The sequence below is a fragment of the Bubalus kerabau genome, chromosome 12 (genome assembly GCF_029407905.1).
Source record: "Bubalus kerabau isolate K-KA32 ecotype Philippines breed swamp buffalo chromosome 12, PCC_UOA_SB_1v2, whole genome shotgun sequence".
In the NCBI taxonomy this organism is placed as follows: domain Eukaryota; kingdom Metazoa; phylum Chordata; class Mammalia; order Artiodactyla; family Bovidae; genus Bubalus; species Bubalus kerabau.
The window spans coordinates 48,735,486-49,888,918 of NC_073635.1; the positions used below are offsets into that span (position 1 = coordinate 48,735,486).

General features: G+C 39.5%; 1 protein-coding gene, 2 long non-coding RNA genes and 1 other non-coding gene across 14 annotated transcripts; 1 reads left to right on the forward strand and 3 right to left on the reverse strand.

Annotated features, from left to right (window-relative positions):
* Positions 1–204,670: 204,670 nt before the first annotated feature.
* TRNAR-GCG (transfer RNA arginine (anticodon GCG)) lies at positions 204,671–204,742 on the forward strand. Its single transcript has one exon. It is a non-coding gene; the product is annotated as a tRNA-Arg (tRNA).
* A 29,628-nt stretch (positions 204,743–234,370) lies between these two features.
* Positions 234,371–239,916, reverse strand: LOC129624138 (uncharacterized). The gene is made up of 3 exons (XR_008700772.1): positions 239,636–239,916; positions 237,719–237,957; positions 234,371–234,480 (listed from the first exon to the last, which is right to left on the reverse strand). It is a non-coding gene; the product is annotated as an uncharacterized LOC129624138 (long non-coding RNA).
* Positions 239,917–294,029: 54,113 nt separating this feature from the next.
* KLF12 (KLF transcription factor 12) lies at positions 294,030–828,596 on the reverse strand. 11 transcript variants are annotated; one of them, XM_055542652.1, is made up of 12 exons: positions 828,403–828,596; positions 795,723–795,850; positions 733,516–733,614; positions 732,810–732,919; positions 659,544–659,607; positions 598,688–598,892; positions 582,831–582,920; positions 466,539–467,085; positions 437,844–437,979; positions 381,467–381,529; positions 324,603–324,760; positions 294,030–303,914 (listed from the first exon to the last, which is right to left on the reverse strand). In XM_055542652.1, exons 7-12 carry the CDS (start codon positions 582,894–582,896, stop codon positions 303,733–303,735), a joined length of 1,152 nt encoding a protein of 383 aa, XP_055398627.1. In that variant the 5' UTR covers positions 582,897–582,920; positions 598,688–598,892; positions 659,544–659,607; positions 732,810–732,919; positions 733,516–733,614; positions 795,723–795,850; positions 828,403–828,596; the 3' UTR covers positions 294,030–303,732. The 11 variants fall into 11 exon arrangements, with proteins under 11 accessions (XP_055398627.1, XP_055398628.1, XP_055398619.1 ...); XM_055542653.1 differs by lacking the exon at positions 732,810–732,919; XM_055542644.1 differs by lacking the exons at positions 598,688–598,892; positions 732,810–732,919 and adding an exon at positions 724,582–724,750.
* Positions 828,597–866,800: 38,204 nt separating this feature from the next.
* Positions 866,801–1,035,387, reverse strand: LOC129624139 (uncharacterized). The gene is made up of 3 exons (XR_008700773.1): positions 1,035,296–1,035,387; positions 984,341–984,421; positions 866,801–867,019 (listed from the first exon to the last, which is right to left on the reverse strand). It is a non-coding gene; the product is annotated as an uncharacterized LOC129624139 (long non-coding RNA).
* Between the last annotated feature and the right edge of the window lie 118,046 nt (positions 1,035,388–1,153,433).

Consider the following 1,153,433-nt stretch of genomic DNA (forward strand, 5'->3'; position numbering starts at 1 on the left):
CATAGCCAAAACCTTGTGAACACCTTGGAGGGTCCTGATCAGACACTCATTTTTGTTTTTTTTTTTTTTTTAGACTTAATGACTAGCCAATTTGAGTAGCAAAGGACATAATCATCATTTTCCATATGTGTGGTAGTTTGTGACCCATGTGTATGTATATGTATGTAAACAATAATTCATGTTTTAATAAATACAATATTTTGTGTAAATTTGTCAGAGATAGACAATGCAGTCAGTTATTTTGGGGCAGTTTTCTGATAGTATTTCAGATCAAAAATAATAGCTGATGTTAATGACTGGGGTGATACTGAGAAAGTCCTCAAAATTTTATAAATAAAATTTATTTTATTTTATTTATTTTATTTTTTAAGTTAACTTTTCTTAACATTAAAACTGGAAAATTCTCATCCCATAGATATGATTATACACCTGTATATGGTGAACAGAGAGTTTGGGAGTAAGTGAGGTTTCGATCAAGGTAAAACTGAGAAATACCAGAAAAGGTGGACTGGAGTGGGGTTGCAACTTTGTAACTCAGAATGTGGAAATGTGAAACACTGTCTTTCTTTCCCATCTTGGAGAAAGCCTCTGTGAATAGAAGCTATAGAAGTTTCAACTTTCAATAGAAGCTATAGAAGTTCATCAGCTATAGAAGTTTCAACAAGGCCAAGTCACAGAAGCCAAAATGATCAAGGGAGACTTGGCAACACTCTCCTCTCTTGGCTAAGCCTCTCCTGCTGATGGACTCAGTCCTCGTCATCTGACTCCATCCATGCCCACTAGCACCTTCAGAGGATTCACATTCCCACCAGGGATTAACTATGGAAGAAAGTGTATTGATCAGTCCAATTTTCCCAACAGTTACATTTTTCATTGTAAATGATCTATGAAACAGTTAATTCATGTAAATCTACTCAAGAGAGATGGCTGACCTGTTGGCATGCTGATATTAGTGATTTAAATCTATAGATCTCGTGGTGTATTCACTAAGGTAAGTGTCAACATGTAGCGGTTTTAGCAGTTTCTCCCCCTTCTCTCCGGAGAAGGCAATGGCACCCCACTCCAGTACTCTTGCCTGGAAAATTCCATGGACGGAAGAGCCAGGTAGGATGCAGTCTATGGGGTCACTCAGAGTCGGACACGACTGAGCGACTTCACTTTCACTTTTCACTTTCATGCATTGGAGAAGGAAATGGCAGCCCACTCCAGTGTTCTTGCCTGGAGAATCCCAGGGACGGGGGAGCCTGGTGGGCTGCCGTCTATGGGGTCGCACAGAGTCGGACACGACTGAAGCAACTTAGCAGCAGCAGCAGCAGCCCCCTTCTCTCATTAATTGTCTTCCTCAAACTGAAACAAAAATATGATTTAAAAATATTATCATTCATGTAAGTCAGACACCAAAAGACAAATATCGTATGATATCATTTATATGTTGATCTTAAGTGATACAAATGAACTTATTTACGAAACAGAATAGACCTACAGATACAGAAGACAAACTTTATGGTTACAAAGGGGAAAGTGAGGGAAGGCATAAATTAGGAGATTAGGATGAACAGATACACACTACTATATATAAAATAGATAAGCAACAAAGACCAACAGTATAGCACAGGGAACTATATTCAATATCTTGTAATAACCTACTATGTATAGATATGTATATACAACTATGGGCTTCCTAGGGCGTGACAGTGGTAAAGAACCCGGCTGCCAATGCAGAAGATGCAGGAGCTGTGGATTTGATCCCTGGGTCAAGAAGATCCCCTGGAGGAGAACATGGCTGGCTACCTACTGCAATAGTCTTGTCTGGAGAATCCCATGGACAGAGGAGCCTGGTTGGCTATGGTCCATGGGGTTTCAAGAGTCAGACATGACTGAAGCAATGTGGCATGCATGCAGCATATATAATATATATAACTGAATCACTTTGCAGTATACCTGAAACGTTTAAATCAACTATACGTTAGTAAAAAAAAACTTAAAAAGTGAAAATAGATACCATAAAAATTTCATTCAACTGATTATTCTTTTTATTCTGGCCATGCCAGGTCTTAGTTGCAACACACAGGATCTTTGATCTTTGTTACTGTGGTATGTGGGCTCTCGTTCCCCAGTCAGGGTTCGAATCTTGGGCCCCTGCATTGGGAGCACAGAGTCTTAGCCACTGGACCACGAGAGAAGTCCTTCAAGTGACTATTCTTCTCAAGCTCTTACAGATGAGTGCTCCTTCTCTAGTCATATAGAGTGGCTGTGAGGAGACTGGGTCAAGACCTGGGAAAAGGAGGCTCTGAGAGGCTCTCTGTCTGTCTAGCCAGTAGAGGATCCTTTTTTTGCCAGAACAATGGTGTGATAGATGACTCACAAGATTAGAGGCACATCTATCAAACACTTTTTACCTCAATCATTTTGAAATAGAACAGCCCCAGTATTTACTTAGACATATATTAGCAATTTCCTGCATGCTTTACGGTGATTCAATAGAATGGTCCTGTCTAGATGACCGGAAATGTCTGTTGCCATACATCATAAAACTATAGACATTCATGTGTTGGTTTCAGATAATAGTGGATTTCCTAGACTGGTGCTGTACTGAATCTCACAACCACACTACCTCTGGATGTGTCCTTATCAGGGTTCATAAGCAAAACAGACCTTGGCCGAGGAGGTTTGTGAATGGCAGTGGTCCAAGGAAAACCAGGTGCTGCAGGAAATAAAATCGGTGATTCAGTCAGGTGAATTCTTCCTTGTGATTCAGGCTGACCCGCTAACTAATCATGGTGAGTGAGCACTCTGCTCTCAGGGGTGAATGTGAATAGATGTATAGTAAAGGTCTTAATCACTTTTCCTGACCGAAGCGCTTTCATAGAGATTGCTCTATTTAATGCCTTCGGAATTTTGAAATGGAGGAATCAATTCTATTGTGGTAATAAAATTTGTTGGTAATACAATTTTAGGTATGTTATATGTCTTACTTCCTATCTTTGCTCAATACTGAAACATGGAGTATATTATTACGTACTCAAGGCATTTTGCCACTGAGCTAGTTTTATACTTGACAATGAATGTATTTGTTCTTGTTTTATTACTTTTTTTTTAGTTTGTTAAATCTTTAAACTTTAAAGCCCTCATATATATGCATACATCTATGTGTGTTGTTTGTTTCCTTCATTTGTTTATGCTCTCTCTTTAGGATTTTAAAAAACTATTGAATAAAAGCAATTAGATTAATACATAAGAAAACTGAGGCCAAGAGAAAATAGGACTAAGAAAATAAAGCTGGACAGGAGTGAGGAAACATATATATCAAAGTATCTATAGCATACACTGTAGTTTACCTATAAAATGCTATTATAGCAAAACTATTCTTGCCTAATTCAGAGGAGAAAGTCAGTGTAGTGATGAAGCGCTTACTTTTTGCCAGCAGACAGATCTGGGTTTGAACCTCAACTCTACCATTTACTAGTCTGTCATTTGGGGTACATTCTGAAGTCTATCCTGTGAAATGCAGATAAGAATAGTATTTATCTCAAAGCCCTATGAATGAGTATTAAAGAAGATAACCCATGTGAAATGTTTAGCATGATGCCTGGTACATAGTGAGGTTTATCAAGTGGTAGCTATTTTTATACTAGTGATTATTATTTAATTTTTCCATACATTTATGATTGAATAAGGGAGTTCTTGGTTGCCTTTTCACCACCCTTAATAGCTTTATTGAGATCCAGCTGCCTCTTAAACATGTATATTCTTTTGAAAATTGGAGGAGGCACAAGCCCAGTAGGCCTTGATTCATGACACCATCCGTGTACATTTTCTTCCCAAGCAGAGTGGGATCTCTCAGTGACACTCCTGACATGACTTCAGGGCTATAATCAAATGTCTGATTTACTTGAGGCCTGCTTTATCCGTATCACTTCCAACTTTTAAGGCCTATATCCATGTCTCCTAAAGGTCTTTGATGATCTGTTAATAATATATTAGTTAATTTTATAAGCCGGGTGAGTTTGCAGAGTTGTAGTTTTCTGGTTTGGCTTCTCTCTGGGATCGACTTGTCTTGGCTCCCTCTCATTGCCCATGGCCTGGAGACAATGGAATCTCCCCAGGGCTTTGGCAAAGACCTTGTTCAACCTGCAGGGATCCTCACCTAATCCCTAGGTCTATTCTTCTTTGTTGAGGAGCTGTCCCTGATTCATTGCCACGGGCACAACCACTTACTTAGAGTGAAACTTTGATCCTGAAATGCAAGAGTCAGCCTAATGAAGCCGAAGCTGCCCTGGGCAAGACCATGGCTCACTATGCATTTTGGGGGAATACAAATACAAATACTGCCTTGGATGGTACAGCCAAAGAGGATAAAGGCTGATTGTGCAAAAAGAGAGAGGAGACCTCCTGTCCTTTCTAAAAATATTTCATGACATTTAGAAAAATATTAAGTTTAGTTCTCAGCACTATTTCTTTCTTGAAGACATCTACTATAAGGAAAATAAATTATTTTCCAGAAACATCTTTTCAAGCCCCAAGTATTTTCCTTTCAACGTTTCTTCTTAAAATGTAGAAATTAAAGTTTAAATATAAATCAGGTAAATTCAAAACCAGAAATTTTCATCTGAAAATAGGTCAGCCCTATTTGAGGTGACAGGCTTAGTGTTCGCATTCTTGAAATGAGCTTGTCAAGCACTCCTTCACATTTCCCCCGCATCTTCTGGGAACCTTTGCCCCTAACAGATATTCAATTAAGTAGAGTAGTTGAATTGCTAAAATAACATTTCCACACTGTGTTTATTTCTCCTAGTAAACTCTTACTGGAGTAAATTCTGATCTTGCCTTTCACATTTTTCTATGGCCTCTGAGCTTGTTCTCTCCTCAAATTACTGAATACGATTACTTTTGGTGGGCTCTGGAATCAGTAGGGATGGGGTTGTAATTTCGTCTCAAGCACTGACTAGTTCTGTAACTTAAAGCTTAAATCCTAAACATAAATTCTAAATCTTCTCATCTGTAAACAGAGTATTAATAATATGGGGTGAAGATTAATACACATCAATTGCTTAGTCCACTACCTGGCTCATACAATGTGTGCTAGCCACTATTATTATTAGTTATCATTATCTCAATGTAAAACATTAACTTTAAAAATGATCAATTCAAAGAATATGAATGTATAATTTACAAAAGAAAAATTCAAAAGGCAAATAAACTTATGAAGAAATGTTCGTATTTACTAAGCATCATATAAATGTAAGCTAAACACTGAGAGATGATTTTTACTATAGAATACAAAAACTTGAAAATAATACTCTCCTATGTGGTCAATCAGGGGCTTCCCAGGTGGCACTAGTGGTAAAGAACTCACCTGCCAATGCAGGAGATAGAAGAGACCCAGGTTTGATCCCTGGGTCAAGGAGATCCCCTGGAGGAAAGCATGGCACTCCAGTATTCTTGCCTGGAGAATCCCATGGACAGAGGAGCCGGTGGGCTCCGGTCCATAGGGTCACAAAGAGTCAGACACGACTGAAGCGATTTAGCACACACACACTGTCAAATAGGCAAGCTTAGACTTAAGCGTGAGCCTGAAAATTGGCATAACTTTTTGGGAATGTAATACTATAAGTGTCAAGGGTTAAAAAGTTTTCACACTCTTTGACCCTATAATTGGGCATGTCTTTTATGGAGATAATCAATGAGATTGACAGAGATTTTTTTTTAAAGCATTACATATAATTGTGAAATTATATGTGTGAAACTGATGTGTGAAAATAGATGAATGAAAATTCCTTCCTCCTAATGAAGTTTAAAAATAATATTCTCAAAGAGCACGGAAGGTTAGGAAAAGTACTCCTATGATATTATAAAACTGAATACTGTGTATGATCTCATCTCATTAACATATATATCATTACACATATCAGGGCTTCCCAGAGGGCACTAGTGGTAAAGAATCTGTCTGCCAATGCAGGAGACACAAGAGACGTGGGTTTGATTCCTGGGTAGGGAAGATCCCCTGGAGAAGGTCATGGCAACTCACTCCAGTATTCTTGCCTGAAGAATCCCATGGACAGAGGAGCCTGGTGGTCTAAGTACATAGGGGCTCAAAGAGTCAGACATAACTGAAGCGACTTAGCACACACACAGATTACACCTATCAGTGATATCTTTCAGACATCTCAAATTTGACCTATCTCCAAATGTTTTTATTCTCAGACATGAATCCCTGAATCTGCCCCTCTTCTAGTCTCCCTCTCCTCAATGAAAGGAAATTGCATCCTGCAATTATTCAAGTCAAATACCTGGGATCTTTCTTCAGCTTCTCTTTTTCTTTTATAATCAATCCAACGGTAAATCCATTCACCCCTCCTTTCAAGGTATCTGCAATCTGGCCACTTTCCACAATCACCAGCCTCTTCTTCTGGCTCAGGCTCTCTGATGGGATCACTGCAGAGATCTCTTCACTGTGGCCCTTGTACCAGCCCTGCTGCACTCCATGCTCTTTTCATCATACAACAGCCAGAGTGAGCCTTTAAAATATGTCCAACCTTGTCACTCTGCCCAAAGCCTCCAGATAAAAACCAGATCTATGCATTGGTCTGTAAAGGCCTTCCTGATTGGCATTTCTGCTCTCTCTGAATTCATTCTCTACTACTCTTCTCAAACTTTCGGTTTCAGTCACACTAACTCCTTGCGTTCTCAATCCTCACCAAACACCCTCCCTTTCCACCGGGTCTTTCCACCTCCTCTGACCTCCAGTGAGAATGCTGCATGTGGCTGCTATCATCACTTCCTTAGGGCTTTGCCTACCTGTCATTTCCTCATGTGACCACTATGTTAAAAGATACCCCAGCCTTACCCCAATATCTCCTCTCCCTACCTCCTTAGACAATTTTTTTAGATTATCACTAACCTCTCAATGCTTTATTTACACTTTGCTTGTCCACCCTCTCTTTCTCCAATAGAATAGAAGCCCTCTGAAAAATGCAGCTTTTCGTTTTTGCTTACTGTTGGAACTCCATTACCTAGAATGCTCTCTGGCTTGTTTGTTGAGTAAATAAATAAATGGACCAATGAAGCCTATATCTCTAGATGCATTTGATGTTTTTTATTTTCTTATTTATACTCTTCTATATTTAAATTTTCAAAGGTTAGGTTTTTTGCTACTTATTATCAGAAAAAAATCCACTCTAAATGTTATTAAAGATTTTTTAACTAGGTGCTTTGCTGGTATTAAAGGGCTGACTGAATACATGAATCTTCCAGTTTTCTGTACCTTGTTCTGGATCATTCACTATGAAATCTAAACTGGTTTATTAAAGGATGAAGTTCTTTGCCTTTCCTCAAGTCTCATTTCCTCTTTCTTCATGGCATTAGTGAAAATATCATATTTCCTACACTTTCTAAATCTGAATCAGTATTAGGCTGGTGGCTTAACTCCTTGCCCAGTCTTTCAATTTATTACTACTACTACTGGTACTTTAATTATTTTGCTGTTTGTAATCTTTGTTTTTTAATATATATATATATATTTATTTTTTTTGGAAATATACATTGAACTATATTTCATTAGAAAAGTTGATTTAAGCCACATGGCCAAAATGCTCATGTTCTGAGCAGGCTCTATTGTCTCATTGCCCTCCTCAACCCAATACACACAGACACACACACACAGACACACACACACACACACACACACACACACACACACACAGGCTATGTTAAAGGAAGCACTTTAAAATGTAAAACAAGAGAACAGGACACAGAATACTCTCCCTTCCCCCTTTCTACAGCCAACCCACACACCTCCTCAACTCTTACCCACACACAGAGAAGCTCTCATGGAAAAGAAGCTGAACCCCAAATAAACTGACCATAAGACATCCAAGTCCAAAGGAATTCTTGGCAGATGCTCAGAAAGCAGGGTTGAAAATAACACCATCTCCCAAGAGCTGAAGTTGCAGCACAAGGCTTCATCTAAGAGAAGATGGAGCCAGGCTGCCAAGCACAGCAAAGCATACAGCAGACTGAGGAGAAGAGTGAAGTCACACTGTTCCACAGCCACAGGCAACCCCCTCACATCTGTATATTAAACAGGCTTTTCCAGAGCAAGAAGTATCCAGATGGAGAGGCCCTTCAAGGGCCTAGTAACAGGTAGTTCTCTGATCTGATAACTCTGATGCTGAGCTTGCCTATACCAGGAACTGGTACAGCTGGAAGAATTTAGGACAGTGTTCCAAGGTTATAGCCAGTGGAGGGAGGTTTTATCACACCCTTCTGGATGGATGGTCTGCAAGGCCCATGGGGGCTCTGTGTGGGCTCTAGTTGACCACAGGTAGTTCAGGGGCTCCCAGGGTATGGGCTTTCAAGTAAGTCCCCCAGGTTGATGGAGAGCAGAGTGAACACAACACCTAAGAGATAGAGGTCCAACACAATGCTTCATGACCTGGAGGTTCCCACTCCTTGTACAACAATAAAGCTGCCTTCTGCTTCTGGAAGTTCTCTGCATCCTCCAGGAGGATGGGCCAGGAATGGCCCGCTTGCTGTAATAATGGTAGTGTGGAGTCAGAAGGAAAGTCAGTCAACAAGCAGCACTAGCCTGCAACCCAGATGCCTCTCCGAAGACAAAAGCTCAGCCTGCAGCAAAGCTGTTTGTAACCTTTAAATTTCTATCTTCCCCTTGAAAGTGAAAGTGTTAGTCATGTCAGACTCTCTGCGACCCCATGGACTGTAGCCTGCCAGGGTTATCTGTTCACTGAATCCTCCAGGACAGAAACCCGAAGTGGGTTGCCATTCCCTTCTCCAGGGGATCGTCCTGATCCAGAGACTGAAACTGATTCTATTGCATTGGCAGGGAGATTCTTTACTGATCAGATTCTTTACTGATTCCCTGATCCAGCAGGGAAGCTCTAGTCTTTCCCTTGCACTTTTTCAAATACGACAAAAATTTTAATTGAAACATAGTTGATTTACAAAGTTGTATTAGTTTCAAGTGTACAGCAGGTAATTCAGATATGCATGCATATATGTGTATGTATATATATATATATGTATCTTCTTTTCAAATTCTTTTTGATTATAGGTTATTACAAGATATTGTACATAGTTCCCTGTGCTATACCGCAGATCCTTGTTGGTTATCTATTATATTTACAGTACTGTGTGTCTGTTAATCCCAGACTCTCTCCCTCCCTTCCCTCTTTGCTAACCAGGATTTGTTTTCTCTGTCTGTGAGTCTGCTTCAGCTTTGTAAAAAAGTCCATTTGTATCATTTTTTTAAGATTCTACATATAATGATACCTTATGACATTTGTTTGTCTTTCTCAGTCTGACTTACTTGTCTGAGAAAACTGAATAAATCCTCCTTTAAGGTCAGTATATCTCTGCACATTGGAAGAAACTGATATCCCAGGTTCTGGAAACAACTTGTTGTCAAGTTGTTTTTATATACACTGTATTTTTCATCCTCAGAAGAACCATCAGATATTATTGCTCCCCATGACTGTGAGGAAACTGAGGTTCTGGGAGCTTTAAAATCTCACTGGAGAGCACAGAGCTAAGAAGTGGTGGAGAGCATGGTGGTGGTTTAGTTGCTAAGTCATGTCCAACTCTTGTGATCCCATGGACTGTAACCCATAAGGCTCCTCTGTCCATGGGATTCTCCAGAAAAGAATACTGGAGTGGGTTGCCATTTCCTTTTCCAGGGGATCTTTCCAACCCAAGGATTGAACCCAGGTCTCCTGCATTGCAGGCAGATTCTTTACTGACTGAGCTACGAGGGAAGCCCCGGTGAAGAGCATATCTGACTTTAAAACCCAGTCTTTTCACTTTCCCTAGTATCTGTGGATGCTTCCCAGCTCTTCAATTTGTTTATTTGTTTATACTCTCTCTTTTTTCAGGAAGCATTTGAAGAACACGAAACTGTTGTCACTGCTGCTAAGCTCCATGCTTTGCCTCCATCCTGCCTGAGCCTAAGAGGCTGGGAAGGATGCCATGGGCCAGAGGTGACTGTCAGAGAAACCTCATCCTGTCACCATCACTTGTCCCCTTAGCCTCAACTGCCAGAGGCAGTGAACTTGCAACAAAATCTGGATTGTGTCCAAGAGAGGCACTGTTGCGGGTATTTGCTATAGAATGAATCCCAAGCTTAGCTAGAAGAATTTAGTTTGGTAACAACCATACCATCACTTCATGGCAAATAGATGGGAAAACAATGGAAACACTGACAGACTTTATTTTCTTGGGCTCCAAAATAACTGCAGATGGTGATTGCAGCCATGAAATTAAAAGACCCTTGCTCCTTGGAAGAAAAGCTATGACCAACCTAACAGCATATTAAAAAGCAGAAACATTACTTTGCCAACAAAGGTCCTTCTATTTAAAGCTATGGTTTTTCCAGTGGTCATATATGGATGTGAGAGTTAGACTATAAAGAAAACTGAGCACCGAAGAACTGATGCTTTTGAACTGTGGTGTTGGAGAAGACTCTTGAGAGTCCCTTGGACTGCAAGGAGATCAAACCAGTGAATCCTAAAGGAAATTAGTCCTGAATATTCATTGGAAGGACTGATGATGAAGCTGAAACTCCAATACTTGGCCATCTGATGCAAAGAACTGACTCCTTGGAAAAGACCCTAATGCTGGGAAAGATTGAAGGCAGGAGAAGGGGAGGACAGAGGATGAGATGGTTGGATGGCATTACTGACTTGATGGACATGAGTTTGAGCAGGCTCCAGAAGTTGCTGATGGACAGGGTAGCCTGGTGTGCTGCAGTCAATGATGGGGTCACAAAGAGTCAGACTGAACTGAACTGATACTAACAGGTGATCTTTGATCTAGAGTCTTCCATTAGTACTTAGCTGATTATTTTCTTTGAAAAATTATCTTTTCCTTTTGATTTTCAGGGAAAACTGCTTTTTTATCCTAACTTTAAAAATAATTGTACTATAGCTGATTCACAATGCTGTGTTAGTTTCAGGTGTACAGAAGAGTGATTCAGTTCAGTTCAGTTCAGTCACTCAGCCATGTCCGACTCTTTGCTACCCCATGAACCACAGCACACCAGGCCTCCCTGTCCACCACCAACTCCCGGAGTCCACCCAAGCCCATGTCCATTGAGTCGGTGATGCCATCCAACCATCTCATCCTCTGTCGTCCCTTCTCCTCCTGCCCTCAATCTTTCCTAGCATCAGGGTCTTTTCCAATGAGTCAGCTCTTTGCATGAGGTGGCCAAAGTATTGGAGTTTCAGCTTCAACATCAGTCCTTCCAATGAACACCCAGGACTTATCTCCTTTAGGATGGACTGGTTGGATCTCCTTGCAGTCCAAGGGACTCTCAAGAGTCTTCTCCAACCCCACAGTTCAAAAGCATCAATTCTTTGGCTCTCAGCTTTCTTCACAGTCCAACTCTCACATCCATACATGACTACTGGAAAAACCATAGCCTTGACTAGATGGACCTTTGTTGACAAAGTAATGTCTCTGCTTTTGAATATGCTATCTAGGTTGGTCAAAACTTTCCTTCCAAGGAGTAAGTGTCTTTTAATTTCATGGCTGCAATCACCATCTGCAGTGATTTTGGAGCCCAGAAAAATAAAGCCAGCCACTGTTTCCACTGTTCCCTATCTATTTCCCATGAAGTGATGGGACCAGATGCCATGATCTTAGTTTTCTGAATGGTGAGCTTTAAGCCCCCTTTTTCACTCTCCTCTTTCACTTTCATCAAGAGGCTCTTTAGTTCTTCTTCACTTTCTGCCATAAGGGTGGTGTCATCTGCATATCTGAGGTTATTGATATTTCTCCCGGCAATCTTGATTCCAGCTTGTGTTTCTTCCAGCCCAGCATTTCTCATGATGTACTCTGCATATAAGTTAAATAAGCAGGGTGACAATATACAGCCTTGATATACTCCTTTTCCTATTTGGAACCAGTCTGTTGTTCCATGTCCAGTTCTAACTGTTGCTTCCTGACCTGCATATAGGTTTCTCAAGAGGCAGGTCAGGTGGTCTGGTATTCCCATCTCTTACAGAATTTTTCACAGTTTATTGTGATCCACACAGTCAAAGGCTTTGGCATAGTCACTAAAGCAGAAACAGATGTTTTTCTGGAACTGTCTCGCTTTTTCAATGATCCTGCGGATATTGGCAATTTGATCTCTGGTTCCCCTGCCTTTTCTAAAACCAGCTTGAACATCTGAAAGTTCACAGTTCATGTATTGCTGAAGCCTGGCTTGGAGAATTTTGAGCATCACTTTACTAGCGTGTGAGAAGAGTGCAATTGTGCAGTAGTTTGAGCATTCTTCAGTTATATATGTGTGTGCATTCTTTTTCAGATTATTTTCCCATACAGTTTATTACATATATTGAGCATAGTTTTCTGTGCTATAAAGTCGGTCCTTGTCGGCTGTCTATTTTATATATAGTAGTGTGCGTATACGTTAATCCCAATTTCTGGGGAAATTGTTAAATATATTCTTATTCAATTTTCTTTGAGGAAGAAAACACCATTCATTTTTAAGAAAGGAAGAGGATGGTAACTAACATGTGTGGAATAACATGTTAAGTATATTATCTTGCTTAATCTTCTTAAATCCCTGTGAAATAGACTTCATTATCCTTTTTTTTTTTTTTTTTTTAAACCAGATGAAGAAATTTGGGTGGAGGAAAGTTAGGACATAGACATAGACATAGACAATAGAAGTCCTAATGCAATTCTGTTGGCCTACAAAGTCTATTTTCTTCCTATCACCTTATTTACTCATTCTACTTATACATACGCAAATACCGAGATATGTTGGACTATGTTTGGACACCTAGGGCCTCTTTAAAGTAGAAGAATATATAGGATGGTTTAGAATTTGAGAGTGCTGAAGAAAGTGGCTTCAGTCAAGTACAGAAATGCAGCCAGGCTTCCTGAGCTCTATAGGAGGTTTGAGCATTGGCATGCTCTTGGGATATCTATCTGTGACTTCCTTTGTGATTTGAAATCAATTGGTCTTTACATATATACTTGTAACACCAAGATGTTGATATTCTTCACCAAAATGAACAGTACCATGCTGCTTTCATGAATAAACATCTGCAGAACAAAGTTTAAATATTGACTTGTCTGGGGACAACATTCAGTTCAGTTCAGTCGCTCAGTCGTGTCCGACTCTTTGCGACCCCATGAATCACAGCACGCCAGGCCTCCCTGTCCATCACCAACTCCCAGAGTTCACTCAAACTCACGTCCATCGAGTTGGTGATGCCATCCATCCAGATGGCATCACCATCCTCTATCGTTCCCTTTTCCTCCTGTCCCCAATCCCTCCCAGCATTAGAGTCTTTTCCATTGAGTCGGGGTTAGCAAAATGGGCTTCTCAGCTCTTTTTCTGATTTTGACTGATACTATTCTATTGCTAAACTTATACTGAGATTTTGTGTTATTAATGATGCATCACTTATCTAGAATGTGATCTTCCAAAAGTTGCTTGCACTTGGGAAGGATCGAGTTCATCTCTGATGGAATTTAAGGGGTCTGTAGAAGTAAACTAGTTCTACCAGTGTCAGGAAATCATGAGTCATCTTGACTCTCATGCTCTCTGACTCTGAATGAAGAAGGGCAATGTTCACATAGAAACCGTATAATTTGTCACGTTAGGAACAGACTGATCTTGTTCTAATGCTCTTGTAGAACTCCAGATACTATTACGTAAAGAGAAGTCTTCTGAAATTAATAAAATGAGTTTCAGCCTTAAGGAATGTGACTAATACATCTGAGATGAGTGACTCAAAACAATAAGGGGGAGACATGTAGTTTTAGCATTTAAACAGCTTTGAGTTATTTGAGATTTTTTTTTTTAAAGTCATAAGAACGCACTGTTTGTATGTTTAAAACATGAAAATTTCTTTCTTTCATAGAGTTAAAGGTAAATCAACCACTGGACAGAAAAAGATTAATAATTTAATCCCTAAAAGACAGTATTTTATTATTGTTATAAAAAGGGGCAAATGCTAGATGCAGTTATCTGCATATTGACATATTGACTTCAGTGCATAATCTTAATCCCATGATAATTTCCTAAAATAATGTTCTTGTGTCCACATCTCCCTGAGTGCTTTGTGCCACTCCCAGGCATGAGTGTGTGTGGTTAGGTCTGCAGGCTTGTGGGGACAAGTGTACATACGAGTGCATGCCTAGGTAATAGCCAGCCCTTCAGGGATATCAGATGTGCTGGATGTTGGAAATAGGCAGTGTTCTGTGTTTGATGACCTTTGCCAAATTGTAAAGTGCGAATTGGCAAAGTGTATTTTATCACTCAGAAACATAGTTTTGGAGATGGAAGAGACACATAATTATCTAGTCAAATCCCTTATTATATGGAGGTGTGAACTGAGGGTTTTCTTAGAGCATATATCTTTGCTTTTATAATTATACACTCCAGAGATTGTTTACCCCACCACACTGTGGGGTCCACAGTGCATTCCATCATGTTCTCAGCACTCATTGCCTAGCACATAGTTCCTATTAAAAACCTGTTAAATGATCAAATAGATTAATGGATAAAAAAGAAAAAGAATGAGATTGTGTAAGCACACATCAGGAAGAGAAACTCAAACGTTTCTTATTTTCTATTTTATTGTCCCTGTGAGTTGTCTTTTTGCATGAGTTAATCAACTCCTAATTTTCTTTTAATCCTTATTCCTGGAAACACCACCTATTGTTAGCTAAACTCGGCCCCTTTCTCCCCCTATTTTCACCTCTTTCCCAAAGCCTTGCTGAGTAACTAGACAAAAAAGCAATTTCTTTCTCAACTCCACTTTGCCTGAACATGCAGCAATGAGTCACTCTTCACCTATAAGACACAATAGAGCTTTCCATGGCTTGTATTTGCTATAAATATTTACTGCCCTGATATCTGATTTACTTAATATTAACACAATTGTCTCAGAGTTTTGATATATCTACACTAGTCTCAGTATTTGTTCAAGATCTCAAATGACTTTAGGTTCTAAATTCAGTAAATATGGGATCCATTCCAATTAAGTTTCTCAACAAAGGTGAAAGCACTATGTCATTTTTGCTGGGGAGGAATGCTAGGTGTTGCATTAGAGAACATCTGTCTGTTTATCCATCTTTCTGGATGATGGTTGGCTGATTGTTTAGTTGCTAAGTCATGTCTGACTCTTGTGACCCCATGGACTATAGCCTGCTAGTCTCCCCTGCTCATGGGATTTCCCAGGCAAGGATACTGGAGTGGGTTGCCATTTCCTTCTCCAGGGGACCTTCCAGATCCAGAGATCAAACCCATGTCTCCTACATTGCAGGAGGTCTCCTGCATTGAAAGCAAATTCTTTATTGCTGAGCCAGCAGGGAACCCCATCCATCTATATACTTATCCTCAAATCCTTCTAATGGCCTCATGGGGCACAGCTGTTCTTCCCCTTTCTTTTTCAGGTGAGGAAGCTGAGATTCCAAGAAGTGAAATGACTTTTTGAAAGGACTGGATCCAGGATTTACATTGAGATCTGTCTGATTCTCCAGATCAAGTTCTCTCCATGACATTATGTACTCACTTCTCCCCACTCCACAGTCTTTCAGAGCATTTAAAGGCACTGGGACCAACAGGTGGTGACCACTGCTTGCCTAGCAGGACAGACAACTTCTTCTCTGTCACCCGCTGCAGGCCTATAGACCCCAGGAAGGCACAGAGAACATGAGAACAAGGATCTAGACAGCTGGTTGGTTTTTTTTTTTTTTTCTTTCTTTTCTTGATTTAAACAAGATGGAAATTTATTTGTCTGCCAAATTTACTTCTCTCACGCATTAAAGTCAAAGGTTAGGATCTATGCTCTGTCCGTTTGCATTTATATTCCGTTTCCAAGATCACTGAAAGGTCCAAGATGGCTGCTCTAATGCCAGCCATCATCAAAGCATTCCTGACTGCTAAGTCGCTTCAGTCATGTCTGACTCTGTGCAACCCCATAGATGGCAGCCCACCAGGCTCCCCCATCCCTGGGATTCTCCAGGCAAGAATACTGGAGTGGGTTGCCATTTCCTTCTCCAACACATGAAAGTGAAAAGTGAAAGTGAAGTCGCTCAGTCGTATCCAACTCCTAGCGACCCCATGGACTGCAGCCTACCAGGCTCCTCCATCCATGGGATTTTCCAGGCAAGAGTACTGGAGTGGGTTGCCAATGCCAGCCATCATCAAAGCATTCCTGACTAGCAAGTATGAAAAAAGGAGAGGGGAGTAGCATGCTGTATCTCTTTAAGGACACTGCTTCGCAAGTTTCACTGCAGTACTTCTGGCATAGCCTATCTGTAGCAGAGTCTGAAATAGAAGCCACGTTTCTATCTTCCTAACCAAGCTTTTCTCAACAATCTGTCTACTACTTTTGGTATTTTTCATCAGGGTTATTGTTTTTTTTTTTTTTTTAAGGAAAACACTTAGATTTCTGTAGACAGCCGTTCTTATGCCGCATCTCTCAGACCAGTTTACAGTGTCACTAAATGGGGGGTAAAGAGATATGACCTCTACCTCTTCTGAGAATCAAGACTCATTAATCTCCCCTTCATATCTATAGGGATGCTTTCTTTTTTCTTTTTTTTTTTTAATTTTATTTTATTTTTAAACTTTACATAATTGTATTAGTTTTGCCAAATATCAAAATGAATCCGCCACAGGTATACATGTGTTCCCCATCCTGAACCCTCCTTCCTCCTCCCTCCCCATTCCATCCCTCTGGGTCGTCCCAGTGCACCAGCCCCAAGCATCCAGTATCGTGCATTGAACCTGGACTGGCAACTCGTTTCATACATGATATTTTACATGTTTCAATGCCATCCTCCCAAATCTTCCCACCCTCTCCCTCTCCCACAGAGTCCATAAGACTGTTCTATAGCTGAGTTTAGAATACCAAGTTAAGTGAGAAGATAAGGGCAATTCGTCAGATCTTAAAACGCATTTCTGTATTCTTTAACATTGCTGCTGTAGTAACAATATTTTCACCCCTTCAGCTTTTTCATAGCAGTTACTCTCTTGTTCTCGGTCAGAATGTTATCTTTATTTTGAATTAGTAGACATGCAGTGAGTGTCTATTTTGTGATACTTACACTAAAAGGTGCCAGGAGGGCATAAACATGCATACCAACACCTCTGTTCCCATTCCAGTGGTGGGGAAAGACATGCAACTCTTACAAGCTAAACTGAGACCAGCACTATAAGTTTTATTATTCATCAATTTGATCAACAAACATGTATGAAGTTCTGCTATGTGGAAGACAAAAGTATTAGAATAAAAGATTGATCAATAACTTAAGTATGTGCAATAAGGAAGTTTAGAAGAGAAATTACAGAGAGGAGAACAAAGTTTCCTTGGACGCTGTGGTATGTGCACTGAGCCTGATGACTTGGGAAGAGAAAGCCCCTTCAGTAGAAGAGTTCATACAAATATAAGGGGATAGGAACAAATTATAGAAGGGGAGCACTTCCCCAGTGGCTCAGCAATAAATAATCCATCTGCAATGCAGGAGACGCAGGACACTCAGGTTTGATCACTGGGTTAGGAAGATCCCCTGGAGAAGGGAATGGCAATTCACTCTGGTATTCTTGACTGGAAAACCCCATGGACAGAGCAGCCTGGCTGGCTACAGTCCAAAGGGTCACAAAGAGTCGGACATGACTGAAGTGACTTAGCACGCGCACACACACACCATAGAAGGGGAATGGATAGTAAGCCAGTTTGAATGGAAGAAATTTGAAGAAAAGTAGTGGGAAATACGGAGAAGGCAATGGAAACCCACTCCAGTACTCTTGCCTGGAAAATCCCACGGATGGAGGAGCCTGGTAGGCTGCAGTCCATGGGATCGCTAGGAGTTGGACACGAGTGCGCGACTTTACTTTCACTTTTCACTTTCATGCATTGGAGAAGGAAATGGCGACCCACTACAGTGTTCTTGCCTGGAGAATCCCAGGGACAGGGGAGACTGGTGGGCTGCCCTCTATGGGGTCGCACAGAGTTGGACACGACTGAAGTGACTTAGCTGCAGCAGCAGTGGGAAATAAGGCTAAAGAGAGTTAAACTTCTTCTAGAAGACAAGGACCGTGTCTGAAAAGATTGATTTATTGAGGGCTCAGTGTATGCTTGGAATAATTCTAAAGTCTCACAAATTATGAAAGTATTACCAGAGAATATATTTGTGCAGGACTTGGTGGTGATGTGGCCAAAAGGATAGGCTATGATGATGGTTATCTCGGGTCAGGGGTGATAGAAGAGGAAGAGGATAATTGGTAGAAAAAGCAAATTATTAAAAAGGGAATGGAAATCCCACATTTTTCCTCCATCACATTTTTGGTGATTAACCCTTTATTCTGCTTAAGGAATCGTCTTCAAAGATGGTATTAGACACAAGGGAGATGGTGGAATAGATAATGCAGTAGATTTAATAGTCCGTTAGTTAAAGAAGGGGCTTCCCAGGTAGCTTGGACAGTAAAAAATCTGTCTGCAATGCAGGAGACCCAGGTTCTATCCCTGGGTTGGGAATATCCTCTGGAGAAGGAAATGGCTACCAGCTCCATTATTCTTGCCTGGAGAATTCCATGGACTGAGGAGCCTGGTGAGCTACAGTCCATGGGGTCGCAAAGAGCCAGACATGACTGAGTGACTAACACTTTTCACTTAATTAAAGAAGGCAATGAATCTAATAAGAGTGATTGGGTCTTTTTTTTAAACAAAAAGACCCAATTAAAGGCAAATAAAACTGGTAACAAAGAAACAACCTAAGATACATAATTAACCTGTAGAATTTAGTGCCATAGCATAGAATTTATGGATAGTCTTAATTTAAGTAGAACCTAAGACTTAAAAAGTATTTGGCATTTACATGAATAAGCAGTGTTGTTAGTACCTAATATCCCCAGAGAGAAGTATCACTATCATTTGTTAAATTTATTTAAGATGCTGAAATATATATTCTATTCCTTGCTCTTATGAAGTTCAATGAATATGATATTCTTACATAGCTTTGAGTTAATTAGGAGTCACATTTATTCTCTACCATAACACCATTGAAATCAGAAGTAGAATTGACATAAAAATTAATCTATGTTTTTGTTGCCAGGATAGTTGTTTCTTTTACATTTCTATAAGTATCATTTTCTGTTGGTTTGCAACATTCCCACGATGGCTTCCATTACTGCCCTAGGGTCCTTATTTTTTAAAGCAATACTTGTTCCTCTCTAGCAACTTTTTTTTTTATGCTTACAAAGTTGACTTATTTTTATTTTTTTAATTGGAGGATGATTGCTTTACAATGTTGTATTGGTTTCTGCCATACAACAATGCGAATCAGTCATAACTATATATATATATATAACCCTTCCCTCTTCAACCTCCCTCCCATCCCCCATATCCTACCCATCTAGGTCATCACAGAGCACTGAGCTAAGCTCCCTGTGTTATACGGCAGCTTCCCACTAGCTACCTATTTTACACATGATAGTGTACATATGTGGCAAAGGCAATGGCACCCCACTCCAGTACTCTTGCCTGGAAAATCCCATGGACAAAGGAGCCTGGTAGGCTGCAATCCATGGGGTCACTAGGAGTTGGACATGACTGAGCGACTTCACTTTCACTTTTCACTTTCATGCACTGGAGAAGGAAATGGCGACCCACTCCAGTGTTCTTTCCTGGAGAATCCCAGGGACAGGGGAGCCTGGTGGGCTGCCATCTATGGGGTCACACAGAGACGGACACAACTGAATTGACTTAGCCGCAACAGCAGCAGTGTACATATGTCAGTTTTACTCTCTCAATTCACCCCACCCGCTTCTCCTGCTGTGTCTGCAAGTCAGATCTATATTCCTGCCCTGCAAATAGGTTCATCAGTACCTTTTTTTTCCTAGATTACATGCATATGCATTAATATATGATGTTTTTCTCTTTTTGGTTTACTTCATTCTGTATGACAGATTCTAGATTCATCCACCTCAGTTCAATTGATTCACATTCTTTCCTTTTTATGGCTAAGTAATATCCCATTGGATATATGTACCACAGTTCCTTTATCCATTCATCTGTTGATAGACGTCTAGGTTGCTTCCATGCTCTGGAGATTGTAAATAGTGCTGCAATGAACAGTGGATGTACATGTGCCTTTTTTGAATTGTGGTTTTCTCAGGGTATATGCCCAGTAGTAGAATTGCTGGGTCATGTGGTAGTTTTATTTCTAGTTTTTAAAGGAATCTCCATACTGTTCTCCATAATGGTTATCAACTTACATTCCCACCGACAGAGCAAGAGGGTTCCCTTTTCTCCACATCCTCTGTAGCATTTATTGTTTGTAGATTTTTTCACGGTGGCCGTTCTGACTGGTGTGAGGTAGCACCTCATTCTAGTTTTGGTTTGCATTTCCCTAATAATGAGCAATTTTTTTTCACATCTTTGTTAGCTATCAACATGTCTTCTTTGGAGAAATGTCTGTTTAGGTCTTCCACTCAGCTTTTGATTGGGTTGTTTTTTCTTTTAAACATTTATTTGGCTACATTAGGTCTTAGTTGGAGCACATGAGATCTTCATTGCATCATGTGGCTTTCACATCTTTATTGTGGCTTGCAGACTATCTAGCTGTGCCACACAGGCCGAGTTGCTCCACTGCATGTGGGACCTTCGTTCCCCAGCCAGGGATCAAACCTGTGTCCCCTGAATTGCAAGGTGGATTCTCAACCACTGGCCACCAGAGAAAAGCAAGTTTTCTTTACTCACAGACCTCCTCTTTCTTTTTCTAGCCATCAACAAAATCTCACTTCCCAGATGTACATTCTTCAAAAAACACAGAAATCTTACTCAAGTCTTATGCATATTTATATCTTCTGAATAGTTGTACTTTCATAGTTTTTAGTCTTTTTTTCCTGAACCCACTTCTTGCATTTATTCATTAGTCTGACAAACTTTTTTGGAACATCTATTTAACACACTGACAGGCAGTTTGGAATGGCGAAGAGAGGGACAGCTTTGGAATCTATCTATCTGATGGGTCAAGGTTAGGACCCAGCTATGATAGGTGATGTTACTGAAAGGAGTGTGTGGGTCTGGCTGATCGCTGCTCAAAAGCTAATAAATAGGCCAGGTTGGTGGAAAGGAAGGTTTGCTTTATTCCAGATGCTTGCAACTGGGGGTGGTGGTGGGAGAGGGTGGTGGGTGTCAGTCCAAAGGCCGACTCCTCCCCTTGTCTGCCGACAAGCAGGGGGTGAGGGCATTTATAGATAGAGTGGTGGTGGGGGGAGCTACATGCAGAAACAACACAGTCATCTCTAACAGTTATCTTCAAATTGGTCATCAGTGGTCTGACCAGGATCATCTTGATAGTTTTAGGTACAGTTAATCTTCAGTTCCAGATCCGTTTGTTCGTATCCCTTTGTGGCCTGTTCTTGGAATTGTGGCAGCTCAAGACCTAGGTATAGTCTGGTCATCACGTAGTTAACTTTTCCACCTGGGGTTTTAGTATCTGTAAGACAGCTCACAGGATATGGCTCAGAATATTATCTATAGCCCTTGAGAATGAGCTAAAGGTCCTTGACTATGCTTAATGACTACATTATTATTATTTAGTCTCCTTTGACTATTATCCTTTGTTTCAGCATTTCTCACTTCTCTGATTAAACTTATTCTTTGACTAAATTTTTCCACAGGCAAAAGCTAGGCAGAGGATGTGGTGGAGGAGGCAATGTCCATAGGGTCCTGCTTCATTTCAGTAACAACTCAGTGACCTTGGACAAATTGTTTAACCAGCTTGAGCCTTAGTCTTCACTGGTGAAAGGGGGTCAAAATGTTTGTCCTGCAAGGTTCTTGTGAGGGTTCGAGGCAATATCTCCTAGGATCTGGCATACATGGGCACTCAAGAAAGGGTAGCCATTTGGGCTCTTTTCCTTACTCTGTTGCAAATGCATTGGGCTGCTTTAATTTTGCACTACTGTGTCCAAGGAAATGGAGAAGGTGATGGCACCCCACTCCAGTACTCTCGCCTAGAAAATCACATGGATGGAGGAGCCTGGTAGGCTGCAGCCCATGGGGTCGCTAAGAGTCGGACACGACTGAGTGACTTCACTTTCACTTTTCACTTTTATGCACTGGAGAAGGAAATGGCAACCCACTCCAGTATTCTTGCCTGGAGAATCCCAGGGACAGGGGAGCCTGGTGGGCTGCCATCTATGGGGTCACACAGAGTCGGACATGACTGAAGCGACTTAGCAGCAGCAGTAGCAGCAGTCCAAGGAAAAAATTCAAAGCAAAGTATCTTTGAGTTCTTTTTTACTTTTGCTACTTATTCTTGCTTTCTATATATTTTAATTTCAGAATCTCATTTCATGCCTAACTAGACTCTGACTCTCCCCAGTTCCTCCCAGAGTGCCTGCCTGTTCTCCAGATTGTGGTGAATTTGCATCAGCTGACAAGGATACATGGAGGGCTATCCCTGCTTCCTCGGCAAGTTCATCTTGATGCAGGCAATATTCCTTAGTCCTTTCTTCCAGATTTATAGGTGGTCATAATGATAGGGAAGCAGAAGCTTTATTTTATGAAATAACTTTGTCTCTGATTTTAGACAAAGAAATGATTTCTTAAGAAGGCTCTTTCTTCCAGTGTAAAGATTCTAAAAGGCATAAAAGGTATTTCTGGATTAGCAGAGAAAATTTTTATCTTTTGCTCTGTTGTTGGCTACAAAATAGTTCAATACTACTTAGTTGCAACATAATATAGAATCCAGCTGCTTGCTTTCTTCTTGCTATCTTATATTTTTAATGCTTGGCTGTTGTTTTAGTTTTGGGTTGTTTTTAGAAATCTGTTAAATGGATGTTGTATCTTGATTTCAAAATGGAAGAAGAAGCTTCTATATAACACAGGGAGCTCAGCTCAGTGCTCTGTGATGATTTAGAGTAGTGGGAAGAGGGTAGTGGGAGGGAGCCTCTAGGAGGAGGAGATTCGTGTATACTTACAGCTGATTCATGTTGTTGTCCAGCAGAAACTAACACAACATTGTAAAACAATTTTCCTCCAAACAAAAAGAAAAAATAATCTGTCAAATAAATATTGCACCCTGATTTGAAAATGGAAGAAGAGAGAACCATTTCCAGAACAAAGATGAGAAACAAAGAGAGAGAGAAGAGAAAAAAAGATGTGAGTTGTCAGGGGGCTAGGAATCACTGATTTTTACTACATCAGAGTTTTCAAAGCACCAGAACTGTAAAGAGCTTGGCATCCAGTGCCTGGGGGTAGCGTAATAATCAGTATCTGTTGAGTGACTGATGGGAGTTACTGGCCCTCTCTAGTTCTCTATCTAAGAGATACCTTTTCCCCTCTTCCCTTTATTATAACCTCTTAAGACTAGAGCTTCTAGTCTCCCTGGAGGGTGGACACATACTATCCTACACCTGTCCTTCTTATGAAAGACACACCTGGCTCAGGGCCCAGCGCCCACTACCTTAGGGCAGGTTAGCAGCCCACCTGGTGGGAGCACCTTGCTGCAGACTTAAACATGCCGCTCCACAGTTCTCCCCATAGGGGATTTTAAGTCTAGATTTCTGGAAAACTTGAAAGAAGTCTCTTCTCTACTAAAAAGGCAAATCTTATTTTCTAGTCCAGGCTTACAACTACATACAAGCTAAGTCAGTTCCCATCTGATCTTTGAGAGTATGTTTCAGTGGGTGCCAGTCTCAGAGGGAAGTAGTGGATGAGATGTGTTTAATGATCTTCTTTACAAAATGTGAATCTTCAGACCTGTTTATCCCATGGTGAGTTCACTGAGATAAGTAGGCCCAAGAGTTAATTTGTATCAACCAGAACTACAGCAATCCAGGATTTGGACTCAGCAGAGATGGGAGGTATGGGTTCCTGTCAAACATACTGTTCATTGATCGTTTGTTTTTTTTTTTTTTAATGCAAAATTTCAATTTCATTAGGTTAGTTGTGGAACACAACTTAAACACACACACAGTTTAAAGTATGGTGTAGTTGTAGGAGGCTTGTTGAGATACACAACAGCTCAACGCCCCTGTATTCCATTTCCTTAATGGAAACCATTTTTTAGCTCACATACCTGTTTATTTTGGTATTTACTTCCAAAGGGCTAAAGGACACACTTATCTCACTACTTCTTAATTTTGAAGTTGCAGACATTACTTACCTACTTACGCTTTACTTTTTGACTTTCCACTTTGGAAAATAAGGACTTGGGTCTCTTTCACATTCCGTCATTCACCTCTTGTTCCCCATTCTCCTACTATAGTTATAACACTACTTAGTTCATTCTTGAGGGTTGTATTAGTGTGATTGTGAAAACACTGACAGCTGAATTCTATAATAAAGTGTAACTGCTGTTCTTTCTCTGCACTACTTTTTGGTTTTCCATGGAATTAGTTATTGTTATTCACTCAAGCCCAAATTTGTGCCTTTAGCACAACTGCTATTTTGTCAGTTCCACTTTCAAAAGATGTCTCCTCTGGAGATGACCAATCTCTCTAGTATGGACCAGCCTCCCCACTTTTGATGCTCCATTGTCATCTTGAGAATCTGTCTTCACTATAATTCTGAGGATTTCCTTCTGTCCCTCTTGTGTTGGATTCTTTCCTTCCTGGACACTAGGTCTTCTTTGTTCTTTTCATGGAGGACATCTTCTGGTCACTTCCTGCCTAGAGCACTCAGTCTGGAGAAATCAGACTTTATTTTCCCCAGAGATGAGTCTCTAGTTATAAAGTTCTCCTCAAAGTTTTTTTTTTTTTTTCCTAATGTTTTAATTCTTATTTCTAATTGGAGGAAAATTGCTTTACAATGTTGTGTTAGTTTCTGCTGAAAAGAATTCTAACTGCAATGTACAGCACAGAATTAAAATGATCACACACGTACACATATACATACATGCACAACCACATACCTTCCTATTGTTAAAGTCTAGAAGTCAGAGTCAAATGGAAAGATTGTTGTAAAAATATTAACACACTAATCATCATAGATTATTGCTCTAAGACATATGCTGAAAAATTAAAATAGTAAACATTTTCCAAGAAAATGAAGGTACAATATTCTGAAGGGCAGCATCTTTCATTAGTCCTTCTAATAGTCTTATGGTTTCATTTCTTTTGCTCAAGTCAGTAATGCAAATGTTAAGCTCCCTTTCTCTATTACTGCCCCTTAAAAGTTAGTTGATACTTTGAAGCTTTTAAATGAGCATAAATGGTTTTCAGGCATATTCATTTCTGTTTTTTACTAGCCAGGGAAACCCTAAGGGTGGGGAGTCATGCCTTCTTTGTAACTCCTTGCAGCTCCTGTACAGTCCATTATGGGCTGAGAAAGATTTTTGCTTTTCACTTGGGAACCCAAGAGTTGGTCAGTAGTTGTCTACAGAAATGAACAAGAGATAAGCATTGTTTATAAGCATTGCTTACATGAGAAAACTGGTACAGCTTCTACACTATGTACTTAAAGTACATTTTCAAAGCCAATATTGATGTTGAGACTCAGTATTATAAACTAAGGATTCTATGAGATATCTTTGTACAGGGCTATTTTACTTAAAATTAGTAACATTGTCCCTTTAACTTCAATGGTCAAAGAATCAACTAAAATGAGAGTTGAGCTTGAGACCATTCATTCTCTCCCACTCCATGAATTTCAAATTGCTTGGGATGCCCAATTTACAGATAGCCAATAAAATACGGTTTTCTAAGCTATAAATTGGTAGGCAACTCAGAAAATGCATGTAGGTCATCTTCCATCCCAAACTTGGTGGAGCAAATTGCAATGGATGACTCATTTCTCGTGGGTCCAGCATGTTAAATCAATGAGCGTGTTTGCTCGAACCTTGTCTCCTAATGAGCTGATACAGATAGAACGTTTCTCATGCATCCAGATGGGATTATTTTGGAAAGTAAACTGATGCACATGCCCACACAAAATTCCTCTGCTATCTCTGGCCAGATTCTGTTAGCTGCTCACTGAGATGATTTACCAGCAATTCTTAATATTACTGGCTCGATACAAGTTCCTCCAAAAGACAAATCATTCTATTTTGCTTTGCTCAATTTAATAATACCATGTATAATATTTTCTAGATATTGTGAATTTATGTCTGTACCCATGAATGTTGAAGAGGTTTAAGTTTTATTACTGTAGGTGGAATTCATTTAATATGGTTATTTGACTTGGGACTATTTATGTCAATAATTGCTAGCAAAATTATGTCACTAAGTTTATTGCCTTTAGTATGTAAAACTCACAAGGCACCAATAAAAAGCATACAAAAAAAAAAAAGAAAAAAGTAATTTGCTTTGACTATGTAAATTGGAATACCTTCCGGAGGGCAATTTTTCAAGTATATTTTCAAAAGCCCTAAAAAATATACTTTTTGTGCCACCCACAGTTACATCTCCAAGATCATATCCTACAGAATTAATTAATAATGGTTATCAGATCTTACAAGATATTTCGTTGCAATGCTATTTATTAAAAACAGATCCAAAAAACTTGACATAAACTCATGTTCAAAAAGAGGGAATTGATTCATGCTAGCTCAGATCTTCTAAAAGCCAGAAGCCAAGATAAAATAAGTGATACAATAGATTTATTAGGATAAATGCCAGTGAGGGAAGACGAAGAGGGACAGCCAGTGGACCACAATGCAGGTCTTATACTTTTGAAAGAGAAAGGAAAGGAAGAAGGGACTTTCCTGACAGCTCAGTAGGTAAAGAATCTGTCTGCAATATGGTAGACACAGGAGACGCAGGTTTAATCCTTGAGTTGGGAAGATCCCCTGGAGAAGGAAATGGCAACCCATTCCAATATCCTTGCCTAAAAAAATCCCATGGTCAGAGAAGTCTGTTGGGCTACAGTCCAAAGTGTCACAAAGGGTCAGACACAACGGAGCAGGAGCATGAGACAAGACAAGGGGAAACAGGGGTCTTAGAAGCTCAGCTGAACAGTTTTGGCAAGGTTGATAGAGAGTCCTCAAGCCAAAGCTGCCTATCAAAGAAGTTCTGTGTCTCTTAGAAATGCTCCTGGGAAATACAACCTTTGCTCAAACCCAGCAGTAGATTCAGAGAGCAGCAGCTGAAGCCATCAGTCAATTACATTCCATGCAACAGATTTGAGAGGAGCATTTTCATGCCTCCATGCATTAAATAAGTTTTGGCACCACCACAGATGAATTTAAGCCTTAAAGTGAGATTGATGAATAACTGTTGCCAAGGAAACATGCTTGTCACTTATTTTTATAACTTTACATTTCAATTTATAATTAAAATATTAATCTACTTACAATTTTAATTAATCTAATATTCTTTATCATACACATAAAGTAGTCACAGATCACTATTACATCTTTTACAATTTGGGACAAGAAGACAACTGAGATACAAAATCACACTAACAGAATTGTCACTGGAAAAACAATTCAGTTACTCATGTTTGCTATCATTTTTGCTTTCCTAACCTGTATTGGAGAAGGCAATGGCACCCCACTCCAGTACTCTTGCCTGGAAAATCCCATGGACGGAGGAGCCTGGTAGGCTGCAGTCCATGGGGTCGCTGAGGGTCAGACACGACTGAGCAACTTCACTTTCACTTTTCACTTTCATGCATTAGAGAAGGAAATGGTGATCCACTCCAGTATTCTTGCCTGGAGAATCCCAGGGACGGGAGAGCCTGGTGGGCTGCTGTTTATGGGGTCGCACAGAGTTGGACATGACTGAAGCGACTTAGCAGCAGCAGCAACCTGTATTGCTAAGCTATAATCACAACAAAGACAAAGAAACTTTTAAAATTCAAAATAGAGCAAGGGTCAGTCATACGTGAACATTAGATTGAGGAAACTATTCTAGTTAAAGTATAAGACTCTAACTGAGGCTATTGCTTTACAGTATTTACAAATAAAATGTGTTTTATATTCTGGAAAAGAAATGATGTAGGTGTGATGGGTACAATGTTGAGTAGAGGAAAACAGCTTGTTGATTGCTTGGCCTGTAGGGAAGATAAGAATTACAGAGTGCCATGGGCTCCCTTATAGCTCAGTTGGTAAAGAATCCACCTGTAACGCAAGAGACCCCAGTTCGATTCCTGGGTTGGGAAGATCTGCTGGAGAAGGGATAGGCTATCCACTCCGTATTCTTGTGTGTCCCTTGTGGCCCAGCGGGTAAAGAATCCGCCTGCAATGCGGGAGACCTGGGCTTGATCCCTGGGTTGGGAAGATCCCCTGGAGAAGAGAAAGGCTACCCACTCCAGTATTCTGGCCTAGAGAATTCCATGGACTGTATAGTCCAGGGTTACAAAGAGTCGGACACAACTGAGCCACTTTCAAAAAAAAAAACAAAACAAAAGAGAAATAGCAGTTTACATTATGATGTTTGGAGCTTTATCACCCTGACCAAGGCCTATGTTCAGAAGAGATCAGTCCCCCAAGAATGAGGAGATGAGGTGGAGAACAGGAAAGCCATCCCACTGAGGTAGGACTTTATATCTGCCCGGTCTGTTCCACATTCCCACACATCCATCTGGGAAGCACATCATTCCCTGATGAGTAATCATGGCTGTGATGATGACCTCTGTAAACATGCCAATTTGCAATTAGCTACTTCAGATTGAAAAATGGAATTTTAGGGCTGGAAGCAGCCTTAGACTATTCCCATAATTCTCTATGAACAAGAGTCCTGCAGTCAACTAAGTTTAGATATTTCATATTACAACCTCCCCTCCAATTCATGATTGTAATTAGTGTATTAAGAGATGTACCCAATCCTGTCATAAAACTCCATTTAACTTTGTTTAATACAGTACTTCTTAAAGATAAATAAAAGTAAAAATCTATCTTCACATTAATACCTAATAACTCAGTGTGTTCATGAACACACTGTAGGAAACCAGAATCTTTATTCTATCTTTTCATTCTTACGTGGGAACTTTGAGGCTAAAGGGGGTCAACTTACCTGTCACAAATGGGGACTGGAAGACCGGGTCCTGAGACCAAGGCCGGCTGGTTCAGCAGAGATCCTTATCCTATCCATAGCCCACTCTTCCTACTATTAAAGTTGATATGACCATTTTTACCATCTTTTTCAGATAAGGTAGTTAAACTTAAGCAGACCTTTGGGAACTTGAATAAAGACATTCAAAACAGCTACTTCAGAAAGTATTTGAATTATTTTAAAGTATACCAAAGAGCAAGTGGGAAATAAGATTTATTGTCTTTTTCCTTCCTCCTCAGCTACTGTTCTCGGGATGGTTTTACATTATTGGTCAGAAGAGCAAGCTTCCTTGAGGAGCTGCTACTGAGCAGCAATTTATTCATTGCTTCTGAAATGATTTTGAGTTATGTTTCTTTTATTGGATCCCATATTGGAATGCTCCAGAGTGTGCTGCTTTTCGTTTGATGCTTTTAGAGTTATTATGGAGGCAACCGTTTGGCCAAGTGGAAAGCAGATGAAAAAGCAACCATCTAAATATGTGCTTTGGGATGCTTGCAGATTCTTTATCTCCTATGGGAAACTGAACAGCTGTACCCTCAGGTTGCCCCTTCTCCTGCCTCGAAGTCTGAACTATGTTCCCAGAAGATTTGAGATAGATTGATGTGAGGGTGTGCAGGCTGGGGGTCAAACCATAGGCTAACTGGCTCTTCTAGTTGTTGATGTTTTTGTTAAAGTTTCCAGTGATCTTGATGCCTCATGTTGAGTAAGAGATTCAAGAATGTAGCCAGGTCGCTGGACTGGATCCAACTACACAGATTCTGAAGCTCCGCTGGGCTTGCACCAAGAAACACAGGTGGTCTCACCGAGCCACTTCAATCTCAGTCCAGCCCAAGAAGAGCAGCAAATACCTGGGTGTGTTTATTATTCTCTAACAAATATTTTCCCATTTATTTCACTTTTAAAACAACCAAAGACAAAGCTTATTCAGCTGTAAAAATGAATTTATGTCTTGATTCAGTTGACTTTTGTATCTTTCTCAGTAAAAGGGAAAAGAGAAAGTGCTGGGAAATAACAGTTATTGACACAAGGGCATCAGTTAAGGAGTCCTGAAAAGAAAGCGTAGCCTGACATTTTTTTTGTGGAGGGAGGTAGGAGGTCTCCTGGCTTCTTCGATTATTTCTGGACTGTTCCACAAAGACCCTCCACATGTTTGTTTCCACAGAAATATCGACAAACACTAGAGACTCCTCAAGCAGAGTGAATTCCCTCAGTGAAATATATGTCCTCTGCCAAGAATCAAAGGTCATCCCAGTGGAGTGCCGTCTTCGTGCTCAGCCACTACGGAGTGTCTGGAACAGAGTGAGAACAAAAATTACCCTATTTCAGTGCCCCCTGACTCTTTCGGGAAGTATCCCAACAAAACAGTCACTGGGAATTCAGATAGCACATTTGGAGACTGGGAAAGGGCCAGGCCAAACAGAGGAGAATGTGACTTAGAGACAATAAGGTAAAGGAAATAAATGACTCAAAGAAGAGTTTTAAGCCAATATTTACACCCGTATTGCCATATTTACAGCTTAAACACTATGCCCTGACCAGGCAGGAAGTACACTTTTATGAGTCCCTTAATGAATGTTAAGTCAATAATATCCCAAACAATGGGCCCCAGTGAATTTTCTTATGAAGGCCAAAGAGGGAGTTATTCAAATGGAGTCAGAGTCATTTGCACTCTGTAATGCACATTTTTTTAGGAGACAGATTTTCAAATTAGCAACTTTTAATATGATCGAAAGCCTTTTCTACATGTTTATTGTTAAAGGGAATCATGTCATAGAGGACAGGTATAATGCCCAACTAAAAACATCTATACAGCAGATTTTATTGTCAGCAGAGGCAATGGTCAAAGAACATTTGCCTTCATCATGACCACAATAAGAGAATAATTACACATGCAGAAAAAACTAATTAAATGGCTAATGAGCAAACCAATATGTTCGACTGTAACATCCATGGCAGCCAGGCAACTGAGCATATGGAATAGATTTTATCAATTGGTTGGTGCCATGTAATCAGTAACTGCTTTTTTTGGACCTTGGTGACACCCGACCCATATTGGCTGATTGGCAGGTCCAGATAAATGATCAATAAGATAAAAGTACTCTGATTTCATAAAACACAAGCCCAGCAAAAATGCCACTGATCTCTTTGATCTTACTGAGATGCTCAGGAAGCACTTTTGAAATTTTATTTATTTTTTGGGTGGCCCATTGTTCAATGTTCTCTGGTTGCATTTACAAGTGTAATAGGAAATGACAGTCCTGCCAGTCTTTCTTAAAATGTCAAAGACAGATCACGTAAAACAAAACTCAAAGACATCCCCCATTTGTGCATATCATGCCAAATAAGCTGCATCACAGAATAGAGCTCATATTTTTGAGAACACTCAGTCTTGAAGATCCTGACTTTCAAAAAAAATCCTTCTGATCAAAAGAGGATAGTATTCTAATTGATGGCTCACATGAGAATTAGTGGAAAATTATCACATCTACAGACAGTCATATAGAGCATCATGTTCAATTATCTATCCGGAAAGATGCAACTCTCATTATCACACAATCTACAGAGAAAGTTGTCTGTGTAAGTGCTAGCCCTTTCTCTCTTCTTTTTTTACTTTTCAACTTTTATTGGAACACAGCCCTGCCTACTTTTTGTAATTAATTTATTTTTTGGCTGTGCTGGGTGGGCTTTTCTCTAGTTGTGGCAAGTTGGAGCTGCTCCCTAGTTATAGTGCCGGGGCTTCCTTGTTGCTGAGCACAGGCTCTAGGGCATGCAGGCTTCAGAAATTGCGGCACATGGGCTCAGCAGTTGCAGCTCTGGGGTTTTAGAGCACAGGGTCAGTAATTGTGGTACATGGGCTCAGTTGCCCCTCCGTGGCTTGTGGAATCTTCCTGGATCAGGAATTGAACCCACGTATCCTGCATTGGCAGGTAGATTCTTTACCAATGAGCCACCAAGGAAGCCACTAGCTGTTTCTTAAAAGGAGAATAATAGAATTATTCAGGAAAAATATTAGAGTTGTAGAGGTCAAACCACTGGAGATAAATCTAGATCCAAATTCTGGCTGTGGGGAGTATAGGGCTGTGCAGGCTGTAGATGTGTAAATTCACCTCTCTGAAACTCAGTGTACTCATTGGCAGAGCTGACACAGTATCTCACTCCTAGGATTGCAGTAACAATTAAATATTTGTATGTATGAAATTATGTAGCCCTTTGCCTGGCAACTTCCATTAATTTAACCTGGATAACTGGTTCTTACTATCAGAGGTTTCTACTGATACAAATGTGTGCACTTATAAAAGCACACATGTAAGAGAAAAATCATCTTAATATGATGGAAATAATTTTGAACTCATGGACTCCCCAAAAGAATCTCAACTCCTGTCTCCCAGGGTTTCCCAGGCCTACTTGGAATGCCAGAAGAGTAGGCAAAGCATACGAAGCCTTTGGCCAGGGAGAAACTCTAATAGAAGTAGTAAGACAGAGAATTAAGAAAGGGGAAATTGAGTTGAGTCCTCCTCTGTTGGGTAATTTTACCAAAATCTCCAGGCAAAATGTGTCATGGTGGGAAGATGCCAAATAAGAGATGGTTGCTATGGAAAGACAAATTAAAATATACATTTATGATACATCAGTAGTTCTCAGGAAGATTAAAGGAGTTGACAGATAAGACTAGATATCCTCCCCCTGCCTTAGGCTGTAGCCCCTCCTATTTTTGTTTTATCCATCACCTTTAAAAAGTCAGTGCTTCTTTAAAATCAACTTGTTGATATTACTAATTTACTGCTGTACTTGTTATTCTAGACACTGTAGGTACAAGAGGTTGAATGAGACAGAAGCTCTGGCTGGAGGAGAATGAGCTGTGAGAGGACTTATATGAACAGTGCTGACCGTGGATGCCTGAGCCCAGGGTTGGGTGCCTGAAGGATAGAGAGGATCAGAGGAACCCAGGCCAGGGCTCTGGACCAGGAATACACAGCAAAGAGAAGCCGAGTTCTCACCCGACATGGGTGTAATAAACCAGGAATGAGGAGGTGAGACAGACTCATCCTGAAAACGCAATGATCAGGATAAAAGTAAACGTGGATCCAACATTTTTTTTTAACTTTTTATTTAAATTTTATTTTATTCAGACATGCATATGCATGTATCCATTCTCCTCCAAACTCCCCTCCCATCCAGGCTACCACATAACGTTGAGAAGAATTTTATGTGCTATACTATAGGTCCTTTTTGGTTATCCATTTTAAATGCAGCGATGTGTACACGCCCATCCCAGTTGGTGCTGTAAAGAATCTGCCTCCTAATGCAGGAGGTAGGTTTGATCCCTGAGTCGAGAAGATCCCCTGGAGAAGGACATGGCAACACATTCCAGTATTCTTACCTGGAAAATTCCATGGACAGAGAAGCCTCGTGGGCTACAATCCACAGGTTGCAAAGAGTGCAACACAACTAAGCAACTATACACGCATGCATGCACATGCCCAAACTCCCTAACTGTCCAGCATTTTGTCATGGCATCCATGGTGTTGTGTTTCAAGGGTATAGACCCTTAGTTCCTCCTGAGAAGAGCTACAAATGGACTACTTATACATGTTTATTTGAAATCAGCAGTCCTGAACATTTTTGGCTCCAGGGACCAGTTTTGCGGGAGAGATTTTTTTCCATGGACTGAGGCAGTGGGCATAGTTTTAGGATGATTCTCATAAGGAGCTTGAAACCTAGATCCCTCACACAGCTCAAAGTAGGGTTTGAGCTCCCATGAGAATCTAATGCTGCCACTGGTCTGACAGGAGGTGGAGCCCAGGCAGTAATGCAAGTGTTGGGGAGCAGCTGTAAACACAGATAAAGCTTCTCTCACTCACCACTCACCTCCTGCTGGGCAGTCTGTTTCCTAACAGGCCATGGACCTCTATCTGTCTGCTGCCTGTGGACTCCTTTTCTTTTCTTTTTTTTTTTAAATTTTATTTTATTTTTAAACTTTACAATATTGTATTGGTTTTGCCAAGTATTGAAATGAATCCGCCACAGGTATACATGTGTTCCCCATTCTGAACCCTCCTCCCTCCTCCCTCCCCATACCATCCCTCTGGGTCGTCCCAGTGCACCAGCCCCAAGCATCCAGTATCATGCATCGAACCTGGACTGGCGACTCATTTCATACATGATATTATACATGTTTCAATGCCATTCTCCCAGATCTTCCCACCCTCTCCCTCTCCCACAGTGGGAACTCCTTTTCTAAATGAAGTAAAGGTGATTCCATGGCAGAGAATCTGTGAAAATTTCAAAGTCCAAAAGATTATAGGAATATATGCTTGTGAAACACCTACATTTCAGTCTTGAGAAGATAGTGATTTTTTTTTTTCAATCTCAGCTATTTTTAAAAGGTCACAAAATGAAAATCAATGGGAAAAATCTTAGCCTGATATGCAACTCATGGCTTCACAAACTAAATTCAGCACTGTAACTTCTGAAGTTTTGAATACTTTGTACTCATTATGGTAAATCCAAATGATATTTAAAAAAGAAAACTATTGTTATCATATTTTCATTCTAAGAAAAGAGTAAATGGGCAGCCTATTAAGTATATGAAGATACATCTGTATATTCCATTTTAATTTAAAACTATAGCATAGTATGATTCACAAATTCACTCTTTTAGGGACTTGTGGGCTTCCCTGGGGGCTCAGTGGTAAAGAATTAGCCTGCAATGCAGGAGATGCAGGTTTAATCCCGGGATTAGGAAGTGACTTGTAAAAATTTTTTCACCACAAAATACTAGCATATTATTAAAACATTCTGTTTTTGTATGGATTTTGTTCCTTTACATCCATATAAGAGTTACTTCACTCCTGTTGTTTTTTAAACAGTAGTACTTTCTAAACATGTGTTTTGTTTACTTTTGTTCTGCAAGATGCTTGTAAGTGTTTCCCCAAAACAGTTTTATTCTCAAAGAAGTTTGGAAAACCATGGGTTCAACAAAGAAGAAATTTCTTTATAACAGCACTTTCATGAGCTTTTATTATGAGTTCATCAAGAAATTTTAAGAAGGGCATCCAGAAGGAAATGCTTAATAACTTACTTGGTTTGAAATACTTGACTTCATGGTGGATCTGTTAACATCTTTTAGAACTAGTTCTCTGCATGAAAGGATTTGAGAAATGCTGCTTTGCACCAAGAGACAGAATGACTGGATTTGTACTTAATATCATTTCACTTATTGGGTTTAAATTTCTGAAGGAACCTCCTTTGGGATTAAGGAAAATCAACATGCAACATAAATATGGCAGACGTGTCTTTAGCATTCTGTTGCTTTTCAGGTGAATGTCAGCAAGAGACCTTAAGTTAGAATAACTAAGGTAAGAGAAAGTCATGGCAGAAGTTATAGTACCTTCCTTCTACAGGGCTTCTCAGGTGGCTAACTGGTAAAGAATATGCCTGCCAATGCAGGAGATGCAGGAGACAGGATTCTATTCCTAGGTCAGGAAGTCCCCTGGAGAAGGGAATGACAACCCACTCCATCCAGCATTCTTGCCTGGAGCATTTCATGGACAGAGAAGCCTGGCAGGCTACAGTCCGTGGTTGCAAAGAGTCAGACACAGCAGAGCAGGTGCCACCACGTGATGCCCCACTACCAGCATGAAAGAGACAAAATAAGAGTGGGACTTTGCCTCTGAAGAGAATGTTCTTGTAATTCTTTTCATACATATCAATGGCAGCGATCAAGTTGTAATTGTCTGCAAGTCATTTGTCCACAGCCACGTTCACGTTTGCTTTTTGTACGTGCCACACCTATGGCCAGCTTCTTGTAGGGCGCGAGGGGCAGGAAGGAGGTGTGCAGTCCCTGGAATGGGAAGATGGCTGGTCCACCACCTTTGTCAGAACTGGAGCTTTCTCATTTTGTTTGAATTATTTCAAATGCCCAGAATTCAGACATAACAGGGCTTCCCCGGTAGCTCAGCTGGTAAAGAATCCGCCTGCTTGCAGGAGACCTGGGTTTGATCCCTGGATTGGGACTATCCCCTGGAGGAGGGCATGGCAACCCACTCCAGTATTCTTCCCTGGAGAATCCTCATGGACAGAGGAACCTGGTGGACTACAGTCTATGAGGTTGTGAAGAGTTTGGACTTGACTGAACGACTAAGCACACAGTTAAACATAAACCCTTATACTTTTCAAGGAGGTATATACAGGCCCTTTGAATGCATTTGTTTTCTGTCATTACATTATCATTGTCCTTTATTGACACAGACGCTCCACAACTGACTATACTCGGTTTATACACATGTCCAAACATTAAATCAGCAATCCATTCAAACTCGAACTGTTTCTGTTTTAAATGGGCTTAACTAGAAACGAACATAGGTTAAATACAAAAGGCACTACAGATGGAAGTGGGGGGAGAGGTAACTGGATGGAAGTAGTCAAAAGGTACAAGCTTCCAGTTATAAGCAAGTACGGGGGTGGCACTAGCGGTAAAGAACCTGCCAATGCAGGAGACAGATGCTGGTTTCAGCTCTGGGTCGTGGCAACCCACTCCCGTATTCTTGCCTGGAGAATTCCAAGGACAGAGGAATCTGGTAGGCTACAGCCCATAGGGTCGCAAAGAGTCCGACACAACTAAAGCAACTTAGCGTGCACACAGGAATGTAATGTAAAACAGGATAAATATAATTAACATTGCAGTACATTATATATATGTGTGTGTGTATATATATACATATAGTGTCGAAAGTAAATCTACAATTATGTAAAGTTTAAAAATAAAATAAAATTTAAAAAAACGATATAAAATTCTATCATTTAATTATAAAAAAAAGAAAGTAAATCTCAAGAGTTCTCATTACAAAGAAAATTCTTTTTCTGTTTTTTAAAAATTTTGCTTCTATATGAAATGAGGGATGTTCATTATACTTCTTGTGTTCATCGTTTCATGATACAAGTCAAATTATTATGCTGTACGTGCTCATGTCCCCACTCATGTCTGGCTCTTAAGACCCTGTGGACTATAGCCTGGCAGGCTTCTCTGTCCATGGAATTTCCCAGGCAAGAATACTGGAATTGGTTGCCATTTTCTCCTTCAGGGGATTATGCTTTATGCTTTTTTTTTTTTTTTTTTAGCCAAAGTGTACCTTGAACACCTTAAATTTAAACAGTGTATGCGTGTGTGTTCAGTAGTGTCCAGCTCTTTGGGACCCAGTGGATTGTAGCATGCCAGATTCCTCTGGCATGTCCGTGGGATTCTGCAGGCAAGAATACTGGAGTGGGTTGCCATGCTCTCCTCCAGGGGATCTTCCTGACCCAGGGATAGAGCCCATGTCCCCTGCATCTCCTGCATTGCGCGTGGATTCTTCATCACTGAGACACCAGGGAAGCCCCCAATTTAAACAGTACTCTGTGTCAATTATCTCAATAAAACTAGAAGAAAAAGCAAACCAAAACAAACAACAACCACAAATGTACTACAGAAAGTTTACGATTTAATGTCACTGTACATCTTTATAGGATTCCCAGCTGTCACACAACCTCCGAGCTCTCTGGATTTCCTCCCTGAACACACTTCAACAGCTGTATGAGCCCTTTTGGTCCAAAATATAGGAAATCACTGATTCCAGGCAAAATCAGGGTGTGGGAGAGAGGGGAGAGACTTAAGTTTGAATCTAATTAACCAGTTCCGAAACTTGTTTGCACAAACAAGTTAATTTCTTCTTTCAACAGTGAGAGCACTTGGTTTTCCGTATTTATATGTCTATGTCCTTGTGTGTACAATGCATGCTTTGTTAAGGCTGTGTCTGGCCAGTGCTTTGCATCCCTTTATGAAGGCAGTAATTGTAGCCAGTACGTAATGTACCTGGGGATGAAGAGTTGCTGGAGTCTCCTTTTGGACAGCCTTCTAGTTGGCACAGCCGTGGTATTTTCTCCCTCCTTGTCCTTCTAACTCTCCTTGATTTAATGACAGTCTTGTGTTTTATTTGTTTCCTCTGATCCAACATGTTTATCTGAGGGCAGTTCTAGAATACATGAAAGTCAGTGTCAGGGTGGTAATTACCGACACTGTTGTACATATCACCTCTCATGGTAAAAAGATAAATGTGTAATCACACAGTACTATGAAAAACTGACTGAAGGACCAAAGAACTGTGTCATTTTACTCCACCCTCTGTGAGTCAGTGAAATGGATTGAATCATAAACCAGAAACCAGCACTTGAATTTGATGAAACTCATCCTCAGGAGGAAAGTGTCACTACACGTTGGAAGTTTGTAAAATGTGATGAGCTGCCCTAATCCATTGGAACCAACATGTCCTTAATCATAGCAACATTCTTGGTAAATTAAATAGCTATTAATTTTTTTTTTTTTTTTCAAAAAAAAGCCTGTCAGGATATGCTTCTGTAAATGAGGCACATACAATCATAGGCATTTCCACTGTGTCAAATGTGTAGAAAAATAGAACCCCTTTGGGAATTTGTAAAATGGTGTCAGGCATCAGGGCATTTAAAGGAGTGGACTAAACTTGAGCAAAAACTCGGAAGTGACTTTCCACATCTGAAGGTCCTGAGTGCTTGCATGGTGATATACGTCACAGGTCACTGTGTAATAATCGTCCCCCCCTCCCCCCACGTCAAGTATCCAGGGAAGACCTATGCTGCCCCAGGTATAGTGCTGAGGGGCAGCCCAGAGATGGCAGGGGTCTTACTTATCTATTTTCACTTCTCTGCTGCTTGTTTAACCCTCTCGAGTCAGGAGCAAGACATTTGTGCTCTTTTTATTCTTCTCAGGTGAGGAGGTCCCCTGCCTCAAGGAGATGAACTCTGGGCCTTGTGCCATCAAGGTAGCCCCTACAAAGGACTCTTCTCTCATAGATAAAAGGGAGTGTATCCACTACTATATTTAAAAGAAATAACCAACAAAGACTTACTGTATAGCACAGGGAACTCTTCTCAGTATTCTGTAATAACCTAAATGGTAAAAGAATTTGAAAAAGAATAGATACTTGTATATGTATAACTGAATCACCTTGCAGTAACCTGAAACTTACACACTGTTAATCTCTAATACTCTAATATAATTGAGTATATAATCTCTAATATAATTAGAGATTAGTTAATGTCTAATACTCTAACAATACAGCCTTGTTAATGCTCTAAAATAAAATAGTTTTTTTAAAGAGGCAGGGGTTTATGTTAGTGGCTTTGCTGAAAAGGAATGTATTTCTAGCATGGTGTTAACTTTTTTCTTCTTATAACCACCAGGGACCTCAAGGGAAATTCTCTAGAATTATGTTGGAGTACATTGACAATTCTTTTGCAAGGTTATTCAATGACCTGATGATTAGAACAGATAGAGATTGCAATATGAAGTCACCGAAGACAGAGAAAATAATTCAGTAATGTGGAGAAATTTTATGGCATGTCTTATAGAACAACCACAGCAAGATTCATCTTACAGTAAGGCTTTATCTTTGATACATCTGCTTATAACCTTGGTAATGACATGTCTGAATCAGACAGGATATGGCAAAGTGGGAAGCCCGTGCTGTATCGGGGGCTTATTACCAGCAGGTCTCACCTAATGGCATGTCATCAAGACGCTGCTGAAAATTGTAAATTTTAAGCTTGAAATACCTGATGGTTGCTGTTCTGTTCATAACATTTGAAGTGACCACAGCAAAAGAATAGTGAAAGGCACAGCTATTGTATATGTAGACTGTGCTCTGCATAGGGCACCCATCAGGAAGGTAGTGTGGGGTGAAGGGAACCTATCTAGCACCATGGTCATGGGTCCTGTACCTTGACTTGAGGCTACATCTGCCCAGAAAGGTGTCTTTTTATAGCTGCATAAAGGTGCTATGTGGGGGTGACGCTGACATTAGAATAACTGTTTTCCCAAGGCAGATCTGAAAGTTCTTTTAGGTCAATGGTAAAGGAGGCAGGCCTGAAATGGCTAAGATTCGAAAAGGGCTGTCCTACTGCTATTTGGAGGGACTCATGTCAGGGTTGATATTTTTTCCCCAAGCAAGCTAGGCACACTTCAGCAATTCCAAGTCACTGCGTAACTCGGGGGGCTGTAGAGGTTGGTTGCTCCACCCACTGCCCTTTCTTGGAAAAATGTCAAGAACCTAGATTTCCCCTGAGCAAGAATAATTACTGAGCAGAGTCCAGCCCTGCTGAGAAACTGCAGAGTAAATTTCCCCTGAAGGCCACGTCTCCTGCATCCTGCTACCTGTATCGAGGTTGTAGTTCGAGAGACTAGTCCAATAGGATTGCAAAAATACAGAGCCCAGACTTAGAACCACTCTCTACCTGGTGTGAACATAGCAGCTTGGAAGAAATTCTAGGCTTCCAATGTTCATACACCACTTCCATGAAATTACACTGACTCTCACTGACTTTGTGGAATGTTCATTATCTTAATGCAATGCTTGTGTGTGTGTGTAATATGAGACTGTAACAGTTCAAGAATTACAACATTGCTCTCTGTTCTACATTTCCTAGCATGCACGCACACACACACACACACACACTCCCCACAATTGGTACCAGTAAAATTAAATGAGAGAAGCTATCAGGAAGTAGATAAAGAGACATAAAATAGAGACGTTTTTTTCTGGAGTGAATGAGGCCAGGCAAATGGATTTTAAAATTCTGTTTCTATGACTGCACTACATTTATAAGCTGAAGGCATCAATAGTTGACATTGCTCAAGGAATACCAAGGGAAAATTCTGAAAAGGAAGTATCTATTCACTTATTACCCAAATGTAAATTATATGTGCTCTTGAAGTATGCCCTTTATTTAATTTTAATGCATTTTAAATTTTAATATGGATTTCTCTATGTGAATCACCCTCTTTGTTTTCAACACCATTAGCACACAAAAATTGAGGAAGAGTTTCTATTTTCTGGCAATTCAAAGTATTTTATGAGGTGTAACACATAATATTGCATCTTCCATAGAAGAGGAGCTCAATGTTTGTTGAAGCAATTTCAGTGTGATGTGTTAGCTATGATCTATCATGAGTAGGTAATAGCTTTTTCTATTTCCAGTTTAAAAGGATTCTTCTATTGCCATTGACATTAAAAAAACAAAACCTTTGGTTCTCAGTAAAGCCAAGGCATAACTGTAGAAAATGTTGGCATCTCTGTCAAAGACTTATGCAATCAGTGATTCAAAGTCAATTCTTCTGCGCCAAATTATTTTCTTATCCTATAAAGATATTCTATAAGATATGAATTTTTTTCCATTTGAATGAATTCAGTAGTTGAAGAAACTGTATTGGATTTAAGTTAGAGGGCTAGATAGAGTAGGAGCAACACTAGCTTTAAAAAAAACGATACTGGATGCTTGGGGCTGGTGCACTGGGACGACCCAGAGGGATGGTATGGGGAGGGAGGAGGGAGGAGGGTTCAGGATGGGGAACACATGTATACCTGTGGCAGATTCATTTTGATATTTGGCAAAACTAATACAGTTATGTAAAGTTTAAAAATAAAATAAAATTAATTAAAATAAATAAATAAATAAAAAATAAAATTAAAAAAAATAAAATAAAAAAAAGACAAAAAAGACAAAAAAGATTTGGCTCTTTTTTTAAAATTAATTAATTTATTTTTGGCTGCACTGGGTCTTCTTTGCTGCCCACAGAGCTTCTCTAGTTGTGGCGAGTAGGGGCTACTCTTGTTGGCAGTGCCCAGGATTCTCATTGCACTGGCATCTCTTGTGGAACACAGGCTCTAGAGCATGGGCTCAATAGTTGGGGTGCATGGGCATAGCTGCCCTGAGGTGTATGGGATCTTTCCAGATCAAGGATCAAATCCATGTCCCCCACTTTGGCAAGTGGATCCTTAATCACTGGACCGCCAGGAAAAGTCCTTGACTCATGTTTTGATATATACTTTTACATTTGTAAAGGAGAAAAGATAAGCATACAAATAATGATGATATACAAAGGAGAAGGTGGAAGATCAGGCTGCAGAACAGGTTGGAATCAGGGTGAAAAAGGTTTGAATACTTGGTATAGGCAGTGGGGTCCTATTAAGCATTGAAGAATCAGATATAGGATGGGAGAGGGGTTGCTGATTTTCTATCCCTACATGAGGCCATTGCATGCGCAACTGGGAAACGATGCTAACGTTCAGGTCTGAGGTGCATAAGTTGGCTCCAACACACCAGCAGTTAAATATTAGTTGAATCTATGAAAAAACAGGAAATTGAACAGGGAAGGTATAGAAAAAGAAAACAGACAAAAAGGCCAGGACAGAACCTATGGATTACCTGCATTTAATCTCAATGAAGGTGATGTGGAGCCAGATGAAGCAAGAGGAGCTAAAAATTGGGAATACAGGAGATCCAGGTAAGCAAGTGTCCTAAAAGTCAAAGGAGGAGAAAGAATAACAAGACTGAGAAATTACTGCTGAGTTTCACAATTAGGAAAAATCTGGGGGTTTTAAGAAAACAGCTTTAGGGAACTGGTAGTTTGCCTGGAAAATCCCATGGAAGGAGGAGCCTGGTGGGCCGCAGTCCATGGGGTCGCTAAGAGTCGGATAAGACTCAGTGACGTCACTTTTACTTTTCACTTTCATGCATTGGAAAAGGAAATGACAACCCACACCAGTGTTCTTGCCTGGAGAATCCCAGGGACGGGGGAGCCTGGTGGGCTGCCGTCTATGGGGTCGCACAGAGTCGGACACGACTGAAGCGACTTAGCAGCAGCAGTCAGTATATCAGGGATTAAGAACTGAGTCAGGGGTCTATGGATTTATATTTATTAGCAAACGTCATTGTGTCACGTTTAAGTGATTCCACTATTTACAGGAAAAACTGTACAGGAAATTATAATCAACATACCAATTAGTCCAAAAAGGCAAGGTTAAAAATTTCACAACCAAGATTTTGGCAAACTCCCCAAGACTCAGCTGGTTTGAGACACTTCAATTACTTTTACATTCTCCTCCATTTCTCAAATTTGTCCCATTCAAAGAAAGCCTCCTGAAGATTTATTCATGAGCAATTAGGCATGATATGTGAGGATTTTTTTTTTTTTTTTTTTTTGTCTAATCCTACATTGAAAAGAATTTTCAAGATGACTAAATCCGGTAAGTCTGTTTAACTCTTACAAGACCCTTAGGCACTGCCCATCTTTAACCTCCTTGCTTTTCTATTACCGTCCTGAGTCTTTACCTGCTTATCTGTCTCTTTAAAAGCTAAGAGCACAGGAACCTCAACCTTCAACAAGAGTTTTCCAAATGCTTTGGTCTACAGAGTTGTTCAAATACATCAAGACCTTCTCAGGCCCTTTACCTAGACAGACCACAGGCTGATTTTTACAAGCTAAGACACTTTGGAGGCTTCCCTGGTGGTTCAGTGGTAAAGAATCTGCCTGCAATGCAGAAGACATGATTTCGATCCCTGGGTTAGGAAGATCCCCTGAAGAAGGAAATGGCAACCCACTCCAATATTCTTCCCTGGAAAATCTCATGGCGAGAGGAGCCTGGCAGACTATAGTCCATGGGGTCACAAAAGAGTCACTCATGACTTAGCCACTAAACACACACGAGACACTTTAGAGAGTGAAAGAATGGGTCTTCCCTGGTAGCTCAGCTGGTGAAGAATCTGCCTGCAATGCAGGAGACCCTGGTTCAAGTCATGGGTCACCAAAATCCCCTGGAGAAGGGATAGGCTAACCACTCCAGTATTCTTGGGCTTCCCTGGTGACTCAGCTTTCAAAGAATTCGCCTGCAATGCCCGAGACCTGGGTTTGATTCCTGGGTTGGGAAGATACCCTGGAGAAGGGAAAGGCTACCCACTCCAGTATTCTGGCCTGGAGAATTCCAGGGACTGTATAGTCCATTGGGTTGCAAAGAGTAGGGCACAACTGAGCGACTTTCACCATTAGTAATTACACCAGGAAAGTACGCTTATTTCATCTTTACCCCATGAGAAGGTTTCCCAGATAAAATATAGGACATCTAGCTGAAATTGAATTTTTTATAGGTAATTTTCATTAAACAACATCTTCAAGAATATGTTCTGTGCTTATGTCCTTAATCGCTCAGTCATTTGTGACTCTTTGCCATCCCATGGACTCTCCAGGCAAGAAGACTGGAATGGGTTGCCATGCCCTCCTCCAGAGGATCTTTCCAACCCAGGGATTGAACCCAGGTCTCCCGCATTGCAGGAAGATTCTTTACTGTCTGAGCCATCCAGGAAGACCTTTCAAGAATATATTCTATTTAAAATAAGCAAAATAAAGCATGAAATATATGTAATAGATTGAATATATGTTTTTAAATGAAAAGCACAGAGTTGAACATAAATATTCTGTACCCAAAGGATGAATGGGCAATTTATTTACTAAATAGGCTGGAAAGTGATGACCTCTGCACAGGGAACTTTGTTCTGTCTTTCCAAAAGTAAATAACATGCTAAAATGACTGGTTAGTTTCTAATCATAGATGGAAAAACTCTTCTGCTCAAGGTTATCTGTCAAGTATAATGGATGCTTGGAGTCTAGACAACAGTTTTTAGTTACATAAATTTGAATTTTATATAGTGTAGGGATAATGTTTTTAGCATAAGTATGCAACATGGGATGGAATTCCATGGAATAATGGGGTCATATGGGCTTCCCTGGGGCTTACTGTATAGCTCAGTCAATAAAGCATCTGCCTGCAATACGGGAGACACCTGGGTTCAGTTTCTGGGTTGGGAAGTTCCCCTGAAGAAGGAAATGGCAACCACTCCAGTATTCTTGCCTGGAGAATCCCATGGACAGAGGAGCATGGCAGGCTACAGTTCATGGGATCGCAAGAGTCAGACATGACTTAGCGCTACCTTTCTTTCTTTCTACCGGCTTCCTTGGTGGCTCAGTGATGAAGAACCTGCCTGCCAGTGCAGGAGACATAGGTGTGATACCTGGGTCGGGAAGATCCCCTGGAGTGCGAAATGGTAATCCACTCCAGTACTCTTGCCTGCAAGATCCCATGGAGGAGGAGGAGCCTGGTGGGGTATAGTTAATGGGGTCACAGAGTCAGTCACGAATAGGCAAATAAGCACACATGATACGAAAATTGGGTGTCTGTATTTGATTGGTGACCTGCACACAGAAGCGACTTGGCAGCAGCAGTAGCACTCGTGAACTCTTTACCCATTCACACAGGCAATACACCATCTCTGCACAGAGCAGAACAACTTTTCTGACCCCAAACTGACTGCCTAATTTGCAGGGCTTGGTGTAACATGTAAACGTGGGGTCTCTTTGTGCAAAATTTATTACATGTTTTAAGATGGTGAGAGCAGAGATCTCCTAAATCAGTCACAGGGCTCTGCTAGGCGTGGATTCTGGACACAGATCACAAGCCCAGGAAGCTGGCCCAATTCTTACCATTTGGTGTGGTGTGTTTTGCTGTAATGAAATCTGGAAGTATTTTCTCTTAAAAATTTTTTCATTGAATAGAAGATTCTTTAAATTCTATAGCACTTTATAATCCTCAAAAGTTTCACACACATGATTTCATACAGTCCCATAATAAACCTTTCTTTTTCCCTATATGCCTCTATTGCCCCTTCCTCCTTCCCTCTTCTCTGGTAACCACTAGTCTGTTCCCTATATCTGTGAGTCTGCTTCTTTCCTGCTGTATTCACTTGTTGGATGTACCTATAAATGATATCCACATATAAACAATATCATGTAGCATTTGTTCTTTCTATCTGACTTATTTCACATAACACAATGCCCTCCAAGTCCATCTACATTGCCACAAATGGCAGAACTTCATTCTTCATGACTGCCACATCTTTATCCGTTCGACTGTTGATAGACAGGTCAGTTGAAGAATTAATCCTCTTTTTGTTGTTGTTCAGTTGCTCAGTCATTTCTGACCACTTGTAACCACATGCACTGCAGCACACTAAGCTTTCCCGTCCTTCACCATCTTCCAGAGCTTGCTCAGACTCATGAACTTTGAGTTGGTGATGCCATCCAACCATCTCGTCCTCTGTCATCCCCTTCTCCTGCCTTTGGTCTTTCCCAGCATCAAGGTCTTTTCCAATGAGTCGACTCTTCACATCAGTGGCCAAAGTATTGGAGCTTCTGCTTCAGTATCAGTCCTTCCAGTGAATATTCAGGACTGATTTCCTTTAGGATTGACTGGTTGGACCTTCTTGCAGTCCAAGGGACTCTAAATAGCCTTTTCCAACACCACAGTTCAAAAGCATCAATTCTTTGGCTCTCAGCTTTCTTTATAGTCCAACTCTCACATCCATACATGACCACTGGAAAAATGATAGCCTTGACTAGACGGACCTTTGTTGACAAAGTAATGTCTCTGCTTTTCAATATGCTGTCTAGGTTTGTCATAACTTTCCTTCCAAGGAGTAAGCATCATTTAATTTCATGCCTGCAATCACCATCTCCAGTGATTTTGGAGCCCAGAAAAATAAAGTCAGCCACTGTTTCCACTGTTTCCCCATCTATTTCCCATGAAGTGATAGGACCGGATACCATGCTCTTAGTTTTTTGAATGTTGAGCTTTAAGCCAACTTTTTCACTCTCCTCTTTCACTTTCATCAAGAGGCTCTTTAGTTCTTTTTCACCTTCTGCCATAAGGGTGGTGTCATCTGCATATGTGAGGTTATTGATATTTCTCCCGGCAATCTTGATTCCAGCTTGTGCTTCTTCCAGTCTAGCGTTTCTCATGATGTACTCTGCATATAAGTTAAATAAGCAGGGTGACAATATACAACCTTGACATACTCCTTTTCCTATCTGGAACGTCTGTTGTTCCATGTCCAGTTCTAACTGTTGCTTCCTGACCTGCATACAGGTTTCTCAAGAGACAGGTCAGGTGGTCTGGTATTCCTATCTCTTTCAGAATTGTCCACAGTTTATTGTGATCCACACAGTCAAAGGCTTTGGCATAGTCAATAAAGCAGAAATGGATGTTTTTCTGGAACTCTCTTGCTTTTTTGATGATCCATCAGATGTTGGCAATTTGATCTCTGGTTCCTCTGCCTTTTCTAAAACCAGCTTGAACATCAGGAAGTTCACGGTTCACAAATTGCTGAAGCCTGGCTGGAGAATTTTAAGCATTACTTTACTAGCATGTGAGATGAGTGTAGTTGCATGGTAGTTTGAACATTCTTTGGCATTGCCTTTCTTTGGGATTGGAATGAAAACTGACCTTTTCCAGTCCTGTGGCCACTGCTGAGTTTTCCAAATTTGCTGGCATCTTGAGTGCAGCACTTTCACAGCATCATCTTTCAGGATTTGAAATAGCTCAACTGGAATTCCATCACCTCCACTAGCTTTGTTCGTAGTGATGCTTCCTAAGGCCCATTTAACTTCACGTTCTAGGATGTCTGGCTCTAGGTGAGTGATCACACCATCGTGATTATCTTGGTCGTGAAGATCTTTTTCGTACAGTTCTTCTGTGTATTCTTGCCACCTCTTCTTAATATCTACTGCTTCTGTTAGGTCCCTACCATTTCTGTCCTTTATTGAGCCCATCTCTGCATGAAATGTTCCCTTGGTATTTCTAATTTCTTGAAGATATCTCTAGTCTTTCCCATTTTGTTGTTTTCCTCTATTTCTTTGCATTGATCACTGAGGAAGGCTTTCTTATCTCTCCTTGCTATTCTTTGGAACTCTGCATTCAAATGGGTATATCTTTCCTTTTCTCCTTTGCTTTTCACTTCCCTTCTTTTCTCAGCTATTTGTAAGGCCTCCTCAGACAACCATTTTGCTTTTTTGCATTTCTTTTTCTTGAAAATGGTCTTGATTCCTGTCTCCTGTACAATGTCATGAACCTCAGTCCATAGTTCATCAGGCACTCTGTGTATCAGATCTAGTCCCTTAAATCTATATTTCACTTTCACTGTATAGTCATAAGGGATTTGATTTAGGTCATACCTGAATGGTCTAGTGGTTTTCTCCACTTTCTTCAATTTCAGTCTGAATTTGGCAATAAAGAGTTCATGATCTGAGCCACAGTCAGCTCCCGGTCTTGATTTTGCTGACTGTATAGAGCTTCTTCATCTTTGGCTGCAAAGAATATAAGCAATTTGATTTCGGTGTCGACCATCTGGTAATGTTCATGTGCAGAGTCTTCTCTTGTGTTGTTGCAAAAGGGTGTTTGCTATGATCAGTGCGTTCTCTTGGCAGAACTCTATAAACTCTTTAAAAACTATAAACCAATTTTCAGTAGATTGCTTTTTATTGATATAACATATTTTAAAATTAATATTAACATTTTATGGCTAATTGACATTGACTCAAGATGGCACCAAAATGATCCTTTTCTGGTATATATGCATAATGCTAAGTTTTTGTTGTTTTTTGTTTTGTTTTTGGCCTTGCTACATGACATGTGGGATCTCAGTTCCCAGACCAGGGATTAAACCCATGTCCCCTGCAGTGGAAGCACAGAGTTTTACACTGCGCCACCAGGGAAGTTCCAATACCAAGTTTTATGGTGTGTATTTTTAGGTTTTCTTAGGTCTATATATTAATGTCACATATATATGTGTGTGCATATATATTATATATATATATACACATGTATATAATGCATTTAGTCTAGGTAATATGCACATATATAATATATATGTTTTCCTTTTTTCTAAATATGGACTAAACTGAATGATTATAATAATAAATTATTAAATGTTGATCTATAACACCTATATTAAGCAGTGATTTTCATGATATACTAATGTGTAAGTTTTTGGTGAGAGAATAGTATCTAGGAAGTGTTGGAACATGGTTGCTTATTTCTAACTGGATAGACCTCAGTAGATGATGCCTAAAGACAGCACAACAGATTATTTTCCAAGACTTCATCATGAATTCCAAATGTACCATAAATTGAAGACTATATACATTTGTCTCAGTGGGATGTTTCATTTTGTAAAAGAAAAAAAGGCTTGGCGTTCTCCAGTTTTGAGGCAGCAAGGTATGGTAGAGATAACATTTGTTTGGGAGTTGGGAGTCTGGATCAATAATCGCCAGCAACTACAAACTGTGTGAACTTGGGCACAGGGCTGATCTCTCTGCATCTCAGTTCAGATATGTGTAAACTCAAAGGTTATAAAGATTAAAGGACCTAAGGCAGGACCCATGGCCCTAGGAATGAGAACTTGTGCTGTTGCCTGAATAACCAAGCTTTACTCATGTTTGTTTAAAACTGTGTATCTCCCAGAGGTGTTGCTCCTCCCTTCCTCATTGGCTCTCAATTGTCCTGTCCTCTTGTCATTCCTTCTCAGACCATCCCATACACTGTGTGGGGTAGCTCAAGAATACATATGGAGGTCCATATGCCATATGTCTAAATATTTACAAGCTGTAAACCAAGCTGACACACTGCTAAATTAAATACCTGCTGTCTTCCAGTCTGATAAATCTACATTCCCAATGGCCTGGAAGGCTAGTTTGACTTTGGAATTTTCAGACCCTTTGGGGCAGGTGGTGGGGTGAGGAGAGCTGGCCCTAGTCTTTCGTTCCTGTCAGCTTTCCCCTCCAACCCCTTGCTCTACCTGCACTGTGAGGGTTCTCATTTCTATTTGTGTGGACACATCAGCTCACCCCTCAAAGTTTCTTCCACACTCCCCAGTCACTTCTGGACCACCAGAGGGTGGATACACTCTGCCATCAGGAGAATAGACTAGGTAAAGGGACCACATGGGACCCGGTTGCAGATTTAGGGCCACCAGGGAAGCAAATTCTGGGATTTCCAGATACCTAGAGTGTGGTGTAGATATGGGGGTAGGGGTAGACCAGCCTTCTGGTGGGTATACACTCCAAGTCTCATGGATTTTTCATTCTATGGGAAAGGGAACAGTTAGGCATGACAGGGTCCTCAAAAGCACAGAGCCCAGGGCTGAGGTCATCTTCTCCAGATCTAAAAGCAGGACTTTCCAGTATTTAGCTAAATATCCAATATCTTAGACACTGTATTTTCCAAAAATGAGCTCTAAGGGTGTTGCTACTGCTGCTAAGTCACTTCAGTTGTGTCCGACTCTGTGTGACCCCATAGGAGGCAGCCCACCAGGCTCCCCCGTCCCTGCAATTCTCCAGGCAAGAACACTGGAGTGGGTTGCCACTTCCTTCTCCAATGCATGAAAGTGAAAAGTGAAAGTGAAGTCGCTCAGTCATGTCCGACTCTTCACAACCCCATGGACTGCAGCCTACCAGGCTCCTCCGCCCATGGGATTTTCCAGGCAAGAGTACTGGAGTGGTGTGCCATTGCCTTCTCCATCTAAGGATGTTACTAGCTTTTAATATGGTACTGTATACTGTGAATCTCCAAAATTTCTGACCATGAAACACGCTGTGTTTGTGCACACATATCTGTATGGGGACACCTCCATGGGACAAGATTTGTCAAAACTAACTTTGATTTCTAATGTTATGTATTGCATATTTCTCTTCCTCCATCTACCATAGGGGATGCTATCTTCACCTGCTTTTATCTTCTTTCTTTATATTCATGCTAGATGACTTTATCCATATTGAAGATTTTAATCAACGGTATCCTGATGATTCTAAACTCTCCGTATTTCACCCCTCTCCTGAACTTCATTGTTATCGTTTAGTCACTAAGTCATATCTGACTCTTTGTGATCCCATGGACTCTAGTCCACCAGACTCCACTTTCCATGGGATTTCCCAGGCAAGAATACTGGAGTGGGTTGCCATTTCCTTCTCCAGGGGATCTTCCTGACTCAGGGATTGAACCCACATTTCCTGGTTGGCAGGCATATTCTTTACCACTGAACCACCTGAGAAACCTCCTGAGCTTCATGTGTGTGCCTAGTTCAGTCATGTTCAACTTTTTGCGATCCCATGGACTGTAGCCCTCAAGGATCCCGTGTTCATGGGATTTACCAGGCAAGAATACTGGAGTGGGTTGCCATTCCCTTCAGGGGATCTTCCCCACTCCGGGATTGAACCCAGGTCTCCTGCATTGCAGGTAGATTTTTAAAATCTGAGCTACCTGAGCTTCATACTTACTACCTAACATCTCCACCTGGTGATACAAACTCCACATGTTGAAAACGCAACTCATCCTCTGTCTCCAGTCCTGCCTACCCCAGCCTGTTCCTCCAATGACTTCCTTCTCTCTGTAAGTGTTTCAGCATCTGACAGTGTTTCACCCACTGCCCTGGCCAGAATCCCAGAGTAATCTTTGATTTTTTTTCCCTTGATCTCACCCCCCTCCCCAACTTATCTCCCACATTTACTGATTCTGTCTCCTTGGTATTTCTCCAGTCTCTCAGATATATCAATTTTCAAGGCTCTTATCATTTCTTGCCTAAATTCCTATAATTTCCCATTTCCTTAATTTTTATTTTACACTTCAGTGAGAGTATTCCTTTTTAAATGCTAGGCAGTTAAAAAAAGACCAAGGAAGCTTTTTGTATGCTGATATGGAAAAATCTCCAAAGTATATTAGTAAGTAAGAAAAAAGTTAGCTGCAGATCTGAGCATAGATATTAAGTTTAATATAAGAAAGGAAGAAAATAAGAATATATATTTAATATTTATTTGTGTTTGCAAGCAGCTAATTAAAGCTATCTGTTTGATAAGGGTATTTGGGATGCACATTTCCAGATAGGATGGATATGAGATAATTCATTGTATACCTTGTTGATTGTTTTGATTTTTGAAAATATGAATATACCAAATTAAAATTCAAAAATTATTTAAAATATATTCAAAACTATATTATGCATTATGGTGTAATTATTATGTGCTAAAATGCATAATAAATAAAAGTGAAAAAATTAAAGAATGGAAAGCTAAAATATGTTTGTCTGATCATGCCATGTCTTTGCTTAAAATGGTTCTTGGGTCCACTATTACCTTTAGAACCAAGTGAAAACCATTTAGAATGCCATAGAATTCCCTTTAGGATATGGATTTTGTCCACTTCCACAGCCACATCTCTCTCCATACCCTAATTCAGCCCACTCTCTAGTCATATTGAATGATATGATCATTCCTGTCATGTCTCAGTCTCTCGTGTCTATGTGTTTCCACTGTTTGGAATCCCATCCAACCAGACTCAACCTGCCTGTTCATCCCAAGGCAATCTTCAGGACTTGGCTCAAATACCTCTCTCCAAATAACTCCACTGGTAAAGAATCTGCCTGCAATGCAGGAGACCCTGGTTCAATTCCTGGGTCAGGAAGTTCCCCTGGAGGGCATGGCAACCCATTCCAGTATTCTTGACTGGAGAATCCCCATGGACAGAGGAGCCTGGCAGGCTGCAGTCCTCGGAGTCACAAAGAATCAGACATGACTGAGTAACTAAGCACAAACTGAATCAAATGACCCATTTTTCACCTATTTTATCACTCTATACCTTTCTTATTGTACTCACCTTTTTGGACTGTATTGACTTATATGACTTTTAACCTAGTCGTGCATGCATTAAAGGTGAAGACTATTTTGTATTCATCTCTGTATCTAAATGTAGGGCCTGGCTTAGCACTTATGAAATTAATCTATATGTGGAAAATTATTGAGAAGTAAATGAGTGAGTGAATGAATGGGGAAGCATATTTACAATGCATTTCTCTCTCCTGTAAGACTGTGTTGTGGACCAAATCAAGCACTGGTGAGAAAGCTATTGTTCTGCACTTGATTATTCGGTGCACCTGGCTGATGGAGTCTTGATTTTGGTGCAGTTTCTATGTTTGATTCATGTCAGTGCCAATCCCTCATACCTAAATCAGGATTATCCTTTGAAAAGTAGTCTTAAGTGTTTTCTACCTTGACCTGAAAATTTTGCTTTATATTTTCACTTTATTTCAGCTTTCTGAGAAAGGATCAATTTTCATAATGATCTTTCCAAATTTTCCCTGAAGGAATTTTTGTTGAGGGAGATTACAAAATTCCCATCTCAGTGTTAGGGTTCAGCCCTGGAATAAAAAGACAGAATAAAGAAAAAAAAAAGTAATGTGAGGTTTTTCCCTTCATGAATTTTTTTTCATGAGGTTTTTTCCCTTCATAATACTTACGTGTAATGATCAAACACAGTATTTCATTCTCTACATATAGCTGCCAAGAAGAAGAGGGCAGTTCATCTTTCCGGGAATTGAGATTTAAGTAGTTCCATAGGTCATAGAACAAGTATCCTTCTAAAATTAGAAATTTCTTTTTTAAGTCTTGAGAATGTATTTTAATCACTTTTGGAATGAACTTCCTTGGAAAGACCTTATTTCTCTAAATAATGACAAAAAAGCCCTAATTTGGATTGGCAAAATCTAAAGTAAAAAGATTGATAACTAATCTTTCAGGTTGCCTTCAAAAAAACCTGAACTTACAGGAGTGGAAGGTTATCCTGGAACTCTTAGCAGAGTTGAGCCTCCTCACCTACTTCTCAGGCACCAAATCTTGGTGTGGGGCTGTCTCAAGGGCTCTGTGAAGGTGATTGTTGCTTGGGTCTTGTGAAAAAGCCAACGGGACAAAGCCCCCCGTCACTGGCCTCCTTTTATAAGGATCTGCTTTCACTGGATATAATTTTACACTTTGATATATTCCATTTATTTGGGCTCTGGGCCCATCAATATCAAAAGTTCATAAAGATTTTAATATTCAAAAGGATTCTGTTCATGGGTTACACTGAGAAAATTATTCTCTTGGACCCAACTGCGTGAATCCCACTGCTTGCTTATTGCATTTTGTCTTATGCTTTGCCTACCGTTGTTCTTTTGAGATGTGAAGAAATTTGATTGCATCATATTTTCAGGAATGTTTAAAATTAGAGAGCATTCACTCTGAAAGATATGTTAGTAATTAGGATTTCCAACTTGTGACTGAAGCAACAAATTATTAAATAACCACATAAGCCACTAAATGAATCTTTGTTAGTGTCATACCTGAGAACGCTGAACTTTCCTGTGTCCATTAGTGATGTGTATAAGCTCAGACACATTTCTCTCTCTCTCCACAGACACATGCACATACATCTCTATAGCATATTATATGCAGCAATAGGGTATTTTGTTACTTATTATAAGCCAAGCTGAAAAAAAGCTAACTTTTTAAATGTCAGAGTTCTCAGGAACATGAAACTCATAGTTTTAGCATTTAAAATTCTATTTTTCTCAACAGTAAAGGGTTATTTTAATATAGATGTTAGTGCTTATGCAGAACATCAGAAATATAGGTACAGTTAGGAGATTGGGATTGACATATATACACTATTGATACTGTGTATAAAACAGAAAACTAATGGGAACATAATGTATAGCACAGGGAATTTTATCAATGCTCTGTGGTGACCTAAATGGGAAAGAAATCTAAAAAAGAGGGAATATATGTAATATATACAGCTGTTTCACTTTGCCATACAGTAGAAAACCAATACAACATTGTAAAGCAACCATACTTTAAAATTTTTTTTTTATTTTTTTAACACCGAAAACATTTTGTATCAGGGTATAGCCGATTGACAATGTTGTGATCATTTCAGGTGAACAGAAAAATAGGTACAGTGTCCCATTTCTTCCTATTATGTACAGAAAATGCACCTACTGCCACATATTTTCCGGTAAAATCAAGAGCACTTAAGGCATTTTGGTAGCCTCTGTTTGGGGAGTTATTTGTGTTTCAATAAAGGTGTATCTTTGAGGGCTGGAATTTGGAAAAGCGCATTTTCGGTAGGATTTCAAACTAGATCCTCCCTGGGCGCAGAAGCTGTGATGATTGCTGCAGTGTCTGTATGTACAACAAGCCTATTTGCCACATAACTTTTACCCTTTGCCAAGAAGCAACACAACCTCATCTCTCTCATCTCAAATCCCTGGGCTGGCTCTGGGGGATACCTGTCTGTTTGATTTGGCTGTGTATACCTTCTCTCTATTTCAGCAAAGTAGGATTTCCATCAGTGATTTATTAAGAAGTCTTCCAGTAGCTCCTTATAAACCTGCTCTGAAATACTATTGTGGGCCATTGCTTGAGTGGATCGATCTCGTAAGAAAACATTTGCTAGGTACTCTCTGGCAACATCTGTCAAGCTCGGGCTCCCTGTCCTTGGGTGTGATATTGCTGCTCCAGGCCAAGATAACATGGATTGGAAGAGGTGTAAATCTGACAGCCAGAAGTCAAGGAAAGAAGGGAAATGAACATACATAAGAGGTTGTTTTGAGGGAAGACAGGAATAGTCATAATGAGCCCAAAAAGGACATTTACTTAGAAACATATTTGAAACCTGGCATGTGAGGAGAATTCTAGAGTTAAATATAACTTCACTGCATTATCCAAGTGTTGACTTATGAGGCAGTTTTGAGAGCCAAATGAAAAGCTTTTCATAAAACAGTTATTAGAATATGGGATCATTAGTTTTCTCTATGCATTCCACTGAATTATTTAGTTCTCCTGCTGTGGTTCAGATACATACATACATAAATACAGAATGTACATCCATTTAAGCACATTAAAAAGCATTATTGATACTTCAGCCTAGAAATTTGCTAGCTTTGTTAATATCCAAAACCTTTCTTTTCAAACTTGTACTCTGGGGTGAGATTGCACTCAAGTGAAAATGACATCTGTGAGGTTCAAGATATTTAAACATATGTGATAATACTTCATATGGTGTGAAAAGTTTTGACTTACAACTGAGGACAAGAAGCAATATGAGTTTTTTGTGGGGTTTTTTTTGGTGGCAAAAAATCAAGCAACGAAGAAATCTGAGATAACCTTCTCTCATGGTTGCACCGTGAGCCTTGGTGAACCCAAGTCCCAAGTGTTCCCCCAGAATGAAGAGCAGGGTTGACAGTGCTCTTTATAAATGGAAACCTTGCTAAGAAGGGTCAACTTGGAATTATGAACACCAACCAGCTTGCTGGTGGGCAGCCAAAAACCTTGTTGGAAAAATGCCCCATCTTTCCCAAACCATTTGGCTCACCTCCTGATGGAACTCCATCTGTAAGAGAAATATCTCAATGGGCTGGAGTGAGGGTAATGGAAGGATTTCAATTACCAAGGTGCATACTGGATTACTTTAAGTGGCATGGATGGACCTTAAGGCTAACTCAAGGGATCAGACCCACTATAGCTTTCCAATGCAATATGCATCTACCCTCTCTGAAGGTAACACTGTGTGCTCTTAGGTAATATAAAACAAAGCTTAGGAGTCAAAATGCAATCGGAGAGAAATCTATCAGGAAATACAAATCATAATTTCAAATGTGGAATAAGGCCAAATGATTGAGCCTGCTGAAATAATGGTCAAGGGTATTTAGAGAAGTTTGAAATGATAGAAATGATTTTAAAAATTCATGTAAATATGCACCGAGAAATATTTAGAGGCACCAATAAATAGTGGTTCCAAAGTTTTAGAGCAAAACATAATATCTAGAATATCCAGTCAATTAAAAAAGTCAGTGACTCTGCATTAAAACACTTAAGCAAAATAGACTAGAGCTTAGTGCTAAACGAAGAGATTCACGTTTTACTGTCTTGCTCTCACATCATTGGCTGTGTGTGAGCAAGGCCTACTTATTGAGAGCTAGAGGATGTACTGTCTTCATTTCCAGGCAAAGAGATAACGGGAGCTGTGCAGATTGGGCTGTTCCATTCTTCGCTTTTCTTGCCTCTTTGTTTTCTTCTCACGTAGATTCTCTTCTATAACACCTCACCTGTCTTCCTCCTTTTCTCCCATCTAAAACACTACCTCTGTCCCAAGGGTCTTTCCTCTGTCAAAGCATCACATTCATTTTGTCCTCTTGCCAAGGCCCACGTGACTGGACAGGCATCTTATTTTCTCTTTTAAGTCACCTTAGTAGGTGTTCTACCTACTAAGCTCCTTTGCTTCTTGGTCAAGTCAGTCAGGCACAACATGTATACTTTATATGATTTTCTGAAAAAGAGCTAATAGACGAGACCAGCCTAAAACAGTATATATCTGGAAATAGCAAGAATTAAAATAATATAATGGTACAAAAATAGACATGTACTAATGGCACAGTAAGAGGCCAGAGAGGAAATCTAATGAATTTTAAAATGTCACATAGCTAAGATTTACTCGTCACTTACTACGTGCTTTAACCTCTGAGCCAAGCGTCTGCCTGTAATGCGGGAGACCTGGTTCGATCCCTGGGTCAGGAAGATCCCATGGAGATGGAAATGGCAACCCACTCCGGTATTCTTGCTTGGAGAATCCCATGGACGGAGGAGCCTAGTAGGCTACAGTCCATGGGGTCGCGAGGAGTCGGACTGGACTGAGCGACTTAACTTTCACTTTCACTTTTACTATGTGCTGAGTGACTTCACTTTCACTTTAGAAGCCCCCTTGTGGCTCAGATGGTAAAGAGTCAGCCTGCAATGCAGGAGACCCCGGTTCGATCCCTGGGTTGGAAGGATCCCCTGGAGAAGGAAATGGCAGCCCACTGCAGTAATCTTGCCTGGAAAATTCCACGGATGGAGGAGCCTGGCAGGTACAGTCCATGGGGTTGCAAAGAGTCGGACATGACCGAGCGACTTCACTTTCACTTCACTATGTACTGGATGCTGAACGTACTGGTATCTTTGTCCCAGTGAGTTGATGACGGCTTCATTAGGGAATATTAAAGGGATTATTTCCAAGATCAGCTAACGCTGCAGCTAATATTAAATCCAGGCCACTGGGCTCTGATGCCATATTTTAACCTTTACACTCTACTGCCTTCAAAAACTGAAGTTAATAAAGCAGTTTGGAAAGTAATCATTAACTTATAAGAATTTGGGGGGATAATTAGCTTTATGCCAGTTCTCCTGCATTGCAAGGAGATTCTTTACCATCTGAGCCACAAGGGAAGCCCATGGTTTTTTATACCATAAGTCAAAATGAACCAAGGACAGTGCTACATGTTCTTTTAAGCCATGGAAAAACACTAGAATCTACAACATAAAATTTATTTCAATTCTATAGCAATAATAATTTTCTACTTATTGAACAATACAAAATATTACAGAAAGTCACATTTGTCTACAATCTATTACATATTATAGAATTGACTTTTAAGCTTCATTATAATTAAAAACAATGACACTTTAGACACTGACAGAACAAGAAAATATTTATGTTCAAATATTAACCGATGAACAAAATTCATTCCTCCAATGTACAAAGAGCTTTAATATTTATAAAAATACAAAGATCCAAATAGCTAAATTGGCTAAGTTGAGTCACACAAGATATCAATAATAGTGAATAAATTTGTACTGGCCAGGCCACATACACAGTGTTACAATTATTTATTTAAACTAATTTTGTTATTAAAAAGGATATGGAAAAGTTTAATATGCTGTAAAGGCCAATTAGAATGGTGGAGAGAGTTGAAACAGTTTTAGATAAGGAATGGTAAGCAGTGAGGCTGTTGGGCAAAGAAGAGTTGGGGTCTGGGAACATAGCCAGAGATAATGTCCAGGTAGCCGTGTTTGGCTCATAGACACTGCCAGAACTTGAACTTCAAAGAAGGCTCAGAAATTAAGATATAGCTTATGGCAGTGGTTTTCAATTTTTGACATACATCAAAATCACTTTAGGGCTCATTAATATATAGCTGGGTTCCACTCTCAGAATTTCTTATCAAGTAGGTTTGAGGTGAGACCCACTGCCTGCATCTCTAGGCTGTTCTCAGATGATGCTGATGCTACTGGTATGGGGCCCACCTTTTGAGAACTACTGACTTACAGAATCATCTGCAGACATACAGTGAAGACAGGAAGTGCAACGAAATCAACAGGGGAGAAAAAGAAGGGAGAGGAGACAGGCAGAAGGAGACACAGGAAAGGATGGAGAAAGACACAGAGACAGAAGCAATAAGCATTAAAGAGGCTGCAATGAAAAAGGATATTTTCCCCCAGAAAATATCCAGCCAGCAGAGGTGAGTGAGACCAGAGAGGATAGAACAAGGCAGACTGACATCACTCTAAATAATGACCACAGTTCTCTCATCCTGCCTTACCCTGTTCCCTCTCCTTTCCTGCTAATGATTTTGAATGACTAATAATCTACTGTAACTGAGTCCCCTGTACCCACAGCCTGCACCCCAATCTTCACCCTAACTCCATGAAATCTGTCTCCTATCATCAGCTCACCACTGAAATTATTTTCTTAAAGGTCACTGAACCTGTAGCTCTGTTCTTAGTCCTATATTCTAGACACATTAGTGTTTCATAGTTTTGCTCATTTACTTCTCCCTTGGTTTACATAACACACCCTAACCTGGTTCGTCTTCCAAATACAGGGCCCTTGACCTGCATCTCTAATATTCTCCTTGGTTATAATAATAAAGTTTAGAGCACAGCTTCTAGAATAAATTCTAAGGTTTTCTGAAATTCTTTTCTTGTATCAGAAGAGATAAATGTATATTGCCCAGCTTGGCACTTAAAGACAGAAACATTCTATCATTTATAATTTAGTAAATATTTATTATCTATGGAGAAGGCAATGGCACCCCACTCCAGTACTCTTGCCTGGAAAATCCCATGGACGGAGGAGCCTGGTGCTGCAGTCCCTGGGGTCGCGGCGAGTTGGACACGACTGAGCGGCTTTGCTTTCACTTTTCACTTTCATCATTGGAGAAGGAAATGGCAACCCACTCCAGTGTTCTTGCCTGGAGAATCCCAGGGACTGGGGATCCTGGTGGGCTGCTGTCTATGGGGTCGCACAGAGTCGGACACGACTAAAGTGACTTAGCAGTGTGGGGTGAAGATCCCCTGGAGGAGGGCATGGCAATCTACTCCAGTATTCTTGCCTGGAGAATCCCATGGACAGAGGAGCCTCGTGGGCTACAGCCATGGGGTCATAAAGAGTCGGAAATGACTGAAGTGACTTAACACACTCATAGGATGTCATGCAAAACAGACACTGCAGGGAGCAAGCTTGATGAACCCTTTGCACTTATGAAGCTGACATTCTGGTGGGGAGAATACAGACTATAAACTGGCAAATATGAATATATGAGATTATTAGAGACATTATCTAAAAAAATAAACATTGATATAGTAGAATACCCTGATGCAGCAGTACTTTTGAAAGTCAGGAAGGCTTCTCAGAAGTGATATGGAGCTGAGATAGGAATAAGAAAGAAACAAGCCATGTGAGAATTAGAGGACAAAGACTTTAAACAACTGGAAGGAGGTAAATGTTGGAGTAGAGTAAGTGAAAGGGGGAAAGATAGTGATGGGATAGAAAGACATACAGCCTCAGATACATAAGGTCTTGAAGGTCATGATAATATATTTGAATTTATTTTTGTTTTTTTGAAGGTTATGTTTTATTCAATGGGATTTTTTAGGATTTCAAGCTTGGGAGACACCATTGCAACTAACCCTGAAAGAACTGCTCTGAGGAGGTTGGGGGAGGAGTCAGGCTATATAGACTGTTGCAACAAAGGTCAGGTAGTCTGAATATCAAAATATTTTTGTGAATTAAAGAAAATCAGATATCTTACGTTAAGGAATTTAGCGAAATGAAGAGGGACTAAAGAGCCTCTTGATGAGAGTGAAAAAGGGCAGTGAAGAAGCGGGCTTAAAACTCAGCATTCAAAAAACGAAGATCATGGCATCCAGTCCCATAACTTTATGGCACATAGATGGGGAAAAAGTGGAAACAGTGACAGATTTTATTTTGGGGATTCCAAAATCACTGTAGATGGTGACTATGGCCAAGAAATTAAGACGCTTGATCCTTGGAAGAAAGGCCATGACAAACCTAGATAGTATATTCAAAAGCAGAATCTTACTTTGCCAAAAAAGGTCCATACAGTCAAAGCTGTGGTTTTTCCAGTAGTCATATATGGATGTGAGAGTTGGACCTTAAAGAAGGCTGAGTGCCAAAGAATTGATGCTTTCAAACTGTGGTGCCAGAGAAAACTCTTGAGAGTCCCTTGGACTGCAAGGAGATCAAACCTATCAATCCTGAAGGAAATCAGTTCTGAATATTCATTGGAAGGGCTGATGATGAAGCTCAAGCTCCAATACTTTGGCTACTTTATACTAAAAGCCAATTCATTGGAAAAGACCTTGATACTGGGAAAGATTGGGGGCATGAGGAGAAGAGGGCAACAGAAGATAAGTTGGTCAAATGGCATCATCAACTCAGTGGACATGAGTCTGAGCAAACTCCAGGAGATAGTGAAGGACAGGGAAGCCTGGCATGCTGCATCTCATGGAGTCGCAAAGAGTCAGATATTACTTAGTAACTGAACAGCAACAACAAATGTATGGGAAGATACAAGAGTTTAGATTCGCTGAATCCTTCCTTTCATATGCATCTCAGCTATTCGGGGCCAGTATCATGCGTTTTTCCTCAGTGCTCACTGCAGGGAACAACTGCAGTCTGATGGCTGCTGGATTCCAGGTATTGTTTTTCCTGGGTGGTCTTGGGGCTCAGAAATTCACATCTGGAGGACAAAATCAGCTGATGACTGTGACATCCTTAATGTGATACAAACCCACTGGAGAATTTTAAACAGAAGTTATTATTTTGATTAATGATGTTAAGGTTAATGATTTGCCACATGTAGTTTTCTCCTTATCCAAAGACTTTGCTGAAATAATAGTAAAGGAAGAAGAAAGGCATAAAACTTTAAGAACAATGATGAAAGGAGAAAAGACAGCAGGAGCGAAAGCATTACTGCATATTTTTGGAAAATGGAAGCAGATGGACAGAGGAATGGTAACTGACTCAGATAGATGCAGGTAATTATAACCCAAAGTATGTGCAGAGAATACCAATGAGGGATGAGTCAATTTTTATTGCCCAGGACTTGAAATCACACAAAGCAGGTTGAAGCAAAGTATGGAAATAGATGGATTGGATGAAAGTTTGCACAAAAAGCTATTATATTAGTCTTCAGATGCCTATTCTGAGCCCTGTATCAAGGTGATATCCTCTTTGGCAGGAGTTTCCAACCTCTGGGATCTAATGCCTGATGATATAAGATGGGCTTCCAGGTGGCACTAGTGGTAAAGAACCTACCTGTCAATGCAGGTAGACTTAAGAGATGCAGGTTTGATCCCTGGGTTGGAAAGGTTCCCTGAAGGAGGGCACGGCATGGCAACCCACTCCAGTATTCCTGCCTGGAGAATCTCATGGACAGGGGAGCCTGGCAGGTTGCAGTCCATAGAGTTGGACACAACGAAAGCAACTTAACACTCAGGCAAGCACTGAAGTGAAGCTGATGTTATAAGAAATAAAGTGCACAATAAATGTAATGCTCTTGAATCATCCCCAAATCATCCCCCACCCCACCTGGTCCATGGAAAATTTGTCTTCCATGAAAACAGTACGTAGTGCCAAAAAGACTGAGGACAGCTGCTCCATGGCAGGAAAAAGAGCATATATTCTACAGAGAATTTGAACTTGAGTAGCAAAGGCACCAAGGTACATGGCAGAGTGAGGGACATATACATGCAGCTTGAGGAATAAAATAGAAAATTAATCTAAAGCTTGAAAACTGATTTTCCTGTTGTAAGAATGTTGGTCTATATTCCATAGGCAAGAAGCTCCAATGATTTTTTTTCTCAGGAGACACTGAAAAGTCCTAGAGAACATACTTTCATATAATTCTCTGACTACTAAACTCAGAATGAAGTCCACAGCTTGACCAGTCCTGATCATGGACTAGACCTTGTTTCCAAGCACCATTAAATATTAACTAGAAGATGATAAAATATTTGTGAAAACCCCCAATTTATCTCTCCAATAGAAAAGAGATAAACACAAACAGAAAGGAAAATCTGGAGGAAACATAGGTAAATCAAACAGAAACATAACTATTTTTTGCTTTCAGAAGATAATTATTTTTGTCTGTATTAAGATGCTGTATTGCATTGTTTAGTCACTAAGTCGTGTCCAACTCTTGCGACCCCATGGACAGTAGCCTGCCAGGCTCCTCTGCCCATGGGATTCTCTAGGCAAGAATACTGGAGTGCAATGCCATTTTCTTCTCCAGGGGACATTTGCAATCCAGGAATTAAACCCCGGTCTTCTGAATTGCAGGCAGATTCTTTACCGACATTGCATACCTAATATGAGATTAGGAAACTAAAAAAGGAACCAACAAAGAAAAAAAGTTCAGATGAAATGAAAAATACAAGAAAATAGAATTCAAAAAAAGTAGAACCGAAGCAAAATGACAGGAGAAAAAGAAAGACAAGACTTGGAGGATCAGGGTATCTAACACTTAACTCAGAGTGTTTCAGAGAGTAAGAAAAGACAATAAAGAACATAATGAAAGAAATACATGATGATTCCATCCAATTTGAGGACATGAATCCTTAGATTGAAAAAGTTTACAAAATTCCCAGGAGAATGAATAATAAAGACCTATTTCAAGCATATCATTAGGACACATAAAGAGTGTCATGTTAGACAAACTTCAAGAAGCTTTTGTAGACAAAATAAACAGATTACAAAGTAACAACATTAAACACACCATTCAACTTTTCAGTAGTAACAATGCTACAGACAAAAGGCAATGGAGGAATGCTTACAAAGTACCAAAGAGAATCATTTTCAACCTAGAAATTTGTACCAAATCAAATTATCATCAAATTTGAGGATAAAATCAAATCATTTTCATATCTGTAACTCAGGCAAAGTCTCAAGAAAATTACCTCCACAAGCAAAGCACAAAATATTTATAAAAAGGAAACTACCTAGCTTTAGAATTAAAGTACATCTAAGCAAACAAAATAAAGAAACCTTTGCTAAGTTGTCTAATACAAAAAAATGCTAAATAAAAATATTAATAGTAGTATTACTATGGGAAACAGAGAATGAGAAGTGGAAAATGGTGGCACAGAAAAACTAAGTCTTCACCAACCATAAAAGGAAGCCAGTAGAGAGGATCTAAATTCACAAATCAAGAAATAGAAATCATATTATTTAGAAATGTGGAAGCAAACACCAGATGAAACAAGGAAATAAAGGGTAAGAAAGGGATGATCTAAGGAACTACCAATTTTCACTGAAGTTTTAAAATATTATCATATATTTTTCAATTACATGTATATATTACTTTGACCAAAACCATCAAACTTCAGGCAAAAGTTTCTTGTGGCAGAGTGGAGACTACATTGTAGTGAGGCAAGAATGGAAAGAAGTGGCTATTTCCACGCTCCAGATGAGAGATGATGGTGGCTTAGATCAAAGCAGTAGTGGTAGAGAGAGAAGTGAACAGCTTTAGTATGCAATTTAATGAAACTGACTTAATTTACTGATACATTGACAGTGAGGCATGAGGAAAAGAGACTCCTCAAGAATGACACCTAAGATGGTACATGATGGCACCCCTTATTAAAGTAAATAAGCCTAAAGAAAAACTCATTTGGGGAAAGCGTCGATCAAGATTTCTATTTTGTGCATGTTGGGTTTGACATTTTCATCCAAGAAGAGTGTCAGGGAAGAAGGTAGATGGTTTTCTGAGTTCAGTTGTGTCCCCTTAAAAGAGGTTGAAGTCCTAACCTCCAGTACTTATGAATGTGACCTCATTTGGAAATAAGGTCTTTGCAGATAATCACATTAAATGAGGTTATTAGTGTGGGCCCTAATTCAGCATGAATGTGTCTTTATAACAAGGAAAAATTAGGACACATAGACATTCATAGAGGGAAAATGATATGAAGACACAGGAAGAATACCATCTGAAAGCCAAAGAATGTCTGAAGTGACCAGAAGATAAGAGAGAGAGATGGAACAGATTCTTCCACACAACCCTCAGAAGTAACCAACCTTACTGACATCCTGCTTTTGAGTTTCTAGCTTCCAGAACTGTGAGACGATACATTTCTGTTGCTTAGCCACCTGGTTCCTAGTGCAATAGTTTGTTAGAACAATCCTAGGAGACTAATATGCATCAGGAGATTTAGGAAGAAGAAATGGTGGAGACACACACTTTTGGAATCACATGCATGGAAGTAGAATTTAGAGCTATGTAACTGAAGGAAATCACTTCAGTGACGAGTGCAGATGGAGAAGAGGACAAGTTCAGTAGTCAGTATTGAGACTCCCATATTTAGAGACTGATCATTGGGGGAGGAAGCTCTGAAGGAAAATGAGAGAATTAATGACCCAGGAGGTCTGAGAAAACCAGGAGAGTGTGATGTCAAGAAAAAAAATAATAAATCTTTTTCTTAAAAAAGAGGGAGTGAACAACTGTTTAGATGACAAGTAAGATGAAGACAATGATCACTGCTTTTGGAAACATGAAATTCATCATTGACTTGGGAGGGTCACTTTCTTCATTTGAAGAGGATTGAGGATGGAACCGGGAGTGAGGAAAGTGAGGATAGTAACTGCAGAGAGCTGTTGTAAGATGATTTACTGCAAAGGAGACCAGAAAAAGCAGTGTTGGCTAGAGGGAGACATGGCATCAGAGGAGCAGTCTTAAAAGATGAAGGACGATGGTGTTGGACAGGTCATCTTTGTGGATATTAAGGCACACAGAGTGGTTGAAGAACTTTCCTAAGTGAGCTAAAATACTCAGTAGAAGATTATGACCCAGCAATCCCACTACTGGGCGTATACCCAGAGAAAACCATAATTCAAAAAGATGCATGCACCCAAATGTTCATAGCAGCACTATTTACAATAACCAGGAAATGGAAGCAACATAAATGCCCATCAACAGAAGAATGGATAAAGAAAATGTGGTATACATGTACAAAGGAATAACATGCAGCCATAATAAAGGAATAAAATTGGGCCATTTTTCAGAAATGTGGATGGACCTAGAGACTGCCATACAAAGTGGGGTAAGTCAGAACAAGAAAAATACTGTATATTAATGTATATATGTGGAATTCAGAAAAATGGTATAGATAACCTTATTTGCAAAGCAGAAATAGAAACAAGAGATAGAGAACAAATATATGGATACCAAGGTGGAAAGGAGTGGGTGGGTGGAATTGGGAGGTTGAGATTGACACATATATATACACGATTGATACTAGGTATAAAATAGGTAACTAATGAGAACATACTGTATAACAGACAGAACTCTACTTAATGTGCTGTGGTGACCTGAATTAGAAGTCCAAAAGGGAGGGGATATATATATATATATATATATATATATGTATATATGTATATATGTATATATACAGACACATGTATGCATATACATGTATGGCTGATTCATTTTGCTATACAACAGAAACTAACATAACATTGTAAATCAACCATACTCCAATAAAAATTAATTTAAAAAAAGAATGTAAGTGGATAAAGGGACGTTAGTAATAAAAACAGGGAGAGAAAGTGTCTGAAAAATAAATGTCAGAGGAATGAGAGCTTGCGATAAAGTAAGAAAAATGACTTAAAAATAACAATGTACCCCAATTTAAGGATCTTGTTTACAGAGATGTATGAATGCAAAGCAACCTCATCCTGAGAATCCTGCAGAGGGAGTTGTGACCTGTGGACAGACCCCTCACTTGCACCGGCCCCTCCCAGGACAGCTGTGGGTATTTTCTATTTGTTTACATGATGCCCCAGGATTGTGTTACTTTCTTTTCTTTAAAAGTGTTCCCCAAACTGTATACATTTCAGGACTTGAAAAAAATCTAGATTCACTCTTGCTTGGAACAATGAATGGGACACCAGACAGTTTGGGTTAGCTGAAGATTCAAGAGAGGTTAGAGAAAACATTGATGAAATGGAAATTTGCCAATGATGCATCATGAAATTTAGAGTCTACCAGAAACACAGAGAGAATCAATGCCCAGAGGACTTATTGAGACACTGTGGAACAAAGATTGTCAAGTCTTCTCCTCAACTTCCTTCAAGGAAGTTCCATTTTACAGCAAGGCATCCCTGCTTATGAAAGTTCCTTGGGGTATAGCACTTCCATTGGTCCACAGGTGGAACAACTGGAGAAAAAAAGATAAAGATAACCCACTGATGGCTTCACATCATGATATAGGTAAAGATTTGTTAAGTGGGACAGAGAAAATGCTAATTTAAAGAGGAAAAACACTAGATGAGTCTGCATTAAAATTAACAGCTGTTCATCAAATGACACCATTAGAAGAATAAAAAATTGAATCACAGATTGGGGGAAGTCACTATTTGGAATATTACAGAACTGACCAAGCACTTGGATGAAGAGTTAGGAAAGCTACAATTTGTATGATTTTGGTTAAAGTTCACTCCAGATTTTGTCTTAAATTTTTGTGTTATTATTGTGTTTCTTCATCACAAATAGATGGGGGGAAAGTGGAAACAGTAACATTTTATTTTCTTGGGCTCCAAAATCTCTGCAGACAGTGATTGTAGCCATGAAATTAAAAAACACTAGCTCTTTGGAAGAAAAGCTATGGTAAACCTAGACAGCATATTAAAAAGCAGAGACATCACTTTGCCAAAAATGTCTGTACTGTCAAAGCTATAATTTTTCCAGTAGTCACATACAGATGTGAGAGCTGGACCATAAAGTAGGCTGAGCTTCAAAGAATTGATGCTTTTGAACTGTGGTGCTAAAGAAAATTCTTGGGAGTCCCTTGGACTGCAAAGAGATCAAACCAGGTCAATCCTAAAGGAAACCAACCTTGAAATATTCATTAGAAGGACTGATGGTGAAACTCCAATACTTTGGCCACCTGACGCAAAAAGCCAACTCATTGGAAAAGACCCTGATGCTGGGAAAGACTGAAGGCAGGAGAAGAAGGGGGATGAGCTGTTTGGATGGTATCACCAACTCCATGGACCTGAGTTTGAGCAAACTCCAAAGATGGTGAAAGACAGGGAAGCTTGGTGTGCTGCAGTTCATGGGGTCACAGTCAGACACAACTTAGCAACTGAACAGCAGCAACAACTATGTTTCTACTTTATTTTACAAAAATGGAATTATATTGTACATTTTGGCTTGTACCTTTGTCCTCCTAGTAATCTATTACAATAATCAGATTTTAGAACTACAAGGCATATATAAAGCTGTTTAGTCTACCCATTTTTTTGTGCCAATGTCATTTGAAAAACTTGAGACATAGTTGGCATGGTCTTATATGTTAATTTCAGGTGTACAACATGATATAAAGTGGTTGGTGCTTTAGTTGCTAAACTGTCTCTGACTCTTTGCGACCCCATGAACTGTAGCCCACCAGGCTCCCCTGTCCAAAGGATTTCGCAAGCAAGAATACTGGAGTGGGTTGCCATTTCCTTCTCCAGGGGCTCTTCCCAACTCAGGGATCGAACCCAGGTCTACTGTGTTGCAGGCGGATTGTTTACCAACTGAGCATCAGTACAGTAAGTCTAGTTCACATCTGTCACCGCATAATTGCAAATAATTGCAATTGTTTTTTTCTTGTAATTAGAACTTTTAAGATCTTCTCTCTTAACAACTCTCAAATATATCATACCACAGGGTTAACTATAGTCACCATGAAACACACTACATCCACAGGACTTATTTATCTTGAAATAGTCAGTTTGTATCTTTTGATCACCTTCACTCATTTCACCCATCCCTATCTCTGGCAACCATTACAGAGGTCTTCAGTTCTTACAGAGTCTGGGTAGTGAAGGGACTTCCTCAGGACAACAGTACTGGTGGACTGCTATGTCCTGATCCCAGTCCACTGCTCCTCTTCATGGTAGAAAAAGCCTTGCCTTAATTCTTTTCTTTCGCCCCAGGTTGCATCCAAATGAGTGACTGCCTCTTGTTTAAAAAAATATTTGTGAAAGACAGTTTCATAATTTGTTTCACTAGTTCATATCATATTTTGGGGGTGTCCAGATTCCTGTAGGGATGAAATTTTGATGAATTATAATATCTCTTTATCCCCAGGATAAAAAAGAAAAACTCTTCAGGAGTAGAAGGAAGAGAAACATTCACTGGTAAGAAAGGTTCAGGTTGCAAACTTCTCTTGCTTATTTATTGAGGTTAAAAGTTAAACTGGATTAGTACAATCATATTTTTCTGACACATTGACTTGCTTCTTAAGAAAACATATTTAGCTTTTTTTTTCATGAATCATTTCAGCAGAAGATCTAGGAGTTATTTCTTAGGCTGAGTAGAAATACTGAAGGCTCCTTTGTGAGGGATTTAGCTAGGTACATGTATGTATTGGGTTCATTTTTTCCCCTCTGGGTTAAATTTTGACTTAAAATTTGTGCATGGATTGGGAGAGGAGGCATTTGGGCTCATTTTTGCGTTTTTCTGGAGATAAAAATAGCACCAAATTTACGAGCTTGATAGCATTGCTCTCTGAGCTGAGGCCAAGAAGGTTTTCTCATTCTTGTCTTCATTTCCTTCTCTCCCAATTCCCTCCAATTACTCTTTCTCCAGATTCCCAAGACCTGGCTCATGTAGTGTTGGTAAGTAAGAAAAAACAGGGTGGAGAGTAAAATCAAGAGATGCCAACCTTTAGAATCACAACTATGAGGTATTAAAAAAATCTCCCTTCCAAATGGAGTGCCCTGCCCACAGAGTTGCTTTTCACCATAACACACGTGACCTTCCATTTGATGTGTCCTTTCTTTTTCCAAATGTCACAACCTCCATCATTGCCATTGAAAATTTCAGGTATGAAGTACACTTTCCATTTAGATTTTCAGTAGACTATAAACAGGACTGTTTTCTGCACAGAGAATTAAATTTCACAACCAACCAATTGAAAAATGGCTGGATATTACTTACCATGACAATTCCCCCCTCATAATAGGGAAATGGGGAGATATACCTTTATTGTTTCTATATGATCATAAATAATTTAGGAAATACAATTCCATATAAAGGAATAACCCTATCACTGAGAGATGACTGTTAACATAATTTTGATGTATATTCTTCTTTTAAAATATGAGGTCCTACTCTAAGTATTCTTTTTGTAGCTAACTTTTTAAAAATTAATTTATATTTTTTATTGAAGGATAATAGCTTTACAGAATTTTGTTGCTTTCTGTCAAACCTCAATATGAATCAGCCATAGGTAAGAGGAACTAAAAAGCCTTTTGAAGAAAGTGAAAGAGGAGAGTGAAAAAGTTGGCTTAAAGCTCAACATTCAAAAAACTAAGATCATAGCACCTTGTCCCATTACTTCATGGAAAATAGATGGGGAAACAGTGGAAACAGTGTCAGACTTTATTTTTTGGGGCTCCAAAATCACTGCAGATGGTGACTGCAGCCATGAAAATAAAAGACGCTTACTCCTTGGAAGAAAAGTTATGACCAACCTAAATAGAATATTCAAAAGCAGAGACATTACTTTGCCAACAAAGGTCCATCTAGTCAAGGCCATAGTTTTTCCAGTGGTCATGTATGGATGTGAAATTTGAACTTTGAAGAAAGCTGAGTGCTGAAGAATTGATGCTTTTGAACTGTGGTGTTAGAGAAGACTCTTGAGAGTCCCTTGGACTGCAAGGAGATCCAACCAGTCCATTCTGAAGGAGATCAGTCCTGGGTGTTCTTGGAAGGACTGATGCTGAGGCTGAAACTCCAATACTTTGGCCACCTCATGCAAAGAGTTGACTCTTTGGAAAAGACTCTGATGCTGGGAAGTATTGGGGGCAGGAGGAGAAGGGGACGACAGAGGATGAGATGGCTGGATGGCATCACTGACTCGATGGACATGAGTTTGGGTTGGACATCACCACCGGGAGTTGGTGATGGACAGGGAGGCCTGGCATGCTGCGATTCATGGGGTTGCAAAGAGTCGGACACGACTGAGTGACTGAACTGAACTGATACATATATCTCCTCCCCTTTGAAACTCCATCTCCCTCCCCATTCCATCCCTCTAGTTTGATACAGAGCCCCTGTTTGAGTTTCCTGAGTCATACAGCAAATTCCTATTGCCTATCTATTTTACATATGGCAATGTAAGCTTCCATGTTACTCTTTCCATACATGTCACCCTCTCCTCCCCTCTCTCCATGTCCATAAGTCTATTCTCTATGTCTGTTTATCCATTGCTGCCCTGTAAATCGGAGAAGGCAATGGCACCCCACTCCAGTACTCTTGCCTGGAAAATCCCATGGATGGAGGAGCCTGGTGGGCTGCAGTCCATGGGGTCGGTAAGAGTCGGATACGACTGAGCAACTTCACTTTCACTTTTCACTTTCATGCATTGGAGAAGGAAATGGCAACCCACTCCAGTGTTCTTGCCTGGAGAATCCCAGGGACAGGAGAGCCTGGTGGGCTGCCGTCTATGAGGTCGCACAGAGTAGGACACTACTGAAGTGACTTAGCAGCAGCAGCAGCCCTGTAAATAAATTCTTCAGTACCATTTTTCTAGATTCCATATATACGCATTAGAATATGATATTTATCTTTCTCTTTCTGACTTACTTCACTCTGTATAATAGGTTCTAGGTTCATCCACCTCATTAGGACTGACTCAAATGTATTCCTTTTTATGGGTGAGTAATATTCCATAGTGTATATGCACCACAACTTCTTTATCCTTTCATCTGTTGATGGACATCTAGGCTGCATGTTCTAGCTGTAACTAACATTTTTAAAATTAAATGTATATTGGCCTTTTTGTAAGGAACCCTCTTACATTGTTGATAGGAGTGTAAATTAGTGCAGCCATTTTGGAAAACAGCATGGAGGTTCCTTTAAAAATTGAAAACAGAGTTACCATATGAACCAGCAATCCCATACTGGAAGGAAATTCTAATTCGAAAAGATATATGCATCCCAATGTTCATTGCAACATTACTTACCACAGACAAGACATAAAAGCCATCTAAATGTCCCATTGACAGATGAATAAAAAGGGAAAATGTGGTGCATAGACACAATGGAAAGTAACTCAGCCATAAAAAAAAAAAAAGAATGAAATAATGCCATCTGCAGCAACATGAATGGACCTATAAGTTCAGTTCAGTTTAGTTCAGTCACTCAGTCAGTCCAACTCTCTGTGACCCCATGAACTGCAGCATGCCAGGCCTCCCTGTCCATCACCAACTCCTGGAGTTCACTCAGACTCACATCCATCGAGTCAGTGATGCCATCCAGCCATCTCATCCTCTGTCGTCCCCTTCTCCTCCTGCCCCCAATCCCTCCCAGCATCAGAGTCTTTTCCGATGTGTCAACTCTTCGCATCAGGTGGCCAAAGTACTGGAGTTTCAGCTTTAGCATCATTCCTTCCAAAGAAATCCCAGGGCTGATCTTCTTCAGAATGGACTGGTTGGATCTCCTTGCAGTCCAAGGGACTCTCAAGAGTCTTCTCCAACACCACAGTTCAAAAGCATCAATTCTTCGGCGCCCAGCCTTCTTCACAGTCCAACTCTCACATCCATATATATAGATTACCATATTAAGTGAAAGTAAGTCAGACAGAAAAATACAAATACCATATGATATCACTTACATGTATGTGTGCGTGTGTTAGTAGCTAAGTCATGTCCAACTCTTTGTGACCCCAAGAACTGTCCCTCCGGGCTCCTCTGTCTGTGGATTTCTCCAGGCAAGAATACTGGAGTGGATAGCCATTCTCTTCTCCAGGGGATCTTCCTGACATAGAGATTGAACCCTGGTCTCCTGCACTGCAGGAAGATTCTTTAACATCTGAGCAACCAGGGAAACCCTTATCACTTATATGTGGAATCTAAAAAAATGAATCAAATGAACTTGTTTACAAAACAGATGTAGACTCACAGACATAGAAAACAAACTTATAGTTACCAAAAGGTATAGTGGGGATGGAGGTGGAAGATAAATTAAGTTTGGGATTAACATATACATAGTACTATATATGTAAAAAAAGGTAAACAAGGACCTAGAGCATAGCACAGGAAACTACATTCTATTTCCTATAATAACCTACAATGGAAAAGATTCTGAAGCTGTACACCTGAAACTAACACAATATTGTAAATCAAACATAGTTTAATTTTTTAAGAAAGAAAGAAGTATGCACTAGCTTCTTCATACACAGCAATGGAAAAATATTAATTGATTAATGACAGAAGGGTCTTTGGGTTATTAGAGGAATTTAGATTGAATATCTTCTAAGCATAAAATCAACAGAATTTTTTTTCTCATGGGGATTTGTTTATGAAAAGTTGATAAATATTAAAATATCTGTAATTCACAATTACCTCTTGATTATAATTTCCTAGTACTCATTAGACTTGAAATAACTTATATCTGGTATTTGGTATTGACAACTATCTGTTCTATCTGTCTTTGTTTCATGCCAAGATATCCATTTTGTTTTACTCATTGAGTAATAAGCTCAGTAGAGGTAAGGCTGAGTAAATAGATAATATTGAAAAGCACAGTATTTAAAGTGATACGCTGATATCTAAAAAAAATTTGTGTGTTCACATTTCATAAACTGTTTAAATACATGTAGTTACTGTTTCCAAAATTTAAGTTATAAAATGTAATAGATTTGAATTTTCTCACAAAATTTTTTCTAGAGTTAATCCAGAAATCTCAGTTTTTATCAGTTAAAGCCTAATCCCAGTTTCCCTCACCTTCTTGGAAATATTATAAATTTTGTAGATTATACCTACAAAGAGCTACGATGGGAGGGAAAGGAAAGAGCAGTCTAGACACTGGATGTTTTCCATGTCACATTATTCTTTAATACTATGCAATGAATTCATCTCCAGAGTATAAGATTTGGGGATTCAAAATGAACCAAGTTTTGAACTCTGACAGTGTTTTTGAAAAAAATATTGCCTAGTGTTTATATTTTTAGAAATCAGTTTGTAGTGAATTAAAATAAATGCTTTTCTTTCTTATCAGTTTTGGAAGGAAATTTCAAAATGTCCAATGCATGACAAAAACACTTGATGTCCAAGTTCTCCTTATTGCCCTGGTCACTGGTGATCTGGTATAGGTTTCAATTTGCTTTGGTCCTCTAGATCCTGTAAATCTTTCTTTTTTGCTTTCTCTCTTTTGCTATAATATGACTCAGTAATAAAATGAAGAATTGATGCTTTTGAACTGTGGTGTTGGAGAAGACTCTTGAGAGTCCCTTAGACTGCAAGGAGATCCAACCAGTCCATCCTGAAGAAGATCAGCCCTGGGATTTCTTTGGAAGGAATGATGCTAAAGCTGAAACTCCCATACTTTGGCCACCTCATGTGAAGAGTTGACTCATTGGGAAAGACTCTGATGCTGGGAGGGATTGGGGGCAGGAGGAGAAGGGGACGACAGAGGATGAGATGGCTGAATGGCATCACTGACTCGATGGATGTGAGTCTGAGTGAACTCCAGGAGTTGGTGATGGACAGGGAGGCCTGGCGTGCTGCGATTCATGGGGTCGCAAAGAGTCAGACACGACCGAGCGACTGAACTGAACTGAATAAAATGTTACTTTGAAGATGTCCTGTGAAAACATTTCACAGTCTATGTGCCAATTTGTATAATTTACACAGGTTCTGGGTAAATAGTTAATACCTTCTGTTGTATGGCATCTAACCTGACTTCCTGGAAAAATCCAAGTCTAAACAGTTTTGCATAGCATTATCGTACTTATTGTCCAAGTTAGGATACCTTTAAGAGTGAAAGGATGGTAGAAACTGTTAATCATTAAACCATAATAACAGAAATAAACTAGAAGTGTCCCAGGCAAACCAGGACAAAGGACCATCCCATTTAGAGAAAGGTTATAAAATATCACATGATAATATTGTCATAATTTAATATGAACTTTTCTTGAGCTTGCTTATTTTGATGTATGCTCTGATATCATTAAAAGGGAAATGATATATCCCATAACAAACTCTTTAATCTGACTCTCTTTAAATTTCAAGCTTCCTAGTCTTCATTCCCTATTAGAATTTTTTTCTTTCTTGAGGTTAAGGAATGGCAGTCTTAAAAAAAAAAAAGAAAAAAAAAGGAAGATTTATAGAAAGATACTTTCACCTGAAAAGACATTTAAAGCTAGTGTTTATTTATCTGTTTTTGTCTCTGCTTGTTTTTGATGATTGTGTATGTTTGTTAGCCTTGAAACTGACTGGATTAGAATGTAGTTCATATACAGTAAATATAAAAAGCAGTAATAGCTAATGAATACTAACTAGTATAACTCAGTATGAGTCAACAGATAATAATTATAGTTAGTCATTCTATATATATTATTTTTAATCCTTATAAAAACCCTGTAACATACCATTAGCCCCATTTTTGAGATGAAGAAAATGAGGTTTACTAGCTTGCTTAAGGCCACAAAGTTGGAATGAAACAGAACCACTTTCTGAATCTAAACCCCACGATCTTCACACTACATGTTGACTCACTCCCTCTTTAAGAAGACCTGAGGATTGCCCTTGTCTAGTCTCCATCAGCATCTCAAAGTTTTTCTGGGATGATTAAAGGTCTATAATTATAATATTATGTATCCCTTCCAGCAAAAATAAATGCTATTTATTCTATGGAGTGAGTCTCTTCCTCTACCTGTTATGCCTGTTTTGCCAACATGTTTAACCAAACAGAATTACAACAGCCTTCAACAACTGACTGCAGTGTGATTTTACTTACTTCCTTAGCCATGATAGTTTTGCAGCTTATAAGGGACTAAAAAAATAATTGTTATTTTTCCTAAAAAAAGATTACAGTCCTATTCATTTAATCTCCCCAAATAGCCATTAGCTATGGGATGTAGAGAACAAATTTATAGACACCAAGGGAAAAGGGGGAAGTGGGATGAACTAGGAGATTGGGATGGACATACATGCACTACTGTTCATAAGACAGATAACTAGTGAGAACATGCCATACAGCACAGGGAACTCTACTCAGTGTTCTCTGTTGACCTAAAGGGGAAGGAAATCTTCAAAAGAGGGGATACATGTATATGTATAACCGACCCACTTTGCTATACAGTAGAAACTAACACAACAGTTAAAGCAACTATACTCCAAAAAAGTTAATAAATAAAAATAAAATGGAAAAAAGCGATAAAGCCAGTAAACACACAAACAAAAATAAACTAGAAGATTTGAACTTACATATGTACTTTAATTCTAAAACACCTAAAGTTGTGTACTGTTTTATAATTATATGCTTTGCATTAAAGATCAATGAAATTAATCTTGCTTTTGTAATCATTACAAATAGTTTTGAACACTTTTAAAGATGGAACCAAATGTATAATGGCTTAGCTTTAACAACAACAAAATAGTCATCTGCTATGGTAGCCAGTTAAAGCCACTTCTTCTGTAGGTATGTCTTGTGCCCCACAGTTCTAGCACCCCTGTTTCCCAGAGCCCTTTTGAGATAAGTAGAAACAGGCCCCGATTACTGTGAAACTGTTCATAGGAACACAGTCTGATGAATGGTCATGATACACTGATGAGTATAACCACCGTGACATTGATTAAACACAGCATCAAAATCCTCACTAAGAAATCTGCCTTCATACGCTTGTAACCAGGAAGAATGTATATATGCACGTCCAACTCTTTGCAACCCAATGGACTGCAGTCCACCAGACTCCTCTGTCCCGGGATTCTCCAGGCAAGAATACTGGAGTGGGTTGTCATTTCCTACTCCAGGGGGTCTTCCTGACCTAGGGATCAAACCCAAATCTCTGATGTCTCCTGCATTGGCAAGAGTGGTTCTTTACCACTAGTGCCACCTGGGAAGCCTAAACCTTTGGCATTTTTGTGTTTGTGTGTGTGTGTGTGTGTGTGTTAAGTCGCTTCGGTCATGTCCAACTCTTTGCAACGCTATGGACTGTAGCCTGCCAGGCTCCCCTGACTGTGGAATTTTCCAGGCAAGAATACCGGAGTGGGTTGCCATCCCCTTCTCCAGGGGATCTTCCCAACTCAGGAAGAGGGCCAAACCAAAGCCTTCTGTAGGAGCTGAGGTCCAGGAATGTTGGGGACATTGGCACTGAAAATTCTACCAACAGTTATGTCCATTCCCATCAAGATTGACCTGCAGTCCACCTGCTAATATATTTTAGAGTTGTCTCTGGGTTTCTCTGGTGGTTCAGCTGGTAAAGAATCTGTCTGCAATGTTGGAGACCTGATTTCAATCCCTAGGTTGAGAAGATCCTCTGGAGAAGATAAAGACTACCCACTCTAGTATTCTGGCCTGGAGAATTCCTTGGGGCTGCAAAGAGTTGGACATGACTGAGTGACTTTCACTTCACTTCTAAGATGAAAGAGTAGGTATTCCTGTTTTGAGGCATTTGCAATACATCTTCCTGAAGGCAAAAGTGAAGACTCTTGGTCTCTTTGATAACTGCTTTCTTTCTGCCATCTCACAAAATTTAGTATGCTGGATTGAAGCATTGATTAGAACAGGCTCTGGCTGTATTTCTCTTCTAATTTAATCCTTCTTCTTTGCCTATTGACGTTATCAATATTCTCCTGATTCTGAAAAAGCAAAGCCACCCTTGCTCATGTAACAATGCCTCCCATTCAAGTTCTTGATCTATCTCTAGATCGTTTGTTGATTTGCCATACTTTTTTAAAACTTCTTTATTTACTTACTTAGCGAATCAATCATTAAAAAATTTTTAATAATTTATTTTTTTAATTTGAAGCAATAGGCAAGTATAGCATAAAGGACTTTTTCTCCATAAACCACTTGAGAGTAAGTTGCCAAAATGATACCCCATCGCTTCTAAATCTTTATGATTTGGGAAAGTAACCTCAATAAGTTTTCTTCTCTGTATTTCCCATAGTGAGAGGTCACACTGCCTTCTCCATAGTCCTGCCACTGCAATAGCTGAGCCCTGGGATATGTATAACTCAGTTTCAGTAGTCAATGCTGAAATCTTCTCCAAAGGGGATGTCAGACTTTTTGGAATCATCTTTGTTTTTGTCATTGTCTTCATTAAATCATCTTTCTTAGGCTGGTCTCTGTTCCTGCCCTTGACAGGAAAGACTGCTAGGAAGATCATTTCAGACCCTTACTTTGCACAACTTGATGTTCTCATTTTCCATTTTCATCCTCCATGGAAGCTTTGTATCATTTGACCACATTTTTTAATCTCCCTATACTTTTGAAATTCTGTCTTCATAATTGACTTCATTCATTCATTCAAAAGATATTTATGAAATGAGCACTTGTCATGGTCCAGGCCCTATGTTAGGTTTTTCATATCCGATGGTGAATGTGACAGAAAAATCCTTTGCCCTTATGGAGCTAACATCAAACCACTATAGGCTCAAACACTTTTAACACTTTCTTTTAAATTAAAGAAAACTTCATAGTCTTTGATTCAATATCCTCCTATATTAATATCTGTACTTATTTTTTCAGCCTTCTATTACTGCCATACCTGACACCAGCGATTTCTAATCAGAGGGCTGAAGACTCTAGGGAACCAAACTATTATGCCAATAGATCTATGAACCCATATATTCCTCAATATTAGCCTGAATATACATCTATACTCTGCCTATACATTTCATTTCTATAATGTTCAAATATACAAAGATGCTGTGAAAATGTATTCTAACATGAATTTTAACTTGTCATCATGTATAATTTTCTATAAAAGATTACTAAAAGTATAATAATTATCACATTGGACAGGGAGTGGGAAACTTTTTTTATATATACAAGTATACCTAAGTTTCCAAAAGTCTTAATTCCGGCAAATTTGGGCAATTTTATCCCTCACTACCCAGCTTTCAAGGTTTTGTCAGTGTTCAGTGGCTGTGGCTTACTTTTTTCCTTTAGAAATCTCATCCAAGGTTCCATTTTTGTTTCAAAAATCTCCTGCTGTAAGGTGTCTTTTCTTACCATAATTTTTCCTAGCTATCATTTCTTATGGTTGTCCTAGTCCAGAGTGAAATACACTATATTGTACTTGTCTCTGTACACCTGAAATGCCTTACACTGTGCTGGCACATCATCTGAGCAGAAAAACTTGCCGTATTGACATAAAGATCATTTCATAAAGAATCAGCATCAATAAATGTGTAACACAAGACTATTGCACCAGAGTCAGTAGAAATAAGGTGATACGTTTCAAGTATTGTTTAGTTTGTTGAAAAAAATTTCCATGAATCCATCATTATGCTACTTTAGAGCTTTTGGAACTCTGGAATTCATCCTGCTTTTAAACTATTTTTAGCCCTTAAACCAAGTGCGCAAGAGGCTGAATAAGTTCATGTTTATTTTACCTGCACAAAAATTTTTCTCTTAAAGAGGATTAATATAATGATCTACCTCTAAACAGTATTGCCTGATTAATGTATTTCTATGAAGGACTAGCTTATGAGAGTTGAAGCAGGGCTCAGACTTGGTACTTATTATCATTACTTACCCTACAACTTCAATAGATTCTTAAGTTATTATTGAGCACAAAGACTCTCTTTTATCTCTGTATTCCCTTCACCTTCACATATAATGTGTGTTCAAAGAATCTAGTAAGTGAATATATTCATGGATCTGTCACAAGAGAGGCTCTATGCTAATCAAGGAGCAAAACAGGCCCCTGCATGATAATGACTCACTATCAAAGATAAGATAGACTTGCACTTACATAAGACAAATATATTTAATCTCTTTGCTCCACTTCTTTCTTCCATTTTATCAGAATTCTATGATGCAAAACTAATACAATTTTGTAAAATTTAAAAAAAAAGCTAAAAAAAAAAGAATTCTATGATGCATTTTTTTCTCACTCTATTCACAAAAGTGTAACAAGTTTTGATTAAAAAAAAAAAGATATGTGTCTTCCTTGGGTAACCAGCTTTCAAATTACTGAGTACTTTTAGATTTGATAGTTACAAAGGTGTACACTTGAGGATAGGAAGCTGCAAAGCAATCCTTGGAGAACTTTCAGAATATGATTTTGGTCAATATATACATACACACACACACACACACACACACACACACAGGCTTCCTTGGTGGCTCAAACGGTAAAGTATCTGCCTGCAGTGCAGGAGTGAAGTGAAAGTCATGTTGGACTCTTTGCAACCCTATGGACTATACAGTCCATGGAATTCTCCAAGCCAGAATATTGGAGTGGGTAATCTTTCCCTTCTCCAGGGGATCTTCCCAACCCGGGAATCGAACCTGGGTCCCCAACATTGCAGGCAGATTCTTTACCAACTGAGCTATCAGGAGACCCAGGTTCAACCCCTGGGTCAGGAAGATCCCCTGGAGAAGGAATTGGCAACCCACTCCAGTATTGTTGCCTGGAAAATTCCAAGGACAGAGGAGCCTGGCAGGCTACAGTTCATGGGATTGCAAAGAGTTGGACATGACCGAGCAACTAACTTTCACTTTCTTTTCTATATATATATTTATATAATTGATATATATGTGTATATATATCAATTAAAGGAAACCAGTAATGGAAAGTTCTGACATCATTTTTTCCTTGACCTATATCTGTGATTTATGTATGCTAGAGGATGGGTTATTATCAGTTGAGAGTCAAGATATCATTTCTCTGCCAGTTTAGAAACTAATAATTGTGATTTTAACAGGGAAATTATCTCAAAAATATGTGATGTTTCAGCAAAAAGAAAAAATTCTCTCCTGTCATAATGCTAATAGAGTACCGAAGAAAAAAATCATGAGTCCCAAATAAGAGAGACTTTTTAAGGGAAGGGTGTAGAAAGGCAAGAACTGGTGTTCTTTACCCCAGATGTGACCCTGACTCAAAGCAGCCTGGTGGGACTCATTGTAACCATCTCCCTGCCGACGACAGAGCCAGGCACAGGATTTGGGAAGTCCCAGAAGCAAGAAATGGGACCACTTTCAGAATAATAGTCACAGAGATTTGGAAACTAACACCTCATGGCAGTAGGATTAGGAAATATTCCTTAAGTTCAACTGATTCCATCATCAGACAAGCTATTTTTAAAAACGTTTTTTAAAGCCATATAGTCTTACTGGGGTGCGGTCCTTATTTCCTCCTTCCTTTATCTTGGCAGAACATCCCTGTAATTGGTTTCCCACAAGGAAATGCCAAATCCTAACATCAGACAGTTAGACTAAGAACAAATAAAAATTCTTCCACGTTTTCCTTCACAGATTAATCATTATTACCATTCCCCATTAGATTTGTAAAAATGTACCAATTATTTGGGCTTCCCAGGTAGCTCAGTGGTAAAGAATCTGTCTGCCAATGCAGGAGACACAGAAGACGAGGGTTCGATCCCTGGGTCCAGAAGATCCCCTGGAGAAGAAAATGGCAACTCTTTCCAGTCTTCTTGCCTGGAAAATTCCATGGACAGAGGAGACTGGTGGGCTACAGTCCATGGGGTTGCAAAGAGTCAGACACAACTGAGTGACTGAGTGAGTGATGCACGCACCCAATTACTTAGCACACTTCTAACCATTTGAACATATATTTTTAAAGATCTCAGCTTTTGTCAAAATCCAATGAAAGGGAGATTAAAGAATCATAGTAAATGAGACTATTAACTAGATATACTTCAAAGGTCATCTGCTGCTGCTGCTGCTAAGTCACATCAGTCGTGTCTGACTCTGTGCGACCCCATAGACGGAAGCCCACCAGGCTCCTCCGTCCCTGGGATTCTCCAGGCAAGAACACTGGGGTGGGTTGCCATTTCCTTCTCCAATGCATGAAAGTGAAAAGTGAAAGTGAAGTCACTCAGTTGTGCCTGACTCTTAGCGGCACCATGGACTGTGGCCTACAAGGCTCCTCCATCCGTGAGATTTCCCAGGCAAGAGTACTGGAGTGGGGTGCCATTGCCTTCTCCGCCAAAGGTCATCAGGCCTAGTCAAAAGCGAAGATTTTTCAAGACAGAGCTCTCTTCTGGCAGCTCCTCAAATAGACTTGTGGGCTGGGAGGGATAGGAAGGAGAGGTGGTCCTGGAGTCTAGAGGGTCCACTTCAAGGTGAATCATAATAGGTGAGAAAGATGCCCAGGGAGAAAGGCAATCTTTCAAGACATCAGGATTTACAAACAAGCTCTGCTCACACTGAGAATCAAATAAGGAGCAAGGACAGTCCTTAGCCACAGGTGTGAGTCATAAGCAGGCTCAACTTACCATTGACTGTCTTCCAGGTCATCAAATCTTTGTTAAATTGTTACATATCATTTAATTCTAGCCCTAGGACATTGCATGATTTCTCCCTATGACTTAAAAAAAAGCAAAAGAAGACTCATTCTTTTTTTAAGTTTAATCCTGACACTCACTCCACATTAGATAAGCCACAGTTTAAAAACACTGCCTTGAGTTTTCTGCTTCTGTTCAAAGCCAGATGAACCAGGAAGAATATTCAGACTCACATTTGCAGCCATATTAGTGCTTTCCACCCTCAAGAGAAGGGACAGAAAGACTTTCTAGCAAAATGCTGCTTTCTCTCTCTTTCTCATTCTTCTTTTAAAAGTACACTCTGAATATCCATGCTGTTTATTAATATTACTACTATTATTATGTGAGAAATGAATTACACTCAGTCACTAAAAAGACCCAATGATGTGCTAAGGTGGTAAGGTAAATTTCATTACATTTTATGGTACATTATCAAAGCCCCTAAACTCCAAAGCATAAAGTTTGACATCATTAGTGATTTCAAAGAGTTAGCAAGTTTAAACAGATTTGGGGATATGTTTTAATGACAAACCATGATTTATGTACATCCAAATAAACATTAGAGAAAGAAATGACAACCCACTCCAGTATTCTTGCCTGGAGAATCCCATGTACAGAGGTGCCTGGTGGGCTACAGTCCATGAGATTGCAAAGACTCAGACATGACTGAGTGCACAGCCACAGGTAAATATCCTCCACTAACCTGTGTCACAACAAGGTGTCATACTTTACTTGATGCTTTAAGCAAATTGCATTAAACTTAAAGAATGTCTCCCAGGGAATATGCTGAAACACCTGTTTTCTTAAGCAGCATGTCCTCGGTGAGAAATTCCAAGTAAGTAAATAGGACATGAGAACATTTTATCATTTGTGCCAAGGTAAAACCAGAAACTACCTCCTAAATTAAGCCAAATGAAAACAAATATGTGACATGTTTGTCTACTAATAAATGTATGTTGTTAATTTAAATGATCTCTATTTGTCCAAAACAGCTTGATTTAATCTGGTCTTTTAAAATATATGTTACTGAATTGATGCCAAACCCTTTTTCCTGAAGCACTCTAATTTTTAATGCTGGAAAAATTCAGACAGAAAATATACTATATGGCAAAACCAATACAATATTGTAAAGTTAAGAAATAAAATAAAATATATTTAAAAAAGAAAAAAGAAAATATACTATAATATAGTATTGTTTTTATTTTTGGCTTATTTTTTACAGAATGTTATAGCAAAATAATATGAACCCAGAAAAAGCTAAATTTTAAGATTGGCACGTTTAATATCTAATGTAGTATTGCATTACTTTTCTTTTTTTGCATTTTTAATTTATTTTATTTTTAAAGAACACTGCTGAGATGTGATGGACATACAAAAAGCTTTAGTAATAGATAACAAGGTCCAACTGTATAGCACAAGGAACTATACTCAATATCTCCAAATGATCTGAAAAGGTATATATATATATATATACACATATATGAAATGAAAGTCAAAGTGCTAGTCGCTCAGTCGTGTCCAACTCTTTGCGACCCCATGGACTGTAGCCTGCTAGGCTCCTTTGTCCATGGAATTCTCCAGGCACGACTACTGGAGTGGGTATCATTCTCTTCTACAGGGGATCTTCACAACCCAGGGATCAAACCCAGGTCTCCTGTATAACAGGTGGTTCTCTCCATCTGAGCTACCAGCGCAGCCTATTTCAATTGTGTGTGTGTGTGTGTGTGTGTGTATACATTATATATATGAATCACTTTGCTGTACACTTGAAGCTAACACAACATTGTAAATTAACTCCAATTAAAAATGGTTTTTAAAAGCTAAACATATATAATATATACAACTTAATGAATTTGGCAATAAGAATATACTGTGAAACCATTACCATGATCAAAGTTATAAACTTATGAATCACCTCTAAAAATTCCCCCTTCCCTCTTTATTTACTTATTTATAATATTCTTTTTCTTTAAAAATTTCTTAGCAAATTTTTAAGTATGCAATTGGGTGTTGCTAACTATAGTCTCAATGTTGTATGATAGATCTCTAGAACTTTTGCATCTCATGTAACTTAAACTTTGTACCCTTTGACCAACACCTCTCCATGGCCCCTTCCCAAGCCCCTGGTAACCAAAATTCTACTCTCTGGTTCTATGAGTTTGACTGTTTTAGAATATTTATAAAAATGAGATCGTGCGGTATTTGTCTTTCTGTGACTGGTTTACTTTACTTAGCATAACGTCCTCCCCTAGTGGTGGTTTAGTCGCTAAGTTGTGTCCAGCTCTTTGTGACCCCATGGACTGCAGCCCACCAAACTTCTCTGTCTATGGGATTTCCAGGCAGGAATACTGGAATGGGTAGTCATTTCCTTCTCCAGGAGTTATTCCTAACCCAGGGATCAAACCCAAGTCTCCTGCATTGCAGGCAGTCTCCTACACTGCAAAAGGAGTCTTTACTAACTGAGCCACCAGGGAAGCTCATTGTCTTCCAGGTCCATCCATGATGTCAATCCTTCTTTTTTTAAAGCTGAATAATATTCCTTTGTACATACATATCACATTTTAAAAATTGAGGTATAATTGACATATAATGTATTAGTTTCAGATGTATGACATGATTCAATGTTTGTATGTATTGTGAAATGATCACCACAATAAGTCTAGTTAACATTCATCAACCATGCATGTGGGCGTGCAAAGTCACTTCAGCCGTGTCCGACTCTATGCAACCCTTTGGACTGTAGCTCACCAGTCTCTGTCTGCAGAATTCTCCAGGCAAGAATACTGGAGTGGGTTGCCATGCCCTCCTCCAAGGAATCTTTCCAACCCAAGGATCAAACCTTCGTCTCTTACCGTCTTCTGCATTGGCAGGCAGGTTCTTTACCGCTAGTGCCACCTGGGAAGCCCCTTCATCAACCGTGTGTTGTGTGTCTGTGTGTGTGTGTCTATGTGTGTGTGTGTGTATTAGTTGTTCAGCCAGATCCAACTCTTTGTGACGGCATGGACTGTAGCTCACTGGGCTCCTCTGTCCATGGACTTCTCCAAGCAAGGATACTGGAGTGGGTTGCCATTTTCTTCTCCAGGTTTTTACAAATATTTCTCTTGTGTTGCTAACTTCTAAGATTTACTCTCTTCGCAACTTTCAAATATATGATACCGTATTATTAACTATAGTTGCCATGCTATACATTACCTCCCCATGACTTAATTTACCTTATAACTAGAAGTTTGCTTCTTTTGACCATCTTCACTCATTTCACCCCATCCCCTACCCTCTGCTTCTGGCAACCACCAATCTGTTCTCTGTATCAATGAGCTTTTTCATGGTTGCTGTTGTTATTCTTTGTTTTAGATTCCACACGTAAGTGAGAACTTAATCTGGAATGCTTGTGCAATGCACTGTGAAGTCTAATCTAGAATGCTTCCCTAACCCACTTTCTTTTGTCCTAATCCTACTGTCACAGAAGTTGTCACACTAAATGACATCTTTACCTGCAAACTCTTCTGACTCCTCTCCCAGGCTCTCATTTCTGGATGTCTCTTATTTTGTCATGTTTGTCTGTCTTTGCCAGACTTAGAGACAGTTAGCACAATACTTTCAAGGTCCATCCACGTTGTCCCAAATGGCAAGATTTCTGTCTCTTATGGCTGAATAATATCCCATTGTAAATATGTGTGTGTGTGTGTGTGTGTGTACATATAAACACACAGCATGACTATCCACTTCAGTATTCTGGACTGGAGAATCCATGGTTGGAGGAACCTGACAGGCTACAGTCCATGGAGTCTCAAAGAGTCAGACACGACTGAGCGACTAAGCACAGTTCAGTTCAGTTCAGTTCAGTCACTCAGTCATGTCCGACTCTTTGCAATCCCATGAATCGCAGCACGCCAGGCTTCCCTGTCCATCACCAACTCCCGGAGTCCACTCAGACTCACGTCCATCGAGTCAGTGATGCCATCCAGCCATCTCATCCTCTGTCGTCCCCTTCTCCTCCTGCCCCCAATCCCTCCCAGCATCAGAGTCTTTTCCGATGAGTCAACTCTTCGCATGAGGTGGCCAAAGTACTGGAGTTTCAGCTTTAGCATCATTCTTTCCAAAGAACACCCAGGGCTGATCTCCTTCAGAATGGACTGGTTGGATCTCCTTGCAGTCCAAGAGACTCTCAAGAGTCTTCTCCAACAGACTAAGCACAACGTATATGTAAAATATAAACACATTTTAAAAATCCATTTATCCATTGATGTACACTTCGATTTCTTCCATGTCTTGGCCATCGTAAATGTTTCAGTAAATACGGGGTTGTATATATCTTTTCAAGTTAGTGTTTGCATTTTCTTTAAATACCTCAAAGTGAAATTACGGGATCATATGGTAGTTCTATTAATATTTTTTCCAGTTTTGCTGAGATATCACTAACATACAGCATTGCCTGAGTTTTGGATGTACAGCATAATGATTTGACTCACATATATGGAGAATCGATGACCACTGTAAGTTTAGTTAACATCAATCAAACGTTTGCCTCCCCAGTATGGCTTGTTATCTTCTGTTGTTGTTGTCATTTCTAACAACTATTCTCCAAGGTGTGAGGTGACATCTTATTGTGGGTTTAAGATGCATTTCCCTAATGATAAGTGATGTTGACCAACCTTCATATACTTGATAGAGATTTGTACATTTTCTTTGGTGAAACATGTATTCAGATCATTTGCTCATTTTTATTTTCTTTTTAATTTATTTATTTATTTTAATTGGAGGCTAATTACTTTACAATACTGTGGTGGTTTTTGCCATACATCGACATGAATCCATTTGCTCATTTTTATATTAGATTATTTGCTTTTTTGCTATTACATTTGGGAGTTTCTTACACATTTTGGCCAGTAAACCCTTATCAGATACATGGTTTGCAAATGTTTTCTTCCATTCTGTAGACTGCTTTCACTTTGCTGACTTGGTTTGGTTTTTTGTTTTGTTTCTGTGTAGAAGCTTTTTAGTTCGATATGATCCCACTTGTCTCTTTTTGTTTTTGTTGTTGATGCTTTTGGTATCACCTCTAAGAAGTCATTGTTAAGTTCAATATCTAGAAGCTTTTAATGTTGCTTTAGTTTTAAAACATCCCAATGTGCTCCTTACTGATTTTAGTGCATTTAGATTGTGTATTTCCTAACTATTTTTTGTAAAAGTCTAATTAACTTTACATCTTTTAACACTCTGGCCACCGTGAGGTTAATCTAGAATGCTTTTCTTTTGTTCATATCCTTGCATCACAGAATTTGTCACACTAAATTACATCTTTACTTGCAAATTCTTCTGAGTCCTCTCCCAGGTGGCCATTTCTGCATATCTCTTATTTTGAGTATGTCCCATAACACTGACACTCATTAAAATTTTTTGATAAACAAATGAATGAACTAATTAATGCTTTAATTAATTAAGGGCCTGGAATTGAGCCATTTTAAGATCCCATGAATAACAAAATGGATATTTTTTAGTAGCACTTTAAAGGAGTATGCATGTGCTTTATAGGAAAGACAGGAAGCTCTCTTGGCACTTTATGATGCTTTCAAAAGGCCAAAAGCAAGACAAAAAATAACCCATATATCAAAACAGTATTTTTTTTGATCATCAGATTGATTAATCTGGTTTAAATATATACTGTTCTTAATTTTTTAAAGTTAAAAGTTCTTTTTTATATTTAAATGTGTCTCCCCTTATACTGATCTTGATGAATAAATGATTCAATCAATTAACCAAACTAGAATTCCTCTTGTGTTCACTAGTCTTTGCTTTCTTTTTCTTAACTTTTATTTTATATTTCAGTATAGTTGATTAGGGCTTCCCTCATAGCTCAGTCGGTAAAGAATCTGCCTGCAATGCAGGAGACCTGGGTTTGATCCCTGGGTCGGGAAGATCCCCTGGAGAAGGAAATGGCAATCCACTCCAGTCTTCTTGCCTGGAAAATCCCATGGACAGAGGAGCCTGGTGGGCTACAGTCCACGGGGTTGCAAGAGTCAGACACGACTTAGCAACTAAACCACCAAACCATAGTTGATTAACAATCAACTGTTTTAACAATCAAGCTGTTTCAGATTCAGGTGCAAAGTGATTCAGTTATACATATACCTGTATCTACTCTTTTTCAAATTCTCTCCCCATTTAGGTTATTATAGAATACTGAGTAAAGCTCCCTTTGCTATATAATAGGTCCTTGTTGGCTATTTATTTTAAATATAGTTGTGTGTATGTCAATCCCAAACTCCATATATGTGTGTGTGTGTGTGTGTATTTTAGAAAGCATAACTAGCCAGAACAAGAAAAGTGTTTTTACCCAAAACACTCCCAAGTGCTTGATATCAACGTTCATGATCTGAGATTCACATCTTCAGCGATGGTTTGATTTTGTTGGTACAGAGAGTGTGCTCCTGTGACAAAACCATAAATGACCTGTTGAGATGGAATCTTGAGTATCTAAAGGTATTTAAAATAAATATTTCCACCTTTGAGTTTAGCAACTTTCAAAGCAGATGTCTTCTATCAGGTAAAAGTAGCAGATTTTTTTTCTTTACCTTGGCAGGCACATTTGTATTTTCTATACTGTCAGTTCCCTAACAAGGAAGGGTTTTTGTTTTGTTTTTCACAGTTTAGAGTTGTCTTCTAAAAGATAGAGGTAACAGGGTACACTGGTTAAGGACAGGAACTTCCTCAGCAAGCAGTACCAAGTTCCAAGGTCAGATCACATAATAACAATGGCTACCATTTGTGAAGGGGCCTTCCCAGGTGGTAAAGAACCCACTTGCCAATGCAGGAGACATAAGAGATGCGAATTCAATCCCTGGGCGGAGAGGATCCACGGTATGAGGGCATGGCAACCCACTCCAGTATTCTTGCCTGAAGAATCCCATGGACAGAGGAGCCTGGCAGGCTACAGTCCCTGGGGTCACAAAAGAATCAGATATAACTGAAGTGCTTAGCAGGCACGCACCATTTGCAGAAAGCTTACTAGCTGCCTAGCTTTTGGGATGATATTCTTTACATGAATTATTTCACTCAGATCCCACAACTTGGAAAATATTATTAAGCATATTCTTTTTTGCATGAAGAAACTAATATTTAAAGCATCAAGTAAAATTTCTGAGTACACTCAGCTGGTAAATTGAAAGACGGCATTTGAATCCATGTCTATTTAGTTCCAGAACCCATATTTTAACCATTGCAATCTTAAATGCCTACTAAGTGTGACCTTGGTCAAGTTCTTGCACATGACTGCATCTTGTTAGATTATTGTGGAGATTCTATAAATCAGCAAGTGTACAATACTCAGGATGGTGCTTGGTACAAAGTAAGCTCTCAAATTGTAACCTAGAAATAATTGTTATTCTTGTTTTTAACAGTCAGTTGTTTACTAGACAATTAGAAAAGAAGGAAAAATAATCTCTTTTACTGACCCACAAATTTGCTCATTACTTCGTATCATTTTAAATTTCCATCTGGTATTTCTCTTTAGTCCAAAGAACTCCTTTAACTTTTCCTGTGGGATGGATTTGCTGGCAACAAATTATCTCCACTTTTGCCTTTCCGAAATTTTATTTTTCATCTTTACTGAGGTATTGTTAACAAAATTTTAACTTATTTAAGTTGTGTATATTGTAGTAATTTGGTCTATGTATACATTGTGAAAGGATTCCTTCCATCTAGTTAATACATCCAAAACCTGACATGTTTGTCTTTACTGTGTGAGAACATTTAATTTTTCTACCTCCTTAGCAAATTTCAATTATATAATATAGTGTAATTAACTATAGTTACCATGACTTATGACAACCTCAGAACTTATTCATCTTATAGCTGAATGTTTGTCCCTCTCTTATTTCTACTACCTCCAGGCCTTGGCAACTACCTTTCTACTCTGTTTCTAATAGTTTGATATTTTTTAGATTCCACATATAATTGATACCATGAAGTAAGTGTTCATCTTCTGTCTGGTTTATTCCACTTAGCAGAATACCCTCAATATCCACCCCTGTTGTTAAAATTGGCACAATTTCTCTTTTTAATGTCTGAAAATATTCCATTTTATATATATATCACACATCTTCTTTATCCATTCGTCTATTGATGAACACGTAAGTTGTTTCCATATCTTGGCTATTGTGAATAATGCTGCAATTAGCATGGGAGTACAATATCTCTGATATTTTGTTTTCATTTCCTTTGGATATATACCCAGAAGTGAGATTGTTGGATCATATGGTAGTTCTATTTTTAATTTTTTTTGAGAAACCTCCATACTGTTTTCCATAGGGGCTGCACAGATTTACATTTCCATAAAATTTTCTTTATTTTGCCTTCATTTTTGAAGGATACATTATAGAATACAGACTTGTAAATTTGCAGGTTTAAAACATTTTTTTTGGTACTTTAAAGATGTCATTCCATTATTTCCAGCTTCCTTTGTTTCACATAACTGACTATTCAAACATTTGACTAAATGTATTCCTTTTATTGTTTCTCTGAATGTAATGTGTCTTTCCTTCTGGCTATTTTTAAGGCCATATCTTTGGTTTTCAAAAAACATACCTAGGTGTATTGTTTGTTCTGTTTGGGCTTTGGTGAATTTTTAAAATCTGTGTGTTAGGGTTTTTAATCAAATTTCAAAAAATTTTGCCAGTATTACTTTAGGTAATTTTTTCTCTCTCATCCCTGTCTTCTTTCCTTCTTAGACTCTAAGCACATGTATTTATGTTTGACCACTGGAATCTGTCATATAAGATTAAAGTTTTGTACAATTTTTTCAAGCATTTGCTCTTTGTCCTTCAGTGTTATTTGTTTATTTTACAAACCTTTTGCAAATTACTTAACACTTATTGATAAGTTCATTGGCACATTTTAGCACATTATTAATCCCTAGAATTATAAAAAATAATCAGATCATGTATATAAGCATTTTCTTTTTAATTTGGAGTTTGTTTCCCAGGGCTAAAGATATTTGTTTTTCTTTTTAATCAAGGAATCTGTGCTTCAGTTTTAATAATTTCTATCATTTTGGAGAAGACTCTTGAGAGTCCCTTGGACTGCAAGGAGATCCAACCAGTCCATTCTAAAGGAGATCAGTCCTGGGTGTTCTTTGGAAGGAATGATGCTAAAGCTGAAACTCCAGTACTTTGGCCACCTCATGGGAAGAGTTGACTCACTGGAAAAGACTCTGATACTGGGAGGGATTGGGGGCAGGAGGAAAAGGGGATGACAGAGGATGAGATGGCTGGATGGCATCACTGACTCGATGGACGTGAGTCTGAGTGAACTCCGGGAGTTGGTGATGGACAGGGAGGCCTGGCGTGCTGTGATTCATGGGGTCGCAAAGAGTCGGACACGACCGAGCGACTGAACTGAACTGACTGATTCACCTCTCTTCAAGTGTGCTGATCCTTTATTTTGCACTGTTCAATTGCTGTTAATCCCAACAATGTATTTTAAATTCCAGGTGTGGGAATGGCTACCTACTCCAGTATTCTTGCCTGGAGAATTCTGTGGACAGAGGAGTCTGGTGGGCTACAGTCCATGGGGTCACAGAGAGTCAGACACGACTGAGTGGCTAACACTACTGCTGCTATTACATTTTAAAATTCTAGGTATAGTCTTTGTTTCTTTTCCAGAGTTTCCACATCTCTCCTAAATTACCCATTTCTTCATCCATTTCCTGGGTCTAAATATATTAAAGACCCTTTAATACATTTATCATTATTTTAAAGTCGTGACTACCAGTGTCAGCATCAGAGTGATCTATAGGCCTGTTTCTATTGATACTTTTCTTGATATGAGTCACATTTTCCTGTGTTTAATAATTTTTAATAATTAATAATTAATTTTAATGCATGTTTAACAATTTAAAAGTTTAGATTGAGCATTGTGTATGATGACACGTTGTAGAGATTCTGTATTCTGCAGCTTCGTCTGAAGAATATTAAGGGTCTCTTTTTAGCAGGATGCTAAATTATCAGTAGATCACTGTGATTCTGTCAATATTTGGTTTTAATTTTGAGCTTTCTTGGAGTGGGTCTGTTTCAGTTAGTTCTGAGATGTGATTCTTACTCCTAATGTGTGACCCTGCTGGTGTTTTAATAGAAAGTTCAAGCTGTTTGCCAAGCCCTGCTAACTTGGTAGGACTTTAATGTCAAGTTGCACCCCCTCAGAATTAAGCAAATGCTGAAACCTCTATTCCACTCTTTCAGCCTTCCTACATTGATTTCCACTGGAAATGTCGTACTCTTGCTTCCCATTTGTGCAATTCAGATATTAGGGAAGAATCTGAAAGGAGTTTATGTGCAGATTTGAGATGATTGCTTCATTTGAGAAATGTTTTCTTCCATTTCCAGCTGCTATGGCAACTCTGATTCTGATATTTGACTTCTCAGTACAGAAAGGACTTCTACTCTCTGACTGAGTTCTAGACCTTTATGCTAAAGGGACTGGAGATTGGCCTGGAAAAAAAAGCCAGGAAAATATATATCTGACCCAGTTTGTTACCTTTATTTCAAGATGTGGCATGTCACCTACTCATGACATTCTATATAGTGTTTTAGGCTATCATTACCTTTAAATATAGCTGTGGAAATTAATACTCATAAAACCAGAGTCAGAAAAAAATCAACCAGTATTTACCAAATGCTATGAAAAAACTATTGTTGTTGTTGTTTAGTAACTAAATCATGTCTAATGCTTTGCAACCCCATAGACTGTAGCCTACCAGGCTCCTTTGTCCATGGGATTCTCCAGGCAAGAATACTGGAGTGGATTGCCATTTCCTCCTCCAGGGAAATCTTCCCAACCCAGGGATTGAACCCAGGCCTCCTGCATTGACAGGCAGGTTCTTTATTGCTGAGCCATAAGAAAACCCTGAAAAACCTATGCAGAGTACCTAAAACACTGACTTTGTTCTAAAAATTATAAATGCAATCAAAACCTTGTGAAAAATGACTAAACAGACAGAAATGTGAGGAGCATTACCATGTGAATAAGAACTTGAAAAATGAGGGGAGCAACTCATAACAAAGGAAGACAGTACCCAGATATGGAAATAAACATAACCAAAATCTGGAAAGCAAAATGGCGTGAAACAAGAGAGATCAGCTTAATTGGGGTAATGGAAAAGACAGGAGATTAAGCAGAGTCAGATAAGGGTTAAGAGTGTCAAATATTAGGCCAAGGAGTTTGACCTGGCTAATAGCATATTTTCCCAGTATAGAAAATAGTAAATGGAAAATATTATCCTTAAAATACATTTAATGAGAAGTTCAGTTACTCAGTTGTATCTGACTATTTGCAACCCCATGGACTGCAACACACCAGGCTTTCCTGTCCATCACCAACTCCCTGAGCTTGCTTAAACTCATATCCATTGAGTCAGTGATGCCATCCAACCATCTCATCCTCTGTCATTCCTTTCTCCTCCTGCCCTCAATCTTTCCCAGCATCAGAGTCTTTTCAGGTGAGTCATCTCTTTGCATCAGGTGGCCAAAGTATTGGAATTTCAGCTTCAGCATCAGTCCTTCCAGCGACCATTCAGGACTGATCTCCTTTAGGATGGACTGGTTGAATCTCCTTGCAGTCCAAGGGACTCTCAAGAGTCTTCTCCAACACCACAGTTCAAAAGCATCAATTATTTGGCACTCAGCTTTCTTTATAGTCCAACTCTTACATCCATACAAGACTACTGAAAAGACCCTAGATTTGACTAGATGGACCTTTGTTGGCAAAGCAATGTCTCTGCTTTTTAATATGCTGTCTAGGTTTGTCATAGCTTTTCTTCAAAGGAACAAGCATCTTTTGATTTCACGGCTACAGTTGCCATCTACAGTGATTTTGGAGCCCAAAGAAATAAAGTCTGACACTGTTTCCACTGTTTCCCCATCTATTTGCCATGAAATGATGGAACCAGATGCCATGATCTTAGTTTTCTGAATGTTGAACTTTAACCCAACTTTTTCACTCTCCTCTTTCACTTTCATCAAGAGGCTCTTTCTGCCATAAGGGTGGTGTCATCTGCATATCTGAGGCTATTGATATTTCTCCTGGCAATCTTGATTCCAGTTTGTGCTTCATCCAGCCCAGCGTTTCTCATGATGTACTCTTCATGTAAGTTAAATAAGCAGGCATACTTCTTTCCTGATTTGGAAACAGTCTGTTGTCCCATGTCCAGTTCTAACTGTTGTTTCTTGACCTGCATACAGATTTCTCAAGAGGCAGGTCAGGTGGCCTGGTATTCCCACCTCTTTCAGAATTTTCCACAGTTTGTTGTGATCCACACAGTCAAAGGGAAGACATTGTTTGTTATTATCATAATGCCTACATGCATGTCTGCTAAGTCTTTTCAGTTATGTACAATTCTTTATGACCCTAAGGACTGTAGCCCTCCAGGCTCCTCTGTCCATGGGATCCTCAAGGGAAGATTACTGGAGTGGGTTGCCATGCCCTCCTCCAAGGGATCTTCGGACCCAGGGATTGAACCTGGTCTCTTATGTCTTCTGCATTGGCAGGCAGGTTCTTTACCACTAGCGCCACCTGGAAAGCCCCTATTATCATAATAGTACACATTCAATTTTACTTGGTACTATTTCTGGAGTTTTTCTTAATAAAAAAGAAAAAAGCATGGTATACTTAAGCAGCAGGGGGAAAGATTCTATAGTTAATGGGACCTTAATTATTATGATAATAGTGGAGATAATTATTCTGCTAAAATATGAAAGGTAAGACCTTTAGCACAGCATAACTTCTTGCATTTACTCCTTTTAGGAGCATATTTCTACTCTGGGAGAGTCACGTACTTTTCTTAAAAAACTTGTTATTTTGCCTGGAGAATCCTGTGGACAGAGGAGCCTGGGAGGCTACAGCCCATAGGGTCACACAGATCAAGACATGACTGAAGTGACTTAGCATGCACGCATAGCCAATTAATAAACAATGTTGTGATAGCTTTAGGTGAACAGTGAAGGGACTCAGCCATACATATACATGTATCCAATCTCCCCCAAACTCCCCTCCATATAAAAAGTTATTTTAAGCAGTACCCACTGAAGGAGACATGAAAGGAACATCTATTTTGTGTACTGAATTGTACACATTTACCTTTTGTGAATTCCTTTATTTAGACAACTGTTTATTATTTAGTCAATATGAATTCAGCATCCACCACACCCAGGCATTATTCCAGGAACATGGCAAAGTAGATGGTGAGTTTCGTCCTTCTTAGAGCCTTCGTTTTAGTGCTTGCTTCTTACTCTGCTCTCTGCCTCCTGGAGGCCACGGGCTTGCTGCCCATTCTTGTTCCTTCAGACTGGCACACAATCCAGCCTGTTTCAGTTTGAAACCTCAGCTTCTCTGTCTTCTCTCCTCTTTCTTTTTCACTTTTGTGTAACATTGGAGAACTTCCAGAGTAAGACCTAGACTTTCAGAGGTGCTCCTGTTACGTCTTAGCCTTCCTGAGCAACAGTTTCAAGTTGGTCTCAGCCTCCTAGTGAAAATCACTCAGTCGTGTCTGACTCTTTGTGGCCCTGTGAACTGTAGCCCACCAGGCTCCTTTGTCCTTGGGATTCTCCAGGCAAGAATACTGGAGTGCCATTCCCTTCACCAGGGGATCTTCCTGACCCAGGGGTTGAACCCGGATCTCCTGTACTACAGGCGGATTCTTTCCCTTTTGAGCCACTGGGCCTCCTAAGTTGGACCCAAGCCCAAGATCTTGTTGAGGATTGGGGGAAAAAATCACTGGGAATTAATCTACTTTATTTTAAACAAACCAGTGATTATGTTGATGAACAGATTCTATTTTAAGACATAGTAAGGATTTTCTATGACATAAGTAGTATAATCCCCACAAAGTTTTCCCTCAGTCCATTAACTTAGTGCCTCCTCTTCGATGTTATCTCCTTTTTTGAAATAAAGCAATAACCAGAGAGCCATCATGCAATTTTATTATTTTATTGCTCTTTCATAGGAGGAACAAACAGTGATGAAATGGATCCTAATGTTCTCAGAATTAAATTATTTATTGAAGCTCAAATTTTTAATATAATACTGTACAACTCCAAGTCAAGATAGATCCCAAAGTGATAGAACGTCTTATTGCACTTTTATCTTCTTGGATTCTGGTATATCAGTGACCTACATGTACATTTCAAGAGAAGCTCTGAACCAGAGTCCAGTGCTGATAGCAGAGCAGGTAACTCAGGGCTTATGAATCCTATTCTTTGCTGGCTTGATTTTTAGAAATCAGTTTTACTGTGGGCTGACTGCCCTGGTGTCTACAATGTCAGATATTTCAGTACTTTGCCTGTAGACTTACCTTGCCTACAGACTTCAAGGCATGATGAGATAATGAATTCACATAGTGTTCATTGACAGGACATAGCGTTTAGCCCATTCAGTGGATTTTCTACTACTAGCAAAGAAGCTCTCATTGCAAAAGGAAACTTGAATACAACCATGTTAATTTAGCTGAAATATCTTAACAAGTTACATAAACATACTCTAAGTAAATAGTGGACAGCCAAGAAAGATATTTATGAGAACAAGAAATTATATTTCACTTTCTTTTTTAAAAAGGAGATAGTTTCTTCTATAAATCAAGAACACATTCCAGCGTAAAATATCTGAATGGAACAATTAGCATCTTCCGAATCTTAGCTAACAACAAAGAAAGGTGGCACAGTGGTAAAGAATCTGTCTACCAACACAGGAAGTGAAAGAAAGGGATATTCAGTCACTGGGTTGGGCAGATCCCCTGGAGGAGGAAATGGCAACCCACTCTGGTATTCTTGCCTGGAAAATTCCTTGGACAGAGAAGCCTGGCAGGCTACAGTCCATGGGGTCGCAAAGAGTAATACTACGCCTTTTAAGTTTCTTTTTCACAGTGGGCCTTATTTTCTTCTTTATATCCAAGGTCTATAGTTAACAATAATATTTTGTGTATGTTATTTTTATTGGAATATAGTTGATGTACAATATTATGTTAGTTTCAGGTGTGCTACATAATGATTTGACATTTGCATATATTATAAAATGACCACAATAAGTCTAGCAACCACTGTCTTAGCACAAAGTAGCTACAATATTATTGCTTATATTCCTTATGCTGTATATTATATCCCCCTGACTTATTTATTACAAAACTGGAGCTCTGTCCTTCTTAATTCCCTTTGTCTATTTCCCTACCTCTAATCTCCTTCCTCTGGTAACTACCCAGTTGTTTTTGGTATTTATGTTTCTTTTTCATTTTGTTCTGTTTGTTTGGTTTTTTGGATTCCATACATGAGAGCATGTGGTATTTGCTTTTCTCTGATTTATTTCACTTAGCACAATATCCACTAGATCCACCCACATTATCATAAAAGCAAGAGTTCATTTTTAATGGCTAAGTAATGGTCTAGTGTGTGTGTATGTGTGTGTGTGTAACACAGCTCTATCTATTCATCTATTTATAGACACTAATATTGCTTTCATATATTAGCTATTATAAATAATTCTGCAATGAACATTGGAGTGCATGTATGCTCAGCTAGTCATGTCTGACTGTTTGAGACCCCACAGACTGTACCCCGCCAGGCTTCTCTGTCCATGGGATTTTCCCAGCAAGAATATTGAAGTAGGTTGTCATTTCCTACTAGGGGAACTTCCTGACCCAGGAATCAAACCTGCATCTCCAGAGTCTCCTGTATTGCAGGCAGATTCTTTACCGCTGAGGCGCCTTTTCAAATTAGTGTTTTTTTGTTTTCTTTTGGTAAATACCCAGACAAGAAATTGCTGGATCATATGGTAGTTCTACTTTTAAATTTTCGAGGAACTTCGATACTCTTTTCCATAAAGGCTACACCAAGTTATAACTGTACTAACAGTAGAGGAGAGTTTTCTTTTTTAATATCCTTACCAACACTTATTTGCTATCCTTTTTAAAACAGCCAATCTGACAGGTGCGAGGTGACCTCTTATCGTGGTTTTCAGTTCCCTGATGATTAGTGATATTGAGCATCTTCTCAAGAGTCTGCTGATGATATATATGTCTTCTTTGGCAAAACATCTATTTAGGCCCCTCTGTCCATTTTGTAAACAAGCTGTTTGATGTTGAGTTATAAGAGTTCATTGTATATTTTGGATATTAATTCCTTATCAAGTAAATTGTTTTCAAATATCTTCTCCAACTCAGTAGGCTGCCTTTTCATTTTGTTGAGTTTCCTTCACTATGCAAAAACATTTTAGTTCGATGTAGTCCCACTTGTTTATTTTTGCTTTTGTTTCCTTTACTGAGAGGACATATAAAAAAAAAAATTCTAGACCGATGTCAGAGAGCTTGTGAGCATGCGTCTATGTTAAGTCACTTCAGTCCTGTCTGACTCTTTGAGTTGCTATGGACTATAGCCCATCAGGCTCATCTGTCCTTGGGATTCTCCAGGCAGTTAAATACTGGAGTGGGTTGTCATGCCCTCCTTCTGGGGATCTTTTGGACCCATGGATCAAAATCACATCTACCTGCGGTTCCTTCATTGCACGTAGATTCTTTACTGTTGAGCCACTGGGGAAGATCATGTATACATTCAGTTCAGTTCAGTTCAGTAGCTCAGTCATGTCCGACTCTTTGCGACCCCATAAATCACAGCATGCCAGGCCTCCCTGTCTATCACTAACTCCCAGAGTTCACTCAAACTCATGTCTACCGACTCGGTGATGCCATCCAGCCATCTCATCCTCTGTCGTCCCCTTCTCTTCCTGCCCCCAATCCCTCCCAGCATCAGAGTCTCTTCCAATGAGTCAACTCTTCGCATGAGGTGGCCAAAGTACTGGAGTTTCAGCTTTAGCATCAGTCCTTCCAATGAACACCCAGGACCAACTTCCTTTAGAATGGACTGGTTGGATCTCCTTGCAGTCCAAGGGACTCTCAAGAGTCTTCTTCAACACCACAGTTAAAAAGCATCAATTCTTTGGCACTCAGCTTTCTTCACAGTCCAACTCTCACATCCATACATGACCACAGGAAAAACCATAGTCTTGACTAGACAGACCTTTGTTGGCAAAGTTATATCTCTGCTTTTGAATATGATAACTAGGTTGGTCATAACTTTCCTTCCAAGGAGTAAGCGTCTTTTAATTTCATGGCTGCAATCACCATCAACAGTGATTTTGGAGCCCCAAAAAATAAAGTCTGAAACTGTTTCCCCTGTTTCCCCATCTATTTGCCATGAAATGATGGAACCAGATGCCATGATCTTAGTTTTCTGAATGTTGAACTTTAACCCAACTTTTTCATTCTCCTCTTTCACTTTCATCAAGAGGCTTTTTAGTTCTTCTTCACTTTCTGCCATAAGGGTGGTGTCATCTGCATATCTGAGGTTATTGATATTTCGGCAATCTTGATTCCAGCTTGTGCTTCTTCCAGCCCAGCGTTTCTCATGATGTACTCTGCATATAAGTTAAATAAACAGGGTGACAATATACAGCCTTGGTGTACTCCTTTTCCTATTTGCAACCAGTCTGGTGTTCCATATCCAGTTCTAACTGTTGCTTCCTGACCTGCATACAGATTTCTCAAGAGGCAGGTCAGGTGGTCTGGTATTCCCATCTCTTGTAGAATTTTCCACAGTTTCTTGTGATCCACACAGTCAAAAGCTTTGGTATAGTCAATAAAGCAGAAATAGATGTTTTTCTGGAACTCTCTTGCTTTTTTGATGATCCATTGGATGTTGGCAATTTGATCTCTGGTTCTTCTGCCTTTTCTAAAACCAGCTTGAACATCAGGAAGTTCATGGTTCACGTATTGCTGAAGCCTGGCTTGGAGAATTTTGAGCATTACTTTACTAGCATGTGAGATGAGTGCAATTGTGTGGTAGTTTGAGCATTCTTTGGCATTGCCTTTCTTTGGGACTGGAATGAAAACTGACCTTTTCCAGTCCTGTGGCCACTGCTGAGTTTTCCAAATTTGCTGGCATATTGAGTGCAGCACTTTCACAGCATCATCTTCCAGGATTTGAAATAGCTCCACTGGAATTCCATCACCTCCACTAGCTTTGTTCGTAGTGATGCTTTCTAAGGCCCACTTGACTTCATGTTCCAGGATGTCTGGCTCTATGTGAGTGATCACACCATCGTGATTATCTGGGTCATGAAGATCTTTTTTGTACAGTTCTGTGTATTCTTGCCACCTCTTCTTGATATCTTGTGCTTCTCTTAGACCTATACCATTTCTGTCCTTTATTGAGCCCATCTTTGCATGAAATATTTCCTTGGTATCTCTAATTTTCTTGAAAAGATCTCTAGTCTTTCCCATTCTGTTATTTTCCTCTATTTCTTTGCATTGATCTCTGAGGAAGGCTTTCTTATCTCTCCTTGCTATTCTTTGGAACTCTGCATTCAGATGTTTATATCTTTCCTTTTCTCCTTTGCCTTTTGCTTCTCTTCTTTCCACAGCTATTTGTAAGGCCTCCCCAGACAGCCATTTTGCTTTTTTGCATTTCTTTCCATGAGGATGGTCTTGATCCCTGTCTCCTGTACAATGTCATGAACCTCTGTCAATAGTTCATCAGGCACTCTATCTATCAGATCTAGTCCCTTAAATCTATTTCTCACTTCCACTGTATAATCATAAGGGATTTGATTTAGGTTATACCTGAATGGTCTAGTGGTTTTCCCTACTTTCTTCAATTTAAGTCTGAATTTGGCAATATACATGCAATTCTTTGTATATCGATTCTCTCTCAATAAAGTTAAAAATGCAGCTTGATTTAAGTCTACTTAACTTGACCAAAAGGTAAATTTGTTATTCAGTAAAGGTAGTAGAGATGGCTGAGGATCCCTTATGAAAAGCTCTTAGAACCCGCAAACACTTATTCTCCAATTTCAGATTTCAAGCTACCTCAATCCTGTCTTAGTGGCATGAGTGGGATGCAGGAAGCCTGGAAATATAGTCCACTTATGCAGGATAGCATGTCTTCCACGTGAGCAGCCTAGTTCACAAAATATTTCATAGCTATCACAAATATGAATCCAGTGGAATTAAGAAGAGGGAGTTAGATATATAAATATAGTGAACACATATTAGGTTATCTGACTTCCCTTCTCTGGAATTTATCCTTTACTTCCATCTAGTCACAGGAGCAGCAGGTTGCTGACAGCCATGTTCACACACTGTGAAAATGTCGTACAGACTTTAGTTTGACAGATCCGGGGACAGGCACCTTAAATCAGACGAGTCTACCTAATTCCGTTTCTTGACATTTTTGAATGGAGCCCAAGAGAATCCAACCTCAGCCTAGGCTGGAGAAAGAAGATGTATACAGTGGGTCGTGTTTTTTGCCACATAGATCTGAAAGCAAAAAACAGTTTGGAAAGACAGAGGGAGAGAAAGAGAAGCAGAAAGATGAGAAGAAAACTTCATCAGGGAGTTGGGGGTTTGCTGAGATTTCCTATGACTATCCCTTTTCTGGTATACTGTGAATGCCCATAAAGTCTATTGCCCAGTATCTATATAACAAAGCCTATTATTTTTTTACTTTAACTATGTCAAGTCGATTTATATGATTTGAACCTAAAAGTCCTAATACAAGAAGAAAAGTTAATCCTAAAACACAATTTCAAATAAATTTAAAGAAGTTCATTAGCAATGTCCTTTTTTTTTTTTTTTTTTTTCCTATTCATGCCACGTACATTCCCTCTGTCTAATTAGCTTGGGGATTTCATGTCCTAGACTTGCTAAGTTCCTCTTGCCTTGACATGCCCTTCCTTCTGCTTGTAAGGCCTCTCCTTTTTCACCTAACCATTAAAATCTGGGTCAAACTTGAGGTTTTCCAGAAAGTCATCATGACTTAACTCTATCAACCTTTTTTTTTATTATTATTATTCTGTTTCTAACATCTCTCCAAAGGCTGGAGACTGCACTATATTATTATATATGTATAAGTGCTGCCTTAAATTATTCTTAAATGGCTTTTTGTGCTAACATGTTTTTTTCCAAAGTGATAAATTATTTGACACAAGAGATAAAATATTTTACTCCTTATTTTACTATTTAACTTCAAATAACTTTGGTTCAATGAATTACATACAACAGGTGCCCATAAGGATGTATGAACTGTCTCTATCACATCTTCAATGAGTCATCAAAAATCTCAATTTTATAATACTGGAAGCAAGTATTTGAAAATTATTGACTTAAAGGAAAGAAGATAGTGATGACATCTGGAAAAGCCAAAATGTTACCTTTTAAAGTTTACTATGATGCATCACTTCATTCCTAGATTTCCATTTCTAAAAGACAAGCAGTGCAGAGTTCTAATGTAAATTCTTTTATGCATAATATATTTGAATGACTAACCACAGAGGTCCTTCCTTCTAAATGAAAGAAAGCAAAGAGCAGCTCTCCTGTGGACTGATTTAGTTTTCCCAGGTCTAACTCATCAGTAGATGCAGTCCATGATGATAAACTCTGTAGAAAGAGCACACATCAAAACTATGAAGAAGATAAGACATCACAACCTTTATAAAAGCATTGGAAAAATGTGTAGGGGAAATTTTTTTAGATTTGACTTTATAATCTAAAAAAAGATATTATTCCTTACTGATGAGACTATTCTTTAATTTTTGTCCAAAGACATTAAAAAATTCATTAGTAATTAAGGAGTAATGTAGACTATAAAGAGTTCTTAATCTTTTCAACTGATCAGGAAGAAGCTATCATTTAAGGCTAAAATACAGAAATTTTCTCTAGTAAGTCTCAATTTTTATATTGTCACATGCCCTGAAGCCACTGGGATGAGAACATTTCTGCAAATCTAACATAAATAACCGGAGTAGGTCTGTTACTCACAGAAAAACACAGTGTGTTTACATGAATACCTCTTCTACTTGATTCCTTTGACCTGAGAACTTGAGTGAAACTCAGAAAAAGCTGCCAAGTTCCAAACTGGGAACAGACCCAGCTTTGGATCTTTATTCTCTTTCTCTAACTACCTAGAAACATTATCTCAAGCAGATAGGTGTTAAAAATTTACAATTCCATTTCTACCAATCAATATTTGTGGTACTTTGGAACCTGCACATACACTAAGGGTGACAAGTTATTCTGTTTTAATCATCTGGTAGGTGTGAACAGATTGCATATAAGTGATCTTCTTGCTTTTTCTTCCTAGTTCTCCATCTCTGCCTTCTCAAATCTATTACTCCTTGGATTTTTATTTTTATCTTGTGTTTGCCTTTGCCTCAGCATATTTTGCTTTATCGAATCTTCTTCTGCTTAAACTTGAAGTCCACTAGTTTTCCCCCAGCTGTGGCCCTGACTGAATGGCATGTCTTGTCCTCTCTCAGATCAAAGGGCCTTTGGAAGACTTGTCTGGTTAGGAAAAGCCAGTAGGAAGCAGGCAAGGGTGTCACATGAGTAAGGATTAATAGAAGATCAGTGAAAACGCCATGCTGGCAAAGGTGTTCTAGGGAAGAACCCTTGTGTTCTATTACAAGTTAATCACTAAAGGGGTGTTGCCTATGAGCTTAAATGGACCTATGAGCATAACGGACCATCTCTGGGAACTCTGCTTCCCAGGTAATGAACATTAAGCTAAAATACCTATTTAGCTCACCAGAGACATCCTGACCAGGCCCATCTGTGAATGACTACAGAAAGGAAGAAAATAACCTATTCCCTCCAAAAGCTGATGAGAATCAGGTAGTGTTTGATGTTATTCCCTCCTCTTTTAGTGTAGAAGGAGTCTGAATTCCAACTCGGATAAGATGGTTCTTTGGGGGCACAAGCCCACCATCTTCTCAGTTAGGTAATTTTTCAAATAAAGTCATTATTCCATGCCCCAACAACTCTATCAATCGAGGTCTATCAATAATTGGCCTGTTGTGCAGCAAGCAGCACAAGCTTAGACTTGGTAACATGGAATTCTTCTCTGGCCAGGTAACGGCCCCATCTCCTTTTTTATCGTTGTTGCTCTGAGATTCTCAAGTCCCTTCTTCTTTCATCGAGTTTGCTCAGTGGGCACTGTACCCGCTGGTGTGTCAACTGTTCCTTCTTCTAGCTTTACCTCAAATGTATTGTTTGATTTCACAATCAGGAACATAGTCACCCTTGCTGTCTGACTCAGAGGGTACTTTACTATTTTACAACAGCAATCGATTACTCTTCTTAAATTACAGACTTATTCACTAACTGGACATCCATCAAAAGGCTTGCCTAGTTCTTACTTGACCAACATAAATTAAGATGTCTCCAGGCAAGGTTTTACACAAGGAACCATGGAGTTTTTAGGCAAAACCATTTCACTGTAGGCTAACAATTCTTAACGTGGAAAAATGTCTCAAAAATATTTGCCCTTCTTTCAAGAATAAAGCCCCCAAACACTCAGTGTTCAATTCCTCTCGCCCTTCTCTGACTCTCCTTATCTTAATCTATCTCATGAAAAGGTTATAAAAATTTAGACATTTTTAATGATGTATTCAATACTTTGCTTAGGCTTACAGTAAGCTATAACAATGAACATGTACACATTAGATCTTAAAATAATCTAAATAAATAAAAGATTACTTTGTCTCCATAAACATCTCCTTTCTTTTTCCTTCTTTGATAATCTCCTTAGATTGACCCATATCGCAACCTCGTTTCAGTTGAATTATTTTTTCTCTTGGTTTTATCATCCCCATATTTTGCAACTCATCTGCCATTTTTTAGTATACGTTGAATTTCAAATTTTTTAAAAAGTAAAGTTATCTAACTTGCTCTTTTGATAAAGTTTTGCACAACCATGCCTGTAGTAATATTTTTCCCCCTGTGGGTCATTATACTCTTTATAATAGGAAGAAATAACTTTCAGATGTAGGGAACCTTTGGAATGAAAGTTTGAGTCTTTTAGAAACTCAAATAACTCCAGCTTTTGGGTGCAAACAAAATACAGAGATCTGAATATGTTTGTGACTCGTAGTAGAAATGTGCTCTTTCAACCAAAGAATTTTTCGGCATTTAAAAAATGCCGATGAGAATGCAGAATGGTACAGCCACTTTGGAAGACAGTTTGGAAGTTTCTTACAAAACTAGACATACTCTTATCTACCATCTAGCAACTGTCTTCTTTGATATTTACCCAAATGAATTGAAACCTGATGTCCCTACAAAAACCCCCACACAAATGTTGATAGTACTGTTCATTATTGCCAAAATTGGGAAGCAACTAAGATGGCCTTCAACAGAGGACTCTGTAAACAGTCTGTGGTTTTGCCACACAATGGAAAATTATTCAGCAATGAGAAGAAGTGAGCCATCAAGTCACGAAAAGACATGGAGGAAACTTAAATGTATATTACTAAGTGTAAGAACCCAGCCTGAAAAGACTAACTGCTATATGACTATGAAATTCTGGAAAAAATGAAGACAGTAAAATTTTTCTAGGAATTCAGAGGAAGGGAAGGAGGAATGAAAAAGTGGGCACAGAGGATTTTTAGGAACGTGGAATTATTGCTACATATTCTGCAATGGTGGAAGCATATCATCATACATTTGGCCAAACCCACAGAATGTACAAGAAGAAGAATGAACCCTAATGTAAACCGTGCACTTTAGTTAAGAATAATATATCAATATTGGCTCATCAATTGTAACCAACATACCACAGTAATGCAAGCTGTCAGTAGTAGGAGAAACTCTGGGGAGTGGAGGTGGAGGGGTGAATAAATGGGATCTCTCTGTACTTTGTTCTCAGCTTTTCTGTGAACCTAAAACTGCTTTAAAAAATAAATTCTATTATTCACTTATACTTTAAAAATTTTTATCAATTTAAACAAAACAGGACAAAAATGAGCTTGCTTCTTCTGGATTATGACTGGGTGAGAAAGTCTAAAGGACTTACAAGAGCACTTTTGGTAACCTAATGGCCCTTTATTAGCATGGTGGACAACAATAACATGAATCAGTGAGTGATCTCGGGTGCTGCCCTTTGCTAGGTGCTTTCCACACATTATCTCATGGAGCCCTGTAGTTTTATGTAAGGCCTTGAGCCTTAGAGAAACTAAAACATTTTCCCAAGACCACCATGACAGGAAATGGCAGAGACAAATTTCAAATCTAGGTCTTTCTTGTTGAAGGAAAAAAGGAGGCAGGTCCCCTTTCTACTCTTGAGCATTAGGGCAGGGATGCAAGCAAGGGCCATGGAAGAGCTTTTGACTATCTTGCAAAAACCCCACCCTGATGGTAACTACGTGGGCCTCAGAAATCAGTACCCCATCCGAGACTTGTGACTGCCCTGTCCCTACCCCAAGGGCCCCCTGCTGGGCAGGGTGCAGCCAGATTTGGGGTGCCTTCTCAAGGAAGCTGTGAGCGCCTGAGTCAGAAGGAAAACACAATAGGGGAAGAATACTTATGCAGAAGGCCTGTGTAGATGATCTAGCATTAATATTATATAATACAGAAAACACTTGCAACATCCTTTATGATCCTCTCAGGATATTTTTATTACAATTATGGGTAACAGCTCTTGAAAGGTAACGCCCGCACTTCCCAATTTACCCAAGCAACTACCATAGTTTTTTCTTTATCTCTGCTCTTACATTAAAAAAAAAAAGTTCCAGGGCTTACATATTACCTTTGCTAATTTTGAAAGAGAAGGAAAACCTTGCAGAATCAAAAGCTCAAATAGCTCACTTTAAAAGCACTTGAGAACAAGAGAAAGTTTTCTGTGATTACATTAATAGCAGTGACAAATGCATGTAAAACACTTAACCATGATCTGTGATGCAAAGAAAACCCATTTAGGTGTCATTCATCTTTTTCACATTAGGACAATGAGTACTGCCGGCTTTCTCTTTTGCTCAGACAACACTTGAATTAGAATGCTGCATTTTTCCAGAAGCTAGCATCCTAATTTCTCCTTCTGGTGCTCTTTTATAGAAATGGTTAAGCCTCTGAAACCCAAAATATAAACCAAAATCTGTTTTTTCCCCTCCAATTCCATCTCTCTAAAAAATTTGTTGGAACTACTTTCTTTTTGAAGAGACAACATTTTTATTTACCAATTGGTTATTCCTAGTACTTTTCCTCCAAAGGAAATAAAACTATGCAAAATAAACTCTAATTCCTGATTCCAAACTTAGAATCATGAGCAGAGGAACATACGAATAGAAAAGAAATTAGGGATGGAGGGGTGGTGGTGGAGAAATGAGGTCGGAGAGGGAGGAGATGAGGAAAGAGAAGACAGAAGAATGAGAAATGATCTCTCTGAACATGAGTCCTACAGGCCCTGAATCCAGCTTCCTACAGTCATGGACTTGTGGAGCATGAAATCTTCCAGAAACATTAGCAGTTGTCATCCAGTGCCCCCCAACAACCCCCGCCTCCACTCCTACCACTCAAGTTTTGCAAGTGAGAGAAATTGTATGATGCAATGAAAATAAAAATTGTAATTGACAGTCAGGAGACCTGTGTCTCAGTAACCACAAACTTAGCAGGTCACTTGACTCCTCCAACCTTCCGTTTCCAAACTAGAAGGAGTAAAAGTTGGCCTTGATGCTTTCAGAGTTCCTTTTACCTCTGTCTTATCTGAAACGCAGTCCTGGAGAAGCCACTTGTGTGGAGTCTTAGAGCTAGTGAGAGGCAGAGCCAGGCTAGATCTAAGGTCTCCTGAGGAATCATTAAGATTTTTATAGCTTCCTCTGGGTGGAGTGGTTTGTGAGGATGTTTATTCCATGGGCTAATGCAGGCGCCCATCTCTCTGAGCTGTCCCATGTTTCTCCAAACCTCTTTACAATTTTGTCCTGTTTTCAAATTTTCTTTGGCGGATCAAGTCAGCCTGTACAAGATATCCTAGTAAGAGCAGCCTGGCTTGTTTTTTGTTTTTTAACTGTGAAAATGAGAAGCATAGAAAGAGCAGTCTGTTCCCTAATGGGAGCAGTGAAGCAGTGCCTCACTTGAGCAAAAAGAGGAAATCAGGTAGGTAAGTGTGGCACAGAGGTAGAGAATCAGACCCTCTGTCTCCCCAGGCTAACCTCATCCCATCCCCCACAGCTGTTCAGAGGGACTCTGGGACTCAGTGGACAGGAGGCCCAATGTTGGCTGCCTCTCCTCTCTGCCCTCCAAATACACATTTAAAGACTCCCAAAGGGATTTCTTGCAAACTTGAGTTTCTGATGTGGAAGAAAATGTTTCCAGAATTAAAAAAAAAAAAAAAAATACAAGTTCCAGCATCACACAAAAGAAAAGACTTCAGTTTGAAACTTTGAAGAAATATTAAATAAGAGATAGAATTTTGGTTATACCAGATATGAATGCCAGTACTATAGGAAAGAGCCTCATAAAATGTATCAAGCCCAGGCAAAAATAAAATAAGCAAAAATAGAATATCACTTGAACTATAGCAGGCCTATAAATTCAGCTCCAAAATTACAAGCCAACACACATACCATACTGTACAACTGAGCCTGAAAAAAGGGGAAATTAGCAATAAACCAAAAAGCTTTTAAAAGTAACATAGTGAAGCAGAAAAAAAAAAGTCAGAATAAGTACTATCTGGGAAGAAACAGCAACAAAATATGTGATTTTCCTTTTTTAAAGACTCTGGACTGCATAGTACATCTGAGAGGTGGATGAGTCAATTTGGGTGGGTAGGTTCACTGTGTTTGACAAATAAGTTTTGCTTCTCACCAGGACATTTGGATACTACATAAATAGAAACCTTCTTTTCATCTCAAGAAGCATAAGGAAGTGCTTTCTCAGAGTGAATATTTTCCTCAAATCACTTGGAAAAGAGAAAGAACATTTATTTCCATGTTTCTCATATCTAGCAAACTCTATTGACCTTAGGTTGAACTTGAAAACATTGTTCTAGCGCAGCCTGTCTATAAAAGCCAAACTTGCCTTTCTTTACCATCTGCCCCTGGCCTTAGAAAGATCATCTCCTGCAGTACCTCCCACATTTAAGAATTTTTGTTTTGTGGAGGGTGGGTAGAATCCCCTCTGGTGTAAATGCCAGTGTGTGAAGTTGGACTTCTGCAACGAGAATGTTCCAGCCTCACAACAGACCTCTGGTGGAAGTAGGGAAGGTTCTTGCTGGATGATCAGGCTATGGTTCTGAATGTTGAGTAAGACAGTCTGCCTTAGCAGTTCCCTGTTAAATCAAGATGCTTTTTGTATTTTGTTGTTGTTTAGTCACTAAGCCATGTCTGATTCTTTTGTGACGCCATGGACTGTAACCCACTAGGTTCCTTTGTCTATGGGATTTCAAAGGAGTGGGTAGCCATTTCCTTCTCAAAGGGATCTTCCTGACCCAGAGACTGAACCCACATCTCCTGCATTGGCAGGCTGATTCTTTACCACTGAGCCACCTGGGTAGCCCCCTCTTTGTACTTCACTGAGACAAAAGCTCATACTTTCTAGGACCTGGAGAGAATGGAGAACTCCTCTGGCATTTATGTGAGACCCCAGGGCACTGTTCATTGTGCCAGGTTGCTAGTTTCAGATTTGCTGAGTTACTCTCACATCCATTTCCACGCCATGTAGACAGCAGGAGCAGATGCAACTCCCAGACTGCCATGTCGCTAACCTCCTGTTGCAAAGTCTAAAGTCTGCGTGCAGGAGGTGGGTTATGTTTTCAGAAAATGATACTCTGCTCTCCGGTTGCTACCTGCTTCTTGGCGGCAGCCTTCAGAACCCTCGAAAATTTAAAATTCAAAGTTGTCATTGACATCTGGCGTTATTAGACTTGTTAATGTCAGAAGGGACAGGAAGGAAGATGAATATATATATATATATATATATATATATATATATATATATATATACACACACATATATATGCCTTAAAGACTGCAAGGAATTATCCAAAGGAAACAGAGGAGGTGCTTGTGTGTTTCAAAGTATTTGTTCCTCCGTCGCTCTTCTCTTTGAGTTTCCCTTACTTTGTCTCTGACCCACAGTTGGATCTAGAATACAGATCAGTATCCTTAGAAGGAAGCTGAATAATTAAAGGTCATTCAATATACCATCATTCTTTTATATAACCTCCAAAGGAAAGGCACTTTCGGGCTAACAATGCTGTACGGTTCAATTCTGTAAAAGTAGAATTATCATTGTAATCCTAGAATGCTGTGCTTTCTACTTGCCACGATTCCCTGATGCTCATGCTTAAATAGTTGCCTTTATGTTTATTTGCCAGGGTATGTAACAGGGTGGACATTCTAAGACATTTTATATCTTCAAGTGTTTGAAAAATCTCAAATATTTGTACTTATCTTAATTTGAAGATATCTATAGGTAATTAGAAATTATATATATATATTTATTTATTGCCAAATATATTTGAAATATATTTGATTAGCCTCTGCAGCACATTCTACTTTAAAAAAATGTTCGATTTTCCTCTGTTTTCTTTTAAATCAAATCTTGCAATTTGTTTTTCATAAAGTTGTAGCATTTGTTATTCACCATTGAATATAGAGACTTCATGAATATTGAATATTCCATAGATATGCTGTGCTGTGCTAAGTCGCCTCAGTCATGTCCAGCTCTTTGCAACCCCATGTACTGTAGCACGCCAGGCTTCTCTGTCCATGGGATTCTCCAAGCAAGAATACTGGAGTGGATTGCCATTTCCTCTTCTAGGGGATCTTCCTGATTCAGGGATTGAATCCGTGTCTCTTAGGTCTCTCGCATTGGCAGGCGGGTACTTTACCACTTGCACCACTTGGGAAGACCCATTTGAAATATGCGTGTGTAAGTCCCAACCTTTCCCAGTATTTCTACAGGCAGGCAAAAAAGAGCTGCCATACAAAATCCGTGGAATTCCTATGTTCAATTGTACAGCAGCCCTTTCTTGCCCACCTGTAGAAATACTGGGAAAGGTTGGGACTTACATATGCATATTTCTCCTCCCAGGGAGCATGATTCCTCCACTTTGGGGCTGGGAGCGTAAGCTGAACAATGGGGAGGATGGGATCTAAGCTGCCCTAACAAATCTAGATACTTTAACTTTGGGTTGAGCCATGTACCATAGAAACATTCGATTTTACATTCACTTTTGGTTCCTGCCTAGAGGGCTTCCACATATTTTTCACATGATGCTACTTATAGAAAATAAAAGCATTTTGTATCCCAAACTTATTAAGAGTATTTGAACATAGTTGAGGGTCCTCCATGCTACAAGTGACTTACTCAAAGACTTGGGCCACCTCTGACCCTACATGGCTGCCCAAGGACTGTGCACGCTAAGTTGGTTCAGTCATATGTGACTCTTTGCAACCCTATGGACTGACTATAGCCCATCAGGCTCCTCTGTCCATGGGGATTCTCCAGGCAATGGTACTGGAGTGGGTTGCCCTACCCTCCTCCAGGGGCTCTTCCCGACCCAGAGATCGAACCTACGTCTCTTATGTCCCCTGCATTGGCAGGTGGGTTCTTTACCACTAGTGCCACCTGGGAAGCCCAAGGACTAAGCATCCTAATTTTGTAGCACACCAGCAGGGATCTGAACCTCAATTCAGCAGCCCCAACCAGGCAAGTTACAAAGCAGACAGGATTTGCCTTTTTTCCCACCTTGATCACTTTTATTCAATACTATAAGTACTGAATCAATTTTATTCAATACTATAAATATTGATTAAAATTCTAACAGATGTTGTCTCTGGGCTTTTAAATGTCCACGATGTAATCATTGGGTCTTCCCTCATGGCTCAGATGGTAAAGAATCTGCCTGAATGTTAAGAGACCCAGGTTCGATCCCTGGGTCAGGAATATCCCCTGGAGGAAGGAATGGCAACCCATTCCAGTATTCTTGTCTGGAGAATTCCATGGACAGAGGAGCCTGGTGGGCTATAGTCCATGGGGTCACAAAGAGTCGAACACGACTGAGCGACTAACGCCACCACCACCATATAGCGATCAGAGCTTTTCAGGGCATGAACTGACAGCTGCATATCTGGAATTATGCTTATTTATCTTAAAAGTGTTTCAAAGAGAAACATCTATTATTTTTCATCTATCTAAAACTATCCTTTATTGGCCCCAGTTAAAACTTCCATTCTCTGATAATTAAAGTAACTCAGACTAAGATGAGAATAAAGCTTAACTCCATCCATTTAAGAGTTTGTGATTATAAATCTTTAATTATTGGAAGACACAGTTAAACAGCAGGTATTCATAATTCCCTCACAAACTCTCCAGGACTCTCTTTCTTTGTTTATTTCACTTTTCAGGGAGTAGAATCCAGGGAAGCAATTTTTCTGTGTCAGAGAATCTCATGAGCTGCCCTCTCCTTTCTTCCTGGAATCCCTTCCTTTCTTCCCAGGTTCAGGGAGAAAAGAGTCACCAATTTGAGAGCCTATCTATTGGTACAGGGAGCTGAATTTCACAAACCTTAGTCTGATTTGGGTGAGATGTGTTTCTTTTGCTGCTGCTGCTGCTGCTGAGTCACTTCAGTCGTGTTCTACTCTGTGCAACCCCAGAGACAGCAGCCCACCAGGCTCCCCCGTCCCTGGGATTCTCCAGGCAAGAACACTGGAGAGGATTGCTATTTCATTCTCCAATGCATACCTTCCCAAATTGTCTTAAGAGGTTTACTTTGGGGCTAAAAACATCAGAATATCTGAAAGCTCAGCTCTGTACTCAAAAATGGAGACAGTGATCACAATGTGATGGAGACAAAGCAGGTTACATCCTCCTCACACTAATGGCACACTGGCAGCATAGCAGGGTGGGGAGGGCCACTGTGCAGGCTTATAGGAGAAATGGGACTCGGAATCTGAAAGACTGGAGCTTAAATCTTGATTTGGCCACTTCATAGAAGGGTGATTTTATTCTGGTTACTGAAGCACTCTGAATTGTCTGTTTCCTCATCTGTAAAATGGACTATTAACCCCAGCTCAAAGAGGATGATGTACCAATGAAATGAGATGTAAAAGTTGCCAAGTACAGAGAATCCCATCTATAAGAACTTGTCTGAAATTACTGTTGTTTCTCTAAGACATTTCTCAGACTTCCACCCTGCCACTTGTTTTTGAATTTTGTTGTAGGGGAGTTTCTTTCCATCCTAGCCTTAGGAGAAAGTAGGACTTGTCTCTATATTCAGTCTGGCCCCAGATTTGTAATATCAAGCCAGGCTTCCCCAGAAAGCCAGAAATCCCTGCAGGGCTGGTTCCACCCTGCTGGACATTTGCTGTCTCAAAAGCAAAGTCTGAGGTCAAAAGCTTGGGGATGTCTCTTGATCCTTCTTGGCAGGACCTACACATTAGAATTTCATTTGGAAATTTAAAAAATACAAATAACAAGACTCTAATCCTAGAGATTCTGATTGAACTGGTCTGGATAAGGGCCCAAGCATCAGCAATTTTTTAACTAACTCAAGGGATCTTGATATACAGCCAGTGTTGAGGACCACTTCTCTAGATACTGCAGATCTAAGTGACCTGAAGATGTTAGAGGTCAAGGAGGGAGCTGGAGATCTCTGATGAGCTGATACTGGAGAGCCCTCCCTTTCTCAGATGCTTTACTCATGGAGACAAGGGCAAGACAGAAGGAAGTGAGGTAAAATTAGCAGTTTCTGGAGCATGTCTTGGGGAGCTTTCCAGGTGGCACTAGTGATAAAGAACCCTCCTGTCAATGCAGGAGACATAAGAGAGGCAGGTTAGATTCATGGATTGGGAAGATCCCCTGGAGAAGGAAACGGCAATGTGCTCCAGTATTCTTGCCTGGAGAATGCCATGGACAGAGGAGGCTGGCAGGCTACAGTCCATAGGACCACAGAGTCAGACATGACTGAAGCAACTTAGCACAGGAATGTGTCTTGGGCAATGATAGCACCATTTTCTGATCTGCTTGTGGGTTCCAATTTTCCAAGTAACTGTTGAATATGAGAACACTGCAGATTTTTTACAACATAACTCCAGAAGCCTCATTTAAGCTGATATCATTATGGACTTTTAAATCTCCTGCCTGCATTTAGTTCATTTCTGAATTAAGAAGTACTTAAAATGTAATGACTTACTTGAATTGCTCATTCTCTAATGGTGGTTACAGAGCTGTGCTCTTAAACCCCTGCACATGGAGAATATTTTGATCAAGTCAGAAAGAGCAATGTGAAAGCATTCAAATTATGGGAACAGAACCAAGATGTCTTGATTTCCAGTTCTTGCTATCAATTAAACCACATAATAAAACTCAGAAAGGGCTATTTCTCTCCTTGAAATAGTGAGATGTCCTTGTTTTTTCTCTTTTGTTTTTACTGACATGGATCTCTGACCAGCATAATGATCCCCCTCCATCTCCCCCCCACCTTTTTTTTTGCCTTATCAGATGATACTCTTTCTCACCCAGTGAAATCCAGTTTCTACCATCATTCTTTTTTATTCACATCCTAAATTAACTGAGGGTCCTTTTGCTAGAGACCATGACTCCCTCTCTCTTTTTTGGTGAAAAAAGCCTCAAACTGAGTTATCAGTCACTTTAAGTATTTTAAGGCCATAAAGCAATATTTGGTCTGTCACTGTTAAATAACTAGGAGTCACTTTAAGATCAAAATTAAAGTTTAATGCAAAAACAAGTATTTCTGACTTAGATATCTGCATGAGGAGGGGATCCATTTAATTATCTGATCCCAAATCAAAGTCAAAGAGTTTCCCTGCCCTTCCAAAGGGATATTAATATCAATTGTCAAGGAGAAAATTTATAACCCATGGAGTTTTGATGTCACCAGGATGGATTTCATGACCTGCAATCAGTTTGGGCAGGACAGCATAAGAATAGTTGTGAAAATAAGCTCCTACTAAATCAGAACCTGCCTCTAACCCTAATGTCAATAGAGCTAAAGAAAAAAATTTAGCATCTAACTTGTAGACGGTGGTTGTCATAGGAAATATGGGTGACATTCCTACAGAGGAGAGTGCTTCAGAAAGAAAACCCGCTAGACTAATTACTGGTTCACTCTGCATAGTGGATTCTTTCATTCCACAAGTATAACTGAGTGCTTGGCACTTATTTGACACAGCACAGTGAGTTTATCGGAGGTGTAATAGATAAGTGTGGGTGACTCTGTGAAGTAGGTCAGCTGGACCTGCTTGGGCTTAGTGTACCCTGAACTTAAAATGATGTCTGAGTCCATGGTCCCATGGCAACCTTACAAAATTATTTACAAGTTTTTTAGGAAATCATCCATTTATTTCATCTTTCAACTTTATTTAGTTTTATGGAGTTGAGTGCCACAAACTTAAAATTATTTGCATATTCTTTCTGTTTAGAGTTTTTATTCAGTCACCAAGTTGTATCTGACTCTTCATGACCCCACAGACTGCAGCACGCCAGGCTTCCCTGTCCCTCACTGATATATTTCCTTGCTTTTGTGCTCTCTTCTTATATTTGCTAGAGCTTGCCAATATACTGTAGTATTTAGCAATATAAAAATTAGCTATATGTATAGATTATTGTGGAGAAGGCAATGGCACCCCACTCCAGTACTCTTGCCTGGAAAATCCCATGGATGGAGGAGCCTAGTAGGCTGCAGTCCATGGGGTCGATAGAGTCGGACACGACTGAGTGACTTCACTTTCACTTTTCACTTTCATGCATTGGAGAAGGAAATGGCAACCCACTTCAGTGTTCTTGCCTGGAGAATCCCAGGGATGAGGGAGCCTGCTGGGCTGCCGTCTATGGGGTGGCATAGAGTTGGACATGACTGAAACGACTTAGCAGCAGCAGCAGGAGGTGGTTCAGATGGTAAAGCGCCTGCCTGCAATGCAGGAAACCCGGGTTCGATCCCTGGGTTGGGAAGATCTCCTGGAGAAGGAAATGCAACCCACTCCAGTGTTCTTGCCTGGAGAATCCCAGGGACGGGGGAGCCTGGTGGGCTGCCATCTATGGGGTCGCACAGAGTCGGACACAACTGAAGTGACTTAGCAGCAGTAGCAGCAGCATAGATTATTGTTATATGTCATAAATGTGCAAAGCACATGAAAAAAATGAAAGTGTTAGCTGTTCAGTCGTGTCTAACTCTTTGGGACCCCATGGACTATAGCCTGCCAGGCTCCTCTGTCCATGGGATTCTCCAGGCAAGAATACCTGAAGTAGGTTGCCATGCCCTGAAGTGGGTTGCCATTCCCTCCTCCAGATGATCTTCCTGACCCAGGGATTGAACCCAGATCTCTTGCATTGCAGGCAGATTCTTTACTGTCTGAGCATCAGAGAAGCCCCATATAAAGCATATATAATTAAAGAAAAAAGAAAAAAAAAACAGCAAGCAGAAAAATATGTATATTGGAATGAGGAGTGTTGGGGAACTAGAGTAGGAAATCAGTTTTTCCCTAAACTTTTGTACTGTTAATTCTTTACTATGATTAATAATAATAATAAATATCTATTTAACTGATGGAGAGAATCCAGGCCAATATTAGACAGGGTTCATTTAGTGTACCGGGGCCCATTTTCAAAGTCCAGGGGTGTCAGTCCTGTGTGTTTAGGCTTCAGTTCTCCTGAACTTGATTGTGCTTTTGATAACTGGCAGTGGGTCATTGGGCTGGATTGCCAAAACACTTAGGGGAAGTCACTTGATCAACTTGTCCTTGGCACAATGGCCATTCTGAAAATAGCCATACTCAAGTGAAATGAGTTATATTGAAACTGATTCCAAATAGTTAACTGAGTGCATGTTGTGTTTGAAAAACACGTACTAAAATGTGGAATTGTTTCACTTTCAAGTGAAAATCCCTGCCTACGTTACAACATTACAATATTTTGAAACACGTCTTCCTCGGATCAGGAGTCTCCTTCTGGGCTGGCTCTCCCTTGCCCTGGTCCATTTAGAGATTTCCAAGCACTCAGGCCAAAGCAGCAAAGAGTCCTATGTCTGGGAGTGAAAGAAAAGGAACATACAGACAGGTTTGCTGACACAAATACACACACACACACACACACGCACACACATCTAGGAAAAAATATTTTGCAGCAAGGGTGACAAAAATAGGATTACCCTTTTTATTATAAGATACGTTTTTATAAGTTCATTCAACACAAGGACAGATGGACCAAAACTGTAAACTATCAGTTCTCAAGTGAGGAAACATGGTTATTCATTGACTTAGCACTGTTTTGGTTGAGTCCTTGAGACAGGAGGTTCACTTATTTGTCATAAGTTTCCAGCAAGACCAGAGTTCCAAAACCAGGAGGAGAGGCTCTCACCGCCGACATACTGGGAGCCTCCAGGGATACTCCTGGTCTTGTGACTACAGAGAGCACCATTTCAGCTTCAGACAAACGAGCTTGCTATGAGCACGGCCGATAGCCATCCATGGCAGAGGAGCATTGTGTACTGTGCCGACCCTGCAGTCTTCCGAGATCTCAACCCACGACACAGACATCCAGTCGCACCTGGTACCATTCCTTAGCCATGAGCCCCAGTTCCCTCCTACACCATTTTTGCTGTACCCCAAATGTCTGCTACCCCATCCCTACCTCCCTTTCTGCTGGATAGTTTCTACCCAGTAATATAGGACATAGAGATTAAGGACATAATTAGGGATAGAAGAGTAAGGTAGAAGTTATAGGGACAGAGCGAGAAATACTTCATGAACTACTTCAGACATTGTCTTGACAGGGCTTGGATGGAGGCTGTGGGTGAGGAACAGGGAGGAGTCATGGACGGCACCCAGGTTTTTGGTGCGAGCACCTGAGGGATCGTAATGTCAGGAACTGATATGGGAAAATTGCAGGGGGACAAGTATGAGGAAATGAATTCAGTTCTGAACGTGTTGAGTTTGAGGGATCTGTGAGAAGCCGAAGAAGAGATGTCATGAAGGCTTTGCCTATATTCATCTGGAGTTAAGCAGACAGATCTGGGCTGGAGATACGTATTTCGTTGTCATCAACATAAAGATGGGAATCAAGCCATCCCTGGGTGTGGATGAGATTGCTTAATATTTGCTTGTAGTGTGAGATGATAAGTGGCCCAGGCTAGAGCCCTGAGTAACCCCCATTATTTAGGGATGGGTCAGGAGGAAGAGCTAATAAAACAGCGAGAAGGGGAGAAGGGAAACTGAGAGTGTGCCTTGTTCATATTCACCCTTTCCCTGGCATGACCTCCTGCTCTTCTTTGTGTGGTAAAATTCGGCTCACACTCCAACGCATCTCAGATGTTACTCTGATGAAGCAAAACTTTCTTGATTCACTCTTTACTTCCGCAAACACCATAAGAGCATCTCTCTTTTCTCTGCTTCTATAGCTCTTCAGACAAAAGTCAAACTATGATGTAGCCACCAAAGACACCTCCCACCCTACCTCCAACACTTTCTGAGTGAATATAAAGTAAGAATATGATAGGTGCTTCTAATTTATCTTTGCTTCCTAGGAGCAAGAAGTACATATGAAATGGTCAACAAGTGTTGAATTAACTTTTCTTGCCTGGTATTAAAAGGCACCTCATTCTGACAAAGATTTCAGCCCAGTGGGATACATTATTCAGAGAAAATTTAAGTTTTTAAGAACTCTTGCTTTATAATGAAATCTATTTCTAGGACAATGTTACAAGCTAGTTTTTGATTATTCATGTCTCACTTACTTCCAAAAAGAATTTGAGATAGCTTGCAGTGAGTCACATGAATAATTACATCTTTAAAAACACCATGAAAGCATCATGCAATGGAAAAAGGTGATAACATTACCTGATAAGTTAGACCAAGGAAAATTGCTGCCATTGAGATTAAGATATAACTTTGCACTTCTTAGCAGATAAGTGAATACATTCTCTTTTTCTGAACAGTCCTACAATTTTTGTGGGACTCAGTGTAGTAGAGGACGAAGCATAAGCACATTACTCAGACCAGCTAAAATTCAGCTGGACTTAATTATAACCTTTAACTGTTTATTTGAAATGCTGTATGTAATATGCTTATGAGTGGCCTGTGAATTAGAATGACAAAAAATGACTCACTTGAAGAAAAAATTCAACAGGCCTGCAGAATGGGAATTCTTTTTTAAGATTGAAAACATTTGAAGCTATCTCAGAGTTGTACTTTTAGAATATGTTTCTTGAGAACATAGGACAAAAGACTGCCATGAAATTAATAACCTATGAATGTTTTCTGTTTATAATATTAAAACATAATACTATTTGAATACATCGTTCAGAAATGGCATGAATTTTTGCATAAGATTGGGTGTATAATGTACATGGGGAACACACAGATTTGAAATGTTTTTTGCAGCATCTCCAGGAGTCTCCTGGTCAGAGATTGGGAACCACTAACTAGATTAGTGGTTTTCCAAGTTATTAATGAAATTAGCTTGTTTGTTTAGTTATAATTGGCTATGTAGCTCTTTGTTCAAAGAACTCATATTCTGGAGATCAACAAATCCCAGCTCTAAGACAGGGGTTGGAGTCTATCTGATTAGGGTTCAGAAAGGACCTTATAAAAAACTATAATTGTTCTATGAAAATTACACTGAAGAGACACTATTATTAAATATCACCAATGTTTCTGCATGGTGATTAGCCTGGCATCTAATGTTAGTTTCAACATATTTGCTTAGATATACCTGACATTAAAATAGGCACTGCCTTTATTTCTACCTCTCCAAAATTGCAAATGTCTTCTGAGAACCTTCCAAAAGTCCTAGAAGAGTTGTTAATTATTAGGCAAATAATAATAATTAATAATAATAATAAATAAGTATTAGGCAAAGCCGATGAACTTTGAGAAGAAAATGGTTCTCTATAACTATCAGATGGAATTCAGATTTTTCAAACTTTTACAGAAAGGAGAACTCTGAGGTCAATTCTTTCTCTAAGTTCTATCTGATGCTATAAGAAAGCACCTGTTGTAATTTTCTTCCATGACAGAAGTTCTGTCTCAATATTTCTAGAGTTCAAAATAGATGATTTTGATTCATAGTCAGATCATCTTCACTTATCTCCAATGCTATCAAGGATTCTTTTTCTTTTTTAGAAATTTTACCATTTTTTTCAAAGACTCATTTATCTATTTTTGGCTGTGATGGGTCTTTGTTGCTGTGCCTGGGCTTTCTCTAATTGCAGAGAGCAGAGGCTATTTGCTAGTTGTGGTCCACTAGCTTCTCATTGCTAGTCTTCTCTTGCTGTGAAGCATGGGTTCTAGAATGCAGGGTCAGTAGTTGTGGCCCAGAGCTTAGTTATTCTATGGCATGTGAGATCCTCTGGACCAGAGATCGAACCCATATTCCCTGCATTGGCAGGGGATTCTTAACCACTGCACCACCAGGGAAGCCCTCTTTTTTATAATTGATGTATAGTTGATGTACAGTATTGTATGAGTCTCTGGTGTACAAGTATAGTGATTTGACGTCTATATACATTACAGTTTAGATCACCTTTATTTCTTAATATTGGTAGAATGCAGGAAATTGAAGAATATCTCTTAGGATGTTTGAATCATCTACACATACACACCCTCAGATTACATCTAAAATCCACACATGAAAGAATGAGATTATTCTTCCTTTATAAAGCAACACTTCTGAATCAGTGCTCAATATCATTGTGGGACATCTCCCATCTCATGGATTATTTGTTCTGGATTTGACATAGTTTCTGGACTCTGAGAATTTGCTACTGACTCAAGCTCCTTGAGGGTAGAGACAGTCTCCTCACTGAGCCTTGTGTTTCTGGCACCACTTAGCATAGTCTGAGTTTGTAGATTTTAATTCAATTAAATGTAGCTCCCTATTCAAGTATTAAAAAGGACACATACCTTCTTCCTGCCCTCTCCATCTTTCCAGTTTGATCTCCCCTCTCTCATCCTCAGCCCCAACTCAACAGCCGGTCATCATGAGCTTTCTTTAGTTCCCAGCATGCCTTTCCACAGGCTTGCCTTTGACCTTTGGCAAATGCTATTCCCTTCTATTGGAAGATCTCCCCCCACCCCCCTTCCCTTTGCCTGGCTGAGATATGTTTATTTTTCAGGTCTATGTTTTTGTGTCTCTTCTCTGGAAATACTTTACAACTCTGATTCAAAGTATCCTTTGTATTTTTCTCCCATAACACATTGTGGCATTTTAACCCTCATTGAACTATTGTATTTGAAATATCCCCACTAGATTGCCAACTTGAAGGCAGACAGATATGTCACTTTATTTGCCCGCATATCCTCAGGAACTTAGCCCAACAACCGAGGCATAACAGGTGCTCAATAAATATGTAGATGAATAAGCAAATGACTGAATGAATAAGTGCAATGACCAGGAATCCTTTCTCAAGAATTCTTTCGCCCAGAATCTTTTGGCAATTATGACTTCATTGTTGGTATGGTGACATTGTTTTAGGGAAAACTCTGTTACTGAATTTATATTTTAAAAAAACCTGCTGAAATCGCATATGAAGTATCATAGGATCAAAATTCTGAAACTGAGTTCACATCATTCAATTCTGTGTAGGTGAGAATGGAGCTCAGGCTCCTTTCTTTCAGCTGAAGATACCAACCTGGTCTTGCTCCTGCAGTTCCTACTTTGTCAACTGGTATGCCATTGTATGTGAGGATGTAGTCTCTTTCTTTTTATTCATTCAACAAATATTGATTAAAGGTCTTGGAGGTGGGGGGACCCATGGACTTGACAGCCACTTAAGAATTAGAATTCCACTGAAGCCTGTCTTGAGCCAACAAATACCAGCAAAAGATGGGGAAAGGGAAAATCCTTACAAACCATTCTGAGCATGCTAAGTTATAAATATGTATCAAAATTCTTTGATCAAGTCTCAATATGTGCCTTTCGTTATAGTAAGGAACCATCCCCACCCTCTCTTTAAAAACAGATGAAGACACACTTAGAGCCATCTGGAAGAAGATGCTGCTTGATTAGGGTTCAGTCTCTCTTTAGAGAACAGCTTACACAAAATTACACTGAATAGAGTTTCAGAATCAATCTGCTCTTCCCTTTGCCTTTTACAACATGTACTTTACAGAATGCATAGTGATCTCTCTTAAGACATTTTTCTCTTTTATATCTTAGTCTCTTTCTGACAGAAATTCCTTTCTTTGGAGAGAAATAAGGCTTCTCTTTCATTGCCTCTATTCCCTTGATGACATGAAGTATTCAATCATGACCAATTTACAGATAATGTTGTGCTAGTTTCTCGTGTGTGTTGTCAGTTTCGTCACCTGTGCCAGATTGTCAAGTGAATGCCCTAGATAATGTGGATACCTTAGTCAACAAGTTTCATCATGCTTCTAAGTGGAAATGTTCTGGAAATTTTCCTCTCGGCTCTTTTTCACTTGCTTGTACCTTTCTGGATGACTCTGAATTGGATGTTCTTCCCCTATACCTTTAGTTCCTTAGGCCACCATATGTGTCAGCTGGGAAAGGAAGAAGAAACATGGGCAAAACAAACCTTCCATCAACATGTCAGAAAAGTGTCTGGAAGGTTTTCACTCGGCGAACTTTCCTGATCTTATCAGTGGCAGTCAGCTGAGCTGAAGCTCTTTGGGTGATTCTTACTTTTCCCTGCCAAGGAAAGGAAAAATCCAGATGATGTGAAATGCTGCAAAGAGTCTAGCAATGCAATTTTTCAGTGTCATCTGGGTCAAATGGTTTGATAAGTTTTACTTGTAAGTACAGGCTGAGAATAATTTTGGTTTAGGTATGGGGAGAAACAGGCAGAGAAGAAGAACTTAGTGCTAGCCATATTGATTTCATCAATATTAGTGACCCAAATTACCTTGCTAATAAAGCAAAAGATAAGAGGCAAGATAACTCCAGACTATAGTTTTCTAATCTCTAGATGGCTATCCATGTATTTATACAGAAAAACTCTTGTTCTTTTTTCTTCTAGTCAATAGCACAAGCTGCATGGGCAGATTTGATACCTCTCCCTTCATAAGTTGACAACCACAGCAGGAGAGTTGGCATGTCCCTAGGTTGTGGCATAAAGGCGGCACCTCCTTGTTCTATGATCAGCTTCTGATTAGTCATTGGGAAGCAGTTATGGTGGCAACAAGAACTAGAGACAAAAGTACTGGAATGGGACTTCCATGGCAGTCCAGTGGTTAGGACTCCACTTCCAGTGCAAGGGGTGTGGGTTCAATCCCTGATCAGGAAGCTAAGATCCCACATGCCTCAGGGTCAGAAAACCAAAACAAAACAGAAGCGATACTGTAACAAATTCAATAAAGACTTTAAAAATCATCCACATTAAAAAAAAATCTTAAAAAATAATACTGGGTTCATGGAGGCCTCATTTCACAGGCATGGGCTTAAAGGCACCCTAGGTTGCTGTTGTTTAATTGCTAAGTCATGTCCAACTCTTCTGCAACCCCATGAACTGTAGCCTGCCAGGCCCCACAGTCCATGGGATTTCCAGGCAAGAATACGGGAGTGGGTTGCCATTTCCTTCTCCAGGGGATCTTCCTAGCCCAGGGAATGAACCCATGTCTCCCACGTCTCCTGCATTGCAGGTGGATTCTTTACCACTGACCATCAGGGAAGCCCCAATCTTGGTTTAATACTCTGCTGCTGCCTTCTTGAAATTCTTAATGATTTTTGAGGCAAGGAACTCACATTTCCATTTTGAACTGGACCCAGAGAATTATGTAGTCAGTCTTATACTCAAGACATGTCATTGAAACATAAAAGAGCAGCACAGAAAGGTGTGTGCAGCATGTGTTAAACCCAGCTCTTTGTACCTACACTTTATACTGTTGCCAATGCCCTCTCACCTCCCTCCCACCCCCCCAAAAAAACACTTATGTATGTATTGAGAGACAATTTTGAGGGGTGGTTAAGAGTAAAAATTGCAGCTAGACTGCCTGGGTTTGAAACTTACCATGGGAAAGTTGCAATACTTTCTGTTGCCGCAGCATTTTCATCTGTAAAACAAGGTGAGAATAGCACCTATCCATAAAATAATGAAATAAAATCGCCGTAAGGATCAAGTGGTTTAATAAATGGAAAGTCCTTAGAGCACAGTCTGGCCCTTAGTCACACCAAACTATCTATTATGTTGTTATTATTAAATTAGGTTATGTTGTTATTAGTTAAATTATCTCTGGAAGGCTATATCAGCAGATCTCATTTTGTTGCACCTTGCTCTATTGTGCGTCACAGATTTTGTGTTTTTTCCAAATTGAAGATGTGCGGTAACCCTGCACTGAGCAAGCCTATCAGTGTCATCTTCCTGGCAGCATTTGCTCACTTGGTGTCCCTGTGCCACATTTTGGTAATTTTCAAAATATTTTAATCTTTTTCCTTGTTGTTATATTTATTATACAACTGATTTTTAATGTTAGTCTTGGAATTGTTTTGAGACACCATGACCATGCTCATGTAACAGTAAACTCAGCTGATAAATGTTGTGCATGTTCAGACGCTCTATCCTCCAGCCAGTCTCCATCTTTCTCCCCCTGCTCAGGTCTTCGTATTCCCTGAGACACAATAATATTGAAATTAGGCCAGTTAATAACCCTATGGTGGCCTCTCAAGTGTTCAAGTGAAAGGAAGAGTCACATGTCTCTCACTTTAAGTCAAAAGCTAGAAATGTTAAACCTTAGTGAGGAGAGCTTTCTTCAATATTTTCTTATCGAAGAAAGTAGGGAAAACCACTAGACCATTCAGGTATGACCTAAATCAAATCCCTTATGATTATACAGTGGAAGTGAGAAATAGATTTAAGGGACTCGATCTGATAGATAGAGTGCCTGATAAACTATGGAATGAGGTTCGTGACATTGTATGGGAGACAGGGATCAAGACCATCCCCATGGAAAAGAAATGCAAAAAAGCAAAATGGCTGTCCGGGGAGGCCTTAGAAGAGAAGCGAAAAGCAAAGGAGAAAAGGAAGGATATAAACATCTGAATGCAGAGTTCCAAAGAATAGCAAGAAGAGATAAGAAAGCCTTCTTCAGCGATCAATGCAAAGAAATAGAGGAAAACAACAGAATGGGAAAGACTAGAGATCTCCTCAAGAAAATCAGAGATACCAAAGGAACATTTCATGCAAAGATGGGCTCAATAAAGGACAGAAATGGTATGGACCTAACAGAAGCAGAAGATATTAAGAAGAGGTGGCAAGAATACACAGAAGAACTGTACAAAAAAGATCTTCATGACCCAGATAATCACGATGGTGTGATCACTGACCTAGAGCCAGACATCCTGGAATGTGAACTCAAGTGGGCCTTAGAAAGCATCACTATGAACAAAGCTAGTGGAGGTGATGGAATTCCAGTTGAGCTATTCCAAATCCTGAAAGATGATGCTGTGAAAGTGTTGCACTCAAGATGCCAGCACATTTGGAAAACTCAGCAGTGGCCACAGGACTGGAAAAGGTCAGTTTTCATTCCAATCCTAAAGAAAGGCAATGCCAAAAAATGCTCAAACTACTGCACAATTGCACTCATCTCACATGCTAGTAAAGTAATGCTCAAAATTCTCCAAGCCAGGCTTTAGCAATGTGTGAACCATGAACTTCCTGATGTTCAAGCTGGTTTTAGAAAAGGCAGAGGAACCAGAGATCAAATTGCCAACATCTGCTGGATCATGGAAAAAGCAAGAGAGTTCCAGAAAAACATCTACTGCTTTGTTGACTATGCCAAAGCCTTTGACTGTGTGGATCACAATAAACTGTGGACAATTCTGAAAGAGATGGGAATACCAGACCACCTGATCTGCCTCTTGAGAAATTTGTATGCAGGTCAGGAAGCAACAGTTAGAACTGGACATGGAACAACAGACTGGTTCCAAATAGGAAAAGGAGTATGTCAAGGCTGTATATTGTCAGCCTGTTTATTTAACTTATATGCAGAGTACATCATGAGAAACGCTGGACTGGAAGAAACACAAGCTGGAATCAAGATTGTCGGGAGAAATATCAGTCACCTCAGATATGCAGATGACACCACCCTATGGCAGAAAGTGAAGAGGAACTCAAAAGCCTCTTGATGAAAGTGAAAGTGGAGAGTGAAAAGTTGGCTTTAAGCTCAACATTCAGAAAACCAAGATCATGGCATCCGGTCCCATCACTCCATGGGAAATAGATGGGGAAACAGTGGAAACAGTGTCAGACTTTATTTTTTGGGGCTCCAAAATCACTGCAGATGGTGACTGCAGCCATGAAATTAAAAGACGCTTACTCCTTGGAAGGAAAGTTATGACCAACCTAGATAGCATATTCAAAAGCAGAGACGTTACTTTGCCAACAAAGGTTCGTCTAGTCAAGGCTATGGTTTTTCCTGTGGTCATGTATGGATGTGAGAGTTGGACTGTGAAGAAGGCTGAGCACCAAAGAATTGATGCTTTTGAACTGTGGTGCTGGAGAAGACTCTTGAAAGTCCCTTGGACTGCAAGGAGATCCAACCAGTGCATTCTGAAGGAGATCAGTCCTGGGATTTCTTTGGAAGGAATGATGCTAAAGCTGAGACTCCAGTACTTTGGCCACCTCATGGGAAGAGTTGACTCATTGGAAAAGACTCTGATGCTGGGAGGGATTGGGGGCAGGAGGAGAAGGGGACGACAGAGGATGAGATGGCTGGATGGCATCACCTACTCATTGGATGTGAGTCTGAGTGAACTCGGGGAGTTGGTGATGGACAGGGAGGCCTGGTGTGCTGCGATTCATGGGGTCGCAAAGAGTCGGACACGACTGAGCAACTAATCTGATCTGATCTGATCTGAGTGAGGAGAACATGTAAAAGATGAAACAGGCCAAACGTTACTCCTATCCTGCTGAACAACTAGCCAAGTTATAGAGGGAAAGGAAAAGTTCTTGTAGGAAATTAAAAGTGCTACTCCAATGTACACACAAGAAAGCAAAGTAACCTTACTGCTAATATGGAGAAAGATTAAATGGTTGGTATAGATCCTGATGGCTCAGATGGTAAAAAATTCACCTGCAATGCAGAGAACCAGATTCGAGAAGATCCCCTGGAGAAGGGAATGGCTACCTACTCCAGTATTCTTACCTGGAGAACTCCATGGACAGAGAAGCCTGGCAAATTATAGTCCATGGGGTCACAGAGTCGGACACAACTAAATGACTAACACTTTCATTTTTCCTTCATTTTTTATAGATCAAACCAGCCATAATCCCTTAAACCAAAGCCTAATCTGGAGCAAAGCCCTAACTCTGTTCAGTTCTCTGGAGGCTGAGAGAAGTCTGGAAGCTGCAGAAGAAAAACATGAAGCTAGCAGAGGTTGATTCATGAGGTTTAAGGAAAGAAACCATCTCCACAACATAAAACTGCAAGGTGAAGCAGCCTGTACTGATATAGTAGCAAGTTATCCAGATTAATTAACGATGTTGGCTACACTAAACAACAGATTTTCAGTCCAAATGAAACAGCTTTTTATTGGAAGAGGAGGCCACCAAGAACTTTCGTAACTAGAGAGAAGTCAATGCCTCATTCAGAGGACAGTCTGAGTCTATTGTTAGGAGCTAATGAAGCTGGTAACTTGAAGTTGAATCCAATGCTCATTTATCATCCTGAAAATCCTAGGACCCTTCAGAATTATGCTACATCTACTCTGCCTGTGCTCTAAAATTGGAACATCAAAGCCTGAATGACAGCATATCTGTTTGCACCATGGTTTACTGAATATATTAATCCCACGATTGAGACCTAATGCTCCAAAGAAAATATTTCTTTCAAAATATTACTGCTCATTGACAATGCTCCTGGTCACTCCAGAGTTCTGATGGAGATGTATGAGATTAATGTTGTTTTTATACCTGCTAACACGACATCTGTCCTGCAGCCCATGGATTAAGAATTAAATTTGAATTTCAAGTCTTATTATTTAAGAAATACATTTCACAAGGCTAAAACTGCAATATCTAGTGATTCTTCTAATGGATGTAGGCAGAATAAACTGAAAACTTTCCAGAAAGTTTTCACCATTCTGTACTGTGCTGTGCTAAGTTGCTCAGATGTGTCTGACTCTTTGCGACCACATGGACTGTAGCCCACCAGGCTCCTCTATCCATGGGGATTCTCCAGGCAAGAATACTGGAGTGGGTTGCCATGCCCTCCTCCAGGATCTTCTCAACCCAGAGACTGAACCCAGATCTCCCGAATTGCAGGCAGATTCTTTACTGTCTGAGCCACTAGGGAAGCCCTTTCACCATTCTAGATGCCATTAAGAACATTCACAATTAATGGGAAAAGGTCAAAGTATCAACATTAAGAGAAGTTTGGAAGAAGTTGATTCCAGCCCTCATGGTTGACTTTGGAGGGATTCAAGACTTCCATGGAGGAAGTAACTACAGATATGGTGGAAATAGCAAGAGAACTAGAAGTGAACGCTCGAGATGTGACTGCATTGCTGCAATCACATGATCAAACTTTAATGGATGAGGAATTTCTTCCTATGGATGAGCAAAGATAGTGATTTCTTGAAATGGAAACTACTCCTGGTTAAGATGCTATGAAAATTATTGAAATGACAGCAAAGAATTTTGAATATTACATAAACTTAGTTGATAAAACAGTGGCAGGGTTTGAGAGGGTTGTCTCCAATCTTGAAGCTCTACTGTAGTAAAATGGTGTCAAACAACATTGCATGCTACAAAGAAATTGCTTAAGAAAAGGAAGGGTCAATCAATGAGGCAAAATTCATTGTTCTATTTAAGAAATTTACACAGCCTCCCTAACCTTCAGCAACCACCTCACTGATTAGTCAGCCGCCATCAGCACTGAGGCAAGAACCTCCACCAGCAAAAAGATTATAACATGCTGAAGGCTCAGGAGTTATGGCTAGCAATTTTTACCAATAAAGTATTTTAAAATAAAGGTATATAAATTTTTTTTTAATTCTGTCTGCCCTCTGATAGAGGAGGATAAGAGGCTTGTGGAAACTTCCTGATGGGAGTGACTGGCTGTGGGGAAAACTGGGTCTTGCTCTGGTGGGCGAACCCAGGCTAAGTCTTTAATCCAAACTTTTGCTGATGGGTGGGGCTGAGTTCCAGCCCTGTAATTTGGCCTGAGGCCAAACTATTGTAGGGGTAATGATCACCTCCTTCAAAAGGACTTATGCCAGCACTCTGTGGTAGTCAACGGCCCTGACCATGTGGCAGGCCACTGTCAACCACACCTCTGCCAGAGACTCCAGACACTCACAGGCAAGTCTGGCTCAGTCACTTGTGGGGTCACTGCTTCTTTTTTCTGGGTCCTGATGTGCACAAGGTTTGTCTATGGCCTCCAAGAGTCTGTTTTCCTAGTCCTGTAGAAGTTCGGTAATCAAACCTCACTGACCTTCAAAGTCAAATTCCCTGAGGGTTCTCAGCCTTTGCCAGAACCCCAGATTGGGAAATCTGTTGTGGGCCCTAAAACTTTTGTAGCAGTGTGAGAACTTCATTGGTATAATTGTTCTCCAGTCTGTGGGTCATCTGCTTGGCGGCTCTATAGTGGCACTAATGGCAACCTCCTCCAAGATGACTTATGCCACATGCCGTGCCTCCAGGTCTGCTGCAGCCAGAGCCCCTGTCCCAGTGGCAGGCCACTGTTGACCTGTGCCTCTGCAGGAGACACTCAAACACTCAAAGGCAGGTCTGCCTCCGTCTCCTCTGGTGGTCACTGCTCCTTTTCCTGGGTCCTGGTGCACACAATGTTTTGTTTGCACCCTCCAAGCATCTCTGGGAGGTATGAGGTTTGATTCTAAATGGATTCGGCCCTTCCTACCATCTTGTTGGGACTTTCTCTTGGCCCTTGAACATGGGATATGTTTTTTGGTGAGATCCAACATTCTCCTGTCAATGGTTTATCAGCAGCTAGCTGAGATTTTGGTGTTCACACAGTAGAAGATGAGTGCATGTCCTATTCCACCATCCTGTCAATAGTTGAGAGTTCTAAAGAATAGTAAGGAGAGATAAGAAAGCCCTCCTAGGTGAACAATGCAAAGAAATAGAGGAAAGCAATAGAATGGGAAAGACTAGAGATCTTTTCAAGAAAGTTAGAGACACCAAGGGAATGTTTCATGCAAATATGGACACAAAAAAAGGACAGAAACAGTATGGACCCAACAGAAGCAAAAAATATGAAGAAGAGGTGGCAAGAATACACAGAAGAATTATACAAAAAGATCTTAATGACCCAGATAATCACAATGGTGTGATCACTCACCTATAGCCAGACATCTTGGAGTGTGAAGTCAAGTGGGTTTTAGGAAGCATCACTATGAACAAAGCAAGTGGAGGTAATGGAATTTCAGCTGAGCTATTTCAAATCCTAAAAGATGATGCTGTTAAAGTGTTGCGCTCAATATGCCAGCAAATTTGGAAAACTCAGCAGTAGCCACAGGACTAGAAAAGTTCATTTTTCATTCCAACCTCAAAGAAAGGCAGTGCCAAAGACTGTTCAAATTACCATACAATTGCACTCTTTTCACATGCTAGCAAAGTAATGCTAAAAATTCTCCAAGCTAGTCTCCAACAGTACATGAACCGAGAACTTCCATATGATCAAGCTGGATTTAGGAAAGGCAGAGGAAGCAGAGATCAAATTGCCAACATCTGTTGAATCATAGAAACAGCAAGAGAGTTCCAGGAAAACATCGACTTTTGCTTCATTGACTATGCTAAAGTCTTTGACTGTGGATCACAACAAACTGTAGAAAATTCTTAAAGAGATGCGAATATCAGACCACCTTCTCTGCCTCCTGAGAAACTAGTATGCAGGTCGAGAGGCAACATTTAGAACTGGACATGAAACAACAGACTGGTTCAATTGGGAAAGGAGTACATCAAGGCTGTATATTGTCACCCTGCTTATTTAACTTATATGCAGAGTACATCTTACAAAATACAGGACTGGATAAAGCACAAGCTGGAATCAAGATTGCTGGGAGAGATATCAATAATCTCAGATATGCAGATGACACCACCCTTATGGCAGAAAGTGAAGAACAAAAGAGCCTCTTGATGAAAGTGAAAGAGGAGAGTGAAAAAGCTGACTTAAAACTCAACATTCAGAAAACTGAAATTCATGGCATCCAGTCCCATCAGTTCAGTCAGTTCAGACATCAGTCATGTCTGACTCTTTGTGACCCCGTGGACTGCAGCTAGCCAGGCTTCCCTGTCCATCACCAACTCCCGGAGCTTATTCAAACTCATGTCCATTGAGTCAGTGATGCTATCCAACCATCTCATCCACTCTTGTCCCCTTCTCCTCCTGCCCTCAATCTTTTCCAGCATCAGGGTCTTTTCTAATGAGTCAGCTCTTCGCACAGGTGACCGAAGTATTGGAGTTTCAGCTACAGCATCAGTCCTTGCAATGAACATTCAGGACTGATTTCCTTTAGGATTGACTGGTTTGATCTCCTTACAGTTCAAGGGACCCTCAAGAGTCTTCTCCAACACCACAATTCCAAAGCATCAATTCTTCAGTGCTCAGCTTTCTTTACAGTCTATCTCTCACATTCATACAGGACTACTGGAAAAACTCCAGCTTTGACTAGACGGACCTTTGTCTGCAAAGTAATGTCTCTGCTTTTTAATTTGCTGTCTAGGTTGGTCATAGCCTTCCTTCCAATCTTTAATTTCATGCATCTTTTAATTTCATGACTGCAGTCACCATTGGAAGTGATTATGGAGCCCCCAAAAATAAAGTCTCTCACTGTTTCCATGTTCCCGATCTATTTGCCATGAAGTGATGGGACCAGATGCCATATTCTTAGCTTTTTGAATGCTGCGTTTTAAGCCAACATTTTTTGCTCTCCTTTTTCACTGTCATCAAGAGGTTCTTCAGTTCTTTTCACTTTCTGCCCTAAAGGTGGTGTCATCTGTGTATCTGAGGTTATTGATATCTCTCCCAGTAATCTTGATTCCAGCTAGTTCTTCATCCAGCCTGGTATTTTGTAAGATGTACTCAGCATATAAGTTAAATAAGTAGGTTGATGATATACAGCCTTAACATACTCCTTTCCCAATTTGGAACCAGTCCATTGTTCCATGTCCAGTTCTAATTGTTACTTCTTGACCTGCATACAGATTTCTCAGAAGGCAGGTAAGGTGGTCTGGTATTCCCATCTCTTTAAGAAATTTCCACAGTTTGTTGTGATCTACACAGTCAAAGGCTTTGGCGTAATCAATAAAACAGAAGTAGATGGTTTTCTGAAATTCTGTTACTTTTTTGACTTTCACAGCATCATCTTTTAGGATTTGAAATAGCTCAACTGGAATTTCATAACCTTCATTATCTTTGTTCCAGTGATGCTTCCTAAGGCCCACTTGACTTCTCATTCCTGGATGTCTGGCTCTAGGTAAGTGATCATACCATCATGGTTATCTGGGTCATGAAGATCTTTTTTGTATAGTTCTTCCATGTATTCTTGCCACCTCTTCTTAGTATCTTCTGCTTCTGTTAGGTCCATACCATTTCTGCCCTTTTTTGTGCCTGTCTTTGCATGAAATGTTCCCTTGCTATCTCTAATTTTCTTGAAGAGATCGGTAGTCTTTCCCATTCTATTGTTTTCCTCTATTTCTTTGCATTGATCACTGAGGAAGGCTTTCTTATCTCTCCTGGTTATTCTTTGGAACTTTGCATTCAAATGGGTGTATCTTTCCTTTTCTCCTTTGCCTTTTGCTTCTCTTCTTTTCTCAGCTATTTGTAAGGCCTCCTCAGACAACCATTTTGCCTTTTGCATTTCTTCTTCTTGGGGATGGTCTTGATCACTGCCTCCTGTACAATGTCATGAACCTCCATCCATAGTTCTTCAGGCACTCTATCAGATCTAATCCCTCAATCTATTTGTTATTTCCACTGTATAATTGTAAGGACTTTGATTTAGGTCATACCTGAATGGTCTAGTAGTTTTCCCTTCTTTCTTCAATTTAAGTCTGAATTTGGCAATAAAAAGTTCATGATGTGAGCCACAGTCAGTTCCTCATCTTGTTTTTGCTAACTATATAGAGCTTCTCCATCTTTGGCTGCAAAGAAGATAATCAGTCTGATTTCGGTATTGACCATCTGGTGATATCCATGTGTAGAGTTTTCTCTTGTGTTGTTGGGAGAAGGTGTATGCTATGATCAGTGTGTTCTCTCTCTGTTAACCTTTGCCCTGTTTCATTTTATACTCCAAGGCCAAATTTTCCAGTCACTCCAGGTATCTCTTGACTTCCTACTTTTGCATTCCAGTCCCCTATGATGAAAAGGACACCTTTTTTGGATGCTAGTTCTAGAAGGTCTTGTAGGTCTTCATAGAACTGTTCAACTTCAGCTTCTTCAGAATTACTGATTGGGGCATAGACTTGGATTACTGTGATATTGAATGGCTTGCCTTGGAAATGAACAGAGATCATTCTGCCATTTTTGAGATTGCACCAAGTATTGCATTTTGGGCTCTTTCATTGACTATGACGGCTACTCAATTTCTTCTAAGAGATTCTTGTTCATAATAGTAGATATAATTGTCATATGAATTACATTCACCCACTACAGTCCATTTTAGTTCAGTGATTCCTAAAATGTTGATGTTCACTTTTGCCATCTCCTGTTTGACCACTTCTAATTTACCTTGATTCATGGACTTCACATTCCAGTTTCCTATGCAATATTGTTCTTTACAGCATCAGACTTGACTTCCATCACCAGTCACATCCACAACTGGGCTGTGTTTTCACTTTGGCTCAATCTTTTCATCCTCTCTGGAATTATTTCTCCACTCTACTCCAGTAACATATTGGGCACTTACCGACCTGGGGAGTTCATCTTTTAGTATCATATCTTTTTGCCTTTTCACACTGTTCATGAGGTTCTCAATGCAAGAATACTGAAGTGGTTTGCCATTCCTTTCTCCAGTGGACCATGTTTTGTCAGAACTTTCCACCATGACCTGCCAATCTTGGGTGGCCCTCCACAGCATGGCTCATAGTTTCATTGAGTTAGACAAGGCTGTGATTCATGTAATCTGTTTGATTAGTTTTCTACGATTGTGGTTTTCATTCCATCTTGTTGGGAGAGACTGACTATAGGGGAAATTGGGTCTTGTTTGATGGGCAGGGCCATGCTTAGTAAATTTTTAATCCAATTTTCTATTGATGGGTGGGGCTGTGTCCCCTCCCTGTTTTTTGACCTGAGACCAAACTATGGTGGAGGTAATGAAGATAGTGGTGACCTACTTCAAAAGGTCCCATGCATGCACTGCCACACTCAGTGTCCCTGACCCTGCAGCAGGCCGCCGCCAACCCACGCCTCCACCAGCGACTCAGGGTTGGCAGCCATACAGCAACACAGCCAGAGCCTGAAAATGTCCCTCAAATGCCAGCGGGAACAGCAGGTCCCCAGATGACCCATGATGCCTGTCCAGCCAGGCTGCACGTGGGAGGGTCCCTACCATCTCCTAGATTCCTCAGGACCCTCCAGACCTGGCCTTGTGTGTCCTCATCTGCAGGCTCTGTCATGTGCTTTGATGAACACAAGACCTTGATCCCTGAGCTCTGTGAGGTGTTTCAGCCAATGAGCGAATCTTGTCCCAACATTTCATGGCAAAAAGATGGGGACCCAATGGAAATAGTGAGAGACTTTATTTTCTTGGGCTCCAAACTCACTATAGATGGTGACTACAGCCATGAAATTAAAAGATGCTTGTTCCTTTGAAGAAAAACTATAACAAACTTAGACAGCATATTAAAAAGCAGAGACATTGCTTTGCCACCTAGTCAAAGCTAGGGTCTTTTCAGTAGTCATGTATGAATGTGAGAGTTGGACTGCAAAGAAAGCTGAGCACTGAAGAATTGATGCTTTGGAACTCTGGTGTTGGAAAAGACTCTTGAGGGTCCCTTGAACTGCAAGGAGATCAAACCAGTCAATCCTAAAGGAAATCAGTCCTGAATGTTCATTGCAAGGACTGATACTGAAGCTGAAACTCCAATACTTCGGCCACCTGTGGGAAGAGCTGACTCATTAGAAAAGACCCTGATGCTGGAAAAGATTGAGGGCAGGAGAAGAAGGGGACAAGAGTGGATGAGATGGTTGGATAGCATCACTGACTCAATGGACATGAGTTTGAGTAAACTCTGGGAGTTGGTGATGGACAGGGAGGCCTGGCTAGCTGCAGTCCATGGGTTCAGAAAGAGTCAGACATGACTGAGCAACTGAACAGCAACAATAATATACATTCTTTTTTTTAGACACAATGCTATTGCACACTTAATAGATTCTAGTATAGTGTAAGGAGAAGGCAATGGCACCCCACTCCAGTACTCTTGTCTGGAGAATCCCATGGAGGGAAGAGCCTGGTAGGCTGTGGTCCATGCAGTCGCGAAGAGTCTGATATGACTAAGCAACTTCGCTTTCACTTTTCACTTTCATGCATTGGAGAAGGAAATGGCAACCCATTCCAGTGTTCTTGCCTGGACAATCCCAGGGACAGGGGAGCCTGGTGGGCTGCCATCTATGGGGTCTCACAGAGTCGGACATGACTGAAGCAACTTAGCAGCAGCAGCAGCAGCAGTATAGTGTAAATATAACTTTTAAATGCACTGGGAAACCAAAATTTTCATGTAACTTTCTTTATTGCAATATTCACTTTATGTGGTGGTCTGAAGCTGAACCCACAATGTCTCTGAGGTACACCTATATAATAAACAAGTAAAAGTGGTTCCCTCTAGAGAAAGGAACTAAGGAACATAAATAGGAGCAGAAGTGGATTTTTTAAAATGAAAACTTGCACAAATTTAGGGGCTCCTTTAAGAAAAGCAACAAAAATTATAAATTTAAAAAATCAAAATAATTTTAAAAAAATTTTTAATGCTGATAATATTACAAAGTTCATAAAAATAAAATAATATAATATGTATATTCATTGACTAACAAATGTTTAGATACTTTCCCCTACATTTTTTCTGCGTAATCTTTACCTCATGTGATAATTTTATAATTTCTATGAGAAAAGGAAGATATTTCTGATTCTTATGAGAATAGAAAAATCAGTGCTGTTGAGCTATAGTTAACATACCATAAGATTTATCATTTTTAGTACAGAGTTTGATAATTTTTAATAAATTTGTATAGCTTCCCAGGTGGCACTCACTAGTGGTAATGAATCCACCTGTCAGTGCAGGAGATGCAGGTTCGATCCCTGGGTCGGGAAGATTCCCTGGAGGAGGAAATGGCAACCCACTCCAGTATTCTTGCCTGGAGAATCCTATAGACAGAGGAGCCTGATGGGCTACAACCCATGGGTCTCAAAGAATTGGACACGATGGAGTGACTGAACACACACACACACACATACACATGCACTGTGTTCCTAAAAATTTCCATCAACCCAGAAAATTCTCTCATGCCCCTTTGCCCTTGTTTAGTTAAATTTATTGTTTAGATGCTATTATGCTTGGAATTGCTTTCTTTATTTTCTAGTTGTATGTTGCTTGTACTTTATACAGTAGATTTTTTTAATTGATCTTTTTTCTTGCAAGCTTCTTAAACTTGCTTATAAGTTATACTGGGTTTTAAAAGTTATATTTATAATCTTCTACATATAGTACTGTATTTTCTGCCAATAAAGTCAATTTACTTTCTTTTTCCCAGTTTGCATGCCCTTAATTTTTTACTTCTACATTATTGAACTGACTAGAAGCTCCAGTAAAATGTTGAATAGAAGTTTTGAGAGTGAAGATTCTTATTTACTCCTTTTGTTAGGGAGAGAACACTCAGACTTTCACCACTAAGTATGATGCTAGTGATAATTTTTCTTGTTCTTTTTTTTATACTCGATTTATAATGTTACACGTGTACAGCACAGTGATTCAGTTATATATACATATGTACATAAAAGTGTACACACACACACACATATATATATATGTATATTCTTTTTCAGATAGTTTTCCACTATAGGTCATTATAGGATATTGAATGTATTCCACTGTGCTATACTCTAGGTATTTGCTGATTATTTTACACATAGTAGTCTCTCTGTTAATCCCAAATTCCAAATTATCCTTTCTCTTACCTTTCCCCTTGGTAAGCAAAGGTTTGTTTTCTATGTCTGTGAATCTATTTCTGTCTTGTAAATCAGTCCATTTGCATCATTTTTTTAGATTCCACATATAAGTGATATGATATTTGCCTTTCTTTGTATGACTTAGTTCACTTAATATGCTAATTTCTAGGTCTACTCATGTTACTCCAAATGATATTATTTCACTCTTTTTTATGGCTGAGTAATATTCAGTTGTGTGTGTGTGTGTATATGTATATATATGTATGCATATAGGCTTTCCTGGTGGGCTTAGATGGTAAATAAGCCACTTGTAATGCTGGAGACTGTGTTCTATCCCTAGGTTGGGAAGCTCCCCTGAAGAAGGGAATGACTACCCACTCGAGTATTCATGCCTGAAGAATTCCATGGACAGAGGATCTTGGCAGGCTACAGTCCATGGGGTCACAAAGAGGTGGACATGACATGACCGAGCTACTAACACTAATATATATGTGGAATGAGAACCTCTGTTTATAATTTTACTTTTCTGCTGTGTATCAGATTTTGCCACAGACTAGCTCTGGTGCTATATATAATTCATAACTAATTTCACTTCTGCTATACATATGCCTCCAGTGCTGGGTACTCAGATGCACCTTCATAAAATATGATCTCTGGCCTAGATATTGTCATATCACAATACCAAAAATTGGGGAAAATGGTTATTGGGATTATATGTTGAAGACAATTCTACACTAAGCCTGAATGACAATATAACTATACACAGAAGTAATTACAGACCACATAAAACACATCCCACTAAACCCAAGCTGAAAGTATCCTTTTTTAGCTAGAACCCTAAAATGCAAATAGCCACTTCAATGCCAACAGAAAGAGAGAAAGCATGATGGAATAAGACTGGAAAGAAACAGTTTTCTACACCAATTATTAAATTATCTAACTTTTGTGAGTATTATAGTATTTTTGGCTCTGTGAACATATTGCATTGCTGAGTCCATCTTAGAGTCTTGGAAGAGGTCCATGCAAATGAAAGTGAAAATAAAAGTCACTCAGTCGTGTCCGACTCATTGCGACTCCATGGACTATAGACCACCAGGCTCCTCTGTCCATGAGATTTCCCAGGCAAGAATACTGGAGTGGGTTGCCATGCCCTTCTCCAGGGCATCTTCCCAACCCAGGTATTGAACCCAGGTCTCCTGCACTGCAGGCAAATTCTTTACCATCTGAGCCACCAGGGAAGCCCTGGTACAAGGAGGAAATTTAAAACTCAGTATGAGTTTCATGATAAAAGGTAAATCAACCTCTGGTTAAAAGAAAGACTGATTCCCTCTTTCACATACGATAATGTATATGTTTCCATGCTATGCTCTCAATTCATCCCACCATCAGATAGCCAGTGGAAATTTGATGTATGACACAGGGAGCTCAAACTGGTGATGACCTAGATGGATGAGCTGGGAGGGAGGTTCAAGAGGGAGGGAACATATGTGATATCTATGGCTGATTCATGTTGATGTATGGCAGAAACCAACACAATATTGTAAAGCAATTATCTTCCAATTAAAAATAAATAATTTTTTTAAATGAAAGAAGACTGACTCTAAAAATGTATTAACTCTAATATAAAATAAAAAGCTAAAAATAAATAAATGAAGTTTGAAAAATATTGAGTTCCAAATCTTCCTCTCAGCATCTTATGAGTGGTATAACCGATCTGTTGAATAAAACTTCTGAGCTTTAATTTTCTCATGTGGAATAAAATTAGCACCAATAATTGTTGACATTATTAACCACTCCCTGCATGCCATCTGCTTTAAGTGTATTATCTCAATTCTCACAGCCTTTTGAAATAGGCTTTATTAAAATCCCCATTTTACAGTGAAGGAAACTGGGTCACTTTCCTGAAACATATGAATGATCACCTCACAGCATGTTGTTCTGTGCAGTTTAGTGTGAAAATAGATAATAAATGTGCCTTGTACACTCTGCAGCTTTACACCAGTCTCCATCAGAGAGAGCCCTTGTAAGTGTGAGAAATGCATCTGCTCATTCATCAGAATTCAGGTAAGTCAGTTCAGTTCAGTTCAGTCGCTCAGTCGTGTCCGACTCTTTGCGACCCCATGAATCGCAGCACGCCAGGCCTCCCTGTCTATCACCAACTCCTGGAGTTCACTCAGATTCACGTCCATTGAGTCAGTGATGCCATCCAGCCATCTCATCGTCTGTCATCCCCTTCTCCTCCTGCCCCCAATCCCTCCCAGCATCAGAGTCTTTTCCAATGAGTCAACTCTTCCCATGAGGTGGCCCAAGTACTGGACTTTCAGCTTTAGCATCATTCCTTCCAAAGAAATCCCAGGGCTGATCTCCTTCAGAATGGACTGGTTGGATCTCCTTGCAGTCCAAGGCACTCTCAAGAGTCTTCTCCAGCACCACAGTTCAAAAGCATCAATTCTTCAGTGCTCAGCCTTCTTCATAGTCTCTCACATCCATACATGACCACAGGAAAAACCATAGCCTTGACTAGACAAACCTTTGTTGGCAAAGTAATGTCTCTACTTTTGAATATGCTATCTAGGTTGGTCATAACTTTCCTTCCAAGGAGTAAGCGTCTTTTAATTTCATGGCTGCAGTCACCATCTGCAGTGATTTTGGAGCCCAAATAAATTCTGACAGTTTCCACTGTTTCCCTATCTATTTCCCATGAAGTGATGGGACTGGATGCCATGATCTTCTGTTTCTGAATTTTGAGCTTTAAGCCAACTTTTTCACTCTCCACTTTCACTTTCATCAAGAGGATTTTTAGTTCCTCTTCACTTTCTGCCATAAGGGTGGTGTCATCTGCATATCTGAGGTTATTGATATTTATCCTGGCAATCTTGATTCCAGTTTGCATTTCTTCCAGTCCAGCATTTCTCATGATGTATTCTGCTGCTAAGTCGCTTCAGTCATGTCTGACTCTGTGCGACCCCATAGACGGCAGCCCACCAGGTTCCCCCGTCCCTGGGATTCTCCAGGCAAGAACACTGGAGTGGGTTGCCATTTCCTTCTCCAATGCGTGAAAGTGAAAAATGAAAGGGAAGTCGCTCAGTCGTGTCCGACTCTTCGAGACCCCATGGACTGCAGCCTACCAGACTCCGCCGTCCATGGAATTTTCCAGGCAAGAGTACTGGAGTGGGGTGCCATTGATGTACTCTGCATATAAGTTAAATAAGCAGGGTGACAATATACAGCCTTGACGTACTCCTTTTCCTATCTGGAACCAGTCTGTTGTTCCATGTCCAGTTCTAACTGTTGCTTCCTGACCTGCATAAGGTAAGTCAAGGGACTATTAAATGGCCAATCAGATAGCAAAGTCAGGTCCTGGAGCATCTCCAACCTACCATTATTGCTCATCAAGATACAGGTCCAATGAGCAGAATAATTCTGCACAATATGGTGCAGTAGTTTTCAAACTTTACTTAGCTTTGGAATCATGAAGAGGAAATTGTGCTTGTTGAAATAAAGATTCCTGCGACTTATCTTCAGATATTTTGATTCAGTTGGTCCATAATTTGACTTCAAGATATGCATCCTTATTAAATATCTTAGGTGATCTTGATGTAGGAGTTGCTGGGTTACAGATTAAACACAGAGGAACCATGGAAGAAGCCACTAGCTTACTTCATATTATTGTCTTTCCTTTTACCCTGACCTCAAAAAAAAAAAAAAAAAAAAGAATGAAAGAAAAATTTACCACTTAAATTGCTGGTACATCTAGGAATTTTGATCCCCCTGGAGAGATGACCTTGTATTGTTATATGTTACTTGTATTTTACTGTGGGTGAGTTTATTATGGTTTCTTGTGAGGGAAGATTTGGTTAGAAAGAGAATCTGAAGACTCTAGATCATTGCATTTGAAATCTTTCAAAGCAAGGAAAGGGCATGCAACTGGAAGGACAAACTTGCCACCTTCTTCATTTTATCTACACAGAGTAATGTCAGCCAGGGCCATACAGTAACTTGTTACTTTATAGGACAAACATGCGCATATCACAGCAACAATTCTTCCACCTTGAAATCCAGCTAAAGGAATAGGAAGATCTGAAACTTAGGATCAATTATTAAGGTTGGAGCCTAAAAACCAGACTGAAATTCACTATCAGAGGTGGGCCGTATGTCACATTTCACCAGATTAGGGATATTGATGTTTTCTGTCAAATTTGTTCACATATATTACTATGGCCAGATATCACTGAAGTACTTTGTCCTTTGAGATGTAAATAAAATTCAGCAGGACCATATTCCAGGTGAATTGAAAGCCTCTGAGTTTTCTTCCTAGAACAGGAGTCAGCAAATTTTTTTTCTGTAAAGGGCCAGATAGTAAATATTTTCAGCCTTGTAAGCCGTATAGTCTCTGTTACATTATTCAACTCTGCCATTTGAAGCAGCCATCTGCCTAGTTGCTCAGTTGTGTCCAATTCTTTGCGATCCCATGGACACATTAAGCTCCTCTGTTCATGGGATTTCCCAGGCAAGAATACTGGGTGGGTTGCCATTTTCTACTCCAGGGGATCTTCCTGACCCCGAGTCTCCTGCATTATTAGGCAGATTCTTTATCACTGAACCACCTGGGAAGCCACTATAGACACAGTGTAAACAAATGAGCAGGGCTGTTCCAGTAAAACTTTATTTAAAGAAACAGGTGGCATCCAGATTTGGCCCAAGGGCATAGTTTGCATACACCTGTTCTAGAAGGTAAAGATGGCTTACTGTTTACCCTCTAGTTCTGAGTTTCCGCTTCTCCTGAATTAGTTCAGTTTTTTGGTCATTTTATCATCCCATGCATCTCTCCCTATTCCACAATTTGTAAGACTAAAGACAGAGCACAAGCAGCCTGAGTGGAAGCTAATTTACACTGATACCCAATCAGACACCCATGTCTAACTATGAGACCTGTTTCTTGCTGGTAAGTTGCTTAGCATGCTTCAAACTGTTATATAATTTTCAGCTGACTCACTGATTTGGATGTGGAAAACAGGTTGTACCACATCGTTCATGCTGGAGGAAGCAAGAATGGAGCTGATGGCTTCTCAGCAAATTCTTGGGGTAGGGAGAGACACATAGGCACCATATATCACTCTGTGAACTAACAGTTGTCAAGCTAGTACCCCAGATTAGGCTGGTCTGCTGTCAAATTGTCTCCTCTGACTGAAAAAACTATGACTTTCTGTCTGATAGTTGGCATCCAAGAAATCCCGCATTTCCCCATTTTGTTAAATCATATTAAAAGCAACTTGATTGAGCCTTTTATTTTCATGATTTCTGAGAAGTCCAAACGCAGTGACATTCAGTGCTCCTTTCTCTTATCTTGGACCCCAAGATTTGGGGAGTGCAGAAAAAGAGGACACCACCACTCCTCAAGTTGTGTGCTTTTGGCTGCTATAGCCCATGTTTTAGCAGTTTATTCAAATATGGGCAGCTTTCAGGCAGCCCCAATTGCTCCACCCATGAATGACTTAAGGGCTTTCGTCAAAGCTCCCAAGATCACTGGGCTTTGTTCTCAGTCCTTCCAGCTTAAAGGTGCTTCTTTTTAGTGGGCTCGGATCTATGTCACTTGGGCAAACTGATGCTCTTACCCCCTCAGCAAGAATCAAACCAATTTCGAGGGAACTTGGTTGCTCCCCTTATCAAATTTTAAGTCACTGAGACTCTGAACACCGTTCTTTCTCAGATCAGTTTAATATTCCTATTGGATCCAGATTGTCAGAGGTACAAATTGTTTGGCTTTCATAGTGATTTACTTTGTTTTCATTGAGCTTCAGTGGACATGTAATCTCCAGTTTACAAGCCCCACCATTCTCTATTATCTTGCTCCAACTAGCCTTATTTGTTGCTACCTGTCTTGAGTTGGAGGAGTGGTAGAATAATTCCCCTTGATTCTTCCTAAAGAGCTTACAGTTAGGAAATAATACAATTTGCTTTCTCTATATGGGATTTTACTACATAAATTTAAAAACAAACCACTCTTTTATAAAGCTCTGTTTCTTCTAGCCCACCTTAGTGCTTTTCAAGGTACGGGCCTTGGGCTAGAAGTATTAACACCTCCTGGGAACTTGCTAGATAGGTAAATTCTCAAACCCTACTCCAAACCTACTAATGTAGGTCCTGGGAGCCCAGTAATCTGCATTTCAACAAAGCTTCCAGGTGATCAAATGCAGTGGCGCTAAGTTTCAGAAGTACTGCTTTAGAATATGTTACACTGTGGAAGGACATGGACAGGGAAGCCTGGTGTGCTGCAATCCATGGGGTTGCTAAGAGTTGGACACGACTGAGCAACTGAACTGAACTGTGGGAGTAAGAATCCACTAGAGAAAGAATCTGTCATTTAGAACTAACACTAATCCTCTGACTAGTTCTTAGTCCTCTCTCCTTTTCATTCCATACTCTCTTGGAGTGCATATACGCTCAAAATTTTAATTGATGCCCTCTTGTGGCTATGAGAATTCCCAAGTGTATAACCGACCTATTATCTTTCTTCTGGCTTTTTATTATTGTTTCATTTCAGGAAAGTTTAAATATAATGTTCTGACATAATTGGAAACTGTATTCTTCATGTAGGTCTCCCACACAAATTCCCCTGCCTTCTTTTCCCCTCAATTGTTAATGACCCTGTAGCGGGACTGGACCCAGCTAGGCTAAGTTGACTGAATCACTGATCTCAGGTGCAAAATTTAAGGGGACATCCCAGAAATAAATTCACACACTTATGATCAATTAATCTATGACAAAGGAGGTAAGAATGTACAATAGAGAAAAATACAGGTCTCTTCCATAAGCCATGCTGGGAAACTGGACAGCTACTTGCAAAAGAAAGAAATTACAACATTCTTTAACACTGTATACAAAAATAAACTCAAAATGGGTTAAAGACCTAAATGTAAGACCAGAAACCATAACACTTCTAGATGGAAATATAGGTAGAATAATCTTTGACATAAATCATAGCAATATTTTTTTGGATCAGTCTTCTAAAGCAAAGGAGATAAAAGCAAAAATAAACAAATGGTACATAATTAAACTTAAAAGCTTTGGCACAGCAAAGGAAACCATTGACAAAATGAAAAGACAGCCTACTGAATGGGAGAAAATATTTGCAAATGATATGACCAATAAGGGGTTAGTACCCAAAATATATAAACAGCTTAAACAACTCAACATCAAAAGACAAATGACTGGGTTACAAAATGGACTGAAGACCTGAATGGACATTTTTCTGAAGAGGACATGCAGATGGCCAACAAGCACATTAAAAGATGCTCAATATTGCTAATCACCAGAGAATGGAAGTCAAAACCACAGTTAGATGTCACCTCACATCTGTCAAAATTGCTATCATCAAAAAGAACACAAATAACAAATGTTGGTGAGGATGAGGAGAAAAGAGAACCCTCCTGCACTGTTGGTGGCGATGTAAATCGGTACAGCCACTGTGGAAAACAGTGAGGTTTCTCAAAAAACTAAAAACAGAGTTACCATGAAAAGTGTTAGTCACTCAGTCATATCCTACTCTGTGATCCCATGGATTGTAGCCCACCAGCTTCCTCTTTCCATGAATTCTCCAGGCAAGAATACTGGAGTGGGTATAAAAAATACATAGTCCCAGAATATAAAAGCTAACTTGAAAAGATACATGCACCCCAATATTCATAGCAACATTGTGTACAATTGCCAAGATATGGAAGCAACATAAGGGTCCATCAACAGATGAATGGATAAAGAAGATGTGGTGTAAATATATAACAGAATACTAGTCAGTTAAACAAAACAATGAAATTTTGCCATTTGCAACAACATGGATGGACTTGGAGGGCATTGTGCTAAAGTGAAATAAACCAGATAGAGGAAGACGAATACTGTATGACATTAGTTATATGTGTAATCTAAGGAATATAACGAACTAGTAAATATAACAAAAAAAGAAACAGACTCACAGATATTGAAAACAAACAATGGTTACCAGTGGGGAGAGGGAAGAGTAGAGGGGAAGTATAGAGGTAGGGGATTAAGAGGAACAACCTATTATGTATAAAATAAACTACAAGGATATATTGTACAACATGGGGAATATAGACATTATTTTATAATGCTATAAATGGAGTAAAATATTTCAAAATTGTGAATCACTATCATACACCTGTAACTTCTAAAACGTTGTACTGCAACGAAACTTCAATAAAAAATTTAAGGAGGCACCAAAAAAACTCAATGATTAAAATAAATATTTTAATGAGATACTTTTTTTTGGCAAAATGAAAATTAATGCAAGAAAAGCCATGATGAACAAAATGAAAAATTATTTAAAGACAGGATCAGGACCTTGTCATATCAAGCCATATTAGCTTGAAACAAAAGAAAATATCAATAATACTCTACTGATCCTGGATTTATTTAAAATTCTGCTATTTTGTTCATTATCAATTTCTCTGCATAAATTTCTCTTTTAAAAAGTACTGCAATAAAATCTTTTCTATCTGGGTTGCTGTGTTTTTTGGTACCCATGTAAATTTTTGCTCTCTTGCCTCACCAATTCTCTGAAGGTCAAGGTTTTTCTTACATCTCATAGACAAACACAGTTCTTGAGAAAGATGCCTCTTGCCTTTCTCTGTTCTCAGAACTCTGCTGACTACAGATAGACCCTATAGGCAGGAAAGAAAGTTGGTTACATGCAGTGATTTGACAGGCATTGAAAAGTATCTGATCTGTCAAACTCATCTTCTCCTTTTGTTTTATGTTACTATGTCACAGTTGATACTTTGGTCCTAGAAGAGACAAAACACATTTTGGTTCCAGGTTCCAAAGCTGATACAGAGAAAAGTCTTAGATCCCATAAGTCTTCTTTGTATTGGTTCAGAGTCACGGGACTTGGAAAGCAAGTTGCCAGGTAAGAAGAGTGTTGAAATGGAAGGGAGGGGCCTGGAGAAGACTCAAAAACTCACCATTCGCCCAGGGCTCATGGATATCTGCTCACCAGATCTTTAACAACTGCACACTCAATGTATACTAAACAATCTCATGTTAGCTCATAGACTGCTTTGTAATTAGTTTCTAGATGAATCAGATGTATATATCTTCTCCAACTAGATTGTGCTTCTTGATGTTAAGGATCATGTTTTCTCTCTTGTTTTGAATTTTTTTTTTTTTTTTCCTTTAAAGAGGATTAACTGAGTAGCTATTTCAGAAGCATCACCTTGGGTAAGTTTGTCTTGATTTATTCAGTCTTTCCTTTATTCAGTTCACAGTACATTTGAGATCAAATGGAATTAAGGAGACATCATTGAGTGAAACAATTCAGCACTGGAAAAAGTTAAAAGCCTGGTTGCCTTTGGGGTCTATTCATTGTGACAGTTACCTGAAGATAATCTCAACTCCCAGGAACTTCTAAAGCATGGAGATAGATGAGTCCAAAGGAGACATATATACATACTACATTATAAAGTAACTTTTTTAAAACAGTAAATGTGTATCAAAGTAAATTGAAAGTTAAGCCAAATTCTTAAGGAATATGTTTCTTTCATATGGTTCCAAATCAAAGGCTACATGTACCCACAGTCAAACTCACAGGTCTTTGAAGATGCAAACATTCTGAGCACAAATTCACCTTTCACGCAAAAATCCCCAAACTCAACACATAAACATGCCCTTCATAAATCACCAAAGAGTCTCTTCAGTTGTAATACTATATGAATTAAATTGTCAAGACTGTTTTCTTTTATAGCAATTGATTCAGTAATTTTTAAAGTCCTCAGCACTAGCAGATCTCTAAAGTCTGAACTCCAATAAATAAACTTATGCTTTCCTCTGTATTTAGAAGTTTACAACATAGAATTGCAAGTTCTGACCTGTTGAGAAAGGTACCTTCATAGTGCCCAGTCACTAAGTCGTGTTCGACTCTTTGGGACCCCAGGCACAATAGCCTGCCTGGCTTCTCTGTTCAAGGATTTTCCAGGCAAGAGTACTGGAGTGGGTTGCCATTTCCTCCTCCAAGGATATTCCCAACCTAGGGATCAAACCTGCATCTCCTACAACTCCTTCTTTGGCCAGCAGATTCTTTACCACTGTGCCACTTTTGTAGAGTGAAAATTTATTACGCTGGTAACTTGACAAATAGTTTTATTACACTGGTAACTAAGTAATTTTCCTTAGCACTTTCAGGACAATTTTCCATTTTTTGACTTGAAATCACTCTTACATTTTTAAAAATGGAAGATTATCTTTAGAGGAATCATTTATTTTTATATGCTTTTACATTCTAGAATGAATGCCTAAGTGTCCTGAACAGAGCAAGTATCTTTTGAAACATTTTTTACACTGATGAAAAGTTGTCAACGCTTTTGTAAGGCTTTGTGCCACCAAGACGGTAAAGAGGCCAATCCACTATGCTTGGCTCAGCAATTACTACACTCAAGTATGAAACTGTGTCAGCTGTGTGGCAACTTAATTTGTTTTGAACTTATGAATGACCACAGGAGATGCCAACGATTGATGGAATAAAGCAATTCCCACGTCACTGTGAGTCCTAGGGGTTCACCTAGAAAGTCACATGTATAAACATCTTCTAGAGGATAATGCCCATTGCTCAGTTTCCTGAAACACAGGGAACAGAGAGCTCACAGCGGTTGCCTTCCATATCTGTTAAGCACAGACATACAGACAAAGGATACCATGTCTGTTTCTACGTATTATTTTTATAGGAGACTCAGCAGAAGGGCTCATGGTGGTATTAAGCACCCACTTTTCAAGTCTGTAAAGCCCATGACTTAATGGAGAGAAAGATTCCTTCCAGTTGCACAACTGTCCTCCTGGGGAACCTTTGAGTCTCACTAGGAAGAAGCCAAGGTTCTAAGAATCATCTTGCACAGGACTGTGTACAAGTGAGTCATGAGGCAACTTCAAATGGTATAAGATTGAAAGGAACTTTTTATTTTGAAAGTTTTAAAATGCTCTCCAGGCATCATCACGGCAGAAACAGGAGAGAAAAATTAATAAAATTAGATGAGTATATGTTTGTTTGCCTGTGGGTATTTTGCTTGGTTCTGAGTTTATTCCTTTGAAAGTCATCCTTCTAGGGTTTGTCTATTCCAAGGATATCTACCAAGGGTGAGTCAATTCCCTTTCAGTTGGATGTAATTTGCAGCCACATTATCCTGTCTAAAAGGAACGAAAAGAAGTCAGAAAGATTTCCTGAGGAGCAGCTGGCACATGCAAATGTGAGACTGCTCATTTTAATTTTGGTTGTCATGACATTTCCTCAATTACTGCATTGACCTGAATCACATTTCCTTACAGTGCTTTCAGCCTTACTGTCTGGAAGTTACACTTGCTGTGGATAGCGCAAAGAAAAATCATGAACAAGTCTGGATGTTATGGTTTTTGCAAATGTTGGACATATGCAGAAAATGTCATTTGAATTTGTAACATACTGAGAGTGTATCTGAACAAGCCTGCCAGTCAAACTTCCATCAGTTTTATTTCTTTGCCAAAGAGTCACTCCTGGATGATATCTTCATTTTACAAATAAAGAGAGATATGCTCAGAAATGATAAATGTGAATGGTAGAAAGTATATATGGCTAAGAGAAATAATAAAATATAAAGATATTCATGTGAAACCTACTGGACAGCAAGGACACAAATTTATGTATACTCTATAAAGCAATCTGCTCTCATTCTGCTGGATAGATCCTTAAGAAATACTATCCCTTATCTTCAATATAGCTGGCATAAAAGGATTGGTAATAGCTCTCAGTAGCATTTCAAAACATAGAACAGAAAAAGATTGGTCAAATCTTTGCAATCACCATAATTTGTCCTTTGGAATTCATTCAGTACATATTCTTGCTCCTTTCTGATGATGAATATCAAAGATTTTAGTATACATTAGACAAATACATTAGCCAATCACTCACACATAAATATGAGAAACAAATTGAAAATATTGCAAGCGATACAGTGTGTTTTTCAGTATTCAAGAGAAAATTAATTAGCCTTCATTGATAAATACATGGCCAAAGAGTCATATACAATTAGCCTTTTAGGGAAACATTCTGGCAAAGTAGATGCAATTAATAATTACAGTAGTAATTATTTACTTATAGTATGAATGCATATGAAAAATTTCCATTTCTTTCCCTCTTAGCTGTTTTCCACTGTGCATTGCTAATGAATAGTTTACTAAACTAGTTTCTGGTAGAAATGTCAACATACAAATAGAACCTCTGTTCATTTTCATTGTGTCCAACCCATAAAAAAATTCAAATTGGTCTTTCCCAGAAGTGTTAAGGGTACATTGTGTCTAAGATCAGATGATCAGGTGTGCAGCCTTTGTGAATAGGCTTGTTCTGCTAATATTTACCAAAGACCACAAGTTCCTGTAGCTGGAAGATTCAGGAGTTAGCCTATTGTTTGAGCAAACTGAAGCTTTCTTTGGAAAATCTTGGCAATGGGAAGTGCATTTGCGTATTTATTTATAAAAACTGTCATACAGTTTTCTCTCAAAAGAAAAATAAAGTCTTTAATTTCCTATTGAACTTGTTCAGTTGACAGAAAAAAAATTTATGCAGCAGCCTCATGTATAAAACATGAAAAGGAACAAACTATTAGTACTATATGGAAATCTTCTGAAAGAAAGATCTTTTCTGGTTTGAATCATTTACATTGAAAACACAAAGATGATCTTACTGAAAGCAGTGCTGTATGAAGTGAATGGTTGAAATAATTTTCATGTTTCATGTTTATAAAGACCAGATAATATGGTAGTAAATTGAAATTTCTGTTTGCTGTCCAGTCGCTAAGTCACATCCAACTCTTGGTGATCCCATGGACTGCAACACGCCAAGCTTCCCTGTCCTTCCGTATCTCCTGGAGTTCGCTCAAACTCATGTCCATTGAGTCAGTGATGTTATCCAACCATTTTGTCCTCTGTCGCCCCCTTCTCCTTCTGCCTTCAATCTTTCCCAGCATCAGGGTCTTTTCCAATGAGTCGACTCTCCACATAGGGTGGCCAAAGTATTCGAGCTTCATCTTTAGCACCAGTCCTTCCAATGAATATTCAGGATTGATTTCCTGTAGGATTGACTAGTTTGATTTCCTTTCAGTCCAAGGGATTCTCAAAAGTCTTCTCCAACACCACAATTCTAAAGCATCAATTTTTCAGTGCTCAGCCTTCTTTATGGTCCAACTCTCACATCAGTACATGACTATTGGAAAAACCACAGCCATGTGGACTATGTGAACCTTTGTCGACAAAGTGATGTTTTTGTTTTTTAATACACTGTCTAGGTTTGTCATAGCTTTCCTTCCAAGGAGCAAGCATCTTTTAATTTATGGCTGCAGTCACTGTCAGCAGCGACCAAGAAAATAAAGTCTGTCACTGCTTCCACTTTTTCCCTTTCTATTTGCCATGAAGTGATGACACATGAAGTAAATTGAAATAGACACATGGTAATAATTTTAGGAATGGGTTTACAATACAATAATGACAACAGTTTTTTTCATAGCATCTCCCAATGCAATATTTTTCAAATATTAGTAAATACTAGACAACTCATCACAGAAAAATGCAATCTGTCTTATCTGCAGGACTTCCTTCTCCAAGGGATCTTCCCGACCCAGGAATCGAACCCAGGTCTCCCGCATTGCAGGCAGATGCTTTACCGTCTGAGCCACCAGGGAAGCCCCATTTACAGTTACAGGCATATACTATTTCCTAGACTGTCTTGGTACCTCAGCAGTGTCTTAATATATAGACTTTTTTACATGGAAGGTCCATTTGAGGAGGGAATCTAGCTTATCAGAGCACTCTAGCTTCAGCCTAGATTCTAAAAGGCTACCAAACCCCTTTATTTTTTCAGATGTTCCTGAATTTGTCTCACTGGCTATAGCCTGGTCTCTCATTTCCACAATTACTCCTTTAAAGTTTGACATATATGCACTACACATGTGCATGCTAAGTTACTTCAGTCATGTCTGACTCTTTGTGACCCTATGGACCATAGCCCACCATGCTCCTCTGTCCATGGGATTCTCCAGGCAAGAATGCTGGAGTGGGTTACCATGCCCTCCTCCAGGAGATCTTCCCCACCCAGGGATCGAACCCAGATCTCCAACATTGCAGGCAGATTCTTTTCTGTCTGAGCCACCAGAGAAGCCCATACACACACACACACACATACATATATATGGAGATATATATATATATACACACACACACACATATAGCTGATTCACATTGTTGTACAGCAGAAACCAGAACAGCTTTGTAAAGCAATTATCCTCCAATTAAAAAAAAAAAAATTAAAGCTTTAGGATTGGGTCAAGTCAGAAAGCCTACAGTAGTACCCACAGGTCCTCTTAGCCTAAAACATTTTTAAGAAATTCTGAATGCTTGTTACTTCTCCTGCCCTCTGTCCCTATCATTAACTGGGACCAGAAGAGGAACTCAGTATTTAGATCTAGGCTAAAAAACACATTTCAACAGTGACCTGCAGACCTACAAACAAACTTAAAGCTTCCAAAATGAACCTATGATTTCTGAGCAGGTCTTGGCTAGCTTAAGAAGCAGTATAAGAGCTATTTGGAAACAAAAGAAAAACACACTATTTGCCAGCTATTTAGCTGATGAGGAATTTTAAGTTTCCATCTCTTCCTCTTCTTCCTCATGCTAAATAGGTCTGGTATTAGTTTACCATATTATGGCAAAACACATAGATGTCTTAGCCTGTCTGTGTCAATATAGCCTTCTGCCTGAATCAGTCAAATATTCTTATTGCATTCCTTCCATTGCTAAGCCCTGTGTGAGGTGCTATGAGTTACACAAAGAAACAGAAGAGTCAATCCTGAATTTCAGATTTATAACTGAGTTTATAAGATGAACTAATGGAAGTTAAAAAAGCAGTGTACTGCTAAATAACCTGGTACTGAGTTTAGCATAATAGAAGTTCACAGAATAATGAACCAATGTGTGAGAGCTAAATTGGGAAAGGTTCAGTGAAAAAAGTAACACTGGAGCTGTTTATGGATGTATGGTCTTAGGCAGAGTGGCTGAAAGACAGCCTTCCAGAAGGGGACAACAGCCTTTTAGCAAATTTCCCCAAATGGAATGAAGATCATAAAACTGGAGAACATGGATGACATTTATTTTACATTTATTATATATTGATAACTATGAAAGACAAGTCATACTTTTTTCCCAGTCATAATTGTCATCCTAATGATGTACTTTTCTTCCAATGCAGTAAGTTATTCCAGATATTAAATGGCTATCTGAAAAAGGAAGAATCTTTTCCTCATCTTCTCTGGAATGTAAGTTCACTTTTTTTTTTTACTTTAAGGCAGGAAAATGGTATTTTAAATATGCTCAACTTTCTTCCATAATGTAGAGTATGATTTTGGAGATGTGATCTTAACAGAGCGCAGCACTTGGTAACTTCCTGCAAGTTTTAAATTCCATGATGAACCTACTGCATAGCACAGGGAACTCTACTTAATACTCTGCAATGACCTAAATGGTGAAAAGAATCTTTAAAAGAGTGGATATACATACATACATATATATATATAAGCTGATTCACTTGACTGTACAGCAGAAACTAACACATTGCAAATCAACTGTACTCCAATAAAAATTAATTTACAAAATAAAATCCATGATGAAAAAGCAAACAATTTCTTACTAATTATATCAAAGTAAACTGCCTTTAAAAGTACTCTAAGCTTTCCAAGGATCTAAAGATGCAGAAAGATGATTGTGATGATGTTCAAATCTAGGTTACCCCGTAGAGTCCTACATACATATACTATGTTGATGAGTTAGCATGTCCTAGATTTGGTAGAGCCATGGCAACCTTCCTATGGCCAGTTTTTTTGTATAAGAGCTGTGACCCCAAAACTCAAAAAGTGTGGCGTCCCCATATTTTTTTCCCAATTGCAACAGGGAATTGGGATTGCAGTTGTTTCACTAAGGATATTACAGTGTCATACAGTTTTAGAGCTTAAAGATATCATAGAGGACTTTCCTGGTGGTCCAGTGCTTAAGACTCTGCTTCCAGTGCAGGGGGCTATGGTTCAATCCCTGATCTAGGAACTAACATTCCCATGTGCCTCATGGCCTGGCCAAAAAAAAGAGAAAGATACCATAGAGATCATTAGCCACTCTTTCAGATCACAATGAAGAAAGTTAGGCTCTACTAGAAGTCTCATCTTGGGATTTCCCTGGTGGTCCAGCGGTTAAGAGTTTGTCTGCCAATGCAGGGGACATGGGTTCGATCCCTGCTCTGAAAAGATTCCACGTGCTGCAAGTACTGAGCCCACATGCCGTCTAGAGTCCATGCTTCACAACAAGAGAAGCCACTGCAATGAGAAGCTGCCCCTTGCCGGGCTACAGAAAGCCCATGCACAGCAACAAAGACCCAGGGCAGCCAAAAATAAATAAATAATATATAATTAAAGGAAGAAAAAAAAAAGATGTTGGTTTAAAAGATCAAGAAAAAAAGAAGTCTCATCTCATCTCTGCTTTGGTGTAGACTCTGACCATGCTGAACCTCCTTATCTGTAGATCTAGGGGGACAGGGAGGCTTCTCTGGACCCCAGGGGCCCTAGGTAGAGAGTGGAGACCACAGTGTTCCCAGGTAGTCAACAGGAGAGGGAGCAGCTTAAACCAGTGAAAGAGTGCTGGTGACTATGGTGAGTTGCCGCTGCTGCTGCTGCTAAGTCGCTTCAGTTGTGTCCGACTCTGTGCGACCCCATAGACAGCAGACGCCAGTAAAAGGTCTTGCTTTACTCTTTCCATGTGAAATTCAGTCCTGTGATGAAAAATTTAGAAAACAAATATTAACAAATATAGATGTGGAGAAAGACTATCATTTGAAACTTTCAGGCTATATTCTACCTTTAGAGATAAAGGCTCAAATTTATACAGCAAACTGGGCATGCGTGCATGTGTGCCAAGTCGCTTCAGTCAGTCATGATTCTGCGACCCCATGGACTGTAGCCCACCAGGCTCCTCTGTCCATGGGATTCTCTAGGCAATAATACTGGAGTGGGTTGCCATTTCCTTCTCCAGGGGATCTTCCTGATCCAGATATCAAACCCTTGTCTCCTGTGACTCCTGCATTGCAGGTGGATTCTTTACCACTGAGCCTTCAGGGAAGCCCAGCAAACTAGGAGAAACCCCATAATAAGCATTTTCTGTTATGTAAAAGATAAAGCAAAACTTTATCCTACTCTTTAAAGGGAAATTTGAATATAGTGAAATAAATTAAATTTAGATGTTTCTATCTGAGTTTTAAATTCTCTGCTTGATGTAAATTTGGTTAAAGTACATTTTAGCAATTACTACCTAAAGGCCAATGTTTGTTTTTCTCTGTGCTGAATTAGACTCTTCCAGCATATTTATTATTGAGCGGCCCCGAAGAATGATCTCTTGTCTAAAGTTCCCTTTTCCTTACATCCTCCCCAAGGAAAGTTGGAGTCATTTCAGTGAGGAATGGCTTCAAATAAAGAAATACCTTACCCTGAAAGATTCGAGAAGTTCACAGCGTTTGGTGGTATGCGACCCAGATGAAGACTGCTGTCTAGTGAAGACTGAGGGAAGCCCAGGTGGCTCAGGGGTAAAGAAGCTGCCTGCGATTCAGGAGCCACAGGAGATGCAGGTTCAATCACTGGATCAGGAAGATCCCCTGGTAGGGCATGGCAACCCACTCCAGTATTCTTGCCTGGAGCATCCCATGGACAGAGGAGTCTGGCAGGCTACAGCCCATGGGGTAGCAAAGAGTCTGACATGACTGAGTGACTGAACACAAGCACGAAGATTGAATAAGCTACATTTGGGGAAACATATTAAAGTTGCAGTCCCATATATAGGTCAGGTTGAGTTCCTAGGACCAGACTACACTCCTAATGGAAGTTGTTATTTCCCCAAAAAGTAGCAGATGACCTGCAGTTTATCACCCTGGGAAGGGGCCAGTCTTGAGGCAGTGAATAAGAACTTAGGATTGTGAGGGCTTTGGACTGTTAGGTTTGGAGGAGGTACTAGGGTCTTTTCTCCTCTCTCTGAAACCTCATGGAATTCAAATAAAGCAGACATGGTAGAGAGCACTGCTGTTGAGGGTGGCTGGCTTTCCTTTTCCATATGGCAGTTGACTGGAATGAAGGTGGAAGATCATCATTTAGGAACTCTGAAGAATGTCATCCTGGCTTTGAGGTTAAGGGCTCTGAACACACGTGTGCAATGTCATTTATTCTGTATGTGAACAGTCCCCTTCTGTTTTCCATAAACTTTCAATGAAGACTGATTAGAAGTTACCACCTGGTCTCTTCTTTGCTGGAAGAAAAGGGCAGTGACCCCTCCTAGAGCTCAAAGACACTTTGAAGTTGACTAATTTATGGTAAACAAAAAAGGTAGGATTCAAGATATCATTTTCAAAACTTTAAGTGGAAATATGACCTTATTTTTATTCATATGTATCTGAGACTTGAACATTTTATTATATGTATTTGTGTATTAAATACCAGAGATGGCTTCCTTCTTCTTTCCTGGTGATTGTGGTAAATCATTATGCAATGAACTATTTTCCAGAATTTCTTTAATGGTTTCTTTAATTAAAAATGGGCTTCCTAGGTGGGGGAGTTGGTAAAGAAACTGCCTGCCAATGCAGGAGACACAAGAGACTCAGATTCCATCCCTGGGTCAGGAAGATCCCTTGGAGGAGAAAATGGAAACTCACTCCAGTATTCTTCTCTGGAGAATTCCATAGACAGAGGACCCTGGTGGACTACAGTCCATGGGGTCGCAAAAAGTCAGACATGATTGAGCACTCAAGCAAACAAGCAGGCCATTAGAATTTCTTGAATGGTTTCTTTAGTTAAATTGCCATAGGATGACTACTATCAGTCTTCACCTGAGTGACGGGTATAATGGGAATTCTTTGTGGATTGACCAAGGCTAATGCATCACCACACCTCTCACCTTTTAATCACCATATTTAATTGCTAGAGAAAAGTCTGCTAAATTGTAGAAGGAATGTAGGGGTTTTTGAGAAAAAGGGACCCCAACTCTCTTCACCTCTTTGAGCGTACCAGAATGAGTGTACCAAAGTTTGTAAGAAGCATGTCAGGATTCTCCAAAGATAAGCATACCAAAAAATAGGGTATGGGTGCTTATCCTTGGCATATACCAGAAAAAGCCATTTTTTTAGGGAAAATAAAAACATGTATCTGAGATTGGCATGCTTTTAAGATCTAGCTATGCTGGCACATTGTTGTGGTTTTGGAGCAAAGGCTGAGCATTTGAACATGGGATGCTTTTTGGTTTGCTGCTGCTACTAAGTCACTTCAGTCGTGTCCGACTCTGTGCAACCCCATAGACAGCAGCCCACCGGGCTCCCCCGTCCCTGGGCTTTTTGGTTTAGGTATATCATTACAAGATGGACACATTTTTCTTGGCATTATAGAGTGTTGGTTTTAAACAACGACATTCAGTGGTAGCAAAAAAAGCAGAGCAGTAATGCAAGATCAAGCTCTTTCCCCGATGACACTAAGGTTTGAGCTCTTCAACTTAAAAAGGGTCTGAATGTGTGTGGGAGGGGAAGACTTTCCAGGTAAAGTCTCAAGAGTGAGATGCTAGACTTCCCACTAACAAGTCACATGGATGCTGACTGGGAAAATAAAAGAATATGACTGCTTTCTACCCCCAGTGTTAATGAATATGATTGTTACATTTGTAAAATTAAAGAGAAGTCACAATGGCATATTGTGTAGGGTAATCCCAAATCACAATACATACTGTGATTTTTTCCTTTATGTTTATTAATTTAAACGCAAGGTTCAGGGAATCTTAGATCAACTGAAATCCCAGAAATCTCAAAGAAGATTTGGTCTCTTCTGAAAGGTCTAGGAGAGTAAGTCACCCAGCGAAGAAATTCCCTTGCATGGATCACTGCGGACTAATTCTTAAATCTTCTTTTTAATTAATTTCATTGGAAGTCTGAAAGAACGTAATATGAAAGCTGAGCAACTGTCAACTTGTGGCTTTTCATTCTATAATTGATTCAGTATTTTAGTTTGTTGTATTCATATACATCTTCATAAGTGACTATGCTCTTTTGCAAACATTATGTTGTCTGTGCCTCATGACCCCACTGATGGATATGTGGAGAAGTGACTACTAATTTCACTTAATGCAAGAGGGCAAAGAGGCAAGAAGAGAGTAAATGATATAGCCAAAAATGAGTGCAAGAAAGCTTAAATTTAGAGAATAGATACTTGCTAATTGCAAAGAGAAAACTAGCGACTTTAGTGTAAACATATATGGCAGATACCACTTTCAGCAAGTGATTAAGGTTACCATGACCCATAATGAGACCTATCAATATCAAGTGCCTCCTGATACTATGTACTGAGAAGGGCACAGCATCACTTCTGTAGGATGGCTGCCAAAAATAAGAACCGGAATTATGAAAAATTATCAGACACACTCAGACTGACTCATTCTACCACATTGGCCAGTGGTATATGACACTATTCAAAAGTGTCAAGATCATAAAAGACAAAGAAAGACTAAGGACTGTTCCAAATTATAGAAGACTGAGAAACCATGACCACTAAAAGCAACTTGAGAACTTAGATATTGGGTCTGGAAAAGAAAATCAGGGGGACAGCTGGTGAAACTGGATAAGATCTGTTGATTAGTTAGTAGTATCATTGTCAATGTTAATTTCCCGTGAAGAAGGCTGAGCGCCGAAGAATTGATGCTTTTGAACTGTGGTGTTGGAGAAGACTCTTCAGAGTCCCTTGGACTGCAAGAAGATCCAACCAGTCCATTCTGAAGGAGATCAGCCCTGGGATTTCTTTGGAAGGAATGATGCTAAAGCTGAAACTCCAGTACTTTGGCCACCTCATGGGAAGAGTTGACTCATTGGAAAAGACTCTGATGCTGGAAAGGATTGGGGGCAGGAGAAGGGGAGGACAGAGGATGAGATGGCTGGATGGCATCACTGACTCCATGGATGTGAGTCTGAGTGAACTCCAGGAGTTGGTGATGCACAGGGAGGCCTGGCGTGCTGCGATTCATGGGGTCGCAGAGAATCGGACACAACTGAGCAACTGATCTGATCTGATTTGATCTAGGTAAGATGTTAACATTTTGAAATGCTGTGAGAAGTGCATATAGGAATTTTGTGTACTGTTTTTGCCACTTTAAAAAAAGTCTGAACTTGTTTCAAAATCAAAGTAGGGAAATAAATAGGTTTTCTCCTATAGCCAAACCAATTTTTTTCCTATGGGAGTACGGTTGATTTATAATGTTGTGTTAGTTTCAGATGTACACAAAGTGATTCAGTTATACATACACATATATTCATTCTTTTTCAGATTCTTTTCTCATATAGGTTATTACAGAATATTAAGTAGAGTTCCATCAATTTTTATCTTCAATAAAAATATACATAAACTTCAAAACTCAACTGATAATCTAAAAAATGGTTTATTCATTATTCAAGTGAATATTTTGAATTATTATTTTTTTATTATTCAAATTCATGGGTGATGATCCTATGCTCTACTTTAGAATTCTGGGTAAACACAGAGCACAATGGTAAAAGACTATGGGAGTTGGATTTGGAGAGACATATCCCAGCCCTATCAATTTCTATGTATGTGAACCTCAGTTTCTCCATCTGAAAAATGGGAATAAGCAAAGGTATCATAGGACTGACTGCTGTGGGATGTGGGATTGAATGAACCAATGGATGATGAGTCCATACCACAGTGCTAGATGCCAGTTCTAGCTTTTGATTGATTGGGGTGAGAAATAATAGCTTCACTGGCCAGTCATCATTTTGTGTCAGAATGGCTCCTTGGGTTGAAATTTCACCAACATAAATCGACACACTTCCTCAAAAGCTGTTAAAAATATGCTTATTACTGATTTAAAAAAAACGGGGGGAAAGAAGTCATTTACACAAATTCACCAGTGATATGTTGAAAATGCTAAGTGAATCGCTCAACACTTGTCAGGGAAAAGATCTCTGCTGTCACCATGGCAGAGTCATGTCAGCTGTCGGTGGGGTACCATCCCTGGAAGACAGTGGAAAATGGGAACTCTGCCCAAAGTTGCAGCGCCTGTGATGGAGAGCAGGGAAGAAACCACGGCTGCTCTGGGAGCCCAGCAGAACTTGCCCGAGTGGGCGGACAAGACTTTAAACAACTTGGAAAGACTCTTCAAAGAACAATTAAACACAGCCTCCCATGGTGGGAGGTGAATCTGGCTGGCCAACTCCTGCTTTCTTTCCCCAGGGTAGAATTCCCAGGCTTCTGGGTCCTGGTGGAGCACCCTTGGCAGTGGATCCCGATGTTCCCTTTTCACTTTCCCGGGACGCAGAGTAATGGTTATGAGTACACAGGGTAAAGAACATCTGGCTGCCCTGAAACTGAAAGAGATTTGCAGTCGGCAGGTGGGGGTTGGAGGTTTATGAAAATAGTGGGGTGAAGTTCATTTTGTGGACAACTCTTGGCCCTGGGTATTATTTATTTCAGGTTTTTTTTTTTTTTTTTTTTTTTTTGTATTGCTGGGCTCCTGTGGGCTTATTACAGATCAATTCATAAACAAACACACCACTAAGTTGTGTCCTGGGGATAAATGATGAGTTTATGTGACTTTGGGGTTGCATGTTAAAGGTAAGAGAGGAGCCACAGCTAAGAACTCAGTGTAATTTCAGTTTACTGAAATTCCAAGCTACACCCCTATTTGGTAAAAGACTTTAGAAGTCCATGAACTATACATGGTTTTAAGGCACTGAATTAATGTCTTCAACATTTCTAAAAAGAATTACTGTGGACTCAGGAAATAAATAATCGCACAGAACACCCAGATTTCCTTAAGAGTGCATGAAAAGATAAATCATTTGAGGTCCTGGCATGTTCTATAAAATGATTTTAATACAGATTTAATATGAATCTAATTTAATGTGTTTCTGTTTAACAATAGTAATGACCTAAATCATCATTTATTCAATCTCTCAAAAATATCTATCGAGTGTCTACTATATGCCAGAACTATATATGAGCCAAGATTCTAATTTATGGTTAGCATTTTTGATGACTTAATTGTTTCCCCTTCATAAAAAGGCTTCTACTTTCTGATGTGATGAGCATTGAGAGATACCCTTCCCAACTCAAAACAGATAGGTGTATAGCAAGCCTGTGCGCACACACTGTTATCTTTGTGTTTAAAGTAGTGGAAGCTCACTGGATGAAAGAATGAGTCATCATGAGAGGTTATGCACTTCAGTCCTGTCTGAGCAGAGGCGTAAAAGGAAGGCCGTATGCTCCCAAATTACACATGAACCTGAGAGATGTTTATTTCTCACTGTGAGGTCCACCACCATGAGACCTTGGGAAGAAAAGCCATCATCAAAGAGGAAGAATTGTGATTCCAGGAGATGATGTAGCTTGCAAGTCCCGTGTCTTTTTGCAACACAAAATGTAGCAGGTAGGCAAAGATATAATTGACAGAGAAGAATGAGGGGGAAATTATACTGGAGAGGAAGAGAATCAGACAGAAAACAGAGATTAAAACTAAGAGAAAACAGAAAAGTAGACACCCTTGGAAGGACAGAAAGAGCCTCTCCCTGCCCATCCTCCATATATCTTACCAGGTGTGATACACTGGTGCTCGTAGTGTAAGCTGCCCTTCCAGCTTCCATCCTTCACCCTCAAGAGTGGTTCATGCTGAGACAGAATGGTCAGAAGTTCTAGATAGGACAGAGCCCCAAGATTTGATATCAAGATTAGGGAATGATCCCTCTATGAAACTGACTCTAGATGAAACTGACTCTAGATTAGCAGCAAGATTTACTGGATCACTGTGCTGTCTGTGGAATAACCCGGAGTAGAAAGTGGTGTGTAACTGAATTGCTGGGGTCAGCATGGTTCTCAGTTAAGTCAACAGAATATTTCATGATATTATGACATGCTCGGCATGAGATAATAGTGATTTGGGTAACAAATAAAGTAGTAATTGCAAAGTTAAGAATTGATTAAATTAACACACATATATGGAATCTAGAAAAATGGTACAGATGAACCTATATGCAGGACAAGATATAGAGACAGAGACATAGGCATAGAGAAGAGATATGCGGACATGGGCAGGGAAGAGAGGGGTGAGATGAATTGGGAGATTGGGATTGACATATATACATTATATGTGAAATAGATAGCTAGTGGGAACCTGCTGTATAACACAGGGAACTCACTGCTCCCTGATGATCTAGATGGGTGGGATGGGAGTAGGGGGTGGGAGGGAGGTCCAAGAGGGAGAGCATATATGTAAACATATAGTTGATTCACTTTAGATGTGAATGATTTAAATTTTCTTAAATCATTGTGTTAGTTAGCAGAAACTAACACAATGATTTAAAGCAAATATACCCCCAATTTTTTTTAAAAAACGAGTTGGTTGGTGACAATTTAGCCCAGTGCTGGGAAAGAGGTACTATATCTGAAAAACAATTATTTCTACCACTAAAAGCGTGAATTTGGCACTTGGGACAAGGATTCATTCATTCATTCATCTGTCCTTTCTCTCTCACACACATCTCTCATATCAACTGTGTTCAATTTCTTCCTGTCATTACAAATTCCTGGTCTTTAACATCAGCTCAGTGTTTTCTCATCCCTTGTCACTCTCACCTGCTTCATTGAGTTTATTATTCTCACTACCTCTGACAGCGACGGTGAAGGACAGGGAAACTTGGCGTGCTGCAATCCGTGGGGTTCCAAAGAGTCAGACACAACTGAGCGACTAAACAACAACCTCTGCCCTTGAACTACCCCATCCTTTCTGTTTGGGGTCACCCCATATAATTTCTTATTCCAGCATATAAGGCCTCCATCCTTATGGTCCTATAATGGATTTCATTGCCCATCATCCCTTCAGTGTGACTGTTTGCTTGAGCTCTGTCCTGGTGCGTTCTCACCTGGAAGCTCATCTTTCCTCCATGGAACCCAACGATGTACTCAGCACTCTCAAGTGAAGATCTCTGGACATTTCTTCTCCACCACTGTAAACCAAAGTAACTAAAGCTCAACGTGTCTGAAAATCAACTCTGATTGTCCTCCCAAACATGCTTCTACCATCTTTCTTAGCTTGGTGAACCATATGTTCATCCACCAAGCAGCCCAGGCCACACTTGGGTGTCTGAGACTCATCTCTTCCTCTCATCTCTCATGTTCAAACCTTCACCTCCTTAACATTTCCTAAATCTGTCTTTTCTATTCTATCTCATTCCTAGGCTTCAATTTAGACCCTTATCATTTTATTATGGAAAATTTAAAATTTTCTTAACTGATTTTCCTGTCTCTTTTCTTGCATATTGATTGATTATCCACACTTCATCCAGAGTGACTGCTTTAAAATTCAAATCTAACTCAATTTCTTCCTAACTTACAACCCTTTAGCAGCTTCTTATTGCTTAGGGATTCTTGAATGCTCTCAGCATGATGTATAAGACCTGAAGCGGCATGCCCTCCGCCTGACCCGCAGCCTCTTTTCTTCCCTCTGTCACAGGCGATGGTCTAGCCATAACCCAGAAAAAAAGGTCATGAACCGAACAGCTGGAGCAGAAGATCCTACAGGCTTTTATCATGTCTAAAAGATGGTCTTAAATGACTAAGAATAAGTAGTCTTGATATTTCCTATGCCCCATCAGCATACTGTCTGATTTATAAATTTTGTTGAATTTTGTCATAATTGCATATTCTTTCCATAGGCTTTCATCTTATCTATACTGGCTGTTGAGGGCTTACATGTTGACCTTACACCATATCTGGTATTTGCTCCCACTGAGTAAAGACTTCTTCATGTTCTAACAAATATGGAAGCATTTCACATCACATTGCCAGGCTCTGAGGATCTCTAGCAAGAGCACATGTGATTAATTTCAGTCTTTGATAATCCGAGAAGTATGGAAAATTCCCACCTCCTACTCTTTTGCAGGATTTACAACTCTGCCAAGTTTTGTAGCTCATCGGGATATTTACAAGCTAAATGTTGAGCTGTGGAAAAAAAGACATCTTCACATCTTTCGTTAAAAGGTTTACAAAGAGCATTCAAATAGAGCCATGTGGTGGTGGTGGGGGCGGGGGGAGGGGGAACCTAGATTCCATTTCCAGTTCTTCCAGGAACAAGAGGTGTGATCATGGACAAACTCCTAGACCTTCTAGGACTCAGTTTCCTCATTTGTTAACCAAGAGCCTTGGCTGAACTCTAAAATTCCTTCCAGCACTGAAACAAAACAAAACAAAAACTTTGCCAAATTTCTTGCAAATTCCTGCCCAACTAGGTGACTACAGAATGTTTCCTTTGTGGGGAAGGAAAATATAAATAGGTTTTGCATTTTTCCAAACTAAGTGGTCCTTCTTTAGAGCCTTCAGCCTTTCATTGCCTACAAATCAAGTTATGTCCATTTTTAAGTAGTTGCTGAAAAATTGAGGGCACTTTTTTTTTTCCTTACCAACTGACCCTGTGATTAACACCCTTTCACAAACACTGACAGTGTAATGTATAGCCTGAGGGGATTTTTTTTTGCTTGCTTAAAAAGGAAAATCAGCTTTTCATCTGGATAAGAAACATTCTAGGGCTTTTACAGCCTTGAATTTAGCATGGAGAAATGAATATTAAAAAATTGCATTAATAATCAGGTTAGTGTGTCTGACCCCAATAAACATGAGTAGTGAAAGGAGGGAGGTGAGTGAAAGGAGGGAGGTGACCAAAAGGAGTGCATTTTCTATAGAGATTTTACTATGTCACCTTAACATCCTCCATTCATCAAAACTTTCCCTAGTAGAACACAGGATTTACCTTTTCCGTTTCAGAAATGTATAGTGACTGAACTAAAACCAAACAGAGACCACAGCCAACATTTCAGCCTCATCCAAATTGAAAATCATTACATGTTCTGGGTAATTATGTTTTCTGTCACCCAGAAATACAATTACAACATAATTTAATTATAAGAAGGAGAAGAAAGTTTCTTAGTCATGTCTGACTCTTTGCAACCCCATGGACTATACAGTCCATGGAATTCTCCAGGCCAGAATACTGGAGTGGGTAGCTGTTTCCTTTTCCAGGGGATCTTCCTAACCCAGGGATCAAACCCAGGTCTCCTGCATTGCAGGTGGATTCTTTACCAGCTGAACCACCAGGGAAGCTTCATTTAATTATGAATCACTAACAAATACATATCTGAAAAAAACTCATACATTTGGAAATCAATACATATAAATAAGTATAAGGAATCAAAAATGAAAAAATATCTAGAACAGAAATATAAAAATTTACACATCAAAATCTGTGGGAAGAAACCAAAACAATAACGAAAGAAATTTTTAATTTTAAATATATAGTAGGATGAAAATTAATGAGTTAAATGGCTAACTCAAGAAGTCAGAAAAAAACACAACTGGGTAAAAACCCAAAAGAAAAAAAAGAAGAGAAGAAACCAAAAAGTCAGAGATTACTTGAATGCCTTAGAGAAAAACAACCAAATTAATAGCTTATTCTTTGAATGATAACAAAAATAAACAAATCTTTGGTGAGACTTCTCAAGAATAAAAAGGAGAAAAGAAATAACAAACAATGTTGGAAGTTAAAAAAAATTGTGAAGTATATTTACAAATGCAAGCTTGATAGAAAATAAAAAATACTATCAATAATTCTGTGTTAATGAATCTATAAGTGTGAAAAATAGTTTCCTGGAAAAAGCATAACTTGTCAAAACTGACTCAAGAATAAGTAATACACTTGAATAACACACACCTCACCACACACACACACACACACACACACAAACACACCAAGAACTCTCTTGACTGACCATTTTATGAGTTACACCAAATATTCATGAACCAGATCATCCATATCATATCCAGGGAACACTATAAGAGCAAAAGCTCCCTGATAGCTTGTATGGTCTCATGTAAAACTTGTTCCTTTAATCAGAAAATGATAATATTAAAAAAAAAATACATTCATCTCTTCTGTCCTCATAAATGTAAACTTTTTTAAAACAAAGCCAAAATCTAGCAATACATTTATTTAAACACATTCCACTATGTTCACAGATTAAAAGAATAAAAATTATATGGCTGTCTTAATGGATTGGTTCAAAATTGGGAAAGGAGTAAGTCAAGGTTGTATATTGTCACTCTGCTTGTTTAACTTATATGCAGAGTACATCATGCAAAATGCCAGGCTCTATGAAGCATAGGAGAAGGCAATGGCACCCCACTCCAGTACTCTTACCTGGAAAATCCCATGGATGGAGGAGCCCGTAGCCTGCAGTCCGTGGGGTCACTAAGAGTCAGACACGACTGAAGCGACTTGGCAGCAGCAGCAGCATGAAGCATAAGCTGGAATCAAGCTTGCCGGGAGAAATATCAATAACCTTAGCTCTATGCAGATGATACCATCTTTATGGCAGAAAGTGAAGAGGGACTAAAGAGCCTCTTGATGAAGGTGAAAGAGGGGAGTGAAAAAACTGGCTTCAAACAATATGGAAAAATTATGATCATGGCATCTGGTCCCACCACTTCATGGCAAATACATGGGGAAACAATGGAAACAGTGACAGACTTCATTTTCTTGGGCTCCAAAATCATTGCTGACAGTGACTGCAGCCATGAAATTAAAGATGCTTGCTCCTTGGAAGAAAACTACGATGAACCTAGATGGCATATTAAAAAGCAGAGATGTTACTTTGCCAACAAATGTCCATTTAGTCAAAACTATGGTTTTACCAGCAATCATGTATGGATGTGAAAGTTGGACCATAAAGAAGGCTGAATGCTGAAGAATTAATACTTTTGCATAGAAGATTCCTGAGAGTTCTTTGGACTGCAAGGAGATCAAACCAGTCAGTTCTAAAGGAAATCAGTCCTGAATATTCATTGGAAGAATTGATGCTGAAGCTGAAGCTCCAATACTTTGGCCACCTGATGTGAAGAGCTGCTGTATTGGAAAAGACCCTGATGCTAGGAAAGACTGAAGGCAGGAGGAGAAGGGGATGACAGAGGACAAGATGGTTGGAATGCCCTCACCAAGAGTGGACATGAGTTTGAGCAAACCCTGGGAGATGGTGAAGGACAGGGAAGTCTGGCGTGCTACAGTCCATTGGGTCACAAAGCGTCAGACACGACTGAGCAGCTGAACAACAAATCTTAATGCATATAGAAAAAAAAAGTATAATGTTTAGAAACTTCTGATTCGATGAATACTCTTCATAAACTAAGGATAAGAAAATGTACTACACTCTGCAGACAAAATTTTCAGCGAGAGATTTTCATTAGGGAAATGTCTTGGTGGCCAGTTGAATTATAAAGTTGCTTCTGCTCACTCTCCTGCTAGGATCTGCAAGTAATCTCTTTACTCCTTGGAAAGAAAGAGAAGGAGCCTTGCTTTGTTTGGTTACACTGGGTAGTCACAGAAGCTGAAGATGATCAACTCCTTTGCATGGGGCTGGCTTTCTACCTGGTGAGGAGCACAGGAGCATCTAGCCAGGCGTGGTCCAACTTCGCCTGGTCCACCTTAGCCTCAACCGCACTAGCCTAGAGAACACTGTCCCATAGCATAACCGTTCCTTCTGCTTCCCAACTGAAGCTGTATGTCAAGGCTAAGGTGGCAGCAGGGCTTCCCAGAGAGCTGGTGGAGTCTAACTTCTCTGCTTGGGTCTCAGATATGGCTGAGAGACAGTTCTGTTCTCAGGACTGCGTCTATCCCTGTTACAGGCCATGACTAGTGCTGTCTATGGGTTGTGGCAGCAAGAGACATTTGATCCCAGAATCAAACACTGAGGACGAGCGTTGTAAGCATTTCACTCTGTCTCTCTCGAAGCTTCTGTCTTCTACTATTAAATGTCTTTTCTTTCTCCTTTTTCTCCTCTATTTACAACTCTCATTCTCCTCTGTACAAATCTTTCCTGTCATTTTCACTCTATTTCATTATTCTCTTTTCCCCTCATATTTCTATCTCCTTCTCATGACTATTTTCTATCCTCTCCTACCTCTCTCTCTACCCCCATGTTCTCCAGTTTCTGGGTATGTGGTGTGCTTCCACCAATTTCCCTAGGTTGTCTTCCTCCTCAACCCCTATTCTCAAGCCCTTCTAGCATCTGGAGAAGGCAATGGCACCCCACTCCAGTACTCTTGCCTGGAAAGTCCCATGGATGGAGGAGCCTGGTAGGCTGCCATCTATGGGGTCGCACAGAGTCAGACACGACTGAAGTGACTTAGCACCACTCTTCTAAAACCTCCCTACTTATCATTTCATGGCAGTATTTAGGCCACCATTCTAACAAGAAGCACAGCAGATATGCATAATAGAACAACAACATCATCCAGGTGAGAGTCTATGCTCCATGAACATCCAAGCTTCCTCCACTCATGGAGGACATATTTCTTTCTTTTTTATGTAGGCAGATAATGTTTCAGATAACACCCCAGAGATTAACTACCATGAGTTAGCCCAATGTAATTTTTATGGCTATGCTTTTCATTATTATATAGCTAATATTGTCTTAGCTAGGAATCTAGAAACTTCACCAGGCCTCTATACCTAAAGGGTTTTTTTGTTTTTTTTTTTTTTTTTTTTTACCAAAGGCAATTACACAAATAACTGGATTCTCATGTGTGCTTATGAAAGTTGTAATTATTTATATGTATCTCAAGAAATTAAAGGCCAATGATTCACCTGTATTTTGGAGGAAAACAAATTAACTGCTGATTAATTTGGAGAATCAGTTCATTTCGTATCCTCAGTAACCAACAGTTCTTGGTGTCTAAGAGGATTTCAGAAAGTGCTGTTGAAACAAATATTGGTTTCCATCCAATGTTTTCTCCTAGGATCCCTAAATACATAACTGAAAGAGTCCCATATGAATATGTATTTCCACTCCTGTAACAAATAACAAAATTTTCATGTAAAAGATTAGCCTGACTGAATTGTTTCTTGGCATTTGAATAGTGATTTACAATCACAAGTCACTTGGTAGTTTTTAAAACTGGCTATTCATCATGAAAACTCTATGGAAAAGGGATTTTTACAAATCTACTGATGGAAAATCCAAGGAAGAAAAATTCATAGAGATCTTCACTAGGGATAGTTTCCCTCTTAGCTTAAAACATATTAATACTAAGTACATAAAGGTAAATGATCTACTCTAACATATTGTACAAACCCAGCTTTTCTGAGCAAATAAAGAACATGAACAAATGATATGAACAGGAAAAAATATTATAGCAACCTCAAGTAATTTCAAGAAGTCTCCAGATTTTCCCAGGTCACTTGACACTCGGCTTTCCCTCAGTTTCCGTCTGGATAACAAAATACAAACAAAAACAACTAACAAAGCCCAGCGTAGTGGGATCCCCTGGTGGTCCAGTGGTTAAGACTTCATTTTCCAATGCAGAGGGTGCAGGTTCAATCCCTTATCAGGAAGCTAAGATCCCACATGTTTTGCAGCCAAAAATTAAAAAAAAAAAACCCAGAACATAAATACCAGAAGCAATATTGTACAAATTCAATAAAGACTTTAAAAATGGTCCACATCAAAAAAAAAAAAATCTTAAAAGGAGAAAAAAAAAAGACAGCAAAGATGAGGGCTGGATTGGCTAGTAGACACTGTTAGTACATTAGTACATGCTGGTAGCACCAGCCAAGCAAAACTGTATTTTACAATGATATTTCAAAAAGAGTTTCAAAATAGATAGTCCAAGAATAAGATCTGTTTCTTTTGAAGATCTTTGGGGGAGGAGCATATGGATTTTTAAAAACATTCTAAATTCTATACAGCTCAGGAGGGTAGGGGAGCTGCAATGAGTAATAGTGTGGGGCATTTAAAAGGCCAATCCAGTCAGGAGCCAATTATAAACTGACCATTGCTTCCCTTCTAAAATTTTTGCTAAAATTTTTGTGCTTTGAGCAGACAATGTCACACATGAGCAAAAATGGAAGGGCCAGGTACACATAAAAGAGTAAACAAAACTACCAAAAATATTGATCTGACCCATATTGAATATTGTACACAATTATTTTTACACTATTAGAAATATTAAACAAAGATGGTGTGAGAGGGTTCTTGGACTCTAAAACCAGTCTTGCTCACAGTTTTGCCCAGAACCATTTCTGACACTTAATTTTCTCCTCCCCATCCCACCATTGTGAGGCTGAGAATGGAGATCTGTTAACTAGGCTGATCCTGGGCTTCTCACTGTACCAGGATGGTCAGAAGAGGACAACAGTATAAAGTCCTAAACAACTATGGACTTAGGGGGTCAGACCTTACTTTCAGTCCTGGCTATTTCACTTATAAACTAGCTGTGTAATCCTGGGCAAATTTCTCAAAGTTCCTGACTTTTTAGAGACAATAAGACCACTTCATAAAATTGTTGGAAAGATGGAAGACGTAAAATACATGGAGACCTAGGAAATATATGAAAGCTGATCTAGTAGAATGAGTAGCTGTTCAATAAATGGTACCCGTTGGCACACAGTAATCACAGTTCAGTCACGTAGACAAGAAATCATTCATCTATTCATCTGATACAACTGTGCACATACTATGGACCAAACAGAGTCAGGTGCTGAAATGTGATGTAGGTGATTCCAGAAGTGGGGGGAAAGCAGTATGAAAACTGGAATTGAGGCAAAGATGTGTGATATAAGGGGCTTCCCAGGTGGTGCTGGTGGTATAGAATCTGTCTGCCAATGCAGGAGACACAAGAGACACGTGTTCCATCCCTGGGTCAGAAACATATCCCAGAGAAGGAAATGGCAACCCGGTTCAGTGTTTTTGCCTGGAACATCCCATGGACTGAAGCCTGTCCCTCTTCCTAAGGGAATTATGGAGAAAATAGTGAGATAAATGCAGACTCAGTTTGTAATGGCTGACAGTCTATACTATCTTGTGGTACTAGATCATAAGTCTTAAAAAAATTCTAACAGGTTGAATTTCTGGCTGTGTCCATGGTAGATACACACTTCTTAATTTCAACTAGATTGTTTTCTTTGAAGTAGAGCTATGTACCCCAAAGCCAAGGACAGAGGGATGAAGACAGCAGGCTACATAATTCCTTGTAGCAGGCTACAGTTCATGCATCGCAAAGAGTCAGATGCACACACTATATTATTTGTGTGATATAATAGAAATTTCCTCTTGGACTCTTGACAGAGAGAGTGAGCTATACCTTGCTTCTACAGAAAAAATCAAGAATCAGAGGATTTTCAAAGTTGATGGACTCAACACTGGGTATTGGTAAAACAGGTATTTCCATTTCATGCATGGTTTCCTTCTTTTAAGGAAATAAAATTTCATTCCTCTCATGAGTGAGTTAGCTCATCATTTAGATACTAAGACTGCTTGGATCTCAGCTCCAAACAAAATTGAGAAGAGAAAGCAAAGTAACTCCTGCCCATTCCCTACTACAGAGAAAAGCCTATGAAGTTTCTTCCCTTTGTGTGGGAAGCCTTCTTCCCCTAGGCTGTGGAGTACATAGCTCTACTTCAAAGAAAATAATCTAGTTGAAATTAAGAAGTGTATATCTACCATGGATACAGCCAGGAATTCAACCTGTTAGAATTTTTTTTTTTAAGACTTATGATCCAGTGCCACAAGAAAGTATAGACTGTCAGCCATTACAAACTGAGTCTGAATTTATCTCACTACTTTCTCCATAATCCCCTTGGCCAACAGCTCAGGGAATGAGAGTTTTGCTGGAATGGCAACCTTTATCTGCCATACGAAACCTGAGAGCTCTGGATACCTTGATGCAGGAGACAGAATAATAGTAACCCCCCAAAGATTGTCCTAATCCTCAGAAGCTGTGAAGGTGTAAACTTACGTAGAAAAAGTGATTTTTGCAGATGTGCTCAAGTCAAAGATCTTGAGATGGGCGGACTGTCCTGGATTATGCAGGTGGGCCCCATCTAATCACATGAGTCTTTTTAAAAAGTGGACTTTCTCAGATGTGATCAGAGAAAAACACATGACAATGGAAGCAGGATCAGAGAGATGCTATATGGTTGGCCTTGAAGGAGAAGGAAGGGGGGCCATGAGGCAAGCAAGATCTGGATCCTTTAGGACCTGGAAAAGGCAAATGGATTCTCTGCTAGAACTTCTGGAAGGATGTAGCTATTCTGAAACCTTGCTTTGACCTTAGTGAGACGTGTGTTGGAATTCTGTTCTGCAAAACTGTAAAGTAATAAACTTGTGTTAAGTCAATAAACTTGTTGCAATTTGTTACAGCAGCAATAGAAAATTAAGGCACAAGGGACAAGGAAGTGGGGACTCTAGGCAAAGAGAAAGGAAGAAGGGGGTTCAAGACAGTAGTGGGAAAATGGTCGGAATCAATCCCCTCCCTCCCCAGAGACTACACAGAATGAGCACCACGCTGACTGATTATGGACAATGACAGGAGGTGGGCCTTGATATGTTTACAAGTTCATTCACTTTAAAAAACCTTGGTTCCATTCCGGGGCATTTCTTCTCTAAAGATCTCTGTCCCTATTGTATACTACTGCTGATGTCATTACTTCCCTAGAACTTCTCATGTGGTGTCATCATTTTGTTTCTTTTCTGGATTACTTGTTCAATACTTTTTTCACTTTAGAATACAAGCTCCCTCTTTCCCATCAGTGTGCAAGGTCCAAGAACTAAAGGATTCTGTGTATCTACTCACCATTGTGTTTGCACTGTAGAATAAATGGGAATATTTAATCTCTCTTCTCAGCCAGTCATCCTCTCCAGGCTTCTATTGACCTTTAAGCCAACGCGGTCTACCACAGAATTTTAAGGAAGATAGACATGAACAAAGGAGGAAGTTTGTCCTTCAGTATTTCATGGTCAAGAAATTGATTTTACAGCAACTAAATCATTTATTAAAGTTCATTCTATATTGTTCTTTTGGGTTAACCTCAATGTTCAAATATGTGAACCAGTGGTTGTTAATTTTTAATATGAACAATTTTGAGAATCAACACTAAAATGGTCACCATACAAAGGCAAGAAAATACTTGGTTTCATTCAATGACTCACCAGGACATTCAAAGTCCTTAAAAATTACAAGGAAATTGATCCTAAGGGGAGCCAAAGGCTAGTAGATTGAACCAGCCAAAGGTCATATATAAAAAGACTAGGTGGAGCTAGAAAAAAAATCTCGGACTCATAATGTTCAGCTTAGAAATTATGGGTTGTTTTTCTTCTTTTCCTTAAACACCATCTTTCCCCAGCAGGCCTATCTGAAAGTGGGTGGAACCCAGACAAATTCTGGTCATTTTTTTTGTTTTTCAGCACTTCTTTTAAAAATATGTTTATATCAGTGAAATTCAGTAATATATTTATGAGCCTCAGTTCTTAAAAGCACTAATTGGCCCGAGTAGAGAGGTGGGAGGCTTCCCGTAGTGGCTTGGTGGTAAAAAATCCTCCTGCAACCCAGGAGTCACAGGAGACACAGATTCAACCCCTGGATCAGGAAGATCCCCGGAAGAAGGCATGGCAACCCACTCCAGTATTCTTGGCTGGAGAATCCCATGGACAGAGGAGCCTGGTGGGCTAGAGTACACAGGGTCGCAAAGAGTCCAACACAACTGAAGTGACATAGCACTCACACAGAGAGGTGAAAAGGGTCGCCTCTTTCATCAAACTGGGGCAGGTGCTATGAAGCTCCTCTCAACATTGTCCAAGAGGCCCATGGTTGGCCCTGTGAAAGGTGGCCAAAACAGTCAGACACACCCACAGGAATTAAGTTTATTGCTTTTCCCTTCTCTGTCTCATTTCCTCCCGGTCTCCTTGCTAGTGTCTCATGTTTGCCCTGTGAGTGTATTTCGGGTACCTGCCCTAATTGGGCCCTCAGCCTTTCTCTGCTCTAACATACAGAAAACTGATTCTGGCCTTGCTAGACTACTCCACCTTGCTTCCCAGACAGGACTTGATATTTCTCCGTGGCTTCCCAGCAAAGGACCAACCTGCTCCAAGTTTCAGTCTCATTAACTTAGCATGTGACAGGCTTACTGCACAAGGGACCACTCTGTTTTATTATTTTCCTTATTTTTCCACTTTCTCTGATAATCAATGGGTGAGGTACTCATGATAGAATTCTTCTCTTATCTTTCCTTAAAAAAAACGTTTTCTCCTTAGAAACATGAAGTTTGTGATGGTGAACAAACATGAAGGATGGTGATTATTAGGGATTAGGGAGAAGAGGAAAAGGAGAGTTGTTGTTTACCAAGTATAGAGTTTCAGAATAATCAGAGGAGAAGGTTTTTCTTTTCTATTCATAGAAATATGAATATATTATATTTAGCACTACTGCACCATACACTTTTTAAATGGATAGGATGGTAAATTTTATGTTTGGTATGCTTTCTTTCAATCACAATATATTTTTATTTTTTAATTAAAACATAGTTGATTTATGAAGTTGTGTTAGATTCAGGTAAACAGCAAAGTGATTCAGTTATACATACATATATTTCTATATATTTTTAACATTCTTGTCCCTTATGTGTGCATGCATGCTGAGTCACTTCAGTCATATCCAACTCTGCAGCCCTGGGGACTGTAGCCCACCAGACTCCTCTGTCCATGTGATTCTCCAGGCAAGAATACTGCTGTGGGTTACCATGCCCTCCTCCAGGGGATCTTCCCAACCCAGAGATCAAATCTTCATCTCTTAAGTCTCCTGCACAGGCAGGCAGGTTCTTTGCCACTAGAGTTACCTGGGAAGCCCCATTGTCCTTTATAAGCTATTACAAAATATTGAGTATAGTTCCCCATGCTATACAGTAGGTCCTTGTTGGTTATCACAAATTATTTTAGAAGGAAATTAGAAGTTTATTTTTTCTCCTGAGTTTTGCCCTTTATGATTTTGGGTGTTGAATTGGGTAATAAATTTAATCGAATGCCTATTCATCTGAATTCTTTTGAAAATAGAATCTGCCAAGTGGACCTATCTTGGGGTTTGCTCAAATCAATTCTTATTTTCAGATTGATCCCCACAATACAGAATTATACATTCCAGGAATAATCATTGAACACCAATTATTTGCTAAGCACTGACAGAAATTCAAGGATGAATTGCACACAAGCCTCTGCTCACTGAAGTTTACACACCTAAACTATATTAACGATAGTAGAGCTTCCATTTTTATTGTTTCACTGTGCCAGAAACTATACTATACCTTTTAATACATTATCTCTTTTATTCTCTAACAAACTAATGAAATAAGTAATTTTTCACTGATCCTCTAGCTTTTAATAACTGGAGCTGATATGTGTTCACTCAGAAAGTAAAGATAGAATGAAGAACTATTGAAATGGAATGACTATGTATTAATGTCTGTGTGCCAAGAAGAGTTCTAATGAAACTTACACATAATGTTTTATTTCCATTTTACAGATAAGGAAATTGAGGATCTGCCAGGTTCAGAGACCTGCCAAAGGCCATTTAGCTAATAAGACAAAGCAACATATTTGAAACCCATGTCTGGCTGATTCCCAAGGGTGCATGGATCGCCATACTGCAATAATACAAGTTGTAAAGTGGTTAAGTGCACTAAGATTGTACGTGAACTAATGTAGGAAACTAGAGAAGAAGAGGTTTACCTTTAGCTGGAGTTGGTGAGATGAAGAAGTAACCTAAAAGGGGGAGACAACATATTTAAGGCAGTAGAAGGAGGAGTGCAGCGTTTGTATGTAATAAACAAGCAATAGAGTTGGCTGGAATCTTCCAGGTAAGAAATAGAGCAGTAAGAGATCAGACCTGGAAGCCACACAAAGATCTGGGCCTTCAGGACCTGGATGTCTGACTAAGGGATTTGAACTTCACTGTCTACCTGATGGTCAACCATTGCCATTTTACAAACAGAGAAGCTACAGGATCAAGATCTATTTTTATTTAGCAAAGAAGTGTATGAGGCAAACTGGGGAAGGGTCAGTGGAATGAATGAAAAAACTAGCTTAACTTCTCTCTTCTTAATTCTCTCCCTTTTTAGATCAACATTGGTCTTGACATGTAAAACACGTCCTCAACATGTTGAAATCAGGGATTCAGTAGTGTATTTGCCTGAAACCACTAGCTTTTAAATAAATTAAATATATTTTTTTTAAGTTTTCCCTTAAAAGTCTGTAGGTTTAAAACATAATTTGAAGTTCATTTTCCAGGGAGGGATCCAATTTGGCTTTTGTTGTTTCTGGTCAGATATTATATGATTTTTTTTTTTTTTTTTTATTGCAAGACTTTAGAATGGTTCACAGATGTTTCTTCTAAAATAGATCCTCCTGGAACTATTTGGTTTGAGGCAATCTTTGTTGCCATGGATTAGATTAATATGAGAGCTCATTTTAAAATTTAAGACTGTACTCAAATTTAAGAAATAATAGTCCTTCCTTAAATTTATATAAGGTAGTCATGGGGATAAGTGATAAATGGAATGGTAACCATAGGTCCACATTGTTGCACGTAGAGTTGAGTTATACTTTGTTCAAATTAAAGACCATCTCTTCCAAGGACAGACAGATCAACCAGGTTAATGTTTTTATAAATTAAGAAATTCAATGTTCCCTGTTGGTCAAGTGTACAGGAAGTCTTCTACATACAAACTCTCAAGTTGTGAACTTTCAAAGATGTTAATGTACACTCACATGTCCAGTCACATAAGTTAGTACAGTGCTATATACCCTACTGTGTTAGTTGGATACCTAGTGTTAATTTTGTTGGACTTCTGAACAACTTGGGCTTAGGAATGTGCTATCAAAATGGAACTCGTTCGTATGTAGGGGACTTACTGTACTAATGAACTTTTATTTTTTTATTTAAAAAACACCTATGGTTTAAATTATACATATGAGTATGCTGAAATTTAACAGACCATTCACAATTAAAAGTAATTTAACTAAATATGATCAAATTTAAATAGCAGCTAAACATCAGCTGAGCCCCACACAAACTGTGATTGTACATAGGCAGCACCCAAAATATATTCCTTGGTCTTCTCTTTCACTCTTCCCTTTCATGAACTCAGCCATTGCCACTAAACTGGAGTCCTCACTGCCACTCATGTGAGGGATTCGCATGTCTATGTCTCCAATCCTGAACTATCTCTCAAGACCCAAATCTTTAACCTTCTATTATGCATCTCCCCATCAGGTACCTGACACTCAAGATGTCCAAACCAAATTTACTATTTTATCCACAACACTGTTGCTCCTACATCTGGCATCAAGTAGGACCTCTGCATCAGCATTTTCCAAATTGTGTTCCAGGAATACTAATCTCCCAAAAGGTTAGGTTAAAAAAGAGATTTATGGTCAACTAAGTCTGGTAAATTCTATATAATATATCACACTTTCCTGGAGATTCACAGTGAAAATTAAACTTCTTAAGTTCCTTAGGTCTCCTGAGTCAAAAACACGATTATCTTGTTTATATTAGTATTTTATTTGATGTTGAACCCCTTCTATATCCAACATCTATTAACATTTGGGGGGAAAAAACTAGTATTTACAAAAGATACCTTGAAAACAGCCACTATGAATCATTTTTGACTCATCCTATCCCTTAATCTCTGCAAAAAATTTATCACCTCCTTCTACGGTTACACCTAAGAGTATATCTAAAGTGAGACTGCCTGAGTTTACTTCCTAATTCTACCACATAACAACTGTGAGATCTGGGAAATTATTAATACTTAATCTTTCTTTGTTCATTGCCAGATCTTCAAATGGCTGACTCCTCTTAAAAGATTGTAAGGAGTAAATAAAGTAATGCATACAATGCACTTAAAAAAGAGCATTTTTAAGTGCTCTGCTCAATAAATGTTCATTTTTAATACTACTACTGTCATCTTTAAAATATTTCCCAATATTTGCTGTTTCCCATCACCTTTGACATTTCCATGGTGTAGGTGCTCATCACTGATTTTCTAGACCGTAATAATAATAATAGAAATTTGAGAAAGATAAACATCATATGATATCACTTATTTGTGGAATCTTAAAAAGAAAAGAACTTATTTACGAAACAGACTCACAGACTTTTAAAACAAACTTATGCTTACCAAAGGGGAAAAGTAAGGGTGAGAGATAAATTAGGAGTTTGAGTTGAGCATATACATGGTACTACACATAAAACAGGTGATCAACAAAGACCTACTACATAGCACAAGGAGCTCTACTCGATATTCTGTAATAACATATATGCAAAAAGAATCTGAAGAATAGGTATGTGTACACACATAACTGAATCACCTTGCTGTACTCCTGAAATAAGACAACATTGAAGATCAACTATAGTTCAAAATTAAATTTAAATTTAAAAAATAATAAGAGCAATTTTAACATTTAGTTGATTCTTTATAAATTTACTTGATGTTTTATATACATTATCCAATTAACCTAATAAATATGTAATTTGGTATGTTCACAAACTTTCTACTTCGCAATTCATTCACCACACTGCCATTTAATCTAATGAGTCCATTCCTATGGGCAAGAACATTTAATAATCCTCCATTATCCAAGTATGAAGAAGAAGGAAATTGGAGAAGGAAATCGCAACCCACTCCAGTACTCTTGCCTGGAGAATCCCATGGTGGCAGGATCCTGGTAGGCTATAGTCCATGGGGTTGCAAAGAGTTGGACATGACTGAGCGACTTCACGATCCAAGTATGAAAGAGAAGTAACATTCTCATCATGGTGGGCACACCCCTGACTTCATACTCCCCAGCAAAGCTTTCTAATCTAGCCACACTGCACCACTCCTTGAGTTTAGAAGATACGGTAGACTTTCAGACCACTTGGCTTGGCTGGTACTGTTTTTGGTTTTATCTTGAATACCCTGTCTTCCTTCTTCTTATTATTAAAAGTCTTACTCATTTTTTAGACTCCATGTCAAATTTTACCTACTCCATGAAGTATTTCTCGTATCTACCCAGTTGTGTATTCTGTTCTCAATTCTACATTCTGTTCTGTATTCTACAATTTTTTTTTCCAAAAAATGTACATACACAGTATTATGTTCCATCTCATACAATTAACTGCACAGAGACTATGTTCTCCACTTCTCACTGTGAGCTCAATGAGAGGTGATGTCTGAGTCATTCTTTTGTACTTTGTAAATTACACACAATGCCTTACATGTAGTATGTGTATATATAGATATTTACTGATTACATTTGCCTACATAGAGAGCACCTTACTACTCATTAATGTGTGTCATATCTTAGACAAGTATTACACTTAAAAGAGGCAGTTGGTTGGTAATTCTTTCCTTGCCAAAAGTTTCTACGCTTTACAGAACAATTCACATCAGGTTTCCTTTAATTGGAAAATGAGCCAATATCTTTAAATAAAAACACAGTTATGGGACTTTCAAAAAACACGCCTACAACACACACCTGTATTCACCAACCATCCCTGGATTCTGACTTCTTGGGATAATATCATGTTTTTGTTGGAATTCTCTTGGAATAAATAAAAAGGCCAATTAATATATTGGCTCTGTAATAATACCATGCTTTCATTTTTCCAATGGAGACTTCCTGGTTGGCTCATAGAGAGGTGATCTAATCTATAGTCTTACTCCCTAATCTAAGTTCATGTTCAGGTCAGATACTCCAGTTTGTTTCTGATTCAATGATCTCATTGCCTTCAAGGGAGCTACTCTTCCTTCAAAAGGTGCTATTGGAAAATCACACTGGAGACTTACCTACCAGTAAGTCTACAGAGACAAATTTTCCAGATCTGAAGGACAGTATCTTCACTGTGCATTGTTCTCAATGCCTCCTTCCCATCTATTGGTTTGTCTTGGAAATACCCGCTAGAAGTAGGAGGAGTAGCTCTTTAATAAACCTCCCATTTTCCTATAACTGCATTTAATTAATCTGTTTCCCAAAGAAGTTTAAAAGCTCATGTTTGTAAAGCATATTTACAAATCCCTTCTTACCCTATGACTACGTCAGGACTCATGTGGCAGGTTTAAATAGATGTTTCTGTGGCCTGAAGAAGTTTGGGCCAGTGTTATACATCACATTCTCTTTATTCATCCTAATATTTATGGGTATTAATCTATTATGTCCAGTTTAATTCTCTGCACCTCTTGGCTATTACTGCTTCCCATGGCTTGGGTATTTTGACTCCATCTTGCTCGTTAATGATAAACTATTATCTATCCTTGCTACACCTCTGCCAAGAGCTTTTTTTCCAGATAATACTTTATAGTTATTATCTAATATTTACAAAACCATGGAGGAAGTTTTCCCATCTAACATAGGGTAAATGATTAAGGAGAAGACAGTTAAAGAACCTGCTCAAGGTGACATGGTAATTCAGCAATGGAATAATACTGACTGTTCCCAATGCTCATTTCTAATTGTTTATTTTCCATAATTCAATCAGAAAACCTCTTAATATTTTCTCATTTCAAGTTTGTTTACAGTTGCCTTGTTATTATTTAGCTGCTAAGTCATGTCCGATTCTTTGTGACCAAATGGACTGTAGTCCAGGAGGCTCCACTGTTCATGGGACTACCCAGGCAAGAATACTAGAGTGGGTTGCCATTTCCTTCTCCAGATCTTCCCAACCCAGGGATCAAACACACACCTCCTGCATTAGCTGGTTGATTCTTTATCGATGCGCCACTGCTTATGTTTCTTAAAAATCAATAAATGGCTAAATAAAATGAGAAGATGCATATGAATGTATGGGCTTCACTTCTGACTCCACAGTAAAGAATCCACCTGCAATGCAGAAGCCACAGGTTTGATCCTTGGGTACGGAAGATCCCCTGGAGGAGGTCATGGCAACCCACTCCAGTATTCTTGCCTGGAGAATCCCATGGGCAGAGTAGTGTGGTGGGCTATATATAGTCCATAGGGTCACAAAGAGTCAGACACATCTGAAGTGACTTAACATGCACCCATGCGAATTAATGCATGGAATAGAGTTAAAAGTGCTATGCTCTATAAAGAGTTACACACTGACTCTATTATTGTTGTTCATTAACTTGACAGGTATTCCCATGGTTTTGAAATAATTGGTTGATAATGAAAGCAGTTACAACCAAAAATGCAATTAATTACATAAAGCTGTTAATTCTTTACCTGGAAATTTTATAAACTACCAAAATAGCTTTGAAGGCCAAGTTTTACCCTTTTTAAATAAAAAATTTGCAAATATTTATTTCTAGAATGTTTGTATTCACTTCAACTGGATCATAAAAAAAAGCAAGAGAACTCTAGGAAAATGTCCACTTCTGCCTCACTGACTATGCTAAAGCCTTTGACTGTGTGGATCACAACAAACTGTGGAAAATTCTTCAAGAGATAGGAATACCAGATTACCTTACCTGCCTCTTGAGAAACATATATGCAGGTCAGGAGGCAACAGTTAGGACTGGACATGGTACAATGGACTGGTTCAAAATTGAGAAAGGAGTATGTCAAGGCTATATATTGCCACTCTGCTTGTTTAACATAGATGTATAACTGAGTCCCTTTGCTACACAGGAAAAGTTAACACAACATTATAAATGAACATATAAACAAAATGTATATATTAATATAAAAATATAAAGTAAGAAAAATAGTAACCAGTAGACACCCACAACTACGCTGGGGCACACAGGCAGGACCAGTTAGGCATCTGCCTCCAGTCCAGGCACAGCCAGAACAACTGAGATCCTGATCTCCCCTTTACCACGAGGAGGTCACTCGAACAAACTTTTCCTATGTGTCCAAACCACCAAGGAAAGTTCAGAAAAAGAGACTCAATGCATTTTGTCTGAATGAGACAGAATTTTTCTATTTTAAGTTTTCTATTTTAAAAATTCAATAAAATTTTAATTTATTGAATCAGAAAACACATACTGAATTGTTATCACAATCTGGAATCAAGATTACCAGGAAAAATATCAACGACATCAGATATGCAGATGCTGCTGCTGCTGCTGCTGCTAAGTCACTTCAGTCGTATCCAACTCTGTGTGACCCTACAGATGGCAGCCCACCAGGCTCCCCCATCCCTGGGATTCTTCAGGCAAGAGTACTGCAGTGGGGGTGCCATTGCCTTCTCTGGATATGCAGATGATTCTACCCTAATTGGCAGAAAGGGAAGAGAAACTAAAGTATTTCTTGATGAAAGTGAAAGGTGAGAGTGAAAAAGCTGACTTAAAACTCAACATTCAAAAAACTAAGATTATGGCATCCAGTCCCATTGCTTCATGGTAAATAGATAAGGAAAAAATGGAAACAGTGACAGATTTTATTTTTTTCTTGGGCTCCAAAATCACTGTGGATGGTGACTGCAACCATGAAATTAAAAGGTACTTGCTCCTTGGAAGAAAAACTATGACAAACCTAGACAGCATATTGAAAAGCAGACACATCACTTTGCCAAAAGAGGTTCATCTAGTCAAAGTTAGGGTTTTGTCCACTAGTCATGTATGGATGTAAGAGTTGACCATAAAGAAGGCTGAGTGCCATAGAATTGATGCTTTTGAACTGTAGTATTATAATCCCCTTGGACAGCAAGGAGATCAAACCAGTCAATCCTAAAGAAATCAACCCTGAGTGTTCATTGGAAGGACTGATGCTGTAACTGAAGTTCCAATACTTTGGCCACCTAATATGAAGAACTGACTCATTAAAATGAGTCTGATGCTGGGAAAGATTGAGGGCAGGAGAAGAAGGAGCCAAAGAGGATGAGATGGTTAGATGGCATCACCAATTCAATGGACAGGAGTTTGAACAAACTCCAAGAGAGAAGGACAGGGAAGACTGGCATGCTGCTGTCCATGGTGTCGCAAAGAGTCAGACACAACTTAGTGACTGAAAAACAGCAACCTAACACTGTGGGGACTTTTGAAGGCACACGCTAGTAAAGTAATGCTCAAAATTCTCCAAGCCAGGCTTCAGCAATACGTGAACCATGAACTTCCTGATGTTCAAGCTGGTTTTAGAAAAGGCAGAGGAACCAGAGATCAAATTGCCAACATCCGCTGGATCATGGAAAAAGCAAGAGAGTTCCAGAAAAACATCTATTTCTGCTTTATTGACTATGCCAAAGCCTTTGACTGTGTGGATCACAAGAAACTGTGGAAAATTCTGAAAGAGATGGGAATACCAGACCACCTGACCTGCCTCTTGAGAAACCTGTATGCAGGTCAGGAAGCAACAGTTAGAGCTGGACATGGAACAACAGACTGGTTCCAAATAGGAAAAGGAGTACGTCAAGGCTGTGTGTTGTCACCCTGCTTATTTAACTTATATGCAGAGTACATCATGAGAAACACTGGACTGGAAGAAGCACAAGCTGGAATCAAGATTGCCAGGAGAAATATCAATAACCTCAGATATGCAGATGACACCACCCTTATGGCAGAAAGTGAAGAGGAACTGAAAAGCCTCTTGATGAAAGTGAAAGAGGAGAATGAAAAAGTTGGGTTAAAGTTCAACATTCAGAAAATGAAGATCATGGCATCCGGTCCCATCACTTCATGGGAAATAGATGGGGAAACAGTGGAAACAGTGTCAGGCTTTATTTTGGGGGGCTCCAAAATCACTGGAGATGGTGACGGCAGCCATGAAATTAAAAGACGCTTACTCCTTGGAAGGAAAGTTATGACCAACCTAGATAGCATAAGCAAAAGCAGAGACATCGCTTTGCCCACAAAGGTCCGTCTAGTCAAGGCTATGGTTTTTCCTGTAGTCATGTATGGATGTGAGAGTTGGACTGTGAAGAAGGCTGAGCGCCAAAGAATTGATGCTTTTGAACTGTGGTGTTGGAGAAGACTCTTGAGAGTCCCTTGGACTGCAAGGAGATCCAACCAGTCCATTCTGAAGGAGATCAGCCCTGGGATTTCTTTGGAAGGAATGATGCTAAAGCTGAAACTCCAGTACTTTGGCCACCTCATGCGAAGAGTTGACTCATTGGAAAAGACTCTGATGCTGGGAGGGATTGGGGGCAGGAGGAGAAGGGGACGACAGAGGATGAGATGGCTGGACGTGAGTCTGAGTGAACTCTGGGAGTTGGTGATGGACAGAGAGGCCTAGTGTGCTGCGATTCAGGGGTTGCAAAGAGTCAGACACAACTGAGCGACTGAACTGAACTGAACTGATAGGAAAAATAAAGACAGGGCATTTTATCTACTCATAGGAGTGAATTTTGAGTATACTTATGACCCCACTGGATATTTGTCATCATTTCTAATTTCTAGATAAGCAAACCAAATCATCAAAGTCAAAATTATATCTGTGAAACAGCAGACATTAAACATCTTTTTGAAGCTCAGCCCAGTGCTTTTTCTGTAGACTCCAAGGCCTCTTGTACCAATATTCTATATTTATTTCTGTGCTTGTGCCTTAGACCTCAGATGTAAACTTTGAACTCTATTTTAGATCCAGTTAGAACTGAAATGGAGAAGGAAATGGAAACCCACTTCAATGTTCTTGCCTGGAGAATCCCAGGGATGGTAGTGCCTGGTGGGCTGCTGTCTATGGGGTCGCACAAAGTCGGACACGACTGAAGCGACTTAGCAGTAGCAGCAGCAGCAGAACTGAAATGGGGGAGAGAGAGAACAAGTAAATGGTGTTCTGAGGTATTTACCACAACACATAGACACATACATAGACACAAACTCACATAGATTTGAACAGTAAATATTTTCTATTTACACATGCAAACATAGGCAAACATCCCAAGGTTCATGCATGTATGTGTACAAAGTGGTGTAATAGCATGTAAAGAATTTATTTTGCATACCTATTCTGTGCAACTGTTTTATTAGCCTTCGAGTACTTGTTGTCCCTGTGCCCTATGGAAGAATGTCTGAAGAGGAATGTGCTTTGTTTGCCAAATACTCTAGTCACCTGAGGTCCCCCACATCTAGGAGGAAGTGAAGGGTTCTCCACTGCCTTGCCCTTAGAGGGATGTCCTTAGGGAGTGCAAAAGTTCACCCAAGACAAAAGAGAGGTAGGGAAGCTATGACCTGCCTCTGAGAATCACAAATGAGTAAAAATAGCTGTTGAAAGTGTGATAGCTTGCAATACCATGTAGGTTTTCTTCTCTGAGAAACTGTATAAACTGTGGACATTCTTTCTAAGATTTGTATGGTCCTCATGGGTTCAATAGGTTAAGGATGATTCTCTTCATGTGGTGGGATAATTCTCACAAAGGGTTCCAGCAACTCTTGGCTGTAAAAGGAAGTGAGAAACAGTGGCAACCCTACTGCAGACTGGCTAAAGGAAAGAGCTGTATCAACCACTACTCAGAGGAGCCCCAACAGAAGGGAACAGACGCCAAGGACCTGTAAGTGGAGCCAATGGGAGTAACTTAGGAGAACCACAGAGAGGGGCTGCTAGAAAGGACTTCTTCCCTGTAGCGCTCTTTCAGTGGGTTTTACCTCAGAGAGAAGGAAGTCAGCCCTCATTTTCTACTTATCATCATATAGGGATAAAGAGTGAATTTTCTCATAGTGGAGCTGGAACCTCAGAAGCTCCGAGTGAGAGCTTATGTCAACACAGAGACTCTGCATGCAGCTTCTCAGCCTTGAGAGTAGCCCTGGGGGAAGAGTGTGGCATAAACATAAGGTGGTGAGTGGGAAATGGCTGCTCTTGTAACCTTATATTAAAATCAACAGAACTTCAGTTAACAGGCCTTTTCTTCTTCATTTGAGAACAAACTAGAAAACCGTTGAGTCTGAAGGGCTTATTTTCAACATGACTGGCGCCTGAGAAAGAATTTTTTAGCAGTAGCACTCCTGAAACACAGCCAAAGAACAGCAATCTCCCCCATTTCTAAGCCCCCAGAGTTACCAAAAAAAAAAAAAAAAAAAAAAAAAAAAAAACCAGCATATAAGAGCAGAGTGTTCAGTTATTATGCTGGGTCTTATTTGATTTCTAAAGTTTAAATGGTATGAAATTCATCTGTGCCTCTAATCTTTGTTCTTATTCTCTAACTGACACACATTTTTTGTTAAATTAGTCATATCCCCAGACTCATTTTTCAGATACATATTTTTCAAACTTCTAAGAAACTGGCACGTTCATGCTAAGTACAGTGGTACTTTCACTAACCACCCACAAGTCTAAGCTCTCATCAAGTCTCCCACAGTCTCTCTCTATTTTTCTAATTTGCTATCTTTTGGCCCAATAGATTTGTTTTATAATGAAAACATGTCTTAAGAAAAAATCTGGGAATAAGAGCAAAGCCCCTTTTGGAGTACTTTAATCACAGAGTACACAGGAGATGTGGGTTCAATCCCTGTGTCAGGAAGATGCCCTGGATGAGGAAATGGCAACCCACTCCAGTATTCTTGCCTGGAGAATCCCATGGACAGAGGAGTCTAGTGGGCTATAGTTCATCCGGTGGCAAACAGTCGGACACTACTGAACATGCACACAATCGCAGAGTAAACAAAGAATCAGAATCAAATTTGGAAGATTTCTTTATTTCTATTTCAGAGACTCTTTGGTAAAGTAGATCTCTGACCATATTGTTTATGAAAAATAAAGACACTAAAAACAGCAGCCCTTTGGACTATGGTGCTTGGATTTGCTGAATGATTGGAGTTGGCAATGTTACTATCCAGGGATAGTAACTTCTCATAGCCTGTTGCATAAGGCAAATATTTTCTAGCAAGATCTTTTTTTAAAATGAAAAAGAAAATTCAGCCATTTTTCATGCAAGTTCCAGTTTACCTTTCCATCTGTGGTAATGAATTTCATGTAGAATAGATATGTATTTGATCCAGTCAAATGACTCCTATTGATTTTTGACTTCTCAATATTCAAGAGAGAAATTAAGAGCACTGCTCATCTATTCCAATTACACATGGTAACAAGAATATGAAATACAGTTGTAAGGGAGATAAGGACATGTTTTAGAACTAACTAAACAGAAAATCATTTTTAGGGTGCTTTGGAAACAGGGGACACTATGGCCCAGATAGTTCAGGTAGATGGGAAAATAGTGGGAGAGAACACAGAAGAAAATGGAGAAAGGATTTAAGTTTTCCTTCACTCTGGCAACTTGAGATGCTTGAGTCTCTGATGAAAAGTAAACTGCACAGGATGACATGGCTGGTGCCCTGGCTGTCCCACTACTGGTCCTCGTTGAGTGTTTAAACCTTCGCTGGCCATTGGGAGTCGGTCAACATGCAGCCAGGAGTTGAGGAAAAGGCCCTGCTGGAGTGGTTGGGAAGAGGGTCTGGGGAAGGCTGGAGCTGATGTTGTATCACACCCAGGAGCAGAGGGCACTCCCATCTCACCACTGTCATTGGCTGCCCTGAAGCCCATCAGCTGCCCAGGAGTCACTATCCAACATGGACAAACTATGAACAAAGCTAGTGGAGGTGATGGAATTCCAGCTGAGCTAACTTCAATCTAACTAATTCAAATCTTAAAAGATGGTACTACAATTATGTAAAATTAAAAAAAAAAATCTCTTAGCTGACCCAAAAAAAAAAAAAAAATTAAAAGATAGTACTGTTGAAGTGCTGCACTCATTGTGCCAGCAAATTTGGAAAACTCAACAGTGGCCACAGGACTGGAAAAGGTCAGTTTTCATTCCAATCCCAAAGAAAATCAATGCCAAAGAATGTTTAAGTTACTGTACAGTTGTACTCATTTCACATGCCAACAAGATTTTGCTCAAAATCCTCCAAGTTAGGCTTCAGCAGTACATGAACCCAGAATTTCCAGATGTACAAGCTGGTTTTAGAAAAGGCAGAGAAACCAGAGATCAAACTGCCAACAGACACTGGATCATGGAAAAACAAAGGAAATCCTAAAAAAAAAAAAAATCTACTTCTGCTCCATTGACTATACTAAAGCCTTTGACTGTGTGAATCATAACAAACTGTGAAAAATTATTAAAGAGATGGGAATACCACACCATCTTATCTGCTCCCTGAGAAGCCTGTATGCAGGACAAGAAGCAAAAGTTAGAACCAGACATGGAACAATGGACTGGTTCCAAATTGGGAAAAGTGAAAGTGAAGTCGCTCAGTTGTGTCTGATTTTTTGCGATCCCATGGACTGTAGCTTATCAGGCTCCTCCGTCCATGGGATTTTCCAAGCAAGAGTGCTGGAGTGGATTGCCATTTCCTTCTCCAGGGGATCTTCCCAACCCAGGAATCGAACCCAGGTCTCCCGAATTGCAGGCAGATGCTTTACCATCTGAGCCACCAGGGAAGCCCCAAATTGGGAAAGGAGTACGCCAAGGTTGTATATTGTCACCCTGCATATTTAACTTATATGCAGAGTACATCATGTGAAATGCCAGGCTAGATGAATCATAAGCTGGAATCAAGATTGCTTGGAGAAATATCAATGACCTCAGATTAGCAGATGATACCTCTTTAATAGCAGAAAGTGAAGAGAAACTAAAGAGCTTCTTGATGAATGTGAAAGAGGAGAGTGAAAAAGCTGGTTTGAAATTCAACATTAAAAAAACTAAGATAATGACATTGGTCCTATCACTTCATGGCAAATAGACGGGGAAAATGTGGAAACAGTTTCAGACTTCTTTCCTGGGCTCCAAAATCAATGCAAATGGTGATTGCAGCCTTGAAATTAAGATGCTTGCTTTTTGGAAGAATAGCTATGTCAAAACTAGACAGAGTTTTAAAAAGCAGAGACCTTGCCAACAAAGGTCTGTCTAGTCAAAGCTAGGTTTTTCCAGTCATCAAGTATGGATGTGAGAGTTGGGCCTTAAAGAAGGCTGAGTGCCAAAGAACTGACGCTTTCAAACTGTGGTGCTGGAGAAGACTCTTGAGAGTCCCTTGGACTGCAAGGAGATAAAACCAGTCAATCCTAAAGGAAATAAACTCTTGAGTATTCATTGGGAGGACTGATGCTGAAGCTGAAGCTCCAATATTTTTTGGTCACCTTATATGAAGAGTTGACTCATTGGGAAAAACCCTGATGCTGGCGAAAATTGAGGGCAAAAGGAGCAGGAGCTACAGAGGACAGAGGATGGCATCACTGACTCAATGGACATGAGTATGAGCAAACTCAGGGAGCTAGAGATGGGCAAAGAAGCCTGCCTGGTGTGCTACAGTTTATAGGGTTGCAAAGAGCCAGACATGACTTAGCAACTGAACAACAACAACAACAACAAAACTGTACAGGCAACAGCCACTGTGCAGTCTATACCTTCCAGAAACAGGAAATGAAGCCACCACAGAACTCCACAGACAGGGATGGGAAAAGGGCATACCAGTGAAAAGAAGTTGACAGAAGAGAGTTAGAGAAGATCTCTGGCCACTCTTAAGACTTAGTGGGTGTAGTTTGGTCTTGAGGAACTGGCAGACTGAACAAAGAAGAAAATATATCCTAAGGTAATGTGCTTGCTTGAGAAAAATAAAACACTTTTGACTGGTGAATGCATTTTGCAGAATAAGATTTATCAGGAATCTTCAGTATTGAGATGTGACCTACACCTTTAATGAGCATATGTGTATCAAAAAGAGAGGAATAACTGAAATATTCAACAAAGCAAAGTTAAAAATAAGTTCATGTATTTTTTCAAAAATGTTTGATTCCCAGGACTTCCCTAGTGGTCCAGTGGCTAAGATTCCTCATGTCCCATACAAGGGGACCAGGGTTCAATCCCTGATCAGGGAACGAGATTCCACATGCTATAACTAAAAGATCCCGAATGCAATAAATAAATTTTTTTTTAATTAAAAACTTTTTAAATCCCTACTACATACATTCCAAGCATTTGGGACATGGAGGGGAAAAAGTGACTTTGTAGTCTATAATCTTATTTCTGCTTGCTATCTTTTTGAGATTAGGCTAGCCACACTTAATGAATGAATTATATCTCCATAGTTTTATGTGCTTTGTAATAGCTTCATTAAGATAGCCATAATTTATGTTAAAAAGATTTTCCAAAATTTTACCATATCATTTATGGGGAAGTAGTACAGCAAAAGGAACAATTCTTTGCAACTTTGTCGATTATTTATTTATTATTTTACTATTGGTTGCATTGGATCTTTGCTGCCCAGACTTCCTCTAGTTGCAGAGAGTGTGTGCTACGCTCTAGTTGTGGTGCATGGGCTTCTCATTGCTGTGACCTCTCCTGTTAGGGAGCACAGGCTCTACATGCGTGGGCTCAGTAGTTGTGGTGCTCGGGCTTAGTTTCTTGGCAGTATGTGGAATCTTCCCATACCAGGGATCAAACATGTGTCCCCTGCACTGGCAGGTGGATTCTTATCCCCTGTATCATCAGGGAAGTCCTATTGATGTGTGTGTGTGTGTGTGTGTGTGTGTGTGTGTGTGTGGTTACTTGTTCCTTTGTTGCTGTTTTAATTTCTCCCTATTTCCATTTTTAACTTTCCAAAACTGAACCAGGAAGAAGTAGAAAATCTTAACAGACCCTTCACAAGCACAGAAATCAAAACTGTAATCAGAAATCTTCCAACAAACAAAAGCCCAGGACCAGATGGCTTCACAGCCGAATTCTACCAAAAATTTAGAGAAGAGCTAACACCTATCCTACTCAACCTCTTCCAGAAAATTGCAGAGGAAGGTAAACTTCCAAACTCATTCTATAAGGCCACCATCCCCCTAATACCAAAACCAGACAAAGATGCCACAAAAAAAGAAAACTACAGGCCAATATCACTGATGAACATAGATGCAAAAATCCTTAACAAAATTCTAGCAAACAGAATCCAACAACATATTACAAAGGTCATACATCGTGACCAAGTGGGCTTTATTCCAGGGATGCAAGGATTCTTCAATATTCACAAATCAATAAATGTGATACACCACATTAACAAATTGAAAGATAAAAACCATATGATTATCTCAATAGATGCAGAGAAAGCCTTTGACAAAAGTCAACATCCATTTATGATAAAACCCTCCAGAAAGCAGGCATAGAAGGAACATACCTCAACATAATAAAAGCCATATATGATAATCCCACAGCAAATATTATCCTCAATGGTGAAAAATTGAAAGCATTTTCCCTAAAGTTGGGAGCAAGACAAGGATGCCCACTCTCACCACTACTATTCAACATAGTTTTAGAAGTTTTGGCCACAACAATCAGAGAAGAAAAGAAATAAAAGGAATCCAGATTGGAAAAGAAGAAGTAAAACTCTCACTGTTTGCAGATGACATGATCCTCTACATAGAAAACACTAAAGACTCCACCAGAAAATTACTAGAGCTAATCAATGACTATAGTAAAGTTGCAGAATATAAAATTAACACACAGAAATCCCTTGCATTCCTATACACTAACAATGAGAAAACAGAAAGAGAAATTAAGGAAACAATTCCATTCATCATTTCAATGAAAAGAATAAAATACTTAGGAATATATCTACCTAAAGAAACAAAAAGCCTATATATAGAAAACTATAAAACACTGGTGCAAGAAATCAAAGAGGACACTAATAGATGGAGAAATATACCATGTTCATAGATTGGAAGAATCAATATAGTGAAAATGAGCATACTACCCAAAGCAATCTATAGATTCAATGCAATCCCTATCAAGCTACTAATAGTATTTTTCAGATAATTAGAACAAATAATTTCGCAATTTGTATGGAATTACTAAAAACCTCGAATAGCCAAAGCAGTCTTGAAAAAGAAGAATGGAACTGGAGGAATCAACCTGCCTGACTTCAGGATATACTACAAAGCAACAGTCATCAAGACAGTATGGTACTGGCACAAAGATAGAAACATAGATCAATGGAACAAGATAGAAAGTCCAGAGATAAATCCACGCACCTATGGACACCTTATCTTTGACAAAGGAGGCAAGAATATACAATGGAGAAAAGACAATCTCTTTAACAAGTGGTGCTGGGAAAATTAGTCAACCACTTGTAAAAGAATGAAACTAGAACACTTTCTAACACCGTACACAAAAGTAAACTCAAAATGGATTAAATATCTAAATGTAAGACCAGAAACTAGAATACTCCTAGAGGAAAACATAGGCAAAACACTCTCTGATGTAAATCATAGCAGGATCCTCTATGACCCACCTCCCAGAGTAAAGGAAATAAAAGCAAAAAAAAATAAAATAAATAAATGGTACTTAATTAAACTTAAAAGCTTTTGCACAACGAAGAAAACCATAAGCAAGGTGAAAAGACGGCCTTCAGAATGGGAAAAAATAATAGCAAATGAAGCACCAGACAAAGAATTAATTTTAAAAAGATACAAGCAACTCCTGCAGCTCAATTCCAGAAAAATAAGCGACCCAATCAAAAAATGGGCCAAAGAACTAAACAGACATTTCTCCAAAGAAGACATACAGATGGCTAACAAACACATGAAAAGATGCTCAACATCACTCATTATCAGAGAAATCCAAATCAAAACCACAATGAAGTACCATCTCACGCCAGTCAGAATGGCTGCTATCAAAAAGTCTACAAACAAATTCTGGAGAGGGTGTGGAGAAAAAGGAACCCTCTTACACTGCTGGTGGGAATGCAAACTAGTACAGCCACTATGGAGAACAGTGTGGAGATTCCTTAAAAAACTGGAAATAGAACTGCCATACGACCCAGCAATCCCACTGCTGGGCATACACACTGAGGAAACCAGAATTGAAAGAGACACGTGTACCCCAATATTCACTGCAGCACTGTTTACAATAGCCAGGACATGGAAGCAACCTAGATATCCATCGGCAGACTAATGGATAAGAAAGCTGTGGTACATATAGACGATGGAATATTACTCAGCTATTAAAAAGAATGCATTTGAATCAGTTATAATGAGGTGGATGAAACTGGCACCTATTATACAGAGCAAAGTAATTCAGAAAGAAAAACACCAATACAGCATATTAACACATATATATGGAATTAGAAACATGATAACGATGACCCTATATGCGAGACAGTGAAAGAGACACAGATGTAAAGAACAAACTTTTGGACTCTGTGGGAGAAGGGGAGGGTGGGATGATTTGAGAGAATAGCATTGAAACATGTATATTATCATATGTGAAATAGATCGCCAGTCCAGGTTTGATGCATGAGGCAGGGTGTTCAGGGCTGGTGCACTGGGATGACCTTGAGGGATGGGATGGGGAGGGAGGTGGGAGGGAGATTCAGGATGGTGAACACATGTACACCCATGGCTGATTCATGTGAATGTATGGCAAAAACCACCACAATATTGTAAAGTAATTAGCCTCCAATTAAAATTTTTAAAAAAGAAAGAAAAAATTATGTATTTCCTGAAATAATTGAATATTTCATCAAGTTTTTCAAATAGCTTAGCAAAGAATTATGAATAGTATCATTTTATAATTTTTAATTTCCTGCGGGTCTCTGGTTATATCATCTTTCTCACAATGCTGTGTATTTATGAGTTTTCCAAAGTTTTTTTTTTTATTAAAACAGCAAGACTGTTTATATGTTTCAGTGAAATCGATCTTATTTTTCACAATTTTTATTTATTTCTAACTTATTATTTTCTGTTTTTACATTTATGAGTTCTTTTCCTCTGCTTTCTTTGGATTTATTTTATTGCTACATTTCTAGCTTCTTAGACTAAAATTTTAATTTATTTGATTTTATTCTTTCTTGTTCATCAAATGAAGTATCTAAATTTCTGAATATATATATCTTGGCTATGCTTTATAAGCATCCATCTTTTATACAGAAGTTTTTACACAAATAAGAACAACTTCAAATGTCAGTTTTTGAGAAATGTACTTAAAAGTCTTATTAAAAGGATATGAAGGCTATAAGAAAATATGAATCATTTGAGAGGTTCAGTGAAATTTCAATTAGTTATAACCAGCTAACTGGAACCATCCAATTTGATTTGTATCTTGTTTTCTGTTTTTGAAGGCAAATTGTATGGGGGGTGGGGGACCTCACAAAAGATAATACTAAGATATTTTAAAAATCTTCAGGAGATTAGTTATATCAATGCATGATTGATTCTAAATTCCCATACTTTTTTTTTTTTTAGTTCTTTATAATAAACAATCATGTTCAGAATACCTTGGGGCATTGCAAAATTATCATCAGAGATTACATTATTTCTACTATAGAAGTCTTAAGAAATACCATGAGTACATTTTTATAAGGATCTGAGTAATATTTATAAGGATTCTGATATAAAGAACTTTCTGTGTAATTCTTGACCATTCACAAATATTTCATTTTCTGAACATTTACATGAAGCATGATTTTAGAGTCATTATTGTTGAGGTAGTCTGAGCGTGGGTTGGAAAAGAATTTCCAGACACAAAGTATTGCAGAAAGGAGCGAGTTTATTAGGAACAAAGAGCAAAGATAATGCTGGCACTGCGATCACAGTGGGCCAATACCTCCTGACAGGCCAGGGTGAGTCGACAGTTTTCGTGGGTGAGTAACCAATTTTTATAGCCTTAAGACAAAGAAAATTTGTGCTGGAAGTTTGGCATTAGGTATTGGTTAGAGTCTACAGGGTGATTACTAGTGTAGGCATTTTTGCCTAATTTGGGGTCAGGAAGCCTGCTGGTGATTATCAGGGGGCTTTGGCAATGGTTACAAAGGGGCCCAGTCAGCTTCGGAGATGACCTTGGTTCTGGGCTCCACTTCTTTGGCCTTGGTGCAAGGCCTCACACCTGTGGCCTTGGGGCATGACTCAACTGTTGTTGTATAGCAGTAAAAAACAATAACAATAATAATAACATGACTTAGTGACTGAACAACAACATAATAACAATAATAATGCCTATATTTACTGAGCACTTATTATGTGCCAGCTAGCATTCTACCATTTGGGGTAGAATTATCTTATTAGTCTTCATAACAACATAAAGAGAAAAGCAGTGATGAGGCAACTAAGGAAAAGGGTCAAAAGGCATGAAATCCAGGACTCAAACTCAAACTGCCACCCCTCCAACCCCCATGTTCTTCATTATTTTCTACACTACCTACCAATGGATTGAAAAATGTGAGGCCACAACATCACAAGAGGAATTCCCTGTTTAAATTTACCATCAGTGGGGATGAGACAGGATAAGCTACCTAGGAATATGGCAGCATAATTCTTTTCAAAGCAACTTCACCATGGGGATAATAGAGTGCCTGCCCCCAATGCCCTACTTCCGCACAGAGACACAATTCCTTAAAAAAAGGTCTGTGACCTAGAGACACATGCAGACTGAAAATAAAAGGATGGAAAAAGATATTCCATGTGGATGGAAACCAAAAGAAATCCAGAGTGGCAATCCTTATTTCAGACAAAATAGACTTTAAAATAAAGAATATTATAAGAGACAAAGAAGGACACTACATAGTGATCAAGGGATCAATCCAAGAAGAAGACATAACAATTGTAAATATTCATGCACCCAACATAGGGACACCTCAATATATATGGCAAATACTGACAGGCATAAGAGGGGAAATCGACAGTAACAGAATAATAGTAGGGGACTTTAACACCCTATTTACACCAATGGACTGGACATCAGAAGAGAAACTCAATAAGGAAACACAAGCCTTAAGTGAAACATTAGACCAAATGGATCTAATTGATATCTTCAGGACTTTGCATCTAAATGCAGAAGAATACACTTTGTTATCAACTGCATGTGGAACATTCTCCAGGATTGACCACATCTTGGAACAAAAATCAAGCCTCAGTAAATTTAAGAACATTGAAATCATATCAAATATCTTCTGTGACCACAAGACTATGAGACTGCACTTCAGCTAAAGGAAAAAAAAAACGCAAAAAACACAAACTCATGGAGATTAAATAATACATTACTAAATAATGAAGAGGTTACTGAGGAAATAAGAAGGGAAATCAAAAGATTCCTAGAAACAAATGACAATGAAACACAACAACCCAAAACCTATGGGATGCAGCAAAAGCAATTCTAAAAGGGAAGTTTATGGCAATACAATCCTATCTCAAGAAACAATAAAAGAATCAAACAGACAACCTAACTCTATACCTAAAACAACTGGAAAATGACGAAAAAGCGAAAAAAAAAAAACAAACCCCAAAGTCAGCAGAAGGAAAGATCATAAAGATCAGAGAAGAAATAAATGAAAGAGAAATGATGGAAACAATAGCAAAGATTAATAAAACTAAAAGCTGATTCTTTGAGAAGATAAACAAAATTGACAAACCACTAGCTAGACTCATCAAGAAAACAAGGGGAGAAAAATCAGATCCACAAAATTAGAAATGAAAAAGGAGAGGTTAGAACAGACAACACAGAAATACAAAAGATCTTGAGAATATTATAAGAAACTATATGCTAATAAAATGGACAACCTAGAGGAAATGGACAGATTCTTAGAAAAGTTCAACTTCCCAAGAATGAACCAGGAAGAAATAGAAATTATGAACAAGCCAATTACAAACACTGAAATCGAAACTATGATCAAAAATCTCCCCAAAAAACAAAAGCCCATGGCCAGATGGCTTCACAGGAGAATTCTATCAAACATTTAGAGAAGAGCTAAGGCCTATTTTTCTGAAACTCTTCCAAAAAACTGCAGAGGCAAGAACACTTCCAAACTCATTCTATGAGGGCAAAATCACCCTAATAACAAAACTAGGCAAAGACAACAACAAAAAAAGAAAATTATATGCCAATATCACCAATGAACATAGATTCAAAAATCCTCAAAAATTTCTAGCAAACAGAATTCAAGAACACACTAAAAATCTCATACCCCATGATCAAGTCAGGTTTATTCCAGGGATGCAAGGATTCTTCAGTATATGCACATCAATCTGTGTGATACACCATATTAACAAATCAAAAGATAAAAACCATATGATCATCACAATAGATGCAGAAAAAGTGTTTGACAAAATTCAGTGCTCATTTATGAAAAACACGCTTCAGAAACTAGGCACAGAAGGAACCTACCTCAACAGAGTAAAGGCCATATATGGTAAGCCCACAGCAAACATTATTCTCAATGGGAAAAACTAAAAGTATTCCCTCTAAGATGAGGAGCAAGACAAGGGTGTCCACTCTCACCACTATCATTCAACATAGTTTTGGAAGTCCTAGCTACAGCAATTAGAGAAGAAAAATAAATAAAAGGAACCCAGAATGGAAAAGAAGTAAAAATCTCACTGTTTGCAAATGACATGACCATACATAGAAAATCCAAAATAAACTATCAGTAAATTACTAGAGCTAATCAGTGAACTAAGCAAAGTCATGGGATACAAGGTCAATACACAGAAAGCATTTGCATTTCTATATACTAACAACAAAAAATCAGAAAGAGAAATTAAGAAATCAATCCCATTCACCACTTGCAACAAAAAGAGTAAAGTATCTAGGAACAAACCTACCTAAGTAGACAAAAGAACTGTGTATGGATAATTATGACACTGATAAAAGAAATCAAAGATGACATAAACAGATGGAGAGATATTCCATGTTCTGGGTAGGAAGAATCAATATTGTGAAAATGTCTATACCACCAATTGCAATCTACAGATTCAGTGTGATCCCTATCAAATTACTGATGGCATTTTTCACAGAACTAGAACAAAAAAAATTCCCAAATCATATGGAAACACAAAAGACCCCAACTAGCCAAAGCCATCTTGAGAAAGAAGAATTGAGCTGGAGGAATCAACCTTCCTGACTTCAGACTATACTACAAAGCAACAGTCATCAAGACAGTATGGTACTGGCACAAAAAGTGAAATATAGACCAATGGAACAAGGTAGACAGTCCAGAGGTAAACCTACGCACCTATGGGTACCTGATTTTTGACAAAGGAGGAAAGAATATACAATGAGGCAAAGATAGCCTCTTCAATAAGTGGTATTGGAAAAACTGGACAGCCACGTGCAAAAGAATGAAATTAGGACACTTCCTAATGCCATTCAGTTCAGTCAATCAGTCATGTCTGTTCTTTGTGATCCCATAGACTGCAGCATGCCATGCTTCCCTGTCCTAAAGCCATACACAAAGACAGACTCAAAATGGATTAAAGACCTAATTGTAAGACCAGAAACTATAAAACTCTTTGAGGAAAACATAGGCGGAACACTCGATGACATAAAGTAAGACCTTCTATGATCCACCTCCTAGAATAATGGAAATAAAAACAAAAATAAACAAATGGGACCTAATTAAACTTAAAAGCTTTTACAGAGCAAAGCGCACTACAAAGTGAAAAGACAAGCCTCAGAATGGGAGAAAATAATAGCAAAGGAAACAATTGACAAAAGATTAATTTCCAAAATATACAAGCAGCTCATACAGCTCAATACCAGAAAAACAAACAACCCAATCAAAAAGTGGGAAAAAGACCTAAACAGACATTTCTCCAAAGAAGACATATAGGTGGCTAACAAACACATGAAAAGATGCTCAATGTTGCTCATTATTAGAGAAATGCAAATTAAAACTACAATGAGATACCACCTCACACCAGTCAGAATGGCCATCATCAAAAAATCTACAAACAATAAATGCTGGAGAGGGTGTGGAGAAAAGGGAACCCTCTGGCATTGCTGGTGGAAATGTAAATTGATACAGCCACTATGGAAGACAGTATTGAGATTTGTTAAAAAACTAGGAATAAAACCACCATATGACCCAGCAATCCCACTGCTAGGCATATACCCTGAGGAAACCAAAACTGAAAAAGACACATGTACACCAATGTTCATTGTAGCACTATTTACAATAGCTGGAACATGGAAACAACCTAGATGTCCATCGACAGATGAATGGATAAAGAAGCGGTGGCACATATATACAATAGAATACTACTCAGCCATAAAAAAGAATGCATTTGAATCAATTCTAATGAGATGAATGAATCTAGAGCCTATTATACAGAATGAAGTAAGTTAGAGAAATATAAACATCATATACTGATGCATATATATGGAATCTAGAAAGATGGTACTGATGAATTTATTTTCAGGGCAGCAATGGAGAAACAGACATAGAGAACAGACCTATGGACACAGAGGGAGGAGAGGATGGAGAGGGTAAGATGCATGGAGAGAGTAACATGGAAACTTACAATACCATATGTAAAATAGATAGCCAATGAGAATTTCCTGTGTGACTAGGGGAACTCAAACAGGGGCTCTGTGGCAATCTAGAAGAGTGGGATGGGGAGGGAGGTTCAGGAGGGAAGGGACCTGGGTGTATCTATGGCTGATTCTTGTTGATGTCTGACAGAAATACACAAAATTCTGTAAAGCAATTATCCTTCAATTAAAAAAAAAATAAAGTGGCAAAAAAGGCCTATGACACTTTTCCTCCCCTCCCAAGGAGGAATTATGCCCATGAGCTCATCAATATGAACAGATGCTTTAGAACTGTGCTGCTGCAGAAGACTCTTGAGAGTCCCTTGGATAACAAGGAGATCAAACCAATCAATATTAAAGAAAATCAATCCTGAATATTCATTGGAAGGACTAATGCTGAAGCTGAAGCTCCAATATTTTGTCTACCTGATGCAAACAGCTGAGTCATTGGAAAAGACCCTGATGCTGGGAAAGATTGAGGGCAGGAAGACAAAGGGGCGACAGAGGGTGAGATGGTTCAATGACATCATTGGCTCAATGGGCATGAGTTTGAACAAAGTCTGGGAGGTAGTAAAGAACAAGGGAGCCTGGCATGCTGCAGTCCATGGGATCGCAAAGAGTTGGACATGACTTAGTGACTGAACAACAAGGCTGTTTCTGAATTGTCCTTCAAGTTGTGTACAATTTTCCCTTTCAGAGGAATCTGACTGAGCGGAGGCCTTCTCTTGGTCTGGTACCACACCCAAGTGAAGTATGTGGTTTTATTTGTCTGTGGCATCAGTATTGGGAACCAGGTGCAACGTCCCTAGCAGATTACAAAGTGCCCTCAACACAGGCCACCCTCAAAGGATGTTTTCTTTCACATCCATATGTTCTTTCCAATTTGGCATGGGATGAGAACTCAGGTTTGCTTCTGGAGCATCCTTTGTTTTTAAAAAGCTAGTATCAATTTCACAATGAGAAGCCAGAGAAAGATGAGAAGTGGCAACTAATTAAGCTACTCTACGGATAACTGCATTCAAAGGGACACTCCAAAATTCAGTTAAAAACACCAATTCATACATGATCTCAAGTGTTTCCATTTTCATATGTTCATCATGATTTTACAGGACTTCAATGAAAACTGGGCTAAGGATGATGATCTCATTATGACTCTTACTCTGGATGACCTGTTAAATTTTAGCAATGGCACAAGCTTTTCTTTGCAAAGACCAAATGTATGTCACTTTCATCACAGTTTCTACCTTTCCTGCCAAATGTTTAAGTTTCTCTTAATTCTTGTACTTGCATAGTCACGTAATGCTTTCTTTAAGGAGGCAAAATAAAGCAGCTTGAATAAAACAAACAGTTGATATTGATCTAAGCTTACTACAAAGCAAAGTAATTAAAGGGTGGATCATTATTTCTCTGATGCAACTTTTTAATCACCCCCACAATAAATTCTCTACCCTGATTATCCCACTACATTCAGAGATTTGGGCTATTGTGTTCCAGGCTTCATGCAGTTTCATTCAATTGAATGGTCTCATGAATGTGATCAAGGCAGGTTTATTTTGATTCTTGTTTTAGTAAGAACTGTCTTAGTCATCAGCCGTTTCGTATTTTTTTTAAGACCCTAGACAAATAACTTCAATAATGAGAAAGATTTTACAGAAATGTAGCAGTGTCAACAAGAAATGAGTTTACATTAACTGTTAGTCTAATTATATCTCATATTTACTACTTTGAATTCAAGGGAGAGGGAACAGATCTCCAAATTTAAGTTGTATCTATAGTAACTATACAGTAGAATAAAATGGAGAAGTTTAAGTTCCTATTGAAAGGAAATTAATTTTGTTCCAGTATAACAAGTCTTTAGAGTATACTCATTTAAGAAAAATATAATAAATACAAGTAGGAATTACTGTTTTGCTGCATTGATTTCCTATTTATTGCCTTCTCTAAATATTAAATTACTCATCATTTTGGGATTACTGTACTAGATATTGTAACACAGCAATTTGTATTTAGTATAATTTTACATCTTATTCCTTCATGAAAAAGTTTTTTTTAATTTTTATCAATCAATTATTTCATTCCTAGTCTAGGTACAGATTTCAGGTTCTGCCACTGACTGTTCTTTGGATATATTTTGCTTCTCAATTAGGTTTTAATAACCCTTGTAGCAGGGCTTCCCAGGTGGCACTAGTGGTAAAGAACCTGTCTGCCAATGCAGGGGACATAAGAGGCTAGGCTTAGATCCCTGGGTCAAGAAGATCCCCTTGAGGAGGGTGTAACAATCCATTCCAGTATTCTTACCTGGAGAAGCCCATGGATAGAAGAGCCTGCCAGGCTACAGTCCATAGGATCACAAAGATTTGGACACAACTGAAGTGACCACACACACACACACACACACGCATGCACACAACCCTTGTAGCAAAGGAGGCATGTCTTTTCCTCCTTGTACCCTTACCATCTAGCTCAGGCCCCTAAACAATAGATAAACAAGACATGTTTATTGATAATGATTTGGAATTTGCTCAGTGAATATTATAAAAAAGAAGAGTGAGGAAATATAAATGTAATGCATGCAAAATAGCATTAGAATAAAAAGGATCAATATTTGTGAAGCAAGTATAATATACCAGGCATTCTAAGTACTTTATGAGGTAGTCATTTATTAGCTTCATTTTTCAATGTGGAAGTAAAGACTCAGTGAGATGAGGTTGGGAACTAGGTCAGAGTCAGTTTAAGAGCTGCTGAGCCAGATCTTAGGCCTGACTGACTCCAAAGCATGACCTCTTCCATTGAGCCATGTTGCCTCTAATGAGACCAGCAAAACACACAAAGTTATTAATCAGCTATACTCCAATACAAAATACAAAGTTGAAAAAAAAAAAAAAAAGGAAGAAAGTGTAGGGGAAAAAACACAATCTCTGGACAAAACCAGATTTTACATTTGGTCTGCAAGAACCAGAAGGTGTTTCTTGCTATGAAAGATGGCAATTTCTTTTCTTATCCCAAGGAAAGATAGAGGGGAAAGCAATATGTCACCATACTATCCTAAATTATATGTACACTGCAGACTATTAAAGGATAGGTTTCTAAAAATATTTTAAAATTATTTGTGTATTTATTTTTGACTGTACTAGGTCTTTTTGATGCTGTGCAGGCTTTTCTCTAGTTGCAGAGAGCAGGGTCTACTCTCTAGCTGTGGAGCATGGGCTTCTCATTGTGGTGGCTTCTCTTGTTGCAGAGCACAGGCTCGAGGGCACGCAAGCTTCAGCAGTTGAGGCTCCCGGCACTAGAGCACAGGGTCAGAGTTTGCCGTGAACAGGCTTGGTTGCTTTGCAACATGTGGGATCTTCCCAGATCAGGGATCAAACCTGTGTCTCCTGCATTGGCAGGCAGATTCTTTACCACTGAACCACCAGGGAAGCCTCATGAAAGCTCTACAAGAAAATCTCATGAGAAATTAAAACTATCTTCACTTTATAAATAAGAAAGCTGAGACACAGAGAGTTTACTAGCACAAGGTCTTAAAGCTAGTAAATCCAAGAGCCAAGATTCAAAACCAGGATGTTTGCCTTCAGATTCCATACCTGTAACCATCACACCAGCCTCATAATATACCTGAATTTCAGCAAAGTATTTCTCGCAATATTTCATGAACACAAGGATAAAGTAGAAACTGAATCATGAATAATGAAGCAAGCCTATACTTTTGAATGACTTTTCCTTAAAAAAATTAGTGGATTGAACACAACATGGAAACATGGTCTCCTTTCACACCACAGGCCACTTTCCTTGGTCCTGCTCTGGTCTATAGACTTAAAGAATATAGGATGGTCACATTAACTAATGAGATTAAACTGAGGGCAGAAAATACTTGTATTTTAGAATTAGGATCTGTGTTTCAGCTCTACATGGAAAATAGCTGTGAAGTAATACACAAAGATGACAGTTCCTTTGAGGGCTAAGGTCAATGGAATGGGGGTCACAGCCTGTGTGTTCTCAGATGCATTATAAAGGGAGGCTTCTATATCTATCTTGGAGAATGCAATGGCAACTCACTCCAGTACTCTTGCTTGGAAAAATCCCATGGACAGAGGAGCCTGGTAGGCTTCAGTCCATGGGGTCATGAAGAATTGGACATGACTGAGCAACTTCACATTCACTTTTCACTTTCATGCATTGGAGAAGGAAATGGCAACCCACTCCAGTGTTATTGCCTGTAGGACCCCAGGGATGGCGGAGCCTTCTGGGCTGCTGTCTATGGGGTCTCACAGAGTTGGACATGACTGAAGTGACCTAGCAGCAGCTAGATCTATCTTGTGGAGAAGGCAATGGCACCCCACTCCAGTACTCTTGCCTGGAAAATCCCATGGATGGAGGAGCCTGGTAGGCTGCAGTCTATGGGGTCGCGAAGAGTCAGACACGATTGAGCAACATCACTTTCCCTTTTCACTTACACGCATTGGAGAAGGAAATGGCACCCCACTCCAGTACTCTTGCCTGGAAAATCCCAGGGATGGGGGAGCCTGGTGAGCTGCCATCTATGGGGTCGCACAGAGTCGGACACCACTGAAGCAACTCAGCAGCAGCAGCAGCAGCAGATCTATCTTGATGCTACCTTTGCGTCCTTCTGGTAGAAAGGTCAAGAAGAACATGAGAACATGGGATCTGGAGGAAGAGTTACTAAAGAAGTGACTTATGAGCCTCAACACAGGCATAGAAAAATGAGGTCCACTTCATATCTCACTCATGAACCCAAGATCTTAATTCTAAGACCTCTGAAGCTCTGAAAATTTCCCATATTTGTTGTTATTGTTGCTTCCTTCAGTCTTCTTTCTTTGTCACTAGCAGAAAGATTCCCAAACCCTTGAAATCACAAAGGGCCTATGTGATAACCTTTGAAAAGGGAAAGTAAAGGAGAGCCAAGGATATGGCTTCTTGCTCCTCAAACTCCAGTGCAAGACTGATAGGAAGGTCCCAGAGAAAGGAGTGGCTGGTGACAGCGGTCGTGTGTGAGCTCTGCCCTCAGGCAAGAAAGCAAGGTCTGTAAACTGTCCAGGGCTGCAAGGGCCCTGGGATAAAAACAGAAAATCTTGATAGGGGCTCTGATAATTAGAGTTATTCAGTAAAAGGACAGGAGTGTTTTTAAGATAGTGAGTTTCCTGCAGAGGATGGGTAGAGTTGTAGAAGGGATTTTTATTGCGGATAAGGAGTTCTCGTAGCTTCTTTTGTGAATCTACTGATTCTCTTTTCTATGATTCTATTATCTCTGAGGCATGTAAATAAATATAGAGGGATTAATTATTTCAAAAAAAGTTTCAAGTCCATTCATTAATTTATTCATTATATATTAATAAAGTCTCCTGTGGTCTTCCCAGGAGGTGCTAGTTGTAAAGAACCTGCCTGCCAATGCAGGAGACATCAGAGATTTGGGTTCAATGTTTGAGTCAGGAAGATTCCCTAGAGGAAAGAATGGCAACTCACTCCAGTATTCTTACCTGGAGAATCCCATGGACAGAGGAGCCTGGCAGTTTACAATTCATAGGGCCGTACAGAGTGGGCCACGACTGAAGTGACTTAGCACTCATGCAAAGTCTCCTGTCTGTTTGCATAACTTTTTACAATAAGGTGTTTTTACAGACTTAACGGCCCATATTATCTCCTTTATTTACTAGTCACATCACTTCAATCTAGCTTCCCACCACTCTAGTGAATTGATTTCAATAAGTGATTTCTTGTTTTATACAAAAAAATCAACTTTTTCATTCTTATCTCACTAGATTCAACCTCCCTCCAATCCTGCCTTCCATGAAGGCACACAGTTCCAGTTACATTCCTCTCTCTCTAACCAATCATTCTTGATCTCTTAATGCTATTGCAAGCTCTTCTTGCATCTTAAAAAGTTGAGGTTCCTTGGGGGGGGTGGTTTGTCTTTGCTTCTGTTTCTCAAGTTCCAAATTCTCCCTGGACAATCACATCTAAACCCATGACGTCAGCCAACAGCTAGATGTTTCCCAAATACTCCAGCTGAGTCACTCTCCCTGACCCTCACACCAGTTTTTCCTGCTGTATACTGAGCATCTTCACTTGTACCTCCCAAAGGATTTTCGGATCTGGCATGTCTAAGAGAAAATGAATCATCCAGCTTCCTAATTTCTTCCTTGGTCCTCTCAGTGTTTCCAGTGTTTGGATTACAGCATCGTTTCCCAGTTGACAAGCCATTAACCTGGAGACTGTTCAGGGTCTTTCCCTATTTCACGCTCATGACCAAGTGCTGTTGTTTCCTAATCATCTCGTGAACTCGTTCCATAACTCTGATACAGAGGACCTTTTGCTGGACCACTGGCATTACCGCCCACTTCAGACTTTGATTTCATCAGTCCAACCACCACATCACAGCCTAAGAGGGCTTTCAAAACCACACACCTGTGGTGCCACTGCTTTGCCACAATGGCTCGCCATTGCCTTCAGGATGAACAAACTTTCCACTAGAGCATGGATCACCTGAGATTGGTGATTTCCAAAAGTTCTAGCACTGCTCTTTCCCACTGCTCCTGCCAGGACTCCAGGAAGAAAAAAGCAAATGAAACTTGGGGAGGCTCCCTGACTTCTAATGATCAACTGGGATATATCAATGCCCTTGACTAACCTCTTAGATACCCCAACCTTCAGCCTCTTTTGCTTTAACAAAAGACAATGAAGAGGATGAATAAGGCTAAGTTTAGGGGCTTCCCTGGTGGCTCAGATGGTAGAGAATCTGCCTGCGATGCAGGAGATCCAGGTTCGATCCCTGGGTTGGGAAGAGCCCCTGGAGAAGGAAATGGGAACCCACCCCAGTGTTCTTGCCTGGAGAATTCTATGGACTGAGGAGCCTGGCTGGATATAGTCCATGGGGTCGCAAAGAGTTGGACATGAATGAGCAACTGACACACTTATAAAGTGAGGTGGGAGGGGCACTTTGGAGATGCAAAATAGAAGCAAAAAGGCAGCAGAGGTTCAATGTGTTCAGTCACTCAATCATGTCTGACTCTTTGTGACCCCATGAATTGTAGTTCACCAGGCTCCTCTGTCCATGGGATTTCCCAGGCAAGAATACTGGAGTGTGTTGTCATTTCCTTCTCCAGGGAGAAGTTCAATACACTAGAAAGGAAAGGGAGCATCACAGTCCATGATCCCCAACTGCAAGTGGAATGCAAAACAGTTCACAAAACTAAGTCATAGGTCCAGCAATGCCCTAGAACGGACATACTGCATATCACCTGGCAGAGCAAGAAATTCAGAGAAAAAAGACACACCTAAAAGTGGGTGATTTGTGGGTTTAAAGAAAACTGCCAAGCAAGTCACCCCAGGTAACAACAGCAAGTTCATACCATAGCTGTCAGTTGAGCGGTCACCGGTAACCTGAGGACAAGTAGTGTCCTAAGTCAGGACCCGTAGGACAAATCCCGTGGCCTATTTGTGAACAGTCTGTGAGCTAAAAGGATTTTTATATCTTAAAACTAGAAGAGTAAGTGAAACTTCCCTGATGGTCCAGTGGCTAAGACTCTGTGCTCCCAATGTGGGAGAGGAGAAGGGCGGGCAGGTTTAAATCCTGGTCAGGGTACTAGGTCCCACATGCCACATTGAGTTCACATGCCTCAATCGAAGATCCTGCATGCTGCAACTAAGTTGCGGAGCAGCCAAACAAATAAATATTTTTAATAAAAATAAATAAAACTCTAGTGAAAACTGTAACTAAGAAGAATATGCAACAGAAGAGCATATGACTGCAAGGCGTAGAACATTCACTGTCTAGTCCTTCCCAGGAAAACTTTCCTAATGCTTATATTCCACTCACATCCAGAGTAGTTTATGGGATGGCATCACAGGAATGAGGTTTTTGAAAATTATGCTCTTGTTATTCAGTTGCTAAGTCGCGTCCAAGTCCGTGCACTACAGCCCACCGTGCTTTCCTCTCCACTGTCTCCCGGAGTTTGCTCAAACTCATGTCCATTGAGTCAATGATGCCATCCAACCATCTCATCCTCTGTCACCCTCTTCTCTTCCTGCCCTCAATCTTTCCCATCATCAGGGTCTTTTCCAATGAGTTGGCTCTTTCCACCAGGTGGCCAAAGTATTGAAGCTTCAGTTTCTGTGTCAGTCCTTCCTATGAATATTCAGGGATGATTTCCCCTAGGATTGATTGGTTTGATTTCCTTGCAGTCCGAGGGTCTCTCAAGAGTCTTCCTCAGCTCGACAAACTGATGCCACAGTTTGAAGGCATCAATTCTTTGGAGCTCAGCCTTCTTTATGGACCAACTTTCACAACTGTACATGACTACTGGAAAACCATGCTTTTATTACATTATTATGGCAACTTGGAATTCTCCATGTTGAAGGTTTAAAAGGAGACTCTTTCTTGCCTCTATGGATCACCATTTGTAGACACATCTATGTTCTAGTGAGGGAAAGCATGGCACGGGAAAGGAGGTGATGTGGGTTTCAGTGACAACTTCAGGACCCATCCTGGATATTAGGCAGCTCACTTAACACTGCTGCATTTTAATTTTGCTAATCTGTCTGCAAAATGGGGATAATGCCTGCTTTACTGTCTTCACAGGTGTGAGGATACAGTGAGATAACAGATGTAGTACACTTTGCCAAGTTGAAAGGGAGATACACATCGAGGTATTATTATAGATGATGACATCATCAACCCTTAATTATGGGCTACTTTGAAGGAGGATGAAAGATGGATAAATTAAGCTGATAGTTATTAGTGGAACTTACTACTCCTTTATTCTTCTCTTTCCTCATTAAATCTTTAATAAACCAACAAGTATCAGAATTGATTGAGTTTAAAGATTTTTGTCCCTTAATTCAATAAGTTTGTGTACTGTTAATTGTGGATCATGTGCTCAGTACTTTGAGAGGAGGGGAAAGGAGTCATCAATGACCAGAAGACTTCATTAGAATTAGAGGAGGAAGGATGGAAGAAATCTAGAAAATTAAACAACAAAACAAAGACAAAGAAACACTTTTATTACTGAAAACTATCTCCTGAAATCTGGTTAGAATAATTTCCATTCAGGACCTAACTCAAGGTTAACCTGCCCAGCAGTGATGCCAACTCAGATACAGTCTGACATATATACACCTATGGCTGGTTCATGCTGATGCATGGCAGAAACCCACACACTATTGTAAAGCAATTATCCTTCTATTAAATGTCAATTAATTAAAGTATATATTAATAAGAAAAAAGTTTGTTGTTTTCAGTCACCAAGTTTGGGGCCGATTTGTTACATAGCTATATATTAAACTCTATAACTCTATTAAAAAAAACTCTGCAAAATTTTGGCCCCAAGGAGGAAGCATTGGCAGTTGACTACTTATTTCTTCTACCTCTGCCCCCCTTTTCTCACTCCCTCTTGAAAGTGGGATTTCCATCTCCTCTTTCTGAGTGCTCAGAACTACTCTTATTGTCAATACTTGTTTTTTCTTAAGGTAGTGAGCCCCCAGATCAAGCTATCACAATTAGAAAGAAAAGTTTCCCTACATTATGGCAGAAACTGAATAGTTATGTTTTTAATTGAGATATAATTGACATATAACGTTATATTAATAATAGTTTCAGGTGTACACAATAATGATTCAATATTTGTATACATTACCAAATGATCACTACAGTAAGCTCTATTCACATCCATCACCACAGTTCAGTTCAGTTCAGTCACTCAGTCGTGTCCGACTCTTTGCGACCCCATGAATCGCAGCATGCCAGGCCTCCCTGTCCATCACCAACTCCCGGAGTTCACTCAAACTCATGTCCATCGAGGCAGTGATGCCATCCAGCCATCTCATCCTCTGTCGTCCCCTTCTCCTCCTGCCCTCAATCTCTCCCAGCATCAGAGTCTTTTCCAATGAGTCAACTCTTCTCATGAGGTGGCCCAAGTACTGGAGTTTCAGCTTTAGCATCATTCCTTCCAAAGAAATCCCAGGGCTGATCTCCTTCAGAATGGACTGGTTAGTTTTGCCAAGAAAATGCACTGGTCATAGCAAACACCCTCTTCCAACAACACAAGAGAAGACTCTACACATGGACATCACCAGATGGTCAACACTGAAATCAGATTGATTATATTCTTTGCAGCCAAAGATGGAGAAGCTATATACAGTCAACAAAAACAAGACCAGGAGCTGACTGTGGCTCAGATCATGAACTCCTTATTACCAAATTCAGACTTAAATTGAAGAAAGTAGGGAAAAACCACTAGGCCATTCAGGTATGACCTAAATCAAATCCCTTATGTTTATACAGTGGAAGTGAGAAATAGATTTAAGGGCCTAGATCTGATAGATAGAGTGCCTGATGAACTATGGAATGAGGTTCATGACATTGTACAGGAGACAGGGATCAAGACCATCCCCATGGAAAAGAAATGCAAAAAAGCAAAATGGCTGTTTGGGGAGGCCTTACAAATAGCTGTGAAAAGAAGAGAAGAGAAAAGCAAAGGAGAAAAGGAAAGATATAAGCATCTGAATGCAGAGTTCCAAAGAATAGCAAGAAGAGATAAGAAAGCCTTCCTCAGCAATCAATGCAAAGAAATAGAGGAAAACAACAGAATGGGAAAGACTAGAGATCTCTTCAAGAAAATTAGAGATACCAAGGGAACATTTCATGCAAAGATGGGCTCGATAAAAGACAGAAATGGTATGGACCTAACAGAAGCAGAAGATATCAAGAAGAGGTGGCAAGAATACACAGAAGAACTGTACAAAAAAGATCTTCATGTCCCAGATAATCACGATGGTGTGATCACTGACCTAGAGCCAGACATCCTGGAATGTGAAGTCAAGTGGGCCTTAGAAAGCATCCATCACCACAGATAGTTACAATTTTTTTTTCTTGTGGTGAGAGCTTTTAAGATCTACTCTCTCTTAGCAAATATTCAAAACAGTATAATTAACTGATTTTGTATTTTATAACTAGAAGAATGTACCTTTTGTATGGTTCTTGGTAGAAAGGCAACACACTAGGCACCAAGGAGTGTTGAGGGAGAAAAATGGAGAATTATTTAAGAGACTTAAGGTAATATACTTCTTATACCAGCAAGAATGACTTAGAGAAAATGTACATCTGCTCTTGAATATACTCTAAAGTAAGAATGTGGTTGTATCCATAGATGAAATAGGAGTCAAATTTTCTGACTCAGAAAATTATTCATTCTTTCCTTCTGTAATTATTTATTAATTCCTCCTACTTGCCAAGCAATAGGCTAGGCATTGTGGATATAAGCCCATGTAAGCCTGCAGATAACTAAGACTCCATCTATTCTCCCAAATCACTTATAACAGACAGGTATCCAGTTATCTGCTAGGGTGATATAACATGAGCAATAAGAACTACAATATGACCAGAGATGACAGGCACACAGGGAGCTGGTTAATCCTGTCCTGAAGTCTAGGAAGACTTCCTGAAGGAGGGGATGTCTGAGTCTAGTCCTTAGGGACTAGTGGGAATCAGTTCAGTAAAACTGTGGCAAGAGTACTCCAGGTCAAGGGGAAAACACATGCAAAGTTCAGAGGATTAGAGAATGTGTAGCAAGCTTCGAGGCTTGTGAGCAATTCAGCAAATTAAGATATGAAGAGATGGAAAGCACTGAGAGATGAGCTAAAAAATTCTGGGAATTTTCAAAAGAACCTCATGCACCATAAGGATTTTGAACAATATGAAAACCATTGAAGAGTTTTAAATAGTTTAAATCATATGCAATTATAAATATATAAATGTGATTGGAAAGCTCAAACCTGAAAAAACTAAATGTATGAGAATATTTTATGACAGTGCATAGGGGAGATGAGGAGGATATTTTGAAAACAAGATCTGAAAGACCAAATCAAAAGGAAAACTGGTGGATTCGGTTACATCAAAATTAAAGATTTATGCTCAAGGAGGGAGCCTATAGGCATAGTGAATGGGGAACCAGAGATATCTAAAATGGAAGAGGGGATGATATGTAGAGTATATAAGAAGCTCCTGAAAATTAGCAAGAGAAATGCAAAGTATCCCGTAGAAAAATGGGCAGACAATAAAAATCAGCAACTAGGAGAAAGGAATGCAGAGTGGCTTAACCTCACTAGTAACTGAAGGATTATATGTTAAAACAACTGTCAGATACCCATCTTCACAATCAAATGGACAAATAAGGAAGAGAATAAAAATTATCTCTCTTTTTTAAGTGTAAGTTGCTCAGTGGTGTCTGACTCTTTGCAACCCCATAGACTGTAGCCTGCCTGCCAGGTTCCTCTGTCTACGGAATTCTCCAGGCAAGAATACTGGACTGGGTAGCCATTCCCTTCTCCAGGGAATCTTCCTGACCCAGGGATCAAACCTGGGTCTCCTGCATTGCAGGCAGATTCTTTACCATCTGAGCCACCAGGGAAAACCCTCTTTTTTTTTTTTTAAATTGAGATGTAATTGCTTTACAATGTTATGTTAGTTTCTGCTGTACAACAAAGTGGATCAGCATGTGTGTGTGTGTGTGTGTGTGCGCGCGCGCTTCCCTTCTTTCTTGGACCGCCCTCGCATCTCCCCATCCCACCCTTCTAAGTCACCACCGAGCACTGAACTAAGATCCCTGTGCTATACAGCAGGTTCCTACTAACTGTCTATTTTATAGACTGTAGGATGGTGCTGCCATTTTGTCCATCACTCTTGTTAGAACCCAGGGAAGTTAAATATGCTGCTACCAATGCTAATAGACCAGGGGAATCCTACTTCTGGTATATTTCTCAGAAAGTTCTGCTTAAGTTCACCGGAGATGTGGATAATTAAGTGACTGATGATTCACTCTTCAGTGGTTTGTGGCAGCAAAGTGTTGGAAGTAGCTGTCTATCACCTAGCTGTCTAACATAAAGGTCAGTATGCTTGTCATGGTATTTGATGATGCTTTAGAATATGGAGCAATGAGGAGAAATTAGCTAAATGGATATAACAACAGGGAAGATCACAAAAATAAAATAATGAGTAAATAAATATGAAACAGAACAAAATTTACAGCAAAATTCCATTATTTCCATTTTAAAGTTCCATTGGTATTACTTAACAACACTGCATTTTCCAGGATGCATACTGATCTAAAGAAGGAAAGTAGAAGGGGAGGAGGACATATATAAAATATAATTAAATATTGCTATCAATAGGAATGGAAGAGAATGCAAGGAAGGATAAAGGAGAAAAACAATAATAAATGATGAAACCTTAAAACAACCAAAAAAAAAAAGAGAGGGACTTCCCTGGTGGTCTGGTGGTTAAGACTCTGCACTTCCAGTATAAGGGGTGCAAGTTCAATCCCTGGTTGGGGAACTAAGATCTCACTTGCCATGGGGCACTCCAAAAAAATAAAAGTAACACCAAACTAAACTGGGTTGAATAGTACCTCTCCAAATTCATGCCTTTCCCAGCACCTCAGTATGTGAGTTTATTTGGAAATAAGATCATTTCTGATGTAAGTAGTTAAGATGAGTCATACTGAAATATATTGGGTCCTTAATTCAATATGACAGATGTTCTTAAAAGAAGGGACACAGAGAGGCACAGAGGGAAGGCAGCATGAAGACACACAGAGAGACTGGAACAATGCCCCTACAGACCAGAAAGGCTAAGGATTGCCAGCCACTAGCCACCACCAGAAGCTAAGAAGGGACAGGAGGGTCTTCATCAATAGCCTTCAGAAAGAACATGGCCCAGCTAACACCATGTTTTTAGATTTCTGGTCTCCAGAATTGTGAAACGATAAAGTTCTCTTGTCACCACCCTTGGAGTATTTAGTTATGGCAGTCCTAGCAAACTAATACAAAAACAAAATAAATTCCTTCCTAGACCCATATTGATGGCCATGAACTGATGCATATGCACCTGAATTACTAGAATAAATAAAGGCTACAGTAGAATTCTTTTTTATTCTAGAATTAGGGGACAATATTAACACCCAGGTGAGGAGCCAACACCGTGCTATCTAAGACTTGTGCTGCACTGAATTGTTCTTTGCCTGGACTGTGGTTTGATTTATGCCCTCTCTGTGGTTGTGTAGGTGGCACTACTTGTAAGGAACCCACCTGTCAATGCAAGAGACATAAGGGACACAGGTTCAATCCCTAGGTCAGGAAGATCCCCTGGAGGAGGAACAAGGCAACCCACTTCGGTATTCTTGCCTGGAGAATCCCATGGACAGAGGATCCTGGCAAGCTGTAGTCCATAGGGTTGCACACAGAGTCAGACGTGACTGAAGCATCTTAGGGGCACGTATGGTTGTGTGAGAGTAGCTATCATAGAAGGGTGCTCCTTCCTCTGTATTTAGAAACACAGCCAGAACCTACTTAATCAGGGTATGAGTAGAAATAAATGTTTAGACAAGTTTGTGTCAATCATTTCTACAAGAGATTCTTGGGTCCCAAACCATGAACTTTATTTCTGAGAATGGCTACTTTAAATTCTTATGAGGAACAAAAACACTGGAATGGATCCCAAACCTCAGTTGGTGCCTAAAGAAAGGTAAGTGGTCATCTTAGATTATTCCCTGAAATCTGACTTGTTCTTAAAAAGAGTGGGCATAAATTCCCCCAGAAATTGATACTGTAAGCATCTTCTCCTCCTTTAAAGTTAGTATTCCTTTGACTCTGGAAGCAGAGAGACTGAGAACGTGTACTTGTTAATACAGCTGGCATTCTCTGTTCTGCTTCCAACCCCTCCCACTGCCTTTCAGATCCAGACCTTAGCATTATCAAAAAGTCTCCAACACGTATTCTCTAAAATGTTGGTTCTCAGTTTTTGTATTACTTTTTTCAGCGTTCTTGAGATAAAATTCACAAAGTTGTAAGATATATATAAGGGTACAGTGTCCACTGTGATGTGTACAGTGTGATGATTTGATATAAATAAACATTATGAAAGAATTTCCATCATCAAGTTAATTAACACAACCATCACCTCAAACTCCAGAAGATGGTGAGGACAGCCTGGTGAGTTGCAGTCCATGGGGTCGAGAAGAGTTGGACACGACTTGGTGTCTGAACAACAACAACATCTCATCTTTATCCTTTTTCTTTGGTGAAAGCATGTTACTCCCGTAGCAAATTTCAGTTATACAATCCAGCGTTATCAACTGTGGTTACCATGTTTTACAATCCTCTGACTTTATTCATTTTATAGCTGAAAGTATGTACCATTTACAAACCTCTCCAAGACTTCCCTGGTGGTCCAGTGGTTAAGAATCCACCTGTTAACGCAGGGAACATGGGCTTGATCTTTGGTCCAAGAAGCTCCCACATTCCTGGGAACAATTAAGCCCGTGTGCCACAAGAAGAGAAGCCACTGCAGTGAGAAGGTGGCACACCACAACTAGAGAAAGAGCAAGAGCAAGAACAAAGGCCCAGTGCAGCCAAAAATAAATAAAAACTTAAATATAAATAAAATAAAATTTTAAAAGACCCTCCCTATTTCCCCCACCCGATGGCTCTCAATTTAGACACTCATAAGAGTCACTGTCTGTCTAGTCAAAGTTATAGTTTTTCCAGTAGTCAGGTATGGATGTGAGAGTTGTACCATAAAGAAAGCTGAGCACTGAAGAATTGATGCTTTTGAACTGTGGTGTTGGAGAAGACTTTTGAGAGTCCCTTGGATTGCAAGGAGATCCAACCAGTCCATCCTAAAGGAAATCAGTCCTGAATATTCATTGGAAGAATCGATGCTGAAGCTGAAGCTCCAATAATTTGGTCACCTGATGTGAAGAACTGATTCATTAGAAAAGATCCTGATTCTGGGAAAGATTGAAGGCAGGAGGTAAAGGGGATGACAGAGGATGAGATGGTGGAATGGCATCACTGATTCGATGAACATGACTTTGAGCAAGCTCTGGGAGTTGGTGATGGACAGGGAAGTCTGGTGTGCTGTAGTCCATGGGGTCACAAAGTGTCAGACACGACTGAGAAACTGAACTGACTGAAGAGTCACTGGGTAATTGTCAAGCTTTGATTCCTCAGGTTCATGTCCCACCCCGCCTCTCCTTCCCCCCACGAAAATCTCCCTTCTTCTCCAGAGACCTTTAATCAATAGCTAAATTAAGCCCCCAAAGTTTGCATTTTATTAAACAGAAGAAATAAGTACCTCAGGTGATTCTAATGTAGGTTCTCTGAGAATACTTTGAGAAAGAGTTTTCCAGATTTTTCAGTTTTCATATGCCACCAATTCATGTGGAGTCTTGTGACAATGCAGATTCTGATTCTCTGTCAGTCTAGAAATGGGATGCGATTTCCAGTATTTCTTTAAAAAAAAAAAATATTTATTTGACTGTGTTGGGTCTTAGTTGTGGCACGCAAGATCCTTGTTGCAGTATGCAGGATCTTTAGTTGTGGCTTTCAGACACTAGTTCCCTGAACAGGGATCAAATCCAGGGTCCCTTCATTGGGAGCACTGAGTCTTAACCACTGGACCACCAGGGAAAGCCATCCAGTATTTCTAAAAGGTTCCCAGGTGATGTGAACACAGCTGGTCCATGGACAACACTTGAGGCAGGAAGCTTTTAAAATCTGGTGCCTCAGCAGCATCACAGATCACTTGATCCAGAATCTCTGGGAGTGGCCCACTGGCATCAGAACTTGTCTCAAGTCCCCAGATGATCCCAACACACAGCTAGGAACTAAGCAGCAATGCCAGTAGGCGCTTGCAGATGGCAAGGCCAGCTTATAACTCACAGACTTCCCCCAAACATAGATATACAGTAACTGATATTTCAAAAGAAGAGATGGTGGATTTCAAAGGAGTGAAATTTAAGAAAAATAAAACCTTGGCATAACCACCATTTTTTTAATTTAACAAAATCATTATTTTACACGTGTTTTACAGCCTCAAAGAACACTAGAATTATATTATTCCCAACTAATTAAAAGCGGACAGTTGTGGATAGAGCTTCTTACGTTTTTGCCAATTGACAGAGTTTGTTGTGGTATTTTTCTTCTTTGTGTCTGGATTTAATCCTGATTTCTGAGCCTCATTTTTTACTGGTTGTGTGTGTTATTTGCCCAGTGGTATCTGACCCTTTGTGACCCCGTGGACAGTAGCCCACCAGTCTCCTCTGTCCATGGAATTCTCTAGGCAAGAATACTGGAGTGGGTTGCCATTTCCTTCTCTAGGGATCTTCCTGACCTAGGGATCAAACCTGTGCCTCCTGAAGCTCCTGCATTGCAGGCAGATTCTTTACCATGGTTGTGAGATCTGGCTGGACAGCCTCTACCCACCCCCGGGAATTAACAGTGATTAGAATGCGAAGGACACTGGGTCAGTCACTTACTGGGTACAGTGTTTCCCCAATTTCCTCCAACTGAGTACGTCATGTCTGACAGAAACTCCCTCTAGCAGCAAATATTCTCGTTGTTCCACCCAAACCTGGAATCCTGGTTCTGAATCTATTTTTCTTTTTCTCCCCTTTTTCTGACCTTTTCCTTTCATGCAATGATTAACAAGGAAACTATTTCTGTCATTAAATTCTGGTTTCTAAATCATCCACCTGCTTCTTCCAGGACATTTGCTTATAGGAGCCAATCTGCTTTTCTTCAGTTCCTGATCATTAAAAGAAATAAAGGAATGAGGAAAGTACCTTGTATTAGACTAGTTCTTAGTGTCAATACTGGTAGTAGTTCAAGAGAAGTCTTCTCTGAGTTGACCAGGAGTAGCATTTGGCTGTATAATCAAAATATTTGTCTAAAACAAGGAATTGTTTTAAAATGATGTAAGCTATCAAAATGTTATATTTTAACCTAAAACATTTGTAGGCACAGCTGACATTCAGCCAGCATATGTATTTGTTTAAGTTTGAGATTCCTTTCCAATGTGACAGGCATCAATTTTGATTGGTCAGTGTCAAAACCATACCAGTTTTTAAAATATTTGGATATAATCCCTCTATATTCATTGATCTTTTGACATAGGATCAAAGTCACTGCTTTGAGTATAGGTCTTTTGTTCGGAATTCTGATTCTTTTAAACCACACCCATAACATATCAAACTAAATTTCCAGTTTAGCTTCTTTGATGTATAGTGAGAATTAAAAATCACTTAAAAATACAGAGTGCAGATGTCTACAATTTTAAGATTTCCATCCCCAATCTTTTAGAATATCCCATCAATGCCTCAGTTAAAAGCAATTTTTAAACCGAGTATTGATAAAGCATTCAATCTAGTTTGTATAGAATCCATCAACTTTCTTTCATACTGTAATATTTATACTCTATGGGTGTGTTGTGCTGTCGTTTAGTTGCTAAGTCATGTCCGACTCTCTTGCAACCCCATGGACTGTAGCCCGCCAGGCTCCCCTGTTCATGGGATTTCCAGGCAAGGATACTGATGGGTTGCCATTTCCTCCTCCAGGGGATCTTCCTGACCTAGAAATCGAACCCACATCTCCTGCATTGGCAGTCAGTTCTTTACCTCTGAGCCACCAGGGAAGCCCTCTATGTTTTGCATAATATAATTAAATTATGCAATTACAAGAATAAGCATAACTGTCATAAAATGTTTAGGAGCAAACAAAGTTGATTCTTGTCAATATAAAATTCAACTTGTTGGATAAGAAGTTTGCAGCCATACTAGAATTTAACCCACTAGGCCAATGTTTCAGTCTACCAGGGTCACTGATATTAGGTAGACATACATGAAAATGCTGATGTTCATCATTTTTGACCCACAAAATCAACAATTCAACTAGTATATTTTATAAAGTCATGAAAAGCTGTTCTAAGTTAAATGCATGTCCACCAAGGAAGCTTCTATTCTAACATTGAAAGAACAGGCATGCTTTTCAACACTGCTTCCTCTTTAAAATCTTTGAAAAAAAAATCTTTGAATTCCACTTATTAATGGTGCTGTTTCTTCTGCCAAACATGTCACAGAAGCTTCCCTCTGACCCCAAAACAAAAGTTCTCTCCCCCAAATGCTATTGCTAAATAAGTTTGGGAAATACCCTGTACTATATCCATCTAGGAGAGTCTTAATACTCTTTAGCATATTAAGGGCTCTGAGAAGTCCCGTAACAAGGCCTTGTTTAACTTTGTTTACCTTAGGATTTCATAAATATATTTGACAAAAGTAGACCGTTTCATGTAACATCTAATCCTGAATGGCTAATGTTTAATGAAACAAACACACTTTAGTAAACATGACCCAACCAGCATTAAGGAAAGTATTATTCTGTTTTTGCACTAGATTAAACAAATGCCATCTTAATATCTATTTGAAATGGCACAATTTGTGCAGGTGTCCCAAAGCACTATACAAATTTCACTTAGTGGTAATGTTCTCCCCTGGACAATAGAGAAACAAAGGTAAAAAGAAGCATTAGGTTGTTTGCCAGAACACACACAAGATTTAGACAAACTGGAACCAAAATCCATGTCTGAACAATGATTTCTAGGCTGTGTTTACAAACAGAACTGAATTGCAAATTGTAACCACTCACCATTTCTAACGAGAGTAACTATTGATGTTAAATTCTGCCTTGGTAATTGGATTTTCAGGTAATAAATTTTAACTGGACACACTTGTAAAATGCAAACATAGATTAATTCTTGGCTTTTTTCCCACATATATCCCTCTTTAGGGATAGTCAGGAACTAGTCCCTTTTGTTAACAGAGCATTAAATTAGATAGAAGGGACCGTACCTCTCACTTAGACATACATCTTATGAGGAGTAGATAATATTTCTTCAAGCTATTTTAACATGAAATCAATGAAAAGGCTGAACTAAGGCAAAAAGTGTGCTCTTTAACCAGGAATAGAAGACCAGCCTTTGGAGTTCAAGGGACAGAGTTACAATGACCCATGTACTTGATTGCTGGTGACTTCTATCAGTAATTGAGAGCAGAGACTCTATAAAATCCCCAGCTGCTACAGAGATTCAAGCATCCACTGTCTTAGCTCAGAAGCTCATTGGGGAAAAAAAAAAATAGACATAAATATATGGCTCTTTGTTGGCACGATTCCGACCTTGAGAGAATGAATCTCAGTCATTTATAAGGCTAAATAGATTTATGTGTTCTGAAGCTTGTCAGAATAATGGGTGTTTCCCAGCATTTGGGAATTGCATGCTACGTGACAGGGGAATAACTTTTACAGCATACCTCCCTACCCCCTCTGCCAGGGTGGGAGGTGGGGAACGGAGACTGGCAACTTAAGAACCAGATTTATAGACTGCGTTGCTCTCTCTACATTATCTTGGGGTACTCTCCCACACCACAGGGCCCCACGGCCTCTGTCACAAACAATATCTGTTCTTTCAGAACACTGCAGTGCTTTACCTCAAGGCTGAGCGAGAGTTGTCAAATAGAAATGAAGAGCCTTTTGGCAAAAAAAGTGCTCTTAAAATGTTTACCTTCTCATACCTAATGGTTTTAGATCATATCTTATTAGCCTAGGAGACCATTATATAAAGTACAATTAAGATCTCCTTGACATTTTTCTAGGAGTTCCAATTCAGCTTCGCTAATGGCTATAACTTCACTGCTTTTTTTTTTTTTTTTAATTTAATACCATACAGTGTTGGAAATGCCGTTTACAATAATGTGGGCTACACAGCATGCACTTGCAGTAATTACACAGAATGTCAACAGCCTCTCAAGCTGGGCCCTGTGTTGATTGCTGCTTATGACATTCGCGTTTGGTCACTTGTTGGAATTACACCTCTGCATGCAGGTCCCTGACCCTCCACGACTTCAAAAAGTGTTCTCCAAACTTTTAGTTTGATGTCCACTATTGAGTTTCATTCCCCAGATTATAGAGAGAAAGGAGAGCCAGGCCTAAGGACAGGAGAATTGTTCCTATGGTCCATATTCCACTCATACTGTCAGTAGCTTGGACTGGGTTGCCATTTCCTTCTCCACCTTTGTTCCAGAAACATGTACTAAATGCCTATTTCAAGTATGTATGTATGTGTCAGTCACTCAGTCATATCCAACTCTTTGTGACCCCCATGGACTATAACCTGCCAGGCTCCTCTGTCCATGGAATTCTCCAGGCAAGAATACTGGAGTGGATAGCCATTCCTTTCTCCAGGGTATCTTCCCGACCTAGAGATCGAACCCAGGTCTCCTCCACTGCAGACGGACTCTTTCCTGTCTGAGCCACCAGGGTATACTCAGCCTTATTTTGGACACACACTCTTGTGTGTGTGGAGGTAAGAGAGCTCAGAAACCTCTTTATACCCACAAAATATTTCCTCACAGAAAAGAAATCCCACAGGAGTTAACACTTTGAGCCATAGAGTTGTGTTTCATACCCCTTTTCCTTTTTCCCTTTACATGTTTTCCTCTGTGGGTCCATGCCATGCAGACCCCTGGTTATCAATAGGCTCTATGTGGTTCACAATTTAGTAAATAAACAGCTAAATTTTATATAGTACCCATGCTGAAAAGGACTGTTATAACCTCTTATACATACCAATCCCTTTCATCCCCACAACAAAGCCATAAGTCATATTATCATCTCCATTTTACAGACAAGTAAACTGAGGCACTGAGAGATTTATTTTGTATATTTCACGCAGCTGACAAGCAGAGAATATGAACTTTGAACTTTGGTTATTTGTAGTGAAAGAGCCTGATACCGCTCTGCCATTCAAGGGAAGTCCTGATAAAATATCAGTATGGTAAATTAAACAATATAGTCCCCAGAAGATGATTAATGCATGTCATAAAAACAGGATGGCTGCAAATGAAGAGGGTCAGGATAGGAACAGAACAAAGACTTTTCTCTTAGTCATCCTTCCTTCAGCACCTATGCACCAGTTCCTGTGTAAAGAGGCATGGGATGGGGTTAAATAAGAACAGCCTGATACGTGATTCATAATTTGTTTTAAAGGTACTAAATACCGAGGTTAACTGCTTGGTGTGCCGTATAGTTGATCCTGTGTGAGAGTTTCATTCAAACTACCCACTTTTGTTCTATTTATAAATTCCTGAAATAAAGGAACTTCTTCCAGTATTATTAAAGTGGAAGCCTGAACAGGTAAGATGTGCCACATCTAACCGCTACCAGGGCTCTAGGGAGGGAGGGGGACGACTAGGAAAGCCTCTCACAGAATCAGATTGAATCGGGCTCATTCAGGTATAGAAGGGCTCCATCGTATAACTGATTTTGAAGGGGGGGGGGGCATTAAATTAAAACAGGAAGCCAGAAGTGGGCCTGAATTATATTATTCTCTTAGTAGACTAAGAGGAGGCTGAACCTTTGGAAATGCCTGCCAGGAGTTTTTCCTGGGACATTCATTATTTTTCATTCCATTCTGAATCTGGAAAGAGGCAGGTTACCTGCTCAGGTTAACGCGAGATCTCAAAAAGTGCTAAATTAGATGCTGGGAAGTGTTAAACCATTGATCAAAGAGATTCCCTGCTTGTTACCCAAGGATTACCTCATTCTCAACACCAGAATTGCTGGGTGTTTCTTTTCACAGTATCGATCATATTTTTTTACTTGCTTGACTGGTTAAAGAACAGGTTTGGTCTTGTCACTAGATTTCTTCACAGTTAAAATGTGAAAATTGTAAAACAGTTGTGCTTTTTGAAAGGGCTCTTATTTAGCTCTCATTGTCTTTAAATAAAATTTATTATAGCTATTTGTGTTCTTTTAAAGCTATTTGATTACCTTTTTCTCCGACTACAAATTCATTTGAGTCTAGCTAAAATAAGCTCCAATGTTTACTTATGACTCTCTTGGTCATTTAGTTGTTTTTTTGTTTTTTTTTTTTTCCTTTTTGGTCATGATTTAGGAATTATCATACTGCAAGTTTGATTGTAAAACTTCTATACATTTTCATAATTGAGTTGGTTAGAAAGCTTAATTTTTATCAGTATATTTGAAAGTCATACATATATAAAAAGATAAACGCTTCAAAATTTTCTTTTGCCTTTTTACTATTTTTTATTATACTTTATGCCAGCAGGTTGAACAATATCTATGCTTAACACTGAATTTTTAAAGCTTTAGTGCAACCGCTGAAACTTTCTATAAGCTATTATAATGTGTTTATATTTACAGTATTAAAATAATTAAAGTGTAGAGTTTTAATTATAGATGAAATAGAAAAAGTAAACTATTACCCTAAAATATTCATTCAAACGATATGAATTAACTGAAACTTATTATTGCCTTTTACTCTTGAGTACATGATTGAGTACATAGAGCAGATAAGAAAATATAATTTCATAACATCACTGAGATGTGCTATAATAGCATTCATGATGAGAAAATGACATTAAAAAGGCATATTTCTCTAAACTGGTATATATAGATTATGGTGAAAAAACTAATCCCTACTGTGGATCTGCTGTTGCGGCTGTTCAGTTACTAAGTTGAGTCCGACTCTTTTTGACCTCATGGACTGTAACCCACCAGGCTCTTCTGTCTGTGGGATTTCCCAGACAACTATACTGAAGTGGGTAGCCATTTCATCCTCCAGGGGATCTTCCTGACTCAGGGATCAAACCCATATCTCCTGTTTGGCAGGCAGATTCTTTACCACTGATTTACCATACTGTAAAGCACAGGGAACTATACTTAATATCCTGTGATAAACCAAAATGGAAAAGGATATGAAAAAAGATATATGAGTCACTTGGCTATACAATGGTAATTAACATTTTAATTCAACTATATTTCAATAAAAAAATTTTTTAAAAGGTATGTTTCTCAAAAGAAAGATCTAAATTGTATGCCTAAAGTTATGCACCTGTTTTGTTTGTCAAAACTTCCTGGCCTGTACAGTTAAGATCCATGCATTTCACTATACATTAATTATTTCTCAAAAAATTATGCATTGTTTTGAAACTTAGGAGAGAGTGGGTAGGATTACACTGATAAGAATTTTAGTGAAATTTTTAATTTTATTTTTAAAAATAATATACAATAAAACTGTTTTATGCCATCATATGAATCTTAACACATGGATAGATTCATGGAATCACTACTACAATCAGGATACAGAGCAGTTTCATCATCCCCCCAATACTGCTTCATTTTACCCATTTGTAGTCAGAATTTCCCCACATCCTTAACCCTTGTCAATCACCGATCTATTCTCTCTTCCTATAGTTTTGACTTAGGGATGTCATATAAATGTAATCATGCTGCTGCTACTGCTGCTAAGTCACTTCAGTCGTGTCCGACTCTTCGCGACTCCATGGACTGCAGCCTACCAGGCTTCTCCGTCCATGGGATTTTCCAGGCAAGAGTACCGGAGTGGGTTGCCATTGCCTTCTCCGAAATGTAATCACACAGTATGTAATTTCTTGAGATTTGATTTTTTTCATTCAATGCAATGCCTCTGAAATTCATTCAATTTGTTCTGTGTTTCTTTTGTTCATTCCTTTTGTATTGCCATGTAGTATTCCACTGCATGGATATGTACCATCCTTCATCTATCAAAACCACTGAAGGACATTTGGATTGTTTAAAATTTGGGGCAATTATAAATAGGACAGTTATTAACAGTTGTGTGCAGGTTTTTGTGTAACCATAAAATTTGATGTCTTTACATATTAATCCACGCCTACGGGTGGGATTGCTATAATAGGCCACACATGTATTTAATTCTATAAGAAATTGAAAATGGCCATTCCATTTTTGTATTTCCACCACTTCCAGTTGCTCTACATCCTTGCCAGTGCTTGCTTTTTTTTTTTTTTTAAACTTCAGTATTGTAATAGATATGTAATGGTTAACTCATTGTCTTTTTATTTATGTCCCCCTAACAGTAATTATCTTGAGCATTATCAAGGACTATAAAGGGTTTGAGATGTTATCATATTTGCACATTAGCCCCGACTTTCATGAATGCTGACCAAAGGCATGAGACTCCTGGGTTTGAGACAAAGGAGCTAATTTAGGTAAGGGCTGCAAACTTTTAGCTCTAAGAGAAAATTTCAACTATAGCATTATGAGAATATTTAAAATTAAAACTACTTGCTTGTTGTAAATGTTTCTAACTAAGACTCCTTAAGTTATTTAAGGTAGGTGGTCCTGGTGGGAACAGACACCCAAAAATTCTGCTGGACGAGCATCAGAAGTTGTTCCAGAGGAATTTGCCCGGGTGAGAGAGTGCCCTTCCTAGGATTCATTGTAGCTATTGGCCCTGACAATTCTGAATCACCAGAGTGATTTCCCCGGTACTCAGCCAGTTGTTCCTTTTCTTTGCTATGTGATGGCCATCATTTCCTTCTTTCCTGTAGAAGGATCCTTTGATATAGAGATGCTACTGAATAATCTCTCACCAGATGCCCACACTAGAGCTGTCTGCAGTGTCTGTCCTGAAGCTTTTCATGTCCATGACATCGATTCTTGGTAAGGCTGGCTTGTCTCCCAGAGTTCCCAGCAACATCTTTCATCATTGCCCACGCTGCTAGTCCTGTGTTGCCACTTTCTCTTAACATTCCAAGCAAATTTTAGTAAATCCCTTTCCATTTCTTTTGTTTTCATTGGTTTTTTGTCCTTTTTTTGCCACACCATGACTTTTGGTCAAGTATTCTTTAGAAACAAGGTCATATATCTGAGTAGCAGGCGTGGGTAGTTCTCACAGTCCCTTCTCCAGCTCCAACATCAGCCCTGTGTCCTTGACTCATTCTCTATTACTTAGGATGAGTCTTCATTTTTTATTCAAGTTGCTAGTTTGTCTTTTTTTTTTTTTTCCAGCTATGCCATGGTGCATGTGGGGTCTTAGTTCCCCTACCAGGGATCAAACTCATGCCCTTTGGTTGGGAGCACCAAATCTTAACCCCTGAACCACCTAGGAAGTCCCAAGATGAGACTTTTCATAGTATCCATCTCAATCTTAAAGGGCTCTCCTCTGCTATCCTGCAGATCTGTCCAGATTTGCTGAGTCCTAAGTACACACAGCATCACTAGGTAGATATGTGTTGTGTGTTAGTTGCTCAGTTGTGTCCGACTCTTTGCAATCACATGGACTGTAGCCCACCAGAGTCCTCTGTTCATGAGATTTCCCAGGCAAGAATACTGGAGTGGGTTGCCATTTCCTTCTTCAGAGGATCTTGTTGACCCAGGGATCAAACCCAGGTCTCCCATGTTGCAGACAGATTCTTTACCATCTGAGCCACCAGGGAAGCTAGATATACACATATATATTCCCAAGGTTAATTTCACTTCACATTTCTATTAGGAAGTCAGTAATGGGCTTCCCTGATGGCTCACATGGTAAGGAATCTGGAGACCTGGATTCAATCCCTGGGTCGGGAAGATCTCTTGGAGAAGGGAATGGCATCCCACTCCAGTATTCTTGCCTCAAGAATTTCACGGACAGAGGAGCCTCGCAGGTTACAGTCCATGGGGTCTCAAGGAGTTGGACATGACTGAGCAGCTAACTTTTCAACATTCTCAATAGACTTGCTTCCTATATTTTTGAATATTATAAAATAATATTTATTTCACATGTCCTATATAAAAGGCATCATATCATTTAATACTCTCAACCCCAGGTAGGAGGTGCTTTTTTGGTCAGATTTACAGATGAAAGAACTGGTGTCCCAAGAGGTTAAATACCTCATGATCACAGACCAAGAGTGACAAAGCTGAATTTCTATCTCCAGTTGTCTGCCTTTACAGCCTGCAATGTGAAGTTCCACCCTCTCTCAGGCCACTAGAAGGATTCATATCACAGTTACACACGAAGTCTGTAAGATCCTCGAGATTGATTTAATTTTATTTTAAATGTTGTTTTAAAATTGGCATCATTGTGTCTAATTACACTTCTTAGACTAGGCTCAGCTTAGTCATTCTCACATTGTTTCTCAACTTATGTTCTTAGGCAGAACAAAATTTTGTCAAAGAAAATATTGCATAAGGAAGTTCATATGGCAAAATTACATAAGATGTATTCTTCCCAGGGTTTTATATCCAACTTGCCCCCATTTTGTTTAAATATGCTGGAAAAATGTTCTCTTAGCTGGAACAAAATGGCTCTTTGAAAAAAAAAAAGAAGCAGAGACAAATACAGGCAAATTGTAATGCATCATTTCTCTTTAGACTACAAGCAGAAACCTCAGGTCAACCAGAAATGCCTCACTCTGGAGTCCCTTTGGGGACATTATGCACTGTGGGACATGGAGGGGACTGCTGCCTCCTTTAAGCTGAACCAGGAAATGGGAAGTTCCACTGCCCACGTCTGCAAATCCTCTGTCTTGTTGTTTGGCAATCCATGTGTTAGTCATTCACTTCAAGGATTTCTTAAAGAGTATTTATTCCCAAAATAGAGATGCGGAAGTCCACCTTTACCACTGGGCAATAACTTCAGCTCCTGTTAACTTTCCCATAGGAGTAAAACCGATCAATGTCACTGTTGTTGAAATTATACAAGTGAACCAGCTAGAGAGTGGAATTTCCCCCCTGTACCCTCCCTCTTGTTTTCATGTACTTTGTAACCTGAGGAGAAGTTTCCATGAGGAAGCAAAGTCTATGTTGAGGTTACTGGGTGATGTATGGAAGATCTCAAGCACAGAAGCTGCCTTTAGACTGCTAAAAGGAATAAAACTCTGTTGTGTCCACGATTGACCTGTGTAAGCAAAATGCGAAATGTTTTCCTTTGCAGAGGCGTTGGCGAGGTTCCTTCCCTCACGTGAGTATCTTACAAGACGCCCACTGTTCTCCATTGAAACATCCCCGTGGTGATAGAACTACCTAAATAACGCTGCCCATGAGGGATTTTCATCCACTGCCAATGATACTCATTCATGATTGTGTGGGCAGTATTTTTTTTTTTTTTTTTTGCTTTACTTAGGAAAATGTTTCCTACTATATTGATGCCTGCCTAAAGCTAAGCTAAACAGAAACATAAAATGGAGAAATGAGTTAATTATCTAGTTATTCTGATTAGCATTTAGATTATTTGAAGCAAAAGTGAGTTTTCCTTTACTTTTTCCAGAGTATTTCTTCAAAGCCATGTAACTTTACATATGTAGCTGTATCTTCAGATATAGCTGTTGAAGCTTTTTGCCCCTGTTTCTTCTTTACTCAAGATTATTTTTTAACCTTCCTCATTTAAATTTTATTGTGAAAATCAGTATAATCATGAAAACATTTTTGAACCACACCATTTAATAGTATTAAATCAAGAAAAATATTTTACTTGGAAGCATTGAACTTGTCAGATGATGTTTACATTTTATTTACTTTCTAAGAGAAATACCTGAGACCTAAATTGGACCTAATTTTGAAGGTCTTGCTTTAGGTACTGGTGCTTCGCCTCTGGGGCCCATTTGGTTCCAAACTGAGGAGAAATTTATGATCATAAGCACAATCTGCCTCCTGGATCCCCACATGTATCACATAAGGGACTTTTTCCTTTTCCTCTGTATGAGGTGAAATTGCATTGACAGGAGTCAGGAGCACTGAAAGGTGAAATAAGTGAAATATCGGATCCTTCATGTGACTTGAATAAGCACCGTGTACTGGGTTCAGTCCCCTACATGGAAAAATAAAGGTTAGCTGAATGAATGAGTTGTGGTGCTGGAGAAGACTCTTGAGAGTCCCTTGGACTTCAAGGAGATCAACCCAGTCAATCTTAAAGTAAATCAACCCTGAATATTCATTGGAAGGACTGATGCTGAAGCTCCAATACTTTGGCCACCTGATGTGAAGAGCCAACTCATTGGAAAAGACCCTGATACTGGGAAAGATTGAAGGCAAGAGGAAAAGGGAGTGACCAAGGATGAGATGGTTAGATTGCATCACTGGCTCAATGGATATAAGTTTGAACAAACTCTGAGAGATAGTGAAGAACAGGGAAGCCTGGCATGCTGCAGTTCATGGGGTTGCAAGCAGTCGCGCATGACTGAGCAAATGAACAACAAAAACAAAACCATCAAATGAAACAATCATTCATTTATTTAAATGTTAATTTTTTTCACATGTTAGATTTTGCCTGTTGGCATTTTTATCCTCAGATGAATGGTTATGTCATTGAATGGAAGCTGTCGTCCCTACTGGGAGCTAAGGGTTACAGCCACGTGAGGAATAGCACCAGTTAACAGCGACTGGGCCCCCCAGGGCACCTGGCTCAGTGCTACATGCTTTACACATAATCATTTTGTCCATACAAACACCCCACAAAAGTCGAAGTCCTATTGTTATCCTCTTTTGTAGAACAGTCATTTGAGTCATAGTGAGGGGTTTATGTTTTAAGCGCTCAGTAAATTTGGTCAATGGAGAAAGTGAAACAGAAGGCAAATGGAAGTAAGGTGCTTTGAGTTACTGGTATACGGAAGGCATATTATACTCACTGCTTGATTGAAACCAAATGAATACCTAGAGGCTGCTGCTGCTAAGTCACTTCAGTCGTGTCCGACTCTGTGTGATCCCATAGACGTCAGCCCACCAGGCTCCCCTGTCCCTGGGATTCTCCAGGCAAGAACACTGGAGTGGGTTGCCATTTCCTTCTCCAATGCATGAAAGTGAAAAGTGAAAGTGAAGTCGCTCAGTCATGTCTGACTCTTAGTGACCCCATGGACTGCAGCCCACCAGGCTCCTCCATCCATGGGATTTTCCAGGCAAAAGTACTGGAGTGGGGTGCCATTGCCTTCTCCGGAATACCTAGAGGAAGGAACTCTAACTCTTTTAGGCAGGAAGAAAGACCAAGGTTCTGGGGAATCAAACCATTTTCTGAATATACTTAGCTAGAAAATGAAAGTTAACAAGAGAAATCCAGGACCCCTCTTCTGCTGCTGCTAAGTTGCTTCAGTCAGGTCTGACTCTGTGTGACCCCATAGACTGCAGCCTACCAGGCTCCTCCGTCCATGGGATTTTCCAGACAAGAGTACTAGAGTGGGGTGCCATTGCCTTCTCCTCCAGGACCCCTCAGAATCTGCCTATTTAAGACAAATAAGGGATGCAGCGAGCGGCACCCCAGTGTCTGGTATGCTATTTCACCTTCTACATAGGAAGGAAAAAGGTCCTGGGTGATGGCTGTGGGCTTCTGGGAGTTGTTCCTGATTGCTAGGGAAATAGACTGCTTGTAATCATAAATTTTTCCTCTGCTTAGAACTAAGCCAGAAATGGAGATGAAGCATAATTGGAATTTGTATTCATTTCCTAGGGTTTCTGTAATAATACACCATAAATGGAGGGTGAGGAGAGGCTTAAACAACAGAAACTTATGGTCTCACAATTCTGGAGGCTAGGAAACCAAAGTCAAGGTGTCTTCAGGGTTGGTTTCTTCTGAGGCTATGGAGGAAAAGACCAAAAGGCCTCTCTCCTCAGTTTGCCCATGGCCATCTTCTCCTTGTATCTCTCCAAATTGTCCTTCCTTTACACATGTCTGCTTCTGTGTCCCAATTTCCTCCTTTTATAAAGACATAAGGGGCTTCCCAGGTGGCGCTAGTGGTAAAGAATTCGCCTGCCAATGCAGGAGACATAGAGACGTGAGTTCGATCCCTGGGTCAGGAAGATCCCCTGGAGGAGGGCATGGCAACCCATTCCAGTATTCTTGCCTGGAGAATTCCATGGACAGAGGAGCCTGGCAGGCTAAAGTCCATAGGGACGCAAAGATTTGGACACAACTGAAGCCACTTGAAGGAATGAAAACAAGAGAAATAGACATAGAGAGAGTGCCTGGCTCCAAACACCATAGCATATGATACTGAATTGCTCTCTTAGCTGAGAGGTACATCTCCCCAGTTCAGGAGACCCCAGGAAGGAAAAGGACATCTTGCTAGGGTTCCCTCCTCCCGAGTTTCGTGTCCCATTGCCGCAGTGGTCGACAAGCTTCCACACCCTGAACCAGCACTGAGGTGGGTTTCTACTGAACTCAGAGGGGCCCTGCTAGTCTGCTGCTTGAGTTGGAAGATATGAACTGGTTTCTCCCTCTTTCGTTCTTCAGATCCAGCCCTGTAGCCGCTGGTTTCTGCACCGTGCTTATCTTTGGAATAGCTATAAGCTATGCCCCTTCTCCCCTTAGAACCTTGGCCTTCACTTTCTGCCTCATCAGCATGTGAGATAAATGTAATTTTGATCTCCATCTGATCTGAAGTGGGACACCAGGCAGGATCTGGGAGACACTTTAGTACAAAGATATTCAGATGCAGATTTATCTGGAAATATTTTCACTGGTCAAGGACTGTGTTCTCTGTAATAAGATTCTGAGAGCTCACAAGAAAAAAAGATAAGAAAGATTTCTGAGGTCAGATTGGTGGTAAATATCATATTGTTACCTCTGCTGATAACACACTTGCTGCTTATTATGAGATGTGTGCTAAAATGGTGACTGGGTGAGTGAGGAACTGAGAGAAAATTGGAAAATGCTAAAATGATTAAAGGGTTTCTTTTCTTTTCTTTTTTTTTTTTTTTTGCACACATGAGTGCCCACATGTGCACAAGAGAGAGCAGGGGAGTGAGAGAGATAAGAGGAACCTTTTAGAAGTATTTTTGACACACCCATGGCCTGCTCCTATTAATAGAATGCACAAAGGTGAAATTAAGTCAACAAAACCTCCTGAGAATCTTTAACACCAGAAAATCATGGTCTGTTTTATTCCTAGACCCAAGGAGCCATAGTTATTAAAAGTTGAGGATTTCCCCTTAGTGGGAACCCAGTCAAAGATTCCCAAACCCCCCAAATTCTGACTTCTCTCACCTACCTGATAATCCCTTTCTAGATATGGTATCCTTCCTATCTGGAGACCCACTTGCCCCTGGTGATGGACGGAAAAGAATAAACTTTATCTTTCATACGATATTCATTCCTGACTCTAATGGGTAAGGAGTGACCCTTGTGCGTCCCAAATGAAAAACCATGTCAGAGCACAACCTGATAACCTCAACATGCACATGAGCGATGTTCAACAACAGTCACGATCGGACTGCTATCTCACAATCTCAATGTCCTTTTGGTTCATTCTCAGTGTTCCTGCTGCTATGGATTGGTCCCATTTGGTTGTTGGCTTTATAAACCTTGGGATATAAGGCCTGCTACATGCCTTAGAAGAGATTCAGATATGTTCAGATTTAGATGGGAAGGGCTCACAGGCCAGGTGCTGAAGCCCACAGGACTCAATCTACCAGGTGTTAGAATCTATTGTGGATGAAAAATATTACCTGTCATACCCATAAACAAAGGAAGTTTCTCAGACGTCGAACCAGCAGCCACTGCAGCTGCCCCTGACTGTGCACCCTCAGGGGATTCAGGATGGAAAAAAAACACAGGACACTCATCCTACATAGTTAAGGAACATGTCAAAGGAATGATTTCAATAAGCCTAGATTCTTGCATCTTCCCATGAGTAGAAACACACTAAATTGATTAGTTTGAGATGTCTGATCTTCTTTAACTAACAGGTCTTCTGATGTTCTGGCCACTTGTTTTTTCTTGTAAAACCTCTGTATATCCTCTTTCCTCCCTTACTTCTTTGGAGCAGTCCCTCAGAACTATCTGAGAGGCTGTCTTCCAGGCTTAAGTCCTCAGAAAATCTGCTGAATAGAACACAATTCTCAACTTTTAAAATTGTGCGTTTTTTTTTTTTTTTAGTCAACACCATATCACTCTCATTCTCCCATTATCACTCTCATTCTCCTGTCTCTTGACCATTCACAGCTATCAGCGATGACCAGAAGAGAGTGTACAATTTGTGACGCCTGCTGCTAAGTCTCTTTAGTTGTGTCCGACTCTTTGCAACCCCAGGGACTGTAGACCACCAGGCTCCTATGTCCAAGAGATTCTCCGGGCAAGAATACTGGGGTGGGTTGCCACACCCTGCTCCAGGGGATCTTCCCTACCCAGGGCTTGAACCCAGGTCTCCTGCATTGCAGATAGATTCTTTTGCAGGCTGCCCCAAATCTTTTCTCTTCAGGTCTTTCCACATGTAAATCAGCCCATTTTCATGTGTAAGTTTTCAGAATCTCGTGAGGGTTTACTCTTTCTGTCATTTGTTTTAATGCATTTATTTAAAATAACTATTTCTCTTTTTTATACAGTGCATATAAACACATATTTATTCTCCTTGAAAGATGATTGCTATATCTGTACAGGGTATTTTTTTCCTTTCTAATGATTAACTTATGGTTTAACAGTTTTGAAAACACTAATGAATTGATTCAGAAAGAGGAACATTGTCTCAACTTTTTTATCAATAGAGTAAAAATATTTTGCTCTGTTTACCCAGTTCTCCATATCTCAATAGCTTTTAATCTAATTCATAGGATTCCTGGTGGCTCAGACTATAAAGAATCTGCCTGCAGTGCAGGAGACCCAAGTTCGATCCCTGGGTCAGGAAGATCCCCTGGAAAAAGGAATGACAACCCATTCCAGTATTCTTCCCTGGAGAATCCCATGGACAGAGGAGCCTGGTGGGCTACAGTCCATGGGGTCACAAAGAGTCGGACATGAGTGAGCAATAACACTTTCACACTTTCAGACTCTCTGATAAGACAAGAGCATATGAGAAAGCCGTGAGGTGTTCAACATATAGCAATAAGAAATAGTGACATAACTGGTAATATGCTAAACTGTGGTTCATGGGGTTTCTATGATGTGTTTCTGTGTCTTATTTGTTTATCGATCTTGTCTCCATAAACACATTCTCAGGAGGGTTGGGGCTGTGATTTATTATGCATTAAAGAAACTAACCCATTGTTGGTACAAAAACAATGTACATGAATTTTCATGTGTATATTTTATCTAGCCAATAGAAAAGAACCTGGTTTTGAATGGAATGATATTATTTACAAAGCAATCATGTATTGGATTTTCCTAAGGGGTATTTTTGATAACAAGCACCATTCTAGATCTGGGCACACAACCCTGAAAATGCATAAAAAGAAAGTCAGTCTTGGCATAAGTTATGGTGAGCTGTAAGTATTGAACAAAAGCAAAACTTACAAGTAATAACTGTCCAACAAAATACAAAATGTAGGAAAATTTTCACGAACTTCCCAGATGAAAATGTAAGGATTTGAGAAAAGAATTAATATATTCTTTTGAATGTCTTTTGAGTCAGAATCTTCTATAGAAATAGAGTATGGAGAATTCAGAATATTTATATTATAGGCACAGATTTCTTTATATTTTGGGTCAAATAATGACCCATAATACTTATTATAACCAGGGCATTTTATCTCTCAAAGGATCAACACAAGGGTTAAAGAAATTATAACAAGTTCATATTTTAAAAATTGTAAAACTTAATAAAGTTTAAATTAATGCCATGTGAAAAGTGACAATGAATCAACATTTACATCTGTTTATATCATGGTGGCAATCCACACTAAGGGAATACCTAAAGGGACAGCAGAGACAGCAGTGGAATAGGAACTTAGCATTGTGGATGTTACCACGATACCCACCTCCCTTTCCTCTATACTTTATTTCTAAACAGATTCACCATCATATAATCGGTGAACTAGCTCCATAGTTTACTAATGGTGAGACTGACATTGCTTACTTTTTAGGCATTGCCTTTAACAGTACATAGGAGCAAGGCACCGCTATAGAACATGAAGCTGTAAGAAAGAAATTTGGAGTTAGATAAACAAGAAAAGATCTGTTTCCAAGAATGAGACCCCCAGATGAGCCTGAAATTTCATTGCAGCACTATTTACAACAACGAAGACATGGAAGAAACCTAAATGTCCATTGACAGATGAATGGATAAAGAAGGTGTGAGATATATATATATATATATATATATTCCATTATATATATATGATATATGTCCCATTGAATATACACACATATATATGTGTATATTATATATACACACATATATATATTATATATATAAATATTCCAATGTATGTGTATATATATATATAATGGCTATTACCCAGCCATAAAAAAGAATGAAACAATGCCATTTGCAACAACATGGATGGACCTAGAGATTACTGTACTCAGTGAAGTAAGCCAGATAGAGAAAGACAAACATCACGTGATACTGCTTATATGTGCAATCTAAAAAAAAAAAAAAAAAAGATACAAATGAACTTATAAACAAAACAGAAAAAGGCCCATAAATAAAACAAACTTATGGTTGCCAAAGGGGAGAGAGTTGGGTGGAATAAGTTAAGGAGTTGGGGAATTAACATATGCACCTATCATATGCACACATATGTGCTGCTGCTGCTGCTTAGTCACTCAGTCGTGTCCGACTCTGTGTGACTCTATGGACTGTAGCCCATCAGGCTCCTCTGTCCATGGAATTCTGCAGGCAAGAGTGCTGGAATGGGTTGCCATGCCCTCCTCCAGGGGATCTTCCCAACCCAGGGATCGAACCTGGGTCTTCTACATTGCAGGCAGATTCTTTACCACTGAGCTGCCAGGGAAGCCCCATACATATATACTACTACTATATAAAATTGATAACCATAAGGACATACTATACAGTGCAGGGAACTCTACTCGATATTTTATAATAAACAGTATGAGAAAAGAATCTGAAAAAGAATGCATATATATGTGTGTATGTGTGTGTACTTTTTTTTTAGTCCCTCAGTTGTGTCTGACTATTTGTGACCTCAAGGACAGTAAGTAGTCCACCAGGCCCCCCTGCCATGGAATTCTCCAGGCAAGAATTCTAGAATGAGTAGCCATTACCTTCTTCAAGGGATCGTCCCGACCCAGGGATTGAATTCAGGTCTCCTGCATTGCAGGCAGATTCTTTACTGTCTGAGCCACCAGGGAAGCCTGTGGTTGTGTGTGTGTATATATATATATATATATATATGTATATGTATAACTTATATATGTGTATATGAATCACTTTGCTGTTCACCTAAAGCTAACACAACATTGTAAATCAACTATAATTCAGTTAAAAAAAAAGTTTAAAAACCAAAGAAACCAAATGGAATCTAAATTTGGCTTGTGAAACACTCTTTGGAGAAGTTCATTAAGACCACGGAGGTTCCAGGGACACCATCAACAAGACTCCTGTGTCACTGCCCCATACTTGGTGTCCCCCAGCAGGTCCCCAGTAACAGGATCCTGCCCTAAGCGAAGCTGTGTACATTTCTGTGATAAAATGAGTTTGCATGTCTGAGTGCACACCCACTAAAAGAAAATCAGAAATGTGTGTGACAAAGGTAGGAAAATTGTATTTAAAAACTGGAGATTTTTAAATTGGCTTGTACACTAGAAAAACATGGACCACCAAGATCAGATATCTAAGGAGATACTCATCAACCACTTGTTTTAATGCTTCTGGAGCTTATTTTAACTTAATTCCTACCTAAAGGCACTTGGAATTCACTTCAGGTGGCACTCTTTTTATATAAAGTCACAGGAGATCCCCAAAGAGTAAGAGATTGGAAAGGAAATGCTGTGTATATTGAGGAATGTCCTATATAGGGAGAAGTCACCTACTCACCACACACATCATTAATCAGGACTTCATTAAAATGCTGTGTTCACTTGAAGGTCTCATCAATGAGATGTAACTTGGAAGATAGTGTAGTTAATTAAAAAAAAAATCCTGGTGAATTAAAACCAACTTTATAGTTCTCAACCACCACGGGAGCCTGAAAAAAAATGGAGGACATAAATTATTTTGATGTTGCTCTGTTCACTGAGAGATAATTAAGTCAATGCAGTTTAAAAAATAATGCAAGAAAAGAAAGGCTATGCCTTAGAGAGAATATACTTGATTAATACTTGTGAAATTTGGGGCTTTTAATAAAGAAACTTATTCTTTAGAGGCTGTTTAAGAAAAAGCTACTCAGCTGACGTTATGGATGGTTTTCATATACTTGTAATTTAGGAGAGTTGGTGGACAATATGACCTCTTGAGTTATTTCCAACCCATATGACAAGTAAAGTTTAAATTTATTATAAAATACCAGAGGAAATACAAACATATGCAAATGTCCAGCTGGCCCTCATAAACTCATTAATACAAAGCAAAATTATGCCTTAATATTGCTAATTTATTTTAATAGGACTACTTATAGAAGATGTATTACTGTAGAAGGCTTAAATGGCCTGCTTTGCATGCATACTTAATAACCTAGGGAAAATCCAACCACAGTCAATCTCAACTGATTTGGATGTTGATGCTATCATTTGAGTGGGTATGCTGCAAATGTATATTTGAAATCAAGAGGGTTTGCCAAAAGAAATAGAGGATGACTGAATATGCTTTGATTTTAATAACAATGTGAAGATTAAAAAAATTCTGGCCTGCTACAGTGTGTCTCTTTATCAAGGCTCATCTACTCAGGCCAATTACCAATATCATTCACTTATTTATTTATTCATTCAATAAGCATTTATTGATGCTTACTATGAACCAAACACTATTTGCAGCACTGGAACTTCAATGGTGAACAAGCCAGGCAAAAATCCCTATTTTAGATTTGTAGCTCAATTGGGAGCTGAAATACTTGTGAGAGAAGACAGCCAATAAATAATAAGCTAATGACATTATTTGAGGGTCTCATGGATTCAATGAAGGAAATAAACAAGGTGATTTGATGGAGAGCAATTGGGTGAAGTGGAAGGAGACAGAGTCAGGGGCTGCTAGATAGCGTGGTCATGGATTTCCTGGGCTAGAAATCAGGAAGGATGGATTTTTCACCCAGCTTCTGCCACCAACCAGTTGCCTGGCTTTAAACAAGGGACATCTGTGGAATGAGCACCTTGGGCTTCCGAGGTGGCACTAGTGGAAACAACCCTCCTGCCAATGCAGAAGACATGAGATGTGGTTTCAGTCCCTGGGTTGGGAAGATCTCCTGGAGGAGGGCATGGCAACCCACTCCAGTATTCTTGCCTGGAGAATCCCATGGACAGAGGAGCCTGGTGGACTACAGTCCATAGGGTCGCAAAGAGTTGGACATGACTGAAGCAAATTAGCACACATGCACACACGTGGAATGAACAGATTGGTTAGTATAAATAATCTCAGGAGTATTTTAATAGTCTAGAGAGAATGGTTCCCTTAAAAATCACCCCCTAACCCCCATCTTTAGGACCCCTGGAACCTGTGAATATATTGAGTAACATGTCAAAAGGGACTTTGAAAATCTGGTTAAGTTTAAGGACCTTGAGATGACTCTAGATTACCAGGGTGGGCTCAATCCAATTCCATGAGTCCTTAAAAGTAGAGAATCATTTCTTCTGGTTAAAGAAGAGGAAAAGAGGAGAGAAATGCAGCAGAGAGATGAAAGAGAAGGAACTCCATCCATTTCTGCTGTTGCCTGTTTCTGCTGGGTCTATTTGGAAAGCAGGAAAAGGAATTCAGGCTCCCTCTAGGAGCAAAAACCAGCCCTTGGCTGACAGCCACCAAGGAAATAGGGGCCTCGGTACTACAACCTCAAAAAATTGAATTTAACCCACAACCCAAAAGAGCTTGAAAGCAGATTCACCCTTGAATTTTTCAGAAGAGAATGGAATCCAATCTTACCAAACTCTAAACAAGGGATCCAGCCGAGATACACTTTGAGATAATGCATGGGCATATTTTAAACTGTTAAATTTGTGGTGATTTGTTGTGACAACAATAAAAAACCAACACACAGCGACTAGTTCATATGGGAGTCATCCTTCAGTTCTCCCAGTCTTCCGTCCCTCCCTCACACTCTCCCAGCCCCATCTCCGAACAATAATCACTACCAATTTTACCTCCAAACCATGTATTGACCCATCTTCCCATCTCCACAAAATGCAGCTTGAATGTTTCAACTAACCATGTCCAACCTGGCCCCACCACTTCAATGTTATTTTCTCTTAAAACTCAATCTGTCCTCCAATTTGTAGCCAATAATTCAAAAACTATGACCATGACTTTCTTTTCATAAAGTCTTTCAATATTCCTACTAAACCAGGTGCTGCTAGTGGTAAAGATCCCACCAGCCAATGCAGGAAACATAAGAGATGTGGGTTTGATCCCTGGGTTGGGAAGATCCCCTAGAGGAGGGCATGGCAACCCACTCCAGTACTCTTGCCTGGAAAATCCCATGGATAGTGGAGCCTGGTGGGCTACAGTGCATAGGGTCATAGAGAGTCAGACATGACTGAAGCGACTTAGCACGCACGCCCACAAACCAACAGTTTCAAGTTTAACCTCAGTAGAGTATAAAGCATCCATGGCATGGCTTTTATCTGCTCCCTCCAGTCTCTTACCCCACTGTTTGCCTTAGTCTTTATGCACTCATGATGGAGAAGTGTGATTTCTCTTTGGTATCACCCTTACATCCCAACACATAGGGTATCAGTTCTAAGACCTCTGCTCTTTAGAGGTCACTGTTCTTGTGCTTCCTGGTCCCCTTCACAGCTGTCCACATGCTAAGGGGAGGCACTCACTCAGATGCCATGCTTCCTCTTCATGGAATGTGCTATTGAGGTTTGGTCTCCCGAATTCTCTAAACAAATAGCCCAGAGCACTTCCAGCACCTGCATGGGTCTCCTCCCTGAATTTATGCTCTGAAGGATAGACCATGACCTTGAGGAGGTCTGAGGTGGGCTGGTCAAGGGGAAAATATTAACATTATTGCTAAAGAAAGGGAGGTGGGCAATGGAGCCAGGGATGAGTCAAGAAGAAGGTAGTTTGTGGGCTAAAGGCTGGATCTCTTCCCAGCATCACATTTCTAGCCTGGAATTCCAATAAATTCCAATATTCCAACTTACAACCTGGCCTTCTAGGATGCTATTTGTCAAGATAAGAGGGTAAAATTTATTTTGTATAGCACTTTGCCAGCTTGATTTATAACTTCTAAATATGCATAAGGTATGTCGCTGCCATTTGCATGCTTGCCCTGATACCTGCAGATGTCAAGGGTGTTTCCCCTCTACACACACCATGTCTTCACGTTGTTTCTTGCTATGTTCCAGACTCTTCCCACTGTCTAGAAGGACCTGCCCATCATTTTTCCCCTAGCTGACTCTCACACATGGTTCAGGATTCAGGTCAGTGGTTTCTGCCTCCAGGAAGTCTTCAGTAACATTCTCGTGCTCCTTTGCAGTCAACACATGGAAATGTGAAGTTATTAAGTCTTCTTACACTGTAAGATGAAGAACACAGCATTTTATTCTTTTTCTTGTCTCTATACCATGGTGAGACACTGCAATGGTCTGGCACATTGGTTTAATTAAAGTTTGCAGAACTGAAAAGTGAAAGCAAATGGTTCATTCAGAATACTTTCACCAAGCATTTATTAGGGAGTAAAATAGCACAAAAAGAGGAAGAAAATTGGTGGAGGAGGGTGGTGGTGGTGGTGGTGGTGTAGAGAGCAGATGTGGCAAATTCCTGGTTCCAGGTCATATAATAGTAATAGCTGAGATTTTTTGGAACAGTACTCACCAGAAATTGCACCAATTGCACTAACTGCAACTGTTCAAGGTAGAAACATCACTATCTTCACTTTATAAATGAAGAAACTAAGGCATAGAGAGGTTTGCTTAAAGGCCCAAAGCCTGTAGGTGACAGAGCCTGGAGGGGCTCTAAAGCTTGAACTTTTACCTTGAGAGCCTGCCCCTTCCTGACCCACCCACTCAAGAAAGGGGAAGCAGACCCACAGTGCCTTTCTGAAAAAGATAAGAAACCAGTGGTAACCCTCAAGGGCGTATGCAAATGTTAGCTGAGCACTAACTGCATGCACTTCAGGAACAAATATGGGAACAGCTGAAATGTGTAAATAACAATAACACTGCAAAGGAACTGGGATTAAATAAGAAAATGATAATGTACTCTGCGGAAAGGGATCTGGGGGTGTTTCCCAAAGGAACCTGGGAGGTCTTGTCGAGAGGCCCTCAGAGCAGTGGAGTTTCTGGAAGCTTCCTTAGACAGGATGTTAAGAGGGAATGTATGGGGGCTGAGTTGGTGTTCAAGTCCAAAATGAAATACCAACACAAGTTTTACATTAAAATGTTTTAAGACACAAATTGTTCTTCACAACAGTTTTCCATTTAAAAGAGTTGTTATGTTTCCTAAAATGTTATTCAAGGCCATTTTTACATGTTGACTAATTGGATTAAATTATTTTTTAAGCTGAATTCAGAAAAGCAACTCTTTGCCATTTAGGGAAACTATACTCATGCCAAGTAAGCAGTGATGTTTATAGCACGCAAAAAACCCACAGTCTCTTTTGTAACAAGAAATTTCTCTATTTTGCTGTCACTGAACTTAATGTTCATTTCTATCTCCCATTAGGCCAAATGGTTTGACATTAGATCTCAGTCTATACAGGGTGGTCTCCTCCCCCTACTTTCACTTACTCTCTGCTTCCCCAGGATGAGGCTTAAATATAGGGTGACTAGGGGCTTCCCTCGGAGAAGGCAATGGCACCCTACTCCAGTACTCTTGCTTGGAAAAATCCCATGGGCAGAGGAGCCTGGTAGGCTGCAGTCCATGGGGTCTCGAAGAGTCGGACACGACTGAGCGACTTAACTTTCACTTTTCACTTTCATGCATTGGAGAAGTAAATGGCAACCCACCCCAGTGTTCTTGCCTGGAGAATCCCAGGGACGGGGGAGCCTGGTGGGCTGCCGTCTATGGGGTCGCACAGAGCCGGACACGACTGAAGTGACTTAGCAGCAGCAGAGGCTTCCCTGGTGGCTCAGTCATTAAAGAATCTGCCTACAATGCAGGAGACCACCTGCAGTGCAGGAGACCCAGGTTTGATCCTTGGGTCAGGAAGATCCTTTGGGAAAGGAAGTAGCAACCCGCTCCAGTATTCTTACTTGGAAAATCCCATGGACAAAGGATCCTGGTCCATGGGATTGCAAAGTGTCAGACACAACTTAGCGACTAAACCATCACCACCACCACAGGGTTTTGAGGTGTAGGGATGGCTGGAGAGGAGACAACACCCACGCTGGCATTCATGAGCCGTCCTGGTCTCGATCTTGCCTCCAGTCATCAACTGTCCTTGTAGGTCACTGTTGCATTCTTCCTCATTCACAGCCTCAGAGCTATATGACTAAAACCAGATTGGAGGCCTGTGGGGCTCCCAGGCATGGAGGCCTTTCTCTTCCCTATCTCTTGTAGGCAACACTCCAGTCATTATGACCTTCCCTGAATTCCAGAATAAGCTGTTAATCAAGGCTGGAGCAGTCAAGAGATCATCTGTAGTAAGATTAAGGAGACCAAAGAAGATTAGGAGACAGACCACCTGTGAGGAGACTAAATGGAGTGCTCACACCTTAATCTTGTCAGAGACCCCCACTTTTGACCCACTGTTATAAAAGCCCTCATCAAGTTCTCTGGAGTTGAGACACATAGTTTTTTGAGGCAGAAGCCCAGTGTTTCTCCCTTTTTCTAGCAAAACAATAAAGCTATTCTTTTCTCCCTCATCCAAAACTCTGTCTCTGGGATTTGATTCATCATCAGTGTACAGAGAGGCTGAGCTTTCAGTAACATGATTCTTCTACCCTTGGGTCATGTCCATCCCTCTTAGGTGAAAAGGTTCATTTCATTGGTGCTATGACAAAGAGTAGGATGAAGAGCTCAATGAGGCTGCTTGGGGCCTATCTGCCCAACACTGCTCCTGCAGCCCCACCATGAAAACCGGAGCTGCTGGAAACTCATTCCCTCTCCAGTGGCTGAGGACTCAGATCTGCTTGGGAATCCTTGGGCCTTCCAACTGCATCCTGGGTTTCCATGCACCCTCTTCCCCTAGGTGTTTGGCTAGAGAAAAGTAGATTATGTGTTCCCTTCTCAGAAATCAACCATGTCTAAGCCATCTGGCTCAGTGGTAATGAATCTGCCTGTCAAGGCAGGAGACACAAGCGATCTCTTGCAGTTTTGATCCTTGGGTCAGGAAGATCCCCTGGAGGAAGAAATGGTAACCCACTCCAGTATTCTTGCATGGGAAATCCCATGGATAGAGGGGCCTGGCAGGCTACAGTCCTTAAGGTCACAAAGAGTTGGACACAACTGTCTGAGCACAAACACAAATTCTCTGCATCTGCTTTTTGAACTTTTCCTTGCTTATCCCAGATTTTTTTTATCCAGCCTGGAGCAAGAAGTCCTGCTCATCAAATCATTATACATTGTTCTAGGATCTAGGTTTATGAAACCCCCAAAACAGAAACAGACTTTTTTGACACTGATTTCTTCTCTCTGTGGACACTAAGTCAGAAAGACCGAAAGAACATATCATATATTATCATTTATATGTGAAATCTATAAAAGTGATACTGATGAACTTATTTGCAAAGCAGAAATAGAGACAGACATAGAGAATGGACATATAGTGAGGGAAGAAGGGATGGGAAGAACTTGGAGATAGGGATTGACATATAATACACTACTATGTATAAAATATATACCAAGAACCTACTGTATAGCACAGGGAACTCTACTCAATGCTCTGTGGTGATCTAAATGGGAAAAAAGAGGGGATATATGTATACATATAGCTGCTTCACTTTGCTGTACAGCAGAAACTAACACAACATCGTACAGCAACTACACTGCAATAACAATTCAATTAAAAATTTTTTAAAAGTTAAATAAAAAGATCTCTCTGGATATATGCCCAGAAGTGGAATTGTTGAGTCACATGGTAGTTCTATACTTGTTTTTTTTTTTAAGAACCTCATACTGTTTTTCATAGTGGTTATACCTTATATCCAAAGAAAACAAAAAGACTAATTTGAAAAGATACATGCACCCCAATGTTCAGAGCAGCATTATATACAATAGTCAAGATATAGAAGCAGTTTAAGCATTTATCAACAGCTGACTGGATAAAGACGAGATGCACATATACCCAATGGAGTACTACTCAGCCATAAAATAGAATGAAATTTTGCCTTTTGCAACAACATGGAAGGACCTGGAGGATATTAGGTTTAAAGAAATCAGATAGAGAAAAATAAACAATGTTATCATTTATATGTGAAATCTAAAAAATAAAACAAATGACTGTATGTAACACAATAGAAACAGACTCACAGATGTAGAAATCAAGTTAGTAGTTATCGTTGCAGGGGGGAGGGACATTATAGAGGTCGAGGATTAAGAAAATCTGTTTATAGAAAAATAAGCTATAAGGGTATATTGTACAGAAAGGGAATGTTTCCAATATTTTATAACTTTAAATGGAATATAATTTATAAAAATATTGAATCATTATGTTATACACCTAAAACTGAAACTAATAACATATTACAAATTAACTATATTTGAATAAAAAAATTTTTTTAAGTAACACATATTTAAAAAAAGAAATTTCCAACTTGCCTGGGCTAAGGAAACAGCCATGGTGTGGGGGAGGGGCACTATACTGCTGCCATTGTTTATAGAAAAGCCCCAGACCCGGAATCAGAAGATTGGGAGTTTGCCACGTGATCACAGAAAGGCCATTTCCCCTTTGAGACTCGGTTTCTTCATCCACATAATGAGAGGTGAGAGAAGACAATTTTCCGTGTTTCCTTTTGACTCCAGAAATTCTAACTTTATTTTAAAAAACTTTTTATCTAGTTCTGTGCCTTTAAAATTCTGTGATCACCCATTCCTGGTAAGTAAGGAAGGGCGCCATGATTCACACCCCACCCCCACCCCTTTGCAGCATGTAGAAGTAGGATCCCTTGTAATCAGGTTCAGCAACTATTCAGTAGAGCCTAATATCTCACCATAGCTAACAAAATGTATGCAGTGGATTCGTCTGATGTAACTTAAATGGGACGTATTCACTGGACTATGTGAGAACTGGAACCTTAAATTAAAGTGTGTCAAACCTTTAGAGGGCTTCCCTGGTAGCTCAGCTGGTAAAGAATCCTCCTGCCACGAGGGAGGGTTTCATCTCTGGGTTGGGAAGATCCCCTGGAGAAGGGAAAGGCCATTCCAGTATTCTGGCCTGGAGAATCCCATAGACTTTATAGTCCATGGGGTCACAAAGAGTTGGACATGACTTGAGCGACTTTCACTTTCAACTTAAAAGTTTAATTCCCTAAAATGTGTGACCTTATACATATACATATATATATATATGAGAAGCTTATATATAAGCTTCTCATCACTCTTTTTAATGTATTCTAATTAGTAGCAATATTTCTTATTTACCTTCTATAAACTTTTTAGTTTTAATTGGGAAAAAATTTAACAGTCTCATTGAGTATCTGGCTAAGAGGTGTTTTACAAAAGAATTATAATTCCATTTTTATGAATATCTAAAAAGTGACTTGTTTTTATAAATTATCAACTGTTTTAAACCAACTCTCTAATTTTTGGCAAATCTAATACAGTTATGTAAAGTTTAAAAATAAAATAAAATTAAAAAAAAAAAAAAAAAAAAAAAAAAAAAAAAAAAATGACTTCTAGTAATCCATCAATCATGGCCAAGTGTCCATTTGAGAATGTATTTCAAAATTCAGAGAGAAAAAACACCCACCATGTAAATAATGGAGGAATAATGGCTGGCTTCTAGGCCACCAAGAGAAGTAGGAGTGAAATTACATTAAAAACCACATAAAGCTCTAAATCAATGCAGCAGAAAGTCTCTTTATGTTGCCTGCTAGTTCCCTTGTTTTTATTTCATTCTCACTACCACAGTTGGTATGTTACACATAGTACACATGCTATAAAATACCAAGGCCATGTTTTCTGTTTTCAGGCAGTATGAAAAGAAAATTCAAATAAAAATCTAATTTTAGCATCGATGCCAATTACTCCTGTCATTTTGAGGAAGTTCTTTAACTCCATTTGCATTAAGAGTTTTAAAAAGTGATTTCTAAGGGCAGTGCCAGCCTTAAAAATTCCTTGGTTCTGTGCTTTTTTTTTCTTAGCTCTAAAATAGGAGCCATAATATTTGTACCGCTTCACAGAGTTGATATGAAAATGCAAGGTTTTTTTTTTTTTTTTCACTCAATAGTGAATGTAATTTTGCGTCCATGTAATTATTTGCTGAATGCCTACCACCGAAGACGATTAGCTTCGTGATGTGAGGTAGAGTGTCTGTCTTACCCACTGATGTATTTCCAGGAGTGTTCCCTGGCGTATCACAGATGCTCACTTCGTAAGACTATTGAGTGAAGCCTCAGCCTTACATGAGTGTTTATACAGGGTATTGACAACGAATGAGCCACACCTCCACTCTGCTTTCTCAGAAGAAAATTTATAGAAACATGTAGCCAAGTTTTCTATCAACCATTGATGAAACCCAAATTACTTTTCTAGATGATAAATACCCTAAGTTTGTGCTGCTAAAAGTATAGCCTGTAGACTAGTCATACCAGCATCACCTAGTTAGAAATGCAAATCTTTCCTGGCCCCAGACCTACTGACAGAAATTCTGGAATGGAGGCCAGAAACCTGTATCCTCACAAGACTTCTACTAATTCTAATGCAAATGAAAGTTTGGGGATAGGCAATCATCTTTATGTATCTTTTTTTTGTATTATGTGCATATATTTATTTCCCTCAGTTTTTCTTAAAACAGCCCAAAGTTGTTACCCAGCCTTATCTTAGAAAATATTAATAATTATATCAACAACAATGATAATAGCTTATGTTCTTGAACACGTAATATGTTCCAAGTCTTGACTGTAGCACATCTCATACAAATTTATGAGGTAACAATTGCTATTCTATTCTATTATATATATATATAGTATTATATATATAATAACAATTGCTATTCTATTATATACATAAAACACACATATTATATATATATTAGAAAGCTAAGATTTTATTAGATTTTCCTGTCATCTATAGTTTCAAATCTCAGGAGCCTAGTGCCAGAGCTGGGCTCTATATGACACAGAATCAGTGCCAATTTCCCAGCTGAAAGGAGACCTTTATTGGTTGGATCTCAGGCAAATAATGAGGGACGCTTATGAGCAAGTCCATACAACTGACTTGACTCCACATTCAGATAAAGAGTGAAGCACCTTCCCAGGGGATGGTCATAGGATGTCTAATGTGGAGGTCAGATTTTTCCTTAGGGATGATCTTGGGATCTTTCCTCATGCAAGGGTAAAATTGTTTCCTGTTGTCTACCCTGAATATTCATTGGAAGGACTGATACTGAAATTGAAGCTCCAATATTTTGGCCACCTGATGCAAAGAGCCCACTCATTAGAAAAGACCCTGATGCTGGGAAAGATTGAAGGTAGGAGGAGAAAGGGATGACAGAAGACAAGATGGTTGGATGGCATCAACAATGGACATGAGTTTGAGCAGGCTCCAGGAGATGGTAAAGCCTGGCATGCTGCAGTCCATGGGGTCACATAGAGTCAGATGCAACTGAGCGACTGAACAACAACATAAAAGCTTCAGTGAGTGCCAAAAACTATGATGATTTTCAGTTTGGCAGAGTTAATACTAATTAGTCATTTCTAGAAATACTGAGACATGGTATCCTTTGCTTATTGAGCTTTATTTTTTCCCTCATCAGCATCAAAAGAGACCCAAGAAAATGGAAGAGAGGAATAAAATTGAGGTGGGATGTGGGAAAGGAGGGGGAGGGAAGAATATGTAAATTGAGAAGGGAGGTCTGATGATGATGCTTTATCCTTGGTGTAAGAAGTGGAACCCTGGATGGTCAGGAGTGGTGAGAGGGACTGGCACTGCCTGGTCAGAGGAACAGGGCAGAGAGAGTGATGCAGAGATGCCAATGGCTGCCCAGTTTTGTGTGAGCCTGCAGAGACCTTGCCCATTCTACCAGCTAGAAGTCCAATGCTAAATGGCATCTGAAGAACAGGCAAGGAAGGAGCCACTGGAGAATGCTCAGAGGCAGCAGCTGATAGCATTCCCTGAGAGAAGTATGTTCGTGGAGCTGCTGCCATGGACTTCCTTAGAGAGCTCTCCTCTGGGACCTGCCTTTTCAACACCATCCAGGGTGGTCTCCTGTAGGGTTCCTACCTACAGCAGTGCGAAAGTGTAGAGAACTACCATTGACTGAGAGCTCACCATGCAAGGCATTTTGCTACTCCCTTGACAGATCCAAATCCAGTTGAGCCTCCCCAGACATCAACAGGTAGGTGGTATTTTACCCTCCCTTCTACATACGAGGACACTGAAGTTCAGAGATATTAGTTAACTTGTCTAAAATAACCAGCTGGTAAGTATAGAACCCCTCAGCTTTCTCTGTTTTTTTCCTAGGGGACATTGTCTCTCAAAATGAGGGGAGAGAGAGAAGAGAGTGGGAAACAGGAAGTGTTTTTTAGGAAATACTACTATTTCCCTCAGGCTAAATAGGAAACTCATCCTATGGGACATTCTCTCTCTCTCTCTCTCTCTTTTTTTTTTTAAGATTAAAAAAAAATTTAATTGGAAGCTAATTATTTTACAATATTGTGGTGGGTTTTTGCCATACATTCACATGAATCAGCCATGGATGTACATGTGTTCCCCATCCTGAATCTCCCTCCCACCTCCCTCCCCATCCCATCCCTCAGGGTCATCCCAGTGCACCAGCCCTGAGCACCCTGTCTCATGCATTGAACATGGACTGGCGATCTATTTCACATATGACAATATACATGTTTCAGTGCTATTCTTTCAAATCATCCCACCCTCGCCTTCTCCCCCAGAATCCAACAGTCTGTTCTTTACATCTGTGTCTCTTTCACTGTCTCACATATAGGATCATCGGTCATATTCCTCTCTTCCATCTTTATAAATTCCCTATATATGCGTTAATATACTGTATTGGTATTTTTCTTTCTGACTTACTTTGCTCTGTATAATAGGCTCCAGTTTCATCCACCTCATTAGAACTGATTCAAATGCATTCTTTTTAATAGCTGAGTAATATTCCATTGTGTATATGTACCACAGCTTTCTTATCCATTCGTCTGTCAGTGGACATCTAGGTTGCTTCCATGTCCTGGCTATTGTAAACAGTGCTGTGTTTCCTCTTTTCTGCTACATGATGTTAGCTACAGTTCCTCTCAGCACTACAAGCAGACTTGCTTGAGTTGGGTTCACAATTCTCACGGCTACCTGTGCCCCATGTGGTGCTCTCAGAACTGCAGTGCTGCTGGCAGCCATTCCAGTGCCATGGATCGGGTTGACCTTTGCCAGGAAGCCCGGATAGGCTTCCCCAGAGGCTCAGAAGTAAAGAATTCACCTGCAATGCATGAGCCGCAAGTTTGATCCCTGGGTTGGGAACATCCTATGGAGGAGGAAATGGCAACCCACTCCAGTATTCTTGCCTAGAGAGTATCATGGACAGAGGAGCCTGGTGGTCATAGTCGAAAAGAATTGGACATGACTGAAGTGATTTAACACGCACACATGAAGTGACTTAGCACAAGTACAGGAATCCTGGACATGCCTGTGTTTGGCTACCAGGAGCATTTTTAGAAGACCATGGCTAACATTTGTCTCAGGAGCACCTCATGCTTCCATCTAAGTAGACATTATTCTGCATGGATTTTTCCACCAGCTTGCCACATCTGACCAGACATGTCTAAGATCAATAAAGTATACTGAATAAATTCAGACTGGAACACACCTGCACACACACACACATACACACACCACATTCCATGTATAAGTGGCCCAGTATTGTTGGAAAGCTTTAAGAAAAAATCAAGGTGATATAAAATATGAGGTAGTACAACTGTATTTTCCAATCACATAATTATACTAACATCCTCAACACCGAGAGACTTGGCCATGATTTAGGACAATGAAGAAATACTACTGGAATAAGACAAATAAAATGCATAGAAAGAAAATGTTCAAAGGATATGTACTTTGACTCCTCCTCCCACAATGGGAATGAAACATGTTGTTTCTATAAAAATGGGATACCCATATCCTCTGCTTACTGTTATTAGATATTATGATCAAAGTGTCCTGCTGCTGCTGCTGCTAAGTCGCTTCAGTCATGTCCGACTCTGTGTGACTCCATAGACGGCAGCCCACCAGGCTCCCCCGTCCCTGGGATTCTCCAGGCAAGAACACTGGAGTGGGTTGCCATTTCCTTCTCCAATGCATGAAAGTGAAAAGTGAAAGTGAAGTCGCTCAGTCGTGCCCGACTCTTAGCGACCCCATGGACTGCAGCCTACCAGGCTCCTCTGTCGATGGGATTTTCCAGGCAAGAGTACTGGAGTGGGGTGCCATTGCCTTCTCTGATCAAAGTGTCCTAGAATACCCAAATACCCAGTAGGCCGAGCCCACCTTGACTACAGGCTCCCTAATATTTATGATTTCAATGACAAATAAACCATGAAAGTTTCAGTATTCCACATTGGTACACTGAGTCTTGGGTTGCAAATGCCATTGCTGACTTCTGATGAGCTGGACAGAACCATATAGAAGACTCCATTTCCCTAGACTAATAAAATATAAATATTATGCTAAGTAAAAGAAGCCAGATACAAAAGGCTACATATGTGTAATTTCATTAATATGAAATGTCCAGAATAGGCAAATTCAAAGGGACATAAACTAGATGAGTGATTACCATGGGCTAAGGGAAGGAAAATTAGAAAGTGACTACTAGCAGGCAAGAGGTTTCATTATGGGGGTGATGGAAATTTTTGGAATTAGATGGTGGTGATGGTTCTTTAACATAGTAAATATGCTACAAACACTGCATTATACACTTTCAAATGATGAATTTTATGTTATGTGAATTATTCTGAATAAAATTTAAAAATAAAAAGTTTTGTGTTAAAACAGGCCACAAAGTCTATTTGGTTCTCTTTACTCTGTCTCCCATTCTGAAGCCAAACTCAGCTCTACTGCTATAGTGGAAGGAAAGTCTAGAATCATGTTTTTCTGCCAGTAACAGAGAAAACTGAAATCAGAAAGAAAATAAACACCAACAATGAAAAGAAACTGGAAAGACTTCCCTGGTGGTACAGTGGCTAAGATGCTCAATGTAGGGAGTTCAGTCCCTTATCAGGGAACTAGATCCCATGGACTAAGACTGAAGACACCGCATGGTGAAACTAAGACCCAGTGCAGCTAAATAAATAAATATTTTTTAACAAGTGAAATTTAAAAAAGAGCTTTTTTACTTCTAGTGTTCACAAACAAGTTGGCCTGAGCCAGGCAGGAGCAGAAGTATTTGGCTACCAAGTTGGAAGAAGAGGAAACATGAAAGGAGAGAGAGAGCCAAAGCAAGAGCCCAAGATCCTGCATCCTCCCACAAGGAAGCAGCCTGACCTGAGGCAGCAAGAAACAAAGAGAAGATGAGGGTGTTTCCTGCGATGCTTGTCCCCTGGAAGATATCTTCCACTCAGCACCTTGAGAGCAGATAGACCCAAAACATAATTTTTCTTCCTTAGGGGAGAAATGTGGTGTTGGAGAAGACCCTTGAGAGTCCCTTGGACTTCAAGGAGATCAAACCAATCAATCATAAAGGAAATCAGCCCTGAATATTCACTGAAAGGACTGATGCTGAAGTTGAAGCTCCAATACTTTGGCCACCTGATGCGAAGAGACAACTCATTGGAAAAGACCCTGATGCTAAGAAAGATTAAAGGTAGGAAGAGAAGGAGATGACAGAGGACGAGATGATTGGATGGCATTATCAATTCAATGGACATGAGTTTGAGCATGCTCTGGGTGATGGTGAAGAACAGAGAAGTCTGGCATGCTGCAGATGGGGTCACAGTCAGACATGACTGAGCGATTGAACAGCAACAAGGGGAAGATTGGGCTTCCTTGGTGGTGCTAGTGGTAAAGAACTCACCTGCCAATGTGGGAGATGTAAGAGACACAAGTTCAATTCCTGGGTTGGGAAGATTCCCTGGAGAAGGAAATGGCAATCCACTTCTCGCCTGGGAAATCCCTTGGCAGAGGAGCCTGCTGGGCTAAAGTCCATAGGGTTGCAAAGAGTTTCACACCACTGAAAGAACTTAGCACACAGGGGAGGATTAAAGGAAGATGGTAGAGATCACTCCCCTTCCTCCAGCGTCAAAATGCATATTGCTGTAGGTAAAATGAAACAACTGACAGTAAAAAAAGAAAAGAAAAGAGGTAAAGAAACTGAGACACAAACAAGACTCACCTCAGTATTTTCTCTTATCTTCTAATCTTTTTCAGAATTCAAGCGGCTGCCACATTGGCCTCCTCATATATGGGAAGAGTGTCTGAGCAATCCAAGAAAGTTTCATGTTTTTAGCAAAAGTGTAGATCTTAAGGGAACCTGAGAGAATTCAGTCTAAACAACGTAGAAGAGAAAATATATAACAAATCTCCACCCATGATTCCTCCACTAAATAAAATCTTTCTGCATTGGAAGAAAATGTAGAAGTGGAGGTCAAAGGAGAAATTAGGTGCTGGTTGGTCTCTGAAAAGGACCCTAAGCTCCACGCCTTCCCATTTCAAGAAATATTAAGGTGGTGGTAGCAGAGTCTTCCGGAGAAGGCAATGGCACCCCACTCCAGTACTCTTGCCTGGAAAATCCCATGGACGGAGGAGCCTGGTAGGCTGCAGTCCATGGGGTCGCGAAGAGTTGGACATGACTGAGCGACTTCCTTTTCACTTTTCACTTTCATGCATTGGAGAAGGAAATGGCAGCCCACTCCAGTGTTCTTGCCTGGAGAATCCCAGGGACTGGGAAGCCTGGTGGGCTGCCGTCTATGGGGTCGCACAGAGTTGGACATGACTGAAGCGACTTAGCAGCAGCAGCAGCAGAGTCTTCTGAATGGATTTTGAAAACCTAGAGAAGAAACCTGTTTTCCATTGCATACACTTACTTCAAAAGAAGTCCTAGGCCTCTCCTGAAGAAATAGCTTCCTCCTATGTCTAAGTACTGTAGGGGAGCAAAATTTTCTACCCCAAAATGTGTTTCTTTGGGTTATTAAGGCCCAAGACTCAGGGAGAACATTCAACCTTCCTCCCTAACTGCCTAAAAGAATTTAGATGGAGGGCCTATTCCCTGAGTAGAGCTCTCAGCAGAGACATCTGCAAAGAATATGGGGTAGGTATGGTGAGCATGGGCCTATAGATCACAGTCCATTCTGCATCCCACTGTCCCTGCATGGCCCGTTAAATATTTATTTATCAAACCTTTCTATCTTCCCAGGTGGCTCAATGGTAAAGAGTTGGCCTGCCAATTCCGGAGATGCAGAAGACAAGGGTTTGATCCCAGGGTCAAGAAGATCCCCTGGAGGAGAAAATGGCAACCCACTCCAGTATTCTTGCCTGGAGAGTCCCATGGACAGAGGAGCCTGGTGGGCTATAGTCCACAAGGATGAAAAAAGCCAGATATGACTTAGCGACTGAGCATGCACACACATCAAACCTTTGCTTTTCCATATCCACATGAATTTCATTCCTCCCCTGTGAAGTCCCAAATCACTACCCCCAAGATCATCTTTGGTCTTTAGCTGAGAGTTGGATTTGAGAGCTTTGGTCATTTTGGTGAGTTACTCATTTTTCTGGGTCTTCCCCAAGTACATGTGTTATGAATCTTTTTTTTTTCTTCTGTTAATCTATCTCATATCAATTTAATTCTTAGACCACCAGAAGAACCTAGAATAGAGGGAAATTTTTTCATCCCTGGCAGTAGTTAGAGTCTTAGCTTCATTGGACCCTACACCTGAAAATGGTTTCAATGAAGTAGGTTGGCTCCTGGAGCTGCACAAATGTGCTCACAGAGCAAGTGGAAGAAGTCAAACCCAATGGAGAGGGGCCTGTGTAGATGGGAAGTAGAGGACCAGAGGCACAAATGCCATCTCAGAGAGGACAGCCTTCCACAGATGGTCAGTGCTCAGTCATCTCACTCACACACACTACCAGCAGCACTGATTACAGCTTCTCAGCCCCTTCTTCTTGAGGCTCTTTCTTCACTAGGCTTCTCATTTTCCACATCTCCTGGTTCTTCTCCTTTCTTGCTGCATGTATGCATGCTCAATTGCTTCAGCTGAGTTCAGCCCTTTGGGACCCCCATGGACTATATAGCCCACCAGGCTCCTCTATGGAATTTTCATGGCAAGAATACTGAAGAGGGTTTCCATGCCCTCCTCTAGTGGATCTTTCTCACCCAGGGATTGAACTCATGTCTCCTGCGTTTCCAGCATTGCAGGCAGATTCTTTACTGCTGAGCCATCTGGGAAGCACCTCTAACCTCCTCTTAGTCTTCTTTACTGAAAATCCTTTCCTATTCTCTCTGGAAAGCCCAGGGCTCAGCCTTAGCTTCTCTTCCCTTTCCATTTGCAGACCTATACTTACTTCTGAGTACTCATCCATTTCTATGGCTCAGATATCACCATATCAGAAAGCCCTGTCTTGACTAACCTATGTGAAATAATAGCCCCCATCTAGGATTTCCAGTTCCCTTACACCCTATTGCAAGGGGCGCAGGTTCGATCCCTCATCAGGGAATCCCACATACCATGTGGTGTGCCCCCCAAAAAGAAATGAATGAATCACAAAACATGCAAAACAGCTTTTACTGCACTCAGAGTAAAAGCCAAAAGATCTTTTCAATGACCCCCAAGAATTAGCCTCTAGACACCCCTGCTTGCTTGTCTCCTAGTGCTCTCACCCTCTTGCTTCCTGTTCTAGAGTCTAGCCCTTGTTGGTCTAAGAATTCACACTGAAGCCCGTAGTTTGGCACCTGCTGGCTACTCTTCCAGGAGTTATCTCCCTGCTGGATCCCCAAGCTTACTCTATCATGGACTCTCTGTCACTAAATTAAAGACCCCCACACTAAGTGGAGAAGGCAATGGCACCCCTCTCCAGTACTCTTGCCTGGAAAATCCCATCGACAGAGGAGCCTGGTAGTCTGCAGTCCATGGGGTCGCAAAGAGTCGGACATAACTGAGTGACTTCACTTTCACTTTTCAGTTTCATGCATTGGAGAAGGAAATGGCAAGCCACTCCAGTGTTCTTGCCTGGAGAATCCCAGGGACGGGGGAGCCTGGTGGGCTGCCGTCTATGGGGTCGCACAGAGTCAGACATGACTGAAGCAACTTAGCAGCAGTAGCAGCACACTAAGTTCTTTAAGTCTCAGCTGTCACCCAGGGCTCCCCTTTTCCTTCCCAACTATATTATTCTACAGCACATTCATCACCACTTAAAGTCTCCAATGAGGCAGGACTTTTGGCAACTGTGTCCACTTTGTGTCTTTGGTACCTAGACTATTTATGGCCATGGAGTGGACACTTGATATTGAACAAATGTGAATTCAATGTAGCAAATGCCTCTTGGATCCATCCTGTCTTCTCATTCCCACTGTTCTGCCGGGGTCAACTCATCTTCATAGCTTTCCAGGGCTCTTGCCATGACTCTAAATGATCTTAAGTGGTCTTCCCACTTCCAGTCTCTGTTTGCTTGAATCCATTTTTCACTTTTATCTAATTTTATACTGATACCACAGTTATCTTCCTTTATACACATCTGAAGTGTCACTTGCCTCATCAGAGAACTTCAAAAGCCTCCATTGCCCACAGTCAAATTGTATTTCTTACTTTGGGGTTCACAGTCCTTTATCACTTTGCCTCTAATTCCCTTAACAAAAAATTCCCCCAGTAATATCCTGTTCCAGACACATCAAACTGCTCACTAGTCTTTGCAAATATCATACATGATCAGATTAGTTGTATTCTCTACCCATTGAATTCTTTGGTGGAAAGTCACTCCTCAAAGGGCTTTTATGGGACAGTATTTGAAGAAAAAGAAAACAAAAGGGAAACTACAAAGAAGTCTATTGATCTTAGGACAAATGAGAACTAACCCATCTATGGAGCCAGGATTGGGGGAAAAAACATGGAAAAAAATAAGAAACAGGCTAAGAACATGTTGGCTATAAGAGTACTAATGCTGAATGAATGTTTGTTGGCTAGAAAATTTTTAGTTTTATTTGGGGTTATAATAATTACTTATTTTTCCACCTTCTTTCAAAAGGCTTAAAATTTTAATAATACATGGAGTGTCTTAAATGGAACATATTCTGGGCCAGCTACTAGGCTAAGGTGTTTTGCATTAACTTACTTAACACTCTCAACATTATATAGAAGGTGATAAAATGAGGTTTAAATTATTTGCTCAACATAACAGCTAATAATGGGAAAATTAGTTTTTGGACCCATAAAATCTAAATGCATGTTTCATGATCTTTTTATCACACCACATGACACCCTTGAAATTTGGAGGCATGTCCCAAGTAGCTTCTTTTTCTGTTTCTACCACAGTTCCTTTTTCTTCCCTTTCTTCTCTGGCAAAGCCATCATCTCCATGGCTCCAGAGTAGCATACTTAATAGTACAATACTATATTATATTACAAAGTATAGAGCCACAAACCAGACAGCTGCTATTTTATTACACACACAGTTACCCTGGAATTTATCCTAAAAGGAGAAACTTTCTTGTCTTTACTGGGATTGGCTTCAGTGGGTTGCCTTCAGTTGTCCTCTTTTAGCAGAAAGAAATAATAGCTCTTCTGCATTAAATTCACAACACCTAAATTTTAAAGCAGAAATGCTGAAATGTATACCAAGTGGCACAATTTGCATTTAGGGGACGAGCTATAACGAGGCTAAGTGAATGAGCTTTGAAGTCAGAGTGCCTGGGTTCAAATTCCAGCTATGCAACGAGCCTGCTACAAGACCAAGAGCGATTTCCTGACTTTCTTCTAAGTCTCGGTTTCCCCATCTACAAATTAGGGTCAATAACAGTGCTTATCTGAGATTCAGACATGCCTGGCTATGCTTCTTGAACTGATATTATTGTTCCAAGGAATCTATAGGAAAAAAAAAAAAAACCAGCCCACAATACTCCTTCACAATAAAGGAAGGAGTCAGGTGGACAAGATTTAGTCACTGATTGCGGCATCCTGAAAATGAATTAGTTATAAACTTGGATTCATCTTCTGATTCAATGTTCTCACAACTCCCCCAGAGCCAATCGAGCTGTGATTGCTGGGAAGGGAAGGCAGGCTGTGTGAAAAATCTACAAGTGTGTTCTCAAATCACTATGAGACACTGAGGCACAAGCAGTGTTCAGAAATTCCATTAACCAAGAGTAGAATTGTGAAAAGGAAGAATGGTCTTCTTTCAGCAGTGTCACAGGATACTTTATAGCTTTATGCCCAAAAGACGCAGCAAGTAAATTAAATGCCCTTGAGGAGAGCAGCATCTGGTAGGTCTGCTGCTGCTGCTGCTGCTAAGTTGCTTCAGTCGTGTCCGACTCTGTGCGACCCCATAGATGGCAGTCCACCAGGCTCCCCGTCCCTGGGATTCTCCAGGCAAGAACACTGGAGTGGGTTGCCATTTCCTTCTCCAACGCATGAAAGTGAAAAGTCAAAGTGAAGTCGTTCAGTCGTGTCTGACACTTAGTGACCCCATGGACTGCAGCCTACCAGGCTCCTCCGTCCATGGGATTTTTCAGGCAAGAGTACTGGAGTGGGGTGCCATTGCCTTCTCCCTGGTAGGTCTAGGATACCCAATGAGGGGAAATGAGACTGGTATAAAAAGGAACACATCTTAAGTAGGAAGAAACTAAGAACAGTGAGACACTCTCTGGGGGACTCCTAGGATGCATTCTCAGGACTTTACAGGGAGTTGGAGATCCTCAAATAGCAGGGACATGAATGGTGAAGGATTATTGTGTTATAGCCATGGAAACTTAGTCTAAGGAACTCTGAAACAACTACCATATGAAAGAGCCTAAGCTAGCCCAGGTGGTTGTAGATTGCAAAAAATGGCTATAAATTCTTTCCATCCATTTGCAATAGGACTCTGAAGCTCCTCCCATGAAAGATGGAATTTAAGGCTTCCCTGGTGGCTCAGTGGTAAAGAATCTACCTGCCATTGCAGAAGACACTGGTTTGATCCCTGGCCCAGGAAGATCCAACATGCCATGGAGCAACTGAGCCGGTACACCACAATTATTGACCCTGTGCTCTACAGCCAAGCAACTGCTGAAGCCCACATGCTCTAGAGCCTGTGCCACAGTGAAAAGTCCTTGCATTGCAACTGGAGAGTAACCCCTTCTTGTTGTACCTAGATAAAAAGCCCAAACAAAGCAATGAAGACCCAGAACAGCCAAAAATAAATACATAAAATTATATTTGTAAAAGGTGGAGTTTAGTTTCTCTGTTCAAGTCAAAATCAGCCATGGTACTTAACTTTGGCCACTGACACATCAGCAAACATGATGAAAGGAACCAAAAATTGTTTTCAGTTCAAGTAGCCCTGTTACACTGCTCCTGAGACTCCTACAGCCTCTGCTAGCTCAGTTACCTTCTTTGTCCCTGCCAATGGCCAACAGGCAACTGAAAGTGTGAGTGAGGTTACTGGCTTCCGACTGACCACAAAGTGTGATTGGCTCTAGCTAATATCATGGGGTCTCAGAGTCGGACACGATTGAGCAACTAAACTGAACAGAACTGAACTGAACTGAATATCAAATGGAGCAAAAATGAGCTGTCCCAACTGAAGTCATTCTAGCTAACACATTGAGTTGTGATATAAAAAAGGGTTGTTTTAAACCACTAAATTTGGTGTTGGTTTATAGTCAAGGTCAAGGTTATACTGATTGACATTCACAGATCCATCCATTCATTCATCTACTTATTGGTCCATCTATCTACTCATTTCTTTTTTTTTTTTTTAGAATTTTATTTTTATTTTTTATTTTATTTTATTTTTAAACTTTACATAATTGTATTAGTTACTTATTTCTTATTCACCTTTTCCCCAAAAGAAACATGATCATTTACAGAAAAGGACTAAATATTCAATAACATTAATATGATAGAAATATTAGAAGATAGTAAAAGCATATATGTTGATCATAAAGTCTAACAGGATTTCTGTTGCTTATTGTTACATCGAACTCTAAACTTCCTGTAATCTAAACAAAAAATTAAAATATGTGAGTAACATAAAGAAAGGTCAGCCACAAAGTTCCAGTTATATGATAAGCACTTTATATGTTTTCTAATGTTTCTGGCTTTGTGAGTTAGATGTTGCTATTCCCATTTTATGGATAAGGAACTTAAAGATTTGAGATATTTCTCTGTTCAGCTAATACATAGAAAGCTAAGATTTAAACTGAGGACTACCTGATTCTAAAATACACGCCCTTTCCAACTCAAGACACAAGACATTTCCTAACACTTTGTATAGGGGACAATGGAAAGTGAAAGTGTTAGTCGCTAAGTTGTGTCTGTCTCTTTGTGACCCCATGGACTGTATCCCACCAGGCTCCTCTGTATGTGGAATTTTCCAGGCAAGAATACTGGAGTGGATAGGCCATTCCCTCTCTAAGAGATCTTCCTGACCCAGGGATCAAACCCAGAGCTCCTGCATTGCAGGTAGATTCTTTATTGCCTGTGGAAGATACTCTAAATCTCTTAAGTATCTCTCTTCATAATATTCAGTACCATCTTAGTTCAAGATCTCATCATTTCCTACATATACTGTCAGGCTCACTTTGTAACCAGTTTCTCTCAACCTAGTCTTACCCTCTCCGACCTGTCTTCTACAGTTTTGTAGGAACAACTTTTTTAAAACTCAGGAATGATTGTGCCAGGATCCTAAATAAAGCTTCTGAGTGGCTCTTCATTATCTTAAAGATCACAGTCCTTTATCCACATATGGAGTCTCATTTGCCATGATCACCACTAGGCTTCTTCCATTTTCTTTCTTTTCTTAATTGGAGGATAATTGCTTTACAGTGTTGTGGTGGTCTCTGCTGTACATCAACATGAATCAGTTATAATTATATACATGAGACTCTTGAGAGTCCCTTGGACTGCAAGGAGATCAAACCAGTCAATCCTAAAGGAAATCAACACTGAATATTCATTGGAAGGAATAATACTGAAGCCTCAACATTTTGGCCACCTGATGCAAAGAGCTGACTCATTGGAAAAGACCCTGATGCTGGGAAAGATTGAGGGCAGGAGGAGAAGGGGGCAATAGAGGATAAGATGGTTGGATGGCATCACTGACTCAATGGACATGAGTCTGAGCAAACTCCAGAAGACAGTGAAGGACAGGGAAAACTGCAGTTCATGGAGTCACAGAGTCAGACACCACTTAGTGACTGAACAACAACATCCCCTCTCTCTTGAGCCTCTTTCCTCCTTCCCACCCCTCCTGGTAGTCACAGAGGGCTAGGCTGGATTCCTTATGTTATATAGCAGTGGCACTAGTTGTCTATTTTACACATGGTAATGTACATATGTAAATGCTACTTTCTCAATTCACTTACCAATCCTGAAGCAGTCACCAGTCTATTTATTCATGCTCTGCATTCCCAATTCCTTTTTTTACTTCTCACTGCTCACTTTCCACTCAAGTCTTTCCAGTTAATATTGCTTCTTCAGGATAGTGCAAACATCTCTGAGATCCCTAAACTGAATTTGTGCCTTTATTAAAACTTATACTATTGGCTCAGTCGGTAAAGAATTTGCCTGCAATGTAGGAGACCTGGGTTTGATCCCTGAGTTGGGAAGATCCCCTGGAAGAGGAAATGGAAATCCACTCCAGTATTCCTGCCTGGAGAATTCCATGGACAGAGGAGCTTGGCAAGCTATAGACTATGGGCTCTCAAAGAGTCAGACACTACTGAGTGACTAACATCACTTTCATATACCATGTCATATTTTCTTATTTATCAGGTTATCCCTCACACTTAGCCCAGTGTCTGGCACGTAGATTCATTCGGTAAATATTTGTGAGAAAAAGAATAATTGCCTTCAACAACAGTATTCCCCAAAATACAGAAGCTATTTTGCATAGCTAATTTGAAGAATAACGTCAATTCCTCTGTAAACTCTGAGCCGAATTACGTTAAATATGAAAGTGACCTTATTGCTTCAACTATGTAGCCTTTCAAGAGCAAATACAAAAAAGATATACTTTTGAAGGAAGGAGGGGAGGGAAGAAGAAAGGATTATTGAATTAGAATCATTCAGCTTTGGGCACTTTGACCTGCTTCTCCTGAACCCATCAGGGTTAACTCCTGGACCTTAACTCCTTCATGACCATCATGCCCTCAAATGCTGCAAACCTACCTCTTCTCCTAATACCATTCCCTTAGAGTTTCCAGGGTCACACTTCCCATTCAAGGCCACTAGTGCAGCATCACAAGCCACTCCCTCTACTGAGGCACCACAAAGAATTGTGGGAGAAAGACAGGAATCCTGGGACAGACAGATCATTTGGGGAGAGAATGGAGCACTGCGGGAGAGAACAGAGCATTTTGAGGGAGAATGGAGAATTCTGGGAGAGAAAAGAGAAATATGGGAGGCCAGAGAGGGCTGTGGGAGAGCATAGAAGATTGTGGGGGAACACAGAGGAATGCAGGTGCACACAAAGCATTGTGGGAGAAAGAAATGTGGATGAGAACAGAAAATTGGGAGAGAGGGAATTACTGAAAAGAAGATATGTGAGGAGAGATAATTCACAGCTGCTTATCTACCAGCCTTTCCCACAGGGTCCACCATACAGACACTTCTGGCCACTCTCTCAAGTCTGTCTGAGTCAAGCTCCTCGACCAAAACCTCACCACCTTTGCTCCTTCATGACCCTTCCCCTCCTGGCCCACTCCTGCTAGGACCATACACAGTTATAGCTGAGACATGAAATTATGGGAAAAAATAGAGGCTTTAAGGAGAGAGAGAATTTTGGGAGAGAACAGAGATTTGTGGGAGAGAATAAAGAATTGTGGATAAGAACAAAGAATTATGGAAGAAGGGAGGGTTTGAGGAGAGACAAGGAATCGTGCTAGATATAGATAAGTGAACTTTAATGCTTCACTTGGTCTGTATGGTAGGAGCCATGTCCCCTCAATTATGGCTATGCCCATCCCTACATTCCCTCTGGACCATGCTTCCTCCTGCTCTTAAATCCACTCCTCTGGCTACTGCCAGTCATGCCCCAGATGTTTATTCATGGCTATGTCCAACTTCCTGAGGCCATGCTCCTTGTCTCCATAGGGCCATGTGTTTTCTGGTGGGACACATTCCTTCTCCCCTATATACCGTGCTTCTCCTTTCCAGGTCGATCTACTGTACTCTACCTTGATCCTACTACAACCTCCCAGACAAAGTTGTTCTTGGTCCTTCCAGGATGCTCCCTACCTCCTTGTCCTCTTGTTGTGGCCAGGCTGTGTCCTCTGAATTCAACTGTGGCCATACCCAGACCCCTTGGGTCTTAACTCTTTGTGCTCCATTGTAATCATGCTCCCTCTAACCCACTGCAACCATTCCACAAGACCACACCTCTGCTTATTGGGCCTACTCTGTTCTAATCTTGCCTCCTCCCTCACCCACCATTCCTTTCCTTCCAAGGCCACTCTCCTTGTTATCCCCTGTGTTAGTCCATGGTCTCTCCTCCCCCACCGTAACAATACTATGTTCACTCAGCTTGGTAGTGCTCCTCTCAATCAGCATGTCCCTTCCCTAGTCTCTACCAAACTCCTCCTGTAGGTAGAGGAGCCTCCAGGTCTCTTTAGAAACTCACTCACATCAGAACTTAGGTCCAGTGGCATTCATAGAGTTAGTTGAGGCTTGTGGACCCATGATCCTTGCCTAAAAGATGATTTTCTTGAGATTTCTCCAAGCTCCAAATACTGCCACTTGATCAGTGATTTATCAGTCAGTGGGGACAATGGTTAATGAGTTATGGGCTGTATTTTAGTCAGTGATATTTCATATCCATGAAAATCATGTTCCTTCCAGACAAGTTTCATGTTCCCTAACCCAGTCTGTTTTTATTTCAGCTCTGTAGCAGACCTTAAGGGCTTCCCTGGTAGCTCAGCTGGTAAAGAATCTGCCTGCAATGTAGGAGACCCCGGTTCAATTCCTGGGTTGGGAAGATCCCTTGAAGAAGGGATAGTCTACTCAGTCTAGTATTCTTGGGCTTCCCTGGTGACTTAGATGGTAAAGAAGCCACCAGCAATGCAGGAGACCTGGGTTCCATCCCTAGGTTGGGAAGGTCCCCTGGAGGAGGGCATGGCAACCCACTCCAGTATTCTTGCCTGGAGAATCCCCATGGACAGAGGAACTGGCAGGACCCAGTCCTTGGGGTCACAAAGAGTCAGACATGCCTGAGCTACTAAGCACAGCACAGTGGGCCTTAAATGCTAGGCAGATGCATGGAGTAAGCATTCTCCTCTCCTGAGTCTCCTCCAGATGACCTTTCCTAGGCATTTAGTGCCCTGTTGTTGTCTAGGACCTGTCAAGATAATACACACTTAAACTTAATCTGGTTGCAGACTGAGCTCTGAGAATACTCTGATATCCTTGCTCCTTTCATTTTCAACTCTCGCTTTACAAGAAAACAATGAAGAGGTTATAACTAGCTTTCTTTCCTGTTCTAAAATCTCTGAAAAATGCTTAAGAACAAACTTTACCAAGAAGGTGAGAAAATCTATGTCTTTCAGAAGGAGAAAACTATATAGGTGAATATTATAGATGAAAACTATAAAACATTGATGAAAGAAATTTAAAATGACACAAAATTGGAAAAATATCCCATATTGGAAAAATTAATTTGGTTAAATTGTCCATAATATCCAAAGTATTTTACAGATTGCATGCCATTGTTATCAAATGTTTAACCATACTTTTTTTTACAAAAATAGAAAAAAAATCCAAAATTCATATTAACTGCAAAAAAAGTGCTGAATAGCAAGGAAATTTTGAGCAAGAAGAACAAAGTTGGAAACCTCACAATTCCTGATTTCAAAATATGTTCCAAAGCTACAGGAATCAAGACAGTACAGTGCTGGGATAAAAACAGACATATAGACCAAGGGAACAGAATAGAGAGCCTGAGAATAAACCCAGTTATTTATGGTTAACTTATCTTTCACAAAGATGCCAAGAATACAATGAGGAAAGAAAAATCTCTTCAATAATAGCTGTTGGAAAAACTACATGCTCACATGCAAAAGAATGAAATTGGACCTTGATCTTACAGCATATACAATAATTAACTTGAAATGGATTAAAGGTTTAAATGTAAGCATTAATTGTAAAACTCCTAGAAGAAAACATAGGGAAAATCTTTTCTCAACATTGGTGTTGGCAGTGTTTCTTGAATATGACACCAGAAGCACAGACAGCAAAAGCAAAAATGGACAAATGGGATTACATTAAGCCAAAATACTTCTGGATAGCAAAGAAACCAATCAAAAAACTGAAAAGACAAATCCAAGAATGGGAGAAAATATTTGCAAACCATATATCTGGTAACAGGTTAATATCCAAAAATATAAGAAATTCCTGCTAAATAGCAAACAAACAAACAAACAAACAAAAACCCTTCAAATAACCCAATTAAAAAATGGGCCAAGGACCTGAATAGACACTCCTCAAAAGAAGACATACAAGTGGCCAACAGGTATATGAAAATGTGTTAGACATCACTAATTATCAGAAAAATGAAAATCAAAACCACAATAAGATATCACTGCAACATATGCTAGGATAGCTTTTTGTTTTTTTCAAAAAAGATAAACAGGGTGGGTGAAGACATGAAGAAAAGGGAACCCTGTACACTATTGGTGGAACATAAATTGGTTCAACCATTATGGAATACAGTAAGAAAATTCCTCAAAAAGCTAAAAACAGAACTATCATATGATCTAGCAATCCCACATCTGGGTACATATCCAAATGAATTGAAATCAGAATCTCAAAAAGATATCTGCATTTCCATGTTCATTGCAGCATTAATCACAATAACCAAGACATGGAGGCAACCTAAAGGTCCATCTACTGAAGAATGGATATATACATACAATGGAATGTTATTTGGCCTTTAAAAAGAAAGAAATTTTGTCACTTGTGTCAACGTGAATGAACATGAAGGACATTATGATAAATAAAGTTAGCCAGACACAGAACAAACACTACATGATCCCACTCATTTGAGAAATCTAAAATAGTCAAACATAAAAGCAGAGTCGCATGATTATTGCTAGGGACTAGAGGGAGAGAGAAATGAGAAAAGGATAAAACATTTCAGTTATGCAAGATTAATAAGTCCTAGAAACTATTCTATAGCACAATGACTATAGTTAACAATATTGTATTATATATCTAAACCTTTTGCTAAGAGAGTAGATCTTAAGTGTTATTACATAAACAAATAAATAGGGTGGGAGGATACTTTTGGAGATAATGGACATGTGTATGCATTAACTGTGGTGATATTTTCATGAGCATATGTGAGTGATAGTTGCTCAGTCTTACCTGACTCTTTGCAACCCCATGGACTGTAGCCTGCCAGGCTCCCCTGTCCATGGAATTCTCCAGGCAAGATTACTGGAGTGGGCTGCCATTTTCTTCTCCAGGGGATCTTCCCAACCCAGGGATCCTGCATTGCAGGAGAGTCTTTACCATCTGAGCCACCAGGGAAGCCTATTATTAAGAGACATTTCTAAGTTTAAAGACAGGTCAACTTAAAAAGTATCAGCAGATACATGCTTGACTTTATCTTATAATCTATAGACAATACATTAGAAAATGTAATGAATCCATACACTTTTTCCAAAGGAATATCCAAGACAGAAGTAACAATAGAGTTATAAATGACAGTCATCAATCACATGAAATAATTTAGATGAAGCTTTTCTCTCTTGAAGAGATGGGGACTGGGCAAGTGGTCAGGAAAGAAATATAATGTGCTTTTAGCTTTGTATGAAAGATAATGTTCAGTTCCATGTTGATGAACATAGTTCTGTTTTTGCCAAATAAATCCTCTACTTCAAATTACTGTCCAAATACTTTATTAAAACTCTGCTTCTGGCCTTTGTTTTGGAATCTGTTACTTTTGTTGCCACCTCCTGATCACAGTCCTCTGAAGCTTCTACTTCTTTCCCACTGTCCCCCGACACCTCGGTTGCCCTTGCGCTGTCCCCTGAAGCCTCGATTGCCTTCCCGCTGGCCTCGGAAGTTGCGATACCCTTCCCTTGGACCTTCTAGCTCTGGTTACTCCACAGAAAACTGCCAGCGCTGTGAATCATGCGACTTTTCCTGTACTTCTGTTACTGATGCAGTAGGGATATCAAAGCAAACACCCTGCTTTCCTTTGAGAAAGACCATTCCCTTCACTTTGGAATCAGTATCCCCACCCAGCTGCTCTTTTAGTTCTTTCCAAGCATAACTACTGTTTGGCATCTCAATTGAGCACCGCAAGATCATGAGCCTATACTTCTCTCCAAATTCATCAAGCTGTATACATTAAATATGTTCAGCTTTCCATATGTCAATCATATCTCAATAAAATGGTTTAAAGAAAAAAAAAAAAGAGCTTCACCAAGGGTCATAATTGTCATTGAGAAGAGTATTTTCTCAGAATTTTGTAGTAAAATAAGTTTGATGCTTGCCGTCAAACTTCTTTCCTCACCTTTTTCCTTTGGTTTCATAAGAGAGAAATGGAACACAAAAGTGAGTAGAATGAGAAAACTGTTGCTTTGGAGGTGATCAAATAGTATTATGTTTAATGTTGCTCTCCTGGAATGTAGTACTTTTTTAAGGAAAATATTATTAAATAGCTAACAAAACATTCCAAAAGGCAAACATTAACTTGACCCAGTTCAATCACATAATATCAATACCTGTATACAATTCAAACTTTTAATGGCATTGCAACCTCACTCCCTGATATTCTCTGTACCCTCAATTTTAAACACTCTTATGCCTTCTTAGGGTTTCAGAAAACAGTCCTCTATTGTAGTTTAGTGACTATACTTGTTTTGCTTTCTTGTATGAATCATGTAGACAAAAGAGTATATCGTGCACATAAATGTATGGTTTTGGTTTAGTCACTAAGTCATGTCCGACTCTTACGACCCCGTGGACTGTAGCCTGCCAGGCTCCTCTGTAGAATTCTCCAGCCACTGGAGTGGGTTGCCATATCCTTCTCCAAGTGATCTTCCCGACCCAGGAACTGAACCCAGGTCTCCTGCATTGCAGGCAGATTCTTTACCAACTGAGCTATGAGGGAAGTGCTCTACATATATGTATATATTTATTTAAATCTTAATACAAACTATGTAAAAAAAACAAAGGAATCTTCAGACATATCTTCCTGGGGAAAGAGCATCTTCCAGTAGCCACTCAGTTGCTCATTTATTCAAAATTGTGTTTATAAAATACTATGAGTGTTCCAGTGACCAATAAGAGAAGCCTTAAGGAGCTTACAGTCTGATGTTGCTCCAATCTGAGTTTGATAAGACAAAAAATGACTAGAAAGTTAAAGGTGTGGTCAAGGGTTGATAGGTGGAAAAGAACTTGGTAATCACAGATCTTCTGGATTCAACTAATAGGAATTTTTAGGGATAGCAAACATAGGAAGCCACTTTTGTAGTAGTTACTACAGTCTTTTACACAATACATTCTCAATCAGTCTTCACTTAACCTGAAGAAGGAGGAGGGGAGGGGAAGAGGGAGGGGGAGAAAAGGAAGACACTTTTATCTTCGATGAAGAAACTTCAGTTGCGAGGCCTGTCACAAGTGTATTAGTACCTAAAATTCTAAATATTGAAAGTAAATTGTTTTTTAAAATAAATCAGAGTGGATTCAAGAGTATCACTATTATGATATTTCTTTTTTAATCATTTGCTTTTTTAACCATGAAGAGAAAGGGATGTGGTTACAGCCTAGGTGTGAGAACTGAACTGGATACAGTCATGGGAGAGTATCATTAAGGCAAGCTTCATTCATCAAGTGCATGAAGATCAAAAAAGTCTAGAGAATTCTGTTTTAGCTTATCTTCTCTACCATTTCTCTCACTTGGACATTTGACAGGACTATGCAGATGACAGCTGAAAGTTGTCAATTGAGTCTCTAAAAACCTGTATTTCATACAGAGGCTGGACCCCAATGCTCTGGAAACAGTGAAAAGTTAATATTCTACCTTCAAGTCAAGAAGTTCGATTGGCATTCCCTTAGTGTATTACTTTTCTATGGAAACCCTACAAACAGTGCTTAAAACAAGACACAATTTTTACCTCACAGTATTGGAAAGTCAAGAGTCAGGACATGGCTTAGCTGGGTCCTTGCTCAGGGTCTCCCCGGACTGAAGTCAAGGTTATCAGCTGGGGCTCTGGTCTTATCTGAGGCTTAGGGTCCTCTTTCAAGCTCACTGGCTGCTGGCAGAATTAGCTTCCTTGTGGGTCTGAGACTGAGGCATTCAGAGTCCCTGCCCCACCTCCACACACACAGTTCCCTGTCACACAGCCTTCTCCATATCACACCATTTTGTTTCTTCAAGACCAATGGGAGAATCTCTGTGACTTCTTTTAAGGGCTCATCTGGTGAAGTCAGACCCAGGATAATCTCCCCAATTTAAAGTCAGCTGATTAAGGACTATAATTATATCTACAAAATTCCTTCACAGCAGTACCTAGATCACCTTTTGGCTGAATAACTGGAATAATATGTACATACTTAGAGTCAGGAATCTTGGGGGTTATCTTAGAATCATGCCTTCCACACTTGAAATGGAAAACATTTCCCTATTTAAATATCTGTTATTACTAGTGTTGCTGCTGAGATTCTTGAGGATCCAAGAACTGTCTTTCACAATTTTCATTATGGGGGGAAAAATTACCTCCACAAAACTTGTGCAAAGAACAGTTGCCTCTTTTCAGCTACTTGGATATACTTCAAACTGAAGGAATTTTTAAAAAATAGATTTTATATGACAGTTAAACCGTGGGAAGTCATGTGGGAATATAAGACTAGTTAGTTGCAAGAAGTGTAGATCCTGAAAGAGACTCCACAAGAAGAGGTCAAGGTACCATTAATTAAGAAAAGATTGTGTTGAATAGCCAGTCACCTGGATTAAATTAAGTCCATTTCCTTGGATACAAGGCGGCTGGACTCTGACAACCAGTCTGTTCTAGAATCCCTCTGTGCCTTTTTAGTAACCCACAGAAAATTTGGTATTCAATACTTTGAGTCCATAAATCCATTAAAAAAATAAGAACGCACATTACTTTCTGGGAGGTCTGTTTGTTTTAATGAGCAAAGAATAAAATAATTATCTCACACAATGCTGCAGGTGTAGATTGTAAGAACAACTTCAATAGCTGTATGGGCAGTTGATGATTGGTCTCCAGTGAAAGAACGTTTTTAGATCTCCATTTTCTCATAGTTTCTTTTCTTGTAAAATAACTAATGCCAAAATTAGTTCAATTGCTCTTTTTGGAAGCCTTCAAAAACTGCAGTCACATTATTGGTTCTTTTGTTTAATACATTCCATCCATATGCTGCTGGCTCGCCTATTCAGAGAGCTCAAACCTTTGTGTATGCCCTTGGGGAAAAAATGTGTGGCCTCAATTTCTAATCAGGAAGCACAGTTTCTCAACTTGAGTCTGCCTCTGACTTACAGTCAATTGATTTGGTTCAACTTTTAGATGCCAATAAAACTGGAAATATTACTAGTGATCCAAAAATAAATGTATTTTCATCCACAGATGATCGTGAAGTCCTTGTATTAGGAATTATGAAGTCTAGTTGAATAGCATCATTCAAAGATCTGTCTCTGATGTCATGAGCCACATGCAGAAATGGATTCCTCTGTAAATGATTGTCCTGGTGACAGTTTACAAAATGCCAACTTTAAATGCTCAAGTTAAAAAAAAAAACAACTTGGCTCTGGACTTAGAAAAAATTAGAAACAGAAGGTTAACTCTAAAAATGAAAACACTTCTAGTGTATTAAACAAGTAAATTGAAAAACAATAAAAAGTATTTAAAGCACTTTTGAGTTTTAGAAATACAGTAACTAACTGCCTTGCTGCCTAACTTTCCACCACTCTGCAGATGATTTACATTACTTCATTGAGGCGCTAGACTATCCTGAACAGAAAATTCCTTCAAGTTTACTTTCCAAGGAGTCACTGCACACTTACCTGCAGGTGCTTCATAAATGGTTGTTGGGGGAGGAATGGATGGATGAGTGCAGATGTTCATTTTTTTTTTTTTTTTCAGATGTTCATTCTTGACTCCTTTACTTTTGTCAAGTAGAACAGACTCTCTCCTGTTGCTGAACTAAGCCTTCTGAAGACCAAGTCATCTACCTGTGTATTGGCTCCACCCTTCAAAGAAGTTCTTGGATCCTTCCTCATCAAGAACCTACCTGGCTGAATCAGTCAGTCCTTCTCTTATACACCTTCTGTCTCTCCAAGCTCTTTCAATTACGGAGTGCAAGTCCATACTGCTTGCCATATGACAGGCCAATAAATCAAGATACAAGTTGTTGAGGCAAGCATTAGTGACTTTATTCAGAAAGCCAGCAGACCAAGAAGAAGGTAGGCTAGTCTCCCAAAGAACCACCTTACCCGAGGTAGAATTTAGGCTTCTTTTATACTAAAAGAGAAGAAGGTGTTGCTGGTTGTTGCAAGCTTCTTGGTGCAGGAATCCTTTGTTCTTGCAGCAGTCCACATAGGCCTGGTTATCATGTTCCTGTAAACCTCCAACAGAACAAATGTTATTCTCTGTTCTGCAACTTTTTATCTCTATATGAGTGGAGAAGTGTTATACTTTTTAAGATCAGAGCCTCAAGAATGGGCTATTGTGTATATTTCAGGCTAGAGGCAACATCCTTATACAAAAGAAGGAGAGCCAGCATGACTAAGCACAGACAACAGAGCACAAGGATTAGAGCTAGAGGAATAGAATCAATATGGAGTCAGTTTTGCTCTCTGTTATATTTCCATTTTCCCATTAACAAGTAAACATGTTTCAGATCTCTTTTTTTCTGATGTGTGTGCCTCTGTAAACATATATACACATTTATTACATTTACAAACATATATGTCACTATTTAGACATTCCCTTGTTGATAGCCATTTGTCACTAAATCTTTGCTCTTATATACATTTCCCTGTCTCCTTGCACACAGCTGTAACCATTTCTCTGGGGCAATGGTCCTCTGGGGTCATATCCCAGACTTATTAAGATAAAATTTCCAAGGCTATTTCTTAAAAGCCTTGCAGGTAATCCTAACGAGCTGCTTGTAGTTGAGAACGACAGCTCTAGAAAGAGAAGTAGAAAATCTGGGTACACAATTATTCCCCAATGCAACTATACCTATTTTCTAGCCTATCAGTATTGTAAGATGTTTTTTCTGCTTGCTTGCTACCATGTGATATTGTCAGACTTTTTCATTTTTCCCAACCCAAGTATGAATTGTATTTCAAATTATTTTTCTTTTGATTTAATTTTTAATTGCTAGCAAGCTAGATCATCTTTTTGCAAATTTTTCCATTCTGGTTATTTTTTTATGTAAATTACCTGTTCATATTTCTTGTTTATTTTTCTGTTGGTGATTTGCCTTTTTCTTATTGATTTATATGCTCCGTGTGATCATCTTTTTTTCAATGTATGCAAACTATCTCCTCCAAGTGCATTGACAGTTTTTTATTTTTTATCTATTTATTTAATATAAATGTATTTATTTTAATTAGAGGTTAATTACTTTACAATATTGTATTGGTTTTGCCATACATCAACATGAATCTGCCACGCGTATACACGCCAGTTTTTTAAATTTGTGGTTTCTTGTGTTGATACTGCCTAAGTTAAATTTCCAGCTTTACGGTTGTTAAGTTGTTCTTTTATATAACTGGAGTTGACTATTCTTAGGCTTTTCCTTTTTTCATAGAGGTTTCACTGTCCTTTTTTAAAGTTCATTATCACTTTCTTCAGAATTAAAGTCCAGAAAGGAGTGCATGTGTTCTAATCCTAGCTGCCAGGGCCATGGATCTTCTCAGCTTTGGAAGTGGAAGATGAACTCCATTCCTCACCAGGACTTTTGAAATCAGGAACTCCAAAAACAGCAAGGGAAGTTTAGATGCTGAGCAGTTCAAAAACATGAAAATTCCCTTTTAGCTTCTAAAATTTTACTAAAGACAGTTGCATACTATAGCTGTATGTTAGTCACTCAGTCATGTCTGATTCTTCATGATCATATGGACTGTAGCCCACCAGACTCCTCTGTCCATGGAATTCTAAAGGCAAGAATACTGGAATGGGAAACAAGTGTTGCTAGGAAAACTGGTCAACCATGTGTAAAAGAATGAAACTAGAACACTTTCTCACACCATACACAAAAATAAACTCAAAATGGATTAAAGATATAAATGTGTCTCTTTTGCTGTCTCGCATACAGGGTTATTGTTACCATCTTTCTATATTCCAGATAGTATACTGTATTGGTGTTTTCTTTCTGGCTTACTTCACTCTGTATAATAGGCTCCAGTTTCATCCACCTCATTAGAACTGATTCAAATGTATTCTTTTTAATGGCTGAGTAATACTCCATTGTGTATATGTATCACAGCTTTCTTATCCATTCATCTGCTGATGGACATCTAGGTTGCTTCCATGTCCTGGCTATTATAAACAGTGCTGTGATGAACATTGGGGTACATGTGTCTCTTTCAATTCTGGTTTCCTTGGTGTATAGACACAGATGTATAGAACAGTCTTTTGGACTCTGTGGGAGAGGGAGAGGGTGGGATGATTTGGGAGAATGGCATTGAAACATGTATAATATCATATATGAAACGAATTGCCAGTCCAGGTTTGATGCAGGATACAGGATGCTTGGGGCTGGTGCACTGGGATGACCCAGAGGGATGGTACGGGGAGGGAGGTGGGAGGGGAGTTCAGGATGGGGAACACAAGTACACCTGTGGTAGATTCATGTTGATGTATGGCAAAACCAATACAATATTGTAAGGTAATTATGCTCCAATTAAAATAAATAAATGTATATTAAAAAAATAAAATTAAATTAAGAAAAAAAAAAATAAATAAAGATCTAAATGTAAGACCAGAAACTATAAAATTCTTAGAGGAAAACATAGAACACTCTCTGACAAAAATCACAGTAAGATCCTCTATGACCCACCTCCCAGAGTAATGGAAATAAAAACCAAAGTAACAAATGGGACCTAATTAAACTTAAAAGCTTTTGCACAACAAAGGAAACAAAAAGCAAGGTGAAAAGGCAGCCTTCAGAATGGGAGAAAATAATAGCAAACAAAACAACTGACAAAGAATTAATCTGCAAAATATACAAGTAGCTCATGTAGCTCAATACAAGAAACACGAATAACCTAATAAAAAAGTGGGCCAAAGAACGAAACAGACATTTCTCCAAAGAAGACATCATACAGATGTCCAATAAAACACACAAAAAAGATGCTCAACATCACTCATTATTAGAGAAATGCAAATCAAAACCACAATGAGGTTTTGATTTGCATTTCTATAATAATAATAATAATAATAAACCTCTCTGAAGAGTTGGTATGAGCCTACTCCTAAACACACCTGCAATAAGTGTTGTTGCTGTTCACTTACTAAGTCATGTGCGACTCTGCGACCCCATGAACTTCAGTACCCCAAGGTTCCCTGTCCTTCACTCTCTCCCAGAGTTTGCTCACTCATGTCCATTAAGTCGGTAATGCCACCCAACTATCTCATCCTCTGTTGCCCCCTTCTCCTCTTGCCCTCAATCTTTCCCAGCATCAGGGTCTTTTCCAATGAGTCTGCTCTTCACATCAGGTGGCCAAAATATTGGCACTTCAGCTTCAGCATCAGTCCTTCCAATAAATATTCAGGGTTGACTTCCTTCAGGATTGACTGGTTTGATCTCCTTGCTGTACAAGGGACTCTCAAGAGTCTTCTCCAGCACCACAGTTCAAAAGCATCAGTTCTTTGGCACTCACAATAAGTTTAATGATTGCCATAAGTTCAATTTCTCCTTTACAGTAACAAAGAAAAAAATTCCAAATTCCCTTTTAGTTAACAGCCCTTGACCGATGATTGTCTTGGAAGGGCTATCTATACCCACTAATTCCACCACCTCAAATCATTCGTTCCTCTCTCTGCTCCAAGTGTATCCATTCCAATATATATTATTTAATTAGGCTGTGGCAGCTTAATTCCCTTAACACTTTCCTGTATTTCTGGAGCATTTTTCTACCATGGACTTTAGTGTCTACCATGAACATTAGCGTCTGCAGCTCCACATTCTTCCATGGGCTGTCTGATAATCAACCTGATTTTTCTCAGTCTCATTTAGAAACATTCTTTTTTCTGTCCTCCCCTCGAATGCCAGGATTCATCTATTCCCCTATGGCTCTATCTTGGCCTCTTTTCATATGCTTCACCACTATCTGTAAAATAGATATTCTTGATTCTACATCTTTAGCTCTTCCCTTTCCATTGAGATCCAAACTTAAACAAGTAGTTCAAACTACTTTTGGACAATTTTACCTGGAAGTTTCCTTGCCATTTCAAATGATAGGCTTTAAACTAAATCTATCACTTTCTACCCATCTTACCAATTGCTCCAACCTCCTCCCTCTTCCACCATTCCAAACCAAAACCTTCTCCTCTTTATATGTTCCTTGTCAAAACCAGAAACATGTAAGTGGCTTCTGAGTCCTCTCCTTCCCTAATCTATATCAAATTGCTTACCTAGTTTCCTAGATCTTTCCATTTGCCATACCATGACCTAAGATGGAGCCACCATTAACTTTTGATGAATGCAACATCTTCTGCATGGACTTTCCTGGACCACCACAAGTTATTTACCCCCCAAATCTAGTGTTCTTGTTCAATGGCACATCTGATGTTACAGCTTTTCTATTTAAAAATTTTCAGTGATTCCTGAAAATCCTCAGGAAAAAAAAGATTAAGACATTCATAGTATGTACTGATTCCCTCCATTCTCAATCCTATCCTCCTATGCAGCAAAATAATTTTAGGAATTGACATTTGTTTGGGCTTCCCTAGTGGCTCAGATGGTAAAGTGTCTGTCTGCAATGCAGGAGACCCGGGTTCGATCCCTGGGTTGGGAAGATCCCCTGGAGAAAGAAATGGCAGTATTCTTGCCTGGAAAATCCCATGGACCCAGAGCCTAGTAGGCTACTGTCCATGGGGTCACAAAGAGTTGGACACAACTGAGCGACTTCACTTCATTTCACACTTTAGAGGCAGAACTCACTTAGTCTAGCCAATCATGATGATCCCACACCCCTAGCCAATGACTGATTTTGGAACCAAGGACTGAGACAACTGATGCTGGACATTTCACTGATGATATTTATTGATGGAGCTGTGGGTATGATGACTAGACTGACCAAACTAAGACTGAAGTTAAGAAGTTTTATTCTACCAATAGGAGCATTCTCTCTTTTCCCATGTTGAGGTAAACAATAAAAGACTGTAGCCTTGATTCCTCTTGGTTGCTGTCTTAACAAAATGAAGATGATGTCCTGGAAGGCAATGGAAAATGATGGAAGAAACCAACCAATTGTGAATGTGCCATGACTTAATATTTTAAAACTGTGTTGAAATCACCTTAAACAGTTAAGGCTCTTCATGATCTAGCCCTTAATTGTCTTTCTAGCTTCACCTTCATCTTACCTGTTTTCTTACACTCAATATGTCATCTGAGGACCAGCAGTACCGGTACAACCAGAGAATTGGCTCAAAATAGGGAACTTCAGGCCCTACCCTAGACCTACTGAATCAGAATTTGCAATTTAATAATTTTGCTAAGCACATTAGACTATATGCACATTAGAGTTTGAGAGGCACTGCCTTTTACCAGTGGTTCTCAAACTACTGCTCCCAGACCAGAAGCATCAGGATCAGTATCCCCTGGGAACCTACAGTGCTGTGCTGTGCTTAGTCACTCAGTTGTGTCCGACTCTTTGCAACCCTATGGACTGTAGCCCACCAGGTTCCTCTGTCCATGGGGATTCTACAGGCAAGAATACTGGAGTGGGTTGCCATGCCCTCCTCCAGGGGATCTTCCCAATCCAGGGATCGAACCCAGGTCTCCCACATTGCAGGCGGATTCTTTACCATGAACCACCAGGGAAGCCCAGGAACCTATTAGGAATATCAATGCTCAGGCCCCCAGATCTACTGAATCAGAAGCTTTAGGGGTGGTATTCCTGGAAATATATGTTTTAATGACTCAGTCACCTCCCTTCAATATTATGCATAGGATTTGTATTTTTAGATGATGTTGATACTATTTGTCTCTAGACCACTCTTTGGAACTATTGGTCTACACAACTGTTTTCTAAGGGGCTTCCCAGGTGGCACTAGTGGTAAAGAACCTGCCGGCCAATGCAGGAGACATAAGAGACTCAGGTTCAGTCCCCTGGGTTGGGAGGATCCCCTGAAGAAGGACATAGCAACCCACTCCAGTATTTTTGCCTGGAGAATCCCATGGAATTTCCCATGGGCAGAGGAGCCTGGTGGGATACAGTCCATAAAGTTGCAAAGAGTGGGACACAAATGAAGTGGCTTAGCACGCACACAAGCAGGTATTGCCTCTTGCCAGAAGTTCTCCCTGGTGGCCAAATTTGGATTAAGTGCTCAGATGATATACTCAAGAGATAGCCAGAGCAATTCTCAAACTGTAGTCCACTTTTTCTTCTGACCTAATCTTCCTCATGGAATTAACAACCATTTTGAATGCAGTGTTAGCTACAGACACTGTTTTACTCCTATGTCTAATACAACATCACACAAAAATGGGTGCTCAATAAGCATTTGTTAAATAATACGCATTATTAAAGCAGGAATTGTGTCTTCTATACTACTTCCCTTGATGATGGTCAAGCTCCTCAAATTTTTATAGAAGTTTTATAATTACTTCTTAAAGGAACTCTTTCCATTTACAAGTTCCCAAATAAAATTAGAAAATGCTCTCAGTTCAGTTCAGTCGCTCAGTCGTGTCTGACTCTGTGACCCCATGAATTGCAGCACGCCAGGCCTCATAGTCAATAAGAAAATGCTCTAGATGTAGAAAAATTAGGGGAAAATAAAATTAGGAAGACTTGGTTAACGTCATCGATTTACTGCTGAATAAGGATTAGACATTGCTTAAATTTTTTTCACTAGGGCTGGGATGTGGATTCTGACAAAGACCGGATTATCAAGATGATTATACATAGCAATAATGTGATTAAGAGCTGGGTTGGGGGCAGACAATTCCAGCTTGGCCACTTACTCATGATGTGTCTCTGGCAGCTGCTCGACTTCTTTAAGTTTTACAGTCCTCCCCTCTAAGATGGGTAATGTTTGCCTCACAGGAATACGGAAGGCTTAAATGAGATCACACCTTTCAGACACGTAGCACAATACTTGGTACATAATAAGTTCTCAACGAGTGCAAGCTAAGAGCAAAGTGGGCATTTCCAAATTCCATATAGACTTGTGGGTAGAGTTTGGTGCCATCTTGGCTGACAAAACTATTTTTCAAATATAAGCTTGGTCTCCTCCGAATCTTCGCATTTTATATTGAACTACTGATTATCCAGGAGCAAAAACAGAAACTGTTTCCACATCTACCCTGCCATCCTCACAAACATTTGCTCTCATGGATATTAGTTTCTCTTCTTTCTCCAGAACAATAGCTGCATTGCGAAGTGATGAAAACTTCCCAAACATGGCCTGAAGGAACAGAAGGATGGGAAGGCTTACTTGTGGGTGACTGGCCCACAAGCAACAGATTATGATTCTAACTCAAAGTCCCAGAGATGCAGACCTTCACAGCAGACACCAGCCTACATAGGAGGATGGGATCACAATGTCCCTGGAAGGGGAGCTGCAGAGCCCACAGCTGTAAAATACAGCCCTTTGTGTGCTGAACGGTGAACCAGGGCACACTGAGACAAGAAATGTTTATGTATAGGCGTCAATAAAGTGAAAGCATAAATGTTCTATGGACAGAATTGGGCTGGTCAAGGGCAGCTAATTCCTGCAAATACCTTGTTACTCATTGAATGTAAATGATCTACTTCTGCATTTTATCATGTTTACACAGTGATATTTTGTGGGACCTGCTTCCAGGTTTATGTGTATCTTTAATCTGGGAAAGTCCAGGGCTTATTCACTCTAATGTTGAATAAAAGGTCACTGGCAAAAATCAGGAACCAATCTAAAACAAGAGCGGGATGGCGAGTTTTGCCAAGTGTGTACATATCAACTTATTTCAATATTTTCTTAAAAATCCATTGTCCTGAAACAAGGCATGGCTTCTCATATTGCAAATAAAAAGTCAAACATTTCAGTGAAGGCAAGCAACAACAAGGACAAAAACAAAACCTCAAACGATGCCCTCTGTTTCCATCAGAGCCACAAAGACATATTTTTATGTGGATGCAGTGGGTAAAAGAGCATAAGTACAGTCACGTGAAAAATCAGCAGAGCTCCACACTTCAGATGTTGTATTTTATTTACGTGATCTAGCATCCTGAGAAGTTGTGACTGTGGTTATACCCATTTTACAGATAAAGATTCTGAAGATCAGCAGGCCTGATGTATCTGCCTAAGACACTCATGACTAGTAAGCCACGGCTGGTCCCCAAGGCTGACTTATTCAGCCTAGTCAAATATTGCGCTTTCCTCTCTAACATGATTCTTTACATTTTGTTTCTTCAGAAAAAAATGTTATGGGTACGTATGTGTGTGTGTTTTCTTTCTTCATTGTACAACTCAATACTTTTTTTTCTTTTTAAATACAGAGAAGAGATCTTTAAGGGTATTAGATTTTGTAAAGTGAATAAAGGTGTGTTGACATATTTGAAAAAATTTTCTACAGCTCTAGAGCATGAAAATTTGCTCCACTGAATTTCAGCTTATTTAGATGATCACACTAAACATTCTGTGAAATGACAGATAGTAAAACTGTGTTTCTTTTTTTTAATTTTATTTTATTTTTAAGTTTTACAATATTGTATTAGTTTTGCCAAATGTCGAAATGAATCCGCCACAGGTATACCCGTGCTCCCCATCCTGAACCCTCCTCCCTCCTCCCTCCCCATACCCTCCCTCTGGGTTGTCCCAGTGCACCAGCCCCAAGCATCCAGTATCGTGCATCAAACCTGGACTGGTGATAGACACTGAATGATGAAGGAAGTTAAAAAGACAGTGAATGAATTTATCCATAAATTCATAAATATGACTTTATTCTTAAATATAAGAATATATATATAATTTGAAATCTGTTTTGTGATGCAACATTTCTTTTTACAATTACTTTTTATTGGAGTATACTTGCTTTGGGCTTCCCGGGTAACACAGTGGTAAAGAATCCTCCTGCCAATGCAGGAGACACAGGTTCGATCCCTGGGTCAGCAAGATCCTCTAAAGAAGGAAATAGCAACCCACAACCAGTATGCTCACCTGAAAAATTCCACAGACAGAGGAGTCTGGTGGGCTACTGTCCACGGGGTCACAAAGAGCTGGACACAACTGAGTGACTGAGCACATAGTTGCCTTACAACATTGTATTAATTTCTTGCTGTATGGCAAAGTGAATCAGTCATACGTATTCATGCATCCACTCTTTCTTCGATTTCCTTCCCCTTTAGGTCACCAGAGAACATTGAAAAGAGTTCACTTTGCTATACATAGTGCTTAGTGTTAGTTGCTTAGTTGTGTCTGACTCTTTGCGACCCCATGGACTGTAGCCTGTGAGGCTCCTGTGGGATTCTCCAGTCAAGAATTCTGGTGTGGGTTGCCATTTTCTTCTTCAGGGGATCTTCCCAATCCAGGGATTCAACCTGGGTCTCCTGCATTGCAGGCAGGTTTTTTTTTACCATTTGAGCCCCAGTAGTGTATATATGCGGAGAACACAATGGCACCCCACTCCAGTACTCTTGCCTGGAAAATCCCATGGATGGAGGAGCCTGGTAGGCTGCAGTCCATGGGGTCACTAAGAGTCGGACACGACTGAGCGACTTCACTTTCACTTTTCACTTTTCTGCATTGGAGAAGGAAATGGCAACCCACTCCAGTGTTCTTGCCTGGAGAATCCCAGGGACGGGGAGCCTGGTGGGCTGCCGTCTATGGGGTCACACAGAGTTGGACACAACTGAAGTGACTTAGCAGCAGCAGCAGCAGTGTATATATGTCAATCCCAATCTCCCAATCCATTCCACCCTGCCTCCCCTTGGTAACCATAAGTTTGTTCTCCTCATCTGTGACTCTATTTCTGTTTTGTAAATAAGTTTATTTCTATCATTTTTCTAGATTCCACATATAAACAATATTATACAATGTATGTTTTTCTGACTTAATTTCACTCTATGACAGTGAAGGTCTATGACAGGTCTATACACGTCTCTGCAAATGGCACTATTTTGTTCCTTTTTATGGCAACCCACTCCAGTATTCTTGCCTGGAGAATCTCATGGACAGAGGAGCCTCATGGGCTATGGTCCAGTCCATAGGGTCGCAAAGAGACTGAAGTGATTTAGCACGCACTTAGCACACACAGTCTGTGTATACTTAAGGCAGGTACTCTTTCTTACTTAAGTTGCTGTGATCTCCTTTGTTCCAACACTTAAAGACCACATTCACAAAATAAAATATCGCTTTTACCCTTCCTGGAGATCACTGGCAGAAAGCCCCAGACTCTGCAGGAGGCAATGATAATAATAAAGGGATCTGTGCTGTAAGTCTGGTTGAGAACCTGGGCATTCTAAGGGTAGTGTGTCTTGGGAGAGGGTGACGGGCTGAGCCACCATGTGCTGCCTCTTTTACTCAAGTTCACCAAATAGACAAGTTACTCCTACTCCTTTAAGGAGGAAACACAGAGGGGAGGAGAATGGCTGGAGTTGATCTTCCGGAACTTTCCTTCCTGTGGAGTAAAATGGAAATCTCTTCCCTTTATGAACTTGAGCAACAGGGAATGACAACAAAGGCTAACTTTGGGGCAAGCTCTGTGTTGTAATTTTGTATATATGATCCTGTGTGTACCCTGAAACACCCTGGAAGGCAGTGTTTTTTTACCCCAAGTTTAAGATGTGTTTCCTCAGGCAAGGAACTTGCAGGCATCATTCTGCCAGTAAACTGAATACCTGATACCTAAAAATACTTACATCTGACCTTAAAGTGAATACTCTTTCCACTGTGCAAATGTTTTAAATACCTTCAACTTTCTATGACAGAAGTGAATTTATCTATAAAACAGAAACAGACTGACAGATATAGAGAACAGACTTTTGGGGGTGGGGGTTTGGGGGAGGGATGGACTGGGAGTTTGGGATTCGATTCAGTTCAGTTCAGTTCAGTCGCTCAGTTGTGTCCAACTCTTTGCGACCTCATGAATCGCAGTACGCCAGGCCTCCCTGTCCATCACCATCTCCCAGAGTTCACTCAGACTCATGTCCATCGAGTCAGTGATGCCATCCAGCCATCTCATCCTCTGTCGTCCCCTTCTCCTCCTGCCCTCAATCCCTCCCAGCATCAGAGTCTTTTCCAATGAGTCAACTCTTTCCATGAGGTGGCCAAAGTACTGGAGTTTCAGCTTTAGCATCATTCCTTCCAAAGAAATCCCAGGGCTGATCTCCTTCAGAATGGACTGGTTGGATCTCCTTGCAGTCCAAGGGACTCTCAAGAGTCTTCTCCAACACCACAGTTCAAAAGCATCAATTCTTCAGCGTTCAGCTTTCTTCACAGTCCAACTCTCACATCCATACATGACCACTGGAAAAACCATAGCCTTGACTAGATGGACCTTTGTTGGAAAAGTAATGTCTCTGCTTTTGAATATGCTATCTAGGTTGGTCATAACTTTTCTTCCAAGGAGTAAGTGTCTTTTAATTTTGGGATTAGCAGACACAAACTATTATATAGAAAATGGATAAACAATGAGGTCTGACTGTACAGGAGAGGGAACTATATTCAATATCCTGTGATAAACTATAATGGAAAAGAATATGCAAAAGAGTATATATATATATATATATACACACACACACACATATATATGTATCACTTTTCTGTACAGCAGAAATTAGCTCAAAATTATAAATCAACTACACTTTCATAAAATAAAATTTTAAAAAATCTTCAACCTTTTGTAACAAAGACTAAGGTCATAATTCTACCAGTATATTTCATCAAACATTTCTTTCTTAACCTGTCCTCACAGTTCCAATCTTTTACCTAGCTCCTCTAGCACAAATGGAGAAGAATTCATTTCCTATTTTGGTAGGAAGAGATCCTTTTTTTCCTCATCATGGAATCAAAAATGCCATCATTACACCATTTATCAACAATAGACTGAGGCCAACCTCAATCTTCTTTGCATTTATATCAAACATGGCCTAATTGCAAATTGATGCCAATAGCCAATGGCATTACCTTCCATCTAAGGTAGAGAAATTTCTCAGTGATAATACAGTCAAAATAAACAGAATTTTAAGAAATATGATGGGAGGGTCCTTTAGTTAATAAGGAAGTGAAGAGACGCCAAACACCAGGATCTATGTAAAGCTTTATGGGGCTGTTAACCTTGAGACTTCACTGTATGTAAAGATTAAACGGCAACTTCTGGTTAGCAGATTTATAGAGCTTACAAATGCCTTGGTTTCATTGTTTGTACTTTTATCTTCTTCTGGGTTTTATTACTGCTTTCTGCCCAATGATAGTCTCTATATACACAGAATGCCAAGAGATTAAGCAGTGAAAAGAAGTAAAAGGTTTCCTTTGTCATCTTTGATGTTGTAAAGGTCTTATAGAGAGGTGCACCTTCTACAAGTTAGAGATTCATAGAAAATGCCACCCGTATCTCTTACATGGGTGACGAAGTTTTTACAAAGCACAGTCATCATAAATAAAGGCAAAGAAAACATTAAAGCATTACAGTAGCTTTCCAGGGTCATGGTGGAAAATAGTGCTAAGTCGCTTTAGTCGTGTCCAACTCTGTGCAACCCTATGGACTGTAGCCCACAAGGTTCCTTTGTCCTCTGTGGAAAATAAGTAGTCCCTGATTAGCAATTCATGCATAGACACAACGGAGAAGGCATTGGCACCCGACTCCAGTACTTTTGCCTGGAAAATCCCATGGATGGAGGAGCCTGGTAGGCTGCAGTCCATGGGGTCGCTAGAGTCTGACATGATTGAGTGACTTCCTTTTCACTTTTCACTCTCATGCATTGGAGAAGGAAATGGCAACCCACTCCAGTGTTCTTGCCTGGAGAATCCCAGGGACGGGGGAGCCTGGTGGGCTGTCCTCTATGGGGTCGCACAGAGTTGGACACGACTGAAGTGACTTAGCAGCATAGACACAAAATCAAATTAAATATTACTTTACATGATATAGTCAGCATATTGCTAAACAAATATATATCGTTAAAAAAGGGAATATGATTTTGGTTTTATGTGAATAAAGACAGACACATCAGCACAGAAGATGAATTTTTAAAAAAGGAAATGCAAACTTTTTTAGGCCCCAGCTGGGATGAATGATTCTGTTACAGGATCTTTCACAAAAGACAAGAAATGACAATGTTAGCAACAAAATACATTAAAATTGAAGGAAGAAAGAAAACATCAATTAACAGTGTGAAGACATAGCCTGTTCCCACTTGCCCTGACTATGAGGAAGTATTGTGGAAACTCAGGTCTTCACGTTCCTGAGTTATCTGCTGTCACAGAGGCAAGCTAGTAAGCCACCTGTTTGCTGTGACTTGAGGGAAAACAACATTTCTGACTAGAAAATTAAGTTTCTCAGCCACAATCCTACCTGCTCAGCAAAAGCATCATTATCATCAACATATTTTTTCCCCACTTGAACAAAACAATTTATTTTTTGATTGCAGTGAATTTTGTATACCAGCTGTCATTCTGAGTTTCAAAATTCTGTATTATATAATGTTTTCAAAACCCAACCATAATCAAATGATCAAGTGAAAGCTATTTCTAAACAGTGACTCATATATGAGGTATGGTATCAATTTAGGGCTTTTCAAATGTTCATTTTCTCAAAGAATTTCTTTGGAAGATGAAAAATATTTGGCAAATCTAATACAGTTATGTAAAGTTTAAAAATAAAATAAAATTAAAAAAAAAAAAAAAAAAAAAGAAAAATATTAAAGTCACATAATCAAAACACTTTTAAAAAAAAACTGTCAAAGACTCTGGATTGAAAAATGAAAAGGTAATCAGATGCTGGGCACTGACAGAGTCTGAACAGAATCTTTTAGGTAAATTGGCACCTCATAATTTTCATAATATTTGAAATTTTCACTACAATGTGTCCCTATAAAGTGCTTGGTAAATTGATAGAATTCTATTTTCTAATTTTTGAAAAAAAGAAATTTCATACTTAAGTGTGTGTGTATATATATACACACACACATACACACACACACACATCTGGAGAAGGAAATGACAACCCACTCTAGTATTCTTGCCTGGGAAATTCCATGGAGCCTGGTGGGCTACAGCCCATGGAGTTGCAGGAGTTGGACATGGTTGAGTAACTAAACCACCACGACTATATATGTATGTGTGTATGTATGCATATATATACACATACAAGTTCCCATTAAAGATTATGGAATACAATTTGATAAGCCTCCACTGATGTTAATTTTGACATGTGAATAAATTTTAAATTATCAGTTATTTATTATGCTTTCTTTAATGAAATACCTAATATATGTTGTGTGTGTATGGAAGTGTGTATAGGGAAGTGCATTTAAAATATGACCTAATTTTCAAAAAATTTATCAGAACATTCATTTTTAGGAATAAAAATATTACTCCCTATTGCCTAAATTATAAAAGTCAAATTCCAGAATTTAGCCTTTATGGCCCTCTGTGATCTAGTTCAGAAATACTCTTTCAATTTTATTGTTTCTATTCCCTCATTAAAATCCTGTCTATAAATTGGATCATTTATGTAGCCATCAAATACTTATTGAGTATTTACCATATTCCAGGCTCTGCAATTCACAGATCAATAAGACACAATTTCTACTTTCAAGCAGTTCAAGTCTAGCAAAGAAGAAGATATGTAATCAGCTACTCGCAGTATCAAAAGTGCAATATTTGATGTGTGTCAAAGGCACAAAAGGAAATGCCAGTCACTTCATGGCTGGATAGAGAATAGATTTAAAGAAGATTATAAAGGGGGAGTAATGAATAAATTAGAATTCACCAAATTGACACATAGAAAATGATGTTCTTTAGACAGGCACACAAGTTTGAGACAGGAACATAGATCTGTTCAAGTACAGATGTTTGACTATTTTCTAGGACAAAGAGTGTAGGGGTTCACCATCTTCCAAATGCCATTTATCCATTAAATCCCTTGTTTAAGACTCATCCTGCCATTTCGGCAGATTAAAGTAGATGATGTTGGTTGCTTATGGGAACCTAATAACTTTGACATGATCATGGACCAGAGTTGTCCAACCTTGGTACTATTGAGAGTTTGGACAGAAATCTCTGTTATGGGGGATTGTCCTGAATATTGTAGGATGCTTAGTAGTAGCATTCTGGGGTTCTATCCACTAGTTGTAGTAGCATTCTCTCTCCCAGTTGTACTAATCAGAAGTGTCTCAAATCATTGCCAAATGTCATGTGGGGGAAAAAGCTTTCCTCAGTTGAGAATCACAGTCTTAGATCTATGTATCTACACAGTCACTTCAATATTGGTAAGGATTATAAGCCTACTAGATAGGAATGATTATGAGGGAAAAAATCATCACATTCAAAAGAATTTAGGGCTGTAAACAACCTAACTTTATACCTAAAGGAACAAGGAAAAGAAGAACAAATAAAACCCAAAGTTAGTAAAAGGAAAGAAATCATTAAGATCAGAAAAGAAGTAAATGAAATAGAGACTTAAAAAGGTATAGAAAATGGTACCTCATAGTGGTTTTGATTTGCATTTCTCTGATAATGAGTGATGTTGAGCATCTTTTCATGTGTTTGTTAGCCATCTGTATGTCTTCTTTGGAGAAATGTCTATTTAGTTCTTTGGCCCATTTTTTGATTGGGTCATTTATTTTTCTGGAGTTGAGCTGTAGGAGTTGCTTGTATATTCTCGAGATTAGTTGTTTGTCAGTTGCTTCATTTGCTATTATCTTCTCCCATTCTGAAGGCTGTCTTTTCACCTTGCTTATAGTTTCCTTTGATGTGCAGAAGCTTTTAAGGTCAATTAGGTCCCATTTGTTTATTTTTGCTTTTATTTCCAATATTCTGGGAGGTGGGTCATAGAGGATCCTGCTGTGATGTATGTCAGAGAGTGTTTTGCCTATGTTCTCCTTTAGGAGTTTTATAGTTTCTGGTCTTACATTTAGATCTTTAATCCATTTTGAGTTTATTTTTGTGTATGGTGTTAGAAAGTGTTCTAGTTTCATTCTTTTACAAGTGGTGGACCAGATTTCCCAGCACCACTTGTTAAAGAGATTGTCTTTAATCCATTGTATATTCTTGCCTCCTTTGTCAAAGATAAGGTGTCCATATGTGCATGGATTTATCTCTGGGCTTTCTATTTTGTTCCATTGATCTATATTTCTGTCTTTGTGCCAGTACCATACTGTCTTGATAACTGTGGCTTTGTAGTAGAGCCTGAAGTCAGGTAGGTTGATTCCTCCAGTTCCATTCTTCTTTCTCAAGATCGCTTTGGCTATTCGAGGTTTTTTGTATTTCCGTACAAATTGTGAAATTATTTGTTCTAGCTCTGTGAAGAATACTGTTGGTAGCTTGATAGGGATTGCATTGAATCTATAAATTGCTTTGGGTAGTATACTCATTTTCACTACATTGATTCTTCCAATCCATGAACATGGTATATTTCTCCATCTGTTAGTGTCCTCTTTGATTTCTTTCATCAGTGTTTTATAGTTTTCTATATATAGGTCTTTAGTTTCTTTAGGTAGATATATTCCTAAGTATTTTATTCTTTCCGTTGCAATGGTGAATGGAATTGTTTCCTTAATTTCTCTTTCTGTTTTCTCATTATTAGTGTATAGGAATGCAAGGGATTTCTGGGTGTTGATTTTATATCCTGCAACTTTACTATAGTCATTGATTAGTTCTAGTAATTTTCTGGTGGAGTCTTTAGGGTTTTCTATGTAGAGGATCACATCATCTGCAAACAGTGAGAGTTTTACTTCTTTTCCAATTTGGATTCCTTTTATTTCTTTTTCTGCTCTGATTGCTGTGGCCAAAACTTCCAAAACTATGTTGAATAGTAATGGTGAAAGTGGGCACCCTTGTCTTGTTCCTGACTTTAGAGGAAATGCTTTCAATTTTTCACCATTGAGGATAATGTTTGCTGTGGGTTTGTCATATATAGCTTTGATTAAATCAAAAGCACTATGAGGTACCATTTCACACCAGTCAGAATGGTTGCGATCCAAAAGTCTACAAGTAATAAATGCTGGAGAGGGTGTGGAGAAAAGGGAACCCTCTTACACTGTTGGTGGGAATGCAAACTAGTACAGCCACTATGGAGAACAGTGTGGAGATTCCTTAAAAAACTGGAAATAGAACTGCCTTATGATCCAGCAATCCCACTGCTGGGCATACACACTGAGGAAACCAGAAGGGAAAGAGACACGTGTACCCCAATGTTCATCACAGCACTGTTTATAATAGCCAGGACATGGAAGCAACCTAGATGTCCATCAGCAGATGAATGGATAAGAAAGCTGTGGTACATATACACAATGGAGTATTATTCAGCCATTAAAAAGAATACATTTGAATCAGTTCTAATGAGGTGGATGAAACTGGAGCCTATTATACAGAGTGAAGTAAGCCAGAAAAAAAAACACCAATACAGTATACTAACGCATATATATGGAATTTAGAAAGATTGTAACAATAACCCTGTGTACAAGACAGCAAAAGAGACACTGATGTATAGAACAGTCTTATGGACTCTGTGGGAGAGGGAGAGGGTGGGAAGATTTGGGAGAATGGCATTGAAACATGTAAAATATCATGTATGAAACGAGTTGCCAGTCCAGGTTCGATGCACGATACTGGATGCTTGGGGCTGGTGCACTGGGACGACCCAGAGGGATGGAATGGGGAGGGAGGAGGGAGGAGGGTTCAGGATGGGGAACACATGTATACCTGTGGCGGATTCATTTTGATATTTGGCAAAACTAATACAGTTATGTAAAGTTTAAAAATAAAATAAAATTTAAAAAAAAATAAAAAAAATAAAATTTAATTTACAAAAAAGGCAAAAAAAAAAGGTATAGAAAAGATCAATGAAACTAAGAGCACTTTATTTGAAAAGATTAAACAAAATTGATAACTAAAATTGATAGCTAGACTTATCAAGAAATAGAGGGCCCAAATCAACAAAATCAGAAATGAAAACAGAAAAGGTACAAGCAACATCACAGAAATACAAAGGTTCAAAAGAGATCGCTATGAACAAATATATGCCAATAAGACAGACAGCCTGGAAGAAATAGACAAATTCCTAGAAATGTATAATCTTCCAAGTTTGAACAAGGATGAAAGAGAAAATATGAACAGACTAATTATGAGTAATGAAATTTGATCATTAATTAAAAAAAATAACTTTCTCAAAGTCCAGGACCAGGTGGCTTGACAGATGAATTCAATCAAATATTTACAAAAACATGAACACCTATCTTTCTCAAACTACTCTAAAAAATTGCAAAGGAAGTACTGCTTTTGAACTCATTTTATGATATACCATAACCCTGATCCCAAAATCAGGCAAAGATATAACAAAAAGAGAAAATTATAGACCAATATCACTGATGAATATAGATGCAAAATCCTCAACAAACTAAAATTTTAGCAAACTGGGACTTCTTGATGGTCCAGTGGCTAGGACTCCATGTTCCTAATGCGGGGGGCCTGAGTCTGATACCAGAGCAGGGAACTAGGTCCCGTATGCGGCAAGTAAATATTCCACATGCTGCAACATGCCACAACTAAGACCCAACACAGCCAAATAAATAAATATTTAAAAAATACATTAGCAGGTCTAATCCAAAAGTACATTAAAAGGATTACACACCATGATCAAGGGGGATTTATCCCAGGGATGTAAGGATGGTTCAATAAGTGTAAATCAGTAAATGTGCTACACCACATTGGCAAACTGAAGAATAAAAATCATATGATCATCTCAATAGATGGAGAAAAAGCTTTTGATAAAATTCAACATCCATTTATGATTAAAAACTCTCAACAAAGTGGGTATAGAGGGAACACACCTCAACATAATAAAGGTCAATTATGACAAATTTACAGCCAACATCATACTTGATGGTGAAAAACATTTCCTCTAGGAGTAGTAATAAGACGCCCACTCTCACGACTTCTACTCAATTATAGTATTGGAAGTCCTAGTGCAGCAATCAGGTGAGAAAAAGAAATAAAAGGGATACAAATTAGAAAATAAGAAATAAAACTGTCACTATTTGCAAATGACATGATACTATATACAGAAAGGTAGTATCAAAAAACCATGAGAACTAGTAAATTAATTCAGCAAAGTTGCACTATACAAAATCAATACACAGGAATCTCTTGTGTTGTTATTCACCAACAATGAACTCTCAGAAAGAGACATCAAGAAAACAGCCTCACTTACAGGAGCACCAGAAAAAGCAAAATGTCTAGGAATAAATCTAACCAAGGAGGTAAAAGACCTGTAGTTGGAAAAGACTGATGAAAGGACTGTAGAAGCTTGGTGAGTCCAAAATCTGATGAGGTGCACCAGCAAGTTAGAGTCAGGGAAACATTGCAGTTCAAATCCAAAGTTCCTGCTTTCTTAGGGGCAGTCAGTCTTTGTTTTATCAAGGCCTTTAGCTAATTGACTTCCCTGGTGGCTCAGATGGTAAAGCATCTGCCTACAATGCGGGAGACCTGGGTTCAATCCCTGGGTTGGGAAGATTTCCTGGAGAAGGAAATGGCGATCCACTCCAGTAGTCTTGCCTTGAAAATCCCATGGATGGAGGAGCCTGGTAGGCTACAGTCCATGGGGTCACAAAGAGTTGGACACGACTGAGTGACTTCACTTTAGCTGATTGACAGAGGCCCACCTACACTATGGAGGGTAATCTGCTTTATTCAAAGCCCACTTATTTAAATATTGGGCCTAGTTGCTCAGTTGTGTCAAGCCTTTGTGACCCCCGTGGACTGTATTCTGCCAGGCTCCTCTGTCCATGGGATTTCCCCCATCAGAATACTGGAGTGGGTTGCCATGCCCACCTTCAGGGGATCGTACCAACCCAAGGATCAAACTCAGGTCTCCCGCATTGCAGGTAGATTCTTTACCACATGAGACACCAGGGACCCATTTAAATGTTAATCTCATCCAAAAACACCTCACAGAAACATCCAGAATAATGTTTGACCAAATATCTGAGTCCCATAGCCCAGCCAAGTTGACACATAAAAGTCACCACCACAATGGATAAATTGTTCAGTGTGAGAATAGCACACTTGGATATGCCACGGGAGATGTGGTCCAGGAGAAAAGGAGAGAGAGACCAGTCAACCAGAGGCTTTTAAACTTTATATTTAGCACTGTGCCTTGTCACATGCATGCTCTCATCTACACAGCTGAGACATAAGCTACTCTTCATCTCCTTGGCTCTTTCTTTTCTTCCTTTTCTTGCATTTCATTTCACTCCATACCATCCTGTCCTTTACCATCCCATTCCATTCTTTAATTTTTGAAAAATTTCATCTTCATCCACTAAATGGATTTCCTTGCCACTCTTGGATCACAAAACTTCAGTTAGCAAACAATGAATGTACCATTTACACACACACACACACGTGTGTGTGTGTATGTGTGTAGTAAATCAAAGAAGAGGCTGACCAGTCAGAAAACAGAGATAACACACTTCAGTCCTTGAAATGATAAACCAAGAGAATGAGGTGATGGTGATAAAGTGAGCAGCTTTACCTTCTTTACCCCCAGGGCTGCACATGCCCTCAGCATGCACAGGAATCCTAGGGAGGGCTCTGGTCTTTTGCTGGGCATGGAATTAGGAATCTGAGCATCTCCATGCAATAGAGATGTGGAGATCCAGCTGATTACCTGTGTTACAGAAGCTGTTCTACTTTTAAATTTTCACAACACCTCAGTCAGTTCTGGTGGTGCTTATCCAATTATATCTGATGCTATAGAAACTGTTGTCTATCTGCTCCAAAAGGCTGTAACCAAGTTTTGGTCAGAGATTACATCTGAGGTACAAATTTTATATCCCATACCAATTATAATACTTCATGGAGTAGTAACTCAAATGTGTGCTTTATTTTATGTATGTAAAACTTCTTACTAGCAACCATAAAAACATTGTTATGAGGGGCTGAATAAAGTATATGAAATCCCCTAACCATTCACCGATGTTTTCAGTTCAGTTCAGTAGCTCAGTCATGTCCGACTCTTTGCGACTCCATGGACTGCAGCACGCCAGGCTTCCCTGTGCATCACCAACTTCTGGAGCTTACTCAAACTCATATCCATTGACTTGGGGATGCCATCCAAGCATCTTATCCTCTGTCGTCCCCTCCTCCTCCCGCCTTTAATCTTTCCCAGCATCAGGGTATTTTCAAATGAGTCAGTTCGAATATTCAGGACTGATTTCCTTTAGGACTGGTTGGATCTCCTTGCAGTCCAAGGGGCTCTCAAGAGTCTTCTCCAAAACCACAGTTCAAAAGCATTAATTCTTTGGTGTTCAGCTTTCTTTATAGTTCAACTCCCACATCCATACATGACTAACGGAAAAACCAAAGCTTTGACTAGATGGACCTTTGTTGGCAAAGTAATGTCTCTGCTTTTTAATATGCCATCTAGGTTGGTCATAACTTTTCTTCTAAGGAGCAAGAGTCTTTTAATTTCATGGCTGCAGTCACCATCTACAGTGATTTTGGAGCCCCCCAAAATAAAGTATCTCACTGTTTCCATTGTTTCCCCACATATTTGCCATGAAGTGATGGGACCAGATGCTATGATCTTAGTTTTCTGAATGTCGAGTTTTAAGCCAACTTTTTCACTCTCTTCTTTCATTTTTATCAAGAGGCTCTTTAGCTCTTCTTCACTTTCTGCCATAAGGGTGGTGTCATCTGCATATCTGATGTTATTGACATTTCTCCCAGCAATCTTGATTCCAGTGTGTGCTTCATCCACCCCGGCATTTCAAATGATATACTCTGAATATAAGTTAAATAAGCACGGTGACAATATACGGCCTTGGCATATTTCTTTCCCAATTTGGAACCAGTCTGTTGTTCCATGTCCAGTTCTAACTGTTGCTTCCTGACCTGCATACAGGTTTCTCAAGAGGCAGGTCAGGTGGTCTGGTATTCCCATCTCTTTCAGAATTTTCCAGTTTGTTGTGATCCACACAGTCAAAGGCTTTGGCATAGTCAATGAAGCAGTAGCAGATTTTTTTCTGGAACTCCTTTGCTTTTTCAGTGATCTGGCAATTTTTCTCTGGTTCCTCTGCCTTTTCTAAATCCAGCTTGAAGACCTGGAAGTTCTCAGTTCACATACTGTTGAAGCCTCGCCTGGAGAATTTTGAACATTACTTTGTTAGCATGTAAGATGAGTGCAATGTGCAGTAGTTTGAGCATTCTTTGGCATTGCCTTTCTTTGGGATTGGGATGAAAACTGATCTTTTCCAGTCCTGTGGCCACTGCTGAGTTTTCCAAATTTGCTGGCATATTGAACATTACTTTGCTAGTGTTTGAGATTAATGCAATTGTGTAATTGTGTCCTATGTTTTAGACACACCAAATATAAACAGGGCTTCCCAGGTGGCACTAGTGGTAAAGAACCTGCTTGCCAGTGCAGAAGACTTAAGAGACCTGGATTCGATCCCTGGGTTGGGAAGATCCCCTGGAGGAAGGTATGGCAACCCACTCTGTATTCTTGCCTGGAGAATCCCACAGATAGAGGAGCCTGGCGGACTACAGTCCATGAGGTTGCAAAGAGTCAGATAAGACTGAAGCAACTTAGCACAGCACAGCACATATCAAAAGAATCAACATCAATATCCAAGTGACTGTGTGGATTCATGCTGCGCGTATTACAAAACAGTGGCTCCAAATTAGCCAGGAAAAGTGAAGTAGGGTCCACAGACTTCAATTCAGCAATGGAATATATAGCCCGCACTAATGTAAGTTTTAAGGGCCCTGAGGCTGATCAATTATGCTAACCTTTCCCAACCACATGTACCTCATGAGTTGCTCTCTGGTCAAGCTGAGGAGCTCAGAGGAGTGTGGGGCACAGCAGGGCTGCCCTTGAGATGTCTGAACTGACCTGAGTATTCAGTATGGTCTGAAAGCTCTAAGGAACGTGGACATCACAGTAGCTATGTCCCAGACAAATGCCCTGCAATCCTCTTGAAGGTAATGGATTACAATGCTTGTGTGTGTGCAGTCGCTTCAGTCATGTCCAGCTGTTTGTATCCCCATGGACTGTAGCCTACCAAGCTCCTCTGTCCATGGGATTACCCCACAAGAATACTGGAGTGGGTTACAATTTCCTCCTCCAGGGTATCTTCCTGTCCCAGGGATTGAACCTGTCTCCTACATTGGCAGGCGGATTCTGTACCACTGAGCCACCAGGGAAGCCCATGGATTACAATATATAAATATATATTACATTATATAAATGGTAGCTCTCAAAAAGAGGGCACTGTAATGGCTATACATATTTTTAAGCAATTCTGGAACATTCCCTGAGTAAACTTCTTTTTAGCATACCTGCTTCAGTCTGATGTTGCTGATGTCATCACGGCCTCATAAAACTGAGTTACATGTGGATACACACATGAATTTACCACAGTGAAAATATGAGAGAAAAAGACCTTGTACAAATTGTTCCTATATAAAGAAAAAGTAATTTATTTCAGAAATAAGACAATCATTCAAGTGTATGGCTGTGTAGGTGTTGATTGATGAATTTAGACTAAACAGGAAGTGATGCAGATTATACTTATTACACTGCTGGGAGAGAAATATATTAAATCCAGACAACACTTGGACAAAGCACAAGGAACTCATTGTGTTGAAGGAAATCATGCAACTTTGGTGGGAAGACAATGTACTATATGGTATGAAAACCATCAGTGGCCGTTTGGGACTGAAATAATTTTTTAGAGAGCATGACTTTGTTCAAGCACTGAAGTGTTTTTCTTTTTTGATAAAGCTCCATGGTATTCTACTCTTAATTACGTAGCTGCTTCTGTATTTTTAATTCTTTCATGCTGTGGCTTTGCAGTCATTCACTTGGAGAGAATCAGGAACAGTGAAACCATCAATATTCAGATGAGAAATCTCAGCTATGGCAAAACATCAAGAATAAAGGTAAGAACTGAGGAAGTTTCAGAATCCCTAGTACCCATAGAATTCCACCTATTGTTGAAGGATTGGGGAATTGGTAGAAGAAACACTGACAAATACATTACCTTGAGGGTATAATAGTATCGGGTGATCTATTCCATAAGATTGGCCTCCTTGATCTACACTTATGACAAAGTCTCTTGAGATGAACTGGAAAACAAGAACAAAGCTGGAGAGCTGGCCTACTTGCTTGGTACGGCCTAAAGAGAACAGTCAGAAAAATCAGGCCCAAGACACATAAATCGAACGACCAACTTACCACTTTGTTACAAAGTCACATCCAAAAATGAAGACCCTGAATGAATTAGCTTCAGTCTTGCAAGTGACTGCCACACTTCCCCAGAGTGTAGAACAAGAATAGAGTATCCTAATTTGTTGACGTCTGCCTAAATGGAATATTTCCAAAATGGTGCAACTAAAATCTTCATGAGCAGTTCAGTAAAAAAAATGTACTTACAGTTTATTGCTTCAACTGTCAAAGAATCTTATAATTAATTAGTGAGTGATTTCTTCTGTAGAACTGGCCTTGTGATCACTGTGAAATTACCAAGGAAGCTGGCACTGGTTGAAGAGTCACTCCTCTAGGCTTCCTTCAGGTAGGTGCTTGATGCAACCAGGCTTGGGAGGGTCAAAGATGGTGCCCTAAGCAGCTTGGACGGAGCAGAACACAGGAGAGCCCTTGAGGCTCTCCTTGCGCAGTGTCTCTGAGTGGAACCCAGTGATTTCACCGAACCTAAAGTTCATTTACAAAAGGATTTGAAGCAGTAATAAAGTAAGCCAAAATCTACTTCATTCTCTGATTTTTATGAGTTATTAAACTACATTATGGTTTGCCAAGTATGAAATAAAGAATTGTATTCTTTGGGTTTATTAATATTTATTTGTACATAAATAATCAAAGATATTTCTTGAATATTTCTATGATATTCATCACAGCTCATTCTCTCTCCCCACCTTCTATCTTTTCTCCATCTTCCTAACCTGTAACCCTTTAGTAGCTAAGGACTCTCTAGTGTTAGAACCAGGCTGACTGGAAAAGCTGCCTAACACAGTACCTTACTTTTACCTCTGTAAAATTAGGATAATAACAGAACCTAACTCAGGATTTTGGTAAGAATAAAGAGAACAAATATAATACTTAGAACACTGCTGGGCATCTAGGAAGTACTCAAATATTATTTTTATTATCATCTATCACCATTTAATATAATTGTTAGTAGGATTTCCTACCATTCTTATTGTTGAATGGATTTTTCTAGTAGGTCTTCAAGTGAAGGACACTAATAGGAGATGGCTGGATGGCATCAATGATTTGATGGACATGAACTTGGGCGAACTCCCAGATGGTGAGGGACAGGGAAGCCTGGCATGCTGCAGTCCGTGGGGTCATGAAGAGTCAGACACAGCCTGGTGACTGAACACAACTGCAGGACTCTTAGATTTTTCAAGTGCTTTTTACGCATTATTTAAATTAAAGATCTTCCTGGTGGCTCAGAAGGTAAAGAATCTGCCTGCAATCCAGGAGACCAGGGTTTGATCCCTGGGTCGGAAAGATCCCCTGGAGAAGGGAGTGGCTACCCACTCTAGTATTCTTGCTTGCAGTATTCCATGGACAGAGGAGCATGGTGGGCTGCAGTCCATGAAGTCACAAAGAGTTGGGACACAACTGAGTGACTAATACTTTCACTTTTCCATTCATTAATGGTCTTATTTTTCCAAACCTTTTAATTGTTTTAAGATTTTATAGAAATGAACCAGGCTTTGTCGCGTGCTAGATAGATCATTCTACACTTAAATGATACACAAAGTCCAAAAAATAATGTAATTCATTCATTCACAGAGATTCGATTTTAGGCTCTGAAAAATATCTTGTTTTCATATCACTTCATATTTCTGGACCACTTTTTAGTTTTACACTCATTAAAATGCTTTCAAGAATCCCACTTTAGGTCCTGGTTGTTACGAAATAAAATGTCCTCTATTCACCTTTTAGTATACAGTCTATCTTGTTCTGTTTTAAATTACTATACACAAATGGTAAAACTTTTCATAACAAAGGTTTAATTAGTATGGTAATAACTATGATTTCCAAAGTGTCTGAATCAGCCTTAGTAATAATTAGGGAGTTTCGTTCCATACAAAATGCTTTATTTAACCTTCATGCCTTCATTCAGATAATTATACAAATGCATACAGTTAAAGGTTTAAACTCTATTTCGGTTCACAGCTCAATTCATAGGAAAGTTGAATACAGAAAAGCAATGCACCAACAGAATATGTCTGAGACACCATTAAAAACGATAACACTTGTTCATTTAAATCTCTGAGAATAGACTGGAATAATCATCCTCTGAGAGAATCTCATTAGGAGGGTCTCCCTTTACATTATCGTAGGGCAAGAAAAAAAAAAAAAGATCACCATTTTACAGTAAAAGGAAAAAAGCTCTGAGTATATTTACAATACATACACTATACATAAATACAAGAACAACACTTACATAATATTAATAAACTTATAACAGGGGTTGCCTAAACACTACAGAGTATATAAATGCAGAGGAAACTATTGGGAAATTAGATCTTTAGATAAGCTGGAGAAATAAATTCATTTGCAATTAAAACTCTGAACAGAAAACCAAATGAAGATTTAAGAAATTAATATATTTGCTTGCCAGCATCCTTGGGGGTTTTAATCCTTTAATGCAGAGGACCTCCTCTGGGTATTCTAACTCTCCAGGGTCAGAGACCCAGGAGCCTTTTGTAAAATTACATAAGTGAATCAGACGCAGCACATCTATTTGATTTGCTGTTCAGAGGCTTCAAGCCTAGAATAACTGTTTTGTAAACGAAAGGATGTTTTTGTATTTTTTACACAGCTCTTGTAATCCAATCACCAAGTAGAATGAGCTAAGTGTCAAGGAAAGGAAAAAGATGCCTGCTTGATTTGGCCAAAGATGATATTTTTCTTTATTCCCATGTATTTTTTCAAATACCACCGAGAGATTTATTCAAAAGAGGATGACGTTTGAACTGACCCCCACACACTGAGAGCAACGTCTAGACTACTACTAATTATAACTAAGTCATTTTAAGTGGCAGGTGGGTATATCTTAAACGTGGTCTGTTCTCATCATTTCACAACACAGAAAGTTCTGAATACATTCTTCTATGGACAAACATGAATTTGCTGGTTTCTCTTTTTTAAAATGAGCACGTTATGATACACATAATTGCATTATGATACAGGATGACATAATACAGAAGACGATGTTTTCAAGCTGGTTTTGTAAGTAGTTATCTCACATCCACGGGGAGTTGGTTTGCCATGTGATGCAATGTGTCCCACACAGACATGAACAAAACAATACGGCCACCATTCCATAGGGCGGGGGTAGGGATGGTGGTTTGTTTTTTTTTAATGAATTTTTAAACACAACAAAGTGTAGACAGACAAGTTGATAGGAAAGAGCCTTGAATATAGGCACCAGTGCCCCAGTTCAACTATACCCATCCAATATAATCAAGTTCTGAGGGACAAAATACATCCTGTAGTCTGGATGTAAATACAAAATTCTGCTATGGGAAAACTAGAAACACAAGTAGGGCAACATCATTTTCTAAAATGTTTTATGCTATATTTTAGGAGCATGACATTAACAAAAAGGGAAGATGTTGATATGTCCCTAAAATATCCTACTTTTTGATTACTTGAGCACTTTGACTAGAATTTGATCCAAATTCTACCCTCGTCTTCAACCTGCATTTGGAAAAAGCAAGATATACTAATTCACACAAGGAGTCATTGGTTCTTGCTTTGCACAAAGGGCAGACTTTGTTGCCTCAAACATTTAAAATTTCTAGAGATATAATCCAGAAAGATAAAGTACCGATGTGACTATTTCCACTATTCATCTCTTTTCAACTCGCTTAAAGTTGTGGTTTTGCTGTGGAGAAATTATTGCTTGTTTTGAAACCCAATTAACTGAGAGAGCCCTTTTCTGCAGCGAGTTGTGTGCACACGAAACACTTGCTTTCAGCATGGGAGGAAATTTGTTTACACAAGTTTTATCTCTTCCCTCAGCCAAATAACAGGGAGAAAGATTGTAATTCAGGAGATTCATTTTCAGAAAAAGAAACATCATGAGAAATGACATTCTCCAAATGTTTTCTAAGTCCATTAGTACTTCCATGAATCAATACTGTCAAGAAAATGTGCTCTACATAGAAAAGGGGGGTGGGGGGGTCATTTCTCTGATGTTGGACAGCTTCCTAGATAAAATTCAATTAAACTAACAATACTACTACAGGCAAATTATTTGTAAGACTACTGAAAACATTACAAGGTGGTACTGTTAGGTGAGAAATCTGAAAAGGAATTTTCCATTCTCCCTTCTCGCTCATCATCTGAATGTTCCCGACTGCCAGCCCATTTACAACCACCAAAAGTCAACTCTTGTTATCAACAACTAGTTCCATGGAGGTAACTTTCAAATGCAAATTAAACACACTCTGGAAGGTCTACACAAGTGGAAAACCCTTTATTCCATCTATAAAGAAATATGTAGAATCAAGAAAATCTGCTCTAAAATGCCATCAGGTAGTGAAGTGAAGTGAAGTCGCTCAGTCATACCCGACTCTTTGCGACCCCATGGACAGTAGCCTGCACCAAGCTCCTCCATCCATGGGATGTTCTAGGCAAGAGTACTGGAGTGGGTTGCCGTTTCCTTCTCCAGGGAATCTTCCCGACCCAGGGATCGAACCCAGGTCTCCTACATTGTAGGCAGACACTTTACCGTCTGAGCCACCAAGTGTTTACATGATTCTGGATCTCCAGGTTGAACATTTCAGAGGCAGGTGAGAAGTCCAGGGAGATAGCCAGTTGGTGTGTTTGTTTATAATGATTCCCCATGTGTGAGTTTTCAGAAGACTGATTTTAAATGTTATGTACCACTGTCAAATCATGTCCTTATATCCTATTTGGAAAATTTGATGACTACACATCCCTAATAAAACTACTTAAGGGTTAGATATGGAAAGCTGGCTCTTGGGAACACAGGTGTAGCAGTGCCTCAGGGAGAATACAGGCTTTGGAGCCTGAGAGAGGTAAACTTCCACTCCTACTCTGATTTCTGTTTGCAGACAACTCAGCCACCCTCTCTGTGCCTTGGTTTCCCATCCATGAAATCTAGAACTGTTGTACACGAGAGGTGCTATGTCTAAAAATTACCCAGTATACTGCTTGGCATATAGTAAGGATTTACTAAAGAACCGCTAGTATTTTCATGGTTTGCTGAACTTCTGACCTTTCAAGTTCTTTTAGTACTTTCAGACAACTTGCAGAAAACAGCCCAGTCAAAAAACTTGCCTTCAGTACGATTAAGGAATGCAGCAGTGTTACTCTGACACGTTGATCATTATTTTATACCCTCATCTAGCATACTTCTTTCTTTTTTGTTCTGAAACGTAGAGGGGGAAACAGGAGATGGTTTAATAATCCTGTGGTCTGGTTCCGGAGAACACTGTCCATCATGGTAGTCTTCACTGTCTAAAGCCTGAGTGTTTAATCACAGTTATACTTTAAAAATTGCTCTTACCAAATGTTTGGCTCTGAAAGAGTATAATTTTACTGATACCCCTTGATAGCTCGTTTGGATGGATTTGTGCTCTGAAATGATGGGACTGGAGAATTTCCAGGGCTCTTGTCTCTTCATATAATATGCTGTATAGTCCTATTCACGACTTGACATTTAGCAGTAAAATAATGGTAGGAACACATTGTGATGTTCTGAATGTAAATCTGGTCATTTCCAGGACTAACTGTAAACCTTGGTCAAGGCTAGGCTTACTACATGTCAGTTTTACTTCAGTGGACATTTGGGGAGAAACAATTGTGTTAATATTCACTCCAAAATGGTTCTTAGATGACAACAGGAAATATTAGGAGGAAGGGAAATGAAGAAAGGTATAGGTTTGTGCATTTGATATTAGTGGATAAAATAAAGGAAAAGGAACAAATGTCTATAGTGTTTTGCTCTTAATAAACTGGCTTTTGTTAACTGAGCAAAACTTTTTGGACTACAAACAAGTGCTTCATAAGTTTCGGACAAATCACAGTGAAGTTTTCATCTCAAAATTATAAATGCCACGTGCCAGGATGTATACTAGAGATAATAAGTTTAGACAGGTGTTCCTATACTCTGTAAGAAAGATTAAATTAAGAAATGCTAACATAAGCAAGATGAAATATATTTAGAACACACCAAACAATTTTGGAGGGCGTATATGAACAGATTCAATTTATTGTGTGCATACATTTTCTCTGTGTGCGTGTTTCCCAAAGGTGGGGGAAAAACCCAGGTTGATAAAGAATTATTGCTGTGTAAAAGTACAGGAATATCTCATTGGTCATAAAATTTATTGACAGGCACTTTCAGCTTTTAATTCATTTCTGAAAATGGGCATTAGTTTATTCCTATTGCCAGTATAGAATCATTTCACATGTGGCCATATCCATAGCATTCATCTTGTCAACAGGTAGCTACTGCTAAAAGTACTCTCTGTGGGCTTTAACGAAAACAAACACCTGCAGAGGGTGTGCGTTTGTTTTGATCAAGAATTACTGCATCGAGGAGGAAGGTAACTGAGAAAAAAGAACAACTGCTAGATGCTTTTTTAACACAAGGAAATCCTGTGCTGCTGCTTTCCTCTTTGCAGGCAAAGAGCATGCATCTGGAATCAGTGTGCTGCACCTTAAAATGACTTCACTGCATTCTAAACCATCCTGGCTAAACTGAGACAAGTGGCCACTCCATTTTGTTAGGGAGCACAAGGGCTATGCCCTGACAAGGCAGAACAGAGTCCCCATGGCAACATCACTAATTGTGTGTAAGATACACAAGGCATATCTGAACAAGTTTTTTTTTTTTTTTATTGTGATGAAAACTAGAAGCTCTTTTTCCCAACATACTTCATCAAACTATTTACAACCTCTGTAAAATTTGTGAGTTTGAAAATACTTTTTTCCACTATCACATATGTTACTAATACAGTAAAATATCTTCACTCTATTTTTTTAAGATGCAGTATCCTATTTCATTTTCTTATGAAAATCTGAATTTCTATTGCAATTGCACAGTCTTTAGCATATTTAAAGTACCAATGGACATGGGTTGCTAAACAGACATTATTCTATAATGAAACTGTGAAAATATAGCATTTAAAATTTTTATGTACACTTCTTAACTATAAAATGCAGGCAAAGTCATATATAGCATTATAAGCTGATTCCCTAATAAGGTAAATAACTTACATTTCTAGACAGCATGGATTATTACAAATTCATTCTTTTTAAAAAAGTTCTTTGCTGATATTTATTAGTCCACTGGCTGCTGCATATACAAGTGTGTATACAGGTGTGCATGTGTTGGGGCTGCCAGTACAGGTAAGTGGAAGGCATTGTGGGGATATGGAGAAATGTGATATGGAAGACATGGCTTACCAAACCCCTTTTCTAAACCAAACCAAATCAAATGGAAACATCTTTTGTGTGTGTGAAATGCACTACCTCAGAAAAGTTGAAGGAAGAGATATGATCAATGAAATTGTAGAATACATTTACCTCCTAAGTTTACACGCTTTAACAGTAAGGAGTAAAATCTGAGATTGGATTATGGACTATGAATATTAAGGCTTCCTGGGCCTACTAAGTTTCACATGAGTTATCTCACGCTCAATCCTTTACAAAGACTGTAACTCAACATATCACGAACGCTGGTATTCTTAACACTGCTGAAATTCTGTCATTCCTCACTATAAACATTAAGACACCTTTATAACAACATCATGGCTACACTTCTAAGCAGTCATAACAATATAACAAAGGCGTATTAATACATTTGAAGGCCTCACCTCACCAGATTTACTCAATTGCAACTTTGGTAAGTATAATAAATAAAGTACAGAGTAAGGAATACTGCATCTTTATCCATATATATGTTATCACTTTAATGAACTAATTTCAAAGTGCAGAATTGTATTTATGTTGAAAACACAAATAGCAATTTGAAGTTAAAACAATTGCATAAAAATGAACACAATCTTTGTAGAAGCTGATCCAAATTTCAACCATAATGAGAATGGCCTTTTTAATCATCTAGAACTGGCATTTGTAAACACTGTAGTATTTTGCAAGTTTTTTTCACCTGAAGTTCCTCTATTTTCCACTTAAACTTTAAAGTGAACAAAAAGTGCTCTTTTTTTTTTTTTTTGCAATAAAAAATGTGGTTTGTGTTACTGTTATTCAACTGCCTTTGAAAATAAATGTCCCATAGTGTTCCATAAAAGTAATTCCAGGCAACAGTGTAATTTTATGGTAAAGCCATTAGAAATTTTACTCTAAATGCCTTAATAAAACTTAAGACAAGTTATCAAGCAGGCTTCTCAAAGTCCACATGCAGTTGATGGGATGGGGCTGGAACTAAGATGGGGAAGTGTGAATCTTTACACAAACAATCTAAGATCAGAAAATGAGGAGGGAATCTAATAAAACTTCAATGTCTGAACTTCTTAACTTTTCAAATAACATTAACTTCCTTGAACTCAATCTCTACAATGCAAAGAGACAGTCAGGTCAACTGTAGCTTCCAAAGCCATTATAACTACCTGTGTCTAAATTCCCAAACATACACATATGCCCAGCTGCAAACTGAATGACTTCAAATTTAACACCAAAGAATGCATCCAGTTAGGGTACAACTGAGAAATTCTTTGCATTTTACTCCTTTTCTGCTGTTAATCATCTACTGTGCTTTTTAAAACAGGCTAGAACAGACATCAGATGAGACGCAGGAGGCTTTTCCGTGCCTGAAGATATTCTTATTTACAAATGGAATTCCTTCTCTTCCAAACCACCTTCCTTTCTATGGGGAAACACTTGTAGAAAATTCACCAAGGATTATTTGCTATGCTTCAAGACAAGCCTCAGGTAAGTTTCAGTCTGGGACCAGATCAGCAACTCATTCACTACTTGTGCTTGGATTCCCTCCTTAGAAGTATCAATACATCAAAAGGGGGAAATGGCATAATGCTGACAGGTTTTATCAGTAAACTTACTGTCTCAGTTGGGTTCCCACCTTCAGAAGGCAAGCAGACAAGCTCACGTCCCTTAATTTTTCCTATGCTATTAGAGGGGAGCAGCTCATCTCATTCTGTGCTAAATTTAAATCAAGCTGTCACTGAGGAAGCTCCTACTGCCTGTCAGTTCTATGAATTCTAAAAACCATTTCTACCTGGAACACTCTCAGGATCTCTCAGCAGAGAAAAGGACTGGCCCCTCTTATGAGAGAAAGCAGAATTAAATCATCTGCCCTTCACCTAAGTGATTCACCTATTACCTGCCAACTAAATTCTAGGACTAGTAGAGGGCTTCACAGCTGTGTTCACCATGCTCTGTGTTCTTTGCCACTGACCAGTAACCAACACTGGCCTTTCTATTCAAAATGGTCACAGGCAATGAAATGCATGAGTTGCTTACAGTACAGGTAAAACTTTCCAGTTGGTGTAAAAGAAAAAAAACAAAAAGCCATAAACCCAGTGCTTGGTGGGCAGTACACTGTGTAGCTACAGAAACTATTTATCCATAGAACTGCAGCCCTTGTTGGAGGGAAATTGCCTGATGAATTTTTCAGACCTGGCAGAAAATATACAGCATGTATTTTTGAAGACAGAATTTGACCTGAAAATCATTATGCTCTTGCTTGAACATTAAAAACATTCCTTTTAATGCCATCCAACACAAGTTATCCTTGTTCCAATGTTTCTAGTTTTTTGCTTCATCAGAATTAAGATTATCTGAATTAGAAGACAATCCTAAAGAGGATATTTCTAGAACCAGAAATTATTTCAGAATGTTCAAATCTTTAAAAATGAGCTAGTAATATTGTGAGGTTAATTTGTGCAATTTCCCAAATCAAGTGTTTGTAATTAAAATATAATGCAAAGGTCTATGCTGGCAACTTCTTATATCTAAGCTATAAAAAAATCTTAACAATAACAGCAATGACAATAAAACCTTACCAAGCCCCTTGGCTACAGAAAGCTGAAAAAATTCAGCTTTTTGTGGGGGAAAAAAATATGGTAATTTTTCTGAAAGAATGCTCATTGGTGATGTATTGCTTTGTTTACTATAGACTTCACTAGTTGCAAAAAAGGCTCATAACTCAAGGGGGTTTACGGGACTATAATTTCCTCTTACCCTCAGCACAGGATGAGTGGGTTCATCCCTGCAGATGCCATTGTATTGGGTCCTAATATAGTTTAGAAAATGAAATCTATAGAGAAGAACCTATTGGAGAGTCATTTATCCTTGGCTCTCCAAGGGTGGAAACTAGCACCATGTCAGGCTTTCCTTGGGGAGCATTCCCTTCCCACTGACTCAGTTCCAAGGAGAACTGACCCATTCACCCAACAGTTAATTCCCAGCTATGCCTTCGTGGCCTCTCTAGTCACCAAATGACTGTTTTCAAACACGAAAAGGGGGAGCATAATCTTTAATTGTGGTACTCAACCAAGCAGGACAACAAACAGCAGAAAGATTACCTCAGTGCTGTAAATGTAGCCAAGACCTCTAAATGCTGGGGTGTTTTTACAGTCCCTTTAGTAAGTATGAAAATTGGTAACGTGAGTCCTCAGTGAAGTGATTGTAGGAAAGTCCTTTTATTCGTTATTGCTTTTCTCCTCAAGAGGCGCATTATTTCCATCTCTGCTTTGTCTGATTTTTTCATGTTCACTGACTTTGCCTGGGCCGCCCCACCTCTTACCTTGGTGCCAGTGTGTCTAAGAAAGTTTTTTTTCCCCCGATTCCTTGTAATCAAATACTAGGGGCAGGAAGAGATGATGCCTAGCTGACAGAACACTGCAATTTGAAGTGGGGCAGTAGTTTTTTTAGACAGGCTCTTCCTATTCAACTACAGAACGACTCTGTGCCCGTCCACGCCAGGGCAGACACCGGGACTAGACTCCAACTGAAATGTCGCTGCCCCTCTGCTCAAACAGATGAACAAAACAGAAGCAGAACAAAACAAAAACAATCAACAACAAACAGATGAAAAGAATCAATGTTGGTTTTCTCCAGGGCATGGCATAATGACAAGTCGCAGTGATAGCTAGTGGTCATCATGGCCATTGCAAAAGGGCTGCCTGAGCGCTCCTTTCTTTCCAGGTAATGGAACCTCTCCAACAGTTTCTTCTTTTCTACTTTCAGGCTGCTTGCTGGTAACAGACTGGATGTGGGTTCTATTAATATCTTACTTGTAAAAAGGGGATCAGGGGTGGGATGATGGGAGAATCATCCAAATTTACAAGGTCTTGCTCTAGCCATCAATTTGTGGTAGACGACCTTTAAAAGTATCAATAACAAAACGTCTGACAGCTCAGAAAATGTACAAACTACAAACATCTTGAAATGGCAGAGGACACAGCACGGAAAACAATGCCTGTCTCTTCAGCATCTGTGTCACCGATCTCCCAGGCCAGCGTGAAGTCGTTTCTCGTGTAGTCGTGACGGGAGGGGGGGTTACCTTCAGACCGAAAGGAGAAGTGTTACCACTTCTTTTTCCTGCTCTGCTTTCAGACATCATGGGATGGTGATGCCCTTTTGTGTTAACACTGTGAAGGGGATCCAGCCCTGCTGAATGGGGTGCTGCTAAGAGATCCAGCTCTTACGCTCAGCTGGACAAGTAGCCTTCCTCACACCAGCATATGCCTCCGGCGGTGCAGTGCCAAGTGATCTGACCGGGAGAAGCTGCGGTCACAGTCTGCGCACTTGAATGGCTTCACTCCCGTGTGTTTGCGGTAATGCCTCGTCAGTTCATCCGAACGAGCGAACTTCCAGGTGCAGCCTTCCCAGGTACATTTGTAGGGTTTCTCTCCTGGAAGAAACAAAGGGACATAACGCTGTGCTCCATCATTTCTCCTGAACAATCTAGCCAATGTGATTATCTGGGGACATGACTGTTCTCAGTGGATTTTCCGTTTGGTGGTCCTTTGTCAAGAAACCTAACCACCCTTGCCAGCAGGTTTTGGGCCGTACAGATGGGGGTTTCGATCTAATCTCTCTTGTGCTGACAATGGGGAGGTTACTTAACAGTTGCATCTTCAGTTATGGGCAAGTTGCTTTGCAGTCAAACTATCAGAAGGCATAAACTGACAAGTCTGGTGTATAATCACCATGGGTAGACTAGAAAGGCATGTGAGAGAGCTCTACCTAGGCTGATGTGGCTAAAGGATTGAAACTCACAAAGAATTATAAAGGGTAATGATTTGTATGCTTTGTTGCAATACTGCTCTCAAAAGTGCATCACTTAGATACTTAAAGGCTATTTTAGGGTACACTGTCCTTTTATCAGTCACACAAAATTTCATTAAAAGGTAAAGCACTCTACCACCCCCAGAAATTAGGTACTAAGTACTTATTATTTATAAAGTTATTATTTATATTATGTATAAACTACTGTTGTCCATGGGGGTCACAAAGAGTTGGGTGTGACTTAGAGGTTAAATAACAAATAAACAACTGTTTGTCTCCTGGGAAAGAATCCTAGATATCTTAGTAGTGTGAAGTTTAAATATCTTCTTCAGGGACTTAAGAACTAGGCCAAGTCCTGAGGAATCATCAGGTTGGTCTGAGTGTTGAAACCCACAGCAAAAAACAGTCTGAAGAAGTATGTAATTTGACCACATCCCTCCGTCAACTTGTAAAGACAGTAAAATATGCAAAGGCTTTGTTGGGAAGAGATAACGCTATCCGTGGTCCAAATGAGTTCCCGGGGGAGAGAGACAATAGTTGACCCAGGTGTGCTTTTTCCTGGCTCTCATTCAGAATGGAAGCCCTGTCCCCAGGTAACCCCACAAGAACTGATCTCTCTTCTGCCCCCTCCATCCAATAGTTAACCACACACTGCTTGTCCCTACATGGAGTTTGGTGAAAAGGCCTCAGGCAGGGAGCAGAGCTATTGGCTGACCCCAACATGTGCGTGTGCTCAGTCGCGTCCAATTCTTTGCAATCCCATGGACTATAGCCCACGAGGTTCCTCTGTCCATGGGATTTCCCAGGCAAGAATACTGGAGTGGGCTGCCATTTCCTTCTCCAGAGGATCTTCCTGACCCAGGGATTGAACCCCATGTCTCTGGCGTCTCCCGCTTTGGTAGGCAGATTCTTTATACAACTGAGCCACACGACTTTTAGACCCCAAGATACAGAGCTGCAATCTCCTGAAAGAGGGCATGGCAACCCACTCCAGTATCCTTTTCTGGAGAACCCCAGGGACAGAGGAGCCTGGCAGGCTATAGTCCACAGGATCACAAAAGAGTCCAACATGACTTTAGTGACTAAGCATACAAACATACAGAGTTGCAAAGTGAGTTTTGTTAAATCCATTTTACAGGTGATAAAACTGAGGATGAATGTAGTAAAATAACTTGCCTGAAGCCAGTAAATAGATGTGTTTGGTTCCAAATTCAGTGTTTTTCACTACGCTCCAAATTCTTTTTCCCATCGAAACTTTGTCACATCCTCAGACAATGCTGATTCTACCTTCTTAGATACGTTCCAATTATTCAACTCCTATTTCTATTCTCACCTATCCCAATATGTCATACAGATTTTGTCTAGATGCTTTTCCCCTTTACCAGTTTCTGAACATAGAGATTAAGAATCACACATCTTCTTCTGTATCCTCAGAGCTTAGAGTGTGTGTCAAATAGTGTTTGAATAAATTAATAAAACTGCAATACAAACACAGACACGCTCACACAGAGGTGTGTACACAGGCAACTACTAAGCCCTGTAAATGAGATGTACAAGTCATGCCTACGTGGGAAAACTGGACTGAACCAGACTCAGCAGTTTTTGCTCAACTGTTAAATGAATGTTAACTATATAGGTCCTTTTGGGATCAAGTGGCACTTTCACAGAACCGCATGAATAGTACAGCTCAGTTAACTCTAGAAATACTGGTGTACTAACTGTGATCCACAGAAAGCTCCAGGTTACTCTGGAAGGGCTCCTGTCAAGTAGATGCCTAATGACCAGCTTAATCCAAAACCTCACTTCTGACTCATTCTGGATGTTCTCTAGAGACAAAAATCTGCATTGACAGGTATTGACTGATCAGAATTTAACAGAAATTTTTTAAAAAAAGAGTCAGCAAAACCCATAATTTAAGAAGATCAGCAGTCCGCTATACAGTATATCCAGGCTTCCCAAGTGGCTCAGTGATACAGAATCCATCTGTGATGCAGGAGATGCGGGTTTGATCCCTGGATCAGGAAGATCCCCTGGAGGAGACAATGGCAACCCACTCCAGGGCTCCTGCCTAGGAAATCCCAGGGACAGAGAAGCCTGGTGGGCTATAGTCCATAGGGTCGGAAAGAGTTGGATATGACTAAGCATGCACGCACATACAGTATATCCATGGTAACTGCTAAAGTACTTTTACTGACAAGTCATCACTACATGCTTTTGAAGTTTACATCATGAACATAGGTTCTACTAAGCTTTGGTGCACTGGGACGACCCAGAGGGATGGTATCGGGAGGGAGGAGGGAGGAGGGTTCAGGATGGGGAACATATGTGTACCTGTGGTGGATTCATTTCAATATTTGGCAAAACCAATACAATATTGTAAAGTTTAAAAATAAAATAAAATAAAAAAAAAACCATAAAAAAAATTGTATCTTCAAAAGCACATTCATTTTTGGGGCACTGAGCTCAGCTCACTGAGACTTTGTCACCAACAGGCATCTCCTAGATATCTCTTGTTGTGTATGGAACCAGCTACAATGAGTACAGGTCTAAGAAAAAAAGAATAAAAGATTTTAATTGAGGAAAAGCACTGCTACGTTGTGTGCTGAGAGGACATGTGTTTCTATCTTGCTGGGAAAGTGCAGTATGAATATGACCAGGGTTAGAAAAGCTGCCATACTCTCATCTTGCTGTTGCAGTTAAAGTGAGAGGAAGGTGTCCCAGTCCTGGGATGGGCCTGGAAGTAAGGAGAGGTAATAGAAGGAGACAGGGTTCAGTTTCAGAGCAATAAGGATGCTAGAGGCTGGCAGGGCCACCATGGGGACAGTCTGTTGTCTTGGGGACTCTCTGAATTTCCTTGTACACCCAATTTAGGCACCTATTCTTCCTCCAAATTATAACAGACATACTCTTACTTTCAATTTGACTGTTTAATAATGGTACTTGTGCCCTTTCCATTTGAAAATCTATAGGCGGTGTGGGAAAATGTGGCCCCCAGGCCAAATCCAGTCGGCGGCCTTTTTTGTGCAACTTGCAAGCTAAGAACAATTTTCACACTTTTACATCATGGAAACAAAACAAAACAAAACAAAACACCAAACAGGGCTATTTCATGGCATGTGAAAATCATATGAGATTCAAGTTTTAGCGTCCATGAATAAGTTTTTATTGGAACACCATCTCACTCCTTTGTTTGCATATTGTTTATGGCTGCTTTTCAGTGACAGTGAAATTGAGTATTGCAATAAGAAGGTATGACCTGCAATATCTAAAAGGTTTACTACAGGAAGTTTGCTGACCCTTGATGTAAGTGAAGGGTACCTCAGCTTGGGGCAGGCTTTCTGATTATGTTAACTTAATCAGGTTATATAACATACATTGCTAGCCTGGGATGGGTAGGTGAGGGAATACTTTGGTGATAAAATAATCACTTACTCTCAATTCAGGATCCTTGACTAAAATTCTAACAGTCCTCTCAGTAATGAACACACGTGACATGTCATGTCCATTGCTTTAGACAGAAGGTTCTGGTTCACGAAATGAGTGATTCTCTAAAAAGCCTCACCCAATTCCATCAGGGTTTTAAAAGTCTTCAGGATCTCTTCTGCTCATTATAAAAGCACAATAATGAGTAAATCTTCCTTATGAGGATGAGTGGGGTCAGGAACATCTCTGTATATTTTAGCTGGTAACCAAACAGCACTGATTCTACAGTGATGGAGCCCCACCCAACTCCATCACCTTTCAATACAGCTGTGCTACCATGACCACCATGCAAGATGACCAACTATAATTCTACTGAGTCTGGAAAGGTGGACACACGCAAGGAAGGATCAGAAAACAGGAGCTCAGATGTCTGGCATCATTTCTCAGGTGGACATTTTAAAGGAGAATCAGAGAAAACAACAACTATGGCAAGGATTTCTGTGGGCACACAAATATGGAGCAGGAACTTAATGCAAAATCTGGGAAGTACTCTGTGAGGTGGAATCAGGTACAATAATGATCATGAAAAACAAGCTCACCAAAATATTTAAGAGGCAGATATAACCCTACTTCATGAATAAAACCAATGAAAATAATATATAAGCTTATAAGTTATTAGGGGTAAGTGGTTAATGCATACGTGCTCAAATGTGTCATGTCCCACTCTTTGTAACCCCACAGACTACAGCCCTGCAGGCTCCTCTGTCCATGGAATTTTCAGACAAGAATACTGGAGTGGGCTGCCATTTCCTCCAGGGGATCTTCCTGACCCAGGGATCAAACCTGCATCTCCTACATTGGCAGGTGGATTCTTTACCACTGAGAAGAATATAAAGTGGTGAATGAATGCATAAAAAAAAATAATGTAAATATCCTCATCTGGGGTGGGGAGGGTCAGAGAGAACCTGTATCAGAAAATAGTAAACAATTATGTGAGCAATAGATGAGTTTTCCTTGAAATGTTCCTTATAAAAATGTATATTTTCTTTTTAATATTCAGAAATATTTCTGTACAGTATTTCTTATACCCATTTCCTCATTAATAAAACAAGAGTTTGGGTATTCTATCTCCATACTTAGAAAAAAGAAGCGGGGAGAAAAAGAAAATAAGATCTTCAAATCTTTCTTCACAACTAGAGGCTGAGGTCTGGGGGAGAAGGGAACAAGATGGGTGCTCAGACCAGGTAGAGAGCAGGCTTCTGCTCCTTGCTCAAGACTGACCTAGATTTCTGTCATATCTGCTGAGTGCCCAGCATTTCATTAAAAAATAAAGATCAATCAATGCTCTCTCAGGACTAGTTAAGTTTTAAAAATGGATACAAAAACAATGCATAGGGACTACGACCTTGTATTGAAACTGGATGTTATAGTGTATGCTTGTGCATTGAAGCAGTTTAAGGGGTACAATCTTATAAATAAATTACAATAAGAGAAACTAACTTCACAATGTGAGTAAACTAACTAAGATGGTAATAAGTTTGTAAGATATACTGTAATATGTATAAATGAGTCCTGAAAAGATATAATGGAGAGAATCCTTCATCCATCCGCCCTTCTTTCTTTTAAATCTTACCAGAAAATAGAACGCTCACTCTAATGTGGTGGGGACAGAAGAGGAGATGAATTTTCCATGAACAGTTTCCTATGGAAAGGGTTGATTTGGACAATAATAGAAGTTGGACATCTATCTCCCAGGATCTGTGCTTCTCTGATGCACAGCTGCTCTGCAGCAGTCTGAATGGTGGTGACAGTAAACAGAATTTCTAGCAGTTTCTTCAAGAACGGTGAATTGTCCTTAAACTCATCTGAATCAGAATTCTGAAAATGTGTTATTCAAAACTGTTTTTCCTAGAAATAGGCTAAAAATAAAATAGCATGCCCGTCTTTTTTTTTTTTTTTTCTTTTTGGTCTAACCCACAAATACACTTAAAATCCTCAGGAGCAAAGTCTCTGAAAATGTATTTAAGTACTTTTTCAAAATAACCAGAAGTTTTGCTTCCACCATCAGATCACCTTTGATTTTTATTGCCTGTATTAATCCTATGGAGTAATAAAATGATAGGAAATGGTGTATTATATGTCTTCATCAATAAGTCTTAGTGATTTTTTTTTTTAAGTCTAGACATCAAGTTGCTAATGTGTAAGAAAAATCAAAGAAACAAGATGGGTAACACTACGCTTACCCTGGGGTGCAGTTATTTTAGGCTTTCGATTCTGAAGTGAAGGTCTCTAAGTCCCATGACCAATCCATAAGCCATTTCAACCTTTTAACCATTTTTCAGCATAATCTGTCCTCTTTCAGTTCTTTGTAAAAACTGATCTAAACTACGAAAATCTCTGAAAAAGGAAAATGTTAACCAAAACTAATAACAAGCCCTCCAATTTCTTTAAAGGGTCCTGAAAAGATTAAAAACAGAACATACCCAAAAAAGAGGGTCTGTTAATTTCTGTTTGAAAACACTCTTAATTCCACATGGGGGGTTCAAGTTAATACAATTTTTATATCCACAATGGCCTCTGTGTGTGTGTGTGTTTATACACGTATATATTCACAAGCATTATTTAAATAATATTCTAATTAAGTATCCTGGGAAAATGAGAACTCTCATCAGGGTTTTTTTTTCTTGGAACAGTCAACAACTGACTTATTATGAGAACTGCTGTCTCTTTCAATTTTGGTTAAAAAAAGGCTTCAGAGTCACTCAATGCATTTCCATGACATTTACCCAGCAGAAGGCATAATAAAGTCTAAAGAAAACACCAGGTATTGAATGGATTCCCAAAACCCATGAAACAAAAATAACTTTTTCAGGTACCTCCCATTTCACCATCTGAAATGCTAAAAGGTAAATGTGTCCTGAGACAAAAGACAGGTGCCTTTTCATATTAAAATGACGTGTGAGCAACACCAGAAAAGGAATGTGCAGTTTGCCAAAGCTCCCGGTGAAACAAAACGCCCATGTCCTCACATCAGCTTTTCTCTATTATTTTCTCAAGCAACCAAAAAACAAAACAAAACAAACCACCTTCTCCAACAGGAAACACAGGCATTTTCTTCAGTGCTGAAGTACACTTCTGAAATGTGTCCCTCTTTAACTTGTATAAAGTCAGGGGGCCCCAGACACTGACAAATGAGCTTCATTACACTCAAGACTCAACATACTTGCTGTGACCATCGGTTTCACTTGAGGAATGGTATTTGCATATGAGGGGAAAAAACACCAGAATCAAGATTCCTATCTTGTCTTCTGGTTTCTGTCACATTAGTTCGTAAGAGTTCACAGAATCTTAGATCTGGAAGGAAATCAGGGACTTTGAAAATGAGGAAACAGAAACCTAGAACTGAGATTACAGGCCCTTGACTTGTCCAGGGGTAGAGGAGGCAGCCTGCCTTCTTGCTGGTGTTAAAGAGGCAGAAAATAGCACGGGCTTTAAATGCATGGGCTTCCCTGGTGGCTCAGATGGTAAAGAATCTGCCTGCAATGTGGGAGACCTGGGTTAGATCCCTGGGTCAGGAAGATACCCCGGAGAAGGGAATGGTTACCCATTCCAGTATTCTTGCCGGAGAATTCCATGGACAGAGGAAACTGGCGGGCTACAGTCCACGGGGTCGCAAAGAGTTGGACATGACTGAGTGACTAACACTCAGAATGCATGGTCAAGCGGAATACATGGTCCAATAAGGCTCAGTCGCCAATCTGTGACTGGATTTCAGGCTAGAGAGTAAAGCTTTCCAGAACTCCATCCCCACCCAACCTCACCCTGTGGGTCTATAAAATGGGAATACTCTTCCAGTTGTGAAACTTAGAAATATACATGCCATGTGCCCAGCAAATGAGAGGTGCTCAGTAAAGGATACTGAATTCTACAGTTATGAAATTCAAGGTTTTTCTGTTTCTGCCAAGAAATAAAAATAACATGAAGCTAAAAATAAATGCCATTTGTTATTTTTCAGGAAGGAATTAAGATTTGCAGGTAAATGGATACCAATCCTGATACTGATTTTTCCTAATATTATAAAACTTCTTTATAGGCCAAGCAGACCAAACTATTCTATAATTAGTTTGATTCATTTGGTCTTGTCAATTCAGACAAGTGATTAGTATATTAGCATCCTCTCCAAGAACTGTCTGGACTGAATTAATTGACTTTGTTTCATTATGTGTAAACAAGTGGGCCTCTTCTTTCTTTTCCATACAATTCTATAATGAATTTCTTTGATGAATTCTATAATGAATTTCTATAATGAATACTTTGTAGCAAAGTATAATCTTTGCTACAGTAGATAGTATTTTCCATATATCCCACTTGGTCCTAAGAGCTGTATGGATCTGAACTTATTTAATGTCGACTCTTAACTTCCTCATGAAGTTGCTATAAGCAACCCCCCTTCACCCAGAGTTAGTATGTGGCAGGTGGAGGTGGGATTGGAACCCAGGATCTGACACCCAAGGTCACAGTCTTAACCATTTCCCTATAATGCTTCTCAACCTTAAATTGCTGCTTTCATAAACCAGAATATGCAGTCAGACCTGGCCAAGCAGACTGAGAGAAAATGAATCACCATTGATAGGAGAGACAATATGCTAACCCAAAGGAGCCTAGCCCCCTGCACCTAGAAATAAAATACAAGGGAAGTGAAAAATATCCTGTAATAAACATGTACTTCAGTGAAAGCAGCAGTTCAGGGTCTAAGGGTAATTCTTTATTTGGCTGTTCTGAGTTTATATTTCCAGGTGCTATGTCTGTCCAACCCTTTGTGATCCTTTGGACCACAGCCAGTCAAGCTTCTCTATCCATGGGATTCTCCATGCAAGAATAGTGAGTGAGTATGCCAGGACCTCCTCCAGGGGATCTTCCCAACCCAGGGATTGAACCCATGTCTCTTAAGTCTCCTGCACTGGCAGGCGGGTTCATTACCACTAGCGTCACCTGGGAAGCCCATATTTCCAGGTAGTAAGAGTACTGATCTTCCTGTTCCTGGTAGTCTTTTACTCAGCTTCTTCTCAGACACCTTCCTTTACCTGTCACATAAATGTTCATTGAGATTCAGGCTTTGACTCCTCACCTGCAGAGGCTCTCCTTGGTACCCATGGCTGCTCCCACAACTTCTAAGGCAAAGATTCCCAAGTGTTACATCTCAGTCTCTCTCCCATGCACCATGGCAGGGGAGACAACATTTTCACTTGGCAGCCAGAAAGCCAACTTCCAAGTGACCAAGGTGTTATTCAGCATCTACCACTTAGACAAGGCCTGTTCCTCCTTCTGTTTTAGTATCTGGAAACAAGACAACCCTACCTCCTCAGGTATCAGGTCATCCATCTCTCCAGCTGGAGAGATTTCCTGGACTCTTTCCTATCTGTTATTCTCTACCTGCCCCAACCCGATTATCATTATATCTGCCAGTTCTGCCTTCAAAACGCCCTCTCCAGTTTATCTCCACGAAGATGGGCTGCCTCTTTTTAGAGTCTCCCCACCTTTCAGTGGGCTTCCCAGATGGCTCAGTAGTAAAGAATCTGCCTGCCAATGCAGTAGCCTCAGCGGCCATGGGTTCAATCCCTGGATCAGGAAGATCCTCTGGAGGAGGGCATGGCAACTCACTCCAGTATTCTTGCCTGGAGAATCCCACGGACAGAGGAGCCTGGTGGTCCAAGGGGTTGCAAAGAGTTAGACATGACTGAGCATGCATGCACAACTTTTCATAAGTACCAACTTCTACTGGCTGTTTCCCTGTCTTGTGTCTTGCTCCCTCCAGTTTATTGTCTGTATTGTAAGGAAAACTTTCTGGAACAGTGTGATCACTCCACTCCTTGGCACCCTGGGCACGCCTGTAATTAAACCCTCCTCATACCCCATCCCATAGTAACAACAGCTTTCCCGCCTGTCCATCACGCTCAGTAGTGCAGTATTGAGGGGTGCCTTTTCTATACTATTCTCCTCTCTGCAAACAGATGCTTGTTGATCGAACGAATGAAACAGCTTGAATTCAAATGCCTCCTGTTCTCTTCAAGTTTAACATACAAGAGTCAATAGAAGAGCAATCCACTTTGTGAAACAAAGAGCTTACTGATTGCACTCTACCCCTTCTACAACCCTTTCCCATTCCAATTAAGTAGAAAATATATTTTGTTTGTTTTTTAAATATTTACTTATTTATGTGGCTGTGACAGATTTGATTTGTAGCGCACAGGCTCTGTAGTTTGTAGCAAGCGGGCTTAATTGCCCCTCAGCCTGTGAGATCTTAGTTCCCTGACCAGGGACTGAATCTGTGTCCACTGTGTTGCAAGGTGGATTCCTAATCACTGGACCACCAGGGAAGTCCCTAGATTATATATTTTTGAAAGGGAAAATAACAGGAGACTTTATTTGCAGTATGTGTTATTTAAAGGTCGAGTCTACAAATAAATATCTCATTTTAAAAATTTTTAAAATTTAGTAACATGATATGTGATGTTAAAATTAGTAACATGATCTGTGATTGAATCTATTTTTTTTAAATGAGCATCAATTATTTTAATCTTTAAGCAATGTATATACTTTATAATTCTTTTTATTCTTAGTGATGAAGGGCTTTTATTGAATTTATCTTAAGCCTTATACATAAATAATATTTTAATAAACTCTTTAATGGTAACTATATTTTCTACAAAAATACAGTTCCTTAATAGTTCCACTAAAGCCACACATTTTCTATTAGTAGTAATTAATTTTATCATTCAGGAAAATTAAGCCAGGAGGCATAATCTAGTTATTCAGCAAGACATGAGAAAGAACAAGGACTGGGGATATTATTACCCCACTCCTTACAACACAGTTTTGATAGCTGAATGGACAAAATAAACCCAAAAGCAGAGGAAGGAAAATGAAGAGCATAAGGATAAGATCCCACAGTATTTTTAACTTTTCATTGTCACTGATGATCTGTGTGCTAACAAAAACAAAAAACAAACTCACTTAGCAGGCAGTTTATTCAACTGAGGTAATAATTGATAGACTGTCTTAGAAGTCTTTACTTTTCTAAATATATGAAAAAGATGACTTTAGTTTTTAAATAAGGTAACACTTTAAAATCAAAATTGAATCAAATGTGAACAGCATTCATACTTATATTCAGACAACTGTAAATCTTAGGTTCGCTGTGTTTCTAGGTAGTAACTTTCTAGAACAGATAAATAACTCCTTTATAAATGAAACTAAGTAAATACTTTCAAAACATTTTGTTACTGATCTGACTTTTCAGCTTCCTTTTTAGAGCTGGCCCTTTCCTGCAGGTTCTCATGGGTAGGTGCTGGTTGTCGCAGCCTTGCAGTTGGGACCAAAGCCCCCTTCAGCGTTGCTACGGCAACCCGCATAGGCTCGCTCAGGGCTTTCCCATCACGTGTTCCCGCATAGGCTCGCTCAGGGCTTCCCCATCACGTGTTCCCTGACACCACTCTAATTTCAGAAAGTGAAGAGGAACTGAAGAGCCTCTTGATGAGGGTGGAAGAGGAGAGTGAAAAAGCTGGCTTAAAACTCAACATTAAAAAACTAAAATCATGGCAAGGTGGCTCAGTGGTAAAGAATCTGCTTGCAATGCAGGAGACGTGGTTTCGATCCCTGGGTCGGGAAGATACCCCGGGAAGAGAAAATGGCAACCCACTCCAGTATTCTTGCCTGGCAAATCCTATGGACCGAGGAGCCTGGCGGGCTACAGTCCATGGGGTTGCAGGAGTTGGACACCACTGAATGACTAAACATCAGGATCATGGTATCTGATCCCATCACCTCATGGCAAACAGATGCGGAAAAAGTGGAAGCAGGAACAGATTCTATTTTCAATGTGTTTATAAGTAGTAACTCTCTAGAACAGATTAAAATAACTTCTTCATAAGTGAAAACAAGCAAATATTTTTATAATATTTATGTTACTGATCCAGATCTCTGCAGATATGGCTCCATTACAAGATTTCAAACCCCTTGCTATCTTCATCTTTAAGGTGCACACATTACTATTCAGAGAGCTATGTGCAGAGCAATCACTCAAGAGTTGCTCTTTTCATTTAATTATTAATGCTGCTGGTCCTTGTCTTCTCACGGGCTTTCTAACAACTTCAGAAACTTTAGTTGATGCTAAAGAAAGACTGGAAATTCCCTGGTAGTCTAGTGGTTAGAATTCCATGCTTCCACTGCAGGGGGCTTGGGTTTCAATCCTTGGTCAGGGAACTAAGATCCTGCAAGCTGTGAAGCTTGGCAAAAAAACAAGACCAGTTCACATTAATGATGAAAAACTTTAAAAATAGACCATTTCAGGACTTCCCTAGTGGTACAGTAGTTAAGAATCCATGTGCCAATGCAAAGGACATAGGTTCGATCCCTGGTACAGGAGGATTCTGCATGCTGTGGGGCAACTAAGCCCGTGCCCCACAACTACGGAGCCGGGGTGCTCTAGAGCCCATGCTCCGCAACAAGAGAAGCTACCATGATGAGAAGCCTGAGGACTGCAACTAGAGAAAGCCCATGTTAGCAACGAAGACCCAGTGCAACCATAAATAAATAAATAGAAATCTTAAAAACTGGCCATTTAACATCCCCTTAATTGGAGAAGGCAATGGCACCCCACTCCAGTACTCTTGCCTGGAAAATCCCATGGGCGGAGGAGCCTGGTGGGCTGCAGTCCATCGGGTCGCTAAGAGTTGGACATGACTGAGCGACTTCACTTTCACTTTTCACCTTCATGCATTGGAGAAGGAAATGGCAACCCACTCCAGTGTTCTTGCCTGGAGAATCCCAGGGACTGGGGAGCCTGGTAGGCTACCCTCTATGGAGTCGCACAGAGTTGGACACGACTGACGCGACTTAGTAGCAGCAGCAGCAGCAGCTATCTTAATACTTCCAAGTACCTTAATGACCAACTCTAAACAGGTAGGGGCCACTGGCTAGACCTGCATGGAGTGTGGCCCCGCTGGGAGAGACTGGTAGGTTATTAGCAAACCTGTCGCAGATAGGTATAATGAAAACACAACAAACTAGAAAAAACTGGTTCTAGAAAACTAGAATAACAGGTTCTAGAGAAACCAAAGTCTGCCTTTCAGCTCGCCTCGTCTACTCCATGACAGCAAAGAGCACCCTAACCCAGGATTCCCCAACCTCTAGGATCTTGTGCCTGATGATCTGAAGTGAAGCTGATGTAATATCAACAGAAATAAAGTGCATAATAAATGTAATGGGCTTGAATCATCCTGAAACCAACCCCTTCTCCCCACCTTCCCCAGTCCGTGGAAAAACTGTCTTCCACAAAACTGGTCCCCAGTGCCCCAAAGGTTGGGACTGCTGCTCTGACCTTTCCAAGGGCTTACAGATGCGATTAAATTATGGAAAGCACTAGCAGAGCTCTGAGCCTGACCTGGCAGGTCCTTAGGAGACATTGGCTCTCTCTCACCACTGGTCTCCGTGTCTGCTTTCAGCATTCCTTCCTGCTAACCATGCACCCCAGATGTCCTCAAAGTCTCCCTGAACCCTGCCCTCATGTCCAAGCAGATGCCACGCCCTGCTCTCGACTGCTCCATTTTTTCCCACATGGCCCCTCTCCACCCTCTGCGCTGCTGTGACAGGGACACGTCCAAGTGCTCCAGGATTAGAGACGATGGAATTCTACATGCCGAGCGAAGGAGGGTGGTCAGAGAGTTTAACAGACAAGGAGACACTGAGGCAGTTTCCAAAAATAAACAGAGGTTTACCAACTTGAGAAGAAAAAAATGGAGGTACCCAGGCAGGCCATTTCAGGAAGAGGGCAAGAATGTGCAGTGAGCTCCGTACAGACGAGCATGTTCGGAGACTGCTTCGTTTGCTAGTTTTACCCCAATTTTTTCTGCATTATATACATTTTAAATTAGTAGAGTCTGTAGCAAACAGTTGACTGTGATAAGAATACACTAAATTATCCAAACAATTTTTGCCTTGAACCTATTGCTCACATTAATAACATATATCCGTATCAGTATAAGACATACGTAATTTCAATTCAACAAATAATGACTGGGTCCCTATAATGTGTTAGTCCCTGCATTTACTGGGGCTTCCCTGGTGGCTCAGATGGTAAAGGAGCTGCCTGCAACATGAAAGACTTGGGTTCGGTCCCTGGGTTGCAAAGAGCCCCTGGAGAAGGGAACGGCTACCTACTCCAGTATTCTGGCCTGGAGAATTCCATGGATGGAAGAGCCTGGCAGGCTACAGTCCATGGGGTCACAAAGAGTCAGACATGACTTAGCGATTTTCACTTTCACTGCATTGACTGGGCACGCACTGGCACTAGTGGTAAAGAACCCACCTGCCAATGCAGGAAATGTTTAACAGACGCAGGTTCAATTCCTGGGTCAGGAAGATCCCCTGGAGGAGGGCATAGCAACCCACTCCAGTATTCTTGCCTGGGAAAGACTATGGACAGAGAAGCCTGATAGGCTACAGTCCATGGGGTCACAAAGAGTCAAACACGACTGAAGTGACTTACCATGCACACACAGGGTAATTATGCCACAACTTGCTATATTTATGTTCACAGTTAAAAAAATAGAAAACCTGAGATTCACTGAGTTAAGTAGCTTGTCTAAGCTCACCAACCAGTTAGGGGCCAGAGATAAACTTCTGTTTACTGACTTCAAATTTAGTGCTATTTCTATGATAGTTTCCTATTTCTTTGCAGTTACCAATATGGGGCATACTTGCGAGCTCTTTGGCTAAGATGTGCAAACAACTTATTCGGAGAGGATTTTTTTCTTGAAAAATGTCAGTCTGTCCTTAAGTGATTCATTATCTTGGCATCATTAAGCCTTATGCTTTATCTAACAATGAATCTAGACAGAGGGTCTGAAGTGGAGCTTTACATGGAATGAGTTATTTAAATAATGAAGATGGATGTGAGCATATAAACAGCACCCCACCGCCTGAAGGTAAGACCTAGCAACCCCAAGACCAGTGAACAAAGGCCATCAACATACATTGCTGGCACACGGCTCATGATTTTCTGTGTAGGATTTTATCAAGTCATTTCAAAATCTCATCCAGTAAAATGAGATGCCAAATTGGAAGCAAGAAACAGAGGAATAGCAATGAGAAGGGGCGAGGCAGGTAAAAAGTGAAAAAGCACGGAATCTACGAGCATTTCAGATCACAGTGTATGCATGTGTGTGCAGCCATTTTTGTTGCTGTTGTTCAGTCGCTAAGTCATATCCGATTCTTTGCGACCCCACTGACTGCAACACACCAGGCTTCCCTGTCCTTCATTATCTATACGCACTATCTATCTGCAGTATACTACATGCACAGGCATTGTGCTGTGCTAAGTCGCTTCAGTGTCCCACTCTTTGGGACCCTATGGACTGTAGCCCACCAGGCTCCTCTGTCCATGGGGATTCTCCAGGCAAGCATCCTGGAGTGGGTTGCCATGCCCTCCTCCAGGGGATCTTCCCGACCCAGGGACTGAACCTGTGTCTCTTATGTCTCCTGGATTAGCAGGTGGGTTCTTTACTACTAGCGCCATCTGGGGAGCCAATGCACCGGTCATTGAAAAAAAGTGAAAGTGAAAGTAAGTGCAAGTCCCTCAGTCGTGTCTGACTCTTTGCAACCCCATGACATGAAATTACAGCACATGATATTAATTACAAAGGCTTTATTCCTCAAGGGAAGAGCTAAATAATACAACATTTCCTTCATTTGTAAAGATAAGGAAGGACATAATGAAATAAATAATGAGGGACTTTTAAGTAAAAATTGGTTAGTATTTTTAAAGTATTCATATGAGTTACCTTCCTTGATGTGTAAAATTTAGATACAAATTACTTTTGCTACTGTCAGATAGATAAGAAATGTGACTGCCTTGTGTTCACTACATTTTAACATTTAGGTGTAGAGTGTTCATATGAATTCAAATAACTATGAGGCAAGACTGGCTAAACAAGCCTCAAAAATTTATTAGAGAACAGGATACAAGTTGAAAATTTCAAATTATGAGTCATTTGAAACTAAATATTCTTACATGTTGAAATGATTAATACTTATTTAAAAAAAACCCTAGTTTTAAATCTTTATCTTGCCATTTCCTTGTTCATCATTAAATAATAGTATTTAGCAGAAAAGGGACAATCATATCGTTTCAAATGTACCACTAGAGGGTTCCAGCTGATTTCTGAACCCTCTTAAGCTAGACCCAACATCTGGTTGCTGTGCGCCATCTAGTGGCTGTAAGAATCAGTGGTGCCTGAGTGTTACTTCCTTGTACTGCATTTTATTTACAGAAAACACGATGGCACACATTTTTGGAAAATAAAGAGAATTATAAATGGTAATATAAAATTTGTAAAACCATTATCTTCTAAAATTCATATTTAGATCATTTGATAAGCAGTAAAATTCTTAAAATCAGAGAAATTCATTGTACATAATAGTTACGTATCATACAGATTTAAACGACCTTTAATTTCAACACAGTGCGATTCATTTAAATACACTGTACACGGCTTCATGCAGAGGAGACATACAATTCAGACTAGTGAATAGGAATAATTATTATACTTGCTGACGGTAGGGTAAACGTGATGGTCAAAATATATTTTTTCCTTCTATGGACTATGCCTTAAACAATTTGCCACAGGGAAATGTTAGTAGGCATTTAAAATATTTGGCCAAACTTCTATGTTATTATCTAAAATGCATATTCATTAGACTAAGTTATTTTTCAGTTTAAGAAGGTACTCCAGCATTTCTTGCTTTATTCTAAATTCTTTATGAGTAGGTAGAAAATGAACCTCTTTCACACTCCTATAGATATGTTTAATTTACTTTATATCTATGTCCTAAACAGATGACTGATCATTTATTAAGAAAGCACAAAAGGTCAAGTTACAGGCAGAATTAACGTGACTTTCTCAAAGGTAGTGCCTTGTTGCTCCTTGCTCACCTCCCATTGCGTGTGTAGTTCTCATAAGTCATCTGTTATAATCCCATACTTCACATTCATTATTACTGGTCACACACAAATACCTTACTCAGTATGCCTGAAGCAAAGGTAAGGCTAAGAAGATATTTACTAAAAGCAAAGCAAGCCAACCTGAATCCCTACAGAACGAGTGTTCATTTCACTTTGAGCACAAAGTTATGAAATCTTGCATGTAATGATAAATCAGAAACCAGTATGGGCTCACTTTGAACTGGTGGCAGCAAAGCAACCAAGGTTCATTCTTTCTTTTTAAAAGTAATGTTATTTGGTGGTTTAGGAGCTTCTGCCTTGCCCAGAATAAGTATTTCTTGGCTAAGTGGATGGATGAATGTGTCATATCTAGGTTTGGAGCAGAAATTTCACAAGGACTTTAGGGTGGAGCTTTGAGATCAAGAAACATGGATCGGAGGTAGGACAAGTCGGTGGATTCTTAGCTGTAAGTTTATGAATTGAGACCCACTTGGATGGAAGTCTCCACGACCACATCTGAGTCCTTTTTCCTGAACCTGTTCCATTCAGTACTTGAAAAAAATGGAGAAGCTGAAGAAGAAACCTAAAATACTAAAAGCAAGGTGGGCAGGAAGGGGTTCTAAAGTCTTTTCGATTTATTAGAATAATGAGCTCACATCAATCAAATGGATGTAGTATATACAGTATAAGTATTTCTAAGGTTTGAAAGGGCATGTGCAGCTCCCACAGCAGTAACTGTCCTGTATCTCCCACAAGAGATTATCCAGCCTGGGGCAAACACCTCAGTGAGGGAAAACCCACCCCTCTCAAGGCAGCCATCATTTGACAGGTTCAACGACAAATACAACACCGCATGCTTTGGTTTAAAAGAAATGTTACTGTTACAAGGGAGGGAAAGATCTAGATTTCAGCAGTTTTTGACATAGATGACCTAACAGAGAAAGACAACTGCTAAAAGACTTAACTCTGTCTTCGCATCTATTAAGAGATGTCCATTAACAAGAGCTCTTACGTCAACTAGGGGGTGAAAACTTTAGAAGATACAGTGATATGTCAGAGTATACTTAGAAAAAAGTGGCTGAAGAGAATTGAGGGTGTCTGATTTGGAGAAATGAAGATGCCAGTGGTTCATGGCAGTGTTGAGAGGAGCACCAGCACCCGGAAGTGAAAATTACAGTGTGACCGCCGGAGCTATAAAGTAGCCAAACAAAGCCATAGCAGACAATTCAGGGCTGTCAGAGACAAGGACTCTGCCCTCAGAAACATCATCCAACTTGTCTTGCAGAAGCAAAAGCTCTCTGTTATTCGATGAATTTAAGGAGAGGTAGGAAATAATACTCGACCGGGAGCCACTCTCGTTACCAAGGAGACAATGAGACCAGGTGTTGTGCGGATCAAATGAAAGAAAAGATCTGTTAAGTGTGCAGAAAACTGCATAGTAGGGACTCATTCTCCGTGAGAGATGACACCCAAGGGATTCCTCTAATGTGGAAATGAACTAAACTCCATGACATCGAAGGTCCATTTGGACCCTAGGAGTCAATGGTTTCATCTTATTAATAAGCCAGGCTGATTAATTCTGCTTCAGCATTAGAGGTTTATATTGCTTTGAATTACAATGCATACATCACATTTCCCCCACTTTCACAATATATATTAAAACCTTCAAGATTCAATCTTACAATGCTATAACATTAAAATCCTTTCACAGCATCTCATTAAACCCTTTCTTCTCTTTCACTGTTCACCACTTGGATAATTGAAATAGAGGATGTCTGGTGAAAATGGGGCTAATAGTTATTTCAGAAAGTTCAAGGAAAATAGGAATAACTCAAAATATATGAGGATTCACTGATGAAAGGTCATCTTTTTTTTTTTTTCCTCTTATAACTGAAATGTTCCCATAAAAAGTCAGTAATACAACCTGATCATACTTACTCCTATGATTTGTGTTCATTATCTACTGATAGGATGAAATATGCTTATTCAACTTTTATGTCTATACTCATTCTTGGCCTTCATAAGAAAACTGAATACACACTACCATATATAAAATAGATAACCAATAAGGACCTACTGTGTAGCAAGGGAATTCTACTCAATATTTTATAATAACCTATAAGGGAAAAGAATCTGGAAAAAATAGATGTGTGTGTATATATAAGTGGATCACTTTGGTGTACATCTGAAACTAACACAACATCGTAAATCAACTCTACTCCAATAAAAAACTAACTTAAATATTAAATGGCTTAATTTTTCAGATCCAAAAACAAGAAAGAAAATTGATTAAAAAATAGTGCCTGATAACTTCCCTGGTGGTTCAGGGGTTGAGACTGTGCTTTCACTGCAAGGGCCACGGGTTTGATACCTGGTCAGGGAACTAAGTATCTCACATACCGTGTAGTGTGGCCCACAAAACAAAACAACAACAAAATGAGTGTCTAAGAAATAGATGGAAACTTCTCCCGGGAGAGCTCAGGATCAGTAAAGAGGGAAGGATCTGGAATTAAGAAGAATAGGAAGAAGGGCTGGGAACAGGGAAGAAAGATGGGAAGAGGCAGTTTGCACACTGTGCTGAATTACCTTAGAAATAGCAAAAGCATTAACATGGTAGATGAGCAAGACTAAACTGCAGACTCTATAAAGCTTTTCTGAATTCAAGCAGCATCTTGTGCTATAACATCATCACACTCGCAAAGACGCCCCACCTCAATGATCAAAATCGTGAAAGTCTCTGTAAAGAAAGCTTCAAACAATCTGCTATACTAACATGACTCAATATACGGCAAAGAATGCCAATTTAAATAAATTTGCTACCTCAGCTGGGAAACAGTTCACACAGTGTGGTTACCTTAATGTATCTGAGATGGGAGCACTATTTACATGGCCCCATGGGGTCTGTTACACATGAAGCTCCCAGACGTGGGTGCTGGAGGCAGATTCCTGTCCAGGATAGTTACTGGACTGGGCTGTCTTGATCTCTGGTATGTTGCTACCAGGAATGCCTATGAATGAATCTCCCTCTTCTCTGAGGTTCACATGTTCCAGTCACCAGTCACTTTTCCTTGAAAAGGTTCCGTAATTCGGGAGGAATTTGGTCTTTGGTCTCTTCCCAGAGCCTCCTATCAGTGGTACCCAACGGGATCCAGAAAGCAAGGCAGGCAGGGGATGCCAAGTGAGAGACATACATGGTAGAGGATGGATGGGGTGAATAGAGAGCTAAGTGAAGAACCACCGGCTTCTTTCTTGGGAGGGTGAATCGGTGGGAGGGTAGATGTGTTGGGTGAATGGATGGTGACAAAGCCGGTGAGTCACTTGTGATCTCAATTTCCTTCTTTGCAAACTATGAATATAAAAAAATCCTCTCCATATACAAAAAAATACCAGTGAGAATCAAATGGAATCATGGGGAAATACAGTTTTCAACTCCTGGCAGTGTTATGCATATGTCAATCTTATTTCATGTTGTTGTTGCTGTTTATCAGTTTGGTTATTTGGGGGATGAGATCAAGGGGAGAAAAACATGATCTAAGTGGTGGTGAAAATGCTAACTTTAAGAGAAGAAAATGATTTTATTCAGCTTGTTTTGTATGTTACGAGGACATTTTAAAACCTAGACAAGCATTAAGTGGCAACTCTGACTATGAAAAAGTCTAGACCACTGGGTTCACACTAATATAAGTCCTTAAGACACAGAAAAAATACTTCTTTGTTTCTAAATTTCACTAAGACTTAAGCCTTTTTCGACTAAGAGAGGGAATGCACTCTGCTCAGACATGATGGGTGAGCACAGAACACTCAAGCACACCCAGGGGTCAGAAGTCAAGCAGCCGGCCCTGTCTGAACTCAGTGACCCTCAGGTGAGAAGCCCTGCAGAGCTGTTACCTGTATGTGTCCTTCGATGAGCCTTCAGGTGAGAACTTTTTGTATACACTTTGTTGCAGCCCTCGAAATCACATCTGTGGATACGCCGTTTTCTCGAGTCTGGGGATTCAGACCTTCTCTGGCGTCTTGTGCTCTCAATACTAAATGGTGAGATTGAACTGGAAAAAGAGAAAGCAGATTTAAATGGTGAGCAAACACAGCACCCTGTTTGGTTCCCGTGCCATGAGACCTGAGGCTCACAGTCTGCAGCTTCATACAGACTCAAGGCCCCAGGTCCACGTTACGGCTGTCACTTTCTGGGACACGTTTCATTGCTTAATCTCGAAGGCGGGCAGCTTGACCTATTTTTGATGAAACACTCCTCGGGAGAGGAAAACATGCTTAAAATAACAACAGAATGAAAAAAGCAAAAAAGTAAATGAAAGCAGTGGTGAATGAGTAGACCTCCATCATCAAAAGAAATTATCCGGTGGTGGTAAAATTATCGCCTAAAGTTCTGAACTTGTGAAGACACTTAACAGAGAATATTTTAGGAAGACCTGCTACTGACAAATGACAAAATGAATGCATTTAATAAGTAACATGAGGGTCTGAATTGCATGTGACAACACATAAAATCATGTAAAACCACAATGTACATTTCAAAACAAGTGAGGTTGGGCCAAAAGAAATGACATCAGTACATCAATAACATGACTCATGACAAGCTATTTTGGTTCTGCAAAATGCACCTGACATTTAACTCTTCCCGTTGGTAGTTTTTCACGGTGAAGAATCAAGTGCATTGTATTTAAAGATTAGCTGTACCACATTATGAAAAAAAGTTTTAACTATGAAATTTGGCCCTGACTTGTACATTGTTTAATCTTAATGCCACAGTAGAAAAACAGGATTAGTTTGTAATGTCAGGTAACAGATTAACATGTACTTCTTCCAACATTAATCTCTTTTGATTGAGATAGAAATGAAGAATATGACTCATTTTTTTAAGTTATTCATGAAGTTCTTTAAAGTTACAGTGAAATACAATAAAAAAGCAATCACTCATACTCCTACTATAAAAGATTTACCACTATTAATACTTTGACATTATTTTCTTTCAGCTTTTCCAGGTTTCAGAGTTTTTTAAAATTACTTTTTATGAATAAATCAGTCCTCAAAAAAACTGAACACTACAGATAAAGATAACTTTCCCCCTCTTTCTTCCATCATTGTCCTGATCCCTTGTCCTCCCAGGCAAAATCTCTATCATCAGTTTTCTACAAATCCTTTCAATTCTTTTAAATTATGCTTACTGGTATCTGCATTCATGGAAACTCATTATACTGTGTTTTTAAAGAGACATATAGATAAAAGGCTGTTCACATCATTCTGCAAATTGTTCCACACTTGACTTTTGCTCACTCGACACTGAGGATCTGAGCTCTGTATATACTGATACAAACACAGTGGTTTGTTCATTTGAAGTGCTATATGCCATAGTGCATGGATCCTAAGATGAATCTTTTCATATTTCAATGTCTCTAACTCAGGATGCCTCTGACATTTGATGGCTGGTCATGGTTTAATTGATTTATTTTATCTTTCTCAGCGGTGTATTTTATAATAGATGGTGTTTTAATCTACCTAGATCAGGAGTTGGTAAACTGTTTCTATAAAAGGCTGGATAGTGAGTATTTTGCCCTAGAGTCATACAGTCTATGTTGTGACAAATCAACCCTGCAACTGTAGCATGAAAGCAGCTATAGGTAAATATGAGTATAAATAAAACAAATGAGTGTGCCTATGTTCTAATAAAACTTTATTTACAAAACAAATAGTGGGCAGTATTTGATCCATGGGCTATAACTGGTTAATACTTGACTCAGATGAAATATGGGAGTAGTCCAATGAACATTCATTCCAGAGTTTAAAAATCCATTTCCTAAGTGATGGACATGTAGATTTATTTCTAATATTTTACTGCAACATTGCTCCAGTAAACTTTAAAATGTCTCCTTCCATTTGGTGGTGGTGGCTTAGTTGCTAAGTCATGTCCAATTCTTGCAACATTTTGGACTGTAGCCCGCCAGGCTCCTCTGTCCATGGGATTTCCCTGGCAAGAACAGTGGAGTGGGTTGCCCTTCCCTTTGCCAGGGGATCTTCCTGACCCAGGGATTGAACTCGGGTCTCCTGCATTGCAGGCGGACTCTTTACCGACTGAGCCACCCAAGTTCTCAAAGCATCTTTTCACTTGTACAAGTAACAGATTCAGTAGCCAATGCTTTATATTATTAGCTAAGATCAAATATAAATGACATTTATCTGCCTGTATCTTAAACAGTTTTGTGCAAGATTTCTATAAAGTTGAAGGAAAGAATATATGGGATGGCTAAGCCACTTTTTCAGCCTTCTTATCACTCAATGAGGCTTTGTGGTTTTCCACATCATTGACTCAGTTGTAGGGATTGGAGCTTGGTTGTGAAAAGAGTCAAAACAGTGTGACTGGTCTTTCCCATGAGAGAAGGGCTTTAGTCACTCCCAACAAGGTATGTTCTGGCATAGGGTGTGATTCTTGTGAACAAATTGACTCTATATGTGATAATAAGGCAACAGTAATTCACTTCTTGACTATTTAGTCATAAAAACAAATATGGATCTTGTCACTGGGGGCCTCACAAATAGAAACTTTCGTGTTGTGGTATGTTTTACACCTTTCAAATCGAGAATATGACATGGTATTTATGTCCCTCAAGTTATAACATAAAGCCTATAGTAAGAACATTTTGTTTTGTACAATGCTTTCTATGCATTTTATGTTGTTTATGCTTTCTATGCATTGTGTGTTGTGGTATGTTTTACACCTTTCAAATCGAGAATATGACGTGGTATTTATGTCCCTCAAGTTATAACATAAAGCCTATAGTAAGAACATTTTGTTTTGTACAATGCGTTCTATGCATCTATGCATCTATACAGAAGTCTAAACGTAACTAAGCATAATCACACACACATATTGCTTGGCCTGTTGATTTTAGCTATTTATTCTGCTATGTGTTCATATATGCAGAGAAAAGTAAAAAAATAAACCTAAAATCAATACCCAGTAACTACTAAGCAAGTCTATAAGGGACCAAGGAGGTAATGCTGCTATACAGTCAGCCACTGGACTATATGGTGGGCAGGGAAGAAAAGCAGGGCTACAGAATGGCAGGGAACCACTTCACTCAGATTTCTGAATGTACATCAAAATTGAAGACATGTTCGGTGGATGGCCTTAATGTGCTACAAACTTCATACCGCAGTTTTCCTCATTTTAAAGTGAAATGTTTTAGGACATTATAAAGAACAACTATCTAAAGATATCTGCATGATGATGATAAAAGTAAGAGGTATGTGCATTGAATAAATGGACCCAACCAAGCTAACCTTAAAATGGTATTCAATGGGTAAGACTTCCCCTGGTTCCCCTTTTTAAATGGCAGAGATACCCTCAGATGTCACAGAACCTTATGCTAGTCTGTACCTTTCAAACAAGAACTACTTATTTGATATCTTTGTGGAAAGGCAGGTAAATGGGGCTGAAGTAAAAAATAATCAGAAATGCAAACGAGCTTCAAGAACACAGGAAGAGGAGAGGAAAACCCAAGTCCACGGAGGACTGCTGCTGTACACGGCCCACAGCATGACCCTGGGGTTGGGGGACATGGTAGCTGGGAGGTAACTAGACTGGGTGTTTGGCCACGCCAAGTCCACGGCAGGAAATCTGATAGTTAAGATGCTGGTACCAAGAACTTTTGGATCTCTGGAGCCAAGAACATTGTGGGCATTCAAGAAATGTTTGCTAAATAGAATGACTGAATAGTTGGATGGATGAATGGATTAATGTATTAAGTCAGGTATTCTTAATTCAATATAATCAACTAATTAATTAGCCTTTAAATGGTTAATTAATCCTCACCAGGATCCTTTGACTTCAAGTCTTCTGATAGTGCTTACTCAATTCCTTACTCTTTCATTTCCCTGTTTCAAATTTTATTTTTTCATAATACATATATTTTATTGAGGTACAGTTGATTTAAATGTTTCAGGTGCATGGCAAGGTGATTCAATTATACATATATTGTTTTTCAGATTATTTTCCATTATAGGTTATTACAAAATATTGACTATAGTTCCCTGTGCTACACAGTAAAACTTTGTTGCTTGTTGCATATCTATTTTTTTTTGTTTCATATTTTAAATGCTGTAATATACAAAGTGGTGACTGAATACCAGGGATTCTGCGTAACCATTAAAATCATGTTCCCATGAGTGTCTTGGTTTTTTGCTCTAACTTGAAGAGAATGCCATTCTAAAGCATGGTTTACAATTAAAATTTTCAGTGAAATTAATATATTCTGCCCTTTCTATGCTTTCTGAGCCACGTGCCCTTTGTTTCCACAGCTTCTAAGGTATCCCCACATGCATGCACACTGACCTGTGTGCTTCAAAAGTTGGCCTCGTTCTGAAGAATGGAAATGTGCAAAAAACTACTGCCTATGCCAGCAGAGGATTCTTCCAATAATCCTTAATAATAAGCTTGGAATGATGAAAATGGTCAGGACCATTCAGCAACTGAACACAGTCGCTAGTGTGTTCCCAGACATTGCACTAAACACATCCACACAGTTCATAAATAATAACTAAAGGCCCACTCCCTTCCCCAGAAGGTTAGACCATTTAGAGAAGTGAATGAACGCCCGAGGGGGCCTCACAGGCACTGCGTCGTAATAATTAGATGGAGAGAGAACAAATGAGTGAATCACGCCTTCAGTGACACAATAGTCCCACTTGGAATGGTAAGTTAAATTAGAACGAAACCCAGAGAGGCTCGAAAAGTCACATCCAAGAACAGCTCTATTTAAATAGAAGGCACCACACAGCTGCCATGAAAGGAATGAAGGTTAACTGTAATCAGCAGGTAATAAAGGCCATTTGTCACGTGTGACCTGAGAGCAGTGAGACGCCCTTCACTGAAATTGGAGTTTCTACAGGAGTTAAAAAGAAAAAGCCAGGACAATCTTTAAAGACTGGGACGAGGACACACACATCCTAAATTTTATTTTATTTTTTTTTTCCATTTGTTGCTTTTTCTTTTTTTTTTTAACTTTACTATATTGTATTGGAAATTTTAAAATGAGCAGAAAACAGAGGGATGGAAGGTCCTTCAGCAAATTTACACACATCATCTCAACAGAGCATCAAGGAGGAGGACTGAGGATAACAATGAGAGCCGACACTGCCAGAATGCCTGCCGTGGGCCAGGCACTGCTCTAAGTGCTTTAAGCTTCAAAGTAGCTCTTGGAGGTCAATATTATTAGTACCCTTAGTTTACAGATGAGGAAACCGAGGCAAAGGGAGGTTAAGATCAAGGCCAAAACAGAGTGGGTGACCACACCAGAATCTTAACCCAAAGGTTGGACACCAGAATCCACCTGAGTTATTATGTTCTACTCACTCAGGTATTTAGGAATATAAACCACATCTAATAAAAGATGCATGCCTAAATGCATGCTAAGGCACTTTAGTCGCGTCCGACTCTATGCAAAGCCAGGGACTGGAGACCGCCAGGCTCCTCTGTCCATGGGATTCTCCAGGCAAGGATACTGGAATGGTGCCATTCCTTCCTCCAGGAGAATCTTCCTGACCCAGAGATTGAAGCTGCATCTCTTAGGTCTCTAGCACTGGCTGGCACGTTCTTTACCACTAGTACCACCTGGGAAGCCCCATAAAAGATAAAAAAGCAACAAAATAACCTGAATCATTTAAATTTCCCCTCTAATCCTATTATAGAAAACAACAGTACATAAAAGCATTCTTAAATGTAGCCTGCTATGATAAAGCATACACTTTACTTCTGAGAATTTTAAACTATTTTATAAATACTGCCAGTAGAGATACACAGTGTAATTGCTTACTATTAATCTACCTTAAAAATACTTTCTTAACTTTGTAAAATACATATCTTTCCAGGGAAATGTTTTTGAAGATTGAGTTTGGCAGTGATATGTGATTAAGTCTTCCTCAACCATCAAGACCAGAGAACTTGTTCCTTTCCTGCCATCTTTGTTTATTTACAATGGTACCAGAAAGTGTTTAGAGTTAGTTGCACAACAGAGTTACCTTAAGGGAAGGGGGCACATTCAGTTTTAAAAGTATATTTTCTACTGTTTTCCAAAGCTTGCTTTAAAATGATTTTCAATAGAATGTAAATATCACCTACGGGAATTCTGAATCAGCTGCTGCCGCAGAATAGACGGAAGTGAGAACTACTTCCTCGTTAGTAAATCAAACACCACATTGGGAATGAAATATAGAGGCCACAAGCCAAAAAATAGAGTTGATGAGAATTTCAGTTAACCAGGAGTTACATAAATCTTAGTACTTGAGATTCTATTCATGTGGACAAGCCAGACACATGTAGGTTTTTGCAGGCTTTTTCTTAGCCAGCAGATGGCTCTCAGAAGCAGGAATCTTCCTAATTCTCTTCCATACTAGCACAGACTCTCTAGCTTCTATCAAACCATGTCAAGGTCTTCGATGGGATATTAATTAGAGAAAGGGGGTTATTTAGATACATTCATTATCCAGTCCCCAGAAGCGTCATTCTAAGATAGCACAAATCCACTGATACATCTTTTTCGTTTCTGCCCATGGATTTCCCTGGTAGTTCAGGTGGTAAGGAATCTGTCTGCAATGCAGAAAAATCTGGTTCCATCCTTGGGTCAGAAACATCCCCTGGAGAAGGAAACGGCAACCCACTCTGGTATTCTTGCCTGGAGAATTCCATAGACAGAGGAGTCTGCTGGGCTACAGTCCAGGGGGTTGCAAGAGTCAGAAGCAACCGAGTGACTAACATTTTCACTTTCATTCCTGCCCACAGCTTCCTACAGAAAACTAATTTTGAGCTCACTGAAACTGTAAGATTAGAAGTTGCCAATCTTTCCAGAAGCTGTGACAAAAACATTACACCACTTTACACTCAAATTTGAATTCAATAAAAATAAATCCATTTTCACGAAATGTATAAATCAAGAGTAATACTTAGATGTCCAAAAGCTCAATCTTGGCATTTATTCAACTAGAATTTGACATTTTTCCCTACAAACAGAATATGTGCAGAATGTATGTTGAATTATTCTAATAAATAAAATACCCTACTAATTAAAAGACTGGTTCACTGGTTTACCAATGAACTTTTTGTAGGTGAGTCTGTAGATACATTTACAGTATATCATGATTTTCCTTAAAAATAACAGCTGCTACTCAGTAATTTTAATCACTATCTAGGACCATTAAAATATTCAAAACTGTTACAGACTCTGCTGTTTTTTTGATTCATCATATTTTAGCAAGTGTAAGATCATAAGCTGTTTAAACAAAAGATAAAATAGATACATGGATAAATAGAAAAAGTAAATTATTAATGGCATCTGCTGTGATTTGTTATATAGTTAAACTTTTATGATGAATTCAGATTACAGGCTGAAAGAGGATTTTTTGTTAAAAAAAAAAAGAGACCCATTTCAGATACACAGTTATCTATTCAAAATAGTTTCTTTGGGGGCAACACTGTATTCATTGTAAAGATTTTTTCCCATAAAATCAATTCATAATGTAGGATGGAACAAGCGTCCTGAAACAAGTATAGATTTCTGAATTATACTGGACATGGAACAGAAGACATAAAACTTGCCAAAATATTCAGAAGAACATTTCCACAAAATTTCTTCAAGAAACGTTGGGGTTTAAATTATGTTTCACACTAGAAGTTGTAGCTCAATGGATCATTTAAGCCTTAAAAAAAACTTCCTAGGTCTGAACAGGATTAAACAATCAGAATGCCTTTAAGGCGGGTGCTGTCTTCCCCAGGTTGGCACAGGCCTTACCACTGTTGCCTTATAAAGACAGCACTATGCATTTGTCTTACAGGTGTGGTCTTTGAGCCCATCTGGATTTGAGACCCTCTAGGACTGTTCTCTTTATTTTATTAAAGATGAACTTTAAACTCAAGAATGAAGATGTGGTTATATGCATGCCTCTCTAGAAGCTGGCATATCAGCAGGTGCTGGGAAGGATGAGGAGAAAGAAAGAGAGGAGAGAGCTGGGGGAACACAGTCCATCCCATGAGGACATTCCCAAGGGTGAACACTGGTGTTTGATATAAACACGCTAACTTTTCCACATCAGAAGGATCTTCTTATACGACAGATCTGATCATAAAGAAGTTGTACGGATGTGCACTAGGTGAGGACAATATATAATAAGACTTGGTGTTTTAAATATTAAGACATATATAAAATGTTTGAAATATGCAGTTCTTATGAGTTATTGTAATGCAATCATAAATAAACTTTTTAAGTAACCATCAACACAGCCTCCATCTATTTTATGCTCATCATTAGCAAGGTCTATGTTCCACTAGAGATTTGTTTTATTAAAGAGCACCGAAATTATACCAGTTAATATCTGGTACTTACACTTACATAAATTATTGAAACAGTTTTTAATTACCCATACAGGGATATATAAATAACCTGGCCAAGTAGAACTCTTTAGTAATATCTCACTTGCATTTTTTTTTTTGGCTATCTGGTACCACAAATAGGCATTTGTCCTACCATAAAATGTGTATGTATTTGAATTTTGTAAAATACCAAAAATCTTCCCATCTAATGGAGGAAATATTTTACTTGTTTTTATTTTCCTTCTTGAAACTCAACTTAATCTTTGAGTACTCTGCCAAATTGATGTTGTAAAAGTTAGAAGGTATAGAAATGTGACCCAAATTTATACCTGAAAGACATTAGAAGATCAGCAAACCAGGGCTCAAAAAGTTAATTAAACTAACCTATGCCAAACCCACACAGCTGAACAGTAGTAGAGTTGGTACTAGTCTATTTCCTGACTCTTCAAGCTAGGCTTCTCTCACTCTTCAATAAAACTGGAGAAAGAGAGAAAGAGCTATGTTATAATCTTTATTTGGTATGAAGGAAAGCCTGCTTGGCAAACCTGGAATATATACATATACATAAATTTTTTTTTCATCAGATAGTTAGAACTAAAAATCCCCACCCTATTTACGTTTTTGTTATGGCTGCCAGGAAACTCAGCCACATTAGCCTAGGGCCTAGTGTGTTTATTCCACATTCTAATGATACAACAGTAATTCTTAAGTGTACGTCCCATAAAGTTATTTCTGAACTAGGTCAAGTATTAATGACAAACAAGCAAAAGAAAACAAAAACAGAACATGCTGATCTTAAAGGAGGAAACGAAGTAAAATTTGAATCTTCATTTTTATGTGCAGACTTCTAAATTAAAGTTTTGTGATCAATAAGCTCTCATTATTATCTTTAAGGAGAAAAGAAAACAAGAATCCTATTTTTTGTTGCGGTCCCTAGAAAAAAAGCATAGGCGGTGATCTGAAAATTTACATATGAATTATAGCTTATTATCATTTATTATGCTTCTCTAGTAGCTCAGACAGTGAAGAATCTGCTTGCAATGTGGGAGACCTAGGTTCGATCCCTGGGTTGGGAAGATCCTCTGAATGGCATGGCAGCCCACTCCAGTACTCTTGCCTGGAAAATCCCATGGATGGAGGAGCCTGGTAGGCTGCAGTCCACGGGGTCGCCAAGAGTCGGACATGATTGAGCGACTTCACTTTCACTTTTCACTTTCATGCCTTGGAGAAGGCAATGGCACCCCACTCCAGTACTCTTGCCTGGAAAATCCCATGGATGGAGGAGCCTGATAGGCTGCAGTCCATGGGGTCGCTAAGAGTCGGACAGGACTGAGCGACTTCCCTTTCACTTTTCACTTTCATGCATTGGAGAAGGAAATGGCAACCCACTCCAGTGTTCTTGCCTGGAGAATCTCAGGGATGGGGGAGCCTGGTGAGCTTCTGTCTATGGGGTCGCATGACTGAAGCGACTTAGCAGCAGCAGGCTACAGTCCACAGCATTGCAAAGAGTCAGACACGACTGAAGCGACTTAGTACACACACAGGAAGATTAACCTAGAATAATGTAAACCTGATACAATGTCCAATATATCTTAAACTTGGGTTTCTTCTTCCTTTTTTTTTTTTTTGGTTAATATCTGTATTAAGATGTAAAAGATCTAATTCACATACCATAAAATCACCCCATAAAGTGCACGATTCAGTGGCATTCATTATATTCACAATGTTCTGGAACCATCACCTCTATCTAATTTCAAAATATTTTCATCACCCCCAAAAGGAAACTCCATGTTCATTAATGCATTCCACACACCCTCTCTTCCTAGGTCTTGCAACTACTAATCTAATTTTCTGCCTTTATGGATTTGGCTATTCTGAGTATTTAATAGAAACAGAATCATAAAATATGTGGCTTTTTGTGGCTAGCTTTGTTCCCATAAGCATAAAGTCTTAAGGTTTATCCATGTTGTGGCATGCATCAATAGTTTATTCCTATTTTTTCTTCCAGTTTTATTGAAACATAATTCATATTCAGCACTGTATAAATTTGAGGTGTACAGTATAATGAATTAATTTACATATATCATGAAATGATTAATACTTCATTCCTTTTAACAGCTGAATAGTATTTCATTATACAGACACACCATATTTTTACTCATTAGTTGATGGAAATTTGGGTTGATTTTACTTTTTGAGTATTAGGAATAATGCTGCTATGAATATCTGTTCAAGCTTTTGTGTGAACATGTGTTTTAAATTCTCTTAGCCATACACCTAGAAATGGAATTACTAGATTATATAGTAATTCTATGTTTAATATTGTGAGTTTTCAAACTGTTTTTCAAAGTGACTACACCATTTTATAATTTCACCAGCACTGTAAGAAGCTGGTGATTTCTTGTCATCGTCACCAACGCATTATGATTGTCATTTGAATTTTTGCCATTTTAGTGCATGTAAAGTGGTATCTCATTGTGGTTTTCATTCGTAATACCCCTAACAACTAATGGAGTTGAGTCTTTTCATATACTCACAGGCCATTTGTATATCTCCTTCAGAGAAATGTCTATTCAAATACTTTGCTTATTTATAAATTGAATTGTCATTTAATTGTTGAATTGTGAAATTTCCATATATTCTGGATACAAGTCACTTATCAGATATATAATTTGCCAATATTTTCTCCCAATCTGTGTCTTTTCATTTTCTTGTGGTCCTTAAAGCACAAAAGTTTTAAATATTAAGTCCAATTTAACATTTCTCTAGTTGTATGTGTGTGTGTGGTTATATCTAAGAAAGCTTTACCTAAGTCTCGAAGATTTACTCCTATGCTTTTTTCCTATAGATTTAGTTCTTATATTTAGATTTATGACCCATTTTTAGTTAATTTTTGTGAAAGGAAGGAGTCGTCTGATTTCATTCTTTCACATGTGGATACAGTTGTCTCCATATTATTTGCTAAAAAGATTCTTCTTTCTTCATTAAATTGTCTAGGAAATCTCATGAAAATCAACTGATCATAAATGCAACGGTTTACTTCTAAGATCTCACCTTTATTCCATAGATTTACATGTGCATATTTAGTCTAGTACCACACTGCCTTAACTTCACAGCTTTGAGGTAAATGTTAAAATTGAAAAGTTTTAGTCCTTCAAATTCATCTTTTTCAAGATTATTTCCATATGAATTTTAGGGTCAGTTTGTCAATTTATGCAAAAGAAAATGCAGTTGGAATTTAGATAGAAATTGCACTGAATTTATTTACCATTTGGTAGAATGCTACCATTTACTCAATGTTAAGTCTTTCAATCTACAAACATGGAAGTCTTTCCTTTTACGAGTTCTTTAGTTTTTTTTTAAATAGTGCTTCAAAGTTTTCAGTGTGCAAATCTTGTACTTATTCAGTTAAATTTGAACGTGAAGTGACAGGGTTAGTTGCTCAGTCGTGTCCGACTCTTTGCGACCCCACGGGCTGCAACCCTCTGTCCATGGGATTTTCCAGGCAAGAATACTGGAGTGGATTGCCATTTGCTTCTCCCAGGGATCTTCCCAACCCAGGGATCGAACCCGGGTTTCCTGCATTGCAGGCAGAGTCTTTACTGTCTGAGCTACCTTTTGTCCTAGATATTTTTTTTCATGTTATTGTAAATGGAATTATTTTCTTTTTCACTGAAGAAGTACAGTTGATTTACAAGGTTGTGTTGAAATTATTTTCTTAATTTTCATTTTCAGATAGTTCATTGTTACTGGATAGAAATAAAGTTGATTTTTGTATATGGATATTATGTCCAGCAATCATGATGAACTCCTTTATTAGTTCTGATAGTTCTTTGAAGGGATTCATTTGGGTTTTCTATATACAAGATCATGTCAACTATAAACAGAGATAATTTCACTCCTTCCTTTCATGTCACCTATACATAGAGCTAACTTTACTTCTTCCTTTCCTATCTGGATTCTCTTATTTCTTTTCCTTAATTGCCATGGCTAGAGTACTGAATGAAGGTGGTGAGTACGCAAGTCCATTCTCTAATCTGTATCTCCACCTTCCCCACATATTGGCTCATCAATAGCATTTTTCTGGATTCCATGTGTGTGTCATGTTCGACTCTCTGCAACTCCATGGACTGCAGTCTGCCAGGCTTCTCTGTCCGTGGAATTTCCCAGGTAAGAATACTAGAGTGGGTTGCCATTTCCTCCTCCAGAAATCTTCCTGACCCTGGGATCAAACTTGCGTCTCTTATGTCTCCTGCATTGGCAGGTGGATTCTTTACCAGAGCCACCTGGGAAGCCCCAAATTCCATACATATACGTTAATACGTGATATGTGTTTCTCTCTTTCTGACTTACTTCACTCTATATAACAGGCTCCAGGTTCAGTCACCTCACCAGAACTGACTCAAAGTCATTTTTTTTTTTTTTTTTATGGCTGAGTAGTATTTTATTGGAGAAGGCAATGGCACCCCACTCCAGTACTGTTGCGCGGAAAATCCCATGGATGGAGGAGCCTGGTAGGCTGCAGTCCATGGGGTCGCTAAGAGTCAGACATGACTGAGCGACTTCACTTTCACTTTCCACTTTCATGCATTGGAAAAGGAAATGGCAACCCACTCCAGTGTTCTTGCCTGGAGAATCCCATGGACGGAGAAGCCTGGTAGGCTGCAGTCCATGGGGCTGCACAGAGTCGGACACGACTGAAGTGACTTAGCAGCAGTAGCAGCAGCAGTATTTTATTGTACATATGTATCACATCTTCTTTATCCATTCATCTGTCAATGGGACATCTAGGTTGCTTCCGTGGGTACTCTAAATAGTGTTGCAATAAATATTAAGGAACATGTGTCTTTTAGAACTGTGGCTTTCTCAGGGTATATGCCCAGTAGTGGGGGTTTCTGGGTCATATGATAGATTTAGGGAAGGGAGGATCAAGAGTGAGAGGATATACGTATAATTATGGGAGAAATATCAATAACCTCAGATATGCAGATGACACCACCCTTATGGCAGAAAGTGAAGAGGAACTCAAAAGCCTCTTGATGAAAGTGAAAGTGGAGAGTGAAAAAGTTGGCTTAAAGCTCAACATTCAGAAAACGAAGATCATGGCATCTGGTCCCATCACTTCATGGCAAATAGATGGGGAAACAGTGGAAACAGTGTCAGACTTTATTTTTTTGGGCTCCACAATCACTGCAGATGGTGACTGCAGCCATGAAATTAAAAGACACTTACTCCTTGGAAGGAAAGTTATGCCCAACCTAGATAGCATATTCAAAAGCAGAGACATTATTTTGCCAACAAAGGTTCGTCTAGTCAAGGCTATGGTTTTTCCAGTGGTCATGTATAGATGTGAGAGTTGGACTGTGAAGAAGGCTGAGCACCGAAGAATTGATGCTTTTGAACTGTGGTGTTGGAGAAGACTCTTGAGAGTCCCTTGGACTGCAAGGAGATCCAGCCAGTCCATTCTGAAGGAGATCAGCCCTGGGATTTCTTTGGAAGGAATGATGCTAAAGCTGAAACTCCAGGACTTTGGCCACCTCATGCAAAGAGTTGACTCATTGGAAAAGACTCTGATGCAGGGAGGGTTTGGGGGCAGGAGGAGAAGGGGACGAGAGAGGATGAGATGGCTGGATGGCATCACTGACTTGATGGACGTGAGTCTGGGTGAACTCCAGGAGTTGGTGATGGACAGGGATGCCTGGCGTGCTGCGATTCATGGGGTCGCAAAGAGTCGGACACAACTGAGCAACTGATATGATCTGATCTGATGGCTGATTTGCACTGTTGTACTGCAGAAACCAACACAACATTGTAAAGCAATTTTCCTCCAATTAAAAAATTTAAAAAAAAACAGTGAGTGTAAACATCCCTGTCATGTTCCTCATCTTAGAAAAACTATTCAGTTTGCCCATTAAAAATGTTAGATATGGGTTTTTCATAGTTCTTTATCAGGCTAAAGAAATCCCTTTCTATTTCTAGTCTGCTGAGTGTTTTTATCATGAAAAAAAAAGTTGAACGCCTTTTATGACTTATTGAGATAATCATGTGGTCTTGTGTTTAAGTCTACTAATATATTATACTGATTGATTTTCATATGTCAAACCAGCCTCATGTCTGTTACATCCCACATAGTCATGGTATATGCTCTTTTGTATATGTTGCTAGATTCAGTTTGCTTGTTTTATTTTGAGGGTTCTTGAGTCTGTATAAAGGATTTTGTGTATTTTCTATCATCTGTATCTGGTTTTAGTATCAGGGGAAGGATATTCTTATAGAAGAGACAGAAGTGTTTTGGGTTCCTTCTTTACCTCGGGTTCCACAAAACCATGTTTACACCAAGAGTCATTCCTTACTACTTTCCTATTTGCTGATACTGACTCTTTCCAACCTCAGTTTTATTCTTAGCCTGCTTCTATGGAGCTGATGTTTCTGACATTTCTATGCTATTGGCCTTGAACTGCTCACTTAGAGCTTCATAGATCACTAAAATCTCAGAGCCACACTGCCCACCAAATGCACAGCCATGGCCCATCTTTCTTCACCTAAGAAGATGTAAGCTTTCATGCACCAGGTAAATACCACTTAACGTTTCTAACTTCATTTTTCTTCATTACTGGTAAAACCCTGTCCACAGTTCTGACTGGTAGCCTTTCAGTGTATACTATGCTGTTTATAGTAAACTTACTGTGTACTATCAAATACTGCAGGTGGCATAATAAGGGCTCTTATATCAACAAATATAAACTTAGAAATCACAAAAATTACAGAAAGATCGGCAGGGTAGATATTGTTAATGGCAGTCTAACAGCTGAGAAATAGCTGAGGAAATAGATGCTTAGAATGGGTAAGTGCCTGAGAAAGAGAGACTTAAGACCTCCAGTCCACACTTCTTAGTTCATATCATTCCTAAAATAAGATAAAAAATCTATAAAACATCAAGATAATAATGCTAAGTCTCTTGTACCATATTTATTGATGATTAAATATAATTTGCAGTGGAAACAATGTCAGACTTTATTTTTTTGGGCTCCACAATCACTGCAGATGGTGACTGCAGCCATGAAATTAAAAGACACTTACTCCTTGGAAGGAAAGTTATGACCAACCTAGACAGCATATTCAAAAGCAGAGACATTACTTTGCCAACAAAGGTGCATCTAGTCAAGGCTATGGTTTTTCCAGTGGTCATGTATGGATGTTAGAGTTGGACTGTGAAGAAAGCTGAGTGCCGAAGAATTGATGCTTTTGAACTGTGGTGTTGGAGAAGACTCTTGAGAGTCCTTTGGACTGCAAGGAGATCCAACCAGACCATTCTAAAGGAGATCAGTCCTGGGTGTTCTTTGGAAGGAATGATGCTGAAGCTGAAACTCCAGTACTCCGGCCACCTCATGCGAAGAGTTGACTCACTGGAAAAGACCCTGATGCTGGGAGGGATTGGGGGCAGGAGGAGAAGGGGACGACAGAGGATGAGATGGCTGGATGGCATCACCAACTCGATGGACATGAGTTTGGGTAAACTCTGGGAGTTGGTGATGGACAGGGAGGCCTGGCGTGCTATGATTCATGGGGTGGCAAAGAGTCGGACACGACTGAGCGACTGAACTGAACGGAACTAAATATAATTTGCACTGTTGGCATTTTTTTTTTTAACTTGGCTTTTTCCTGCTGAGAAAATCTGTATGATAAGGGTTTAAATAAGTGGCAGTCTGATATATAGGTATTTTTCAACTTAACACTACTTATTCAGTCAAATAAAACAACAAATATTTTCTGTGGGTTTACCATAGAAAAGCAAATGAGGATATACAAAAGTCTCCTCAGAGAGTTTATAGTATGGTGAGGTATAGGATTTGGATATTTATCCACCTCAAACAGGTGACAAAAGACTCAAATACACCAATTACATGACATGTGGAAGTCTAATCTTAACTCTCGAAAGATGTATGTAAATTTCTGGGAGGTTTATATTCTCAGGGCTCTCTTGACCTCTATCATTAATCCTGACGTAAAAATTAGCACCTTCTTCCGTCTTCACACCAAGAACTACCACATACACTCTCATCTGAGCTCAGTAGCCCTTTTACCATAGACATTGAGGCACTGGGAGCTCTGGCTCTCTCCGCCTAGTGTTCCTGTATTTATAAACTGCTTTTGCCTAGTTCTGTGCTGCTCACTGGTCCCCTCCAGCCTCAGGCAACTGTTCACCTTGCTGGCATTCTCTCCTTCCTTCACCTCTTCTCTAGTTTCTTCCCCACCCCCGAGTGTGTGTGTTGTCGCTTCGGTCGTGTCTGACTCTTTGCGACCCCATGGACTGTAGCCCTCCAGGCTCCTCTGTCCATGGGATTCTCCAGACAAGAATACTGGAATAGGTTGCCATGTTCTTCTCCTGAGGTTGTTCCCAATACAGGGATCAAACCCAGGTCTCTTACATCTCCTGCACTGGCAGGCAGGTTCTTTACCAGGCATTCTCTCTCCTTCGCCTCTTCTCTGGTTTATTCTCCCACCCCCATCTCATCTTTATTCAAAAGAAAAACAACAAACCCCTTCCCTTGGCACATGCAGGGCAGATTTCCCCTAGTAAAAACCCTGGGGCTAAGGTTACATCAAGTCCTTGGCCAGGGAAGCGGGAGTGGGGTTCAGCTGTCACGCTCCCGCCAAGCATTCCTAAAGGCATATTTTCCACACCAAGGGGGATTCTTCTGGAGGAGCCTGGTGCCAGCTGTTAGGATAATAAGAATTTCTCCAATTTATTATGTATGAGAATCATAATTACAAAAGTCGTAAAAAATGTTATGTGATAAAGAGAGGAATAATAAAGTGTTATCGGAGTAAAGGGAGAGAGGGTCTAATTCTGTCTGGGAAGATCACAGCAAGCTTAATGTAGGACACCAACAAGTGGGTCTTAAAAGAACATGTGAGAGGTGAAGAGAAAATAGGAGACACGAACAGGATGAGCTGGGCCAGAAACCATGGACTTTGAGTGTTCCCATATAGTGAATCGTTATTTTGTATGTCCTGGAAATGTCAGGATTTTTGTTCTTTTCTTTTAGTTTTGGGAGGAAAATCATGGCTTATAAAAATAGGATTCACTGGTGAGGAGGTGATGAAAGTCACAGCTTTTATCAGTTAGAGAGCTATTTATGGTCATCATCTAAGCAGTGGATTCTAAGCTGAACCAAAGTAGTGTCTTTAAATCTGATTCAGAGGGGCCCAATTCCAGGGCATTTCAGATATAGGTCCATCAGTTCCTGGTAATTGACTGGAGGATGGCAGATAAGGAAGACGGAGGAGCAACCCCAGCAGCTTCGTCTAAGTGACTAGGATAATATTATAATAATGTCCTTAAACATCCTGGAGTTCCCAGAAGACACTAATGATTACATTCATCTATGTATAAACAATAGATTTATGTCTAAAACACAGCAGAGGGTATTCTCTGGTAGTCCAGTAGCTAGGGCTTCACACTTTCATTGCTGAGGGCCCAGGTTCAATCCCTGGTAGGGGATCTAAGATTCTACAAGTCAAGCAATCTGGCCAAAAACATAAACAAAAATGTCTTAAAAAAAAAAGACAGCGGAGTAGCACTTTCATTTGCCAGACAAGCAATAATTTAAAAGGGCAGTATAAACTAGGTTCATAAAGAAGTTATTTTCAGGGATATCTTGAATGCATTTTATAGAAGAAAGCTTATAAAATAAATATAGGTTAATGGTAATAGAATTTCAGGAAGTGCTGTCCAATCTATAAATTTTAAAAGCCAGGTACTTTGTAGAGAAAATTAGACTGAAAATGCACAGTTTTTGTTTATTCAGTCAATTAACATTCATTACAGTCATTTAGGGATATTATTAAGTTTATAGTTGGCAGTTTACATACTTGATGACCTAGGTAATTGCTTTTCTGATTGGTTTTAACTATAGAAGTTCGTTTTTGAGGACCTCAAAGAGACTCACTTAAGTGGAGGGGAAGACAATGTAGGGACGAAAGAAAACACATTTTGAAGCAATAACTATTGCCTTAGGCAGCCTGCTGAGTGTTTTGCATATTAGAATGGCTTGAAATATTGGATGAACCAAAAGATGTGACTTCAGAACTACCAGAGTAGGAATCTTGCCAATGAAAATTAATTTTTAGCTGTGTCTTAGAAAAATTTATCAGCTTCCCCAAACTTTGGATTTTCTTCTAGGAAAAAAAATATCTACCTTGCAGAGCTATAAGAGGAAATAGAGTTATGAAAATAAAACAACCTTGTATAAATAGGTATATAATCAGGAAATGTTTTAAATTACTGTTGCTCTGTTTTGTACAGACCTCCATGTAACCCCCATTTTACAGATGAGGAATGTGGGGTTCAGTCAAGTTAAGTAACTTGCCCAAGCGGAAAATAATATTGGGGGGGTTGGCTTTTTTTAGTCACTGCTGTCCCAGTCACCTGCAACAGTCCTGGGAGAGGAGATGCTCAGCAGAAACTTGCTAGTATTTATGAAAAACACCCCCACATTTATGTCCCTCTGAATGCCAGAGGGCCCCTGTGCTCAGGTCTCTGGTCACTCCTCTTTCAATTCCTTGGGTGAACCCATTCACTCCCACACTTCATATAGGTGCTGTATATACCACCTTTCTGCATGTCACCACCTGTTCTTATCTTTACAGGCTCAGACATTTTCTTGACCTTTTTACTCAAGGGCCAATCAGACATCTAATTTAACATGTTGAAAGTTGAATATGAGATATCCCACCCCCCCAAACTTGCTCCTTCCCCAGTATTCTCTATCTCAGGAAATGATCCCTATTTTCTTGGTGGCTCAGAACAAAAACAGGAGTCTTTTGTGATCATCCTCTTCCATTCACAATCGGTCAATAGAACCTATTAGCTCTACTTGCAATGTGGATCCTGAATTTGAATACTTTCCACCATCTCCTCAGTCATGCATTTCTTACCTGATTTCCTGCCACAGCATCTAACTGGAATCCCTGCTTCCACACCTTTCCCTGCCCCGCACACCTCCAATTTATTTTATTATGGTAAACATATGTGGCATAAAATTGACCCTTTAACTATTTTTAAGTGTACAATTCAGTGGCATTAAGTACATTCACATTGTTGTGAATGTACCATCACCATTATTCATTTCCAGAACTTTTTCAGCATCCTAACACAGAAACTCTGTTTCCATTATACAGTAATAACAATAATACAGTAATAATTTATCCTTCTCATCCCTCAGCCCCTGGCAACTTCTACTGTACTTTCTGTCTCTAGGAATTTGACTAAATTAGGTACCTCATGTCCCCACTCTAGTACTCTTGCCTGGAAAATCCCATGGATGGAGAAGCCTGGTGGGCTGCAGTCCATGGGGTCGCGAAGAGTCGGACACGACTGAGGGACTTCTCTTTCACTTTTCACTTTCATGCATTGGAGAAGGAAATGGCAACCCACTCCAGTGTTCTTGCCTGGAGAATCCCAGGGACGGGGGAGCCTGGTGGGCTGCCATCTATGGGGTTGCACCCCATAGACTCTGGGTTGCACAGAGTCAGACACGACTGAAGCGACTTAGCAGCAGCAGCAGCAGGTACCTCATGTAAGTGGAATCATACAGTATTTGGGCTTCCCTGGTGGCTCAGACAACAGAGAGTCTGCCTGCAGTGCAGGAGACCCGGGTTCAATCCCTGGGTCAGGAAGATCCCCTGGAGAAGGAAATGGCAATCCACTCCAGTATCCTTGCCTGTAAAATTCCATGGATGGAGGAGCTGAAGCTCCAATAGTTTGGCCACCTGATGCAACACCTAACTCCTTGGAAAAGACCTTGATGCTGGGAAAGACTGAGGCCAAAAGGAGAAGGGGAAAAGAGAGGATGAGATTGGTGGATGGCATCACTGACTCAATGGACATGAGTCTGAGCAAACTCTGGGAGACAGTGAAGGATAGGAAAGCCTGGCAGGCTACAGTCCATGGGGTCGCAAACAGTCGGATACGACTGAGCAACCTCACTTTCATTTTCACAGTATTTGTCCTTTTGTGTCTGGCTTATTTTACTTAACATAATGTTTTCAAGATTCATTTACTTTGTAGTATGTACCAGCAGTTCACTTTTTAAGGGCGAATAATATTCCGTGGCATGTAGTGGTAACTAGATTTTGTTAATCCTTTTACCCACTGATGGGCATGTGGGTTGTTTCCATCTTTTGGCTGTTGTTAGTGTTGCTGCTGTGAACACCGGTGTACATGTATCTTTGTCTTCAATTTGTTGGGTATATACTCAGAAACAGAGCTGCTGGGTCAAAGGTCCGAATACTCAAAGCTATGGTTTTTCCAGTAGTCATTTGCGAGCTGGACCATAAAGAAGCCTGAGAGCCGAAGAATTAATGCTTTCAAATTGTGGTGCTGGAGAAGACTCTTGAGAGTCCCGTGAACTGCAAGGAGATTGAACCAGTCAATCCTAAAGAAAATCAACCCTGAATATTCATTGGAAGGACTGACACTGAAGCTCCAATACTTTGTTCACCTGACACGAACAACTAAGTCTTTGGAAAAAGACTCGATGCTGGGAAAGACTGAGGGCAAGAGGAGAAGGGGGCAAGAGAGGATGAGATAGTTGGAGGGCATCACTGACTCAATGGACATGAGTTTGAGCAAATCTGGGAGATAGTGTAGGACAGGGAAACCTGGCAGGCTGCAGTCCATGGGGTCGCAAAGAGTCGGACATAACTTAACAACTGAACAACAAAAAGGTAATTCTGTTTAACTTTTGAAGAAACATCAAACAGCTTTCCATAGTGGCTGCATCATTTTACTTTCCTACCAGCAATACACAAAGGTTCTAATTTAGCGCCATCTTCGCGAACACTAGATTTTTTTTTTAATAATAGCCATCCTAATGGTTGTGAAGTATTCTCCTATGAAAAACTGAAAGTGAAAGTTGCTCAGTCGTATCTGACTCTTTGCGACACTGTGGACTATAGCCTGCCAGGCTCCCTGTCCATGGAATTCTCTAGGCAAGAATACTGGAATGGATAGCCATTCCCTTCTCCAGGGGATCTTCCCAACCTACAGATCGAACCCATGTCTCCCTTATCGCAGGCAGAATTCTCCTAGAATTTTCCTAATAAAAGAAACAATGTCCTATCAAAATACTAGTGGTTTCTTATCTCACTAAGAACAAAGCTCAAAGTCTGTATTATCCCATACAAGTCATTCTGGGAGCCCTCAGACCTTATTATTCCTTCTCTAGCTCACTCTGCCCCAGTCACAATACCTTCTAACTTTTTCTGGAATGTCTAATTCATTTCAACTCAGGGCCTTCAGGTTTTCTATTCCTCTGCCTAGAACTATTACTCACCATATGGTTTCTGGCTTCACTTAACTGATGTCTCTAATCAAATGTCACTTCTTCAGAGAGGACACACACAGTCTCTTCCATATGCCTTCCCCTACCCTCTCACTGTCTATTGCTTTATTTTTCTTCAAACTACTGATCAATTCTAACATTACATAGTATATTAATTGTTCATCATGCATCTCTCTCACCAGAGATGTGGATGGGGTTTTTTATCTTTTTTTTAAAGTTGGTGTACAGCATGGGCTTCCCTCATGGCTCAGTGGTAAAGAATATATGTCTGCAATGAGGGAGACCTGGGTTTGATCCCTGGGTTCAGAAGATTCCCCTGGAGAAGGAAATGTCAACTCACTCAGTATTCTTGCCTAGAAAATCCCATGGACAGAGGAGCCTGGCAAGCTACAGCCCATGGGGTTGCAAAAGAGTTGGACACCATTGAGCAACTAAACAATAATAATATTATAGAATTACAGGTGTACTATGTAGCGATTCACAATTATTAAAGGTCACACTCCATTTATAGTTACTATAAAGTATTAGCTATATCCCCCATGCTGTACAGTATATCCTTGTACCTTATTTTATACCTAACAGTTTGTACCTCTTACTCACCTACCCCTATCTTGCCCCTCCCCATTCCCTCTTCCCTCTGGCAACCATTAGTGTGTTCTCTATATCTGTGAATCTGTTTTGGTTTTGTTATATTCACTAGTTTTTGGTGCTGCTCAGATTTATCTTATTTACTTTTCTATTCAAAGTACCTAGAACAGTGCTATACAAATGGCAGGCACTAATTCCTGAAGGAATGTTCACAGAGGATTAATAGTTTGGCATATTTAAGATAAGGAATCTTAATCTACTTATTTGGTTTCATTAGAAATGACAAAATATTCTTTACAATTTCAAACATATATGTCTTCTCCTTTTGGGGAGAAGGGGTGGCAATTTGCTATTCTCTTGATCAGCAAATATTCTTGATCTCTTCAAGAAAATTAGAGATACCAAGGGAACATTTCATACAAAGATGGGCACAATAAAGGACAGAAATGGTATGGACCTAATAGGAGCAGAAGACATTAAGAAGAGGTGGCAAGAATACACAGAAATTCAGTTCAATTCAGTCACTCAGTCATGTCAGACTCTTTGTGACCCCATGGACTGCAGCACACCAAGAATCCCTGTCCATCACCAACTCCCGGATTTTACCCAAACTCATGTCCATTGAGTCGGTGATGCCATCCAGCCATCTTATTCTCTGTTGTCCCCTTCTCCTCCTGCCTTCACTCTTTCCCAGCATCAGGGTCTTTTCAAATGAGTCAGCTCTTCACATCAGGTGGTCAAAGTACTGGAGTTTCAGCTTCAACATCAGTCCTTCCAACGAAAACTCAGGACTGATCTCCTTTAGGATGGACTAGTTGGATCAGTCACAGAAGAACTATACAAAAAAGATCTTCATGACCCAGATAATCATGATGGTGTGATCACCAGTCTAGAGCCAGACATCCTGGAATATGACGTCAAGTGGGCCTTAGGAAGCATCACTATGAACAAAGCTAGTGGAGGTGATGGAATTCCAGTTGAGCTATTTCAAATCCTAAAAGATGATGCTGTGAAAGTGCTGCACTCAATATGTCAGCAAACTTGGAAAACTCAGCAGTGGTCACAGGACTGGAAGAGGTTAGTTTTCATTCCAATTCCAAAGAAAGGCAATGCCAAAGAATGCTCAAACTACCGCACAATTGCACTCATCTCACAAGCTAGTAAAGTAATGCTCAAAATTCTCCAAGCCAGGCCTCAATAGTACATGAACCATGAACTTCCAGATGTTCAAGCTGGATTTAGAAAAGGCAGAGGAACCAGAGATCAAACTGCCAACATCTGCTGGATCATGGAAAAAGCAAGAGAGTTCCAGAAAAACATCTATTTCTGCTTTATTGACTATGCCAAAGCCTTTGACTGTGTGGAGCACATCAAACCTCTGGAAAATTCTGAAAGAGATGGGAATACCAGACCACCTGTCCTGCCTCTTGAGACATCTGTATGCAGGTCAAGAAGCAACAGTTAGAACTGGACATGGAACAACAGACTTGTTCCAAATAGGAAAAGGAGTACGTCAAGGCTGTATATTGTCACCCTGCTTATTTAACTTCTATGCAGAGTACATCATGAGAAATGCTGGGCTGGAAGAAGCACAAGCTGGAATCAAGATTGCCGGGAGAAATATCAGTAACCTCAGATATGCAGATGACACCACCCTAATGGCAGAAAGTGAAGAGGAACTAAAAAGCCTCTTGATAAAAGTGAAATAGGAGAGTGAAAAAGTTGGTTTAAAGCTCAACATTCAGAAAACGAAGATCATGGCATCGGTCCCATCACTTCATGGGAAATTGATGAGGAAAGAGTGGAAACAGTGAGAGACTGTATTTTGGGGGGCTCCAAAAATCACTGCAGATGGTGACTGCAGCTATGAAATTAAAAGACGCTTGCTCCTTGGAAGAAAAGTTATGACCAACCTAGACACCATAAAGGTCTGTCTAGTCAAAGGTATGGTTTTTCCAGTAGTCATGTATGGATGTGAGAGCTGGACTATAAAGAAAGTTGAGTGTGGAAGAATTGACGCTTTTGAACTGTGGTGTTGGAGTAGACTCTTGAGAGTCCCTTGGACTGTAAGGAGATCCAACCAGTCCATCCTAAAGGAAATCAGTGAATATTCATTGGAAGGACAGATGCTGAAGCTGAAACTCCAATATTTTGGCCACCTGATGCAAAGAACTGAGTCATTTGAAAAGACCCTGATACTGGGAAAGATTGAGGGCAGGAGGAGAAGGGAATGGCAGAGGATGAGATTGTTGGATGGTATCACCTACTCTCAGGGAGGCCTGGCCTGCTGCAGTCCATGTGGTCGCAAAGAGTCAGACAAGACTGAAAGACTGAACTGAAATGATGAGCTATAAAGTGTCTATTGATTATAACATATATTCTGTATAATAACAATAACACTGTTAAGCATTTACTTGTGCCCAGAACTACACTAGGTGCTTGATACATTTTACCACTGATTTTTTAAAAACTCTATAGCGTTGTCTACAGTTTATGATGAGAAAATTAAGGCTCAGGAGAGGTAAACTACCCAAGACCACACAGCAAAGAAGTACAGGTCAGGAATCCCAGACAGGTGCTGTCTGGCTATAAAGCTTGTTACTTATTCCTCCGGGCCACTCTGCAAGACACCCAGAGAATTACACCTCTCAGTCTCTCCTTTAAGGTGCATACTGCTTAATGAGTGGTATAACAAAGCATATAGCTACATGTGCTGTGCTCAGTCACTCAGTCACGTCCGACTCTTTGTGACCCCATGGACTGTAGCCTGCCAGGCTCCCCTGTCCATGGGATTCTCCAGGCAAGAATACTAGAGTGAGTTGCCATTTCCTCCTCCAAGGAATCTTCTCCACCCAGGGATCAAACCTGTGTCTCTAGCATCTCTTGCATTGGGAGGCGGGTTTGTTTTACCTCTGATTCACCTGGGAAGCCCATGTATCTACACACATAATTTAAAAGAAACCCAACAACAGAAGAGACAACAAGCTGGTGTTCCATTGACTGTTCATGGCCATTAGAGAAATTCAGAGAAGAGAGCCACCCCTGGAGGCTGTGGTGGTTAGGATGTCATCCTGAGAAAAATCATCTTTGAGCAGGACCCTGACTTTGAGTGGGAATTTGAGAAGGGAGGCATAGAGTAAGGTGGAGAGGGTCACACTCCAGGAAGGATGAATCACCTGAGTACTGACTGGCGATAAAAAGGAAAGAGGGGTATTTGATCAAATACCCTAGAAATTCAGAGTTCACTTCTGGCAAAGTAGAAGAGGAGGAAGAATGTCAGCTGATATTTATTGAGTACTTAATACATGATGACAAGCACTGTGCTACACATGGATGATCTGATTTTCACAACAACCCTATGAGATTAACACTACTCTCCCCATTTAACAGATGTGCAAACTGAGAGTAAGGGTGAGATAGAGATGCATAGTAAGAGATAAGGATACATAGCCAGTCTTGGTGAAGATTTTGAACACTGAGACAAATTACTTGTCATTGTTCTTTATGCACTGAATTTTTAGGGTTCCTCTCCCTGCCCAGAAATTTATTCCATCTTAACAACCACCTGTGGTTAAAACTCACCTCCTCTTTTCCCAAAGCTATCCTGAACATCACACATGCTTCCAAGCATGCATACATCAAGCAAGCCTCCTAGTCGGCTAGTCTACTTAAGCCCTACTAATTGAAATTCCTTAGTTGCACCTGACATGCCCTCTGGCTCCTCCATTCAAGGGCTTACCTTTCAGCCATCAAAACCGATATAATGCGACTCATTTACAGTGAAAATGGATGTGAAGTTTGAGACTGTTTCATAGTCTAGAGACATTAATTAAGGGTAATGTCTCCAGAAAGCCTGGAGTTTCTGTGAATTACAATGTATTCCTCCTAACTCAGAGAGTTAATTCTCAATATAATAAATATTTGATTCTCCAGCTGTCAATATAAACTACAGCACTTTGAGACTATCTGTCTGACTCCAAGAGTCAGTAAAATAATTCAAACACTAGGAAATTCACCATTTTAAGACTTCTCCCATTATCTCATAGTTTCCACAGGTTTCCACAGTACCATTCCCTAGTGGCTCGGGCAGTAAAGAATCCATCTGCCAATGCAGGAGAGGGTAAGAGAGGCGGGTTCAACCCCTGTGTGGGGAAGATCCCCTCAGGGAGGTCATGGCAACCCACTCCAGTATTCTTGCCTGGAGAATCCTGTGGACAGAGGAGCCTGGCAGGCTACAGTCCGAAGAGTCACGAAGAGTCGGACAAAACCGAAGCGACAGCAAACATGCAGGTGGTGTGTACGTGCTGGTAAGTTAAAGATCACACTGTCAAACAGAAACTTACATATATATTACTAAGCAGTGGTGAAGCTCATGTTACAAGTATTGGTGTAAATCTCCACATGATGTGTGTTTTGGCTTCTGAAGAACAATATGGGGGCTGGTTATCAGATAGGTTGCTGCCATGCAGGATTAAGAGAGTAGGTGCTGATTCACTGTTCAGACATGTTTGACATACTTGGTGCAAGTCTGGATTCATTCAAAGAGAAGGTAAAGCAGAGAAATAAAGTACTGATACTTATTATGAAGAGAGTGAGCAAAACAGAAGGGCTTCCCTGGGGAAAACTACATACTAATAACTATACTCCAATATACAACATCTAGAGTTCCTAGGTTTCAAGTCTGAAAAAAAAAAAAAAGTTGTAGAACAACCCAAGAAGCATTTTGTTTGATGTTTTACAAAAAGTCTTCATTACATACTAACTTCTAAAATTAAATTCATGCTCTAACAAAAAGGATTACTTATCACAGATTTCTAAGATTTCTCGCCCTCTTTTTTCCTTCTGTCTCCTAAACAGACTACCTGAAGGCAACTCTGGAGACCCTTCAAAAAGCTGAATCGCCTAGAAACCTAGTAAGTATTCAACGTTTTACTGGTAGTGACACTGCAGGACTAAGTTATCAGAAAACATCTGTGAATCAGGTACAAAGTTCACACTAATTACCAGCTTCATTTTCCTTGTTTATTGCGGAATTAAAAATGTACTTCAATGTAGAATAGGAAGGCGTTGAGTCTTCTAATTCTGTGCACAAATCAGGCATTTGTGGAAATATCTGAAATGGTCTCATTTACGTTTATCCAGAATCTGGTGTGTGTGCATGTGTGCGTGTGTGTGTTGTCAGCAAGAAAATTATTTACATAACATGTACATTATCAGTGAGAACTATTTAAGCATATTCTTTGGAGAAAGGTCTGTGTGAGTCTCTCAGAAGATGATCAAATTAGCCAAATGCACATTGGCTAATATGTGACTGGAAACCAATGACACCAAAATATCTCAGGATAACCTTTTAGCAGATGTAAGAAACAGCTTAACAAAAATCAAGATTATTTATTTTTCCTAAATCCACCTCATATGGTATACATTTTTAAGAGGTTACTCTATTTCTGCTTTTTCATGTCTTTTCTTTGTGGAAAATAGACAAGTAGTAAACGACATTTTCTCTCATCTTTAGAACTTAAAATATGGGTAAGTCAACATGATTATATCTATGAAACAACAACAATAAAAACCAAATGTAAGAAACTATGGAGTGATTCAGATAGAATCTATGAGTGTCAAGAGAATTAACAAGGGTGCAGGACTTCCCTTACATCTGTGACCTAAATCAAATCCCTTACGATTTTACAGTAAGTGACAAACATTCAAGCGATTAGTTCTGATAGACAGAGTGCCTGATGAACTATGCACGGAGGTTCATGACACTGTAGAGGAAACAGTGATCAAGACCATCCCCAAGAAAAAGAAGTGCAAAAAAGCAAAATGGCTGTCTGAGGAGGCCTTACAAATAACTGTGAACAGAAGAAGCAAAAAGCAAAGGAAAAAAGGAAAGATATACCCATTTGAATGCAGAGTTCCAAAGAATAGCAAGGAGAGATAAGAAAGCCTTCCTCAGTGATCAGTGCAAAGAAATAGAGGAAAATAATAGAATGGTAAAGACTAGAGATCACATTCTAGAAAACTAGAGATACCAAGGGAACAGTTCATGCAAAGATGGGCTCAATAAAAAACAGAAATGGTATGGACCTAACAGAAGCAGAAGATATTAAGAAGAGGTGGCAAGAATACACAGAAGAACTGTACAAAAAAGATCCTCATGACCCAGATAATCACAATGGTATGATCACTCACCTAGAGCCGGACATCCTGGAATGTGAAATCAAATGGGCCTTAGGAGTCATCACTATGAACAAAGCTAGTGGAGGTGATGGAATTCCAGTTGAGCTATTTCAAATCCTAAAAGATGATGCTGTGAAAGTGCTGCACTCAATATGCCAGCAAACTTGGAAAACTCAGCAGTGGCCACAGGACTGGAAGAGGTCAGTTTTTATTCCAATTCCAAAGAAAAGCAATGCCAAAGAATGTTCAAACTACTGCATAAATGGACTCATCTCACACGCTAGTAAAGTAATGCTGAAAATTCTCCAAGCCAGGCTTCAACAGTATGTGAACCATGAACTTCCAGATGTTCAAGCTGGATTTAGAAAAGGCAGAGGAACCAGAGATCAAATTGCCAACATCTGTTGGATTATTGAAAAAGCAAGAGAGTTCCAGAAAAACATCTATTTCTGCTTTATTGACTATGCCAAAGCCTTGGACTGTGTGGATCACAACAAAACTCTGGAAAATTCTTAAAGAGATGGGAATACCAGACCACCTGATCTGCCTCTTGAGAAATCTGTAGGCAGGTCAGGAAGCAACAGTTAGAACTAGACATGGAACAACAGACTGGTTCCAAATCGGGAAAGGAGTACGTCAAGGCTGTATATTGTCATCCTGCTTATTTAACTTATATGCAGAGCACATCATGAGAAACGCTGGACTGGATGAAACACAAGCTGGAATCAAGATTGCTGGGAGAAATATCAATAACCTCAGATATGCAGCACCCTTATGGCAGAAAGCAAAACAGAACTAAAGAGCCTCTTGATGAAAGTGAAAGAGGAGAGTGAAAAAGTTGGCTTAAAACTCAACATTCAGAAAACAAAGATCATGGTATCTGGTCCCATCACTTCATGGCAAATAGATGAGGAAACAGTGAGAGACTTTCTTTTTGGGGGCTCCAAAATCACTGCAGATGGTGACTGCAGCCATGAAATTAAAAGATGCTTATTCCTTGGAAGAAAAGTTATGACCAACCTAGATAGCATATTAAAAAGCAGAGACATTACTGTGCCAACAAAGGTCCATCTAATCAAGGCTATGGTTTTTCCAGTGGTCATGTATGGATGTGAGAGTTGGACTATAAAGAAAGCTGAATGCCGAAGAATTGATGATTTTGAACTGTGGAGTTGGAGAAGACTCTTGAGAGTTCCTTGGACTGTAAGGAGATCCAACCAGTCCATCCTAAAGGAAATCAGTCATGAATATTCACTGGAAGGACTGATGCTACATCTGAAAACTCCAATACTTTGACCACCTGATGCGAAGAACTGACTCATTTGAAAAAACCCTGATGCTGAGAAAGATTGAATGTGGGAGAAGAAGGGGACAATACATGGTCAGATGGTTGGATGGCAACACCAACTCAATGGACATGAGTTTGAGTAAACTCCGGGAGCTGGTGATGGACAGGGAGGCCTGGTGTGCTGCAGTCCATGGGGTCTCAAAGAGTCAGACATGGCTGAGCAACTGAACTGAACTGAAGATTTCCCTTAAAGGACTACACAGCTGAAAAGTTGTAAAAGGCAAAGATCATGATAAATATAACCAATTTGATGGTATGAAACTTTCACTTATTATTTTTAAACTCTGGTCTGTTGGGTATCTCTTATGGGAAGAGGCTTGTGGTTACGTGCTTAGGGCTGCATGGAGTCAGATCACCTGCCCTCATTCATCTAACTGTATTGCTCTGGGCAAATAACTGAAGGCCTCAATGCCTCAGTTTCTTTTCTGTAAAATGGAACAGATAAGAAAATTTACAGGGTCATTTAAGGATAAGTGAATTCGTACATGTAAGGCATTTATGACCATGCTTACTACTTGGTCAGCCTCAATAGATCTTACCTCGCTCTGTTCTCCAATTTTGGTCTGGGAACATATTAAGGATTGTTTTTAAACTCAAAGAAAATGTCAAAAAGTGTGTAAACAAAATTCAGTTAGAAAAATACATGTTAAAATAGTCAACGATTCTGGAGAAGGAAAGAGCAAGCTGCTCCAGTATTCTTGCCTGGGAAATTCCATGGACAGATGAATCAGGCAGGCTACAGTCCATGCATGGGGTCACAAAACATTGGACACAACTTAGCAACTAGAAGAACAACAAACAGTCAACAATACCATACTACAAACTTCAAATGTGCTAAGAGACTAGATCTGAATAGTCGCCGCCGCAGAAGAACTGTCCGACTCTTTGTGACCCCATGGACTGTAGTCCACCAGGCTCCTCTGCCCATGGGATTCTCCAGGCAAGAATACTGGAGTGGGTTGCTATTACCTTCTCCAGGGGATCTTCCTGACCCAGGATGGAACCCGGGTCTCCTTTATTGCAGGAGGATTCTTTACCTTCTGAGCCACAGGGAAGCCCCAGTCATAGGATGTGATGGAGGTGTTAGCATTAGCATGGTAAGCATGCTGCGATACATAAAGGCATGAATGTGTAATGTATGTCAATTATATCAATTAAAAAAGTAATGTCCCATATGGGATGTAGAAATGAAGGCATAAAGTTAATAAAAAATGTAAGGAGTTTTATATCTCTAAAAAATAGCTCAAGGTGCTTGGGGGAGCAAAGGTTGGGGGGGAGAATAAATATGTCACTTATTCCCCTTTTCACTAGTGTTATCTGATATTTTCTAGAGACTCTTGTGCACCACTGCAGACTATTAATAATATCTGAATCATTCTTAAATTTACATAGAGATAATGATAAATAATCAGAAAACATATTACACTCTCTTTGACAATGATGAAAACATTTGTCAATTTATCTGGTGTTAGCACGTTCTTGGATAGTTGTAGTTTTCAAACAAGCTGTCTAATTTTCAAATCCAAATAATCATTTTTTTCTTTTAGCAGAAACATAACTACATTCTGAGGTGTGACAATTAAACACTGATAAGATACGCAGGAAGATATGCTCAGCTATTTGTTGAGAGCTGATCTGGCTAGCTGCAAGGGCATAGCACTTGCAGAATGATTCAATTTTGTGGACTTTGTGAGCAGGAGCCGAGACCTGGCCACACGCTGTCCGAGTAACAAGAAGCCGTCCCAGAAACAGTCACAGAAGGTACTAGATCATAGGTAAGTGTTGCTGGGTAAACCCGCTTAAGCCTCATCATGAAGACAATTTAGAACTAGCCATGTCATGCATCCTTTAGTTTGATTAAATGAGTTCATTTCTTGATTTATCCTTTCAAAGAGATTAGTTAAAACTCTCTTAGCCAGATGTTCTTTTATCTCCAGAAGCAGGAAGCAGGGATTGGGTTCCTGATCCACCCTCTGCGCGTCCCCAGGGGAAAGCATTTTGTGCTCTGGTATATGTCCAAGTGTGAGCCTACCAGTGTGCAGTGAGACTTTTAGCAGAATCAGGAGAAACAGCAGAGCGTCTGTTCTGACAGACAGTGCAGAAAAGCTCTCCCCACTGCTAATGCGATCTCCACATCCATAAGACGGGCTTGAAGATTCCAGGAGCAAAGGCAAAAATAGCAGGCACAAAATGGGACACATTCTCCTCAAAGTGCTAAGAGCATTTTTACATACCCCATCTTTAAAAAGTTTATAATAAATCCTTCCATTCCTATAGCATCTTTTGTCAGGGAGGTTAAACTTCCTCTAAAAATGTTTTACTCATTTTTTAAAGTTCCAATTCATCTTGACAGTGTTTCCATGGAACAGAAGCTTTCCTGCATCTTAGAGGAGAGAAAAACCAAAGCCCAAGTGGGCGAGCGCAGAAGGAAAGGGACAGGTGTGCTCTGCATGGCCCAGCGATGCCTCCTCCCCCACAAAGAGAAGCCTGCAGGGCTGGTCCCTGCCCCGGGAGCGGGCTGTACCAACAGTGCTCGCAAGACCCACAAAAGCTCTGGGTTGGTCAGGTATAGCTGGTGTTTCAAAGCTGTAAATTCTGGTTTCCTTGTGGGATAAGAATCCTGCCTTCAGCTTTACAAAGAATAACAGCAAAGACTTCCAATACGATCCCCTGGATCACAGTTCTTAAAATCCTTAGGCTAACACCACAGTCTGTCTTAGCTCCATGACATCTGTCTGATGTCATTGGAACCTGCAGAACTTCAGGGTCACTATTTTGAATTATTTTAATTTCAAGTACGTGAGGCTAATCTAAGACTGAAACTCTCACCTTTGACCCTCTAATAATGAATTTCAACAGCTTCATTGTTCTCAGCAGTTGACTTTAAAATAATAGACATTTCTCCAAAGAAGGCATACAGATGGTCAACAGGCCCATGAAAAGATGCTCAACATCACTAATGATTAGAGAAATACAAATCAAATCTACAGTGAAGTAATACTTCACACCAGTCAAAATGATCATCACTAAATTGTCTACAAATATCAAATACTGGAGAGGGTGTGGAGAACAAGCAACCATCTTACACTGTAGGAGACTTGGGTTCGATCCCTGGGTTGGGAAGATCCCCTGGAGAAGGGAAAAGCTACCCACTCCAGTATTCTGGCCTGGAGAATTCTATGGACTGTATAGTCCACGAGGTCGCAAAGAGTCGGACATGACTGACTGACTTGCACTTCACTTCTCTATGAAAAAACAGTGTAGAGGTTCCTTGCTGCTGCTAATGCTAAGTTGCTTCAGTCGTGTCCGACTCTGTGCGACCCTATAGACGGCAGCCCACCAGGCTCCACTGTCCCTGGGATTCTCCAGTCAAGAACACTGACTGGAGTGGGTTGCCATTTCCTTCTCCAATGCACGAAAGTGAAAAGTAAAAGTGAAGTCATTCAGTTGTGTCTGATCTTAGCGACCCCATGGACTGCAGCCCACCGGGCTCCTCCATCCATTAGATTCTCCAGGCAAGAGGACTGGAGTGGGTTGCCATTTCCTTTAAGAAACTAAAAACAAAGCTGCTGTATCATCTAGCAACCCCATTCCTAGGCATACATCTGGAAAAAACTCTAATCTGAAAAGAAACATGCATACCAGTGTTCATAGTAGCACTGTGGCCAAGACATGGAAGCAACCTAAATGTCCGTCCACAGATGAATAGAGAAGATGTGGTATATAAATGCAATGCAATGTCACTTAGCCATAAAAAAGAATGCAAATTGCCATTTGCAGCAATATGGATGGACCTAGAGATTGTCATATTAAGCAAAGTAAGTCCTACAAAGACAAATATCATATGATATCACATATTTGGAATCTAGAATATGATACAAATGAACTTATTTATAAGACAGAAACATACTTACAGACATAGAACATATGGTGACTAAAGGGGAAAGTGAGGAAGGGATAAATTAGAAGTTTAGGATTAGCATATCCAAACTACTATCTGTAAAACAGATTAACAATAAGGCTCTACTGTATAGCACAGGGGACTGCATTCGATATCTTATAATAGACTGTAATGGAAAAGAATATGAAAAAGAACATATATGTATACAAATGAAACTGAATCACTTTGCTGTATACCAGAAATTACCACAACATTGTAAATCAACTATACTTCAACTAAAAAAAAAGAAATTGAAATTTACAGAAAATAAGCTTATACTAGCAAGTTACCACTCTTCTCTTTCTAAACATTTCATGTGAGTTTTTGTTGTAAAAATATAAGGTTTAGTTGCTTTGGAAAAAAATCTCAAGATTTTTTTGAGATTTGTTACTTGTGAGACTGGTTACTTCTTCAGTATTTCACAAACATTTCCTGAGAGCTACCATGTGTGACCACAGATCTGAGCTCTGGGGGCTCAGCAGTGAGTGTGGCGGTGACAGTCCCCTGCCGTCATCTGCTCAACACCCAGCCCAGGCTGCCACAGGACGAGAGCCTTCACGTTCCTGCCGCCATGCACACCGACCTCTGAAGAGAGGCCGGAAAGCCTACTGACATGGTGAGTTTCGAGCCCAACCTGCTGCAGGGTCTCCCGTTTTGTGGCTTTTGAGCAGAGCCAACAGGGTCAATTTAATAAAATGCTGGGTATTTAGAGATATAAATGAAGTCAAGAAAAAAAAAAGTGACAGAAGCCAAGGGCAGTGCTTATTATTTCAGATTCTTGCTACAGTTGTTAGACTCGGGGAGGATTCCTGAATATTTAAGGTACTCTGTGGAACATGCACGATTTTTCACTTGGAAAAGCAGAAAATTTTAAGAACAGAATCAAACCTCTGAAATTACTTGCTAGCTTTACTCCAGTCCAACCTGAGCTCAAAAGACAGGGAGTTATATGGATTTTAGTCTCTATTTGGGGCTTCCCAGGTGGCTCTCGTGGTAAAAACCAGTTTGATCCCTGGGTCGAGAAGATCCCCTGGAGGAGGGCATGGCAACCCACTCCAGTATTCTTGCCTGGAGAATTCCATGGACAGAGAAGCCTGGTGCGCTACAGTTCATGGGATCGCAAAGAGTCAGACATGACTGAAACGACTTAGCACGCACGCAATCTCTACTTAAGGTTATTACAAATAGGGATTTTCCTTTTGCTTAGCCTTTGGGTGCTTAAATCATAATAGCTAATAATTACAGAGCAAATTGAGGTTTGCTGGATGCTTTGCTAAGTCTTTTACATGAATCACTTTCTTTCTTCAAATACTCTAAGATGATTGTATTATCATTCCCATTCTACAGATGAGTAAAATAAAGCTTAGGCAGATTAAACAGTAGAAAGCGAGTAACATCAACCCTCTTAGCACTAAAGATATGAAACAGCAGAGTGCACACTTTCAATGGGAGCTAAGTATTCCAATCTAATTTTCCTTTTTAAAAACCAGCTTATCCAGAACAAACAGTAGTCAGTGCTCCCTGTGAAGGGCTGAAATGGCTCAGTACCCCCTGCCCCAAGGAGTGATTGTTCGTCAGCTCTTCTCATCACTCTCTTAAGTTGGGGAGAATCACAGTATAGTCATGTTCTTTTTGAGCATAAAGAAAAAACAGTTACTATTGAGTCCTAACCCTCTTCTGGTCTTTCCTTCTCTTATGTAAGAAGATCCCCCATCTTTCCATTAGTTTCTCCACTTAGAAGAAAAGTTGCCAGAAGTAGCCTGTTACATTTCAGATGGGCTGAGAACATCAGCCTTTTATTTGAGACCGGCTTTCTCCCTTCATCTCTGGCTACACTCCATTTCTACAATCTGAGCTTAGAATCTGAACACATTTGGAGGATGGCATATTCATCTATGAATTACTTAAGTACTGCATGTGCCGGGGGCTGTTCCTACTGCCTCCTCTCAGAGAATGTTGGCGGAAGGAGTTGTAACCTGCCTTCCTTCAGGACTGACTCTTCTTATGTAGACGGTCTTAAAAATCTGTTATCTGATCAGTGCCAAGTTCCTTAAAATAGACCTCTGCTGTAAGTTCCAGAAAGCACCAGAGGATTTAGCTTTGCCTGAAGACTTACTATATGAGTATTTAACAGGTTGAATGCATTTATAAATTAAGAGGGGAGTAAGAAAAGGAATGTTTTCTCATTCCACTAAAGTTACATGGAAACTTCTTTTGAAGTGGCTTCTAAAAAAACCACCAAGAAATATGTATAAACAGTAAATATGTATACTGTTATATGCACAAGCTTATGTGTATTTATTTGTATTCAGAAAAATGTTGATTTAAGAAGAGCATCTTAAAAATCGTTTTGGTAACAATCTGCTTCAGAACCACTGACAATTTCAGAATAATCACCTTAAAGTCCTACTGTGTTAAATGAGAAAAACCATGATGGTGGTTTAGAGAAAAGTGTGGCGTCCAGAAAAAAGAGAAAAATCATATGACTAGAGGGTACATTGAGAGTGCTTACAATATTTCAAGCATTCCAGAGGGAAAACTAATCTATACCTTTAAAACGGTTTTGAAAAGCAGTTTCAAGAACCTCAGTGACCTCTCATATTTATCTGGAAACTCTTCTTTCCCTTTTGACAAATATTTTTCCACACCTCAAACAAAACCAAATGCCAAGATCTGTGGAATCTTTGTACTAAAATAAAATAGAGCTGGTGTGTGTGCTTTGAAATTCTCCTTCCACAAATAAGAATTCCAGCTGACTCCCGTTAGGAGTCAGCAGCACAGGCAGGAGATCCATTGCTAAATTTGGACTGAGAAGATCTCAGAGTGCCAGCTCCGTTCCACAGTGGCTGGTTACGGAGAACGAATCACTGAATCTCTATTTTGGGCCCTTAATTTCATCACTGACAAAATGGGGTCAGTGATACCTCATGTTCATGTCCCAAAGGCTGGACACAAACTCTGAGCCTTTGGGGACGTAGGAGAATGCATATTGCAAATGCGAGTTCATTTAAAGGATCTGTTGCATGTAGGGAAGGGAGGCACTGCTCTTACCTCACTGTGACTACAGCCATGAGCCTGTGAAGGAGCTCACTGTGAAGGGGGTTGTGTCAGGAACCAGGGAACAGGCTCTGGTTTTTCTCTTCCAGTGACTAAATCATGTGACATTTAGGCCAACTAGAGTGAGACCTGAAGGACATATTGTAACCAGTCTAATCCATATTAACTGTAGTTATTATTAACGGTGATGATTATTGACACTGTTAGTCGCTCAATTGTGTCCGACTCTTTGGGACCCCATGGACTGTAGCCTGCCAGGCTCCTCTGGCTATGGGATTCTCCAGGCAAGGCTACTGGAGTGGGTTGCTATTTCCTTCTCCAGAAGCTCTTCCCAACCCAGGGATTGAACCCAGGTCGCCTGCACTGCAGGCAGATTCTTTACTGTCTGAACCCCAGGGAAGCCTAGGATTATTACTATTATTCCCAGTGTATTTAACAAAGGTCATGGTATACCCAGTTTTTGACAATGAGCAGTTCCGTATTTTGTGAAAGTATCACATGCAAGAACTACTGTATTTCCCACATTAAATCAAAGTACCAAGTACAAGAAGAAAAGGAAATGCTCCTTTGTCAACAATTACATCTACAATCTCTAGAGTCAGAGGCCTCCCAATTTACTGATAAGCAGCAACTTATAAAAGCAAACACTGCTTCAGACAACACCAGGCAATAACAGCCATGATTCTGCTTTTATTTAATGCTATTTTCAAGATAGTCAACAGTTTGAAAGCTTGCAAGTCAAAGGCATGCCACTACACAACTGAATCAATAACAGTGCAAGAATATCAGTGGTCATGAGATAAATGATGCATCATTTTTACATTTCAAGGGTAGTAACGCCTGACTCAGAGAAGGCAATGGCACCCCACTCCAGTACTCTTGCCTGGAAAATCCCATGGATGGAGGAGCCTGGTAGGCTGTAGTCCATGGGGTCGCTAAGAGTCGGACACGACTGAGCGACTTCCTTTTCACTTTTCACTTTCATGCATTGGAGAAGGAAATGGCAACCCACTCCAATGTTCTTGCCTGGAGAATCCTAGGGGCGGGGGAGCCTGGTGGGCTTCCGTCTATGGGGTTGCACAGAGTCGGACACGACTGAAGCGACTTAGCAGCAACGTCTGACTACGCAGGTAACACATACTATCTCCACTGGGCAAAAGTCTTACTGGATGTCTGATGCCTTCAAAAATAGGTCTCTAAACCCAGAGAGAAACCAGCATTCTAATGACATTCCAATGTCAATATGGTGGAGTAGTATCAAGCTGACAAATATCTACAGATAAAACCCACAAACAAAAATAACTGTTACCACAATTAGGAGTGTGTGTATGTGCATGTGGGCAAACAGTGATGGAACTGTTATTAGTTCAATTATTTTTCAGTTTACAGACAAGGTAAATCACACTAGGAGAAGCATTAGAAGGAGCAAAGGCAATGGAGACACTTTCAAAAAAAATTTTAAGTGAAATTTAAAAAATGCAAATAATTTTCTATGCATGAATTCCATTATCTTGAACACTGCTAATGCCCAGGACCAACACATGATGCAATATTTAAATATGTTAAAGCAGTGAGGCATAGATAGCCCTGCCTGTGACAAAGAGGTGACATGATTTTTATAAAAGACCATCAACACACAGCAGCAACATAACGTTGCTAACCCATTCTTGAGAGTTCAAGCTCTTCCCCAAAGACAGACATTCCATGTAGATACCTTTAGTTCCTGTATTCACATAGTGCCAGGCACAGAGCAGGTGCTCAAGATATGTCAGACTTCCAATAAACAGATTTCTTTAATTGAGCAAATCTTGGAAAAATTCGTTAAATATTTCAGAATATTGGGAAAACATTCTAGAAGGATTAGAATACTTCAGTTTAAAGCCATGTCCCATCACTCTTTTTCTCCCTTCTTCAAATATCTCTAGAGTGCCTGCTACTCATGGGTCAGACCTTCTGTAAGATCCTGGCGACTTAGCATCTAAAAGAGAGGCACATATACACACATGCATACATATGCACACACACACACACACACTCAAGGGTTGTGGTAGAAAGGCTTGGTGGGGACTCAGGAGAGGAAGAGGTCAATCCAAGCTGTCAATGGCGAAAAGGATGTGGACTGAAATTGTAGAGAAGGCTGTTATCCTGAAGAAAGATTATGCACAATCACATAGGAAGCATGAACATATAAAGGTAGGTGGCTCAGACGGTAAAGTGTCTGCCTGCAGTGCGGGAGACCTGGGTTCAATCCCTGGGTTGGCAAGATCCCTGGAGAAGGAAATGGCAACCCACTCCAGTACTCTTGCCTGGAAAATCTCATGGATGGAGGAATTGTTGATGGGCTACAGTCTATGGGCTCGCCAAGAGTCAGACACGACTGAGTGACTTACTTTCTTTCACTTCTAAAGAGAGAGAAGTTAACAGGAGGAATGTAGTGGAAATATCAAGGCAGCTGAATATACCTTATTGGGAATTCTGTTAACCTAGGTCTCCATTTTCTTATCTGTAGAAGGGTCAAAATGCTTTCTAGACCTAAAGAACTAATGTCAGCCATATATTAGCTATGGCCTTACATAAACTGGGCTTCCCTGGTGGCTCAAATGGTAGAGAATCTGCCTGCAATGCAGGAGACCTGGGTTCAATAGCTGGGTAGGGAAGACTCCCTGAAGGAGGAAATGGCAGCCCACTCCAGTATTCTTGCCTGGAGAATCCCATGGGCAGAGGAGCCTGGCGGTCTATAGTCCATGGGGTTGAAAAGAGTCGGATATGACTGGGTGACTAACATTTTATATAAGTTAGCTTTGCTTTCCCTTAAAACACTGCTGCTGCTAAGTCGCTTCAGTCGTGTCCGACTCTGTGCGACCCCATAGACGGCAGTCCGCCAGGCTCCTCCATCCCTGGGATTCTCCAGGCAAGAACACTGGAGTGGGTTGCCATTTCCTTCTCCAATGCATGAAAGCGAAAAGTGGAAGTGCAATTGCTCAGTCGTGTCCAACTCTTCGCGACCCCATGGATTGCAGCCTACCAGGCTCCTCCGTCCATGGGATTTTCCAGGCAAGAGTACTGGAGTGGGGTGCCATTGCCTTCTCCGCCTTAAAATACTAATAGTCAACATTTATTGAGTCTGCTAAACCCTGTCCTGAGAGTTTTCCAGGTATTAGGACATTTAATCCTCACAAAACCCACAGCACAAGGATTGATAGGAAGTTCCAATTTATAAAGTTTTATATAAACTGAGGCATACAGATAGTAAAACATTTACCTAAGGTTGCAGAGTTATTATGTGGTAACTGCAATACGAAAATAAGTAGAATGATGCTTTAATCCCCATTCTCTTCTGCCTCTCCTCATTTTAAAGATTAAGATAATGGTATCTTTTACGACATCTCCCAGAATCATTATAAAGAATTAATGGAATGATATGTATGAAACTGCATAAAACCATAAAAAGCATAGGTTTTAAAAAAAAAAACACCATAAAAAGGTAGGTAAAATATCATTGACAGGCCATTCTAACCAAGTATGCTGTCCAATTTCTGAGAAAACCAGACTTCATTGTTTCCCTTTGGAGAGAAGTGTTAAAAATGAGGAGTTTGTGGAGGATCACTTTGGAGACCTACCGTAAACCACCAGAGGATGAATTATTTACCAGTAATATAACCAGGCATGCCTGGGAGCAAACTCCTGATTTCAGAGCCCACTTTTAACTCCGTATCAGGTTCCCTTCGTCAGGAGGTAGTGCATAACCCACAGAGAAGGCAGAGTCAGACACAGACGATGCCTAGATGATTGCCTTTGAGGGAGCAGATAATCAGGAGCTGGCAGTTTGATAAAAATAATAACTGACATACATGATCCTGCTCTAGCCGGATCTTTAACCCGAATCTACACATTTAAATTTTAATCTGCTGAGCTCGAGGAAAGAGATATTTTTGTTGGACTTTTATTCCAAGGAAAAGAGCACTGAGGATGTGCTAACTCACTTAAGGCCAAACAGCCAATAAATGCAGGGGACAGGATTTGAACCAGCATCCCCTGATCTCACAGCCTGTGCTTTCTCCACTGAGTTGCTTGGACTTCTGATTTTGTATTTATTCAACCCCAGGTCAGTTTTAAAAGCCTTAAAAAAATTGCTGGAGAATGGAAATCTACATCCAGTACTTCCGAGGCCACATCTCCCTCTGTGGCCAATTACAGCTCTGGATTTGCTTTGATGGACATTTCCCACAAAGTAAACAATCCTTCCTTATTATCATCAGGAGGCCCTTTTTGGTGTATGCTCTGATAATGGGCTCACAGCTGCTATGATCCTGGGTGGTCTCGCTTCTCAGCCCTTGGGAGGATAAATGATTTAACTCTTCATACCAACATGGATTTGATATTTTACACAAGGCCACTTAAAATTCAGGACCTGTTGGATTAGCTCATCAATTAAAAAGAAAAAGATATTTAGTCTTTGTTCATCTGACAATGTCCCATGCCTTAACCATGCCTTAATCCTATAAAACTACAGAGCCAGCATTTAAAATCTCATTCCAAATCCTATTTCCAGAGTTGTGATGTCTGTGGATGTCTGTCTTTGAAGGTGTGGCAATAATCAACCAGAAGTTTGATTTCCAAATCCATCAATATATACCAGAAACAAAAAAGCCATGGAATTAGCACACCCAAAGGACAAAGAATTAAAAAAAAAAAACATCACCCACACAAAGCCTATCCAGGAGGTGACCCTTTTTCATTGGACTAATTACAAGGAAATATAAAAGGGCAAGCTTTTTATTAATCAAGCTCTTTTCACTCAGCCATGAAGAACTGCTAGGCAGGAAGAAAGCAAAGAGACAGGGTGTTAATGTAAGCCTGATAATTAAATTCAGAATCAAGTGGATCAGAGGGAAGGGCATAAATGGAAAAGTCAGATGGAGGTAAGAACTGGATTCTTAATCCTTTATAAAACTACGTGGTTGTAGAAACAAAAAGAGAAATGAAAAGCTATCAAATAAAGCAACAATAAGGGAGATTACATTTAGAAGTGAACAGTGACCAAAAATACCACTGAGGCATTTTGTAGTATCTTGCCTCCCAGAGCATGAAGTCCTTTCCTATAAAATCTCTTCCATTTATTTTCATACAATCTCTGTGAAATACACAGGCAGGTGCAGGCTACACAATCTTGTCTCAGATCAGATAATTAAGAGAATGACAGAAGAGGTCCCCAATCTCTGAAACTCAGGTCAGTAGTCCATGATTATCCTTCAAACATTTTGTTGAATATAATAATTATAAGCACAGAAAGGGTAGAGATGATAAAACTCATGTCTACAGATTTTTCTAACATAAAAAATTCTTGTTGCCCGCTGAATCTGTGCTTTTTTACTTTGTGGAAAATACTGAATAAGGATGGAAAACAGCCATGAAAAAGTGGAGGAGAAACCATCAAAGTCAGGAGATGAAGTTCTGATCCCAGCTCAAAGTCACTGTGCAAACTTGGACAAGAGCCTTTAAACTCTTGGCGTCTCAGTTTTCCTACAAGGTAAGATAAGGGTGTTGAGATTATTCATTTCATTGATGAATACTCCCTGGGTCTGCTGTCCCATGTGCTATGTGAGAAGCCAGGAAATGACTGGTTTGCCATCTGCAGATGGAAAGGTGGGAAGATCATCACACACAGGCAAACCAATGAGGACACTAAATCATGATGGACAGTAACGCCGTTCATATAGTGGCATCGGATCAGGAAGAAGGGGCGGATGGAATGGGGGTACTGGAGGAAAGACTTCCCAAAGAAGAGAATTCTTAATCTGAGCCCTTCAGAATTAGCTTCTGTGGTGACCAACGTGTTCTGGAAAACATGAATTCTGTGTAGCTGGAATGCAGGATCCATAGAGGATGGGAAACATTTAGGGAAAGCAAGGTGGAAAAGCAGGAAAACACTCGCCTAGCAAAGGATCTCATGAACTGCACTAAGGGCTTTGAATGGCAAGACAGGAGAAATCCCATTTGCATTTGACACACATCACTGCAGGCAAGGTGGAGAATGGATCTGCAGGGTGAGGAGAGAGAATCAGAATCCAGAGAGACCCTTAGGAGCTTACGCTAAATCTTTAAGCAAGAGATGGGATACAGAAGAGCTAACACCACCAAGAAATATTTAGGAGGAAGAACACTAGACTGGGTGATCAAACGGACTGGTTCACAGACTTGACGTTATTGTGAGGTTTCTGGCTTGTGTAGGTGGATAACAGGAAGAAAAGTGGGCTTGGAGGATCTGAACAAATGGATTCTTTTCCAGTGCCTTTTCACGGGAAGAAAGAGGTCAGGGTGCTTGGAGTTTTGGGGAAAAGATGCCTTTGTGTGTTAAGATCTATTTATTTAGTTGAGGTTGGTGTCTCACCAAGCAGCTCTGGGCTGGACACATACTGGGGCAGGTAGTATTTTCTGGTGGTGCATGCTACAGATGCACAGGTGGGGCAAAGAAGGTGACTGAAATTCACACTTCAGTGTCCATGCATCCTGAGGATACGTGCTGGCTGTGTGAAGTGCACCGTGATATGAATAGTTTCTGTCTGATTTACCTGTGGGTATCTGTGGCTCCACCACTGTACATTAGAGCTGCCAGTGGACAGTCTGAAAAACTTATCTTCAGATTTTCTTGGTCTCAAAAACTTCTCTCTCATCATCAGATACAAACACACCCACCCCTTGTTAAGTATCATTTAAGTATCAATTATATATTGATGATGCTGCCTGCAATGCAGGAGACCTGGGTTTGATCCCTGGGTTGGAAAGATCCCCTGGAGAAGGGCAAGGCTACCCACTCCAGTATTCTGGCCTAGAGAATTCCATGGACTGTATAGGCCATGGGGTCGCAAAGAGTCAGACACGACTGAGTGACTTTCACTCACTCGGACATGACTGAGCGACTTTCACTCAATCACCCACTCACTCACAATGTGCATATCAATAGACATAACGTCTTTCTACCCTTGTCTTGTTTCAACCACCCCTCACACACTTTTTTAAGTTCCCTGAATTTTCCAAATGTGTCCTCATCCCAGGGTCCTGGTGTGAGCTGTCTCAAGCACCTGGACGATTTCTCCCATACACTCACACAGTTGACTCCTTTTCATGCATCTCCTAGCTTGTGTGTCTCCTTCTTTCAAGAGGTGTTTTTTCTGACCAAGCCCCTGGAGTGGCTTTCCAGGCATCCCCAACATATCCCTGGCTACACTTTCATCTGAGCACTTCTCACCTCCAGACACTTGCTAGTTATCTGTCCTCCTCTACTCCAGGAGAGCAGAGGCCTGTTTGTCTTATTAAATAGTGTCCCCAGAGTGCAGGAGAGTGGCCAGATCATTGCATGTGCTACAATTTCACCGAACGAGGGAACAAATGAAAATGAGTATTCTAGAAAAGTGATGATCCTATCGAGTAAAAAACAACAAAAACCCCACAAAACTTCCGGAGTATCAAAAGTGACCAGGTGTGCAAGTGACATAGAAGGTAAACACTTAAGATAGTGGTTTAGTTGCTCAGTCATGTCTGGCTGTAGCCCACCAGGCTCCTCTGTCCATTCTTCCCAGGCAAGAGTACTGGAGTGGGTTGCCATTTCCCTCTCCAGGGGATCTTGCTGCCCCAGGGACTGAACATGCATTCCCTGTGTTGCAGGCAGTCTCCTGCATTGCAGGTGGATTCATTACCAACTGAGCCACCAGGGAAGCCCGAAAAAAACAGAAATGGCAAGCCAGGCCCACAATACAGGTAGACAGAAAAGAGCTTCGGCAAAAGCATCCTAGGGCAGCAGTAGGATTTAGAAAACAAGAGGAACATAGGGACACGCTGCCTGTGAGCCCCACTTTCTAAAAGGCCTTGGTGATCTCTTCTGGTATTTTTTTTTAAGTCTCCCTCCACTTCCTTTCTGTCAAAACCAGCGTCATAATCATCTACAGCATTCAGTCAAGTCTCCCATTCAGCAGAAGAAGGAGGGGCCAATGTGTAAATTCACACAAATATTTTCTTCATGTTTTCTCCCCTTTCCATGCCAGTGAGATCTGCTCTAGTGCTCTGGGAGGCACCCTCCACATAGGCTCTTATGTGAAGAGTGCCCCTTGGGGTTGTGCAACACGGCCATCCTGGAAAGAGAATCACCAGGCAAAAGTGGCAGCAAAAATGTCAACAGTCATGGCTGTCTAGACTTCCTTAGGAGGGAGGATTTTCTGGTAAAAATGTCCCAACAAGACAAAAAAATGTCAGTGCTATCGACAGCCAGTTCCTGATAACAAAAGCAAAAACCAGCTACATGGCAGATTCTTGAGGCTGGGCTGTACTGGGTTCTAGGTTTGGTGCAACCCAAGGGAGTCTCAGGACCCCTTACTCTCAATGGTATTTCCAGGATTCTCTGCTGCCATCAAAAAGGTCTTCCTCCTACCTGCGTCTTCTTGAGACTCAGGAGACCGTCAGCTGCACAATTCACTGAGCATGCAACCTTTGAAGAGCTCCTGAGGTCATATTTGAAATACGTGGCATGGATTATGAAAGAGACATTCTCTATTAGCCAGGCTAACAAGGAATCCTCCAAATAATTGAGACCGCATGGGCATTACAGAGGACTTGCAATGACTTTCAAAGACTTAACAGACATTTTCATGATCAATTACAAGACTCTTGTTCACAAAAGCCTACCAGAGTCAGCAAAATCTCATAGGACATACTGGCTCACTACCAACAGGGAAGAGGAGAGAATGAGTCTAGTCCCTCTTAGAGGAGAGAGTGAGTCAACCAGAAGCATTTTTGGTTTTATGATGATTCCACCTCTGCGTCTCCTTTCCAGATCACCCCAGGAGCCCAGCACACCCACCATTTACCAACTTCCACCTCTAGGTGGCAGCAACTTCCTTCTGTTCTCAACACCCTCGCCTTTGGCCTTTTGTTCCCTAGTCACTATAATTCCATCCTCCCTTCTCTTTCTCAAATAAACACTTCACAGCCTGTAAAGTTTGGGGAAGATTACTGTAAGCCACTTGCACTGTAAGAAGCCAGTCTATTCTTTCCGTTAAGCGACAGGGTTCTTCAAAGAGTCTGAAATAATTCAGGTCTAAAGTGAAAGATAATAGAAGGTTATTTTCTTTCTTTCTCCAGAACTATCAACTATACGTATGCTCTAAGGAAAGCAATGTTTCTTTTTCTTTACAGTCCTCTAAGGAAAAAGGCAAAGAGTAGAAAAGTGGGAAAACAGATGGAACTGGAGAGATTTCTATTTTACAAGAACATTAATTTACTCCTATGGGTAATTTAAATCATTGCTTTCTAAAAGATCTAACCCAACATATCCATGTAGGAGGCTGGAAGGGAATATTTACTACTCACAGAGTTGATATCATACATAGTGTTGAGGTGGTGGTGGTTGTCAGTTGCTAAGTCGTGTCTGATCCTTTGCAACCCCATGGCCTATAGCCCGCCAACCTCCTCTGTCCATGGAATTTCCCAGGCAAGAATACTAGAGTGGGTTGCCATATTCTTCTCCAGGGAATCTTCCTGATCCAGGGCTCAAACCCGCATCTCCTGCATTGGCAGGCAGATTCTTTACCACTGAGCCACCTAGAAAGCCCAAGGGTGTTACCCTTCTCTTAATTTGGCCTTGGTAGAAACAGAAGTAAATTGGCTACATCTGTAACCAGAAAAGCTATCATTTCTGCTTGGAAGTAACACCTGCCCTTCCTGGAGTATGTATTTATCTAATGTATCAAACCACAGTCCTACCTAAGCACACTCACCTGCTCAAGATTCTAATTCATTAAAGTGAAGGACCCAGGACAGTCGAAGTACTGGGTTAGCAAAAATGTTTGAGTTTTTTCCAAAAGATGTTACAGTCTTCTCAGCCAACCCAATAGCTTATCACTTCATTTTGGGTTATAATAAACTGCTGCTGCTGAGTCACTTCAGTCGTGTCTGACTCTGTGCGACCCCATCGACGGCAGCCCACCAGGCTCCCCCATCCCTGGGATTCTCCAAGCCAGAACACTGGAGTGGGGTGCCATTTCCTTCTCCAATGCATGAAAGTGAAAAGTGAAAGTGAAGTTGCTCAGTTGTGTCCGACCCTCAGTGACCTCATGGACTGCAGCCTACCAGGCTCCTCTGTCCATGGGATCCTCCAGGCAAGAGTACTGGAGTGGGGTGCCATTGCCTTCTCCAATAGGTATGTCAAAAAAAATCATGCAGGCAGTAGAAAAAGATTCCTTTTATGTACAGCTGGCCTTTGACTATGGGTTAATACCTAGGATTTATAAAGCACTTTCAAGGTGATACTATAATGAGTATTATCTCTGTTGCACTCTTCCCAAGACCAAATTTGAATAGTTGAGATCAGAAATCATTCATTCATTCAATAGAAACACTGAGGTGAAGGAAGCAGAAAGTCTGGTTTAGTGTAAGTGACAAATTTATACTAGAACCTAAGCCTGCAGACTTCAAGCTTTATTCATTTCCTAGGAAGCTCCTCTGGAGAAGGCAATGGCAACCCACTCCAGTGTTCTTGCCTGGAGAATCCGAGGGACGGGGGAGCCTGGTGGGCTGCCGTCTATGGGGTCGCACAGAGTCGGATACGACTGAAGTGATTCAGCAGCAGCAGCGGCAGCAGCAGCAGGAAGCGCCTCTATCTTTTCACAATAGCTAAGTGTGTTTGGTTTTAAAATTTTTGAAATATACCATTCAAAGTAGGATTTCTAGGAAAATGGATGGTTTGAGGAGATCAGGATAAAACTGGTGAGTTTTCAGAATGAATTCTATTAATATTTTGGCTAAACACTCTTCTTATACTTTGAACATTTAAGAGTAAGGCCAGGGAGAACCCATTTATTTTTATTACTAAATTTTACTTACTAATTGTAGGACTGCCTTCGTCATCCAAAATATAGGAAAAGACTGACTCCAAGGAATAATGTTGAAGTTTTCTGGCCTGGAGAATTCCATGAACTGTATAGTCCATGGGATCGCAAAGAATCAGGCACAACTGAGCGGCTTTCACTTTTCATCAACTGCCTTTAGTGGTAGCTTCTAGCTCACTGGTAACATGGCAAGTGGATGGTGCTGGTTTAAAAGGTAGCATCTTCCCCATCACTGTTTGGTACCAGTACCTCCTCTTCCTTTGGGAAATCCCTCATCGTGCATGGTTTTAATGGGATTGATAACCAAGATACCCTGCCCTCACCTTGGTCAAAGGCTGGGCACCTACGTCAGGTTGGGCTGGGTTGATCGGACTCTGGCGTCCTCGACTGTGATCCAGGAGCTGGGGCTGTCTCGTTCCAAGATTGCACCTTCTTACTCAACCTGCTTCCAGGTCCTGCTCTGCTCCCTGGGTTTCCCAAGGACCAACTCCTCACTTTTTCCTTTGACTCCATAACTCACCTCACGTCCTTCAACGAAATTACCTTTCAAGTACGTTAGACAGACTCAGTCGGTTTCTGTTACTTCCAACCAAAGAACCTCACCCGCTAAAGGAGACTGAACTGAATGAAAATTGAGACAGAGGTAATGGCTACAGACCACGGATTCCAGCAGGGTCCTCAGCTCTTCAGCTACCAACTGAGGGCTTATGTGAAGCAGCTGTGACTAAAACCTGTGTGATGCTGTTGCGCTCAGATGCTCAGTCGTGTTTGACTCTTTGTGACCCCATGGACTGTCCCCCGCCCAGCTCCTCTGTCCATGGGATTTCCCAGGCAAGAATGCTGGAGCCGGCTGCCATTTCCTTCTCCAGGGGATCTTCCCCACCCAGGGATGGAACTTGCTTCTCCTGCATTGGCAGCTGGATTCTTTACCACTGGTGCCACCTGGGAAGCCTACGTGTGATATTGGTTGGCTTTAATTGGTGGGCAAATAGGTCACACACTATCTATTGCTATCTTAAAACTGATGAAATATATTCATTATGAGGATACTGGTCGTTCCTTAGGTAATCTAGTACTCTACTTAGAAATGTAATAAATGGCCAATTTGAAGGAAAGCACTAAGAAACTTTATGAAAATCTAGCGGTCAACTGATAAAAGTTATAGTAAGATGATATCTTATTTGATTTTTAAATGGCTAGTTCACTGTCCATGTGTCTACAGAGAAATCTCCATGGCTAGAAAGATGAAACTGAAAATATGACTGGCAGAGGAAAATTAAAACAAACCCACTTGGTACCCCAAGCATTCCCACAAGGGAACCCCCTTAAGATTTATGATCTGAGCAATATTCCCAGCATATTCAAGAACACATTAGGATTTCTGATTGGGTCCTAACATTAAGTCATTATTCTTTCAAATATATATTTAGAAGTCAGGTTTGACTAGCTAATCCTTTAGCCCAAATGTATCCACTGAAAAATTTGTGGAAAACTAAGAAAGACTGTGGCTGCTGTGGATAGATATAAAATAAGACCTTTCATCGTTTTGGACTTTTCTGGAGGCTCAGACGGTAAGGAATCTGCCTGCAATGCAGGAGATTTGGGTTCAATCCCAGGGGTTGGGAAGATCCCCTGGAGAAGGAAATGGCAACCCACTCCAGTATTCTTGCCTGGAGAATTCCGTGCACAGAGAAGCCTGGAGGGCTACAGTCCGTGGGACTGCAAAGAGTAGGACATGACTGAGCTACTAACAAATGTAACACTTTCATTGTTTTAATGTCTTACATTAATTATCAGAGAACTTGTAATTCTACTATCAAAGATGTATCTTTTTTTTCATATTTGGACAGTTTTTTTACCTGCATTATTCATTTGTTGTTTAGTTGCTAAGTCGTGTCTGACTCTTTGCATCCCCAGGAACTGTAGCCTGCCAGGCTCCTCTGTCCATGGGATTTCCCAGGCAAAAATACTGGAGTGGGTTGCCATTTCCTTCTCCAGGGGATCTTCCTGACCCAGAGATCGAACTTGGGTATCCTGCATTGCAGGCAGATTCTTTACCATCTGAGCCACCAGGGAAGTCTTATTCATTAATGACTCCCCAACCCCCTTATCCTGCCTGTTTCATTACAACATGACCGTTATTTTAAAGGTCTACATCTGAAAAGTTTAAAAGGGACGGGACTGTGATAGAGAATAATGCCCACTGTACGCCTGAAAACTGTACAAAGCTGTAGTTTTAGTAGCTTTCCCAGATTCAATCACGATTCCTGATTATACCTTTAAGCTAAGAAACAACAACTATATGAAAACTATGCTACAAGTCCCAGAATTACAAACAAGTCATTTTCTTGCTTCTTTTCTTCTGCTTACTATGGATTTAATTTGCTCTCCTCTATCTGGTGTCCTAAGGTAAAAGCTTAATGTAACTGATTCTAGATCCTTCCTCTTTTATAAAATATGCAAAAAAAAAATAAAATAAAATACGCATTCAATGCAATAGATTTCCTCCTAAGCTCTACTTTATATGCTTCCTACAAAATTTGATAACCTGTGTTTTCACTTTCATTTACATCTGACCTTTAAACAAACAACATGGGTTTGAAATGTGTGGGTCAACTTATATGGGGATTTTTTTCGATAAGTATGTACTATAGTACTATAAAACCTGAGGTTGACTGGAACCATATGTAGGGAACCATGGAAATGCAGGCCCAACTATAAAGTTATCCGTAGACTTTCAACTACATGCGGTTCATCAATGCCAATAACCCCACTTGTTCAAGGGTCAACTGTAGTTAAAAGTATTTTTAAATTTCTCTTGAAATTTCTTCAACCTGTGCATTATATAGAAGTATGTTGTAAAGTCTCTGTGTATTTTTAGATTTTTCTAAAGTCCTTTTGAATATTGAACGAATATGGGACCATATTAAAATGAGTTAATACAAGGACTTCCATGGTGATCCAGTGGCTAAGACTCCGCCTTCCCAACGCAGACAGCCTGGGTGTGATCCCTGGTTAGGAAACGAGATCCTACAGGCTGCAACTAAGGCCCAGTGCAGACAAATAAATTTTTACAATATATATAAGATAAAATAAAATGAGTTAATACAGTAGAGATGCTTCAAGACACGATAGTACCACACATAGCTCCAGGGCTAAGATGCCAGGAAGAACAGAGAGTATACTGACAGGCCGAGTAATATGGTTCTGAGCAGCTGGTTGGTAAAAACAAATTATGAATGGACTTTTAATAGAGAAACAACTCAAAAGTGGTGACCTTTTAGCTCAGCAGAATCTTATAGCCTTAATTCTCCCATAATTAAAAAATGACCTGCTTAATTTTTTTTCCCAAATCATCTTTATTGTGGTTGAAGGAATACTAGATACAAAAATCAGCTGATATTAACAGGTATGTGAAACATTTTTATCATGACTGTTAACAGAGAATTAAAGAAAATTAGACCAATGGTCATTAAGGGAAATCTCAAACACAGCACACAAGTTTAAAGTATACATAATGGTCACCAAGCTAAATTTGAGGAGCTGGTGGAAGTCATGGAGGAATTTACTAGCTAACACTGGATTATAACGTAAGAAAAGATAGGAATTTGAAGGGCTTTTCAATGTAGCATCACTGTGGAAGCTTCTTTGCATTGTAATTCAGTGTACAGAGAACTTGCAAACTGCTTTATGGTTATATAAACTGCCGCCCATTTTCTGAATCTGTTATCAAACACTGGAAAGAACATGCTTCCAAACTAAATCTAAAGGCAACCTGCTGTTACTTATTTGCCAACACGTATGGATTTAAAAAAAAAAAAAAAATGAAGACCAGGCAGGCATTCTAGGAACTGGAATCTTCACATAATAAAGTTGAGACACAGTATCATAATTTTTGCCCTGTAAGTCAAGAAGCAGTGAAATGCTCTGGTAATTAAAGTAACATAGTCAATATTATCTATAAATAATGAGCATGCAAGGATCTACAAGATGATGAGTAAACATTTTGGCAGGGATCAACTGCCACAGATTGGAAGGGAAAGCAATGTCTTTATCAGGCCTTTCTTCTTTCTCTCCCCCATCACATCAATCTCATGGGAATTTCCCAGACAAAAAGCCTTCTGCTTAGCTTGTAATGAATTAAACATCCATCTGATTTAATCTTTAGCATTTCTCTTGCTCTGCCCACAGGTAACTAACTGCCACGGAGCAGAAAGATGGCTGGACAGGAGTGTAGAGAACTGGGCTTATGCCCACATCTGATGCCCGCATCTGACAAGGAACACATTTCTGTCCTTGGATCTCCATCTCTGTGTCTGAAAGAGTGAGAAGTTGAATTGAACTTGATGACGTTTACAGTTCAAGCGGCTTCCCTGGTGGCTCCAAGGTAAAGAATCTGTCTGCCAATGCAGGAGATGTGTGTTTGATCCCTTGGTCAAGAAGATCCCCTGGAGAAGGAAATGGCAACCCACTCCAGTATTCTTTAATGGGAAATCCAATGGACAGAGGAGCCTGCAGGGCTACAGTCCATGGGGTCCCAAAGGGTCGGACATGACTGAGTGCCAAAAACAACAACAAAAACAACGACAGTTCCTTTTCAGCCCCACAACTGATAACTACTGCATTCAGAAATGTCCTGTCCCCCCAACACCCTTTGAAGAGCTAGTTCTATCTCAGCTTTCTCAAAGGTTTCCAGTAGCAACCACTTGAGTGCCTTCCTCTATTAAGGCAAAAAGTTTAAACAAGAAGCAATGTTCTTATTTTTATGACCAAAATCCATATTAGTTACACTGTTCAGAAAGATTCAATGAAGTCATGTCTAACATTTGCAACTATATGCATATAAACATTTAAGTTCACTGTAGCACAGCATATCCAACCATAAAACATCAAAGTGTGAAAAGGCTCTTCCTGCCCTTCCCTAAATTGGTGACACAGAACTTTTTCACTTCCAAATGTGAAATGTGATCCACACCCAGAATGTGTCATAATTGGCATGGATATGCTATTAAAACTAGAGCTTCTTTTGCAGACAGCTACATAACATCTCAGGCATGTTGGTAAGAAAGGAATCATAATTGAGACTGGTGGTGACAGTATCCGGATCGTTAGAGAAAATTAATACTATTTTACTAATGGCAATTCCTATTAACAATGCCTAATTTTGCCATCATAATATAAATAGTCTAGAGTCTCTACTACGTGACACATAACTCTGCACAAAACAGCCCCACGCAAATGTTTTGGGTACAGAGCATAACCATGACTACGCCGTCATCAAACAACCATATACACCCAAGTCTTTGAAAACTTTTGGATTGGGGCTGGATGGAAGAAAAAATATATAAAGAGAAGAAAAAATAAAAAGCAAAAAATGAGGATTTTGGAATCCTCCCACTGAGACTGGCAAGCTTGGAGCCTTAAATCAACTTCAATGTTCATTTCAGAGATATTCCCCAACAAGCCCCGCCCTGTCCTGGTCCAACCTACACATCCACACCAAACACGTTTGTACATTTCAGATTCTAGAATAGCTCTGGGGATAAAAGCGCTGAAAGATGACTTGGAAACAGCCACTCTTTGTGAGTTTGGTAACAGAATACGATAGTTTCAAGCAAAAAGACCTGTGAAGAAGAAAAGTCTACCTATAGATTCAACCCTCTAAGAAGATTTACCCCGTTTCCCCTCATTTGCCCCACAAGGAGCAAACTATTTTTGTCCCTGTCATTATCATACGCAAGAAAAAAATAGCATTGCAAGAAAAAAATAGCAAATGCTCTTAGTTGTCGGACAAAGGAAGGCATGAAACAAGAGCTGTGACACATGACACAGTGAATGAAATTCATATGCTGAACCTCAAACACTTCATCAATCCTCAGATCAACAAATATTACTACAGTGGAATGGCAGAGAGGGGAGAGTCATTCTGATGGGCAGAGTTTATGTCTGGTCTGGATTGCTACCGCTGATTAATTGAATATTAAATGAGTTGTCCGATGACCTCATGTTTTTTATTAGGGTGCTAATATATCTTGCAAGAAGTTCTTACTGCCATTCCTTAATCCCTGAAAGTTGGCAGATACCTATAACAGACATCTGTCACCAGACCCCTTTACATCCTCGTGCTTTCAGCTCCTTCCTGGTTACGTACATTTTTTAGCCATATTTTCTTTCCATCCAGCAGGTTTGTTTGTCTTGAACAGACCCTTTTTTTCCACACATTTCTTCAGCTCCAGAGGAATTCCTGCCACAGGAATGAGGCCAGGGGATGGACACTGCCTCTCATATTCACATTATGCGTAGAAAAACACTACTTATAATGTTAAGCCATCTTTAGTCAATAATAAGCATTGGTTTGAGACCTCAACCACAGCCACTGACATTTACCATCTACCAATTGTCATGCATTCCCTAGGCATAACTTACAGGTTCAAGTTTTTTCATCTTTTACTGAGATTTAATTGTTTATATGATGAACAATATTTTTAAACTGATTGGAGCACTTGCTGACTTCACCCAACACCACTTATATATAGTACTTGTGGATATAACTCAAGCCAGAACCAAGTTAGTGTTGAATTTGGTATCTAATTCTGTAAATTATCCCGAAACTTCTGTTTTGGAAAGAGCAACTATCGCTTTCATATCCATGGCTAGCAAGAGTATTTAAAACTTTTAGATCTTCAGAGAGAATATTTCACAAAGAAATAGCAACAGTTCATCACTTAAGTAGATCTAGATGTTTTATGATTCATTGAGCTTCTTCCTAGCTTTCCTATATGATTTATTTCCATATAACAGTTTCATAATATTTACATAAGAAAAATTCAAGGTAGTTTTTGCAACAGGATTTGTAACTAAACTCACAACCAAATAAGTTAGAAATGTCTCCAGGTCTTTGTATCTGTGTTTCAATCAATAAATAAAGCACTTTGTCAGGACTCTGTTTTTTCTATTAATTTTGAGCCTTTACTCAAAAACCTTCTTGGCAATCAGTTTTCTGATAATCCTTTTCCATCTTTATATTTTTTCCCCTTCCATGCTGTCCATTCCCAAACTAGTCTTAAATAAAGTTGATAATTATTCTCCTCTGGATGTTGTACTATGAACGTATATCTTAGAGCATTATCCACATTTTATTATGTTATTTGTATTATATAATATTGTACATTATATATATGTGACATCACACCCACACACACTCACACACACACATCCTTCAAGACAGTAAGCCCCATAAAGACAGAAACCATGTTTTATTTATCTTTCTAATCTAGTGCTTGGGAGTATAAATAAATGTTGTTGAATAAATACAAGTTGAATTTTCTCAAGGCTAGTATTAAAGATCCTTTTTGTTTTTCATGGATTACTTCTCTGCAGATAAAACTGGTTTAAACTTACTAACCAAATTATGTGCTATGAATTATGTAGGAACAAGTTACTGTTACTCTAATACTCCAGGAAAAGCAAAGAAAAGAAAATGTGTCATGGACTCAGTGATCCACATTTAGCCACTGAAATATAAGTTGCAGAAACTGGGCCTCTCTCCTGACAACATGGCACTCGACCCATTAGCTTACGTCACTCACTTGAGCATCTCACAATCTCTATCTGTAGTGAAGTTTCTTCAGTATGATGTGCTTTGGACTAAAAAGTAAGAGCAATTCCATGCAGTCAACAAAGAAAGAACCTGGTTTATCCCGTTCCTTTTATGTAGTGGCCATCAGCGTTATTATCCTCTCAGCTTTCCAGGTTTGACAGGGAACAATACGCTTTAGTGATTGTGAAAAATAGTGATTGTGAGGGATGCCCCAGCTTTTAGACAGTGTGTAAGCAAATGGCTGCTTCCTCTGTATTCCATTTCCCCCTCTGTGAAAAACCAAAGCATAATATTTAACAACAAGATCAAGCTATTGTGAGGGTTAATTAGATTTAATGGGGGAAGGGAGGGGAGCTGATTAGGCACTATTCAAATTCAAATCATTATTTTGTGTCTAAAAATAATCCTCATTTAGGAGTAAAATTAATTTGGAAGCTCAATCTTTGGTAATCATCTTCCCATACTTAAAAAAAAGCCATGGTTTTTAATCAAAATTCCATTCTAACCACAATCCAATCAAGTAAAAAATGGAGACCTGTGAATTTCCATTCACCTTTGTAGTAAGACAGTACACGATTCAATTCTTTTTCTTTTCTTTTCCCTCCCTCCCTTCCTTCCTTCACTTCTTCCTTTCTTTTTTTGAAGATATACTATGTGGGGAAAGGTTAATTATGGAGAATGAAGTAATGTAAACAAATATGGATTTTATTAATAAAAATATATTGAGTTTTGTTTGTTTTTTATGAAATATTTGTGAAACAGTTTAAGTTTCCTCTTTAAAGAATCAGTAGTCAGGACTTCTTTGGCGGTCCAGTGGTTAAGACTCTGTGCTTTCACCAGAGGGGACAAAAGCCCACATGGCCAAAAAAAAAAAAATTTAGTAATCAATATTCTGTGGTTAAAATAACTTTTCAGGTTATTTCTGGTAAGTTTCATCTCTATTTTTGTTCAAGTGAAAGATCTTCATATTCTCCAAATTAAACAACAGATGCCTGGATATTTAAGGCTAAGGCTAGAAAAAGGGCATCTAAATAGTAATCATCAAATTTAATGTAATAGATTAATTTATTATGAAAATTTTCATGAGAAATAGAAGTTGGTACCTGAGAAAAATCTGAGTTGTCTAAATCTTACTAAAAAACATAGTGTCTTCAAAAAATGGCACACATTCTTTAAAGATATAACAGTTGATAATCCTGGGAAATGCCTTATCTATTTGGAAAAAAATGCTGCACTCAGTATTTGGTGAACGAAGACTTTTGGCTGGAAAGGAACTCTATTCATGTTTGTTTAGAATTTCCCAAAGGAAAGGGAAATAATGTAGCTCAGGCAGTAGAAATATATTCTCTACAGAGAACCAGGAATAATTGACACAGTCCTATTAAAAATTCCCGTAGAACTTATAAATTCTCATCACTTTGACTGTATACTCACCAAGCAAACTTCTGATTATTCATTCGATTTCCCCGGACCCTTGATACTGGGGACGGATGTACCCTGTAGTAGGTAGATGAGAATAATCCAGTCATTAAAAAAGCATTTTCCTGATTACAAGTGAACAAAAAGTGATCTGGCTTATAAATGATCTCTTTCAGATTAGCTTAATGTAGAATGGCCCACAACATAAGCACCTCTTAGTAAATGAATGCAGTTCAATTCCTATGGCTACAGACCTGCAGTCTCTTTGCTTTTGCACCACTTTTAACATAACAAGCATTTGTCATAATGTTCCCTGTGAAGCTCCGGCAGTTTTAATAAGTTGATTCATTCATTCAGTCCAACAAAAAGTTACTGTTGCCAACCTAATCCCTGCCAGGTTTAGGAGTGCATAAAAATAACATAAGGTCTAATGCTGACCCTCAACAAGCCCTTTCTGCTACCTGTTCCCACAAGAAGGACACAAAAAGACAGTCTAAAAGTACACATTCCCTCAGTCAACTTCTAGATTTAAAGCCCTAAAGTAACATAGCAAAGGGGATCAGTATACAGCTTCCCCAAATATGTTACTTTGGCATAATGATTATTTTGATTTGAAAGCAGCCACAAACACAAACATGGGAAGAGCTCTGTACCTTTCCTCTATAAGGAAATTTTAATTTGTAAAGGTCTTCCATCCAACAATTCCCATATCAGGAAAAGGAGTACAACATACAACTCATCCCCAGAAATGGTATTGAGATAAGCTGGCATAAACAACCCTTATTTACCATTAGTTTCCTCCCCCATACACTTCCTTGCTACCTGCCTAAAATGTAGCCCCCTAGACGCCCAGATTCCCTTGTCTTTTGACAAAGCAATACTCCACAATTTTTTTGCCTTTGTTAAAGTGGTATATAAGCCCCAAATTCTAACCACCCCTTTGAATCTCATCACTGAGTATTCCTGCAAGCATGAATGCATGTTTTATGTGTAAATAAGCTGTTTTTGCCTCTAGCTAACCTACCTATTGTCAGTTTAATCTGCACACCTTCAGACACTAAACTTGAGGGGGCAGAGGAAAAGATTAACCCCCATCCCTTATACTACTGTGCTGTACTAAGTCACTTCAAGTCAGGTCTGACTCTTTGCAACCCAAGAGACTGTAGCCTGCCAGACTGCACTTTGCACTCAGAAGGTTTATTTCTTCCAACATCCCTCCTCTGTCCATGGAATTTTCCAGGTAAAAATACTGGAGTGGGGTCTAAATGTCCCAGCATAGAATCTATGGGAAGAAGGATGGGTGAGTAGTTATCTTTAGGTGAAAGGTCTTCTATATGTGATGCTCTCTAGCCAGGCTTTGAAGGAAAGTGAAGTGAAAGTGAAGTCGCTCAGTCGTGTCCGACTCTTTGGGACCCCATGGACTGTAGCCTACCAAGCTCCTCTGTCCACGGGATTTTCCAGGCAATAGCACTGGAGTGGATTGCCATTTCCTTCTCCAAGGCTTTGAAGGAGGCCATGTCAATTCAAACCTTTAGCTAAATAATGGGGGAAAGACAGTAAAGACCATATTGTTGTACAAGCTCCTTGGGTTGGAGTCATCCACTGGAAATGCTTGAAATTTCTAGGAACTGCTGATGTCTTCCAAGCAGGAGTTAGCTACTGAACCCCCATGAACCTCCACCTCTTTGTGGGTCACCTACTGGCAGCACAATTTGCTCCACTTCCTGTCCCTGTGGCCAACTTCCTGCTTTCTTCTCTCTTTACCAGGTACTTGTGAGATCTAGGCAGTGCTTAGGCTTCTGCTATCTTTACCCTTTAGATCTCCGTCATTACTCTTATTCACAAGACAAGAAAGTAAACTGGGATTTAAATAGGTCTTAAAGTCCAGTTAGAATCAAGAGCCCCAAGGTTCATTAGAATCCCCATTCTCCACAGTTGCTTAGTAAGTGAGAATCATTTCAAAACAGACAAAACAGTTCTAGCCCCTCTGAAGGGCCAAATCCAGTCTTTCTGTAAATCCAGAGCCAGACTGCACTTTGCACTCAGAAGGCTTATTTCTTCCAACATCCCTTATTAACATTCTTTTCCTCACAGCCCTTCTCAATGGCTGCTGCAGCTGAGCTGCTCAGCACAGATTTCCTGCTCTATGTGGGGGAGGGGATGTTAATTATGCAGAAAGATGGAGAGCGGCCAGACAGCCCCTCTGGTGAACTGTCTCATTCAAGTACGGACCACTTCCTGCTGTTTTGCAGCTACAAGGATCACCTGTTGGTCTTGGCATTCGGCCAACCTGGGGCCTAGCGGAAATGACAGACTCAGCTAGAAATGAAAGCCAGCTCATATTCCAGTACCCCAAATTGGGGACAGAGTGAACAAACATGCAATAAAAATGCACAAGAGTTACACACAAGGTAACAAGGCTCTTTTTTCCCTGCTCTCTTTTTTTCTTTCAGTCTGTCTGCTTGAAATACAATCATGAAAATGGAAGAGCTGTGAGCCAAAAAATGTCTGTCTAGTTAAAGTCCCCTGACCTAGGGGAAAATGAAGGAAATCTCTTGAGCCTTGCCTACATTCCCCCTGGGGTGTCAGAATCCTACTGCCTGAATACAGTTTTAACAAGTAATAGCCCAAATACCGGAGAAGGCACTGGCAACCCACTCCAGTACTCTTGCCTGGAGAGACTCCCAGGGACGGGGGAGCCTGGTGGGCTGCCGGCTATGGGGTCGCACAGAGCCGGACACGACTGATGTGACTTAGCAGCAGCAGCCCAAATACACACACATTCTTTAATTCACTCTGCATCCTTTAAATGTTTACTGCATATTGATTCCTCCTTAACCTTACTTTTAGTCATCATGATAATTCTACGAGGTGAAGTGTGATAGTATATTCTCTCACTAACGCATCTCATTGCATGTATCAGTGGGAAAAAAATGGGTCTGTTTAACCTATAGCTGGGCTTCCCAGGTGAGGCAGTGGTAAAGAATCTGCTTGGCAATACAGGAGACACAGAGGACTGTGGTTTGATCCCTGGGTTGGGAAGATTCCCTGCAGTAGGAAATGGCAACCTGTTCCAGTATTCCTGCCTGGAGAATCCCATGGACAGAGAAGCCTGGTGGGCTACAGTCCATGGGGTTGCAAAGAGTCAGACATGACTGAGCAGCCAAGCATACAAACACACGCAACTTACAGTACAATATTCTCTAGGTAACTGTATCTTTTAGCAAAACTCTATTGACCCACAGATCAACACTATAAGCAGATAATTTTTATAACTGTTTAACCTCTTCAAATAATTCCTGATTTTGTATGATCAAATCATTATAAAGCTTTTTACATCAAAATGGTAAAAGAAGAAAGGTTTTTTCCCTTCCCAAAGTGAGTAAATTGATAACTTGGAGCTTACTTTATTTGAGGAAAGTAGACCATAAATTTGCATTTCAGCTACTTGCCAAATTTCATTTCTTCAAAGAAACACGCTGTATTTCTGTGTGCTCTGTCTTTAAGTGGTGACACTTCTTACCATCGCCTACCTTCTTTCCACATATAGCAGCCAGGCAGGTAGCAAAGTCAAAATCCCAGTAGGAGAAACCACCGTCTAATCTGCATGTCATGCATTATTCATGACCTCCTGATTCCTGCACCTGCATCTAGGCAGGAAGCTTGCAGGGCATGTTCATTACTCTTCTCTTAGCCTCACACAGGCTCCATTACTGCTAAGCCACTTTGTTCTCTAAGTGAGGGTTTCAGGCCTTAGTACTAACCACTGGATAGGGAAAGAAAAAAAAAAAAACCAGGCTGCAGGAAAGGGCAAGGTTCGTTGTTGTATAACATGCATTTAATCCTATGTCGTGCTCTTCTAAGACTGACAGTTTATGTCAGATGGAAATGCTCCTATTTGGTAATTTACATTACACAAAAAAGGAAGCTATAACATTAAGGCCATGTACACCCACTGTTCTATTTATATACACTTACTCATCTGAGGCAGACAGCATGTTTATAATTTTACCCAACACAAGGCTTAATTTAGCTTTCTTGCTAAGCATGTGAGAACTTCTTAGATACCTTCTTACACAAATCCGTCTTCCTTCTTTGGGCATAAGCACTGAAAGACCTGACCCTCAAATCTTGTATTGTAATGACTAACATTTATAGTTAATCAAGACAATGTGATCACTCCTGTTTTTCAATATTTTGCTGAACCTACCTGAATGGCTGGTGGCTGGCAGCAGGGTGTGAAACCCTGATCCCCAAGGCAGAAAAGCTGTGCCAACTTAAATCCACTCTTAAGGCCCCCAGTGGAATTGAAATGAAGTGCTAGAGAGAGCAAACTATGTAAGTGCCTGGGATTGAATTCCAACTCCACCATTCACCAAAGGTGTTATCTTAGGGTAAGGTACTTAACCTGTCTGCCTTTCTGTCTTCTCATCTGCAGCAGTGGAGGCAATAATACTGGCCACCTTCTAGCTTTGTGAGATTTAAGTCATTAATAATATTAAAGTGTTCAGAACAGTGCTAACTACCCAGGAAGCAGTCCATACATGTTAGCTATTATCACTAGAAGTGCTGAGACTGAATTGGAAAAGATATGAAGATAAAACTGGAATATCCAGTTAATTCCACAGGACTGAGTTAAATGTGCTCTACAAGCCCACAGTCTTGATTACAATGCTTATATCACTTCCCTCAAGGCAAGGAAATAAAGAGAAATAAACACCTATAGAGTAACAACCAAATACTGTGGTTTCTAAGGTATGGCTTCCTCTTTGGCATCTTATTTTGTCTGTTCTTTATGGACAGTAGCCCACTAGGCTCCTCTGTCCATGGGATTCTCCAGGCAAGAATACTGAAGTGGGTTGCCATGCCCTCCTCCAGGGGATCTTCCTGACTCAGGGATCAAACCCATATCTCTCTCACATCTCCTACACTGGCAGGCGGGTTCTTTACCACTAACTGTTAGAAGACAAATCTTTTGTAGTTTTAAGTCAGTAATCATAGCATACAAAGTAACTCTCACTTACTAAGCCCTTACGAGGTGCAGACCGTGCTAAGTATTTACTTTAGTCACATTATCTTACTTTCTCCTCATCATTCATATCCACATTTCACCTTAGAGAAAATAAAAGGTTTAGAAGAGTTAGTAACTTGCCAGAGTTGCAGGGGAAAAAAACAAAATCAGAACTTGGATACAGGTGTGAATGACCTGTCTTCCTCCAGATTATCATTCAATTCTTGTGAGCTCACATATATTCCCTCCCCTCTACCCCCGAGGCTGCAATAAAGTGAATTAGCACCAGGGGCCTTAATGAACCTCAGCATTTATTTAAGCCCAAATGAACATTCTACAGTATAAGTAGATGGTCTTCCTGGCCTAAAACTGGACCGAGCTAAATATTAGGCTTTCAGGGACTCATCAGAAATAACATCACAGTCATATACTTTGTTCTCCCTTTAACTCTTTGTGAAAATTTCTTATTAATGTTGCCATTTAAATATATAATGAACAACACATGAGTTCAGCTGATCCTACTCACAGCACCAACTGTCTCGCTGTTCACACTGTCTGCACTGTTCCCTGAACCCAGGGTAGGCAAGGCGTGAGCTAAGAGGCTGGAAGCAGACACGAGCAGCCATAATGAACTGAAGACACATCTATTCTCTCCTGGCTGATGCAGTAGCCATTACATAACCATAACGGAGCCATAACATAGATTCATATAACATAACCACGATGTTGCTTCAGTGGAGCCCCTATGCAGCAGCAGCCAGGGCTTTCATGATGAAGCTCATACCAGCACACTGCACAAAACAGTCCGTGACCAAGCGAGTATCTCGTGATGTGCATGCACCGTGGTGTAAGTGATCTCAGCAGTTACACAACCCTGCAAAGTCACTGTCTACAGAACATGGGGTGAGAGAGCTTGACTGGAGCCTTCTTGTTCACGTCCCCACAATGCGTCAGCTGGAGATGGTAAAAGGAATCCACTTCCTCACTTCCCATTGTCCTGAGAATCCAATTCCATTCAGCTTGTGACCACAGGTGTCTGATGAAACCATCTTTGTTATGGTCATCAATGGCCTCCATGTTTCAGATCTAATGGGTCAGTCTCAGTTCTTGTCTTCTCAAACTCTCCATAGTGACTCACCTAACTGATCACTCCGTCCTTGACCCTACTCAGCATCAGTGACATTTTTCCAGTCTTCTTCCTCCTCTTCTTTTTTTTCCCCTTTGCCTGAGCCTCTTCCTCCCATTCTTCTGAACTCTAAATGTTAGCATTGTCTGGGGATCATTTTCTCATGATTTTTCTACACACAGTTTCAACTCACTCCCTAGATGAAGGAGTCTCCAAAATAGCCCCCTCATACCCTTAATCATCTCATCCATCTCTAGGCCGCAGTTACCATCCATACAACAATATCTCCAGGATTTCGATCTCTAGTACTGTCCCCAAAGCAGTGCCAGGCAAGATTTTGAATCCCAACCAACTTCACCCTTTAAAAAAATATATTCCTTTCCATATCTTCCCAGGCTCGAAAATAGCAGCTTCATTAACCCAGTTGCAGTCCTGAAATAGTACTTGAGTCATTCATGCTCTCATGCCCTATATGTTAGAGAGGCTACTTAATCCTGAGAAAAATCAGAATAAATTATTTCAGAGACCCAAAAAATATTTATTGTGGGAATTGCTTATCTAGTAAGATTAGAGATTTTCATTATAAGAGCCAGAGAAAGTATTATATACACATATTTTCTCTTCTTAAATTCACTTTTGTCCTTTTTTAAACTTTTAAATTTTATATTATAGATGATTAACAACGTTGCCACAGTTTCAGCTGCACAGAACTTTTCTCCTGTTATGTAATTCAGAGCCTGTACTTTCTTCCATAAATTGATGCAATTATTTGAAAAAATACACACTTTAACAACTCAGTTTGCTACATCTGTGGAAGACAAGATTAATTTAGAAATAACTCTACAATTATTTATAAGTACAGAATTTTCCTATGTAGAATCACAGGAAAGATAATTTTAAAAGTAATTCTTGATATTCCTGTTTATTTACACAAAGTTATAACGAATACAAGTTCTCATGGTTGTTTAGGTTACTCTGGATGATTTCATCATAATATATTACACACACAAACACACTACTTTTGACCAAATAAAAGCATGAGCATGACTCCAGTATTTAAACTACATAGGCCCTTTCTGTTCTTAGTTTTCATCAAGGCAATGATAAGATGACCATTAGGAATGTCATATATTGTCTGAAAGTTCTTTTTCCCCTCATTATACTTAATTCTTTCTCTATGCAGAGCTACTGATGTTATTTTTAGAAGTGAAAGTCACTCAGTTGTGTCTGACTCTTTGAGACTCCATGGACTATACAGTCCACAGGATTCTCCAGCCCAGGATACTGGAGTGGGTAGCCGGTCCCTTCTCCAGGACATCTTTCCAATCCAGGGATTGAACCCAGGTCTCCTGCATTGCAGGCGGAGTCTTTATCAGCAAAGCCACAAGGGAAGAGTAGGCTGAATTTAAATATCATACGGAATTAGCATAATCATTTCTTCACCGTTAATTTTAATAGTAAAAATTTTATTAAAAATACAGTGTTTTAGGACTTCCCTGACAGTCCAGTGGTTAAGACTTTGCCTTCCAACACAGGGAGTGTAGATTTGATCCCTGGTCAGGAAGCTAAGATCCCACATGCCTCAGTGGGATGTCTAAAAGTTCTTTTGCCCCTCATTGTACTTAATTCTCTCTCTATGCAGAGCTACTGATGTTATTTTTAGAAGTGAAAGCGAAAGTTGCTCAGTTGTGTCTGACTCTTTGTGTCTGTGTCTGACATGCCCATAAAAACAGTAACATAAAACAGAAACAATATTGTAACAAATACAATAAAGATTTTCTAAATGGTCCATGTAAAAAAACCCCTAAACTTTAATAGTGACACTGAAGATTCTCCTCCTTCCCTGTTGCCCTGGATAGTGAATGCTCAACTCTAAGAAGCTGGCACCAACCTTTAGGTCTAGGTCAACTTGCTGGAAGTTCTGATAGCCCGAGGGTACTTAGCGCACATTGACTAAAGATTCCATTTGTTTATATGTTTAATTTATGTTGTCTGTCTCCCCAAGTGGATGATGTGCTCTAAGAGGACAAGGGAGCATTTCTCTTTTCACTCTTTGTCATAACTCCTTTACCTGCCATGAAGTAGGTGTCCAATAAATAACTGCTGGAGTGTTAGCCCCATTTCCCTACTGGACCAGAACTATTAGGACAGATGGCAATGGCTGTGTGTGTGCTCAGTTGTGTCCAACTTTTTGCAACCCTATGGACTGTAGTCTCCTCTGACTATGGGATTTCCCAGGCAAGAATACTGGAGTGAGTTGCCATTTCCTCCTCCAGGGGATCTTCCCAACCCAGGGATTGAACCCATGTCTCCTGCACTGGCAGGAGGGTTATTTATCACTGAGATACCAAAGAAGCCCCATGGCAAGGGCTATGTCTGCCTAAGTCACCACTGCATGCTCAGAGCTTAGCACAATGTATACTACACACAGCAGGCATATTATAAAAACTTGTTAAGCAGTGAGATGTGGAAAAAGGATAAAATATTTTAGATTCAGACATCTGAGCTATTTTGCTGAACCCCTCTAGAGCACCTAGAGCTTCAATGTGCTCAGTCGCTCAGTCGTGGCCAACTCTCTGTGACCCCGTGGACTGTAACCCACCAGGCTCCTCTGTCCATGGAATGCTCCAGGCAATATCATTTCCTTCTCCAAGAGTTTCAATAATTGATTAATATTAACCAAATTCAATACAGTTTCCTTAACAGCTACTACCTACTGAAGTGTTGCGGAGAAGCAGGAATCTTTGCCCTCAGGCTGTTTGCATTCTAATTGAAATAAATAGGTAGCAACTATCATAAATTAGTGTACGAAAATTAAAAGGGATTTTAAGTTTTACTGGAGTGAAGACGAGTTAAAATTAATTCCAACTATAAAATAACAGAGAAGTTTTTGAGAAGAAGACCTTTAGGCTGGGCATGAAGGAAAAGCAAAAATTTCATCACTAGAAGTGGATGATTGCAGGGACTTCCCTGGTGGTCCAATGGTTAAGACTTTGCCTTCCAATGCAGGGGGTAGGGGTTCAATCCTTGGTCAGGGAGCTAAGATCCCATGTGCCTCATGGCCAGAAAATCAAAACACAAAACAGAAGCAATACTGTAGCAAATTCAATAAAGGCTTTAAAAATGGTCCACATTAAAAAAAAAAATCTTCAAAAAAAAAAGTGAATGAGGACTTCCCCGGTGGTACAAAGGTTGAGGATCCATCTGCCAATGCAGGGGACAGGAGTTCAATCTCTGCTTTGGGAAGATCCCACATGCAGCATGGCAACTAAGCCTATGCACCACAACTACTGAGCCATGGCTCTAGAGTCCTTGAGCCACAACTCCTGATCCGGCTGCGACTACCGAAGCCCTTGAACCTAGAGCCCGTGCTTGGCAGTTGGACAAGCCACTACAAGGACATGCCATGCACCTCAACTAGAAAGTAGTTCCCACTCACTGCAACTACAGAAAAAACCTGAGTGCAGCAATGAAGATCCAGTGCAGCCAAATATAAATACTCATGTGTGTGTGTGTGTGTGTGTATATATATATACATATGTATATGCATATATGTATATGTATATAAACATATATATATATATATATATATGTTTAAAGGGAATGATGGTAGGAAGATACTCCAAGAAGAGGAGTATGAATTGAAGTTGTTTAGTGAATGAAAAGATATGTCTGGGGGAGAGAATTTCTTAGAAAAATTAGGGAGAGATGAGCTAGATTATTAAGACAGGTGTAGAACACAGATCAATAAATAAATGTCTGGATAAGGAATTAGTAATTGGGATAGTCAGTTGTAGAACAGTATCAATCTTTCCTCTATTGGACAGAGCCTTGTCTACATCATGTTTATGTTTAATTCAAACAATATTTATTGCACACCTATTATTTACCCATGAATTCAAATATTACTTGAATATCTATTATGCCACTGTTCTAGGCTCTTACGTACAGTGAGCTGTGCTATGATAGAGGCTGTCATTACACATCTATTAAGACATTATACATCTATTAAGCAATGATGAAACTAGACAGTGTATTAAAAAGCAGATACATCATTTTGCCAACAAAGGTCCCTCTAGTCAAAGCTATGTTTTTTTTTTCCTCAGGAGTCACGTATGGATGTGAGAGTTGGACCATAAAGAAAGCTGAGCACTGAAGAACTGACGCTTTTAAATTGTGGTATTGAAGAAGACTCTTGAGAGTTCCTTGAACAGCAAGGAGATTAAACCAGTCTATCCTGAAGGAAATCAACCTTGAATATTCATTGGAAGGACTGATGCTGAAGCTGAAGCTCCAATACTTTGGCCACCTCATGTGAAGTGCCAACTCACTGGAAAACACCGTGATGCTGGGAAAGATAGAGGGCAGGAGGAAAAGTGGGTGACAGAGTCTGATAAGACAGCTGGATGGCATCACTGACTCAATGGACATGAGTTTGAGCAAACTTGGGGGATGGTGAAGGACAGGAAAGCATGGCATGCTGCAGTTCATGGGGTTGCAGAGTCGGACACAACTGGCCAACTGAACAACAACAACACTAAGACATGACTCCTGATGTCAGGAAGCCTACAGCAGGTCACGAGTTTAGACAAATGATTGGCCATCAGGATGCAGTGTGGTAACTGCCCGTGGGAGCAGATAGCAAGGGCACTGGAATTAAGCTTTGGAGTAGACACAGATGTTTTCCTTGGATTATATATAAGGTACATTTTTAAGAAGTTTCTCAGCTACGGAAGAGGAAAGGGGCATCTAAAGATATGAAGAGGCTCGGAAGGGTGCAGTCACAGTCCCAGCAAAACTACAAACTGTGCAGGGAGTCGAGGGTTGGCAGGCCTGGAGGGCAGTAAATTATATAATAACAGGGAACCGCAGAGATTCCCCATGTATGGATATAGAAAGCTGAACTTTCATGACCTAGGCTCATAGGATCTCACGACCAAGATTAAGAGGCTTAGTCATCTCTACCCTTTCTTGCATGTCAGAAAAAAAAAAACAAACCCAAATAATCTGTTTTTCCTTCAGTACTACCTTGGGCAGCAAATGCACCAACACCAATAGTGTAAACCACACGGCAGCCGAGTAACCATCCTGGACTGAGTCTGTCTTCCCACATGCAGCCCGTCTGCTCCATCCTGTCCACTCGGCATTCTCACAGCCACCAGCCTGTTGCAACCCACTCTTCTCTCCTGCCATCACTACTCTAAACCACCTCCTCCTCAAGCCATGTTTTTGCACTAGCGCCATGGTGATATTTTTAAAAGGCAAACCTGTTTTTTCCTGCTCCATTATCCCTTTAGAGGCTTTTCATTGGTCTTGAAATAGACCCAAATTTCAACATGGCCTAAATGCCTACAATTGGGTTCCTACCTACCTCTCTGGCTTCACTTTCCAACAATATCCTCCGGACCACTGCTTTCTGTGATCCTGCCACCCTCGTCCCCTTTCGCAGTTTTGGTGCCTTTGGTCATGTTGCTCCTTTTCTATAGGATTCCAACAGGCCCTCCGCTTCTTCATCTAGAACTCTGACTCCTTCTCAGCTCAAAGAGCTCATCACTTTCCCTGACTCACCAACCTGCGGTACATCCACACTAAAGACTCACCACTCTGCATCTATCCTTCTTCTCAGGCTTGTGTTTATACATGCACGCAATTACTCAATGAGAAGCAGAAATGATTTTCTCCTTAGTGTTCCACTATATGCCCTGTATCAGACCCTCCATCTGGTACAATTAAATGTTGCTCTACAAATAGGAGGAGATGATGAGAAGTAGTAATAGTAGCTTTTTTATTTTCCATGAGTTTTGTTCTTTCAATAGTCTGGAAAGATAAATAAGAAAATGAACATAATAATCTTATACATATTTAGATTAATATGCATTTATTTTCATATTAATATGCATTTAATATTTATATATGAAGGTGAAGGTGCTGGAGACGACTTTTGAGAGTCCCTTGGACAGCAAGGAGATCAAACCAGTCAATCCTAAAGAAAATCAGTCCTGAATATTCATTGGAAAGACTGATCCTAAAGCTGAAGTTCCAATACTTTGGCCACATAATGTGAAGAGCCAATTCATTGGAAAAGACCCTGATGCTGGGAAAGATTGAGGGTGAGAAGAGAAGGGGCAATAGAAGATTGAGGTGGTTGGAAGGCATCACTGACTCAATGGACATGAGTTTGAGCAAACTCTGGGAGACAGTGAAGGGCAGGGAAACATGGTGTGCTGAAGTCCATGGGATTGCAAAGAGTTGGATACTATTTAGTGACTGAACATTAACAGCCTTTCAGAGTCCTGGACAGGCACATATACTGTTCTGTGGCAAACAGCTCCAGCCTTTTCTATGAATCACCTGTGCCAATAGGGTCAAAGATGGTGTGAGACACACGTTCCTATCTGTATACTTAATATATATGATAGGGGCTTTCCAAGTGGTGCTAGTGGTAAAGAACCCGCCTGGCAACTCAGGAGACATAAAAGATGTGGTTTCAATCCCTGAGTCAGGAAGATTCCCCTGGAGGAGGAAATGGCAACCCACCCCAGTATTCTTGCATGGAGAATTGCCAAGGACAGAGGAGCCTGGAAGGTTACAATCCATAGGGTTGCAAAGAATCGGACATGACTGAAGTGACTTAGCAGGCATGCATATACATGACCAAAAGCAAAGCAGAAGAGACAGTGAAAGAAAATAAATGTGCTTTGGGTCTTGTCTCCTTCGGCCCCACATGAGATGGGCTCTCTGGACCCTGTGTGAGCCTGTGCCCAGCACAGTGTGAGCCCAAGACCCATCCAGGGCCAAGAAGCCAAAGCAGATGTTTCTATCACTTCCTGATCGCTAGAGAAATTTGTGGAAAATCACTGGACCTTGTGGAGAGACTGCTGAATTTCAAATTAAGTCTATAGTTCAGTTACTATTGTTGAACCAATAATAATTTTTTTGGCTTGGACCACTGCACTGTGGTTTAGGTAAGACAGAAATCATAGAAAAATTGAATGGATTCTCTACAGTATTTTTGAAACTTTTAATATTAAATTTTTTAAAAATTAAAATTATCTTAAGCCATTTCTAAAATGCTATTCCTTTACTGGGATAAGAATAGAAGCAATACAAGTCTTCTAAGAACTCCTTTTTCCCTGTTTCATTTCATGCTTTTCAACACTTTGTTATTATCTATAGCAGTTATTTTATTTTATGAATTTATACAGAGTCTATATTTCTGTGTGTACACTCTCAGACGGTTTTTTTTGGGGGGGTAATTAAACTCATCAATCAACCATTCTACGGCTTTCACCATCATAGTTTTCATGCACTGGGTAGAGAATTACTAGTAACAGATAGGTTGAAAAGTGGTAGAAAGAAAGGAGTAGAAGAAAACAAAATGAAGTCATTTTTAATAGGTTAATAAAAATACAGCTGTGATGAGATTGGGGGAGGAAATTTAGGCCATGACTGCAGATCAACAACCTATATTGTAGTACTGCCACTTATCCAGGTGATAGAGATTCCAGATTGCGGCTCCGACCTGAGCTACGCTGATCATTGGTTCAATTTTTCACTTCATTTTCCATGTTTATAAGTCTGACATATTATTTTTCAGCATTCAGTATACGGTGCATTAAGGTCCCCATCTTTTTAATACGTGAACTGAAATGCTTTGACTCAGTCATCAGTGTGGATGGCGCTAGAGGAATCTCATGAATTGACAGGCATTCTGATTGGCAGTTATTCTATTAGTCACACTGCCAATGCCTTTTATTTGGTGTGCTCTGTCACGAAAGAGGAGTAAGTAGTTGAAGAATTACTTCAAACGCTTTTACTGCCTCTGGCTGCGTTCATTCTTAGATGCCTCATTTAGGCTGAAAAAAAGAGGCAAAGTTAAAGTATGTAATGTGGGCTTTTTGTCACCCCAAATTGGATCTATTACAACTCGGCACTCTCTCAAGAAGGTGTTATAGCTCACTAGGCTGCACTGTTTTTCCTTTGAGTAAGACAAAATTTTACATCGTTTGGTTCACGGGCATAATGAAAATGGCATCAAGTAGACCCTAAAGATGATAAGCCATCACGAAGAGAAAATGTAGCTTTACATTTCACTTACAATAAAATTTCAAATGCTAGAAAACCTTCAATGTGGTAATTAAATATAACTGCTATCTCTATTTTAATAATGCGTTTAAAAGAAATGGATTTATGGATTTGTATGTGTGTATATAAAGCCCGATTTGCTTTTCTTTAAGTAGACACTAAATAAATCAAAAGGAATGGTACCCAAGAGATGGACTCAGCATTGAATTGGAGAGCAGGCTGATCGGCAGACAGCTGTAGAGGCCATCCTTTCACTGCCGAAGCTGATGGCCAACAAACTTGGAGGACTTTAAGGGAAAGGAATCAGGAAATGACTTACTGGCTTATCCAGAGACACTTTTATTTTAGAATGTGGCATTGGAGCCCAAGAGGTGCCAAACACATGCATCAGTACCCAGCGTGAAAGGTACTTGTGCAGATGTCAAGAAATATATAGAAATATCACACACTCACTTACCAACAACATTGGACAGAGAGCAATGCACCCACCATATAAGCCCTGCCAAAATGAACCAGGCCTTCTACAGCTGAACACCATCATTTACACTAACTGTACTCACATTCACCATTACCTCCTCTCCCACCATCAGCCACTGGTATTCCTACTTTCTTCCCACTGCTTCAAGTAGCACTGGCCCAGGAGACGACAGAGTTTGTCCACCTATGGGCTACTAGCACATTAACAAAATAGGCAAGCTCAAGTGCAGCTAGGTTTGTTATTTTGGTTACTTCTGAATTTGATACAGACTGCAACACTGTTGTTCCGGTTGTTTATGAAGCGCCAGACCATGACTGTGATTGAAAAAGATAAAGAGGAAAGAACTGATTAAAGTGTATTAGGCGCTATGCACCTGCCAACCAATTTACGTGATAATACAGTAATCCAGGATATGGCCTCTGACCTTGAAAACAGACTATAGTGCAACTGGGTAAGTATCCAAGAACCTCAGAAATAATAGTATAAAATAAAGAGGGTCAGTTCTCCAAATAGGAGAGCTGTCACAAGACAGTAAATGATGAAATAATGGAAATACTGATTACTTTAAGAGGGTAGAAGAGAGGAAATACTACTTCAAGAAAAGGATATGGGATGGTGCGGGGTTGCCCAGGCTACATCTCCTGAGCAGCACGATGAAGCCCTCAGGCATGCAGGTGAGGATAAAAAAGGAGCAAGGAGAAAGAGGTGGGAAAGATGAGCAGGGCATGCAGTTACCTTGGTCAGAAGTAGTTCATGCAACGGGGTGCAGCTCAGAAGGTGGAATGTCTTTGATGACTGGTGATAGATGTTTTGGAATTCTCCTTAGAAAGTGCAAAGCTGATGGACGATTTCATTCCACAGGAGAAATGGTATCACATTAAGAATTTATCTGCCAGTGGTGTGCAGATGACTAACACTCAGACAATCTTGATGATACTGCATCAGTATGGATACAAAGGGAGAAAAAGTCAAATCCAAAGAGGTCCAGAGGGAATAGGGAGAAAGGAATTGATGAGATAAGAAGTATCTGCATGATCTGTTGACAGTGAATAAATGAAGGTAAAGGGAAGACTCAAGATGACTAAAAGAATGGTAGAAAACATGGTTCTAATTTTAGGCAGCTGGAAGGCAGACTTGCAGGCATTGGACTTGATTTTCATAAACAGAGCAGAAAACTAGCTGAGAAAGTAGGTGAGATTTCTAAAGGAAAACTACCAATGAAGAGGAGTTAAGAGGCGCTGACTCTGAGATACTTTATGGTTGAGGGCGAGAGGCAAAGGAACAATCAAGGAATTAGAAGGAGAAGCCAGTGAGATAAGAGGAAAACTAATATAAAAGAAGATCCTATGAAAAGTAAATAGAGCTACTTTGCCTAAAAGCAATGAGAGTGGGAACTGGAGAAGGCCCATTACATGGTCAATGGGGAACTGTCCTAAGAAAAGTTTCTTGGTAAAGTTATAGCAGTGATGAGTGTCAGGCTCTACAGTGTTAAAAGCTTCAAAATGGGGATAACAATCTCTAGGCTCATCCACTTTGTGGTAAATGGCACTATTTCATTCTTTTTCTATGGCTGAGTAATATTCCATCATATAAATATATGTCATATATATATATATGACATCTTCTTTATCTATTCATCTGTTGGTGGATATTTAGGGTGCTCCCATGTCCTGGCTATTGCAAATAGTGCTGTGGTGAACATTCGGGTGCATGTATCTTTTTGAATTATGATTTTTCTCTGGGTATATGGCCAGCAGTGGCATTTCTGGATCATATGGAGGCTCTATTCTGTTTTTTTAAGGAACCACTATACTGTTCTCCATAGTGGCTGTACCAATTTACATTGCCACTAACAGTAGAGCAGGGTTGCCTTTTCTCTACACCTTTTCCAGCATTTAATGTCTGTAGAATTTTTAAGGATGGCCATTCTGACCTATGTGAGGTGATACCTCATTGTAGCTTTGATTTGCATTTCGTTAATAATTAGTGGTGCTGAGCATCTTTTCATGTGCTTTTTGGCCATCTGTGTGTCTTCTTTAGAGACTTTCATTGATCGTTTTTTTTTTTTTTTTTTTAATATTCAGCTATATGAACTCTGTATACTTTGGAGATTAATCCCTTGTCATTTGCTTCATTTGTAAATGATCTCTCCCATTCTGAGGGTTGTCTTTTTGTTCTGTTTATGGTTTCCTTTGCTGTTCAAAAGTTTTTAGTTTAATTAGGTCCAATCTGCAGCAACATGGATGGACTCAGAAATTGTCATAATGAGTAAAGTCAGTCAGGCAGAGAAAGGTGATTATCATATGGTATCTCTAATAAATGGAATCTAAAAAATGGCACACATGAATTTATTTAAAAAAAAGAAAAAGAGTTACAGATGTAGAAAACAAACGTTATGGTTACCAGGAGGAAGGGGGGGAAGAATAAATTGGGAGATTGGGATTGACATATACACACTGCTGCTACTGCTGCTAAGTCGTTTCAGTCGTGGCCGACTCTGTGCAACCCCAAAGATGGCAGCCCACCAGGCCCCCCGTCCCTGGGATTCTCCAGGCAAGAACACTGGAGTGAGTTGCCATTTCCTTCTCCAGTGCATGAAAGTGAAAAGGGAAAGTGAAGTCGCTCAGTCATCTCCGACTCTTAGAGACCCCATGGACTGCAGCCCACCAGGCTCCTCCATCCATGGGATTCTCCGGGCAAGAGTACTGGAGTGGGGTGCCATTGCCTTCTCCACATAAACACACTACTATACATAAAATAGGTAACTAATAAGAACATACTGTACAGCACAGGGAATTCTACTCAATACTCTGTAATGAGCTATATGGGAAAAGAATCTAAAAGAAGAGCAGATATATGTATATGTATAACTGATTCACTTTGCTATAGAGCAGAAACTAACACAACACTGTAAATCAATTATACTTCAATAAAAAAAAAAGAAACAAAGCATATATCCAAACAAAACCTGAACACTGTTGTTTACAACAACTTTATTGACAATTACCAAAACCTGGAAGTAAACAAGATGGCTTTTTGGTAGATGAGTGGATAAAGTAAACTGTGGTACATCCAGACTGTGAAATATTATTCAATGCTAATAAGAATGAACTCTTGATGAAAGTGAAAGAGGAGACTGAAAAGGTTGGCTTAAAGCTCAACATTCAGAAAACGAAGATCATAGCATCTGGTCCCATCACTTCATGGGAAATAGATGGGGTAAAAGTGGAAACTGTCAGACTTGATTTTTTGGGGCTCCAAAATCACTGCAGATGGTGACTGCAGCCACGAAATTAAAAGACGCTTACTCCTTGGAAGGAAAGTTATGACCAACCTAGATAGCATATTGAAAAGCAGAGACATTACTTTGCCAACAAAGGTCCGTCTAGTCAAGGCTATGGTTTTTCCTGTGGTCATGTATGGATGTGAGAGTTGGACTGTGAAGAAAGCTGAGTGCTGAAGAATTGATGCTTTTGAAGTGTGGTGTTGGAGAAGACTCTTGAGAGTCCCTTGGACTGCAAGGAGATCCAACCAGTCCATTCTGAAGGAGATCAGTCCTGGGTGTTCTTTGGAAGGACTGATGCGAAAGCTGAAAACTCCAGTACTTTGGCCACCTCATGCAAAGAGTTGACTAGTTGGAAACGACTCTGATGCTGGGAGGGATTGGGGGCAGGAGGGAAAGGGGACGACAGAGGATGAGATGGCTGGATGGCATCACTGACTTGATGGACGTGAGTTTGAGTGAACTCTGGGAGTTGGTGATGGACAGGGAGGCTTGGCGTGCTGCGATTCATGGTGTTGCAAAGAGTCGGACACGACTGAGCGACTGAACTGAACTGAACTGAATCAGGTAGTGAAAACACATGGATGAACTTTACGTGCCTCTTACTAAGAGGAAGAAACCAATCTAAAAAGGCTACAAAGCATATGATTCCAACTTTACTACATTCTAGAAAAAGCAGAACTGTGGAGACAGAAAATGACCAGTGGTTGCCAAGGGGGAGGGTGGAATGGATGAAGAGGCAGAGCACAGATTTTAGGGCAGTAAAGCTATTCTCCATGATGCTACAGTGGGAGATATTTATCATTATACATCTGTCAATACATCCATAGAATGTATAAGGGCAAGAACAAATGTAAACTATGGACTTTTGGTGATGATGATCTATCTAAGTAGGTTCATCTATTGCAACAATGTATCCCTCTGGTGTGGGGTTTCCCAGGTGGCTCAGTGTTAAAGAATCTGCCTGCCAATGCAGGAGATGCAAGAGACAAAATAGATGTGAGTTTGCAATCCCTGAGTGGGGAAGATCCCCTGGAGTAGGAAATGGCAACCCACTCCAGTATTCTTGCCTGCAAAATTCCATAGACAGAGAAGCCTGGCAGACTACAATCCATGGAGTCACAAAGAGTCCGACACAACTGAACATACACAGACATCCCTCTGGTGTGGGATGTGAATAGTGGAGGAGGTGGTGGGTACAGGCAATAAAAGGGAACACCATAATTTGCATTCAGTTTTGTCAAGAACATAAACCTTCTGTAAAAAACAAAGTCATTTAAAAAGTTAAAAAACGAGGATAAAAGAATACTGGAAAACAACTTCTGTTGCAGAAGCTCTCTCATGAAGGAAGAGCAATGGCTAGAATAGCCAGATGAGACCAAAAAAAGCATTCATGTTTTCCATCATAGCTCAGTCAGTAAAGAATCTGCCTACAATGCAGAAGACCCAGGTTCGATTGCTGGGTTGGGAAGATCCCCTGGAGAAGGAAATGGCAATCCACTCCAGTATTCTTGCCTGGAAAATCCCATGGACAGGGGAATCTGGTGGGCTACAGTCCATGGGGTTGCAAGAGTTGGACACGACTTAGCAACTAAACCAAAGAAAAGTGAAGTTATCATTCTGTAAGCTAGGAGGAACGTACAATGGAAAAGAAGTGTCTCTGACACACAGCAGTGACACATACACAAATATTTTCTTCAAAGTGAGAACTTACTGTGAATTTGGTACATGGTTCAAGTTTTATTGGAGAGTCTCACTTCTCCACACAGCAGCCCACGGGGCTGGTTGGTGTCATCATTCCCACTTGCTGGTAAGGAAAAACCAATCTTAGAGAGCTCTGCTAAACCTAGCCTAGGGGCACACACCAGAGCTGAAACTCCAGTCCAGGCCTCACAGACTCCATGCCATACTCTTAAACAATGTCCCACTTTATTATTTTATGAGTGAAGAAATAACTCTATTTTTAAAAAACTGTTAATTGGATAACAGCTACAAGAGTAGAACATAATGCAAAATTCAGTTGCTTACAGTTTCATGTTTACCAAACAATGCTGCTTGCAATGGAAAATTCTGTTTATAAGTAGTCCTGAAATAGTCTGAACTCTCAAATGATCATTGAATTTCAAATATTGCTTGTCATACATATTTCTTAATATATGCTCAGTCATGTCTGACCCTTTGCGATCCTACGGACTGTTGTCCACCAGGTTCCTCTGTCCATGGAATTTCAAAAGCAGGAATACTGGAGTGGGTTGCCACTTCCTTCTCCAGGGGATCTTCCCGACCCAGGGATCAAACCCACATCTCGTCAGGCATAGTAGCTCATGTATACATGGTGTAAGAAAAGATAAATATTTGGTCTTTGCCCCAGAAGCTTGGCACAGAGCTCCTAAAACCCTTGTAACTTCCTAAGAGACAGCATGTCTTTTGTTATTCCTCAGAAGCCACTTTTGACTACAGGGAGTTTAAGGTGGTAAGGTAACTCAGGGTCAGACTCCCAGTTAGCTTGAAAGACCAAGCAGGTGGTCAGACAGTCAGAACTTTCAGAATTGGAGGGGAGAGGGACTGGTGACTGAGTTCAATCAGCAATGGCCAACAATTTCAGCAATGATGCCAACATAATGAATCACCATGTACCCCCTAAATGATGGGATTCCGAGAGCTACGGGGCTGGTGAACACAACAACAGGTAAGGAGGGTGGTGTGCCTGGAGGGGGCTGCATCCCACTCCCCCGCACCCTATCCTTTGCATCTCTTTCCTTTCGCTGTTCCTAAATTGTATCTATTATTATAATATATTAATATAATAAAGCACAAGTTCTGTGAATCATTCTAATAAATTATTGAACCTAGAGGGGATCTTGAGAACCCTCAACTTTGTAGTTGACCAGGCAGCCTTGGGACCCCATATGTGGCAGGCATTTAAAGTGGGGCAGTCCCACAGGCCAGAGCTCTTGACCAGTGAGTAGGTTTTTGAAAGCTCTGGGTGATTAGCATCAGAACTGAACTGAATTGCTGGACATTCTGTTGTTATCAGAGGATTGGAGAATTGGTTCTTGTTTCAGAAAACAAAATATTTTATAAATATATTTAAAACATTTTTATATTGAATTTTCATAATATGTAAATTACCACGTGGTCAGGCCAAACATGAGAGTAACGCACCACCGTCAAAAAGTGAAATCATGATTTTTGAAGTCTGTAAGTTAAATTAGGTGGCACAGTGGTAAAAAAAAAAAAAAATCTGCCTGCTAATGCAAGGAGATGCTGGGTTCAATCTCTGGGTTGGGAAGATTCCTGGGGGAAGGAACCCACTCCAGTATTCTTGCCTGGAGAATCCCATGGACAGAGGAACCCGGTGGGTTATAGTCCACAGAGTCACAAAGAGTAAGACACAGCTGAGTGACAGAACATATGCACAAGTTAAACTATTTTTTAAAAATTCGGCAAAAAAATCTAGGGACCATTTTCCCTCAATCTAATTATTAGAAAATATGGAAGGATGAAGCTGCTGCTGCTGCTGCTGCTGCTAAGTCGCTTCAGTCGTGTCCAACTCTGTGCAACCCCATAGACGGCAGCCCACCAGGCTCCCCCGTCCCTGGGATTCTCCAGGCAAGAACACTGGAGTGGGTTGCCATTTCCTTCTCCATGGAAGGATGAATAGCCATTAAATAGAATGAACTCATACTTAAATCTACCAATCCTCATACTCTCTTTTAACTAATCAAGACAAACTGAATTTACAAAATATGATTAGAGTGGTTTGCTTAAATTTGTATTCTCTGATTAAATACAGGTGTTAGGCAAAACAGGCAGGGTCTGGAAACTGCTTGCAAATGCATCCTTATTATTTAGAATTATTTTTGCTTTGAATAAAAGCAAGCAAGAGTTTTCATAGAGTTCTTGCAAAAACTACAGAAATGAGAAGAATCAACCTAGAAAAAAACTCCATACATGTACTAAACAGTACCACACAAAATATAGGCCTAAAAAATGCATATTACCAAACAGTAAAATACAACTATTATTTTCTTTAAAAAGAATTGATAAAATTGAAATACAAACAGTTGATGTTTTCAGTCTTGCGTTCCTGCCCTGGAGATTTTAGAAAGAAAGCCATATGATTCAACTAGTTTTACAAGGGATAAAATGACAATTCAACATTTGAAAATAATAATTAACAAATTAAAAGAATTTCTTAGTTTCTATAGTTTGCCAGACCGTGTGCTAAACACCGCTGATGTACAAATGCATAAACTATGGATCCTGCCCTGAAAAACTTTCCGGCTAAAGCGTTCGAACATTACAGGAATTTCACTGCAGGATTACATGGCACAGTGTTGAGTACGGATTCTGGTCCAGGTTGCCTGGGTTCAACCACTATGAGATTCTAGCATTTACTGGTTGTTTGGTCTATGGATAAGATATCTAACCTACATCTCAGTTTTCCCATCTTCATAATGAAAGTACTTACATCCGCTCACTCAGAACAATGCTTGGAGTGCAGCTTGTGATGGGCTGGACAAGTTTTGGCTACCAGAACAATCTCGCTCTTCCCTGGGTGTTCCACACTGCAGTGGTAATGTCTGCTCAGGGCTTTCTTGTGTCTCTGTGTTTCACTTTCCCCTGAAACCAGGAATAACTACTAAGAGAGTGCTATGTCTCTAGGTACTGGGTACAGGCTAAATGCTAAGTGAAAGTCGCTCAGTCATGTCCGACTCTTTGCGACCTTTGGAATTCTCTAGGCCAGAATACTGGAGTGGGTGGCCTTTCCCTTCTCCAGGGGATCTTCCCAACCCAGGTATCGAACCCAGGACTCCTGCATTGCAGGCGGATTCTTTACCAGCTGAGCCACAAGGGAAGCCCAAGAATACTGGAGTGGGTAGCCTGTCCCTTTTCCAACGGATCTTCCCGACCCAGGAATCAAACCAGGGTCTGCTGCGTCGCAGGTAGATTCTTTACCGACTGAGCTATCAGGGAAGCTGGTAAATGCTAAGAGACAACAATAAAGGCTATTTCAAAACAGCCAGCTCCCAATTTGTCCATAACTAGCGAAATCCATCATGAAGAAATGTTAAAAGCTTATTTTTTAAATAAAGTCACCAGAGTATTGCAACATCCTGTTAAACAGCAAAACAAATTCAACTCATTATAGCTGTAATAGACTGCGTTCTGTTAGAATTTCAGAGTAACTGATATTTTGGAAATTAAATGTTAAACTAACTAGACAAGTTATCTGCTGATTAGGAAGCATGACCCAGCAGTGGTTGGGTGACTCTAGTTACTTTTCAGTTTTGAGTTTATCCATATTCAAATGTGGTGTTGACTGCAGATCAGAGAAGAGGCTGGCATGAGTTGAGGCAGTTTACAGTTCTGGTATCAGGGGCTCTAATTTGCCAAGACATCTCCTAATTGTGGCTGTGTTTATAAAAGCAGCATCAGTCTGGGCAGGGCAAAACAGGGCAGTCAGTCGGACTGATTTAGTGCCTTCGGTATGCTGAGTAGTGCTGATGAGCAGGGACCTTGAGATTGTCTCCAGTTCACGCACGGATCATTATGCTAAACACAGACCTGCTCCCCGGTTTGACTCATTCACATCACAGGAAGCAAATCACAGACAGATTACATTACGTTTTTTTTAGGTAACAGCATTATCAACATAACAGTTCAAGGGCTTCAAAAAGAGAATATTTCTGTGTTGCCAATGTGAATTACTGCAGAATGCCAGCGTAGTCTCGTAAGAGCATGGAACAATCTACCTTTTTGAACCCTGACCATGAATTAATCCAAAACACGCAACTTGGAAATATGTTTGCACATTATTAAATTCAATTATGCCATCCTGTTCATGTTGCAATAAAGCAAGTCACAAATTTTTTGGTTTGCCAGTGTATATAAAAGTTATGTTTACATTATATTATAGACTATTAAGTGTTTAATAGCATTATGTCTAAAACACAACATACATACCTTGATTAAAAAATACTTTATTGCTAAAAAATGCAGTCATCTAAGTCTTGAGTCATAATCTCTTTGCAATAGTAACATTAAAGATCATTGATCACAGGTCACCATAACAATAATGAAAAAGTTTGAAATATGGTGTGATTTAACAAAATGCAATACAGGCAAAAGCGAGCAAATGCCATTTGAAAAATGGCAGGTTCTCACATACCTTCAGTCTGTAAAAATGAGTAACTATGAAGCACAATAAAGTGAGGTGCAATGGAAAGAAAGATTCCTATGTTACCTCTTTCCTCCTGAACCCTAAGAATATTCAGATCAGGTTTGCTATTATATAAAAAGAGAGTAAAAAAAAAATCACCATTTCTACTGCTTCTTTAACAACTTACCCTCTGCAACAAGTGGTCAACACTTGACCTAGTTATTGGGCATCACTTTCTTTTTTTTTTACCTTTTGTGATCTGGCTCCTACCTCCGCTACTTTGGAACTGGTTTTAATTCAGTATAAATTCACTCTAGCCTGGCTGGGCCCCCACTTGCCTCACACTAGACCTGAAACCTGCACTTCTCTTTTTCTTTTTGTTAAACACTATACTCCATTTAGGGCTGGAGGAAGCACAAGCTGGAATCAAGATTGCAGGGAGAAATATCAATAACCTCAGATATGCAGATGATACCACCCTTATAGCAGAAAGTGAAGAGGAACTAAAAAGCCTCTTGAGGAAAGTGAAAGAGGAAAGTGAAAAAGTTGGCTTAAAGCTCAGCCTTCAGAAAACTAAGATCATGGCATCTGGTCCCATCACTTGATGGGAAATAGATGGGGAAACAGTGGAAACAATGTCAAACATTATTTCTGGGGGCTCCAAAATCACGGCAGATGGTGATTGCAGCCATGAAATTAAAAGACGCTTACTCCTTGGAAGGAAAGTTATGACCAACCTAGACAGCATATTCAAAAGCAGAGACATTAATTTGCCAACAAAGGTCCGTCTAGTCAAGGCTATGGTTTTTCCAGTGGTCATGTATGGATGTGAGAGTTGGACTGTGAAGAAAGTTGAGTGCCAAAGAATTGATGCTTTTGAACTGTGGTGCTGGAGAAGACTCTTGAGAGTCCCTTGGACTCTAAGGAGATCCAACCAGTCCATCCTAAAGGAGATCAGTCCTGGGTGTTCACTGGAAGGACTGATGCTGAGGCTGAAACTCCAATACTTTGGCCACCTCATGCGAAGAGTTGACTCATTGGAAAACACTCTGATGCTGGGAAGGATTGTGGGCAGGAGGAAAAGGGGACGACAGAGGATGAGATGGCTGGATGGCATCACTGACTCAATGGACATGAGTTTGAGTGAACTCTGGGAGTTGGTGATGGACAGGGAGGCCTGGAATGCTGTGATTCATGTGGTCGCAAAGAGTTGGACATGACTGAACAACTGAACTGAACTGATACTCCATTTATAGTTATTATAAAATATTGGCTATATTCCCCATGGTGTACAATATATTTTTGTAGGTTATTTTATACCCAATAGTTTGTACCTACTAACCCCCTACCCTTTAGTGCTCCTTCCCCTGTTATTAGTAACCACTAATTTGTTCTCTATATCTGTGAGTCAGCTTTTTTCTACATTCACAAGTTTGCTGTATTTTTTTAGATTCCACATATAGGTAATATAATACAGCATTTGTCCTTCTCTGACATATTTCACTCAACATAATGCCATCCAAGTCTATCCATCTTGCTATAAAGGGCAAAATTTAGTTTTGTATGGCTGAGTAGTATTACCGTGTATGTGTGTGTATATACATCACATCTACTTTATCCATTCATCTGTAATGGACACTTAAGTTGCTTCCATATCTTGGTAACTGTAAATAATGCTGCTATGAACACTGGGGTATGTGTATATTTTTGAATTACTATTTGTGTTTTTATGGATATATAGTCAGGGATGGCATCACTCCATCACATGGTAGCTATATTTTTGCTTTTTTAAGAAACATGTAAAATATCATGTATGAAACGAGTTGCCAGTCCAGGTTCGATGCACGATACTGGATGCTTGGGGCTGGTGCACTGGGACGACCCAGAGGGATGGTGTGGGGAGGGAGGAGGGAGGAGGGTTCAGGATGGGGAACACATGTATACCTGTGGCGGATTAATTTTGATATTTGGCAAAACTAATACAATTATGTAAAGTTTAAAAAATAAAATAAAATTAAAAAAAAAAAAAAAAGAAACCTCCATGCTGTTTTACACAATGACTCCACCAATTTACATTCCTACAACAGAAATTTGAACTTCTCTGTGACCCCTGTAACCTGCAACCTCTGACATGCCCTCATCACCTTTCTTTACTCCTCTTCTCCCTCCTCTCCCATTAGTTTCCAAAGATATATTGTCCTGGTGTCTCCCACAGTTACATTCCTAGCTCAAATCCTGCCCAAATTCTAATTTTTCATTTCCAACTCTTTACTAGACCTGTCTACTTGGATATCTCACTATTAGTAGAAATTCAGCATTTATCTTCTCTCCATTACCAATTTTCCACCCATGTTTTTATTAGTAAAATGAGTATTTTTCAAGTTAAGAGTTCACAGCTGTGTAAGTATTTTTGATCTCTTTCGTACACAATATGGCAATGACCTTTGTTGATTAAACTGTCTCATCGAAAAAGCAAGATAGTTTCAGAAAAACATCTATCTTTGCTGATTGCTGGGAGAAATATCAATAACCGCAGATATGCAGATAACACTACCCTTATGGCAGAAAGTGAAGAAGAACCAAAGAGCCTCTTGATGAAAGTGAAAGAGGAAAATGAAAAACTTGGCTTAAAGCTCAACATTCAGAAAACGAAGATCATGGCTTCTGGTCCCATCACTTCATGGGAAATAGATGGGGAAACAGTGCAAGCAATGGCAGACTTTATTTTTTTGGGCTCCAAAATCACTGCAGATGGTGACTGCAGCCACGAAATTAAAAGATGCTTGCTCCTTGGAAGGAAAGTTATGACCAACCTAGACAGCATATTCAAAAGCAGAGACACTACTTTGTCAACAAAGATCCGTCTAGTCAAGGCTATGGTTTTTCCAGTGGTCGTATATGGATGTGAGAGTTGGACTATAAAGAAAGCTGAGAGCTGAAGAATTGATGCTTTTGAACTGTGGTGTGGAGAAGACTCTTGAGAGTGCCTTGTACTGCAAGGAGATCCAACCAGTCCATCCTAAAGGAGATCAGTCCTGGGTGTTCACTGAAAGCACTGACGTTGAAGCTGGAAACTCCAATACTTTGGCCACCTGATATGAAGAGCAGACTCATTTGAAAAGACCCTGATGCTGGGAAAATTGAGAGCAGGAGGAGAAGGGGATGACAGAGGATGAGATGGTTGGATGGCATCACTGACTCAATGGACATGGGTTTGGGTGGACTCCGGGAGTTGGTGATGGACAGGGAGGCCTGGTGTGCTGTGGTTCATGGGGTCACAAATAGTCCGACAAGACTCAGCGACTGAATTGAACTCACCTTTATTTTCTATGCTCTTGAAACCCCTTTAATGAGGCAGTTATAACCCTACACTTGGCACACTCATACCCACTGAATGTCACACATCAATCTCCGTCCCTGCCAATCCACGTTGACATCCTAAGAGATAAGCGATTTGGGCAGATATGGAAGTTTGCTCCCTCAGCATCATTCCAGCCTCTTTGTTTCAGATTTTATAAGGAAGAGAAACTGAAACACTACATTTCTGAGAGTCCTTTGTCACGCATTTCCACGTGTGAGTTGCTTCTACAAAGCCCTAACAAGGTAGATGTGAGCAACTGAGGAAAGCAGCCATGGGTAGAAAGGGGGTCTCCCAACAAGGCTGACAGCAGAGGCAGACGTTCTTCTGGGGGAGCTGAGAGGAGATCCTGGCATCCAGGTCTGTTCAGGGGTGCAAAGGGTGGGCAGGGGGTTATCAGAGGTATTCTGCTAGAAGTGCCCTCTGGTTGTTCTATTGGCGTATTATTTAATAACTGCCTTTCACCAAAATTGTTAGGGTGGATTCTATTATCAGCAACTAAAAAGGCAACTTTTCTAAACCCTCAGTCCCATAACCATCAAAGAGGTTCCTGATGTCTATAGTATAAAGCCCTAACTCCTTACCATCACATTAAAGACCCTGACATTCTGGCTCTCATCCACCAGTACTATTTCACATGACTTTCTATAAGAACTTTCCAATTTAGGCTTCTATTTTTTTGTTGTTGTTATGAGGGTTAACCTATTTCACTTATTGGAAATATCTTTGTCTTTTCCTCTGACATTTAAACTCTAGCTACCTTTCAAAGCACAGAATAAGCTCCACCTCTTCCTTGAAGCCCTCCTTGATCACCTCAGGCAGGAGTGATTCTTCTGTCTTGCCTCCTCTAGACAGACAGGATATATTATATTGTCAAACTATGTGTTTTTTTTTTTTTTTACTTATGCTTGTGTATCTTCTTAATAATTTTCTTACACATATTCAAAAGATTCAAAATATTCTGTTGGGAGGAACTTGCATTACATCATCCATAAAAACTAATTTATTGAGCACCTACTATTGCCAGGTCCTGTTGTAGGAACTTTTTATGTCTCATTCCTGGACAAGCAGGTGACTGTCGTGGTTCATTTACTGGATTATGAAACAGAAACAAGTATTATATAGCTTGTCCAGGGTCATGGAGTGAGGGAAAAGATGGTGCTTAATAGATAGTTTATCCAACTACCAACTGAATAATAAAGAAATTATTTTTTCAAAGGAACATTTCTTGACCACTCACTATTTGCCAGGCTCTCTGCTGAGCATGTTACAAGCAATGTTTTATTTGATCCACTCAACCACTACAAGATTTGTTACTTTACATATTTTAAAGATGAAAAAAATACACTGCCACCTAGAGAAATTAAGTAACTTGCCAAGATCTTAGTGCCAACACACTTCTAGGATTGGAACCCGAGCATTTGGCTCCAGAATGCGTGCACTACACACTAGAAGCAACACTTCTGTTCTAAGGGAACAATGATTTGACCAGAAGGCCATTCAAAGAAATGTTTTGTTTTTAAGCAATAAATAATAAAAATGAAGTGCATCACAGTAATTTTCTTTGTTACAAGAGACCTCATGATTACTGGGACAAATCTAGTCTGCAAGACGTGGAAGTAGCCTAACATTTGAAAATTAAAAAGAAAAAAAAAAAAGTCAAAGAAAAGAGGACAGTCAGAGCAAGAAGAACCTGGAGAAAAATAATCTCAAAGTTTGAGAGGATGTCACCTAATGTGCAAATCCTTCCCATATTAGCTTGCCTATATTTTACTAAAAAAAAAAAAAAAAAAAAATTACTGACTAAATCTCTAGGGGTTCTTTTGTTAAGTCTCCTTGCTGAATAAGACTCTCTTCTCTGACTAATTCTTTCTTTATTTAAATTACTCTTAATATGCAAATTTACAGTTTGTCATTTATCTACTGGTTTATTTTTAATACCTTCCCCTTGTAAAATCATCACCATATTAAATTTGGCAAATGCAGATTATCTTATTTTCTTAGAAAACTCAAACATAACATATTTCAAAACTTGGGTTTCAAAGTAACTAAATTTGCGCAGGTAATTCTAGTCCAACTTAAATTTGTTATCATTTTATGAGGGTCTTTTTGTTCCTTTCTCCATATTTTTTTTTGTCACTCAGGAAATCAATGAAGAGACAAAATGATGGCCTATGGTAAATTACAAATACACCCAGATTTTAAATGCATTTGAAAGCAGATTCATTTTGGAGCAAACCTTCAGTGTAGTAATACTGCAGGATCCCCAGTGACTGTTAACAGCGAGTCTATGAAGGACGGCTCTGCACTGGACAAGTAGAAACCATTTCCACACTCTTGTATCAAACACGTGTCATGCTCCCTTTGCCTTCATACCTGCTTTTCAGTTTTGTTTCAAGTGAAATTGCTTTCATCTCCTTTTGCGTTTTTGTTTCAGAACATTTCAACATTACATAGTAACTTTCAAAATTAAGTAAACAGCCAGGCAAATGGGATTCTCTACAAGTCACTTTCTTCTAAAGTGTGAAACTTACACCTACACGTTCTGCTAATTAGGATATGAATAAAAGTCATCATCTAGTGAAAACTGACTTGTTTTCCTGCCAGGTCCTCTAACCTGTCGTTTCAGCAAACTTCTCAGCTCCTTTTAAAGAAAATTTCACACTTTGTGTATACTTCAAAATAGCTTATTGCTACTTCTGAAAGCTATTAGGACTCTATTTTTTTTCTGAATTATAACAGTTTGAATCATTAATAATACTCAAAACCACTGAGAGTCAAGTTTTGTTTTACTCTGGTGAGTGAAGAGTATAAACACTGGGGGACACAAAATGGTTTCATAAACTGCATCCTATAAAGGTAAGGTTTGCACATCTTTGTGTTTCTACAAATATTTTCACTCATCGTATCTTTAAGTGGGGCTGTGAGTGCTGGATCAGTGATACTCTCCATCTGAGAAGCGCCTTAAGAGGACAGAACACCTCCACATCACTGTTTCATCCCATGGTCACAAAAGTGTGCAGCAGGAACACAGGCTACTGTATCTGCATTCTATGAATGAGCACACTATGGGGTTAGGGACCTGCTGGGTTATCACCATGGTTGCTATGGTACCAGTCAGTCATAAATGAGCATCAATTCTAAATCTGTTTTTTCTTCTACTACCTTGACAGAATTTGGAGCCAGGGAGCATTCTGGAACTCCCCTTCACCCCAGTGGGGAGGAGTGTTATTGTTGTTTAGTTGCTAAGTTGTGTCTGACTCTTTGCAACCCTGATGGACTGTAGCCCATTAGGCTCCTCTGTCTATGGGATTTCACAGACAAGAATATTGGAGTGGGTTTTCATTTCTTCAGAACTTCCCAACCCAGGGATCGATCCACATCTCCTGCACTGACAGGTGGATTCTTTACCACGGAGACACCTAAGCAGCCCAGTGGTGAGGCTATATAATTTGCCCAGGTCACAGAGTGGGATCCTGGCCATCCAGGGACTAAAGATGCCCTCCTCCTTTCCAAATGTAATAGAAAGAAAGGTTTCAGAGTCAGACTAGCTAGATTGGATCCTAGTTTCAAAACACACTGCTTGTGATTTTGTGCAAGTTACCTACATTCGACTTTCAGTTCTTCATCCCTTAAGTGGGAATGTTGTTGTTTAGTCACTAAGTCATGTCCAAATTTTTGTGACCTCATGGACTATAGTCTGCCAGGCTCCTCTGTCCATGGGATTCTCCAGGCAGGAATACCATTTTCTTCTCCAGGGGAACTTTCCAACCCACAGATCAAACACACATCTCTTGCACTGGCAGGTGGATTCTTTACCTCTGAAGCACCAGAGAAGCCCTAGGTGGGAAAATTAACACTTATTTTCTGTAGATGTGGAGAAGGAAATGGCAACCCACTCCAGTATCCTTGCCTGGAAAATCCCATGGAGAGAGGAACCTGGTGGGCTGTGGTCCACGGGGTTGCAAAGAGTCGGGCACGACTAACACTTCACTTCACTCCTGTACATGTGGGGATGAAGAGAGATAAGGGATGTGATGTGCCTGGCTCACAGCCACTGCTCAGGACACATGCTTTTCTTGCTCTCTTCTCAACTCCCTGTTTACATAATGGTACCCACCTTTCACATTTTATTTCATAAACACTTCCGCAATCCTCAGTTGCTTACAAAAGTAGGTTTTAAATATATTTGTTTCTAACTTTGCCAGGCAATCCTTATGTTTCTTTTAATTCTTCAGTGTTTATTATATACAGTCCTTTTCATTAAAACGCTAGACCAAACAGTAAATATACAATTCTTATTATCATTTAAGGTTTCACAATGCAAGTCAGAAGCCACATCAGTCTGCTCTGGTCAATACATTTGTCATACAGTTCTTTTTGCTAATTTCTTTTTAAAATTGCACTGTTTGGTGCTTAGAATGAAAGTTCATCCTTCCCTTGATCAAGTATTCTGTGAAGTGACCCATGCTGACACTGCTGCTGCTGCTAAGTCGCTTCAGTCGTGTCCGACTCTGTGCGACCCCAGAGACAGCAGCCCACCAGGCTCCCCATCCCTGGGATTTTCCAGGCAAGAACACTGGAGCAGGTTGCCATTGCCTTCTCCAACGCTGACACTACTTGGTGGCAATAAAAGCCAAGACTCTCTAGGGTGGCACTCAAAACCAATTAATAGAGAATTTTATATAGCATCGGATCTACTGCATGCAGTGCTGGGCATTGTCATGGGGTCAAATACTGCTTAAAGAGCATCTTAGAGAACTTTCAGAGGATACCACCATGCACTGAGAACCAAGTTTACAAAGAAGTTGTAAGCACTCTCCAAGCTAATCCTGATGCTTCCCTTCTCTGGTCTAAGAGCAGAGGAAGGAGCAGCTCTCCTCATCTCCACTCTGCAGATTCATGAGTGAAAAGGCTGGGCAACCTGCAAACGGTGCCAGGAGAGGGGGAACTGAAATTCAGAACCACAGACTCACAGCCCTGGGCTTTCGCGAAATCACAGTCTGTCTCCCACGAAAGTCCCTCATGTCCTTCCAGGAAATAAAAGCAAAACACTGAGTGACCAGAACATTTTTCTGTTCTAATTCTGAATTTCTTTTCACTTAATATTTTTTTTTAATTTTTAGTTTATATTGGAGTATAGCTGATTAACACTGTTATGATAGCTTCAAGTGGACAACAAAGGAACTCAGCCATAAACACATATGTATCAATTCTCCCCCAAACTCCCCTCCCATCCAGGCTGCCACATAACACTGAGCCGAGTTCCCTGTGCTATATGGTAGGTCCTTGTTGGTTATCCATTTTAAATAGAGCAGTGTGTACATGTCCATCCCAACCTATCTACCCCTTCCCCCATCCTTCCCCCCAGCAACCGAAAGTTCATTCTCTATAATCCTATGAGCCTGTTTATGTCTTGTAAATAAGTTTATCTGTATCATTTCTTTTTAGATTCTACATGTAAGGGATGTCATAGGATATTTCTCCTTCTGACTTACTTTACTGGGCATGACAATTTCTAGGTCTATGTTGCTGATGAAAACTTGGAACTACCCCTTGGAAAACATGTTTTAAATACACTAGAAACAAATTGTAAAATAATTCTTCTGCATTCCTCTCAAGATCCCCAAATGCATTCCTCTCAAGATCCCCAAATAGCTTCCTAGAACTCCTGTTTCCTTAAAGTTACCTGAAAATTAAATGGACTCAAAATAGGATAATTTGAGTAGGTATACGCAATTTACATTTTTATAAAGACAGAGAGTATAAATATTTACTGGACTCAAGTAATACAAGTATATGTTCATGTGTCTACTTAGATGTAGCAAAAGCAACAAATCATTATTATACTATTATCTACTGATTCAGGCAAAAGAGTATTTTTCTATAAATAACATTGTAGCAGAATTTCAATGCAATCTGTCATACTTCCTCATTGAATTGACATTTTTTTTCCTGCCACATTACCTGTTTGTCATTCCATATAAGCTGTCAGGTCAAAAAAAATTATTGTCTTCTTTAAGGGCAATAGTTTGTGGCTATTCTCTGGGAATAAAGCCTTATTAATGAAGTGACCTTTAAGTATACATGGATGATACCAGCATCCTGCCTGGGTATTTTATGCAGCACTGCATGCTCGGCATATATAGCTATTAAGTTTCTTAGCTTTATCTGTTGTCACATTATTTTTCCTGTACATTGATTTGTTTGCCCAGTTCTTAATTCTTCAATTATACTCTATTACGGGCTTCCCTTGTGGCTCAGCTGGTAAAGAATCTGCTGCAATGTGCGAGACCTGGGTTTGATTCCTGGGTTGGGAAGACCCCCTGGAGAAGGGAAAGGCTACCCACTCTAGTATTCTGGCTTGGAGAATTCCATGGACTGTATAGTCCACAGGCTTGCAGAGTCAAACATGACTGAGTGACTTTCACTTTTATACTATACTACATTTATATAAATTATGGCCAAATGTCTTCTATAATAGGAAAGGGAATAAGTAAAGAAATATAGTCTTCAGTCTTGTTTTCAGATCAAATGTCATGGCTACTGTTATGAGATTTTGATCCCTGTGAACCAAAAAAACACAGTCATCAAAACTGGAATGTAGCTCACTGGCATCACCCTAGTTCAGTTCAGTTCAGTCCCTCTGTTGTGTCCGACTCTTTGCGACCCCATGAACTGCAGCACGCCAGACTTCCATGTCAATCACCAACTCCTGGAGCTTACTCAAACTCATTTTCATCAAGTTGGTGATGCCTTCCAACCATCTCATCCTCTGTCATCCCCTTCTCTTCCAGTCTTCAGTCTTTCCCAGCATCAGGGTCTTTTAAAATAAGTCAGTTCGTCACATCAGGTGGCCAAGGTACTGGAGTTTCAGCTTCAACATCAGTCCTTCTAATGAATATTCAGGACTGATTTCCTTTATTTATTTTTTTTAAATTTTATTTTTAAATTTTACATAATTGTATTAGTTTTGCCAAATATCAAAATGAATCCGCCACAGGTATACATGTGTTAGAATGGACTGGTTGGATCTCCTTGCAATCTAAGGGACTCTCAAGAGTCTTCTCCAACACCACAGTTCAAAAGCATCAATTCTTCGGCACTCAGCTCTCCTTATAGTCCAACTCTCACATCCATATACGACTACTGGAAAAACCATAGCTTTGACTAGATCGACCTTTGTTGGCAAAGTAATGTCTGCTTTTTAATATGCTGTCAAGGTTGGGCATAGGTTTTCTTCCAAGAAGCAATCATCTTTTAATTCCATGGCTGCAGTCACCATCTGCAGTGATTTTGGAGCCCCCCAAAATAAAGTCTGTCACTATTTCCATTGTTTCTCCATCTATTTGCCATGAAGTGATAGGACCAGATGCCATGATCTTAGTTTTCTGAATGTTGAGCTTTAAGCCAACCTTTTCACTGTCCTCTTTCACTTTCATCAAGAGGCTCTTTAGTTCTACTTCACTTTCGGCCATAAGTGTGGTGTCATCTGCGTATCTATGGCTATTGAGATTTCTCCTGGCAATCTTGATTCCAGCTTATGCTTCTTCCAGCCCAGCGTTTCTCATGATGTACTCTGCATATAAGTTAAATAAGCAGGGTGACAATATACAGCCTTGACATACTCCTTTCCCAATTTGCAACCAGTACGTTGTTCCATGTCCAGTTATAACTGTTGCTTCTTGACCTGCATACAGATTTCTCAGGAGGCAGTTAAAGTGGTCTGAAATTTCCATCTTTTTAAGAATTTTCCAGTTTTTGTGATTCACAGTGAAAGGCTTTGATGTAGTCAATAAAGCAGAAGCAGACATTTTTCTGGAACTCTCTTGCTTTTTCGATGATCCAAAGAATGTTGACAATTTGATCTCTGGTTCCTCTGCCTTTTCTAAATCCAGCTTGAACTTTTGCAAATTCTTGGTTCATGTATTGTTGAAGCTTGACTTGGAGAATTTTAAGCATTACTTTGCTAGCATGTGAGATTAGTGCAATTGTGGGGTGGCTGCATGGGTCCTTTTGAAGGAAGTCACCATATCTTCATTGCCTCTACCATAGTTTGGCTTCAGGTCAAGTAACAGGGAGGGAACACAGCCCTGCCCATCCACAGAAAATTGAATTAAAGCTTTACAGAGCATGGCCCCGCCCATCAGAACAAGACCCAGTTTCCCCCCCAAGTTTCTCCCTCAGTCAGTCTCTCCCATTAGAAAGCTTCTATAAGCCTCTTATCCTTACCCACTGTGTGGAGTAGTCTCAAAAATTATTCCCCACAATATGCTATCTTGGATGGTGAAGTGAAGTGAAGTGAAGTGAAGTCACTCAGTCGTGTCTGACTCTTTGCAATCCCATGGACTGTAGCCTACCAGGCTCCTCTGTCCATGGAATTCTCCAGGCAAGAATACTGGAGTGGGTTGCCATTTCCTTCTCCAGGGGATCTTCCCCACCCAGGGATCAAACCCAGGTCTCCTGTATTGCAGGAAGACGCTTTACCGTCTTGATCTACCAGGGAAGCCAATGCACTAAATGTGGCAAGCCACTGACCCAAATCAGCTGTTTTTAACTGCTTTTCTCCCAATGTTCACAGACATAGAATTGTCAGGTTTATTTGTTGTTTGTTACTGAGTCGCTAAGTCATGTCCAACTCTCTGCAACCCCATGGACTGCAGCACGCAGGTTGTCCTGTCCTTCACTATCTCCCGGAGTTTGCCCAGGTTGAGTCAGTGATGCTATCTAGCCATCTCATCTTCTGCCGTCCCCTTCTCATGAGAAAACAGACACAATAAACTCAGATTCTGAAGGTCACTCACTGCGGCTATGGGACACACAGCAGGTTAAATGGTATTTCTGGATAGTTAGCTGCAACTCCACTCTTTTAACTGATTACAATGTACCAGCGGACAAGGCAGTGGCACCCCACTCCAGTACTCCTGCCTGGAAAATCCCATGGATGGAGGAGCCTGGTGGGCTGCAGTCCATGGGGTCGCTGAGGGTCGGACATGACTGAGCAACTTCCCTTTCATTTTTCACTTTCATGCACTGGAGAAGGAAATGGCAACCCACTCCAGTGATCTTGCCTGGAGAATCCCAGGGATGGGGGAGCCTGGTGGGCTGCCGTCTATGGGGTCACACAGAGTCAGACACGACTGAAGTGACTTAGCAGCAGCAGCAGTGAGTTGTAGCCCACCAATTTGTATCCACATCTTAGATGAAAACTGTTTGGCAAGAAGCCTTTTTACAATGAAATTTAACACAGAATCTCAAAGCATAAAAGAGACAAGAGCAATATGCAGCTATAATAAGCATATCATGAATGGAAATTTTAATAACGATTAAAAAATGAATATGATGAATATGAAAAGAACAATGGTGTGCTTTGATAAATACTAAAAAGTGAGGGTTTTTCTAAGATCAATGGCAGCATCCAAATGATCCTGTTTTTGTTTTTTTTTTTTTTTTCAGTGAGAGAGTACAGCAGGATCTGGAACCACTAAAATTCAAAGTTAAAAAATGATCAGACTGGGACTTCCCTGAAGAGCCAGTGATTAAGGCTTTTTGTTCTTCTGCCGTAGGGAGCATGGGTTCAATCCCTGGTCGGAGAACGAAGATCCCACAAGCCATGCGGTATAGCCAAACAAAAAGTCAAGCTGCTTAATTTCCCGTTTTGCAATCTAAGAATCCTCTTCCATCAGAATAATGTCGGTTTCACTAAGTGGAAAAGTACTTAAATAATTTACATTTGTATTGAGTGGAAGGATACAAGGCACCTTCTGAGGTATTCGAACTATTCTATATTTTGATTTACACAATGATCACATGAATGTGTTCACCACTAAGCCGTACATTTAGATCTGTACCCTTAACAATGTACATGTCACATCTCAACAATAAAACAATGACCTAGAAACTTAAAAGACAGTAATGGAAATATTTTTTTAAATTAGTTAATAAAAATGACTAATGTAAGTGTACACTGCTTATCATTATTACTAGAGTTAAGAAATAAGGACCAAAATGATTTATAATATATTATCTTTGCCACACATGCTATAAAGATTCACTTGATACAAGTGATCGCTAAGCCATGGTGAGGTCACATGTTCAACACATGTGCCTGACTCTGCCTGACATTTAATCGAGTCTGGCACATGTGTGCCTTAGTAATGCACTCAGCTGTGCAATTTTATGCAAGTGGACATCTGTAGAGATGAATTTGAAAAGAATTTGTGCAAAGTGACAACCTTTATAACCAATGATATATAATAAAAAGAGTCATAACAAGAAGCAGCAACAACTAACATTTATTAAGGCTTTACTACATTATAAGCACTGTGCCAACTTCCTGCCTTCACCACCTCAAGAACTGCATTTACAGGAGTTTTTAAACATAGGAACAGAGATGGCAGAAGATCTCTTTTGCAATCAGCCCCTAAAATAAAATAATATTGTCATACAAATTAATGCAATTATAAGCTTCGAATTTGTAAAAGAAAGCTGGTTAGCAACTCTCTCTTACATATGATTATGTTATAATTGCAATTTTAAAAATAACTGAATTTCATTAAAATGAACCTAAGATATTTAAAATCTAGCATTCTATAGATACATCTTGAAAGGCATCATCAAAGGAACTTTTCTGACACCAAATGCTGATCTTCTCATTCTAAGAGTTTATAGCTCACAAACTCCTTTCCTTATCCCACAGAAGCAATGAATAAGTTTGAAGACATGATGTGAATGAATTTCCTGGCTCATTCCTTCCCTAAACAACTACTGTCTTCATGATTAATATTTTTCATATGTAAAGCAGGTTCTTGATACTTTTTATTGTTCTCGTATAAATCATCTATTATCATTACATCAAATCTTATTAAAGTTTCAATTCTAAAACTCTATAAATTCCAAACTCTTCATTAAATTCAAGTTAATTGATTATTAATGAAAAAATATATAAATGGGAATCAAACTGTGCTAAACCACACGCTCTACAACTTAGGGTGAAGTTATGATTCCAGACACAGCTATCATGCATCATAGCAGTTGAGCAGAAACGTAAACTTGGAACCACATAATTAAGTGGTTACCAGGGGTTATATTTACCAGGGAGGGCTCAAGTTTTTCAAGAATGTTAATTACCATTGACTCAGTGCTTAAGAGACCTGAATAGGAATTGAGAGATAATTTAGTCCAAACCCCTTGTTTTCTGATTAGAAAAAAAAAAAGAAAAACCCACAGAGGTTAGGTTGGGTTAGGTATGGTTCTGGATTCACTTTTTGACATTTGTGGAGCTAAACCAGCGTCTCAAACCACCTTTAAAGATGTGATTCTCTGCAACACACTGCAATAGGATTTTAAAAAACTGCAAGCACATAGTTATACGCACACATAGGAATGTATTATAGTAAGGAAACTATATGTGGAGTCCTCATTCTATATATATATCCCAGTTGAAACACCGGCCCACCCTGTTTGTTGTCTGATAATATTCAATGTATTTAAACGTAACTTTGAAAATACCTTCAAGTTCCCCTTTGTCCTGATGAAGCAATTCCAAAAGCTTTAGCTCTCAAAAGCTGTCAGAGTATCACTCTGACCTTTGCACCATCTTCAATTCCCCATAGTTTTCTTTAAAGGATGTTGTAAGCAGAGTGCAAGGATCATGAAGGAATCCTTAGATTAACCTGTCCCAGGCAGGCTTTACTTTCTTTTTAACCAGCTCACAAAATTAAGAAACCACTAGACCAGCAAGTTTATTAGATTATTAACTTACTCTGTGCCCTTAACTGCATAATATGCATCTTTGGACTTTCTGCCTTCCACCCAGAGCCAAGTTATTACTACTCTGCTCTATCTCTTTAAACTAATTTCAAAATGAATAACCGGGTTTTTAAAAACAATCAGATTTGGTAAAAAGGAAATACTACATGTTTTCCCTCCTGAGTTGGGAATATGTGTGAAACAATCTTGAATTTTTCTTTTCCCCTGTGATAAAGATGGGTTTGCCTGACCTATGCAGACCTTCCACAGTGACTGGTGATTGATGGTGTATATTTGAAGCTTAAGAAATGTGAGCTTCTATGATAGAGAACAGAAATTACTGCAATGCATGGGAAAACTTAAATTCACTGGAAATTTTCTTTGAATATAAATATCCTAGATATGTGGTAGACAGAAAATGAAGCCATTCTTGGCATCTTAGAGATGACATTTTCTACTTGTCTCCTCATGAAGGTGAGCAGTCTTTTTACACATGGCAGGCATTTGATAAGCACTGAATGAATGAAGTATAAGAAGGAAGTTATTCCCTTCTACTGTTTATAGTGTCATTATATAGAACAATAAACAACAATAAACACTCACTCAAATGATCTGGTAGGAGTATCTGGATGAATCAGTAATATTTATTTGCGATTTTGATTTTATTTTTTTCCTGAGCACTAAAAAACACAGAATTCTGGAAAATTATTAAGAGGCTCTATCTTTAACTGATTAAGAAATGGGAAGGTTAGAGCATTATAAAATATTATGCAGTTAGCAAATGGAAGAGCTATTACTAAAAGAAAAAGTCCTTATTTTCTCACTGGAATGAACCAAGACCCAACCTACATTTTAGGTTTAAAGCTTACAAATATGTATTCATGTTTGAAGTTAAGAGATCAAAGGCAGGAGAATTTCAAAGTTCATGTGGATAAGAAGACAAAGATGTACCTAGAATGAAAATGGAATGGAGGAGATACAAGTGACTCTGGCATATACTGGGCCTTTAATAAGTACATTTTGAGTGGATAAAAATTCATAATTGCTACTTACATTGACTTATCCAGATAATTACCAGATAATCAAATTCATATATTCAGGAAAAACAAACAAGCAAACAAACACGTAGTAACTAAAGGTCCCCCCCACCCCCAAGCACAGTTATTTGAGTAACTGTCTCAATCTTTCTTTTCACTCTGGGTTGACCTCTAGTTTACAGAAACGAGCATCACTCCTCTGGCTGTCCTCTTATTCTCATCTCTCTCAGAGTCACGAATCTACATTTGCTTCCTCGAAACTCCAGTCTCCTACCACTTCAGTGCTCATGATTCCTTCCTATTAACCTGAAGTATCCAAGCTTATGTGTCCTTTTCCCAACTCAACAAGATCTGTACTGTCTCTAGTTCATGTTTTGCTAAATTGATTAGAGCTCTCATTTTTCATTGTCCTAAAACCTCAGATGGACAGGATCTGGCTGAAAATCAGTCCTTCCTACTTTCTTGATGTTTCTCTTAGTCCTTCTCACCCTTTGATTAAGACTTAATAGGATATCCATTTATTATATGGTCCTTATGAGGCATGATTATAACTAGCTCAATTTGCCAACTTTAATGTCTTCATCTGTCTCCTCACTGTCTTCCTCCAAAACCGGGTGCTTGGCATCTGGTTTTTACTATGAAGAAGTGAAAATAGATCTGATTTTAAAGACTAAATAATCAGTAGAACGCCTTTAAACAACAACAACAAAAGACTATGACTAGTTAGTTGAAGATGTAGACTGACTGGAATTCCTCCATACTGCTGGTGGGAATGTAAAGGGATACAAGTACTTTGGACACCAATTTTTTGTAGTCCCTGGTGGTGCAGTGATAGAGAATCCACCTGCAATGCAGGAGACACTGGTTCAATCCCTTGGTCATGAAGATCTCCTGGAGGAAGAAACGGCAACCCACTCCAGTATTCTTGCCTGGACAATCCCATGGACAGAGGAGCCTGCTGGGCTGCAGTCCATTGAGTCACAAAAGAGTCAGACACAACTGAGCTACTTAGCATGCTTCCCTGGTGGCTCAGAGGTTAAAGCGTCTGCCTCCAATGTGGGAGACCCAGGTTTGATCCCTGGGTCAGGAAGATCCCCTGGAGAAGGAAATGGTAACCCATGTATGGAGAAGCCTGGTAGGCTACAGTCCACGGGGTTGCAAAGAGTTGGACACGACTGAGTGACTTCACCTTTACGTTCGCTCAGCATGCAAATTGGTAGTTTCTTATAAAGATGAACATATATCTTCCCTTGACCCAGCAACTCACTCCTAGGTAGCTACTTAAGAGAGATGAAAAGGTATGTCCAGAGAAGAGTTTCCCAGAATGTTCAAAAGTCCCTAATATAATAAATCCAAACTGGAAACAACCCAAGTGTTCATCAATAAGTAAAACAATAAACGAATTATATTTGCATCCAGGTAACAGAATAGTAATTAGCAAAGTAACAACATGCAAGAATCTCAAAAACATCATGTTGGGTGAGAGAAGACTGAAGCCAAAGAATACATAGTATAGAGTTCCACAAATGACGCTCTAGAATTAACCCATGGTAACAGACATCAGAAAATGGTTGGCTGCGGGCTGGGAGGAGCCACTGGATTTACTGCAGGGGGCAAAGGGTGAAGGTAAATTTTTGGGTGATGGAAGGGCTCTGTTTCTTGGGTTTGCTGAGGGGTGTATGAGTACAGTTGGCCCCTAGCCATGCCCACCCCATCTGAGGGTTCTGCATTTATGGATTCAATCAACCATGGACTAAAAATACTAAAAAAATATACCCATAAAGTTCCAAAAAGCAAAACTTGACCTTGCCAGGAACTGGTAACTATTTACATAATATTCATATTGTATTTATTAACTATTTACATAACATTTACATTATACTGGTGCTATAAATAATCTTGAGATGATCTAAAGTGAGTATAAGGGAAGATGTTTTATAGGTTATGTGCAAATGCTAAGCCATTTTTTAAAGACTTGAGCATCCAGGGATTGTGGGGCTACATGGGTCCTAGAACCAATCTCCATGGATATCAAAGGACAACTATATATGCAATTGTTAAATCCTTTGAACTATACTTTTAAAGTATGTTTTATTGCATGCAAATAACACCTCAAAAAGAAAAAAATAAATCTTAATAATCATTCTTATGCCAATGACAGCTTTCTACATTTCCAGCCTTCTCTAATCAGTTTCAGTTCTAGATTTCAAAATTCTAACAGGATAGTTCCATTTGTACATTTCACCAATTTATTAGACTCCACCCACTCCACTTAATTACATTATTCGGTTCAAAGGTATGGCCAATTTTCCTGCCATTATCTTATTCTTTAGAGTCTAGTTATCACTAAAACTATTACTTATTTCTTTAAGACATAAATTATAAATCCTTTCCCTTCAAGACAGAATGCAGGAAGGAGTACTTTTAACATGTACTATAAAATTTTATCTGATTGGACATTATGAGCATCACTCCTTGTTCTATGATACCTGCTACGTACTTAACTTTTCTGAGTCTTATTATTCTCAGTAAAATGAGATAATTCATCTGCTGCTATGTTAAGGAACATGGTGAGATACATGATAAAAATAAATTGAGACACAAAGCAGGGCATTTTTTACCTAACACTTAGGGATATTGTTACTGATTCAAAAGCCACCACTGGAACCCTGGCCGAGGCCCAGAGGTGCTCGTGTGTGAACTACTTCAATAACTTCCGATATAGTCTTCCTGATTTTTTTGGGCATGTGACCAACTTGTTACTCATTTTCATGACTAATAATTTATTATGCAATCCCTTTCAAAACACTAGAATGATCTTGATGTTTTAAAGATATGCATGGCAAGATTTATGAAATTTATTTTAACTGTCAATCTGGAAGGTTAAGTAAAAAGGTAGGAGTAAAAAGTGAAGACTGTAAATATATTTTAAAAAACCAGGTTGATTTCAGTATGTAAAGAGATCACATGCTTTTAATTCAACAACTACTTTGTTTTCTTGACAATAATTTTGCTGGATATTCTCATATCATAAAAGCTTTACTGATCTACTGACTTTACTTACATAATAAGCCTCATAAAAAAAGCTACAGTGAAAAATTAATATCTTAACCCCACAATTTAATCTACCCAATACAAGATGACAAGAAGATACACTAATCTCTTGATTTTAAGAAGTCACTTATTTTTTCTAATAGATTTCCTTGATTGCACTTTACTATCACATACCAGAAAAGGTTTCTCTAAATGTACAAAAAATGTAAAATGAGTTTTATATCTGCATTAGAAAAAAGAAACTACATGAATCAATACCTTGTTTTCTCTCACTTGTAATAATCAATCATTACATTTACAGAACGAAATGGAGAATGGATGCAGGCATGAAGACGAAAACAACTTTTGCTGAAAGGGCATGAAATTTTAGCTCAGAGATTTTATTTTCTACTGTCTGTATAATAACTTTTGTATTTTATCACTATAGAGTCTATTTAATTCCAGAAATCAGGGGAAAAGGCACATTAGCTGATTTTTTTTTTTTTTGTCATTTTGTGCACCATAATAGGTTAATCAAAGTTAATTTGAGTTTAGAGACTGATAACATTTTACAGATTTTGCTTCTTCAGCTAGAATCAGCTTCTTGCTAAGTGCTACATTTTGCAATACAGCTCTGTTACACCTGTTTTGTAACAAAATGAAGGACCTCTGAGAATATAAGGCCTGGAGATAAATTCACACTATGAAATCCAAATATCAAGATTCAGTAAAGGTACCTGCTATTAATGATTCTAAAACATATATCACTAAGAAGATCTAGAAGGCAAACCTTGAAAGAAGATCCACCAGAGCCATCTAGAAATTTCATGAGAATATGGTTAAAATTTGCTAAAACTTAAGATTTCAAAAATAATTTCAACTCTTTCTGTAAACAACAGCAATTTTTTTTTTCCTGAAATACCAGTACACTAGTCATCACTCTCCTAAAACTTTACATCTCCATGGGAGGAATGGATTTCCTTAACACTGGTGCGGGATTTAGACATGTGACTTTTTTTGGCCAATGGGATGCTGTCAGATGAGGGACATGAGCAAGGGCTTATATTTTGTTTATACAGTAAGGCTTGCCCACTTGTGCTCTAGTGTTACTTTGAGATATATTTGCCCTGGGCTGTCCTTTGGGTTTAGAAAAATGAGTGAACAGTCCTGCTCCAACAACCATAAGACCTGCTACAAATGACCAACTGACACATGGGAGAGAACTGTTTTATGATGGTATGCTACTGAGATTCGGAATGACTGCCTACACAGCATTATATTGGCATTATACAACTGAGTAGGGGGAAAAAAAAAAACACCTTGATATTGACTTTGGGGTGGTGCCATATTTTTCTGAGGTATTAAACTGAAATTTGGTGGTAAACATTGATGGTTAACTGTGTCAGTCCATGCTTTTCTTTTCTATAGCCACACTTCAAATAACTGGGAACACATAAACCAGTTTTGGTCAATGAGATATAATCACAAGTCACATGGTGGGTCTCCTGGAAAAACTTTTTGAAACTAACACAGTTGCCTGGTATGGTCTTCTGGTTAGTTTGTCTTTCTGCTTTTACCCCTTCCCTTCTGTCTCTTGTAAGGGCAGGAAACCTGGAGATGCAGCTGACTTCATATAACCATTAGTGAAAAGTGAAAGTGTTAGCTGCTCGGTCATTGCTGACTCTTTGTGACTCCATAGACCGGGGCCCATCAGTCTCCTCTTTCCATGGAATTCTCCAAGCAAGACTACTGGAATGGGTAGCCATTCCTTTCTCCAGGGGATCTTCCTGACCCAGGGATTAGACCCAGGTCTCCTGCACTGCAGGAACTGGGAAGCCACAACTGAAGGACAACAAAACAGGAAGAGAGAAGAAACCTTAAGCAAACCTTAGGATACTCCATGCAGCCTGTCCTGCTTATTACTCCAGACTTCTTTTTATACTAGAAAAATAATTCCATATTTAAGCTTTCTTGTAACATGTATTGTTACTTGCAACCAAAAGTAACATTAACCAATACTTGAAAGGATATACGAATAGGTAGGTAATCATAATTTTATTCACAGTATCAAAAAAGATTCAAACTTGTTCCCAGAAATATTATTTGACTCAGTCTAATATTAGAAATTAAGTTGATAAAATGATCACTTTAGTCAGAATGCATAATAAGCTTTAAATTAAGTCAAAATTTCAGTTTTTTTATGTATTAATTGGCTTTTCCAGAAGCAGAGGTAAAATAATACTAATAAAATGTCAGCGAATTGTGAAACTACACTTTGACAGAATTAATCTTATTTTACATTGGAGTTCCTTCTCCCATGAAAATAATTTTTCTAAAGATTACTCAGAAATTTCCTCAAAATTTGCTGGCATTATTATACACTAACTGCACATGGTTTGGGATTTAATTGTTAGGATAAGTCATGATGCATAATGTGCTAGATTACAATCTAGTGGCAACTCTTAAGTTTGTGACTGTCAAAGAAGACAGTACAATATTGTGGTCAAATGTCTTCCTGATAAGATTCTATCTGATCCAAGCTATCTTTTTCTATCTATGTCACATTTTTCTCTATAGCAGCAGGTTCTCCATGAAAACATACCCATTAATTTTCTACTTCCATTTGATGCGTGTAAGTAAATGTATTCAATGAGATTCACGTGTGGGAAAGTGCTATAAAGTGAAGGAAAATTATGGTATGGTGGCAATAACTCATGAAGAGTAATAAAAAGAGAGAGTATCTAGAGCATTTGACTGAAAATGGAAGAGATTATAGCCTGGTGAATGGAGTTAATTTCAAATATATTACAGTATGGTTTTCTATCATGTGTACTCTCTCTGACTATATTAATAAATGAAAGAGTGATGAATAGTTCTGGGAACTTCCAGAGAAACGTATTAATATTTCAATATAATCATTGAGTATCTATGTCAACACACATCAAAAATGCATGAGAAATGACTACCTATACTTACTAGTTACACTCATTAGGAATATATGGATGAGAAATATAAATGGCATACACAAATTTGCAAAGCAATTATAGGTAGAACATATAGAAAGTAAAAAGCTACAAAAAGATCTCACACAGAGAAGCAGGTCAAACAACTAACGGCAAATTAATGCTTGCCATCAGTTTGGAGTATACTGCATGACCACATGAAATACCATTTTATTTTAAATTATGAGTCATTTCAGCAATTACTAGCAAAAATAAATAGCCACTCTCAAATAAAAGTGGCTGACTCATTCTATCTATGATATAACTTTGGAATCTCTAAATTTAAAAATTATAAAAACAAAAAGTTTGGCTTTAAAAAGCTTGATTTCTATATATTTTTAAGTTGATTATCTAGAAGTAATAAATTTACATTAGAATGCAGCATGAGAGTTTAAAAAACTAATCAACAGTTAACAATAATTCCAAGTGGTTACAAAAACCAAACAAATAATCTGTTTATATCCGTAGTATATACAAAAGATGATGTTCAGTTCAGTTGGAATGGGGGAAGGTTAAACTCATTGCTTAGCATTACACATGGAGTATCAAATGCCTGCCACAGAGATAGGATATAAATCAGTCTCGTAACAGCAACATCTGTGTAGAAGCTTCCATATATGATGTCTTTTATTTTCTTTGCTATTTTTCTTGTTGTTTTGCTCATTTGTTTTTGCACTTTCTGGCATTTCTAGAACAAACTGCATTACTTGCATTCTCTTTCTCTCTCTTTTTTTTTGACCACATCACATGGCTTGTAGGATTTCAGTTCCTTGACCAGGGATTGAACCTGGGCCTCCTCCATGAAAAAAGCACAGAGTCCTAACCACTGGGCTGCCAGGGGATTCTGGTGCCTTGTACTTTATTTTACTTTTGAGTGACAAAAAGATTCATACATATAAATTCTTAGGGTAAGTTCTCACTTGAAACAACAGCTGCATCATTTCTAGGGAAAAAGTGCTAATGGTTCCTAGATGATATAGTAACAATATATCTTTTAAAAACTCTCTAGGATAATAAATATTTTTGACTCATCAGGGAATAAAATTAGATTGGAAGAGCCCAGCCAAAAAGAAGTAGCTTGAAAGTAATGAACTGTTTTGAAAGAAAAATTGTTTTGCATTTTTGTTTATGGACTCCTGTTTTGGTTAAATAACTGCAGATTCCTTTGGGAAAAAAAAAAAAAAGAACTTTAATCACAGCACAGAGGGCAAGTACGAGTAGATACTAGAGATTCAGTCCTGGCTCCCTCACCCTAGGGAAGTGATGCTAGAACAGTTAGCATCTACAGAGCTCAGTTTCTTCTGCAAAATTAAGGAATTTTAACTCATGTTCTCTAGTTGGTCAGTGAATCTGTTTACTCAACTCCAGAATACTCCTGCCTTAGAATCTGTTCACTTATTTCCTCTGCCTGGAGGGCTGTTCCTTCAGATAACCTAGTGAATTGATCTCATAGCTCTTTAGGGCTCTCCTAAGGTTCAAGCTGGTTTTAGAAAAGGCAGAGGAACCAGAGATCAAATTGCCAACATCCGCTAGATCATCGAAAAAGCAAGCGAGTTTCAGAAAAACATCTATTTCTGCTTTATTGACTAGGCCAAAGCCTTTGACTGTGTGGATCACAATAAACTGTGGAAAATTCTGAAAGAGATGGGAATACCAGACCACCTGACCTGCGTCTTGAGAAATCTGTATGCAGGTCAGGAAGCAACAGTTAGAACTGGACATGGAACAACAGACTGGTTCCAAATAGGAAAAGGAGTACGTCAAGGCTGTATATTGTCACCCTGCTTATTTAACTTCTATGCAGAGTACATCATGAGAAACGCTGGACTGGAAGAAGCACAAGCTGGAATCAAGATTGCCGGGAGAAATATCAATAACCTCAGATATGCAGATGACACCACCCTTATGGCAGAAAGTGAAGAGGAGCTCAAAAGCCTCTTGATGAAAGTGAAAGAGGAGAGTGAAAAGGTTGGCTTAAAGCTCAACATTCAGAAAACAAAGATCATGGCATCCGGTCCCATCACTTCATGGGAAATAGATGGGGAAACAGTGTCAGACTTTATTTTTTTGGGCTCCAAAATCACTGCAGATGGTGACTGCAGCCATGAAATTAAAAGACGCTTACTCCTTGGAAGGAAAGTTATGACCAACCTAGATAGCATATTCAAAAGCAGAGACATTACTTTGCCAACAAAGGTCCGTCTAGCCTGATCAGAATTCTTCAAATGCCTTATATGAAATTATAAATGCTGTGTACCACCTCCACCCTACCCAGTACCCATACCTGTTTCCCTTACTTCCATAGCACTTCCCTTCTTCAGAGGCGTGTGTATGTTGTGTGCACTTGTGTGCACATGCTCAGCCATATCCAACTCTTCGTGATCTCATGGATGGTAACCTGCCACACTCCTCTGTCCACATGATTTCCAAGGCAAGATTACTGGAGTGGGTGCCATTTCCTTCTCTAAAGGATCTTTCCAACCCAGGGATTTAACCCACATCTCCTGCCTTGGCAGGCAGATGCTTTACCACTGAGCCACCGGCGAAGCTCTCTTCAGAGGTATTATTCACTTTCTCTTTGTGTTCTCTCACTTCCTCCACTAGAATATAAGCACCACAAAATCAGTGATTTGTCTGTTTTATTCAATGCTGTTCTAGTGTATAAAAAAGTCCCTTGCCAGGCAGGCACTGTGCTACCAGCCCTGGAGATACAGGGAGGACATGTTATCCATCCTCTGAACAGCTCAATATTTAGGAGAGTTTCATATGAATGGACACAGGGGTGTCTATACATATACACATATGTACATACATGCAGATATATAAAGCTCTTTATATGTATCTTTACACCACAAGCTCCTGTGTCTAACTGTGGAAGCTGTGGGCAGCTGGGCAGCGAGGCAGCACCATTCATAGAAATGGCACCCTTTGGGATACACAGTGTTCAACCTGGACCACCATACTGAGCTTTCTTGAGACTGAAATGTGTACGACACAAAGTTGATGATGCCATTCCCATTTAAAATCTACTGATGTCTCTCCACTGTTTACAGAGTAAAGTCATCATTCCTGATCAGGTCCCTATATACCTCCCGAAGCAGCTTCACCTCCCAGCTCTTCATCACACTCAGCTCCATGCCAGTCACTGAACTTGTGCAACCCTATCACGTGTCTCTGCTCTACTCTGGATGAGCTACGTGTCCTTTCCTTTCCTCCTTCATGCTTTCATCCCTTTGGCCTTTAATTTGCCTCATGTAGGTTTATTCTGAGCTCCTTATGATAAGGTACTGTGAATCAGTCATCCTGTATCTCCAGCAGGTAACTCAGAGTTGAATAAATTAATTAATTATTCACCAAATGAAGACATGACTTAATTTGTTAATTCACAAAAGAGCTCAAATATCAAATTATTATAAAAACTGATCACCAAATTATTATAAAAACTGATCACACTTTTTTTTTAATGAAAGAGGGACCAACAGGATCTCATCGAAGCAGATAAAAGTGTTGGTATAAGAGTACAGGTTTCATTTTGCTATTAAACAACCAGGGATTGAGTTACTCAGTGATCATTATCTTTTTTTTTTTTAATCTTGCAAGAATGTTGGGTTGATGAAGGCTAAGTGCACACTTTAGAGTTTATCTATATTCATTCACACAAAAATCAGGAGCTTTTTTGACCTACCTTAGAAGAAGAGCAACATAAAAGTGTTTATTTCCTTGGCAAGACAGTGAACGCCTCTCAGATTTACCCATCAGCAGCAGCCTCATCAGCCATGATGTGTATCATTAGTCTGTTAGAGAGCTAGCTTTCACCTACAGAACTGAACCAACGCTATTTCTCTGGTAAGACATGATGTGGGACTTTGCAAGTGTTCCAAACACATGATGGGCTTCCCAAGTGGCACTAGCGATGAAGGAACCACCTGCCAGTGCAGGAGACGCGGGTTCAATTCCCGGGCAGGCTCTAGGCCACAGAGTTGCAAAGAGTCACACGTGATGGAAGCAACTTATCATGTACACACACAAACACAATAGGCTTATTAAATAAAAATACAGATTTGTATAATGAGACAAGAATTTGGGAAATATTTAAAACAAAAGAACTGAAATTATTTGACATACTGAGCTCTGTGGCTAGTCTCTGGGCACAGTCAGCTCAGTTGGGTTCATTCTAATCAGCAGATAACAGAAAAGGCATGGCCCAATGACTTCAAATTCTTCAGTTGAAGAAGCAAAATTAGATGACACAGTACCATCTCAGCCCTTGAACAAACTTCTCCTTTTATAGACTGACAGAAAGCAATTCTAAAAAGGATGTTCATTTTGGAAATGTCAGCACATGTGTTTATACTGAAATAATAATTTCTTAAAATAATAGCAACAGTGTTATATAAAGAACACTCTAATATAGTTCTTTATTTCTTTACATAATGTTATGTGTGATTCACAAAGTGGAATACCTTTTTAAGAATCATTTCTGTGGCGGATTCATTTTGATATTTGGCAATTCTAATACAGTTATGTAAAGTTTAAAAATAAAAAAAAAAAAAAAAAAGAATCATTTCTGAGAAGGCATTTGATTGAATTATCTCCCCCTTCAGTGCTAGCTGCTCAGTCATGCCTGCCTCTCTGTGAACCCCATGGACTGTAGCCCTCCAGACTCCTCTGTCCATGGCATTCTCCAGACAAGAATACTGGAGTTGGTAACCATTCCCTTCTCCCGGGGATGTTCCTGATCCAGAGATTGAACCTGAGTCTCCTACACTGTAGGAAGATTCTTTACCGTCTGAGCCACCAGGGAATCCCCACCTCCCCTTACATCAGATTACATTTAAAGTAACAGTGAGTTTAAAAATGAAATAAAAATCAGAAATTACTTCATAAAAGTTGTATTCTTATTGGGATTCAAGGCTCAAAAAAACCGTGTGAATTTTAGATAGCTATGGTTTAGAGATTTTAAAGCCACAGCATAAAAACACGAGCTGTCTTCATAAAGTAATCTGGGTTTATAGTCAGATAAACTTTGATTTCAAAATGAGCTCTGCAAATTACCAGCTGTAGGACCTCTGGAGACAGACTAAACCTCTCTGGGCTTCCTTTTCTTTATTTGTGCATAAAAAAAGGGAGCATAGGGCAAATTAAATGAAAACTGTATGAGTTTTCATAGAATCTGCCGAAAACTAGGCAGCCAGTGGCTTCCCAGGTGGCTTAGTGGTAAAGAATCTGCCTGCCAATTCAGGAGATGTTAGAAATGCGGGTTCCATCCCTGGGTAGGAAAGATCCCCTAGAGAAGGAAATGGCAACCCACTCCAGTATTCTCACCTGGAAAATTCCATGGACAGAGGAGCCTGGGGGACTACAGTCCATGGGGTCGCAAAGAGTCAGACATGACTGAGCACACACACACTCAAAGGCATTCAGTAATAGCTTTTTCTTTCTCTTATCTCTAGGATTGTTCTCTACAATCATTTAAAAGACATTAACCCAGTTAGATACAAGGAAAGTGAGAAATAAAGATCAAGAACTTTAAAATAAGGACAATGAGAAACACACAATCCCCATCAAAAACCTACAAGATTTCTGACTTTCCTTTGATCATCAGATGCAACTTTCTAAATTAAGAACCATGATGTTTGAACCAGTAACAGAATCTGAAGAAAGTAACTTGCCGCCACATCTGTTCTTTCAAAGAGCATCTAAGTGAAAATGTAACAAAGATATATGACTCATTTCCAGAATTCACAAATTGTTTTGCTTTAAGAAGAAGGGCACTTGACACAAGCAATAATAAAAACAGGGGGAAGAAAGCAATATTTTAATTAGCTTAAATGTAATCGACAAGGAGCCATTTAAAAGAATATCCTTTTACCAGGTGCAGATTTTAGGGATGCTAACTAAAGCAAAAAGCTGCTGCTGCTACTAATTTATGTTGCTTTTTTCCACCCCCCACCCTCTGAGAGTTATTATCAAGATCAGACAGGGTAGAGAATTCAGATACTGTGTGAGTTAAAAAATAACGTGCATTTACCAACTCTGCAAAACGAACCCTGAAAAAAACAAGTCCAGCTCTTTAACATCTTCATTTGCTTTCCTCACCCTCTGCTCTACCCTTTCCCACTTCACTCTTACTGAAAGTATCATGACTAGATCTTTTTCTTTCAGTTTAAGGCTTGTTCCTGGTTGAATAGAAATTCTCTGAGAAAGGCCCTCTTTCAGATATTCGTATTCATTTACACTTTAGTTTGAAGGAAGTTGATTATTCTATTACCATCCCCAAGTGAGGAGTATGAAGGTTTAGAACTAGAAAGAAGAGAAAGGGGTACAGAAATTAGAGGCTCTGGGTAAGAGGGCCAAATTTTACCTATTTAAAAAATAGTTTTGCTGAGAGTTAGAGTTAATTATAATAATTTGCTCTAATCATGCGCCTGTACTTCTCTTTTTCCAAACATTTATTTCATAATTATGTTTGTCAAGTAGCTAAGGGTAATGATCCTATTACAGCATCAGAGGAAGGAAAAAAAAAAAAAAACCCAAAGCAAAACAGATGTTCTATGAATTTCTGGAAGCTGGCTTTGTCACAATTACTGGATACCTGTCTGGCTTAGACAGTGCCTCCACAATTGAAATACAAGAAGGGCCTCTCTATGGCCAGCTCTTCCCACTTATCTGAATTCACTGATGCTGAGCTGATAAAGGAGAAGCAAACAAACCAATGAAAATAGTTGAAATGAACAGTTCAAGCACAGTTCAGAAGCCTCTCCATAAAAATCTATTTGATGGAAGTGAACTCAGGTTGCTGTTCAAGCCACCGACCAGTGTTCTTTTTTAACGACAAGATTAGCTAAACATATTGGGGTACAACTCCTGCATTTCAAATCAAAGGAAAAATATCAAACGGAAGACTTAGCGCATTCATTTAAAAAACCAGTAACATGTATTATACCAAGTATTTTAAAACAGCACTTAATAGCATATTAAGGTTTATGCTATGTTAACAGAGTGTCAAAAAGTGAGCCACCAAATCTAAAATTCAAACTATGGTGATGACTATAGAGGCAAGGCTATGAACCTGAATGTGAAAGGAGACGAAGAAGAGATGAGGTTGGAGAGAGTCATCTTGTGGGTTAGCACCTTGTTTGAAGGACAAGACAAGTTTAACCCCTCTCTGCTTATCAGTCTCTCCTGATATCTTCCTACCTCATCTTCCCCCTTTCTTTCTTGACACTACCCTGGTGGCCAGTGAGGTAAGAACTCTTCCTAAACCATGGCTTTAATTAGAGAGACAAATGTGTTTTGGTGGCCCAGGGCTTGTAAAATGTGCTACCTCTAGTGCACATAAACCCTTGATTTTATCCCCTCTCTACCTACAGACATCCTGCTCACCTAACTCTAAGGAAAGTTCTGAAAGTGCCAGAAATAGATGCACAGATATCTTTTGAAATCCTCTCATCTGGTCCATGCTGAAACACTGTTCTGTCCCCTTATGATGGGACACATTATTGTACTGAGCATAGTATACTGGAATTTTGCTTGTTTGTTCACTGTCCAGCTTTTGTGTTAATAGATGGCATCATGATCCAAAGGCAAACACAAAAAGAGGAAAGAGAAATTAATAGTGAAACAGATACACACGGAAAATTAAAGAGAAATTAAGAGAAGAACAGAAACACATGTCCACTGAAAGTTAACTCTGGGTAAACCTAAGGACAGTTTTTTTTTTTTTAAATTCTCTAACAAGGACTATATACTTATTTGTCTAAGCCTAAAATTTTCCTCAACATATTGTTATAAGTTTTGAAATGTACCTACATTTAAGAGGTCTTTGTAGAAGATTCTTTTCACTTCACCTCACAGTATCTTACCACTTCTCAGTTTTTACACACACATATTCCTTCTTGAATGATGCTTAATTAACTATTGATGGGTCCTGGCATTCTAGGGCTTCCCAAGCGACAGCTCAGTATTCTTTACTAATCGTTTAATGAAAACACTTACATGAATAATGAATCTGGCATTTCCCTAGATACACATGCAACTTTTGTAATAGTAATAAAGTCAGGCATATGCACAGCAGGAACAAAGTATCGTGGCTTCCAAACGTTTTCACAAAGCAGATCAGAGAAGTTACGTTGAAAATGAAGCTCCAATTCCTGAGGCTGCTGTTAAAAGTTTCATATTAAAATATACTATTATATTATCAGCACATAATACTAGAAGCATAAAAAGTGATTATATTTGAGAAGCTAGTACCATTATTTTCTCTATCAGCTCCAAATGGAATAAGCATAACTTAGATTTTAGTAATCACACTGCCAAACCCTAACATCTGAAATAAAAGAAACACGAATATCCATAACATATGTAGACACAAATTATGTATATATTATATGGCACAGAAAAACAAGTGTGATTAAAATGTCTGTGAAATTTATGATTCATCTCAGAATTGAACCTTTTCAACAGTCTGTCTAATTTTACAGGTGAGAAAATGGAATCCCTGACCTTAAGATTTTGCTCCCACAAAACTACAATTGCCGTGCTGATCACCACACAGAGAAACTAGGTTACTACAACCAGTTATTTAAACAATGGGAGAAGAAAGTGTTTTTATACATGTTCAAGTGGAAGAATATGATTGTTAACAGACATTACAGGGCACTCATAGAAAAAGACCTGTTCTGTGAGTTAGAAGTTCTAAACCTTGTCTTATCACCACTTATAATATGACTTTGGACCAGTCACTGAACTTCTCTGATCCTCAATGTCTTCATTAATGATATCAGCATAATGACATTTGCAATATTTATATTTCCTAGTTGGCACTATACTATACACTATTACTATTATTGTTAACAATCATTTTACCCTCCCTTGAAGCTTTTATCTGTCAAAATTTTTCAATTCAATTTTCACGCCATGTAACCATATCACACCCTCATAGTTGTCCTGTAAGGTAAGCAGTCTTTCTTATTACAGATGAAGAAACATCTCAGAGTGGCCAACTTGCCAGATGTCACATGGCTACTAAGAGCTTGAACATAAATTTGAATCCAAATCTAACTGCAAATTTCATTAGATTCACAGTATACTGTTTTCTCAAATATATCATATATATTTGTGTGTATATGCATACATATATAATGTAAATATATACCACCTAGTGCCTATATATTATTATTATATTATTAGGTATATATTATTTTATACCACACACAAATACCCACATGTAGGCTCTAAATTCTAAAATGTTTCACTAATTTTTTTTTTTTTAATTTCAAGACCTAATTCATGAAATAGAGTAGCTATTTAGTCAATACTTGGGAAAAAAGAACTAATACATGGGAGGTAACCAAGATTATTTTAAGTAAAGTGTTAATGAACTTTTGTGTCAGCAGTAATAGTGGCTTAATTTAGATCCTCCTCTTCTTTAAGACTATGTTATTAAAAATTATGCTAGAGACAAAATACACATGGACTAGTCATGGGTGCAATTCTAGACACAGAACTGACAATGATGAAAAAGCAGCTATATTCAATAAATGAGGGCTAAAATCTAACCCTGTGTTGCAGTTAAAGGAGCAAGAAAGAGCCCTTCAAAAATTACATATGATTTGAGTTTTTCAAAGAGGTAACATATTATCTTCAAAATTTTAAATTTCAAAAAATCTATCCTATATTTTTTCCTACCAACCCAAGATAATAATGCTTGTCGGGTTTTATTTCTCTTGACTGTTCTATATGAAAATGATAAAGATGATAATTAGATAGTGACATTCAAAAAGAATGAAAAATATTGTATATTTCTTTTCAGAGTTGGGAAGGTGTGAGAAGTATTAAAAAAGAAGTCTCATTTCTATTCAAACGCAAATATTTAACTACGTCAAACACTCTATGATTCCCCTGATCTCCTCCCAAAGAACATAGGGTGGATGGAAAGCTGCTGACACAGGTACCCAGTCAGAGCTAGAATGACAGGTCTGGGGAAGGAGATGCTGCTGTTTCCATTATCCATTGAACACCTTGGCAATTCTCATTTCATCCTGAGAATGTGATACTTACTCTTGTACTGCTCTGGCTATGGAAAGGGCCGTAGATCCAGTTTCATTAACGCTATCTAAGGTCACATTTGGCAGGTCATCATCATCACTGTCACTTTTACTTTGTCTGGGAGATAGGCCTCGGGGGTCCATTTGTGCTGGGAAAAAAAGGCATATATAATGAATTAAAATTAGTGTGCAGAAAGTTAACCTTGTCCTGGACCAACATCAAGCATGGAATGTCTCTTCTGTGTATATCACACACATGGCATCCTCTAGAAATCCCAGGAATTAGTGAAAGCAACGTATTTTTATGGACTGAGCACTCACTGACTCTTTTCCCTTGTTCATCTGATTTATAAAACCGCCATCAGCTTTCGGTAGTTTCAGGGGATGATTACAGAATAGAACATATAAAATCCACGATATTACCAACTTCTGAGTGGTCAGAAGATGATTAGGTAGCTTGTGAGTTACTGTTCTACCTTCTGGCTTCTTCTTGCTTCTGCTGCCAGAGTTATGGCCATTTCGTTGCATACTAACACTGCCTGGAAGGTGGCGAGCAGGAGGGAGAGGATTTGTTTGCTTATAGCTCTCATCAGAAGCTTAGAGAAGAACAAGGTTTACAAGAGAAATATCAAGGTGTAGGTATTTTTCTTATCACAGTGAATCCTTGTCTCATAGTTCACTGTTGCTCTAAGTGGAGATCTGAGAGCAGGAAAATAACAGAACTAGCAACCTGTCATTTCAACTGTATTTACATGTGTTAGCCAGTGCCCCTCATCATTATTCTGATCTCATTTTCCAAAACAGCGTTTCTAGATAGGATTCTCCTTCACTGCATGCTTGCTGAGGCAAGAAATAGCCCAATGTTCTGACCCTTGTTGATAGGGACCACCAGATCCTTTCAAATGAGACGGTTACCATCAACCTTTAATATATTACTGTATATTTTTCAAAACTGGTTTCACTTCTACCTCCTCTTTACGAACAGCTTTAGCAACCACCAACTAGGAAGTCCATCAGCCCTCACTTCAAGCACCAAAGAAGCACACCTTCTAAATTGAAAGCACTGTGCTAGCTACATAATTGTATTGCTAAAATGTATGATTTCAATGCTCAGCCAGCTTCAACAAGAATCCTGCTCTTCAAACATGCCTACATAAGACTTCTAAACCCACTACTAGTTGCAAGGAAAAGCAAAATGAACTTAAAATCATGGTTACAATGACATTTGGGTACATTTACAGTTTCATTTTTTTCTTCTTTTGTTTTTGTTACTGTGCATCATACATCAGGTAGAGTCGCAGGGAAATGCTGATTTTTCCCATTTTCTTAACCCACAAAAGATAATTTCTTACGATTTTACCTGACTATATGACTAGAAAAACTATAGAGAGTTTTGACAGATTTCGAACTAAACTTGGTTATGAAGGTGCTAATATCTGTTGAAATCTAAGGTGGAGTATACTTGACATACATTCTGCAAGTATAAACATACCAAAATATACTTTGAATAATGGAAGAGTTTAGTAAATGTTGGCTATATTAAAGAGAAAATAAAACTAATCTAAAGTATTAGTCCTTTGCTGAGGACTTAACTGCCCCCCAAGTGACATCTGACAATGTCTAGAGACACAGTGATTCATCCAACTTGAAGGAAGGGAGATGCTACTGGTACCCAGTAGGCAGATGCAAAGGATACTGTTAGATCTAAGACAGTATGCAGGACAGCCATGGCCCCAAGACAAAGAGCCAGTCTAAAATATCAACAGCACCAGGCTGAGAAACTTTGATCTAGATATTTAAGAGTTTGGACAGAAAGGTATCACATCTGATAAATTTCAAATGCATAACTATGTCCTAGTTTCAAAGTCTCTAGCAAAGAAATCAAATAATACATAGGATTATCCATCTTTTCTGGGTCTAGCCTCAAATAAAACAATTCACTGTCATGTGACTCATCACTGGTCACTTCCACCAATACAGCCCTCACTTTCTCGAACACCAGAAATTATGCAATGATGCACATTAAGTTCTTGAATGCTGTCTTTATACCACATGGTAAGACAAAGACTGTTTCTTTTCCATTTGATCTCTAGAGAAGAGTCCCTAGCAGAGGGGCTTGGAGAAACTCTTTGTAGAGGAGAGTAACCAATTTCACAACCTCATAATAACACACAGCTACTTAGGCATTTGGTCATTCCAAAGGCACTGAAGGCATTAGATCATTTAAGATTTATTTTGGCTCCAGGCAATAGAAACTGGCTCAGGCTGCTTTATATTAAATGAATGTGCATGCACGCTAAGTCCCTTCAGTCGTGTCCAATTCTTTGAGAACCTATGAACTGCAGCCCACCAGGCTCCTCTGTCCATGGGGTTTTTCCCAGGCAAGAATACTAGAGTGAGTTGCCATGCCCTTCTCCATGGGAATCTTTCTGACCCAGGGATTGAAGCTTCGTCTCTTAAGTCTCCCACATTGGCAGGTGGATACTTTACCACTGTGCCACCTGGGAAGCCCCACTCAGCAGCTCACAGAAAGGAAGGTAAAGATGACCAGCCAGCACTCAAGTAGCCCAAGACACAGGGATGATACAGACAGATCAACCAGAAATTCACAGATAAGTCTCCTGTTGTGCAATCCCACTACAAAATGATTCCTTTAACACTCGCTCATACTGCTAAATTTAGTCAAGAAATTTAGTATCAGACTCATTGTGTGGTCTTACATATACCTGTAAACATCAATAATTTAACATTTAAAGTTCTTGAAACACCATGCACTAAGACTCCTTTGCCAAGATATCAAATGAACAAATAGCCAAAGAAAAGAGGATATTTTTGGTGGTCCCATTTTCATCAAGACAAATAGAGATCCCTTGGGAAGTCATATCACTCAAGGAAGAGACAGGCACTTAACCAGCAACCAATTTGGCTCGGAAAGTTAGTCTCACGGCGTGACAGATTCCAAATAACTGGTGTGAGAGTTGATCATCTAAATTATGCTATGTTTATATCTTAATGAAAGCTTAAAATATGTTAAATATAATGCCTTTTCTGATGTACTTTTCAGGACCATTATAATTGAGGATCTCTTTCCAATATTTTCAATAAATATTATGAAATACATCTGCTGCCATCATGCTGGGAAACTCTTCTTACCCATACCTTCAGCCAAGTTGAGGAAGTAATTAGAAAAGCTTCTTAAAATCTGCATTGCTGATTAGGTCAGATGATTAGCTAATCTACATAGTTGCATAATTCCACTCTATTTTTATTAAATGTGGGGTAGGGGTATCTACCCTCCCTAACCTCCAATAGTCTTTGAGTTTCTCAGCTCATTTAGGGAACACTAATTCTTTGAGGTGCCCACGGGAGAGACAATGGAAAATTTACCAGGGCATTAGAACCCAAAACACCTCTCTCTCTAAGATAGCACCAACTGAAAGCATTGAAAAGAATGCTACAAGCATCCGAAAAGAATCTACATTTCAGATTTTGTTCCTCTTAAATGAAAAAGGGATCAGACAGCAGTAGGTGGCCTAACTCATTGCTGGACAAAGTGTCATCCCTGAGAGAGAGGTACTGGGAACATGGTGTGAAATTTACTCCATGTCATGAAATCCTGGGAAGATAACTGCAGAAATCCAACACCTGAACTTCAACCTATTTACTCTTTCAACCTATTTAGTCCTTCAAACACCCACCTAGGATCACTGTCGCCATGAAGATCACTTCAATGAATCTTGTCTCCTTGAATTCATGCCCTTGTGTGACTGCTTCCCCCAGCAACTGTGGACTTGGCTAGATGACCTGAAGTCATTCTAGATTGAGTGGACACATTCCAGCCACTAGATGACCGCATTCACAGGAGTGACTAGCATGAAAACTGCCCAGCTAAACCCATTTCAAATGTTCGCCTTACAGAACTGTGAGTAAATAAAAGAGTGCTATCCAGTCTTGGACTGGAGAATTTCATGGACTGTATAGCCCATGGGGTTGCAAAGAGTTGGACACAACTGAGCGACTTTCACTTTCACATGCCAGTCTACTAAATTGGGGGCTGACTTGTCACAGCACGCCAGGCCTCCCTGTCCTTCACCATCTCCCGGAGTTTGCTCAAACTCACGTCTATCGAGTCAATATCATCCAACCATCTCATCCCCTATCACCCCCTTCTCCTCCTGCCTTCAATCTTTCCCAGCATCAATCTTTCCCAATGAGTCAGGTCTTCACATGAGGTGGCCAAAGTATTGGAGCTTCAGCATCAGTCCTTCCAATTAATATTCAGGGTTGATTTCCTTTAGGATTGACTGGTTTGATGTCCCTGCAGTCCAAGGGACTCTCAAGAGTCTTCTCCAACACCACAGTTGTGAAGTATCAATTCTCTGGCTCTCAGCCTTGTTTATGGTCCAACTCCCACATCCATACATGACTACTGGAAATACCACAGCTTTTACTATATGGACCTTTGGATATGGCTGCATGTAGTCAATTAAAACTTAGGACTTTATTACATGTGGGGCTATGGAGCACACTCTTCATAGTACATTTGTACAACTGATATGCTGACATCATTTGGCTTCAGAATGTCAGTTGCTCAAATAAAGGCTTGATTTTTCTAGCATATCAAGATAGATGATGAGAGAAAAATTCATAAGTAAATAAAGCTTGACTCAGAGGTCAGTGAACTCCAGGATCAGATCTGGCTCTTCTGGGTCTCTAACTGATGATTCCACAATGCTCTGTTGTCTTACTCTTTAAATTTTTGTTACTGCTAATGAGACTACTTCTCTACATGGAGCAAGTTTCATTGTCTATACAATCCCAGTGAAGATTTAAAAATCCCATCAATTATGTAAATCCTGTGATGTGGATACTGTGCTGATATACATGCAATTTATTCATTTTCCCCAAATTCCTATCTGCACATCTAACAGAATAATGGCTTCTTCCCCCATTATATTAAATAATAACTTCACAATGTTATTATAATTCCCTAGTGCAAGGTCCTCTTCTAAGTGATAGCACCATTGGAACTCTCTGCAGCTTTCAAGATTATTGGTTCTATCTTTTCATTTTTCACTCCAGCCTCTTAATTAATATTGACTGAGGGATTTTGGGAGAAAGCAGTACCTGTGGCTGGTGATTTTTCTTCTGGCCAGCCAAAAATTAATTCTTTTATTTCACTAACACTTTGAGGGCTATTACATTCAATGGTTACACCTGATACACCTGTAAAGTCTTCTAATTTTCTTGACATGTTACCTTCAGTCCACTCTTCTGCAGAAGTGAAAGAAGCATTCTCCAGCACTGCACCGTGAGTTTCATTTCACTTTCTGTATCAGAATCAAACACTAAGGTTTTCTGTCTCTTTGCTGGTCTAATATTCACACTGTCTGAATCAGAACGATATTATCAAGAACTATCATGTTCTGAGACACTAGCACACATGTTGCCTGGACAATAACAGAAATTACTCTACATAAAATTCACCAAAAAATTCTTCATTCAAAATTTTGTGATGCATCATTTCTGAAAATTTGATGTTTATTATACAAGGTTGGGATAAGAACATAACGGAGCAAAATGTGAATGATAATGACAATCATAAGCTGTATAATGAACCCTTGATCAATTTTAAGCTCTAGTGATATGCCCTACCAGAAGCTTTAACAACTCTCCACAGTGATTGTTAACTGTATCACTCTTTAAAAATATATTAATATGTCCCTGGTCAATAATGTGCTAAATCTCTCTCCATCCCTTGACTTCAGGGGTAGGCACACTAAGGCTTGTGGGTCTTGCCACCTGATTTTATCAAGTTTTATTCCACCATGCTCATGATTTTATCTCTGGCTGTTTTAGGGCTACAATGACAGACTTGAGTAGTTGTCACGGAAACCATATGGCTTGCCATAAAATACCATCTGGCCTTTTGGAGAAAGCATTTGCTGACTCTGCTGTAGACTGTTTAATTCTTTTGAGTCTCTCTCCCTCTTACTTTCTTCAACTCTTCTCTCTGCATATACCTAAATTTTAGATATCCCTTCAAATCTCATTATCCACCCTCTCATTTCTGTCCATCTTTATTTCTCAGTAATTCCACAATTTCTACAGTTTCAGTTACTGTCTCAGTGGAGATGGACACTAAACTTGTGTTCTCAGCTCTAAAAGAGCTAAAGATTTAGCTCCTCTGCCTTCAATCCCATTTTATTCATATTTCTAGCATTCTACTCCACCTCAATGTCCAAAAGTAATTTCAAAGTCCAGTCCTATTCTTCTTTCAAGCCTCAGTGGGGACCCATCATTCTCCTGGTCACCAGGCTGAGAGTTCTCATCATTTCATGGGTGTGCCCTTCATTCAACCAGATACTAATTGCATTCACCCCACAGTTCTTTGGAGGTCCCTTTCTTTCTTTAATAAACTCAATAAGCGTCCTCAAAGTACTGCTACATATTACATTTGTCTTCTATGGTATTTCTTTAGTAATTAAGTGAATGAAGGATGTCTGGAGAAATACAGATTTCTCAATCAGTACTTATTTGAAAGCACTGAATTTTTCCCACCACCTCAACAAAAAAGGTTCAGCAGCCCCCACTAATCATGCTACAATTTCATTTTTCATTTGGCACTCTTATGTGTCCTATCTCTGAAGTCCCTTAATCCAGTTATTAATACATACGGTTATTCCCGTCTATGCACAATTTAGTCAAAAAAATTCTACACCCTTCCTAAAGAATAATACTTTCCTTTATGAACTTTTGGTTCATTTTCTAACAAAATGTAAACTTTCCTTTTTAAAAAAAATGCTCTTATTTTTGTACTTATGTATTTTTATGGCATTCTTGCACTTTCCATTTTGAATTATACTTAAGCCTACACTTATTTTCCAGTAGTCATGTATGGATGTCAGAGTTGGACTATAAAGGAAGCTGAGCACCAAAGAACTGATGCTCTTGAACTGTGGTGTTGGAGATGACTCTTGAGAATCCCTTGGACTGCAAGGAGATCAAACCATTCAATTCTAAAGGAAATCAGTCCTGAATATTCCTTGGAAGGACTGATGCTGAAGCTGAAACTCCAATACTTTGGCCACCTGATGCGAATAACTGACTCACTGGAAAAGACCCTGATGCTGGGAAAGATTGAAGGCAGGAGGAGAAGGGGACGACAGAGGATGAGATGGTTGGATGGCATCACTGACTCAATGGACATGAGTTTGAGAAAGCTCCGGGAGTTGGTGATGGACAGGGAAGCCTGGTGTGCCAAAGTCCACGGGGTCACAAAGAGTCGGACACAACTGAGTGACTGAACTGAACTGATACTTATTTTACATCCCTTTTTATTCTGTCTACTCCTTGAGAAATCATATTGACTATATACCCTTGTACACAGTAAAAGTAATATTTACTGAGGAAGATGATGGTAATAAGTGCAGATCTCTGCTTGCAATGATCACAGTGGTTTCCAGTTGGCAAAAGATTCAATGATAAAAGTCTCTATTTCACATTTTATTTTAAAAGTTACATTCTGGGTTATATTCTAATATGAACATTCATGGGGCAAAAGTCACGATCATTAAATTTCTATTACTCTATATAATATTAGTTAATTATATATATTTTGAGGTTTGTATAAGGCCATAGAATAACATGGAAGGAAAATGTTCTTAATTTTCTGGTTACTTTTTAAGCTAAATTACATTTAATAGGATTTTCTTTTCTTTCAGTAAAATATTTTAAATACAACAACATACATGTCACTTCTACAATATGAGTTTCTGCTTGGAAACTGCAGAGGAGGAATTCACTCATTTAAAATACCATTTAAAATAAATGTTTGTTGAGATTATCACAATGTTAACCAGGGTTTCACCTTTCTAAAGAATCATGACTAAAACTACTTTCCTTGTTTATAAAAAGAAAAAGAATAGAGATTTACAATTGTCTTGTGCTCACAGGACATATGCCTCAGAGAACACAAGGCTTTTGTGATTAAAGAATTCATAAAATTTTCTATTAGTAACTGGGATTTTACACTGAGCCTCCATTAACGTTATGTAACTCTCCAGAGTTGGCCAAGACTTCTGAACTCCAGGAGTCTTCTGAGATTTCACAGACCACTGTTTTCCTCTACATTTCCTCTACATTTCCATTTTGTCAATTCATTACAACTGCTCAAAACCCAGCTCCAATTGATTTATTCAAAATTGAATCTACTTTAGGAAGAGATGATTTAAAACATTTAATAATAAAGTGAATTGGTGGTGGGCACATATGGTGAATAATGAGATCATCAAACTCATTTGCATCTGGAAGGCACAAAGAAGATGACTTTAGACACTAATCCATGGCATTTTAATTCACTTTTCTTATTTCACTTAGTTGGTCTTTCTGCTCTGTGTTTTCTGGTTTGCCAACTGGGTAGAATTGCATCTTGCAAGAAACAGATAAGAGACCTGCTATAATGATTTTAAATACCACTGAATCATGATCCTCAACTTAATATAAAGTGTTCAGATCTAATAAACACTTCAGAAATGGAAGAAAATCTACTTTGAACTTAATAGTTCTGTTTTTATGTCAACGAAGTTCTGCATAGTTGACATGGAAATGACTTACATTTACAAAGAAAGCAGTTATTTTTTGCTAGTTTCAAAGTAAGAAGATTAAAGAAGTTGGCACATGGGACTTCCCTGGCGGTCCAGTGGTTAAGGCTGTGTGTTTCCACTGCAGGGGGCACAATTTCAATCTCTGGTTGAAGAACTAAGATCCCACACGCTTCATGGCATGGCCCAAAAGTAAAAACAACAAAGAAAAAAAAAAAAAAAAAACTTGGCACATGAGAGTACCATAGCATGTTTATCATCAAAGTCGCTGTTGACCTCATGTGTATGTGTGTCCTCATGGACTGTTTAGGCATGAAACGCACAAATGTTGGATATTATTTTCTTTGAATATAATAATATGGAAAAAGATTTTTAATTGGTAGAAACTTGTGACACTGATGTTTGGATGACTTCTAAAACTTATAATGCTCTAACACACGGGTCCCCAACCTCCTGGCCATGAAGTGGTACCAGGCCATACAGCAGGAGGTAGGTAGTGTGCAAGACAGCAAAGCTTCATCTGTATTTACAGCTGCTCCCCATCACTTGCATTATGCCTGAGCTCTGCCTCCTGCCAGATTAGTGGTAGTACAATAAATGTAACGCCCTGAATTATCCTGAGAACATTCCTTCTCTGTCCCCAGTCCATGGAAAAACTATCTTCCACGAAACTGGTCCCTGGTGCCAAAAAGACTGTGGGGACCGTTGCTCTGACAGAATGCATTCTGAACATCATCTACCCAGACTTCCTCAACCAAAGCTGCCACATCACCTCCTCAGCATTAAGCATCAGCTGGCCCTGAGGCCAAGCAGAGATCAGCGAGGCCCGGATGGCTCATTATAATCCATCCAAGTTCATATGCTAAAAATAGAGCTCTTCCTCCATGTCCACCCCATTCACACTATCAATTAAATAAGATGTCAAGGATCAAAGTGACTCTTCAGTATCCTCATTCATTTTTCTCCAAATCCTGAAAACCATTCCCTCCCACGGCCTCTCACATCCAATCATTAAAGACATAAACATGAAATACGAAGAGACATCACACTTACGACCCAACAGTTGCTCTCTCATACTCTTGCTTCCAAATTGAGTTACATTATTTACAGCTTTTCCCTGATGCTATTTTTATTTAAGAAATTCCACACACACACACACACACACACACACACAGACTGATCACTTATTTGATTCTCCCAAAAGATGAAAAAACTTACCATTTGCAGTACTTCTCTCAGATCATTAAAGAAAGTAAAATATCACAAAGGGAGTTGACTCTGCATTTTCCCCCTATTTTGTTTCCCTCTTCCATATTGTCCTAGTGTATATAAGTTTTAACACTTTCACTCGGTATGTATCAATGAGTGACCACCAATGTGGTTTTGCTCTTTAAAATGTGTATATATAAAATTTTACAGTTTATTTTTACTCAACATTACATTTGCTATTTATTTATATTCTTAATTTTTCTAAAGTCACTCTAGGTATCTCTTCTCCCAAATACAAGAAGGACGCAGCATGCTACAACTAGCCCAGGGGTCATTCCCACCTTCCCCAGCTTCTTTTTCATTACAGGACATCTTTTTTCTTTTGGTGTTAGTTCTAGAAGGTGTTGTAGGTCTTCATGTGCTCTGCATGCTCAGTCCCTTCACCCATATCTCACTCTTTGTGACCCTACAGACTGTAGCCAACTAGGCTCCTGTGTCCTTGGGATTTCCCAGGCAAGAATCCTGGAGTCTGTTTGCATTTCCCTCTCCAGGGAATCTTCACAACCCAAGAATTCAGCCCAAGTCTTCTGCATCTCCTGCATTGCAGGTGGATTCTTTACCATTGAGTCACCAGGGAAGCCCAGTTCTTTTTCACTGTAGCCCTGTAATCTGCTTCATGTTTTACTGTTAAGAGTTACAGCTTATCTCTTCATGCAGATATTTATATTTTTAAAAATCATTTCTAAGCTCAGCTTCCATTTCAGGTTCTTTTTTTTCAAAGAAATATCCTTTAGTTCTTTCAGCAAATTTGTGTGGGTGGTAAACTTAGTCCGTATATGTATGACTTTTTTTTTTTTTAATTTTACTGTCAGTTGAAGTGACTTTTGTTGGGAACAGAATTCTAGGATCCCTCACTGTCCTTTGAAGACACTGCAGCATTTCTTTCTGGTATTTGTTGCTGTTGACAGCCTCTGTCATTCTTTAATTCCTTTGTAGAAAAAAGCTTTCGAGATTTTCTTTATGACTCATGCTTGACAATTTCACTGCTCTGTGTCTAGAGGTGGACTTATTTTTACTGACTTGTCTATAGCCCAAGATTCATGTTATCCCTTAATTCTTCAAAATTCTCAAGACATTCCTCTGAATATCGCTTCTCTGAATATATCTATTTAGACCTATTTTATAAAAGTCCTTTTAGATAGATGTTGGAACACTTCGATTTATGTCCTTAACTTTTCCATCATGCTTAGGGTCAAAAAAAAAATTTTTTTTTAACATTGCCTTGTTTTGGGGGTAAAATTCTCAGTAAGATCTCTCAGTTCATATATTCTTCCACTAAAGAACTTTCTCAACATAGCCAAAACAAGAATCTGGGAATTATCCTAGATATATTTTTTCCTTCTTCCTTGACAACCATCAGGGCAATGAGTTCTATCCATCAGACATCCATTCACATTGGCTTCCTAAAATAGCTTTCTAACTTGTCTCCTTTTATTCAGTCCTTCATCCATAGACTTAAATATTACTATGTTACTCCCATCTATTTACATGCTTGTCTCCCTAGAGTGTTCAGTAATACAGACTTCTCAGTTTGGCCTACAAGGCCTGGGATAACCAGATCCATAGATAACCCTAGAACCCCATTTCATTTCTGATAAATACCCTACAAGTGAACCATACCAACCTATCTACTTGGATGCTGCTGCTGCTGCTAAGTCACTTCAGTCGTGTCCGACTCTGTACAACCCCATAAACAGCAGCCCACCAGGCTCCCCTGTCCCTGGGATTCTCCAGGCAAGAACACTGGAGTGGGTTGCCATTTCCTTCTCCAATGCAGGAAAGTGAAAAGTCAAAGTGAAGTCACTCAGTCATGTCCGACTCCTAGCGACCCCATGGACTACAGCCTACCAGGCTGCTCCGTCCATGGGATTTTCCAGGCAAGAGTACTGGAGTGGGGTGCCATTGCCTTCTCCAATCTACTTGGATAATGTCCCTATCTACTAGGATCTACTATGGTCTTTCATATTTCTAGGACATTGCATCTTTTGTCTTTTAATTGCCTTTGCTTCCTCATTTATGTGGATGATGTAAGTAACACTTTCCTCTGAGAAACACCCTTCTCCTGAAGTTACAATCACTCCCTTTCAACCTCTAAGCTTTGCATTCCTTTATACTCTATCTCTGGGGGTCTACACTTATTTGTATTGCAGCGCTCGTTGTCTTGTCTCCTTTATCCATTCAACTATGAGCTTCTTGTGGGTATTGTCAGTGCATCGAACATGTGGCTGAATCATAAATGTGCATTAATCAAATGAGTAAGTAAATGGAAAGGAATACACTGAATACTTCCTGGTGACGTGAAAGGTTAAAAAAATAAGAAAAAAAATTTAAATTAACCTGGCAGTTCAAATTTTATTTAATTTTGGTAAAGGAATAAGAACACAAGGAAGAAAATAAACAGTGTTAAAATCTCATCATATTCATTTAATGATAAGTGTGAAGACATTTTCCCCCATTGAAATGTTGCACCATAGGGAATAAAATTCAAGAAGTTTATATAACAAGTCAACTAGTTTCATCTAGTTTATAAAGTGCAACAGTTTCTAGGTGGCAAAATTTTAAAGAATGAATATATATGTGTATATATATGTATGTCTCATATATTTGTATTTATATATACATGCTTAAATGGCTCAGTGAGTAAAGAACCTGCCTGCGATGCAGGAGATGCAGGTTTCATTCCTAGGTCAGGAAGATCCCCTAGAGTAGGAAACGGCAACCCACTCCAGTGTTTTTGCCTGGAAAATCCCATGGACAGAGGAGCCTGGCAGGCTACAGTCCACATGGTCTCAAAGAGTCAGACATAATCGACCATCAGCACATTTCAGTTCAGTTCAGTTCAGTTGCTCAGTCGTGTCCGACTCTTTGCGACCCCATGAACCGCAGCATGCCAGGCCTCCCTGTCCATCACCAACTCCCAGAGTCCACCCAAACCCATGTCCACTGAATCAGTGATGCCACCCAACCATCTTATCCTCTGTCGTCCCCTTCTCCTCCTGCCTTCAATCCTTCCCAGCATCAGGGTTATTTCAAATGAGTCAGCTCTTCGCATCAGGTGGCCAAAGTTTTGGAGCTTCAGCTTTAACATCAGTCCTTCCAATCACAATACATGCTTAAATAAGGAACAGCATCAACCTCTTCTTTGAGTGTATTCTAACATGCCCAGATACGAGGTGGCCACTGCATTCTGTACCTTACAAACACATAAGCGTCTCTAAATAAACCACCTACTGGCTGAATAGTAATAATATGGCCAATATTCCTTATATGGTCTCTGGAATGAGGTATGAAATGGTGTTAACAAGAAGAGTCTGAGTGTGCCGGCTTATTCCTACTGATTAAGCATAATTCTATTCTGTGTTTACCATAATTAAAAATACAGAGCACAACACTGAAAGACAGTTATAAACCATTCAGTGGCTTATAAACTACAAACGTTTTAACTTTCCACTTAGACCATGCCAAATTACACAGTTAAAAGTTGTTTAAGTTATAGTTGAAAGGGGTTTACTTGTTAAGCGTGAGGGGCTTATCGTGGTGATTACCGCAAAAAAATGATCACAATTGGCCAAGGAAGGAAATAAAAGGGCCTGTTAGTATGTTGCCCTACTTGCAAGGTATAATGAAAATAATGGGAGGTTAATGGCACCTTGATTATTGCAGATCATACTAATCAATGGGTACAAGGATGCCAGGAGGCAGGGCTTGCCAGTTAGTGCTCATTTGTTAGATGAAAGGCAGGTCATGTTTCATGACAACCATCACGTTGAGAGTAGGTTGGAAAACACCTACTACCACATATCATGATACCAATCCATTTTGGAAACCATACAACATATTTTACTCTCTGATAAACTTGATAAAATAGGAAGAAAACTATAAAAACATAGAAAAGTAGTGGATGAGACTCAAGAGAAACTTACATAAAAACTGGAAAACGTCTGATCTTACTATGAACCTATTCTCTGTAACCAAACACACATTTTCTGGAATTTATTTTCCAACTCTGAAGAAGGCATTTCTGAACATCTGCGATATAAGCTAGGATAATTTTAAAGCTGTAATGTTGTAATGATTATTAGCTATTGGCTAGTGCTCAGAATTTTATTGAACTCATTAATCTAAGAAAAATAAATACAATTATAACGGTACTAATAAACGCTGGCTATATTTTTATTTGGTGGTTTTTCCCTTGTGTTTTTCAGAAAATAACCACTACCAGGATGAGGCAAGACAAACAGGCACGTCTGTGCTGTGTATGCCTGTCTAACCAATTCCCTGCTCAAGAGAGCTCCAGGCAGGGACCAGATATGTGGGAAAAGGACACAGATGTCGATCTCTGAAACTCAGTCAACCACACTTTGACAAAATTTCCCTACACCTAAGAAATGTTAACCTATAGCTTGAAGCTGTTGTTTAAAAATATTGCAAGATGCTGGAGAAAATGGAAATACATAATATGGTACCATACCATCAATACTTAGCCACATGGAATTACCTCATGCAATTCATATATACACACACACTTATATATGAATTTAAATATAGATGATTTCCTATGTAACATTTTCAGATCATGACCTTGACAAAAAAAAATGATTTAAATTTTCAATGTACCTGATTTGAAAAAATATGAAACTGGGTTTTTCAATATTGACAAACTCTCTACATAACTAAGGCATACTTTTTAAATGATCAAAACCCAAGTATGGCAAAAGTTTAAAAAGTTTTGATTTTGTTCAAGGCTTTGTCACTAGTAAGCTGTGACCTTATTAAGAAACAGAGAAAGGTATGAGTCTCGGTTTTCTTATCTATAAAAGACAGGCTATAATATCTATACACTAGTTACACTGTAAGACTTAAAGATGATGTATGTAAAGTGCAAAGAACATATAAGCATTCAATAAAGGTTAATTATTGAAATGATTTTTAATAAATATATTTATAAGATTTATTACCTACTTTGCCACCTACTTCAGACAGACCATAATTTAGCCTTTCCTTCATCACTAATGGTCATTATTTCAAAAGCAATTATTATGCTGTAATAAAGTATTACCTCCAAGGACTAAAGAGCTGTGTAAGCCTATTTACTCCATTCCCAACAGACCTCGCTGTGATTTTTCAAGTTTCTCTTTTAATAATAATTTTGACACCTCCTTTCTTAGCTGCCACTCTTTTGCCCTTAGTCTACCTACAGTGAAAGGGAAATTCCTAATTTGGGAGGGGGGGGCGGGGTTTGGAGGGTGAGAATCTCAGAGGGTTTCAAGCATTTGTAAACAGGTACTGCAATATTAGGAATTTCTTTTCCTAAGGAAAACTACAGGAAGTGAAATGCTACACAATTTTTATGGCTATTAGGAATACATAAAAATCTACTGAGATAACATTTCAGGGGGCATGAGTTATAAAAATTGAGAAATATCCCTCTCCTATATTTTTCTTTTTGCCATTTTCATTCACTACTTCCTCTCGAGGCACAGCAGGATATTCACAAAGGATGTAAGAAGTACATCTAAAGTAAGAGTTAAAAGGCTTTCTCTTTCAGAAAAGGAGAAGTCAGGTCCTCTCTTATAAGTAATTCATAGTATATTTCATGCATGCAATGCATGTTTTACATGCTATGCTGTTTGTGCGTGCGGGCGTGTGTATGCACCTCACAGCCTATGATTCAGTAAAGCTCCACCATTGTTCACCTTTTTCCTTATCTGGAATGCTTCTGCCTCCTCCGAGAAGCAAAGCCTTACGTTTGCACCTCAAATGCGACACACTCTACTTTCATTGTAACATACAACTTCCTCCAGGGTCAAATTCATGTTCTTTGGTGGGGGGGAGTTCCACCTTCGGTCTCTAGAAGGTTTCCTTTGTTTTAATGGGCTCTGTATTTACAGAGGACTAATTGAAAACATCCATACCTGACAAAGGTCAGGTGACAAAGGTCACACCAGAGATGATTAGGGAGTCCTGGGCTTTAGCACAGATGAGACAAAAATGAAATCATGAAATTGACAACTCCTTCTAAACGCAGATTTGAAGCAGTTCAGCAGACCTGTTATAGATTTGTGCGTGGGTTTGCTTAATATACCTTTAAGATTAGAGATTGGTGGAAGGAAACGAAATCTTTGTTTTATGGCTACAACAAATGGGCCCACCACAGTAAAAATGTCATTTATTCTTTCTCACAAAGAGACCTTTGCGGCATAGTGCAAATAAAAGCAGCATTTTTCCTTCTACTTAAGGTTTGTTAGGTGAAATTTATGTTTTTAAAATGCATTGCAAACACCAAAAACTGATTGTACTCTTATCAGCTTTTAAATCAAAACAGCTTGCTATCTGGTAAGGACAGGAGAACTGGTCGATTTATTTCATAAAACTTTATGTACAAAGAGACAGTGTCTATGAACTTAATGGAGAGAATATAGAGTCTGGAGGGGTAATTTTTATTAGAATTTATAGTGGGATTATCCATACTCCACAGTTTTCAGATTTTATTGAGATTTTATGGTACTGTGATGCTGACAGTCAACTGCAGTGGGACAGGAGGTATAATTTGTTTCACCCTGACTGGGAAGTGAAATTGGCATTACTATTATATAAGAAACCTCACAGACGCTATTAATTGCCCAGATCCAATCAAAGCCATTATTTCTCCCAGTTTCACAGGTAAAATATTTTACCTGGGCATAAAAGAATAATAAGAACTGGCTGTAACTCTCATGCAACGCTATCTTTTCATTAAGACTGTTCAGAAGCCATAAGAATATTTCTCACCCACAGGGAGTTCAGCTCCAGAAACTATTAAAATCTAAATCACATCAAGCATCTGTAATGTACCACCAAATATTATTCTTCAGTATTAAGTACAGTGAAAAAAAACAAAAACTTGGGAAAGAGCAGAAACAATATACTCAGAAGCACCAGGGATTACAGATGGCCCAGTGACACAAAAGAACAGCTCTGGGAAAGATACTCATTCATTCTGCAAACATTTATTGTTAACTGTGTGCCAGACACTGGATCAGGCGGAAGGCCATGATACAGATATCACTGTAACTTTATATTATATATATATATAATATACTTGAGCCAAATATATTGAGTAAAGAGAATATATTTTGTATATACATGTATATCTATGGGCTTCCCAGGTGGTGCTAGTGGTCAGGAACCCGACTGCCGTTGCAGGAGACGCAGAGGAGTTGGGAGACTCAGGTTCGATCCCTGGGTTGGGCAGATCCCCTGGAGAAGGGCATGGCAACCCACTCCAGTATTCTTGCCTGGAGAATCCCATGGACAGAAGAGCCTGGCGGGCCACAGTCCATAGGGGGTTGCAAAAAGTTGGACACAACTGAAGTATGCACATGCATGTATTATCTATGACATACATTGTATTACAATTTGGTGGGTGTGTGCCTTTCTAGAAAAGAAGGCATCTGAACCAGGTCTTTTAACAGAGAAGAAATAGCCATCCAGGAAAAGGAAACGACAAGGCTAGAGGGAGAGTTATCATCACAGAGAGACAGAAAAGATGGCTGAGACATGACACATATTTAGTGCAATGGCAACAGCCTGGTGGGGAGGGGTGGCAGGGGCGGGGTGGTGGGAGTCAGGCTCTGGGGATGTGAGGAACCCATGTTGTTGCTTCTTCTACTTCACCCTACAAAGGGAGGTTGCTTTATGGTTAGGGTTTAGGACTGGAGACCAGCACTGGCCATAGCATTCTAATGGAGCATCTCATATAGAACACCGCACCTACAGGAATGAATTCCTTAGTTCATTCATCTCTTCATTCAGTAAGTATTTATTGAACATGTACTAGTGTCAGGCACAATGCAATGTGTTGAGAAAATCATAGCTAATGAGGTCCAGGTAGATTTCTGGAGATGCCAGCCTATTTTATTCTATGAGTATTTATAATAATACATGCCACATTATGCTTCCCTGGTGGCTTAGCAGTAAAGAATCCACCTGCCAGGCAGGAGCCACGGGTTTGATCCCTCATCTGGGAAGATCCCCTGGAGGACAGCATGGAAACCCACTCCAGTTCTTGCTTGGAAAATCCCATGGACAGAGAAGCCTAGCAGGCTACAGTCCATGGGATCACAGAGTCAGACCTGACTGAAGTGACGCAGCACGCATGCGCATGTCACATTACAGGAGCAGCTACAGTTTTTGTCAACAGAGAAGTTTATTCCATAGGTCACCCAGTCTCACTAGGTCTTCCTCTCACTGAGAAAGTGAGAAATCCATACACCATGGGAATATCTTTCAATTTTACTGTTGCTATTGAGCTTTTCCTAAGTCCCTAGCTATCAATAAGGCAGTTCTCTGATGAATTCTCTAAGGGCTACTCCCACTTACCAGTTTTACCAAATTCTCCTATTTCCTGTCTTCCTACAGTCCTGCTGTCTCACTTTTTATTTTTTCTCTGTGACATTCAATAAAACTCAATAGTTCACAAGTTGCCATATACCTGCTTCCACTAACTTAACAAACATTACCCATAGTTACAAAGCAACTAATCATAGATACATAGAAAGTAGCATTTTGTTTCTACTAAACAGAAGTCACATACAAATGTGCAGGATGGAAAGCAGGACAAGGGGGTAGAAGTGATACATCTTAAAACCAAGTAGATAAGTTAGGTTTCAAATTCATGTCCAAGTTTTACTTTAAAAGGGCATATTCACTGCACTCCCTGACAGCCCTCAACTAGTTTGTTAAATCTGAGAGCAATAATAGAATAAATTAGAAGACTACATATGAGTTCCTCCAACAACTCTTTCAGTTCACATTATTTTAAAATTCCACCACTAGATGGCAGTACAAAGGCTATCATTTTCAACATAGGTTTCTTAGTTCCGTAATAAATACAGCACGTATTGATGAAAGTGAAACAGGAGAGTGAAAAAGTTGGCTTAAAGCTCAACATTCAGAAAATGAAGATCATGGCATCTTGTCCCATCACTTCATGGCAAATAGATGGGGAAACAGTGGAAACAGCGTCAGACTTTATTTTTGGGGGCTCCCAAAACACTGCAGATGGTGACTGTAGCCATGAAATTAAAAGATGCTTACTCCTCGGAAGAAAAGCTCTGACCAATCTAGATAGCATACTGAAGAGCAGAGACATTACTTTGCCAACAAGGGTCTGTCTAGTCAAGGCTATGGTTTTTCCTGTGGTCATGTATGGATGTGAGAGTTGGACTGTGAAGAAAGCTGAGCGCCGAAGAATTGATGCTTTTGAACTGTGGTGTTGGAGAAGACTCCTGAGAATCACTTGGACTGCAAGGAGATCCAACCAGTCCATTTTGAAGGAGATCAGCCCTGGGTGTTCTTTGGAGGGAATGATGCTAAAGCTGAACCTCTAGTACTTTGGCCACCTCATGTGAAGAGTTGACTCATTGGAAAAGACTTTGATGCTGAGACGGATTGGAGGCAGGAGGAAAGGGGACGACAGAGGATGAGATGGCTGGATGGCATCACTGACTCGATGGACATGAGTCTGGGTGAACTCTGGGAGTTGGTGATGGACAGGGAGGCCTGGTGTGCAGCGATTCATAGGGTCGCAAAGAGTCGGACACAACTGAGTGACTGAACTGAACTGAACTGATGGGATAGGTGATTTGGTTAGATATAGAAGATAAAGAAGAATCAAGATTCAAGAAAAGGTAGAATAGTGAAGCATGGAGGGAGAGAGAAATATATCTAGGAGAAAAAAAAAAGATAAAAGGGTAGGGAATTGGAAGAGTGAGAAAGCAGAGAAAACAAACTGGAATCAAGATGGGTATTTGAGCAGGAGATGGAGAAGAACTCCATGTAGTCTCATTCAAACTTTCTAAATAGAAACTATAGGAAGAAATACATATTTCAATATGACTCAGTACACAGATACTATATAGACACACACCATACTGCATTTGATGCAAGTAAGTCGCTTACTAAACAAAAGTTACATGATGCAACACTTCTGTGGGTGATACTCTCATATTTCTTAATCAAATCTATCCTATTTAATTCCTTTAAAATGTTGATGATGAGCTAGTATACTGATACAAAGATTCACCAACAGGAAAAGGACTCACAGTATGAACAATATTATTTTAGTGTATTGCAAACTACAGCTGACTTTTAAGAGAAGTTGTTCTAAAAATCACCACACTGAAATTCCTGGCCATATAATTGGTCCATAAAACATTTGTTGAAAAAATTAACTAATCACAGAAGAAAAACGAAGGTGAAGCTGCCTGGTCATAAAAAACACATATACAATTGGCTAATGATCAAAGTTGCATTTCCCCCATGTAAAAGGGGCTGGAGGGAAGATCGAGTATGTGATTACCACTCTGTAAATTGGTAGCTCTTCTTTTATTTATTAGATAGACAAATATCAATCTGTTCTTTTCTAAAAAACCCAAAGTGGAAGAACAACCGTTAATCAAACTCTCCATTAACAATGGAAAACAGGCAGAGAGAAGGGGCTGAGAAAATAGTAACAGAGCTTGGAGTAGAGAAAGAATTATTGTTGATGGAGTAAAAAAAATTGGAAAAATAAAAACCACCACCAGAGAGTTGTAAATAATTAAAAAGCCAATTTAAAACAGTGCTGGCAAAGATTCTAAGACCAAGTTTCCCTTTAGGATCTTACATTCTTTCTTCTTTCATTTGTTCCCTCCAGGTCTTAAGAGTCACTGGGTAAAATGTCCAATTGCAAAAAAGTATCTATATCTATTTAGATATATCTAGATATATAAAGTGGAGAAGGCAATGGCACCCCACTCCAGTACTCTTGCCTGGAGAATCCCATGGACGGAGGAGCCTGGTAGGCTGCACTCCATGGGATCGCTACGAGTCGGACATGACTGAGTGACTTCACTTTACCTACAGCTCTATCGGAGAAGGCAATGGCACCCCACTCCAGTACTCTTGCCTGGAAAATCCCATGGACGGAGGAGCCTGGTGGGCTGCAGTCCATGGGGTCGCTAGGAGTCGGACATGACTGAGCGACTTCACTTTCACTTTTCACTTTGAGGCATTGGAGAAGGAAATGGCAACCCACTCCAGTGTTCTTGCCTGGAGAATCCCAGGGACGGGGGAGCCTGGTGGGCTGCCGTCTGTGGGGTTGCACAGAGTTGGACACGACTGAAGTGACTTAGCAGCAGCAGCATACAGCTCTATAGTTATCTATAAACATATAGATATATCCGTCCAATACTCAAATGCTTCTTGCAATCAGTATATATATCCAAGCATCATCAAAATAATCCTATAAATATCTGCAATCTAATATGTAAAATAAGAATTTCCTTGTAGTATAACAGCACCTGTACTATTTGAAATTAGAAGTTTCACATTTAAGTAGAACATTGCTTCAGGAGAGAAAAAATTTGTTCTTCAAAATGAAACTACAGAGGAAAGGAAAGATTTATTTCCAGATTCAACATGTTAAATATAATCAGAGAAAATATTTCAGGTGCGGTAAAAAATGAATATAGAGACTTTCTTAGACTAAATACTAGTAATACATCACATTTAAGCATCTATCTACTCAAACATAAATTAGACCGTTTTATCTTAGAAGGAACTTGACCTAACAAATTGTAACAGAATGAACACAAAGTCCACTCTGGTAACCCCTTGCTTTAGCTACTTCATCTTTTGAATGGATTTCTCCTGTCTCTATCTTTCCTTCCTTACACAGTATCTATCTCTGAATGGAGTATCACCTCTCCCCTCTGCTGGTCATATTTTTTTCTCTTCTTTTCCAGTTTGTACTTCGATTTACTGTTTAAATGTGTGAGGGCAAAGCCAAACTCACACCTTGACATTTTACAGTTTACAAGGACTTTACACAGAGTTTTTTCTTTTCTGCTAATAATCTCTTAGAACAATACATATAGTTTCTGTCACCTCTCTTGAGCCAATTGTCAAATTTTAGACCTAACCCAATCTATGCCCTGGTGGCTCAGACAATAAAAGAATCTGTCTGCAGTACAGGAGATCCAGGTTCAATCCCTGGGCTGGGAAGATCCCTTGGAGAAGGGGATGGCAACCCACTCCAGTATTCTTGCTGGGAAAATCCCATAGACAGAGGAGTCTGGTGGGCTACAGTCCGTGGGGTCACAGAGAGTCAGACATGACTGAGCAACTAACAATCTATGCCAGATGAAACAGAGAAGTCAATGAACTGTAGATATTTCAGGTAAACAAGAGCGTAAGAAGCCACTTTTTTAGATGGAATCCATTCAACTTCCTATGTGTGCCCAGAAATGAGAAAAATACAGATAGGTTTCTACTCCTTGTTAAAATCAGGTAAAAACAAATGACCAACATAGCCATATAAAATATTCTGTCCTCTAATTTAAAAGTCAGTTTTTCATAAATATTAGCTGTTTTTCTCACTATTAAACAAGTTACTGTCTGTTTTATAATGACAGTACTGAAACACTCACAACCTTTCAAAGTCTACAATTAAGAAAAATAAGCCAAAGTGAGCAACCATCCAGTCCTGCTTCCCAATAAGCAACACTGAAAATTAACAGTAAAAGATTAAGTAATTAGAAGGTTTGTTAATCAAAATCAGATTAAAACTAGGAGCCTATATCTAGTAGTTATCATAATTAAACATAAGAAGAAGAATACATTTACCAAAGGAAGCTGGGGTAGTTCAATCAAGAAGCCAAGACAACCATATACAGGAGTGTATGTCAGCTGCCCCGGACTATTCTGGTTATATGGGTGGATGCCACTGGGATTCCATTGAATGGTGAACTAAAAGAGGACAGTCATATGTGAGGCAGCCAGGAGAAGCGAGTCTGTGACAAAAGGAACCAGGACCTGAAATAAGACATCATGAACATCAGCAAGTGGGAAAGTCGAGAGCAGAACACTGGTGAAACAGAAAGATCTGAAATGGGGAGTTTCGTGGGAGTAAAACCCCAGTTGCCCTCAATGGTCGGGAGCTACAGTCATAACCTCCAACCAGCTCTGCAGCAACTGCTAAGATGACCAGATTCCCTTTCACAAGTATAAATGGCCCGGGACTAAAAATACACTGTGGCTTCTTCCTGTGGGCTGATGAGAAAAGCAGCAGCCTGTAGGAAGAAATGGGGTGTGATGATTTCAGACGTGCCCACAGCCACAGCCCTCTGAAATTCCTGAACCAGTGTTATGGGAGTAGGTATGGTTTTGAAGGATTTGCCATTTCATCTAAAAATAATAGAAAAATAACACTTTTAAAAAAAAATTAATGGAGATGATCAAAGAAATGACATGGCCATATGGGGCTGCTAGTTTCTTAACAGCAGTTACAACAGGCTCTAGTCAGATATTTCGGGGTTAAAGTACTTTAAACTCAAAGATCTTATCCTACAAATGTCTGAAGTCAGGAATAATGCGCTTATGACCAATGATACGTTATTAGTCAAGTATGACACTATTATAATAAAAGTCTTGATGCAATAAATACGTTCTGTAAAAATTCTGGTAGGCTGGGCTCTTGGGATTGCATTTTCAAGACAGAGAATGTGGCTGCATAGGAAACAGGCTGAGTTCTTTCTACTAGGCATTTTTCCACTTTTATAGTCATGGAAACATCTGTTGAGTCTGGGTGGCTAAGAAGAAGACAACATGGGGAACGGAGGAGAAGACATCCAAAAGACCATCTATATAAAGCAATGAAGAAGGACAGGACAGCAGTCAAGGAAGAAAACTAGGCAACAGTGTTACGTAGCTGGCTTTTCACTTCTGGCTGTTCCAAAGCCAACATCAACTACTCCTTTGTTCAAGCCTCATTCCTTGGCATCAAGGTTATATTATGTTCCTCTAGCTACAAGGGGAAAGGGCCAGCTCAGGTACAGGAGGGAGAAAATAAATCCACTGTCTTTTTTTAGATCTTTAGTTGGTTACGGCCTTGTCCTTTTAAGTATTTTGCATTTCTAAAATGTACACATCTATACATATTCAATTATAAAAATGTCTTTAAACAACAGTTACAAATTGTTTAGGGATTATCTTTTTTAAATTATTCTGTATGTTCCAGTATGTGATGAATGAGAAATGTTTGATCTTATATTCATATTAATGCTGGTATCATTTTTACAATTCTCAGTGGAACCTACATTTTACTGAACTTTTAATCTGTTTGCTTTTCATTGTCAATCTTAGACCATTATCTGCTGTTTTCTGCATTTTCTTTCCTTTACCATTATGCATCTTTTCCCCCAAAACCTGTGTTAATCTAATAAATTGACTTCAGAATTCAGGTTAATTACTGCAAGGTGCAGGTTACTTCTGCAAAATAATATAAGCAACTAATGTGTAATGAACAACTTTGCTTCTGTAATTCTTCCTTCTCTAGAATTACCCATTTTCAACTATCTACTGGATTATTCTTGACAGAATACAAATATGCTATACTTTCTGTCTCTTTTAAATTGCTCCCTTGAGAGCATAAATTTCTCTTCAGCTATCATGCCATTTCTCCAAAACTCTTTCAGCAAAACTTGGCCAAAGAGCCTTCTAGACTCCTGGGCTACCCTGCCTCACCTCCCAGTACAACATGAACTCACTTTGGTCTGTCCCTTGTCCCCAGTCCTCCACTGACATGGTGTCACCAATGAACCCATCCTTCCCCAAATGCTCCCTTAGTCCTTATTTTATTTGGCCCCTTAGAAGCTTTTGATAATCTGAGAACTCCTTCTTCACTTATATTCTCTTAAATACCCTTTCTTTTACCTTAATAGCGGATCAAAAGGAAGGAAAGGAGAATCCTAAACATGTCTATTGGAGCAATAAGCCAATAACAATTTTGCTTGTGATTTTTTTTTTTTACCTTCTATGATTTCTGCTGCTAATTATCTGTGAAAACTAATGAAAATCTCCTGAGAAATCTACCAAAAACTTTCCCAGGCTCAACTGAAATTCTGTTACAAGGTCAAATAACCCCGTTAGGGTCTTGTTTATAAACAACATGTCTCAGGTCCCGTGGAGAACCTTCTAGCTCTCAGCACTGTCACTTGGGGGGCTTAATGCTACTCTGTCCTTGTGGTATCAAGCAGAAAAAAGCGTCCCTCTGGAGACCTTCTCTTACAGCATCCCTCTCATAGCTCTAGTCTACACTGTATTAACTGCACCTTTGAGAACATCATGCTATTTTCTTCATATTACATCTTATCAAAACCCAGCTGAGTTCTGTCAGTGCCCTGGGTTAGCTAATGACTTGCCATTCCTTTAAGACCATATTCTGTAAATATTTGGATGGGCTGGAGTTCTCTTCTCATTAGAATATTTCTACACGCTCTTCTGTTGTTAGCCAAACATACCCATGCAAAGTTCCATCCTACCACAACTCCAAAACCCCAAACACCCGCTTCTGAGCATCACAACAAAAACATTTGTTCCAACCTCATGTAACACTCTACATGAAAATACTTAGGTCAAACACAGCTTTGTCCATCTACGGCTATAATTAACCTCTCTCCCATAGGCACATCCATGGCTAGTCTACGTTTTAACTCTGTCCACAGCTATCAGTTAATTATACAACATTTTTGTTTGATGGCAAGATCTCCTAGTAGACTGTAAGCACTTAGATAAAAACAGCATCTGTTTTGCTCAACACTATCTCTGGTGCCACTAAAATGCCTAATACATGAGAGATGCTCAATCAATACTTGAATGGACAAACGACTCAATTCATGCTATTTTAGATACAGACGTATGCATTCTTAGTCCCTTATGTAATGTGACATAAGGTAATCTATTTCTTTACTATAGACCAGATATGTTTTACCAACTTTAAAACTAATTAACCAGTACAATCACCCACATTTATGAGTTAGTTTTTATTAGTAGCATTTGAAAATCCAACTCCCCTATTATATTTTCTTTTGCTCACCCATACCAGAAATATAAGTCCTATGTGAGAATGGAAATAGACCTCCTTTTATCACTCAGCCATCTCATCGCTGGCCCAGTGCCCGAGTGCATAGTTGCAGCATAAAGATGTGACGAATTACTGAAATGTCCCTTCCTTTATTCCTTCTGTGAGGTAGGCAGGCCTCCTCCACTACACACTTTTATTATCATCTAATTAATCAAACAATAAAAAAAAAACTTATAAAATGCTATAGCAATATTGTAGAATATGGGGATTATAAAAACAATATAAATTAATAAACATAAAAGTATGGGATTTTCCTTATGATTTCTCATCCTAAACCCTCATTCCTTATAATTTGTTGTTACAACTTTGAGAAGCACTTCTTGAGAACAGTTTATCACTTTTAAATTCAGTAAGTCTTTTTTCCCCCAACTTTCTGTTTTTACAATACAGTGAAAAAATTTCTGAACATTATTGCTTCAGGTATTTGGGGGGGGATGTAATAATGATAAATTATTACCAGTGCTAGACATGTACACATAAACTCTTTATATTTCCAATAATCTTTAAAGATATATCATATTTTATTTGCATTTTATCACTGAAGAAAATGAAGATTAGTGAGATTAAATAACTTTGCCCAGTCCAATGCTGGAAGCGAGGGAACTAGGATTCTAAACTCATGCATCCTTGATCCCAAACTTCATGCTGTTAACGTCTATTTCATATTTAGTGTGCTGATAGTTATATGTTTATTCTTGATATGCAAAAACTGCTGAATACAAACACTGCATGAAACGAACAAAAATACTCATGTAGAGAACAAATTGCAGCATGAGTCTTAATACAGTTCTTCTACAAGGTAAATTTTCCAGAAAATTAAATTTTGGCAGTAAACTTTAAATAAAAGTAATCTCTCTCATAAAATGATAATGGCATATAAAAGAGACATCTGTTTCCTTTATTAATGCACCAAAATTGTTTTTTAAGAAAAGGTCACGAACAGTGTTAAAATCCTTATCAATCACGTCCACAATAAAAGCAATAGCTTTCATAAGTGATATTTCACAAAGATTGGATTCTATGGTATACACATATATAAAATAATGTAATATACAAGGTTATATTTTTCTAATTGCTAATTCTTAAAGTATTTAAAGCACATTTATAAATTATAAATGAAAATAAATATCTAATGTGATCTTTAATTATGTTACTCTTATTCAAATTGATTAGCTCATTTGGATTAGAAATATTAGTAATATCAAAGAAGGTTTGACTCAAGTAAAATCCATGTAGATATTCCCTTCTTTTTTTTCTAGTTCACAAAGATAGTGGTGAGACGAGTTCCTGGCCATTGTCCATAATAGCACCAAAAATACAAAATGGTTGTTAGGTAAGCATAGTACCTGGATCTCAAGTTTGCAGTCTAAATCTCTGACTGTTGTAAGCCATGAGATTTTTCACTTGGTAAAACTGAAAAGGTGCAATTTGTCATGTGCTATGAAGAAACTTATCGGAGATAAAACAGTAACTTGCAAAAGATGCATACACAATTTTGTATGTTTGCAAAAATTCTCCAAGTTCAGGATCAAATATTATTCCTATGCGCTGAATCCTATCTTTTACAAGAACCAAAACAACTAAGTTTACTAGCATTGTACAGAAAGGCAGTGTTTTATGTGTTCATCCATCATATTTTAATTATGAGCTTGGCAGTAATATGGTATTCAAAGCAAAATGTACTACAGCCTAAGTCTTAATCCATCATTATTTCTAGACTCTGAAGCTGAAACACATGCATATGAGTTGATGATTATAGACATTTTACATTTCTATAGAATGGTGGCTTTTTTTTTTAGATCTACAGAAAGGGAAAAATCAACAACATTATGTTATTACAATTCCTTTGACTTAAAAATAGAAGAAAAGACAACTTAGAAGAAGAAAAATAACTTCATGAGCAGCTATCATATATAATTAACTTGATATTATTATATAAACTCATGTAACAAAGGAGAAGGCAATGGCAACCCACTCCAGTACTCTTGCCTGGAAAATCCCATGGACAGAGGGGCCTGGTAGGCTGCAGTCCATGGGGTCGCTAAGAGTCGGGCACGACTGAGCGACTTCACTTTCACTTTTCACTTTCATGCATTGGAGAAGGAAATGGCAACCCACTCCAGTGTTCTTGCCTGGAGAATCCCAGGGACTGCAGAGCCTGGTGGGCTGCTATCTATGGGGTCACACAGAGTTGGACACAACTGAAGCAACTTAGCAGCAGCAGCAGCATGTAAGAAAATATCTTTCTGCTTCTAATCCCCAGAAGGAAATATTAATACTGCATTTTGAATTATTTCTATCATAGAAGCTTCCTGCTATTTAAAATAACAACTCAGACTTATATGAAGATTAGAACTCTAACTACATGATGCATTTCCAGCCAAACACCTAACTTTAGAATTACTCTAATGGCAACTTAATTTACAAATTACTGAAAAGTGAATGAACAGATAACAAGCATTGGAACTTCATGTCATTTTATATTATTGCCAGATAAATAAGTTCCAGTCTGAACAACTGAAGGAAGAAACATCTTGATGTACTTTTTAAATTTTTCATAACTGTTAATCTCTTTGAGGGATTCACAACTCACAAGCAGCGATGCTGACTATATAGACTGTCCTTCCTATGAAGGTAAACATTATTTAGCAAATTTACATATTAGAATTCTGACATCATATGACTTGATACATAAAAATACAGACTGAGTAATTCTGAAACATATACCTATCTGAAAACGAGGTTAGTTTCTACTAAACTGTGCTCTACTCACAGGAGCAGATCAGTTGTTCCTCTGTGTCACTGTGCACAGAACTTCTTAGTTGTAACTTCCTTGCATAACAGTTACTTCTAGTGGCAAAATAAAGCAAGGCTCGCTTGTGTCTCTTACCTTTGCCATGGCTTCTCCCATCCTCCAAAAGTGGTACTACGATAGTGTTGTTCACATTGCCAGGTGACCGCACAGCTGTGTAGACAACAGGCACCGACTGGACCACCACGGGGATGCGGTGAACGTGACTCAGTTTGTTCGACTGTAAATTCATGGGACTTGAAGGCGGAACAGGATGGATAATGTGCAAAAACTGCTGGCCTCCCACACCAGAGGCAGAGGCAACGAGGGGCCCTGGAGTTAATACTGTTGACGAAGATGATGCTGAAGATACCGATGTTATAACAGTAGGGGATGAGGCTGGACGGCTAGAAGACGATGAGGAGGTTGAAGTTGAAGAAGGTGAGGAGGCGGACGCTGTCATGGAAACGGGGGAGGATGAAACGGCTGTAGGGGATGTCCTGGCTTTGTTGATGGACAAGTCCACTGGCTCAGTTTGTGTCTGGAAGTGATCTACAGATAATGAGTCCTCCGGGGGTTCCCCTTTCACATTATTTAGCAACAGGGGAACAGCTTCCATATCGGGGTACTTGTGGACGTTTGGAGACTGTGGGGAGAAAAATGGAACATGTTTATCTCTGTTAATCACATCCTCCACTAGATGTACGATTTATGACTTCCATGTTTATTAATTTTTCTCTTATTGCTGTGGAACATTAATTCACTCTCCAAGTATCTGAGATACTGCTCTGTGACAGTCATCCTAATTAAAGATGAGAGTTCAAAAGTACAAGACAATTGGAAGAGCAACAGACATAGTTGTTAAAATCCAGGGAAATAAGTACACTATGGAGAAGAAAAAAGGCCACAGAAACCTAAAAATGAACAGCAATCTTACATAAAACCTTCTAAAAGACAAGTTCAGAGTATGAAGTATTTTGCTGTTGTTCAGTTGCCCAGTCGTGTCTACATGGACTACAGCATGGGGTCTTCAGTTGTAGTTACACTGTCTTCTTAAGATATTACATATACAACTAAAGTTAAAAACATTCATTTTGTTGGTCTGACCCATCACTACACTTAGGAGTTTCAGTTTCCATTAGTTACAAACTAATGGAAACTTTGATTAGATAACCTTAAATATCTTTTCCAGCTCTAAAATTCTATGATTTCATGATTTTAACCCTTACTCAATACTATTATAGGAGGCCTGGCAACAACATGGGGGAAACTCACTATGACATTTCAGCTTTCATATTTGGAGAAATATCCACCATACCATTCTCATTTTCAGAATTAAAACAGGGCATAAAATTCTCCAACTTCCCACACTCAATTAGGAAAGTATTCAATACAAATCATTTCTAACAATGGGATTATAACTTAGCTCTTAACAATGAAAAAGATTTTATCAAAATAATATAAAGAAATTCCACAACAGACATTTTTAGGAAATAATAATTTTAGGAAAAACTTATTCTATAAATCTTAAATTGCCTATGCTTTTGTTGTTTAAGACAATGATAACAATATTGTCCAAGTTTGTTTTCATTTCTTTCAAGTTTTAATGAGCAAAATTTAATAATAATACTAGGAACATACTAAATACTAAACAACTAAATACTAAATACTAAACAAACATTATTGTTTGTTAACAATAATAATAAAGAATCCAAGATTCCACCTAAACTAATGGGCTCAGTGTGTTATTACTGAGCATAAATATAATTTACTTTTATAGTTATTCACCCATAAATTCAAGAAATATTTATTAAATGCCTATTTCCAAGGCCTAAAATGGCCTCCAAACTAGTATGTGTCTGTCTAGCCTTAACAGCGAGTTACACTATGAGGGATTATTTTTGGATATATATAATCTGACCAGGCTAACAAGGACATTGTTGTTCTATTACATGAAGATCAAAAACTCTTTTTTCAGCTTCATTATAGTATGAGAACAACAATGCCTAAAATTATATTAAATTGGCTCATTTCATTCTTTGATAATAGATTTGGTTCACTATTTCTCTCAAAGTTGAGCGTACAGTTAAAGGAACAAAACATGCTTCTTCAAATCTTTCTTTATAGAATATAAATTATAGCTCCATTCAGAAAATACAATAGTGCATAGGCATTTTATTTAGCGACGAGAAAGGAAAGGAAATAAGCTAAACAATAGTACCAGAACAACTAAAAAGGAAAATGAGCTGAAGTTTTATTTTTTTTTCTAAGTCAACATGGTTACTTACCCGCAAAAAGATAATTAGAAAATATCAAAATGAACCATCCAAAATATATACTGCATAAAATTTTAAATGACAAGATATCATGTGCTGAAATTGAGAAATAAGAACTTAAATATTCTCAGATATTAAGAAACAAAGGAAAACAAAAACAAATGCCATAAACAGAGCAACTTTTATAAAAAGCTATTAGCATTACCTATTCTTCCAATAAGAAGAGTATTTCAATTTGTACCCAGTATTATCATTTAATTTCTTTGTAGAACAAGGTAGGATATTTCTTATTAGTGTGTTATACCCATACAGGAATTCTTTGTTGAAGCTGCTTTCATAAAATATCCAAACTGGTTTGTCATTAAAATTGTAAAATATGTCATTGAGTATATACTATCAAACATGGTTTGCTTTCTAATATAGTCTTGAGATTAACCTCTCTCTTTTACTATATTTAGAGAGCCCCAAAATTCTAATTTTGGAGATAGTGATTAATTTCCATCACAAACCTCTTCCTAACTATACTTGGACACAAAGTTCCAACATATGTTTAAAAACCCAAGTTTGACATATAATTCATCATTGCAGAAAACTCTTCGTAAAGTAAATGAAAGGGTACTTTAGCAGACTATGACAATACAGTTGGTAGATTTGGAGCTTACAGTGCAAATAGATGGTTTCTGAGGCATCAGGCTTCAATGAGCTTTGCAAACTGCTTAGACTTCTGTATATTATGAACACGTCTATACTTTGTAGGTAATATAGCTTAATCTCTCAGTATAACGGATTCATTTTGATATTTGGAGAAACTAATACAGTTATGTAAAGTTTAAAAATAAAATAAAATTAAAAAAAAATAAATAAATAAATTGAATTAAAAAAAAACAAAAACAAAATTTACTCCTTACTGTTTTTTAAAAATAGAAGGAGAATGTTCCTCTGGTAATTCTGTTGTATATACCAGAAAGCTATAGAGATCCAATACTAAGAGCCCCATTTTGTTAGAGTGTGTCCGTTGGTTGTGTCTGACACTTTCGCAAACCCACGGACTGTAGCCCACCAGGCTCCTCTGTCCATGGAATTCTCCAGGCAAGAATACTGGGTTGCCATGCCCTCCTCCAGAGGATCGTCCTGACCCAGGGATGGAGCCAAGGTCACCTGCAGTGCAGGTGAATTCTTTACCATCTGAGTCACCAGGGAAGCCCACTAAGAACCCTGCTGCTGCTGCTGCTGCTGCTGCTGCTAAGTCGCTTCAGTCGTGTCCGACTCTGTGTGACCCCATAGATGGCAGCCCACCAGGCTCTGCCGTCCCTGAGATTCTCCAGGCAAGAACACTGGAGTGGGTTGCCATTGCTTTCTCCTACTAAGAACCCCAGGTGCATTCAAATCCTTGATAACTACATAGCTTTTACATAAGCTCAAACCACAATATAGAAAATGATCCAAAAAATTAGGAAGGATCAACCAAACCTTTGGATGACAAACATATCTTATTTGGGGATGTTAGACACATTATGCATGAATTTAATCATCACAGAGGCACATACTGGTTCCTATTTCACATGTAGCAGGTGAAACACAGCCAGCACATCCAAAAACAATGCTTTATCAGTAGAAAGAGGACAAAACCCTCATCACACCATTCAACTATTTACAGGGTTGACATAATATCGTATTCTCATAGCTCTTACCAATCACTTCTCCTGTGATAATGTGGCCGGTATACCATCCATAATTCCAGCTTCAAGCTGCACACACACACACATAAGACCAGCTGCTGCTGCTGCTAAGTCCCTTTAGTCGTGTCCGACTCTGCGTGACCCCATAGACGGCAGCCCACCAGGCTCCCTGGTCCCTGGGATTCTCCAGGCAAGAATACTGGAGTGGGTTGCCATTTCCTTCTCCAATGCATGAAAGTGGAAAGTGAAAGGGAAGTCGCTCAGTCGTGTCCGACTCTCAGCGACCCCACAGACTGTAGCCCACCAGGCTCCTCTGTCCATGGGATTTTCCAGGCAGGAGTAGTGGAGTGGGGTGCCATTGCCTTCTCTGATAAGACCAGCAATACTATATAAATCAGTTCCCAAACAGTGTATGCGCATTCCTCCTTTTAGGAAAGAGAAAAGACCTGAAAGGTTTGATCCTGAAATTGTTATTAGAAATTCATTTCTTGGATTTTAGAAAGTGCCGGAAATGCACTGACCAAGAGATACGAATTCATAAACACATAACTATAGGGAAGCCATGGGAGAGTAGCCAAGAGAAAGAAAGAAAGCTGGAGAAAGACCAACTGAGAAGTACTGAGAGCAGTTAGAAATGAAAGGATTGGAGAAATCCTACCAGATTTGAGAAAGAGAGATATGGATGGCTATGTTACCAGGAAACAGAATCTAAGAGGCAAAGACACTGAGAAAAAAACAGAAATTACTAAGAAAAGTTTTATGCACAATTAGGAAAAGAAAATTTTGTTAAAAAAAAAAGAACAATGAAAGGATTTCATACTAAAATTTTGCCCTTGGTCTGTAACTACTCAATTCTAGAGACAACACTGATGGGCAACTCTTGCAGCAACATCCACTAAGCACTGCTGATGTTTTTTTGCTTGTTTGTTTTAAATAAAAGCCCATTAAGATCTGTATTTGGGGAAAACATCTAGCTGAATTTTTGCTGCTGATGATCCTGGTGTGGAAAACATGATCAAACACATAAACTACATTCAATATTATCAACAGAAACAGAATTCCTTCTAAAGACATGAAGATAAAAGGGCACCCTGCATTTTATGTCAAAGAGAATGAGAATTACTTTCATTTCCCAAAAAATGATATAATATTTTGGAAGGGGGGTCCACAATAATTTTTTCGCCTCTCATACTTTTAGAAATAAATACATAAAGACACACAAAAGTCTGGTAAATGTAACCATCTACTTCATAAGAAGGTGTGAAAACTGAAAGATAATATACATAGGATTATACTGCTGTGTCATATTGTTTTTTCAAGAGTGGGAAAGCCAGTTTGATTCAAAATAATTCACTCAATAAAGTACAATGCACAATATTCCAGTGAACATACTCCTTTCAGTGAGATGAAGCTTACACGTGAGCTGTTCTAATCAGATCACCCTTTTCCTAAATAAATGTTTTAAACTCTAACTTCAGCTTTAGGTATTTTGTTGATTTCCCAGGCAAAAATACCAGAGTGGACTGCCATTTCCTTCTCTAATGGATCTTTCCAACCCAGGGATCAAACTGAGGTCTCCTGCTTTGTAGGCAGATTCTTTACCAACTGAGCCACCAGGAAAGCCCCACACAGGCACATACATGAAAAACATGTGTCAAACTATCTATCTGTCCATCCACCACTCCATTCATCTATTCATCCAGCCAACCAGTAAGCTAGCAAGAATTTAAATAGATTATGTTTAAGTTTACCTTTATAACTTTTTGAGAAACCACTTCATGGGAGTGTTTAGAAAAGACTGTAGAGTGACTTGCCTAATATATAGTTCATGACTTCATGGTTATAGAGCCTGTTACATGGTTATCACAGAAAGAAAATTTGATTTGGACACAAAAGACTTGAATTCATGACCTGCCCTGTTAATTATTAGCTATACAATCTTGGTATCATCATTAAAAATTCTCCAGGCCTGAGTTTATCCAAGAGTAATATTAAATCCAAACTCATAAAATTGTTGTAAAGACTGAATGAAAGGCATTAAGTGCTTTTAAATAATACTAAGACTATGGGACAGAAACAAATGCGCCTCCTTTTTTAGAACTAAAAATTCCAAACAGAACCTAAAACTATTATTGTAGCTCTCAGAGTGACTTGATTTACAGAACTCAGCATAAGAGATACTCTGATGCAGGGTTGCATAATACAGCCACTGCAGGGGTGCTGTTTGCTAAACCATGTCGAGATATTGTAAGCATTTTTAGGTTCCACGTAAGATTTTAAATACACATTCTCTCTTAACATAGCAGTTCAGTTCAGTCGCTCAGTCATATCCGACTCTTTGCGACCTCATGAATCGCAGCACGCCAGGCCTCCCTGTCCATCAGCAACTCCCGGAGTTCACTCAGATTCACGTCCATCGAGTCAGTGATGCCATCCAGCCATCTCATCTGCTGTCGTCCCCTCCTCCTCCTGTCCCCAATCCCTCCCAGCATCAGAGTCTTTTCCAATGAGTCAACTCTTCGCATGAGGTGGCCAAAGTACTGGAGTTTCAGCTTCAACATCAGTCCCTCCAAAGAAATCCCAGGGCTGATGTCCTTCAGAATGGACTGGCTGGATCTCCTTGCAGTCCAAGGGACTCTCAAGAGCCTTCTCCAACACCACTGTTCAAAAGCATCAATTCTTCAGCGTTCAGCTTTCTTCACAGTCCAACTCTCACATCCATACATGACCACAGGAAAAACCATAGCCTTGACTAGACGGACCTTTGTTGGCAAAGTAATGTCTCTGTTTTTGAATATGCTATCTAGGTTGGTCATAACTTTCCTTCCAAGGAGTAAGCGTTTTAATTTCATGGCTTCAGTCACCATCCGCAGTGATTTTGGAGCCCAGAAAAATAAAGTCTGACACTGTTTCCACTGTTTCCCCTTCTATTTCCCATGAAGTGATGGGACCAGATGCCATGATCTTCGTTTTCTGAATGTTGAGCTTTAAGCCAACTTTTTCACTCTCCTCTTTCACTTTCATCAAGAGGCTTTTTAGTTCCTCTTCACTTTCTGCCGTAAGGGTGGTGTCATCTGCATATCGGAGGTTATTGATATTTCTCCTGGCAATCTTGATTCCAGCTTGTGCTTCTTCCAGTCCAGCGTTTTTCATGATGTACTCTGCATATAAGTTAAATAAGCAGGGTAACAATATACAGCCTTGACGTACTCCTTTTCCTATTGGGGACCAGTTTGGTGTTCCATGTCCAGTTCTAACTGTTGCTTCCTGACCTGCATACAGATTTCTCAAGAGGCAGGTCAGGTGGTCTGGTATTCCCATCTCTTTCAGAATTTCCCACAGTTTATTGTGATCCACACAGTCAAAGGCTTTGGCATAGTCAATAAAGCAGAAATAGATGTTTTTCTGGAACTCTCTTGCTTTTTCCATGATCCAGCAGATGTTGGCAAATTGATCTCTGGTTCCTCTGCCTTTTCTAAAACCAGCTTGAACATCAGGAAGTTCACGGTTCGCATATTGCTGAAGCCTGGCTTGGAGAATTTTGAGCATTACTTTTCTAGCATGTGAGATGAGTGCAATTGTGCAGTAGTTTGAGCATTCTTTGGTGTTGCCTTTCTTTGGGATTGGAATGAAAACTGACCTCTTCCAGTCCTGTGGCCACTGCTGAGTTTTCCAAATTTGCTGGCATATTGAGTGCAGCACTTTCACAGCATCATCTTTTAGGATCTGAAATAGCTCAACTGGAATTTCATCACCTCCACTAGCTTTGTTCGTAGTGATGCTTTCTAAGGCCCACTTGACTTCACATTCCAGGATGTCTGGCTCTAGATCAGGGATCACACCATCGTGATTATCTGGGTCGTGAAGATCTTTTTTGTACAGTTCTTCTGTGTATTCTTGCCACCTCTTCTTAATATCTTCTGCTTCTGTTAGGTCCATACCATGTCTGTCCTTTATCGAGTCCATCTTTGCATGAAATGTTCCCTTGGTATCTCTAATTTTCTTGAAGAGATCTCTAGTCTTTCCCATTCTGTTGTTTTCCTCTATTTCTTTGCATTGATCGCTGAGGAAGGCTTTCTTGGATAGTCATCTGACACTGTTTAATTTTTTTTCTCTCTTTTTTTTTTTTTAGCTTCATTAGATTGGCTCATAGGATGATCATGTTAACAGTTGATGGAATTCATTTTAATTGACTGGCTTTATCTCTTAGTTTCACAATATAAATATCATCTATCAATCCATAAATCAGTTTGAATCCATTATGACAGTAATACATAAATACATTAAAATAACTGTTTAGGGATGTCAGCCATTGTTTAACAGTCTCATCATGAGATGAAACTGCTGAGTTTTATTTGTTTCTTATGTCACAGTAGACAGTTTATGTAAGGTTCATTGTCTGACTTGGTGAGTAGTTGAATATGCACTTTTCACGGGAGGTGCTTTTGCTGTATAGATCAGGAAACTCAAACAGGGGCTCTGCATCAACCTAGAGGGGTGGGATGGGGAGGAAGATGGGAGGGAGTTTCAAAAGGGTGGGGATATATATATATGTATACCTATGGCTGATTCATGTTGAGGCTTGACAGAAAACAGCTGTAAAAATTCTGTAAAGCAATTATCCTTCAATAAAAAAATAAATTAATTTAGAAAAAAGCTTCCTGTGCATTTCACATAAAAAGAGAATAAACTAAATTTATGACTTCATATACTGTTTCATTGAGTTTTTAAGTTATACTGCACTATTTTCAATGCAAATACACTTTAATTAAAGTGAATTCCTCTTTTCATATGAAATGCACAATAGGTACACATTTTAGTTTTCCTCATTAGGAAAATTTTAAAAATATAAGCACCATGCTTAAAGCAAGCAACCTACTCAACTCTGGCCATCTTTGCCCTCAGTGTGAAAGGCACCAAACATCAATTTGTGAAAAAGCATCAACTTCACTTTCCTCTCTACTGTGTTATTTTACTAAAAAGGAAAGCCAGTTTTTCAAGATTTGTCTTGCATACGCCCTGACAATCATCATTCACACTGCTTTCAAGCCCAGTGATTTTTCTTCTTTACTCTACATGTTCAAGGGCACACTCTTAAACACAACTGCTGTACAAGTGTGACTTTAGAAAACTGACCAAGAAAAAATTAAAGCAGAGTATATACTCCAAAAAGGAAAGACAAATTATATTTTTTCAAAAAGTATGGACAAGAATAAAAGGAAACAAGTAGAAATCGTTTACATTTACAATCTGGAAGTTGGTTTCCAAAGTAGTGAATGAGTTAAAGGGGAAGATATTTCAATGAATATTTAATTCAACTACTTTATCTCAATCTCTCAAGTGTCAATTTAAGAAATGATTGATTCCCTAAGAAAATTCAGAACATATGTATAACATAACGGACTCTCTGTGGTTTTGCATTTATGTTTTTATGCTTTCATATTCAAATTGTAAACATGCTGGCCTTTTTAAAGGATTCAATACACACATTTAAATTTACTCTAAATTTTCCTTATTTCCTAGTTACTATATTTTTCCATAAGTTATTTATTTCCCAGAACTTTCCTGAATCTTATCACTTACCCAAAGGGATCAGAATTTATGTTAATAGTTGACTGCACATCTGAAATTCTAGTTTAGTTAGGACTTATGTGTTGTAAAGCTGGGATCAAACCTGAGGTGAGGAGGCTTCTCCTAAAGGGTGGTAGAAGACAGAAGCAATTCTATTCTATCTGTGCATTTTTTTAAAAATTAATAGCAGATGTTCCTAAGCAATGAAAAGACTGACAAACATGTTTGGACATGAACATAATGTGCAACATGTAAATTAATAGTATTTTGTACTACCACATAATCAGTGAACACTCAAACACATTTGCTGGATGAGAATATTTATGCTCAAAATATTAAACCACTTAAATCCCATTTAACTGGTCAAATGAGGTAAAGAAATAGTGCCACTATAAGAAGTGTCAAAAAAGGAAGTATAAGAAGTTAGTTTTGCTCCCATTTTCCTGCAATTACTGTTAAACTGAACTTCAGAAAAACCATACAAATACATGTTAAAATAAATTATATGAGTCCAACTCTATGACATTTTGGAACAGGCAAACTACGGAGACAGTAAAAAGATCAGTGGTTGCCAGGGGTTTGGGGGACAGGATGGAAGGGATGGAAAAGAGAACCACAGGGAATTTTTAGGGCAATGAAACTCTTCTGTATGTTACTGCCATGGTGGTTACCTGTCACCACGCATTTATCAAAACCCACAGAAGTGTACAACACAAAGAATTAACCTTAATGTAAAGCATGGACTATACTTAATAATGAATCAACATAGGTTCATTAAATCATCACATCCAACAAATATATTACACGAATGCAAGACTCTATATAGGGGAAACTGTTGAAGAGTGGGGTGAGTATATGGAATTCTCAAGTACACTCTGCCAAAGTATTCTGAAAGAAATGAATCTCTACTAAAAAAGTAAAGCCCACTACGTCTTTAAAATTAATTTGAATTCAATATAAGATTCAATTTTATCTATTATTTTATTTATAATTCTTTGTAAAATTAATAAACCAAAATTATTATAATATTTGCAATGTTTTAAAAAAGGGTTAACTGTTATAGGCTTATCTTTACTATATCACGGTTACTTTTTTTGTTCTTTTGTTTTTAAAAGAGCATTATTACTCAGTGACTGATTTAAGATATTGAAGTTTTACCATACAAGACAAGAAAGCATACCTTATAGACTTTTAAGAATAAAACGTTCATTTGAATCTTCACTCTAAACCACAGACTTATTCAAGTGCCCGAGGCAAATGTTCTGTGCTAGTTACATATTTTAAAATATGCAAAATGTTTACCATTCTCAAACAGATTAATCTTGTCTGCTACCAGATGGACCATGCTTTTGATTTCACAAAACATTCGCCACAAGTTATTTTTGTAAGGCTATTTCATAGTACTGGAAAACATCAAATTTCAGACTAGAAAATGACCTCAGAGAGGCAGAGATGCCCAATGCTACAACTGGAAACCACAACACATTACAAACCTATACAGCAATAACACACTTTTTATGTAAAAGGTGGTATATTTGCAAAAATGTAGGCTTTATTTTTTGGATACTTAAAGCAAGCAAGCAGTCAAGAGAAGCCCAACATGCTTCCCTGCTCATAGAAAATGCCTTTAAAGAGAGACCCACAAACAAGCCAAACAAGACTAATGGCAAAGCTGAGAGAAATCCATTTTTTCCCACCCAACCTTGAGGTCAGAGGGAGCAACAACAGGAAAGCGGCAGAAGTAGAAAAGCAACAGTATTTAAATGCACCCCCTACAAATCAGCAAAATGCACTCATGCAAACTAACTTTTCTAGCTTCATATTTTGGCTTCCTGGTAAATGGAATATAGATACACGCAGGTCTTTCTAAGAATAAAAGGGTGAGACTGTCCAAAGGTTTTCTGAAGTGGTCCCTCATTAAGCTGGGACTGCCATGAGGCACACAGAAGCGTACATAATTAATAGGTTTATGTGGAGAATTAACTATACACATCAAGCCCCTGTTGATTTCATCCATCAAATGAGCATCTGAGCAAAAGGGGAGAAGGAGCAGACTAGCGCTTCAGGGAAGACAAAGACAGAACAGGAAGAGAGAATGGAGAAAGACTGATCGGACTGAAAAAGAAAACTTGCCAGCAGACGAGACTCCTGCTAACAAGTGTGATTGACAGTGACTGGGGAAATCTACGCTCAGCACTCCTCCTGGCTGGGACAGAGCATTAAAAGAAACAAAGATTTTTAAAATGATACTAGAAATGCTGACATGGACGTAGTAAAGGGACCTTCTATTCTTTCAGGAATGCTAGTGAGTGAAGTCTCAAGAGTCGCTGAATACCTTAAAACAAGTAATAACATTTTCAAGAATGATATAAATGAAGTTATTTACAAAACAGAAACAGGCTCACAGATTTCAAAAAAAAAATAAAATAAATAAACTTATGGTTACCAAAGGGGAAATGTGGAAGAAGGGATAAATACAGAGCTTGGGATTAACGTACATGCAGTATATATATAAATGGATTACCCGCAAGGATCTACTGCATAGCACAAGGAACTCTACTCAATACTGCATAATAATCTATATGGGAAAAGAATCCGAGAAGGAATGAATATGCTTATAACTGAACCACTATGCTGTACCCCTGAAACTAACACGAGTGTAAATCAACCATGCTCAGGTGTGCCCAACTCTTTGCAACCCCATGGACTATAGTCTACCAGCCTCCCTCTGTCCATGGGATTCTCCACGCAAGAATACTGGAGTCGGTTGCCAGTTTCTTCTCCAGGGGATCTTCTCATCCCAGGAAACAAACCCAAATCTCCTGTGTTGGCAGGTGGAATCTTTACCACAGAGCCACCAGGGAAGCCCATCTACCTATATGAAAGTTAAAGTCACTCAGTCGTGTCCAACTCTTTGTGACCCCACGGACTATACAGTCCATGGAATTCTCTAGGCCAGAATGGGTAGGGTAGCCTTTCCCTTCTCCAGGGGATCTTCCCAACCCAGGGATCAAATCCAGGTCTCCTGCATTGCAGGTGGGTTCTTTCCCAGCTGAGCCACCAGGGAAGCCCAAGAACACTGGAGTGGGTGGCCTATCCCTTCTCCAGCGTATCTTCCCGACCAAGGAATCAAACTGGGGTCTCCTGTATTGCAGGCGGATTCTTTACCAACTGAGCTATCAGGGAAGCCCTGATAGCTACCTATATAACCTGCAATAAAACTAAGAAAAGAATTAAATATAAACTGGTAACTATTAATAAAAGTCTGCATTTGCAGTAACCCAAGTGGGTTAAAACTATGAATTCTTCTGGAAATCTCAAGCTGCTGCATCATAGTTTATCTGGAAAACATTTTCCAACTTGAGAAACTAATGTCAACAATTACATATCAACGTTTGGATACTACAAAGTTTCATATGTTTTTGATGAAAAGCTTTCACTCAATCAGTATTTTGTGACCACTACTATATAATTGGACTTCCCTGGTGGCTCAGACGGTAAAGCATCTGTCTACGATGTGGGAGACCAGGGTTCGATCCCTGGGTTGGGAAGATCCCTTGGAGAAGGAAATGGCAATCCACTCCAGTACTATTGCCTGGAAAATCCCATGGACAGAGGAGCATGGTAGGCTACAGTCCATGGGGTCGCAAAGAGTCAGACACGACTGAGCGACTTCATGTTCACTATATAATCAGTACAGCAGTGTCAGAAATCTGATGACACTACAAAAGGATTTTCTCCTTTGCCACTATAGAGGCCACCCTAACCCTAACCCTAATTACGGTAACCCTGTTATCCAACCCAGAGATTTAATGCGAGTCTTAGCACTTTTTTGTGAACTACATTCAGAAAACATGAAATGTATAAACAATGGGGGATGTTTCAACCTTGAGCTATAAAGAATGGAAAGCATTAAAACGGAATTGGAGAAAACAACACTGTGCTCTTTAAATTGTCAAGTAAACATTCAAATACGTATTATAGAGATCTTGAGATCATAAAATAGTTAATTCAATACTAATTAATTGTAAAAGCAATATTAATGATTGCTTTTTTAAATGCAGGAAAAATAAATATACTTAAAATTTCCTACATGCTACCTGGTAAAATTTTCTCCAGTTTTATAAAAAAAAACGCATCCTCCCAGAAGTTGAAAGAACAATGCAATGGGGATCTGTGATCTAAACCTAAGAGTGACTCCTAAGACTGAATTTACCTCCCATGCTGTTCTTGGGAGCCTTGAGAAGGGAAACTCAGTGAGGGCTATGTCTTTGAGAAATTTTTTCCTGCAGTTCATGTGAAATTAATATTTGGCAAATATAAAAATTATAAAAATGAGAACTGCCTAGAGAGCTGTATGGTAGACACCAGCTCACTTTCCCAATATATCCAACACACAACAAATTTAATGGCATGAGGCAGTTATTATAATGTCTATTTCATGTTTATTTCCTATTTGTTTCCATATCAAGTTTTGGGCTTCCATGGTGGCTCAGACAGTAAGGAATCTGCCTACAATGCAGGAGGCAGGGGTTCGATTCCTGAGTTGGGAAGATCCCCTGGAGAAGGAATGGCAATCCCCTCTGGTATTCTTGATAACCACAACTGGAAAAATCATGTGTAACTTAGGAACAGCATCCTGTATTTGGTGCTCTGGCCACACTGTATTTGATGTAAGTTTGAAAGAAAGGAGGAAAGATGGGGGGATAAAAAACAAAAGTCTAATTAGATTTGTAAGCAAGACATTAGAAATACAAGTGAAAAAAGTCAGCTTGCCATCTATGTAACTTCTTTTGTTCCTTTTCTTATAAACCAAACACTCAGAAATGAAAAAGAAAAAAAAAAAAAAAAAGCTTTATGTTTGACCAAAGATGTATATTCCCCAATAAAAGCAGTTGAAATTCAGTAAAGGGAAAACTAAGTGAGAGGGAATGTGGTTTTGTAAAAAGAGTACTTACCTGAGTTCTAGTTAAAGTTCTATTTTATGTAGCCAGTTTACTCTCTTCCTTTATTTCTAATCAAAAATGACTCTGATTATGCCTTTGCTCAGTCACTTTTCTGTTACCACCTTGACCTTTACCAGATTCCACCTGCCGTGATGAGACACCACTCTTCTGTGCTTCCAAAGCACTCTGAGGTTTCTGTCTTTCCTCTAACCAGGCACTGAGTCCATTCAAAACACCACTTTCATATAGTCCTTTCATCACCCAGCATGCATCAGCGTCCCTGGTACAAGTTCCATTTGCTCTCTAAAGCCCTCACTAATTCTAACACTGAATAAATCTATAAAATTACCCCATCTTGGAAACTTAACAAACAGTAAATATACTTATTAACTTAATTATAACATATAAAAATTAGTGTTTCAAGTTTCCATCTGTCCATTCCTTCATTTAAAAAACTGACTGATTGCCATTTTATTAATTTCTCTCACTACCGAACAATTTCACCAGTGTATCTGATATCTGACATTCTTTCTTACAACTAAGGAAGTAGTTCACTGTAGGGTGGTTTTTCCCACAGGATACGGAGCACTGAGTGTCTGAAGACATTTTTGATTATCACAACTGAGGGGCAAGGGTCACAGGCCAGTCTCTGCAACAAAGACTCAAGTTCAATATGGCTGAGGTTGAGAAATGACATATTAAGCTACCTTCGCTCTCCTTCCATCATTTTCCCTCTACTGTCCTATTTTTCATCTTTAAAAAAAATTTTGATTCTTTTGTTTTCCTCAACTTTATCCATATGCATTAATCATGTAAATCCATCTATACAGTTAAAATATTAGTATGTTCATCTCTGTGGGCAAGTGGGTATGGTTTCTATTTTTTTTTATTAATTTATTTTACTTTATAATATTGTATTGGTTTTGCCATACACTGACTTGAATCCGCCATGAGTGTACATGTGTTCCCCATCCTGAACCCCCCTCCCACCTCCTTCCCTATCCCCTCCCTCTGGGTCATCCCAGTGCATCAGCCCTGAGCACCCTGTATCATGCATCAAACCTGGACTGGCGATTCGTTTCACATATGGTATTTTACATGTTTCAATGCCATTCTCCCATATCATCCCGCCCTCCCCCTCTCCCACAGAGTCCAAAAAGACTTCTATACATCTGTGTCTCTTAAGAGACACAGATGTATAGAACAAAGAGACACAGATGTATAGAACAGTCTTTTGGTTTCTATATTAATAAGAATGTCAGCATGTATATACTCCTCTGACTTTTACCATACAGCACATTTAAAAATTAAAGGAGGGTGTGTGTGTGTGTATGCGCGCATGTGCGCACTGTGTGTGTAGCGTATATAGTGAGAATATGCACAAAAATTAACTTGAGGAGTTCATGATCTATATACGTGGACGTGTGTATATGTATGTGTGTTTATAGGCCTTGATTTTACATGCATTTATTGTTTACCTCTCGTGCTTAGGTGTATAAATAGAGGAATACAGATATATTTGCTTTTTGTAAAAGTCAAGTGGAGCTGGAGTTGACTCAAAGAGCTTAAGTAATACGTACAGTTGATGATCTGAGTTGCATTAAGCATGTGTCTTTCTAGGGGGGCTTCTGGTATCACCCAAAAGATGGCTAGGAAGCCCTGGTAGCTCAGCAATAAAGAATCCACTTGCCAATGCAAGAGATTCAGGTTCGATCCCTGGGGCAGGAAAATCCCCTGGAGAAGAAAATGGCAACCCACTCCAGTACTCTTGCCTAAGAAATCCCATGGACAGAGGAGCTTAGCAGGGGTCAAGGGGTCGTCCATGGGGTCGAACAAGAGTCAGACCTGACTTAGTGACTAAACAACAACAACAAAATGATGGCTACTCCCAGCTCTGTCTAGACTTCAAACTTGAATCACCTGCACCATGTATAAAGGGCGGGGTCACGAAGAGTTGGACATGACTTAGTGACTGAATGATAACAATACTTACAGACATGTGAATATTCATTGTGATATACACATTTAATCCTCACATCCCAATACAGGGAACTATTATTAGTTACACATTACAGATATAAAACACTCGAAGAGGTTAAAAAATGTGCCAGTGGCTCGTCAGTGGTAAGTGGCAATGTCAAGACACCATTCCACGTGGTCTCTGACAACAAACCTCACCTGTAATAAAACACTGATCTCTACAACTGATTCTATACCATATGCCTCCAGGGGACCAGGAAAGACTGAAGTCACTGTAACGACTGCCACAGGACATTCTCCTTTTATTTCATGCAGTTTCAAGATGACTGTGTTTCATAAAGAAGAAGGGGACAAAAAGGTTAAGTAAAAGTTTTCATGGACTTCACAAACATCTATTATTAATAGAATTATTTTTCCTTCATTAGTTTTCTCATAATGGCTCTAAGAAAACAACAACTGCACATTATTCAATTATGTATTACTGAATAAATAAGTAAAAGAAAAGAATCAGGCACATTAATCACCTTTTCGATTGAAATAATAGAATTTTAATTCCCCTGAGATAAAGGTACTCCGTGTTTTGGCTTTAAATAATGCCTGTGATGAAATCTCAAATTCATTATTAAACAAATAAGCAAACTCATATTTACATAGTTCATTTTCTCCTTACCAACAGTACTTTCAGCTGCAGTAAAATAACCAATGTTCAATTATCTACAGTCTTATAAGGGATCGCTATCTAAATAATCCCAAATGACAGATAATCCAAAACGCATTTATGTTGGGTTTTAAATTCATTATATGATTCCAGCAGATTTACTGCCATAATTATATTCTTTTTCTCAAGCTCATATTAAAATTCACTTGTATTTCTTGAGCACAAGCCAACTGACAGCAGAAGGGAGGATCCCAGATACATGCTAGATGACAAAAGGAAGTTGATCCGCTGTTAGCATTTTCTTCCTGAAGATAATTGACATGAAGACAATCAAGAGTTTTTCGTGAAACTGCATTTCATATTAAATACCTTATATGATTAATTAAAAAGGATATATTTTAACACCATAGCAGGGGTATAAAGGCCATGGACTATGAACATTAATAGACTGAGGTTCATACCCCAGCTCTGCCCTAGGTATGTGACTACAAGCAAGTTGCTTATCTTCTAAACTTCATTTCCTCACTAACAAATGGTATTTATATTTTTACCTACATTTGAATGGAGTTCTGAAGATTACATTATTGAACGTACACTGCCTGACACAAAAGCACTCAACTAAAGTTGTGTTTGTATTTTTTGGTTATAGCTATTATTTGATCTATTTTATTCTAAAGCTAATATCAGAGATAACTATTAACTGACAGTCTCTATCGGTTAAGCTTCCATAAAATGTCACTGCAGTGATTATTCAATATATTTATTATATTAGCACACTGTAGGATCAAGTGTTAAATTTTCTTCATAATCTTTCTGCAGAAGACAGTTGGACATACTTAAGATCTAACTATCAAAAACACTTGGAATATACTAGAAATGCACAATTTAAAAAGTTTTAAACTTTTGAGACCACATATGTCAAAACTTTTAGGATTCTAGGAAGATAAATAGTACACCGTCAAGAGGATTTGGAGTGGAACTGCCTTCCCACAGTAATATTTCTGCAGTAAAGCAAAGGAGCATTTGCACCGTGTTTGTAAATAAAAACTATAAATACTCGCACATTGGTTTAGTCCAGATTTTAAATGTAAATGAGCTTTTCACTGTTACATTTTCAGAACTTTTAACCAATATTATGAAACTGGATTAAATGATACCAAAACATCATTTCTACAGTTTTTTCATTAAAGTTGTGCTATGTATCACAGAGTTAAAGGGAAAGATAGTTAAGGAATGAAAAAATCCTTCTCTTGGTTTGAATAAATTGGTTCTGGATAATTTCTTGCAAATGTAACTCTAAACTGTAATTCAAATTTGAATCATTATTCCTTAATTTTATAAAGAATATGGCAGATATCCTGATTCATAAAAAGTGACATGTGGCATTATCCATTTTCCCTTTATTTCAATTATCAACTGATTTCTTTCATAGCTATACTTTACTGTTTAGCTGGAAAATTACTAGATTTGAGTTTTCATAAGCTGTTACATTTTTTGATACCTTCCCTAGTCAGTAGATGATATAGAACATAAGCAATACCATATGAAAAGGGGCTGGAGTCTGAAGGGAAATCATTGATTTACATTTTATCTTCTGACAAGTATTCACAAACTATACCACACTACAAACTCCCCAAATGAAGAGTAAGGATAACATTTTGATGTATATTTGTATAAGATCAAAGGAAAGGGTTTATTTATACTACTTACTGACACAAGAATATTCTTACTATGAGTAAAGGAACACATTACTGGCTATTAAGTCTAACCAGAAGGATTTTAAGTTACAAAGGAGTTCAGAAATTAGTGTGGGAAGGCAGAACTTGCTGAAAATTCTATTCAACTGGAAGATAAATCAACAGAAAGTTCACCATTCAACTTGTGCTAAATTTTCTGGAATACCTGACATGAAAAGTTCACAGAGAAATGATGGAATAAAAGTGCAATAACAGGGTTATATAAAGGAAGATCATAAGAATAAGGATTACGAAGAAGATGTAATGTTGACAACTCTGCATAGGTTGGTAGAGGGCGATAGTTTTCAATTCAATATAAATGATGGTGGTTTAGTCACTGTCATGTCTGACTCTTTTGCAATTTCATGGACTGTAGCCCTCCAAGTTCCTTTATCCATGGGATTTCCCAGGCTAGAATACTAGAGTGGGATGCCATTTCCTTCACCATCGGTTCTTCCCAGCTCAGGGATCGAACCTTGGGTCTCCTTCATTGCAGGCAGATTCTTTACTGATTGAGCCACCAGGAAACCCCATAATTAAGAATGAACAGCTTTAAAAGCTTCAGTTTCCAAGTATAGTATACGTATAGGGAGAATCATCATAGAAAATATATGATGAAAAACACATTATATAATAAAATAATTAAAAATAATTATGGGAAAATAGAATCTATAAATAAAAGCAAATGTTAAGGTCAACTTGATAGGTGAATTTTAAACATGAATTTTAAACATGACTTTGTGCATCTTATTAGGATAAAAAAGTAATACTGAAGTAGCTCTATAAATCATATTCTCTCAAAAGTGGATTGCATACATTACTCAACATTGCTTCAAAGTATATATTAAAGTGCAAAACTTTTTCATGAGGAGCTTCACGGTGATGAAGTGATGAGACAGAAAATAATGCAAAATAATCAAGGTAATTTATAACAGATAAAATGTGGGTAAAGGGCTAAATTTCATTTCAGCAAAGGCAGAATAGCTTGTGTAAGACAAACTAGACTGCTAGGAACAATAATGGAGAAGGCAATGGCACCCCACTCCAATACTCTTGCCTGGAAAACTCCATGGACGGAGGAGCCTGGTGGGCTGCAGTCCATGGGGTCGCTAAGAGTCAGACACGACTGAGTGACTTCACTTTCACTTTTCACTTTCATGCATTGGAGAAGGAAATGGCAACCCACTCCAGTACTCTTGCCTGGAAAACCCCATGGACGGAGGAGCCTGGTGGGCTGCAGTCCATGGGGTCGCTAAGAGTCGGACACGACTGAGCGACTTCACTTTCACTTTTCACTTTCATGCATTGGAGAAGGAGATGGCAACCCACTCCAGTGTTCTTGCCTGGAGAATCCCAGGGACGGGGTAGCCTGGTGGGCTGCCGTCTATGGGGTCGCACAGTCGGACACAACTGAAGCGACTTAGCAGCAGCCGCAGCAGGAAAATAAAAGAACATGCATTAAACTTCAAAAAGTGAAATTTTAAGACACTGAGCAGCTAAAGTAACTAAGATTTAAAGGTCTAAGATCCAAGAAAGAAAACAATGAGAGGTGCTATCATTCTAACTTCTTTACTTCTCTTCTGAGACATAATCACATGCTTAATATTCCCTTAAATACTACAAAATATTGAAGAAGAGTATTCCACATTTCTTAAAACTAAAAGAAGACAAATACACAATAAAGATGCACTGGTGATTCAGAATTTTCTGAATAATCAAATACAGACTTTCAAAAAACAGTAATAACATATTTAAGAAAACAGATGAAAGGAAAGTTTACTCCAAAACTGGAATCTAATGTGCACGCGCGCACACACACACACACAAACACACACACACCAAAATTATAAATTCTTGAAGAAAGGAAGACAATATTTGACTGGAGAATTACTTTTCAACAAAAATGATGAAAGTCAGAAAACTATGAAAGTTATTTTAAATTATTGAATGGGAAAAAAACAACAACTTGCAACCCTATTTTTCTATCAAAAATCAAGACAAAATAAAGGCATTTTCGATAAAAAACAGGGAATTCTTAGCCAGCAGAACCATACAAAAATAAATACAAAAGAAAATTCCTCAGGCCCAAGGAAGATAATTGTATAAAAACATGGAAATACTCAAAAAAAGAGCATTGAGAAAAAGAAAAAGGTAAATACAAGTAAATCTAACTGAATAATGACCATATATCAATAATAATAACAATAGTACTTCATTGAGGTTTAAATATAGCACAAATAAGGAGATGGATGAAAATGAAAGTCTCTCAGTAGTGTCCAACTCTTTGCAACCCCATGGACTATACAGTCCATGGAATTCTCCAAGCAAGAATACTGGAGTGGGTAGCTGTTCCCTTCTCCAGCAGATCTTTCCAACCCAGGGAGTGAACCTAGGTCTCCTGCATTGCAGGCGGATTCTTTCCCACCAGCTGAGCCACCAGGGAAGCCCAAGAATACTGGAGTGGGTAGTCTATCCCTTTTGCAGGGGATCATCTCAACCCAGGAATGGAACGCAGTTCTCTGGCACTGTAGGCGGATTCTCTACCAGCTGAGCCCCCAGAGAAGCCTAATGGATGTGGATATCCATATCCAGGATATACAGAAGGAGATGGACATATAGAGTTAAAATATCCCAAAATATTCACTATGTCTAGATACAAGTATTACTCTATGGTGGACATTAGCATGTAAAAAATGCACTGTAATCTCTGAAAAAGCTATTAAAGATAATAAAGGTTCATGAGTACTTGGGAAGTCCTGTTAAAACTGGGGATATATCAAGTACATTGCTTCTGTTTGCAGCACTTTAAAATTTCAGCTTTCTTAAGTTCACCCTCCACTACTCCTTCTTTTCTAAAGTTTACAAACTTCAATGAAAGTTTCCTTTCTCCCCAGGTTGCGATCATTTTGCCATCACCAAGAGATTCTCCATTCTTACTCACAACCTAATTAGAGCATCATCAGTTTCATCTCATTGCCTCCTTTTTCATCTTTCAAGAAAAAATAAATGAATAACTGTACAAACCAGAGATTTACCAGAGGCCCTAACAATACACTCTAATAATATTGTACTTACCTGAGTTAAACAACTTACACATTATATCAGTTTTATAATAACATTGTGAAGAACATGTCAACACAAATTTGGTTCCATTCTATAGCCATCACTTTTCAAATGTTCCCTATTCTGAATCCACAGCTTGCTTTTTATTCTGGTACAAAGGAAAGATATTCTCAAATGCACTCAGAGGTAACTGCTAAAAGTGTGTGTGTGTGTAGATTAGTGGTCTTAAACACATTATTAAAGTGACCCTTTGTTCTCATGCCTATATGATCATTCAGCTTTATGAAACGCATAATGCCAGAACATTTGCTTTCAGAGCTCTGAGGACATTTATGTAGAGAAAAACAGAATGTTAAAGTAGAAATTAGTGTAAAGGGATGATCTCTGACAATAATCCAAAATTAGCTATTAATACAATGAGGACTTTCCTCTAAATCCTGCCATCTCTTTTACCCTTCAAATGTACTTTCTCCCCCTATGCCAGCCAGTCTGTTCTTCTCCAGACTTTTCACTCCCTTGTTGATGATCTTTTTTTACCCTCTTTGATCACCTTCATCCTAAAGATAGACTCTTTAGGGAATTAGGGAAAAACCATATTCAGCATTTTATACACTATATAAACAAATATAAAACAGAATACTGTACTAGATGTGCTTAGTTTTTGCTTATCATCCATTACTACTGTTTCCTTACATCTCCCTAAAACACAGGGGCTAGAGCAATGAGCTTTCTTAAAGAATAAGGTTCTAGATTCTGCCGGGAAGACACCCTTATGCAAGGACTGGAAATTGGAGCTGAGCTGGAGCAATGTTCAACACTGTAGGGTTGAATTACTTGTCTGAAAACCGTTTGTGTCTTAGAAGTAATGGCAACAATGGGGGCTTACCTGTCTCTACTTTTCAGCTATGAACGGCGTGTCCTGAAATCAATGGTAGAGAGGCAAACCCACCTTCAACCCCTCCTTCTCTTCAATGAATTACATAAACATCTAATTCTCTATGTTAAATTGCTGGCTGCTTGAAATTCCACTCAATTCCTAGAGCATTACTGTGTTAAAATCTAACTGATTCATAAGTATTATTTATAACTGTTAGGCGGTTGGAAAAAAGGTATGCATATGGATAAGGGGGGTTAAAATGCAGTTACCCATCATCAAACATATGAATTCTATATTCTTTAATACAGCACAAATGATAACCTTTGATAATCTTTGACAGTCCCACACCTACCTCTCACATCCCTCCACTCTTCTGTCTCAAATTGCATGTAGCTTCCCTACACTGTCAAAAATTCTGGGACCCTTCACACATTCAGTTACCTCTGAATAGAAGTACACGATTCTCTCCCAAAGACTTTTTCTCTACCCTCCACTTTTTCTAACTTCTAGATACCTATAAAATGAAGTTCAGGTGTCCCCTCATCCAGGAAGTTTTCTCTGACACTCAATCTAGTCCAATTAGCAGCTTTCTTTTTCTGTCCATCCATTTTTTCCACTTACTTTGCTGTATTAAAATTACCTGCCCATGTATGTCAGAGAAGGCAATGGCACCCCACTCCAGTACTCTTGCCTGGAAAACCCCATGGACGGAGGAGCCTGGTAGGCTGCAGTCCATGGGGTCGCTAAGAGTCGGACACGACTGAGTGACTTCACTTTCACTTTTCACTTTCATGCATTGGAGAAGGAAATGGCAAGCCACTCCAGTGTTCTTGCCTGGAGAATCCCAGGGATGGGGGAGCCTGGTGGGCTGCCATCTATGGGGTCGCACAGAGTCAGACACAACTGAAGCGACTTAGCAGCAGCAGCGCCCATGTATGTGTCCTTCTTAGGGTATTGTGAGGTACTTTCAGTATGGGACTACATTCAATAAATATTTGTCAAATGAATAAAAGAACATTTCTATATTTTTCATTGCTCTAACAGCCTGAAGAGACTAACTGTATCAGTTTGACAAAATCCATCTGGTAGAGTGGAAGTTTACATTTTTACAGGGTTCAGTTTTTAAAGGGAATGAAAAAAATTGATGGAATGGATTACATTAGGGCTTGAGTCAAAGCAACATTTCCCAGAGAAACTTCTGAGTCTCCTGGTAAACTATCTCACTAACATAGAAGACTATGTACTTAGGTCCTGCTCCCTATAAAAAGGGAAGTAATTGAACCTATTTGCAGGACAGCAGTGGAAGGGCTTCCCTGGTGGCTCAGCTGGTAAAGAATCCACCTGCAATGCAGGACACCCTAGTTCTATTCCCAGGTCGGGAAGATTGGCTGGAGAAGGGATAGGGTACTCACTCCAGTATTCCTGGGCTTCCCTAGTGGCTCAGTTGGTAAAGAATCCACCTGCAAGGTGGGAAACCTGGGTTCGATCCCTGGTTTGGAAAGATCCCCTGGAGAAGGGAATGGCTACCCACTCCAGTATTCTGGTCTGGAGAATACCTTGGACTGTACAGTCCATGGGGTCCCAAAGAGTTGAACACTACTGAGTGACTTTCACTTTCACAGTGGAGACTCAGACATAGAGAACAGACTTATGAACATGGGGTGGGGGGAGGAGAAGGTGAGATGGATGAATGAAGAAAGTAGCATGGAAACATACATACTACCGTATGTAAAACAGACATCCAGTGGGAACTTGCTCTATGACTCAGGGAACTTAAACAGGGGCTCTGTGACAACCTAGAGGGGTGGGATGGGGTGGGAAGTTCAAGAGGGAGGGGGCATATGTATTCCTGTGGCTGATTCATGTTGATGTATGGCCGAAACCAACACAATATTGTAAAGCAATTATCCTTCAATTAAAACTAAATTTTTTTAAAAGGGAACTAATTATAACACATCCTATTGTTGCTGTTACTATTTAGTCACTAAGTCGTGTCCGACTCTTTTGTGACCCCACAGAAGCTCTTCTGTCCATAGGATATCTTAGGCAAGAATACTGGAGTGGATTGCCATTTCCTTCTCCAGGGGATCTTCAGGATCCAAGGACTGAACCTGCGTCTCCTGCATTAGCAGGGCGATTCTTCACCACGGAGCTAGCCACCTGGGAAGCCCAAGGCCCTATATGCAGTGAATAATTACTTTTTTTAGGTCTGGATTTCATGTCTGGTCATTCATACTGCAAGCATGTTTCAAAACTTAATCTACACATCTTATGTCAGCACCTCATGCCTTCAGTTCAGTTCAGTTCAGTCGCTCAGTAGTGTCCGACTCCGTGACACCATGAATCAAAGCACGCCAGGCCTCCCTGTCCATCACCAACTCCTGGAGTTCACCCAAACCCACGTCCATCGAGTTGGTGATGCCATCCAGCCATCTCATCCTCTGTCGTCCCCTTCTCCTCCTGCCCCCAGTCCCTCCCAGCATCAGTCTTTGCCAATGAGTCAACTCTTCGCATGAGGTGGCCAAAGTACTGGAGTTTCAGCTTCAGCATCATTCCTTCCAAAGAAATCCCAGGGCTGATCTCCTTCAGAATGGACTGGTTGGATCTCCTTGCAGTCCAAGGGACTCTCAAGAGTCTTCTCCAACACCACAGTTCAAAAGCATCAATTCTTCGGCACTCAGCTTTCTTCACAGTGCAACTCTCACATCCATACATGACCACAGGAAAAACCATAGCCTTGACTAGACGGACCTTTGTTGGCAAAGTAATGTCTCTGCTTTTTAATATGCTATCTAAGTTGGTCATAACTTTCCTTAACCCTGTATAAACTAATTTAGTTGCCAAAGTTTTTCATTTAGGTCTTCAAATCCCTTTCAATATAATGACATATATAAATACGAAAGGGCTCTCCAGGTGGAGCTGGTGAGGTAAAGAACCTGTTTGCCAATGCAGGAATCTAAGATATGCTGGTTCAATCCCTGAGTTGGAAAGATCCACTGAAGGAAGGCATGGCAACCCACTCCAGTATTCTTGCCTGGAGAATCCCAGGAACAGAGGAGCCTGGCAGGCTAGAGTTCATAGAGTCACAAAGAGTGGACATGACTAAAGCAGCTTAGCACTTGCGCATGTACCCATAAACACAAAAACAGGAATGAAAAACTATGAGATTTGTTCAGCATTTTGAACTCAAGTGTTTGCAGATGGTTTATGGATTACCAATACTCCTCCATGCCTTACCTGAGGACAGGTGTAAGACAGACAAGTAGGCAGGCTAGAACTGGGAAGGTGGAGATGATGAGATGGGACTCTGCCAGAAACATGTCCAAAACAATGGGGGTCACACTTCACTGATTAGAAGAAAGAGGATAAGTTTAGGAGCACCAAGGAAGATGCCAGCCATTGTTGGATCCTGCAGAACTCTTGATTAGCACAGTATTTGGTTCTTAAGGCCAGAATCCTTTTTTGTAAAGAACGTGCCTGCCTGCCAAAGTGGCTCCCTGAGCCACTGATCAATCATGGTTCTACCTGGTCTTATATAGTTTTGATATCTCACTTGACTAAGACATCCTCATAAGTGTGTATGGAAGAGGTCAATGGAATAAGGAAAAGAGAGAAGTATTATTATCTGATAAATTTTTGAAATAATCAGGAAAAACAGAGTCAAGCTTTTAGGGGTAGAAGGCTCAAACCTCAGCTTAAAAATGATAATCCCAGCCAGAAGAAATAAATGAACGTGCATGACAACAGAGATTTTTACTTCCTTCACTGCTACATCCCCAGTACTGGAACATTTGCTGAATAAATGAGTGGAATGAGGCTGGTGCTATTATGCACTTTTCTTTATCACATTGACTTATTTCCCCCTTGGTTATCTGCTTTGGTCACTGAATTGGCCCTGCACCTATTACATTTTCACAGTTGTAGGCCTAAAGCAAGACTTTCTTTCCATCAAGTTTGTGTGTTTGTGCGCAGGAGTAATAACAAATATAAGTTGAGTGGCATTAATATCAAAGGTGGAAACTAATCACTTAATTTTACCATGGAACATTATAATGAATTCAGCAACTGATCTAAATGAGTGATTTTATTAGCCTTAGCCATTTGATAATAGCCTGCTAAAACAACCTAATCAATGATCAATTTGACCTGGTTTGCTCTCATCTCTACTTTCCTATTAAGTAAGAACTTCAATAAACAGAGAAATCACTGTAGTAGATCTAACCTCTAAAAATAAATAAGAGGGAGGAAAAGCCTAAACATGAAATGAGCCAAGAGAATCATTTGTCAGACACTGAGAAGAGAGGCTTTGTAAGAGAGCTTTATTGAAAAGTGGTCTGAAATTTCTCTCATTTTATCATTAGCCTAGTTTTAAATAGATGGCAATGCTCAAAATGCCATTGGTCAAGTTTTCTTTTGCTTTACTTTGGTATGACTGTTGTGTTTTTACTTTTACAAACAGTATCTTATATATAACACAGCTAAAAATCAATTTATATAGTACGGTCCTGAACAAAATTAAATCTTATAATCAAAGCACTGGGAAATGAACTATTAAATCCCTACTTTATTATTCTTTTCCTAAGTCCAAATTTGCTTCTGTGCATTTTTCTGAGAACTACACAAACTTTCCAGTTCAGTCTCAATTCTTAAAAGTGAACTATTTTATTTAAAAAAATTATAATACATGAGAATTGTGTTTTATTTCTGCTCCAAGTAAAAATATGCGAAATGAAAAGACTTATTAATAAACTATTCTCAGAAGAAAGAAAATGTAGGGTTATGAACATGTATTAATATGTTTCAAAGTATTTGAAGTAATTCACAGTGATGATGTTTTCAAAAGCTCTACTATAGCACTTAAATTAAGAAGGCATTCGTAATTTATGATGAAAACAGTAAACAGATGGCACCACTCAAAAGAAGGCACCGAAGCAAATAATTCATTAAAAATGTAAATGAATACAAGTGAACTTGATTAGAAAAAGCAAGCCAGGGAACCAAAGGCTACTATGGCAGCAGAAAAGACAAGGTTGAGGACTGTTCACAATGGAAAATTCTGACGAGGTCAAGTACAGCCTCCGGAGCTGCGGACTACTTATTAAGGAAGTAGCAGTTCTGAATTTTTATTGCTGAGCTTTGCTCACACTGTGATGATTTCAGATGAGGTATTTATGAATTCATTGAGTATCTGACCTTGGACTTTTATGGACACTAGATATATTGCTTTTTATAGGGAAAACAGGCAGTTCTGTGCAGGTAAATCATTCAGATTATTGAAAGACAAAAGAGGGGAAACATCCCTTGTGAAACATTTCATGCCTGTTCAATAAGTTTAAGCAATTATGCACTACAGTAAATTAGAATAGATTATAAATCAATTAGTCAATCTTACCAGAAGCCATAATGTCATGTAAAATAAATGACATGATGCCCTTTTTACAATAAAATTCAATAGTGACAAATTCAGTTATTTAGGAAAATGTAACTGCAACAATGTCAGTAGTCTATTGTGAATTATAATACGCCCAATAAAGAACTTGTATTTTCTTTAGCACAGGGTGCTGACTTTAAACCAAAGTTAAGCAACTACTTGTACAGGCTTGGGAAGCTGACAAGGACCTCCTATTAACACCACCCACCAACTTGGCAATGGTCTCCCTCAAGGGAAACCATTACCAGCTCAAGTCATCACAACTAAGTAACATGGGATGGACGACTGTCATGACTTAATAAGTATTTACTTTATTATCAAGTAATAATAAAGCTCAATTTTCAGTGTAAGCTCTCTTTTAAGGAAGAACTTAAAAAGTCTCCTTTAGATTAGATGTTATCTAAAGAGAAATTTTAAGAACCATAGCTCTTTGTCCTTGAGAGTGAAAGTCGCTCAGTCGGGCCCGACTTTTTGCGACCCCATGGACTACACAGTCTATTGAATTCTCCAGGCCAGAATACTGGAGTTGGCAGCCTATCCCTTCTCCATGGGATTTTCCTGACCCAGGAATCAAACTGGGGTCTTCTGCATTGCAGGAGGCTTCTTTATCAACCGAGCTATCAGGGAAGCCCATTTTTTAAGGTGCTTTGTCCCTATCATATTGCAACTATCTAGTCACTGCTAAAAAATCAGATTTTAACTAGAAATTTCAATGACGAGATAGAAAATAAAAACATGATTAAGAACAACTTGTTTACTATACTGTTTCAATAACACTGGTCATCTGTTTAAACAACTGGTCTTAATTTTTTGTATATATTGTGCAAATGAATACTTATTTGGAGCTGCTGCTGCTGCTAATTCGCTTCAGTCGTGTCCTACTCTGCGTGACCCCATAGACGGCAGCCCACCGGGCTCCCCCGTCCCTAGGATTCTCCAGGCAAGAACACTGGAGTGGGTTGCCATTTCCTTCTCCAATGCATGAAAGTGAAAAGTGAAAGTGAAGTCGCTCAATCGTGTCTGACTCTCTGCGACCCCATGGACTGCAGCCTACCAGGCTCCTCCGCCCATGGGATTTTCCTGACAAGAGTACTGGAGTGGGTTGCCATTGCCTTCTCCGACTTATTTGGAAAGAACATAGTAATTATTGCAAAGTTACAAAGACCACTCAATATTTAAAAATAATTTAGTAATTTTTATAATACTTGAAACATGAAAATAATGCAATTAATATATTTAGGAATAATAAATACTAATATATTTATATGAAATATAAGAAAATGAATATCCAAGATTAGATTTTGTCTAATATGTACCTTTCCAGTGTTCTTGCCTGGAGAATCCCAGGGACGGGGGAGCCTGGTGGGTTGCCGTCCCGGGTCGCACAGAGTTGGACACGACTTAAGCGACTTAGCAGCAGCAATATGCACTTTTATAAAGTTTTAAGGTGATAAATACGAGTTTTACAGTATCCTACGAATTTTGATATATAGTATTTTCATTATAATACAATTCTATTTTTAAAATTTCTATTTGTCTGACTCATGAGTTATTTATAAAGATGTTATAGTTCAATGTTTTTTATATTATTGACTCCTAATTAAATGCAGTGGTCAGAAAATAAAATTAAATGCTGTGTGATAGGAATTTTTAGAAATTCGGTGAGGCTTGCTTTTATGGCATATTTTTTATACATTCTTACAATTTTGAAAACTTTGAAAGAATGCTTATTTTCTCTATTATTAATGAAACGATCTATATATTCTATTCAACTTATACCTTATAACTTATGTTTCAGAATTCATCATTATCTTTACTCCTTTCTTCTGAATGGAATGAAAATAACTGACAAAGGTATAAAATTTATCTTCCCTTAAAATCTCTGTATATGAGAATTTTCCATTTTTTATGTTTAAATCAATTTTGCTTTATATATTTTCATGCTAATTTAGCTGCTCACAGGTTTGTAATTGCTGTAGCATGCTGATCACATGGAACATATGTAGTAACACTCTATCACTACCTAATTATATTTTGGGTACTAAAAGTCTGAATGACCTAAAATAAAATGAATATATTTCCCTGGTAAACTTATCATTCCTTTACTTTTAATCTTTATGTGTTTTTATATTTAGATATTTCTCTTGTAAACCATATATAATTACACTTTTAATAAATCAAAGGGCACTGCTGGTTAAAAAAAAACAAAAAAAACCTGCCTCCCAGTGCAAGAGACATAAGAGGCATGGGTTCGATCCCTGGTTCAAGAAGTTCCCCTGGAGGAGGGCATGGTAACCTACTCCCAGTATTCCTGCTTGGAGAATCCCATGAACAGAGGAGCCTGGTGGGCTACAGTCCATGGGGTCACAAAGAGACACGACTGAAGCAACTTAGCAAACACAATAATCTCTGTCTTTTGGCTTTAGTGTTTAGTCCATTTTATTAGTTTTCTATTGTTGAATAATAAGTTACTGCAAATTTTGTGGCTCAGAACAACACAAATTTATTATCTCACAGCTTTTGTGGATCAGGAATCTAGTATATTTTAGCTGGTTGCTATGCACAGGGTCTCACAAGCTAAAATCAAGGTTTCAGCTGACCCAGAGTCCTCTTCTGGGCACTGGATTACCATGCACCCATGGCTGGGGCAGACCAGAAACCTTGGAGGCCACTCAGAACTCAGTTTATCACATTCATTTATATTTATTACAATTAGTGACATCTGGCATTATATTTATCATCTTACTTCTGGCTTTACATTTGCTCTGCCTTTATTATCTATTTGTTACCATTTCTGACGTGAAATGGCTTCCCAAGAGGCACCAGTGCAGGAAAAGTAAAAGACTCAGGTTCAATCCCTGGGTCGGGAAAATCCCCTGGAGGAGGGCATGGCAACCCATGTCAATATTCTTGCCTGGAGAATCCCATGAACAGAGGAGCCTGGCGGGCTAAGGTCTAAAGGGTTGAAAAGAGTCAGACCCTACTGAAGCAACTTAGCACACACACACTGATGTTAAAAAACAGAAAGAGAAAGATGCCTATACTTTGCTTTTTTTCCTGTTTTACACATTTTCCCCTATTCTACTAGCTGTGGACATTATATATTGTATCTCTCTTTTAGGAGTTACTCTTGAATTTTTACCAAGCATAATTAACAATGTCATAGACATGTAAGAACCTCAGAGAAACCAATTCCCAGTTTCCTCTCTAAATTTAAATGTTATTATAATTCAAATTTTCAGTTGTTATTATATAAAAACCCTACAAATATTAGTAGTACTATCCCCAGAAGAAATGTGTAAATTTATGTAATGTTTACCAATTTCTTTAGTTATCATTCCTTTTTTACATTTAAGACCAAATTCTGGGGATCATTCTCTTACTTCCTCAACTATTAATATGTCAGAATCCTCTAGCTGAATACTTTAGGATGTCCTTTACTTTAGGTTCTTGGTTTCTGTTCACTCAAAAATGTTCTAATTTTTGCTCAGATTTATAGAAGATATTCCACAGACTCATGGTGAGTGATCACACAACTTTACCTTGACATGTGTAATTAACATTTTGAAAATATCATCCCCTAGTCTTCTAGCTGCCATTGTTAGTACTGAGAAGTTAGATGTCTCTAATGCTATTTTCTTTGTGATATCTTTTTTCTTGCTATTTTTACAAACTACTTCATCTTTTTTTTTCAGTTTTGACAGTTTATCCATTGAGTCAATTATACTTATTATTTGTTTATTTTTGGCTGTGCTGGTTCTCTGTTGCTGCTCGGGCTTTTCTCTAGTTGTGGAGAGCAGGGCCTACTCCCTAGTTGCAGGGCACGGGCTTCTCCTGGCAGTGGCTTCTCTCGCTGCGTAGCAAGGGCTCTAGGGCCCCAGGGCTTCAGTGGTTGCGACTCCTGGGCTCTAGAGCGCAGGCTCAATAGTTCTGATAAAAACATATAATTATGTCTCATTTATACTGTTGTATGGAAGAAACCAGTACAGTGTAAAGCAATTATCCTCCAATTAAACAAAAAATACAATTAAAAAATGGTTGTGGTGCACAGATTTAGTTGCTCTGTGCCATTTGGGATCTTCCTGGATCAAGGATCAAACCTAAGTCTCCTGCATTGACAGGCAGATTCTTTACCACTGAGCCACCAAGGAAGCCCCATACATTTTATTTTTAACAGTTATATTTGCTTCTTGATTTCAGTCCCCTCTAGTCTAATGCTGACATTGTTTGCAGGGTAATTCCAATTTATGACCTCATGATACTTATGTGTGTGTGTGTATGTGTATTTGTCATTGTTTTGACTGGGAAGGAAACAACTTGGAATGATGGAAGGATCTGAAAAATCTCCTCTATTTGTTCTCATCTCTGTTTTACAGTAGGATGACTTTTCAGAGTAGTTATTCCTCCAGATTGCTAAAAATATTGTCTATAGACAACAACACATCAAATCATTTTCATTAATCATGCTTTTTTTTAATTGCTTTCTTCATTGCTCTTAGAGATTAGTTTTATTACAGCCACTTGTTCCACTACAATTAATACAATTTCCTATAATGCTAAGTTATGTCTCATATTGTGAATAAAGTACATGCCAAATATAAAAACCAGCACACTAAGTCTTACCTGAGAGAATTAGAAAGGCCATCAAAGTAACACTTACACACAATTAAAATGACCAGAGTACATTTCTTTAGGCATGATTATGTAACATAGGTAATAAAGTTGGGGGAAAAGGACTACTTCATACTCAGTGATATGCTACTGACATATTCTCCCCCAAACATTTCCCTATCACAGTTTACTGTGTGATGTGGATAGACGCAAAGATTAAAAAAGGAAAAAGTATGGGAATTCCCTGGCAGTTCAGTGGCTAGGACTCTGCACTCTTATTGCTGAGTGCCCTCGGTTCGATCCTTGGTTGGGTAACTTGAGATTCCACGCGGCCAAAAGCAAAGAAAAAGTTTGCTAAGCTGCTAACCAGGAATAACTACCAATAGTCCTGTGTTTATTCACTTCTCCCCGAAGTACTCTTACACCTTATCCTGTGTCCCAGAAAAAGTCAGGTGGCCTAGGATAAAACATATAGCAGCTTAGTTGATACAAAATCATTGTTTGATATATCCTTTCCTGTTCTGGGTATTTTTTTCCCACAAACAGATGTGTATCTAGTTAATAAATCCTTGCTATATATCATTTAGTTGCTACTTTTCTTAGATATTTTAGCTGTCATAAAGAACTTCTCAATAATAAAATAATAACTCTAATGGCATTTTCTTTTGACCTTCAAATTTGAAAAGGTGCTAATGGATCTCTCCCATGAATCTTAAGACTCCTCAAGAGTTTGAAGAGTAACACTGACTTTATATCTGGTTTTGGAAAAGCATAAACTCAAAGTAAATTTAATTAAATTATGTACTCCACAACCTCTATTCACAATAGAAAATTACATTCTATATATGAATAATGACATAAAATTATACAGAGGCTAATAAAGAAAGGGAAAGCCCTTTTTACATTTTCCTATAGAGGCCAAATAGGCATAAAATTTAACCTTCAAAATTTGATGTTTCTCACATAAAAATAGACTTTCTCATTTCTGCATGCTTTGGGAGAGGTTCTAAGAAGGCAAAATTAAGGAAGAATGAATGATAAAAAGGTCACAGAGGTGCAAAACTTTTATTAATTATTTAAAACTATTTGTGGCCCGGAATATCCAGAATTTGCTGTTACCTTCTTCTCATAATTCCTCAGCCAAGGTCTTCAACTATTTTGCAGACTTACTTTCACAGTGACACTGGATTGAAGTTGAGATTTTTTATCAGGAAAAGAAAAGAGGCCAGAGAGGTTCCAGAGAGTGAAAGACGTCTTTACTTAGATGGGGTGTTCATAGAAGGCTTGTCTGATAGAGTGAGACTGAATTGAAACTTGCATCAACAAGGGAGACACTGTTGAGAAGAGGGCTCCAGAGGATCCATGAGTGCCATGGGCATGCAGTGTGCTGGGAACCCTTGAGAGATTCTCAAGAAGGCCACTGGAAGTGGAGCAAGAAACATGAGAGAAAATGAGTTCAGACGGAGGAGTGAGTCAGGTCACGGAGGATCTTTTAGGAGATGGCTAGGAGCCCTCTTTTCTTTTTTAATTTTTACCAAAGTATAGTTGCTTTACAATGTTGTCTTAGTTTCTGCTGTTTGCATAGTGTATCAGCTGTGTGTATACATATATCCCTTCTTTTCTGGATTCCCTTCCCATTCAGGTCACCACAGAGCACCAAGTAGAGTTCCCTGTGCAACACAGTAGGTTCTCATTAGTCATAGTATCAATAGTGTATATGTGTCAAACCATATCTCCCAATTCATGCCATCCCTCTCTTTCCCCTTGGTATCCATATGCTTGTTCTTACATCTGTGTCTCTATTTCTGCTTTGTACATAAGATGGTCCATACCATTTGTTTTCAGATTCCACATATATGTGTTAATATACCATATGTGTTTTTCTCTTTCTGACTACTTCACTTTATATGATAAAGTCTAGGTGTTATTTTTTGAGAAGGAAAGTTTTAACCAGAGTTGTGAGAAGGTCTGATTGACACTTAAAAGAATCATTTTGGCTGTGACAGGGATAACAGACTCTGCAGAAGAGCAAGAACTTTCCATAGGCTGCAAGAAAAACCCAAACAACTAAGGAGATAAATTAAGATACTTTAAAACAGAGGCTAGATCTACATCCTCCAGGTTTTCTGATGTTCTGGACTACCTGATGTTCAGTGAGTATCACACTGCCTTTCACATCTTTTTATTTCTGCTGATGCTGTTTCTCATGCCTAAAATATCATTTCTTTCTTTTTTTTTTTTTTCCCACTGCTTGGCAAAATTATACTTAGCACTCAAGGGCAAGCTCCAATGTTATTGCTCCATAAAGCCTGCGTCCATGACCTCTAGATAGTCAATGTTTTTTCTGCTACTGTGATATTTTCAATGTAACACAAACATGAGAAACAAAAAGGAAACAGAACAAAAGATATGAAGATAATGAGAGCAACGATTAAGAGCAATGAGAGCAACTGTAAGCAACGATTATCTGTAACTATGATAAATAAATGTTAGAATCTCCAGAATAGAAAGCAAATAGCAAATACTAAAATACATAATAAAACTACAAAACTTAAAACACAGGGGAAAAAAAATTTTAAGGAGGAAACACAGAAAGATTTTTCTTAATTTGATCTGTACTATACCATTCAGACCAATCCTATGAAGATATTACCAAAGGCAACAAGAAAATTACTCAGAGCAGCAGAGTTTTGGTGCTAACACAGCATCTACACCAGGAGCCTTAGGACCAAATACAACATGACAATTTTTATAAATTATAATCAGGGAACATGGCCATGCGCACTCATTTATATATTCTCTATGGAGTCACTGCAACAGAGCATATGGTCTATAATACTTACAGAGCCTAAAATATTTACTATTTGGCCCTTTACAGAAAGAATTAGCTGATCTCTGTTCTATCACACTTTACCAGAAGCTCCTCTATTCTTGGAGGACTACTCAAACAAATCCTGTTACTTTGGTTCACAATGACTGTCAATCCCAATTCTGCCTGGAGCAGGGTTCTCTACCCCTGCCTGGCTAAGTTCATTTCTCCTTTTAGCCATCTCTTTAACAAAAGGCTCCTCCTCACCATCCAGTGTGCAAGGAATCCTGTCAGATCCCCATTGACTCATGCATACCTGGAACTGCACACACAACTTTCTTCATTTTCAATATTTATAACCCTGCCACCCCAACTAGAGGGGCTTCCTGGATGGCTCAACGGTAAACACAGGAGATGCGGGTTCCATCCCGGGGTTGGGAAGATCCCCTGGAGGAGGGTGTGGCAACCCACTCCAGTATTCTTTTTTTTTTTTTTTTTTTTTTAAATTTTATTTTATTTTTAAACTTTACATAACTGTATTAGATTTGCCAAATATCAAAATGAATCCGCCACAGGTTTACATGTGTTCCCCAGTATTCTTGACTAGAGAATTCCCATGGACAGAGGAGCCTGGCGGACTAGAATCAATGGGGTCACAAAAAACCAGATATGATTAAGCACAGCATGCACGCACGCGCGCACACACACACACACACACCAATTAAATATCAGATGCTAAGACCAGGAAATATTCTGTGGACTATGCATTTCTCCTCCAAATGAACACATATTCAACTTTTCACTTATGTGGTTGGCATTAGACCCAGACCAAGAGAGTTAAATGGGTCAGAAAGAAATTCAAATTTGCTTTACTGCCTGCATCTTACAAGTCAGCATGGTAAACTGGTCACATATCATAAGTTTAGGAAAAATGTTTATAAAGGATGGTTCCTATAAAATGTATCCACTGGGTCTTTGGCCTTATGAGGAACTGCTTCCAACCTATGATGAAGGTCCTCTGTCACACCCAGCAGCTTCCAGATGCCTCTAACCATGACCCACCCATGCCTTTCCTACGCTGCTGCCTCAAAACTACTTTCAGAGTTGGAAAATAAAACAAACATGTGGTAAAACTGGTATCTAAAATAAGAATAAACAGGTTTTTAAGGATATATGGGATTTTTTTTTCCCTACAGGTGTATGAACAGGGCTGCTCTTCCAAAGATAATTTTTCTAAATTCCAGATTCTCGGCTCTGTACAAATGGATGTTTTTCTTGAACCAGAAACCTATTACAATTACTTGAACCATTCTGGAATGGAAAACTACACCTTGACCTACTTAGAGAAAAAACCTATTAGCAAACAGATGTTGCATTATTACTATGCTAGAACTAAAGCATGTACCCAGTTCTAAGCAAGTCTGACATCTAAAAATGTTAATGCTTAAAATAGATTAGAACTTTTTATGTACCTATTTACAGTCATTAATCCCTACACATGCTCTCTAAAGATAACAAAACTAAAATCACATTTCAGGAGTCACTGCCAAGCACAACTAACCAGAAATTAAAGGAACACAGTTCTGGAAATGAAAGCCAAATTAGTGGGAACAATTCCATTTTTATGACTCAGATTTATAAATCATTATTTACAAAGTCATAGATTTCATTTTGATGTCTGTATTTGGTACCAGGATAGAGTCATTAAATGGGATTTTTTTTTTTTAAAGAAAAGAAGATAAAAGAAACTTGGAGTAACATTTTTTCTTTAAACTTTCCTAAAATCTTAAAGCTGTAAAATAACTGCTCTCATTTATTTAGCAAAGAATAATTTTTCTTATATGTAATACGAGGGGTAACAATTCCAACAAACATGTTCACGTACACAAAATAGAATCTAGTCAATGTTCTCCTAATTTTTAAATCTAAGGAAATGAAGTATTTAATACAAAATGGGACAATACAGGTATAATTATAGTTTAGAAAGGTCAAGAGAATTTCATTTTCTAAGCTTCTGTGCAGTACTACCTTCCCATTTGAAAAGTATGTAAAGTTTAAAAATAAAATAAAATTAAAATAAAATTAAAAAAAAAAAAGAAAAGAAAAGTTTTTTTAAACAGATTCACTGTGATAAACTTTTCCTCCTTAGCAGACATCACATAGGTGGGGTTTTGTTTGTTTTTTGCTCACCGTGAATTTTTTTAAAAAGCAAACTGCTGTTTAGTGACACAAGATCATTAATTTTCTACTTCCAGTTTTTCCTGATAGTGCTAATAGAGGGGTAGAATGGAATCTTAACTCGAGCGATGTGGCATTATGTTGTTTATAGGACATTAATGAAATTCATTATAAAATTAAGTCATGTAACCAGGTCTTATTCATCAGTATAACTTGAAATAAACAACATGATTTATGGGTTTGTCTAAAAAGAGAATAAAAATGAAAAGACTAAGGGCTAATGAAATGTTTTGTTGGCTCATTTAATCTTGAGTTCACTACATTTGAAAGAAAAGTGGGGGCATGTTATGCTCAACTAGGACAGCAGCAGCTTCGCTCTCCCTGTGTTCACTTGGTCAGCTTTTCTGATTCCTGCTGCCTACACACATCCATCATAGGCATTAGAAATTCTGACCACTGCAGATAAACCTTGAAGTATAAAAGCTCCTGTTCTTTAATGCCTGAAGGAGCTACCCTTTGGGTAGTTTTCTAGAACTCTTTTCCCCAGTTTTATTGAGACATAATTGTACACTATATTAGTTTTATGTATACAAGGTAATGATTTTATATATGTATATACTGCAAAAAGACCACCACCACAAGCTCAGTTAACAAACATCACCTTACGTAGCTACAATTTTTTTACTTTTGACAAGAGCGTTTAAGATCTACTCGCTTAGGAACATTCTGATATACAATATAGCATGTTAACTATAGTCACCATGCTGTATATTAAATCCCCACAGCTTATTTATCTTCTAACAGGAAGTCTGTACCTTTTTAACCACCTTCACTACTAGACACACACACACACACACACCTCTGGCAAGCACCAATCTATTCTCTTTTTCTATGAGTTTGTTTTTTTAATTCTACATATAAGTGAGATTATACAGTATTTGTCTTTCTCTGACTTATTTCATTTAACATAATTGCCCTCCAGCTCCATCCAGTTTGTCACAAATACCAGGATTTCTTTTTATGTCTGAACAATATTCTTATGTAAACACAGTACATTTTCTCAAAACTGTATCTTCCAAAGTCATTTTTAATGCGGTCATTTTTTTTCTTTTATCCAAACTATGGTCACAAGGAATATACTGACATACAAAATATGCTTAAAAAAAAAAACACAAGAGAAACAAATCTGTGCTTAGATTTTATTATACCAAATGTATGGGGATTTAAATAATTCTGAATTTAAAACAAGTACATGAATTTCCTGGGTAGTCATGAAGATATTTGTAAATTACTAATAAATAAAACTTTAGTTTTCAAAGTACAATCTCTATGAGGGATATCAAGTGCAAAACTTAATTTTATAAACTTTGAATTTTGACTTTACTGACAAGAGGATACTTAGGTAATCATATTCCATTAACCCATAATTTATTGCTAAGAAAGGACTCAAATAAAAATTATAGTATTTAAACCACGAGAGCCAATGCTAAAACCCAAAATAAATGCTTCTATTTCAAATATTTTGTCTTATAAGCATTTTAAAACAACTGCAAATGTTTCAACCAGAAGCAGTACAAATTAATATACATTCAATGCAATTATTCTCTCAGTCATGTCCTGTGCTTTGTGACCCCACAGACCGTAGTCCCTCAGGCTCCTCTTTCCATGGAATTTTCCAGGTCAGAATACCGCAGTGAGTTGCCATTTCCTCCTCCAGGAGATCTTCCTGACCCAAGGATCAAACCCATATCTCCTATTTTGGCAGGTGGATTCTCTACCCCTGTGCCACCTGGGAAGCCCATATTTTATACATAGTCATGTACATATGTCAACCCCAATCTCCCATACATTTCACCCTCCCTTCCCATATATCTTTTAAGTTAATAAGCAACTTTAATGAGAAAAGCAGTAAGATCATTAAAAACTAGGCTACTTGCATAAGAGAAAACCAAGTGATTTTATCAAATTTTGAAAAGTTTCTCTGTTGAAAAAGACAAAGTAGCAATTCTTACTGTATAAGCCTTAAGAATACGTGGCAGAGTCCTCTAGAAGACACACATATTTATCTGCCTTTGTCATGTGGATAACTTGCCTTACATAAACAGGATGGCATGCAGTGGGGAAGACAAGAAGGTATAGTTAGGGGGGTTTCTTTTTTTGCACTTTGGAGTGAAGTGACAGGGAAGGGCAACATAAGGTCAAGCTCAAAAGGAAAGCAGAAAGGAAATAGTTCCGGTTGGAAGCTGATTCAGTGGCATTAACACAGTGTGTTAATTCAACCCAACCTACATCCATTCAATACCTAACTATCTGCAGAGCTTTGAGCAGGGAACTCCAGAGTAAAACACATATACATCCATTTTTTTTTTTACCTCAAGGAACTTACAACCCAGTGTGAAAAATAGGCAGGTATTAATCTTAGCAAATTCCATTATAAGACACGATGTGACAAAAGGCAGGACATTTGCCTCTGAAACAGTTGATAATTAACTCCTATATTTTAACAAAGTGTTTTTTGTTAGGAAAGTTTCAATTTGGGCATGTGTTATATGACAGTGTGTGAGATAAACCAATACCACAGTTATTGGCTATTTTACTATGAAGGACAAACAAAAAAAATGGAGTGACAGCCAACTTATAGGTAGAAGTTATGAGAGAAAGGATCAGCCTTTCTGGGGCACTTACCCCAAATTTAATACAGTTGTAAAAAAAAGTCTTTGAAAACACAAGCCTTTTTTGGATATCATGTTAAAATTTAAGTCTCCTACTTGGTTTTCAGAGGTCTACAGAACAGGCCTCAGTTGAGTTACTATTAGTCAGTCTCATTTCTCGGAATAAAATGGAACTCATTTCTCATCTGGATAACAAGGATTTAATAATACCTACCTCCTGAAGTTCTTCTGAGAATTTTATATGTCAGTATGTTTAAAACACAACTGTACTTGTATTTTTCTCTTCCCTCAGTTGAAGGCCTATCAATACTCCTTTGTGGATCTGAGTTTTTAGTCATCTTGAGGCCAACATGAAGTACTGTCTACAGAATTAAATTTTCCCATACTACACAACCGCTCGCAATCACCTTGGGTGTTCTTGACCTCCCAGCTGAAGTGTCCCTGCATAAAACTATTTAACAATTACAGTCAATAAAAGAACTGTGATGATTAGCTTCACTGTCTTCTAAACCAGAGAGATCTACAGCTGGTCTGCACTTCTTCACCTCTTCTGGATCATTCCAATCATGCCTTTATCTTCATGACTCTACTGGGCCAGACAGCGATTGCTCAGTCATGTTCAACTCTCTGTGACCCCATAGACTATAGCTCCCGCCAGGATCCTCTGTCCATGGAATTTTCTGGAATACTGGAGCAGGTTGTCGTTTCCCACTCGAGGGGTCTTTTTAGCCCAGGAACTGAACCCATATCTCCTGCATTGGCAAGCAGATTCTTTACCACTGAGCCACTCTACTGGGCACTGTCTCCTTAAGAACAGGTATACCGGATCCAGTGCCTCTAGGACTGCTATAGTCTTTCTCTGGTGACATCCTTACCCTAGAGAGAAGACTCTGTCAGGCCAAGAAAGGACATGCCCACTCAGAGTTACACTCGCCTTCTATCCAAAAGAACTTTTTGCAATGATGGAAATGCTAGGTAGTGACAAGATCCTGTATGGTAGCCACCAGGCCCCTGTGGCTATTATACATATGAAATATGATTAGTGTGATGGAGGAATTTTTAACTTTATTTTATTTGAATTAAAGTACATTTAAACTTAAAAAGCCACATGGGACTTGTGGCCACGATATTGGCAGCTGAGAATTCTCTCATCGAGACCACCCATGACCTTGCTGTCGATCTGTTATTTATTTTCAACTTTGATGTTCCAGCAACATTCAACACTGCAGAACAATCACCTCTTCATTAAGTACCTGCTTCTTTTGACCTCTGCGACACCCTATCCTGGTCTTCTGCCTGTATCGCTGGAAAGTCTTCTTAGGCCTCTTTGCTGCCTGCACTTATTGTGCTCTCAGAACTTTCAGAACTGAAGCTCCTTGGAGCCCAGTCCTGTACCTTCTGCTCTGTTTACCATCTTTAAGGTAATCCCATACATCAGCATGTCAATCTATGAAACCTCCACTTTCAAATATAGATTCTCATAGAATGACGGGAGAAGGCAATAGCACCCCACTCCAGTACTCTTGCCTGGAAAATCCCATGGACAGAGGAGCCTGGTAGGCTGCAGTCCATGGGGTCACTAGGAGTCGGACACAACTGAACGACTTCACTTTCCCTTTTCACTTTCATGCACTGGAGATGGAAATGGCAACCCACTTTAGTGTTCTTGCCTGCAGAATCCCAGGCACGGGGGAGCCTGATGGTAGTCTATAGGGTCGTACAGAATCGGACACAACTGAGGTGACTTGGCAGCAGCAGCAGCATAGAATGATGCTTTTGAAGTCTTTACTTAGTATCTAAATGTAACAAATCCAGAAGAACACTCAATTCTCTCATCTGTAAAAAGCCCTCTCCTAATCTAGTCTTCCCTATGTCATTGTATAGCATCAATATCTACCTACTAACTCAAGTTAAAAAACTAAGGGGTTATCCTTCAATTCCCTGTCTTTCGTGTGTGTGTGCATGTTAGGTTGCTTCAGTATGTTCATCTCTTTGTGACCACATGGACTGTAGTCCGCCAGGCTCCTCTGTTTGTGAAATTTCCCAGGCAAGAATACTGGAATGGATTGTCATGGCTTCCGCCAGAGGATCTTCCTAACCCAGGGATTGAACCCTTGTCTTTTATGTCTCCTGCACTGGCAGGCAGGTTCTTTACCATGAGCACCACCCAGGAAGTTCTCCCTGTCTTTCATCAGCCCCAAATCCAATTCATAAGGGCGATCTTTTTCTTTTCCCCACATGGGAACTAAAGGCTTTATTTCATTAGCATAACAAAATGCACTGTCCTCAAGAAAAAATTAAGAGTATTGAGTAAAATATCAGTTGCTGCTGCTGCTAAGTCACTTCAGTCGTGTCCAACTCTGTGCGACCCCATAGACAGCAGCCCACCAGGCTCTGCCTTCCCTGGGATTCTCCAGGCAAGAACACTGGAGTGGACCCATTCCCAATTCCTAAAGTCCTAACCATAAAACTTTATCTTTCAATTTTAAATGTATAGCTTAGAGATCTCAAAAGTTTTAACTGAGGCACAAATATGAAAAGTTGGGTGCCCAGGTTCTTGCAACTCACAAATAGCAGAGCAGAACTGGGGATATTCATGCTCTGATAGCTGGTCAACTACTCTTAGTCAACTAGCCTCAGTTTGCACAATATAATGGCCCTTATTCAAGTTTATATCTTAAATTATAGCAACAATAAAGATCAATTATTTCCAAATTATACACCAAAATACAGTGTTTTAAAAAAATTACAAGGTCCTTTCAAATTCAAAAGTTCATTTTTTTCAAGAGTTTATAAAACAAGATTCAAATATTAATAGCTTTTGTGTCTATGGATGTAGATAAACATCCCACTTTATTTTGCCCTCTATCCCCTCCCAGTGCTAATTACACAATACTCTGATATTTACTAAACTTTCAAATACACTGCAACTTGGTTTATGCTTCTGCTGCTGCTGCTAAGTCACTTCAGTCGTGTCCGACTCTGTGCGACCCCATGGACTGCAGCCTACCGGGCTTCTCCATCCCTGGGATTCTCCAGGCAAGAACACTGGAGTGGGTTGCCATTTCCTTCTCCAATGCATGAAAGTGGAAAGTGAAAGTGAAGTCGCTCAGTCATGTCCTACTCTTAGCGACCCCATGGACTGCAGCCTACCAGGCTCCTCCATCCATGGGATTTTCCAGGCAACAGTACTGGAGTGGGGTGCCATATGCTACTTTAATACCACAAACCTGGTTCAAGTCACCATCATCTAGTCTTGACTGTTACAGAAGGCTGCCCACTTGTCTTCCTGCATCCACATTTGCTTTCATTACCACCATCCCTACAACTCTTCACCCAATGAAGCTGGTGCACTTGCAAAAAGGTGGTAATGGAAGGGTTTAGTGATAGCGGTCATCTGAATAAAGAACTGAAACAAGAGTTGGAACAAGCATGCAAATAGCTAGAGAAAGAGAAGTCTAGAAGGGCAGACAAGCAAGCACCTTAAGCTATGAATGAAAAATAGGTCTTACTCTTAGGAGAATGCAATGACATTAAAAGGTTTTAAGTTTGAAAGAGAAATCTGCTATTTGAAGAACAGGCTGAGGGGAGGGTGAGAACAGAAGTTAAAGAAACCTATTTAAAGAGGCTATTAAGTTCTGCTGAGCACTTGGGGAGGCAGAGATGAATTCAGATAAAACTCATATTTAGAAGTTATGAAGTAGATGCAGATGATGAAGGAATGAAGGGTATCAAGGATAATTCCTATGGCTTTCACTTCAGATAGTTGATGAAGATTGGTGCTCCCAACTGAGATAAGGAAGGAGGCTATGGAATTCACTATTTAGGTGAATGCTGGTGGTGACGGTTCTGTAAGGATATCACATAAGCGGGCTCCAAAAAGGGACTAAGGGCACCAGGCACCATTCCAGAATGCTACAAAGTTGGAACTGTGACGTTCCAGCCTCCAGATGCCATTTACCCACAATATGCCCACTGATCTTTTGGATCCTGGAAGTTGGCCATTCCTACTAGTTAAATAGGAGAAACCAGAAGTTTTATCCATGAGCAAGGAACACACAGAAATCTGATTCTCTCCAGTTACTGTTCAGGACATTCTTTAATTGTGCATGAAATCTGTGCTTAGTTAAATAGAGAAGCCAGAAGTTTTATCCACGAGCAAGGAAGACACAGAATCTGATTCTCTCCAGTTACTGTTCAGGACATTCTTTAATTCTGCATGAAATCTGTGCTCGGTCACAAAAAATCTATGCTGCTTTAGGAGCAGGCAAATAACAAAGTGAACTAGTAAGTAGCACTGTCGCATACAAGAAGGGCTCCTTCTGTAAAAGGGCATAGTCATCTCACAAGACAGAGAAACAAATCCATTGGTATGTCAAACAATGAAAATGTTTAAAATAATCAAAATTGTTTTCAGTGTGTACAGTCAGATCAGAAAGCTCTGATTACAAACACTCCTACAGTTTAATCATCATCAGAAAAATCAAATACCTTAAAAAATAGAAACAAGTGACATATGTGCTACGGAGTAGCAACTGCCCAATTTTAATCTACATATAGTGCTCAAGCCATCCACAAATATAACAAATGTAAAAAATTAAAGTCAGCAAAGTTAATAAAGGTACCATTCTTTAAAGTTCAAAAAAGTTCCAACTGTTTTCTTAAAATAAAACCTTCCTAATCATCAATTCATCAAAATAAGCTTCAAAATCGTTGCAAACTCCAAATAAACATTTATCTGAAATGGGCCAAATTTTATCTCCATGACTTAAAAAAAAAATTCCTGAAACAGCTTTCTCAAACAAACCAAAATATAGGATTGCGTAACAAAAAGTGACTGAATACATGAGAACATTATGACCCCTTCTAAATTTGCTTTATTTATAAGAGAAATACTGATTATTGATCATGACATTTAAATTTCTGATGGAAAAAACCTTGTAATTTTTAGATGAAAATAATTTAGACTAAGATGAATATAGGTTACCTCTTTCAATATTTTTACTATAAAAGGTGTGTTAAATCATTAAGACTGTCTTTTAATTATGAAGGCTTTTGGTGGGTAAATTAGATCTTACTGCTGTTCAGAGGACTCAAGACAAATCTCAGCATACATAATTCTATCCTTCGTTATTCCATTAAAACTTTTATCAGTAGAAGAATAGATTTTCTTTGTCTTTCATCTCCGTTAGTTAAAAAGAGAAGGTTATTGTGCTTCAACGTCTTAAAAACAATATGGTAAGTAACTGTCCAAAAAAGAAAAAAAGAGAGAATGGAAAAGAGATGAGCACATATTGAAAGTGTAATGAAAGAAATAACCATTCTACAAAAAATCACTTTTTATGCTTTATGAACCTTTCTTACAACAATAAAATGTCATTTGAAAACTAAGAAATCGCTTCAGATTTTAGGGGATTTGTGAGACTCCAAGTTGATTCTTTGCCACTGTCTGTCATGCTTTGTACTCTTCCTTTATCTGTAAAGAGTTTAACTATAAAGGCTGTGCTATACTTGGAAGCGTCACTGAGAAATGATCAAAAAACCACTAAAAATTCCATAATTGTGTTCCTATAAATCTCTTGTAGGACAATAACCACATTGATCATGTAAACTAACATGCCTTCAAAGATTATTTTAGATCCAGACTGACTTACTTAGAATAGCCAGAATCTTTTCATATCATGAACCTTCTTTCACTCTAGTGTCTAGGGAAATCCAAATACGTGCACCTCTCCCCTATTTTTAGAAGGGAGTTGGAGGGTTGGGTAATGGCACAATATGCCGTAAGATGAGCAGAAGCTATGATTATATGTATAAAATATGTATGCATATAAATTACATACATATGCATGCATGACCTGTGTTAGATGGAATGAAAATTTAATTCTATCTATATTTCCTAAATATAGTGACGTACTATATAGTGACGTATGGTATTATGAGTATAAAGATCAAATTACACTAAGAAACAATGATAACAGTGTCTTTGAACGCCTGGGTAGATACAGAGGTAGTATACTAGCTCAAGATCTACAACATGAGAATTATAATGTTCATGCAACACATTGAGAAACTGGAAATATTAGAGGCAATCTTTAATTTCCCATCATATGAATTTAGAATCCAGTCAATTACCCTTTGTTTTTCTCAGTGACCAAGTAGTATGATGTTTTTTATTCGAGTTTCATTGAAATATAACTAAGGCACTATTGCTTAAGGTATAGCTGACTTACATACATCATGAAATGATTATCATATTAAGTTGAATGAACATTCATCATTACATATAGATACAAAATAAAAGAAACAGAAAAAAAGGGTTCCTTGTGATAATTCAGGATTTATACTCTTAACTTTTACATACAACATAAGAGTAGTGTTAAATGTATTAGTCATGTAAAACACTGCATATCTAGTAGTCATTTATCTTGTAAGTGGAAGTTTGTACCTTTTGACTACCTTCATCCTATTTCCTCTCCCCTGGCCTCTATCTTTGGTAACCACAAATCTGATTTCTTTTTCACTGAGCTTGTTTTTTTTTTGTTTGTTTGAAGTACAACTGACATACAACACTATAATAGTTCCCAGTACACAACACACTGATTTGGTATTTATATATATTAAAAATGACCCCACGATAAATCTAGTTACCATCTGTCACTATGCAAAGATACTACATAATTACTGAATATATTCCCCAAACTGTACATTTCATACCCATGACTTATTTATTTTGTAACAAGAAGTTAGTGCCTTTTAATTTTCATTACCTATTTCACACACCCCTTCACGCCTCACACAACATCCCCTCTGGCAATCACCTGTGTGTTCTCTTTATTGAACACTACGTTTCTCTTTTGTTGTACGTGTTCATTTGTTTTGCTACGTTAGATTTCAACTAAAAGTAAAGTCATATGGTGTTTTTCTATCTCTAACTTATTTCACTCAGCATAATACCCTTTAGCTCTGTTCATGCTGTCACAAGCGGCAAGATTTCATCCTTTTTCATGGCTAACAGTCCACTGTGTATGTCCATACACATACATATATATCTTTACCCATCCATCTGTCAGTGGGAACGTAGGTTGTTTCCATTTCTTGGCTACTGTGAATAATTTCAAAATCAGATTCATTATACTTTCTGCAGCCAAAGATGGAGAAGCCCCATACAGTCAGCAAAAACAAGACTGGAAGCTGACTGAGGCTCAGATCATTGCAAAATTCAGACTTAAATTGAAGAAAGTAGGGAAAACCACTAGGCTAGTCAGGTATGACTTAATCCAATCCCTTACGATTACACAGTGGAAGTAACAAATAGATTCAAGGGATTAGATCTGATAGACAGAGTGCCTGAAGAACTATGAATGGAGGTTCATGATGCTGTACAGGAGGCAATGATCAAGACCATACCCAAGAAAAAGAAATGCAAAAGGGCAACATGGTTGTCTGAGGAGGCCTTACAAATAGCTGAGAAAAGAAGAGAAGCTAAAGGCAAAGGAGTAAAGGAAAGATACACCCATCTCAATGCAGAGTTCCAAAGAATAGCAAGGAGAGAGAAGAAAGCCTTCCTAAGTGAACAATGCAAAGAAATAGAGGAAAACAACAGAATGGGAAAGACTAAAGATCTCTTCAAGAAAATCAGAGATACCACAGGAACATGTCATGCAAAGACAGGCAAAATAAAGGACAGAAACAGTATGAACCTAACAGAAACAGAAGGTTTAAAAGAGTTGGCAAGAATACACAGGAGAAGTATACAAAAAAAGATCTAAAAGACCAAGATAATCATAATGGTGTGATCACTCACCTAGAGCCAGACATCTTGGAGTGTGAAGTCAAGTGGGCCTTAGGAAGCATCACTACAAACAAGCTATTTTAGATTATTTTATAAATGTTTAGATCAAACATTAAATCTAAATCAGATGGAAATCCAGCTAAGCTATTTCAAACCTTAAATGATGATCCTGTTAAAGTGCTGCACTCAAAATGCCAGCAAATTTGGAAAACTCAGAAGTGGCCATAGGACTGAAAAAGGTCACTTTTCATTTCAATCCCAAAGAAGGGCAATGACAAAGAATGTTCCAACTACCACCCAATTGCACTCATTTCACATGCTACCAAAGTAATGCTCAAAATTCTCCAAGCTAGTCTTCAACAGTACATGAACCAAGAACTTCCAGATGTTCAAGCTGGATTTAGAAAAGGCAGAGGAACCAGAGATCCAATTGCCTATAAACGATGGGACTACAGAAAAAGCAAGAGAATTCCAGAAGAACACCTACTTCTGCTTCATTGACTATAATAAGGCCTCTGATTGTGTGGATCACACAAACTTTGGAAAATTCATAAAGAGATGGGAATACCAGACCACATTACCTACCTCTGGTGAAACCTGTATGCAAGTCAAGAAGCAACCATTAGAACCGGACATGGAACAATAAATTGGTTCCAAATTGGGAAAGGAGTGCATCAAGGTTGCATATTGTTACTCTGCTTATTTAACTTATATGCAGAGTAAATCCTGTGAAATGCTGGGCTAGATGAAGCACAAGCTGGAATCCAGATTGCCAGGAGAAATATCAATAACGTCAGATATGCAGATAACATCCCCATTATGGCAGAAAGCGAACAGGAACTGAAGAGCCTCTTGATGAAGGTGAAAGAGGAGAGTGAAAAGCCTGCCTTAAAATTCAACATTCAAAAAAACTAACATCATGGCATCCAATTCCATCACTTCATGGCAAATAGACGGGGGAAAAGTAGAATCAAGTGACAGACTTTATTTTCTTGGGCTCCATAACCACTGCATATGCTGACAGCAGCAGTGAAATTAAAAGACATTTCCTCCTTGGAAGACAAGCTATGACAAACCTGGACAGTGTATTAAAAAGCAGAGGCATCACAACAGGCAATGCAGAAATACAAAGGATTATAAGAGACTATTATGAACAGTTACACGGTCATAAAATGATAACCTGGAAGAAATGGAGAGATTCTTAGATAAGTTCAATCTCCCAAGACTAAACCAGGAATAAAGAGAAATTATGAACAACCCAATTACAAGCACTAAAATTAAAGCTGTGACCAAACATCTCCCAAAAAACAAAAGCCCAGGACCAGATGGCTTCACAGGAGAAATCTATCAAACATTTAGAAATGACCTAATGCCTATCCTAAAATTCTTTCAAAAAACTGCAGATGAAGAAACACTTCCAAACTCATTCTATGAGGCCACTATCACCTAATAACAAAACCAGACAAAGACAACATAAAAAAAGAAAACCACAGGCCAATGTCACTGATAAACATAGATGCAAAAATCCTCAACAAAATTTTAGCAAACAGAATTCAGTAACACAACAAAAAGCTCATACACCATGATCAAGTCGGGTTTATTCCAGAAATGGAAGAATTCTTTAATATATGCAAATCAATCAATGTGACACACCATATTAACAAACTGAAAGATAAAAACCATATGATAATCCCAGTAAATGCAGAAAAAGCCTTTGACAAAATTCAGCACCCATTTGTGATTAAAACTCTTCAAAAAATGGGCACAGAAGGAAGCTACCTCAACATAGAAAAGACCATACATGATAAGCCTAGAGCAAACGTTATTCTCAATGGTGAAAACCTGAAAGCATTCCCCCCCTAAGATCAGGAACATGACAAGGGTGTCCACTTTCACCACTGTTCCTCAACATAGTTCTGGAAGTCTTAGCTACAGCAATCAGAGAAGAAAAAGAAATAAAAGGAATCCAGATCAGAAAAGAAGAAGTAACGCTCTCACTGTTTGCAGATGACATGATACTGTAGATAGAAAACCCTAAAGATAGTATCAGAAAATTACTAGACCTAATCAGTGAATTTAAAGTTGCAGGATACAAAATCAATACACAGAAATCACTCGCAGTTCCATATACGAACAGTGAAAAATCAGAAAGAGAAATTAAGGAATCAATCTCATTCACCGTTGCAACACAGAGAATTAAATATCTAGGAATAAACTTAACTAAGGAGACAAAAGAACTGTACACAGAAAATTATAAGACACTGATGAAAAAAATCAAAGGTGACATAGACAGATGGAGAGATAGTCCATGTTCCTGGGTAGGAAGAATCAATATTGTGAAAACAATTATAGCACCAAATGCAATCTACAGACTCAAAGCGATCCCTATCGAATTACCAATGGCACTTTTCACAGAACTAGAGCGAAATTTTCACAATTAATATGGAAACACACAAAAGACCCTGCATAGCCAAAGCAGTCTTGAGAAAGAAGAATGGAGCTGCAAATTAAACAATTGACAAAGGATTAATTTCCTCCCAAACAACACCCAGGGCTGATCTCCTATAGATGGACTGGTTGGATCTCCTTGCAGTCCAAGGGACTCTCAAGAGTCTTCGCCAACACCACAGTTCACCACCTTCCTGACTTCAGATTATACTACAAAGGTACAGTCATCAAGACATTTTGGTACTGGCACAAAAACAGAAAAATAGACCAACGGAACAAGATAGAAAGCCCAGAAATAAACCCATGCGCCTATGCCTACCTTATTTTTGACAAAGGAGGCAAGAATATACAATGGGACAAAAACAGTTGCTTCAATAAATGGTGCTGAGAAAACTGGACTGCTACATGTAAAAGATGAAATTAGAACAATTTCTAACACCATACAGAAAGATAATTCAAAATAGATTAAAGACGTAAATGTAAGACCAGAAACTATGAAACTCATGAGGAAAACACAGGCAGAACACTCAGTGACATAAATCAAAGCAAGATTCTTTATGACCCACCTCATAGAGCAACAGAAATAAAAACAAAAGTAAACAAGTGGGACCTGATTAAACTTAAAACCTTTGGCACAGCAAAGGAAACTATAAGCAAGGTGAAAAGACAGCCCTCAGAATGGGAGACAATAACAGCAAATGAAACAATTGACAAAGGATTAATTTCCTTCCAAACAACACCCAGGGCTGATCTCCTTTAGATGGACTGGTTGGATCTCCTTGCAGTCCAAGGGACTCTCAAGTGTCTTCTCCAACACCACAGTTCGAAACCATCAATTCTTCGGCGCTCAGCTTTCTTCACAGTCCAACTCTCACATCCATACATGACCACAGGAAAAACCATAGCCTTGACTAGACGGACTTTTGTTGGCAAAGTAATATCTCTGCTTTTCAATATGCTATCTAGGTTGGTCATAATTTTTCTTCCAAGGAGTAAGCGTCTTTTAATTTCATGGCTGCAGTCATCATCTGCAGTGATTTTGGAGCCCCCAAAAATAAAGTCTGACACTGTTTCCAATGTTTCCCCATCTGTTTCCCATGTAGTGATGGGACCAGATGCCATGATCTTGGTCTTCTGAATGTTGAGCTTTAAACCAACGTTTTCGGTCTCCTCTTTCACTTTCACCAAGAGGCTTTTTAGTTCCTCTTCACTTTCTGCCATAAGGGTGGTGTCATCTGCATATCTGAGGTTATTGACATTTCTCCCTGCAATCTTGATTCCAGCTTGTGCTTCTTCCAGCCCAGCGTTTCTCATGATGTACTCTGCATATAAGTTAAATAAACAGGCTGACAATATACAGCCTTGATGTACTCCTTTTCCTATTTGGAACCAGTCTGTTGTTCCATGTCCAGTTCTAACTGTTGCTTCCTGACCTGCATATAGGTTTCTCAAGAGGCAGGCAGGTCAGGTGGTCTGTTATACCCATCTCTTTCAGAATTTTCCACAGTTTATTGTGATCCACACAGTCAAAGGCTTTGGGATGGTCAATAAAGCAGAAATAGATGTTTTTCTGGAACTCTCTTGCTTTTTCTTTTTTTTTTTTTTTTTTTTTTTTTTTTTTTTAATTTTATTTTATTTTTAAACTTTACATAACTGTATTAGATTTTCACACCGGCTAGAATGGCCTCATCACAATGTCTACAAACAATAAACGCTGTAGAGGGTGTGGAGAAAAGGGAACACTCTTGCAGTGTTAGTGGGAATGTAAACTGATACAGCCACTATGGAAGACGGTATGGAGATTCCTTAAAAAACTAGGAAGAAAACCACCATATGACCCAGCAGTCCCACTCCTAGGCATATCCCCTGAGGAAACCAAAACTGAAAAACACACATGTATCCCATTGTTCATTGCAGCACTATTTACAATAGCTGGAATATGGAAGCAACCTAGATATCCATCAACAGATGAATGGATAAAGAAGTTCTGGTACATTTACACAATGGAATATTAGTCATAAAAAGGAATACATTTGAGTCAGTTCTGATGAGGTGGATGAACCTAGAAGCTGTTATACAGAGTGAAGTGAGTCAGAAAGAGAAAGATTGTATTTTAACACGCATATGCAGGATTTAGAAAAATGGTGCTGAAGAATTTATTTACAGGGCAGCAATGGAGAAACAGACATAGAGAATAGACTTACAGACATGGGGAGAGGGGAGGAAAGGGTGAGATGTATGGAAAAAGTAACATGGAAACTAACACTACCATATGTAAAATAGATAGCCAATGGGAATTTGCTGTATGGCTCAGGAAACTCAAACAGGGGCTCTGTATCAACCTAGAGGGGTAGGATTGGGAGGGAGATGGGAGGGAGGTTCAAAAGGGAGGGGATATATGTGCACCTATGGCTAATTCATGTTGAGGTTTGACAGAAAGCAACAGAATTTTGTAAAGCAATTATCCTTCAATAAAAAATAAACTAAAAAAAAAAACCAGAGACATTACTTTGCCAACAAAGGTCCGTATAGGCAAAGCTATGGTTTTTCCAATAGTCATGTATGGATGTGAGAGTTGGACCAACTGAATTGATGCTTTTGAAATGTGGTGTTGAAGAAGACTCTTGAGAGTCCCATGGACTGCAAGGAGAGCAAACCAGTCAATCCTAAACGAAATCAATCCTGAATATTCACTGGAAGGACTGATGATGAAGCTGAAGCTCAAATACTTTGGTCATCTTATGCAAAGAGCTGACTCATTAGAAAAGACCCTGATGCTGGGCAAGTCTGAAGGCAGGAGGAGTAGGGGATACCAGAGGAAGAGATGATTGGATGGCATCACTGACTCAACAGATACGAGTTTGAGCAAGCTCCAGGATATGCTGAAGGATAGGGAAGCCTGATTTGCTGCAGTCCATGGGGTTGCAAAGAGTCAGACACGACTGAGTGGCTGAACAACAACAAATGCTGCAATGAACACAAGAGGCACATAAACCTTTTAAAATTAAATTTTTACTTTTTTGGAAAAATACACATAAGTACAATTGCTGAATTGTATGCCAGTCCTATTTCTAATTTTTTGAGGAATCTCTATACTGTTTTCCATAGTTGCTATACACATTTACATTCTCTTTGGGCTGTAATTCAAAAATTATCAACAAAAAATGCCTCTTTCTATCTAGAAGAAATGGACTAGTCCCTAGAAACCTAAAATCTTCCAAGAGTAAATCAAGGATCAAACATCTGAACAGATTGGTCATTAGTAATTACATAGAATCAGTAAACAAAATATTCACAGTAAGAAAAATTTAAGACCAACAGTTTCACAGGTAAACTCTACCAAATACGTAAACAAGAGCCAGTATCTACTCTTATCAAACTATTACGAAAAAACTGAAGAGTAAAAAATATTTCTAAACTCATTTTATGAGGTCTTTAACATCACATTGATACCAAAACCAGATAAGGACACTACAAAAAAGAAAATTACAGGCCAATATCCCTGATGAGTATAGACGTAAAAATCCTCCCTAGAATCCTAGCAAATCAAAATTTAAAAATGCACATAAAAGACCATAAACTCTCATCCAGTGGGATTTATTCAGGGAGCTAAGGATATCTAGAACTCAACGACTGTGATATAACATAGTGACAAACTGAAGAACAGAAATTGTATAATTATCTCAATAGATTCAGCAAAAGCTTTTCACAGAATTCAACATCCATTTATGATAAAAAGTCTCAACAAAGTTGGTACAGAAGAAACACACCTCAGCAAAATATAGGCCATGTATGACAAACAGCCAATATCATACTCCATGCTGAAAAGCTGAGAAGTATTTCTCTAAGATTAGGAATAAGATACGAGGTCCACTCTCACCACTCTTATTCAACATAGTATTATAAACCCTAGCTAGAGCAATTCAATAAGAAAAGGAAATTTTAAAAATACAGATTAGAAAGGAAGAAGTAGAGCTGTCACTATGTGCAGATACGATACAGAAAAACCAGAAAGTCCAAGGGCCGTGATGTTAATGCTTGATTACTAAAGTAAACCTATAGAAAACCCGGTGACAGAGGGTTCAAGATGGGGAACACATGTATACCTGTGGTGGATTCATTTTGATGTGTGGCAAAACTAATACAATTATGTAAAGTTTAAAAATAAAATAAAATTAAAAAACAAAAAAAAAATAAAATAAAATAAGCCTGATGTAACTAAAAAAAAAAAAAAAAGAAAAGAAACCAGCTGTCAACTAAAAAAAAATAAATAAATAAAATAAAATTTAAAAAATATATATAAAAAAATAAATAAAAGTGAAAGTGCAAAAAAAAAATCTAAAAATAAAGGAATGCACCCATTTTCCCTTGGTATCATCCATATATACTTAAAGTATACCTATTGTTTTCCTCCGATAAAAAATACATATAGATGCCTTTAGAAATAAAGTCTTGAAAAACTTTCATTTAAGAGAACCGAAGAATATCACTAAGTTTCTGAACCATTTTATACATTTAAATTTATTTAAAAGGATAATGTAAAATAAGGAGCTAATACAGTTAAAAGAAATCTAGAAAAGCTGGGTAAAAAATCTTTTAAGATATTTAAGCAAAATATTGCTGTGCTTCTACTTTTGTTTAGAATACTGCAAGCTAAAAGGAACTAAATATAGTCATATTTTCAAATAGTAGGTTGTGAGAATAACTTTCTAGTACACGATAGGTTTTGTAATTTTATTTTAAATAAAAAGAGTAAAGAATTAATTAAAAGAGTGAGTTCCTGGGCCTATTTTTTTTTTTTACAAGATTTCCTCTAAGTAATGATTTATGAGACTTAATTAGGAATATTCTTAATTTATCACATGCATATTGACCTTAAATATATATGAGGCAGAGAAAATGTCTTTAAACTAAACATGTCCGTAGCAGAATAGTATCTAGCATTATTTGCAATTCATTATAATATAAATAATTATAAATTTCCTTTAACTCATTCCCACCCACTAACCTATATTCTTTATCTTCTACCTCATGTAAGTTTCAAGGGTCATAAATTTTACAAAGCCTTTGGGAGGTAATTAAAAAAATTATCACCCAAAATGCCTCCTTCTACCAAGGAATGAGAAGGTAACCTTATAAAGGTTCTTTGTGTTTGCTTAACCTTTCTGACCAGAAATCCCAAATATTCCCACCGTAAAAAAAATAGAAAAACTTAATTCATCCAATGTCAGGATTTTCCCATAAAGTAAAATAATTCTTTTTATCCCATTAAGTGCTATTTAAAAAAAATATACTTTATATACTTGTAAGTGGAATTGTTTTGGTATAATTTGAGACAACAATGACTAAAGGGGATCATATTTTAATTTTCTAGTGAAAACTTTAAAAAGTCAAAAAACTTCCAAAACTATGTTGAATAGTAATGGTGAAAGTGGGCACCCTTGTCTTGTTCCTGACTTTAGAGGAAATGCTTTCAATTTTTCACCATTGAGGATAATGTTTGCTGTGGATTTGTCATATATAGCTTTGATTATGTTGAGGTATGTTCCTTCTATTCCTGCTTTCTGGAGAGTTTTGATCATAAATGGATGTTGAATTTTGTCAAAGGCTTTCTCTGCATCTATTGAGATAATCATATGGTTTTTATTTTTCAATTTGTTAATGTGGTGTATCACATTCATTGATTTGCGAATATTGAAGAATCCTTGCATCCCTGGGATAAAGCCCACTTGGTCATGGTGTATGATCTTTTTAATGTGTTGTTGGATTCTGATTGCTAGAATTTTGTTAAGGATTTTTGCATCTATGTCCATCAGTGATATTGGCCTGTAGTTTTCTTTTTTTGTGGGATCTTTGTCAGGTTTTGGTATTAGGGTGATGGTGGCCTCATAGAATGAGTTTGGAAGTTTGCCTTCCTCTGCAATTTTCTGGAAGAGTTTGAGCAGGATAGGTGTTAGCTCTTCTCTAAATTTTTGGTAGAATTCAGCTGTGAAACCGTCTGGACCTGGGCTTTTGTTTGCTGGAAGATTTTTGATGACAGTTTCAATTTCCGTGCTTGTGATGGGTCTGTTAAGATTTTCTATTGCTTCCTGGTCGAGTTTTGGAAAGTTGTACTTTTCTAAGAATTTGTCCATTTCTTCCACGTTGTCCATTTTATTGGCATATAATTGTTGATAGTACTCTCTTATGATCCTTTGTATTTCTTTGTTGTCTGTTGTGATCTCTCCCTTTTCATTTCTAATTTTATTGATTTGATTTTTCTCCCTTTGTTTCTTGATGAGTCTGGCTAATGGTTTGTCAATTTTATTTATCCTTTCAAAAAACCAGCTTTTAGTTTTGTTGATTTTTGCTATGATCTCTTTTGTTTCTTTTGCATTTATTTCTGCTCTAAGTTTTAAGATTTCTTTCCTTCTACTAACCCTGGGGTTCTTCATTTCTTCCTTTTCTAGTTGCTTTAGGTGTAGAGTTAGGTTATTTATTTGACTTTTTTCTTGTTTCTTGAGGTGTGCCTGTATTGCTATGAACTTTCCCCTTAGGACTGCTTTTACCGTGTCCCACAGGTTTTGGGTTGTTGTGTTTTCATTTTCATTCGTTTCTATGCAAATTTTGATTTCTTTTTTGATTTCTTCTGTGATTTGTTGGTATATTCAGCAGCGTGTTGTTCAGCCTCCATATGTTGGAATTTTTAATAGTTTTTCTCTTGTCATTGAGATCTAATCTTACTGCATTGTGGTCAGAAAAGATGCTTGGAATGATTTCTATTTTTTTGAATTTACCAAGGCTAGCTTTATAGCCCAGGATGTGATCTGTCCTGGAGAAGGTTCCATGTGCGCTTGAGAAAAAGGTGAAATTCATTGTTTTGGGATGAAATGTCCTATAGATATCAATTAGGTCTAACTGGTCTATTGTATTGGAAAAGAAGAAGTAAAGCTCTCACTATTTGCAGATGACATGATCCTCTACATAGAAAACCCTAAAGACTCCACCAGAAAATTACTAGAACTAATCAATGACTATAGTAAAGTTGCAGGATATAAAATCAACACACAGAAATCCCTTGCATTCCTATACACTAATACTGAGAAAACAGAAAGAGAAATTAAGGAAACAATTCCATTCACCATTGCAACGGAAAGAATAAAATAACTTAGGAATATATCTACCTAAAGAAACTAAAGATCTATATATAGAAAACTATAAAACACTGGTGAAAGAAATCAAAGAGGACACTAATAGATGGAGAAATATACCATGTTCATGGATTGGAAGAACCAATATAGTGAAAATGAGTATACTACCCAAAGCAATCTATAGATTCAATGCAATCCCTATCAAGCTACCAACGGTATTCTTCACAGAGCTAGAACAAATAATTTCACAATTTGTATGGAAATACAAAAAACCTCGAATAGCCAAAGCGATCTTGAGAAAGAAGAATGGAACTGGAGGAATCAACCTACCTGACTTCAGGCTCTACTACAAAGCCACAGTTATCAAGACAGTATGGTACTGGCACAAAGACAGAAATATAGATCAATGGAACAAAACAGAAAGCCCAGAGATAAATCCACGCACATATGGGCACCTTATCTTTGACAAAGGAGGCAAGAAGATACAATGGATTAAAGACAATCTCTTTAACAAGTGGTGCTGCGAAATCTGGTCAACCACTTGTAAAAGAATGAAACTAGAAAACTTTCTAACACCATACACAAAAATAAACTCAAAATGGATTAAAGATCTAAACGTAAAACCAGAAACTATAAAACTCCTAGAGGAGAACATAGGCAAAACACTCTCTGACATACATCACAGCAGGATCCTCTATGACCCACCTCCCAGAATATTGGAAATACAAGCAAAAATAAACAAATGGGATCTAATTAAACTTAAAAGCTTCTGCACATCAAAGGAAACTATTACCAAGGTGAAAAGACAGCCTTCAGAATGGGAGAAGATAATAGCAAATGAAGCAACTGACAAACAACTATCTCGAGAATATACAAGCAACTCCTACAGCTCAATTCCAGAAAAATAAACGACCCAATCAAAAAATGGGCCAAAGAACTAAACAGACATTTCTCCAAAGAAGACATACAGATGGCTAACAAACACATGAAAAGATGCTCAACATCACTCATTATCAGAGAAATGCAAATCAAAACCACTATGAGGTACCATTTCACACCAGTCAGAATGGCTGCGATCCAAAAGTCTACAAGCAATAAATGCTGGAGAGGGTGTGGAGAAAAGGGAACCCTCTTACACTGTTGGTGGGAATGCAAACTAGTACAGCCACTATGGAGAACAGTGTGGAGATTCCTTAAAAAACTGGAAATAGAACTGCCTTATGATTCAGCAATCCCACTGCTGGGCATACACACTGAGGAAACCAGAAGGGAAAGAGACACGTGTACCCCAATGTTCATCGCAGCACTGTTTATAATAGCCAGGACATGGAAGCAACCTAGATGTCCATCAGCAGATGAATGGATAAGAAAGCTATGGTACATATACACAATGGAGTATTACTCAGCCATTAAAAAGAATACATTTGAATCAGTTCTAATGAGGTGGATGAAACTGGAGCCTATTATACAGAGTGAAGTTAGTCAGAAAGAAAAACACCAATACAGTATACTAACGCATATATATGGAATTTAGAAAGATGGTAACAATAACCCTGTGTACGAGACAGCAAAAGAGACACTGATGTATAGAACAGTCTTATGGACTCTGTGGGAGAGGGAGAGGGTGGGAAGATCTGGGAGAATGGCATTGAAACATGTAAAATATCATGTATGAAACGAGTTGCCAGTCCAGGTTCGATGCACGATACTGGATGCTTGAGGCTGGTGCACTGGGACAACCCAGAGGGATGGAATGGGGAGGGAGGAGGGAGGAGGGTTCAGGATGGGGAACACATGTATACCTGTGGCAGATTCATTTTGATATTTGGCAAAACTAATACAATTATGTAAAGTTTAAAAATAAAATAAAATTAAAAAAATAAATAAAATAAAAAGCAAAAAACACGCACTTTAAAAGACTTTTAACCACATACAATTCAGTGGTGTGTTCTAAATAAAGAATTTTAAAGAAAGTAATTATTTTCCATATTTAAAGACAATGCAAATGTTGTAGATGGAAACAAAAATATATATCTTTTGGAAAGGGCTTGAAACATGTGCAAACACCTCAAAGAATCTGAATTTCAACTTTTTAACTGAAACTTCAAAATATGGAATGCATTTTCCTAGGCTGTTTCAACACTGCTTTTCATATGAATAAGGAGGAAAAAAATTGAAAGGATGAAAAAAAAAAAAAAAAACCCCGATGTATTTACAATAGGATGGTGAAAGTAGAAAATACTGTGCTAGGGCATTCTACTTTTTCAGGAGATACACATGTATGTAAAAATACATTTTCATGAGTATAGCTAAATTAGGAAAGACCACAAGAATAAACTTTGGAAAAAATGTACATTTTTATATTAAAAATCAAATGTCATTTAAAATAAATTTTCATGTATTTCAAAAACACAGATTGCCTCTCACACTTTTGCTATATAAGGATAAAAATCCCACTTGTCTAGAATGACCTAGAGTAAGAACTCTCTCGTCTCCTCTGAACAGCTGAATACATTAAAGTTGGGACAAATAAAGGTCAGTTCTTCGATAATATTTTTAATATTAATACATTCAGTAACCCAATTACTTCTGCCCTAAAAATGAAACTGGCAAATAAATGAGGATCCAGAAATGCAGTTTTCAAGAACCATGGGAAATCATGAGTCTGGAAAGTAAATTTTGAAAATAGTTCTAATCAAAGCTGGTTCTGGGGAAAAAAAAGTTTCTAAAATAATTATGAATCCCCTTGCCTTCTTAACCAAAATGGAGATATTACAGTCTTTTTCTGGGTAGGCCTACATCAGTTTTTGTCTTCTTCTGAAGACGTAGTTTATTTCTAAAGAAGTTTCTGTTGATAAGTTTGCATTTGTGGATCATTTCTCTCTTAACAGAAAGGAAGAGTAGCTGCATACAAACTCCTCATCAATATAAAATGATTATCCTTCAATAAAACCTTCAAATATTGAATCACTGAATAAAAATACTGACTCACAAGCCAATGTAATATAATTTCCCAAGTAGTCACCAACCATCGAGAACATGGCTTCCTCACTACTGCTGCGTACGGCTGATACGTCAACAGCATTCATCCGCAAAGTTATTGCTATGTGAATACAAGAAGCAACTCTGTGGCAAGAATTTATTTTATGGCCCAGAATGTTACTTTAATGATATTTACTTTTAAATTCAAAGACTTGGGATTTAAATATTTCACAATGGCCTTATTTTAAATCTACAAGTTCTTCATCAGGAATCTGTTCTGGTGCTTGCTTCGGCAGCACATATACTAAAAATAGGAATCTGTTCTGAAATATTTTGTAATCTAAACATGACTCTGTAATAACCTATGAAAATAACAGGACAAAAATGGAAGCAAAGAGAGGAAACTATTAAGAAACAGTGACCTCACTTCTTCATGATGAACTCTGACTCCTCACACAACGGAACAGTACACCTGTTTCCAAGTAATAAAATTTCAGTGAAGATTTTACAAGATGCCAAAATCAAATGTCCACAGGTATATTCAGATGTATTGGAAAGCTGTAGACATTTCATAATTATTACGGTTTTTAATCTACTCTCTCAGATGTTTATATAAAACAGGAACATTATGGGACAACTGGAAAAAAAAGTCTTCATCTTTTATTTAAAGTTGCCTATCTACAAGGGTAGAAGCCACTGCCAAACGTAAGGAACTGCCAACTAATAAGGAGCCTGACAATTAAACTAGGTTACAACCATACAACAGAGCACTATGAAGCTGCTAAAATGAAAGACAAAGAGTTTTGGATTGTTTGAGATGTCTCAGTTATCCAGTCCCATCGCTTCATGGGAAATACATGGGGAAACTGTGGAAACAGTGTCCGACTTTATTTTTCTGGGCTCCAAAATCACTACAGATGGTGACTGCAGCCATGAAATTAAAAGACGCTTACTCCTTGGAAGGAAAGTTATGACCAACCTAGATAGCATATTCAAAAGCAGAGACATTACTTTGCCAACAAAGGTTCATCTAGTCAAGGCTATGGTTTTTCCTTTGGTCATGTATGGATGTGAGAGTTGGACTGTGAAGAAGGCTGAGCGCTGAAGAATTGATGCTTTTGAACTGTGGTGTTGGAGAAGACTCTTGAGAGTCCCTTGGACTGAAAGGAGATCCAACCAGTCCATTCTGAAGGAGATCAGCCCTGGGATTTCTTTGGAAGGAATGATGCTAAAGCTGAAACTCCAGTACTTTGGCCGCCTCATGCAAAGAGTTGATTCATTGGAAAAGACTCTGATGCTGGGAGGGATTGGGGGCAAGAGGAGAAGGGGACGACAGACGATGAGATGGCTGGATGGCATCACTGACTCGATGGATGTGAGTCTCAGTGAACTCTGGGAGTTGGTGATGGACAGGGAGGCCTGGCGTGCTGCGATTCATGGGGTCGTAAAGAGTCGGACACGACTGAGAGACTGATCTGATTTGATCCTTAGTAAAGAAAAGTTTGGCAAAAAATGTATAGTAAGTTATTCTCTTTAGCAAAGAAAGTATAGCAAAAAAGGCACAGTAAAGCAAAGCTTGGCAAAACATTATGCCTTGCAAATACGATAGGCATATTCTGAATATATACAGAGGGACTTCCCTGGTGGTCCAGTAGCTAAAACTAGATGCTTCCAATGCACGGGGCCTGGGTTCAATCCATGGTCAGGGAACTAGATCCCACATACAAGGACTTCCCAGATAGCGCTAGTGGTAAAGAACCCACCTGCCAGCGCAGGAGGCGTAAGAGACATGGGTTCAATTCCTGGGTCAGGAAGATCTTGAGGACGACATGGCAACCCACCCCAGTATTCTTGGCTGGAGAATCCCATGTACAGAAGAGCCTGGCAGGCTACAGTCCAGAGAGTCGCAAAGAGTGAGGCACGACTGAAGTGACTTAGAACGAATATACTCAGAGACCACTGTATGATGGTTACAATGCACCATTCACTTTGGCTTCCTCTGGAGGGATGGAGTTAAGTGGGATGAAGCTATTACTTTTTAGCCACAAACTTCTGTGAAATTTCTAATCACAAGAATATATCACTTTTGTGAAAATAAAAATAAAGGCATAATTAAAACCAACCTCTTTGCTGGCAGTGTAAATGTGTTCAGATACTGTGTTCAGAAAGAGAGCTTTAGAAATAAAAACAAAACCAAAAATCCCTAGGTGTTCCCTGTTTTTCGGACTGCTTATCAGCCCCAAACCTGATTGCCTAACATTTTGAAAAGATTCCTTTCCATTGATCCATGACCCATACCTCTGCATTAGTCTTCCAATTAGCATAGGGTCAGAGATAGGGGCATCTTCCAATAGCTCTTCTAATGACTGAATAAACACAATCCATATGATCTAATTTAATTATGGGAAGGGTGCAGATCTTTTCATTAGCTTTAGTTAACTGAATATCTGAAAATAATTTGATCATTATCCCTCAGCCTCATTGTTTAAGAATGCATTCAATCAACAATACTGAGGGTTTAATATGTGCCAGAGATAGGTTTTGAAAGGAAGGAAGGAATGAAAGGAGGGAGGGAGAGGGAAGAAGGGAGGAAGGTAGAAAAACTATGTGCTTCTGTAAATCAGGATCCAGTCAAGAAACAGGCGCTCTACTGGCTATTCAGAGGAAATTTACTACAGGTGTAACAACAGAGCTGCATTGCCAAAAGGCAAATAATGAAGTAATAGCAACAGCAAAAACTCAAAAACTCCCCCTTGTCCCTAGGACTGGAAAGACAAAGGCCAGAGAGGATGTTTTAAAACCTAGGCTGCTACCGCTGCTAAGTCGCTTCAGTCGTGTCCGACTCTGTGCGACCCCAGAGACAGCAGCCCACCAGGCTCCCCTGTCCCTGGGATTCTCCAGGCAAGGACACTGGAGTGGGTTGCCATTTCCTTCTCCAATGCATGAAAGTGAAAAATGAAAGTGAAGTTGCTCAGTCGTATCCGACTCCTAGCGACCCCATGGACTGCAGCCTACCAGGCTCCTACGTGCATGGGATTTTCCAGGCAAGAGTACTGGAGTGGGTTGCCATTGCCTTCTCCGAAACCTAGGCTGCTGCTGCTGCTGCTGAGTTGCTTCAGTCGTGTCTGACTCTGTGCGACCCCATAGACGGCAGCCCACCAGGCTCTGCCATCCCTGGGATTCTCCAGGCAAGAACACTGGAGCGGGTTGCCATTTCCTTCTTCATTGCGTGAAAGTGAAAAGTGAAAGTGAAGTCGCTCAGTTGTGTCCAACTCTTAGCGACCCCATGGACTGCAGCCTACCAGGCTCCTCCCTCCATGGGATTTTCCAGGCAAGAGTACTGGAGTGGGGTGCCATTGCCTTTTCCAAAACCTAGGCTAGCTCTATCCAAAGGGAACTAGATACATAGTGCGAGTTGCCTGAGGAACTGGGCACAAGAGGCTCTGCCCCTGGAAAATGCTACCCAAGGAAGAAAGCTCTAACCACGGTTTTCCCCATCCCTTTAAGCTTCCTAGCTGTCTGCCAATGCTTCCCGCTGGCCAAACTTCTTGACAAGCCAGCGGGCAAGCAAATTTGGGAAACACCATTTGCAGGGAGACAATGGAAAAAGCAAAGAGACATCGAGACTTGACTAATGATGAAGTAACGATTAATAAGTCTGTAAAACTTTACCCTTTCCAGATTTCTACAAGCCACAGACATATATATATACATGCATGCCAGTGCACACATGCGCTGTGTATAAAATATGTGTTCAGTCACAATGACAATGAAACAGCACTCTATAATGAGCATACAGAGTACAGCCTGGGGATGCCTTACATCAGCATGAATCAGCCACAGGTACATGTATGTGCCCCTCCCTCCTGAACCTCCCCCCAACTTCCCATCTCTTCCCACTCTTCTAGGCTGTTACAAAGCCCCAGTTTGAGTTCCCAGAGTCATACAGCGAATTCCCATTGGCTATCTATTTAATGTGTGTATTTCCATTATCTCTAGGAAGTTCATAATGGGATTCCCACCATGAATGCCATTAAATTTTTTAATTTAGTTATTAACAAAGCATAGATATGCTATTTACTTTGTTACCTTTACTAAACTCAAGCTATTTACTTCTAATTTAACCACCTTTTTCTCTAATGTGATGCATTCAATCACATTCTCTCAAAATAATAACATTTTTATCTAAGTTAATGTAGTAGTGTGTTTCAGGTACAAACTGAGTAGATTTTCTAAAACAAAATAATGATTGCATTAGCAGGTTGCTTCCTTTTTGATTCTAAAGAAAATGCTCTTTTTTTCCCCCCCATTAAGTACACTGCTGGCTACTGGTTAGAAGAAACACCTATTCCAACATTAAATAAGGTTTACTTTTCAGTATTTTTGTAAGGAATGGTTGTTAAATTCTATGAAATGTCAGAATTTATTGAGAGGATTATAGAGTAGTAGTTCCTCTTATTTAACCACAGATTTCCTTTTTATTCCTTCTATCTCCTTTTCCTCCTAATCCTATTTCTTGGCTTATACCCAAAATGTCTTGGCATTATAATAAAGGCAGACAACAAAAGTCTTTCTTTCTTTCTTTGTGGTTGTTCCTCTGTTCAGGAACCACACAATCACAGTCTGAGCTACATCTGTGGTTCTCAATTTCTTCACTAATTTTATCATTGGCAAGAAACAAGAAGCTGGTTCTTTTCTGCCAAATCCTTTTATTTATTTATTTTTTTAATTCAATTCCCAGACCCTAGAAGGCTGAGCCTACTCCCAGGTGGCTCAGTAAAGAATCAGCCTGCCCATGCAGGAGATTGCAGGTTCCATCCCTGGCTCGGCAAGATCCCATGGAAGATGAAGTGACAACCCACTCCAGTATTCTTACATGGAAAATGCCATGGACAGAGAAGCCTGGTGGGCTGCAGTCCATGGGGTCGCAAAGAGTTGGACATGACTGAGGGACTAAGCATGAGCTTACTTAAGGCCTAACTTCTATGTAACAAAGGAACTTATTTTTATAGATCTTAGAAGTGCTAAAGAACTTAGAAAGTGAAAACAAAAAGCCAATCAGCTAAAGCCCAGTAAGTTATGTAATTTTTTTCCAGTAGTATTCAGAAGTGTCTAGTAGTCTGAAGCCAAGATCTCAGTCTGTCAACCAGGTAATATTTTTAACATACCATAATTTTCCTCTTGTCCATTGGTTTGGGTAATGGAACTTTTCCCATATGAATTATACTTAGGACCTGAAACATTAGAAAAGCAAATGAGGGGCTCTGATCTATGCCAGTCATTCTGATATCTTCACAGTGGGTGGTCAAGTAATGCTGACATTGAAGAGAAAGTTTACAGAATGAATTAAGAGGTCACATGTCAAGGAGTGGATGGCTTGACCCTGGGCAGGGAGGAGTGTGGGACATCCACCAGGGAGGAATGAATGATGGGGACAACAAAGGACTGACCTCACTGCAACAGAGCGGATGGACAGTAAGGTAGTTTGATGTCAGGTTTAAGTTTTGCTGCCGTATATCAGAAGCCTGATTGTAATAAAACAGATTGAAGAGAAACTATCATGGGTTCTACAGGTGGGAAGAAAAAAAGTGGCTACAATAGAAGATGAGTTTTTGAGGAATCATGTCCCAACCATGTTTCACATTCAAAAGAAGTTTATATGAAAACTATCTGCATTAAGGCAGACACTGTCCCCCTTAGTCCATTATAAATCAGTAAGTGATTTTGAACAAAGTGTTCCCAAATTTACTGATTTGAAATCTTTGAATAAAAAAGTTTCTGATGAAATCAAACTCACTCTGAAAACTATGTTTTTTCCAAAAGCAATGCAAACATGAGGGAAGGAAACTAATACTTTTTTAAAATTCGTTATTTTGTATTGGAGTAAAGCTGGTTAACAAACAATGTGATATTTTTAGGTAGCAAAGGGCCTTAGCCATACATATACATGTATCCATTGTCCTCTAAACTCCCCTCCCATCCAGGCTTCCACATAACATTGAACAGAGTTTCCTGTGCTATACAGCAGGTTCTTGTTGGTTATCCATTCTAAATGTAGCAGTGGAACTAATACTTTCTGAATGTCCACTATGTGTCAGCAATATGCTTAAGGTGACCGCTGACGCCAGCTACAGGGTCGGGGGGCCTCCCAGTCTTTCCCCCAGGACATTAAAACAAGCTGACAGTAACAGTGTGGCATATTTAGCTTCATCTCTGAAGGATTAGCTCATATAAAAATAAAAATCATCAGAAAACCATAAACTAGAACTGAGTTTTCATCTCCACCTAATTCACTTCTTCCTTGAAGTGTTTTTAATGACTATTCTCTAAATCTAGGCTTTCGGCTTTAGAACTGGCAATTCTCTTCACATTTTGTTCTTTACCCTGAAACTTAAAATTTCTTTTTTTTTCATGGAGATGCATTATATCCATATGTGCGTGCATGCACGTGTGCCAAGTCGCTTTGGTCGTGTGTGACTCTGTGTGACCCTACAGACTGTAGCCACCTCTGTCCATGGAATTCTTCAGGCAAGAATACTGGAGTGGGTTGCCATGCCCTCCTCCAGGGGAATCTTCTGGATGCAGGGATCAAACCCACGCCTCTTATGTCTCCTGCACTGGTAGTCATGTTCTTTACCACTAGCACCAGCTGGGAAGCCTATATCTGTATGTATGGGCCCTCAATGATGGGCTCAGGTTTTCTGACGAAATACAACTGCTAACAGTTCTTCCCCTCCAAGACAATAAGAGACTGGACTATTGAATACTGAAGACTTCCACTTTATTATTTCTTTGTTTTAGCACATTAAAAAGTATAAGCTCATAATACAAAAAGTTATTTTCCTGGGCAAAGGTTTTTCTCCTGTTTCATATAGATTCTCAACAGGCAACAGGCCTGCAAAACTAATGTCTGTTTTCAGGTCCAGCCCATCTGTGTTGGTCATGGTAGCCACACTGTGTACACCCGCACTCATGCTCTAAATTTGGTTCCCGTGGCAAATAGCACCTTAAAATTTCCAAAACTATGGTGGAAGGAGGGCATGTAAAATTTACAACATGTTGAAAACATTTACTAAATCACTTCCATGGGGGAAAACACTGTCACAAATGAAAACGCTGAGTTTGTTCACCTAAGTACTGCAACATGTCAATAAAGCAGAATACGAGTCTTCTTATTCTTGTCAATAAAGCAGAATAAGAATTGGCTTATTCTTATTCGGAATGAGTCTAACAGCCTGGGTGAGGAGTTCATCTTTCCAAATGCAGTCTGCCTTTCCAGGTCAAATACTTTTTGATACCTCAAATGCCTACTTGACATATCCATGTTTTTGGCCTTAGGGCACTTCAGACCCTGTTCATGTAAAGAACTCAATCCATCATCTTCTTCATCTGGATCAGGTCTTTCCCCTTTCAGTGTCCTCTCTCCCAGGACATACCAATTTCAAATTACCTGGCATCCCAGGACAGGCAATGGTGCCTCATTCTTGACTCCTCCCTCTTGTCCAACCCATAAATCCCATCCATCTTCAAAGGCTGACAACTTCACATGCCAAACTGCTCTCTCATTTGTCTATTTCTCTCTACACCAGCTATCCCACTCTATTCTAGGCTACCATCCATCATATACTACATGGAACACCGCAACAGTTTTTAACTCATCTCCCTGCATTCTTCAGGCCTTAATCAATCTGTTGAACCCAGGATACTAGTGGTTATTCTAAAATGCAAATTTCACGATGCCATGCCCCTTCACAAAATGTTTCACTAGCTCTCCATTTCTCTTAGGACACTTATCAAATTATTCTCATGATCTGGTTTCTGTTTATTTCCCTACAATCAGGTGAGTGAGTGAGTGAAGTCGCTCAGTCATGTCCGACTCTGTGCTACCCCATGGACTGTAGTCTACCAGGCTCCTCCGTCCATGGGATTTTCCAGGCAAGAATACTGAAGTGGGTTGCCATTTCCTTCTCCAATCAGGTAAGATCACTCTAACCAGTGCCTTGTTACCCTGTAAGTTCTGGATATTCTAGACCTTCAGGACTTAAAGGTTCCATGTTCGCTCTTCATTCTGATAGTTATGCCTGTCAGAGAACACTCTTTTCCCTTGCTCCTATAACCTGCCTAATTCCCTCATCTCCTTTAATCATTTACTCTGATTTCACTTCCTCCAGGAAAGACAGCATCCTTCAAAATCTGTGTCAAGAACCCCCCTTCATGTAAAGTGAAAGTGGAAGTTACTCAGTTGTCCAACTCTTTGAGACCCCATGGACTACACAGTCCATGGAATTCTCCAGGCCAGAATACTGGAGTGGGTAGTCTATCCTTTCTTCAGAGGATCTTCCCAACCCAGGAATCGAACTGGGGTCTCCTGCATTGCAGGCGGATTTTTTACCAACTGAGCTATCAGGGAAGCCCTCATGTAAACTTTCTTTGAAAGAATTTTTCTTTCTCTAAAATCTTTCTCCCCTTTTGTATTATCTCTGCCTGATGGATCATAAACTCCTAAAAAATGTTCAAAGAATTAACCTATGTTAGAAAGTGATCTTCAAGTTGATTTTCAGATACAAACAGCAGCAATACATATTTTCCTCCCCTCCCTTTTTCTCTCTTTCTCAAAGAAAACCTTATTCCGTGATACTTATAGGCTCTACTCACTTGTACTCAATTTGTCCACTAACACGAAGCTGAAGACAGAGAGAGAAATCACTTAATATTTAAAGAAAGTCATAAATATCTAGTGCCAGACAATTCCTTTGGGACTTTTTAAAAGCAGCTGAAAAAGCTCTGCTACTCATGACTATCATCCATCCAAGTCTGACCCATTTCCGAAGTCCTTAAGAAAGAGACTAGAGAAGAAAATGAGAGAACTGCACAGTCAGGTGTTTTCTGCCTGGTTTGGGGGCTGGGGGAGGAAGGGGATTAAGTGCTTACTTCAACCAAACGTAAACAGGATGGAGAGCAACCAATTCTATCATAAATATAATTCTTGGAAGAAGGGGAAATTTTATATTGTAAAAAATGGCTGGAAATGTACTTAGCAATAAATTTATTATCCTCCTATCTATCTAAAAATGGCAAAAAAAAAAAAAAAAGAGAGAGAGAGAGAGAGATAGACCAACAGGTAGTGAAGGGTGAAAGATGAGCAGCCTACACCCTCGCCTTTTGGCATATAATATGTGAAGAGTTCCATGAATTAGGGGACTTTGCAGAAGGAAGCTACACCTCAAGAGAATCTGCAGCCGTGCAAGACAATTGCAGCAAAAAACAACCATCGTCTGCTGACTACAGTTGAGTGGGATGGGGTGAAAAACATCATGCTAGCATCAGATGTCTCATATTAGGGAACGATACAGTGGAGCTGCCCCGGAGGCCACCAGGCACCCTGCCCAGAGAGGGGGCTGGAGGCATGGACCACTGGCGGACCGAAAGGACACACGGCTGCCCTGCCTTGGCAGGTGCTGTGAGAAGGCGAAACAAAAGTGGACGCCATCCATATGGAGAACTCCGCGTCACTGAGGGCACAAGCGGTAAGGAGCTAGCCCAAGTCAGATCAAACTGTCGAGTGCCTCGCATGACCATCTTCTCTCCCCTCTCACCCCCCATTCCCACCTATTAGGTGGAGGGAAGGGTGAAGAAACCAACACTGCCCTCCTCCTCATTTCTTGAGACACATTCCAAGGAGAGGAATAAGATGAAGTTAAAAAAAAAAAAAATCTTTTTTTTTAACGATTCACTTCCCTCCAAGAGAAGCACTTACAGTTGGATATGAGGTTGAAGTATGAACTGGACTGTAAATTTTTACTCTTTGAACAACCAAAAGTAGTGACTATACTAAGTTATAACTTATTATAGTTATATTATATTATACCTATAATAAGTTATAGAAAACATTGGAGATGAGATGTCAATTAAAGGATACAAATGGGAAGCCAACAGACTCAGGAAAAAATGTAAAATAAAATATCAGGTTTATATATACCAAATTCAGATTGTTCAGTAAACTGATAGGAAATCTCAGTCATCAAAAAGTAAAACCATCTAAGATAATAATTGGCTAGAGTGGAATTGACACCTAATAAGACCACATATTAATGACAACATTTATTTAAGCTATTCCATAATATTCAGTTGGAGAAGGAAATGGCAACCCACTCCAGTATTCTTGCCTGGAGAATCTCATGCACAGAGGAGACTGTGGGCTAGAGTCCACAAGGTCGCAAAGAGCCGGACATGACTGAAGCGACTTAGCACACATGCGTAATACTCAATAGATGAATCATTCTGTTGCCAACCACCTCTATCTTCAGCAAGTTTTATTAAATGCTAGTCACAATAACTATTGAAATAGATGTTCACAAAATATGAGAACATGGCTTAAAAATTTTAACACATTTTTTCAATTTAATGTATTGTAGAATGATGTAAACATCAGTGAAATTCTTTCAGAGTTCTATGTCTTACTGGGATGATTACATGGTTTTCAAATACTATAAAGTCTTAAGCAACTACATTAGAGCTCATGGAAAATCTCACTAAGTACATAGACTCATGATTCTAAAACTATAATTGAAAACTATAGTTTTTAACGTCTAGAAAACTAATCATACATGGTAAAAAAAAATTGCCTTTTGTAACATTTCAACTGAAATCTCATTCTTGGAAAAAAAAAAGTGAAAATATTCAATTGTGCAGCCAAAATTACCAAATTTCTACACGTCTCCCCTTTTGTAAAAACATTCTATTGGCTTACTAGATATACTGCTCATGACTATAAATGCAGGCATACCAAACACTTCACACATATCCTAATCAGAGTGAGATTTTTGTTGGCCCATCTGCTTTAAACTGCATGCCAAGAATCAAGAAAAATCTTGGAAGTTCTAAGTCCTGGTTGTAAAAACAGAAGATAAACTCTGAATCACAGACTGTTAGCCCTGGAAGAAAATGCCAATGACAACTTGATTAATTCAATGGCCATTCTGATTGAAGTAAAGAAATAACAGACTTCTCTAAACAGTGTAGCTACATACACACTAAAATGGTTTAACACTCTTAACAGTGTTTTTTGTGTTGCTGTTTATGTTGTCGTTTCAAAAACTTGAACCTGCATTCAGCAGACATTCTATAATTAGCTGTGGCTTCACCTACAGAGACAAGTAGCACCATGATCTCAGGTTCTTAACATTCCTTTGAAATTTATTTCAAAGCTGTGCTAAACAAATCAGTCAGAAAGCCTTAGCCAAGGAGTCCACCCACGTTTAACAACCTTTCTTCACCTAATGATAATTACAGTCTATAGAACAGGCAGCCTCTAATAAACAGCATCAACTTCAGAAGACAGATATCTGGAGGGACCTTTCTGTTGCCATAGAAATATCTTCAGGCCACCTTGTCCTCAGCATGAAACATTACCTTCACATTAACCTGCTATTAACCATGTGTGTGCAAATGCATGTATTTGTGTGTGTGTGTGTTTGAGAGTCAGGAGTACGCGTGCACACATGTGCATGTTGGGGTGGTTTGGGGGCATATATTAGCCCAAATTATAGGATAATTTACCCTGTCCTGATGGTTATAAATAATATGTGGTCCGTAGCTCTAAAACATTCCCCCAAATGAGAGAACACAAATCTTCTTGGTGACAGCAGCCCCTGATTAATGGGTTCTTGGTCCCTTGGTTCAATTGCAAACTTTCATACTGCAGCAAAGCAATAAAGCTCAGCAAAGAATCCTCCATACCCCTTTTCCTCATTCTAACCTCTGGGGTCAGTGGCTTCCTAAAAAAAAAGGTAGCAGCAGCTGCCACAAAATGAAGAAAGAAACTTCATCATGTCAACCCAAACATAAAAAACATTTTAGGAACCATGAATTCAGGGGGCAGAGGTTGAAATTCTGTTTAATAAACTATTTTAAAAGTTGTTTTTACAAGAGTCAAATGAACTTCCCTGAGGCATATTAAGAGCTGAAACATACATGTTCCTTTCACATATCCATAGTATATACCCTTTGGGACCAGAGGAATGAGACAGAACTGAGCCATCTACAGGGCTTATAATTTAATAAGCTTCTTTTGGGGAACACTTAAACACAAAATCTTAAATATGAAAGATATTTTAAAAGTAAATATACAAAAAATATAATTACTTAGACTTTTATTATCTCCAAATGCTTATGGACAGAGAAGTCTGGCATGCTGCAGTCCAGAGAGTCAGAAAGAGTTGGACACAAATGAACAACAACAAAATACTTATGGAGGCTGCCAAGGAGCGGGTAAGGAGGGAAGGTACAGGAAGGGTGTTAGAAGGGTTAAGAGGTCAGAAACAGCAGAGAAGGATGCAGGAAGTTTTAATGCTCAACTACTCTGAAGTAGGTTTTCTATTTCTTGGTCCCTTTACATATGCAATTTGTTTAATTCAAGAATTACTGGCATTAGATGAAGACCTTTAACATGTGTTCTCTCAATTAATTCGAAAACACTATCAAGGGAAGAGGTGGAAGCAGTGTTTTGCCATCATTACAGAAGTGGATACCAAAGCTCAGGAAGATTAAATGATTTGCCCAAGTCTGCAGACTTGCTCACTAAGCTGCCGGGAAGCAAAAATAACTCAATAGCCAGAAGTTTTGCAAGACTACATTATGGTATTACTTTGGGTCTCACTTTATTCAGCATTAATAGCCACACGCTGCATTCTTAAAATGTTCTTTACCATTAACAATGAAGAAATTTCCCCAGCACATAGTAATGATTCACTGTTAAATCAAGACTATCAAAGATTTCTTCTATCCTTTTATTCTCAAACTACTAAAGACCCAATACATCAGTAGTCCTCGGTTAAATTTCAAAGAGATGGTGATGCAACTAAGATTAGCGAAAGTCTCACACAAGGAGAAACCTAAAAATAAGTGCTGTCCAGCAATATGACCCTGAGTTTGGTTCAGTTCACTTTTTTTTAAAATGCTATTTCTTTTGGAGAATCGCAAAGGGATCCGTCTAAACAGTCTTTGTTAGTTTGCCTGAATAGGACACAGTTGATTTATTCAGATCGTTTCCTCTGCGTATGCCACTTAAAATTTTTCTTTATAGTTTTTAACATGAAAGCCCATAAAATCAAGACGTTATACTTTTTCATCTATGCTAAAAAAAGATTTAGGTAATGTGATCTAAAAGAAGATATGTCACTTGGCCTATGTCTAGTAGATAGCTTGATTTTTAAAGCAGTACCATTTTTCTTAATAAAGATGCTGTCTGTGTGTGGCATTTGTGTGTGCCAAAACATACTGACATAGTGATGAAGTGATCTTCACTTCAGGAGATGGGCAATAAACACCAAAATCAACCAGAATGTCTGAAATCGTATTAATTATGACATCCCACAAATACATCATAAACCTGTAAGTTCAGCTGTACAAGGAAAATAATACAGATTGATGTATTTGACAGGATATTTAAAAATATAGCAAAGGAATAAAAATCTGGCCATCTTTCTAAGGTATTCATATTATTACGAAGGATAATAGGGTTTGACTCTAAAACCAAATTCAAGAATGGGACTGTGTAATTTTTTTCTGACAGTTTCACTACCCACAAATATAACATTTGAAAGTTACCATTTTCATCAAATAGGTAGATCAACTGAATTTTAACAAAAGGACATGTGAGAAAGTTATTGCCCCAGAAGCTTCACAACTTTCCCCTGCTCTTGGCTCAGGCTATAACAAAGTCAAGTTAAAGATACACACGTGAATATAAGAAAATGGTTCACATCAAGGAGGATCATGATCAACTCTTGTTAATGACAATTACAACACTGGGAATCAGCAACCTACAAAGTAAATTTCAGGATAGCAGTTATAGGCAAAGATGGCTATGAATGCATGTTCAATAGATCAGATTGAAGCAAACAAAATAATCTCAACCACAGACTTCAAGGGAAAAATGCCAATCAGGTTCAAAGGTTGTACATGTCAATTATAGCTATCAAGGGTCATTAAAAAACCTACTTCCCTACAGTTCCTCCTAATTCTGCTGCGACACATTTGTTTTCTGGGATGTACAGGCTGACTTAAGTAACAACACTTCCCCTAAACCTCTGAATTCTCTGTTACCTTGGGTCATTCAATATATAGCAAATGCAATTTGCATTTGAGAACAGAATAATGCACCATTTATCAACTTCACTAAGAGATGAAAAGGTAGTGTCTCATGTGTATTTTTTTAAATTATTAACTCAATTTATTTAATTTTGATTCCACTAGCTCACTGTGAAATTCGGGTCCAAACAAGCCAAAGGACACAGTAATGTCAGTAATCCCAGCTATCCCTAAGAAATTTTGTCATTTCATTTCAGCAATGATCTTAAAGAACAGTATAACTATATTCTCGATCATTTTATTATAGGATTGCCATGTAATTTCAGTGTCTGCACTTGTACATATGTTTCCTATTGTAGTAGCAACATTCTAAGATACAACTTCAACAGCGAGGGCTAATGCAGTAGAAAAGGAATGGAGGAGGGCTTGGCAGTGATGCCCGTGACCCACTGCTACTGCTAAGTCACTTCAGTCGTGCCCGACTCTGTGTGACCCCATAGACGGCAGCCCACCAGGCTCCCCCGTCCCTGGGATTCTCCAGGCAAGAACACTGGAGTGGGTTGCCATTTCCTTCTCCAATGCATCGAAGTGAAGAGTGAAAGTGAAGTCGCTCAGTCATTTCTGACTCTTAGATACCTCATGGACTGCAGTCTCCCAGGCTCCTCCATCCATGGGATTTTCCAGGCAAGAGTACTGGAGTGGGGTGCCATTGCCTTCTCCGGCCCATGACCCAAGCATGGGCCAAATGACAATGCTGGGACCCCGATGGTGTTTTCCAGTAATTCAAACTGGAAAACATGGCAGGAAGACACAGAACTCAGCAGACAGCATTATCAGACTCAAAAGGCCTGTGCTTTACAAGTCAGAAGCCATTCATTTTGACAGCAATTTACACTCAGCAAAAAAAAATCATCACCCATCACAGGTGTGATATTAATTTAAATTTTATAGATTCCTGAAATGTTGATTCAATTTAACATGCATGTCTGTTTCGTTTGTATGGCTACATGAAACCAACTACATTAGTGTTTTAAGCCTGTGTTAATACATATCTATTTAATGCAATATTATAGGCTTCCCAGGTGGCTCAGGGTAAAGAATCTGACTGTAATATAGAAGGCACAGGCAATGTGGGTTTGATCCCTGGGTCAGGAAGATCCCCTGGAGGAAGGCACGGCAATCCACTCCAGTATTTTTGCCTGGGGGAATCCTAGGGACAGAGCAGCTGGGTGGGGTTTAGTCCATGGCAACACAAAGAGTTGAACTTGGGCACAGAAGTTCAAGAATTTCTGCAAGCATTAGTTCCTGTATTCTTGCCATTGTTGCTGCTGCTGCTGCTAAGTCGCTTCAGTCGTGTCTGCCTCTGTACGACCCCATAGACGGCAGCACACTAGGCTCACCGTCCCTGGGATTCTCCAGGCAAGAACACTGCAGTGGGTTGCCATTTCCTTCTCCAATGCATGAAAGTGAAAAGTGAAAGAGAAGTCGCTCAGTCGTGTCCGACTCTTAGCGACCCCATGGACTGCAGCCCACCAGGCTCCTCCATCCATGGGATTTTCCAGGCAAGAGTACTGGAGTGGGGTGCCATCGCCTTCTCCACATAAAAGCAGCGATCATCTTGAAATACTGCACTAAAAGGGATCCTTATATTTTTAACACTGAATATATAATAAAACAAAACTTGTGGTTATATAATGCATTTTTTTCAGATTAAACATACAAAAAAATGTTCATGTTCATAAGGATGGGCCCTTTTCATGAAATTTCACTTCAATATGGTATTATCCCCTCAAAATTAATTAACTTAGCTAAAATCAAACATCTCTTTCCCACACCAATTATTTCATCTCAACTCCCTACACTTGCTCCCAAGACTTACACATGAGATCTTTGATGATTTACAAAATCTTTGGCTGATGAATTTAAAAGATCACCTCCAACACTGTCAGGGCAAGAAATGCCAAGTAAAATCTGTGCAAAGTATTCAACTAAATTCTGTTTCCGACCTACCAGTAATAGAGCACAGAGCACTCATCAGAAAGAGGATCTTGTTTTTCAAACAATTCTACTTATTAGTAAGCTCTTGTTTCCTCATATATATCAATCCTGACTTCCTATAACTTCTGGTTTGTAATAATATCGTCTTTTAAACTACATTTAATTACACACACACACATATATATATATATGATAAACTTTCAAAAATCTGAACATCTATTGAGTCTCCTCCTATGTCTGTTGTTCTGGAGGCTAAATCTGTTACACAGTTATGTTAATGTGAGATGACTTCAAATCCTTCACCATCCTGACCACTTGCATCTAAAGTGATACCATTTTCTCAAAGTCTGTTGTCTTCATAGGACCTTTGTAGCATTTCCAGTACAAAGTCAAAGAAATTTTAAGAGCTATGATATCCAGTCAGCCATTCATTATCAATCTACATGTAAGTGAACATCCATTATGACCTAGACATGACTTACTGTGTTTAAAAAAGGAAAAAAACAAAAAACAAAAAACTCTGAATAGATGTTTCACTATCTATGAATCTACCCTGTGTTCATCTCATTCAGTCCACATCTTTCTGTCTTATCTAAATAACTTAAAGGAAGCTTCACCATTTTCTTAAATTGCTAAAATCAACAAAGCGTTGGTTTTTCCTTGATCTACTATTTCAAGAAGCTTTTCCTTTAGGTTATTTTGTATATCATCACCCTATAGTGGTCCAGTTCCTTAAAATTTATCAATTTTTAAATTTAAAATTTCCAGCCATAATTTTTGGATGTATCCAATGGCTCAGCAGTATGAAGAGAAGAGCAATTATTAGCCCTTGCTATAAAGATATAATCAGGGGCTCACAGTGGTTACAGAATGTTAGGTGCAGGGCTGGTATTAAACACCAAGGCTTGATTCCTCATTTGTACCAGGTTTCCTCCAACCTGCCTTGCTTCTGAGCAGACTTTGCTTCTAGGAAACACCCATGTCCACTCCACATTAGTTCAAGCAACATATTTGATATTCTCTTAAAAAAAAATGGGGGGAGGGGTTACAACTACTCTAACTCTACAGCTTTCGGCATTTATGCATTTCTCTATAGGTAAAGGTTGAAGACTTGATAAAGATAAAAGCAGCTTTAATCCTGAATTTTTAGTTCTCATGTGTTCTAAAAGACAAATATGTCAATATTGGACAAAAGTTTGTCATCAAAACATAAATGTAACTCTATAAGCTAAAGCTACAGATTATTCTGCTGCTTGTATTAAGGCAACTTGAATTCTAGTCACAAAATATTCAGCTAATGGGAATACTGAACGATATAGTAATGAATTCAACTTTGTGACTCTTAAAAAATAAACTTAAAATAATTAGAAGAGACAGAGGATAAGGCATGGTAGTAATATGAATGAATGAGTTTTTTTTTTTAATCTCTTGGCTTATTAAAATGAAATGTTGTATTAGTTTAGTTTTTGTTCATCAGGTCAATATAAGATGAGATATAGCAATGGCCCCTCTAATAATATAAATTTAGAGGAATTTAGGGGTAATCTTTGAAGATGCAACAGAATGTCTCAGTATTGCCCATTCATCCAGGAGATTAACAGGCAAGCACACTCCTAAAGTCAGCAATCAAGAAACACAGAAGAATGGTTTTTAAGTTCACAGAAAAGATGCATGTGTATGCGAGTGTGCTCAGTCATATTCTAGTCTTTGCAACCCCTAGGGCTGTAGCCTGCCAGGCTCCTCTGTCTATGGAATTCTCCAGGCAAGATGGGAGTGGGTTGCCATTCCCTTCTCCAGGGGATCTTCCCGATCCACGGATCAAACACACATCTCTTGCATCTCCTGCACTGGCAGGCGGATTCTTTACCAGCTGAGCCATCTGGAAAGTCCAAAAATGTATACATTGCTATAAAGTGGAGGATATATATATAAACTTGTTCTAATTGATGAATTAATTATTTTAATGTATGTAGAATAAATGTATCAGCAGTTACAGAAATAAGAAAAATATTCCGATGAGAACAGTATAAACACTAGACCAAAACTTGTATTCCCTAAATTTTGAACCACAGCAAGGTACACTGCGTCTTTGTGCATTCACTCTATGACTCTGATTACTTCAAGGTAAACATAACCTTTTAAATAAAACTGTTTTGTAGGCCAGAGGCCTACAGTTTCTCCAATGTTTCTGCTCCTTTTATGCTTCTATAAGATACAATGACTTAAGGTAGGATATGTCCAGAGTTGAATGGTTTGGGGTTTTTCTGCTGTTGTTGTTTTCTGTTTTGTTTTGTTTTGCCCCAAGTAAGGCTATGCTAAAGAGTCTAACTATTTACTGCTCCTTCACAAAAACTCCAAGAAGGTAGGTTCTAAATTAGCTTCTTAGAAAAAAGCTACCGATTGTTTACTTGTAAACAGAGCTACTTGAGCTCATTTAATGGTTTCTAAGTTCACTATGGCAAAGTCTGCTCATTTGTCCTCCATATGTTGTTTAAAACATCACCAGAGTTTATAAGACCACAAGTGAAGCTTCCCACTGAGTGGCCTGCCTTTGTCGCTTCAGTCATGTCTGACTCTGTGACTTCACTGATCATAGCCCACCAGGCTCCTCTGTTCGTAGGACTCTCCAAGCAAGAACACTGGAGTGGGTTCCCGTGCCCTCCTCCAGCAGATCCTCCTGACCCAGGGATCAAACTGGGGTCTCCTGCATTGCAGGCGGATTCTTTACCGTTGAGCCACCAGGGAAGCCTGGCCTTCCTTTAAGCAACTCCGAAGAGCAAACAGAAACATGAACACTCCTTTGTGGACACTGTTCTAGGTGAACTGTGTCCTGCAAAATGATACACTGAATCCCTAATCTCCAGAGCCTCAGACTGTGACCTTATTTGGAAATAGAGTTGTTCCAGATATAATTAGTTAAGACTGGAGTAGGGTGGGCTCTTAGTCCACTGTGATGGTGTTAAAGAAGAGACACTGAGACAGAAATACAAACAGAGACAGGGGTTGGGGTAACACATCTAACGGCCAAGTACCTTAGCAAACACCGAAAGCTAAAAGAAGTAAGAAAGGATCCTCCTATACAGGTTTCACAGTGAGTGTGGCCCTCCCAACACTTAATTTTGGACTTCTCCAAAGGTGGGAGACAATCTGTTTCTGTTGTTTGAAGACGCAAGGTTTGCAGTAATCTGACATAACTACGTCTTTTTTAACCTTTTATTTTGTATTGCTGCAGCTGCTGCTAAGTTGCTTCAGTTGTGTCCGACTCTGTGCGACCCCATAGGTGGCAGCCCACCAGGCTCCCCCGTCCCTGGGATTCTCCAGGCAAGAACATTGGAGTGGGTTGCCATTGCCTTCTCCAATGCATGAAAGTGAAAAAATACAGTGAAGTCGCTCAATCATGTCTGACTCCTAGCGACCCATGGGGTTAGGGTTATTAACAAAATTGTGACCGTTTCAGGTGAAAAGGGACTCAGCCATATATGCGTGTATCCATTCTCCTCCAAAACGCCCTCCCATCCAGGCTGCCACATAACATTGAGCAGAGTTTCATGTGCTATACAGTAGGTCCTTATTGGTTATCCATGTTGAATACAGCAGTGTGTACATAACCATACCAAACTCCCTAACTGTTCCTTCCCCCGCAACAACCATAAGTTTGTGTTCTAAGTCTGTGAGTCGTTCTCAACTCCTCCTTTGTTTCTCTTTCTTCCTCCTATAACACAAGGTGCTTATACTGCACTCACACACAGCATGCAGCCTCATGCTTCCTCCCCTTGGCCTGAAACTTTCCCTCTCTCTTGACCATCCTTCTCCACATCTCTTCGTGTCATCAATGTTACCTTTTGAGCTCATCTCTGAGTTACCTTCTCCATGTTACCTCACTTAATCTCCTCCCGGGCTGGGTTCTGTGTGGGGCTTCTTTCCCCCCAAGCACAGCATACAAATCTGCAACACACGTCTGTCTTCTCCAGTCCGCTGTCAGCTCTGACATGACACCATTTCTCACCACTGCACGGCCAAAGCCAAACTCAGAACTAGGCTCAGCGTATGAGTGGCCTGGTTGCACTACTCCTACCTTCCATTATCATGTGCTTTCTTCTCTTCACATCCCCTTTCCGTCATGTGTCACGTAATCCTCAATTTAGAATTTAGTAGGTGATTTTAGGGTTTCTTTTGCGAAAATCCTTAGATATACCTGGAGGAAAAACCCAACTGATATAGCACTTGGGACCCATAGCCCATAGACAGGGACCTGGGTGATTGGCCAGCTTTGCCATAATTTTCACCATCACCTGTAAGTCATGGCCTGCATTCCATTCAGCCTGGTTGTCTGTCCTGTTAATCAGCAGGCAGGTGAGCAGAAGCAGCAATGTGAGAGGCTAAGTATCCACATGACTGTTCTCCCCTTCCCTTGATGTAAGTCCCCAGGAGTGGATTTTTACCCCCTTAACTCTCACAGAGAAAAATACAGGGGATGGAACTGGATGGTTCAGCAAATGAAAGCAAGCATTGATGCCAGTGAGGACCAAAAGGGCAGATTTGAACTTCAGTTCAGTTGCTCAGTCGTGTCCAACTCTTTATAACCCCATGGACTGAAGCACGCCAGACTTCCTTGTCCATCACCAACTCCCGCAGCGTGCTCAAACTCAAGTCCTGCAAGTCGGTGATGCCATCCAACCCTCTGTCGTCCCCTTCTCCTCTTGCCTTCAATCTTTCCCAGCATCAGAGACTTTTCCAGTGAGTCAGTTCTTCGTCTCAGGTGGCCAAAGTATTGGAGTTTCAGCTTCAGCATCAGTCCTTCCAATGAATATTCAGGACCGATTTCCTTTAGGATTGACTGCTTTCACTTCCTTGCAATTCAAGGGACTCTCAAGAGTCTTCTCCAATAGCACAGTTCAAAAGCATCAATTCTTTGGTGCTAAGATTTGAACTTAGCACACACAAAAACAAAATAAGCTTTTCATACCTTTCAAATAAAACATAGTTGTTGCTAAAATTTATTATTTTTTAAAGCACTTTAGTATAAATTAATATTACCTTCAATATATTTTCAACCGCTCTTGTTAACTCATGCTCGTGCTCAGCCACTAAGTCATGTCTGACTCTTTGTGACCCCAGGGACTGTAGCCCAGCAGGCTCTTCTGTCCACGGGATTTCCCAGGCAAGAATACTGGAGTGGGTTGTCATTTCCTTCTCCAGGGGCTGTTCCTGACCCAGGAACTGAACCTGCATCTCCTACACTGCAGATGGATTCTTAACCACTGAGCCACCAGGAAAGCCTTGTTTTAACTACAGCACTTTAAAGACCACAGTAAAAGCGGTATATGCCCAACTTCTAAACACAGCAATACACACTACGATTGCATCTTAAATAGCTTTAGAAGTACTTTTCTTGTTGAAAGAAAAACGTCAGTAGAAAAGGATGAGCTCAGTCAAGTGTTTTGTAAGAAACGATTTGCACTGTATCTCTATGAATTAAATGAATTGATTTTTCATCTTTGCTGGTCCCTGGCCAGCCCAGTCCTGGGTCTGTAAGCCAACTGGCTGTTTCTTGCCAACATCAACAAAAAGCCCATGAACCTAAACTTTTCCAGTGTATATCCCAAACCACTTTACTTCAACCAAATTGAAATTTCATTTTTGTCTTATGTCTGACATCTGATCCTGTCCCTCGAAGTTCCCATTGAAAATCTTGTTCTTGCAATCCAGCCCTGATGATATTCTTCGGTCTACCAGCACAAAGCCCTGACTTCGTCCTTCTTGTCCACCTCTCACAGGCCCACTCTTCCTGCATGGATCATTCTGCTGTGAGTCCTGGCAGCCTCGAGAAGACACATCTACTCATGCTCTGGGACCCTGGCCTAGTGGAGCACACCCTCACTGCTGGGAAGTTGTGCAGCAGGTTTCAGGCCCAAGAGTTTCACTGAAATGAGACATTTTCACTACTTCTCAATCTCCAGTGCACTTAGAATCAAGCACACAATATACGCTGAATGAGCAAATGAACTTTCCCCTTCAAGGAGTATCTACAAAGTTATAAATATCCAAATAGCTAAATTCTCTGCCAAGCTTTTGACTATATGCCTGAGTCTGGAAAACCAGAATCAAGTTAATGGACACCACACAGAAGTGCCTCTACCTTCATGTTCTTTCTTCAAAAAACAAAAATGCAGGAGACAACAATCAGGGCTATTATAGCACTCTCTCTCATGATCCCTTTTGTGTCATTTTTTTGGCTACACTTTACTTTGAAATAATTTTAAATGTACATGAAAATTATAATAAGATACCATAAAAATCCCATATACCCTTCAACCTGGGTTTTAAAACGTCACTCTTTTTATATGCATTTGAACATGACTATACCCATTCACTTCAGAGAAGGCAACAGCACCCCACTCCAGTACTCTTGCCTGGAAAATCCCATGCACGTAGGAGCCTGGTGGGCTGCAGTCCATGGGGTCGCGAAGGTCGAACACGACTGAGCGACTTCTCTTTCACTTTTCACTTTCATGCATTGGAGAAGGAAATGGCAACCCACTCCAGTGTTCTTGCCTGGAGAATCCCAGGGACAGGGGAGCCTGGTGGGCTGCTGTCTCTGGGATCGCAGAGAGTCGGACACGACTGAAGTGGACTTAGCAGCAGCAGCAGCATACCCATTCACTTAACCGTCTGTCGATACATCTACATCTATCTAAAAACATTTACAGATATAAACATACAAAAATGTGTTTACAGGTATGTACATACACAATTACAACACCTGTGTACAAACGTTATCTATTTTTTTCCTGAATATTTCAGGGTAAGTTTCAGATACAGAGCCCTTTTATCCTTAGTTCATCAGCATGTATATACTAAGAATGAGTTGTATACACTCTTATATAACCATTTTCTAATTATCAAAGTCAATAGTTGCAACTAACCCACAAACCATGTTAAAACCGAATGAGCGCTCTCTTTCAACGTTGTCAGAACAATGATGTATTATTCTCCCATTTATGAATCAACATTTTTGTTTCAGGCTTAGAACTACAAGTAAATCCATTAAATGTTCACTATCACAACACTTTGCCAATATTTTCCCAGTCATGTCTTGGTTGCCAAAACTCATCCTCTTGATGTTTCAAGAGCTCAGTGGATGCTGAAGTTCTTGAGCTCTTGCATGTTTAGAACAGTTTTTCTACAGATTTATACTTAATGAAGAGCTTGGCTGGATATGAAATTCATGGCTCACACTTGGAATTCACACTTGAATTTCTTGAATTGCCGCTTTTCTTTGTATATTCTTTGGAGATGTCTGATGCCATCCTAAATACTTCTATTACTTGATTGATTCTTTGTTTGGTTTTGCCTGTAGGCCAGCAGTCAGCAAACATTTTCTGTGAGGAGCTAAGCAGTAAGTTATTTTAGGCATTGTGGGCCACATATGTTGTCACGTATTTTTGTTTTGTAACTCTTTAAAAAATATATGTAGAAGCAGTTTGTAGCCTGAATTCTACACAACTGGCTGTTATATGTAGTTTGACAATGCCTGCTATAGATGATAAAATTATTTTCTTCAAAGTTCACTACTTTTCTACTAGGAAATATATCGTTGTTCATTTTTTTTACAATTTTCCTAGGAACCTGGAAATACCTTTCAATATGTACTTTCAGGTCTTCTTTTAATTCAAGCAAGTTTTGGGGGGTTATAAAATGCTAGTAGATAACTGATGTTAAATGTTAGTCCTGTTTCATTTTTCTTTTCCAGGGATTCCAATTATCCACAGGCTAGATCTTCTCTATCTTCTACTTCAACAATTTTCTGTGAAACTAATTTTAACTTCATTTTATTTTTATTCTCTTAGTTATGTGCCTATGTTTTCAGTGCCCCTCAGTAAGTTTTCCTATTTTAATCCACTTCCCACCTTGAGCCCCTGACAACTTATAGACTTTATAACTTATTATTTTACCTACTTTTTCATTTCTTTCCTATGTTCAACTAAATTGCATTTCACTTCTTCCCATTTTTAGTCCATCTCTGTTCTTAAAGTTTTGACAGAAAGGTTTTCTCCCCTACACACACCAAATCACTTCAGTCATGTCCAACTCTTTGCAACCACATGGAGTGTTGCCCGCCAGGCTCCTCTGTCCATGGAGATTCTCCGGTCAAGAGCACGGGAGTGGGTTGCCACGCCCTCCTCCAGGGGATCTTTCCGACCCAGGGATTGAACCCACATCTCTCATATCTCCTGCATTGGCAGGCAGGTTCTTACCACCTGGCACCACCTGGGAAGCCCTTCTCCCCTATAGCTCCGAATAATTGTTTAGCAATATTTAATTCAGTTTGCAGTGCTGTGTTAGTTTTCTATGAAGGGAATATTCATCAACTAAGGAGATTTTGATTCTCATTTTGTTTTTATCTTAGAATAGTTCTGAAGAATGTTTATAATTTCATGAAAAAAATGGCAGAGGTTTGGTGTGATTAATACAATTTTAGACTGCCTTCTTCTGTTAGTGTAGCAAAAATGTACTTTAATTTGCATGAATTGTACAAAATTTGTACACACTGTAAAACATATAAACATTTCTTCAATGAATCGTTTGTGGGGATGATGAGCTGGGGAAGTTGTATGCTTTCCGTCTATTTTTCAGCGTGTTGTGTCTTTCAGGATCTTAAATTCCCCTGTGCTTCTTCATGCTTTCACCAGAGACTTCCTAAAGGTAAATTTCTCACTTCATCTCTGTACCAGTTTCCTTTGGATGCTGTAACAAATTACCAGAAATTTAATGGCTTAAAATAGCAGAAATTTACATTCTTTTTCTAGTTCTGGAATCCAGAAGCTTAAAATAAGTCATATGTAGCTAAAAGGAATGCATCAGGAAAGTTCTCAGTGAGAATTTATTCTTAGTCTTCCAGCTTCCAGCGGATTCTGGTGTTCCTGGGCCTGCGGCCGCATCACTCCGCCTCTGGTTCCTGCGCTCACATTGTCTTCTCTTCTGTCGCACGTCCCATCCGGCCTCCCTCTAATAAGGGCACTCATGCTGTCACTTAGGGTCCACCCAGATAACCCAGGATCACCTTCCAAACGCATAATCCTTAATGTAATCACATGTACACAGTCCCTTTTTCAGGGAACAAGATAAAATTCAAAGATTCCAAGGATTCTAACATAAACATCTTTAGGGGCCATTTATTTAGCCTCTCACTCCTTCTCTCCAGATGCGCTGCCTTTCCAAGACTGCTTGCATGGATCATCTGCGAGTGCTAAGTCGCCTCAGTAGTGTCCAGCTCTTTGTGACCACGTGGACTGTACCCCACCAAGCTCTTCTGTCCGTGGGATTCTCCAGGCAAGAATACTGGAGTGGGTTGCCATGTCCTCCTCCAAGGGATCTTCCCGACCCAGGGATCACACCCACGTCTCTCACGTCTCTTGCCTTGGCAGAAGGGCTCTTTACCACTATTGCCACTGCATGGGTCAAACACATTTCAAATCCTTTTCCTGCAGTCAGTGCTCTGAGCTTTCCTGACCTCTTTTTTAGTGCTTTTGAATTTAGGATTGATTTTCTCTCTTGAGGGTTGATTTTAGCTCAATTCCATCTTCACTTTTCTGTATACTTTTATGAAAAACCCAGTTCTCCACAAAGGCTTGAGCAGGGAAATAAGAAATATGTTTTCTAGATATTTGTGTTTACCTTCCTACTACAGAGAATTTGAAGTTCAGTGTTCTATCTTACTACTACATCTAAAGCTTGGGGTTTTAGAGTTTTAACCATGCTTGCTGATCTGCATAGGTTTTTAGAATGGTATCTGGAGTGAGCTGACTGCATTAATTAAGAAGTCTTAAACCTGGGACTTCCCTGGCAGTCCAGTGGTTCAGACTTCGCCTTCTAATGCAAGAGGCTGTGGGTTCGATTTCTGGTTGGGGAGCTAAGACCCCACATTCCTCGTGGCCAAAAAATGAGAATATAAACAACAGAAGCAGCGCTGTAACACTTTTTTAAAAAAAAGAAGTATAAATCCTTTGTGAAACAGGGAAATAAACAGTATTCTAATTTGGTGAAAACCTGTTACTTACACAAAAAAGGTTTTAAAAAGTTAATAATGTAACATAATGGCTACTATTTTGTATAGTTACTCAGAGAAATAACACCTCATTAAACTATAGACTTGTTGAATTCCAGAACTGACAAACACCACAAAGACCAGAGCTGTCAAATCTAATAAAGATCTCTAGTTGCCTATGGTAGAAGACTGTCTGTCTCCCATGCAAGAATCTACCCATCAACTATCCCAGAACCCAAAATTTGAAAAATCCAAAGCAAAATTAATATCATTATACTGAACATGGCATTTTAGTATAATACATTATAGTCAATGCAAGTAAAGACCGTCAATGTCTTTGCCTCTATTCTCTGCCTACAGAATAGCAATCCTAGTATTTAAATAAGGACCCTTAGGAAGTAGTTATGATGAATTAGCCAGAATGTGCAAGTTATTTTGTAAATGAAGGCTTAAGTACCGTCATGTAACTCTGATGTATGGGGAGATAAAGCAGAAATGTCAGTGGCTGACTGTGGCCATATATATTACTGTATTAATATTTAACAAAGAAATGGGAAATAAGGAAGTAAGATGTATGCATCTTGCTATCTGTATTCTAGGACTGCCCTTCCAATGGCATAATTTCATTTAATTGTTAACTTCATCTGCCCTCAACTAATGGGTATAAAACACACTTTCAAAGCAATTAAACATTGTAAACAATGATTCTGAAGGTAGAAATGTGTACACTGGTATTCTCTGGGCCACTATTGCATCCAACTAAGTCAAATGTCAGTCATGTCTTTATATATTTATGTGGCTGCACCACCCAGCACATGGGATTCTTATTCTCAGACCAGGGATCGAACCTGTGCTCCCTGCAGTAGAAGTGTGCAATCAACCGCTGGGCTACAAGGGAAGTCCCAACAGTCACGACTTTAAATAAAACTCTAACTAACTACTGTCCAAATTTGAATAAACATCAGTAAACATATACCATCTGAGGTCTAGCATGTGCTGCATACCGAGTGTCTGCTAAGCACTGACTTGAGAAAACACTCCATTTTCTTTGCATCCACTTTATATGCTAGAAAGGTGATTATTTTTAATAAGTGCTATTAAACAGTCAACACATATCATTCATACAGAAACTTACACATTTCAACATTGATATTGTTCCCTCTGCTGAGACTGATTCCTCACAGGCTCATACTAACCTTTTCCTGGTCTGTATCAGATGTCACCACTTTGGAGTTTTTCCAGATCTGCTGAACTATAATATAATCATTTCATGCTCAGAAATTTCTTAATAGTTTTTAGAACCTAAACTTTTGTACTTGCCCATACTGCTCACCATATACATACATGATGGCAATACAGAGGTATATTTTAAGAGCCTGGCTTTGGTTTACACCAGGCACCAAGACGGACCCTGCCACCTACTTGGAGTTGCCACAGTGACTGGCATATCTTTCCTGAGAGTTTCTTTGAGTAGGAGGAGAATAATACCTAACCCCTAGGTGTGCCAGAAGAATTGAATGAAATAATGTAAAGTGCTAAATCTAACAAATCAGTTATAAACACAATTACCTAATATTATTCTCCCTGCAACAACCTCATTCTGCGTCCTGAGTATAAACTCTCTTTATATCAGAGATTATGTCTTATGTGCTTGGTGTGTTGCCTACAGCACCCAGAACAATGCCCTGCACACAATCAGTATTCAGAAGGCACTTTTACAATGAAAATAAATGAAGGATACAAATTAAACATGTGTTGAGCTTTTTCCATTGTGAAGGCACAGCAAGAAATGAAAAAGACATCACTCCTGACCTTTATTTACATCTTTAAGGGCTTATTCTATTCTAAAAGCTGGATCTGGTAAAAGAGCAGTTAATCTTTAAGTGTTTAGTCTAGTTAAAAATATACATGTATATCGATATTTCATATATAAGACTGTGAGTGAAAAGAACCAGGAGGACAGTACAAAAGTGAGTGCTGACTTGGCAAACACACTTGCGAGTGAGTTAAACTGAAAAACTCATTTTTCTCGCCTCCATTTTTTCCAAATATACTTCCCTCCGCAGTTCTTACCTCTCCTTACTCCTACTCAAATTTGTTTCCATGGCAATATGTTTCTACCTTGAAATTCCATCACTGGAATGTCTACATTCAGTCTACAAGTATTTCTACTGCTCTTGCTCTTAAATTGCTCCTAGAAAAACTCAGTTCTCCCCTCCACAGTGTAGATGAATTACATAAATGTCTACCGGCACATGTTTCATCTCACTCCCTTGTACTGTACCGGGGTTCTTACACAGGACTATATTAATACTTCTAACATTTGATACATTTTAATACTTGATAACAAAGTAAATAAACCCAGCTCCTGTGATGTGAACCATACAGGACCTAAGCTTGTTCAAATTCAAGACCTTTACAGAATACAAAGAGAACATTTAGAGAGCTACTTAACAATCAAAACCAGAGGAAAAGAAAGATTGCCAGTAAACGAGTTATTCAACAAGGACTTATTTCCTACCACCTGATCCTGCCTTTGGCTAGACACTGGACTTCTCCTGCCAGAACCTCAGGACTGTTAAGAGAACCCTAATTTGCCATTGAGCTTTTCTGCTGATGTGCTCTCAACCCTAGTCCTATTAGGCCCTTTAACGTTGCTTCATTTACTCTTAATTCTTCTGTTTTGAATCATGCTGCCAAAGTCCTGAAGGTCTGAAACACACCAGTACCTCTGAATAGATGGTCAATTTGACTCTTCTGAACACCAGTCAGACTCTGGAGAACACCGCCAAATGCCACAAGCAAAACTGCTGTCCTGCAGTCAAACAAAGGATACTAACTCACTGAGCAGGTCCTACCCTGGGCTTCAAGAGCCAATGGAAGTCCTTGTAAGCACCCCAGGAGTGCAGCCTAGGCTGAAGAAGACACCCAGATGCCAAACGGTCACTTTAAAAACCCTCAAAATTGATAGAAGACTCAGAGAATAAGTTCTGGTGTTCCTTGAAGAATTCTAATACAGAGAGCTACTAATTAGAGCTTGAGCCACTCAAGAACTACCATGAAAATTTCTAGAAGGGTTATCCACAAATGGGTTAGCAAATCCAGAAAATCTGCTAACCTCCCCTCCCCCCAACAGAATTTTGATGGCTACAGCAAGATCTAGCACTAACTATACCATGAGCACTCGAGGATACGATCTCCCTAGGCTGCTCAGAGGCAACACGGACTTTCTCTCTTGACTTTGCTTGTCTTGATATACGGAAGAAAGCTGTCTTCCTCTAAATCCTAAATCTAGAACCGTACAGTTAGAAAATCAAACAAACCTTTTTTAAGACTACCTTGCATCAACATTTAAAATTCTCTCAACTTATAAAAACTGGCTACCTTACTCTGCAGTTTGTTCTAATGGGTCAAATGATCCTGCTTATTTTATGCTGCTGTTAAGTTGCTTCAGTCATGTCAGACTCTGTGCAACCCCATAGATGGCAACCCACCAGGCTCCGCTGTCCCTGGGATTCTCCAGGCAAGAATACTGGAGTGGGTTGCCATTTCCTTCTCTAATGCATGAAAGTGAAAAGTGAAAGTGAAGTCGCTCAGTCGTCTGACCCTTTGCAACCCCATGGACTGCAGCCTACCAGGCTCCTCCATCCATGGATTTTCCAGGCATGAGTACTGGAGTAGGGTGCCATTGCCTTCTTTTATGCTACATTTTATTATTAATCTTCAATTTCTAACTACATTATCAACATAATACATCATGCTGTCATGAAGGAATCTTTAGCATATTATTTGAATGCATCCAGAATTCTGGGTATTGTAATCAACACACCATGAAGAGCAAAATAACTCCTCAAGGATTCACAATGTTGAAGAGCAAATGTTTTCAATCCTCATGCAAGGCATGTTCTAGTACATCAGGGTGGTCCTTCCACAGATTCTGATGTATCCTTAGATTCTCGACCTGCATCTGAGAGACGTCTAAGTTGACTGCTACTATCAATGCTTTATCTCTTACAAATTTTTCTCTCCTAAATTTTCTCAACATATGGCAAGGAAGGAAGTCCAGCCAGCAGCAGCAGTTACCCCAGATTCCACGGAGGGATTACACTGTCAGATATTCCCATCTCCTGTCAGCAGCTCCAGTGTTGATGCCTTTTCCCATTCAAATTTGGAGAAATATAAAGTAGTTTGAAAAACCTGTTCTAAACACTATAACAATCTGCCAATACTATGAGAAGCATTTGGTATTCGTGCTTACAAATTTATTTATATGTAACATAACTGTTAGTTATATAAATATACATATTGTATAATTATGTACATATATATATTTGTATTTTCTGTATGTATAAATATATAACATCAATTTACATATGTATAACGCTTACTCCTTGGAAGGAAAGTTATGACCAACCTAGACAGCATATTCAAAAGCAGAGACATTACTTTGCCAACAAAGGTCCATCTAGTCAAGGCTATGGTTTTTCCAGTGGTCATGAATGATGTGAGAGTTGGACTGTGAGGAAAGCTGAGCACCAAAGAATTGATGCTTTTGAACTGTGGTGTTGGAGAAGACTCTTGAGAGTCCCTTGGACTGCAAGGAGATCCAGTCCATTCTAAAGGAGATCAGTCCTGGGTGTTCTTTGGAAGAAATGATGCTAAAGCTGAAACTCCAGTACATTGGCCACCTCATGCAAAGAGTTGACTCATTGGAAAAGACTGTGATGCTGGGAGGGATTGGGGGCAGGAGGAGAAGGGGATTACATTTGTTTCTTATAATGATGTCTTCATTGGAGGAAATAAAGTCTCAGAAGTGTTAAGTGTCCATCTGACATCAAATCTTAGGAGTGTTCTTTCAACCATACACAGAAACTGAAAATGTGCTATCTTAAGGGTATTCTCTGATAGACATGTAAGATAGGGAAACCTATCTTACAGAGGATGAGATGGCTGGATGGCATCACCGACTCAATGGACGTGAATTTGAGTGAACTCTGGGAGTTGGTGATAGACAGGGAGGCCTGGCATGCTGCAATTTGTGGGGTCGCAAAGAGTCGGACACGACTGAGTGACTGAACTGAACTAAACTATATTTATATATGTGTATATATGCAGTATATATGAGTGTGTGCATGTATTGTGCATTTACTTTAATTTATTTTTTAATTGGAGTATAATCCCTTTAAAATATTAAATGGAGTATAATTCCTTTAAAATGTTGTGTTAGTCTCTTCTCTACAACAATGTGGATCGGCCGTAAGTACACATATATATACATCCCCTCTCTCTTGTGCCTCCCTCCCACTCCACCATCCCCTGCCCTCTAGGGTAATCACAGAGCACTGAGCTGAGCTCCCTGTGCTGCACAACAGCTTCCCGCCAGCTGTCTATTTCACAAGTGGTAGTGTGTATATGTCAGTGCTACTCCCTCAATTTGTCCCACTCTCTCCTTCCCCCACTGTATCTGTAACTTGATTCTCTATGTCTGAGTCTCTATTGCTGTCCTGGAAATAGGTTCATCAGTAGCTTTTTTCTAGATCCCATATGTATGTGTTAATATACAATATTTGTTTTTCTCTTTCTGACTTACTCCCCTCTGTATGACAGGCTCTAGGTCCATCCACATCACTACAAATGACCCAACTCCAAATGTAACCCATGTGGAGGTGAGCTACTGCATGGGCCAGGCACAGCCATGTGCCCTTGAAAGAAATTCCAACCCGATCTTCAGTAAACAATCTAGATAGTGTAGTCAAGTCTCTCAAAAAATGAAAAGTTAAAATGTAACCATAATACACAAAGTAGCAAAATGCCCTTACTTCCATTTTCAAAAGCTGGAACACTTGGTAGACCTGTCCTGCCCCACTCACCAAATATTTAAACTCTCTATTCAAAGTTGCGAAAGCTTTACTTTGGCTCTTATGCTCAATCTCCCTATCCCATCCCTGCACACTCTTTCAAAATCAATTACTCTCTCCCTCAGCAACAGGGTTCTGCCCTTTCCAGAATAAATGAGAGCATGCTCTTTTCCCTGTTCTATCTCTTCTACTCCCCCACCCTCCAAAGTTCCCTTTCTCTAATTCTCCAGATATTGTGTAACAAAGACCCACAACAAAAAAGAAGCTGCAAAAGCAGAAGTGAAAAATATACATATTAGGTTTCCCTATCTTACATGTCTATCAGAGAATACCCTTAAGATAGCACGTTTTCAGTTTCTGTGTATGGTTGAAAGAACACTCCTAAGATTTGATGTCAGATGGACACTTAACACTTCTGAGACTTTATTTCCTCCAACGAAGACATCATTATAAGAAACAAATGTAATCACATACGTTAAAAGACAGAGATTTCTTTGCTGGTCCAGTGGTTAAGAATCCACCTTCCAATGCAGGGGATACGTGTTGGATTCCTGGTCTGAGAAGGTCCCAAATGCCGTGGGACATCTAAGCCCATGTACAAGTACTAAAGCCCACAGGCTCTAGAGCCTGTGCTCTATGCCAGTCGAAGCGACCTCAATGAGAAGCCTGTATACTGCACCCAGAAAGCAGCCTGCACACAGAGACCTCGTGCAGCCAAAAATTGAAAGGGGGGAAAAAAAAAGATGAAACAAATATCTGTTAATCAACACTGGTCTCACCTGCCTTGTCAATTTAATATCTAGAGATAAATTCAATTTTGGGGGGGGGGCGGGGGCTTGGTTAGTGTTAGAGTAACTCAAGTATTTTAAAGTACCTCCCCTAGGGAGTAAACAGTACACACACTGAAAACCCATGTGGTAAGACTTCTGGATACCGTATCTTTGGAAGTTATTTCAGGTGTTCTCCATACTGTCAGGTAGAAGGAAATAACCTCTTCATAGGATAAGGATCAAAAGAAATATTAAAACTCTGTTATCACACCCACAAGTTATAAAGAAAAAAAAAAAAGCTTCAGCATCTGTGGACTTCCTATTACATTCTTGCAGGATCAATGGACAACACTGCGCAAAATCTTCGTTGCTGTTGTTTTTCCATAGGGAAGTCATATGCTTTGAGCAGTGCAAAGAACCTGATTTCTACTACTGGATGATGCTTTCTGGTACCTAAATTCCATTTATCTGAATGAATTTATTGCCTAGTTTCAACTGAACTGTTTCCCAATTATACTGACATTATCTCCAAGGGCTTCCCAGGTGGCACAGGGGTAAAGAATGGGCCTGTCAATGCAAGAGACGTAGATGCAGGTTCGATCCCTGGGTCGGGAAGATGCCCTGAAGGAATAAATGGCAACCCACTGCGGGCTACCGTCCATGTGGCTGCAAAGAGTCAGACACAGCTAAGCACGCATGCACATACCAAAGAACAAAATATCCATATTCTACATATACTGAAAATTACTTGATCCTGTCTTTGCCTTAGAGATTTTACGAATGAATTGAGAGTCAGACCTGTGTTTGCCTCTTCCTCTTCCGGCCCCTTTAATGGCCTACGTAGGGAATTCTACAGATACCCTCCTCGTGTGATAAATAGATCATTTGTGTATTTCAAGTACACTACAGAACAGAGAACAGAAGATGAGATTAACACCTTTTTGTCCATGGAGAACAGCAGCAAAATCAAGAAGCTAGCCCACTGTATAAAATTTTTTGAAATATTTTACTAACAAAGGCTCTGCCAGGTTTTTCTTCAATGATTCTAATTTTCTGAAAAACTCCAGACAACAGCGGTACTGTTCTCACCTCAAGATGGTTTCAGCCAGACTTAATAACAGTGATAGAAAGTATAAGTGATAGCTGCTATTTTGCCAACAAGAGAAATAGTTCACCAGTTATTACTCGTATACAAAGAGCGTTCTCACCTCAAGTCAGGATTGTTCTACAGGCCAAACAAAAAATTATTTTCAAAAAAAAAAAAAGGAAAGTAAAAGAATTAGGTATTAAAAGGAAAAGGAAAATAGAGAATTTATTTTTAATATTATTTTTATTTATTGAGAAAAGTTAAAACTAGCATTTTCTCATAGTTCTGGCAAATTTTTCTAAGACCATGATTATTTAAATAAAAGCCATTATTCTCCTTTCCTGTAGCCAAAGTGTCCTGGACTTTCAATCTCTCTCTCTCTCACACACACAAACACAATATTTATGAGATAACTATTTTCCATCTTAAAACAATAAAATGTTGACTTAAAAAAAACATACACTGGGGTATTTACATTGACTCTCACGTTAACATTCAACTTTCACCTACACTCATCTCTAACTGATAAGGGATGACAAAGGCAGAAAACTGCACCACCAAAGGGGCAGGAAAGACAGGATGCTGGAAAATGAAAGGGAAAGTGAGAGAGGGGAATAGTGTGATATGGGTCTTTTAAGATTTTATACACTTTGTTTATATATTTTGTTCTGTTCAGACATGATCCATCTCCTCCAGCAGAAAGGCAGACTCTCTTGGACCATCCGTGTCAGAAGAGACAGAATCAGGAATCTAGGCAGCAAAACCTCAAAAACTGTGTCACGTGAATGTAAACACAGGATCTCAGATTTCTAGTGAAACTCGATAAAATAAAAGGAAACAAATATTTGTCAAGAACCTACTGTATGAACTTCCATAGGTACTGTGTGAGACTTTGGCTAACTTCAAAGCCTTGTTCAAACTAAAAAGAAAAAGACACCAATTCAGATGAGCAATTAGAAAAAAACTACCCTGGAAAAATCATGCCTTGGGCTCCTGCTTGGCCCTGAGAGCAGAGAGTCGATATTAACCCCGTGGCCCCTCTGCAGGGTGGCTTTATGTGGAGCTTGCCAGCCACTGCAGCCCACTGCCAAGCTCTCAGAGCCGAATTCAGAACCTGACACCGCAGCTTCACTCCGATAGCGAGTCTCATTCTGTACAAAAGAGGTGGAATCTTTGGAGACATCATTTAAATGCCAATTTTCATGTCTCAGCTTCCAAGTTATGGCACTTCTAACATCAATATTTTAAACAGTTCAAGTATTTTTTAACACCCAAATGAGTCATTCACTCTCTTAGTCGAGAAGACGTAAAATAAAATGTCACTGATGAAAATGTGAACTGCTTCTTCAAAGGCAGAGTTAAGTACATATCTCACAATTCCACGGTAATTGGCACTGAAAATACAATGCTGGAGCCTGACAGTGGGAATTTGCTGGACTCCACAGGAGCTCAAAGGCTGAGGGAGAAAGAGGGCCCAGAACTACCAGAATGCCCCTCAGTCTACTCTTTCTGCAGTGTCCTCCCAGTCCTCACTGACTTTTAAAAGGACTAATTCCACCTTCTCATTGAATTGATACAAACATCAAGGTGCAAGGCAGAGAAAACTGCTCTGATACGTGAAAAGGATATTTGCAGATGCAAAGTGGCATTCCGGATCAGCATGACCAGCTCCATAAACAACAAAGTACACCAGTACACAACAAAGTATAATATCCTAAAACCTGACATGCTCACCTAACTGTATTTTCAGGGTTCTCCCAGGTGTATCTGCTTAATGCCCCTCGCCCCAGGTCTTTTTTAGAGTGAATAAATACATAAATAACTGAGAACCAAAGGTGCTGTAGAAGGAGAACTTATTTTGCAAAACTGCTCAAACTAAATCACTCTAATCCGTGAAAGACATAATAAGTGGTTCGCTTTAAGCTCGTGTGGTTTCTCTGCTTGAATTACCCAAGTAATTGTAGCTATGCAGAATCAAGCTAAATGCACTGCACATGTATAGTACTGCATGATTTCAATAAAACGGAGAATCTCTAGAATCACACTCGCACCACTTTAAGACTCTAACTGAGAACAGGACACAAGCAGCACTGGGAGTCCATAAAAATAATGGGCCCAAAGCACTCCCATGAATGGTTCCCAGAGTGTTACACAGAATTATAATGAAATCATATTGGATAAATGAAATGACATAAAGAATTTAAAAGGGTGTGAAGCATGAAACTCAAACGTCTAGCCACTTAACTATAACACAGCTTTTATGTGAATAAATATCGATAATTCCAAATTCATCTAAATGAATTCTGGCACACCCGCACAGGCTTAAAAATTCAACACCACAGCAAAAGTGGGGGAAAATCCAAATGTGGAGGTGAGGAAGAGAAGGAGAGAAACCAATACATGGGCTAAGAGAGGGAGAGTCCACAAGAGCATGGATCACTCCCCAAAAGTTACTACTTCACCAGCATCCTTCCTTCATATACAAGTAACAAACTTCCATTGTCCAAACAAAGAGATGAATTACACTTTCTTTAACTCTGAAAAATCTGCTCTGAGATGGCATATTATAGAAAGATAAGCCCCATTCCCACTGAAGTGTTTGCACCCTATCTCCATCTACTCAAGAATATCTTTTCATCTTCTCTGTACTTCCTCTCCAAACCATGACATCGAGACCAAATCCATTTCCATTGGTATCACCAAGCTGGCATTCCCTATACCAACATTAACCAGCACCACTTAAGGCCAAGAGGACTTCTAGGGTGCTTGTCTGTCCACAACTCTACTGAAAATCCATCAGCATTTAAAATTTCCAGGCAGCAGTACTCTTGCCTGGAAAAATGCCACGGACGGAGGAGCCCTGTAGGCACAGTCCATGGTGCTGCAAAGAGTCAGACACAACTGAGCGGCTTCACTTTCACTTTTAAACTCTTTAACTAAAGGGTTAGAAGCCCTGCGTTAAAAAATCTCACAATCGCCACTGATCATCTCTGGGCTTTTGGCAAATGATTGCATTCTTATGTTCCCAATTTTTCATGTGAAAAATAGTGATCACAGTATTCTGTTCTATCTTCTTACTACATTTATGCCAACATCAAACAATAAAGTGCTCAGAGTCACACAAAGGATACATACAGATACAAAGCAGTAGTGTTGTTATCATTTTTCCTTCAGAAGACAAAACTCGAAAGAAGCCAGAGGAAGTATATTCCCAATGCCAAAGAAATGCAAAGTTAGATTAGCCAAGTCAAATTCATTCAACTAATCAACAGATAGCTCAGTTCCGTTCAGTTGCTCAGTTGTGTCCGACCCTTTGAGACCACATGAACTGCAGCACGCCAGGCCTCCCTGTCCATCACCAACTCCTGGAGTTCACTCAAACCCACTTCCATAGAGTCGGTGATGCCATCCAGTCATCTATCTCATCCTCTGTCGTCCCCTCCTCCTCCTGCCCAACATTCTAATAAATATTTTTCATGAGACATGATAATAAAATAATGAGAATTATTCTTAAAGATCTGTAAAAATCAATCATTTTCCATGAAAGTTTCACCTAGAATGCTAGAAATCTAGCATTTGCTAAATAGCAGCTTAGTAGCACAAAAAAACATCAGTCTTGATTTCAAACAGCTGGTTCTGACACTGAGAAGTAACGTGATCTCAGAGAAATTACATAACGATTCTTAACACAGCCATTCTAATTGGTAAAGTAGAGATGATCATCACTGCGGGATTATCAGGAATGTTAGATGAGATGGCACCAAGGACCAGAAGTGCCCATGAATAGCACCCCCCATAACTATTCTTCTTGGGAATATTAATATTAGTATCATCTTCCTGATAAACCATGCTGCTGCTGCTAAGTCACTTCAGTTGTGTCTGAGTCTGTGTGACCCCATAGACGGCAGCCCACCAGGCTCCTCTGTCCCTGGGATTCTCCAGGCAAGAACACTGCAGTGGGTTGCCATGTCCTTCTCCAAAGCATGCATGCAGGCTAAGTCGCTTCAGCAGTTTCCAACTCTGTGCGACCTTATGGACAGCAGCCCACCAGACTCCTGTGTCCACAGGATTCTCTAGGCAAGAATACTGGAGTGGGTTGCCATTTCCTTCTCCAGATAAACCATGGGCCTCCTTCAAGTCAGACTATACCTTGTTTCCTAACAACCAGCACCATAAATGATTGTTCTGAGACTGAACTAACGAATGAGAGTGCTGGAAATCAAGCTGAGAGTTAATATGCATGATGCCATTTGAGCTCAATTAAGTGCTAAATTGGGTAGGTTGTGACTACAGACAGAGTTGATCAAAGTGCAGAGAAGAGAGAGATCAATGGGAATGCTAAATGCAAGAAAGAGTTTTGTCTTGGAACTTGGAAGATAACCATGATTTCAACAAGCTCTGGGGACAGAGAGGGTATTAGGTTGAAGCATCAGCTAGCAGCAAATGGGCATCAACTCCTTTATCTTCCCTGAAATAATGGAAACAGCGACAGACTTTATTTTCTTGGGCTCCAAAATCACTGCAGACGGTGACTGCAGCCATGAAGTTAAAAGATGCTTCCTCCTTGGAACAAAAGCTATGACAAACCTAGACAGCATGTTAAAAAGCAGAGACATTACTTTGCCTACAAAGGTCTGTATAGTCAAAGGTATGGTTTTTCCAGTAGTCAGGTGTGAGAGCTGGACAATAAAAAGGCTGAGCTTCATTGATGCTTTCGAACTGTGGTGCTGGAAAAGACTCTTGAGAGTCCCTTGGACAGCAAGGAGATCAAATCAGTCAATCCTAAAGGATATCAACCCTGAATATTCACTGGAAGGACTGATGCTGAAGCTGAAGCTTCAATCCTTTCCTCAACCTGATACAAAAAGCCGACTCACTGGAAAAGGCCCTGATGCTGGGAAAAACTGGAGCCAGGACGAGAGGGGACGACAGAGAACGAGATGGTTGGATGGCATCACTGACTCAATGGACATGAGTTTGAGCAAGCTCCAGGAGATAGTAAAGGACAGGGAAGTTGGCATGCTGCAGTCCATGGGGTTGCAAAGAGTCCAATAAGACTGAGCAACTGAACAACAACAATTATAATCCCCATTTTACAGAGGAAGAAAATAAGACAGAGATTGAGTAGTTTGCTTTGGTCACAGAAAAAAATGTCAGAGACAGGACATAAGTATACCCAGTCTGGCTCTAGAGTCCACACACTTCACCACAGAGACTCACTGAGGCAAGTCCTAATACATTTAAGCTGGAAAATGAGTAAAGCTCACTGTATCAGCTATAAACAGCATCTACTCTAAGTAGTTTCAGTAGTGAAAGCTACTCATAAAATGAAGTGAAAGTCTCTCAGTCATGTCCGACTCTTTGCGATACAGTCCATGGAATTCTCCAGGTCAAATACTGCAGTGGGTAGTCTTTCCCTTCTCCAGAGAATCTCCCCAACTCAAGGATCAAACCCAGGTATCCCACATTGCAGGTGGATTCTTTACCAACTCAACTATCAGAGAAGCCCAACTCTTTGCGACCCCATGGACTGTAACCTGCCTGGTTCCTCTGTCCACAGAATTCTCCAGGCAAGAATACTGGAGTGGGTAGCCTATCCCTTCTCCAGGAGATGTTCCCAACCCAAGAATCCAACTGGGTTCTCCTGCATTGTAGGCAGATTCTTTACCAGCTGAGCTACCAGAACTATATTTTTTTTTAACATAAGTTCATTTTTTAAAAAACTTTTTAGTTTGTATTGGGTTGGCATCACTGACTCGATGGACGTGAGTCTGAGTGAACTCCAGGAGTTGGTAATGGACAGGGAGGCCTGGCGTGCTGCGATTCATGGGGTCGCGAAGAGTTGGACATGACTGAGCAACTGAACTGAACTGAACTGATAGCCTATTAATGATGTTTTGACAGTCTGAAATGAACAGCGAAGGGACAGCCACATGTATACATGTATCCATTCTCCCCCAATTCCCCTCCCATCCGGGCTACCACACAGCATTGAGCAGAATTCTCTGTGCTACACAGTAGGTCCTTGTTAGTTCAGAAAATCTGGCAGGTCAATGAACTAGGCTTACATTCTTAAGGAACATACATAGTTAAGAGGAAAAATAAATCACATCTCAGGTCTCTACCAGTGAAAATTTGACAACCACCATCCTCTAGCATCCAATGCCAGAAAGTCTGTCACACCAACCCCAAAAGCTGGGAAGTTCTTGCCACTGCATTCACCCAAAAGACAGCCTGGCCTGCACTGTCCATTCTACATCTCTGTACAGGTTGGTGCAGCTCACTGGCCAAAGTCCTATTAACTGCAAGAGAGTCTAGGAACTGTAAGGTGTTATGGTTTCCTTTTTCCTTGTTGTAAAAGATTCTATAAGGGGAATTGAAATCACGATATGGGAAGTTAACAGAAAGTCAAGATGATAAACACAAGATGTCAGGAGATTGCCAAGGGCCACTACACACAATGATCATTCGCAAATAATGTCAGCTACATAAAGGAAGGTCACATCATGTAGGTACAACTTCATTGCATGTGGGAACAATTTACTCTTTTCTAACAAAGGCCTTAGGTCTCTTATAATGGCAAGGTGTTGTGCAAGGCATAAAGATGATAATTCAGGTAATTAAAAAACTAATAATATCAATTACTTGGTGACTTTTTTCCCAACAATTTCAGACTGCTATATAGTATAATGATATGTATCATTTTTCCTATAAGAAAAAGCAAAAGATATTAATTAACGAAACAGGCCACATTACATATCATGTACTATTTTTGCCTCTTATACTTAGTTCTGGAGAAGGCAATGGCACTCCACTCCAGTACTCTTGCCTGGAAAATCCCATGAACGGAGGAGCCTGGTAGGCTGCAGGCCATGGGGTCGCTAGGAGTCAGACACGACTGAGCGACTTCACTTTCACTTTTCACTTTCATGCATTGGAGAAGGAAATGACAATCCCCTCCAGTGTTCTTGCCTGGAGAATCCCAGGGACGGGGGAGCCTGGTGGGCTGCCGTCTCTGGGATCGCACAGAGTCGGACACGACTGAAGCGACTTAGCAGCAGCATACTTAGTTCTTCTGTACTTCTGTAGAAGAATCACTTTCTAAGACACCTGAAATTTTGAATGGTGGCAACATAATTTTATCTCTGTGGAACATAGGAGTTTGAAATAAAATGCTTTATATAAGTATTTGCTATAAAAAAGTTAGTTTTGGTTAACACAACAGAAAGTAATTTTTAAATCATTATTCCTTTAACTATCATGGCCATATATATTTCTGAATAACATTTCAATTGCTTTCCACAGTAATGATTGTTTCTAGTTCTGTATTTTTAAGGAAAGTTAACTATAGACAATGAGATACAGTATTTCTGAGTAAAGTTCAAGAATACAGAACTAAAGACTTATTTTTAAATGCAAATTATGCATAAAAGTAGATATTAATAACACAAAATCAATATGTATTACTTCTATTGTATAAATATAAATTCACAGTACCATTTTTAATTGATAATGGAGTCACATGAAACAAAGTAACTCTAGAGCATCATAATGTTCAGTTTTTCCAAAATCCATATGAATAAATGAACATCTATTTTATACATATACAAATTATTTTACATGATAAAATTAAGGAGAAATTCAAATGAACAACAATCCCAAGAGCAGTTGCTTCTTACATTAATTACTTAATACATAGGGTACTATGTTAAGGATGATATATATAGTTTCATTATCCTAGCTGAATTCTACACCTTTACTATCCCTGAATTTAAATATATAGGAAAATGTTCCCCATCCTTCTCAGAAACATTCCTGTCAATCAAAAGCACTGCACAGAAATGTGAATATACCCCAAGGACAACAACCCAAAGAGGACAAAGACAAAATTTCCACTTTTATGCATTTATGGAACGTTGATGTGGAAATCAGAAGTCACCATGGCAAATAAAATTTGGTGGGAGGGAAATGAGAGCAAATTGAGAGCAAGGTGAATGGAAAGCGATAACGTCTCTATATATATTTTATGACTTGATATAATAGGCATTAAGGGTTTTACCATGTAATTGATATTTATTTACCATATTAATAATTATGTATAGGAAAATCATGTTCCTTTGCAAAATAGTTGCTGGTAGAAGAATCAAGACATTTTCAGCAAGACAAAAGTTTTTAGTAAGTACAAGATTGACTGAGGGAAAAATTTATGATCTTGTACATGAATAGGTTATACACATAGGCCTAAAAATGAATTCCAGACAGTCAGCTCCCTAAAATGTACCAACTGGCTTTGCACTATTCATAGAAAATACTTTACTCCAAATAATTTGCCTCTTTATTTTCTTCAGCAAATATCACAATATATTGATTTTCTTTTAATGTTTTTAAAAAGTTTTTTATCTTTTGACTGTGCCATGTGGTATGTGAGATTTCAGCTCCTTGACCAGGGACGAAACCTGCATCCCCTGCACTGGAAGCACAGAGATTCAACTACTGCACCACCAGGGAAGTCCCTGATGAATCATTTTTAAAGGGCTTCAATACTTTGTATGACGTGAATCTTTATATGACGTGAATAACTTGAAGTGACCCGGGAGACTTATGCTACTACCCTGTTATAACTGACTTAGCCAAGGGAGGTTTGAGGTTTTAAACCCACAGCTGTATTAATTTCTTTCAAGTTGAAAGTAAAAAATATATAACCTAGGTCAAAAAAAAAAAATTTAAGAACAGTATATTCTTTATCTTAATTTTAAAGAACAATAAGACTGTCTTGTTTAGTAGATATAGGCTTTAAGACTATATCAATCATCATCTGCATGCCTTTATTGAAAAGACATACTTAGTTAAGACAAGAGTGTAACAATGAAATTGCAAAGTTGGAAATAGACTTGGTCATGGAGACTATGAGTCATCTGAACATAATAGCTCATTTATGATTGACAAGAAGTACGTATTTCTTAATTAAGAAAATTTTCTGACAAAATGCCCTTAAGACAAGAAAATGGACTGACCAGCAGATCATAGAGACAGATTTTCCCACAGGCCACAGACACGACCATTCAGCAGCATGTGAAACTGATCAAACCTGCCACCAGGTTGAATGTGCCTTGGTAGCAAAGCATAGATTTTCCTCAGTGATGACACTGACATAATTTGTAAAGCAATAAAAAAAAAAAAAAAAGCAATTGCTGACATCCCTATGTTGTTACTTATTTATGAAATTCTGCGTTCTCAAAATACCAGGACTGAGAGACAGAGTTTTCAAGAAGGTGAATCTAATACATGCTGTCAGCTCCGCTCAATATCTTGATTTCTGAAATTGATACACACAGTGAAACAAAATTTTTCCACTGTGATGAGCAGGGAATATTTTTGCACGTTTTTACCAATGATAAAATTGTTGAAACCATTATATTAAAACATACATTATGCAGTAAAATATTTTTAATCCTCCCCTCTACTACAACCTCACCAAAGTGAAAGTGAAAGTCACTGAGCCCTCTCCGACTCTTTGCAACCCCATGGACTATACAGTCCATGGAATTTTCCAGGGCAGAATACTGGAACGGGTAGCCTTTTCCTTCTCCAGGGGATCTTCCCAACCCAGAAATCAAACCCAAATCTCCCACATTGCAGGCAGATTCTTTACCAATTGAGGCACCAGGGAAGCCCAAAAATACTGGAGTGGGGAGCGCATTCCTTCTCCAGTGGATCTTCCCGACCCAGGAATCGAATGGGGGTTGCCTGCATTGCAGGCAGATTCTTTATCAGCTGAGCTAAGGCTAAAGAGAGATTCCAAGAGTTCATATTTACTTCAGGCTACTGTGTACAATGGTCACAGAACTTCTACTGGTGAATGTGCACTTACTGGGGTAGTGAATTAAAACTTTTCATAAGATCTGCTAAAATTTTTCTTAAACATTAATATTGTAGTAGAAATTATCTGAACTCAGATAATATGAAATATGATTACTAGTTATAAAACTAAGACAGCTTGCAATAGTGAAAAGATTCAGATTCAAAATACACAAACTCCAAGTACATCCCTTTTACTCACTGGTGGTATCTCTGATGCAAGCTATGTCTGTAATTTTATTTACTAATAGGGATAATGCTATATCGACTCAAGGGTTTACTATGGTAAAAAAAAAAAAAACAATTTTGACTGTCAGACCCTCTAAAAACTGACTTTCTTACCATTATGAAATGTTCTATTTTACCTCTGGTTTCTAAACCTATTTTATCTAATATTAATATGGGCACCATGTCTGTTTTGTGATTTGGTGTATATATACATGATACATCTTTTCCTATCCTTTTACTTCTTGTTTAAAAGAATGTCTATTACAAAATTATTAACTCCTAAAAGAAAACATCTCACATGCTAGTAAAATAATGCTCAAAATTCTCCAAGCCAGGTTTCAGCAATATGTGAACCAAAACTTCCAGATGTTCAAGCTGGGTTTAGAAAAGGCAGAGGAACCAGAGATCAAATTGGCAATATCCCTGGATCATTGAAAAAGCAAGGAAGTTCCAGAAAAACATCTATTTCTGCTTTATTGACTATGCCAAAGCCTTTGACTGTGTGGATCAGAATAAACTGTGGAAAATTCTGAAAGAGATGGGAATACCAGACCACCTGACCTGCCTCCTGAGAAATCTGTATTTAGGTCAGGAAGCAATAGTTAGAACTGGACATGAAACAACAGACTGGTTCCAAATAGGAAAAGGAGTATGTCAAGGTTGTATATTGTCACCCTGCTTATTTAACTTACATGCAGAGTATATGATGAGAAACGCTGGACTGGATGAAGCACAAACTGGAATCAAGATTGCCGGGAGAAATATCAGTAACTTCAGATATGCAGATGACACCACCCTTATAGCAGAAAGTGAAGAAGAACTAAAGCGCCTCTTGATGAAAGTGAAAGAGGAGACTGAAAAAGTTGGCTTAAAGCTCAACATTCAGAAAACGAAGATCATGGCATCTGGTCCCATCACTTGATGGCAAACAAATGGGGAAACAGTGGAAACAGTGTCAGACTTTATTTTTCTGGGCTCCAAAACCACTGCAGATGGTGACTGCAGCCATGAAATTAAAAGACGCTTGCTCCTTGGAAGGAAAGTTATGACCAACCTAGACAGCATATTAAAAAGCAAAGACATTACTTTGCCAACAAAGGTTGCCAACAAAGGTCCGTCTAGTCAAGGCTATGGTTTTTCCAGTGGTCATGTATGGATATGAGAGTTGGACTATAAAGAAAGCTGAGCGCCAAAGAATTGATGCTTTTGAACTGTGGTATTGGAGAAGACTCTTGAGAGTCCCTTGGACTGCAAGGAGATCCAACCAGTCCATCCTAAAGGAGATCAGTCCTGGGTGTTCATTGGAAGGACTGATGTTGAAGCTGAAACTCCAGTACTTTGGCCACCTGATGCCAACAGCTGACTCATTTGAAAAGACCCTGATGCTGGGAAAGATTCAAGGCGGGAGGAGAAGGGGATGACAGAGAATGAGATGATTGGATGGCATCACGGACTCAATGGACATAAGTTTGGGTAGACTCCGGGAGTTGGTGATGGACAGGGAGGCCTGTTGTGCTGCGATCCAAGGGGTCACAAAGAGTCGGACACAACTGAGCAACTGAACTGAACTGAAAAGAAAACACTCTAAAGTATAGCAGGTTTTATTTCAAGGCCATGTGATCATGCCTTTTATTTTATTCTTGGTTTTGTATACACAGTTTTCAATGATGAAAATGTTTTCAGATGTAAGAGTTCCATTTCTGATCTGAGTGATCCACAGGATTGAGATGACTAAACTAATAAAACTGACCCTTGAACAATATACGTCCTCTTATGCACGAATTGTCTCAACAGTAAATACTACACGGTCCACATTGGTTGAGGCTTCCTTTATAGCTCAGTCAGTAAAGAATCTGCCTGCAATGTAGGAGACCCAGGTTCAATTCCTAGGTCCAGAAGATCCTGTGGAGAAGGAAATAGCAACCCACTCCAGTAATCGTGCCTGGAAAATCCCATAGACAGAGGAACCTGGCAGGCTACAGTCCAAGGGGTTGTAAGAGTCAGACATGACTTAGCAACTAAACCACCACCAGCTTGGTTGAATCTGTGGATGTGGAACACAAATATGGAGGAACCTTGAAAATGGAGGGCTGAATATAAACTATACTTATATATCCAACTAGCATAAAGGGTTGATACTCCTAACCTTTACATGTTTCTCAACTGGAACCTCACTTTTCATATACAACTTAGTTCTCTAGTCAGAAGAAGAATTCTGTCAAAGCCAACATTTGCTTAAGAAGTAGCCATTGTAAATAAATATAGGACCATTCATTCACACATAGTAACTTTGAAAAACTCACTTTCCATTTGAAGTACCTAAAACAATTTCTGGAGAAGGCAATGGCACCCCACTCCAGTACTCTTGCCTGGAAAATCCCATTGATGGAGGACGCTGGTAGGCTGCAGTCCATGGGGTCACTAAGAGTCGGACAGGACTGAGCGATTTCACTTTAACTTTTCACTTTCATGCATTGGAGAAGGAAATGGCAACCCACTCCAGTGTTCTTGCCTGGAGAATCCCAGGGACGGGGGAGTCTGGTGGGCTGCCGTCTATGGGGTCGCACAGAGTCGGACACGACTGAAGCGACTTAGCAGCAGCAGCAGCAGCAGCAAAGCAATTTCTGCTTAATTTCTTCTTTAGCCATTGAGTTTCATAATCCATACTAGCTCTTCCAAGAACTGTTCCACTTGTGGCCATCCTGGATGAATCACAAGTTGAAATCAAGACTTGAAGTATCAATAACCTCAGATATGCAGATGACACCACCCTTATGGCAGAAAGTGAAGAACTAGAGCCTCTTGATTAAAGTGAAAGAGGAGAGTGAAAAATCTGGCTTAAAATTCAACATTCAAAAAACTAAGATCACGGCATCGGTCCCATCACTTCACGGCAAATAGACGGAGAAACAAAGGAAACATTGACAGACTTTATTTTCTTGGGCTCCAAAATCACTGCAGATGGTGACTTCAGCCATGAAATTAAAAGATGCCTGCTATTTGGAAGAAAAGCTATGACAAACCTAGACAGCATATTAAAAAGCAGAGACATTACTTTGTCGACAAAGGTCCATCTAGTCAAAGCTATGGTTTTTCCAGTAGTTATGTATGGATGTGAGAGTTGGAACACAGAGAAAGCTGAGCACTAAAGATTTGCTGCTTTTGAATTGTGGTGTTGGAGAAGACTCTTGAGAGTCCCTTGGACAGTGAGGCGATCAAAACAGTCAATCCTAAAGGAAATCAGTCCTGAATATTCATTGGAAGGACTGATGCTATGCTCTGATACTCTGGCCACCTGATGTGAAATACTGACTCATTGGAAAAGACCCTGATGCTGGTAAAGATTGAAGGCAGAAGGAGACAATAGAGGATGAGATGGTTGGATGGCATCACTGACTAGATGGACATGAGTTTGTACAAACTCCAGGAGTTGGTGATGGACAGGGAATCCTGGTATGCTGCAGTCCACAGGGTTTCAATAGCTGGACACGAATAAGCATCTGAACTGAACTGAACTGCCATCCTGGTTCTTTCCTTGCCATCCTGTCCACGCAGGCAGACCACTACTTAGCCAAACCCTTAAGGGGACCAGTTTAAAGATCCCCAGAGCCCTCTCTCTGTTCAGCTACTTCCTTTCTGTTATTGTTCGCTTTAAAATTAGCTGCCTTGACCTCTCCAAATTCCAAACCCTGCCTGCTTACCCCAGTGTGACTACTGGGTCCTCCCTGTTTGCCTCCAAGAGTCAAATCACATCCTTTGTCCTCCCACTGCCAAAGATTACAGACTATAACTTCCTGTTGTCCACTAGGTAAGAAAACATTTCATATATTTTGCATGGTTTTCTAATGTTTACAGTAAGAGATTGATACCCATAGCAGTTAATCCTTCACAGTCAAGAAAAAAAGTCCTCCAAGGGCTAAATGAGGTATTTTTGTGAGATACTTAGAGACTATGCGTCAGTCTGTACATATTAGTACAAGAAAACACACCCAGATATAGAGAAATACACACCTTATGCTCCAGATTTTTTTTTTTTCTTACTCTCCCACAACGACTAGTACATGAAGGAGAACATCATCATTCAGAAGCTGAAATATTTCGGAAAGGTTAATTTTCCCCCAATCAAAATTCCCAAAAGACTCAGAGCATGAGTTTGCTTTAAAAATGTGTTCCTTTTTACAAAGCACTGACCCTATGCGGATGCAAATAACGCTTGAAAAGAACAGCACTTCACATTCTCCTCCACTAATGAGACTGCAGTTAGAACCAGTCATCTGTGGATACAGAGAACCATCGCGGCACAGAGGGTCAGGGTGTCTGGATGGCGGGCGAAAAGGAACGAAGCTGAAGGAAAAAGTACATTGCTAATGGGAAAGAGGAGGGCAGAGTTATCAACTTCATAGCGCTGCCCAGGGCAGGCCCCGAGGGAAGGGATTAGGCTGCCAGCTATATTTCCCTTGGGTGCTATCTGTAATTACCATCACAGCTCATTGATTTTCAATTCTTTCTATTAATACATTTATTGGCCATTCTGACATTATTAAAAATCAGTCCAACTCTGCTTCTATAGTGGAAGACAGCTCTTCCCTAAAATGTGAGTTTTGTAAGTATAGATATTTTTTTCCTGCCTTTTTTTTTAAAAAAAAACGGTCTTCTCATATTAGCAATAGCACAGCTTCTGCCCATGTTTTCCTTTGAAGCCAGGTAGTGACATGCAAAGATTTGACTAGAGATCAAAAGATCTCAAGTAATGGGTCATCAGAGAATATTAAATGATAAGCAAATTCATATGTCTAAGATAATTCTACCAATTTACTATGCTGGCGCCTGTTCCCACAGTAGGGGAGGTAATAATGAGGTGCTGTTGAAGGGTAATGCAAGTGGCATTTTTATAATGCTTTCTCGTCTCTTCTGATGAAGTCATTAAAGTAACACTGTCTTACTAAGCCTCGACACACAAATGTATATTAAATCTTTTATGTTAAATTAAACATCGTGGTTTACTGAGGAAAAAGAAGCTAGATGTGATGTTGAGTGTGTTTTCTTTTCCTCTAAAGCCACTGAATTCTAATATAACTGCCAATCTCTAATCTAGGTTCAACTACAGTGAGGGTCCCTTGGACTGCAGGGAGCTCAAACCAGTCAATCCTAAAGGAAATCAACCCTGAATATTCATTGGAAGGACTGATGCTGAAGCTCCAATACTTTGGTCACCTTATGCAAAGAGCCGATTCATCAGAAAAGACCCTGATGCTGGGAACGACTGAGGGCAAGAGGAGAAGGGGGAGACAAGAGGATGAGATGGCTGGATGGCATCTTTGATGACATCAATGGACATGAGTTTGAGCAAACTCTGGGACATATTGAAGGATAGGGAAGCTGGCATACTGCAGTCCATGGGATCACAAAGAGTTGGACACAACTTAGCAACTAAACAGCAACAATAACACTTGCACCTGTTTTCATTTATTAAACCTAAGGACTGGGGGCTTTTCCAGAAAGGCACCTGTCTCCAAATCCTCTCAATTCTAAAGTATGACACTGGCTCCCACTTACAACGAACAGCATCTGCACTGATCACTCTTGGCTGAGCCCTGCCAATCAACTCCTTGTGCCGGGAGGATGAAGACTAACAAGAGACATGAAGCATGAGCTCTGCTCTGAAGGAAGAGGCAACACAGTCACCTTAATGGCACCAGTCGGTCCTCCGTGACACAGAACTACTTTCAACACCTTGTTATGGATGTACTGAAGAAGGGTTTACAAAAGCTACTCCAGAGAAAAGATCATCATTCTCTTTTGTCTTAACTCTAAACTTAGGGCACTCAGGGATCTCTGGTCCAACCAGGGCTGATGTTCTCTGGTAGGAAACCATGGAGGATACAATGGAATGTATCTCTCCTCTGCTGCCATACCTGCCCCCTTCCTGGCTCCCGGGCTGTGGTACGTATGAAATAGATATGAAAGCCTACTGTTAGCACAGGGAACTCGGTGCTCTGCAGTGACCTAAATGGGAAGGAAATCCAAAATAGAGGGGATATATATGTGTATGTATAGCTGAATCACTTTGCTGTATAGTAGAAACGGACACAGCACTGTAAAGCGAATATACTCCTTTTTTTTAAATGGGCAGAACATCCAATCTCCTCCTCTCTCAGCCACACTCTTACCACTACCCTCTGCCTACCAGCCCCCTGGTCAGAACTGCACCTGCCTGGAAAAGAGGAGAGAGAGGAGGAGAAACCAAGGGCTCCAACATGCTTGTGACTGGAACAAGGACTCGGCTCCACCCCCGTGGAAGACTCTTCAGGTCTTAGAACAAGAAGAATGAAGGTGACTGAATGAGAAGTGATTCCTGCCTGTTCCCCTCTGATGCCTATGCACCTACTATGTATCTATCGTATTTTCATTGAGAGCTTTTTTAAAAATTATACTTTAAAGAATTTCAAACCTATATACAATCAGGAAGAAGAGTTAAACAAGCCCCCTCGTATGCACTGTCCAGCTTCACTAATGATGAAATCATGACCACTCTTATTACATCTCTGTCTCCAATCATCCACCCTCCCATTTTGTTTTGCAGCAATTCCTAGCTGTTGAATCATTTCATCTGTAAAAACATCAACAACTATCTTTAAAGTATGCGAACCCAAGAGTTCCTTTTTTTAAAAATTATGGTCAAATACCATTATCACACCAAATGGTGGTATCATTTTTATCTTAAAATAATAATTGATTTCTGCATTCATTCTGTATTTCTACAATATAAAATCTGATCAGAATTTGAAACATTTTTCCAAACATGCTTGAATAGAAATTAAAATAAAAAAGAATGCTTCTGATTTGAGATTTACCTTAAATCCTCTCTTAGGATTATAAACTAAGGCAGATGTTGAAATCTCTACTCAATAACGATGAGAACTGCAGAAATGGAAAGTGAAGCAATGGGGCCCTTTCTGTCTTTACACAAAAGGAGAACATTCCATGAACAGCCACCGCATGTGGGCAGGTTCCTTCCTGTGAGGCTAGATGGTCTACTTCACTTCCCAGGTGAGGGGGACTGGGTGGACAGGGACTGGAGACCAAAAGGGCCCACAGAGCAGGCCCCTGGCTAAGGAAGCATCTGAACTCAGGCCTGTCTCACCGTAAAGTCAGCACATTTCTGCTTTCGTATACAGGCATTTTCATCTCAGTATCACTTTTAGACTTATAATTGAAAATGCCTTCTCTCATTCCTGCCTGCAATGCAGGAGACCAGGGTTCAATCCCTGGGTAAGGAAAATCCTCTGGAGAAGGAAATGGCAACCCACACCAGTATTCTTGCCCAGAGAATCCCATGGACAGAGGAGCCTGTCAGACTACAGTCCATGGGGTTGCAAAGAGTTGGACACCACTGAGCAACTAAGTTTCACTTTCTTTCACTCCATGCCTGTTACCAGAATTAAAGATGGTCAGGCTGAATTTGGAAGGCCTTATCTCAACACCCCCACTGCATAGATGAAGACACAGAGGCCTGGAGGTGGGCAGTTCCTTGTCAATGCCATTCCAGGGGGAGCTGCAGGGCCACGAATAAAATCACATTTTATGTCTTTGAGGTGGTGCCCGTTCTCTGCACACAGGCTTATCTCTGGGTGTAATAGTTCCAGAATTCCTCTTCCTGCTTTAGTCCTGGGCTCAGTAACATGTTAGACTATTCAAAGGCTGACAGCATTTGGGAAGCTCTTGTCCCAGAAGAACACAAGCACCAAAGGTCACAAAGTCACCCCACATTCCACGCTGGGCCCCTGGAGTGTATCACAGGAGCACGTGACCTTGCCATGGACCACACAGCAGCATGTGCTGTAGTACCGATGAGCCTGGAGAAAACTAAAGTCCCATTTCAGGAGACTGGAATAATAATAATGAGCAACTTCAATACAACTAACCACTTTCCTGGTGGCTCAGATGGCAAAGAATCTGTCTGCAATGCAGGAGACCCGGGTTCAACCCCTGGGTCGGGAAGATCCGCTGGAGAAAGGCCTGACTACCCACTCCAGTATTCTTGCCTGGAGAATCCCCATGGACAGAGGAGCCTGGCAGGCTAAAGACCACAGGGTCGCAGAGTCAGACAGACTGAGCAACTAACACTTTCACTATCAAGAGGGTTCAAAACAGAAGGGAGACACGCAGAAGTGGTTTCAATGAGCCACCCTTATCTATCCAGTTAACATGGCTGCAAGACGGAGACTGTCACCAATGGCAATCTCTTATTTTCAGCGCTTATCTTTATGCTCACAACAACCTTACGAGGTAGACGGAGCAGGTTTATAACTAGCTGTTGACTGATTTCATATTTTGCATATGCCAGTTAAAATGCCTGGACAAGCTGCACAGAACATGTATTTACCAAGTGCCAGAAACTACAAGAAAAAGGCAGAAAATAGTTCTTGCTTTTTAAGGGCTTACAATCTAATTGAAGAGATGGGACCACATACACACATCATAAAACTATTAAGGAGATGAGGCAAGGCAGCCAGAACTTTTCCCAGAGTAAACTGAGTGGCCAGCCTTGGCCTGTTCCACAATCTTTCTTTAAGCTCTAAAATGAGCTCATCCGGCCCTGAATTCCTTGAAGGGGTGGGGGCACATGCAGAGACCAGCTGACAGCTGGAGACCTAAGGGACTATTTTTAGAAAGAAAGAGAGAAGGAACAGATGCCTTCATAGCGCCCTGAGACAGGAGGTCCATGTACAGTAGCAGATCTTACAATGCTGCCTACAGCCTGAAAGGCAGGTTCACTTTCCTTGTCCTAAGCACTGATGGAAAAGTCTTAAAACTAGGTTTCCTGAGTGATTACAGAAACCCACCAACGTACCAGCTTCAGCCTTTCCATTCACTGCTGTGATGCATAGGCACATTTCTATAATTTTGTTCACTGTAACATCTCGTTTTCAAAAGCCCATAATCATATATGTGATGATTTTAATTTCACTAATATATTTACATTTTCTTATGAAGAATCAAACTTCAACCAGACTTTAATACTCAATAAGGAAAGAGTTCTGTAACATGGAAATCATGTTTAGAATCTAGCACTCCTTACCTTAAAATAGTTCTGAGATTCTGAAATTCCACATTATCACCACCCATCCTATCATCCTCAATGAGATACTTCAGTAAAGGAACCAAAATTAAAGTTCACTAAAATTGCTGATTTGATCTCTTTAAAGAAGAGTTGACTTGCTGCTGCTACTGCTAAGTCACTTTAGTGGTGTCCGACTCTGTGTGACCCCAGAGACGGCAGCCCACCAGGCTCCCCCGTCCCTGGGATTCTCCAGGCAAGAACACTGGAGTGGGTTGCCATTTAAAAGTATTATAAATGACTAAAAACAATTAATTATATTCTAAAAATAATCAATCATAATACAATTCATTAAATAGCATGGTGTGCTTCTCTTAAAGTTTTACTGTCAAAGAGAATGCAGTTATATCTGCCATGTATTTAAGAAAAGTAAATATATTGCTAAGAAAAAAGAATAAATTCAGCTTCTATTCCCCTCCAACATACAAAATCTAAATTAGGGCTAAAATATCAACATCAGTTCCATTCACAAGGAGGAAAATTGATTTTAATGAATTAAGTAAAACCTAGAACTTACAACTTTTCCTGTCCCTATTTGAGGACCAAAAAATACTTTCTATAAATAATGTGACACGAGTTGCTTATGCATGCTGTAAAACCCCTGGGAATACTGGCTTTTGTTTTTTATGTACCTAAATCTTTCACGCAAGCATTACTTTAAAATTGAAAAATGACAGTCAAGGAGACAGAAGTACCTAGATGTTCTTAAGGATTTCCAAGACCGTGACAACAGTGTACTATCCTGGCTTTGACTAGTAGCCCTGGTAATATTCTAACTGGTTTTCTGTATATACAGCATATTTTGGGGTTTTCTGCCTTCCTTCAACATGTATGACTTGAACAGATTTGCTGCTATTCAAGTTGAGGAACATATTGTGAAATAAAACCAACATTGTGAAATATACTATTTTCACTTTTCCATCAGGCTGTCTTCTCCAAATGAGATGTTATGGTTTGTATGTTTTGTTAAACGTAGGGTGTATGGAAATATATTTTATTAAACTGACGCTAATGCATTTAGAGTAAGAAAACAGAACTGGGAAAAGATCAAACACATTCTAGTGTGGTTAAGCTAAAACAATAAAGGTAAAAAACTGTTCAGAGGATTTAACTTGCTAAGTGTCAGGCTAGAAAATCCAGGTGAACACATGACTTTTCCTGAAGGTTTAAAATTAGAAAACAATTATTAATAACTGACATATAGTCTTTTCTTTCGCCATGGCCTTCTGCTTGAATCTCTGGGAATCAGTCATTACATCACATAGAGAACTGTGGGGTTGTATTTCTGGTTGATATACTCCACAATGCTCATTTCAGAGCTCCCCAGTCTACACTGAACATAAAGATGAAATGAAATGCTCTACATGATGGGACTCTGTTTCAGACACTGGCTTATACAGAACAGAAATATGTTATGAAATGCCACACAGCCTGGCACACAGTGGTCAAGAATGGGGCGTTACTGGAGGACCCTCTAAATGCAACCATCAAGATCCTTGCCCTTGACTATCCTCATTATGAAATCCTTTTGCTACATCAATATCCTAACCTTCTGAACGGGGTCCCAGAAGAACTCATGCACACTGATTTTTTTTAACTATGAGATATTACTCACACTTAAAATATCTTTTGATTGTTCAATTATAAAACATTGTTAAGGTTTTGCTTTGATCTTGATTTGAATAAAGGATACATAAATAAGATTAAGATTAAATATTTAACTGATGTCCTTTATTTTTTGGTCATAAGTACTTGCTCTGTAATGCTAGCTTAATAAGATAGGTAGATGGTGCTTTCTCCCTTAAAAACATAAAAGGTGGTCAGCCACACATTGCCCTGAGGATGGTTTTTACAAGCGAACCTATTAATATAAATGTTAACAATTATAAAATCACCCACATCCTTATTTAAAAAAAAAGCTAGCTCTGCTCTTAAGTCTTCATATACTCAGTAGCCATAAACTGTCATTTGGCTATGTTATTATTCAACAAGCTTTCTTTTGCTTTTACGTGCTTTTCAAACTCACTGACCTAAATTTCATCAACTCTAAGAAAGGGTAAACACAAATGTCAAAAGAGAAGTCCATCCAACCAACGGTAAACCTTCCCCTACCTGTACTCTGCAATTTCCCAACTTGGTAAGAACCCATCTATATTGACACTGAGGTTATAGTCTCATCTTATCTTTTTAACATTTCCCCTGTGCTCTGGATTGTTATAGCTTTCCAAAACATGAATCCATTTAAATAAAGCCATATGGTCACTATGTCTTCCTAAATTTAGGAAGCTATCTTTCCTAAGTTAGTAATGTTTTGAGGTTGCAAATGGGTAAGAATCACCCACCGTCTCAGAGGATTGTTACTCAAGAGACAAAAGCTGAAGCAAGTGAAACATCAGAAGTGTTCTGCAAATCTCAGAACACTCTGGACATGAATGCCTGCCAGGGTCTGAGAGAAAAGGGGGCGGGGCGTCATCGGAAACTTTCACTTACCCCTTGCTCAGATTCCAAAAGCTCTGTTTTGACTCTGACTGCCGGCATCCCATCAAGCATTAACATTCTGTTCTCGAAGGTGTTGATATTCTGAGAATAAAAAAAGGGAGAGAGGGAAATTCAGCTATGAAGCCTTCAACGGAGGACATCTGGTAGAATCTGCCGTCCTTGTAGCACAGTCAGTACTGCTAACCTAATTTTTTAACAATACAGTATAATTAAATGAGAATACCCGCACCACCAATTATCCCCCCATTCCGAACTTTCATTAGAAATAATGACCAAGAACTTGAATTAATCAGTCTGATTCTCTGACCTCTGGGTTGCAGGTCAGATGATAATAAACTGGAGTAAGGAAACCTTACATTAATTTATATGGGGCCGGAATAATTCATCAAGCTTTTGCAAAGAGTGGAAGGAAACGCAAGGCAAGTTTCTTTATTCCTTTAGCTTTAGAGGTTGTACTGCATACAGAAATCCATAAAGAAGAAAACAGATCACAATAATTTATATACTCTCATATTCCTGTAAAAGTCTAAGTAATTTTAAAAGCAAGAAACTATAATACTAGACAGTTAATTCTGGTATTGTGGCATACCTGACTCAATGAAAATTTCTACCTATCAACCTCAAACACCTTCTTCGAAAACAACTAATGTAAGTCTTGGATTAAGAATGAATTCTTAAGCTGAAATCATAATCAAAGAATAAACAACAATTTGTTTTTTGTTCTGGTAGATGTTTGGCTCCATTTGCCACCTCTTGAAAGGAAAACCTTACTTCTATGTGGTTCAATAGAATTTCCAACAACATTTAAAAAAAGATTAAATCAAGGTTATCTTTGACTAATTTCCACGACTTTGGGGATTTTCTGAAGTCAATAACCTAGGAAGGGAGTCATAAAGCCACACATCAGTGTTTGCTTCAGGCCAAAATCAGGCTCAGGTTTTAAAATATGTTGAGAATGCCAACTTGACTCTCAAATACTGACTAAATCCAGAAATTAAAATCACTAAGTTTGACTGAATTTTTAGGATAGCTTCTTTGCTCGGTTATAGAATGTAACCATGACACTTAAGTGGTCTTACTAAAAGAAGTTTGCCTACATGGTGACAAAGGTTAAAATCACTTCTAAACCATCAACTTTTCCCCATTCATAGAGTTGCTTTTCTCCCCAGCAGACAGTTGAATAAAAACTCCTACTTCAACACATCATAAATTAAATGCTTTTATTACCAAACAATACCAACAGAGTGCAGCATGGTGAAGCTCTAATTATTTCTCCCATTTCTTGACTCTCTTTTTTGTTTAAGAAAAATACTCTAAGAAATAAAATGTATGGGGCCACTCATGACAAATATTTGCTCAGAGAAACCAACAGCAAGAAAAAGCAAATTTACACTAAAGCTAACTAATGAGCATTCAGAAATTCCATGCTACCTAGTTTGTTAGGGAATAAAAAGAAAATTACTGTCAGGTTCCTCTCTTAGAAAAGTACAATATTATTAACACTGATAGGATACTTTTTTTAATGTTTGCTTTTGATTTGTCCGTATCTTGGAGGGATTTTCATACCCTCATGGCTTAGAATAAGAGGAAATCTGGTGTTAACTGGTGAGCTCAGTGCATTTGTTCCAAGCTTAAAATCCTTTCAGGGAGACTGATGGATTGCTTACACATCAGGCATGGATCTCAAATCCCAATGGGGCACTTGCTTCCACGGTTGGAAGTAGCCAGCTGCTTGCCCCCTCTCAGCCTCAGGGAAGCCTAGGAAGGAGGTACCCAGCCCTCAAGTGCCCAGTCCTTCACAGCAGCCAGGAATTCGCCCTAACAAAGCCTTTGGGAGGCTGTTTGGTTGGTGGACAATGAAGGATGAGTTGATATAGTTTCCTACCCCGGAGGAGGTCTTGCCCAGGTGGAAAGGGAAGAAGATGCCTTGCAAAGAAAGGGGAAAGACAAAGAACGATTCTGGAAAGACAGGTTTAATGAACTGTTAGAAACTGATTAGAGGCTAATGTCCCTTTTAGTGCTTTATACCAATTTACAGCTGATATACTTCAGCTGTTTTCCTGGCTGGCTGTGATCAACTCATTCTTTTTTTTTTTTTTTTAAAAAAGGCAAGCTAACCAGAGCCTTTGAAGTTAAAAACAGATAAACCACAAAAAGCGAACTGGGTTCATATTCCATTGAGTACATTTAAATATCACTGCATCTGCAATATCATTTGTGTTGTTGTTGTACTCAAATAATTCTAGATGTGTTAAAGACACGATTACATGTCAGTTTCATGTAAAAGTCAACAAAAATCCAATACGTTTTCCAAAAAAAATTTCTTTTTAAATAAAGTTTGCCCTGCAAATATTTCTCTTCCCCTGGTTTTTCCAGGATCAGCCAAAGCACAGCCATAATAAACATCATAAATAACACTGTTCACAGCTAAGGAACCAATCTTTAAGAAACTCTTGCAACTAGTACAGATTCAATGTGTACATATGCCTGAAAGTTACACTATACACACGTGAAGGATATTAATCTCTGCATTCATGATTCTAACCTTGTTTGGCATAAAGAGAAACACACATATTCGGTGCATCACACCATATTCCAGACCATCCAACAAGGTGTATGGTTTTTATAAAGCACGTGATAATTTTACAGTATTAAAAAGTATAGTCCTTGGAACAAAACACAATAGATTTCTCTCTCTAAACTAAAATCAGATACATACAGTCTCAACTGACTGCAGACTTTAAATATGTAATAAACTGTAATAATTTGAAATTGCTGTCAAACATATCTTGCCATGATCTTGATCAAAATGCATTTACAGGAGAATCCAATTGCCTGATTGAGGAAAATAAAATTATAATTTTAGTAACATGGTACTCTTTACATTGTGACAAACTGATATTGTACAACCCTATATAATTTATGTGCCTGTGTTTATATTCATGCACACATCTATATACCTTGCTACTTATTTCATATGAGTAAACTGTATCAACTATAGCCAAATTTACCATCAGATTAGCTGGCTGTTGATCAGTTACATGTGCACTGGATCAGAATGGTACTCTGGACATTCGTACTTGCCAAATAAGATATGGGGCTTAGCAGTCCAGCTGATACTAGTTCTCCCAGTCAAAGGCGGTATAAAACAACTGTGCTCAATCCTGGCATCTCATAGTATTCTGAATGGAACATGGAGGAAGGAAAAAAAAAATGATGCTCACTTATAATCTCCCATGAAAAACAGAGAACAAAGATGACTTTCCAAGTCAGCTACTACAATCTGGAGTGGTAGATTGGAATGCTCCAAATCACAGAACGCAGATCTCCTCCTCTCCCTCCTCTAGGATATGGGTTATCCAGTTTGCACAATTTAAGTAATAAAGAACAAGCTAGTCAACATTCAATAAATCTAATTTTTAAACCAAGTTTCCCTTCATAAACCAAAAATATCTACTGAGATTTGTTTTGATTTCTCAAGATGCAGGACATATTCATTTAAACATCATGAATCTCCAGTGTTTGGCTAGAGGTACTGAGAAATATGAATTGCCCCCACCCATGCCCAAGTTATATTCAACAGTGATCAAAGGGACATAGTAGCAATTCAGGATGCATGCACCAAATTGGTTGAGGTACGTTCAGAAAAGATTCTAAGGAGTTTATAATGCAAACATGCGTGTGTGTGTGCTAAGTTGCTTCAGTTGTGTATGACTCTTTGAGATCCTAGACTGTAGCCGGCCAAGCTTCTCTGTCCATGAGATTCTCCAGGTAAGAACACTGGAGTGGGCTGCCATGCTCTCCTCCAGTAGATCTTTGCAACTAAGGGATGGAATCTGTGACTCGTAGGTCTCCTGCATTGGCAGGCAGGTTCTCTACCACTAGCGCCACCTTGGAAGCCCTATTGCAAATATTTCAACTGGTAAAAAGCATCACCCTTTGACTTTTTTGGGCTTCCCAGGTGGCTCAGAGAGTAAAGAATCTGCCTGCAATGCAGGAAACCTGGGTTCAATCCCTGGGTTGAAAAGATCCCCTAGAGAAGGGAAGAGCTACCCACTCCAGTATTCTGGCCTGGAGAACTCCATGGAAAAAGGAGCCTTGGGGGTACAAGTCCATGGGGCTGCAAAGAACCGGACATGACTGAGTGACTTTCACTTTAACTTTCTATAAATAGGAAAAGCAAAAGTATCAGATTATAAGGAAATTAGGCTTTGCTAAAAAACCACTTCATAGAAAAGTCAACCACCACCCTTTTTGACTCAATTCTAACATAACAACAAAATCAACAATGGTAACGACTTTTTTCAAGCCTTTATGCCATTCAACCAATAGGTCATTTTTTTCAGAGAAGACATTAACTGTTTTATCCAACCCCCAAATTTTGGGTGAAATGCAATAAAATGAGTGAATTTTGCTCTTTGTAAGGGTCAACATATCTCAGAGATTAGAACAGTGTCCAGTCAAGGATTCCATTATCTGCTGTTATGCAGTAACAGGTAATATAAAACAACTATCATTTTACTATTATTAATATCTTGGTAACACACACAGTGGGCTTTCCTGGTGGATCAGCCATTAAGAATCTGCCTGCTGAGACTCAGGGACACAGGTTCAATCCCTGGGTTGGGAAGATCCCCTGGAGGAGGCCATGGCAGCCCAATCCAGAAATCTTGCCTGGAGAATCCCATGGACATAAGAGCCTGGTGGGCTGCAGTCCATGGGGTCATAAAGAGACACAACTAAGCAACTAAACAACAACAAACAAACAAATAATAACATCTACTATTTGTGTATCTACTGTGGACTAGACACTGTGCTAAGAGATTTGTACTCATTTAGTCCTTATATAGCCTCTGCCTACAATGTGGGAGATCTGGGTTTGATCCCTGGGTCGGGAAGATCCTCTGGAAAAGACAATGGCAACCCACTCCAGTACTCTTGCCTGGAAAACCCCATGGACGGAGGAGCCTGGTAAGCTATAGTCCGTGGTCGCAAAGAGTTGGACAGGACTGAGCGACTTCACTTTCACTTTCAGTCCTTATAGTAAATCAAGCAGTAAAGACTCTGTTATCAGAAGATGAGGCATTTGAGACACAATGAGGTTAAAGTGTCCAAAGTCATGCAACTGGTAATTGGTGCAGCTTGATTCCAAATCAAATGAGCCTGAATCCTAGCTAAGCTCCCATCCACTACACTCCTCTCTCCCTCTCCTTCTTATTCCGTCTTTCTCTGTGCACATATGCTCACAGGCAACCCTCATCAACATGGAAAAAGACACGAGCACCTTACTGAAGGCCCCAAGAGAGGAACTCTTGAATCTCCATCAATGGTTCCTCTCAGGGCTGAGCTGATTCAGTCACTGAACAAATGGGACGTGCAACTTCCAATCACCAGCAAAGTATCAACATTTTGGGGAATAACAATAAGAATTCAAATAAATCACTGGTATCAAAGCTATTTCACATTTTCTTCTTTAAATCAATCTTTCAACATATTTACTTGGCTTATTACAATTATACATTCCTATCCTAGAAACATCTCATAATTAATTCAGTCAGTCCTATCCTGAATGCAACATCCAGAAAAATCTATGGTAATCTCATCTGCTACCTGTTTTGAAAATAGTCCTATCCTCGATGGATCATTCAATGTTTTCACAATAGTTTCATGTACTTAAGATGATACAGGAACTCCGTCTTCTACCTTTTACATTCCAGAGACATACATTTGGGCCTCACATATAATTTATAATCACTTGAGTATAAAAGCTTATCTTTCTAAGCTCACATAGCCTCAACACTGGTAAATCAATTTTGTAGTGGGCATACACATCATCAGAGTACCTCCAATGGTACAAAATAAACACTAGTTCAAACACAGACTGCCACTCTGACCCAGACTTTCAGGTTTCATTGCTTTGCAGCATGGCAGAGTGGATGTCACATTAATGACCATATTTAACTGGGACCACTAGAAGTCAAACTACAGACACACTGGGACTCACAGCTTAAATCCCCTTCAGTGGTTTCAATGATCCATATATACATTCTTCTTAAATATCTGTCTTCAGTCTCAAAAACAAAACCCTTCCATAATCCCCTCACACTGAAACATGGAATTGTGTCTTTCTTAAGAACTGGTAAAACCACATATGCAATGCAGTAACTTGTATTTTCCTGATAGCAAGAATCAGTGTTTTCTATGTTGGGAAAGGGTCGGGAAGATCCCCAGGAGGAGGGGATGGAAACCCCTTCAGTATTATTGCCTGGAGAATCCCATGGACAGAGGAGCCTGGCTATAGTCCACAGGGTCGCAAAGAGCTGGGCACAAATGAAGCGACTTAGTACACAGCACAAAGTGCTAAATTATTAAAATAATAGTTTACACTAAAATTTGTAGAAACGTCATCTGAGCACTTAAACTTCCACCCCAGCATTAATACAAACTGTAATAAAACTTATTTTGTCATTCATATTCTGAATTATTTGGTCATGAGTTGACGAAATCTCTCCTTAAACATGCAGGGAGGGTCTCTGCTGCTGCTGCTGCTGCTGCTAAGTCGCTTCAGTCGTGTCCGACTGTGTGTGACCCCATAGACGGCAGCCCACCAGGCTCCCCCGTCCCTGGGATTCTGCAGGCATGAACACTTCTACAGCCAAGTTATTTCATCCTATCCAAGCCATGTCTGTGAACCATGAGGCACTACAAAAGATAATGGGGCAAAGTCAGGGACTCGAGTATAGAAACGATGTTAACACTAGGAGAACTAATGCAACACAACCACAACAGGACTCCAGGGTCTCATAATTTCAAAAAATAATTATGTAACAACTACAATACTTAAAACACATACATAGAAACAACTATAATAACAAGAAAAAGTATCATTTACTGAGCATTCATGTACCAAGTGTTATTTCAGGTGCTTTATATTTGTTATATCACTCATTCATTCAAAAAACACTGAGTACTAGGCACTGTCAAGGTATTTAGGAAACATCAGTGAACAAAAGAGGAAGTTTTATAGAGTTCCATTCTAGTCATTTAGTATCCCAGCAATTTTTTTTTTTTTTTACACTATGTGCATATTAGACAAGAAAATTCAGGTTCAGAGAGATTAAGCAATCTGTCCAAGGTTACTAGTCTATATCTGAGACTCATATCTATTTCCTATTGCTAGCCTGGATAGAGATTCTTCACTACTGGGTACTTTGACATTGGTTTCAAAGCTGCATGAGCCTAGCAGTATCTCAGCCACTCTGGCAAATGACCTTTGGGCTATTAGATCAAAAGGCCGAGAACCAGGACTACTGTGGGAGGAGCAAGGCAAAGGCGGGCTGATCATGGACACACTGAAGGGAGATGATGTTAAGGTCATTCTGAAGTCCTTACGTGTGTGTGTGTGTTCAGTCACTCAGCGTGTCTGAAGATTTACCTTGTTCTAGAAGAAGCACCTCAAACCATTCATCAATGTGCCTCTAAAAAGCTACCCAACCCTGTTTTCCACCATTCTGCTCAGGTTACACCTCAACCAAGTCAAATATGCTGGTCCTCCAAGCCTCTGTATATTCTATTCCATCTTTGTGCTCCATCACTAGTGGACAAATTCTTCATCTGCTATTACACCAGAATGTAAATTCCAGGATGACCATGACTTTGTCTTTTTGTTCATAAGAGTATGCCTATCCCCAGGTTTATATGTGTGTCTAACAGGAAGCTCGATGGTAAAAACCTGGTTGCCAATGCAGGAGATACAAGAGACGTGGGGTTCAATCCCTGTGTAAGGAAGATCCTCTGGAGTAAGAAATGGCAACCGACTCCAGTGTTCCTGCCTGGGAAATTTCATGGACAGAGGAGGCTGGTGGCCTAGAGTCCATCGGGCAGCAAAGAGTCGGACACGGCTGAGTGACTGAGCACACATGCATACAATACATAGTATGTGCTCAGTAAATAAATGTTTGTTGAAAAGAATAAATGTAAATAAATCTAAAATCATTCCATGCCCAGAGTTCATCTGACCCAGGTGATAACTGGTTGTTGAGAAACAGATGGGAAGAGGTACATGTGTGCTCAGTCATGTCCGACTCTTTGCAACCCCATGGGCTGCAGCCTGCCAGGCTCCTCTGTCCATAGAATTTTCCAGGCAACAATACTGGAGTGGGTTGCCATTTCTTTCTCCAGATGGGAAGAAGAGCATAAGCAATGAAGGGCAATGAAATTCTCATATTTGTGAAGAATAGTAAAGGATATTATGTGGCTGTAACATCATGTGGTTCACTGGAAAAGAAACTAGAGATAAGAGCAGATAAGTAACGTGGTGTTAACTGGCAAATGGTCTTATATGGTATGGTAATTCATTGAAAAGTGTTTTTTAGTGACTGCAATGTGCTAGTTGAAAGAGATCCAAGTGAATAAGAGAGAAAGACTCCCAGCCTTGAGAAAACTGAAGGTAAGTGAGGAAGAAATGTGTTTGGGCAACACACAACAGGTGGTGGGGCATCATGAAACAAAAGCATAATATGTTTTAACGTTTGTGTTTGGAAAGCTAGCACTGGACTTGCTTTGGAAGATGGCTTATATACATAAGAATTTGATGCAAAGGAAGTAGCCACAGGCTACTGCAATAACTCAGGGGAGAGCTGGTAAGGTCTTGACCCAAGGCAGTGGCAGGGCGAATAAGGAGGAAGATTCTTTGAGAGAGAGAGTTTACAGAAGAAGGAACAGCTTTGGATGACTGACAAGGAAGAGGAAGTATGGGGTGAGAATCAGCAGAAATGTTAAGAATGGCACTGGTTTTCTACATTGTACATGAAGCCTGAGGCAGTATGTCCAGTTGGAAAAGCCAAACATGCCATAGAGTCCTCCAACATCCCATAAAGGACCTACTACACTCTGGGATACATGAATATTTGGGTATACTGTTTAATACATTTTTGCTTACTCAGGGATCTGTTATGCATTGAAGAAAATGTCTCACAAGCTGAGTATGTTTGAATATTATAATAGATACTAATAGAGTCAAATTTATTCAAACTTGGAAATACAGCTTTGGTTAAAGTAAGGGGAAAAAACTATATAAAGAAGTTATCTCATAAGCTTATATATTCAAGACAAGAAATAACTATGTCTTTACTTTCATTTTTTTCCTGGGATTTAGTGTTTTACAGACTTTCATGGTTATCAAAACTGAGAACAAAATAGGTATTTGCCAAAGTATGAATTTAAGAGTACTATATATCAACGTATTCATTGCCACTTTCCTTTATGAAAAGTCATTTGGACAGTAATGAAAAAAATGCAGAACACTGAACAGAATATGTAATGAAATAACATCACTGGTCCTCTGTGCCTAGGGACAATGAAGATTACTATCAAAAATTAAGTCATTTATTTTCTGCAGGAAGCAAAGGAAATGACTATTAACCTGTATCTCCACCTTTCCTGACCTACAGTGATGTCAAAGGGGTCCTTATCAAACCCAAAATGGATTATCTTATTAAAACATGAACTGTTGAGTGCTTGTCTCTGGTATAGCCTGAAGAAACAGCACTGAAGAATTGGGAATATGCAAAAAAAAAAAAAAAAAAAAAAAAACTGAGGAAAAACAAAAATACAAGTTAACTTTTTTTTTCGTTAGAACTATTCTAATGAAATCAAAAAGAAACAATCAACCACAAGGGTCTCCATGCGGCCAGAAAACTACATAAACTTATAAACCAGACCTTATATTCACTCCTTATTTTATAGGTTAAACATAATATTGGGTTAAGATTTTGTAACAAATGTCTCACATTCCTTGAAAACCCTAGGCAAGATGTTGTTTCTTAAGTATGTTTGAAAAAAGTAAAGCTAAAACAAATGACCTTTACTGTTTATTTTATCTAAGAAGGATTGTCAAAGCATGTAAAAGCTCTATGTAGTGTTTGCCATGTTATTAAAAGGTGAAACAAAAGTAATTGCTTTTAAAGGATTATATCAAAAATACAATGGTGCAACCATGGCATCGCCTGGACAATCATATAAGACACATCACTGGAAAGGTCCTTCCTCTCTCCCTCAAAACTCTAGGTCCAGGGAATGCAATGGAGAAAGACATCACTAGTTAGCTGCCAAAGGCAAAATGCATAGGCTCAACCCCAAACTTAATCTGTCAGCTTCCAGGTACATCCACCTCTAGCCATCATCTCTCTGGATTCTTCAAACAATGATTTTAGTTGTAATAATTAATGATGATATCAAATTCTGTACTAATTTGCCATTTTTACTGGTAATGCTCTTACACATCTACTTTCACTTTATCTAATTCCATCTCCAAGAATTCTGACTACTGCACCTTTCACTTTTTTAAAAAGCATTCTATCTTTCAGGTCTGCGCTTTTTTCCTGTACACTTTAAACAATTATACAGACGTGTAAGTTAGAATAGCAGACTGCCCAGAACATGGGCCCAGGAGCACATTTCCTGGGTTATGACATTCTCATGCTTTCAGTTTTCTTACCTGTAAAATACAGAGAACAGTCTACTTCACAGAGTTTAAGGATTCACTGAGATCATGTGTATCAGATACTTCAGCACAAAGTATTTTACCAGTTAATATTAAGGAATTTTATTAGTAGTAGTAGTTATACTATTTCCACCATTCTACTAAACTTTGCAGAGCCCTCATAGTTTTGTGTGTGCGATTTCTCTATATGAACTACTATATAACTAGAATGAAAATGGCAGATTTGATAAAAATACAATTAACAGGAGTTCATGAAAGATTGATCGACACAATATATATACATTTCTCAGGATGAACAGCAACAGTGAACTATTGTATCAGTTTTAAACTGTGAGGATGAACACCAATAACAGTCACACAGCTCACCTCAACACAGGCATCTCAATGAAGACGTTTAGTATTCTCCAACTGCTGGGCGCAACTAGCTCACACTAGTCTGAGCCCTTCCTAGCAATCAAGTGTTATTTGCTGCAGTGCTCAAAGCCTTTTCTTATGGTTCTCCTTCACATCATTACCCAGAAACACATTATTTTAAAGAAAGATATTTACAACTACAACATATTCTCTGTACAAGAACAAACCTATAGAGTACCCCGTAATTTGAGCTGTGGAAAACTTACTAAGTTATTTGAGGCAACCAGAACTACATAGGAAACACAAATCCAAGTGGCTGCAAGTTTAAAATCTGTGTTTCAAGGCAATATGAAGCCAGTGATATTAACACCTCCATGCCATTACCCAGGCTGCTGTCATCTTGAATGCCCCTCCCCCACCTCTGCATGTGATTTTATCACTCATCTTTATGCCACATTAGAATTTCTATGAAGGCTATGAGAGAGAGAGAGAGAGAGAGAGAGAGAGAGAGTGTGTGTGTAGATAAATAAAATTTATGGTTACTGTCCCCATAAAACAGTACTTTTAAAGTTCTAAAATGCAACACAAGGAAAATCAGAAAAGAGACAAAGTTTACTCAACAGAACTCTGAAATATGCTTCTTATTAAGGAATTATGTAACTGCATAGCATTTGTTTAGGCCTTCCTACTTCCTCCAGCCTCTTAATAACCAGCCCCACAAAAACGGAAGCAGTACAATCTTGAACCTGTATAACACACTGTCCCCTTCATGGACCACAGCCTTGTCAAGGCGAAGGGGCTTGCATAATTCAATGAAGCTATGAGCCATGCCACGCAGGACCACCCAAGACAGACAGGTTCTGACAAAATGCGGTCCACTGGAGGAGCAAATGGCAACCCACTTTAGTATTCTTGCCTGAAAAACCCCATAGACAGTACAAAAAGGCAAAAAGAAATGAAACTGGAAGATGAGCTCCCCAGGTCAAAAGGCGTCCAATATCCAACTGGGGAAGAGTGAACTGCAATTACTAACAGCTCCCACAAGAATAAAGTGGCTGAGTCAAGGCTCAGTCATGTGCCTGGTGGTGAAAGTAAAGTCCGATGCTGTAAAGAATAATATTGCATAGGAACCTGGAATATTAGGTCCATGAATCAAGGTAAATTGGATGTAGTCAGGCAGTAGATGACAAGATTGAACATGGTCATCTTAGGAATCAGTGAATTAAAATGGACAGGAATGGGCAAACTGAATTCGATGACCATTACATCTACTACTGTGACCATTGTATCTACTTCTAAGGGCAAGAATCCTTTAGAAGAAATAGAGCAGCTCCGATAGCCAACAAAAGTGTCCAAAAGCATGAGCTTGCTTTATTTCCAAAGCAAATCATTCAACATCACAAGTCTATGTCCCAACCACTGATGCCAAAGAAGCTGAAGTTGATCAGTTTCTATGAAGAACTACACCACGTTCTAGAGCAAGCAACAAAAATGTCCTTTTCATCATAGGGGATTGGAATGCAAAAGTATCAAAAGATACCGGCAATAATAGGCAAGTTTGGCCATGGAATACAAAATGAAACAGGGCAAAGGCTAACAGAGTTTTGTCAAGAAAACACGCTGGTCATAGCAAACATCCTTTTCCAACAACCCAAGAGATAACTCTACACATGGACATCATCAGATGGTCACAACCGAAATCAGATTATGTTCTTTGCTGCCAACGATGGAGAATCTCTATACAGACAGTAAAAACAAGACCTGGAGCTGTGACTCAGATCATGGGCTCCTTACTGCAAAATTCAGACCATAAATTGAAGAAAGTAGGGAAATTTACTAGGCCATACAGGTATGACCTAAATCAAATCCCTTATGTTTATACAGTGGAGATGATGAATAGATTCAAGGGATTAGACACGAGGGATCAGAATGCCTGAAGAACTAAGCACGGAGATTTGTAACATTGTACAGGAGGCAGTGACCAAAACCATCCCAAAGAAAAAAATGCAACATGCAAAAGTGGTTGTCTGAAGAGGCTTTACAAATAGCTGAGGAAAAAGTAAGCAAAAAGCAAGAGAGAAAGGGAAAGATATAGCCAAATGAATGCAGAGTTCCAGAGAATATCAAGGAGAGTTAAAAAGGTCCTCTGAAATGAACAATGCAAAGAAATAAAGTGTATACCTGTGGCGGATTCATTTTGATATTTGGCAAAACTAATACAATTATGTAAAGTTTAAAAATAAAATAAAATTTAAAAAAAAGAAGAAAAAACATAAAAAAAAGAAATAAAGGAAGAATAGAATAGGGAAGACTAGAAATCTCTTCAAGAAAACTGGATATCAAGAGACCACTTCATGCAAAAATGGGAACAGTAAAGGACAGAAACAGTAAGGACCTAAGAGATTAAGAAGAGGCGGCAAGAATACACAGAAGAACTATACAAAGGAGTCTAAACAACTCAGATAACCATGATGCTGTGGTTACTTATCTAGAGCCGGACATATTGGAGTGTGAAGTCAAGTGGTCCTTAAAAGCATTAATATGGAAAAAGCTAGTGGAGGTGACCCAATTCCAGCTGAGCTATTCAAATCCTAAAAGATGATGCAGTTAAAGTATTGCACTCAACATGCCGGTAAATTTGGAAAACTCAGCAGGGGCCACAGGACTGGAAAAGGTCAGTTTCCATTCCAGTATCAAAGAAGGCAATGCCAAAGAATGTTCAAACTACCGCACAACAGTGCTTATTTCACATGCTAGCAGGTTTAAGCTCAAAATCCTTCAAGCTAAGCTTCAACAGTATAAGAACTGAGAACTCTGATGTACAAACTGGATTTAGAGAAGTCAGAGGAACCAGAGATCAAACTGCCAACATCTGTTGGATCATGGAGAAAGCAAGCGAGATACAGAAAAAACATCTATTTCTGCTACACTGATTATGTTAAAGCCTCTGACTGTGTAGATCACAACAAACTGTGGAAAATTCTTCAATAGATGGGAGTACCAGACCACCTTACCTGCCTCCTAAGAAACCTGTAAGCAGATCAAGAAGTAACAGAAGTGGCCATGGAACAATGGACTGGTTCAAAACGGGGAAAGGAGTATGTCAAGGCTGTATATTGTCACCCTGATTACTTAACTTGTTTTCAGAGTACATCATGCAAAATTATGGGAGGAAACACAAGCTGGGATCAAGATTGTTGGGAGAAAGACCAACAACCTCAGATATGCAGATGGTACCACACTAAGGGTAGAAAGTAAAGAGGAACTAAAGAGCCTCTTGATAAAAGTAAAAGAGGAGAATGAAAAAGCTGCCTTTAAATTCAACATTCAAAAAACCAAGATTATGGCATCCGGTCCCATCATTTTAAATGGGGAAAAAGTGGATGTTGTGACAGATTTTATTTTCTTGGGCTCCAAAATCACTGCAGATGGTGACTGCAGCCAAGAAATTAAAAGATGCTTGCTCATTGGAAGAAAAGCTATGAAAACCCTGATGGTGTATTAAAAAGCAGAGACATTACTTCTCCAACAAAGGTCTCTATAGTCAAAGCCATGGTTTTCCCAGTAGTCACATATGGATGTGAGAGTTGCCTCATAAAGAAGGCTGAGCACCGAAGAATGGATGCTTTCAAATTATGGTGCTAGAGAGGACTCTTGAGAGTCCCTTGGACAGCAAGGAGATCAAACCAGTCAATCGTAAAGGAAATCAACCCTGAATATTCACTGAAGAACTGATGCTGAAGCTCCAATACCACCTGATGCGAAGATTCGACTCATTGGAAAAGACTCTGATGCTGGGAAAGATTGAAGGCAAAAGGAGAACAGGGCAGCAGAGGATGAGATGATTAGATTGCATCACCAATTCAAAAGGCATGAATCTGAGCAAATTTGGGAGATAGTGGAGGACAGAGGGGCCTGACATGCTGCAGTCCATGGGGTTGCAAAGAGTTGGACACAACTCAATGACTGACCAACAACATACATAACACATTGTATCTAGGAAGTTTCTATTACCTTTCTTGCTATTTCATTGTAATTAAGTCTAAATTAAATGCTGCTCATAGCGAGAAGAAACGTGTTTTGTTAAGGAGGTCCATGGTTATAACTCAGGTATTCTTTGAGACCAGGTCTTTTCAACATCTGTACCAACGACATTTAGACCAACTGTTGTAGCAGTTGTCCTTTGCATTATAAGATATTCAGTAGCACCCCTGCCTTCTACCACTAGATCTCAGAATATCCCTTCACCCCAACAGTTGTTACAATAAAAAATGCTGTCAGAAATGGCCAAATGTCAAGGGAGAGGCAAAAGGGAAGGGCAGGTGAAGGCAGCTGCCCCATCTAAAAAGCACTATTTTACAATTAATGATATTGTGAACTCATTACAAAAGAACCTTAATTTTATGTTGGATTATATTACCCAGTAGCATAAATACAATCCCAGTAGTAATAGAAACTAATACCCGATTATAAAGACTATCTATAGTTGACTTTAAAATATACCTGATGAGAAATTAGAAACATTTTACAAGATGGTTTTATAATTTTGTTCTAATTCCTTCTCTTCTTTCTGCAAATCCAAATTTTCCCACGAAACAAGGGCAAAGATTCCAGGAAGGAGTTTCAAGAATTTGCTCATTAGTTCAAGCTATGGAAACTGAAAGAAACCTGTAAGGATATCAATATTAATATAACAAGTCAAGGGAGCTTTCTGGCCTCAATCTTAGATACGGCCAGTGAGAACCTACCAAATTAGTCTCAAAACCCTTCAATGTAAGAAACTGTAATTACCCAGATGAATATGCTGACTGAACTTTCAATAAGAAACTAGAAGATAGAGTTTTCATTCTAATTTGCTGGATGACAGATACTTGGCTTTTTTTTTTTCACTGAAACCAGAACTAACCCTCCTATGAAGAACAAAGTATTTCACAATATGCATTGAAATATAAACCTGTCTGTATTTTCTCAATTTCATTAGGAATGTTACCTTTTAGATAACACAGAAGTCAATTCATCCTGGTTGAATTCAATACATCCTGGAAGGATTTAGTTTCATCTAGTTGTTGGGAAATTAGAAACATTTTATAAGATGGCTTTATCATTTTGTTCTCATTTCTTCTCTTCTTTCTTCATATCCAAATTTTCCCAGAAAACAAGGGCAAAGATTCCAGAACAAGTTTCATCTAGCTGTACTGGATCAAAGGAACAAATTTAAATCACCAAAAGCTATGTAAATTAAAAAGGAAACAATGTCCTTAATAAAGAAGAGGAAGAAAGGTGCCTTCTTAGGAAATAGGAAAAGCTGTAGTGGCTAGTAGGTTCCTAGAGCATCTTACTACTGATTCAGACTCATAGGAATAAAAGGACCTTTTTTAGAAGACAGGAGAACATGCTGGAAAGGCAAACTACAAATTCACTTCCATTAGGACACACACAGTCTACATCTATGGTGCCTGGGGAATCACTAGCTACATGCAGCTATAGAACAGCTGAAGCGTTGAGCCCAAATCTAGAGGTGCTTTATATATAAAACACACACTAGATGTGGAAGACTAAATATGAAAAGAAGAATGCAGAATATTTCATTAATTTCTAACTGATTGCTCAGTCGCTTCAGGATCAACTCTGCGATCACCATGGACTGTACCCCACCAGGCTCCTCTGTCCACGGGATTCTCCTAGCAAGAACGTTGGAGTGGGTTGCCATTTCCTCCTCCATTTAATTGATTAAAGATGTTGAAATGACATTTTGGTTATACTGGAATAAATAAAATGTATTATTAATTTTTTATGTTTTAATGTATGTACTAGAAAATTTAGAACTACACATGGAATGGATTTCATTCCATGCCTACTGGACAAAACCATTATGGGCCATCGCTTCAGCAGATCTCAACCTCTACTGAGATGATGACCTTCCCTCCAGCTTCCCCAGTCCTTGGAAACTCGGGTGGGGGCACGGTGGGGTAGAGAAAGGAGAAGTTTTGAATGTTACAAAATTGGCAGAGTGTCACTGGCCTTTAATGCCAGAGTACTAACATTCCTCAGAGAATCAGCCCCGTGAAATGAAGGATTCTCTGATCTACAGTTGTGTCTCCACTGACAAGGGGACAGGGAATACAATCAGCCAGCCAAATGGCAGCAATTGCTAATTGCTGGGACCCAATCTTGAATTTTCAGCTCTGACGTTTTTCACTTAAGACTCTCAGACACGACTGAGCGACTTCACTTTCACAGTCTTGAAATTTCAGCTCTGACGTTTTTCACTTAAGACGCTACTCCAACTGACTGGTCGACATCTTCAACTCCATGGTCAGGCCACGATTTACTAATCCACACCAAGTACAGTATCTCGGATCTCCATACCCCTTCCCCAAAAAAGAAAGGAAGACAGGAAGGATGGAAGAGAAAGGGAGGGAAAGAAGGAGGGAAAGAAGGATGGAAGGGGGAGGGAGGGGAAGGGAAAGATGGATGGAAGGGGGGAGGGAAGGAAAGACAGATGGAAGGGAGAAAGGAAGGAAGGGAAGAAACGGGAAAATCTCACTCTGTCCCCCAAGGAATGACCTCATCATCAACACTGTTTCTCAGACTAGAAACCTTCCTCTTCCTAATTCATATGAACTGTGTTACCAGAACCTTCAGCCATCACAGTCAGCCTCTACTCTCAGTTACCATTAGTCTTTGTCCCGTAAGTGACAGCCTTCCTGCCCCCTTCTTCTACTCTGCTGCCAGAGACATCTTGGGACAGAGGGGAAATATTCTAACTATGTCTAAGGCTCAACTAACAAACTTAACCAGTTCAGAAGGTAAGCCTCCCTGATCTTTGACGGTAGATAAAATCTAAGGTCACAAGGATACCTTAGAAAATTTGACTTCATTTTAAGTAAAAAGAATCAAGTAAGGAAAAATAATAAAGTATATTGATGACTTAAAAAAATTTAATTATTATATTTGGTTATATATTACATATGGTTACATTTTCTGTATGTGGCTATATATAAAACATGTATATGATTATGTGCTGTATGTATAATACAAATAATAAATTTACATAGTAATATAGTATATAGTTAGCATGTATGATCATTTAAATATAAAGAGATTTTAGGTGCACTGATTTCAGCACAATATCAGATAAGTGCTACCTTTAAAAACAAAAACATTTATGCTAGATTTTCGAAGGATAAAGTGTGGTAAAGGTTATCTTGCTCATAAGTACATGGTTTATTCCTAAAGATCAGACAATGATGACCCACAACCACCTTTTGAAGGCATAAAATTACTGGAACAACAGTTGCAAATATTGCAAAATGCAGGGGTTTTTTTTCCTTTCAACATTAATTTGAAAGCCTACTAAACTGAAAAAAGCTGGAGATACACAAATGGATGAGAAATATCAAGACCTACTGCATCCTGGTAAAAATAATGAAATTAACAGAAAATGCTATTCTAAGAAAAAGACTGAACAAACATATACTTAAGCATGTGTAACAATGTCCTGCTCGGGTGATTTGGCATGTGCACTCAGTCATGTCCAACTTTTTGCAACCCCATGGACAATAGCCCGTCAGGCTCCTCTGTCTATGGGATTTTCCAGGCAAGAATACTGGAGTGGGTTGCTATTCCTTCTCCAGGGGATGTTACCAACCCAGGGATCAAACCTGCATATCCTGTGTCTCCTGCACTGGCAGGTCGATTCTCTACCACCGAGCCACCTGGGAAGCCCACTTAAGGTGTTAACGAAACCAAAATCAATCTAAATGCCAAACAATAGGGAACTGATTAAATGGATTATGGGACATGCAAATCACTGAGTAATATTTATTCATTAAATTTATGATATGTAGTTTTTGTCTTAAAAGTAGATTGATCATAACTAAGCAAAAAAGAGAAATGAAAGAAGAATATGTTCCTGAACCTTTAAAAACAATGCTTTAACAGAGACAAAGAGAATGGTGGAGAAGAGGAGGAAAAAAAGAAAAGGAAGGGAGAGAGGGAGGAGAGGAAGGAAAGAGCTAAAAGGATCTACAATAAAAATTGGACTTGATAGAACATAGACTGATTTTTTTCACGTTTTGACAAATGCTCTCACTTTTACGAATTTCATATATTATCTGTATAATTAAAAGAAATAATTAGGTGTTTAAATTTTGAGTTGTAAAGAAGAGCCAAACACTTAAAAGAAAAAGACGAAATAAATTCGCTTTTATCCAGATTAACTTTCATAAAGTATGAAAAGATGACATCAATTCTCTAACAAGAAAAGTGGACAGGCACACAGAGTTGCATGTATATTCATGCTGCAGTTAAAATTTAACTACTACAAATCTAAGAGAGTAAACTTAAATGAACTGATTGTCTAAGTTATATTGTAATTGATTCATGGAATAGTTACACTGCTTCACATGGGGTATTAGCTGATATTTACAAATATTTTTATTATGTAAAGATCTATGATAAACTGGTATCTAATTTGAAAGTGCTATAATCTTTTATAAGTTCCAGTCATTTACACACACACACACACACACACACACACACACACACACACAATGGGTACACTGTACTAGTATCTTGAGCTAAGAATTTAGAATTCTGAAAAAGGAAACCATGGGACAAATACTTTTGTTTTTTCCACTACATTGAGCAGTTGGTGAGTATATTTTAAAAGATTTCAGTCTTATGGGAAAAAAAAAAATCAGCCTTTTCTGTTCTTGTCTGAAAAAGCACTGAAGTAAAAAGATGTATACTTGTGAAGCTTTTAAACAAAACATTCTTAAAATAACCACAAAATACTATACTCTCTGTCCTCTGTGTAGATCTCCCACTTCACTGGGCTTTGAAATGTTAAGGCCACATTCTCTGATTACATAGCAATTTTGGAATTGTTATCTGAGAAAATTCCTAAAGAGTAATGAGGAAAAGAAATAAAACCCAGGTTCTCCAGATGCATTTTTGGAAGAACTAAAAATACCCTTGGGGACTTTCAGTTTCTAGTCCACCATATAAGAAGCTTAAAGTCATCAATCCATCATGACAACAAGTAAAAAGCTGAATAAACAGACATGACAACTGTTGTTAGATCCATCAGAGAAGTGAGGTCATAAGGCAAAGTGCTAGTCCAAAAACGGCAAAGAAAGACAAGAGGATGCAAATAGCCAGAGCAAAATCCCCTGAACCAAAACCTCTTTGGGAACCAGTGCTCAGGTAGACAGAGCTGAACTGTAACAGAAGAATTCCTGGAGGCTCAGGATGGACAAATTCAAGAATTATAGAATATTATAGAACGTCCCCAGACTTGTTGAATTTAATTTTCCAGGAATTGTACAGTGAATATTGGACGAAAATCCTCTAGTACTTCCATCACGAGGAGGATTTCTGTCTGAAAGCTGTCACAACACTAAGTTCTTAACAAGACTTTCCCTTAGGAGGAACTCTCACCAAGGTCTAACCCATTGAGTCTTAGACACATCTAAAACACTTGCAGGGTGAAAGATACACAGTTTCAGCCATCCTGTCCCATGAAAGGGGATGGGAAGGATGCAAAAGCACTGGTGAGATACACAGTTGAGAGGTACATGCTTGCTAAAAAGATTCCGACCTGACCACAGGACTACGCCGTACCGATAACTAAGAGCCTATTAACTGTAGCTCATTTTATCTACTATCTCATGTCCACCTTTCAACAAATACTTATGAGCCATACTGGCAGGCAAGAAAAAAAAAAACAAACAAACATAGTTTGAAAAGACTGAACATCAGAACCAGGGTCAGATGTGGCAAGATCACTGTAATAATCAAACCATAATTTCTTTTTTCTTTTTTTTTTCTATTAAAGGATAATTGCTTTACAGAATTTTGTTGTTTTCTGTCAAATCTCAACACGAAGCAGCCATAGAAAGAAAGAAAGAAAGTGAAGTTGCTCAGCTGTGTCCGACTCTTTGCGACCCCATGGGCTGTAGCCTACCAGGCTCCTCCATCCATGGGATTTTCCAGGCGCACTGGACTGGGTTGCTATTGACTTCTCCAGGGGATCTTCCCGACCCAGGGATCAAACCAGGTCTCCCGCATTGCAGACAGACGCTTTAACATCTGAGCCACCAGGGAAGCACTATAGGTATACATATATCCCCTCCCTTGTGAACCTCCCTCCCATCTCCCTCCCCATCCCACTCCTCTAGGTTGATACAGAGCCAGTGTTTGAGTTTACTGAGCCATACAGCAAATTCCCGTTGGCTATCTATTTTACGTATGGTAATGTAAGTTTCCATGTTACTCTTTCCATACATCTCACCCTCTCCTCCCCTCTCCCCATGTCCATCAGTCTATTCTCTATGTCTGTTTCTCCATTGCTGCGCTGTTAAGTAAGTTCTTCCCTGGTAAAGTATCTGCCAACAAAGCGGAAGACACGGGTTTGATCCCTGGGTCAGGAGGATCCCCTGAAGAAGGAAATGGCAATCCATTCCAGTACTCCTCCTGGAAAATCTTATTGACGGAGGAGCCTGGTAGGTTACATTCCATGGGGTCGCAAAGAGTTGGACAGGACTGAGTGACTTCATTCAAACAAGTTCTTCAGTACCATTTTTCTAGACCCCATATATATTTGATAGAATACGATATTTATCTTTCTCTTTCTGACTCACATCACTTTGTATAATAGGTTCTAGGTTTATCCACCTGATCAGAACTGACTCAAATGTGTTCCCTTTTATGGCTGAGTAATATTCCATTATGTGTATGTTCCACAACTTCTTTATCTATTCATCTGTTGATCAATATCTGGGTTGCTTCTATGTTCTAGCTACTGTAAATAGTGCCGCAATGAACAATGGGATATATGTGTCTTTTGTCAATTTTGTCTTTTCAAAACTGTCTTTTTCAGTTTCCTCAGGGTATATGCCTAAGAGTGGGACTGCTGGGTCATATGGTGATTTTATTCCTAGTTTTTTAAGGAATCTCCATACCATCTTCCATAGTGGCTGTATCAATTTACATTCCCACCAACAGTGCAAGAGCATTCCCTTTTCTCCACACTCTCTCCAGCATTTATTGTTGTAGACATTTTTGATGATGGTCATTCTGACCAGTGTGAGGTGATATCTCATTATAGTTTCCATTTGCATTTCTCTAATAATGAGTGATGTTGTGCATCTTTTCATGTGTTTGTTAGCCATCTGTATGTCTTCTTTGGAGAACTGTCTGTTTAGGTCTTTTCCCACTTTTTGATTGGGTTGTTTGTTTTTCTGGCACTGAGTTGTATCAGTTGCTTGTATATTTTGGAAATTATCCTTTGTCAGTTGTTTCATTTGCTATTATTTTCTCCCATTCTGAGGCTTGTTTTTTCACCTTGCTTATAGTTTCCTTTGCTGTGCCAAAGCTTTTAAGTTTAATCAGGTCCTACTGTTTACTTGGTTTTTATTACCATTGCTCTATGAGGTGGGTCATAAAGGATCTTGCTTTGATTTATGTCATTGAGTGTTCTGCCTATGTTTTCCTCTATTATAGTTTCTGGTCTTACATTTAGATCTTTAATCTATTTTGAGTTTATCTTTGTATATGGTGTTAGAAATTGTTCTAATTTCATTCTTTTACATGCAGCTGTCCAGTTTTCCCAGCACCATTTATTGAAGTGGCTATCTTTGCCCCATTGTATATTCTTGCCTCCTTTGTCAAAAATAAGGTAGCCATAGGCACATGGGTTTATTTCTGGGCTTTCTATCTTGTTCCATTGGTCTATATTTCTGTTTTTGTGCCAGTACCATACTGTCTTGATGACTGTAGTTTTTTAGTATAATCTGAAGTCAGGAATATTGATTGCTCCAGCTCCATTCTTCTTTCTTAAGACTGCTTTGGATATTTGGGGTCTTTTGTGTTTCCGTGCGAACTGTGAAATTCTCTGTTATCATTCTGTGAAAAAATGCCATTGGTAATTTCACAGGGATCCCACTGAATCTGTAGTTTATATCATTTTCACAATATTGATTCTTCCTACCCAGGAACATGGAATCTCTTGCCATCTGTTTATGTCATCTTTGATTTCTTTCTTTAGTGTCTTGTAATTTTCTGTGTACAGTGCTTTTGTCTCCTTAGTTAAATTTATTCCTAGATATTTAATTTGTTTTGTTGCATTGGTGAATGGGATTGATTTATAATTTCTCTTTCTGAATTTTCATTGTTATGGAAATGCAAGTGATTTCTGTGTATTGATTTTGTATCCTGCAACTTTGCTAAATTCACTGATTAGCTCTAGTAATTTTCTGATACAATCTTTAGGGCATTCTATGTACAGTATCAAACTAAAAATAATACCCAGTTGTGGATGTGACCAGTGATAGAAGTTGCTATAAAGAGCAATATAGCATAGGAACCTGGAATGTTAGGTCCATGAATCAAGGCAAATTGGAAGTGGTCAAACAGGAGACGGCAAGAGTGAACATCAACATTCTAGAAATCAGTGAATTAAAATGGACTGCTGCTGCTGCTGCTGCTAAGTCACTTCAGTCGTGTCCGAATCTGTGTGACCCCATAGACGGCAGCCACCAGGCTCCCCCATCCCTGGGATTCTCCAGGCAAGAACACTGGAGTGGGTTGCCATTTCCTTCTCCAATGCAGGAAAGTGAAAAGTGAAAGTGAAATCGCTCAGTCATGTCCGACTCTTCGTGACCCCATGGACTGCAGCCTACCAGGCTCCTCCATCCATGGGATTTTCCAGGCAAGAGTACTGGAGTGGGGTGCCAATGCCTTCTCCAAAATGGACTGGAATGGATGAATTTAACTCAGATGACCATTATATCTACTACTGTGGGCAGGAATCCCTTAGAAGAAATGGAGTAGCCATCAAATCAACAAAAGAGTCCTAAATGCAGTACTTGGATGCAATCTCAAAAACGACAGAATGATCTTTGTTCATTTCCAAGGCAAACCATTTAATATCATGGTAATTCAAGCCTATGCCCCAACCAGTAATACTCAAGAAGGTGAAGTTAAACAGTTCTATGAAGACCTACAAGACCTTTTAGAACTAACACCTAAAAAAGATGTCCTTTTCATTATAGGGGACTGGAATGCAAAAGTAGGAAGTCACGAGATACCTGGAGCAACAGGCAAATTTGGCCTTGGACTATGGAATGAAGCAGGGCAAAGGCTAATAGAGTTTTGCCAAGAGAACACACTGGTCATAGCAAACACTCTCTTCCAACAACAGAAGAGAAGACTCTACATATGGACATCACCAGATGGTAAACACCGAAATCAGACTGATTATATTCTTTGCAGCCAAAGATGGAGAAGCTCTATACAGTCAACAAAAACAAGACCGGAATCTGACTACGGCTCAGATCATGAACTCCTTATTGCCAAATTTAGACTTAAATTGAAGAAAGTAGGGAAAACCACTAGACCATTCAGGTATGACCTAAATCAAATCCCTTATGATTATACAGTGGAAGTGAGAAATAGATTTAAGGGCCTAGACTGATAGACAGAGTGCCTGATGAACTATGGACGGAGGTTCGTGACATTGTACAGGAGACAGGGATCAAGACCATCCCCATGGAAAAGAAATGCAAAAAAGCAAAATGGCTGTCTGAGGAGGCCTTACAAATAGCTGTGAAAGAGAAGCGAAAAGCAAAGGAGAAAAGGAAAGATATAAGCATCTGAATGCAGAGTTCCAGAGAATAGCAAGGAGAGATGAGAAAGCCTTCCTCAGCAATCAATGCAGAGAAATAGAGGAAAATAACAGAATGGGAAGGACTAGAGATCTCTTCAAGAAAATCAGAGATACAAAAGGAACATTTCATGCAAAGATGGGCTCGATAAAGGACAGAAATGGTATGGACCTAACAGAAGCAGAAGATATTAAGAAGAGGTGGCAAGAATACACAGAAGAACTGTACAAAAAAGATCTTCATGATCCAGATAATGACGATGGTGTGATCACTCACCTAGAGCCAGACATCCTGGAATGTGAAGTCAAGTGGGCCTTAGAAAGCATCACTACGAACAAAGCTAGTGGAGGTGATGGAATTCCAGTGGAGCTATTTCAAATCCTGAAAGATGATGCTGAGAAAGTGCTGCATTCAATATGCCAGCAAATTTGGAAAACTCAGTGGTGGGCACAAGACTGGAAAAGGTCAGTTTTCATTCCAATACGAAAGAAAGGCAATGCCAAAGAATGCTCAAACTACCGCACAATTGCACTCATTTCATACGCTAGTAAAGTAATGCTCAAAATTCTCCAAGCCAGGCTTCAGCAATACGTGAACCGTGAACTTCCAGATGTTCAAGCTGGTTTTAGAAAAGGCAGACGAAGCAAAGATCAAATTGCCAACATCCGCTGGATCATCAAAAAAGCAAGAGAGTTCCAGAAAAATATCTATTTCTGCTTTATTGACTATGCCAAAGCCTTTGACTGTGTGGATCACAACAAACTGTGGAAAATTCTGAAAGAGATGGGAATACCAGACCACCTGATCTGCCTCTTGAGAAACTTGTATGCAGGTCAGGAAGCAACAGTTAGAACTGGACATGGAACAACAGACTGGTTCCAAATAGGAAAGGGAGTACATCCAGGCTGTATATTGTCACCCTGCTTATTTAACTTATATGAAGAATACATCATGAGAAACGCTGGCCTGGAGGAAGCACAAGCTGGAATCAAGATTGCCAGGAGAAATATCAATAACCTCAGATATGCACATGACACAACACAGATGAAACCACCCTTATGACAGAAAGTGAAGAGGAACTAAAGGGCCTCTTGATGAAAGTGAAAGAGGAGAGTGAAAAAGTTGGCCTAAAGCTCAACATTCAGAAAACGAAGATCATGGCATCTGGTCTCATCACTTCATGGGAAATACATGGGAAACAGTGGAAACAGTGTCAGACTTTATTTTTTTGGGCTCCAAAATCACTGCAGATGGTAACTATAGATATGAAATTAAAAGATGCTTACTCCTTGGAAGGAAAGTTATGACCAACCTAGACAGCATATTAAAAAGCAGAGACACCACTTTGCTAACAAAGGTCCGTCTAGTCAAAGCTATGGTTTTTCCAGTGGTCATGTATGGATGTGAGAGTTGGACTATAAAGAAAGCTGAGTGTCAAAGAATTGATGGTTTTGAACTGTGGTGTTGGAGAAGACTCTTGAGAGTCCCTTGGGCTGCAAGGAGATCCAACCAGTCCATCCTAAAGGAGATCAGTCCTGGGTTTTCTTTGGAAGGACTGATGCTAAAGCTGAAACTCCAATACTTTGGCCACCTCATGCAAAGAGTTGACTCATTGGAAAAGACCCTGATGCTGGGAGGGACTGGGGGCAGGAGGAGAAGAGGACAACAGAGGATGAGATTGCTGGATGGCATCACCTACTTGTTGGACATGAGTTTGAATAAACTCCAGGAGTTGGTGATAGACACGGAAGCCTGGCATGCTGAGATTCACAGGGTCGCAAAGAGTCGCAAACGACTGAGTGACTGAACTGAACTGAACTGATGTACAGTATCGTGTCATCTGCAAACAGAGAGAGCTTTCCTTCTTCTTTTCGGATCTGGATTCCTTTTTTTTTCCTTCTCTGATTGCTGTAGCTAGGACTTCGAGAACGATGTTGAATAATGGAGGTGAAAGTGGGACTTTGTCTCACTCCTGATCTTAGGGAACTATCACTATTCTGAATACTTTTTCAAGTAGTTTGCCTATCTCCTCTTCATTTATTTGCACTTTTGTGTTTCTAGTTTGTTCCTTCATTTGTGTAGTATTTCTCTGCCTTTTCATTATTTTTTTTTAACTGATTTTGTTTGAGATCTCATTTTCCTAGGCTTCAAGGTTGATCTTTCTTCCTTTTGGTTTCTGCCCTCCTAAGTTGGTCCAGAGGTTTGTGTAAGCTTTGTATAGGGTGAGATCTGTGCTGAGTTTTTGTTTGTTTGTTTTTCCTCTGATGAGCAAGGCTGAGTGAGGTGGTAATCCTGTCCGCTGATGATGGGGTTTGTATTTTTGTTTATTGTTTACAGGTATCTTGCACAAAGTGTTACTGGTGGTTGGGTAATTCCTGGTCTTGTATTCAAGTAGCTTCCTTTGTGCGAGTTCTCACTCTTTGATACTCCCTATGGTTAGTTCTCTGGTAGTCTAGGGTCTTGGAGTCAGTGTTCCCACTCCAAAGGCTCAGGGCTTGATCTCTGGTCAGGAACAAAGATTCCACAAGTGGTTTGTTATAGCATTAAGTAAGATTAAAACAAATATCCAAAAACAAGAAACCAAAGATGAACCCCAGACAAATGGCAGTTACAAAATCAGGCAAATAACAATTAAAATAATGGAATAAACACACATATTTATATATACCCATGAGCAAAGTGAAAACAGTCCAAGAAAAATCAAGTACAGTAGGTTGACCCAGTGAACAAAGGAAATCAAAAATTATATTAACGAATTAAGAACAAAACTAACTAAAGCACAAACTGGAAAACAAAACTAAAGCAAGGTGCCAAGTAGGGAATAAAGCAATGAAAACAAACTAACAAATATGTTGAGAGGAAAGGAAAGAAAGAAAAGAAAGGAAGAATAAATATACAAAGTTCAATAGAGATAGATGAAGAAGATTTATATACATTAAAAATTAACTGCAAGGAGAAAAGAACAGTAAGAAAGGCAATCAAAGGAATAAATGTAGAAAACTATAATGGGCTTAAAAAGATTAAAGTTATAAAAAAGAGAAATGAAAAATATGGAAAAAAAGAAGAAAGGAAAAAAAAGGAAAACTCCACAGAACTGCAAAAGCCCAACATAGAGGCAGAGGTTTATAACAACAATAAAAAGTATGACTGAATATATACATATACACCCATATGCAAAATCAAAACAGTCCAACAAGAATAAAGTACAATAGATTGACCCGCTGAACAAAGGAAACCAAAAATTATATCTACCAGAACAAAACTAACTAAAGCACAAAGTGGGAAAAAAACTAAAGCAAAGTGCCAACTGGGGAATAAAGCAATGAAAATAAAACTAACATATATTTGGGGGGAAAGGAAAGAAAGAAAGAACAGATATGCAAAGTTAAGCAGAGGTAGATAAAGAAGATTTATATACAGTGAATATTAACTGCAAGGGGAAAAGAACAGTAGGAAAAGCAAGCAAAGGAATAAATGTAGAACAAATAATAATAGGTTTAAAAAATTAAAAATTAAAATTAGAAAAAGAAAAAAGGAAAACTCCACAGAACTGCAAAAGCCCAATTTAGAGGTAGAGGTTTATGACAATAATATAAAATGTGAATGAGAAAAAAAAAACCTTAACTGGATTTCTTAGTGCCAATAAAACTGACAACTGCAACAGGGAGAAAAACAGGGGAAAAAAGAAGAAGAAATCCAAAAGAATCTACAGAACAAGTCGAAAAATAAGAATAATAAATGTTTTCCTTGTGTCACTGCTGTCAAGAGTCCTTTCCCTCGCTGGGAGTCCCAGTCCACCTCACCTCCCTAGCATTCCCTCCAACACTATACTGATCCCTGGACCTGCTGTGGGGGCTGCTCAGATTCTAATCTGGCCCTACTCCTGTGTGTTCTTGCCTCCAATGTCCACAGCAATCAGAGCTAGTGTGTTTTCTTTTGTGGGAGCTCTCAATGGCCTTTTATATATTCCATAGATACAAGTCTGCTTAGTTGATCGTGTGGATTTAACCTGAGCTTGTACAGCTGGTGGAAAGGTTTTGGGTCTTCTTCCTTAGCCACACTGCCCCTGGGTTTCAACTGTGGTTTTATTTCCACCTCTACATGTGGTGGCCCACAGGGGTTTAGCTTCTCTGGCTGCCCTGGAGGGCTTGGGTTTGCCCCTGTGAGGGCCAGGTGTGGAGGTGGTGCAGCTGCCTGGATTGCAGGGGTTCTAGCAGCACCAGGTACTCAGGGGGAGTTGGCGGCTAGGGCAGCAGGAAGTATAGCGCTCTAGAGGGACATGGCAATCAGTATTGGCCAGTATGCTCCAGTATTCTTGCCTGGAGAACTCCTCTCCCTAACAGAGAACTCCGGCAGGCTACAATCTACAGGGTAGCAAAGAGTCGGACACTACCCTGAGCATACAGAGGCAAGACTTTTTTTGCCTGTAGCATCTCTGCCTCAGTGGGAGTTGAGTATGACGACAGTATAGCTGATTGGTTTGCCAAGTGTGCAGGGACAAGGACTGCCTCCACCACAGGAGTTATAGCTCTATCAGAGTCTTTTTTTGAGCCTCTTGTAGCTGGCAATTAGAAGGCCTCTTTGGCCAGTCCTTCTCCATAGCTCCGCCTGTTCAGGCACTTAGAGGGCTCCCTTGCCTGGGGTCCTTCTCTGTTGTTCAGGCGCATCAGGCACATAAAGGGACCCCCCTGGCTGGGGTCCTTCTCTGTAGATTGGTACATCAGTCTGTTAAAGGGGCACCCTGGGTGGGGTCCTACTCTGTAATTCAGTGTGTCAGGAGTTTGATGGCCCAACCTATCTATTGTTCAGCTGCCAATGCTGGCATATGGGGTGAGAGAGGCCGTGGCGATGGCTCCACCCCCTGCACGTGACTCAGCAGTATCACCTTGCCTCTGCGGCTGCTCGGCTTTCCTCCACAGGCATTTCCCACCACCATCTCCTCCCTCACCTCCCCTCAATCAGTTTCTCTGCAGTCAACAGCAGCCCTCACCCCGGGGTTGCTCCACAATCCCTAAACTCCAGCTCCCAACTGTTGCACCTTCCAGGGGACCTGCATCCCTGTCTGGGGTCTGTATGGCTGCTGCAAGAACAATCTGATTCTCATTCCACTTAGGCTGCCACAGATCAGCTGTTTCACGCTCAGCCTTAAATGTTTCTCCTCTGACTCAGACAACTGGCCCAATGTGGGGACTGGACCCCGTTTCAGTTCCTCCACCAGCTAAGGGCAGGTCCAGTCCTACTAACACTCCTATTTTTCCCCCAGTTCCTTCATCCTACCAAGTTTCACGTGGCTCTATATATTCTTTTCCACTGGTCAGGTACTCCTGTCTGCTCTCAGCTGGTGCTATGCACGCACTTCTGTGTCTGAAGGTGTATTTCTGATGTATTTGTGGAGAGGTACTCCACGTCCACCTACTCCTCCGCCATCTTGTTCAGCTCCAGAAAATTTTAAAACTATGATTAACATGCTAAGAACTTTAATTTAAAAAGTAGGTAACATGCAAGAACAGATGAGTAATGTAAGCAGAGATATGAAAAGGCTAAGAGAGACTGCTCAGTCGTGTCTGACTCTTAGTGAACCCATGGACTGCAGCCTACCAGGCTCCTCCGCCCATGGGATTTTCCAGGCAACAGTACTGGAGTGGGTTGCCATTGCCTTCTCTGCAAAAAGAAATACAAGTGATCCAAAACATTGTAAGGGAAATGAGGAACGACTGAAGTGACTTAGCAGTAGCAGCAGTAAGGGAAAAAATGATTTTTATTATTATTATAAGGTACTTGTACCATCCATGAAACAGGATGCTGCTGCTACTGCCAAGTCGCTTCAGTTGTGTCTGACTCTGGGCAACCCCAGAGATGGCAGCCCTCCAGGCTCCCCCGTCCCTGGGATTCTCCAGGCAAGAACACTGGAGTGGGTTGCCATTTCCTTCTCCAATGCATGAAAGTGGAAAGTGAAAGTGAAGTCGCTCAGTCGTGTCTGACTCCTAGCGACCCCATCGACTGCAGCCTACCAGGCTCCTCAGTCCATGGGATTTTCCAGGCAAGAGTACTGGAGTGGGGTGCCATTACCTTCTCCAATAGTGTTATTTAAAAGTGAACTAGGATTAGTTACAAATGTGTATTGCAAACTCTAGGACAATTACTAAAAAAAGAAATATAACCAGTATACTAAGAAAAGAGAGAAAGAATTATATAACATGTTAAATTAAAACCACAAAAAGTAAAGAAAAAAGTGTGAAAGACAAAAACAATAAGAACAAAGACCAAAGGCAACAAATAGAAAATAATAAATATAGCAGCTATTAATCCAACTAAAATAAATTATTTTACACATTTATGGTATAAATACACCAATGAAAAGACAGAGATTTGTTACAGCGGACTAAAAAGCAAGACTCAACTATTTGCGATCTACAGGAAACTTAGTTTAAGTATAAAGACATACGTAGGTTAGAATAAAAGTATGGAGAAAGATATACCACACCAACATTAAAAGGAAGAAAACATAAGTAGTTATATTATTTCAAGCAGATCAGACTTCTAAGTAAGGAAAGTTTCTCACGGGTAAAGAAAGACATTATATAATGATAAAGGGGTCAAATATTTCAAGAAGATGTAACAATGCTTAATCTTAATCTGAATGCATCTAACAAAAGTATGCCAAAATACGTAAGACAAAGACATAGAAGTTCAAGCAGAAAGAAATGAACACACCATTATAGTTGGAGAGTTTATATCCCTCTATTGGAAATGAACAGAACTGGCAAACAGAAAATCAGTAAGGACATGGCTGAACTCAACGGCACCATCAATAAACGGGATACACTTCACAGCGTGGCCTACTTTATTCAATGACAGTAGATTACACATTCTTTTCAAGATCACACGGAATATTCACCAAGAGAGACCAAATTCTGGCCCATAATATAACTTAAATAGTTTTTTAAAAAGAAATTGTATAGTATCTGCCCTCAGACCACATTGGAACTGAACTGGAAATCAGTACAGAAAGATGGCTGGAAAATTCCAAAATATTTGGAGATAAACAACATACTTCTAAATGACAGATGGGTCAAAAAAGAAATTTCAAGAGAAATTTTAAAATATTTTGAACTAAATGACAATGAAAATACAACTTTTTTAAAATTTCTAAGGTGCTGCAAAAGAAGTATTTAGAGGGAAATTTATAGCACTGAATGAATATACCATAAAAAAAAAAAGAGAGAAATACAAAAAGTCAACAATCTAACATTCACAATGGGAAACTTTAAAAAGAGCAAATTAAACCCAAAGTAAGTAGAAGAAAAGAGATAATATAAATTAGAGCAGAAATCAATGAAACTGAAAACAGGAAATCAATGGAGAAAATTAACACATCCAAAAGCTGACCTTTTGAAAAGATTAATGAAACTGATTGTCTCTAGTCAGACTAAGGAAAAAAAAAAAGAGAGAAGACTCAAATAAATAATATGAGAAACAAAAGAGGGGACATCTTTAGAGACCTTATGGACAATAAAAAGATAATATTATTATGAATAATTCAACACCCACAAACTTCTTCAGTTCAGTTCAGTCACTCAGTCGTGTCCAACTCTTTGCGACCCATGAATCGCAGCATGCCAGGCCTCCCTGTCTATCACTAACTCCCAGAGTTCACCCAAACTCATGTGCATCAAGTCGGTGATGCCATCCAGTCATCTCATCTTCTGCCGTCCCCTTCTCCTCCTACCCCCAATCCCTCCCAGCATCAGGGTCTTTTCCAATGAGTCAACTCTTTGCATCAGGTGGCCAAAGTATTGGAGTTTCAGCTTTAGCATCAGTCTTTCCAATGAACACCCAGGACTGGTCTCCTTTAGGATGGACTGGTTGGATCTCCTTGCAGCCCAAGGGACTCTCAAGAGTCTTCTCCAACACCACAGTTGGAAAGCATCAATTCTTCGGCGCTCAACTTTCTTCACAGACCAACTCTCACATCCATACATGACCACTGGAAAAACCATAGCCTTGACTAAAATGGACCGGAATGGGTGAATTTAACTCAGATGATCACTATATCTACTACTGTGGGCAGGAATCCCTTAGAAGAAATGGAGTACCCTTCATGGTCAACAAAAGAGTCTGAAATATAGTACTTGGATGCAATCTCAAAAATGACAGAATGATCTCTGTTCGTTTCCAAAGCAAACCATGCAATATCACAAACTTCTTAACCTACATGAAATGGATCACTATCTTGAAAGATATGAGCTGCCACAACCCATATAGAAATATTCAGACAATATGAATAGGCCTGCACCCATTAAAGAAACCAAGTCAATAATTAATATTCTTCCATTAAAAAGGGACCAAGTCCAGATAAGTATAGAAATGATTTCTACCAAATATTTGGAGAAAAAATTATACCAATTCTCTACCATCTCTTACAGAAGACACAATCAGAGGGAAGGCTTTGCAACTCACTGAGACCAGTATCACCATATTACTAAAACCAAGCAAAGACACTTCAAGAAAAGTACAGATTGAAATTTCTAATAAACAGAGCTGTAAATTTTTCAATATTAGCAAAATGAATGCAAAAATATATAAAAAGAATTTTACACCACAGACAAGTGAGATTTATCCGAAGTATGTAAGGCTGGTTCAACATTAGAAAATCAATTAGTATAATCCCTCACATCAACAGATTAAAGTAGAAAAATATCTCATCAGTGCATGCAAAAGAAGCATAAATCTGACACGTATCAATGATTTTTTTTTTTAAATCTCTGTTAACTAGGATTACAGGGAAAGTTCCTCAACTTGACTCAAAACAGTGTGGTAGTTAATTTTATATGTCAACTTGACTTAGGTAAAAAGCATGCCCAGATAGCTGGTAAAACATTTCTGGATCAGTGGATTGAGTTAATAAGACTGACTCTCACCTATGTCTTCAGCAGCCATCAACCAAACCCCTGCGGGTCCAAATAGAAAAGGCAGAGGAAGGTCAAATCCGCTCTCTCTTCTTGACTTGGGACATGCATCTTACTCTGCTCTCGGGCAACAAAGGTCCCATCTATCTGACCTTTGGACTACAGGAATTATACCTTCAGCTCGCCTGTCCCCCACCCCCACCCCCTACCTGGTTCTTAGGCCTTCAGACTTGGACTGAATTATACCAATAGTTTTCCTGGTTCTCCAGCTGTTAGGTGGCATACTATGGCATACCTCAGCTTCCATAATTGCCTGAGCCAATTCTCATAATAAATCTCCTTATTTATTTATATTTATCTATCGTACAATTCTCTTTTCTAGACAACACTGATGTACATAAATATCTACAAGTGACCTACACCTAACATCATATGTAATGACAAGAAACCAGAAGCTTCCCACTAATATCAGGATCTAGGCAAGGATGTCAACTCTCACCACTGCTTTTCAACATCACACAGGAAATCATATCACATGCCCTAGGAAAGACAGGAAAAGGAAATAAAAGGTATACAGATTGAAAAGGAATAAATAAAACTATTTTTGTTGACAAAATACATGTAGACATTCCCAAGAATCAGCCCAATACTCCTGAAAATAATAAACAATTATTATAAGGTTTTAAGATAGAAGGTTAATTAATGTGCAAAAGTCAATCGCTTTCTCAAATACTAACAATGAACAAGTCAATTTGAATTTTAAAACGTATTACCATTTTTGTGCTTCCCAAAATTAAACACTTAGATATAAATCTAAGAAAATATTTACAAGGTCTATATGAAGAAAACTACAAAATTCTGATGAAAGAAACTAAAGAACTAAATAAATGATGAGATGTCCCATGTTCATGGATAGGAAGACTTAATACTGTCAAGATATCAGTTTTTCCCACTCAGTCTTTTAGATTCAACACAGTCTCTATCGAACTTCTAGCAAATCACTTTGTGGCTATCAATAAACTGACTAGATTTATATGGATAGGCAAAAAAAATCTAGATTAGCCAATTCAAATTGAAGGAGAGGAACAAAGCCAGAGGACTGATATAACCAACTTCAAGACCTTAAAGACCTATTAAAAAGCTTCAGTAATCAAGAAGTGTGGTATTGGCAAAAAACACCAAATAGATCCATGAACAGACTAGAAAGCCTAGAAACAGATCCACATATAGTTAACTGATATCTGGAAGAGAAGCAAAGGCAATAAAATAAAGCAGAGATAACACTGTCAACAAACAGTAGAAAACATGTGGACATCCACACGCAAACAAAAAAACTAATGCCTCTAAACACAGACCTGACACCTTTCACAAAAATTAACTCAAAAAATATCAAGCGACATAAATATGAAACCCCTAACAATAAAAATCCTAGAAAATAAGGCAGGAGAAAACCTAGATGACCTTGGGTATGGAGATAACACCATAGATGTAACACTGAAGGCACAACTCATTAAATAATTCATCAGCTGGGCTTTACTTAGTTACATTCAAGGGAACAAGAGAAGTTGCAACAGACTGGGAGAAAGTACTTACAAAAAACATGTCTGATATAAAACTATTACTCAAAAATTCTTACTGTTGAGTTGAAGGAATTCTTTCAATACCACAATACGAAAGCAAACAATTTGATTAAAAAATGGGTCAAAGACCTTAACAGCCACCTCGACACAGAAAATATACAGATGGCCAAGTATGTATATGAAAAGATGCAAACTGATACGATGAAATACTGCTATACAGCAATCAGAATGACCAAAATTCAAAACACTGACACTACCAGATGCTGGCAAGAATGCAGAGCAAAACAAACTCTCACACATTACTGGTTGGAATGCAAAGTGGTTTAGCCACTTTAGAAGATAGTTTGGGATTTTTTTAAAAAGAAAACTTACTATAGTGTCCACAATCACACTACTTGGAATTTACTCAAATGAACTGAAAATTCATGGCCTTGAAAATAAAATATGCAGTTGTTTTTAGTCAGTCGTGTTCGATTCTTTATGACCTCATGGTAGCCTGTACACATGGATGTTTATAGTAGCAGTATTCATAACTGAAAAAACATAAAAGCAATCAAGATGTCCTTCAGTGGGTGAATGAATAAACTGTGATACATCTAGACTATAGAGTACTAAAGAGCACTAAAAAGATATGCGCTATCAAGCCATCAAAAGACACAGAGGAAACTTAAATGCAAATCACCGAGTGAAAGGAAGCTATCTGAAAAGGCTACGTGCTGCGTGACTCCAACTATATGATATTACTGAAAGGTAAAACTACTGAGACAGCAAAAAGAGAACTGGCTGCCAGGAGTTAAGGAGGAGGGAGGAACGAACAAGCCGAACAGAAAGGATTTTTAGGGCAGTGAAACTATTCTATATAATACTACAATGGTGAGCACATGGAGTTATACATTTGTCCAAACCCACATAATTTACAGCACCAAAAGCAAAGTCAAATGTAAACTGTGAACTCTGCATTACGATGATGTGTCCATGTAGGTTCATCTATTGAACAAATGGTGTGAGATGTGGACAATGGTGCAGGGTGTGCCTGAATAAGGACAGCAGGTACCCAGGAACTCTACACACCTTCTGCTTCGTTTTTCCATGAATCTAAAACTGCTCTAAAAATAAAGTTTATTAATTAAAAAAATTCTCTACTGTAACTTTAATCACAAATTCCATTTTTCAATTAAAAGAAAGAATACATCCTTTAAAGTAGTCTCAAAAAGCTGTTAAAAATAAATGGGCAATTCAATAATGCCTTTCTTTCCTCATTCAGAGGACATCAGAAATAATATTTAGACATATCAAATAACAACTCCTAAAGGCAATCATTACTGCCAAATCTAAAAAATTACAAAAAGGAACAAGGTGTTGTCACAATACTATCCCAGTATCCCAAACAAATTAAACATACGTATACAACAGTGATTCAAATGCTATATATTACTTTACATTCATTATAAACACGTTTTCTCAAGACCAAAAGAAGGAACTGCTTAATAATCTGATACATGAAATAAAGTGGGCAAATATATCATTCTGCACTTAATCATTATTCTCTTCACAGTAAAAAAGTTTGTTACCCAGTGTATTTGTAATATATAAGACAAAAGCACAATTGAAGACAGCAACAAAACAGTCACTCTTATACCAGAAGATAAAAGGATATATATGTATGTATGTATATATATTCTTATATATTATTAATATATGTCATATATATATACATATGACTTCATTTGTATGTCTCTAAAAAATATCTGGGATATCTTAATAGCCCAGATAACCAGGATGGTGTGATCACTCACCTAGAGTCAGACATCATGGACTGCGAAGTCAAGTAGGCCTTAGAAAACATAACTAACAACAAAGCTAATGGAGGTGATGGAATTCCAGCTAAGCTATTTTAAATCCTAAAAGATGCTGCTGTGAAAATGCTGCATTCAATATAGTAGCAAATACAGAAAACTCAGCAGTGGCCACAGGACTAGAAAAGATCAGTTTCCAATCCAGAGAAGGGCAATGGTGAAGAATGTTCAAATTATCGCACAATTGCACTCATCTCACATGCTATCAAAGTAATGCTCAAAATTCTGCAAGTCAGGCTTCAACAGTACATGAACCATGAACTTCGATATCTGCAAGCCAATTTAGAAAAGGCAGAGGAACCAGAGATCAAATTGCCAATATCTGCTGGATCACAAAAAAAAGCAAGAGAATTCCAGAAAAACATCTACTTCTGCTTCATTGACTACACTAAAGCTTTTGACTATGTGGATCACAACATACTGTGGAAAATTCTTCAAAAGATGGGAATATCATACCACCTTACCTGCCTCCTGAGAATTCTGTATGCAGGTCAAGAAGCAACAGTTACAACTGGACGTGGAACAATGAACTGGTTCCAAATTGGGAAACGAGTACATCAAGGCTATATACTGTCACCCTGCTTATTTAACTTCTATGCCAAGTATACCATGAAAAATGCCAGACTGGATGAAGCACAAGCTGGAACCAAGACAGCAGGGAGAAATATCAATAACCTTAGATATGCCGATGACACCATCCTTACGGCAGAAAGTGAAGAGGAACTGAAGAGCCTCTTGATGAAAGTGAAAGAGGAGAGTGAAAAAGGTGGCTTAAAACTCAACATTCAAAAATCGAAGATCATGGCATCTGGTCCCATCACTTCATGGCAAATAGATGGGGAAATGATGGAAACAGTGACAAACTTTATTTTCTTAGCCTCCAAAATCATTGCAGATGGTGACTGCTGCCATGAAATTAAAAAGACGCTCGCTCCTTGGAAGCAAAGCTCCGACAAACCTAGACAGCATATTAAAAAGCAGAGAAATTACTTTGCCGCCAAAGGTCTATATAGTCAAAGCTGTGGTTTTTCCAGTAGTCATGTATGGATGTGAGAGTTGGACCATAAAGAAGGCTGAATGCCAAAGAATTGATGCTTTTGAACTGTGGTGTTGGAAAAGACTCTTCAGAATCCCTTGGACTGCAAGGAGATCCAACCAGTCCATCCTAGAGGAAATCAATCCTGAATATTCATTAGGACTGATGCTGAAGCTGAAACTCGAATACTTTGTCCACCTGATGCGAAGAACTGACTCATTAGAAAAGACCCTGATGCTGGGAAAGATAAAAGGCAGGAGAAGGGGGCAACAGAGGATGAGATGGTTGGATGGCGTCAATGACTAAATTAAAGACATGAGTTTGAGCAAGCTCTGGGAGATGGTGAAAGACAGCGAAGCCTGGTGTGCTGCAGTCCATGGGGTCACAAAGAGTCGGACACAACTGAGCGACTGAACACCAACAAATGGAGAGGGGGAGAAACTGGGAGACACTGAAGACAGCACACTGTCTTCACTAACCTTTTCCATCGTTTCCAGTTTTGAACATATTATATAATCATGAAAAAAAAAAAAAACAGTTTTAGATGGAAGTCTTACTACTGTAACATAGAGGACAGGTCACTCAGCAATGTTTTCAAAATGTTTCTTTCTACTAATTATGCATTAATTTGAAAGGGATTTAACAAAACAATTCTGTTTCTCTATATGGAAAAGTCTTGTGACAACTCAGTACTTGCTGCTTGCATTTTAGGTCACTTCAGTCATGTCCAACTCTTTGCAACTCTCTGAACTTTAGCCTGCCAGGCTCCTCTGTCCATGCGATTCTCCCTGCAAGAATACTGGAGTGAGTTGCCAAACCCTCCTCCAGGGGATCTTTCCGACCCAGGGATCAAACCCGCATCTCCTGCGGCTCTTAATTGCAGGTGGATTCTTTACTGCTGAGCCATGATTTAGTACTTGGTATGATACAATAACTACCAAGAGATAAATGTTTCATTTTAAAGTACCTGACTGGACAAACTTTAATATTTTGGCAGAGAATAAGCTGTCAAAGGAAAAACAATAGGAAAATGGTAAAAGAGTTAACATAATCATTTAATACAGCATCCTATGATTATATTGGAGAAGGCAATGGCACCCCACTCCAGTATTCTTGCCTGGAAAATCCCATGGACGGAGGAGCCTGGTTGGCTGCAGTCCGTGGGGTCACTGAGAGTCGGACAGGACTGAGCGACTTAACTTTCACTTTTCACTTTCATGCATTGGAGAAGGAAATGGCAGCCCACTCCAGTGTTCTTGCCTGGAGAATCCCAGGGACAGAGGAGCCTGATGGGCTTCCGTCTATGGGGTCGCACAGAGTCAGACACGACTGAAGCGACTTAGCAGCAGCAGCAGCAGCATGCTTATATTTCTTCAAGCTGTTAATTTTTAAGTAAGAACCTATGTACCACTCAGCTGCTAAAAGCTGGTTCCCTGGTTGGTAAGTGCTAACAATCAGGAGAATTGGCAAAAAGATTCTGACCCTCAAAGAGAGATGAGAGGAAAACATCACACTCTGTGATCAGGATGGAAACCTAAGTAGCCACAGAATCTGAGGTTCGACTCATGGGCCAACTTTTATCATTTATTACCAATGATGCCAACAGAGCTGGTAATGTGACAGAGCTGACAGGTCCTTCCTACAGTATTATTACAAATGCCTAATGTCTAATTTCGGAGAAGGCGATGGCACCCCACTCCAGTACTCTTGCCTGGAAAACCCCATGGACGGAGGAGCCTGGTGGGCTGCAGTCCATGGGGTCGCTGAGGGTTGGACACGACTGAAGCGACTTAGCAGCAGCAGCAGCAGCAATGTCTAATTTTATACCATTCAGTATCTGCCATTCAAAACTTAAGTCAATGAGAACATGATCTGTTCTATGGTTAAAACTTTTAAGAGGAAATCCAAGTATTGGGGACTTTTTCACACCTATATAAATTACAGTCAAGGATGCAGAAATACATACTTTGCAAGGAAATACAAATAGTAAGAAGCAGGTCCATGCAATGGTAAGCTCCTCCACAGCTCTTAACCATGACTGATTATCTCTGCACCTCCCACTGTTTGTGGTACAGTTCATAGAACACAGGGCTGCAAAATCAAGTCTAGCAAGGTCTTTTTATTTTATTTAACTGGAGGCTAATTACAATATTTTGATGGCCTCTACCATACATCAACATGAATCAGCCATAGGCAAACATGTGACCCCCTCCCCCCTGAATCCCTCCTGACCTCCCAAGAGGTATTCTTGTTTTAGGGCAAAGGGCACTGAAGATACCAAAAGTACCCCCTGAATTTCAGAATCACTCTACGAGAATCTTAGATAACTCTCATTCATTCTAGGTCTAGTGTATATCTCAAAAGTTTTGGATCCTTCAACTCTCCCCAAATGTTATCAGAGTAACTACAGGAGGCTGAATAAGGATGCTGAGACACATTTGTCCTGATGAGAACCTAGAGTCTAGGTCTCCAAGGGAGCCAAAAACCACAACAGATCTATAAAGCAGTGCCTCCCAACTGTTTTTACATTATGGAATATAAAGAACAATTAATGGCTCTACTGCACAGAGAGGTAATCAGACAAGGCCGGCCTTGGCAGACAGTCTTAAACGCTCAAGAGATGAATAAGTGTAACCCATCTGTGTTGCACCAGTGTGACTTGATACACTGTTGAAGTTGAAAGGCTCTGCCCTAGGATCAAATACCCTCAGCATAGTTAGGTTATAGTCAAACAACAATAAAGAACAGTGCTACAAGACTCACGGATATATGAGAACAAACTAGTGGTTGCCAGTAAGGAGAGGGAAGCGGGAGGGGCAATAAAGGAGCGGAGAAGAGGTACAAACTGTTAAGTATAACATAAGTGACAAGCATATACTGTACTATATGGGGAATATAGCCACTATTTTATAATAACTATAAATGGGACTCTAACCTTTTAAAACTGTGAATTACTATACAGTACACCTGTGAGTTACATAATATTGTACAGCAACTATACTCCAATAAAAGAAAATTTTTTAATTTGAAGAAAGTAGTGCTATGAATCAAAGCACCATCAGTATCCATACACTTGAACAGATAAATATCTATTGTCACCATTAAAAGCACATTTTCCTAAGAAAATTAATTTCTTACATATTTACCTCAGATGAAAGACTCCTCAAGGGAAACTATTTTAACAAGGTCTCCATAAAAAATACTGTGTTTTAAAAGAGTTTATTTTTGATGGCCCATTTCTTTGTTCTTCCACAAAATTCAGAAATGGTATATTAGCCTCATTATTCTAATATATACAACACTTTCTTTCTCTAATGACCTCTGTTTCAGTCGTAAACAGAGAGAGACTGGTTGGGTCTACAGAATTTGATGGGAGAGATGGGAATCCTAGCTGTCAGTCATTCAGAGACCCTGCACTCACATCTACAGGGCTGTTTATGATCCCACTGCCCACAGTCTACAGAGGAACATTCTGGAAGCTGAGTCGACATCCCCAGGATAGGAGATGCAGAGACTGTTCACACACACAATTGCACATTACCCCAAAACTCCTGTTGCCCTTTCATCACTCATGTTTCCTTTTCAAAACAGATTAAATATATTAAAATTTCCCACTCTAACCAAAAGCCATGAGGTGACAGGAATTTCAGTAGAGGAAAAGAATGATAGTAATTAAGCCCCTATTATAGTCTGCTCTTCAAACTAGAAAATGACCGTCTCATGCCAGCAAACTCTATTTTCCAAGTTATTGGGATGTAGTTGCAATGTAAATTAATTAAGAGAAGGCTACTCTCATTATCTAGTGGGTGGGGCTGTACACTGCAGGGCAATTTGGCAGAAAATATTAAAAGCCATAAAATGCACATGCCTTTCGCTCTAGCAATTCTAACTCTTGGAAGTCATCCTAAGGTAATAATTAAGGATGCACAAAAGAACATTTATTTATCTGCTGCTTGGAATTACTAAATCTTGGAAGCAAACTAAATGTCCAAAAATAGGACGGTGGTTAAATAAATTATCATAAGGCTGTAAAATAAAATACCATAAAGGGTCATTTAAAGAGATGCAGAAATAGCCCACTGACATACACAGGTTTGTACTACATATTCCTAAACATAAAAATCAAAATACAAATAGCATCTAAGACGTTACCTCATTCCAAGTGTAATGGATAGTATGTAGGTTTACTGTTCTTCCCTGACTTATTTTTCTGCTTTCTACTATTTCTCTGAGTACATAAAGAGTATGCTGTGTTTTGATAAAGGCAAACGTAAAGAGGGAAAACAGTGCAGTTGGTTTTGGGGTTTTTTTTTTTTGCAGTATTCCAGAGAAAAGAAACGAACTAAAAGAGGGAGGGTTAGGAACGGGCTTTAGGGCGAACTCCCGACAAGGGTGACTGTGAAGCTCTGCAATGTGCGGTCAACCGAGGTCACAGAATCTCTTTTCCTTGGGGATTTGTAAGAAAAGGGGGGCCAACTTTCATTTGAGGACAGCTCGAATGCAAGCCTAACCTCTGTGGCCTCTTGCGGCTCCATGTGCAAAAGGATTGAGCCAAAATACAATTTTCACTTGCTGCCACACAAAGTGGTCCATTTCATACACTGCCTCTGATCCTCCACAATCTTTTCTCCCCTTCAAGGGAAGATAACCCCCAAGGTCTTCCACCCAACACTGAAACCCAATGACCTTGAATTTATAGGCCCAGCCACTTGCCAGAACTTTACTCAGAAAACACAGTAGAATGTTAGTTAACATTCTGCAGCATACAAATGAATTCTGACTTTTCCATGTTAATTTAATTCTAACTTCAGCCACTTACATTGCCAAACTGAGACAAAAAAAAAAAGATGATAGCCTTTATTTCAAATCTTATCTGTGTTTACCTCTAAGTTTTATAGAGAAAAATAGAATAAATAATGGCCAAAATAAATGCCAGGATATAGCTGGAGACAAATGAACAAGATCAATTCTGACAAGTTCCTTTGCTATAGAAAAGCCCCTAATTTTGTTTTCTGATAATTTCCTATGAAGACAAATGGGACACTTTCCAAGTCCATAATTAAACATAACTTTGACTTAGGGATCAGTCTTCCAGCCCAGTGAAAAGGGTAGAAGGTGGAGAGGTTGACAGCCAAGTGCGTTGAACCAAGAATGCCCAGTTAAAATAGGGTTCTGCTAGTCACCAAATGGAGAAGACTGAGTCAGTGAAGAGACGCACAGAAAAGCCAGGATGAGGGATTCAGCCAAGACTGAACTACACAATCCCATAACACAACTCAAGCAAGGTGGTGTTCAAGGACAGAAGAATGAGGTAAGTAATGTGAAAGGAAACTTAGGGACTAGTTTGTAAGACAAAATCCGGTGGAGGGAAAAATCTTTCTCCCGAGGCTCTCATGCTTTCTGCAAAGGATGACCCTTAAACCATGAGCTTTGTCAACAAGGCATCCAAGAGATCCTTCGTTTCTCTAAATATCTGAAGGCTGCAGTTCTAATTAAGGTCATGCATCTTTAAGGTATATTATTCTCTGCATCCAACGATTAAGTCTTGTCATTTTTTTCTAATTGGGTATCATTGCTTTATAATGTTGTATTAGTCTCTGCTGCATAATGAAGTGAATCAGCCATATGTATACATGTCTCCCTCCCACTTGGACCTCCCTCTTGCCCCCACCCCCATCCCACTCCTCTAGGTCATCACAGAGCACCAAGCTGAGCTTCCCTGTGATACACAATAGGTTCCTACTAGCTATCTTCGGAGAAGGCAATGGCACCCCACTCCAGTACTCTTGCCTGGAAAATCCCATGGACGGAGGAGCCTGGTGGGCTGCAGTCCGTGGGGTCGCTAAGAGTCGGACACGACTGAGTGACTTCACTTTCATTTTTCACTTTCATGCATTAGAGAAGGAAATGGCAACCCACTCCAGTGTTCTTGCCTGGAGAATCCCAGGGACGGGGGAGCCTGGTGGGCTGCTGTCTACGAGGTCGCACAGAGTCGGACACGACTGAAACGACTTAGCAGCAGCAGCTATCTGTTTTACACATGGTAGTGTATATCCGTCAATCCCAATGTATCCTAACCCTTCCCCCACTATCCCACATCCACACATTTTTTCATTTTAATGAAAGAGTGAACAGGACGTAAGAGAGACCTATCCCTTTACAATAAGTCTCCTATACACAGTATTCTTGGGCTTCCTCAGTGGCTCCAGCAGTAAAAGAAACTGCCTGGATAATGTGCTCTGGAGAGTTTCATTTTCTGGACAGGGCAAGGGTATATCTCTATTAAGCGCAATTTTAAAAGAGAAAAGTCTAACTATTATTCTTAGGATGGAAATATTCCTAACGTATTTTACATAGAAGGTAAGGGACATAATTTTTTGACGCCTCAGACCAATAATTATGAACCTCAATGATTATGCAATGCTGCAGAGAGATAACTTTGGGGCCCACTGAAGTGTGTCTCCACTAAATGACCTGAAACTCCGGTGCTTCCTGAGTTCTTGGATCTGCATTTTATAGTCTATCAGGTTTTTACTTCTCAACATTATTATTATTTTTTTTAACTAAAAATGAAAGATCTCTCTGCCCTGGGGTGAAATAGAAGGAACATCAGACTAAGAATCAAGCTGATTTACGTTATTGTTCTAGGTAAGTGACCTTGGATATGACACTAAACATCTTTGGGCCTAAGTAAGGGGCTTCCCAGGTAGCACTAGTGGAAAAGAACCCACTTGTCAATGCAGGAGACATAAGAGACTTGGGTTCAATCCCTGGCTCAGGAAGATCCCCTGTAGGAGGGCACAGCAACCCACTCCAGTATTCTTGCCTGGAGAATCCTATGGACAGAGGAGCCTGGCAGGCTATGGTCCACAGGGTCAAAAGAGTCAGATATAACGGGAGCAACTTAGCACACAATGTTTATGCACATTTTCTTCTCTCTGCAGAATTTGCAAATTCTGCAAATTTTCTGTGTATATTCTTTAAAAAAATAAGTCAGATAAACTTAGCTGGAAAGTAATATAGATACTTAAATATGCAATATGTATCTTTTTACATTCCCTTCTACACATTAGGGCATGACCACACTTGGTTTATCTTAGGAGGAATACCGTTTCCTCCTCATTGGTAACATATCTTTTACTCATCCTTAAAGTCCTTATTCAAATACTGGTATGTAAAGAGTCTTCTGACTCTTCTATAATAGTCATCACAGACTGCTATTAATGACACATCATACACTGGTGGGTAAAACAACGGAAATTAATTTCTTCCAGTTGAGGAGCTGAGAAGTCAAGATCAATGGGCTGGTCTATTTGGTTCCTTATGAGGTATCTCTTGTCTGCTGCAGCTGGCCATCTCCTGTCTGTGTCCTCACATAGGAAGAGAGATCTCTCATGTCTCACATCTCTTTTTCTAATAGCATTAATTCATCACAAGGGTTCCACCCTCATGATCTACTTATCCCCTAAAGGCTCCACCTGCAAATGCCATCGCACTGGGGTTAGGTCTTCACCACATGGACTTGGAGGAGACATTTTAGTCCACAGAATCTATGGAACTGAAGTCATTTCCTCTCCAGTTCCCCACTGGGCTGTCAGATCCTCCTCAGGGCTGAACCATACATATTAATCATCTTTATGATCATACCCCAATCCCCGGCATACTGCTTGAGACCAAGCACATCTATGGAAAGCATTCAGTCCACCTTCCACAGATCCCAGTTAACAGTACACCATTCTAAAAAGCTTCCTCATAGGATTATCATCAAATCTTCCTTTTACTGCAGTAAAGACATACACAGAGAGAGAATATATGGCACAGTGGTAAAGAATCTGCCTGCCAATGCAAGAGAGGTGGGTTTGATCCCTTCTCCAAAGGAAGATCCCCTGGAAAAGGGAATGGCAACCTGCTCCAGTAGTCTTGCCTGGAAAACTGCATGGACAGAAGAGCCTGGAAATTTACAATCCATGGGGTCGTAAAGAGTTGGACAAGACTAAGGGGCTTCCCCCATGGCTCGGTGGGTATAGAATCTGCCTGCAACACAGGAGACACAGAGCCGCGAATTTGATACTTGGGTTGGGAAGATCCCCTGAAAAAGGAATGGGCAACCCATTCCAGTATTCTTGCCTGAAAAATACCATGGATAGAGGAACCTGGCAGGCCAGTCCAGTGGCTTGCAAAGAGTTGGACACAACAAAGCAAAGACACACACAACTGATCACACACACTAGCTAGGTACACATGTGCATCTCCACTTCTTCATTTTTTCTTCTAATCATAGAGACCTACTTATAGTTCTAGATCACATCTAATCAAAGCTTTATAAATTCCATACTGCTTAGTTACAATCAACAAATAACTTGTTGCCAAGTGATCACCTGATATTGATGTTCTGAATCATTGAGTTCTGGGTCCTCAATGTGATGTCTATTTGATGCAATTTATATTATACAAGGTCAGTCCATCCTCCATTGGTCATGCCTTATCTCCTGTGTAGCTCAGTGAGAGAATAAATAAGACGGAACCCAATGATGAGGATTTAAAGTCACAGTACATTGCTGGTCTCCATTGGTGGCTCAGCAGTAAAGAATCCACCTGCCAACGCAGGAGACTCAGGTTTGATTCCTGATCTGGGAAGATCCCCTAGAGAAGGAAATGGCATACCCATTCCAGTACTTTTGCCTGGAGAACCCCATGAACAGAGAAGCCTGGCGAGCTACAATCCATGGGGTGGCAGAGTCAGACATGACTTGGCAACTAAAGAACAATATCAACATTGCCAGCTTGTGTGTCTTACTTCTTATCTGTAAAAGGGGTATAACACCATCTACTTCACAAGTTTCTTTTGACTGATCAAATGAGGAAACACAACAGTGTACTTTATAAACCAGAGAGCACTACCAAAGTATTTTTTTTTACTATAAGTGTTTTTTTTTTTTTACCATAATATACCTTTGTACAGGAAAAGGTAATGGCACCCCACTCCAGTACTCTTGCCTGGAAAATCCCATGGACGGAGGAGCCCAGTGGGCTGCTGTCCGTGGGGTCGCTAAGAGTAGGATACGACTGAGCGACTTCACTTTCACTTTTCATTTTCATGCATTGGAGAAGGAAATGGCAACCCACTCCAGTGTTCTTGCCTGGAGAATCCCAGGGATGGGGGAGCCTGATGGGCTGCCATCTATGGGGTCGCAAAGAGTCGGACACGACTGAAGCGACTTAGCAGCAGCAGCAGCATACCTTTGTACAACAAAAACTTATTAGATCTCAGCTGTATTAAATGCCTTTACTTTAGATCCAATATGATTGAACAAGGTGCTCTAAGAGTTCTAATTTCCTTGGATCAATGTCACAGGGGATCTGTGTGGGCTTCCTCAAGCCACTCTGGACAGGTTGAGGAAGTCTGTTAGTATTCATATGCTTCTGTGTTATAGACAGATGCTTCCAGGTTCCTTCTGGCCGTCTTCTGCCAGTTCTAACATATAGCAACTGGCTACAAAGAGGAGCGTTCTAGTGCCACCAACTGCCCACAGACACCCACTTCCACTCCCTGAGAGGTACCAGACTGCTGGGCAACTTGGCTGCCTGCATATAAAAATGGGGAAACACAGTAGACACATTAGCCAATAAAGCACATACTGGCAGCTGAATCAAATATTTAGGCTCTAAGATGTACCCAAATAAATCGTTTGTGTGTTCTAACAAATGTTTTATTTGGAAAGCATTTCCCAGTACAGCTGCTGTCAAAAGTACCCATTTTTTGTGGGTTAAATCAAGGACTGGAAGTAGCAGAAAGGCATGGCATGTTTTTTAAACAAAATTACATAAGCTTCAAAAAAATATTAATGTCAACTGTGGGAGGGCATCCTTGAAAAACAAAAGCACTGCTAGTGGTTTTCAAAGTTTATACCAACTGCAAATAGTAAAAATTTATAAACATAATTACAAAATGAGAAAGATATCAGAACTTGGCAAGAGATTTAAAAGACTGTGCTATTTTTAAAAATATGTAATATATCAATAAAAGTAGATGGCAAAAAAGATAAAATCAAGCAGGGAGTCAAGAAGTTAAGCATTATAAATTAAATCCTTCACTTGTCGGATCTTTTTAATAAGCCATCAATCACAAAGACATTTAAGGGTTCTTATACAGGAAGTTAATAATTTGGGGGAGAGACATAATGCAATCCAAATACATAGACTTCCTTAGCAAAATAAACTCTGGGACCAAAAGCCAGACAGAGCCTCTGATAAGCTGCCAGACTCTATAAAGACACAATAATATACTACAAAAGACTGGAGAACTATTGACCCCTATTCTTAGGCAATACTGTAATGCATATATAATTCATCTGGGCTACATCACCCTTTTTCAGTTTAGTTCCACCTGCATGGTGCTGTGCTCCAAGACAGAAAAAGTTACTAAAGTCTGAACTATGAAGTTGATTCCTTTTAGGCCCCCGATTAAGCTGCTGCATAGCACAGGGAGCTCAGCTTGGGGCTCTGTGATGATCTAGACAGGTGGCTTCAGGGGTGGAGGCAAGGCTCAGGAGGGAGAGGAATATATGTATACATATGGAGAAGGCAATGGCACCCCACTCCAATACTCTTGCTGGGAAAATCCCATGGACGGGGAGCCTGGTAGGCTGCAGTCCATGGGGTCGCTAAGTCGGACAAGACTGAGCTACTTCACTTTCACTTTTCACTTTCATGCATTGGAGAAGGAAATGGCAACACACTCCACTGTTCTTGCCTGGAGAATCCCAGGGGCGGGGGAGCCTGGTGGGCTGCCGTCTATGGGGTCACACAGAGTCGGACACGACTGAAGCGACTTAGCAGCAGCATGGCTGATTCACATGTTGCACAGCAGAAACTAACACAACATTGTAAAGCAATTATATTCCAGTAAAAAAAATAAAAAAATAAAACATTTTGTGGGCCAAAATTAAAAAAAAAATAAATAAATGCATGATGAATATTTCTCCTGAGACTGAAAACAGAGAAATGATGGCTAAATAGGTTCCATCACCATCAATTTTCGAGACTTTGTAACTACTGATGACAATGAAAATACTTCATTCATGTTAGCAATGTGATCTATGAATAAAGACAGCTAATAAATGTTTTCCTCCTGAACTGAAAGGAGTTTTAGAAGTCTTTTTGCATGTTTGCTAGTTTGCTTCCCACTTACACATTAACTGGTTGCACAACTACAATGACCAAATCAGTCATAGTCTTGGTATTATGCAATCAACAAATGTTTATTAAGTAGAAGTTAATGGCACAAAAATACTTTCAGGAAAAGAATGATGAAAAAGGAAACTGTAAAATTTTAAAATGCTTTATTCTGACCAAAAAAAAAAGAAAAAATTTAATATGCATGAGTATGTAAAAATCACAAAAACCTGTTAAATATAATTATAGCTTGAGAATTTATGACTGTTCTAATACTGAGTTTTGAATGATCATGATGAAGAAACACTGCCAATATAGGAAATGTCCCCCATTATCCTGATACATTTTCATTGTTAATGTGTCTTTAAGGAATTATGGACAGTCTTTAAAATAGTCTTCAAAGTTTAATTCCCTATAATTAATCCAATCAATAACATTATCAATATGATTAATAATAATCATTTAGAACAGCATGGTGTTCATCAGTCACAGATCATCAATCCTTATGATATACGACAAATAACTTCCTTCTGGGCCATCTCAAAAGAAGGGAAAATATCAACTGCATTTAAATATAACCATAAAAAACTGCACACAAAGTCTGATTCTTCTTTCTTTTTTGGGGGGGTAAACTGTATAAATCTCAGTTTGTTTTTCTCACCTTGTATGTCTCAGACTGAATTCACAGTAATCACAGCTACAATGGAGCATCTTCACACATAAATGAAACAAATAACTAGTAGATCGATACAAGGTGACAGACTCTCAGCTAAAACCCTGCCCTAGTGTGACCCAGCACTGGCCTTCTGCACTCCAAAGACTTAATGAATCACCAGGAGAACACTGGAGATTGTCTGGTTTTTGCCCATGTAAGAACTGGATTTATGTCAGCACCAAAAAAAAAAAGATCATTCTCTTTCCAGGAGATACATACACAGAAGTAAAGACTATGAAGTACTGGACATACTGATTCAATACAGCTTATGTCCTTATTTTATAAATACTTACTTGTATGTTGAAACACCAAGAAGGACAGAAAACCAGGATGCCTAATGAGTGAATGATTTAAAATGATATGTACTTTAGAGCAAGCTGCTTCTATGTGGGCAACTGGAAACAGCGCAAGGGGACATATAAAGGAGACATGGGGAAGCCCTTTCAGAATCTCTGAAGATGTTCCGCTCTCAAAAATGTATAACATGATCTTGTTATTTAACACTTTTGAGGCTCTTACTGGCCCCCAAAGTAATCTTAAATACTTCAAATAAGTACTCTGTGGAGAAGTTTTCAGCTCATTAATAAATAAAAATCTATGAAACAGGGCTCCTACGTGTCAAGAAGAAAGCCACAGGATGAAACAAAACACCGCTGAGCTCCCTAAAGAGTAGCTTTGTGCCACTTAGCTGAAAAGTGCAGAAACAGCATGCATGTCTTTATGAGGAAATTTTACCTGTGTGCTCCTTTGAAAGGGTTATCACTGTCCACACCTGGCTAAAACGCAGGGAGAAGGCCAGAATATTCAGACACAGCTCACACAACCACGCCCTTTCCTCCCCCACTTCCCCAGAATAAGGCTAACCCACTCCTCATCTGGAATTACTGCAAAATGAGAGACAGTAACGGATTCTCAATATGTAGCAACCAAGAAAAATAGGTCTCAACCACAGAAGGAAAGAAGAAAGATTCATCAGCACTGCATCTCAATCACAGAATATCTGTTCACATGACAAAACAGGAAATATGTAAACATATCTCAGGATTAAGGAAGAACGGGAGAGAGAGAAAGGGAAGGAAAGTAAGGGAAAAGTATTCATTTCTAAAGAAAAGACAACCTGAAAACAAAAAGCTTCCCATTGTATAATAGCAGGATTTTTAAAAATTATTATCAGTGAACAGGAGCTCAGAGATGAAATGATGAAATAAGAAAAGTTAAAAAGATGCTGCAGAGCCATCAAAACATATTGAAGACCGAAAATGTATCAAATCAGTACTAATAAACCAAATAAAAACACCAAGGGAACGAGGAGATATGGCTAGAAATGAGAAGATAAGGCTACAAAATGAATTACTAAGTGTTTTTTTAAAAAAGACTTAATTTATTATTATTTTTTTAAATTTTATTTTATTTTTAAACTTTACATAATTGTATTAGTTTTGCCAAATATCAAAATGAATCTGCCACAGGTATACATGTGTTCCCCATCCTGAACCCTCCTCCCTCCTCCCTCCCCATTCCATCCCTCTGGGTCGTCCCAAAGACTTAATTTAATTCCAGTGAATATATAGAGAAAGACAAATACACTTTTTAATGGAGAAAAGACAGGGGGCATGAAGAAGAACCTGAAAACTGCTTATTTTCTAGAAAAGAGCCCCAAAACTGACTATAAAAATATTTCAAGTAATGATACTACAAATTTCCCATACCAAGCAGGAAAAAGATTGCAATGACAGTTAAAAATTGATACGGAATGATCCAAAAGAATTATATCCTCAGTCACTGAACTTCAAGATACAGAAAAAACATTCTACAGGTGTTCAGGCAGAAAGAGCAATTCACGCACATGGCAGGTGGGGGTGGGGGTGAGGAGGTCAAACTAGACCAACTAGACCCACTGTTCTACGGGGAGCATTCCCTGCCAGAAGACAAAATAGCAGTGTCTACAGATTTCTTAGCAGGATCCCCAAATTTTACAACAAAGCAAAATATCCTTTGAATAGAAAAGAAACATAGTAAAATATGCAAGAAGTCAGGGAATACAGCATCCATGAGTCCTTCATAAAATAAACTATTCAATAATAAGATCCAGCCAAACAAGTTATTGGGCTTCAACTGGTGGCTCAGACAGTAACAAATGCACCTGCAATGCAGGAGACCTGGGTTCGTTTCCTGGGTCAGAAAGATCCCCTGGAGAAGGGCATGGTAACCCACTCCAGTATTCTTGCCTGGAGAATCCCCAAGGACAGAGGAGCCTGGAGGGCTACAGACTATGGGGTTGCAAAGAGTGGGACACGATTGAGTGACTAAGCACAACAAACCAAGTTATAAACACAGAAGTATGGCAAAAAGACTACTTGAACACTCAAGTTTTATAAAGCTCTGAGGCAAAATATAATCCAATTCTTTTATTAAATCAATCTGACATTAGGGTATAAAAGCATCTGTTTAATGTGCCCGAACATAAAAATATCTTAGGGACTGCAGGGTGTTAAGATATTTTCTTAAAATTACTTGACAATGAAATCTACTTGACCAAGAGATAAATTAAAAGAAACAACTCAGAACAGAAAAGCCATGGGAAAGGACCAGGATGAACATCACACTAATGTAACTGATAAACAGCAAACTGATTTAAATATTTTGCTATTTAATCAACTAATGAACTTTTAAGAACACAATACAGATGTTCTACTTTTTCAGAGGCCCAGTAAATAGCTAGCTCTACACAGTCAACAAAATTTGCTAATTGCTCAACTGATTCAATGAAAGGCAACTTTGACACTTAACTGAACTTTTAATTGCAAAAACAATCATTATATATTCATTAAAATATTATTTCATAAATAAAGCAAGCACTTGCATTTAGAAATCTTAAATTCTAATCACCTACATATCAAGTATATAATTCAAAAGTAACCATGTAACTCTAAAAATCCTAATAAAAAATTACAGAGAAAGTATGGAAAGACAAAAGCTTATCCCATTTATTCACTCTCAATTTTTTGCTACTATTGGAGACCTGCCAAAGTAGTTTGTCTAAAATTACCTTGCATCATTTCAACCACTTTTTTTCCCTCTAAACACTACAGTTTAATAATTAATGCACACTTACTTAAATAACTTACAAGTGAAATCAGATGAGTGAATTCAGTGTTACTACATTTCCTGAAATACAACCTGAATATTTCTTTTAAAAAAGAAACATATTTTCAAAAAGCACCTCAAAAGAATTTCAGTTAATTACATCAAAGGGAAAAAATTAACAATAAAATATACCTACAGACTGTTAACTGTGACCTCATGGGTTAATAAAATAGACAGCCACTTTTACAAGTTACACTAGTCGAGTTCATTCAAATACCTTAAACTGTACTCTAACATTATAATGCATTAGATATTTTATAAAATGGCCCCAACTGACCTTTCTGTTCTGTCCTAAACTATAGCTATTCATTAGTTTCTAAAGTTATGCTCTTCTTTTCTCTGTGTGACTATTTGTATAACTCCTGGTTGAATCTTTCTGTTTCACAATTATTCAACGTTAGCCATCATTCTTCAATGATCATCTCACTTGAAGACTCTCTTGTTTTTTTAACAGGTGGCGACTATTGCCTTTAAAAATCCCATCAATGGTTTATATTATTTCACTGCATGTCATCATATTTCTGCATCCAAGTCTTTTATACTTGTTTTATATCAATTCTCTCCATGCTTGACTCGCCCACTTTTCTCTTCTCTTTCCAAAAACATTACTTGGCTCATCTCATTTACTCTGACAGCTTCCAGTGCCATCAATGTATCACTGACTTCCTAAGTCACAGGCCCAAATATACGCCCAGGAAAATCCCTTTGGATTTCTCCCAGGAAATTCCAATCTCACAACTTCAAAACACTGCATCACGTTTTGCAAACCTGATCCTCCCAGTAGCACCATCCACCCAGTGATTTCATTAAGCAGTCAGTATTCCTAATAACAAACTAGTTGCTGCTGCTGCTAAGTCGCTTCAGTCTTGTCCGACTCTGTGTGACCCCATAGATGGCAGCCCACCAGGCCCCTCTGTCCATGGAATTCTTGAGGCAAGAATACAGGAATGGGTTGCCATTTCCTTCGCCAATGCACGCATGCATGCTAAGTAGCTTCAGTTGTGTCCGACTCTGTGCGACCCCACAGACAGCAGCCCACCAGGCTCCTCTGTCCACAGGATTCTCTAGGCAAGAATACTGGAGTGGGCTGCTGTTTCCTTCTCCATAACAAACTAGTTACGCCTCAGTAATAGCTCAGTTACAGCTCAAGCAGGCAGCAGATCCTCCAGATGCATAGGCAGATCCACTGCCCCCACACCCCCCACCCCCACCCCAACCCCCTCCACCCCCACCTCCCCACCCCACAAGAAGCATCCCCATTCGTCTTGGCTTCCCTTTTTTATTAAACTTTGTCTCTTCCAACTGGAGCCTGACTGGCTATGCCTTATGCAAAATAGGGGAAATGGCACCAGCACTCGCCTGATTGGTTATGCCCAGGACCAATCAGGGGAGGGAGTGTGTTCGTTGTGGATTTTCTTGCCAGTAGTTCTCACTCTGGCCCTAGAGCTACCCCTTTCATGGGCTTTGTTTTTTATTTTTCTTTTTTAACCCTCTGCTTGGTTCCCCAATCTTGGGCTCCTTTTTCTGTTCTAATTAGCAGACATCTTTATCTCCATCTTAGGTGCTAACACTCCAAGTCAAGTCACCACCATCTCATGCTGCCCTGTAATAGACCCAACTCCAGTTTTTTTTGCAACCTTCCAATCCATTTTCTATACAGAAGTCCATGCCATTTTCTCAGATGTCCTGACCATATGAACCTCCTGCTTGCAGTCTTTCAGACTATGACTGCATGTAAAGTGAAATGGAATAGTGTCCTCACAATGCTGAAACACAGCAATAAGTAGATGGAGTATGTAAATTCTGACAAAATGCATTATAAAAAAGGAAAATGACTAAACAATGAGATGCAAGGTATTTCTCTTAAGAATATTAAAAATTCTAAATGAGTATACATCTGTTGCTGCTGCTGCTGCTAAGTCGCTTCAGTCGTGTCCGACTCTGTGCAACCCCAGAGACGGCAGCCCACCAGGCTTCCCTGTCCCTGGGATTCTCCAGGCAAGAACACTGGAGTGGGTTGCCATTTCATTCTCCAATGCATGAAAGTGAAAAGTGAAAGTGAAGTCGCTCAGTTGTGTCCGACCCTCAGCGACCCCATGGACTGCAGCCCACTAGGCTCCTCTGTCCATGGGATTTTCCAGGCAAGAGTACTGGAGTGGGGTGCCATTGCCTTCTCCGATACATCTGTTAGCATAGCTCAAAATATATAGAACAAAAATATATAGAAACAATGAGAAGCTAAAAGAACCATGACCAGAAATGGAGATTTTTAAGCCATTCTTTCAGTCATGGATAGATTAGCTAAGAAAAAACCAGTAAGGCTATAAAGATTTTGAGCAAAATAATTTAAAAGCTTTATCAACTGAACAAAGTGATATAATAACAATAAGTGATCATATACTATTTCCAAACACAAAGCATTTACAAAAATTGCTCTGGGAGTAGGCCATATAGTAATACTATAAATAATTAATATCAAGTAGACAATACACTGTAAGTACAACACAATGCAGCTAATTTGATCATTTAAACACAGCACCAACTCGATAGACGTGAGTTTGAGTGAACTCCGGGAGTTGGTAATGGACAGGGAGGCCTGCTGCTGCTGCTGCTGCTAAGTCGCTTCAGTCGTGTCTGACTCTGTGCGACCTCATAGATGGCAGCCCACCAGGCTCCCCATCCCTGGGATTCTCCAGGCAAGAACACTGGAGTGGGTTGCCATTTCCTTCTCCAATGCATGAAAGTGAAAAGTGTAAGAAGTCGCTCAGTCGTATCCAACTCTTAGCGACCCCATGGACTGCAGCCCACCAGGCTCCTCCATCCATGGGATTTTCCAGGCAAGAGTACTGGAATGGGTGCCATTGCCTTCTCCCAGGGAGGCCTGGTGTGCTGCAATTCATGGAGTCACAAAGAGTTGGACACAACTGAGGGACTGAACTGAACTGAAGACTCATTTGAAAAGACATTGATGCTGGGAAAGATTGAGGGCAGGAGGAGAAGGGGAAGACAGAGGATGAGCTCCCAGTCAACCACATAAGCACAAGGGTAACCAACCAACACACAACCTTCTGTACCCAGATAACCATTCTGCTTTTCAACTCTAACAGTTTTCAATAAATCACACGAGACGTTCAACCCTTACTATAAAACAGACTTTGTGTTAAATGATTTTACCCAGCTGTAGGCTAATGTAAACTGTTCTGGGCACACTTAAGGTAGGCTAGGCTAAGCTATCATGCTTGGTTTGTTAGGTATATTCATGCATTTTCAACTCAGGATATTTTCAACTACTGATGGTTTATCAGGACACAACTTCAATATGAGTAAAGGATCTATAAATAAGACTCTCAGAGAAAAATTACAGTGGAATACAGAAAATAAATAGTTCAAAACTTCATACCAAAACTCATAAGAGAGGTATTGCTGTGCTAATTATACACTGAAATCCTAAAGTATAAAAAATTAATTAGTCCAGTGACTAAATTTATTAGACAAAGAATATGAGAATAAACTCAAGAGAAAATTAAAGACAAAAACTAGGAATATATATAACACAAAAATAACAGAAACAACAAATAACAAAAATAGGAGGTTTTTGAAAAGATATAAAATGGACAAATCTCTGGCAAGACTTACACAGGAAATAAAAGAGAAATGAAAAATGCAAAAACAATCATTTTGAAATAAATTAAATAAACTGAAAAGGGAGACATACTATAAATACAGCAAGATTAAAGATGTAATTAATGGACAACCATGAACATCCTTGCTGTGGCCTGAAATGAGTCTCCCATAAATTTTTTATGTTCAAGTCCTAGTAACTCAGAATGTGACTGTATTTGGAGACAGAGCCTTTACACAGGTAATTAAGGTAAAATGAGGTCAAATTGGTAGGTTTTAATCTAATATGATTGGCATACAAAGGAAAGACTAGGAGAAGGCACAGGGAGAAAAAAGCCATCTATAAGCAAAAGAAAAAAGCCTCAGGATAAATCTATTCCATCAACACCTAGCCCTGGAGCTACCCCTTTCAAGGGCTTTGTTTTTTCTTTTTTAACCTTCTGCTTGGTTCCCCAATCTTGAGCCCCTTGGGCCCCCTAGGGATTTCCAGCCTCCAGAAATGTTAAGAAAATAAATTGCTGTTATTTAATGTCACCAAAAACTAGAGATCAAACTTCCAACATCTGTTGGATCATCAAAAAAGCAAGAGAGTTCCAGAAAAACATATATTTCTGCTTTATTGACCATGCCAAAGCCTTTGACTGTGTGGATCACAATAAACTGTGGAAAATTTTGAAAGAGATGGGAATACCAGACCACCTGACCTGCCTCTTGAGAAACCTGTATGCAGGTCAGGCAGCAACTGTTAGAACTGGACATGGGACAACAGACTGGTTCCAAATGGGAAAAGGAGTACGTCAAGGCTGTATATTGTCACCCTGCTTATTTAACTTATATGCAGGGTACATCATGAGAAATGCTGGCCTGGAGGAAGCACAAGCTGGAATCAAGATTGCTGGGAGAAATATCAATAACCTCAGACATGCAGATGACACCACCCGTATGGCAGAAAGTAAAGAGAACTAAAGAGCATCTTGAGGAAAGTGAAAGAGGAGAGTGAAAAAGTTGGCTTAAAGCTCAACATTCAGAAAATGAAGATCATGGCATCCGGTCCCATCACTTCATGGCAAATAGATGGGGAAACAGTGGAAACAGTGGCAGACTTTATTTTGGGGGGCTCCAAAGTCACTGCAGATGGTGACTGCAGCCATGAAATAAAAAGATGCTTAATCCTTGGAAAAAAAGTTATGACCAACCTAGATAGCATATTAAAAAGCAGAGACACTACTTTGCCAACAAAGGTCCGACTAGTCAAAGCTATGGTTTTTCCAGTGGTCAAGTGTGGATGTGAGAGTTGGACTATAAAGAAAGCTGAGTGCCGAAGAATTGATGCTTTTGAACTGTGGTGTTGGAGAAGACTCTTGAGAGTCCCTTGGACAGCAAGGAGATCCAACCAGTCAATCCTAAAGGAAATCAGTCCTGAATATTCATTGGAAGGTCTGATGTTGAAGCTGTAACTTCAATACTCTGGCCACCTGACGCAAAGAATTGACTCATTTGAAAAGACCCTGATGCTGGGAGGGATTGGGGGCAGGAGGAGAAGGGGATGACAGAGGATGAGATGGTTGGATGGCATCACCGGTTCAATGGACATGAGTTTGGGTAAACTCGGGAGTTGGTGATGGACAGGGAGGCCTGGCGTGCTGAGATCGCAAAGAGTCGGACACAACTGAACAACTGAACTGAACTGAAGCCACCAAGTCTATGATATTTTATGATAGTTCAGGCAAACCAATAAAATCTTCATGCCAATACATTTAAAATCTTAAAATAAATGAACAACTTTATATAAACAGTGCTATAGAAACATACAACTTACCAAAATCATCTGAAGAAGAAACTGAAAACCTAGTCTTTTTACCACTAAAGGAAATTAATTTCTTTTTTTTTTTAAAGGAAATGAATTTCAAGTTCAAATTTTAGCCACAAAGGAAATTCTACTCCCAAATAGCTTTATAAGTGAATTCTACCATATATGTAAAGATAAGATTATTCAAGTTATTCACATGCTCTCAAAGAACAGAAACAGGAAGATTCTAACATTGATACCAAATTCCATTCCAAACAGTGTAAGAAAAGAAAATTACAGGTCAAACTCACTTAGTAGATATAAATATCCTATATAAAATTATCATGACAAAATGCATATAAAACACTGTCCATAGAATAGGTATACATGCATGCTCAGTCGCTTCAGTCGTGTTCTACTCTGTGCGACCCATGGACTGTAGCCCACCAGGCTCCTCTGTCCACAGAATTCTTCAGGCAAGAATACTGGAGCGGGTTGCCAATCCCTCCTCCAAGGGATTTTCCAAACCCAGGGATCGAACCTGTGTCTCTTACATCTCCTGCCTTAGCTGGTGGACTCTTTACCACTAGCACCATCTAAGAAGTCTATAGGATAGACACATATTCAGACAAATTAAAAATAAAAACATTATTTAAAAAGTAAAAAGAAGGCCCATAATCTTGGAGAAAATATTTTCAATATATTTAATCAGCCCTGTTTATCGACCCTGAAAGGGAGAAAAAATATTGACTACCATTCAATAGAAAAACAGGCAAAACGTGTGAAAAGGAATTCCACAGATGAAACCTAAATAAGCAATAAACATATAAGCCTTTAGTAACAGCAAATCACCATTAAGGCTGGAAGGAAACACTGTTTAACACAACACCAGACTGGCAAAACTCTAAACATCAGCAGAAACCAAGAGTTGGTAAGGATATGGAGAAACGGAGCTATTAAACAGCACTATTTAAGTGTTGCAACAATATGGAAAATCATCTGGGCACTATGTAGCGTTGCTGAAAATGTGCATTCTCTATAATCCAGCAATTCTACTCCTGGGCATATGTTCCAGAGAAACCTTCTACCTGGGCACCAAGACACATGTAAATGACTGTACACAGCAGTATTATTTAAAATAGAAAAAAAACTACAAGAAATAGAAACATCTACTGCTGAAGAATGGATACATTACAGTACAGCCATAATAAAATACAGTTCCATTCAGTTGTGGAAGTAAATAATTTTACCTACATACACCAATGTGGATGAATATCAAAAACAAAATACAAGTAAGAAAGGCAAGTTACAAAAGAAAAGAGCATAACCCTACTCATCTGATGTGCTAAGTCACTTCAGTCGTGTCTGACTCTTTGCGGACCCTATAGACTGTAGCCCACAAAGTTCCTCTGTCCATGGGGATTCACCAGGCAAGAATACTGGAGTAGGTTGCCTCCTCCAGGGGACCACCAGGAATCGAACCTGCAGCTCTTCTGTCTCCTGCACTGGCAGGCAGGTTCCTTACCACTAGCACCACCTGGGAATTCCCTAAGTGAAAGTCACCCAGTCATGTCCAACGCTTTGTGACCCCATGGACTATACAGTCCATGGAATTCTCCAGGTCAGAATACTGCAGTGGGTAGCCTTTCCCTTCTCCAGCACATCTCCCCAACCCAGAAATGGAACCCAGATCTCCTGTATTGCAGGCAGATTCTTTACCAGCTGAGCCACCATGGAAGCCCAAGAATACTGGAGTGGGTAGCCTATCCCTTCTCCAACAAATCTTATTGAACCTGGGTCTCCTGCATTCCAGGTGGATTCTTTACCAACTGAGCTATCAGGGAAACCCTACTCATCTGATATCCCCCAACAAGACGAAGTAAACCATATACAATTCCTGAATATGTCCTTATATATGATGACAAGTATTATAAAAAGCAAGTTAAATATAATACAAGGATAAAGCTCATGTCTGAGACTAAAAGTTATTTAGTTGCTAAGTCATGTCTGACTCTTTGTGAGCCCATGGACTGTTGCCTGCTAGGCTCCTCTGTCCATGGGATTTCCCAGGCAAGAATTCTGGAGCAGGTTGCCATTTCCTACTCCAAGGAGACTAAAAGGGATCTTTACAAATACTGGAAATATTCTACTTTTTAAGGTGAGTTTATCTATATCCTTGCACTTATAACTTACATATACAGCACACAGATTCTTTTATATCCACCAAATACTTAATAGGGCTTCCCAGGAGGCTCAGTGGTCAAAAACTCTGTCTGCTAATTCAGGAGACACAAGAGACAAAGAGTTCAGTCCCTGAGTCAGAAAGATCCCCTGGAGAAGGAAATGGCAACCTACTCCAGTATTCTTGTCTGGAAAATTCCATGGACAGGGGAGACTGACAGGCTACAGTCCATGGGGTCATAAAGAGGTGGACATGACTGAGCACATAGTAACTTCATGAAAGCATCTTCTCCTACTCTTTTAACTGCTGCTGCTAAGTCACTTCAATCATGTCTGACTCTGTGTGACCCCATAGACACAGCCCACCAGGCTCTCCCATCCCTGGGATTCTCCAGGCAAGAACACTGGAGTGGGTTGCCATTTCCTTCTCCAACGCATGAAAGTGAAAAGTGAAAGTGAAGTCACTCAGTCGTGTCCAACTCTTAGTGATCCCGTGGACTGCAGGCCACTAGGCTCCTCCATCCAGGGGATTTTCCAGGCAAGAGTACTGGAGTGGGTTGCCATTGCCTTCTCCTACTCTTTTAACTAGAACTGTTTAAATTGATAAAGAATTTTCAAAGTTACTAATTTTGAAATAAAATGACTAATAGTTGGCTAGAAATTTGCTTTATTAAGACTACATAGTCATCTCATAACACAAGCAATTAAGATAATCAAAATTTAATTTCCAAAGTATAAGAAAAACAGAATAGAGGGGAAATTCTCAGAACACTTAACTTACCAAATTACCCAAACACCATATTTTCCATTAAAACAAGTCATGTTGCTAGATGCCTTAATATAAAATTGCTGGTCTATCACTAACAATCATAAACACTTAGTATAAGAAAATACCTTCTTCATGTTTGTTATTATATTTAACCATAGTCTGAGCAGTATTCAGAATATTTTTGTGTTATCAGCATAGTGTTTAGGAAAATCCTCTCTTGCCATTTTCCACATGGTTAGCTCCTGTAAACCAGGAAACCATTGTTTCCCTCAATTACCACTTACTGGAAAAGTCAACCTTAATAAATTTTCAGTGTTTCACGTTCTGTGTAACCCACTTGCCAACGTTTCAGGATCTCATCTTTCTCTCTCTTCCTTCACATGTGGTCACACTCTTTAACACTTTTTTCAAAGAAGGGAAATGTAAGCGAGATTGGACTCATTTTCTCTCTGATGCTCTTTCCTTTGTCCTCATTCATCCTCCATCGTTTGTTCATTCATTGAAAAGATATCAACAGGTACTTTTCACTTTAATGGTAAAAACAGGCAAAAGGTAAACCTACTTGCTTAAATTAGGTTTCAAAAATCTGTGAACTACAAGCAATCATGTTGCCTTTATGTCTTCCTTTCTCCCAAATCTCCCACTCTATAATTGGCTGTCACCTTGAGCAAACTGCTTTTTTAATTGTTCATTTTAATTGTTTTTTTATCTTACTTACACGAATCCACTTGAATGAGCTATTTCTTATATTACCATCCAACTTCAAATTTCTATGTTTCTAATATAAACGTTTGAAATTTTCAACATTACTTGAGAAGAAAGATCTAGAATGAAGCTGCTCTTGAGGGCAACAACATCATTTCCTTAAAGCATAGACCCTGCATGGTGAACTACTGAATAAGATGGAGCCAGCATAAAAAGAATGACAATTCACTAGGCCACTGGTCTCTTCAGTCTCCCCTTTCAACTGCTCAACATATTTCAATAATGAAAGAGCAGCTAACGTTACCAGCAGTTTCTGCTGGGGCTTTTGCAGTATCTCAGTTTCACAGTTAGAGGCAAAGTAACATGAAGATTTAATTTCTCATTTAAAAAGCACTAGAGACTGCACTATAATTAAATTCTTGCATTAGAACAACATATATTGTTTCCAGCAAAATAAAAAATAAGCGCTGTTGCATAATTGATTAGAAACAGGGAAGGGGAGTCAATTCACACTCAGAGTTGCAACACAGAAATCTCTTGGCCTTTTCTCTTTCTATCTCCCCTTGATTATTTGCACCAAGCTAGCCAGCAGTGGGCTGGGGAGCTGTGAAACTACATGTCAGGGTCACCTCTGAAAATCTGATATCTGTTTTCTTCAAATTCTATGGAGAGAATTAAGAGGTGAGATGGTGATGCAATAATTACCTAGTTAGATGAGCAAGCATTTCAGATCCATAATAGAACCAGAAGACATTATAAGAGGAAATCATTTAATTGCTTAAAATGACTTTCACTTACTATCCTCTACCTCTAATCACTCAACTCCTCCCAAATACCTTCACAAGTACCACCTCCACAATTATTTCTCTACTGGGGCCTTTCTAAATGGCACTTTTAGAAATGATATACAAATAAATGTTATGCAACAAAAATTAAATACATGACATTCTACTAACTGCAGCGCAACCTCAGGCAAGTCTCTCACAATTTCAGAGAATGATAAAGGTCATCACTAATGGAAGTAAAAATCTGGGAAGAAGCTAGACTCCCACCAACGTCCATCATTTTCTCCTCTGCAGAATGAGTACACCGTGGAGCAGAGAGTTGTTTATAAACATGAATAAGACAGTCTGTCCTTTGTATCTATATGTTCAGTTCAGTTCAGTCACTCAGTCATGTCCGACTCTTTTCGACTTCATGGACTTCAGCACACCAGGCTTCCCTGTCCATCACCAACTCCTGGAGTTTATTCAAACTCATGTTCATCGAGTCAGGGAAGCCATCCAACAATCTCATCCTCTGTCATCCCCTTCTCTTCCCACCTTCAATCTTTTCCAGCATCAGGGTTTTTTCCCATGAGTCAGTACTTCGCATATGGTGGGCAAAGTATTGGAGTTTTAGCTTCAGCATCAGTCCTTCCAATGAATATTCAGGACTGATTTACTTTAGGACTGAATGGTTGGATCTCCTTGCAGTCAAAGGGACTCAAGAGTTCTCTCCAACACCACAGTTCAAAAGCATCAATTCTTCAGTGCTCAGCCTTCTTTATGGTCCAACTCTGACTCCATACATGACTACTGGAAAAACCATAGCTTTGACTAAACAGACCTTTCTTGGCAAAGTAATGTCTCTGCTTTTTAATATGCTGTCTAGGTTGGTCATAGCTTTTCTTCCAAGGAGCAAATGTCTTTTGATTTCATGGCTGAAGTTAAACCATCTGCAGTGATTTTGAAGCCTAAGAGCAATTAGGTTGCTAAAAAAAAAAAAAAGTTCAGATATTGGTAGAACATACCAGTTTATATTTTTATATTTATAAGGTGTGTGGGGTGGGGGGCAGGGGAGAGGTTGATTGATTCTAGTTTATGGGTTGATGGTTACTAGATTTCTCTGAGTTTTAGTTACTTTTTAAATTTAATCACTGCATTACTTTTAAACTGAACTGTAAGTGAAATTCACATTCCTTAAAGACCAGGATCACACAAATTGTGCTACTGTGCTGTGCTGCTAATACAAACAGGAGCAGAGGTCCTACTGTTTCTCAAAAGATGGGCAGAGCTCTAAAACAGTGAACCCAGGGAGGTGGCTGCCCAGAGCTGGTGAGACTTCTCTGTGTGGAAGCTGATCTCCACTACAAGCCTGGCTCCCAAGTACAGTGCTTCCAGTCCTTGGACAGGAACGGAAGTAACAACCTAGAAGGCAGGAATCAGAAAAGATAGATGGCGTCCAATACTCAGAAAGCGGGAACGGTTGGGAAGGAGACCCCTGCAGGAAAACGGAGAGAATGGGCAACATGGACTCAGTAGTCCATGAACTGCCATGAACCGTCACAGCTTGGCTGAGCTCCACCTGCTGCCAGCACCGGCCCTGGGTTACAAGAAGCATGTTGGTGGGACTCAGGAAGGCCGAAGTGCAGCAGCCCTCCTGTTCCCATCACACGAGGAAGATGGATGCAGGGCTCTAGAGGTGGGGCCGGCCTACAGGCTCTCCATCAGCTTATCTGATTCTTGACCCTGATATGTCTGACTCAGTGAAGGCGCCTGCTTCCCCTGCGGTCCAGAGCATCCTGGAGGTTAGAGCCTAGTGAGCAGTAAGGAGTCTGTGTGGATTCAGCTTATCCTCAGGGCTTTTAGTTCACCCCCATTCTCCAGCACCTTATTTGCCAACTGCTTGCCCTGTGGATTTAGGCCTCATATCCAAAATACAGAAGCAACAATCTGCCTAACTTGCTCAACTAATTTCTACAAATAAATATGGTCAAATGCTCATAATAAATACCATATTCTCTACCACTCCCATGGTTCTATTTCTCTGAGTAAACCTTGCCTGATATAGAATTTGGTACCAGATCTAAAATTCCAGGAAAACAAAGCATGGTGAATATAAGTAACCAGGTGACTCTCAAATTGTAATATTTGTGAGTTTTACTTCTATTAGGCCATAAGTTATACTGAAGGACCAAATTATGCATAAGGTAAAGAATCACTCTCAATGTTGAGTCAATAATTATTCATGATTTTACTAAACAAATATCTCTTTCGAGAACAGTAATAAATTAATTCTCAGCTAACATCAACAGGAGAAAAGTGAAGGAGGCTATGCTTTTAAAAAAATGCACAGATGTTGAAAATAACAAAATTAACCAGATAGATGTTATATTTCAACAAATGTTTTCAACAATCACCCTGTTGCTTTAATACTCTGATGTTCTCATTAAATCAAAACTGTTCAACTGAAATGGTTATGTTTAAAAGACGCTCATATCATTTTTATGATCACTCCTGAAAATTTCTGGCAAAATACATTATATAAACTACTTTCATAATGTACTCTAAATAGGATGACATAAAGCTTAGCTGAAGAGCCACTATAATCAAAAGGCCAGAGAATGAAAATGTGAGAGAGACAGACATAAAAGGAGAGAACCAGAGGGGGAGGGAAATAAAAAATCATTTAGACACATAAAGGAGCCTCAGTAGATTTTGGGTGAAATACTGAATAGCATCACTAAATATTACATTTATGCAGGGCACTTTTGTGTCCAAAGGAAAGACAATATACTTTTGTATTTACTTAGAATTTTTTTAAAAAAACAGAATATTATGACTTTTTCTCCTATTTCTTCCAGTCAATGTGACATCATCATTCAAGGCCCAGGTCAAAGGTCACTTCACCGGTGAAGCCATCTATGGCCCACACCAACTCCAAATCAAGATTGTAGTTACTTATTTGCCTTTTCCTGAGATGATGTAACCTTGAAATCAGGGTCTAAATATAATTTGTCTTTGTAGCCCAATAACTAACAAATAACAGATTCTAAGTACATGATTGCTAAACCCATTCACACTACAGCATAGATGTGATGATTAATTTTATATGTCCATATAGTTACTGTGAAAGTCAAGTGAGAAAAAAATGCTAAAGGATTTGTATATTGTCTGCTAGCTACTATATTCTCATTAAAATAGTCATTTTCATCATTTTAAGTCATGTTAATAATTGGGTCTGTTTGACTTTAAGAAAATCTGCTTTTCAGGTCAGTAATTGTGTATGCATTATTTCCTTTTACTGAAGAAATGCTGGGATATACTCACATACCTGGGGGTACCTACTTTGTATTTCAGCCTCTGGCTTCAGGGTCTAACTAGGGATTTCCAAATTGTTACTCTATGTTGATAAGAAATAGATACATCTGGCTTTCTTCTGGAGGAAATAAAATCCTGAGCTCACTGGGTATGCTGCAGTTACTTGGTTCGTCATTGTTTGTTTCACTCACAGAATGCTGACAGCTTATTTTATATTAGTGAGAATTCTCCAGAGAAATGGAATAGGAGACATATATATGTGTGTGTGTGTGTATGCATGTATATGTGTGTATATATATATATGGTATGTGGTATATGGTGTATGGAGAAGGCAATGGCACCCCACTCCAGTACTCTTGCCTGGGAAATCCCATGGACGGAGGAGCCTGGTAGGCTGCAGTCCGTGGGGTCGCTAAGAGTCGGACATGACTGAGCGACTTCACTTTCACTTTTCACTTTCATGCACTGGAGAAGGAAATGGCAACCCACTCCAGTGTTCTTGCCTGGAGAATCCCAGGGACGGGGTAGCCTCATGGGCTGCCGTCTATGGGGTCGCACAGAGTCGGACACGACTGAAGCGACTTAGCAGCAGCAGCAGCAATATGGTGTATATATATATGGTATACGGCAGGTGGTAAAGAATCCACCTGCCAATGCAGAAGACACAAGAAACAGAAGTTCGATTCCTAGGTGGTGAAGATCCCCTGGAGTAGGAAATGGCACCCCACTCCAGTATTCTCACCTGAAAAATTCCATGGGCAGAGGAGCCAGGCAGGCTATAGCCCGAGGGGCCAGAAAGAGTTGGACATGACTGAGCACCTGAATACAAAACATCTATATATGAGATACGTGATTTACTGCAAAAATCAGCTCATGTAATTATGGAGACTGAGAAGTCCCATGATCTGCATTTACAAGCTGGAGACCAGGAAATCTAGTGGTGTAATTCCAGTCCAAGTCCAAAGACCTGGGAAACCAAGGGAGCTGATCATGTGAATCCAAGTCCAAGGCCAGGAGAAGGCTAATGTCCCAGCTTAAGCAGCTAAGAAGGGACTGATCTCTCCCTTCCTCCATTTTTGTTTTATTCAGGCCTCTAACAGGTTGGATGATGCCCACCACTGGGCAGGGTCATCTGCTTTTTGAGTCCACTGATTCAAATGCCAACCTCACCTAGAAATACTCTCCCAGATATACCCAGAAATAATGTTGTATGTGGGCACCCTGTGGCCTAGTCAAGTTGACATACAAAATTAACCATCACAGCTAGCTCCTGTCCAATGGTTGGTGCCCCTACCCACAATACCACCTGCCACATTGGAAACGACGGGCCCCATTCAAAATTGGGTAAAAACCAGAGACAGGCCACAAGGAAACTGAGCGTAAAAGTAGCAAATACCAAAAGCAAGACAGAAACGGAGCAAAGAGGCCAATGAAGAACAAACATCTTAAGAAGAACTACCCAAGGAAACAGATGAAGAATTTAAATAACACTTCACAGACCCAATAATAATAGTAATACTTTAAACAAACGGCTCTTGCTTTAAAAGAAAATAATGTTCAGGAAAGAAATACAAGGGCCCAAATGATAAAATACAAGATATTTGAATCAGATGAAAATAAATGGACAGGGTTATAAAACACTACAGAGATGAGAAGCCACTTTAGGAACTAAAAAATAACAAAGAATTTGACTAAAAATATAGCAGGAAAAAATACTGAATGGGAAAGAACACTTAAGTGAAATAAAAAAGTTAAAGATGATACAAAAAAAACAAGGAGAAATGTTATACCTATCTTCAGAGTTAATACAGAAGAAAACAAAAGGAAAAGATACCTTCAGTTCATGTAATTCTCCAGGCCAGAATACTGGAGTGGGTAGTCTTTCCCTTCTCTAGGGGATCTTCCCAACCCAGGAATCAAACCCAGGTCTCCCACATTGCAGGCGAATTCTTTACCCGCTGAGCCACAAGGGAAGCCCAATATTTAAATATGAAGGCATAAAATGAGAGTCTGCTTCTCAGAGTTAAATGGCAAGATCCAAGAAAAACTGATACAGAATGAGAAGAAAACAAGAAGAAAAACTGATGAAGTTACTGAACTTCTTTCTAGCTTACTAAAAATAGCCCATGGACATCTGAACAAAAAGCAAAACGAGAACAAGTGCAAAGATCAGTCTGCTTCAGGCTTCAGTGACACCAAATGCCAGGTGACAAGAAAGCAGCGATTCCACACTTCTGAGAAAAAGAACGCAGACTGAATAGTTTTGATAATTATAGTTAACAATCAGAAAATAAATATTAATAACCTAAATTTTAAGAAGACAGTAAAATAAGAAGAGAAGAAAAGCAAGTTAAAAAGAAATGTCATTAATCTACCCATCTTTCAAAGCAAAAAGTCAAAAGACGTTGTTTAGAGTTAAATTCAGTCGTTAAAAAAGACAGAAATAAAAGAATACAAAGAGGGGTTTTTGTGTTTGTTTGTTTCTTTGTTTTCTGGTCTTTCTCTTAATTCTCAAGTAATACAGTCACTTTGGTGAAAGGATATTAACTTAAAAATAGTAAATTCCTTGGTTTAAACCCAGCTTCTAAATCTTCCATTACATCAGAAGCAAACAAAAAATAACTCTATATTAGAAGCAAAATATAAATATGGTCCTACTTTTGCAAAACCATCTCTATTTACTTGTATATATGCACACACAGATGCTGTAAATAATGCTCACCAAATGCCAACAAGCATGAGGCAGGAAGTGATGGGGCCTTGTATGCTTTAATGTTTTTAAAATGAGCAATGCACCATCTTTTCAACTAATAAAGCTTTTATCCTACTTCAATAATGGCACAATCTTTCTCAAATCCCTGTATATCATTTTGTTCTTATATCCCAGGTCTAAGAAACTAGACAGTGAAGAGTTAAGGGACTTGAGAGAAGAATGACCTCACAAAGGATGATATTTTAATAAATATGAGATACACCTATTAGTTTGGACCATTATCAAATCTACTGATTATACTCAAGAAAATAACTTTTAATATAACTAGATATGCCTGGAAACAGGATGAACTGCCACATGCAGTAAGACATTGCACAGAGTACTCAAGATACAGGGCTAAAGTAATCAACCCACGCTTACGGAAGAAAGCCATACCAGGCACAGGTTAGAGTCCGTGACCCTCGTGGGCACTTTCAGTTCTTAAAACACTTGACTTTGATGTGACATCATACAAGAAAGTCATGAATCTCTGTCTTGTGCTATATAAATAAGAGTATCAAGCACCACCCTCACCTTTAGGACTCTATAGCTCTGAATTATTTTCATAAATATGTCATATTTCCTTTCACGCCTATTGCTACTGCTAAGTCACTTCAGTCATGTCCGACTCTGTGTGACCCCAGAGACGGCAGCCCACCAGGCTCCCCCATTCCTGGGATTCTCCAGGCAAGAACACTGGAGTGGGTTGCCATTTCCTTCTCCAATGCGTGAAAGCGAAAAGTGAAAGTGCAATTGCTCAGTCGTGTCCAACTCTTTGCGACCCCATGGACTGTAGCCTACCAGGCTCCTCCGTCCATAGGATTTTCCAGGCAAGAGTACTGGAGTGGGGTGCCATTGCCTTCTCCATTACAACTCTTGAAATAGGCAGGACAGGTGTTATTTTTCCACACTGCAGTTCAGATAATTAAAATTCAGAAAAAAGTCACTGGCCCAAGATACTACAAAGAACTGCAGAGCAAGACCTCATTTTTTCTGATTCCATGTTTATGATCCAGGTGACTACCTAAATGCAGAGTAGCCCAGTGCTGATGATAGATTTCACTTACATCAACCCAGGCTTTCTCAACAATTATGCCAACTTAGCTCAAAATGGAAGAAAAGACTGGCTTGTTGCTGGTACAGTTTTCTACTTTGTGTGAAGAACGTCTTGACACTTTATGGAAAAGAAATTTAAAGTAACCACATTATATCTGTCCATTGCTATGAAATACAATTTTGGTAGGGAATTAAAACTTTCTCAGAAAGGTAAGCTATTGTCCTCTTGCTTTCCACACTTACCCACTGCCAACACTGGAGCAAAAGTTTGTACATGAATTCTGATAAGCTGGACTAATGTATATGCATGCATATGTTCTGGACACCTGCTCTGAACCAGCTGCTCAGAGTACTGGGTAACATATTGAAATGGCTGGAAAACAGTGGAGCAAAGTCAGGTCTGTTGGAGTCAGGTCCACAAACATTCTACAATGAGAGAAACTGCTAATATATGCTAAAGAACTAAAATATGCTATAGACCAGGTTTTATGCTGATATATGTGAGTAGAAATTAATGGTAACTGGAATCTTTTTAGAATTTATTTAATATTATCTAATGGCAGGTGGGGAGAAGGCAATGGCACCCCACTCCAGTACTCTTGCCTGGAAAATCCCATGGACAGAGGAGCCTGGTGGGCTGCAGTTCATGGGGTCGCTAAGAGTCGGACACGACTGAGCGACTTCACTTTCACTCTTCACTTTCATGCATTGGAGAAGGAAATGGCAACCCACTCCAGTGTTCTTGCCTGGAGAATCCCAGGGATGGGGGAGCCTGGTGGGCTGCCGTCTATGGGGTTGCACAGAGTCGGACACGACTGAAGAGATTTAGCAGCAGCAATGGCAGATGGTATAGGGGCAAAAAAGAAAGAATTTAAAAACTAAGTAAAGAATTTAATGTGAATTTATATAGGTATATTTTTATATAAATATATATTTATACACTGTATATATTTATACATTATTGATTGATTGGAAAGGGAGAGGAAGACTGCTTCTAGAAGACTCTTGATATGGCCACAAAAGAAATTTTACAAATGCTATTCAGGCTCTTTAAATGTTAGAACCTAAGCAGAAAGGCACCACATCATATTCTGTGGCTCTGGCAAGATTTTATCACCACTGGCAAATTGGAAACGTACAAAATAGTTTTAAGAGCCATATTCAAATCCCTTTTCAATTATGTAGACAGTGGCAATGTTGCATCCACTGCTGACATTTTAAAAACGTCATCCTAAAACTGACCTTGGGAATATATGTGAAATATAGAAAAGATAAATGTCCAAACTGCAATTTTCTCTCTGAATCAGACCTTATGAAAACTAACACCACCTGATCCAAGCAGGTTTAAAAACAAGTATCAATGAATTTGCTCTAAAGCCTCTATACCTGAAAACGCAGATTTAAAAATATAAAAAAAAGCATGATGAATAATGTAATTCATTACGACAAACACATTAAGTGAAACACTCACTATGCCTCCCTCTATAAAGACTTCTGAACTCATGAATTACAAGCTATGAGGCATGATCATTTAGAATGAATCACACATAATATATTATAGCTAATAAGGATAGCATCTTCAGTTTATACTCAGGTAAGTATTAACAAAATGATTCTCTTTGCCATCATCCTCAGTTGTCATAGTTATATCTATGTCATAGATATAGTTATATGTATAGTTATATAGTTATATCTATCTATGTCATAGTTATAGAACAATGACATTGTCAAAATGTATAAACATATAAAACTTAACACTGATCTATTCAAACATAAAATTTTCATAACAACTGAACAAAAACATGAATACAGTATTAAACTCATATATAGGGAAAGTGAGAACTTTTTGTATGATAATGAGCGAAGATTTCCATGGTGACAGAGGAATGAGCTGCGGCAATTTGAATTTACCACATTTGCCCTATTTGTCTTCAGTTCAGTTCAGTTCAGTCGCTCAGTCGTGTCTGACTCTTTGCGACCCCATCAATCGCAGCATGCCAGGCCTCCCTGTCCATCACCAACTCCCAGAGTTCACCCAGATTCACGTCCATCGAGTCAGTGATGCCATCCAGCCATCTCATCCTCTGTCGTCCCTTCTCCACCTGCCCCCAATCCCTCCCAGCATCAGAATCTTTTCAATGAGTCAACTCTTCACATAAGGTGGCCAAAGTACTGGAGTTTCAGCTTCAGCATCATTCCTTCCAAAGAAATCCCAGGGCTGATCTCCTTCAGAATGGACTGGTTGGACCTCCTTGCAGTCCAAGGGACTCTCAAGAGTCTTCTCCAACACCACAGTTCAAAAGCATCAATTCTTCGGCGCTCAGCCTTCTTCATAGTCCAACTCTCACATCCATACATGACCACTAGAAAAACTATAGACTAACGAACCTTAGTCTTGACTAGATGAACCTTTGCTGGCAAAGTAATATCTCTGTTTTTGAATATGCTATCTAGGTTGGTCATAACTTTCCTTCCAAGGAGTAAGCGTCTTTTAATTTCATGGCTGCAGTCACCATCTGCAGTGATTTTGGAGCCCAGAAAAATAAAGTCTGACACTGTTTCCACTGTTTCCCCATCTATTTCCCATGAAGTGATGGGACCAGATGCCATGATCGTTTTCTGAATGTTGAGCTTTAAGCCAATTTTTTCACTCTCCACTTTCACTTTCTTCAAGAGGCTTTTTAGTTCCTCTTCACTTTCTGCCATAAGGGTGGTGTCATCTGCATATCTGAGGTTACTGATATTTCTCCCGGCAATCTTGATTCCAGCTTGTGTTTCTTCCAGTCCAGCATTTCTCAGGATGTACTCTGCATATAAGTTAAATAAGCAGGGTGACAATATACAGCCTTGACGGACTCCTTTTCCTATTTGGAACCAGTCTGTTGTTCCATGTCCAGTTCTAACTGTTGCTTCCTGAGCTGCATACAGATTTCTCAAGACGCAGATCAGGTGGTCTGGTATTCCCATCTCTTTCAGAATTTTCCACACTTTATTGTGATCCACACAGTCAAAGGCTTTGGCATGGTCAATAAAGCAGAAATAGATATTTTTCTGGAACTCTCTTGCTTTTTCCATGATCCAGTGGATGTTGGCAACTTGATCTCTGGTTAGGAGTATAGAAAACTGTTTATCTTTACATTATAAATGCAACTATCAGTAGCTGCTGGAGTTAGCTCATCACCAGCTCATAAGAGCCAATTGTTAAATTTTAAGAATCTTGCAAGTTCTTTTTTAAACCACTGAAACCGGTGGGAATATTTACACCATGGGAACTGACAAATGCTACAGATCAGGCCTTCACATCCAAAGCCCTCGAGTCAGTTTACAAACACACCACTAATCCACATGCAAGTAAGTACACAGTGCACTCAGTTCTTACAAAGTTAATTCATCTATACAGATAATAATGAGCTCATAAAAAAAGAACATTACCATACACCCAGAAATCTCCCTTGTATCATCTCTGAACTGATACTCGCTTCTAGAGTATTTTCCAGAAACAAATATTATAAAGCAGAAATTTCAGCAAGGAAGGAAAGAGGCATTTTTTTTTTTAAAGATTCCATATACAAGTGAGATCATACAGTATTTGTATCTGTCTTTATTTCAATTAGTATAATGCCTTCAAGGTCCATCCGTGTTGTCATAAATAGTAGGCTTTCCTCACTTTTAATGACTAATACTCCATTATATGTTTTTATATATATACATACATATATACACACACACCCCACATCCTATTTACCCATTCATCTGTTAATGCACACAGAGGTTGTTTCAATGTCTTGGTTACTATAAATCATGCTGCAATGATCATGGGGGTGCATATATCTTTTGTTGAGTGTTTTTATTACCTTTAGACATTTCCTAGAAGTGGAACTGCTGGATTACATGGTAGTTGGTCTTAATTTCTTGAGGATCTTCCATAAAATTTCCATAGTGACTGCACCAATTAACAATCCTACCAACCAGCGCACACATCCCTTTTCTCTGCATCCACACCAGCATTATCTCTTCTCTAATTATGGTCATTCTAAAAGGTGTGTGGTGTTATATCACTGTAGTTTTAGTTTGCATTGCCCTAAATGCCTAAATGATATTCAGCATGTTTTTATGAACCCGGCTGTTGATATATCATCTTTGGAGAAACATCATATTCAGACTTTTGACCATTTATTTGGTTATTTGGATTTTTTTTTTTTTCCTATTGAGTAACAAGAGTACATTATATTTTTGGATAGTAAACCCTTCCTCATCTGATATATAGTTTGCAAATATATTTTTTTTCCCATTCTGTAGGTTGTCTTTACACTTTTTGGATGGTTTCCTATGGTGAAGAAACTTTTTATTCTGATATAATCCCATTTGTTTATTTGGTTGCTTGTACTTTAGGTGTCATATCCAAAACATTAGCAAGATCTATGTCAAGAAATTTTGTTCCTATGTTTTCTTATAGGAGTTTCTTAGTTTCAAGTCTTACATTTAAGTCTGTAAGTGATTGGTTCAACTTTTGTGAGAGGTGTTAAGATATGGGTCCAATTTCATTCTTTCACACATGAAAATCCAATTATCATAACACCATTTATTGAAGAGACAGTCTTCTCCATTGAGTATTCCTGGTTCCCCTGTCAAATATTAGTTGATCATATATGCTTGGGTTTATTTCTGGGCTCTCAATTCTGTTCCACTGGTCTATTTGCTGGTTTCTTTTCTATGAGTATCATGCTGTTTTGATGACTATAACTTTACAGCACACCTTGGAATCAGAAAGAATAACGTGAGACACCCCTGCTTTTTCGTTTTCCATATTTCCTTGGCTATTCAAGGGCTTCTGTGGTTCCATATGAATTTCAGAAATTTTTTCTAGTTTTATAAAATATGTAATTGGAATCTTGATATGGAATGCACTGAATCTATAGATGGCTTTCAGCAATATTAACATTTTAACAGTATTAATTCTTCCAATCCATAAATAATGAGGTACTTCTCCATTTATTTGACTTCTTCAATTTCTTTCATCCATGTCATGTGGTTTGCAGCATAGAGATCTTTCACATACTAAGTTAAATTTATACCCAAGTATTTTATTGTGTTTGATGTTACTGTGAAAAGAAATTTAAGTCGTTCAGTTGCGTCTGACTCTTTGCAACCCCATGGACTGTAGCCCACCAGGCCCCTCTGTCAATGGAATTTTCCAGGCGGAGTGGGTTGCCATTTCCTTCTCCAGGGGATCTTCCCGACCCAGGAATCAAACCCAGGTCTCCTGCATTGCAGGCAGATGCTTTACCATCTGAGCCACCAGGGAAGCCCATGATGCTACTGTAAGTGGAATCTATTTCTTTTTCAGAAATTTTGTTGCTTACAGAAATGCTACTGAATTTTGTATATGTTGATATTGTATCTTGCAACTTTATTGAATTCACTGATCATCTATCAGTCTTTTGAGTCTTTCAAATTTTCTCTATATAAAATCAAGGCATCTGCAAATAAAGACAATTTTACATCTTCCTTTCCAACTGGGGTAACTTATTTCTTTATCTTACATGATTGCTCTAGCTAGTACTTCTAGTACTATAGTGAATATAAGTGGTACGAGTAGGCACTCTTGACTTATTTGTCATCTTAAAGGAAAAGCTTTCGAACTTTCAACACTGAATATGATGTTAGCTGTGGGCCTGTCACATTTTTATTGAGATATGTTCCTTCTAGGCCTAATTTGCTAACATTTCTTATCATGGATGGATGCTGATTTGGAAGAAGGCAATTTCAAATGAAAGATATAATCTGGAAAATCATTTGTAAGTAGCACCATCTTCCCAAATGACGCTAGTGATAAAGAACCCGCCTGTCAATGCAGAAGACATAAGAGACCTGAGTTTGATCCCTGGGTTGGGAAGATTCCCTGGAGAAGGGAATGGCAACTCACTCCAGTATTCTTGCCTGGAGAAGCCCATGAACAGAGGAGTATGGTGGGCTAGAGTCCATGGGGTCACAGAGTCAGACACAAATGAAGCAACTTAGCATACACACACGTGAAGGTCAGTGGGCAGAAAGACATAATGTACATTTATGTGAAAGTAACAGGAGCAATGGAAGAAGGAAAGTAAGAAATTGTACGTGCTGTGCAGCTATATAGGGTTATGAGTCACATGCCTCTGTATCAGACTTTAAGAAATGGAAATGGTTTAACATATTGTTATTTTCTTAGTATTAATGTGTGACTTTTGTATTATGTCTAGTATGCAGTACAAGGTAAGTTTAAATAAATACCACAAAGTGATAGCTAGCACTTGATAACTGTTGAAATCCATGGGATTTTTTTTTTATCCTACAATTTATACCTGAACTTTCCTATGAAACAGCCAAAGGTAAAAGCCTCTCATAGTCATCCTATCCTATCCTTGAAGAAAGCCAAGATTGCAGCTGCAAAGAGGACAGCATTTGACAGCAATCATATGCCATACAGGGCTGAGATGAATATTATGCCTGTGGTAGGAAAATCTGGCTTGTTTTTTTTTTTGTCCCAGTGATCAGTTTCAATTTTCTAATTATCATTTTAAAGTTGATTCTTAAAACAATTTTGGTTCTGGAAACTGATGATAGCTAGACTTGCACAAAAAAATCTAGCTTCTTTATAATTTTTTATCCTTAGGGGTTTAAAAAAAAATTAAACTTTATAGACAGATGAATGTGTCTAAGCATTGACCTTTGCCTTATAGTCAAAGCAGTGCACTAATGAAAATAATTGCCCCAAATTAATGTTCAAAATAGGACTGCCACTGCAATTATACAATTTGACCAACCTTTATTGTTTTCCTCTTCATATGGATATTCATTCATCCATTTGTTTCTAGAGTCACATTGATCCTGAAAGAAAAGCACACAAAAAATTAATGAGAACTGCTAAGGGGTTAATATCTAAAATATATAAATAGTTCATACAACTCAACATCAAAAACACAAGTAACCCAATTAAAAATGGGCAGGAGATCTGAGTAGACATTTTACAAAGAGGGCATGCAGATAAAAACAGGCTCATGAAAAGGTGCTAACCACCAGGGAAATGTAAATTAAAAACCACAATAAAATATTACCTCATACCTGTTAGCATGACTATCATCAAAAAGAACACAAATAACAAATGTTGGCAAGGGTGAGGAGAAAAGGGAACCCTTGTATACTGTTGGTGGGAATGTACATTGGTACAGACACTGTAGAAAATAGTATGAAGGTTCCTCAAAAAACTAAAATTCGATCTACCATATGACCCAGTAAATGCACTCCAGGATATATTCAAAAACAAAACAAAACACTAACTCAAAAAGATACATGAACCCCAAAGTTCATGGCAGCATTATTTATAATAATGCAATTAATCGCAAAGATAAGGAAGCAATCTGAATGACCATCAACAGATGAATGGATAAAGAAGATGTGGCATACATATGCAATGAAAAACGACTGAGCCATAAAGAATGGAATTTTGCCATTTATAACAACATGGATGAACTTGGAGGGTATTATGCTAAGTGAAATACGTCAGACAGAGAAAGGCTGGGTGATATCACTTACATGTGGAATCTAAATAATACAACAACCTACCGAAGATAAAAAAGCAGCAGACTCCCAGATAAAGACAACAAACTAGTGGTTCTCAGCATGGAGAGGGAAGCGGTACGGGATTCAGAAGTATAAACTATTATTATAAAATAAACTACAAGGTTATGTTGTATGACACAGGGAATATAGACAAACCTTATAACTATATAAATGGAGTGTAACCTTTAAAAGTTGTGACTCACTATACTGTACACCGGTAACTTGTGTAATATTGCACTTCAGCTGTACTTCAATTTTAAAATGATAAAAAGTTGCACGTGTTGATAACATTCTGCCACTGGAGGAAAGAAAAGAAAATCTTGAGTCTGCAATTTTTTTAAGCTCTTGATTAGTGGAGTGACATAATAAAAGGGGTAGCTGAAGAACGGTTTTGGTTTTTGCCTCCTCTTTAGCAGCCATGTAAAGGCGGAAATGGAGAACTGAAGAAACAGGAGCATTCCAGCTATGAAACCGCTGACAGCCCCTGGGCACAAGATATGCAAGTCTGTATAAAGATAAGGGACGGAGAGAAGAAAGAGAGGGACGAAACAGGGACAGAGGATGGGGGTAAAAGGGCGGAAACTGGTTTAAAAGAAACTTTAATATCTGAAAGAGAAGTCACAAATGTTTTAGCTGAAATGGTTGGCTCCATTATTCTTAGCAACTAAGAGATTGTTAAAGAAACATGGTTTTCCAGAGGAAATTGTCTCCTTTCGCCTCTTTATAGTTGATACCTATGTGCAGAATAATTAGTATGAATACTTTTTGGTGACTCCATCTTGGCCAATACCCAAGTAACTTTTTAAAAATTGATTTGAGTTAAAATACGTCACTACTTAAAAATTAAACAAACATAAAGTAAATATTTATGTTGTCTCTAAAAGCTTCCAAATCCCCAAGACCATGTGGATCTCAGCAAACAGAATTAAATATTGCTGGACTGGAGAGTTTCAATTACAATAGACCATTTGCCCCATTTGGATACATCTTAAAAGTCCTCCTATTTATGCCCTCTCAGTATTATGTAACTTGCTTCAGAATTTCCATTTCACGAGGCAAAATTTTTTTTGGCATTCAGTTAAGCCAGCTTATTAGGCAGAGTTCTTTTTGTTTTTTTTCACTTGGAATTACACTCAAGAGGGGACACGCCTTAGAGTTCTTAAGCAGCTCCCATTCTGTGCCAATGCCTACACAGGCAGTATCCAGCCATGTTTCCTCTGCATGTGTTTCCACACATCTGAGCAGAAAATGTGTGGAAACTCATAAAGCCTTAAAAGAAATATACCAGAATGTACATGTTTCATGGGCTTGGTCTGTAAGATGAAGTGGCCTTTAATTTCATTCCAGTTTGAAATCAATCAATTGATCAAGCAATGACTCTTTCTTCCTCCTTCCCCATCTCCTTTCATCTCTCCCTCCATATTATAAAGATATGCCTCTTCTGACTCAAAAACGCATCCTCTAATACACTGTACAGTTTTCAGCACTACTACAAGGGCCACTAAGAAGCAACAGAACATAAATGCAATATTTTAATATGACAAGGACAAACAGAAATATTCTCTTGAAATTCAAAGGATAATTCTTCTGTTTTATATCATGAAATCATAATAGGCTATCTCTTAAAAGATATCCCTTGCTCTAGAAGTTATCTAGAACACCATGTTTCTATCAAATATGTCTTGTCCTTTCTAGTCTTCAAAATGTGTTTCAATCCATCAATTGCAACTTCTCAGCAGAATGTATCAGGTACTTCAAAACTCACTGCAAGCTTACATTCTAGTTCTATAATTTTTTTCACACTTTAATAAACTAAGAACATTTTGACATGACATTCAACTCATTAATGCTTATCTCCAAATTCATAGTACTCCATTATAAAGATACAGGATTATTTACTCTCTCATTTTTGTCTAGTAGTTTACAGTTTTTTACTATTACTGATAATACACATCCTTCTGTGTAAATCATGTACATCAGGACCTCTGCTAGCCTGAAAGATGCCTTTGGGAAACTAGAAAGGATGCCGTCTCTGGGAAGACACAGACAGACTCATCAGGAGGTGGGGCCTGGCCAGGGAAGCCTAGTATAGATTTCTACCACTCACCCCTCAGCCAGGAATCCATATCCTACACCACTGTACTCTGGTGGCCTGGTGTGCACTTTTAATTACTGTCTTAGAATTCAGTTACAGAAGTATCATTCTTGGATCAGAGTAATATAAGCTTTTTTCAGCCTTTCAAAATATATTACTCAACTTGCTTTTTATATACACGCTAGCTTCCCTAGTGGCTCAGATGGTAAAGCATCTGCCTGCAATGCAGGAGGCCCAGGTTCAATCCCTGTGTTGGGCAGATCCCCTGGAGAAGCAAATGGCAACCCACTCCAGTACCCTTGCCTGGAAAATCCCATGGACAGAGGAACCTGGTAGGCTACAGTCCATGGGGTAGCAAAGAGTTGGACACAATCGAGAAACATCACTTTCACACTAATTTCTATGCCCACCAGCAGAAGCAGCACATGCTAACCTAGTTCTATTACCATCTACTTCCCAGGACACAGCCCATTGCCCTGCAAACTTTAGGAGATTAATAAAGGTTTGTCATATGAGTAGGAGAAGCTAAGGAAGAGGAAAGAAAAGGAAACTCCCTTTTATATCAAGTGTGTGGATATTTCCTAACCAAGGAATTTGCATGCATGTGTGCTCAGTCATGTCTGACTCTTTGTGACCCCACAGATTGCCGGCCTCCTCTGTCCATGGGATTTTCCAGGTAAGAATAACTGGAGTGGGTTGCCATTTCCTTCTTGATGGGATCTTCCCAATCCAGGGATGGAAGCTATATCTACTATGTCTCCTGTTCTGCAAGCAGATTCTTTACTGCTGAGCCATTGGGGAAGTCCAACCAAGGAACTAAGGCCTTAACTACATAATCTGTATTTTTTATATGCAATTAAGCTACAGACTACAATAAACATTGAATTTTGTGAGTTATACATAATATTATACATTTTACAGCATTCGAGGATTTGCTAAGTATCCTAATGATAGTATTTGTTCTGAAACCAGTTTTGCAAGTTGAGCACATCAACAATTTTAAGATCCATTTGACAATGATGAGCAGAGGTTAATTTTATATGCAAAGTAACAAGTCAGATAATGGTAGGGTCCTTATAAAACCCCTGAATTAGACTCAAATATTGTGGCATGGCTCTTTGCAGCTTATCGTTGTAACCACCTACAATTTAAAAGTAGACTTCAGTACATATTTTGGCCACCTGATGTGACGAGCCAACTCATTGGAAAAGACTCTGATGTGGGGAAAGATTGAGGGCAAGAGGAGAAGGAGGAAACAGAGGATGAGATGGCTGGATGGCATCATCGACTCAATGAACATGAGTCTGAGCAAACTCCATGAGACAGTGAGGGACAGGGAAGCCTGGTGTGCTGCAGTTCATGAGGTCACAAACAGACACAACTCAGCAACTCAACAACAACAACAGTATATTTTAAACCTGGGGACAGCTTGGTACAATGCTAACTTCTGTTTTCCATTCAACTCAAGCTCTTCAACGAACACTCAAGACTGTCCTTTGCTCTGTGGTGCCCATCCCACACTTTAAGTGGCACAAATGACAGAAAACAAAGACACAGTTTAAGCTTGAGAAAACCTGTCCCTTGTTTCTCCTCTATCATCTGTTAGCATGTGACAGTGAACAACTCAATCAACCTTGAGGCTCAACTTCATTCTCTACAGAAGCAAAGATAATGCGTGATTTACCTATCTATCCTATACACCCCAACTGAAGCAATTTCTGTAATACAACAGTCTGCACTATTATATATGTAAGTACTCGTAAGAATTATCACTCCTTCATCAATGGCCCAAATATTAAACAAGAAAACAACAGAATGTCCCCAAATTAAGACCACCAGATATAATAGAAGGAGCTCCAACTTTATTCCTGCCAAGGGACCCTTGGGTTGTTCCCCAAATCCCCATCAAAACCCAAACCATGATATACAATAGAAAATTGGCATATTTCCAATAAGTTATTATCTCATCAATTTTCTAATTAAAATATGACTAAACTCTGCCGAACAGGTTTGTGAAATTATCCAGTAAATCTTTCCTAAGTCCGGAAGTTTTAACGTCCACTGTCCTCATCAAGAAACTCATCACGCTTGCTTTTGGCCTTCGTTTCCCTGGCTCCAAAAGTGATTCAGGTGAGGAAAAACCAAGGGCAGTCATCTTATTCCAACATGAAAAACACAAGAAGTAACAAAAGGCGTAACATATTTTAGAAAGAATTTTAGATTTACTTTTAAACAAAAATGTTGCTTCCTGGAACCACTCATAAATACTTGTTTATTTTTCTTTTAGTGAAGAGTATTTCTTTTAGTGAAATTCTACTTATACATGTTTCTCTTCAGTAGCTATAAGCAATAAAGAATGACTGTCCACATTCTTCACTTTCTAACTCTTGGTTTCTTCCCTAAGGTTTTCACACATGGCCAGCCAGCTTCGATAAAAATTCAAAGAGAATATCAGCTCAGTGGTAAAGAATCCGCCTGCCGATGCAGGAGACATGGGTTCGATCTCTGGGTCGGCAAGATACTCTGGAGTAGGAAATGGCAACCCACTAGAGTATTCTTGCCTGGAAAATTCCATGGGAAGAGGAGCCTGGTGCACTACAGTTCATGGGGTCACAAAGAGTCAGACATGACTAAGCGACTGAGCACAAACCACGCATCCTAGGTAACAGAGATGACCTTGGCCAGAATGAAAGTGGATGCTCTCCTTCTTAATGAATAAGGAGTTACTTCAGGATGATTACCTCAGAGTACAGGCATCATATTACCCTCCGGTAACAGGCTGCTAGCTCTTCATCACAACTTAAATGATCTATTATGTTCTCAATATTTAAAGGCTACTGTTAATACATTCTTAATACTTCAGGATCCACAAGTACACTTGTTGCTAGTCCCTCTGAGAATCCCTTTATGTATCTTTAAGGAGAGACAGAAAAACACATTTTATAAGTATTTATAGACATCTGACTAGTCAGGGTATTACTCCTTTTTGCCCAGAGGGATTTTAGTTTGCTCTGTTTCAAATAATTGAATCCTAGTGCTGGAATAGTAATCCCATTTGCAATTCCAGATTCAGCTTTACAAAATCACTACTTCATTAGTTGTGATCTTGTGTGTTCAAGCACTGATACAAAAAAAGTCAAGTTATAAAGATGGATATACCATTCAACTCAGTTACTATAACTTTTAGAGCTGATTAGCGAACCCATAGGCAGGCCTGTGCATTTCAGTCTGAGATATTATATAAGAGGATCCAGGTTGGCCTTACTCTGTATCAAGGTTTCTGATCTGTAAATTGCCTTTTTTCATTTAAAGTTATTTCTGTTTCATCTGTCGTGGTGAGTTATCTTGGGAACGAAAAATATTTGAAGGTTAATCTAAATATTTCTGGAGATAAATGCAAATCTAAGTGCTACACTTTCAGAGCTATTTTGACTTAAAATGATAAGACACTAAAGACACAAAGCAGTAAGCCTGTTGCTAGGTGACAGGTGACACCTACAGGATCTTCTCTGAGCCTGTATGGCATGAGACATCCTACTGCTGAGAAAAGACACACGGATCTCCATGGCATACACATCACTCTCTGCAGACAAGCAAACTGAGGTTCAAATATTTTTAAACATAGGCCATAGGCAGTCAGGAAATCACATCTATATGAATATCTTATTTTAAAGATGCTTCTCACAATAAATAGAAAAGGGAAGTTGCTTATTGTCTGTTTTGAGTATATGCGATTCCATGATCTAACATCTATGTATGAAATACACATAATTTTCATGATTTATGAATAAAGATTAAACAGTGATAATTGTTTCCCACTGAGAAATTTTCAAACTTTTAATTGAAGTCACTTCAACAAGTGTTAGGTAGAGTCCATAGAGAAAGCAATGCCTTATAAAAAATAACCCAATTTCTATTCAATTTATTAATACCAGATTATCATATCAAAGATCTGATGAATTAAAAAAGAAAAGCACACAAAGCTTCAATGGAGATTACTTCCTAGATACATTCTATAATTACAAACCTATATTCCAGCATTACCTTCCTTTCTCCAGGAAGAAACTAAGGGACAAAGTTCCACCCCCTATCCTTTGCTCACTGGGTAATACACAGGATGACACAGAAATTTCAGGGATTCTTCTATGCCCAGAATTCTGGGATCTCACATGAATGAATGGCATGTCTACTCCCGTAAGACAGGCTGTGCTGATGGTCATGGAAAAGATGCAGGCACAAATGCCAGAGAGAAGGAACACTTGGAGGTCATGTGACTTGGGGCAGGTTGCTTCACTTTCATGTACTCCCTTTTCATAATTTATTAAGCTGGTAAAATAAAACCTTTGGGCAAGGGGCACCAGAAATGAGAATGTAGACAATATATGGACCGCAGTTCACTACGTGGCACATACTAGTTACTCGACAAATGTCAGTCCCATCCATACTCCCTATGCTTATAATCAAGTGCCCAATCTCCTACTTCCACTTAAACCTCCCCCACAACTAGGAAAAAGCAATGACTTCTCTAGCCCAAGTTGCACTTACTCCATACCACCTTCAACCATGACTGTACGTTTCTTACAGGAAAAGTCCTAAGAATACAGACAACAGGAGCTCCACTCTAGGGCGTCACAGTGAAAGTGTAAGTGTTAGCTGCTCAGCTGTGTCTGACTCTTTGCAACCCCATGGACTATAGCCTGTCAAGTTTCTCTGTCCATGGAATTCTCCAGGGAAGAATACTGGAGTAGCCGTTCCCTTCTCCCAGGGATCTTTCTGACCTAGGGATCGAACCCAGGCCTCCTGGATTGCAGGCAGATTCTTTACCATCTGAGCCAACAGAGAAGCCCCTCTAGGGCATCACAGTATAGTGTCTATAAAAAACCCATTAAGAGAGTTCACTGTTGTAAGGTCATCAATAACTCTTACCCCACAATAACCCCCTTGGACTTGTTCAGTTCAGTTGCTAAGTCGTTTCCAAATCTTTGCGACCCGATGAATTGCAGCACGCCAGGCCTTCATGTCCATCACCATCTCCCGGAGTTCACTCAAACTTACGTTCATCGAGTCGGTGGTGCCATCCAGCCATCTCATCCTCTGTCGTCCCCTTCTCCTCCTGCCCCCAATCCCTCCCAGCATCAGAGTCTTTTCCAATGAGTCAACTCTTCACATGAGGTGGCCAAAGTACTGGAGTTTCATCTTTAGCATCAGTCCTTCCAAAAGAACACCCAGGACTGATCTCCTTTAGAATGGACTGGTTGGATCTCCTTGCAGTCCAAGGGACTCTCAAGTTAGTTACATATAAATCGTTTGAAAATTCTCCATTATAAAATTGCTCTTTCCCATTTCCAGCTCTATGTTTCTCTGAAATTATGCTTCCACCCAGGAAAGGAAAGGAAGGAAAGTCGCTTAGTGGTGTCCGACTCTTTGGGATCCCATGGACTGTAGCCTACCAGGAAGAAAAACAGACAATACAGAAAAAGCAAACTTTCTCAGAACTAAGGAAGGTCCCACATGGAGTATGGTATACCCTGAAGCTTTGCACAATCATTTAAGCACAGAGTTCACTGAATAAACAGCCCATTTTCTGAGGGAGAAGGCAGAGATAAAGCACACTGGCAGAGAAATGACGCTTTCCATCTGTTTTCAGCTTGCATTACATCCAATCATTCCATACAGACAGAGAACAAATAAACCTTTAAAAGAAAGTAACCACAGCAAATGAATTAAGCTTTTCTTGTACATATATTGTGCTCAATATAATGGTTTGAAAAGTACGGTATGCTATGCTCATATTCAAGTGTAATTGCCATTTTACTGGGACTGCATAGTCAAAAATCTGATTTGTATTGCAAAGGAATGACAAGATGATTAAATCTTGTCTTCATATGTCTAATTCACGTGATTTAGATTGCAGCACAAATATGAACGTGTGCAATATGTAGTTGCATGGAAAGCTACTGCATATAACCCTACATTCTGCCAAAAGTAACTGGGCCACACCGGAGTTTCCATTCTCACACGGGAAACAGGGTGGGAGGAGGGGAGTCACTAAGTCTTCCCCTAACTGTATCAGGGTGTGTTTTAAACCATTATCCTTAAGATATGAAAAACTTCTGGGGATCTTAAGAGGCTGGTAGGAGAGAATAACAGGGTCCCAGCTACTTATTAATCTCCACTTCACTTCCCAGCACTTTTTATAAATATAAATGTGGTTGTGTGATTTATACAGAGAAAAGCAAACATCAAGTGTTGAAAACAAATGAAAATAAAATCATGATAAACACACATTTGGTACTATTTATACATGCATAACTCACAAAGTCTAGAAATTTCCACACTACTTTACTTCAATGGGTGTTGTCTGAACATAGCTGGGTGTATATATTATGAGGTAATTACAAATTTTATACACTAAAGAGCAATGACATCGTCAAGACAAATAAGTTGCCTCATTCAGTATGCAGTCAACATACTTGGCTTTCCTATTAATTTCTGCCTTCTATGTTTAGTTTCCCCATGCTAAGAAAGAGAAACCCCATTCAATGCACAGTACACTGTGTGCTTAGGGAGTAAATTTGTTTTCTAGTCCATCACAACAATAGTTGATTAAAATATGTCGCTCTTACCCAGTTTTGATTAACTCATGTGAAATAAAACAAATATTTATTAAATAGTGAGGAAAACATTCCATCAAACTGTAAACCCTGAGTAGGAAAACAAATGGCACCCACTTAATTACAGCTGACATTTAAATGAAATTTGCAATTTCCAAATATTTATCAAGAATTAGAAAATATCCGACTGGAGGTATTTTTAGGACACGTTCACATTCAGTCTTTTCACACAGCTGAACCCAAAGAAGTTTTAACAGAGGCAGATTTTACAATACAACTGAAAGATAGATCAAAGAAGTAAACAGATTTGTTTTACTGGCATTTGTGACATATTGATACAGACACAAGAGAATTAATGTGATATCTGTAATGAATATCTTGTCTTACTGAACAACAGTTTTGACCAGCAAAACTCATTAATCTAGCGTGTACATTCAGATATCATAATCACTGCCCCATGAAGTTCATAATCTGGTTCATAACAGATAGCTGGCTGTCAAAGCACATATATAATCAATAAGTATTTCTCAATGATGAGCAAATTAGTAGACTGTCAAATGTATTACATAACCATATGCTTCTCTCTGCTTCCCTCATAATTAATACCAAAAAATCAAAATACTATTTATTGAGAATAACAAGTGATATATTAGGTGGATTCCTCTCTAGAGGGATCCAAACCACCACTTGAAAAACTAAAAAGTACTGAAATTGGAAGTCAACTCAAATATAATGCAAGCAATAGCTAGTAGGTCTTAATTGAGGGTCTACTGACATTTATTACAGGGTACCTATATTCTGTTATTAATTCATATTGCTGCTAAGTCGCCTCAGTCGTGACCAACTCTGTGCAACCCCATGGAGTGCAGCCTACCAGGCTTCTCCGTCCATGGGATTCTCCAGGCAAGAACACTGGAGTGGGTTGCCATTTCCTTCTCCAATGCATGAAAGTGGAAAGTGAAAGTGAAGTCACTCAGTTGTGTCCGACTCTTAGCGACCCCATGGACTGCGGCCCACCAGGCTCCTCCATCCATGGGATTTTCCAGGCAACAGTACTGAAGTGGGGTGCCATTGCCTTCTCCAATTCATATTAATATATGCCAAAAATTGAGGACATTACAAATCATATATCACAATACCTGACTTAAAGAGGCTCATGGACAACAAAAGGGAGAATATAAACAAGTAAAATAATTATAACAATAATGGATACCATTTAGCGGATGTTCACCACATGTTTAACATGAACTAAGGCTTGGACATAACTTGGTGACTGAACAATGACAACAAAGGCATTATTATAATATTAGTTAATAAATTCATGTACAAGGCATAGCTATTCCAATGACCCGGTATGAATACCTCCATTTTGAATTGAAAGTAAGTGTGATTAAAGTCCATCTCCGCTAACATGTATCAAGTTGAAATCCTAATATCATCATAGGGGCTCTAATGAAAATAATAAAGTATAGCACGAAACTGAGGGAACCCACAGCGAGGAGAAACAAAGCTAAGTCTTGAAGTTAAAGAGGTATATGAGGAATGAGCACGTTTAAACCTGACTCTGAGAACACACACATGTATGTACAGACACACATATATATGACTGAGCATCCCAGCTGACATACCTACACCAGCTAGCCCATGTCACCCAACAAGGAGCTCTGATACAGCAGAGAAGCCTCTACAGTGGAGAGAAGGACCATTTCAAAAGCATAACCAAACCAATCATGAGCCCATAATTTCTAGTGTCTCAGGTGCACATATGTCTTATAATATAAAGGGATTTATATTATGTATTCTAAATCAACAATATTAAAAACATTATGTAAAGAAGCTAATTACATGGCGGAAAATGACTGTAAAAGGCCTTTTTCATGTGTTATGTTCCCCAACTGAAGATATTTCTGACATCACTGACCCTTATGGATATTTCAAAATATTTACTATTCAAATATAAAGCAGTGAAAATACGCCAACAGCGCGCATGTGCGCACACACGCAGTCAAGCACCAGTGAAAACCTGATGAGAAAGGAATTTCTGACGCAAGCATAAGTTATATGAGTAAGTTTTTCTTTTCTAAAAATATTCCAGAAAATTATTTTAAATGATTTTGAAAAATAACAGTATAGCCGAGAATAACAAAGGCATTTTCAAAAACAATCTCAAAACAAAAATTGGCCACCTGCAGACTTGAAGGCCTACTTGAATACAAACATAAAACTATTTACATATAAACATCAGAATTAGTCTGATATATATATAATACATGGATTAATCATTTATAATTGCCAAGAAATGTTCTCAAGTAAAATAACTTTATCAAATAACTATTGGGAGTAAATGACAAAGTGCTCACAGGTATTTCCCCAATATGTATGGAAAATCTATTCTTATACTTTAATTCAACTACACTATCAAAAAACCATCAGACTTTACAAGGATAGTTCTTAAATTCTCTGACTTTATTCCCAAAAGGATGTCAAAATACTACTTCATTTATCATATATTTTTGATGATGGCAAACCACTTCAGTATTCTTGTCCTGAGAATCCCATGAGCAGTATGAAAAGGGAAAAAGATACAAACACTGAAAGATGAGTCCCCCAGGTGGATAGGTGTCCAAGATGCTAATGGGGAAGAGCTGAGAAATAGCTACAGAAAGAATGAACAGGCTGAGCAAAACCAGAAAGGACGCTCAGTTGTGGATGTGTCTGGTGTGAAAATAAAGTCCAATGCTGTAAAGAGCAATACTGCATAGGAACTTGGAATGTTAGGTTCATGAGTCAAGGTTAACTGGATGTAGTTAAACATGAGATGGCAAGAGTGAACATCAACATATTAGGAATCAATGAACTGAAATAGACGGGAATGGGCAAATTTAATTCAGATGACCATTGTATCTACTACCGCAGTAAGATTCCTTAGAAGGAATGGAGTACCCCTCATAGTCAACATGAGTCTGAAAGGCAGTACATGGTTGCAGTCTCAAAAATGACGGAATGAACTCAGTTCGTTTCCAAGGCAAACCATTCAGTATCACAGTAATCCAAGTCTTTGCCCCACCACTAATACTGAAGAAACCTAAGTTGAAAGCTTTTATGAAGACCTTCAAGACCTCCTAGATCTAATACCAAAAAAGATGTTCTTTTCATGATAGGGGAATAGAATGCAAAAGTAGGAAGTCAAGAGATGCCTGGAATAACAGGCAAGTTTGGTCTCAGAGTACAAAATGAAGCAGGGCAAAGACTATCAGAATTTAGACAAGAGAACGCACTGGTCATACCACACACCCTCTTCCAACACAAGAGACAATTCTACACATGGACATCATCAGATGGTCAATACCAAAATCATAGCAATTTTATTCTTTGCAGTGAAGATGGGAGAACCTCTATACTCAGCAAAAACAAGACCTGGAGCTGACTGTGATTCAAACCATTAGCTCCTTATTGCAAAATTCAGGCTCAAATTGAAGAAAGTAGGGAAACCACTAAGCTATTCAGGTATGATACAAATCAAATCCCTTACAATTATACAGCGGAGGTGACAAGCAGATTCAAGTGACTAGATCTGGTAGACAGAGTGCCTGAACAACTATGGACGTAGGTTCATAACACTGCACAGAAAGTGATGACCAAAACCATCCCCCAGAGTGGGGTGGGGGGGGAGAATGCAAGAAGGCAAAGTGGTTGTTTGAGAAGGCCTGACAAATAGCTGAGAAAAGAAGAGAAGCAAAAGGCAAAGGAGAAAGGGAAGGATATAACCAACTTAATGCAGAGTTCCTGAGACTAGCAAGGAGAGATAAAGTCTTTTTAAGTGAATAATACAAAAGAACAGAGGAACACAACAGAATGGGAAAGACCAGAGAGATCTTCAAGAAAACTGGAGATCCCAAGGGAACATTTCATGCACAGACGGGCACAATAAAGGACAAAAACAGCAAGGACCTAACAGAAGCAAAAGTGATTAAGAAGATGTGGCACGAATATACAGAAGAACTATATAAACTGTGGAAAATTCTGAAAGAGATGGCAATACCAGACCACCTGACCTGCCTCTTGAGAAACCAGTATGCAGGTCAGGAAGCAACAGTTAGAACTGGACATGGAACACAGACTGGTTCCAAATAGGAAAAGGAGTACGACAAGTATTGTCACCCTGCTTATTTAACTTCTATGCAGAGTCATCATTGGAAATGCTGTGCTGGAAGAAGCACAAGTTGGAATAAAGATTGCCGGGAGAAATATCAATAACCTCAGACATGCAGATGACACCACCCTTACAGCAGAAAGTGAAGAGGAACTAAAAAGCCTCTTGATGAAAGTGAAAGAGGAGAGTGAAAAAAGCTGGCTTAAAGCTCAACATTCAGAAAACTAAGATCATGAAATCCGGTACCATCACTTCATGGTAAACAGATGGGGAAACAGTGGAAAGAGTGGCTGACTTTATTTTTCTGAGCTCCAAAATCATGACAGATGGTGATTGCAGCCATGAAATTAAAAGACACTTACTCCTTGGAAGGAAGGTTATAACCAACCTAGGCAGCATACTAAAAAGCAGAGACATTACTTTGTCAACAAAGGTCTGTCTAGTCAAAGCTATGGTTATTCCAGTGGTCACGTATAGATGTGAGAGTTGGACTATAAAGTAAGCTGAGCTCCAAAGAATTGATGCTTCTGAACTGTGGTGTTGGAGAAGACTCTTGAGAGTCCCTTGGACTGTAAGGAGATCCAACCAGTCCATCCTAAAGGAAATCAGTCCTGGGTGTTCTTTGGAAGGACTGATGTTGAAACTGAAACTCCAATACTTTGACCACCTGATGCGAAGAACTGACTCATTTGAAAAGACCCTGATGCTGGAAAAGATTGAGGGCAGGAGAAGAGGATGACAAAGGATGAGATGGTTGGATGGCATCACCGACTCAATAGACATGGGTATGGGTGGACTCCAGGAGTTGGTGATGGACAGGGAGGCCTAGCATGCTGTGGTTCATGGCATCGCAAAGAGTTGGACAAGACTGAACGACTGAACTGAATATAAAAAAGACCTTCATGACCCAGATAACCATGATGGTGTGATCACCCACCTAGAACCAGAGATCCTGGAGTGTGAAGTCAAGTGGGCCTTAAGGATTACTATGAACAAAGCTAGTGACAGTGAGAGAATTCAAGCTGAGCCATTTCAAATCCTAAAAGATAATGCTGTCAAAGTGCTGCATTCAATATGCCAGTAAGTGTGGAAAACTCAGCACTGGCCACAGTACTGAGAAAGGTCAGTTTTCTTTACAATCCCAAAGAAAGACAATGCCAAAAAATGTTCAAGTTACCATACAATTGCACTCATTTCACATATTAGCAAGATTATGTTCAAAATCCTTCAAGCTAGGCTTCAGCATTTTGTGATCTGAGAATTTCCAGACGTAAAAACTGAATTTAGAAAATGCAAGGGAACCAGAGGTCAAACTGCCAACACCAGCAGGATCATAGAAAAATCAAGGAAATTTAAAAAAAAAAAATCTACTTTTGCTTCATTGCCTATGCTTCAAAAGCTTTTGACTGTGCTAATTACAACAAACTGTGGAAAATTCTTAAAGAGATGGGAATACCAGACCACCTTACCTGCCTGAGAAACCCATATGCAGTTCAAGAAGCAACAGTTAGAACTGGACATGGAATAACAGACTGGTTCAAAATTGTAAAGGAACACGCCAAAGCTATATATCGGCACCCTGCTTATTTAACTTATATGCAGAGTACATCATGTGAAATGCTGGGCTGGAGGACTCACAAGCTGGAATAAAGACTGCCTGGATAAATATCAACAAACTCAGATATGCAGAAGATAACAATTTAAGGGGAGAAAGTAAAAATGAAGTAAAGAATCTCTTGATGAAGGTGAAACAGGAAAGCGAAAAACCTAGCTTAAAACTCAACATTCAAAAAATTACGATCACAGCATAAAGTCCCATCACTTCATGGCATACAGATGGGGAAAAAGTGGAAACTATCAGAGTTCATTTTCCTGGACTCCAACATCACTGCGGATGGTGATTGCAGCCACAAAATTAAAAGACGCTTGCTCCTGGGAAGAAAAGCTATAACAAATCTAGACAGTGTATTACAAAGCAGAGACATCACTTTGCCAACAAAGGTCCATATAGCCAAAGGTATGGTTTTTCCAGTAGTCATGTACGGATGTGAGTGTTGGACCATAGAAAAGGCTGAGTGCTGAAGAAGTGCGCTTTCGAACTGTTGTGCTGGAGAAGACTCTTGAGAGTCCCTTGGACAGCGAGGAGATCAAGCCAGTCAATCCTAAAGGAAATCAGTTCTGAATATTCATTGGAAGGACTGGTGCTGAAGCTCCAATACTTTGGCCACTTGACGCGAAGAGCCGACTCCTTGGAAAAGACCCTGATGCTGGGAAAGACTGAGGGCAAGAGGAGAAGGGGGTGACAGACGATGTGATGGTTGGATGGCATTACTGACTCAATGGATATGAGCTTGAGCAAACTCAGGCAGACAGTGAAGGACAGGGAAGCCTGGTGTGCTGCAGTCCCTAGGGTCACTAAGAGTTGGAAATGACTGAGCAACTGAACGCAACAATCATATATATTAAGATTAACAATGGCTGGAGATGGCACACTGCTATTTGGGTAACTACTGAGCCTGCAAAAAAGGAATGGTAAAACCAGGTGTTGTGGTTTTACACATACTTCACCTCTGCAGAAAGTCATGGTGTGAAGGATGAAAATAACTGCATTTCAATTCATGAGAACCTAATAGATGACAACTCAACCAAATACATAACAACTATTAATCCAGAGCAGCGCTATGAAGTACGCACATGACTCTACTAGTCAACTTGAATTTGAAAAGAACATTCAGTGAACACAACTGTCACACAAGAGCAAGCCATATACCATTAACATTTTGAAGGTCTTTCTATTGTTAATATTTGAAGATCTTTCTGCAAACTATTGAAAGTCTATTTCTCTATTACTATTTGGAGACTTTGTCCAAAACTTCCTTCACTGTGACGGCTGCTGGTTGATAACTTACATAATGAACATTTATTTAATTTTCACTCACAAGCTTCAAACTTCAATATACTTCAACCCTCAGGTTCAAATGCTTGATGGCATACACGCCCACCCCAGCTAGCCTTTTAAAGGTTTTTATTTCATTGAGGGGCTTTAACCTTCCCTCACCACATCCGGGTTCTAATTTTCTACTCTTTTCTACCATATGCTTGCATCTTCTCCCTCTCCTTAAAAATATTCAGATAATCTCCATCTCAGTTCTAACATTCAGGCAGTTCTACTACAACTCCACGTAACTAGAAAGCAGTTTCTATCCTTCCTCAGACATAGGATCACAACTTATTCACTCTACTGTGATCCACCTCCCCCTGTCTTGAAATGGTCTCTCTGATAACTGATGTTTATTTAGCAACTCCACTTGGAAATACAATCTCCCTCCCCCATTTCAATGAGGTCTCGGATTCTTCTCTCCAATTTCTGTGCTACCATTGGCTGTCTTTTGAACAGTCTACCTCCCTACAGAGGGATATCTTACAAAAATTCCCCTTAATTTTACAAAAGCCTTTTCTCTCTTAGGAAGTTCCCCTACCAGAGATTTGACTATTACCTCCCAAATGAACTTCTCTAAGCCTAAACTTTTGCTAAAATCTTGCTCTACCTTTTTTTTTCCCACACAGATATTACAGAATGATGTCCAGTGTATATATACACGAGTCATTCCAAAGTTAGCTATCACCCATAAAGTGAAAGCCACTCAGTTGTGTCCAACCCTTTGAGACTCCATCTACTGTAGCCCGCCAGGCTCCTCCGTCCATGGAATTCTCCAAGCAAAAACACTGGAGTGGGTTGCCATTCCCTTCTCCAGGGGATCTTTCCAACCCAAGGATCAAACACGGGTCTCCTGCACTGCAGACAGATTCTTTACCACCACTATGAAGTCCTATGGAATGAAGAGGAGACTACACAAGGCATTCGTAATCACAGGAGGGAAAGCAACTTGAAAAATATCCAGTGCTCCAACTCTCTTGAATAATCCTTGCATTTTGTTTGGAATGTCTATTTTCTTAGCAATATGCTGAATTCTTGTAGCTTACCACTAAACATTATTTGATTAATGAAATTCATATTAAATAAGGGAGAGTAAAATACTACCATTACCTATGATACTGGGTTCCAGTGGTAAATTAGCGAACCAATCTGGACCACAACTCCTGCATCAGTGAAATTAAGGCACTGATACATCTTTCAGTTTCTCTTCCCTTATAAGGCTGTGGAGTCTAAGAAACTATGTAAAAAATGCACACACAAAAAAAGAATCATACTAAGTCACTGAAAATCATTTATGGACTGCAATTTATTAGGTTCATACTGTAAAAAATGGTATTTATAACACAGAAATTATTCAAAGAGTTCTATCTCTGAAATTCTTTCAAAGTGGAATAAACAGCTGTTGTTGAAAATAATGCACAAGCCTGCACAGCATATGCTATGAACTGGGATAAATAAATATTAGTTAACGGAGTTTGAGTTCTATCTCTGAATTGGTGAACGCAGTGAAATTTATCGAAACTTCTCCTTCCCAGTGGCTACTAACCTGCTTTGGGCAAAATACATTTTGCACTGCACTCAGTCCCTCAGTCATGTCTGACCCAGGGATCGAACCCACGTCTCTTGGGTCTCCTGCGTTGGCAGGTGGATTCTTTACCACTAGCGCCACCTGGGAGGTTCTGGGCAGAATACAATGGATGACTAAATGACCAGTGGTACCTGAGGACACCACATCTCTTGACTACATGGCACTTCGAAGAGAAATTCTCAACTGATAAACAGGGGACAATAAAGTGAAATATTTTCACTATTCCAAAGCTGAGCCCATGGGACACACCAGTAGCTGAACGATTCCTCTGGAGGTGGCCTTGGATAATTCTGAAGGTGAGCAGGGACAATTCCTTGTCTAAGCACAGTTCCATGAAGCACTGTTATAATAACATGTTCATCTGTGACTGGGAGTAATTTATTCCCCTTAGGGTTTTACCATGGCCACTTGGAATGCTCAAAAACATATCTGTCACTTTGTTTAGTGTAGATTACATAGATATATTATTCCTAATAGTATCTCAGCACCAAAAATATAATCCATATACCATGTACACAGCAGGCAATGTGAAAGGTACTTTTTACCGTTACCTAAGGCAGTCCCCACCATGAAGGAGGGATGTGAACCCCCATATTACAAGCAAAGCAAGGTTCGTGGCTACTGAACTGCACAGTAGGGATCTGAACACATGTCTGTCTGATCCCAAACTCTTCTCCTCCCACCACAATGCCTCTCACTACAAGCTCCTAAGGTGTGAGCATGATGGAAGCACTATTCCAGGACAAATTTATCCAGTTACAGAGGGGCCAGCTGTCAGGAGTGCTACCATGCACTGAAATGGACAACCATTGCAGCTTTTGCTTTGTGGATCCAGACGGTCACTTCAGTTCAGTTCAGTCGTTCAGTCGTGTCTGACTCTTTGCGACCCCATGAATCGCAGCACGCCAGGCCTCCCTGTCTATCACCAACTCCCGGAGTTCATTCAGACTCACGTCCATCGAGTCAGTGATGCCATCCAGCCATCTCATCCTCTGCTGTCCCCTTCTCCTCCTGCCCCCAATCCCTCCCAGCATCAGAGTCTTTTCCAATGAGTCAACTCTTCGCATGAGGTGGCCAAAGTACTGGAGTTTCAGCTTCAGCATCATTCCTTCCAAAGAAATCCCAGGGCTGATCTCCTTCAGAATGGACTGGTTGGATCTCCTTGCAGTCCAAGGGACTCTCAAGAGTCTTCTCCAACACCACAGTTCAGAAGCATCAATTCTTCAGTGCTCAGCCTTCTTCACAGTCCAACTCTCACATCTATACATGACCACAGGAAAAACCATAGCCTTGACTAGACTGACCTTTGTTGGCAAAGTAATGTCTCTGCTTTTGAATATGCTATCTAGGTTGGTCATAACTTTCCTTCCAAGGAGTAAGCGTCTTTTAATTTCATGGCTGCAGTCACCATCTGCAGTGATTTTGGAGCCCAAAAAAATAAAGTCTGACACTGTTTCCACTGTTTACAACCAGCCGAATCTTGTTACTGCTAGAGTTGGGCAGCATTTCTCCATGGATGCTCTGTGGATGGAATGGGGTTTATATTAACAGGTTTGTTTGCTTGGGCTGTGCCACTTGGCATGGAGGATCTCAGTTTCCTGACCAGGGATTGAACTTGCACCACTCTGCATTGGAAGTATGGCATCTTAACTACCAGACAGCCAGGGAATTCTTCAAGTGGGGTCCATATTAAACAAAAGATATCAGAGTTCCTTTTGCCAATGCATTTTTTTTTTTCATGTAGCCTTCCCAGAGGTATTATGCAAGAACTTGCCCACACACCCCCAGAGATCCCAGTAGCCTCAGAAGTTACTGGAAAGCTAACCCTCCCATTTTTATAAGACCATGAACAATACCTGCAGAGTTCTTCAGAAGCAATCATGCCTCCTCCTATTACTCTGCCTATTCATACCATTCATGCATGGGCTTCTCGAGGCAAGAATACTGGAGTGGTTTGCCAGTCCCTTCTCCAGTGGACCATGTCTCGTCAGAACTCTCCACCATGACCCATCTATTTTAGGTGGCCCTGCATGGCCTGGTTCATAGCATCATTGGGTTACACAAGGCTGGATCCATATGATCATTTTGGTTAGTTTTCTGTGATGAAGAAAGAAAGTGAAAGTCTCTCAGTCATGTCCAACTCTTTGTGACCCGACGGACTAGACAGTCCATGGAATTCTCCAGGCCAGAATACTGCAGCAGGTATCCTTTCCCTTCTTCAGGAATCTTCCAAACTCAGGGATCGAACCTAAGTCTCCCACATTACAGGTAGCTTCTTTACCAGCTCAGCCACAAGGTAAGCCCAAGAATACTGGAATAGGTAACCTATTCCTTTCTCCAGCAGATCATCCCGACCCAGGAAACGAACCAGGCCAGGGTCTCCTGCATTGCAGATGGATTCTTTACCAACTGAGCTATCAGGGAAGCCCTGTGATGGTGAAATACTTTATCCACCTCCTGATGCTAGAAGTGGATGTCACCTCCTGATGACATTTAACATCCTAGAGACTTGAATTCAAAACTCAGCTTTTGTATTTCCAGTAACAATTTTTAGAATACAGGTCTGAATTCCAGAGAAATTAATTGGCTAAAAAATGTTAAAATAATGCCTACCTGGTAGTATGTTTGTTATGTCCAGATATGTAATATGCAGAAGGCACTTGATAAAAGTGGCAGCTATTATTATTATCTTTTTTCTTAATGATAAGTACTACTTTGGTTGTAAAAACACAGAGCTAAGCAATAGGCCACAGAATCTGCTGGAGTCAGAAAGAGATCAGAAGAAAAGCCACATGTACTTCTCTGGGTATCCTATATTATTAAATTATACTAATTTAAGGAAAGAAAAATAGTTACTCAAGACAGCCAGATTTCTATAAAGCATATATTAATACATCATACTCCTCTTTTACAGGGAATGAGGCAACAGGAGATGGGTCTACAATTTTTCATAGCAGTATGATCCAAATAAAGTAAAACCCACAGAAGTAAAGATCATGCTGAAAATCCATCATCCAGAACTCCTGTTTATGGAGATTATCTGACTGTATTTTCTAAAACTTAATATGTTAATATTGTATCTATTTCACAGTCAGTCAACTTTTTATGTTCAATAACTTCTATACCCTCTCATTCACTGCCTCCTTATTGCCATCCATCTTATTCCTGTAATTATCCAGAAATCCACACCTTGATCTCTTTCCTACGAACTGTACTCATTCATGGAATCAGTAAGTACTTCTCTCCCTTCCTCCTTTTTCCAACTAATTCCCTGGTGTAGTTAAAAATAACCTGATGTTATGTTTTGGCAGATCATGTTGATGTCTGGCAGAAACCAACACAATTCTGTAGAGTAATTATCCTTCAATTAAAAAACAAATAATTTTTTTTAAAATATTAAAAAAAAAAATAACCTGATACAAAGAGCCAACTCATTGGAAAAGAACTTGATACTGGCAAAGACTGAGGGCAAGAGGAGAAGGGGGCAACAGATGATGAGATGGTAGGATGGCGTCACCAACTCAATGGACAAGAGTTCGAGCTAGTGAAGGACAGGGAAGCCTGGCATGCTGCTGCCCATGAGGTCGCAAAGCTCTGGACATGACTTAGCAACTGAGTAACAAAAACAACATACACCAATACAAGGGCTTCCCTGGTGGCTCAGTGGTACAGAATCCACCTGCCAATGCAGGAGATGCGGGTTGATCGCTGGTCTGGGAAAATCCCCTGGAGGAGGAAATGACGCCAGTACTCTTCCCAGGGAAATCTCATGGACAAAGAAGCCTGGCAGGCTATAGTCCACAAGTCACAAAGAGTGGGACATGACTCAGCAACTGAACAACAACTAGGTTTTAGAACGCACCGATTTCAGAATTTTTTAATTATCATGTAAGTATCACTCACCTAGAGCCAGACATCCTGGAATGTGAAGTCAAGTGGGCCTTAGAAAGCATCACTACGAACAAACCTAGTGGAGGTGATGGAATTCCAGTTCAGCTATTTCAAATCCTGAAAGATGATGCTGTGAAAGTGCTGCAACTCCATATGCCAGCCAATTTAGAAAACTCAGCAGTGGCCACAGGACTGGAAAAGGTCAGTTTTCATTCCAATCCCAAAGAAAGGCAATGCCAAAGAATGCTCAAATTACCACACAATTGCACTCATCTCACACGCTAGTAAAGTAATGCTCAAAATTCTCCAAGCCAGGCTTCAGCAATACGTGAACCATAAACTTCCACATGTTGAAGCTGGTTTTAGAAAAGGCAAAGGAACCAGAGATCAAATTGCCAACATCTGCTGGATCATGGAAAAAGCATGAGAGTTCAGAAAAACATCTATTTCTGCTTTATTGACTATGCCAAAGCCTTTGACTATGTGGATCACAATAAACTGTGCAAAATTCTGAAAGAGATGGGTATACCAGACCACCTGACCTGCCCCTTGAGAAACCTATATGCAGGTCAGGAAGCAACAGTTAGAACTGGACATGGAACAGACTGGTTCCAAATAGGAAAAGGAGTACGTCAAGGCTGTGTATTGTCACCCTGCTTATTTTACTTATATGCAGAGTACATCATGAGAAACACTGGGCTGGAAGAAGCACAAGCTGGAATCAAGATTGGCGGGCGAAATATCAATAACCTCAGACATGCAGATGACACCACCCTTATGACAGAAAGTGAAGAGGAACTAAAAAGCCTCTTGATGAAAGTGAAAGAAGAGAGCAAAAAAGTTGGCTTAAAGCTCAACATTCAGAAAACGAAGATTATGGCATCTGGTCCCATCACTTCACGGGAAATAGGGAAACAGTGGAAACAGTGTTCAGACTTTATTTTTGGGGGCTCCAAAATCACTGCAGATGGTGATTGCAGTCATGAAATTAAAAGATGCTTACTCCTTGGAAGGAAAGTTATGACCAACCTAGACAGTATATTAAAAAGCAGAGATATTACTTTGCCAACAAAGGTCTGTCTAGCCAAGGCTATGGTTTTTCCAGTGGTCATGTATGAATGTTAGAGTTGGACTGTGAAGAAAGCTGAGTGCCGAAGAATTGATGCTTTTGAACTGTGGTGTTGGAGAAGACTCTTGAGAGTCCCTTGGACTGCAAGGAGATCCAACCACTCCATCCTAAAGGTGACCAGTCCTGGGTGTTCACTGGAAGGACTGATGCTGAGGCTGAAACTCCAACACTTTGGCCACCTCATGCAGAGAGTTGACTCATTGGAAAAGACTCTGATGCTGGGAGGGGTTGGGGGCAGGAGGAGAAGGGGATGACAGAGGATGAGATGGCTATATGGCATTACCGACTCGATGCACATGAGTCTGAGTGAACTACGGGAGTTGGTGATGGACAGGGAAGCCTGGCATGCTGCGATTCATGGGGTCGCAAAGAGTCGGACACTACTGAGAGACTGAACTGAACTGAAGTATACACTAGAAAAGCATAAAATCTCTACCCACACTGTTAATGAAACTAAAAGTCAAGGACTTCCAGTGGTTACTCCAGTAACCACCAGCCATATCCGAACATCTGAAATGTATCTTGTCCAAATCAAGTTGCTCTGCAAGTGTGAAATACACAGCAGACTTTGAAGTCCTTTTACCACAAAAGCATAATTTAAAATATTTCATTTATCATTTTATATTTATTATGTGTTGAAATGGCAAGACTTTATTATAAAAATAAATTTATTAAAATTAATTTTGCCTATTTCTTTTTATGTTCTAACATAAAAAGGAACCCTAAAATTACTGAAGCAGCTCGAATTATATTTCTATCAAACGGCACCAGTCAAGGTCCTACAACTTCAAAGCCTTTTTCAATACACTGGGAATTTTCCTGGCCTCGAGTTGCATTTTATAGAGACCTTAATGACTTGCTACCACTAAATTCCCTAAAGATATGTTTTCTTGTTTAATCTAGCATTTAATGTATCTGGATATGAATATATCACAACAGGTCCTGATATTTGAGCAGTTTTCAGACCCTTGGAGAGTATAATTGTGCAGAATGTATTTGATGCTTGCTGCTACCAGATTTTTATTTTACCAGATTTTCAATCTTCAGATCTTTGAAAACTTGCAAAGTGATCTCAAAAGTCTTGTGTGTATCTTTCGTAAAGCACGCACAGCCATGGCTGAACTCAAGTGTCAAGGGTTTTCCCTAATCCTCACAGCCTATTAAAACTAAAAGATTCCCAGAGGGCCAGAAATATAACCCAACATCCAGTTTATGTCCTGAAGCATAGCTGTATTTAAATCAATAAATAAAACGTAATGTATTCTGTACCACACTTCCACTCTACCGCTGATGGAAAATGCACTGGACAAAATATACATCATTAAACTGAACACAGCCAAGTGTATTATATTACAGCAGCATTTGTAACTCAAGGCAAATAATCCTCCAAAATTTCTGAATGTCAAACTTACTGACAGTAACATTTTCATCCATTCTGTGTCTCACTGTTGTTTTTTTATGTTTCTCCTTAGGTATTCTTCTGAGTTAACAGATTTGATTAAGGATCTCTCCTTTTCATAATGTGTAAAACTGGGAAAAGAATTCACTGTATATTTACACTATATATTTATTTAAGGAATTTTTTTCCAGCTCTTTCACTGACAAGCAGCAATACCTAAAAAAAAACCTCATATTATAACTCATATCAGTCCTCATTTTTTTTTCATGGAGTTACATGCAAACTCATGTTTGTAATCATATGATTTCTACCAAATATCCCTGCTGGCTCAGTTCCTGTCAGATGCTATGACTGTGATACCAGGCAAGATAAGCAAGGCTAGACTGGGTTTCTTTTGAAAGAACTGTCCTTTGAGTTCAGTCATGTCCAACTCTTTGCAATCCCATGGACTGTAGTCCGCCCGGCTCCTCTGTCCAAGGGATTCTCCAGGTAAGAATATGGGAGTGGGTAGCCATGCCCTTCTCCAGGGGATCTCCCTGACCCAGGGATTGAATCCAGGTCTCCTGCATTGCAGGCAGATTCTTTACCATCTGAGCCACCAGTTTACTGCTGATAAGCCTTTGACTTCAGAGAGAGGATCCACTTGGTAAAGAGCCCATGGATTTATTACTTCTAATTCTGCGGCAGGTCTGTAGGAGCCAACCATTCTCCACAGGGTGGTATAAACACAGAGAGTCTCTCAGGTGAAAAAATGCCCCAACTCACAGCCATGGGGCATCCTGGGGGTGGGGATGCCAGGCCACACATGAAGTTATTAAAAGACTGACTCAGTGTTTCCCAACCCATTCACAGCATCCTCAACTGTCTAAGGATATCAGTATCTCAACACGCCTGGAACCAACTCCCAGGATGCCAAATGGGGAGCTCTGGGCTAATGTACTGAGGGAGCTATGAACCTTTGACTCCCAGGAGCCAGGAGGCTGGAAGAGTGGAGCCACCCAAAAGAAGGCTGGAAGAGGAGGCAGGAAGGATGTCCTCTCTGGACAGGGCCGCTACTCCTCAGCTTCTGACAATGATTCCCCCTGTAATTATATGAAATGAAAGGAAGACTCTATGTCCGCTTATGCTGCTGCTGCTGCTAAATCGCTTCAGTTGTGTCCGACTCTCTGCGACCCCATAGACGGCAGCCTACCAGGCTCCTCCATCCCTGGGATTTTCCAGGTAAGAACACTGGAGTGGGTTGCCATTTCCTTCTCCAGTGCATGAAAGTGAAAAGTGAAGTCGCTCAGTCATGTCCAACTCTTCATGACCCCATGGACTGCAGCCTACCAGGCTCCTCCGTCCATGGGATTTTCCAGGCAAGAGTACTGGAGTGCGGTGCCACTGCCTTCTCCGATGCCCGCTTATGAGATCTCCTGCAAAAACAGTACTGCCAAACTGAAAAACAAACAAACAAACACCATCTACTCATCAGTTAGTTCATGGTATGTTCTGTACTCTTCTGACCTTCAGATTCAAAATATGTAGGAAGTCAAGGAAATTACAAACTACAGAGTCCCTAGATTTCTCTGGGCCTTTGCAACAGTGTTCCAGGAAGAACGTAAATTCTCATAATAAAACACAGTATTTTTAAGAGAAGCATCGATTTCACTGAGTTTTTGTTTTGTTTTTGGAGAAACTGTATTAAAGCCAACTTGAGTATATTATGCACATGGTTCAAAAATCACATGATTTAACATAAAACAAGAGAGTCAGAATAAATCCACTGCTTGCAGCAGGCTACATTCAACCACATACCTGGAATCACTGTCCTTTTCTAAGAAAAAGTCTGAAGAGTAAGTGATTGGGCAACCCTCAGAGAGGACAAGAACCCCTTAAATGGGCTCTGAGCACAGTAACATTTTCAAGAATTCTTTCATAGTTTGGAGTTTGGGGGAAGCTCTGGGCTTCTTAGGTGGCTAATTCAAATACAATTTACACTGTCCGAACGTTCAAGACGGCTCCTGGAATACCGCATTTCAGCAGTTCAGGTTTGTCAGCCCAGTGGACAGAGGGCACCCACCTCATACAACAAATCTGCTCATTCTACATTAATCAACAGTTTTCTCGCTGTATTCTGCATTTGTTCAGTGTAATGAATAAAACATTAAAATTGCTATTTAGAATATAAAACAACGTAGTTCTTACAAACGGTAAAGTTATGCTGGGCCATAGTTTAGGGTACTAAGGCTGTTATTTACAGAATAAAATTCATTATCACTACGCAAATATTGAACAAGAATGGTCTGTATTCAAAGATAAAGTTGCCACAGGGGACTGTTGATATAGGAAATATGGCTGGAGCGATAGAGGATGCATATTAAAATTCATATACTGAAAAGGAAAAATGTACTTAACAGGGATATTTAATATTCCAAGAGCATCAACTAGAATTGTTAAGGTCGTATTTGCTGACATCTCAATTATAACCCTCCATTTTCAGTGCCTTCAGTTCAATCCAAAAATTTCCTGCAGAACCCAATCTACTGTACTTTACAAGGCCTCTGTTGACAAATGATTTTTTGGTAGTGTTCAACATATTGAAACTATCATGAAAAAGACCAAAGGCCAATTTGAGTATTTTCCCTCACAGGCCCAGCAAATTTTGAAATGAATAGTAGGGATTTAAGACAAAGTTTTGTAAAATGAAGCAAACAAGTTAAGAGTTTGCCATGGTTAGTTTAATAATAAATGGTAGAGCTGGGAATCAAACTCAAGGATTTCCACTCCAGAGTCTGTGTTCGCTAGTATAATTTGCCTGTTCATCATCTTAAGTAGATAGAAGTATTTTTATATTCAATAACATATATTAGTATATATATAATATAAATGTGATGTTATATACTTATATTATATACCTATTACATTCCTATATCATTTGGGAGGCCTGGCGTGCTGTGATTCATGGGGTCGCAAAGAGTCAGACACGACTGAGCGACTGATCTGATCTGCTATCATTTTGTTAGGTAGTTAGAATAGGAAAAAGGAGTCCAGAATGGTGGTGGCTAAAAGACAAAGAAGGGTAAAGCCCATGAAAATAGAACAAAGGAAGGTCCAAGGACCAGAGTGAGGACCTCAGGTGAAGTAAACAGCCTTCTGGCTAGCCCAATTTACACAGGGCAGGCTCAGAGGGAGAGGAAAAAAAACATACAAAAAGAGGGGCCAAAATTGAGCTTGGGGCTTTTCTTCTCTTGTGTCTTTTGGGTCCACCCAACCTCACATGCCTTGAGGATGTATTTTCCTTTCTCCTTGCAAATACAACTAAGCTGTAACACGCAGCTGTAATATGCAGCTGTAACACTGGTCCGTCCAACGCTTCAAATTTTTGCTGCAGTGAGACAGAATCGAGGAAATTACAAACTTCCTGGACATATATGATGCTGTGACTTGGATTTAACCTGGCTGATACAACCTCGGCTTGGCCCCTGCAAGGCGAAGGAAAAACACAGCAGAAGCCCAACTGGGCGAAAGCTCCTGCCGAGGAAGCTGAACATGAAGAAAACCCAGCGCAGGGGAAGTGACGAGAAGCCCAGCGTGCTGGAAACTGGGACAGCAAAAGCAAACTCAGCAGAAAGCGCATGCAGCTCAGTCTCAGATTCTGTAAGACTTCTGGTTGGGGTAGGAAGTCTTCGCTCCTGTGGCTGGAAGGATATATGGCTAACATAATCTTAATTCCTTTACAATCTCTCATTCCTTGTTTCCTCAAAACCCCCGTGAACAGGCGAGCAGCACTGGGTGCCCCAGGGTGTCCTGAAGGCTCTACTATCTGCTGTGCCTTAGTAGCTGTTGCCCAGGTGGGTAGGGGTTCTTCTGACCTTAATCTTCTTTGTGCCAAGGATCAGGTCAATGAAAACCCTGAGCACAGGTCAGGTATTTAGCAGATTTTCTGGCAGGTAATGAAGGGGATTTCTCGGCACATTTTTCCCACTGCTTTTTCCTCCCGTCCTTCAGCTCCTCTCTCCATCTATGCCACTGTTTACAAATTATTGGGCAGATCATTTTTCCATTTCTAAAAGTTGTGCTTGAAACTGTTTACCTAAGACAGGGACTCAAACCCATGTGGCAGGGACTCTGTGCAATGCTTAGTCACTCAGTCATAGCCAACTGGGACTTGAGCCGACCAAAACCCACGGTGCCTGGCTTCAGGACCTAATGAAGCTCAGGCTCTTGATGTCTCATTGAAAAAACTGAGAGAGAGACACAGCAATAGGTAAGAGGTAATTTGTTAGGATTCAGAAAGCAGCACAGTGCACAGGGTGTGGGCTATTGCAGAGGGCAAGTGCTATGGCCATGGAAGGTGGTGTGGTTAGTTAGCTGGGTGTTTTCATATGCTAATGAGTGGGAGGGTCATTCCAACAATTGGGGAACTACCCCCTCCTCAGTCTTTTGACAGTGCCTTGGAACTGTCCTGGCACCTCTGGGTGTGTCATTTAGCTTGCAGATTGAGGATCAAGGTTTAGTTGAGTCTGACTAGTTTAGTTGTCAACTTGGACCCATTTGATTTTAATCGGTTTATGTTATGCCCTTGGGCTATGTGATTCTTTCAAAAGTTGTGCCCTGCCCTCTTCTCTCCTGTTTTCATGAGCCTGCTTTTCCTGAGCCCTGTCTGGACCCACAATGTTGCCTCTACGATCTTCTGGAGGGACAACCAGAAAATAGCTGGCTCTTGGGAAAGAAATACTGTATAATATCCAATCTCTCTAGATATTCAGGCCTTCATGTTCCACGTTTCCTAGAACACGTACAACAGCCTTTCTCAGTGAATCCGCTAGGGCAGGCAACAGGCACACAATGCCCACTAGAAGTCCATCTGTGGGTAGCATCCCTTCAAGGGCAACTGGGCTTCCGGGGATAATGTTTGCCACTTTGGGAGTTAGCCCTGCAGGCTGTTTGGGCCCAAACCCTTGCCACCCTTGTCCTAAAGTTACAAATATAGCCCAGGATCAAATCTCTACTCCACTTTTATGTAACATCTGGTCTGTTGCCTCTTAGTAGTTTGTTCTTAAGCCACTTACTAACTGCTACAACCAGGACCCTGGCCCCCTGTAGGCAACATCACTCCACCCCCTTATTATTAAAATACTCTTAATGCCCCTAACAGGACCAGATAACAGATAACCCACTCTTTTGTCATTACTTCTGTTATTATCTAAAGTGGGTCTATGAACTGTTTACCACTGGAAACACAATAAGCTGTTCTTATGGAGGACTAGAGGAAGAAATCAGTGACTTACATTCCCTCGGAGGAATAAGAGGATAAGGCTTACGGCTATTTCACCAGGTTCCCAGTTCAGGGCACAGGCTTGGACTGCTTTACATCATAGTATCTATTCCCATCCATGGTAGACAAACGAGCAATGAGTTCAGACTACAACCCCTTAATTGTACCCAACAATGGTCATGCTGGAGACCTTGAGGCCACCCAACTCCAGCCTGGGAGGTCCCAGGAGGTTGACTTGCCTCAACCTGCCTAGGGATCTTGTCCCCGGGAGACTGTCATGCCTCAGCCTGCTTGGAGATCCACCAGACTAGGATCCCAGGAGGTCGAACTGCCTTGATCGGCCTAGGGATCTGGTCCCTGAGAGGTTATCACACCTCAACCTGCTTAGGGATCCATCAGGCTGGGGGTCCCAGGAGGTCAACCTGCCTCGAACTGCCTGGGATCTGGTCCTCAGGAGGTTGTCATGCCTCCACCTGCTTGGGGATCCACCAGTCCAGGGGTCCCAGAAGGTCAACAAGCCTTGATCTACCCAGGGACCCAATTCTCGGAAGGCCAACATGCCTCGACCTGCCTGGGGAATTGATCTCCAGGAGGCTGTCACGCCTCAGCCTGCCTGAGGATCTGCACCCAGAGCCAGGGATGCCCGGCTCTCAGGTTGCAACAGTACTGGGTAGGATAAGCTTCAGAAAGACTCACCCTTAAGGAAGTCTACCCATAAAAATAAAAGGAAGCCTATCAGTGGTGGTGCTGTGCCCAGTAACACCAATATCTCACCAATAACTCAGGAGCCCAATGAGAACCCCACTGCCTTTCTGGAAAGGCTAAAGGAGGCCCTCCAAAAGTTTACCAGTGTGGACTTAGACTCTTAGGAGGAACAGGTGATTTTTAAAGGACAAATTCTTGTCCCTGTGTGCATCAGACATCAGGAAAAAGTTACAACAGATACAACAGCAGAACCCTGCTACCTCTTTAGCTGAGATGGTCCAGATAGCCAACAATACCTTTTATAACAGAGAACAGGAGAGGGAGGCCAAGGCCCAGGAAAGGGAGACAAGGAAAGAGATGAGGCAGGCCCAGATGCTGGCCGCCCTGCAGAGAAGCTCTATGACAAACCTTGTCCTTGAAGGACAAGGCACAAGGAAAAATGCCTAATCTGTAAACAGGCAGGAAAACCGGTCAAAAAGTGTCCAAACCATGAAAGTTTCCTAAAATGGCTTGCTACAAATGCCATCAGTTGGGATGCTGGGCAGCACTCTGTCCTCGGGACCAAAGAGCCTCAAGGTCAAGCATCAAGCCTTACCTCACGATGGTTCAATAGGACTGAAGCAACTGCTCCAGCCAGCCCACCTGTCACACTTAAACATCATGGGGCTGGAGCCCAGGGTGCAACTGGATGAGGCAGGTAGGTCCGAGAATTTCTCAGTTGACACAGGGGCTGCCTACTATGTCCTGGTCTCCTACTCCAGAGCCTACTCCTCCCAAACCTGGACCATTTGGGGTGCTACAGGAACATTCTCCCATCAGGAAGCTTCCACAAGCCGCTTAAACTTCTCCATCAGAGAGCAGACAGAAGTAAAACCAAAATCACAGAAAACTACCCAATCTGTTCACATGGAACACAGCCTTGTATAACTCAAGCCATGAGCCATGCCGTGTAGGGCCTCCCAAGACAAACAGGTCATGGTGGAGACTTCTGACAAAATGTGATCCACTGGAGAAGGGAATGGCAAACCACTTCAGTATTCTTGTTTTGAGAACCCCATGAACAGTATGAAAAGGCAAAATGATAGGACACTGAAAGATGAATTTCCCAGGTCAGTAGGTGCCCAATATGCTCCTGGATATCAGTGGAGAAATAACTCCAGAAAGAATGAAGAGAAGGAGCCAAAGTAAAAACAACACCCAGTTGTGGATGTGACTGGTGATAGAAGCAAAGTCCGATGCTGTAAAGAGCAACAATGCATAGAAACCTGGAATGTTAGGTCCATGAATCAAGGCAAATTGGAAGCAGTCAAACAGGAGATGGCAAGAGTGAACATCAATATTTTAGGAGTCAGCAAACTAAAATGGGCTGGAATGGTTGAATTTAAACTCAGATGAACATTATATTTAATACTGTGGGCAGGAATCCCTTAGAAGAAATGGAGCGGCCATCATAGTCAACAAAAGAGTTCAAAATGCAGAACTTGGATGCAATATCAAAAATGACAGAATGATCCCTAGCCATTTCCAAGGCAAACAATTCAATATCACAGTAATCCAAGTCTACGCCCCAACCAATAATACTGAAGAACCTGAAGCTGAACGGTTCTATGAAGACATACAAAACTTTCTAGAACTAACACCCAAAAAGATCTTCTTTTCATTATAGGGGACTGAAATGCAAAAGTAGTAAGTCAAGATACCTGGAATAACAGGCAAATTTGGCCTTGGAATAGAGAATGAAGCAGGGCAAAGGCTAACCAAGTTTTGAGAACAGAACACACTGGTCATAGCAAACACCCTCTTCCAAAAACACAAGAGAGTCCTCTACACATGGACATCACCAGATGGTCAACACCAAAATCAGACTGATTATATTCTTTGCAGCCAAAGATGGAGAAGCTCTATACAGTCAGCAAAAATAAGACCGGGAGCTGACTGAGGCTCAGATCATGAACTCCTTATTGCCAAATTCAGACTTAAATTGAAGAAAGTAGGGAAAACCACTAGACTATTCAGCTATGACCTAAATCAAATCCCTTACAATTATACAGTGGAAGTGACAAATAGATTCAAGGGATTAGATCTGATAGACACAGTGCCTGAAGAAATATGGACAGAGATTTCTGACATTGTATAGGAGGCAGATATTGAGACCAACCCCAAGAAAAAGAAATGCAAAAACACAAAATGGTTGTCTGAGGAGGCCTTACAAACAGGTATGAAAAGAAGAAAAGCAAAAGGCAAAGGAGAAAAGGAAAGATATACCCATTTGAATGCAGAGTTCCAAAGAATAGCAACAGGAGATAAAGCCTTCCTCAGTGATCAATGTAAAGAAATAGAGAAAAACAATAGAATGGGAAAGACTATGGATCTCTTCAAGAAAATTAGAGATACCAAGGGAGTAACATTTCATCCATAGATGGGCATAACAAAGAACAGAAATGGTAGGGAACTAACAGAAGCAGAAGATCTTAAGAGGTTGCAAGAATACATAGAACTGTACAAAAAAGATCCTTAAGACCCAGATAATCATGATGGTGTGATCACTCACCTAGAGCCAGACATCCTGGAATGTGAAGTCAAGTGGGCCTTAGGAAGCATCACTACGAACAAAGCTAGTGGAGGTGATGGAATTCCAGTTGAGCTATTTCAAATCCTGTAAGATAATGCTGTGAAAGTGCTGCACTCCATATGCCAGCAAATTTGGAAAACTCAGCAGTGGCCACAGGACTGGAAAAGGTCAGTTTTCATTCCAATCCCAAAGAAAGGCAATGCCAAGGAATTCTCAAACTACCGCACAATTGTACTCATCTCACACGCTAGTAAAGTAATGCTCGAAATTCTCCAAGCCAGGCTTCAACAGTATGTGAACTCTCAACTTCCAGATGTTCAAGCTGGATTTGGAAAAGGCAGAGGAACCAGAGATCAAATTGTCAACATCCATTGGATCATCTAAAAAGCAAGACAGTTCCAGTAAAACATCTATTTCTGCTTTATTGACTATGCCAAAGTCTTTGACTGTGTGGATCACAACAAACTGTGGAAAATTCTGAAAGAGATGGGAATACCAGGCCACCTGACCTATCTCTAGAAATATCTGTATGCACGTTAGGAAGCAACAGTTAGAACTGAACATGGAACAACAGACTGGTTCCTAATCAGGAAAGAAGTACGTCAAGGCTGTATATTGTCACCCTGCTTATTTAACTTTATGCAGAGTACATCATGAGAAATGCTGGGCTAGATGAAGCACAAGCTGGAATCAAGATTACCAGGAGAAATGTCAATCAATACTTCAGATATACAGATGACACCACCCTTATGGCAGAAAGCAAAGAAGAACTAAAAAGCCTCTTGATGAAAGTAAAAGAGGAGAGTGAAAAAGTTGGCTTAAAATTCAACATTCAGAAAACGAAGACCATGGCATCTGGTCCCATCACTTCATGGCAAATAGATGGGGAAACAATGCAAACAATGACAGACTTCATTTTCTTGGGCTCCAAAATCACTGCTGATGGTGACGGCAGCCATGAAATTAAAAGACACTTGCTCCTTGGAAGAAAACCTAGACAGTATATTAAAAATCAGAGACATTACTTTGCCAACAAAGGTCCGTCTAGTCAAAGCTATGTTTTTTCCAGTAGTCATGTATGGATGGGAGAGCTGGAGTATAAAGAAAGCTGAGCACCAAAGAATAGATGCTTTTGAACTGTTGTGTTGGAGAAGACTCTTGAGAGTCCCTTGGATGGCAAGGAGATCAAACCAATCCATCTTATAGGAAATCAGTCCTGAATATTCATTGGAAGGACTGATGCTGAAGCTGAAACTCCAGTACTTTGGCCACCTGATGCAAAGAACTGACTCACTGGGAAAGACTCTGATGCTGGGAAAGATTAAAGGTGGGAGGAGAAGGGGACGACAGAGGATGAGATGGTTGGATGGCATCACTGACTCAAGGGACATGAGTTTGAATAAACTCTAGGAGTTGGTGATGGACAGGGAGGTCTGGCATGCTGAAGTCCATGGGGTTGCAAAGAGTCGGACACGACTGAACAACTGAACTGAACTCAACTGAGCACTTCTTTGTTGGGGAAGGGACAAGTATTTTCCCACCAGTTTCTGGTGGTTGATGAGTGTCCTACTCCCTTATCGGGAAGAGATCTTTCCCTGCCTCTGAAATCTTGTAGCTGTTGCAGTCCTGATAGAAGATGCTTTAAAACTCTCTCTTGAGGGCAAACTAACTATTATTACCAGCCACCAAGTGAAACAACTTCTAAATGGGAGAGGCCATCTATGGAGGTCTGATCAAAGAATCCTGGTAGTGCTGATGGAAAATCCAGGCCTAACTGTATCCCCTTGTGAGTTTCTTAACCCTGCTACCCTCCTGCCTACCCCCGAGGGCTCTCTCCCCTTTCACTCTTGCCTAGAAACTTGGTACCATTAGACAAAACCTCGAGAGGGAATTTTAGGAGATCCTCTGACCAATCCTGAGGAAATCTGGTACACTGATGGAAGCAGCTTTGTCTTGGATGGAAAAAGAAGAGCCAGATATACAGTAGTCTCCAATTTTGTGACCACAGAGGCTAAACCTTTGCCACCAGGTACTTCAGCCCAATTAGCTGAACTCACAGCCCTGACTTGAGCTTTAGAGCTAGGAAAAGGAAAAAGAGTAGCCATTTACACTACTCCAAGTATGCCTTTCTGGTGCTACATGCACATGCTGCTATTTGGAAAGAAAGAGGCCACCTGACCACCCGAGGGTCCCCAGTCAAATATGGTGATCAAATTCTTAGGCTCTTGGAGGCAGTCCATTTGCCTGCTGAGGTTTCAGTCTCCCATTGTAAAGGACAACAAAAAGGGAGCACAGAAGTGGCATGAGGGAACCAAGCAGCCGACCAGGCAGTTAAAAGAGCAGCATTACAGAACAATGACCTAATAGGGGTGGCCACCTTAGCTCCACAGACTAATTTGCTAGAAACTCCTTCATATACTAAAGGTGAGACTCTTAAAGCTCAGAGTGAGGGCTTTCAAGAAGATCATATGGGGTGGTTCCAAAAGGAGGGACTCCTTTTCCTGCCTGGGAACCTCCAAGGGAAGCTGGTTAACTCCTTACATGTCACCACTCATTTAGGGGATAAGGCCCTCCAAGGATTACTGGAAAGGTCCTTCAGAGGAAAGAAAAGAAAGTGAAAGTGAAGTTGGTCAGTCGTGTCCGACTCTTTGTGACCCCATGGACTACAGCCTACCACGCTCCTCCGTCCATGGGATTTTCTAGGCAAGAGAACTGGAGTGGACCACCATTTCCTTCTCCAGAGGATCTTCCCAACCCAGGGATCAAACCCAGGTCTCCCACATTGTAGGCAGATGCTTTACCATCTGAGCCACCAGGGACCATGGAACAGGCCTCTATATGGTCCCTCTTGGACCACTTGCCAAATAAACAACCCCCAAGGAGCTCAAAGACCCAAGCTGGACCAGCCCATCTAATGACCTGGGACCTACCCAGGAGAGGACTGGCAGATGGACTTCACCCAGATGCCAGTTTCTCCAGGGTATAAATACCTATTAATCATGATAGATACATTCACAGGATGGATTGAAGGCTCACCCACCTGGACTGAGAAGGCAGAGGAGGTGGTAAAAAAAAAAAATGTTCCATGAAATCATTCCAAGATTTGGTCCACCCAGATCATTGCAAAGTGACAATGGGACACTGTTTACTTCTAAGGTCACCCAAGGGGTCTCTAAAGCATTGGGCATTACTTATTATCTCCATTGTGCCTGGAGGCCTCAGTCTTCAGGAAAAGTAGAAAGAGCCAACATATTCTTAAAATCAGCAAGAAAAAAGATAACCCAGGACACCTCTCTGTGATGGAAGGAAGTTTTACCAATAGCTCTCCTCCACACCCTACTGCCCCTAAGGAACAGGCTGGTCATAGTCCTTATGAGATGCTATATAGGAGACCTTTTGCTTATGTCAATGACCTCTTCCTAGATCCAGAGGCTCAGACCCTCTGGTCTTATACCATGGTCATTGGGCAATTCCAACAAGATACATGCTTGTGGGGAGTCAACCAGGACCCAAGTGATTCTAAAGAGCCAGCACTATATGACAATAAACTGTGGAAAAATTCTTAAAGAGATGAGAATACCAGACCACCTGACCTGCCTCTTGAAAAACTTGTATGTAGGTCAGGAAGCAACAGTTAGAACTGGACATGGAACAACAGACTGGTTCCAAATAGGAAAAGGAGTACGTCAAGGCTGTATATTGTCACCCTGCTTATTTAACTTCTATGCAGAGTACATCATGAGAAACGTTGGGCTGGAAGAAGCACAAGCTGGAATCCAGATTGCCGGGAGAAATATCAATAACTTCAGATATGCAGATGACACCACCCTTATGGCAGAAAGTAAAGAGAAACTAAAGAGCCTCTTGATGAAAGTGAAAGTGGAGAGTGAAAAAGTTGGCTTAAAGCTCAACATTCAGAAGACGAAGATCATGGCATCCGGTCCTATCACTTCATGGGAAATAAATGGGGAAACAGTGGAAACAGTGGCTGACTTTATTTTTCTGGGCTCCAAAATCACTACAGATGGTGATTGCAGCCATGAAATTAAAAGACGCTTACTCCTTGGAAGGAAAGTTATGACCAACCTAGATAGCATATTAAAAAGCAGAGACATTACTTTGCCAACAAAGGTCCGTCTAGTCAAGGCTATGGTTTTTCCAGTGGTCATGTATGGATGTGAGAGTTGGACTATAAAGAAAGCTGAGCACCGCAGAATTGATGCTTTTGAACTGTGGTGTTGGAGAAGATTCTTGAGAGTCCCTTGGACTGCAAGGAGATCCAACCAGTCCATCCTAAAGGAGATCAGTCCTGGGTGTTCATTGGAAGGACTAATGTTGAAGCTGAAACTCCAATACTTTGGCCACCTGATGCGAAGGCTGACTCATTTGAAAAGACCCTGATGCTGGGAAAGATTGAGGGCAGGAGGAGAAGGGGAAGACAGAGAATGAGATGGTTGGATGGCATCACCAACTCAATGGACATGGGTTTGGGTGGACTCCGGGAGTTGGTGATGGACATGGAGGTTTGGCGGGCTGAGGTTCATGGGGTCACAAAGAATCGGACACAACTGAGTGACTGGACTGAACTGAACTATATGCTCCAGGGACTTAAGTCCTAATTAAAGTGTGGAAAGATGGGTCCCCAAAGGCTCAACTCCAGCCCACATGGATGGGCCTATACCCTGTAATACTTTCTACCCCCACAACAATTAAGGTTCCAGGACACAACTCCTGCATTCACTACTCACAAGTCAAGCCGTGGAAGAAAACAAAAGAGGACACTCAGTACCCCTGTCAACAAGCTACAACATGCAGTGCCAGGTCCACAAGGACATATAAAACTACTTCTGACCACGGAAGATATCACTCACCCTCAGATGCACACCATTATATGGACTCTGATGTTTGAGACTAACAAGAAGGGGAGACTCAAAGGCCCTCACTGTCTCAGTTCAGCAAGAAGTAGCCAGAGAGAGCACAATGGCCCTATTCCAAAAGAAGGGCCTCCCATCTCTTGAGGTGAGAATGTTATGTAGTTAGAATAGGAAAAAGGAGTCCAGAACAGTGGTGGTTAATAGACAGAGAAGAGTAAAACCCTTCAAAATAGAACCAAGGAAGGTCTCAGGACCAGATTGAGGACCTCAGGTGAAGCAAACAGCCTCCTGGCTAGCCCAATTTACAGAGGGCAGGCTCAGGGGGAGGAAGAAAAAAAAACAATTATAAAGAGGAGCCAAAATTTAGCTCGGGGCTTCTCTTCTCTTCGAGTCTTTTGGGTTGGCCCACCCTCACGCCTTGAGGATGTATTCTCCCTTGCTTGCAAATAAAACTGAGCTGTAACACAGAGCTGTAACACTGGTCCGTCCAACACTTCAAATTTTTGCTGCAGAAAGACAGAATCAAGGAAATTTTAAAACAATGCTAGACAATTCCCTGACAATTTTAAAACAATGCTAGAAAATGTATATTCTTATCTATCCGGTTACCACATACACACCCGTATCTAACATTGCTACCTCAACGCAATTACAATCCATACGTGTAATTCTCTGTGCAATTTCTGAAGTCCCCAACAAATCTATTTTCTAGAAAGCATAGAGGCTTTCTAGGTCTACTGAAGTTATTTAACCTCTGGAGCACCCGATTTTCTCAACTATAAAACAGGAGTAACGGCCGTGCCTATGTCATGGACTGGCTACGTGAATTCAGTGCAACAGTACAAGCATAGTGCTTAAGCACAGGCCGAGCACAAGAAGCGCTCAGGAAATATTATATATTATCACTGCTATGGTAAATCATTTTATCCACCCTTGTGTCCTTGCAATTTACACAGGGTTTGGCCCATGAGAGGTGTTCAGAAAATACTAATTAAAAGAAGCTAATGAATACAGTGTTCAACACCCCCCTATAAACACAGAAACACACCCCTCCTTTCCTTAGGCACTCCCATCTCTCATGATTTTGTTTCTTCCACCTGAAACTGTTCCCCATCCTAAACTTTCATCTGGCTAATTGCGCTTTTCCATTTAAGTTTTGGTTCCTATTCTTAAAAACTCTGAGCCTATTATGCATCCTGCTTGCACATTTTCATTGGGCTTTCTCCTTGTTGCTAATTAGCAAAGCACTCAACCCTCAGTATCTTGATGTCTTTGACTTGCCTTAACACCCCATTACACTGCAGAGGCAGACACTACCTTTTTCCCATTCAAGGGTATAGAACAAAAGGAATGTTCAGTAATTCTTTGTTAAATGAATGAACACACACATATTTCCACCTGAATAACTTTTCCATGATTCTCATCCTTCCTACCAAACGTCATCCTGGATTTAGGATATGGTTCAATTTTAGACATGAACAAGAAGGAAAAAAGACAGATCATTCAGTTTTTTTTATTTTTAATTGACCAAAAAACCTGGACAAGTTTCTCCCCAAAGATGGCCAAATGACCTTAACATATGAAAGGTATGCAATTCCCATTAATCACTAGGAAAATGCCAATTAAAACCACCACTAAGACATCAATACATATCTATCAGAATGGCAAAAAGAGAGTGAGAAAATACAGAGAACAATGAAATATGGGGCACCTATATTTTTTATACACTGCTGATGAATGTCTAAATTGGTAGAATCAGTAAGGAAAACTGGCAGTATCTACAAAAATGAAAATACATTCCTGAAGACTCAGCAATTCCACTTCTATCTAATATGCTATGAAGAAATATGTACCTAAACATGCCAAAAGGCATTCACAAGAATATTCATAGCAATGTATTCCTTACAGCTGCAAAGTAGAAACAACCAAGATGCTCATCAACAGTAAAATGGATAAATAAATCTGTGGAAGCTTCTGGATAAATTCCTATGATAGAATATTATGTAGCAATGAAAAAACAGTAAGAATGAATCTTAAAATATAATGTTGAGACAAATACTGTAGATGTCACTTATATATGGAATCTTAAAAAATACAACAAACTAGTGATGATGATAAAGAAGTAGACTCACAGATATAGAGAAGAAACTAGTGGTTACCAGAGCGGAGTAAGGAAAGGGGAGGAGCAATAGAGGAGTAGGGGGTAAGATGTACAAACTATTAGGAATAAAATAAGCTATAAGGATATACTGTGCAAATGGGGAATATAGCCAATATTTTATAGTAACTAAAGTTTAAATCCTGAAAGATGATGCTGTGAAAGTGCTGCACTCAATATGCCAGCACATTTGGAAAACTCAGCAGTGGCCACAGGACTGGAAAAGGTCAGTTTTCATTCCAATCCCAAAGAAAGGCAATGCCAAAGAATGCTCAAACTACCGCACAATTGCACTCATCTCACACGCTAGTAAAGTAATGCTCAAAATTCTCCAAGCCAGGCTTCAGCAATATGTGAACCGTGAACTTCTTGATGTTCAAGCTGGTTTTAGAAAAGGCAGAGGAACCAGAGATCAAATTGCCAACATCTGCTGGATCACGGAAAAAGTAAGATTCCAGAAAAACATCTATTTCTGCTTTACTGACTATGCCAAAGCCTTTGACTGTGTGGATCACAAGGAACTTTGGAAAATTCTGAAAGAGATGGGAATACCAGACCACCTGATCTGCCTCTTGAGAAATTTGTATGCAGGTCAGGAAGCAAAAGTTAGAACTGGACATGGAACAACAGACTGGTTCCAAATAGGAAAAGGAGTACATCAAGGCTGTATATTGTCACCCTGCTTATTTAACTTATATGCAGAGTACAGCATGAGAAACGCTGGGCTGGAAGAAACACAAGCTGGAATCATGATTGGCAGGCGAAATATCAATAACCTCAGATATGCAGATGACACCACCCTTATGGCAGAAAGTAAAGAGGAACTCAAAAGCCTCTTAATGAAGGGGAAAGTGGAGAGTGAAAAAGTTGGCTTAAAGCTCAACATTCAGAAAACAAAGATCATGGCATCCGGTCCCACCACTTCATGGGGAAACAGTGGAAACAGTGTCAGACTTTATTATGGGGGGGCTCCAAAATCACTGCAGATGGTGACTGCAGCCATGAAATTAAAAGACGCTTACTCCTTGGAAGGAATGTTATGACCAACCTAGATAGCATATTCAAAAGCAGAGACATTACTTTGCCAACTAAGGTTCGTCTAGTCAAGGCTATGGTTTTTCCTGTGGTCATGTATGGATGTGAGAGTTGGACTGTGAAGAAGGCTGAGTGCAGAAGAATTGATGCTTTTGAAGTGTGGTGTTGGAGAAGACTCTTGAGAGTCCCTTGGACTGCAAGGAGATCCAGCCAGTCCATTCTGAAGGAGATCAGCCCTGGGATTTCTTTGGAAGGAATGATGCTGAAGCTGAAACTCCAGTACTTTGGCCACCGCATGCAAAGAATTGACTCATTGGAAAAGACTCTGATGCTGGGAGGGATTGGGGGCAAGAGGAGAAGGGGACGACAGAGGATGAGATGGCTGGATGGCATCACTGACTTGATGGACATGAGTCTGAGTGAACTCCGGGAGTTGGTGGTGGACAGGGAGGCCTGGCGTGCTGCGATTCATGGGGTCGCAAAGAGTTAGACACAACTGAGTGACTGATCTGATCTGATCTGAAAGTTTAAACAACTATAAATAAATGTAGGAATTCCCAAATGCCTCAGAATCCACCTGCCAATGCAGGAGACACGAGTTTAATCACTGGGTTGGGAAGATCCCCCAGAGTAGGAAATGGCAACCCACTCCAGTATTCTTACCAGGAAAAGTCCCCTAGACAGAGGAGCTTGGCGGGCTACAGTTGGTGAGGTCACAAAGAAACAGACACACCTGGGCACATGCACACATGTACCTGTAATACGAAATGAAGGGAAGGGAAGTGACAGTCGCTCAGTCGTGTCTGACTCTTTGTGACCCCATGGATTGTACAGTCCATGGAATTCTCCAGGCCAGAATACTGGAGTGGGTAGCCTTTCCCTTCTCCAGGGGATCTTCTCTAGCCAGGGACTGAACCCAGGTGTTCCACATTGCAGGCTGATTCTTTACGAGCTGAGGCACAAGGGAAGCCCAAGAATACTGGAGTGGGTAGCCTATCCCTTCTCCAGTGGATCTGCCTGACCCAGGGTCTCCTGCATTGCAGGCAGATTCTTTACCAACTGAGCTATGAGGGAAGCCCTGTAATATGTAATACAGTAATTATACATCAATTAAAATTTTTTAAACATAATGTTACATGAAATAACACAGACACGAAGGAGCACGTGTCCTTGTGCAGCATCAGAACAGACCGCTGTCTACAGTGATGGAGGTGAAACAGCAGCCGACCGGTGTGTGTGCCGCTGCTGGTCATTTTTTAAGAATGGATCTGAGTGATCGTGGAGTGTGTATGTTCACTTTGTGGAGTTCCTTCACTTGTACACTTGGTGCATGGGCACTTTTCTGCAGGTGACCTGCACTTTGGTGAAAATGTGAGCTAAAAATAAATGAATACATAAATGCATTCAATTCACGCACACGAAAAAGTCAACACAGATGATTCACACAACTCCAGGAGATCTGAAATCCTCTAAATCTGACCAGTCACTTGATTCTATTTGAGATCACATCTTCGTCTTATTTCTATCTCTTCTCTTTATTGGGAAATTCTATTTTAATCTATTTGCTAAATATAAACTACATATACACAGGTTTAACACTGCCATAAAAAGGGACAGAATAGCCGAAATGGGGTCATGATCTTTTTATTACACATGGAAGAAAAAGAAGGAAAGCGGTTTTCCTGAGATAAGCTGGCAACTGTCAAAAGAGATAGAAATGATACACGCATTCCATGTAGTTATGTTTAGATAGTCAGACAAAGCTCTCAAATGGTCTGAGTTGAAAATAATTGGCACAGGGCAGTGAAAAGACACAGAGAAGCAGAAGTCCAGGCGTATCAACCACTGTCTACCTGCAGGAGTGAAGCCAGAGCGGGTAAGAAAGAATCACAACAGACGGGACCAGAGTTGAGGCCAAGGGGCACTTCTGACCCCGGACAGACTGGGAGGGGGCAGGGGGCGTCAGATTACTCAGAGGTGCCCGCCAGCTTCATGCTTACTTCAAGAACACCAGCTACAAAACAAGGTGAGAAATCAGGGTTGGACCAACCAAAGCCTTGCGAAAACCGTTGAAACTCCTTCTAATTATCGCCTTTACTACATTTTTTTTTTAAGCTAAAGAGGCAACATCCCCAAGAAGGAAATAACTTCAGTGCAATTTTAAATTAGTAATTAGGTTTCTATAAAATGACTTCTTCATGTTCAAACCTTTGCTCACTAAAAATTTTCCAGGATCTCTCCACCTCTCCAAGTATCGCACTTTCTTATGTATAACACGCAGCTAATCATCTCTTGCAGACACAACTTAAGATGCAGAAATGCCCTAAAAGGGCAGCCACTGTTGAACAGGTATACAAAATAGATCCACCCATACTTCAACAAGGCAAATTCACCTCTGGGAATGGGTCACTGTTGAAAACGTTCACAAATGTAGTTTTTACCAGACATTTCATTTCTGTTTCATTAAAAATTATATCTCGGTCTCTAACACTCAAATATTTAGGCAACATCCTAGTCTTATCAGAGATGACTTATTACTTGGAAAAACTGCATTGTATTCTTACTTTTTACTGATGTAAAGTGAAAGTGAAAGTCGCTCAGCCGTGTCCAACTCCTTGTGACCCCATGGAGTATACATACAGTCCATGGAATTCTCCAGAATACTGGAGTGGGTAGCTGTTCCCTTCTCCAGGGGTATCTTCCCAACCCAGGAATCGAACACAGATATCCTGCATTGCAGGCAGATAATTTACCAGCTGAACCACTAGGGAAGCCCTTTACTGATGTAAACAAACAATAAACATCAGGCATGCTTTATTTATCTAATGGTGGTGATTCAGTTGCTAAATTTTGTCCACCTCTTGTGATTCCATGAACTGTAGGCTGACAGGTTACTCTGTCCATGGAATTTTCCAGGTAAGAATACAGGAGTGGGTTGCCATTTCCTTCTCCAGGGGATCTTCCCAACCCAGAGATCGAACCCACGTCTACTGCTTGGCAGGTGGTTTTCTGCATTGCAGGCAGATTCTTTTATCTCTGAACCACCAGGGAAGCCCCAATTATCTGAGAGAAGTTACCAAAAGCATATATATTTCCATTCCTATATATACTGACTCCCCATATGAAGACTTCAAACTGAAAGACTTCTTTGGCTCTAAAGTATTTTAATTCCATTTCATTCTAAATCTCTTTGGATTACAAATATATCCATCATAAATCAGTATAATTATTTTAGAATGATCACAGAAAGTAGTTTCCTTGTACTGCTCACATAGAAAATCAGTTTTAACTGTCAAGAAGCTTATTCAAAATAGGTCTTTTTAACTTGAGTCCCTTGCAATCAAAGATCTATATGTTGAAATAAAAGCAGGTAACATTTCACTTTTGCATCTCTTCTTATAATTAGACTGAGAAATAACATTTATTTTTTCCTGGGAAATTTCTTTGTCTTGTGGAAAATGCTTCCAACTTTAATATCTAAGATGATAAAATCTACTCCTTTAACATGTTCCTCAAGAAAAGCCAAATAAACTGCCCAGGATGCAAACTGCACTAGAACCCTCTAGGCTTTTCTTTCCATGCCCCCTGTAACAGTAACATCAACTCAGCCCCTGGCCCCCATGGACATCTGCTCTCGTCACTCAGGATTGTGGCCTGAGTATTAAATGTAAGTGTCAGCCAGCCATAAAATCTCAACAATTTCCAAATCTTCTGGGGTCAAACATATGATGGCATTCTGAGTGGGGAACCCCAGGGTCTGCAGCCACGTCTTCTAGAGGTCTGACATGATGGAAAAGAAAAACATGGCCTGCCTTTACAACGAGGTCATTCTTACACGGAATTTGGTTGTAAGGAAGACTTTACAAGCCTCATATTTATACTGGCTAAAATATTTTCCCATGCATAGATAAACTTCTAGAAGCAATTTTAGAAATTCGGTTGAAGAATTTTTTTTTTCAAATTACACAGAACGTGTGGACTAACACAATTTCTGTACAGTCAAATACGAAGAAAAAGCAAGCAATCCAGGCCCACTGATGGATTCAAGCACTCCCTACTTCCATTCACCTATCAGGGCTCTGCTAAAAAAAGAAGATGGGTACCCTAATCACACCGGGGCAAATCCTTCAGAGATGGCAGCAGCAAGCTGTCCATGACATCCTGCTCGAGGTCTTAGCAAAAGTAGGGCATTTGACAAAATGCAATGATTTCTAATGCACTCCAGTTTTCAAGGAAGTCAGTGTTACAGCCAGAAACAGGATAAATGAAACCTCTAAGACACGTGCTTTCTGAGATTTATCATCAGGTATAAATTGACAAGGGGAAGGAGATTAGACAAGTATTTAGACTTTCCATCAAAATACGCAACCAGAAGGAGATTGCAACACTGGCCATTTCCTTTGCAATTATGAATAAAGATGACTGATGATTCTCACAGTTTTCATTATCCCTGAGATCCAGCATCCTCCCAACTCGGCTACTACATAGCTACGTCACCCGAATCCTATCCTGAAGAAAAAGGGGTTTAGGGTACAGGCTGTGCAGGGGGAAAGAAGGCATGGAGAAGAAAAAAGCATTCTGAGTTAAACTAAGAACAGTTGGTGCTGTGAATAAAATCAGTTTGACTTGTTACAGTTTCACAAAGTTACCGCTCACATCTAGAATGATCGGGCATTTGACTTGACAGCATACTCAAACACTGTCCTTATCAAGAGTTAAAAAAAAAAACAGACAATATAATAAATCCTATTAATTCAACTTCAGTTTAAGGCAAGAAGGGTGCTAGATGTTAACATCTGACTATAATTCCATGTCTTTTAAGAAATTCCTAATAGAAGAAGCTACAAACAGAACATGATGTCCTTGAGACAGTGATACAGAAGATTCTGTAAAATAACTGCCCGAGAGGAGCAGGGAGGGAGAAAGAAAGGGAAGGAGAGAAGGAAGAAAGGAAGGGAGGAAGGAAAACACAACATTAGCTTTGGTGAAACAGCCAGAGAGGAGGTGGAGCTAGTTCAGATGGACACATGAAAGAGGACTGTGTGCATCGCTACACAACCCTGTAACTACACTTTTGTAACCTGGAATCCATCATGGTTGGTATATTTATATCAGCAAATGCAACAAGGCTTTCCTCATGGTTCAGCTAGTGAAGAATCTGCCTGCAACGCAGGTGACCCAGGTTCGATTCCTGGGTAGGGAAGATCCCCTGGAAAATGAAATGTCAACCCATTCCAGTATTCTTGCCTGGAGAATCCCACAGATAGAAGAGCCTGGCAGGCTCAGAAAGCTGTTTTCCCGTATAGCCCTGGTTAGATCCAAACTACCATGCTCAGTGAGAGCATCTCTTTACCAATAAGAGAAGTGCTACCATCTACCTCAAAAACTCCAAATGAAAATTACATACAAATAATGCAAGAGTACTTAGTAGACATACAAGAATTTCAGATGGCTATGACTATTATTACTTTCAAGAATTACCCATCAAGTATGCATCACAGAAAACCTCAAAGAATTTCACCAATAATGAGGTCTCCTTCATGGTCGCACTTAGACCACAGGTTTCAAATGGCTGGACAGCAGCAGTGAAAGTAGCAGTGGAGTTTACAAACAAATACACAAAAGGGAAAACAGTTAAGGTCACTGGGAAGCTATCAAAGCATGCAAGCTTGACAAGGAAACCAGCACAAAATGAGAAATCAACACAGAAGCATTCATTCCGAGCCTTCTATGTGAAGCAGACCCACATTACATCTGTTGTTTTTAATGTCTTCTTAGATATTTTAAATATACCATCACTGTGCAAGAAATGGCACAATGAAATACTAGAAATAAACCACTAGGAAGCATCACAAGCATTAACTAGCCCTCAGTCCATAACACTAAAGGCACAACCTACTTGTCGAGTCCACGCAGTAAAAGGTGGATGAAGACCAGGAGGAATGTGCTCTCATGAAACTAACACGTTACATTGGTAAAAGTCACTGCAAACAGAATTTCAGAAAAAAAAGAATGTGATTCGTTATATGTGTACATTTCTGTGTCACAAAAGACAATCATTTCCTAGTTAGACTAATTATCAGTACTAGATACTAGGGACTTCCCAGTGGTATCCACCCAGTGGCTCAGTGGTAAAGACTCTGCCTGCCAAGTGAGACACAGGTTCAATCCCTTGGGTCGGTAAGATCCCCTGGAGAAGAAATGGCAACGCACTCCAGTATTCTTGCCTGGGAAATCTCATGGACAGAGGAGCCTGGGGGCCTACAGTCCGTAGGGTCGCAAAAGAGTCAGACACTACTTAGCAACTAAACAGCAGCAACAGCAGTACTAGATACTAGATAAAAGTATCTTCCATACTTTTTCAACTCATCCTCATCTCTCTTCATGGGGCCCAAAACAGGTTTTCAAATAGCACAAAAGCAATGGTAGAGAGAAAAGGCTAGCAAGAAAAATACCAACCCACACCCCAACTGAGATGCAGCCACCAGGGACCATTCCAATTCTCCCAACACATCCAAGGAACGCATGACTCATTGACCTCCTATCTCAGAGATGTCTGGGAAACCTTGCATTGTGAGGAGGAGTCAGATAATAAATTGGTTTTTGTCTTGTTGAAAGTAACATTACTCTAAATCCACCCATGGAATTCTCCAGGCAAGAAGAGTGGAGTGGTTAAGCCATTCCCTTTTCCAGGGATCTTCCCAACCCAGAGATCAAATCCAGGTCTCCTGAAGTGCAGGCAGATTCTTTACCATCTGAAACCACCAGTTCAGTTCAGTTCAGTCGCTCAGTAGTGTCCGACTCTTTGCGACCCCATGAATCGCAGCACACCAGGCCTCCCTGTCCATCACCAACTCCCGGAGTTCACCCAGACTCACGTCCATCAAGTCAGTGATGCCATCCAGCCATCTCATCCTCTGTCGTCCCCTTCTCCTCCTGCCCCCAATCCCTCCCAGCATCAGAGTCTTTTCCAATGAGTCAACTCTTCACATGAGGTGGCCAAAGTACTGGAGTTTCAGCTTTAGCATCATTCCTTCCAAAGAAATCCCAGGGCTGATCTCCTTCAGAATGGACTGGCTGGATCTCCTTGCAGTCCAAGGGACTCTCAAGAGTCTTCTCCAACACCACACTTCAAAAGCATCAATTCTTCTGCACTCAGCCTTCTTCACAGTCCAACTCTCACATCCATACATGACCACAGGAAAAACCATAGCCTTGACTAGACGAACCTTAGTTGGCAAAGTAATGTCTCTGCTTTTGAATATGCTATCTAGGTTGGTCATAACATTCCTTCCAAGGAGTAAGCGTCTTTTAATTTCATGGCTGCAGTCACCATCTGCAGTGATCTTGGAGCCCAGAAAAAGAAAGTCTGACACTGTTTTCACTGTTTCCCCATCTATTTCCCATGAAGTGGTGGGACCGGATGCCATGATCTTAGTTTTCTGAATGTTGAGCTTTAAGCCAACTTTTTCACTCTCCACTTTCACTTTCATCAAGAGGCTTTTGAGTTCCTCTTCACTTTCTGCCATAAGGGTGGTGTCATCTGCATATCTGAGGTGATTGATATTTCTCCCGGCAATCTTGATTCCAGCTTGTGTTTCTTCCAGTCCAGCGTTTCTCATGATGTACTCTGCATATAAGTTAAATAAGCAGGGTGACAATATACAGCCTTGACGTACTCCTTTTCCTATTTGGAACCAGTCTGTTGTTCCATGTCCAGTTCTAACTGTTGCTTCCTGACCTGCATATAGGTTTCTCAAGAGGCAGATCAGCCCCTAAATCTATCCATTGCAACCAAAAATCATCATCACCACCAACATAACCTGCAAAATTTTTAAATAAGTATCCCAGTTAATCTCTGGGATATAAAGAGGTTTAGACCAGTATTTCTCAATTTTGACTGTACAACAGAATTCATTAGGAGCTATAAAACTCCCTTTGAGCCATCAGAATCCCTGACTAATGACCAGAAAATCTGTGGGATATGTACTCAGGCATCAGCAGATCTTCAAAGATGGCCAGGTGATTCCAGGATACAGTCAGGCTGAGAACCGCTGCTCCAGCGGAAAAGCCCTTACTCCACACTCGACACTCATGACTCTCACCTTGAGCCGCATGTTCCCATATCCCCTTGTCTCTAGTAAGGATGCCAATCACAGGTTGGATTAAGTGCCCAGCCTACTACAATATGACCTCCACCTACTTAATTACACCTGCAACAACTCTATTTCCAAATAATGTCCCATTTTGAAGTCGCAAGTAGAATATGAATTTTCGGGGGACACCAATCAACCCTGTACAGCAGACAAGAAGGGGGAGAAAATAGCAACTCTGGTCAGAATTCTAAGTGTTGATTACAAACAAGTAGTAGAGTAACCTAGTCTCTGGGGACCTTGAAGAAAATAAAGGAGTATGTGAAACAGAGCTAGAGTTGAGAGTGTCCCTAAAAGATAACCTGAAAGAGATTCCAAGCCCTAACAGTTTATCACCCCCGATGCAATGGAACCACTTCCAAATTCCAGCCTCCGAAATATCATGTTGCCTATGCCTTAGAACGTTCAAGTCTGTACTTCTGTTGTCAAGAGTTAAAGCACTGTCCCTGAAAATTCATATGAGAATTCAAACAATTCCAAGAGACACACTGTCATATTTAGAGTTATGATGGAACTACCCCATTCTTACTAGGCAAGCGTTACAGAGGAAATGTGCTTTGTAGAGTTAACTACGTCTAATAATCACATACTCAACCATATCTCAAGGAAAATATACTCTGAATTCCAACTTCATACTCTTAACAAATACCCAGCAAACTAATAAACTTTCCATGATTTAGCACTCTGGGTATCAATCAAATGGTTTGTATATTAATTGTCCTCACTAGTGATAGTTTGATGGCTCGCTCAGTGGTAAAGAATCCTGCCAATGCAGGAACCGCGGTTTCAATCCCAGGGTCAGGAAGATCCCCTAGAGGAGGAAATGGCAATCCACTCCAGTATTCTTACCTAAAAAATCCCACGGACAGAGGAGCCTGGCAAGCCAAGTCCATGAGATTGCAAAAAGTCGGACATCACTGAGCAACTGAGCATATACAAACACAGCAATAGTTAGCACAGACGTTTTGTTTCCAACAACCAAAGAAATCAAAGAGGATGTTAATTATTTTGTCATGCTTGAAAACTCGGTGATACACGAAGAGACCCCATAATGTTTACAGCCATCAGCTGAACTACTAGCAAGAGAGAGAAAAGGAGAGGGAAAATGTATGATAAATGTATGAACTACAAAAACTTTTTGACAAAAATTATTATTCCATGGACACAAATTAGTTTGATCCCTTGGTTAACTTCTTTGGCCTTAAATATCCTATAAATTAACCAGCAATATAAACAAGTTCATCTTGTTCATTTAAATACTATTTTAACGGAAATGGACAGAATGACATGGTTTAGCCAAGCTTTGTCTGCATTAAGGAAGAGAAAAGCAAAGCCTCTCTAACGTATGAGAAATTAGGAGAAACTCTGCTGCTGCTAAGTCACTTCAGTCGTGTCTGACTCTGTGCGACCCCATAGATGGCAGCCCACCAGGCTCCCCCATCCCTGGGATTCTCCAGGCAAGAACACTGGAGTGGGTCTCCATTTCCTTCTCCAATGCATGAAAGTGAAAAGTGAAAGTGAAGTCGCTCAGTCATGTCCGACTCTTAGGGACCCCATGGACTGCAGCCTACCAGGCTCCTCCATCCATGGGATTTTTCAGGCAAGAGTACTGGAGTGGGGTGCCATTGCCTTCTCCGAGGAGAAACTCTAAGGTAATCAAAAAGTTTTTAATTGATTTTTTTGCTTTCAACAGATTTCAAATATGGGAGTCTTGATGCTTTTCAAACTTTAATAACTGTTTCCTAACTACATTAAATTCTAAAGATAAATAAGGCAAAAGAAATCTCCCTTTATAATGTAGCTCAGAGGTGGGGGGGGAGGGGGGACTCTTCTATTTACTAGGCTGACATTTACTTTGATCTCTTATAGACCCTTTTAGGTAACAATTTATATAACAGAGCAAGCAAACTCCTTTGGGAATTTATAATACCTTAGAAGTACGAACAAATGCAAATAAACTGAAAACACAGGGGGCTGTATCTCCATTGCTTGCTTTTTCTTACTCTGTCTGACAGCACTGTTTTCAAGAATAGGCAAGGAAATAAATCCTTCAATTTGGCTCTGATAACTTAAAAAGAAGCTTAAAGCAGTTTAATAACGAAGTAAGATTAAACCACACTTCTTTAAAAAAATATTTCAAAGGTGGCAAAAGGAAGTGCCTTTATGCAAATGTCATTCCTTCCCAACTACCAACTAAGAGTTGCTAATCCACTCAGATGAAGTGTCCAAATATATCTGATGCCCCAACTACCCCTGTGTATCTTCAAAGTGGATTTGAAGTTTCTTAATTGTGCTACTAATCTAGCTACTGACATTAGTAAATTACACATGGGGGACATTTCATTCTTTTTGCAGTTTTAGAAAATCAACAGTGTAAGTAGATGCAAAGGCTCTGGTGCTTCATGGCCATAGGTCTGTCTCGCCCATAATAATAATTGACGACATACACTGAGCATGAAAGATACAAAGGGGAATTTAGAATCATAGAAGTTTATGCTCTGCATTTTGACAGAATCATACAGGTTTATGCTCTGACTTATGATGGCTTCCTAGAGCATTCCCTAGTGGCTCAGACAGTACTCAGATGGTAAAGAATCTGCCTGCAATGCAAGAGACCTGGGTTCAGTTGCTGGGTCGGGAAGATCCCTGGAGAAGGGAATGAAGACCCATTCCAGTATCCCTTCCTGGACAGAAGAGCCTAGGGGGCTACAGTCCATGGGAGGGCAAACAGTCGGACATGACTGAGCAACTAACAGCGGCTTTCACCACCGCAGGCACTGCCGTCAATACAAAATAATACAGAATACATCATCAATCAATAAAGCAAAGTGAAATGCATTAGACGGAGCTGATGAGATAACCAAATGACTGCAGATACAGCTAAATGAAGAGATCAAGTAGACACATCAGGCATCTAACTTGATTATAATAATCACTTTTCCAGAGTCCTTATGACAGAAAGAAAATATTATTTAGAGAATGCAAAGGTTACTTCCTTAAATAGACTTGTTGATGTTTACCCAGCAAAACAACTGAATTTTAGGTACCGTCACTCAAAACTTAACTTTATTAATAAACATAATTCATGCCCATTGAAACACATTCACAATGATCAATTTCTTTTTATTATTATAAAATAATTATAAATAACAGCACACAGATTCCAAACACATGCCATGAAAAAAGTATTTTTTCTTTTAGACCTTGAGGGGAAAAAAAAAAGGCTCTATGTTAGAGGAAAAACAGGTCTAAAATAACCTGGCAATAGTTCAGCTACCAAAATATATGTGTAAAAAATGAAGAAAGGCGGAAGAGGAAAGAAAATCGGTTATTTTAATTCCAAAAAAAAGTGAAAGATTTGCAAATCAAATTCTTTTTTAGCATTATGCTTCCGTTATAAAACTATATATAATTCCCCCGATGCTTACACAGTGAATAAAAATCACCTTGAAATATAAACTTAAAAATGTCTAAAAGGTCAATTTTATTGTCATATATATTTCAGCACAATTAAAAATAAAAATGAAGTGCTATTTAGAGGTTTTTCTATTCATTAAAATAGGGACAGAATGGTTTTCATATGCAGACACATATTTTCAGTTAGATACAGCTATGTGAAAATATATGGATTTAACTCTACTTCTGCTGTTTGAAGCATCAGGTTCTGTTCATCTTTGAATGTCCTAGATTTAGAAAAGTTCTTTGTATAGTGTGAAAAGTTATACCTTTGTCAAGTAACTAACTTTTTTTTAAATGGTCAAAAAGGTCAAGTTTATGCTATGCAAATTCTACTACCATAAAAACAATCACTTTACTTGGAATCAAATATCAGTAACAGTCACCTTGAGTTCAATCCAGGTGAATGTGAACATCAAATCTAATCTTCTATAATTTATATTCTGGCATACGGTTTCATGAGCTTTTCAATTTTCTAAGCACTCTAATTTTAGACCCCTGGGAGGCTAAAAGGTATGGGAACAGAGGGACCCATTTGTGCACCACGATGATTGGCTCCTCCCACAGTCAAGCAGGTGCCCTGTGAAACTTCTCAGGTCCTTTCCTGTGTGAATAGCCACCTAGAAATGTCAGGGGCCTGCCTTGGGTTTCTGACAGGAAATGGTGCCCCTGAAGTGCAAATTCACACGGAGGGGGAGCTGCTGGGCTGAAGGTGCACTGGCGGCAGAGCAGAAGGAACCAGAAAGTCGCACTGTGCGTTTCGTAAAGATAAAATAATGGAAAACGAAAAAAAAAAAAAGGAGCGGGGGGAGAGATACAGAATTAATTTGATTAAAAATACAAATCAACTACTCCTCAATACATCTAAAGGATAGCCTATCTGAAGGCTTACAGAGGAGTTGGTGAAGAAATTGGAAGGCAATGAAAATTCAAATCTATTCTCTTCTGTAAGTGCATGTCTTCCTCCCTAATCTCCTTCTAAATTTTTTTGTTGTTGTTCTCACCCTTTCCTCCTTTTTTTCCTATCTAATTATACATCTCAAAGAAATTCCCTTGCCCCTTTAGGTTCAATTCATCCAACCTATGTTTTGCCTGGGGTGGAGGGGATGAGGGGGCAAGGAGCACCCTGAGTAAATACGAATATCCAACCTCCCACAAATTAGGTCAAGGAGAATAGAGTAGTTGACCTTAAGAGTAAAACTCAAGATAAAGATCCCTTGAGGCTATTTTAAAATGTCCATAAAATCAAAACAGTGGTTTCCAATCCTATATTTGATGACTGGGGCTGCAGACAGAGTTTAAAGCATATGTTAATACATTAAGCCAAATAATCAGTAATTAGATCTATAAGCCAGAAATACCTTTAAAAAAAATCTTTTTAACTTCAAAGACTTTTCCTGTAAATAGTTTTAACTGTGAGCACACAAGTTCATCATATAAAAAGTCGACAAGTTGCATTACAGAGTTTTTCTTTAAATGAGTTCTAACAAGATGTACTTTATTACAACTGTACAACGAATTCCAGAAAATTACAAGACATGACCAGATGTCCTGCTTGGGATCAGAAACTAAATATATGTCAACAAGATCACTTGTGGCCCTTGTAAAGAAATAAGAAACTGTGAGATACACTCGGCATCAGTTAGATTAGCCAATTTTAAATTAATAACTACTCTGTTCATTGTTAGAAAATGGTATAATCGTCTTACCCATACATTGCCTCTGGCAATAAAAACTACCAGAATCCTCTGAAAGGCACTCATGTTTCTAAAGTCAAAACAGTTAATAACCTGTGACCCAGTAATAATATTCCTGAACTAATCATTCTCCCTGAAAAAAAAAAAAGGGAAGAGGAGTGAGGCAGAGGGGGGGAAAGAGGGAAGGAGGGAGGGAGACAGAAAGGGATAGAGGCAGAGGAAAAAGAAGGAAAGAAGGAAGTAAGCCTACAAATATAAAAGGCTCACTGTTAACACCATTTATAACCTAAAAACAGTTCCAGTTCATCCCAAGGAAGCAGCCATAATGTAATGGACTATTATGCTGCCATCATAAACTATACTTAAGAAAGATGGGGGAAAGAGCAATATTAAGTAAAAATACCTTGCATATGAAGAATTAGTAAAATACACAAAAATATTTGTTGAATAAGCATGGTGTGGTGGTTTGACTAAGGGTTTCCCTAACTTAATTGGCGTTACTGATATACCTCCATAATATTTTTCTTAAAAACTAGATATACTTTTATAAGTATATTTCCTAATACTACTTTTAAAATAAGTATATTTCCTAATATTTTCTTAATATTACTTTTAAATATTAATAAACCGATTTCAAACAGTAATGTTTACAGAAAAACTGTCAAGATTAATCAAGTCACTCCTAGAATTTGCCTTAATATGAGATAATAAAATAAATACGGCTCTTAAGTGGAAAACGCTTCAAGATTCAAAATGTTCAATTAGTCTTCATGTTTTAACAGGACTTTCAAAAAGCACCTGCTAGATGCTGCAGAGAATTACAGTGTGTAAGAGACAGAAGGGAAGAGAATCACATCATTACGGAAAGCTCACACTACAAGAGGAAATAAAGAAAAAGAGACTTTTCAATTTTAGAAAGGTCATGCATGATATGACCAATTACAGTACTCCTGAGAAATAACCAGCAATAATGTACAACGCAAAGAAAGCATCTGCCATTACTGCTTATTATTTTTATTTTTAGTAGCTATCATTCATTGAATACTAATTTCCAGACACCTGGCCAGATGTTCTACATAGTTATCATTTCACACTCAGTACAACACTACCACCTAAATTTTAGCAACTGCATTTCACAGATGAGGAAACTGAAGCTTAAATAAGGAATATCATTTGTCCCTCATAGCTCATGGGGTTTCCCTCATAGCTCAGGAGGTAAAGAATCCACCTGCAATGCAGAAGACCCTGATTTGATACCTGGGTCTGGAAGATCCGCTGGAGAAGGGATAGGTTACCCACTCCAGTATTCTTGGGATTCCCTGATGGCTCAGCTGGTAAAGAATCCGCCTGCAATGCAGGAGACCTGGGTTCGATCCCTGGGTTGGGAAGATCCCCTGGAGAAGGGAAAGGCCACCCACGCCAGTCTTCTGGGCTGCAGAATTCCATGGACTACAGCCCATGGGCTGTACAGACCATGGGTCACAAGAGTCAGACACAACTAAGCGACTTTCACTTTCACTGTAATGTGTCCAGGGTTACATGAAAGAGATCCAACCAATAATAAAGAGTGGAACTAGGACTTGAACCAAGTTTTGATCTTTCATTGCATCCTTTTTCCAAAAACTTTAAAAGAAAACATGTACAAACCACATAAAACCAGCACTTTTACATTTCTTTATATAACCCCATTAGATTTGCTTTTCCACAGCTATTTTTATCTGTTCTTCTTGAAATAGAAGAACTTTTCAACTCTATGACAAGAAAACTTCATCATGGTTAGTCATTGCATTAAAGTCAACAGGTTTCCTATTAAATGTTTCCAACTAAATACAAACTGTATCTTTAAGATCATAAAATTAATACAGCCACTTTTTTTTAACAGTGGTTTTAACTTTTTTTTTTTTTAATATTTACTTATTTATTTGGCTGCACTGAGTCTTAGTTGCAGATGTGGGATCGTTACTTGCAGCTCGTGAACTTTCAGCTGTGGCATGTGGGATCTAGTTCCTGACAAGGGATCAGACCCAGGCCCCCCAACATGGGGAATGTGGAGTCTTAGCCACTGGACCACCAGGTAAGGCCCATTACAAGAATATTTCCAGATCATAATACGCTTTAGGTCAGGTTTAGCTACACCTAGAACAATCTGCCAGAATATGCTGGATCAGATATGCTTTTAACTTTTTTTTTTTTTTTTGGTTTCTAAGTTTCTCATGATTTCTAAAGTAAGTATTTAGGAAGACCTGTGGTAGGGTTTGGGCCTCGAGGGCACACAGCATCACTATTTCAATTCGTTCTCGTATATTTTTCTATGCAGGTCTTAACGCTAAACACCAGGTAAGTTTCAGCTTCTAGAATGAACGAACCTTGCATTCTAGTATTAACAGCACCTTCGGTCCTCTCTTGAAGAGTTACCTCCTTTCTAAACAACATAATCAGTTCCTTCTAAGTTAAGGTCTGTAACTTAATCTCCTAAAGGCACTGCTTTATTAACTCTAGGCCATGGCTAAGTGCAGAACCAAGGCCTAGTGAAAAGAAGCCTGGAAAGGAAGAGAGAGTTCTTGTTGCTGGTAGAACCTGATTCACTCACAGGTGGGTCTAAGGTACCCAAAATTCTGTATTTTCTTATGAGGAGACATGAATTTTCTTCATAAAATTACACAGCAGATCTTCTCAGATTACATTTAAAATGTTTTAAGTCCTCACCTATCTTGAATTACCCGAGTAAACTGACAGGTAAACATAAAAGTCAGGATGCCCTGGGAGACGTGGACATCCCAGAACCCGGGCTGCGAGGTGGGGGAGGGGAGGGCACCCTGTGCTTTATCCAAAATGGTAGAGGGCTTACCGGAAAACAGGAAGCAAAAGAAGATGGCCAACAACAGAACCCACTGGAGACAGAGGGCCACCTCTCAGGAGAAAGCATTAAGAGGCCAGAAAAGCAGCCACTGGGAAAAATCTGGGGAGCAGTGGGCAGGGCTCAGCTCAGCACTGGGCCACTTCTCCCCTAAGTCACTGCCTCTGTCTTCCTCTTCCTGCTTCAGACTCTGTATCTTGACTCAAGTCAACCTCTGGTCCAGGGAAATACCAATTCCTTAGGCTTCCCTGATAGCTCAGTTGGTAAAGAATCCACCTGCAATGCAGGAGACCCGGGTTAGATTCCTGGGTCAGGAAGATCTGCTGGAGAAGGGATAGGCTACCCACTGCAGTATTCTTGGGCTTCCCTGGTGGCTCAGCTAGTAAAGAATCCACCTGCAATGAGGGAGACCTGGGTTTGACCCCTGGGTTGGGAAGATCCCCTGGAGAAGAGAAGGGCTACCCACACCAGTATTCTTAGGCTTCCCTGGTGGCTCAGCTGCTAAGAGTCCTACTGCAATGAGGGAGACTTGGGTTCGATCCCTGAGAAGGGAACGGCTACCCACTCCAGTATTCTGGTCTGAAGAATTTCAAGGACTGTATAGTCCATGGGGTCACGAAGAGTCAGACATGACTGAAAGACTTTCACTTTCACTGCATTAGCACAGGGGTCTCACACTCTACTTTTAATGGGCATTAACAAAAACTGAGCTTCCTTGGTGGCTCAGATGGTAAAGAATCTGCCTGCAATGCAGAAGACCTGGGTTCAATCCCTGCGTCAGGAAGATCCCCTGAAGAACGGAATGGCAACCCACTCCCAGTATTTTTACCTGGGAAATTTCATAGACAGAGGAGCCTGGCGGGCTACAGTCCCTGGGGTTGCAAAGAGTTGGACACAACTGAGTGACCAACGCTTGCACTTTAACAAAAACTGTATAAATACCTACATTTAGAAGGGACAAAAATTTTAACAGCTCTACCATTTCAGAACAAAATGGTCATTTTGTCCATTACATGCTTACAGTCGACACCCTCCCTAATTCTAGCCCACTTCCAATCAATATAATTTAAAGAGAAAATAATCATATTCTACAGACAATAGGTAAGGAACTTAGTATCACCTCTTAGAAGTTTAAGGTAGGCCATGAAGAATACATTTATGCGTTAATGCGGGCCACAAAAGTAGCATTCTGCCATATCCCACGTCCCTTTTATTTAAGGGTAACATTTAAGCTAACACAGTGCTAAAGGCTTTGCAAGATTTCTCATTAAAATCACAAAATAGGACCCTGTGGTTGCTCTGCCACGGTACAGATGAGGAATCTGTAACTTGAAGGTAAAGAGCTTGCTCAATATCACAGAGATGGAGCAAGTGATGAAGGCAGGAATCAACTTCCATCTCTCCAACTCCAAAGTGAGTTCTGAAACAACTTATACTGTAAGTTGTTAAAAATCTACTTTCTACCATTTTTAATATCTGAAAGGCACTATATTTAAAAGAAGCAGAAACCGTAGGAGGAGGAGATGAAGGAAAAGAGGAGGAAGAAAAAAACGGAGTACCAATATGTATAAGGCTCTATACTACATCCACAGATTAGGTAAACAGTCCAAGTCTTGATGGGTGCACAGACTCCCAACAACTCACCGTTCCTCCTATAGGTAAACCTGCCTTGGTACACTAATTACTATCTTTATGCTCTTTCAAAACTCTTGCTCACTTTATCCATAATGCCTTTCTTAACTAAGTCCCCTTATTCAATCAGTCTAGCGATGCTATTGTATATGATATTGTGTGTGATTTAAAATCAGTTCTATAATTTCTTTTGTTTGAAGATGTGGTACATTAAATTTACATTCAACAATTTACTTTGTTCTAAATGACCAGCTGCACAAAGAGTACACGGCATATGGAATACCAAGGAGAGTATACAATTTACTTTGACAGGGGCATCTCAGGTGCAGAGAAGTGGATTAATCATTAATTCTCTGTTTATGAAAAACTATCACCATAGGTCTCTTATGTTACTTACGGGATCCATATCTTACTGGTAATAATCCATATTTGTGTGAGGTACACAAGCATTTGTTACTTATTAATAATCAACTTATTTTAAATTATTACTAACAAAGAAATTGATCTTTTGTCAAACCAGAATTGAATACTTTTTGTGTATACCTGTAATATGCTACTTGTCATGTTGAGCATTATAAACAGTACACTGTGAGACAATCAAATAAAAAAGTTAGTATCCTAGAATACAAACATGATATATTTAATATCTGATACATTATTTTCACAGTCATGCCAAAAGATCAAGTGGCATGTTGTTACTTGACAAAGTTACCTAAAATATTTATGATGTCACTGACAAAAAACAGTATTCAATTTGCCAGATTAAAAGATTTAAAGATGTTTTTTCTAGTTGTGATTAAAGATTAAATGGCTTTTTAAAAAAAGCATTTCAAAAATTAAATTTAACTTAACTGGTAATTTAGTATTCTACATGATCCTTTCCCAATAAATACAAATCTTCTAAAAGAACACATGCCGTGTGTGCTTTTAAATTTTCCTTCAGCTATAAACAAATGCATCGACAGCTAAAACAGGCTACTTCAAACGTGAGGCTAAGCAACAAATTCCAGTCTTCATCCTCTTCTCTCCAGTCATCATTTTAGACAAACAGAAGTGATTCCCTTAGAAGATTAGGACAGAAGAAATACCTTTATTGAGGTGAGAAATCAAACTAAATGATATTCAAAACACCATCCAACCAGAGTTTCTTAACTAAGAACACTACTCACAAAATTCCAATCAGATTGATCAGCTTCACTATTTCTGATGTAATTTCTTGGGATACTGTTAATATTTCATAAAATTTATTTCATAAAAGCACAGGTTTAAAACTGACAATAAAACCTTGGGGTGGATAACAGGAACTTCCAAATCTGTTAGGCAAGGACTCTTTTTGATTAAAGGACTTTCCTTAATAAATAAAACTATTATTATTAAGCCCTGTAAATGGCCTTGAAGTTTTTTTTTTAATTTGTCCTACTTTCTACATAAATTTTTCTGTTTAATTTGTCCAACTGTCTTCACAGGGGAAGCTCTCTATAACCGGACCTCTCCTACTTTACTTTCCATCACCTGCCAACCATCGCTGAACTAAAGGCCTGCCCCCATCCTGCTCACTCTGGCTTGGACCACTTGGTTCAGGCTACCTGCCACCTTCAGCTACCTGTGGCCAGTGTTCAGGGTCAAACCAATCCTTACTTCTCCATGTACCTTCCCTATTACCTTGAGTATTACTCGACCCTATCCATCTTATACTTTATAAGCTCCTTTGTGTAGTACATACAATACATACTTACATATAACCCTACCCTCATGACTTAGTTTTATTTCTATATTTTCATCTGAAGTTTATAATGTACCACCTGATAACTTACTATTTTAAATACTGAGTTGACCCAAAAGTTCATTCAGGTTTTTCCATATCATCCTACAGAAAAACCCGAATGAACTTGTTGACCAACCCAATACATACAGATTATCAGTTTCTGAGGTTTTGTTTGTACAACTAGATTGTTAATTATGCATCTTACACTTCTTTTTTCCTGTAAGTTCTCGATATTTAAAGCTTGCTGATAAAAATAAAATTACTCTTATATGGACTTTATTAATGTTTAAAAAGTATAAACTTTTAAGCCAATAAATATGCTCAATATTAATTGCTTTTCTTTAAAACTCAATTTTGTTGTACCTACACTAATAAGTACCACAGAAAACATCACCTATGGATTTCCTAATATGCAATGTCCTATGGTTTTTATGAAAAATGTCGATTATAATGCTGAGCATTCAGTTTTCTTCAACTCTTCCTCGTAGTAAAAGTTGACACACATTGTATACAAAGTAGAATGAGGGTGCCTGCCCTTCTAAAAATCTAACTACAACTAATTATATAGCACAAACAGTAAAAAATAGAAATAGCTTTGCTTTTTCTGATTAGGGAGATACAATGCGCATATTCTAAAATCCTGAGAGAATACCTAAAGGTATAAATAAGAAAACTTAAATCATTTGTTAGTTGACAAACTAGTAACAAACAGAAAGAACTGTTAACCATATTTGCTGTGCCCTTTCACACAAGCATACACTTACACGAAAGTATGAATTCTAGAAAGTACTCATTAAATCCTGGCTCCACACCTCCTATTGGTGCAACCTTGAGCTACGTATCATCCTGATATTTCTGTTTGTTAATCTGTATAATGGGGCCAATAATATCTAGTAGGAGGAATGCCATGGTCATTAAAAGAAATAATCAATGTAAAGCACTTAGCAAAGGTTCTAACACATAGCACATTTTCAACATTACTATATATCCCTACAAACGCCACTTTCTAATATGCTTCCTTCAGCTGACAACACTGACAAAACAACTTCACTGACAAATTTCCCTATCAATAAATTCAAAAATCTGTTGTCTTTTTAGCAGCAGCTTAGTGTTTTCTGTCAATGTACCATATTGATTTAACTATCTCTCTATTACATGTTTTGACTCCTTCATTTTTAGGGATAACCATACTCTGGTGAAGAGAAGGAAATGGCACCCCACTCCAGTACTCTTGCCTGGAAAATCCCAGGGACGGAGGAGCCTGGTGAGCTCTGGTCCATGGGGTCACCAAGAGTCGGACACGACTGAGCAGCTTCACTTTCACTTTCATACTCTGGTGGACATAACCATAGCCAGACCTTTGAACATATTCATTATCGCATTTCTGAAATAACTTCCTAAAAGTAAAATTTATGGTCCAAAGGGTACTCCTATATTAAATGTTTATATATATTTCCACAGAAAAGAACAAGTTTATACATGCTTCATCAATGCATATACATGAGTATTTACCACATCCTCCCCAACATTTGGTCTGGTCGTATTTTTAATCTTATGCAAATTGACAGTAAAAAAAAAGAAAACAGTTCTAAACTTGTACTTCTTGGACTATCAGTGAGATTAAACATGAATTCAGCCAGATTAAACATGAATTGATCAGTTAACTGGTCATGTGTAAGTCTTCTTTTGTGAAATTTCTAGTCAAATCTTTTCCCATCTTTATACTGGTGCAGTTGCCCTTATTCTGGTTAAGAGAGTTCTTTCCTTAAAAATACAAATTTTCACTGCCATATATATTTCAGATAGTTTTTTCCACATTACAATCTGTCATTTCAACTTATTGAATCTTTATCATAAAGATGTTTAATTTTTTTAGTCAAATATATCCATCTATTTTCAATCTATGATTTCTGGATTTAGCCTTACCCCTTAGAAATTCTTCCTTCACGCAGATTTATAAAAGTATTCACCTGAATCTTACTTTAGTACTTTTATACATTACTCTGATTCAGTTTTATGAAGCCAAGTATGAGAAAGATGTATTTGAAATCTTAGAGAATTATTTCAGAAAATATCTCAGGTCGAACAAAGCATAATGCTTAGCCAAACCACTGTATTAAGGAAGATACAGAAGCAGCTTTATCTAAGCTTCCATGGAAGAATATTATAAAAAAGCAAATCATATACAGCGGCTTCATAGTTTTAGCAATTAATTTTTATCTCAATCCGTAGACTTCTGTTCTGCTCTCCAGGCCTGTTTATCCCACAGCTTACTTCAAATCTGTACTCAAATTACTTCCTCAGGGAAAACAGGATCACAGGTGCTGCGTATAAAGCAGGCAGACTTTCCCCCTTGATTCTACAGTGGATCTCGGCTGGAAGAGATACATTTATTTTTATTAATTTGATTACTTGAATCATGGCAGAGATGATGAGTATTTTTGATCCCCACTGCAGCAGCTGACATATAAACAGGTCCTCCAGGAAGGAACGGAAGTTTCCAATACAGCTTTTTGTCTTGTTTGTTGGCACTTGTTTGTTTTTCAAAGAAAAATATAAAGTCAGATTGAAGCCAAACAAAAAGCTGGGCCACAGTCCTTCTTTGGAAGTAATCCATCTTTCCCTCACACATTTTTAGAAAAGCTGAAGAGAATCACAATCATTCGAAAAATTCATTCCTTACGAGTTGAAAGGGGGATATATGTTTCATCCTAAAACGATCTGCTGAATTGGGTTATTTCAGTTCCATTTCATGCTCTTATACATAGGTAAAGAGTATCCTGTCTAACACTCTGCATTTTTTAAAGTGTATAAAAAAGAAATTTAAAAATGTATTTCTAAGACTGATATTAAAAGGATAAGGATTCAAATCTGTGTACAGTTTTTCAGCTTATAGAGCTTTTTTATAAAAATTATTTAATATTCATAGTTTTACTGTATGAATGAAAAATACTTCCTGCCATATCAATAAACAAAGGATGCTGCAGCCATCAAGCCATCACACTACAGCATTCCCAGAGGGGAGCCTTGAGGGAACTCAGGATAGAAATGGGATGCCCGCTATCCAGCAGTACAACTCTTGTAGCCACCCCCATGGTACATCCTGAGGAGACACAGGATGAGAAAGTACAGGATACTGGCCCCCAGAGAGCTGAGGTGCCCACCAAAGGAATGACTTCAGTGAGCCCAGACTCCTGGCATTTTCCCATACAAAGAAAAGTACTCAACTCTTTAACTTGAGATGTCTGGTTTTAAGTAACAGTCATCTTTTGATGTTCCGACTACCTAATCTTTGTTGTGAAGAGCCAACTCATTGGAGAAGACCCTGATGCTGGGAAAGATTGAGGGTAAAAGGAGATGAGGGCAGCAGAGGATGAGATGGTTAGAAAGCATCACCAACTCAATGGACATGAACTTGAGCAGACGCCAAGAGATAATAGAAGACAGGGAGGGTTGGCATGCTACAGTCCATGGGGTCACAAAGAGTCGGACACGACTTAGCGAGCGAACAACAACAATCTTTTGATGTTCCGACCACCTGGTCTTTGCGGCTGAAACTCCTATACAGCCCAGCTCCCCTCCCCACCTGTTCAGAGCAGTCCCTCAGAGCCATCTGAGGTGCTGCATCCTGGGCTTAAGTCCTCAGTTTCATCCACCAAATAAAACGTAATTCTTAACATTTAGGTTGTGCAATTTTTTTAAATCAACAACAGGGATTATATAGTCAGGGAAGGAACTCAACTTGAATTAACAAAACTAGTCAGTAGAAGGACTTGAACTCAGAACTCCAACCCACCCCCACCCCAGTGCACACATGAGTCACATTGAAAACCCCTGCCTCTCAAGTGCCCCCTTCTTCACTGCCCAGCAGTCCTTCACTCCTTGTGAACCGTCTGGATACGCACACGCTCTAGTCTTCACAGACTGCGCCCAGACCACTTCTATCAGGCTAACGATGTATCCTCTCAGCACTTAAAATAAGTCCATGGCCTGTTATTTTGTACTCCGGGTAAATCTCTTTTGTCTCCCACTAGTAAATAAATCCTCTGAAGAGATTGTGAGTTCCTCAAGATAAAGACTTTTTTGTTAACTTCCCACAGCACCTGGTATAAGAGTTTAAAAATTGAGAGTTAATAAACTGGAACAGGAAGGCTATATTCCAGAAATGAAAAACAAGCTATTTTTAAAGGCTTAGCCTGACACTAACCCAGACATGGTGTCCCCACGCCCACCGGCAGGTTCCCACACCCGCTCAGAGTGTACACACAAACCTGCATTCCACGCCCAACAGGGACCCGATGTTCCCAAGACAGGCCGAGGTTTCTCAACTTGAGGAGGTGGCAGTACTTTTCTCAAGGTTTAGGGAGTGTCACCTGGACGCTTTCTTTACAAAAGTTTTTTTCACAATAGCTTCTGGCCCAGCAGGCAGTCTGAGAGAGGCTAGAGGATGCAGGAAAGGAAGAAAGGCAAGAAGCAGAGTCAGCAGGGGAAGTTCCTTCACTTCCAATGATTAAATTCCCAAGTCACTTTCACCACCGTGCCTTCCAGCATCTCTCTAAGTTGCTCAGTCGTATCCAATTCTTTGCAACACCATGGACTGTAAGCCCGCCAGGCTCCTCTGTCCGTGGAACTCTCCAGGCAAGAATACTGGAGTGGGTAGCCATTCCCTTCTCCAGGGGATCTTCCGAATCCAGGGATGGAACCCGCATATCCTGCACCGGCAGGCAGATTCTTTACTGCTGAGCCACCACGCAAGCCCACCTTCCAGCATAATGAAAGTAAAAGAATAAGCAGATGAGAGAAGGGAGAGACACACCACCTTCTCTCTCATACCCAGACAAGAGATACAAATAGGATCTGTAGAACTTGAGAGTAAAAGAGATTCATTTTCAAAACTCCAAACTACTTCCTAAAGCAAAAATTTCCACAAGCAACAGTTTTTCCCCTTCCATACGAAAAGCTTCCTCTGTACTTATCTAAATATGGGTGGTTGTATCTGCAACTCAGGCTGCTATATTCACTCCAAGGGATGAATTCCCTTTTAACATGTAAAGTCACACACTGAGACACACTAGGCCTACTGTATGCATCCATCCTTACAGCCTCCACCATGCACAAAGCATCCGTGGTCACACCAATTAAAACCCGCTAGACACACCCATTCAGGGCACGCAAGACTGAATCAATTTATTACACTTAAGATCATTTCCTAAGATTCATTTGTCAACATCTAACTCATTAACACTGGATCCCCATTTTTAGCATTAAATTTATGTTTTGCAACCTCATGCATTTTCTGGATAACAACTATACTACGTGGTCTGTAAATTCCAACTAACGGCGAGTGGACTCTCATTATCTGTGTTGACAATTCCCTACTTTGCGGAAGCCAATTTTAAGATAATATTTCTTTAAAATAGGAAATGTGTAAACTGTGGGTGAGAGATGATCTTTAGAGTGGGGAACAGCCACGAATCCTATCACTGATGCTCCATCTGAGCCACCAGGGAAGCCCTTTTCTTGATTGTGCTGTGCTTAGTCACTCAGCCGTATCCTACTCTTTGTGACCCCGTGGACTGTAGTCCGTCAGGCTCCTCTGTCCATGGGGATTCTCCAGGCAAGAGTACTGGAATGGTTGCCATGCCCGCCTCTGGGGGATCTTCCCAAGCAGGGATCAAACCCAAGTCTCCTGGATTGCAGGTGGATTCTTTACCACCCGAGCCACTAGGGAAGCCCATGAATACTGAAGTGGGTAGCCTATCTCTTCTCCAGGGGATCTTCCAAACCAGAAATTGAACCAGGGTCTCCTGCATTACAGGCGAACTGCAATGTAGGAATTGCATTCTTTACCAGCTGAACTACCAGGGAAGCACTTTCTACATTACTCAGCTATAAAAAGAAATACATTTGAGTCAGTTCTAATGAGGTGGATGAACCTAGAGCCTATTATACATAGTGAAGTCAGAAAGAGAGCAACAAATAACATATATTAACCCACATATATAGAATCCAGAACAATGGTACTGATAAACCTATTTGCAGGGCAGCAATGGAGAGACAGACATAGAGAACAGAAACATCATTCTGCTATATGTCATAAATAATGTAGGAGCAACAGCCAAGCAGAGTCAGCACGATTAAAAGCCTATTGTGTGGAGCGGGAGGGGTGAGCAATCAAAGGGCAGCACGGGGAAGCCTTCTGCCTGTGACAGTGGTTAAATAAATCTGCACATGTGACAAAACCGTGCAGAACTACACATACAAGCACACACATTAAGTACATGTGAAACTAGCAAAATTTGAATAAGCCTACAAGATTGGATTCATCTCTTGGCTTTGATTTTGCACAACAGTCACACAAAATATTACCATCAGGGGAAACAGGATAAAGGAGTTCCAGATCTCCCTTGTATCTCAGGAGTATAGTGGGCAAAATTCCCGTGAACCTCTAATTATTTAAAAATAAAATGTTTCAGAAAGAAAATCTGTCAGTAGGAAACAATGTCTGCTATACATATTAATACATACAATTAGTTGTACTCATTCAACCCACATTTATTAAGCACATACTATTGCTTGGCCCTGCTGGACATACCAGGGCTATAGACACAGAAATGATATTACCTTTGATCTTGAGAAACTCACAGCTGGTCATCTCCCAGGAAAGCAATGTAAGAAGGGAAGAGAAGGTACAACGCAACTCCACATGGAGAGGTCATGTAAGGGTCTCCAGTTGGTCTACATCATTCAAGCTTTATATGAAAATGAATGTACTTGCCAATCACCACTCCATTCACAAAACAGATGACCAGAATAAAAGAGCCCTATTAACCTAAGGTTCACATCATTAAAAATCTTAACCCAGAGAATAGTTTTTGCTCAAGGTATGTCTGACTTAAGAGCAAATAAATATTCAGGTAAAATAAGCTGACTGCTTAACTAAGAAAGAAGGTTGTGTCTAACTTCAAACACTCTGTTTCTTTTAAATCGCTTTCTGAGCTATGTTTTGGAAATGTTAAAATTATTCAAATAAGATTTACAGCATAATGTAAAACATGTAAAACTGAGGAGTGATAACCTCCCAGGAAAAAAATGCTTAATATTATTAAAAGGCAGATTACTATTTTTCAAAATAGCTATGAATTCACTTTTCCTGTTACGTGCCTTCCTGGAAAAGTTTCGTAAAAGCAAACAATTTTGCTTTAAAGAAATAAGCTCTCTAAGAAGTACTGTCTCCCTGAATCTGATTATCAATTAACAGTATGTCAATATCGTAATTTTAATTTATGAGTCCCTCTGACAAGTTGGCCTGGTAAAATCTTTGGATTCCCTTCTTCTAATATCATACTTCTATTATCATACTTCTAATATCATACTTCTAATATCATACTTCTAATATCATACCTGGATAATGTTACACAAGAAAACATAATTTTGTAAGACATTTTAAAATAAAGAAATAATGCCATTCCTGTGCTTTCGTCTTATTAAAGATTTACTACAAAAAAAAAAATATTCCTTTTGGAAAAAGGACAAAACAAAAAAATAAAGGACTATTACTTAGAAATATTAGCTTTAGTAATATTCAGTAATATTAGCTTTCAAAAACTTAATGCAATTAAGAGAAAAATGGACATGTTACAAATATCTCTAGCCTCAGCTTGAAAGATCACTGGACTAAGAGTGGAAGCAAAGATGGCCATGCTGACCACACAGAACTCGACCTGCACACACTACCATTTATATTGTCCCAAGCCTTTCTTGGTGAAAGTGAAAGAGGAGAGTGAAAAAGTTGGCTTAAAGCTCAACATTCAGAAAACGAAGATCACGGCATCTGGTCCCATCACTTCATGGGAAATAGATGGGGAAACAGCGGAAACAGTGTCAGACTTTATTTTTTGGGGCTCCAAAATCACTGTAGATGGTGACTGCAGCCATGAAATTAAAAGACGCTTACTCCTTGGAAAGAAAGTTACGACCAACCTAGACAGCATATTGAAAAGCAGAGACGGAGACGTTACTTTGCCAACAAAGGTCCATCTAGTCAAGGCTATGGTTTTTCCAGTAGTCATGTATGGATGCGAGAGTTGAACTGTGAAGAAGGCTGAGTGCTGAAGAATTGATGCTTCTGAACTGTGGTGTTGGAGAAGACTCTTGACAGTCTCTTGGACTGCAAGGAGATCCAACCAGTCCATTCTAGAGATCATCAGCCCTGGGTGTTCTTTGGAAGGAATGATGCTGAAGCTGAAACTCCAGTACTTTGGCCACCTCATGCGAAGAGTTGACTCACTGAAAAGATTCTGATGCTGGGAGTAATTGGGGGCAGGAGGAGAAGGGCTGGATGGCATCACCAACTTGATGGACGTGAGTTTGAGTGAACTCCGGGAGATGGTGATGGACAGGGAGGCCTGGTGTGCTGCGATTCATGGGGTCGCAAAGAGTCAGACACAACTGAGCGACTGAACTGAAACCTTTCGCATGTGACGTATCGTCCATAAATCAACACAAAACAGTACCTTATAGTCAATTTATAAAGTACACAGGATGGCTTGCTCAAAAACAAACTCAGTAGAGCAAATCCTAAGAGCTATCACTACAAGGAAAAAAAAAAAACAACTTTTTTTTTGGGTGTGGGGGGCTATTTCTTATTGTATCTGTGTGATGATGGATAGTAACTAAACTTACAACAATCATTTCATAATGTATGCAAAGTCAAACCATTATGCTCTACACAGACTTATACAGCACTGTATAATTATATCTCAATAAAATTAGAAAAAGAAGATATGCAGGCAAAATTAATAAGACTTACTGTGTTACAGAATTTTTACCCTTTCCCTGTTAAGTAAAATATATTTTATCTAAAAAATTATCAAAAGACACTAAACAGACCTAAACAAATGACTGAAGAGACCAAGTTATGAGACTGAAAGTATTTTTTTAAAATGTACTTTCTCTCCAAAACTATGTTGTATACATTCAATGCAAGCCCAATAAGAATCTAGGAAGGGTCATCTTTGTCTTTTGGAAACTTGTAAGCTGACCAAAAATATATTCATAAGTATATAGGACCAATAAAAACCTAATTACAATTGTGGGGTGGGGGGAACCCATGAATGTCAAAAATCAAGTATAGTGTTAAACAGATATTCAGGTTGAAATAATCCAACTACAGGTATCACATACTGAAATCAATAAAGGGCAAATCAGACCTACAGGTTCCTTAGTTCACACGTTCCCTAACAAACAGCCATCAGAACATCATGTTCGCAAACTTAATCTGCCACAGGATATGGGAACAACTCATCACCACTTCACTTCTGTTTTTATGAGTCTACCATGTATCAGGCACGCTGCCAAGTGCTAAAATTCAACAGTCATCTAAAGCAGACAGGATTTGTGCCATCATGGAGAACGTTGCCAAGGAAGAAAGGTATGCTCGATGCCACCTGTGCATAAAATACAGGACTGCACACTCAGACCACCCACCGCTCCTGAGAAGATCTGAGGCTCCAAGTGGCTGCACTGAACATCTGCAGTCCTGGACTGGGACACTGGATGGCAGAGACCTCGGGAGCCACCATCAAGCCAAAAACAGTTTCAGAAACAAAGTGGAGTCCAGTCGTACAAACTCAGTGCCAACGTAAGTATGCCTACAACTTCTCTCCTTTATTTTCAAACCACTTAAGACTGAACAAGAGGCTCTTAGAATACCTCATCCAGACACACTGAATGTGCTACATAACAAAGCTGTTGTTCTGAAGAGGTATTTTCTCCACAATTCCGTTATGGAGCTGTCCCCACTCCTTAAACACACACCCTTTAAACAGTCAGTTGTTTGATTCAGGTTTTCCACAGCTGAGGTGGTCAAAAAATGTTTCTAGTGAATATAGAAATAATCCTTGCTCAGCAAAGCAGGCTAGTGAAAGTGAAAATTTCAAGTGTTAGTCGCCCAGTCAGCGTCTGACTCTTCGCGACTCCATAGACTGTAGCCTGGCCAGGCTCCTCTATCCATGGAATTCTCCAGGCAAGAATACTGCAGTGGGTTGCCATTCCCTTCTCCAGGGGATCTTCCCGACCCAGGGATTGAACCCAAGGACCTCCAGCATTGCACGCAGACTCTATATCGTCTGAGAGAACCATCTCTTCTGATCTCCATTCATCCTCCCAAGTCTCCTTGACCTTAAAAGCTTGACATCAACCTTAACCCTCCTCCTCCACCCATATCCTTCCCATTCTATTAGTCGTCAAGCCCTATGCATCCTGAGAAAGGGGATCTTAAATTGATTCCTTTCTTTTCCCTTCTCACTGTCACAACAATTTCCACAGTGCTGGCAATGAATAAAATTCACACTACAACCCCAAACCACATCTCAAAAATTATTCCTCACCAGGTACACATCTGAACCAACAACCATACTCAACCACTTACGCACACCTTTCCTCCCAAGCACCTCTGGTTCCTTCTATCTCAAATATCTCTAAAAGAAATCCCATGTTCATAACTTCTCTTGAAAGCCACTTCCTCAAACAAATTATGTCCTAATTCTCTACCACCTCTGAACTCCCACAGTATCTTCTGCCATTCATATGCCTTGCAGTGTAGTTACTCACCTGAGTATTTAATATGGATGTATTTCACTTACGGATAAGGTTTTGTCCCACCCAGGTCAAGAATGTATCCTTGTGAATGCTGCGCACAGGAGATGACTGATAAATATTTATCAAATGGAACTGACCTTGAGTATTCACGTGAAAGTGCTGACTTATTCTCAAATGCAAGCAGTGGGTAAATGGGGCTAACATTTGGATGAGTGGGGAGACAGGAACTGTAGTACTTCAAGTGACAGCACAAACTGTGATTTGCTAAAACTCTTCAAAATCACCAATACCCGCAGCTCAACTTCATGAAAAAGAAATCCAACATCAAAGATACGGCAATAAGGAACTTTCCTGTTGGTCCAGTGGTTAAGACTTCGTGCGTCCAACGTAGGGGCCGCAGGTTCAAACCCCGGTTGGGGAACTAAGATCCCACATGCCACAGGGCATGGTCAAAGAGTAAAAATAAATATATGGCAATAAAGTTCCCCCAGATCTCTGACTTATACACACACTCTCCTTCCCTCTCTCCCCCCTCACTCTGTCCCCACCTCTCTCCAAAGGAAAGGATAGATCTCAGGGCAGGATAGTATAGTTTTTACATCAGTCTCTAGAGTCAGAATGGTCCAATCTTGCCTTGCTATTGTGTGAATACAATCAAAGTATATAAATTATCAGCATCATAATTTCATCACCTGCAAAACAAATATTATGACACAGTACTTGCTTCACAGAAAATAGGTATATGCTTAAAAAGGCTATGTAAGTGTTTGCTACTATTATTTTCTGTTAATGTATTTGATTTATTAATAACTTACTTAAATATTTAGAATGATGTTATCTACTGGCTAATTCTTAATAGATAAGATCTCAAATGCAATTTACAGTGTGAGGACCCAATCCTGAAAATGAATCTGACCTGGGAGCATCTCTCCTGCCCAGCCAATAGTCCATGCTTTTACTGTAACAATGATATCAAGAAGTCAAAGGTCCTAAAGATTCCTAGAAGCTAACCCAGAAAAGAATCTCTCTTTTGACTCAGCTATGGTGAACATGTGGGAGTTAGGACTACAGGAATCCTAGTTACAGCCTCAGTTTGAATTGATTGAAAAAGGCTTAATGGATTGCTGAGTCTTAACATCAATTAAGTAAGACCTGATAAGTATGTCCAAAAGGGTAATAAAATAATTCAGAAAGCCCTCATAAATATGAAACATTAAATATTTGCAATGTGTCATTCAATCAAACAGATAAGATCTATGCTTCAGAGAACAGAAACTCATAAAGCATTTAAATGAACATGAGAAAAGCATTAACTGAAGCACAAATTAAAACTGAGATAGCACAATGATCTCTACGGGCAGGAACTTAACCACATATCCCAGGAGACATAGCAAAGTATGGAGAAATAAAAGTAAAATAGGAATCAGAGATTCAAGAAAACAGCAAAGGCTCCTCAGTTTAAAAAAAAAAAAAAATTAGAAGAAAGGTATTAAGACCCCATGCATGATAAGCAATGTCTGACTAATTGACTGATTGACTAAAAACACTCTCCACAAGGTTAAACTGAAGATTCCCTTTGTGAAATATTATTTTTTCATTAAGTCTGTAAACTTGAAAGTTTGGATGAAGTACAGGTCTAGCACTGCTCAAGCTTTTCTAATTAGTCTGCTAACAGCCAGAAAAAAAATAAAATTAAGACCCTCATCCCTTGACAAATTAAGCCATTTCAACCATCAAAAAATAATGTGCTCAAATGCTTCAAAAGAATAGAATCTACTTAGAGATGGCTAAATATAGGTGTGGAGAAGGAGGACAAGGATAAGATAATTCATGGCAGCCTAATGGACAGCCATTCTGTCCACATTAATACAGTAGCAGTGAAAATGAAACAACTCACTTCAATTTCCTGACACACAGCAGACCTCGTCGGAAATTAACCTCTGTGTGTGCATGAGTATGTGTACACTCTCTGCTTCCATAATGGCTGCAGTGTTTTTTGATGTTTTCCTGAAATACAGGAAATCCAGATTATAGAAGGATCTTGATCCCTGACCAGGAAAACCAGTAAAAGCTACTGATCTCCCATTTCTAAAGAACTTGGTTGTTGTTCAGTCACTAAGCTATGTCTGACTCTTTTGCAACTCCATGGACTGTAGCCTACCAGGCTCCTCTCTGTCCATGGGATTTCCAGGCAAGAAAACCGGAATGGATTGCGATTTCCTCCCCCAGGGGATCTTACCGATCCAGGGATCAAACCCACCTCTCCAGTACTGGCAGGCTCAGTTCTTCACCACTGAGCCACAAGGGAAGCCCATTCTAAAAGCACTGAGTAATTAATGCAAAGGGACAAAATAGTATGTGCTATACCATTAGACAGGGTTTAAATTTTTCTCTAAGGAAGAGTTTCTTGAGGAAGGTTTCTCAAGATTTTCTCTACTCAAGATAATATTTATGTTTTCAATAAAGACTAAAATGAGAAAATCGGGCTGTAGATCTAGTTATAATACATTAGGCAAGTGCTCAGAGCAACTGCTGTTTAAGTTGAGAGAAGAGAGTGAGGAGCATTATATCTATTAAATAGTCCTAAAGGGCTTCATGCTTACCAATAATCTTGTGAGGAATTTTGCATCTATTCTTATTGTCAGAAACAATACACAACAGTCTTTAGCAGATCATATTTCATTGTATGCCTTTTTGGCAAACTGCAAAAAAAAAGAAAAAATGATGTGATCAATGAATAACTCCACCAGTCAGAACATTAATAAAAATTCTCTTATACTTTGCCCTTAGATAAATGACTCATGAGAAAGGCCAGGAAAATAAACCACCTCACAAAAAATATCAGAGAGAAAAACGTTCCCAAAATGCAGAGGAATGGAAGAGACACTACCCAGACACAGGCCTCTTAGTCCACAATCTGACCACAACTATTTCTACCCTCTTCCATTACCACCATTTTTCTTTGGGATCTCCAAGTCTACACCTATAAATGAGATAATAAAAACACCCCAGCCGCAATAAGCACACCATGTACCCAGTTCTTGGTTTCTAATACCATTCTCTAATAAAAGAAACCAGGTCTTACAAAGAAATGGCTGATTGTAGGACTGAGGCAGGAGATACACAAGATGAGCATGTAACATCTTAAAGAGCCAGAAAGTAGAGAAGAGGAGGGGAGAAGAGGGGAAGGGGAAGACAAAGGGAAAGGGACGGAAAGACAAGAGAAAAACAAAAAACACACAAAAACACAATTAAGGGAGTTTGACAAAGGATACAAGGCCCAAAGAAAAGAGTTCCCAGTGCCAACCAAGTACAATTTGAGTAACAAAATTAAGTAGTATTAGATTATAACTGAAAGCATAAAATAAACAGCCATAAGTCTAGGAAATAGCAACCCACTCCTGTGTTCTTGCCTGGAAAATCCCATGAACAGAGAGGAGCCCAGAGGGCTACAGTCCATGGGGCCACAAAGAGACTTGACTTACTGACTAAACAACAAACAGCAAAGTCTATACTAATATAAAGGTTTAGATAAAAAGAGACAGATAGATAATAAGGTACAATGGACAAATCTCATGAGCTGAAGAAGTCCAAATAATTTTTGTATACACTTCACCCTCAAGGAGAAACCATTACACCCTACTCTTCAAATATGAGACACACAGTGACTTCCTTCCAAAGGGTAGTAACAGTAAGGAAAGAAAGAAAGAGGATAACATTACAGTGGAGAAACTTGACCAACCCTATCTCAGCCAGGTAACCCAGGTCAGCATCAACAGTGATAAATCATTCTGACCGAATGTACTGTTGATCTGACGTCATGACAATGCCACTTTAGCTCTGTGACCCTCCTCTCAAAATCCTTTAAGCCAAGACTAATCATGAGAAGGACACACACCAGTTGAGATTCACCCTACAAAACATTAGTCCGGTATTCCACAAACTGTCAAGGTCATGAAATACAGGAAACGTACCATAGCCACGAGAGGCCAAACAGGTATGACCCCAAAATGTAGTGTGGGTGCTGGATGAAATCCTGGAACAGGAAAAGGACAGTGGGTAAAAACTGAAAAGATGGGAAGCAGGTATGAACTTATTATAATAATGTGTCTGTATTGGTTAAAAAACTGCAATAAACATACCATAGGAACAAAGCTTTTCTAACAAGGGTGTAGGGTATAGGAAAATGCTCTGTGCTCTTGTCACATTTTCTTCTATAAATCTAAAGTTTAAAAAAATATATATATACATATATATATATATAAAAAGTTTATCTTTAAAAATGCCTGACTCACCTCTATGCAAGGCTTTCTTTTTAAGTTTATGGAAGAGGAGTTACTGTTCAATGGATATAAAGTTACAGTAATACAAGAAGAGCAAGTTCTAGAGATCTGCTCTACAACACAGTAAATATAACTAATAACATTATGTTGTCCACTTAAAAATTTGTTAACACGGTATGTCTCATTTTAAGTGTTCTTGAGCAACTGAACTGAACCATTAAAAAAAAAAGGCAAGGAGACACAAACTCTTGGAAAGTGATGGATATGTTTACTACCTTGATTATGGTGATGATATAATGGGTGTACACAGATGTTCAAACTCATCAAATTACATTAAATATGTGCAGTTTTTTGTGTATCATACTTCAATAAATCTGTAAAGAACATTTATAGAAGTACTTAGTTTGTTCACAGGCTACAACACCTGTATTCTTAAAATGTATTTTAAAAATTATACTTTTCCATTTGTTTTCCAAAAGAAACGATATATTTCATTCATTTTGAGGGACTCTTGAGATTCGCTTTTCCACCCGATTATAAGAAACTTGAGTCAACTGTGATTTTGGGTGGGGCTTTTCAGGAGGCTCATGGGAGAAAAAGAAGAGTTACTGGCAAAGATTACAAATTGCAAATGAGTTCCATTAGGTTGTTTCTTGACTATAGTTGAGACAGTCTGCTACGATACACTGTAACCACTCTAATAAGGAATGCTTAATTATCACTAAGAAATGATCTCTATTAAAATTATATTGTGATTTTTTTTTTAACCACAGGTATTTTTATCTGATCATCTTACTATCTACTATTCTGTACAGGCAAAGAATACTTTGTACATTCTTGCTGCATTATTAATTTTATTTTTATCTCTTAACTGTCACTGATTTGCCTCATGAACAAAATGAATAAAATCATTCATTTAACATTCATTACATTGTTTGGAAAGAACTACTGAAAAACACAGAAAAAGCAAGAAAGTAACATATATATATTTTAAAATCACAGCAACATGATGGGTAATTATATATAATGCAACCAAACATATATTTATTTTCCCAGCATCTTCTCAGAACCAGCCCCTCCTTCATTCCAGAGAAATTCCATGTAGTCCCTGGGTCTGGGAATGGATGTCCCTCTGCCTGGAGCTCAGGAATGGGCATGTGACCCTGGTCTAACTGAGCATCCTTCCCCTGGTCCCCTTTGACTGGTTTAGGGAACAGGCAATAGGGACAACTGTTAAATTATCAGAAAAAGTGCTTGCTCTTTCTCTGAGAATATACATGTCTTCATGACAGAGGAAACCAGAAGTCATACTGTTGCCACATCTGAACAGTCTGAGAATAAAGCAAGCAAAAGTAACAAACCTGAAAAGCGAATAGAGAAGGAGAGTACTAATGACATAATTTAAACTGCTTCATGGAGCAGGACTTAAGACCGCTTCACCTCTTGGATGAACCCATTCCCATAAGCCAATAAGCCTTAAACCTGTTTTCGATTAAGCAAGTATGCATCGCTCTATCAGTTAAGATTGGGTTTAGCTGCAAGTGTCAGCAAACAAGCAGACTTAAAAGGACGGTGGCTTAGACACACATAACTGCAGCCTGTATCTCTAGCATTCAGAATGCCGAGCTGGTAGGGAAGTTCTCCTCCCCCAAGTCTTACAGGACCGCGTGCAATGCAGCTTACCAGGACAGCCATTCCAAGAATCTGACCCCCTCTCATGGGTTTAAGATGACAGCTAGACCTCCTGCCATTGCATCAGCATGCCACACACAGAAAGAAAGAAGGGAGGAAGCTATGAGGTGACTTCACAGGTGGGTTCCTAGCTGCCACTTACATCTCACTGGCTAGAACTTCCTCAGTCACCTCTAGAAGCTAGAAAATGTCACCTCTAGAAGCTAAAAAATGTCAGTCTTCTTTATTCTGGGAAGCCATACACTCCAGAAAAAAATTCTATTATCACAGAAGGAGGAAAGAACAGATATTTCAAGACTATCAGCCTCTGCCAGTCTGGGTTTCTACAATTTCCAACCAAGACAACTTATACAAATCATATGCTACATAATAGGTGTTCTTTCAATGACTGTAATTTAAAACAAAGAGAGAAACTTTTAAGGCATTAAATCACTGCGGTACTTCCGCTGTGTGACTCTCACACAACAATACACACCCTCAGAATCCAGTAGTGTTAACATCTAACTTCACATTTTGGAAAATTAAAATTTTGAGAGCAGAGCTTTATCACATGGTCCAAGTTTGTTAACATAAGGATAGAAACTCAATAAGGAACTAAAACTACAATATATAAGGAAATTCAAAGAAAAAGACAAGAAACTCAACAGAAAATCTGCTAAAACATATGGATAAATGATTGACAGAAAGGGAAACACAAAGAGCCAACAAGAATATGACTTTCGCATTAAGAAAGAGCAGATTGATGATACACACTGACTTTTACTCTCTCTCCAATTCAAATAAAATGAGAGGTAATAGATTTTTCTTCTGGCACAGGATGTGAGATGAGTCAATAATAGCAAATACATATATATATATGGAAAGGCAAAAAGCAGATGGAGGTAAGGTAAATGATTTAGCAGACCCCAGAAAGCTGAATGAAGCTCAGCCAATTGGGAGGAAAACTGAGAAGCAACTCACTTAACCAACAAAACCTTCCAGAATCTCAGAGGCTGTCAGTTCCATGTGAGTCTAGAAATGGGGGTAAAGTTAAGCTATAATAGGGAGACTGGTTGACAATGCCTCTGAGAATTAGTTAGATCTTCCAATACTTCACTGAATGCACATGACTGCCCTCTTCAATCCTGGAAGAGGAATACTTTGGTCTCTGGATAGAGGAAAGCATGGGGCCTCTACTTGGGAGTCCTGGGACTCTGTGAGGGTGGGGAAATCATACAGAGAACAGAGTTGGGGGCAAGCAGAGTGCTGAGATGCCCAGTTTTCTTCCCATTCACGTTTCACATGGCTGCCTGGCCTATACCTGTAGGCAGGAGTCTGGAAGATCTGTCTATGAGAAGCTAACTGGTCCTAGAATCAAGCCTACAGATACCTCCTGCCACCAGGGGCTCAACAAGCCATAGTCCAGCCAGGTGACTCTGCTGAGAAGCCCACATTCTAACGCAGAGCTTATAGGAAGCTGTTTGCTGCTCCCATCAGAGATTATGGCGATTGTAAATGCATTCAAAAACAAAAAGAGGACATCATGAACAAAGGATTACTGTAAGAACAACAAGTGCTTTTGGAAATTAAAAATGTGACAGTAGAACAAAATGATATAAATAAAAGGATGGGAAGATGATGATGACATGACCATTCAGAAAGTAGAAGCAAAGACAGAACAGGAGCAAAATAATAATTGGAATTGAAGAAAAGTGGCATTGAAGTCCAGGATTTCAACCTGGGAATACGGGCGTTAAAGAGGAAACAGAACGGGGAGATGAGGACAGCATGAACCAGGCACGACCCTGCCATGCTCCCCAAACTCCCTGAACTGAACAGATGATAAGAAATTTTGAAGGAGCCAGCTTTGGAGGAAACAGTATTCCTGGATCCTCTGACATATCCCTATCTGGTTGCTTGCTATCTGAACTCAGTAAATGAATCAATTTGGATAACAAGAGATTTGTGTATTTGAAAAAAAAATTTTTTTCCATAAAATAAAGATTTAAAAGTGGACAGAATGCTGAACCAGCTGCAAATGATAGAACCTGCAAAATTTGATGAAAACTGATCATACACATATGTGATGAAAAACTGCATATCCTCGAGAAATTCAGGACTCCTGCAACAGGAAGAGCCTTCTACAAGATTCCAAAGAGAGAGAAAAGGCAAGAGGGGAGGGGAAAGGAAAGGTCAGCAACAGAAGTACTGAGAATCATAATGGCATCCAAATGGAAGCTGGAGTGGAGGAATACCTTCAAAATCCCAAAGCAAAATAACGTGCCACCCTGTGTGCTGCAGACCCAACTACGCCATCAATCAAATACAAAAGTAAAGATATGCTAGATGTCAAACATGTACCTCTCCTACAAGACTCTTCTCAGGAAAGAGGAGACGAAAAGCAAAGGAGGTCAACAGAGGAGGAGGAACCAGGAGATAAGGAGACAGATGGCTCAAGAGAGAGGAAAAGGACTGACAAGTATGGGGCCGCAGGGCCACAGCTGTGTGTGAGGCAGGGCAGTGCCAAGACGCCAAGAAGAAGGCCCTGACGCAACACGAAGGCAAAGAGAAGAGAATCAGACAACTCAGGACTAGAGGAGGGATAAGAATTTTCAAAAACTCAGCAAATGAAAATCCTGACAATACAACCTACAAGAAAGGAAGAGTAAATGTTGACCTTTGAGGAGCGTCTCCATAGTTGTAATTATGTGAACACTTAATATGGATTGAACCAGAGCTGACACAATTACAGTGGAGAGACAGCAAAGCTGTGGGTTTGGTACACAGAGCAGGTGGGAAATGGTTCAATCCTGTTCACACACCGGAAATCCACAGATAAGGGCAAACACTAAAGGAAACAAAAGACAAGCTAAGTAATGCATACGAGTTAGAGATACAAAGGGTTTTTTTTTTTAATTGGAGTACAGTTGATTTACAGTGTTAAGTTTCAGTTGTACAGCAAAATGATTCAGATAAACATATACATGTATCTACTCTTTTTTAGACTCTTTTCTCATATAGGTCACCACAGAATATTGAGTAGAGTTCCCTGTGCTGTAACAGGAGGTCCTTGTTGGTTATCTCATATATATTTAATAGTAGTATGTATATGTTCATCCCAAGCTCTTGATTTATCCCCCCAACACATTTCCCCTTTGGTAACCATCAGTTTGTTAGACAGTGGAGAGCATTTCCTCAGAGGATGGAAAAACAAGAAAAGACTTGTCACTGTTTATTAACCGGCTGTGGTGGTCAATCTGTTTAAACTACGTGCAAACCAACTTTTGATAAAAGCAAAAGAACAAAGTAAGGATTTCTGACAGAATTAGGAGGGCACACCATGTGGAGTCATGCACAGTGAAGAGACGTAATACATGTCTAGGGCCATAAGGATGTGTAGAAGCCAAGACTAAAAATACACTGTGGACCAACCGTATCGCAGTGGTGGAGCTGGATGGGGGCAAGCAGTTCACACCAGAGGAGCTGACTTCATATAGAGAAGATGCAAAGCCTTTAAGAGATCTGGGGCAGAGGATCCAGGTGACAAGTTTAGGACAATAAATCTGACAGCACTGAGCAAGCGGATCTGGGGAATGACGCAGAGACTCCAGTTAGAATATTTCACCAGTCCAAGTAAGAGTTAATTAGGGTCTGAATATCAGAAGCAGAAGAAGATAAGAAGAGCTGGCAAGAATACAAAGAAGAACTATACAAAAAAAAAGATCTCCATGACCCAGATAACCACGATGGTGTGAAGACTCACCTAGAGCCAGACATCCTGGAATGTGAAGTCAAGTGGGCCTTAGGAAACATCACTATGAACAAAGTTAGCAGAGGTGATGGGATTCAAACTGAGCTATTTCAAATCCTAAAAGATGATGCTGTGAAAGTGCTGCACTCAATATGCCAGCAAATTTGGAAAACTCAGCAGTGGCCACAGGACTGGAAAAGGTCAGTTTTCATTCCAATCCCAAAGAAAGGCAATGCCAAAGAATATTCAAACTATTGCACAACTGCACTCATCTCACATGCTAGCAAAGTAATGCTCAAAATTCTCCAAGCCAGGCTTCAATAGTACATGAACTGTGAATTTCCAGATGTTCAAGCTGGATTTAGAAAAGGTAGAGGAACCAGAGATCAAATTGCCAACATCCGTTGAATCATCAAAAAAGCAAGAGAGTTCCAGAAAAATATCCACTTCTGCTTCATTAACCACAATAAAGCCTTTGACTATGTGGATCACAACAAACTGTGGAAATTCTGAAAGAGATGGGAATACCAGACCACCTGACCTGCCTCCTGAGAAATCTGTATGCAGGTCAAGAAGCAACAGTTAGAACTGAACATGGAACAACAGACTGATTCCAAATTGGGAAAGGAGTACGTCAAGGCTGTATTTTGTCACCCTGCTTATTTAACATATACAGAGTATATTATATTATATACATATTTAACATATACAGAGTATATCATATACAGAATATATCATGTGAAATGCCAGACTGGATGAAGCACAAATTGGAATCCAGATTGCCGGGAGAAATATCAATAACCTCAGATATGCAGATGACACCACCCTTATGGCAGACAGTGAGTAGGACTAAAGAGCCTCTTGATGAAAGTGAAAGAGGAGAGTGAAAAGATTGGCTTAAAACTCAACATTCAGAAAACTAAGATCATGTCATCCAGTCCCATCACTTCATGGCAAATAGATAGGGAAACAATGGAAATGGTGAAAGACTTTATTTTCTTGGGCTCCAAAATCACTGCAGATGGTGACTGCAGCCATAAAATTAAAAGACACTTGCTCCTTGGAAGAAAAGCAATGACCAACCTAGACAGCATGCTAAAAAGCAGAGACATTACTTTGCCAACAAAGGTCCACCTAGTCAAAGCCATGGCTCTTCCAGTAGTCATGTGTGGATGTGAGAGTTGGAATATAAGGAAAGCTGAGTGCTGAAGAATTGATGCTTTTGAACTGTGGTGTTGGAAAAGACTCTTGAGAGTCCCTTGGACTGCAAAGAGATCAAACCAGTCAATCCTAAAGGAAATCAGTCCTGAATATTCATTGAAAGGACTGACGCTGAAGCTGAAATTCCAATTATTTGGCCACCTGATATGAAGAACTCACTCACTGGAAAAGACCCGGACGCTGGGAAAGACTGAAGGCAAGAGAAGAAGGGGACGACAGAGGATGAGATGGTTGGATGGCATCACCAACTTGATGGATATGTGTTTGAGCAAGCTTCGGGAGTTGGTGATGGACAGGGAAGCCTGCCGTGCTGCAGTCCATGGGGTCGCAAAGAATCAGACACAACTGAGCAGCTGAACTGAACTGAATATCCATAAAGGTAAAGGATAATATAATAAGGCAGGGAGAATAAGAGAGAGGGTAATACTCACTAGAAATCAAGGGGATACATATCAAAGTAATCTATTTCTTTTTATCTATCAGAATGGTGTAAAATTAGAAAGGAGAACAGTGTTAAGTCTTTGCAGTGATCTGGGAAAAAGGAAAATTTTACACACAGCTGGTGGAAGTTTAAACTAGTCGAGTCAGTATAGAAAAAATAAAAATATGGTGTTAATTAGTGAAATTAAGTATGTTTAAGCCCTATCTGATCATTCATCATAAAGACACCTGTTTCGAAATCTTTAAGGCAACACTGTACTGATGGGAGCTGAAGGCACTAAGCTGGCATTAGGGAATGGAAAAGTAAAATAGTAAGGGAATGTTATGAAATACTACGCCAAAGTGAAAACTGACAGCAAACTGGATCGTAAAATTGGAACTTAAAAATACAGTGTTGGGTGAGCACTGTAAGAAAGAAAAATGAGTTTTATAGCACAGAACCAGTTATGAACATTACAACACACACATGTGCACACACATACACAAACACCACTGACTACTCTGCAAGGACTCCTGCACACATACTCCACATCAGAATGCATGCTTGGCTGGTGGTGAGGAGCAGGGCCTGACCAAGGGAAGAGGAGTGCAAGAGCACACCAAAAGAGCAAGGAAGTAACGTGAATACAGCAGGAGAGGAGCCTTCCTCTCCACAAAGAAAGGTAAAGCATGATGGACTCAACTATCTACAGCGGAGGATCCAAAACACCATCACCATTCACCCCTAAACCCCGCCCTCAAAGACAAAAGACAAAGACCAGAACTGAGATGAAGTAGAAGGAAATAGGGGCTTCCCAGGTGGCGCCAGTGGTAAAGAACCTGCCTGCCAATTCAAGAGATATGAGAGACGCAGGCGGGTTCAGTCCCTGGGATGAGAAGGTCTCCTGGAGGAGAGCACGGCAACACACTCCAGTATCGTTGCCTGGAGAATCCCATGGACAGAGGAGCCTGGCAGGCTACAGTCCATAGGGTTGCAAAGAGTTGGACACAACTGAAGAAATATAGGATGTGTCAAATTAAAAACAAAAAAAAAAAAAAAAAAAAAGGTTTGGAATCAGAAAACACATACTCCAAGTCTGGCTCCCAAACCTTTCTAGGTATATCGTCTGAAACAAATTATGTATTTTCTACATTATGTATCTTCTCTGCCTCATTTTCCTTATGCATAAAAAAAGGAAGATACTGTAACTTCTTACAATAACTGTGAGAATTAAACTAGAAAACTTCCCATCAATGTCAGGTTGCTTTTAAGCCCAGAAGCTGGAAGACAGTCTAAATTTAAAGTAGCCCTCATGTGGCATCACAAACGTGGTACACAGTTTGTTAGCCTCTCACACCATGCCACAGGCATGCAGGCTCGTGGTGCTCACCTGCTGCCCAGCAGACAATCCTGAGAATTAATTTTGAATCAAATAAAAAAGGTTTCTTCTGTTTTTTTGGTACGTTTTCTACTAGTCCCACTCTTGAGAAGGCTAATTCTACTGAAAAGAAGCTTTCTGACACTCCATGGAAAGGAAATCACAATTGGTCCATTTATCAACACTGAGAATCAGGTTAATACCCCAGGAAGCAGGCTACCTTACCCACCCAACGTCACACCGCATTGTCTTGGCCTGAAACACAGCATATACAATTCAAATGGGAGAATTCTTTCCCAGAAGCAAGTTTCTATTTCAGTTCCCTAAATTTTAAAGGCAATGTCCCTTGGACATGATCAGGCCACTCACAGCCATGAGTCAAGAATCAAGAAGAATCAAACATAATCCCTACTAGATAGTGTCATCCCTCCTATTCTCCCATTATCACAGCTGAGGGAGAAAGCTGGAGGGCATTGGCTTTCTCTCCCTTGCATATAACCTGCTCATTCTGTCTCCAAAAATTCCAAGGTACTCCGCCCTTCAGCTGCTAGGCCTCTCCTCTCCATCTCTGCCAATCAACACCTGGCTTTCCCTCCAAAACCTCTGGAGTCTTCCCTGTGCTCTCCATCCACCACGGCCACACCAGCATTCACTTAAACTTATGCACATTAACTTATACCGAATCAGGAAACAGCCGTATTATCAGGAAACTCTATATAGAGATTTTCTTGGTCTATACTTATAATAAGCATCTTTAGATGTTGTTTTGCTGTTGTTCAGTTGCTGAGTCATGTCCAACTCTTTGCCACTCATGAACTGCAGCATACCAGGCTTCTCTGTCCTTCACTATCTCCCAGAGCTTGCTCAAATTCATGTCCACTGAGTATGTGATGCTATCTAACAATCTCATCCTCTGCCGCCCTCTTCTCCCTTTGCCTTCAATCTTTCACAGCATCAGGGTATTTTCCAATGAGTCAACTCTTCAGATACTTGTTATCATAAACTGAAACACCTAAAATAATTAAAGACGGACTATGTATCACAGTAGGTTAATATAGTATCTAACTGAATTTTATTAAATACAACGTTCATAGAGAAAAGTTTTTTTATTTGCCATTTGTGGTGAAAAAGTATACTCCAAACATAATTTATACTTAATACATATTCCATATAATAGAACTCTCAACTTTCCATAAAACTGTAAAAATCATGATGGCAAGAAATACTACCTACCACTATAAACAGTACCACTGCCACTACCAATGAAAGACAGTAATATAATAATAAACAATAAGGACTATGATGTGTCAGGGATCATACTAAGTCTTTTCAATGTATTAACTCATTTAACATCCAGCAACCCCAGGAGGCAGGCTTAGCATCCCTATTTCACAGAAAAGGAATCAGCATAGAGAGAAGGTCAAGACTGGCCAAAGTCACACGCTCAATAAGCCAAGAGACCAATAAGCCAAGAGACCGTATGCAAAGACAAGCAGTGAGAGGCTAGAGCTGTTTCCCATCACCACACTGCCCCCACTGGCTTCCTAAAGCCAGACAGATGCTGCGTGAACAGTGGCACTCCCCTACCTGGGTACCGGGCTTCACACACAGCAGATGTTAAGTATAAAATGAATGCCTGAAATTTTAAATTACTGCACTGACCTCTCTGGATGAGAAAATGTGCTAAAAATACTGCTGAAAAGTATATGAGTAGACGGATGAGAAGGAAAGGGAGGTGGAGGAAAATCAGAAAACCTTTTGGCATGTCTGAAGGAAGGGAAAGAATGAAGGGTAAAGGGGACTAGAGACTCATTCATTGAACAACTGGAGACAAACTCATTTTGTGGGACAAGTGACTACAGAATATTGTTATGGGCATTTAAAGCCTTGTTTATTAGTTATAAGAAAAGTAATTTAAGTTACAATTTTTTGTACAAAATCCCAATCCCGGTAAATTTTTCTGTGTACCATCAATAAGATAGGATTGTTGCTGTTGTTTAGTCATGCCCAACTCTTCGTGACCCCATGGACTGTAGCCCACCAGGCTCCTCTGTCCCCAGGCAAGAATACTGGAGTGGGTGGCCATGCCCTCCCCTCCAGAGGATCTTCCAGACCCAGGAATGGAACCTGCGTCTCCTGCACCGGCAGGCAGATTCTTTATACCACTGAGCCGCCAGGGAAGCCCATAAGCTAGGATTAAGGTATGTTAAATTTGAAACTGCTCCTGTCTCCAACAGGTATTTCAGACAACTCACAGCATCAAAAGTCTTAGACCCAAAGGGGTTAAAAACAAAACACAGAAAGTCCAGCTCTAACTCCAAAGACTAACAACCACCCAGCTAGGCAAAACAGCAAGGATGATTCACAAAGGAAAGTCAAAGCAACTAACTCAGAGTGATCATTTAAACTTCTAGATGCTTTAGCCAGAAATAATTAATGCACAATACAGAATATAAAAAAAAGTTCAGGGCCCTGTTGTTAGGAGCTGGCGTTTTCTCATCAGCAACTTCAGCGCCGCAGAGAAGCAGCTCACTGAGGTCCACATAGCTCCCTCGCAGAGGCCGCGTCCAAAACCTGGCAGGGACAGAAGGGGCAAGCAAGGAAGGCTGGGGACGTGGAAACGTGGTTTCAAGACGACAAAACACAAGCAAACCTTTGGGATTGGCACGTCAGATGACTCATTCTACAAATGAGAAAACACCTCATGACCAACCCAGGAGCACGCTACTAATGAGAGACAGCTTCAAGATCAGAGCCCAGGGCAGCTGTACTGCAGCCTCCCTGTTCATGCGATTGTTTTGATGTTCTGAACACAGTACATACTTTACTGACTACATTAGACTCTCCAGAAAATGAAAAGCCCCGAGTTAATTTCCATTCTTGACAGAACTGCTCATTCCTCATTTCCCCAAGTGAAAACGAAAGGAGTACACGAGGACCTACTGTACAGCCCGGGACACTCGACTCCGTTCTCTGTAATAACCTATATGGGAAAAGAATCTGAAAAAGAATGGATCTATGCATATGCATAACTGAGTTACCCTGCTGTACCACTGAAACGAACACAACACTGTAAATCAACTACCTGCCAAAATCATATAAAAATTGTAAAAATAAAAAAACAAAAGCAAAAGGAATACCCCTGTGATCTTACTAAGACTGACTCACAAACTTAAACATCTTCAAAGTACAGCTATCCTAATTAAAAATTAATGAGCAAAGATTTGATGTTGAAGAAGATAAAAATCCCATTGTTACACTGTACTTCATATTTACGCATGACATCTATTCCAAAGCATCATGACATTGCTATGAACAAAGTGCAGACTAATTATAATAATTAACATCTTATGGGCAGGGAAAGAGAAGTTAAATTTTTTGTTCAAGGGCATCTACCAGGATGGATAAGAGTGACTGAAACTCTTCATGTCCCAGGAAACCTTGACATCACTGACGACATTATTATATATTTAAAAAACATGACAAAAATCATATCAAGAGAAACAATCAAAGGAAAGTTAATTGGAAGTTTCAGGAAGTCAAAATCTGCCCTTTACATTCTCCCCAAAATGCCTTGCAGTCTTAACAACAAGTAAGTTGGAAATTTAAGACTTCTGCTTCTCAAATCCATTCTAGTCACTTAAAAAAAGCAAAACCCTGGCTAAAAAGCAACTTATTAGAAGAAGAAAAAATACATGGCGCTTGTGTTAATGGACCACAAAAACAAATCAATGCAAGGCATTTACTTTGCCATCAAAGTATCTGAGGATACTTGTAAATTGTTTTTTTCCTGGTTCTTTACAAGATGTCACAGAAAGCAACAAGGTTTACCCCAGTAGGTATGGTTTCTGTATCAATGTGCACAGATGATGCTTATCTCTGGAGTTTGCACACAAATTGCAGGCACAATCAAGATTCTTTAACCTACTCCCCAGGGCAGTATAATAGGCCTTTCAGCCTTTGGTCTTAACTTCTCTGCAGGCAGAGTGCTCTGTGGCTCAGCACCTGAAACAACCAAGACACATCCAAAGAGAGATTTACATTTAACAGAGTGGGGTATGGGTAAGCAATGATGACAGAAGAAACAGCAGCACTCATCTACCCCAAACACAGCTGTTCCCAGCAACAGCCAGCCAGGAAGCAAGGGCTATAATGCACCAAGCCCAGGACCAGGATGAAGATTGGCACAGGAAGACTCAGGAATGGGCCCAACAAGCAACAGTGGATTGTACAGATGGGCAAGGAAGGCAGAGGACACAGTGATGGGAAGCATCAAGTGTTAAGTGAGGCCATCCGCTTTAAAAGTGATTCTCAACCCCGTTCAGGGAAGATGGACACGCTTGGGACCACGGATACAGACAAACGCAACACCTGCCTGAAGAGTGAAAGGGAAAAGGAAAAGGTCAAGCAGCTCCCACCCAGAGAAGATGCTTGTAATAGGATGTAAGAGGTGTGGGAAGTACAGGGGAAGAAGGAAAAGAGGGGTATGGAGGAAAACAAGGAGAACAGCATGGAGCCCCTGCTAGAATTTGAAGTGAAAACCATGAACCATATTGAGGGCACACACCAAGGCATCAGTTGTGCAACATACATGTAACCCAAATTTCACTGACTGTCACTTCTTTCTGAAGCATCTGTTAGGAGATTTTTTTTTTTCCCTGTATGTTTGCTGGTAGTTTTTAAGGCCTGTTTTTATTGCTCACTTGTCATTCTACTTACAGTAAAGATTAATAACACTGCATATGGTGTGTGATGAATAAGAAATCCAACTTATATGGCACTAGGTATAAAATTATGCAGTTTATCCCTTTGAGTATGTACGAATCCTATTTAACATGAAGAGTTTCCTAAGCAGAGAAAAGAAGTGAAACTTATTCATGTATTTGTCATGCTCTGGTCTGCAAATAGGCTCAGAAAAGTAATCTGTGAAAATGAAAATTGTGTTACCCGACTCTACTGTCAAACTGAAAAATGTTATTTCAAAGTTACAGTAAACTTCAACTCATCCAAAATCTACTCAACCAAAAAGCCAAGATTACCATAATTTGTTTTGCTTTAATTCTACATGTAAAAGAAGAGTGGAAAAATATTGAAAAGCCATGTCTGCCTTGTTTGGGAGGGAAAGGGGGTGAAATTCAACTTGGTGGGGAAAAAATCTGCTTACTCCTCCTTCCATTGTGAAACCTCTTAAAGAAAGGGGAAAGTGAAAGACCCGGAGTTAGAAAATATTCATGACTCTTCAGATAAGGAAAAGGAGGTTCAGGACTCCAGCGTCAGAGAAAGTTGTAGTGCTCTGCATAACTTGAGAGCTCAGAAGTTTGGTTTTTTGGGTTTTTTTTAAGTTACTGGGAGCCAATAAGGGATGAGAGGAGAAGGGTTAAGGTCAACTATGGGCTGCTGGGCACAGCTGTTGGAACCTGACAAGGGAATTTTTTAAAAATATGGTCTAGTATTCCATTTCAAGCTTTTGTTTGCTTCTGGACGCCTTTCAGTTTCCCTTATCTTCCACAAAGCTAACTCTAGAGGGGCTTCTAATAAAAAGGAAGGGCAAGGGGTTGAGAGTGTAACTGGGGAGGTACCAAGTGCGATGGGACAGTCAGTTTGAGATGAAGAGACAGAGCAGGCCAGCAGGCCAAGTGTCCCCAGCCTATGCCCAGCCCCAGGGCTCAGGAGGGGGCTCTGACCTCCACCCACTATTTCCGAAAAGGGTCCAACTAAACTCACTAGACTCTCAAAGAATAGGTTACAGGTTTTGTCCTCTGAGAAGACAGATTTAAAGCAACTGAAATAGTAGCTACTATACGATGTCTTTTAAAACCAGAATACAAGCCAAATTATCTATCAGTGACAAGATTTTCAAGATATATATCCATGAGTCGCCTCCATCTCTTAAACTTGAGTAACAAACTACTTTTCCTGTCAGCTTGTCATGGACATGCAAGGGAGATGAGTTAAACAGCTGGCCACAAAGTATAACTTAATTCAGCAGCTTTATTAAAAATATATATATATTCTCTCCTTTCAAAGTGGGTATGAAATTCAAAACTCATTAGATACAACAACTCTTAAAAGTTAATTTTTGTTATACCTATGAGGAATGAGGAAAAATAAGGGAAAAATAAAATGAGAAAGACTAAAATAACAAACACAGGGAGAATAAGATGAAAGGTATAAAGGAAGGAGTCAAGAAGTACGGTGAGGAAAAGAACCAGATGAAGAGAGAGATGGAGACACAGGAAGAAAAACAAAAAGTAAAACAAAGTTAATGCAACCACTTTTTAACAAGTTTCTCAAAGCTTCAGTTTTCTCATCCATAAAACAGGTCCAAAGAAAAACTCATAACTTCATCATTTAAATAATATTAATAAATGCAAAAACCACATATAAAAATGCATACCATATATAGTCAAAAGTAAGAAGTGGAAGCAATAAAGAGGAGACCTTAATATATAAAATGACCTTGAATGAAAACTGTCATTGTGAACTTGGGGGTGTTCCTATAATCTACTCTGAAATGTTCACTGACCTCTCTTTACAGGTGTTAACTTCTTGAACTTTATTCCTGATGAAGTATTCATTTCAGCTCAGCAGAAAGAAAATTATTTTTCCAATATACAGGGGTGAGGGGAAATGTAAACCTTGGTCCCTTGTGGGGCCTAGTACTCGGATGGAAATGAAGATGAATCTTTTAAACGAGGGCCTTGAGGTATTGTAGAACAAAATAACATAAGTCATTATAAGTCATCATCTGAATAGGCCACGTTTACTTTGCTCTTTCTACATAGCAGACACCACACTAAGGCATTTCAGATCTGTTCTTTCAAAACGTCATAACAATCCTTTTAGGTAGGTTCTTTTATTAAGTTCATTTTACAAAGGAGAAAACTGAGGACCCAAACATAAGTCACTTTCCTGGGGTCCCAGCAACAAAGGGGAAGTCAGATTTCAAGCCTGGCTTTTAAAAACCTATACTAAATTTCATGATCTGTAAGTATCAGAGAAAGAATCAATTAAAGCCAGGAAAGCTTTACTACAAGCATATTACAGTTTTTTCTTAGTTTTCCCCCAAACAGCAAGTCTAATATTGAATATAAAGTAACTCGCAATTCGATTCATTCATCCAATTTCCACTAATACTTCTTAAGATAGTGAGATTTTATGAAAGCGACACTTCAGGGTCTTAGCTTCTTCATCTGTAATTGAGAATGTTCCAAATGATGCCCCCAATTCTACTGAATAATAGAAAATTATTCTGCAACTCCTCCCACACCATCCCAGAAATCCTAAGGCAATAATGATCTTTTTCCTGTTGAAACATGGTGGACTCTCTCAATACATGTCTTCTAGAACAGCTTGAAGGAAGCACCCACCTAAACAAAGGTTTCATTACCTTCGAATATGCAGAAATCCAGGCCATGCCCTCTCATCCTTGACTTCTGTCAGAGCCCTGCTAAACTGTTAACTGTTACTGAATAAGAAATGTAAGGATTGTGCTCTTTTAATTAAATAAAAAATTAAGAAGTAAACAAGAGCTCTTTAGTCGTATATAAACACCTATACCAAACACTTTGGCTTTTTTTTTTTTCCTTGCACTAGGGTTTGCTATTCAGAATGAAAGTGCCAGCAGAACCTTCCTCAGTTGGCTGAGACTGTGGTTACCCTACTTCTAATAAACAAGGCGGCTTCCTGTCTCTGACGTCTCATTGCTCAACAGGGTTGAATCATGGCAGCGTGCACAGCCATGACCCCTAAGTGCACGCATGCTAAAGAGTGTCTGCTTTGATTCACTCCTATTGTAGGAAACTACTTATCAGAGGACACCTCTTGCTTTTTGAATTGAAAATACTTGCATCAGTGAAGCTGAAAAGGAGCGAATTTCTCATGCTCAAACTTAGTATGTCATTATCTCTAAATTTATCTCCATTTGGTTGAGGTCCCTGGACTTTTTCTAAGTCTCCGAAGGGCCTGAGCTCTGTGTACATTTTTAGACCATTTCAAAAGTGGTTAAAACAGCATCCGGTAGGTGATTTTCGAATCAAATATTCACTTATGCTTTTCTGAAGGATCTTCAGTGTGGGGGCCCACAAGGCTGAGTTCTGAATCAGAAAATCTAAATGCAGTTGAGGTTATACAAAAAAAAAAAAATGGTTTACAAGTGATAGATCTTTTTCTTAAGGGTTTCAGAGATACAACGGAACAGTACTTTCTCCCATGTTGGGGCTGTTCTGTGGTCCTTTACTGTCCAGCACAGTATTCAACTTGTTTTCAATATGCTAATAAATTATACATGGTCCACATCCCACTTCCTTTACTTTGCTCATAAACCCCTACACGGGTATGCCAGCAGAAAGGGCAGGCTTTGCATTTCTGACCTGAGTTTTTAAAAAAAAGGAAAAAGAAAATAGAAATCCGTCGTGCCGTAAAGAACAGACTTGGACTCAGTTGGAGAAGGAGACGGTGGAATGATTTGATAAAATAGCATTGAAACATGTACATTATCATGTGTAAAACAGATGACCAATGTGAGTTCAATGCATGAAGCAGGGCACCCAAAGCCAGTGCTCTGGGACAACCCAAAGGGATAGGGTGGGGAGGGAGGTGGGAGAAGGGTTCAGGAATGTGGGGGGGGGGGGTGGCCAGGGCAGGGGGGAATACATGTATACCTGCGGGCGATTCATGTTGATGTATGGCAAAAACCATCACAATATTGTAAAGTAATTATCCTCCAATTAAAATAAATTTTAAAATTAAATATTTAGAAGTATATAAAAAAAGAAATGTCTTGCTGCTCTAAAAACAAAAAAGACTGCATTTCCAGCTTTCCACCAACACCATCTTCCTTACCCAGGGCCCCCTACTCTGTCAGACAGCCCTGGTGCCTTGATACTGAGACATCGCTTCAGATCACACGGGAAGGCTAAAACGCTCCCTGTTGTCCTTCTGCCTGGGCTGTTACACAAGCCCTCGTGCTTCCTGGAGATGTCAGAGTCCCAGCCGGTGTGAAATGGTGATGCTGTCAGTCAGCAGGCCAATTTTCTGCTTCTGAAAACCCGCTGTCTCTCGGAGCTTCCTCTGTGCAGCACTTCCAGCTGCCTTGGAGCACCGTGTCAGGGCATGAAAATAGCTCCAGCCTGATGACTTCACTAGTTCTCACAAACCGGCCAGTTGGCGGAACTCGCCTGCAGTCTGCTTCTGAAGTGAAGGCAGTGTTCCTTTCCCCAGCGCCCCCTAATATGAATATTCAGTTTCATTGTGACTCTGGAAGAAGTCTCATTTTTGAGGTTAGAGTCAAACCTTAACACCAAAATGTCCAAATGCTGTGGGAAGGCCTGAATGAAAAGAGCTACTAAAAACTGACAGCCAAGACGAAACAACCTGGAGGCTAGATTAGTATTTTTCAGGCTCAACTTTAAGGCCATCAAAGCTGCTTGGGAAACCAACCTTATATTCCATAACACGTTCTCATTTCATTCATTTTTAGGGCCAGGTAGCTTCCTGAAGAACATGTGCGATAACTAATAATCACACACACTTTTAAAGCAATAATCAAACACACTTTTAAAGCCCTATTTCTCATCTTTACTCGTTTTCTACAAATAAGAAGGCTGACAAGGTATCTAAGTAAGAATTAATCACCACTACACCTAATCAACTGAAGCTGACTAAGGGCCTCTACAAAGCATGTTCTGCAACCACAGCAAGCTTTAGTGATGAATGCTCAAACAGATTTCAAAATTTAAAAAAGCAGCACAAGGTATTTCATGCAGTGGAAAAGGTAATCTTTTATATGAGATTACCAAATTTTCTTTTAATGTTTATCATGTTCCCTTATAGAGCTTTTTTACTTCCCTTTTCAGTGAATACATGCTAGTTAAGAGACTATTCTAGAAGGAAAGTAGGAGCCTCTGACATCCCAGTATCATAACTCAGGGCTAGGTCTGCACTCACTTTGATTCTAAAACAGAGCATTTAGATTAACTGCTTCAGTGCCCTATGGACACAAGATTTATGCCCAGAGGAAGAGCTCCCGTATGACTCTCTGGATACCGGGCTAATGAAATAATGTGGTTCACTGATTTAAGATGGTTCCACTAAAGGGGTGCAGGAACTTGGTCCAAAAAGACAGAAAAGCACGAACACTCTACTCCCACTGCCCCTCAACTCCTCTCCCCTCTGTCAGTCACTAGCAGCATCTAAACAGCACTGCCTTCTCGCAGCCATGACGACGCGACCCCTCTCCACCAGCTCCAACCAAAACATCACAAAGGAATCATCAGAAAACACATGGGCACACAGGTGACAGTGAATTATTAAAACCCGCTGTATTGTAGGATCATTTGTTCATTCTATAAAGTTCATTCTATAAATATATGCCGACTATATAGCGTGTGGCAAGTATTATCTATGTACTGCCTACAAACATGAATACTGCCTTCAAGGCTTTCACGCTCTCAATCACTTTAGTTAGGTATTATAGAGCCAGGTGGCCTTAACAGGATGAGACAGCCTGCTGCAAGGTTTTCCTTATGTTAATGCAAAGGTTTAGAAAACTTGGTCTTTTTTTTTTATAGTACATCCAAAGAAGTGTTGAATTCCTTTAAAAAAAAATTGGGGGTCATTTGAGGCATAGTTCAGGAAAATAACCATGAAAATTAAAGACTTATGTCTCTCTCCCACAGAAGCTAATAAACAAAGATATAACAAGAGATTCTAAATGAAGAACAGTCAGTTATAAATGTCATTACAGACAGAATAATTCACACAGTGATGGGACAGGCTAAGTAGTTTCAGACGGTGACTGCACTAACCATCAAATTTTATAATCATAAAGGACGGTAGTTAGATGTAGTAAAAATCTTGTATTTTACTAGTGGTGCCTAGAAAAGTCATGTGATTTATACAAAGTCATGGCGGTGTTATCATTTTGGAATCAAGATGCTTTATTTATCCTGTATTTTCCCAATTATACTACTCTGTTTCTCTCTCTATCTCACACACACACACACACACACACACACACACACACACACACTCTCACCTTATACTACGTGTCTGAAACATATACAAACACACAGATGCACACGTGCTTGCTTGTCCCCAGTTCTTCTACACACACTATATTACTCTGATTCAGACACACCACTGTGTGGAATTCATATATACATACACACATACATTACACTACTCTGACACACATTTCTTTGCATACACACATATATACATATGTGCATCAACCACACTACTGTTCAGTTCTTACAACTTACTCATATGTATCATACTACTTTGTGCCATAAACACACACACATACCCCTTATATTACTACTACTGTGTATGTGATTTATAGTCACACACTTCATACTGGCATAGATACATACTAATAAAATTTTAAAACTGTAAAATCACCTTCATATTCAAAATACTATTTTTCAGTGTGAGAAATTCAAATGTTAAATAGACACTCACGTAACTACTTCAAAGTTGTGTGTGTTACTTGCTCGGTTGTATCCAACTCTTTGCAACCCCACGGACTGTAGCCCACCAGGTTCCTCTGTCCATGGAATTCTCTAGGCAAGAGTATTGGAGTGGGTTGCCATTCCCTTCTCCAGGGGAGCTTTCTGACCCAGGGATCCAACCTGGGTCTACCACACTACCGGCAGATTCTTTACCATCTGAGCCACCAGGGAAGCACATGTACCTCATAGAAGTTCCTAACTTGAAAGGAAGAGACATACATAGGTAAATACGATGATGTGGAAATTACCTGAACCCATACGTATCCACTTACATCCATTCGAATCCATTTTGCTCCTTGGCTCGAGAATGAGGATATTAGCATTGTTTCTGTTGTGCTGTTTTCCATCATACTTGGTAAAGAATGGATGCAGAGCAATCAGCAACAGAGAATAGTATTATATGCCCCTGCTTCAAGACAAGTCCCCAGTTTCTAAGCAATAAAGCAGTGTTAGAAGTGATGTGGAGAAAGTATATGAGCAACATGGCTTAGGACCCCAGCTACAGAGTGTGACCTGAAGGAACATTCTCTCTTCTACTCAAGGGCTGACAGTCTGGAGAGCTCTTTCTTACAGGAGTTATAACCAGCAATGATGAGGCCTTCTCAGGGACTTTAGGAAAAGAGGATGTGACCAAGCAAGAGACAAAAATAAAGAAGACTCTTCATGGTAACCAGCAGATGGAATAACTCATCAGCATATATAAGATGTCCCTGGGCACCCAGACACAGAAGGATTAAGGTAGCCTTTAAAGGAGGTTGGGGGTCAGCTATAGAGACATAGATAGACCTAGAGACTGCCATACAGAATGAAGTGAGTCAGAAAGAGAGAAACAAATATTGTTTATTAATGCATATATGTGGAACCTAGAAAATTATATAGATGATCTCATTTGCCAGACAGACCTATGGACACAGAAGCAGAGAACAAATTTAAGGACACCAAGAAGAGAGAAAAAAGGGTAGGATGAATTGGGGGAATGGGATTATACACTATTATACACTATTATGTATGAAACAGAAAACTAATGAGAATCTACTATATAGCACAGGGAACACTAGTCATCGTTCAGTGGTGACCTGAATGGGAAGGAAACTCAAAAAAGAGGAGATATATGTATACATTTAGCTGATTCACTCTGCTGCACGGCAGAAATGAACACAACACTGTAAAGCAACTATACTCCAATATGAAAACTAATTTTAAAAAAAGAGGCTGAAAGTCCTGCAGGAGCAGGTAGGGGCATCACAGGAAATGTGAATTCTGTGGATGATAGTGTCCCTTCCTATCTACAGACTAGCAAGGCCAATAGATGCAGAGATGATACTGAGAAGGTAAGAGAGAAGTGGAAATGGAGACGCCTGTGTTTGTGGGTTTCAGCGTGTCCTCTATTATTCTTAAGATGTCTACTGAAGCAGATGGTGAATATTTGGAACACTTGCTTTCTTAAGCTACTTGCTCTAATAGTCTAGCATGCTTTTCTTTATCCATAAATAATTGTCTTTTATTATGAAATATAGCCACTTCCAACTCATATACACTGTATACTGAAAAAGCCTGAATAGTCAAGTAGGAGGCACTGCTTTTATGATCCTTTCCATAGCAGCCTCAGAGTTTTAAATAAGATAGTGAAAAGAAAACACCAAGAATAATGGTAATGTAATATGAGTATATTTCTCTGAGTGTCAGATCGAAGAGTGTTCACCTAACATTGAAAAATCAAAGACTGGGAAAGTGCTGCCAAAACTAACACGAGATTATCATACTAAGCAAAGTCAGTCAGAAAGAGAAAGACAAATAGTGTATGATATCACTTATATGTGAAATGCAAAATGGGACACAAATGAACTTATCTACAAAAGAGAAACAGATGCATAGACATAGAAAATGATTTGTGGTTGTCAAGGGGGAGATGCGTGCAGGAGGGCAGGATTAGGAGTTTGGAATTAACAGAGGCAAAACAGTACATATAGGATGGGTAAACCGAACAAAGTTCTACTGTACAGGACAATGCCCTGAGATAAACCATAACTGCAAAGAATGTGCATGTATGTGTAGAACATGTAACTTTCACTGTAACACAGAAATTAACACAGTATCGGAAATCATCTGTACTTCAATAAAATGTTTTTAAAAAGACAGCACCATCACTCCAAACATGGAATACAGCAATAACATGTCACTAGCCAACTCTTAAAAAAATGGGACATTATCCCTAAAAAGGAAACACATAGCTTAAAGAAAATAAACCTAGGTACTTTGAAGACCATTTTAAAGACCTTATCCATAGCTCAAGATAAACATTTGCCAGGGATTCAAACGATTAGGTCCTGGGTAGAGGTTTAGAGGAACCAGGGTCAGAGGGGACACATATAGCTAACGCTTTTCAAAAACCGGAATGCGAGTCCTATCAAGGAATACAAGGAAACCCTCAGAGATTAGTAGGTCAAGGACAAGCTACTAATCAGGCCTGCCAAGAAAAAATTTGACAGTAACCTTACAAAGTCCTCCAAAGCCAATAAAAAAAGAAAAAATGTTGCTTAAAAAGATAAAACTTCAGGAAGCAAAGTAAGATTTTCTGCAAAGCAAAAAGCAATGTACTTTAGCATGAGAGGCAGAAAGAAACCGAATAACTGTTTCCTTGGTCTTTATCAGTGAAAGTATTAAGAGTACTGCAAATACCAATTCCGAAACAGAGAAACTGCAGGACCTAAATCAAAGACTGACAGAGTCGTTTAAAGGCGGGTCTAAATCTAACTGTTAAATAAGATGCAACAAAAATTCAACTGGCATTATCACACAGTTAAGGATTCAAGGTAGAATTTGAGAACTGTTGGCTCGAATATAAAATTCTAATTACGGGCCTTCCCTGATGGCTTAGATGGTAAAGAACCTGCCTCTAGTGCAGGAGACCTGGGTTTGATCCCTGGGTCGGGAAGATCCCCCGGAGAAGGGAATGGCTACCCACTCCAATATTCCTGCCTGGAGAATTCCATGGACAGAGAAGCCTGGTGGGCTACAGCCCATGGCATCGCAAAGAGTCAGACACGACTGAGTGACTAACAGTGAACTGAACTGAATGACCTTTAGGGGAATAAAATGCAAAAAAAGAGAGGATATATGTGTAAGTGATTCACTTTACGAGAAACTAACACAACATTATAACCCAACTATATTCGAGTTAAAAAATTAAGTTAAAAAAATTCTCATTACAACCAGCCCCTGTGCAGAGGATGCAGTTGCTAACAAGGATGCCCAAGCAGAAATGTTCAAAATGAAGGAGTTTCAAGTAGTAGAGAAAACAACATGTTGAGAGACAAAAACAAACAGGAATTGATGGCAGAGTACTGCTGAGCACTCATTCTACTGGAGAGCTATCAACAGACTGGAGAATACCCAAGCTCGGTTTTAAAAATTACATTTTACTGTGATTAAAGCGGGAGACAAATGACAGACAAACAGATGTACAAATGCAAGGATGTCCAGAAGACAGGTGCTTCCAAGTGGTCTTATTTAACATTTTTAAAAATGATATTGAGGACAGAGTGCACAGGAAAGCAGGCACGTTTCTAGCCAGCTCTTTTAATACCAAAATGCCAAGTAACCGAGATAACCATCTTTTCAGCAATCAGACAAACATGGTAGAAGGCTTTGAACCAACTTCCACTTAACCAACTGTCCAGATGGACCAATGAGCTCCACTCCCCTTGTATGATAAATCCTACTGACTGGCGCACCAGGGATCTTCCCCACCAGCAGCCTCCTTCTGGAGCACAGCGAGCGTCTCTGCTGCCATCAGCTGAGCATATTTGTAGTAAGACTAGTTTTGACCCTAAACCTGTTTATGCAGTTATATTTTAATAATGTGATTTTTATCCAGTGATGTAGCAAAGAAGTGAAATTGGAGCATGAAAAGAAAATTTTCATTTTCTATGAAAAATACGTTGCATGCTTTCAAAATGTTCAAAGCTTAATCCATAATAAAGTAATAATTTCTAAAGCTGCCAGTGAATAAAGCATGGACATCATAACTGTACAGGGGAAAATATCTTTCAAAGGACTTTAATTTCACTTTTAAAAGAAACAAATTGGAAATAACATAAAATCCACTATTGGTTTTGGTAAGAAAGATAATACTGAATCCCATTTTTGGGTTCACACTGAAAGAAAACATCTTGGTCTTACAGAAGGTTTGTAACAGGGGAAAAAAAACATGTATAAGTTCTATGTCTAAAATATTCTAGATATGTATACATCATGTTTATGTCTCTGTGTTTTAATAACTTCTCTGACTTACTGATCAACTATTGATTCCTACTTCTGTGAAGAAAAGTTTTACTATTCTTACTTCTTTTGTGAAGAAAGTCTACTATGTACCAGGCAGTAAAATAGAGACTGAATACAAAGAAGGTTTTAGCCCTCCAGTAAGTCACAGTTTAATGGGGTAGATGCATGTGCTAACAGAAGCAGCTACCTGTTATACTGTGCTTAGCTGCTCAGTTCTGTCCGACTCTTTGCGACCCCATGGACTGTGGCCCGCCAGGCTTCTCTGTCCATGGGGATTCTCCAGGCAAGAATACTGGAGTGGATTGCCATGCCCTCCTCCAGGGCATCTTCCCAACCTAGGAATCGAACCGGGGTTTCCTGCACTGCAGGCGTTATACTGAGTGTTGTAAATAAACATGAAGTGTCAAAACGAAAATAACTAACTCAGTCTAGAGAACAGTAGACTGAGTTGATAGGGTCAGTAAGGCTACAGGTGAGGCCTGAAGCGTGATGTCAGGTGTTGGGTGCTGGTTAGAAAGGCACATTATGACACAGCCCATGTGACAAACCAGAGCCACACTAGGAAGCACCAGAGGAACAGACACCACAACTTCCCAAACCGTGCAAGACTGGAAAGGGAGAGCGGCAGGCGTTATCACCAGGAACTACGTTATTTAAGTTTCAGATCATAAATTGTGGGGAATCACTAAATGTAAAACAAAAGAATGACACCATTACACGCATATTTTAGCAAAGTATACTTCCAGTTAAGCGAATGGATGGAGATAATACAGAAAGGAAAGAGACCAGTGATGACATGAGGTTATAAAAACAGTCTACTAAAAATCATAAAATAACAGAAGAACAATATTGAGGAGGTAAAATCAGCCTGACATGGTGACTGATGAGAGACAATAGTGGTGAGTCAAGAATAGTTCCCAGGTTTAGGGATGTAGCACCTGGTGGTCAAAGATTCCTTAATTAAAACAGGAATTTGCAAAGCAAAACTAGACACAGACATAGAGATCGAACATATGAATACAGTGAGCGGGGGCAGGGGGGCAGGGAAGAAAGAGGAGGGATGATTTAGGAGGTTGGGATTGACATATATACACTATTGATACTATACATAAAACCGGTAACTAACGAGAACCTATTGCATAGCACAGGGAACTCAGTGCTCTGTGGTTACCTAAATGGGAAGGAAATCCAAAAAAGATGGGATATGTGTATACATACAGCTGATTCACTCTGCTGTACGGTAGCGACTAACAGAATATTGTAAGACAACTATACTCCAATACAAAATTAATTTTTAAAAATAAATTAAAAAACAAAAACAGGAAATGCAATATTAAAAAAAAAAAGAATTCAACTATGGACACATGGTAAGTCTGAAATGCCACTATACAATCAAAAGGAGGTATTTGAGCTTAGCGGCAGGTGCATCAGCTCAGGACCTTAAGTTGGAGTTGTAAGATCAAGAAGTGGAAAAGAGCTCTTTAAGAAACATAAATTTTTTTAAAAATTAAAAAAAAAAAAAAAAAAAAAAAAGAAACATTCCTTCAAATGAAGTGAAAAAGAAAGTGAAGGCACTTCTTAGAGAATGGGAAAACATAATGGAAGAAGTTGGCATTCTTCAGATGACATAACCTTCAAGATTTTCATAGACAGAGGAGGTGATGAAAAGAGTCATGGGAGACACAGAGGCGGCACCAACTGAGAAAAGCCAGAAGGACCCAGATTCTAAGATGGCCAACTCCAGGGCAGCCCCAGTTCATATAAGCCACCTGTCTCAGAGGGGAGAGAAGGAATGGTGAGAGAATCAGGCTCTGATGAGACCAAAAATCGGTCAGGTGAGAAGCTGAGAAGTTCCTGACACAGAGACCTACTGTCTTGGTAACACAAACATTAATCCATGAGGGTGAGAATGGCATCTGTTTGGGGTAAAGGAATGAGAAAGGAAGGCAATGTAGTTTTAAACACCTCTTTGTGTGCAATGCTAGGGCCTACTGAGACACTGGAAGTGGGTTTGTAAAATTTTCCTGATAAATCATTTTGTGACAACAAAAAATCAGTTTTAGGTGTTTATGGAATCAAGGGTGGTAAGTTATAAACAAACATAGGAAATCTGTGCAAAGGCACAATGAACAACTCATAGAAGATCTCTCTCTAGGGACACTCAACTCACATAAACACATTTTTAAAATTTAAACATTACCAAATAGAACTAAAAATAAAGCAGATATTACCTTTGCAGAGCTGTGATGCTCTTCACAGTATTAACCACCATACCTTACTAAATAATGCATGTTAAAGATAATATCTACTTACAACTGAATGCTCATGAGAATGTGAGAGAGCCACATAAAAATACTATGGTGTCTTGGCCTAGAAACAGAAGCCAAATAATCTATAGAATCGTACCTGTCATGGATGCTCTAACACGACCTGTCTACCTAATCCTGGCCTCAGTATACTCGGGAATATCTCATTAAAACCTGAGAGAAATATGCATAAGATTTAGGAAATGAAAAGTCACTATGAAAAGTCAGGTGGTAAACCTACATAAAATAATTCCTTAATCTGTGAGACAAAGTTATTTTTAGGTTACAAAAATTAATAGAAAACTAAAATTAATTCAACAGAAATAAGTATTTAACATAAAGAAACTAAGTTGTCAGTGGATTATTTTATGGGACAAGTACATTATGGCATTACAAGAAAACAACACCTTTCTTGACTGGCCAAAAATTTGACCCTATACAATGATTTTTCTTATTTTAAATAAATGCTGATGGAAAAGTATGAGAAATTCTACATGTATAAACAGAAAAATGTAAAACACAATATAATCTAATAACATTTCTTAAATCTTTTTTTTCCCCTGGAAAAAGAAAGCAGTGTCTCATTGACACTTACATTACAGAAGTACAGAAAACAGGGGCAGTATTCAAACCTCATTGTTGTTATTCAGTAGCTAAGTTATGTCCAACTCTTTTCAACCCCCATAGATTGAAGCATGCCAGGCTTCCCCGTCATTCACTATTTCCCAGAGTTTGCTCAGTCATGTCCATTGAGTCAGTGGTGCCATCCAACCATCTTATCCCCTGTCATGCCCTTCTCCTCCTGCCCTCAATCTTTCCCAGCATCAGGGTCTCTTCCAATGAGTCCAGCTCTTCGCATCAGGTGGCCAAAGTATTGGAGCTTCAGCATCAGTCCTTCTAATGAATATTCAGGGTTAATTTCCTTTAGGATTGACTGGTTTGAGCTCCTTGCCATCCAAAGGGGGCTTCTCTAGTAGCTCAATTGGTAAAGAATCAGCCTGCAATGCAGGAGACCCCAGTTCAATTCCTGGGTTGAGAAGATCCCCTGGAGAAGGGATAGGCTACCCACTCCAGTCTTCTTGGGCTTCTCTTGTGGCTTAGCTGGTCAACAACCCGCCTGCAATGTGGGAGACCTGGGTTCTGTCCCTGGGTTGGAAAGATCTCCTGGAGAAGGGAAAGGTTACCCACTCCAAAGTTTCTGAAAGCATCAATTTTTCGGCACTCAGCCTTCTTTATGGTCCAGCTCTTCACATCCACACATGACTACTGAAAAAACCATAGCATTGACTCTATGGCCCTTTGTTGGCAAAGTGTTGTCTCTGCTTTTTAATACGCTCTCTAGGTTTGTCATAGCTTTCCTTCCAAGGAGCAAGCATCTTTTAATTTCATGGCTGCAGTCACAGTCTGCAGTAATTTTGGAGCCCAAGAAAATAAAATCTGCCATCGTTTCCACTTTTTCCCCATCTATTTGCCATGAAGTGATGGGACTGGATGCCATGATCTTAGTTTTTGGAATGCTGAGTTTTAAGACAGCTTTTTCACTGGCTCCTTTCACCCTCATCAAGGGGTTCTGTAGTTTCTTCTTGTTTTCTGCCATTAGGGTAGTATCATCTGCATATCTGAAGTTGCTGGGTATTTCTTCTGGCAATCTTCATTCGACCTTGCGATTCACTCAGTCTGGCATTTCTCATAATGTACTCTGCATATAAGTTAAATATGTAGGGTGACAATATACTGCCTTGACATACTTTTTTCCCCATTTTGAACCAGTCTGTTGTTTCATGTCCAGTGCTAACTGTTGCTTCTTCTCCTGCATACAGGTTTTTTAGGAGACAGGTGAGGTAGTCTGGTATTCTCATCTCTATAAGAATTTCCCACAGTTTTTTGTGATCCACAAAGGCTTTACTGTAGTCAATGAAGCAGAAATAGATGTTTTTCTGGAATTCCTTGCTTTTTCTATGATCCAACAGATGTTGGCAATTTGATCTCTGGTTTCTCTGCCTTTTCTAAATCCAGCATGTACATCTGGAAGTTCTTGGTTCAGGTATTGTTGAAGCCTGCCTTAAAAGCTTTTGAGCATTACCTTGCTAGCATGTGAAAAGAGCACAATTGTGCGGTAGTTTGAACATTCTTTGGCATTGCCTTTCTTCGGGATTGAATGAAAACTGATCTTTTCCAGTCCTGTGGCCACTGCTGAGTTTTCCAAATTTGCTATTGACTAAAAGCACTTTAACAATATCATCTTTTAGAACTTGAAAAAGCTCAGCTGAAATTCCATCACACCTACTAGCTTTGTTCGTAGTAATAGTTCCTAAGGCCCACTTGACTTCACACTCCAGGATGTCTGGCTCCTCCTTATGAACCCTTAAGTTCTTGCTAAAAAAAATTTTACCTTGAAATAGAAGTTTATCTGGAAATAAAACAGAGGAAAGCATATCTACGCCACTTACCCTGTCCCCCAAATTATATTTTACATTTATTATTTTACCTTTATTATTACTTAACTCTTCGCATATTATCATACACTTATTTTCTACCTGTGAGTACTAATAGAGTGTCTGGTATATGAGAGTACTCCCTTAAAAAAAAAAAAAATGACTGAAAGTATGATTTTTATATAAAATGAAAGAATGCTTATTTTTTTTAAATGCATGAATGGATTCTTGCCTAACTCCTAATTTCTACCACTTCAAAGATCTTTATAGAAGAAATATAAATTATGTAGACAATTAATCACCTTAATTATCTGCAAGAAAATAAATCAATCATATGTGAAAATATCACACCATAGTATAAGCTACAATGTTTTAAATATTCTTCCTAAATTAACCAGCATATGTGTCAGGCACTTCTCTGGCATTACTAACAATGATCTAGCTGATATGACCATGGTATTTACTGATTATTACCAATAACTGATTATTCCTATTTTTTTTTTTTTTGTAAAGTAGGTTTCCTTGCTTTTGTGTTCACTTTTTATTTACAGATACTGATCTTATGACTTTAAAAGACGAGATTTTTAAAAGGAGTCAATTACCACGAATTGGGTGTAGAAGAGACGTGTTACAGGCAGTCATGTTGACCTCTGCACTTCCGCAAACCTTTCTGAGACTTTTTTGAGGAATAGGAAGTTCCAGATCCTGCTCAGCATTGCTTAAGGAAATGCTTTGTTCAGGCTGTTTTTTAGAGAAAACACTCAATAAGTATGTTTGTTCCTCTGAATTCAGCTGCACCAGCTGCTGACTCAATGACACTGAAATTAGGAAGCTTTGTTTGAAAGGCGGCCACACAGAAGCTCCTTTGGTATATGTCTAGCTCCCCAACAAACAAAAGTCTTTAAAAGGCACATGCCAATCCACACCTGTCCAGAGAATAAACTCTTAGCAAAACAAAATAAACAAGCCAAACAGCCCAAATAAAAAGTGTAAAAGTTGAGGGGGAAACACAGTGTGAGGGAAAATCTTGACAACAAAATATCATTTCATTTATAAAGTAAAAGCAGAATGCATTTCTTCAAATATTTTCCTAAAAACATGTGGCAGGCTACAACCCTAGATATCATTATTCACTATTGCATATATAAATTTAATAATGCCAAGAGTGGCAGCAAAGATTCAACCAGGAGGAATGCCTTGTTAAACTTTGAAATTGTTCTTTCTTGCCCCATGTGACAAACCCATCATAAGCACCACTGCAAGATACAAAAGCCAGCAACACACACCCACTTACTCTTATTCACAAGGTATTTTCTATATACTGAAAGGCTGGAAATGCTAAAATTAACTGAGTTTTTGTATTGTTGTTGTTATTTTGTTTGTTTGTTTGTTTTACAGCAGTGATTGTTGTTGGTTAGTCACTAAGTCACGTCCGACTCTTTGAGACCCATGGGCTGTAGCCCGTCAGGCTCCTCTGTCCATGGGGATTCTCGAGGCAAGAATACTGGAGTGGGTTGCCATTTCCTTCTGCAGGGTTGCCATTTCCTTCTGCAGGAGATCTTCCCGACCTAGGGGCTGAACCCACATCTCCTGCAGTACGGGCAGGTTCTTCGCCTGGGCCACCTGGGAAGCACTCTGCTACTGTTTTCTCACTCTTAAATATATATTTAAGGGTATGTGTGAGTGTGCATGCATACATGCAACACAGCCTGGGCTCACATGCACACACGGGGACATTTTATTATTTTGTTCTAAGCACTCTTTTTTCCATAAGTAAAGTCATCTCTAAAATAGTCTAGCAACTGTAGGGAATCACAGGAGAGATGATCAACACAGTAAGCATGTATTAACTACTACAGAAACATACCCTGCTTCCCCTTTTCCTGCTCTCAGGAAGGAAATGCACCATGGGACTGAGTGCAAGGCTGGCTTCTAAGACCAAGTCCTTTAGAGACACCCACCTCTCATTTACAGCCCCATCTTCCTCATCTCTGTCATCTGACTTGATGTTGAGAAAACCTAAAACTCAGTTGCCGGTAGGACCCAGGTGTTTGTGATATATAGAGAAGTGAGACCTCAATCACCATTCCTAACCAACTCTATCCTGATGACTCAAGCCTGGCTAGATTTTAGGGTGTCCCTGAGCAGAGAAATGAGGAAATCACAAACAATGCTTGGAATGTTCCTGGATATCAAAAAGGCATAATTTCTACAAAGGATCTAAGGCACTGCATAGCAGTACGCCAAGAGGGCTCAGCTGTGATTCTATTCAATTCAACAAATATTTATTATGCATCTTTTGCCAACTCAAATGTAAGAAGGACTCCAAATTGTATTTATATCCTCAGGGTATAAAAAGAGTGCTGGAACAGACAGTAGGCACTTAATAAATGTCGAAGGAAAGAAGGAAGGAACTTCCACAGAGCAGACATCTGCTAAGTACGGAGGATATGAGCTTCAAAGGTGTTACCTAGTGAATTAATCAGGGTCCCCCTCCAACATTTTACTCTAGCCTTGATTAAATCAGTTCTTTTTCTTAGGCTTCAGACAGACAGACAAAAGGGAAATTGTTTTTTAAAAATGTTTTTGACAGCATAAGTCTAAAATAGGTTTTTCCTGGCCACACATGAAAATTTCATAGGAAACTTAAAACTTGCCAGCTACTGGCACCTGGGTACCATGCCAAAATTATCAATTAAATTACAATATCTGAGGAATAAACATACTAGTATTTTTTACACCCATGTGATTCTAAGCTGTATCCATTATTGAGAACTACTGCCTAATAAATAATGCTACATAAGGTTTTGTGCTTGGGACCCACTAGGAATGATAAACTAAAACAGAAATCTTACCATGTGTATGTTTATAGCTCCTACAGTAAAATATGAAAGGCATTTGTTTAAGCAAACATTGTTCATTTCACCTTCCTGACCAAAACCTTACAAAAACAGGAATAGAGAACCTTAAGTCAGTGAAATAATGAAAGAAAAAAAAAACTTTTTTTAAAGGCTGGGCATATAGTAAAGTTTTTCAGCTCAGCACACTGGCAAAAAAAAATCTCTCTAAATAACTGAGAAATAATTACCATATAATTAAAGGATTTCAAACATACGATTCTGACATTAATTTAAAGATTATTTTTTACGTATACTTTTAAAAGCAGCTCTATTCATAACAGCCAAACACTGAAAACCACCCGTTTGTCCCTGAACACTTCTACTTTTAAAAGTAGGTTTTCTATGTTCTAAAATTAATTGTGGTTATTGTTGCACAACTCTGAATATGCTAAATACCACTGAGTTGTATACTTTAAATAGGTGAATTATACGGTATGTGAATTCTCTCTCAATAAATCTGCTTTAAAAAAAAGAGAAATAAGTAGGTTTATTTTCTCAGTTATATTAAAAATGAGTTTTTTCATAGTTTTATATAGATTATGGGTGCTATACAAAATATTAGTATAAATCTTATTTTCTTTTTTCATATTCTCCTAAAATCAAAGGTACATTCCATACTGAAAGAATTTTGGCTTCAATAGCTTTTAAAAATCAGAGCCTAGAGCAAAAAAATTTTAACTCTAAGTTAACACTGCAATACTGAAATTAATGATATCATAACTGGGGGGCAAGGAGTGAAATGTAATAAAGTTACTAGGGAATCACTAAGTGTGATGTTTGCAAATGAAACAGGCCTAAACATCAGAAGACTCAAATCCTAGCTCTGACTAGGATGAGTTTTCTAAGACAAATTACTCCAAGTTTCCTTAAAAATTGTAAGTCAGAAACTCCTTGTAAGCATAAGCTAAAAAGCAATATTTAAGAAACCATCTGAAAATTGTTTGGTGCTTGAAAAAACAGTGTTGAAATGATTTTGGCTTTCTTACAAAAAAAGAGAGAGGACAGAGTTCAGAGAAAGACTATGACTTTCTCCAAGAATCTCTCCAAGTCTGTTCTCCACCCACTTTTTCCTGTAGCATCATTTAAACTGCCTAAGTTTTTCTTGTCTATGTAACTTCTCATCTCTGAAAGAGAGACATACGTCTTTTAGGCAGTTATTGAACTATAAAGTCCTCTACTCTGAAAATAAATGCAGCTGGTGAAACAAACTGGGGGCTCGCTTCCTTCAGCGGCCTTCTGGACCCAGGACAATACTGTGTGCTTTTATAAGAGTGCAACTATATACTGCAAGTGGGTTCTGTTTGTTTGTTCTGTGGTTTTTTGACAAGAGTCCAGACAGCTAGGGGAAAGGGGAAGAGCTAAAAGGAACGTTACTGAAGGACAGAGGAGTTATGATAACCAGAAGGGCAGACTCTCACAGTAGTTCTCATCAGGAAGGGTCCATCTTTACGGTAAAGGAATAAGTCCAAAATTCCATGCACAGAACTGTAACTCTTTACAAGAATTAGTCTTCTCTTTCAGAAATCCCACCACAGTGAAGCTCTGCAAATTAATTGCTCCCATTCCAAAAAAAAAAGTTACACTTATCTCTAACACATGTAATTGGTATCCCCCAGAAATAAAAGCCATATTGTTAAAAAGGCTTTTTCATTTAGAATTAGAAAACACAAATATATGGAAATGTTTCTAAAAACTTTTGCAAACATTACTGAAAACCATTATAAGGCATAATTATAAATGTAATACTATTATTTAACTGAATCAACTCTTCTATAAGGATAAATTATTTCTTGTATTAAGTTTCCCTCACTGTGTGATGATACGGAAATACACATACCCACACATGTGTGAGCTGTTCTCCTGTAATTAATGATGCACTTTTATTCTCTATTATTGTATGGAAAACATTCTGACACAAAATAAATGAAGCATAATCATTCAGAGTAATGATTCGCACGTACTGATTAATGACACCAAATAGCTTTTCTGTTCTTTAGTTAAATTAAAACATTTATTCGGAATCATAAGGGCATCCCTAAATTAATGTTTTCTAGGTAATTATTTTTCCTTATGGAAATGATCTATCCTAACCCGCCTGCCAATGCAGGAGATATAAGAGGTGTGGGTGTGATTCCTGGGTCTGGAAGATTCCCTGGAGGAGGGCATGGCAACCCACTCCAGTATTCCTGCCTGGAGAATCCCATGGGCAGAGGAGCATGGTGGGCTACAGTTCATAGGATCTCAAAGAGTCAGACACCACTGAAGCAACTTAGCATGCAGGCACCATCACTGGATACAAGTTCCAATCGATTGTAAAATATACGGCTATTTTATGTGTGAGAAAAAACCTGTCAATTAAACTGGTATATAATACTAACTTGCCTTGAGAGATATTTAAATGTGTGTAAGGGGCACCTTGGGGGAGACAGTGTTGAGTTACATGGCATTCTATTCCCAAAGTACTCAATAAATGTTCATTAAATAAACATTTTAAATGCTGCAACAAAATATTTTCAAATTTTTTAAATGTGAAACAGGCCAGCCACACACACACACACAAATAAACTGATTTTGCTTATAGGAGACACCTAGAGTAGTCAAATGCATAAACAGAAAGCAGAATGGTAGTTGCCAGGGACTAGGAGGAGAAGAGAATTATTGTTTCTGGTACAAAGTTCTAGTTTTGAAACGAGTTCTGCAGATAGCGGTGACAGCTGCACAAAATCTGAATATCCCTGATGCCTGGACGAAGCAAAAGCTGGTCAGATGGTAAGCTTTGTGCGCATTTTATCACAAGTAAAAATAACAAAAAAAATATCTTCATAAGAAAAAAAAACAGTATGTAAAACAACATCACAAAACAATTTAAATATTAAACTGGAAACTACCTAAATGCAACCTAGCCAATTAGTTAACCTGATAAGGTCACTAACTTCTCCTTAGAAACTTCTATTTTTGGAAAAAACACAGTCTTTTCTCAATGAACTCAATGAGAAAATTTTCTATACTCTGATTCCTAAAGCTGGCATGGTTGTAGTATCTGAAACACAAAGATCTGCTGAAATACTGGTTTCCACATTTACTCTACCATCAGTATCACCAGCAGGCTTTTAAAAGACTTCCTGACACCTCACACCCATTGGGATAGCTACTATCCAAATAATAATAATAATAATAATAAAATAAAGTTTTGGCAAGGATGTGGAAAAATTGAAACCCTGCACTGTTTGTAAAATGGTACAGCTGATATGGAAAACAGTATGACATTTCCTCAAAAAATTAAAAAACAACTATCATTTGATCCAGCAATCCTACTGCTGGGTATAAATCTACAAGAACTGAAAACAGTTTAGAGAAGATAGTTGTACACATCACTGCAGCACTATTCATAACAGTCAAGAAGTCAAAGCAACCCAAATGTCCAGTGACAGACAGACACACAAAATGTGGTATACACATCAACGGAGTATTATTCAGCCTTGAAAAGGAAACCCTGTCACACGCAACAATGCAGGTGAACCTTCAAGGCATTATGCAAAATGAAACAAGTCAACGACAAATAGAAACAGACTGCTGGTTACCACAGCCTGAGAAATGGAAAAAAACGCAAAGTTGTTTTAATGGATATAGTATCAGTTTTGCACGACAAAATTCTGGATATCTGTTGCACAAACAATATGAACACACACTACTGAAATGTATGTTCAAAACTGCTTAGATGGTTTTTAAAAAGCAATTAATCAATAGATTTCCCGATCACTATCATGAACCTACTGATAGGTTTCCTAGAGACTGGGTTAAAATATTAACATGTGTAAAGTAAGAAACCGAAACCAGCAAATGGAGATCAATTTTGTCCGTTTCCTAACTTCAAGTAACTCAAACACAATGGCGGCCATGCTAGCACTTCAGTTTGTTTTTAACAACTTTTTATAGGTGTATGTAAAATATGTTTTATAATGGAAACTGATCATCTTGAAACCATCATTAAAAATGAGTAAATTTTAATACTGATACTGAAAGACACAAAGGAAGCAACTTAAAAGTCCCTGCACAACATTCTCTGTTCCCATCACGGCACTAGTAACAATGGGTAGAGTCCAAGTCCACTGACAACAATATCTGCCTTACAGCTTTTGTTGAGAAGAGCCTAAAGTTTTCTGCTGGGTCTGTGGAGTCCAGAAAACCTCTGATACCCAACTACCATCACAGACCAATCTTGGGGTAAAAGAGGCCAACACAGTAAGCCTCACAACCTAGCTCTGACACTTAACTGCTAGGCAATCTTGAGAGATACAATGAACCTTGATTTATTTCATGGCTATGAAATATCCATGAAATATATTTGAAATACATTAAAATATGTGAAATAGCCATTCAAAATAACAGGAATAAAAGTCACAGGTTTATTACGAAGATTCACTGGAATAATATGTGTAAGCCAATTAGCACAATAAACAGTACAAAGTAAGTATTCAGTAACTGGATGACAGTATCACCACCACCACCTTTTTTATTAAAAAATCACTTTAAGTACTACAGAGCTCAGCACCAGGCACTCTATAAATGCACTGGTTCCTAGTTCTACTTCTAACATACAACCTCAAGGATCAAGTCGAATATTATGGCTTTTTCTATGTCCTTAGAGTTCATCACATAGTGTTAAACAACAAGCAGTTAGTTGATCAGCTCAGCCTTCACTGGACAGGTAATAATTCCGGACATGCCATGTGCAAGGCACCATCAGTTCACAGTGCACTGATCTCCGCCTCAGAGATTACAATTTAGGCTCAACAAGATCTAGTTCATTCTATTGAATTACTCACCAGAACAGCAGAAACACATACATATCATCATGTACAGGCATGGAAAGCCTCCTTCCATGGATTTACAGTCATCTGTTCCCTTATCCCACTATCAGAGAATAAGTTACCTTATTTAATTATTATACTAAATCAACTGTATAGTTTACAGAATCTCATATTCCAGCAATCTCAACCACTGGGATCTGTCTACAAATGAAAAATGTCTATACATGCCTCAGAGCTTATAAAACAATGAGAATTTTTACCCTAATTAAGAGTATTTTATAGTAAAATTTTTGTACAAGAACAAAAGAAATTCATAAAACCATATTTATACATGATGCTGTAAAACATTTCAACATATTCATTGATGGTGCTTTCTTTTCAATTCTAGAATCACCTTTTCTCATGTAAAATTTCTTATAGTTAGGAAAAAAGTGTAAGTGAGCTAAAAAAAGAAATGTCTTGAAATCATAGTGTACTGTATGTAACCGAGAAACAGCTTGCATGCTATTAAACTAAAAAGTCGGTCAATAAAGAAAAATGCACAATTTTGTCCATTTGTTCAGGACCATCCTTTCTTCCCCGCCAACCCCAACTCATCACCCCAGCCCAAGACTCCCCACTACAAGCTGCCTTAGATGTCTACCCCTCTACCAAATACACGATGTTTTTAGCGGGGATGAACATGCACATATTTTTGTGCAAGATGAGTATCTAGTTTGCTATTTCTGGCAAAGGACAGAGAATGCCCAAGGTTGTCAGTACAACTTTTATGTCCTGTGATTTAACTGGACCTTTAGCAAGTACAAAATATTTCAAAGGAAGGAAAGGATTTTTTTTTTCCATGACTAAATAAAGAAAGCCAGAGAGGATTTTCTGAGGCAGGAGGACACTGACAGAATTCCAGCCAAGAGTTTACAAAATTTTGAGAAAGGGACATTAGAAAATAATTATTATTTCTGCATTAAGTAAAGCAAAATAAAACAAGTACAGGCAAAGAAAAGAAAAATATTTCAACAAAGATAACAAGATAAAACTAAAACATAAGCAGCAGTGATGGAGACAGAAAGTTTAACTTTAGGTATCTGACAATATGGAAACGGTCTGGATAACCAGCAGAGTACACGGTGGACCCCAGTGTATGCTGGCTTTCAAAGGGTGTGGCTCACAGAACAGGCTTTCTTTCCAAATCAATTGTTAGCTGTTTATAAAAAGCAACAATAATTTAGACAGTCCAACTGATCTCATTTCAACGAACATTTCTTGAAAACTTTGTCATGTATGAAACTCACCGAGATATGTAAATTCATGTAAATTCAAGTCCAAGTTGTGTTTTAAGTAACTCAGACCATTTATTTTCAAAAGTTTGTACAGTTCATGATGAAATAAGTATGAAGTTTGACTTTATTAACTTGATATGTTCTGCGGATCAAAAAGAGTTGAATAATGGTAATTTCATATGGTTCAGCCTGATATGATACCTATCATTGAAAACTAACAAAATACCTGTGAAACAGAAGTCTAGGCAAAATACCGCGAACATTACAAAAATTCAAATGCAAAAGAAGAGAACTCATTCCCTTTTGACTTTGGAAAGCAGGACAGCTTCTCAGAGCAGATGGCATATGAACTAGGAATCAGGTTTTGAGAGCTGGAATAGTTAGAAGAGGGAATATAGTGGGGAGGAAGTAGCAGATGGGAATTTTAAGCTGAGGAAAACCAAGAACATAAGCGCAGGATCAGAAAGTGTAACAGAATAATTCAAATAGCAGAATCATCTATTTTTTTAATGTCAGAGAACAAGTATGGAAGGTTCATTATTAAAAATTTACATTCAATTCACTTCATGAATTTGATGTTATGTCTCATAATCCAATTAAGATTTGGGATTATGAAACACATATAAAGGTTTTCTGATAAGCAATAAAAGGAACTGAAATGAAGGCGTCAAGTCAATCATTCCCTATAAAAGGGCTGCAAACACTCTCAAGTTCATAGAAGTCTCAATATAACACAATACACTACAAGCCCCTTGCTTTGCTTCAGATGCAGCAAAACCATGCATTAAGATAATGCTGATCTGTTCAGTGATGGGCAACAGATATCCCCTTGACTAGTGTCCTTATGGATGCTTCTGCTTCAAACATCAGGGCTTTAGAGAAGTCCCATTGGATTTAAAGGCCAAGTTCTTTTCCTCACTCCACTTACAAATCACTGCAAGTAACCATTATAAATTTACCACGGTACTGGCAAAATTTAATAATCACGAGAACTTACTGAGTGCTTTGTGGGAATACTGGCTTTTGCATGGTTATGAGGATGATAATGAAATCTAATCTACTGCTCCATTACACATATTATTCTTAGCCACAATAACATTGTTCCATTTAAGCTTTAGGACTGTATTTAAATAGATGGTTTAGGAAACAATAAAGCCTAGAAGAATACCGTAGGTGTATTTCAAATTTAGAGTGAGTAGGAAACATCAGGGGAATTTTATCTACTTGAACAAACAATCAAATGTAATCAAAAAAAATTTGTTGTTGGAGACAGCAACAAAAAGATGCCAAGAAAACAAGGGACAGAATTTTTTTCTCTCCTTATTAGAAAGTCTGTGAGCTAATAAGACTATTAAATCAAAGGACACAGAAAAAGACTTTTAATTATAGTTTGGCTGTTTTTTTTTTTTTTTAAGAGAAACATTTAATGCCACACAAGTTATACTGTATAAACGCTGGACACAGGGGGTATACTACATATTATGACTAGTTAAAGAAGCAGGACCCAAGGGGTACATTACATATCATTACCAGTTAAGAGATGAGGAAGAATGGAGTTAGGGGACCAAGTAAAGGAGAAATGAGACACACAGGGAAAAAGATACAAACACCAAAGCAGCAGAAATACGAGAGAAAAGCACCTACAATCAAATCACGGTGAACGCAGAACAGCAGCATTCTGATGTCTCTATCTCCAACATTTTTTCTAAGGAATAACAGATGCCTGTTTTCCTACCAGGAACACACACAAAAATGCATATACCCCATCATCTGCCCCAGGGGGGCATGGGAAATTATGCTAAGGGTTGAATAGAAAAATCCACAGTACAAAGGCACCTTTCCAACTAACGCCCATGACAACATTAGAGCCTCCAACAAGAAGGATGGAACTAGGACTCTTGGAATGAAGTGAATTATTTCTATGATTAAAACCACTGGGAAAACATCAAAATGTTATGAACCGATTGTTGGACAAACACTTCAGCCTGAAAAAACACTTGCTGAACAGAAGTTCTAGGTGAGCTTAATAGTTGTAGCTCCACTTAGACTTTAGGTTTAGAGAATCTCGAGATTGTGACTGTTTCCATAATAATATTCTTCCACAGTTTGATATCAGCTTCGCATTTTCTTTCTCATCTGACAGTCAGGTTTGGTTGCCGTTTCCAACATAGAAGGGGTAGGAGATGAACAACAGTGTGTTTCCAGAATTAGATGTAAACTCAAACTTGGCAGTGAGAAGGCTGCATGTTCTCTAGAAACTGAGTCCCGTTCCCGTGTTACTGCCTGTGGGACTTTAACACCTGAGTCCTGGGGGTCTTGGAAGCTTTCAGGCTTCCAGGATGCTGAAGTGGTCCAGGCTCCTGTCACTGCTTTTGAGGCTGTGAAGGAGGTGGTAGAGGGGTCCGAAGAAGGCCTGGCGCCACGTAGCAACATGAAGCAGCAGGTGTGGCGGGAGCACTGGAGCCCAGACAGGAACCCTGACAACTGCCACCAGCACTCTCCCATCAGCAAGGCCTGACTGCCTCTCGAAGCTTCCACTGAAACACCACATCTGGATAGAGCTGGACTCAGCGAACTTTTCCCATCAAGCACCAGAGAGTAAATATCACCTCCTCTGTGGGCCAGAGTCCACAGCAGCCACAGATAATACTTAGAACAACGGAGCAACCATGGAGCAATTAACACTGTATTTGCAAAAACACGTTGTGGGTCTGGCAAAAACTTCATGCCTCTCCAAAGTTATTTTTCTGGTAACATTCTCAACGGTCTTATTTGAGGGAGACGACGAGTCCCTGCAGCTATTACATCATCTGGGTGAGATGTAATAGTAAAAAGCATTGCTGAGCCTGGCACTTGCTATAGACCAGTGTGCATTGTGTGCTGTGCTCAGTCGCTCAGTCGTGTCCAGCTCTTTGTGACCCTATGGACTGTAGCCCACCAGGCTCCTCTGTCCATGGATACTGGGTTGGGTTGCCATTTCCTCCTCTGGGCCATCTTCCCAACCCAGGAATCGAACCTGTGTCTCTTGCATCTCCTGTATTGGCAAGTGGATTCTTGACCACTGCATCACTGTAGGCCAGACACAGCACTAATGCAACACAGAGTTCACAGGATCCTCCCTGACCTAACTACATCATCCCTATTTCCAGATACTGGGTTAGCCAATGGGTCATTCAGGTTTTCCCGAAGATGTTACAGAAAACTCAACAAACTTTTTGGCCAACCGAATACAAATATCACAGCAGGCTTAAACAGCTCAACGATTAAGTGCAAGATTTTTGTGACTCTGATCCATGGCTCCAATTTACTACCCAGCAGGCTTCTAACTTCAGAGCCCACTTCAATCAATAAGGAGCTGGTAAAAATGCCCATTCCTGGGCCCTAACTACAAAAGGTTCTGATTTAGTCATGTGGGGTTAGGCCCAGGACTCTGCACTTTAACACACACTTCTGTTAAGTCTGGTGAGAACTGCAATCCCATGCATTTTCCAAGCAAAAGGCCACGTTATCTGTGCTGGAATAGGGTCAGTGCCTGCTAAAAACCTACTTGAAGCAAATGATTAGCCTCAATGAGGAAAACCTGAAGTACATTTTAGGCTAAATTTTACTTTCAGCTTGCTTTCTATTTTTTATGCATTAATATTATGAAAGGTATACTGAGCTTTTAATATTTTATATAAACACAAAAGTGGTTTAAATTTTAAAAACAAGTTTTTGCTAAAAAAAAAATTCATAAGCTAAATAAATCACTTGACATTTTAAGCACAGGGAGAAGTTCATGATCAACTATTAGCATTTCTGCTTTAAAAACATAAACCCATTATATCTCTCTCCTGCATTCTCCAAACATGTAACATCTAGTACATTCTATTTATTTGGCCCTGAGAATGCTGAAGAAGTAGTATGTCATTGTTTGGCAATAACTGCACTTGGAGTTAATGCTGACCTCACAGCTTGTTGAGTAGGGAATAGAAAGCCTGGCCCAAGACATGAGTGCAGAGCTGAAGCAGCAGCTCTATGAACTCTGCCATCAGAAGCACATGGTACAGAAGCCTGGCCCCCAGCAAGTGCTCGTGATTTGAATGTTGACACAGGTACTCTGTCAGAAGTTATGTAGGTCAGAGATAAGACAGCAGAATGGCTTCAAAAAAATCCTGGCAGGATATGCTCATCTCCGAAAGCAGCTGATGTCCCTGGGCCTGAGGTTCCCAGGAAACAGTCTAGAACCTTCTGCATAAGCAAGCTCCCAAGAGCAGAGCTGTGGGGAGTCATGTGAGATGGAGTGGGGGGCTCAACATTTATACAACACATATCCAGGCTCCTGATATGAGCCAAGATACACACTGAGTGCTAGGGCTAAAACACTGATTAACACATAATCCCTGTTCTCAGGAAGCTTATCATCTGACAGAAGTCAATTTCCTAGCCCCAGTTTGTGCCAGTTTCTGGCCTGTCATGAAAGTTCCCGAGTCTCTGTGTTTTTTATTTGTAAATTACGTTCTTCCACTGTTAGCATCAAATGAGAAGCTCTATCAAGTACAAATCACTGACTTCCCTTGGTGGCTCAGGTGGTAAAGAAGCTGCCTGCAATGCAGGAGACCTGGGTTCCATCCCTGGGTCAGAAGATCCCCTGGAGAAGGGAACGGCAATCCACTTCAGCACTCTTGGCCTGGAGAATCCAATGGACAGAGGAGCCTGGTGGGCTACAGTTCATAGGGTCGCAGAGTCAGATACAACTGAGCGACTAACACATTATAAAGTGTAAGGTACTAATATATAATGAATTGGTGATTCTCAGTGCATTGCACAGAGGAAGCCAGACCTGGGCTGTCAAGAAAGCCCCACCAACTGCACAAAGGAGCTACCAGGCGCTGCACCCAGGTGAATCCTCAACCAGGAGAGTACTCAAGAGGGCAAGGTCCAGGCTGGTTTCACCACTAGGTGCTGCAGTGCTGCTGCTTTGGAACTTCACAGGGATGAGTGATTAAAGGAGGGGGTGGTATCCTATAGCTGCTGCTAAGTCACTTCAGTCGTGTCCGACTCTGTATGACCCCATAGACGGCAGCCCACCAGGCTCCCCCGTCCCTGGGATTCTCCAGGCAAGAACACTGGAGTGGGTTGCCATTTCCTTCTCCAATGCATGAAAGTGAAAAGTGAAAGTGAAGTCGCTCAGTCGTGTCCGACTCCTAGAGACCCCATGGACTGCAGCCCTCCAGGCTCCTCCGTCCATGGGATTCTCCAGGCAAGAGTATTGGAGTCGGGTACCACTGCCTTCTCTGGGTATCCTATAGACTGGAGACAAAAGTATGGTCCCGGGCTCCATTAACACCAGGGGACCCTAAGAAACAGGAATCTGCTAACAACTCCACGAAAGATGGTGAGATCAGGCCCAAAGGCCAAGCAACTCTTACTGCTTAGCAGATCTTCTGCTCAGAAATTCGACCGAGGATAAATACAATCCTTCAGAGGAATTTAATCTACCATAAAAACTACTGGACTAGTGACAATGCTGACTGCAACTTGCTGTCTGCTCTAGTTCACCAAGGACAAAAAGAAAATGATGAAGGCCATTCAGCAATCAGAGATGCTCATTAGGTGGTACTGTTATGCAGATAATTTGATTTATAAGACAGAGCATATGGCTGGGATTCTGAACATCTAGATTGCTATGTTTCTAACGCCACTACAAAGACCTGCAGCTTTAAGGTCTCTCAGTGACTGCATGTGTCTTTCTAGTAAGTTCAGGTTAAAATATTAATTCTCCCATTTGTTACAAGATCGTGATGATGACCAGATAGGACGACAAATGTGAAAGCATTTTAAAGTGTTAAAATCACTCACAAGGAATTATGTTTAAAGAAACAAGCTTTATGCATAGGGGTATGTCTGAAGACAATAGGCTTTAATGTTTTGAATTGTACTGTGAAAAACTGTATTGTGTTCCAAGCTAAGAAAAAAGAAACCTGTGCAATAAATTATTCTGCTACCTGTAGTCAAACTGTGCAATTATCATTTGTAAAATTCTCATTGTTCTAATCATCAAAAAAAGGCAATAAAACCTTAAATACAAGTCTAAGCTTAATCTCCATATAATACACTTTATCTTATTCATACTGTAATATATTCATTGCTTTCCAGGTAAATGATGGAGTAAATGAGTCCTATAAACACACACACACACAAAGAATTAAACACTTCCAAACAAAAAATTTTTTTAAAAAGTTAAGAGAAAACACACTAGGTTCATGAACAAAACAGATTCTGCCATTACACTGTAAACATAGGTGTTACTGTGCTCTCTTTCCAATCCTTAAAAAAAAAAACTTCAAAATATGATAGTAGAGACTAATTCATATCCCATTTTATTTAATGTGTGCACTTAAATAAGCCCATAAAGAAGAATTAGAATCAATAACATGTTAAAAGTTACAGCTAATCTAAACTAGCCATTTACTTTGTCAACAAAGGTCCGTCTAGTCAAGGCTATAGTTTTTCCAGTGGTCATGTATGGATGTGAGAGTTGGACTATAAAGAAAGCTGAGTGACAAAGAATTGATGCTTTTGAACTGTGGTGTTGGAGAAGACTCTTGAGAGTCCCTTGGACTGCAAGGAGATCCAACCAGTCCATCCTAAAGGACATCAGTCCTGAGTGTTCATTGGAAGGACTGATGTTGAAGCTGAAACTCCAATACTTTGGCCACCTGATGCGAAGAGCTGATGCACTTGAAAAGACCCTGATGCTAGGAAAGATTGAGGGCAGGAGGAGAAGCGGACGTCAGAGGATGAGATGGTTGGATGGCATCACCGACCCAATGGACATGGGTTTGGGTAAACTCCGGGAGTCGGTGGTGAACAGGGAGGCCTGGGGTGCTGTGGTTCATGGGCTCACAAAGAGTCGGACACGACTGAGCGACTGAACTGAACTGAAACTAGCCATTTAAAAATAAACTATTTCCAAAAAAATAAATAAATAAAAATAAACTATTTCCAACAAGGAAGCTTCCCAAGTGAACAGTAATAAACAATTCGCCTGCCTGTCAATACAAGAGACACAAAAGACGTAGGTTCAATCCCTGGGTCTGGAAGATCCCCAGGAGTAGGAAATGGCAACCTGCTCCAGCATTCCTGCCTGGAAAACTTCATGGAGAAAAGAGCCGGGAAAGTTATAGTTCATGGGGTCACAAAGAGTCAGACAGGACTAAGCACTCGTTCACTCATTATTTCCAACAAAGACATCTTAAGAAAGCTATAGACTTGTAATGTTTTGCGAATATTAATACAAAATCATCAACAAAACATAAGCAAACAAAATCTGGCAACATATACGAAGAATTACATATTATGACAAGTGGGATTAATGCCAGGAATGCACAGTTGGTTTGATATATGAAAATCAATTTTATCAAAATACTAAAAAAATAAAAAGAAACACAAAATACATGATCATATCAATAAATACAGTAAAAGCATCTGACAAAATTCAATCCCCTTTCATGATAAAAACTCAACTAACTAGAAATAAAACTTCAACATGGTAATGGGCAGCCACAAAACACAGACATACACACACACAAATTACATCATACTTAATGGTGAAAGGCAAGAAGCTTTCCCCTGAATCAGGAAGACTAGAAATCCTGCTCTTCAGTATTGTACTCAAAGTTCTAGCCAGAGTAATTAGGCAAGAAAAAGAAATAAAAGCCATTCAGCTTGGAAAGGAAGCAGTAAAACCAACTCTCTCCACAGATGACTTGTTCCTGAATATAAAAATTCCTAAAGAATTCATTTTAAAATTAGAATACAAGGTTGCAGGATACAAAATCATTATACAAAAACCTACCGTATAGATTTTCTATATACCTGCATGAACAATCCAAAAATGAATTTTAAAAAACATGTCTACTGGTAGTTAATAATATGGTATTACATATTTGAAAGTTCCTAGGAGAATAATTCTTTAGAGTTCTCATTGCAAGAAATTAGTTTTTATAACTATGTATGGTAATGAATGTTTAGACTTATTGTGGTGATCATTTCACAATACACACAAGTATCAAATGATACTGTAAATGGAAACTAATATGTTGTATCAATTACACCTCAATTAAAAAAGAAAACAATTCTATTTATGACTGCATCAAAATAATAAGATACTTAAGAATACAGTTAACAAAAGAGGTACAAAACCTACAGTATGAAAATCATAAAATACTGCTGAAAGAAATTAAAGAATATCTGAATAAACAAAGAAAAAAAAAATCCCATGGTCACGGTATCTTACAGCATATTAGTCACAATGGGCATCTTAGAAAGAAGCTTCCTCACCTGAGAGGCTGCCAGGAGCCAACTTCTTCTCATCCTACAAGTAAAAACCAGATGCCTTCCGTCTCACTTCTACACAGCTGAGGAGGAGTCAAACTGATGTTAAAGCCAACACAGAAAGATAGATACATCCTTGATACTGTTGAGACATTAAACCAAACATCCTGAAGACCTACCTCCCTGTGGATTTTATAGGATCAGATCAAAGCCCCCTTTATTATCAAAGCTAGTCTGAGTTCATTTTCTTTACTCCTAATCAAACACATCTTAACTGACTAAATTACAGAGTTAGGAAATGCTAGTGGATAAGTGAGGCAGAAATATAATCTTGGAGGCAAGTGTTGAAACAGCTATTTTAGAAGAAAGGCAAAGTATGTTTCCCCCTGGTGTATTGAATCACATCTCCAAGTTCACTCAGAATTCTATGCTCAAAACTTTTTCCACCTCAAAGATGTTACCTAAATCCCAGTTTCAGAAATGCCCTTGTATCAGTTCCTACATAATCTTGACGGTTACTAAACTCAGAATCAAACACTGTTATCAGCTTTCCCAGTGTCCCCCTATGAACGGCATCTCCCAACCACCCAACCCTGGAATTGCAGAATCCTGTTTCCTCTCTCCCTTGATGTTTGCACTCGAAGAAGTCAAAACAACCTTCATGAAATGTTCTTAATTCTACCTATTTCTTGCATTCTAAAATGCCCCGATTTCACTCTAGACCAGAATTTTGACATTTTACCTAGCCTCCTCAACTCTAATTTCTCCCCATTAAACTCAATCTGCATGCTGCTCAGATGAAGCTTTCCAAATTAACATTTACACCATGCTGCTGCCTTCCTTGAAAAGTTCCCTCACTGACTGCCAAGTACTGCCTCATAACCTACCACCAACCCCAGTGAAAGTGAAGTGAAGTCGCTCAGTCGTCTCCAACTCTTCAAGACTCCATGGACTGCACCCTAAAGATTAAACTCAGGGAAGTAATGGGAGTGTTCGCTTCCTTTGCTTCATTAAGGTACAAAAAAGTCACAATGGACATCATCAGGAGGCTAAATCATCTTCTGGGCACAGAATGGGAGCAATACACCCAAAACACGACACAGAAATGTTACGTTTGATCACTTGTCTCCTACTTTTTAAGAAACCATTCAGTTATTTTTTTCACTTTTCCCAAGCTTTTGCTCTTTCCTTATCAAAAACAGGTCTTTCTTCTTTCTACCACGTATATGAAGAAATAATAGCCAGTGTCCCTTAATCCTTACAATTACTTCCCATTTATTAATCAATATGTTTGACATGACTGCAGCCATGAAGTTAAAAGACGCTTACTCCTTGGAAGGAAAGTTATGACCAACCTAGACAGCATATTAAAAAGCAGAGACATTACTTTGCCAACAAAGGTCTGTCTAGTCAAGGCTATGGTTTTCCCAATAGTCATGTATGGATATGAGAGTTGGACTATAAAGAAAGCTGAGCACCGAAGAATTGATGCTTTTGAACTGTGGTGCTGGAGAAGACTCTTGAGAGTCCCTTGGACTGCAAGGAGATCCAACCAGTCCATTCTAAAGATCAGTCCTGAATATTCATTGGAAGGACTAATGCTGAAGCTCAAACTCCAATACTTTGCCCACCTGATGTGAAGAACTGACTCACTGGATAAGACTGATGCTGGGAAAGACTGAAGGTGGGAGAGAAGAGGACGACAGAGGATGAGATGGTTGGATGGCACCACAGACACGATGGACATGAGTTTGAGTAATCTCTGGGAGTTGGTGATGGACAGGGAGGCCTGGCATGCTGTAGTCCATGGGGTCGCAAAGAGTTGGACAAGACTGAGCGACTGAACTCATGTTTGACATGGACACACAAATTGAAAAACTCTCCCACTTTTCACAGAGATTCCACTGTTTCCTTTTCATTCACCTTTGCTGACATTAATGTCCAAAATAACATGACAGAAAGAATAAAGAAATTCAAATACAGAGGCAATAGATGTGGGCAAAGCTGGAGTCCCATTTAACGAAAAAGAACTTTGTAAACCATAAATCTCCATAATATAATCATTATCATTTGTTTGCAAATAACTTTAAAGAATTAGACTAAATTAATTTTCAAAGAATTCTTTTCAAAGAACTAAAGTTGTACTTTCAAAGTTTTCAAAAACGTGGACAGAGGAGCCTGGTGTGCTGCAGTCCATGGAGTCGCAGAGTCAGACATGAATTAGCAACTGAACAACTACAATGCTATACATATATTTACACATATAAATACACACATACACACATATATATTGGGGCTTCCCTGGTGACTCAGATGGCAAAGAATCTGCCTGCAACGCAGGAGGCCTGGGTTCAATCCCTTGGTTGGGAAGATCCCCTGGAGAAGGGAATGGCTACCCACTCTAGTATTCTTGCCTGGAGAATTCCACGGACAGAGGAGGCTGGTGTGCTACAGTCCATGGGGTCACAAAGGGTCAGACATGACTGAGCAACTAACACATTTACTTTTTTAACACACATATGTATATGTAAGTACACACACACATACATAGAAAGAGAGAGAGAGAAAGTCAAGCTGCTGCTGTTAAGTCACTCAGTTGTATCCGACTCTTTACAACTCCATGGACTGTAGCACGCTGGTCTCCTCTGTCCGTGGGATTTCCCAGGCAAGAAAACTGGAGTGGGTCATCATTTCCTTCTCCAGAGAAAGTTAAGAAATGACTGTAAAAATATATACAATGAAAGGGACTATAATTCAGTACATTATACCTCAGGCCCATTCCTCTAGATAGGTAAAATCAAAATTACAAACTAGCATAAAGGAGCGTTACTTTGGTTTAACACCAATTTACTGTTTAAACCACTCTGCTTCAACATAACCTACCAAGTAAGAACATGAAAGTCATTTCTTCCTTAGAGAAGCACTGCTGCTGCTGCTGCTAAGTCACTTCAGTCGTGTCCGAGTCTGTGCGACCCCACAGACGGCAGCCCAACAGGTTCCCCCATCCCTGGGATTCTCCAGGCTAGAACACTGGAGTGGGTTGCCATTTCCTTCTCCAATGCATGAAAGTGAAAAGCGAAAGTGAAGTCGCTCAGTCGTATTCGACTCTTAGCGACCCCATGGACTGCAGCCTACCAGGCTCCTCCATCCATGGGATTTTCCAGGCAAAAGTACTGGAGTGGGGTGCCATTGCCTTCTCTGTGTCAAAGTATACTTAGGTGCATTAGTGAAAAAACAATTTTTTAAAAAGCCTGGGGATAGCCCATATTTAAGTTACATAAACATGTATTCAAAAACTTAAATCAGTATGTTTTATGGATTCTGATGTATATAATTTTATATATTTTAAACACATCTTTTATACAGACATGCTATACTATTAATTGCCATACACAAATAAATATATACACAGCAGAAAAAATTTTAAATCCCATTTATTCAAAGTATCTATACTTTAATCCCTTGACCAACAGATAGGAAAGCAAAGGGCAGTGGTTTTATTATAAATAACTATAAACAGACGTATTTAGAAAACTACAGCTTTTGGCTTTAAAAAGCAAGTGTACATGCCTTTGTGATGGGAAGAAATGATCCAAGCACCACAGACTTCCCTAGCAAATACACTTTCTCCTGAGATCACATGGTCATCTCCTTCCCCAGATGTGCACTTCTGAAGGGAAAGGACTGGGCCAGGAGTCCCCACAAGCAAGCACAGGGCTGGCTATAGAGGGAGCACTCAGTAAAAATGTTTATTTCCATAACCAGAAAGACTTTAAGATCTACTGTTCTACGGATTTGGCTGTAGAAAATTAAACACCTCACATAAGTAAACTATTCTACAATTATTCTATTCATTGTATGCAGTACTGTCTCCTTTCATTTGCTTTATACTGAAATACCTTTCAGATTTCATAGGAAACTTCAATTCTATTTTAGATTTCTGAAATGTGATCAATAAAGTCTGCATTTCACAGGCTCTGATCATATAACCTCCAGCCTGAAAAGTGCACATTTTTCAAATCCCCAGGTAGAACAAAAATCAGTTCATTTCCCTTGTTTCAGATTCATATCTTTCTTGAAATGTGACTGAAAACCCCACATGAGATTTCAGATTAGAAACGTCAGGAGGTTATGACAATAAAACTGCATTCAGTGAAATCTCAATTATCTAGAATCCTTAAGGAGTAAGTCCTCAGAGATAACTGAATTTCTGTTACAGGGAACATTTTCAGTGCCCCTGTTTTTTATTGTAATTTTTAAAAGACATGTTTATAAAAGCTGCATTATGTATTACTCATCCCTTACAAAGACTTGGGGTTACCATCTTGAACATCAGTTACCGAGAGGAGTGTGACCTGAGCCATTCCCATATCGGATTCTAGAATTGCACTGGGTGTGCTGGGCTGCCTTCAGCATGGTACTGTGAGACCATCAAGGACACACAGTTCCACACACACACACACACACACACACACACACACGCTGTATCTCACACTTTCATGAAGCTTTCTAGGGAAGGTAGTGGCTTCCCCTCCCAGATCCCTACCACCTTCCATCATATCACGAGCTAGAGCTTCTGGTCTGAAGAGGCTCAACTTTAACACACACATCCTGATCAGTTAGTCCCTTTCAGTTACATTAACGTGCTGACAAGGGCTTGGAAGCTGTTTCTGGAAGCTTTCTTCTTCTCCTCCTTTTAATTATAAAACTCAAAAAGCTTTTATATGAATTGGGGGTACAGAAAGGTATCAAGTTCAAACTACTTCAAAGGTTTGTCCATTAGATAGAATGATGAACTCTTGTAGTCTATCAATAATTAAACTCTAAGCTGCATCATATATTATGTTCACCTTCCTCTGTACCTGCTGCCCCTTTTCACACTGGCACTCGTCACCGAGCTCAGAACATCAAAAGATGCTGATCAGACCGTACTCAGCTACAGAAAAAAAAAAGAAGTCCCCCATTTCTCCAACAAAGAAACCACACAGGCACCAAAGCTTACAATCGCAAAGAAGCTCAATCCAAGTTTCACAGAATCACCTACTATGGAAGATGTATTCTATTCTCCATAAAACGCGATCATTAAAGATTCAGTTATTTAACTTGCTCTCTAAAAAAAACTGTTTGAAAGACAGAAACCATGACCTAGGATCTCCTTAAAGCTTTTTCAAATCAGTATTTGTAAACCAAGTCTGTATCCTAGGAAACTCAGCAGGTTTCACCTGGGACAAGGAAACTCTACCTGTGTCATTTCCCTTTTATCCTTGGTTCACATATGTGGCTGCGGCCTATTAGAAAGAAAAAAAAATTACCTTCTAGTATCAGAGAAATGAGAAGGCAACTAGAATATCACTTTCCCAGCCTGCTTCTTTACCTGGGGTGGATGGAAGAACAAACAGAAGAAAAGTCTGTCCAGAGAGCCCCAAAAAGCTAGAAAGCAGTTTGTGATCCAGTTCAGTAAGCGCCCAACACAGTTTGGGCCATTTACCTTAACTCACTATGTGAAACGGGAAACAAAAAATGTTTAAAATCTGGATTTATTAGAAACCTTGGGTCAGACATCTCTGAGTTCAAATTCCAAATCTCTTTTTCTGCATGAGTTTACTTTACTTAGTTTACTTCTAACTCTTCAAACCGAAAAAGTACATTGCTCATATTATGGTAATACAAATTCAGTGCAAAATGAATACAAATACCAAGTTCAGAAATAATTTTGTCTCTGAAGACTCTCTAAGCACTACAATTCAAACCTGGGAGTTTGCCAAGGACTTTATACTATAATAAAATAAGGGTGTGCTTTTAGGGGGGCAGGCTTTTTTTCCCCTCCTCTCAAAGGATTTATAGGGGACATGGCACTTTCAGAAAGCACGATGGAGTCTATCACTTCTACAAACATCCGCGAGTGAACTTTTTAACACGGAGAAAATAGGTAATATAGATTAGACGCCTCTCCCAGGTCCACAGTACCTGGACTTTTTTCTTTCATCGACAACCAAATACAGGAGGAAAACGGAGACAGAAATCATAACATGGATGAGTTTTAAACACAACTGTAGAACTTAATTGTTGTTGTTGTTGCTTAGTCGCTAAGTCACGTCCAACTCTTTTGTGAACCCATGGACTGTAGCCCTCGAGGCTCCTGTGTCCATGGGCTTTCCCAGGCAAGAATACTTAAGTGGGTTGCCATTTCCTTCTCCAGAGGGCTTAAACAGTTTTAAATTTCAAAGAGCCATTATTAAATCACAGTAACGTGTAAAGCATCACAACCCTGGCCCGAAGATCCAAACACTACATATGCTGTTGAAAGTTGCTGCTTAACAAGATTCAGACACTATACCCAACATTTTTAACACATTCTTAAGTATTTTTCCAAACATTTAACCACACAGCATACTTTAAAATGTTATACATATATTCATGTGCTTTGATGATTTAAATGTCTGCAATTGCAAAGCGACTTTTCTCTAAAGCAACACTTAGTATTTCTCCATAATACAACTCCAACTCTATGAAATGCTCCTCCACATAATACAAGCTCCAACTCTATGAAATGCTCTTTCAAATACTTTTTTGAAATATTCCTTTTGATTTACAGGTGCATCTAACTGGCCCACCACAGAGTGAGTCTGAATTCAATTTTCCATTCTCTCCCTTTTCACATACATAAAAATCCAAGAATGAAACTACGAAATGTAAACACCCAGCTAAACTAATTTTTACAGGCCCATTTGGCATCTGCTACCAAATGATGGTTAAGGCCCTGTAAATTTTCCTCTGTCCCACTCACCTCTTCAGAAATCCTGATCCCAGGACTGGAACCGTTTTAGCCATTACACCAAAGGAAATTCTGCTTTTCAGCTTATCACTCACAGATACAGCTGAACTCACTGCTCAGATTCTTGAAATTAAACACTGACAAGAGAACACTGCCCATTTTAATTAAGTGTTAAAAATGGTCCAGGTAATTACTAACCATTGGCATTGCTTACCTCCTGGCTAAAGCTTGGTGTTACAAACTGTTACGCTAATCAAATAATAATTATTATAATTATTATATAACTACTATTTATATAATATATAATCATATAGTTTATTTTTATAATGCATTTACATTATTTCTATAACCATATAAACTAAATTTTAAATTGCTATGATTGTGCGATTCATTATGGTTATTATTATGACCACTACCATCACCCCCAAATCCAGAAGCACGAAGACCTCGGGCATAGATTTTGACTTAGAGCCAGGAGAGCTTAGTTTCCGTCTGGGCCCCTGGCTCTGCTGCACTCAAACTCCATAACCGAGTGCAAGTCACTTTACCTTTATCTACAGGAGACAGATGCTTTCCAAAGCTCCTTTAAGCTCCCATTACTCTCCAGGGCTCATGCCCTGGAGACCTGTATACTGAATAATGAATGGCCATATAAAACCTCATACATGGATTGTGCCAGGAGAAAGGAATGCACACTTCCCAGAGAGTTAGTCAATACCACAGGAAAGAGCCATTATATAAATCAGACCTTGGTAACCTTTGTTTTCGAATTTTTATGCAAGGAGTCATCATCATCAGCTTAACAATTTTTAGAAAATATTCTGCTAGCTAGTTCATGCAGCACTGAACTATTATTAAGCAATTATGTTTAATTAACAAACAAGTAAACAAGCCCACGTGGGACACTGGTTATTTTAAATCCTTAAAGTGAGAATATGCTATATGCCACAGGCCCTGTTTTATAACACAAATGAGTGACATTTCATTAACATGTGTTTACTTTCTGAAGTTAGCAAAGGCTATTTTTATGACTTCTTTTCCCCCTGCTGGATTTATATTCCGAATTGTTGTTGTTTAGTCACTAAGTTGTGTCTGACTCTCTGCGACCCCATGGACTGTAGCCCACCATTCTCCTCTGTCCATGGGATTCTCCAGGCAAGAATACTGGAGTGAGTTGCCATTTCCTTCTCCAGGGGATCTTCCGATATGAGGATTGAGTCCACGTCTCCAGCTTGGCAGGTGGATTCTTTACCACTAAGCCACCAGCAAAGTCCAAATTCCTAACTATTATTCTATAAATGACGTTAGAGAAATCTCTTTGCCTTGGGTCAAGCCCCATAAGCATATGAATACTTTACAACCTTGCTCAGAAACATCAGCTAGTCCCTTCCAACCAAGCAAAAATGAATAATAAAAACAGGCTTCTGACCAACGCTATACAAAGATCATCAAATCAACGCACTGGTCTTGTACTCAGAGACTGCTACTCTCCAAGTCATTCCTCTAGGCTGGCCACATATCATATTCACACCACAAATACCAAATAATTCACTTTGTGAATCCTGTAGGAGAAAGACACTAATACAGGATTACTAGGGAGGCACTTCCAGTGTACATCCTCAACATTCTTCCTTTTTTGTAAAATTCAGCCGTTTCACCTTCTAGTCATGGTCCCATAATGAGTGGAAAAGTGAAAGCATTAGTCTCAGTTGTGTCTGATTCCTTGCCGACCCCATGGATTGTAGCCCACCAGGCTCTTCTGTCCATGAAATTCTCCAGGCAAGAATACTGGAATGGGTAGCCATTCCCTTCTCCAGGGAATCTTCCCGACCCAGGGAATCAAACCCGGGTCTCCCACATCACGGGACTGTGTCTATCTTCATTTCTGTAATACACCCAGTGTGATACCCCTCATAGAGTAATCCCTCATTTTAAAAAAGAAATTCATTTAAACTGAAAAAAACTTTAATAACACATCCTAACAACAACACTAAAGGTGTTAAAATGGTACAAGTCAAGGTCACTCAGCCATATCTGACTCTTTATAACCCAATGGACTGTAGCTTGCCAGGCTCCTCTGTCCACGGAATTCTACCATAAAATATTATTGCATTGTTTGGCCAGCAACACCTGAGAACATGGAGAGCTGATGGGATGGGAAGAAGGTGGAGCTGGGGGTAGGGGTGGGCGGAGATAGCACATGCAGATAAGCATACCCACTGGCCCCAAGCACCTGGAAAGTAGGAGTGGGGGAGGGGTGAGAAGGCTTTAGAGACGGAAAGTACTGAGGCATGTTAGCAGCTATCCATTGGTGACTGAAGACACAGGGCAGTGAGGGGGTGGATGGTAAGGAGACAGCAGACAATAAGAGAATGGATAGGGAAAACAAGTAAAATGACTGAGCAAATAAGGATGTATACTGTCACTAACCAGGATCAGGCTTCTCACTGCTTGAGCAGGTATTTACAAACATAGAAAGGGCAAAAGCTGGAAAGACACGTTGGGTTAGAATTGAAAGTTTAATTATGAATTTAGTTTTTTTAAATATATATACGCAATCCCCGGAGAAGACAATGGCAGCCCACTCCAGTACTCTTGCCTGGAAAATCCCATGTGCGGAGGAGCCTAGTAGGCTGCAGTCCATGGGGTCTCTAAGAGTCGGACATGACTGAAGGACTTCACTTTCACTTTTCACTTTCATGCATCGGAGTAGGAAATGGCAACCCACTCCAGTATTTTTGCCTGGAGAATCCCAGGGAAGGGGGAGCCTGGTAGGCTGCCGTCTATGGGGTCGTACAGAGTGGGACACAACTCAAGCAACTTAGCAGTAGCAGCAGCATACGCAGTGCCCTGTGGCTCAGCTGGTGAAGAACCTGCCTGCAATGTGAGAGACCTGGGTTCTATCCCTGAGTAGAAAAGATCCCCTGGAGAAGGGAAAGGCTACCCACTAATTCCATGGACTATACAGTCCATGGGGTCACAAAGAGTTGGACACGACTGAGCAACTTTCATTTCACTTCACAACAGAAATAGGCATAAATATAGACGAAGTGATTATGAGTGTGTGCGTGCTCAGTGGCTTCAGTCGTGTCCAACTCTTTGTGACTCCATGGACCACAGCCTACCAGGCTCCTCGGGCCACAGAATTTTTCCGGCAAAAATGCTGGAGTGGGTTGTCATGCTCTCCTCCAAGGGATCTTCCTGACCCAGGGATGGTACTCGCATCTCCTGCACTGCAGATTGATTTTTTACCACTGAGGCTCCAGGTGTGTTTATGTGGGTAAAAATACTTATATGTGTGCAGACATGGACGTATTTCCTCAGGTCTACTGGGAGAGCCCAGATCTTAAGTTTCTGAATACCACTGTTCACTGAAAGGAACAAGGGCTACCTGAAAAATACAGCTTATTGCAAGGATGGGGCAAGGAAAGTAGCAAAAACAAGCCTGGGATAGTCACAAAGTAAGAAAGTGCTCCAAGATTGATGAAAGAAAAGTGAAAGTCACTCAGTCATGTCCGACTCTTTGTGACCCCATGGACTATACAGTCCATGGAATTCTCCAGGCAAGAATACTGGAGAGGGTAGCCTTTCCATTCTCCAGGGGATCTTCCCACCCAGGGATCAAACCCAGGTCTCCCGCATTGCAGGCAGATTCTTTACCAGCTGAGCCACAAGGGAAGCCCAAGACTGATGAGAATGTGTCAAAAGACACACAAGCTACTTTGAAAGAGATCCTCATTTGCCAAATTTGGGACAATATGAACATCAAAATAAATAAGGATAATGATGAATCAGAACCCCCTAAATACACGAAGAATCTGTGATACATGAAAAAATAAACAAATGAGGAAGAAGGGAAAACCACTTCCATAAAGTAGATTACCACTAGAAGGAAAGACAGGAAATGAAAATCACCACTTGGTAACTATCCCTGCGTCAACTGATTCAGGCAGAGCAGTCAATGGAGAATAAGCCTCGTGGATGGTGCTTTGGTGAAGGCAGGATCCTGGCGTAATCTCAGATTATCTCCCTGTTACAAAGGGGGAGATGGTGCCTTTGGAAGGGAAATCCTGCAGACACACACGATGATCAAAACTAACATCACCAAATGGCTCAGGATCTTCCTCCAGTATGTAGGTCTGTACCTTACATGTGAGAGACAGGGAATGACTGAGGAAATGGTCCTGATTCAAGGAGTGGGAAGAGGTATGTCCACTGACTGTGATGTATATTCTGGGATGGATTTCTGAACAGACGGGAAAACAAGCAAGCAATGGGACAGCTGGTAAAATCAGAATGAGGTCTGTGGATCAGAGGGCTGGCTGTGTTACTATGGCAGGTGTATACGAGTATTCTTTCCTGGGAAAACTTTCACTGAGGTATTTCGGGATGATGGTGTACTATGTCTAAAGCTTACTCTTACTTAAGAGACCAGAGATAACAGGAGAGTGAGGTATATCATAGAGGAAACATACTGAAATGCTAACAACTGTACCACTCACGCAAAGTGCTGTAAATTTTAAATTAAGTAAATAATTTTCAATTTTTTTTCTAAAAATTCCATCAGAAAACAAATTCTAGGACATTGCAGAATTTTTTCCTAGCTGTTGAAAAAACGTTAAGTTAAATTTTTAACATTACTAAACAGGAGTATCCTTTTAGCTGGTCATTTAAGGCTTTCTTCGTGGTACCAAATTAAAACAACAATGTGATTTTAAAAGTGTGTGTGCTATGTAGTACAGACAGCTCAGCTCTGTGCTCTGTAATGACCAAAAGGGGTAGGATGGGAAAGAGGCGTAAGAGGGAGGGGGCATGTGTATACATATAGCTGATTCACTTTGTTGTACAGCAGAAACTAAGGCAACACTGTAAAACAACCATACTCCAAAAGTAAAACAAAATTTTTTAAAAATTTTTAAAGCTTGTGTGTGCCAAGGCATTCATCTAGATGCTAAGAAATATCCACAATGAAGCATGGAAAATGCCATTTGGAGGTACTCTCAATCTAAAACAGCAGCGTGTACCAGGACAAGCACATACATACTGGCTACTAGTGGCCACTAACAAGAAAACAATCTCCTAAGTGGCCCAGAGTCACCCCACAGAGAATTCTGAAGAATAAAGTCCAACTTTTAATTAGAGGTATCTGAGTAAGATATAACGTGCTATTTGTATTTGACTTTATGGATATTTTGAGTGAAAAACAAACATTCACCATTAAAGAAATGCTTCCCTAGCACTGAACTGATCCACAAAGGAAAAAGACAACTTCAAAACCACCATGAATACATAATAATGAGCCAAAATTAAATTCTGCCTAATTTCAAAAGGCTTAATCACTTATGATACTATCAAATAAAGTACAATGATTACACAAATAACTCATCAACATGAGACCTACTTTATTACAGCATCACAGCTTACATAGTGATTTACAGACAACGACAGAAATTACATTAGAAGTAGGTGAAGTTATTAGTTAAAATATGACCCTGTAATAGATCCTAAAAAGTTAATTTAATACAAAAAAAGGGGAGAACAATTTTCCCAGTGGAAAAATTACCTTTCTAAAACTGGGTTACATATTGATTTTATCCTGTTATTATTATAATACACACACATTGCGTACAAAAATAAAGAGGCATATACAGATAAGGAAATTTCCCAGATAAGATGATTTGGGGGCTCGCAAGTCACAGTTGAATGTATTTTTAGCTCATTATTTCAATGATTTGCACACTTTGTTTCTACATAGTGTTGAGATTGCATCACTATTTCTCTGTGGACAGGTAGAGAGATTCAGTGGGTGATTAAACTCATGCTGTGTCATCCCATATTCATTCAACTGCAACTTTTCAGACTGACACTTCTGCACATTCATATAAAGTGAAATTCATGAAGATGAGTAAGACACCAAACTCTCCTGACTTGCATGACCTCCAAATCATTCAAGATTAAATGTGTGGTTAATATCATATGGTTTCAGTGAATCCATGTACCCAGTGTTTGGAATGAACAGAACCCCTTGGTCAAGTCACATGGTTTTTACTGTTTATCTCCAGTTCCCCTACATCTCTCTCAGCTTCTCCTTATTTCTCTTTATGGTACCACCATTTTCCCAGAGTCTCATAGAGTGAAAATATACTATAGTAGAGCTGGTATACAATTCCAGGAATCAGAATGTTCTATCAAGAAAACATTCTCCTAGTTTAGGATATAAATCCTTAAACATATATAGTGTTACTAATTAAATCTATTAACTTCTAAATTCATTAGATTTAGTTTAGGAAGCAACAGACTAGCAATATGAAACAGGTGATTCAGTAGGTAAAGAATCTGCCTGCAATGCAGGAAATCCTGGCAGAACCGAGTTCAATCCCTGGGTATGAAAGATTCCCCTGGAGGAAAATATGGCAACCCACTTCAGTATTCTTGCCTAGAGGATCCCATGGACAGAGGAGCCTAGCAGGCTACTGTCCATAGGATCACAAAGAGTCGGACATGACGGAAGTGACTGCGCATGCCTGCACACCAAACAGAATAGCCGTAAGAAACCATGGTGACTGGGAGATAAAACATGGAATAGATAGGTTCTCATATATTTTAAATTTGATGAGTAAACATTAACTAAAGTAGGCCAGGTCCCCCTTTATGCTCCATACAGGTTCCACAGGAGCTCTGGATACTTTTCCTCTATTGCTCTTTAGCCACTTTTACTAATTTTATTAATTTCTGAAATTATTTGTCTTTTTTTAAGACCATAAACAGTTCACAACAGGTTGGGTCACCATGAATTGTGGTACATCACCTGAGTCAAGCACAGCACCAAGTTCTGACGGTAAGGAAGGTGAGGAGGTAACCATCAAAAGGAAATCGTGTCTTATTTAGCCACTCCAGAATTTTCAAAAACAAGTCTTTTCTGGAACTACAACTACCTGGGCCTTGTATACCCAACAGAATTGAGTTTTATCCCTAATGATGTTTAACTTCATCACAGCCTCTTTATTTAAAATTTTTAAAATATAATCTGATCGATAAAGGGAAAATGGGAAGCAAAGCTAGAAACAAAGTCACGTCATTATTACATTTGAAATAGTTTAATTAGAAGCATCAAATAATACATAGAGAATGCATGTGTGCATGCGTGCTCAGTCATGTCTGACTCTTTAAGACTCTTAGGGTTGCCATTCCCTTCTCCAGGAGATCTTTCTGACCCAGGGATCAAACCCACATCTCCTCCATTAGCAGGCAGATTCTTTACCTGAGCCACCTGGCAAGACAACACAGAGAATGATTTGACCTTATTGAAGATTCATCCACAAAGCAAAAAAGAAAAATTACTGAGAAGGCAAGCAAGGGGAAGAGAAGTTTGAAAAAAGAAGAAAAGGATCTTTGGTAAAAGAGTAAATTCACATGGAATGGAATGCGGGGGGTTGGGGGTGGCAGAATTCTTGGCTTCTCTCACCATTGTACAAGTGGAGAAGACAGCACTTCTTGACTTCCAACCTGAAGGTGTTAACAGGAACAGAGCTTCTGAAGGAGTTTTTCCACGAAAGGATGAAGTGTTTGTTCAAGTAATGCACTATTCAAGCACTGACAATAAAAGGAAAAAAAATAATAATAATACACAGTGTCTAATGGAGTCCAAAGGAAAAGAGGAAGAAGACTTTTTGTAAAGATAAAGAAAGGCAGGGCAAATGACTTTGCTGCCACATATAAGGAGAGGAGAGAAAAAAAAGAGAGACTCAAGCCTAGACACTGCTACTTGGCCTCATCTCTTATTATAATAAAATTAAGGTAGTTATGAGATAGCAATTTCTTGTCAGCTTTAAAAAGAAATGGTGTAATTGAATTTTACACACTTGATTGAGCCCCTACTCTGTAGCTCGTACCACAGTTACTGGGAATTCAAGGCTATTTATAAAGCTTTGTCCCTGTCCTCAAGGCACTCACAGTCAATTATATTTCATAATCACATTTGCTGGTTCCCAGTTATTAAAGGCTTCATCTGGGCTTTACCTGTAGACAGAAAATGCTTGTAGACTCATAAACAGGCAAACTGCTTATTTGAGACTGTTTTGACAATATAGGTATTTCAACAGATGTCTGCACCAATTTCCTTTTGAAAATGGACATCTTAGACATTAAAACTGAGTTCAAATACCTAACATAAAGTTTTCATATAATTATCTGAAAAGTTCATTATTTTAAATATAGGCGAAAATTGCGATTATGGTTCACTACAAAGGGAAATTAATGGTTTCTAACATAACAAAACAGACTAATTTAGTGCACTTTAAAATTGAAATTTCATTTCCTCTTCTCAACACTACATTTCAAGACGTGTATTTTTAATTATCGAATACTCAAAATTTTTCAAAACCTTCATTTTATTGATAAGAAATAGTGACATTTTCTGGAGAAACAAAATCAATACATACTTACAAAACTGTTGGTAGAAAATCTGCTTTTTTATCATTATCAAGGCCATACAATAAATTATATTCAAAAAATGTAACTGCCTAAATAACAAAAATTGTGTTATGCTAAACAGATGATTTTAGACACCTGCTCCAACCCAAGTATTGTTAGGTATTTTTCACTGTCTATAAAGACAACAAGGTAGACTTAGCAACTCAAATCTATCTCCCACTAACCACAAAATACAGCTAAGCGAAACAATTCAAGAAGGTCTTTCTTGTTCTGTATGATGATGGTAAAGTCTGGGTAAGGGAGTTAGTTCCACTTCAAAAGAGCTCAAAGGAAAAAGGAATAAAGCCACCTCTATGGGACACACGTGTACTGAGGATCCAATTTCTAAGAGCAAATATCCTGGGTAGAGTATGCAATTTTTCTACAAACTTTTCAATCAAAATCTGAAATCACAGTATAATCATACTAAGCTAAAATAAATAAGCTGAATTTCAAGATAATCATATCGCTACAGAAATAAGAGTATGAAGAAACGTTAACACATCACTTTTTAGATCATTTTACATTCTACCTAAGTATGAGGTCTCTCGGTATATATACGCTGTATATATGTGTATGTACATGTGTATATGTATATCTCAATTTAAAGAATAAGAATTAGATTAGAGAAATAAATCACACAACAGAAACAAGAAATTAAGGAAAGCTAAGCCTGTACTTGCCCTGTACTTGAAGGACGGTACAGCTATGCTTAGTCAGAGTACGGGAACCAAAGTGAAAATGCCCACACATAGCATGATTCGCTTAAGAAACTAACTGTATTATAGATGCTCAGTACTCTATAGAGATCAGAAAAAGCCTCTTTTATTTTAAAGTATGTCCTTCATCTCCATGAGTATGTATATATATACTTAGAAAGTTAGAAAGTTAAGTCGCTCAGTCGTGTCCGACTCTTTGCAACCCCGTGGACTGTAGCCTACCAGGCTCCTCCATCCATGGGATTCTCCAGACAAGAATACTGGAGTGGGTTGCCATTTCCTTCTCCAATATATACTTAAGTTCTCTGTAATAGCAATAATAATTTATCCATATCTAGGTATTTCGCACTTGCTTTGAATCTCCTGGGGTCAACTATTTCACTAAAGTCCTACTGATTCCAATTGGTCTCGAAATTCTAATGTTCATTTACATATGGTCTTTCTTCAAGAAGTAAAGTAGAACTCTTCAAGAGCAAAAGACAAAAGCTGAACATATTTACATCAAATTTTCTAAAAGTTAAATATACTTTATTTTTAAATATACACAGAAATTCCATCTAAATTAATCATACTTCCATGATGAAGAATTCTAAATAAATGCCAAAATCCAGAAACTGCAAATCAGATTTTTTAATTAAAAAATAACTAAACGTAAAATCTAATCACTTTGAAATAATCAATTATAAAATGCAACAGAAAAAATGTACTGAACTTGAATTTTTTTAAGTGATAAAATGAGCTATCAAACTAAAAAGCATTTGCACAGTGAAGGAAACTATCAACAAAATGAAAAGGCCAAAGGCCACCTACTGAATGGGAGGAGACATTTGGAAATTGATGAGGGATTAATATCCAACATATACAAAGAATTTATACTACTCAACATAAATGAACAAATAACCCAATTAAAAAATAAGTAGAGAAATTTAATAGATATTTTTCCAAGGAAGACATACAGATAGGCAACAGACACATGAAAAGATGCTCAACTTCACTAATCATCAGGGAAATGCAAAACCAGTCTATAATGGGCTATCACCCCACACATGTCAAAATGGCTATTATCAAAAAGACAACAAAAAACAGGATGTGGAGAAAACTGAACCCTTGTGCACTGTTGGTGGGAATGTAAAATCCAACAGCCACCATGGAAAACAGTGTAGTTTCCTTTAAAAAATAAAAACAGAACTTCCATATTATCTAGCAATTCTGCTTCTGGATATTTTTCCAAAGAAAACAAAAAGACTAATTCAAAATGATACACGTATCCCTATGTTCACAGCAGCGTTATTTACAATAGCCAAGACACAGAAACAACCTCAGTGCTCCCTGACGGACAGATGAAGAAGATATATATATATACACACACACGCAGGAATTGTAAATCAGACTTTCCTAACTAAAAAATAACAAAATGTAAAGTCTATATCAAATGGAATATTACTCAGCCATAAAAAGGAATGAAACTTTGCCATTTGCAACAACGTGCATCTAGAAGGTATTATTTTAAGTGAAATAAGTCAGAGAAGGAAAAACACCATATGACTTTACACGTGGAACCTAAAAACAAATGAACAAAGCTAACAAAACAGACACAGTTATAGACAAAACAAACAGATGGCGCCCTAAAAGGTAAAAACTTCCAGTTATAAACTAAATGAGTTACAGAGATGAAATGTACAACATAGAGAATACAGTCAATGACACTGTAATGTCTTTGTATGATGACAGATGGAAACCAGACGTTTCATGGTGATCACTTTGTAATGTACATGGAGGAGGGAGGGGGATTTGGATGAAAGTGATCAAAAGGTACAAATTTCCAGTTATAAGATAAATACTAGGTGTGCAATATACATGATTAACACTGCTGCATGTTATAGATGAACGTTGCTAAGAGAATACATCCTAAGAGTTCTCATTACAATAAAACACTGTGTATCTATGTGAAATGTTTAGTGAACAACCACAATGTTCACTTACCATTGGAGTAATGTCATAATGTATATAAGTCAAATTATTAAACTTATACTGTGTTGCATGTCAATTATACCTGAATAAAACAGAAAGGAAAAAAAGTAAAAGAAATCATAAACTAGTTTATTTTAAAGATATGATACGAAAATCATGAAATTAAGAATTGCTTTTAATTACCAAATAAAATATTTTTAAAATATATTATGTTCAAAATTATGCTACTGAATTTGAAAATAACCACAAAATTATTTTGGTGTAACCATGGATATCAACCAATATTGATTTAAAAGAGGTAAGAAATCTGACTGAATCAATCACTACAGGATAGATTCAGTGAGGTGCTGGAAGGGGAAAAAAACAATTATTTCAAAAATATAGATACAAACATCAAGTTTCCCAACATTTATGGAATAGATAATACATTTTATAATAATTTTTAAAAGAAAAGATTATTCTGATGCTCTAGAGCACAGAAAAACATGGGAAACTTACTAATTTACCAATGAAAAGAAACATACCATAAAGCAAAGCATCAGTATGTCAAAAAGAAAAATCATAATATGCGCCAAAACATTTGATAAAATTCAAAGTCTATTCTTGACAATAATTCTTGGTGAAAAAATGATGCTTCCTTAACCTGAAAGAAAAATATTAATCCAAGCCAACAGAAACTGCCTACAAGAACACACTGAATAAAGTAGTGACAATAACCATGGCATTTTTAAAGATTTGAGCTATATTAAGATGCTAAAATACATTAATTAAAACAATATGAGACTAAGGAATGGTGGTAAGTTTCAACCAACAGCTGTAAACAAACTTTTTAAGAAAAATTGGAAATCTAGATTTAAATGAAATCTTTCATGTTACTCTGTGGGCTCAAGTTTTTGAAAGCATTGTATATTTCCAAAGAAAGCATTGCTGTGGGCTAAATCAGCCACAGTGGACCTCAGCCCTACACACACCCAAGACTTCCTGCCTCACCCTGAGCTCAAGCTGCTTCCTGTGTGTGGACAGCCCTTTCCTCTCTCTCCACCCATTCAAAGCAACCCACCCATCAAGGTGGGGCTCATAAGCCATCCCTCTACAGAGTTTCTTAGAACCTCTACAAGGAACTACCATTACTTTCCCTCTACTACTAGTCTTAGCACAGCTTTAACCTTATAGGCTATTTACTTTCTCTCTCTTCCTCTAGACTGAAGAGGAGAACAATATCCAGTAATAATATCTACTACTATCCACTGGCCATATCCCTGCCATGCACTATGATGAAGCATTGCACACAGCTTCTGTAATCCTCTCAACAAACACAGAATAAATATCACTCCCATTTTACAGATGAGTGGGTTTAAATAACTAAACAGGCCCTGGAAGAAACAGTGTTCTAACCACCCCCCCCCCCTTTTTTTTTTGCCAGATTTCACCAACGACATCACAGATGGTCTGAATTCAGTTGACTTGATATTCTCCTCTGAAAGAAGGTCAAGATGAGAGATGGGGCTAAAAGAAGTCTGAGATTAAGGTTTGGTGGTGTTGGTCGGCAAGGAGGGGTTTATATTCCAGAAACAGGATATAAGCACCACATGCAGTACAAGAGACTACTACATATTCTAATTCTGTATTTGAGATTGATCTCTGTAATACAATTTGACCCAAAATTACCTTTTGCCTCAGAAAATTTCATTGATTCACCTGAACTCTGTGTACTCAGTGAGGGGAGAAAAGAACAAATGGAAACTGCACTATACTTTGAAAGGAAGTCTGAGTGGTAACACAGCTTCTGAAATATCCTTAATATTCTTTTCATTTTAACCTCAGTATAATGTTTTTCTAACACCTAATTTGCAACAGTACTGTTGGAACTAAAAATAAAGTCATCTTTGAGGTAAGCTATACATGCTTACCTTGAAAGAATTTAAAATAATCCTAACATAATTTGCTGACAGATTTTAAAGCTACAAGCTCTTTGCTTGGGATGTTTCGGAAGCTGTGAGTAAAAAAAAGAGAAGACAATTTAATAATAAGTTCTCTCACAAGATGATCTGAAGTGTCCGTTCAATCATTCATGCTAAAGAACACAACCTTGTGAGGCACCTTTAAAAGTACAACATCTCACATAGAAAAGTATCTGCACTGAGGAAAAAGAGAGGACTTCTTAAAAGTGCTATCAGTTACTAGACAGAAATGTAGTCTTTCAAAGTGGTATAATCAGAGAAATCATCAAGATGGCATACTTCCTTTTTTGTGGGGGTCTTTGTCTGGAAAATCCCATGGACGGAGGAGCCTGGTGGGCTGCAGTCCATGAGGTCGCTAAGAGTCGGACACAACTGAGTGACTTCACTTTTATATATATATATATATATATATACACACACACACACACACACACACACACACACAAGTTCAATTTTTTTTTTTTTAAAGGCAAGAACATTGAACAAAGCAAGCATTTACCTGGTCATGTCTATACTTGTTCAATCTCTGTTTGAGGTTAGAAAGCTATAAAGTCCCATAATCATAGTCTGGCTCAGATTTTAAGCTGTTCATATTCAATATCTATTCTTTAGAGTAGAAATACTTGATTCTCCTTTCAAAAGAAAAAGGACCCCTAATTTAAGACATTATTAACACATCATAGAACAAGAGTCAGCAGACCAAACAGAGCCTATGACCTGTTCTTGTAAGGGCTGTTCTCTTAAAACTTTTTACATTTTTAAAGGGTTATTTCACATCTATACACACACTCTAACACACACATACATATATATATTTAAAAGTTGTAAATATATATATGTGTGTGGGTTTAGAAAAAAAATATATATATATACATACTTACACACACAAACACACCCCCAGACACTTTATGTGACATAAAAGATATAAGTATCTGAATGCAGAGTTCCAAAAAATAGCAAGGAGAGATAAGAAAGCCTTCCTCAGCCAACAAAGTCTAAAACATTTACTTTCTGGCCCTTGATGCAAAAGTTTGCAGAGCCCCAACCACAGAACATACAGAGACTATAACTCACAACACGTTACATACTGACTTCATTCTCCTCTCTGAACTGCCAAAGGTACTGAGCCAGAAGACTAAATGACGAAGCACGGCTGGAGGATGATTTTTTTAGATACCTTTTATGTATCACAGGGACAGACTACTAGAGCCTGGCAGCTTCAAGTTGACAACGTCACTTCAAGAAACAGCTCTGCACCCAATAATACTTGAAAAGACTGAGCCCTCAGATGGGTGCTCATCTCCCAGATAGGGGTTAAAAGAGCAGGACCAGCTGTTTCACATGTTTCTCCCCGATCCCCGTTCTTCCAAGCACACTTTTATTACTCCTCATTCAAGCTGAGATCAAAAGTTTCACCCTCGATGAATCCTCCAAACTCTCCAAATTTACAACGTTAGCTGTACCCTTCAGTGTTCCCAATATACTCTGTACAAATTTACCGTAACTCATTGCAAGAGTTTATTACAATTTACTGTAATATAAAATTCATTGTAATAGTTTACTATGTTTTGGTTTACATTTCAAAAAATTCTAATTTCCTAGTGACAAAGCAGAGCATCGAAGAACTGACGCTTTCGCATTGTGGTGTTAGAGAAGACTCTTGAGAGTCCCTTGTACAGCAAGGAGATCAAATCAGTTAATCTTAAAGGAAATCAACCCTGAATACTCACTGAAAGGACTGATGCTGAAGCTCCAATACTTTGGCCACCTGATGTGAGAGGTGACTCATTGGAAAACACCCTCATGCTGGGAAAGATTGAAGGCAGGAGGAGAAGAGGGTGAGAGAGGGTAAGATGGTTGGATGGCAACACGGATTCAACAGACACGAACTTGGGCAAACTCCAGGAGATAGTGAAAGATAGGGAAGCCTAGTGTGCTGCAGGCCATGGGGTCACAAAGAGTCAGACACAACTTGGGGACTGAACAACAACAACTTCCCCATGGCAGAGAGCTGGGGCGGAGGATTAGTACCCGAGGCTGCCCTAACAGAAATTCCTCTCTCACAGTCTGGAGACCAGAAGCCCAAAATCAAGGTGGTAACAGGGACACATTATTCAGAAGCCTCTAGAAGAGAATCCATTCCTTGCCTCTTCCAGCTTTCGTTGGCTGCTGGCATCACATGGTGGTCATGGCTTATGGCTACACCTCTCCAATTCCTACCTCTGTCTTCTATCACCTATTCTCCTTTGACTCTTATAAGGACACATATGGGACTTAGGGCTCACCCAGCTACTCCAGAATGACCTCATCTCAAGGACCTTAAGAGTCTTTTCCATATTAGGCGACATTCACATCACATTTGCATGACAAATTCAGAAATGGAAAAACCTTTCTAAAAGCCACTATTCAACCCACTGCAGTGGGCATTCAGTAAATATGTATTTATTTTTTTGCCTTAGATCCAAATGAAATATACGTCTTCTAGATAAACCCCAAAAAGAGGAAAAATGGAAAAAGAAAAGCCTTTATTCCATACCCTTTTTTGCTAATGCCCTGCTTGAAAAGCAACACTGCGGTACAGCCAGAAGCCTAAGCAGCATTTTTTTGCTCACCCCTAAGAATTACTCAGTGTCGGACTTTATTTCTTGGGGTTCCAAAATCACTGCAGATGGTGATTGTAGCCATGAAATTAAAAGACGCTTAATCCTTGGAAGGAAAGTTATGAGCAATCTAAACAGCATATTCAAAAGCAGAGACATTACTTTGCCAAAAAAGGTCCATCTACTCAAGGCTATGGTTTTTCCAGCGGTCATGTATGGATGTGAGAGTTGGACTGTGAAGAAAGCTGAGCGCCGAGGAATTGGTGCTTTTGAACTGTGGTGTTGGAGAAGACTTTTGAGAGTCCCTTGGACTGCAAGGAGATCCAACCATTCCATTCTAAAGGAGATCAGTCCTGGGTGTTCTTTGGAAGAACTGATGCTGAAGCTGAAACTCCAGTACTTTGGCCACCTCATGTGAAGAGTTGACTCATTGGAAAAGACTCTGATGCTGGGAGGGGGACTGGGGGCAGTAGGAGAAGGGGATGACAGAGGATGAAATGGCTGGATGGCATCACCGACTCAATGGAGATGGGTTTGGGTGAACTCCGGAAGTTGGTGATGGACAGGGAGGCCTGGCGTGCTGCGATTCATGGGGTCCCAAAGAGTCAGACATGACTGAGCAACTGAACTGAACTGAACTGAAGAATTACTCTACCTAGTTTCAACACCGTTTTATCTTGGAAGGCCATGTGTTTATTCTAAGGTGTGAAAAAAGTCCAGTTATATATTCTTGTTCTCACAAACCAACACACATATTTACATGGTAATTTTATAAAGACCTTCACTGGGTGAGGTAATAATCTCTTTAAATTATACATAGACATGAATGTTTAACAATTTGAGTAGTTGAAAATCAAACTATTAAGAACTCACTCTGATAGGACACATAAACCGAGAGTTAAAACCTTCTATTTCCAGAATTTAGGCTTTGGATCTATTACAGACAGAATGTGTGTGTCTGCCCAAAATGTTTATGTTGAAGGCCTAACCCCCAATGTGACTGTATTCGGAGATAAGGTCCAGGTGGAGGTGATAAGATTAAATGAGGTCATCAGGGAGGGCTCTAATCAAACCAGGCTGGTATCCTTATACTAAGAGACCCCAGAGTACTCTATCAGGTAAGGACACAGGGAAAGGATGGCAATCTGCAAACCAGGAAGAAAATCCTCACTACAGACCAACCCTGGTCTGGGACATATAGTACCCAGAACCATGAGAAAATAAATTTGTGCTGCTTAAGCCACTGAGTCTGAAGCATTTTTCTAAGGCAGCACAACCAAACTAAGGCAAGATCTCAATGCAATCTCACACACATCATAAATATGAATTCAGAATTAGTTGATTTTCATGACTATGACTGTTTCCACCACACAGTTTATGATTTCACAGTAAGACTTTTCAGAAGATATTTTAATTATTTGGAGATCAAAGATTCTTATGATTTTCAAGATAAGGATAAAAACTGGGATAACAATCCCCAAACTTGTTTAAAATAATACACCTAAAGCAATTTTTCCATCCAGGATTTGAAGAAACGAATGAACTACTCTTAAAAAAGAAATTTCTAGCAAATTACAGAAGAGTACTAGCAGTACAAGGTGTCCATAGACTCATATCCTTAGAATAAAAGGCCCTGGGCTCCAAAATCACTGCAGATGGTAACTGCAGCCATGAAATTAAAAGACACTTGCTCCTTGGAAGAAAATCTAAGACACACCTAGACAGCACATTAAAAAGCAGAGACATTACTTTGCCAACAAAGGTCCATGTAGTCAAAGCTATTGTTTTTCCACTAGTCATGTATGGATATGAGAGTTGGACTAAAAAGAGAGCTGAGTGCCAAAGAATTGATGCTTTTGAACTGTGGTGTTGGAGAAGACTCTTGAGAGTCTCTTGGACTACAAGGAGATCAAACCAGTTAATCCTAAAGGAAATCAGTCCTGAAAACTCATTGGAAGGACTGGTGCTAAGGCTGAAGCTCCATACTTTGGCCACCTGATGCGAAGAACTGACTCACTGGAAAAGACTCTGATGCTGGGAAAGATTGAAGGCGGGAGGAGAAGGGGACAACCGAGGATGAGATGGTTGGATGGCATCACCAATCCGACGGACATGAGTTTGAGCAGGCTCCGGGAGTTGATGATGGACAGGGAAGCCTGGCGTGCTGCAGTCCATAGGGTCACAAAGAGTCAGACACGACTAACCAACTGAACTGAACTGGTACTCCACTATATCTGGGCACCAATGAAAGAAAACTCACAAAGGAGAGAATGTAAGGAAAACAGTCACCTTACTGTAAGATGTAGTGGAAAGTCATTTCCTGATTCTTTTCAAAGCAAGCAATTAGCTAACCAATGGCATCACACATAATCACACATAAGAGCGGGCCCTTAGCACTGTAGACACTGAAGATGTGTCTATCTGTTACTAAAATGTTCTAGCGATGGCAGTATATCACCAAAAAAAAAAAAAAAAAAAAAAATTGCACAACAGAATTGTCTTAAAGAAACAGTGCATTTTCTTTGTCACAGATCAGCACTATATGAGCGATAAACATGAAGCTGGGGTTAAAATACTTACTGTTAGTCAAACAGCACAGTACAGCGTATCTTCCAAATTGACGGGGGTCACATAGGAAATTTAAAAATATAAATATCATTTTGATTAAATTCACAAACGTATGATGAAATGACTAAAAACATCATAATCAAGGAAAACATAGGGATCATTATTATTATGTTAATGTAACCATTAAAAAGAAGTAATAAAATGGGTTGAAAGAAAAAGAAAATGATGAAAAAAACTACTATATGTTATAAAATAAACAATACAAATTAACAAGAAAAAGTTAATGACAAACTAAGTCAACTGGTACAGTAAAATCGGAAGCATTCAAAGTCTCTCTCAAAAAGAAAAAACAGGAATGGCAGTATTAATAGCAGTCTAGGATGAATTTCATTTTAAAGGTATTCAATACCAAAAAAAAAAATGAAGAATTTTAAGAAAAGTCATGGAGTTATATATACCTAACAATACACAGGCAAATATACAAGCAAAGCTCCCAAAATTTAATGAGGACATAAAATTATAAAACTTTTAAAATAGAACACAGGAGAAAAGCTTCATGATAATGGATTTGCCAATGATTTCTTGGATATGACACCAAATGCATAGGTGACAAGAGAAAAAAAAAAGATAAACAGCACTAAAAAGGAATTTGATTTTGTACATCAAATGATACTATCAACAGAGTGAAAAGGGAACCCATGGAATAGGAGAAAAATATTTGCAAATCATGTATCTGATAAGAGGTTAGTATCCAGAATATACAAGGAACTCCTATAATTCAAAAACAGCAATAAAAATCCTAATTGAAAATGGGCAAAGGACTTAAACAGACATTCCTCAAAGAAGATATACAAATGGCCAGAAAGCATGTGAAAAGATGATCAACATCACTTATCTCTATAGAAATGTAAATGAAAACCACAAGATGCTACTTCAAATCCACCAGAAAGATATTTTTAAAAGCCCAGAAAACAATAAGTATTAGCCAAGATGTAGAGAAACTGGACCCCTTGTAGCGGATGAAAATGCAAAGTGGTACAGCTCCTGTGGTAAGTGGTATATCAAGTTCTCAAAAAACTAAAGAATTACAACAGTATACAGCAATTCCACTTGACGCTATATACCCAAAAGAATTTAAAGCAAGACTCAAAAGACTTTCAACCATCCATGTTCACGCAGTAAACATACAATGCAATGTTATTCAATCTCAAAAATCGAAAGAAAACTTAACACATGATAGAATAAACTTGACCTCTGAGGACAACGTGCAAATTGAAATGAGCCAGAGACAAGATGACAAATAATATATGACTGTAGCTATATGTGGTATGTAAAACAGTCAGACTCAAAAACCCAGAAAGTATGATGATGCTTGCCAAGGGCTATGGAGAAGGGCAGTTAAGTTTTCGTCACTTTTATTTTACAACAACTTAAAATAACAAAAAATAGATTTTAAAAGTTTAACTAAGATTTTAAAATATTAGAATGTAAAACTCAATACACAATTTCTGAATTAATCAAATTGAACAGAACAAATATAAGATAAAGGAATTTAATTTAAAACAAATCAATAAACTCAATTTAGCAGAAAAAAATATAGAACATCACATTCCTCAAGAGAAGATATCTTTATTCAAATCTCTAGAGAATACTTATAAAAGTAAACCATATACTTAGACATTAAAAAAAATCAGTGATTTAAAAATGAGAATATTTTAAAAATTACAATCTCTGAATGTAAATCAAAATTTAGATGCAAACCCAAAATTGAAGACCTAAAAATGATGATCAAAAATTTAAAAACATATTCCGAGAAATTCTTGACGTAAAGAAGAAATAATAGAATTACACTCCAGATATACTGAGAGTAATTCCTTCATAAAAAATACACAGAATATATAGCCAAGGATATACTCAGAACACTACTAACTTCAATGTCTTTGTAAGTAAATGCTTTAAAAAAAAAAAATGAAGCAAAAAACAAAAGTAGAACAGGAGAATTGAAAAAATATAAGCAAAAAGTCACTAAAAGAAGACAAAAAAAAACAGTAGAAATGATTAAAAATCCAAAAGAATTATGAAAGAAAAATAATAAAACAGCAAAGCGTCTTGTGGACTATTTAATGAAAGAATGTAAAAAAGAAAAAAAACAGACAACATTGGGAATACAAAAAAAGTTACATATGTGATACTAAAGAAATGTAATTATGTAGTATTAGGGAATATTACATTTTATCCCAAAGTAACAAATCTAAAAGCTCCCAAAGGAAATGTGTACATATCAAGATCCAAAGATTACAGATACAGAGAACAGACTGGTGGTTACCAGAGGCTGAGTTGTGGGGGTGGGCAAATGGGGAAAGATGGTCAGAAAGTACAAACTTCCAGTTATAGAATATATAAGTCCTGAGGATGTAATGTTGCCAAGAATAGCAGAGAGAAATAAGAAACCCTTCCTCAGTGATCAGTGCAAAGAAAGAGGAAAACAGAATGGGAAAGACTAGAGATCTCTTCAAGAAAATCAGAGTACCAAGGGAACATTTCATGCAAAGATGGGCTCAATAAAGGATAGAAATGGTATGGACCTAACAGAAGCAGGAGATATTAAGACGAGGTGGCAAGAACACACAGAAGAACTGTACAAAAAAGATCTTCATGACCCAGATAATCACGATGGTGTGATCACTCACCTAGAACCAGACATCCTGGAATGTGAAGTCAAGTGGGCCTTAGGAAGCATCACTACAAACAAAGCTAGTGGAGGTGATGGAATTCCAGTTGAGCTATTTCAAATCCTAAAAGATGATGCTGTGAAAGTGCTGCACTCAACATGCCAGCAAATTTGGAAAACTCAGCAGTGGCCAAAGGACTGGAAAAGGTCAGTTTTCATTCCAGTTCCAAAGAAAGGCAATGCCAAAGAATGAGCAAACTATCACACAATTGCACTCATCTCACATGCTAATAGTTAACAGTAATGCTCAAAATTCTCCAAGCCAGGCTTCAGCAATACATAAACTGTGAACTTCCAGATGTTCAAGCTGGTTTTAGAAAAGGCAAAGGAACCAGAGATCAAATTGCCAACATCCGCTGGATCATTGAAAAGGCAAGAGAGTTCCAGAAAGATACCTATTTCTGCTTTATTGACTATGCCAAAGCCTTTGACTGTGTGGATCACAATAAACTGTGGAAAATTCTGAAAGAGATGGAAATACCAGACCACCTAACCTGCCTCTTAAGAAACCTGTATGCAGGTCAGGAAGCAATAATTAGAACTGGACACGGAACAACAGACTGGTTCCAAATCGGGAAAGGAGTTCGTCAAGGCTGTATATTGTCATCCTGCTTATTTAACTTATATGCAGAGTACATCATGAGAAATGCTGGGCTGAAGCACAAGCTGGAATCAAGATTGCCAGGAGAAATATCAATAATCTCAGATATGCAGATGACACCACCCTTATGTCAGAAAGTGAAGAAAAACTAAAGAGCCTCTTGATGAAAGTGAAAGAGGAGAGTGAAAAAGTTGGCTTAAAACTCAACATTCAGAAAACTAAGATCATGGGCATCTAATCCCATCACTTCATGGCAAATAGACGGGTAAACAGAGGAAACAGCAACAGACTACTTTTTGGGGCTCCAAAATCACTGCAGATGGTGATTGCAGCCATGAAATTAAAAGACGCTTGCTCCCCGGTAGAAAAGCTATGACCAGCCTAGACAGCATATTAAAAAGCAGAGACATTACTTTGCCAACAAAGGTCTGTCTAGTCAAAGCTATGGTTTTTCCAGTAGTCATGTATGGATGTGAGAGCTGGACTATAAACAGAGCTGAGCTCCAAAGAATTGATGCTTTTAAACTGTGGTATTGGAGAAGACTCTTGAGAGTCCCTTGGACAGCAAGGAGATCAATCCAGTCCACCCTAAAGCAAATCAGTCCTGAAAATACATTGGAAGGATTGATGCTGAGCTCAAATTCCAATCCTTTGGCCACCTGATATGAAGAAATGACTCATTGGTAAAAACCCTGATGCTGGAAAAGATTGAAGGCGGGAGGAAAAGGGGCCGACGAAGAATGAGATGATTGAATGGCATCACCAACTCAATGGAGATGAGTTTCAGTAAACTCCGGGAGTTGGTGATGGACAGGGAGGCCTGGCATGCTGCAGTCCATGGGGTCGCAAAGAGTTGGACATGACTAAGCGAATGGACTGAACTGAAGAGAGTAAATCTTAAAGGTTCCCTTCACAAGAAAAAATAATTGTAACCATGTATGGTGACAGATGTAAACTAAGCTTACTGTGATAATCACTTACGTACATACAGACACACACACACACACACACACACACACACATCAAATCACTTGAAACTAATAAATGTAATATATGTCAATTGCATTTCAATATTAAATAGCTTTAAAGAGCAAATGGAAATCTTCATAGCCAAAACCTTGACACAAAAAGAAGCTGCAAACTTATTAATGGACAAATAAACAGAAGAAACTGGAAAAAAAAGATCACATATCTACCACTGAGGGGTGGGGAAAGGCTATGGTTCACACTGGAGTATCACCCTTTAAAAGCGTTCCAATTACAGTTCATGGAAAAACATGAATATTTTCTAAGTTAATTTTGGTGGATACATAAATTATTATACAAAAATCTGATTCAGAACCAAGAAAAATACTATAGATGTATAGCACAGTGTGAATATAGTTGTATATATTCTAAGTATCTTTCCTAGATATCAAATAGAATCTAGTTGCACAAAAGTAAAAAATTATTTTTTAAAAGCGTTTGCTCCCTAATGCAAGAATAGGTCAATACTGCTGCTGCTGCTGCTAAGTCACTTCAGTCGTGTCCGACTCTGTGCGACCCCAGAGACGGCAGCCCACCAGGCTTTCCCGTCCCTGGGATTCGCCAGGCAAGAACACTGGAGTGGGTTGCCATTTCCTTCTCCAATGCATGAAAGTGAAAAGTGAAAGTGAAGTCGCTCAGTCGTGTCCGACTCTAGCGACCCCATGGACTGCAGCCCACCAGGCTCCTCCGTCCATGGGATTTTCCAGGCAAAAGTACTGGAGTGGGGTGCCATTGCCTTCTCCAAGGTCAATACTAGTAAATCCTAAATCCTCCAATGCATTGTAACAGTCAACTAAAGAAGAAAAAATTTCCACTACTATATTTTATACATACACACACAGTTTAATGGGTATTAGCAAAGTAAAACAAAACAAAGAATGACATCAAGGCAAATTGAAGTTACACAGGTAAAGAAACGGAGAAGGCAATGGCACCCCACTCCAGTACTCTTGCCTGCAAAATCCCATGGATGGAGGAGCCTGGTAGGCTGCAGTCCATGGGATGGCTAAGAGTCGGACACAACTGAGCGACTTCACTTTCACTTTTCACTTTCATGCATTGGAGAAGGAAATGGCAACCCACTCCAGTGTTCTTGCCTGGAGAATCCCAGGGACGGGGGGGAGCCTGGTGGGTTGCCGTCTATGGGGTCGCACAGAGTTGGACACAACTGAAGCGACTTAGCAGCAGCAGCAGCAGGTAAAGAAAGAAAAATACTTATGTGAGATGAATCCTCTCCAAATTCATGATTTTGAGACCAAAAATTTAAGTCACAAGGCAACTAGGTGAACTGGGTTCAGTTCATAGGACTGCCCCTTCATAGAGAGACAGGAGGAATTGCCTTCAGCCATGATAATGGAAAAAGAGTGAACAGACATAAAAGCTGCTAAGAAACACAAAACAGAGGATGGTTACCAGGGTCCCATAAGAGAGGGTAATAGAGAGTTTCTGTTAGGTGGGTACAGAGCTTCAGTTTTGCAAGATGAAAATGTTTGAGATATGCAGTATAACTGGAGGAGGAAATGGCAACCCACTCCAGTATTCTTGCCTGGAAAATCCCCATGGGCAGAGGAGCCTGGCAGGCTATAGGCCATGGGGTCATAAGAACCAGACACAACTGAGCGACTAAGCATGCAGCATAACAATGTGAATACAGTTGACAGTACTGAACTGTGCGTTTAAAAATAGTTAAAATGATAAATCTTGTTACTTTTTTTTAACTTCAATTGCAAATTGTCTTTTAAGTTTTAAGCAGTAGGAAACCACCAGAAACGTAATAAATGTTTAAAAGCTGAATGTGAAAAAAAAATAAATAAATAAAAGCTGAATGTGGGCTAAAAAAGTCACTTAGTATCAGGAAGACCCAGATGCAAGGATACTCCACAACCACTCACCTACTCTTCTGCAGAATCCTCCTCCAGGTGCTAACACAAAAGACTAGAAAAAGAACAGGAGACCTAAGAAAGCCACCCTTGGAAGTGATGACATACAGGTAGAGATCAGCTAATACCACTGGGACACAATCATCAAAACTGGCCTCATTCCCGTCTCTGATATCAAATTAAGCAAAAGCCATCTGCCACAGGAAAGACGACAGTAAATATTCCTGCTCCCGCCAGGAAAAAGTGGACTACTGCTAGAGGAGGAAGTTATCTGCCACTGGGGAACTTTTTCCAGGTTCAAAGAATAGCAGCTGTTGGGCGAGAGACAGAAGTCATGAACACAACTGCTCTGCACTCAACACTAAGTTAGAACTCAACTGGTTCTGAAATAAGGGAAGAAACCCACACAAGCTCAGAATTCTACAGTGATGTAAATAACATATCAGCCATAATTGATATAGAACTCACAGGCACAAAAACCTACCACAAAGAGAAAGGGATAGACATGCAAACAAAATCTCAGCTCAGATTCAGTCATCCAGGCCAGACCAAAACTGTAGCTGGCATGGGGAAACTGAGACCCCCACGTACTTATCCATTCACAACTTCACCCAGACTGCTGCCAAAGTGAAAGTGAAAATCACTCAGTTGTGTCCAACTCTGCAACCCATACAACTGCAGTCCATGGAATTCTCCAGGCCAGAATACTGGAGTGGGTAGCCTTTCCCTTCTCCAGGAGATCTTCCCAACCCAGGGATGGAACCTAGGTCTACCACATTACAGATGGATTCTTTACCAGCTGAGCCACAAGGGAAGCCCAAGAATACTGGAGTGGGTAGCCTATCCCTTCTCCAGCGGATCTTCCCGACCCAGGAATTGAACCAGGATCTCCTGCATTGCAGATGGATTCTTTACCAACTGAGCTATGAGGGATGCCCTAGACTACTGCCAAGACAGAAGCAAAAAGCCCAGAAAATAATCCCTTGTGTCACCGGAGTTCAGAACTGGTGGAAAGTTGAGGGTATACCAGAACTCTGAGAAGAAAAACCCACTCCATGTCTCACAGAAGTCACCAGGTAAAGCAATGCATTCCAACAGGACCTTGAAGTCTCTGGTGATATGACTGTTCACTAGCAACAACAAAGCAGTGAATCAACACATCAACTGAACAAAATGACTCACTCCCCCATCAACAGACAGTAACACCTTGCAGAACAAGAGGCATATCCATGTCTTAGCATAATATTTACCTCACTCTGTACTATTCTTTTACATAATGTCATGCAACCAATCAAAAATTACAAGACACCAAAACAAAGCAAGGAAAGATAATGTCAAGGGATAAAGCTATCACCATAATCAGACCCTGAGATGGCAGAGATGTTGAAACTATCAAAGAGGTTTTATAATTAAACTATTTTTAAAATAGTTTTATAACATGTATAAGTAAAAATATTAAGAAAATAAACAATGAGAGAGGAAAAAATGGTGGTATAACACTGAGATTCTGATATCATACAGGAAATGTGAAAACTTAATGATGCATACTGTAAACCCTAAAGTAACCACACATAAAAAATATAAAACAAAGAGCTGCAACTAATAAGCCAACAACGGAGATAAAACAGAATATTAAAAAAATAATCAAGTCTAAAGAAGGCAAAACAGGGATAAGAACAAAGAACAGGAGGGACAAATAGAAAACAAACAGCAAGGTAGTAGAGAAACCTAATCACATCAAAATGTTTAATGCAAATGAGCAGATTATTCCAAATAAAAGTTGAAAGCAGTAACACTTAATCAGATGTTCTCTACAAAAGAAAAACGGGGATATTACATGGCAATGTAGGGGTCAATTCACAGAGAAAACCTAACAATCCTAAACGTGTTTGCACCTAAAAACAGAGCTTCAAAATACATAAACAAAAGCTTACAGAACTGAAAAGAGTTAGAATACAACTGAATTTAAATACTTAAACTCTTCAGAACAAGGAGATAGAAAGATCAGTTAACAATATAGAAGACTGAAAGGACATTCACCAACTTTCCAAACTGACACAGACCTAATAGACATTTATAGACTCCACAACCCAACAATGCAGGATCCACTATTTACTGCACCTCACCTTCACTAATACGGACCACATTCTGAGCCATAAAACAAATCTTAACAAATTTCTAAAGACTCAAAATCATACATACTCTGAAAAACATGGAATTAAACTAGAAACCAATATCAGAAAGATATCTCTTAAAAAAAAAAAAAAAAACACTCTGTGGAATTTATATTGACTGAGAAAAGAGATATATTCCTTAAATATGGTTCTGATACAATGGACTGAATATGCATCTGAAAATAATTAAAACTGGACCCCCCATCATCCCCTCTTTTATACCATACATACAACTAAACCTTCCCAATGGACTAAAGATGAAAGTCGAATGAAAAATTAAACCTAAGTATAGATTATAGGTCTACTTTATCAGTGGATAAAGTCTTTTAAAAACATGAGACAAAAACAGGAAACCAGAGAAACACAGAAAAAAAAATATTAAAATTTAAAATGCTATATACCAAAAGCTACTTCTTAAACAGACAAGAGACAAAAGATGAGTTTTTGGAAAAATATTATCTGCAATGCAGGTATCACACAAAAGGTTAACCAGTGTAATATATAAGTAACTCCCACAAAAGGACAATAACCAAATAGAAAAATGAACAAGGAATAAAGGGCGACTCTTAGAATAAGAATTCCAGTTACCTACAAACAGGAAAAATTGTTCCCGATCACTAGAAACCAGCAAATAATAAATGAAGGTGTGTCAACTTTGGCTGATGGAATTTTGGGAAATGGGTATTTCCCTGCTTTGCTGGTAAAAAACCTTTCCCCAAAGTAATGTGGCAACATTTTGAATCAATAATCTCACCCTGGTAATCAATACCATAGGTCTGTAATACATTTATTACAATACTGGTTTTAATGGCAAAAACTGAAAACAAAGTATTGCCCATTAGTAAATTATCAGTTAAACAGACTATACAACCATCCCTGAGAATATATGCAACAGTTTTGTTTTGCTTTTAACAGGTTAGAGTTGTTGCAGCTAAGTGGGAGGATTTCCCTTAGGCAGTACTAAATGAAAAAAAGGTCTCCAAAAAAAACCTTTTTTCTAAGTGTGACCAAAAAACCATGTGTGCATATGCGTTTGTAACACTTCCAGATATGGAGATAAATATGAAGACACATAATAGTTCTGATGACAAGAGTTATGGGGGAATATAATCCTACTGTTGGCTACAGGAAGAAGGGAAGCTAAGTAAAAAAGAGAGAAAGGAGTTCACTGTAAAAATGAAATTTAGTGATCTCTTGGTTCTTTTGGTAGCATATTGTTTAGCCTCCGTGTGTTTGTGTTTTTTACTGTTTTTTCAGTGGAAGCAACCTAAATGTCCAACAACAGATGAATGGATAATGAAGATGTGGTACATATATACAATGAAATACTAACTCAGTCATAAAAAGGAACACAATTGAGCGATTTGTAGTGATGCAGATGGACCTAGAGTCTCTCATACACAGTGAAGTCAGAACAAGAAAAACAAATATTCTCTACTAATGTATATATATGAAATCTAGAAAAATGGTACCGATGAACCTATTTGCAAGACAGGAATAGGCACACAGACATAGACAGCAGAAGTGTGGACACAGTCGGGGAAGGAGAGGGTGGGAGAAACTGGAAGAACAGGGTTGACATATATACACCACCAGGTTTAAAATAGATAGCTAGAGGGAAGCGACTGTATAGCCCAGGGACGCCAGCTAGGTTTCCTGTGGCGACTTAGAAGGGTGGAAAGGGGGTGGTGGGAGGGAGGCTCAAGAGGAAGGGGACGTATGTATACATATATAGCTGGTTCTCTCTGTTATACAGCAGAAACCAACACAACATTGTAAAGTAATTATACTCCAATAATAAAATAAAAACAAAAAAACTGGATGAAACAAAATGAACAGCAATGCCTTAAAAGATAAGGAGGGAGGGGCAGGTTTAAAACAAAATAAATTTGTCCCTACTGAGTAGTTGGTACACAATAGTAATAAAAATTTTAGTCAATTGCAATGAATGAAATGTGATTGAATGCTGGATTAAAAAAAAACTGTAAAAGACATTTTTGGACAATTGGAGAAGTTGAATATAGACTGGATATTAGGTGACATTATGGAGTTACTGTCTGTTTTCTGAGATGTAATAATAGTATCACAATTTTATAAGAGAATGTCCTCATTCCTAACAGAGCATGCTGATGGTGTAACAGGAGAAAAAAATGAACAAGTGGACATTTACCATATTTCATTGTATCCACTGATTATAAGATGTACCATTACTGTGTATTAACTAAGACAAAAATGCTGTTAATAAAAATACTACATGCTTTCAAAATAAACAAAATAAAATGAAGTTTAAAGTCTCCACACTCATGTACCTACTTTTAACAAAGAGATATATTTGTAAACACTGCTCAACAAGTGAGTTTCTACAAAGCTTATTTCCTATAGAGCTGAAGTGGTAATCCTTCAAAAAACTAAGTCAAAAAGAAAGAATTCACATTTAAATACCATAAATATCTAGCTTTGAGTTGGTTGTAAACATTAAAGAATATCTTTAAAATGTATATACACATTTTACATATAATAAATGTGCAATGTACAGTTTTTGAAAAAAAAAACTTAGAAAATCACGTTTAAATGGAAAAAAAGGTTTTCTGCTAAGATTAAAGGTACTTAAAAGAGACTAAAACAGAAACCTAAGATTCTCCAGGGTATTATTTTTAGGCACATAAAAGATCTACACGAAGAAAATAAACTGAAGCAGGATACACTAGTATGGCCCTTCCTTTGGATTCAGTTGTGCTTTCTATTTTCCCCAATCCACCTATACATTAGGACAAAGCCCATGTTTTATTTATCTAACTATTCTCAGCACCTAGTATCACCCCGATATGAACCACCTCCCTAACTTTCTTCAGAATATGGATGCATTCCTAGTCTCGTCTAAGATTAACTGGGCTGATCTATCCAAGGTGTTATATATGGAGTTTGATATACTCCTTAAAAATGCTTCAGAAGGAGATAAAAATTCAACCAATTATACTCAGTGAATAGCCCATCTAAGCTAAACATTAGCAGCAGCACCTCTGTATACAATGTAGACTACCCAAATGTCCACTGGTTAAAACTAAAATCAAGTAGGAAGACAGCAATGGAATGAAATGGAAACAAATTATCTTACTGGCATTGGAAATCAAGGTTCTAGTTTTTACTTGGCTGTCTTCAAGCTATTTTACATTCACAATCTTATTTTACAGGATTGTAAGGATGAAACTAAAACCACTTTATGAACCCCAAAGCACTAAGCAAATTTTTTGCTGGCCCCTACTTCTCAGGTGTTCTACTAAACTGTCTTAATTACAAAGCTACTTATACATATAACACAACTGCTTCTGCCTAGAGCCTTGGTATAGTCCCAATATACTCAATAGATGGCTCAGTGTACAATAAAAATTCCATCAATGCTCTTTATAGACTCATTAAGAGTTCATTTGTTTCTTATTATATGATCTCTCAAAATGAAGTATTTCATGTGTTTGCTTAAGTGTCCTGTATTTATACCTACAGCAGAAAAGCTAATGCACATTCCACAGACTAGCCCTCTTCAGATATTCAACCACTCTAACAAAGTTCCTTTCTAAATATCCCTTCAACTGACTCTGACCTTCTGTAAAACTGATCAGTTTTAAAGTTTTCCCTTTCATTGATCTTAGGTAGGAAAAAAGATTTTATACTTATATGTTAAGGTTTTTAGTCAAGGCTAAAATTCCCATCGTTTATAAATAAAATATATATCAAACCTCTTCAGCAATATGAAAAAAAATTTCATTAGACAGCTTCATATAAACTGTATTTTTTTAACTTTATTAATCAACCATCATTATTATTATTTTTATTATCCAAATAAACCTTCTCTAAAGTCATTGTAACATGGGTGGGGAGGGAGGTAGAAGGGGGGTTCAGGATGGGGGGGACACATGTACACCCATGGCTGATTCACATCGACGTACGACAAAAACCACAATATTAGCCACCAATTAAAATAAATAAACTTTTAATTTCAAGAAATAATAATTATAAATAATGAATCAAAAAAAAATTCATTGTTAACACTGTGTGCATACTAGCCAAGCATATCCCAGGATCTATTTTTTGGAAAAGAAAATTTTCTGGTGATACAGCAAACAGAGGTTCGCCAAAACACCAAAAGCCATCAGCTCTCAAAGATAACAGAAAAGGAGGTGTGAAATCACCATAGATGCCAAAACAGCTCTCCTCTGGCAGGTTTGCTTTTTCTTTTCTATAAAGTAAACATTTTCCATGAAGGACTTTTGCCACATACCCACTAAAAACTTGAAACCTTTGATTTCCCAAATAGGAGCAATTTTTCTCCCCTACATTTTGTTGAAACATCTTAGAGCACTTGATCCATGTATCACAAATTACCCTGAATTATAATTATCTGTATAAGCCTTACCTCCCTCACTTGATTTTCAAGCAATTGATGATGTCCTACCCACTTTCATACATGATTCCAGACACATGGTAGGAGCTAAATAAGCATAAGTCAAATGAGCAAGTAAGGCATTTTTAACATGGATAATACATTTTTATTACTTTTATTATGCCTCTGACTTTAACAGCTTTCAGTTCAGTTCAGTCGCTCAGTCGTGTCCGACTCCTTGCGACCCCATGAACCGCAGCACACCAAGCCTCCCAGTCCATCACCAACTCTAGGAGTCCACCCAAACTCATGTCCGTTGAGTCGATGATGCCATCCAACCATCTCAACCTCTGTCGTCCCCGTCTCCTCCCGCCTTCAGCTTTTATCAAATACGAAATGCATACTGGCCAGAATTTCTTGGTCTACTATTAACATTATGGAACATTCTATAGAGTTGCCTTCCAAAATAATTTCTTTGGATTGTCTCAATTTGTTTTAGTACATACATCAGCAAACACAGAATTGGCTTCTACATTGAAGTAAATATTCTAGTAAATGTATTCTAGTAAAAGTATATCAACTTAATCTACAAGTAAAATAAAATGGCCTCTAAAGACAACATCTATTTGTCTAAGACTCCCATTTTTGTGCTCTAATTCTCTACATAAGACTAACTGGAATAGCATATTTAATACTGAAGGGAGATAGGGATAACACAGAAGATAGTTCAAAGGTTTTTCAGTCTTCAAATCTCTGCTTAAAGCTAATTGGCTATTGCCAATGAAGACATGACTCAGAAAATCAGTTTCCACATCTATAAAACAGAAACCATATCATGCATACATACTCAATGAATATTTAATAAATAAAGGAAGGAAGCTCATGTTTCTAATATAAATGCACTCCTACAAACTTGTACAAAACTCAAATATGTATAAGTTAAGGGTTTAGACTGACATTTTAAAGGACACCCCTTCCCAAAGGAAGATTACAAAATCTGTAATTATACACAATCTTTTAAATAGCATTATTAAAAACAGATGTATAGCATTTTGCATGTTCTATCATCTTATTTTTTTTATAATTTATTAGCTTACCTCCATTAAACATTTTCAATAAAGATTCACCAATTTTAAGCACACCTAATGATTTCTTTGTCTCAACTGGGCTTCTCTTCATAAGGAGAAAAAAAAAAATTCAGGAAAATATAGTGAATTGGGAAATGGTTAAAAGAAGTGAATATATTTATTAGAGATGAAAAGGCACAAATAAGAAATGACCATGATATCTGACACTTAGCTACTGAAAGGACAGTCACAGAGACTAGCACTTGGTTCGGTCTTCTTACAACCTGAGGCAGGAATTTCATTTTCCCTTTTTTCTACTCAGTTTGTTAATGAAAGGCAAAGAGCAGCAACATTCTCAAATAGTTTTTGAAATTATTATCACAAACAGCAAAATCATGGCTGGCAGGAGGGGGCAGACTACTACTTGGCAGACAGCCTCGTCTTACAAGAGCTAAAAGATGCCTCCATGAACTCTGTTCCTAAGTCAAAATCCACTGTACAAAAGGCAGTTTAGGGGTCTCCACATGTAGTATTCAAAGTGGCAATTATTTGAAAATCAACTATACATGCCTTGTTACTAAAAAGTACATATTAAGTAACCTAAGACTGGAAAGGCACAGTGCCTAATTTCTGCATTTGTAGCAGTTGCACACTACAGAGCGGTTATTTTGTCAACGGCTGCCTTTAAGAGAGGAATCAATATACTGGAAGAGATTAAAGTTTTTTTCTTCCAGTTTTATTGAGATATAATTGATATATAACACTGCAGAAATTTAAAGTGTAACATATATCATAAAATGATTACCACAGTAAATTTAATAAACATCCCACATTTCATATAAATACAAAACTATAAGAAAATTCTGTGATGTGGTAGAAACTCAGGATTTACTCTTAACAACTTTTGTATATAACATACATCAGTGTTGATTATATTTAATATGTTGCATGTTACATCCCTAGAACTATTTATCTTATAATTGGAACTTGGTACCTTTTGAGCAGACTAATATTTACTGAGCACTAAATATGCCAAAGAACTGATGCTTTCGAACTGCAGATCTAGAGAAGACTCCTGACATCCTTGGACAGCAAAGAGATCAAACCAGTCAATCCTCAAAGAAATCAACACTGAATATTCACTGAAGGACTGATGCTGAAGCTCCTATACTTTGGCAACCTGGTGAGAAGAGCCGACTCATTGGGGAAAAAAAAGATCCCGATGCAAGGAAAGACTGAGGGCAGGAGGAGAAGGGGAGACAGAGAATGAGATGGATGGATGGCATCACTGACTCACTGGACATGAGTCTGAGTAAACTCCAGGAGATAGTGAAGGACAGGGAAGCCTGGCGTGCTGCAGTCCACAGGGCTGCAAAGAGTCAGACGTGATTAATGACAACTACAAGAAAATACGTACCAGGCTCTACATACTGGAGGTTTTGCAGGCATTACCACAATTTTGACCCTCAAAAACATCCCACAATGTTGACATTACATATTCTTGTTTTTGTTTTTCTTTATCAATGAGTGAACTAAGACTTGGAGAACCAACCTGCCCACCTAGATGGCTAAAAACTGGGTTGCTTAAGGTTTTAAATCCAGCATTAGTTAATTCCACTACAAGGAGGAAAAAAGTTCAGAAAAATGCAGTGAACTGTGGAATGGCTAACAGAGGTGAATATATCAGAAACGAAAAGGTATAGATAGGAAATGACCATGATATTTGGCACTTGGTTACTAAAAGGACAGTCATATGGACAGTTCTCAATTAGTTCCTTTAGCACTATATGATCAGTCACTATGTTAGAAGCCAGGAAAGGAACTATAAAGAAGATTCATTTCCTGCTCTCAAGGGGCTTATTACTGGGAAGGGACAAGACAGATCAACGAGCAATTACATCAGAAGGAATATCGTATGCTATGGAGCCAGAGATTACAGCCTAGAACCCAGTGTATTCTACAAGCAAGGGATGATTAATGAGAGTCCCACAGAAAGTGATGTTTACAATGATAGTTGTAACATGAACAGGAGGTGGGCAAGGTGTATGTGTGACACAGAAAGAGTTATATTGATGAGCTACTTTTGAGTCTAAGAGCAAAGAGTGTGAAAAAACTTGTGTTTCTTAATTAGAGAAAATGTAGCCGGTGAAAAACTATGTAAATTATTATAGCTCTTAATTTTTTCCAAAATGTGTGTGTTTAAAAAAAATACACACAGCAGAAAAATGTGCACAGATAAAAGAAAATGTGTGGCAGTATATTTTCAAATACCCATTTAAGATCCCCATCACTACCTTTCTTTATTGTGCATATGCTGTATTGCAACAATGTTTGAGTCTAACCAAGAGACTCAACCATAAATCAGACATAGCTTTATCAACAGAATCCTGGCTTAACTGGGGATCTGCAGTTCAATAGATGGTTCTAAATTATAGTACAACAGCACAAATTTAATGATTCCATTTAAAAAAAAAAAAAAAAAAACTAAGGGCATTTCTAATGACCAGCTGATAGAGGTTTCAGTTCACTCACTGAAGAAGTAGCCCGGAGGTTTATAATCTCTAAATAATCCTTGTTGATCTTTATTTTCTACTTTTTATAAATGATCACAGAAACTATTTTCATGTATCTGCCTTTGAAAAAGCTCAGATGCTTCACCTGCATTATATAAATATTAACAGTCAGTAACTTATATATCAGCTACATAGAAACTTTTTAAGAGTGACTTTCTCAAGGTCATAGAGCAAATCTCTGGTGAAACAGGAATGGAATTCATGACCTTTGACTGCCAGAAGTTTTCTACCCACACTCGGAAATTCCTTCTCCATAAGTGTAATTTATATGCTCACTTTGAGGGACTGGAAAGTTCGTCCCTTTTAGGGCAGGGGATGGGGGCTGGGGAGGGAGAGATTTTTCTGTCAAATCACTTGTCACACAGTTCCTGAGGTTTATACAGTGATTTTTACCTACACTATTTCGTCTTACCCTCACCACCACCCTGTAAACTTGCATGCTGTTTTTCCCATTTTACAGGCTCGAAAGAGTTAAAAAATTTAATCAAGGTCATCCGGAGTTAGTAACTGAGAGAGCAACACTCAAGCTGCAGTATCTCTGCCACTTAAATCAGTCCTGATTCCAGGATGTATAATCTGAGCAGACACCCAATTCTGAAATGAATGAAGGTTTCCTTTACAGTTATTTATCTGATGCTTTATAATCATTTACCTTCCTTGTCATTTAGGTCAGTTGCTTTGTTTTCTTTGGGGCAGGGTTGTTTTCATGTTTTGTTATAAGTTGGCTTGTTAAACTTAAGCGAAAGTAGTATCCCCCAATATAGAATTTGAAAAAACAAAACAAAGTTTGCCTGTTTTTCTTTTTTTTATATATAAGTGGGAAGAGGGCTTTTTACCATAATTCGTGATCATAATATACACAGTTTATGTATGGGGTATATACCAATATAACTAGAGAATATAAAAACTCACATTCATAAGTATAAATACTATATATATACATATATATACATATGTACATACCTAAAATAGACTACAGTTATATATAGTACATATATACACACAATGCCAGCAATTATTGTGAAAAGCCATATATATATATATACGGTGAATGGAGCATATAAAACACAATTCCTGGATGTGAAGGGCAGCAAATTGTAATAGTGGCAGCTTCTATTGCCTCTGTTGGGGGTGGAAAAACTTTCTCAAAGCTCTATAATTTTTTCATCTTCTACACAGCAATAAAGCAGCAAGGGCTTTCTACTGCTCCATCTGTACCTAAACAGCAATGCTGTTTGGACCAGCCCCAAAACTGCTTTTAATAAATATTCAAAAATATACACCATCAAATGAGCCACAGAAGAAAAGTATGGCTTTGAGTTAAAAAGAAAAAAAAAAAAAAAAAAAGACAGAAGAAAGACCATCTCTGAGAATTCTGAGTATCCTGTAATCTACTGACAGACCAAAACAAATTTTTATGGGGCAACAGGACTACTCAAGTAGCCACTTTTATGACAATAAACACCCTAAACCGAAAAATCCTTTTGTAACATAATTACTGAGAATATATAGAGAAAGTAACCATTTAATCCACAGCATGTGTTCCCTACCGCAAAAACTCAAAAGCTGACATCAGATGGGGTGTGGCCGGTCTAGGCCCTGACAATGAATTCTGGCCAGCTGAAGTCTGACAGTTCTCTGGAAGGGCTTGGGACCTAGAAACCAAGCAGGTCTCACAGAGCCTAAGGCTACTGCCCTTCTGGGCACAGGGGAAGGCCCATCTGTTTACTTGCGTTTTGATTTTGAGAGCCCTGGTTGTGGTAGATGAGTTAAGGCTGTGGTTATAGGGTGCTGCCAGTGATTTAACCTTAATATTTTTACCCTTACATTTTGTCCATACTTAGGATGGAAAGGCGCACGTAATTTGTCAGCTGAAAAAACAAACATAAATTTTAAAATGGAAAATAAATGAACACTGGGCAAAAATACAGATATTTCCACTATAGTACCCTATGGGATTTTCAAAATGTAAACAAATGATAAAGGTAAGCCACAGCAACCTATTTTAGGAATTATTTACAAAAATGAAAGTTGTGTTCTTAAAAAAAAAAGATAATCATGGTGTCAATTCTGAACAAAACTCTTCGGGAATATTTAGCTCGTGTTCATTAATCAACATGGAAGCACAAGTAAGAAAACTTATTCAAAGAAAGAATAACTTTTCAAATAAGTTTGTGCCATTTCTAGTGGATTACAAACTATTTTGCATTAATACACGATTAAATCATCTACCGCTAGATTTATGAAGTTGACACGAAGATAACTGTTACTCTCATGATATAAAGAAACCATTTGACACCCCCCAATTTAATGTGATTAACCTCATGTTAATTTGCATAAACATGAAATTCCACACATTCCATGTTGTACCACCATGAAAATGTCCAAGACGTTTACACGCTCATCTAGCTAGCAGTATCACTTCACTGTTCAAGATACTCAACACTCCAGATTAACCAACACGGGCCTGAGTTCAAAATGCTCCCATACAGGCCTAGAGGCCTAACCCCTTATGGCATCTTAGAAAACACACCTGCATTTAAGACTAAATTATTTCATTACGTTGATAGCAGCCTGCTTCAGGATATGACATCTAAGACTCACTCTCAGTCTGCCGAAGAGAATGTTTACCTTTCCCAGGAGGCTGGGAAGTAATTCCCCAGGAACATATATTTTTTTTTAAATGACCAGAACACTAACACTATTACATGCCTGATGGGTGCTCTTTGGAAAGACTGTCAAGCATCCTGATTTGTTTTTCCCTCGGCCTGGGGAAAGAGCGCTTCAGTGTTTGCAGTCCCTCCCTTTCTGTACACACATAGGCTGCAGCTGTAGTAAACAAGCGCCAGCCAAGAGTTGCTAAGGTCAAGGTCTCAAATGCTATACCAGGACCAATTTTCTACCAAAGGACATTCAGCTGTGGCAAAGGAATTTTCAGAAGAAAAATATATATATTAAAGGGCCATCAGTGCAACCATTTTCATTCAGTAAATAGTCATTCAAAGCATTCCAAAATAAAGTTTTAACTGACAGAAGTTTCTTTTAAATATGTTTAAATACTAATGTTTCAGTTAGTAGTGAAACTACTGAATAACTGAAATATTTCAAAAATACACAGAAACCCCTCAAGGATGTTTCTTTATCTCCCACAGCGATAATACAATTTTAGGGCATAAATTATTACAATGTTCTGTGAAACCATCCCAACTTTTACCAGCTTCAGTATATTTCATAGAAGGCAAAATAATAAACCCCTTTCCTAATTACATTACAGATTCCTGTCAATTCTGGTATGCTCAAAACTCTCTCCCCCCAACTCAAAGGAGTTTCAGTTCAGTTCAGTTTAAGCTACTCCAATTGACCTGGCTGCAGCCATAAAGATACAACTTATGCAACCGAATGTTTGTCCTTCAACATCTCATTTCTAAGCTGCTAAAGTTAAACATTTTCTAGCCTAAAAGTATACCCCTTTATCATAACCCATTTCTATGTGGTTTTTTAAAATGTAAACAACATCTGAATGAGGTTTACAAATAGCACTACCAGCCTATTTCATTTTTCAGGTGAGGGGTCACTGTTTTTGCTGAACGCCAATTTCAAAAAGCCTTTCTTAGAAGAAGGAATACACCCAGCCTTCGAAGCGACCACTCCTATTCCCCCATCACAAGCTGCTGCCCGTTAAAAACCACCAAATTCATTTCAAGGCATTTACTTAACTGAACAACTCTATCCTCCAGTAAGAAGAGGGCATGGAGGCGTCTAGGTGGATTTGCAGAATGACGTCCGTTGATTGGCAGATGTCTACCGAAGCCACTAGATGCACATGCACTAAATGTAAATAGAGCTGCTCCTCTCCCTGGTGTTTCAGGGAAACTGAGAGAATATTAAAGCTGATTTAAAACAAAACATCCGAGGGCTCGGCTGAGGATCCTATTAGCCAGTGGAATTGCCTAAAACAATCCATACAGCGCGACACTTAAACCATCTGTACAGTTAAATTAGAGAGCTGACAATATTAACCACGCAAACTGTTTATCCAGATTACACATTCCGTTGTACTAATACTCTCTAACTCAACACAGTCAGCTTTTACCAGCTGAATTAAGGCTATTACTATTAAAGTATGCAAAACTCGAAGCGCAGGGTGAAGGGGGTTGGGAAGCTGCAGGGCACGTAACAAAGGAATTGGTACTTTTTCCAAGCTTTTGCCCCAAATGCACTTCGAAACTGAACTGTTGAGTGCACCCCACCCTTTTCCCCAAAGATAAAAGTTTTCAAAGTTCTAATAGGCAGTTCTCTGCCCAAGAAAAGCAGGACTGACTCGCCCCGTAGGGGAGCATCTAACGCGAACACCAACTAATGTCGCGGAGGTCAAGTACGAGTCCTCCTCTAAAGGCAAGAAGTGGCTCCCAGGCCGGCTCCGCGGGCTTCCCGCCCGGGTGGCCCTGCAAAGTTGCCCCTTGTCAACTCCGGCCAGGTCCCCCGTAATTGAAAATAACAGCCTCGGGTCAGCCTCCCGGCTACTGCCACGGACCAGGCACTGTAGCAAGTGACAGTTACACATCATTACGACCAGAGACAATAATGAATGTGGCACCAGGACCACTATTCATGCCGGCAGTGTCATCTCCGCTTTAACCCCTTCCCCTCCGCTCTCTCCAATGCACACCCACAGCCCACACGGCCCGGTGGGGCAGCTCGTCACCCAACTCGCTCTATTCCTGGGGGCAAACTACTTCCACAAGCTCCCCCGCACCCCCAATTCAGCCCTGGTGTTTTATTTCCCATCCTTGGCAACTGTCAGGCAAACACTGCAAACAACAATTCCACTAGGGATAGAAAAATATTGCTTAATTCACGCTACTTGATAAGTTCTTTAAAAAAAAAATGGGGTGGGGGGGGAGAGAAACCTCCTTTCTTCACGAATCCAACCGACGCTACTTGCTTTGCAAAAGCGTCGCCCTCCCTCTCGCCCCCACGCCGCCCCGCTTCCCAACACTTTCCCCCTTTAAGAACACAGACCAACCAAAATGATTTAACTTGAGCAGATGACAGAAGAAAAATAAAACACGTTAAGAGACTACGGTCTGATCTGGGATGGTACCAGGAAAAAAAAAAAAAAAAAGAGGAGGGGGTTGTTTATTTTGATAAGAAACAGAATCGGCACAGACCTGAACAGAAGCTGCAGAGCAGGAGAAATTGTTTTCTTTCCCTCACCCAGAGTCCCCCTCTCTCTCCCTTTCTCTCGCTCTCACACGCGCGCGCGCACACACTCACGCTCACACACACACACACGGCGTCACCCGCGCACACTCACACGCACACTCGCACACGCACGGGCAGAGCCTCTCAGCTGCTCTCTGCAGTTCTCAGGAAATGAATGGGGGGCAACCCAGGGAACTGTTGTACTTGCAAATGACTTACCCGGATCACATGATGCGCTAAATGTAGGGTGGGCCGGTGGGTGGAGGCTGCCGAGACGCGAGCCCGGGTCTAGCGTGGGGAGCCTCGCCAGGCCCGCATCGAATTACCCCGGGGCCCAGCCGAGGGGGTTGCAAGACGCCGCTTCTCCTCCCTTGCAGCCCGCAGCTCAGGAAACCGGAGAGGCGCGGGGGGTGGGGTGGGGTGGGGTGGGGTAGGGTGGGGTAGGGTGGGGTGAGTTGGGGGGGCGGGTGGTGAAAACACCAAACCCCCAAACAAAAGAGCTCCGGGTCCTCCTCCCCAGAAACAAAGCCCCGCCGCTGCGGGCGAGCCCCGGGGTGGGGCCGAGGGCGGGGGCGGCGGCGGGGAGGGGCTCGCTCAGCAGGCGCTAAGTCGCTTTATTGCCATAAAATGGGGCCCCCGAGCCGCTCCGCCCGAGGATTAGGAGGCGGGCTCTGAGTGTGATGGTTGAAATCCCCTGTGGGAAACTAACCCCTCCCCGCTCGCAGAGGTAGAAGGCAACACCCACTGCCCGGCCCTCGCCTCGCCGCTCGGGCCGGCGGCTTGGGGGGTGGGTCCGCGGAGCCTCCACCCCGCCCCACCCCGCCCCACCCCTGCCCCCGCCCCCCGGCCTCGGCCGCGCTTCGCGATCACCTGCACCACCTTGCTGCGGCACCCAAAATAACCCACACATGGCCAACACCGCCTTGGGAGCCGCGGGGCGCGGGGGGCCTGCGGGAGGAACCCCCGATTTCAACTCCTCGGGAGCGGACTCGCGCGGAGCCGCCAGAAAGTCCCCTCTTTTGTGCCAGATCCCGCTAGGCTGCCTTAGGAAGGGAATTTGGAGACAAATAAAGCGCGGAGCCCGCTCGGCCCACCACTCCTCCGCCCCCGCCGGTCCCCTCCCGCCCGGGTGGAAACGTGCGGGGAGAGGGCCGGGTGCCCGAGCCGTCCCCGCGGCTCACCCACCAGCTAACTTGGAAAGGTGTGGGCGGAGCCGGCTCCGGCGGCCGGCGGCGGCTTGGGACCGCTCGCGGGGACCGCCCCCGTGGCTCCGGGCATCGCCCGCGCCGGGCAACAATGGGGTCCCGGCCGGGGCAGCCCGGGCGGGCGGTGCCCTGGGCGCGGGGGCGCACGCGAAGGTGGGGCGCGTGCAGGACCGGGTGCGGAAGGCGGTGGGGAAATCATTGTTTGGGTTCTCGAGCGACGCACGTTGCGGGCGAGGCGGGGGCGTCCTCCAGCCCAGCGCTTCACCTTGGCGGGATGAATGGGGGCGAGGCGGAGCCGCACGCCCGGTTCCGGACCCCCGGGAGATGGGATACCCGCCCTCGCTCGGAATTTGGGCAGGAAGCGGGAGCTGTAGATACCAGCCAAGGGGCTGCGGGAGAGCGGAGTCCGGCCCTCCCCGCCCCGCGCCCCAGAAGGGAGCCCCGAGAAGCGAGCGGCCCGGAGCTGAGTCCTCGACGCCCTTCCCGAGGGTCCCTCCCTCCCTCCCCGCTTCCGCGCCCCGGGGAGCGGATCGACGCGATTCTGGGGCGGGAGCGAGAGGAGGCGGGCAGCGCGGCCCGGCGCTCCCGCGGCGGCCGGGAGGGCGCGGGGTCAGCGCGGCGGAGAAGGGTCGGCGGGGGCAGGGCGGCGAGCGGACGGAAGCGGGCGCGCTGGGAGCAGAGCGGGCGCGGCGGCGATCGCGTGCGCCACTTTCTTGCAAAGCTGGGTAAGCGCGCTGGGGCGCCCGGGTGGCCGGACACCCCGGCACGGCGCCCCTGAGCCCGCCCTGCGTGGGAAACCACCTCGGCAGTGGGAAGGCCTCGAAGGGGAAGTTTATATTAAGGAAAGAAAGATTTGCAAATGTGGCACGAAGTAGGGGTGGGAAGAGAAACGAGACAGAGGCCGAGAAACAGGAAATGAGAGCGAAAGGACGCATTCTAGCCAGGAAAAAGCCCAGTTCTACATTTCGTGTGGCGGTTTTCCAAACACTTCTAGAGGCCCTGTGTGCGCTATTCATGAAAACAAAGGCAACGCACTGCCAGGTTGTGTTCCATGCCTCCTGCCTCCTCCTGGATGTGAGGATTAGGCAAGGTGGTGCGGCCCAGACGATGATTCCACAGCCCCCTTCTGATTCTCCAGTGGGCCTGCATTTGAGACACATAAGAGGAGGGGGTCTGTCCCGGTCTTAGGATTTCCAAGAGCCAATAAGTGAAAGTGGCCGAATAATTGTGCCCCAGTCCTTGAACGAAGTATCCTTAGACTAGGAAAGCATCGGGAGCAGGAAGGTGATGGAAGACCACATTCTTAGACGTGGATGCGGCCAGGGAATCAGGAACCCCCCAAAGGAAAATGGAACCTGGGGGCTGAGGGGCGCTCCTTGGGGCGGGGTCTCTTCCGGGGAAAGCAGGCCAGGACCCCACCCCCTAGCTTGATCCTGAACTCTGGGTAAACAGCCCCTTACATTCCTCTGCATCTGGATAAAAACATCGTCAAAAGACAAGTTTGAAAACCGATAGAACATCAACAGACACACAGTATTTAAACGGAAAACTTGGCTCTACTAGAAATAGTGTAAAGTTTTCCCCTAGGTGGGGCAGGGAGAGAAGGAGGTGAGTTTAAGAGTGGAAGGATGCTATAAGAAATTATGTCATCGTGGCACTCCTTGTACAAGCAGTTCTTGCTCTGAGAGCGCTGCACTGACCATAAATATATTCTCGAGCAAGTGCTTCTGCACTTGGAAACGCATTCCATAACTGCATTTCCTACCTACGGCTCCAGCTGTGGACATGCTAATAGAATGATGGAAGATAGAAAATAACATAGAAGAATCCACACCAGAGAGATAAGAAAAATACAGATAGGTCAAGGTTAATATTTAGAATCTATGTAATGTGGTTAAAAGAGGGAAGTATACCAAGTATTAGGGGGAAGAAAACTAGCAGATTTTGTTAAATTGAAGTAAGAAAGAATACAAATGTTAAATTAAGGCAACTCCCCAGATATAAAAAGGAAACAGTTTAAGAGGGAGAATCACTTCATTGTGTGAGCTGGGAGTGGAAGAATGAAAGCAATGAGAGAATAAAGAAGCAGGATATTTTGGGAGTTAGAGTGCTGGAGACAATTATATGTGAGTGTGTCTGTGTATAGGCGTACATTTCCAATTCATTTCATGTCATTCCATCTCGTACAGAACTTGGATTTAAACAAAGTAAAACTGTTAGTCGCTAAGTCATGTCTGAATCTTCAACTCCCCAGACTGTAGCCCACCAGGCTCCTTTGCCCATGGAATTATCCAGGCAAGAATACCAGAGTGGGTTGCCATTCCCTTCTCCAAAGGATCTTCCTAACCCAGGGATTTAAACCAAGTCTCCTGCATTGCAGGCGGATTCTTTACTGTCTGAGCTACCAGGGAAGCCAAACTAAGGTGTAAATAACAGGGGGAAGGTAAGAAACAGGTCCACATACCCTGGCAAAAATGTGTGCACATCTTTGTCTTTATTTCCATGTGTATTTGGGGATGTGAAAAGTCAGAAAATGTAAAGATGACAAAATTATTTTGTCAAGAATGTATAATTCTGTCTGCATAAAAGAATGTGTTGAAATTACAGAATCATAAAATTTCAGTGTTGAAAGTATATGTAAAATGCCAATTCTTTATGATACTTAATTCTGTTTAAAACCCAGATGACTTGGATCAAACATGTTTCCGTAACTTTTTATACTTCATTTATTTAGTCTTTAGTATTGCAAATACCTGGAGAAGGCAATGGCACCCCACTCCAGTACTCTTGCCTGGAAAATCCCATGGACGGAGGAGCCTGGTAGGCTCCAGTCCATGGGGTCGCTAAGAGTAGGGCACGACTGAGCGACTTCACTTTCACTTTTCACTTTTATGCATTGGAGAAGGAAATGGCAACCCACTCCAGTATTCTTTCCTGGAGAATCCCAGGGACAGGGGAGCCTGGTGGGCTGCCGTCTGTGGGGTCACACAGAGTCGGACACGACTGAAGCGACCTAGCAGCAGCAGCAGCATTTGCAAATACCAGAAAAATGATTTAAAGATGATGAAAGGGAACTTTTGTGGTAACCCAGTGGTTAAGACTCCACCTTGCCATGCAGGGAACAAGGGTTCGATCCCTGGCCAACGAACTAAGATCCCACAAGCCCTGGAGCAACCAGGCGGGCACTGAACCCAAGCGCTCCAGAGAGCGGGTGCACCACAACCAAGATCCTGCGTGCTGCAACTAAGACCCATGCAACCAAATAAATATTTTTAAAGCTGTTTGAAAGAGGATGAAGGTTGGAATTCTGACATTTTTATACACATACCCTATACAAATATTGGATTTCTTTTCCCTAACATATTGGTCAGGAAAAGAACAAAAACAACCATAACAAAAAACCATTCACATGCATCCTCAAAGCAAATATACCTAATTCAATGTAAATATGTGGCTAAATTTATAACTAGAGATTTTAAATTGTTACCGTAAATGCTACCTACGCAGAAACTTTTTGCCAGATCCTATACTTTCCCAGTTGTGCTACTCTTTGAAACATTAGTATCAGTGATGGAAAATCTTTTCTCATATTAAGAGTATCACCTGTCCCATAGCCTGACTTGTCTAAGGTGATGACTGTACCCAGTATCTGTGTACATGTAAAGTTCTTAAGCCGTTGGCTCAGTGTTGTCAAAGACTGTGTGGGTGATTTAACACTAATATAATTTAGGCCGGGGATTGGTGGGCATGAAGTCCATTTTCAGAAGTAAAAGTTGTGTTGAAAGATGAGAACTAACTTGAAGTGAAAATAAAAGTGATTCTCAGAGCTTTAAATAAGTTAAAGAATATAATCGTGATTTTTTTCCTAAAGCCTGAAGTGAATATGTGCTATTGGGTTTTCAGTGCCTGGTTTCTGTTTTTCTTGTGTCAATTTTGCCAATAATGTGCAGCAAAGGGGAATTTTCCTGTTTAAGTATGAGAAAGGGTTGTGAAAGCCTTACTACAAAAGCAAAAAGCTGGTAATATGGTAAACAACATGTTTCAATTTGAGTGAGAGGCTATTTAGAAATAGGGGGGACATGACGTTCAAAACTTTGTTTTGTTGTACTCAACATAGTTTTGGTCATTTTAGCTTTAAAATCTTCCTCACATCCTTACATGTGTCTCTTCTTTTCCACCGTTCCTTCAGAGTCACTTTCATTCACGTCTGCCCCTGCCCACATTCCCACATCTCCTCCCCTAACTCTGAATTTCTGGTCCATTTCTCCTCTTATACAGCAAAACCTTAATTATTGCATACCTATATTTAAAAATCCTAAAGTGGCAAAAATTAGTTTCAATTCAATACAGTGATATTCAAAAGCCCCACTTAGCTTTTTATCTCATACTTCCATTCCAGCCCATGTGGACATCTTATAATGCCCCATCCATCCTAGATGCTTTCACTCTCAGTGAAGGTGAAGGTGTTAGTGGGTCAGTCCTGTCTGACTCTTTTGCAGTCCCATGGACTGTAGCCTGCCAGGCTCCTCTGTCCATGGAATTCTCCAGGCAAGAATACTGGAGTGGGTAGCCCTTGCCTTCTCCAGGGTATCTTCCAGACCCAGGGATCAAATCCAGGTCTCCTGCACTGCAGACAGATTTTTTACTGGCTGGGCCACCAGGGAAGCCCTTTACTCAATAGCCCCCTCTTTTTCCTCCTGTGGAATACTCCCAAAATGATGCCTTGATGCCCCATACTCATATGTGCATCTCCATCATCAAAAAAATCATCTCTCCCTTCTTTCAGCTTCTTTAAAAAAAAAAATGATTTATTTATATATTTTTGGCTGCACTGGGTCTGCATTGCTGCACTCAGACTTTCTCTAGTTGTGGTGAATGGGCTTAGTTTCTCCCAGGGATGTGGGATCTTACCAGACCAGGGATCAAACTTAAGAAACTTGCATTGCAAGGCAGATTCTTAACCACTGGACCACAAGGGAAGCCCCTGAGCTTTTTTTTTTTTTTTTTTTTTTTTGGTATAATGGAAAGAATGCCTCAGCCACTGACCAGATGGTTTTTTATCCTTTTTCTGATTTTCAATTTTTCTACCTATTTAAATAATATTTCCCTCACACTGAAGGATTAACATTTATTACTGGACCAATTAACATGCTTACTTGGACCAATGTGAGGTATGCCTGAGCAGGCATCCAGCAAATGTTAATTCCCTCACTTACTCTTAAGGCACTTACATCTTTCTGCTTCCATTAAATTTTGTTGGCTCCTCTATCACAGGTAACCCTTTGAGGACAAGCTGCTGCTGCTGCTGCTAAGTTGCTTCAGTCATGTCCGGCTCTGTGCAACCCCATAGACAGCAGCCCACCAGGCTCCCCTGTCCCTGGGAATCTCCAGGCAAGAACACTGGAGTGGGTTGCCATTTCCTTCTGCAATGCGTGAAAGTGAAAAGTGAAAGGGAAGTTGCTCAGTCGTGTCCAACTCTTAGCGACCCCACGGACTGCAGCCTACCAGGCTTCGCCATCCATGGGATTTTCCAGGCAAGAGTACTGGAGTGGGATGCCATTGCCTTCTCCGTTGAGGATAAGAGCTACATCTAAACCATTTATTTAGCCTTCCTTTCACACTAGTTTGCATGTAGTAGATAATTAACGGGGCTTTTCAGCTGATGGCACCCCACTCCAGTACTCTTGCCTGGAAAATCCCATAGACTGAGAAGCCTGGTAGGCTACAGTCCATGGGGTCGCAAAGAGTCGGACATGACTGAGCGACTTCACTTCACTTCACTTCAGCTGATTCTAGTGGTAAAGAACCAGCCTACTAATTCAGGAGATGCAAAAGATATGGATTCGATCCCTGGACTGGGAAAATCTCCTGGAGGAGGAAATCGCAACCCACTCCAGTATTCCTGCCTGGAGAAGCCCATGGAAAGAAGAGCCTGGTGGACTATGGTCCATAGGGTGGCAAGGAGTCAGACACACTGAAACGACCTAGCATGCACACATGCACAGGTAATTAATGAGTGCTAGTTGAATCTATTAAACAATTACTAAAATTAGAACGACATCACTAAAATACAATATAGCAGAAAACCTGAGTTTCCATTTGTGTGCATATATTAAAAATAAATTTTGGCATGTGTTGATAAATACCTTTTGATCATTAATTGTAGCAACTTTCTTCTAAAAGTTTGTACATAAAGGCATATATTAGCTTTGAAGAATTTTAACCTAATTTTACTGTCCCTATCATATTTAATCATTTCAAAATTATCTAATCAACTCTAATTTTTGTTTTATTAGAATTATACTGTATTGAATGAAAACTCAATTTTTCAATACGAGAGAGGAAATTCACAGCAAATTTGTTTTTTAAAATGGCACTTCACAAGTTTTTCGGTTGCAAACATTGGAGTTATAATTTTGTGATAGACATAGTATACAGTTTTAAATATAGCAAGTTGATGGTGGGGTTGATGGTAACCTCTGGGAGGGCTTGCACCAGGGGGCACCTTCCAGGACTGCTGCTGCCAGGGCCCCCACCCCAGCGGCAAGCCACTACCAATCCTTGCCTCCATGGGAGACCCTCTAACACTAGCAGGGGACACAATGTGATCCATAGTCTGGGAAGATCCCACATGCCGCAAAACAACTAAGCCCCTGCCCCACAACTACTGAGCGCATATACTGCACTTAAGCCTGTGCACCCTAGAGCTTGTGGACCACAACAAAAGAACCCACGGCAATGAGAAACCCATGCACCACAATTAGAGTCGTCCTGATTCACTGCAACTAGAGAAAGCACACCTGCAGAAGTGACAACCCAGCACAGCCAAATAAGTAAAAGTAAATATAAATACATATAACAAATTAAGGCTTATCAGGTTTGAACTATAGCTATCCTTGGCTTTTAAAATTTTACAAATGAAAATTGTACCCCCATGAATCAATTTAGGAGAAGGCAATGGCAACCCACTCCAGTGCTCTTGCCTGGAAAATCCCATGGATGAAGGAGCCTGGTGGGCTGCAGTCCATGGTGTCGCTGAGAGTCGGACATGACTGAGCGACTTCACTCTCACTTTTCACTTTCCTGCATTAGAGAAGGAAATGGCAACCCGCTCCAGTGTTCTTGCCTGGAGAATCCCAGGGACGGGGGAGCCTGGTGGGCTGCCGTCTGTGGGGTCACACAGAGTCAGACATGACTGAAGTGACTTAGCAGTAGCAGCAGCAGAATCAATTTACTTCAGCTAATGTGTAGATGGTTTACAGAATACCACTTTAATTTCATGCTGAATGCAAAGGACTAGCCTCAGTATTATAAGCATATGAAGATGGGCTTAGATAAAACTAATGAATAACAATAATACAATGTACAATTAAAATACTCTGGATGAAGTTCTATCTGTTTGGAAATACTGGAGAGATGGTTGCACTTAAAAGATGAGTAGGATATTTTTATTTCTTAACAACATGAAGTGTGTCATGTATATGAAATAGTATACATCATGCACATGTGGCCTCTCCCTCACTTAAGAAATAGATCCTTTCCAGTACTTTCTAAGCCACCCGCTGTGGTCATCCCAGTTGTATCCCTCTCCTGTCCCTCCCGGGGTACCTGCATGCATGCTAAGTCGCTTTAGTCATGTCCAACTATTTGCAACCCTGTGGACTGTAGCCCACCAGGCTCCTTTGTCCATGGGATTCTCCAAGCGAGAATACTGGAGAGGGTAGCCATGCCCTCCTCTTGGGAATCTTCTCAACCCAGGGATAGAAGCCATCCAAGTCTCTGATGTCTCCTGTATTGGCAGGTGAGTTCTTTACCACTAGTCTCACCTGGGAAGCCCCCCTACATGGGTAACTGCTTTCCACCTTGGGGTTTATCACTTCATTGCAATTTTTATTATTAATATTTTTGATCTTGACATATAGTCTCCATATCATTATTATTCCTAATAATGAATTGCTGTTATCTATTTAAATTACTGACCTCCACATTTAAGTTTTTCCAAATGTTTGCAATTGTACTTATATTAAACACCTTATTTTTTAAAAAAGTATCTTTTAGATAGTTTCCACCAGTTTCAATAGTGTAATTGAAATGAAGATTATGAATTTGTTTTTATTATTTTAGAAACACATTGCCAGATTATTTTCCTAATATTTTACCAGGTTAACATGACACCATCATTTATGAGAGTGCTATTTTCCCAGTGTTCTTGCTCAGGTTGGGTAGTGTTTTGAAATTTGAAAAAAAAACACAAGATAGTAAGCAAGAATGATTTGAAATTTAATCATTTGATTAGTAACGATTGAACTCTAATCTAGAAATATAAATGCGACATTGGTGGGCAGGATGTTTGGGCTGTCAAACTGCTGTTGCCACAGCCTGGCTAAGAGGATGCGAATCTGGCTACAATAGGAATTGGGTGTTGGAACAGCTGTGAAAGACATTACACATCCAAACTCTGAAATTCAACATCTTGTTAAGTATTTAGGGGAAGGGATAGAAAGGAAGGAAAATAGGAAATTTTGCCTCAATTTTCAGTCCTGGTAATAAGAGGGAAAAAGAGGGTCTTAAAAATATGGAATTCATCCTTGTTTTTACTTTCAATAAAGGTGTAAGACATCTAAATCGATATTTAATTCTATGGCACTGGAAGCTAAAAATAACAAATTAGATAACTGATAGAGAAGAAGAGAGAGACAGAAAAAATTAAAATCTCTCCAGAAACATGGGAATAAAATAACATGAAATGAAAATAGGGGCAGAATGAGAGAAGAAAGAGGAAAGGGAGGGAGAAACATCACTATATTGATGAAGTATTGCTTTTTCCTCATCTGCAACAACAGAAAACCTAGCTAATGTCTGCTTAAGATACATACCTGCCCCCCTCACACCCTTGCAGTGAAACAAGTCCAAAGGTACACGGCTAGAGTTCAAGGCTGTGCAGCTGTTCTCTGGTGCCCAAGGGCTCCCAAGTTCATTTTCTTTTTCTGCTGGCCTTCTTAATGTGTAACTTTTTTCTCTCCACAGAAGGAAGAGGGCGAAAAGCTAAAAGCCAAACCCATTCCTTTTAGAGATTATCCTCAAAGCCTCACCCATGTCATCTGCCTATATCTCATGGGCCAAAACGAGGTTACGTGGCTTCCTAGAGTTCAGTCACAGGAAAGAGGACAACTTAGATGGAATCTGAGACAGCCCACTAACAGTCTCTACTTTTTTACTATATAATTTTGTGTAATGTTTTAGTCTTAAATTGCAAGCCATTATATTCCTGAGACCCTCTATTGAATTCTGGCTGACAACTAAAAAAAGAAAAACACTTCGTAGGCTGACAAGTTATTGACACAGCCGTTGTAAGGACACCATTTCATAAATGACAGGAAAAAAAAAAGACTTCGTGATATTTCTTAACACGTACTTTTCCGCACAATGTGATTTTTAAAAATCATTAAAGTACACAAATCATAATGTAGTCGATTTAAGATTAATCCTTGTGCAATTTATCTAAGGCAAATGTGAATCCCAGTTTAGCTTCACCCAGTCACATAGTCTGGTTGTGGCTTATCTTTCTATTTTATCAATTTACATGTCTTTGAGACATGAACATTAATTTTTAAAAGCAAGTCACAATCAGAAAGATAAATATAAACTACATTCGTATTTCATACTCAAATATTAGTGAATCAGCAGCGTAAGCGCTTCTATCTGTTAACCAAAAAGTCCCTAACTGATTATGGGTTTTCATCACTTGAATGACCTTTGACAGCTTGCTTTGTTTTTCTTGGTTTCAGTTTTCCTCCCTGTACACCTGGGATGGCACCTTCTTTATTAAGATGTGGAGAATGAATGACGGCTTATGTATCTTCTGAGTACCAAGGTCTTTGAGAATTCCCAAGAATTGTGCATGACCACCTGGCTTCCCTGGTAAAGAACTTGCCTGCAATGTGGGAGACCTGGGTTAGATACCTGGATTGGTAAGATCCTCTGGAGAAGGGAAAGGCTACCCACTCCAATATTCTGGCCTGAAGAATTCCATGGACTGTATAATCCATGGAGTCGCAAAGAGTTGGACACGACTGAGCGACTTTTGCTTTTTTTTTTCACTTCTTAATTATCCCACCAATGCCTTATTCAGCACTCAATACACAAGTCCCTAAAACTTTTTTATGGAAAGTAACTTCCAAATTGCCTGGCACATTGTGGGTGCCCTAGGATTATTTATTTTCCTTTTGTATTAGCCAGAATGATTAATTTCTTTAATACAAATAATTCATTCTTTGTTTACTATTAAAGTACACCTAAATATAGTCACCTACTAGAGTAATAAACTTTGTCAAGAAAAATTGTCTAAAGGAATATATGAGATTTCTATGTTAGTTCAATAAAATGTTTGGACCCATTTAATTCAGTCTGAAGATTGGTATTTTCCTAGGTTTGAATTTAGATGTTTTAATTGAGCCATCTTCCAAATTAATTGGAAGTTAAAAGTTAAAATAATTTAAACTTTTATTATTTTATATATATATATATTTTTTTTCTTCTCCTCCCTCTCTCCTTCTCCCTGCCCCTACCCCTTCCTTTTTCAAGACAGGGACAAACTGTGGATAATCGATCCATGAATCCACAAGGACCTAGGTCTTCCGGTTCTTTATTTTTATCCAGTTTACAAATTAGTTTTTTGAAACTTTTGTTCAAAATTCAAATACAATTCCATTCTAAACTCCAGATAAAAGTAGCCATGGCCAATAGAGGAAAGTCTGCAGAACAAACAAAAACTTTCCTCAAAACAATCCTGTTACACCCTCTTTTCAACCTGACGTTTATTAACCCTGCTTCCCTGGTAGCTCACCTGGTAAAGAATCCACCTGCAATGCAGGAGACCTGGGTTCAATCCCTGGGTTGGGAAGATCCCCTGGAGGAGGGCATGGGAGCCCACGCCAGTACTCTTGCCTAGAGAATGCCCATGGACAGAGGAGCCTGGTGGGCTACAGCCCATGGGGTTGCAAAGAGTTGGACGTGGACTGAGCGACTAAGCACAGCACAGCATATGTGCCACACACTGCTCAAAGCTTTTTGTTTTGTTCATAATTCGTGCAATCTCACTGAGAATCCTATGAGCCTCTACGACTGTTGTCACCTCCTCAGGGCAGTCACCACCAACTATTGCAACTAAGTTGCATGCCCCACAAGCACTCTTGATCCTCCTTCCTTTTACCTTTCTCTATACAGCACTTCTCACAGTCTAGGATACTACATATTTTGCTTTATTTTTGTTGCTTACTGTCTATCTCCCCTTCTGCAGGACTCCTCCAATAGAGAGAGATTCCAGAAGAGCAGAGGCTTTTTTTGCATGTTCACTGCTGCAGCCCATTGTGTTAGAAACATGCCTGGCATGTAGTAGGCACTCAAGGAATAGCACCGTTCCCATTACATAGATGAGAACTCTGAGGCATCTGATGCTTTTGTATCACTTTATCTTTAACGCTACAATTTTAAGGATACTGTACAATTCGTCAGGAGAAGGCGATGGCACCCCACTCCAGTACTCTTGCCTGGAAAATCCCATGGACAGAGGAGCCTGGTGGGCTGCAGTCCATGGGGTTGCGAAGAGTCGGACACGACTGAGCAACTTCACTTTCACTTTTCACTTTCATGCATTGGAGAAGGAAATGGCAACTCACTCCAGTGTTCTTGCCTGGAGAATCCCAGGGACTGGGGAGCTTGTCGGGCTGCCGTCTATGGGGTCTCACAGAGTCAGACACGACTGAAGCGACTTAGCAGCAGCAGCAGCAGTACAATTCGTCACTAATCATTATGATAGAAATCACTTCAACATATATATATATATATATATATATATATATATATATATATATATAATGTTGGCATGAAAGAGCTTGATAACCTCACCAAACCCAAGATGACTATGAGTCTCAGGAATTCAACTAGTTATCATGAGATCATGAGAAGAGATATAATTTCTTCAAAGATGAGGATGAAACCAGGACAAGGAAAATCGAATACGTGGCCATTAGCTACTGCTACTATATCTGTCAGAGAAGGCAGTGGCACCCCACTCCAGTACTCTTGCCTGGAAAATCCCATGGGCGAAGGAGCCTGGTAAGCTGTAGTCCATGGGGTCGCTAAGAGTCAGACATGACTGAACGACTTCACTTTCACTTTTCACTTTTCACTTTCATGCATTGGAGGAGGCAATGGCAACCCACTCCAGTGTTCTTGCCTGGAAAATCCCAGGGACAAGGGAGCCTGGTGGGCTGCAGTCTATGGGGTCGCAGAGAGTCGGATACGACTGAAGCGACTTAGCAGCAGCAACTATATCTGTATATTTGCATATTATTTGTACTTTGATTTTTGAGTTAATAGTGTCACACCTTTGTATTTTGCATCAATCGCTGCATATTTGTAGTATATAAGGAATTCTTTAGTCTCAGGAACTAAGTAGTATAATATAGGGGAATAAATATATGGTTGAATATTGTATTTTAACTCACTGAGAGAGAAAAATTAGAATCATAATATTTTCATTCTCACATTATGCCTGGTACTTTTATGTCTGCGTCTTAAGATGATAGGTGCTATAGAAAGGGCAAATAAATACAACATAGGAAGTCTGTTTAGTTATTTTAGAGCTGTTGTATTGAAATACTGTCTTGTTTACAATTTTCAACTCCACAAATCCTCATCAATTATTAAATATTTTTCTCATTGAATTAAGCAGGTTGACTGTATTTTCTCAGGAAAAACATCAGGTAAGACACAAGGCTTACTCTTAACATATTAAAATGTCCCCATATGAATGAAATTCTATAGCTCTGTTACACTACTCACCCCACCCCCACACTAACAGTAAGTATACATTCTATTTGCTACATAAAAGGAAAAAGAATTGAAATTTCATTATTTCTTTGAGGCTGAAAGCAGTTCTTTCCTACTGCAATGACAAAATAAACAAGATTTTTTGTAGAACGGAGCCACTGTGCATCAGGCATCATGTTTGGAGCTGTCCTGGATGGTTCCTGGGTGGTTACAGTGAAGACAAGTATAGACAGAAGTCAGGGAGAGAATGGGACAGTCACATTTTACAGTGGCAAATGCTATGTGGTCCTTCATCAGACACTTGACAATTTTTAATTTGGGATGATTATATATCATCTATCTGTTTATCCAAATTACTCATCAAAAAAGTTTGGTTGAGTAGTATTGTACAAAGATACAATTTGCTATTAGCACCCTTCTTCATTTCATTTTGAGTTATGTTCATTGTCTATATGGCTTCTTGCCTGCTAGAACTGCTATCCACATGCATGAGTTCGCTGGGCAGCCGCCTAGGCAAGAAACATATGGCCAAGTCGGCTGCGAAAATCGAGACACACACCATTCGTAATTCTATCTCTTTGTGTGTGTGTTGACTTGTGTCCATTCATGCACGTCTACATTTAGGATCTGTATCTCTTACAATTGTGTGCTAATAAAAATATTTATATCATTCCACCCCAACAATACTTATAAATACCACCTTTATTTAGTAACATGTAATCAAGCAGCAAAGAAATATTTTGCCATTTATCTAGCAGCATCAAAGTTAGAAAGGAGATATGCAATCCTCCATGGATTTGGCACCAAAACCTAGACTTCAGGTTTTTAGCTCCTGCTTCTGAGCCTGGTCTTGGATCAGGTTCCATAGTTAACAGCAAACACACTCCAACACATTTTAAACCTATGTGTGCAATGTCTTTTTTAGTCTTAGTATCATAAAGTTTTCTAAGAATTATCTTCTTACAACAAGCAAGCGAACTTAATTCTCTGACATTTCAAATCTAAAGGAAGGCTGACTTTTCACTGGAACGTGTTTTTTAAAACTACTGTAATTATCTTGGAATTTGGTCAAAGTAGAAGTCTTGAAAATTGGTAGGTCCAGATCTTAAAGTGAGCTTAAAGCAGGTACTTGAAGGACACAATAACTAACAAAGCACACCTAAGATAAAGGGGGAAGGTTTAAATGGTCAGAGACCTTTGAATAAAAGAGAACATTAAACCATCATCTTAACCATAGAGTTATAAATATGTCAGAAATTCAGACTTTACTACTGCTCTATGAGTGACCTTGGCTAAGTTGGTTAACCCTTTGTATTCTTTATTTTCCCATTAGGAACAATACCTGCTTGTAAAGGAAATGCTAGACCACGTATCTAAAATAATATTATTTTATTACTATTATTATCCCCAACAGAAAAGCCATTCCTTTCTGCAATAACGCAGTTACAAGTTCAATAAACCTCTGGTGCAGACTTTGTCAAAATGCTGAAGAGAAAATAGAGTAGGTTTCCTACTTTTAAAAACCAAATCAATCTGTTATATGTTTTTTTAATTTAATTTCCTTTGCCACACTGTCAATACAGAACTAATGCTGCTTTTCAATTTCATAGGACTTTTCATTTAGAAAAGCACTCCGTATTAGTTATTGCTTGTTACAATATACATGTTAAAATAAAAATCAATGTGCTAAGTATTTAATGTGTTTTTTCTCATTTAATGCTCATAATAGCTGGCAAGGTAGATGATATCGTCTTCTCTGTTTTGCAAAGAAGAAAACCAAGATCCATGGATATTAACTTGTTTCCAAGGTGACACGGTTAGTAGGAGATGGAAATAAGATTTGTCCCTGGGCTGACAAATGTCAGATGAGTCCCTTTAATCACTGTGTAGTCCCAAAACTGGTGGAAGAAACTTACTAGTGAACATTTAGATGCTTAAGTGTTGAATACTCGCCAAGATTGCCCAGCCTGTGTACATGAGGTTTGAGTTCATGGATCCCAGCACACTGTTACTCTTATCAGACTGAATTGTCATTGAAGGCTTTCTATACCTCTGTTAGGGTTCATGAATGAGAAACCTCAGAAAAAAATTAATTTGATAGTCTCTAATTGTTTACCTAGAGTCTCTTTAGTTTTGATTCTAGTTCAGATGTTGCCTCTCATAGGTGGCATAGTGCTGAATGCAGGGCTTCCCTGGTAGCTCAGTTGGTAAAGAATCCACCTACAATGCAGGAGACCCAGGTTCGATTCCTGGGTCAGGAAGATGCCCTGGAGAAGGGATAAGCTACCTGCACCAGTATTCTTAGGCTCCCCTGGTGGTTCAGACTGTAAAGAATCTGCCTGCAATGCGGGAGATCTGGGTTCAATCCCTGGGTTGAGAAGAGTCTATCCATAGATTGCAAAGATCGCCTGGAGGAGGGCATGGCAACCCACTCCAGTATTCTTGCTTGAAGCATCCCCATGGACAGAGGAGCCTGGCAGGCTATAGTTTATGGGGTCACAAAGAGTCAGACACAACTGAGCCACTAAGAACAGCCCAACACAGTGCAGAATGCAAAAGCCTCTCTCAGGGAACTAAGGCATGACTTTGGTGATGCTGTACTTGTAGCAGTGATTTTCCAAACTGGAGTCCGTGGAGCATTGTTCTGGAGGATGCCAACAGGTAATGCAACACAATGAGTTCTGCATTCTCAAACATTTGGGAAAATTTTAATGATACAGTGTTAAACGTCTTTAAAGATCATGCTGTAGTTGCTGTTAGCCCTGTAATTAACATCATGACTTTTGAAGTCAGGGCCAATGGAGCATGCAGCAGTTCTCCAACATATTTATTCACTTGGTTTTCAAATGTGTTTGGAATGCTCTGGGAATAGTTTCCCAAGGAACCTGAATTCCAAAAGGCTCTTCTGGGGTATAAGTACTGCCCAATGATGTTGAAGCTGAAACTCCAATACTTTGGCCACCTAATGGGAAGAGCCGACTCATTTGAAAAGACCCTGATGCTGGGAAAGATTGAGGGCAGGAGGAGAAGGGGATGACAGAGGATGAGATGGTTGGATGGCATCACCGACTCAATGGACATGGGTTTGGGTTGACTCCAGGAGTTGGTGATGGACAGGAAGGCCTGGCGTGCTGCAGCTCATGGGGTCGCAAAGAGTCAGACACAACTGAGCGACTGAACTGAATGATCCTAGGGCATTTTCTGGCCCATTGACGATTTACACTTCCTGTCTCATCTCTTTCAACACTCATCTTCCATCCTCACTCTCAGCTGATAGTCTTGTTTCCTATTTCCCAGAGAAAACGGAAGCCCTCAGGAGTACATTTTCCACTTATACGCTTTCACACCCCAGCTACCCATCTTCTTACAGCACCACCTTCCTTCCTGGTACCATGGATAAATCATGGTGCTTGTATCTAATTCCTCCACCTTTAGCATGCAACTCCTTATCTTCTCACCTACTCATGTATACTGTTCCATAACTGTTTCCTCACTTCTGCATCACCAGTTTTTCCTTCTCCACTGAATCAATTTCTTTAGCACACAATACCCTATAATTTACCAGATCTTAGGACATTTGAAAACCTGACCACACAGCCACTTCCAGCTCCTACTTCATTTCTCATTATTTGTTGTAACAAAAGCCTGTCAAGAAGTGCTGCATTTTTTTTCTGTACTCAATCTCTCTTCTCCCATCTCTCTCCTGAAAACAATTCCATCAGACTTTCATCCCCACTGACCTACTAAAAGTGCATTTGTTAAAGTCAGCAAAGATGAAATCTGGTGTTTTGATCTGGTAATAAATGCTCAGTTAGCATTATCTTGATCTATCAACAGTACATGGCACAGAGAGGTCAGGAAGAAGAAGTCTAACACAAACACCAACTGATGGTTAAAGAGACTAAAACACCCTTTCCTCCTTGAAACATTTTCTTCCCCTGCCTTCCAGAATATCCCATTATCTTATTCTTTTTGTTTTGTTTTGTTTTCCTAATTTTTCCTATGTCAGACTGCCTACATGTCACTATTAGATCTCTTAACTGTCTCTGCCCACTCCCTTGGTGATCTCATCCAGTCTTCATGGCTGTGAATGCCATCTCTATGCTGATCATTCTCAAATGTGTATCTCAAGGTGCCCTTCACTCCAGATTTATATATTCCTCTCTTTATTCTATAGCTACACTGATGTGTAGGATGGACACCTAAAGTTAACTTACCTAAAACTGAACAGCAGATCTTACTTTCCCCCTATTCTTCACCATTTTCCTCACCATTCTTCACCTAGTCATTTTCTTCATCCCGGTAGACAGCAATTACTTCTCTTCCCTCATTGTTAGGGTGAAAAATCTTAGTTACATTCTTGACTCCTATACGTTCATGTATGATAAGCCAGCAAGTCCTATTGATTCTTCTTTCAAGTTCTATCTAGAATCACTAACCTTCACCTCACCCGGATCATTACAGAAGTTTCTTAAATACATGCTCTGCTTTCATCCTCCCCTGTCTACAGACACTTCTCAGGGCACTATCCAGAGGGAACCGCTTAAAACATGAGTCATATCTTATTAATCATTGGCTCAATGCCTCACAATGGTGTACACATTCACTCCTTTTTGTTTTTTTTTTCCAACATCCCACAAGGCATGTGGGATCTTCCTCAACCAGGGATCAGACCCATGCCACCAGAACTGGAAGCATGGAGTCTTAACCACTGGACTGCCAGGGACGTCCCCATCTCACTATTTATTAGCAAAAGCCTCACACAGGCCATGTCAGGACTTTACCTCTCCAAATCCCATCTCCCATTTTTCTCCTTCATATCTTCCGTGCACTCTGGCCTCCTGGTTGTTCCTGTACACACCAGGCCACACTTGCTGCTGCCCCTGCCCTGAGCTCTGTGCCTGGTGAATATTCTCACCTCTAATGTCTGCTCACCCAGTCAAGGAGACCTTCCTGGACCACCTTTTGAAAAATAGCAACTTCTTCCCCACCCTGTCCCACCTCCCTTCTCTGCTTTATTTCTCTCCATAGATCAAATCAATAGTAAAAATATTTTTTTTTTAATTTTCTCTCTTCTTCCCAGTAGGTTATAATCTCAGGAAGGACAGACATTTTTGTCTGTTTTGTTCAATAATGTATTCGCATTGCCTAGAAAAGTGCCTCAAATTTGTTGGCACTTAAGAACCATCTTCCCAGGTGGTGCTAGTGGTAAGGAACTTGCCTGTCAGAGCAGAAGACATAAGAGACCTGGGTTTGATCCCTGGGTCAGGAAGATCCCCTGGAGAAGGGAATGGCAACCCACTCCAGTATTCTTGCCTGGAGAATCCCATGGACAGAGGAGTCTGGTGGGCTACAGTCCATGGGGTCGCAGAGAGTCGCACACGACTGAAGCGACTTAGCATGCACGCAAGAACCGTCTATTGAATTCATTATGGAATAAACTAATGAATACCCCTCTAATACATGTTGAAGTAATTCTCCCTACCCAAATATTACCATGCCTGAAAACAGTAGCACTCATGCACAGAGCATTAGTAGTTTAAAAGAAGAGGACTTTGTTTCTATGAATTAAAAGACAAAATTTCTGTTATCATCATTAATCAGTTTTAATATAATAAAATACAATGCTTCATCCATGATGACTAATTTTAGGACTCATAATAAGTGGTGAGTTTTGAGGGGTTTTTTTTTCCCCACAATTAGTTCTATGAATATAAACTTACCTAGGTGATTACAGATGTGTATAGTGAACTGCTTTTAGGGTCTTAGAGAAGACTAAAGAGTAATAGTTCTGAAGAATAAGTCCTGAGAGCAGGAAAAAATAGCACTTGAGGGGCATTTTCATATCATCATTTACAGTTAAAGTTGTAATTCCAACTATATAAAATGTGATCAGGCATTTACAGTCAATAGACAAAATTATACAAGCCCCCAAAGTGCAAAGAATTCCTACACTTAGGAGAAAGTCAAAGGAACAGTAAGAAATTCTGACCAGGAAATGATTGAAACTTACAAGTATGTGGTTTAGGAAGTAGACTTGACAGAAGGAACCTATCTTCAGTGTGATTTGGGGTTGCTGCAGTCACAACATGAAGAATAAAGATGGCTCTTTATATAAACTGATCAATGTAGTCAACCAAAATTAATAAGACCAAAAAAATCTGTAAGTAATTTACAGTGTTTTAAAAGTGCATGTTGAAAAGAAAAAGATGAGGTGAACAGATACAAAGTAAAAAGTGGTGGGACTCTTAAAGATTAAGAAGAGCAGTTGGTAATGGCAGTGTTTCATTTGTGGCAGTATTTTCCAAGACAGCGGGTGGGTGGCTTGACTTTGGAATATAAATAGATGCCCTGGTACAGTCTTTGAATGGAGAGAAAAGCAGGTCACTGGGCTCCTACAATGTGGTGAAAATAGCCTGCAAGACCACCCAGCACGTGTACTCTGATCCCAGATTTACCAAGATGTTAAAAAAATTTTGATTTCTCAATACAGGCTGGTTGGCAGGAATATTAAGCTAAGTTTCTCATCATTAATTATTTAAATGTCATCCTGGTACAAATAATTCATGTGTCACTTGGGGGCCAGATGAGCTTGTTTTCCTTTCCAGGCAAAATTCCGAACTAGATAAAAATTTCTAGAATGCTCCCTCCAGCCCATTTCCATAATTGTATTACCTTCCTAAGAACCAAATATTTTATTTGCCAGTACTTTTGTGCCACCCGATAAACTAACAGGACATTTTAAAGATGTATGCTTTTATGGAGATCTCTTAAGATCTAAAAGCTGACAGAAGCAGAACATAAAGTCCAGAAAACAATAGAAAGATGTAATGCTCTAAAACAATTAGTAGCTATCATTTATTAAATGTTTGCTACGTATCTGTCACTTTTAACACATACATGGGGTATAATTTTTACATAGTCACAAAATCTGGGTGTTAAATATGAAAATGCTTTTCTTTCCCCCATTATAATGAAAACCACTTAAGAACTCTTGATCTCTCTCATGATGGAAATTTTTGCATTGCAAATTTCTCAATAATTTTCTGAACTCATTGTGGTCAATTTAAAGTTTTCAATCAGTCAGCCAGTGATTCTCCTTCATGCTCTGTGAAGACAGAGGTTGAACTAAGACCCGGGTCAGAAAGGAATTGAGGGAGATACTGGAAAAGACACTACCTTGGCCTAGGGATCTGATTTGGGTGTTATCCTCTGTGCTTTTTGGTCCCATAAGTTATGGCTGGTCCTTTCTGAACTTGAATATCTGTACATCCACTGTTGATCCATATCCCTCCCCGTTGTCAGACCATGCTTCTTTCATCTTCCTTGTTCCAAACGTGAGGTCTCCTTTGGTCCACTTGTTCTCTCAATGCAAGCACCAAGGGCTTTCTCCACACCACACCTGGGTCAGTGACTGCAAAGGCCTAGGAACTCAGAGCCCTGATTCAACCATTGTTAGTTAACAGCATTTGGTTTGATACTGGTTTTAAACCTCTAGGAAACATTCAGTGCTGTGGGCTTTACCTAGGGTCCTCCGTCCATGGGGTCGCTAAGAGTTGGACACGACTGAAGGACTTCACTTTCACTTTTCGCTTTCATGCATGGAGGAGGAAATGGCAACCCACTCCAGTGTTCTTGCCTGGAGAATCCCAGGGATGGAGGAGCCTGGTAGGCTGCCGTCTATGGGGTCACATGGAGCGGACACGACTGAAGCGACTTAGTAGCAGCAGCAGCAGCAGCATGGGTGAAGATGTCACTTGCTTGCACTATAGGATCATTGCTGCTTTCCCAAGAATTTCTCTTTGCTCACTTTCCCCTTCAAGGTAGTCTGTACTACAGAAGGGGCTATTGTGATGCTGGGATAACTAAGGGGTCTTTTCTGAGAGTTATAGGAAATGATATATATGACCCCAGTCCAAACCTCCTGGGATGTCCACTGACTCCCAGGAGTAGCAACTCTCCCATCACTGTGTAAAGGCAATCTAGCTAAAGGGAGGATTTTTTGATTAATCACTAAGTCTTGTCCAACTCTTTGTGACCCCATGGACTGTAGCCCACCAGGCTCCTCTGTCCATGGGATTTTTCCAGGCAAGAATACTGAAGTGGGTTGCCATTCCCTTCTCCGGGAGATCTTCCCAACCCAGAGATCAGATCTGCATCTCTTACATTGGCAGGTGGGTTCTTTACCACTGGCCACCTGGAAGCCCAAAGGGAGGACAGACCCTGACTAATCAGTCCTTGGCTCTTGCAAGATCATGATGTCTCCATTCTCCAGGATCTCAAGGATCCCTTCCTAGTTTATTGAGCTTCTATATCACTAGCTATGAGTGGTCCTCACATCTTGAACAGATCTTGTTTTTTCTTCCAAAATCAAACTCTCCAACTATCTGCCATCACCATGTTTATGGCCTAAGCTGATGCCCCCTAAAATCAGCCTTCCTTCTATGAGTAGGAGGTTTAATTTTTGGCATTTCAGAGTCACAATGAATTTTACAGTTTGGGATTCCAAACTTCAGCTTTCTGCATACGGTTCTCTCACAACATCATGGTTGGGACTTGCTTCAATTCTTGTCTAAGGTTTAAATTAGTTCATGGTGCAAGTATGCCTTAGATGAATGTTCCTTGGAATGTCAGCAAGCTCCTACATGCAGCAGACTTAAAGTTTTACACTCACTAACCTATGGGTGCAGAACTTTAATAGTATTTATTTTTCTACAAGTGAATTTAATTCAGTTCTAAAGTTCCCCTTTTAAAGATTATACAAAGATAATCTGAGCAATTCAAGATGGCTCAGTCATTTGCAACTTTTGTGTGGCCAAATCAAGTAACATACTAAATCGCTTGACTATTCTCTTCCTCTTCGTTCTTCTTTTCTGGGATAAGCTGCATTGGGAGAAATGCTGTTGCTTTTGCATCATCCTGGCACTGAGGAGCGGTGTTTGGTCCAAGTGATGTCTTCTGAACTTGCTGGCCTCCAGGGAGGTGAAGCTCACTTGAGTGATCTCTGCCAGTATCCTGGCATCTGTTCCTGATATCTGTGGTTCCTCCATGGCCTCTAGTCTCGGAGTCTACACATTCTTGTTTCTTTCTTGGTTGTACCACTTCTGTGCCCATGGGAACTTCTTGCAGAGATGAATTCCTCACCGCCCCGCCCCCCTCACCATTCTTCAGGTGCTAGGTTGGAGACTTTCTTCAAAACACGGCTTCCCAAACTTCCTTGATGGTCCAGTGGTTAAAAATCTGTCTGGCAATGCCAGGGAACACCAATTGGATCCCTGGTCTGGGAAGATCCCAAGTCCCACAGAGCAACTAAGCCCGAGTACCACAGCTACAGAGCCCATGCACTCTAGAGCCCATGCTCCACCAGAAGAGCAGCCACTAAATGAGAAGCCCACCCACTGGTCCCCCACTTGCCGCAACTAGAGAAAGCCACGTGCAGCAACAAAGACCCAATGCAGCCAAAACTAAATAAACAAATTAAAAAATACATACACAGTATATCTGTGTATACACAAAATCTCATGGTGGGGCGATCAGGGAAAAACAAACAAAAAAACATCTTTCCAAGTTATATCTTGGGCAGCTAAACCTAGTCCTGATGCTCTGAGAATCTCCCCCAAATATAGAATTTATGTTGCTATCTCTATTTATAATTGAGATTTTAATTTGAGACAGCGTCCTGGGAACTTCTTAGAGGCTTCTATATGATCTAGTCATATAGTCCAACTCAATTCATTCCAGCCATCTGATTTTTCTCTTAGCACATTTGGGATGAGGGAACCTGCTCTGTAAACATCATATGGATTTTCTGCAAGATGTCAGTGTTAGTCGCTCAGTCATGTCTGACTCTTGGAAATCCATAGACTGTAGTCCACCAAGCTCCTCTGTCCATGGGATTCTGCAGGCAAGAATACTGGAGTGTGTTGTCATTCCCTTCTTCAGGGGATCTTTCTGACCCAGGGATCAAACCCAGGTCTCCTGAATTGCAGGTGGATTCTTTACCATCTGAGCGACCAGGGAAGAACTTTCTAGTTCTACTTCCATAAAAATGTAGTTTATGGTATAAAATCTACAGTCTGAGTGAACCAAGCTCTGAATCTTTGGACCCCGCAAATCCTTTTCTTTCTCATTAAGTCTAGTTCTGGCAAACCTAAAGTGATTTGAAATATCTGACACAAAAAAGGTTGCATAAGTCAGCTTTTTACCCCTTCTCCTAGGAAAAAGCCAAAAGCCAAAGGCTTTAAAAATGGACCTTGCAAACTTATTTTTTTATGAAATTACACATATAATCCACCAAAATCAGCTAACTTCAAAATCATGTAAGAATAACTAAAAGTCATGGGAGAAGGTGGAGAGAAACCCAGAAAATTCCAGAGCTCAGATTGAGCCACCTCCTGAAGACAAGGAGCTCTCCCTAAAGTGCAAACACTACTTTACTTATTTAGAAGAAGGAGTCAGGAACAGGGGTGAGCAGGGCTTCAGCTGAGGCCTTTTAGAGCCTTTTGCTTCAGATAAACAGAAAAGGAAGAGTTGAACAAAGGCACACAGATGAGCCATAACTGCAGAAATTAGCCTCCCTCTGTGCTAGGGCAGGGGGAGAATTGTTCCTGCTGAGAAGACCCCCAGGCAAGTCTTCCAGATTCCCTGACCTCCAGCAAAAAGCCTAGGTGCTACAGCATCATGAAAAGATTTCTAAGAAAGAAAAATATGTAAAAGAACAGCAACTTTTCCCAACAGATAAAGAGCAGGCATCAAACTTTCAATATTTTGAGTACCTCTAACCGTATTCCCAGAGGGAAGTATAAGCCAAAGATTAAATATCCAGCCAAACTAGCATTTGAATATAAAGACTGAAGTCTGTCCAGGCTGTTTTGAACATGAGGAACACAGGGCATATGGTCCAAATATAAACCAAATGTGACAGAAGGTGGTGACAGAACACATATATGTGTGTTATATGTCCTAACAACTTAGAATGTATTTAACTCACAAAAATTTGGAGGAGATAAAGAAAAATGGGTCAGAGTAAACTTGCTGATTGCTTCGTCTAAAATATTTGAGAGTCAGGAGATATCATTTCAAGTTGACAGATGGAGTAATATAAATACTAACATGTGTAACCATACTGTTAAGCACTGAAAAAAATATTAGAGTTGGAGAGAGGGAGGAGAGAGGACACAGGAAACATGCTAATTTTATCATTGCTCATAATAGAAAGTTAAGAGGTACTGTCTAAAGAAATGAAAAACTAAGGATATTATATTGTTATAATTATAAGAGTTCCGCTGGTGTAAGAATACCAAATTTCTAAATAATAGAAGAACTGTACAAACACATAGACACAAAGAATATAGGCCATAGAGTTAAAGGCTTAAATAGCCTATAAAACTGAAAACATAATATTGTGTTTAGTCTTTTCCTCCTGTTAGATTGCAAGCTACATGAAAATGAAAATACAGAAGTGATCATAGGTGATAGATAGATAGATTAAAAAAAATGATAGATGGTAAATAGAGAGAGAGAGAGAGGGAGAGTCACTTCTTTCAATCAACATTCCTGATGCCTGGAACGGTGCCTCTATTATCCATCTATTTATCTATCTATCACTTTTGTATTTCCAGCTCCTATGATACCTGGAGTAGAAGACACTCAATAAATGATAGAACTAAGATATCTCTCATTAATAAACGTAAGTAAGTTTCACTCTCTATGAAAGAAAAGAAGTTTCAGACCGATCTCAATGAAAAGCCAAAGCTGTGCTACCTATGCAGCTAAGTCGCTTCAGTCGTGTCCGACTCTGTGCAACCCCATAGACAGCAGCCCACCAGGCTCCCCCATCCCTGGGATTCTCCAGGCAAGAACACTGGAGTGGGCTGCCATTTCCTTCTCCAATGCATGGAAGTGAAAAGTGAAAGTGATGTTGCTCAGTCGTGTCCGACTCTTCGCGACCCCACGGACTGCAGCCCACCATGCTCCTCCATCCATGGGATTTTCGAGGCAAGAGTACTGGAGTGGGGTGCCATCGCCTTCTCCTATAAGCCAGAGATAATACATTCTGACTTAAAAAGATTGTAGATTAAAAGCTGGGCAACCTTTCAACAAACAAAAATTAAAGAAAGCTAGAGTCATGATCTTAGTATCAGGTACAGGGTTTCAGGCCCATATGCATTAAATAAAACTAATAAGGTTACAATTCACAGTGGAGATACAGGTATGGATATTCGTGCTTTGCCCAAAACAAGAGTGAAATAGTAATAAAGCAGAAATTTAAAAAATAATAAATAAATAGGGAGAAACATACTAGCAATACAAGCCCTTAACTTACTTTTCTCACAGACCAAAATTAAGTGAACTAAAAGACTTAACTATTATAATTAGCAGGGTAGATCTGATAATACGTACAGATGTATATAACCAACGTTGAACACAGCAACTACACATCTAAGTGTTCAAGTCGCATTCATAAAAATTGATCACCTATTATGCTACATAGAAAACCTTAATGAATTTTGCAAAGTAGAAATAACACAAATGTTCTGATTCTAATGCAATGAAATAAGAAACATATGAAAATCTAAAAATATTGCATTTATCTTTTCAATTATTTAAGAAATAATTTTATTGTTTTGTTTGACTTCTTTTTGAGCACTAAGAAACTGACATCATACAGTAAGAACTTTTCTGGGACTTTTGTTTTCACTCAATGTCATCATCCTAGTCATCTATCCTTGTCTATCCCTTTGTCATCACTGCAAAACTCAGTGGCTTAGAATGGCAAACATCATTTGTAGCTGATGGACCTAAGTGGACATCTCATGCTGTCTCTAGATTCAGGAGTTTAAGAAAAGCATGGTTGCGGCTCAGAGTCTCTTATGTGTTTGAAATCCAATGATTTGTAGAGCCAGAGTCATCTCTGAAACATCTTCACTCATATTTCTGCTGTCTGAGCTGGTAACACAAGCATAGCTTCTCGGTCTACCTCTATTTCTAGGTATTCTTTTCACGGGGTCTTTTCAACTTGGTGACTATAGGGTCATCAGACTCCTTACAAAGCAGCTTAGCACTCCAAAGGCCAAGAGGGAAGTACATTGCCTTTTATGATGAGCACTCAGAAACCACATAGCCTCTGTCCTGTATGAGTTAAGCAGTCACAAAGACACAGCAAATTCAAAGGGAGAAAACACAGACTCCACTTGTTGATGTAGGAGGTGGTGGAGAGGGTGGAGAAGGTTCTGGAAGAACATTTGGGACCAGAAATAATACTGTGGCTGTTTTGGGAAAATATCCTCTGTCATAATTATCTTTCAAAGATAAGTCATGGTTTTTTGTTTTCATCATTGAGAACAGTTCAGTTCAGTCGCTCAGTCATGTCCAACTCTTTGCGACCCCATGGACTGCAGCATGCCAGGCTTCCCTGTCCATCACCAACTCCTGGAGCCTACGCAAACTCATGTCCATCATGTTGGTGATGCCATCCAACCATCTTATCCACTGTTGTGCCCTTCTCCTCCCACCTTCCATCTTTCGCAGCATCAGGGTCTTTTCCAATGAGTCAGCACTTCACATCAGGTGGCCAAAGTATTGGAGCTTCAGCTTCAGCATCAGTCCTTCCAATGAATATTCAGGACTGATTTCCTTTAGGATTGACAGGTTGGATCTCCTTGCAGTCCAAGGAACTCTCAAGAATCTTCTCCAACACCACAGTTCAAAAGCATCAAATCTGTCTGAGAACACTTCATTTTATTAACCCATTCTTCTGTTGGTAGACGTTTAAATGGTTTTCAATGTTTTGCTCTTGTGAACATCTTTGCTGGAGACATTCTTGTCTAAGTCTCCTGATAACAGGTGTGCAAGTTACAGCTCTTGGGAATAAGCCTAGGCACAGGAATGATGTGTCATAGTACCAGCTATTTCACTTGGCAGCATAATATTACATTGTCTTCCACACGAGTTGAATCCATTTAGAATCGGTCATCAGCTCCAGTTTCTTCCACTCTGTACCTTCCCGCCACTCTTTTCCTTTCCCTTTATGTATATATGTATCATAAGAGTGTATTGGCTACTTTACAAGGTACATTTTAAAAAATCAGAATTTTTGTTTGTTTTTCTCACTGTTACATTCTCAGTGCTTAGAAAAATGTTTGGAAAACAAAAATTTGTTGAATGAATGTAGCTTTGCGTCCTGTGACAAGTAACTGAACTTGGCTTATTGGAGATTTATTTGTAAGTTTGAGGTTTAACTATTTTCTTTTAAAATTAAAAGTACTTTAATTCAAGAGTAACACTTGCAGTAGGAGAACATTAAAAAAGCATGAAAGGAATGGTTAAAATGGCATTTTGCTTTTCAAGTCTTTGTCTATTCTAAAATTTTCAATAATTTTAGAATTTAAACACAAAAATATGACTTCTGATTCCACTATATATTTTCCTCACTATTTTCTTCTATGTCCTCTTTTTCCTGAGTCTCTGCTTTCGTCATTCTAGTTTGAGTGGTAGAAGGGCTCTAGCTTTGAAAAAGAGTTGAAAGATACACTGAGTAATATTTCAAAACATTTGTCACTATTCTCTCATACTGTCCTGAAGCAACCCTTATGGTATGTAGGGAGTAACTGTGTAAGTCAAGAGCCTGAGGCTCAGTGTAGTTAAATGACTTGCCCAGGGTCATATAAAAAGTAATCACAATTTGAAACCACCTCAGCCTGATTTTAAAGCCCATATAGTGTCCTATATATGTGTGCTGGAAGTCCATATATCTGTCCAAATACAGATAATTAATTTATTTTTTCCAAATCCTTAAAAAAAAAAAAACTATTTATTTTACTGTAGAAAATTCACAGAATACAGAAAAATAGAAATTAAAAAATTGAAGATCACGTGAAATTCTACTTTGGAGATTTGACAGTAAGTGTTCAATATTTTGGTTAATATCTTTTTGTATCTGTGTGGGCCATGTATGTTAATATAAACTTATCATAAGTGAGGTCATAAATGTTTTTTGACTTCCTTTTTGCATTTAACAATGAATCACAGGGGATTTCTTTATCAGTGAATAAAGAGATACACTTTTAATGACTTCCTAGTGTCCATTTTATATGTAAGCACGACAATTTATTAATCAATATTTTGAAAATATATAAAATGCTGTGATAAACACTCTTATACGTGTATCTTTTTTCCACAGTTATCTTTTTATGAGACATTTCTTGTCTCAAATATTAAAAATATGCAGAACTTGCAGAGACCTTGTAGAACTCATCTGATCAAACACCGGTTTACCTGATTTTACAGCCAAGATCCCTAAAGCAAGGCAGAAGGTATTTGTAAAACCACATTATTCAAGGTATAAATAAGACCAGGCAATGATTGCTTAGAGAAATAATTGTAGTTTTAAAAAGATGTTTTGCTATAGCCGTGATTTAACTTTTGTGGGGAAGGAGATGGAAGTTGCTTGTGCTCACTCACTCTGAGGTAGAGCAGTAGCCCATGACAAGGTGGACCCAAACACTAGTATAGCACAAACAAGGAGCTCAGAGGGGTCACTGAAGACGGTCAGCTTAAGCCATGTTCTGCCTGATCCCTTCAGCTTCCTGTGGATCCATTACAAAATCCTGAACTTTACCCCAGACTTGTCATTAATCTTCATCATGCCCTGAAAAACTGGACCAGAAATGTCAACATGCTTGGATAGGCCAATTGTTTGGATCAGAGAAAACCATTAGGCAGGGGAAATTAGTGATCTGGGATTCCAGTTGTCTTGGTTAATTGCCACTGGGGAAGATGGCCACTGGCATCTGTAGACGTTCTCTGTCTCAGACGGCACTCACCAGGGAGACTCCCAACCAATACCCTCCCTGCCCTAGGGACGGCCTGCTTTCTTGTGCCTCGCTCCTCTTTATTTTTTAAGAATTATTTAAATTTGTATTGAAAATTTATTTTCTTTATTTTTATTGAAAATTTATGTTAATTTTTATTTACAATGTCTTGTTAGTTTCAGGTGTTCAGCACAGTGATTCAGTTATATATATATATATATATATATATATCTTCTTTTTCAGACTCTTTCCCCTTATAGATTATTACTGAGTATAGTTCCTGTGCTATAAAGTAGGTCGTTGTTGGTTCATTCCTATATACATTGCTGTGTAAGTTGCTGAGTTTGCGCAAAGCCCGGGAGACAGTGAAGGACTGGGAAGCCTGGGGTGCTGCAGGCCATGGGGTTGCAGAGAGTTGGGCACGACTGAGCGATTGAACAACAAGTTGCCAGTTGCTTCTGCTGCACTTTGTCAGTTTGTTCTTATTCAACTTTAAAATCATGTTTCTCTGTAAAATCTTCATAATGACTGGTGGAAATAAGTGGAACCCAGATAGTGCAGGTTCTGGCATGGCTGAGATGAGAGAGCAGGGGAGGGGATGGACATTCAGGACTCCAGGGGAGGGCCCTGTGGGTGGTCTGGGAGGTCCTCGGGAGGGCAGGACCTGCAGAGGCTGCGGGGGCTGGAGGCTGAGTGAAGACATATGTGTGGCTGCAGGATGTTGGGCTGGATTCCTTCCCAGCCATCCGGTGGGGGATTTGTGGGGCGGGGAGGGGGAACTAGGGGGAGTGTAAGATAGAGGCGATCTGGAAGGTGCTCTGAGTTCTTGGAGCAATCTTCCAGTAGGATGAAGAAGCCAGCAGTGACCTTCCAGTGTTGCAGATGTGAGCAATTCAAGTTCCAGGATTAGGTAGGTGGAAGGCCCCTGGAATCCAGTACTCAGACTCCCGCTTCTTGGTGAGAATCTGCTTTTTCTGAACTTCTGAACTTGGATTACAAAGCTATCATCAAGCTTCTTGAGGGGAAAAAAAAAAGGGTTCAAAACAAATTGAGTCCCAAATAAAAGTAAATCTTGGGCAATCACGGGAAAGGGAAACAATGGAGAGACCAAGTTGATTGTCAAGAGATGATTAGATTACTTGAATAAAAAGACCCCATGTGGAAATCAAGCATTGAGTCGGGGAAGAAGGATGTAGAACAGGAGAAGAAAAAGCTTGAAAGTGTTACTCTTAATGAGCTTTGTGGAATTTTGCCTGACACATAGGTAGTTTGCAATGAATGCTCACCAGATGAATAAATGAAGCTCTACTACAAGAGACAAAACAAATTGATAAAAAGTCATTCACTAATCTGGATTGTAATTCACTGAGATTTTGTAAAATTTTTAGAGTTAAAAGAGCTGTTGGAGGTGGTTGGTTGATTAGCACATAGTGGATACCTACTGCTACTGCTGCTAAGTCACCACAGTCGTGTCCGACTCTGTGCGACCCCATAGACGGAAGCCCACCAGGCTCCCCTGTCCCTGGGATTCTCCAGGCAAGAACACTGGAGTGAGTTGCCATTTCCTTCTCCAATGCATGAAAGTGAAAAGTGTTAGTAAAAGGGATTGGAATACAAGATACCCCAGTTCTTTGCCTAAATAGGTGGAAACAGATGTGTTTCCTACCCCTCAGATACTTCAAGGCAAAGCTGAGACCAGAACCTAGAGATCTTGAATCTTAGTTCTTTTCACATCCCATTAGTTCACGTTCTTTCTAGGAATTAAGTGCCCTGGAGGAAGCTTTGTCTACCTGTGTTCTTGAGACCTTGTGTAATACACACAGGGCACAGCAGATCCAAAACAGGGTGCACCCTTCAGTCTGACCGAAATAGCAAGTGTTGACATGAAAGAATCAGTGTAGCCTTTTGGAAAGGATATTTTTTCAAAAATGTACTATCACATTAAGATGAATCATATAAGAATGTCACAGGTAAGATAACAATACCTTCCTGAATTCCCATCAAGGAAACCCAAATCTAGCAACATTCTGAAAATCATGGAGGGAGATATGGATGTAATAATGCCGAAAATTCTGACACCGAGGGCAATGTTAGTCACAGAAACTTTTGCACAATAATAAAGAATACTGAAACTTGAGAGCTGGTGAAGGCACATATTCCATTATGACTTTAGTGTACTCTGGAGCAACTGAGAAATTTTGATGCATGGCACCTGTAACCTCAAGGTAGAGTAGTAGCTCTATGTCTTAAAGTTAATCACTTCTTTTATTTTCATTCAATAATCCAATATATCCTCTAATTTTGATTTTATTTCTGAAGGACACATTTCTATTGAGAAGGTATTACTCCGACTAGTTGAAGTGAGCATTACAATCCACCTGGCTGTAATAGTTTTTGGTGTAAATTAATAAATTGGCATTTTGGTTTATCAATGCTTTGCAATGTGGTTAATGTGAATTAATTAGCTCAGCAGAGAGAATTAGAAGTCCAATTGCAGGATATTAAATATAGCTCCCCATTATATATAGTAGGACCTTGCTGTTTATCCATTCTATATATAATAGTTTGCATCTGCTAAACCCAAACTCCCAATCCACCTCTCCCCTACCACCACATCCTTGGTAACCACAAGTCTGTTGTTTACGTCTGTGAGTCTGTCTCATGGAAAGTTCATTTCTTTCACATTTTCTATTCCACATATAAGTGATAATATCATATCCTATAATAAACTATCATGGAAAAGATTATGAAAAAATATATATGTATGTGTGTATAAGTGAATTAGTTTGCTGTACAGTAGAAATTAATACAACATTGTAAAGCAACTATACTTCCATAAAATAAATAAATAAACTTATAATGGTAGAAAAGTCCAATTGCAGAACTTAAAAATGTAGGAACATACTATCTTCTTTAGTGTAGGACCATGGCATGATGGTGCATGCGTCTGTACTCTTTGTATGCGTATTTTTCATCTGAACACTGAAGGCGAAATTCTGTACTCATTGGGACGTCAACACTCAATGAAACTCAGTCTAAAGTAGGTAGGTCTCCCCAGAAACCATAAAACCTTAGAGGAAAACATAGGCAGAATACTCTCCAACATAGATCACAACAAGATCCTCTATGACCCACCTCCCAGAATAATGGAAATAAAAACAAAAGTAAACAAATGGGATCTAATTAAACTTAAAAGCTTTTGCACAAGGAAGGAAACTATAAACAAGGTGAAAAGACAGCCTTCAGAATGGGAGAAAATAATAGCAAATGAAACAACTGACAAAGAACTAATCTTCAAAATATACAAGCAGTTCAATACCATAAAAATGAACAACCCAATCAAAAAGTGGGCAAAAGAACTAAACAGACATTTCTCCAAAGAAGACATACAGATGGCTAATAAACACATGAAAAGATGCTCAACATCACTCATTATTAGAGGAATGTAAATCAAAACCATAATGAAGATTCATCTCACGCCAGTTAGAATGGCCACTATCAAAAAGTCTACAAACATTAAATGCTGGAGAGGGTGTGGAGGAAAGGGAACCCCTTACACTGTCGGTGGAAATGCAAACTGGTACAGACACTATGGAGAACAGTGTGGAGATTCTTTAAAAAACTGAGAATAGAACTGCCATATGACCCAGCAATCCCACTGCTGGGCATACACACCATGAAAATCAGAACTGAAAGAGACACATGTACCCCCGTGTTCACTGCAGCACTGTTTACAATAGCTAGGACTTGAAAGCAACCTAGATGTCCATCCATCAGCAGACAAACGGATAAGGAAGTTGTGGTACATATACACAATGGAATATTACTCTGTTATGAAAAGGAAAACATTTGAGTCAGATCTAATGAGGTGGATGAAACTGGAGCCTATAATGTAGAGTGAAGTAAGTCAGAAAGAGAAAAACAAATATTGCATACTAATGCATATGTATGAATTTAGAAAGATGGTAATGATAATCCTACATGGCTTCTCTGGTGACTCAGAGGTTAAAGCATCTGCCTGCAATGTGGGAGACCTGGGTTCGATCCCTGAGTCGGGAAGATCCCCTGGAGAAGGAAATGGTAACCCACTCCAGTATTCTTGCCTGGAGAATCCCATGGACAGAGGAGCCTGGTGGGCTCCAGTCCACGGGGTCGCAAAGAGTCAGACACGACTGAGCGACTTCACTTCACTTCACTTCACATGCAGGGCAGCAATAAAGACATAGATGTAAAGAACAGACTTTTGGACTCTGTGGGAGAAGGCAAGGGTGGGATGATTTGAGAGAATAGCACTGAAACATGTGTATTCCCATGTGTAAAATAGATCACCAGTGCAAGTTCGATGCATGAAGCAGGGCACCCAAAGCCAGTGCTCTGGGACAACCCAGAGGGATAAGGTAGGGAGGGAAGTGGCAGAGCGGGGTTCAGGATGGGGGGGACACATGTATACCCATGGTGGATTCACCTTGATGTATGGCAAAAAATCATCACAATATTGTAAAGTAATTATCCTCCAATTAAAATAAATTAATTAACTGAAAAAAAAATAAAGTAGGTAAGTCTCCAACTGTCTCTCATACCCATCTTATTTACTCCATAATGTAACTAAATGCTCCGTAAATACAAAGAAGTGGGATGTATTCTTTTATTAAGTCTTAATTAACTAAAGTTTTGGCTGGGCTGCTTGCAGGATTTTAGTTCCTCAACCAGGGATCAAACCCAGGCCCATCAGTGAAAGTGCTGAGCCCTAAACACTGGACCACCAGGGAATTGCCAATGTGGGATATATTCTTGTAAATATTTTGTTGCAAATAGAAGAGAACTAGGGAATCTGTTGATAGTGATTCTGTGTTCTGTTTTCTATGGAAGGTCTCAGCCTAAATCTGTGTACATACTCAGACCTTTCCAAAAGGCAGAGAGCATAGAACAAAAATGAAACGTCTTTATGTCAATGTCAAATGAGCCTGAGGGAGATAAAAAATGATGAGGGGACACGTAGGCCTTGTGTTCCTTCCCTGCAGCCCCACCTTGAGAAATCAGGTTACCGAGTTCCCTCCTTAGTCTTAGAAGCATATGAACTGGAAAGGGAAAAAGTGCAGGAAGGTCAGGGTTGATGGAGAGTGGGGGATGGAAAAGGACTGCGGGAGGAATCATTCTCAGTAGTTGACTCAAGAGAACTTCTGACCGAGAAACTTTGAAGTTCAGTCAGGTTTTGGTCTGCTCTAATTAACCAAAAGTGCTATTACACAAAGTTCACTGCTTGTGGAAACTTTTAAAGTTCTGATAAGCATGAGGAAGAATAGCTCCTTCTTACCCTTTTCACCAGGGCATCCATTAGAACAGAGCAGGGGAGCAGCTGCGGTGGAACCACAGCAGGTAGGATAAAGAGGAAGTCATGTTGTCGTGTGGAAGATGTCTGTGTCATGGAGCAAGGGTGTCAATCTGGGACATTCTGGGGTGTTTTGGAGCCGTTCTGGTGAGGCGTCATTAAACCGGACTAGCAGGATTTGGGGAAGGTGGTTGAATTGGAGCAATTGCAAATGTGTTAGTCTGTGCTGAGCCACACTTTAAAAATTGCTGTTAGAGCCTGTAGCGGGCTGTATATTGTCCACCCCAATTCGTGTACCCTCAAAATCTCAGAATGTAGACTTGTTTGAAAATAGAGTATTTGAAGATGTAATTAGCTAAGGTTCTAAGATGAAATCATTCTGAATTTAGTTGTTGATTTTCAGTTGCTAAGTCATGTCCACCCCTTTGCAACCCCATGGACTGCAGCAGGCCAGGCTTCCCTGTCCTTCACTATCTCCCAGAGTTTACACAAACTCATGTCCATTGAGTCGATGATGCCATCCAACCATCTCATCTTTGGCTGCCCCCTTCTCCTCCTGCCCTCAATCTTTCCCAGCATCTCTTCCAATAAGTCAGCTCTCTGCACTAGGTGACCAAAGTATTGGAGCTTCAGCTTCAGCATCAGTCCTTGCAATGAATATTCAGTATTGATTTCCTTTAGGATTGACTGGCTTGATCTCCTTGGTGTCCAAGAGACTGTCAAGAGTCTTCTCCAGCACCACAGTTCAAAAGCATTGATTCTTCTGCACTCAGCCTTTTTTATGGGCCAACTCTCACATCTGTACATGACTACTGGAAAAACCATAGCTTTGAGTATACAAACCTTTGTTGGCAAAGTCATGTCTCTGCTTTTTAATATGCTGTCTAGGTTTGTCATAACTTTTCTTCCAAGGAGCAAGTGTCTTAATTTCATGGCTGCAGTCACCATCCACAGTGATTTTGGAGCCCAAGAAAATAAAGCATGTCACTGTTTCCATTTTTCCTCATCTATTTGCCATGAAGTGATGGGACTGGATGCTATGATCTTAATTTTTTGAATGTTGAGTTTTAAGCCAACTTTTTCACTCTCCTCTTTTGTGCACATCAAGAGGCAGCCAAAACATGGATTTAGGATGGACCCTAAATCCAGTAATTGATGATTTTAGAGGAGAAAGGAGAGGGAGACTTAGACACATACAGAGACACAGGGAGAAAAATTTATATGAAGATAAAGAGTGGAGAAGGCAATGGCACCCCACTCCAGTACTCTTGCCTGGAAACTCCCATGGACAGAGGAGCCTGGTAGGCTGCAGTCCATGGGGTCATGAAGAGTCAGACACGACTGAGGGACTTCACTTTCACTTTTCACTTTTATGCATTGGAGAAGGAAATGGCAACCCACTCCAGCGTTCTTGCCTGGAGAATCCCAGGGATGGGCGAGCCTGGTGGGCTGCCGTCTATTGGGTCACACACAGTCGTACACGACCGAAGCGATTTAGCAGCAGAGAAAGAGGTTGGAGTAGTGAACTGAACTTCCTGTGCTTTATAGTGAGTTCCCACTAGCTATTTTACACACGGGAGTATATTTATCATCAATCATAAATAATCTCCCAATTCATCCCACCCTCCCCTTCCCCAGCTCTGCCATTCTCTACATCTGTGTTTCTGTTCCTATCTTGGAAATAGTCTCAGCTTGCTGCTCTGTGATGACCTAGATGAGTGGTGGGGGAGTGGGGGGTCGGGGGAAGCAGGTCCAAGAGGGAAAGGATATATGTATACTTATGGCTAGTTCACTTCATTGAACAGCACAAACTAACATAACATTGTAAAGCAATTATACTCCACTAAAAAAAGAAAGAGATTGGAGTAATGGAGCTACAAGCTACAAATCAAGGGATGCCAAGTGTTGCCAGGGTCACTGGAAGCTGGTAAAGAGGTATGGAACAGATTCTCCCTCAGAAACTCCAGAAGGGACCACCATGCAATGTCTTAATCTCAGACTTCTGGTCTCCATGCGTGCATGCTAAGTTGCTTCAGTCATGTCCAATGCTTTGTGACTCTATAAGACCATAGGCCACCAGTCTCCTCCATCCATGGGATTCTCCAGTCAAGAATACTGGAGTGGGTCACCATGCCTTCCTCCAGGGGATCTATCTGACCCAGTGATCAAGCCTGTGTCTCTTGCATTACAGGTGGATTCTTTATAACTGAGCCACTGGGGAAGCTCCTCTGGCCTCCAGACTGTGAGAAAATAAACTTCTATAGTTTTAAGTCACCAAATTTCTGGCAATTTGTTATAGCCTTCCTAGGAAAGTAACACACAACCCATCTTGCTCAATTTTAGATCCTGGGAAGTGTGGCCCATGGAAATGTGCATGGCATAGTTGTTTGCTTAGCAACTGAATAGAGGTTAATTTTAATTCTCCTCACCTCTGCCTTCCTCATGCACTTCTTAGATATAAGCAAACAACGCACCCAAAAGGACTCACAGATAAAGACTCAAGGGTCAGAAGGAGTCATAAGAAATATTCAGAATACTCTTTTCATTCCCTGATCAAGTTAGAGACAAGATTTTAAGTGCTTCTACTTTGTTTGTTTTCATTTTTGCTGCCCTGGGTTTTGGTTGCTGCATGCAGGATTTCTCTAGTTGTGGTGCACAGGCTTCTCATTGCGGTGGCTTTTCTTCTTGCAGATCAAAGGGCTCTAGGATCCATGGGCTTCAGCAGTTGTGCTACACAGGCTCAGTTGCCCTGGAGCATGTGGAATCTTCCTGGACCAGGGATTGAACCCATGTCCCCTGCATTGGTAGGTGGATTCTTAATCACTGGACCACCAGGGAAGTCCCTAAATTATTCTACTTTAAATTAATACGTTTTTATTTCTATCATGTTGGCAACTTGTCTTTAAGAAAATATTTTTCCTATCATGGAGAATTCTTTTTAATAAAGTATACAGATTCCATGGCGAAGTGAACATGGGGAAAGTGGCAGCAAGAGACAAGACTTTCATTTGCAAAAGAGAGAGTTTTCTGCTACAGAATCTTAAACGAGTAAAACCTGTTATCACAACACAGTTAGGACCACTGGACCTCTCTTGTAAAGTATATTATGTTATGGGTTCAAGTCAGCTGTGAATCCCATGAAATAATATTGTCTTTCTCCTGCTCTCTGTCCAATGTCCTCCTCCTCCTCAAACACCAAAGAACCCTCTAGTTTGGCAACACAGATTGATCAACACTGAAGAGACCTTGACCAATGTCTCCTTTATCTTTAACCTTAACCCAGTCCTAACACTGACCTCTTCAGGTCTGGTTCATAAATAAAGCCAGATGCTAATTTTGGGGGTTCCTGAGTCTTCCTCCAGCAGTCCATCCTTACAATCCGAAAGCTTGCCTGTATGTGAGTGTGTGTGTAAGAAATAATAATGGCTCTATGATCGTAGGATATAAGGCTGTTTATTTGCTCTTCTCTTTCATTTTGCTTCCTCAGTGCTCTCTTGCTTCTCCGGATTCTGCTCGCTTCTCCTCACCTCCCTTGTCAGCATTTTCAGTCTTTATTTTCCACCCCTGGCAGAGGTCTGCAGGTCAACCGTGGAATTACAGGTCAGCAGTGGCATTGCTTTGAGTGCCAGGCCAAGGTCCTTACAACTATTACTGCTCTGTTAACAGAGGAAAATGACAAATTATACTGAATAAAATAATAATTCTGAAGTTAGAGTATGTATTTTAAAAAGCATGTGTAAAAGATGGACTTGAAAATGAAAACAAAGACTATACCGAAAGACTATACCAAAGACTATACCAAAGACTAGACAGGCAAAAATAAATAAAAAGAACCAAGGAAAATAAGTGAGCTGCTAAAGTCCTAGATGTTTATGTTCAGAAGAGAAAGTGGATGGATGAGTGGATGGGGACAGGGTATTGGATTTAGTGGAAGAATGGGAGAAAGATTGAAAAGAAGTATTAAATAAAATGAGAGAGGGTAATCAGGAGAAGATGCGAAGGGAGAGCTGAGGTCATCAGTATGGAGGAGACAAATAAAATAGAGGAAAATGAGAAAGAATAAAAGAAGAAACACCAGCATGATGCGTAAGAAAATGGATAGAGATAATAATGGAGGAATTGAAGATAAGAAAAAGGTGTATTTCAGGAGTAGCCACATCTGGTCATTGCCTTCTAATGAACAGATTTCAATAATTTATGATAGTGCCTCTGTGTCTCCTTTGGAAACCAAGATGATGGAGGAGGAAGTCTTCTGCCTGAAAGAAGGATTGTACTCTTGTTCTACTTGCTGCTGTCTTAGTTAAGCAATCACATCTTTTAACCCCTCTAGTTTGTTCCCAAGGTAAAATAAAAGTATATATATGGGCGTCTTGCTCTCTTAAGACTTTATGTATTCTTGGGACTTCACTGGCGGTCCAATGGTTAACACTCTGAGCTTACACTGCAGGGGGTCTGGGTTTGATTCCTGATCAGGGAACCAAGATTCCACATGCCATGTAGCATGGCTAAATAAATAAAGACTTTGTGTATTCTTAAATAAATTTAAGTTAAATTGATTAATCAGGAGGCAATATGGGAATGCTATTTTTATTATCTCCATTCATATAGAATGTTTATACTTTTACTGTAATTTATTTATATTTTAATTTTCTTGTCATTTCTTTTAATATTCCAAGTAGAAGGTGATAACACATGAAAATAGGTAGAAGAACTTGTCATACTTAAGTTCTCTGGATCTGTGACAAAAAAAGAATGTGCTAAATTACTTTTAAATATGTTAGTTTGAGATGACTCATTTAAATAGTTTCCTGAAGTACCAAACAAATGCATTATTTTAAAGCCTAAAAGACATGATGAAGATTATAAGTTGATTGTCCAAGTCCAGATATGATTGAATGACTAAATGCTTTCAGTTTAAATAATGGAAAATCCAGCTAAACAGTAGCTTACCCTTGTAGCACATCTGGTAACTGGCAGCCGCAGAAACAGCCTTAGCTATTAAATGGGCTCAACCAAAACTCTCGACCCTTTTCACCCTTCAACTTCACCATCCTTTTGAGCTTGTTGCCTCATGGTTGCAAAACAGCTGCCACATCTCCAGACATTATGTCTTTACTTCAGTATCACAAGCAGGAATGGATAAGTCCCTGTACACTACTTTTGAAGCTAGAAGGAAAATACCAGGTTTCCCTTGATGTATCATTAACCAGAACTGATTCACATGCTAATTTGGGACCAAATCCATTAATAGAAGGGAATGAGATTATTATAAATGACTTGGACCAGTCATGACTCATTCTTTGGAGCTAAGTCAGCATCCTGTCTTGCTTGAAATCAGATCTTTGCCCACTGCAAAAGGATGTTTCACTTAGCAGGTAGGAAAAGCATAATGACAACAAACTGGGTGAGCCCCCAAAAGATGGACTTGTGATATCTAAGAGACTTATAGGGGCAAATTCTAGAGAATGTATTTAATTCATGATTGGTAGTTCAGGATGTATTGATTCAGTAGGATTTTGAACTAGTGCACACATGTTTTCTTCTTAACAACTAAAATCTCATCCCTGTTAGAAAACAATATAATACTTAAGTCCTCCTTATGCCACTTTTTACATATTTCTCCCTCTTGATATTTATTTATTTTATCTTTAATTCTTTTCTGCACTGACTCCTACCCCCATTCTTTTTTGTCTACCCATTACGTTTTCACTTTGTTCTGTTCTTTAGATTCTGACTCACCATCTACTTTGTTCTAATGTTAAATACACAGCACTGCACATTTGATACAATAGTTCATTAGGATTCCTCCACACACTTAACCTTTTTCAGATGGGTGCTTCAACAGTTGGCTCTTCTCCCACTGAAGCCAGGTTATATAATTGATTTATATCATCCAGGTGCCCAACATACACTTTGATTCTCTCCATTCTTTCTCTGCATACATATTTGCAGGTTATATATCGTGCCTTTGCCATTATGTGGAAGCAAACATAAGGCAAACAAAGCCATATTTTTTTCTTTCACCAAACTAGAACTATGTATCAATCCTTCTCTCTGCTCACCTTGAATGCTTTCATTCTAATACATTCCAGTCTCTTTTTCCACATTCACACACTCTGATCATATCTTGTTAACTCTTTCCTTTTTATTCTCTGCCTTTTCATCTCACCAGCTACTATATCAAGGTGCTCAAGCAAAGAATGCATTTGAACATAATAACTAAGTTGGCTTCTTTGCCCACAGCATGTCCTGTGGGAAGAGGCAAGGCTTGCAACATCTGGTATACCTCCCTCCTTTGCTGAGGCCAGAAGGGAGAAGACTGAAGGCTAGAGGTTTAGTATTAGGAACACTGGAGCCACTATAGGGAAAGTGGAAATAACTCCTTTTCCCAGAGACTGTCTCTAATTGGAGTTAGGGAAATAAATACAGCAAACTGGAACCACAGAGATTCTAAAAGTATTTCTTTATCTACTTTCACATTTCTTCATATTATATAAAATGAGACTGGTAAGATTCCATGTGAAATGAAAAGTAAGCAAAAATCTGGTGAGTCAGATATACGAAATATCAAGCAAGTCAACTTGGTAACAAGAATTACTTTCTCACTTCTATAAAAGGAACTAGTATTAACAAAGTAGCTAACATATGCCAGGTACTGTGATTTTATACTTTATCTCTTATTTAATTTAATCCTCCATTGCACTTCATTGTTCCTGACATCTACATAATATAGTCATAACAGATCTTCTCTTTATTATCATCAAAACAGCAATCCTTCATTAGAAGGGAGCAAATGCAAGTTATGTATTAATTTACTTAATTTATACCATTTGTGAAAGTATTCACTAAAGAATGCAAGATACTCACAAAGGATGCATTTAATGAATCATCTATACAGTTACCATGAGTATGTTTTGAAAATATGAAATTTGTGAAAGAATGGTTAGACAAACTGGATAGGCAGCCTTAAATGAGTCAAAACCAGTAATTTTTAAAAGAAAACCTATCAGAATTCAAAAATTCCCAAAAAGGGTTGGAATGGTTATATCAAAAATGAAATGCATATTTCACTTTTTATACAAATGAGTGACTTTATCATTGACTAGTGGCTTAGATAGTAAAGAATCTGCCTGCAATTTGAGACTTGGGTTCAATCCCTGCATTAGGAAGATTCCCTGTAGGAAATGGCAACCCACTCCAGTATTCTTGCCCGAAGAATCCCATGGACAGAGCCTGGCAGCCTATGGTCCATAGGGTCGTAAAGAGTTGGACATGACTAAAGCGACTTGGCACGGCACGGCATGGAGCTGGCCTTAAGTCAATGAGTTTTAGGTGTATTTAACTGATAACATAGCAAGGATGTGAAATGGTAGTTCAAATTCTTTGCATCCTGACTCATCTCTGCTGTAATTGGCATTTGTGAGACAGCTCTGGCCCCTAAGTGCTAGTCACTTTCCTTGCAGGTGGTCCAGTATGAACAACTTTAGCAAAGGGATGGCAGTTTTAGATGCTATGCAGCCTGTTTTCTGCCCTCTGACCCCAGACTGGACTCTGGCCCTGTACCTTATTTTGCTCCCTGTATTACAACTTTCTTTTGGCCCTGGTGTGTTTGGCTCGAGTGTTTGCTTGTGTACACCTATCCCTGACTCTGAGTTTTAACTCCTGCCCAGTCCTCATGCCAACTTGGGTACAACTTGTGAAATGGTGCCACCGGTGATATTTGACACAGAGACCATGTGCCTCTCAGTGAAAAGATCAAAGCACTTTCCAAGTTTGACCCAGTGCTGGCTGAAAAGCTGGGCTATATCAGCAGAAACAGTGGCCACAGTACACTTTCTCAAGGCCAGAGTTGGCCATTTAGAATAAAGTGTGCTATAAGAAATGGAAGACACTTGTGACAAAGACTCAGCACAGTAGGAGGCTGCTGCTGAAAAATATTTGTGACTTGTTTTCAGATAAATCACCTTTAAACAATTTACCAACCTGAAGAAGTTGGGCTGTTTGGGTAAATCTAATCTAGAAGACACATAAACAATAATCTGATGTCTCTAGAATGAATCAAATAAGAAAAGATTTCTGTGCACCAATTGTTGAGGTTCCTATAACATGAAAATATTAAGGATTAAAATTCATAGTCCTACAGCATGGCAGCTGCTTTGCATTTATTGAGTTCAGAGCACAAACTAACACAGGCTTCAGACAGAAATTCTTCTTGTTGATTTAATCACCTGGTAGCTTCATGAGAAGAGTCCTAGAAGATTTTATGGTTTATTCTGAAGAAATAAGTTTATGTTTGGGGACTCTTTTTTTAAACAAATGTTATCCACAAATTCAAAGTATAGATCAAAGTATTACTAAGAAAATTATATTACCTGAGGAAATATTCTAATAGAACATGACTGTGACTTTCAAGAATATTGAAATATTTTAATAGGTAATTTATAATTTCTTGTGGCTACAAGAGTTCTGTTCAGGAAATACAATAATAATAATCACCATTATTAAGTTCTTACTCTATGTCTGACCCTCTAAAGATGCTTCACAGATATTATCTTATTCAGTCTTTATTCCTGTTTTATAGGTAAGGACATTGATTCATAATATTAAATAGCTTGCCTGAGCTCCTATAGTTAATAAGGAGCAGAAACAAGCTTCAAATTCATATATGTCTGACTCTATCTGAAAACTAGAGTAAATAGTAACTAACCCACAAAGGAATTGTGAGGATTAAAAGAAGGTATTTATAAGGAAGTGTAATGAGCAGGACCCTATGGGGCATTTCTGGGATAGACACCCCCCTCCCTCTTTGCTTTAACTCCTTTCTTTAAACAAAAATGTTTTATTTATTTAATTGGAGGATACTTACTTTACAATATTGTGATGGTCTTTGCCATGGTGCACATGTGTTCCCCCTATCCTGAACCTTCCTCCCCACCCCATACCTCTGGGTTGTCCCAGAGCACCGGCTTTGAGTGCCTGCTTCATGAATGGAACTTGCACTGGTCATCTGTTTTACATATGGTAATATACATGTTTCAATGTTATTCTCTCAAATCATCCCACCCTCACCTTCTCCGAGTCCAAAAGTCTGTTCTTTATATCTGTCTCTTTTGCTGTCTTGCATAAAAGATCATCATTTCTATCTTTCTAAATTCTGTATATATGTGATAATATACAGTATTTATGTTTCTCTTTCTGACTTACTTCGCTCTGTATAATAGGCTCCAGTTTTATCCACTTCATTAGAACTGACCCAAATGTTTTCTTTTTTATAGCTGAGTAATTCTATTATGTATATATACCACAACTTCCTTATCCTTTGCCTGTCAATGGACCTATATGTTGCTTCCATGTCCTAGCTATTGTAAACAGTGCTGCAATGAACACTGGGGTACATGTGTCTCTTTCAATTTTGGTTTCCTCGGTGTGTATGCCCAGCAGTGGGATTGCTGGGTCATATGGCAGTTCTATTCTCAGTTTTTTAAGGAATCTCCACACTGTTCTCTATAGTATCTGTACCAGTTTGCATTCCCATCAACAGTATAAGAGTGTTCCCTTTTCTCCACACCCTCTCCAGCATTTACTGTTTGTAGACTTTCTGATGGTGGCCATGCTGATCAGCGTGAGATGAATCTTCATTGTGGTTTTGATTTGCATTCCTCTAATAATGAGTGATGTTGAGCATCTTTTCATGTATTTATTAGCCATCTGCATGTTTTCTTTGGAGAAATGTCTGTTTAGTTCTTTTGCCCACTTTTTGATGGGGTTGTTCATTTTTCTGGTATTGAACTGCTTGTATATTTTGAAGATTAGTTCTTTGTCAGTTGTTTCATTTGCTATTATTTTCTCCCATTCTGAAGGCTGCCTTTTCACCTTGCTTATAGTTTCCTTCCTTGTGCAAAAGCTTTTAAACCTAATTAGGTCCCATTTGTTTATTTTTGTTTTTATTTCCATTATTCTGGGAGGTGGGTTATAGAGGATCTTGCTGTGATTTATGCCAGAGAGTGTTCTACCTATGTTTTCTAAGAGGAAACATAGAAAACATATGTATTCCTCCATGTTTTCCCCTAATTATTTCTGGTTTTACATTTAGATCTTTAATCCATTTTGAGTTTACCTTTCTGTATGGTGTTAGGAAGTTTCTAGTTTCATTCTTTTACATGTGGTTGACCAGATTTCCCAGCACTACTTGTTAAAAAGACAGTGTTTTCTCTATTATATATTTTTGCTTCCTTTGTCAAAGATAAGTTGTCTGTAAGTGTGTGGATTTATCTCTGGGCTTTCTATTTTGTTCCATTTATCTGCATTTCTGTCTTTGTGCCAGTACCATCCTGTCTTAATGACTGTAGCTTTGTAGTATAGTCTGAAGTTAGGAAGGTTGATTCCTCCCATTCCATTCTTCTTTCTGAGGATTGTTTTGGCTATTTGAGGATTTTTTTGTGTGTTTCCATACAAATTGTGAAATTATTCATTCTAGTTCTGTGAAGAATACCATTGGCAGCTTGACAGGGATTGAGTTGAATTTATAGTGCTTTGGGTAGTATACTCATTTTCACTATATTGATTCTTCCAATCCATGAACATGGTATATTTCTACATCTATTAGTGTCATCTTTGATTTCTTTCATCAATGTTTTATAGTTTTCTATATATATATGTCTTTTGTTTCTTAAGGTAAATTTATTCATAAGTATATGGGCTTCCCTCATAGTTCAGTTTGTAAAGAATCTGCCTGCAATGTAGAAGACCCCAATTCAATTCCTGGATTGGGAAGATCTGCTGGAGAAGGGATAGGCTACCCCACTCCAGTATTCTTGGGTTTCCCTTGTGGCTCAGCAGATAAAGAATCTGCCTGCAATGTGGAAGACCTGGGTTTGATCCCTGGGTTGGGAACATCCCCTAGAGAAGGAAAAGGCTACTCACTCCAGTATTCTGGCCTGAAGAATTCCATGGACTATATAGTCCATGAGGTCACAAAGAGACAGACACAACAAAGGCCCATCTAGTCAAAGCTATGGTTTTTCCAGTAGTCATGTATGGATGTGAGAGTTGGATTGTAAAGAAAGCTGAGCACTGAAGAATTGATGCTTTTGAACTGTGATATTGGAGAAGACTCTTGAGAGTCCCTTGGACTGCAAAGAGATTCAACCAGTCCATGCTAAAGGAAACTAATCCTGAATATTCATTGGAAGGACTGATATTGAAGCTGAAACTCCAATACTTTGGCTACCTGATGCAAAGAACTGACTCATTTGAAAAGACCCTGATGCTGGGAAAGATTGAAGGCAGGAGAAGGGGATGACAGAAGATGAGATGGTTGGATGGCATCACCAACTCAATGGACATGAGTTTAAATAAACTCTGGGAGTTGGTGATGGACAGGGAGGCCTGGCGTGCTGCAGTCCATGGGGTCACAAGAAGATGGACACTACTGAGACACTGAACTGAACTGATTCGTAAGTATTTTATTCTTTTCGTTGTAATGAATGGGATTGTTTCCTTAATTTCTTTTTCTGTTTTTTTCATTGTTAGTGTATAAAAATGCAAGGGATTTTTGTGTATTAATTTTATATTCTGAAACTTTACTATATTCATTGGTTAGCTATAGTAATTTTCTGGTGGTATCTTTAGGGTTTTCTGTGTAGAGGATCATGTCATTTGCAAACAGTGAGAGTTTTACTTCTTTTTTTCAAATCTGGATTCCTCTTATTTCTTTTTCTTCTCTGATTGATGTGGCTGGGACTTCTAAAACTATGTTGAATAGTAGTGGTGAGAGTAGGCACCCTTGCTTTGTTCCTGATTTTAGAGGAAATGTTTTTAATTTTTCACCATTGAGAATAATGTTTGCTGTGGGTTTGTCAAATATTGTTTTTATTATGTTGAGGTATGTTTCTTCTGTGCCTGCTTTCTGGAGTTTTTAATCATAAATGGCTGTTGAATTTTGTCAAAAGCTTTCTCTGCATCTCTTGAGATAATCATATGGTTTTTATCTTCCAATTTGTTAATATGCTGCATCACATTGATTTATCTGTGAATATTGAAGAATCCTTGCATCCCTAGAATAAAGCCCATTTGGTCATGATGTATGATCTTTTTAATATGTTGTTGGATTCTGTTTCCAAAAAATTTTTGAGGCCTTCTGCATCTATGTTCCTCAGTGATATTAGCCTGTAGTTTTCTTTTTGTGTGGCGTTTTTGTCTGTTTTTTGTATCAGGGTAATGGTGGCCTCATAGAATGAGTTTGGGAATTTGCCTTTTACAACTTGCTGAAGAGTTTGCATAGGATAGATATTAGCTCTTCTCTGAATTTTTGGTAAAATTCACCTGTGAAGTCATCTGGTCCTGGGCTTTTGTTTGTTGGAAGATTTGTGATTACAGTTTAGGTTTTCATGCTTGTGACTGGTCTGTTCCAATTTTCTATTTATTCCTTGTTTAGTTTTGGAAGGTTGTACTTTTCTAAGAATTTGTCCAATTCTTACTAGTTGTCCATTTTATTGGCATATAGTTGCTTATAGTAGTCTCTTATAATTTTTTATATTTCTGTGTTGTTTATTTTGATTTCTCCATTTTCATTTCTAATTTAATTGTTTAATTCTCCCTTTTTATTCTTAATGAGTCTCGACTAACGGTTTGTTTATTTTGTTTATCTTCTCAAAGAACCAGCTTTTAGTTTTGTTGATCTTTTCTACGGTCACCTTCATTTCTTTCTCATTTATTTATTTTTGCTCTGATTTTTATGATTTCTTTCCTTCTACCAACTTTGGGTGTTTTTTTTGTTTTTTTTCTAGTTGCTTTAGGTGTAAAGTTAGGATGTTTATTTGATGCTTCTCTTGTTTCTTGAGGTAGGCTTGTATTGGTGTAAACCTCTCTTTTCGCACTGCTTTACTTAATCCCATAGGTTTTGGGTTGTCATGTTTTCATTATCATTTTTTCTATGCATGTTTTGATTTCCTTTTTTATTTCTTCTGTTGGTTATTCAGAAGCATGTTGTCTAGCCTCTGTATGTTTGTGTTTTTAATAGTTTATTTTTCCTGTATTGATATCTAATCTTTCTGCATTGTGATCAGAAAAGATTCTTGAAATGATTTCAATTTTTTTAAGTTTACTAAGGCTAGATTTGTGGCCCAGGATGTGATCTATCTTGGAGAATGTTCTGTGTGCCCTTGAGACAAAGGTGAAATCTGTTGTTTTTGGATGAAATGCCCTGTAGATATGAATTAACTCTAACAGGTCCATTGTCACAATTAAAGTTTGTGTTTCCTTGTTAATTTTCTGTTTGGTTGATCTAACCATAGGTGTGAGTGGGATATTAAAGTCCCCCATTATTATTGTGTTACTGTTGCTTTAACTCCTTTCTGAAGTATCCTTAGATAAAAACAACTAATACACATTTCCTGAGTTATTTTACAGATGCTAAAACCACCACCAAGTGGAAGAAATTAACTCCCTGATGATCATGACTACATAGCCCCCAAACCTACTAGTGCCTAAGGATCAATAATATTAACCCTTGCGACACTATCCGACAAACACTGGGTGTTACCTCACCATCAACTGAGTGCAAGAGTTTTTTTAAAGAACATATTGAGATAATACAGGTATTACCACCTAATATAGAAGAGGAAATTTCCCCCACCCTTCTAGGTACTTGCCTGAAACCACCCTGTAATAAAAGAAAAATTAACAGGAGAAAAACAGAGTTTAATAACATGTGTACCTCTCATATGGGCTTCCTTGGTGGTAGCTCAGTGGTAAAGAATCTGCCTGCCAATTCAGGAGACATGGGTTTGATCCCTGGGTTGGGAAGATCCCCTGGAGGAGGAAATGGCAACCCACTCCAGCATTTTTGCCTAGAAAATCCCATGGACAGAGGAGCCTGGCAGGCTAGAATCCATGGGGTTGCAAAAGAGTCAGATATGACATAGTGATTGAACAACAACAACAAATACCTCCAATATACATGAGAGATACATTGGAAAACAATAACTCTCCAAAATGGCTCAAGACACCACCTGAATACCATTTACAGCTTAAGGCAAAAGAGACGTTGGGAATGGGAGGCAAGTTAAATGAGAAAAGCAAGGTAATTGAGCTTAAGGTGATTATGTAGTTGTAAATCTGGGGTTCTCTCCATTGATGATAGTTTTTTGTATTTAGAATCCTCCATCTCTTCCTGGTACTGAAAGGAGACATTTAAACTGATAAACTACTGTTGGGTATTGTTAATATTGTTGACCGTCTTTGGACTAGACCATACTCTTTGGCCTTGGATAACTTCTTCAAGTACTAAGATATGCTCCTTCTACACACTGCATCCTCAAACTGGTTAAATGAGGTGTAAAAGGAATTATAAGCTGAAAAGAAGATGACCGTGGCCTATTGAGTTGTGATCAAGAAACTAGGAATGATGCTTTGAATGCTGTGGAGGAGGAAGAGACACAGTGACTGTGTAGGTAACCTGGGGACTGTGATAATCACTGGGGAGAAGGCTGTTTGCTTCAAGTTTAGTTCACTAATTAGTTTTACAGAAAGGCAGCTGTGTTACCCTGCGCAAGGGGTCAACAGCTGTACATTTTTCACTCCACCTTTACAAGAGTCAGATTGTTTAAAAGCAAACAAAGATTGGTGATTTTTTTCCCCTAGAAAGCAAGTGTCAGACCCATTGCTGGGTCTTTCCATTCATCCCTATATGCCACATAGTTATCTCACATCTATATTTATAGCTGTATGTACTGCAACTACTATCACTGATTTTTATAGTCATGAACTCTCAAACCCCTTCTACAAGTGGCTCTGTGTCCTGTGTGTTCTGCTCTAGAAGAGGGGAAGATAGGCAAGTATAGATATGATATACAAATTCTTTCCACTGAAAAAAAGTAAGATGCTAAAACTCTGTTCTCTGCTTTCAACTTATATTAAATATGTTTAATCAATATTTATGTATTAATTAATGTTCAATAATAGGTTGCAACTTATAAAGGCCTTTATATATACTTAATTCACTTACCAATCCTGGGAATTAGGCATTGTTACCCTTCTATGGTTTCAATTTCTTGGAGAATGCTGTGCCAGGAAACTGCTATGTGTCCTCAGAGGAACTGATGTTCACTTTCCTTAATGAAAACCAAATATATGTAACCTCATTTTTCCCTTCATGCCCTGGCTTCTAGGAACCTCAGATTCTAATGTAATGTATATTTATGGCTATTATATCAACCTTTAGAGTTAGAAATGCTTTCTCCTTTTTCTTTATTCTGCTTTTCTATTTCTGTTTCATCAGCTTCAGGTGATTTTTATACATATAATTTTTCATAATCTGCTTCAAATGTTCTGAAAGAGGATCCATATGAGAAAATAAAGAAAAAATGAAGGAATAATTTGGCTATTACTGTCTTAATCTCAGAGATAGGTGAAGCTACTTTAGTAAAGTTATAAAGCTTGTAAATGGCAGAGCAGGAGCTTCATCTCAGGTCTGCTGATTCCAAATTCCACGTTGTTTCTAGAATGACCCATCCCTTGAGATTAAGGTGAGCTAGGATTAGCCTGGAGAAGGCAATGGCACCCCATTCCAGTACTCTTGCCTCGAAAATCCCATGGATGGAGGAGCCTGATGGGCTGCAGTCCATGGGGTCGCTAAGAGTCGGACACAACTGAGCGACTTCACTTTCACTTTTCACTGTCATGCATTGGAGAAGGAAATGGCAACCCACTCCAGTGTTCTTGCCTGGAGAATCCCAGGGACGGGGGAGCCTGGTGGGCTGCTATCTATGGGGTCGCACAGAGTCAGACATGACTGAAGTGACTTAGCAGCAGCAGCAGCAGGATTAGCCTGGTGGGCTGCCGTCTATGGGGTCGCACAGAGTTGGACACGACTGAAGTGATGTAACAGCAGCAGCAGCAGCAGCAGGATTGTACCAAATGCCCTGTCCCAAAGAATAAAACAGTTACATTTTCTACCCAGGGTTGTGCAAATCCATATGATTGCTGATACCATCTTCTTAAAGATCCTTAAAGCCTGGACTTGGGGACACAGTTTCAATCCTTGGTTGGGGAAGATTCCACATGCTGTGAACACTTAAGCATGGGCACCACAACTACTGAGCCCGTGCTAGAGAGCCCTAAAGCTGCAGCTACTCAGTCCACATGCTGCAGTTACTGAAGACCCTGCTCCTAGAGCCCATGCTCCACAACAAGAGAAACCACTTCAACAAGAAGCCCACATACCTCAGTAAAGAGTGGCCCTCACTTGCCACAACTAGAGAAAATCCTTTTAAAGCAACGAAGAACCAGCACAAGCGAAAAAGTTAAAAATAAAAAACTAAAGATCCTTAATTCCTGAGAAAGAAGGATAAACAAAAGAGCACCGCTCTTGTCATTCCCAGCTTTTTACATGTTCACTTAGGAGATTATCCATGTTAAAAATGGAGGTGAGGGTGTGGTTGCAGAACATCGATATGGCTACTATCCACAGCCCCTCCCATCTCATTCCAAAGAAGAGGACAAACTGCTTCCTTCCAGTCTTCTGAGAAACTGGCCCAGCTGCTGCTCTGTTCTCCCTGCAGCTCGGCATGAATTTTTCTTTTTGTTGGAAAGAAGATATAAAAAGTCAATGCATTATTTATAGTAGTTATTTTCATCATTACGTATTCACAATAATTGAAAGGTGGAAGTGGAGTATAATATAATGGAGTGGGAAGAAAATGATTTGCAGGAACTTCAGAAACATTCATAGGAAACGTTCAGCTGCTAAAAAAAAATCCCAACACAAACACTGGATCTTAAAATACCATTTAAGCCACCCACATCTGCAAAGCTTTATTTTTTGCTATGTATTGGTCCAAAGCAATAGAGTTAGGGTAAAATAGAATCTGAAGGATAATTCTCAATTCCTTCCACGTTCCAAGACATGTAAAGCAGTTCTTTTTACTCTCAGAGTAAGCATACCTTCTGATGTTTGGCCTGACATCCTAATGGCTCCAAGACAATGTGTTCTATGCTGACATAACTTCAACCCATTTCATAACAAGGCACTATACCATTGACTCCACTCAACTGGATGTCAAATATATGTTCTCAGTTACAAAGAGAACTCGTTGATAAAATGTAGATGGACCCATCCCAATGTATCATCCTCGTGAAACACACACACACTTTCTTTACTGACATGTACTCCCAGGACTATATTTATCTACAAAGGACAGCATATACTTATCAGATATAGATGGTGTATTTTCCATGACAAGGCACTAAACCTTAGGTTTCCCCATGTATTATAAGAGATGTCTGGACTGGATAACGCAAAGAATGTTTATTGGCTGGGAGACTTTAAACTAAAAGTAATAGAAAAACCTGACTCAAAATGTCTTAAACACTAATAAAAATGTATTATTTTATGTAATAAGGTTATAGCCTCTCATTGTGTGGTTCCAAGGCCAGGTAGTTTAGTGACTTAAAGATACTGGGATTGCAATTGACGCTCCTTCCATCTTCCTGTTATTATGCTCCTGTGGCCTCAGCCTCACTCCTGCTCCTTTCATGGTCACACAGTGCTGGCATCGTTCCAGGTATTGTACAAGGTCAAATGGAAAAAGAGATTCCTTTTCCCCCATAAGTCTCCTTTTAAGTGTAGTGAAAATTTCTTTCTGAAGCCATCAGCAGATTTCCCCTAATGTTTCATTGACTAGAATTGTATGATGTATCAGTCCCTGTACTACAGGCACCTGGGATGAGATGACCATTGTTGACTCATTAAAGTCAAGAAGCAAATGGGGTACCTGAAAAATATGTTAGTTCTGTTGAAATTCAGGAAATAAAAGAATCTATGGTGGGCTAGCAATTTAAAAATGCCTCCTCAGGTTTCCCCTTTGCCCAACCATCAATTTGTTCCATTCACATTTGCTTAAAAATGCTCTGATCTACATAAAATATACCACCACCTTCTGAACAAAAGACAGTCCCAAATCTCATCAGTCAATACACCCAGTCTGGTGTATTATTGACTGCATCTGGGATCCCTGGACATTTATTCTTCTATCATAGTCTGTGCACATATGGCTAAAAAAAAGATGTTCATCGCTAGCATACTTACTATAAAATATAATTTATTCTCCTTCTAACCCCCTCACCAAATCAATTCCAATTCTGAAAAGGAAATGTAGAAACACCTGACAATAGTCACTGGTCCATAGCACATATTCTGCTAGATGAGAGTGGCAGGGCTTCTTATCCAGGCAGTAGGGAGAAGTACTTGGTCATTTAATTGGACAGCCCCAGTACTACTCTCAGGATGGGTCTTTCTTTCCTCTCTTGTGGCAGAGATGGTTAATTGCTCTCCAACACCTATTCTTCTTACTGGACATACAACTAGGACACCTTTTCCAGCCTTTCTTGCACTTAGTTGTAGACATGTAGACTGCATTCTAGCCCATAGAATACTAGTGGAACTGCCACACCTCACTTCCTGGCTGGGCCCGTAAAATCACTAGGGTGTGTGCTTACGTGTCATTTTCCCCCTCCTTCCAACTCACTATCAAGTATCTCAAGTGGAGTTTGACAATTAAAAGATGATGTTGAATATGGTAGAAACTCCTCTTTCAACCTGAACCCCCAAAGTACTGCACAGGTAAAAGCTGTACACTCACTTCTTCAGTTGCTCAGTTCTAGTATGTGGATAAGAAATAAAATTTCCAACGTGTTTGAAGCGTTTAAATAGTGGGTTTATTTATTATGGCAGTCACCCTACCCATACCAACATAATTCTTTATGGCAACAGTAGAGATGAACATTGAGGGCATATGTTATTACTGGGGGCTGCACAGCTTTAGTATTCTACATCCTGTTGGTGGGAGTTTAGGTGCTCAGGGATTTGCCCTAGAGACCGAGTAGTCACTAGCCATTGTTTACTAACCTTGGACTTTCTTTGGTAATACAATTCCTGTAAGAACCCAGTAGGCTTCAGGTGCTTCCAGTCAACTCCATGGGCTAATAACACAGCCAGAGATCTTTTCTCGAAATAGACTGTGAGCCTGAGAATTCCTGACTCCACGCCAGGGACTTCTACATGATGCCGGTCCTCCTGGACCTCAGATTAATGACCTCTGCCCCGAGGCAATTGAAAACAATAACCTTGGGTAGAAACGCAATACTCATAATCCAATCTTGGCCATCTGGATTTTTCTCTTCATCAGGCAGAAACAGCTTTATAAAAATTGTTTAAGACGGATCTGGAAGCTTAAGGTTGTCTTTTGGCTGAAATTTACCTGCTGTTGCTAAATCTCCTGCTTCCCTCTTTAAGATAGTCTATCGTTAGTTTTAACTTGTTTCTTTCCCATCGGAACTTCACTGAATGGCATCCTCAGATCTTCCTACTATTTCCTCTAATACCAAAATCTTCCAGGCCCAGGATCTGTGTTCAAGAGCAAGAGATAGTTTAAACTATTGCTTTCCAGACTCAGAAAAAGAACCACTAACTGACTGGTAAGTCAGCTTCCTCACTACCATTTACTCAATTCCTCATTTTAGTTTCCATTGCTTTCAGCACTCCACTTCTGGAATAACATTTGTATCAACAGAATTAATAGTTGTCAGAAAAATGAATCATATCTAAGAATCCACTTGTTAATGCAGGAGACATGGGTCCAATCCCTGGTCTGGGATGATCCCATATGCCACAACTACTGAGCCTGCAGACCTAGAGACTGTGCTCTGCAACAAGAGAAGCCACCGCAATGAGAAGCCTGCACACCTCAACTAGAGAGTAGCCCCTGCTCACTGCAACTGGAGAAAGCCCACTTGCAGCAATGAAGACCCAGCACAGACAAAAATAAATACATAAAAGAATAATAAACCATATCTTTGAGCAACTGAATTTACAGAAAGGATATTGGATAGGAATCATGTGGCATGCTAGACCAGGAGTATAGGAAGTGTCAGGAACAATGGCACGAAGCACCTGCAGAGCTGGCTGGTTGAGAATAACTTCCACTGCCACTGAGTCCAACAGCCCGCAGCTCACACTGCTGCTACCACCACTGGGGTGCTGTCACTGCCACTGTTACTAATACTATTCTAGGGGACTAACCTTGCTGCCGTGTTCTCTGCCGCAAGAAATACTTCTTTGCTATTCTCCATTCCAGATCCCAGGGTAAAGCCTGGGAAGCTGCATCTTTTTGGCTGAGCCTAGGTCTCATACATTGGCTTCCTCTGTGGCTCAGCGGTGAAGAATCTGCCTATAATGCAGGAACCACAGGCAATCCCTGGGTCAGGAAGATCCCCTGGAGGAGGGCATGGCAATGCACTCCAGTACTCTTGCCTAGAGAATCCCCTGGACAGAGGGGCTTGGAGGGCTACAGTCCATAGGATTACAGTCGGACATGACTGAAGCAGCTTAGCACACACGCAGGTCTCATACATGCTCTTGACTCGCAACGGAGGCTGGATAAATGAGGAGCTGGCATTAGTTTCTCCCTCTGCCTCATAAAATGGGAACTCCCCCAAGTAGAGAAGTGGCTCAGATACAAAGCAGCCAGAAAGATTTCCTACTGTCCTTATAAGCAATTTGAAAATGTGCAATCAAAGCTTCTATTTTCTAGCAGAGCATTAAAACTGACTGTTAAATTCATTTATATTCATTTACCCAACGATTCTTGCTTGTCCTTCTCTTGTGTCAGCCACACCATTAGTTGATTTCCTGACCTTTTTATGTCTCTGAGACAGAGGATCTCCTTTTCTGGGATTTCACCTCTGCCAGGGGCAACCCTGAGAGAAGATCCAATCCAGGCCACAGCATATGCCTTCAGAAACTTTAGTCATCCCTCTCATTGGAACGTTCCCACCAGGAGGTCAGTATATGGACAGTATGTAATTTTAGTTCTAAACCATGTGGGTAAGAATTTCCTTAGAGACACCACCATAATTTCTCAAGAAGGTTCACATATGAACCCAGAACACCAGAGATCACGGACAGCTTACCCCAACTATACTAGGATATACCTGAAGCTCAGCCTGAGCCAGCCCTCAAACCACCTGTCTCCTTCTTTCCTTAAAGTCTTGATGCCTGTTAATTCACTATGCCTCGTCACCCATCAACCTGCTAAAAAAAGGAGTCTCATCAAGTCTCTTCATATTTTTTATACAGATGATTTTATGTGTTTCCTCCCCTCTGGCCAGCCCCCTAGTATCTAACTGTCACAATATTTTACATTTTCAAGAAATCTCATTTCACAATGAAGAAAAATTCCATCATTTTAATCATCTTTAACAGAAGACTCATTAAACCTTCTTGATTTGATTTAAATCTAATTTTCTCCTAAGAATACAATTTCCTTTAGCCCTCTTCACTAAAATCAATCATTCCTCCTTTTCAGCATTAGGGAGACCTAGGTTCGATCCTTGGGTTGGAAAGATCCCCTGGAGAAGGGAACAGCTATCCACTCCAGTATTCTGGCCTGGAGAATTTTACTGACTGTATAGTCCATGGAGTTACAAAGAATCGGATACAACTGAAAAAAATTCACTTTCACTTTCAGCATTAGGATTTGGTATGTGTGTGAGTAATTGGAGGGGGACAGAATCCCCAGGACTGGCTGGAAAGCATTGTTCTCCCATCATTGTGTAAATAGCCCTTGTCCTGTGGAGGTTAAACCATTCAGCTTATGTACCCAGTAGGCGTCCTCATAGATGACCTTCTACAAATATCTAGAAGCTTTCATCTGACTTACGTTCTTCACCTTAAACTCTTATTTAGCCATTATTGTAAATGACTTGTCTGTCCATACACACAAGGCCATTGTTCTAACCTCATGGTGTCTTGTCCCCCTCACCTCCATGTCTGGCAATCTCTTTCCACCCTATACACTTGAATGTTCATCCCCAGGGACTGTTTGACACTGAAACCTTGAACTTGGATTTCCCATTTTCTTTCACCCCCCTCCCCGCTTTTTTTTTTAATTGGAGTAGAGTTGTATTTACAATGTTGTATTCATTTCTACCATACAGCAAAGTAAGTCAGTTATACATGTACATATATTCACTCTTTTAAAGATTCTTTTCCCATATAGAGCATTACAGAGTATTGAGTAGAGGTCCCTGTGCTATACAATAGGTCCTTATTAGTTGTCTATTTTATATACTGGTGTGTCCCTGTCAACCCCAATCTCCTGATTTGTCTCTCCCTTTCCCATACCCGCTGGTAACCATAAGTTTGTGTCCTATTTTCTAATCACCATCTCCTCTTCCAGCATTTTTATCTATTACATACACTAACTAGATCCTTTGACCGTATTCAGACATTCAGGTGCTTAATCTCTTGACTTTTCTCCTAATTTTGTCAGTCTCTTTGAAGGTTCATTTCTTTCTGTACCTGATCTAAACTCAGGGGCCTGATAATTTATTCTCTTACCTTATTTTCCATTCTCTTGCCTCATTACACTTACACTTTTCCCTCCTTCCCAACTTTCCAGGAAAACACTTGCTTTATATCAATCTGTCCACTCTGTCAGCAACTCCATTAAGGTCCACACATTAGGTACTTAATAAATACTGAATTAATTAGTTACACTTCTTGCATTAGATGTTATCATTGCATCAGACCATAGTAGAGTGGAGCATTTTAGCCACCTTCGGGTTATTAGGAATCTCTTTCAATCAGCTTCCTTCAATAGCCAGCTCTAATCTTCCTTGATCTAACAGTGCTTTACTACCAATGATCAATACCAAATTTATTTGAAGTAAAGTAAGTGCACTTATCAGTAATTCTTTTCAACATTTTTAGTAACTTTCCTGTTCTAGGATGTGGAAGGAAGGTACTAAGCATAAAAATTGATTCTCCATATCATCAGGGACAACTAGAGTTCACCGTATTGAAGCTGAATCTTGAACTCTGAATAGAAACTCATCTGTGAAGGAAAGTGAACAAGAAATTTCAGGCAAAATTATAGGCAAATTCAAAAGGTGTCAAAGTGTATAGTGTTTTCGAGGAAGGGCTGAGGAAAGCAAGCTATATTTTCTAAGTGCCTATTTTTGCCAGCCTTGTGTAAGGCACTTTAAATACATTACCTAGCAAGCAGTTCAGTGAACTTGAAAATAGGGAACCTGGGAGAAAGAAGTGATGGAAGGTGGTCAGATGAGGTTGGAAAGTTAGCATATTGCAGGGTTCTGAAAGATCCTACATGAAATATAATGTTTTATTTTTACTTGAAGGTTATAAGAAGTCATTTTTTGCATTTTAAATAGGGAATGATGTAATCATATAGACATTTTTGGAGGATCACTGATGACTGCAAGAAGGAAGAACTCAGGATGTTCAATGACATGAACCACTCCTAGTTCACTACTCTTCCCCCAGCATCTACTACTGCTGTTGTTATCATTTAGTCGCTAAGTCGTATCTGATTCTTTGCAACCCCATGGATTGTAACTCGCCAGACTCCTCTGTTCATGGGATTTCCCAGGCAAGAATACTGGAGTGGGTTGCCATGCCCTCCTCCAAGGGATATTCCTGTCCCAGGGATCAAACCCACATCTCCTGCATTGGCAGGCAGATTCTTTACCACTGAGTCACCTGGGAAGCCTCATCTACTACTGCTACTGCTGCTGCTACTAAGTCACTTCAGTCGTGTCTGACTCTGTGCGACCCCATAGACGGTGGCCCACCAGGCTCCCCCGTCTCTAGGATTCTCCAGGCAAGAACACTGGAGTGGGTTGCCATTTCCTTCCAATGCATGAAAGTGAAAAGTGAAAGTGAAGTCACTCAGTAGTGTCTGACTCTTTGTGACCTCACGGACTGCAGCCTACCAGACTCCTCCGTCCATGGGATTTTCCAGGCAAGAGTACTGGAGTGGGGTGCCATCGCCTTCTCCAATCTACTACTGCACTTGATGCTTAATAAAGAGTCACCGCAGATATAAATGAATGAATGAGACTGGAAGTAGAGAGGATAATTGGGAGGTTTTTGCAACAGTTCAGATGAGGAAAGTCTGATCTAAGATCATAATGGTACAAGTGGAGGAGAGAGGCCAGAAAGACTTGGGGGAAATTGGATTCATGATTTAAGAGAGAGAGAAGAAAAAAGATTTGACACCAGGTAGTTCACTTTGGTTTTGTGATAATAATTCCTACCCCAGAGGATTTTAAATCATCAAATGTTAATGAACTAATGTATGCAATACATTATATTAATGAATGAAATACACTTGGGGATTGTGTTTGACTGTGAGCAAAAGAAATTTCTATAACCTAGGTTTAAATATATTAGGACTTTTATTTTCTAACATAAGAAAACTAGAGTCAGGTGCTATATCAGGACTGATAGAGCCTTCTATAATGCCACCAGATTGTCAGTTCCTCTGGCTTTCAGTTCTGCAATTTTTCTAAATGTATGTGCTATAAGCTGAATGTTTGTTGTGTCCAAAAAATTCATATATTGAAACCCAATGTCCAAGGTGATGTTATTAGGGGGTGAAGACTTTTTTAAGGTGATTATGTCATGAGGGCAGAGCACTAAAGAATAGGTTTAGTGCTTTTTATAAAAGAGGTCCTAGAAATCCTCCTCCCTTCTTCCACCCTGAGAGAATACAACAAGTTTCCAGTCTGCAATTTGGAAGAGGGCTCTCAGCAGAACCCCACCATGCTGGCACCCCAATCTTGGACAACTAGCTCCAGAACTGTAAGCAATACATTTCTGCTCTTTATAAGCCACCAGTCTGTGATATTTTGTTATAGCAGCCTGGATGGACTAAGACAGGATGGTTTTCACCTCATAGCCACCAACCAGGGTTGGGTGCATATTCCATAAAGGTCAAAGGGGAGGATCAAAGAGCAAAGGATATTCTCTGGCTGATTTGCCCCTTATGTGCAGTGTTCCCCTAAAGTTCTACCACGTGGACCATAGCTTCATCACTTTGTCCCCTAGTACAAGAAGGACTGGAAAAGCAGTGTTTTCATTACCCACGTGGCAAGACAGGAAGAAGTCAGTGTTCAGTTGAAAGGAAAAAAGAGCCAAACAAGCATGAGCAGTGTCTTTCATAGCATCTAGAGAGGGGAGGTGGTTTGAGGAGGGGTTGGAACCAAAGCTACAGGTTCAAGAGCCAAACTCTCATCACTGCTCCACACTGCCTGTCCACTTAGGGCAGAACTGGGCAGTCCTTTGGCACCACCTACCCCATCCAAAGCTTCTTAACTCAAGGCCATGTATGGGCTTGAAAGCTCCAGGATACCCCTGAGAGTTTATGTACATGTCAGGGGAGAGAAGTTTCTCAGAAGGATGTTCTCAACTTTAACAGACTCCTCAGAAGAATGTGGTACCCACAGAAGATGAGAGCAAGCTCTGACTGAATAGCTCCCAGTACAGGAGGAAGTGCTGCCACTTTACACGCATGCTGAACCCAATCTTCTGTGCGCGCGCACACACACACAAATACACACTCACACAGACACACACAGACACAGACACACACACACAATAGGAGGGAGGTGATATCATTGTACCTTGACTGTTTTGACCATCTCTGATTTAGAAAGATTAGAGATTTTCCTTGTGCTTCTTCATGGTACTCAAGAGGGTTCAAGTTGATACTAAACTTTAGAAAATTGAATGAGGGTGGTCACAGAAGAAAGATCATCTCCCTGTAAAGGGTTTCTTGTATTTACCAATAGAGGCTGGTTCATCTCCTTGGTTTTAAGACAATTTTCTTATTCCTATATGTACCCCAATCTATAGGCTGAAACTGAGCCCAGGACAACCCCTCTGTGAGGGTGAGTTCTTCCACTGGACTCTCTCTGGTCCCAGTATCTTCCTGCAAAATCTCATTCACTAGGAAACCTCTGGAACTACTGGTGTCTCATGTTTGCTCCATCCCCAGTGTTGCTAACATCATCTGTTACTCTTTAGTGTTTCTTTTTACTTTAAAAATTATAACCTGTGAGACTTCCCTGGTGGTCCAGTGTTTAAGAATCAGCCTGCCAAAGCAGGGGACACCAGTTTGATCCCTGGCTTGGGAAGATTCCACATGCTGCGGGGCACCTAAACCTGTGCGCCATAACTACTGAGCCCACTCTCGAGAGCGGTGAGCCAAAACTACTGAGCCCACAAGCTCTAGAGCCCATGCTCAGCAACAAGAGAAGCCACCGCAGTGACAAGCTCTCACATTCCAACTAGAGAGTAGCTCCTGCTTGCCACAACTAAAAGCCTTCAAGCAGCAATGAAGACCCAAGTGCAGCCATAAATAAATAAATAAATAAAAATTAAAAGTACAACCTGGGCCTTTTGCTTAAAAATGAGATTATAGATACAATGTATAGTCAGTTGCTGATCAATAGTACTTATTGAGTATCTGCTATGCTTCATGCACTACAGCTTCCTCTAATCCTTTGCCTCCCTTCCCCACACCTAGGCTGCCCATCAGACCGAACACTCAGGTCCCTCCTGCCAAAGACTTTAGAGTCCATGATCCACAAGCTTTTGGTTATGAGGAAGAGAGAGCCAAGAAAGCCTCATGTGTGTAGTGAGAGCTCGTTTGGGCAGGTGTCGATTACAGCTGCAGAGGCTGAGAGATACGCTCATTAGTAGAGAGGAATAAAGCCACAAAGTGACTCCTGTAGACATTCGACTTGACTGCTTGTGTCCATACTTTAGCAGAAACGGTGGCTTCTCTTAAAATGGTATTGTGTCAAGGAAGGTGCTCTTAGCTATCTGTAACTGCCCTTTTTGAGCACCAGTATCACATCTTACCCATCCTCCTTTTACGATGAAGCAAAATGATTTAAATGAATGGAGCCACACAATCTTGTTTGGAGATATACTGAAAAATAAGGCTATATGTCAGAAGAAAGATTTTTACCCATTTTGTTCAGTAATTTAACTTCTCCCTGACCTCCATTTAAAGACATATTGATGCCATGGTTCTTCTGCCAGCTGGTTAAATTCTAGTTTTTCAGTGGTTTCTGAAATTGAGGTTGCTTTATCAAGATCAACACTGGAGAACAGCGTATTCCATGTGGCTCGAAAATGGACAGCTTTATCCCTCTTGTTTATTTCAGTGAATACACAGAGCTTTTAACTCATAATTACTTTAGTATGTCCTTAGAAATGAGACTGCAGGTATACAATCTCTCTTTTTCCAAACAATCCCCTAAATCGGCATCTGGTAATGACGAATGATTACATAATTAACTTGTACTTAAAGAAGGAGAAAGTTTCTTACCCATGTTGGAAAGAAATGACTTACAGCTATTCAAGTTCAGAGCATGAAAGAGTATCATAGTTGCAACAAACTGGGAAGAAAATAATAAATAGATAGCTTTACAAATCACTAGTATACTTATTTAAGACTTTCTGGCACATTCCTTGGCTGTTATAAGAGTTTTGGAATTATCATGCAATGTATAGATTTCTCTATGGAAAAATCAAACCTAAACTAATAGTCTGTGGTTGGCATTCTCAATTGGGCCAAAAGCCTTAACAAATTGCAAAGAATATGTCAAAAGACAGATTGAGTTGGTTTGCTGAATTTAGGGAAATGCTTGGTCTGACAGTTAATCAATTGAAATACTTGCAATTGAAAGATTGTGTTACTAATTCTCTTCACAATTTATCTTTCTTTCCTCATCTCTTCTAAATAAAGCCTCAGAAATGACTGCCTTTGCCAATGAAGTTACCCATTTAGCATGTAGGTTTTCCGAAACATGGGTGGCTAACTGGCAAAACTCTTAATTAGCTTGGATTTTATTTCTGAAAATCATCATGAGATGTTGCTTTTTAAGTTTCTTCCCAATCAGGTGTAGGAAAGTTGAAACATGCATGAGTCAAACAACTCTAATAATTTAAAATAAATTGAGAAATCAAGATGCATATAGACAAACCTTTTGAGAAGAACACTTAAGGTTTTATCTTATTTCATCAGTAATGGATGTTGTTATCCATGAAATCAGTAGATTTGGGTAGATTTGTCTTCTCTCACCTCTAGGAGTGATTAATTATAAAATACAAACATAAAATCATAGAATATAACTATGTCTCAGAAACTCTGAATCCTGAGCTTATTGCTTTCCCCCTCCCTACTCAGAAATATCTGAGGCTAAATAAGGGACATTCACAACACAAAGGATAAAATATAAAGCCCATTTAATTTTGTATGTTCTCTGCCCAAATTTAAAAGATGACCTACCTTTTTTATTTTTTCATGTCCTTTGATTAGAATAGTAAGTCATGAATGTATCTTAAAAATGTATCGAGCATAAACGAAAAGAGTGTAGAAAATAATGACAAAAGTGAAAAAAAGGAAAGGGGGACTTAAGATTGATGAGATGAGAAATAACAACTGAATACATATGGGCCTTGTTTGGGTCTTGATTTGATTTGACCACACACATCGCATCTTTGAAATAATTTGGGGATCATGAATATGAACTTGCTATCAGATAATACTAAGAAATTACTGTTAATTCTGTTAGATTTAATTATGGCATGATACATCATGCCATTATATAAATTATATATATATATATATAATTATATATATATATATAATCAGAGATGAAGAACAAAGAATTTATAGCAGAAATGGCATAACCTTTGGAGTTTGGTCTAAGATAGTTTAGGAAACAACAAAAAGGGTGGAAGAGTAAAAAAAAATTGACAAATGTCATATTTATTCAAGCTGATTAATGAGTATGAAGATATTTTTAGAATGTCCTTCTGCTTGTATTTGATTACAAATTTTCCAAAATAAAAATTATGATCTCAATTCATTGCCTCAGAAATGAGCAAATAGATGAATTGGAAACTTTCTTTTCTTGTATTAGCTGTTCAGGTTAGGCTTTCTTAACAAGGGATTGCTTTAAACTCCACACATAAAGCTAGAGTCGCTTTTGTCCACGGGTGATTCTATTTTCTCTGCCCACAGTTAGCAGAGAATGAGAGAGGATGAGCTAATTACAGCCTTTTGTGTCACTAGGTTTGAATCCATTCAAGCAACCTACCATATATTACAGTCTGCCCCAGGCTACAGTGATTCTGGGGCAAGGGCTAGGGTTTATTCCACTTCCTGTTAACTTGGTGAGGATGTAAAAGGAGGAAAGCTTTTGTGTTAGCTTTTTGGTGGGGAAGATGAGAGGGAGGAGCCCCTTCCTGCCTTTACCAGCCAGTGAGGGAAGCCAGGAATCCCCTCTAACTGAGCTGGACAGTTCATCTAAGAAGGGATGAACAACCTCCTTTATGCTGACGGGTAAGAAGACACAGGGGAAAAATGTTCTTGGCCTTTCTGTAAAGGAACAAGTGATACATTTCCTTATAGAAACCAAGATGCTGCTTCCACAAACATTGAAAAGATGTTATGTGGAGAAGAATGAGGAATGGGCATATGTCAGATAAGTCTGAGAGCTGCTTGGTTAGAGGTGTTAAGCATTTTTTTCCCACAAGAATGTAACATGTGTGTAATACCTTAATACATATGACAAGTGTCCAGGTGTATGTGCAGGAGGCAGAATGCAATAATTCCCAAACTGTTTTGACCACTGATTCTTTTTCCAGGAGCATCATGTAAGACTAGTATTTCTTGGAACACACTCTGGAAAATGCTGCCCTTGACCAAACCATTTTCAACTCAAGTCTCAAGTGTACAATGGGCTCTTAACCTGGGTCTCTCTTTCCCTTTGTGCATACTATAGCCATGACAAAGTTGCTTTTAACATTAATTCATAGAATAGCACTCGTTTATTGTGTGCTTACTACGTGGGTATGCTCTGCTTGCTGCTGGAGATGCAGAGATGAATAAGACATGATTGCCTTCAAAAGCTTCTTACTCTACCAGAGGAACCAGATACAAGGCAAGTGATCAGGTTAAGTGTTCATAAGCCATATGAACACGGCACTTGGCAATGATGGCATAGGGAAGAGTGACAATGTTTCCTAGGGCAGTGACTTCCCAACTGTCCCCTTATTTCTGCTTGTAAAATTCTTATGTTTCCTGGGAAGCGACTCTACCAGTGCTAATCTAGTCAGCATCTTCTATCCTTCTCAACAAAGACAAGTTCAGTTCAGTTCAGTTCAGTCGCTCAGTCATGTCTGACTCTTTGCAACCCCATGAATCGCAGCACGCCAGGCCTCCCTGTCCATCATCAACTCCCGGAGTTCACTCAGACTCACGTCCATCGAGTCAACGATGCCATCCAGCCATCTCATCCTCTGTTGTCCCCTTCTCCTCCTGCGCCCAATCCCTCCCAGCATCAGAGACAAGCTCAGGAGTAGCAAACGCCCTGAGCCAGTTCAATTAGGATGGATCTCATGAATTATGCCTGGAATGTTGTGATTCTGAACTTTTGCCTTGTGATATAATGCAACCATTCCTAACACTCTGAGAAGGAGAAAAACCCAGCCTAACACAAAGTAGGGGATTAGAGGAGGAAGAGCCGAGAGAATCACAGGAAATGAGCCAAAGACCTGGAACCGTGTGTATTAAACCCTCACCTCCCCTTCTACTCTACAGTTCCCTGAGGACAAATTTCCTTTACTGCTCAAGCCAATTTGTCTTGAGTTTCTGTTTCTTTCACTTGAAATATCCTAAGTCATTTAATGCTTATAATGCCCAGAACTTTTATATATACATAGATATATATGTATATGTAATATATATAATTGTATTTATGTTTTTGGTTGTGTTGAGTCCTCATTGCTGTGTGGGCTTTTTCTCTAGTTGCGGTGAGTGGGGGTACTCTCTAGTTGCAATGTGCAGGCTCCTCGTTGCGGTGGCTTCTCTCGTCACACAGCACAGACTCTAGGTGCTTTAGTAGTAGCAGCATGCAAGCTCAGCAGCTGTGGCACACAGGCTTAGTTGCTCCACCGAATGTGGGATCTTCCAGGACCCAGGCATTGAACCTGTATCTTTCACATTGGCGGGTTGATTCTTCACCACTGAGCTACCAGGGAAGCCCTGTGCCCAGATCTTTACCTTGGCGTGCTCTCCAATGAAAATAGCCACTTTTCCACTGAGCTAGGTCCTACTCAAGTTCTGCCATCACCCTGAATCCTTCCTGGATCAGCTGAGTTCACAGTGCTTCCTCCCTCCTTTACCACTTGTTTCCATTATGTTCATTTAGCACTCAAATACTTCCTTATTAATACACCTGTGCACACACACTCACTCACGTATACGCCTTATCTCCTAAATTAGACTGTCAAGTTTTTGAAAATAGAGATTATAACTTATTATATTACAGTGAATAAAGTATAGACATTTGCTGAGTAAATATTAAACTTTTCCATTGTACTCTCCCACTTCTGGCATTTCTTAGCACTGCTGCTGCTGCTAAGTTGTTCAGTCATGTCTGACTCTGTGCGACCCCATAGACGGCAGCCCACCAGGCTCCCCCGTCCCTGGGATTCTCCAGGCAAGAACACTGGAGTGGGTTGCCATTTCCTTCTCCAATGCATGAAAGTGAAAAGTGAAAGTGAAGTCGCTCAGTCGTGTCCGACTCTGTGTGACCCCCATGGACTGCAGCCTACCAGGCTCCTCCGTCCATGGGATTTTCCAGGCAAGAGTACTGGAGTGGGGTGCCATTGCCTTCTCCGTTTCTTAGCACAGCACCTACCATATAGCAGAATCCTACTAGTCATCCACATTTTACTTCTCAGCTGTTGCACCATCTTGACCTCACCCTTGATTCCTCCCTAGAAGGAATGATCACCCTCTCTTGTGCACCCATAGTATAATTACAGATATTATAATACATTGTTGCTTTCATTTTTTTCTAAAGCTCTTCCCTTACTAGGTTATAGAGACAGAGACCATAATTTTCCATCTCTATTTCCTCAAAGTCTTATCAGGTATGTAGTAGATACATAATAGAACTTGTTAAATATAAATGAGAGTAAGCCAGTTTATTTCTGGTTCTTACACTGATATTTAAATAATCTATACAATTCTAACTGATACAATAATTCTTCTATTTTGTTCAAACATATCACAGACATATATAATAGGCTAAGTGGTAAAATGGACTTATGTAGTACATTTCTTTTATTCATTCAAAGATAAAGCATATTCGTTCAAAAGTAATCTTATTAAAAAACCTTCTACATGAAATTTTGTACTTCAATAATAATTATTTCTTGTAAGGATGACAAGCTGTTATGAAAGCCCCAGAATGGGTGTGTAACTCAATATGGTAAATCAAAAAAGGTTTTAGTTTTCCCAAATTGTAAAAATATGAATATATTATTCCCACTTGACTATCTTCCAAGAATCCTGTAATATTTAACACTGTTATTTATGGAACACAGTAATATGCATTGAGAAAGAACTGTGTAAGCAGCATTCTTGCAAATAATGTTTGGATGAGAACTTCCTCCAGCAAATATTTTCCCCATTATAAAATGTTCAAAAGTATTCGGAGAAAAACCATAATTACTGGAGACTTTGTAATTGGCATGCAAGCTTAGTGCAAGCCACAGTAGACTAAGGGTTGCATTCACAGAAGCCTGCACCAATTCTCTGGAGCTGGGAGATATGGTACTTAGTAGCACAATAACCAATAGAACACTATTGACCAGTAGGGCAGACAGAAATAAAAATATTTTCATTGGTTCTGTTTTTAAACAACAGTTAACTTTACAATTAGTTTTTGTGTAGAAAAAACTACACAAACTACTTGTCTGAAAATACATAGTAATTTTTTACTTAAATAAATGTGGTTAAGATTATACATTTTACTATTAAAGTACAAAGTGGGTGCAAATTTTACATAGTGATTTATTGTAAACACATCATAAATAAGTATGTCTGAAGTGCCTCTTTAATCAGGTACTAGTGATGTAGATAAATATGGTCCTACCCACTTAGGAACTTATTGACTCTGTAATGTTTATCTTTACTGTTCTTGTCTAGAGCAAGCAAGATGGAGTCAAGTTTCCCAATAGAGTCTACACATGATCCAATATTTTCTTTAAGCTACCTTGAGAAATAAACTACATATAACAAAAGAAGTATTTGTTCCCATACAGTCAATTGTACATTAAGGAATTCCTTATTGAGATCCTTCTCTCTCATTCCCACGTGTTCCTAAATAGTCTTAATTTAGAGCAATAAACTTAAATCAGAGAGGACTCAAAAATAATGACCAAGACCAAGGACAGAGTGAAGCTGGCAAATATAGTAACTAGTTCCTCAGTAAACATATCAGTCAGGCAACAATATCAACTTCATTTGGCAGGTTATTATGCAATGTAAGTTGACAGGCTTAGTTTAGGGCCAAAGAAGTTTGAGCTGTTGTGGAGAACAGTGGGAAGAGGCAGCAGAAGTTAAGTGATAGCCTTGGAGTTTTCAGTGTGGAATGGTGCTAACAATGGCCAGACTAGTGACTTGGACTCATAAGACCTCTTAACTTTGCTGTAGGTCACCTGGAGTTCTGTAACCAGAAAAGTGATGAGCTAAGATTGTTGCTATGACTAATGATTAATGAAGGACTTTAAAACACTGAGCTTTTTATACACACTAATTGATACAGTATTTTTTAAGAGTGCAGTCATACAGAAATCACCAGACTCTTCAAAAAATGAATGCAACAAATAACTTGGAAACACAAGCCTAATGACCATATTTTAAAAAAGTTTTTTCCCCGTAAGATACATATAAGAAAAACTACAATGTTTTAAGATCTGTAAACAGTTTCTTTTGTTGGCGGATGTTCATTCTGGAAATTGTAAAATATTTCACCGCAAGCTTAGAAGTTTCAACTTTTCCTACTTTGCCATCTTTCTCTCCCCAGATATTGATACGAGACCATGAAGACCTAAGCCAAGCCCTATTTTCAGATGTAATAGAATGCATAGGTGGGTTCTGTGCTAGTGTCTCCCTGACGAAGCAAGCAGTGTCCCTGGATCCTGAGACAGCGTGGGGCAAAGTGGCTGGGAATTCTCAGAAGACAATGGTGGAGGCTGCATTTGATGGAGACCAAGAGATGGAGGTTCAGAGACATCATCTCGCTGATGTCAGAGCTGAGGATATTGACTACATAGCATCCCATGGTGGCGTGTAGAGAAGTTATCTTTTGGTTTTCCACCAACCCACACATTTCCTGACATGAATTTTTTTTAAGTGACTTTAGTTGTTTATTTAAATTAAAAAATTAAAAAAAAAACCTAAATTAAAAAAATTTAGTTAAAATGTATAGTGCTTATTATGAGCCAGCCCTGTTCTAAGTGTTTTTTTCCCCCATATATTAACTCTTCTAATAGTATTCACTCTATAAGGTATGTACTTTCCTCTTTTACAGATGAAGAAACTGAGGCACTGAATGATGAAAGAAGTTTGTTCAAGGACATAGCCAGTAAGTGAAAGAGCTGAGATTTGAACCCAGGGGTTTAGCTAACCGATCTTGTGCTTTTAATTTCTGCTCTTTACTATTTCTTCCTTTATAAAAAATAGTTATTTATTTATTTGGCTGCTTCAGGTCTTAGTTGCAGCATGTGGGAACTTTTGTTGTGATGTGTGGGCTTCTCTCTAACTGTATTTCGTGGGCTCAGTGGTTGCGGCATGGGCTTAGTTGTTCCCTGGTATGTGGGAGCTTAGCTCCTGGACCAGGGATTGAACCCATGTTCCCTGCATTGGAAGGTAAATTCTTAACCACTGTACTACCAAGGAAGTCCTGCTCTACTGTTTCAGCGTGTAAGTCTATTAAATGAGGTTGTTGTTGTTGTTTAGTCCCTAAGTCGTGGCCAATTCTTTTGCGACTCTATAGACTATAGCCCTCCAACCTCCTCTATCCATGGGATTACCAAGGCAAGCATTCTGAGGTGGGTTGTTATTTCCTTCTCCAGGGGATCTTCCCAACCCAGGGATCAATTCCCCCATCTCCTGCATTGGCAGGAGAGTTCTTTACCACTGAGCCACCAGGAAAGTCCATTAAATGAGATACCACACAAAAAATACAAAATGCAGGACTGTGCATAGGAGGCCCTCAAAAATTTTACTTCCTCTTCTGTTAAAATGATGGTGTACACCTGAAACTAACACAACATTGTTAATCAACTATACTCCAATATAAAATAAAAATGTCGAGGTATGTGTTTATATCTAGGGAGGGCAGAGTCCATTACTGCTGAGATTAAGACTGTAGGCTCAGCAGTTAGTCAATGTGGATAAAAGCCTGCCATCTCTTACTGTGGCCATGGGCAAACTATATAACCTCATATGCCTTCCTGTCATTATCTGTAAAATGGGTCAACAGAGTAGCATCTCAGAGGGTTGCTGGGAGGTTAAATGAGGTATCATGTAAAATTCTTGCAGAAGTCTAAGTACATAGTGACCACTGATGAACTTTGGTTGTTAGTAGGGAGCTTATACAGAAAGCCTTAATACTCAGCCTTCCATTGGGAATATAGTAGACAGTAAGTAAATATTTAATGAATGACTGAATGGACATAAAACTTAATTAATTTGCCCAAGTTTGATTTGCCCCAGGGATGACTGGGGGCCAGAGAGGTTGTATAATATTTCCCTGCTCCCTGGAGGTGCCAGGATGACTCAGCAAACCCTCATTCTGGCATCTGACAGTGATATGCTAAGCTGCTTGGGCACCATCTGACTTTGACATGATCCCAACTCTGACACAGTTTATGGTTTTAGACTCTGACAGACCCAAGCCAGGTCAGTCCCAAGGTGCTGAGAATTGCTGAAGGCTGGGGCGTAGCCGGAAGAAAATTCAATTACTTAACATTGCTCATGAAATGCAATACTTGTGAATTTTTAATGAGCTCACTAAAATGACAGTTATTCCTTAAAAAAAAAAAGTCTATGTAACAAACATGATGTTTACCATGCTGTCCCTTTGACGTAGTATAAGGTCTGGGTGTATCTTTGAAATAATAAGAAGAGAAAGAGTGGTTTAACATATTTCTGTTGTTTTGTGTACTGAATTCTTAGATAATCAGTGCATTACGACAGCTTCCCTGGTGTCTCAGAAGGTAAAGAATCCACCAGTAATGCAGGAGACCCAGGTTCGATCTCTAAGTCAGGAAGATTCCCCTGGAGAAGGGAATGGCAACCCACTCCAGTATTCTTGCCTGGAGAATCCCATGGACAGAGGAGCCTGGCAGGCTATAGTCCATGGGGGTGCAAACAGACACGACTGAGAAACTAACACTTTCACTTTCAAGTATATTAATTAGTGTATTCTAGTCACGCTGTTACTTATTGAACAAATACTTGTTAACTGTCTACCGTATGCTAGGCACTGTTCTAGGAGTTGCAGACTTATCGGTGAACAAAACATATCAAAATTATATCAAGCAGACTGTACAATAGAAAATTTATATTAGAATTACGTTGCTTCAATGTCAATACTTTTCTGAAAATAGCATAAAGTTGATGAATTCAATAATGGAATGTTCTATGGTTCTAAATTGTATAATCTTTACTAAATTGTAAATACAATTGAAAAATGTTACGGTTCCTTTAAAATGTGTCTATGAAATTGTGGCTCAGATATTATGCCTAGCACAAACATGATGGTAGAATCTGAGAAAGTTAACATGGGCCAATGTCTCTAAATCAGAATTTTGAATATTATTTTCCATGAACTGTTAATAGGTATTCATCTTAAAAGCAATAAATGACTTTCCTGCATAAATAACATTGGAAATACATCTGTGCTTCATGAATATCCAAGCACAAAGACTATTTCCCAAACCTATTTGATCACGGAACCCTCTTCTAGTGGATTCTTTTGTTGGACAATTGTTTTATTGAACAAATTTTGGAAAAAAATATTCACTAAGCCGCCTCTGTAATTTATTTTCAGGGCATAGAGGAATTATAGACAATGGTAGGCTCATAAGAGAAAAAATTCGAAGAACCAATTTTTCATCCTGTTTTGTAAGACGAACAGCAAGACAATAAAAATGCACCAAGATCAATAGCTTTCCTTCCTAAACAATGTCTATATTTGGCACATGTTCTTCTTCACAGCAGATGCCTCTCTACTGATGGCAATGGACAAATCTGCACCTCCATGGACCTGACCTTGTATGTGGAACCACCCCTGCTCAACACGACCCTCCTGCAACATCCTCTATGTCTGTTACCCTCTTTCTCCAGGCTTTGTTCACGCAGACTATTGAAACAAAAAGTTGTTTTTGTTTTGGAATAGGTAGTGCATTTACATGGCTCAAAATTCAAGAGGTACAGAAGAGTAGAAAATGTCTCTTTCACTTCAGTTCTTCAAACCCTTGGTATAATTAATGCTGCTAATTTCTGGTGTATCCTTCCAGCGATATTTTATTCATATATAGGCAACAAACATATGCATTCATATTAGCTCCACCACTAATGTCTATTATAATATTTTCACAACTCCTTTTTTTCTTAACAAGCTATATCAGAGATTATTTTTGACCAGTACTTGAGGAGTTTACATATTCTTTTTTGCTTACTGTGTGCAAAATATTCCACCAAACACTTTGTGCCATAAGTTATTTAATTAATATGCTATTGATTAACACCATTATTTCCAAAGTTTGCTCTTGTATGCATGTAAATATTGTTGCAAAGAATGACCTGGTCACATTAATCAACTCACATTCTTGAGAGTATGTTGGTCATGTGCATTTTTGAAGCATTTTTGAGTCAGAGTATACGCATCAGTAATTTCATAGATATTGTCAATTTACCTTCCACAGGACTTATACCAATATGCACTCCCATCAATAATATTTAAAAGTGTTTCTTTCGCCTATACCCATGATAGCACATCAAAAAGTATCGAACTTTTTGATCTTTGCAAATCTTATAGGTGAAAAAGATATCTTAGTACCTTTTAAATTTGGAATTTATCCCTTGAAGAAGCAATGGATTTTTTTAATTGAAAAAACTTTAATAGAAATCATTTAAGAATATATTGCCTATTTCTCTTGCCCTCTTACACAACTTATTTTCAAGTTAATCCTTCTAATGTTTCTTTGATGTTTAGCTGTCACCATTATGGACATGAATTCTGCGCTCCAATGCAGTGATACATTAAAAGGTAGAGAGGACTAGAGGCTTTTTGCCAGGAATGGGACTGGATTCTGAATGCTGTGCTTCTATTGTTTTTTCCGGCTACTTAATTTCTTTCAGCTGTGGCTTTTTGTCTATGTGAATATCCTCTTGGCTTCTAATCTGTTCCCTTAATTAATATTTTATCATCTGAAAAAAGGCGTGAAAGAGGTTCCTAGACTTCAAAATACTAACTTCTAATAGCTGCTGCTGCTGCTGCTAAGTCGCTTCAGTCGTGTCCGACTCTGTGCGACCCCATAGACGGCAGCCCACCAGGCTCCCCCGTCCCTGGGATTCTCCAGGCATCTAATAGCTACCATTTATTAAATATCTTTTGTGGTTCAGATAGATGTTTGTATGCAAAATCTGATTAATTCTTTAGACAGACTTTATCTGGTAGATGGGCTTCCCTGATAGCTCAGTTGTTGAAGAATCCACCTGTAATGCAGGAGACCCCAGTTCGATTCCTGGGTTGCTGGATCTGCTCCAGATCCACTGGAGAAGGGATAGGCTACCCACCCCAGTATTCTTGGGCTTTCCTTGTGGCTCAGCTGGTAAAGAATCTGCCTGCACTGCAGGATACCTGGGTTCGATCCCTGGGTTGGGAAGATCCCCTGGAGAAGGGAAAGGCTACCCACTCCAGTATTCTGGCCTGGAGAATTTCATGGACTGTATGGGGTCGCAAAGAGTCAGACACAACTGAGTGACTTTCACTTATCTGGTAGATACTATTATTTGCATCTTATTGTTCAGTGTTACTAATAGTCAGGCTACATATATGGCAGAGCTGGGATTTGGTATTCCAATGGGCTTATTAACTCTCTCCTCCCTCCAGAAGAAAGGGTATGAGCTTTTTGATGATTGTTTTCCTCCCTGCTCAAAGACCCCTTTCTCCACTTATGTTTGGGTTCCCAGATGTGTTCACAGGGTCTGGGGTTGCTCTGCATGTGACCTGTGGAAGCACAGGGCACCGCTGCCCATTACTTTACTTTGCAGATGCTTTTGAAACCAGAAGCCAGGAGTATCTTAATGTGAACCAAAATAACTAAAAAGCCAGGTCAGCAATCATTTTAGCAATAAATGTCTGCTTCATTATCTTGTGAACTCTGTCTCTCTAATGAATTCCCCTTTCAAAGGGTTTTATGTGAAGCATGTGACAGCGGTATATTCTGTTTGGGAATTAGTGAGGAGATTCAAAGAGCTTGGCATCTGGGCATACAGGTGGCTGATTTATCATTTCCTATCTGCCTCAACCATGTCTGAAGTTCCTTTATTGTTGCTTTATCACGAAATAGAATTTTCCTTTTTCTTGTCCACTCATTAAGCCGTAGAGTAGACAGACCCAGAGTAGAAATACTTAGCGACTAAACAACAACAATAACAGAAACACCCAGAGCTCTGAAAACCTTTGTCTTTTCTCAGGTTAAATTAGTTTTCTTTCCACTTGAGGTTAACAACCTAGCTCCTGAGCCTCCCAATGCAGTCCTGAGAGGGGCTCATTTCTGCTCTTGCTTCTCAGTCTGCTGATGCTCACCTCACATAAAATCAGTTCTTCTCAGGTTAAGGGGAGCCTCATGTCTCTGTATCTGGGATCCAGAAGGTCTCTTGCCACAAAGAAATAAGTATTCTTGGAGTTTTCCTGGGATCACCTTGAAGAAATTCTCACTCAGGGAAGGGTTGGGGAGGGGCTGCCCAGGCCTGTCTAGCTCTGTCCATCGGCCTCTTTAGAGGACAAGATAGGAAGTGCAGAGCTCCTGACTCACAGCAGGGGCTCTCATGTCTTAATACCCTTGAGAGAACTTCTGGAGTGTCAGACTGACGAATTAAGGGGCAGATGTTTGGTATATATAGGGCTTCCTAGGTGGTGTGTGTGGTAATGAATCCGCTTGCCAATGCAGGAGATGCAAGAGATGCAGGTTCAATCCCTAGGTCAGGAAGATCCCCTGGAGAAGGAATTGACAACCCACTTCAGTATTCTCGCCTGGAGAATCCCATGGGCAGAGGAACCTGGTGGGCTAGTCTGTGGGGCCGCAAAGAATTGGACATGACTGAGCAACTGAACACACACACACACACACTCACACACACACATATGCATTTGGTATATATATATATAAATAAGCCGCAAAATGTTATGTACTTGAGGAAGGAGGTAGATGGACCCCCACTGGGGTAAGCAGACAGAGTTCATTCCCTATGGGCAGAAACTACAAAATGTCAATAGCAGGACAAAGGAGAGAGGAGGCTGGGCTCCCGCAGCTACCCATAGGCGTCCTCGTTGGAATCCACCTCGGCTGAGAAATTGGCACACGCACGGGAGAATCCTGACATGTACCATATATGGACTCAGAACCAGGCAAGTCAAAGTGACTGGCCAAAGGAAACCCAGAAGTAATGCCCCATAAAAGTGATTCAAGCCACCAAGAGGGCACAACTACCTCTCTGAGCCCACCTGTGTGTCTATCCTCACTTACTGTACTCTTTTTCTCCTAGTAAACACTACTTGTTTCACTACTTTCCCTCTTTGTGGAAATACTTTTTCTGCAAAGCCAAAGGGCCAGGGCCTTGTCACTGACCACCAATCTAGTGGTTAGGATTAACACTCTGACAGCCTCGGCCCTACCTCAATCTCTGGTCAGGAACGGAAATCCAGGTACAAGCCGCTGCAGACTGAAGCCACCCAAGATCACACCCACTCCTGTCGTAATTATTTTTACTTTCACCAGTTCCACTTGAAAAACAGAAATGGTTTAAATCCCCGTTTTTGAATTTTTATAATTCCAATTTTTAAAGAAATTGTTAAGGTTTGAGATTATGTCTTTTCACTTCAAATCATCTATATGGATTGGGCATCATTGTTTTCAGGTCATTGTCCATTTTAAAACCTCAGAAAACACACTCAAACTTCTGATGATAACTTCTGATCATAAGCCTTGTGAACAACAGGCAGAAAACTAATGAACACTTGAGGAATATGTCCTTCTCCAGAGGGCAGAAGGGCAAGTCAAGGGGAGAACCTTGGATAATGACTACATTTTAATCCTTTTTTTTTTTTTTAAAGGGACACCATAATAGATTACTCATAGTGGACCTACAATAAACTTGAACCAAGTAATCTGTTAATTACTATCCTGTCTCCTCCCAAAATGCTGCTTTTCACTGATCATTCCAGCTCAATTCCTTTTACAAACTACATTATGTATTTAAATATATTAAACTCCCAGGAATGGAAGTGACAGTTTAAACTAGTCTAGGTAACCTGATCTTTCCTTTCTAGTATTAATGCAGCCCCTAGTTTTACTTTTTCAAACATTATTTTCTGGAAATACAAAAACACCCACTGGCTCTGTTAAAAACATATTATGAATATATTAGGTGTCAAGACTCTGTAATGTGATTTATGAATGTTTATTATGTTTTGGCTTCACCTAGTGTGAGATCTGATTACAAGGTAATGAAATGGGTTTTTGTATGTGTCATGAGACAGGTTTCATAGTTTTGTATTCCTGTAGTTTGACACACTTATAAAATGGGTCCAAGTTGCCAAGTCAATGGCAAACTATTATCTGCAATTGGATGCCTTTTGTTAAAAAAATATGGAATGTTGAGATTCTTTTCATGCCTTGGACATTTTGTGTAGCTGGTGAAATAAACTCTAGAATTTAAAAAAATTCTTAAAATACATAGATTTCCAAACAAAACCAGTTTTGTTGACATAGAAGTTTATTCTTATTTCTCACTCCTTGCTGTCACCTCTCAAATTTTGTTACCACAGACCCACATACAACATAGATGTGCTTTTAGGTTAGAATCAGATTGAAAACTCTTAAGGAACTTTTCTTCTTAAAGAGCTAGTAAGATGTGGATGAAAGCAGAATTTTAAACTTACCCATTGCCTCCAGCCCTGGCCACTTCCTCTGTTGACCCACATGCCCTTAGGATTTCTATTCTCTGCCTTTCTTCTGGTCATTTCTGTCTGAGGGAAAATCCCAGTGTTTGCTAATGCATCCTTCTTAAATAATTGAAAAGGCTACTTGTATTTGTAACAGAAATGTATGTTTATGTTCTTCAGCCTTGGTTTCTTTGACTATTGTTATAGCCTTCTGAGAACGTGGATTTCATTAAGTGGATGGTGATTTTTTTGTTCTGCTGAACATTTTAATGGGTTTGGATATATATGTTTGTTGTAAGGGAATGACTTCACTTCTCTTTTTTCCTGAATGAAGTATAATTTGGAGAACTGGGGGCAATCTGGGAAGGAAGTATGAGCGAAGGGAGGACAAGAAAAGAGAAAAGGAAGTAAGGTATGTGTGAGAAAGAGGCATGAAATACAATGTAACTCCTTATTGTGCCGATAAATCTCCAATAAAGTCTTGTGTATTTTTTACAAAACGGGACAGGTAAAGGTAGTATCTTTTAAGCAGAGCTTTCAGGAATTCAGACACCAGAACAGAGTGAATAGAGCAGAGTTCTATGGACAATTTTGGCAGTTTAAATGAATGGAGATGACACCACATATACCTTATCCTCCCAAGGGTCAAAAGAGGTCTGGATGACAATGAAGATGCTCAAAGAGAAGGGAGAACTAACAAGCAAAAGGAAGCTCTAATGTTTTCAGCTTGAAGTAGCTGTAACTCCCAGATGACATCCTTTTCCTACTCACATTGAAAAATAATCTAATTTGTTTATTTCTTTTTCATTGACAAGTTTGATCTATAAAAGCCCATCAACTGATAATTATCTGCTTGCCTCAGCTCTCTCAAAGGCATTTTCTTCAGGACTCCCTTCCTTGTCAGAGTTTGTTGTTGACGTCACAGGTGTGCTAGCTGTCATATGGGACAAAGAGGCCACTGTGGGGAGTGGATTTCTGCAGTTGGCCCTTTGGCTGCTTATGAATTGTGTGATCTTAATTTTCCAAGCTCCAGTTTCTTTATTGGCAACTACATTTCATAAGATTGTATTAAAATGCTCTTGGAAATATGTATCTACCCAGATTAAAAACAAACAAACAAACAAAAAAACCCTTAGAAAAACCCAGAACTTAATGTAGCTAGTTTCAGTAGAGAAGAAAGTTTTTAAAGATGGTTTACAGAATCTTTGGAGAGGCCAGGAAATCAGACATGGAGGCCTCACGGCCAAGAAAAATATTGAATTCACACCTTTGCTGGGTGAGTGCCCTCAGTCCTTGAGCAGGGCTGAGCAGAGGACACTTATAGCTATAAACCCCATCCCACTCCACTCTGCCATGCCACACCAACCTGTGCCAGTATGAAGGAGGTATGAGCAGTCTCCTTTCCTCTTCCCAAATTCAGTCTTGTTTGTAGGAGTCTGATGAGCCTAACCTAGCCTCCATGTCTGAGGCTGGGAAAGTCCGTCCTGGTTTTGACGATGGGATGCAAGACTCACAAAGAGGGAAAGTCCAAAAATAGCATGAGATTTTTAATAGCTGGTGGCCAGAGAGCACGACAAACCTACTACAACCCAAGAATATATGGTGCTAAGTTGCTTCAGTTGTGTCTGACTCTGTTCAACCTTATGGGCGACAGCCTGCCGTGTTCCTCTGTCTATTCTCTAGGGCAAGAATACTGGGATTCTCCAGGCAAGAATACTGGAGTGGGTTGCCATGTCCTCCTCCAGGGGATCTTCCCAACCCAGGGACTGAACCCATGTCTCTTACATCTCCTGTATTGGCAAGCAGGTTCTTTACCACTTGTGCCACCTGGGAAGCCCAAGAATGCATGGTACCTGGGACCTAATGAAAGCTCAAGAAAATGCATTTACTATTGTTACCACAAGTATTATGAAAATAAAATGAGATAAATTAGGTTACTCTTGATATGTATGCATATATCTTTTGTTAGCTCTTTCATATTTTAAAGCACACATCAGGCACAAAGCATTCTATTTTCTATTGAGAAATAGTTGATTTTCAAGGTTTTGCCAATCTCTGCTGTATAGCAAAAGGACTCAGTTACACATATATAGACATTCTGTCTGGTACAAAGTATTTTAAAGGGCACACATGCAACCATGTGTACATTGCAAGACAGCACACTGAGTCTGTTAGATGTCTTGTGTTTTTCACTCAATCTTTGTTTCTGTTCTCCTCCATCCTTCTCTGGACTTAGGAGTCTGATTGGTGGTAGCCTCCTGACTTCTGGTTGAGTTTTCCAATGAGGAGCATCAGCAGGACTGAAGACATATTTCTTCCCAGGCTCTTTTCTTGCAGAGTGCACTTTGGGCTAGTTGCATGCCTCGACCCAAAGGCCCATGCTGCTGCTGCTAAGTCGCTTTAGTCGTGTCCGACTCTGTGCGACCCCATAGACGGCAGCCCACCAGGCTCCCCCATCCCTAGGATTCTCCAGGCAAGAACGCTGGAGTGGGTTGCCATTTCCTTCTCCAATGCATGAAAGTGAAAAGTGAAAGTGAAGTCGCTCAGTCATGTCCGACTCCTAGCAACCCCATGGACTGCAGCCTACCAGGCTCCTCCGTTCATGGGATTTTCCAGGCAAGAGTACTGGAGTGGGGTGCCATTGCCTTCTCCACCAAAGGCCCATAAATTTACAATATTGTCAATAAGTGATAGTAAGTAGTGGGAAAGAAGAATAAACTCCATGTTTGTTTTCTTGTTTAATAATTTGATTGAAGTATAGTTGATTTACAATATTGTGTTGTTTCAGGTTACAGTGAAGTGATTTATTTAGTTATTCATATACTTGGGCTTCCCTGGTAGTTCAGACAGTAAAGAATCCACCTGCAATGCAGAAGAGCTGGGTTTCATCCCTGGGTAGGAAAGATCCTCTGGAGAAGGGGATGGCAACCCACTCCAGTATGCCTGGAGAATTCCATGGGCAGGGGAGCCTGGCAGGCTATAGTCCATGGGGTTGCAAAGAGTCAGATGTGACTAAGCAACGATGCACACACACACACACACACACACACACACACACACTCATACAGTTATTCTTTTTCAGATTCTTTTCTCATATAGGTTATCACAGAATATTGAGTAGAGTTCCCCGTGCTATATAGCAGGTCCTTGTTGGTTACCTATCTTATACAATAGTATATGTAGGTTAGTCAAAATCTCCTGGCTTATCTGTGTTCGCCATGTTTCTGCTTTGGTAACTGTTAAGTTTGTTTTCGATATCTATAAATCGATTTCTGTTTTGTAAATAAGTTCATTTGATCATTTTAAAATTAAATGCCACATATGAGTGATATCATATAATATTTGTCTTTCTCTGTCTGACTTATATGATAATCTTTAGGTTCGACCATGTTGATGCAAATGGCATGATTTCATTTATTTTTATGGCTGAGTAATATTCCATTCATTTGTTGATGGACTTTTAGGCTAAGCAACCTAAATGTTGATATTGCTTAAATGCTTCTTGTATCTATAACAGAAATGTACGTTTATGTTCTTTAGCTTGTTTGCCATCTTGGGGTTCATCTTCTGTGTGGTTCCTTAACTTAACCAGCCTTGTGGTAACGTATTATGTTTTGTAGTTTCTCTACACTGAGACCACATCCTTGAAAGTAATCCCTTAATTAAATTCTCCCTAAATATACAATCTGATTGTGCCATCTCGTTCTTACCTGGACTCTGCTAATACCCTGAGGGTGCATTGTTGAAAGATACTGTAGATACATATAGCAACATTTGTTTAGAGTTTTTTAAAAATTGTGTTTCCTACAGCTTTTAGAATAAGTTAATTTAATTTAAAATGTGCATACATTGAAGGACCATATTTCCAGTAGAAGTTTGGGAAAGGAGAACTTTTCACTCTGAATAATTAACTTGGTGAAGATTTATTTGGTTTCTTTGCTATGCCAGGCTCTGAGGAAAAAACAATTTAAATAATATAATGAATGCAACCTGTGTTCATCTCTAAGTCTTAAGGAGATAAGATCTCAGAAAACTGGAATTTATTTTTTTACAATACTTTCAAGTATGTAATAGCTATTGAAATAGAAATAATGGCTAGAATTATTTATGTGGTCATAATAAATAATTGATAACAAGAAGGAAAAAACACGCACACTGTCTAGATTGTCTAGTTTCTTTTGATGGCTGTTTTAAATTCTACAAAGTAAGTTTTCAGGCATCTTTACAAAATTATAATTTTTGAAATATAAGACTATCCAGAAGGAACCATCCAATTTTCTTGGAGCAACTCAGTTTTCCTGAGAATAAAGCAGACGTTAACATGTTTGTGAAGTTAAACCCCAGGAGTGCATAAGGATCCCACAGTAAGAAATGAATTCTCTTGCCAGTTGTCCGCATACACACATACACAAACACATACACAAAATAACTCTTTCAACGTACCTGTCTTTTATATTAGCAGCATTATTTTTGATTTCATATATATAAAGATACATATCCTGAAACTCCTGTCTCATTGTGAGATGAAGAAATATGAGTAAAGATGAATAAAGGAATGTATAAATGTTTGCCTCAAATTATCATTTTCATGCAGTTATTAAGCAAGTGGTATGTAATAGTGATAAAGTGTTTTAAAATCCTTTATAATGACTCTTATTTGTAGGATATAAGTTTAATAGGCATTTTATGAAATATTTTCATACCCTATACATTTTTTTTTTGCCTCCAAGGCTCCCCACCCATTTTGTCAATGGCAGTTGTCCTCTCAGAAGGAAGGCGGGTACCAACTGGAACAAAGAGGGCATTGATCAGCTTTGAGTTCCAAAGCCAACTTGAAAAAAAATTCCAACAAGAGGGTTGAGCCTTTTAGAGACTGAAAAGAGTTTTCTAAAATGCCAAAAAGAAAGAGAGAGAGAGAAAGAAAGAATAACATACGAAAGGAAAAAAATCCCTACTGGTCACATATCAAAAGAAAAGACAAATAGTTTTGTCTAGAAACCCCAAGAAGGAGAGGAAATGGAGAGACTCCTGGTTTGTGAGACAGATACTGAGAGGGACCAGGGCCAGGAGGGACGGTGTCTCTCTAACCCTTGAGGCTAAACCCTGGGGCGTGTTGACCATAAGTACAGCTGGGCATGGTGCTTGAAGGCTCTTAGAAAAAATAAAACAGAGAAACTGCAGAATTCTGGCATAGTGGAACTTGCTCTTCCCTTCCTAGGGCACTGCCTAAGACTAAAGATCATCTTAGACAAGTTCTTGGTAATACATGGGCACATTTTAGGGCTGTGCTACTCAGAGTGTGGTCCTAAGAAAGTGCTGGCCTGTAATCCACAGTGAGGTCAGTTCTGAAATGGGGATTGAGCGTTTAGAAACCTATGGCAATTTGATAGACTACTGTTGCGGACTGAATGTTTGTGTTCCTTCAAATTCATAGTCTGAAACTCCATCCACCAATGTCATAGCATTAGGAGGTGGGGCCTTTGGGGGGTGATTAGGTCGAGATGAGGTCATGAGGGTTGATGTTGTTCAGTTACTAAGTTGTGTCTGACTCTTTGCAATCCCATGGACCGCAGCACATTAGGCTTCCCTCTCCTTCACTGTCTCCAGGCATTTGCTCAAATTCATGGCCACTGAGTCAGTGATGCTATCTAAACATCTCATCCTCTGTTGCCCCTTACTCCTCCCACTTTCAATCCTTCCCAGCATCAGGGTCTTTTCCAATGAGTCAGGTCTTCGCATCAGGTGGCCAAAGTATTAGAGCTTCACAACGAATATTCAGGGTTGATTTCCTTTAGGATTGACTGGTTTGAGCTCCTTGCTGTCCAAGGGATTCTCAAGAGTCTTCTCCAGCACCACAATCAAAGTCATCTGTTCTATGGAGCTCAGTCTTCTTTATGATCCAACTCTCACATCCATACATAACTGCTGGAAAAACCATTGCTTTGACTCTATGGACCTTTGTTGGAAAGGTGATGTCTCTGCTTTTTATTATGCTGTCTAAGTTTGTCCTAGCTTTCTTTCCATGGAGCAAGTATCTTCTAATTTCATGGCTACAGTCACCATACACAGTGATTTTTGAGCCCAAGAAAATAAAATCTGTCATTGCTTCCACTTTTTTCCCCATTTATTTGCTATGAAGTGATGGGACTGGATGCCATGATCTTAGTTTTTTGACTATAGAGTTTTAAGCCATCTTTTTCACTCTCTTAGAGGACATGTGGGTGGAGAGCTCATGTGTGGGGTTAGTGCCCTTGGAAGGGTCAGGATAGAGCTTGCTTCCACTCTACTTTCCTCTGTGTGAAGATAACACAAGACATTGATCATCTGCCACTTGGAAGGAAGTTTTCAGTAAAACTGATCCTGTTGGCACCCTCATCTTGGACCTCCAGTCTCCAGAACTATGGGAAATAACTATTTGTTATGTTTAAGCCATATATTCTATAATATTTTTCTGTTAGAATCCCAAAGACAATTGATTTTAAACCTGTTGAATCAAATCATAATTTTTTTTTAAATGAGGCTTGTATTGTGTGCCTCTTTGCTATTTTATTTTTCTAATAATCTATTTTTATTGTATTTTACAAAGAAATACAATGCAGTGGATTGGGGGCAGGGGTGGGAATCCACTATATTTTGAGGAGTGTGGTCCTGAAGGAAATGCTATAAGTGGCTGAGTGAGGGGTCAAAGAGAGGGCTGGAGGTCAGACTCCTCTCTTTCCTCCAAACTCCTTTCACTTGCTTGATTCTCTGGGCAATGGTAGAAATCCAGGAGAAAGTAAGGCCATGAGTTAGAAGACAGACATGCTGGGGCCACCCCTAGAGATCCCTGGAACGGATGACCTGTGGTCCTCACTGACTTCTGCAGTAATGTCCACCAGTCAGGAGAAGACATAGAATGTCCCTCAAGTGAGAATCTACAAGCCAACAATGGGAACAAGAGAAGACGCCAAATAAATGGCTTAAATCAGAGCTAGAGGAAGGACTAGACTGATACTCAGGCCAGTCTACAAGGCCAGGCAGAGAGCCAAAATATTCTCATAGAGCCAGTATCAGAGCAATTCATGATTGCACCATGGGTTCCACCAAATGTCAGCACCATGGGCCCATGGAACATCCTGTGACTGGCGGGCATTACTATAAAAGTCAATGTGGATCACAAATCATCCATTTCTGAGGTCTCTAGGAGTGGCCCCAAAGTGTCCTCTCTCCCAGTAACTCCTGGCTTTTAAAGTTCCCTGCACATTCAAGAGCCATCTTAGGAATGAGGGTGGAGAACAGAAGGACCGAAGATTTACTTTAAAGTGATTGCCCCAAAGAGATTATATACTGTTATTCAACAGTCATATTTTCCCCCAGTACCCAGCAGTATGATACCTTGGGAGCAAAACTAAGTCAGATGTAGAAAATAAAGAAACTGTATTTCTTTCACACCTGACTGGTAGTGCATAAATTATTGACCCTGTCATACACCCAATAAATTTTAACAGTAAAAATCATGCCTGGTGTATAGTACAGTCTTAATAAAGGCTGGCTGAAATATTGAAGGGAGCTTTAAAAAATGTCACATTTCAGAAATAGACACATAGCAGAATGAGGATGACATAGGACTTGCAGAGCTATTCTCCACTTGGTGGCTCAGACTCTTCAGTTCCATTGCCCAATATTTTAGACAAAATAAATGAATTAGGTAAAAGAGTCATGACATGTGAATTGACAATAAAGCTCTGAGTAAGTCATCGGATAGGAAGCTTTCCATATCATGTGAATCTGTTCTGGGAAAGGGGAGACAAATTTAATCCATTTTTAAGGAGTCACTGAGCTTCTCAAAAGGATAGGCTACAAGAGATGGGGGATAAAGTGCCTCTGAATACCACACAGAGACTTCATCTTAACAATCCCAAGCTCTGTCTAGGGCACTGTCTGTGACCTTTGGGAACATCTGGTAAATAATGATCACTAGTCATTCCATCCATAAACATTATAGCATCTTAGTAACTGTGCAATGCACTGGGCATTTCAAGATATTTAAAGATAATTTTCAGATTCAAAATGGCTTCCCTGGTGGCTCAAATGGTAAAGAATCTGCCTACAATGCAGGAGACCTGGGTTCAGTTCTTGGGTTGGGAAGATCCCCTGGAGAAGGAAATGGCAACCTACTCCAGTATTCTTGCCTGGAGAATTCTTTGAACAGAGGAGCCTGGCAGGCTATAGTCTACCCTGATGCTGGGAAAGATTGAAGGCAGGAGGAGAAGGGGACAACAGAGGATGAGAAGGCTGGATGGCATCCCTAACTCAATGGACATGAGTTTGAGCAAGCTCCAGGAGTTGATGATAGACAGGGAAGCCTGGCATGCTGCAGTCCATGGGTTCACAAAGAGCTGGACACGACTGAGCAATGGAACAAAACTGAGCTACAGATTCAAAGAGATTCTTCCTAGTCTTAAAGAGATTGTATTCTAGTGGAAGAAACAAGAGAGTAACAAAGACACAACTGAATTGGCACCATTAACAAGAAGGAAGGGAGCTTTAGAAGAATGGAAGAAGGGAAACATCTATTTCTATGCCTAATCAGTGAAAAGTTCGCTAAGGAGATAGTGATCTTCTGGGCTAAGGCTTGCATCATCTGGAATGCACCAAGCATGCCTGGGAGAATCAGGCAGGAACTGAAGCAGGGAGAGGAGAAAAACTAGGTCTAAGTTGACTAAGGCAATAGAGTTGATACACTTGAGATGGTTCTGTGACTAGAGCCGTGAGCATCTGTGATGATGTGTGAAGGGCAAGGATGGGGAAAGTTTGCAGGATCCTACTGTCATAGACAGGTTTGAAGGCAGAATAACCTGACCAGATTTTTTTTTTAAACAAATCTTATAAATGGCAGGTAGAGTGGAATGGGAAATAACTGAAGATAAGAGAATATGACTACCTTGCTGCTGCTGCTAAGTCGCTTCAGTCGTGTCCGACTCTGTGTGACCCCATAGACGGCAGCCCACCAGGCTCCCCGTCCCTGGGATTCTCCAGGCAAGAACACTGGAGTGGGTTGCCATTTCCTTCTCCAATGCATGAAAGTGAAACGTGAAAGTGAAGTCCCTCAGTCGTGTCCGACTCTTCGCGACCCCATGGACTGCAGCCTACCAGGCTCCTCCATCCATGGGATTTTCCAGGCAAGATAAGACTGAATGAGAGATGCTAGCCTGCATCTTTGGTTTGCCCAAAGAAAACTCAGATTTTAAAAAAAGAGGTGGGATGTCTTAACATGCAAACTGAATGCAGAAACAGTGAAGACTGGCTAATCTCATGTCTGTGACATGAGTTCAATCTCATTGAGAGTTTCTGTGGTTATACACTCTTCTTCTCTGTGGAATAGCCTATTCTTCCCATTTTCTTTTTTCCAGTTCCTAGAATACGTTTTGCATATCATTCTTTCCCCTACGAAGATGATCTTTACTGAATTGCCTTTTAATTTGGTTTCCTCCTAGTTTTGTGCTCCAAAGCATAGATAGACAAATGAGTTTTAAGCTTCATCCTAAAGCACTAGAATCTCATGCCTACTTGGGTGCTACTATTTCATTTAGTGTAGATACACTCACAAGATCTATTTGGCTTTTTAATAGCTGTCTCCTTTTACTATCTGTGAAGCCTAGTCAAGAAGGTAGTTGTCATTACCAAGGTGATTTCTCTTATTATATTGTTTTTAATGATCAAGAGAGGGGCTTCCTCTCATCCTAAGTTTGGAATGAATTTGGCTAGATTGTCTCAGACAATGCTCTATACTCTGGTTAAGCAAATGTCAAATTCACCTCTACAAATTCTCATGAAACTCTACCCCACAATCCTGGAATGACTCCTGTGATTTTTTTAATAGTATTTTTCCCCATATTTGGATTTTGTACATCACTGGGTCTAATGCTGTGCTTGAATCCTTATGACTGGCTTGCACTTCATTTCACTCTTGGGGGAAGCAGATGAATGCAGAGATATAATTCAAAGGGACCCAGGATTCTGGAAATCCAGACTGCACTGGCTCCTCTCACATGGTTTCAATTGCCAGTATGACAGTCTTTGCCAAGCAGGGCATTAATTTTAACCATAGAAACCTGGCAAGTCAGACAATTCAGCTTGACATTGCAATTCAGCAGTGGGAACTATTAGTTTTGGATCTGATTTTAAGTGGTCTCAGAATACCAGTTACAAATAGAAAGGGTTTCCTGAAGCCAAGTCATATGGTGGCCCTGTGTTTCCTTATCTGCTTTCAACCAGGCGACCGGGGACCAGAGCATGTACTTCCCAGTGCCAATGTCTAATCGCATGAGAGAGAGAGGCAGTCATCCTGCTCTGGGGTCCTTGAATTTAATTTTTATCTGTTTTTTTTTCATTTTTGCTTTTTTATTTCTTTATCCTCGAATCAGAACATGTACATGGTTGGGGGAAAAATACAAGTAATTTGAAAGATCTTAAAAGCCTCTTGGATTTCCATCATCCAACAGTAACCCCTTTTTCATCCAAAAGTAACCACTTAAAAATGGTACCTATCCTAGAAGGGGCAGGACAAGGAGAAAGACACAGAGGGAGGGAGAATTTCACTTGCATTTCCTATTTTCTGGAATTGCTCCAAAGCAAAAGCACCAAAGCCTTGCTTTGGCCAGGATAGTATCCACTTTATCTCTGCTGCACACAGATGTCTTGCCCCTCTATCCTGGAGCGGGTTGTCTAGTCTTCCTCAACCCTACAAACAGATTCACACCCCATCTAAGGCACTGTGATTAAAAGGCTTCTTCTGACCCCTCTCTTTGTGTTAGCTACTTCCTTTGGATGGTAAGGCAGAGAGACTGTTTCCTTAATAAAACTGACAGTTACCCTGCTGCAAGTGAGTGCTCATTGACAAGTACTGATGTGCCAGATTTGCAATCGTCAATACGCTTATGACTCAGCACCTCCAAGAACTAATGTCTCCCTCTGTTTCTCTGACACAAAATTCTTGGCTTCATTCGGCTTGCCTGCTCTGCCCTCCTCTTTCTATGGATAGGTTGGTTCCTTGCATATTCCACATCCGAATTCCGGAGGAGCTAATCTGCTAGATGCTGCTGCCTCTTTTGAACAGAATGTTCTGAGTTAAGTGACCTCATTAATCACTGGCTAGAGTCTTGGCACAGGTGAGTCTGCTCTGTCCATTTATTGGCAGCCTTTGTTCAAATCTGAGTCCTTGTTCAAAAAAAGAACTAACGCTTCTTCCATAAAGGAGGCAAGATAGGGGGTTTCCTTGGTGGCTCAGTGGTAAAGAATCCACCCTCCAATACAGGAGACAGGGTTCGAACCCTGGTCTGGGCAGACTCCCCCATGCCTCATGGCAAATAAGCCATTGTTCCACAACTATTAAGCCTGTGCTCTAGAGCCCGGGAGACACAGCTATATTCAGTCCACATGCCACAACTGCTGCTGCTGCTGCTAAGTCACTTCAGTCGTGTCTGACTCTGTGCGACCCCATAGACGGCAGCTCACCAGGCTCCCCCGTCCCTGGGATTCTCCAGGCAAGAACACTGGAGTGGGTTGCCATTTCCTTCTCCAATGCATGAAAGTGAAAAGTGAAAGTGAAGTCGCTCAGTCGTGTCCGACTCTTAGTGACCCCATGGACTGCAGCCCCCCAGGCTCCTCCATCCATGGGATTTTCCAGGCAAGAGTACTGGAGTGGGGTGCCATTGCTTTCTCCAACTGAAGCCCAAATGCCCAACAGCCTGTGTTCCACAAGAGAACTCACCTCAGTGAGAAGCCTGGGCACCACAAGGAATCGTAGCCCCAGCTCCTTGCAACTAGAGAAAGCCTGTGCACGGCAACAAAGATCTAGCACAGCCAAAAAAAAAAAAAAGAGGTAAGATGGGAAAACTCTGTGTGTGTGTTGCGGGCAGCAAGACTAGACATGATGTTGCCAACAAAAGAAGTGACAGAAGGTAGGAAGGGATTTAATCGAAAGCTATTTAGGAGGTGAGAATGACAGAACAGAACTTAGTGACTGATCATCAAATGCTTAGATTTCTGGTTTACATGAATAGGTTAGAAGAGGTTCTATTAAGAGAGCAAGAGATATTTGGCTTTGGCATTTATTTCTAGGTATATTTAGTTTGAAGAATGTGTGGTGGTATCTGGGAGATGATGTATCTTTGCAAATAAACTAATGCAGATCTAGAGGTGAGGGTAATATCTGGCTGGAGATAACTGACTTGGGAGTCATTGTTCACAGGTTGCAGAAGTTCTTGAGAACTTCTGTTCTCTCTATCCTGAAATAAGACCACAAGCAAAAAGATGGTGACAAAGTAAGATATGGAAGCAACCTAAATATCCATCAACAGGTGAATGGATAAGCAAGGTGTGATGTAAATATACAATGAAATGCTACTCAGCCATGAGAAAGAATGAAAATTTGCCATTTGCTGCAACATGGATTGACTTGCAGGGCTGTATACTAAGGGAAATAACTCAGACAGAGGAAGATAAGTACTATGTGATGTTACTTATATTTGGTATCTAAAAAAAACAACTAGTGAACATGTAAAAGGAGCAGACTCACAGATATAGAGAACAAAGTGGTTACCAGTGGGGAGAGGGAAGGAGTGAGGGGCAATAAAGGGGTAGAGGAGTAAGAGGTGCAAACTATTAGGTATAAAATAAGCTACAAGGATATATTGTACAACATGGGGAATATAGACAATATTTTATAGTAACTATAAATGAGGAATAACTTTTAAAAGTTGTGAATCACTACACGGTACACCTGTAACTTATATAATATTGTACAGCAAATATACCTCAGTTAAAAAAGTACTTAGTTATTGTAGACTCAAATCCTCTAATTTATTAGGAATCACTGAAATACTATAATGTGCTATTTTAAACAATTATGCGGTTAACATTCTATTGTTTTTCTTTATTTCTTTGCATTGATCACTTAGGAAGGCTTTCTTATCTCTCCTTGCTATTCTTTGGAACATTAAAATGATTAAATGTTCCATACTTTGGAACATTAAAATGATTAGCACTAAAAAAAGATGGTGGCACAATGAATTTTGAATAGAACACTACTTCTTTTTAGAGATATTTTCCCTCATCAGACTTATAAATTAATAGTACCAATAGTAAAAAAAAAAAAAAAAAAATCAAGCCTCAATTTCCCCAACAAAAAGATTTTTAATAAGGCCATTATGTAGTTCCTGATAGGAGCTAAGGCAACATGGTTATTAGAAGAAAGTAATGAAAGGTAATGCTGATGAATTGCAGCTGCCATTGAGATGTATAACAGTGAAAAACAGGAAGTGTTATGATTATAAGTAATGTGAAAATCTGTATTCAGCTTGGTGGAGTAAAAGCAGGAAGTGACTCTTCTTGGCAAAGAAGATTTACAATATCCTTCTATCCACAAAACACAGGACATTAATTATGGCAGAGAAACGCAGCTGCCAAGGAGAGGGTGGACCCAGCACTCAGGCTGCTCAGATAGAGAGCTACAGTATCGCCCAGACATTCCTCAGTTCAGCTCAGTTGCTCAGTCACGTCCAGCTCTTTGTGACCTCATGGACTGCAGCATGCCAGGCCTCCCTGTCCATGACCAACTGCCAGAGCTTGCTCAAACTCATGTCCATTGAGTCGGTGATGCCATCCAACCATCTCATCCTCTGTCGTCCCCTTCTCCTCCTGCCTTCAGACATACCTACTGAAGAATATATAGGAGGCAGTTGCCAATTTTAAAACAGCTTTATCAATACTCAGTCCTCAAAGACTCTACTTCAAATAGCACATTGGTGGCAGCTCAGAAGAAGCAAAGAGCAAAGCTTGAATGATTGGATACAAAGAGACCTTCAAAAGAAGACATGCAGATGACGTGGACATTGTTTCTTAAAAGTTTAAGGGAGTTCGATACATGAGACAGGGCCCTCAGGGCCAGTGCACTGGGATGACCCTGAGGGATGGGATGGGGAGGAAGGTGGGAGGGAGGTTCAGGATGGGGGACACATGTACACCCATGGCTGATTCATGTCAATGCACGGCAAAAACCACTACAATATTGTACAATAATTAGCGTCCAGTTAAAATAAGTAAATAAATTAAAAAAAAAATTAAGGGAGTACCACCAGAAGGGTATGGAGATATTACAGGAAGTAAATGAAGTTTGCAGTGCTCCCACCATCTCAGTTATTGAATGGGCTTTGAAGCAATAGAACTCTGGTTTTAAACCCTAACTTCATCCAGAGAATGGGGTGTTGCTTAGCATCACTGAGCTTCCTTGGTGGCTCAGATCGTAAGGAATCTGCCTGCAATGCAGGAAACCTGGATTCAGTCCATGAATCAGGAAGATCCCTTGGAGAACAGAATGGTTATCCACTCCAGTATTCTTGCCTGAAATATCCCATGGACAGAGGAGCCTGGAAGGCTACAGTCCGTGAGTTCCCAGAGTGGGACACAACTTAGTAAGTAACACATGCTTAGCAACATTATAAAAATTGAGAAAATATATGCAAAGTGCCTAGTACATGAGAAGTATTGAAATGATAGCTATTACTTTTAAATCACTTTGTTAGTAAATACAAAAATACCTGTAAGAACTCTTTTTGGTTCTCTTACGAATGATTATAAAATCATACTTCTCTATTACCTTAAGTTTGAAAGCCTGTCAACCACAAAATCCTTCCCACTAAAATTATTTAGATTTTTAGAAATTTCACCCTACAATTAGGGTGAATTCACTGTAGTTTTGAAGGAATAAATGGAATGGCTTCCATTTTTCTCTAAATCTTAAGCAATTTTCAGATTTAAAAACATGTTGAAGATCCTATTTTGTGTATGAGACTGGCTATTTCTTGGATGATTCAGAAACCCAGGTTTCTGTGTGGCATCTGGAGGGACTTCAGGAATTTGTGGTTGGATGGATGATTGCTCCACCATCGCTGCGTGTTTTGGATATTTGGGCTGCTTTGGTCTATGTAGCATCTTGCTAGCAACTTCTTTCAAGCTTATTACCACTATAGCAATCTTCAGGAGGTCTCCCCAGCCCTTTGACCGTTGGGCTCTTTACAAAACCAAAACCAACCTAAAATAAATCACTGGGCACCTACAGATGACAGAAAATGACCATCGCGTTGTCTTCTCATATACCCTTTATTGTTATATTTAGAAAATGAACTTCCCTCAACTTTTGACATAGCCACCCTATATCTTTTTGATCTTTGGTTGTATTTTGCTATGCAAATATTCTAAAAAGTTATTTCCCTAGTGGTCAAGTACACCAACTAGAGGGTACATTCCTGAGGGGTATAGACTGACAGCACATTCACCCAGAGTGGAGAGAAGAGAAATCACTAAACACACTTTGTCCGATTAGGCCAGTGTCATAAATTCATAATTTAGACAACCAGCAGACTTTTACTGCATCAGAATATGTTTGTTAGGTAGGTAGAATAGGGAAAAGGAGTCTAAAATGGCGGTGGCTAAAAGACAAGGAAGGGAAAAGCCCGTGAAAATAGAACAAAAGAAGGTCCGAGGACCGGGGTGAGGACCTCAGGTGAAACAAAGAGCACTCCTGACTGGCCCAATTTACATAGGGCAGGCCCAGGGAGAAATAAACATATAAATAGAGGAGCCAAAGCTAGCTCTCTCTCTCTCCTGTGCTCTGGGGCACTCTTCTCCTTGTGTCTTTGGATCGACGTGCCCTCAAACCTCGAAGATGGATTTTCCTGCTATCTTCTAAATAAAATAGAGCTGTAACACTGAGCTATAACACTGATTTGTCTAAGAGCTATAACATGGTCCATTCGAGACCTGAGAGCTATAACACAGTCTATCCGAGACCTGAGAGCTGTGACCCGCTGAGGGGGCTTTAATGTCCGTCACTCCAAATCTTTGTTGTGATGAGACAAAGAACCGAGGAACATACACTTGCATGACATGTTGTTAGATGAAGTTTCTTGTGAACAAATCCAGTGTGAAATGAAAACTCATTCAAGACAATGGGAATTTTTATTTCTGAGATTTACTAGGCTTTTGGAGAAGCTAACATGTAGTCTGAGCTTTTGAAGAGATTCATCCTGTCATGCAGGCACTAAGGTGTGAGACCTTCTTCCTACCCAAGTGTACGGAGTGAAGAAAAAAATTACCTAAAAAATGATGGTGAGTGGCTCTGACTCAGCAAATACATTCTTATGTGTGTCCTCAGTTGCTCAGTTGTGTCCGACACTCTGCAACCCACGGACCCCATGGAGCCTACCAGGCTCCTCTGTCTGTGGGATTTTTCCAGGCAAAAATACTGGAATAGGTTGCCATTTCCTCCTCTGGAGGATCTTTCTGACCCAGTGATCAAACCTGTGTCTCCTGCAATAGCAGGTGGATTTTTTACCACTGAGTCACATTCTTGGACCTGTGCAAAACACACAAAGCTTTGCTAATCATGTATAATTAAGGATTAACCTCCCTTGACCTGCCCATGTAACTTTTCTGACCTTCATGTGGACAGAGAGAAAGGCATTGGTTCTCTCTACTTACCATTTATAGCAAAAATTAACAGAATTGAAACAACTCTAGAGACTGGAACTCTTTAGTCTCAGAAAATGAGGACATGCTTAGCTGAGTTTGAAGCTTACCCTAAGGATGAAGGGCCATGGTGGTTGTGAAGTATGAGTCTTTTCTCCAGACTGTAGAGGTTATAATATTACAGTTGTGGGAAAGAACTGTCAAATATTAACTCTGTCCCCAGAAATTTACAGCTTCCAAATGTGGTAGACCAGGCCTCTACGTGTCTCAGAAGTATATGAGATGCCACAAGATACACGTTTATTCATAGAACATCTGAATTAAACAGTCATACTGAAGATACCATTTTGTCTTTCTTTTCTTCCTATTCTTGGTTATGATCCATTTCATTAACCATTACTTCAAGTTTATACAATGGTACCCAACTGTGATACAATCTAAGAATCTAGTTCTCAAGAAAGTATGTCTCACCTGCTTTTATTCCCCATTAGAGGCCACTTCCTATTTTAGAATACATTAAAATTTTTACAATGGGTAATTTACACAAGATACTTTATAAACTAACTATAATAATTATATTTTAAGTGTTTTTAGAAGGAGAGTTGGCTTTGTACTACTCTGGTTATCTTGGTTATAAAAACATTGACTTTACTTAGAGGTTATGGACTTTAAAATATTTTTAAATAGTATCAAACAATTGAGTTATTCAATTTCAAACAATGACCACAGGCTTTCATTCCCCAAGTTCCAGGCAACCTCTTTTGAGTAGCCCATTTGTTTCTGGCTACTTTGGTATTTTCCTTCTCTATTCTTCCATTCTCTTTGTGTTTCCATTCACCCACAGGAAATGGAGTACTCTACACAAATGATCTCTTCCCTTCTTCCACTGATCTAAGAGATAGGAGGTATATTGCTAATTTTCTAACAAGGAAAATGTAGTGTTGATTCTAGAGTGAGAATGAAAGAGACTGGTGAAAAGGGGTGGTTTAAACTATACTTTGTTTTTCTTGGGAGGCAGCAGGCTCACTATGCATTGAATTATGGAAAATGAAACAATGTACAACACAGCACGTTGGTAATTCATTTAACCTTCTGCATTAGAACAAAATCCAGAACAGTTAAGAATCTAAAGCCTGTCTTCAAGAGTTTTCTAAGCACTTGGTATCTGCCAATAATAATGTAATGACCTAACAAACGCTTTTGTTCTTCTTGCAACCAACCCTTATATAATTCATACACAGCACGCAGAATGGGACAGGGAAGTGCAATAGTCCTCGTTCCACAGGACAGCTCACACAGGAAGTGCTAGAAAGAGGTTTCCATCCATCCTCAAATCTACTGACAGCCTGTTCACTTTTCAAACCCTACTGGGGCGTATGCTTATTTAACTATTCCTTTCTTATAAGGATCTCTTCGTTCAAAGTAAACCACTTTATCATCTGAGCCTATGGTGAAAAGTAGAAAATAAAATTTTTGTTATGCAGCTCTGTTGTCCTCCAAGTGAGTTATAAATATGTTTGTTGGAGGTATTTTATAGATCATGACTCCCCACTGAATTAGACATTCTTTTTTTCTCACTTTATTGAGATATTAGTGACATGTAACTACATTAATCTAAGGCATACAAGTAGCTCAGTGGCTAAAGAATCTGCCTGCAATGCAGGAGACGCCAGAGATGCAGTTTGATCTCTGGGTAGGGAAGGTCCCCAGGAGGAGGGCATGGCAACCCACTCCAGAATTCTTGCCTCGAAAATCCTATGGATAGAGGAGCCTTGCGGACTACATTCCGTAAGGTCACAAAGAGTTGGACATGACTGAAGCAACTGAGCATGCACGCATGAACATGCATACAACATGATGACTTTATATATATATATGTATTACAAAATGATTACTACAATAAGTTTAGTTAACATTCATTACCTCATATAGTTACACTTTTTTTCTTGTGATGAGAACTTTCAAGATTTTCTCTCTTAGCAACTTTCCAATATACAATACAGTATTGTTGTAGGAAGGGGGACCCCTTCCAGGGCCTGAAACTGGGCTCTTGTCTAACACTCGAAAATGAATTGTCTGAGGTCAATTATGCAGGTCAGGAAGCAACAGTTAGGACTGGACATGGAACAACAGATTCGTTCCAAATAGGGAAAGGAGTACGTCAAGGCTGTATATTGTCACCTTGCTTATTTAACTTATATGCAGAGTACATCATGAGAAATGCTGGGCTGGAAGAAGCACAAGCTGGTATCAAGATTGCCATGAGAAATATCAACAACCTCAGATATGCAGATGACACCACCCTTATGGCAGAAAGTGAAGAAGAACTAAAGAGCGTCTCAATGAAATTGAAAGAGAAGAGTGAAAAAGTTGGCTTAAAGCTCAACATTCAGAAAACTAAGATCATGGCATCCGGTCCCATCACTTCACAGTAAATAGATGGGGAAACAGTGGAAACAGTGTCAGACTTAATATTTTTGGACTCCAAAATCACTGCAAATGGTGACTGCATCCATGAAATTAAAAGATGCTTACTCCTTGGAAGGAAAGTTATGACCAACCTAGACAGCACATTAAAAAGCAGAGATATTACTTGTCAACAAAGGTCCATCTAGTAAAGGCTATGGTTTTTTTCAGTAGTCATGTATGGATGTGAGAGTTGGACTATAAAGAAAACCGAGCACCGAATAATTGATTCTTTTTGAACTGTCGTGTTGGAGAAGACTCTTGAGAGTGCCTTGGACTGCAAGGAGATCCAACCAGTCCATCCTAAAGGAGATCAGTCCTGAGTGTTCACTGGAAGGACTTATGTTGAAGCTGAAACCCCAATACTTTGGGCACCTGATGCAAAGATCTGACTCACTTGAAAAGACTCTGATGCTGGGAAAGATTGAGGGCAGGAGGAGAAGGGGATGACAGAGAATAAGATGGTTAAATGGTATCACTGACTCAATGGACATGAGTTTGAGTAAGCTATAGGAGTTGGTAATGGACAGGGAGGCCTGGCATGTTGCGGTCCATGAGGTCACAAAGAGTCAGACACGACTCAGCAACTGAACTGAACTGAGGAAGGTGGACCCCTTCCAGGGCCCGAAACTGGGCTCTTGTCTAACACTCAGAAATGAATTGTCCGAGGAGACACATGTGCTGACAAAGCAAGAGGTTTTATTGGGAAAGGGCACCTGGGTGTAGAGCAGTAGGGTAAGGGAACCCAGGAGAACAACTCTGCCATGTGGCTTGAAGTCTTGGGTTTTATGGTGATGGGATTAGTTTCCGGGTTGTCTTTAGCCAATCATTCTGACTCAGAGTCTTTCCTGGTTGTGCACACCTTGTTCAACCAAGATGGATTCCAGAGAGAAGGATTCTGGGAGGTGATCGGACATGTAGTGTCTCCTTTTGACCTTTCCTGAACTCTTCTGGTTGGTGGTGGCTTATTAGTTCCATGCTCCTTCCCGGGACCTCCTGTCATAAAACAACTCATGTAAATGGTTACTATGGTGCCTGATCTGTGTGGCTGGTTTCAGTCAGTGTGCTTCCCCTAACAGTATCATGAACTGTAGTCATTATGCTGTACATTACACCCCCCTAACCTGTGTAATTGGAGAAGGAAGTGGCAACCCACTCCAGTGTTCTTGCCTGCAGAATCCCAGGGATGGCGGAGCCTGGTGGGCTGCCATCTATGGGGTCGCACAGAGTCAGACATGACTGAAGTGACTTAGCAGCAGCAGCAGCAGCAGCAGCAGCAACCTATGTATATCGTAACTGGAAGTTGAAGTCTTTTGACCCACTTTCACCATCCCCAGCCCCTGAGTTAGACCTTTTTTTTTTAAAATATTAATTTCAATGAACAAAAATTACAAGAGAGAATTTACAGAATAAAGAAAAAAAAATGTAGTTATTAAATTCAAATAAGTTAATTCCCTTTTGATATTATAAATGTCCACATTCAAGACTCTCATTTGTTAGGTCAAGAGGCATGATGCAATGAAAAAAAGTATATTTTCACAACAATAATGTGACCCTACAGTCTTGCATTCTTAGAGTGAAATACATTAAGAGATTGCTCCTTTTCTGTAAAATCTGTCCAAAGTATATCTTTGAAATCTCAAGAGGAAACTGACTCTAAAACTTTGTAACACAGTCTTACAAACACAGATAACTGAGAATGCTGCAGCATGGTGCATCAAAATTTGAACTCTTGGAGGCCAATATATCATCAGTCATGTAATTAGCAAGGAAAGAAAGATAAAGTACTAGAAAACTAAATGTCTATTTTAAAAGACAGATGCATATTTTGTCTGAGAATATTTCTAATGTTAATATTTTTGGTACTGATATTTTAACAGTAAAGAGATTTTATATAATTTTCTTGAAAGGCAGAGTCCTTAAAGTCAAATACTAATCTTTCAAACTTCTACTTTCTTATCAAAACGGGTCGACAGCAAATCTTTTGGATTCATAATTCTCAGTGGCTCTGTTAGAATCTAGGAAAAGGGTCATAAAAAAAAGTGTATGGGAACCTAGAGAGGGTAGGAAGGGGTGGGGGGGGAGTTCAAGAGGGAGGGGACATGTGCATACCTATGACTGATTCATGTTGTTGTATGGCAGAAACCCATGCAATATTGTAAAGCAAGTATTTTTTCAATTAAAAATATATAAATTTTAAAAAGTGTATGAGGCTTCCATGGTGACTCCATGGTGGGGAGGCTGCCTGGCAATGTAGGAGACATGGGTTCAATCCCTGGTTCAGGAAAATTCCACGTGCCATGGAGCAACTAAACCCATGTGCCCCAACTACCAAGCCTGTGCTCTAGAGCCAATGAGATACAACTACTGAGCCCATGTGCCACAGCTACTGAAGCCTGAGTGCCCTAGAGACCATGCTGCCTAACAAGAGAAGCCACCACAATGAGAAGCCCACACACTACAACCAGAGAGTCGTCCCCAATCTCTCTGCAACTAGAGAAAACCTGAGTGCAACAACAAAGACCAAAACAACAATAATAAATAAAACATTTAAAAATGCAATTAAAAAAGAGCGTGAAGCACTTCCTTAAGAAAAAGAGAAGGTGCAGAGTTTAATTTTGCCTTGGGAAGGAGAATTGTGGGCAAACTTTAGCTTTATTATCTTTGCAGTGGCCTAAGTGGTATGGAAGAAAGATGAGAAATTTCCCAAGCATTTCATGAAAATGCACTAAATACTGATAAGAGATCCTATCTCAATTCAATTAACCACAATCTTGAGTGACACAACAGCGCACCAGGCTTCGTGGCAGTGTGGAAGTATAAAAAAAGGCTCAACACTTAAGGAACTTACAATCTTATCACACAGACAAACATATTAAAAATATGTTCCACAGCCAAGGATAATGACACAAACCCCATTTGTATTCAATAGATACTGGATTCTGTTCTTCACAATGTTCATGTAACTCTCTGTGAAGTGCAGTGAGAGCCACTTAATTTCCTTCCTGTGATATCTGAATTTCCTAGGCTAACTCAGAGGGCCAAACATTCAGTCCTCTTTATTTTTTCCAGCTAAAAAGCTGTCATTTTAATTGGAAAATATTTAGTATCTGCTTGTGGTACAGTGGGAAAGAATCTGCCTGTCAATGCATGAAACATAAGAGACTTGGGTTCAGGGCCTGGATTGGGAAGATTCCCTGCAGTAGGAAATGACAACCCACTCTAGTATTCTTGCATGGAGAATCCCATGGGCAGTGGAGCCTGGTGGGCTACAGCCCATGGGGTTGCAAGGAGCGGGACATGACGACTGAGCGACGAAGCAAGTGCGTGCACGCACATGCGCGCGCGTGCACACACACACACACAACATAAGCTTCTGAGCACTGAGACTGATTTTTAAACCTTTTCTGACTCCTACTGAATACGCTGTGCTGTGCTGTGCTTAGGGAAGCCCATTGAATACCGTTTATATTGGTTAATGCGCAAAATACTCAATGAAACTTCTGAAAGAGAAAATAAATTTTTCTTAAAGAAATGAAGAAAAGAGAGAACATTTTAGTACCTGTCACACACCTCTCTACACACATTCACTGTGGTGGTTAAATATAAAACTTAAAAGTTCGAGACCTGGCTTAAAAATCCCAGCTCTACCTCTCACTACCTGTGTGATCCTGGGCAAGTTACTTAAGCTAAATGGACCTTAGTTTCTTCATTTGCAAAATGGCAGATATGCGAGTGCATGTCTAATAAAATTTTGTATACATTAGATGTAATAATGTAAATAAAGTGTCCAGCCTAAGTTCTTGTACATAAGTGCTGGATAATTAGAACTACATTATTGTTTGCCACCTGTCTATGTTTAAAAAGATTTGAGGCAACTAACACTAAGTAGCAGATATAATAAAACAAAGATAAAAAGATAAATGTGTCAAACTATAGTATTGATATATTTTCTTCCAATTCTTTGATCAAATAAGTGAAATTGATTTGTAGCACTTAAGAACGTTTCCCAAACCATTGTGGAAACCTCCATTATTCTGTGGAGGAAGGTAGGTATTTGCTGCATATTTAAAACTTGTGTTAAAATTTATTCTTTACAAAATTATTTGGGGTTTCAATTTTCTAAAATTGAGAATGAATAAACTTGAAACACTAGTGCAAAAATTTTAGAAAGACTGCCTTTCCATCCTTAATTAATAGCTAAAGAATCTGAAAGTGGTAGACAAGTTTTTATCAAGTTGCAGGAAACTACATTCTCTAGGAATCCAGACACATAGTTCTAGAGCATGTTGGTTTGATAACTGACTGACAAAGTTGTAAAAATCATTTTGGTGAATCAAGAAACTTCTTGAGAGGTGCTCAGCTCAATAGAATTAAACTTCCCTCCATCCAACTGCAACCGTGAAATTAAAAGATGCCTGCTCCTTGAAAAGAAAGCTATGACAAATCTAGAGAGTGTATTAAAAAGCATAGACATCACTTTGCCGACAAAGGTCCATATAGTCAAAGCTATGGTTTTTCCAGTAGTCAAGTACGGATGTGAGAGTTGGATCATAAAGAAGGCTGAGCATTGAAGAACTGATGCTTTTAAATTGTGATGCTGGAGAAGACTCTTGAGAGTACCTTGGACTGCAAGGAGATCAAATAAGTCAACCCTAAAGGAAATTGATCCTGAATATTCATTGAAAAGACTGATATTGAAGCTGAAGCTCCAATACTTTGGCCACTTGATGGGAAGAGCCGACTCATTGGAAAAGACCCTGATGATGGAAAGATTGAGGGCAGGAGGAGAAGGGGGTGACAGAGGATGAGATGGTTAGATGGTATCACTGACTCAATGGACGTAAGTTTGAGCAAACTCTGTGAAATAGTGAAGGACAGGGAAGCCTGGCACACTGCACACCATGGTGTTACAAAGTGTTAGACACATCTTAGCGACTGAACAACAACAACAGCAACAAGAGCAACCCAAGTGGGGCTTCCCTAGTGGCTCAGTGGTAAAGAATCTGCCTGCCAGTGCAGGAGAAATATGTTTGATCCTTGGGTAGGAAAGATCCCCTGGAGAAGGAAATGGCAACCCATTCCAGTGTTCTTGCCTGGAAATCCCACGAACAGAGGAGCCTGGCAGGCTACAGTCCCTGGGGTCGCAAAGAGTCAGGCACAACTTAGGTACTGAGTACAATGCATGCCACCCAACTGCTTACCACCAAAAACTGTTCAAAGATTCTAAAATCTTCTGTATTTCAAATTGATTTTAGGAGACTTACCCATTAATCTCTGAGTTAGCTATGTTACAAACTAACATCATCCATTTCTAGGTTAAAGTGTTTTAACTGTGAGGCTATGCTATTTTCCCCATCTATGTCTCTTCCAAGGTCATAAAATCTGTTAGGACAGATACTCTCTATGCAAGTTATGATCCAACCATTTCCTGCACATTTTCTAATACAGAGAGCAGTATCTGTAGCTTCAGTGCCTCTTTTAAAGTTTTCCATTCTTTCTGCTTTGTGCTTTAGTCACTACTCACAGATGGTAAAAAATCCACCTGCAAAGTGGGAGATTTGGGTTCAGTCCCTGGGTTGGGCAGATCCCCTAGAGAAGGGAATGGCTACCCACTCCAGTGTTCTTGTCTGGAGAATTCCATGGACAGAGGAGCCTGGCAAGCTACAGTCTATGGGATCGCAAAGAGTTAGACATGACTGAGCAACTCTCACTTTCATTTTTCTTTCATGACATGGGACTTGACAATGCAGTTAGTTTTTTGAGCTCCCATGGTAAATTGCTATTTCTGTTGGGCTCCAAACTTGAGATCCAGTATTCCCTTAGGATACCGCTGGGTGATTATTTTACCTCCAGGTCCTAGCTGTCTGCCAGCTCATAGGCATGTGGAGTTTACGTTGATCTGGCTTTTGCGCTGCTCTGTGACGACCAAAGCTGGGCTGGTAAACTTGCCCAGCAAAGGCTGGGAAAAGAGAGGACATACCTATTACATGGTCCTGTAGCCTGCACAAGTTCTGAGTTCCTGCTGACATCTGTGAGCTCACAAGGCAACCGAGGGACGACTGCAGCCTTCCTTCCAGACAGCTGTGTTCATTACTATGTTCCTCAGCCTTCAAACATCTTTGCTGTGCTCTGGGATTTTTGGAACTCTTGGTCCTGTTCTTGTCTGAAATGCGATTTAACTTTTAAGGCTGACAGGTGCTGTATCTTAGCTGTTCAATGGCATCTCTGAATTTCTGCATTTACTCTTTTTTTAATTTTTAGTTGGAGGATAATTGCTTTAGAATGTTGTGTTGGTTTCTGCCACACATCAACATACTATGCTATGCTATGCTATGCTATGCTAAGTCACTTCAGTCATGTCTGACTCTGTGTGACCCCATAGACGGCAGCCCACCAGGCTCCCCCGTCCCTGGGATTCTCCAGGCAAGAACACTGGAGTGTGTTGCCATTTCCTTCTCCAATGCATGAAAGTGAAAAGTGAAAGTGAAATCGCTAAGTTGTGTCCGACTCTTCGCGACCCCATGGACTACAGCCTATCAGGTTCCTCTGTCCATGGGATTTTCCAGGCAAGAGTACTGGAGTGGGGTGCCATTGCCTTCTCCACATGGACATGAATCAGCCATATATGTATCTGCTTAGTTGCTCACTTATGTCTGACTTTCTGCAGCTCCATGGACTGTAGCCCACCAGGCTCCTCCATCCATGGTATTTCCCAGGCAAGAATACTGGAGTGGGTTGCCATTTTGTACTCCAGGGGATCTTCCTGACCCAGATATCGAACCAGAGTCTCTTGTGTCTCTGGCATTGGCAGGCAGGTTATTCACCACTAGCGCCACCCATAGGTATACACGTGTTCCCTCTCTCTTGAATCTCCTTTCTACCTCCTACTCCATCCCACCCCTCTAGGTTGTCACAGAGCACCAGCCTAAGCTCCCTCACTACACTACACAGCAACTTCCTATTACCTATCTATTTCACACATGGTAATATATATATTTCAATCCTATTCTCTCCTTCCCCCATTGTGTCCATAAGTCTGTTCTCTTTGTCTGAGTCTCTCTTCCTGCCCTGCAAATAAGTTCATCAGTACCATTTATCTAGGTTCCATATACATGTGTTAATATACGATATTTGTTTTTCCTTTTCTGACTTACTTCACCCTGCATAGCAGGCTCTAGGCTAATCTACCTCACTAGAACTGACTCAGATCCTTTCCTTTCTATGACTGAGCAATATTCCATTGTGTATATGTACCATGACTTCTTTATCCATTCACCTGTCGACAGACATCTCAGTTGGTTCCATGTCCTGCCTTTAGCTTTGAGCCTAGTCAGTTCTCTCAGTCCAGTGTTTGGGTTATCAACCAGTCCCCAAATTTTCCACAGGTGCTGACTTACCATGACTTGTGCTTCAATACTAAAATATGAAAATAGCCAACCATCATGTGAGCTGGAAGGAGTCAGGGAAGTGATTTCAGAGGAGGAAACATTCATATTGAGCAATTGTCTCAACGGTTTTGATTGAATAGAATACTGAAGTTGGTGAGAGGGCTCTCCAAGTAGGAGAACCACATGAGGAGAGGCAGATACATCGTTAATTTTTAATTTTTGAAGCAAGTCAAACAAAACTGTTTGCCTTCTGGCTTCAATTTGTATTATGAATTAAAAAAATTCACTGGAAACTTTGAATGAACAAATAAAAAATTTGACAGTATTCATTTGAGGAAGATACATTGAAAAAAATTGAGGCAAACAATTATTAAGTGCCCAGGCATTTCATTAGTCCTAGAGAACAAAGATTAATAAGACCAATATGTGATATTTTCTCTCAAGGGGCTAACATTCCAGTAGGGGAGGCAGATAAACAAATAAGTGATTATTTATATTCAGTTGAAGCTCTTTTATCTAATGCAATTTGGTTTAGAAGTTGATGTATTAACCAAATAAAAATGTGGTTGTAGGAGGGAATTTTAAAATGCCCTTTAATATTTTAATTTAAACATAAAATTGTATATTCACTGATTTTTTGATATGCAAAAGCCTTTTCTTTACATGATTTTTCTTACATAAAGCATATAAAATTCAGGGTATGAGGTTTAATGTTTGTATTTTTAAAAAATGAAATGAAAAACTAAAGAAACATGCAAAGTACTGAGCACAGATTCTCCTGGAGTTGTAGTAGTTTTGTAAACAAGCATCTGAGTTATCTTGTCAGTACTTTATTTAACAGAATTATTTTTTAATAACAATTTTATCCAGTGTTTTACATGTATTCACATGTTATCACAGAAACATCTCTCTTTTCCTATAGCATTTCATTAGTTTCAACATAAAATTTAATTATGTAATTAAAATAGCAGAGACAACTGGTTTGGAAGAAATGTTACCAACTTTTTGGAAATGTGCAACTCAGCTGGCAGGAACAGAAGTTCATGGTTATACTGGAGAACAGCTGAAAGCTGGGAGATTTTTAGCATGCTTTGGACATCAGCCATTATATTTAACAAAGGAATACACGATATCAATCACTTGGTTGTAGGTATAATAATTGGAGTTTCATTGAGAAAACTGCTCAGAACTAAAAGCCAAGGCATGCATGAGGTATTATGTTATCTCAGAACAATTGATATTAGATTATGTAGGGCTTAGGTCAGAACCTTGGGCAGCATCAACTTTGGGATGAGAGACTTAACTATCTTAAGCTGTTGTTTAGTCGAGTGTGACTCTTTGGCAACCCCATGGACTTTAGTCTGCCAGGCTCCTCTGTCTATGGGATTTCCCAGGCAAAATACTGGAGTGGTTGCCATGCCCTCCTCCAGAGATCTTCCTGATCCAGGGGTTGAACCCATATCTCCTCCGTCTGCAATGCGGGAGACCTGGGTTTGATCCCTGGGTTGGGAAGGTCCCCTGGAGGAGGGCATGGCAACCTACTCCAGTATTCTTGCCTAGAGAATCCCCATGGACAGAGGAGCCTGGAAAGCTACAGTCCATGGGGTTGTAAAGAGTCGGACACAGCTGAACGACTAAGCAGAGCACAGCACTCCTGCATTGCAGGTGGATTCTTTACTGCTGAGCCACCAGGGAAGCCTAACTATCTTAAGTGTACACAACAAACTTAATGAAAAATAAAATCATATTAGCTTTAGTAGAATTGGTCTTGCATAGTTAGGATGGGAGGAAAACAAGGGGGAGTACAAGAGAACCTTGGAAAACTGAAAGGGAGTAGGAGAGGTTTTTTTCCTAACCTTTTTTGGGAGGGAATTGGGAGCCATTGAAAACAAATTTCTTTAATACCACAGTTATTCCCAGGATCAATCTTTCTTAAAAGTACAGAGCAGTACAAGGAGGTGATGTAAAAATAACTATTTTAATTCAATGTTTTGGTAACAGTTCTAAGTTATTTATTAATGGAATAATAGAGACAAGGAGGTTGGTTATAACAACATGTTTTACAGGACGGTAATAAAATAAAATTTTATAATTAAAATGAGGATGGTACTAATAAAAACTGTATGGGTAAAATATAATTTTTGAGTGTAGCACATAGTAGAAAATCTAGAAAACTCTGCAATAGTACAAAAAGGTGCATACATATATCAGCAAATAAACGTTAATAGTCACCTACAATTCTTTTACCCAGAGATCTGTTGTTCAGTTGCTAAGTTGTGTCTGATTCTTTTGTGACCCCATGAACTGTAGCCTACAAGTCTCCTCTGTCCATAGGATTTCCCAGGCAAGAATATTAGAAGGGATTACCATTTCCTTCTCTAGGGGATCTTCCCAACCTAGGGATCAAATCTACATCTCCTGCATCGGCATGAGAATTCTTTACCACTGAGTCACTGAGGAAGCCCTATATCCAGAGAAAGCCTATGTTAAATTTTGTTTCATATCTCCTTTTGAATATTATGTACACACACACACACACACATAGGAGCATACTAAGACTTCTTTTTTTTTTTCCAATTTAACAATATATTGTGACCATTTTTCATGACAGCATGAAAAATTTCTTTGTGGCATTGGCTAGATTGTGAGTACATTGCCGAATGTTAATGTTGAGAACAACTATTCTTTATTCTGATTTGTCATTTTAATATCATAGTGGTTGCTGCAGACTTCTGGAAGCTATTTTATTATGAGACTTCTTTTATTTATTTCAGCAATGGGTACAGAATTTTATCAAATTTTTTGTCAGCGTCTATAGAATGGACCATATATATTATCTCCTTTAACTGGTAGATACAATAAATACATGGATGGAACCACCTTCCCTCCCTTCCTTTCTACCTTCTTTCTTTTCTTTTTTCTTCCTTCCTTCTAAGTTTAAATAACTTTCTGTTCTATGTGAAATACTGTTTTATTTTTTCTAAGTAATAAATATATGTAGTTCAAACAGTAAAATACCTCTACAAGACTGATACTGAAAAGCACTTCCCCAAGCCCCAAATTTCCTATTTCTATGTTCTTTTTTCCCCAAGTTTTCTGGCTATTTCTTTTGGCATTTAATTTCTTATATTTTATAGTGCTATTTCTTAACTTGTCAATTTTAGTTATTTTATATTTTTCTTATGAAATGAGGATTTATAGTTATTACATCATGTCATATTTTTCTACTGTCTCAATGTGCAGTCTTATCAGTAAGTTTTGTTGAATTCATGATCAGTATTCATCTTCCTATGACTTTATTAGTATTGGTCAGAACTGAGCCAAATATTATAATTATAATTATATTTTCTATCTTGTGAAATTTTTGTTTTACTTAGAGTTAATAATTTGTTGTTGTTTAGCCACTAAGTCGTGTCTGACTCTTTTGTGACCCCATAGACTGTAGCCCACCAGGCTCCTCTGTCCATGGGATTTCCCAGGCAGGAATACTGGAGTGGGTTGCCACTTCCTTCTCGAGGGGATCTTCTTGACCCAGGATCGAATCAGCAGCTCCTGCATTGGCAGGTGGCTTCTTTACAGCTGAGTCACTAGGGAAATCCAAAGAGTTAATAATACGTTTGTTTTTATTTTTGTTTGTCTAGGTTTATGTATTTATCACAGTCATTATTCCAACTGATCAATAAAATCCTTTTAGATTCTAATTTCCATATGGTCAAAAACATTTGGTGCTTTATCAATTACCCACACCCCCTACAAACACCCACCTCCCTGCTCTTGGAAGCATCCATGCTGGAGCCCTCCATCCTTCTACTCCAATATAGACTAATTTCTCTTTAGTGCTAATGCATAGCTGGTAACCTGGAATTTCTCCTTTCTCCCAGTTTGAGTCCCTTATTTTGAAAATTTGGTTTCTTCCTCTATTTTAGTTTATGTTCCCATTGTCCAGGATCTTAAGAGAGTGTGCATGGGAGATAATTTGTTTAGGGCTTGCATTGGTAAAGAATTCACCTGCAATGTGGGAGACTTGGGTTCGATCCCTGGAATGGGAAATTCCCCTGGCGAAGGCAAAGGCTACTCACTACAGTATTCTGGCCTGGAGAATTCCATGGACTGTATAGCCCATGGGGTTGAAAAGAGTCAGACACAACTGATTGACTTTCACATTCATCTGCATGTCTGAGAAATGTTCTAATAGGCTGTTGTACTTGATTGATAGTTTGATAGAGATTGATAGTTTGAGAACAGAATTTTAGGTTAAATAAAAAGTTTCTCTTAGAAATTTGAAGGCAATGTTTTATCATCTTCTAGCTTCAAATGTAGTTGTAGAGTTGTCTGATAATATTCTGATTGCAGAACCTTTTATAAAATTTACTTCCTTCTGATAGCTTTTATTCAAAAGCAGAGACATTACTTTGCCAACAAAGGTTCGTCTAGTCAAGGCTATGGTTTTTCCTGTGGTCATGTATGGATGTGAGAGTTGGACTGTGAAGAAGGCTGAGCGCCGAAGAATTGATGCTTTTGAACTGTGGTGTTGAAGAAGACTCTTGAGAGTCCCTTGGACTGCAAGGAGATCCAGCCAGTCCATTCTGAAGGAGATCAGCCCTGGGATTTCTTTAGAAGGAATGATGCTAAAGCTGAAACTCCAGTACTTTGGCCACCTCATGCGAAGAGTTGACTCATTGGAAAAGACTCCGATGCTGGGAGGGATTGAGGGCAGTAGGAGAAGGGGACGACAGAGGATGTGATGGCTGGATGGCATAGCTGACTCGATGGATGTGAGTCTGAGTGAACTCTGGGAGTTGGTGATGGACTGGGAGGCCTGGCGTGCTGCGATTCATGGGGTCGCAGAGAGTCGGACACGACTGAGCGAATGATCTGATCTGATCTGATAGCTTTTATAGTACTTTACTTCTTTCTAGTGCTCTGGATGAAATTTCAAGGAGATGTACATTAAAAAGGGTATTTTAAATTTTATTTTGTTGAGATCCCTTTTGCTAACTTATATTCTAAAATTCTGGAAACATTTTCTTGAAATAATTTTTTATAATATCTTCCCATCTTATTCCCCCCTCCTCCAAGTTAAATTATCTTTCCTAAACTTTGATTTATTGGCAACTTTTTATCCTGAACCATTTCCTTATTTTTCTGCTCCAATATTTCATATATTTGCCTTTTTTATTATGCTTTCTGGGCCCCACGTCCTACATTTCTGTTGACTTTTTAATTTTAGCAACCTTATTTTTATATTGCAATAAAAACAAAATTGTCTCTGATTATTCCTCTTTTGTAACTGTTTCATGATGCCATATCTTTCCTTAAACCTCTGAGGAGAATAATGCCAGGATGTTTAACTTAAAAAAAAATCTATCATATCTTTGCTTCCTTTGAATTCCTTTTTATTTGTTTATGTCTCTGCATTTTATGAAATTAGATGGTTTCCTCAAATTTCTGATAAGCTTCAAACCTTCATATTTAAGAGGAAGATCCTGAACACATGTATGTGGTCAGAACCTGCCATTTGATGGGCCAGTTCCTGGATTTTGTTGCAGGACTTCCCCTTCTCTCTACGGTCTCTTTTACTCTCTTGTATGTATGTGTAGATTTATACTTAAAAAAAAAATCTAATCTTCTTTCAGTGGGGTTGGGTGCTTAAAAATGCATTTGTTTCATTGACCATGTCTAACTGGAAATGAAAAGTAAATCAATTTAGTCAAATGTGTAAACTTTTCCCTTTTCCTTTTTTGTGTCTACCTTTGATGTGTGTATGTCTGTGTGTGTGTGTGTGTGTGTGATGTTTAGATGTTCATTTATTTCATTTCATTTTATTTTTACTAGATTATCAGTTTATTATGAAAGAATATAACTGGCAGCTCAGACGGTAAAGAATCCACCTGCAATGCAGGAGACCTGGGTTCCATCCCTGGGTTGGGAAGATCCCCTGGAGGAGGGGTGGCAACCCATTTCAGTTCTTTCCTGGAGAATCCCCATGGACAGAGGAGCCTGGTGGGCTGCAGTCCGTGGGGTCACAAAGAGTCAGACACAACTGAGTGACTAAGCGCACATAACTCAGGAACAGCCAGATAACTTTCTTCCCCAGTTTCCCACTCTCAGCCAGTCCATTAGCAAGTCTTGCCAGTTTTCACTCCAAAATAGATCCCAGTTCTTCCAAAGCTTTCCCTCTCTGTATCTTGGTCTAAGCTATTACCTTCTTTTGCCAGAATTACTGCTACATCCTAATTGAACTCCTTACTATATATTTGGCTGATGTGAATCCAATAGTGTGAATCAAGCTATTTTTTTCTTAACCTTCTTAAAACTCTTCAATGCTTTTGCTTGGCACCTAGAATCAAACGTCCTTTGAAATGCCTACAGAGCACGACATAATGTGTCCCCTACCTGCTTTCACTGGTTACAAGTTACACACCCATTTATTTTAAATTATAAATTTAGAAACATTCATGACAGTTTTTATTAAGAACATTGTGTATCACATTATACAGACATTTTAACACTATTTTATCCATATATAGTGTGCTAGAAAGGGTATACCATAGTTAAACCTTGCTTGTTGTACTATGTATATAGAAGTATGTTATTCAGATTTTCTCATACAGAGAAATTCAGTCATGTATTTCAGGAAATGTTGTAACTAAGTGATTACTAAACATCAGCAGAATGGAGGGACATAATTTACGTACACAAAATAGTGTCAGTTGGCACTGAAAATTAGAATAAAATAGAGCCAAACATGAACATCAGACATTTTCATGTGACACATGATTCTACCAGTAACATGACATTTGCCAAAGCTTTTTCATTTGTGAAATGAGAGTAATTGAAAAGAGAAGATAAACTCTGTTCACATGTGATCGAGTTGAGGTTTGGACACGATTGCATACAAGAGAAAGAAGAAAGAGATATAGCGTTAAGAGTTATTTCATTCAGCTTAATCTATGTAAATAAGTTGTCCCTAACAGGATGAGTACAGAAAGAGTGGGGCCACTGTCCCTAGAGATCATGCTGTGAAGGTCACTCTTGAGAATTGAGCAACATGGTGGACCTGGCTGAGCCCCAGCAGGTGTCGTGGGTGAATGACCAGGGTGGGTAGGGACAATGCTTCTGCCTTTTTCATTTATCCTGACTTTCTCAGAGGAGTGTACATCAAGAGACATAGTGAAGGGAAAGGTGTGAAAATAGGTGATCAAACTATTAAAATAGAAAGTGAAAGTTGCTCAGTCATGTCCAACTCTACGTGACCTCATGGACTATATAGTCCATGGAATTCTCCAGGCCAGAATATTGGTGTGGGTAGCTGTTCTCTTCTCCAAGGGATCTTCCTAATCTAGGGATCGAACTCAGGTCTCCCACATTGCAGGCAGATTCTTTAACAGCTGAGCCACCAGGGAAGCCCAAGAATACTGGAGTGGGTAGCCTATCCCTTCTCCAGTGGATCTTCCTGACCCAGGAATCGAACTGGTGTCGTCTGCATTGCAGGCCAATTCTTTACCATCTGAGATACCAGAAAAGCCCATTAAAATGGAGTGATCATGTAATTCTTGTTTCCAACTTCTGAAAATGAGAAGGGACACTATCAGTAAATACACAGGGACAATGCACTCAAGCCAATCAGGACGGTCAGAAACCAGAATCTATGTTTGTCCTGATTAAAATCCTCTGTAGCAAGAAGTCTTAACCAACCTTGACAGGAAAAAGAGTTTCAAAAATAAATATGATTGACTGACAATGAATTCCACTCAGCACTTCCATTTTAAAATAGTGAAATAGTTTTCTATAAAAATTTATGGCTTTATATTAATTATCTAGCTAGCAATCAGCATATCTGAAAAAATACCTTGACCTTGATTTTTTTTACTACATTTATTTCTTCCACATCCCCTAGAAGAAAGTATTTAGAAAATATCCAGGGATTTCTAAAAGAAAACCCCAAGTCATAAGTTTTCTGGAACTTATTTATTTTTCTTCTTGGTTATCAGAATATTAATATTCAGTATAAACAATCCAAGTTGCTCAAATTCCTTCCATGATTTGAGTTATAAGCTGACAAGGATACATTTGGATTGGAATGAAGCTCTAGGTTAATAAGGCAGGTTTCATAAGACATAAGCCTCCAAAAAATATTACCAAGCTTTACTTGCTATAAAGTTGAGGGGTAAAACTGCAGGCTTGAAAATGGTGAGATTAGAATCCCCCAACCACTGGTGTTCCTCACCATGATGAAAAAAATGAGAAATCCTTTTCGAGGCCATGGAGAATGGTTTGATCAGCTTCTATTTCTTGAGGTCATTTATTATGAGAACGAATATGGGGAAAAATGGGGAAATCCTCTTGAGCACGGGAAGTGGTGGTGGTGGTGGTTTAGTCGCTTAGTCGTGTCCAACTCTTGTGACCCTGTATGTAGCCCATCATGCTCCTCTGTCCATGGAATTCTCTAGACAAGAATACTGGAGTGGGTTGCCATTTCCCTCCAGACCCAGGAATCAAACCTGGGTCTCCTGCATTGCAGGCAGATTCTTTGCCAACTGAGCTACAGGGGAAGTTCAGGGATAGTGGGAGAAAGAAATAAGGCAAATGAAAAGGGAGAGCTCTAAGAAAAGGGAGTTTCTTGCTTAAAGCTGTTTTGTTTTGATTGGACGTGTAACCCGGGAGATGCCGTGGTCTGGGAATATCAAAGGAAGATATTTCAAAGAGGAGAAGATAAGAGTCCTTCTTTGTAGGTTAAAGTGATACTAACTGCCCCCACCCTCTGTGTTCACATGGTTTGAGTTGGTTTTCCATTTTCTACAGTTTGCAGCATCCACTCAAGTTCTCTTACCATGAGACGCAGGTAAAGACTTGAAAGCCTGGCTCCTTGGCTGCTAGATAATGTACAAAAGGGACATTTTGTTCTGTGTGCAGAGCTAATTGACCTACACAGGGAGCAAAACTTCAGACTAAGCTTCATTACCATCGTGACCCACTCAAACAAGAGAACAAGGCCAGCTCTAAAACACCATGCTGATAGATGAATAAATGTAATGTTTCTAGTAGAAGTCTTAATAATTATGAACTACTCCTGAAAAGCTTTTGCTTTTTGTTTTTCTAAACGAAAATGATAGTGGCAAAGAAAGCAAATAAAACAAAATGTGAAAAAGTTCCCTCTTATTTCACACCCCATGAAAAATAACTATATCCGTATTGACTTTTCTGGAAATGTAAACTCATAATGAACAGAGATTTATAATTTTTACCCAATACTGAACTATACTTCTCCATAGATGCTTCTTTCTTTTTTTTCTGTATATTGTAATACTGAGATTATATTTTCATGTGAATATACAAATATCTGTGAAATCTTAATGCAAATTCTGAATGAATCTTATTTTATGTAATTGTTCCATTTTGATACAGATTTCACTTGTTTCCAAATTTTTGATAAAACAAGGAAACCTGTAATAATATATATACATCTTATAAATATATCTTTTAATGTTTGTTTTATTATTAAGATAAATTCCTAGGATTGGAGAACTATGGGTGAGTACATTTTATGTTAAAAAAATTTTCTTTAACGTGTGTTTACTAACGTTCTCTCTGAGATTATCTTTAGTTCAACTTATTCTTAAATGATATTTCTGCAGTGGATAGAATTCAGATTAGTCCTTTGAAGGAAATACTCCACAGCCTTCTGAGTAAGGTTGTTGTTGTGAAATCAGTTCTCAGTGTAACTTGTTCTTTGAAGGTAATCTATTTTCTTTTGCTGCTTTCAAGAATTCTTTGTCTGGTTTTGCACAGTTACAACTCAAATGTGTTCAAAATGTGGATTTCTTTCTTTTTGTTTACCTTGATACTTCTATTAATATCTAATGTATTTCATCAGTTCTGGAAATTTATTAGTCAGTATCTCTTAAATATTACATTTACTTCAACTTCCTCCTCTTGTGGAACTTTCTCACTATATCCTTATATCTTTTTCTTCTGTATTTTCTAACTTTTTTGTCTCTTGGTGTATTGTTCTGGTAATTCCTTTTGATGAAGCTTCCAGGCTAGTGAGTCTTTCTTGGTTATGTCTCAGCTGATGATACACTCATGGTTTGTTATTAATTTTGGTTGTAGTTTATAAAAATGAATTTGAGTACTTTCCTTACTTCTCGAGAGTCTCTTATTCTAGATTTGTCTAGAAAGCAAGTCATCCTGTTATCTTTCCAACACTGTGAAAAGATTCTTTAAAATATTTCATCTCAAATTTTTTTGATTTGTATAGCCTGCTATCACTGGAAGCTTATACAGCACATATAATCTTAAAAACAATAAGGCTATATTTTCCAATTTTAATGCTTCCTTTAATTTTATTTTTTTCTTATTTGGTCTATGAGTTTTTTTTTTTCTTTTTAGTTTTTGTCCACATTTTGGGTCACTTGGAAACTCTGTAGCCTGTAATGTAGTCTTTAATGTTACTTCTATGATTATACAGTGGAAGTGAGAAATAGATTTAAGGGACTAGATCTGATAGACAGAGTGCCTGATGAACTATGGATGGAGGTTTGTGACATTGTACAGGAGACAGGGATCAAGACCATCCCCATGGAAAAGAAATGCAAAAAAGCAAAATGGCTTTCTGGGGAGGACTTACAAATAGCTGTGCAAAGAAGAGAAGCGAAAAGCAAAGGAGAAAAGGAAAGATATAAGCATCTGAATGCAGAGTTCCAAAGAATAGCAAGAAGAGATAAGAAAGCCTTCCTCAGCGATCAATGCAAAGAAATAGAGGAAACAACAGAATGGGAAAGACTAGGGATCTCTTCAAGAAAATTAGAGATACCAAGGGAGCATTTGATGCAAAGATGGGCTCGATAAAGGACAGAAATGGTATGGACCTAAGAGAAGCAGAAGATGTTAAGAAGAAGTGGCAAGAATACACAGAAGAACTGTACAAAAAAGATCTTCACGACCCAGATAATTATGATGGTATGATCACTCACTTAGAGCCAGACATCCTGGAATGTGAAGTCAAGTGGGCCTTAGAAAGCATCACTATGAACAAAGCTAGTGGAGGTGATGGAATTCCAGTTGAGCTATTCCAAATCCTGAAAGATAATGCTATGAAAGTGCCCCACTCAATATGCCAGCAAATTTGGAAAACTCAGCAGTGGCCACAGGACTGGAAAAAGTCGGTTTTCATTCCAATCCCAAAGAAAGGCAATGCCAAAGAATGCTCAAACTACCACACAATTGCACTCAACTCACACGCTAGTCAAGTAATGCTCAAAATTCTCCAAGCCAGGCTTTAGCAGTATGTGACCTGTGAACTTCCAGATGTTCAAGCTGGTTTTAGAAAAGGCAGAGGAACCAGAGATCAAATTGCCAACATCTGCTGGATCATTGAAAAAGCAAGAGAGTTCCAGAAAATCATCTATTTCTGCTTTATTGACTATGCCAAAGCCTTTGATTGTATGGATCACAATAAACTGGAAAATTCTTCAAGAGTTGGGAATACCAGACCACCTGACCTGTCTCTTGAGAAATCTGTATGCAGGTCAGGAAGCAACAGTTAGAACTGGACATGGAACAACAGACTGGTTCCAAATCGGAAAAGGAGTCTGTCAAGGCTGTATATTGTCACCCTGCTTATTTAACTTATATGCAGAGTATATCATGAGAAACGCTGGGCTGGAAGAAGCACAAGCTGGAATCAAGATTGCTGGGAGAAATATCAATAACCTCAGATATGCAGATGACACCACCCTTATGGCAGAAAGTGAAGAGGAACAAAAAAGTCTCCTGATGAAGGTGAAAGAGGAGAGTGAAAAAGTTGGCTTAAAGCTCAACATTCAGAAAACGAAGATCATGGCATCTGGTCCCATCACTTCACGGGAAATAGATGGGGAAACAGTGGAAACAGTGTCAGACTTTATTTTTTTGGGCTCCAAAATCACTGCAGATGGTGACTGCAGCCATGAAATCAAAAGATGCTTACTCCTTGGAAGGAAAGTTATGAGCAACCTAGATAGCATATTCAAAAGCAGAGACATTACTTTGCGAACAAAGGTCCATCTAGTCAAGGCTATGGTTTTTCCAGTGGTCATGTATGGATGTGAGATTTGGACTGTGTGAAAAGCTGAGTGCCGAAGAATTGATGCTTTTGAACTGTGGTGTTGGAGAAGACTCTTGAGAGTCCCTTGGCCTGTAAGGAGATCCAATCAGTCCATCTAAGGAGATCAGTCCTGGGTGTTCATTGGAAGGACTGATGCTGAAGCTGAAACTCCAATACTTTGGCCACCTTATGTGAAGATTTGATTCATTGGAAAAGACCCTGATGCTGGGAGGGATTGGGGGCAGGAGGAGAAGGAGATGACAGAGGATGAGATGGCTGGATGGCATCACTGACTTGATGCACATGAGATTGGGTAAACTCGGGGAGTTGGTGATGGACAGGGAGGCCTGGCGTGCTGCGATTCATGGGGTTGCAAAGAGTCAGAGACGACTGAGTGACTGAATTGAACTGATAACACTAATTTACTTAAACCTAATTTCCTTGTTATATAAACCTTATAGGGCATCATTTATTCTCTAACATAAAAATGAAGAAATTAATGTAACACAATTATTCTTCTTTACAAATTCCTAGTCCTCCATTTTTCTTTTATTATTTTTAGTTCTCATGGTTTGTAATACTTACATTCGATATTGTGACAGGTTATTGTGCCTCATTTGTATGACTTTGTTTTATATTTAAATGGAGTCAAGGTTAGATTTGAAAAGAGGCAGTTTTGTTCTCAGCTTTATCAAGGTATAATTGATAAATAAATTTGTAAGGTATTTAAGATGTAAATTGCAACAATTTATATATATAACATATTAATTATATAATAATGTAATATAATATTCATTATATTATATTTATGTATATATGTTTGTATATATATGTATAAAATTGGTAAAGCTTCTGCCTGCAATGCAGGAGACCTGGGTTCTATCCCTGGGTTCAGAAGGTCTGGAGGAGGGCCTGGCAACCCACTCCAGTATTCTTGCCTGCTGAATTGCCATGGACAGAGGAGCTTGATGGTCTACAGTCCATTGATTCGCAAAGAGTCGAACATGGCTGAGAGACTAACACACTTTGATACATTATTAAAGAATATTCCCATCTAGTTAATTAATACATCCATCACCTCACACATTTATATATTTTTGTGAGAACATTTAAGTGCTACCTTCTTAGAAAATTTCAGTTTCACAAATGTTATCAACTCTAGTCACCATGTTATACATTAGATCCTCAGATATTAACCCTCTTATAACTGAAACTTTGTATCCTTTTACAACCTCTTCCTATTTTCCTCATCCCTCAGCCTACTTTTCTACTCTCTGTTTCTAAAAGTTTGACCATTTTTTTTTTTTGGATTCCAGATATAAATGATAGCATGCAATATTAGTCTTTTCCTGTCTGACTTACATCACTTGGCCTGATGCCTTAATGGTCCATTTATGTTATCACGAATAGTAGGATTTCCTTCTTTCAGTGTGTGTGTGTGTGTGTGTGTGTGTGTTAGTTGCTCAGTCATGTCTGACTCTTTGCAACCCCATGGATTGTAGCCCCCAGTGTCCTCTGTCCATGAAATTCTCCAGACAATAATACTGGAGTGAGTTGCCATTTCCTTCTCCAAGGTATCTTCCCGATTGAGGGATCGAATCTAGGTCTCTCTCTCATTGTAGGCCGATTCTTTACTGTCTGAGCCACAGACTCAGACTTCATAAGGGAAGCCCCATATCTATCTATAAACACATTTATATATGTATATATATATATCACATACACACATATCACATTTTATTTATTGATTCATCTGTTGATGGACATTTAGATTGTTTCCATATTTTGACTATCATAAACAATGTTGCAATGAACATGGGGCTGTAGATATCTCTTTAATATCCTGTTTTCATTTCCACTGGGTATATACCCAGAAGTGGGTTTGGTGGATCATATATGGAAGCTGTATTTTTAATTTTTGAGGAACCTCCCATATGTTTCCCACAGTGGCTGCATCAACTTACTTTCCCACCAACAGTGCACGAGGGTACCCTTTTCCCACATCCTCACCAACACCTGTTGCTCTTTTTTAGTTCTTGAATATGGCCATTCTAACAGGTGTGAGATGATATCTCATTGAGGTTTTGATTTGCGTTTCCCTGATGTTTAGTGATGCTGGGCACTCACAAGAGGCAGTTTTATCAGCTGATACTATGAACTCAGGGGAGCATGGTTTGAGGAAACTGGGAAACAGCTTCAGTTTGGGTTTGTTGTTCAGAACAATTTTCTGGGCCGAGTCTTCTCTATCTAGGGCCTCATCACTCACTCCTTCACTTCAGGAGCTCGCACTTCCAGATCGGCAGGTCGCAGAGGCAGGAGGTCACCAAGTTCCACCGTGAAGCCTTAGAGCTCACAGGTCGTTTCTGTGGTGATTTACCTCTGCTTAATTAATTCTGCCTGCTGGTTCTCTTCTCCCCTTTACCTCTCCCGACCTGAAAGCTCTTTTTCCAGTGTTAGAGTTAGTTGGGTGAGAGGATAGAGATAATAAATATGGATGTTGACATAGTATTTTGTATATATTTCTACATAGGTTTTATCCTTTCATGACTCCCACCATTTGACAATGTACAATTTGACTCTCACTCACTTCCTCCCCCACCTACAATTCCAATTCTTGTAGTTACATTAAAAAAAAAAATGTGGATTACCTGCTCTCGAGCTCTCTAATTTTCTTTTTAGAGAAATATATACTTCAACCAAGATTTGGAGGGCAGTAAGTTAACTTTTGGCATTTTCTTTGGGTTTTGATAAAATTTCTCTGTATTTTTAGAGTCTTTTTTTTTAATAGTAATTCATGGTTTTGATTTTCTGATGTTTTGGTAATTTTCATGGGAAAGAGCAGGGTATATATCTGAATCCCTTTATCTTTTATAAAATGGACACAAATTTGTTTCTGGAATCTTTATTCCTAGACATTTCTAGTCATCAGGGCCTGCACCATTACTACGCTCCTTTCATTACTGGAATTTTGTATTGTATTGCTATCTTAGGGCAAGCCTATTCTCATTATTCTACGTTTTCAAAATAGCTTAGTTAGTTTCCAGCACTTATTTTCCAAAAGAATTTTATAATCAGTGGACAATTCTGAAACAGTTGTATGGGAATTTTGAATATAATTGCATTAAATTTTCAGATAAACATGGAGAGATTTGACATTAACTCAAATAGAAAATCTGATAGTGCAAATAAAATACAGTGTGTAAAATCTGCATGAGATAACATTTATTTGTAAATAACTAAAAAGAAAAATACGTTATTTTATGAGTCAGTGATAATGTTGGGCTTGTTCATGAAGATATTGCCAGAACCCAACACAATGCATGGTGCGGACTAGGAACTCAACAATGTAGACTGAATCAACCATTGAATTTAATAAAAATGAATTCCTGTTGTTTTAGAAATAGCATTCTTGGTTTGTAAAACTTAGAAAAGTAACTGTTAACCCTGGTTGGTTCACAAGCGAAAAAACTGATTTAACAAGCAAAAATTGCTTTGAAGCAAACAGTCCAAGAAATGAAGCCCACAAGCACATAATACCCCACCCTTTTGCTTTTTGTAAACATCTGGATCTTTTTTGTGGTGCTCTGCAAATTTTAAAGTGGCTTAATTTAATTGGCTCAAATGTTCTTGGTGGAAAGTGGGAGGAAGAGTAACTTATTTTATGAGTGAACAACAGTATTGTAGATAGCTCAGTTCCTTTACATTTCTGTTTAAAACAAACACATTTGGGTTCTTCTATTAGAGAACTGTGACTTTGGGTGGAGTTGTTGGAACCATAGGTGCTGAGAGTCATATCTGGGAGTTTATGAGTAGAGCTATCAAAATCTACTGAGAACCTTAGCCTAATTTTTTAGGCACTTATCACAGTTGATACATCCCACAATAGTTAATGGGTTTTAGTATTCATTTATTCTGAATTCCTACTACTCCTCTCTAGCTGTTTTCCAGCACAATGAAACAGTTTCCAAATGATGATGAGGGACATTTTCTTACGTTAAGGACTAAAGATCTTAAACTATCGCTAGGATCCAGTGTGTGCTTCTTATATATATGACCTGAATGGAGTGGGAACAGAAAAGATGGACTTTCTTATGGTCCAAAAAGCTAAGAGCAGTCATATCCCACCACTTTTATATTGGGCGGTCAATGTTGAGCTGCCTCAATGTCAAGACATCCCCAAAACAGATCAGTTCAGTTCAGTTGCTCAGTCGTGTCCGACTCTTTGTGACCCCATGAATTGCAGCACGCCAGGCCTCCCTGTCCATCACCAACTCCTGGAGTTTACCCAAACTCATGTCCATTGAGTCAGTGATGCCATCCAACCATCTCATCCTCTGTTGTCCCCTTTTCCTCCTGCCCTCAATCTTTCCCAGCATCAGGGTCTTTTCAAATGAGTCAGCTTTTCGCATCAGGTGGCCAAAGTATTGGAGTTTTAGCTTCAACATCAGTCCTTCCAATGAGCACCTGGGACTGATCTCCTTTAGGATGGACTCAGTCTCAGTCAATTTTATCTGTTACCTTTTTGGAGTTTTGCCTCTATATTGCTAACCATATTACTAAGGATGCACTTGAATGTGGCTATTCTGTGGGCCTTATAACCATGTGAGTTTGATGAACAGTCACCAATTCTGTATTATGCACACATGCACATTTCTCTTGGTTTAACCCTGCTATGTTTACCATCTATAGATGAATGTGGATTCATCTGCCATCTGTAGGTGAATGTAGGTCACCATTCATTTATGAGAAGAGGACCTTATGGAATAAAGAACTGAGAAATTGGCTGCCCCTCCTATCTGCTCTCCTGTTTTGTATTTCCCCTAAGAAGCAAAATCTTCCCCAGTAATGTTGATCTTTCACTCCAGAAAGAGAATCCATCAAAGGTGTGGTATCATGTCCCCATAAATATTCTCATCCTAACTCATGCAGTTCCCCAAAATTTAGAATGTATGTGCATTGATTACCTGATAAATAAGACAAATAATCAATATTTCTGTTGACAATCTGCAGAAACACAAAAGAGGTTTGACTACTTATACAATCAAAAATGAATTTATTGCAGGCCTTGGGTTACCTACTGGGAATAAAGGAATGAACAATATAAATATGTTTCCTAGATCTGAGAATTCCTGATCCCAGGATTTCTGACATCCAGGCTAGTGAGGTCTATAAAATCCAGGATCTTCCAACTTTCTGTATAGGAAAAATCAGCTCACTGTGAAGCCAACCAACCAACCTATCCTACCATACAATGTGATTGAAAAGTGAAAGTGAAAATGGTAGTCACTCAGTTATGTCTGACTCTTTGTGACCCCGTGGATTGTAGCTTGCTAGGCTCCTCTGTCCATGAAATTCTTGAGGCAAGAATACTGGAGTGGATAGCCATAGAGATCAAAAGAGAGGAAATGATCTTTTATCCATTTGACTTGTGTTTGAACTCTTCCCAAATTTCATTATGTGTAGATCCAGTAGTTCTTTGCAGCATGTAGCTGCTTAAAACTATTTTAAATCTCCATTAGGTAAATGGGAACACAATGCATGAAAATCTACACTAGAGTGGGAGCACTTTATAGTTTTTTAAGATTCTGGTATTTTTTTCCTCTAAACTATCATGTAACTAGTTCTTAATAACTAGTACAGTAGATAAATATTATGAAGAACATGTTGAATTTAAGATGCATATTGTAATTTTACTAAGCATTCTTACTCCTAACTGACTTTCTCTTTGATTGCATACAACTTAGAAAATATAAATGACATAGCAGAATTAAGCAGAAACTAAAACATAACGCTTGAGTAAGCTTTAAGAGTTGGTGATGGACGGGGAAGCCTGGCGTGCTGCAGTCCATGGGGTCGCAAAGAGTCGGACGTGACTGAGCGACTGAACTGAACTGAAAACATAATGCTATAATCATTTTTAGAAATATAAATGTTTTGACTGTGGCATCTTCAGCAAGAATTTGAACATCATCATGGATTATGTATGTACTTTTCTCTCCCTACACTTGATCCCTTGATATCCTCATCCTATTAAAGTTTCAATTTCTACCTTACAAAGAAGATACCCAGGACTAGAATGAATATCCCTAAGTTCTCCATAACCAGAGTCTTGGTTTCACCCTTCTTGTAAAGGTGTTATTTGATTCTTTGCTACCAAATCTATGTTGTTAATAAAGATATAGTTACATGTTTTCAAAACATTCCTTGCAGATGAATCTCTAAATCACCATTAATTCCTTATCTCTTCTCCATGAAGTATTGTATGTAGTCATGGTCTACAGTGTAATTATTCCTAATGGGTAATTACTTTTCTGTACTATATTCAACAGTGATAGTGATAATCAGTTATTCATTCAACAAATACTTATAGAACACATTTCATTTATCAGGCTAATTTGAGACCTAGAGATAAAAGGTAATGAAATGCACCCCATACCCTGAGAATTTTCTTGTCTATTGGAAATGCTCTGATATATAAACGGGTGAAGTCCAATAGAATAGGAATAAAGGTAGAAACAGTGTACTCTATGGATATAGGCAGACACTCATTTTGTCAGGCAGTATTAGGGAAGAAAAACTAAGCTTCGGTATGGTTATTAAAGGATGAAAAGATGTCCAGGCTTAGAAAGAGAGAAAGGGAACATTTGAGGCAGACCTAGTAGCATGTGCGGTGGCCATGGAAGGACAATCTCCTACTGTGGCAATTCACCAAAATGATGATAAATGGGGCTACAACTTGAGTATGTGGACTAGCTATTGGAAAGTTGTATTGCAGTCACATTTAAAGTGTCTTTGCCTGCCACACTCAAGAGTTTGTGTTTTGTTTTCCAGGCACATGTAAATATCTGGAGTTTTAAGCAGGTGAATGATGGGAATGGATTTTTTATTTAAAAGCAAGATACCTTTGGGAGTTGTGTAGAGGATGGTTTTGAGGAGGAGACTGCAATAAAATCAGAAAGAAAACCAATGTAATAATCCGGGTGAGAACGGATAGAGATCTGAAGCAAGGAAACTCAGTATCTTGAGGAACAAAGGAGGGAAAATCTTCAGAGAAGTTTCTGAGCAAGGATTGGCAGGACTTGTTAATGATTTGGATAAATATCTTTGGAATTTTTGGCTTGGGAGACTGAGTGGATAATGAAAGACAGTAATATAAGTAGGTTAGCAGAGAGGGAGATGAATTTGATCTTAGATACAACAGTTAGAACTGGACATGGAACAACAGGCTGGTTCCAAATAAGAAAAGGAGTACGTCAAGGCTGTATATTGTCACCCTGCTTATTTAACATATATGCAGAGTACATCATGAGAAACACCGGACTGGAAGAACCACAAGCTGGAATCAAGATTGCTGGGAGAAATCTCAATAACCTTAGATATGCAGATGACACCACCCTTATGTCAGAAAGTGAAGAGGACTCAAAAGCCTCTTGATGAAAGTGAAAGTGAAGAGTGAAAAAGTTGGCTTAAAGCTCAACATTCAGAAAACGAAGATCATGGCATCCGGTCCCATCACTTCACGGGAAATAGATGGGGAAACAGTGGAAACAGTGTCAGACTTTATTTTTCTGGGCTCCAAAATCACTGCAGATGGTGACTGCAGCCATGAAATTAAAAGACGCTTACTCCTTGGAAGGAAAGTTATGACCAACCTAGATAGCATATTCAAAAGCAGAGACATTACTTTGCCAACAAAGGTTCGTCTAGTCAAGGCTATGGTTTTTCTAGTGGTCATGTATGGATGTGAGAGTTGGACTGTGAAGAAGGCTGAGCACCGCAGAATTGATGCTTTTGAACTGTGGTGTTGGAGAAGACTCTTGAGAGTCCCTTGGACTGCAAGGAGATCCAACCAGTCCATTCTGAAGGAGATCAGCCCTGGGATTTCTTTGGAAGGAATGATGCTAAAGCTGAAACTCCAGTACTTTGGCCACCTCATGCAAAGAGTTGACTCATTGGAAAAGACTCTGATGCTGGGAGGGATTGGGGGCAGGAGGAGAAGGGGGTGACAGAGGATGAGATGGCTGGATGGCATCACTGACTCGATGGATGTGAGTCTGAGTGAATTCCGGGAATTGGTGATGGACAGGGAGGCCTGGCGTGCTGCGATTCATGGAATTGCAAAGAGTCGGACATGACTGAGCGACTGGACTGAACTGAACTGATATGCCCATTTACCAGGTTTGTGGAACGTCTATGTGGACATGTCCATTCAGCAATGAGAAATATGAGTTTGTACTGGGCAGAAAGTTGAAGGATGGAATTTTACAAGATCACTAGCAATTGATCACATTAAAAGCCAGGGGCTTCAATTATCTTACATAAACTGTGAAAAAAAAAAAAAGCTATCTTGTTCATTTTTGTATTACTTCAAATTGAACCATGCTCCCAGGTAGCTCAGCTGGTAAAAAATCTGCCTGCAATGCAGTAGACCCCAGTTCGATTCCTGAGTTGGGAAGTTCCTCTGGAGAAGGGATAGGCTACCCACTCCAGGATTCTTGGGTTTCCTTAGTGGCTCAGACAGTAAAGAATCCAACTGCAATGAGGGAGACCTGGGTTTGATCCCTGGGTTGGAAAGATCCCCTGGAGGAGGACATGGCAATCCACTCCAGTATTCTTGCCTAGAGAATCTCCATGGACAGAGGAGTCTGGCATGTTACTGTCCATGGGGTCACAAAGAGTTGAACATGACTGAGCGAATAGGATCAGCCTCTTACAGAGTGGTTGAATAGTAATAGTTGACATTGTCTATACCCCCTCATATTTTTGTCTTTTTAACATTATAAAGTCATATGCTCAGACACGTCAGTCATGTCTGACTCTTTATGACTCCATGGACTATAGCCTACGAGGATCCTCTCTCCATGGGCCAGGCAAGAATACTGGAGTGGGTTGCCATGCCCTCCTCCAGGGTATCTTCCCAACCCAGGGACTGAACCCACTTCTCCTATGTCTCCTAGATTGGCAGGTTCTTTACCACTAGTGCCACCTGGGAAGCCCATAAAGCCATATATGATAACTCATTTTCAATTGGTATATTCATTGTGATTCTCTGATCAAAGATTTTACATTTCTAGTCAAAGTAACTCCCTGATTAAGTTTTCCCCTCTTTATTTTCATCTATAGCCAAGGCTAACAATAGTTAAGAATCCCAGTGGTTATAAAATCAACTCCCCCAAATCCTAGCCTTCTCATTCTAAAGTGGAAACCATCAAGGGAAAGAGGGTAGCCCATAAAAATTTATAGTTTATTCTGATAATAAAATATAGTTTCATAGTTAGAAAATAACTCTTAGATATTGCCAATTTCTTTGGGGGAAAGGAACAAATAAAAATATAGTCCAACCAAATGAGATTTAGGCTGATTTATCAGAATAACAGAGAATCTAATCTTTTAAAAAAAACGTGTTCAATTTTTAGTTTTTCCTCTCTGGTAGAAGAGAATCTAGTCAATTTTCATGGACCTTAGACAGAATCAAAGATCAGCATGTTGAAGTTAATCAGTAACTCGAAATGCCTTTTTTCATGTGTTTGGAAGAAAGAAAAGAAGACAGATTGCTCTAGAAGTATAAGATGTTATTTCTGCAAAAATAGTTGTATCTCTACCAATTTTAAATGTCAGTTTTCTTCTCCTTAAGTTTATTTTACCTGTCTACTTGGATGAAATTCATAACTATCCATGTCTGAGAAATATTATCTTTTTCTTATACATTTTGCTATAGAGCATTTTGGGCACTGTATGTTGAAAAATTTGAAACTATATTATATAGTAGAAACAATTCAAGACTTAACTTGAAAAAGAGTCACAGATTGGGCTGGAATGAAAATAATATATTTTGGAAAAGCAAACCAGTGAAAGCTGGACATGTTATATTCTAAAATAGTAGGTTACATTTCTTTAATCTTTGAAATAGTATTTAGTTATTATTTTCCCACAAAGTATTATCTATAGATAAGATTTTAAAATGAGATGAGATTTTGGAGGTCATCTAGACCAATTGTACCACTTCAAGGATAAGGAAATATTAAACTTAGAAGCATTAAGTCCCCTTTCCAAGGTCATGCAGAAATTAGTAGCAGAGCACAAATGAGAATTTAACTTGAATGATTCTAGGATATATGTCTCTTTTTACTTCTCATTTGCTGTCTATATTGTCTGAATTTAAAACTAGGGTATATATTATGACAGTCTAATTTGACTCAAATGGAAACAATGAAACAGAGTATTTGAAATCAAAACTGTTGATACTTGATAACTAACACAAAATTTATTTGTGTCTTCATTTTTCTTGTACCCTTTAGTTTGTTCTTCAATGTAAATGGTATATTTTTTGCTTTATCCATTTTCATTATCTTCTTTAAATGGCTAAGCAGAAAAATGAAGAAAACAAAACACCAGTATTCCACATAGTGAATAATTTGAATACCATTTAAATCTCCATTAACAAATATTAAGAATCCTCAGTACACATATCATTTAAAGTTAAATATAATAAATCCTTATGATCTGAACTTTATATGCTAAATAATGCAATAATGCATAACATCTTAAAACATAAAAAAAAAACAAGGAAACAAATAAGCTTCTTTAGAGTTGCTAGCTGGGATGGCAGTATGTATTAAGCAAAAAGAAAGTTGCCATATTCCTAGCTTCCTGAATTCTTGGATCTCACCATCAAAGGTACATTATCCCTTGTGAAACTATAGAGGGGAATAGCCTTTAGTAACAAAGGCTTTGAACCAAGGTAAAAATACAGAATAAGCAACATGTTCCTAAGCAGTCTGAATAATACATTCTTGAAGAATAAAATCTTAGCCAAAAAGATGTCCTCTGAGTCTGGACTCATTATTCATGGTTTTGAATATTCAGGGTTCACAGGTCCAGCCTGTGCTTGGCAATGATTCTCTGTTTTCCTGAGCCCTATGATGTGCACAGCTGCTTGTAAAATTAAGGAAGTGCTGGAGAAGGTGATGCATGGTAACAACATTTTTAAGTCTTTTTCAGACTTGAAAGGGTGAGAATTTGGAAGAGGTAAGAGCCTATGATGAGAGTCTTAATTAAAAAAAAATATTCACTCCTACTAACTCTAGGAAAGTCATCTAAAATAGTAACTTCTTTCAGATTCTAAACTGAAACATAACTAGTACTTGGCAATTTTTTCACAGGTCCTTGAGAGCAGCCTAGGAGCCATTAATAACCAGTAGCTGAACCTAAAGAAGCTCAGAGAATCAGTTTGGAAAGCTGAAAACCAAGCTGACTCCAATTCAGTTTCATTTCTTTTAAAAATTATAGTTGATTTACAATGTTGTGTTAGTTTTGGGTGTACAGCATAGCAATTTAGTTACTTGTTCAGTTGCTCAGTTGCGTCCGACTCTTGGTGACCCCATAAACTGCAGCGTGCCAGGCTTCCCTGTCCTTCACTACCTCCTGGAGTTTGCTCAGACTCATGTCCATTGAGTTGGTGATGTTATCTATCTAACATCTCATCCTCTGTTGTCCCCTTCTCCTCTTGACCTCAATCTTCCCCAGCATCTGGGTCTTTTCCAGTAAGCTGGGTCTTCGAATTAGGTGGCTAAAGTATTGGCGCTTCAGCTATAGCATCAGTCCTTCCAGTGAATATTCAGGACTGATTTCCTTTAGAATTGACTGGTTTGATCTCCTTGGTGTTCAAGGAACTCTCAAGAGTCTTCTCCAACACCACAATTCAAAAGCATCAATTCTTCAATGCTTCTTTATGGTCCAACTCTTGAATCTGTACATGAGTACTAGAAAAGCCATAGCTTAGACTATATGGACGTTTGTTGGCCAAAGTGATGCCTCTGCTTTTTAATATGTTGTCTAGGTTTGTCATAGCTTTTCTTCCAAGGAGCAAGTGCATTTTCATTTCATGGCTGCAGTCACTGTCTGCAGTGATTTTGGAGCCCAGGAAAATAAAATCTGCCACTGTTTCTACTTTTTCACTATCTATTTGCCATGAAGTGATGGGACCAGATGCCATGATCTTAGTTTTTTGAATGTTGAGTTTTAAGTCAGTTTTTCCACTGTCCTCTTTCACTCTCATCAAGAGGCTCTTTAGTTCCTCTTTGCTTTCCGCCATTAGTGTGGTATCATCTGCATAATTGAGGTTGTTGATATTTCTCCCAGCAATCTCGATTCCAGTTTGTGAGTCATCCAGCCAGCATTTCACATGGTGTACTCTGCATAGAAGTTAAATAAGCAGGGTGACGATATACAGCCTTGTTTTACTCCTTTCCCAATCTTGAATCAGTCTGTTGTTTCACATTTCGTTCTGTTTTTTCTTGTCCTGCATACAGGTTTCTCAGGAGACAGTTCAGATGATATTTATAGTCTAATAGAGTTTTATATATATATATATCAATTCAGTTCAGTTCAGTCACTCAGTCGTGCCTGACTCTTTGTGACCCCATGAGTTGCAGCACGCCAGGCCTCCCTGTCCATCACCAACTCCAGGAATTCACTCAAACTCACGTCCATCAAGTTGGTGATGCCATCCAGCCATCTCATCCTCCGTCGTCCCCTTTTCTTCCTGCCCCCAGTCCCTCCCAGCATCAGGGTCTTTTCCAGTGAGTCAACTCTTCACATGAGGTGGCCAAAGTACTGGAGTTTCAGCTTTAGCATCATTCCTTCCAAAGAACACCTAGGACTGATCTCCTTTAGAATGGACTGGTTGAATCTCCTTGCAGGCCAAGAGACTCTCAAGAGTCTTCTCCAACACCACAGTTCAAAAGCACCAATTCTTCAGTGCTCAGCTTTCTTCACAGTCCAACTCTCACATCCATACATGACCACTAGAAAAACCATAGCCTTGACTAGACGAACCTTTGTTGGCAAAGTAATGTCTCTGCTTTTTTTTTATATACATATATTACCATTTTAATCATTTTTAAGTGTACAATAGTTCAGTGGCATGAATTACACTCATCATGTTGTAAAACCATTACCACTATTTCTAAAACTGTTTCATCATCTCAAACAGAAATTCTGCAAACATTAAGTAATAACTACCCATTTCCTCCACATGCCTCTGTAACCTCTAATCTACATTCTGTTTTCATGAATTTGACTATTCTATACATTTTATATAAGTGGTCACAAAATATTTGTCCTTTTGTGTCTGACATTTCATGTGGTATAAATTTTCAAGGTTCATAGAAGTTGTAGCATGTATCAGAACTTCATTGCTTTTATGGCTGAATAACATTTCACTGTATGTATAAACTGCATTTTGCTTATTTATTCACCTGTTAATGGACATGAGTTGTTTCCACCTTTTTTCTATTGTGAATAATATTATTATGACCCTGTGCCTGTGCTCGTGCATGCGTGCTAAGTCGCTTCAGTCATGTCCGACTCCCTGCAACCGCACAGACCGCAGCCCGCCAGGCCTCCCCATCCATGGGGCTCTCCAGGCAAGAACCCCGGAGTAGGCCGCCATCACCTCCTCCAGAGGATCCTCCTGATGCAGGGATCGAACCTGAGTCTCCTGTGTCTCCTCCATTGCAGGTGGATTCTTTACTGCTGAGCCACTGGGGAAGCCCCATTATGAACAAGGTTATACAAATATCTGTTTCCACTGTTTCCCCATCTATTTCCCATGAAGTGATGGGTCCGGAAGCCATGATTTCTGCTTTTTAATATGCTATCAAGGTTGGTATACACACACACCATTTTTCAGATTCTTTTCTCTTATAGGTTATTACAAAATATTGAGTGTATTTACCTATACTACTAAGAATAGGACCTTATTGTTCATCCATTTAATATATATTAGTGTATATATATTAATCCCAAATTTCTAATTTATTCCCTTCCTTTCCCTTCCCGCTTTGGTAACTATAAATTTCCTTTCTATGTCTGTGGGTCTATTTCTGTATTGTAAATAAGTTCATTTGTATCTTTTTTTTTTTTTTAGATCCCACCTATAAGTTATATTGTATTTGTCTTTCTCTGTCTGACTTACTTCAGTTAGTATGATAATATCTTGGTCCATCCATATTGCTGCAAATGGCATTCTTTCATCCTATTTTTTTAGCTGAGTAGTATTCAACTGTATACATATACCACATCTTCTTTGTCCATTCATCCGCTGGTATACGTTTAGGTTGCTCCCATGTCTTGGCTGTTGTGAATAGTGCTGCAGTGGACACTGGGGTGCATGTATTCTTTCAAACTATTGTTTTCTCTGGATATGTGCCCTGGAGTGGGGTTGCAGGATTGTATGGAACTCTGTTTTTCTTTCTTATACAGACTCTTTTAGTTCTCTCTTCCCAGTGTTCCCCATGTTGTGTTTCCAACTAATCCCACCTTTTCACCTTCTGAAAGGTACATGTCCATGGTCCTTCAAAGCATAATGGAAAGATAGCTAGAGCAGGTAGAATGTGAGTTTTGTCACTCACGGACTTTGGGAAGATGGGTAGATGAGCACCTTATTTAATTTTTCTGAGTCACAATTTTCCCATCTTTAGTATAATCTGATAGCATCTGTCTTTTAGGTTTCTCTTGTGAGGGTTAAATATGGCAGAAAAAGTACTCAGAACATAGAAAGCATAATTATATAAGCTCCACCTCCTTAACTATGTGGCAAAAACCCTAGTCAAGGGTTAAGATTCTTTAGTTCCACTTCAGACACCTTCAATTCCACGATGTTTATCTTAGCCCCCTAACCAAATGGACAGCAGCTGGTTTTGGATGGAAATGAACAATGGGTAAGACAGATTTTCTCCCCTTTATACCTGAGATGAGTTCTGCTCAGAGAAACCATACTCCTGTTGATCTAACCTTATGGACATTACACATATTCATGCTTATCAGACCTTTATTCATCGCCTCCAAAGCTAGCCCCTCTGAACCCGATGGCTTTTCCCTCTTACTCTTGCCTCTCCTGTTGGCTTCTATCCCAAATATTTCCAGTATGCTTATGAACTTTCATTCTCTTTTAAGTAACCCTCTCATTGTCATTTTGCTTTGATTGAACTTTGTTTCTGCCACAAAGATACCAGTTCTTTTTTTGCCATGCTAAATCCAAGATGCAGTTATCAAACCTCATCTTAGTTGGATTCTCACCACTTCCACTGCTACTACCCTTGTCCAAGACACCATCATTTTTTGCCCAAAATGATACATAGGTCTAGAAGCCAAGGATCTCTGCTTCTGCCTTTACCTCCCTATCATGCATTCTCAACGCTGCATCCAGAGTGATCCTTATAAATGAAAGTCAGATCACTCTGTTACTACTTCAGAGCAAGGACCAAGCCACTTTATCTGTGAATCTCTGGTGTTAATCATTGGAATTTAGCAAACACTCAAAAAATATTTTGCCAAGCCTCAAAAACTAAGAGAAGAAAGAGGAGGAAGAAATAATTGAATCACTTGCCACATCCTCTTTTAACCTCTTCAGTATCTGTAACAATGCCTTATTTTGCTCTTAACTTCACATCATTTTGTTTGCTAAACAAAACCATCATTAACAGAGGTAGGGCAAACTTCTAAACTGACACCCAGAGAGGTTAAGCGATGTGCCTAAGGTAATAAGGACAGTGGCATTGGGAGCTTGGCCTTGAACTGAGCCTTGTTCCCCCAAAAAGCATGCTTTTCCTATTATGCCAAGTTTTACATAAAGTTTTGTGGGGTCTCCAGGCTTGTCTGTCCCAAGGTGTGATTCTACAATATGTATCGTCTTTGGAAATATCTCCTGTAAAGATCAAAATTTGAAATTATGGGAAACCATAAGGTGGACATGGGCCCTTGACAGCCAGCTTGAACCCTCCTAACAAAAAGCCTCTTTTCTGTATCCCATCTTGAGAGTGCACATCATTCAATACAGAACCTCAGAAACAGAGAGTATTATTATATGCTTGCAAATCGTCTCAAGCAAGCTTTAAAATCTGTTGATAAAAATGGTTTATTGAATAGGAAACCTGATTTGGCTATTGTCTGTATACTCATTATTACGTTACGTTGGTATACTCTGGAGAAAAATTGGCAGAAAGCATCTAACTTATTAAATATCCCAAAGAAATTTAATTTTTTGGTCTGAATTGATAATAGAAAGTATTGATGCTAAAATTCTAGAACCTGTGTTCGAGATGAATTCATAGTGTGACAAGATCTGGGACTAACATAAAGTACTTTACCTTGTAAGTAATCATCTTCCTTCAGACCAATGCTACCACTGGAAGAGGTTGTGGGGCAGAGTGAAAAAGAGGAGGGAGGCAGGGTTGATTTCATTATGGGCTTTGTAGAGAATGGCTTATTAAGCAACAAAACTACAGTGACAAGAGCAACAATAAAACTTTACTTTTCCAAAGTGTGCAGAAGATTAGGATGATATGGAAATACATTTCTGAACAGATTTGGAGTGGGTAGCCTTTGTCTTCTCCACGGCATCTTCCCAACCCAGGGATTGAACCCAGGTCTCCCACATTATAGGTGAATTCTGTACCAGCTGAGTCACAAGGGAAGCCCAAGAATGCTGGAGTGGGTAGCCTATCTCTTCTCCAGTGGATCTTCCCAACCCAGGAATCAAACTGGGGTCTCCTGCATTGCAAGTGGATTCTTTACCAACTGAGCTATGAGGGAAACCCTCTGAACAGTGTTACTCTTTCCAAATTGATAACTGTGGTCAAATAGATTTTCATGATTCTTTACAAGGGACTCTCTTAAGGATCCTAGTTGGCAGTTTCAGTTTCTGCCACATAAAATTGACTGCTGTAGTTTATTTTCTCATGTAAGTTTGTCCCATGGCCTGAACTAGATTGTGATAAGAAACTCTTGTTCCTGGTATGTCTTCACACTCATTCAAGCTCTCACATCTCTATATAATTCTGTGGCTCTAAAAGATGCCCAGTAAAACCTTTTGAGAAATTTACTTTCCAGTCCAAGAGTATCCTATCCAGATTTGAGGGCTTTTGGCCACTGACAGTTGAATCCACACAAACAAAAGTATTTTTATACAATGTCTCAAAAACTTTTAAAAGTGATAGGCCTCCACCATCTGACCTCAGAATCTTTATTTATGGCACTTCCGGTAGGTTGACAACAATTGCAATAGAATCACATTTTCTCTTTCCAGAGGTGGATCTAAAGGACAGAGCACACAGTTTCCCCAAGGTCACTGTCAGAAACAAGAGGGTTCCTCTACTTAAAGTTAGAGAGCTTGGGTTCCCTGTTTCTTGATGGGACCACTGTGAACCTTGCTTAAAGACAAAGGATCACTCACTAAACAAAGAAATCACAGGCTCACACTTGGGCATTCACATGAATACATGAATAGCTACAGCTGTCATTGGGACAAGGCTTTTCTTGTACAAGATTCTGAAACCTGTTAAAGGCTCCTTTGGTTCATTCTGATGCCATGGTCTGGCAACCCTGACATGCTCCACTCACTAACATCCTAGGAAGCATTCCTACAGGGGGCAACAGGTCCCACAGGGCCTATTTCACTTGTCCACAGCCAGAAGAAAGTCTGAGCATCTGGGGGAGAGTGTTATGTAAGCAAAGGAAGAAAGCATCATTGTCAGCAGTTTTTCTGGAAGAATGCTTTGTCCATGCAGATTCGACATGTATAATAATTAAGTGTAATGCCTTTGTTTCTAACTATACACTATAGTTGGAAAAAGCATGATCATAGTCAATTAAAAACGACTTGAAAATATATACTGAGATACTTCAGTGGGCTACATTATCTCTGTGAAGACAGAGAATAAAACAATTGAAATTTTAGAATTGGAAAGATCTGAGTTACTATCTGAACTAAGCAAATTATAAAAGCTGTGTGAATCTGAGCAAGTGGATTTATTTTTCCTGAACTTTATTTGCATCATCTGTAAAGCATGTATAAGAAGAACTACCTCATTAAAATGAGATTTTGTTGGCAAACCACATAAAACACTGCATGTTACTCTGTAAATGTCCAATAACTAATACTATCCAATTCTTAATGTATGATTCTACATTTAAAAGCTGTCCAGATTTCAAAAGCTAACAAATTTATGCCAGAAATAAGAAAGGTTACTGGAGGAAAGGAGAAGTCATTATGTAAAAAAGGAAAAGTCATTAATTTATTTGGCTATACATACATTTTAAAACCATTCAGTAGGTTTACTTATTTAAGCTTTGTAGGTTTTGTCACTCTTATTTGGAATTTTGAAAAATGCATCAAAGATATCTTCCTAAAATTTCTTTTCACAGCTCAAGACCATTCATTCAGATATGACCTAAATCAAATCCCTTATGATTATACAGTGGAAGTGAGAAATAGATTTAAGGGCCTAGATCTGATAGATAGAGTGCCTGATGAACTATGGAATGAGGTTCATGACATTGTCCAGGAGACAGGGATCAAGACCATTCCCATAGAAAAGAAATGCAAAAAAGCAAAATAGCTGTCTGGGGAGGCCTTACAAATAGCTGTGAAAAGAAGAGAAGTGAAAAGCAAAGGAGAAAAGGAAAGATATAAACATCTGAAAGCAGAGTTCCAAAGAATAGCAAGAAGAGATAAGAAAGCCTTCTTCAGCGATCAGTGCAAAGAAATAGAGGAAAACAACAGAATGGGAAAGACTAGGGATCTCTTCAAGAAAATCAGAGATACCAAAGGAACATTTCATGCAAAGATGAGCTCGATAAAGGACAGAAATGGTATGGACCTAACAGAAGCAGAAGATATTAAGAAGAGATGGCAAGAATACACAGAAGAACTGTACAAAAAAGATCTTCACGACCCAGATAATCACGATGGTGTGATCACTGACTTAGAGCCAGACATCCTGGAATGTGAAGTCAAGTCGGCCTTAGAAAGCATCACTATGAACAAAGTTAGTGGAGGTGATGGAATTCCAGTTGAGCTATTCCAAATCCTGAAAGATGATGCTGTGAAAGTGCTGCACTCAATATGCCAGCACATTTGGAAAACTCAGCAGTGGCCACAGGACTGGAAAGAGTTTTCATTCCAATCCCAAAGAAAGGCAATGCCAAAGAATGCTCAAACTACCGCACAATTGCACTCATCTCACACACTAGCAAAGTAATGCTCAAAATTCTCCAAGCCAGGCTTCAGCAATACGTGAACCATGAACTTCCTGATGTTCAAGCTGGTTTTAGAAAAGGCAGAGGAACCAGAGATCAAATTGCCAACATCCGCTGGAGCATAGAGAAAGCAAGAGAGTTTCAGAAAAACATGTATTTCTGCCTTATTGACTATGCCAAAGCCTTTGACTGTATGGATCACAATAAACTGTGGAAAATTCTTCAAGAGATGGGAATACCAGACCACCTGATCTGCCTCTTGAGAAATTTGTATGCAGGTCAGGAAGCAACAGTTAGAACTGGACATGGAACAACAGACTGGTTCCAAATCGGAAAAGGAGTCTGTCAAGGCTGTATATTGTCACCCTGCTTATTTAACTTATATGCAGAGTACATCATGAGAAACGCTGGACTCGAAGAGACACAAGCTGGAATCAAAATTGCCGGGAGAAATACCAATAACCTCAGATATGCAGATGACACCACCCTTATGGCAGAAAGTGAAGAGGAACTCAAAAGCCTCTTGATGAAAGTGAAAGTGGAAAGTGAAAAAGTTGGCTTAAAGCTCAACATTCAGAAAACGAAGATTATGGCATCCGGTCCCATCGCTTCATGGGAAATAGATGGGGAAAGAGTGGAAACAGTGTCAGACTTTATTTTTCTGGGCTCCAAAATCACTTCAGATGGTGACAGCAGCCATGAAATTAAAAGACGCTTACTCCTTGGAAGGAAAGTTATGAGCAACCTAGATAGCATATTCAAAAGCAGAGACATTACTTTGCCAACAAAGGTTTGTCTAGTCAAGGCTATGGTTTTTCCTGTGGTCATGTATGGATGTTAGAGTTGGACTGTGAAGAAGGCTGAGCGCTGAAGAATTGATGCTTTTGAACTGTGGTGTTGGAGAAGACTCTTGAGAGTCCCTTGGACTGCAAGGAGATCCAACCAGTCCATTCTGAAGGAGATCAGCCCTGGGATTTCTTTGGAAGGAATGATGCGAAAGCTGAAAGTCCAGTACTTTGGCCACCTCATGCGAAGAGTTGACTCATTGGAAAAGACTCTGATGCTGGGAGGGACTGGGGGCAAGAGGAGAAGGGGATGACAGAGGATGAGATGGCTGGATGGCATCACTGACTTGATGGACGTGAGTCTGAGTGAACTCCGGGAGTTGGTGATGGACAGGGAGGCCTGGTGTGCTGCGTTTCATGGGGTCGCAAAGAGTTGGACATGACTGAGTGACTGATCTGATCTGATCTGATATATATATATATATATATATATATATATAAAATGCAAATATATATATGGACACATATATATATCACACATATATAGATGGATGTTTGGATTTTACACATATATATTAATATACACACATGTCTCTTTTGGATTTTAGCTGAAATATTTTTCTCTTTTATTTAGAATTTATGAAAATGTTTACATTTATGGCATGTCTGGTTGGAGACTAAGGTAGTTCTCCTGTCTTCTCTTGAATATTATAGAGTATTTGCATATGTATTTAAATATATATATATATATATATATATATACATCTTAAAAATCTTCAAATGTCACATAATATAGTTCAGATGCAAGAAACCAAAACTGATTAAACAAGCATTTCTTCCCTGACTTTTAAAGAGACAGTTACTGGGGTGTTTACCACCAAACTCATGAAGGGAGATGCATCTCAGCTTTGAGGACCATACAGGCTATTTTAACCCTGTTGATTAAAATAAAAATCAGACTTTCATTCCTCATGTTTTGGTACTTGGTATAAATCATCAAGGTACTACATTGATCTTACAGAGCACATGCAGCTATTTGCAGTAGGTGCTGGTAAGGAGAAGCAGAATATTGTTTATATTAAATGAGATAACATGCATAAAGAGTTTATCTCAGTTATTCTGCACAAGTATTTATATAGAAACTGCCTTTCCCTATGTTCACTTAAAAAGTTTAGCAGTTATAATTTAGATTCATTACTTGAAGTGATGTAATATTTCATGGCTGCAATTACATAAGACAGAGGAGAAATAAAGAGGAAAATAGTTAGAAACCATCTTTGACTACTCTGCTTCTCTGGTGACTCAGATGGTTAAGAATCCACCTGCAATGCAGAAGACCTGGGTTCAATCCCTGGGTTGGGGCAATCCCCTGGAGAGGGAATGGCAACCCACTCCAGTATTCTTGCTTGGAGAATTCCATGGCAGGGGAGCCTGGTGGGCTATAGTCCATGGGGCTACAAAGAGCTGGACATGACTGGGCAACTAACACTTGACCGAAATACATGCATCTGTTATAACTGATCTTGCTCCCTCTTTATAGGTATTTGTGAAGTAGTACAGATGAGATAAGATCTTGATCTATTAACAACAAATATTTCTATTTGCTTTTTATAATTAAAAATCCTTTTATGGGAAGTATTTCTCTCCTTTGGAGTAGGAAAGGCACATCCATGAAAGCAGAGACAACAACAACAAAAAAATCAGACAAATTTGTCTTCATCCCTTTACATATTATTATCTTGGCATTTTATTTTAAATACAAATTTCTTAATAGCATATATGCAATAGAGGGTCAACAGCAAGATTCAGATACACATATTGACTCTGATTTTCAGTTACTGAATCTATTAAAACTCTTCTGTGTGCTTCTCAGAATATTTGAGAATTAAGATAGACAACTTAGAATCACATGTTTGCATGACTGACTCAGTTTTCCCTCAAATAAAAAAATGTTTGTTAATGGCTGTGCTATTTATAGAAAATACTTATCCATTGAGCAGTCAGATTTCATAGAATGTACATTTAGTCTTTTAAGATAGGCATTGATTTTGAAATGAGCTTACACGTCCTTGCATTTTCTTTGACATACATATATATATATGAGGTGTAGAGCTTCCCTAGTGGCTCAGAGGGTAAAGAATCTGCCTGCAACTCAAAATGGATTAAAGATCTAAACATAAGACCAGAAACTATAAAACTCTTAGAGGAGAACATAGGCAAAACACAATTCGACATAAATCACAGCAGGATCCTCTATGACACACCACCCAGAATATTGGAAATAAAAGCAAAAATAAACAAATGGGATCTAATTAAAATTAAAAGCTTTTGCACAACAAAAGAAACTATAAGCAAGGTGAAAAGACAGCCTTCAGAATCGGAGAAAATAATAGCAAGTGAAGCAACTGACAAACAACTAATCTCAAAAATATACAAGCAACTCCTGCAGCTCAATTCTAGAAAAATAAACGACCCAATCAAAAAATGGGCCAAAGAACTAAATAGACATTTCTCCAAAGAAGACATACAGATGGCTAACTAACACATGAAAAGATGCTCAACATCACTCATTATCAGAGAAATGCAAATCAAAACCACAATGAGGTACCATTTCACACCAGTCAGAATGGCTGCAATCCAAAAGTCTACAAGCAATAAATGCCGGAGAGGATGTGGAGAAAAGGGAACCCTCTTACACTGTTGGTGGGAATGCAAACTAGTACAGCCACTATGGAGAACAGTGTGGAGATTCCTTAAAAAACTGGAAATAGAACTGCCATACGACCCAGCAATCCCACTGCTGGGAATAGACACCGAGGAAACCAGAATTGAAAGAGACACGTGTACCCCAATGTTCATCGCAGCATTGTTTATAATAGCCAGGACATGGAAGCAACCTAGATGTCCATCAGCAGACGAATGGATAAGAAAGCAGTGGTACATATACACAATGGAGTATTACTCAGCCATTAAAAAGAATACATTTGAATCAGTTCTAATGAGGTGGATGAAACTGGAGCCGATTATACAGAGTGAAGTAAGCCAGGAAGAAAAACACCAATACAGTATACTAACGCATATATATGGAATTTAGAAAGATGGTAACAACAACCCTGTATGTGAGACAGCAAAAGAGACACAGTTGTATAGAACAGTCTTTTGGACTCTGTGGGAGAGGGAGGGGGGTATGATTTGGAAGAATGGCACTGAAACATGTATAATATATGTGAAACGAATCACCAGTCCAGGTTCGATGCAGGATATAGGATGCTTGGGGCTGGTGCACTGGGATGACCCAGAGGGATGGTATGGGGAGGGAGGTGGGAAGGGGGTTCAGGACTGAGAACACATGTACACCCGTGGCGGATTCATGTTGATGTATGGCAAAACCAATACAATATTGTAAAGTAATTAGCCTCCAATTAAAAAAAAAAAAAAAAAGAATCTGCCTGCAATGCAGGAGACCCAGGTTTGATTCCTGGGTTGGAATGATCCCCTGAAGAAGGGAATGGCAACCCACTCCAGTATTCTTGCCTGGGAAATTCCATGAGCAGAGAATCCTGGGGCCTACAGTCCATGGGGTCGCAAAGAGTCAGACACGAATGAGTCACTAAGCAAATATGAGGGGTAATAAAGTTTCTTTATGACTTTTGATTCTTTAATAAACTTGCAATAAACTGTGTCTAACATGTACCAGTCCTAAAGCAGGATGCTGGTGATTCAAAGGGAAGCAGGTGTGGCCTTACTCTCAAGAAGCTCACAGGCTAAAGAGGAGATGAACATATGGAGACATACCTCTATTACAGTGAGGTGAGGCCATCTGGACCACGTAGACACAAAACTTATAGGCACATAAAGATGGAGGTTGCTGATGCTGCTGAGGTGAGTGGCAGTGACAAAGCATCCTCAAAGGAGGTGTCTTTTGGCCTGGGTTTTGAAATAGAGCTAAGGGTTCTGCAGGTGGAATAAAATCTCGGATAATAAGGGCATCCTTATCAACGGGACCAGAATGTATATGCAATGCCAAAGAGGCCTGAAACTGGTGTGCCTTGTGATCTGTCTCATTGCTTTTAATTTATATATGTTAAGAGTTGGAAAAACTGAAGTGCTTTCACTAATAAAGATACCTGAAACATCTACTACAGGATGTTTACCAAGTGAGTCATTATAGCGGTTCCTGTTGCGGTTGAATTTTTTGTTTTTAACCTCAAAACTCTAGAGTGAAAAGTGTCACTTCTATTCCCACGGGTCAACTCTTCAGTGATTGGTAACTTTTATCTTTCACCTGGACTCTTGCCTGAAGCTTCCACTCCAGTCTTTGACCCATACAACATGTTACTACCAGAGGTACTGTTTTGCTTAGAGCTTTCATTTCTGAAAGACAGGTGATCCTACATTGTCTTAAAACATCAAGGACTCCCCATTAGGTACATGATTAAGTCTTACCTGTGGGAGACAATGTTCTTCACAAACTTGACCCCAAGAATTCTTCCCAACTTTTTTCCAAGCTCTATTCCCAGTCCCTTAAACTTACACTGTCATGAATGACTCATTGTTCTCCCATACTCTGCACCTTTGTCTAACTCATGGCTTTGTGCATGAAACAATTTCACATGTTGAGATAAAGGTAACTTGCTACCTTGTTGGAGCCCTGGGTGGAAGGGGAGCAGGAGAAGAATATGAGGCTGTTGAGATAATAGATGTGGACTAGATGACTTGCAAATGCGAGAAGTTTTGGTTCTATTCTTCCTTTACTACGTGTGTGCTCAGTCATGTCTGCCTCTTTGTGACCCTGTGGACCGTAGCCCACCAGGCTCCTCTGTCCATGGGATTTCCCTGTCAAGAAAGCTGAAATGGGTTGCCATTTCCTACTCCAGGGGATCTTCCCCACCCAGAGTTCAAATCTGAGTCTCTTGTATCTCCTGCGGCAGGTAGACTCTTTACCAATGGCACCACCTGGGAAGCCCATTCTTTATTTACAGTACTTCTCAAACATTTTGTCTGTTCCAAAGTATCCCAAAGAAGTGAGAAGACTATCCTGTCTGCCACCATAGGCTTTGGCTGGAGAGGCATCACAAGTGAAAAATTTATTTGACGTCTCCTTTCATATTTTTGCTTTCTGTTGTGTATTCTACTTGTTTCAATACTAAAGGCATATGTTACATTCCTTGCCATTAAGTAAAATTGAGTTCCCAAGAAGATGTTATCCTGAGGTGTTCAATTCCCCTGGCACACTGCCAGGACTCCTGAGGAATGTGTATTTCAGACTCAGAAGCACAACCTGGGGGCGGGGAACAAATGGTAGGACTGAAAAAGGTGGTGCCAGCAACAGACTTGTGGTTAAAAGTTTTCAATTGAGAGAAAAGGAGTGCATCAGTGTCACTGAAATGTGGTCATTCTGATGGTGGCTCAGAAGGTGAATTGAAGACATGGGGATGTAAGAGGAATGATCGATTGATTGTTATAGGTACCAACTGGATGGCAATACAAATGCCTGAAGAAAATTCTCAGCTCTTGGTTTTGGTATTTGAATAGATAGTATAATTATTTATCACAATAAATACAAAAATAGAAGATTTTCAACTTTGCACATGAAAGTTGAGATGATTTTGGAATGTACAGATAGAGACATTTGGTAGAATAATAAATATCAGATTTGGAAATCAGGAGATAAGTTGCTCATTTACATCTATCTCTCTAATCAATCATTCATTTACCTATGTATCTAATCAATTACATATCTATCTATCTATCCACCTACCTACCTGTGTGCTCAGTCGCTTCAGTCGTGTCTGACTCTGCGACCCCACGGATCATAGCCCGCAAGGTTCCTCTGTCCACGGGATTCTCCCCACAAGAATACTGGAGTGAGTTACCATGCCCTCCTCCAAGGGATCTTCCCAACCCAGGGATCATACCCAGGTCTACTGCATTGCAGGCAGATTCTTTACCATCCAAGCTATCAAGAAAGCCCATTTACCTACCAAACTGCCCTTTATCTATTATTTATCTATTTATAGTTGGGAATTGTCTTTAAGTGGAAACCAAAGCCATGAGAATTGATGAAATTGCCCCCAAATTAATGTAGGTTCAGAAAGAGAAAGTGTTTCACAGAAGGGAAAAAAAAAAGAGGGCCCTAAAGAAAATAAAGCTAATAAGGGAGAAGAAAGAAAGGTCTATGAGGGAATGGTAACACTATAAACACATTTAGAGACCTTCTAACATAAAGTTTTATTTTATAAATTAAGTCAAGGTTTACAAATAATGAAGGATTACCCTAAGAACATTTTTATTTTCAATTCCTGGTTGCATGTTCTTACCATATTTTAATTGATCTCAATTTATCAATAAAATTTATAGTGCTTTATGAGTTTCCCATCCACCATGGCAAATAGCTAAGTGTTTCACAAAGAGCAGTTACTCAATACAGTTTTTTAAATCAAATTAATTAATTAAAAAATACCTTGTGGGAATAAGAGTAAATAATAACTTTATTTGGGGCAGATCAAATCAAAATGTAAGCCTAGTAGTGGAATATATAAAAAAATCACAGCCCTGTATCTTAAAGTAGCAGTGGAAAAATAACCACCTAAGACCCACTGCAAAGGGAATTTTCATAACTTTTCCCCAGACACTTCTCTGCAGAAGGGTTATTTTTGGCCCTTGTTCAGCTTCCCTGAGAACTTCTTTCTTTGGTTTCAGAGTTCTCTTTCTCAAATCCTCTTCCACGTCAGTGCCCTAATCCTCCTGCTTCGACACCACACCCAGCCCTGCTTTCCCCAAGTGCCCACACTTCTACATGAGCCCGAAACCCCAGTCACAGATGGCAGAGGAAAGAGTCAGCCAGCGATCTCAGGTCGGCTTCTGGTCTACGTGGCTACATCCTGCTAGATGTGGATGACGACTGTGTACTTTCCTAGGAGGGTCACTCGGTACCAGGGTTTGGTCCCGTTCTGGTTGGGAGTTCCAGGATGGAATGGAAATAGCATGTTCCTACACTCAGAGTGTCAGCAGGTGGGTGGCTCCCCTGGAACAGAGCCCATTTTCTATAGGGCTTTTCTGTCCTTGGGCGAAGAGAAGTGGAAGCATTCAAAATGCTGCCCAGGCTGATTCTCTAGGCATAAAAAGCAGTGGGCTTGATTCTTTGCAATTGTTCTCCAAGTAATGATTAGGTTGAACAAGGCAGCATTTGCCTTTTCTAAAATACAGGGGAACCACTCTCTTGGCTTCTGAGAAAACTGAAAGTGGCCGCTTGCCAGAGATTTCTGCAGCTTCCTGGCTTGGTGGGTGGAAAAAATAGCACAGACCAACGTGAGGGAAACAGAGACTCTTCTTCCAGCACGTGCCCATGATGGCTCCCCAGCAACGCCGGGCAGATGGTGAAGATCACCTTGGTGGCATTTTCTGCAGAAATCGGAGTCTGTGTGCAGGAAGCCTCCAACGAAAGGGGGTCTCAGGCTGAGGTGTGCAGTCTCCAGTCAGGAGTCAGGGTGATGCGGCTGAGATCTGCATCTGTGTGCGGAGAGTCTGAGAGGCACATCTGACAGGCTGCTAACAACAGCCATTCGCAGTGTTCAAAGGATGAGGGAGGGTCAGAGGAGCTAATTACTTAAGGTAAAAAAAAACTAAATGCTCAGAGGAGTTAACTGGTATTCCGTAATTAATTTAAGAAAAGACTCTTTTGGTTGAAAAATATGATCTTAATATAGACATCAGTAGTGTGAATGCCATCCGTGGTTATTGCTTTCTGTGAAAATTATCATATTGTACTGATAATGAGTTTGGCGACAGGAAGCTATGTTCTTTTGACCGGATTTCAAAGAAAATAAATTGAGAGTGCAGAAAAGACAAAGCGGAGAAAACAATATCTTTGATATCTTGCTTATTACAGTGCAGTAGAATGGATATCACAAATGCGCTTGGTGATAAGGATGGCTTAGATTGCTCTGCCTTGAAAAGACCATATAATAGAAAAGAGTTTTCTTGTTGCTACAGATTTTCTGGTATACAACGATGACACAGATTAAATAGGAGCATTTGACTGTGATGATAACACTTTGAAAAAAATATTGGAGACACAATGTGGAGGAATCTTTGAAATCATTAATTGAATTTTTCTCTGTGATCCATTTTCTGGCACATATCAAGATGTACCAGCCGTACATGTAGGTGAAAAAGGCCATGAAATGCCATAAGCATCCTACCTGATTTTTTCTTATCCGCCCAAATTGACCTCAAGTTGTGAGGGGCTAAGGGACTAAGTCACTTCAGTAGTGTCTGACTCTTTGTGACCCCATGGACTGCAGCCTACCGGGCTCCTCTGTCCATGGGATCCTCTAGGCAAGAATACTGGAGTGGATTACCGTGCCTTCTTCCACATGATCTTCCTGACTCAGGGATCGAACCTGTGCCTCTTATGTCTCTTGCATTGGCAGGTGGGTTCCTTACCACTAGCACTGCTTGGGAATCCCCAAGTTGTACTTCCCCCCTACTTATTCTGGAATCCCCATTGATGTCATGAAGAGGCTGCAGAAAGGGATTCTCCAAGAATTTGTAAGTCTGTGGTATACAACTGAACTCTGAGAATTTACCTATGAAAACAAGGAATGAAAAATCAGAATTATGTCAAGTTATCATAGACAGATTGGTTTATAGGTCTGTTACTGAACAGTAGCCAGATTGAACGAATTGCAATTATTATAGAAAGATATTTTCTCTATTACAAAAGGAGGATGACAGAGGCCACTGTCAACAAGCGTTCATCCAAACAGCTATGTCAAGGAGGGGAAATGAAGCCAACTGATGATCAACTTCCAGTTCCATTGGCAAGGTGTCAGTACTGTGGCACTGGATGCCCTGGGTTACCTTAAACTAATGACAACATGTACTTAATTAGGTCAGATTGTCTTCTTTGGTTATAAGCTCATCAGATAAACTTCTCATTTTGATTTGGCTTCCTATATAGCAGAGGAACAGTGGTGATGCTAATTTCGGTGTTACAGACATTGCAATAGGCCTATCTGTAGTTGGAGCCTGGTTTTATACATCTGTCAACAGTTTGGTTACTGTGAGTTCACACTGAGCACTTGTATTTGCTCTTGGTGACCTGAATGCATTCGGCTTTTGAGCCTGAGAGACTGAGGGTAAGCATGCTGTTGCTGTGAGTCCACTTGGAGGCAACCAGCCATTTTCTTCTGATGACATTTGTGTGCAACACTGTTGATCAGAAAAAACTATTCATGCTCCTTTAGTAGCTATCTGAGTATCTTTTTTTAAAAATTAATTTAGTGAAGGTGGCAACATTGGTTCTAAAGTAGGCTTTATATGTTACTAGGAAGAAAAAGAGAGCTTAAGGAAAGTAGGAGAAATAGCCCCCACCAATGAATACAATTTCAGCCAATGATTAGTAATCTATGTCTAAGCCAAGCTTTGTCTTGGAAAGCACTTAGAAGTTGTGGGACTTCTTCAGTTTGATGTTCTGGCCAGTCATTTAGACCTATGTTGCAGCAACTGTAAAAGTGCCTGCCATAAGGGCTGACATAGCTTTTGTCTCATAAGAGACTGGTCCTCCTGGCCCTTTTTTTTCTCTTTGCCATGAGCAGCTGGAGGGCAGCAGACACAGAGGTGATGGAGGGTTGGGTTTAACTAGGGTTGGGGTTTTGCAAAGTGAGCTGCAAAGTGGACAAGCCACACTGGCATTGAAGGTGTGTGCTAAGGAGTGTTCATGATGGACCATGGATTTTAAGCTGGGTAAAGAGGGAAGGAAGAGGTGTTGGGGGGGTGTGTGAAAAAAAATAGTAGGATCAGTAGACTGTCAGTTTCAGGGAGGCTGGAGATTATGAAATAGTCATCCCAGAGGATGAATTCAAAAGATAGGAAAGGGTGGTGGACAAGTGTGCTCTTTGAGAAAATCTAGGCAAACTAGGGCCTGAAACAAAACCACTCCCTGAAATTTGCTGTGATGGTGCAAGTTATTTAGTTTTTCTCAGTCTTAGGCTTTTATATTTTTAAATTCTTAAGTCGGAATAATAATATGAAAAAGCTACAAAGATTATGATGTAATGGATATAAATAACTTTGCACCATGAATAGCAAATATTTGATACTTCAGAAATGTCAACTCTTGCATTTCTACTATATAGTAAGTGCTTTAAAAGGCTGGGCATCTCTCTCTATGTGTGTGTGTCTCTCTTACACACACAGACACACACACACACACATCCTAATACAAAAAATGTTTGCTGAAAAGGGATCACAGAGCTGAGCCCTGATGCATTGTTAGCAAATGAGTCTGGACCATGAAGTTTCTCAGGGATTTCTCCCCATAACTTAGGGACTGGGGTGGGTTTAGGTGGGGGTTGGGATAGAGAAGGAGGAGTTTGAAAACAGTAGGTGAGAGCTGGAAAAAACAACAAGCTTTCTTACTTTTAAGATTTGGTTTTCATCAACCATAATTATATTTGGGAAACATATGGAACCTGAAAGTTCTGATAAATTTTTTTACTTTAATATTACACAGAAAAATACTTAGATTTATTTGTTGCTATCCTTTTGAGGAGTACTTGATTGGAAAATGCTGTATGGATTCCTTGGAGAATTTTTTTGGATATGAATATCATAAAGAGGAGATTCTGCAATTATTCCCTGATTGTTTTGGTGGAGTCCGTAGATACTTTCTGGAAGTTCGTCATTCTTGAAGCATCACTGGGAGAGGCTCTCTGAGGCTGGAGAAGGGGCAGGGTGGTTATTCCACCCAGTGAGGTCAAGCTCTCTCTTTGGTAATCATGTCAGTTAATGGTCTCCAACTTCGTAACCATAATAGCTTTGCTGAAACTACTTTATCTGGGGCTCAGTAATGAGAGATATTAATGACATAGGTCTGAGCTACTGAGGTAAGTTTGGAGAAAAAGAGTGAGAGGTAATGCAAAAGATAGTGAGATCCAAGTGAATATAAAACCAAAAAGGCAAATAGATACCCCAAACTTCCAGTTATAAAATAAATAAGTCTTGGAAACATAATGTGCAGCATGATGGTACTAATGAAGAATACTGTATTGTATACTTGAAAATTGCTAAGAGAGTAGAATTTTAAAGTCCTCATCACAAGAAGAGAAAAAAATTGTAAGTGTGTGTGATGATGGATGTTGTTGTGGTGATCATTTTGCAACATATAGAAGTATGAATCATGTTGCATGCGTGCTTGGTCACTTCAGGTGTGTCAGCTCTTTGGTGACCCTACGAACTGTAGCCCGCCAGGCTCCTCTGTCCATGGGATTCTCTAGGCAAGAATACTGAGTGTGTTGCCATGCCCTCCTCCAGGGGATTTTCCTGACCCAGGGATAGAACTCACGTCTGCATGCATCTCCCACATTGCTTACCCACTGAACCACCTGGGAAGCCCATTATGTTATATACCTGAAACTAATACATTGTTATAGATCAGTCATCTCTCAAGAAAATAGTTAAATAAGCGAATGCATTCATGGAGGAAACCATGCTTTGAGAGAGAATGTTGACTAACTCAGGGCAGGATTAGCCTGTCAAAAAATGAGTCTGATGAAGACAAGGAGTTTTAAAAACACAGAGCTCTGTGCCTGGAGAAAGGAGGAGATCTGTTTTCTTCATGCTTTAGATAGTAAGAAATTTCGATGACAGAAATGTCAAACTATTCCAGAGAGATCTGAAAATCATGCACAGGGATGTCTGCAAGGTCATGAGTAGATGGGATGCAGACAAGAACCAGCAGATGAAAAAAAAATAAAAAAGAACCATCAAGTGAGAAGCAGGAGGTACCAGAAGGGAACTGGGCAGGACTTAGGAGGGATGGGAAGCTGGGGGTGGGAGTATGGAAAAAGAGAAAGGTTAGAACCATCAGAGACCACTAAAAGAAGTGCTGAAGAATGCCTTAGAGAAGAAGAGATGAGGGCAAAGTAGGCCAGAGCTGGCTTCCCAGAGAAGAAGCTTAAGCCCTTTTCTGAAAGCAGGAACTCTGGTGACTCAATTACTGTGCTACGTCTGTCAGGCTCTCGTTATGCCTAACACACCAGGGACTGATGATCTGATTACATCAAACTTCAGAAATATCAAGACTGCAATAAAAGTGAGCCCAGCTTTGCTGGGTTTTATGTTTTTCTTCTCACCATTATGTGCATTAGTCACTACACTGAAAGAGCAGTGAGAAGATGTGCCAAAAGTGATAGAGAAAACATGTCAACATTCAAAGAATAATTAATGAAAAGTGTTGCTGTTTTAATACCACCAGTGAAAGCTGATCCCAGCCTTACCCAGTTCTTCTCAACAGTACCCAGAAATCTCTGTCTCCTGGATACAGCCATACCTGCTTTCTACACTGATAATGGCTTAGGTACAAGTTTGAGGAATGCTTCTTCACTATAGACCTCAGCCTGGCATCTGCTCTCTCTAGATAAATTACCTAAGTATCCAAGGGTTCACTAAACTGAGGCTTTCCTTGCAATCTTCACCTTTGATATTCTAATATTTGCTTTTTGTGGTGTGGGTTTTTACTTTCCGGAACTTCATTGTGACTGCGTCCCTGCCTGAAACCACAGTCTGCTTGGCTCAGTTCCCAGTGCATTGCTCCCCACGTCCTGCCTCCTACTCCTTGGAGATTAAAATTCTTCTATCCGCTCTCATTTTCCTACTCTCCCCTGCCAGGTGAGAAAGGTCCAGCTCCTGACTTTCTGGCTGGTGTTCAGAATCAGGTTCCTGATTTCCCACCTCGAGGAAGATACTCTCAAGAAAAACCACACACTGCAAACTTGAACTCAAGGGCTGGGTAGAATTATTTTTCCTGGCCCAGAGTTCTAAATAAGTTAAAAGTATGAGTCATATTCCTGCTGGAATAGATTTATTCCAGCATAGAATTAGAAATCTCTAATCTCAATTATTCCTATTCATAATTTTCATTTTTTAACACTCTTTGCATCCATAGCCTTTATTATGTCATTTATATGTCAAATCTAAAAAATGCAAAAAACTAACAAAGATAAAAAAAGAAGCAGATTCACAAATATAGAGAACAAACCAGTAGTTACAGTGGGAGAGGGAAAAGGGGAAGGACAATTTAGAGTTGGTTGATTAAGAGACACAAATTATTAATTACAAAATAAGCTACAAAGATATACAACACAGGGAATATAGCTAATACTTTTTATACTTTTATTTTTTAATTGAAGGATAATTGCTTTACAGAATTTTGTTGTTTTCTGTCAAACCTCAACATGACTCAATAACTATAAATGGAGTGTAACCTATAAATTATGTATCACTATATTGTATACCTATAACATATAATAGTTACATCAACCATATTTCAATTTAAAAGACTCTTGGGATCCATCTATCATCTGTGTATCATCATCATCTATCCAGAGAAATATCTGTGTTTTTAGAGTGTGATTAGAGATCAACCTTTGTGATTAGAGATCAACCTTTGTGATTAGACATTTTTTCTAAATAACATTAATCTAAAACCACATTCAAAAACTATAGTCTTACACTACCTTCCCGGAGTCACCTGAGATACTTGATAAAGTGCAGGAATCTGTGTTTGGGCTGAGAATCCGTATTACTGACAAGACTGCTACCCCAACCCCATCATTCTTAGGCACATTATATTTCCTGAACTCTGCAGATGAAGAATTCATAAACCACAGAGCATTGCACCAGAGAAAGGACTATTTTGAAGTGGGATTAGTGGATGGGAGGTGTAAACATGTGTCTGGGAGCCACCTCAAATCCTTTGTGGATATTAAAGTTATGAATGAGCAAAAATGGAAAGATGTAAATAAGTGAACATGTAAAAATATCTTTAAGTAGCTACTCATCAGTTTATTTTTCCTCTTAATAGGAATTGAATGCTTTATCCTATCCATTCTTCAAAGAGATTAAATCTCTTTCCTATTAAAACTTGCCAGCCTCTTGGAGCCCATAGAGCTATCTGTCTTCTAGAATAACAAAGCTTTTTCGAATTTACCAGTAATTCCCAATGTTCCATAGAAAACTGGTTCTTAAACTATCTCCACCACTGTAGAAAAAGATTGACATGTTTCTGAAAATTCAGATTCATAAATTAGGGAAATAGTACCAATTATATATTCACTATTTAAGCTCCATGACTTGTTATAGATTATGCTTAGCCTTGCATTAATAAACTTAACTTTTTAAAAATCAGGGTTTCTGAAACTTACTTGAACAAAGAGTCTTTTTCAAAAGCATAACATTTATCTACATTTTTGTCTTTGTCATTTATATGCTTTATGTTTGCAAATTAATCATTTGGAGCCTTGAACTATCTCTTATAATTATTGTTCATCCTTTTATGCATTTGTAACTAAAGTATCTCTGATCAGTGTATGTATGTGTCATGCATGATTGTGTGTTTGGTGTATTTTATTGAGTGAATTGTCCTGTTTACGTGTATTGGTACAGCAAGCAAAGCTTTTCTTCATGGGAGTGGACTTTGCTGGTGCTGTTAGAGAGGATGAGGAAGGTTCTGAGACAGAAAATGAAACTGAGATGCAGGCTTTAGTGAAATAGAGAGGGAACTCCATTCACTCTGGGTCTTGCTATCTTTTATGGGTTTTAAATGATCATTACTATTTTGATCATGATAATACTTGCCATGTATTGTGCACTTGGAGAAGGCAATGGCAACCCACTCCAATACTCTTGCCTGGAAAATCCCATGGATGGAGGAGCCTGGAGGCTGCAGTCCATGGGGTCACTGAGGGTCGGACACGACTGAGCGACTTCTCTTTCACTTTTCACTTTCTTGCATTGGAGAAGGAAATGGCAACCCACTCCAGTATTCTTGCCTGGAGAATCCCAGGGATGGAGGAGCCTAGTGGGCTGCCCTCTATGGGGTTGCAGAGTCGGACACGACTGAGGTGACTTAGCAGCAGCAGCAGTGTTGTGCACTTAAGGTGGGCAGTGTGCTAAGTACTTGCTATTTCTTCTGATTCCAAAAACAATCTGACGAAGAAGGTGTTATTAATGCTATCATCCAAAAGATAGTACATAGCTACTGGTTTAAATCTATGCAGGTGTGTAGCCAAATCGAGATTTGAACTTATATCTGTGAGACTTCAAAGCCCATGATCATGATCATTCTGCTCACAGTCTGCTAAATCTAGAAGTCCTTGAGGGTGATCCCAAGGTGGTGAAGTTTGAAGGCAGCCTCTTCCAGAGGAAATGAGAGTGAGAGCAGCCAAGAGGAGACCCCCGAGCTGAAGATAAATACGTACACATCCTAGGGCCCCTGATCTCATGCCATGGTGTGTCCGTTTATTTTGTCTTTTGTTTTCCTTTAACTGCTAATTAACCACATTTAAATATATAGGCTTGGGACTTTCCTGGTGGTCCACTGGCTAAAACTCTGAGCTCCCAATGCAGGGGGCTCAGGTTTGCTCCCTGGTCAGGGAACTACATCCCACATGCCAAAGAAGACCCTGAGAGCGGCCACGAAGATCGAAGAGCCTGCCTGCCCCCACTAAGACCTGGAGCAGGCAAATAAATAAATATATATTTAAAAAATAAATCAATATACAGGCTTTACTTCAGGTATTCTATGAGTAATCAAACAAAAGGTAAGATGGCCAAGACTAGGCCATCAAGCTAAATGGAGAACAGTTTCCCCATTCAAAATGCAAGAACTGGATTGTTTGCCAGAGGAGAGGAACACCAGGAGAGATTAGTATCTGCAAGAGCTGGCTGCTTTTGCATCTATCAAGATGATTTCGTTAATATCTAGAACTTATTTTTAGAAATACAGTATTTTTTAAAAGCACATCTTCTGTAACAAATATCTAGTAAACTACTTTAAGGAAGGGACACTTTTTATTATCCCTTTAAAGTATCCATAATGCTTATGGTAACTTGTTCCAAGTAGGTGCTCCATAAATACAGGTTAATAAGAGAGAATGAACTTTTTCCGAGTTAAATGGAATGGTGTTTGGGCACAAAGGAAAAAAAATTTTTTTACTTGGTACATTGAGTGTTCTAAAGTATAAGTTTGAGATTAATAATGAGAATTATCATAGTTTTTGAAATATATTCATTTTCTTAAGGTATGAAGACTAGCTGAGTTTTTAATTGCTTATCAATTTTTTTGGCATCTAAATTTTACATTGTATCATTTAGCAGCAGGCTACTCATCAGAGTTTCCTTTGACTTTCAGTTGCATGATATAGTGAGATTCCAAACAGATATAATTTTAGGAAGGTGTTTGATCAAATTATTTCTGACCTCAGAAGAACATCCACAGAGCAGTTGTCTGTAGCTTCTATTTTATCTAATGGCTTCTGTTTAATTAAAATTGTGTCCCTGGTCTAGAAAGTATTTTCTAAGAAACACTTTCATTAATTCCATTTGTAGCAACATGGATGGACAGGGATTATCACACTAAGGGAAGTAAATCAGAAAGAGAAAGACAAATACCATATGATATAACTTATATGTAGAATCTATAATATGCCACAAATGAACCTATCTATGAAACAGAAACAGACTCACAAAGAGAATAGACTTATGGTTGCCAAGGGGGAGGCATGGTAGGGGAAGGAAGGATTGGGAGCTTGGGGTTAGCAGATGGAAACTAGTATATATAGAACCAAAAAGCAACAAGGTCCTAGTGTATATAGCACAGGGAACTACATTCAATCCCTGTGATAAATCATAACAGAAAAGAACATGAGTACATATATACATGTATACATGTATATATACAGAAAAGAGTACATATATTCATGTATATGTATAATCGAATCACTTTGGTCAGCAGAAATAAATGCAACATTGTAAATTAATTATACTTCCATAAAGTTAAAAAAACACAAAAGTATAATGCAAAAAAACTAAAGAAAAAGAAATGCTTTTTTTGCTAAGAAAGACTATTATATATATATGTATATACAGGAAAAGTAACTCTATCCAGTGACTGCTGCTGTATATTGAGGAGAAACATGTATTTCCATAAATTTCAAATAAAGTTTTCTTAGGTTCCAATCTAATGTCACCATCTACTGAGAAGTTATGGCAGAAAGCAAAGAACTAAAGAGCCTCTTGATGAGAGTAAAAGAGGAGCGTGAAAAAGCTGGCTTAAAACTTAACATTCGGAAAACTAAGATCATGGCATCCGGTCCAATCACTTCCTGGCAAATAGATGGGGAAACAGTGGAAACAGTGACAGACTTTATTTTTTTGGACTCCAAAATCACTGCAGATGGTGACTGCAGTCATGAAATTAAAAGATGCTTGCTCCTTGGAAGAAAAGCTATGACCAACCTAGACAGCATATTAAAAAGCAGAGACCATCTAGCTTTGACTACATCTGTCTAGTCATGGCTATGGTTTTTCCAGTAGTCTTGTATGAATGTGAGAGTTGGACTGTAAGAAAGCTGAACACCAAAGAATTGATGCTTTTGAACTGAGGTATTGGAGAAGACTCTTGAGAGTCCCTTAGACTGCAAGGAGATCCAATCAGTCCATCATAAAGGAAATCAGTCCTGAATATTCATTAGAAGGACTGACGCTGAAACTGAATCTCCAATACTTTGGCCACCAGATGTGAAGAACTGACTCACTAGAAAAGGCCCTGATGCTGGGAAAGATTCAAGGTGGGAGGAGAAAGGAAAGACAGAGGATGAGATGGTTGGATGGCCTCACTGATGGGATGGACATGAGTTTGAGTAAGCTCCGGGAGTTGGTGATGGACAAGGAAGCCTGGCATGCTGCAGTCCATGGGGTTGCAGAGTCAAACATGACTGAGTGACTGAACTGAACTGAACTGAACTGAGAAATTACCATGTTCATGCCAAGAAATACAGTTTCAATTTAAGGTACACTTGGCTCAAGTTTCTGATAATGACTAACACTGGTATCAGCATGACCCAGTGGCTAAAAACAAGAAAAATAAACAAAACAAAGCAAAAATAACCCCTCTGAACATATGACTTAAATAAAGATGTCTGGACTCTAGTCCAAGATTTGTCAATGCCTTGCTTCATGGTTTTGGGTCCTGTACATCACAAAGGAAGAGGCTGAAACTTGCCCTTCTCATCTTTTTGTGATGACGAAGAGATGAAGACCAATGTGGATTTGGGTGAGACTATATTAAAGATCACTGCAGTAAACCAATCTTACTGAAATAACCAACAAGGACCACTCAACCCAATGGGTAAATCACAGTGGGTGGGATCAGAAGGCCTTTAGCTGCTGGTTGAAATGGAGGAGAGCCTGTGTGTCTGCTCATTGGTGGAGGTGGGGTGGGGGATGGGGAGGTAGGTTTATCAGCCTGAAGCTTCTCTTTCATCAGTGGAAAATTCTGAGTAGTGCTTTTGTCTAAGATATTCCTAACTGTTGCCATACTGTTTTGGAAATGGTCTGGGAATTACAAACAGACTCACTGTCATTCAGCAGTCTCAATTTTCATCACATTTTAAATTTTATGTGTGCATGTTCAGTTGCTACAGTCGTGTCCGATTCTTTGTGACCAAATGGACCATAGCCCTCCAGGCTCCCCTGTCCATGGGATTCTTCAGGCAAGAATATTGGAGTGGGTTGCCTCGCCCTCCTCCAGGAGATGGTCCCCACCCAGGTATCAAACCAGCATCTCCTGCATGCAGGTGGATTCTTTACAGCTGAGCCACTGGGGAAGCCCTTTAAATTTTATATTACTTGTGAAAAAGAAGAATGAGGATTAAAACTGCTATTGGTGTCACTGGACACATATTTTTATATATAATAATTGGTGATCAATCTTCACTTTTTGGGGCATCGCATTTGTTATTTCTTGATCCTTTCTCTATTCAAGCCACTAGTCCATGAGGCACCGAACAATAGAGAAAAAAAAAAAGAGTGAAAAGTTTGGATTTTGGGATCTTCAAAAAGTAAGGTCAAGATATAAGGCAAAATTTGAAAGAAGTTTTAATCAGTCATGGTTAGTTTCCCAATTAGAAAGTCTAGACAGGGGAAGGCGTGTGGCCCAGGGGAGGTAAAAGCATAGAGCTTGGCTTGTTCCCTGGAAATCCTCCTGCTTCTGTCCTCCTTGGCCAGAGGCCCGGGACCTGGAAAAGGCTGGAAACCTGAGACAGAGCAGAGCCTGTGCCACCTTCCCTGAGGAGGGCTGGGGAAAGCAGCGTGGCTCTGGAGCCCAAGAAACCTCACAAGCAGTGTTCAGGAGGGGTGGACCTGTGTCAGCTCCCCAGGGTCCCACACTCTCCATGTCTTTCCATACATTTCAAATAAAGTTTTCTTAGGTTCCAATCTAATGTCATTATCGACTGAGAAGTTACCCAGTTCATGTCAAGAAATCAAGAATGAAGAGCTTGAAGTTTAAGATACACTTGGCTCAAGTCTCTGATAATGATTAACACTGAAATCAATATGGCCCAGTGGCTAAAAACAAGAAAAATAAACAAAATAAAGCAAAACAATTCCAAACATATGACTTAAATAAATCGTGGTGTGAGGAAGGCAGACCACTTTCCCTTGCTGCCCAGAGTGATGCAAATGTGCACAGGATGCTGGCAGGTCTCATGTGAGTATGAGGCAGATGTAGGAAAATGTGTGGGCCAATAACGCAGATCCAAATCAGAGTTCCTTGGACTGCAAGGAGATCAAATCCATCCTAAAGGAAATCAACCCTGAATATTCATTGAGGACTGATACTGAAGTTGAAGCTCCAATACTTTGGCCACCCAATGCAAAGAACTGACTCATTGGAAAAGATCCTGATGCTGGGAAAGGTTGGAGGCAGGAGGAGAAGGGGATGGCAGAAGATGAGATGGTTGGATGGCATCACTGACTCAAGAGTTTGAGCAAGCTCCAGGAGTTGGTGATGGACAGGGAACCTGGTGTGCTGCAGCCCATGGGTCACAAAGAGTCAGACAAGACTGAGTGACTAAGCAGTAAAAGCAAATCTTACCAGCGCCCCCACTTCCAGTGATGCTCTGGTACTTAGTCAGATCCCCCCGCCCCCACCTCCACAATGGCCTCTAGAAACTTAGATGTAACCCTGGCAGAAGGTCATAATTGGATGGAAGTTAAGTATTGTCACCTGGGAGACTGTGAGTTTGTTATGGAAATCAACTCTGGGTACAGATTAATAAAGATGATGCACTTAAAAGTCTTGTTTTGTGGACCCAAGTTAGCTTCCACAAAGTGTCTGTATTGACAGCCACTGAAACTCCAGGGCAGCACTGGGTTCCTTGGTTGCCTTTTTCTAGATGTGTTCAGCTCGATCCCATTTTTCCCTTTTGGATTTTCATTTCTGAGCCCTGGTGGGTGGTGTTCTGATAAGTAACTAACAGCTACTCTCTGTTTCAGTTGAATAGTCTGGTTTGTATTAAATAACCAAGGTCACTTAGATACATACCTTATCATTACCTGAGGGTACTGAACTGCTGTTTTTACACATTAACTTGTATTATCTTTCAGTTCAAGGGGAAATAAAAACATGTGGCAAAAGGAGAAGTTTTAGAATTTTATGAGTTATCATTTTTCTGTCTAAAGTCTGCTCTTTTATGAGCAATAAGAGCAACTGCCTTCTGTTTGTCTAGTGTGTTACCGTATATATGCTAAAACAACAGTTTCCTCTTATTTTTGAAGGTTTCCCCTTCACTCCCCCAACTGGCAGACACTGTGGGGTTGCATGCACTCAACTGAAAGACGGAGAAACTAGATCTTTTTTGCAGGCCTCCACTCACCGACCATTTGACTTTGTCAAAGTCATTTCTCTTCTTTGCACATCATCTGCCTTACCTGTAGAAGGAGGACTCCAGCTAGGTGTCTTTTAGTTCCTTATTAATAGAGAGATGTCCTGGTTCCATGGGTACTTGTTCTCTGTGGGATGGTAACCAAAACAAACTGAGATCAGTAGCTGGGACACAATTAGGTAAAGCATTAAATATTATATTGCATTATATTACAATACTTTGGTAAATCCCTGTTAGCATTGGTGATCTATAACTCTGGATCTGGATAAACAGTGCAATTTAGAAGATCTAACTTTGTTACTAGGAGAATATAGAGTTGGCTACAGGTTATAGGGATGGGCAGGTAATTCATAAGTGGTGGTTGTTCAATCCCTAAGTCCAGTTCAACTCCACTGTGACCCCATAGACTGTAGCCCACCAGGCTCCTCTGTCCATGGAGATTCTCCAGGCAAGAATACTGGAGTGGGTTGCCAAATCCTTCTCCAAGGGATCTTCCTGACCCAGAGATTGAGCCCACGTCTCCTGCATCAAAGGTGAATTCCTTACCACTGAGCCACCAGGGAAGCCCAATTCATGGGTTAGATACCTAATAAGGGATCATCTCTTTATCACCATGTCCAAACAATCCTTCTTCCTCACCTTCCCCAGGAACTAATTGCTTACTTTGAGTTCCCCCATAAGTGGGCCATGAGATGAGGATTTCATGGAAGCAGTTTACTTGGAGGTGATCCCAGGAAGATTGATAGGAGAGTAGAGGAGTAACATGGAGAAGAGAAGAAAGACATTCGATGTGCAGTCCTGCTGGGACGTTTGGAAGATGGAGAACCTGCATCAGAGTTTCCCTCTCTGCTGAGATGAGAGAACCAAGGTATTGATGTACTATATTTCTATCCTGTCCTGCTTACAAGCCAGAACTCCTCCAGAAGTCCTGCCTGCTCCCTGGATAGGCCAGGGCGTCTCCCTTGGCCAGAGAAAGCCTGAGGGTGGAGAGTCACAGATGCTCGTGTAGGTGGCAGGTGGTGAGTGTGGAGACAGGCCTGGTGATGCCAACGTGATTTGGGCAGGGCACCAACGGCATCTGCTGTGCTCCCCTCATCCAGACAAGAAGACTCCTCTTGCTCCAAAGATTCCCCTTCTAGCCTCTAATTCTTCTTACTCTCATTTAGTTTATACGTATAGTCTAGAACAGCTCCTTAGATATTGAATGTGCTGCTGACTTTCCTCATCTCTATGCAACCTCATGTCACTTTACTCCTCAGCTTTCCTTCTGTGATCAAGCCAGTCCACACATGTGATTTTGCCTTTCATTCTTTGTTAAGCTGTTCTTTCCACTTGGAATGTGTTCATCAGTGGTTCACATGAATCTGTGTCCTTTCCAGTACACAGAAAGTTTTTTATAAAGAACGTAGCTAATGCTTTATAATTATTTTCAGATTGATTTACATACCATCTCAGGGGTTCTCTCTTTCCAAAGGCCTCTGCAATAAATCCTTTAATCAATACCCTCTCAGCCCTTGTATTCTACTCCTTCCCCTTTACCTAGCTAACATTATGCATCTTTTTAGTGTGATGGTGATGGTTTAGTCGCTAAGTTACGTCCAGCTCTTGAGACCCCATGGACTGTAGCCTGCCAGGCTCCTCTGTTCATGGGATTTTCCTGGCAAGAATACTGGAATGGGTTGCCATTTCCTTCTCCAGGGGATCTTCCCAACCCAGGAATCGAACCCAGGTCTCCTGCATTGCAATTTAAAAATTTAAATTCTTTACTGACTGAGCCACCAGGGAAGCCCATCATTAATTCAAGGAAGCCTTTCTGGTGCCCTGCGATTAGATTAGATTTTCATATTGCCTGCTCCCAGATCATTCCATGCTTGTTCTTTGTAATCGATTATTTCTGTTCACCATCGGCCTTCCAGGGTTTGCTTCAAAGGCCATGAGACCAGGTACCACGGTTTTACTGCATTCCTAGAATCAGACCTAGTGACTGGCACATAGTAGGCATGGATTAAAATTTGCTAAATCACTGTATGAAGAAACTATGCCACTTGGGGCTGATTCACATGTTAAAGAAGAATTGATTTGACTTCTTCTGGGTGTTTTCCTCATGAATGTATAAATCTGTTATAAGTCTAAAGTGGAGATTATTTCTCTTGTATTCCCTCTGGAGTGCTCTACGCAATGCACTTCATACAGTAGGAGCTTAATGTGTTTGTAAATAAATTAACTTGATGACTCCAAGGCCCCACACTGCATGCTTCGGTAAGAGCTAACTTGGCCCACCAAAGGCATGCTGCTCTCCCCAGGTGAAGTACAGCAACAATTCAACTAGAGTAAATTAATTGCAGGAGAGAGTCTGAGTAATAAAATTGGGTTTCAAATAGAAAAACAGTGAAGAAATATATCCTGTGATTAGGAAGGATAATGAAGTTACTGAAAATAGACACTGATTCTGAATGTGCAGGGAATGCTTGGGAAGACAAAAAATATTGGGATATGTGTGCCAATTGGTCTTAATAAGACACACTAAGAAAAATAAATTAGTCTAAGGGGCACAAGCAAGCACAAGATTTGCAGTTAATAATTTTGGGAAAAAAAATAGAGGATGGGAGCAAAGCAAACTAAAATTTTGAAAATGCAAAACATGTTGATCAGTTTAAATCAATATACATTAAAATAACAGAGACACTTTTGAAAAGATCTAGTGTTTAACAGAATAATCTCAGTAATCACTATCAAAGAAAATTATTCTTAAATGTATTATGTTTTCCTGGTAAGATCATACAATTAGAGAATAGAACAGAAGAACATTATCTTTATATCTATATTATTTTATATGCTTATAGACTCAATTTCTTTAATAAATATATATGTAGATATTTACTCAGCAGACATAAATTAAAAAAAAAATAAAAAGTACTTTGGCTTAAGCATTCAATACAGTATGATAGAAGAGTTCATTTGCCCCTACTAGATTGGGTAGAAACCTGCTAGCTTTTTTGGAATATTATCTGAATAAAAAAAAGATAACAAAGGAAGTTATAAATGGGCAAAATATCATGTAGGAGGCTGTATATAAGTCTCCATCTTTAAATAACATGTAAATATTATATATTAACAAATACATATATTTGTATTTTTGGGCAATCAAAAGCCTTGACTGATATGGAATCTGTTTCCAAGAGTAGATTATTGCATTAGGCCTCTGAAAAAAAGGAAATCTGGGACTTTTACCTGTCAGAATCAGGCTAAAATTAGTGAAAGTGCAGTCTTTGTCAGTGATGGAAAGGTGGCAGATCATGGTGAACAGTGGTGAAACAGCTTCTTTTCCTGCAATCACTTGGAATCATGTGCACATTGAAAGTACAGCTTTGGGTGTCAACCTGTTGCTATTACATAACAGCATGAAGGAATTCAAGTGGGAGTGGGAATGACTGCTTTCTCTTTTTTATAAAAAAGAGAATTACAAGGTTAAATATGAAACTCAAGTCACCAACTTAAACCCAGGAGACTTTACCTGATGATGCTGGCAGAATCTTTTGACTCTTACAGCTGCAAAGCTAAGGTACCCAACAAACAAAGGAATAGGCTGGCCATGGATTGTCAAGTTAACACATTATTTACTATGCCCTCTCTCCAGGTGTCTTTTGGGAAAGGTTAAAGTATTTAACGAAACAGAGTAAGCCCCAGAACATTGAAATAAGAATTATGGGAGGGTTTGAAGGACTTGGATTATCCACAAACCCCCAATATTTTCAGCTTCTCCTGCTAGTGGAGTCAACCCAAGTAGTTCATGGAGATTCTTTTCTTAGTCTTAATGAGCTAGTCCTCCCTTTCTTGATTGAGTCTGTTCTCTTCAGGTCCTCAGCCTCTTTTCCATAATGTTTATCTCAAATTGATAACTAGAGTTGTTATCTGAATACTCAATTATGTTGTTTACCATAGTCATATATTTATACAATAAAATAAGTATAGTTAGCAATTTATATTATAACATACAAAGGAGAGATACATGGGACTAAATCACAAACATGCTCAAGATGCTAAAGAGTGAAAAACTATAGTTTTATGTTAACCTGATTTTTATAAAAACATACGTGCAATTATCTGAATTCATTGTGAAGGCAAATTAATTTTAATTCCTAGGTAGTTTGACTGAAAGAAAGTTGTACTGAATGATGATTACGCTAAAGAAGATTAAGATGCCATACATGATTTGCCATAATATATAGATAGGAATCAACAAACTAGATTTATGATATGAATCTTATGTACTTTCTGTGCTTCCTAAATGGGCACAGAAAAAGCCTTGAGAAATGCTTTGAAGAGGGAACCACTGGCATCATTTAAAAGTGCAACTGTGTATATATACTATCAGGTATAAGATAGATAGCTGATGAGAAGTTGCTGTGTAGCACAGGGAGCCCAGCTTGATGTTCCCTTATGATCTGGAGGAATGGGATGCAGGGAAGGGAGGGAGGTTATGGAGGGAGAGGATGTATGTATAATTATGGCTGATTTGCACTGTTTTAGGGCAGAAACTCAACATGGTAAAGATTTTAAAAGTGAAGTCGGTCAGTTGTGTCCAACTCTGCGACCTCATGGACTGTAGCCTACCAGGCTTCGCAATCCATGGGATTTTCCAGGCAAGAGTACTGGAGTGGGTTGCTATTTCCTTCTCCAAGGGATCTTCCTGACCCAGGGATCGAATCCAGGTCTCCCACATTGTAGGCAGACACTTTACCCTCTGAGCCACCAGGGAAGCCCAAGATTTTTAAAAATATTTAAATTAAAAAATGGAAAAAAGAAATGAACTCTATGCCAGTATAAAATAAAAATTAAATTAAAAAAATGTGATTGTGGTTTTTCATGTAGATAAAGGATATTATAGGGGGACACTAATATTGAACTGATCTGCCCAATTACAATGGAGATGGGAAGATCCTATCGTGGAGGTGGGCAGGTGCAGAAGCCAAGTCAGGCACTTAACCTCCAGAGACTAGATGGTTGTGCTTTTTCTAATAGAGACACAAGGGATTTGACATTGGTTTATTGATCATTGAGTCTATGGAAATGTATAGGCGACTCAAAAATTTCCTAAAAAATTTGCATTTAAAAAATCCATGTCTCTTCATAGAGCTCACCAAAAGGGAGACAGTCATTATCTCTATTTCGAGACCTGTGGTCATTTTATAGTGTAAGTACACTCTGAGGAAAGGATATAAGTAGACCTTTCACCCTGTTTTTGGATAATGGATCCAAAATAGCACATTCCTGGCAAGGAAAATTGGCACTGTGGTTCAATGATCAGAGTGGAAGCTTTTGGTGGTCAGGTGATGAAGAGAGTCTTGAGCCAAGTACACCACACAGTGGGCACAGTGGGACCCGAAGACACATCCTCTTATTTTCCCTCCATTTCCTGAGTGTATGCTGGGGAAAAATACCAGGCAATGGCCTGATATTGACATTGGCATCCTGACTCAAAATGGGTTGTTATGAGAGGAAGGACGAACGATGAGGGAAGTCCTAGATCTCACCTTCCTCACTAAAAGAGTAAACCAAGAGCAAAAGGCACATCCCTGTGGAAACCCAGAGATTAGTGCTACCACCCATGACCAGAAACATAGGGAGTGGTCATTTCTATCACAGCCCCATTTAACACTCCAATTAGGCTGATGGGGAAGACAGACGGGTCTTGGAGAATGAGAGGGGATTATCATAAACTTAATTAGGGGAAGCTTCCAAGTGCAGCTGCTGTTCCAGATGTTTTTTCCTTACTAACTCAGATCAGTCCTGCCCCTGGCAATCATTCCAGGCTGAAGTGCAACCAGCTCTATCAGGCAGCCCATGGGATCTAGCAGATCCATGAAGCCTGAGCTGTCTGTGGCAGATTGGGGTGCTTTATGGAGCCCCAATAGTCAACTTAGGGGTAAGACTCATAATATCATTCTTGAAATATAAGCTATGGCCTCTTCAGCAAGTAACTGTTCCTATTTTGAGAAATACCTCTTGAATTGCTACTGGACCTCAGTAGAACCTCAAAGCCCATTTCTGTGAACTGAGCTTCCCATTATGAACTGGTCATTAGCTTATCCACCAAATCATGAAGTGAGACATACCCAGCAGTAGTCCATCAAATGGAATATACATTCAGGCTCACATCTATATAAGGAATGGACTCACCTCAATGTTGAATGGATAAGCTAAATTGTACAAGGAGGGTGTTTCTCCTCCCCATAGACATCTTCCTGTTCTACTGCTTCTCTCTCTCTATAACATGGGAATGACCTCATGGAGGTGTTCCCATGACTAATTAGTAGCTTGAGAAGCCATATACACATTTCTTCCTGGTGTTCTGGAACCAATATTAGGTGGATCTAATTCTACCATACTGCGTCACTTATTACAGTTGTTTTTCTAAAGAGGAGGGATACATGCTTTTGAACTGTGATGCTGGGGAAGACTCTTGAGAGTCCCCTGGACAGCAAGGAAATCTAACCAGTCAATCCTAAAGGAAATCAACCCTGAATATTCATTGGAAGGACTGATGCTGAAGCTCCAATACTTTGGCCACCTGATGTGAAGAGCTGACTCATTGGAGAGGACACCGATGTTGGAAAAGATTGAGGGCAGAAGGAGAAAGGGGCGACAGAGGATGAGATGATTGGATGGCATTACCAACTCAATGGATATGAGTTTGAGCAAACTCCAGGAGATAGTGAAGGACAGGGAAGCCTGGCATGCTGTAATCCGTGGGATTGCAAAGAGTCAGACATGACATCCTCTAACTTGCCTAGAAATAGTCATGGATTGAGTTAAGTAATAACACAAACTAATAGTGGTTAGTAGTATGAGCAGGCAGTTAGGAGTTTGAGAGTAATAAGACTGTTTTGGTAGAGGTATGTAGATAAACCTTTTGGGATGGCTCCAGGTGGGAAAATATTAGCATGCCATTTAAATGGTTATCAAGAGTCTCTAAAAGGTCAGAATAGATAAGATGGTCTACTCTCTAAATGTCAGTCAGCTCCTCTCCTTCTGATTAGTGCTGACTTAGTGGTCTCACGAGTGATGTAGCAATGGTGATAGTGATGGAATTTATTATAGTGGGTTCAACGTTGCCTTCCTCAAATATATCTTTGTCCTAACTCCAGAACCTGTGAATGTGATTGTTTTGAGAAAGGGTCTTAGCAGATGCTATTAAGTTAAGGATCTTGAGATGAGATCACCCCGAATTATCTGAGTGGATCCTAAATCCAATGACAAGTGTCCTTATGAAGGAGAGGAGAGAACACAGACAGAGAGAAGGCCAGGTGAATATAGAGCAGAGATGGGGGTTATGTAGTCATAAACCAGGGAACACCTGAAGTTACAAGAGGTGAGGGAAGGAATAGGACCAACTGATACCCTGCTTTCTAACTTCTGGCCTCTGAACCATGAGAGATGAACCACCAAGTTTGTGGTAATTTAGTACGGCATTTACAGAAATGAATGTACCCAAAATTGGGACTTCTCTATATAACGCTTGTTTGATTGTCATCATTGCTGAGGGCTCAATTTTCCAGTAGAATATGTTCACCCTGAACAAAGGGCTGAGGACCTGGGTGAAAGTCCTGGCAGGTTGCTACTTTGGACAATTTCCAACAAACATTCAGTATATGGATTTGCTTTTCCTGCCTGTTATACTCCTGAAAGCACCATTGATTATGGACTTAACATATAATCTTTTTACCTCATCAGAAGATTATGTTCAACATCTCTCTGGCCACACAATTGGTTTCAGTGAGTAGAATCAGGCACTGTGCTACTGCTCATGGGATTACTGGTTTTATTGTATAGCCGTCATCCGAAAGCAGCTCACTTGTAGAATGCTTGCATGGCCTGTGGAAGACTCCCTTTGAGTCCCAGATGAGTGAGTGATCTTGTGTGTGAGACTGGGGTGCCTTTTCAGGAGAACCTTGCGGACCTGAAAAGAACTGTGGGGACCCTTTTAACGCATAGATGGAATAGATGAGTCTAGGTAAGAGTGGATGGTGTTTGGTGTTACTTAAGATTTCACCTTATAATGTACTCCAGAAAACTGTGCTAACTTCCAAGGCTTCTGGCTTCAAGGATTTGGTAAACAAGGGATGAATGTACTTACAAGGCATCATAATAAGGGTTCTCTTGAGTTGGAACCGGAGACTATCACTGGTCTTCACTGTGAGTTGAATGTATGGAAAAGAGGGATTATGGGGCTGTCTGGGTGATTAATCCTGACACCGAAGGAAAAATGGGGTTATTACTTCACAATGGAGGCAGAAAACAATGTGGACAGAGCCAGCCAAGCTGAGAGCAGGGCTGGAGATCTCTGTATAGTCATTTCTAGAAGTAAAAAAAAAAAAAGGCAAGTTCAATCTTATATAGTAGGACCATCCAAGACCCAGGGCTCTTAGAAATAAAGGTTTGAAGTATCCTGGGGCAAAGTTACTCAACCAGCTTTTGCACTGGCTGATGGCAAAGAGAACATGCCATCTATTTGTCTTCATGATTTTGAATAAACAGGGACTGCAATCCCTTGTATATGCTCTTACTTGCTCTCTTTGAAGGAGATCAGCCTTGGGATTTCTTTGGAAGGAATGATGCTAAAGCTGAAACTCCAGTACTTTGGCCACCTCATGCTAAGAGTTGACTCATTGGAAAAGACTTTGATGCTGGGAGGGATTGGGGGCAGGAGGAGAAGGGGACGACAGAGGATGAGATGGCTGGATGGCATCACTGACTCGATGGGCGTGAGTCTGGGTGAACTCCGGGAGTTGGTGATAGACAGGGAGGCCTGGCGTGCTGCGATTCATGGGGTCGCAAAGAGTCGGACACGACTGAGTGACTGAACTGAATTGAACTGAACTGATGACTATATATTTTATATACATTATATGTGTATTACATATGTATATAATTAATGTATCTCATTTCCTGCTCATTTGTGCTCACTATTATATATAAGGCATACCTAAACCAGAAGCTGAACAATATTTATATGGGATATTTCTGTGGGATGGAGGCAAAACTAGAGAATGAAGGGATACTACCCAAAGATCTGAGACATGTTGTTGGGTTTATATATAATAGGACTTTGAATGTTCTCCATGTTTTAAGAGTAGAAGAGTGTGTTTCAATTATACAAGAGATAGTATTTTACAGAAGTAGATTTTGGGGAGAAGAAGGATGTATATGGATGGTAAGTAGTGGAAAAGGTGGAATATAGGGGTAACTTTCATATTTTTGCTGCCCAAGGTCCCAAGCTCCTCAGTTGGGGAAATTCTCCACTATTTGAAGATTCAAAATAAGGTTTATATACGTCCACGTTAGAAGCTCACATGGGATAAATATTCCTTTTCTCTGCAAGCTAGGGTGTGTGCACACAACCTAAACTTGGATAGTGAAAGACTCATGTCGAGGAGCTTTGAAACTAGAAGTGATGCAAAGGAGCTACAATATCCATTCATTTTGAGAATGTCATTGGTGCTATGGGATCCAGTGTGAATGACGCTGTTTGTGGCAATGTTGGTGAATTCCAGGCAAGTCTGTGGAGTTGGCAGTTGTGCTCTAAGACAATCATTCCTGTGGAAAGGTCTTGACTGTGATCCTGGTTCCTGCTGATTTACTGAAGAAAATTTCCTGATTTTCTTCAATGTTGTATAACACAGAATTTGGCTGGGCTTTGTCCCGGCTACTAGGAGGGAACTTCTAAATCCTTGGACTACCTGAGTGATGGAGTGTCTTTGTTATTCATGGTTGGTCTTTCAGATCACACCTAGTAGTTTATACTAACAAGGAAAGTGATGGCAGACTCTTGGATAGTTTCACTAATGAGATAGACCAGGCTCTCAGACGACAAAGACCAACCATGAGATTAGCGGTTTAGTGCTTTGAGCTATGTGGTATCCACCTGACTTTCACAGAAGCTGGGGAGCTAGAGATTTAGTTCAATCACATGAGCAATGATTCAACTAATCACATTGATGGAAGGAAGCCTCAATAAAAGCCCTGGGCACTCAAATTCTAGTAAACTTCCCTGGTTGATAATCATATAGCCTGTCATAGAACTCAGAGACTTACTGTCTTACTGGTTTATTCTGAAAGGATTTAACTTAGGAAGAGTGAAATGATCAAGAAGCACAGGGCAAGGCATGAGGAAAGGGCTGGGAACTTCCATAATCTCTGGGTGTACCACTCTCTCCAACCCCCAAACCTAGTACTTTTTGCTTTTTATGGAATTTTCATTACGTAGGTGGGGCTTGCCTGGTGACTTACATGGTAAAGAATTTTCCTGCAATGCAGGAGATCTGGATTTCAATCCCTGGGTTGGGAAGATCCCCTGGAGAAGGGAATGGCTACCCACTCCAGAATTCTTTCCCAGAGAACTCCATGGACAAAGGAACCTGGTGGACTATGGTCCACCGGGTCATAAAGAGTAGGACACAAATGAGCAACTACCGCTAACACACACACATTACACAGGCATGAGTGTTTGAATCCTCTGACATTAGGGATTGACTCATTCTCCAGAGGCTGGGGGGTGGGGATGAGAGTTTGAATCCTTTAATCCTCATGGCAAACAGCACCCATCCTTAGGTACGGTCCAAAAATCACCTCATTAGCACGACGTAAGACATCTTTATGACTCTCATCACTTCGGAAATTCCAAAGGTTTTGGGAGCTGTGAGCCAGGAACCTTGAATGAAGACCAAATATATATGGATAATATATATTGGTCATCTGATGACTAAATATGTATTTCATATAAATCACACTATTGCACACATATCATAATTCCAATAAATTCCTATTTTTCTTACATAAGTTAGAGCACCTTTACATTGTTTGCAATCAAGTACCTTGAAAGGTTGAAGTAGTAATAGAGGAAAACTACTAAGGCTTTCACAGGAACTGAGGGTATGCTTTAGACCTTGATCTGAAGACTCTAAGCAGTCCATTTTCTTTTCTTTGAGCAAACTTATAAACAATAGACAGTAAAAAAGCCAAAAATAGTAGGCACATTTTGTATTTTCACATCACAGAAAATAGACACTGTGAAGCAGAAACACCTCTTAAGAAAAAATAATGAACTGCATTTGTTAGGGGACACACACTGACTGAAACCACCCACCCTGGTCAGGCCCTTTAGGTCAGGCCCATTCATGAGTTGTTTTATGACAGGAGATCCTGGTAAGGAATAGGGAACCAATAAGCCACCACCAACCGGAAGAGTTCGGGAAAAGTCAAAAGGAGACACCACGTGTCCGTCCACTTCCCAGAATCCCTCTCGCCAGCATCCATCTTGGCTGAGTGATGCATGCACCACCAGGAAAGACTCTGAATTAGAATGATTGGCCAAAGACAACCCGGAAACAAATCCCATCACCATAAAACCCGAGACTGAGAGCCACATGGCAGAGCAATTCTCCTGGGTTCCTATACCCTACTGCTGTCCACCCGGGTGCCCTTTCCCGATAAAATCTCTTGCTTTGTCAGCACATGTGTCTCCTAGGACAATTCATTTCCAAGTGTTAGACAAGAGCCCAGTTTTGGGCCCTGGAAGGGGTCCCCCTTCCTGCAACACATTTATAATAATTATTTGATTTTTGCTCCAAGGAAGAGTCAATTTCTCAACGATGAACATTGTTTCATGAAATATCTCTCTTTGTTAGTTTAAAATTTTATATCAAACTTTTAACCAACTATATCAGTTAAGGATGTGTTAGATTGTTGGCTATAGGAAACTAAAAGACAGTGGCATAAAACAGAGAGGTTAATTTTTCTCTTATGTGAAAGAAGTCTTGTAGTTGGCAAGCTAAGCATGGTATACACAATGTCATTCAAAGATCTAGTCTCCTAACTTCCCCCAGAATATATGCTCTTTTTCTCATTATTATAAGATAACTCTTGCCCCCATGGGCATGGCAACCAGCCTTTCGGACAGGAAGAATGGTAAAAGGCAAGGGGCAAAGAACTCATGCCAGTGTAGGCAGCTCCTTTAAAAAAGCTTTTCTGGAATGCCCTCTGATGAGTTCCATTTACTTCTTATAGGCCAGAACTGTGTCCCTTGACAAGCCTAGCTGAAAGGGAGTCTGGGATTGTGGTTTATTTTTCTGCCGCATATATTGTCATCACAAATAAAAATCAGGGTCATAAAAAAAATTGAAGTATTCTTTTCTTTACCTTCTATGGGCTGTTGATAATTATTTGCATCTAATAAATTCCTATCTAACCTGGGATTTATTTTATATATCCACCAACTTAATAGCTGGTTAATAGATGGATACTCAATTCAGAATTTGTTTAATGGCTAATCTTCATGTTGGATAATATTAAGACTTCCTCTATATTCCTTTGATGGAACTAACCATTAGTCACACTTAGAATTGCCACTGAAGAGCAAATTCGGAGGGCAGTGTAGGAAATCTTAAAAATGATTGTATGGATTGAGAACTTGTAGTGCTAGTCTGTCAAACTGAAGTATTATAAGTTGCAAGTAAGGTAGTTGTCATATTAAAGTATTTGAGAAGGAAATATCTCTTCACAGGATGGCCTGAAGGTAAGATTGCAGAAGTTTAGGTATGAAGCTCTGGAAAGGAAGATCAGGTTCAGGGGTTAACATTGACCTAGGAAGGAACATAGAACATTTAGAGAATGTTGGAATAGAGAGTTGGAAGAAATATCAATGAAATTTTGTCCAATTGGGAAGTAGAATAAAGGATATTTTGAAAAATTCAGCAATAAATACTTAGAATGAAGGTGTGTTTCCAGAAAGGAGAGTGAATGATTTGGGAACCTTGTCAGGTTGAATTCAAGCAATCTGAGGAGCAAAATTTTTCTGATGGCAAGAGAGGGGTCTGATTTGTTGACAGAAAAAATTTGATATGTCAGGTACCTGGATTTCTGGGCACGATAAGCCAGGTGTAGCCAAGGAATAAAGGTAAAAGTGAGTTTTAAAAAGGATAGTGTGTGAAGTGTTAGTTGCTCAATCGTGTCAGACCCTTTGCGATCCCACTGACTGCAGCCCACTAGGCTCCTCTGTCCATGGAATTCTACAGGCAAGAATACTGGAGTGGGCAGCCACTCCTTTCTGTAAAGGTTAGGATGTAGGAAATGAAGATATATTGCTTTAAAATAAATGAAGCAATGTGGGTTAAATGAGCTTGAGAAGCCACAAATTCAGTATTCTTTTTCCTTTTGGAAGAGGTGTGTTCTACTAGTATAATTTCAAATAGTGCTCATTTTAGTTTTTTCTTTCCTTCCTAGAAAAATCTAAAGATAGAAATAATCACTAGGTGGTCATTACAGAATTCCTGATTTTGTGGCACATAGCTATGATACAACTGGTGAAATGATGTCAGGATTTGTTTGTTTGAAAAATGAGTCTATTTGGAGTTTATTAAATATGAACACATGATTCTTTAAGTTATAAATAATACAGTGATATCCCCTCTATTTTCCATATAAGCAATTTATATTCCTTTCTTCCTAGGCTCATTTTTTCCCTCTTGGTGAATGTATCTGTACTGCTTAAAACATGATTTGATTTGACTTAATGTCAATCTACTCCTGTAACAGTTTTGATATGCAGCTTTTCTGTTGAGTATGTACAAATCTTTTTCTCATATTTGTGACATTTTCGCTTTATATCAGATCTTCCCAATTGTTGTTGTTGTTCAATCACTCAGTCGTGTCCGACTCCTTGCGATCCCATGGACTGCACCACACCAGGCTTCCCTGTCCTTCACCATCTCCCAGAGCTTGCTCAAACTCATGTCCATCAAGTTGGTGATGCCATTTAATCATCTCATCCTCTGCTGCCCCCTTGTCCTCCTGCCTTCAATCTTTCCCAGCATCAGGGTTTTTTTCAATGAGTCAGCTCTTCTCATCAGGTGTCCAAAGTATTGGAGTTTCAGCTTCAGCATCAGTCCTTCCAATGACAGGATTGATTTCCTTTAGAATTGACTAGTATTGTTCCTTTAGAATTCCATTAGAATTGTAGTCCAAGGGACTCTCAAGAGTCTTCTCCAACACCATAATTCAAAAGCATCAATTCTTCGGCACTCAGCCTTCCTTATAGTCCAACTCTCACATCCATACATGACTACTAGAAAATCCATAGCTTTGACTATACAGATCTTTGCTGGCAAAGTAATGTCTCTGCTTTTTAATATGTTATATTTTAATAGAATTGTGTTTAATATTTGTTATCATCTTAGTGATGAGCACTCAGTAGAAACACTATAAGAACACTAATAATAAATTTAAATGTTAGGTGAACCAGAAAACTTACTCCCACTATCACTGAAAACTGGACTTGGAATATCTTTGGCCTTTCAGACGGTTGATAAATTGATTTCAGACTTACAGTTTTCTGAGAAAAGCCAAGATCAGCCAAAGGATTTCAGATATTACTGAGATTATATAATGCATGGCAGCTGGTAGTTTGAAGCCAGAGGGCCCCACATTAATTCTTACTGAGAAACCTATTTGGATAATAAAGAGTAATTTTAAGTATTATTTTAATGAGATGAGGTGACAGTCACTCTAACATGAACCCATACTACACAATGAACAATAGACTGATCAAACTTGAAGCATAATTAAAAATAGACTGAATGTGAATTTAAGCATCAAACCTGCTTCTTGTAGGTGTGCACCAAAATCATCTTAATTTGACAAAAATCTCTTCTGTGGTATAAAGTCCTCCAGGGAATGTGGTTATACATCCTACTTTACCCAATATCAATGTTTACAAATCATCTGGTAAGGAAATACTTTCTTATATTTAACCTAAATCCCTGTGTGGAAGCTTAAGCCCACTACTTCCTCTTCTAGCTTTAAGATACAATACAGCTGCCACTTCCAGATGGTCCTTAAAGATAAAAAAAAAAAAAAAAAAAGACCTGAAGCTTATTTACATATAATCATCTCAGAGATCCCCTTTCTAGGTCCTCATCAACAACAACAAAACTGCATTGTCTCCTCTTAGTTTCCTCACTCCTTCTAAGGTTGTACCATTACTGTTTTATTTCATCTTTGTAGTTAAATCTTTCCACCTGTCCCTAATCATTTCCGTATAACCAGTTTCCACAAGTGAAAGTCCTGGGTCAGGGGTGAGATGTATGGAAAGAGTAACATGAAAACTTATATTACCATATGTAAAATAGATAGCCGACAGGAATTTGCTGTTGGCTCAGGAAATTCAAACAGGGTTTGAGTATCAACCCTCTGCATCAACCTAGAGGGGTGGGATGGGGAGGGAAATGGGAGGGAAGTTCAAAAAGGAGGGGATATATGTATGGCTGATTCATGTTGAGCTTTGACAGAAAAAAAACAAAATTCTGTAAAGCAATTATCCTTCAATAAAAAAAAAATTAAAAAAAGGTAAGCACATTTAAACTATTTTTTTCAAATTCATATTGCCAACTTGCTCTTGAGATAGACTGTTTGTTTATACATCTATTGGCTGCATAGAAGCAAAAGTGTCATCTTGTCAATTACCCTTCTTTCATCTTTGATATTTTGGTGTTGCTTTATTTTAATTTTCACTTATTTTCTCATCAATGATGAGGAATAGTTTTTATGTATGCTGGTAATTTACTACCACATGTGTGTAGGAATTTTCTTTTTCATTCCTTTGACCATTTTTGGTTGGTATTTCTCTTGCATGTGATGGGTTTTTTTCAGAGGAAAGAAATTAACCTTTACTTGGCACATCTTACCAGTATATTTCTTCAACTTGTTGCTTGATATTTTATTTTGTCATATTTGGAACAGGCAGAAGTTTAAAATTTTTATATATATATAAATTTTTATATAGTAAAATTTATTTATTATATAGTAGAATTATCAGTAATTTGTGAATTGATAAGGGGCCTAGTAACAACTTCAGATTATGTAAGTATTCATATATATTTTCTTTCTTAGAATTTGTCTAATTTCAGAGAAACAGGGAAGATATCATGGAGAAGGTGACATTTGAGCAAAGATCTAAAGCAGATGAAGGAGCTTCCTTCCAGGTGGTGCAGTGGGCAAGTGTGTAGCCTGCCGACACAGGAGATGCAAGACACTTGGGTTTGATCCTGGGGTCCAGAAGATCCCTTGGAGTAGGAACTGGCAACCCATTCCAGTATTCCTGCTTAAAAAATTCCATGGACAAAGGAGCCTGGTGGGCTACAGTCCATGGGGTCACAAAGAGTCAGACACAACTGAGCTACTGAGCACAAACACACTGAAGCAGATGAAGAAGAGGCCATATGCATATTTTGGGGAGAAGCATTCCAGGCAAAGAGAACCACAAATGCAAAAACCTTGTAACTGGAACCTTTCTGTGTTGTTGGAGGAGCAGCAAAAAAAAAAAAACACAACAAAAAAAACAGTATGTCTGGGGCAGAATGAATAAAGGAGGAGAAAAATAACAAAAAAGTCAGGGAGAAATTATGCGCCATGTGGCATTGGGCTGTCAAGGTCACTCTGAATCTTTTACTCTGGGAGCAATGGAAAACAATTAGGGGAATTTAAGCACAGAAGTCATGTGACTTACCTTTCATTTTATTGGAATTATTCTTTATTATACTGTAGTTTAATCAGTTGACTTCAAACTGTTTACTGAATAACTTTTCTCTAGAGATAGAAGCTTGTGGGGTATTTTTTTATGTAACTTGTATAAATTATTAAATTCTTATGTATACTTAGAGTTAATATATACTTGGAACTTCCATTTTGTTTGCCTTAGTCTCCTGACTTTTTCTTGCATGAATGTATTACTGCTGTAATTTTGTGCCTTAAAATAGATTTGAAATCTTGGGAAGATTCCTGTTTATTAATCTTTTCTCAAATTGTTCTTGCTTCTTTTCAGGTATTTTTTCTCTATATAAACTTTAAGGTTGTGATCAAGTTAAAAAATTCCATTGGCTTTGGATATTTGAATTACACACCCAGATTATTTTAAGCAAGAATTTAAATCAGTACAATACTGTCTTTCAGTAATTTAAGCCTCATTTAAGTCCTCTAGTAAAACTTTCCATTTGCCACATCTAGTTCTTACATAGTTCTCTTAAGTTGATTTTAGTCTTAAGATACCTTGATAATTGTCTTAACTTGATTTCAGTATTATAAAAAATATTTTTTCCCTAATTAATCATTGTGTGGAGGGCCAGTGTTCTAATTTCTTTGCTGCTTACACTTTGTACTGTAAGACATTTTGGTATTTCAGAAAAAGAAAGGTCTTGATTTTTAGTGATTCTTGATTTGAATCTCGGTTCTGCCATTTATATTGCCTTAAAATTTACTTAACTTGTTTGAGTCTTGGTTTCCTCAATGGTGTGATGATAATAATCACCCCTTAGAGGGCTTTTATGGAGATTAAACAAGGTAAGTCATGTAGAAGAAAGCACAAAATAGTCACTCAGTACATTTTTATTTCTTGACTTTTCTAGTGATTTATATTTTCTTCCTTGCTTTGCAGTCTATGTTTCATCTTCCCAGGGAAGATTTAAGACAAAAAGTAGATGATGCTTCTTCCTAATATCTAAGGCCTTTTGGTACCCCAAAGCCTTCACACTTTATATTTTTCCTCCATTTTCTCAGTCAAACTAGTTCTCTTTAAATCATTCTAAAATGTTAATAAATAATATCCTGAGAAATTATCTTCTGTGACAGAGATAGCTTCTAAAAAAGGCATTCCAATGACCTTTATCATGTCATTTCATTGAAATAACTTTCTCTTTCCATGAACTGGGAAAATTGATTCCACCTCAAAATATTTCACCACTGTGAAAAATGGCCTTGCCCTTCTAGATTTATCTGAAGCACTATCGGTATCAGTAAGACATGAGTCATCTGAATGAACAGAAACAAAAAGTTGATGACAGAGGTAGGGAATTCGGGGGTAATAACAAAAACTATATACAGAAGAGATAAACAGCCATCTTATTTAAACCAGCTAGTTTGACATAGCCAAACCCACCTTTTCATTTCATTCTCTTACCATTGGCTTCTTCCCTATCAGTTCAGTTCAGTTGCTAAGTCGTGTCCGACTCTTTACAACCCCATGGACCGCAGTACTCCAGGCCTCCCTGTCTATCACCAACTCCTGGAGTTTACTCAAACTCATCTCCATTGAATCAGTGATGCCATCCAATCATCTCATCCTCTGTCTTTGCCTTTTCCTCCCACCTTCAATCTTTCCCAGCATCGGGGTTTATTCCAATGAGTCAGCTTTTTGCATCAGATAGCCAAAGTATTAGAGTTTCAGCTTCAATATCAGTCCTTCCAAAGAACACCAGGACTGATCTCCTTTAGGATGGACTGGTTGGATCTCTTTGCAGTCCAAGGGACTCTCAAGAGTCCTCTCCAACACAACAGTTCAAAAGCATCAATTCTTCGGTGCTCAGCTTTCTTCACAGTCCAACTCTCACATGTATACAATGACTACTGGAAAAACCATAGCTTTGATTAGATGGACCTTTGTTGGCAAAGTAATGTCTCTGCTTTTTAATATTCTGTCTGGGTTGGGTCATAGCTTTTCTTCCAAGGAGTACGTGTCTTTTAATTTCATGGCTGCAGTCACCATCTGCAGTGATTTTGGAGCCCCCAGAAATAAAGTCTGTCACCGTTTCCACTGTTTCCCCATCTGTCTGTCATGAAGTGATGGGACTGGATGCCATGATCTTCGTTTTCTGAATGTTGAGCTTTAAACCAACTTTTTCACTCTTCTCTTTCACTTTCATCAAGAGGCTCTTTAGTTCTTCACTTTCTGCAATAAGGATGGTGTCATCTGCATATCTGACGTTATTGATATTTCTCCCAGCAATCTTGATTCCAGCTTGTTCTTCTTCCAGCCCAGAGTTTCTCATGATGTACTCTGCATAGAAGTTAAATAGCAGGGTGACAATATACAGCCTTGATGTACTCCTTTTCCTATTTGGAACCAGTCTGTTGTTCCATGTCCAGTTCTAACTGTTGCTTCCTGACCTGCATATAGATTTCTCAAGAGACAGGTCAGGTGGTCTGGTATTCCCAACTCTTGAAGAATTTTCCAGAGTTTTGTTGTGATCCACACAGTCAAAGGCTTTGGCATAGTCAATAAAGCAGAAATAGACATTTTTCTGGAACTCTCTTGCTTTTTCAATGATCCAGCAGATGTTGGCAATTTGATCTCTGGTTCCTCTGCCTTTTCTAAAACCAGCTTGAACATCAGGAAGTTCACAGTTCATGTATTGTTGAAGCCTGGCTTGGAGAATTTTGAGCATTACTTTGTTAGCGTGTGAGATGAGTGCAATTGTGCGGTAGTTTGAGCATTCTTTGGCATGGCCTTTCTTTGGGATTGGAATGAAAACTGACCTTTTCCAGTCCTGTGGCCACTGCTGAGTTTTCCAAATTTCCTGGCATATTGAGTGCAGCACTTCCACAGCATCACCTTTCAGGATTTGAAATAGCTCAACTGAAATTCCATCACCTCCACTAGCTTTGTTCGTAGTGATGCTTCCTAAGGCCCACTTGACTTCACATTCCAGGATGTTTGGCTCTAGGTGAGTGATCACACCACTGTGGTTATCTGGGTCGTGAAGATCTTCCCTATACTTGTGCTGAATCTTTTGTTCTTGTGGTTTTACCTGCAGTTAGAGTGAGCTAATACTTCTTTGTTTGTAAAGCTGATGACTGGAGAAGCCAAGTCCCTTTATGTCTGGAAAATGAATCTGCTTAATAAACTTTAGGTCGACACTGCCCTCCTCATTGAACTTGACCCTTCATTTGGCAGCATCTTCTGAATGATGGACATAGCAGTGCCCTTGATGGACCTCTGATGAATTTCCCAGTCTACTCTCCTAGAATAAGCTTTACCTGATTCTGTTTGGGGATCTGCCAGCAGCCTGATGGCCTCAGCCTCTCCAATCTCATTGTGGTTCACCTCTTACTCTCTGTTCTCATTTACTAGAAAGTGATTATCCATACCTTCACATCGCCATCTATAACAGGGCCACTTTAATTTCTAGAGGCTAGCTGTATCTCTTCACCTCTATTCTTTTTCTCCTGCTGCTACATTTTTTTTTCTTGAATTTCTGTCACTCTAAATGAACACCTGGTGGAATATTAATCTTACATGTCATATATGGCCATGTCCATGATGTCTTCTAAATAGCTATCCAACTAGGAATGTGGTTCCTCTCTCATTCACACCCATGCACTGTGTTGGCCAAAAATTTCACTTGGGTTATTTTGTTAGATGTTATGAAAAACCCAAACAAACTTTTTGAGCAACCCAATAATTCTCTTTACCTCTTCCCTGTATGACTCTGCAAATACTCTGTGCTATGTAACGGTGCCAGTTACTAGACTAGATACTGAGAGTACAAAAATGACGAGTACAAGACAGAGTAGCTGCCATTAGAGATCCCAAAGTGGGCAGAGAGGCATATGAAAATAATATATTAAAACAAACATGGATCAGGGGGGATGGAATCATAGAACCACTGTGTTTTCTTTCCTGAAGCCCCTTAAAATGAGCTTTGTAGGGTGTCCCTACCTGTCTCCTGGATGAAAATCAGGCAGGAGCTAGGACTTTAAAGTCTCCTCTTAGGGCACAAAACCCCTTCTCAATTTGATAGTTAGAATGACATGTCCTACAGAATGTCACACACAACCTCAGTCTTGTGGTCAAGTAGAGGCATCTCTGACCATCTGAAACCGAGGGAGAGAGAACAGATGGTTTCTCCCTTCCTGCCTGTACATCAACTTCTCTGCCTCCTCCTATTATTAATATTAGATTTTTCTTTTTCTCCCTTCAGAATCAGAGCTGGTGGGGGAGAAAGAAGAGAGAGGTTGGGGCAAAATAATCTTTAGTGTCTGTTATGTTACTTTCAAGGGTCATGTAGTGCTGTGCTCTGGTCTTGGTGGATACTGAATGCTGGTGCTTTCCACTACAGTTAGCCCTAACCCTAACCCTAACCCTAACTCTAACTCATGGGTTCTTTGGACCCTCTCCCTCCTCCAGCTTCCTTACTCTCCCAGCATCCTTTCCCTTGCCTCCACCAGTAGCTGAGGATTTCTATTTTCCTTTGGGCTGCCTATTTCCAGCTCCCTTAGCCCGAGGACTCTGGTGATACAACCAGTTTCTCTGGTGAGTCTGTTCCAACTTTGGGTGGCTTTCTAGGTCAACATCTCAGATGATTGCTCTTTTACTTACCTGACTGCATCTGGTCCAATAGAAACTTGCACGCTCTCATTGCCTCCTGCTCCCTCTCATCTCTGATACTCTGCTGCAATAAATTCTGGGTCTACACACTGATCTTAGTTCAGCAGCAACTATTTCACCCTCCCACAGAGGAACCTGTCAGCCCACCTCTTATGCTTTAGATTTCCAAGCAAGAATCAGGCATCAGTCCTTTGTATCTCCCAACTAGATAAGAACATGTATTGAATCCTTCCAGTCGTCCATTTAAAACTCTAACTTGGAGCAGAGGGTAAGTATCACACCTTTTCTCTCCAAAAATTCTCCTCACTTTTCTCAACTCTTCCTAACTTTATAAAGGCATGCTGCTATCTCAGGTGCTACCAAATTAATCTATGGATTTTAGATTTTTCAAATCTCACTTTGTAACATCTGTTATATTCATGCTTCAGCCAAAATAGAAATAGAGAATTTCATTTTAATATCCAGTTACATCTCTGTATTATAATAATGGTTAAGTAGGAATGCTTATTTTATGGATCATTTTACTTCCAAAGCAGGGAAATGACTTTAGCTGCTTTCTGCAGAAAGGGGCAGAGCATCTTTTCTCACTACTACCCAAGGAGCTATGGTGGTATCAACACTAGTGAAACTGAAGGTAGCTCATATCCTTTGTACCACTTCCCAGGTATTAATGGGTCACGGTTCTCTGCCTAAACAATTCTTAGACTTAACTCTTTGCCTCTTGGACATATATGTCCTTAAAATCCCGGGGAGAGTTTCTTCCATTACCATGTTGGGTTATTAAAATATAAGAGGAGATAGGAAGTCCTGAGAGAGGAAGCCTACTGTGCTTTTTTAGGGCTTCCCAGGTGGCATTAGTGGTAAAAAAAACCCACCTGCCAGTGCAGGAGATGTAAGAGATGTGGCTTTGATCTCTGGGTTGGGAAGATTCCCTGGAGAAGGAAATGGCAACCCCCTCCAGAATTCTAGCCTGGAGAGTCCCATGGACAGAGGGGCCTGGCATGCTGCATAAAGTCCATGGGGTGGCAGAGAGTTGGACAGGACTGCAGTGAGTTAGGATGGATGGACTGTACTCTTTAATTTAGCTGCTACTGAGATAGCTTTATCTAAAGGGAATGCATTTGCACTTAGGTTCTTGGCTAGGACTCTAGGATGGAAGGAATGTTAACTAACATCCCTAAGTAAACTCTTCACATTAGTAGACTGTGGCATCACTTTTGGTGGGTACGAGAAACGTCTTTTTTCTGCACAATAATTCAGTATCCCTCACAACAGTTTGAAATAATTAGAAATTCTATTGACATTTTCTTTAGTCATAATGCCCTTTGAGGAGTAGAATCAAAGTGCTGAACAAGCACAGAGTGGGGAACATCAGGTCCGTAACCAGTGAACAAAAGGGTGGGTGACATTACTGTCTGAGAGTGTAGCTGGAACAAAAACACGTCGCACAGGGAAATACATCAGGAGGCTGTTTCATAGTGGGCTCAATAGAGAAAGAGTGCAGAGTACATAATGGGCATTGTCAAGTGTTGTTAAGCTTGTTTGGGCTGGGATTTTAAGGACCCTTAAATGCCACATTAAGAAGCTTGAACTAATTCTCATGGGTAAAGAGAATCTAAGACTTGGGCAAATATATGGAAACAAATGAAAATCTCTGAAAGGAATGATGTGTACAAGGATGTTATCTTAATTGCAGAGCACTGGCAGGGTTGAATGCCATCAGTGCAGACCATGGAACAAGTAATGGGTCTAAGAAGTAATGTTTCTTGCTACCATCCACTGCAGGATACCCCTAGGGTTGAAAATAGGCAGGCAAATCTTTTTGAAATTCATCCGGCATGGTGGTGAGCAGATTAGTAATTGCTTTGTTGTTGTTTAGTTGCTAAGTCATGTCTGACAGTCTGGTCTGTCCATGGAATTTCCCAGGGAATATTATTGGACTGGGTTGCTATTTCTTTATCCAGGGGATCTTTCCTACCCACGGATCAAACCTGCGTCTCCTGCATTGGCAGGTGGATTCTTTACCACTGAACTACCAGGGAAATCATTTATTAAATTCCTACCCTGGGTCATAAAAACAAGTATCAGTCCTCACAGAACTGCAAGTCATTCTCATGTTTCCTTTCTAGATGAGGAAACAGGTATTCAGAGCAGTTAAGCAAGTAGCCCAAGTTTCCAGAACCATGACTGCAACCTGGTATGATCTAATGTTCTTCATGGGTGGAGAGTCTGATGAATAGCTTCCTCCCTGTTCCCCTCAATTTTAAAGTCACTGAAACAATCAGAAACAGCTTAACTTGACTTCGTTCCTTAGAATGCTAACAAAGGTGAGGTTGGGGAAGTGGGCTTGCACGATTACCTGATTACTCTCTGGTGTTGTTGTTCAGTTGCCCAGTCGTAACTCACTGGGTGACTGAACAACAACAGATGGTAATCAGGTAATGGTGCAAGCCCACTTCCCCAACCTCACCTTTGTTAGCATTCTAAGGAACGAAGTCAAGTTAAGCCTGTTTCTACTCTCTAATAAGATAAAAATGCACACTGTAAATTTACAAGCTGTAGAGATTGTATCCCATAGTAGTGAAGACTGCATGGTTGTGAGTGTGGTGGGAGAGACTAATAAAGAAGACACGGTGAGAAAATGGATCTCAGGTCAAAACCCATCTCTGGCCACATTCCCTCGGTTTCTCCACATCGATGGTAGACAGTGGCCTAGTGGGTGGGATCAGACCTAACAGTCTGATGTAACAGAGAATCACAGGAAATGCTGTCTTGTGAACACTTCTATCTACTCTTTTCCCTACCTTACTTTTGAAAAAATGTCTAGCAGGATATAGAAATCACACTCACTTTCTAATAAAAGACTGTCCCATAAAAAGGAAGAAAATAAATTCAAGGACACACTTTCTCTGAAGATACTCACTGCTTTTCATCTGTCCGGTATTCTCTCCCTGACTAATGAGCTGTGAGTAAAATCTATCTGCAATCTATTACTAATTGGTCATCATATTTCTCCTAGACTTCTACCTCCCATGTTCTTATCTATCCATACTTTACTGTATTTTATTTTTCTGCCAATTTTTTAAAGGATGATGTTTACAACTTTCTTCTTTATTATTATTATTTTTAAACCAAGTCTCATTGGGAGAAACCCACACACAATTCTCACGACACTACATGAGTTGTTCAGGTAGAAATAGCACTTGATGGAGAGGGTCTTTGCTCTCCACACTGAGATGCTGGAGTAGTTTTTCAATGACTGTCATCAGAGGAAAAGGTGAAAAAGTTATTGTAGTCCCTTTTTTCCTCAGAACCTTAAGACAATAAGAATGAAGGAATATGGAATGCGAAGGATGAAAGACATTTAAAAATTGTATATGAATGCAGGTATTTGTCAAAAATCAGTTCTTGTGCTAGATAACTATGAATAAAATAAGTCCTAGGTTATATATTTTGTTGCAAAATACAATAAACTGCTGTTAACTATCTAAAAACTATAAATGCACCTACAAAATAAGCTAGAATCTAAGTTTAGAAGCAGTAGAGAATTTTCTGTCAAGGTAACAGAATAAGGCTATAAAAATGAATTGTATCAAAATATGTACAAACGCCATGGTTCACATAAATCACTTTTTGATGTATGTGCTTGGTTACAAGACATTCTCCATTTTGGAAGATTGTTGCAATCTTCTTGGTAGGTATAGAAAATATTTTTTTTCCTGCACAAATAATTCAATATCTCTCACTAAAGTCTGAAATAAGAGAAAACTTTGTTGATATTTTCTTCAGGAAGATGTAAAATTGTTTCTGCTAAACACTGCTAGCTTCCGCAACTGAAAGCTTTCCTTGGAAATTCTTGTCAGCAAGGGCTTTCTTCTGCCATCACAGCGTCATTTCCATGTACCTTGAGAAGCACAGTGCAGTCACTGAACACCTGGGATGGTCTCAAAGTTCAGCCCTATCAACCTTAGGAAGGGCAGCAATTATTGGAGACCGCTGGCGGAAGGTGGGGGAGGGACTTGCAATCCGACCGCAGCCCTGGCAAGTATGACTCAGTTTCTAATAGCAACAAGCTCAAAGCTTCTCTGTGGGGCAGCTTCATAATTAAACGTTAAAATCGAAATGCTTTTCTGTGAAGGAGCACACTCTCCTTTCCAAATCCTAGTTTAATATTCAGCTCAGAGCTCCCAGCTTAGTAAAAAAGTCAGCCTTAAGATTCGGCACACTTAAGCAGGTAGTATGTGATTAAGATGCTGCTTTGGTGGCAAGACTTTGAAACTCAGTGCCTTTGTTTACCGCATATGTGGTTTATATGCTAAATTGCTTCAGTCATGTCCGATTCTTTGGGATCCCATGGGCTGTAGCCCACCAGTCTCCTCTGTCCATGGGATTCTCCAGGCAAGCATACTAGAGTGGCTTGCCATTTCCTTCTCCAGGGAATCTTCCCAACCCAGGGATAAAACCTGAGTCTCTTAGGTCTCCTGCATTGGCAGGGGAGTTCTCTACCACTAGGGCCACTTGGGTGGCTTACGAATCTGGGCAATCAGAACTCTGTATTCCCTCCGTGTGAACAGTACACATTATTGTCATTGTTTCCTGTGGAGTCGTCCTTCAGGCACGAAGAATGCTGATGGTCTGAGTATCCCCAGGGCTAGGGGGTGATGATTTGAAGATTTTGCACCTCAGTGAGAAGGAGGTGCCTCTGCTGAGAGGCCGTGTGATGCTAAACCTGAGTGACTGCACAACAGTGTGTGTGGAAAAAGAAATATGAGAGTAATAACGTCATGGGGGAGGAGAAAATGTGAACCAAGGAACAAAAATGAACTAAAAACCCAAAAATGACTAGGAAGGGTAATGCCACAAAGATGAGTCCAGAGGTTGAGGACCTTCATGATGGTTTGAGTTCTGTTCTTGAGTGCTGTGTGACCGAGCGTGAGGTGCTTAATTTCTCTGGGTCATAGTTTCTCTCTTGGGTATGTTTTGACCATATGACTCATGTGGTATTTTATAATTCTAACATCCTAAGTATTCTATTATCTTTACGCTTATATTTTGACTTTCAATATGTTCGTACAGCTTATTACAGCAAAGCACAAGTGTATTGATTGTTGATGACATATTACAATGATTTAGCAAGAATATTAGTTTAAAAGTAGCCAAAAGAAGACTTAAAATTAAAAAAACACTTCAACCTTAAAAAATAATGATATGCACATTAGTTCCCAACCTGATTGAAGGTGGAAGGAGAAGGGGATGACAGAAGATGAGATGGTTGGATGGCATCACTGACCCAATGAATATGAGTTTGAGTAGACTCTGGGAGTTGGTGATGGACAGGGAGGCCTGGCCTGCAGCAGTCCATGGGGTCACAAAGAGTTGGACATGACTGAGCGACTGAATTGAACTGAACTGAACCTACTGGAGATTCCAGAGGAAATATACTACAAAACTGCACAGAAAAATTCTACCTGTGTAAATCAAATAAGCCAGCTAGAAAGTATCTTCCAAAAACTCAAGACAATATTGTTTCAATTATTGTTGTTGTTTAGTCACTCAGTCATGTACAACTCTTGGAGACCCCATGGACTGTGTGTAGCCTGCCAGCCTCCTCTGTTATGGAATTCTCCAGGCAGGAACACTGGAGTGGGTTGCCATTTCCTCCTCCAGGGGATCTTCCAAAACTGGGGATGGAACCCACAGTTCCTATGTCTCCTATGTTGGCAGGTGGATTCTTTACAACTGAGCCACCTGGGAAGCCTTTCCAATGGTTACTTCATGGGTATTCTAACATTAACAAGATGTTTTCTCTTGATTAATAAAACCACTAAGAAGATATTATTGGCATAATCCAAAGCTTTTGTGAAAGCTTCGTAGCTATTACCTGCTGAGCCATAATTCGAAAAAGAACAAAACAAATAAAAATGCAAATAAGTCCAATGGAATAACCCAAGAGCCTTGCAAGAATAAATCAGAAAAATCAATTCTTCCAGACAAGGCATAAACTCAAGATTCACACATTTCCATGTAGACACTCCTTCACAGGTGTTCTGAGTTTTCATTAATTAATAAGACAGCATATGTTAATAAGTAGGCCAGGCATTAGGCTAGAAGTCAGGGGAATTTAGATTTTATTTTAAATTCTTTCATTTTTTACTCTATGACTTTCTCCACTCTTAAACCTTGTGCCTCTCTTTCCATATCTGTTAAAATGGGGATAATGATATTCACCTGATCAATGTGAGATTAAATTATAGAATTTGAAAATCTATAATTAAATGTGCTAAAGACTATGCATTCCTAGTTAACAATACAATGATTCTTGCTATTTCAGTAAGACTGAGGTTTTTAAATATAATATAATAATAAAAAATATAATCTTTGAATATGCCTGAAAGTCTCATTAGCTTCTCAGAGCCCTTAAAAATGTCCAGGTCTGCCTATGATCTAGCTGTGAATGGACTCACCCTTTTTGCCCTCAGGTCACCCAGCTGACCATAAAGTCACAAAGAGTAGGACATGACTGAACAATGACAGCAACTCAGAGAACACATTCTTTTAATGAAACACAGTGCTCCCTGGATGATGAGTCAACTGGACTACTCTGCTAAGGTGATCTCGGTTAGCATGTGGAACTCCGTGCTTACCTTGACAGTGATGAGACCACAGCCCAGTCTTCCTTTTCCATTTATGGGATAGGAGACTCAGAGGCTGAGGCTCTGTTCCTTCTGTGCTCAAGTTGCTTCTAATTCAGCCCTTCCCAACAGAGAGACAGAGTGATCCTACATCTCTGAGCCTGGTAAGCAATGGAAGCTTTGGGGGTCTGGGGAGGGCTTTCAGAGGAAATATGATTGAAAGGAAGACATGGGTAAGGGGTCTTTGCCCCACACCAGGATTCTCAGCTCTTGGATATACTATGAAGCCTATGAGAATGATGGGCTTCATAGTTTATTTAGACTATGTCATAGAATTATCCAACATCCCTATTTTAAAGTATAAATATTTGTTTTTACCAATCATGAGTTTGACCTTTCAGGTAAGCACAAACTCCCTGAAATATGATGTACTATATTTATTCATTCCATTGTCATGGTCATGAGATCAGAGGTTTATGAAAGTCCCTTTCAACTCATCAACTTTCTCCTCAATGGAGGAGAAGTTATCACATACGTCAATCTTCGTGGAGTTCATGGTTTTCTTATGGGCATGTGAAATCCACTTATGACCCCCTTAACACTTTTATAAGATCAAATGTGTCACCAGCCCTATCTGATATTTTTCACACCATGGAGAATTTGGCCTCTTGTTAATTGCATCTGCAGTCTCAAAGCTCTTTATAGAATCTTCCCTAAGTGATATTAATAGCAATGGTGGTCCTTTATTAATAATGTATAATAACAATAGCTCTCATTAAAGCTTCAGTTAAGTGATTAGAGAATGGTTAGAGTTGTGGTTAGAAAATGGGCCTGTAGACATCAATACTGCTGAAGTCATTTATTCCTTCCCTCATGAAACAGAAATAAATACAATGACCGACTAAGATGGTAATGAAATTCCGCCACAATGGCATCACTGCAAACTGGCATTTTTTAATCTGTGGGAGAGTTTCCTTGGTGGTATTGTGTGATGGGGCATCCCCAGGAGGAAGAAGAGAACACAAAGCATTTTTCTCTATGATGTCCCTGTGCGTCCTGTGGCTTTCTTTCATTCTCTCCAGGCTGGAGTTAGCATTAGTAGCAGAAATGTGAGCAAAGGGCTAGTTCCTCTTCCTGACTCTGTTACAGGACATCATCCCCTGAACCTCAATTTCTCTCATCTGTGAGATGGGAGGAATTATGTCTATTTGGCAGAAATTCCCTTTGGTCTGCAAGTAAAATTACACATGAGTTATACCTACAGGTGCACCTTGAGCCCACGCTTCCATTTCTTCCAACAATTTTGTCAGTACCTAATCTCCTGTATGGACTTCCCATTTGGCTCAGTGGTAAAGAATCCACCTGCCAATGCAGGAGATGCAGGTTCGATCCTTGGGTCGGGAAGATCCCCTAGAGAAGGAAATGGCAACCCACTCCAGTATTCTTGCCTGGAGAATTTTAAAACACCTAGACTGTTTCTGTTTCCTGCAATGAACACTGACTAATGTAGATCTGATGTTGAGAATTTGAAGTGTTTGAGAGAATCGAATACATTAAATCTGTATTCAAATGTTTAATAAAGTTTGATGAGCTTCTTTTAAAAACTGCACAGAATGATGCTTTGTAAAGGAATTTAAAAGAATGATAAACATTCTCCAATAATTCTTAGCCAACCCCAGAAACAGGTGTACTTCTTTTGTCCGTTCACACCTCTGCTCCCAGTTCAGATGCTCAGAGTGCGTGGTCATTTTCTCAGGCACAAGGAAGCCTCTTGTGCACATTAAAGCCGAGTTCCCCCAAGATCACTACTCTAGCTCCCCTTCTCTGCCTTGCAAAGGGTAACAGGATAAATGCAATTAATGAGATTATCATAAGATGTTGAGTGTTAACAACAGAGTTGTATTATTTCTTCCTTTTCCTCTCTCTTCTCTATCCTCTTTCCTCCTTCTCTCCCTTCTAAATGGGTATATCATGCCAAAATGGATGTGAGGGGATATGCACAGTTGAAAAGTACAAATATATTAAAGCTATAAACTGATTAAAACAAGGTAGGAAGCCATTACTGGAATGTGAAATGAATGGAGGAAAAATTATGCAAAAAACTCTAAAAAAAAAAAAAAAAGAAACTCTAAGTCTGGGAAGCTACTGAAATTCACGATGAAATGTAACACTGAGCTTCCAGGCAGACAAAGACAAAAAGGGAAACAGTAAAAAAAAAAAAAGTATTCAGGAGATAACATCTTATATGCAATTTTTTAAAAGTAGAGATAGTCTTCATAAAAGTAGAGAAAGTCTTCTTCAGACTTTGTTAACAAATATTCACGTTGATAAAACACAAGCTGACCTCACATCCACAGTGACTCCTGGGGGCATTTGCATTTTTACAGTGAACTCTGATCTTAGCCCTGAGATGACTGACAAAATCAACATCTGTGGTGTTAGGACCAGGAAGCTGACTTTGTAAATGGGACACTCTACCACAGTCATCGTTTTCTGCACTTGCTTTGGCTTTGTATGTGTAACTTCCCCACTGCGTTGGATTCAGTGTATTCAAGGCCATGGCGGTTTTTGGAATGGGGGCTCAGAAATGGAGAGAGAGCCTTGGAGACCATTGTCCAGGAATCATTTAAACCAAGTTGCAGCTATTGTTTTAACGCCCCTTGGAAGGAGAACACCTTGAAATTACTTCCCATCTAACCTCTCAAAAATATTTTAAAGTAAGCTTCATTAATCATTATTAGGCTGTCTCCTAGGCCTTGTCCCAAAGGTCTGGTAAGCTTTAAATCCCTAGTGACACCTGCTGGGCAGACCTCATCTCACTGCTGCAGGCTCCATCCGCCTTCCTCTTCTTTAACATGCAAAGCTGCAGGCCGAGAGGTAAGGGGCTGGCAGGCAGCCTCCTCAGCTCACAGCCAGTCTGCTCATTTCTCCTGTAAGTGACCTTTGCCAGGACTGTACTGCCCTGGAGTCTTCCCAGTACTTTCTCAGGGGCTTGGTTTTCAACCTGTCCCGCCCCCAGGAAAAAGCTGGGATTCATCAAAGTTAGAGAGAGAGAAGGAGCCGAGAGAGGAGCAGACAGTATCCGCCCCCACTTCCAGCCCCAAGTTACTATACGGTTGCTTCTTTGTCTGAAAACTCCGAGGTGAAAGATGCTACTTGAGCCGTATGTTTTGTTCCAGCACAAACCCAATTATGCTATACTTGCTTATATCTGAACATATTGGTTTATCTTACATAGAGTTTAATTGATGCAAACTTGAACTTCAGTATGTTAGATTTTCTGAGAAAACACCATGCCTGTGGATTTAGATTGCTGTGTTTTTCTCTGAACAAAGCAAAGAGGAGCCAGGCAATTACACCTTAAGTCTGTTCCTTTCTTCTGGATTCACCAGCCATTACAAAAATAGTGTTTAACCTCTTGTCGGACTACCTCTGGTGTCCTTTACTGTCCAATTGCAAAATTTCTTGCAGAGCCAACATCTGCCTCCTTGGACAGATCAACTAGTGTGCAAAGTCGGTGTTAGCTGATCAAGCGTGGCTTTGTTTGCGCTTATTCACAGCGCAACCAGCACTGCGTAAGTGGTTTTGCATATTAACTAAGTGCACAGTAACCTTCCTTTCCCTGCTCAGAGCTCCACCCCCTCCCACCAGGCCTCCTCGGGAAATCAACACTGTTACTCACTGAGGAAGCTGCCAAGAGGTTGCCATGGCAACTGTTCTGCTTTCAGCAGCTACTTTTCTGGTTTGAAGGTGGGGGGGCGGGGGTGAGGGAAAAAAACCGAGGAGAACTAGGCAGCTTTCTGATCAGAGTTCAGATAAAGAGGGTCACAGTCATTTGCGGGCGCCGCCTAAAATAACCCCGCGGATTTGACAGTGACAGAAAAGAAGCAAATAGACAAATCCAAAAGGTAAGTCCAGTGGAAGGACAATCGTCCAGGTATTTGGAAGTGGTCTTAGGCGGAAGCATTGCCAGCAGATATCAGTGCATCTCATCCAGGATGCAGTTTTATGAGTCTTTTCATTTTTGTCCAGAGCCAAACAAAGATAATGGGTTGTATTAGATTATAAACAGCAAGGGGGTAAAACAGCCCCAGAATGGGAATGTAACATCTGAAAGTCATTTTCTAAAACTTCATTCAGCACGGGAACAATGCCGCATTCAAGCAGCATGAGCGAAGGACGCGTGGTGCGCCAGGTCAAGCCGGTGACCCCTGAGCTCTTCTCTCCCCGAGTGGCTTGCCAAGGTTGGCCTCAGAACAGTCTCCTTTCAAAGGAAGGGCTGGGATTAGCCAGGGAAAGGTGTAAAAAGTCAAAAAAGGGAAAGCTGGGCTCACAGGATTGCTGGATTTCAGCGACAGACAGACAGCTGTGCTGAAAACTGCTCCAGACACCTGGTTCCTGGGGTCTCAGCAACTCCTCGTGAAATAGCCCACAGTTTTTGGTGGTCCCTGGAAAAAAGCTGCTGGGGCTTGGGCAGGGCCAGTTCAGGAGGGTGGCAGTGAGTTCGACAGTCTATGCCCCATCCTTCCTGTCTCCGTTCCGCCCATCCCCAGCGCACACCTGCTCCCCACCGGCCAACCAGCTTCTCAGCGTTGCTCTGGTTCACCTTCTCTTGCATTATTTATTCCGCGGTGATGAAATTCTAGTGCTTTAGCCGTCCACAGACAAGCTACTATTTTCTGTATAGGTTTGTCCAGAACCTGGTAACAGCTACAAGACCCAGATAATTTAAAGGAATTGTAAGTTACAGAGGCAAAACAAATGCAGAGTCTAAATGGCTTGGTAACATGTAGGGTCATGCTGGTGCCATTGTCCTTAATGTTTGATGACAAGATTATTGATATTAAGGGCATGGCAACCCACTCCAGTATTCTTGCCTGGAGAACTCCATGGACAGAGGAGCCTGGTGGGATCTATAGTCCATGGGATCGAAAAGAGTCAGACACAACTAAGTGACTAACACTTTCACACTTTCACTAGGATCTCAGAGTCAACACCTCTTTAAGGACATGGAGCATGTTTGAAGTAAAAAGAGCCAGTTTATATAACAACTTGTTTCTGACCTGAAATACAGCCATTTTTGTCTAAGTTTTAGTCTGAACATTTGTGTCTCCCCCACCCCCAAATTCATATGATAAAATTCTAACCCCCAGAGATGATGGTATTCTCAGGTGGGTTTAAGTCATGAGGGTGGGGCCCTGAATGGGATTAGTGCTCTTGTAAAAGAGACCCACAGAGGTCCCTGTCGCCTTCCACCATGTGAGGACCCAAGGAGGAGACAAGGAGAAATCTGCACCTGGAGAGGTCCCTCACCTCACCTTGATCTCAGGCTTCCAGCCTCCAAAACTGTGAGAAATACGTCTCTGCTGTTTATAAGCCACTCAGTCAGAGGCAATTTGTTTGCGTGCTAAGTCGTTTCAGTCATGTCCAACTCTTTGTGATTCTATAGACTATAGCCTGCCAGGCTCCTCTGTCCATGGGATTCTCCAGGCAGGAATATTGGAGTGGGTTGCCATTTCCTACTCCAGGGGATCGTCCCGACCCAGGGATTCAACCCACATCTCTTATGTCTCCTGCATTGGCAGGCAAGTTCTTTACCACTAACACCACCTGCGGAGAAGGCAATGACACCCCACTCCAGTACTTTTGCCTGGAGAATCCCATGGATGGAGGAGCCTGGTAGGCTGCAGTCCATGGGGTCGCTAGGAGTCGGACACGACTGAGCGACTTCGCTTTCACTTTTCACTTTCATGCATTGGAGAAGGAAATGGCAACCCACTCCAGTGTTTTTGCCTGGAGAATCCCAGGGATGGGGGAGCCTGGTGTGCTGCTGTCTATGGGGTCACACAGAGTCGGACACGACTGAAGCGACTTAGCAGCAGCAGCAGCAGCACCACCTGGGAAGCCTTAGGAGCCCAAATGGACTAAGACACTCCAGATTGTGGCCCATATAATAGTTTGTCAACATTCTGAAGACCTTTCTCACTTGCAGTTTTAAAATTTGTCTTTGACAAGTAGATGCATTTTGAGGTAGGAAGGAAGAGGTGACAATAGAAGGAAAGAAAATATAAAATTCAGAAAAAAAAATTTGCCAAAGCCAATTTACTCTAAAGCAGGATTCAAAATTTTACATGGTTTGTATTGTAGGTGGTCTTCACAGATGACAAGAGAGAAGTTTGAGGATGTAAAGGAAATAAAGCCAAAGATCCAAAGCATTTTATTTGAGCAAACCTGTGCAGACCACTACAAGCTGGTCTAGATGGGGACCAGGCATAGGGACTGTTCCCTACATCGGAGCTTCCCAAGTTAAAGCAAAGAACTAAGAGTTAAAAACAGCATGGACCCTCCTGTGTGTCATGGATGTAGCTGGAGGCCCTATGTTATATAACAGTAACAGGATGGAAAATGACAGTTCCTCACAGACTACAGTAAATGTGATTAAATTATCTCATCAGCTTCATACTCCAGAGTATTTCTACCATGGCACAGAACCATTCATTAACCTGACCTGTTGGCTAGACGGCACTGGCTGGAAGTATTAGTATTCAAAGAAATCCCTCCCCCAAATGGCTGATTGGAGAGATACCAAGTTTAGCCTGTGCAGCAGTTGAGTCCAGGAGGAGACACGGAGAAATAATAAGGTGGGGGGTGGGGAGGAATAAAAATGAAGGGAAAATTCAGAAATTTGTTTGAACTTGACAACAGCTTCTATTCCATTCCTTTGCACTGACCTGATCTAATTCCAGCAGCTATTATTCCTGTGAAACACTGCCACAGCTGAATTTATTTTTATTTTGCCTGCTCACAGGCAATGTAAAGTGAATTTGAGAGCACATCACCTTCAGGGAAAAGACTGCAGCATATTACTCACCACCTCCCTCCTCCCCTCTGCGTGAAAAGGTTAATTTGAATAAGGCTGCTGCTTCCACAAATAGAACAGTAACCAGCACACAGAGGAACCACCAATGAGAGGGTTTTGCAGTGATGTCATACTTATACCTGCTCCTTATTATTTGCTGAGTTGTGACAATGTGTTCCTTGTATCTCACATTTTATTGGTTAAGAGCCCTGTCATTCTGAGTGCTTCTGGAGAGTTTTAGACACTGCAGTTTCTTTACAAGCCCAGAATTTTTTCAGTTTCTGCACTTCAACAAATTGTTGGAGACTATAGAGTACTTTAACACTATCGTCCTGAAAATAAATAAAAACCTTTTATAATTTATGCCTGATTTACATGGCCTCTGATGTCATGTCCATTTGCAGTATAACAGCAGAATAAGAAAAGTCTACCTTTTGCTTAAAAGAAAAAACAACTACGTGAACAGAGCTTTCATTGAAGTGTTCATAGAAAGGTCTTGCTAAGCTTAATATTATCGGCATTGACCTAATGGAAAACAAATTTTTCCATTTGTCTTACAAAAACTTATTGGTTCATGGAACAGAGCTTCCTAAAAAGAAGTGATAGTTTCTCAGTCATGTCTGAGTCTTTGCAGCCCATAAACTGTAGCCTGCCAGGCTCCTCTGTTCATAGAATTTTCCAGGCAAGAATACTGGAGTAGGTAGCCATTCCTTTCTGCAAGGGATATTCCCAACCTAGGGATCAAACGCGGGTCTCCTGCATTGCAGGCAGATTCTTCATCATCTGAGCCACAAGGAAAGCCCCAACTAGCTCTAAAACTTGGCAGTTTGTAGGAGAGAAGGTACTGGAGGAAGGGAGACCTACCTGGTTTATTTTTGTGTTAAAGTCGATTTTATTTTTTAAAATCAGGTAGGTTTTTGTGTCATTAAAATATGTGTCCAGGTCACTCATATTCTAGGGCTTTTCTGAGGAAACCCCTGCAAATAGGTTTGAAAACCTATTGTGAGATTAAATTTAGAAAAACAGGTGCACCAATTAACAATGATGCTGTAAATTAGGAAGTAGGAACTACCAAACATTTTGAACATCCATCGCTTAAATTCAGTACCCATTATCAAATATTTCTGAAATAAGATTGTCTTTACAGCTGTGTATGATGGCTTGTTGTCTGCTGATTTTGATGAGAGGTTAACTAGATGTTATAAAGATTTGATTATCTAATAATTTAAGTAAATGCTTGTACAAAATCATTGTGGACTTTGATCATTGAGTGGGAATCCTGTGTTGAGTGCATGAAAATGTGACCAAAAATATAATTTAATTGTGGTAAAGACTAGAGAATATAGTTCTACCATGTCATTAAATGTGGAAGGGACCACAGTCATGTCTGTTTCACTTAAATATCACAGTATTTCTAGTAATTAACTGTATATAAATTTTGATTCCAGAGATCCAGCTGTCATAACTGCATTGTGGAAAGTATCATGGCCTCTGGTCTCAGACAGACCTGAGTTCAAATTCCAGCTCCAACACTTAGTAGCTATCTGACCTTGGTCATGTTCATTAATCTAAGTGTGATTTTCCTTGAAGGATAATGAGATGCCCATATATAGGATTACTGTGAGGATTAGCCTGAGCAATGTAGCTAAGTTTTTTCAGTGTAGTATGTGTAGTGAATGAAAGATTCAAGCATTGTCTCAGTGTATGAAAGATTTCTTTGTTTTTAACTCTATTATGACCTTTAGGGTTTGTCAAGGGCCCACATGATGGCACCTGGTTGATCATTTCCTCTCCTCTTCCCTCTCCCTTTGCTCCAGGATGTTGACCTAGGAATTTCCCAAACATGCCTAATGCACTTCTGCCCAAAGAACTTTGCAGCTTCTTTTGCCTGGAATGCCTCTCCTCAGAAGTCTAACCTCTTTATTTTATTCCGGCCTCAGCTTAAATATCTATTCCTTGGAGAAATCTGACTTAACACCCTGTCTAAAACAGCATCCTTATTGCTCTTTCTCATAGCGCCACATTTATGCTTTTTTATGATCACTTATCACTCGTAGACACATTATTTTATGGTTTATTTTCCATTTGTTCAACATCAGTTTTACTCACCTGGATGTCAAGTCTGTGTGAGCAGTGGTTTTGGTCACCTCTGTGCCCCAGAGCCTAGACAATTGCCTGATCATAGCAAGTTCTCAAAAAAGCTTGATAACAAACAACATGATGAGGAAGACAGCAGTGAAACCCTACACTCTCCTGGATATTGCCATTACAGGGATATGAATGCATGGCCAAGGAGGAAACATCACAGTGGCCTCTTGCCAATGTTAAAAATGTATACAAACTTTTCTTATTGAGCCAAGATGAAATATTTAAATTTGCCCAACACATCTAAAGGATCAAATTATAAGACAAGGGAAATATATGGTTCTAATATTCTTTACAAAAGGTACCAGTGGTCATCAGGGTAGATGGAATGGGAGAAAGCTGGTACAAATCACTGGGCCACTGGTTTAGAAGAGATTCCAGGGTGAAAAACTGGGTGAAGAATTTTAGCTCGTGTACCTTTCTTTCATTTCTTTCCCCTTCCAGGCTCTACTGAACCTATCTGTCTTGGTTCTGGTTCTAATTAATTATGTACAATCTAGAGACTTTGCATCTATAACAACTGGAGAGAAAAGTAAGTTCAGGACAGGGTTTAAGACTTTCTCAACATTACACACACACACACACATAGACACACACATTAATATACACATGTATTGATTGAATGAATGGATTGAAAGTTCAGAAAATATTTTAAGATCTTTCTGTTCTGTCCCCCTTTCAGTCAGTCATGATGATAAAATAGACTTGCATCTGGATTTCTGTTTTCCTGGTACCTCGCTGAAGGACAATATAAGACAGCATAGCGCTTATGTAAGCATTATCCTTGCTGACATTCCAAATGAGCAGATCAAATGCCACCTAATCATTTGGTTACAGCTTGGATTTGGCAGTCTTTATAAAATACTGAATTGAAGGAGCATCTGCTTTCTACACTTGGCTATGTCAGCACCTGTGGCTGCTTCTTCTAGAAACTTCTTAGCATAATAAAAGTAATAGGAAATAAGATCATTGCTAAGCAGAATGTGTTTGAAAGATTATAGATTTCAAGCTTTGGAGCCTATTTTTAAAGAAAATTTCCTCTCTTCTCTGACACCTACCTCCTCTATTACCTTCAATTTTAGATCTTGTAGATTAGTGCTTCTTTTACATGGTGATCTTGTTAAAATGCTCAAGCATGAAATTTGGCATTTCCAACAAACTTCTAGGTGAAAATGACACGGTGGCATGTGGACCATATTTTGGATAGACAGGTTTAGATGATACAGTGCCATCAGTTTGAGTCTGCCCTTCCCAGTTAATGTAACATTTTAAAATAAAGTAGTTTACTATTCTCCCTCACATACATTTTAAGATATCTGTGTTCAGAGACTTCATTCTGAAGCATATTCACATCCAATTTTTTGGAGTCTCTCTAAGAAGTGTTTCTTTTCTCTCCAAATGCACAGGAGCTTGCTCACTGAAGCCTTCCTCATCTCTCCCCTGCAAAGCTGCTATAACCTCTACCTAATCTCCTAATCCTCAGCCATCTCCTCTTCCAAGCCAACATTTTATATTCTGTCACATACTTTCCTTCCAAAACACAGTTTTTTTTTTTTTTTTTTTTTGATGAGGTCACTTCCTTGATTAAAGACCCCCTGCTGGTTCCCTTGCTTAAAATAGAGGTTGGTGTAGACTCTTTTAACAAACCTGGGCTGGAATCCAAATTTCTTTAATTTCTTTTTATGTAACTTTGAACAATTTGCTTAACTTCAGAAAACCACACTTTCCTCATCTGCACAATGCAGATGATACTGCTTATCTCTGAGTGTTGTCCTATGATTTAGATGCAAAATTGTAGTGGAGTGCCTGGTATGATGCCAGCCACAGTAGGTGTTCAGTAACTTGGTGGTGGCGGTTTAGTCACAAGTCATGTCTGACTCTTTGTGACCCCATGGACTGTAGCCCACCAGGCTACTCTGTCCGTGGGATTCTCCAGGCAAGAATACTGGAGTGGGTTGTCATTTCCTGCCCCAGGGGATCTTCTCAACCCAGGGATCAAACCTGCATCTCCTGCATTGCAGGCAGATTCTCTACTGCTAAACCACCAGGGAGGCCCTGTTCAGAACTTAATTACCTTTCCCCCCTGTTTCTTTCCAGTCTGACCACTTTTGGCCTTTAAACCTCTGATGTGAACACTTTTGAACTTCTGTCTTCTTGTCCTCCCTCCACTCCTTGCAGGCCACATACATGTACTCTTTAGCTTCACTGAACATCGCTTTTCCTGATACATCTGCCAAAAGACCCATCCCATAGTCCTTCACTTGGCAAATCCCCTTCATCTTTCAAGGCACAGCTTCTCCTCTTTCTTTCCTGAGAAGACAGAACCTGCATACTTGGGTAGAACTTACCATTGTCTTCCTGTCTTCCCACAGCACTGTGCCACACCTCTCCCATAATGCACTTGCAGTAATGTGCTAACACGATCTGGGCCTCAGCTGTCTTTTAACTCAATGGTGACCTCTCAGTGGGCAGGAGTTTCTCTTATTTCCTGATTCTTAGTAACTTGAGTGTTTGTTTAATAAAGGAAGGGAGTCAGTGTGGTATGTAGTTTAAAGAGATGGATGCTTGAGTATTATATTCCAGAAACTATATAGAAAAAATAATTCTGAAATTTCTTTTAGACCAAAATAATTGTTTAGAGTAACAATCCCCACTTTCAAGTGTATTTAACATATTTTATTGTTTTTCACGTCTGATTTTAAATGATTTACACATACTGTTTCATCAGATTCATTTGACTGTTTTGTTGTAGGTGATATACTACCCCATTCACAGCTACAGAAACTGACATTCAGAAAAATTAAATATCCTCTATAGTCACACAGTTTAAGATTGTTAGAGTAGGGATTCGAACTTATGTCTTTCTGACATCAATTTGTCTTCTACCCAGTATTATCTCGTGCAATCTGCTGTCATAACGTGGTTTCAGCTTCCTCTTAAATATAGGTTAAAATCATGGGTAGAGATCTCTGCTAGAGAAGAATTTGTGACACAGATAAAACCACTCTCTGTGACAGTCACATATTTAAATGGTTTGGAGAGAGTAATTATTAGGTAGATAAAACATAACTCAGAACTGGAACATTCTAAAATCTGGACACCTTGTAAATCCTTCTCTTTTCACTTATTATTTGTTTTGAAGAAGCCATTAAGCAGTCTTCTTCCTGAGGGGAAACTGTTTTAATGATGCCTTTTTGACTTTCAAAGATACTTTTCATTTTTGTCACACATTAGTTTCATAGGCAGTCCTTACACAGATAATTTTCTTAACTAAATTATGTAGGAGAGTTCTTTCCTGTAGTCTCAAAGAAAACAAGCTGAAATAAGGCTGGTCATGAAAACTACTGTATGTTATCTGGTCTTGGGAACTGCTATTTGTGACAGACTCTAGGTATTTTCAGGAGAGGAAATCTTGTCTACACAGCCTGTGCTGTGTGCTAAGTCACTTAAGTCGTGTCTGACTCTTTGATACCCCAAGGACTGTAGCCCGCCAGGCTTCTCTGTCCATGGGACACTCCAAACAAGAATACCGGAGTGGATTGCCCTCGTCTCTTAGATCTCCTGCCTTGGCAGACAGGTTCTTTATCACTAGTGCCACCTGGGAAGCCCAGGAACCTATAGACAATAGGTTATAAGCCCAACAACTTATAGACAATAATCATATAGTTAATTACATCTACAGTTAGTGACAAATTTGTAGCTTGAAGAGCAAATGTGACCCCAAATGTGTTTGAAGCCTCTTGGCAATGAAAAACTGTTAGAAAAGTTCTCAGTGGGGACTCTAGGAATACACAGTGGAAGTTATTTATTAGTTTATTTATTTATCTAAGGGTCTCTTTGATCTTTTGGAAACCTCTTAACCTAGGCATAGCTGACATTCTATTGAATTGATAGGGTTTTCAGAATTGGTTCAATGTATTTATATACATCTAGTATAAGCCAGAATATTTGGGAACAGGAAATTGATACTTAAAATACTTAATGCCTAGTGTATTCCCTGGAACATTAGTTCCTTAGGCTATTGAGAGATGTTAAGTGAGAATGTAAAGTGTTCTAAGGTCATAATCACAGAGAAACACGGAGTTTGAAAAAAGTCAACAGGTTTCTTTGCTACTGAAGTTTCCAGACTCTCTATGTCAATGTGTATTATTGCTCTCCAGGGAGAGTATAGTTGCTCTCTCTTCAGTTTGTTTTGTTCAGGGAGTATTTCAAAAGTACTACTGTGCAGAGTAGACACTATTATGCTCTGGACAAGTGTGTTTTCCCCTCAGACTTTCAAAGTATTTTGTCTGGCTGTGGGCTTGCGTCCTACTCACTGGTATGGCGTCATTGTAGCGACTCAGTACAGACTTGATGTCTACAGAGTAATAAAAAAGAAATCCTCTGTAAAAATACAAAGAAGGATTCTGTAATTATAAAGATCGAAAATTTAAGAATCAACCGAATCTTCTATAGTCTTATAAATACATTTCGAAAGACTTCATTTGGATAAGCCTGAAATTCTACGTTTTAAAACCACATTATTGCTAAGAATATTGTTGATTTTCAACTAATTTTCAATTATCATAGGTAATAATAGTAACTGAAAAAAAAGGGAGAATTTAAATTTTATACAAATTCTGATTTCAAGATCTTGATGTCACTTTCTCTTTCTATTCTGAATTTTGTCATCTGGAAATCATGGCCTGTACAATGTGGTCAACAGGAATAAAATTAAGTTTATTATACAATTGCAGTAGCAGAGTTGATGTACAAGATTTTAAACCTAAACTTATTGTGAAGTCCTGACATCATTTTACTATTGATAAACATGTACTTTCTCATTACAGATACCTGAGGGATAACTTTCAAAGTAATTTTATTTTTTTTTTCTAAGAAACTTGCCTGAAAACCATTGGCAGTAATAAAGTATGTGACCGAGAGAAGATAAGGATATGGGGTTTGCAGGAGGATATAGAAGCAGATTGTAAACTGACCATCAACCTCTATTTCCCTGTTTGGTAGTGAAATTTATCTTCATTAAAGATGCCTCTGGAAATTAAGAATTCAGCCATGTTTCAAATGCTCTAGACTCATGTGACTAGTGGTTACTGTATTGAACAGTACAGATACAGAACATTTCCATCACTGCAGAAAGTTCTATTGAACAACAATATTTATATACAGAATCGGATCCATGTGAGAGTTAGGAGTAGGGAAAAAGAAGAGTGGCTAAAATGCCAGGATTTTTATCAGTAAGTAGTACTTTGTGTTGGGGCTTCCCTGGTAGCTCAACTGGTAAAGAATCCACCTAGCAAAGTGAGAGACCTTGGTTTGATCCCTGAGTTAGGAAGATCCCCTGGAGGAGAGCTTGGCAACCCACTTCAGTATTCTTGCCTGGGAAATCCCATGGACAAAAGAGCCTGGCGGGCTACAGTCCATGGGGTAGCAAAAGGTCAGACATGACTTAGTGAGTAAACAACAACAGTGCATATATTTTAAATCCATTTGTCTTTAATAATAACTAGTATGAACATCATTTATGGAGTGTTTGTTATGTGCAAGGTCAGCTTTTAGATACTTGGAATAGGCTTCAGAGGCATGGACAGGAATGGGGAGAACATTAGGAATGAAGAGAAGCGGGAGGAGAGCTTCCTGAGCTGGAGCCAAATGAAACACAGATTGAAACCAATCAAGGAAATTACTGTGTGAAAATTCACTGTAAAGACCATGGAATGCTACTATTTTAATTTTTAAGCAAGAAAAGTAGAGAAAAGGCAATATGTATAATACCGCAAGCCCCAAAGAAGACTGTATTTGAAAGAAATATGTCACTAACATCTATATACAATTTTAAATATGAAAAAATCTCTGAGTTTTTATTTTAATGTTAAACATGTCTAATTCCAACGTCACTGATTTAAGATTTAGGAACAAAGGTATGTATGATTTTGCTGCAGAGACACAAAAATAAAGAGGACTTAGAAATATGAAATTATCTCAGGATTTCAAAGCTGGAAGTGCAGTCATTCTTCATTCATTTATTCAATAAATATTTGTGGAGGCCCTTCTCTGTGCAGGGTGGTGTTGTCAACACTTGGGGAGCAAAGCCAAGTCCATGCTCTAATGGAGCTTGCCTTTCAATGGGGGAGGGCAGACCATAAGCAAATCAACAAATGCATTCAATGTCAGATGTTTATATGTGCTCTGGGAAAAAAAAAAAAAACCTACAGGGGATCATGATACTGGAAGTAGCAAGGACCATTGACTGATAGTGGAGGCTGCTGGTTTATAAAACATGGTCAGAGAAAATCTAATGGAAAGGACAGCATTTGAGCAGAGATCTGAACGAAATGCAGGAGTTTTGTGAAGGTGGATGAACACTGTTCCAAGTACAGGAAGCAGTTTATGCAAAGGTCCTGAGGCTGACATATGTTTGGGCTGTCCAATAAACAACAAGAGGTTTAGTGTGGCTGGAATTGATGGAATGAGAAGGAGAGGGAAGAAGTTGAGGTGAGACAGGAAGGAGGGGCAGAGAGCAGATGGAAATCAAGGCCCTTTGCAAGGGTACTGGGCTATTTTTTTGCCAAGAGATGGGAAGCCATGGAAAGTTCTGAACAAAAGAGCCATGGGATCTGACTTACCCTCTTCTGTTGATTTTCTATTCTTGCACCCCATATATCCCTCTCAAAATACCTTTTTATTTGCTTTCCTTATAAGTTGGAATAGAACATATCCATGATTACATCAGTATCATGGAGTTCTTTCCTATAAAAATTTGGGCAAATTTAATTAATGGTAGAATGTCTATTTGATTCTAAATGCCATTAACTTGTTTTAGGTTACGCAGCAACTATCAGCAAAAGCACATTAAAGTTTCTTCATAACTCCTAAAACATTTTTTTTTATAAACTCTCAGTTTTAAGTGCCAGTAAGATACATTTTGAAGGGAAATTCCAACAGCATGTGCATTCCAGGGAGGGACTTCAAAGCAAAGAGAGTAGACCTTAGAAATTGTCAAGTGGCCTTCCTAGTTTTTACTTCTTCTTTAAAAATATTTAAAAAAAAACCACTTTTTTGTTGTTGTTGTTGTTTTTTAAATCTCAGGTGACTTTGGCCCAAAGCAGGGCAAGAACAGCAACAATGGCCTCAAGCTTCTAGTTCTGTGTTTTCAGCTCCAGCAGTCCAGGGGAGGTAAAAGACGACAAAATAAGAAAGAGGAAGAGAGTCTACTAGAAAGTCAGAAAGAGAGAAATGCTAGAAAGTTCTCTCTTCTTCTTTTCCTAGACTGGATAGAATAAAGCAGATTTCATCTATGTATAAAAAGTATCATAGTATCTGATTACACTAAGAAGAAATTCTTTAATTTCATGTGAAGACCTAGCTGGGTTTCCTTTTTGAGTGGAAACCATTTCAGTTGAATGGAGAAAATGATGCAGAAAAATATTTTTCAAAAATTTCTTTCAGAATGAGAGGGAAATTTTGAAGGAGAGGACAATGAAAGTGTTAGTCGTTCAGTCATGTCTGACACTTTTTGACCCTGGGGAGTGTAGCCCGCCAGGTTCCTCTGTTCATGGAATTCTCCAGGCAAGAACGCTCGAGTGGGTTGCCATTCCCTTCTCCAGGGGATCTTCCTGAGTCGAGGATCAAACCCAAGTCTCCTATATTGCAGGTGTATTCTTTACTGTCTGAGCCAAGAGGACAATGAAAATAAATAAATGGTATCCTTAACAATAAGAAAGTAGTCTGTTGCTTTTCCTGACTACTAAATGCAGCTCTAGTTAGAGATTGTTCTGATTGCTCACATGTGACTTTATCTGGGTCAGCATAGTAGCCATCATTTGATTCATGACAGCATAAATAAGAGCGTGGTTCTCAAAGGGAGTGTATGGAGAACCAAGAATCAAGAACAGAGAGATAAAATTAAGATTAAGGGGTAGGGTAGGGGTGTATGTGTGAACTTGTTTTTCCATTTCTCCTTAAGAGTCTCCCTAGGCTAGCTTCATTTCAGAGAGAAAGAAAATCATCATATTGCCTTCCTAAAAAAAAAAAAAATTTGCCATAAGTTTGAGAAGTAGTGGTGTCAAACCTCAGCTTAGGCGTCACTGAATGTCATTTTTAAGATAAAATTCATTTCTTGTTTGCCATCTCATCATAATATTGAATAAAACTGAACTAAAAAGATTTTTAATAGTCTGCTCAAAAAAGAAAAGCTGTTTCCAGAATTAGCTGTGGGAGCTGGTTTTAGGAAAGTGAATAATTGGGTCTGCGTTTTGGGATGGGATTGAGAAAACCAGGTCGGCTTCCTACCTGGGTGGGTTCTCACCGTTCTTGCTCATGGACTTGCTCCTATGAGACTGACATTGACAAATAGGGAACTTCCTGGGATGTCCTTTACCTAAAGATAGTGCTTAAACAAATATTTTTTTGGTGAGAAAATTTCCATCACACTCTGATATGTTGATGATTCACGTTTGCATTTCTAGGCATCTAGCTTCTGAAGATGAAAAAACCACATTTTTAAAGTCAACTAACTCTGCTGTGTCTTCAAAAGTCTTTTAAACTTGCGTTTTTTAATATAGAATTCTACAATGGGGAACAGTATTTCAGTATAACTCTTAATTGACTACTGTTACTATTCCAGATCCCTGATTACTTTTGCAGCTAACAGTGCAAACTCTGAAAAATCCCTACATGGAAATCCTAGTCTCCCAGTCACCCACACCACCCACTGTACAGTGAGGGCCACCCAAAATAAATCAGTGCTGTAATTTCCATGATGACAGTCCCCCAAACAGCATTTTGTTATTGTTCCCTTCACATCCCTAGAATTCTTCCCATGTGCTGTCATGTCTCTAGATAACCGTGCAGGGAGATGAAATGTGAGTTTAAACGAACTTTTACGTGTGCCTCTATATTTTCTTCTCGGATTTTATTATTTTTAGAGGCAAGTGATGAAAGGTTATTCCCTGCAAGATTTAGCCAGTGAAACGTGCTCATCAAAAACCCGAAGCCCTGCAGTGGGACCCAGAAAAGAGCAAAGGGGTAAAATGTTCCGTTGGGGCTGCAGCTTTTCAGAAGAGCGTGCAGGAATGATGTCATTTGTTTTTACAAAACCCAGTTTAAATTTGTTCCTGCCTTTCAAGAACTGCAGCAGAGTGCATCTGTGGAGACTTCCTGCATCCCATATTTCAGGACGTTAGAGTGTTTGCTGCATCAAAATCCAGCCAATCGCGGGGTGTGCAGGCTTGCCCTCCCCAATTTTCCTTTGCCTGCCCACCTGAAGCAAGCGTGTGCTGCCCGCCTTAGATCGTTGCTCAGCACCCTCTAGCCCTTAGAACGCCAGAGCCATCACTCCGTGCCTCGAATGGTTTAAAGGAGAACAGTGCCCCAATAAAAACTTCTTTCAGGTCACCCACACGCATTCATTTCATTGACAAATAAGCTCCAAGAAAAGGTCTGTTTGAGTAAGTATGTGTTGTTTGTGTCAAATCTTAGCCCTTTGTTTTTGCAGCCCCTGCAGCAGCATTGGATCCAACGCAGGAGGACTAGGGGACTCTCAGAGGCAGAGGCAAGACCTTTAAAGTCACTACTCACAATTATCTTTTTACAGAGCACACCTCCCTTTGTGAGTATATGTACATGATGGTTGAAAAATAAGCAATGAAGCAGATAGAGCATTTTACAGTGATGCGGTGATGGAGGGAGATTATGGCATGGTGTTCACATACAAAAATAATGGTTAAGATACAGAGTGAAAAAGGAAAGTGCTGGCTAGTGAGTGTGTCATTCCTCCTTCCTTTATCCCCTTCATCTGTAAGTATGGCCTCTTGATAAAACATCGGGATCAATGTGGATTCATTTGTTATGAGTGGAGGAAACCGAACTCTGGCTACTGTCAACCAAAAATATATTTATTGGAAGGCTGTGAGGAAACTCACAGAATGAAAGAAAGGCTGAAGAAACCGACTCCCAGACCACAGGACCCAGGCCCTTCTGGGGGTCTCTGCAGCAGGAACCGCATGGTGAAACGGAGTCAGGACACTGCTGCGAGATTTCTTTCTCCAAGCTTCCCATCCCCCAACCCCTGCCCCGTCCTCGCTCATCTTCTCATTCTGCTCCAGGGGCAAAGTTCCAGGAGAGAGTGTCCCATTGGCTGATTGATCTCATGCCACCCCTTGGCTTCAAGAAAACAGAGTGCCCTTAATTTACATAAAGGGCCAGGAAGGAGACATTCTCCCAAAGGAGGTGGGGAGGCTGTTTCGAAAAGATGGAGAAACGGCTGCTGTTTGCTCCCCTCTATCATCATGACCCCAGCCCTGGGTCAAGGTCTCTAAATATCTTGCCCAGGTTAGTGGTCCCCCTCCTTTAACTTATATTTTAAATCTCTGCAAGGTTCCTCATTTGTTGCTGCTGCTAAGTCACTTCAGTCGTGTCCAACTCTATGCTACCGCATAGACAGCAGCCCACCAGGCTCCCTGGTCCCTGGGACTCTCCAGGCAAGAACACTGGAGTGGGTTGCCATTTCCCTCTCCAGTGCATGGAAGTGAAAAGTGAAAGTGAAGTCACTCAGTCGTGTCCGACTCTATGCTACCCCATGGACTGCAGCCCACGAGGCTCCTCCACCCATGGGATTTTCCAGGCAAGAGTACTGGAGTGGGTTGCCATTGCCTTCTCCGTAACAAGCTAAGGCAACATTGCAGAATGCACAGAAGTGCAATTGATAATTACCCCAGGGCAGGAGGCATACGCTTGGACTGTCTTTGGCAAACTGGGATGTAGAGCCATCCTCATGTTATCACACGCTTCTACTTTTCTGTGCTTGATGAAAACCTACTCCATACATAGCAATTCAAGAGAAACTTAAAGCTCTTGTGAGATAGAAGAGGTTGCTTCTCCTTTGTGTACCCAGCATCTCATTTCATGCTTGGCACATGGTAGGTGCCCCGTGGACCTTCACTGTGGAATTATAATTGAGCCTGGTGGGCTGCCATCTATGGGATCACACAGAGTTGGACATGACTGAAGTGACTTAGCAGCAGCAGCAGCATGAAGTCTTTTGGAGAAGGCAATGGCACCCCACTTCAGTACTCTTGCCTGGAAAATCCCATGGACGGAGGAGCCTGGTAGGCTGCAGTCCATGGGGTTGCAAAGAGTCAGATATGACTGAGCGACTTCACTTTCACTTTCATGCATTGGAGAAGGAAATGGCAATCCACTCCAGTGTTCTTGCCTGGAGAATCTCAGGGATGGGGGAGCCTGGTGGGCTGCTGTCTATGGGGTCACACAGAGTTGGACACGACTGAAGTGACTTAGCAGCAGTAGCAGCACCATGAAGTCTTTATCCTTCCTCCTCACACATAATCCCACGTTTAAATTTCCCATGCATTTAGAGAGTGCACTAGCTCCCAATATCCACATTGGGAGGTATGGCTAACTCCTTTTCCCCTTGCTTATCATCACTCTTTTCTTCTGACAGTGGCACTAATGTGGCTTCCTGCCCACTAAAGAGTGTAGGTAAAAACCAAAGGAGCCTAGACCATTTCCACTTATGGAAGATGCTAATTACTTAATGAAAAAATGCTTTGGGGATGACATGGAAAGCAAGGTATTTTAAAAGTTAATTCTTAAAATCAGAAAAAAAAAAAAAATAAAATAAAATCAGATGGCACCTACTTTATTACATACAGTGGAACGCTATCATAGTTTTTCCCAACCAAACTTCCTTTCAGAGTTACTGGACTTACTTAAAAATCCTCTAGGTTGTCTTTTGAATAGAAATGACTCTCTGATCAGGGGAATGCTGAAATCAGACTGAACTCTTCTGATCTTATGAGCACCAGATCTACTCTGGATTGTCTTTTCCGAGGTCCACTCTACCCTCAAAATGAATCACAAGGGCATGTTCCTGGTCCCTGGTTCTTATTCAGATTACATCCTAAAGACTTTCTTGAAACAATATCTTTCTGATAAGACAGAGATTTAAAAAGTCTTGATTTTTTTCCTGCATCTTTGCATCTCGGAATGAGGATCAAAGAGCTTCACTACATCAAGCAGAACATCAAGCAGATTCCTTCTGGGTCTCTTTGAAGGCCCAGTGGACAACTAATGAGCCAGCTTTCCAGTTGGGTGCTGGAGGGATTGGGAACCCAAGTCAAATGAGCAAATCCTATTCCACCACAGCTCTGTGATGGAGACCTCAGCTTTCAGCATAGACCAAAGCCCCAAACCAAACAAATTCCATATCAGAAGCCAGGGCATTTCCTCTTGTTCTCATTATTCTCCAGCTTATCCATTCTGTTTCCCTCTCTTGGAAATGTTTTCTCCTTCTATCAGTCATTCTTATTCTTCCAATTCTAGAGTAGGACACTATACCCTTTCTTGTTGCCATATTGGCTCTCTGTTTAGAGTGGATGGTGCAGAAGACAAAGCATAAGATGCTAGTAACATATGGAATTTCATCTGTTAAGTCCCAAGTGTCAGTACCAAGTACTGCACCAGAGCAATAATATATTTTTAAAAAATACAATTAAAATGAGTCATTTAAGATTATGCTGACTAATACAGTTTAAAATTTATATAAGGCTTACTTTATGATACCAAGTATTTGGGATTTCAGCTATTAAGTTGAGGAAAAAATCAATTAACTATGGAGCAGAAGAGAAGAGGCTAATTTCATGTAAGGGGTGAATATCTCATAATCATTGAGGAAGTATGGTAGAAAGATGACCAAGTTCTTTGGAAGTAAGGTGAATGAAAATGCAGTGGAAAATGATGTGTAATTGATAAAATCAGGCTGAAGGTAGAGAGAAGTAGCTCTCAGAGTAGAGAGCTGAGAAGTTTTTAATAAAAGAAGACATGCAGCAGTTCCCATCAAACATGATGTTTTACAAAATAAGAAAAAGTATTTTACCTGTTAGAAATTCCACAACATTTCACATTTTCTGCCATTCCTCTTGACTGATGATAAATCTTTTTTATACTTTTATTTTATTTTTTAAACACTCAATAAATTTTTATTTGATTTTTGTGATTTGATACTCAGAGTGAAAATTAATCTCCATGTAATTTTAAGAGAACTAATTAAGGCAATATCCACAGTTTTATTTTAGTTGCTTTTCTCAGAGTCTATGTCTATATGGTCAGAATTAAGGGGAAACATGACTAATAATCTGGGTAATTCAATCAGTGTCTCTGGGAACACACTATTAAATTCTTCCCCTCCCTGTGGCCCTTTCCCCATGTCTCATTCTTATTTTCCCCAGTAGCACTCTTGAATTTTTTAGAAACCTTGAGTTATCTGGATAAATGTTTTCTACAATTCACATTACTTGAATATATGTAGCTTGACTGTTATTAGTAAGAATTCTTTTAAAATCTCCACATCTGCAGGGGGTATCATAGAGAGGAAATAAAGAGCTACATTTTCATTGGCTATGCTGGTTACCTAGTTCAAATTTTTGAAATACTCCAACTTTTAAAATGGTGCTCATAGATAAAAGTATTTGCACAGTCATGTATTAGAATTGACTTAGTTATTTACATTTAACTTTTCTTCATTTAACTTTGTATAACTATTAAGGCTATTAAATATTACTAAATCTTCAGCTTTTTTTTTCTTTCTCAATTGTTTTTACCTTAAAATCAGAAAAAACAGCGTGCTGTCTTTTCCTTTCTCTTTCTGTCTCTCTAGGATTTAAACTTTGTGAGGGCAGGACCTATATATTCTCTCCTTATAATAAACATGAAACTTTTTTCCTTGCTTACAGTTCAATGGGGTTCACTTAATAAGTCAAATTCAGTGTGAATCCTTAAAAAGAATCTTTTGCATCTCCCTGAAAACATCTTTCTAGTAAAATGTGTTTGTTAAATGACTAGGAATCCTTTAACAAATAAAACATAACCCTGTTTGCTGCTCTTTCCCTCTGAGGTGATGATAAATTGCTGAGAAATAAAAGCCTTCATACTAATAACAGAGGAAAATTGACTCTAAGATCCCATCATTTTGTTTACCAGCTGTCTTTACAATCCTATAATCACCCTAGCCACATTACAAAAAAAAAAAAAAAATTGTTCAGAGATAGTAAACTAGACCAGAAACAAATGATCTCTGCTGAAATTAGTTTAAGCAGGGGAACAGGCTGGAAAGAAAGATTTGATCCAGAAACTTACCTATATCTCAGGCATGGTATCCGGTGACCACACACCCGGTGCTGAAACACAACTCAGGAGCATTACATCATCATGACAAACTTTCATTGGCTGCAGAAACCCCAAGGATAAGACAGGCTTTTAAGGTGCTGAGTGAAAACCCCTGTTGGTTCTTTATCAGACTTTTGCCAAAATATTGAAAGACAGACTTTTTCTAGTTCATGCTATCATGACTGAACTTACAAAACATTATTAACCATTTCCTAGTCTTATTTGGCTCCACTATAGTCACCAATTTTATATTTAACTCTAACCTGTTGGGAGAGTTTTTTCTTTTAAACATTAAAAAAAATTTTTTTAAAGCTTATTTTTATTGAAGCTGCTCGTATTTCTCATGTTACTCTTCAGGCTATTTTTCTCATTTTTAAACTACGTTTGACTCAGTAAATCTATTTTTCTCTCTATTACTTCTGTTTTTGTTCTCTGTAGGCAAAAAGGGCCAGCACCCACAGATTTAAGAAAGCACAAGTGCTTTATTTATTTTGAGCAGTGTAGTTGGAACTAGTGCACCAAGCCCCTACTTCCTCATTCATTTTCGTCATTAGCTTTTTTTCTGATTGAACTCTATGAGTTATTTGTGTCGTGCTTATTACCATGGTGATTTATAAACCAAAACCATGTGTGTGATTTGAGGGTGATGAGGAGCTTTCAGTGACTGAGTGAAAGTGATGGTTAGGGTTCCTGCACCCCCTCTGCATCCATTTCTACCACCTGAGGCAGAAGATTTTGATGTAGGGGAAGGTGATGTTTTCATAAAAAGAGAAACATTTTCATGATTAGAGCTCATTCAGGAGATGACAATAATACCGCATTACTAATGAGTGTCAACCTGTTTGTCTGTCTGCATTTCTTTGTCTCTGTCAGTTTGTCTGTCTCTAGCCCCTTCTCTTAAAATTTAGGACTACAGACAAGGACCAGGAGATGACAGGTGTGACTGAATCAGTGTCTCTTTTAGAGTCTCATGCCCACTCTCCCAAGAACTTGACTCTCTGGTCCCTTAAAGACAAGTAAACACACACACACACACACACATTCTCTATACATTCTCACAAGGAGAAACTGGGAAAGCCATGTCTAGTGCAAACCTGCTCAACTAGGAGACCTCCCAGACTCCCGTTCTCAGCCACGTGCCTTGGAAGGGGCTCGACTGATCTATGGCAAGAGAAGGAGTGGCTACTGAGAATGTGATCTCTAGAGAGATCCCTTAATTATTATTTCCTAGAATCTGGTCTGGAAAGAATAGCTAGTGATTGTTTTCCCATTATAAAGACTGATAATGAGGATTCAAGGCCCTAGATAAGAGTTTTGAGAGATTTAAGAATATTTTTTAAACAGTGATCAGAAAGGAGAGAGAACCTTTTCTTATTTTGTCTCTGCTAAGTGGAGGGACATACCTACTGGTCAAGAGTTTCAACACCGAGTGTGTGGTCACCAAATGCATGCCTGAGATATAGGTAGGTTTCTAGATCAAATCTTTCTAGGATCTACAAGGTAAAAGAAATCACTTTCCCTGCCCTTAAGGTTTTTTATATGAAGGAAGGCGGAGTTGACATTAATTCACAATTACTATTGAAATCTGATAGACATACGACGGGTATATATACAATGGTGGGCATCTCAGTGAGATTGCAAGATCCCAAAATAGGGTATATTTGAAATGAATTTTTATGAAATAGAAGTTAGCTAACTGAAGGGAGAGTAAAGAATTCTGTTAAAGAAAACAGAATGGAAAGGAAAGGAGGAATGACTAGCATGGTTTGTTTGAGGAACAGCATATAGTTTTCCATTTACAGAAGGAAAGAGCAGTGTGGAAGAGGAGACTAGATGATAGATATGATCAAATCATAGAGGTTTGTGGGCTAAGCCATGGGATATGGACTTTTTGAATACCACTGTAGGTCGCCCAAGAACGATCATCAGATTTTGACTGAGCTCTATTAGTCTAGTGGTAGCATAAGGAGGATGGGAATGGACTGGAACTGGGGATACAAGTTAGCCTGAGGTTCAGTTGCAGTCTTGGCAGGAAAGAGATAGCACTTTCCAGGGGCTAACTGTAGATGAATTACTGAGGGACTATTTATACGGGCGTGAGCAAGGTTAAGGGAATTAGCAAAGGATGGTGAAGCACCCAGGGAACCATAATGGTAGGAAGCTTTTTGTGCTTTATGTCTATCACCAGAAGCTGAAACCAATGGGAGGCTGCAGAGAAGAAAAGTTAGACACTGCAGTAAGTAGAGATGACCTCTTGAAGTATAGAAGACAGTTTTATACAGAAGTGAAGAGAAAGTATCCTTTTATAAAAAAATTGGAGTATAGATGCTTTACAATGTTGTGTTAGTTTCTGCCGCACAGCAATGTGAATCAGCCACACATTTACATATTTCCCTTCTTCCTTGGATTTCTTTCCCATTTAGGGCACTGCAGAGCACTGAGTAGAACTCCCTGTTCTATACAGTAGGATCTCATTAATTGTCTATTTTATAAATAGTCGTGTATTAATACCAATCCCAATCTGCCAATCCACCCCATCCCCACTCCCCCTTAGTATCCATACATTTGTTCTCTATGTCTCTGTCTCTATTTCTGCTTTGCAAATAAGTTTATCTAGAGAAAAAGTGTCTTGAGGTGGGAGTATGATGGGAAATAAAAATATCCAGCATGGTTGCCTAGCATTGTCATCAAGGACAGAAACAAGCAAGACCTGAAGTCAGGTAGTGGGGCTTTGGAAAAGTAAATAGATATGAGAAATTTTAAGGAGATAAGACTCAATGGTATTGGCTAGTGGTGTGTTTGTGTGTGTGTGTGTGTGAGAGAGAGAGAGAGAGCGAGAGAGAGAGCAAAGGGAAATGGAAACCTCTAGGTAGGACAATTTGTGCTTTCTATTCCTGACAAATGGATGAATTTTTTTTCATTGATAAAAAAGATTTCACGGATATATGCTATGTTCAGTCTAGCAAAAGTTACATTTGGAGGCTCCTGGAATGTCTAGACAGAAAAGACAATTATATCTCCATTCAGAGGTCAGATGAGAAATCAGGATCAAAGATGGGGCTGCACACTCGGGAGATGTGGTTATATGCATCATTTTCAAAGCCATGGATGTGGATGAGATCATCCAATGAGAAAGTGCATATAATGATGTGAAGAGAAGAGAGCTGACTGTGAGCCTGGGGCATCACATCCAAAGGGGCAGCTGGAGTAAGGGGGTCCAGAAAGGAAAACAAAGAAAGAAAATGTTCAGACAGAAGAAAAATAAAACATAGAGAAAAACACTGTTTCACAATAATGGGGAAGAAAAGAGCTTCCAGAAGAAGGAGTGATCAAGAGAATAATTCTGGAGAGAAGTCAAGCGAGGTAAGAATCATATAAATTCCCATTGGTTTGAGTATAGCATGGAGATCATTAGTAACCTTGGAAAGAATAGGTTTAGTACAGGAGTTCACATGCCAACATGTGTTGTGAACTGTCATCTGGCAGATGCTCTACCTACTGATTGGACCTATCTTACGAACAGCTCTTTAGAGATAAATGTGAGATGAAAGCCAGCATTTGGGGACCGGAGTTCTCAATGAGCTTAGAGAGAAGAGTATTTGGGGGTGAAAAGTGGTAAGTTGAAAGGCTGGGCTTTTGTGGTAAAAAGAACAGTTTGTGCTTTATGGTTGTGAAGTAGGCCAGAAAGAAAAACACCAATACAGTATACTAACGCATATATATGGAATTTAGAAAGATGGTAACAATAACCCTGTGTACGAGACAGCAAAAGAGACACTAATGTATAGAACAGTCTTATGGACTCTGTGGGAGAGGGAGAGGGTGGGAAGATTTGGGAGAATGGCATTGAAACATGTAAAATATCATGTATGAAACGAGTTGCCAGTCCAGGTTCGAAGCACGATACTGGATGCTTGGGGCTAGTGCACTGGGATGACCCAGAGGGATGGTATGGGGAGGGAGGAGGGAGGAGGGTTCAGGGTGGGGAACACATGTATACCTGTGGCAGATTCATTTTGATATTTGGCAAAACTAATACAATTATGTAAAGTTTAAAAATAAAATAAAATTAAAAAAAAAAAAAGTCATGCCAAGTGTATTAGTCAGCAAGGGCTGGTATATCAAAATACCCACATTGGATGGCTTAAACAACAGAAATTTATTTCTCACAATCTGGAAGCCCAAGATCAAGTGCAAGATCAAGGTGCTAAGATCCAGGTAGTGTTGATTTCTTTCAAGACCTATCTCCGTGGCTTAGAGATTCCACCTTCCCTCTGTGTCCTCCCATGGCCTTTCCTTTGTAGGTGGGCATATTTGGTATCTTCCTTTTCTTACAAAGACACCAGTCTTATTGGATTAGGATCCACCGTCATGACCTCATTTAACCTTCAGTTCAGTTCAGTTGCTCACTTGTGTCCGACTCTTTGCGACCCCATGAACTGCAGCACGCCAGGCTTCCCTGTCCGTCACAAACTCCCAGAGTCCACCCAAACCCGTGTCCATCGAGTTGGTGATGCCATCCAACCATCTCATCCTCTGTTGTCCCCTTCCCTTCCGGCCCTCAATCTTTCCCAGCCTACGGGTCTTTTCCAGTGAGTCAGCTCTTTGCATCAGGTGGCCAAAGTATTGGCGTTTCAGCTTCAACATCAGTCCTTCCAATGAACACCCAGGACTGATCTCCTTTAGGATGGCCTGATTGGATCTCCCTGCAGTTCAAGGGACTCTCAAGAGTCTTCTCCAACACCACAGTTCAAATGCATCAATTCTTTGGTGCTCAGCTTTCTTTATAGTCCAACTCTCACAACCATGACCACTGGAAAAACCATAGCCTTGACTAGACCGACCTTTGTTGGCAAAGTAATGTCTCTGCTTTTGAATATGCTGTCTAGGTTCGTCATAACTTTCTTTCCAAGGAGTAAGCGTCTTTTAATTTCATGGCTGCAATCACCATCTGCAGTGATTTTGGAGCCCAGAAAAATAAAGTCTGACACTGTTTCCACTGTTTCCCATCTATTTGCCATAAAGTGATGGGACTGGATGCCATGATCTTAGTTTTCTGAATGTTGAGCTTTAAGCCAACCTTTTCACTCTTCTCTTTCACTTTCATCAAGACGCTCTTTAGTTCTTCTTCACTTTCTGCCATAACGGTGGTGTCATCTACATATCTAAGGTTATTAATATTAATATTAATATTAAGATTTCCCGGCAATCTTGATTACAGCTTTTGCTTCTTCCAGCCCAGCGTTTCTCATGATGTACTCTGCAGATAAGTTAAATAAGCAGGGTGACAATATACAGCCTTGATGTACTCCTTTTCCTATTTGGAACCAGTCTGTTGTTCCATGTCCAGTTCTAACTGTTGCTTCCTGACCTGCATATAGGTTTCTCAAGAGGCAGGTCAGATGCTCTGGTATTCCCATCTCTTTCAGAATTTTCCACAATTTATTGTGATCCACACAGTCAAAGGCTTTGGCATAGTCAATAAAGCAGAAATAGATGTTTTTCTGGAACTCTCTTGCTTTTTCCATGATCCAGCAGATGTTGGCAATTTGATCTCTGGTTCCTCTGCCTTTTCTAAAACCAGCTTGAACATCTGTAAGTTCACGGTTCACATATTGCTGAAGCCTGGCCTGGAGAATTTTAAGCATTACTTTACTAGTGTGTGAGATGAGTGCAATTGTGTGGTAGTTTGAGCATTCTTTGGGCTTCCCTGGTGGCTCAGAGGGTAAAGCGTCTGCCTGCAATGCAGGAGACCTAGGTTTGATCCCTGGGTTGGGAAGATCCCCTAGAGAAGGAAATGGCAACCCACTCCAGTATTCTTGCCTGGAGAATCCCATGGACAGAGGAGCCTGATGGGCTACAGTCCACGGGGTCGCAAAGAGTCGGACATGACTTCACTTTCACTTTGAGCATTCTTTAAGCCCTGTCCCCAGATACAGTTACATTGGGGGTTAAAGCTTCAGATGTGAATTTTGCAGAGATACAATTCAGTCCATAATAGAGTGTGGGTTAGGAGAGTGAGCTACTGTAGTGAAGAGTGAGTGAAGATCATCCGAATGGAGGCAACCCAACAACTTGTACTCTCCCAATAATGCAATCCTGCATTTTGTGATTGAACTTTTTTGAATCATTATCTTCCAGTGGAGTTTTTATTGAATTTGCAAAATGAAGCTAGGAAGAAAAGCATAGCCATCAGTAGTAGTATAATTATTATGCTTATCTATGAAACATGTGAGACATTTATCAAGAAAACTTGAAGATCAGTTAACCATTTCATAATTTTTTGTAGGACACTTTTGTAAGTCAAGTTGAAGAGTCTCTCTTTGTATATGTTTGTATATATCTATCTATCTATCTCTACCATACTCACATACATGTATATTTTTGCCTCTGGAGAAATGTATTAGAAGGTGAATATAGTTGATATGGAAATTCATGTGGAATAGTTTAGAATGAAACTTCCACAAAATTCACATGGGATAGTCTACTTTTTCACATAGAATTATGAAATATGGAATGAATTAAATGATCACATAATGATTAATCATTCAGTTCAGTTGCTCAGTCGTGTCCAACTCTTTGTGACCCCATGGACTGCAGCATGCCAACCTCCCTGTCCATCACCAACTCCCCACAGTTTACTCAAACTCATGTCCATTGAGTCGGTGATGCTATCCAACCATCTCATCCTCTGTTGTCCCCTTCTCCTCTGCCTTCAGTCTTTCCCAGCATCAGGGTCTTTTCCAATGAGTCAGCTCTTCTCATCAGGTAGCCAAAGTATTGGAATTTCAGCTTCAACATCAGTCCTTCCAATGAACACCCAGGACTGAACTCCTTTAGGATGGATTGGTTGGATCTCCTTGTAGTCCAAGGGACTCTCAAGAGTCTTCTCCAACACCACAGTTCAAAAGCATCAATTCTTCTGCACTCAGCTTTCTTTATAGTCCAACTCTCACATCCAAACATGATGAAAAACCATACCTTTTACTAGATAGACATGAATTTGAGCAAATTCTGGGAGACAGTGGAGGACAGAGGAACCTAACATGTTGTAGTCCATGGAGTTGCAAAGAATCTGACAACTGAACAGCACCAACAACAAAAATGGTCCTCGACACATGCTTAGCCCGTGCTTGTGTGTATTTACAGTGCACTTATTTTCACAGCTGGACATGCCAGGAAAAAAACAAAAACAAAAACCAATCAGGTATTACTTGTTAGTGTCAGTTCTCTAGAGACGGAACTGAGGCTCATGAACTAATTAGCAAAAGATCAGCAAAACATTTGCAAGAAAGAGTTTAGCTGCCATTTCCCCCCCTACACTCTACATTAGCACAAATTCAGTAATTTCTTTAAGTAAATTAAGCTGTTTTAAAGTTTACTCATTAAACACACATTTCTCAAGAAGCATCAGCATGTTATTTTAAACTTCAGAGGCTACCGTACCATCTAGTTAGCTAGCTTTTTGGTCTTTAACTCAGAAACAGGGAAAGGAATGCTACCAAAATCTCTGGCTCCTGGCCCTAAAAACTGGAACCTGGACCCTGGAAGTCCCTTTACTGTCCAGGGTTCAGTTTGCTCCTCTGAAAGATGAGGCATTTGGTATAATCTCTTCTCACTCTAAACTCCTATGTTCCCATAACTTTTGCTTTCCAAGATTTCTAGGAATTTTTTGCTTGCTTGCTTGCTAAGTCTCTTCAGTTGGGTCTGACTCTTTGTGACCCCAAGGAGTGTAGCCCACCAGGCTCCTCTGTCCATGGGACTCTCCAGGCAAGAATACTGGAGTAGGTGCTATTTCCTTCTCCAGGTGATCTTCCTGACCCAGAGAATGAACCTGCATCTCTTATGTATCCTACATTGGCAGGTGGGTTCTTTACCAATAGCACAACCTGGGAAGGCCTTCTAGGGATACACAGGGAGTCAACTCTGATTCAGATATAATTCTCAAACCTAGAAGCTAAAATACCAAGGCTACAGCATGGCTGGCACTGGAAATAGTAAATTATGCAGACTGCTTTGGCATACAACGGTCGGTGTCTTAGTTTGTCAAAAGGTACTGTGAAAAGTCTCAAAACGGGATTAACTGTATTCTACTTAATTGAAACATATCATAGGTGAGAAAGCAATGGAATGAATTGATTAGTCAAATATGATCATTGCCAGAACTCAAGTATATTAGAAACCATTGGAATAAGTTATTACACATAGACCAGAAAAGTCTATTTTTTTTAAAGTGAGGAAAAATCAAGGTTATAGAAGCATTGATTGTGTAAACAGAGAAGGAATAAATTTTGTTATACAAAGTAAAAAGACATTTGAAACTTAATAAATGCCAAAGGACCTTTAAAAAAGGAAATAAAATTGAAGATCACATCACTAGATTATATTTCAAGGTGGGGCAACCCAAGATGGGTGGGTCATGGTGGAGAGATCTGACAGAATGTGGTCCATTGGAGAAGGGAATGGCAAACCACTTCAGTATGCTTGCCTTGAGAACCCCATGAACAGTATGAAAAGGCAAAATGATAGGATACTGAAAGAGAAACTCCCCAGGTCAGTAGGTGCCCAATATGCTACTGGAGATCAGTGGAGAAATAACTCCAGAAAGAATGAAGGGATGGAGCCAAAGCAAAAACAATACCCAGCTGTGGATGTGACTGGTGATAGAAGCAAGGTCCGATGCTGTAAAGAGCAATATTGCATAGGAACCTGGAATGTCAGGTCCATGAATCAAGGCAAATTGGAAGTGATCAAACAAGAGATGGCAAGAGTGAATGTCGACGTTCTAGGAATCAGCAAACTGAAATGGACTGGAAGGGTGAATTTAACTCAGATGACCATTATATCTACTACTGCGGGCAGGAATCCCTCAGAAGAAATGAAGTAGCCATCATGGTCAACAAAAGAGTCCAAAATGCAGTACTTGGATGCAATCTCAAAAACGACAGAATGATCTCTATTCGTTTCCAAGGCAAACCATTCAATATCACAGTAATCCAAGTCTATGCCCCAACCAGTAACACTGAAGAAGCTGAAGTTGAACGGTTCTATGAAGACCTACGAGACCTTTTAGAACTAACACCCAAAAAAGATGTCCTTTTCATTATAGGGGACTGGAATGCAAAAGTCGGAAGTCAAGAAACACCTGGAGTAACAGGCAAATTTGGCCTTGGAATATGGAATGAAGCAGGGCAAAGACTAATACAGTTTGGCCAAGAAAATGCACTGGTCATAACAAACACCCTCTTCCAACAACACAAGAGAAGACTCTACACATGGACATCACTAGATGGTCAACACCGAAATCAGATTGATTGTATTCTTCGCAGCCAAAGATGGAGAAGCTCTATACAGTCAGCAAAAACAAGACCAGGAGCTGACTGTGGCTCAGACCATGAACTCCTTATTGCCAAATTCAGACTTAAATTGAAGAAAGTAGGGAACACCACTAGACCATTCAGGTATGACCTAAATCAAATCCCTTATGATTATACAATGGAAGTGAGAAATAGATTTAAGGGCCTAGATCTGATAGATAGAGTGCCTGATGAACTATGGAATGAGGTTCGTGATATTGTACAGGAGACAGGGATCAAGACCATACCCATGGAAAAGAAATGCAAAAAAGCAAAATGGCTGTCTGGGGAGGCCTTACAAATAGCTGTGAAAAGAAGAGAAGCGAAAAGCAAAGGAGAAAAGGAAAGATATAAACATCTGAATGCAGAGTTCCAAAGAATAGCAAGAAGAGATAAGAAAGCCTTCTCAGTGATCAATGCAAAGAAATAGAGGAAAACAACAGAATAGGAAAGACTAGAGATCTCTTCAAGAAAATCAGAGATACCAAAGGAATATTTCATGCAAAGATGGGCTCGGTAAAGGACAGAAATGGTATGGACCTAACAGAAGCAGAAGATATTAAGAAGAGATGGCAAGAATATACAGAAGAACTGTCCAAAAAAATCTTCATGACCCAGATAATCACAATGGTGTGATCACTGACCTAGAGCCAGACATCCTGGAATGTGAAGTCAAGTGGGCCTTTGAAAGCATCACTACGAACAAAGCTAGTGGAGGTGATGGAATTCCAGTTGAGCTATTTCAAATCCTGAAAGATGATGCTGTGAAAGTGCTGCACTCAATATGCCAGCAAATTTGGAAAACTCAGCAGTGGCCACAAGACTGGAAAAGGTCAGTTTTCATTCCAATCCCAAAGAAAGGCAATGCCAAAGAATGCTCAAACTACTGCACAATTGCACTCATCTCACATGCTAGTAAAGTAATGCTCAAAATTCTCCAAGCCAGACTTCAGCAATATGTGAACCGTGAACTTCCTGATGTTCAAGCTGGTTTTAGAAAGGGCAGAGGAACTAGAGACCAAATTGCTAACATCCGCTGGATCATTGGAAAAGCAAGAGAGTTCCAGAAAAACATCTATTTCTGCTTTATTGACTATGCCAAAGCCTTTGACTGTGTGGATCACAAGAAACTGTGGAAAATTCTGAAAGAGATGGGAATACCAGAGCACCTGACCTGCCTCTTGAGAAATTTGTATGCAAGTCAGGAAGCAACAGTTAGAGCTGGACATGGAACAACAGACTGGTTCCAAATAGGAAAAGGAGTATGTCAAGGCTGTATATTGTCACCTTGTTTATTTAACTTATATGCAGAGTACATCATGAGAAACGCTGGACTGGAAGAAACACAAGCTGGAATCAAGATTGCCAGGAGAAATACCAATAACCTCAGATACGCAGATGACACCACCCTTATGGCAGAAAGTGAAGAGGAACTAAAAAGCCTCTTGATACAAGGGCAAAAAGAAGAGAAGGCGGAGTGAGGACTCCGAAGAAGAGGAACTAGCCAGTACTCCCCCCAGCTCAGAAGACTCAGCATCAGGATCTGATGAATAGAGAAGAAGATTGTGTCTCTTGGGGCTTGCCCCATCCCAGCCCGTCTCCCCACCCGTGTTTTGGTACCTGTTTTCTCCTATGAAATGCAGTCCTTGGGTTCTATGCCATCTGAACAAGCTTTCCCGCTAGTCTGCACTTCCCTGGGGCCGCAGGGGAGGCATCTCACCCTGCGGCTTCAGAAGATGGCTGTTTATAATCCGGAGAGACATCTGGTGGGGGCCAGGGCAGGGCTGGATCCCACCGCACGCCCTGCCTTCCCGCCCTTTGGGGTATAGCTGCTGCTTGTCCTGTACAAGTTGCCGCAGGCAGGGGTCCTGTGAGGGCAGGTCTGTAGCTCCTAACCGGGGCCTATTTCTACTTTTATTTTGTATTTCTGGTCTGTGAAAAATGAACATTTAATAAAGGGAACTGACTTTGGAAATCAAAAAATAAATAAATAAATAAAAAGCCTCTTGATGAAAGTGAAAGTGGAGAGTGAAAAAGTTGGCTTAAAGCTCAACATTCAGAAAATGAAGATCATGGCATCTGGTCCCATCACTTCATGGCAAATAGATGGGAAAGAGTGGAAACAGTGTCAGACTTTATTTTTGGGGGCTCCAAAATCACTGCAGATGGTGATTGCAGCCATGAAATTAAAAGATGCTTACTCCTTGGAAGGAAAGTTATGACCAACCTAGATAGCATATTCAAAAGCAGAAACATTACTTTGCCAACAAAGGTCCGTCTAGTCAAGGCTATGGTTTTTCCTGTGGTCATATATGGATGTGAAAGTTGGACTGTGAAGAAGGCTGAGTGCCGAAGAATTGATGCTTTTGAACAGTGGTGTTGGAGAAGACTCTTGAGAGTCCCCTGGACTGCAAGGAGATCCAACCAGTTCATTCTGAAGGAGATCAGCCCTGGGATTTTTTTGGAAGGAATGATGCTAAAGCTGAAACTCCAGTACTTTGGCCACCTCCTGCGAAGAGTTGACTCATTGGAAAAGACTCTGATGCTGGGAGGGATTGGGGGCAGGAGGAGAAGGGGACAACAGAGGATCAGATGGCTGGATGGCATCACTGACTCTATGGGCATGAGTCTGAGTGAAGTCCAGGAGTTGGTGATGGACAGGGAGGTCTGGCGTGCTGTGATTCATGGGGTCGCAAAGAGTTGGACACAACTGAGCGACTGATCTGATCTGATCTGAGGGTAATGTGATGTAAAAATAAAGGTTCTCCAATAATTCTTGGCAGTGGTCAGAGGACTGGAAATGGTCAGTTTTCATTCCAATCCCAAAGAAAAGCAATGCCAAAGAATGCTCAAACTACCACAAAATTGCACTCGTCTCACACTCTAGTAAAGTAATGCTCAAAATTCTCCAAGCTAGGCTTCAACAGTATGTGAACCTTGAACTTCAGGTGTTTCAACTGGATTTAGAAAAGGCAGGGGAACCAGAGATCAAATTGCCAGCTTCCATTGGATCACCGAAAAAGCAGGAGAGTTCGAGAAAAATATCTACTTCTGCTTTATTGACTACACCAAAGCCTTTGTGTGGATCACCACAAACTGTGGAAAATTCTTAGAGAGATGGGACTACCAGGCCACCTGACCTGCCTCCTGAGATATCTGTATGCACGTCAAGAAGCAACAGTTAGAACTGGACATGGAACAACAGACTGGTTCCAAATAGGGAAAGGAGTCCATCAAGGCTGTATATTGTCACCCTGCTTATTTATCTTATATGCAGAGTACATCATGAGAAATGCTGGGCTGGATGAAGCACAAGCTGGAATCAAGATTGCTGGGAGAGATATCAGTAACCTCAGATATGCAGACGACACCACCCTTATTGCAGAAGGTGAAGAAGAACTAAAGAGCCTCTTGATGAAACTGAAAGAGGAGAGTGAAAAAGTTGGCTTGAAACTCAACATCAGAAAACTAAGATCATGGCATCTGGTCCCATCACTTCATGGCAATAGAGGGGGAAACAGTGGCAGACTTGATCTTTTTGGGCTCCAAAATCACTACAGATGGTGATGTAGCCATGAAATTAAAAGAGGCTTACTCCTTGGAAGAAAAGTTATGACAAACCTAGACACCATATTAAAAAGCAGAGACATTACTTTGCCAACAAAGCTCCATCTAGCCAAAGCTATGGTTTTTCCAGTAGTCATGTATGGATGTGAGAGTTGGACTGTGAAGAAAGCTGATCCTGGAAGAATTGATGCTTTTGAACTGTGGTGTTGGAGAAGACTCTTGAGGGCCCCCTGGCCAGCAAGGAGATCCAACCAGTCCATCCTAAGGAAATCAGTCCTGAATATTCATTGGAAGGACTGATGCTGAAGCTGAAACTCCAATACTTTGGTCACCTGATGCAAAGAACTGACTCATTGTAAAAGACCCGTAGGCTGGGAAAGATTGAAGGTGAGAGGTGAAAGGGACGACAGAGGATGAGATGGTTGTATGGCATCACCGACTCAATGGACATGAGTTTGAGTAAACTCCGGGACTTGGTGGTGGACAGCGAGGCCTGGCATGCTGCAATACATGGGGTCATAAAGAGTCAGACATGACTGAATGACTGAACTGAACTGAATTGAATAATTCTTGAGCTAGATTCTAGGTAACCTAACATAGTTAGGAAAATCCTGAAGCACTAACAAGACATTAGTAACCAGCAGTTTTGGGCCCTAGCTATAATATATATTGAGCAGTTCAAAGTAATTTTTGTTACATACTATTTATGGCAATTTCTAAGTACAACCTTTGTTATTAGGCCAAGAATGTACATACTTTAAGAGCTCCAAAGGAAAGAAATCAGAAAAAAGAATGAAATAGAGTAGTATCAACTCAAGGAGATGTCTGGAATACCAAGGTTCTATCTAATGGAAAAACAAAAGAAGGTAGATTTTAAAACTGATGAGAGAGAATTAGGAGCTCTATGACATTTCAGTTAAAATTCTGAATCTGGAACAAAAGTGGAAAAGCAATCTTAAGATTAAAAAGTTAGTTTATTAAAAATCCAGCTTAAGTATTTTTTCTCCATTGCTGCAAAACACCTTTTTTATTGAAAAGGAAAATGATTTTCTAAACATCATGAATTTAATTTTTTCTGGTTATAGGATATACCAATCTTGCTTTCCATTCTGTCTTCTAAATGACAGTTCCAGGCTAGTAAACATCCATGATACCCGTCATCCAGCCATCTCCAGTGTTCTCAAACCCAAGACTGAATGTGGGATTCATCTGTCTATCTATAGATTCATCTAATCTATTCTCTTGTAAGTCAGCTGGTAAAGAATTCGCCTGCAATATGAGAGTCCTAGGTTCTATCCCTAGGTTGGGAAGATCCCCTGGAGAAGGAAAAGGCTACTCACTCCAGTATTCTGGCCTGGAGAATTCCATGGACTGTGTAGTCCATGGGGTCGTGAAGAGTCGGACACAACTGAGCGACTTTCACGTTCACTGCCATCACCCCTATCCTATGGCAAACGTGGTTTTTGAAAGTTAAAAAATATTGTTATTGCATTTTACTAAATTAGCTAAAATTTAATCTTAGAAGGCTCCAGGTGCTTTGGAATGTACTGAAAAAGAACTTGGGGGAGGGAGGAAGGAAGTTTCTTTTTGAATTTGAGAAAGGTGGAATCTTGAGACCCTTCACAGTTAATTCCCGAATAGCAACTTCTGCAATTTCTCCAACAATCTCCTCTCACCTTGGAATCAGACGCATGATGATTTCAACTTTCTAGGATCATGTAATTCATAAAGTTATAGGTACCACACTAGGTATCATTCAATATTACTCAAGATATTTTAGATGCTAAAACATGGCAATTTAAATTTCCTCTTTGAGTCTGGCTTGGGATTCAGGCTCTGTAGAGGAAGTCTTATGAGTCTTAAAATTTTAGGATCAATATTTTAAAGCAGAAGAAACTGAACCAGACCTTCCTGTGAGTGTTTGAGGGTCTCCTATGGAGGTGTGCATTTGCGGTGGCCTACCTCAGGGACAAAGGCATTGTCAGCTGCAGCCTTGGGAGGTGCCTATTGGCCTAAGTCAATAGTTTTAGCCCTACTATAGAGCCTATAGACTCCAGGAAAGCGTTGCCTCATGCCAAACAGCTAACAGGGAGGGAGCACAGCCCCACTCATCAGCAGACAATTGGATTAAAGATTTACTGAACATGGCCCTGTCCACCATAGCAAGACCCAGTTTTCCCCACAGCCAGTTCTTTAATGAAGCTATGAGTCATGGCATGCAGGATGGGTCATGGTGGAGAGTTTTTGACAAAACATGGTCCTATGGAGAAGGGAATGGCAAACCACTTCAGTATTCTTGCCTCGAGAATCCCATGAACAGTATGAAAAGGTAAGAAGAAATGATACCAGAAGATGAGCCTCACAGATCAGTAGGTGTCCAATATACTACTGGGAAAGAGCTGAGAAATAGCTCCAGAGAGAATGAAGAGTCTGGGCCAAAGCAGAAATGATGCCCAGTTGCGGATATGTCTGGTGGTGAAAGTAAAGTCCGATGCTGTAAAACCACTATTGCATAGGAACCTGGAATATTATTAGGTCCATGAATCAAGGTAAATTGGACATGGTTAAGCAGGAGATGGCAGGAGTGAACATTGACATTTTAGAAATCAGTGAACTAAAAGGTACAGGAATGGGTGAATTTAATTCAGATGTCTATTGTATCTACTACTGCGGGCAAGAATCCCTTAGGAGAAATGGAGTAGCCCTCATAGTCAACAAAAGTCTGAAATGCAGTACTTGGGTGCAATCTCAAAAACAATAGACTGACCTCTGTTTGTTTTCAAGGCAAATCATTTAAGATCAGTAATCCAAATCTATGCCCCAAACACTGATTTTGAGGAAGCTTAAGTTGACCAGTTCTATGAAGATCTACAACACTTTCCAGAACTAACACCAAAAAAGGGTGTCCTTTTCATCATAGGGGATTGGAGTGCAGAAGTAGAAAGTCAAGAGACCCCTGGAGTAACAGGCAAGTTTGGCCTTGGAGTACAAAATGAAGCAGGGAAAAGGCTAACAGAGTTTTGTCAAGAGAACATGCTGGTCATAGCATACACCCTTTTCCAACAACACAAGAGAGGACTCTACACATGGACATCACCAGATGGTCAATGCCGAAATCAGATTAATTATATTCTTTGCAGCTGAAGATGGAGAAGCTCTATACATTTGGCAAAAACAAGACCTGGAGCTGACTGTGGCTCAGATCATCAGTTCCTTATTGCACAATTCAGGCCTAAATTGAAGAAAGTAGGGAAAACTCTAGCCCATTCAGGTATGGCTTAAATAAAATGCCTTATGATTATGCAGTGGAGGTGACGAGTAGATTCAAGGGATTAGATCTGGTAGATACAGTGCCTGAAGAACTATGGATGGAGGTTAGTAGCATTGTACTAACTAGGAGGCAGTGACCAAAACCATCTTAAAGACAAACAAATGCAAGAAGGCAAAGTGGTTGTCTGAGGAGACTTTACAAATAGCTGAGGAAAGAAGAGTTCTGAAAGGCAAGAGAGAAAGGGAAAATATATCCAACTGAATTCAGAGTTCCAGAGAATAGCAAGGAGAGATAGGAAAGCCTTGTTAAATAAAGAATGCAAAGAAATAGAGGAAAATAGAAGAATAGGAAAGACTAAAGATCTCTTCAAGAAAATTAGAGTTACCAAGGAAACATTTCATGTAACAATGGGCATGATAAAGGGAAGAAATAATAAGGACCTAACAGAAACAGAAGAGACTAAGAAGAGGTGGCAAGAATACACAGAAGAACTATACAAAAAAAAAAGTCGTAAAGACACAGGATCCACAATAGTGTGGTCATTCACCTAGGCAGACATTCTGGAATGTGATGTCAAGTGGGCCTTGGGAAGCATCACTACAAACAAAGCTAGTGGAGGTGACAGAATTCCAGCTACGCTATTTCAAATCCTAAGATAAAGTGCTGCACTCAATATGCCAACAAATTTGGAAAACTCAGCAGTGGCCACAGGACTGGAAAAAGTCAATTTGCATTCCAATATCAAAGAAGGGCAATGTCAAAAAATGTTAAAACTACTGCACAGTTGTACTCATTTCACATGCTACCAAGGTAATGCTCAAAATCCTTCAAGCTAGGCTTCAACAGTATAGAAAAGGCAGAGGAAGAACCAGAGATCAAATTGCCAACATCCACTGGATCATAGAAAAAGCAACAGAATTCCAGGAAAACATCTACTTCTGCTTCATTGACTATGCTAAAGCCTTTCATTGTATTTGTCACAACAAACTATGGAAAATTCTTCAAGGGATGGGAATAACAGACCATCTTACTTGCTTCCTGAGAAACCTATATGCAGGTCAAGAAGCAACAGAACTGGACATGGAACAATGGACTGGTTCAAAATTGGGAAAGGAGTATATCAAGTATGTATATTGTCACCCTGCTTATTTAACTTACATGCAGAGTACATCACACAAAATGCCAGACTGGATGAAGCACAAATGGAATGAAGATTGCTGAGAGAAATATCAATAACCTCAGATATGCAGATGACACCACCCTTATGGCAGAAAGTGAAGAACTCAAGAGGCTCTTGATGAAACTGAAAGAGGAGAGTGAAAAAGCTGGCTTAAAACTCAACATTAAAAAATGAAGATCATGGTATCCAGTCTCATCACTTCATGGCAAATAGATGAGGAAACAATGGAAACAGTGACACATTTTATTTTCTTGGACTTCAAAATTACCATGGATTATGAGTGCAGCCACGAAATTAAAAGTCACTTGCTTCTTGAAAGAAAAGCTATGGCAAACCTAGATAGCATATTAAAAAGCAGAGACATCACTTTGTTGACAAAGGTCTGTATAATCAAAGCTATAGTTTTTCTAGTAATCATGTATGGATGTGAGAGTCTGACCATAAAGAAGGCTGAGCGCTGAAGAACTGGTATTACTGAAATGTGGTGCTAGAGAAGACCCTTGAGAGTCCTTTGGATAAAAAGGAGATCAAACTAGTGAATTCTATAAGAAGTCAACCCTGAATATTCATTGTAAGGACTGATGCTAAAGCTGAAGCTCTAATATTTTGGCCACCTGATGTGAAGCGGCAACTCATTGGAAAAGACCCTGATTCTGGGAAAGATTGAAGGCAGGAGAAGGGGATGACAGGACGAGACGGTTGGGTGGCATCAGTGAACTAAATGGACATGGTTTTGAGCAAACTACAGAATATAGTGGAGGACGGGAAAGCCTGTCATCCTGTGGTTCATGGGCTTGCAAAGAGTCAGACAGGACTTAGCAACTGAACAACAACAATTTTAAAGCAGACATTCTTTATGGACTACGTCCACAGGTTTTTCAGAAGAGTTGGCCTGCCTCCCAAACCATGCCACAAAATGTACAGTTGTACCTTTCAGATCTGGCTAACTAAACATGCATTTCATTTTCAGTTGTAGACTCAACGTGCATGAGATAAAGAAGCAACATTTGAGGGTTGAGTTTTAGTAGCAACAGGGATGTGCATAAAATTGAGCTTTGCTTTACCTTAGGATTCTCTCTCACTAGTGACTAATGGACACTTTTGGTCATAGAGTATTCAAGGTATTACTTACATGCTTGTGGCCTGTTTATCTACTGCAGTTGCATTCAGTGAGTTCATTTCTAAAAGATTTCATTTCTTTTTTCTGGAAGGAATTTCTGTCATTTATTTGAGAAGGCAGTACTTTTCTTGCTCCCTGCACATCAACCGAACACTGCATTCTCCCTCACACAGCATCCATCAAAAAACAGTCATCAAGGAAAGAGTGTAGGGGAAAAAAGAATCTTCCCACGTAACTGGGCATCTTTTCAGACAAAGCTAATGAGGCATCAGACAGTCATATTAGAAGGCACTATATAAACACAGGCAGGAAGGGTAGTGCTAACACTCTTTCCCTCTATTAATAACTAAAAATAATCTGTAATTTAAAGCTATATATTAATAGAATATGGCCCATTTTGTTTCAGTTCAGTTCAGTTCATTTCAGTCGCTCAGCCATGTCCGACTCTTTGTGACCCCATGAATCGCAGCACGCCAGGCCTCCCTGTCCATCACCAACTCCCGGAGTTCACCCAGACTCAGTCCATTGAGTCAGTGATGCCATCCAGCCATCTAATCCTCCATCGTCCCCTTCTCCTCCTGCCCCCAATCCCTCCCAGCATCAGAGTCTTTTCCAATGAGTCAACTCTTCTCATGAGGTGGCCAAAGTACTGGAGTTTCAGCTTTAGCATCATTCCTTCCAAAGAAATCCCAGGGCTGATCTCCTTCAGAATGGACTGGTTGGATCTCCTTGCAGTCCAAGGGACTCTCAAGAGTCTTCTCCAACACCACAGTTCAAAAGCATCAATTCTGCGGTGCTCAGCTTTCTTCACAGTCCAACTCTCACATCCATACATGACCACTGGAAAAACCATAGCCTTGACTAGATGGACCTTTGCTGGCAAAGTAATGTCTCTGCTTTTCAATGTGCTATCTAGGTTGGTCATAACTTTTCTTCCAAGGAGTAAGTGTCTTTTAATTTCATGGCTAAAGTCACCATTGGCAGTGATTTTGGAGCCCCCAAAATTAAAGTCTGACACTGTTTCCACTGTTTCCCCATCTATTTGCCATGAAGTGATGGGACCAGAGGCCATGATCTTTGTTTTCTGAATGTTGAGTTTTAAGCCAACTTTTTCACTCTCCTCTTTCACTTTCATCAAGAGGCTTTTTAGTTCCTCTTCACTTTCTGCCATAAGGGTGGTGTCATCTGCATATCTGAGGTTATTGAAATATCTCCCGGCAATCTTGATTCCAGCTTGTGGTTCTTCCAGCCCAGTGTTTCTCATGATGTACTCTGCATATAAGTTAAATAAGCAGGGTGACAATATACAGCCTTGACGTACTCCTTTTCCTATTTGGAACCAGTCTGGTGTTCCACGTCCAGTTCTAACTGTTGCTTCCTGACCTGTATACAGATTTCTCAAGAGGTAGGTCAGGTGGTCTGGTTTTCCCATCTCTTTCAGAATTTCCCACAGTTTATTGTGATCCACACAGTCAAAGGCTTTGGCATAGTCAATAAAGCAGAAATAGATGTTTTTCTGGAACTCTCTTTCTTTTCCAATGATCCAGCGGATGTTGGCAATTTGGTCTCTGGTTCCTCTGCCTTTTCTAAAACCAGCTTGAACAACTGGACGTTCACTGTTCATGTATTGCTGAAGCCTGGCTTGGAGAATTTTGAGCATTCCTTTACTAGCGTGTGAGATGAGTGCAATTGAGTGGTAGTTTGAGCATTCTTTGACATTGCCTTTCTTTGGGATTGGAATGAAAACTGACCTTTTCCAGTCTTGTGGCCACTGCTGAGTTTTCCAAATTTGCTGGCATATTGAGTGCAGCACTTTCACAGCACCATCTTTTAGGATTTGAAATAGCTCAACTGGAATTCCATCACCTGCACTAGCTTGTTCTAGTGATGCTCTCTAAGGCCCACTTGACTTCACATTCTAGGATGTCTGGCTCCAGGTGAGTGATCACACCATCATGATTATCTGGGTTGTGAAGATCTTTTTTGTACAGTTCTTCTGTGTATTCTTGCCACCTCTTCTTAATATCTTCTGCTTCTGTTAGGTCCATACCATCTCTGTCCTTTATCGAGCCCATCTTTGCATGAAATGTTCCCTTGGTATCTCTAATTTTCTTGAAGAGATCTCTAGTCTTTCCCATTCTGTTGTTTTCCTCTATTTCTTTGCACTGATTGCTGAGGAAGGCTTTCCTATCTCTTCTTGCTATTCTTTGGAACTCTGTATTCAGTTGCTTATATATTTCCTTTTCTCCTTTGCTTTTGGCTTTTCTTCTTTTCACACGTATTTGTAAGACCTCCTCAGATAGACATTTTGCTTTTTTGCGTTTCTTTTCCATGGGGATAGTCTTGATCCCTGTCTCCTGTACAATGCCACAAACCTCAGTCCATAGTTCATCAGGCACTCTATCAGATCTAGTCCCTTAAATCTATTTCTCACTTCCACTGTATAATCATAAGGGATTTGATTTAGGTCATACCTGAATGGTGTAGTGGTTTTCCCTACTTTCTTCAATTTCAGTCTGAATTGGCAATAAGGAGTTCATGATCTGAGCCACAGTCAGCTCCCGGTCTTGTTTATGCTGGCTGTATAGAGCTTCTCCAACTTTGGCTGCAAAGAATATAATCAATTTGATTTTGGTGTTGGCCATCTGGTGATGTCCATGTGTAGAGTTTTCTCTTTTGTTGTTGGAAGAGGGCATTTACTATGACCAGTGCATTTTCTTGGCCAAACTCTATTAGTCTTTTCCCTTCTTCATTCCATATTCCAAGGCCAAATTTGCCTGTTACTCCAGGTATTTCTTGACTTCCGACTTTTGCACTCCAGTCCCCTATAATGAAAAGGACATCTTTTTTGGGTGTTAGTTCTAAAAGGTCTTGTAGGTCTTCATAGAACTGTTCAACTTCAGCGTTACTGGTTGGGGCATAGACTTGGATTACCATTTTTTTTAGTGAACATAATAAATGCAGCTCCTCCTATACATATTATAAAAAAATATATTAAAGAAATGCTTGACCTGGAAGAAAACCTGGCATATACTTCAGCTCAGAATTTATCAGGAGTTTTGTTAGCTTATTGTCCTAATAATTCATTTGTTTGTTTGTTTACTATAACACTAATGAACAAAATAGTCTAACAGGATGGCTAATTACATGAGGTACATATTGATGACACTTAGAAGTCGGTACAATTATGATTTTATAATTACTGCCTATAGCAAATACACTGAGCCCCATGAGAGCCAAAGCAATAACCTAGAAACACTTTGCTTTCCTGCTGGAAGTGTATCTTGTGATACCCTTTTTGGTAATTTCAGTTAGACCTTGACTGCAACAGTCAACTGATCATACTGGACTTTATTATGCTAAGACAAATTTTATCTTTGATTCAGTATTCTATGTATGTGGTAATATAGATATTAGAACTGCATCACATTCCTATTGTATCTGGTATAGCTTTAACCCTGGTGCAAAGTTATGGTTTCTCCTTGCTAATTTAGTTCTATCTATAAGACTGACTAGAGTTCTGTAAGATGATGTCCTGCTTTGATGATGATGTAGGATGATGCCTTTGACTTCCTAAAAAGAGTACCTCTATTTGGAATGTATTTAATATGAGATTTCAAGAAGTTAAAGATGATAAAGATTAGAAGGACTGGATGTCAAGTTATGAAAGATAATTTGTCAAAAATTTAACTGAATTATTATAATTTAATGAACAAACAATTTAATTATTAATAAATTTAATGACATGTATACACAGTAATAGGGGCTTCCCAGGGGCCTCAGCAGTAAAGAATCCACTTGCAAAGCAGGAGACACAGGTTCAATCTCTGGGTCAGGAAGATCTCTGGAGAGGGAAATGGCATCCCACTCCAGTATTCTTGCCTGGAAAACCCCATGGACAGAGGAGCCTGACAGGCTGCAGCCCATGTGGTTGCAAAGAATTGGACATGACTTAGTGACTAAATAGCAGCAGCAGCATACACAATAATGTTTGCTTAGTATGATCAGAGTTATTGGAAAGCAAACGTCTGTATGGAAAAAATCTTTACCTGATTCATAATGTGTTAACTTATATTTTACCTCGTTTAGCATACTTGAAGGAAAATGAACATTTATGATGTAACTATATCTATTATGATCTAACTATTATACTGGGTGCTGTATGTACTTTAGTGCACTTAATGCTCACTTTGATACTAGCTAGTAAAGAGGAGGAGCCTGGTAGGCTGCAGTCCATGGGGTCGCTAGGAGTTGGACACGACTGAGTGACTTCACTTTCACTTTTCACTTTCATGCATTGGAGAAGGAAATGGCAACCCACTCCAGTGTTCTTGCCTGGAGAATCCCAGGGACGGGGGAGCCTGGTGGGCTTCTGTCTATGGGGTCGCACAGAGTCAGACACGACTGAAGCGACTTAGCAGCAGCAGCAGCAGCAGCAGCAGCAGTAAAGAGGAAATGTAACTTGCTCATGGTCAAGGAGACAGGTTTACTCAGGGCTGTTTTACTAAAGCTACACAGTAATGTTTCCTCATTTAAATACACCAAAAGCCACTTTAAAGATCATTAACTTGGTTAAAAGCTATAAGAAAAATGAATGCTTCTATTTTTATTGCTTATTTTTGAATATTTTCAGTAGTAATGATTAGAAGCTGAAAACAGCTAAATGGTTGAACATATATAATTTGCTTCTTACAGAGCATGTTTCATCTCATGACTCCCAAAACTAATTACGATACTAGATTTATCTATTAATTTCAAAAAGAAAGTAAATACTGTTATGCTGAGAGTCCATAAATACCAACCTACTTGGTCCTAAAGGAGCTGGTCTCCAATCTATGAAGCACTTCATAGTCATTACCAATTCAGGAGCCAAGAAGTCTTCAAGCACTGACTCTCTTGACTGCTTCTAAGCTCTCTCGCAGATGCCCCAGACAACTCAGGGTCTTCTTTTCTCCTAGATTCACTAAGAACCCATTTTGCTTTTTCCTAATGTTTTTAACCATCCATTTACATTTCCATAGTCTCACAATTAATTTATTAAAGTCACAACTTTAGATTTATTATGTGGTTGTTGATAGGTGTCATTATTTTACCTGTATTATTGACTGATTTATTGATTGATTAACTTAACACACAGTATTGAGAGTGAATCACATGTAAGACTCTAATCTGGATGTCCTAGGATGAAATAAGATGACTGTTAATTGATGCTTGACTTCAAGAGGGTTAGTTGCTATCTAATGAGCAAGACAAGCATAGGAAGAACAAACTATAATTCATACCAGAATTTGATTAAGATACATGTAATGGGAGAAACAAGTGATTAACTTTTTCTTAGGGGAACAAATCATATCATTTCTTGGCTCAAAACCTTTAGTGTTTCTCCACTATGCTTAGGCTTACACAGTCTGTATCCAACATTCATTTATTCAACGATGACTTAATTTTAACCATTCCAACCTTATCTAATCACTAGCCTCCAGTACTCAATACACCCTTAATACATTCATTATAATCCTGATAAAACTACCTCCTCCAGAAAGTGTTCCTTGACCAGGCCCATCTAAAATGCTTTCTTTCTTTTGGCAACCTGTGCAATTTAATATAATCATTTAATACATTGGATTAATAAATGCTTCCCCCCCGCCAAGTACTGGAGAAGGCAATGGCACCCCACTCCAGTACTCTTGCCTGGAAAATCCCATGGACGGAGAAGCCTGGTGGGTTGCTGGCTATGGGGTTGCACAGAGTCAGACACGACTGAACGAGTTCACTTTCACTTTTCACTTTCATGGATTGGAGAAGGAAATGGCAACCCACTCCAGTGTTCTTGCCTGGAGAATCCCAGGGACGGGGGAGCCTGGTGGGCTGCCATCTATGGGGTCGCACAGAGTTGGACACGACTGAAGCGACTTAGCAGCAGCAGCCCCAAGTACTTAACTGCAATTCAAACCTCCTAGAAAGAGATCAAGTCTATATTTCTTTCTCTGTAGTATCTCATGTTATATATGATAAAGAGCCAGTAAATATTTGGTGATTGATCTATCTCAGACATCAGAGAGCCTGTTTGGTTGATTATTTTTACCTTTGCTGAGAGGTTCCCTGTAGAAGGAGTCTTTGAGGATGATTATGTTGCTGAGGCTAAAATGCAGTAATATTTATTATCTATTATAATGGTTTGTATCTGTATTTTTTTTCTAATTTGGCTGTAGTATCTTTTTAAGATCAAATTTTCACCACTGAGATTGTATTGTCATTGAAAATAAGAAATAAAATTCAATTTACCATCAATTTATCATAAAATACCAATCAATGTGTGAAAAGAGCTTGGCTAGAAAAACAAAACAAAACAAAACATATATTCAATGCAGTATAACATACATACTACACATTGCGATATTTGCACAAATCCCAAGAATATAGCTTGATGAATAACCATCACACAGATCAAGAAACAGCATATTCCCAGTACTTCAAAAGTTCCTTTCTACTTCCCTCTATTGTCATAGATTTTCCAAAATATTCTTTTTTCCAGTTTGCATTCCCTTCATCAGTATGCAAAATTCTCAGTTCTTCCATTTCTTCAGTACCCCTTAGTTTCGTTAAAATATTTAACTTTGGCTATTCTAAGTTTTTCAAGGGGTGTGTAATGTTATGTTTTATTTTACAATTCCTGATAACTAACGAGACTAGCATGTTTTCCTGTGTTTACTGGCCATTGGTATATCCTCTTTTATGAAACACCTTAGACTTTTGCTCATTTTTCTATTAAGTTCTTCATATACTTGGCATAAGTGTTACTTGTTTATAAATGTTTCAGACACTATTTTCTCCTCTCTGTGGCTAACCTCTTATACTCTCTTGAAGGTTTCTTCTGAGATACAGAATTTCTTAGTTTTAATTTATGATTAATGATATTTTAGTTCTGTTTAGAAAATCTTTGCCTATTGCAAAGATTTGAAGACAACTTCTTGCATTATTTTCTAGAAGCCTTACTCTGGCACCATTAACATTTAGATTAATAATCCATCTGGAATTGATTTTTGTATATGGTCTTAGTTAGCAGTCAACATTCAGTTGATTCCATGTACTCATCCAATTAACTCAGGATCATCTACTGAAAAGTCCATCCTTTCCCAGAATCACTTTTTGCAGTATCATTTTTGTAATAATGTCAGTTCAGTTCAGTTCAGTCGCTCAGTCGTGTCCACCTCTTTGAGACCCCATGAATCACAGCATGCCAGGCCTCACTGTCCATAACCAACTCCCGGAGTCTACCCAAACCCATGTTCATTGAGTTGGTGATGCCATCCAGCCATCTCATCCTCTGTCGTCCCCTTCTCCTCCTGCCCCCAATCCTTCCCAGCATTAGGGTCTTTTCCAATGAGTCAACTCTTTACATGAGGTGGCCAAAGTACTGGAGTTTCAGCTTCAACATCAGTCCTTTCAATGAACACCCAGGACTGATCTCCTTTAGGATGGACTGGTAGGATCTCCTTCCAGTCCAAGGGACTCGCAAGAGTCTTCGCCAACACCACAGTTCAAAAGCATCAATTCTTCAGTCCTCAGCTTTCTTCACAGTCCAACTCTCACATCCATACATGACCACTGGAAAAACCATAGCCTTGACTAGATGGACCTTTGTTGGCAAAGTAATGTCTCTGCTTTTCAATATGCTATCTAAGTTGGTCATAACTTTCCTTCCAAGGAGTAAGCAAGTGTCCTTAAATGCCTGGGTGTTTTTCTGGATTTTCTCTTTTGCTCTAGTTCTGCAATTTCTGTTCTGGACCTCCTCTACCCTTTTGCTAATACTGCTGCTGCTGCTGCTGCGTCACTTCAGTCATGTCCGACTCTGTGTGACCCCATAGACGGCAGCCCACCAGGCTCCCCTGTCCCTGGGATTCTCCAGGCAAGAACACTACATTGTCTTAATTATCATAGCTTTATTATAAAACTTTGGGGCTTCCCTAGTGGTTCAGGAGTAAAGGATCCGCCTGCAAAGCAGGAGTGCAGGAGACTCAAGTTTGATCCCTGGATGAGGACAATCCCCTGCAGAAGGAAATGGCAACCCACTACAGTATTCTTGTCTTGAAAATTCCATGGACCAAGGAGTCTAGAAGGGTAGTCTATTGGGTCCCAAAGAATTGGACAAGACTTAGCAACTACAATAGCAACATTATAGAACTAATAATCTTCCACTTTTGTTCTTATTTAAAATTATCTCAGTTATTCTTGGTCATTTAGATTAAGTGTACACATTTCCATAAAATATAATCTGAGGACCTTTTATTGAAGGGGGTTGCAGTGATCAAGTTGGAGAGAATTCAGTGTTTCAAATTATGAAAAAGTCTTGATTAATTTTTCCTTAACATATTATATCATCTTTGTATAGAGTTTGTGCTAGTTTTTGAAATTACATTTATTGTTAGATGTTTCATGTTTAACATTGTCATTGTAAATGTGACTTCTTAAATTTATTTTATACAAATTTGTTGCTGTTATATAAACATAAAGTTGCTTTGAAATATAACACTGGCCTTGTATCTAGTGACTTTGCTAAATGCAGTTATTAATTCCAAAGGAATGCCATGTTAACTGCATTAACTCCTAAACTGATTAGGAGTCAGGCCAATGAAGAAGGCAAAATACATATCAGGATGAGTTTTTCTGAAGGTTCTTGGGATAAAAAACATGGAACACAAAGGCAAAGACTGAAGTAAGTAACAGGTAAGCAGTTTTGTTTGTTGTTATGGTTTAGTCACTAAGTCCTGTCCTACTCTTTTGCGACCCCATGGACTGTAGCCTACCAGGCTTCTCTGTCCATGGGATTTCCCAGGCAAGAATACTACAGTGGGTTGCCATTTCCTTCTCCAGGGGATCTTCCTGGGCTAGGGATCGAACTCACGTTTCTTGCATTGGCAGGAGGATTCTTGACCACTGAGCCACCAGGGAAGCCAAGAAGTCTTAGGAAGGCTTTTAAAGAAGGAAAGAAATTAGATGAATTGGAACAAAGCCTTAACATAAGCACAATTTGGAGTTGGATGAATTTCATTTCATAATAAAGACCTGATTAATCTCTTTGGGAAAGCTTGAAGTCGGAAAACTTTCACAGAGCTAGAACTTGGAGATGTGCTTTCTTCGAAGTTTTATTAACAAATGGCCAGGCAAAAGGTTTTATTCCAACTGCCGTGAATCACATCTGCGGCTCATCTGGTATAATCTAAGCCTCTGTATTTGTCTGTCTTTCACAACATGTGTACCAGATAATTTAGATTACAGCGAAACAATTAATAGAAGCCACCATGTTTTCTCTCATGCCAGATACTTTGAATGAATCATCACATACATTATATCCATTCCTTTAATAAGCTCCAAATCCTCCATGATAGATGGGATTATTTTAAGCTTATAAACATAGTTTATTTGTTGGAGCTCTCTTGTTCTAAGAAAGAGAAAACTTGTTTGAAAAAGTTTAATTTGTAGGGAAAAGTATGCCAGGTTGGAGAAGGGCATGGCAACCTACTCCAGTATTCTGGCCTGGAGAATCCCACGGAGGACAGAGGAGCCTGGCGGGCTACAGTCCATGGGGTCACAAAGAGCTGGACATGACCGAAGTGACAGCACGCATGCACACACCTATGCTAGGCTATCTCAGAATAAACCATCTGTGAGACTGCAGCTGGGCTCTGCAGACAGCTGGATAGACATAGATCTCAAGGCCATCAGGATACTGTCTATCATCACTGTTCTGTTTGTGGACTTAGTTTTCCTCCCCCTCTGTTTCTTTCTCCTGTTTATTTCTGGTTTTCTCTTCAAAATGGAAACACTGTTGCTAATGACTCCTGAGCTTTATATCTTTCAGCCTAACTGCCGTTACTCAAAAAAAAAAAAAAAAAAAAAAAAAGAAAGAAAAAAATGCCTGGGAAGAGATTCATTAGCTCAATTTTGTCCAGGTACTCACAGGTGACATATGGCAGGAACATACAGTATTATGTGAACTATATGAAATCAGCACTATCTTCTTAAGAAGAGCAATTTCATCATTCAATCTAATAATTATAGCTAATAGTAATAATAATGTAATTGAGTGCCTACTATGTGCCAAGCATTGTTCTAAGCACTTTACAGATGTTTACTCATTTACATTTGCAACAGCCCTAAAAGTTAAATGCTATAATCATCATTTTATAGTTTAGGAAAGTAAAGCATGAGGAATTTAACTAACTTGCCCATGATCATATAATAAGTGTAAGTACCAGGATTTTGATCCAAGTATTCCTCCAGGGTCTATTACAACATATAGTAATGGAGAGCATTATAGACAATTGGGGGAAAGATACTTGAAGTGGTAGGTCAGGAGTATATGCCACACGCTCAGTCCCACTGTTGTCTACTGCTTCAATATGTTGGCAAGGAAATGGAGGCCCAGAGAGGACGATAAGAAACCCATATATGACCACACAGCCAGTAAACGACAGGACTGAGACTGGAACTCAACTTTGTCTTTGTCCATTATATCATGCTCCCTATTAAATCATTGGTTTGGGGAAGAATGATAAAGTTCATATTATACTACAATAAATACCACTTCTTGTGTGTAGAGCATTCTTCTAGGTACTAATAACTATGGAATTACAAGACTTGGTTTTTGTTTTCTATTTGGAAGTAATATTATATGCATTTTGAATGTATACCTATTAATCATTCTGTTAAGAGAAATACACTGGATATTACTTGTTTTTTTTCTCTTATTTTATTTTAAAAATTTTATTATTATTACTATGATTATTTTACAATATTGTATTGGTTTTGCCATACATCAACATGCATCCGCCACGGGTGTACACGTGTTCCCCATCCTGAACGCCCCTCCCACCTCCTTCCCCATACCATCCCTCTGGGTCCTCCCAGTGCACCAGCCCCAAGCTTCCTGTATCCTGCATCGAACCTGGACTGGCGATTCATTTCTTATATGATATTATACATGTTTTAATGCCATTCTCCCAAATCATCCCCCCCTCCCTCTCCCACAGAGTCCAAAAGACTGTTCTATACATCTGTGTCTCTTTTGCTGTCTCGCATACAGGGTTGTCGTTACCATCTTTCTAAATTCCATATATATGCATTAGTGTACTGTATTGGTGGAGAAGGCAATGGCACCCCACTCCAGTACTCCTGCCTGGAAAATCCCAAGGGCGGAGGAGCCTGGTAGGCTGCGGTCCATGGGGTCGCTAAGAGTCAGACATGACTGAGCGACTTCACTTTCACTTTTCACTTTCATGCACTGGAGAAGGAAATGGCAACCCACTCCAGTGTTCTTGCCTGGAGAATCCCAGGGACGGAGGAGCCTAGTAGGCTGCAGTCCATGGGGTCGCACAGAGTCGGACATGACTGAAGCGACTTAGCAGCAGCAGCAGCATACTGTATTGGTGTTTTTTTTTCCTGGCTTACTTCACTCTGTATAATCGGCTCCAGTTTCATCCACCTCATTAGAACTGATTCAAATGTATTCTTTTTAATGGCTGAGTAATACTCCATCGTGTATATGTACCACTGCTTTCTTATCCATTCATCTGCTTATGGACATCTAGGTTGCTTCCATGTCCTGGCTATTATAAACAGTGCTGTGATGAACATTGGGGTACACGTGTCTCTTTCAATTCTGGTTTCCTCTGTGTGTATGCCAAGCAGTGGGATTGCTGAATCATATGGCTGAATCATATGGCTAATCATATGAATAAATCAAAATCTATTTCCAGTTTTTTAAGGAATCTCCACACTGTTCTCCATAGTGGCTGTACTAGTTTGCATTCCCACCAACAGTGTAAGAGGGTTCCCTTTTCTCCACATCCTCTCCAGCATTTATTGCTTGTAGACTTTTGGATAGCAGCCATTCTGACTGGTGTGAAATGGTACCTCATTGTGGTTTTGATTTGCATTTCTCTGATAATGAGTGATGTTGAGCATCTTTTCATGTGTTTGTTAGCCATCTGTATGTCTTCTTTGGAGAAATGTCTATTTAGTTCTTTGGCCCATTTTTTGATTGGGTCGTTTACTTTTCTGGAATTGAGCTGCAGGAGTTGCTTGTATATTTTTGAAATTAGTTGTTTGTCAGTTGCTTCATTTGCTATTATTTTCTCCCATTCTGAAGGCTGTCTTTTCACCTTGCTTATAGTTTCTTTTGTTGTGCAGAAGCTTTTAATTTTAATTAGATCCCATTTGTTTATTTTTGCTTTTATTTCCAATATTCTGGGAGGTGGGTCATAGAGGATCCTGCTATGATGTATGTCAGAGAGTGTTATTACTTGTTAAGTAGAAATGCCATCTGTATGTCTCCCTTGTATGTGCTCGGTTGCTTCAGTCACATCCCACTCTTCGCAAACCTGTGGACTGTAGCCTTCCAGGCTTTTCTGTTCATGGGGATTCTCCAGGCAAGAATACTGGAATGGGTTGCCATGCCCTCCTCCAGGGGATATTCTCAACCCAGGGATCGAATCAGCGTCTCATGTGTCTCCTGTATGGCAGGCAGATTCTTTATCACTGAGACACCGAGGAAGCTCATGTGTTTCCCTCAGAAATGATTATATGTGTGGGGGGGTGTCTGTTTGTAAACTCTCTCTTCTGACTCTTCACATGAAAATAGGCTGTGAGATACTTTTACATTGTTGAGAACTGATGAGGGCTTCTTAGATTTCTCAGATTCCCATTCTCTGCTCCGAGTGTCCCTGTGGAACTGAGGGAGGCCAGGGGAGCTGGAACTTTCCCGTGGATTTACTATTGTATCCTGGACTAAGTAAAAGTGAAATTGTTCTTTTGCATCCAAGTAAAACGGGGAAAAGTGGTTTGTGTGTAAAGTTTAATGGTGCAACATCAAGAACAAGACCAAACCTTAAAATAAGGCTGGCACATAGCTGATACATGCCCTACCTTGATGCTTAACTTCTTAGGTTGTAAGTGCCTTGTGGGATGAGACTATGTTAATTATCTGTTTTTCTGCAGTTTTACTATGATGTGTATAGATATGGATATCTTTTCATTTATACTGCAGGTGATTTCTTGGGATTCTTGGTTCTATGAATTGATGTTTCTCCTTAGTTCTAGGGATTAAGTATACCTTTTATTAATGCCTTGATTTCATTTTCTCTGACCTATCCTTCTGTTCACTATATTTTCTGTCTCTCGATGGTGCACTTTCATTTCTTTGTCTGTTTCCTTACTTTTTTTTTTAATTTTTTTTATTATTATTTTTTGTTTGTTTCCTTACTTTCTTAGTAATTTTTTATTGTCTATTTTTTCGGTTCATGAATTCTGTCTTTAGCTATGTCTAATCTTATGCAAAACCTATTCAGTTAATTTCAATTTTTGGAGGGGGCTGAAATTGGGGCCTGGTTTATCAGAGGTTCAAATTTTGAGTTCTGAGCTTTGACAGCTCCAATAGTCTATAAAAATGCTGCTCTGTTATGATGATCTCCCCCCAGGCTCAGCAATTAACAAATGACCTCAGGATAAAGAAACTTTGAGTGCCCGGCTGGTCTTTCTGTTTCTCAATTCCCTAGGTTTTTATCAGAAAATTGTTCACTCTCTTGTTAGTTTTTTGTTGTTTTGAATAAATTAAAGAACCGTTGGTTTCCTCAGTGAGAGAGATTATACTAATTACTGAGTTCTTCCCTATTTAAAATGGAAGTCTCAACATTTGTCTTTGATGAGTAAGTTGAGTAACTGAATGAATAAAATCAGTTAATGTTTATAACATTAACAATCTTAATTAGCAATATTCTGCTAAGCAATATTGCTAAGCAGAATTAGCAGTATTCTGCTTCTAACTGTGGCTTCTGAAGGGTTCAGCAATAATAACTTGATATGTCATTTTTACTTCATGGAAATTGCTGATTCTGCTCTGTGAGTTGTTGCATTGCCAAGTATGTATAGGTCTTTAAAGGTGGCTGTGGTGCTCCTTAAAAGACACTTGCTTCTTGGAAGAAAAGTTATGACCAACCTAGACAGCATATTAAAAAGCAGAGATGTTACTTTGCCAACAAAGGTCTGTCTAGTCAAAGCTATGGTTTTTCCAGTATTCATGTATGGATGTGAGAGTTGGACTGTGAAGAAGGCTGAGTGCCGAAGAATTGATGCTTTTGAACTGTGGTGTTGGAGAAGACTCTTGAGAGTTCCTTGGGCTGCAAGATGATCAAACCAGTCAATCCAAAAAGAAATGCTGGGAAAGATTGAAGGCAGGAGGAGGAGATGGATGACAGTTGAGATGGTTGGATGGAATCATTGACTAAATGGACATGAGTGTGAGTAAACTCCGGGAGTTGGTGATGGACAGGGAGGCCTGGCATGCTGTAGTCCATGGGGTCACAAGGAGTCTGACACGATTGAGCAACTGAACTGAACTGAACTGATGGTGCTTCTTTCACATATCTTGTGAGAATTGTGATTAGATGGGCTATGCAGATAAATGGCAACCCACTCCAGTGTTCTTGACTGGAGAATCCCAGGGACGGGGGGACCTGGTGGGCTGCCATCTATGGGGTCGCACAGAATTGGACACCACTGAAGTGACTTAGCAGCATGCAGATAAAGGCTTTATTTCAGTGAGTTTCCATGGCCTCAAGTCCAGAGGACTCTGGTGAAAGGTGATCAGGACATTAACCATTAGAGTTTTTATTAGGTAGATAAAGAAAGGTTTATAAGGTTAGAATGCTATTTAACTTTCCTGTTCAAGAAGTGGCTCTCTCAATTGGCTGGTAATTGAATCTTTTGTTCTGGGAAATTTGAGCATCTTCAGAATAACCTTGATTGTGTGCGTGCTAAGTTGATTCAGTCATGTCTGACTCTGTGCAACCCTGAAGACTGCAGCCTGCCAGGGTCCTCTGTCCATGGGATTCTCCAGGAAAGAATATTGGAGTGGATTGCCATGCCCTTCTTCAGCAGTATAAACTTACCAGTATAATTACTTTTTATTGGAACCAATGGTCTGCAGTGAGTTGTTCTTTTTTCCATGAGTAACAATGGAAAACATATAAATAACAGTTACTATGTGCCAGAATCTTTTCTAAAATCTTTACATTTATTAAACAGTTTTATCTTCATAGGAACATATAAGGAGATGAGATAAAGATAAGTGATAAAATAGCACAACCAGAGAGTAACAGAGAATAGGAGATCCCAGACAGTCTTGATATAGAGTCCAAGCTCTATCTGTTCTATTATAATAGCATAATCCTAACCTGACCTGCCTCTTGAGAAATCTATACACAGGCCAGGAAGCAACAGTTAGAACTGGGCATGGAACAACAGACTGGTTCCAAATAGGAAAAGGAGTATGTCAAGGCTGTATATTGTCACCCTGGTTATTTGACTTATATGCAGAGTACATCATGAGAAATGCTGGACTGGAAGAAGCACAAGCTGGAATCAAGACTGCCAGGAGAAATATCAATCACCTCAAATATGCAGATGACACCACCCTTATGGCAGAAAGTGAAGAGGAACTAAAAAGCCTCTTGATGAAAGTGAAAGAGGAAAGTGAAAAAGTTGGCTTACGGCTCAACATTCAGAAAACTAAGATCATGGCATCTGGTCCCATCACTTCAGTGGAAACAGTGTCAGACTTTATTTTTTGGGGCTCCAAAATCACTGCAGATGGTGATTGCAGCCATGAAATTAAAAGACGCTTACTCCATGGAAGGAAAGTTATGACCAACCTAGATAGCATATTGAAAAGCAGAGACATTACTTTGCCAACAAAGGTCCGTCTAGTCAAGGTTATGGTTTTTCCCAGTGGTCATGTATGGATGTGAGAGTTTAACTGTGAAGAAAGCTGAGCTCCAAAGAACTGATGCTTTTGAACTATGGTATTGGAGAAGACTCTTGAGAGTCCCTTGGACTGCAAGGAGATCCAACCAGTCCATCCTAAAGGAGATCAGTCCTGGGTGTTCATTGGAAGGACTGACGTTGAAGCTAAAACTCCAATACTTTGGCCACCTCATGCGAAGAGTTGACTCATTGGAAAAGACCCTAATGCTGGGAGGGATTGGGACCAGGAGGAGAAGGGGATGACAGAGGATGAGATGGCTGGATGGCATCACCGTCTCGACAGACATGAGTTTGGGTAAACTCCGGGAGTTGGTGATGGACAGGGAGGCCTGGCGTGCTGCGATTCATGGGATTGCAAAGAGTCGTACATGACCGAGCGACTGAACTGAACTGAATAACAAGAAACACCATTCAGACACTTAGAAACACAATCTCTTGCCTGGGAGAAATGAAGATTATGACTCTCTACTAGATCTCCAGTTTTGGGCTTCCCTGGTGACTCAGCAAAAAAGAAACGGCCTGCAATATAGGAGACTTGGGTTTTATCTCTGGGTCAGGAAGATCCCCTGGAGAAGGAAATGGCAACCCACTCCAGTATTCTTGTCTGGAGAATCCCTTGGACAGAGGAGCCTGGTGGCTACAGTCCGTGGTGTCCCAAGAGTCCGACATAACTTAGTGACTAAACCAGCACCACCAGGTCTTCAGTTTTAAAGGTGGAAGATAAAAATAAAGAAAGAAAGAATTTGAAAGAAAAATAAAGAGACCTGTGTTGGACGTTAGTTGTCAGATAAGCAATGAAATGATTTTTCCAGGAGCATAAAGCAAGTGTCGCAGCTGTGTTTTAAATTGGTATTTTCACTACAGTTGTTCATACGTCTATATAAGAACAATGTCAAATAAAACTATAGAATCACTCATTTTTACAAGGTGACTACTGGTGTATAAGCACTTCTGCTGGATCTATGATTTACACATCTTTCAATCACAGATAAATACAGAGCAGGTCGATGTAGCCAAGAATTGTCTCTTCACATGGCTCTCTGCAAAACACACTCAGCTCCCTACTCTGTCTGCTCTCCACATTGCTGCCCGCCCATAGAGAATATGAGGGCTTTGTGGCCTTTTGGTTCTTCTAGTGGAAAATTTTATAGACTAAGCAGAGAGAAAGTTAGCACAAAGGGGACGATTTGCAAATGGACACCATTCCGTGTCTAAGGCCCTGTGGTGTGAAACTGCTAGCTTCATACCATAAATGGAAATTGGTTTTAGAATCTAAATGGGTTGTGATGACTGAGCACCAATACTGTTTGTCTTTATCCTTCATACAAAAATGGTAAAAGGAAAGGATTCCAAACCAGCCAAGGAATGATTTTGAAAAGCTCAATGCCACATCAAAGGGCACCACATAAAGCGAACAGCGTCATCTCATTGCTGAGAATGAAAAATCCATTGAAACTTTGTAAGAATATGTGTGTTTCTGTGTCTATATCTTTGACATAATTAAGGACTGCTGCTAAGTCACTTCAGTTGTGTCTGACTCTGTGCAACCCCATAGACGGCAGCCCACCAGGCTCCCCCGTCCCTGGGATTCTCCAGGCAAGAACACTGGAGTGGGTTGCCATTTCCTTCTCCAGTTAAGGAGTAGTCCATGTATAACATGATGAGAGACAAAATTTTTCTCATAGTCAGTGTGAATGATTATGGTTATATCTGTTTAAAAGATAACCTAAAATGTTCAATACTTTTTTTTCTTTCTTTTTTTAACCTGGGTTTAGGGAAGTTTTATATTGTCCTAATCTGAATTTGTTCTGATTGAGATATGAAGGATCCAAAATTACCCTGGCGTAATAGATTCAGTGAGTGTTTATAAACATGACACATTACTTTTCTTTTTTTAGGCAGAAGAGGCCTTCAAGTGTTCCTAAAGGAGCTAAAAAAACCACACAGAGTCTCTAATATGTATATATTTTTGGCCAGGTCACACCGCTTGTGGAATCTTAGTTCCCTTACCAAAGATTAAACCTGGGCCACAGCAGTGAAAGTGTAGAATCCTAACGACTGGACATCCAGGGAATTTCCAACTATGATATTTTATTATTATCCTTACTTAAGACTATCCTTACTTTCAAACTGATAGATTTTTTTTCCCCCTAAAACTGTCACTTAAATGGGGGTTAGATTCAATCAGGTTAATGAAATTCAACATGTATGAAACTTCTCCTATTAATAGCTTCAGGAGATGACTTTTGAATGTAATTTTTGTAATTTATTACAATGGGTAGGATAAATATGGTGTTAGCTTCATTTTAGGTGACATTTAGATAACTTGAATATATATTGGGACTTAAATTTTTTTTTCTATATATTGTTAAAAGTATAAGTAAATTTGATATGTTCTTGTGTCAGCTGAGTTAGACTAGATTATGCTGTGGTAACACAAAATCCTGAGACCTATTGGCTTTTAGCCACAGAGATTTATATCTCAGGTACGTGATCAGGACTTGACTGAAGACCCTGGTTCATGCATCCTCATGCCGGGACCCAGGCTGATGGGGCAGACCCTGTTTTGAAGGTGGTTGTTTGCTAGTGCAGGAGGGAAAATTCTGCACTAATTCTTCAAGCTTCCACCTGCAGATGACACACATCACTCCCACAGCAGGTCACGTGGGGAGAGAGCAAGCTCAATCCTACCATGCGCTCTGAAGGAGAACCAGAAATATTTAGTGAATTGCACTAATGATCACCATAATCTCAGTCCCTCGAAATAGTAAAAACTGATAAAGCAAATCCAGTATGTAAATCAGCACATCAGGGAAAGCTACACGGGGGGACAAACAGTTTCATCCGAAGTTTTCTCAGCTCCCTTCTGCAGCAAACCTCCTTACAAGGTACTACTACACTCACTGTCTTCCACTGAGTCATTCCTATTCTCTCAGCAACCCACTGGATCTTATTATTTTCCTAGTCACAGAAAAGCAGAGTCACCTTTCTGTTTGAATCATTCCCTATGTACCCACTTTGTACTTAAAGACATCAGCTTTATTTTCATTCAGCGTAAACTTCTAATACCCACAGGAGAACTCTCAATGACCTCAATCATTCTGTTCAGTCGATTTGGGGAAATGTATGCATGGTATTGATACTTTGAATACTAAAGATGGAAATCTTCTCTAAATGGGGCTGATATTATCCAGAGAGCTTGATAATAGGTGATATAGATACAGAGTAACTGTTGAAGTATTAAAAAAATTTGGGTGTTAAGAATTGAACTAAGCTTTTGTTCTAAAGTCACTAAAACTCAGTAGCTTGAAAAGCCTTTGTAACTATTTTTGTGAAGAAAATCATCCCAGGTATATTTTAAAAAATAGTATGTAAAACACCTCTTACTTTACTTGATACAACTGCCTTCATTCTCCCCCACTGCCCCTCCTTTTCCTTTTCTTCCTTCCTTCTCTGTACCTTCCTTGTTTTCTTCCTTTCATTCTAAACTTCTGACACTGGAATTTCAGGAGATAAACTTTCTTGGAATTAAAAAAAAAAAAAAAGCTCGTACAATATTTTAAAATACTCCTTTGTTTCTTTGATAATTTTTATTTTTTCCTTTAAATGCTTCTGTTCTAGTCCTTTTTATTCTATGTTGATCTTTGATTTTGAGAATTCACTAATGATCTCTTACATTTTTAGCTGTTTTGCACTTGCCAGATAAATGTTTCTTTGATTTTAAAAAATGGTGCATTTTAAAACTTTTTAAAATGATATTTAGAAACTCCAGAATATATTTTAATAGTTATTTCACTTAAAAGGTTCTGGCTAAATAGAAAGAAATATATATAAAAAGAAACAACACACTCTTTCAACTGTAGCGAAGATTATTTTTTTACAGCAAGGAAAGTGCTCTCATTTCTCGGGCATGTAAGATACTAGCCTATTGTATCTGAGGATTACTGTGTCCACTGGAGTATGTTGTTGAGAATCTTCAGTACTCCCATCTTTCTAGCTTACTTTTGTGTTTAGACTCATTTAGACATCATTAAAGAACAAACATGTTTCCTCTTTTAGGACAAAGGCAATCAAGCTGATCTGAAGCTTGATTTTACATGACCATGAGATCAAGTAGATCTCATAGTCATCAAGTGTAATTAAGCTCATAGCTCTCAGTACATGGGTCTTTGTGATTCTTTGATTAGATCGATCCAAAGGTAAACATATTTTGTTGAAATATACAATGTAGAACTAAATTAAATAGATGTAAATCTCATTGAGTCATAACCTCCTGATTTAGCAGACTCCATGGAAAACTGGTTCCTCATAGAAGATCACCTGAGAGTTCAGTGCTAAGTCGATTCAGTCATGTCTGACTCTATGTGATCCTACGGACTGTATAGTCTACCAGGCTTCTCTGTCCATTGGTTCCCCAGGCAAGAATACTGGAGTGGCTTGCCATTTCCTTCTCCAGCGGATCTTCCCAACCCAAGGATCAAACCTGCATCTCTTACATTTACTGCATTGGCAGGCAGGTGCTTTAAATTTAGTGCCACCTGGGAAGTATTAAATCTTTGCAATTTTTATCCTTGATATGTGTGTCCAGTTTATAAAAACAAGGTCAATGTGTGGATTAATTCATTTATCTGTTCTACAAATATTAAGCCACTATATTAGTTTTGTATTGCTGTTGCAGTAGTAGATATAATGGTCATCTGAATACACAGAAGAACTATACAAAAAAAATATTCATGACCCAGATAACCACAAAGGTGTGATCACTCACCTAGAGCCAGACATCCTGGAATGTGAAGTCAAGTGGGCCTTAGGAAGCATCACTACAAACAAAGCTAGTGGAGGTGATGGAATTCCAGTTGAGCTATTTCAAATCCTAAAAGATGATGCTGTGAAAGTGCTGCATTAAACATGCCAACAAATTTGGAAAACTCAGCAGTGGCCACAAGACTGGAAAAGGTCAGTTTTCATTCCAATCCCAAAGAAAGGCAATGCCAAAGAATGTTCAAACTACCACACAATTGCCCTCATCTCACATGCTAGTAAAGGAATGCTCAAAATTCTCCAAGCCAGGCTTTAGCAGTATGTGAATTGTAAACTTCCAGATGTTCAAGCTGGTTTTCGAAAAGGCAGAGGAACTAGAGGTCAAATTGCCAACATCTGTTGGATCAGCAAAAAAGCAAGAGAGTTCCAGAAAAACATCTACTTCTGCTTTATTGACTATGCCAAAGCCTTTGACTGTGCAGATCACAACAAACTCTGGAAAATTCTTAAAGAGATGGGAATACCAGACCACCTGACCTGCCTCCTGAGAAATCTGTATACAAGTCAAGAAGCAACAGTTAGAACTGGACATGGAACACAGACTGGTTCCAAAAGAGTACGTCAAGGCTGTGTATTGTCACCCTGCTTATTTAACTTACATGCAGAGTATACGCATAATGCCGGGCTGGATGAAGGACAAGCTGGAATTAAGATTGCCTGGAAAAATATCAATGACCTCAGATATGCAGATGACATCACCCTTATGGCAGAAAGTGAAGAGGAACTAAAAAGCCTCTTGATGAAAGTGAAAGAGGAGAGTGAAAAAGTTGGCTTAAGACTTTAACATTCAGAAAACTAAGATCATGGCATTTGGTCCCATCACTTCATGGCAAATAGATGGGGAAACAATGGAAACAGTGAGAGACTTTATTTTTGGGGGGGCTTCAAAATCACTGCAGATGGTGAGTGCAACCATAAAATTAAAAGACATGTTCTCTTTGGAAGAAAAGCTATGACCAACCTAGATAGCATATTAAAAAGCAGAGACATTACCTTACCAACAAAGATCCATCTAGTCAAAGCTATGGTTTTTCCAGTAGTCATGTATGAATGTGAGAGTTGGACTATAAAGAAAGCTGAGCACTGAAGAATTGATGCTTTTGAACTGTGGTGTTGGAGAAGACTCTTGAGAATCCCTTTGACTGCAAGAAGCTCCAACCAGCCCATCTTAATGGAAATCAATCCTGAATATTCATTGGAAAGACTGATGCTGAAGCTGAAGCTCCAATACTTTGCCCACCTGATGTGAAGAACTGACTCACTAGAAAAGACCCTGATGCTGGGAAAGATTGAAGACAGGAGGAGAAGGGGATGACAGAGGATGAGATGGTTGGATGGCATCACCGACTTGCTGGACATGAGTTTGAGCAAGCTCCGGGAGGTGGCAATGGACAGGGAAGCCTGGTGTGCTGCAGTCCATGGGGTTGCAAAGAATTGGACATGATTGGGTGACTGAACTTAATGAACTGCTGCTGCAAGAAGTTGCCAGAAATGTAGAGGCTTAAAACAACACAAATATGTGATCTTGCAGCTCAATAACACTGAAGTCTGACACTGGTCATTCTGAGCTAAAAGCAAGGGGTCAGCAAGAATATGTTCCTTTCTGCAGACTCCAGCTTTTTCCAGATATTCCAGGCTATTCTATTCCTTGGCTTTTGACCCTTTCCTTCCTTCAGAATCAAAGAGGCATCTCCTTTAAATCCTTTTTTTTTTTTGTTTTGTTTTCACAGCTGTTTCCCTGGCCACCTCCTGGAAATTTTCTTCACTCTTAAGATTCATGTGATTACATTGGGTCCACCTGGATAATCCAGAATGCTCTCCTCATCTCAGTGTCCATACACCTAATCACATCTGGAAAGTCTGTTTCATCATGTAGGTTACCACAGTACAAAATGATCCATCAGTGAGGTTTGCAGGGCAGTCGTTTAGGTAACATACCATCAATGGACAGGGTCACATTGAACAGTATGAGTAAAAGATATGGTTGAGAGACAGGCACACCTGGGTTCAAAATCTAGACTTATTACTTAACTGAGAACAATTTGGAATCTTACCCAATCTTATCAGGCCCCAATTTCTGCAACTGTGAAATGGGGGATAATAATTAGGAATTAAATGACATTGCATATGCAAAACTCACAATACTTAGGAAGAGAGTGAGTGCTCAAGAAATATCATTTCTCTTCTCTAAAGATAGTACATCTTAAAATACATTTGGAAACATAACTACAAGGTCAAACAACAGAGCTGTTTTTAGTTGGTGTCAATTTAGAAACATAAAGAAAATCTCTCTAACTCTAATTTATCTTCTATCACGTTTTCTGAAACTTTGTAACTAAAAACATATTATTTTGGTTTATGTGGGTTGCTTTCCAAGCGTGCTTGTTAAATATATAGCCGTTATCAAGAAAAATGGAGCATGAGCTGTTATAAGTAATTGCCACTGTGATATGAATTTGTTTGTCAAAGGAGTCTGTTTGAGAAAAAAGTTGGGGGTCATTTTTCAAAATTTGCTTTGAGTGAAATAACAAAGTGAAAATAGTGTTAAGTGATAGTACATCTTCCAAGGAGAACAGATCCAGTTCAGGTGCCAAAGTTGGCTGCACTTGAGCCCCCCTTTTTTGTGCAGAGGGTACATAATTGAGGAAAAAAGTACAAATGAGAACACCAGAGGAATTTGAGTTCATGTCTCCCCATGGCTCTGTGTATCTAGGGATGGCCTTTTAGACATCATCTATTCGGGGATATCAAAGGATGCTGAAAAATAATTTTAAATTATTAAACTTAAAATTATTTAAATAATTAAAATTGTAACATAAGTTACAATTTTGGGCACAAACTCATATTTCCATTCAAGAATATTACTTCTACTATAAGTGAATATTGAGTTTGAATGTGTCATCCACATAGGGTTTAGAGCCAGACAGATTTCTGAAGGTTTACTTCTTGGTGGAGAAGGAAACCCTGCTAGATGGAGGCAATGACTTCCCTCTTTGTGAGGATGGAAGCTGAGTGAGCAGAGGAGCAGAAACAAGCTGCCTGGGTCCCAGGGAGAGAGTTCACTAGGAACCAGGCGATGCCTCAAGGGTTCATTATGGAAGACTAAGATGAGGATGTGGGTCCTGGAGATTGCATTAAGACCTGGAGCTCAGTTCTGAAGCTGGGCAGGCAGGTTGCTTGTATCGTAACAAAGGACAAAGTTAAATCAGACATTGGAGTTTCATTCAATTAGGGAAGAGAAGGCTGAGTTAAATGTCTAAGATTGGGGTCATGTTTGATAGTAGTTCTTATATTATCAGAAGATAAACCTCTCACAAGGGAAGATGGTGAGCAAGTGTAACACAAAAGACTACAGGTTACATTAAGACTGTGGGCAAATGAACGAGGTTACGGTAACTAGTCACAGTAGCAGTTTTGGAAATTTACCACTGGGGGTTGGGATACAGACTGTGAAATATGTTGAAGAATAAGTGCTAAGGGCCAGTGGAGAGGAGTTTTCTTGGGGAAGAGGCAGTATGAAGGGGAGCTAAGTGTGAGGGCTCTAGGTCAATGGCCCAAGACCTCAGAGCTCTCAGTTTCTTGGCTGCAATACGGACATAAAATAATATCCACCTTAAAGTTTTGTGATGAAGTTAAAAGGGGATAATGCCTGCAGAGCACTTAGTGCAGTGACTGACACAGGGTAAGCACTCAATTCATTTTAAGTTTTTATCATTTATCTTGGTGTTGAAGCCACAGAGCTATTTCTCTACTTCCTCTAGGGGCCGAGACCTGGGATTTCTGAGTGTTGGTAGTCAGACCTTCCAGCATAAGGGGGGAATATGGAAAAGAGTTTACAATCCTTTTCTTCCCATTGACTTTCTCCTATTGGGGATTAAAATTTAAGATGAAATATTATCAGTTCATGGGCTTCCCTGATGACTCAGTGGGAAAGTATCTGCCTGCCAATGCAGGAGATGCAGGTTCCATCCCTAGATTGGGACAATCCCCTGGAGGAGGAAACCAACTCCAGTATTCCTGCCTGGAGTATCCCAAGGACAGAGGAGCCTGGCAGGATATAGTTCATGGGGTCACAAAGAGTTGGACATGACTGAGTGACTAAACAACAAACAACAAATTATCAGTTTACCCGGATAGTATTTTCTTCCAAATATTATCAGTGAGAGGCATCTTCTTTCTTGCTTCTTTACAACATTAACATTGTAACTCAAATAACTCCTCCCATCAAGTACTTATGGGGCACATACATATCAGGTGGACTTCCCAGGTGGCACTCATAGTAAAGAACCTACCTGCCAATGCAGGAGACATAAGAGATGTGAGTTCCATCCCTGGGTCGAGAAGATCCCCTGGAGAAGGGATGGCAACCCACTCCAGTATTCTTGCCTGGAGAATCCCATGGAAGAGGAGTCCTGGTAGGCTACAGCTCATATGGTCACAAAGAGTCGGACCTGTTGAAGTGACTTAGCATGCACGTGGGTACATATCAGGCACTGGTGACAGCAGAAATGGTAAACAAAAGTTGACATAATAGAGTTTGCAGTTTAGAGATAGTTAATATAGGAAATAAAAGCCCCTAAAGATTGTCAATAGCTACTCCTGATATTTTAATGAATATTATCAAGATAGCTAGGTTATTTTCTTTCTAAGATTATCACGGAATGCACTTTAATATCAAATTTCCATATAGTAGCATACTGTTTCTATCAAGAATAATAAATTCCATATCACTTTCATTCACACATTTGTCACTGTACATAATCACTACTGAAATCATAGGTTTGAGACGAAAAAGAAAAAATATGAATGGCAAATCATACAGAGAAATCAAATTGGCTCAGCACATAAAAATATTCCATTTTCAAATGCTTTGCGATATAAATGAAATAGATTGAGTAGTGCTATTTTCAAGACTGTCCCCTACTCAGCATTTATGATGAAATCTCTTGAAATAAGAAAGAACATTCAGTCTCCACTGAAGTGTTCCTGGTACTTCTTAAGGATATGACTTTCAGTGACTTTATAAGAAATAAATACCCTGGAAATCTATGTCAGGACTATTATCATGATTAAGTAAATATCAAATCTTGAGGAGTTTAAATTAGAGTCTTGATTTTTTAAAATGTGCTAACAGGGTGTAGGCAGTTAGTAAATTTCCCTTTGGGAGAAGTTCAGCAATTTGAACACTTAAATACATATCCTTCATGCTAAGAAAATCAATCTGGCATATCCAGTCCCATGTAGTTATTGGGCCCCTCTAAATCCATTTGTTGGCAATTTGATCTCTGGTTCCTCTGCCTTTTCTAAAACCATGGCATCTGGTCCCATCACTTCATGGGAAATAGATGGGGAAACAGTGGAAACAGTGTCAGACTTTATTTTGGGGGGCTCCAAAATCACTGCAGATGGTGACTGCAGCCATGAAATTAAAAGACGCTTACTCCTTTGAAGAAAAGTTATGACCAACCTAGATAGCATTTTCAAAAGCAGAGACATTACTTTGCCAACAAAGGTCCGTCTAGTCAAGGCTATGGTTTTTCCAGTGGTCATGTATGGATGTGAGAGTTGGACTGTGAAGAAAGGTGAGCACTGAAGAATTGATGCTTTTGAACTGTGGTGTTGGAGAAGACTCTTGAGAGTCCCTTGGACTGGAAGGAGATTCAACCAGTCCATTCTGAAGATCAGTCCTGAGTGTTCTTTGAAAGGACTGATGTTGAAGCTGAAACTCCAATACTTTGGCCACCTCATGCGAAGAGTTGACTCATTGGAAAAGACCCTGATGCTGGGAGGGATTGGGGGCAGGAGGAGAAGGAGATGACAGAGGATAAGATGGCTGGATGGCATCACTGACTCAATGGACATGAGTTTGGGTGAACTCTGAGAGTTGGTGATGGACAGGGAGGCCAGGCGTGCTGCAATTCATGGGGTTGCAAAGAGTCAGATACGACTGAGCGACTGAACTGAACTGAAATCCATTTGTAAATCAATACACGCCTGCATGCTAAGTTGCTTCAGTGTGTCTGACTGTTTGCAACCCTATGAACTGTAGCCTGTCAGGCTCCTCCGTCCATGGGATTCTCCAGGTGAGAGTAATGGAGTAGGTTGTCATGCCCTCCTCCAGGGGATCTTCCTGACCCAGGCATCTAACCTGCATCTCCTGTGACTCCTGCATTGCCGGTGGATTCTTTACTGCTGAGCCACCGGGGAAGCCCTAAATGAATGCATATTTATTTTTAAATACATTTTATTTATTTATTTATTTTTGGCTGTGCTGGGTCTTTGTTGCTGCTCCTGGGCTTTCTCTAGTTGTGGTCAGCAGGGGCTACTCTCTAGTTGAGATGCACAGGCTTCTCATTGTGGTGGCTTCTCGTTTTGCATAGCACAGGCTCTAGAGCACTGATTCAGTAATTGTGGCACATAGGCTTAGCTGCTCCTCGGCATGTGGAGTTCTCCCTGATCTGGGATCGAACCTGTGTCCCCTGCATTGGCAGGTGGACTCCCAACCACTGGACTATAGGGAAGTCCAATACGTATTTACTGAGCACTGGCTATGTAATCAGTTCTGTGACAGGCGCTGTGAAGTTAAGATATAAGTCAGTTATAAATTATAGTGACTGCTGTACAGGAACTTTTAATCAAGTTGGGAAATAAACACAGAAGAGTATATGTAACAAAATTTTGCACAGTGGAGGTCCAACTCTAAGAGCAATAGGGTTTAGAAATGAGAGGCGACTGTGACTCATACTACTTCAGGAGGGCAGCTTCAAGGAGGTTGCACTTAAGCTGCAAAAGAAGTGTTGTGTTTGAATGAGGAGAAGTGGTATTCCAAAACTGAGAGAGGCAAGCAGGGGTTTGAATGTGGCATCAATGAATGAGGATGACAACAGCAGAGGACACAGTAGGAAACAGTTTGCATTTGTAAGATAGAATTGACATATATACACTACTGTATATAAAATAGATAACTAATAAGAACTGCTGAATAGCACAGGGAACTCTACTCAATACTTGGAAATGATCTACATGGGAACAGAATCTAAAAAGAATGGATATATATGTGGGTATAATTGACTCACTTTGCTGTAGAGCAGAAACTAAAAACATTGTAAATCAATTATACTCCAATTAAAAAATTAATTAAAATATATAAAATGTGTGAAAAAAGAGTTTAAGAGCTGGAAAAAAAAAAAAAAGATGGGACCAGAATATTGAGGACCTTGATGTGCAAGTTGAAAAGCAATAAGAGGCAAGGCGTGTTCCAAGCCCATATGGCCATCTAAAATACAACTTTTCCTATAGAACTTGAACTTGGGTACTGCCAAAGATGATGAAATTGAATGGTTTTTCCACCCTTGTTCTTACATAAGTAAGCCATGAAAATTACTTATTTTTAACTCTTTCCTTTGAACTGAAATATATACTGATAAAATGATATGAAGGACTTCCCTGGTGGCTCAGATTGTAAAGCATCTGCCTACAATGTGGGAGACCTGAGTTCGATCCCTGGGTTGGGAAGATCCTCTGGAGAAGGAAATAGCAACCCACTCCAGCATTCTTGCCTGGGAAATCCCATGGATGGAGGATCCTAGTAGGCTACAGTCCATAGGGTCACAAAGAGTCAGACACGACTGAGTGACTTCACTTTCAAAATGATATGATGCTTATTTATTTCCAAATAATTTGACTGTGGGAGAGGAAAGCACGTGAGGACAGAAATGGGACAAAATTGGCCATGAGTTGGTAACTGCTAATGCTGAATGGTGGGCACATGGCCTTTATCATAGAATTCTATGAGATTTTATGTTTTTATTGTGAACAATAAAAAATTTCAAAACATTCTCCTACTGTACCTGTATAACATATCATTCTTGTGAAAATTGCTGTCTATCTCATATTTCCTGCCAGTTTTCTTAGAAGTTAGTGCTGTTTAATGTATTTCAGGTAATTTTCTCATTTATTTTGTTTCATCCCCTCCCTGCTTGCCCTTCATCATCCGGCCCTTTCCCCACATGGCCCCACGCAGGCAGAGGTTTTCTTCCTTTCTCTTCCTTCCTCCATCCCTCCTCCTTTCTTTCTTTCTCTCCCTCCATTCCTTTCTTTACTGTGCATCTCTATTGCCTAAAATAGTGACTGGCACACAGTATGCAACTTATGCATATTTGTTGAATGACTGAATAGATGAGACAATGTATTTGTGCCAAAAAGTTCTATTTATAATAGATGCTAAACCAAAAGTAGCTTACTCATTCCTCTTTTAAAAAAAAAGTACATTAAAATAATTATTTTAATTAATGTTGACAATAATTTTGGTTAAGTCATGCCTCTAAACTAAAATCCTTACAATTCAATGATGTGGCATTATATATTGTTGCAGATATTATGATATTTTGAGTTCATTAGTTGATTTCAACACAAATATTGAGTACACATCATGTATCAGGTATTCAGTTAGGCATTTATATACACAGAAGAATGAAATGCATTGCTATGGCTTCCCAGGTGGTGCTAGTGGTAAAGAACCCACCTGACAATGCAGGAGATATAAGAGATGCGGGTTCAATCCCTGGGTTGGGAAGATTCCCCTGGAGAAGGACATGGCAACCCACTCCAGTATTCTTGCCTGGAGAATCCCCTGGACCGAGGAACCTGGTGGCTTACAGTCCATAGTGTCACAAGGAGTCAGACACAACTGAAGCGACTTAGCATGCATGCATGCACAGGAGTTTCCAGCCAAGTGAGGAAGCAGATATAAAAAGAGATCATCACATCATAGTAAATGTAATCAGAGAAATAAACAGAGAAGGAGCACTCAACCCATCCTGAAGGCTCAGAAAGAGCTCCTAGTGGAGACAAGACCTGGACTGAGTGAGGCCATCATCAAAAAATCTACAAACAATAAATGCTCTGTGTGACTCCATAGACAGAAGCCCACCAGGCTCCCCCATCCCTGGGATTCTGCAGGCAAGAACACTGGAGTGGGTTGCCATTTCCTTCTCCAATGCATGAAAGTGAAAAGTGAAAGGGAAGTCGATCAGTCATAAAATAGATAACCACTAACGACCTACTATATAGCACAAGGAACTCTAGTTAGTATGCTTTTGTGACCTATATGGGAAAAGAATCTTAAAAAGAGGGGATATATGTAACTGATTGATTGATTTTGCAGTACAGCAGAAACTAACACAACATTGTAAATCAACTATATTGCAATAAAAATTTTTAAAAAATGAGAGTTCCTCAGCCATCAATGCAAAGAAATAGAGGAAAACAACAGAATGGGAAAGAGGGAGATCTCTTCAAGAAAATTAGAGATACCAGGGAAACATTTCATGCAGGGATGAGCGTAATAAAGGACAGAAATTGTACGAACTTAACAGAAGCAGAAGATATTAAGAAGTGGCAAGAATACACAGAAGAACTGTACAAAAAAGATCTTCATGACCCAGATAACCATGATGGTGTGCTCATTCACCTAGAGTCAGATATGCTGGAATATGAAGTCTAGTGGGTCTTAGGAAGCATCACTACAAACAAAGCTAGTGGAGGTGATGGAATTCCAGTTGAGCTATTTCAAATCCTAAAAGATGAGGCTGTGAAAGTGCTGCACTCAATATGCCAGCAAATTTGGAAAACTCAGCAGTGGCCACAGGACTGGAAAAGGTCAGTTTTCATTCCAACCCCAAAGAAAGGCAATGCCAAAGAATGCTCAAAGTACTGCACAATTGCACTCATCTCACACACTAGCAAAGTAATGCTCAAAATTCTCCAAGTCAGGCTTCAACAGTACGTGAACCATGAACTTCCAGATATTCAAGCTGGATTTGGAAAAGGCAGAAGAACCAGAGAGCAAATTGCCAACATCTGTTGGCTCAGCAAAAAAGCAAGAGAGTTCCAGAAAAACATCTACTTCTGCTTTACTGGCTATGCCAAAGCCTTTGACTGTGAGGATCACAACAAACTTTAGAAAATTCTTCAAGAGATGGGAATATCGGATCACCTGACCTGCCTCCTGAGAAATCTGTATACAGGTCAAGAAGCAACAATTAAAACTGGACTTGGAAAAACAGCCTAGTTCCAAATAGGGAAAGGAGTATGTCAAGGCTGTATATTGTCACTCTGCTTATTTAAATTATATGCAGAGTACATCATGAGAAATGCTGGGCTGGATGAAGCACAAGCTGGAATCAAGATTGCCAGGAGAAATACAAATAACCTTAGATATGCAAATGAAACCACCTTTATGGCAGAAAGCGAAGAGAAACTAAAGAGCCTTTTGATGAAAGTGAAAGAGGGGATTGAAAAAGTTGGCTTAAAACTCAACATTCAGAAAACGAAGATCATGGCATCTGGTCCCATCACTTCATGGCAAATAGATGGGAAAAAAATGGAAACACTGAGAGACTATTTTGGGGGTCTCCAAAATCATTGCAGATGGTGAGTACAGCCATGAAATTAAATGATGCTTGCTCCTTGGAAGAAAAGCTATGAGCAACCTAGACAGCATGTTAAAAAGCAGAGACATTACTTTACCAACAAGGCCCAACTAGTCAAAGCTATGGTTTTTCCAGTGGTCATGTATGGATGTGAGAGTTGGACTATAAGGAAAGCTGAGTGTCGAAGAATTGATGCTTTTGAACTATGGTTTTGGAGAAGAGTCTTGAGAATCCCTTGGACTGCAAGAAGGTCCAACCAGTCCATCCTAAAGGAAATCAGTCCTGAATATTCATTGGAAGGACTGATGCTGAAGCTGAAACTCCCATACTTTGGCCACCTCATGTGAAGAACTGAGTCATTGAAAAAGACCCTGATGCTGGGAAAGATTAAAGGCAGGAGGAGAAGGGGACGACAGAGGATTAGATGGCTGGATGGCATCACTGACATGATGGATACGAGTTTGAGTGGGATCCGGGAGTTGGTAATGGACAGGGAAGCCTGGCGTGCTATAGTCCATGGGGTCGCAAGGAGTCGGATGTGACTGAGAGACTGAGCTGAACCAATGAGCTACCATTGAGGAAAATAAAATATAAAGATAAAGCCATATGGAAGCTGGTTTGAGCAAGGAACTAGGTGAAAACGCAAATAGCATATGTTTGTGTGTGTGTGTGTTTGGTGAGTGGGGAGTGTTGGGATTAGATAATACTTTTAGATTTTTAAGTATTATATGCCTGGATGCCTAGTTTTTTTAAATCTCCCTTGCTCTTTTTTCTTGTGGCTAATGTAAAGTTACAGTGACATATAGGTACCAAGTTTCATCTACATGGATAAACGGTGACTTTGTACTTTCTTGTACTTGCACATACTCTTTCTGTGGGATCAGGACTCTTTAGAGTATGTAGTCACTACACAAGAAGACAATATTTTGCAGTTATAATTATCACTTAAGACATGTAGAGATGACTTAGGGAGGTTAAATATTCAGCTTGGAAAAAAAATAATAACTTGCTGTGTCAGGGGAAAAAAATACCTCTGCTTAGTTCTTCCAGAAACTTGTGTTATAAAGGGGACAATTTGTTCAACATGACATTTTGCATATAGAAAAAGAATTCTGCTTGTACTGTCTAAAACAAGCCAAATGGGACTTGTAAAACCCAGAGTACAATAGTTTCATTTCAGTTCAGTTCAGTTCAGTCGCTCAGTCGTGTCCGACTCTAGTAAATCACAATTAGGTACAATTTGGGAAATTAAGAATTTGAAAATTAAAAGCCATGAATATTAAAAAAGAGAGTTTCTTGTACTTTTATATAAAAAGAAGAGTGTTAACATTTTAATTTTATTTTCTAGAGAAAAGGAATCTTGTATTGGTCAAAAAGGAAAATTGTGATACTTGTTTAATGACCTTGTGCAATTATTAGATGCAGCATATTAAACTCAAGAGAGAAATATTGAAACACACAAGTCTCTGATTATTCATCACAACTTGCAAAGTAAACACTGGAAAACTTATATTAATTCTATTTTGTAGATGAGTTGTTGTTGTAAATACATGCATTTCAGAGGCGACTCCCTCTTTCATTCTGGGTGTGATGCAATAATCGAGGTTATCAGAGAGCTGTTGTAATTTGAAGTTGATCTGTTGTCTTAATGAGCAACTCTGTAAACTGTTCTACTATTATTAATGGTCACTATTTGTTCCCTATAATCTGTTTCTCCCTTTGTCCTGAGCTCATGGCTTTACAGCTAGCATTTAGACTTCGTCTGTTTCTTTCTGCTGTGTTGTCTTTGAGACTATGTTTGAGCCAATGGGATATGATCAAAAGTTATTTGCCCTGGACTTTGACTCTCTACTCCTTCCTGTTTTCTGGAAAATAAACATGTCCCTGGCCTTTTTTTGTTCCAAGGAGATAAGGATAATACTGGAGGGATGAGATAGTTGGAAGACAGAAAGAACCCTGATCTATGAAAAACTTTGTGGAACTGAGATACCCCAAGAGTTTATACTGGCCAATCTGCTGTGTGAGAAATGAACTTCTGCCTTACCGAGTTGTTGTATTATTGGCTTTTTTGCTACATCTTCTTAGCTTTTATTCTAATTATTGTGTGTGTGAGCACTTAGTTGACTCTTTGCAAACCTATGGACTGTAGTCTGTCAGGCTCCTCTGTCCATGGGATTCTCCAGACAAGAATACTGGAGTACGTTGCCATTTCCTTCTCCAGGGGATCTTCCCAAGCCAGGGATTGAACCTGGGTCTCCTGCATTGTAGGCAGATTCTTTACTGTCTGAGCCACCAGGGAAGCCCCAACTAGCTCTAAAACTTAGCAGTTTGTAGGAGAGAAGGTACTTGAGGAAGGGAAGCCTACCTGGTTTATTTTTGTGTTAAGTGGATTCTATTTTTTAAAATCAGGTAGGTTTTTTTTTAAACAATATTCCATTAAATTAACAACTTGTGGTTCAGATGATTTAGAACATTGTTAATTTATTAATATTGAGAAAAAATTGTTTCTCTTAGTAAAAATCTCAAAAAATATTCTCTAAGAAAAGAATAAAAAATTTCTCTATTATGCAGGGCACATCTACATAGCATCAGAAAATGCAAATGGAAATATACATGGGTGCAAATTTCTTAACAAGAAAACTCTTAACTTATATGGAGAACTTTACTTCTTAGTTTCTAAATTTCTATAGCCAGAAATTCTGACTCAATAGGTCTGGGCAAAGACATGGTGTCAGAAATGGGGAGGGAGGAAGAGGAATGCTTGTGCGTCTGAGTATTTATTACGGCTTCCTGAAGACAGTGATACACTCCTACATTTGAGATCCACTCATTTACTCAGCTTCTGCTGATGATACTGTAATCACATCAGTAGAACCACTTACCTGTCACCATCTTTAAAATGAAATTTGTTGCTTCAAGTTTCAAGAAATTTCAATAATTGATACAAATTATGTCATTGATTAGTAGATCTTTTCCTCCATCAACAAATTTAAATTTCTAGAAATAGCAGAAGTAAAGGAATGGGAAGGGAGGATTATACAAGAGTGTGTGTGTGTGTGTGTATGTGTGAATGGGGTGTGTGTTTATATAAGCATTGATGGTTGGGTGGATGATAGTGGAAGAAAAAATAGTTACACACTGTAACTGAAATCTCCTTGCCTAGCTGTCTAACTTGTACTCAATCTTCAAGGCTCAGTTTAGTTCTCACCTCCTCTATGAGGTATCTTTGATTGCTTGGGCAAAACTAGGCTCTGCTTTATCTCTGCTCTCATGCTGCTGCTGCTGCTGCTAAGTCACTTCAGTCGTGTCCGACTCTGTGTGACCCCATAGACGGCAGCCCACCAGGCTCCCCTGTCCCTGGGATTCTCCAGGCAAGAACACTGGAGTGGGTTGCCGTTTCCTTCTCCAATGCATGAAAGTGAAAAGTGAAAGTGAAGTCGCTCAGTCGTGTCTGACTCTTAGCGACCCCATGGACTGCAGCCTAACAGGCTCCTCTGTCCATGGGATTTTCCAGCAAGAGTACTGGAGTGGGCTGCCGTTGCCTTCTCCATCTGCTCTCATGGCACCCTGTAAATAACCCTCCTACATACACATGGTGGTATTTTACAGCTCTCCTTCACCCCTGAAAGGGATTTCACCCTGTCTGCCTTTGGTATCCTGAATCCCTGGTATAGTATCTGGTACGGAGTGGGTTCTCAACACATGAAGGAAACTGGACTTGAAAAGTGCCAGAAAATGGTGAAAATAGAAAGATATGTGTGTAAGGAAGAAGAAAGGGCCTACTGGATAATATTTGTCTTTTAAAAAATTGAATTAGAGCTGATTTACAATGTTGTATTAGTTTCATATATATAGCAAAAATGATTCATTTACACAGACAGACACATATTCTTTTTCAGATTCTTTCCCAATACAGGATATTATAAGATATTGAATATAGTTCCCTGTGCTATACAGTAGGACCTTACTTTTTATCTATTTTATGTATATTAATAATAGTGTGTAGCTATTAATCCCAAACTCTTGATTTGATAACTTTTTTGTTTTTAACAGGTTGCAGCTCAGAATTTTATTCATTAAACAAACACTAGTACACTGTCAAGGCACGAGGGTAGGCCAATCCCAGAGGAGCGATCTCAGCTCGGCTTGGATCCCTCTGTTTATACATTTTGTCTCCTCCCCGCTGAGCCTGCCCTATGCAAATTAGGGCTAGCCAGGAAGGGGGCATGTTTGTTTCACCTGAGGTTTTCACTCATGTCTGTGGATTTTTCTTTTGTTCCCTTTTCATGGGCTTTTCCCTTTGTCTTTTGTCTTTCTTTTGAAACTTTTTTGAACTTACTTGTTTAGAGTTCGTGGCCTGAGGCTCTTTTTATTTCTGACTTATTTTTCCCCTTACTCTCATTTATTTCTCATTCTACCATGTTGGTGTTTAAGGTTTTAAAACTGTGATACGGTTATTAATACTTTATTAATATTAATAGAATCATTTAGAATATAATCACAATTATAATTCTCCTCTTTAGTTTTTTATTCGATAGTAAAAGTAGATGTTATCTCTCTCCAAGTATGAACATGGATATATGAAAGAATAAATTATTTTAACAGAGTATGAAAAACTGACATTTGCTAAGCATTTATTACATTCCAGGCACTGTGTTGTACACTTGTACTTAGATTATTTCATGTAATCTTTCTATCAATCTGTGAAGTAGGTATTATATTTCACAAAGAAGAAAACAATATTAGAAAGGTTATAGTTATAGCCCAAGGACTCACAGTTGGCAAATAAATGAGCCAAAATTTGAATGCAGATCTAGCCTAACAAATTCTGGTGACTTGTAACCCAAACTAAATTTATTTGCAAGAATTACAATGATGCAGTAACACCTGTGCATCTTAACATATCCGAGAGAAAGCACCTGCTGTGGGGAAGGTCTTGCCTAACTCATCTATTTTGCTTTGCCTGCTTTGAATGTTTTAGCACCTTCTCATGTTCATAGCAGGACTTCCCAGGTGGCGCTAGTGGTAAAGAACCTGAGAGACCTGGGTTCAGTCCCTGGGTTGAGAAGATCACCTGGAGAAGGGCTTGGCAACCCACTCCAGTATTTTTTGCCTGGAGAATCCCATGGACAGAGGAATCTGGTGGGCTATCGTCCATAGTGTTGCAAAGAGTCAGACACGACTGAAGCGACTTCATACACTCACACATGTTCACACCAGCCACCATGCTGTATTCCACTGTCATCTCTAAATCTGGGCCTGTGAATGTCTCCTATATCTGAAGATGCTCTATTCCTACTCTCAGAAGATTGAAGCTTTATTTTTATGAAATGTATCCCTGGTGGCTCAGGGGTAAAGAATCTGCCTGCCAATGCAGGAGATATGGGTTCAACTCCTGATCCAGGAAGATCCCCTGGAGAAGGAAATGGCAACCCAGTCCAGTATTCTTGCCTGGAGAACCCCATGGACAGGGGAGCTTGGTGGGCTACAGTTCATGGGGTTGCAAAGAGTCAGACATGATGTAGTGACTAAACTAAAACCATTGTTTTTTTTTTTAATTTTATTTTATTTTTAAACTTTACATAATTCTATTAGTTTTGCAGGTTCCAATGTTCCAGCTTGACAACTATTTGAATTAATATGCAAGATTTCCATATATCAGAAGATTAAGATTATATACAGTCATCTATACTCATATCACATTAATCATTTCAATCTAATCTCTGAAATAAACCTTATGTTCCAAGCAAGATTACTTTCCATTCCCCAAAGAAATCAAATGGATATTTTAAACTCTATACACTTGCTCACCTCTTTTCCTGAAACACCTTTAAATATATGTGTAATAAAATACTGTCCATCTTTTAAGGATTAACTAGAATGTGCTCATTCCTCTGCACTAAGTGTGGGGAGGAAAAGATGCTGGGTTTTAGTTGTGATCCAGTTTGTAGAGCCTAGCACGCAAAGAGATACTGACCAAAGAGGCAACAGAAATTGTCTAAAGCCCAGTGTCTAAAAGGCACAGAAAGACAAATATGGCTTAGACAAAAGTACAGGAAGTCCTGTCCAAATTTCAGGAGACTCCTAACTTTGAAGTTTTGTGGGATTGCAGTGGATTTGGAAGGTATTAATATTTGAAATAGAGCAAGTCTGCTTGCTACAGGGATGGGAATACAAAGAATATGACTTAACTCTCTGAAATAATGGTTGCTGAAAATTGATTTGCCTTCAAATCCTAGTTATCAGTTGGGCTTCAGGGTAAAATTAAAGTCCTATATAGGAACTGAACTACCAGGTAGGCTAAGTAGGCTCATGATACAGTGAATAAACAAGGTTGAAATCTATTCCCAGGCACAGGGATGAGAAAGAGATGATTAGGGAGTGGCATAGCTGAGAGTTCACTCCAACTCTGCACCTCATTGCTTGTATCTGGCTTGCAGTTAATTATTAATTAACTAAATAATTAAGTCAGTAATCCACAAGGTATTTATTAAGTATCATTCATGTATCAGGAACTAAGACTAAAATGAATAAAGCATAGTTCCTTAGAGTGGGGAAGAAAGAGAAATATTATGGGTTTAAGTTGAATAATATTGTTCAATGAATGGACATTGAATAGGCATTACTGGTGGTTCCATCTGTCATTGACTCACATCACGTGCACTAAGGCCTTATGAAGGACCAAAGAAACCATACAAATGTGAGAGTTGGACCATAAAGAAGGCTGAATGTCAAAGAATTGATGCTTTCAAATCATAATGTTGCAGAAGACCCTTGACAGTCCCTTGGACAGCAAGGAGGTCAAACCAGTCAATCCTAATCAACCCTGAATATTCACTGGAAGGACTGATGAGGAAGCTGAAGCTCCAATATTTTGGCCACTTGATGTGCAGAGCTAACTCATTGGGAAAGACCCTGATGCTGGGAAAGATTGAAGGCAAAAGGAGAAGGGGACGGCAGAGGATGAGATGATTAGATAGCACCAAGGCAGGACAAGTGTCAGAAGCCTTCTACAAACGACATTGGTTGATGAGATTAAATGTCATTCCCAGAACTGGAATTGGATGACTTCCATTTTAACTCCTTCATCCCTTCCCTTCATCTCCAACCATTCAAATGATTTTGACAAACCATCCTTTGATTCAACATGGATGTCACACAGAAATATGGATGTGAATCTGAGCAACCTCTGGGAGATAGTGGGTGACAGAATAGCCTGGCATGCTGCAGTCCATGAGGTTGCAAAAAGTTGGACACAACTTAGTGAATGAACAACAGTAACGACAGTGACAACAGAGAAACCTGCCTGGTTTCAGCCTACTGAGCTACAGTTCCCTAATGGAGAGCAGCTGGCACTGAGTCACTTGTCTTGGTAATTTTTCTGTGTGACATCCATGTTGAATCAAAGGGATGGTTTGTCAAAATCATTTGGATGGTTGGAGATGAAGGGGAGGGATGAAGGGATTCAAATGGAAATCATCCAATTCCAGCTCTGAGAATGACCCTTAGTTTCATCAACCAAAGTCATCTGTAGAAGGCTTCTGACACATGTCCTGCCTTGATTGATTGTGGGTCAAGAAGTGAATAGGACTATCAAACACGTCGGCGCTAAGTGTGAGTACAAGTGGTCTCAACTGTGAGGGAACCAGAGTATCAGTGAGACAAGGACCATTCTGCTGTCACTTCCTCCATAAAGCCCTTATCATCACCCGGACTGGCGTGATGGCTTATTACACCGTTTCCATCCATTTGCTACTTGCCTTATCCTACTATGACCTGGGAAGACTCAGGACTGTCTGGTTCTCATGCCAGAAGGGTTTAGGGGAAACACAATGAACTTAAAATATTAGTCCTGGAGAGTATCAGGTAGTTTGGGCTCAGCACAAAAATTCCACAGTTGAATTCAGCTGTTGCTGATATAAGTTCTCTAAAAAAGTAAAGGATGGAAGGTGTGTATCAGGTGCTAGGCAAGGTGGTGGCTTTACTTTCCTAGGAGATTTATTCATCATGGCAGAGCCCTTAGTTGGATATTAAAAAAAAATTTAACTGTAATATAGTTGCTTTACAATGTGTTTTAGTTTTACTGTAGAGCAGAGTGAATCAGTTATATGTATACATATATCCTCTCTTTTTTGGATTTCCTTCCCAATTAGGTCACCACAGAGCACTGAGTAGAGTTCCCTGTGCTATACAGTAGGTTCCCATTAGTTATCTATTTTATATATAGTGGTGTATATATGTCAATCCCAATCTCCCGGTTCATCCCTGAACCCCTTACCCTCTTGGTATTTGCATTTGCATCTGCTCTTTACATCTGTGTCTCTATTTCTTCTTTGAAAATAGGTTTTTCATCTCTACCATTTTTTTTCCAGATTCTGAATATATGTGTTAATAGACAATATGCTGTACATTTTGATATAGGAAAAAGGAAATGATAAGAGCTAGGCAGTGTATATAGAATCCATCCAAACTCTGCAGACTTGAAGGATGAGTTCCTGACTTTAAAGAACAATAATAGATGATAATGGTGATTTGCTTGCATTTAGAATGCACCTATCTCTACTTTCTCAGGTGCACTTCACTATTTTGAGACTGGATTCTGAGTGGGGGAAGCAGACAGACTACAGAATTAATATTAAGGCAAAGCTGAATCCTGACCATGTTATTGGGGACTCTGTGCACATAAAATTTTCCTTCCTGGAGTATGTATTCCAGGCTCTATTTGGTTTTAGAGGGCTCTCGAGGGCAATGTGAAGTGAACATGCATTTTCTTGCTTCTGCTCAGCTGCATCCTCATCTCTGAACAACTTTCCTTCTTGCTCATCCAACTGCAGCCTCAAACAGGCTGGATATGTTGCCATTAAGACCTTTGCACACACAACGATCCTTGCCTGGAAGGTTCTTCCTGCAAATGTCCACATGGTTTATTCCTTTACTTAGTTCAAGACTTTGCCCACGTTTCATCTTATTGGCGAAGATTACACTCTCTTTCCCCAGTTCTCTTTGTTTTTCTCCACAGCTGTTTTAATACTATGTATTTCTTTGTTGATTTTCTGTTTCCCAACACCAGAATGCAAACTCTGTGAGGCCAAGGCTTTGTTTATTGCTGTGTTCTCAGGGCCTACTACTGTGCTTGGCACATAGTAGATGCTCAATAAATACCAGATAAATATGTACCTGACTGTTAAAATTTAGATATAGGATGTCAGTGATTACCAAGACCAACCAAATGGTGGGGCCATGGTATCCATTATCTTATGTGCTTTAGGAAACTTAATAGGGCTGAGTCTGGTCTGTGGGGTTGTTAGTGGGCACACCAATAGAAGCTGTCATAGACAGATGCAGGAGAAACAAGGCAAGGACATGCTACATCACTTCTGATGGTACACAAGTTGGTTTGATCATTATATTCCTACATAATAAGCTCCTCGGAGATACTTATTCATACTTAAGTATTCTTAATAGCAACTGGCTAAAGGCAGTATATATATAGTACTCAATAACACTTATTGAATGAATGGATGATTTGAAGTTAAAATTACAGAGCTACATAGTTGACAGTTATTTGAAGGAAGAACATCCATAAAATGACTTTCTTAAAATGACAATTTGGGTACAGATTATTATAAAATGAACTATAATTGTTTCATTTTGGAAATAAGAAAGTCATAATCTGAAACATAAGCCAACATAACATGTAATCAGATAAATGGAATGCTCTGTCGCAGGACTCTGAGAATTAACGGTACTACCACATGGAATGCATTCAAACAACTGGACACATAGTAACATCTTGGTGAAAGAAGCAATTAGTATTAGTGTTAGTAGTGGTGTGCTGTGGTGTGTATGTGTGTGGTATGTGTTACTTTCTCACATAGGGAGTAACTCCTGTATAGCAGAACCATGTAATGCATGTTTATGTGTAAAGATGAGGCTCAGTACAAATATATTGGAATAATGAATAAATCATTTTATTTGAAAATGTTTTCTCTCTGCATAACCTTTGGAATGTTGCTGTAATGGCTATTTGCAGGGAGGAATGGACAAGGGAGGCATAGTTTTGTGGTGAGGAATGTAGGCTTGAGAATTGAACAGTGTTGGGCTTCGGTCTCACTTACTAACTATGTTTTCATGGAAAAATTACTTAGTCTAAGACTTTGCTTCTCTCTCAGTAAAATGTGTAACACTAACATACCTCTCAGGATTGTCTTGCTGACTAAATGAGGCAATGTAGTGCCAGAATCATAGTATTGATATTTATTTGCATCTTATTTTGCCAATTATAACTGATTATAATCACTCAGGAATCCACAGTTATATCTTATAAGAAGGAAAGAAATTTAACAACCTTAACATATAACATACCACGTCCTTCCTCCTCTATCTTGTGGAGTTAGGAACACTGACAATAAAACAGCTTCTGTCAGTAAGTATTTCTCCTTCATTCATTTGGAAATGCATCATGGTCTATTTTGGGATTACTCCTGAATTCTTGTCTTGTGTTATTATGAAGAATTGCTCTTGTCTGGCCTGTAATCCACAAATTAGGTTAGGAGTTTGTGGGAAGACTGTGTCTCTGATCATGTTAGAGTTTCATCTGTGTCAGAGACTGTTCCTAATACTGGGCATTCCGGTGCTGTCAAGTGTGAAAGAGTGAACTTTAGGCTGCAGGTTCTGAATCTGGGTCTCAGTGCCCACACCCACCCAGCAGTAGACCCACAGATAGATCCCTAAGCTCTCTATGAAGCCACTTCCTTCTATAAAATGAACAAAATCATCTGAGTGCTTTCAAAGGCCTATTGTGAGAAAATGGCTTGTTGTTGTTTAGTCACTAAGTCATGTCTGACTTTTCTTGACCCCATGAGCTGCAGCATGCCAGGCTTGCCTGTCCTTCATTATCTCCCCGAGTTTGCTCAAACTCATGTCCATTGAGTCGGTGATGTCATCCAACCATCTCATCCTCTATCATCCCTTTCTCCTCCTGTGCTCAATCTTCCTAGTATCAGGGTCTTTTCTAATGTGTCAGCTCTTTGCATAAGGAGGCCAAAGTATTGGAGCTTCAGCATCAGTCCTTCCAATGAATATTTGGGGTTGATTTCCTTTAGGATTGACTGATTTGTTTTCCTTGCAGTCCAAGAGATTCTCAAAAGTCTTCTCCAGCACCACAGTTTGAAAGCATCAATTCTTCGGCTCTCAGCCTTCTTTATGATCCAACTCTCACATCTATACATGACTACAGGAAATACATGACTAATAAATCAACCATGATTTATTGACCGATTCCAGAGGGAATAATTTCATTATTGCTTAAGGCATTTTGTAAGTTATATTTTTTCAGTATTTTTCACAATTCCATGATCTATAGGCATGAAAAAATGGTTAACTTGGGAAAACTATTTCAAAGATATCTTATATTCTCTTATGTTAAGTCTCATACTAGGATTTTAGTTTTGGTTATTAATTATCTTTGGAATTTCTGCTTATTTCATAGTAATATTAAGGAAAAATAACTAGTGTGTAATTTACTATATTTCATACTTGAGAATTGTAAGAACATATTTACTTCTCAGATGGTTAAAATATACAAAAAATGCATTTTGTTCCTGTATCAAGAACACAAAATAGCCAAAATCAGCAAAGATAAATGTAGTAGCACTTTTGCTTTAAGCATATGATTAATCACTTCAAAGATGCTAGACTGTTATCATAGGCTGAGCAACAGCAGTAGAGGAATCAGAAGTAATTAAATATCTTACAATCTATAGTTTTTAAAAATCATCATGTAGGCAGTAAAAGTGATCATTTTTCCTTGTATCTAAATCCATTACTAATGTAATAACTAAATCCTTTGCTATAACAAAATGAGAATCAGGACAATGTTGACTTAGTGAGTGTAGGAGTAATTATGTTGATACATTTTTAAGGTCCACATATTTTTGTATCCTTTGTCTTAACTTTAATAATTTCTACTATGGTTCTCTGTCCTTCGTTAAGATCAATACATGCTGAGAACAAGATTTCTTAAAATGGTATTTCATGTCCTTTGACGAATGGATGAATAGATACAGAAGATGTGGTACATACATACGATGGAATACTGCTGCTGCTGCTGCTGCTAAGTCACTTCAGTCGTGTCCGACTCTGTGCGACCCCATAGAAGGCAGCCCACCAGGCCCCTCTGTCCATGGGATTTTCCAGGCAAGAGTACTGGAGTGGGGTGCCATTGCCTTCTCCACGATGGAATACTACTCAGACATAAAAAGGAAGACGATAATGCCACTTGCGGCAATACAGATGGACCTAAAGATTCGCATACTAGTGAAGTAAGTCAGAAGAAGACAAATACCATATGATATCACTTATATGTGGAATTTAAAATATGACACAAATACACCTATCTACAAAACAAAAACAGACTCACAAATGCCAAGGGGGAGGGGGCCGGGTGAAGGATGGATGGAGTTTGGGGTTAGCAGATGAAGCTAGTATATACAGAATGGATAAACAACAAGGTCCTGCTGTATAGCACAGCTAACTGTATTTGATATCATGTGATAAACCATAATGGAAAGGGATATTAAAAGAATATATGTAAATGAATCACTTTGCTGTATAGAAATTAAGACAATATTGTAAATCAAGTATATTTCAATAAAATATATTTTAACAAAAGATTATTTTGGTGCAGAATGTCATATACTACTGAAATGATAAAAAAAATTCTGAAAAATAAGATCCACAAAAGTATCAGCATCTGCTTTTTTAGATATGAATCTTAAAGCATCAAGTTATATAACAAACAAAAAAGTGACTTTTTATATGCACAATTTCAAGTATACACAAATTAAGGAAAAGAAGAACCTCAATATAACAATTATCCACATTCTAACACTATCAAGATTTTCCCATTTGGGCTTTCTCTGTCCTTCTGTCCTTTCCTTCTCTCCTACGTACCTCCCCTTCCCTTCTTTTTAAAAGCCAACTTGGTGTATCATGCCATTTCACATCCATACCTCTACAAAATATGAACCTTTTATTATGTAACCATGATGCCATTATATTGTATGTAATTAACTTAAAAATAACATTTCTTGGACTCCTTTAGTAACCAATTCATACAAAATTTCTCAGAAATGTTTTTTGCAATTGATTAGTTTGAATAAGAATCCAAACAATGCCCACAAATCGTATTTGGTTGTTTTAGCTCTTTAAATATCTCAGTCCCCGTCTTCCTACCCCTGCCTCCTTTTATCCACTGCAATTGATTTAATACTGAAACTGAATTGAGTAATATTGAATTTATTGTTGCCTTGCAGAATTTCTCATATTTTGGATTTGTCTGTTTGCTTTGTTGTGATATCATTTTATTTGTCCCTCTATCCTCCATAATTTTTATAAATGGAGATTAGCTCTGGAAACTTGAATAGATTTAGGCACATAGTGTTTTGGCTGAAGTACTCAGGGAAACTGTGGGCTATGTGTTATATCTTATCAGAAGGACTAATGTTTCTCGTTTTCTGTTTTCAATTGGGTAGCCAGAACCCTCCACTGGAAATTTCCAATTGAAGTTTCATCTAATGGTTTCATCCACTGATAATTGTTGCTTGGATCAATTATTTTCTTAAGGGTTGCAAAATGTAGTTTCTATTAATATCATCTTACCATCTATTTTAGCTGTAGTTCAACTTGAAAAATAACTTTCTCACATCATTTAGGACTATTTGGTTACCCTGAAATACAGTTTAGGCAGAAAAACAAGACAAATGACTATTTCTTTATCACCTAATTGCTAGTTTTCTGAATAGTAACAAGTGCTGCCAAATCCACTGTTAGTCTTAACTTTTCCCTCCAGTTCCATTGACAAAGCCCAGTTGCACTATTGCTGTAACTTCAATAAGAGTTTCTTTCTCTAAACTGTTCTTTCACTCCCCATTTTGTTTTTAAACTACCCAAAAGGTGCTTCTAAAATCTTCAATGGATTCAAAAGAAGCCTGAACCTTACGTTCAGAAGAAAGATCACAGTCCTTTGCTAAGACTTTTGGAACTCAGATGCTTGCTCATGGACCTGCCTTTCTACTTTCTTTCTTTTTGTGTACTGAAGTGAAGTTGCACAGTCGTGTCCGACTCTTTGTGACCCAGGCCAGAATACTAGAGTGGGGTAGCCTTTCCCTTCTCCAGGGGATCTTCCCAACCCAAGGATTGAACCCAGGTCTCTCACATTGCAGCAGGTTTCTTTACCAGTTGAGCCACAAGGGAAGCCCAAGAATACTGGAGTGGGTAGCCTATCCCTTCTCTAGTGGACCTTCCCAACTCAGGAACTGAACCATGGTCTCCTGCATTGCAGGTGGATTCTTTACCAACTGAGCTATTAGGGAAGCCCTTTCTTTTTCTAAAAAATATTTATTTATTTGGCTGCACTGAGTCTTAGTTGTGGCCTGGAGGCTTACTTGTCCCATGGCATGTGGGATTTTAATTCCCCGACCAGGGGATTGAACTCACATGTCTTGCACTGTTAGGCAGATTTTTAACCACTGAAGCACCAGGGAGGTCCCCCTACCTTTCCACTTTCAACAGTCACCACATTCTGAGAACATGTGGTACGTGTGTGCTCAGTTGCTTCAGTCATGTCCGATTCTTTGAGACCCCATGGACTGTAGCCCATCAGGTTCCTCTGTCCATGGGATTCTCCAGGCAAGAATACTGGAGTGGGCAGAGGATCTTCCTGACTCAGGGATCAAACCAGCATCTCTAACGTCTCCTGCATTAGCATGGAGGTTCTTTACCACTGCGCGGCCTGGGAAGACCCTGAGAACACAAGGGAGCTCAACAAACACTTCCTGTGTTTTCCTTCAGGCTCCCTGCATAATCCCCTCAGATGGCTGTGCCATTCTCCCTATATTTTTTCTCTCTAAATCCTACTGATCCTTTAAGACCCACTCCTATGCCACTTCTCCAGAGAAGACCAATTTCCACCAGTCTCCCCTCGCCTCTCAACATATAGTGATCACTTTCTCCTCTGAACTGCCATAGTATTTCTAAGAACCTGGATTTTGAAAAATATTGCTGTAACTGTCCTTCCTGTACCTGGTCGCACATGCGAATCTTACTTAAGAGATCATGTATTCTTAGGAAGCTTCATTTGTGTAACCTGCATACCCCTGTCACCATCACTTATATTCTGTAATGTTCAGACTACCATCATGGAATTATTTGCACATGATCTCTTGTGATTTGTTGCCTTTGTATCAAGAATGTAGTTAGTATAATGAAATATAGTTAAATTCTGATAATCATGACTAAACATTTTAACAAAATGTACTGAGTACCTAAGCATCAGGCAATATGCCAATGTTTTACAGCCCTTCCCTTACTTATTACCATAAGAACCCTATGAGATAAGTTCTGCTATTATCTCCATTTAGCAAAGAGGAAACTAAGATTTAAGAAATTACTTAAATTGTCAACAGCGTAAAGCAGTAAAAGAAAGATTTAAATCCAGCTATTTCCGAAAAAAGTCTTTGTCTTTAACATCATTTAGATGCTTTGCTCCTCCAAGATTGTTGAATGAACTGGTGTGAGGTGTGAGCTCAGAAAGTTGTTACCTGACAATAACTTGGTATGAGCTCTGTAAGTTCAAAACAAAATTGTGTGCATTTGCAGTCTTACTAAGGACAACAATTGCTATAATAAGCACATTAGTGATAAGTCTGGGAACACCATAAAATGGTAAAGTAGTAAAATTTGGGAAAAAAAGATAATTTACTTATAAGAAAATATTCTGAATTTATTAGTAATTTTTCATCACTTTTAAAATTTATGTTTGCTAAGATATTTTCAATATACTACTTAAAGAAGATGTAGCAGTAGTTCCGAGAGAGAAACTATACAAACTTTAAATTTTGATGCATATATTCAATGGTTTCAAATTGTGTTACTGGAGAAGACTCTTGAGGGTCCCTTATACAGCAAGGAGATCAAGCCAGTCAATCCTAAATGAAATCAACCCTGAATTTCATTGAAAGGACTGAGGCTGAAACTGAAGCTTCAATAGTTTGGCCACCTGATGAGAAGGGAGTCAACTCACTGGAAAACACCCTGATGCTCAGAAAGATTGAGGGCATGAGGAGAATTGGGCAACAGAGGATGAGATGGCTGGATGGCATCGCTGACTCAGTGGACTTGGGTTTGAGCAACTCAGGGAGATAGTGAAGGACAGGGAATCCTGGCGTGCTGCAGTTAATGGGGTCACAAAGAGTTGGACAAGACTTAGCAACTGAACAATAATAACAATTCAACAACAAATTCAGTTCTGTTCAGTTCAGTTCAGTTACTCAGTCGTGTCCGACTCTTTGTGACCCCATGAAGCACAGCGCTTCAGGCCTCCCTGTCCATCACCAACTCCCAGAGTTTACTCAAACCCATGTCCATCGAGTCAGTGATGCCATCCAGCCATCTCTTCCTCTGTTGTCCCCTTCTCCTCCTGCCCCCAATCCCTCCCAGCATCAGGGTCTTTTCCAATGAGTCAACTCTTTGCATGAGGTGGCCAAAGTACTGGAGTTTCAGCTTCAGCATCAATCCTTCCAATGAACACCCAGGACTGATCACCTTTAGAATGGACTGGTTGGATCTCCTTGCAGTCCAAGGGACTCTCAAGAGTCTTCTCCAACACCACAGTTCAAAAGCATCAATTCTTCAGCACTCAACTTTCTTCACAGTCCAACTCTCACATCCATACATGCCCACTGGAAAAACCATAGCCTTGACTAGACGGACCTTTGTTGGCAAAGTAAAATCTCTGCTTTTCAATATACTATCTAGGTTGGTCATAACTTTCCTTCCAAGGAGTAAGAATTTTATAATTTCATGGCTGCAATCACCATCTGCAGTGATTTTGGAGCCCAGAAAAATAAAGTCAGACAGTGTTTCCACTGTTTCCCCATCTATCTGCCATGAAGTGATGGGACAAGATACCATGATCTTCCTTTTCTGAATGTTGAGCTTTAAGTCAATTTTTTCACTCTCCTCTTTCACTTTCATCAAGAGGCTTTTTAGTTCCTCTTCACTTTCTGCCATAGAGTGGTGTCATCTGCATATCTGAGGTTATTGATATTTCTCCTGGCAATCTTGATTCCAGCTTGTGCTTCTTCCAGTCCAGTGTTTCTCATGCTGTACTCTGCATATAAGTTAAAGAATATTTATACTGTGTTAGGTGCTGTGAGAAGGCACAAAACTGTATACAAGTTGACAGTTGTTGACAAGTTGCTTATAATATAACAGTTGCTGCTACTGCTAAGTTGCTTTAGTCGTGTCCGACTCTGTGCGACCCCATAGACGGCAGCCCACCAGGCTCCCCCATCCCTGGGATTCTCCAGGCAAGAACACTGGAGTGGGTTGCCATTTCCTTCTCCAATTCATGAAAGTGAAAAGTGAAAGGGAAGTCGCTCAGTCATGTCCGACTCTTAGCAACCCCATGGACTACAGCCTACCAGGCTCCTCCATCCATGGGATTTTCCAGGCAAGAGTACTGGAGTGGGTTGCCATTGCCTTCTCCATAATATAACAGAGAGGAAAAGAAATATGCTTGGCCATGGACAAGAGTTAGCAATAACCCACCACTGCTACAGCAGGGTTTCCATTCCAGCCATAACTCCTATGGGAATTCTAAAGACGAAGAGAAAACCCTCCACACCATTAGAGGTATATAAAATGGATTTTTTCTGAAGAAAACAGTTGATGGCAAAGTTAAAAAAAAATAGAAACAATTTTCCTATGATCAGATTTCTATCTTAAATAATTACTTTAAAGAACTCGCAAAAAAAAAAAAAAAAAAGTCCCTTTTAAGCATTTCAGGCTCAGTTAGTTAAATAATCAATATGTCCAGTTTGGTTAGAATTGTATAAGAAAGTCACATATTTAAAAAATATCTCCACTATTCCAAGAAAGTTACAAATGATGGAGTGTGTCAATTGTATTCAAAGTACAAACTTTAGCCTGATTATGGCAGGCATTCCATGAGGTAGCATGGAGACTGACTCATGTTTAATGAAAGGAACACCCCATCATGGCAGACTGAAAGCTGTCTGGGTTCTACCTTATGTCCTGCCAAGAACTAGCTGATCTTGAGATTTTGCACAAGTCACTCAATCTCTGTTATTTAAACTGAGTAGTTAAGTTATTTCTAACGTCTCCTCTGTCAGTTAAATTATGTGAGTTGATATCATCTCATTTAAGCACCTGCTAATAATGGAGATGTTCTCTAACTATTGCAAACCTATATGCAGATTTATCATTGTATGGCAAAAAGAAACAAAATGTTTCTGTTCTTAGAGCTGGAACATACTTTGCTGCTGCTAATTTGGACTTTGGGAAGTCATGTTAAAAAAGGAGATTTTTTTTCCTCAGTAATGAATAAATAGAACAGAATTAATTCATCTAACAAGTATTTGTTGAGCACATACTATGTTCCAGACACTGTTGGGTACTGAGAAACGCAATAGTGCACAATTGTCTCTGCCCTCATGGAGCTTTCAGTCTGGAGGGTGGTGTTGGGGGTGGGGGGGTGGGGATAAAAATAACGTACAAGATGCAGTAAAGGGGCTCTTTTTGTCCTTGCATCCTCTCTCAAAAATGAGAAGGACACAAAGACTTCCAAGCTACTTAATATCCTTAAGGGAAGGGAGAGATTACTCATGTAGCAGACACCAGTGGTCAAACCCTTTCTGCCAGAGCAGTATCAACTATGGTTAAAAAAAAAATATTTCATGATACTTGTTACAGACGCTAAAATAGAGTTTATTGAAGACCGTCACAATAGCTATAGGGACCACAGGAATGCAATTTTCTGGTGAGAAAGAGATAGAGAGATTGGGGTCAACCCCAAACACAGCATAGGCAGTAGGAATTTGTAGCCAGAGACCAGGGTTGGGGGTCAATGGATGATAAGTTACTAAGAGAAAACATCAAGGGTAAGGGAGTTATGGTTAAATCGATCTAACAAGATTCTTGGTGAAGTTAGGTCAGGGTGATCAAACACCATCTGGGAAATGGTGGAGGAGAGGAACCTGCTTAGATATTGAGGGTGATCAGTTACCAAGAAATCTTTCTACAACTAGATTTTACAAGGAAATGCACAGGTGGGCTTAAAAGAGGTCTCAGGAATTTGACTGGAGAAGGCAATGGAAACCCACTCCAGTACTCTTGCCTGGAAAATCCCATGGATGGAGGGGCCTGGTGGGCTGCAGTCCATGGGGTCGCTAGGAGTCGGACACGACTGAGCGACTTCACTTTCACTTTTCACTTTCATGCATTGGAGAAGGCAATGGCAACGCACTCCAGTGTTCTTGCCTGGAGAATCCCAGGGACAGGGGAGCCTGGTGGGCTGCCGTCTATGGGGTCGCACAGAGTCGGACACGACTGAATCGACTTAGCAGCAGCAGCAGCAGCAGGAATTTGACTGAAGTTTGATTAAGCAAAGAGTCTTTGTCACTGCCTCTCACCTCCCACCCAGAAAACAGTGGAGAAGAAACTGAAATCAAGAACAAGGGTGAGAACAAGAGAGAAAGAGAGAGAGAGAGAGAAAAATAAGAGAATTCCTTAGGGACCATTGTCAGGGCTTTAAGAGAGGGCTTGATTGACCGGCAGGGCTTGATTGACATGTGTGCCCGGAAGATGTGGAAGACACTGTTGCTCCTTCCAAGAGACTAGAGGTGGGTGTGCCTATCTGGTAGCAAAGAGAAAAATACTGCTCTGGGAGAAGCTTCTCTTCTACCAAAGTGCTGGGTAAGGACGAGGAGTTCTCTTTGTGGGCTCAGTGGCTACTCACGAGAGCTCCAGCACGCTGCCTGGAGGAAGAGACTGACCTCCAAAAGAAAGGTGGGGGGTGGATCAACCAATGCCCCCGAGGGCTAAAGGAGGGGATTTTTTTTAATGTCTTTATTTTTTATTTTATTTGTTTAATATAAATTTATTTATTTTAATTGGAGGCTAATTACTTTACAATATTGTATTGGTTTTGCCATACATTGACATGAATCCACCACAGGTGTACACTTGTTCCCTATCCTGAACCCCCCTCCCACCTCCCTCCCCGTACCATCCGTCTGGGTCATCCCAGTGTACCAGCCCCGAGCATCCTGTATCATGCATCCAACCTGGACTGGTGATTCGTTTCACATATGATAAGGAAGGGGATTCTAAAGTCTGTTGAGGAGTGTTATAATCTACCCCAGAGAGATGATGCAGGATTACCCTACCTTCCCTCTGCTAAAATATACCCCAAAAAGGCACTCCATGAAAGTGAGGGGGTAAGGGGAGACTGAAGAGTAGTCCCTGTCTAGAAGGAAACAATGGTTAAGTACAAATACCTCTGCACCCCAAGAGCATGTTATTTCCCCAGAGACTCTCTCCTGCTTGGTATGATGTTGGCTGGTGCTGGTTGAGGAGCTGGAGTTAGGAGACATGGAGCAAAGTTTCTTCAACAGCAGAGAAAAAGCTTTGAGTAAGGGTGTTAAAATTTGTCCTCATTTAATCAATCTGCTTATTTTCCTAGCTGACATGGGATTTTCTAATGACTCAGAGGGTCTTGAAAAGCTTTAGAACCTGCCTGAGATATCTTCAAGGGAGGGGGAAAAAAAAACCCCCACAAATTCGGAGAGAGGGTTTAGAGGGACCATCTAAGAAAGAATAAAGTTGCTTCATGATCATAAATCAGGTACATTTAACAAAAAGGTTTCACATTACACAAACATACTGATTATAAGAAGTTACTGAATAGCATTATCATGAAAATGTAATAATACATGAAAATGGGGGTTTAGACTGGGAGGCACTGACCGTTTCTTTCAGAAACTGAATAAAACAGTGAGCACTGCTTTTCTTTCTCTTTCCTCCTCCCATCACTTCCTCTCCTCCATCTCCTCATTCATTTCCATCATTTCCAGAACTCAGGGACATTTTTAGCTTAGTGTTTGTTATTTCAGATTCAGTTCCACAATGGTGCTGTATAAATATATCCATAAGCCAGAAACATTACAAACTACCAAGGTGAATCATCAGATTGCCTTGTCATGTTGCTCTCAGTTGGGAAGAAGTGTGTCGAAGATAGAATTATCCTTAATCGGCAATTCTCTTCTAGGGACAGAATTTGATGTTAGATCTATGGTGATGTTGTTTGGTGACAAGGGATCTTTTATATATCACCTTTAAAGCATTGATAGAATTAAATGAGAATGAGCAAGTTGAAGAAAAGGAAATGTAAAAGGTCTTCTTTTCAGTAATGGTAGATAGGAAATGACAGGATACTAGGGGCTTTCATATGGATCTTTGCACATTTTAAAGTATTACAATCAATATTTAATTGCCAAAAGCTGTACAACTTCATCTGCGTATCTGTAATTTAACTGAAATCTTGGTGTTCCTCAGACTTACCTACTTCTATATATGTTCATTATTTTACAGCCCTTCATCCTCTTACAGTCATAGGAAGAGGTGTTGGTCCTTGTAATCAAGGTTACCCCCTGTCCCCACCATAGGATCGCCTCCATGACCTCTGTTCCTAGACTGATTCCTACTCTATTCTGGACCCATTCTGTCTATTATGGCTTCTCCTGCTCAGCCTGTAAAATGTGATTAAATCTCCTCTGCTCCTAATATCAGAACAAAAATCTTCTTTGATGTTCCATGTCTATTTAGCCACTATTCAATTATTCCTGTGTTTTCAACCAAACCCTGGTTAAATTCAATGGGCAATTTTCAGTTTTTATTGTATTTATGATGATGCTACAGACTATCCCTGACTTAAGATGACTTATGACTTTGTGAATTCACAATGCTGTGAAAGCTATACGCATTCAAAAGAAACCATACTTCACATTTTGAATTTTGATCTCCTGGGCTGGTGATATGTAGTAGGGTACTCTCTCATGATGCCATGCAGGGCAGAGGGCCGCAGCTCCCAGCCAGCCACCCCATCATGAGGGTAAACAGTTGATAAACTAATGACAACTCTGTGCTCGTGCAGCCTTTCTATTTTACACTTTTGGGACAGTTCAGTTCAGTTCAGTTGCTCAGTCATGTCTGACTCTTTCCGACCCCATGGACTGCAGCACGCCAGGCCTCCCTGTCCATCACCAACTCCCAGAGATTACAAAAACTCATGTCCATCGGGTCGGTGATGCCATTCAACCATCTCACACTCTGTCGGCCCTTCTCCTCCAGCCTTCAACTTTCCCAGAATCAGTTCCAGTTGCAGTTCAGTCACTCACTCGTGTCCGACTCTTTGTGACCCCATGAATTGCAGCACGCCAAGCCTCCTGTCCATCACCAACTCCCAGAGTTCACTCAAACTCATGTCCACTGAGTCGGTGATGCCATCCAGCCTTCTCATCCTCTGTTGTCCTCTTCTCCTCCTGCCCTCAATCCTTCCCAGCATCAGGATCTTTTCCAATGAGTCAACTCTTCGCATGAGGTGGCCAAAGTACTGGAGTTTCAGCTTCAGCATCAGTCCTTCCAATGAACAGCCAGGACTGATCTCCTTTAGAATGGACTGGTTGGATCTCCTTGCAGTCCAAGGGACTCTCAAGAGTCTTCTCCAACACCACAGTTCAAAAGCATCAATTCTTCGGCGCTCAGCTTTCTTCACAGTCCAACTCTCACATCCATACATGACCACTGGAAAAACCATAGCCTTGACTAGACAGACCTTTGTTGGCAAAGTAATGTCTCTGCTTTTGAATATGCTATCTAGGTTGGTCATAACTTTCCTTCCAAGGAGTAAGCGTCTTTTAATTTCATGGCTGCTGTCACCATCTGCAGTGATTTTGGAGCCCAGAAAAATAAAGTCTGACACTGTTTCCACTGTTTCCCCATCTATTTCCCATGAAGTGATGGGACCAGATGCCATGATCTTCGTTTTCTGAATGTTGAGCTTTAAGCCAACTTTTTCACTCTCCTCTTTCACTTTCATCAACAGGCTTTCTAGTTCGTCTTCACTTTCTGCCATAAGAGTGGTGTCATCTGCATATCTAAGGTTGTTGATATTTCTCCTGGCAATCTTGATTCTAACTCATCCTTCATCTAGCCCAGCGTTTCTCATGATGTACTCTGCATATAAGTTAAATAAGCAGAGTGACAATATACAGCCTTGATGGACTCCTTTCCCTATTTGAAAACAGTCTATTGTTCCACGTTCAGTTCTAACTGTTGTTTCCTGACCTCCATACAGATTTCTCAAGAGGCAGGTCACGTGGTCTGGTATTTTCATCTTTTTAAGAATTTTCCAGAGTTTGTTGTGATCCACACAGTCAAACTCTCTTGCTTTTTTGATGATCCAACGGATGTTGGCAATTTAATCTCTGGTTCTTCTGCCTTTTCTAAATCCAGCTTGAACATCTGGAAGTTCACGATTCCCATACTGTTGAAGCCTGGCTTGGAGAATTTTGAGCATTACTTTACTAATGTGTGAGATGAGTGCAATTGTGCAGAAGTTTAAGCATTCTTTGGCATTGCTTTTCTTTGGGATTGGAATGAAAACTGACCTGTTCCAGTCCTGTGGCCACTGCTGAGTGTTCCACATTTGCTGGCATCTTGAGTGTAGCACTTTCACAGCATCATCTTTTAGGATTTGAAATAGCTCAAGTGGAATTCCATCACCTCCACTAGCTTTGTTCATAGTGAGGCTTCCTAAGACCCATTTAACTTCACATTCCAGGATGTCTGGCTCTAGGTGAGTGATCATACTATCGTGATTATCTAGATCATGAAAATCTTTTTTGTACAGTTCTTCTGTGTATTCTTGCTACCTCTTCTTAATATCTTCTGCTTCTGTTAGGTCCATGCCATTTCTGTCCTTTATTGAGCCCATTTTTGCATGAAATGTTCCCTGGATATTGCTAATTTTCTTGAAGAGATCTCTAGTCTTTCCCATTCTGTTGTTTTCCTCTATTTCTTTGCACTGATCACTGAGGCTTTCTTATCTCCTCTCCTTGCTATTCTTTGGAACTCTGCATTCAAATGGGCATATCTTTCCTTTTCTCCTTTGCTTTTCTCTTCTCTTCTTTTCACAGCTATTTGTAAGGCCTCCTCAGACAGCCATTTTGCTTTTTTGCATTTCTTTTTCTTGGGGATGTCCTTGATCCCTGTCTCCTATACAATGTCACTAACCTCTGTCCATAGTTCATCAGGCACTCTATCTATCAGAGCTAGTCCCTTAAATCTATGTCTCACTTCCACTGTATAATCATAAGGGATTTGATTTAGGTCATACCTGAATGGTCTATAGGTTTTCCCTACTTTCTTCCATTTAAGTCTGAATTTGGCAATAAGGAGTTCATGATTTGAGCCACAGTCAGCTCCTGGTCTTGTTTATGCTGACTGTATAGAGCTTCTCCAACTTTGGCTGCAAAGAATATAATCAATCTGATTTTGGTGTTGGCCATCGGGTGATGTCCATGTGTAGTCTTCTCTTTTGTTGTTGGAAGAGGGTGTTATCAGTGTGTTCTCTTGACAAAACTCTGTTAGCCTTTGCCCTGCTTTATTCTGTACTCCAACGCCAAATTTGCCTATTACTCCAGGTGTTTCTTGAGTTCCTACTTTTGCATTCCAGTCCCCTATAATGAAAAGGACATCTTTTTTGGGTTTTAGTTCTAGAAGGTCTTGTAGGCCTTTAAAGAACCATTCAACTTCAGCTTCTTCAGCATTACTGGTTGGGGCATAGACTTGAATTACTGTGATATTGAATGGTTTGCCTTGGAAACGAACAGAGATCATTCTGTCATTTGTGAGATTGCATCCAAATACTACATTTCAGACTCTTTTGTTGACTATGACGGCTACTTCATTTCTTCTAAGGGATTTTTGCCCACAGTAGTAGATACAATGGTCATCTGAGTTAAATTCACCCCTTCCAGTCCATTTTAGTTTGCTGATTCCTAAAATGTCAATGTTTACTATTGTCATCTCTTGTTTGACCACTTCCAATTTGACTTGATTCATGCACCTAACATTCCAGGTTCCTATGCAATATTATTCTTTATAACATTGGACTTTGCTTCTATCACCAGTCACATCCACAAGTGGGTTTTGTTTTTGCTTTGGCTCTGTCTCTTCATTCTTTCTGGAGTTATTTCTCCACTCATCTCCAGTAGCATATTGGGCACCTACCAACCTGGGGAGTTCATCTTTCATCTTTTTGCCTTTTCATTCTGTTCATGGGATTCTCAAGGAAAGAATACTAACGTGGTTTGCCATTGCCTTCTCCAGTGGACCACATTTTGTCAGAACTCTCCACCAAGACCCATCCATCTTGGGAGACCCTACCTGGCATGGCTCATAGTTTCATTGAGTTAGACAAGGCTGTGGTCCATGTGGTCATATTGGTAAGTTTTCTGTGACTGTGGTTTTCAGTCTGTCTGCCCTCTGATGGAGAAGGATAAGAGGCTTATGGAAGCTTCCTGATGGGAGAGACTGACAGAGGGGAAACTGGGTCTTGTTCTGATGGGCGGGGCCATGCTCAGTAAGTCTTTAATCCAACTTTCTGTTGATGGGTGGAGCTGTGTTCCCTCCCTGCTATTTACCTGGGACCAAACTATGGTGGACTTCCCTGGTGGCTCAGAGGGTAAAGCGTCTGTCTACAATACGGGAGACCTTGGGTTCGATCCCTAGGTTGGGAAGATCCTTTGGAGAAGGAAATGGCAATCCACTCCAGTACTATTGCCTGAAAAATCCCATGGACAGAGGAGCCTGGTAGGGTACAGTCCATGGGGTTGCAAAGAGTAGGACACGACTGAGCGACTTAACGAACGTATTACGTACATAAACTACGGTGGAGGTAATGAAGATAATGGCAACCTCCTTCAAAAGATCCCATGCATGTACTGCTATACTCACTGCCCCCAACCCTGCAGCAGGCCACCACCAACCCAAGACTCTGCTGGAGACTCCTGGACACTGACAGGCAAGTCTGGGTCAGTCTCTTGTGGGGTCACTGCTCCCTTTTACTGGGTCCTGGTGCACAAGGTTCTGTTTGTGCCCTCCAAGAGTCTATTTGCCAGTCCTGTGTAAGTTCTGGCAGCTCTATGGTGGGGTTAATGGCGACCTCCTCCAAGAGGGCTTATGCCATACCTGAGTCTGCTGCACCCAGAGCCGCTGTCCCTGTGGGAGTCCCCTGCTGACCTGTACCTCTACAGGAGATGCTCAAGCACAGTTCTGTCTCAGTCTCTGTGGGGTTCCTGGGTCCTGGTGCACACAAGACTTGTTTGAGCCCGCTGAGTGTCTCTGGCAGGAATTGGGTTTGATTCTAAAGGTGAATTTGCCCCTCATACCGTCTTTCTGGGGCTTCTCCTTTGCCCTTGGGTGTGGGGTATCTCCTCACAGCTGCTTCAGCACTGTGCAGTCGCCTCTTCAGTGCCTACCTTCTTGCTGGGATTTCTCTGACCTTGGACATGGGGTATCTCCTCATGGTCGCTCCAGCGAAGTGCAGCTGCTGCTCCTAATCTTGGACGTGGGGTATCTCCTCACTGCCTCTCCAACGCCTCACAGCTGCACGGTATTCCATAAATTATGTAAGATATTCAACACTTCATTATCAAACAGGCTTTGTGTTAAATGATTTTGCCCAACTGGAAGCTCATGTAAGTGTTCTGAGCACATTCAAAGTGGGCTAGGCTAAGCTGTGATGTTTGGCACGTTAGATGTATTAAATACATTTTGGACTTGATATTTTTAATTCACAGTGGGTTTATGATGTAAACCCTGTGATAAGTTGAGGAGGATACGTAGAGTCCTGGATGGTTGGCCAGTACAATTTCTACTAAGGAAAGGGAAACACACATATTTCAATGGAGAGTCACCTGTTTGACCCAGGGATTTTTGCCAGTATGTATTTCTTAAAACTGTCTGCTCTTTTACGTATTTTCTCAGTGTTTCTTCATGCTTCTCCTTCCACATCTCTGACAGCTTTTCCTGGTTTCCTCTATGGCACTCTCTTTTTATTTCCTCCTTTCTCTTCACTGTGTGCAATGCTCTTCACTATTTCCACTCTACACTGCCCTCTCCACATGAACACTTAGTGGTTCAATTAAAAATCCATATTCTGAAAGTTTAACAATATGTATCTCTGCCCAACCTTGCCTTTGAACTTCTGAGTACATAGTAAATAAATCCTGGACACTGAAACACCAATTCTCTCCTTAAATTTGCTACATCTAAAACTAAACTTACTTTCTTCCATCATTTGAATCCTCAAATGGAATCCTGTTTCTTCATTAGCCAGTCTATAACATCGCCTTATATCTAGTCAACAAACAGAGACTCCTGGGAGTCATCTTAAAGTACTTCCTGTTTCTCGCCATTCTCTCACTTCCTGCTTTCCTCTCCCACCCCATTAAAAGTGAAGCCCTAAATGATAATGATATACCAACAGTATTTTGATTCTCTCACCTCTTCTCTAATCCTGCTGTCACTACCTAGTAATACACTCTTGATGCCCATTCCAAAGCTCAAGAATGTTATAATGGCATCCTAACTACGTTCCAATCTCCAAATTTGCCCTTCTCAAATTTACCAGCCATACAAATATTAGAATGACCTATCTAATATTCATCTAAAATGAATATAAACTAAACCCCTTACTCCACTAAAATATATCAGTCGTTCTCCATCACTTATCAGATAGCATTCAATTTCTTTGATGAATTATACAAAGTTGGCAATTTGCTGGTCCTTACTTTCCTCTTTTTGTTCACTGATGTTCACATCAGAAGTCCAAAAACACTAAATTATCTCCTCAAACAGTATACATTAGTATATAAACCAGTGGTCTTGTTTATGCTCTATTATGTGAAATATACTCTATTCCTGTTTCCCTTTCCTCACCAAGTAATGAAGACTTATTTCAGGTACTACATCCTCCAGGAAGGATTATCCAAACTTTTTTTTAACCATCGTGAGTCCCTCTTTACTTCCTTAGGATCCCTAAACATCATTATGATTAGCTTTACCATGATACATTTCAACTATGTATTTATTTTCCATGTCGACATAGTATGTTCTTCAAAACTATTTTCAACCTTATACACTCATGGCCCAGCATGGTGCTGCCCACAGATAGGTACACAGTAGATGTTATCAAACTGAAATTGAGCATTGCTCCATTATATTTCAATCATTTCAGCTCAAAACATTTTTTTGCACTCAACTTTCTTGCAGAAAGAAGAAGGACAGCAACTCTCTAATTTCCTATTTGGTAGAGATAGATAATTTTTCATCTATCTGATCATTTAATTTTCAAACTCCATCTAATATTCTACCTTTTACAATGATCTTAAACAAAATTGTGTGCATATCTGCCTTTGCATCATAAAGAGGAATATATAATCATTTTATTCATATAAAATGAGTTAACCTTATCAAAACAATTAAGGAAGTAAAAAGTTTGTGAAATACTTTTGAGGATTGCTACTAAATCCTGAGTTTCCCACTAAAATACTTGTATTCAGATCAGCTCAGTCAATCATTCACGTCTGACTCTTGGCGACCCCACGGATTGCAGCATGTCAGGCTTCCCTGTCCATTGCCAATTCCTGGAACTTACTCAAACTCATGTCCATTGAGTTGGTGATGCCATCCAACCATTTCATCCTCTGTCATCCCCTTCTCCTTCTGCCTTCAATCTTTCCCAGCATCAGGGTCTTTTCAAATGAGTCAGTCCTTCTCATCAGGTGGCCAAAGTATTGGAGCTTCAACTTCAGCAACAGTCCTTCCAATGAATATTAAGGACTGATCTCCTTTAGGATGGACTGATTGGATCTCCTTGCAGTCCAAGGGACTCTGAAGAGTCTTCTCCAACACCACAGTTCTAAAGCCTCAGTTCTTTAGTGCTCAGCTTTCTTTATAGTCCAACTATCACATCCATACATGAATACTGGAAGAATAATAGCTTTTACTAGATGGACCTTTGTTGGCAAAGTAATGTCTCTGCTTTTTAGTGTGGTGTCTAGGATGGTCATAACTTTTCTGCCAAGGAGCAAGCGTCTTTTAGTTTCATGGCTGCACTCACCATCTGCAGTGATTTTGAAGCCCAAAAATATAAAGTCAGCCACTGTTTCCATTGCTTCTCCATTTATTTGCCATGAAGTGATGGGACCAGATGCCATGATCTTCATTTTCTGAATATTGAACTTTAAGCCAACTTTTTCACTCTCCTTCACTTTCTTTTTTTTTTTTTTTTTGATTATTTATTTATTTATTTATTTATTTATTTTTTTTTAAGTTTTATAGTTTTTTTTTTTTTTTAAATTTTATTTTATTTTTAAACTTAACATAACTGTATTAGATTTGCCAAATATCAAAATGAATCCGCCACAGGTATACATGTGTTCCCCATCCTGAACCCTCCTCCCTCCTCCCTCCCCATTCCATCCCTCTGGGTCGTCCCAGTGCACCAGCCCCAAGCATCCAGTATCGTGCATCGAACCTGGACTGGCAACTCATTTCATACATGATATTTTACATGTTTCAATGCCATTCTCCCAAATCTTCCCACCCTCTCCCTCTCCCACAGAGTCCATAAGACTGTTCTATACATCGGTGTCTCTTTTGCTGTCTCGTACACAGGGTTATTGTTACCATCTTTCTAAATTCCATATATATGCGTTAGTATACTGTATTGGTGTTTTTCTTTCTGGCTTACTTCACTCTGGATAATAGGCTCCAGTTTCATCCACCTCATTAGAACTGATTCAAATGTATTCTTTTTAATGGCTGAGTAGTACTCCATTGTGTATATGTACCACAGCTTTCTTATCCATTCATCTGCTGATGGACATCTAGGTTGCTTCCATGTCCTGGCTATTATAAACAGTGCTGCGATGAACATTGGGGTACTCGTGTCTCTTTCCCTTCTGGTTTTCTCAGTGTGTATGCCCAGCAGTGGGATTGCTCTATCATAAGGCATGTCTATTTCCAGTTTTTTAAGGAATCTCCACACTGTTCTCCATAGTGGCTGTATTAGTTTGCATTCCCACCAACAGTGTAAGAGGGTTCCCTTTTCTCCACACCCTCTCCAGCATTTATTACTTGTAGACTTTTGGATCGCAGCCATTCTGACTGGTGTGAAATGGTATCTCATAGTGGTTTTGATTTGCATTTCTCTGATAATGAGTGATGTTGAGCATCTTTTCATGTGTTTGTTAGCCATCTGTATGTCTTCTTTGGAGAAATGTCTATTTAGTTCTTTGGCCCATTTTTTGATTTGGTCATTTATTTTTCTGGAGTTGAGCTGTAGGAGTTGCTTGTATATTCTCGAGATTAGTTGTTTGTCAGTTGCTTCATTTGCTATTATCTTCTCCCATTCTGAAGGCTGTCTTTTCACCTTGCTAATAGTTTCCTTTGATGTGCAGAAGCTTTTAAGGTTAATTAGGTCCCATTTGTTTATTTTTGCTTTTATTTCCAATATTCTGGGAGGTGGGTCATAGAGGATCCTGCTGTGATGTATGTCAGAGAGTGTTTTGCCTATGTTCTCCTCTAGGAGTTTTATAGTTTCTGGTCTTACATTTAGATCTTTAATCCATTTTGAGTTTATTTTTGTGTATGGTGTTAGAAAGTGTTCTAGTTTCATTCTTTTACAAGTGGTTGACCAGAGTTCCCAGCACCACTTGTTAAAGAGATTGTCTTTAATCCATTGTATATTCTTGCCTCCTTTGTCGAAGATAAGGTGTCCATATGTGCGTGGATTTATCTCTGGGCTTTCTATTTTGTTCCATTGATCTATATTTCTGTCTTTGTGCCAGTACCATACTGTCTTGATAACTGTGGCTTTGTAGTAGACCCTGAAGTCAGGTAGGTTGATTCCTCCAGTTCCATTCTTCTTTCTCAAGATCGCTTTGGCTATTCGAGGTTTTTTGTTTTTCCATACAAATTGTGAAATTATTTGTTCTAGCTCTGTGAAGAATGCTGTTGGTAGCTTGATAGGGATTGCATTGAATCTATAGATTGCTTTGGGTAATATACTCATTTTCACTACATTGATTCTTCCAATCCATGAACATGGTATATTTCTCCATCTGTTAGTGTCCTCTTTGATTTCTTTCACCAGTGTTTTATAGTTTTCTATATATAGGTCTTTAGATTCTTTAGGTAGATATATTCCTAAGTATTTTATTCTTTCCGTTGCAATGGTGAATGGAATTGTTTCCTTAATTTCTCTTTCTGTTTTCTCATTATTAGTGTATAGGAATGCAAGGGATTTCTGTGTGTTGATTTTATATCCTGCAACTTTACTATAGTCATTGATTAGTTCTAGTAATTTTCTGGTGGAGTCTTTAGGGTTTTCTATGTAGAGGATCATGTCATCTGCAAACAGTGAGAGCTTTACTTCTTCTTTTCCAATTTGGATTCCTTTTATTTCTTTTTCTGTTCTGATTGCTGTGGCCAAAACTTCCAAAACTATGTTGAATAGTAATGGTGAAAGTGGGCACCCTTGTCTTGTTCCTGACTTTAGAGGAAATGCTTTCAATTTTTCACCGTTGAGGATAATGTTTGCTGTGGGTTTGTCATATATAGCTTTGATTATGTTGAGGTATGTTCCTTCTATTCCTGCTTTCTGGAGAGTTTTGATCATAAATGGATGTTGAATTTTGTCAAAGGCTTTCTCTGCATCTATTGAGATAATCATATGGTTTTTATTTTTCAATTTGTTAATGTGGTGTATTACATTGATTGATTTGCGGATATTGAAGAATCCTTGCATCCCTGGGATAAAGCCCACTTGGTCATGGTGTATGATCTTTTTAATGTGTTGTTGGATTCTGATTGCTAGAATTTTGTTAAGGATTTTTGCATCTATGTTCATCAGTGATATTGGCCTGTAGTTTTCTTTTTTTGTGGCATCTTTGTCAGGTTTTGGTATTAGGGTGATGGTGGCCTCATAGAATGAGTTGGGAAGTTTACCATCCTCTGCAATTTTCTGGAAGAGTTTGAGCAGGATAGGTGTTAGCTCTTCTCTAAATTTTTGGTAGAATTCAGCTGTGAAGCCGTCTGGACCTGGGCTTTTGTTTGCTGGAAGATTTTTGATTACAGTTTCAATTTCCGTGCTTGTGATGGGTCTGTTAAGATTTTCTATTTCTTCCTGATCGAGTTTTGGAAAGTTGTACTTTTCTAAGAATTTGTCCATTTCTTCCTCGTTGTCCATTTTATTGGCATATAATTGTTGATAGTAGTCTCTTATGATCCTTTGTATTTCTGTGTTGTCTGTTGTGATCTCTCCATTTTCATTTCTAATTTTATTGATTTGATTTTTCTCCCTTTGTTTCTTGATGAGTCTGGCTAATGGTTTGTCAATTTTATTTATCCTTTCAAAGAACCAGCTTTTGGTTTTGTTGATTTTTGCTATGGTCTCTTTTGTTTCTTTTGCATTTATTTCTGCTCTAATTTTTAAGATTTCTTTCCTTCTACTAACCCTGGGGTTCTTCATTTCTTCCTTTTCTAGTTGCTTTAGGTGTAGAGTTAGGTTATTTATTTGACTTTTTTCTTGTTTCTTGAGGTGTGCCTGTATTGCTATGAACTTTCCCCTTAGGACTGCTTTTATAGTGTCCCACAGGTTTTGGGTTGTTGTGTTTTCATTTTCATTCGTTTCTATGCAAATTTTGATTTCTTTTTTGATTTCTTCTGTGATTTGTTGGTTATTCAGCAGCGTGTTGTTCAGCCTCCATATGTTGGATTTTTTAATAGTTTTTCTCCTGTAATTGAGATCTAATCTTACTGCATTGTGGTCAGAAAAGATGCTTGGAATGATTTCAATTTTTTTGAATTTACCAAGGCTAGCTTTATGGCCCAGGATGTGATCTATCCTGGAGAAGGTTCCATGTGCGCTTGAGAAGAAGGTGAAATTCATTGTTTTGGGATGAAATGTCCTATAGATATCAATTAGGTCTAACTGGTCTATTGTATCATTTAAAGTTTGTGTTTCCTTGTTAATTTTCTGTTTAGTTGATCTATCCATAGGTGTGAGTGGGGTATTAAAGTCTCCCACTATTATTGTGTTATTGGTAATTTCTCCTTTCATACTTGTTAGCATTTGTCTTACATACTGCGGTGCTCCCGTGTTGGGTGCATATATATTTATAATTGTTATATCTTCTTCTTGGATTGATCCTTTGATCATTATGTAGTGACCATCTTTGTCTCTTTTCACAGTCTTTGTTTTAAAGTCTATTTTATCTGATATGAGTATTGCTACTCCTGCTTTCTTTTGGTCCCTATTCGCATGGAAAATCTTTTTCCAGCCCTTCACTTTCAGTCTGTATGTGTCCCCTGTTTTGAGGTGGGTCTCTTGTAGACAACATATGCAGGGGTCTTGTTTTTGTATCCATTCAGCCAGTCTTTGTCTTTTGGTTGGGGCATTCAACCCATTTACGTTTAAGGTAATTACTGATAAGTATGACCCCGTTGCCATTTACTTTATTGTTTTGGGTTCGAATTTATACACCATTTTTGTGTTTCCTGTCTAGAGAATATCCTTTAGTATTTGTTGGAGAGCTGGTTTGGTGGTGCAGAATTCTCTCAGCTTTTGCTTGTCTGAAAAGCTTTTGATTTCTCCTTCATACTTGAATGAGATCCTTGCTGGGTACAATAATCTGGGCTGTAGGTTATTTTCTTTCATCATTTTAAGTATGTCTTGCCATTCCCTCCTGGCTTGAAGAGTTTCTATTGAAAGATCAGCTGTTATCCTTATGGGAATTCCCTTGTGTGTTATTTGTTGTTTTTCCCTTGCTGCTTTTAATATTTGTTCTTTGTGTTTGATCTTTGTTAATTTGATTACTATGTGTCTTGGGGTGTTTCGCCTTGGGTTTATCCTGTTTGGGACTCTCTGGGTTTCTTGGACTTGGGTGATTATTTCCTTCCCCATTTTAGGGAAGTTTTCAACTATTATCTCCTCAAGTATTTTCTCATGGTCTTTCTTTTTGTCTTCTTCTTCTGGGATCCCTATGATTCGAATGTTGTAGCGTTTAATATTGTCCTGGAGGTCTCTGAGATTGTCCTCATTTCTTTTAATTCGTTTTTCTTTTATCCTCTCTGATTCATTTATTTCTACCATTCTATCTTCTAATTCACTAATCCTATCTTCTGCCTCTGTTATTCTACTATTTGTTGCCTCCAGAGTGTTTTTAATTTCACTTATTGCATTATTCATTATATATTGACTCTTTTTTATTTCTTCTAAGTCCTTGTTAAACCTTTCTTGCATCTTCTCAATCCTTGCCTCCAGGCTATTTATCTGTGATTCCATTTTAATTTCAAGATTTTGGATCAATTTCACTATCATTATTCGGAATTCTTTATCAGGTAGATTCCCTATCTCTTCCTCTTTTGTTTGGTTTGGTGGGCATTTATCCTGTTCCTTTACCTGCTGGGTATTCCTCTGTCTCTTCATCTTGTTTAAGTTGCTGAGTTTGGGGTGTCCTTTCTGTATTCTGGCAGTTTGTGGAGTTCTCTTTATTGTGGCGTTTCCTCGCTGTGTGTGGGTTTGTACAGGTGGCTTGTCAAGGTTTCCTGGTTAGGGAAGCTTGTGTCGATGTTCTGGTGGATGGAGCTGTATTTCTTCTCTCTGGAGTGTAATGAAATATCCAGTAATGAGTTATGAGATGTCTATGGTTTTGGGGTGACTTTGGGCAGCCTGTATCTTGAAGCTCAGGGCTGTGTTCCTTTGTTGCTGGAGAATTTGCTTGTTATGTCTTTCCCTGGGACTTGTTGGCCCTTGTGTGGTGCTTGGTTTCAGTGTCGGTATGGAGGCGTTTGATGAGCTCCTGTCAATTAATGTTCCTTGGAGTCAGGAGTTCCTTGGAGTCAGGGTTTAGACTTAAGCCTCCTACTTCCAGTTATCGGTCTTAATTTTACAGTAGTTTCAAAACTTCTCCTTCTATACAGCACCACTGATAAAACATCTACGTTAAAGATGAAAAGTTTCTCTACTGTGAGGGTCACTCAGAGAGGTTCACAGCGTTACATGGAGAAGAGAAGACGGAGGAGGGAGTTAGAGGTGACCCAAATGAGATGAGGTGGAATCAACAGTGGAGAGAGTGGGCTAGCCAGTAGTCACTTCCTTATGTGCACTCCACAACTGGACCGCTCAGAGATGTTCACGGAGTTATACAGGGAAGAGAAGAAGGAGGCAGGAGACAGAGGTGGCCAGAAGGATAAAAGGGGGAAATGAAAAGGAGGGAGACAGATCCAGCCAGTAATCAGTTCCTTAAGTGTTCTCCACCGTCTGGAACACACAGAAATTCACAGAGTTGGGTAGAGTAGAGAGGGGTTAGGGAGGAGATACAGGTGACCTGGTGGAGAAAATGGAGAGTCCAAAGGGAGAGAGAGCAGTCAAGCCAGTAATCTCGTACACTAGTGAAAAATGGGTCCTGAAGATTGGGTTCTTAAAGGTATAAAATTGGTAACAAATACATAAAAACAAAAATTAGAAATCTAGAGTAGAGTTTGGAATTTCAAAAATGCGATGTTAATGAAAAGAAGAAGGAAAAGAAAGAGAGAAAAAACGAACAAAGAAAAACAAACAAGATCGTGAAAGTAATAAAGAAACTACAGGTACAAAATTGATAACTAATACCAAAAAGCAAAAATTAAAAATCTAGAGTAGAGTTTGGAATTTCAAAAATACAACGTTAAAAAAAAAAAAAAAGAAGAAGAAGAAGAAGAAAAATAAAGAGAGAAAACAAACAAACCAACAAAAACAATGTCGCAAAAATTATAAAGAAAATACAGGTACAAAATTGATATCAAATACCAAAAAGCATAAATTAAAAATCTTGAGTAGAGTTTGGAATTGCAGATATACGATGTTATATAAAAGAAGAAGAGAAAGAAACAGAGGAAAAAAAAAAGTCACAGAAATTATGAAAAAAACTATAGGTACAAAATTGATAACATATATCAAAAGGCTAAAATTAAAAATCTAGAGTAGAGTTTGGAATTTCAAAAATACAATGTTAAAGAAAAGAAGAAAAAGAAAAAAGAAAAAAAAAAAAACACGGTCAAAAAATTATAAAATATATATATGAAGTTTGCTGAAGAAGAAAAAAAAAATAGGGTCTTTTTTTTTTTGGCAAAGTAATAGTTATAAAAGTGAAAATTAAAGGACAATAGAGGACTTAAAAAAAATTTTTTTTTTAATTAAAAAAAAAAAAGAAGGAAAGAAAGATTGATCGTAAAAATAGTAAAAATATATCTAGGTCTTTCTCTGGTTTTGTTGTGAGTATTGTGGGTTCAGTTCATTTTTGGCAGTTCCTTGGTCCGACTTATATTTCTCAAGATCTATAGGCCCCTTCCTATGTAATCCGTAGTAACCACAGGGTTTTAATCTATGGCCTGTAGCTTCCAAGGCGTTTCCCTCTGTTATAGCTTCTTCTGTTTGCTGGTCTCTTCAGTGTCTGGTTCCCGCCCTGACACAAAGGGGATGGTTGAGGACACTATTTTTTTTTTTTTTTAATTTAGGCTCACTTGTTCAGCCGCGCTGTGGGGAGGGAGGGAGGGATGCTGCAAACAGATATCACTGGCGTGCGCTCGCAATGCCGCAGCCACACTGGGTCTGCCCCCGCTCACAGCGCGGGTAGCCTCCCTGCCCACACTGCTTGGGCTCTAGGTTGTTCCGCCGGGAACAATCAGAGGCCGGCCCTGGGCTGAGCTCCCAGGTCCAAGCCGCTCAGGTTCATGCACTCGGGTAGTCCTCAGAGGCGCAGACTCGGTTGGGCCTGCGTTTTGTGTTCTTCCCAGATCCGAGCAGCTCAGGTGATGAGATGTTTGGCGGCGCCAATGCTGCGACTTATCGCCTCCCCGCCACTCGGTTATCTGGGTGTAAAACCGGCGCACCTTCTCAGGCAGATGTTGACCGTCCAGACCCCCAAGAAGTTTTAGTTAGCAAAGAAGCCTGCTTACAGTTTTATAGATAGTGTCTCTCTGGGGCTGCGATGTCCCCCTTCCGGCTCTGGCTGCCTGTCACCGGAGGGGGAAGGTCTGCAGCCGGCTATATCTGTTCAGTCCTTTGTTCTGTGCGCGGGCCTGGCGGTGTCTTAGGTTAGGGCTGGCTTTTCGCGTGGTAGATATCCCACAGTCTGGTTTGCTAGCCCAAATTATTTCGCTCAGATAGCGCTCAGGACATTCAGCCCGATTCTTACTCTAAGGGACACAGCCCGCGCCGCACTTCCCTGCCTAGCCCCCGCTTGCTAAAGGCGTGTGCAGGCGTCTGCGCTGCTTCTCCGCTGGGGGAGTTACCGTAGGGCTCACAATCCGCGATTTTTAATTGTTTATTTTTTTTTTCCCCTCCCTTTTATGTTGCCCTCTGTGCTTCCAAAGCTCGGCACAGATTCGGCAGTGAGAGGGTTTCCTGGTGTTTGGAAACTTCTCTCTTTTTAAGACTCCCTTCCCGGGACGGAACTCCGTCCCTCCCTCTTTTGTCTCTTTTTTTGTCTTTTATATTTTTTCCTACCTCCTTTCGAAGAGTTGGGCTGCTTTTCTGGGTGCCTGATGTCCTCTGCCGGCATTCAGAAGTTGTTTTGTGGAATTTACTCGACGTTTAAATGCTCTTTTGATGAATTTGTGGGGGAGAAAGTGTTCTCCCCGTCCTACTCCTCCGCCATCTTGGCTCCTCCCCCTCTCCTTCACTTTCATCAAGAGGCTCTTTTAGTTCCTCTTCACTTTTTGCCATAAGGGTGGTGTCATTTGCATATCTGAGGTTCTTGATATTTCTCCTGGCAATCTTGATTCCAGCTTGTGCTTCATCCAGCCCAGCATTTCTCATGATGCATATAAGTTAAATAAGCAGAGTGACAATATACAGCCTTGACATACTCCAATTTGGAACCAGTCTGTTGTTCCATGTCCAGTTTTAACTGTCCCTTCTTGACCTGCATACAGATATCTCAGGGCGCAGATCAGCTGGTCTGATATTCCCATCTCTTTAAAAATTTTCCACAGTTTGTTGTGATCCACACAGTCAAAGGCTTCGACATAGTCAATAAAGTAGAAGTAGATATTTTTCTGGAACTCTCTTACTTTTTTGCTGATCCAATGGATGTTGGCAATTTGATTTCTGGTTCCTCTACCTTTTCTAAATCCAGCTGGAACATCTGGAAGTTCACGGTTCATGTACTGTTGAAGCCTGGCTTGGAGAATTCTGAACATTACTTTGCTAGAGTGTGAGATGAGTGTAGTTGTATTAGTCTGTATTAGAGAAACAGAATCAGAGCTTGATTTATTGTAAGGAACTGACTGACACAGTTATAGAGACAGCATGATCTGCTGTTAAGTCTTCCCAGTTAGCTCAGTGGTAAAGAATTTGTCTGCTTATGTAGGAGACACAGGATCCCTGGGTAGGGAAGATTCCCCTGGAAAAGAGAAAGGCAACCACTCTAATATTCTTGCCTGGGAAATCCCATGGACAGAGGAGCCTGGGGGGCTGCAGTCCATGGGGTGGCAAAGAGTTGGACCAGACTGAGCACACATGCACTGACTGATGTAGTCAGCAAGCTCGAGGTCCAGGTGAGCTGAGGCTATAAGTTCTAGTCCAAGTCTGAATCTGTCTTGAAGAAAAGAAAGGATTGCTGTCCCCCTTGAAGACTGTCTTACAGAGAGAGTGAATGAATTCTGTTTTACTCTACCTCTTTGTTCTAGTCAGGTTTCCAAATGGTTGAGGCTTACCCACAATGGGGAGGGCAATTTTCTTTACTTGGTCTACAAATTCCAACCAGAAAGATCCTCAGAGAAACACCTAGAATAATATTTAATCAAATATCTGGATATCCTGTGGCCCAGTCAAGTTGACAATCAGAGTAACCATCAGGAATGGTATATCATGTACATTTCTCATATCATTATTTATCAAAGCCATGATTTTATGATGACATAATTTTAAAGCTTATGGGCTATATCAGTAACTATTATTAAATATTCCCCTTGCTGGATGTGAAATTGGTATGAATTTTTGCAAATGTAAGTAATAATACAATAGGCATATCATTATAACATTATAATACATAATATAATAATGTAATGGACAATGCCTTTGGTTATGTATCTACCATTTTGTAGCGATATATTGTTAACTTGTCTGTCTATCCATCTTTGTCTCATTTGAGTAAGTACTCACCACCATATTATGTTGGTGGGGCTATTTAACCTATCATCTCCTCTCCTTTAACTACCACCACTTCAATAATGGAAATCAACATACCCCCATTAAACCAGATCAAGCTGGTCAATCAGAATGATCTGTTCTCATGGCTCAGGGATGATTCAGAGATGGGCACAGGGTTGGGAGTACTCCCTCAGATTCTGTTGCTAGAACTATCAGGGGGGTAGGTTTGCTATGTTAGACTGGCTGAACTGTGAGGATGTGATCTGGATTCTTGGTGGCCATCTCCCTGGCCTGTAGGTAGAACATTTTTATAGAATAAGGTCAATATACAGAGTGAAGAAGGATTGAGATGCAGCAAAAGATGGACCTCTTCCAAACTTTATTGATTCCATATGCAGGATTGTCAATAGCAAATTTGTTCTTGAATTCTCAGTTACTCAGACTATTATGTCACCTCATGCATAAATAATCTTGAATTGTAGATCTCTCATTTTCAACCTAAGGGGGTGGTTTCTTAGAAATGAGATTATTTAGACATAGGTAACACTGACTAATAATTTTACCAAATTACTTTTCAAGAAGATTGCATTAATTAATATTTTTTAATCATGTCATTAGAAATAATAGAATAAAAATAGAAAAAGAACAGAAATGATAGCATTAGCAATAAATATTTAATTGGTTATTGCTACATGCCAGTCATTAAACCTAGGTTTATATCTACCAAGAAGATATTATTCCCTTTCCATCCACACACATACTCACTGAAATGGACCTAGCCAAATGAGTCCAGAGTCTTAAATGTATATAATAAATCAAACAAAATGCAGTTTATTGTGTTTGCTTTTGTTAAACTTTTAAAATGAAAACAGCCTGCTTAGCTATTATATGCTAAAGAAAATAAACAGTATAAAACAAATATAACAAGTGATTTAAATGAAAGTAATGTTATTTGTGGAACTTCTGTGGTGGCTCAGACAGTAAAGAATCTGCCTACAATGCAGGACACCCGGTTTGATCCCTGGGTTGGGAAGATCTCATGGAGAAGGGAATGACTACGGACTCCAATATTCTTGCCTGGAGAATCCCGATAGACAGAGAAGCCTGGAAGGCTATAGTTCATGTGGTTGCAAAAAGTCAGACAAGATTGAGCGACTAACACTTATTTTACATGTAAGTCTCTGTGGCTAACACTTTGCAAAGATTACATTTTTTATTCAAACTGGATTGTTTTGAGAATGAAAGGGAGAACTTTTATCAAATATACTGGGATGACAAGTATAAACTGGGATGGTTCTGGGCATCGTGGGACATAGAGTCACTTTAATTCATACAATAGATGTCTATTTATCACTTAAATAAAGAGGAGCTGGTGCAGTGGTGGAAATTTGAAGTTCAGCCTATACAATTATTTGTGGGTCCAGGTTCATAGAGACATTTTTATCATCAACATGTGGCTTCTATGGGTACCCTGGGTGTTACCATCCAGGAAGATTTATGGACCTTGCCTGGAAATGATGCAATTGTGTTTGCCCACATTCCATTGGCAGAGACTCAGTCTTTTGGCCACATCTAAATACAGTGGGAGCTTCGAATTGTAGTCCTGTTAAGTACTCAGAGGAAAGGAGAAATGGTTCACCAACAGTCAGTCAGGATATTTCCACAGATAAAAATAGAGTATTTTAAAAAACACTTACATCATTATAGAAATAAGCTAAACTTTTTTGGACCAAGAGAAATACAGCTATAAAAAAAACAGAAAAAGAGAAATAAAACTATAGATTAATATTATATTTTATCTCATGAACATTCTGATATTCTTACTTTACTAAATGACTCCTGAAAGAGAGTCAATTAAAGCATGTTGGGCAAACTTCATTTCCTGTTGGATTCCACTCTTCAAAAATTCCATTATGTATTATTATTATTTTTTTATTAGAACTCATGTGCCTATACCCAGTTTATTTAAACAGCTTTTATCATATAAAGAGCATAGGCTTCAGGATTTGAAAGACCTGAGTCACAATACTGATTACTATTTACTAGAACAAAAACCCTGGATAAGCTCTTTAACCTTTCTGAATCTCCGTTTCCTGTCATATAAAAGGCAGGCACACCTATCTCACAGGATGGTTGTGATAACCCTTTATTAAGACAAAGGCTTAACATGTCAAGCTTAATGTTGACCCACGAGAGATGCTTCATAACGCCAATCCCCATCTCTTAGAGTATTTAACGTCTGTTGGATATACTTCATTAATTGCTATTCCAGACAACTGTTCACTTACTCTAATTAATAAAATGCTTCAACCGGAAATAAATAATTTAAAATCCCTGGAGTACAGAAATTGTAGCTGCCAAAGTGTTGGCAAAAGTTACTCTCCTTCAAATAAAAGGAAAAATATAATTCAATGCAACAAATTTTAGTTCTCTACACAGTCCTAATTTTGTATAGATGATGCAACACAGTGAGTTCATTGTTCAAAAGATTTCAGACACGTTGTGTGAGTGCAAAAAGCAGTGTTCATGGTGAAGGGTAGCAAAAAATGACAAAAATACATCACTTTGGCATAAGGCGCTTAAGGCAATTGCAAAGAAACTGATTTAAAACAAACGAACACACAAATATTAATAAGACCTCTCACACTATTTGCCTAAAAGCAAGGACATACATTTTTGGGCTTCCAGGTGGCCCAATGGTAAAGAATCCACCGAAAAATGGGCAAAAGAACTAACAGACATTTCTCCAAAGAAGACATACAGGTGGCTAAAAAACACATGAAAAGATGCTCAACATCATTCATTTTTAGAGAAATGCAAATCAAAACTACAATCAGATATCATCTCATACTGGTTAGAATGGCTATCATCATAAAGTCTACAAACAATAAATGCTGGAGAGGGTGTGGAGAAAAGGGAACCCTCTTACACTGTTGGTGGGAATGCAAACTGGTACAGTTACAATGGTGAACTGTGGAGAGTCCTTCAAAAACTGGAAATAGAACTGCCATATGACCCAGCAATCCCAGTGCTGGGCATACACCCTGAGGAAACCAGAATTCAAATTAAAAGACTCATGTATATCAATGTTCATTTCAGGACTATTTTCAATAGCTAGGACATGGAAGCCACCTAGATGTCCATTGGCAGTTGAATGGATAAAGAAGTTGTGATACATATACACAGTGGAATATTACTCAGCCATAAAAAGGAATGCATTTGAGTCAGTTCTAATGAGATGCATGAACCTGGAGCCTATTATACAGAGAAGTAAGTCAGAAAGAGAAAGACAAATACTGTATATTAACGCATATATATGGAATTTAGAAATACGGTACCAATGATCCTATCTGCAGGGCAGCAAAGGAGACACAGACATAAAGAACAGACTTTTGGACTCAGTGCGAGAAAGTGAGGGTGGGATGATTTGAGAGAATAGCACTGAAACATGTACATTATCATATGTAAAATAGTTAACCAGTGCAAATTCAATGAATGTAGCAAGGCACCCCAAAGTCGGTGCTCTAGGACAACTAGAGGATGGGGAGGGAGGTGGGAGAGGGGTTCAGGATGGGGGGGACACATGTATACCTGTGCTTATTCTTGTTGATGTATGTCAGAAGCCATCACAATACAGTAAATTAATTAACTTCTAATTAAAATGAATTAAAAAAAAAAAAAAGAATCCACCTGCTAGTGCAAGAGATAGATGCAGTTTCCATCCCTGGGTTGGGAAGATCCCCTGGAGTAGGAAATAGCAACCACTCCAGTATTCTTGCCTGGAAATTCCCAAGGACAGAGGAGCCTGGCAGGCTATGGTCCATAAGGTCACAAAGAGTTGGACATGACTGAAGCGACTGAGCACACACGTGGCTTTCTTTGGAGATGAGCAGTTCTCAGGAACAGACTAAGAAATATGCCCATAGGCCTTTGAAGAGTTCACTTAAAGGTCTTCTTTCACTCAGACAGATGACTTGGCAAGAGAGATGGGCTGTAGAAAATTTGCCTTTTCCAATTTCACACTTTGCTTTCCTCAGTCTTCATAGCTAACATAGATCTAATTTCCTCTCCTTTCTCATGTCAATTTTTGTAACTTGACACAGGGCATCTTCCATATTTTTTCTCATATCAAGGGCAGAGCTAGGCAGATCAAGGCAGAGCAAGCCTCAGCAGAATACTTATGCCAGTTTTTCAGATTTACAGGTTGCATAGAGCACTCAAAGTGGTCAAAGGAAAAACCAGTTTTGTTTCTTACTTATTTTAATTTGGTCTAATAAACTGAGAATCAAATGTTATCATAATTTTCCAGGACAAAGTTGAAATTAATGCCCAAAGAAAAGACTAGATGGCATTCCAGTGTTTTCAAAATGGAAGATAAAAATAATCTTTTATTCTTATCAATCAAAATATTCCTTTTGAGAAGAACAATGTGATACAGGCAGACTTCACAGCCCGATGGGTGGCCTTGTATAGACAAAATAGTGGAATATCTGACTAAATTTTGTACTTCGGTTTTGGGTAGACACAACAAATATAAAAGACAGCTAATTCTACAATGAGTTCTTTATCTTTTCCAGATTCGTATGATCAACCTACTTAGGAAGTTAAGGGACTCTATTTTAAAAATGACAATAACCAAAATATGATATGCTCAAATAGTAGAATCATAAATAAAAGATTGAAAGTTTATATTTTCAAACATCTGCATGGGTTTGTGCTGTGATATATGTCTTAAAATTATTAAACTCAACAGTATCCAATTTTAATATTTACAATAAATGAGACCTCTGCAATTTTATTGATGTAATCAATGCATATGTTTGATACTCAGTTAACTAGTTGTAAGAGTGGCTTAAAATTTACCCAAGTTCTAGAATCTGGAAGTTTTTTTAAAATATACTTTTGATTTGAGTACTAATATTCTTATCATCCCAGTAAAATCAGCACTGGTTTTTACATTTATTCTGGTGAGTGTTTGTAAACATGTCTGTGTGTGTGTGTGTATTAAGCATTGACCAAGGGTAGCAGCTGATACAGATGGCTAACAGGCTCTTTCCCTTTGAGAAATCATAGATTGTAGGAGTTTTAGAACATCAGTTGTAGACTTTCCTTCATTTCTATTGTCATAGAGAGAAAGTGAGGGCTTATCATCTCTTGAGTTGATTGCAAAAGAGCTTTCCTGATATTTCTCTGTAACCAAAGTGTTCTCATTCTCTTTCTTTGCAGGCCCCTAGGCTCTTGTTTTCTGAAATAAATCACTCTCTTTCCTCCCAAAGCAAAATGAAAGGGGCAATTATACCCTTGGTGGTTCTTAATTGTCCCAATTAACTAAGTCAGTTTCTGGAGTCTGAGCTGAAAATGAAGCTTAGGATGTGCCTTCAATAAATGGAATTTGTTAAGTCAACTTGAGTCTTTTTTTTTTTCCTCCAGAAAAAGCCAGCTATTTGATTATTGAATTGCAGTCCCTCTACTGGTGCCCTCAATTTAGGTTAGAATGAAACTAACGTGCTCTTTCCCTAACCCTCAGTTAAAGGGAACAACAAACAAAAATCCAATACTGAGTACCTCTTAAATGGATTTTATTTTAGGCAAGAAGTTTTCATTTCTTTAACATATGTTACCCTTACATCAAATTAACATTTACAGTGTTCATGCCAATTTATTTGCCAGTGAGTAATAATATATCCATTAAGTTTTACTAAGTACTGATATAAAAAGCACTGCTGGCCCAGTAGAGACAGTAAAACCTGGCTTATGTAACCTGCATGTGCTCTGATCTTACGAACGGAAATATGAGGAAGATTCATTCATTAGTTATTCTGATAATTAGAGGAATTTAAATTAATAATGTTTTAGAAAATCTTAAAGGTTATCACGAGGGTAATTAAAATAAAACGTATTTATTTCAAATCATTGCATTGGAAGAAAATAAATACAATATTCATTGATCTAAATCAAAAGAGGAGTGACATCATCAAGATGGTGATATAGGAGGTCATTTCTGGCTTCAGTTCCCATCACAAGGAAACAAACTAGCAACCATAGATGAGACAGCTTTGGGAAAACTCCAGAACATGGAGTTGAGGCTGAAGCACACCTCTGGACCACAGAGGCAAAGAAGGACCTCATTAGAAGGGTAAGAGAATGGGGGCACACTAGCCACATTGCCCCTCCTCCAGGCTGGTACAGGGATACACTGAGTTGGTTCCTCTAGGCCTATGGCTTCTCCAGTGTGGAAAATAGAGCTCAAGATTGACATCCAGCTTCCCCAACTTTGTGGGATGCTACCAGAAGACCAACTTACATAACACCTCACAGGAAATACCTAGCAGAGAGCCCAGACAGTGGCTTTGTTCATCTGCAGAGCTGAACTGGTGACACTCTCTGGCCAGTGGTAGGCAGGAGCTGCCTGATTTGAGTCCCCAGTTGAAATATTCTGGCCTTAGAATGTTCTACAGCTCTGTCAGGGCAGGAAAACAAATTTGAAACCACATCTGCTACTGAATATAGCTTCCAACCCCATCTGAACAGGAAGCTTAAATAGAGCATCTGAGAAGCTATGTAGCTCAGCTTGTAAGGCCACTTATAACAGCATCTGAGCAGAGAACCCAGCCGATGGCTCTGTCCACTTTCGGATCCCAGTCCGTGGCCTTGTCAAACTATGGAACTTGGTGGAAAGTTCTGGCTAATTCATGTCCCCAACCACAAGTCATGCTGGCCTTGGGGCCTATTCTGCCACCATTCACAAGTAGGAAGGTCTGTGGCTGTGCCTACTGCTGAATATAGCCATCCCTTTTACCTGACCATGAAGTTTAAGCAGAGCACCTGGGAAGCTGTGGGGCCCACCTTACGTCCCTGCTTGCAGTGGCCCTTGAGCAGACAGTTCAGCCATCAGCCCTGGCCATTAACAGAGTGAAGCTTGTAGCCCAGGCTGGCCAGAGAGCTCAGTGAACAGTACTGTCTGATTCAGCCATCAAGCCACACTAGTCATAGAGCCTGTTCCACAGCCCTGGTGGGGCTATGAAACAAATTTGAAGCCTGCCTACAGCTCAATGTAGCCTAGAATATAGGACCCTTTCTAAGATTAATCAAATGTTACACCACAAAATAAGTCCTAACAAATTTAATAAGATTGAAATAAAACCAATTGTTTTTTCCAACCATATTGGTATAAAATTAAAAATCAATAGTTGAAGGAAAAATGAAAAATTCACAGGTACATGGAAATTAAAGAACACATTGTTCAATCAATAGATCAAAGAAGAAATCAAAGGGAAATAAAAAATTTGACACAAACAAAAATGGAATGACGGCATATGGGATGTAGCAAAAGCAGTTCTGAGAGGCATGTTTATGGCATTAAATACACATGTCAAAAAAGGAGAAATATCTCAAATAGACAACTTCACTTTACACCTCAAGGAGCTAGAAAGAAGGAAAAAACTAAGTCCAAAGTTAGCAGAAGAACAGAAATAATAAAGATTAGAGTGGAAATAAATGAAATACAGAACAGAAAAACAGTGGAAAAGTTATGAAAACTAAGATTATGATCCTTAAAAAGATAAACAAAATTCACAAAACCTTTAGCTATACTAACCAATAATAGAGAGGGCCCAAATAAATAAAATTATGAAAGAAAAGGGAAATATTACAAGTCATATTACAGAGTATAAAGGATTGTAAGAGATTACTGTGAATTAACTATATGCTAATAAATAGGACAATCTAGAAAAATAGATAAATTCCTGGAAACATACAACCTACTGAAACTGAATTATGAAGAAATAGGAAATTTTGACAGACCAATAACAAGTAAGGAGATTACACCAGTATTCAAAAACCTCCCAACAAGCTAAAGTCCAGAACTAGATAGTTTCACCGTTGAATTTTACTGAACATTCAAAGAAGAATTAATGACTGTTATTTAAAACTCTTCCAAAATACTGAAGAGATGGGAACACTGAAACGCATTTTATGAGGACAGAATTATCCTGATACCAAAGTCAATAAGGACAACACAAGAAAACTAGAGAATTATGACCCTCATTAAAAAAAAAATGCAAAAAATACTCAACAAAATACTGGAAAACTGAACCTTGCTACTGCTGCTGCTGCTGCTAAGTTGCTTCAGTGCTCATTAAAAGGATCATAAACTATGATCAAGTAGGATGATTCAATGCAAGCAAGTCAATCAGTGTGATATATCACATTAATAAATAAAAGAATAATTGAAAAAAAATCATATGATCATTTCAATAGATGTGGAAAAATTATTTGCTAAAATTCAACTCTATTCATGATAAAAACTCTCAACAAAATGGGTATGGAAGGAATATAACTTAACATAATAAAGAACATATAAGACTAGCCCACAGTCAACATCATGTTCCTTGGGAAAGCATGAAAGCTTTTCCTCTGAGATCAGGAACAAGACAAAAATGTCTACTCTTACCACTCCTACTCAGAATAGTAGTGGAAGAACTAGCTAGAGATATCAGGCAAGAAAAGAAAAATTAAATGGCATTCAAATCATAAAGGAAGAAATAAAACTATCATTATTTTTAGATTGTATGATATTATATATAGAAAATCCTAAAGGCAACACCAAAAGACTTTTAGAACCAGTAAACAAATTTAGTAAACTTGGTGGGTATAAAAACAATATACAAAAATTGGTTGAATTTCTATGCATTAAAAATTATCTAAAAATGAAATAAAGAAAGCAATACCACTTGCAATAGTATAAAAAATAAAATAAACTGGAATAAATTCAACTGTTAAAAAAATATATATATATGTATACTTATAGGAAAAGGAGTACGTCAAGGCTGTATATTGTCATCCTGTTTATTTAACTTATATGCAGAGTACATCATGAGAAACGCTGGACTCGAAGAAGCACAAGCTGGAATCAAGATTGCCAGGAGAAATATCAATAACCTCAGATATGCAGATGACACCACCCTTATGGCAGAAAGTGAAGAGGAACTCAAAGGCCTCTTGATGAAAGTGAAAGTGGAGAGTGAAAAAGTTGGCTTAAAGCTCAACATTCAGAAAACGAAGATCATGGCATCCGGTCCCATCACTTCATGGGAAATAGATGGGGAAACATTGCAAACAGTGTCAGACTTTATTTTTCTGGGCTTCAAAATCACTGCAAATGGTGACTGCAGCCATGAAATTAAAAGACGGTTACTCCTTGGAAGAAAAGTTATGACCAACCTAGATAGCATATTGAAAAGCAGAGACATTACTTTGCCAACAAAGGTTCGTCTACTCAAGGCTATGGTTTTTTCCTGTGGTCATGTATGGATGTGAGAGTTGGACTGTGAAGAAGGCTGAGCGCCGAAGAATTGATGCTTTTGAACTGTGGTGTTGGAGAAGACTCTTGAGAGTCCCTTGGACTGCAAGGAGATCCAACCAGTCCATTCTGAAGGAGATCAGCCCTGGGATTTCTTTGGAAGGAATGATGCTAAAGCTGAAACTCCAGTACTTTGGCCACCTCATGAAAAGAGTTGGAAAAGACTCTGATGCTGGGAGGGATTGGGGGCAGGAGGAGAAGGGGACGACAGAGGATGAGATGGCTGGATGGCATCACTGACTCGATGGATGTGAGTCTCAGTGAACTCCGGGAGTTGGTGATGGACAGGGTGGCCTGGTGTGCTGCTATTCATGGGGTTGCAAAGAGTTGGACATGACTGAGTGACTGATCTGATCTGAAAGCTATAATATATTGATGAGCAAAATTGAAGAATATGCAAATAAATGGAAAGATATCCCATTTTTATGAGTTGAAAGAACTAATATTGTTAAAATGTCCATATTACCCAATGCGCTCTACAGATTCAATGCAACCTTTATCAAGATTATAATGGCATATTTCATAGAAAGAGAAAAATCAATCCTAAAATGAACATAGCACCATAAAAGACCCTAAATAGCTGAGGCATTATTGAGAAAGAAGAACAAAGCTGGAAGCTCACATGTCCCAATTTCAAACTATAGTACAAAACTATAGTAACCAAAACAGTATGGCACTGGCATTCAAAACACACAGACCAACAGAACAGAATCAAGACTCCAGAAATCAAACTGTTTATATACCTTGAACTAACATTTGACAAGGGAGTCAAGAATAATCATTGAAGAAAAGATAGTCTCTTTCCTAAATGGGGCTTCCCTGGTAGCTCAGATGGTAAGGCATCTGTGGGAGACTTGGGTTCGATCCCCGGGTCATAAAGATCTCCTGGAGAAGGAAATGGCAACCCATTCCAGTACTCTTGCCCGGAAAATTTCATGGATGGAGGAGCCTAGTAGGCTATGGTCCATGGGATCACAAAGAGTCGGACCTGACTGAGCAACTTCACTGTTTCAGTTCAGTTCAGTTCAGTTCAGTTGCTCAGTCGTGTCCGACTCTTTGCGACTCAATGAGTTGCAGCACGCCAGGCCTCCCTGTGCATCACCAACTCCCGGAGTTCACTCAAACTCATGTCCATCCAGTCGGTGATGCCATCCAACCAGTGATGCCATCCAGCCATCTCATCCTCTGTCATCCCCTTTTCTTCCTGCCCCCAATCCCTTCCAACATCAGAGTCTTTTCCAATGAGTCAACTCTTCACATGAGGTGGCCAAAGTACTGGAGTTTCTGTTTGCTGCGGCTGCTGCTGCTAAATCGCTTCAGTCATGTCCGACTCTGTGCAACCCCATAGACGGCAGCCCACCAGGCTCCCCTGTCCCCGGGATTCTCCAGGCAAGAACACTGGAGTGGGTTGCCATTTGCTTCTCCAATGCATGAAAGTGAAAAGTGAAAGTGAAGTCGCTCAGTCATGTCCGACTCTCTGCGACCCCATGGACTGCAGCCTACCAGGCTCCTCTGTCCATGGGGTTTTCCAGGCATGAGTACTGGAGTAGGGTGCCATCGCCTTCTCAGGGAGTTTCTTCCTAAATAGTGCTGGGAAAACTGGATATTCATATGCAAAAGAATGAAGCCAGACCCTTATTTTACATGCTCCAAAATTAACTTGATAAAGATTAAAGATGTAAATACTGCTGCTGCTAAGTCGCTTAGGTTGTGTCCAACTCTGTGGGACCCCATAGACAGCAGCCCACCAGGCTCCCCTGTCCCTGGGATTCTCCAGGCAAGAACACTGGAGTGGGTTGCCGTTGCCTTCTCCAATGCATGAAATTAAAAAGTGAAAGTGAAGTCTCTCAGTCATGTCTAACTCTTAGCGACCCCATGGACTGCAGCCTACCAGGCTCCTCGGTTCATGGGATTTTCCAGGAACGAGTACTGGAGTGGGTTGCCATTGCCTTCTCCGAAGGTGTAAATGTAAGACCATAAAATTCCTAGAAGAAAACATTGGGAAAATCCCTTTATATTGGTCTTGGCAGTGATTTTTCTGGATGTGACACTTAAAGCACAAGTAAATAAACAAGTGGGACCACGTCAAACTAAAAAGCTTCTGCACAGTAAAAGAAATTATTTACAAAATGAAAAGCAACCTATAGAATGGGAAAATCTTTTTTCATATCATATATCTAATAAGAGGTTAATATTAAAACTATATAAGGGACTCATACAACCCAACAGTAAAAAAAAAAAAAAAAAAAACTCCAAATAATCCAATTTAAAAATGGACAAAGAACTTGAATAGATATTTTTTCCCAAAAAGACATTCTATTGGTAAGCAAATATATTAAAAGGAGTTCAGTGTCACTAATCATCAAGAAATGCAAATCAAAACCACAATGAGATATCACTTTATACCTGTTAGAATGGCTATCATCAAAAAGATATTAGATAACAGGTGCTAGTGAGGATGTTGTGAAAAGGGAATCCTTGTGCACTATTGATGGAGATATAAATTATGACCACCACATCCTGGGGAATACTATGGGGCTTTCCTGTTGGTGGATCAGTGGTAAAGAATCCACCTGTCAATGGAGAAGACACGGGCTTGATCCCTGATCTGGGAAGATCCCACATGCCATGGAGCAGCTAAGCCTGAGTGCCACAACAATTGAGCCTGTGCTCTAGAGCCTGAGTAGTCAGGTATGAATGTGAGAGTTGGACTATACAAAAAAGATCTTCATGACCCAGATAACCACAATGGTGTGATCACTCACCTAGAGCTAGACATCCTGGAATGTGAAGTCAAATGGGTCTTAGGAAACATCACTATGAACAAAGCTAGTGGAGGTGATGGAATTCCAGTTGACCTATTTCAAATCCTGAAGGATGATGCTGTGAAAGTGCTGCACTCCATATGCCAGCAAATTTGGAAGACTCAGCAGTGACCCCAGGACTGGAAAACGTCAGTATTCATTCCAATCCCAAAGAAGGGCAATGCCAAAGAATGTTCAAACTACTGCATAATGTACTCATCTCCCAAACAAAGTAATGCTCAAACTTCTCCAAGCTGGGCTTCAACAGTATTTGAACTGTGAAATTCCAAATGTTCAAGCTGTATTTAGAAAAGGCAGAGGAACCAGAGATCAAATTGCCAACATCCATTGGATCATCGAAAAAGCAAGACAGTTCCAGAAAAAAATATCTACTTCTACTTTACTGACTACACCAAAGCCTTTGACTGTATGGATCACAACAAACTCTGGAAAATTCTTAAAGAGATGGGAACACCAGGCCACCTGACCTGCCTTCTGAGATATCTGTATGCAGGTCAAAAAGCAAAAGTTAGAACTGGACATGGTACAGACTGGTTCCAAATTGGGAAAGGTGTACATCAAGGCTGTATATTGTCACCCTGCTTGTATAACTTATATGCAGAGTACATCATGCAAAATGCTGGCCTGGATGAAGCACAAGCTGGAATCAAGATTGCCAGGAGAAATATCAATAACCTCAGATATGCAGAAGACACCACCCTTATGGCAGAAAGTGAAGAACTAAAGAGCCTCTTGATGAAAGTGAAAGAGGACAGTGAAAAAGTAGGCTTAAAACTCAAACATTCAGAAAATGAAGATCATGGCATCCAGTCCCAACACTTCATGGCAAACAGATGGGGAAACAATGGAAACAGTGTCAGACTTTATTTTTTTGGGCTCCAAAATCACTGCAGATGGTGAAGTAGCCATGAAATTAAAAGATGCTTACTTCTTGGATGGAAACTTAATGACCCACCTAGACAGCATATTAAAAAGCAGAGACATTACTTTGCCAACAAAGGTCCATCTAGTCAAAGCTATGGTTTTTCTAGTAGTCACGTATGGATGTGAGAGTTGGACTAAAAGAAAATTCAGTGCTGAAGAATTGATGCTTTTGAACTGTGGTGATGGAGAAGATTCTTGAGAGACCCTTGGAAACAGCAAGGAGATCCAACCAGTCCATCCTAAAGGAAATTAGTCCTGAATATTCACTGGAAGGACTGAGGCTGAAGCTGAAAGTCCAATACTTTGGCCACCTGATGTGAAGAACTGACTCATTGGAAAAGACCCTGATGCTGGGAAAGATTGAAGGTGGGAGAAGGAGATGGATGTCAGATGAGATAGTTGGATGGCACCACCGACTGGATGCACATGAGTTTGAGCAAGCTTTGGGAGTTGGTGATGGACAGGGAAGCCTGACTTGCTGCAGTCCACAGGGTTGCAAAGAGTTGGACATGCTGAGAGACTGAACTGAACTGAATTTTGCCTTAGAGCCACAATTACTGAGCCCATGTGCTGCAGATATTGAAACCTGTGCTCCCTAGAGCCTGTGCTCCGCAACAACAGAAACTACCTCAATGAGAAGTCTGTGCACCAGAAGTATAGAGTAGCCTTTGTTTGTCCCAACTAGAGAAAATCCCAAACAGCAATGAAGACACAGCGTAGCCAAAAATGAATAAAAAAATAAAATGAAAAAAAAAAGCAAACTATGGTGTTCCTCAAAAAGTTAAAAAATACAGCTACCATATGATCCAGCAATTCCACTTCTGAATGTATATATATGAAGGAAATAAAATCACTGTCTTAAAGAGGTATCTGCACTTCTGTGTTTATGGTAGCATTATTTACAATAGCCAAGACATGAAAATATCCTAAGTGTCTATTCACAGATAAAGAAACATGGTAAATATACACAAAAGAATATTAATCAGCCATAAAAAAGAAGGAAATCCCGTCACTTGCAAGTACATGGATGAACCTGGAAGATATGTTACATGAATTGTCAGACAGAGAAAGATAATATATGTTCTCACTTACATGTGGAACCTAAAAAAATCCAAATTCATAGAAACAGAACAGACAGGTGGTTGCCAGAGACCGGGGCTGGCAATCAGGAAAATGGGTAAAGGTGGTCAAGAGGTACAAACTTCCAGTTACTATAGGAGAAATAAACTCTGATGATGTATTGCACAGCATGGTGACTAGTTAATAATACTTTATGGCATGTTTAAAAGTTGCTAAGAGACTAAGTTTTAAAGTTTTCAACATAAAAAAATGCTAATTACATGTGGTGACAATACTCTATTGTGTATTTGAAAGTTGCTAAAAGAGTAAATCAGACATTTCATCATAAGAAAAAATTGTAAATGTGAGGTGATAGATGTATTAAACTGAATTTATTGCGGTAATCATTCCATGATATTTACATGTATCATTATGTACACCTTAAATTTATATAATGCTACATGTCAATTAAATCTAAATAAAACTGGGAAAAGGGGAAAATCTAAGTAAAAAATAAAACAAATAGCCAGGAAATGCAAAAAGCTATTATGTATTCATAAACTGACATGGATTCATTATTTCAAGAAATATAGTTTATACTCTTTATATGTTCTTAAAAAGCAAAGACTTTTAGAAAGATTTAAAATGTAACTGTATGCTGTTTTACAAGGGATGCATTTAAATCTACATGATATAGAAAAGTTTAATATAAAATGGCCAGAAAGAATTTTTACACAAATGCAAACAGAAAAGATAAGCATAACATTCTTTGTTTCAGGACACAAACGTTAAATAAGACAAAAGGCAACGTTTAAAATTGTTAAATGGAGCAATTTTCCCTGTAGCTCTTCAAGTTGTGATTATTATAAAAAATAGTGTAGCATTATAATACTTGAAGCAAAAAAAAATTAGAAATGTGAAGCAAAATGAAGAGAAATAGAATTATGGGAAAATTAAGAGAACCTTCCCAGGCTCATTCAGAATGATGCATATATGCCCTATTTTCTTGGTCAGTTTTGTTGGAATATGACCCATCCCGTTCCTGGCTGGGTTTTTGAGTGAACACACTCAGAAACTTATCTCAGATTATGTTACTTCCTGTTCTAAAAATATCACCCTTATTAACAGCTATTGTAGGTTTACCAGCATTTATAGAAGGGATTTCATCATTTTTCTCTTCAAAATCAATTGTCTTTGGTTTTAGAACCCATTTTATTGTAACAAAATTCACTCAAGCTATATGCCACGCTATATGCCTGACTGCCATGATTCTCCTCATCCCTTCAATCTCTCTATTGAATCTGGCTCTTATTTTCCTCCTCACTATCATTACCTTATCATGGCTTCCCAGGTGGCTTTAGTGGTAAAGAACCCTCCTGTCAATGCAGGAGAGGACGTGTTGATCCCTGGGTTGGAAGATCCCCTGGCGGAGGAAACGGCAACTTACTCCAATATTGTTGCCTGGAAAATTCCGTAGATGGTTTGGAGACTGTCTATGTAGTCTAGGCAGACTACAGGCCATAGGGTCACAAAGAGTTGAAACAACTGAAGCAACTTGTTCTCCTCTTCACTATCTTATTTTAGTCTCTCTCTCTCTCTCTTTTTTTTTTTGGTCTAATTCATACTGTCCCTGGCACTGGACTCTTGTAAACCTGATTACATCACTTTCTTTAGAAAGCTCTGTTAGTTTCCTTTGCCCAAACTATAGGACCAAATTCCAACTCATTATACTGTTATATCCTTAACAATCTGCTCATCTCCCCACATCTGTCCAGATTTCTCTCTCACCATTCTTCCTCTAATCTTCAGTTCATTATGATATGTGTCTTAATGAATTGAAAATATTAATCAATTCAATAAGATGCTTTGCTTAAATTTTTACAATTAACCAAACACCAGACCCACTTACAACTGTTCTTCTAACTGCTATTCTCTCCTTTGGAATAGCCTTCTCTGACTCTGTTTTATTTATTTTTAATTTATTCTTTAAGATGCAGACTTAACTGTCTCCTCATTTCAGAAACATTCTACCACTTCCCTGGAAAAATTCAGCTCTGTGCTGTTCATGATTTTATCCAGCTACTCAACTGCCTCCTTCACTAATAGTGAAACCACGGAAGAAAAATGGAAATTTTAAAAGTTAACAGAGGTAGCAGACAAGAAACTTGAAAATTCTGGCCTTCTGTATTTATGATCTAAACCCTGTAGACTGGAGAAACCCATACCACCAACTGTTGATAAGTGGAGTAACCATCAGTCCTGGTTTTTTATCTACTATTCTGGTATAATTATGAGTAGCACCCCTTTCATTCTCAAGAGTCCCAGTTTGAACAATGCTCACTGTATGTATACACAAAATGAGTTTTTAAAGACAGTAATTTTATACCTTTTATTAAAAATATCCATTGATAATATCTGCCTCTAACTCAATTTCTGTCTATTAGAAATTGAGTTCATTTACATTTACTGTAACATTGAAATGATTGGATTTAAGTCTTCCATCTTGGCTTTTGGTTTTATATACCCCATTTGTTCTTTGTCTCAGTTCTGCTCATCTTACCTTCTTTTGAATAAACTACATACTTCTTCATATTTCACTTTTTCTTAAGAAATGCTTTTCTAAAGTTACATCTCTTTGAGTGTGTGTTCACAGTTGCCCTAGAATTGATATGGTTATTACTGTCAATAATAGTAAGCTGCTTTGGTCAATAAACCTCATGCTAGTATCCAGGATAATATCAATCAATCAATCATTAGGAAATATTGCTCCTTAATTGTCATTACTATGTTCTCATTTCCCTCTTCTTTCTACTCTTTTGTACTTACCCCCTCTGTAGATAGCAAATCTATTTAGTTCCTGATTTACACTTCCTGCATTTATTTTGCATATGAGTGTAATGCGTAGTTTCTAATATCCCTTTTTAATAATACAACTTTGTTGACATAGTTCTCTTTCCACAAAATTTACTCATTTCAAGTATACATGCTGTTGGCTTTTAGTGTATTCACATGGCTGTTCAATCATTTATTTTAGAACATTTTCATCTCCCAAAGAAATCCTGCACCCATTCACCATCCTCTCCCACTCCCAGTCCTAGATAACCACTAATCTATGTGATCTTTGGAGAAGGCAATGGCAACCCACTCCAGTACTCTTGCCTGGAAAATCCCATGGATGGAGGAGCCTGGTAGGCTGCAGTCCATGGGGTCTCACAGAGTCGGACAAGACTGAAGCGACTTAGCAGTAGCATGTGATCTTTGATAACCAACTTCTTGTATTTCAGTTCAGTTCAGTCGCTCAGTTGTGTCCGACTCTTTGCAACCCCATGAATTGCAGCACGCCAGGCCTCCCTGTCCATCACCAACTCCTGGAGTTCACCCAAACTCATGTCCACTGAGTCGATGATGCCATCCAGCCATCTCATCCTCTGTCGTCCCCTTCTCCTCCTGCCCCCAAGCCCTCCCAGCATCAGGGTCTTTTCCAATGAGTCAACTCTTCGCATGAGGTGGCCAAAGTATTGGAGTTTCAGCCTTAGCATCAGTCCTTTTAGTGAGCACCCAGGACTGATCTCCTTTAGAATGGACTGGTTGGACCTCTTTGCAGTCCAAGGGACTCTCAAGAGTTTTCTTCAACACCACAGTTCAAAAGCATAAATTCTTTGGCACTCAACTTTCTTCACAGTCCAACTCTCACATCCATACATGACCACTGGAAAAACCATAGCCTTGACTAGACGGAACTTTGTTGGCAAAGTAATGTCTCTGTTTTTGAATATGCTATCTAGGTTGGTCATAACTTTCCTTCCAAGGAGTAAGTGTCTTTTAATTTCATGGCTGCAGTCACCATCTGCAGTGATTTTGGAGCCCCAAAAATAAAGTCTGACACTGTTTCCACTGTTTCCCCATCTATTTGCCATGAAGTGATGGGACCAGATGCCATGATCTTCGTTTTCTGAATGTTGAGCTTTAAGCCAACTTTTTCACTCTCCTCTTTCACTTTCATCAAGAGGGTTTTTAGTTCGTCTTCACTTTCTGCCATAAGGGTGGTGTCATCTGCATATCTGAGGTTATTGATATTTCTCCTGGCAATCTTGATTCCAGCTTGTGCTTCTTCCAGCCCAGAGTTTCTCATGATGTGCTCTGTATATAAGTTAAATAAGCAGGGTGACAATATACAGCCTTGACGTACTTCTTTTCTTATTAGGAATGTCCAGTTCTAACTGTTGCTTCCTGACCTGCATACAGGTTTCTCAAGAGGCAGGTCAGGTGGTCTGGTATTCCCATCTCTTTCAGAATTGTAGTTAGCATAATATTAATATTTTCAAAGTTCACCCATGCTTGGATCAGTACTTTAATTTTTATGGTTGAATAATATTCTGTTGTATGGATATACTCCATTTTATTTATCCATTGATCAGTTGATGGACATTTAGATTGTTTACACTTTTGGGTTTTCATAAATCATGTTGCTCTGAACATTTGCATAAGCATTTTGTATGGATATATGTTTCATTTCTCTTGAATACATAACTAGGAGTGAAATTGCTGGCTTATTTGGTAACTTAATGTTTACCCTTCTGGGGACTTGCCAGACTATTTTTCCAAAGTGGCTGCATCACTGCATTTTACATTCTCCTTAGCAGTCCTGTGAGAGTTTTAACTTTTAAACATTTGTCAACTTTTTATTATCCATCTTTTTTTTTTATAGTCAAGCTAGTAGTCCCTTCTTTCTTACATGAAGTGTAGAATACTATAGCTACTCCTTTGCATTTTACTTCCTCATTTAACAATATGTCCTAGAAAATACCCAAATCAGTATAGAGGAATCTTTCTTATTCTTTTATACCTGCAGAGTATTGTGTTATAAAAATGTATCTAATTTATTCAATAATTATCCTATTTATGGATATCTGATTTCTTTCTAAAATTTTCAAATACAGTTGACCCCTGAACAACATGGATTTGAATTGCCTGGGTCTACTTATACGTGGATTTTTTTTTTGTATAAACACTGTAGTACTACATAATCTGTGATTGGCTGAACCTACAGATGCAGAACTGTGGATGTGGAGGGCTAACTGTAAAGTCCTTCAAATTTTCAAGTGCACAGAGGACCCCTGGAACCCTTATCCAAGGGCCAACTGTGCAAACAATACTGCAATACATAACCTCACACATATGTACTTGTATACTGTTTGAGGGTTGTCTGTGCAAACAACACTGCAATAAATAGCCTCATGCATATATATTTTTATATTGCTAGAAGAGTATCTCCAGGGGAGATTCCCAGAAGTGGGATTGCTGAGTCAGAAGGTAAGTGCATAAGTAGCTTTGTTGAAGATTGCCACATTTTCCTCCAGAAGGGATATAACAATATCCCAAGAACAACATATGAGAGTGTCCATTTCCCCATATCTTGCCAAAAGAATGCATTTTCTTGGTTTTTTTTCTTTTAAACTTTTTCCAGTCTGATATATGAAAATAATACTTTAGTATTGTTTATATTGGGCTTCCCTGGTGGCTCAGATGGTAAAGAATCTGCCTGCAATGCAGTAGACCTGGGTTCCATCCTAGGAAGATCCTCTGGAGAAGGGAATGGCAACCTACTTCAGTATTCTTGCCTGGAGAATTTCATGGACAGAGGAGCCTAGAGGGCTATAGTCTACAGCGTTGCAAAGAGTCAGATATGAGTGAGTGACCAACACACACAAACACACACATTATTTACATTTTAATTTCTCTAATTTGAGTGAGGTTGAAAACATTTCAATTTTAAATCTTTATTTTTTAAATCTTCATTTTCAAGTCTTTTTAGTGAGTTTTCTGTTCATCCCTTAATTAAATTTTAAAGAGGTAATGAATGACAAAAATGCCTTTCCTATTTATTACAGACTTACCATTTGTAGAACCATTTACTTTCTATGGATCCAAGTTTTCATTTGGCAGCATTTTCTATCAGTTTGAAAAACTATCCTTATCATGTTTCTTATTACAGGTCTGCTGGTAACACACTTTTTCATCTTTTGCTTTTCTAAAAAAGGTCTTCTCTTTACCTTCATGTTTTGACAGATATTTCTGCTAGATATAGAAATCTAGGTTGCCAGCTGTTTTCTTCCAGGCCTCTATGTTGTTCTGTTGCCTTTTGGCTCACCCCGTCTCTGACAAGAAGTCTGCTGTCATTCTGTTCTTGTTGCCCTGCCTGCCTCCAGGTGGTAGTGCACAACCCCTGAGCACTTAGTGAGCATCTCTGGGAAAGAGTTTTCAGGTTTGTTCAGTCTTCTATTGTGTCTGTACTGCCTTAGAATGTTTATGTCATGCTTGCTCACACTTTACCATTAAACACCTATTAATGGTTTGGCTGGTTACCTTATTCTAGTTTTCTAAGGAGGAGAGTAGACTCAGGTCTTTCATAGGAAAAGTTTATCACTTTCTGGGATTTTGTTCATTGATGTCTCTTTGTGTACTCAACTTTGTGACAAGTTTAAAAAAATAAAAAAGAGGTTATGACTTTGTACTTTCTCCAGCTTGTTAGTGTGGGAGCAATAATGTCTTGGTAATGTGATCTGGATCTAATAGAGCAGAAGTTCATGGATTCCAATGAAGAGTGTTTGCTGTTAGTCAATTTAGCTCACTTGTGCATGATGTTTGCTTACTTTTCATTAAGGCGTTCTGTTGAGATGTGATCATCTTTTATTATAGGAAATGTGGATTTTAGCAAAATGATGTAAAGTATAATTATTAAACCTAGAAATAATTAATATATATTCTTCCATGGTTAACTGAAGAGTGATTGACTTTTGTGTTCAAAACTCTGTATCGTCAAAGGATTTGAAGTTCTGTTTTTCTTTTGCATTTCTGTTGAGCTGACACTCCTCTTGCACAGATGTCTAGCAAACTCAAATGCAGGTGTCTACTAGAAAGTGGAATTTTGGGGAATAGGTACAGATTTCCAGTTTGTCTCAATTTCGCTTTTCTCTTACATTATATGCATGAGGTTTCCTCAGTTTCACCACCAAGATTATGTAATCTCCACAAAAATTTTAATGGCTAAGAAAAGTTTAGACCATACTTTCAACTTGTATTAGATAGTGTATGTTATGTTATTACATTTGGATTCAAGATGCTATTATTTGCACAAATAGGTTAAGTATTTCATTTCTAGGAGTGAACAAAGTCTCTAACACTTCTTTTGCTTTCTGAAAGAGTAGCAATTGAAGAGGGTTATGTTACTTTTCATTCAAATAAATGTCAGATAGTAGGAGGTGCAATGAAATGCCTTTACATTTAATTGCATCACAGCTGATTTTGGAATAACTATATATTTTTATTGTTTCCAAAAATATTAGTGTGCTATGAAATCAATATCTTTTTATTACTCTTTCCTAGGTGAATATTCTAAATTTATTAGTTTTTATTTAGGGATCAATTATTTGATAGTATAAATCTATTTATAACCCACTCCAGTATTCTTGCCTGGAAAATTCCATGGACAGAGGTGCCTGGTGGGCTGCAGTTCAAGGGATTGCAAAGAGTTGGACATGAATGAGGAATTCAGCACATTCATAACTAACTTAGAAAAGCATCTGAGTATTCCACTCTCCTCATGTTTATAAATCATGTTGAATATTTTTATGTTTGGGCAATGTTTGTATGAGACGTGTCTTCTGTCCAAGGTATACTTTCCCCATGTTTATTTCTTACCTATTGCTTGAAATGAAGTGGAATGAGGTACATAAGGAGAAAGTTGCTTCCTTTCTCCATTCCTACCTATGCCAATAGAAAGAACAGTCATGAACTACCAACACTTTGGCCTTTGAGGAAGGTGTGCTTGGCAGAGGTAGGATGAGATATGCAGAGTGAGAAATTAGCTTCCTTTTCTCTTCTTTTCCTGAACCCTTCCCTCATGTGTGGGGATTTACCTGCATTCTCTATCACCCTTTCTATTACAGAATAACTGGAGGGAAGCCAATGAAATAGACAGAGGGTACAAGGTTAAACCAGCAAAATCTGTCCTGAGCCTTGAGTTTTTAAAGCTTTATTCTACCTGGACTAGCTGGAAAGGGAGATGTAGTCTGTGACTTCCATCTTCCATCACCATCATAGGCTGAGTGGCTCTAGAAGTGCACTTAACTTCCCATTGACAAATAGGTAGAGTGGATGATAAAAATGCTTTCAGTTTGCTTAGGACTTTATCATTTATTTTATTATTTTTACAACTTACTCTTAATAAATTTATAAAGTAAGCAGAACCCAGACTGTTAGTTCAACTTTACCTATGAGGTAACTGAGCTGAAAGGCTTATTAAGCAAGTTCACACAGTGTGCAAATGGCAGGAGCATATGTAAAATCAAGGGTGCAGACTTTGGATTCTTCTATTATTAATAGATAGAGCTGCTTTTCCACTTTGCAACCAGCAATTCACTTACCTGGGTAATTGCAGGTTTGAACTTCTAGGGGAGCCTAGTACTGACATCTATATATTCTGCTCTTATATATACATGTGTGTGTATACACATATGTACATATATGTATATATGTATGCATATATATACATATGTATATATATGTGTGTGTGTATATTAGCAAAATGACTAAAAGCAGAGAGTTTTAGAAGAAGAATAAAAGCTGTATTGGATGGATTGAGAAGAAATACAAAGAAAAATCAAGGGAGAAAAGAATTCCCAAGTGCTTTTAATTTTTCTACTTGTACCTTTTTCTTTGGTCTCTTTTAAGATCTCAACTCTGTTTGGCAGTTTTACTATCAATTCTTGTTTTCCATATCCTGAAGTCACACATATATTTACCTTGTTGTTTGTAAATTCACTCATTCAGCATCTGTTGAATCCCAACTGTATACTAACCACTGTATTTGGCCTAGGAATTAAAAAATAATTTACAAGTATTTCCTGCATGCAAGAAGTATGCGTAACAGCATAGTAAGCAGGACACAAAATTTAGCAGAGAACATAGTCTTTCTATTGATTACAAATAATGATCACATGCATTAATTTTTCCCTCCCTCTGCCATTGTCCTTTCCCATTGCTGCTTAACCTAAGAATTCTGTTTTCTTGAGTAAATGGTCTTTTAGAAAATGCTCTTTTAGAGCCTATTCATTCTGAACAGGCTTTGCAAAGGCACACGGTTCTATCTACTTATTTTATAAACTCAGAAAAAGTATGACTTTCAGTCAGAGAACTTCTACAAACACTGTTTATCCTCTTTAGAAAAGATTCTAAACAAGGACCTACTTACTTATGGCACATGAAACTATATTCAATATCCTGTGATAAACCATTATGAAAAAGAATGTGTGTGTGTGTGTGTGTGTGTGTATATATATATATATATATCAGAATCACTTTGCTATACAGTCAAAATTAACACAGCATTGTAAATCAACTGCATTTCAATAAAACAAATTTTTAAAAATTCCATATCTTTCTCTGTGTAAACATTGTCTAGTATTATTGGGTTGACCAAAAAATTTGGGTTTTTCTGTAAGATTTTCCAAGAACTCTTTGGCCAACCCAACATTTTGTAGAATGACACATTTTGCTTTTATGATAGAGTGGAGGCTCTCAAAGTGTGGTTCATGGAGGCCTGGGGGTCCCTAGAACCCATTTAGAAATCTAGAAAGTCAAAACTATTTTCATAATTAAAGGAAAACATTCTCTATTCAGGAGAAGGCAATGGCACCCCACTCCAGTACTTTTGCCTGGAAAATCCCATGGATGGAGGAGCCTGGTGGGCTGCAGTCCATGGGGTCGCTACAGTCGGACACTACTGAGCGTCTTCACTTTCACTTTTCACTTTCATGCATTGGAGAAGGAAATGGCAACCCACTCCAGTGTTCTTGCCTGGAGAATCCCAGGGATGGGGAATCCTGGTGGGCTGCTGTCTATGGGGTCGCACAGAGTCGAACACGACTGAAGCGACTTAGCAGCAGTAGCAGCAGCATTCTCTATTCACAAGACTTCTGACACCAAATGTGGGTTTTTTTCCCATACTGATGACTAATTCTCTGACTCCCTGGACATCAGTTGGTGTTCAGTGATTCAGTTCAATGCTGACATTAACTACCTAGGCTGAGATCCCACATGTTAAGAGCTCATTGCCACAAGACTGCCTCCACTTCAGACACTATCACAAGCCCCGGGCCTCATGTACTTATTCAACAGACAGCTACAAATTGGGGATTCCCTGATCCTCTCCTCAGGTGGATAATTTTCCAGAGAAGCTGACAGAACTCAGGAACAGTTTATTATATGGGGCTCCCATGCCCTCAATGGGTAAGCCACTCTCCCCAGCTCCTCAGTGTGTTCACTGATTCAGATGCATTCTGAACACTTTCATTTGGGATTTTTATGGAGGTTTTATTATGTAGGTTACACTGATTAAATTATCGGTCATTGATGTTTAACTCAATCTCCAGTCCCTCCTAAAGGAAATTATCCTGAATATTCTTTTGAAGGACTGATGCTGAAGCTGAAGCTCCAATACTTTAGCCACCTGATATGAAGAACTGACTCTTTCATTGGAGACCTTGATGCTGGGAAAGATTGAAGGAAGGAGAAGTGGACGACAGAGGATGAGATGGTTGGATGGCATCACCAATTTGATGGACATGAATTTGAGCAAGCTCCTGGAGTTGGTGATGGATCTGGAAGCATGGCTTGCTGCAGTCCATGGGGTCTCAAAGAGTTGGACACGACTTAGTGACTGAACAACAACCATCTCTCTCCCTTGCCTGAAAGAAATTTAATTTTTGTTAAGATTTATGTTGTAAAATAATATACTCATGATCTCCTTAACATGAGAAAAATTGACATTTTAAGTACAAAGACCACTTAAAAGAGACCAAAATATCATGGTAAATAGCCAAGAAAGAAAAAAAGGTTTGATTATGATGTCATCTTAAAATGAAATTATATATTAAACAATGTTATGTATGTTATATTTGTATTACCAAGAATGATTCAAGGTTTGATTTTAATGGGTATAATTTTTCAGAAAAAATAGTATGAAAACAGATAATCTTCACTTCATCCTTATGCATTATAATCATGAAGAGTCATTTGTCCTGAAGATCAGTTGTCTTAAATGTCTCTTTTAATCCTTTTTTAGTCATCATTCTTGTCTCTTCCTATCATTCTTTCCTTTTTCTCTAGACTGATTGTTGACCAGTCTAATTTTGCTGGACATTAATTTATCAGTAACTTTGTGTATGTTTTAAGTAATCTTTCAACTTCAATTTCCATTTGCAAAGGAAATGTATAGCATTATCAGATATCCCAAAGTCATCAAGAGACCTGTGCTCCCATGTATCAGCAGACACCAGAGTTGCCTATGGAATGGTGCTGGTTTATTAAGGAAACTTTCAGATTAGGACGACATTTGCTTCTGTATGCAACCTCAGAATACAAAGCACTCACAGAATGGATACTTAGATAAAGATAACAAGTTCAAGTATATGCTTAAGTATAGAAACTAGCAAGCTTACTGAATTCCACCTTTTAAGCATTTCTGGAGCCCTGTTTTCTTGGACAGAGAGACATAATACTCATGCTGAGATAGACTGAACTGATGGATACTCTTCCAAAATAGCAGAACATCCTGTTTCTTTGCACAGCTATTGCTTATGGAGGATGCTCATTATTAAATAATAAGCAAATCAATATGCATTTTATATTAAAAGTAGAAAGAAAAAATTTGATAAATAAAACTTTAGGAAGGTAACTGAATATGTCAGTCAGTCAGTCAGTTCAGTTGCACAGTCGTGTCTGACTTTTTGTGACCCATGGACTGCAGCACGCCAGGCCTCCCTGTCCATCACCAACTCCCAGAGTTTACTCAAACTCATGTCCATTGAGTTGGTGATGTCATCCAACCATCTCATCCTCCGTCACTCCCTTCTGCTCCTGTCTTCAATCTTTCACAGCATCAGGGTCCTTTCCAATGAGTCAGTTCTTTCGATCAGGTGGCCAAAGTATTGGAGTTTCAGCTTCAGCATCAGTCCTTCCAATGAATATTCACTGATTTCCTTTAGGATGGACTGGTTGGATCTCCTTGCTGTTTCCAAGGGACTCTCATGAGTCTTCTCCAATACCACAGTTCAAAACCACCAATTCTTCTGCACTCAGCTTTCTTTATAGTCTAACTCTCACATCTATACATGTAGAAAATACAATCTTATTGTTCATTTTCCTCAAAGTAACAAATGTGTATATACCAGAATTATCATCTGTGTTTCTAGACCTATGTTTTTAAAAAAAGAATTAGGAACACTTTTGCTTTCCTTTGGAAGTATATTGATTTAATGATACTATTTAAATTTAAGATTTTAAAAGAAAAATGTCTATCATAAGTCTCTTTTTTGCTGTTTGGTTTAGTGTAGATTCCAATTTGTATCTTAACCAAAATATGTAATAAGTCATATATCATACAATGTTTTGTAATCATCTGCTTGATTTTTTAAATTTAAAAACATTATGTATGTATCAAAAAGAAAACAAGAAGATGGAACTTTTAAAAGAAATTCTTTATATCTTAAAATGATGGTAATATTTCATTGTGGGAATCAGACAGGCCCACTAATAGAAAATATAAGGAGGCAGGAAAGTAGGAAAAAAGCCCACCAGAGCAACTATTGACAATTTCCAATATTTTCTTTCAGTTTTTCCCTATGCTTCATAAATTTTATATATTTCAAATCAAACTGCAGATGGTATTTGTTTTCCTTTTTTCTCTTTATAGTAAGAAGAAGAAAGCTTAAAAAACCCTTGAGTGGCGTCTTACACACACTAAAGCCGCCTTCTCCATTATTTTTATCAGAGGAGAATAGTCTGACTTAGTTCATGGTGGTCATGTTTACAATGATGTTTTGAGTCTATTTACCTGCATCATATCATCCCATTTCCTGAAGAATGAAACAATGGCATTGCAACCCACTTCAGTATTCTTGCCTGGTGAATCCCCATGGACAGAGGAGCCCGGCAGACTGCAGTCCATGGTTCACAAAGGACAGACTGAGCGACTAAGCACAGCCCTACTATATTCATCTTACAGGCAAGAGAAGACTCTTAGAGATTTGGTGATTTGTCCAAGGTTTTATTGTCATTAGGGCTTCCCTGGTGGCTCCGATGGTTAAGAATCTGCCTGCAGTGTGGGAAACCTGGGTTCGATCCCTGGGTTGGGAAGATTCCCTGGAGAAGGGAAAGGCTATCCACTCCAGTATTCTGACCTGGATAATTTCATGAACTGTGTAGTCCATGGGGTTGCAAAGAGTTGAACAGTACTGAGCAACTTTCACTTTATTGCCATTAAGTGCCTGGGGCTGGAACCCAGATTTCATTTGCTTTCAAAACCTTTCATTTTAACCTTGATCTTTGTTGCTAGCCATGTCAAGGTGGTTGATTACTATTGAAAAGAAAAAGAGGCCAGGTGGCTTAGTGGTCATCCCAATCATGGAGACCACCTTTCCAGATTTGTACTTTCCTGGTTGAGGGATTGATACATTACCTTTTGGAAGGGGAGATCTGAGTGTATCTTACTAAGCTGGGGCTTTCTCCATGGGCTAGGATAATTGAGACAGTAGTTCCCCAAACCCCTGGAGAGTGCTGGCTGCTGCAGGTGGCCCTCTGCTGGAGGGCCAGAGGAATGCATGGTGGCCGCCTGCACAAGGGTGCGAGGTTTAAGTCTGCGGTGGCGCACGGGTGAACCAGAGCACTGCCGTGGTGACTGGCCAGTGCTAGTCCACCTGGGGAAGGTCACTGTGATTAAGACAGCAGTCCTCAGAGTCCTCTCGGGGAGATATGACCAGGATGACAACTGGGATGAAAAAATTTTCCAGAAACTGCAGATTTCTGCTGTCATTCTGCAGCCCAACTACAACCCCATCCTGCTCAATGCTGACATTGCTACTCTGAAGCAACCTCCTAGACAAGACCCACACCAGCCCCTGTGTCCAGCCCATCTTCCTCTCTGCAGACCTCAACACTTTTTCCCAAGAGTCCCACATAGAGAGGCTACTGGAAGGCTCTGGCAACATGAGGAGCACTGGCTTCAAGAATCATCACTGTGCTCTGGGGGTGGTCTGGATGGTAGACTTGTTGCTGTGTGAGGGGTGGCATGAAGACCACTGCATCTAATTGAGTGTCATGGAAAGCATGTTCCTACTTGCTGGGACCCTACCTCCTTTTCCCATATCTGCATGGCAGAGGTGTGTGTGTATGTGTATGTGTGCGTCAATGTGTGTGTGAATGTGTATGTCTGTGTGTGGTCCACCCATTCATCCATCCATGTGTTGCATGAGCCAGTATGGACCTGAAATGTGATTTTTTCCCCTGTGAATTTGGCTGTTCCAGGAAAAGGCTTCTGATTTCAGAGACAAAACTCAGTGGAGGACTGGTAGAACTCAGTTTCTGGTAGACCACTGCCTCCTGACTGCTTAGACAATCATCAGGAAGACATGAGGTTGTGCAAGAACGGAATTCTTTGAAAAGAGACCATTATGAATATCAAAGCAAACTTCCCCATTCAACTAACCCGGTGGCCCTCTCCATCCTCCAGTGGAGTGAAGGACATGAATAACTCTGGTCGACAGAAGGCTAACTGGAAGAGCTGGATTTCAGGAGACCTGTTAGGAGACTCCAGTCTCACCAAGTTCCAAACTGCTGCCTGCAGACAGTCTAGGACTGTGGAGTCTGGTGGGGTGCATGCCTTTGTGCACGCTGTCACACTATAGTGTGGTCCCTTTACTTTCCAATCTCCTGTTCACATACAAATAATTTTAAAAAGGCTGGTTTCTTATCTGTCAAAAACAGACTAGAAAGCAACCCCCCCTCACCTTCTCAAACAAACAAATGAAACAACAAGAAGGAAAAAAACCTTTGGGTGGAGTGAATGCCTGGTAGCTTGGTATTTGAAGGCATTGAGTGCACGGAGAAGAAACTAGAGAAGGAACCTGAGTCTGTTGAATGAACACAAGGGGAAATGCCCTCAGGAAGTCAGAGGGAAAAGTGTTTTCTCAAGGGAGTGGAAGAGAGGAGCCCAGCTAAGAATCTCATGGGTCACAAGCAGAAGGGAGGAACAGGAAGACTAGAAAGTGACTGAGATAAAAACTGAAGTAAAGCAGCTCAAGACTTTCCGTGATCCAGTTCCTGGCAGTGGCATTAGGGGATGATTTCCTCTGAAGGGAAGAGGAAGAGAAGATGGTATGAAAGGCTCTCCAGGGACT

Coding starts and splice junctions, on each gene's coding strand:
- KLF12 (XM_055542650.1), bottom strand. CDS start 659,576: ATGAATATCCATATGAAGAGGAAAACAATAAAG. Junction 582,921..659,543: donor TGAAGAGGAAAACAATAAAG/GTTGGTCAAATT, acceptor TTTTATTCTCAG/AATATCAACACCTTCGAGAA. Junction 303,915..324,602: donor TCATCGAAGGACACATACAG/GTAACAGCTCTG, acceptor TGTTTCTTCCAG/GAGAGAAACCCTACAAATGT.